Consider the following 1,153,433-nt stretch of genomic DNA (forward strand, 5'->3'; position numbering starts at 1 on the left):
GTTGACAAGTGCATAGTCACGGTCTACATCAGTGTTATCTGCTCTTGAAGCCATTTTTTTAGAAAAAGACCTTTGCCGTGAGCGGTCGCTCACGGGCGTGCACTGCCGAGGCAGCGGGCTGGCAGGACACGCCGGGAGAGTCTGTGAGCCCGGGCGTTCTGTCGGTTGCTGCTGGAGGGTGAATCTTAAATAAAATTACCTGATTAATCTTGATACTTCTGTCCTTCTTCCCGCCACCGGCACCTCTGCGCGCGGACCAGAAGCCGTGTGACTCTCTCGGTTGTGTCTCAGAGAAACGGTCAGACGTCCTTGTTGGTCGGTCCTGCCTTGTTGTCGTTATGTCCTGGTGGGTTCCCTCCCTCCACCTACAAAGCTCACTTGCGTGGTAAGAACAGAGGCTGAAACAGGAGTCGTGTGGGGTTCGTATCAGTTGGCAAGGTGACATTTACCAGCAGGGCTGGCCGTGAATGGGTCGAACCAGAACCGATTGAACCAGCCAAACCACCCAAGTCTGCTGCGGATGAACCGCCCCAGGTAAGAACGGTATTTGGGAAACCCCGCGTGACACACTGACTGCGGTGTCTGCTCCGAAAGCCTGGCTCCCGCCGTGGTGCGATGCCCTTCTGCGGGGCCGGGTCTGTGACGTTTACGTAACCCAGTGCTGCGCAGGCCACACTGTCCAAGGCTTCTGTCCCATGAGATACCAAAACCCGCCCAAAGGCTGTGGTCGGTGGCCTCCTGGTCGCTTCCCCACGTGCACGAAGCAATCTCGGAGCATCTCTGGATCACTGTCCTTACAACTGAGCTCACCGGCGTCTGGATCTGCCAGCGTAACTCCGGTCTGGGGCGCTCTGCCGGCTCTCCGAGCAGTCCTCCCCTCGGCTGGCTCCTGACGGCTCGGCAACAAGCCAACGGAGAGAATGACAGGTCACACCAGTCTGCCTTCCCGTGAGCGTCATGCGTTCGGGGGCGGCTTGTGCCGAGGTGGGTTCTTCGTTGCTGATGGAGGTAGCACCTCGCCCCCGCTGCATGAGGGAACCGTGGAGCGGGCTGGAAAGACGGACAGGCTGCCAATTCCCTAGCGTGACCATCACTTTTCGTCTTCATCGGCATCCGCCTCCGGCGTGGTTTTCCTCCGATGTTGAGTGCCGGGCACACAGTGTCACAGTGCTCTGTCGACGAAGGAGCTGAGTTCGCTGCTGCAGGGGGAGCACCACACACACAGCGTGGCAGCATCTCCGGAGGTGGGGGGCGGTGGCACGACGGCAAGACCAGGTTTCATCGAAATTCGAAGGTTTTGTTTCAGGTGGGTCTTGGAGTGGACAGACCTGGCAATGGGGTCAAGATCATGATGTGGTGGTTTAGGGTGTGTAGGAAGAGCAAGGCAGGGATTTCGAGTTGAGGGGTTCCAAGAACCTTAGAACTTAGACTGTTAATTGATGCTTTTATTGGCATTTTGATGGGTCTGGGGAGAAGTTCCTGTTAAGAGCAGCAAAGGGGTTCGCCTGGCCGGGAGACTCCCGGGAGAGTCTAATTCGCACGCACTTGACCTGTGCCTTTTACACTGTCATCACCGCAGGGCACCCGGCGCGCTACCCTGGCTCTTTGCTTGCTGCTACAGCAGCTATTTGCTCTCATAGTATTACATGGGTGCAAACAGCAAAGGTGTGTTCCGCATTTTGGCCATTCCCCTATTAATGGACATTATGTTGTTTCCATTTTTTCGCCAGTACAAATGATACCACGGTGGCTGTTCTCAGATACAGCGTTTCCCATGCTTCAGTTTCTTTCCTTAAAATGGATTCCTAGACTAAAATTGCAAAGGCGGAGGGATGATGATTTTTGTGGTTCTCTCGCGTATTTACAAATTATTTCCCAAAAGTGTTGTACCCACTTGAGGGCCACCACCACCATTTTTTTCCAAGATTGGATGTGATATTGATGCAGTGTTTTTCACTATGTGGGAAGAAAATATCGCTGCCTTGCCCCAAGTTTGAGAAAATGTTAATCGCCAATGAAGTACTTTTGCAAAATCTTGTGCTAAGGAAATTGATAGCTTCTGACGGAAATGGAAAGGAGGTAAGTAGACAGCAAAGTAACAGACACCAGAGCTTGGCACACACCTGTCGGAAGCACCGGAGAAGCAAACCACTAGGAAGGCACCTGAGATGTTCCAACCGCACAGAATGCTGGAGAGGACCACAGGCACAAGCCCACCTACGCCCAGGTCACCCCTCTCGTGCACAGACAGTGAAGGAGCCGAACACCGAGAAGGCCCGTCTGCTGCGTGAACCGGCCCGGAGAAGCCGAGGCTAGGAAATGCCTGGCGTGGCCGAACTTCTGGAAAGGAAGTTGTACTTTTGTAGGAGAGCTGAGCGATGGATGAGGTAGGTACCTATGAAGCTACACAAGTGACAAAAGTTAACCCAAGAGAGAATAAGACATTTATATAAGACAGTGAATGTGGTTGCAATGGACTGCGTGGGGTCAGCGACATCCAATGTTTACACGGGCATGGGAGTAACCCTGGGTACAGTGTGGTTGCACTGAAAGGATGCGTGTAAGACGTGTGTGTGTGTGTGTGAATAGATTCTCGTCCTCCATGCAGAGATGGCAGTAGATATTGCCTAAAATCTAAAGTAGCAATTTAAGCCCCAACCAGTAAGGTTTAGATAGTTGAGCATCATGCCCCAAAGCGAAAGGTCACCAGTTCGATTCCCGGTCACGGCACATGCATGGGTTGCAGGTTCAGTCCCCAGTTGGGGGCGTGCAAGAGGCAACTGATAAATGTTTCTCTCTCTCTCTCTGTCTCCCCCCTCTCTCCTCCTCCCCCTCCCTCTCTGTATAAATAAGGGAATAAAAAACATTTTTTAAAAAGTAGCATTTCAAGATGCTTTTCATTGAGAGCAGTAAGGGTAAACACCAAGTAATAACTTTCACAACTGAGAGCGGTTGCCTCTGGGGTGGAGTGGTTTGGGGACAGGGACGGGGACGGTGCAGGGTCCCGGCTTTGCGCACGGCCGTGCTGCGCGGTAGGAGGCCGACGCACGAGTCCACGGCCGTGAGATCCTCTCACCCGGTGTCATGCTTCTTGCCTGCGTTTCCGTCCCTCGTAGGACCTGGAGCTGCTGGGGGAGCACAGGCCGCGTTGGCAGCTGAGTGTCCGCGTCACGGCGTGTGGCAGGTAACGGGGAAGGGCGGGGAGTCCGGGGCACCTGAAACGCCCCCCGCCCGGAGCAGAGTGTTGGTGGGGGGAGCCCGGCAAACGGCGGCCCATCGGCAGCAGGTCCGAGGGGCCGGCTGTTCTGCGTCTTTGGGTCGCAGCACGCAGCAGCCAGGCGCAACGTGCAGACAGGGCTCTGGACATTGGGACTCGATGATGTCGCCAGTGTGCGAGCCCCTGGTGGCAATAATGTGAACTTGCTCCCTGGAGGAGGGGCACACGCAGGCTTTGGTGTGGCTCACTAGGGGGGCCGTCTCCCTCCGGGAGGGGAAGACCAGGTGACCACACATCATGGAGCGCGAGGTGGGCTTCGGGCCCATGACCCAGAAATCTGGCCGAGTTTCTCCCAGTGAACCCACCGTTTCCTCCTCCCTCCGTCTCGGCCTCCCCCTGCACGGTGTCCCCTCAGCCTTGTTTCTAACCCGGAGGAGCAGGGACTCCCCTCCTTGGGAGGGACTCAGCTGTCCTCCCCCCACCCCGGGACCGATCCCACCTCGTCCTCCCCCCATGAGGAGGGCGGGTGGCGGGGTAGGGGGTGGGAATCTGACCGTGACTGTTGCCCTGGTTCATCCGCCAGAGAGGATGGCGGGGCCTGAAGCCAGGACGAATGTCACGGAGTATCTGCCCCCTTCCGATGACTTTCCTTCCCTGCCTTCCTCTGCTCTTGATTCCTTTTGGCAAGGCAACCTTCTAAGCTTAAGAATGTATTTAAGAAGTCAGCAGAATTCACTGTATTACATTTGAAAAACCTGTGTAAGTCAAAGAAAAATATAGCCAAGATAAAAGAGCAAACAGACAAAAAACTCATTTGCACCAAATATGACAATGTTAATATCATTTTACAGGATTCATCTGAATTGCTTGGAAACATAATAAGGCACTATTGAGAGGAATAAGTAGGGGAGCCCTGGCTGGTGTGGCTCAGTGGATTGAGCACCGGCCTGCAAACCAAAGGGTCGCCAGTTCGATTCCCAGTCAGGGCACATGCCAGGGTTGTGCACCAGTTCCCAGTAGGGGGCGTGTGAGAGGTAACCACGCGTTGATGTTTCCCTCTGGTTCTTCCTCCCTTGCCCTGTCTAAAAACATAAATGAAATCTTTCAATAAGCTATCCTTTTTATTTTTTTAAGAGGGATAAGCACTGGAAAGGAAGGGGGAGATATGTTCATAGGCAGGTAAACAGGTATTTTACAGAAGATGAACCACAAAAAAATGGTAAAATAAGCAAACTACTAATCGAAGAAAAATGAAAGCGGTGGAGGAGCACTTCTTGCTTGTGAGGTGAGCCGCATGGACCGAGTGACAGCCCCCGAGTCACCGCCGTGTGCTGTCGCGCGGGCGTCCGGGGAGCAGACTCCGGGCAGAGGCTCGGGGCCAGGGCTGTCGTTGGGGAACCCGGGACAGCGCTGCGTCCGCGGGGAAGCCGAGCTGAGTCACGCTGGCCAGGGCGTCAGGGGATCTGCAGGGAGCTCCGGAGCAGCGGTCAGGGAACTGAGAGCGTGCCGCTGGCCTGGGCCAAGGGCAACCCCTGCGGGGGGCGGGGCGGGGGCAGGAGGACACACCTGCGAGGCCTCGATGCCACCCTCCCGGCAGGGCAGCAGCTCGACTGCTCTGCCTGTGTCACCGAGTCACTGCCATTACCGCAGCACGCCGTTGCAGCTGTCCGAGCAGAGCGGCACTGGAAGCCTCGGGATTCCCTGCCTGGAAGCTAGTTACTGGCGGACGGGGCCAAAGGAAAGGGGCTGAGTTTTCTCCCCTCGGTGTGGAGTGAGGGTGGAATTGTCTAGATCGTTTCAGAGAACCGTTTTCTGGTCCGGGGGCTGTAAGCAGGTTGACAGGTCCCAGCCGCCGGCTGCTGTCCTGATGGGTGACCGGTAAGTTCGGTGCAGGGCCGATGGAACACGATTTCCAATTTCACACGCAACGAATGAGATGCGCTTCCCAGGAAGAGCGGTGTGAGCAGGTGGGAGGTCAGCGTGTTCGCCCTGTTAACCTAATTAAGGGCTTCACACACGCTGTCGGGTAGAGTTCCGCTGTCAGGAAGCCCACCTGGTCCTAATGGATCATCATTAATAAGTCTGTTCTAGCCTCTCTGGCCCAAAACTTCGTTATGATCACATGACCTGAGTTACTAATTAACAACTCAAATAGCTGAGCTTTGCTTTTCTTTCCCAAACTGGAATGACCTGGTGGCTGAGGGCAGGCCGGGGGACAGCAAGCGTGGGAGGCGGGTCTCCGGCAACCCCGCAGCCAGGCCCCATGCCATCCAGGAGTGGGGCCAGGCTGCTCTGCTCGGACGGAATCCGGCCACGGCGCACGTGTCGTGGGCGCCACAAAATAGTGATGAAAACACATGAGTCCGGGGTTCCTGCTTGCCCTTTGACACCAGTCAGTCTGGGGCCTTCTCAGGACCTTTCTTGAGACATCTTTGTCTAAAGCATCAATTGCATACGTCTGTGGAGTAAAACTTAGCCTGGACTTGCCGAGAAGAAAGCGTGGCCCCTGCTCTCCTCAGGGAGGTGAGGAAGAACGTGTGGTTTTCCTTGGAAGGGAAGCGGAAGGGCCGGTGGGGTGTGTCTCATCAAGTCCTTAAAGCCGAGACTGAACACTTCGCTGTGGCCTCTCTGCCCTCCTGCACGACCCCGCGTGCAGTGACCGAGCCATCCTGGCGCAGTGGAGGGGGCCCGGAACGCCTGTGTCTGTTCATCCCCCCGCGCCGTGGACTTACAGGACAAAGGCGCTAGTATTTTAAATACATGTTGATATGTTTTAAGTTATTGTCTCTACTACAGCGTGCGATTGCTCAGGAGCGTGCCCACCGGATTTTTCTTTAAAACTCCCTCAGCAGTTGAGGCACAGGAGAGAGGCGTCCGTGGAACCTCCCACGGGTGGTGCCTCTCCAGGAATGAGTGTGGTCCGTCCGCACTTTCAGCCCTCAGGGAGCCGGGGTGGGCAGAGGAAGGTCAGGTTGGGTGATGGGCCTGGAAACACGACCTGGTGGCCAAGGTGGGCAAAATCCCTTTGAAGCCGAAAAGAGTTTTGCTTGCCCAAGAAGCGAAGGGTTTAGGAATCTCAAGGAATCTCACATCAAATGACGTTAGCTCTCGGTCAGCAGAGAGTGGCTATGGCAATCATCGGGTTGGTCACGTAAAAATCACATCAGCTCAGACCTGAGGGCGCCGTGGACGATGTTTTCTCATGAGTCACGCGCCCCCGCCTGTGAACCTGCCGTAGCCCCAACCCGCCGGGAGGGCCTCGCCATTTCCAGTGACGGCTTCTCTGAGAAGTGGTGGGTGGTCGATTCCAAGTCAGATACCCAAGTTTAGCTAATGCTTTCTAAAAAAACACTTCCAAGATAAAACACAGTCAACAGTTTTCTTCCTGTTGCTTTTCAATTTTTTTTTTTTTTTGGTCATTTTGTGGGAACAAATTTGAAATGTTCAAGGAAGTGGCTTGGCCGACTTTATTTGACCACAGATCAGTGTTTTATCATAGGAACCATGTATCGAACTCTCAGCCTTTTCCTTTTAATTCCTTACAGGTGGAATGTTTAGGACAGAAATATCATAATAGATCTCCGACATTATTACCGAATTTAAAAATCATAATCTTGACTTATTAGTAGTGACCTTGGAAGTTTGTGACACTATCAGTGGGAACTTTGCTAAGTCACAAATTTAAATTCTGTGAGCCTCAAGCCACCCAGCTACTAGCCACCAACACGAGCCACCAACTCACGTCCATGTAGAACTCGGGTCCCAGGCCCACTCTCTTGCCCTCTGTAGTTGTGAGACGTCTCCGTCTAGGTCTTTGCTCCGCTCATCAACTGCTGTCCTTCTCCGAGACCTGCCTCCGGCCTCTGGACACAAACCCCGCGACCACGTTTCTCCTACCTACCCCGACCATCCACGCGGGCACCTGGCCCACGCTCGGCCCCTCCAGACTCCCCGTCAGGAACTCAGAGGTTTGGAAATGGCTCTGAGCTTGCACGCACGCCTGCGAGACGGTGCTGCGCACGAGCAGCCAAGAAAGCTCCTCCGCAGAGAGAAGAACGGAGCTGGGGTGCTGACTCGCCGTCTGAAACGGCCACGTGGCCACGGAGGTGGAGCGATGCAGAGAGACAGTGGCGTGGCGGGAAGCAGTGGCGGGGGGTGGCCTGCCCAGCCTGGATTCCGCCAGGTGTGGCCACACTGTCTGCCTTGAATTTTTTGAAGTGGATTTCTGTGCTTCACAGACTCAGGAGCCCCGCTGTCCAGGCGGGAGGTTAGCTGGCCCCAGCTGTGCAGGGCAGAAGGCCAGGGGCGTGTCCTCGCTCACACAGGGTCGCCAAAGAAGGTTTGGGCGGCCGTTCCCAGTTCTCAGTCCCAGCCGACATTCGTCGTAGAGCAGAGAATGAGTCAAGGGAGTCCTCGCTGACACTTCGGTGCTTAACGTGGAATAATTTGTTAATTTAACTGATAAGCGTTGTCACTGAGTCAGCGAGTCAATGAGCTTCAGAGCCGGAAGGGATTTCCTGTGACTTCCCTGGCAGACGGCCACCCAGTGCCCCCTGACTCACCCGCCCCTCCGGAGACGGCGGTCGCTCCTGCCTGGGAGCTCCGGGCGCTGGGATGGAGCCGGCCCTGGTGCTCCGCCCGCCCTCCGAGGTCTGCGCCCCTCTGCTCGAGGACAACTGTCCCTGTGCAGACGCACACGGCTGAGCCCGCGCCGGCGGACTCTGCCTGCCTGCAGACATGCCGTCTGCCGTGGCTTCCGAGCCCTCACCCTCCGGGACATGCTCCAGCGGTCATTCTCGTCCACAGCGTGACCGGGACTGCAGTGGGGTCCCAGCGTGCTCGCACAGGGTGTGGGCGGTCACAGACAGTGAGCGCAGGAACTCCTATCAATGGCGATCTGAACCCCAGGTATACACAGGCATGCCTGAGTGCCTTAACGGTCCTTTCTGTTTTAATACTGATGTTATTTAGTTGTCAGTTTGTCTTTATTGTGATAAAATTACACGATGTGAGATCTGTCCCCGTAACAGATTTCCAGTCTGCAGCACGGCGTTGTTAACGACAAGCACGACGCTGGCCGGGGGGCCTCTAGAACTCTTCCCTGTCAAATGACTGACCCTCGACACCCACTGGTCAGAGACCCCCCCCCCATCCTCCTCCGCCAGGGCCCCGGCGACCGCCACCCTACTTCGTGTTTCTGAGTTTGACCTTCTAGAGAATCCGTGTGAGTGCAGTCGTGCGCTGTTTCTGCACAGTGGTGTGTGCTGGTCCCCGTGAAAAAGAAGGAGGTCCTGTCAAATGCTGCGATGTGGATGACCCTCGAGGACACGATGCTCCGTGAAATAGGCCAGTCACAGAAGGACACCCCAAACCAGATTGTTTTCATGGTGAACTCAACCAAATATTTATAGAAGAGGTAGACCCGAGGAAACACCCCCCAGACATCTCACCAGGCCAGCGTTACCCTGACGCCGCAGCCAGATAAGAACACCACCGGGACATAAAACTGCAGACCACTGTCTCCGACGAGTACCGGCGGGAAGACACTCAGCAGAGCACCGGCAAGCCAAATCCAACTGCCCGTGAAGGGGACCGTACCCCACGATCAAGGGAGTCATCCTTGGGTACAAGGATGGTTCAACCTGCATGAATGAAAACGTGTGATGCATCACATTAACAGAATGAAAGATTTTTTAAAAATCACACAATTAGTAGATGGGGAAAAAGAATTTGACAAAATTCAACATCCATCTGTGATAAAAACTCCTGGGTCATGGAACGTATCTCAGTACAACAAAGGCCGTCCTTGACATGCCCACAGCTAGCTAACATCATCCCCAAGGGCGGAAGGCCGAAAGCTTTTCCTCTAAGGTCAGGCACAAGACGAGGGCAGCCGCGCAGTCCTGCGCCCCCACTCAGCGGAGGGCTGGACGTCCTCTGGAGCCGTCAAGCCGTCAGACGGAGCAACAAAAGGCACCCAAATCAGAAAAGAAAATTATCTCCGCGTACGACCTTATATAGCGAAAATCCGTAAGACCCCACCGAAAGGAACTGAGAGAACAGATGAACAGACTCAGTGAAGCTGCAGGACACAAAATCGATATGCAAAAATTCGGTGTGTTTCTATACATTAACGACAACTTACCCAAAAAGTAAAAAGAAAGAAAACGATCTCATTTACAACAGCATCAAAAACAATAAAATACTTAGGAATAAATTGGACCAGTAAAAAAAAAAATCTGTGTACTGAAAGCTGTAAGATCCTAGTGAAAGAAATGGAAGAAAACACAAATAGAAGAGAGCTGCGTTCATGGATTAGAGTCTGTGGCGCCTCATCTCTTGAGAGAATGTGTCAAAGAATTTGTGGCCGTATTTTAACACGGCCACCATTGGCCCACGGGCCGCAAGGATCGACATCCTTCCCACCCACCAAATGCAGCTGCCCTCCGGCAAGAATTCCTGGAAGTCTCGCCCCTCCGCAGCACCAAGTTCAGGTCTGAAGGGCAGGCTCTCGCTGCCGCCTGAGTCGGGGCCAGGTGTGGATGAGACTCCTGGGGTTGCAGCTCCTTGGGTAGGATTTCTCTGGACTTGAAGACTTGTCCCCTAAACAGACAAGTTCTCTCTCCCTATTCGAGCAACCCACAGGGCGGGTCAGGCCCGGATCTGCTGCAGTAGAGGCGCACCATGAGAGAGAAGGAGGAGGGCGCACCGCAGGCGCCGGTCCCAGCAACCCTGAACCCGGCCGCGCCGTGTGCCGTGTCCTGCCTCAGGGCCTTCTGGGAAATGGTTTAGCGTGACTCCAGGTGCCGCGCTCTGGGTCCTGGGGTTCACCCTCTTGTCGCCCTTCCCTTCCTAAGATCACTGGCTCATCTTTGCAATCCGGGACGCATTCTCAGTCTGCTTCCTGCCCGTAGACGTTCAGGGCTCCAAAGACCTACTTCTGTTTTATACTCTTTCTCTCTCTCATTCGAAGCTGATGCAATTTGGTGCCAAAGAATGTAGGGGCACGTTTCTGAAACTTTCAGAACCACCACTGTGGTTTTATTTTTGTTATCAGGTTTGCTGTAGTTCAGAAATGGGAATCTCTGGGGGTTTCTTTACTTAAATAGCACATTCTCCTCTTATGACCCATAATTAATTAAAAGCGTATCCAACTATTTGTGAGTGGAATGAGGCCTCGTGAACTGGAATTTCAGATGAACAGTAAGTGTCGTCGCGTAGCTGAGGGACCAGGTCAGATGCCTTCAAGAAGCTGTTCAAATTAGATCTTGACTCAACATTAACCTTCACAAAAATGATATGTAACTTGGGGAACCATTGTGTTTAACCTCATGAAATAGGATCAATGCAATTAAAATGACTTTTCTCTGGAGGAGGCCTCTCTTACTTGCCTGTGGTTGGGGTGCTTGAGAAAAGCAAAACTCTCAAAGAAAATACTGTAAATTGGAGATCATTTTTGTTTCCAGAACCAGTATTTTTTTTACAAAGAATTCATATACAAATACTAAACATAAACCTTTCAAATCATGAATGGCTCACAAAGGTGAAATAGTTCTGAGAACTCTATCCTCTTAAATTACATGTAAGACAGTTTTTGTGGGAAAGAATTGTGTCCTTCCCACCCTAGAGCATGTGTTACCAATTTAATTGTAATCACATATGTATGTTTTCAGTTCCTTCCTGCCAAACGTACTCTATACTTACATCTAAAAAATTTCAGGAGAAAAGATTTTATTTTCTTTGATTGGATAGTAGAAAATGTGGTCTTTTCAGATATTAACTAGATGCTCCTTTGCAAACTGGTATCTGGGGCCTACTTAAATGCAAGAAGAAAGAAAAATGATTATTTCGGTGCTTGGAAAAACATGGCTAAATTTTTAAAATCACTATTCTTGAATTCTGGCCAACGAATCAAACAGTGCAATTCTGAAGACAAACCACCGAAGTTGGTTTTGAACCCTTAAGCTGGTCTTCAAACTTTGAAAAATTTCACGTAGGAAATCACACATGGATTTATGTAATTGTTTACTATTGGACTTAGTCAGGGGCAGACCATTCTGGATTCAGGAATCACCAGCACAAAAATTGGCAAGGCCTCATTGAGTGTCGTGTGAAGGTGCTTTGGAACACATTTTAAAAGTCTCACGTAGGCTACAGTCTCACTGGCTGTCTTTCCAGGATGTACCCGTATTCATTTATTTGAACAGGTGGGTAGATAATACTGGAATAGGTCAAGAAGAGACATGTAGTGTCCAGAACCCTCCCAAAACTGGATTTAAGTTTTAAAACTCAAGACATGAGAGACCCCCCGAAGACCACTGCTGTACTGTCGAGGGGTGTCCAACCTTCTGGCATCTCTGGGCCACGCTGGAAGAAGAAGAGTTGTCTTGGCCACATGTTAAATAGATTGTGACGTGTAAGCACAAAAGAAAATCTTACGTTTTAAGTAAATTGATCATTTGTGTTGGGCCGCATTCACAGCCATCCCTGTAGGTGGCCCCACGTTGGACACCCCTGGGGCAAACCAGGCACCCAGAGCGCGTGGACGCTGCCTGGGACATGAGTGTGCTCACACGTGCTTCCGGAAAAGGGCACCTGGCACGGCCAGTGCACGGGCTCCAGCAGCCCGACCTGCTCCCGACCCCAGGGGAGGCCTGTCTCACCGGCCCCCCTTCCCCGCCCAGCCCTGGAGCAGCGTCCCGACACAGAGCGTCCGGCAGGGTCTGCCCGCCGTGTGGCCCGGATGCTGAGAAGAAACCTACGGACCGTCTCTGGTTGGATGTGATGGTCACGGTGACCCCAGAGTGAAAATGAGTCATGGGCACAGCAGGTGGGATTTGGTGACTAGGAATAGGTCTCGGGTGGGACTCACGAGGCGATGCTGTCGTGGCACGAAGCCGTGTGTGACGTGACGACTGGCGACACACCGGCACGTTCGTGGGGACAGCACGGGGTGGGAGGGGTCTCTAGCTCTGTCACGTTCAGCACAGGCGTCACATCCGCAAAACAGAGACCCTGAGACCCGCTTCCCAAGGCTGCCGTGAAGAGTAACGGAGAGAGGCCGTGTAAATCACCTTGAAGCAGGTGCTTGCTAAGGGTCAGCTCCAAATCGTAGCTGCGGGATTTCGAGGAGGATGAAAAGAGGGTCCCAGAGCAAGGCTGCAGAAGGGGCTAGGGGGGCTGGGGAGTAAAATGGGGAAGGTGTTTGGGTGACCCCAATGGTGTGTGGCACGTAAGGAAAATATCAGGAACTCCCATGGGTCACACAGTGATCGGGACAGTGGCGGTGTTTGCCCCTCTTTGGGGCCCCAAACTCCAGCAATGTCACCGGGGACGGGGACGGGGTCAGCAGTGGCCCATGGAGCTCCCCACCAGTGACTGATGAGCTGCCTGGCTTTCCGCGGGCCCTGAGCTGCAATCTCAAACGCAGGTTTTCAGCTCACACAAAAGACGTAGCATATCGGGGCAGCCCTTAGACTAGCCTAGACAGCGGCTCTTTCTGAATTTCTCGGTTCTGTCAGTGTGGAACGATTTCCCGGCAGGCTAAGCACCGAGAATGTCTTGTCGTGACCTCTTTAGGTGACCTTGGGTCCTGAGGAGTGCTCCTGGGTGTTGCTGAATGCACAGTCATATCAAGTGGCCTTGAGGGTCATCAATGAACTAAAGCATGAGCCCCATGGAGATGCCAAGGGGCCACCGATGTGGCGGGAATGATAGAAAGTCTCCGGTGTGACAATGCCTGAATGCTGGGAAAGAGGACATGCAAGTACGAGAGAGGAAAAGGGACAGAGAGATGTCACAAGGGACAGGAACGCAGGGGTGCTCTCGCTGAGGCAGCCCTGGGTCGCTTCCCCAGGCCCGGCTCTGACACGGCCACACCTGCCCCTCGCTGTGCCCCGCAGCCTAGGCCAGGAAGAAACCCCGAGGGCGGTCCTGAGGGCTCAGCACGGCCCATCAGACAGTTCTCCGATCATGCGGTGCAGCAGCGCTCTCCCTTTAATTAACAGGTAAGTCATGCTTTGCAACTTAGTCTTGGCTTGTTTTCTTGGAGAACCTTATCTCTTGGATCTCACTGCCCCGGCCACAGCCCCTGAGCCATCCTGGGAATGTCTTCGACCAACAGCCCTTCCTGGGGAAAGACGGTGGTTGGCCAGCCCTGCATCTCGGCCGCCACCCGGCTGTAGTCCCTGCAGTCCGGGTGTCGTTCCACATCCCGCCCAGGGCTGGCCCTCGTGAGCTAGACGTCAGCTCCTGCAGCGTGGACCTGCAGGCGGAAGCTGCTTTGGACCCGTGAACAAGCTCAGCCCTGAGTCGGGCTGCTTGACTCCTAGCCTTCGCGCCCTGGGCCACACGGTAACCAGGGTTTGCAAAGCTTGGCCCCTGCGGGTTAGACAGAATGAGAATTCCACTTAACCCGTTAGCCCTGAAATGAGAGTTGATGGGTAAGAGTAACATCGTACCACAGATGGGCTGGGGGGTGGGGGGGAAGGCATGGCTGCAAGTCACATGTTAATGAACTTGTGCTATCAGATAAACCACTTCAGCTCAGACGTTCTGCTTCAGAAAGCGCACATGCACGCGCGCGCACACAGACACACACACACACACTCTAATAAAATGCAAGGCGTGACTGATGTTGCTCAAGTTTTGTGAGAAGTAATCTCACAAACACCACAGGCAGCGCCCACGGGCGTTCCGATCTACGTGGTGATAAGAAGACCTCTCACCCAGTCACCGTCTCGGTGGTTGCGGTGTGTCTGCTGGTTGAGTTTTACAGAAAACGAAGGGTCCTTCTGCACTGGGGCCTCTTGAGGACACAGATATCACATGAACAGATGTTAATCTCTGTAACAAATGGTTTTCATGTAGGTGGCTAGGTTTGTACTATGATTACGCATTTAAACAAAATTAAATTGAACCGTGAAGCTTTAACAATACCTTAGATTTACAGGCCATTATTAAGATAAGTCCCCTTTATTCTCAGGCACTTAAAAAAGTCAATCGACTTCTGTCTGATACGATTTTCAAAGGAAAGCATGGGATTTACCCATCAAACCCTCCTGCTCTCCCGATAAATTTTACTGGCGTCTCCCTCGCAGTGATCTTCCGCACGTGCCCAGTAATTTCCACATAAGGTTCTCCAAGTGTTTTTGCAAACATTAATTAAACTTTGCAACACCCCAGCAAGGGGCAAGACCGGTGTTACAGGCAGGCGTCCCGTGCATGCTGAGATGGTGGCTGGAATGACATTTGTTCCTGTCACTCAGATGCAGCACCCGGAGCCGGAGCCTGGGGGGGGAGGGGATGTGCCAGTTCCGCCAGCACCACCAGCGCCGCCGCGGCCTGCCCCGGCTCTCCCTGGCAAAGGCGGCTGGCTGGTTTTCCCGACAAGTCCTCGCACTCTCTACAGTGCGCACAGATACCTAGTTGTATTTATTTATGGTGAATTACTAATCTGGTTTTTTACTCCTGTTTTAACATCAGCTTAATTAAAGCCGGTGTCCCTTCCTGCTCTTGCCATCACCGTTGCCTGAGCAGCCCCGGAGCTAATTATCGGGAAATTATCCCACGGAACGTGGCCGGAAAAGGGCCCACGTCCACACACCCACGGACCTCAGCTGCCTTGGGAGTGTCCAGTTGTGCCCTTGGCTCTGGGACTGCTATCGAAGCGGCGTGGTGGACACCGTCTGCTGCAGACAGCGCCTCCTGGCTCTCGGCCTTGGCGGTGCCCCGGAGCACTGGGGGCACGTGAACGCCCCCCCGCAGCCACCGCACACTGGAGGAGAAGGCGCACCGTGCCAGGCGGGGCTGGCAGTAGACACTGGGAAGGGGCCCCGTGACTGCCGCAGGCAGCCCCGGTTCACAGCGCTGGGCCGCGGCCCAGCCTCGCAGGACCCAGGGGCGGCAGCTGAGCCCACCCTGCAGGACAGTGGTCGTGGGACCTCCGCTTTCAAGGACGGCCTCCACAAAAACCTTTGCCCTTGTCCCGTGGCCCTGTACGGTTTTCGCTTCTCTGCCGTCATAAGCAAGCGCCTGGCTGTGGATGGGAGTTCCGGCCAGCGACAGAGAAGACCCACGAGGGCAGGACCCTGTCCTCACCTTCCCGGTGCGCAGGTGTTCCCGCGGGGGTTTCACCCCCCTGCACGTGGCCCCGTGCCCAGCGCAGGCCTCCCTGGCCACTCCCACGCCCCTGCCCCAGGCTGGGGGCTCGGAGCCCCCACCGAACCAGGGCAGCGTGGCGGCGGAGGGCGGCGAACTCAGCCCCGAAGAACAGAAGGACGATGCTCTTCTGACAAACAGTCCCGGGCACATCGAGACACACACACGTCAGTCCGCAGGGACCCTGCACATGGGTCAGCGGGGATAACCCGGCCGGGGTCGCCTAGGTCAGCGTGCGGCATCCTAGGTCAGCGTTCGGTGAAGTAGGACTGTTCCTTTGTTCTCTCCCATCCCCTCGGGAAATCTGATAAGACGGAGTTTCTCCTGGACCGTAGTGGAGGAAGACACGCCACTTCAAATGCGTGGGAAAGAGAGGAAGCTGGGTGTCCCAGCTGTGTCTGCTGCCCCTGGTGGCGGCAGGTGGTACCACAGGAGCTGGGTGACAGTTTAAGAAAATGTGAGTTGATTGAAAGAGATAACGCAGGTAGTGCACCCATACAGCAAAAACTGTGAAGGGGAACATATTATTTTAGCTGAAAGTTATCCCACCACTCCCTGTGTTAGTAGTGGACGTGTTTTTTAAACAGATCTCTTATTGCCAACTTGATGTCAGGGCCAATGTAAGCAGCATCATTTCTAGACTTTAAAAATTAGGGAATTAATAATTTAAGTTTAAATGTACCTCAGATTTATCACACCCACCCACCCCTAGCTTTCTTTTTAAGTGGAAGCCTTTAATAGTGTCCTATTTAACCATTTGGGTTGTTATCTGTAATCGTTTCTACCTGCTTTCAGTACTCACCCTGCAACTGGTCTTGAAATGTCTCAAAATAGGTTTCCTAAAGGTAAACAGCTGTTTGGTTTAATGAGCACAGATGCATAAATCCCCAACAAAATATTGGCGAAACAAATTTAACGGCACATTAAAGGAATCATGCACCATGATCCAGGGGGATTAGGTCTGGGCACGCAAGGATGGCTCCTCACCTGTAAACCAGTACACGAGACAGTCCACATCGCAAAATGAAGAATAAAAGGCAATACGATCCTCTCAACAGGTGCAGGAAAAGCAATTGTCAAAATTCAACATCCATTCATGATAAAAAAAAAACAACTCAATGAACTGGGTACCGAGAGAACATGTTGCAACATAGGAAAGGCCATATGTACATGACAACCCACAGTGGACATCACACTCAGTGGTGAAAAGCTTAAAACTTTTCCTCTAAGATCAGGAGCAAGACAAGGACATCCACTCTCATCACTTTTATTCAACGTAGCTTTGGGAGTCCTCACCAGGGCAATTAATAACAGGCACACAAATAAGGAAGAAGAACATTGTCTCTATTTGCAAATGGAATTTATATATATATTATATATATTATATATATATATACACATTGTTTAGGAATATATATATATATATGTATATATATATATATTCCTAAAGACAACACCAAAAAAAAAAGAAAACTGTTGGAATTAACAAATTGAGTATATGTGCAGGTTACAAATCATACTTAAAAATCATCTGTATTTCTACACACCAACAAAAAAAACCGAAAGGGAACTTAAGACAATCTCATTCACAATATCCTGAAAAACAATAAAATGCCTAAGGAATAAATTTAACCAGGGAGGGGAAAGCTCTGTGCAGGAAAAACTGCCAAGTGCTGATGAAAGAAATATAAGAAGACACAAATACGTGGAAAGATACTCTGTGTTGTTGGACTGAGAGAATATTGTAAAAATGTCCATGCTACACAAGGCCACATTCCTATCAAAACTCCAATGGAATTTTCATAGCAAAAAAAATCCTAAAATATGTATGAAACCAGAAGAGACCCTGAATACCCAAAGCAATCCTGAGAGAACAAAATTGGAGGCATCAACTGCCTGGTTTCAAAGCACATGACAAAGCTACTGTTTTCAAAACAGTATGGTATTAGCATGAACACACACACAGACCGATGGAACAGAACAGAAAGTCCAGAAATAAACCCATGCATATAGGTTAACTAATTCATAACAAATAAGCCAAAAACATACAACGGGGAAAGGACAATCTCGTTAAATATACGATGCTGGGAAAACTGAAGCGCAACATGCAAAAGAGTAAAACTGAACCCCTATTTTACACCGTACTCAAAACAGAAGAGAGACTTGAATGTGAGACCTACACCCATAACACTCCTGAAAGAAGACAGTAAGCTCCTTGACATTAGCCTTGACCATTGCTTTTTTATTTGACATCAAAAGCAAAGGCAATAAAAGCCAAATAACCAAGTGGGACTACAGTAAACTAAAAACCTCTGCAGAGCAAAGGAACCCATCGGCAAAATGAAGAGACAACCACGGAATGGGAGAAACAATCCAATTAAAATTGGGCAGAGGACCAAAACAGGTATTTCTCGCCAGTGGACATACAGACGGCCAACAGACACATGGAAAGACCCCCAATGTCACTGACCATCAGAGAGATGCAAGTAAAACCACAAGAGGATATCACCTTGCACTGGCCAGAATGGCCATCATCAGCAAGTCAACGAGCACATGCTGGCGAGGTTGTGGGGAAAAGGGGAGCCCCAGTGCACTGCTGGTGGGAATGCAGACCGGTGCAGCCACTGTGGAAAACAGTACGGAGGTTCCTCAAAAACATAAAAATAGAGCTGCTATACCTACAATCCAGCAACTTGATCTCTGGTATTTGCCTGAAGACAAAAACACTAACTGGAAAAGCTGTGTGCGCCCCTATGTTCATTGCAGTGTTACCGGGAATAGCCGAGATACGGGAGCCGCCTAGATGTGCACTGGGGGACGGACAGATACAGAAAAAGGGGTGCATAGGTATCCAGTGGAATGCTACTCAGGCATAAAAACCAGTGAAAACTGACCGTATGTGACAGCATGGATGGACGTGCAGAGCATTATGTTAAGGGAAATAAGCCAGCCAGAGAAATGCAAATACCACACGATCTCACTCAGACGTGGAATCCAAAAACAGACAAACACACAAAACATGCCGAAATCTCCCAGGATGCTCCAGGCTTTGAGCCCTGCGCCAGGAACCGGGGGCAAAGACCAAGCATTAGAACAAAGACACTCCAAGCAGCTCCTGCAGTCAGGAGGTAACAAGGGTTTTAGGAGCCTGGGGTCAGGAACTGGGGACAGAGACCGACATGCTTCTTTATTTTGTATTTCACAGACTGACACAGAGTAAGGTCTCTAGTGTAGTTCACGGTATTCCACCAAAGTCAGATTCCCGGTTCCGGTATTATACTACAGCTCTGTCAGAGGTCACCGTGGGGGGCAGATAGACAGCACTTTTTGTACCCTTTTTACAACTTCCCGCGAGTCTCCTGTAACTATTTCACAGTAAGTAGCATGTTTTAAAGGCCACTTGGTCTGCCCGGAAATGCAACCAGAGACGGGCCATCGGCGGCTTCTGCTCCGTCTGCTCGGATGTGCGAGGCACGACCCGTTCCCCACGGCCACGCTGCAGCGAGAGAAAATGGTCAACAGGTGTGGGCCGTGTCTCGCTTTCTTCCCACGGCTCTGGCCTCGTCAGCCCCTCGGCACGTGGGCGCCCTGTGAGTCCGGAGACACATGGGCCTCGTCGCATCGTGAGCCCCCCCAGCAGATGCTCAAACGCCCCCATCTCAAATCCCGGGACTTCACTCTCAGAAACCTCGTCTGAAGCAGACATGGCAAAGGAAGTGTCATATACCAGCAGGTTCCCGTTCCCCTCGCCGGGGCCGCTTGCACGGCGGGGGCAGAGGGAAAGACCCGGAAACGAGCTCTGTCCCGCAGCTGCCGGAGCCCCGGCAGGTCCTTCTCTGGCGGCTGCCCGTCCGCGCACCCAGGGCCTGAGGGCTACGTTCGCGCACACACACAGCAGAGGAGAGCCGATGCCGGTGGTCAGTGCCTGGACAAATGGGCCCTCCCTGCAGCCCTCTGGCCCTGTCACTGCCACCCTCGGGTGCAGCGGCGGGGGCGTCTACAACTCGGGTCACACTGCGTGCGAGGCTGCACAGAGCCACTGGAGGCCCCTGGGATTTGAGGTGCATGGTGCTTTATCAGCTCCCGGTGAGAGCAGGTGGGTCGGGACCCCCCCACCCCACCCCCACCGCCACCAGTGGTGTGTGTCACCGAAGTGAGGCCTTCCGTGCAGACAGGCAGACACTGAGAGCCTCGTGGTTGACGTGGTGTTTTTGTTTGTTTGCTTGTTCATTTTGGTTCCTCTAGTTACCCACGGCCAGGATTGGGGTCCTCGTGCTGGGACCATTTCTGAAAGGCCATTCTCCCTATTTCACTGCCCTCCCCCCAAAAATAACCTTCTCTAGTGATGAGGCGGAGGAGCTAGTCCAAGAACGAAGATGTGAAGCATCCGTTTACTCTCGAGTGACACCGTGCGCACTTGAGAGCGGGGTTCTGGCACGCAGCCTCTGCCCAGAACCCGACGGAGCCAGTGCTGCCAGGCCGGACTTCGGGGCCTGTGGCGCCCTGTAATGCCAGTCATCACACACCCAGAAATGTACACACCGGGGGCTTCCTTTCTGAAGAAAATGGAAACGAGCCCTCCCTGCACCAAAACCAAAGAGAAATGGTTTCCTACGTCTGCCCAGCAAACGTCGCCAGCGGCTCAAAGAACACAGGACCCACTAGCGTGCGCCCCTGCAGGTCAGGAGGGCCACAGCGCTGTCTCCAGGCTGCACTCCGGCTGCTGGCGGGTGCCTTTCTGCAGGCTTCAAGGTCAAATCTGTTCCCTTACCTCTCCCGGCGTGGACAGGCTGCACGGGTCCCTCAGCCCCTGGCATCCTGCCTCCACCTGCAAACCAGCCAGAGCGGCCCTGCGTCCAGTTCCCGGCAGCTGAGCGTGGCTCTCTGCGTTTAAGGACGCGTGGGAAGAGACTGGCTGCAGCTGGAAAACACAGGCTAACCTCCCCCGCCCCAAGGCTCGTGACTGCCTCCTATCTGCAGAGTCCCCGTGGCCGTGTGAGGCCCAGTCACAGGCTCTGGGGACTAGGATACGGGCACCTTCAGGGCCACGATTCTGCCTACCACGGGCCTCCGGGCAAGAAGGAGGGGAGGCTCGAGGTATAAGACTGCGTCTTAGTCCACCTGGGCAGTCACAACAAGACCCCACAGGCAGCGTGGCCGTAAACGACAAAACCCCGTTGTTCGCGGCTCTGGGGGCTGGAAGTCGGAGGTGATGGTGCTAGCCCGGTCGGTCAGCTCCCAGGGAGGCCGACCTCCGACCGCAGCACTGCCGATTTTGTGCGTCCTCCCGTGGTGGAGAGCAGAGAGAGAGGAGACAAGTTCTCCATGTCTTATGGGGACAACAAGACCGTTCTGGAAGGTTCCACCCTCAGCCCCTCATTGCCTCCCATCACCAAGGGTTAGGGTTTCAACTATAAATGCTGGGGGAGGGCACTACAACTCAGTCCACGCCACTACGCTCCAATCTCCCAGTGCTCCTGTTTCCCCAAACACCGATAACTGGAAGCGTACAGGACGCCCGGAGTCTGTGCTCATCAGCCAGTGCTGTTCAGACATGGGTGTCCCAAACCCGCATAGCCTGACGGAAGCCTGAGCTTGGAGGACAAGGCCACGGTCCTTCCCGAAACATGGCAGCTTGGGGCTGCCGGGCAGTTCACGCTGCGCAGTGTGAGAGGAATGTGTTTACAGCCCTCAGGCCTCTGCTCTTCAAGGAGGCTCACCTGGGCGCCCTGGGCTCACAGGTGCCTCTCCCTCCTGCCTCCAGGCTGAGTTTGGTCGGTGAAATGCACGAGGAAGTCAGAGTGTGATGAGAAATGCATTCCCTTGGACTCGGTCTGCTCTCCCCTGCCTAAGACGACGTAACTCCAAGGCAGCGCTGGCGCAGCTGGAGCGTGGGGAGGAGTGGGGGATGACGCCGTGCTTTTTGGCTGGAGCGAGGAGAAGAACGGGTGACTTTCTTGAGACGGAAGAGTATGGGAAAGGAGCGGCTGGGGGCGGGACGGATTAAGGGTCCGGTTGTGGACGTGTTGCCTTAGAGAGGTCAGGGAGAATAAGCTGTCTACAAATGAGCACAGCAGAAATGTCAGGCGGGCAGAGACGTGAGTGTGGGATTCAGGGGCGGGGCCTGAGCCAGAGGTGTCTGTGTAGGGGTTGCCCATGTTTGGGGGTTACGTGGGTCCTGGGACCGGTGACAGGCCCCAGAGGGTAAGCACAGAAACTGAAGAGACGCCTGAGGATGAAAGACCTGGGGACAGGCCCACGTTTAAAGGTCAGAAGAGCCGTTGCAAGGAGCCGAGGAGAAAAACCCAGAGCAAGTGGGGGCTTGGAGGTCAAGTGAAGGACGAGCTTCCAATAAGGGGATCAAGCACATGAGTAAAAGGAGGGCTGGGAGTTAACCTCTGGATTTATCAGCACGGAGGTTTAGTAGATTCTTGGGGATAGGAGTCCGAGTGAGGCAGAGTCAACAAAAGTCCGAGTGGAGTCTCTTCAAGGAGACTTGGAGGAGAGGAAGCACCAACAGAAATCCTAGCAACTCCTTTCGGAGTGCGGAGGGAAAAGGGACCAGCCAATGGAGTTCTGGCAATGCTGGCTAGAGAGGGATCGAGGGAGGTTTTTTTAAAAATGTTTGTTCAGTTCTCAATTTTTCTTTTAGATTTAACGACATGTATGTAACGTCAAGGGAATGATCCCAGGGGGAGGGAGGGCAGCGGGCAAGGCAGGGGTGAGAGGGAATGGACTCAACGCACACAGCTGGATGAGGTGGGAGAAAAGACAGGTTTGGGGTACGGGTGCACATGTTTGGGGTACAGGTGTGCACAGGTTTGGGGTACAGGTGCGCACAGGTTTGGGGTATAGGTGCGCACAGGTTTGGGGTACAGGTGTGCACAGGTTTGGGGTACAAATGTACAGGTTTGGTGTACAGGTGCACACAGGTTTGGTGTACAGATGCCCACAGGTTTGGGGTACAGATGCCCCCAGGTTTGGGGTACAGATGCACACGGCTTTGGGGTACAGGTGCACACAGGTTGGCAGATTGGGCAGTGGGAATGTGGGCAAGCTCTCTTTCAACTGGCCAATTTATTTTAGTAAGTAAAAGTGATCAGCCAAGAGTGAAGATGGGGAAAGAAATGTTAAATGCCAGAAACTCTCTCTTCTGACAGTGGTTCTCCGTTTTCCTCAGCTGGATTTAAGGACCTGGGAGCGGGGGCCTTTCTGTCTTGTCCTCCACCGCGGGGGCATTTACAGTCGAGGCCACCTGTGAGCGAGTTTCGGCGTGAGACTGGCCGGGAAGGCCCGCCGGCTTTCTCGTTGCTCACCCTGCCACCCTCTCCTTCAGGCACCCGGGTCTGCCCAGCCACATTATTGAGGGGAGTCAGCAAATACTCGTGGGAATACAACTTAGGACTTACGGGGACTTTTTCTACCTGGGTTTAGGTAAGAACTTGCGAGTGTGCTGCATTCTAGATGTTGCTTTGGCTCCTTACTCCTTCCTTGCTCTGAAAGGGGTATCTGATCTGCAGAGGGGGTTAAGAACACCTGCTTCTGAGTTATTAGGAAACACTGTCTTTTTTTTTTTGTAAATAGATCATTCCTCCTGACAACTTCCAAGGTGAATAAAACAAGCATCTATTGGCTACCCACCACTACCATGGAACTAATCTATGAAATCCACAAAGAAAAAGAAGCAATAATCCCGACTCCCATGATGGCAGAAGGTAAATTTCTTAAAATTCTTATACCCACTAAGATGACTTTGGAACATCCTTGCAAAATTATTGCACTCGGTGGTTCAAATATTCTCAGGGAGTAATATTTTGACGGGCCAGAGGGCCCCTTGAGGTGCAATGCCACCGCCTCTGTCTCCCAAAGGCACCGATTTCCTTTAGAATGCCTGTGCTGAGCTCAGGACCTCTCCCCTCGAGCGCCAGTCTCATTGTAACGAGAGTGGGGAAAACGGGGAGCAATGGGGAAAACAACACGTGGTACTTTCCAGGCGTTGTCTGAATTGTGTAAGAACCTTGTGAGACACGTCTGCGAGTCTTCATTTTGCGAATCAGGACACGGGCATGACCACAGCGGCCGTGAAGCTCTTGGCGTCATGGAGAGTCGTTAATTAATTGCAGCGCCTCCGAAAAGTTTGGAAACGAAACACTGCTGAGTGTTCCTACGGCACGCCCTGCCCTCTTGCACAGAAGATGCGCCCACCGTGTCCTGGCCCGGCATCCGGATGCTGGCAGCACACCACTCCCCCAGCCTGACTAAGTCAAGGTCACTGAAAGCCATTCCCATCTTGCCAAGTACAAGAAGCTGCTCCAGCAAATTTATTGAACTCAGACTCACTTCCATCGCCCTGTGGATAGCTCTGGCCCACAACCAGCCCTGACGGATGGACACCACTTGATAAGTGACCTCAGGACGACAAGAAGTCCCCGATAGCTCCGCTTTGATTGTCGCTCTTCAGCCGCTTGACAGCGCCGTGAGCCCAGCTGTGTACTACCAGCCTACTGAAAGGAAGCGTCGTGAAACGGTATCAAACGCCTTACTGAAGTCTAGACATAGTACATCTCTTCCTGCTCCTTTGTCGGGGTGTCAAAGGAAGAAATTAAGCTTCCGTGGCTGGTTTCTTCCCACAGATATGTTGGTGCCTACCCAGCATGTCTTGTTTTGTTAATTTGCCCGTCAGTGGTTTGTTTACAACTTGGCCCTCATTGAGGTTTTTGCATTACAACTGACAAACCTCCTTAACACCACATTCTAAAAATCTTCAGGCACTTTTAAATTGTCTTTCCTTAGACTCTCTTCTGAATCCAGGCAGTAGAGAAATAAGCCCTCAGTATCTAGGGAGCGGTAAAAGTATTCCCTTTGTTCATTCACAAGAGCTGTATTGAAGCTTACTCCAAACGAGTAACTTCTGGCCACTAGATGAGCGTTGGCTTCGTATTCCAGCTCTGACTGCAGTGTGTCCGTGCAAAGAAGGGTCATTGTTCACGGGCCCGCTGCTGGCTTTGATGGGGGGGGTGACTGCGAGAGCGAGTGTGTGCGCGCCTGTGAAGGACGGTACAGGAGAGAGAAGGAGTTCCTGCCTACGCCTGTGACTTGTTTCTTTCCTTTAAATAAACTCAGAATTTCCCTCCAAACTTTCTGTGTTGCCAACAAGGAATTCCATTCACAGAACAGAAAACTAAACTTAAGACGCTTGTATTTTGAATGATAGATTTGGTTGTCTAAGTTTCCTCTTGTCCCCAGTGAGACGTCATCTCTCTTCTCTGACATCACTTTCTACATCCTTGCTGCCAACTCCTGCTACGCACGAGTCAACAACTTCCTGATCCCGGTGGAGGTCACCAGGCTTTGGGTTGGATGCCGCAGCTACCCTGTTAGACCTCACACTTCCCGTGATGCTGCTCTTGCTTCTGGGGAAGGGGTGGACTAGACTGATGTAAGTATGTCACTGCTCCCCCACGAGCACAGCAGGCGTGGAGAGGACCACCCACAGCAATCTCCCCTTCTGAGACCCAGTGAGGCCTCAGCGGTCTCCCCACCATAGTACTCTGGACCAGGAATCAGCAAACACTCTTTGCGAAAGACAGACAGTGCATAGTTAGGCTTCGCTGACCAAACACTCTTTGCTGCGACTGCTCAGCGGTGCTGCTGGAGGGTGCAAACAGCCACCAGCTGTATGGGCTGAAGGAGCACCGCCATGGTTCCATGACACTCGGGCACAGGACAGGTGGTGGGCTGCATTTGACCACGAGCTGCAGGCTGTAGTTTGCCAGCTATAGGGCGTGGGTCCCTGCTCTGAACACCTACCACCGACCAGATTTACCGTCTGGAGACAGAACCTGCCTGCTGTTGCTGGGCTGAAGTCCGAGATGCTGCAATGCCCTGCTAGCTTAAATAACAGTGTTCGCTCTGGTCACCTGTCGACTTCCACCTGAGGAACTGGTTCCACGTACTTTGGGGCCTTCTGTTTGGGGTGTCTTGAAGTTGAAGTCACTTCGAGGCCAAGGAAAGCAAGTTCCAAGCCCTACTCATTTTCATTCTAACTTTGTCAGTCAGTGCTGGGGCTCACGTGAACACTCTATACATCCTTTTTTTTTCCCTAACATGTCAAAAGAAACGACATGGAATATTACAATGTCCTTGCCTTAGAATAGGCACTATTAACTATAGCAGTGCAAGCAGCAAAAGCTTTCCCCTGCGTGATTAAAAGGAAGCAAACAACAACCACCAAACAGACCTAAATTCCATTACGAGGGGATGGATGGGCTGGCGCCTGAGAACGGCCATCAGCCCTCGGCCAACCTCAGCTGTTCGTGGGCTATAGAACGCGGGCCCGCGGCTCCAGCTGTCTCGTTCCTGGTTCCAGTCGGCGGACCCCTGATCCAAACAGGCGATTGAAGAGAAGTCCTTAGGCTTCGGAAACCTAAGGGGACATGCCAGGCAATAAATAAGTAAATGAATAGATTTTAAAAAGAGGGAGACTAATTTTTTCTCAGAAGACTATTACTTCAGTGACGTGCATCTCATTGTCTTTCATCACGGATAATTAACACACTTTTCAGGACTGTTAAGTATGTAATACATCTTTACATTTTAAAAGGAGAACCTCTGAGATTCAAATGCTAGGAAGTTCACACAGGCCCTCTCTTGGGAAGCTGTCATAGAATTCATCCTGTCCCCCAAGGCTGGCGCCTGCCATCCGAGTGCCACCCACTCTCCCCCGGACCCTGCTGCCAGCGGGGATCGAAATGTCCTCTTCTCAGACCGTCATCCATCCGGGAGAAAAAAGCACGGAATACTTCATTTGATCCTCTCAAGCCCGATGTTACACGAAAAGACAAGACATCTATTTTTTATATCCCCTCGTGACCTTCCACCTCTCTTTAATGCAGCTTTATCAACTTGGACAATAAGCTTTCATTAACCTGCGTATCCTCACTTTGGAATAAGACATCATTTGGGCAGGTCTCGCCCTAAGATGATCTGATCAATATTTATGGAAAAATAAAATTATGCATGCTGCTGATGAATGCAAATAGCTGACCGGAGCGATCTAGAAGCTCACCTGAGTTTCCTGCATGGAGCCTGCACTCCCGCGAGAGGTTCGAGAACCGTGCTGAAGGCGCCAGCACTGCCGCCCCAGCTTTGTGCACCAGCCGGTTGGCTCACGCAGCTTCCGCCCTAACCGAAGCTAAAAGCGTTTTGCATGGGCATTTTTAGCTTAGTATATATTTTATATTAGAAAACAAAATAAGTGAACAATCATTGTTTGTTTAGAAACAAATGGAAAGAAACGGTCTTTCTGCGTGGACATTCTCGATGGAGTCGGAAATGGTCACGCAGAGAATCATCGATAATTTTTTCTGGCATTGCCGAGGTGCACAGGCGGGCAGAATTTACAGCTGCTCTCTGATCGCGGGAATATTCTGAACGTGTTTTGAACTGCGTTGTTCCCGCTACGGCGGAAGCCGCACAGCTGGAAGTCCAGGGGGCAGGGTGCTCACACACACCTGCCCGGGAAAACGAACCTGGCATGCAGTCACGAGGGACGGGGGGACAGATAGGCGCCTCCTCCTCATCAGTGAGCAGGTGATCGTGTCCCTCTCGAAACCCTTTGCGCAGGAAGGGGTGTGATCGGGCACTGCTGGGAACATGGATATCTGTGCATTTTCTCCCCTGGCTGACACAGGAAATCATAAGAAGCCACCGGGACATTACAAACGAGGGCATCTCAAACAGCTTCCGGGGGTCCGGGCCGACCCGCTTGCCTGGGCACAGAACCATTTTGCTGCAGTTTACAGACGCTCCTTCTTGGGAGAAGATGGATAGAGGCGAGTGTGGAGCAGCCCGTGATGGATGGCTGCTGGGCTGGCCTCGCGGTGCTTTAATGCCTTCGTCTGGACGTTCCCTCCTTTTCTGTGGCATTTGGGGAAAAAGCAGGTGGGCGTGTCGGTAAAGTATTTTGCAGATTTTTTTTTAGAATGAAACTTACTTTTTCTTTAAGATTTTATTAATTTTTTTAGAGAGGGAAGGGAGGGAGAAAGAGAGAGAGAGAAACATCAATGTGCGGTTGCTGGGGGTCATGGCCTGCAACCCATGCATGTACCCTGACTGGGAATCGAACCTGCAACACTTTGCTTCACAGCCTGAGCTCAATCCACTGAGCTACACCAGCCAGGGCTTGTATTTTGCAGATTTTACATAAATGCACCACAAACACGCTCAACAAGTTCGCTGGAGCGTCTCACCCCGGGCTCTTGCCCTTCGCTGCACCTTAGTCTGTGGGCGTTCCTCTCCAGTCTGTCAAAGCCCCTGCAAACCAGGACAGATCTTGTGAGGAGTGCTTCTAAGGACAGCATCAGCGATGGGGATATAAAGTTTTTGCAAAAGCGTAAATTGGAGAGAAAAAGCGTAAAAGAGAAGGGTCGATAAGAAAAATAATGGCATCGGAAGAACAGAATAATGAGGACATGGCTAAGGCACAGATGCTTAAACTATTTTTAGAGCCGCTGACGACCTTGGGAAGTGTGGTGAAGCCTGCAGACCCCCTTTTTGGTAAAACATTCACGTGCCGTCAGAAGATACCGATTCCTTTCTCATCCAAGGCCCCCACACTGGGCCCCTCCCGAGAGTGGCTGCCGCTGGTTCTGGCCAAGAGCGTGGAGAGGGTTCCGTGTGTTTCAGGGTGTTGCGCGGGGGTCCTCTTTCTGCATGCACCCCCCTCTCTGCCTGCCTCCCCTGGTCCAGGTGCTGGCACCCACCGATTCACCTGGTGTTGACACCCCGCCCTGCCTTAGTGTCTCTGGGTGGCACGCATCTGTACGCCTTTTCTCCCTATTGTCACCCACCTGCCCCCATCCCCAATTCGATATGCCCCCTCTCCGGTGGAGTCTCATAGGTGAGAAACTGGGGTTCATTTTCTAGCAAAGCATATCAGACTGTGGGGGACAGCAGACTGTAAATCGTATCTCACACACATGCACACACGTGCACAGCTGTGTCCCCGTGGGAGTGGCCGGGGACAGAGCTCCTTGGCTCCATGCTGGGGAGGGGAGGGGACTTTCGGTGACGGCCTTGTGTGTGGGAATGGGGTGGAGGCAGAAACAAAGTCTTGTGCCCTCCAGGAAGTAACTGGGGCTTGTTAATTAACCAATGCATTCACACCGAAGTGTGTCCCACGGGTAATCCATTTTATTTAAAACAAGGTTACCTTTTAAAGCAGAATTGATTTTCAATGCTGGGAACCGGGCATCCGGACATCAGCCACTGGTCACCCTGGCCCGCGGGTCCTTGGCTCCCACACTCAGGGAGGAGGGAGCCTGCCGTGCGTGGCGTCCCCCACGGCCCGTGGCGGGAGCCCCTGGGCAGCTGGGCACAGGACTCCGAGGTGGGAGAGTGCCTGGGCAGGCCCAGATCTCAGTCGGGCATCCAGGGGATGGGCCCGCAGAAGGGAGGCCAGGGGCCTGGGGACAACTCAAGGTGGGGAGGTGGGGGGGGAGGAGGGCCAGGGGCGTGCCAGCCACTGGAGACAAGGACGCAGACACAGCCTGAGTTTACTGAGCGCCCACCCTGTGCCGGGTGCCATTCAAAGTAGCCTTGACCTTGACAGAGGAAAGCCAGGGGGCGACTAGGATACTCTGAGGCTGCCAGGTGAGGACTGCAGGGAGACTCAGTGGGGAGCGCGGTGGAGGGTGGGTGGCGGGGCTGCTTTCCACGGCTGTGGGGGGCCATCGCTGAGGGGTCCCCGCTGGTCCCACGTGGCTGGCGAGCCTCTGACACGTGGCGGGTCCACACCGCGATGTGGCGTCACACACACACACGCCGATGTCTCAGCACAAGGCACACACAGGATGTCAAAGACTTAGCGTGGGGGGAAGATGTCAAACATCTCATGCATAATTCCTACATTCATATTAAACTCGCTGTGTTTTTGGGTATATTTGCTTAAGGAACACGAGGCACTGCAAGTCCAGAAAAACAGCGCCTGCTCACTAAGCCTGGACCTGTGATGCAACACAGACGTGGCCCCCGTGGCTGCTTCTGGAATTGATGCCTCAAGACCTGCCTGCATTTAAGAATAGCGCTCTGGAGCCCTGGCTGGTGTAGCTCAGTGGATTGCGCGTGGGCTGCGAGCCAAAGTGTTGCAGGTTCGATTCCCAGTCAGGGCACATGCCTGGGTTGCAGGTCATAACCCCCAGCAACCGCACATTGATGTTTCTCTCTCTCTCTCTTTTTCCCTCCCTTCCCTCTCTAAGAAATAAATAAGTAAAATCTTAAAAACCAGTGACTTAAAAAAAAAAAGAAAAGAATAGTGCTCTGGGGGCCTGCCCGCTCTGGACGCAGGTGCTCACCTGGGCTTTGCCAAGCGGGGAGGAAGGCCCCCGCCGCTGGGCTGACCTCTGAGCTCTGCTGCTCGGGGTTAACTGCCCATCCACGGTGTATGGGGAGATGTGCACGATTCTACATTTTCTAGTTCTTCACTTTGGGTGGACGCGCATTTTTCAGAAATGCAAGGACAACGTTTTCACCCGTGTTGGTCTTCGCCGACTCATCCAGCGACTCAGCCTTCCCCCTGGTTCCAAGTGACCACGGTGAGTCCACACGTACCCACTTCTGTCCTGGCTGCGTTCTCGGCGTTCCGGCCTTGCGTCCCCACCGTTCTCGTTCCACTGTGTTTCTATTTTACTTTCTTCTCCAGCTGTTTTTTTTAATGTGTTATTAAATAGGAAGCAAGGCAATTTGACGGGGAAAGCAAACCCTTTTCGTGATGACACAGGAACAGAATGTCTGTAACAAGTAGTGCCTGTGGGCTACACGGTAAATTCCGACGCCGTGAGGCATGTGAGCGGCACACCTTCGGGACAGCCCGTGCCAGCCGCACAGAGGTCATTTCGGAAGCCGTAGGTCAGTGTCATGGCCGTGTGCAGGGGGCTGCGGGCGGCCCCTTCACGTCGGAGCTGAGTTAGGGCCCCGCTGGACGCGCTGTTGTGTGTGATCACATTTTAGCGCCTGTTATGTCTTGATTAAAGCTCCCTGGGTAGTCCTTTATAATGGAATTTGAGGAATTAAAAATGGCTTCACAAATCACTTTTTAATCTGGCGAAGGAAGCAGGGAATGGAAAACACCAGGCCGCCCTCTTCAAGTGCAAGAAAAGTTGTAAATAAAGAAAACAAATTAGTGGCTGGTTCACACCTCATCAGCTACCTAATAACCTGTTACCAGTTAATTACACACCTTTAAAGTGCGTGTGTGGGAGAAATTACTCAGAAATCCGTTCTAAAGGAGGGGGGGCAGGTAAGTACTGTATCCATAAGAGGCTCTCTGTACCTCTTTAGACAGCCGACCATGAAGGATTGGAGGGGGGTGTATTTTCTCAAGAACTATAGTCTCAAGAGTGCCACCTGTTCATGGGACAGCCTCAACAGCCTCCACACCAATAGTTCAATCCATCAGACAAATACAGGTGGGGCAAACATAGGTTTATAGTTGCAAGTATGCAAAATTCTTGTATTATTGTGTGTTTAAAATTGCATTATTTTCCATACAAACAACTGTAAACCTCCTCACGTCACCCCCCCCCAATATTTGCAGGGGAGCTCCTGGGAAATAGGGTCTCCAAGATCCCCTTGCAGCTTCTTCCAACCTGGCAGGTCTCTCAGGAGTGCCCACCAGCCACGCACTGTGTTCAGACCCCATCCACTCGGAGCTCGGTGACAAGGCTGCCCACCGCCAGCGCCGGAAAGGGGGGCAGCCTCTCTCCGAATGTCCTCTGTTCCCGAGACCCCTGCTTCTTGTGGTTCCAGCTTCCATGTAAATAGCAAGCAGTTGGAAACTATGCACCGTATTTTGCCATGTAAACGCGCTCCTGTGCATAGTAAGCACCCACATTTTTGGCTCAAACTTTCAGGAAAAAAAATCTTTCATTTTAATTTTTTGATTCAGTTTTTTATTATTTACAATTAGAAACAAAACTGACTATCATATTCCTGGGTATTATTTTGCATACGGATATCATTATTGCTTTCTAGAGTTACCTTTTTAATGCATAAGCCTAAATAAAAGAGTTAAAAACATTTAATAGGTACAGAATTAGCGCTACTCATGTATAGTGTGCATCCTTATTTCCCCTCAAAAGTGAGTGCAATGAAGTCTGCATTATACATGGCAAAGTATCATATATTGAACAGCAAGTCAATCTGGGACAGAACAGTTGAAGAGTATTATCTTCCCTGTGTATACACAGGGCCTTGTGGAGGGAATTGTGCGGGTCTGTATGTGATTGGTTTCTTCAAAGTCCTTTTGAATACAGGAAGGACTCCAAAGTGTGGCTTTCTAAAATCTAAAAATGTTAATGAGATGCCTTGCTTCTTTTTTTCTAAATTTTTTTCTTTCTGTTTTTTTTTTTTGTTTGCTTTCAGTTTTGCTCTTTTTTCTTTCTTTTCTTTCTTTTTTTTTTTGTGGAGCTGTTATGTCTTGGTCAGGACTCCAGGACATCGGTCTGCGCACCGGCTTTGACACCTGGGACGCCTGCAGTCAGTCATGTGCTGGCGTGGAGCCCAAGGCGCTCGCTCCCTGAGCCGCGAAAACCGTAGCCCGCCTCCCTGGGGGGCCCGAAGGTGCAGCTGGCAGAAGTAATTTAGGTGCCCTGAGCCTGTGGGAAATGTTTGTTATTATTATTTGCCGTGGTTTCTGTGAATAGTGGGCCCCGGCATCGGGTTGGGTGGCCTGATAACATCTATTTCCTACAGCATTTTAGTGTAACTGGTGACCTAAAGTCTTAGAAGGATAATATGCTACGTGCCAACTAAAGGCTCCACTTCCAGTGAGCGATTTTGAAATCAGAAGCACAGCAGTTTGACAGCAATGCACTCCACACACACAGTGTATGAGTTCCATTTGAATTATAGTCATGTGATTACCAATGTGATGTGTCCTCGGGTCATTTAGTGTCAATTTATCCTCCAGCAACTGCATTCTTTAAAGGGCACCACAGTCAAAAGACGTTCAGCCATTCCCCATTTAAAAAATATATTTGTATACACACACGCACGCACATACACATATACCATATATATTCCATAGTCCCCAAGTTGCCCAAAATCATGCATATAAAATTCTTGTGGTTATTTGCCCAAAAGACCCGTGTCTGTCGGTCAGGTAAAGGGTCTGATTGGTCGGTGCAGGGTGCACAGGTCCCCATCGAATCCTCACCTGGATATTGAGTGCGTCTGCAGAGACGCCCCTCAGCAGTGAGGTCTCCCCACCCCACGGAGGATGACCCCGGACTGCTGCTCTACAACCGCCCCCACCCCCGCTGCCAAGCCTCCGCCATGGCATTAAAAAGGTGAGTTAATCCATACTGTGTAGTCCATCATGGAACAGCAGAAACAGCCGTGCCAAGTTGAAAAGACTGGATTCTTTTAGTTATATCTTCGCTGTATCATGTCTGCACATTGGGAAAGCAATACAAACATAAGACCAAACACATGGGTAGTGGAGGACTTCCACAGGCCCTCCCCCCTGAGACAACCGCTTTATATGTGTGGTTTTTAAACAGGAAAATGACCATCCCACAGCCTCTGTTCCGAAGCAACCCCTCACTGGCGGAAATTCCGGGTGTTCCCAAACTTTCTGTGATGAAAGGACCGGGAAGAAGCATCCTCAAGCATCTGTCTTCCCATAGCTGCACGAGTGTCTCACCGACCAAATAACTAAACATGGAGTTGCTGGGTCGAAGAGCCCAGGCATGTAAGCCTTAATAAATACTCCCGACGACACCCCACAGAGATTAGATTACACCCCCTCCCCGAGGTGGCGCTGCTTCTGACCCCGCGCTGGGTAGGACCGCCCTTCGGGTCTTCGCTGCTCTGCTCTTTCCGGTAAGAAAAGATGGTTCTCCTTTGATTTTACTTGGGGAATCGAGGCCATCGTGGGACTCAGCTTTCATTCCCTTGCTTCCAGTCGTTTTAATTGCCTTTTCCATTAGCTGCCGTTCCCCTTCGCCTCTGTCTCGCCCCGTGACCTGGTGCTGTCACGGCGGGCAGGTGGGTCTCTCCGGGGCCTGTCTGTGCGCTGTCCGAACAAGGCCGCCCAAACCCCGTAACCCCATGCACTTTGCTTGCCTCCTTCCCTCTTTACCTGACTTCACCCCTCCCCCATTTTGAAATGTGTGGTTGAAAAATAATTTTCAAACTAAGAGGTGAAATCATAGTGTCGTGGAGATTTGCAAACGAGCACGTGCTAAAGGTGTTACTCTGCGGACGAGGCAAGGTCCACCCAGCCATCCGTCAGGAGTCGTGAGAGAGCTCGGCGACAGCGAAAGGCCGGCCGCTAGTGGCCCAGGACGGACCGTGTGAGGGTAATGCGTGGTTTTCCACCGACACGCGGTTCTTTTCCTACAGTCCCTCCCCTTGGATCAGAAAACCACCCCAGGAGATTATCTTGATTGCAAAATAAGACTGGGGCCGGTGGGTGTGGCCTGGCGCGTGGTCCAGGTGCAGCGAGAATACCTCTCCACTGCAGAGAGATGATGTCATTCCACTTACGGGTGCCACGGGGAAGTGAGGCAGTGATTACACGCTCATGGGGTGAGAAGCAAAGGCCTTCCTGAGTCACAGCCACACGCACACAGACGTGAGGGGGAGGGACAGGGCCGAGAGCTCCCCTCCTAAAGTTTAGTTAGCCTCGGGTCAAGAGTAAACACAGAATTGGAAAACTCATCCGTCTAGATATCACTTTCCCGGTGGGCATGACATTCTTAATGTATCTGATCTCCAAAAAGTCAACAGGAAAGACTCCCACGCCGGATTCTCTGCCCCCCACCCCCAGGAGAGAGCTCTGTAAACTACTGATCCACTTCCAAGGACCCCCGGGTAATCAGACGATGAGCCCAGATCCCCTACAATCCCTGGGAAGTGACGACTGGCCACAAACCCTCCAAAACCAAAACACACCGCCTAGAACTGGCGGAGGGGGGGGAACTTCGAGTTAGGTGAGCGGCGGGGGAGCCAGGTGCCACAGCTGTTTCAGACTCGCCTTTGGGAGCCCAGGAAAGACCCGCGTGGGTGTGTAAACCGCCCAGGGGCGCCCTTCTCGGCCCAGGAAGCGTTCCCGGCTCCGGCGGCTGAGTCTGCTGGCTATCTCGGGGGAGCTGTCGAAAGTGTTGAAAGGTAAATTTCTGGGAAAGAAGAAAATCATGAGTCCCTCCCAGATGTAAAAATGAGCCTATGGTAAAGATTTTACTTTACCGATTCCATGAGGAAACCAGGCAGTTGTCCTCACTGGTTTAAAGGAAAAGTCAGAAGGCTCCCAGTTCTGGGGGTGAAGGAATTACAAACGCAGGCAAGACTGGGTTTTCCCACAGGCCGAGGGGAAGTCGAGGGAAGCTCTGTCCAGCAGCTCACAAAGATTCTTCAAGTAGTTCGGAGACTGTGGGAGACTGGAAGCTAATAACCCAGAAGGGGATGCTGCATGCTGATGACACATAGTTTTCCACTGAAACTGAAAACGTAATTTTTTCCAGTCTGTTCTTTTGGATGTCTTTATACACATCTGCTCATGTCTCCTGTAGGCCCCATAAATGTTTTATTCCTCCTTCAAATAAAACCTGGCTCTCATATGACTAGCAGCTGAGAACACATCTCAACTTAGGTGGTAAATGCCAAGTTGCTTTACTAATACTTTTCTCCTGTCCGTGAATGATACTGAGTTACCGGATTGAGTGATTTTTTTCGTTTCTATGAGTTGTTGGGGCGTCATTCATAGCTAATATGCAAACGAAAACAAATTGCTCACAGTTGGGAAAAACTTAAGTTACAGATGGAAATGGAGGGGCCCGGAGTTCATTTAATGGATTGATTGATTGAGTCAGTAATCAGTTCTGGGTTGTTCTCCATGATGCCAGACACCATACTTTAAGGAAATGCAGTGTCAGCTTTCAACAATTTTAAATTGATCTAGCGCAGTGGACAGGAAGCGATCATCTATGGAGAGAGGCCAGAGTGTCCTGGAGCAGGGAGGTCGCTGCGGAGGGGCGGGGAGGGCGGGCTGGGAGTCGGGTCACCGGGACGGGACTCCGCAGCCCAGTCCTCCGGGACCAAAGCCGGGAAGTGTGCAGAGGGGCGTTTCAGCAGAAGGAGGACAAGGGCGTCGGCTGGAAGGTAAGGGAGCAGGTGTCATTCGGTCATTCCAGACTTTCCAATTCCTTCTGTGTAGCCGGAGCAGAGACGGGGAGAGGGAAGGGAGGGGCGGGGAAGAGATAAGAGAGGAAAGTGGGGTTGGCCGTGGGGAGTCCTGGGCTGTCCGCTGTGGGCGGAGCATTTTTAGCTAGGGAGTTCCCCAATCCAATTTGCATTTTAGAAAGACCCCTCAAGTGGCGGGGTGGGGAATGAATGAACTCTAGTATTCTCATTAATGATTCAGCAAAGATCTTTAACTGATTCTCAGGTTCCCCTCCCCCACCCCACCGCCATCTTTGTTGCACGGTGTGGTCTGTAGCCGCAGCTTTGCAGCATTCTGAGTGCAAGGCTGGGACTTTGCTGTATGGGAGGAATGAAAAGAATGAAGGGGGAGAATGATGACATGAAGCAACAGTCAGCAAAGCATGGCCAGCTGGCCCGATGCAGCTGCCTGTCACTGTGACTGACACTCAGTGGGAACGCAGCCCCACCCACTGGTTTCTGTATAGCCTGTGGGTCCTTCGGTGTCAGCACAGCAGGCAGAGCCCGTGAGAGAGGGCGCAATGCAAACCCAAGCGTATGGACTACCTGGCCCTTAAGGGGAAAAGTGGGCTGGCCCCTGAGATGCAGGGGGAAAATTTCCTATCACTTATTTTGCATATTTGATCATGCGTTATTTATTCCCTATATTCAAAATGAATTATGCAAATATTTGCGGCCAGCCTAGTGTGAATTTTCAAAGCTTGAAAGTTGTGCCGGCGACGATACTTACATTAACACCATGCAGAAGACTGTCTCCATGACATTGATTCTCAAAATCTTCCAAAAAGGAGCAGACGGATCTGGTTTATGTGCTATTGAGCTGGATTTATTTTTGCTCAAGGAAATATCAGGCAAGATTTTAAATATTCTGCATACCTTGCAGGACCTTGAATTTGAAAACCTCCAAGACAGCAAGTGGCAGTTGGGGGATGGAATATAACAGTCAGGATTCCCCCCGAATTCTGGGTTGGATGCCTCTGAGCTTAGCCCAGAGCCTTACTGGGTCGTGGACTAAAGTTAGCGACTTCTTGGGGTCCCTTTTCCAAATAAGATGCCTTGGATGGCAGCAAGTTGTCACATGCAGAGAGGAAGGGGTCACACACAGGCACTTCACCACTGGTGTCCCCTGCATGCCAGCTGCTCAGCCACGCTGAGCCCGGACACACCAGAACATTCGGTGAGCTTCAGAACATTTATAGATGGATGAAATGCAAAAACCAGTTTCGTGGCTCAGCCTTCTGTGCTGTCTCCAGCACTCACCTCGGGAGACGGATGGAGACGTTTGCATCGGCAAGAACCCCCTTGGACCAATGTGAGGCCAAAGAACAGTGATGTTTGAAAAACAACAACAACCACCCCTCCTCTCCCCAAAAACCCATGTATTTCCGCCCCTGATGAAACGCCCCCACGTTTTGGGAGACGTCATCTGCATAACAGTAGGTGTTCCCCCTCCCAGTGTTCCACCATCTTCCTGTCTGCTGTCTTTTTGGATCTGCTCATCAGGTTTGTTGCTTTCTCTAGACAGCAGCCTAATTGCTTCTGTCCTGCAGAAACCCCTCTCTGAGAAAGAGGTTTAATTTGTTCCTTAATCCAGTATTTTATGCAGTATGGGAGAACGCTATTAACTTGTCCCAGTAGTTTGTCAGCTTCATCATTAGCCTCCCAATCGGATCCTCTCCTTTGATGTTACTCTGACTGCTGTCTTTTGTTTTCTTTTTCGCTAACCTCTGTCACAACTCCTGGTTTTATTTTTTGACCCGGAGTATCCTTTCCTGCCGGGGAAAAATCACTCTCGTCACCAGGAGAAATATGGATTGCTCCCCCACGGGGGGCATCTCATTGTACCCAGTGCTGCGGGGTTTTCCTGGGACAGGTTACCTTTCTTCCCTGATGCAACAGGAAAGCAGAAATACAGCAAACCAACAAACAAAACCCCACTTTGTGCCATTCCTCATATTTGGGGAAGGTGAAAGACAGTACTCCAGAGTGAGAAAATGTGGATCCCAGAACGAGGTGACCAGGTTGGAAAGGTGTAACAGGCTGTACGTACCTGGGGCCTGACCTTCCCCGGTGGGCTTCCTGTCTCACGTGGGCGTGACTTTCTCTGCCACCCCCGGCTCCTTTTGCCCCCACCCGGCCTCCTGGCGGTGGTGGGATGTGCTGTCGTCGCGCCGCCACTGTCACGTGACATCCTTCTTTCCATGAAATTGAATTTCTTCTGATGAATGTCAGCAGGGTACACGTTCTTCGGTACCATGAGCCGAGCCGCGGACCCATCTGTCACTGCCGCCTCCCCAGTCGCCTCTTCCGCTTCTGACAAATGTCGTGTGTCCTGAGCTTGTCTGTCCTCGCTGACCTTAAAGAAACAGAAGAGGACTCCCATCCTTCCTGATCTCGGCACCGTGGCCTGTCACAGTGGGCGAGTTAGAGATGACGAAGGCGTCCCCTCTGGGGACACGCGCAGGGGACGCAGCAGGAGGCCACGGGAAGGGCTGTTCGCGAAACCAGGCTGCTGTGCTCGGTGGCTGGGAAACTTTGACTGCTCTAAAGGGTCTATCAGTTTTATGTCACAAATCCCTTCCGTTTCCCAACAGAGGCACTGATTTTAAAAACAGCTGCTTCTTCACCATGGTCCCTCCCTCTCTATATATACATATATGGGTCATATTAAAAAGAAAACATTGAAAGGGAAAAAAGGAGAAGAACAACAACAAAACAAAGAATGACAAGGGAGAAAAAGAGAACATTGACATGAAAGAACATAACAACATTGAACTTTATTCCTGCATAGGGGAGAAACAGAATCTTTCCCTCACCTTCCTAAGTTCTCCACCGGGGCCCTGTCGCAAAAGACAGATGAACGAGATACAAGCACAGAAATTTACTCAGTGTTAAGTTTTACACGGTACGGAAACCTTCGTAAGGAAATGGAGATGTGAAAGAAATGGCCGAGCCTGAGGGTCTCCGTCCTGGGCTTGGGGAAGGAGGGAGAGACGGGACAGGGCGAAGGGTGTGACGTGAGCCGTGTGCGGTGGGATGTGCGTGTGGGGAGGTGGGCACGGGGGCGGGGGAGGCTCAGCAAGACCCGTGCCCTGGGGTTCCTCTGTGTGTCCCAGACTTCGTCCTCAGACGTAAGCCTCCTCCTTTCCCTCGGGTGTAGGGGGGGGCACCTCGTCTGGGAGGGTTTCGTGGCCCATCCCAGGGGAAGGCCAGACAGTCCTTCCTCCACGTGCCTTTTCTCGAAGTCCCTCGGTTTAAACTTGTAACACACCAAGGTGCCGCACAGTGGGGCAGCCTGTCCCAACTCCTGTCACCACCTGGTAGTTCAGCCTTTTTCTAAGAATACGATATCACTGATAGTTATTCCGATGTCAAAACTGCCCCGACAAGCATGAACGGGATAGGAAGGAGTCCGTTAATGTCAGGATCCTGCTGCATTATCCTACCTCCAGTAGTCAATCCTAGAGACAGCAGGGAGTCCTTCTTTCCCAGGTCTGCCTGCAAGTCTGCGTTGAAACCCACAGCAGATCGTAAGAGACCAGATATAGTAGGAATTAGCTTTTAATTGCGATGATTCAATCAGCCCTTTTTAAGAGTCCTGACTGCTGGAATGTAGTCCCGTCCTGGGGTTGGTTAAGATGCAGACGGTTTATTCTAAACGTGTAGTTCTGTCCTTTGCTTTCTGCTCCTAAGGTGATGTCACTGAGTCACAGCCCCAGGAGGTCTTACAGACCTTCCTTTCTGTTGGACGCCACCTGGCCACAGTCACATAGCCCCAAGCAGGATGGTGCCAGGTGCTGAAGAAATCAGATGAAGCTTGTGTAAGCACTGAGCAATCAGCACAGCCACGACGACTCCGATGGTTCACGTATTTTCTCTGTGAAATTCCTTGTCTGTGAACCACTGAGGAGTTTGGGCTTTTGAGTAATAACTTCCCTGTCCTCCCTGACTCCCGCTCTGCAAAGAAAGCCATTCTCTTATCTCCACAGCAATCCTCTGCTTCGGGAAGTGGTTGGCTCTGAGGTTCAGTAATCTGCCCGAGGTCACAAAGGTACTGAGCGGTAGAACCCGGATTTACCCCGGAGGGTCCAGCCACAGAGCCTGTGCCCTTAACTGTTACTGCTCTTGCAATTCATCCAACAATAAGCACGTACATTACTTAAATGCTGAATATCGTACCCGGTGATTGCAATACAAATATGAACAAAAATGGTGCATTGCCCTTAGGAAATTTACAATGTAGAGCGGGAGATGGAAAGGTAACGAACACGCAGTGGGACAAACGTCAGTGCCAGAAATGTGACCGAGTTACATGAGGATCACTGAGGCTTAGTGTTCATTGTTTTCTTAAAAAAAAATAAATAAATGGGCGGCGAGTAACCCACGGTGAGGCTTAGAAAGTGCTGCTAAATCTGCTGCTTAAGCAAATGGGAAGTGAAAGCACCACCACCGACTCTTTCCGAATGCAGTTTGAAGAGATTCGTTGGTCCTTACGAGCCAAATTCATTCCCCGCCAGCGACGATCCCTCTCTTCTGTCCTTGCCACCCAGAAACAGCGTCGGAAATGGGCAGGGAAGGCGTGTGTGGGCGGGGAATGCATCCCGGGCTGCAGGGCCCAACCCGAGGCTCAGTGACACACTGGGGCCGGAGGGTGGGTGCTTGTCCTTCCTCGACAGTCTCTGCACTTCTTCCCGTTCTCCAAGCCTCAGTCCACCCTCCCAGCCCCTGCCCCGCTTCCCCGCCGGACTGTGTTGAACTTGTGCGACCACAGACTGATGCACCCCCCCCCCCCCCGCTCCTACCCCTGGATGCCTCCCCCTCCTTCACTCGGTGTGTCAGTTTCCTAGGGCTGTGGGAGCAAATCGCCACCAACTGGGCGACTTAAAGCTGCAGAAATCAATTGTCTCACAGCTCAGAAGCCAGATACTCTAGGTCCAAGTGTCAGGAGAGCCATGGCTCTAACACCGGTTCTTGGGTGTGTATTTGGGTGGGCGTGGGGGGTAGAGCCTACCTCGCCTCTTGCAGCCACTAGGGGCTCTGGGTGTCCCTTGCCTTGGAGTTACGGAACTCCAGTCTCTGCCTTTGCCTTGGCACAGCCATCTTCACTGTGCGTCTGTCTCTCACGACAAAGATTCTCTCCTCCACCGAACTCTCTAAGCCGCCTTCTTGACGAGCCTCAGCCTTGGCCCAGAAAAACTGCAGACTCTCAGCACACAAGATTTTGTCCCAGCACACCCCCTCCGCACCACACATGCATTAAAAGACTTGAACAAACACTAGTCAAGTTTCTAAACGCTCAAGGCTGCATCCTTGGATTCCGCCTTCTTAAGTTTCTGCCTGGGAAAGCTCAAGGCTGCCCGAAGAACTGACTGTTTGTTCCAGCCCACGCTGAAGACGGGCCTTGTCTCCCAGTCCCCGTGGGAGGGTAGGAGTCTAACTCTGATCCGGGCAGGTCAGCAAACCCATGGGCGCTGCACGTACACCAGCCTTCCTCCCCTCCCCACCCTCGGGACATTTCCACTCCTCCGACTGTGCTCCAACCCTCACTGTCCTCCCTCCCCACTCCTTCCTTCTTCCTTGAGAATGCCCCGCCTCCTGTGCACAAATTTAAGTGGAATTCAGCTCACAATCATGGACCCTCTTCCCTACGGCCGTAGTTTGCCGCTGACTAAAACCGGGCCTCACCACTAACACGTGTCTCTCTCTGACTCGTACAAAGACACTGTCGTGGGAGGCAGCCCCCCCACCCCCAATCCAGTATGACCTTGTCAAAGTCCTTACCTCACTGGCACCTGCAAAATCCCTGCTTCTAGGTGAAGTCACAGCCTGAGGTTCCGGCTGGGCAGAACTTCTAGGGGGGCATTATCCAATCCGCTACTCGCCCTATGTCCAACTAGTCACTGTGACAAACGGCTCGCCACCTAACACCAGTGCTCGTACAGACCATCAGCGGTCTCGGGCAATCAAAGGCACTGCTGTGCCACACTTCTCCAGCCTCCGGGGTGGCTGGAGGCTTCCACGTGACCTCCCACTGGCCAATGACACCTCACGTCCGCTGCGGAGGAAAGAGCCGTTCTCCAGCACGAGGCGAAAACCAAGAGAACTCAGAAACAGCCCCGATAGTGCCAAACTTCTGCACCCACAGCAGCCGCGACCTACCTGGACGTACTTCAAGGAAATGAGACTCTGTGGTGAGCTCTGCTTAGCCCAAATTCTGTTTCTTGCTTCCAAATGCACTTCTAATTGATTTACTCACCAAGCTCAGTTAATTTTCTTTTCGAAATGTCCCTATTTCTTTCTCTCTTTCCATTCAATCAAGTCTTTATCATGTCTCACTAGACAATTTAAATATTCTAATTAGCTCCCCAGCCTCCCCGCCTCATTCTAGAATCATCCGTTCTCTCGGGGCCCACTAGAGTAATTGTTCACAAACGCAGACCATGCTCTCTGCTCCAAAACTTTCTCCGGCTTCCAGTTACTTAGAAAAAGATGTCTAAACTGGTTAGCACTAGTGATCTGGCCTCAGTCTCTTGTTTCCTAGTTTCTTTACTTCCATATTCCTTGTGCCCTCTCTACTTTTCAGTATGAAAGTATTTTCCTGGGCACACCATGGATTTTCACATCTCGGCCTCCATCCTCAGTCTGGAAGAAACTGGTGGGAATCCAGTTTATCCCTCAGAGCCCAGCCCCAATGCATCCTCCTCCACGAAGTCCTCCGGGGTTGTCCAGTGGGAATTAATCCTTGAATGTGCAGAGCATGGGGTTTGTTCCTCGGTCTCAGGCAGTCCTGGGATTTAGGATGCTTGACTTCCAGGTAACTGGCAGCCCCGCCCAGGGCCCATGTGCACATCCCAGCCCTGTTCCCCGTGCTGGACGCGTGTGTTCGTCCTTCACTGAGAATCACCGCACACCAGCACACGGCGATTCTGCCCGGCAGTTGTGAGGGAGAAGGGAACACTGGCCTTTCCCCCTCTTTGTTCTCTGGCCGGTCAAACAGTTAAAGTGACCTAAGACAGATGCACAGGAGAAAACCCCCAAACATGGTTATGCACGTATGTGCGTGTGGAGTTCCATAAGAACATGGGGCCGGAGGACAAATTGGGCTTCGATGCCACCTTGAGTGAAGGACAAGGGTGGGGGTGGGGTGGGGTGGGGGTGGGGTGGGAGGAGCGGGGGTTGGCTGTGGTTTAGGACTTCAGAGTGAGCAGGAAGGCCATTCACATGAAGATGAAAAGCAAATGTCCGGTGAAGAAATGCTGGCTGGGCCATCTTAAACGAGGGGACACAGTGAGGACTCTGAACAAACGGCCCTGTGGGTTCCCTGCTGCCCGCCACACCCAGTGCATCTTTCACACTGTGACTGGTGCGGGTGGTCCAGTCTTCTAGGCCAATTAGGGGGAAGGTCAAAGGCTCCCCCCGCCCAAATCTTTCGTTTCTTAAAAGTAACCTGCTTAAAATAACCAATTTCCCAAGGAGGCGTATTTTGGGGCGGCGAACTCAGCCCTCTTTCACGGTGAAATTCCGATCTTGCAGCTTCGTCGTCTCTTTTCCTCTGAGACGCTTGCGCTGTTGTTTGAACATCCTGATGCAGGACATGAACATGCAAGCGGTCCTGTTAGTGACAGTATAATTGAGAGCAACATGAATGTCACAAAGGGGGCTCCAGTTTGCTGTATCTTTAGCCTTCGTCAGACTCTCAGTGCACTTGAACTGGTCCACCGTGTGTGGCGGTAAAGAAATGGTACAAAATGAGAGAATCTGGGAGTATATCGTTGAAGGTGAAGACCTGAAGCCCAGGCCTAGTAATATGAGCAATGGAAACATTTTGTAAAATTAAGGATTAAGAACAGCTGCAAAACACACCGTGATGATCCAAAGGCAGAGGAAATCACAAGGCCCTAAGGCTGTTGATGGGAATCCTTCGTAAGAGGAATTCTTTTTTTTTTAAGATTTTATTTATTTATTTATAGAGAGGGAAGGGAGGGAGAAAGAGAGAGAAACATCAATGTGCGGTTGCTGGGGGTCATGGCCGGCAACCCAGGCATGTACCCTGACTGGGAATCGAACCTGCGACACTTTGGGAGGAATTCTCTTATCAAGAAAAGAATGAGGGTGGGTGCTCTGTTCTTCTAAACTAAAAGTGTTTAGGTTGCAAGGTAGTCATGTGATGTAAACGTCAGCATCGGGGATTCAGTCATTAATATGGTAATAACTACGGATGATGTCAGATGGGCACCTGAATTATCGGGGGCTCACTCTGGAAAGGATACAACTGCCTAACCACTGTGCTGTGATGCAGACTCTGGCCCGCGGGGTCTGCGTGTTGTGGCTATAGAGACATTCACACAGACTACAGAGTCCTGTGGAGAAAAGGGGACGGCATGGCCACTCTCTAAGTGAGAGAGAGGCCCCGGCCCCCACCTGCACAGGCCTTTATTGCTTTTCTGGGTACATTACATGGAGGATGGTCCTCATTTACTATGCACAGTTTTGCAGTAGGTGGTTACCTTTTACAGATAACAGAGGAAAGAATGTTGCCAGTTACCTCAAAGAGAAGGATGCTGCAGATCAAGGGGAAAGGTGGTTGAAATGGTCACATTCCATACTTGGGAGGTTTAGCTCAGATTTTAGGAAGCTGCAGTAAGTCCTTGCTGCCTCAACTCAGGGTGAGGGAGTTTTAGCAACAAGCAAGCCTCAAAGCAGCCTAGGTACAATGCAGGCCTGATTCCCCACGGGAGAACTGATCCGTGGGCTTGGGTCCTGTGTGCCGACTCCCTCCCCACTGGTTTTCTGAGTCAGGGGCTGGCTGCATTTGCCATGCCATGAGGACAGGTTCCCTATAATACTGTACGCCTGAGACTAATATAAAATAACATTAAATATCAGCAGTAATTGAAAGTAAAATTTAACTAATGTTTAGAACTTACAACAAGGTCATCATCATCACAATTTTCTGCAAAATCTCCATTACCAACTCTTTCTCCCCAAAATGGAAATGATTTTTTCAGGAATATTAAATCCATCTGAAGGTACCAGAGAACTGTAAATTGAGGTAAGAAATTACTTCAGAAAATTACTTTATAGTCTCTATTTAATATATATTTTTGCTTCTCAAACTTTATTGTCTATTAAAACATTGTTTTGTTGACACTATTACAGACACTCCCATTTCCCCCACCTTGGCCCATCTCCACCCAGGCCCCATCCCCCTCCCCCCCTGCCATCATCACCCTATGGGCCGTGACTACGGGTGACGCACACCTGTCCTTGGGCCGATCCCTTCCCCTTCCTTCGTCCAGCCCTCTGACAGCTGTCAGTCGGTTCCAGGTGTTTGTGCCTGCTTCTGCTTTGTTCATCAGACTCCACAGGTGAATGAGATCACATGGTATTTTTCTCTCACTGATGGGCTCATTTCAGTTAGTGCGTTTGTGTGGAGAGTATTAGCACAATACTCTCCAAGTCCATCCATGCTGTCGCAAAAAGGTACTTAGTGTTTACTCTACATTTTTAACGTAAAAAGTGTTAAGATAATCACGTACGCATCCTGGAACACTCGGGGACAAGACAAGCTGGGCACAGACACCACGATTACAGACAGCAGAGTGCGCGCGGCCGCACCTGCATGAAGAGAATCCTGCACACGGCCAGCCTGCACCTTCCGCAGCCACCGCACACGGCGAGACAGTGACTAACTGGGCAGCCAGAGAACAGAGAATCCCTGATCAAATACATCGAGGAACCTCGGTTTACTGAATCCTGTCTTGGAAACTCCGAGTACACGTTAGCATGTTAAAGAAGTCCCACGCTTTTGAAAAATCCATTTAACTCTGTTTAGTGATTTACTTGTAAAGTGAAATAATCCCCACCCCCAGCACACCCATGGCCTTTTCCAAGAAGATAAAAGTATATAAAAAATTAAAGAGTTTTCTTTTAATCTCAGTTTGGGAAGAACTAACCAATAGGTGCTCTCTCTCTCTCCTCTTGAGCTCGACCACGCCTTTCCTCCCTCTTTCAACTCTCAGGGCCCCTGTCTGTCCCCTCCTACACTCCCAGGGCCCTTCTTCTGCCTCCGTAACTCATTCCTGAGCCCACGCCCAGCTGGCTCACGTCGCCCTCTGTGACTTTCTTAATAAACTTTTTCTCTTACAGTCTGAGTCTTGGCTCTGAATTCTTTCTTAGCCAGAACTCAAGTGCTGGCCTAGCTGGACGCTAATGTCTGGTACTGTTTCTATGCCACTAACAGTTTTCTTTTTTAAGTTTCATCAATGAATTTATTTATTTAAAAGAATATATTATAATTAATTACACTATGTGACATGAACAAATAATTTTAGAGTGGTTAGCTCTGGAGCAAAGAAGGAAAGAAACACCATTAGTCATTATGCATCTGTGTATTTTCTCTTTCACATTTCTTGAATCACAAATAAAATAAATACAAGAAACTACAGTGAAAGTACAATTAGAGTTTCTCTCAAGGAAATTGAAAGTGTGTGTGGTCTGGGGAACACTGGAGCCCAGCTCCCTGGCTTAAAAGCGGGGCATGATATCAAACCGGTGCCCAGCTTCAGCGGCTGGCCACGTGCCTTCACCCCACATTACTCCCTTCTTGGACCCCCACTCTCTCCCCCCACCCCGAGCTTCCCAGCCCAAACTAACTGAAAACCAAACAGTGGATTTCAAGGAAAGAAGGATGCCTTCCTTTGAATTTTCTGCTGTGCCTAGCCTACTGTTTAATATAAGAGCTCTCAATAAATGCTTAATTAATTAATGAGGGAAGAAGGAAGATGATTTGGCGTGCTCAGAACTTTAAAAGAGTTTCAAAGCCTATTGGACTTCCAACCAATTTCTTTTGTTGTGGTGGTAAAAATATACGTAACATAAAATTTACCCTTTTAACCTTTTTTAAGGGTACACTTCCATGGCATTACCCACACTGTTCAGCTCCGTAACTTTGTCATCTTCCCGGAGAGAAATAAACCCTGTGTCCTGAACCGCTGGCCACTGTGTGTTTTCCCTTTTGCTACTTCTGTCCATGAGCGTTTCTCTCCAGCATTATATACTCGATGTACCAGGGGTGTTTAAGTTTGTAATTTGGTCGATACATTGTAAGAAGGTGAGGACTACATTAAAACGGAATCTGAGGAGGAAAGGACCGTTGTCTGGAAATCGTGTACGAGAGAACCACTGGCTCCAAGACATCCCTGTTGGGCGCAGTGAGTTACCTGTCCACCCCTTCGGGTTAGTTTTCCACTTCAGAGGATGTGCAAATGGGCGTGCGTGTGTGTGTTTGTGTTTGGACATGATGTAGTTGTACCTTAACGTCGAGAATATCTTTGTAATGTAGAGAGAGAAGTGTATGTTTCGAATGTACTTTTGGGGACGTGTGCTCAGCCACCCCTTCCCAGGATCGCCCATTCCGCCCATAATGGGGACCCACGGGCAGCCAGCGATGTCGTCCCCTCGAGGGGCTCTGTCCGAGCCGTAGCTGATTGGATCCAGGTGAATGCCTGTTTCAAAGGGGCTTGTTGATTGCCCCGTCTCCTGGAACAGGAGTTGGTAATGGTGGGAAGGCTTTTCTCTTTCCATCTTCACACTCCTGCCTTAACCCATCATTCAGAATTCTCAATCTCTTGGAGATACTGTGGAAAAAGTTTCTCATCCCCGTGGAAGTCGGTGGAGTGGCTTACTTAATCGGGGAGCTGGGGGAAGGGGTCGTTGCACAGCGTCCGACTGCACTCTTTTTCCTTCCTTGTACGTGTGCAAATGGACTGCCCTGTCTCCGGCATTCCTGTCCTCCGGCCTCCACCATACCGCGGGCTCACCTGGCCAGGCCTGCTCCTGAGATGGAAGAAATGCCGCTGCTTGATAAGCTGCTTGTGACCAAGTGAGTGCGATTCAAGGGGAAGTTGTAGGAGACATCATTTCAGTCCCAGTTGGAGTCACATTCCCTAGCCACTTTGCTGTGGCTATTTATCAGCTGGCTTAGGAGTCAGAAGGGAGAATGGTATTATGATAAGTTGGCACCACAAAGTCCAGAATGATTGACGTAGCCAGTCATTCTGGGCCGGTCTCTTGAATGGCAGAGACGTAAACTAGGGAACTTTGGAGTAAACATCTTCCATCTGTCCTGTGGCTGGGAAGCACAGAAACTGCATCTGGTAGGAACAAAAGCAGCTGTGCAGAGAGAAGCGGAGCCAAGCCAGAGAGAGTCCCGATGGCTCCCGTCCCAGTGGGAGCCCAGCTGCGCCGCACGGGCCGTGGGCGCCCTGGAACACCACTCGGCCTCTCACGGTCTTTCGTGTTGGGCTGGGCCAGCTCAAGCTGCTTTTATACTTTTCCAGGAACACTGACCAACACCCTCCCTGAATTCCATCATTCTCATCTGTAAGTAAATGGTGGTTTGAATATTGTCCTATGTATCTTACCAAGAGAATAAAATGAGGTAATAGAGACAGAAAGAATCATAAACGTTGTGGAGTCCCTTTGATAATATCCCTGATAAGTGGTTGTCTATAGGGAACCTGTCCGCGTGGCATGGAGAATGTAGCCCAGCCCCTGACTCAGAAAACCGGTGGGGAGAGAGTCGGCACACAGGACCCGAGCCCACGGATCAGTTCTCCCGTGGGGAATCGGGCCTGCATTGTACCTAGGCTGCTTTGAGGCTTGCTTGTTGCTAAAACTCCCTCACCCTGGATTGAGGCAGAAAATGTTTACTGCATATCTTTAAAGTAACTTCCTAAAATCTATGCTAAACCTGCCAAGTATGGAGTGCAACCAGTTCAACCACCTTTCCCCTTGTTCTACAACATCCTTTTCTTTGAGGTAATCGGCAACATTCTTTCCTTTGTTATCTGTAAAAGGTAACCACCTACAGCAAAACTGTGCATAGTGAATGAGGACCATCCTCCATGTAATGTGCCCAGAGAAGCAATAAAGGCCTGTGCAGGCAGGGGCCGGGGGCCTGTCTCTCACTTGGAGAGTGGCCATGCCATCCCTTTTTCTCCACAGAACTCTGTAGTCCGTGTGAATTTGTTCGTCACAGCCACAACACACAGACCCCGCGGGCCGGAGTCTGCATCAATTGTCCAGCCTTTTTCCTTGACAGGAAATCACTATTTCTTAAGGCAATCTATTCTGTTTTCAGAGTTTTCTGGTTGCTGGAAAATGGATATACAGAGAGAGTCAAAATTGCTTCCCCTGTAACTCCACCTCATTTATCCTAATTCTATCCCCACGGGTCACACAGAGTCAAGGCACTCTCTCTGGCCCAGGACAGCCCCTGAGGTTGATGAAAGTAGCTCTCACGTAAGCATTTTCTCCTCTAGGCCGAGTGTTCTGAGGTGGTGTAAGGACATGTCATGATTTCTTGGCCTCAGAGTGCATAGACTGATCACAGAAGTAAGTTTGGACGTATGAGTTAGAGAGAAAAATTTTGATTGTCATTCAAAAAGAAAAACAAATGAAAGAAACTCGGTTAATAAGGCAGTCAGCACTTTTGCATTTTTATGGTTTTCCAAATTTCCAACAGATACTTTCAGGATTCAGGAAAAATATTAGGAATTCCCAAATCAAAATTTATTTTGTATTTTTACAATACTCGTGTGTTTTTAAATAATGATGAGTGACCATAGTAAGTATTATTTTTTGATGATAGAGTTATGTTAAATGTCTTGGAGGTTTTCTATAAAAATAAAGACATAAATAAATACATGTTACACAAGCATATATTTCAATAACATGTAAAACTGATCTTTATCTGACAACAGAAAAAATTAAAGTCAGAGAAACTTAACAGTAAACACCAAATATAAGTGATCAAGAAATTGAAAGGCATTAAAACATTTAAAAATGATCATTCTTGAAGTAAAAAATTAAAATTTTCAAAGCATGAATTGCCCTAGCTGATAGTCTTGACCTTTGTTTATAACAAATATTGTAGATATATAAACATTTCTTTCATTTCCCCTTGATATTTGTTGAATTCAGAGTGCGTCCCAAAGCATCTTGAAATTGAGCAGTCAGTACAGTGCACACAGCTTCTTATAACTGCTTTATTTAATTTTCTTTGGTGCACTTGCCTTGATTTTGAAAATTGAGATTGCTTTTGATATTTCAGATTTTAGGTTAGTTTCTGATTTCATGTTGGAATATTCTACAACAATTGATATCTTCTTTGCCTTTTTTTGTATTCAAGCATGTACAAAGGGAGTTCTGGGGCTGGCCAATTTGAAGTAGCCTCAGTCCTCCCAGGTCCTCCTGCTTGTAACTACAACCCCGGGCGTAACTCAGCAAACACACAGGAGACTCCAGAGGTTGAGGTGTGGCAGGGGGACTGTTTAGGCCCCTGGGAACATGTGCTCCATGGGTTTCCGGTTGCCCAGTTTTCTAAGTTTTTTTTAGGTGGTCATTATTCAAAAAAATGATCTTTGTAGTAACATGTGATAGGTTTGCAATTTTTAAAGTGAATTAAACACAAATTTAAAATCTGTTTCTAATTCTTAGTATAGTAAATATGGACATATATATCCCACTCATTGTTAAGGCTGTTAAGAGAGCTGGAGACCAAAACAGTTGAAAACCTCCACGATATATTGCACTATTTGCTTACTGATTATAAGCATGTATGGATAAGACTAGATTTGAATATAACTATATTCATAGAATTTGTAAGGCAAGATGTCTAACCATAATTTAATGTTGTACCTTAAGAATATATGGTTCACTTTTCCCCTGATGACATTAATGCCACGTGGAGGGTAATTCTAATATAAGGAGCCAACTCATATTTCAACTTCACACATAAAGCAAAATATTCAGTTTCAAATTAATTGCTGGATTTGAAGAAAGTGGGATGTTCTGAGGCTTTACCACAGCTACTTCTTTTTTTTTTTAATAGACTACTTTTAGGGCAGTTTTAAGTTTAAAGCAAAACTGAGCAAAAAGTAGGGTTCCCGCACGTCTCCTGGCCCCACACGTGCACAGCCTCCCCAGCTATCAGTGCCCCAGCACCAAAGCAGTCCATTCGTTAACATTGATGAGCCTCACTGACAGATCAGTGCCACTCGGAGTCTGTTCATCCTCCTCCCCCTGACCCTTGGCAAACAGATCTCCGTACTGTCTCCACTGTCTCACTGTTTCCAACATGTCACAGCGTTGGAATCGTACAGTGTGCAACCTTTTCAGACGGTCTCAGCTTCTTTTCAGGTATAATTGATGAATCTTAGTGAAAAAGTCAGGTTCCACTTAATAACTCTTTTACATGTTTATTTACTTTCCACTATAAGAAAGTCACACGTGTCTTTGTTGCTTATCCTGACACACTGCAGACACTTAGCTACCAGTGGGCAGGAACTCCATGGAACCACAGTGCTAGTGCACACACAGGTCCTCTCAGCTAAGTGCTCTTGGAATTAAATCCTTAAGGGTGGCAAAAAACAAACAAACAACCGCCCCAAACACCCCAAACAAAAAACCAAGAGAAACAATAACAACAAAAAAAACCCAAAACAAAAATAACCAACCAACCAACCAAACAGCACCTCCCCCAACCCCCCAACAAACCTTACGGGACAGTAATTCAGAAACAAAGATAAACGCTACGAAAGCGGCACACGTCCCCTTCACAGAGCAACTCGGTCCTCCAGAGACTGTAGGAGTTGTATTCATCGGGTTCGTTTAAGTCTCTGTGATGGTTCTTAAACCTTTAGAATGACTGTGATTTTAAACCAAAATTATTGTGATTTTGATAAAATGTAATAATAATTTTTGCATCAAATGATCTGGAAACGCACGAGTAGTTTGGCAGTATCCAGAAGGACCATGAAGACAAAATAAGGGATACTCTAGGGGAGGAAGGGATTAAAAAAAAACAAAAACAAAGAGAAAGAAGCATTTTCAGTGTCTTTGGTAGTTCTAGGCTCCACTTTCTTGGTGGGTGGTCCTAACCCAGTGAAAAGTCTGTACTGTTGGAAGGCAAAGGGGTCAGGAAGGCGGTGTCAGCTCCTGCCAAGTTAAGCACCTGTCTCGGATTAGTGCTGTTGGCTGGCTCGTGACAGCGGGGTTGAGGGTGGCCTCCGTGCACTTTAGCGGAACACCAGCGAGGAGGAAGGATGGGCTGGCAGCTGTGCACTCGGGGTTTCCCCAACTGTAACACAAGGTAGGGGGCTAACGACAGAGAGCCTCCGAGACTCGCAGCTCAGCTCTCTGTCGCTCCCTCTGCCACCAATGCGGTGCTCAACTCAGGTTACGCGCTGGCAACTGCTTGTCGACCGATCCGTCGTAATCCGTCGTAAAGCCCTGCCGGGGTTTGGGTACAACCACACAGGGGCGGGGCCTCGCAAGGCGCTAGCACGCAGGGGGCGGGGGCGGGGCTTGCTGCCGGAGGAGGCGTGGCCACGCAGGCTTGCCTCAGGGCTGAGCAGCGCAGCGGGTGCGGAGGGCGGGCCCCGGCGGCGGGTGGGGGGCTCTGGGAGCTGGTGCAGGGTGGGGGATTGGCGCGCCGACGCCACGTTGGGGGTCCCTGGGGCCCGGGACCCTACCCGGGAGGCGGCACCAGGAGAGGTGGGCGTTGATGTGAACAGAGGGCGGTTTGGCTGGGGCTCTGGAGCAAGTGGCGTGTGTGCGCGTGGCGATTGGAGGCCGCCCTGCTGCCTTCTCCCCTGGCGAACGCCGAGCGGGCGCCAGCGCCTCCTGCAGACGGCGGTCCGAGCCCAGAGTCTACCCGCTGCTCCCCTCCCCGAAGGGAACCTCTTCGGCCCCAAGCCCAGGCCGGGAGGGCGCGCTGTGGCCACGCGCTACTCCCTTCCTGCAAGTGTTGGGCGAGTGGTGGGAGTTCCAAAAGCTCGAAACTCAGAATTTTAAAACACGTGTCTGTCTCTGTCCTTTTTACTTTTAGGGTTTTGGTCAAATTGGGAGAGGGCACACAATATCCACTTACCCCTTCTCACCGAGGAAGAGTGGGAGAAAGGGTAAGTAGGGAATGAGCAGGGATGGAGGGAGCTAGGACTGTGCAGAGAGAGCAGGGGACACAGGGTCCGGACCCCGGGGGCTGCCCCCAGGGGGTCGTGGGCCCAGTACCCGTTTTCACCAGGAACCTGAAGCCCACGTTCAGGGGTCACATTCTCCAAGCTCAAGAGCTTCATCAGGCTTACAGACAATGCAGAGTTGGCTGCGAGTTTGCCCTTGCCCTTGACTTCTTTGGAACATTGGTTTTATATCTCTCGACTCTGACTAACCCCAGGGACTGTACTGTTAAAGAATCCTGGTCCTCCTTGACAATTAATGGAAAACACTCCCAGGAATCTTGACAAAAGGGGACTCCTGTGAAAATTCTTGAGGACTCCAAAGCATAAAGTTAATAGCAGTATCACCCATGTTGAGTTTCTTTTGGGATCCTCTCTCAAGCTTATAGAGGAAGGTATTTTGGGGAGGAAGGCCTTTTTCTCTTGACCTGTTTTTGAAACTCCTGCACCATCATCCTGTTCATTTCTGAAAAGTTGCTGCACAGCCCCCTGAAGTCCCTGGAGGTTGGCTGTGATTTCCAGTATGGTCTCTGTCATTGGTCCTTTTCTGGGATTCTCCATCCCCCTCCTCCACGTACCCGCCCCCTCCTCTCCCAGCAGCGAAATGAAACCCTACCCCTTCCCAGAAGGTTGGGAACATGTAAACCAATGTTTTGAATTAGTTCAAGTTCAGGTTAGTCCCAAAGAGGAACAGGGAAGACTGCCCTCTGGGATACTTAGGCAGGGAAATGGGAATCGCCCTCTGACCCTGATATTGGCTGTCTGTGGCCTGAGCCTGCCATTTTATTCGTTTGAAGTGCCAGGTGACCACCTAATTTGCTTTCTGAAAACCCAGGACATAGTTGTTTATTGATGAGGGGTACATTCACTGATTCAGTAGATTTTTATTTATTGATGTCAGTGGGGCGGTAGAATGATGTTGGAGACGGCTGTTTGGGGTCAGGCCTGCACCAGTTTTCTGTGGATTTTCTGACTAGCTCAGTGTCCATGCCCAAGACCTTCCCTGTGCTGACCATGTGGCGTGTGGGTCTGTCTCCCGTGTTATGGGAGAACAGGGTTATGTGTCTGACTTTCTGGTACTTTCAGTAATAAACTTCCAACGCTGACTGACTATGGTGATTCGTGTCCTGGAATGAATAGTATCGTCATTTTCCCAGGGTAGTAAGTATATTGTACCAGTATCACAATTCGGTGAGGACAATTTTTTGAATCGTTCCATACAGATGACCTAAGATCAGGAAGCTCGCAGAGTGTTGGTGCTGCATGTAGGGAAATAAACACTGAAGTTCACGCGCATGGGTTTCTGTATCTCGAACCTCATTTTTTATTGAAGTGAAAAAGGTGTCTTTTTCTGGTTACAAAGAGTAAAAAAAGTTTTCTAACGTGGAATCTTGCAAGGATATAAAAGGTAGAAAGTGAGTCTCCTGTGAACTCAGTCGCACATGCTCACTGTCAACCGTGTTGATTTCTTCAGCTTTTTGTTTCATAGTCATCTATTATTACTTGGCGAAATTCTAAATTTCTGCCTTTTTTCTCCATGTTTTTTCGGCTGTTTACCACCATACCTGTTTCACCCCAAATCCCCCAAAGTAGAAGCCACATGCCTTTTACGCGTAGTCTGTCCGGTGTGGGTGTGATTCCTGGGCCGATCTGGTCAGCTCTGCCACTGGGGGCCAGCTAAAACTTCTCTGCTCCTTCACTTGTCCTCTGTCAGGACAGAACAGCGAGCACATTGAAACAAGTGTGTACAAAAAGCAGTGGCCGGCCCTGTTTGATTTCCTACTTTGCTTCTCCATCTGGTCGCCCATCACTTCCTTACGACTTTTCCTGTGATGGTAAAAAGCGGCCTCATATTTAACTTCCCTGAGGGTGCCAGGCCTCCTGGAGTTTTGCATTTCACAGCGATCACCTCTTGTATCTAACCCTGGAGTTTCTGGGACAAGGACTGATACCTGGCGTGGCTCACCCTGCCCCTGTCTGATCGTTCCACAGCCCTGCCTCCGTACGGAGTGCCAGCTTGCAAACGGAAGGGACAGGGTTTCCATAATGCATTGAAACAGCTCTGACACGGTGCCCAGAGTGAGAAAGACATACTCCTGTATTTAGCTGAGAGCTTAAAGCTAGGATTTCTATTTCAGAAATGTCTGTGGCTGATAAGAATGATAATGAAAATGCTGATGCTTCATGTCCGAACTGTCATGATTTTGCCAAGGTGTGGGTTTCATCGTACGGCTGAGCGGAGTAGTTGGTGTAACTAATGCTGCTCGAGAAGCCGAGGAGACAGGTCTGCAGACATCTGATTTTGCACGAGACGTCTGGTCTCGCTTTGCTAAGGAGTGCATTTTGTCAGTAGATTACAGGCATGTCAGCCGTGCCCCCACGGTCTGTGGCACTTCTATCATGAGCTCTTGTCTGCAGGAGTTAGTGTGATGTTTTATTCAAATGACAGCACACTGGAAATAAGCACCTGGTCAGAAAAGCACATTTCCTACAGGTGTCTTCCAGTGTCATTGTTCCTGCAAGTTAAGGTGGAATTGTGTCTATTCTTGGTGATTTTTTTGTATGTGTGGGAGAAAAATAATTTTAAAGAACAGCGTTATTTAAGGACCCTATGTATGCCCAAAACTTATTTCCAAGTCCATTTTTTTTGTTTGTGATGTTGATCAGGGTAATTATAGGAGTAAAATAACAAGTAGCATTTAGTTTTCTAGGGTAGGGCCCCTAAGCTTTTTTAACTCATTGCACCCCCATGAGGTAGGAGCGGTTGTGTAGCAGTGCTTTGGTGAATAACGCATTCTGAGTTCCAACCTGGAATGCCTCGACCGCACCCCCCTGCACTTTGAGGTCATCAGGGCCGTAGGAACTCTCTGGAGGCTGCCACTCCTGGGCCGGCTGTGTCACTGCTTCGCTGTGTGATCCCGGACACAAATCCCTGCTCTTGTGTCGTGGGGGCCCTCGACTCCTCATCACTGTCAGACTGAGCCTCTGTGAAGTAGCACAACACCGGAGACGAGATGAGTCCTCAGCAAACAGTACTTTAGCTTCTTCCCTCTAGGCCCTCGCCGCAAGAGCCAAGACTCCCTGTCTCCTCCAGCCCAGGCCAACCCACCGGCCAACGCAGGGGATTCGCCGTGGACTCGGGGATTCGGTGGTGGGGACTGGGAAGGGGTATGGAGAGAAGGGGCAGAGGAGACGAGGTTTTCTCAGTGCGTGGATGTGGGTCGATGGATTACTCGAGTCAGAGAAAGAACCACCTTTATCTCTGGACTTTGGGTCGCTCCCGTCAACGGCTCTGCTGGAGACTCTGCCCTGCCTGCCTGCGTAGTCCAACGATCAGCTTTTCTCTTAGTCACTTTGATGCTGCCTGATTGACCCTGTATTTCATTTTTTTTTTTAAATGGGTGGGACTTAGTCATAGAGGTCTGTAGCTCATTAGGATCTGGGTTTTTTCCCTATACTCAAAGTCCAGTGGATATCTTCTTGTCCTTTCATTGGCCTATAGATCATTCATTCCTCTTTTAAAATTTTTCGTTCTGTGATATGCTGTGTGCATTGAACTAGATATAAAGGTGAAAAGTCACTGTCCGTGCTCAAGGAGTTTACAGTCTAGCAGGACAACAGGCACCTCTACCAAACCGTGTGTGATTGGCCATTTGGAGATACACGTGGAGGGAGGGGAAGGCTCACAGGAGCTCTTGATCCCTGACGGAGATGCCAGGGAAGGGTTCCGGCAGTGGTGGCGTTGGAGCCGAGCCCCGGACGCGGAGTAGGCGTGGGCAGGTGCGCGAGGGGCGGGGAACGTCTCCAGGTGGGGCCGCCCGCCTGCGGGGTCGTCTGGAATTCTGGGAGCAGCGCGTGTTCCGGGAACTGCATGGAGGTCAGTAAAACGAGAGTGTGTGGAGGGCAAAGTCAGGAGGGGAAGGGGGTGGGTCGCCGATTCAGGGCCCACTTTCTATCCCGCGTGCGGTGGTGACCCACTGGAGCCTTGTGTGTGGCGCGCGAGGTCCCGCGCGCCGTGCGCTGGGCAGGCTGCGGGTGGAGCGGGTGGGGGTGGGGCGCCGCAGCATCGCACGCCAGGGCGGCCAGTGCGTTAGTCTGCAGGCCCGGAGTTGCAGAGCTCGGACACGGACACGGGGCGAGTCGTGGGCCCTCAGAAGTGAGAAGGGTCGGGGGGAGTATGTAGGAGGAGGGAAAACTGGCCGGTCTTTGTGACCGAACGTGAAAGGAATGGGAGCGTGGGGACGTGAGAGTGACGCTCAGGTTCCCGGCTCAGGCTCCTGGGTCGGGAGAGGGGACCGGGAAGCAGGTCCGAGGGAAGCTGATGAGTTCAGGTTTGCGCGTGTCATGGTTGACGGCTTGCCGGCGTCACCGGTGGCAGGAGGGGTCTGGGGGCAGCTGGCTGCTGGATCCTGGTGCATTGCACGGGGCGGGGAGGCAGGAGGAGCAGGTCTCCGAGGCCGTGCATCCATCCGGATAGGCGGGAAGGCGTGGGGGGCGAAGCGTGCAAGTGCTTGGAGGGGCTGCCCAGAAAGAGAAGAGAAAGGGGCTAAAAGTAAGTCTGAGGGAACACCCACATTACGACAGGGACAGGAAACGAGAGATGGAGGGGGACTGAGGGGCAGGGGCCAGGGAGTTGGGGCCAACAGACAAAGTCAGACTTTTCAGGCCAACGGTAGAATTTCTAGTGGAAACCAATGAAAAGACGTAATACTCCAACCCTGGCTGGTGCGGCAGAATGAAGGGAAACTACAGCATTTAAAGCAGAACTTAAGATCCATCATGCCACCTTGGCTGTGTGGCCCAGTAGGTTGGAGTGTTGCCAGTACACCAAAAGGCTGTGGGTCCGATTCCCCGTCAGGGCACATACCTGGGTTGCAGGTTCAGTCCTGCTTGGGCCTCGTATGGGAGGCAAGCCGTTGATGCTTCCCTGTAGCATTGATGTTTCTCTCTCCCTTCCTCTCTCTCTAAAACCAATGGAAAAAACTTAAAAAAAAAAAAAAGCATGCAATGCCCTGAATCCAGTATGACGAAGATTGTGAAGTGCTTGTTAGAAGTCACTGGTTTCGTTGGAATGGCGGGGGCAGAAGCCGCACTGCCGTGGGTGGCCTGGTAATCGGGAGGCGAGGAGGCCAGACAAGGAGGCATGCTCGGGCCCCCCCCTTGGAGACTGGGACCTCATGGTGTGCAGGCCAGAGTTATAAAAGCTCTGCGAGGGATTCTCCAGGTGCCGGAGAGGGAGAGCCCGCCTGCAGACTGGACTTCTGTGTTTGAGGGGAGGGGCCGCACGGAGAGAGAGGTAGAAAGTGTCCTTGCTGGTCCTCACTGTTCTTTGACTGTCACGGTTTCTTGTGGAGGCAAATCAGGTTGTCCCTTCGTCGGTTTAATCCTCCCTTTAAAAAAAGTCCAGCCCCGACCCACCCTTGAACGGCCTGTTTCCACGATCCCTGTGAGGCCGGAGGTCCATGGCCGCCCTGCGCTGTCCCCGCCTGGCCCTTCTGCACTCGGTATTCTGGAGCCTCATCCAGCCGGGGTTCAAGGGGGGTCCCCTTCTTTTCTTAAAAGTTGCAAATTTTCGAAGGGGTATGTACCAGGACACTAAGGGAGGAATAGCCGTACCAAACATGAGAAATCGTTCAACGTAGCGAACACCCATCTGCTACCTTCAAGGCTGTGTGCGCCACAAGGACCTAGAAGAGGGGAAGGATGAGTAAGGTGGGGCCCCCGCCCGCACGGAGGCCGTGCGGGGAATGGGTGTGGCACTGGCGCCCTGTGCCTCGTGGGCTGCCATGGACGTGGAGCCCAGGCTCAGGGGGCTGCAGGCACTGGACTTCTTTCTGTGCGTGATCCCGAAGGCTTCCCCAAGGAGGTGGCTGACGCGTGAGCCGGGGCTCGCCGGGAAGTTAAGGGGTGGGGTGTGGAGGCTTCAGGATGTGGGATCAGGAGAATAAGACAGTCCTTGGTGGCCCCACGATGGCAGCAGAGAGGGTTCGAGCTTCCTACCTCCTCTTCCTCCTTGTCCTGCTTGGTGTCTTGCAAGGCATCTTTGTCTTAGAGGGAGCTCTTAGGGCATCTGGATGTTTCTGCTTACGTATGTGGTACCAGCAATCCCCCCTGCCCCCCGTGGTGTGAACTTCCTGTGAATTTACCGCCACCGGTTTACTGTCTATTGATGGCAAAGACCGATCAGAGCAATGACATCGGCATCTCTGGGCGTGATGGCTGGTCCTGAGATTGAAATTTTCAGAGTGCCCCAGGTGCTCACGTGGCAGCTAGGTGCTTAGTGCATTCTCAGGGACGACCAGAGTGAGCAGGCACCCCCCACCCCTGTCCCACGGTCCTTCAAAGTCTCATTGAACTCTGGCCAGGTTTGGTAACTCACGGCACGTTCTGGGCTAAGAGTACCCGGAAGGTGGAAGTACACGTTTTTCTTTTATGTCATAAATCACAAAAAATTTAATCTCTGCAATTTTATCCAAAAGTTTATTCTGCGAGCTTGGTCTTTGTAATGGCACTTTGACACACACACTTTTTTTTTATATCTTTCTGTTGACAAATGTGCGTAGCATTTATGGTCCGCTTTTGAAAAATGGTCTTGTGTATGGCTGGGGGACAGGCCAGGAACACATTATCCAGCCCTGGCTTGGAAATCGCGTGCAGCAGACATTTGTTACGGGAGGGGAGTGTTTGTGGTGCTGCGTTCTGTATTTTAGGGTGGCTGAACTGCATGTGGTTTTTGCATCGCGTAGACCGAGGACTTCACAGCATCTCAGGAGTGGTTTCTCCTTTCTGCTCTCTCTTGCCTGTTTTCCTGTGCTGACGTCTCTCTTCAGGAGTCCGTCGCCTCCTTCCCCACACTCCGCCTTCTCCGTCTGCTGGCCGCCCCTCATTTTCTCCGTGTCGTTGGGCTCAGTCCGTCGGTGTCCGCTTGGGGGCCGCGTGGGCCACATGGGGTGGGCAGGGATCGCAGGGAGCAGTGTGTGTTCGGAAGCGTTCCCCGGAAGCCGAGGGTGGTTGGCAGTAGCGGAGCTAGAAGGCTGTAATCGGTAGGACGAGATCAGAGTCGCCTTAATCTACCTTGATTTTTTTAACAGACTATTTAAAAGATTACAGTCTTAATAGGCGCTTGAAGAGATTACAACTTTAATAGACTATTAAAAAGATTACAGTTTAATAAACTATTTAAAAGATTACAGTTGCCTTAATTTACCTTCATTTTTTTTAATAGACAAAAGTTTTTAGAGCAGTTTTAGGTTCCCAGCAAAGCTGAGTGGAAGGCAGAGCTTTCCCGTGTTCTCCCCGCCCACCCGCACCCCACGGCCCTCCCCCACTGGCCGCATCACTCACCCAGGCGGTGCCCTTGCTGTCACTGATGACCTCTGCTGATGCATCGTCGCCACCCAAGGTTATGGCTCACCTTCGGGCTCACTCCTGCTGGTGCACTGTTGGGGGTTCGACGTGTGTGTTGGCGTCATGACACGCACCCACCACGATAGTATTGTACGGGGTCGTTCCTCTGCCCTAAGCATCCCGGCGCGCTGCCTGTTCGCCCCCCTCCGCTCCGCAAGCCCTGGCCGCCGGGCTCTCTTCCCCGTGTCCACAGTTTGGTCTTCTCCGGAATGCCCTGGAGCTGAAATCGTGTCGTATGTAGCCGTTTCTCCTGGACTTTTAGTTTGCCCAATAGAGCAGATTATTTACAAAGCACGTTTGATATTTTTTCCAAGAGCTTAGTTGCTTAACAAGAATTTTATTAATATAGATTCACATACTCAGTAATTGTTTAGTTTTGTCGGAAAGGGGCTCTTTAGTACTGTTTCTAGGTAAGGGCGGTGCGCAGCGCCATAGTCACCATTAGTGTGTGTGTGTGTGTGTGTGTGTGTGTTACGCGTCTCTGTTTCTCGGGTGTGAGAGGCGCCCCGGAGCCTGGACATGGGGGGGGCAGGGTTAGAAGAGTCACAGTTTGAGACCTTCTGGGGTATCTGAGTCCATAGTGTTAATGCCCCAAACATTTCATCACACCTTTATTTTAAAACGTCCAGTAGCCATCCACCATGCGTTTCTAGACATGAAAGTGGTTGCGCGGAGTGAAAAGCACGTGGACGGGGCTACGGAGACTATGTACGCGCTGGCTCTGCTGGCGGCGATGTGAACGTGAACTTGTCTCCGAGCTTCGTTTTCTTTGGGAACGTGGAGGTGTGTACTTCCTAGGTTATTTCTGGGGACTGCGTGAGCTGTGTGTAAGAATCCTATGTAAGTTTAACCCATTATAAGAAATATAAGGAATGTTTGGTTCACCAGTCATATCGGGTTGCTATTTTCGCCTCTGTCATTTTTTTTGCCTTGTTTTGTAGACAAGTGATACAGGGAAACAATGCTTTGAGGTTAGGAAGGCAGTACAGTAAGTCCTCACCATCGCCAATAGGTTTTGGGAAGGGTGTCAAAACAACGTATAATGAAACCAATTTCGCCAAAGGCTAAATGATGAAGACAAAAGTTACGTCCCTGCGGCATCTCACCAACATCATCACGGAACGATGCTGAACGAAATATTATTCGAGGACCTGTTGTGCTGCTGGAAAGATTATTTAGCTGTGTTGGAGAAAAAAAATGACTATTTTTTTTAATCTGAATATGTCTCATTGATTTAGGCTGCTTGTGTCTTCTCGGGAAAGCCGTTCTCTCTGCCTGTGTGCCTGGCTCCAAATCACATTTATTACCTAGCTGTCAGCTGGAGTGTTAGTCTCCCTTCCGGAAGCATGAATTATATCGCCACACTCTGTGCAGAGTCAGAGGCACATTATTTCCTGTTTATGGTGAGAAAAGGCGAGTTTCTAAAGCTCTTATGACCCGTCTCTGGGTGGTGGAAGTCACTAGGGCCAGATGGAGTTCGGTAAGAGAGAAAAAAATGGTCTCGTTGGAGTCCTGAGGCAGGTGATATATTTAATCTATTTCTAGGTTCAGTGAGAATGTCCCTCTGGTTTAAAGTGCTAGAGGGACGGCCAGGAGGGACACACGAATGAGTTGAAATTATAGAAAACTTCACGTTTCCGAGTCTGAGATGTCTCGACAGCGCCCGGTTCACACTAAAAGTGTCGTATATAGTCCTTTTCAGCCAGTCCGGTCGACATCTTCATTATGTCGCAATCGCAGCTTCTCGTGGCCCCTTTCTTCTGTTACCTTCAAACACGTCATTCTGCCGGAGACAGAAGTGTGACGTGTCCTGGGGCGAAAGGTGGAAGAATGTCCAACGGACGACCAGCCCCTCGGGGGGACGGGGTGGGGGGACCAGGGGAGACTGGAGGGACGCATGGTGCACAGGGGCCCTGGGAGGGGCTGCTGGCTCCCAGGAGCCCTGGGGACGGAGAGGAGAACACGGGACAGGCGTTCCAGAGAAGCGGGCAGGAGGACTTTTCTGACTGTGTGTGTGTCTGGAACATCTCGTCTTCACAGCAACCGCATAGAATGTCGCTTTGGAGAAGGGAACTGGGTAACGACGAGGGCCCTGTCCCCTGCTGGCCTCGGGCTCCCACGCCCTACCCAGGCTGAACGTGGGAACCACGGTGATGTGCACCTGTCGTGATGAGCTCTCCCTGGACGCGCAGTCCCAGGCCCTGAAAGCAGGGTAAAGAGGAGGTGTGGCTGTTCGCTTTACAGGCGATGGAGAGTGGGGTGGCTGAGCGAAGGGCTCAGATTCTCGAGATCTGGACCCTGCTTATCTGCCTTGGGTTTTATAGTAAGGAAAGCAGAGTGGGAGGGTCGGCTCTATCTTTGATCCTCAGCAGTTTCAGCTTGAACTCCTGTCAATGTCTGGGTGCTTCACGTCCACCGGGGCGTCCCTGTTGGAAACCCTCAGGCAGGGAGGCGGAGCGGCACATCCCCCCACTCCGGCTCTCCGCAGCCTTCTGCCCCACAGCCGCTTCAAGCCCGTGCACTGGGTAAGTAGGAGTACGTCTGCGTTCTGATCGGCTTCAAGCCTGGACACGCAGCGCTGATGAAGCTCTGGAGTGTCGTCCGCGGTCTTTGTAACATTCCTGTGTGACCAGCTCACTCCCCTGCTTGAAGCGGCCGTGGCTTACAGGGGCCTTTGGGTCAGGTGAGGCCCCGGGTGGACTGGCCTCTGTCCCCCGGCCCTATTCACCCTCCAGCCTGTCTCTCCCTTTTCACTCCGGCTTCTGCGCGCTGTACTCCAGTCAGGCTAGCGTAGAGACGACGCGTTCTGATTTACCTTGACCTTTGGCAATGCAGAATTTTCACGGTCAAGTTTCACCGTTCTCCTTTAACGGTTTCTGAACATCTCTTACTTTCTATCCCCACAATTATCACAGTAAAAGCCCTCACTACCTCGCAGGCAAGGAGGCCTTTATTTTATTTTTTCAAATCTGGGTCCTACCTTCTCATTTTCTGGGTGCAGCTTAAAGGTGTAGAAGCCGCTGCCCACTCTGGGTTGAGTCTCCATGCCCTGATTTCCCGCAGCACAAAATTTGTACGCTTTTTGCATCGTGCAGTGTACTAGACTCTTATTGCAAAGCTGTTGAATCAGCGTGACCTTGACAAGTTGGGAGGGAGTAGAGAGATCCACCTGGACTGACCTCTGAAGGAAAGGAAGAACCTTCAGAATGTCAGGTATGGGCTGAACAAAGACATGGTGGGGGCACCTTTGCTCCTGCACTGTGGGCCAGTGAGCAACTGTCTGGCTACAGCAGGGGGCTGTGGGATACACGAATTGAGGTTAGCTTGCGAGTGACCTAAATATTAGACTTGGGAGTCTATAAATAGTAGGGAGGGGATAATTGAAGGACTTTTGACTGGGGACTCGTAGGGGCAGAGTGTGTTTTAAGAAGATTAATCTGACAAGGGTATAGAGTAAGTGGGAAGGGAGAGGGAATAATGAGAAGGAGACCAGTCGGGAAACTGTAATTTGCCTGCGAGGTAGTGAGGGCTTTTACTGTGATAATTGTGGGGACAGAAAGTAAGAGATGTTCAGAAACCGTTAAAGGAGAACGGTGAAACTTGACCGTGAAAATTCTGCATTGCTGAAAAAACAGCATAAAACTTAAAAAAAACTATTTCAAAAAGCCAAGACAAACTAGGAAAAAAGATTTGCAATTCGTATCGTAGGCAGAGAGCTATCTTCATAAATGTATAAAGGACTCCAGAAACAAAAGGGGAAGAGACAGGCAAGGAAATAGGAAAGCAGACAGAGCTGTGCAGGCTGTGAACGGACAGAATAAGAGAGACGCAGAACGAACCTTCAACGAGGTTCCCTGCGTTAGCCGATCAGGGTGGCAGAGAAACACATTTTGAAAACACGATGTGTCTTCCAGGGTGTAGAGACGGGCAGTGTCATCTTTGCTGATGGGAGTCTGAATTCTCCTTGAAACCAATTTGAACATAGTTATCACACTTTGAAGGACAGGCCCTTTGATGGCCGTATGCTACAGGTCTCGTATGTGTGTGAAATGATACACGTTTAAAGATATTCTTGGCCGCTGTTGGGGACAACTGAAATGTGCACCCTCAGTGGACCAGGTGAATAAATTGTGGCACATATCATAGAACATTTAGCAGTTGTTTAAAGTAATGAGGCAGCTCATACATGCTGAAATTGAGTAATTATTGTTGAAGAGGTAAGGTGTAGACCTGTGGGTGTTAGCAGATTATTGTTTTGGAGGTGAGTAAATTAAGATACCGTTTTCTTGTCCAGGCACAGGACGCCTCTGGAGGGAATCATTTGAAAAAATGGAGAATGCCTCTGGGGATTGGATCTTGGTGGCTGGAGGACAGGGCAGGGGAGGGGTCTTATTTTCCACTGCACACCCCTTCTTAGATACTTTGAATTTTGTGTTTTACAAAAAGTTTAAAAAGGAAGAAATCTATTCAACTCAAAATATATTTCTCTATTACATGTTGAATGGTAAATACAATAGAAAAATGCATTTAAAAGACTCCATGGTTCGTATATCTGATAAGGGGTTAGTGTATAACCCCTATATATACCCCAGAGTATATAGAAGCTCCTACCACTCAACAACACACACAATCCAATTAAGAAATGAGCAGGGGCTTGAATAGCCCGGTCTCCAAAGAAGACCTACAAATGGCCGATAAGCATTTGAAAAGATGCTCGAGATCACTTATTTCTAGGGAAATGGCAAACAGAACCACAGTGAGACATCACTACCTCACACTCATTAGGGTGGCTGTTATTAAAAAAAAATCAGTGATAAGAGTTGACAAGGACATGGAGAAATTGGAACCCCATACATTTTCTGTAGGTGGAACGTGGGCCTCCTGTCGCCCCACCTGTCTGTTGCAGGAAACCCAGTCTCACTGGCTTTCGGCCAGAGACCATCTTCGTAAAAGATTTCTTCCAGTCAGCGGAGCAGAATATATTCAGTGCACAACAAGCTAGAGACGCCGTGTTCCAGAGTTTCTCTCCATAAATCAGAGCACAGTGTGAGCTCGCTGGGCCTGACCGATGTTTGCTGTGACGGGCGGGGTGTCTGATTTGGTGGCTGTGATGACATTTCCACTGTGTTGTCTCCGCACGCGGCACGCATGCTGTTTCCCTGTTTGCGTTAAAGAAGCGCAGACTGAATTCGGAGAGCTGACGGAACCGTGCCCAGTTTCACAGGCGGAATCGGCTCCCCAGTGGGTTCCCTCCATCTCTTCTTCACCCGAAGTCCCGGGCGTGAGAGGCCAGAGGATATACCCGTCACACCCCTCGGTCAAGGAGGGCGGGGCGCATTTTGAAGCCATTGGTCTTGCTAATTTTCCCCTCCTGCTGGGAGAGGCACAGGTAAAAAACAAAACAAAACAAAACAAAAGGCTGAGAAAAGTATTTTCTGATCTGCTATTGAAAATATTTAGTCAAAGAAGTCAAAAGGGAAAGATATAGTCCCAAGGATTGCTCCCTGATTATGGAATTAAAAAATTGTAAGAGTGAGTTATCTGAAGTGTGATTCCCTCAGGGTACTGTTGGCCATCTCATTAGCATTGATTTGCATCTCTCTTCCTTTTCACTAATGCATGATTGGAGCTGAAGATACAGGTCCACATTTGCTCCCACACACCATGTAACTGTATGATAATGCCGACTGCCTAAATACTGTCTTTGCTTCCAGTGTCTCGGACGGAGGGGGGCTGGTAGGTGAGTCAGCGCGCTTTCGAGACCCGACAGTCTTGGGCCGAATTGTCGGCCCATGGCTCATCTTGACTCTCTGCCAGGCACACAGCTTTGTTTTCGTGCACACGGATGTGGGTGGATTGGGGGGAATTGATCGTAACCAGAAGGGCCTGTCAGTGGCAGGGGGTGGCTGGGGTGGGGTGACGCTCACACCAGCTTTGCACGTGAGAAGCAGAGTGTACGAGTGTGGTTGTGAAAGGTTACTGACTAGATAATGGGACTACTGCAGAAAGACTGGTAGTTTAAAATTAATTGCCATTTTCATATTAAAAGTGGGACTGACTTTTTTTTAAGATTTTATTTTATTTATTTTTAGAGGGGGAAGGGATGGAGAAAGAGAGAGAGAGAGAAACATCAATGTGCGGTTGCTGGGGGCCGTGGCCTGTAACCCAGGCATGTGCCCTGACTGGGAATCGAACCTGCAATGCTTTGGTTTGCAGCCCATGCTCAATCCACTGAGCTACACCAGCCAGGAGTTTATAGCTTTTAAAATGGGATGGAGTTAACTCGGGGGTTAGCTAAGGTCATTAGCATAACAGAATTTTATCATAATATTGATATAGTGATACAATATTTTAGACAACATAAAATAATGTATAGTCCTTACTGGACTGAAATTCTAATTTCATTGGTTTCCCAATGAAATTGTTTTTTTTTTCCCAATTCCTGTGTCTTTCTGAATTTATAGATTTGATAATTTGTGGAAGGGTACTTTTTGACTGATTTTGTGAGGGGCCCATCGGTCTGTCTTCATTAAAAACTAGACACAAAACCTTGCCGTCCTGGTAGTCAGAAATTTTACGTGACTGTTAAACATTGGTACTGAAGGTAACACCCGAAAGGTAGCAAAATTTAGGCATAACTGGGCCAAGGAGAAGTAGCATTTCCAATGTTTTCTGCAGGATTCTGTTATGGTCACCTCACTTCCAAGACTGATTTTTTGTAGTTGCACGGTGGATCTTTGGCTAGCCCTGTGTGAAGAGGTCACATGGACACCTTTCTTTCTGATTAATTGGATGGCAAAGGACTTGGCCATTTTGCAGGACAAAGCTACATTAGGTTCTGAAAAACTTCCTCATTGTTTAGAACTGATAGGTATTAATTTAAGCTGCTTTGAATTTCTGTATGGCTCATACATTTTTATCTGGTTCATATATTCCCTGAAATCTATCAGAATTGTTACTGGATTTTCTTTCTAAGCCATTTACTGTAACTACCATGGCTATGTTTCCTAATACCATTTGATGTCGAGGAGACAATAAAAAATAAGTTTCTTACAAAATTAAAAAGATCAGGGAGTTATTCTCCGGGCTACTGAGCTGTTGATTAAGTTGAGAGAGACCTATTTCCCGACCAGTATGGAAGGCATTTAGTTTTATTTATTGTTACTGGTGCTTCTTTGCAACTGGGGCACTTACCTTTGATGCTGAAAGCAGGAATTTATTAGGAGTTCTGCAAAGTGCATGCGTGATCCTGTGCTGCCCAGCCGGCCACCTGCCGTGTGTGTGTGTGTGTGTGTGGTAAACGCACTCAGGTCTGAAGTAAAGGTCAGATGGACGGGAGGGTTAACCGTGTCATCGCCAGAAGGGAGCCTGATTTCCCGAGTGTGGTTACCTTGCTGCCGGAGTCAGGGCTGTCCTGGGAGCCCAGGGCAGTGATGATGGTGATGCTGGCACAGGTTGAGGGGCCACCCCTTGGCTTTCTGACCCCACAGGGAAAGGCCTGAAGTTGGAGTCCTAGGTCGTTGGAGCAGAGAGCCTTAGGGGTGTCCACTCGCGTAGAAATGAGTCGTCTTGCTGTTGGCAAAGCAAGGACTCGAGCCCAGGTTTTCTGATGTCTCATTGCGCCCTGAGCCCGGGAAGAATCCCTGGAACAGGGCGGGCAGATGGCTCTTTGGGAGTGACACTGCTGGCTCTCCAGTGGCCTGCTCCGGTCACCCAGTGTGTCCCTTGCACTCCTGACTGGCATGTAACGGAATGGAGTGTCTGACACAACCGTGCCAGACTCTCTTTCCATCAACCGTGTAAGCCGGTGTTAATGGAAACCGGGTGTAAAATTAAACAACCTATCAACAAACATTTATTTGGCACCTGCAAATGCTTAGCAACATCCTGAGACCTTTGGGGCACATGGAGAGGAGTGGGACCTGGCCCCTCCCGGTCGGGGCTGCGGTCTAGCTTGGGGGAAGGGGACGGGCAACCCTGGGTGCCAGCCGAGGGTGTGGCTGGCACCTGCCTGGTAGGTTGGAGCTGCCAGCTGGCCCCGTGAGGTTTCCTGGAAGAGATGAAGATGAGGTTGGTTGATGCGCACCTCCATAAAGCTCTTGAATACACAGACACGTTCAGCTCCAGAGGTTTCTGAGTCACCTAACTTAGGAACTTCCAGAGCTGGGGCTAGTTCGCAGCCGTTGGCCTGCCCCTCGGTGGCGAGCCCTGCGGGCACTGTGGTGTCACGGCAGGGGTGTGGCGCCCCGGTGGCTGTGGGCTTCCGCGGGAGAGTCCCGTTTCTGCTCCTGCCTCCTCGGGGTGCTCAGCAGTACAGCCCTTCTCCCCACCGGGCTTCCGGACGTGGGGTGCTGGGGCACCCCCAGTTTCAGTCACCTCATTCCCTTTCTGTTCCATCACTGGCAAGTAGCTAAAGTTCTCGTTAAATGTGAGTTTGGTAGATGTTTCCATTCAAGGTGATTTTTACTGAGAGATTATTAAAATGTTACAAGATATTTGTGTACAGGACGTGAAGCGGCAGCAGCTGGCCTTGACAGTGGGCTTTTCTGTGGTTCCGTGGGCTTACTTCGGGACTCTGTGGTATGTATGCATCGTTGCCTGGACGACTGGCACTTAAGTAACGTTGTTGAACATTGTAAGATGCATACCCTTAGAAATAGCTGCTTCAGAAGCAACGATACTTCTCACAACCCACGTGGTCTCCTCCCCACCTGGACGTCTCCGCATCACGTGGCATTTCCCAGTTTAGCACAAACAAGGGCCTACACACCTGGCAGAGGTGCATTCAGTCCCGGCAGGGAACATGGAAGACATGAGTGCTTGGACTGTGCAGTGTGAGCCTCCGCCCACCACCGATCCTTTAAGGCAGTGTTTTCTGACCTTCCCCTGATCCTTCCCAGGGTAATGTAGCAAACGCCTCTTCCAGGAAAATGTTTTTTTTTCCTTTTTTTTTTTTTTTTAAACAGCTGTTTCAGCTGTTAACAACTGAACGGACATTTCCTAGTGCCTTGCAGTGGAGTGGGTTATCAAGGATGACCCGATTCTCGTTACCCGTCGCTGCTGCTCTTAGCCGTGAGCTGTGCGCTACGATTTACCGAAGAAAAAAAGCACCCCCCCCCCCTGCAAATCAACCTCTTGAAGTTTTATGCATTTAAAAAAGCACTTTCTCGAATACTGTCCACTGCCCAGTAAGCGTGTCCAGGAAGCGGCGGGGACGCCAGGCAGACATAGGAACCTGCACTCACGTGTGCTCACGCCACACACACTTGGGTCCACCCCTCCGCCACATCCATCACACTCGGAGGGTAGCACAGAGTTTATGTGGACAGAAAAGTTCGAGGTTAGCTCACCGAAATAAATAATTAGTTAAAATTGGTTTTAGCAATAAGTTACTGAAAGCGATTTATTAACTTCTCCCATGAGTCTGTCGCACAGCGAATGCTTTGGGGCGAGGCACGGAGGGAGGGCGGTGGACCAGCGTCCCTGCCCTCCCGGAGCGCATGCCCACGCGGGGAGAAAGAGGAAGGCAGGCGTGCTGGCTGCTCTGTTGGGGGTGGGGGCTTGGGTGTTAGGGGACCACCTGGGAGGGCACCCCAGCCCCCCTGGGCGAGGCAGGCTGGGCGTCCCAGCGGAGCTGCCTCTCAGCAGGTTCGGAGGGTGGATCGGAGCTGGCCGAGACAGAGAAGGGAGGGAAGAGAGCGGAAGTCGGAGGGGAGGGGAGCGGAAGTCGGAAGGGAGGACAGGAAGCAGGGCCCGGAGACGGGCGAGGGCGGGACGCGCTCCGGAAGTCACACGTGGCTGGGCGGAGTCACCGTCACCGCGGTGGAACTCAGACGTCCTCCTAGGCATTGGCTGTGTGTGCTGACTCGGGGTGGGGGTGGGGGTGGGGGTGGGGGTGGGGGTGGCACGATCGTTCCCGTGGGAAGTGGAGAGTTACCAGGAAGCTGCGGTTCGTATTTTTTCAGGACAGGGCAGCTGGGCCGCCTGCCCCCTGGACCTCGGGGCAGCTGTTGGGACGACAGGCTCACTCCGTGAACGGGAAGGCCAGCGTGGGGTGCTGTGCAGTTTATGTCTTTCCACGATGTCCCAACGGCCTCTGTCTTTGATAAAATCACTCTCTCTCTCTCTCCGTGTTATTTTTATGGCCCTCTTCACCTTACCGCAAGGCTAGAGCGAGTCAGAAGAGCAATGCTGAGTGCTCAGTGTCTGCACAGATAAGTCCTCCTTCCTCCAGGATAGACACCGGTAGGCGCCCGGCACCCGGCCGGCAGGTCTCGGGAAGTGCTGGTCGGCCTGGGAGGAGTTCGGTGCCCAAGGAAGCGACGCCAGCCCAAATCCCAAATTGCTTCTCTGGATATCACTTCTCTGCTTCTCCCGCCGTCCTGCAGGCCTAGCTAGTGTCAACGTGAGCTGTTCCTGACAAGCCCACAGGCGTCCCGCCGCTGACTACTAGGACTGAGGGTGATTTACAGAACGTTGTGCATTTTGAACAGTTCAAGTGCATAGAGTTTGCATTTTACCACTGGATCCCAGACTCACTCAGTAATTGGAGAGGCAGGTGTAACCGTAGTGGACATCTCAGCTCAACAATGAACACTTTCGGAATTAGTTTGAAGGATAATTGATGAACTGGAAAAAAAAATTCTTTACTTGCGTGGGAACTTCATTTCTAACATCCGTCTGAGAAGGATCCCAAAGGAGACTTACATTAAAATAGTATTTTGCCTTTTATTAAACATCAATTCATAAAGTATTTTTATGGTATCACACTAAATTGAAATGAACACTGCCCAATTTACCTTTGGAAGCTAACTACCCCAGTTCTTTCACGTTTTTTAATTTCAGAAACTAAGCATATCCGAAGGTGTTTTCCAGGGGTTGATGATCATCACTGACTTTAATTGTTCGTGTGGTCAGACCTCCCCTTGTTTGGCCAGTGGGAACCCCTTCCGGCAGGCCCCTCCAATGCGTGCTCATCGCTTTCTGAGCCCGTCTTCTGCTTGTGTAACAGGATGTCCCGGGCTCCTCTTACACGTGCCTCCTGGGGCCCGGCCCTGGCCCGAGCCTTCTCTGAAGGGCCCCATGCTGGGTACAGAAACGGTCACCGCTGAGGCGGGGTCTTTGCCCTTGGGCCCCCAGATCCTCCTGGAGGTCCCCCAGCATGTTTGCAGCTCCCCGGCCCCCGGACAGCACCTGGCTCCCCACCGACAGCTTTATTCCTCCGCTCAGCCCTCTCGCGTCTCCGAAACTGCTTTCCTCCCCCGCCCCACCCCAGCCGAGCACCTGTAATGAAATATTCCGCTCAAAGGTAATGGGATTGAAAGAGGGGGAATTTGCCAGGTTCTCTGTTCCTATGTCCTCTGGTGTTCATAGTTGGATGTATAGTTTGAGTGAATAAATAAAATCTTGATTTAATTATCCAATCGTGCAAGCTTATGTGATTGGAAGGCTTTGTGTGTTATAGAAGATATTGCCTTGTCATTTATTATTTTCCTCTTCAAACTTCCCACACAATTTTTTAATCGTTTTTATAATAATGAAGATGACTTGAGGAGTGCTTATCGGCCCGGCTGCTCTGGATGAGTGATTGTGCTCTGGTACGGGATAAAACGTAAGCGAGTTTATGAGTGGTTTTGGTTGAGCTCGCGCATGATCGAACCCCAACCGGTCAGGACAGGAAACAGGCATTTCCTTTGCAGGGTGGGTCAGCGTGTGGCAGAGGTCGGGGGCTCCGAGAAGCCTTCATGTGGGGGTGCTCTATGTGCCAAGGGGCAAGCAGGATTCCAGCCAAATCTGAAAGCTAATTTCAGAGTATTCTCAGTGTAGGAACTTCAACAATGAACCGGGTGCGCCTCCTGCTTAAGCAGCAATTTTCTCAGGAGCAGTGTTTTGAACCTCAAGTAACTTGCGTGGTCTCTAGAAGAACGAGGTTGCCAATAGAAATGATTCCCTTTCACCGGGGACGATGTTAGTACTGCAGGATAATTGCTGAATGGAAATTTTCCCAGAGGAGGCAGATGCTAGGTGCTTATTAGCACGGCAGCGTTCAACATTTCAGGTGTGAAGAAAAGACCCGGCCCCCCCAATAATTCTTGGGCACTTCAGACAGAAAAGGAAACACATTACCATGATCACAATGGGCATGCGTATTTATACCTTGACCTGTATGGTGTTCATGTCTTCATTTATGCAGGTTTTCTTGAGTGTTTTGGGGGTCGTTAGAACCTTTTCAAAGTGTTTCATTATCATGGGGGACAGGGGTTCTTTGCAGCTCAGGTGGGACAGGGCTGGACTGAGGCCTCCGGGTGACCGCCTGTTTGCCGGGCAGCTTCACTCTGGCCCCTGGTCGGGGGCGGCACCTGCGCGCCTCCACGCCGGCGCACCTGCCCTGCGTCTTCGAGGCCGCCGTCTGGGTGGGGAAGTGTTTCTCCTCCCGGCTCTGGGGTGGGGGGTGGCGGCCTCGGACACGGAGGTGCGAGCTGGAGGGGCGGCGGCTCCCAGCTCTTTCCTGATACTTCAGGTGTTCTTGTGTGTGAGCTGGGCTGGGTCCAGCAGCTTTGTTTCCCTTTTAAGTTATTGTTTGATAAAGGCAAAGTCTTTTCCTGACACCTAAAGTCTCAACCCTAAAGGGCAGCTCTGTCTCTCGTCTTAGTCTGAGTGCTTTTCTTCATTTTGGTGTCCGTGTAAGTCCTGGAGGAACCGTTGAAAAACGTGTAGACATACAGAATGCTGGGCACAGGAAGGGCCTTAGACATTGAAGGACCTTTTTCTTTTTGCAGCCGAGGAAAGTGAGGCCCGGAAGTGAGCCCATCAGCCATGCAGCTGGGTCTAGGCCACCTCAGGGCCTCGACTGTCATTGCTGTGCTCTGTCCTGGGTGTTACAGCCACTGGATGGGGTAGCAGCATGGGGGACAGTGTATATTGGGAAGAAGGGGAGGCTCAAAATTCTTGGAATCTGAATTTATGCGACTTATGTCAATGTCTCTTTTTTCCCTCCATTGATACTGCAGTCACGCATGCTACCGCTGACGGGTAGCTGTGGCCTTGTCCTGTTTGAAGGCTTTCTTAGTGTTTGTCCTGCAGGTGTCCCTGGTTCCTTAGCGGAGGTCCACGCATGCAGGGCACACGGGACAGCAAAGAGCACACCCGATCTTTTCATCCTGTCACCCATTGGCGCCTCTATTCTAAGAACCACAGGTGTATGGAAGCATTTTTTCCAGTTTGCATTTGTCCCATCCATTTAATTTTTTGAGTCTAATTCCTCCAGGTGCTTAAGCCTATTTGACCTGATTGTTAAAGTATGGTGTGTTTACAGCCAGTTTGTTAACTACCTAACTACCTAAAATAGGCAAGTAGTTAGGTGGGTTGTCACATGAATTGTCAGCATTCCACCCCCCCTTCATCCCCCGTTTGAACTGCAGTGCTTACTGTGGGTGGTAGAAAAGCAAGGATGTCTAAGTTCAAACGCTCAGGATGTGGTCAGCAGCGCGCCGGGGCACCGTTCGCCACAGCCTGCGTCGGCCACACACGGCAGGTGCACTCACTCAGGGCTGCATGTCGGTTGCTGCAGGGACGGGAAGACCTCACGCAGGCGTGTGCTGTGCAGCGCACAGCAGGGAGCCCGGCCCGAGGACCTGTGGCTTGTTTGTTGTGATGGGAGAGGGACCCGGACTGGGGCTGCCCCACAGTCAGCTCCGTCTACTAACGGGACTTCTTAGGGCAGTCCTTCTTTTTTAAAGGTCAGAAGCCAACAGAAGTTCAAAGAAGAAAAGGGTCATCCTCTGCATTCCCAACATCTGCCATTGCTCATTCTTAGCATTTTGATAAGACTGTTTTTTTCAGTCTTTCTTTATACTTTAACTATACAACTGATATATAGGTGTTTGTTAAATGATTAAAACAATAATAAAATGATATTATGTGTTAGGTACTTTTATATGTGTATGTAAATTTATATAGAAAATGGGAAGTAGTGTTTAGATTTTTAAATGACGGAGAGTGATTTGTATCTCATTTAACTGCCTCCGATGTGGTGGAGACCTGGGACCCTTCTGTCCATCTGCCATCGTTAGCTTTAAAGGGCTACCCCTACTCCTGTCACCACCTCATCGTCACAGGTATCAGAAAATGAGCCACAGAAAAGGGAGGACATACTCCTTTTAAGGGCACAGTGGGGGAGTATGTCATTGCTGCTCATCCCTCATTCGTCACACCTAGTCACGTGGCCACGCTTAGCTGCAAGGGAGGCTGGGCAGCCATTGAAGTATCTTGTTGAAAATTCTGTTACTGTGGAAGGAAACAGGTCTGAGGGTATGAGGAGCACATCCATTATAATTCTTACTATTTTTCTGCCTTATTGCTTCATAAAGGAAGATTTTCCCCTGAAGTTATTCAGTGGACTAGAGCTACCAAAAAGAGTTACACAGAGTGAATGCATTTGCCTTTGGGATTTTAAATCTGATTTATTCCAAAGGTTACAGGGACGAGGGTGAAATATATTGAGATGAAGTCGCTCTTCCTTAACTCAGTTTTTCTTGTGCTGCTTTTTGCATCTTTATTTCCCCCCATGTTTGATGTTTGTTTTAAGACTCCATCCCACACTTGTCTTCTTTGTGTTTGCAGGTATGGCGCAGTCTCAAGGCTGGGTGAAAAGATACGTCAAGGCCTTTTGTAAAGGCTTCTTCGTGGCGGTGCCTGTGGCAGTGACCTTCCTCGACCGGGTGGCCTGCGTGGCAAGAGTGGAGGGAGCGTCGATGCAGGTGACAGTTCCCACGACTTCATTCTTGCTGCACACGCTCCATCGTGTCCCAAGCGCTAGAGACGGGCTTTGTCGACATCAGCTCTGGGCTGGGAGCGGAAAGGTTTTAAAAAGATCTTGAACTGAAATTGAACTTTAAGAACTTTCTTTATAAAGCCTTCCAGTATAGTCTAAGCAGAGGGGAGGCAGATAAAAATAATGACCAGATTATTCTCTGTCTCTTTAGTGTTTTCAAGGGAATTATAAATGGAGATTTGAAGACATTTTACTAAATGATATCACAGGCCGTGGACATGGCGTGGGATTTTAAGATATTTTAATTAATACCATTTGATTCCATACATAAATGTATATTTTTTAAAAAGATTTTATTTATTTATTTTTAGAGAGGGAAGGGAGGGAGAAAGAGAGGGAGAAAGAAACATCAATGTGCGGTTGCTGGGGGCCATGGCCTGCAACCCAGGCATGTGCCCTCACTGGGAATCGAACCTGTGGTGCCTGGTTTGCAGCCTGAGCTCAATCCACTGAGCTACGCCAGCCAGGGCACATAAATATATTTTAAAGACTAAATCATTAGGGCAGATATAGGGTGGGTTTGGGCCAAATATGTATCCAGTGGGTAGAAAAGTCCAGAGACTGGTCCCAGATGGTCTAGTGTGCTCTGTAAGCATGTTGCTGACTGAAAAGTTTAAATGAAGGGCTCTGGAGAGGAGATTTCCAAAAGTTCTATGCAAATGGTCTTCTGGAATAACTTAGAGAAAACATTATTTTTCTAAAGTCGATGTCTAAAGCCTAGCTGTTTAAGTAAGTTTATGCAATTAGGAAGAATTTGCATTTTGTGATATGGTTTGTTTTCTTCCATTATTGGTGTGTTTTAAGTTCATGTATGATGCTAAATAGGTGTGTAAAGGAAATAAGTAAAATGACTATACCAGCTTCTAAGAGCTTGTGGTCATACAGAGAATAACCAGCTTTGTGTGTGTGTGTGTGAGAGTGTGTGTGTGTGTGTGTGTGTGTGTGTGAGTTACAACTCGTTAGGGGCCCAGACAGCAGCCTTGAGCAGTTCAAGTGCATTTGCTTTTCGCCATATTCACTGTACCGAGGATCAGCTCCGTTCCTGCGCGTGGGCACTCCATGCGGCCCAGAGAGGGGTGCTTGGGGGGTGCAGCTGAGGATCTCCAGGGGGGCTGTCTGAGCGCTGACCCTGCATCTGTCACCGGCTGGCGCGAGGGGCCCTCTCCTGGGCAGGGGACTCCGAGCCCAACCCTCGTCTCTCCGGCTCCCTCCGTGGTGGTCAGCAGCGCCAGGCAGACCGGTCACTTGCTTTGAGAGCAAAGCCCTTTCACTGCGGGGTCACAGAGGGAGAGGGACTCATGGGCCTGCGGCTTCATTCCCAGACGCAGGTGAATGCATTCAGCCCAGATTGGATTTTACATTTCCTGTCTCTTTGGATTTGGATGCCTGGCAACCTCATCTCAGACACAATCCTTAAGGAGGGCTAGACTTCCTTGGTCGAGATTTTGAAACAAAACCTTTGTATGAGACTAAAACTGCCTTGTCCACCCCCCCTCCCCCCAGCCCAAGTCCAGTTTTGGTCCCTTGGGTCCCTGTGAGTCCACCCGTCGGTATGTGACCCTTGCTAACAAATGATTGCATTAATAATGTTTCCTCCAGTTTCATTAGTGTTGCTTTGCTGCACAACCATCACTCTCCCGAGATGGATTTTTCCAGAACACGACACCTCCTGACCTTGGGTCTGATATTCCAGAGAGCCCTATGGCAATCAGAGAATCCCAGCCCTCTACCCCCTGAACACCTATATTCATAACTGCTGTTAAGAGGAACCTTACTATACTCACTAAACAAGATAAGAAATCAATCGTCTTATAGAGAAAGTGTTAAGTAGTGTCGTCCCCAAACATCAGTTAGTGGATTAATGCTAAGTCTGTGGCAGAGACATTGGAGTTTCCCACCGTACTCCCAGACCTTGCTCCCAGGAGTTCAGATTTGTTACCTTGCCGTGTGTGTGCTGTTATGGGGAGTCTTCCTGGCTGCGGGGTACGGAGGAGCAGCTTGCGCTGACGCAGGTGCACAGGGGAGTTCGCGGGCAGGCTGTGCACACCCACGAGGAAGGCAGGGGGCGCGCCACCGAGGACGGGAGGACCGGGCCGTGGGTGCTGCCAGGGGGCCCAGCTTCTCCGTTTGCACCGTCTGCATCTTGGCTTTGTTGTCGCAGACCAGCTTTCCTCGCCCCGGAGGGCGCACGGCTGCTGGCAGCTCGCCAGCCTCAGCGCGGCCGATGTCGTCACCGCCCGAGGGACAGCTCCCCTCTCCTCCTCGCCTCGCTGGGAAGAGTCTCGGGGAAGGACTGGGACGGAGTCAGCCCGGGACCCACGCCCCAGCCCGTGCACACAGAGCTCGGTTCGGCCAGCTGTGGGCAGGCGCGCGCTCCCGCCTGTGGCCGGGCTGGGCGAGAGAGTGACAGCTCACACTTGCACCCCACTGTTCCACGGGTGTTCGGGGTGACCTAGGGGTGACAGTTCTCGGCAGAAGGGGGTGGGGCCACTTTCAGAATAAAAGGGGAAAGGATACGCTGGGAAGAAAGGACAGATGTGACTGCACTTTAGGAATTTTAGACTGCTTCTAGGTATAACAGAACATTTATTTACAGTTGCATTAGCTGCCACTAAGTCTTTCTCAAAACAGGAGCAGAGATTGCGGGCATGAGATACGGTTACTATGGGAGTCAGCATGTTTGAGGACAGCTTGCCTACCGCACGGCTCCGGTGAAGGGATGAGTTTAGCCCGTGGGGTCCGGCAGAATTTCGGGCAAGTGTTGGAGCACAGCCCTGTCTTCACATTTACCTAATGATGCAAAGACTGGAGTCGCCAGCAGGGCGTGCGGAGGTCTCTGGAGGTCCCCGAGCATCCCACGGGGAGCACACCTGCTTCTGTTCGACCCGGAGGCCTGGCGTTCCTCTCTGGCGTGTGGCAGGTGGTAGGTCTGGCGTGCGGGGAGGGCGTGCTCCGCGTGTCTGCTGATGTCCCCTTCACCACGGCTTGAAAGTGCGAACGGAAGGCAGAGAAGCCAGAGGCAAGAAGAACAGCTGATGTGGAGAGGAGGAGGAAAAGAAAAGAGCGGAGTTGGGTGATGGGGGGCGACGGAGAAAATGAGGCAGCTGGGGCAGCAAGCGGGAGAGACCGACCCCGGGGGCCAGTGCGGAAGAGGCTCAGGACAGGAAAGTGCTCTGGTGAGGGGTGGACAGGCCCCTGGCGGGCCCTCCCTGGGGCTTGCACCCGGGCTGGTGACACGCGTGTGCGGCACGTGTGTGTGGGCAGCCGGAGATGGGCCAGCCCCGTCGGTTCTCCATTTCTGTAGGCGCTGTGGGAGTGGCGGGCCCCGAGGAAGGGTTCACTCTGGTGTAGGCGAGCGATCCTGAGTATCATTCGTTGCAAAGCACTTGAGCTCACCTGCGTATTCAGGTAGAAAGGTCACATCGCGTCACTGCTGTCAGTTCAGCTGTATGAACAGGCCTGTGACTCAGGCCATTTTGGGGGGCACAGACCATAAAGAAAAGCGCTCGTACCTGTGAACCGGAATAGGGAGTCATCGTCGAGTGGCTGATAGGTGCAATGTGCTATTTTAGGTGCCCCCGGGTGGGCCAGATACAGGTCTGTCTTCGGGGTGCTTTGCCGTTAGTGGAGGAGGTTCAGGAACTAGTACGCCAGGATGATGGGTGTGTGTCCAGGCTCAGGAGACACCAAGCTGTCAGACAGCTGTGGGCCGGTGCTGGGCAGGGACATCCAGAAGCGAGGACCGGCGTGGTTCCGCACCCTGTTTTGGAGAACGGACCTGGCCATTTTGATCCGGAACCGAGTGGTGCCAGAAGATGCCAGTAATCCCGCAGCCCTTTCGGGTGTGGTCGTTGATCTTTACTCCGACAACGGCCCACGTGCACATCTTTATTTCTCACCCACGAGGCCGTGGGGTGACCGGAGTCACTCGGGAGGAGCCACGGCTGCCTGGGCGGTGCTCTTCTGGAGGGTGATGGCGGGAGACCGGGGTGGCGGAGACACTCAGGACCCCTGCAAGCCTCAGCGCCTCTCTCCTGCCCACGTTCCGTGGGTCAGAGCAAGTCACACGGCCGGCCGAGCCCACGTCAGTGGGCTCAGGCAGCGGGTCTCCCCTAGGATGACACCAGGCTTCCTCGTCCAGGGCTGACACAGCCGGGATAGGCTGAAACTTGAGCCACCAGTGCTGGAAGGGATCGATCCCTTTTGGACGTGTTTGGGTTGGAAATTGCCCCCAGCCACTGGGATCGTCTCTTTAGAGTGGCTTTTCTGAGAGGTCACTCTGCAACTTAGAGACGTGCTGTTTAAGGAAATCCAAGCAATAAAAGATGGGATCTCATCAAAGGGGCAGGTAATCCCAGTCCTTGGGAGCATACTGAGTAAATACTGTCACTGCTGCACTGGAAACTCACTTTGGCGAACACGTTTTTTGTTTTTTGTACGAGCTGTGTTTGTGTCTTTTCCCAATTCTGTTGACTGAGGATTTCATAGCAGCTCACCTTCAGGATGCTTTCTTATAAGAAATAATTCTTTATCTTTTAAACACTTCCTCAGTGGTTCTTTCTGCAGGTTTGCAACACTAATTTACAATTCAGTAGGTACCTGGCCAGAAGGCTACAGGTGGTCAAACGTGGGGAGTCACAGCTGGTTGAAGATAAGTCATACATGAAAATAAAGATTTTTAGTAATATAATTTAATTGTAAATTAAATTATATTAGTAAATATTTTTTAAAAGCATTTAATTTTTGCTTTTTGCAAAGCATTTGCAAAATGCTTTGTAAAAGCATTTAATTTTTAAAAACAGAGCATTTAATTTTTAAAAACAGAGATGTGTGGGTGTATCCATTGGACTGGGCGAGAGGACCCCTTTCCTGTGCTATGCACACTGGGTGCCAGCCGAGAGGGTTGGCCCCTCATTGTCTGTCCACACTGGCCACGCACCCCGAGTGCATGGGACACGCCTACAGGTTGCTGAACAGTCACCATGAACGGGGCACGTTTTTCTTTCTTAAGAAGCACCTCGTCCCTCAATCTTCACTTCACGCAGGAGCTGAAGACCAATCCTGGGCGCAGCTGAAACTCCAGGGAGAACTGATGTTGGTGGAATGCAGTGATTCCGATTAGAAGTTCAAGGGCGTACAGAGGCTTTTAGAGCAAGAACGTGCCCTAGGGGTCATTGACCGACCTGGCACCCGGGGTTGAGGTTTGATTCCAGTGACGGTAGCTGCCGAGGCATCCCCAGTTCTCGTCAGAGGGGCACCCGTGCCTTCAATGTTCGAAATGACGACCTAAGACTTCACAGAGCAACAGAAAGAAGCCACTGTAAGCACGTCGTCCAGCGTTGGCAGCAGCGGCTACCTCATTTTCGTCTAGTGTCCCATTCTCCTCTCGCCATTCTGCAGAGCCAGAGGGGGCAGCGCTGGGGCACGCCGCTATGCCATGCCCTCTCTCCAGCTCCGACTCCAGAGAGAGACGCGGGCAGAATACATTAGAGAATCAGAGCGCGCCAGGGAAAGAGAGTTTAATCAGCGCACGGGTCTTATTCCTCAGTCACACACCTCCCTGGGCTCAGAATTGTCTTGACTCTCCTGACCTGCAAATGATGCTGAAGAAAGTGGTTTGCGAGAAACCGCTCAGCCTCCCACCTGGCCCTGCCTAGTCATTACCGTGTCTCCCGCCGAGTTTGAAATTAAAAGTTCTGCCAAAAAAGCAAACAAAGAGTCTCGCGCTCTCTGTGTCTCAGTCACATTTATTTGTTTTATTTTATTAAAAGAAATTGAAACCTGCAGTGGGCTTCACATTCAGCCGTCACTATCGATCCTAACTATTACTACTCTGAATTCCAAAAAGCTGGATGCAAAGAGACTCTCAGGAAAAGAGATACATTGTGTTTTATGCGGCAGAATTTGAGGCGCGGTTAGGAAGGGTTCCGTTGCCTGCTGAGCCCCAGCTTCCCAGATGCAGCCAGGCCCCGGGCACACATTTCTTGGGGTGCTGGCTGCCCCTGTTCTGACCCCCTCCCTGGGCTGGGCTGGCTTCCAATGCAGCCCTCTGGCCGCGCCCGAGTGCTTATTGGCTTGCCCTTGCGGTTTGCTTCCAAATTACCTTCGGCTTGAAAATCTCACTGGAGGTCTTTACCCCTTAGGATGTTACCTGTTTTTTTTTTTTAATATTTTATTTATTTATTTTTAGAGAGGGAAGGGGGGAGGAGAGAGAGCGAGAGAGAGCGAGAGAGAGATATCACTGTGCGGTTGCTGGGGGTCATGGCCTGCAACCCAGGCATGTACCCTGACGGGAATCGAACCTGCGACACTTTAGTTCGCAGCCCGCGCTCAATCCACTGAGCTGCGCCAGCCAGGTGGATGGTACCTGTTTTGATGTAAGTCTGCAGCCTGTTGTTAATGGAGAATTCAAATAGATGAGTTTGTACCTACAGCAGCCAACGTTCGTGACGCAGCAGCAGGTGGTGGGTGGGAACTTCCCCATGTTCCTTCGTGGGCCCCCCTCACCCCCCAAGGGGACGTGACAGGACGCTCTGGTTTGACGGACGAAGCGAGGGTTTTCTCCGTTGCTGAGACGCGGACTTCACCATGCTGTCTTCTTGCACGTGGGAGCAACTCGAGGCTTCAGAGAGGTTGTGAGGGTTCTGCAGAGAACGCCCACGGGCCCTGGGCTCGGATTCACCGCTTTTCAGTGTCTCGCCGCATTTCTTCCACTCCCTCCCTCCTTGTCTTTCTCTCCCTCTCCTTGCTTCTCCGCCTCTCTCTCAGTCTGCGTGTACTATGTGGACCTGTGTTTCTGTGGACACGCACACACACACACACAGGTGTGCTTACGGCACCGCTTGAGAGAAGGGTGCGCGCATCACGCCCCTTTAACGGAGTCGTACCTCGAAGACTTCAGACATCAGGTCTCTCAGCGGTTACGTGCACTCAGTGTAAAGACGTAAAGAGGGGACTGAAAACACGATCACTTAAAATTGTCAAGCAAAGTGCTGTTTTTACCACTTGTGCTTTCATCTGTTTTTCTAAGGTATAAAGATGATGTTGTGGTGAGGTTAAAAATTTTTTACACGGTGTGGATTCCGTAACATCGACAGTGAAATCCACGGGAGCTGAGATTTACTCCCAAGGACCGCGCTGCAGGGCGGGGTGCAGTGGGCGCATGCGCAGGGAGGCACACCGCACCCCCTCGCTCCTTCCGCGGGCGCTTAGTCCGGCTGCGGGACTAGACGCGAGGACCCTTTTCCTCTCCTCTCCGCCGCCTCCTGCGCTCCCGCGGGGCTGAGCTCGAGCCCTGTGTTCCTCGCACAGCCCTCCCTGACCGCCCCCCCCCCCCCATCCACTTATTGGAAATCCCACCGCACGGTGTATTGCACGCCCGATGGCACGTCTCCTGCTTCGTCCCCTCGTGGTCTCACGGGTTCGTGCGGACCCCGTTGGTGAGCTTCTGCAAGAAAGGGCGCACTCACCTCTCCCCTAGCGGTGCACAGGGGTGCCGCATAAATGCATACGAAATCCGTTCTCTGAAGCATCCAAGTGCCTGCATAATTAAACCCCGCAGAAATAGGATAAAATGAAATTACCATCATTAAAATTTTTCTCTCTGACTCCGAGGGTGTTTCTGTACTCTTCACCCCGAAACCCTTCCAGCTCCTTGATGAATCCGTCCCCGTCTTCAGAGCAGAGATTTCTCAGCTTCCCTGCCCACGCACAGCCGAAACAAAGGGTTCCTGTAGCAATGCCTCCACCCTAGTCACCCGCATTACGAGCAGCGCCCTCTGCGACTTTCTATTCTGGTCTTAGCCCGTTCCAGTGATTCTGGGACTCCGCAGAGGTTGTCACCTGTAATTTGAAAAATGCTGCTTCGTTGCGGGAGGGAGGCTGGGAAGGCCGAGGCTGCTGAAAGTGCCCTGTAATGGAGGGGCTGGGGCAGGTGGGCTTTCGACCTGGAATCCTCAGTGCCGGCTTGGTGTCGAGGCCGCCAGCACTCAGGACGGCACAGAGGACGAGGGCCGTGGTCTGAGAAAGCCCTCTGGGGCCAGCGTGGTCCCCCGGCCTCGTTCCTGCAGGTTCCTGAGCCCTAGCCCAGGTCTGTGGAGCCAGAATCGTGGCCAGGACCTGGGAATCTGCATTATGCAAGCTCTGCAGGCGCTCACCTTTGAGAGCTGGTTCCTGGACAGAGAGCCCCAACCCTGGGGGAAGGGCGGTTCTTTGGGGATTTACCAGACATGGGAAGTGCTTTGCATGAGAAATCCTGATTGCCTTGGTGTTTTTATTATTTTTTTTAGATTTTATTCATTTTATTTTTTCCTAGAGGAGAAGGGAGAAAGAAAGGGAGAGAAACATAAACGTGTGGTTGCCTCTTGCACGCCCCCTACTGGGGACCTGGCCCGCAACCCAGGCATGTGCCCTGCCTGGGAATCGAACCAGCGACCCTTTGATTCTCAGGCTGGTGCTCAACCACTGAGCCACACAGCCTTGGTGTTTTAATTAACCTTTTGAATTCTAACTCTTAATACCTTTAAAAAATATAGTTTTTATTCCCCATCCTTTGTCTAGTAAGTCATTCGTCATATGTGCTAACTTTAGCTTATTTTATTGTTTCTAATCTCTTATGCCAGTGGTATAATTTCTAATACTTTTGATTCTTCTTTTGGTTTATAAACTTTGTTTTTATTTCTTCAATTTTTAAACGCATGTTCTGTACTTTGTAGCTTATGAGTGTTATCTTTTAATATATTTTTTGTTGGTTTAGTTCATTTTTTGGTCAGCTAATTATCTCTCTCCCTTTTTTTGCAGTATAAACCATCTTTTATTTCTGTAGTTTTAAAATTAAACATTAAAAAATTTACGTATTGATTTTTAGGGGGGAGAGAGGGAGAGAGAGAATAAAAAATCGATTTGTTTTTCCACTTATTTATGCATTCATCGATTTGATTCTTGTGTGTGCCATGACCGGGGATCAAACCTGCAACCTTGGTGTGTCTGGACAATGCTCTAATCAACTGACCTGCGTAGCCAGGTATTTCTGTAGTTTTTAAAATGACCAACGGGAAGCACAGAGAGTGCCAGCGGAGAAGCGGGCCCGGGCCCTGAGCTGGGGGTGTGGAGGAGTTCTCAGCCCTGGCTCCCTCACCGATGGGTGTGGTTTCCTCCCACGCCCACTCTGGCCACCTGACTTGCTCCAGCCGGTGTGGCACTGGCACGTGTGACTCCGGTAGAAACTTGGTAACCCCTTGTGCGATAGGAACGTGCAAGACAACCCTGGCTCTCCTGCTACAGGGGCCACTGAGTGGGGGGGGAGGGGCAGTGAGCATCCCGGCCCACAAGCCCCAGGTGGGGCCTCACGTATGAGCAGGGTCCTCTCGGACTTCCCAGAGGGGCCCCACGTGACCCCCAGAGGATTGCAGCCATGTGAGCGACCTCAGGAGAGGCCAGCAGGGGACCTGCCCCTCGGGGCAGAGCTCAGATCGCAAGCTTATGAGCAAATAAACGGTTGCTCTCTTAAGGCACAGTTTGGGGGCGGTTTGTCATGAAGCAATCGGTGACCGAAACAGAAACTGCCGTTGTTACTGAGTCGCTGTCCTGACAGAGTCCTTCAGGATGTGCCACTGGTCTTGGAACCGGGTGGCGGTCAGGGCTGGAAAACCGGTAAAGGGACCGTTGGCCAAGACTGGACGAATGACCGGCGACTGTTCCTGGAAGCTGGAAGGGGGCGAGGAAGCTGCTGTTTGGAGACTGGAGTAACGGTGGCCCACGCTCGACGGTGCTGCGGCAGTCTGAAAAACCGTCGCCTGCAGGGCCTTGGAATGAATATGCAGGATGAACCTAGCGAACCCAGGGCTCTGGCTTAGGAGCTTTCGGGGCAGACTATGGAAATCGTCAGTGGAATCCTTCCAGCGTCCTACAGGGTCTCACAGCCCCGCACCCTCAGCCAAGGCTTGCTTCCCCTCCGACGCCCTTCGGGTCGGGTGTGTGGAGAATCGGTGTCTGTCCCAGCCCACGTGGGACCTGACCAGAGGCTCGCGTGTGGGCAGGCCGGGGCTGCCGGCACTGGCCGGCCGGGCGGGGGGGGCAGGGCGACCCGTCTAGGACAGAGCGCTAAGGTGACTCTGGGAAGACGGGGTGCTAATGGGAACTCGAGCAAATGGCCAGGTGCTCCTGGGGGGAGTCCGCGGGAGCTGGAGCAGGTGCGAGGAGCCCATTATTCTGCACTTATTAATGACGTGCCAGATGGAACTGGGACTTAATACGTATACACTTCCTGAGAGGCTTTGTGACTTGAATTTCCTCCTTTCAGCACTCAAGTGTAACGTGTGTGTGACTGTGGGTTTTAATCACCCGGCCAGGGGAGGGGCCCTCCAGTCAAAAGTTTGAGTGATTTCTGTATTAGCTGGATGCCCGTTGTAAGGGGTCAAGCATTAAGGGCTCAGGGTAATAAGCGCCCTTTACCCTGGAGGGGTGCTCCAGGGCTGCCACAGCCTGTGCGGCCTTGGGTGCAGCTGGAGTCCTTGGACTGTGCGTACCCAGTGAGCCCAGTTCAAGGGCTCCAGGCACCAGGCAAACAGTGGGGCCCCGAACAGCAAGGGGAGGAGCGATGGTATTCTAGACCACTTTATCCACAGTCTTTCCAAAGTGTGGCATCTAATCATGATGATTCTATCAATAGAATATACATTTATGTTAACTGTGGTTCATGCTTCCTGGCCAGCGCTGCAGTGGTCAGAACTGGGAAACAAATGGTACTATTTCAGTTTTTTTTTTTCTCTGATTTTTAAACTAAGAGTCACCTGACATCCCCAATCATCTTTCTAATATCGTGACTTTTCAAAGGACGTTTGAGGGCGACTCTTGGTTCCTCATGGCAGCTCGGAAGCATCTCATTAAAAAGCACAGCATTTGTTCAACAATTTAGATGATTTCTGGCCCGGTGGGTGGTGCTGGGTATGCATGAGGTGGCTGGAGGCATCGCTGCCGGCGAAGTGGGGCGAAAACCAGGCTTTGTGGGTATGTAGACTGCAAGTAGCAAACTGCAGGCTGTGAACTTTTTTTAAAAATTAAAACATATGAGAAAAAAATAAGAAATTTATAGAAAAAATCAAAATTAGCATAATATCATTTACTGATGGGTGGCTGGGCTAACTCTTACCAGGTAAACCATTTATTATGTCTCTGTTTAATTCTCTAGCAGAGTGTTATTTTCCCAAGCCAAGACACAGATTCCCCGAAACTGTTGTATGATTTCAGCTCAGACACAAGCTGAGAATTCAGGGTGCCTGACAGTAATGTTTGTTTGTAAAAACACTGGAATTCCTTCAGCAGGGTCTTTGATCAGAGATGCACAAAAGCCAACTTCTGTCTTGCCCTGTTTCAGGAGCCGGTGTGATGCCTGCTATTTCTAGCTTTCCCATGATTTATTAATATCTGCTGAAATCTTCTGACTTGCATTGTTTTTCTTTTAGAGTGAACAACCCAGTACTTAGGTCAGAGCCAAGCATATAATAACCTCCTTTTTATGGATAAACTTGGTTAAAAAAAAACAAGTAAAGGAAAATTATTGTGTTAATTACAGCTAAGAAGTTAGACTTTCATGTATATCATTTTATATTTACGTGTGCATGTTTTAAAATGAAAATTCAAAATAGACCGGCCACAATGTTTTAATAGAAGATACAGCTACATAGTCGTGCGCATTCCAGTGTTTGTGGCGGTTACATCCCTCGGGGCAGAGCAATGGAAACCCAGAATGAAGCGTGCTCCCTGTACCTGCCTACGAGCCATGAAGAAACCCCCAGGAGTTTGGAAATGGTGGGTAGAAGTTGCAGCCCGTAGACTTGCAGCTCAGTGTGTAAAATGACAGCCGTGCAGGGCAGAAGGCAAGAGCTAGATCTCTCTGGAAGAGCACGAAGGGAGCTGGTCCCCCTGTCCCTGTACCCACATCGCGTCTTGTTCTGACTGTTGACCCCGAGTCGTGTCGGGGACTGTGTCCCGAGCCTCTGCGGGTCTCCTATAATTCTTGTGGCCGCCCTGGGGGCTCGGTGGTCAGGCGACCCATGTCACAGACACGGAAATGAGGCTCGGAAGGTTAAAAAGTGTGAGGTCCTCTGGCTAGTCAGTAAGGAAATGGAGCCAAGATGAGAACAGCGTGTTTTTTGTTTGTTTGTTTTATCTCTAGAGCAAGGCTGCCCTGAAGACCCCCGAGGTTGATGTTGAACCTGAGGTCTCCCTGCAGAGCCCGCAGGATAGACGGGGAGGGTGCAGGTCACGCAGAAAAGACTGGCAGGGAAGCCGTGGGCCGGCTTTCGTTGATCGTAGCTCATTCCAGTGATTTTTCCAGTGTTTTTCCACCTAACCGCCGGGACTGTCCTCGGCTGCCAGCAGCGACAGTCAACACAGTCACACATTTTGAAATGTGGCTGGAAACTCCCAGATTAAATATTCTCTGAGGCTTATAACTTCCCCAAACTTTATTATTTCAAGCTGGTTATAGTTTTGATGGAGTCCCTGGGAATCTAGGACTGAAAAGTATTGACAACACAGCCAGAAAATGGGGACTCCGTGGCTACATCAGGTTCCCGGAGTTGATGAGATCTGATGTAGATTTCGTGTTTATCGCCTCTTTGGCTTGAGAAGATTGCTCGTTCTGTTTGGAGCGTGGGCTGCCGTCTCCGCAGGGGACGCGGTCCGTGTGCCGTTTCCAAGCGATAACACCATTTACTCGTTTTCCTAGAACAGCGGCATCCATATTACGTTTTCTTAAATTTTCCTATAAATTTTTCGTGTTGAAGTTAGTGCGTTTTTTTTCTTCTCAAAAGTTGTTTTGGAAAACTCAGGAAATAGTGTTTTTTGTTTTTTTTTTTTTAATTTTAAATTGCTTAATTGGAGTACAAGGAACTACAGTGTTTAGAGTGCTCTAAAGTAGTTTTCCAGCTCAGGAAAGTTCCTTTATGATCAGTGTGAGTCGCATTCCTCTCTTCGTATTCACGAATGAACAGTAAGGAAAAAATGTGTTCTGTTGTGGTTAGCTTGATGCCATTATGGAAAATAAATAATAAAGCACTGCTCCACTTTACTGCTAATCCTTAAATTGCCTCACTTGATGCAAAACAAAAGCTTTCTTACTAGACTTATCTTGAATATGTTTCCAGTTGAAGAGATGTAGCCATTGTTTAGGTAATGTGCGTTGCTTACGAACCCTCTTATTTAAATATGCTTCCGAAAACCGTGCATCTTTTGACCTTTAAACTATAGAAATACTCCCACCCAGCCCCTCTCCTGGGTGCACAAGTAATGGATAAGACGTCGTTTCTGCATCCGAGAAGCTCCCAGTGGGGTGAAGGGGTTGCGTGTAGGAAGCTGCCCGTCACAAGATTTCGGGAACCATCCCTGAAGTTTACATGACCTGGGAAGAGAGCACAGGTGGGGGAAGGATTCACTTAACCTTGCGGAGGGGAGGAAAGGTCAAAGAAAACTCCCACCGTTTCCTGTGTAAAAGCAAATGTGGCCTTCCAGGTGCGGACTGGTGACTCTGACCTCCGCTGTTTGAGGTCCGACAGGCTCCCTTCTGGGGTTCTTTTCCGAACACATCCTTTGCTCACAATGCGTTGCCTTTTGGCTCCAGCAGTTAGTATTAGAGGCACAGAGAGGTGGGTCATTCTGTGAAGGACAGACAGACCCGAGGGTCAGCATTCCAGCCTATGGGGGTTTCTTCCGTCCCTGCCCTGGAGCACCAAGATGCCATGTCCTAATTTTTTGCAAGGGAATTGCACGTGGTGATGGTTGTTTTTTTAAGGATTCTCAGAGAAGTTGCCATCGGAGGCCTCCTGAGCAGAGGGAGAGTCTGATGGCGAGAGACCCAGAGAAAGGTAGGAATGGAGGATGACGCAGGAGTCTTCCAGTAGGGGGACCGGGCGAGTGGTCTCCTGTTAGCTAGCGAGGGTGACACCGAAGTTTATCTGGGTGCCGGCGTGGAAAATGAGCTCCGTTGTTGGCACATTGAGGTGGGGGAGTCTTGAAGAATTTCACGGATTATTTTTTGATTCTTCCCAGTTCGCATTATTAAGCATCTTAAGTGATCAGGTGTCCAGAACACACGTGAGAAACAGTTTATTCTCAGTATCCTCGTAGCCTTTTGGAGAGAGAGAGAGACAAGGCAGTGATTACGAGGCGCGTTTGGATGCGCTGTGGCAGGAACAGCCACAGGTTCTGAGGGGAGCCTGGGAGGGTTGGCTGCCCGGTGGGGTCTGAGGGTGGGAATGGGGAGGAGAGAAGGGGCGTACGAGCAAAGAGTTTGTCCGAGCGTCCCCCGTGGGGTTCCAGGGGCTTGAAGGTAGGAAGGGGAAAGAGTGGGAAACATTTCAGGCAGAAATATTTGCGTCTGTGTTGAGGCCTCATCACTCACGAAGGACTCAGGGATCCGTGGGAGCGGCTGGCGTCTCCAAGGACACCTGGGGGGTTTCGGGCGCAGAAAGCCTGGGGCATCAAATACAAGGTCGCCATAACAGAACCCCAGCAGGAAACGCCTGCAGCACTGTCCGTCTTCTTTGTAGAAAAATCTACAGATAATTCCAGGAATCTTTCAAGAAAGAGATGGTCACTTGGGCTCCAGGGTCCGGCCCAGCACTGGCCAAGGTCATGTCCTCTCCTGCCGCCACCCCCAGTGCCGGGGAGAGCCAGGCATGCCCTGTGGCCCGGCCCCTTTCCTCCACAGACACAGAGGTTCCCCTCCTGACACTCTAAGGGACCCTGCAGTATCCACGGTGAAAAGGCTGCCTAGTCTTCCTGTGTCCTCCATCCCACCTGCCCTGCTCAGGGTTGTCGTGTGTCCGTTCACTGTCGATGCACCCCGTGCGGTGCTAGATTGTGGGTGTCACGCCTCCTCACTTGGTGCATTATTCCCGATGGCCTGTGACCGTCAGGGGAGTCTGTGCACAGAACGTTGCTCCATTCCTGCCCGGCCTGCCCTCGGGCATGTCCAGGCTTGTCTGATCCCGGGGTGACGGCCACTTTCACAAGGCCACCTTACCCCGGGACCAGGACCCTTGCTGCCCGCTCTCTCGGGAGAAGAGGACAACGTGGGACATTCCCACGTTTCCCACGCTTGTCCCATCGTGTGTTTTTCCTGCTCATTTCACTTCTTCCCTTGTGTTTCCTGGCTGGGTTGGGACGGCTCTTCCCCCCATGGAACAATGCCGTATGCTATTGTGGAATTGGCTCCTGTTTGGGTCTTCTGTGGGGGGTGGGGGGGTTGATTCGATTCCTCCTCGTGTCCCTTGAATCCTTCTTAAGGCTCTCCATACCTCGTTACTCCAGCTCGGGGGAGAGTTGAATACCTCATCTCCTTCCCAGTCAGTACTGGGCACGTATTTTCCCCCTGGTTCCCTGTGCAGAATCCCGATGAGCCCTTTTGAAAACTCGTCATTGGCTGTGACTTTAGAGCAGCAATTTATGGAAAGTGACTGTGTTAGAGATATTTTATTGCTGTGCACAGAGCTGTGACACGCAAGGCACCATGAAGACTGACAAATACAAATGAGAGACATGTCCCTTTCTCCCTGTGTTTTAGCCCTCTCTGAATCCCGGAGGGAGCCAGTCGTCCGACGTGGTGCTTTTGAACCACTGGAAAGTGAGGAATTTCGAAGTCCAGCGTGGCGACATCGTGTCATTGGTGTGAGTAGATCAGAAACATACTGTGCTTGTACATGAATTGTAATGATGTGGTTTAACTGGTAATCTGCTGCTAATGCCACATTGTCAATTCCTACATTGCCGGTACATTTAGAATTGAATGTGTTTTTAAAAATCAATTTTGAAATGCAATGATGCTATAAAAAAGTTTTTCTTTTGTATTTAAAATGTACCAGTTGATCGACCTACTTGGATTTGGCAAAAAGCGTTTAATGAGATGTTGATTGGAAGTTGTTATACTGACGATTAAAATACATGTATTTGGTATTAGTTTTGATGATTTCAAAACTTTGCATCTTGGAAGCAATCTTTTATTCTCATGTTTCATTCCTCTGTGTACATACGAAATATTTCTAGAGTACGATAAGTGTGATGTGAAATTCGGTGACATATCAGTTCGGTGGCGTATCTGGGAGTACTTCAGTGGACAAAAGGAGGTTTGGAAGACAGGTCCACTGGAGGCTTCTGTTTGAGACCACAGGTGGCGCTGTTGCTCTGTAAAAGTAGGACGGCTGGTTGGGAACCTGAATTTCATTCCAGTCTTGGTGTAGAAAAGGAATGGCAAAGTGTGTATAATTGACACAATGATATAATACATAGTCCCCGCATGTGCTTGCATGGTTAGATTTGAGATTTTCCTGTTTGTTTGTTTTCAGAGTAAATTCTCACTGAGAGGACGGCAACAGAACTTGCCTGATTTCTTCTGGTTTTCAGCCACTTCAAAAAATGTTTTCATGTGATTCCATATTATTCCAGTTGGTGCACTGGGATAGCAATTAACCGAGTCGTTCTTGCCATGTACTTTGACAACAGTAAAAGTCCCATCGTTTGGGGAAAGCTTCCATTTTATATTTGTGATTCTCCAATGGGAATGCCTGTTTCTTGTTGGATGGTATTTGTCATTGTTTGCTGGAAGCGAACCATCATCTGCCCGTTTACACTTACCTTTCACACGCGCTGTGTGGAAACAGGTATCTTATAAGTGTGTCTCTGTCCGGCCTGCTCAACCAGCCTGCCTTTGAAAATCTGTGAGCTAATCTGCTTGGTAACTGATGGAATACGTACATCTGAGCGGAGCTGCGTGTGGCAGACGTCCGGAAATGGGATTAAATGCTCCTTGTGCTCTGGAGGCTCTCTGTGCTGCCGGCCTGCTCTGCAGAGGATGCTTCTAGCCTGTCATTCCCAGGGCCGCTCGTGCAGCCTGGGCAGCGCCCCCTTCCACGCCGGGTCAGCCCGCCGGGCGCTCATGGTTCTTCCGCCTTTGCTCTGACAAGGGTGATGGAGGGGGTGCCCACCCAAGTGAAAGAGGTCACACTGTACGCAGACAACTGTGCATTGTTTTTTTCCATTAGAAGCATGCTGACTGTCTCTCAGCTAGTGAATATGAGCAGGTAATTGGGGGGAAAAAAGCTCCTTGCAATTCAGGGTTGCATGGTCCCTGAAAGTATATGACATTAGCCTGTCATATACTACTTAGAAAACAAGGAGAGCAATGCTCTTTTATGTAAATGTTAACTATAGTCATTTATTATATTTACAATACAATAAATATAATAACATTTTTACTTATTATATACATTAATTTCAAAAAGGGTATATTCAAATGGATGTTGAGAGAATACATTATGGCTCCTTTGGCTGAGCTGTATTTCTATTGAGTTAGTTATGTGCTTTATCTGTCTTGTTAGAAGTAACGAGTTTCCTTTGACAATGCTTGTTGATGGCAGGAGCTACTGTGTAAAAGAATGCTTACTGATTGGCATTGTATTATTTAACAACAAATAGTTAAGTATTAATTGTTTCTTCCTTTGAGAAATAAAAAGTCATCCTAAATTCTTCTTCAGTATGAGGTCATGCTATAAAAGATACTGTTTAAAGTGCATTTTTACTTTTATGAGCAAAAATGCTTTCTAGACACATCTTTATATTTTTATATATTTTATAGACTGCTTCGTTTGAAAAAAATTGATGTTGGCATGATGAATGCTCATAATACATGTTTAATTCACAGAAAAACACTAAATATTTGCTTTTCTTAGAAAATGCATCCATCTGGTCTTAACTTAGACAGTAATTGTCAGCATTACATTGGGATATCCTGTTTAAGAAATGTATGACTCATCCAGAAATGCATGACTAAAATTTGAATTTATGGCTAAATATAAAATGTATAAAATACAAATCAATATTAAGCACACATTTCGCTGATATATAATTCATCTTTGGAAACGAGAAATTATGATAGTCTATATTTTAAATAGTCCCGGAATAGCGTTTTGCACATTCTGTTCAGAGTATGTGGAGGTACAGCGTTTCTACTGTATTACACATGCCTTTCTCGCACACTTCTCAGTGTGCATATTCATGCTTAAATTAGCAGGGCTTCTGCAGCTTCGTAACCGGAATACTAATGAAAAGAATAGCACTTCCATTAAAAATGCTAGCACTTTAAAAAAGACATGAACTTTCTGATAAGAAAACACTGCAGTAAATGTAGGATTCTACTTGAAACAACAGTGGTGGAGGTGGCTTGATGGAAGGCAGCAGAAGCAAGGGTCAAAGGGGTCGAGGCTGCCTGTGTGTGCAGAGCAATAGGGGCGTTGTCTGGAGAAAACACAAGGAGAGAAAAGTAGCAAGCTTTGTGCAAAGTGCACTAATACCAGAGATGTTTGCTTTGCTCATTGCCATGTGTTACTTTGTGTATATATGTGTGTGTATGTATATAAATGTATACAGACACATATATAGTATGTACTTTATTAAGATCAGTGTTCACCTTGCAATAAGCACTTCTAGGGGGAGGGTCGAATGCATAATGCAGGTTCTTTCCTGGCGTACTGGGCCAGCAAAGTTAGACTTCAGGTGCTGTTATGAATGAAACAGAACATGGATGCCGTGGGGGAAAGAAATCACATGTGAACCAGTGCAGCCTCTGCCTCATACGGAAACCCTTTCTGCACTTACCAATTGCCTGTGAGCCTGATTCATGGTGAGCTACAGAGACAAAAGCTGGGGCAGAAGCACCCGTCCCGATTTCATCTCGGTGGGCGGCGGGGGTTCTTCAGAACCCACTGACCATTGCTGTTTCTTAGAGCTGGCTGTCTGGGTGGGGGTAGTGGGGGGGTGCACGGGCTGCAACGTGCTTCTTTGCTCCTCTTCCTTATCTTTTCCTGCCACTTTCTTTCTGTAAAAAGCTGACCTCAGGGGACCTGCTGTTTCAGCCTGTTACTCAGTGATGCTAAGTGAAAAGGTACGTTTACTTAGTGGAGTAGCAGGGCTGGTTGGGAGAACATCAGTCTCAAGTGCTCAGTGTTACTACGTAGGTAGGTGACGTCATACTGTCTTGGTGGGTTTGCAAACCAATAGTGGTAAGTAAGGTGGGTCCTCTGCACCTTGGAATTGACTTTCTGTTAGCCTGTGTCATGGCCATACTGCCGTCCGCTCAGCGTATGTGGTGCTGTGTTCCAGCAGCGTATCAATGAACGGTCTGTCGGGACAGTATCAAATAATCACATTTAAAAGTACATTGACTTTCTCTTGTGAAATATTAGACTTGAAGAGAAGTTATAAAAACAGTATAGGGAGTTTCCCTATGTCCCCCCTAATGTCTTTTCAAGCTCCGTTGGGGGCATCATTGGCAAATGACGTGGTCAGGCACTGGGAGTGTGCGCTGGGATGATGTGATGTGCGGGGACACTGGGAAAGGATCCCCGCTGAGTTGAGTAGCACAGTCATTATCTCACATATGTGCCTTTTGGGGGGCGGGGTGAGCGGACTGGAGTTCTACTCTCAGTGGATTTCACCGATCGATACCATACGGCGTTGTCACCTACAGTCTTCACGGTGTCCATTGGGTGCTCAGACTTCGGTCATCGTACACCACTGCTGTGCGCAACCGCGGGACCGTCACCGGAGCCAGGAAACTGACGTTGGTGCCGTCCTGGTCACTAATCCGTGGAGCTTATTGGAGTTTCACCACTGTTCCCAGCAATGTCCCTCTTCTAGACCAGATCCTTGGTTGGTCTTTGTCCTTTTGACAGGGACAGGTTTGAAAGGTCCTGGCCAGTGACTCTGTAGAATGACCCTCACCTGTTTAATTTCCCAGTCCACCTTCCGATGGAGAAGCATTGCTGTCACCGGCGGTTGCTGAGGCAGCTGCGGTGGGAGGTGACAGTGGGCGGGTGGGGGGGACAGGGCCAGAGGAGAGGGAGCTTCTCAGGTGCATGCCTTTTTAGTTTCTTGGGACCACATACCTGGCTCACATCTGAGAGGGTCCATGGCTTCTGTAAGTCTGCACAGTCAAGTTCACAGCTCTTGGGAATCAAGGAGGAGCCATGCAAGTCAGGTGGCGGGGGGTGGGGGGGAGCTGTGGTGTATGGCAGAGCGGGTGGGGAGCTGAGGGTCAGGGTCACAGCTTGTACAGCATGAAGACAGTGTTCTCCAAGTTCACGGGAGGGGGGGGTGGGGGAATTCTCATTCATAAGGCACCACTGCAGAGCAGGCCTCGTGCTAAGAGCTCCGTGATTTGTATCGAATTCACGTAGCAATATCTGGAGATTGTTATCTTTAACCCAGTGGAACTGGGAGTTAGCAGTGGATGGCAAGGAAACAGAGCGAGAGTCTGAACCTGGGTCCGTTTGACCGTGAACCTGTTCCGTCCGGCACCGTGGGTGCATGCGTGGCTGCTGAGCACTTGCGGTGAGGCTTCTGACAGTTGTGTTTTCTCTTCTCTTTTTAAATTTTATTGAGTTTATGGGGGTGACACTATTTAATAAAATTATATAGGTTTCAAGCCCGTTTTTAAAGATGATTATATTTTGGACATATTCAGTCCAGTATCTCATTGTAGTTAATTTCACCTGTTCTTTTTCCTTTTGTGACATGGCCAGTAGAAAATTCGAAATTACACGCGACACCCTTGGCATGTGGGTCGGAGGGCGCTGTGTCTGGACTTTCTCCCGCCATCCTTGGCTGCACTCCGGGAGTACATCTAATGTGGTGGTCTGAGGTGTGACCCTCCGGTCCGGGCGGGACCACACCGTGGTGGCTGTTACGGTGCAAGGCAGACCCCCCAAATAGGTCAGCACTCCGTGCCAGTGAGAGTGTTGGGGTGACCACGTCCCAGATAAAGGGAACAGGACACGCAGGATACAGAGAGAGCAGCTTTTATGTATCAACCCCTCACTGTTTTCTAATCCCTGGGCTAATTAATGCTTCTGCACTCACTTTTATGTCTTGTTTAAGAAATCCAACCACGTGGATACTGCCGTTGCTCCTTTTTGCACACGAGAGCTCTGGGCCGCGGGGAGGTGCGGGGACTGCTGTAAGGACTCGAAGCCGGTGAAAGCTGGCGCAGAGGGCCGGGCGCCCCCCACCCAGTCCCGTGATCCTCACCGTCACCTGGCAACGCCTCTGTGGACCGTGGCGACGGGTTGCCCGCCCGGGGACACTTACTCATTCTCCACTCAGACGTCAGCCCAGCCCCAGCGTTGCTGCACCTTCCCATTTCCGTACGGAAGTTTCTGAAGCCGTGGGTCCTGAAACGAAGCCTTCATCAGTAGCAGTCACGCTTTGTCATGAGCATGTCATGTGCCTGCAATGTTGACAGCTGGTTCGGGGCTGCTGCATTCTTGCCCCTGACAGACAGCGGGTCCCTGTGACGGCTGCACCTCTCGCCGTGACCGCGAGCAGCAGAGAGTTATGAAGCTCTGAGCCAGGAAATGGATGAAACAGAAAAACGGCAGGGGCCAGTTCCTCAGTGCCCTGAGTGCTTGTAGATCTTTGCAGGGCCTTTGGCCCCCCCACCCCCAGGGAAATTAACTGGAGCCTGCTAGAAACTGAAAGCATGTTTTGAAACAAATGCCCAGAGCAAGAATAACTGAATAATGGACCCATAATTGCATTAAAAGCTGGTTAGTTTTCTGTTGAGCTGGGAGAATATCATTGTGTATACTTATCTGTTCTATCTGCATTGATTCCTAATTTTCTTTTGTTGATAGCCAAATGTTTTTCTGAGGTTGTAGTTAGTATTGTATATTTCAGGAACAGAACTTTCCAAAGACAATGACTTTGAAAAAAAAAAAAAGCTCTATGGGCATGGTGAAGTACCTGATTTTATTTTGGGGTATTAAAAAATTAATTGTAAAAGTGTTGGAGTGTGGTGTCTGGGTTGCAGTCGATTTTGAAGAGAGATTTAGATTGAGGAACTTTAAATTACGAAGAGTAATCTGCACTCCTTCCTAAGCAGACTTACAAAGGATACTTTAAAAGAAAGTGAGATAGAGTAAGTGTGATTGCTATGATTTGACATAGCTTCACTGGCTTTGTAACTGCTGTTCGTGGGCATACACAAAGTTGCTGCCCTGGAGGTTGTCTTTAATTAATTAGCTTGCTTTCCTTTTTTTTTCCCCCGGAAGTTTGCTTTCTTTACTAGAATAAACCGTCCTTCAAAACTTTGCACATTTAATTATGCAAGAAAACATTTTTTTTTTAGTTCAGAGAAAAGCTGCATTTAGAAATGTTTCAGTGACCATAAATTTCAATTGCAAAGTGGTGACATTTTACGGTAACTTAACTACAGGAGATGTTCACAGCCCAACCCCTTTCACAACTCTTACATTCTTTGAGAGCTGACTCGAGGTTCTCGAAGAACAAAGTTATAGAGGCAACATTCTGTGAAATAGGGCGCACTTATGTTTCTCCCTGTTTTTATTTTTCTGTGAAAAAGCTCGGCCTCTGAGAACACTGTTGATTTTAAGTGCAAGAAAGCATACACGAAGAAGGAGGTCCCAGAAACCCATTATGTATTATAGGTAAAGAGTCTGCTGAGGAAACGCTTTCTGAATATAAATTCACACAATAATTCTAACAGATAAATAGTTGACTTTTAGAGAAGACACAGCTTAGGTTTCGAGCAGGACATGCAACCCAGACATGTAACCTTCCACGTCTGTATGCTGTCCTCCCTTAAACATACTTTTGGAACCAGTGAGACACAGATTCCCGCATAAGGCGGGCCCCCAGGGTCAGTTCATCTGACTTCCACTCTCAGCTGTGCTGGACTGGGGGCTGTTTCAGACGGAGGCCACGCCCACCACATGCCTGCAAGCACCGCAGCACTACCGGGGCGGGGCCGGGGGCGGGGCGGGGGGCGGGGCCGGGGCAAAAGTCCCAGACTGAAAAGAAGCCAGTGGCGTGAGCCCACAGTCCAGCTCCTAGCCCTGGCTTACTTGTCGCCCTGTACGCAGCCCAGGACGGGAGGCAGAGAGGCCAGGCAGCGGCGGCTAAGGTGTGCAGCGCCAAGCGGAACTTCTGGTAGTTTCTCAGTGCCAGGGAGTCCGCCGCCTGCCAGAATTCAGGGAGGCGGTGATGTTTAACTGGGACCCCCCCGCAGGGCTGCAGCCTAGGAGTTAGGGGAAGCTAGAAATAGACCGCAACGTGCAAACATCGAATTGCAGCTCCTTATGCAGTCAGTCCTGGTTCTAAGGCAGTCTGCCTTTGCTGTGACTGGCACTGCCAGAAGCCAGGGGCGCCACGCAGCGTCTCTGGATTCTGTGCTCAGCACCTGGCCATCAGTGGGAGAACACCGCGCATGTCAGAAGGCAGGACCCAGGGAAAAACCAAACAAAACAAGCAATAACAGAGAGAATCTCGTAGTGATCTAGCTACTAGGATGACTGGACATGGGCTATAAAACAATGATAATTAACCGTTAAAATAACTGATGAAAAGATGGGTCATTTCATCAGAGAATCAGATTCTAGGAAGAGACCTGAAGAAAGGCTTGAAACGGAAACCAGTGTAGCGGAAGCGAGGAACTCGGCAGGTGAGTTTACCGGCAGGCTAGACCCAGCGGTGGAGAGAGAGGCTGTGGGCCCTGGTGTGAGGTCGTTCAGGGTGTCGGACTGGGGTGTGGAGGGACAGAGGGATGGGGGACGTACAGTGAAGAGTGCAGAGACACCCAGGACATAGGAAAAGGTCTGGCCCCACGCCCCTGGAGTCACAGAGGCAGGGGAGAGAGTGCATGGGGGCGGGGAGCCGTATCTGCATAGAGGCCTAGAGCTTTTTCTGAGCTCACGAAACACGGCCACAGCCTACAGGTGTGAGAAGGGCTACAACCCCCCTTGGGACAAACACGAGGAGGAACCTCATGTAGGGCACCTGCTAGTCGACCCTCAGAACACCAAGGGAGAAAAACTTTAGAAGGAAGAAAAGATGTATTATCTTTTTTTAAAGATTTTATTTATTTTTATTTTTAGAGAGGGAAGGAAGGGAGAAATAGAGAGAGAAACATCAATGTGCGGTTGCTGGGGGTCATGGCCTGCCACCCAGGCATGTGCCCTGACTGGGAATCGAACCTGCGACACTTTGGTTCACAGCCCGCGCTCAGTCCACTGAGCTACACCAGCCAGGGCTTGTATTATCTTCAAAGAAGCAAAACCAGAGCTGACTTTTCAAGGAAGGGGAGACTGGAAAGAAGAGCTAGAGGGAAAGAGAACCCTCACCTGCAGTGTCGTGCCCGTTGGAACCGCTTCCTCGGAGCAGGGGAGACAAGACTTCTTCCCAGCAAGGCAGCCCCGGCACGTGCCGCCTTGTCCTGCTGACGTCCTTCACGAGAAAGTGGTGCGAATTTCACGGAGGCAGCTGCAGAGCATTCAGCCCCACGTGGAGGGAGGGGCACCTGAGCGCAGGTCCGTGTGTGGCACCACCTGTCACAGCCCTGGGAAGCTGGCCTGGGGCCGGGGCGGGCACTGGACTTACGCAGCACTCACCTGAGCCGTTCCTAGAGATAGATGTACTGTGTGAGGGGCGACAAGTTATATCATTGTAAGTCCTTACATTTGCACAACGTGATCTGTTAAAAAAAAGCAGTCACGTTTCCTTAAATAAAATCAGCGCTAAGCGTAGTAGGCAGAGCTGTGGTCCCCAAGAAGACTCCAGGCCCTGCTCGCCAGGACAATGGACACCATGTGTCATTGTGCCGGGAATGAGCCGGGTGGCTGAAAGGACGTTGCAGATGTAATGAAGGTTGTGAGGCTGACCTTCCGTTGACCTTAAAATGGGGTGGGTAGCCTGGCTTGTCCAGGTGGGCCCAGTGTAATCACGGCAGCCTTTAAAAGCAGAGGCAGGCGTGCAGGGAGGGGGGTGCTGCGGGAGTCGGAGGTGGGGGCTGGTTCGGAGGGTCAGGGGTCAGGGGTGGAGTGAAGCAGGCTGCCTCTAGACCAGGGGTCAAACCCATTTTCACTGGGGGGGCCACATCGGCCTCGCGGTTGCCTTCAAAGGGCCGGATGTAACTTTAGGACTGTGTAAATGTAACTCCTCCTTAACTAGGGGCAAGGAGCTCGGCGCTGCCTCCAGGTAGAAACAAGGTTCGGCCCTCGGGCCTTGTGTCTGCCCCCTGTGCTCTAGAAACTCAGAATGACGCTGACCGAAGGCCAGCAGAGAGATGAGGACCTCAGTCCTCTAACCACACGGAACTGAATTTTGCCAGCAACCTCATCAGCCAGGACACGGATTCTCCTCACGTCCAGAGGAGGGCCCAGACCAGCCAACACCTGGATCTTGGCCTTCTGCGACCCTCAGCAGAGTGCCCGGCTGGTCTGCCTGACTTCTGTCCCAGAGAGCGGTGGAGAGCGACGAGTTGCTGCGTACATGTTATTTTAAACCCTCCCATTTGTGTTAATTTGTTGGAGTGGTGACCGAAAATGGTGGTGTTAAATGCAAACAGTTCTATCACTGTCTGAAAATGTATAAGGAAATAAACTTTTACAAAACAGTCTTATCAAACATTTGAAAAACACTGACTATATTGAACTGCTGGGCTAATTAATTAAAAATTATTATTTTCTTTTACATAACACACATCCTCTGCCCGATGAGTGCTTGGTGCTTGAGTCCAGGACAAGGCTCTGGGAGATCCCACTTTCAGCTGCGTTGCCTGCTAATTGGCTGCGCGACCTTGCCCAGGTGGTCTTAATTACTCCCCGGGTCGGTTTGGGTATTTGCAAAATAAAAACAGACTAGTTGATCTGAGGCCTCTTCCATTAAAAAATTGCATACAAATATCTTTAGCGATGGAGAAGGAATCTTTAGGAAGGTGGATGTCAGAATCAGTCCCTCAGAATATCAGAAAAAAGTGTTGCATGTTTTTAAAGCTAGAGTTCAAGCTGGTTTGAGAGTTTTGAAAGAAGGCTAATCATGGTGGACACTGAATGCCGGGGCTTATTTTGCTCCAAGGCATTGAATGATTTTATGTGCTCATTAAGACGGTCTTTTGTGACTTCCGGCCAAGATGGAGGCATAGGTGGACTCACTGTGCCTCCTCGCACAACCAAGATAGGGACAACAATTTAGAACAGAATAACAACCAGAACTGACAGAAAATTGATCTGAAAATGGAAGTTGGACAACCAAGAAGTTAAAATAGACCCATTCATTCAAACTGGTAGGAGGGGCAGAGCCAGGCAGCCGGGCTCAGGGCTCAGGTCGCAGCGCAGAGAGCATTGGGACCAGGCGCGTAGGGCATCCGGATCGCGCAAGACCGCAGCAGGTGGACCCTGAGCACGCAAGCAGCAGCTGGCAGACCCAGCGAGGCGGTGATTGGAAAGCAAGGCACTGCGCGCAACCCAGGGTCCCAGCGCTGGGAAACAGAGCCTCAGGACACTGATTGAAAACACCTGTGGGGGTTGAGGCGCAGGGAGAGACTCCCAGCCTCACAGGAGAGGTCGTTGGAGGGTCCCACAGGGTGCACAAGCCCACCCACATGGGAATTGGCAGCAGAGGGGCCCAGTTTGCTTGGGGGAAGCGGCGGAAGGGACTGAGGTCCGACGGAGAGCGGAGGAAGCTCCATTGTTCCCTCTCGGACCCCGCCCCCATGTACAACGTCACCACCCAGCAACTGGGTTACCCCGCCCTGCTGAACACCTAAGGCTCCGCCCCTCATACGTAACAGGTGCGACCAGAGCAAAGAAAAAAAAAAAAGATGGCTCAAACAGAATCGAAAGCCCCACAACCAGTACTTTTAAGTGACTAAGAGATAGCCAGCCTATTAGATGCACAGTTCAAAGCACTTGTGATCAGGATGCTCACAGAGTTGGTTGCAAATTATATGAAAAAATGAAGGCTACAATAAGTGAAATGAAGAAAAATACATAGGGAACCAATAGTGATGGAATGAAAGCTGGGTCTCACATCAATGGAGTGGGCCAGAAGGAAGAAAGAAACATCCAACCAGAAAAGAAAGAAGAAATAAGAATACAAAAAACTGAGAGGCTTAGGAACCTCCAGTACATCTTTAAACAATCCAGCATTCGAATTATAGGGGTACCAGAAGGAGAAGAGGAAGAGCAACAAGTGGAAAACTTACTTGAACAAATAATAAAGGAGAACTTCCCCATTCTGGCAAAGGAAATGGACTTCTAGGAAGTCCAAGAAGCTCAGAGAGCTCCAAAGAAGTTGGACCCAAGGAGGAATACACCAAGGCACATCATAATTACATTAGCCAAGGTAAAAATGAAGGAGAGAATCCTAGAAGCAGCAAGAAATAAGGGAACAGTAACCTACAAAGGAGTTCCCATCAGACTGTCAGCTGATTTCTCAAAAGAGATCTTGCAGGCAAGAAGGGGCTGGAAAGAAGTATTCCAAGTCATGAAAGGCAAAGACCTACATCCAAGATTGCTCTATCCAGCCAAGCTTTCATTTAGAATGGGAGGGCAGACAAAGTGCTTCTCAGATAAGGTCAAGTTAAAGGAGTTCATCGTCACCAAGCCCTTATTATATGAAATGTTAAAGGGACTTATATAAGAAAAAGAAGATAAAAAACATGTAAAATGACAGCAAACTCACAATTATTAACAACCACCCCTAAAACAAAAACAAAAATAAACTAAGCAGACAACTAGAACAGGAACAGAAATGCAGAGATGGAGATCACATGGAGGGTTAGCAGCAGGGGAGTGGGAGGAGGAGAGAGGGGGAAAAGGTATGGAGAATAAGTAGCATAGACGGTGGGTAGAAAATAGACAGGGGGAGGGCAAGAATAGTATGGGAAATGTAGAAGTGAAAGAACTTATGACACATGGACATGAACTAAAGGGGGGGAATGTGGGTGGGAGAGGGTGTGCAGGGTGGAGGGGAATGAAGGGGGGGAAATGGGACAACTGTAATAGCATAATCAGTAAAATATATTTTGAAAAAGATGGCCTTTTGCTGAAATTACTGAAAATTGAGAAGTTAAAAGTTAGTAGTTGGTGTTTTACAGGGGGACAAGAACAAAATCTTCCTTTGTCTAAAGTGATTCAAAATAAGTAAGCTATAGCAATCTTATGTTTCCTTAGTCCTTATGATTCATTCTTGGAGTTGAGCTTTTGAGACTGGTGGGTAATCTTATTCTGGTTGTCTCCTCTCTTTGGCCAGTGTAAAATCTCTTTCCCACGGGTGAACGCTCTGCCCACTTGTTCTCCGGACGACGATGTGAGATTCCACAGAGCTCCATGGTTCAGGCCCCAGAAATGGCGGGGCGGGGGGCAATCTCCAAACTGAACTTCCATGTAACCTTATTGGACCCGAGGTCAGTCCTCACCCTCCCAGTTTTCTGTGTCTTGCACACATGCATGGCAGTGTTGGTGAGTGGAGGGGTGTTGCTGGGAACGGTGTCTCTAGCGGATAGGGATGGGAATAGGGTCGAAGCGACAGCTGCCAAACTTTGTCAGTGCTTTGGAGTCCAGGAAAACATTTCTTTCTAGGAAGGGGACAGGAATACCAACCCCCACCCCCTGCCCCTGGATAACTGTTTTTAATTTCATGTGGTAACTCTTTTTTTTTAAGGTTTTTATTTATTTAGAGAGAGGGGAAGGGAGGGAGAAAGAGAGGGAGAGGAACATCAATGTGTGGTTGCCTCTCAGGTGGCCCCCACTGGGACCTGGCCTGCAACCCAGGCATGTGCCCTGACTGGGAATCGAACCAGTGACCCTTTGGTTCACAGCCCACACTCAATCCACTGAGCTTCACCAGCCAGGGCTGGATAACTGTTTTTGTCCGTATTATCCCATGTTATAAAAGACTACTCCTTGCATAGCGCAGTGATAGGTCGACTCCTGTTCAGAGGTCACCTTCATAGGTACTGAGGCACCAGGAGCGTAGGTGCCACTTCATTAAAAACCGCATGGATGGCGACACGGCTGACACGTAGACGCTGGCGCCCTTGGGTTTGGCCGCCGGCGTGACCGTCGTCACAGGGCGCGCTCGGTGTGCAGAGGTCGTGAGCTGCAGTGCGAAGATCTGCGTGTGGGTCTCTGTTAGGCCCCTCCGGAGCGTGGTGACGCTCCTGGAGGAAGCGGTTCGGCGTGAGTAGTAGGTCTCACCCAACTTCACTGCAGGATTAAGTAAGATTTATTGAAATATCTCAGGTTTATTAAAAACCCATCGTTCTCCTTGGGTGGGGGGGTCTTCAAAGAACCAGAAGAGCTTGCAGAAACACGAGGGAAGCTCGGGTGACAGTGACAGTGTGTTAATTGAGTTGAAAGAAGGTAAAGAATTTATTAGCAGAATGGACCTCAAGTTGGCAAAAAAAGAACCTGTAATAAATCAAGGAGGGGAGTTATTTAATAAAGACAGAGACCCATGATCGGTGGAGGAGGGGGTATATTTAATGGTTCTAAGTGAAAGGTGCAGTGGCTTTGGTGAATTTCAGTTTAACCAAGAGGAAGGAAAACAATATGGATAATTAGGCAGTAATAAGATCACACTGAAAAAAAAAATCAGAGAACTGCCCTAGGTGTTAGGGGAGTACCGGGTAATGAACTTAACCTACTGCAATTATCTTTGAATATACACTTTTGCGCTACAAGTGGAGGGAGCGATGTTTTTAGTTATCTTTGAGGAGGTGTAATTCTTTTGCACATTTATTGTATGTGGATTTTAAAATGATAATAATGAAAAAAGATTTTTCTTCTCTCCAATTAACCCAATAATTTATATATATACACACACGTATATATATATGTGTATGATATTATGAAAGTCTTATAAAGACGTTGACAGATTCTTGGCCATTTTTACAGTTTGTGATCTTATGTGTCTGAATTGTGGGAAGATGGTGATAACCACTTCTGGAGTCAACAACATAAGGTCTAATTTTACACGACCTCTGTGCCAAGGATCGGATGAAGGGGATAGGAGCAGAGAAAATGAAGTTCATAGACGATTCCAGATTTAAGGACGGTATGAACGCAGAGTTTGGGTGAATCTCAGCTCCTGTGATGCCACGTGGAGAAAAAGTTCACCTGACGTGTCCCTCATAATCACGGTCTTTCTTTTGTCACTGATATTCTTGACATCAGCTTGACTTTTCTTGCATTAGGTATCACAGCAAATGTAGTTGGGCATTAGATGTCAATGTGGAAAGCCAATGAGAAAACCTGCCTTTCACAACGCTAGCAGCTTCTCACCGGGTCGTGGGCTCACGTGGGGTGGGCGGTGACCTGGGGGCAGCGGGTCATCCGCTCCGTGGAGTCGGGGACCGGGAGCCGGGGGGCCTGGGTCCTGGGCTCCCTCGGCCACCTAGACGCTGTGTGACAATTCACTTGTCAATGAACTTCTGTGGATCTTTCTTCTTCTTCTAAATAAGATGCTGTGATTGCATCTGATGATATCGGAGGGGCCTTGTAACTTGACAGTCCTTTTTCTCTGTGCGTAGGTGACATTTACTTTACAATGGGAGGCATGCCACAGCTTCTACTGGATTCTTCTAGGTTACTTTGTTATATTTAAAAATACTGACAATGTATTCATTTGGCAACCATTTTTTTAAAGATTTTATTTATTCATTTTTAGAGAGGGAAAGGAGAGAAAAGGAGAGAGAGAGAAACATCAATGTGTGGTTGCCGGGGGCCGTGGCCTGCAACCCAGGCATGTGCCCTGACTGGGAATCGAACCTGCGACGCTTTGGTTCACAGCCCACGCTCAATCCACTGAGCTATGCCAGCCAGGCAGCAACCATTTTCTGAATGCCGACTTGGGGCGCAGACCCAGCGGCCCAGAATTCAGGCAGGCAGGGCACCTTTCCTCGTGGAAGTTGCTCTACTGCCGGATGTGTGTTGAATGGGACAAAATCAAAAACAGGCGTTTTCAAAGCTCGCAGAAAAGGTCTCCGACGGGCTTCCACAGTGGGGCGCCTGCGATTCAGTAAGTCAGCAGATGCACTGCCTGCTGGCCCCGGGGCTTGAACGGGTGGGCTCCCAGGGCTCAGGGTGGCCGTGTCTTCCCGACCCCGCCTTCAGCGACTCCGAGTTGGCAGCTCGGTGTCAGCCGTGCTGCGAGTACTTACAGCGAGAAGGTTGGACAGCACTCCACACCAAGGCCTTAAAACATACAACGGCCAGTCGCCTGGTTTAACAGCACGTTGCTGGCGGTCAGTGGCCTGCACGACCGAAAGGTGGGCGGAGTTTCTGCCCGAGCGTGTTTGGCGGTCGCCGTGGAGACGAGGCGCAGGCCCGGGCTGCAGCGTGGTGAGCTGAGCGCACTGAGCCCCGTGGACGATTGATTGGTAGGACGTGGAGACTGCGCTAGGAAGGAGGAGGGGCTGGATTGGAACCGGGGAGTTTAAGACAGGGCCGTAGATACTCGGCCACAGGCCACAGAAAAGCAAGAGAGCGTGCGAGGGCAGGGCAGGGCCGGCGTAAACGTTAGAGGCGGGAGCCAACGTTGCCTGGAAGGAGAGGCAGGCAGTCCGGGTGCTCTTGACCGAGGCGTCCGAACAGAGCGAGCAGAGCGATGTCTAAATCACGGATTAGCCTCCACCAGCGACGTCCCCAGTATGGCCAGGGTTTCAGCAGCCGTGAGAAACTGAAGGCTGTCGTTGAGCTTTTGTGACCTTATCCCTCAGTGGCCCTTTTAAAAAATGCCCTGTACCAGATCACACATTGGAAGGCCGTTCAAATGTTGCTGGTGGTAAACATTTTGCAGCGTGCTGGCACGGAATCGACCCTGGGTGCCCGTGCGGTCTCCTGCCCATCACCGCCGAGTCACCCTTCCTCGGGGGGAGTCGCCGTGAACACCCACCCTGATCCAGCCGCGCCGGCACGGCGGCTCTCTGACCCCAGGCCGGGTCACGCTTCGATGATGGCCTACTATGGGCAGTGGCCTGAAAGGTGCAAAGACAAGCCAGGGAAACCAGAAAACGCCCTTGCGGACGCTCTGAAGCTCAGCGGGCAGTGACACGGGCCTCTGTACTTGGGGGGATCCCAGCAGCCAGCGGACGGACTGCCAGAGAAGAGTCCAGAAGGCACTGCCTTTGACAGCGACCAGCTTTGGGGCAGCGGGGCACAGAAGCGGAAGTGTGTGGGCCGACAAGGAAGACTCCTCTTTGCACATCAGTCACCCAGTGCGTGCCTGACTCATTACCTAGATCTGCATCAGCTTCTTCTCTTCCATCTGCATGATGCATTCAGATGGCAGCAGATACTCATGAAGTGGAAGCCGGTATTCTTTATTCCTGTCGCTCTTGGTAATGTCATTTGGGAATCCCGGTAACAGTGTTTATTTGTTAAAATAAACACTGGATGGGTATACAGAATGAAATAAACACGCTGTCTAATCAAATAATCTCTCTTCCATTTCCAGCACTGTGTCTTGGAGCAATAACTATACCAAGAAAATAACTATCATGATTTTGGCAGTTATCAGCTCATTAAACTGTCTCAAAGAATTAAGTAATATGTGCAGTTTGAGGTGATAAATTTATTTTTCAATTTCACGTGGAAAATTAGCATGAAAAGAAAATCTCATTTCTGTTTTTTCAAGTGTGCCCTTTCTCACGGGGGAAATACACATAGATTTATAGTCACCTGGAGTCTTGAAGAAATCACAGCCAGCGGTGTTGGTGGTAATGACCAGTGAGCCAGAGGCGGCGGCCGGCCCGGATCGTAGCGGTCGTGTGAGATTTGAAGGTCTCATCGGCAAAGTGGGACTTTAACCTCCTGCCAGAATTTGAAATATGCTCTGTCATCATAGACTGTGGCTGTCCTTGGAACTGTCTAATTTTTGACTTTTTACGAGTATTGTACTTCAGAGCACCGTGATGCTCCTTCTCTCCCATGACAGCGAACACCACAAGGGTTGAGAAGTGAATTCTTTGAATTCTTCCTAGTAGGTTTTTTTTTACAACATTTTTTTGTAAGCTTTTTTTTAAGATTTTCTTTTTTTTTAGATTTTTTTATTTATTTATTTTTAGAGAGGGAAGGGAGGGAGAGAGAGAGAGAGAGAGAAACATCAATGTGCGGTGGCTGGGGGTCATGGCCTGCAACACAGGCATGTACCCTGACTGGGAATCGAACCTGTGACACTTTGGTTCGCAGCCCGCGCTCAATCCACTGAGCTACACCAGCCAGGGCCACAACCTTTTTTTTTAAAAAGCGATATATACTTGAATGGATGATATTCACTTTAAAATTAGCGTGGTATTGGGTTAAAGTAAATTCAGAGTACCTACAACGAATACAACAGAAGCAAAATACTTACGGGTTGACATACTGAGTACGTTAAAACATCAGTTACAGGTTGACTGGTGAACAGAGGAGGCTGTGATGCCTGAGGATACGATTTTAATGTGTTTGGAGGTCGTGGTTTTTACTGTAAGCAAGTTACTTTACTGGGTGTGGCACAGGATGAGATGCGTATACCAGTCATGCCACTCTGGTCTCTTTTTATCCCAACTTTTCAATTTCCACTGACGTTTTCAGAAGTGGAATAACAGAAGCAAGCCCTTGGGTAAGTTCTTGGGTTTTTTTTTTTTTTTTTTTTTTGCTGCTGAGAAGGCAGATGACCTGAATAAGCCACCGAATCAGCGAGGACCTTAGTCTCTGAAACTCTGCCATCCTGAAGCTGTCCTGGGTGAGCTTATGACACACTTCACTGTAGCGGCACGTAAGGCCCGGCGCCCGGGAACCTCCGTGAACTGCGCTCATCTTCCAGCCCAGCGTGTGTTCATTCTGGGGCCCAGGGCTGCCCGGCGGGGATGTGTTGTGAGCTCTGTGTGCTGTGTGTGTGTGCCATTTTCAGGTGTCTCCTCGGCACGTGTGCAAGGTACAGAGAAATGGGGAAGTTAATGTCAATAATTTTATTTAACTCAACATATTTAGAATATTATTTCCACATGTAATGAGTAATAAAAACATTAATGAGGTGTTTTACATTTTTTGAAATACTAGATTTTGATGTATTAAAGTCCTGAAAGCGTGGGGGGGCAGTTCCCGGAGCCCACGTCTGCTTGCAGCCCCCCACGGCTCCGGGCTCGGGGCCCTCGCTGTGTGTGTGCGGCTCACGGCTCCTGCACCAGGCCGCGGAGCTGAGGCATCCGCCTCCCTGTCACTCACGACCCACGAGTCCACTTTAGGGGCTTCACAGACACCTTAAGTCCCTCCTGCTCCCCTCCTTTACCCCGTAGGGACAGAGACTTGCCCCCCGTAGAATCTGTCAGCATTTCGAGCCAAACGGGCATACTCTCTCTTTCTCTCTTTTGGAACTTCTGGAAGGAACACGTGGTGTGGGAATGCCCTCCAGGTCTTTGATTCACTTGCCCCCTCAGCCCACTGAAAGCAGGCGTCTCCCTTCAGAGCTCACGGAACCTCCCCGGAGGGACTCTCCCTCCTTCCCGTGGCCGGGGTCAGCGGCCCCCGCACGGGCCGTCCCGCCGTCCCAGCCGAGCCGGACGCTGGGACACCTTCCCGCTGGGGCATCCCGTGTCCGTGCTAGCCAACCCCTGACCCCTGCTCATTCCCTCTCTCGCCCGTTCCGTCCTTGGTCCTCTTTTCCTTCCCCTCCGCCCGCTGCCCTTGACCTCCTGCCTGAGTATCGGGCCTGGGCTCGCAGCGGCCTGCCGCGTGGGTCTGCATGGGGATCCTGCGAGGTGTTCCCGGAGCGGCCCATGCCGGGCGTGGTGTCTTCTCTGGGGGGGGGGCAGGTAATTGGGTTTCGGCGGTTCTGTCACAAGGCATGACCAGCGACTCGCCCTCGGTTTTAGCTCCTGCCACTTAGTCCCCGCCCACGTGCACTTGGACACGGAGTCTTTCTGGCTCAGCTGGTGGGTTATCTAGTGAACAGTCCTCCCTCCTCCCTTTGCAGAGCTCCGGTCAGGTTCCCCTGCGCCCCCGTACGTGCTCAGGTCCCACGCGGTCTCTCTCTCTTTGACGCCACTTCCTCTCAGACATGGTCCACGTTGCCGTCCGACTTCCTCCCGACACGGCGTGGGCAATGGCGTTTTCCCGTGTGGGACGTCTGCCGATTCCGGACTGCTCCCAGGTGGGACGGGTTTGGTGAGCTTGGCCCCTCCAGGTCCTCCTGGCAGCACCCAGCACCCAGCACTCCGCTGAGACCCCAGGCAGAGCCGGCGGGGCCGACCCGCGGGGCCTCGGAGTTCAGGCTCTGAGCACTCGGCGCGGAGCAGCGGCGGCACTCGTCCCAAACCGGCCACCCCCTGCAGTCGGGGACTCGCCCCTTCGAGGGGGAGGAAGGTCAGTCTGCAAGCCCCGCAGACCTGGCTGGGAGGCCCCTCTCCCCAGCCCACCTCTTCGGGCCCATATTCTGCGGTGGATCAGAATCTAAGCTGCGTTGCAGGAGATGGGACAGCGGTGGCCACAAAGGGAGTGACCAGGAGCAGCTCGGGTGCCCGCTGACCTCCCACATCCAGTGCCCGTGCTTCAGGGGAGAACAACGAAAATGACAAACGTCCTCAGAAGGCAAACGCTAGAAATGACAGTCCTCAGAAGGCAAACGCTAGAATTGCAAAGTCCACGCATCCAGGGGCAGTGGAGGCAGGAAGGGAGGCAGGGGTGGGAGGGATGGCTCGGGGAGAAAAGGTGTTCAAGTCAGTCCGGGCACAGGGGCTGGCCAGTGCTGGCCAGTGCTAGAAAAGATGGGCAGGAAACCCCAGGTGTGAAAACCCCACACGGCGGTGTCGGGAAGACCGGGCCCCACCTGCCCCAGAGACGTGCAAGTCCTTGACTGCCCTTCTGCTGTCCACTCTGGACGGTCTCATCAATGTTTCCCTCCCCCCTAAAAGCCTGGAAGACCCAACATCGTTCCACTGATGACTTTCTAGGCTTCCTGATGGTTGGTGGAAGAGAGTGGGTGTCGAGGCTGGACGGCACGCCCGAGGGCACTCCCGTCCTCACAGTGAATGGGCTGCTCCGCGGGGCGCTGCGGGAGCTCGGGGGCGGGTGCCAGGCGGACTCCCGGATGCTCTGCAGAGGAGCCCTGTGCTGGTGCCTCGGGTCCCGGCCCGGGAAGGGTGGCTGCCGTGCGCTGTATTTACGGCTGTGCCTTCCCTACTTGGAAACAGACGCAGAGAAGAGGATATATATCTATTTTTAATATTTCCATCTTTTAAAAAATATGTTTATTTATTTATTTTTAGAGAGGGAAGGGAGAGAGAAAGAGAGAGAGAAACATCAATGTGTGGTTGCTGGAGGCCGTGGCCTGCAGCCCAGGCATGTGCCCTGACTGGGAATCAAACCTGAGATGCTTTGGTTTGCAGCCCGAGCTCAATCCACTGAGCTACGCCAGCCAGGGCTTGAGGAGAGGATTTTAACAATATCCTGGTTAAGCTGTGCAGTGCGCTGCCTTTTATAGGAAAACAATAGATCCCCCGAGGTGGTAAGTAGGAAGGACCTGGCAGTTAGTTCATCTAGTTGCGGTGGGAAGGAATGGCTTTAGTTGTTACCTATTTCTTAATAGTTTTATTGGGGAGGCCAAAAAGTTCCTTTAGGTTTTTTCTGTACAATGGGTCTAGTAGTGCTTAGTTGTCTTTAACTTCACTCGAAGCAATTTTGTTAGATTGTATTGTGACAGTTGTATCAGCATGCATTAAAAAAAACTTATCAAAATTGGTGAATTTTTGTGCATTTTAATATTGAAGATGGAAGACAATATGCAACATTTTTGGTGTATTATGCTTTATCATTTCAAGAAATGCCACTGAAACACAAAAAAAGGTCTGTGCAGCATACGGAGAAGGTGCTGTGACTGATCCAACGTGTCAAAAGTGGTTTGCGAAGTTTTTTGATCCTGTTGACATTTTTTGCCAAAGAATTCTTTGCTGTGGGGCTGTCTGATGCACTGGAAGATGTTCAGCAGCACCCCTGGCCTCTACCCACGAGAAGCCAATAGCGGGAGACAGCTGACACACTCACAATATCCAAATCAGTTATTGATGAAAATGAAAAATGTCCTTTATTTTACAGGAAAAAATGTAGTGGACTTTTTTGGGCAACCCAGTACAATGGGCTGTCTCCTGGCCTCTTGACTTTTCTGGCACATTTCAGTTGGATGAGATATCGTTCGTTCTTTATCATGCAGTGCGTTTCTTCACCCAGCCGAATCCTGTTAGGAACCTCGCGAGCTGGCAGCGGGCTTCCCCGAGGCGGCACAGCCACGGATGCCGGGAGGAAGGATGAATATTGATTGGGGAGCGTTGCTGCTGGGAGACCTTTAAGAAATACTAAATATGCCAAGGCAGTGATTTTTGGGGGCTTTCATTTCACGAGTGTTTGTTTAAAATCTAATTGCTTGATCTGCAGGAAAACTAGAGGTCATAAACAGCAATGAATAAATTGTCCACAGGAATATATTTGCATATAGTAAGAAATGTTTTGCCCTTTTCTCGAAAAGAGAAAAAAAGGGTAATAGCCAATTATCCTATTTAAAATGGTAATTAACCTCCTCATCGCTGTGATTCCAAGCAAGTCCAGACGTGAACCCGGGGTCCGGCACATTGTTTTCGGCGTGAACCCCAGTCTGCGTTGAAAGTTCATTCTCTAGAATCAGCGGTGTTGTGCTGCCGTGTGTATGATCAGCGTGACTCATACAAGTAGGAGGAAACAAAAGTCAAAATATTTAATTGCAACACAATATTCTCTTTAAAATGGATATCATCTTCTATAGAACTGTACGTTGTTCTGGGCGGTAGCTACAATGGGGAAGTTCAGAACTAAAAGGTTTCGAAAGCTTACTCGGACCTGGGGATTGTCCCAAATGCTTTGTATATAGTATTTCTTCTAATCTTCCCAACAGCCCTGTGAGGCAAGAGCCGTATTATATTGCGAGGAAACGGAGGCCCACAGAGGTTAGGTAAAGGGCCCGAGGTCACCAGTAAGTGCAGGAGGGAGGACTCAGCCAGGGACTTCTGACCTTGGAGCCGTGCGCCTGCCCCTGGGCTGCTCTGCCAGTTTGTCTGTCGGCCAGCCAGCCAGTCTGTCTGTTTTTCTGATCATGACCTCCGCTGCCACCACTCTGAACTCTTACCTGGTATGCTTATTTCCCAGCTGAACCTTTCTTGGAATGTACATATTTCTAATGTATTGCTAAACAAGCATACAAATAAATACATAAATATAGCACATCGAAATGTGCCTCAGAGCCATTTTTTTTTACAGTAACAGCAATCACTCTTTGTTTATTTTGTTTTTTTTTTTTGGTAGCTGATGTATATACTGCTCAGCCAAGTAAGCACATTTTTATGAAGCTGCTTGTTTATTTTTTAACTTGAAAGGAAGCCTTATAGCTCGCAAAGATCGAGGAGGGTTTCCCTTCCCAGGTCTTCTCCCCGAGTCCTTACCTGCTCCTAAGAAGGTGCTACATTCGATGATTGCTCATGTCCTGTTTAAGCAGTCTGGCCCCGACCCCCTCCTCTTACCCCTGCAGTTAAACGAAATGACACATACATATTCTGGGATGAATATGTATGTGTCAGCAAGGGACAGCACCACGGAGGGCTGTCCCTTGACTGCGGAGAGGTTTGGTGACTGTCTTCTGCCAGCTCGAATGGACCTCGGGGCAGCGGCCTGGTGCGGGCGCGGGCGCCTCCCGGGGAGCCAGGCGAGGCCGAGGAGGGCGATTGATGAAAACCGGAATCTTGTCTGACAGCACAGCCGTCCAAAATGAGCTGTAAGGAAATAAAGCTGGGGACTTAACACGTCCCACCAAATGGGGGTCAGAGACCCAGGTACCGCAGGAGATAGGGGTCTCTCTGACCTTGAAGGCCGTTGGGAGTTCGGAGAGGAAAACTTACACAGCTGGCTGTTTTTACGTTCCTAGCATCTGTGTGACGGGGCAGGTCGGGTGCACAGAAAACGATTCAGGCTGGATTGATGTGCAGCGCAGGTCAAGGGAAAAACATCAGAGGAAAATTAATAATACCATAATAGCAGCTAATGCTCACAGAACGCTCTCTGTGTCCGGCATGGTTCTGGGCACGTTTTTATATATTAGCTAATACAGTTATAAAATGCACATCAGCACGTGTGCACAGCAGCCCCGTGACTTGCACGCCACCGTGTTTGTGCCCAGTTGTTAGTGCCGGGAGGGGCTCAGTGCGCAGCGAGGGGCGTGGAGGAGGCGGGGGTCGGCGTGAAGCCCCTGCCCTCACGTCCTGTGCTCTGAGCCCCCTCTCCACGCCTCCAGACGAAGGCGAGAGGGAGGATAGCAAAGGGGAACCGATTATCTGTGATCCAGAGCAGGGTCACACTTGCCCGCGTGTGTCTGAGGCACCCACGCCTGAGTCACACTGCTGGTGAGGGCTTTGGGGACCAGATCAGTCCGGTCCCCTGAGGCAACACACCGGCCCAGTCCGATGCACCAGACAGGGTCTCGGAGAGAAAGAGGAGGGGCATGCCCCGGGGTGGGGTGTAGGGAGAATTTAATGCAGGGACCGTTTCCTAGGGATGGGCAGTAGAGCGGGATTTGACCGGGAAGGCGTCCTGACGCACCCAGGGACTGGCAGCAGTGGGAGGTCACAATGGCCTCACACAAGCAGGGACCAGGGGATGGGGTCACCTGTGTACATGTGAGAACTGGAAGCGTGGGGGAGGGGCTAGGGACAGGAACTAGGACAGCAGCCTGGTGGGCGCAGGGCAGGTGACGGATGCCCCGCCTTCTCTCTCCTTGTAGCACCTGGTCCACTAGGGGTGACTCCCGTTTGCGGATCCCAACCGGAAGCTAGGAGCCAGGGAAGCTTGCATGGTGTCCTTCACAGAAGGCAGCCGCTGGGCGGAGAGCAGAAAGGACCAGTGGATCTGGAGGCCGACGGAGAGTTTGCCGCATAGGGTGGGTTGGTCTTAAAACAGCCCTCAGCCCTGGCTGGCGTAGCTCAGTGGATTGAGCGCGGGCTGCAAACCAAAGCATCGCAGGTTCGATTCCCAGTCAGGGCACATGCCTGGGTTGCAGGCCACTACTCCCAGCAACCACACATTGATGTTTCTCTCTCTCTCTATCTCCCTCTCTTCCCTCTCTAAAAAATAAATAAATAAAATCTTAAAAAAAAAAACAGCCCTCAGCCTCGGAAATGGGGTCTTGACGGAAGCGATCAAATTAAAATGAGGTCTCTAGGGTGGGTCCTAGTCCAATGTAACTAAGGTCCGTATAAAAAGGGAACATGCGGACACAGGCCCATAGGAAGGGAAGATGATGCAGAAGCTGGCCATCGGCAAGTCCAGGAGCACCTGCGGCTCTGAGAAACTAGGCAGGAGGCCTGGGACAGCGCCCCCCACCCCAGCCTCTGCAGGGGGACTGTGGCTCCGCGGACCCCTGCTTTACCCTCTGCCCTGCAGAAGTGTGAGACAGAGCATTCCTGTTCCGAGCTCCCCAGTTCTCGGTGCTTTGTTGCGGCAGCTCCAGGAAACTAGTACCTTTTAGAGCATGATGAAACTTCTTTTTTAGAAAAAGTTTATTGAATGTATTGGGGTGACATTGGTTAGTAAACTTGTAGGTTTCAGGCGTACGATTCTGTCATACATCACTGGTGGACTGTATTGGGTGTTGACCACCCCAAATCAACGTGATGAAGCTTGCTAATGGCCAACGTCCCTTTCCATTTCTTTTTAAGTTTACATACAGCCATAGGTTCCTGAAGACCTTAGAAATTAGCAAGTGCAAACTCCGAGTTTGGCTGTGAGTGACGTGGCCCAGGCCACAAAACTCGAATGGCAGGTGGGGCTGGGGCCCGGGAGGCAGGCTGTGTAAGAATCGTTAGAGGTGGGCATACAGGTGGGACAGTCAGGCCCATAAATACACGGAAACTTTGAATTGTCAGTCAAGGAAAGCCTTATTATAATGTATAGGTTTTCATATTGTAATTGTTAATTTCTGGGTGTTAATGAATTATACCTTATTAGTGTAATTAATTAACAAGTTAACTTTCTTGTTAGTATGAGGAGCTTTGGAAAGTCTTTGGGTATAAAACTCCATTTTGAAAATTTAGAAGCAAAATAGCATTAAGTGATGGCCATGGTACCTATCACATTGTTTAGTGATTGTAGATTCAGTGTATCGAGTTGGGGGAATGTTGATATAATTGAGCTGGAAATTGACATGCATACAGAATCAGTGCGCTCAAATGATGATTTTGAAAGTTCCTTTAGTTGATAGTTTTAGAAAAGTATACATTTACAATGTTTAAATGTTAAAATTTAAAGCTTATAAATAAGGATAAAGATGCTTATGCAAATCACTTGTAACATCAACCCTCTGAGAAGGCACTGTTTTCATCGGGACCTTTCCTGTGTTCAGGTACATATGTGTGCATATGATACATGCAAAGTGGAATTTCATCTTACAAAGATTTGTTGCCTTGTTTTAAAATTCAACAACATAATGGGAACTCCCCATGTTTCCATATCAGTAAATATAGGAATATTGTACAGTCCCTGGAAGCGATATAGTAATGATTGCTTCCAATTTTTGCTAAACAACATTATGCTAAACATCATTTTGCTTTGCAGACAACGAGATGATATACATCCCTGCAGGTAGATCATTGTATTATCCAATTCTCGTTCTGAGCGGCTCCGTATTTGCATGAGGTAAACAGGGCCTCATAAAAGCCGTTGCAAATGTCCAGAATAAAGTGAAAACTCAGAAGCATATCTCACTAGAAAAAATTTGCAGTGGGTTAGAGAGATGTGCTGAAGTCAGTGTATAAAGAAAGGCTTCAAAGAAAAGTGGGTTGAAAGATAAAGCCTTCACAATAGACCTTAAAGCTATACGTTGGGAGTAAGAAGGATTACAGCTCTTTAGGGAAGCAATTTGGCAATGTGCTTCCGGAGCCTTAGAAAACTTTCATCTTTGCTAGAATGAATACCCATATAAATTTTTTTTTCTAGGATGCAGTCTGCTTTTTATTTCTGTTGGAACATATTCTGGAAAATTTGAAACATATACAGCCAACATACACAGCCTCGTTTCATTTGTAACTCCCATCTAATTCCACACCCTGTATCATTTTGTTATAGATTCTGGGCTTTTTATTGCTCTTTAATTTTCATTATTGTTTCTGATATACAGTAGTTTAATTTTGAGGAGTGTATTTTAAGAAAAAAATGTGAAATGCTGGGAAAACTTGGTGCCTGATATGCTCCTTACGGAACCATTTGTGATGGGGAAATATTGAGAGGAGCCACCAGCGTTCGGGCAGACGTGCATTGTGAATTGTGGTGCTGCCCCGACGGGCTAATCTCCGACGGTACAGCCTGGGGAGGGTCCAGGGCAGCATGAGTCAGAGCTTATGTTGTCGTGTTAAAGAATAAAAAGTAAATAAAAAAGTATATAGGATCAAATGCACGGGCAAAAATTTGGCTTGGAAAAATGTGAGAGGGCCACATGGCCAAACAGGGAATCATAACTTTTTGGATCAGTGTTGGGGGTAATATTTTTTCCCCTTTTGTCGGCTGTTCAATATAATCCATGTCTTCTGTATTGACCATCGATTAGTTTTATGATGGGAAACATTCAATGAACTTGAACTGTGATAAAAACATAGAACACCGTATCTGGCTTTAGACAACCCCACTACCTGACTAATCATTTATCGTAACTGTGGGGATTAATTATAACAGCAAATAATACGAAAAAAAAAAAAGGATATTGATAGAAATCTTTTGGATTGCATATTTTGCAAATGACTTCTTTTTAATTAAGAAGAATTTCAATTACAGTTGATATTCAATACTATATTAGTTCCAGGCGCACACTCCGGTGATCAGACATTTAGGTAAGCTGCACAGTGGTCTCCCCGGGTACGTCTAGTTCCCATCTGACGCAGACGTGGCTGTCACAGTGTCATTCCCTGTGCTTCGCTGCACCTCCTCGGGCCTGTCCTGAAACTGTGCATCTGTGCGTCTGAACCCTTCATCCTTGGTACCCAGCCCTTGCCGCCCTCCCTCCGGCATCTCTGGGTCTGGGGGTCTGTTTCCGTTGTGTCTGTTTAGCAAACGGCTCTTTTCAGTCCCTGGTTTTCCTAGTTAACTTTTTTCTCTGCGCCACTGTGAACGGAAAGAGAGAAGTCAAAGATTTCTCTTTAGAACCATCTCCCACAGACACTTTTACTGGTGAAATACAAGCAGAACAGGGACAGAATACCCCACTGTTCTTCCCGACTTTCTGAAATGTTCGCCGGCGTTAAGTTTGCTTCTCATTTCTAGCTGCGCTTCCTCGAGTGCCTTTCATGTCTTGGAACTTGTGCGAAAACTGTTAAATGCCGATGGGCTCCACTGTATTTGAAGAAGAAATATTCCTTATCTAATAATATTTGGATAATGACAGTTAAAATTTCTTTAGAAACTCAATTTCTGTGCCTAGATCTTTATGTTTTATTTGGTGGATTTGTTGAAACGCAGATATCTTGAGGTTGAGTTAACATTTTATATCCCAGGCTCTGGCTGCCTTCTCAAAGAAAGTGATGAAAAGATGAGATGGGTAGGAGAATGAGGAAAATTTGCTTTTGGGGAAATTTTTGAAGAATTAAGAATAAAATTAAATTTACTGGGATGATACTGGTTAGGAAAATTATACAGGTTTCCAGTGTGCATTTCTGTGACACGGTGATCTGTGTTTGGCCTTGTGTGCCCCCCCTGCCCAGAGTCAGATCGTCTCCCGTCACCGTGGGTTTGACCCCCTTTCCCAGTGCCCCTCCCCTCCAGCACCGCCACGCCAATTCCCGGAGGAAAGGACTTTTTGAGATGAAGTAGAGTAGAGAGGCAAAGGAGAAGAGATTGGAGAAATAATTTTATTGGTAACTTAAGGTCAATTTTCTTTTTTTTGCCACTTAGGGTGGTAGGTCAAAAATTGAAAGTATATCATTGATATTATTGTTGGTAATTATAATAACTTTCTATGAAAACTGATCAATTTTTTTTACTATTTTGAAACTACTATCAGTAAAAGGCCCAACTGGCAGATTATAAGGAAATAATTTACATTTTAAATAATTTAATAACTTAATAATTTACATTATAGAAATTTACTCATACAGAGAAACTATATGAGGGAAATTTGCTCATACAAAGCTTTGTGTCAACCAAGTGGTCAAAAATACATATTTTATTTATTACTTACTGAAGAAATAACTTATATCTGGGAGACTGAAGCAGATTAAGTGTCCTAAAAACTGCAAAAGTGAAAAGATATATATATGGGAAATTTAAGTTTTAAATCTCTTAGACCAAAATATCTGGGTGGTATGGTTCTATTCATCGACTCAGTGATTTTGTGCTGTATCTCGAAGGGACTAAAGGAGTGGCGACCACTTTTCACACGTCACAGAACTCTATACGTCTGCTTCAAGGGACACATCCATGACCTTTGGAGACTGTACAGTAACCCCATGGGCAGACTCGGGGCATTGGCAGTGTGGAAAGGGCCGTCCGGCCATCTGCAACAGAAAGCGTGTTGTGAGCTGGTCCCGCGTGATAGCACCCTGAGCAGCCGGCCTGGCTGCAGGGCCTGTGACGTCTGCGTCGTCCTCGCTTGCCCTCAGGACCTTCAGTCGGGTTGGCGAGCGCGGCCAGGTGGTGTGTGGAGGAGAGGTGGGTTTCTGTTCGTGCCTCTGTGTCCTGGTCCCGGTGTCGTCCGTCCGTGACAGCCGGGCTGCTGGAGTTCCCTCTTTTTCTTTCAGCACACACGGGGGCAGAAGTGAAATGCTAAGGAGTAAAATTCAGCAAGAGATCTGATTGCTGTCATGGCTGACGTTTTGGAATGTTAGGTTTTTAAATAGGAAAGTACCTCTGTTCATCTCCATTTCAACTCACTTTTGCAAATGCAGAATTTGAGGCCCAGGAAACTTAAAGGAGCTGTTCTCCTGAGAAGCCGGCCACCCGCCTGTCAACCCCGTGCATCTAACAGTAGTCTCCGCGGTACCTGGTTTTCCAAGGTTAGTGCTGCAGTGTAAGTGTGACCAGGTAGGGAATGCCCGCATTAGTAACGCCACACTTGCTGCGGCTGTGGTTTAGGAGCCGAGGCGGCCAGCTCCTGGGACAAGTGCCATTTGTTAGGGGTGGGGAGGAAAGCTGCTAGACATGGGACACCGAGCCTGTGACCGTGAGACATGGGTCGGACCCAGAGTCTCAGGGCCGGGCGCTCGGTTTTGACAGTGTCGCTTAGTAACTGTTCGACTTTGGGCAGAGTGCTAAACTCTCTATGCGTTTAGAGTTTTGTCTTGTATGAAATGGGAACAATGATTGTCATACTCCACTTTACAGGTTAATTTTGAGAATCCAGGCTATCGTGAGAAAGTTCAAGGTCCAGCCCACCAACATTTGTGACCGCTATCCTGGGCAATCCAGCAGACCCCAGAATCAAAACTTGTGTACCACCACATTATGAAAGGCCAAATACTGAGAAGTAATGTTTAGCGGGAAATCTGATTGATAACTCACGGTAGTGTTAGCATATTAGGATTTTAATTCGGAAAAAGGCACCTGGGTCTTCAGGAGAGAACTCTGCGTCCTTTATCCTCAAGGAGATGATAATGAGATGGAGAAATGATCCTTTAAAAAAGAGTGTTATGATCTGTGGGCCGAGACTGCTGTTAGTAGAACAGCAGGTGTACAGGCTACTAGTTAGTAGTGGGTGGAAGAAGGAAAAGGAACGTGGACCCAGAGTCCCTGCACCTGCAGGGGCCGTCTGTCTCTTCAGGAAGAGAGTGGGCGATTGTTCTTTCCTGTTTACCGCGGTGCGTCCAGCCAGCCTCTGCTGCAGCGTCTCCCTGGGCCTCTGCTTGGGATCAGGCCACCACGGTTCCACCAAGAGCCCACCTTTTATTTTCATCCCCACAGTCGGGCGTCTCAGCTGCGGCTCACGGGCTGCGTGCCGCCCAGGATGGCTGTGCACCTGAGTGCGCTACAGGTGCGACACGACATCATGCATTCACTTAAAACACGACGAGATGTGTTTGTGATCACGCGTCACGATGTATTTCACATGCGGCCCCAGATAACTCCTTGTCTTGCAGTGTGGCCCAGAGACGCCGAAAGCTTGGACACTCCTGCTAAAGGATTATTCAGCTTCACCTAGATTTTGGCTCTTAGCTTTAGGATCCAGACGTTGCTAGCAGTGTAGATGGGTGACGTCAGCTCCAATACCAAAACGAATGGTGGCCATCCAGCGTTAGGGTTTCCGATTTTAATCTGTTTGCCACTGATGGCCATGTTATACCTTTCTGCATTTTTAACTGTGGTGTTTTTTGGTTCGTGAGATGCACATTCCCTCCCCCCCCCGCCACACACGCACACATTTCCACCTCTCTGAAATTCAGGAGCATCTTTACATGGATAGCTTCTCACACTGTCGGCCAGGTGGCGGTTTCGACGTCCTTGTCATTGTGCACGTGTGAACGTGGTCACAGTGCCCGGGCTGTGAGCCCCCCGGCACTCCCGTCATCACTAAGTCCTGTCGTTTGGCCTCGGAAAGGTAAGCTGTGTCTGCACAGAGGCGTGGAAGCAGAGCAGCAGAACACGTGGCAAAGGGGGTTAAAAAAGGGTCCAAGACGTCTTAAATAATGGAAGAAATCATCGCCTCATGGCTCAGTTGGCTGCTTTAGTTTTTTCCCTTCTTAGTCATGCGTAAAGAATGAAAGTCCATCATGTAACGATGGTGTTTAGGATTCAACAAAGCATATTATGTTATTTTTAGCTGGCATCATTTAAATATGATCTAGTGGAAGTTTTAAGATGTGTTCATGGAAAGAAAATGCCATTTCAAAAGACGTTACCGACTTTACTAAAGGTTACTTTTTGAAAAAGTCAAGACTCTTATTCAAGCAGACGGAACAGGTGTCCGATTTTCACTTTGCTCGTTAACTAATGAGGGAACCGGCAGGGTGTCGCGGTCTGTTCACGAGCGCCCTGTGCGGTCGGTCAGCGGTGAGTGCGCTACAGGTGCCCTCGCGCGTCACGGCCCCGGTGGATTCTTTTCCACCGGGCAGAGTTGACCTGCACCGGTGCGGCAAAGAACCCTTTATATTGTCAGGTGATTGACTACTCAGAGAGCGGCGAAGTGGCTGCTTGCTACGGAGAAACTTGAGCTCTTGCGGAATCAAGACAACCCGGCATTGTGCACCACACAGGATACTCACTAACATGTTCTTTTTTTTTGCACGTTTCAAAGTCTTTCACATTATTTCCTGACAGATCTTAGAGTTTAGAAGGCCCTCTACTGAACTTGAACTTTATGGGAAGGATAGGAATAAATATTTGGACTTTTGTTTGTTTGTTTGTTTGTTTGTTTGCCTTAAACAGCAGGTATCCCTGTTCCCACGGTTTCGGGGCCTCTGCCTACCTCCCAGGTGGCCGGCGTGTCCTTTCTCCGTGTGTCTTTACACGGTCATCCCTCTCTATGTGCGCACGGCACTGTCTGAACCTCCTCTTCGTCCAAGGACACCAGGCATTCCGAACTAGGGCCCGTTCTAATGACCTCATTTAATGTTAATTTCCCCCTTTTTTTTCCCCTAGTGGGCTTTGTGGAGGCTGTTGAGGGACGGTGTTGATCGGGGAGACAGGAGTAACTGCGCAGTAAAGGCAGGGGGCGGGGGCGGGGGAAGGCTCCAAGGACCTGGTGCATGAAAGTGGGTGGGGTGGTGAGTTTGAGAGAGGTTCCGGGCAGGAGGTTCCGGGCAGGAGACTCTGGGAAGACACCGCCCCAGCGCAGGGAGGAAAGGAGCTCCACGATGGGGATGAGTCGCTTTGGTTCTTGAGACGGGAAAGGAGGTCAGCCCAGAACAGAAGGACGGCGAAGGTTCTACAAAAGGCTGAACGGTGCCTGTTTCGTTTCCACTGCCGGCAATGCGCTCTTACCCGTGATGCCACCAGGCTGAGGAAGTTCACGTGCAAATTAAGTAATGAGACTTGGAGCTGCTCGTGGACTAGTTAGTGCTACATCGGGCGGGCAGTGCGGTCCAGGCAGAGGCCCAGGCAGAGTGGGGGTTCACTCGCTCAGTCTGTTTGTGAGCCCGTGCCCTGTGCCACGTGCTGTTGTAGGTTTGTGGGGTGGGTCTCTGCCCTCGGGAAGCTCACTTTCCTTCTGACAGCAAAGTGCCACCCACGCACAGAAGACATGGCGTGTCGGAAAGCGAGCATTCCGGAACCACCGGAGGAAGAGGAGAGCCCCACGGGACTCTGAGTGGGAGAGCCGCAGCGGCCTGCTGTACCGGCCTCTCCTTGCCCATAGTGTCTGGAGAACGGGCCGGCCGGCCCCGGGGGGGCCTGGCAGAGCAGCGGGGAGTCGGCCTGGAGTGTTTGTCAAGACTGCAATAGAATTGTGCAATTAATGATAATAGAGCACCGGCGATGCCATGTGTCCCTTTCTCTTCAGCAATGGAAGATAATGAGGTGCACTGTAGGAAAATGGGCAGCCAGTTACCTGAGTTGCACACCAGGGACAATTTTTGTGGAAATAAATCTTTCTTATGAAGGATTTGAGTCACATGCTGCACGGGAGTTTTATGACAATTTTGTGTACATCTGGTTTGTTTAGGATTTCTAAGATTTATTTTTTTTCCAAAAAACTGGTGTAAACAATGTTATATTGGCAAAACTGTGCATATCTCGACAGCTTGTGAAAATATAATAGTTAGCTTCTGGCTTTTAGTTCCAAATATGTATCATAAATTGCCTGACTACTAAATCTGAGATATATATATATATGTGTGTGTGTGTGTGTGTGTGTGTATAGATGTAGATATATATACACGTATTGTATATGTATATCTATCTATAGATATTCATGGTAGATTATACAAAATGGTTGCTGATAAGAACCTTAGAGTAAGGCTCAAAAGTAGATTATAACCCTGCATCTTGATTAATATATAAATGTTTTTAAAGAAAGCCCAGTCCAAACAGCCCCATGCTCATTTGCAATGACAGTTGTTGCAAGCCTGCGTGGAAAGATACTCTTGGTTTTATATTTTCTGGCACCTGCATATTTTCTCTTATCTTCTGCTTAAGCTTTCCTTTTGAAAAAGCGTTCATTGATTTCTTGCCTAGGCTATATAGTGATACGTCTGGAGAACACACGGGGTTTCTTATAGACTAAGCGGCGTTCCGGCATTTTCTTTTGATGGTCAGGTGCTCTGATCACTGACTACGCTTCATCGATTTGTGGCCTGGGTGCCCCGGTCTGGGGGTAGGAGCTCCTCCTTTAATGCTGAGTCCGTTGGCCTTGCCTCCTCTCCTCTCCCTTTCCCACTTTGTTCTCTTGTTCTTTCCTTTTCTCTAATGAATCCTGTTTTGCATCCTCTGCCCTTTCGGCTCTCCACAGAACGGATGATCGACGTTCAGCTCTGAACCCCGGGAATGCTCGCAGTGTCTAGAGAACACACGTGGACACGTGTTCTCTCCTCGCACCTCACAGTTTTCGTCATTCTCCAGCTTCACGAAGTCTGTGCCGCTGTATTCTTCTGCGTGCCCTGGCGTGGTTTTGCTTCTTTGAAGGCTAAGGCCGTTTAAACTAACATGTGTATATAAGTGTGTGTGTGTGCACGCGCATGCACCATTTTTCCGTCCTCCAGGAAAGTGGGGGGATAAACTGGTAGGAAGGAGGGGAGAAGGTAGGTAGGACGTTTTCTCACTTTGCAGGGCAGTCCTCACCTGAGCTGAGCGTGCCTACTGGGGCAGAGGATATGAGGAATCGTGTGTGTGTGTGTGTGTGTGCATGCGTGCGCACGTGTGTGTGGCCCCAGTATTTTCCTGTCTCAGAACCATACACTCGAGGTGCTTAGGGGTCTGTGAGCAGAGCTTTTCCCTGTGAAGTGGAAGAGGAGCCGCGGTGAGAAGGGAAATGGACGCAGAAGTTCTACCTGGGAGGCCCTTCCTGCATGTAACAGTTCAGGGAGGAGCTCACTTACAGGTCGAGGAGCTGGAAACAGATTCCCTTAAACTTCTGTGTGCCCACCTGCCCCTTGGAAAAATCGCCCTGTGCCTTGGTTTGAAGACCACGGAGCCGGCGCTGTGCTTCTGTCCCCGGTGTCTAACGTGCAACCCTGGTTTATGTTAGCGTGGTGTACATTACCGTTAGTCAGCGGTGGCCTGTCGTGTATTTTCTGAGCACATAAAGTCATCTAGACTGCTGATCGGGTTGTGATGCACTTGGTAGATGTTGCCGTGGGGACAGTGATGGTGGAGAAGAGGAAAACGAAGAGGAAGAAGAGAAGGAGAAGGAAGAGGAAGTTAAAGCAGTTTCCAAAAATCCAGCATGATCTACAGCTATTTCATAATGCCAGTCACGATTCTAATCCTTCTACGAACTTTAAGTTATCTAGCCATATTTAAACCCTAAGAAGCAGGTACCGGCACTGTTTCCGTTTTACAGAGAAGGAAGGGGTCGAATGGAGGCCGAGTGATGGGTCCGGGCTCTGGTGGTGGAGCCGGGCCTGAGCCAGGTCGAACCGAGTAGCCTGCTCCAGAGCCTCAGCCGTGTAGCACTTTCCTGTGGCTCAGACGTGTGTGTGCGCGCCCTGTACACGGTCGCCTGCAAATGATGACGTGCTCAGCTGTGTATCTCTGAAGCTACTTCCAGTGATCGAAACCCATATGGAAATGGCAAAAAGCCCGAAATAGTTCGTAACTATAACTTCCTGCGGAACAAATACTCGAAGGCTTTCTTGGGACCTATTGGTGGCACGTGGTAGGCGGCTCCCCAAGGGGCATCTGTCCCTTGCGGTTTGCACGTTGCTGTGACGAAAAGCTCAGAGAGCACCGCGTGCAGAGCCTGGCTGTGTTTCCACGCTGTTGGCTTCTCGTCCTCTGACACGCGGACAGGCACAGGGTACCCTGTCCAGGTCGTCAGGTGTACCTCGGGGGGCGGGACAGTGCCTGAGATGGGACCCTGGAGTGGTGGAGCGGGGGAGGGAAGGGGCGATTGGGAAGAGCCACTTCTGGAAAGCAGAGGGGGGTGCGGGAGGAGTAGCTGGAAAGTGGGTCAGCTGCAAGGGGTCCTGTTCCAGAGGAGGTGTGGATCCGGGGTGCAGGACAGCACGGGGGTGGGTTAGTCCGCCTGGGCCTAGGCCTCGAAGGGCCCGTTCTAACTGTGGGTCCCCACGTGGACTGGACACGTGGACTGGACCCCACGCCCACGTGCCTCAATCGCCAAATACTGTTCTCTTGTGAGTGTGCGTGAGCTCGCCTGGGGGCGGGTAGTGTTTTCCAGTCCTATTTCACCCTACTGGAGCCCAGCGCAGAGCACGCAGACGACAGTTTGTTGGATTTAGTGTGTGCCGGTGGGGAGCAGGAGGTGCAGCATGATCTGTGTTTCATGGGGGTGCGTGTGGGAGGGGCGGAGTGGGCCCGAGGAGGTTACTGGTCGGCGGTCGTACTGGTCAGCGTCCGTGGTCTTCCAGGAAGAAGCGAGTCCCGTCCTGGGCGTCCCCGTCACGTGGCCTTGAGGCGCCTTCCACGGCCACCGGTTTCTGCGGCCGGTGAGCAGTACCGCCTGCGAGAGACAGGCTCTGTGCTCCTGTGCCCTTTCCTCTGGCCCCGCCGCGTGCGGACGGGGCGGTCTCAAGCCAAGGGGAGGTGCTCCTTTCGAGTCAGATTTCCCAGGAAATTGTGCTAGCCTTTAATTTGGACTAAAACTGGAATTTTCTATTTCCAGAGGATTGTCAGACATTATTATAAAAAGAACTATGTTTGGAAATAGAGTGTATGGGGCTCCTGAATATAATAATAATAATTTAAACTCAGAACCTCTTATTCTTACAAAACAGATAGGACAGTCTATAAAAAAGTGATTTCTATAATTTTTAGTGTTTAAGCTCTCTTTCCATGCTTAAAATTCTAATGGGTTAGGTTATGGTAATCCATCAGAATATACACTAGTATATATATAAAACAGTATTCTTTGAACTAATTAGAATGTTATCTTTAAAAAGTGATGTACTCAGTAGTAAACAATATGGTATTTTTTGATTGAAAAATAATTCAAATGTAGCCAATAGTAAACAATGTGGTATTTTTTTGGTTGAAAAACAATTCAAAAAATCTTAATGCAATCATAACTTCTGATTGGCTTCTGATGAGCAATTCTTTTGATTTGGTTTCTGCCTCAGGAATATATTTTTTTAAATGTTACAGAATAACAGGGAACATGTTGGTATATGCTCATGTGAAATAATGTTAAAGAAAATTTAGGAATCGTGGGCTTTGAGGAACAGCGTTTTCTGGCACATGTTCTGAGAGGGGGGTCGCGAGACCACCAGCGTTGAGGTCGCTAGCGTTTCACGACACGGGTGGTAACTGACCCCGGGGAGGCCACCGTGTCCAGTGGTGCCGCTGGCGCTTGCGTACCTGTAGTGATGTCCTCCCTCCTCATGTATGTGAAGGCGACACGCCTGCGTGGGGCGGCTCCGTGGGTGGGTGGATGAGTGGGACACACTCCCGCCCCCGAGGAGTCTGCTTTCTGGAGGGCGGCCTGGACAGGGAACGTTAAATAAAGTAGAAACATAGCAGATAGAAATAGGTGCTGGATAAGCCGTCAGAACAGTGCGAGGCGATGAGGGCCCGATGGCTAGTGTAGATCAGGGGGAAATAGTAAAATAAAAAGAAATGCTCATTAAAAAATAAAATCGGCAAGTGGCACAATTAAGATGAATTTATATACATCTTTTGAGACTCTTAGTTTTCTACTTTTGTTGCTAAGGTGCTGAGTCGGACACAGTTCTTTGTTTTCACTCGGGATTCTTCAAAAGATCTATTTTGGCTGATCTTCATGAAAAGAGTAAGTGTAGCTTTGTGCAGGGACTTAATGTTAAATTCTTTGTTGAAATCAGTGACAAGATCCCAAGGATAATAAAACAGTTAGGGTTTTAAAGAATTAGAGTGACTTTATTTGGATTTTTATACAATGAGAAAAAAACTTTTTTTTCAGTATTTAGTGATATGCGTCTCTGAGCAAAAGAAGAAAGAATTGGAAGATAGCTCAGATCTGTCTTAGTTAAAAATGTGTCTTTATTTAGTTTAACTTTTCTGGCTTCTTTATGAAATATCATAATGAGCAATTTTGCTTTTGTGTTATGTTGGTTTGGTTAAAACTGTGTTTTTTTTTTAATGGAATAATGTATTCCCTTCCAGCTATTGCCTTTTTTTTTTGTAAAGCATTTCCATGTTGCCACTTGGGTTTCATGTACATCATTTTGACTGGCTTCAAAACAGAAGCTCAGGTGGGTATTTGTAATCATTCTTATTCTAATGATTTTGAGGCACCTCTGGAGTTTTGCTGTTATAAATAATTTGGGGATAGGTGTGTGGCTTGCAGCTTTTTCTCTGTATTTTGGGGACTTACCAGAGATTGTCCACACAGGGACTTCTAAGTCCTCCTTCCCTTGTTGCCCAACGAGCATAACTATTTTATTTTTTAAAGATTTAATTAATTAATTAATTTATTTATTTTTAGAGAGGGAAGGGAAGGAGAGAGAGAGAGAGAGAGAGAGAGAGAGAAACATCAATGTGTGGTTGCTGGGGGCCATGGCCTGCAACCCAGGCATGTGCCCTGACTGGGAATCGAACCTGCGACATTTTTTGGTTCGCAGCCTACGCTCAATCCACTGAGCTACGCCAGCCAGGGCTAACAGCATAACTATTTTAAAATGAAAACTAGGAAAGTATTGATTTCAGTTATTTCAAATTATAATTTAGACATCTGTGAAGGTTTTTAACTGGAAAAAAAAATCCTGAAAGAGAAGCCATGCATCTATGATTTCCCGTGGAAGTTAGAACAAGGGCTTTTGCAGAGTTTTGGTGGCCTGATGGGCAACTCTTTAAGAAAGTGGGTAATCAGAAATTGGAACAACATATTCACCAAAAATATTTTTAAGACTTACCTGATGTGATGTATCTTCTCACATTATACTCTCGGCTTTGTGACGCTCTGGCACTGCGTGTGTGTGTGCTCACACAGACCAGGTGGTTCTGCAGCTCTCCTGCGCCGTGCCCGTGACCGCTGCCTCTGTCGGGCCCCCGCTGGTCTCAACCCCACGGTTGTGTGGGCCTCTCACCCTTTCACTGGTTTCACCACTTTTAATGGACTTGCCCACCTGAAGATCAGACCAAACGATTATAGAACGAAAGGTTGAACCGACTGGAAAGAAATGTGGCAGTCTTGCATTCTTCTCATTGTTTTTGGCCGCCCAGTGTGAGTGGATGCTAGCGTATCGTGGCCTTTGCTTACAAAGAGTTTACAGAGGAACAGAACCGGTGAGGAAAATACCTGCTTGAGTTTCAGAAGACCAAGACCCAGAGAGCAAAATGACCTGCTTGTGAGGACAGTCTCCTTTTCCAGTGACTTGTGAAATCTTGAGGAAGTCCAAAGTGCGATAGTTGAGGGATGCATGGCATCCTGCCAAGAAGTGCATTTCTTCTGTTTTTCTGGGCTTTGTCACCTGACCGAAGCGCTACAAATCCATGGAGGTCTTCTGTCCTCAAGTTCAAAAAGGGCACGGGATATTTAAATTTAATGGTGTCTGTGGTTCGCCAACTTGCTGGAGTAAGAGAGAAAACAATGAAAGTATTCATGAGCTGCTGAGGAGTTATTTCTTTGCACCCTACTGAGATCTCTTAAAATAGAGCTTATTATTAAAAAAATAGTTTAAAATAGTTATCCCACTACTTTTCTAAGTGATTAATTTTACTTGGCTTGCTTGAGTAAGGATTTTGGCTTGAGTTTGGAATATCTGGTAAATTAAGGAGTTTTGGTATAAAGTATAAAAATATATCAATGATTTTCTCTCCCATAGTTATGAAACAACAGATACTCTCAAAATCATTCTACTATAAACTCAGATTTTTAAAAATTTATTTGCAAGAGAGAGAGGAAGGGAGAGAGAGAGAGCAGCAATTTGTTGTTCTGCTTTTTTATTCATTTAGAGGTTGATTGTTGCGTGTGTCCTAGCTGGGGATCTAACCCGCAACCTTGGCCTATTGAGATGATGCTCTAATCGTCTGAGCTACCCAGCCAGGGCCTACACCTAGGTTAAAAAAAAATACTGGACCAGGTTAAAAGGCGTACTTGATGATATCTTTAGTTTTCCTTAAAATTTTATAAGCTCAAGTGTTTTATAAATCACCTTTTTTCCTACCAGGAAAGAAAAGAAGGCTAACAAGTGTATATCATTTTTAGATAAAACAGCAGCAGGTTTTGGACATCTGTTATTTAGCTTATTTGGGAGGCATATTGCAGAACTTGTGAAAATGTCAAGTACACATTCCCCACCTTGTTATTAATTTCTTTTTTTTAAAGATTGTATTTATTTATTATCAGAGAAGGAAGGGAGGGAGAAAGAGAGAGAGAGAGAAACATCAATGTGCAGTTGCTGGGGGCCGTGGCCTGCAACCCAGACATGTGCCCTGACTGGGAATCGAACCTGCGACACTTTGGTTCTCAGCCCGCGCTCAATCCACTGAGCTACGCCAGCCAGGGCTTGTTATTAATTCCTAAAACCTTTACCTATGCATTCTCGTTTCACTTATTTTCCCAGTTGCAATGTTCCATTGAGGCTCTCATACACGGCTTTGCTGTTTATGAGGCAAAGCCACACAGACAAGTAGAGTTGGCTCAAGAGTAGAATTATGTTCCTTCCTTTGTGTCCGCTTGCCGTGGGCATGGCCGTAGCTTCTGAAAGGTGCTGCATCCGATCATTCTCGATCCTTCCCACCCAGGGCCTCACGCGCATCCAAGTGGTTTCAGAGCTGCGACCGGCGCCTGGAGATTTGATTCCGGGCCAGCGTCCTCGCCGCAGCACCGGGCTGCCCTCCCCTGCTGAGATTTTGATTCTTGGATTCTGTATTTCTCTGGGTGCGAGCTATGTCCAGTAGGGAAACTTACAAAATTACTTGCCACCGTGATAAATGTTTTTAAAAGCTCCGGGGCATGCTGGGGAAGATGCCATTTCTCTGACGTTCTGCTGCTTCGCAAGGCCGGAGGCAGCCGTCGGAGTCTGTTTCTAAGAAGCATGGACTGTGCCGTCTGGGTGGGAGTTTAGTCAGAGGTGGGTCTTTAACTCCTCGACTTAATTCTCTTGGGCTGTCGTGAGAGGGAGATGTTTTTTTTTTTTTTTAAGATTTTATTTATTTATTCATTTTTAGAGAGGGAAGGGAGGGAGAAAGAGAGAAAGAAACATCAATGTGCAGTTGCTGGGGGCCGTGGCCTGCAACCCAGGCATGTGCCCTGACTGGGAATCGCACCTGCGATGCTTTGGTTCGCAGCCCGCGCTCAATCCACTGATCTACGGCAGCCAGAGCTGAGAGGGAGATGCTTGATCAACATGAAATCGGGCCTGCTGGGTTGGTTTCATTGTCTTGTCTGAGCTGACTTTCGGGGCCTCGTCACGTACCTATGTCCCATCCCCGGTGGAGGTGATCCTACTGCTCTCAGTTCGGGCACGTGCCCGGCGCCATCCCGAGTGCAGATGCCGCTCTGGTCCCGGGATGACAAGTGTCGGCCCGTTCAGACCGCCTGCCCGGCTCCTCCGCACACGGGCCTTCTGGGGACGACAGGTGAGACTCCGTGGCCAGGTGGCTTTTCAGAGGGAGCAAGCCGACTGTCCCCAGAGCGGAGGGGGAGCCGGGGCCCTTGGTGTGAGTGCTCGGACGGAGAGAGACAGTTCTGCGCACCTGCGTGGGGTCGCAGGGCACGGGGGCCTGGCCGTGCTATGAGGAGCTGTCCCCACACACAGGCCTGGGTGCCGACAACTGAGCGTTCGTGTTTGACTTCAGCCTGAAGTCTCCGAAGTCCTGAGAACTGTCGGTGCCCGTCTAGGCCTTCAATTTCATTTTTTAAAAACGAGCCTGACATTAAGCAGTCTGATTTCCAGTCCATTCAGGGCGGCCACGAGCTCCGTGGTGAGTGAGGGCCTGCGTCTGAGTCTGTCTGTGTGTTTTTCTGAAACTCTCGGCTTGGAGAAGACCACCTAGCATCGCCCTTCTGTTTGCTAAAACGGGCAGAACTTCACAGCCGCCTTCTAGGTCGTGATGCCTTTAAGAAGCTCTTGATCTCTACTTGCGAAACAGGTGCCCGACTGCATGTCCACACGCCCAGCCCCCCTCTGTCTCACGCACGGTCGGGGGGCGCCATGTCAACCCGCATCCCCGCTCCGTTACAGTCCCTGGACATTCGGGCCCCCGGCCCCCTTCCCCGGAGCGCAGTGATCCCCCAGCTTCAGGACTGCTGTAGGTCGTACCCCAGTGAAAGGAGAAAGGGGGGAGTCCTGTTTTATCAGAGACTTCCTACTTGTCAAAACCTCTTGTGTTTGGCTTTCTCGCTTTTCATTTCCTCTGAAATCGGGAGCTACGCTGCCGAGTGCGTGTGGAAAATGAACGAATGAATCGTGGCAACCGTGAAGCTGTTCAGCCAGGGAGTATTCCGTCGTTCGTTTGTGGGCGTCCAACGTGCTTCTGTGCATTTACAGGTGCGGGAAGGCGGTGCTGTCATTCAGCTGCGGCTGGGTCTGTTGTAGACTTTTCTGTGCTTCGGAAGTCTGCCTTGAGCCTCCCGTACTGCTCTGGTGTTAAAATAAGGCACACAGTCGGTAACCAGAATAGGATTTCCTTGGGTCAAAATGAAATAGTTATGCATCGGGTCATTTCTTGAGAAAGATGCTCTCTCAAAGTATTTTTTTTAAAGTTTTTAGTGTAGATTTTACTCCTCTTACCAAAAAAGTGTCTTTTTGAAATAATAGATTTGCTTATTCCCATAAAAACCATTTTATGAAGGTCTTTTTAGGGCTATGAGGGCTCGCTTGAGTATTTTACACATTTAAATTGTTTTTCTCCTAGTCCTTATTACTTTAAAAATACTATTGAAACATCTGTTTCCTTGGACATTTTCAGTATTTCTTTTCCCACTGTCCTATGTCTTTCTCATTTAGTTAAGAAACCAAGCATCTATTATTTCTGTGGACGAGGGAGGCCGAGTCACTTATTTGCTAAATGAGGCCCCTAATTGCCCTATCATCCTCTTGAAGATTGAAATACAAGGTCAGGGAACAGCAGAGGCGGCTGCTCTCCTAGAGCACGGCCCACAGAGACCTAGAGCCACACGAAGCTGTCCGTGTGCCCCGTCGCCACCAGGTGTGCGTGTGAGTGCACTGCCCCACGGCACACAGGCGTCAAGGGCAGGTCGTGAGAGACGGGGGGCGGGGGTGAGCAGCCCGCTGCTGGCCTCCACGAGTCCCCACCGGCGTCGCCAACGTCCCAGCAGAAGGAGATTCACGCCTGCATCTTCAGTGCGACGTGTTTCACGAGACGCAAGTGGCGGCGTGAGGGACTGGCCTCGCAGACCTGGGCCTCGGGCTCTGTGTTATCTCTTATGGCGTTCCAGAAGCAAGCTGTTTTTCAGTCTTCGTGACCTGTTGGGCAAGGTTTACGGTGCACGAGGCAATGTGAAGAATACTTCAGTTTCTGTGTAGTGGAAACGTAAGATGGAGATTCCTAGGCTGATCCGTAACCAAGATTATTTTGCAAGGTTGCTCTGGAATTTGCAGGTGGTTCTGGAACTCTGTACAGAAATGTCCCTTGCTGTTTAAGATTCATTGACTTGAATCACTTAATTGCATCTCACAGTTGTAGCTTTAAATTCTCACTTCTATGTCAAAGCGATAATGTAGTGTTTCATTAAATAACAGGCATTATTATGTGTACTAACAGATGAAATTGGATTTTATATTTATTTTTGTCTTACAAACCCGTTTCCCCTGGAATCTCTGAATACTCTGCATTTTCTGTTGTAATGCAGTCTTCAGTCTTCAGAACTGCCCGGGAAGACCTTTTCCTGCCCATGTCAAAGATCCTCAGAACAAGACACCCTGTTCAGCCGAGGGGTCATCTGAAGATCCCCAAAGAGAATGGCTTGGAACCAATTACAAAGCACCTGGAACCTGAACCTCTGGCCCAGCCCGGTCACTGGGAGTTTTTTCGGTGATTATTTGAGGTGAAGGTCCGGTGATGTGTCTGTTCTCCACCAGTAACGGATCAACGATCACAGAACTCGAAGGTCTTTGCCGCGAGCTCCGTGAAGAGTGCGGGTCTTGGGCGAGCAGCGAGGTGGGGAGCTTGCGTCTGAAAGGGAGCGAGTGAAAAACTCTCCGTGACGTTGCAGCGGTCAGGAATAGCATGAATCCTGGCCCGCCGTAGCCCCTCCTGGCCCAGATGAAACATGTGCACAGCCCTGGCCGGTGTGGCTCAGTTGGGCATCATCCCGCACACCGAAAGGTTGCTGGTTTGATTCCCGGTTGGGGCACATTCAAGAGGCAGCTGATGGATGTTTCTCTCTAGTATCGATGTTTCTCTCTCCCTCACTTCCCCTCTCTAAAATGAAAAATAAAAGATTAAACAAGATTTGTAATACATGAATATGTATATGGGTAATTACTTTCATTATTAGTATTTATTGAACGGTAGCACCTACTGCTTTTCATTTTTAAAGTATCTCATGCTTACACTCAGCAGATGAGCAAATAGTGATACTGGCATTTTGCAGGTAAGATACATGGAAGGAAGGCCACATATACTAGAATTCTGCTTTAGTTTTTTAGACGGGCAGAGTACTCGTTAAAGAAAATGTGACCATCCATATGCCTTAGCAAACAAGAGGGAAAAAACTTCAAATATCTAAGATTGTGCGCCGTTTAGGCTGTGCTCTGGCATGTGGGCTGAGGGCGCTTTCTGCCGAGTCGAGTTGCCGTGAGAGAGGTTGTGTTTTCAGATGCCGCCTGGGCGAGGAGCCCCCTGTACTCCCAGCCCCTTGAGAGCAGTGCTTGACAACGGGAGTTCCCGGTAAAACTTCTTATGGGAAAAGAAATTCCTATGAAGCAACGAATCCCATGTGGACCTGCCTTTAACGATGTAAAGTGGAGTGTGTGTCACTCGGGCTCGGTGGTGAGGGAGAGGCGCCAGAGGACGCTGCTGACGGGTCCTCTGTGTGCGGCCGTTCCCTCAGCACCGCGTGGGTCAGTAAAGAGGATCTGATGGATGTGCACTGGTTTCAGAGGTTCTGATACACGCGAAAAGCAGCCACCCTAGGGACAGGATTTATTTTTGGCTGTGAAGCTTCTGTGTCATATCCTTAATTATGCAATTTCCCGCAGTCCAGAATCAGTCTTTTCCTCCCTGTGCTCCATCTGGACGAACTGAACTCATTCTTCACGGCCCGGAAAGTGCCCTTCCGTCCGTATTCCCGAAACACTTCGTGCACAGCACGTTGTCTTTTCGGACTTAGGGACATCTGGTGCGTAGAAATCTGTGGGGTGTGAAGTGATGGCTTTAAGTTAACAAGATTTTTTTTCTTTTTAGTTTTCACGATTTGGGTGATTGTTCTAAAGACTTGAAATGATCAAGCAAGAGGACAATGAGGATGATCGTCCAAAAATCTTTGGGAATACTGGCTTATTGCTCTTTTTTACTGGGTTCTTTAGAGACTGTGAACCGAAACTCCCTCTCCCCTCTGCCCTCCCGCACTTACCCCGGGCAGGCAGAGGGGGCGGAGTAAGCCGCGTGTGCACTCGGGAGCCTCCAGGGGTCGCTCTGTTGAAGTGGGGTGTCCAGGTCCATGTGCTCCCCTTTATATTATCAGAAGTGTACGTAGATTCTGGAACAAGTTTTACTCAAGATTTGTTGACATATAGATGAACCTACACCACGTTTATGACTCTCATATTCAGATAGAGCATTTTGCTGAATAAAGAAGAAGTATAACAAATTCTCTCGAATTGAGACTGGCATATAAATTAGCAATATTTATGGACAATTATGGGGTTCCCCTGTCTGGGGTCAAACCCCACTCAGCCAGTAGCCGGGTGTGTGACCCCAAGGAAGTTCCTTACTCTTTCTGCATCTTTAAAGTGGGGGTCCTACTGGGTCTGTCCCTAAGACAGCGGTTGGGAGGTGTAAGTTTGGATGCACGAGGAAAGGCCTGGCACGTGGTGAGAGTTCAATAAAAGTCAGCGAACACATTGTTAAAAAGTTCTATTGTAAAATGTGCATAACACGAAATGTATCATTTTCACCATTTTTGAGGGTGAGGTTCAGTGGCATTAAGTACATTCTTGCTGTTGTGCCACCGTGACCACTGTCCATCTCCTGAACTGCTCATCTTCCCCACCTGAAGCCTGTCCCCATCAGAGGGCGCCACCTGGTGGCCACGCCCTCCTCCCTCCCTCCCTCCCTCCTTCCCCACTCGAACATGGTCCGTTCATGATCTCTACAAGTAGAACAGTTCTGGGTTGGGGGGGACCGGGGGTTATGGGTGGTAAGTTATCTTGTTATTTCCCACCTCTCTGTGAGAATTCTTTCTTTTTGTTTCATAACCGAGATAAGTGTATCAATCGGGTTAACTACTATAACCTGTATCTTCCAAGTCTAGATTCAGCTCTTCAGTTTTTGGAACATGACCTCTAATTTTTCATTCAACTGAAATCTTCCTGTCTTGACTGCCGGCGTATTGCTTATCTGTTAGAATAACCTTCCTCTACGGCTCGAGGAGGCGGCGGCGGCGACGGAGCGCCTGTGCCCGGGCCGTTCCATAAAGGCCATCTATCTACAGCTGCAGTCGCTGGTGTGGAATTAGGCTTTTCCTTCGATTTCCACCTTTGGCTATGGCTTTCGGAGATTTGATTTGCAGTTTCTCTGGTGTAATTTCAGGCTGAGAATATCTTTGCAGCACAATAATGACAGACTAGGTTATTGGAAGCGGGCCTTAACGAAGTGTAAGGGAGGTGAAATAAAGCGTAAATAAAACGTACCTCGAGGAACGCGCACACAAGTGGCGTGCAGCCTTAGGCAGTTTTACATTTACACCGTAAGTGCATTTTCATAATACAAAAAGGTGCTTTTAAAAACGTTGGTGCCATTGAGAACATTTTCTCAATGGAATTAGATGACCGAGCTTTCTTTTGTCTGTTTTTTTTTTTTTTTCCCTCCTTAAATGGATGGGTATGGTCAGGGCGGCGTTTGGTTCGGTGTGTTTTGTACGCAGAGGACAGTGCCGGGTGTGTGGAGACCCATGACTGCGGTTGTACTGAGCAGTCTCGCAGTACAACTGGGGCGTCTCCCAGGCGGCAGCGCGGGGCCAGCGGGCACTCGGCACGCGGCATCTGTGTCAGTGCCAGGGAGACGTGAGCTCCTTTGTGCGGAAGGTTGTCGGGACTCAGGCGGGGTCCACTGCGAGCCGAAGGGGTGCATTTCAGTTAACCCTTTAGGTCCCCGGGTTCGTGGCCGTGGCAGGGCTGGGTCACTGGATGTGGAAGCACGTGCGGAACGAACGAACAGGAGTGTGGAGACGGTTGATTGGGAAGCACACGTGCTAATCAGGACGTACTTCCCTAGCTTCAGGGGAAGGTCAAGGTTTTGCTGGGAACCTGAAACCTAGACCTGTTGCGGGAGGGGGGGGAAGTTCTCTTTAAGGAATAAATACAGATACCAATTTATTTGCAAAAGTCACCATTTATTTAGAATGAAGAAAGAAATGACAACAGATGACACATATCCAACAAATAGCCAATGACGTAATCACCACAACACTCAGAATAATAACATTTTTAAACTTCTGATCAAACCCTCGAACTACTTCTTTCTGCATCTATAAATGTGTAGCCTTTGATTTTGTCTTTCCACGACGATGCTTTCATAATACGGCGCCCCACAGAGAGAGTGGAGAGATGGACTGGGCCTCCTGCCGCCTGGTAACGACAGCATGTTCTCACGACGGGCAGTGGAAGGGCAGAAAACGTGCTGTGTGCAGAGCTGCGTGGGTTTGCACTCCGCAAACACGGGTCTCCGAGAAGCTCTGTTTCCCGTGAATCCCCTCCAAAAGGAGCAAAGAACCATGCGACGCATTCACAGTTCTGAGAGCGTCGTGTTCCTAGTAAGTGACAGCCTCTGCTTTGACTAGGCATCTGTTCAAAACTGAGTTGTGTCCGAATGTCCGCGGCGGCTTGTCGATAAAGTTTAGTCGTTTTTTAAGAAAATAGTGAAACTCTCTGCCTGCCCTGCTTCGTACACTGCCGTGATTGGAAGAGCTTTCTGCAGACTGTGACCGTGCAGACCGGGTTATCCACTACTTACCTCCTTGCCCAGTTCGGGTTCCCACGGGAACCACGCCCGGCCCCGCCCCCAGGGCCTCCGCCTCCAGGACCCCCACCCCCAGGACCCCCGCCCTCAGGACCTCCGACGCCGCAGCTTCACGTCCTGTGCCCAGGGCAGTTGGTTGCGGGGTGGGGGGAGGCCGGTGAAATCCTAGGAGCCGTTCCCGCAGCAGTAATCAGTCACACGAGGACATGACTAAGAAGCAGGGACATTTGTGCACTAAACCCGAACCGCGTGTCATCACCAATTGGCCCTCCTCTCGGCCTGACCCCGTCTTACCCGCGATCACCCACACCATCTGACGCAAGGGGAAGGGTGGCCAAGGGGACAGCTGGGTGGAAAGGGAAAGATTTTTGAGGTTAAAACATCTTATTTCTGCAAATCTTATGAAAACATATAAAGACCCTCCCAGCTCCCTGTGGGGGGCTTTTCAAGCGAGGCACCCGAGGTGCCAGCACCATGCGGCCAGTCTGTGGGAAGGCCACCTGTGCAGACAGGTGCTGTCTCTGCGGCGAGGCCAGTCTGCGGCGCCCCATGCGCCAGCGGCCAGGCAGCAGGTGGCTCCTGAGTACCTGAAATGTCATCAGTGCCTCTGAGAAAATGAGCTTCAATTGTGTGCAGTTTTCATTACTTTAAATTTAACTGTGGTTAATGGTTGCTCTGCTGGACCATACAGGTCTAGCACCTACTTTATGAATATTTAATGTAAACTTAGTGCTTATTTAATTCTATTAAGGATACTATGTATCATATCACATTATGCTTAACCTATGATGTCATTTAGCTATTAATCTCTCAATTGTGACCTCAATTTTACATTAGGTACAATATACATTTATTGCTTACTCAGCGAAGTAGGCGGTTCTCATAATTATGGACAAGAGTTACGCTGCCTGTCTGTCTATATTAAACTGAGAAAAAATACCCTTAAAGTATTCTGGTTTCAATTTTTGAGTATCTTGCCACAAAATAGACTTGAGCTAAATTGTATTGAAAAATCTTACATCGTGGGTTCAAAAGGTGTGTTTTCAAAGTAGGGGTTAAAAACTGACGTGTTTTTTCCTTTGGACATGTGTGTGTTTCCAAAGACCACAGGGAAGCGGGTTATGTGGCTGACATGCGTACTGTCTGACTTGACTAGTACTCCGCTCACCGATCCCCGTGGTCTGACCCGGAGTCCGGAATCTGGGCCTGTCTTGTCTTGCAGGGCACGGCCTGGGCACTGACTGGGGACTCGAGTGGCGGACAGAAGAGGAAACACACACCTTGTTCAGTACGGTGACGTGAACCGCTGAGGTGGCATGTACTTTCATAGAATTTCCTGAAAAACTTTGCAGATTATATGCATCATCTGCTCTGCACAGGATGGGAAATGTCTGTTAGTCAGTAATGCAGCGAACAGGTGCCCTTTCAAGCGCCGCGTGTCAAGTTTCAACGTGGACCTTCATGGGGTGGCGGATGATTTTCTCTTGGCGGGCTGGTGGTCTCTGTGGGCAGCGCTAGGCGTGGATGGGAATCGGGAGCACGGGTTCTCCGTGCGTCGGTGTGTAGTAACTGTAAGTAACACGGAGACCGAGTAGGGTAAGCTTTAAGAAACCGAAGTGAAACACGTCATGCGAGAAGGACCACGTTCAAGTGTGCGAGTCATTGGCATTCACAGAGTGGTGTCTGCTCTGCTTCGTTCCCAGACCTGCGCGTTATCCCCAGAGGAGCCCCCCGCCCGGAACGGTGTCCATTCTGAAAGTTTTACGTAAAGGAAGGGATGGGGCACGTGGCCTTTGTTCCTGGCCGCTTTCCCTCAGCAGGGTGCTTCTCAGGTTCGTCCACATTGTGGCCGTTTTGGGGCTCCATTCCTTCCTGCGGCCGCCTGATGTCCCGCTGTGTGGGGAGGCCGCATGTCGTTTATCCGCTCATCTGTTCGGAGAACCCGAAGTACGAGGGACACCGTGTCCCTCGGCAGTTTTTAAAATCAGTTCTAAGCCTGGATTGAGGATCAACATTTGTGTGTGTAGTTATTCAATACTCCTCAGGTTTAGGTTACTGAAATATTGCCAGATATTTCATTTTCCCCTCTCATTTCCATTCATTAATTTTTTATCCTTTGTTTTGGGTTGTTAAATACCATATATGAAATTCCCTTTAAAGTATTTTTAATGTTAATGAAATAGTCTCATACACATGCTCTAAATCTAGTCTGACGAGTCATAGAGTGGTAAAGCGGGAAGAAAAGGAAAATTTGGTATCTGTGAGACTGATGTCGTTATTTTTTTTTAAAAATTGTTTGATAGGAAAAGAAGACCACTAGAAAAATCAAATGCCCTTTTTATTCACCTGTTATCAAAACCTTCAGCTCTTAGATCTTTGATATTCTCTTCCTTATCAGAGAACGTACATAAAAGTTAGCCTTACCAGAATTTTAAACTCCAGGGTGGACCTCATGGTATTCAGCTTTTTGTTTTTTTCTCTGTCTTGCTTGGTTGGTCCTCATGTTTTTATATTCTAGAGAGTTTCATATAGAAAAGCATAAACGTTGATTCCACCTTTGAAAATTATATAAATTCTATTCAGAAATCCAGAACTAAGGACATATTTTATTTGTAGATATTTAAAATTTTGTCTTTCCTTTGTACTTCTTTGGGATCAACACCTGTATAGTTTGTTTGTTTGTTTGTTTTCAAATGGTCACTGGGTAACAATTTGAGAAATCCTAAGTAGCGTTTTGTAACGGTTCCTTCCGATGGATTTGTCCTTGCATTTTATTCTTGTTTGTGCATTTTTAAATAGGCCATGGTTGTGTCATATATGCCATTTGCCACTTGGCTTTCAAAATGTCAAACACCAGTTTTATGCAAAATAAAGTAATTTACATTTTTATGACTGTGAAATTCAGTTCATTTTTCAGAATAAAGAAAAACCCCAAATGACTTCTTTTAGCATAATTTGTTGACTCTGGTGGTTTGTCAGCTTGAAGGTAACAGACTGTATTAGTTTTCTATTGCTCTGTAGCAAATGGCCATAAACTGGTGGCTTCGAACAACATAAATTAATTATCTCACCGTTGTCCTGGGTCCAGCATTATGCTAATGGGCTTGGCAGGGCTGGCTTCCACGCTCGGCCCCTCAAAGGCTGAAATGGAGATCACGGCGGGGAGGGGGCTCCCCGAGCTCTCCGCCACGGCCCCCGCTGCGGCTGGCAAAATGCAGTTTCTTCGCTTGGGTGATGGAGGGCCCCGCCCTTTCGCTAGCTGTGGCCTGGAGACCACTCTCATTGTCCGGAGGCCCCTTTAGGGTCTCGCTAGGATGGCCCCCAGCACACGGCCCTCCTCTTCCACTAGAGAATCTTTCTCGGGCTTTGAGGTTCTTTCTTCAGGAAGGACCCCGTCCCTTGTGAAGGCTCACCTGATTAGCCCAGAGTGGTCCCCTGCTGGCGAACTCACGGTCAGCAGCTTTGGGACCTCATTTACATCTGCCCAGCCCCTCCCCTACAGGGAAGAACAGAGGCCAGGTTCATGGTCTCACCTGCACTCATGGGGAAGGGGCCAGGGATCTCAAAGACCTTTCCAGAATCCCGCCCTCCGCAGAGACCCTATGGGAGACTGTGAATGTGAGTTTGTGTGTGTCCTAAAAATGAGCTGACTGCATTTTTTTTTTTTTTGAGCAGTTTTAGGTTGACAAAAATCAAGCAGAAAGCACGGAGAGCGCCCATGCATCCCCTCCCCCTCTCCACACAGTTTAGCTGCTGCTGCTTCTGCATCCGTCAAACTCGGTGAACCGATATGGTTACGATATGATGAACCGATATGGTTACGATATGATGAACTCAACTCCATAGGGTAGGTTAGGGCTCACTCCTTGTTCAGTGCCATGGGTTTTGAGAAGTGTGTAAGATCATGCATCCCCCCTTACGGTGTCAGACAGAATAGTGTCGCCTCCCCCAGAACCCCCATGCTGCCCTACTCGTCCCGTCCCCGCCCAGAACCTCTGGCATCTGCTGGTCTTTTTATGTCACTAAGGGGCTTGCTTGGCCACAGTGCCGTACAGTGGGGATCCTGCAGTCTGTATGGGTAGCCTTCCCAGACTGGCTTCTGTCTCTTACTAGTATGCGTTTAGGGTTCCGCCCTGTCTTTCCGTGGCCCCACAGCGCACCGCTTCCTCTCACTGGGTAATCGTCCGTGTACAGGGGCCGCGCGTGTCAAGGACGCTGCCCCCAGGTCCTGCCGAGACTTGCCGGGAGGCTGAAGCTCGCTCGGGAGCCTCGTGTGTGGGTCGGAGGCAGCGGCTCGTCTGTCTGGCTCCCGTGCTCTCTTCCCTTCGTGTCCCGCGGGGTGTGGTGGAGGTGAGCCGACCCCTCGGGAGCTGGCAGAAGTCACGCGGAAGGTGCTCACGTGGGTGCTGCTGAAGCTGCCTGGGCGTGTGTGCGCCACTGGGCGCCCCCTGCTGCGGGCTGCCGAGGGGCAGGGGGAGAAGCAAGCAGCCTGGGGCCGGAGAGAGAAGTCCTTCCCTCTAGTGCCTGCGCGCGGAAAGGGAAGGTCAGGACAGCTGGCGAAGAAGATCAGCCAGAGGGCCCAGCTCCCGGATCCTGGGGCAGGGCCATGAGGGGCCCCCTTTCCGCTGACGGGCGAGTTGTTGGTAACTGGCTGCTGCTTTCCTGAGTTTTCTGCAACTGTCAACTGGGTCACACGGCTTTGCTTTTTTTTAATCTGTTAATGCAGTGACTTTACACTGATGGGATTTTAAGAAGTTAACACAGTCCTGCACTCCTAGGTAAGCCACACCTCTTTACCTGCGTGTTATCCATGGCTAGAGATGTTTTGGTAACCGTTTGTTCAAGATGTTTCTGTCTGGATTCAGGGGGGACGGTGTGTGTGGTTTCCCTTTTCCGTGGTGTCCGTCTGGTGGCCGTGGTGTCAGAAAGTTCCTCGGGAAGCGTCGCTTACTGTTCTCAGAGCAAGTTCGTGCAGGAAGCGTCTCCGTCCCTCCTGCAGTATTTGGTAGGGTGCACCCGCGGAGCCATCTGGGCGTAGAATCTTCGTTCAGGGAAGACTCGTAGTTGGAAATGCAGTTTTGGAGATTGATGATGGGTTTTGTTGTTTTTTGAGTTTTACAATTTGTTTTTCAAGCAATTTATGCATTTACTCTAAGTTATCAAGGGTATTGGCGTAGAATTGTTCATAATATTCCCTTGTTACTGTTTTAATGCTTAGCCATCGATAGAGTATTTTCTATTTCTGGTATTTGTAATTTGTGTCTCCTCTACTTTATTCCCTTTATCATTTTCAGCAGATATTTGTCATTTAAAAATATTTTCAGTAAAGACAGTTTTTGCTTTGTCTGTTTTCTAATTCTTTGACTGTTGCCTCTCATATTTATTATCTCCTGTCTTGCATGCACTTTGATTTTAGCTTGCTTTTCTTTTTCTTTTTTTCTTTTTTTCTTTTTTTACTTTCTTAAGGGAGAAATTTATGTTTTTTACAGATACTTTTCTTCTAAACCAGCAGCTCCCAAATTTGGTTTCAAATTGAAATTATCTGAGCGTCTTTAAAGAAGACTGATGCCCATCCCCCAACCCTACCTGTTTGGATTTGATTGTCTAAATTTAGGGGACAGTGAGCTATTAAAAACTCCCTCAGGGATTCCAGGACGTGGCATGCTTGTGAGGCGTTGCTCTAAGCGCTACAGTAGCTTTTCTCCACACATTTCGATAATGTTGTTTCAATTTTCATTCAAGACCTTCTTCTGTTTCTCAGAAGAGCTTCACAAACTGGGACTCGCTTTAGCTTTTGTTCTTTGCTGCTGTCGGGAAAGTCGGGCAGCCAATCGTCAGTCTTTATGTGACTAGGAGGCGGAGCTTCCGCATGGGAGCGGTGACCGCCTTCCTCTCTGGCCCAAGGTTGTTTCCTAGGTCTGTGGTTGTACTTGATACGTGGGCTGATTTTTCTACATGTTTTGGGTAAAGAAGACAATATAAAGACAATTCTTGTCAGATTTCACCCAAGAGTAATTTCATAAGAAATGGATGGCTTGCTGGGGAATCCAACCTTTTGGCATCTCTGGGCCACACTGGAAGAATAAGTTGTCTTGGGCCACACTTGAAATACACAAACACTAATGAAAAAAAAAGCCTCATAATATTTTAAGCACATTTACGACTTCGTGTTGGGCCGCTCTCACAGCCATCCTGGGCCGCATGGGGCTGGTGGGCCACGGGTTGGACAGCCCCGTTAAAAGCATCATCCCAGCAAAATTTCTCGTTTGCAGCAAGCTGTAGTAGGGTGTGTGTTTGGAATAGGATACGAGGTATATTTCTTTGCCAGTGCAATTGAATGTCTTATATTAAAGATCATGAAAACTTAGTTTCATTGGAGAAAAATATCCCTCTTAAATTTCGCCTTCTGTCAGCAGAGTGATAAGTGCAGGAGTTGTAAATCTCCTTGACATAATAATAAACTGGGCCAACTCTTCAAAGTGAAAAAGAAAAGAGATGTTTTAAAAATCTCCTTTGTGATGTCTTCCTTTTCTCCATTGCTTATTTAGAAGTGTATGGTTAGATTTCCAAATATTTCAGGGCGTCTCCCCCTCTCTTATTTAAAAATTAATTTCTAGTTTCATTCCATTGTGGTTCAAGAAAGTCTTCTGAGTGAGTTTAATATTGGATACTTGGAAATTTATTGAGCTCTTCCTTTTCCAAGGCCTGGCACATGATATGATGTCTCTTGGTTAATTTTTATATATTTCTTTCCTGGTTTCATACCGGGGAGGGTAACCCTGAAGCAGCCCAGCATAATCCTTTTTACTGCTTTAATTCATCACAGTGAGCTGCTTGCTCTAAACATGAATATTGAATCTGGTTCCTCTTAAAAGTAAGCATGATGCTCACATGTATTTTTATTTTCAGGGCTTTCAAAGAACTGCTTTATATAGAAACCAAAAGATGACTTAATCAATGTTAAATCATAACAGCATCTTTAAAGAAGCCGGACAGATTTTTCACAGAGGTTAAGATATGCTTTAGGTCATGTCTTTTCTCTTTTCTTTTTGGTGCAGGTCGGTGATTTATTCATTATACTGACAGCTCCTACACGTTGTCTGAAAAATGGATTCAGACTCAAAATGAACACGGCTCTCACCACAGTGTGTGGTGCCTTGCGAGAGTCACTCCTAGTTATATGTCACCCAGGAGGGCGGTTTAATGTGTTTGGCTAGAGAGATCTGCAAATGTTTAGCTCCGGATTGATACCCATATTGAAGAACAGATTTATCGTCGGTGCATGGCTTCCTCGGCAGACATTACTCTCCAAGAGAATTAAGGATGGGAATTAATTTTCTGTTCGGGAATGGTTGCTTCAACTTTAAATAAATGCCTTAACTACGCACATTACAAACTTGGGTAACCAGCACAGAGAAAAGTTGTTTAATTATTAGTGTGGAACATTCATTAATTGCAAAATTTCCTAATGAAACTACAGGTGGGGACATGCAGGCAAAAATATCTCTGCATAGAAGCAATTTAAGTGACAGAAGCTTGTCAGCACTTAGAAGCATTTATTCTGAGTTACACGTGGCCCATATTTTAGCACCATTGTTATTCTAGCTGTGCGTCGATTTATCATTAAGGCAGGAAGTGCTGATGTGGGTTTTTCCGTCTTAGCCTGCAAAGGTATCGAAGGTGAATGTGGCTTTTGTTGCACAGCCTGTTTCCTTCACAGCCTGGGTGTCGTGTTTTATGAGACTGTATAAAACATGCTGTTGTCAGATGCGATAGTCCTGCTGCTTATTTATATGAGGTGCCTTGGTTGTTGCTGTTTTATACCGACTATATACAAGGTTGCTCATTTATCAGCTTTCTTGCCCGGAGCTGTCTCTAAATTTGAGAGAGTTTCACCGGAAGATGTAGGAGAAGTTGGCTATTCCGAAGTTTCCCATTTGTATTGGTTTACTGCCATGTGGCATGGATAATGCAACGTGATGATGAAAAAGATAAAACACACTGTCATTTCGTCTTGTCCCGTTGTGCTTCTTGGTTTCAGGAGCAATGATGTGCCTTCAGGTTTGTGACATTGTTGCCCTAGAAAAACCAGTGTGTGTTTGTGTGTGTTATCCGTGACTTGTGGGGAGTACCGCTGTGTTTACGTGCATCACAGTGATACTTTGTGGCTCTACGAACACATCGTTTCAATAGGTCAGGTTGTGGGTACGCTTTGTGTTTGCTTATGATAGTTGAGTCTCACAGTTACTGACCAGACCGTCTTGGTGATGAACATGTATTTGTGGCTGATTTCAGTGGTTGACAGAGATAATGGTAAGTGTTGCAGATTGATCTCTTTTAGACCATCTTCAATATGCCATTCATGGTCCGTTTGCTGTTGTTTATACACATGTTACATTTATTTTTTCCAGGTATATAGTGAAATACTATTATTTAGCATTTCAAGGTAGAATGATTTATTTCTACGAGTTAGTTATTACATTCTTAGTTTATTTCCTTCTGTGATCTTGACTTAATGTCACTTAATTTCCCTGTGTCTCAGTTACCTCACCCTCCAAAAGGAGGATGAAATAGGTCTGGTTTTATGGGATTATGCTTGAAATTAAATGGATTCATACATGGAAAGCTCTTAGAACAATTCTTGACCCCTAGCAAACAGTAAATATTAGGTGTCAACATCATTATTATCACATTAGATTGAAGAATCACTTAGCCAATTATCTTCTTTGTTCTTTTTCCTCTTTCTACCTTTATGAATGGATGACTTGCATCCCACACAATTCGCCCAGTGTAAGTGTAGGCATCACCAGCGTGCAGTGGATTTGCAGGGCCGGCTGGCTGGCCACCCCCACACCCGCCGTTAGAACTTTTCCGTCTTTCCAGAAACTCTCCACGAGCCTATTTGTGCACCCCCTCCCTTTCTTGCCCCCAGCCCACCGGCCGTCTGCTCTCTAGTTCCACCGAGTTGACCCTTGTGGACCCTTTGTGCGCGAATTCCACAGGGAGTGTGTGGGCTTCTCTGACTCCGCGTGGTTCTGGGGTCCACCCACGTCGGGGCAGACAGGCATCTGCACTTCCTCCCTCTGTGGCGCTGACCAGCAGTCCAGTCCGCGCGTCCTCCCGTTTGGAAGTCTACTGGCCATTGGGGCGACCCTGGGTCGTTTGCCGGGCGTAGGCCCGGTGAGTAATGCAGCTCCAAGCACTCCTGCGCAAGCCGTTCTGGAGACACGTGTTCCCGTTTCTCCCGAGTGGCTTCCTAGATGCGCAACTGCCGGTCGCGGGGTGAATTTACCTTAGCCGTTCGAGGAGCCGCCCGCCTTTCCCGGAGCCGCCGCGTGCGCCATCCCCCGCCCCCACCGGCAGCGTGCGAAGGCTCTCCTTTCTGTGCGTCCTCGCCCTCGCCCTCGCCAGCTCTGCTTGTGTTCTGACGTTTGGGCTCCAGCGGATCCTTGCGCGTGTACGGCAGTGTCTCGGGTGGTGTCAGCGTGCCTTTCCCCAGTTTCCCTGGAGCACGCGCGCTCCCACGCACCTGACTCCTGGGTACGCCCCCTCACCGGGCGCGCGTCCATCTGCGGGCTCCAGGCTCCAGCCCCCGGCCACCATGGGGAGCGTCCCGGAGTGCTGTTCCCCCCGCGGGGCCCGTGGCACTGGCCGAAGCTTGTCCCTTCGCCCGCCCTGCTGCCCCCGCTTCACCCCAGATGCTGTCCCGGAGAGCACACCCCCAAACCTCCGCCCATCTCCGCATCCCGGAGTGCGCGTCTGCAGCCGGGCTGCTTGCCGTGTGGACGGGAGTGACTAACTCAGAGGCAGTGGAGGAAGGGGGCCTCCAGTTTGAATGGATAACCCTTTGAGCAGAGACCTGAACGGAATGAGGAAGGGATGCGACTAGGCGTACCGGAAAGACTTTCCAGACAGAGCAGCCCAGTGAGGAGACCCTGGGCAAGGCCAGGCTCGCCAGTGAGAGGGCTCACGTGGGGGAAGTACGGGGTGGGTGGCGCGAGGGGTGCAGCCGGGGCCCGAGCGTGTGCACAGGGCTTCGGCGGCCCGCCCCGTGTGGTCTGATGGGTGGGTGTTCCAGCAGTGGGTGGCCGTGCTGGGTGCTCTGTGCAGGCTGTGTCGGGGGCAGAGAGCAGGGACAGGGGCCCTGAGGAGGCCGCTGCGTTAGTCCAGGGGAGCAAGGGGGTTGCGTTAGATCAGTAGTACTGGGGTGCGTGAGAAGTGGCCGGGTTCTGGGTATAGTTCGACGATTTAATTTTTTGACTGTTGGGGTTTGGAATAGGAGAGAGGAAGCAATTGAGGATGATTCTAAAGGTTTTGGCCTAGGCAATTGGAGGAGCAGAAACGTCTTTCGGAGACACGGAATGTGTAGCAGCCGGCGGGGGTGGGTGGAGATGGAAACGTCAGCTTTAGGCGTGACACATTTGTGTGCCTGCTAGTCAGCTGGGCGTGGGTGTGGCCCGAGACGCTGGAATCCCAGTCTGGGTCAGCGGTGAGGCCTTCAAATTTAATTTTTTTCCAGTGGGTCCGAAGTGGAGTTTGGAGACTTTCTTTCTACCTTCTTGTTTTAAAGATAGTGCTTGAGTTTCCCACGGACTGTTACGTGGAGCTGGTTATCCCTAAATGGAAAAAAATAATTCCAAAAAGCATCAAAAACACCTCAGAGTTCTGCTCAAAAGTTTGCATTTTTCATTTTGGGGGAGTTGTTCATAGTTGGTATTCCTAGGTGCCTGTTACATTGGAATGTATTTATTCTGTCAGAGACAGCGTGCGCCGGAGGAGAGCAGGAAGAAGCCAGACTTTTCACAGTCATTCCAATAGCAGTTGGGCGAATCCTTTTTTTGCTAAAAGGCTGTCAGTGACTCCTGACACTCCCTGTATTTCAGGGTTTGTGGAGCCCACATTGGATTGCATCAAGCTGAACCTGAGTCCTTGGTATACTGTTGGTTCCCTTCTCAGATGGATTTAAGTCCTTTGTCCTCTCAAATATTCTAGATAGTGCATCGACTACTGTGGACGGACTGCTGTGGATGGACTGCTGTGGATTGACTACTGTGGACGGACCGCTGTGGACGGACCGCTGTGGACTGACTATTGTGGACTGAGTGCCGTGGATGGACTACTGTGGACTGACCACTGTGGACTGACTGCTGTGGACTGATTACTGTGGACTGACTACTGTGGACTGACTGCCGTGGATGGACTACTGTGGACTGAGTGCTGTGGACTGACTACCGTGGATGGACTGCTGTGGACTGAGTGCTGTGGACTGAGTGCTGTGGACTGACTACCGTGGACTGACTACCGTGGATGGACTACTATGGATGGACTACTGTTGGGTTTTGACTCGGCTCTCTAACTGTGTGTGATTTTCAACTAGTTATTTAAAAATTTCATTCTCTGCTTCACGTAGATAAAAAAAGTTGTTAGGCTAGATGATTTTATTGACCTTTTAAAACAGCACATATACTTTGAATACCTACTAATTTACCATGCAATGTACTGACCACCCTAGGAAGTCTGAAATAAATAAAAGGCACACTCTCTGACTTGAAGAATTTAACCCAGTGATGTGAGGCAGCATGGGAGGAATTGCCAGCAAGATCCCCCTCTGCAGTAAGGAAGAAAGTGGTGTGGGCAGGGCTGGCCTGGGACGCCCCCCTCACCCCGGGAGAGGGCAGTGCGTGAGCTGGTTTGCGGGGGCGGGGGGCGGGGGCGAGGATTTGCTCTGTGAGGGTGGCCACAGGTACCTCCGCCTGGAGAGACGTCGGTAAACACTGTGTGTGGGGTGGCGGGCGGCCGGAACAGAAAACTCTGGCTTTGGGAAGGCGCCAGGAAGCAGGCTGGATGTTTTAGAGAGCGGGAGGGCCTTGAGGAGCTTCAGCTGGCTTCGGTAGTAAGTGGAAGCTTTTAGGTTGTTGAGCAAATAAAGTGATAAAAACAGCATCTTAAGGCGAAGGGTGATTCCATTTCATTTTGCGGATCATCTGTGGAAGCGAGGAAGAGAATCTGAGGTCAGGGCCGGGACTGCCGGCTGCGGAGTTTTATGGACAGCCGGTCGCAGAGTGGAAGGCGTCTGCTTTGTTTTGTTTTGGACACGTATGATGTTTAAGGGTAAATGCATGAAGGATTGGCCTCTGAATTTGTTATTACTTTTGGAAACAAGAATGTATAGCATGGGAGACAGTCTCCCGGGTAACATTTTTCCTGGATTTTACTCGCTCACCCAGCATTTCACACTGAGACCCTCAATAAATACTGGTTTGATAACCTGTAGCCTCCCGATTCTGTTCTTAATAGCATCATCTGCCTGGCTGGCGTAGCTCAGTGGATTGAGCATGGGTTGCGAACCAGAGTGTCGCAGGTTCGATTCCCAGTCAGGGCACATGCCTGGGTTGCAGGCCATGAACCCCAGCAACCGCACATTGATGTTTCTCTCTCTCTCTCTTTCTCCTTCCCTTCCCTCTCTAAAAGTAAATAAATAAAACCTTAAAAAAAAATAGCATCACCTGGTATGCATGTAACCAGTCTCTAGCTTAACAATCGAACTGCTGTTTTGCCCGTGCCCTGCCTGCCATTTTCCTCATTCGGTCTGCACGGACCACAGGGGGGTCTCCTGCTCAGCAAGCACGGGCCCACCGCCTGACCAAGCCCCCTGGTCCACGCGTGCGCGGGAGGCTTAATGTGCAGGGTGCCTCTGGAAAGGGCGCGGTCAGGCGGCTTCCCCTTATTTATTGCTAAAGGAGGATTAGAATTCAAAAGGGTATTAGAGCTACAGTTTCAATCCTGTCTACTCATCTCTGTATTTAACAAAAAATTTGAAAAAGATTTTACTTGTTTATTATAGACAGAGGGGAAGGGAGGGAGAAAGAGAGGGAGAGAAACATCAATGTGTGGTTGCCTCTCACGCACCCCACACTGGGGACCTGACCTGGCCCGCAACCCAGGCATGTGCCCTGACTGGGAATCGAACTGGTGACCCTTTGGTTCACGGGCTGGCACTCAATCCACTGAGCCACACCAGCCAGGGCTCACCTCTATGTTCTTTTAAAGCTAAAACTCTTGTGCCACTGCAGAACACGTTTATTTTTCTTGGAGGAACCACCGTATTCTACCTATTGTTAGTGGGTGCTACTGTTAGTGGGTGGAGAGCCCCCTGCCTCAGCAGAGTGTGACCCCTCGGAGGTGGAAAATTGATCTTCATTGGTTTCGCTCGCCCCTAACACTTAGCACAGGTTGGCAGTCAGAAAATATTTGTTGAGTGAAAATACTGCCCTTAATACCTATACCTAAATACTCCTTAGAAAATCGGAATTGCATTTTATTTTAGAGACGTGTTGTAATGCGTGGTAAATTTGGTGGTTCACATGCAGAACAGCGGGCTCAATCGTTAAGACGTCTCAACAAGACCGTAATGTTACCGCGCCATCAAATCCTTTAAAAGTAAAAGCAAATCCTTTCGGTCCAAAGTGCACTTATTCTGAAAATTTAGAGAAATGTTAAAAAAGTCCAGACAAGAGCAAGAAAAGCAGGAAACGCAGAACAAATGAAACAAAACGGACCTTTCCTTGTTCGTTATGTGTCCTTGAGTCGGCGCCGGTTCCCGGAGACCCCGTGACCGAGTGGTGTCCCCAGGGTCCTCTCCTCCGCAGCTCAGCTCAGCCCCTGAGACTCTGGGGCAGGGCTGCTCTCGTGGGGCCGGTCCAGCCCGTATCAGGCCCCTGCAGCGCCCTGCCCGGGGGCGTCAGCCGGCGGGATTCACGGGACAGGGGACTGCGGGCTCTCTGGGTGTTTGTGATGCTCACGGGCCTCTGTTTTCTACGGATTCTGCAGTCCTTCCAGCATCTTCCATTCACATGTTAACCACAAGCCATCTTTTTAATCCTCAGTAAAAGTGAGCACGATGGGTTATACTAGTGTTTGAAACTGGTGCGGTAGTAGGCAATAGACTTTCACATAAAAGTGGAAAGAAAACTTGAATTTGCGAGTACCTTTTTATTCTCTGGTGGTTGAATGTATTTTGGTCATGACGGTGAGGACTGAGTTTATAAACTGACGACCATGATCCGTTGTTCAAGCTTATCCCATGATCAGAGTGTAACCGCTCATGGTTCTGTGAGCATGCTCTTGGCTGTGTTTTCTTTGTTGTAAAATGTGGTACCAAAGACACACACACACACACACACAGAAACCGGAGTTTAGTTCCACTGCATCCCGTGAGCTCCTCTGGTGTTGTTCTGTTGCCAAACCAGAAATCCACATTTGCTAGATTTTTATCTATTGCCATGGAAATCGTTTCGTTATATTTCTATTTCACTGCAGGGACAAGCAGCAGGAGCTAATGGACCATAAGAGGGAAATGTGTTGTTTAAACAATGATTATCTTTCATATTTGGCTACCAGGACAAGGGGAAGGTACAGTTCTCTGTCACACAGCAGGGCCAGGCGAACGGACCAGAGCGGGAGGCAGAATTCTCCTGACAAAAATTTACAGCCGTCTCGTGAGTCAGAAATAAACGCTACCAGCTCACCAGACAGAATGACAAAATGTGCCCAGAGGGAGCTATGTTTTATGAAAGGAGGGCCTTGTGGTAGGTTGGGTGCCCGTGTAGACAAAGCTGCAGCCAGCTCAGTGGGGGCTCCGGAGACACTGCGTGGCCCCCAGCATGGCTCCTGTCGCCCCTGCTCTGCCCCCAGATAAGGAATGCCCAGCGTGGGGGGGCTGCTCCCTGCAGCGGAAGCGGATGAGGACGTCAGCAGGGCTGGAGGCGGTCTGCGGACCACCCTGCCACCTAGGGACAGCGAGCAGGTCTGTCCTCGAGGCAGGGTGTGGGTGACACCCCTGTGTCCACCCCGGTCTTCTTAGCTCATGAATACCAGAGATTTTCTGCAGTTGTATCCTCACGGTAGGTGGAATTCCCAGTGTACAGCATCTGGCACAACTAACGCCCTTTTTTAATCACATGAAAATCTTTTATTGCAAAATCATAAGCATGTAATTCTGTAATGTTACAATATCACATTCAGCCACACCGTAGGACATTTTAGGTGAAACGGCACAATTTCTGTCCTTTCTGTGCGAGACACTCACGCGCCCTGCCTGCCAGTGGCGTCACTTCTGCCGGACCCTGCGTGTCCCTTCTGATCCTGCCAAGTGTTTCACAAGGACGAACGGGTCATACTGTTTAAACCCGTTAATGACAAAAGCCCTTCTAACGTCTTATTTGAGTGCTTTTAGAATTCTGTAGACTACGTATTTATTGTCTCTAGCCAAAGTAGACTTTTAAAAAAATTATATCAGAGTGTGTCCTTCATAGAAAGTTAAGCTTTTTCTTTACAGTATACGGACATTTATGACCAAATGTTTCTCTTTAAAAAAACTTTTTATTTCACAGTGATTTCCGATTTAAACGATTCCCATTCCAGGAATAGGACAAAGAACTCACGTATGTTCATCACTCAGATTCCCGTTACTAACACTTTGTTCAATTGCATTGTTGTTTTCTCTCTCTCTCCCCTCTCTGCCCCTTTGCTCTTACGTGTGGTTATTCTGAAGATTTTCTTTGTTTGGTTTGACAGTAAAAGATGTGGACATGGTGCCTTAATATTTCCTTACTACATTAGTATTTCCTGAAAATACGGACGTTTTCCCACGCAACTACAATGGCACCTTCCACGTAGGAAATTCACAAGGATGACAGACGACCGCCTAATGCCCAGACCCCACTCCTCGCTCCCCCGTGGCCCAGCGATGTCCTTGGTGGGCCCCACCCAGGCCCAGGCATGAGTTCTCCTGGCTGTTGGGTCTTCCGTCTGGAACTGGCCCTCCGTCTTGCTTTATCTTCTGCCAGCCGGATGTTTGGGAAGGGTGCGGCCAAACCACGCATCTCTGTGTGGGCTCACCTGGTGTTTCCTTGTGAGCAGGTGCGGGCGGTGCCTTCCGAGCTGGATGACCGCACAGGCGGGCTGCAGAGCGGAGAGCTCCGCTCATCGTGATAAAGGGTGGTCCGGCCCGGTCTTACACTTGTCCCGTCCCAGCCCTGGGGTCGGTCGCTAAGGACCTCCGGTTCCTTTTTGTGGAGAGTGACACTTAGGAACCCAGATCCCAAGTCTAGTCCCGTTGCTGCTGGGGCAGCGCTGCTGCCAGGTCGCCTGAGAGATGACATCCAGGAAGCGCAGGTTAGTGCGTGCACACGGGGGCGGCAAAAGCCGGTTTACAGCTGAGCGTGATCTCCTTTTCACCGATAAAGCTGCTACTGTGGTAATCACAGTCTGCGTGTCCTTTTCCGGACGGACACCTGCAAACCTGCTTTCGCCCTGCCCTGCCCTATATGTTCCCACTGTGTCCGCACCCGCGTGTGTCTGTGCGTATCAGCTGGTCTGTCTCAAGGGGCGTGTCCACGCTGGCGTCTCCAGTGCCAGCCCCAAGGGCAGGATACAGTCCCCTGCCCCCTCTCTCGTACTTGCAGTTTCCTTCTCCGACACTGAAGGACCTGCCCCGTTATCCTCTGCGTGTGTGTGTGTGTGTGTGTGTGTGTGTGTGTGTTTACTCAGTCCCCTGTGTGTGTCCCGGTCTCTTAGCTGCGTGGACCCCCCCCTGGCTAGGCCCTGGCGTCTCCGGCCGGCTTCTGGCGTGTTCGGTCTTGGCCTCGCAGGCCCTGCCAGCCAACCGCTCACCCCGCACGTGGGGTGGGGGCCCCGGAGCCCTCGGGTTCGGGGCTCTGGTACCTCTCCCTGTGGGCACCCAAGCGGGATTCGGCCGAGCAGGAGGCATTTGGTTTGGATGACATCATCAAAGAAAGTACTCAGTGAGAATGGGATTTTCCAGTCTTTCAGTTTTTAAAAAATTACTATTCTAAGGTGTGAATAATGGGGTTTTAGTGCTTGGCTTGAGATTCTGTTGTGGATGACAAGGATAACTCTGGGACACGTGCGGCCACTTGTGACGCCGCGGAGAGCCCCCGAGTGGGAAGCCACGTGTGTGGTCGGGACGGTCCGTCTGCCCTCGGTTTCCTTTGGACTGACTTCTTGGCGGCTCGGTGAGCGACCGTTCTCCACGAAAACAACTTCTGCTGTTTATTGGTCTGCAATAATGAAAACCGTTCTTGAGCCCGATAATCTTGTGCTTTTATTTTCCGGCAACAAAACATTTCTTCTGACATTTCTTCTTTTGTGATGACACCATGGAAAGGAGTTGGAAAGCTGGCTTGAAAGGCTGCGCAGGTCGGAGAGGTTGTAGTTCAGGACGGTGGCGTGGTGGTCAGAGGAAATGAGCCGGAGTTGAAAGGCTCTCTGGGCCGTTGCCTCCGTGACCGTCCTCCGAGTGCCGGGCGCTATCTGTCCTGAAAAGGCCCCCCGCCCCGCGGGGAAATGCTGCCAGCAGCAGGAGCCCCATCATGTCTCAAAACAGAGCCTTTATTCTGCAGCGTTTGCACAGGAAATACAAATAACAGTATTTTTCCTCTTTGCAGGACAACATGGGTTGTAGGGATCGTTTGACTATTTTTGAATACGTGCTTTGTGACATACAAAGCCAAATCAAGCCTGGAATTAATGGACGGTGAGACGGAAACCCAAGGTGCTGTCTTGCTTAAATGTCTTTCTTTTGCCCCTTTTGTGAGTTGGGAATTGGTTCTTCTCTTCTATTTTTTTTTTTATGGAGTTGTTTTAAGTCTAATTTTTTTTGGAGGATAAAATATACTTGCTTGTAGCTGCAAGTGGATGGCACGGGTATTTTCGCAAACCACTTTGTAGGCAGCCCTTGCTTCTCCGTGTCCTGGGGGGAGCGCTGGGAGCACGCTGGAGCGGGCAGAGCACCGGGCGAGCCGTGAACGGGGTTCTGGGGAAGAGAAGTGAGTCCGCCCTTCATTCCTTTTCTCTCACCGTGTCTTCTTTTTCTCACGAGTCTTCATGCTTTCTCCTGGCCTCGTCTCCTGTCGCTCTCATTGCTTCTTGTCCCACCCCTCCTCTTTCTCTCCCAGGCACTGACTCACACGTGTGCACGCTCACTCACACTTCCGTTTAAACAGTTGACATGCTTAGAAATATCCCCGAGCGGAGGTTGCACAGGGCCAGTGTGTACAGCGTGTGAGTGTTTTTGTGTACATATACGTGTGTGTACACACACACACACCATTCTCAGAGCGGTAACCGCTGGGAGCCCCTGGCCTGTTGCAGGGTTGGTATCACGTTGGCTGAGTGGAGGGGCATGCGAGTCAGGAAGGAGCAGCGGTATCAAGACCGGGACACACTGGGCCAAGGAGAGGGCAGAGTCTCATGGAGACGCAGCGAAGCTTTTGTTGTTGTAGAGAGGATCACACCAGGTCATTTAGGGAACACTTGGAACTATCGTTAGCTTGAGTCTGCTGCTCTATGCCCCCTTTCTGCACCAGCTTCTCCTTGTGACTGGCAGGGGCTGAGTGAACTCTACGAACCCTTCTCTGGAAAGGTTTACGGTCTCAGCTGCAGACACTGACCCGAGGGTGTGGCCGGGTAATCGTCCTTTCCCTTCCTTTCTCCTTGTGGCTCATGTTCTGTCTCGTGACAGCCAAGGAGCTCAGCGTGGAGTGCAGTGACTTCAGTGGGATGGCCACCAGGACCCACCGCCCAGGACATTTGCTTTTAAACCAACGGTAGGAAGACCAAACATTCTGCAGTCACAGCTCTGACATTTCACCGTTCGGAACAGCGCCCGGCCCAGGGCTGCCCCACAGCGCGCGGTGGCACTCAGCGGATGGAGTGGGGTCCAGCCCTGACAGTGCGCACGAGCCCGGGGGCACCAGTGGGATTGCGCCACCTCTTTCCGGTTTACCAGGGGCCGTACGAGGAGCTCCGACGGGGAGCGTGGTGGACATAGGAAGAAGGCCCATGGGAGTTGGGATGAGGAAGCGATGTTTACGTCTAACCGGGCTGTCAGGCGGACTTCCTCGAGTGGGGGGCAGATGAAACAGACACTCAGGGACTCGAACATATGAAAGTAGGAGAGACGGTTTCAGTTGGACGAGACTAAGGGAAAGAATGGAAAACGAAGAGGCAGAAAAACTTGGTGCACGTTTCTGTTGTCTGTTGCTAAGGGCTTCCGGAGAAGGGGGTTTCGAGGTGGGATTCTCCTCAACTTGTCCTTCTGGCCTTCCGGGGTTCTGGGCTGAAGGCGTGGGTGTCAGCAGGGCACTCAGGTGCTGCTTCATGGCTGGATGAATACGGGGTCCAGTCCAGGGCTGTTGAACCCCAAGGCTTGGGTGTGGAGGCATAGCTGCGTTTCTTACCCCAGCGACACTCCGTCCCACTCACCTTCCCAGGTGGGGGCGGACACACGGGAGCGGAGAGGAGATGGAGATGGCCAGGTCTCTGATTTTTTTTTTATAGTCAAATAGTGTCACCCTTTTTTGGACCCCGGCCCTCATCACTGCACAGCCTCCCCTGGAGCAAGCACACCCCTCTGAGGGGCCAGCTTCCAGTTCTGTGCCAGCCACTCCGACCTCCCTGGCTTCCACTGAGACCTTTCTCCTGCACCCGGAGCTCCAGTTCCTTCCTGTATGCTTCCACGTACACGTCTTTGGGGCCTCTCCTTCGTGACATGTTTGCTTGTAGCAACACTGTCTCTCCCCTGCTTGCCGTCGGGGTGGGTGGCAACAGCTTCCGCGTTGGTCCCCAGCCCGGAGTGTTGGTAAGCTCAGTTACCACTCCCTGTCTACCTCCCCTTCTTCCCTGCAGTGTTTTTTCTCTCGATCCCTTCTCGGGTCCCCCCCTTCCGGGTCACCTCCTCCTCTCACCCTGGCCGCGTTGACAGCCTAATAATGCAGCCGCATCGCTGCTGGCGGCTTTGCAGCCTCCGTTTCATCCCCCGCCCCGCTCCTGTCCGTCTGAAATTCACCGTGCGCGACGGGTCTATTTTTACATACTCCAGTAACCGCATTAACAACAAAAGAAGGTGATATTGATTTTAAATTGTTTTATTTGATCCAGCATATCCAAAATACTATCCCAGCCTGTGGCCCTAACCACGTCTCTGTGCGCTCAGCCGCCCGCACTCTGCTCGTCTTTGCCTGGAAGCCTCCTGCCCCCCGAACACGCCTTCTCGGGCGGCGGCGGCCTGAGCGCGCTCCCGCCGGAAGCCGCCTCCACCCGCTGCAGCAAGTTTCTCCCACCGGTGGCTTTCTGAGTGCTTTGACCGCACCTCGTAAGAAGCACACTTTGCACTGTGGCCCAGAGAGTAAGTCCATACCCACGTGAAACTGGAACAGAAGCTAAAAATGGCTTTATGTCATGACGCACACGTTAATGGTTTTTATTCTAATGCACTTAATGAAAACGGCTGACTGTGGCTGACTCTGCCGATCCCGCGGCTCACAGGCAAGTCAGATGCCACGGTTTGGGAGACATGCGTCTCCACGCGCAGCCACCCTATCCACGAGGCCACTGCCACATTTACCAGGTTGTGCTAAACATTTTGTCCTGCATGTATCGTCTCACAAGACTCTACACTTAAAAGTAAGAAACCCAATGCCAGCAGCAACGTGCACGCTCCGTATTGTATATCTGTGGAATGTGACGCAAGGGCAGAAGAGCCGTTCACACGGGTTCGAGGGCAGCGTTTCTCCCGTCCCGGTGGGCCCGCGGCACTAGTTGGGGAGGGCGGTCTGGAGGGTTGGGAGGTGTGGTCTGTGTGGTCTGGTCTGGATGGGGACCCAGGTTGTTCTCTCCTCCTGGCACCCTGGAAACCAGGGGACAGTGAAGACAACTCGATGGGTTTGGGTGACAATCACCTCGAACACCTGAGGAAAACAGGCCTGTCCCCTTCCCGTGAAGGGGCCGGTTACCTGCACACCCCGAGGATGCTGTGTGCTCCTGGCACATCCAGGCGTGTCTGATGACCTGACCCGCAGTCAGCGTCCGTGTCCGTCAGAGGGAAGCCAGGTGGCTCGTTGCTGGACTGGTTTGACTGCTAATGAAAGGGCTAATTTCTTTCCCGTACACTCAAGAGTGTGACCATATCCACTGCCAAAACATGCAGTAGCTGGACAGGCTAAAGTGGCCCAGGAAAGCCTAATTGGGTATTTTCTGTGTCGTATAATTCCACGCTTATCTTTAAGAGAGCCTGGGGAATAGCTGTACATGATGGTATTGATTATACGTCTGCTGCTGTTTAATAGCTATGTATTGACTCAAGACGTTAAGTGATCAGAAACTAAATTTTAAATAAAAATAAAAACACGAACAGGGCCAGTCCCCTCACTTTTGCTTGGTGACCGGTCTTGCCTTCATTACACCCCACGTGTGTGGCTTGTGGCTCCGTGACTAGACGGCCCCTCATCTGGACAAGATCATTATCTGGCTGGACCAGGTCCCAGCAGTCAACAAGCCTCTAATATGCTGGTTCAGATGCTCTGAGGAGATTAAGTACAATCTCATTTTGAATGTAGATTATTTCTTTAGAAATATTTAAAAATTCCCTTGGCAAGCCTTCAGTATGACAACTCATAAATAGACCATTGGGTAAGTGTTAATAAAAAGTATTCCTGGGAAGGGCTTTCAAATTATGCAGGTGCAATAATAAAGGATCGTTTTTCCTTGACAAAAAAGTTAGCGATGACTTAGTTCTCTCTTGTTCATTTATGTTGAGGAGTATTCACAGGAAAGTTTTTTATGAGCTGTGTTTCCCGTCTTCTAGAATACATTTTTCACTTTTGTTAAGATAATTTGTAATACTGAATTATATGGAAAGAACATTTGCAGTGCACGCATGAATTTTGTTTTTTACCTAAACGTACATGGACACATGGATCCTGTTTTTGAATGTTAGAAAAACATTTAACCAAGATCGTTGTCCAGAGAGTAGTTCACGAATGTTATTCCACCTAAACATTCAAGACTTGAACCGACTTGTTACTTGTCTTAATCTTAAAACGGAGTTCCCGTTTGAGCAATAGTTTGTGATTACATGTTAAACAAATTCGTAACTTAGAATTTGGCACTGCGTGCCATTTTGACAGTTCTGGGATTTTTTTTTGTTTTGAAGGTGAAAGCCATCAGACTCTATTGTTGCTGTTGCTAATGTTTTCATTATTTGAGCGGAGGACTGGCGTTTGCACGGGCCCCTCAGTGTGGCTCCTTCCACTCCGTTCACGTGTGACGGAGCTATTATTTGGCTCAGCGACAGAGCCAAGGGGGGAGGTTGGGATTGAGGGTGGGAGGTGGGTAGGAGGGGGGAAGCGGTGGGGGAAAATGGAGATAACTGTATTTGAACATCAATAAAAAAAAGTAAAAAAGAAAACCCAATGGCTCAGTGAAATAGTGACAATGTTTTCCGAGGTGCAGCAATCTAACCCGAGGTTGTTTTAAGGTGCAGAATTAGGAAATGTCACTTCACCCTGTAAGCATCAGGCCACGCTAGCAATTTAAAGATGATTTGTATTTAAATACCTACAACAACTGTAATCCTGAAAAGTGGATATATCATTTGTATTCTCTCATTAGGTAAGTTCTTGGACTGGAATATACATTTTCTTTGCCTATCAGTTTAAGTGGGAAGCTGACATTGTGTATGGTCTTTCTTGTCTCTAACAGGAATTTTTTACTGCAAGGTTTGTGATACACATACAGCGATATTTTATTTTAATTTTGGTCTTCCCTTCCTGTGTACAGATGTCACATGTCTGGTTTAATAAATAGCTCGTGTTCTGTCTTATTAGCTTTTCAGTAAATGGGATTCAAAATAGTCTCATTGGCCTTTAGATAAAGATCATTTTAATTAAATACGCATAAATATGGAAGCATCTACCGGGTAACAATCTCTACAGTAGTTACAACGTATTTTATGTTATTTTTTATTCTCACGGCATGGCGCACCTACTTCTGATGGAGGGTGACCACACCATCCGGGGTCTGTGCCTGCCTGCTTTTTGTGTTTGCAAAGGTCCCAAGTCTGTCAACTAGGTGTGTTGGATTAATTTGATTTCACCTTCATCAGGGCTTGGCGCTAATGGCATTGGTATCGCAGCTCTCCACGTGCCAAGAAGAACTCAGGTTTGAGAACCCTCTGTGCTGATGCAGAACGTTGATCTGCTACGGGGTTTGTGTGACTGGAGACGTTTTCATGCGGCTCCGCACGGGACAGGGTGCGGGGCACCCAGAGCATCAGGGATCTGCCAGAGAGGGGTGTTTCCCTTCTTATTTCACACACACACACACACACACACACACACATATTTAAAAGTCACTTTATTGAGATTTCATCCACACTCCCTATGATTCACCCTGCAGCTCCTAGCCACCACTAATTCTGAATATTTCCTGTAAATGCGTTGATACGATATGTGGTCCTATGTGACTGGTGACTTTTGCCTAGCACATAATTTTCCAGGTCCCTCATGTCGTGGCAGGTGTCCGTATTCTAGTCCTTTCTATGGCTGAGGAACATTCCATTGCTTTATCTGTTGCATTTTCTTCATCCACTCGTCAGTGGATTCGGTTGTTTCCCCCTGTTGGCCGTGTTGAACAATGTTGCAATGAACATGCATGTACAAATTTTTGTTTAAATAGCTGTTTTTAGTTATCTTGCGTGTGTGGCTAGGAGTGAAATTGCTGGATCCCATTGAAGCATGTGACAAAATGCCAAACTGTCATTCGGAAGTGGCTGCACTACTTTATGTTCTCACCAGCAGTGCGGGGAGGCTCCCGTGTCTCCACGTGCTCCTGAACATGTAACGTGTCTTTCTGGTTGTTGAGGCTGAAGTGGCATCTCATTGTGACGTTGATCTGCATTTACCTGACGGCTCATGATGTTGAATACTTTTTATGTGCTTACTGGCCATATATATATTTTAAAGAAGTAAGAGTATGATTTCTTCGTGTGTTCATAATTTGTGTTTTTAACTAAACATATATCAGATCTGTCCATTTTTTTCTTACCATCACTCTTCATTCTTTGTAATTGTAGGTAAGGGTTGAACACAAAATTAGTCATTCTTCATCATTTCTCGGTGAGCTGAGTATCACACCCGCAAAAACTGGGGCTTGGAGAACGTACGCCGTTTTCTCGAGGTCTAGTCAATGGTGCAGGATTTGAACCCAGGCCACGGTAAATCCGGAGCCTGACCTCTCATGCATGTCACTAGCATGCACCTCAGTGCATACGGGCTCTGCAGTGCGTTGCATTGCTATTGATGCCGCTGCGATGGCTGTCATTTAGTCTTCCCTGCCTTCATAATCCCATGGAAAGTACGGTTCGAGGGGACTTGAACCTCATAGTTCATGAGGTGCTGCTTTCACCAGATGCAGGAGATGCGCGCACGGGCTGGCAAAGGCCTGGCAGGGGGGCCGGGGCTGTGTCCATCGGCCTCAGGATCAGCCGGGCTGTTTGTTAACACTGTCTTCCCAGGCTTCGCACTTCATCTTCTGGAGGAGCCAGGTGAGAGCCAGGTGAGAGCCGCCAGGTGAGAGCCAGGCCCCGGAAACAGCCCCGAAGCCAGTGGGACGAGAACTGCTTCTTGGGGTGGGGTGGCGGGGAGCAGACACCTCACCGTCCCACAAGACGGTGATTTTGTTTGATGCGTTTCTTCCGCGCTCCCGTCCTCTGATCTGCCCGGATTCTCCGCGGCAGCCCGCCCTCGGCAGCCCGTTCCCTTTGATGCTCCGCAGCGAGGGCGTCTCTCGAGCGCAGGCCGAGAGGACTCCAGCCTGCTGTTTCCAGTTTCCACGCCGGGAGTCTGCCGAGCTCCCCGTTCAGGAAGAATCCTTGCTCGGCACCTCCCGACACTCCGCGTGACCTCTGCCCAGGGAGAGGCACAACCCCCGGGAGGAAATCGAAGCGTGAACCAAAAACAGCCAAGTCTCCTGGGTGCAGATGCTGATATAATCATCTTCGGATCTCTGCTGTGAAGGCTTCACCCTGTGTTTGCTCTGCAGACCGGAGTCCAGTCTTAGTGGGAGCTTTGGCTCACGGTGCTGCCGCCGCGGGCCGTGTCTGGCCGGCGAGGGCCCCTCCAGCCCGCTTTGTCACGTGGGTGGTCAGGCTTGGGGAGCAGGATCCTGAGAAAGGGCCAGACTCGAGTTCCGCCCCCACTCACTCTTGACTTATGACCGGAGCCACTGACTTACCTCTTTCCTCGCGTGACTCTCGGGACCTGGCTGTCCCCCACTTCTCAGTGGATGGTCGCTGTGTGGATGGATGGTCGCTGTGCGGACGGCTCCCTGGCCTTACCTGATACCGTGAAAGCTGCAAGGCGCCCGATGCCATGGGCCGCGTCGGAGGGGCGGTGACAGTCCCGTGGGTGGGGGCGATGACAGCATGGGATGGCGCCGGTGAGGAGAAGCTCCTCCGGGAGACTTGAGTCTCGTTCTGTTTCTCCTCCCGAGAACCAGCTTCTCTCCCCGAGCCCTGTAGCTTTGTGCTAGACCTCCTCCCGGGACGCCATGTTTTCCTCCCCCTGATTTTCTGTCACCTGCCTCGTCCAGGAACGTATCAACTTCAGAATAATCGATGCTGCAAAGGTTAAAAAGGTGGGATGTGAGTTTCTTACCTGAATCAAGCAAATCAAGCGAATTCCCTTGGTTTTTGTAAGTGCATTTTCAACAGGTTGCCAATTTGCATTATTCAACATTCATTCACAGGCACTGAGGACTCTGTCAGGCTCTGGCGTGCGAGCGGTTTTTAGAGCCCGGGTTCCTGCCCGGACGGCGCTCGTCTCGGAATCGGTAGAGGCTGCGATGGGCCTTTGGCCCTTTTCAGGAGCCGGCTCCTCACTGCAGACCGCAGCAGGCAGGGGCAGAGTGCGCCTGGCACCGGAAAGAGGTGTTTGGCGTGTTGTCCTTCATGACTGAGAAAGCAGGGGGGCCTGGCTGGAGTGGCTCAGTGGCCTGAGTGCCAGCCTTCGAACCAGAGGGTCAGCGGTACCACTCCCAGTCAGGGCACGCGCCTGGGTTGTGGGCCAGGCCCCCCGTCGGGGGGTGCTCCATAGGCAACCACACACTGATGTTTCTCTCCCTCTTTCTCCCTCCCTTTCCCTCTCTCAGTCTCTCCCTTTTAAAAACAAAACAAAACAAGCCCCCACAAAATAACCACCAAAAACCAGGAGGGAAAAAGCATTTTTTTTTTTAAAAACTAGGATTTGATTCAAAATTCTATTTTTTTAAAAGCATAAGCCATGCTTGTCTTATGTGAGTTCCTGAACTTGACATTGGGATTGTTTCGGTTCCTGATGGATCCACAGGTTTTCTGGTCATGCTCCGGGGGACAGGTGATCTCTGAGCCACTTTACTCATCAGAGAAGCTGATTTGGCACAGAGTACGTGCGACCCAACCCTAGTTTGTTTTTTCCTTCCTTTGGTCTTAGAATTCATTCTGTCATCACCTCCTACCCTTGAAGACATTCTCCTCTAGTTCCTAATCCTCACTAACCGATTTGTCTTGTGCGGGAGCCGTAAGCATTCACGGAGCCCGTAAGGAAAATGGTCCAGAGTGGACCAAGTACCGTCTCTCGCCCCGGGCAGCATTCAGGGGCTCCTCCCCGTGTCACCGCCTCCGCTGCCCCATACTTGGAAGTCAAGAAAGGCAGTTTCCTCTCCTGTCCTCGGTGTTTTCCTCAGTATTAAGATCTGTACCACCCTGGCTGGCATAGCTCAGTGGATTGAGCACGGGCTGGGAACCAAAGTGTCCCAGGTTCGATTCCCAGACAGGGTACATGCCTGGGTTGCAGGCCATAACCCCCAGCAACCGCACATTGATGTTTCTCTCTCTCTCTATCTCCCTCCCTTCCCTCTCTAAAAATAAATAAATAAAATATTTTAAAAAAGATCTGTACCACTCGCCGTTTGCCAAGTGTAGGCACAGACATCACGTCACATAGTTCTCACAGCAACGCCGCTGGGCGGTGGCACCGGCCTGTCCCTCCCAGTGCCACGCACCCGCCTGTCCTCCCATGGTGTGACTGTTCCGGCCGTCTCCAGGACTGTTTCCCTTTCACAGGAAATATGTCTTCCTTCCCCTGATTTGCTCGTTCCTCCAGCTGCCCCTCTGCGGGAAGCAGGCGGTGTCTCACTCCCGCTCTGCCTTCCCGGGCGGTCCCAGAGCTGGAGCCAGGCCGTGGGCAGCCTCCTCGGACGGCCCCTTCCACCCGGTGTCCACACTGAGTGAGGGTCCTCCGTGCCCTCTCGTGGGCTCACAGCTCATTCATTCCCTCCTAGCGCCAGAGAACGTTCCACTGTCTGGGTGGGCCACGGTTTGTGTATCCGTCACCCACCGAGGGGCGGGCGTCTCGGTTGCTTCCGAGTTTTGACGATTAGGAACAACATCGGTACAAACATTTGCACGCAAACTTTCATCGGGACATACATTTTCAAATCATTTAGGAAAACGCAGTGAGTGTTTACACCTTCTTAACGCTTCAGAAAGAAGGACGATGAATTTTTCAGAGCTTTCAAGGAAGCCGTAAAAGGTAGAGAACATACTAATTAAAATGATTGCATGTGTTGGGCTCTGAAAGCTATTTTGTGAACAATAGAAATCGTTTTGGTAATAATTTGGAAAGCAATTACTTTTTGAAAACTACTATTGACTTGAAAACAAATGTATGTTTCTGTGTGAAAAGTCGTTATAGAAATTAAAAGAGGCCAAACAGCTGTTGAAGAGATGTTCCAGGGTCGCCAGACACGGTTTTGTTAATGTCGTGTGCGTCGAGTATATTATTTTCAAACATTATGCGTCCAAGCCTTCCCTGACTCCCAAAAGGCTGAAACCTTCAAATCTAGAAAAAACAGCCTTTCACTTGCCTCTGCCTTTTTTGGATGTTGTTGTTGTTTTTAAACAGCTCTTTTGGTGATTTCTTCCCTGAACAAACACCTACTGAGTGCTCTGGAGGTGCTGGGGATACATGGGTTAACAAAAGAGACAGACCAGGGAGCCTACATTTTAACGGAAGGAACAAACACAAATGGAGTTGGAATGGAATTCCCAGTGCACCAGAGATTTACAAGCAGGCGCAGGAAAGAATCCAGCAGATGAGGCCCAGGGTGCCTGGCGGCCTTGGGGCGGCCTCCCTGCCCCCAGAGCTGTGTGGGAGCTGGAGGCGAGAGGGGCGTCTGGGGCTCGTCTGAGAGCCCATGCAGAGGGGAAATGCTGGGCTGCGAAGATTCCTTCTTATGGTCCCCGGACCACACACTCAGTAAGGCTGCCAGTGGTGCTGCGGGAAGGGCATCTGGTTCTCATGCCTGGCCAGCCGCCATTGCAGACTTGGGGGTGGTGGGGGGAGGATGGGTCCTGCCTGGCACCCCCAGGCTCTCCCTAGCCCTGTGCTGATGGAGGTCCAGGAGGTGGGGAGGTGGTGTCCGGTGCAAGGAGCTCTTGGGCCGATAGAAGGGAAGAACCAGAGCTGGGCCGGGCATCAGTGAGGCTTTGGTCATGGCCTTGACCATGTCAGTCAGGTCCCACTTCCACGCCCCTTCTCTGTTCCTGCTGGGCCTCCGCTTCACTCTGGGGCAACGTGCGTGACCTCTCGGCCATGCTTCCTCCCGCGCGCCACCCGACAGAGAGAGAACACGCGGCGGCATCCTCTTTGTGCGTGAGGCTCCAGCATTTCATGGCAGTGCGCACCATGCAGCTGGCTGCAGGCCGGGGTCCTCTTTGCTGTGCTGTGTTTTGCAGTTGCTGGCTGTTTTCACCGCGGGTCCGGGACAGAACACTCGGGCCGGGGTGGTGCAGTGCAGCTGCTCCTCTCGGGAAAATCGGGGGGCTGAGGCTTTGGGGGACGCTTGCGGGATGGGCGTGGCTCGCTCAGCCAGAATCGTGGCCAACTGTTGATCATCCTGAGTGTCACGGCTGGGGGAATCTCGCTTATGTGGACTAGCAGGAATTTAAGACCACTGACACTCTGTGATGTGTGTTTGATGTTGAGTGCTCAACCGTAAAAACAGTGATTTTAGGTTGAGCACTGAACATCAAACAAATAGGGAAAGAAAACAAGTAGTTTTCCAAGCTGAGCTTATTGAAGCTAAAACACACACACATATACCTGCCTCTTCACACCATTTCAATTTTTAAATTTCTAGTATTTGTTATGTATACGTACCCTCTGTGTATTTAAAGAAATGGCCTGCCCTGGCTGATGTGGCTCAGTGGACTGAGTGCCGGCCTGCAAACCAAAGGGTCCCTGGTTCCATTCCCAGTCAGGGCACACGCCTGGGTTGCGGGCCAGGTTTCCAGTAAGGGGTGCACAAGAGGCAACCACACATTGATGTTTCTCTCCCTCTCTTTCTCCCTCCCTGTCCCTCTGTCTAAAAAAAAAAAAAAAAAAAAAGAAAAAGAAATGGCCTGACATGGTGGCTGTGCCCCGTGAGGTCGGCCTCTGTACACACGGTCTCCCCATGAGACAGCGTCCTTCTGCACCACAGAGAGCCCGTGCTCAGCCATCTCTCCTGGCCACCTCGGAGCACCTGCCAGGGCGTGAGAACTCTGTTCCATGGGGCTGCGCTGGGTGGGGCGGGGACCGCGCCCCAGGACGCCCCCTCCTCTGAGCTGAGGGTGCAGCTGGTGGGATGGTGCCGGAGGGTGCAGACTTTCAGAGGGAGGCAGGGACCAGGGTCCAGGAGGCGGCGGCAGCAGGACAGAGACATCCCATGAGGCAGTGGGAAAGGGCGGGCAGGCACTTACTCTGTGGGCAAAGGGGAGGAGCCTGAGCCCGGAAGGCGGAGCTGCCCTGGAGTCCTTGGGTGACGTGTGCAATCTCAGACGGCAGGGAAACTGAACCCCTCCCACTGCATGGGGGGTATTCCTTACCAACCGCACCAATCCACTTCCTGCGCATTTAGCAACACAGGTCTATCACACTCATCAATGAATTTTAAAAGGAATTATTTGTTCTCTTGAAACACTTCTCTGAGGCTGGTAGTTATACAACATTTGGAACCATGTAGGAAAGCGTATTTCAGAAGAATGGGATATTAGAAAATGTAAAAATCTATAGGAGATGCATTGCTTTTCCTGCGGATCTCGTAATGTATTTACAGAGGAAGAATATTTCAGGCCTTTTTACTCCTTGGGGATAAATCTTCTGAGACAGGGGTGTCATCTCCCATGGAAGCAGTCTGAAGGTATCTGATTTGTGTTTATTTGTCGTGTGAAACTACCGTGCCATCTGATTTGTGTGAAAAGCAATATTAAAAAAGAATAGGAAATACTCAGTTCAACAATCCCACGTGTTTTCTTTTTGAAAGAAGGTATGGATTGCTGTCACAGAGTCATAAGAACCTCCTTTCCACCAAACATAATGTTTCAGGAGTACAAGAAAACCTGCCGTCAAAACCACCTCCTTTGCAGACGCGGAGACGGAAACAGCGAAAAGCCGGAGCGGTTTCGCTCTCCCGCCGGCGGGGAGCCCGGGCGGGGTTCGGGTCTGTGCGCTCTCGGGCCAGCGCGGTTTCCAACAAACCAAAGCCACGGGAAACAATAAACGTCAACCGGAGGAATGCTAAATACGATTATGTAATTTTACCCCCGCCCGTCTTTAGGTTTTATTCCACACATTTTGTCTTTATATTTTATTCCGTACATTTACTAGCTGTGCTGTTGTTGCTGGCCAAGAAAGTAGGCTCTGGCTGCAAGGCAGTAAAGGAATGTATTAGCAGTGTCTGGCGCGGGGGGCGCTCCCAGCACTGAAGGGAGCGAGACTGCAGGGTTGTGCTGGGCACCGAGAACCACCGGGCTGGTCCAGTGGTGGCGGGAACATTGGACAAAACTTCCTGGGCTCCGTGGCAGTCCCGCGTCAAGTCTGACCGCATCTTTGGCTCACGCACGGACTCCCTGACTCCCTCGTGATTGTGTCCGATTGACTATGCTTGGCTCAGGTGCTCCCCAGCCTGGACGAGGGGTGGGGGTGGGAGCGAGCAGGAGGTTGCTAGAAGCAGCCTCCGGGGGGTTGTCTTTGGTTCCGGGGTCAGAGTGCGTGCATTTGGGTTTGTGCTTGTACCAGGGCCGCACAGAAAAGGGGAAGATACCCCAAAAGGGAGCTGGAGTGATGGGGAACGGAGCTGGGTGCGAGGCAGCAGCCTCGGGGTGACACGGGGTTCACTTTGTCCATCCTTTGGGGGTGTGGGTACCCCGGCACACTTTTTCTGCTCACATAAAGCTGGCCTTTTCTGCATGGCATATTTTTATCATGTGGGTCATCCGGTGTTAGAGACTGGGGCCCTTTGGAAGGTCTTTCTGGCTCTCGCTTGCTCCTCTGGAAGCACTAGGCCCCCCCGGTCAAGGAGGTGTCCCCTTCCTGCGGTTGTGACAGGTGAGCAGTCGTGGGGGGACGCTGTGAGGCCGCCGCAGGTTCTGCTCCTGAGGGGACGCGCTCCTCTCCTCTGGCCGCCGTAGGGATCCCTGCCTGAGCTGGCTCTGCTGTGGCGGTGGCCAGACGATGCTCCCCCGTCAGCAGCAGCAGCAGCGCGGCTTGTCCCACTGGCTCTCAGCTTTCTGCTCTGTGCACCTTCGCTGGCCCCCACTGCTGTCCAGTGTGCTCTCCCGGCCCTCCCCACCCCTGCCAGGGGCTGTTCCGAGTTCTTGGGACACGCCCCGTCCCTGAGCCTTGCCCTGCCTTCTGGGACAACGAGATCCCCAGGGTCGTGGGCGCCCTCTCTGCTCCGCCCCGGAACCGGCCACCTCGCCAAGGCGCCCGGATTCTTCCCAGTGAGGAGAGGCGGGGACACCCCCCATGTGGGCGCCAGGGGCACTGGCTCCGCACGTGGATAAATTGTGGGTTCGGGCCGGCGGCTGCTTGTTCCCTCTTTTCCTCCTTCAGCACACTGGTCGTTTACTGAGTCTCTCTGACTTCGTTTCAGATGCGTCCTTCAGAACCAAGTGAGGCTATGAAGAGAATCACCTTTTCACTCTCTTCGCCTTGTTGGTAGCCCTCTCTGTTGCCGCGGTGGCATTTCTCCCGAGTGTCAGTGCCGGCTGCCGCCCCGCAGGACAGCCCACGGGGTGGGCGCCGGTGCCCAGTGAAACGAGCCGCGGTGCGGGGTCGGTAATGACGCCCAGCACAGGCGGGTGAGGTAGAGCGTTGTGATGTGGGGTCCTTGAAAAGGAGAAGCAGGAAAATATTTTCAATAAATAAAATATTCATGACACCAGACTGTGTTTTAGAAGCTGAACAGTTTCCTTCTAAGATTTTCTTTATTTTTAGAGAGAAGGGAAGGGAGGACAAGAGAGAGGGAGAGAAACATCAATGTGTGGTTGCCTCTCACGCACCCCCTGCTGGGGACCTGGCCGGCAACGCAGGCTTGTACCCTGACTGGGAATCGAACTGACAACCCTTTGGTTTGCAGGCCAGCACTCAATCCACTGAACCACACCAGCTAGGGCTGAACAATTTCAAATAATCACTTTCTTCTCTACATCCTTCTTAAAGTACAGGAAACTACGAAAATGAAGAATTGTGCAAAGGTCACTCCAGGATACTAATGTTATTCTGAATTAAATAGTAACAGTTCAGCATAGAAGGTTAGGACCTTCTCATTTAAAGTTTGCCTTTGTTCTGAAGGCATTTCCCGTTGGTTTAAAGTTCTAACCATTGGGATTTTTCTAGATTGGATATGAGTTTAATAAAAGCAAGTAATCACTCTATATAAAATGTTTATGGTTTATATAAAATATTTCACATGCATCTCTAATTTGATACTATTTACCTAACATGATCTTGTAATTATGATTTCATTAATATAAAGAAACTGCGACTCAGACGCATGATGTAATTTCACCAAAGTTACACAGCCATGGTCTATTTATGCACCTATACCCTGTCTATTTGCAAAAGAGGAATTGAGGTAGGTTATTAAAAAAATAAAAATACAGTCAAAACATGACAACTATGACATGACATAAAAGCACCAGAAGTGTAAGAGCAGGGAAGAAACAAATAAGCTAATTGTAAGAGTTGTTACAGTTGTTACGATTAGGAATTAAATTTTATTTTACTCAGCTCGACTCCATAGTCATCACCTGCTTTACACTGTTACTGTTATTGTCTGTTTAGGGAGATGGGTCATTTGAGTATAAAATGATAGGTTCTGCGGGAGTACAAAGAAAAGGAACCTTGTGGGCCCTGGCTGGCGTAGCTCAGTGGATTGAGCTCGGGCTGCAAACCAAAGCGTCGCAGGTTCGATTCCCAGTCAGGGCACATGCCTGGGTTGCAGGCCACGGCTCCCAGCAACCGTACATTGATGTTTCTCTCGCTCTCTCTTTCTCTCTCCCTTACCTCTCTAAAAAATAAATAAAATAAAAAATCTTTAAAAAAAAGAAGTTGGGCATCTTCCTGTGCTTTGTGTGGCAAACACAATAGCATTGTTTTTTTAAAAAAAAGAAAGAAAAGGAACCTCGCCCACTGCGTGCATGCGGGGAAAGCTTCTTGCAGAAGCGCCTGAGCTGGCCCTGGAAGGGCGGGACGAGCCAGCAGACCAAGGAATCTCGGGAAGGGGCGGCTGGCCGCACAGTGACCTCACGGGGTGGGGGAGCTCAAGGAGTGGTTGCAGCAGGAAGTGGCCCGCGGCTGGGAGATGAGACCAGGGAGGTAAACGGGCCAGGTCGCCAGGCCCTCACATACCTGTAAATATTTTCATTCGAAGCTGGAGGCCCCGTGAAGGGTTTTTACGTGGGGGAGTGCTGTGGTCAGACTTGTCACATGCAAGTGAGGAGAGGCTACATGGAGGGGAGGAAGGACCTTGCGGGAGTCCGGGGCGAGGGGGAAGAACTGTGTTTCCAGGGTGTTTCTGAGTTCCAGCTGAGGAGCTGGCCAGTGCTGGCGAGACGGACAAGCAGGGAACCCACGGCCGCCCGAGCCTCAGGGTCAGAGAGGAGGCAGCGTCAGTTCTTCACGAGAGATGCTCTCATCCTGTTCAGTTTCCAGATGTGTCTCTCACCTTCGCAGACCTGCCCTCACACGCGTATCTGCTTGTGAGTCTCCCGGGGGTTGTGTTGGGTCGGATCCTGATTCAGTAGTCTTGGAATGGGCCCCCAATTTTGCACGTCTATCAAGGTGACAGCTGACACTTGTGTTGCTGTTCTGAGCACTCTCCCGTGGGAAGGGACTTGGAGCCTGTTTACTGTTGCCATGATTGTGCCGTCATCGATCGTTTTGTAACGAGCACAGCGGCGATCCTTTCCTCTGGTCCCTCTCCCTGCGTGGGCCCTGGTTGCTGTGTGTGTGTGCAGAGAGAGCTGAGGCCAGAGGTGAACAGAGAGTTGACGACACTCAGAGCTGCTGTGCAAGGACAGACGGGCCCTTCAGCCTGAGGTCTTCAAACTGGTACGCGACCACTTTGCAAAGTACCCGTGGTTGACTTTGAAGACTCCAACTTCTAAGACCTCGATTTCCAGTCTTCCCTGAAATTGGCCCGCCCAGGAAGGCACCTCTCCCTCCAGCAGGTTTTCCCTTCCTGTCCCCGCCTTCACAGTTGCCCTTCTCTCGTGTCACGAGAGGCAATGCTGATGGGGCCCACACTCGCTCCCAGTCTCCCGGCGCCTCCCCGGGCTGGAGAGCCCCTGTTGCGTTGAGCGGAGGGTCAGTTAGAAATACCGGTGTCACCTGTAAAAACAGCAGTGACCTCAATACTAGGCAATGAATCCTTTCGTAACTTGGATGGTTTCCAATTCTTTGTTTTCAAGACGTGTGTAGGAAGGTGAAATTTGAGTTATCAGCTGGTAGATTATTCAAAATATTTGATGTATGATTACCTATGTGGTTTTGAAGAAGGGAATAGCATTGCTATAATAAAACTCTCTCCATTCTCACCCACTTACTCAGTTGATCAAAGTTTTGCAATCCTTTCCTAAAAAGAGAAAACAATAGAAAAATGGATGTGGCACCTGGTCTTGTGCTAGCAATAAATAATATTCAGAGGCCTATGAAAATGTTTTAAAAGAAAAAAAATACTAGCCTTATCCATTTCATTAAGAATTGCATTTCTGTTGTAATACATATTTTTCGTTTGAATTTCACAGCCTTGGGAAATAAAACAAAATTTCAAACTTCAGTTATAAGGTTTGAACACAAATATTTGTATTGTAGAGAATTATGGGGTAATCAATAAAAAAACTTTCAGAAATAAAAATGTGTTATAGTAAGGTAAAATTCTTTGTAGAAGTGAATATAAATAAACTCACACAAAAAATGAGAACCATGTAAAATTTCTTACTCTTAAATAATGTGTTTAAAAATAGACAATGTTTTCTATCAAATTGCTGTGAATTTAGAGTTCTTCGGTACCCTGTAAAGAGTGATCTAACAGTTTTAGAATGAGAACATTTACAATATATGGAAAATTACATCCTTTGCAACCATTTAAGCTTGTGGTGGAAATTTTAGATGTCAACCGAAAAAGTGTAAGTGCAGAATTTTAGAAAATTCTTTTGGGACTAAGGGAGGAGAGAAAAATGGAGGCTGTGGCTTTGGAGCACCTTTCTCAGGCCCCCACTCTGCTCAGCAAGACTTTCTGTAACAGTCAGGTGATGGAAGGGCTTGAGAGCAAGCGCATCGAGCGCTCCTTCTGGTGTTGGTAACAGAGAGCGCCGTCTCGGTGCGGGGTGCCTGACATGCAGGTTGTGGTAGAACTGGTTTTCTGCTCCCACACACGAGTGTCCCAGAGCCCTCGGGGGAGCCCGACTTCACGGACAGGTGTGGGCAACCCTGGGCAACACCGGGATGTGCCTCGGCGTCTGAAACAAGTGAGCACCTTGTTGAGACGCTATAAAGCAAGATGGATATTTCAGGACATTTTTGTGATGGTTTCAGCCATTTACAGTTATGCTTCAACGACTACTATAGAATGTATTATATGTGACTCTGAATGGTGAGTTGCCTGTGAAATACGAGGTCCACCCAGAAAGTATCCAGACATGCACTATGAAAAATAGAGGCCTTTATTGAAGAAGATAACAAGATACAAAAAACAAACAAACACTGTACACAGGACAATGATGCCTCAGTCCCCTTCAAAGTAGGCACCTTGGGACCTCACACAGTTCTCCTAATCACAGTTAGCTACCTTGTCCTATTTTGTTGAATTCATCAATGGTCTGAAATCTCTTCCCTTTCAAAGGTGATTTTAGTTTTGGGAAAAGCCAGAAGTTGCAGGGTGCCAAATCTAGGCTGTAGTGGGGCTGAGTCACCTGGGAGATTTGATGTTTCACCCAAAAACTCTTCATGAGGCATGATGCATGAGTGGGTGCATTGTGGTGATGAAGCTGCCAATCACCAGTTGCCCATAGCTGCGGCCTTCTGGATCATCTGAGTAGTTTCTGCAGGGGAATGTTCAACCTTAACGCAAAATTGGATGCAGATTCGTTGCTCCACTCACTCAGTCATTTGAATGTGATGGCCACACAGTGCACATGCTCACTCAACAGCATCTACCCGCCCGCCCCCCCACACCCGCCACTGACTAGTACAGTGAAGTCGTCATTGTTCACGCATGTGCATTCCGGTCCACGCTCCTTGGCTGCCAGGTGACATCGTTGTTGTGCAAACCGTTCTCGTTATATTAACAATGGCTGGACTTTTTCTGGACAGACTTCGTATAGTCCCAGATAGCTGAATTAGTTCATATATGTAATTATATAAAAGACGCTCTGTACCGTCTCGGGTAGTGAAATGTTCAAGAGCATGGGCAGCGTGCAGTGATTCTCGTTTTGCTGGGATAACCGTGAGTGTGTCGTGTCGGTGTGAGGATGACAGGGACCGGACGCCCGCCTGGCTGGGGAGCGAGGACACCGGTGCCGAGTCCCAGGTGTTCAGTGCCTCGTGCTTTCTCCTGCAGTGGTCTGACAGCCCGCCTGGTAGCGCATCCGTGTAGAGAGCCAGTTGTATTTAAATTTCATCTATTGTTTACTGGAAGGAATTCTGGCAGTAATACAGGATGTTGCTAATTTGCTTATGGTTTATTAAAATTTAAAAATGAAGACCTCCAAAGAGCTTCTGTTCACATGGTTTAGTTTTTCCAATACTTAGCATATTAGAAAATAAAACTGGGAAAATTAAAAATATATATTTATTAATTCATTTAAAATAAGAATAAATTCATTATTTGTTAATCTAAGTATTTTCGTGAAAAATAACTGTACTCCCAAATATAGTTTCCTAATATATTTCCAAATATATTTCTTACCTTTCTGTAAGTCTCCTTAACATCTGGCTTAATAGAAACAGCGGGGCCCCCGTATCTGCTCTTGCCTTCACTCCGTTGCGATGTGCGGCTTTGGCGGAGGTACAGGAAGAAAATCTGCCCTCACATGGGGGTGCACTGGGAAAGGGGAGACCTTGCGGAACCTCCGAAAGGTTCTCCCCCCTCGGAGGTCTTTGGACCAGACCGCGAGCGCTGCTGCTTTAAACGACCGTCGCAAACGCTCTGTTACACTGTCGTCATGTGCGTGCACGTGATGAAAGGGGGTGCAGTTTCTGCACAGGCGTTACTTCCATGCCGTCTGCATTTGATTGGAGCTTCATGTATTATGGAAGGCTTTCTCCTGAACTTTCGGATGTGCAATTAAATTTATGACAAAATTATAATCCTAACCTGAAAGCATTTAAATAAAATTATGGGGTGCACTAGAAAGTGAGTTTCAAGGGGATACAAATTGTGAACAAGTGTTTCTTCTCATTCAGGGAATTCAGTAGAAAAGAAATCCAAATGTATTATTATTTGCTAAACTGGTTGTAATGATACCAGAGAATTCTAACTCTTGGAAAATATCTGTCCCAGAAATCTTTTCAAATCATCTAGATTTCCATCTTTTTTTCCCCCCACTCTTTCCAGCCTCCCCCCGCCCCCTTCCTCCTTCCTCCTGTTCATTCATTGAATAAATACCTGTCAGGCTGTTCATCAGTCAGGGCCAGCAGCAGCTTATGACCGGAGACAGAAACGCCCCACAGTTCAAGTGCAGTGGAACTGGGAGCCCGGTTCTGCTGGCGGGGGAGGGGCTGCCCACCACGGGAGGCGCCCTGTCGAGAGAGGACAGTGTCTGCCCTGCTGAGGGGCTGGAGAAGGCAGAGGCCCCTCACAGCTGCTGGCTGCAGGGCTGCGTCGTCTCTGCCACGGTTTGCACGCCTGCACAGTGGGAGGCTGGTCCTTGCTCTTGGCATTCTCGACTCTGGGGGTGGACACTAGGATCTATGTAGTAGAAATATCCGATTTCTTCTGTCTGGATGATTTTTCAAGTAAAAATGTCCGAGGCGGCCGCAGCCGGCCAGGCCTCCACCTCACCGAGTTAACTCGGACCCGTCTGCTTGGCACGGGCGTGTGCCCAGGGCTGGCTGTCGGCGTGTGCAGGAAGCGACCTTGACTTTCCAGGTCAGCTCTGAGGCTCCTTGCGAGGCCTGCACTGAAGAATGCCACTGGAGCGGAGTTGGGGGGCCAGTCTGAACCCACAGAACAAGGCTGGAACCACTGCGTTCGAAGCTGCCAGACGTGGTCGCCGGGTGATGGGATCAGCGCCCGGACTTCTGTCCTCACCCATCTGGATCTGCGTCCTTTCCGCGGAGCTTCCCCGCTTCTGCCAGGCCCCGGTTCCGGCCGGTCACTTCCAGTGGCCGCAGAAGACGTGACTTGCTTGCAGTGTGAACATCGTAGAACTTTCAGCTGTCCCTCAATTTGCTTAATGTAGCGAATCGGCTCAGTGAGCTTTCAGGGCAACTCTGTGTGTGTGTGTGTGTGTGTGTGTGTGTGTGTGTGTGCTGGAATCTGTGGTCATTGCCACTTGGCCGCCTGGCGTACGCGCGTCTTGGTTTCCAACTCTTGACGGAGCTTGGGTGTCAGAGCAACCGAAGGGCATCGTTAGGGAGGAACCCGCGCGGGTTTTGTGCTGTGTGTGTTTCCCGGGGGTGGGTCGGGATCGCCCCCTTTTCTCGTGCCCTGCTGCCCGTGGAAGGTTGTTCTGTAGAGTTTATAATGCGAAGAGAATTTCATTAGTGCTTGAGAGTTGCCTAAGTAACTGGCGGAGTAAATAAGTTATCTTTAACTTCGGGTGGCGTCCCGGTCTTTGAGGGACGGCGGGCAGAGGGTGGCTGGTGATGCGTCTGAAGCCCTGGTGCAGGTGAGGGAAGGTCAAGTGTAGTCCCGGACAGGAAGCCGCATCTGAAACATACCGGGGTCTCCAGTCACATTGTTCATTCCAGCGAGGGAGGCGCCCCCAGGGTGAGGCACAAACAAGCCAAGTGGCTTTGCACTTGAACGTGCAAGGTGAGTGGGTGACGGCCCAGTGGAGAGGGGCTGCTGGTGTGTCCCGAGGACCAGAGTAGCCTGAAGGGTCCCGGGGCTGGTGGGGGTTGGGGAGCGTGGTGGTGGGTGGGGTGATGAAGAGCCACACAGCAGTTACTGCAGCGCTGGCTAGCACCCACTCTCACCTCCAGTTCCCCAGTTCATGGGGAGAGGGGTGCGTTCCAGGTGGTCAGAGGGTACCAGAGAGGAATGCACTTTTCTGTACATTCTTCACAATGACTCTCGCGGCCCAAGGCTGAGAGAGTGATTTTTAACGCTTTGCTCGCCTCGTAAAAATCAGCCTGACGGAGTTAATTACATAAATTTGTCTAATGAAAGTATGTAGGCATCATGGCTGGAGCTGGTGAATGTTCCCAGTAATATAAATTAAAAGACCGAGTGCACCATTCCGATAAAACAAGTGAGTTTCGCTGACACTGTTGTGAGTTGCGAGAGCACAGACCGGCGTCTGAGGGAACGCACTCAGGGTGTTTAATGTGGCAATCAAACATGGTTAGGGGGCTGTGTAAATTAGCGCGTCCGTAACTGCATCACGGTCATCTTCGTCTGATCCGGCTGACTTGATTTCATCGGCATTTGAGGGTACTTAATCCTACTTTATAGTTGCTTACCAGGAAAGCATGCCTCATGCTGTGTGGTGAGGTTTTGTAAATGAATTTAAAGAAAATTGTTATTGTTGGGAGAAAAAATCCCTTGTTTAAGCACCATCTCTAAAGCTGCTGCCTCAAGGGATTGTCGCTGCATGGTATTTAAAAGAAGATTTTAAATGGGTTTTACAGCTTGCCAGTTTTTCAGCAGAAACACACAGATGTGCGTATTTAGCCAAAAAAAATATTTTTTTTTGAAACACCACGTCGGGCCAGTCTCTGTGCACATCCCTTTGAGGGGCCAGTGATTCATCACAGGGCGGAAATGAGTCTGCGGTTTAGGAAGCCGGGGACCGGCCAGTGACAGCCTTCTGCTTTGCACACACGGACTGTAAGCATCTTCCAGAGCACAGGGGCACACACAGGCCCGCGGGCCGAATCCGGCCCTGCACCTTGCTTCATCCGGCCCGGCACCTGGTTTCTACCTGGAGGCAGCGCTGAGCTCCTTGCCCCTGGTTAAGGAGTAGTTACGTTTACACAGTCCTGACGTTACAGTCAGCCCTTTGAAGGCAACCTCAAGGCCGATGTGGTCCCCGGTGAACATGGGTTTGACACCCCTGTTAAATAAAATATTTGTAAACATGCCAGCTCCTTCTCTCCCTTTTTTTTGAAGCCAGGGTTTTAGACCTCAGCCGGTTCAGAAAGTGAACTAATTTAATCATAGCTGGTATGTTTGTATGAGAACTCTCCTGCAGAATTTTAATTTCGTATTGCAAAGCAAGCACTCTGGACTGGGCATCAAGTAAGGCACGGCGAAGTCTCACAGTTCTCCCCGCGTGAACTCCACACGGTTCTTGTTAAGGCTACTCCTGCTCGGTCCGTGCACTTTCACTGCTGTCTCTCGGAAGATTTCTTTCCCCAGCAAGAGCTGCCATCAGTTGTCTCTGTGTGCGGGGAAGTCACTGTGTGCTTTTTGATCCTGGCCACACTTCTGAAGGTTCTTCTTCATTCTCATTCCCTTTCAGTTGGTTGTGCCCGTCTCTTACGTGGGCCGAGCAAAGCCCTGCACGTCTCACTGTTCTCTCTCTCTGGACACAACCTCCGTCCGCTTCCTCTCGCCTTTCTTGGGAAGCTTCCTGCTCTTGACCAGTAAATGGAATATTTGCTTTAGGCTCCTCATGTGCAGTTAGAAGTAGGGTTCTGTCCTCGATTCTCTGTTGGCTTTCTTGGGGGGGGTTCTTTCTTTCTTTTTTGTTATTGGATGTTTATCTTAAAGTGAACGTTATTAGATTTTAAGTACTTTCAGACTTCGATACTAAGTATTGATCAAGATAGCAGTGGGTATGCTTTGCATTTCTCTGTAAATAGGGTGACTATATTACATAAATAGCCTGTGTTTAATTCTGCCTGTCTTGCATTCCTGTGATAAATCCCATTTGGTCACGAGGAGATATTTTTTCACTATGCAGTTGGGCTTGTCAAGATTTTATTTGGAATTTTTGCATTCATATTTATAAATGAGAATTTATAGTTTTATCTGATATACTTATTTGTATTAGGGATAGTGTAGCCTCATCTCTCCGTTAATCATAACTATAAAGCTCTGTGTTCTATCCTTAACTTTACACCCTCCCAGAGAGTACCTGTGATCACCTCTCCAGGTGCATGTCCGCTGAACCACCTTGCTGCCTGCGGTCCTGCCGCAGGGCCGTGTGTCCAGCTGCGTTTGATACGTCAGAGTTTGCAGAAGAACAAGGGGGAGGGATATGAATAAAAATGTGTGGATAAAACCATGTTTTCTTTTCAAAACTAATGAACATGTAACTGACTATATTTGTGTACGTGGAATTTACTATTATACACATGTGAAAAGATTTATTTTTTTTTAACTTTTTAAAATGTTTGAAATACAGTTGGTGTGCAACATCGTACTCATTTCCGGTGTAGCACCCAGTGACCATTCTTGTAGCTTCATCGAGTCTTACGTGTTTGTGCCCGTAGTTCCAACACCCAGCTGAGTGCCTGCACGCCCACCTTTTACTCTTCAGTTACATGTCTGTTGTTTTAATGAGAAACAGAATGATATAAAATGCTACTAAAAATGAGGCAGAAAAAGGAACTATTCTGTCAAGTACCATGTTGAAGTAGGTGGACCTTACTTCTTTGAGAAATTTCAGCCTAATCAGATTCGTTTATGTTCACACATCACCTGAAATAGAACATAATGAGGTACAGTGTAGCAGGGGTCGTGAGACACACAGGAAACAGTCTGCAGTGAAGTTCACTGGACACCTGGTACAACGTGAATGATGTCATGATGGACGACGTGTCTGCATTTGCTCGTTTCAAAACCGTGGCTTGAACTTGAACATAATAATGAAATAATGAGATAATGATAATGAACTGCAGTGGGTGCCTCTCTTTTGGCAGTCTCATGTTACCGTAGCTGTTCATGGAGCATTTTTCATCTGTAACACGCATTTGAAATTTATATAGGTCAAAAAGAATAGTTTTTTTTTTTTTTTGCATCAGCGTGGAAGCAGAATGGTGACAGACGACCTCGGTGATGGATGGCTCCCGTTGCTGGTTATCTTTGTGCACTGGCAGTTATCCGCACTGAGTGCAAGAAAGACAGATGCTGTCCTCATCATTTTGATTCACGGTCGGTGCAGAATACCACCCCCTCCCAGAATACAATACAAAAATAGTGAATTGACCAGAAGTGGTATTAAGTAAGCTTCTTGGTTGTACATCAAAATCAATACCTGACTCTTGTTAGAAATTTTAGGGTTATGATCTCCTCATCAATTTGTGTTGTACTTGCATCTCTTACAATGTAACATTGCCCATCTAGCCGAATGACATTAAACGTAATGATGGAAAATGCACAGTCAACTTTCCCCCTAACTCTTCACCCCCAGCAATTAGTGTGTGCCGTTCGGTTTGATGTAGATGGAAACTCTGAGGACACTCACCAGGGTAGCGTGGACTCAAATACAATTCCGAATGGATCAGAGTGGGAGAGGCGAACATCCTCATGGTGGCTGGGAAGAGAGATGTACATGTTTTGGGTTATTTTGGGGAAAATGTTAAATTCTGCATTTTCTGTAAAATAACTCTGTCAAAAGGAAATGAAAGTGTTCCATGGTGAGGTGAAGTTCAAATCCCCTGCTAATCAGCCACCTCAGGTAGAATCCACTGTTGTAAGTATGGTCACATGTAGAGAATAACTGTAGAAGATTCAGCTAATTAGTGAACATCCAAAGCTTTTTACTTCTGGAAGGAGTATTGTCCTATCTTACGGCACCGAACACCTACTGAGTACCGCTCTCGGCTGGGGGCACGTGAAGGTGACCCCTGCCCTCCAGGAATGAATCCTAATAATTTATAATAATATAAGGCATTAATAATTGCACAGCAGTGGTGAGCCCGTCCAGCACTATCGCTATATATGCAAAGGTAATGATGTGGAACCTATTTTATTATTTTACTAGTTGGCGTCAGTGTTGCTCTTTGAAGAGATAACACAGTGAGTTTACGTGGAGAAGGGGAAGCCATGGTTTTGGAGGGGGGCGGGGGCGGAGACTTTGGCCTTGGAGGAGAAGGGGCGTTCCTGTTGACGTGGACAGGGAGGGGCTGGCTGAGGCCGGACAGGAGAAGATGCAGAGTGACCCTGCCCGGGAAAGACCCTTCATGTCCCTGGCCCCCTGCCTGCTGCCATCACCCTAGGTGGCCTTTCTGGCTCTTCTCTCTGCGTCAGTTGGGGGCCCCCTCTGCTCTCCTCACTCGCACCCCACAGGCCACCCTTCCCCTCCTACGTACACCCTTAGACGAAGCCTGTGGTGGAGGATTATCTGCTCACGTCGCAGCCTCCGCGTGGACCAGGCTCGGAGGGCTGTCCAGAAGCCAGGGCACACCCCCTGCATTCAGTGCGGTGTGGAGGGAGAGCTGGTTTCTAACACTGGACATTTGAGGACAAGGACACCTGTGGCAAATGAACCGTCTGCATTGGTTGAACTCTTGTTTAGCCTCGTTAACCCATCTGCTATTTCTTGGGCATCGGTCTCCCTTGCCTGTACGATTCCTGGAGGGCGGGAAGACTGTTTTCTGCAGTTCGGTTACCCGTCCTGGACCCAACACGGCAGCTGCCCAACATCGGTGCTTGTTCAGATTCGTCAACTAACCCATCCTCTTTCCTCTCTGTAATTCGTCTTGCTCGCTTATTTCCAACATTTTAGAGAAAAATAGAACTGAGACAATTTCGTGTTCCGATTTTGGTAATTCGGGCTCCGGGAGGCTCCTCAGTTTTGACCACGTGGTTGTACATCAGAAATCACTCTCTTCCTCGTGGCCGGCCCTGCAATAGCGGGAACCCTGCGTCTGGAGATGAACCAGCCTCTGGTGCGTTCAGCACCAAGCCCGAGCTCATAAAGCATTAACGAGTACACACAGAACTCTGTCTACTTGGAGGGAAATAGATACTTGAAAGGATTGTTGATGAAGGAAAGATTTCTTTGCTAGTTTAAAGTTATTCTAGGAAGGGCCTAAGGAGTTCTGTGGTGAGTACCCATGAGCAGGACACAGGAAAAACAGATTCCCTGCTTTCAGAGGCCAGAACTCCTGGACAGCAGAGTCGGCTGGAGGACAGAGCAGGTGGAGGGCAGAGGTTCCGTTTCGACAGGTGGAACATCGCGGGCCCGGGACCCAGTGTTGAATGAGACCCTGATGGTTTCTAAAGACTGTCTCGCAAGTCTCCTTCCACTCAGGATGCTCATCCTGCCATCCAGGCACCTGGGACTGCACCTGTAGACACACTCACCTTACCTGTGGGACAGACTCACATGAACCGTTTGCTATCAGAAAATGTTTTTTGCATATTTACCTTTTTACTTATTAAAAATGGTGTTGCTTGGTTCCTGACACTAGAATGCAGAGTTGCAAGGGGTGAGGTGTGGTTAGTGGTTTGAAATCGGCTTGTTTTTCTCAGGGAACAGTGAGGGATCCCTGGAGAGCCACTGGGAGTTCACCCCGGACCGGACATGGTCCAGTGGAAAGAGAAAGCAGAGTTCACCCCAGTGACTTGTGTAGCAGAATTTTTTTAGCCAAGTGTTGTACAGGAGAGGAAATGGCCACAGAGTTGGGCCCCGGAAGCTAATAGTTAGCTCCTGCTTTTCCTTTGTTGTTCTTGCTCCCATTTTCTTTTTTTTTTATAAGGAAATTAATTTTTTTATTATTTTAAAGATTTTTTAAAGATTTTATTTATTTATTTTTAGAGAGGGAAGGGAGGGAGAAAGAGAGAGAGAGAGAAACATCAATGTGAGGTTGCTGGGAGCCGTGGCCTGCAACCTAGGCATGTGCCCTGACTGGGAATCGAACCTGCGATGCTTTGGTTCGCAGCCCGAGCTCAATCCACTGAGCTACGCCAGCCAGGGATCCATTTTCTTCAAATAATGCCATGAATCTTCACTGTCGTCAAGTCCATCTCCCTAGCCCCCAGCCCCACCCCCACTCCTCCTGGAGTTTATTCAGGTTATCAGGAAATGAGAGCCTTGGAGAGAAGCTCCCTCCGTTTCCTGCCATAAACGCAGCACCATGACCACACCCATCCTCCTCCCCACCCTTTTCCTGCTTCTCTAGGCAAACGGCGGCGCCCTGGTCCTGTTCCAGCCTGTGCTGTGCTGACTGGTTCTCTTCCACTGCTCCGGAACCGGTTGCACCCGGCCCCCTTTTTAACTGTCGACACCTGCAGTCTCTCCCTGGCTCCCACTTTTCTCTCTCACACTCGAAATGCTTGTGTTGTCCACCAAAAACAGGCCACTTCCCTGCCTGGGATCTTGCATCCTTCTCATTCATAGCCAGGTTCCTTCCCGATGGACCGCAGCCAGATGTCTAGTTCCACGCCCCTCGATTGTCACTCCCTGGTGACCCCGGACTCCTCAGGCTCACCACCTTATGCCCCCCACCCCCTGTGGGCTGGCCCTGCTGCCTGCGTTCCCTCTCTGAGTCCATCCTGCCATCTGTGTGCAGAGCCGGGTCACCGGGACCAGCTCCTGTCCCTCTTCTCACGCCTCCTCCTTCCGCAGCGTCACCGCTGACGGAGCGTGTGCTGGGTGACAGGGACTCCTCTGCGCTCTCTCCACCTGTCACCTCGCTGCATTGGGTCCCCAGGTGCCTGTTTCACAAGTGCAGACGCCGAGCCCAGCTTCAGCCACACGAGGCGAAGGGTGGGCTGTGATTCAAACCCGGCCTCAGCCCGCAGCCCACGCTGAGTGCCCCGCGCACCGCAGCGTGAGTCCAGATTGTCGCCACTGCCGTCCACCCTGCCCCTGACACCTGCCTCTCTGGAACCCGTAAACGTGCTTGGTGCCTCCCCCACGGCACTCACCTAGCGCAGCCTCTTGCCCAGGGCTCGCTCTCATGGACCGCGGTGAGAGCCTTCTTGCTGCTTGCGGCCTCTGGGCGGCTTCCTTTTCATCCAGCCATGTCTGCTCTCAGAATCAGCTTCCCAAATTCCTCTAGTCCGGGTATGAGTTCATCACCTAAAACCCCCATGGCCTCCTAATGCCATGTTCGGTCTTCTTCCTATAGCGTTCGGAAAGGCCTGTCTTCAACCTCGTCTCGCTTGGCCTTTTGTTTCTCAGTTCCTTGAAGACAGATGCAGGTGGCCCGGGCACCCGGGTCAGTGTATGCATTAAATCACAGCGTCAGGGTGAAGCAGGGGTGCAGAGGCCCCTCTCCCCCTCCCACCGCCTGCTCCGGTCAGGTCCCCGCTGCGGGAGTCTAGGACAGGGGTTCAGTTCAGACTTTGCCTCTGACAAGTGCTTCTATTTCTGCAGTCCTCAGTGTCTTCATTATAGGATGCTGGCCGTAATGGCTTCCTTATTAGAATTTAGTGAAACACGACGAGCAAAGCACTTAGGACGTATGTTGATTCTTATTGTTAGGATTACTGCAGTACAGCATTTGCAACATGTTTAGGAAGGAATAGCTAGGTAATTGGAGTGACTCAACACTATGTCCTACAACAAATGTTACAGCTGAATAAGCTACAGTGGTTTAATTTGAAGACGAGGCAACTGATGCAAAGGGAAATGTAAAGCTGCCCCCAAATATTTGCGGGGATGTGGGACATGAAGTTGATTTATTCTGTTGGTTTCAGGCAGTATAACCCAATAGGCATAAATTGAAGAGTTAAAGTAGATTTTTACTTGCTATGAACAATTCTGTGACGGAACTGAGGCAGGTGTTTCAGTGGTGACCGGGGCTGTCAAATGGGACATTTGTGCTCTGAACAGGGAGTCAGACCTGTTCCCCACTAGCCAGAACCTCCACCACTTAATCTCCACGGTGCCATCTGCCTCTGATGTTCTATGAGTCAACTCAATTTTTGCACAGCATGTTATTTTCCAGAATATTCCACCTGGGCCATTTACAGATCATGGTTTTTGTGGTAACCAACTCCTGTGATGAGTTGCCGTCCTCCAGTAATCAAATACCACACACGATTTCTTCTTCCGTCTTTGCCTGCCGCCCTTTCTATTCCCCAGAGTGTTCACTCGGGCCTTTGGGAATCATTGTCCTATAAAGCCTGGGAGACAGTCAAGTGTTGTCTGCAGCGTGGGGCACTTCCTGCAAACAGCTGCTCATTGCAGAGTGGTGGTTAACAAATTCTGCCTTCAGAGGCCACCATGAGAAGGCCCCGAGGGCACTGGGCTGTCACAAAGCACCGCTGCATCAGTTTGCTGTGAGAGCACAGCTCGTGGATACTTTTCCCTGACCCCAGCGTAGACACACTGCACATTTGGCAACGTCAGACCCACCTGGGAGTTGTAAGGGATTGTCTGACACTTCAAATCTGAGAGCATTCCGTGTGACCCCCTGTGACATTCCCAGTGTTCATGCTTAATGTTTCGGTGCAGGGAAAACTCTAGGAGAAATCAGGTGTGAGAAGGGAAATACCAGGGTTGATCGTTGCTGCTGCTCCTGGCCCCATCTGTTTCTCCCCAGCTTACGGCCCTGGGTTTCTGGGACTCACGTGTGGTTTTGCTTCCTTTTCTTTGAAATCTTATGCTGTGGTTTCTTTCCGACGCCACTACCCTCCTGTGGCACTTTGTCTCCAGAACATCCTGGACTTCCTCTCGCTTGTCGAGACTCTCAAGTACATTAGCTTCTGTTTCTCCTTGATCCTGTTCATCCTCCCTAAAGTGACAACTGCCTACTTTATTGGCTCAACTATATCAAACCGTGTCTCAGTGGTAATGACTTTTTTTGCCCTATGTATACCCCCCAAATACTCTGGGATTGGAATTTGGAAAAAAAAATTCAGATTTTTGTCCGTTTGATGTGAAAGGTTTTCTTTTTCTTCTTTCCATTTACCTAGAGTTCATGGTTCTGTTTAACGTTACAATGAATTATGTCTACATATTCTGTGTACTGAAATGTCAGTGGTCAACATTGGTTTGCTATCTCTCTGGCAATTTTAATGGCTCTCTAATGCCAACTTAGCACTTTGGGGAGTATGGCAATCTCACCATGTGTTTTAAAACATAAGCGTCCTTGTTTAACAGGGATTTTAAATGCTGTTCTAACCTCAATTTTCTTAAGTATGGTGTTTGGAAAGTATTTGGATGTATTGGAGACTAATTACTCAGTTTTTACTGAATTCCTTTATTATGCAAGTGTAGGCCCAGAGTGTTACAGACACAAGCCCCCTCCCCTGCTGTCTTTTTTTTTTTTCTTTTCCCCCCGCTGTGGTTCATCTTTGCTATCATATTAGGAATTTTGGCTCCTAAGGCCAGAGTTTGGCAAAAAGGAAAGGAATTATTTATTCAAACGTTATACAGGTTTAGAGTAATGGCAGAATGTGACCACTGAATCCCAAAGTCCCTTTAAAACACACACACACACACACACACCACCCTGCTTCCCCTTGCCACAGCAGGCCAGCCAGGGGTACTGTATCTCGGGAAAGGAGATAGAAGTCCATAGCTCAGCTAGCCTCCCGGTTCCTCCCAGTCATGCATGCTCAGCAGGCAGGCCTCCTGCAGTCCCCAGCACCATCAGCCGTGTGCCCACGATCTCCAGTTCTTAATCCAAAGCCACATCCTCATGGCAAGCCAGGGAATCCTTCTGCATCCTTTCAAACCGCTAAGAGAGAGCCCTACCTTGCTGCTACATCTTGCTTTCCCGCTTCCTAAGCCACACAGTCAAGCGAGCTCCCTCTCCGCTCCCAAAACAGCATGGTTAGACCCCACGGGGCTGCTGCACCTGGGTTTAAATCCCCTGCGGGTCTTCCTCTGTAACCCCATTCCCAGCTCCTCCCACAGTCAGCTACACCTGCTGGTACTCCTGTATTCTCTGCCTTTCTTGGCTGCCATGGTTGGTCCAGGCAGGCGCAGCCCCGTGGCATTGAGCAAACCATCTCCAAGCTCTCAGGCAGGCGCTGTAACCAGGGGAGCTGCCTCCCACTTACATCACGGGTCAAAGCCATGCATACCGTCCTGGCCCCCTGCGGGCTAGGAGACCAGTCTGCTGTTGTTGATACTGATACCCAAAACAACTCTGCTGCTTTTCCCAGCCCCCCACCTAGGCTTGTGGGGGTCCCTGGGACCTCTCAGCCTACAACGCACTACAAGATGACAAAGCGGACTTGAAGTCTGTGCATGAGGTGGGGCATGAATGTGTCGCTCACTAGCTCTCATACCTTGGTTTCCTGTTTGCCTGTGTGGGTTGTGGTGTAGTTTACCCCAGTTCGCTCTGGGTTCTTTTGGTCACTCTCTCTGTGACTTTGGGTCAGCCCTTCACTTCACTGGGTCTTTGTTCCCTTCTCTGTCAAATGAGTGTGCGGAACCCAGCCGGTCCCTTCTAGACCTAGTTTCTGGGTGTACTCTACGTTACAACATTAACGGAGGGGGTTAGATGTATATTAATGAAACATTGCTTAGGTGGGCATCTCTGCTTTTCTCTCTTCTCCCCTGCAATTAGAAAGAACTATTTCAGGGAGAGAATAAGTATCTCCCCACCTTCCAGAACTTCATGCTGGTGCTAAATGAACCAGGGAACAGAGCTCCTGCTGAATCATGGGTTGAACCTGGTGTTCCGAGCATTATAATTGCTGATGAACCGTGTCCCTCCGGAGCCTTCTGTAAAATGATCCATTCTGACATCCAGTGACCTTAAGCCAATATTTCTATTATGTAATTCAGTTGCCTCTGTTTCCTGGAGGTAATAACATTAGTTTGTACTGAGGTAGATAATGATTTTGTTAGCAATTTCCTTTGTGGTAAGTGTTTTCACAGTAATTTAGTTTGAAGAAAGGATCGTTTGTACAAATAAAATCCAGAGGAACTCACCTGCAGTGCAGCACGGTCGAGAAGGAAAAGGCATGATCATTGACTCCTGGAACAGTGTTTTGGAGACCCAGGGTGGACACCGCCATGACTCAGTTTGCTCCGGGGAAAGCTTGCTGTCCGCTGCCCGTCTTCCCCCCCGCCCCCCCGCCCCCACGCGCAGCCCACTGTGGGAAAGGGGCGAGAGTGTGCAATCAGACCCATTGCCCATCCTCTCACGAGCGGGCGAGATTCCTGGGTTTCGTCGTCCACGAACAAGAGGGATCACACTTCACGGGAGCACATCGAGAGCTCCTGGAGCAGAGCACGCGCTCTCCTGCGGGCCTGCCGCGTGCCCGGCCAGCGCCGGCAGCGTTCCCGCTCCCGCACGGGCGCCCCCAGGCGCGGGGGGCTGCCACGTTAGCTCTCCGAGGCAACTGAGGTGGCGGTCGGTCGCCTTTTCCTGGTACGTGTACGCATTACAGTCCGGTCGTGGCGGTCACGGCCGATGCATTAACTCTTTTTTTTTTACCAAAATAGTTGATTACTCAGAGTGCTGCGTCCCCGTTTCCTGCCTGATGACAGTTCACTGTAGTTAGAATGACAGAGATGGGGGCGGACAGTTGAAGTTTAGTCTTACGTTTCATTGCTTTTATTATTTTTTAACTAGCTTTTTTTATTGTTCAAGCACAGTTGTCTCCGTTTCCCCCCCGACCACTCCTGCCCACCCCCGCCACCCCATAGACCTTCCACCCTCGATAGGGTTTTCAGGAACATCCGTCAAGGACACATGGACAGAACCGAGGTGGGGCGGCCTTACATTTGCATCTAAAATGTTTACATTCCTGGTGAAACGAGAATGTGCCACGACGACAGAAGTAGCACCTGGTTCCTCCCTCCCGCAGTTTGTGTTCACTCTTCCACCAGGCCCAGCGCCCCCACACAGCTCCCGCGGACGCTGCTGCGCCAGACCGCTGTCACTGCGTCCGCGGGCCGTGGGCCCTGCCGCCGTGCTCCTGGTGGCCGGGACCCGCTCTGCAGCGGAGCTGAGAGCCGGCCCCTCACGACGGCTTTCCCTGTCCCCTGCTCTCCGCTCTGTCCTCCGGCTCCCTCCACTCTCCGTCCCAGCTGCCTGCGTGCAGCCCAGCGGCCCTGCTCCGTTGTCATACAGCTCCCTGTGTGCTCTGCCTCCCCCACGGCACAGGGTGCAGAGGCCGTGTCTTTGTTTCTTTGTGTCCCCGGGGAGCCTCGGAGAGGCCCCCTCGGCAGACTGTTACTGAGTGTGTGGATGCCCTTGCTGCTTCCGCTCCTGCCCATGTGGTTAAACAAGAAGGAAAATCCTCCCCTGTATGCGTGGTGCTTGGTTTTGCCATTTCTCCGATCACCTTGGGTAACCAGGACCCTCCGGGTTTGACAAAGTGGAGGTCAGACTGGATTCTTTCTGCTGAACAGTTGATTTAAATTCTCATCTATCTGTTTATCCGTCCATCCACACATCTCCCCATGCAAACAACGTATCGAAGGGCTTCATTTCGTCAGTGCCAGGGCGTGTGGTAGAAACCATGGGAAACAGAAAAATAAATCAGTCAATAAGGGATGACTACACTAATTACATTATTGGCTATTCCTAAATAATTGTTTCCTATCTTCAAATAATTTCAGAAGCCTGGTCAATCAATGCTGATGTCACTAAGGTAAATGAACTATTTAATATAATGTATTAGATTTTACAATTCCTTGCTTTAAAAAAAGAATGCCACCACCACATTTTTCAGTTAATTGACAAATGCTGATCCTTTTGGCATTAGTTACAATTTTAGTGTTCCTGTAAAAATCTTACTGAACCAAGAGAATACTGCAGGGTTTCTGAAGGCTGAATATTAAAGATGAAATGATGACAGTGTAGGCTTGCTTCTAAATAACGACTACAATTCCTTTCCAAAGATTTTATTTATTTATTTTTAGAGAGGGGAAGGAGGGAGAAAGAGAGAGAGAGAGAAACATCAATGTGCAGTTGCTGGGGGCTGTGGCCTACAACCCAGGCATGTGCCCTGACTGGGAATCGAACCTGCGACACTACGACTACAATTTAAAGATGGAGTTTAAACAAGATGGGAGTGCCCAAGGCGAGATACAGGTGATGCCGAGACTGGTTGGTTTCCGGCGCCGCTGTCCGGTATTTGGCTCAGCTCACCAAAGCCAGTCTCCTCGGGACCACCAGGCCATATTGGCGATAAACGACAGAAAACACGGAGAAAGGCACTTCTGAGAACGACAGTGTTCCGTCAGTCATGCAGATGAGAGTTTGCTTTCTCTAGACTCAGTTTGACGTAGATTTTCCACGCCGCCAGCCCAGGAGAGAACCGCTCTGTGACCCTGCGAGGTGTCGGCGAGGACGAGCCCCACGGGGGTCACTTCCCCGGGGTGTGCAGCGCTGCACCACGTGCTGGTGCGCCCGGGGGCCCGCAGAACGTCCGGTGTCAGCCCCGCCTCCGCGTAAACCCTTAGCTTAACGAAAGGCTTCCATGAGGGTTTTAAAGCGAGCGTGGTTGATTTGCATGGAGGTGCGTGAAGAAGTGGTTGTCGTTGACCTACAGCAGGGCCTCGAGGAAGAAAGCAGAGGCCTCGAAGGGAAGCGTGGGGCTGAGCAGATCCAGTTAGACACCGCCGACCTGGACATCGTCGTCGTCGCTGCCGTGAAGCACCTCTGGAGAGGGGAAACGCTGGAGAGAGCTCGCCCCCGGTCGGAGTTCTTGGGCTGGAAGATATCATCAGAGAATCAGTCCCCAAATCAGAGGGAGGTTAACAAAATAGAAAAGTATAAAAATATCGTTGCGACTGAAAGCTAGGTTGGGAAGGGCTGTCGTAACCGAAAGCGCCTAAAACATTTTGAACACATGCTCTCTCAGGACCTCCTGGTCACTTTTAAAATAGCTTCTTAAGATGCAAGTATACAAGTGTGCACGAAAACATCCTTAACTAAGAAAACTCGGACATCGGCAGGTATGTATGGATTTGAACAACAGAAGTGCCGCTTTAGCCTCTTTAGCCCATCCCAGCTGCTCTCACCTCGTGGGCGAACATCCTCCGTTCCGCGTGCACCTTCCTTCCCCAGCATTTACACAAGAAGTGTGCGCCCAAGTAGAAATGCGTCGTTTGTGTTTCTAAGAGAAATCAAATGGTTCCTATCATGACGCACCCTAAAACGTCACAGGGGAGGCGTGTCTGTCCGTGACCGTCCGTGAGCAGATGGATGGGCCGAGGCGGTGAGCACGTTGGCGGCCTGCCCACGGCTCGCGTGGTCGGGCACTGGCAAGGCCGCCCCTCGGTCCGGTGGTGCCGCGTTCCCTTCCGATGAGTGTCGTCGTGTGAGCATCCAGCCCCCCCACACTCTCACTGACACTGGATGCCGTGAGGCTACTCAGTCCCGTAATGTCACGGGAAGGACATTTCGACATTTTTTGTACTTAATTTATTAGTGATACTGGACACCTCCTGTTGTTATGGTTTTTTTTTTTTTTTCAATTTCTTCCCTTGACTAAACGCTGATAACGTCTGCCTACATGTATGTCGTTCTGGATAATGACACATACTGGCCTCCCACCTGTGGCGCGTGCTGTAGGAGTCTTCTCCCTGTCCGCTGGCCCTCGAGCTTTGTTGTGTTCCCCGTCTGTTGACAGTTGACCTTTCCGTGCGGTCCGGCGGAGTTCCGAGAACTCCCGGATTTGCCCTAACACAGGCTCCTGGCAGTCTTCCTAGTGCTCGTGTTTGCTCTCACATACAGACGCGCATCCCCCCATCAACTGTGGGTTTAAAGCCGTTAAAGGGAGATGGTGCGGGAGGTGGTGCACAGCTCTGGGCTGTGTGCTTCTGTCCCTCCGGCTCCTTGGGCCCGTGCCGACGCCGAGGCTCCTGGAGAGCCTTGGTTAGGGAGCAGGGGTCTCTGCTGAGCTCACGGGGTGGGCCCTCGACCCGTCCCTGCCTCCGGGCCGGAGGCCCCGGGAAGCTGCTGGCCTCGGTGAACCGTACCACAGCCGTGTGACCCAGGGAAGAACTGGCGCGTCTCTGGGCCTCTGCTGTTACCTGGTCGGTCTCACCTGGAACTGACCCAGCTTGCTCTTTCTGTTTCTTCTGTGTACGGAGACCCGATAGAAAAGTGGAGGGAGATGGAATAAATAAATAAAGCGAAGGGCAGAAAACAGATGCATTTAACCGTCTGGTGCGTCCAGCACACTGGGGCAGTCCGTGCCAGGTTGCTCGGGGAGTCCAGGCCCCAGGATCTCCTGCGCTGTGAGGACCAGGCAGAAAGCACAGCGCGGACTTCCACTGCCACACCTGGGCACTCCGGCTGCATGCTTGTGCGCACGTGAGAGGCACCTGCTACGGGACCACTTCTGTTATTCCGCACGCCTGTATGAGCCGGGGTTTTGGTTCCTGTATTATTGCTCTTTCAATTTCACTGATAGGAATGCTTAAGGGTATGAATTTTCCTTTGTTCAGTGCTTTGAAAATATGTGATATGTAGCAGACATGTAGCTTAATGCAACATATCTGATATGTTGCATTATTATTTTTAAAAGATATGTTTTAGTTTTAGTTTGTATTTACCCTTTCACCCAGGAGTTATTTGAAAAAGATTTTTGAAATGTCCAGGTAAAAAAACCTTAGCCAAAATTGCTTACATAATTTCCAGTTTTATTTCATTGTGATCGGTGCTGCTTTTAACATTTCTAATTATTAGAATTTAGTGTTATTTTCCCTGCGACCTAGCATTGGGTCAGCTCTGTGAGGCTCCGCATGCATTTGAGAGGAAGGGGTAGAGTTTAAAACACAGTAAAAACATCTCTATTATTGTATGTTTTGGGTTTATGTTTAGGGTTTTAGTTTTTAATTTCTGTTTCGTCTACCAAATGATGGTCTTTGGATATTTAATTCGGCTGTGAGTGTTATGTTCTCATTTTCTTCTGTTTTGCCAATTTTGTGGAGAGGGAATGGACTTTTCATCAGCTAAACTGTTTAGGTTCTCATTTTCCAGTTTCTTCTTATAGCCATTACTTGGTTTGTGTGGTGGGGATTTCGGTGACTTGGGACGGTCATGATGTTCCTGGTTCACCATGACCCTCTTCTCTCCCGGGCGCAAAGTCTTGTATTGCTTCTTTACTGGAGACAGCGTGCCTTTTGATCAGTCTTGTGTCTGATTTTTACATCTTCTTTCGTCGCACGGGACTCTGCAGGTCCCACCTTGCCGCTGCGCCTCTCTGCCTGCAGTTTCTTCTGTCTCAACTCCCTTCTCCCTCCAAGGGGAGCCTCTTCAAGCCCCTGCCCTGTTCTCGGTGCTCTGATCTGGTTGTTGACAGTTCAGTATCAGCTCACCCAGGGCCGACTTTCTCTTTCCAGCGGAGGCTGTAAATCACGCTTCCGCCTGCCGTTCGCTCCCCTCCTCTTCGTCTTGGTGTCATTTCTCCTGAACGGCTCTCGGTCTCCGTGAAGCTTCGTGCAGGAGGACGGGGCAGCTCTTGCCGGGACTTAATACTTATCTTTACCCTTACAAGTGATTTGAAGTTGAGATGTTTCCGTCCTATAGGCTGAGGTCATGAGCTTGAGTAGTTTTGTTGGTTCTCTCTGTTACTTTTCTTTTTCCCGGGATGTGTTGGGACTTTCATATTCCCGCCACGGCCACTGCTTTGGCTACACAATATCTTCCCTGTCCATGGAGAGTGCCCAGCACCCTGTAGCAACTGAAGTGTTCCCTGATGTTGCTTATGGTGCAATCCCAATCATGAAGCTATGTGAGAGCTTTCCAAACGATGAGAAGATATCTTGAATTATTACATTTATATACCATGGGCCTTATCAGACACATAGTCTGAGCAGATTAGAAAAAAAAAGTGGATTCTGAGGTCTCACTAAGGTCTTACTAATGTGAAAATCAGTGGCTTTTTGTCTCTCTGTTATTAATGTGTAAAGTCCCATTAATGTGTTTCCTGAGGCTAAATGATAAAAGAATGATCTCCTCTTTCAGTGTGACTGCTGTCTCTTTGCTAAGATCGTCTGATGCAGCTTTGTGGGGTTTATATGAAGACCAAGGGCACGCGGCGGTTTCACGTGGAACAGTTACATGGGGATTCGCTGAAGCAGTTCCTCTGCTGTGTAAGGACAAGCACTCACCCACGTTTCCCAAGCCGTGCATCCCTCTCGCCCGTCGGCGCTGTGAACGTCCTGCCCATCGGCACGTCCGTGTGTTCTGCTACCGTGTCCACGCCTCTAACCCGTACGACTGAATCTAGGCCTGGCTGCATTTGCGCTTGTGAAATCTAATGTCGTCTTTTGTTTTTCTAATGGCCACTTTTTTTTTCTGTATTCTTCAAACTTTGTAATGCTTTTAGAGCCTGTGGCTTCTGAAATTATTTCTGTGCCAATTAGGAGCAAGAAGGGACTCTTTCTTTCTTCCTGGGGGACATGGACTAATCCCAGAAAAGCATTTCTAATGAACATTCCGTGGGCTCCTGTTCTTGCCGCCGTGGATTTCACGGTGACATGCCGTAATTGCAGGCATAGTGTTTAAGTGATTTTTCCTGAACGACACCAATTTTTGAAGCATTTTAATACTCCTTTGTAATCTGCAGCTGAGTTGAAAAGAGCCCCAGTTGTACTGACAATTTTCAAAATGACTTCTAAGAGCTTCGCTTCTAAGAGAACAGTTCGAGGGGAGCGCCCCAATGACACCCCTTTAGGAAGCCGTGCGTGTCCGCGGAGCGAGGCCGGATCTTTGTGCTTCCTCCGGCTCCGCTAAGGCCGAGGGGTCACCAGGGGCTGACTGCACTTACCTGCTCACTCTCCAGGGTAACCATAGGAAGACAGAGAAATAGGGGCAGTTCCTGGCCACACAATGCTTTGTCCTCATGCCTATGTCCACACATTATGTAGCTGCTGTGTTCACCTGCCCCCACGGGTGGTCATGTGTTGGTTAAAACCCCACTTCCGCGCTGAAATCGGGGTCTTCTCTGTACACACCTATGGGGACATCATTTCCCATACCCTGTGGCCCATGCTTTTCTGCTTCCATGGCTGACCTCCAGCAGTTTGTGGCTCTCTCCTCCTATCTCCGCACTTATCCGGGTGAAACAGGGGATTTGAGGATAGACTGTAAATGATCAAGATGCCGGAAGATGGCTTTCTGTCTTCTGACTCCCCTGTGCAAACACTTAACAATTGTTTTTCTCTCATTTAGAAACTGCGTGGGCGGGTTAATATTCCCGTATTGGTTGAGCTTTTGTTTGCTGTGTGTTGCATGTTCGTTGTGTGGCAGAGGGCGGAAGGCGCGGTTTAGTCTTCCCGAGGTGGCGAGACAGGTGGGCACGGGGAGCGTCGAGGACGCCACCTCGAGGGAATGGCGGTCACGGGCATGTGCAGCGAGGAGAGAGCAGCGGAGAGCACGCTCGCAGAGCCACGGACAGTGTTTCACAGCAGCAACACGGAAGCTACATTACGATTCATATCTGAGCTGAGGCGCAACTCAGATAAAGCAGGTGAAATGAGTCATGCTATTTAGGTGTTTGCTTTTACGTAAGTTTGAAGAATTAGCATCTTCGGTCACACTTTTCTCTATCCTAGCTACGTTCTCTGATCTGAGTGTAGGGGCTGTCTACATTATTCAAAACAAGATATCCAAAGTGTTAAAATCTATGGGTCCGAAAGTATACATTATTTTGTATCTCAATGTGCAGATGCCCAGTTGCCCTGCGAACAGCTGTAAGAGGCTGTTACTTACACAACAGCTGTTGAAATTAAAGTGCTGGGGGTGGCATCTCTGATTCGAGCTGAGTAATGACACTCTGGGTTTGCACGTGACTTTGGGCTATTGAAGAAGCAAAGGTTTGCAGGCAGATCTCTGAAAGCACGTGCAGGGATTTCCTTATGCCTGAAACTCCACAGCCTAAGATTTTTGCGAGCTGCTTCTGTGTTTCTGTAAAAGTCCTATGTTACACATTCATAGAGATTTTCTGAACACTTACATTGTTTCTTTTTGCTTTCTGAAATTTATTTAAATTGACTCTGGTAGCTTAATGAAATAATATGCTGTTCCGTGTTCCTCCTGAAAGTAGGTTTCAGTCTTCGTTGGTTCATACACATATAACGCCTACCATGACTCATACTTTCAAATCTGAGATAGTATACTGAAATTATAAATTATATAAAGTAAAAATGCATTTAAAAACTGCAAGTGATTAAGATTGGTACACGAACAGCTTAAAGCTACAATCGTTATTTTTATTGTTTTTCAAACAGCAGTGAGATTGACAGAGAGAGATCTCTTCCAGTGGAGAAAACTCTCAAGCACAAAATAAATTAGTACAATAGAAAGAAAATGATGTCCCTGTCCATCACAGTCTGTATGAGTTTTTGTAATCGCACCTGGGGCCACCCGAGAGTTTGAAGCAGGGATGAATCTCCTACGGTTGTGCTTACTCACCAAGGAGAAGCTGCACTTGTTAACAGACTCCCAAAGGGTGTTGGACCGGGAGCAGGTTGTTTTCAACCATGTCTGTGACAAGTACCAGGGTGTCCTTTTAAACAGGACAGGAAATGCACCTCAGAAAGGCAATGCTTAGACTCTGATGTTAGCATACCCCATAAAACTTGCTATTAGGTAATTTAAAAGGGCTAAAGAATTCCAAACAGTTCAGATATGAAGAAGCACCTTTCTAAACTTTTCTAAGTCAGTTCACTTAACAAGGCAATCATCTGTAGTTGTGTCTAATTTAGTATTGTTTAGACTACTGAGTTTAGGGTTAATTTTAACTAATTTAAATATTTATGCTAGTCCTCTCCCCACATGCACAAGATGATAGTAACCCTCATTTTCAACATTCCAAGAATACTGTTACTGTATGTAATTAATTTCAGTTTAAAGAAAAGCAAGTTGGGATCAGACATTTGAGAACAGACATAGTATACTGAAGAGGTTCGTTCTCACAGAGAAGAAAACATGCTAGCGTGTCACACAGTAATTCCGTGATGTCATCCAATATCCAGTGCACAGGGGTCTCCAAAACACCTTCTGAGGGGTTTTCTCTTTCGGTGCCACCACCCAAGTTCCCAAGGTCGTCATGTCTCACATGTGTTTTCCCAAAGTCTATATCGCCTTGATACACCAGGAGGGACCCACGACCACAACGGCTCTTTCCTACGTGGATTCAGATACGCAGCAGACCAGCCGTGTTCCCTGACCTTCAACGGTCACGTGCGGAGCCTGGCGCAAAGGAGGGGCGGCTCCGGGAGGAAAGGCTGCCGTCCGCAGTGGTGTTATTCCTCTGTCTTCGGTGAACCTGCAGTTTCTTCCTTCCTCATAGCCGGCGCTGTCCAGTGGGGGAGGGGGGGCACATCCTGCCGAGGGTACAAAGTTTGTAGATACAATGTAGCACTGTGAAGTGGAAGCCGTTACAGAGAGTTTAATAACAACTAGGAGGTAACTACATCTGGAGGGTCGATGGACTCCCGGAAAGAGATGTAGAAACTACTCGAACATTAAACGTTTTACTTGGGCAAGGGTGAAAGAGGAATTCGTATGTGCCGATGAAGGCTTTTCTTAGTTGCTCCAAGGTTACCCTCTTTCTGCTGTTATCGCTAAACTCGGCAAAGCGTCGTGGGCGGCCTCACTCTGTGCGTGGCCACAGGAGGTCCCAGGGCCGCGACAGACCGCCGTGGGGCTGGTGGCCAGCTCGGCGAGGCGCCGATCCTGCCCCCGGACTCTCAGTTCTTCTGCACCCAAGTGTGTTACATTGAAACCTTGTTGCTCGGCGATTTCACGGAACAGTGACAAACAATCCATATTTGGAGTGCCCAGGAGGCTGCTTCTTTTATTTTTAGATTTTATTTATTTATTTTCAGAGAGGAAAGGGGGGAGAAAGAGAGAGAGAGAGACATCAATGTGCGGTTGCTGGGGGCCGTGGCCTGCAACCCAGGCATGTGCCCTGACTGGGAATCGAACCTGCGATGCTTTGGTTCACAGCCTGCACTCAATCCACTGAGCTACGCCAGCCAGGGCTTAGGAGGCTTCTTTTCAGTGGGGTGGTCTTCTCCCCGGGGAGACTTCCTCATGGCTTTGCCGAGTACGTACACCCCAGAGAATGCCCTACCACCTCTGCGGAAGAAACGGGGCTCCCTGGAGAGACGTTGCCGACTCGGTGAGGCCTTTCCCAGCACCGCTTCCCTCGGCGTGTTGGAGGCCCCCCCGCAGTGTCCCCTCACCGGCCGTCACCTGCCCATCGTGGGAGACTCTCCTCTCCCGGGCGCGGGTCCTCACTCCCGGGAAAGGGCGCAGTCGGGAAGTCTCCGGCCACCAAGAAGAGCCAGTTCCTGCCGGGGACGAATGGGATCGAGCTGGTTCTTCAGCCGCTTGGCAGGGCCAGGCGTCGGGGCAGGAAGCTGCAAAGCAGGTCCCTGCACTGGCTTCCAAGTGTCAGTGGCCGCCTCCTCGGCCCTTATGGCTCCGCCAGCTTCTCGCGGGCCCCTTCACCTGTGCAGGTTCCGTTGCCCGCGCCGCTCTGAAGGGGGAGGTGGGCACACGTATTTGCACACCCAGTCTTCCCCTTCCTGAACCTTCCAGGAGGGCCTTGGTCCTCGTGCCTCGATCACGTGACACCTCGATCACGTGACACCTCGATCACGTGACACCCCCATCCGCGCTTTCCCGGCTGAGCCTGCAGTCACCTTCTGCACACTGAGGTCCCCTGTCCTTGTGCTACAGTGGCAGTGGGGCCAGCGCCGTGACTCTGAGACACGACTCTGAGATGCGGCGAGGAGGGAGGCTGCGGTGGGTGGAAGAGGGTGCAGATCGCCCCTCACTCCCTGGGTGGCCGGTCCTGGAGGTGTCCTCCAGCGTCTTCCCTCTCCGACCCCCTCCCTGCATCCCATACATACTTTTTAATAAAGCCCAGGGCTTCCTGTGTTGGTGCCTGTGACTAAGAGAGCTGACTCCTCCCGGGGAGTATGTTTTGTTGCTAAAAAGTCGGAGTGTTTCCCACCACATCATAGCAGCATGCAGTGCCGAAGCCCCTGCTTTGCCCCCGCTGTTCATCCAAGTGGAGTCGGCCGCAGAGGAGGGCGCGGGGACCGGCTGCTCCCTCTCCTCCCCAGCAGGCCCCTCTCCTCCCCTGGCACCCCGCCCTGGACACCTGCCCTCCCCGCATTCAGGAGGTGGGGGTCCCCTCGGGGACTGCGTGCGGGTGAGTGAGAGACACAGCTGGGGACAGCCTTCTCGGAACTTCACTCCCGTAGCGGGATGCGTGTTCACAGTTTGGGAATTAGAACTTTGGTGTCTCAGATGAAGAAATATTTTAATTCTAGCCCTGGCTGGCGGAGCTCAGTGGATTGAGTGCAGGCTGTGAACCAAAGTGTCGCAGGTTCGATTCCCAGTCAGACCACATGCCTGGGTTGCAGGCCACGGCCCCCAGCAACCACGCATTGATGTTTCTCTCTCTCTCTCTTTCTCCCTCCCTTCCCTCTCTAAAAATAAATAAATAAAAATCTTAAAAAAAGAAATATTTTAATTCTGATCTTTGGTCTTCATTAACATTTTTTCTATGGTTTCGAGAAAAATTTTTTTGAAGATTTAAATTTGTCAGTCATTAAGCATTCTTAGTGGCTTTGCACTGTCACCTTATGTATGGACTATTTATATTCTAAACTGAAGTGTGATGGTGGACACATTGCTTTAAAAATGCCTAACACATAAAAAAAAACACTACGCAGTATACTTTTCTGCACATGTTTACAAACCTGTAAGTGATAGGGAGTGAGGAGAGAAGACATTCACTCTGGTTCGGTTTGGGTGATTCTGGGAAACGGAGCTTCAGCAGCAGCACTGTGCATAGTTTAAGCACAGCACGTCTTACCAAATGTGAGAGTAAAGCAGTATTAAATTACCCATCGCACTGCCGCGTGCTGTTCCGGTGTAGGCAAAACTGTAGTTTAACATTTCCACAGATTATTGCTGTAGTAAAGTGTCACAAGGTTCAAGTTCTCTTACCAAAGAAATGCCAAGGAATCAAGGGTGCAGTGACCCCTTGACCTACCTACCCCGTTAACCACGCTGAGCAACTGTGTCAGTGTGGGCAGGGTTCAGGGACTGGGAGCGGTCCTCTCCTCCTGGTGGCATGTGTCTGTTTGCAGGGTAGTGAGTGGATGTGCATCAGAGAAAAGGCGACAGATGAACAGACTCCTAGACGCCACCAGCAGTGTGACAGTTACCAGGGGAAAGGGGGAGGCGCACAGGGTGACCGAGGTCAAGTACATGGTGTGGGAAGGAGACCAGACTCTGGGCGGTGAGCACACAGTGTAACCAATGGATGTTGCGTATGAAGTTGTAGCCCTGAAATGTATATAACATTATTAACCAGTGTAACCCCAATAAATTTAATTTAAAAGCGACATAGCTTTTGATTCAGTATTGGCACTTCAAGGAATTTCTATTAAGGAAATAATCAGAGAGCTACACAAATAATTACATGAAGTGTTTTATTCCAGAAGGATTTATATGACTAAAACATTTCATAAAGCCCAAATGCAAAAGTAATGGAATGATTAAAAATATTTTGATAGGTCTATGTAGTTATCACAATGTGCATTCATTTAGAATTATATTTTGGAATTTACTGATATGGTTAAAAATCTGCAATAATCACATTAAATGAAAAGAGTGGAATAGGAACTCATATTTATTTTGCTAGCCATCACATCTGTGTTTTTTAGAAAAAGTCTACATACAAGAATATTGAAACAAAATGTGACAAAATATTACCAATTTTTACTTGTAATTTAAAGATTACAGATTTTTAAAATGGTCCTTTTTTATATACTTCTTGAACCTATCAAAATTTCTAGCATTGACAGGTGTTATTTTAAAAGTGAAAATTTATATATTCATTTAAAAAAACTTGTCACAATTCGCTCACAGTTTATATATTCAAATGTATACAAATTTTTTTGTGGCTAAAACCTCAGATTATCTTTTTCTTCTGTGGACTAAACTATTGCTGGATATCACACCACTAAAATAATATTCACTAAATATTCCATTCTCTGTGGAATGGCATTTGCAAAACGCACCAATTTAGAGAACACAATAATGTCAGCGAATTGAAATTAATGAAATGGCATCCCGCACAGGTGCCATCATTTGCATACTAATTCCGGTTCGTGTTTTCGTGGGTGTGACAGGCTTACCCTAGGCACATTCCGTAAAGACGCAAAACAAAAACAGGTTGTGCAGCACCCGAGTGTGGAGCCGCTGCTCCTGCAGAACCCGGGGTCCCAGGGGCCGTCCTCGGCCCGGTCTTGTCTGTCACATTGAGTCTGGGTTCCTTTGCCTTTTTTTGTTTTCCTTTAGAATGAAAGTTTTATTCTGAAAATTTTTATGAATTAATAAGTAGGGAGATAGTTGTTGATACTGAATATTTATTTTTAACAATTGAACATTATTTTCTTTTAAATTGATATTTCTCACTTAGAAAAATTACGTTTAAATCCGACGTGAAGGACACATTGACCTTGAGTGGATTCTGTCATGGGGACCCTGCACATGTTGTTAAAAACACCCAGTGGCTTTGGTTTAAGTTGACGTGCCCCAGCTTCACCGAAGGGACCTCTTACAAATTGTGGCCTGTAGGTGACAGTTTGGTTTTACCCCTCTTTGTAGGCATTTCCTCCGCAGCATTCTCCTTGCTGTGGTCCGTTTCTGCCACGCCAAACCGTACTTCCTCCAGGGTTTCAAGTGTGCTCGCCCGCACAGCGGACGCTCAGTCCTCAGTTCCCCTGTCTCTCGTCCGCTCTCACTCGATGGTTGTTTCTCACGTGTCATTTCTAACTGTGGTTTCGGACTGTCCATTCATGCACCCTCCTCCCCACTCCCTTTTTAAAATTAGGTCGTCTATTTTGTTGACTATTTGAAAGAACCAGCTTTTTGGTTTATTGGTTTTTCATTACATTTATTGGGGTGACATTGGTTAATCAAGTTACGTAGATTTCAAGTGCATGATTCTGTGAGATATGTGTGTGTGTGTGTGTGTGTGTGATCTCTGTGTTGCAGTGTGGGTTTAACACTCAAAGTCAGATCTCCTTCCTCATCATCTGTGTCACCCCTTTACCCCCCACCCCCACCCCCACCCCATTTCCCTGTGGGACCTATCGTTCTGGTGTCTGTGTCCAGGAGTTTTTCTTTGTCTCTCTTGTTTGTTCGTTTGTTGCTTTCAAACAAGCAACAAATGGCTTACTGATTCTGTAGATTTTGTTTTATTTTTGTTAATATCTTGGTTTTAATTTTTATCAATTTCTTCTTTATGCTTTTGTTTTACTTCCTTGATCTTTTGTTAGCTTTTTGACTTGAACATTTAAATCACTTCTTTTTAAAAAAAATTATGTAAATCCATGGAGTCTCCTCTGACAAGTGCTTTTGTTGTTACTATAACTACTAGTTAATAGCTCACTTTTTAATCTTCGGGTGAAAAGGTCTTTTCTCCTTTTACATTATTATTATTATTAGGATGTTCCTTGTTTTTTTCCATTGTGATCAGAGAATGCTATTAGTGTATTTGCATATTAGTATTACTATATTATAATATAGGATTGTATGCACTTAATGACATTAGCATTAGTATATTTCCAGTGTTTTGGATTCAGTTTCCACTTCTATCTAGACTTCCGAGTACCTTGGCACCTGGAGAGTTAGTTCCCTTAGTTTCAAATTTGGCTCTATAACCCCAAATTCTTCTGTCATTTACCTTCTGCCTCAGCGTGTCGTTGGTTTGGAGCCAAAAGGGACTGACGACTCTCCCTGCACAACCTGTTACAAGGCCGGGCTGAAGTCATGCCTCCAGTGTCCAGGAGGCTCTGGGATGTGAGGCACCGTTCTGAATCCCACCAGTCGTGGGGGCAGCGGGACCTCCATAGATACTTACTGAGAATTTATTACACGACATGCACCGTTCCGGCGGGGTCAGGCATAAAGGGCCTTCTGGGACAGCTGCTTGTGCATGAGTCACTGCTCAGGAGCTACCAGTCCTGAGGTCACACGCCCGCCCGTGCGGGACTGGCGACGCAGGCAGAGGTGCAGACGGGCAGGCATCCTCTCACGTCCCTGCGGGGCCGTCTCCTGGCTCTGGCATCTTTCGCAGGCAATGTCAGGGGTCAGCAGCGAGGGGGAGCACTGGAAGTCCCCCGAACAGGGACCCTGCTTCCCACGCTTTGGGTTTGAGCCGAGGCGTTTTAGGGTTAAGGATTCGAGTCATCACAACTTGACGTTATTTTATGGGCTGTTAGGTAAGTTACCAAGGCAAAGATGAAAGTAAAATTGCAGAAGCATTCGCAGGACCTGTGAAAAGGCATGCTGCAAATTTTCTATACCAATCATCTAGTTTTACACCTTCTTAATTAAATAAACCACTGCTCACACCGTGTCTCCTCATTCTCGGGCTTTGAAGGGTGAGTCTGTTGGGAGGACACCAAAATTGAAACCGCATTCAGGGAGCTGTGGATTCAGAGATTGGGGGCATATTTCCATGATAGTAAGTCCAAGCTTTGGGTTCAGGACTCGATTTTGGTCCACAGTGTTCGTTCTCTCCTTCTTCCTCACTCTCGAGATGTGTTACAAACACCTGAGAAGCTCAGTCCCCAAGATAAATACTTGAAGCAGAAAAAGATTTTTTTTGTGTGGTTTGTTTTCCCAGTTGCGAATACTTGCATTTAATTTAGGACGCTGAGTGTACTCTCCCAAATCAGAGAGTGGAGCAGGGGCGAGCTCCTCAGGAGCACTTGGGGCGGATGGGAGACGCTCTTCGTAATTACTGCCATTTCTCTAATCAGTGTGAAATGATTAAATCACGGAAGGGAGCAGGGTTTTGATTAAACTCCTTTTCTTTCAGCCGAGTCTGTAATCTCACACCGAGTCCGCTGGGCGCTGGCCGACAACCCTCCCGGTGTGGACGGGGGCCTCTGGTGCAGTGCGGAGGCCACCCTGGGAACGCTGGGCCTGCAGTCCACGTGACACCCTGAGTTCTCCCTCCGGAGACTGCCCTGGACCCACGGGGAGGGTCCTGCAGGTCCTGACAGTCTCTTAGCTGTTATTTATTTATTTTGGGGGGAGGAGGAGGCATATATCATATACATTTTGGGGCCCACATTTTCTTGAAGGACAGGTGTGTGTGCCATTCCTTCCCCGTTTTCATTCATGTATTCTCTTATCCAGCAAACATGTATCGAAAGTCTCGTCCTGTGTCCCAAATACACGAGCTGGGCACCGTGAAAGACAAATGGGGACAGTGGCTCCCCGCTTTGAGGGTTTCAGAGTCAGGGAGGAAGGGCGGGAGAGAAAACACTGAACGAACAGGATGACACCGTGTAATAACTGGAACCGCAGGGTAGTTGGAGCCCACTCATGGGTCACGTGGCTACACAGGACGGGCCTAAGTGGCGCCCTGGAGCGTCAGAGTTGAACTTGGCTCTGAGAAGCTGGGCACGGCGGGACTCGACGCTGACTGATGGCGGGCTGGGCGACTCCGAGCAGTCGGCGTGGCTGGCTGCGAAGAGAGGAAGTGGGAACGTGGGGCTTGGGCGGGAGTGAACCTGTCGGATCCTAAAGGACCTTGTAAGCTATGTGAATGAGTTTGAACTTGATCTGAGCACGCCGGAGCCACGTACAGGTTTTAGGACGATTGCTCTGGCTGTGTCCTGGAGCGTGAATTTGTGGGTCACAGAGGCAGCCGGGAGCCAGACTGAGTAACCTGGTTTGGAAATGCGTGGGGCAAGGCTGGGGCCGTTCATGAGAGAGAGATGAACAGATTCGGGGAGTGAGAGGAATTCGGACACGTGCAGGGGTGGCCTGTACGCAGGTAATACGCAGATAATCTAATGACATCTCGCCCCCCCCACCCCACAGAAAATATACCCATGCACATTTCTTTAAGAACCGCAGAGCTTCAGAAATAGTTGTAGAAAAAGGTAAATCATTTCTTCTTAGAAATGCAATATTTCAGACTCCCACTGAAAAAAATTCAAAATTGAGCTTTGATACTTGAAATGAAAAGCAGTATTTATCTAGGAGTGCTGATCCCTGGAAGCACTGGTCTATTGAAAATGGAGGTGTTCACACTGGCCCCCCGGGCAGAGCGGAGGAGCAGGCAGACCCCCGGGGCTGTGGCTCCAGCAGGCCCGGGCCAGTGGCAGAAGCACCCCACCTCTGCTGCTTCTGGGCCCGTCGGGCGTCTCCGGGCCACACGGGAAGAAGACTTGTCTTGGGCCACACCTTAGACACACAGACGCTAGGGAAAACTGAAGAGCAAAACAAAGATTCATGGATGATTTTCATGATATCTGCCACAACAGATAAACAAAAAAGTCCCCACATAATAACCCTAATGATGCAGTGGCCCTTTCGACAATCTTTTAAAATGGTTGGGCAGATCCCAAGCTTGTGATCACTAATGTACAAAATGTACATGTCTGAGCAATAAAGTTTAGTAATAAAACTGAGTAATGGTTTAGGTAAATTTACGATTTTATGTTGGGGCCACCTCCGTAGCCACCCTGGGCTGCAGTGCAGACACCCACTGGCCAGGACGACTGTTTTACCAGAATTAAAAGGTAAAGCAAAAATTTAACCAAAACAAAGTGTTGACACAGAAATATAATATTAAGCCCCAGAATTTCTTGTGTCCTTCCCTTTCCCCTCACCTCGCTTGCCTGACCAAACACTGGAGGAACCCGATCGGTCTTCTGGTGAGGTCTGTGGGTCCAGTTCCAGAGTGCTTTTCAGTGCATGAAACCGATTGCATAGGGTTGGTTACAAAGGAAATCCGGTACATTGAATCAAAGGCATAAAAATATTTTACAGTCGTCACTATAGTAACATGTACACTGCTACTAATAACTGCAGTGATTTTGGAGTTAGTGGCGAGTATCACAATATTTCAAAGCCTGTTTTCTATCTGTCGCAGAGCTGTTAACACTACTGTCATGGATTGTCTACATGCTTAATGAAGGGAAATTTGAACAGTTAGTTAGGTGCTAGTGAAAATACACAGGTGATCTCTTTTCCATTTAAATATGTGGGTCACCCCCAACGAACTCTCTGTTGAGCTCTTTGGTAGATGAGGGGTTCATGAACCCCACTTAAAGAGCCCCTGATCTAAATAGATTTATATAACAAATGCCCCCCATGAATATTTATTGTCTTTGAAATATAGTTGCTTAGCTGTATATTCTAGTACAATGTTTTATTTAATTTATGGGGAAATAAAATCTTCTAAAATAATGGAAAGGGGAGACTGAGAGAGTCTGTGTGAATAAGTACTCTTTGGTCGGTGAGATACCACATAGTAAATTAACTTTTCTAATATACCAAATGGTGCCTCCTGGACCTTTTAGTGTAAAATTATTTTGAACATTCACTTTTAAAAAATTTTTTTTAACTGGTTCAAGCTCATTTACTTGTAATGTTGAACTAGACTGGTTGCATAGCATTTAAAATTTTTATCTCTAAAAGATGGAGTATCTGCAATCATCCTCACTAATTGCCTGATATAAAATTCTTACTAGAGTATTTACAAATGTATTATTTGCTGTGCATCTCTCAGCTCACTCAAATGAAACCGAAAATAATGAGAGCACTTGTATTTTGCCCACCCGCTGTAGCTACGGTATAATTTCTGCGGTCTTCCTCTCTGGTCCAGCGTTTCAACCCCACGTTACGACAGTTTCACTGGCATCTGAAGCATGATTGCGTTTATTGGGTTATTTGCAGGTGGGGCTGTGTGCTTTGGTCTGAAGATGAGCGGTTAATTGAACGAGGCACTGGTTCGTATTTGGCGACACGAGGCTAACAGGCTCAGCTGAAACGACGATCCTTGTTTTAGCCGGCGCCCTCACACGGCTGTTCACACGCCCATTGTGCTTGCTGCCCCCTCGTTCCCTCCTGAAGGTGGCACGTGGAGGTCGTGTAATCTTGGCGTATTTTAAGCTGGCAAAAAAGAGTGGTTCTCAGCAAAGCGGAGGCAGTTTGTAAAACTAAAGGATATTCTTATGCATTTGGGCCAAGTGAAATGATTGTCAGAGAATCTCCTCTTTTTCTCCCCCAAATTTCTCCTGGGACTTTTTTTTTCATTGTAAGCTGTATTTCAAAAGTGTATCACAGAGGTGCCTTTTTTCATCCGTTCCGGGTAAATTCCTTTCTCTTCCATGTTGATACCTTTGAAAGTCAGATTGGCCCAGAACCGTCAGACGTTCTCAGGCTGTAGCGGTTCACTCTTCGTGCTGCCGGCTTTGCAGTAACTTCTCTGCCTGGACACGGCCGTGGCCCTTCCTGCGCAGGTGGCAGTGCTGACTCAGAGCGCGGCCCTGCGAGGGGACGTCGGCGTGATTTCCCGTGACCGCGTCATCCCTGCAGGCTGTGGCCCCCGCGTCCCCGCGCTTACAGCCCCTGCAACATTCGCCGCCCCTGCTTTTGCGCTTTCAAGAAACAGAACTTTCTCTTAAGAGTCCGTCACTTCATCGTACTGTCACATTTCCCTCTGGTCATTTTGTCACTATGCCTGTGCGGGCGGGACCCGGTGTGGGGCTCTTTCCTCGACGGTGGCCGACGCAGGCACGTGGCCTTGTGCACACGGAGCCCGCTTGCTCGCGGCAGGGCCAGGGAAGGGGTGCAGGGGCGGGTCACTTACCAGACGGAGTGGAGCTCACCCATGCAGTTGTTCTAGAACAACCCAGTCTACCTCTCTGTGCCCTAAAATGTAGTGTTGCTGAACATGTTCAATCGCAGTCCTCATATTCACTCTGGATTCTCCGGATGCCAGGCCTGGATTTGGTTGATTGTACTGTTTTCTCTGCTCTGCAGAGCGAGTCTGCTTCTGTCTCGTTGCTGGCCTCAGATGTCACAGCTAGAAGCACTGAGCCAGGGCCCAGGACACCACACACGTTGCACTCGGGGTTCCCACGGAAGTCAGAAAGGCGACGAGGACGTAAAGACGTGGTTGTGAGTGGCAGCAAAAGTTGCCACTTTTTCCGGCTGAGCTTTTTAACTCGGTCTGCCAGAGATTCATGGGTTCGATTTGTGATTTTTTTTTTTCTGGGAGGAAGGACATGTTCGCACTTCAGGAGCTGCTAATATTTACTGGTTTACCTATGGGTGGGATGTTTTGTAGGTAGTTAATGTCCAATCCGTCCGACCCATGAAGCCCCTTAGAGGGAAGATACGCTGCAGTATGCTGAGGGCACTCAGCAGAGCGGGACCGGACAGTCCGAGGTGGACATTCTACACCTAGAAACGCATTCCGGTGTTGAGGAGTTGCCTTAGAGACCTGCGCCGTTTCCATTTCCCAAACGATGTTTACACACCAGGCCGTCTTTTGCTTTCTGAAACTTCGAGGGGGGCAAAGCAGGCAGTGTTACGAGCTATCTCAAGGCGGGTAGAATACAGTGAGGTTCGAGAAGAAAATTTCAGGGGTGCCCTCTGTGGGGCTTAGGTCGCTGGAGTCGAGGGGCCCGCTGGGAGTGTGGCGGCCCCGCCTTCGTCCCTCCCAGGAGCCGCACTGGGAAAACCCTCCTTCGTATCGGGTCCGTGCCCCGCCCTCTCCCGGTAGAGCAGCGTTTTCCTGGGGGACGCACACTAGACGTCACGAGACCCAGGTGTTCAGTGATAGGGATGCTGGCAGTGACCGCGTTCTCCGTCCGAGCGGCCAAGGAGGGGCGAAGGGAACCTTCTTTATGTCACTGGTTCTCTTTAGCACGATGGCTAGGCGTGAGGGACAGCCTGGGCCTGAATTGCTGCTCAGCCGTCAGGACGCGTCACCGTGGCTGGGTACGTCACCTGTGTGTGCCTCGGTTTCCCCGTCTGCAAAGTGAGGATGGAAACATCCCCTCTCACGGTTATTGTCAGGACTGAGTGTGAGTGTGAGTGAGTGTGTGTGTGTGTGTGTGTAGGGCTCTCTGAGAACAGTGCTACCTGTAGGTATCAGTTGTTCGTGTTGTCGCTGTAGTTAGGAGTATGCCTCCTGGACTCGTAAGTAGGCTTCCTACACCTGTTTAGCAAATACTAGCTGGAGCTCTGCCGTGTGCCGCGCACTGGCCCCAGGGCTGGGCTCACACCAGCGAACAAGGCCCGCAGAGACCCGTCCCCAGGGAGCTTGCACTCGGGTTTGGGAAATCACGGGAGAAGATTCCGTGCGTGAGTGACAGAGACACCGGTCACACTCACTGCTCTGCAGAGCGCCGAGGGGGCGGTGGGCGGCTTGGGTAGGACCGGGAGGCTTTGTCGGGACGGTGACGTCTCCGGGGAGAGACGATGACAAAGAACTGGTCTTGTGAAGATCAGGGGGGACAGGGGTTTCTAAGACGTGGGCAGGGGGCAAAGAGGAGGCCGTGGAGGCCGGTCAGGGGTCAGGCAGGCCCGAGGAGCTGAGGGCCTGGCGGGGGGTTAGCATGTCGGTCGTGGTAGGGGTGGCGGAATGCTTCCGGAAGGTTTTCAAGCAGAACACTGGCATGGCCTAGTGCGGTTTGAAAGCTATGGTGATTAAGGCCTTTCCTGACCGAGACCACGCGGCACCGGCGGAGGGAGAGACACAGGGGAAAGGCTCAGCACCGGGAGCCCAGAGGCAGACCCGCGAGGCCCTGCCCGGCTGGACGGCGGCACAGGGACGGAAGTCCTGCGGCGAGGAAAGGACCAGGGTTTCAGCAAACAGCGCTGGAAGGACGGGGGAGCCGCGGGGAAGGCGGTGACCCTGGACCTGAACCCCACACCTTACACAACAATTGGTTGGAAAGGAATCATCGCCTTAGATGTGAAACATAGAAGCTGAACACTTTTAGGACAAAAGCAAACAAACAAAAGGGTAAGACCTTCCGTGTCCAGGCCAGCCCAAGAATTCTTCGACTTGACCCCGGATGCGCAATCCACAGGAGCAGATCGGTAACTTTGACCTTATTTGTTTGTGCTTTGTTCCAGACCCTTGTTAAGGTGGAAACTCTGAGGAAATACTCGCAAACCATGTATATGACCAAAAATACATATTTACACATGTACGCATATGTGAATATACGCTTTTAGTATCTAAAATATGTAAATAACTCAAAATTTAACTCCGGAAAGCAAATCGTCCAGGTGGAAGATGGGCCGAAGATGTGAAGAGACACTTCGCCGGAGAGGGCGCGCAGGCGGCACATAGGCCCGTGGGGAGAGGTCCCGCGTCATTAGCCGCCAGAGAAGAGTGTATCAAAGCCACCCTAAGTCATTGCCGCACACCTGTCAGGACGCCCGGAATAGAAAAGGGACGCCAGCAAACGCCGGCGAGCACGTGAAGACCTCAGATCACGCACCCACCGCGGCGGGGGCCGGGGTGCGCAATGGCGCCGCGGCCCCCGGAACGCCCGGGGCGGGCTCCTGGAACTGCGAACGTGCACGTACCGCGCGGCCCAGCAGGGCCCCCAAACCCTTCGGCTTCCATCCCAGGGGAGGAGCTCACCTGCACGTGAACACCCGTGCGGAGGTGTCCCGCGGCCGCAGTGGTAATCAGCCCGAACTGGGCATGCCCAGGTGTTCTGCGGGGGCGGACTGTTCCGTACCGGTGACGCGTGGGTGCCCCGGGCTCCTCCGCAGGCAGGAGAAGGAGTGCTACTTGGAACGGCGCGGCTGAGTCTCCAGGCAGTTGTTTGGGGCTGAGTGAACCCGACCCCCAAAGGTCACATACTGAGTGATTCCGGGTATAGAACATTCCAGAGAGGACAACGCCAGGACGCAGAGAGGTCAGGACGGGTGGGGGCTAGGGTGTGGGGAGGTTCTGGTCGTGTCTACGAGGGGGCCGGCGGGGGCCTTGTGCTGTGGACTCGCTCTGCGTCTCAGCCGCGTCACTGCCACGTTCCTGGTTGTCCTGCGCTGCCGTCTTGCAAGACCCGACCACGGCGGGGGGGGGCGGGGAGCAGGGGGAGCGGGGGACCGCGGAGGGCGCAGGTGGCCTCGGCCTGTGTTGTTGCTTACAGGTGCATGGGTATCACCGAACATCTCAAAACGAGAAGTTTGATTATTTTGGAAGATCAGCAGAGAATCCCCGGCCTCCAGCCCAGTCACCCTGGTCGAACTGGGCAGGAGCGGGCTCTGCCTTGTGCTTTCAGAAAGACACCCGGGGGCGTCCTGCGCAGACAGGACTGGGGAGCTGTGCGCCTGCAGGCCGGTCCCTCCGGGCCTCCTGCGCAGGGTGTGGCCGTGCCTTCTTCAGCCCTGGACGCTTGTTTCAGGTGGTCGCCTCCGCAGGTCTGTGACCTGGCCCCAGGGGGACCAGTGTCCCATCCTCAACCGAGAGCATTTGAGGTATCCATATGTCTATAAATTTCTTAGTGTTTTCCCCTTTAAAGTGAGTTTCACTCCACTGTTTTTTCCAGGGCCCACTCAGCTTTCATTTCAGGCACCTGTTGGAATAATCCCTCTCATCCCTTGTAGTTACTGTGGTTTGTTGGCCAGGGTGCAGCCCCTGCTTGTTCATGCTTGCCGGGTGCTGACTCTCTCTCGTCCCCCCGTGTCTTTATCGTGGGCCCAGGCTGGGCAGTACACTCCGGTGTAAACAGAACACCCCAAGTCTCCCTGCGCGGTTGTGGTTGCTGCAGGAGTCCACCCAAAAACCCCAACACTCAGCTCACAATATGCGACGCCTCTTTTGCGGGCACTCTGCCTGTAATCAGAAACCAGCCTAGGCCGTCACCTTATGGACAAGTTTAACATGCTGTTCTCCACGAGACCTGCCTTCTTTGTCTTTTCAGAGTGCAGAAGCACCCATTTCTTTTCCTCTGCTCCAGCTGCCCTTGGAGAGACTGTTGTGGCAAACCTCCATTGATAACGGGCTTGTACCTGCTCCTGAAAACGCCAGGGTGTCGTTTGATTGTTCCGACGCCGGTTAATTCTGTGCTGCGTTTTCAGTGTTTGTCCTTTGATGTCGGGCTCAGCAGCGCATGCAGCGCCCGGAGGCATTCGGCGGTTTTTACTGAAGAGGATGATGAGCAGCTATTGAGGGGTCACTGCTGTGTCCCAGCAGGGGGGACGGGGACAGTCCCATCCTCCTGTGCCTGTTGATTCCGTGGTGAGCTATGTAACTGATGCAACTCGTCAGGGTCTGTCGTCATCCTGTCCCATCCGTGCGACAGGGTGGAAACTTAAAATTTAGTTGGCACGTGTGCATATGTGTGCGTGTGTGTGTGTGTGCGTGTACTTTCGACCGGGCGCTGGCCTGTTGCCTGTGCCTCTGTCCTTGTCTCTCTTCCTCTCCCTCATGGCTCCCTGGCATCCCTTGGTAACTGTCCTTGATGATTCCGGCAGTTTAGGACAAAGAGGAAGGTCTCTGGGTTGTTGCTTGAGTCAAGACTGGAGTAGATACTGGTGCCTTTTGACTGTACTCCCCCCTTGAGGATGGTGCATGCACGAGGTTTGTTTTCTTGGGGCAGACTCTCATCCTTGATGCTGTACAGCGCCCCCTGCTGTTGTAGTTTCGTTACCGCTCTTTGACGTGCAGGGTTTAATAGATGTCCCTATGTGGCCCTTTTCACTTCCTAGACACCGTTTTAAGCTGTTACCAACATTCATGTATTTACTCCTCACGACAACTTGGTGAGGTAGGTGCTCTCAGCCCTGCTGTCCCATGAAGATGGGGTCACGTGCCTAAGGGTACGTGACTCCGGTGTGGAGGCAGGACTTGAACGTGGGCAGTCCGGCTCTGGAATCCACACCCTCCCCCTCTCCGTGAAGCCACCGCTCTAAATACCCAGACACTGGGCCGTAAATCTGGGTCGGCGCTTTCCCTTCCTTTCCTGCTCTGTGTCTGTCAAGTTCGTGCCCTCTAATTGCTACTTAGTGTTCCCTTGTGAGCATGTACCACGTGGTACGAACATCAACTGTATTGAGGTATTCCATACAGTAAAATAAATCATTGTGCACGTATAGTTCCCTGAGTTTTGGCAGATGTACACAGTCCCGTGGCCAACATCACACTCAGTGTGCGGGACGTTTCCTTCACCCCGAGATGTGCCCTGGCGCCCCTCCCCACTCCGTCCTCCCCCCCGCGGACCCACCATTGATCTGTCACGATGCATTCGTGTTTTTTCCTGTACCAGGCTTTTAGTGAGTGGGATCATACATACGCACTCTTTGATTTGATTGGCACCTTTTGGGGGATTCATTCATACTCTTGCTCATACTCCAGGTTACTGTTTTCATTGTGATGCAGTTTTCCATTGGCCGCATGTACCTTAATTTGCTGGTCCATTCATCCACTGATAGACATTTGGGTTGTTTCCAGTGCTGGGCTGGAATGAATAAAGCTGGTGTGAATATCCATGCACAGATCTTTGTGGGTTTTTTTCCACCTTTTTATTTTTTATTTCTTTGTCTATGCGCAGATCTTTGTATTGACATGTTATTATTTCTTGTGGGCAAACACCTAGGAACGAACTTCTGGGTCTTAGGATAAGTACGTATTCAGTGTTACAAACTGGCAAAATGTTTTCCTGAGTGGTTGTGTCATTTCACACCGGAACCAGTAATACACAACCGAGTTTCTCTACATTCTTGATGACTCTTGGTGTATCTGCAGTCTTTTCTCTTGTTGTAGCTTTTTACTTTGAAGTAATTGTAGGGCCTTAGAGGCAGAAATAGCACAGGGGCTGCCTTTGTGGTCTTCACCCCATTCCCCCAGTGGTAAGGTGCTGTGTGATCTGGGGACGGGGTCAGAGCCAGGCCGTGCACGGGGGTCCAGGGCCCCCCATTGGCTCAGAGCCCACTAGCTCTGCATGCACGCACCGCTGTGCATGACTGCGCCGCGGGATTTCCTACACCTGGAAGTCCAGGATCCCGGGTCCAGTTCCCGACCTGCTGAGTCAGAAGTCTCCTCTCCACCAGATGCCCTGGTGATTTCTATGGACGCCGAGTCTGAAAAGCATCCATCCTAGGTTACATTATCTTCCTGAGCTAGCGGAAGATGAGTTCTAGTTTTAGAATAATGGGGTATTACTCCTTTCTCGAAACACCTCCTCAGTAGCTGTAGCCAGAAATGGCCAGGTCAGTAATGTGGCTCGCGTCTCCGATGGCATAAACAAAGCAGGGGCCCCGCGCCTCCTTAATTGCTCTGTGCTCCTCCTGACATTTGCCCCTGGCACTTCTCGAGAACGTCCTCTGTGGGTCACTCTCCTACACCCACTTATTCTCCTGAAAACAGAGGAGGAGTAGGTCACATTTTTTCCTACGCCTTATGATTTCCGGAACGTTGTTCTGCAAAATTACTTACCGCCTTCCCTTTGGTTGGGGCTTCTCAGCCTGTGTTTGCTCGGCTGCCCGCTGTCCCAGCTCCGCCCCCCCCCCCCGACCCCGCGTCTGCCCGCCTGGGCTTCACGCCTGTTCCCCGAAGAGCCGCACCCCCCTCACTGCTCCCCTGCCTCCCAGGGCCGCTCCCTGTCCCGTCTGTGGCATTCGCATTGCCCAGGTTCACCGTCATTCCCAGCTTGATGGACCTTTCCGCCGCCCTCTGGGCTCGTGTACCCTTGAGTAGAGTCACCTTCGTCCCTCCAGCTTCCCCACTGCGCCTCCCTAAACTGTTTCACCTGCAAGGACCTTGACTCGCCCTTCCGGGTCCCCCGGCCCTGTGAACCCCGACCTCCTCTGCCCACCTCTCAGTGTGTTCTCTTCATCCATCTGTGTCTTGGCCTCGTTTGCCTGACCCGACGGGGAGCAGTCGTCACTAGCATCTTTGACAGTTTTTTGTTGACTTTTCCCAGACGTGTGCTTGAACCCGGGGCTGCCTCTGCCCTGTGCTGTAGCTGCTCTTGTTTGCAGGCCGGCAAGCTTTGCTTGAGAGAGTGACGGCGCCGAGGTGGTCGGGTCAAAGGGGGCTCGGGGCTGCGTGACCTCAGAGGCTCCGGCCCCACGTGCATCATCGCTACAGGTTCTCAGGGAGGCAGGCGCTGGTCTCTTGGAGGGGGTGGTGCCCAGGCTTTCTGCTTGCGGACGAGCTTTGCTGGGAGGCTTCTAAACCAGCGTGCTTCTGTTTCATTCCAGTTTTTCCCCCGCGTAGTTGCAATACACTCAATGTGCTTGGCACATGGCCGTGCTACAGATCTGCTTGTGGCCTTTAGACGCAGGTAGCGCCGTGTGGGTGTGAACTACAGCAGCAGCAGCCGCTCCGGCGCCTTCCTGGCCTCGCTCCCGGGAGGCTCTGCCGCTTCTTGCACTGCTCCCTGCAAGGAGAAGGGGATGGGAGGACTTCTTTCCTAGCGGCACTAACGGGTAAGGAAACGCCATGCATTTGAAATTTGTGCAACTATACTGGGTAGCCGGCAAAGCTAACCGAATTAAAAAATAAAAAAATATGGGCAAAATATTTCTAGGACTTTTTGCAGTTCGGGCAGTAAAAAAAGCACCTTTGATGAAGTCACTGCCATGTCCTTAGCCATAATTACGCCAGCACTTAGGGCGGAGACAGAAACATGCAGGGAATCTTACCTAGCTTAAAGGCTCATCTCGTGCACTGGAGAGAAAACGGTCACATATATGAATGCTGTGGGCTAGAATGCGATACAAACCACACATCGGGCCATGCCGCTTCCCCTTTTACAAGGGTTAATGGCGTCCCATGACCCGAAGTCAAGTCCATGCCCACAGAGCGGCGACCGCCCGGCCTGACCTCCCTTTCCAGCACCTTCCTGCTCCCGGCGCCCACCCTGCACTCCCGTCCCCCCGACCCCCCGGTCGTCTCAGAATTCACTCCGACGTCTCCGCAGCTCCGAGGTTTCCGTCCTCCTTGTCTGGGCCGTGAACTGCCACTCGCCTTTCAGGAGCCCCTGCAGCGCCCCTTCCTCTGCTCTGGGGGGCTGTTCTCCGAGTCTGCTCTCGCGTCTTCCTGGAGAGAACCCGCCTCCCCTCTCTCCAAGCTCCAGTAGCTCCTGGCCACCCGCCCTCCCTCGGTTACTACCTTGTTTTATTTCGGGGTTCCCTTTGAGTTCTTCTTTGGCCCGTTGGTCATCGAGGGGTGTCTCAATCAGTTTGGGTGGCTCTGATAAACCCACACACGGGTTTATCAACACAGAAACTGACTTCGCATGGTCCCGGGGTCTGCACGTCCGAGACCGGAGTGCCAGTGTGGCCAGGTGCGGGCTGGGCCTGCCGCCCCGGCTGGGTTTTCACGCGGCAGAGAGCGGACAGAGGGGAACACGCCCGCTGCTAAGGGCCCTGACCCCACTGGGAGAGCTCCATCCTCGGGGCCTGATTGCCGCCAGAAGGCCCCGCCTCCCCATTTCAGCACCTCGGAGATCGGGGTTTCACCAGGTGCATTTGTCGGGGGTGGGGTCATGGGGTCACAAACATTCAGTTCACGGGGAGGAGTGTGGTGTTTAGCTTCCGTGTGTTTGTGAGTTCCCCAACGTTTCTCAGCTACTGGTTTCTAATTTTATACCATTGTGGTTTCAGAAGCTATGTTGTGTGATTTCTGTTGCTTTAAAGTTTTTGAGGTTTCCTTGACGGCCTGCCGTGTGGTCTGTCCTGGAGAGTGCCCACGGGTGCCGAGGACAGCGTGTGCTCCGTCGCTGGGGGAGCGTTCCACGCACGTCCGTGAGGTGGGCTGGTTTCCGCTGCTGCTGCAGCCTTCTCTGTCCTGTGGGTCCTCCGTCCTGTCACCCCACCCACACTGAGAGCGGTGCCCTGACGTCTCCAACTGCTGGTGGTGCATTGTCTGTTCTCCCCTTCGTTTCCGTTAGTGATTCTGGTCGAAAGCCGTTAGGAATTCAGTCCAGAGTATGAACTTCCTTTTCAACAAGCTGATTCCCCTCAGAAATGTTTGACTTTGTTCTTAGATTAGAACGGTTTCTGTAAGAGTGTTTTACTGTTATTTGCAAAGAGAGAGTTGTGTGGGCCATGCCCACGTTTCGTTAGAGGGCACCCCCACCCCCGGGTCTAGTGGGCCCTGCGAGCTTTGTGACCCACAGGCGCCGACCTGTGGTCCCCATGTTCCTCGGAGCAGATCCCCTGGGAGCCTCCACGGGATTGCATTTTTCCAAAAACGGAGGGATTCAGACAGGCTGGGAAGTTGCCAAGTTTAATTCTGACGGATCTCAAGACGAGAAGGTGGGCACCCGCAGGGAAGCAAAGTTATGCCCGGGAGACCACCGGGGGACGTGGGACCGGAGGGGCCTCCCGCAGACGGAACTGCGATGCTGGTGGTGGGTGCTCCCCACCCGGACGGGGAGGCTGGATCTTTCCCGTCTGCCCCCCCTTAGCTCTCTAGCCCACCACCAGGTGACTCTTCCAGCCGGGAACGGCGGGAGTAGCTCTTCCCTCTGTCGTCCCTGATCCCGGGACTCGCCCGTTTGCCTGAAGACGGGTCTTTGAACCGAAGGTCGCCCAACGGTTTTTAGACAACGGCCGCATGCGCTTCAGAGCACCCTCCCCTCCTCCGAGCTGCAACTGGATTGGTGATTTGTGCCTCTCTGTTAATTGCTCTAGGCTGCTTTTGTAATTTAGAATGCTTGTTAGAAACCGTCCAGCCATCCTCTGAGGGACCATGGATAACCTGCGATGTGTCCTGCCGGGGGGAGCTGGCGATTATCTTACTGTAAATGAATCTAACAGTAGCTTATCGCAGAGCCACGAGAGGGACAGGCTGGGAGGGAGGAGCATTAAAATCAAGGCTCTTTGCTATTGGCCCCATCCATCAGCCCAAATTCCTGGCGAGGAGGCTTTCAGAGAGGTTCAAGTAAAGTAAAATAATTAAGACTCTTTTCGGGTACCGTGAGAACATTTTTCGTATGAGTGCATCTTATTTAAGACTCATTTACACCTTCCTTTTGATGGAAGTTTTACTGTTTCACGTTATGTAATGACGGCTTTTTGCTTTTTAAAAGGCTGTGCTACCAGATCAAAGGCTTCTAAATATTTCCTGTAGGAATTGTTCGGCTAGTTTCACGAATTTCACGTCTTAGAGCTACCTGCTCTGCCGCGATTTTGCCTTATGCTGATTTCTTTCCGGGGAGAGCAGGTACAGGTAAAGGCTAGGAGCAAGCAGTAATTTGGGGCGATATTGGCAGAATAAATCAAGGAAAAGTCAGAGAAGCACATTTTCTTCCCGGGAAAAGATTTTCAAAATTACGTGTTGGCTGAGGAAACGTGAGTCACGTTATTAATTTTCAAAGATTTTGAGAAATGTAGATACAGCACTCAACGTAAAACGGAGTTTGTTACAAACCCGACAGGCGGCCAGGGTGTGTGCACCGTCCCGGCACCGGGTTCGAACCTGCTCTCCGATCCCCCTTCCCTCTCCGCCCCCGTGTGCCCCTGGCCGCCGGCCAGCTGTAATTGTTGGCGCAGCAGTTGGTGCATCTTCCAGGTGCTGGGTGTGATTTCATGCTGCCTTGAATGTTTCTAACCCCAACCTCGTGTCTCCTTCAGATCCAGCTGCCTGGGGAGGTGCTCCCTAATTGATTAAGTGAATGTCTTGCAATGATGTATGTGCACCTCTCTGCCGCCTCAACACAGAAGCTCATGCGCCCTCTTCACTGGGACCCCACACCCATGCCAAGATAGCCGTTCTTCTGACCCCCAGCTCTGCCCTTAACTCACAGCTCACCACTCGGCATAACATTTACAGGGTTGGCCAAAAAGTTCATGTGGCTTTTTTCTATAAAATAAAGGCATATTTTGTTATTTTCACCAATAATTTCATTGATTTGGAGATTTTGAGTATGTCAGCTGTCTCCCACATGGTATAGAAGGTTGATAGTTCTCAATTAATGTCTTGATTTCATCACCACCAACTTGCACTGGCCTCCCCGATGCTGGCGCACTGCCCAGTGAGGAATCTCCAGCAGGAAACTTCACAAGCTACTGTGACACACTCGATCCGTCACAGCACCTTCTCCAGGTGCTGCGCAGATCTTTTTTGTGCGTTTCAGTCGTGTTCTTTCCTTTCTTGCAGTAATAGAGCATAGTACGCCAAACATGCGGCCTATCTTCTTCCATCTTCCCTATTAACACGGCTGCACAAAAACTCACCCATTCTGATAAGTTTTTACGATGCACCCTAATGGGACAGCTGTCACAGTACAATCCAACAAAATAGTTTCAAACGACGGACGTTCAAGATAACTGCGTGCTACAGGAGCCATGGTGCGGGAAGAACGAGCGGACTTTTGAGCCAACCCAAACCCGGTGGTTTTCCAGATCTTCCCCATCAGGCTCTGAGTTCTCACCTCTCTCGGGCCCTCCCCTTCTCCCTCCTCCCTCTTCCTGCCACCACAGCGAGGCTCTCTCTGCCTGTCTTAAGTGGCTGCGGTGACTTGCTCGGTGCCCGCGCCCAGTCTTGTGCCCTGGGTCTGTTCTCCACACTGCCCCCTAGAGGTGACTCCCCAAGTGCAGATTTGACCTTGGCGGTCTCCCCCAGAAGCGTTTGCACTGGTGGCACCGGCCACGGGGACAAAGTCCAGGCCCCTTCCTATGCCAAGTCAGGTAAGGCTGCCTGTGACCCGACCCCTGTTTTTATGTTCTTATCTTGCAGCCCAAGCTCCCTCCTCCCGGGGCTTCCTGCCTGAGGTTTCAGCGGCGCTGGCCTCTTTTCATTTGCACGGGAGGCATCTGGCGTCCTGTGATTGTGGGCTTTGCTCTGGGTGTTCCTTCTGCTTGCAATGTTCTTCTCCAGAGTACAGGTGGTTTCGGTCATCCTTTGAGACTGGGTCCTTGTGTCCTCCAGGGGGGCATCTGGGTCAGGGAGCGGATCTCTGGGTGCAGAGCACCTCGGTGTGCACCCCACACTGTCATTTCAGCGGTCTGTGTACAGGGCAAAGGCCGTGTCCCACTATTACATCCTCAACAGCATTGTACTGGCGCGTGGGCGGTTCCCAGTCTGTGTCCGAACGGACGGAAGAGGAAATGAGGAATACCTCAGAGGCCTTATGAAGGCCAGGAGGCTGGGTCTTGGAGCAAAATCAGGACAGGGGCAAAGATTCTGTCGATAGCTTTCAACCTAAGAGATGAATCTGTGGGGCGAGGGACAGCAGTGTGACTCCCGAGGAAGGCTCCTGTCCGTCCTGTGGAGGGGTCCCCTCGAGTGTGGCAGCGGGGAGAAGGCGGCCTTCCGAGGTCCTGACAGGTGGCTGTCGTCGGGATTGTCCTTAAGGAGGAGGGTCTGGGTCCCATCGTCGTCGTCTAACTGGAGTTTAGAGGCACCGGATTTGAGGCAGGAAAGTGCGTACTGGCGATCACTCTGAAACCCAGGCGGGGAGGCTCCCTGGAGGAGGGCCGGCGAAGAAGCCAGGTGGTCATGGACGCTCGCACAGAAGCCCGGCCACTGCAAGCCGGACCGGCGTGCTCAGGCCGTGCGAGGGGGCTGATGGGCTGATGAGCAGCAGGCATGGAGGGCTCCTCTCCTTTCTGCCGGGGACCAGGATTGCTCCTGGATCCCGGTGTTCGGGCCCCCAGAGGGGCTCCGGGAGCCTCGCCGACCAGGCTGGGGTTGCACGGTGGGGGAAGGAAGTGCGGTGGGCATTACCATGAGCTCGGCCAACCCCTTTCTACTTTGCTCCCTCCCCACCTCTGTTAACATATCAAAATGTGTGCAGTTGCCTACGCATCAGCCAATCAGGGGCTAGTTTGGGAGTCCTCCGGAAACCATGTTACGAATTTTAGACGCTGTTCTAAGTGGTTGTGTAGAAGCCGTCGGAGAGTTTTAACCGCACCCCATTTACGTCTTGCAATGACTGCTCTGTCCGCCCTATGGGAGATAGATGCTAAGGGGGCTAAAGTAGAGATGGGGGGCCCGGCTGGGAGGCGGCTGCTGCGGTGCAAGCATGCGTGCTGCGGTCTGGGCCAGGGCGGTGCTGGAGATGAAGTGAGGGGGGGGCCTGGGGAGACGTGAAGGGACGGCATGGGAGGGACACTAGTGGCTGACTGACCAGACGCGGTCGGGGAGAGAGAGCAGTGACAGTGGCCTCCTAAGCCTTGTACTTCAGCAGCTTGCTGGGCGGCGGTGGCGTCTTTTCTGAGACAGGTTTTGGGTAGAGGTCCAGTGGGGTGTTCTGCACTCAGGACCCTCCAAGTGGACAGCTGGGCAGATGGGTCAAAGATGGAGACGCAGGTTCCGACTAAGGGAAGGCATCTGCGTGGGCACAGTTAGTTGGGACAGTGGTTTTCACAGCATGGTCCCCAGAGGAGCAACCTCAGTGACACCTGGGGACTTGGACGGGTGACTTCCCAGGCCCAGCACAGACACGCTGTGGGCCTGGCAATCTGTATTAGTCGGCTGTCCACGTGATTCTGCGTGTAAGGAGGCTTGAGGACCACTGGAGAGGGTAGTGGTCCAGGCAGAGCCAGGAAGGAAAGAAGGCCGAGGGCTTCAGGGTATTTGTGTCACTTTGCTCCAAAAGCCGCCTTCCTTCAGGATGGACCTCGTTGTTCTGTGGTCGGCTCTTCCAAGCTGGGCGTGTCGGCGGAGAATGGGAGGTTCACGACAGGAGTTATGAGGTCCCGAAACTGCATTAATAATTTAAAAATTGTTCACGTAAGTTAAGGGGTAAGTACTATTTTTAGAGGTGCCTTTTTTGTGTATATAACAGAAATGAAATCTGACTGTCTCTTTCTAGACGACTGAGGGAAAATGCTATGAGTAAGATAATAAGCAAAGAAATACTTGTGTTTTCATTAGATGGAGATCTTTTCAGGTCAAACTTACAGTCTAAATTATTGAAATACAGGTATCATGTAGAAGTTACTTCGATTAAACTTTTTACCTTGGAAACTACCTTCCAAAGGGTAGGATGCTATTTGGTAAGCCTTTTAAAGTTGTCTTTGACAGCTAATTTTCTCACATAATAGCATAAGGTTTCTTCTCTTGTGATTCATATTTTTTAAAAGAGAATTTTTTCCCCTTATAATGAACTCTGATGAATATACGAGATAATTGATGGCCGACATCTGCATAAAAAGAATCCAACTCGCTAAATACAATGCCATGACAAATGGAATGCATTTAGATGCTCCGGTCTGGGATTGCATTCTGTCACTGTGCCCAAGAATAATACCGAACATTATGTAAAAAATGAAAAGCAGATCGGCGGAAGAGGTTTCTTTAAGGCGGCACCGAAGTTTATTTATCATAATGGGAGGCAGGCAATGATAACTTTCCAGTAATGGAATCTATGCCATAGTACATTCGCTTGACACATTTTCTCTGAATGAAGTAGGCTCTTGTTTTTGGAAAGGCGAGCTAGCTTCCTCTTGTCCCCTTTAATGGGAAGCTACTTGGTAGGCACTACAAAAAAGCAAATTGGTGGTTTGCATGTCGGCGGGGGAGATACGTCCACAGGGGAGGGAGAGGGGGCGGAAGCAGGAGACAGGATGGAAGGTGCCCGAGGGAAGCGGAGCGGACGGGTCCCGTCCCACGCCGGTGCGTGGGCACTAGCGCAGGATGCACGTGCCTGCGCTGAGAGGCGGCACAGGTCGCCCGGGGCGGTGGGCCTACAGGCACATTTATTTCTGAGTGGTCACACACGTTGGTGGCGCACTTTTGGGGGCAGCGTTTCCCTGTGGTGTGCGCGTGTGTCCTCTGGGTCTTGCTCCCTCTGAAGCGCTGGGGCTCAGCCGGACTCAGACTCACAATTCCACACTTTGATCATGTTACTCCGTAGTTTGTTGCCTCTTCTCCTGCGGTGAGCGCTGGTTGTTGTTTATTAAACTGGGATACATGTGCTGGAAGTTAAAATTTGTCTTTACCCTGATTTGCTTAGAAAGAAAACACTGTGTGCATTGCAGACTTATAATAAGTCACAGAAACCATTTTATTTATTTATATTTTTATTTTTTTAATTGTTCTTCAAATACCATTGTCTCCATTTTCCCGCTACCACTTTCCCCTGTCCCCCCCACCCCCACCCGCAATCCCACCCCCTTTGACTTTGTCCGCGGGTCCTTTGTACATGTTCCTTGACGACCCTTCCCCTTCTTTCCCCTGTTATCCCCCTCCCCCTCCCCTCTGGTTGCTGTCAGTTTGTTCTTTATTCCATGTCTCGGTTCTATTTTGCTTGCTTGTTTACTTTGTTGATTAGGTTCCACTTACAGGTGAGATCATGTGGTATTTGTCTTTCACTGCCTGGCTTATTTCACTTAGCACAGTGCTTTCCAGCTCCATCCATGCTGTTGCAAAGGGTAGGAGCTCCTCTTTCTTTCTGCTGCATAGAATTCCATTGTGTAAATGTACCACAGTTTTTTGATCCACTCATTTACTGATGGGCACCTAGATTGCTTCCAGCACTTGGCTATTGTAAATTGTGCTGCTGTGAACACTGGGGTGCATAGGTTCTTTTGGATTGGTGTTTCAGGGTTCTAAGGGTGTGATCCCATTACAACAGTCATTTTAAATAAATACGTCTTTTTATTCTTAAAGTATAAAATGAAATAAGTGACACTCTCTCTGCAGAAAGATGCCTTAGTATTTATTAAGGCCCAATTGCTTTTGTATTTGCTACTTGGATTTTAAAATTATTTGCACACTTGCATGTTTTTCAAGACGATATGTACATGGTTTGGCTTTAAAATCTTGTCATCTGTTCAGTCTTCCCCTAGAAATAATTTTTTCCTATACACATGGCATTTCTTAATGCTTACTTATGCATTTTTGAGCATGATGAGACGACACAATAATACCACAGCTCGAGAAAGAGTGATGTTTGTTGCGAGTTTGAGGGAGTTGCGTCAGATAAAGGCATTTCTTAAATGGGCAGATGCAGCTTAGATGCAAGTTCTACACGGGAGCCCCGCTCGTCACCAGATCCCAGCTGGGCGCCTGGTCTCCGACCCCGGCCGCTCTGCAGACCGAGGAGCCCTGTCCTGACGCCGGGGCCTGGGGCCTGGGGCCCTCGCCCCCGTGGTGTGATCCGTCCTGGCTTTGCAGCCTCACGTGGCGCTGGGCCTCGTCACGTGCTTCACAAGCGACAGAGAACAGGCAGGACTCGCCAGCGCCCCCAGGCGCCAGGGGCCAGCGAGGACATTCTGAACAGGAAGGGGGCTTTTGGGTCAGATCTCTGCCCTAGGGGTGCAGTTTCCATCTCCTTTTCCTTTTTGGTCCAGCCTGAGTTTTTGAAACCGGCAAGTTTACTTTCTTGCCAGTGTGTTTCTCCTTTGTTACCACCACAAAGCGCAAACCCATTACTGGAAGCCTGCTTCTGGGCAAAACCGTGAAATAGGTGAATTTGTCATCGGCAGCCACGACCTCCCTTTTCTAGCTCTGCTGGCTCCCAAACACCTAATGCTCTCGCGTCCCCCCCCTGCCTGGGGGGCGGGGGGGCCATACACAGTGTTAGTGATGGATTGCACCCTAATACCCTGTATCTCCCAGGGCCATCAGCTCTTTAAGAGACTGTCAGGGAGATAATACATGGCACATCGAGATAAATCTCTCATGGAGAATTTCAAACATCATTGGGGGGTTGATGAGTGAGAACTGGGGGGCAGACACCTTCTAATTCCAAAGCAGATGTGTAAGTGACTGCTCCCTCTGCGTTTGTGGGTAAAACTGGGGTTATGAATAATTAGTGCCAGTTAAAATCCCTTGGATTACTGTGCTTAAGCATGATAAGATACAAAGTATCTTTGAAGATGACACTCTGCAATGATATTAAGAATGAACTGAGACTTTTCTTTAAAGATTTATTTTTAGAGAGGGGGTGCACGGAGACTGTTTTATACGGTGGCTTGTGAACTCACAGGCACGAGGGAGTGATCCTGGTTTAGCATTTCAGTCGGAGGTCTCTCTTGGAGTCCTATTTTAATTAACCCAGTCAACACCTTTGTGGGTGATAAGTAATATTATCTTGGGACAACAGTCTAAAGGAAAAAAATGTAATCTAATCTAAAAGCTTGAGAGGGGAAAAAATGTTTCCCTTATCAAGTCTGCTAAAGACTGGGTTAAAGAGCTAGCTCAAGGTCAAGAGCCTCTTGCTAAGAAGCTGCCCAGTACGTCAGCGTGAGAGTTGCAAGAGGAACACCCGTGTTTCTGGCCTCTGAGGGTGCCGAGTGACTGTCCCTTTTGCGGCTGTGTTATAATCACCGTCAGCGGCCTCCGGGGACCAGTGCTGCTGGCCGGGAGGCAGCTGGCCTGCCGGCCTGTCCCCCCGCAGCTCTGCGCCGAGATGCTAACCAAGGGGAATGTGAATGTCAGAGAATTTAACAAAGTAGGCGTGTCGAAATCATGGCGGCGTTGACTATATCTCAGTAACTCTGTTTTCAAAGGACTTCACAGGTACTTTTTGTAATCCATTCAAACTGCTTAAAATTCCTCTAATACATAATCGCTATGCTTCTTTTCAATGTCAAGAAAACAGCTGTCTGGTAGTGCCATACACGTTCTGATGCTGAACTTGTATTTAGAGAGAAGAAAAGTTCACCCACAACTGTGAAGTCCTGTAAAAGTTTATGGACACAGCCCTGGCTGGTGTGGCTCAGTGGATTGAGCGCGGGCCTGTGAATCAAAGGGTCGCTGGTTCGATTCCCCGTCAGGGCACATGCCTGGGTTGTGGGTCAGGTCCCCAGCAGGGGACGCTTGAGAGGCAGACACACACTGATGTTTCTCTCCCTGCCTTTCTCCCTCCCTTCCCTCTCTCTACCTTAAAAGAGGGGTGTGTGCGTGCGGGGGGGTCTGATTCGATTTTGCACGGGAGGGTCTAGGGCGGCCTCGCAGGCCGGCTGATGGGCCTCTCCCCCGGACTCGGGGAGCCCGCATTTCCCTCCCGGTGTCTCTGCCGGGAGCAGGAACCTGCCCCCGCATCTCCCCTTGACCGCGGGGCTCTCTGTTCCCTGTGCGTCTCTCCCGCTCCGTTGTCTTGCCTCCCACCTGATGTTCAAGGAGTCAGGCCAGAGACGCATCACTTGCCCACGCGGAAATCTTCGGTGCTTCCTCATTGGCCACGGCGTCTCCACCAGGACATTCTGTCCTTGGCACATTCTGTCCCTGGCGTTGTGACCTGCCCCCTCCTCTCCCCTTCCTTCCCTCCTTCTCCATCTCTGCTCGTGGTTTCTTTAGGAGTGCTCTTCTGCCCGTCCATCTCAAGGGAGTCCCTTTCCTTAAAGGTTTTCCCGATGCTTTTCTCCCCGGCCCCGCCCCCATTCCGGGCACCTCCCTGAGGGTAATGAAAGGCCTCTATCCTCTCAGCCTCCTTGCATTCACAGCACGCTTCTCGGCACGTGGTACGCTCTGCTCTGCAGGGTTTGTTGAACCAGACTGGGTGGTGTTCACCAGCTTTCATGGGCCAACAAGATTTCAATCTGCGTCCAACATACTGCTCATGAAAATGTAGCCAAGGCACACGAGAAATGCGTTTAATAAGACCTGCTCCGAAAAGGAAGAAACTCTCAGAACTGGAGCGTGTTGCGTGTTCGGGGAGAGTGGGAGGGGGAACGCACTCCCGTGGATTTGAGTGGGAAGCCGCGGCCCGCTGACTCACGTGGAAACTCATCTGCCTTCAGCGGCTTTCTGCTAAAATAAGCAATATCTTAGAAACGCTGTCTCCCTCTTTAGGCGGTGCTAAATTATCCCACAGCCCCTTGGAGCTCATCAAGTTAATAATTGTTTCCAGTGATCTGTAAATAAACGTGCTGGGAACCACAAACCCTCCTGCTAATTGTGGAACAGACTCGGGTGACCGGGGACGGGAGGTTGAAGGGGGGTCCGTTTGGGACACGTGTCCACGCCTGTTGGTTCTCGTTCTACGGGGCACGGCCGTGGGGGCCAGGGCTCGCCTCTGGGGGGCTCCGCCTTCTCTCCCCGGGCCCGCATTCACGGAGACCCGGGAGCTGTGGCTTCCGTGGCGAACCGTCCGGGAGGGGAGAGCTGCTTCTAGACCCAGTGTCCTTGGCCTTGCGGGGAGGGGCGGGCCTCTGAGCTGGCCGTGTGAATTTCCCCCCGGATGCCAACATTGTGGTCTCATCTTCCCTGGATCCGCGTAGTGAATTTCCGGTCTGTTTCAGCTTTTGGTTTATTAACAATTCATGGTCGGTATCCAGCCCCCAATTTTTTATCCATAGGTTAGATTCCTATTAGGCAGAAACCTAAAAAAGAAAAGAAAATAGAAAAATATTGTTCAGAGGGTTAGTTTCTTCTGGGCAAGTTTTCTTGAAGGGTATTTGCCAAGCGGGGGCCAATGAAACCAAACCAAAGAAATAAAGAGTCCGTCTGTCGGCCGTTGCCAGCAGAAACGATGTGGGAGCCTCTTTCGTCCACAGAGGAGTGGCGTCTGCGGGGTGAGCTCCCGGACCCACCTCTCTTCTCCGGAGGGAGGGGAGGCAAGCGGGGCCTGTGTTCACGGGACGGCCACGGCCTCATTTTAAGCAGAGACAGGTGAACAGCAGGTTGCTTTTATTGTTTGAGACTTTTACTTGCAGGCTCTCTGCAAACACGTCTGTTGATAGCTCACTCAGAGTGTTGGCACCTTATTGGTTAGAAATATCATGGGGACTTCCCTTCCACGCCTCGGGTGAGTGTGGAGAGTGACTGTCCTCGGTACATCTGTCCGTGGGTATTACCGTCACCCGCCCAGTCACCCTGGCCGGAGCCTTAGGCATCACCTCGGATGAAACCTGTGCCTTCTGCCTTTAAAGCACCTCCCATTAAGGATCCCGGTGGCCGCCATGATGCTAAACCCAGTGAACAGGTTTTAATCTTCGTTTTTCCTGACTGCCAGCGAGGATGACACTGATGAGCTTCCTGTGAGATCTCTTCTTCTCCTGGCTCCCTGGGGGGGCGGCACGTTTCCCCCTGGGGTCCCTCCCGTTTCCCGAGTTTCTCCTCAGTCTTGGCTTGTTCCCCTTCCTGTTTCTGATCCCTGATCTCTGGGTTCCCTGGCGCCTAGGGCGTGAACCTCTTCTCCGCTAACACTGAGCGTGTTGGTGACTCAACCTACAGTCATGGTTTCCAACACCATTTCTTTGCTGAGGGCCCCCAACGTTAGATCTCCCTCCTGGACTTGTCTCCTGAACTTCAGACTCGCATCCCCAGGGGTCCACGGCCCACTTAACTTAAGAAGTTAACTTTGCGAAGTTAATAGGAATTTGTTGACCCTTGAGCTCGCTGTATCGCACTGGGACTCGAGCGTCAGCTAGAGAAGGACATGCTCTCCACTGAGATTCACAACTGTTGGCTTTCGGAGCTTTATCCCTGATTCTGAATGTCTCAATCTATCAGGTCCGACACCACAGGTTTTTTTTGGTTTTATTCCCATGGGTGTCTGCACCGAAATCAAGACTTATAAAAATAATGATTTCAGAATTAGCATTTATCTACTGATTTTTTAATTTAGCCTGGTGTGTTTTTATTAAGCTGATGCACATGGGAAACCTGATAGGTTTTCTGGATTGTCGTGTATTTTTAAATATAACTTAGATTGCTGCAATGTGTAATATCTGGTTCAATTGCATGGTCCTTTGGGAGCACAGTGCCTTCCCCTTCTGTTTCACGTAGAGACAACTGATTCCTACACACTTTCAAAGGAGTGCAATCTACTGTGATTAAGATGTTTTGGGAAGTCCCCGTCTAAGGCACAGAGGCGCACTGTCAGGCAGAGCCCCTTACAGGGAGGGACTGTCACTTGTCTTGTCGGCACCGCCCCCAAATACCGCCGTCTTCGCTACTTCGGAGACACTGTTCCGACCGAGCGCAAGAATGACCCACCTCGTACGACACTCTGCTCCGCAGAGAAGTGGCCGCAGGGCCAGTAGGGCTGGATCTCAGCGCTGTGGATTTCACACGGCCGTTAGTTAATGGTGCCGTCTCCTCGGTTGTCTGAGAATGGCCACAAACACAGGTACTGGACGATGGACTTTTGACACTAACTCTTCTGCACAAAGTCAGCACCTGCAGGGGGCTGCCCCCCGCCCCCCACCCCGGGCCCTCGTGTGGGAGAGGACGAACGGGGGTGAAGAGGAGAAACGAAGGCACTGAGTGAGCGATGGGAGCTCTTCCTCCTGTTCTGTGGACACACGTCATGTTTCACCTCTGGCCTCCTCGTTTTCAATCAGGTTCACTTGTTTCTTCTCCCCTGTGTGCATATTCTACTTCTTTGTGGTCAGCCCGCATTGGAGGGGTGAGGTTACTTGATTTTTGAATTCACTTCTCCAAATATCTGCCTCGTTCACATTTGTGACAGAAGGAGGCATACGAGGACAGCTCCGAGCTGTCATTATTTTACTGAGGTTCCAAGGATTTCTTCCTTGGCCTTCACACAAAGTTGTGGGGTTCAGTAGTTATGCATCGGTGTGTCAGGGAAGCATGCTTTGTTCAATTGCTGACTCAAATGCTCTTTGGGAGAGAGGTGTTTCAGAGACGGACACAGGCCGGGCGTCTGGTACCGAGGCAATCACTCACCGTGCTGTTTAAGCAAATACGCTGGTTCCAATAAGCTCGTAATGAGCTTTGCATTTACGGAGGAGTGAATCAGTAGGGGCGAGGAGAGGGGCAGCGTCTCGGAAGAGTTCGCCTCGCATAATAATTGAAGAATCACGTGAGCGAAGTCCCCGCTGAACCAGCTTTTGCTGGACGGAAGCAGGCCACTCACTACATGAAAAATGAGTACTCGAGTGTAACGCAAAACTGATGCCGCCTGCATTTCTCTGGGCCAAATTAGGTTGCCGTGAGCAAGGACAGATTGGGTGACCGTGCAGAAGGAAGCGCTGACGTAGTTAAACCCCGGGCTGCATGTTTATGAGGTGCAGGAATAGCAGAAAAAGGTGTAATTTAGTAGCAAGTGGCCTGAACAGGAACGGTCGGCTTTCAGATGAATTCTCAGTGGAAACAAAGTGACTGAATAACCACCCCTGTCAATGGATAATGTGGACTCTTCCGCATTGTTCTTAGCAAGAGAAGTGACAGCTCTCAGTGGGGATGGAGAGTCCCACGCGAGACGCTGCCGCCGACCGAGGGAGGGAGTTCTGCGCCTCCTTCCTCCCTCCGAGAACCCGAGGATGCTGTGTTTGTGGTTCGGTGGCGTGAAGAGCATAAGCTAATAAACACCCTGAAGGGGAAACAGGTTCTGGTGTTTATATTTCTTTACACAAATATAATTTTGTAAATCCAGTTCCACTTTTATAAGCTGCATGCAAGTCATTTAAGTTGATTAAAAAACTGTGATGGACTCATCTCATATTTGAAATGATCTCCGGAGTTGGCGTTTACCCAGATCTTTTTTTAGTGAAGTACCTGAAACTGCTTCTCGCCACTGTTTTCTGTCTGTGAGACAGTTCGGGCGTCTTGAAAGCTTCTTTCTCAGAAGGTGGGGCTTCGGAGTGTGTGATGGTGTAACGTGGCAATTCCGGGCGGAGCGGTGAATTATGGAAGAGCCAACCTGCATCGCTTTAGGGGGCCCGGGTCTTGCGATTATCCTGTGATGTGGAGACCATTTTACACCTTGACTCGTTGAAGAAACCCTCCCCCCACCCCCCGCAGTAGCCTGGCGCCCTGGAATAGCGGACCGGATGCACCGACATCGTCTGGGGTGGGAGCAAGGAGCTGCCAGCGCCTCCCAACCAGGAAACCGCTTCTTCGTGAACGTGCCGTTTGCTGCCCGGCGCCCCCTCCCGCGGGCTGTGTCCTTGATCTATCTGACTCATTTGGAGCTGGTCTCCGGCCCGAGTGGAAAGAAGAGAGTAATGTATGCCATCTCATCCAGGGAACCGAAATGGGTCCCTAGAGTCACACTTCGTAAGCACTTTGCTGGTGGGAATGTGAACCGCATTTCTTTTCCACGTCTGAAGTCTGCAGTTATGTGAAAGTGGTATTTTTAGAAAATACGGAATATTAGATTCAAACATGATTTCTGCCATTTAAAAAGCAGCATTATAGTTCACATGTGCATTAGTTTCAGATGGGGTGCCTTAAATCTGTTTGGTTTAAAGGGGAACAAAGTTTTATATTTACATATGCTACTTTGTAGATCTGTAGCTTTGGTAAATAAATAATAAATGTGTCTGTCTTAAAAAAAACTTTGTGTAGTACTTTAACACAAGGAAAAAGAGCAGATTTGTTTGTGAGCTCCCTAGGATATTTTCTAAATCAAGTAACTAATTCTTTTGTTTTATATAAAAACAATTCCACTTTCCCAAAGAAGCAGCATGCAGTGTATTGTATAAATCTGAATGCTTTAGTTTCACTTTGGAGAGAGAATTTTTCATGGTTTATTCTTTCAAATGACAAGGCTTTAGAATGTTGCAGCTATTGAATAGCTGAATAATAGAAGGAAATCAAAGGCATTCATTGTTTCTAGAAACATTCCTTGGTAATCGCTGCTTTGAATAATAGTATACAATTGAAGCTAGTCTGTGGGAGTTGCTTTCTGGTTAGAAACAGCGTATAGATAGAGAACCTTCTCTCAGAAAAGCTTTAATGTCCAGTCAAAGATTGGGCAATAGTAAATACAGGGCATCTCTGCGCTCTGAGTCTTCTAGAAATGCCGCTGCTAGCCGGAGCGCGAGATCTGGTACTTGTCGACCTCGGTTCAAATCTCAGCTCATGTCCTGGGCTCCTCTGTCATGTCGGCCTTGGACAGACTGACCACCTCTCCCGGGCCTCCTTGTTTCCCCTCCTAAGCCGTGTTCACAATCCATGCGCCTCAGGGTGTTGTTACGCCGTGGTGGCACATACGTGAACGTTGGTGTTACGCATACACTGTAACGTTTTTATATATCATCGTTGTATTTGTGGAAGGCTCTCTGTAAAGAAACCCTACAGTGAGTCATTTTTTTTCCCAAAGGGTATGCACATTTTATTATTTTTTTCTAATTTTATTTTAATCATCGTTCAAGTACAGTTTTCTGCCCTTGACCCCCGTCCCAGCCCTGGGTGCGGCGCACGGGCACCACGTCCCCTCCCGGACCTCCCCCACGGTCCCCGCGTCTCCCTGCTACCCGTGCCCTCCCGGATCCTCCCGCACAGGCGCGTACTGCGGACTTGGGATGCGTTGGAGGATGCGTTCTTGCCTGATGGAAAAAGCCAGAATTTGATTTGTGGCTGAGGTTTATCTGCTCTCTTCAATGTGGCTAGTGGCAGGACTTTTTGGGGGAGGAATTAAAACGGGTCTCCCAGGAGGGGCTCCTGTCCCCGGCGCCGTGGGGAAGAAACGCGTGGGAAGCAGACCCGCCGTGCGCGCTCGCGTCCTCCCCGTCCTTCCGTGGCGTCACGGCGCGTTTCTTCTTAGTGTGAGTAACCTTCCGCCGTTGGGTGGACCAAAGTCTCTTTGCTTATTCACCGACCGAGGGGCGTTTTGGGCGAACATGAGTGAAGCTGCCATAAACCCCCAACGTGCAGAGTTTTGTGTGGACGTGAAGTTCAGCTCTTTGGGGTCAAGACTGAGGAATGCAATTGCGAATAGTTGCAGTCCATTGTGGTGATAGATAAAACACCCTTTGCATCCCAATGAAGCAAAATATTATCCCTCAGTAGAGTCCCAGCGTTCTCATTCATAGGCCTCTATTACGAGAAACGTCTATCCCGTCATTATCGTATTTTGGTTTTTGTCAGTGGAAGTGTGGAAACGGAAAACAGTGCATTGGGGGGTGGTGGTCCTAACCACAGGGGTCGTTGGCGTGGAGGGGACCGCTGTGGCCCCGGCAGCGCCGTCGGTCCCAACGTACGCGCTGTGCCGGTTTGGGATGTAGATGGAAAATGTAGGTGGTGTGTATCTGATTCCGGGACGATGGTAATTACATCGGAAAGTTGCATGTAGGTCAGCTGTGCAAGAATTAGCATTGATTAAGAAGCTGATAGGTGTGTTTTTTTTTGTAGAAACAATATTTATAGACCAGTTAAGCATTGGTATGTGTCTTGATTTTTTTTTCTTTTTACTTGCAAAACGTTAATATTCAATACACGGGCTCCTGAGCTGCCCAATAGCATGGCACTCAATGTGCTGACCGGCCGCTCGGAGGATGGACGTAGGCCCTTGGAAGCAGCGTGAGCCCATGAGACGTCTTGTCTCTGAGGAGCTCGTCACGCAGGAGGCAGCGCTCCTGTGCTCGCTTCTGTCGCCCAGACCAGGTAAAAGCAAAACTGTTCTGTTTTTGTAGCGGGCCGTATTTGTAAGCTTTCCCCTTGGAAGATTTTCGTCTGTTAAAGAGTCTTGGGATCATTCCAGAAGGTTCGGGACCATCTACTCTCCTCTGAGTTGAGCCAAACCCAACCACACAAAGGCAAACGGAGTTCTGCTCAAATGGGAGCTAGTGCACTGGCTTTTCCCACTGCTTGCAGCCACCAAAGCGGAGGTTTTTACGGCCGTATCACTCAGAAATCTCTCCCACGAGCGTCTGTGTGTGTGTGTTTGGGGGTGTGTGTGGTGGGAAGGGGGGGATAGGTAGTCCAAATCAGAGGTGACTTCGTCCCGTGTCTTACTGTGTTCTGAATGCCTTTGCACTCCATGGAGTTAAGTCATTTCCACAGGTATTTTGTCTGGTTCGTCACTGTTTTGCAAAACATTGATGCCGTTGCTGTGATTTAAGTCAACATATGTCACCGAGGAATCTTGCTTTGGGTTTTCCTTTCACTGGAGGAGGGGCTGTGGTGTGGTTTCCAGGGGGCGGGGGGTGGGGAGTGGGGAGTGGTGGCGGTCTCCCTGGTCCGGGAGGGGCTCTTGCTCACGTCCCCTGCCTGGCTTTGTGAACTTGGCCTATGTACCCCTCTGACTTTAGAGAAAGCTGTTCGCAGCAGGGGTCGGGAGCCTTCACACACACCGGTACACATTTTGTGATTCTTTGGTAACAAACGTTGACCCCAATTAGTTTGCGTGACCTTTCTGAACCGTGGACTTGAGACGTGCCGATTAAAGCCCTTCCGGGGACGCCCTCCGCAGACCTTGGCTGCTGTGTTCCCTGACCTTGGTCTTGTCCTTCTCTCGGGCGCTTCCTTTCCTTGCCATCCCCACCGCCGACCGGACCGGATCCCACCTGGCTCCCTCTCACCGCTGAGCCTCGCGCAGCCTGTCGCCTGGAGCGCACTCTCGCCCTTGGGCATGGGGCTCCCGCGTGGCTGCCCCGCCCCCCGTGGCCCAACTGCGGGGCTGTGAATCCTAGAAACCTGTGGCTCCCCGCCCTTTCCCTGCGGCCTCCACCTCCGGGCTGCACCTGGGGGCTTCTGCGGTAAATGGTGCTCCAGAGGCTTTTGTGTGCGTGTGTGCGTGTGTGCGTGTGTGCGTGTGTGCGTGTGTGCGTGTGCGTGTGTGTGTGAGATAATTCTCTCACAGCATTGGACTTCAGAGAGTTTACATCTTGGGAAATGTTGATTTTCGTCCAGGATTAACAGACACTCCCCGACCCCCTGTCCATAAATATTCCCAGTGAGATCTCTATCACCTCAATTTTGGTTGGATCACAGTGAGTCTTTTATCTTCCACGTCTCCTTTTTTTTTTTTTACCATATTTTCTACTAAATGATAAAAGTGGAAACATTTGTAGAAATGAGAAGAAGCCTCGGCAATACTAGGAAAATCCATGAAAGTTTTGTGGCTCTCATCCCTTTTCCTGCTAAAGGAAGCATTTCATAGACACGTGAGCTAAGTCCGAGTTCTTTTAAACACTCTCATCGTCCATCTCGGACCCTGACAACCTTTTCCGTGTGGCTTCTGGCCAGGCCCTCAGGTTTTCGAATAGTGCTCCACCGGGAGCTCCACTGTCCAGCGTTCAAGACCTCAAAAAAACAAGCTCAGGCATCTGAAGCAGTATCAAAAAGTGTGTGTGAATGATCCTCTGCATTATCATGCCACTGTTACTACTTCGTGGGTTCCTGAAAATAGAATCTGAGTTTAAAACGCTCAGAGCGCCCCGTGTGCGGCCGGCATCCAGTCTAACGCCACAGCGGGGCCACTGTTGCTCGTGCGGGGCTGGTGCTCTGTTTCCTCGCCTGCCCTCCCCCCAGGTACCCCTGTCCCTTCCCCCTCTCCAAGGCTACGTCCCTTGGTCTTCTCAAGTCACGGGGCAGCTATTCTAAATGGTCTTGCGGCAGTACCTGGGGAGCTGGTTCACCTGTCCAGCTGATCTGCGTCTCTGGGGTCTGTTGGCCAGGCCTGAGTTTGTGCGGCCCGGCTCAGGACTCTGTTCCTCGGCCTGTCGCTCTCCGGTGGCCCCACACACCAGCATCGACAGCCGTGCACGTGAGCACACAGGCGCACACACGCGGACCTGGACTTGACTTCCCCTGTGTTCGGTGCCGCGGGCCTTCCCTCTCTGGACCACCAGCTGAGTCAGCGGGGGCCCCCTCGGAATTCCTCCCGGGGCAGAGCCTGGAGCGTGGGCCTTAGAATGGGGGGTGGGGGCTGGGGGCTGGGGGCACGCCTCTCCTGCCCTGGACGACCTGCCCGGACAGGGGACGGTTGCTGAGGTTCTCAGAGGCGCTGTCTTTGCCCTCGGCGAACGCAGACTCTCCTCCTTGTGCACGTCCCGGTTCCCCCGGACTTGAGCCTGCTTTGCCAGGGCAGCGAGGCTCAGCCGGTGGTTGGGCGTCCTTGTCTGGGGACGAAAGCTCCGGAAGAGGGGACGCGGTGGCGCCACATCTCAAGTGCGATGGAAGGTCAGCGTGAGCAGGACTTTCCCCCACAGACAGGGCCACAGGGCCGAGTCCCAGGACGCAGCCTGCAAGTGCTCGGTGTCAGGGGGCAGGAGGTCTGGCGTGGAGCCTTGCGCTTCTCTGCAGGAGGAACTGGGACTCTTCTGAAGCTCAGAGCTTTCCTGTCACGGTGGATCGCAGCCCAGGGCCCGGGGGACCTCCAGCTCCGTCGACGAGGAAGTGGGTGATTCGGGAAGGAGTGTCCACTCGGACCGCTCAGGGTTTCCCGGGTCCCCGTGCGTCCCCGTGGGTCCCCGTGGGGCCCGTCCGTTCTGCCGCAGCTTGTAGTTCGTAAGAGGTGGGGGTGCGCGGTTGCTCGAGGTGGCGGACCCTTCAAGCATAATACGTACGCTTCACGATTCAGCAGGCCGAGAGACAAGTATAGCACGTTCAGAATGATAAATAGTCCTGGCCGGGTCGAACGTCCAGTGAACGAGGCGACTTCATGTTGTGACTTAAAAATTGCCCTTGTTTCTTCCGAAAGCAGCCTCAGTTCACCCGGGGTAAAAAGAAAAAGGCCGTTCTTTCAGCAACAACATTTTTTTGCCTTCAGACACGTGAGTCCCAAGGACAGTGCACAAAAAGATTCGCGATAGGAGAGAAAAAAAATATCTTAGGGTCTCCTTTTTCTTCCCCAGTCCAACACGGCTTAGTCAGGAAAGCACATGCAGAAACAGTGATGAGAGGCCAGGCAGGTCGTGTGCTTCCTGCACAAGGGAATCCTTCCAGAGGAGCCCAGGCTCCGGTGGTGGAGGGGGGCGCATGCACGTTTCTCCTGGGCGTTGTCCCCACACGGGCCTGCCCTCCACCTCCCGCGCTTTGCTCCCGCGTCAGCAGAGGGGACGTGCTGGGGCTGAGGGCTGCCGTGGGTTGGGCTGCAAGAGCACTCCTCGTGGTGCCCCCCCCCCCCCGAGTCCCTGGGCTGGGTGATGCTCAAAGCCTGCAGGACGAGGGGGGAGGCGCTGGTAAGAAAGCCCCAGCCAGCTCCCATGGCAAGAGGACCCGCCCCGCTGGTGAAACCCAGCTGATGCACCCAGCACGCAGGCGGCTCCGGTTCATAAGGTGTTTTTGTACCTGTGACGTTCCCTGGCCCTCCAGGTACTGCCGGCCCCAGCCCCTGGCCCCACGGTGCAGCGCTGCTGGCTGCAGGGCCCCGCCCCTGCCTTCTGCTCCGGACTGGGAGCCCCGAGCACCAGGTCCCCTTCTGCCTCAGCTGCATGGCCGTGACTGCGGTGCCACCAACAGACGGGACTCCGGGGGAGCACTTTGTCCTGAATAATCTTGGAAGCGATTGCGCTCGCTCCTAGCGGGTGTCTGTCAGCTGTCTGGGAAAATCTGTGTCTCGGACGGGCACCTGCCCCAGTGCCCTGCTCGCTCCTGGCCCTCTCTGCTGACCTGGAGCAGAGTCGGCGACAGCGCGGCGGGGGAGAGGGAGCACATGGGCTCTTTTCCGAATGACCCTTCTCCTTTCAGCCGCTGCTCAGGAAGTCACTTCTGTGATGCGCGGCGCCGTCGGTGAGTGATTCTTCATGATCTCGAAGGAAAACCTCTTTCATGGGTTGGCTACGGGCACTTTCCTCGGCGGGTCAGCCCTCTCATCTTTTTCACACACACTGTTAGGGTGTTTTAAAATTTAACAATGTGTTTTTGCTAGAGGCTTCAACTACCTCGGCAATACCTGCAAATGCCTCTTTTTATTGCCTTTACACATCTTGTTTTTTTTTTTCCCATTAAAACATATTTATTTTGTTTCAAGTTATTTGGTTGCATAAATCATCCGGAGACAGAAAAGCCGGTACTTTCCTCCCTGGTGGAAAATACACATAGAAGGCACTGTTTACACTTGTCCTTAGAGGTGGAGGCAAAGCACAGCACACGAGTGGCTGGGTCCTCGCTCTTCTCCGCCACATGCGGCGCTGTGCGTCCCGGGTTCGGAAACGCCACTGCGGTTACGGTGTATCCGCGAGACTCATTTCGCACGTGCGGGCCAGGCTGCCATGGATTTGTTAGACGTTATTTTCTTGTGCTAGACACTCTACACATGTTACTCACCTTGGGGTAAATACTCTGTCCATTGGGACACACTGGAGATCTAAGGCTTAGAGCTCCTGAACGACTTACCTGGGCAAAGCACACAGCGAGGAAGCGGGAGAGCCGGACATTGCATCAGCCTCCCGAGCTCCCTCCTCTGCTCCTTTACTTTCCGTCTTGTGTGGGAATGCAGTTTAGACAGAGCAGATCGTATTTTCAGTTTGATGTGATAGACAGCCGCGGTGAATGTGTTTTTACAGTGACTGCTTTTTTTTTTTCTTTGCAAAGATCTGTTTGTCATTTAGGATTACTGTATATTTTCCTGAAATGAGGCACACCGTCAGAGATGTGGTGTGAATGAACGGAAGTCTGAGATAGATACGCTGTTACCGGCGACAGTCAACAGCATATTCAATGAAAAGTTTTTAGAAAAGAAGACGCAAATGTGAGTTGCACATTGGCTAACTCAGACGTAGAAACCGCGAGCTGTTGTTACCTGCAGGTGTTTCCAGGGAGCCTGTGCTCAGACACAGTAGCATGTAGTGTCTGCAGCACCTCGGTGGGTGGGGCTAAGGCCCAGGCTCTGGGTGGGCCTGGTGTCCAGTGTGGGGCTGATGGACAGCTGGTCCTGGCAGACGCTGACGAGGGGCGGTGGCATGAGGCTGACAATGTTTACTTTTTCTGACGCCCAACTGGTGTGCTCCAGAGAGAAATTTAGCGAAGGTGCTTGGACTGGCTGCCCACCTACGTTAGGCCCACAGCCCAGACCCGTGAGGACCCGCCCTTGGGACGGACGTGACAGCAGCAGCCCACACACATCTGTTTCAAGACAGCGGGGCCGTCCCTGACCTGACACAGTGGGTGTGTCCCGGATGCAACCCGCCGTACCGTGTTTCCTCTTAATTACCGCGTGAGAACAAAATCGTTGTTTGCAGCTGGTGCCTTCTTCGTTTTCGTGCGCCTTGACTAGATCTCACACCTAGGGGCTTGGAGCCTGCCCAGCCGCAGGTGTGGATCAGCACCTCCTAATTGGCCGGAGCGCCTGCCCTGCCCGGAACCTCGCTGCGCTGTGACACTGTGACACTGTGACACTGAGACACTGAGACACTGCAACGCTGCGAGCATCTGTAACTCGGACAGACACCGCCGTCTGCCCTCATGGGTGAAAGGCTCTCCAGAGCGCGGTTAGATTGTACGTTTGAATGAAATCACGCACGTAAATAAATCAAGTTATTAAGTGCTTCTTGCTGGAAGAATAGATTTGAAAGGAATGGTGAATCCCAGGCAGCTCCAGTGCGGCTGGCAGGCAGCCACTCATTACGGCCTAGCGTGACATTGATTTCTGGACTCGGAGAAATGGAAACATAGTGGTAACTGTTGTATCCTGAAGGAGACTTTCTGCGCCATGCCATCGACGTGCTTTGTTTTTTCAAAAGCCACTACCAGAACTTTGTCCAAATGGAACTCTGAGTGTACTAATGAGGCAATCCATTCATTGTCAAAGTCAAAACATTCATTATTGGGAAAATAGGATGCTGAACCCAAACTGTTACTTGAGCAATTATTTTTACCATCTTTCTTAAGGACACAAGGTGTATAATTATAGGCAAGACCTCTTTCTTTTTCTTTCCAGCAAAAATTGCAAAATACCACTTAATTACACTTCGTGAGAACACTGAGGCTTTGTCACTGTGCAGACTACATAGACGATCGAAACAGAATCAGTTGATTTGGCTCCTTTTTTTTCCTCCCACATTTTCTCTGGTGATCACTGCTCTCATCTGCCTGCCAGACGGATGGGACTTGGCAGGAAGAAAATAAGCGGTTGCATATGCGGGCGATGAAGTTTTCTGGATTTCGCAGAGGCTCATCAGCGGTAGAGGTTACAGAAATAGCCATTCTTCTTTTTTATACTTTTTTATTGCTGTTCAGTTACACTCGTCCCGGTTCCTCCCCCCCCCCCCAGCTGCTCTCCCCTGCCCCGCGCCCCACACAGTCAGTCCCCACCCTGTTGTGCGTGTCCACGGGTCCTTTGTACGTGCTCCTTGACTGCACCTTCCCCTCCTTGCCCAGTGACCCCCCCACCCCCCCCGCCCCCGGTCACTGTCCGTCTGTTCCTCGCAGGTCGCTGTGCTGAATTGGGTCTGCCTGTTCGCCATCATCATCAGCCACACCGCGTTTAAGAGCCTTGGCCTTAAGAGAGAGCGTTATTTTTGTTTTCCAGACTTTGATAGAGGGAGTGGATTCAGCCAAGGAGGTATTTGTAATAATTCTCGCACCGCGTGTCTCTGTCTTGTCATTAAGTGTGCGCACATTAGATTCAAACTGTTCTAAAAGTGCGCGAACATTAACAGCGGCGAATGGCACGGTGTCTAATTAGCGTAACGTAGGCCTTGGTGAAATCGGTGCGGGGGAGAGGAGGTGCTGGCCTCGAGGTCTGGTGGGGCGGGCGCCCTGCGTGGGGACAAGGAGCCTGGCGCATCTTCCTCGGCTGGTCGCGGGCTGGGGGCGGGGCCCCGTCTCAGGCGCCTCCACTTCAATCACGAAAGCTGCAATTACTGCAATTACGGAAAGTTCATCACACGCGTTCCCATTTAGTTTGTAGAATAATCCTGAAAGGTAGTTGTTATGATGCATGTTTTTACAGATGTGAAGATTAAGGTTCAGAGACTTCCAGGAACTTAATTAAGGTTAGTCAGCTAATAAGTGCCAAGAATTTGGACTCACGCAGGTCTGATTGCAAAACCTTGACTTCTCCACATACAAATTAAAAAAAAACCAACAGATCTTTTTGTGTAACAGGTCCATGCTGGCTCTGCTTTCCATTCAGCTTATGTCATCCAAGCTATTTTTGCACGTGGATGTTTTACCTTCTGAGAGGTCTTGATTGCTCAAAAACGCTTCTTGTAGGTTATTTGGGGAGGGGAGCTTAAATGAGAGGCAGGTGCTGGGATGTTCCCAGGCTGACGTGGTCCCAGACTGACCTTGGGACCCAGCCCCGCTTTGTGAACCTCCAAGTTCATGCTTGACGCTTTCCTCCTTTCTGATCATCCTAGCTTTTATGAACCGTTACTGAGTGCTTGCTCTGTGTGACGCTCTGAGGTGTAGAATTAAAGCAGTAAGTCACAGAAGGAAGAAAAAAAAGGAGGAAGAAGGGAGAAAGATATTCACTGGCGCGGGAGATGGGGTTTGAGGAACAGAAGTGGCCGGCTGCAGGACCCGCCTGTCCAGCCCCTCGCCGGGCGGGCCCCTCAAGATGGCTCCCGAGTCCCCAGGCAATGGAGTGGTTTCAGCAGTGGTTTTTTTTTTTATTTTTAAAGACCTCCCCGCAAAATGAGTCTACATGGAGACATCTGAGAAAAAAAAAATTTGCATACCAGTGGGATTTGCTAGCTATTTTTATTGGTGTTTGTGAATTCTTTAGATTGGAGATATAAATGCAGTGGCAGCAAGTCTGTGTCCTCACTTCTCTCTCAAGTTCATCAGAAGGATGGTTGTGCTGGAGTGTGAAGTGTGACCCGTGCTACTTGTGTACACTCACAGTCCCGAAGCACACGCGGCGGAGACGCCAGCCGCGGGTCCATTCCCTTCACGCGTGTACCCAGCGTTCCTTCGATGCCCTGTGTGGTCCCGAGTCTTTGCCTGTGCGAAAGGGGTTTTGTTCAGTAACAGCCTTTATTTTGGGGAAGTTTTTTTCCGCCCATTTTCCATTTTAAATTGTCTTAAGATTCAAACTGACATCGTAGATAGCAGTTTGGCAAGGCTCCTTACAGGAAACGTGATTGTGCTTGACTTGTACCATGTGAGATTCCTTGAGAAACTCTCCAAGGAGCGGTTCAATTATTTTCAAAGTGTCTCTGCGTATAGAACTTTAAACTTTTATGAGCATCCTAATTTGTACTTGCTCACGGCCCTCTGACTGTATTTTGTGCATCTATTTGGTCGTCACTCATTTCTTCAGTCATTTTACTTAGTGGGGTTTTTTTTTAAGATTTTATTTATTTATTTTTAGAGAGGGGAGCGAGGGAGGGAGAGAGAGAGAGAGAAACATCAATGTGCAGTTGCTGAGGGTCATGGCCTGCAACCCAGGCATGTGCCCTGGCTGGGAATCGAACCTGTGATGCTTTGGTTCGCAGCCCATGTTCAATCCACTGAGCTACGCCAGCCAGGGCTAGTGGGTTTTTTTTTTTATTAAGGCCCGAGCATATGTGTGGCTCTCGGGGGACCAGATGCACATGGATACTTCCCCCCACGGGGCTCATACTGGGTCGGGGAGACATTGAACTGACAAGCACGCTCAGCGGACACCTGGTGTGAAGACAACGACGGCGGGTCAGGGGAGAGGCCGCGGTGGGCAAGCAGGGAGGGCCTCCAGGAGAAGTGACGTGTTCAGCGGAGGTCCCTGGCGGACGCTCAGGCGTCGCTTAGCTGGGTGGGGACCTGGAAGGGTGCCCGAGGAGGGAAGGGCTGGGCTTCTCGGAAGACTCCGGGAAGAGCCGCCCGGAACGTGCAAGTGAGGGCCGCTGCTACTTCCGTTTCCACGCGTGTGCAGTGAGGGCCGCTCCGCATGGCCGAGCCGCCCGCAGGAGCAGGACGCGGGTGGTGGTGGAGCGGACGACGGTGTAATTGTCGGAGGGTCTGCTTCCTCTGGAAGGGGGCGCAGATCCGGGTTTGCTGCAATGTATTGTCAGCTTTTAAATGTTTGCAGAAAGTAGGCGGGCCGCAGAGTCTGCTTGCTGACCGGGACACCCGGACAGCTCTCTGTTTCAGGAATGTAAGTGTTCTTCCCATTGTGTGTGTATGGGCACACGTTGTTTACATATTGACCTGCTTTTCTTTTAAAGAAGTCTTGTGGGTTTTTTTTTATGAATGTGTTTTGAGAATATCTTTTGAAAGTTTTCATTTACTTACCGTATTATCTTTCAGAAAGCAGGGTGGAGCCCAGGTGGGGAGGCCCAGTTGGTTGGAATGTCGTCCCGCACCAGAAAGTCGCGGGTTCCATTCCCAGTCGGGGTGTGCACCTGGGTTGCGGGTTCTGTCCGCACTCAGGGTGTGCCCTGGAGTGAACCCATAGGTGTTTCTCTTTCACAGCTCTCTCTCAAATCAATAAACGTATCCTCGGTGAGGATTTAAGAAAAGAAAAGAAAAGAAAAGAAAGCAGGGTGGAGTCAGTTTCCACATTGTTTCTTTATTCAGTTACTTCTTGCAAAGCGGAAACCCTTTGTTCAGTGTGACTCTTCGGAACTGCCCAAGTGAAACAAAAGTCACGTTTGCCTGGGGGCCTCTCTGTGTGTGTGCGCGAGGCTGACGGTTCAGGGGACAGGGGGAACGTGGGACCCTCGAACTGGCAACGTGGCCCAGACATTCGCATGGAAACCAGTTGCAGGAAGCCCGCGTATTTTTCCTGTGTGACGCGTGTAACTCCTTAGCTATTCCACTGCCTGAAACCGTTACCTACTGTATGGTCACAGTTATTATTACCGTGTCGGCAGACTCCATCATACTTCCTGGTTGAACGAACTCCTCTTCAGGTCTGCCTCGTGGTCCCCGTGACATCTTGAGGATGCTTCTGTCCCTCGAGGCAATTTCAAAGCCTTCGTCGTGTGAGTGTGCTCTATTCTTTTCACTGGCTTTCTCCACTGGTTCCGTGAGTAGTAGCGACGGCAGTGAAGAAGTCACATTTTATCGACAGCACCCGAGATCAGTCGCATCGATGCCCCGGTCTGAGCTGACTGTGCAGAGCGCACTGCTGGGACACTGGTGGTGGGCAGACCCGCCTGCCGCGCCCCGGGTGGTGCCCCGCCTCCCGGCCACAGGAGCTTCCGGGGCTGCTGTCGCCCCCGCCCGGCCCTCTGCAGCCGACCGGGGTCCTTGTCATCTGACACACCCCAGGGTCTCCGTGCCCAGTTTTAAGATCCGCTTTATCCTTTTCCTGACACAACATTTCAGTGTCTTATTGTTTATCCTTTCCAAATTTCATTGTTTTTTTTTTACAGCATCTCCAGTCCTTTCCTCCCCACCTAGGCATGCCCTGACCTGTGAGCCTGCTCGTGGGTTTTGCTCTGGCTCTGCCCCTTCTGCCTGCTCACAGTTTTGTGATATTTTTATTTCCTTAAGGCAGTTCTCGAGAAGAAAGTCGTGGACTCGGTGGTATACCTGATCATGCCTTTTCTGAACAAGAAACCAAAGATTGTAGCCAGCACATGTTTCTTTGTCGGCAGAGCTAGAATTTTCTCCTGGTGTCGCCCCGCGTCCGGCTGGAGTGATGCTGATGGGAAGTGACGCCGACCGCTAGCCTTCTCGCTGCCGACGGTCCAATTAACCGTCACCCGCCGGGAGTTCCGAGAGCAGCGCCGGTCTGGCAGTGGACCGGCTCCGTGCTCGCCGTCTCAGGCTGGAGTCCCCGGGGGCAGACACCCCGATGAGGACGTGCTGGCACAGGACGTACTAAGAAAGTGTGCAACCAGGCGGGGAGTGATGGGATGGAAAGGACAGGATGGTGGCGGGGGGGGCGGGTGTGGTGGTTTTAGGCAAAATCTGTCCAAGGGCGGCTTCCGTTTGAACTTCACGGGAGCTCTGCGGCAGGGGTCGTGCCTCCGCTGCAGCCCCAGGTACGTGGGCAGGGCCCTCCGGCTTCCACACCCCGGTCAGCCGGGGCTGAGGACCCCGGGACGAGAGGGCGGGGCAGGGGTGTCCGCGCCTCAGTGGGCCAAAGCGGCCGGAGGAGCCTGCGGCCAGAGCTCTTCCAGGCGCTGTTTCTGGGAGGCCACGTCACACGGACGCGGGAGAGACACCGTGTGCATGGTGGTCACGTGCACAGTTCCTGCTGCAGAACCGTGTGATGGGGCTGCACAGGTTTCCTTTCCTTCCACCGCTCGACGCTCCGCCCCTTGTTTTGGGCGGGTGCACAGGGTTCCAGCCCGCCCTCATTGGTTGGGATCGGGAGGAGCATTCTATCAGCCAACCGGACAACTGTAGACGTTCCTCTTTGGCACCACACCTGAGTTCGGCGAGTGGTACTTCCTGACCAATCAGTCACAATGCGGGATTTAAAACCGTGTTCATGGTCTGTTTTGCATTTTCTGGCTTTAAAGTCCATTGATCTCTCGTGCACTTTGAACGAATGTTCTGCGCACACGTGGTGTGGCGACAGCAGGTAACATCGTTCGGAAAATACTGCCTCCCAGAGTCTGTAGGTCCTCCCCGTGCCCATGCACCTCGCTGACGGCAGAAATGTTCCCATTGCTAACACAGCCACGGTCTCGTCAGTAGAGAATCGTGCTGCGGGGCCGGCACCCACACTGAGGCCCTTCTGAGGGTTTCACGCTTCTGGTTTCCCCTGGAAGCTTTTGCATCACCGTTGGCCTTGGGCACTGTCAGTTTTCCTACAGGCGTCCGATTTGCTTCATTCATTTTTGCGAAGATGTCTGCCAGAAACCCAGGCCCGAATCATTGCAACCTGTTTGTCAGCTGTTCCTCTAAGTACAAATGGTGGCCTGTGAAAAAGAAGGCAGTTCAGCCCCCAGTGGCACCCGGCACCCAGGTGCTGCACCCTGAGGCCACCCCTGGTGTGACCCACGGAGCACGTGCCTTCTGGGTGTTTGCCATTTCACCGTGGGGGATAGAAAACTCAGACCCAGCTCAGTGTCGAGCTATAATAGAATTAAGATTCTTGTACTGCTTCATGGAGGAGGACATCCTTGAATGACAGGCTTTGTTTGTTTGCTTGTTCGAACGCAAGCGCGTGGCCGTGAACTGCACAGCAGCCACCGGCAGTCCGGTGCGTGGACTTGATTCGTGCCCATGCACCACCTGGGCGGGTATCTGCCCGGCAGCGAGGGCAGATAGCACCCAAGTGTTATTACGGAAGTGATTGTGCCTCCGTGGATTCCTGGACGGTTCCAGGGACCCGGGAGTCCAGGGAGCATACTTCATGAACCCCTGCTTTAAGGAAAGCCCCGACTCCTGGCGCACCCCACCTTCCACTCCCGTTCGGGAGTGTCCCCTTTAAATGTCGCGCCCAAACTGCGATCCCTCCTCAGCTGTGTCCTTGGGTCAGCGGGGGATGAAAACCACCCCAGACATCTCCCCGCCCCGCCCCCTTGCACGCTCCTCCTTGGGGCAGAGTTCCTGCCGAAGATAGTGTTAGCAGTTGTTTCTCTTCCCGTGAAGTCCTCCCGGAACAGAGATTCTCACTCGCATCCAAACCGCCGCTCCTACAGGCCACCGCCTTCATTCTTCTCATCGGTGTGCGTCTGGGCCTTTTACCGTCTTCACAAGTAGGCATTCTTCAGCTCTGAAAGGACCTAAGCCACGCTGTGGTTTCGGAATGCGTTACAGTCCCCAGAGCACCCTCCCGTGCGCCCCGTCTCAGGCCCGACCCGACCCCCATCCCGTGAGGGTGGCAGGACAGCGCCATGGCGCCCACCTGAGTGACCCCGGGTGCGAGAGGGAGTGCGGGAGGCCCGAGGCCACAGGGGGCGAGGGACGGACTGAGCCGAGAGGCAGGGCGCTGTCCCTTTCCTTGCAACAGTTTCCCCGGCATGTCACCTGTTGCCCCCGAGTCTCTGCACCGTGTCTCTGTTACCATTCCCTATCGCGTGGCACCTGCTCGGGGGTGGACTCAGGTAAGGACACGGTGAACCGCAACTCTCCGTCCCAGCCGGGCTCTGCACGGAGGAAGGCCGATGCCGCTCAGAATTCTGCTGTGACCACAGAGATGAAAACCTTTGTAACCTCGGTAAACACCAGCCAACCCAGGAGTGAGGTTTCCCGCTGCAAAGACAGCAGCGGGGGGATAACGGCCGTAACTCTGCAGCTGATGGGAGGCAGCCCAGTGCGGAGCACGGACCTCGGCTGCGGCGCCCGTCACACACATGGTCGGCCGGCTGATCTGTAGTCATGTGCCGGGAACAGTCGCACAAAGGCCGAAGCGCCCGGTACGAATTAATGGGAAAGGGCCTTTGAGGAGTTTATAATAGCCAAGACCGTTGGCGTGCTGTAGAAGTTAATTAAACATTATTATATTTTTTTTGCGGTGCTCCTTTTTCATCAAGAAGGTTGAAATGAGTCCTAGCGTTCGCTTCAACGAAAAATTTTTAATTCCCTTTTTAAGCTTTGTTAGCAAGTGTGTCGAAACACTGTGAATAATAGATATTATTAAATGTCCATGCAGCCACTATCCGGTTTTTATTGTCTTTCAACATTTCGCTGTATTTGCTTCTTTTCTTAAAAAAACAGCAGAGACAACGGAAGCTCCCTGTGTACCTCTCTCCGACTGTGCTGGCCACTCCCCAGAGTTAATTATTGTTCTTAATTTCCTGTTCATTTGCATCGTGCTTGTTCTTATATCTCCATACATATATCTGTCTTGATAAATATATAGTGCTTTTCCACTTTATAAAATTTGTTATGATTCTGTACCATTTTGCAACAGGCGTCTTTTTTCTCTGTAACCTCGCTTCTGAGATGACCCCTGTACGTGGCCCTCTGTATAGTATCCAGTGTATAGAGTTTGTGGAGGAGCACGGCGTACCTCCTGGGGACATTCTGCTACTTGTATCGCATCTGTAAGAAACGACGTCCCAGTGAATGTTCTCATGCACACCTCTCGGGCCCGCGGACAGCAGTCCTTCAGAGTGCCCAGAGTGGATGGAGCGGCCAGGCGGGGTTTATGCCTCTTCCACTGCCCTAATCAGTGCCAAAGTCTTTCCAAAGGTGTGTTTCGCTATTTTATGCCCCCTTACATATTCTATGAATATTTCGATCTCATCTCATCTCACAAACACGCGATGGTGTTGGACTGCCAGTTTGAATCAGTCTGAATACGGCGTTCTTGGAGGAGTGCTGCTGAGGCCAGCTTTTGGTTTCCTTTGTGAAATGCTTCTTCGTATCCTGTTACTGGTTTTCTCCTCGGTTGTGAAGCTTTTCCAAAAGCCACTGTAATCTTGTGGGCCTGCCCTTTTATCTTCTGACAGTGGTCACCTGTTGGTTATGAGTGTGGATGGCGTCTTCCTCCAGCCTGTGCCTTCTCTTAATCTTGCTGCTGTGTTTATTCTCTCGCACAGAAATTTTCCTTTTAATGCGGCAGTGTTGTTTTTGTGTGTTTGTGTTTTGTTGGACAGAACATAGTTTTCTCCATGAAGAGAGATCCTTCTTTACCTTCGTGATCTAAAGACGTACTTTTCTATATTTTGCTTTTCACATGCAGGTGTAATCCGCCAGCGGTGGCGTTTTGTGGCTGGTGTCCATTAGGAATTCCCGCTCCTCCCACCTTCCTGCACTCACCCAACAGGGCGCCTGCACCTCTTGTCCCTGTCCCCCTGTGCTCCTGTCCTCCTGTCCACCTGTCCATCTCAGCCCCAGCGCCGCTCTGTGTGCATAGCGAGAGTCTCCATGTCTTCCCACCTGGCACAATGTTTTCAAAATTATCCTTGTGAGTTAGTCAAAAAGACAGCCATATCAAATTAGATACGATCTCACTGTTTCATAAGAGGAAGCATCCTCAGAGAGTTTAACAAAAATATGATACATAAGCGAGAATTGATCCTTAATCTGAATAATTTCCTGTCATCACTAGGGCTAACTTTTGTGTTGAGCGAGCTATTTTATTTTTTGAAAAAATGATGCAGTGGGAAACACAACAGCTCAAACAAGTGAAAAATAACTGAGAAATCTGGGGTCCCGAGCCCCAGGTCCCAAGACGCTGGCTCACGAGGCGTCGGGAAGGGCCTGGTACCAGCGTATGGAACACTGTGGACGGTCCCAGGGTCGCGCTTTCAGCACGCGCCTGAAACGACAGGCAGCAGTGATTTTATGGCCGTCGGGTCAGCAAACAAAAACGCGCTATCGGTGGTCGGATACTGGAGCACAGTGGCTTGAAGGTTTCCACGGAAATGGGATTTGGGGTAGTGAACAGCGAATGTCCGAACTGAAGCACAGAAATACGGCGGCAGGCGCTGCGGTCCGTCAGAGGTGTGGTGTTCCCGCTCCTGCCCTCTCTCTCTCTCTCCTGAAGTGCTTCCCAGCTTCCTTAGCCCCTTCGTTAGTGCCAGTGGCTGCGCAGGGACCGCTCTTTACTTTGCACAGATTTCCTCGGTTGTGGGAGTGGCCGTGACTTCAGCTCTGCAGCACAGCCCAGGTTGGTTTGCTTTTTAAGTACTCCCTGGCTCGTGTGAGGAGAGGCAGGCCACTGGTTCCCAGGATTTATTACTTTTTTGCAATAACTGGTTTCAGCCAGGGGCCCAGGTTTCAGAGCTGCTCGCGGGAAAGGAAGTGGCCGTGCCGAGGGAGCGGCTTCGGCGTGCGCAGGTCTGGCTACCCCTGGCCAGCCTGACAGCGTCGGAAACAGTGGCCACCTCGGTGACTGATTAAACTCAAGCCTTGCGGCTCCTGAGCCAGGCCGGCGAGCTGCGTTCTCACAGCAGGGGCTCTCACAGCTCCTGTCGGGTTCGTGAAAATATTCTAGCTCCAGCCGCACGTGTGAGCCTTGGACCTTGCGGTGATCTCTTTCAAGACTATGCGGGGAACGCTTTACGTGCATTGCCTGAGATTTATGGGTGCAGTTCTGTCTAACTCTGTAATGGAATCAGCTGATCGAACTTCTGAAAACAGGCTGAACGTTCACCCCTCTGCTTTCCTCACTGTAGCAAATAGAGCACATGATCGCACTTGTACACGCACACGTAATTTACAGACCGCTCAGGAGGAAGGCATTTGTTTTCATGAGGAATGTGACGTTTAGAAGGACTGACCAGCTCACAGGCTGTGCGCAGAAGCTGGTGGCCCTGCAGCACGCGGGGTTGCCAGGCCTGGGCCCTGCCTGTGCAGGGAACTTCAGAGCGGGAGCAGGGACTTAGTTCCCCCCTGGGAACCTTGGTTTCTATTTTGGCATTTATTTACAAGCCCATACATGCGAGGCTAAGACAGTTTCACACAGCCAAAGGATAAAGAAAGAGATGAATTCTTATTACCGTGTTTATGATTCGAGTTTTCTGTCCATCACAGACTCTTTTGAATTTTATTGCTTATTAAAGTATAAAGAGGCGATCACATTTCCTGTAGCTCATTCTTTTGGGGGGAAGAAAACAGTGGAGAAAATGAAAAACATCGTTGCTCTCCTGCGCGCCCACGCCCTCTTCCTCCACCCCAGAGGACAGTCTAAGGCCCTCAGTTCATAGCAGAGATCTGAACGTTCCAAAGATGCTGAACTTAATTTTTACATTAAAAATAGGGCTCCTAGAATACATAGGGGAGGTTGACAGTCACTTCATCTCTAATAGCTTTTCTGCCTTGTAATTGGCGTTTCATTTGCAGGCATTGTTCTGGAGCGTCGAGATCGGAGGTTAATGGATTCCCCAAACTGCTGCGACTGCTTCTAATCAGGAGGCGGCAGGTTTTGTTGTGTGAGAGCTAAAGGGAGTGGGAGGAGTTGGTTGCCGCTCTCATTCTGATCAGTGGACGGACGTTGTAGAGCCCGGGATCAACAACGTCCCCTTTGCCTCTGTCCTAACAAGGCCCTGACTTCCTTCCTGCGCTCTCTGGGCTCTCCTGGAGGCCCAGTGCTTCCGGAGAGGCGGAGCACCGTCCTGCCTGCCCGAGGGGGTTTGATCTCACTCTCGGGGGCGGGGCACTGTCTGTCTTTCCTGGGGCTGTTTCCTAGGGGAAGAGCTGGGTGACCACTTCAGCAGGCTGACCTGAGTGAGGGTTAGCGCTCCTGGCGCCTTTCTGGAAAGGTCTTTGGTGTTCTGTCTGCGAGAGCTTTCAGAACTGACTCGCCTCTCTCCCCTTCGGCTGCCGGCTGCATCCTGATAGGAGAAGACAAGTAGCTTTAAGATAAACATTCACTCTGGATCTCAGAGCAGAGAAAACCGTTCAGACCAGGAGCATCGTAACTTCACTGTGGGAGGGTTCGGGGGAGGGGGAGAGGAATCTGTAGACGGGGCACATCCTACAGAGGAATGTGCCTCTGCATATATATATATGTGCATATATATATATAAAATATATATATATATTAAATATATATATATATTTTAGAAATTTACAAAGGCAAAGTTAAAATGTTTGGTTTGGGGTTTTAATTCACATATGTGTATGAACCAAGTCAGCTGCCAGGATTTGATAAACGGTCCTTTCTTCTGCGCCCCTCCCCTTCAAAGATGCTTGTTTCTCTCATTGAATTTACTTTCCAATGCGTATGTGGCTGACTGGATATAAAATCATAATGCTAAGCCCTCTGAAGTTGAAAGACCCATTGCTTAAAATGGCATTCTTTTGATGATACAGTTAGTTTTCTAATTATTTTGCACTTTTTAGTGCCTCCTATAGTAGAATTTGACTTCTTATCTTTTGCCCCAAAGAGTCTAAGAAACCGTTTACTTGCAAATTCCAATTTGTTAGCAATGATATCCCCAAAATTAATTTTCAAAGCAAATCTAAAATGTGGGGTATGCTTTGAAGCACTTTTTCTTCCCCAGGGAAGAAAGAAAACGTGAGTAGAGTTAGTCCTTCCCTGTTTTCCTGCTTTTCCACGTTACAAAATAATTCTCCTGAAATGGGAGTACCTCAAGGAGTACCTGCTTCCGACCTCGGGGAAGGCAAATGAGCTGGCGACATTGGTCCCGTGCGGCTCCATACCCCAAACATGCGGCAGAGAACAGGGTGCCAGAAAGGTGCCTGGACTGATTTAGAGGTACACTGGAATTTTCTGAGAGACAGGGTAGATGCACTAGAGAAAAAGAGAGACAGGCATGGGGGAAAGTTATTTTAGCCACATGTTCTGACCATACATGACTTAGAGAGGATGAATTTCAAGAGGACAATAAAAAAGAAATTGCAGTCATCAAGAGAGGAAATGATTACAGGGTGGGAGATCTCAGCTGAGCGGGTTAAGCACCCAGTCTGGCTGACAAGTTGACGGGCACGTGCGCAGACGAAACACGTGGAGGGAGCCGGAGGACGTCAGCGGCCGTGTGTGAGAGCCAGCGCCGGGTTCGGGGTTCGTGCTGGGGAGAGGGAACGCAGACTCGGAGCTGAGAAGTTCCGAAAGGAGGAGAAAAGTCGTGTTTGTTGAAGTTTTCTTCCGAGGCTTCTCCCAAGATTGACATCTTTTTCTTTTAAAGATTTTATTTATTTACCTTTAGAGAGGGAAGGGAGGGAGAAAGAGAGAGAGAGAAACATCAGTGTGCGGTTGCTGGGGGTCATGGCCTGCAACCCAGGCATGTGCCCTGACTGGGAATCGAACCTGCGATGCTTTGGTTCGCAACCCGCGCTCAATCCACTGAGCTACGCCAGCCAGGGCTAGACATCTTTTTTTTTTTTTTTAACAGGTGCCTTTTAATGGGTGGTCTTGCACTTTCTGTGTCTACCTTTCGTTCCCTGTTGGGGGCAGTACGGTGGGAATTTAGAGGGAAGGATGTGTATCGTTTTGAAGTCGGACCAGCGGAGGCCTGTTGAATGTGGTGACTCGGACTTTAGGATGTGAAGACTCGCGTGTTCGCTGACGCCGGGACCCCTCCCCGCTCGCGCTGGGAGAGGTGACCGGTGCGCAGTGGCCGCTGTACGGCCTGCGCCGATTCCCAGGCAGGGCGCATGCCTGGGTTTCGGGCCAGGTCCCCGGTAGGGGGCGTGCGAGAGGCAACCATGCATCCAGTGTTTCTCTCTATCCCTTCTTCTCTTCTCTAAAAATAAATAAATAAAATCTTTTAAAAAAAGAACCTTCTAATTTTGAAGACAAATATTCCAGTTCCATGTGCAGTCATCTCCACGCCAGGGGTCTCCCCCTATGGAAATGTGGAGGCTGAGGTCAGTTTAACAACGATGAACCTGGGAGTCTGGATGGTGTAAAACAAAGTCCCCGCGAAAAGCAAAGCGACCTCTTGGCAGGGAGGAGGGCGAGGGTGGGCGGGTCCCTCTCGGTAAGGGGTCGCCTGGCTCACAATCTCAAGGGCGGGGACAACACAAGGGTCCCGCTCAGGTTGGAACCGGGCTGATAGGTACCTGGCACGGGTCTCATGGCAGATGGGAGAGAACTAGAGACAAGCACACACACCTAGGTCGCTTTTCTCTCTCTGACTCAAACCCTCAGGTCCGAGAATAGGCGTCCAATGATCTGTTTCTCTCAGGGGTGGGGGGTGAGATTCTTGACGTTATACCTGTGCATACCATAAAGGTAAACGAAGACCAGTTGTTTTATAGTTTAAACACCGTTCCGAATCGTTGCTGACCAGGTGGGGGTGCTCTTTAGAGACTCATTGCACGGAGTTGTGTCTTCTAAAACATGATGTGCTCTTAAAGGCTGGCTCACCTGGTGCTGCATCCTTGTAGGACTGCACCAGATCCTGAGAAAGGGGGCGATCATTCGTCTAAGCTAAGCAATCTTGCCGGTCGAATACAGCTGAACGTTTGGCCTTTATGCCCAGAAATACCTTTAGGCTGATTGGTATGTGGATAAATTGGAAATGAATATTACTCTTGCCACTTTTATTATCTGAAACTACATATTAATTTTTGAAGTTAAACGTAACTAGTGATTGCTTACTTTCTGAACATTATTTTAGAACTTCTGGAAGAATAAATAAGTGGTGCTTGCTAAATTCTCATTCCTCCGTGTTCATAAAGGCTGTTGTTTCCAAACTGTAAATGTGGAACCGGCACCCCTGGTATTAAGGTAGTGAGTGGGTAAAGCATTTCTGCGTCAATTGCCTCAGAGGATAATTAGATGATTATAATGGCACTTGGTGTGAGATAGCTAATTTGAAAAAAATCCATGGCTCCCAAGTCTAATTATTTGAGTAATGATAACATATTAGCAACCGTGAAACTTCAGTTGCAGCCAACCCTTTGGATAAAAAAAAAAAGTAACTCTGTTCACATTTCCTAGCAAGACCCAACCTCTGATTTTCCGCTCTGCTCTCTCGGCCCAGCCCCCAGTCCCCGTGCACGCTGCGTCCCTGCATGCGTTTCTGTGGTCTGATTTCACAGGAGGGGCTTGCAGTTGCCTTGTAACTTGTCTTTTGGCCTCCGGGAGATCATTTTCTCCCTCCCCTCCACCCTTTGTGAGCCCCTTGAAAGGGGGCTTTTGTAACTAGACTTCACAGCTTTAACAAACATTTCATAACCTGCCAGGAAAAACGTCACTTCTCTGGGCCAGGACATGACTAAATGAGTAAGTATCAGTGTGGAAGTTCAGTCACAAAAATGAGATGATGTAAAGGGCTTATTAATTAAGGGCTTGCTTTGGTTTCGGAATTCTAATCAATAATGAGCTATGCTACAGAGAAAATCTGTCTTGCCTTCACCATTCTCATTACTTGGACTATTAAAAATATCGAGTAAAACCATGCCAATGAAAACTTTGCTTTCCTTGAGTGATTTAATCACCCGAAAGGGTTCTGACAGCACCCTGACACGTCGGCTGTGGTCCACATGAATGTTTTGCTGTGAGGTTTTCAGACCCGAGCTGAGTGAGAGCAGCAACGCACAGGACACCGCGAGGGGCTGTGTTCGAGGCCTTTGCTTCCTCGCTGGAGACCAGAAAAAGAGCAGGAACTGACTCTGGGAGGCGGGTCACAGCCTTTTTGGGAGGGGGTGGTGGGGGGGGGTCCTTTGCCCCGGTGCACAGGAGGAAGGCAGGGTGTTAGGCGGTGGGTGCTGTGCCCACGAGGTGTGGTGGGGGTGGACTCACGAGTGGTCACTCTCCGAACACCAAAGGATGAAAAGCTCATGTCGAGACCAAACCCACCCGAAGGCTGATGGAATAAAATTAACCCTTTAACACGGAAAGGCTCTGTCTTTTGCTAGGAATTGATTGGTTGGTTTTGTATGGTTTTAAGGATCTAGTTGAAGTTTGGGAATGACGAGGGTCAGCAATGATTGCTTTGATCTCAGCACCCTAATGACCAGCATCAGTCCAGCTCTTTGTTCTAGGACTTGAAATACGTGTTCTGTGTCTGTGGACCGAACTCAGTTCTTCTTAGGACCCAGGGAAAAGGGCCAGCCTCCCATGAAGAAACCCAGGCGTGCAGGTTACTGTATCAGTGCCTGAGCCCAGGTGTTTAACCCGCGGCCCACTTCCCAAGTCACAGGGCTCGGCTGCCGCTCTGCACCCCTCAAAAATAAGCTTTATCAAGAGTCATGCTGAGTACATTTCATCCCAGTGATGGTTTCCAAACTAGTGATGGTTTTCAGATGACTATTATGAAATGGGAGGGGGGTGGTGGGTGGGGGCCCTGTAGAAAGTTTTACTTTACACACCCCAGAGCAGAGAGAGACCCCCAAGGTTAAACCGTGGCTTTCCTTAGAAATCTTAATATTTTTTATAAAAAGTATTTTTATTCCCACAGAATTGGAGAGTGAGTGGTAAATGGCGATTATTGGTCTTCTTGCATGTACTCCCTTGAAACATTCACTTCGTGTGGCCACCTGGACCCCAAGAGCCACATCCCGGGGAAATAAGTCTCCCCCGACGAGGCCTGCTGTGTGTGTACTTGTCCTGCTCTGTTCTGTATGGCTGTTCTCCTGCTTGGACAATGAGAGCAAGCTTCTCAGGCTGCATTCTCACGTCATAGACCTGAAGATCCGTCAGGGGCTGGGTTCCTGCACTCCAGACAGAGCATCAACACAGACCCTCCCTTTACTGCCCTCTGAGCTGCTGACTAGGGGGATCAGTAGACAGCCTGGGAAACTGCCCAGCGAGCCCGGGCTTACCTAGCTTCACTCTGGAAATCCACGGAGACTTCGTTGCATGGAGGGATATTAAAAGAAACCTGCTTTTATTTGTTTCCTCTGGGTGGATGGAAGGGAAATAGGCCTAAGGGAGAGCAAGCAGGATCTCGCGCGATGAGACAGGGGTGATGGAACACCTCCGGACCGTGCTGGCAGTGAGACCTGCGGGACTGGATAGCCTTCTCCTCAATCGCAGTTGTATCAGAATAAGGGCCGTGTTTGCGGTAGCTCTACAGCGTTCCGGTGCGTCATTAGGAGAGCAGATCGGGTGTCATCGGGCTGCCTTTGGGGTGTGAACGTGGTGCGTCATTGCGCATTTTAATTGACGTCCGCGCTTGGGTTTGGAGCCGTCCGCGCAGAGGCCGCAGGAGGCCTCCAGCCAGTCTCGCCCGTGTCATTCTGGAACGCCACCGACTGCAAGCAGTGAGCGGACGAACTCGCCCCAGCTCACCCGATTCCTGGTGCGACTCGAATAAGCCCCGACGTCAGCGGCCTCCGCGTGTCCCCACGGGATCCGCTGTGGGACTCTGCAGAGCATGCACAGCTCGGAGCAGCGCGGGGCAAATCAGCCCACGGTTCCTGATTGGACCTTCTGTTGAGTGTCCAAAACTCTGTCTTTGTCTTGTTTTGTTTTGTTTTTTTTTATTGATTGTCTTTCTACTGAAGTGGTTAGTTTGTAATTTCACTTGTGGAATCAAATCCAAGAGGGAAAGATGCAAAGAGGCAGAAAAACACGTGTTCGACTAGCAGGCGAGAGCTCCTGACCTCTGATGTGCAGTGACATTCAGGGGGACCGATTTCCCCGGGGACCTGGTACATTGGCTCTGTGACAGTCCCCTAGAGATGTTCTAAAAGTGGCAGTGACAGTGACCTTGAAGTGCAGAGATAGCCTGTTTAGTAGCAATACTCTGAAGGGCTGCTCTCATTTGGTATGAGGCCTTGATGTGTTGTTGTATGTGTGTATTGTGTTTGACGGATTTTGAGAAAAAAACCATCTCGGCAGTGTAGAGTCGTGTTTTGCACCCAGTCCACCCTCCCGATGAAAAGAGAAGTGGGCCTTCCAGCGATAATGGCTACGCCAGCAAGTGATCTCTTTGCCAGGCTAGCAGGACCTGGTTGTGTCAATTTTGCCCCTTTGATATTTGTGCCATTATTCAAGTCAAAGCTTTAAAGGTTTTTGTTTTTTCTTTTGACACTGTGAGGAAATCTTAAAGCGGGAGAGATCAAAGCAAGGATAATCTGGGGCCCTCCGGGGCTGGCTCCCACCTGAGGCCCCCTCCGCATGTCCACACGGGCCAGGCGCAGCGGGCGCGGCTGCCCAGGCCGCCCTCCAACCCCAGGGAAATCACTCGGAGAAAGTGACTGTGGTGCGTGTGACACACTTCTCTTTTGTTAAGGTTGTTGTCTCTCCCACCCGGAATCTTCTCTAAAGCCTCTGTCCTTACGGACTGACTCATTGCAGATAGCACTTCCTGTTTTGTGCTCGGATTTTCTCTGCTTTTTAAAAAATTTACATTATTTTATTGTTCATTTACAGTTGTCTGTAGTTTCTCCCCACCCCCTCCCTCCACCCCCTCGAAACTTACGTCCCTCCCTTGCTTCCACCCTCCCCCTTGGTTTTGTCCCTGTGTCCTTTATAGTAATTCCTGAAAACCCTTCTCCCCCACTGTCCCCTCCCCCCCTCCCCCTCTGGCTATTGTCAGATTGTTCTTAATTTCACTGACTCTGATTATATTTTGTTTGCTTTTTTCTTTTGTTGATTATGTTCCAGTTAAAGGTGAGATCATATGGTATTTGTTCCTCACTGCCTGGTTTCCTCCCTTCCCTCCCTCCCTCCCTGCCTCCCTTCCTTCCTTCCTTCTTTCCCTCCCTCCCTTTCTCCCTCCCTTCCTTCCTTCCTTTTTTTTCTTTTCTTGTCTTTTCTTCTCCTTCCTCCCTTCCTTCCTTCCTTCCTTCCTCCCTTCCTTCCTTCCTTCCTTCCCCTCCCTCCCTCCCTCCCTCCCTCCCTTTTTCTTCTTTCTTTTCCTTCCTTCCATCTGTCCGTCCATCAGGTAAGACCTCTTCAAAGATGAGAACGTTGCTTTCTTCTCTTTGGCTTTTCCTGCCTTACGTTCTGCCTGGTACAGAGAGGTGCCCAGAATACTTCCTCTTTAGTAAATATCTGACTCACAAAGTCTCCCTGCAGTACCCTTCTAAATTCTGTGTCCTTGAGGGCTTTTATTTATTTTTTTGGTCTGTTTGATGCTTTTCCTTATTGACTCTATAAAAGTGAGTGAGATACACTTTTAGTGGGTAGAAATAGCTGGGGAGGACCTCTGAAAGGAATCCTAAATAGAATTGGATCTAGATTACTGTTTTTCTTTTCTTCATGTTTTGAAATTAAATTTTCTATTGTGGTAAAATGCATAACATAGAGATTATTGTAATTTTTAGGTCAACTTATAGATGTCTTAGGACTGCACGATTTGTAGTCTATAAAATTGTTAATTAAAAAAAGGTGTATCATTTTCCCAGATTTCTTTAGCTCTAGGCTTTTGGTAAGGATTATAATCTCATATGTTACTTCTATTTCTATGAGAAAAGAGCATCAGCTTATATCATTCTGTCCTAAAGGGCTTGTTTTTGTGCTTGTTTGTGTTCCTCTTTGACCAGAGGGATTGTAGCAGTTGGCTCTGGAAGTCTGGGCTGTGAGTCCCAGGCCCTTACATACTCGGTGGTCTTGGGTAGGCGGTCACCTTCCCTGAGCCAGGCTCTTGCCTCCAGGTGGGGGCAGGCAGAGTGACTCATGTGACTGCATTCTGCACGACACCTGTGTGTAGGTGGTGGCCCAGAAGGGGGGTGTGCATGTGAATCATGTTACTGGATATTTATAATGTAAATAGAACAATACAGTATCATAGTTTTCATGGGAAGAGAGAGCTTAGACATTGTTGTAATATTATCAGGAATAGCTACTTCATGTGCCAACATACATTTTATACATCAGTCAGCATTACTGAATGCTTAGTATGCGTGGAGAACTGTACAGAATATTATTTAATCAGAGATTTTTATTTCCCACGTGTTGTGATGCAAAGGCGACTGTGTGCTCTGGGATTTGCTACAGACTAAAAGCAGATTTTTGATTTGTGCCACCCAGCTCGTATCATAATTCAGGTAAACAGCAGGGGCTTGTAAGCTGCATCTTAAAGGCGGACCCCTCTCCTGCGACGTCCGCGTGTGAGCGCTGTGGCCTCGTGGTCTCCAAACGTCTTACGGCGGGGCTTGTCGCTGCCCCTGAGCAGTTCCTGGGCGGGGCTTGTCGCTGCCCCTGAGCAGTTCCTGGGCGGGGCTTGCCGCGGCCCCTGAGCAGTTCCTGGGCGGGGCTTGTCGCTGCCCCTGAGCAGTTCCTGGGCGGGGCTTGTCGCTGCCCCTGAGCAGTTCCTGGGCGGGGCTTGCCGCGGCCCCTGAGCAGTTCGTGGGCGGGGCTTGTTGCGGCCCCTGTGTAGTTCCTGGGCGGGGCTTGTCGCGGCCCCTGTGCAGTTCCTGGGCGGGGCTTGTCGCGGCCCCTGTGCAGTTCCTGGGCGGGGCTTGTCGCGGCCCCTGTGCAGCTCCTGGGCGGGGCATGACGGTACCTCGTCCACTCGAGGTACGATACCTGGTTGGGATAACGTTTTAAGGTGCAGACGCTGTATGAAGTGGCAGGCGGCCGTCCTAAAGAGAGAGGCCCCCTCTGAGCGCAGGTTGTGGGGGTTAGACCTTCAGGGGGACGGACCAGCGAGCCCGACCTGGTCTGCAGCTCGCCGGTGCGCAGACCATTTGTATCATTCAAGCCACCAGTTTAAACCTCTTCCCAGTGATGTTCCTACAAGGGCCACTCATACCATATGGTTCCAAAGACGTGGGAATCATTTCCAAGGGATTTAAAATTGCGTTGCTTTTCTTTCCCCCCCAAACTGGGAGCTATCATCTTAGCTCTGCTGCTGATTGTACTGCACATTCTTCTGAGGTTTCTCTCAGTCTTTATGTCTTATCAGATAATGTCCCTCCTTTCCGGAAAATGAACAAGAGGACATCAGAGATCAGCTATGTCATGTGACGTCGACAGCCCCAGAGGCAGAGCAGGTGGCCCTAGAAATCTCATTTCTTGGGCTTCTTTTATTCTCCCGTTTTAATTAAAAAAAAAACCCAACTACTGATTTTTAATATTATAATATAATCCTAGCCTGTTCTTCCCCAAGCATCATCACTGTTTTCCTTCCCTTTAAAGCCCATGTGTCGCTTTCCCTGACCCTTTTATTTATAGGTGCCGTCCACAGTATTCCTAGCACTCTGGCCTTCTCTGGGGCACACTGCACTGCAAGTGTTTGTCTGGTGTATTTGTCATTTGTCTTCCTCGTTAGAATAAAACCTCTGCTGTATCTGGCGCCCGAACAGTGGCTGACACACAGGTGCCTGCAGTGCATTGTTAGGGCCTCAATACGGTCAAACCAACCAACCAACCAACCCCAAACCAAGCTGACACCTTGCTTAGTAAGACGATCGAGTAGCTCTTTCCATGGAAGCGTTCGTTTCAAGACTCAGCTCATCTCAGTGAACTGTCCCTTTAAACGTTAACCACTGCCTTTTCCTGGCATCTGTCTGACGAGTCCTCGCCTGGGAGGTTTTTAATTCTTACTAGTGATTTCCCAGAGGGCGACGGCCTTTCTGCAGAGGGCCGGCTGCTCCCCCACGGCCGTCAGCGGCGGTGGTTCGGACGGGGAGCCTGCCCTCGGGCCGTCGGTGCCTTGCGTGGTCTCCCAGCGTGGCGGCGCCTGCGGGTTGTTACACGTGCACTCCCTTGCTTGCGGCTTCTGTCATCTCTCTTCCAGAATGGGTTTTCAGAGGCCCCCATCCAGGGGTCCCCAGCGTCCCCTGCACCCTCCGACCTGTTTCTACTCGGCTGCTCAGTCCGGATCGGGTCAACTAGTCGTCCGTAGAGTAAAATCACTTACCACTTGCTTCTTCATCCCTTTCCTAGAGAGAAGTACCAGTTCGTTCGCCCAAACTCCCTCCTTGCTCAGACAGTCTTGTCCTCTGACGCTGTGTTCTGGCTGTGTCCAGCTCGTCTCGGTGGAGAGTCAGTTCTGCACGCCCTCCTAGCCGACCGTCCGTGGAGGGAGGGGCGCCCAGCAGAGGCCCTGCCGCGCCGGCTGGGGGCGTGCGTCTCTGTCCCGTGGGTATATTCGGGGTAGATCGCTCTAAATGACAGGTCTCCATGGGAGAGGAGATGGCACTTCTGTACCAAAGAATTCTGCGTGGCAGGAGGCCCGGACCGCGTGCTGAGTGCAGTCGTGTTTAGATTCTTGACGCTTGTCATCAGAATGTTAGCCAGGTGGACTCAGGGGCCAGCGTTTTCATGAATTGTTCCCTATTTGAGAAAAACTGAGGTTCCACGAAGGGATTTCTGCCGCCAACAAGGAGCAAGGAAGTTAATAGCATGATATTAAAGGAAAGGGAAACCTTCATTTAGCTTCTGATTGTGTCTCAGCAACAATTCCACCTGATCCTGGGAGTGATATTGTTATCACAACAGTGGAAACGTTTCAGTAAAGAAGCTATCACTTGATAGATGTGCCTTGAGATTAGTATCTAGTTTTCTCATGGATTGGACAGAGTGTAATTCTCAAAAAATTGCATAAAGATTGAATTCCTGCCACTGGGGCACTTGCCTGTGGATTTGACACGATAAATGCCGGTCGGGGACAGCACACTGATTTTCACCATCTACCTTTAGGACGGGGACACGCTCTGCATATCTGTTTAATGGATTGTTTGTGTTCAAAAGATGTCTTTGGACCCCTCCAGGCGTTTGCGTGCGATGCCGTCACGTTCGTACGCATTTCTTAGAAGAAGAGATAAGACGTGTTCCCAAATAGCTGAGTGAGCCACGCTGAGACCTGGGACTGTGTGAAGGGGGTCAGACAAATGATGGGGGTCGGGTTGTGCTTCGTGGAAGACTTAATCTAACAAACATATAAGGAAAAGTTCCTTTCTGTGTGTGGCAATGCTATCTCTTTGTTGAGACCATTGTGGGATAAAGAGGGTGAGGGCCGAAATGTGAACTGGCGCAGACGAAGTCAGCTGGTGTAGCAGTCGCGTCTGTGGGTCTTCGTATCGTTTGCGCTGCTTTTGTGTCTGCTGTCTGCTTGGCGAACTCCTAGTGGTCTTTCAATTTCCCAGTGAAACCTCACTTCCAGGCCGAGCTGGTCGCCCTTCCTGGTGGTTCTGTTCCTGCTCTGAATTACCTGTTGTAGATAAATATAGAGGTATCTGTTATATCCATCCTGTAGCCATGCCACCCAGTATCTGATTGTTTCTCTCTCTGGGTCTCTGTCTTTCAGTGGGTAGTGAGTTTTCATGAGTAGAGAGGATGCCTCAGTCACTATTTTATTTTATTTTATTATTTTTTAATCCTCACTCAAGGATATGTTTATTGATTTTAGAAAGAGAGGAGGCATTACGGAGGGCTAGAGAGGCAGACAGGCAGACATCAATGGGTTGCCTATCATATGTGCCCTGACTGGGAATCGAACCCACAACCTTTTGGTGTAGGGGATGATGTTCTAACCAACTGAGCCACCAGGCCGGGGCCAGTCACTGTTTTAATATCAGCTCCTTAATGTGGACCCAGTATATGGTCGGTTAGTTCGTTGGAAACTGAAGCAAAATTTGTTCTGCCTTTAGTTCATCTGTTATAATGCCTGCTGTTAGGCTGTGATGGTGTAAATAAAGCCGGCCTGTCTGAAGATTTTATGTGGATGTGCCAGATATAAAAAAGAGACTGATGAAATATCCAAGAAGAAACATTAAACAAGGTTACCCTCTTCATTGCACCAATAAGTCAATTTAAAAGGATTTTATTATACTTTACTCTGAAAAGGCAATATCGAGAATTCTTCTTTATTAATACCTAAATGTGTTATATACCTTGATATAACCACTGATTGGTTTTCAGAGGTTTTTCTATGATGGAGAGGATACAGAAGGAATCAGACTAGAAAGGGATTTAATCTTCTGTACCTTTTCCCTATAATTTTGTAGACTCGCATCCCATACAGATCCGTAAAAAATAACTCTGTCCCTTTATTAAAACTTCCATATCTTCATTTATATTTAGAGTGGTAGCAACATAAAATTGAGACCTGAGAGTTGTGAAGGATATAAAGCCATGTTTTAATAGAGAAACTAAATTGCTCCTTCCAAGAGCCTATAAAACTGAAAAGCATTCATTATAAAAGTAATAAAAACTTATGAGTCCCATTTTATTAAAACTACACCCCGTTTCCTGAAGGGGCCGGATCATTTGGAGGTAAACCAGTGACTCTTTATGTTCAGCAACGCATTTTATGTGAGATAAGATATCTGTGCAAATGAGGCCGGCGGTCTGCGCATGATCCCTAATGGACAGCTATTCACGAGAGAAGATTAGAATTTCTATTTTAGCCGAGTTTGCATCTTCTGATAATAATGCAGCCAGATCAGGTTAATGACGATAGTAAATTACTGCTCGAAGGTCCTTCAAGAAGCAAGAACAACAGTGGAAGACAAGGCTTATGCTCCCACTAATTGGTGTGTGACGTCATCCTGTCGTCCTGTGAAATTCTTGCTTGCGTACAATTTACGTAGACCCACATCGCTAGCATTTACCATTGGCCTTTTCTTTCTTTCAGCTACAGTAATACTTTTAATGTCTGGGGAAAAACCAGTCCCTTTTCGTCTTTGCTGCTTTTTGGTGATTTCAACTTTTACACGTTCTGTATTTGATTCTGTTTTCCATATTCCACACACACGTTTCCATGTCATTTTCATTGAACATGGTTGTATCTGCAACCGTGTTTTTAAAGCGCACAGGGAGAAACGGTGGTGGGACAGATGGACCGGTTCATCTTAGTGTTGGAATCAAATTTAAACAGAGACGCTTGCGTGCTTGAAGGAGGACGTGGAGGGATGCGAGTTGACATCCACAGGTCGTGGTGACTGGGTCCAGACCCGAGGCCGGGGTCCTGGGACATGGCGGCAGAGTAGAAGTGCATTTACATCTATTCCTCCCTGGGAGCACCCCCCTCATAGAGATAAATGATACGGTTAATGTTCCTCCTCCTCCAGAGGATGCCTCCTCTAAGGTTTCTTGGAACGGGTGATCATACAGCAGAAGTGTCTTCTTCATTTTTAACTGACCACGTAGTCCACTTTGGTTTGTTGAAGCCCAGTTTTATAGTTTTACCTTTTACAAGACGTATGGCGATTTCTTAATTGGAGAACTAACTCTCCATTGCTCTGAGGATTCTTTTCTTGTAAATTCGTGGATTGTTTACAGTTGATGGGTGAGGGCTCTCGCGACCACCGCCGTATTTCCTCCACGGTCTCAGCGTCCCTCGGGTCATGTGAGAGGTTTCTCAGTATCTCAAGAAGGCTTATGAATTCTAGAGAATTTGTGGAAGTTTAGGGCAGCTTTGTTTGTAATAGTAAAAAACCGGAAGTAGGTCAGGTCACCCTCCATAGCGGTGAAATCAATGTGAAACACCCATTCAATGAAATACCACGCAGCTGTGACCACCAGTGAGGGAGGCTCATCTGTGCTGTGAGAGAGATGTCTAGGGTATATTTTTAAGTGGGAAAAAGTAAAATGTAGAATGCAAATGGTATGGGTTCATTCATGTGGAGATAAAGCTGTGCCGATACATAAATAAGAAACTGATATACAGAGAAAAATTGTGGAAGATTTTCCGAGGAACCATTAACAATGGTACCTTTTGGGAAAGGAAACTAGGAAAAATGAGAAAGATTTGCATTTTCATGTTCATTTTCTACTCTATATGGCTTTGATTTCTTTCCCTTTCTTTTCTCTCTTTCTTTTTACAATAACCGTGTATTCCTTTGAAAACTGAAACGCTTTTGAGAAAAGTACCCATTTACTCGGAAAACGAACAACAGGAGGCTGTTCTGTGGTCTCCGCCATACCTTTTCCGAGTGGAAATTCGTGATCTTCTGATTTACAGTAACTGTAAGGAAGCTTGAGGAAAAATACCCCGTGGTTTTAGTGTAAAACTTTCCATTTGATGTCGTGGTTTGAGTCTGCCAATGCAGAGCAGAGCTGCGCCCCCCGGTTGGTTGCCTGGTGCCCTGTGGAAGGCCCTGCCGTGAAGCTTTGTGTTTGTTTTTGAGTGAACGAGGTAATTGTTTAGTTCATTCTAAAAGAATAATTATCTTGATTATTTAGATCTCGTAATGCCAGAATTAAACTTGGGTTAAAAAAATTAAGTTTGATTGCACATTGCAGCATTCTGTTCATATTGCCAAAGCAAATTTATAGATTTTGAAAGACCTCAGGTAAGCTTTTATGAATGTGTTGGTTTTAATTTATTTTGTATTTTTCTGATGACTTCTAAACATTAAATCCATAATATTCTTGGAGGTACATTAGGTTTGAAATCCTGTACACTTGTGAAATCATCTGATAGGTAGTTAAAATGAAAACAAATGAGATTAAATGTGTAAAACATCCTTAAGTAGGATTTGGCCTGATATTAGACCTTCAGTAAAAATATTTGTCTATTTTTACAAATAAAACTTTATTTTTGATAAAAATCTTATATAATATGAAAGGTTATATGACAGTCGTTAAAGGATGCAATTGAAAATTCACACTGAATTGACCTTTTTTTTAAAAAAAAGATTTTATTTATTCATTTGTTTTCAGAGAGGGGGAGGGAGGAAGACAGAGAGGGAGAGAAACATCAGTGTGTGGCTGCCTCTTGTGCAACCCCTAGTGAGGGCCTGGCCTGCAACCCAGGCATGCGCCCTGACTGCGAATCGAACTGGCAACCCTTTGGTTTGCAGGCCAGCACTCAATCCACTGAGCCACACCGGCTGGGGCTGGATTCTGACCCTTACTTGAGTATGCGTGGACCAGTCCCGCCGGGGAGCCTCTTGCGTTCTGCCGGCCAGAGTCGGTCTGATCCCACACAACTCCGCGCGTCTAGGAAACCGGGCTTCGGAGGCCGCCGACGGAGCCCGCGCGGTCTGTCACGTGACGGTGGAAACTGGCACCGCTTCAGACAGAGCTAGGCTGTTAAGGAATTATTTCCAGCTTCTTACGCCACCTTCCAAGGACGTTAATGAGTTTTAGGTTTCTACTGTTTTTATTACTTTAAATTAAATTGGGCTAACCCAACAGATTTAATACATCTTTGTAATTGCACGTAAGTATAAATGGGAGCCAAAAGTCTATTCCTTGGTACATCGGTCATGCACTCGACAGCGTCAGCTTTATGCAGCGCTGTTACATCTTTAAAAACTAACACATTAAATGGCCCGCCGACCTCTGGCAGCGGCACGGTATTTTAAAGTAATTTGTTCTTTTTCGACATTTCCCTAAAAGGCATTATTCAAAGCTTGCTATGCCTACAAAAACCTAAACAATGTATTTCTGTAGGTGGAAATCACCTATAAAAATAGTAACTTAAAATGACTTTATTGTAATTTTTTTGATGCTTTAAGTGCACAGCAAAATAAATTGGCAAGTTAGTGTCTGCCTGGGAGACAGAATTCTAGAAGTCGGCCCCGACCAGAGCTGGGCAGGCTGTGGTCTATGTAGGTGATTCTGTGATTTCGTAACATCACGTGAGAATACTTCATAAAGGAAATCTCATAGTGGAAACGCTTTGTGTTTTAGCTGTCCATTTTTTATGTAGGAACAAATAACGGTTCACTTCTTTTTGGCTGCCCACGTGTTGCTGGGTGTGAAGAGACAAGCGCCGTTCCTGGGCAAACGGTTACTGAGAGTGCTTGCTGGTGGCAGGCCTCGCGCTGGGAAGTCGGGGAGAAAGAAGGTGCGGTTCTTGCATCCACGGCGCTCAGAATTGTGACAAGGGAGGGAGCATTCAAAGCAAGTAGCTGTGACGCACGGTGCTGGTGTTGTAAGCATGGGCGGTGGCGCTGAGGGGGGCCCGATTCTGTGGGGTGGGGGATCGTAGGGGCCTTCCGGGGGTCGTGCCCGACTGGGGGTGCATAGACCGAGCAGCGTGGGGAGGTAGACTGAAACGAGGTAAGTGTTCATCCCAGAATTAGAAACACACGCAGTGTAGACGGGCACCACTCAGTTCGTTAAGCGTTTATCGCGCAGCTGCAAGGGACACGTGGCGGCCGTGGAGGGCAAGGGAGCCAGCAGGCCGGGTGCCCGCCCTGAAGAGGCTCCCAGGGGAGTGCCGGGGGTCCGTCCCCAAGGCAGAGACCCCGCGCAGGGCTGTGGCCTTTGGGCCACCTGAGCGCTGGGGTGTCACTGCTCAGTCTCAAAGAGGAACAGAGGCAGCTGTGACTTTGTAAGTAATTAGGCCTCTCGAGTCCTGAGTTAAAAATGGACTGGCAGGAGAGAGGAGAGAAATTTTAAGAAATCAGTATTTTAAAAACATGTATCTGCATGACATGGCCTCGAGGACTTACAGTCAGCCGACGGGTAGGGGATAGCTTGAATAATGAGAAGCAGATCGATCATGTGTCCAAAGAGAGTATTATGCAACAATAGGTACAATTAAGTGATATCAAAAAGAATCGAAATTATGCTGGCTACAAACACTGTTTGAATCTGGGCTAGCCCACCTAGGTTCTCCTGATTAGTTCGCCCATTCCCTCAGTGTCCTGGGAGGTTTCCTGTTGGTGGTCCCATCGTTGCCCACCCCACAAGGGAGGCGACCTCCAGTGCGGCCAAAGCTCTGGGGGGACCTCGGGATGCTGAGCAGCCGCACATGGAACGCCCTTCTCCTCCTCCATCTCAGGTGCTGACGCTTCAGAGTTGGGAAACCTGGGTGACAGAAGGACTGTCTTCTCTTCTCATGAGGCTGGAGGTGGCTGCGCAGAGTTTTATTGCTTTTAAGACCCTCTCTAGGTTTTCCGTGGTGCGTCTTGGCCGCAGTTTTCCACCGCCGAACGTCACGTCCCTGAGTGGTGTTCTCACTGCTCCTTCACGTGGGCTCGCCCACTGGCCCCGCCCCAGCTCGTCTCGGGAGTGCGCGGGAGGCTCTGAACCTCCTGCTGGGGGGAGTCAGGCTCTCCCTGTGCTGGCTCTCTCTGTACTCCCCTTTCTCCCTCCCAGCCCCAGCACAGGCTCAGTTCTTCAAAGAAAAGCAAAAGGTTGAAAAAGAGGAACTCCTTACACCAGTTTTCCCTAAGGCTTTTCCTTTTTCTTTCTCTATCTTTAAATGGTTGTTTTTAGTCAATATTCCATTTATAGAGCATTTTCTGTGAATGCTCCGTCCACGGCCCCGAACAACCTGTTCTGCCCTCTCTCCCTCTTCTTACCTCTGCGGCTGGTTTTGGTTGTTGCTCCTGCCCTCTCTCTGCTCTGAAAGCTGCCCTTCCTCCTTTCTACGCTTTGCACCCCCTCGGGCCATCCGCCATTTGCTTTCCTTCATTAAGCTGCCCACAGGACCCCCGGATCCAGGGCTGTGGTCCAGACCCCCTGTGAAGTCTGCACTCAGACTCCGTCTGGCTGGACCAGGCACCCCAAGCTGGGTCCGTTTCCAGTTGTTTAGTGATTTATAGCTGCTGTCGATTAGAATCAAGATTTCTGCCTTTAAAAAGCACATGATTCATGCAATTTTATTGATCACATATTTTAGATATCAAATTCTGCTGGAAGAAGGAAGAAGAAAAAGAATTATCCTTGATGACAGTATTAATTCAGTTTGCAGACTTGAATGCCAAGTTAGGGCACTGGTATGGCAGGAAAGAGATTTCAATATGTTGGAAAAAAATTTATGTAGGCTATTTTAAAAAGTCATTCTAGGAAACAGAATTCTGTTGTAGTTTCTTCTATCATAGTGTAACCATTTTTATTTTAAACTATTTGCCTTTGACTTCAGTCATATATGTGGGGGTATGCAACCTCATGGTGCCTTCAGGGCGCAGGTCACCTGGCCGTGGTTGGTGAGGGTTCCGTAATCCATTGTGTGTTCTGAGTTGGTGGCCTTGTGGGTCCGTCTGGTGGAAAAGAACTTCTCCCACTTGGATACGTAGCCCCTCAGCCAAACTCGAGCTGGTCCCAGAAGTGAGGTGGCTGTGTCAGTGTGCCCTCTGTTTGTCCTGGTTACTTTCTGTCCCATCTTTTTTTTTTTTTTTAAGATTTTATTCATTTACTTTTAGAGAGGGAAAGGAGGGAGAAAGAGAGAGAGAGAGAAAGAGAACCATCAAAGTGCGGTTGCTGGGGGCCGTGGCCTGCGACCCAGGCATGTACCCTGACTGGGAATCGAACCTGTGATGCTTTGGTTCGAAGCCCGTGCTCAATCCACTGAGCTACGCCAGCTAGGGCCTTTCTGCCCCATCTTAACAAACCCTCACTTCCTGTGGCCAGCTCCCTCCGGGGCCTTGGCCAGCAACGCCCCTCATGTGCTTCTGCCCCGTAACTCCGGGCTGCACAATTAGAACCAAATACTTTGTTTTGCAGAACGCATTTCTTCCTAAACAGCAACGGCTGGGAAATGGAGCGAGTGCTGGACTCGTCTGCCCTTGGAAACTGCACCATGCAGCCAACCTGAAGTGCTTCCAAGCCGGGAAGAGGGAATGTACAGTTATTCGCCTCCAGTCAAGGCCGTGGATTTCCAAGTAAAAGCACACAGGTGGTGTGTGTGCATGTGTGTGCACACACGTGTGTGTGCTGAAGCAGCAGCTTGACCTACTTGCAGCTTTTAACTGTATTTCTGGAGCCGTTCTGTGAGCTAATGTGCCATGACGGAGTGAATGCATTTTGGGTGCTGGGACGGAACTTCAGCCGCTCTCTGAGGCTGAGTAAAATTGGTCACTTACTTCTGCCTTAGTTTTCTTACCCACAGTTTGGGGGAGGAATATTGCAAAGAATATTTAAAAATGTTCAGAATGAAAAGTAGCGTCCTGTGCATTGTATTAAGTCATTTAACTGCATTCAACTGAAACTCAGGAGCCACGGCAGGGTGCCTGTGCGGTCTCCTCCTCCCCGCCTCGTCACGTGGCAGCTGTTGCTGCTGTGGCCGCTCATCTCTGTCCTTCACAGCCCGCTCCGGAAGGGAGGGAGCGTGGCGGGGGTTTACTCCGTGTCAGACTTTGGGTGAGATGTTTCGCATGCTTCCCATTTGGTGACAAGATCACTGTCAGCTGGAGACACCAGCTGTCCCCCTGCAACTTCAGACTCCAGTGAGTCGGGCTCCCTGGTCAGCACGGGAATGAAGTCCACTCGCATCCCCTCGCGATGCACACGGATACCCACGTGCCTGCCCACGCCGGTTCATGGCCCCCTCTCATGCCCACAGTGGTATGCGGTTCTCAGTCTTCTGCATCTCACGGCGCACATAAACCAATTCCCAGCATTCTGCAGCACACCAAAAAAATATTTTTGTTGATTTGGCAAAAAATAGGTTTAATTTTGATACTTATTTTACAACAAAAATTAATGATAATGGTAATTACCTACCCTTTTTGCTCCAAAGTCACATTTTAAAAGATCAGGTGTGACGTGACCCAGGAAATGCAGCTCCATCGCGTGACCTGTGTATTCGTGGGTCAAGACGGGGCGTTCGTGTCACAGGCTGCGTCGGGCGGGCTGTTGTCGCTGTTGAACCTGGCCAGCCCAGGGGGAGGAGGCCAGAGCCCCAGACCAAACAGTCAGGTGTGGCGTGTTCTAACCTTGCTTGTGGCACCGGTTCAAAATCACTGCCATAGCGGTCAAGGGCAAGGCCTTTGAAGCCAGACTACTTGAGCAAACCTGGGCTGCAGAGAGGGTCCCCCCGCCCCAGGTCCCACATCGTTTGTGACGAGAGTACCAGAAAGACTGGGACCCGAGTGGGAGGGGCTCCAGAGCCCAGTCCTTCAACCAGCGCCCTCCTCCCTGCTTCTGGGCTGGCTCTGTTGGCGCGCCAACAACTGGAATAGTTCCCGCAGTCCCACGCCTTGTTATTGATTTCACGCATTTTGTGGAAAACAAAAATAATTTTCGCTTGTGGTGAGTCTCAGCACACCTCTGATGATAAATGAAGAAGCCGTGTCACCCGAATTCGGTGATGCAGTGACGCTCGATTTAATTTTGAACGGAAGCCTGAAGGACTAGTAGAATCAGAGGGGGCCTTGTTCCTTCGCAGGTGTCATTGTTTCCCTTGAACGTGAAAAAGAGAGCGGGTAGTTAGGAAGCTTAGAGGAATAAAACACAATAACCATCCCGCTGCCCTGGAAATAAAAGGACATGATAAAGAGCACCCCTTGCGAGCTCCATGCGCGGAGATGTTAGCTGTTGGCCAGGCATTTCATTTAGTGGGAAAAATGGTGCCGGACACGGCTCTGCAATGTGGACCCGCAGACGGTTTTTCATCGTTGTTGTGATACGCCGGCAGCTGATCACTTTAGCTGGTGCTGGACGTACGAGTCAAATGACCTCGTGGACATATCCATCAGTCCCCCCTCCAAGGTTCGTCCTATGTCCACAAAACCTTTTATACTCGAACTGATGTGGGGAGGCTAAGCCATGATCGCAGCTGGCTCGGGCAAGCCTTTAGCTGAGGAGCGGCATCCTGTCTCTTAAAAGGTGGAGCGAGTCTTCTCTCCGGTCCCAGCCCTTCCTGCCCCACCCCCGGGAGGGGGACGGTGCTGGAGGTGAAGGAAGCACCTCCAGCCCCGGCCACGTGAGGTCGCAGCCCTGTGCGTAAGGACTCTGCTCTGAAACACGTGACTGCAGGAGAAGCCCCCCCCCCACCCTCGTGCACGCGCACCGCAGTCCCGGTCTGTGGCGGAGGGACACCGGCGCACGCTCCGGGCTGGGAGGTTCGGGCGTGGGGGAGATGCGCCTGTCTTGTTTTGGTTCCGTTCTGCACCTGGGTCATCGGCGAGAGGGGAGTGAAAGGAGCACCTCGGAGCGAAGTGGAAAAGCAGGAAAGAAGAGCTCTGGAGAGACTTCCACGTTTATTTAGCATTAGCGCAGTTTTTCTGGTCGTTCATGGGGAGCTGATTTCCTCTCTGGCCTGTAGCATTTCCTGTTTTTCCTGGAAAAAAAAGGGGGTTTCGGGAGAGCATTGTTTCCATTCCGTGGTTACCGAGGCGGGCCTGTCCAGCCTCCGGGGCCACGGAGGCCACCTGTCTGCTTTGGGGACAGGTGGCTCTCTGCTGCTTCACCCTCCAGTTGCTTCTGGTACTTTGACTGGAACCTGTGACTTCAAGGAACGGAATCCTGCAGAGCCCGTCCCTCGAGAAGGGCTCCGGGCAGGCGTGCGTTTTCTCTGGGTCTTCCGAGCAGCCCCTTGAGCTCGGGGAACTGGGGGACCCCGGTCGGAGTCCTCCCCTGTCCCCTGTCGTCGAGCATAGCTTCTCTCCCCAGTGACCCAGACTCCACACCAGCGGTGTCGTGGGGTAACTTCGGGGTGGGGGGACATAGGCAGAGTGGTTTTCTATGAGCTCACAGAATATGCCTGAGTTCAGACCCTTACACGCGCATGCACGTGCACACACACACACACACACACTCGCATCCGTGGATAGTTGTCCATGGTGGCCCGGCCAGGAAGTGGCCACGCCAAGGGGAACATAGGCATTCACGCTGCTGCTGCTGCTGCTGTGGGCGTCCCGATTGCTCAGCAACCTTCCCCACGGGGTGCTGTCACGCCAGCCTCGCGGCAGGTGGAGAGAGCCTCCTGGTACTTCTGCTCCTTGTGGTCTCTGTAGCGGCAGTGCAGCCCGAGGCCCTGGAGCAGCAGAAGCCATGGGCCGCGACACCTGTCCCTCCCTCGACGGCCAGGATTAGCTGGGCCGATCTGGCTGTCGAGGCAGGTGCCTCTCCCTCCCCCACTGCTCCAGGCGTGTCCCTCCCAGACGGCCTTGCCCGCCAGAGGAGAGGCTGGTCCTTGGGTCAAGGGCATCCGAGCAGCTGTGCTCCCCGCCAGGACCCCCAGACCAGCTCTCCAGAGGCGTGTGTGGGCAGTGCTTCAGAGAACGAGGGGGGTGTGTCCTCGTCTGGCAGGCCGCGGCAACATCGGCCGTTGTCCTTACGTGGCTGCCCCACATTATCAAGACGTATATATATTTTGGAATACTCAATGTAATTTATTCCACACAATGTAATTTTATAAATAACTACCCTTGGGGCTGGAAATGGGGCCTGCAAATAATTTGAAGTAGCGATTAAAGAACACAGGAGGACATTTCTTATCGACTCCGTTTGCACCGTTTCCCTCGATCGCGCTCCCATTCGTCAGGCAGGAGCCCGGTTTCCCCCAAGAAGACCCCAGAGAACACTCCCGTTGCCTGTGGCTCCTCGCACACCTGGGATAAGCAGTGAGCCATAACGCGAAAAAAAATGGAACTCATCGCATATAAAATATAATAAGTGCCCTTTATGGGCGCTTTCTATTTTCATAAATGAGCCACACACCTTATATTTTCCCCGTTATCGGGACAACAGTGTCAACTCGATGGCGTTGTTTCCATTTTATAAACCCAGAGAACGAGACGGAGAGGAAGTCAGGTTCTCCCGGACGGGCCTGCCTGCTGGGCTTTAAAAAACCGTTACCCATCGACCTGCAGAGTCCTTGTTCTTCCCTCTGCACCCGAAACTCTGTCTTGTCGCGGGGCAGATGATTCAATGGGATTTATTGTTTCTTGATTCAGGCGTTCTGCCCTTCTGAGGCACAAGGGCCAACGTGAGCTACAGACACGCCTGCTGGAAGGGGCAGCCGTTCCAGCCGCAGCATCCGAAACCCAGCCTGCGAGGGGTCGCGCTGGTGGGGGGAGAGGTCAGCACCGCTGCCCAGGAGCGGCCGGCTTGGCTTCTGGCCGGGTCTGAGCCTGCGGCCCTGGCTCCGTCCTGCTCGGTCCTCTCCCCGCACCCGGTGTCTGCGGGCGGTGTGCCGCGTCAGCTGGGACACAGTGGGGTGGCTCCCTGGACCGTGAGGCCGACCGAGGAGGCTAGGGCCTCAAATAGAAACTCCTTCAAAACCGGTTTCCTGCCCCAGCTGGCGTAGCTCAGTGGATTGAGCTCGGGCTGCGAACCAAAGCATCGCAGGTTTGATTCCCAGTCAGGGCACATGCCTGGGTTGCAGGCTACGGCCCCCAGCAACTGCACATTGATGTTTCTCTCTCTCTCTCTCCCTCTCTCTCTCTCCCCCCCTCCTTCCCTTCCCTCTCTAAAAATAAATAAAATCTTAAAAAAAAAGAAAAGAAAATTCCCTTGTTAAAAAAACAAAACCGGTTTCCTTACCGAGCTTGCCATGTTCCATCATTAGTCAGAGGCAATGGAGGACTTGGATGAGTTTGATCTTGGAGGAACTTCCAGCATACTTCTGTTTTGTAGCCAGAGCTAAGTTCCAGTGTAGGACTAACACCCCTCTCGAAGGCGTACGTTAGCATCCGTCAGCGTGGCTTGCTCCCCCTCCGGGACCGGGATGTTTTATCGGCACGGTTTTCACAAGCGTCTCCTACACACCCGGTGTTACACATCACTACTTACTCGAAATGTCACATTCTCTGCCCGGAGGCAGCACGGGGTTAAGTAGGACATTGTGGCTTCTCTTCATTGTTTGGTTTAGGCGCAGCCACGGGATAAACATGGGAGGTGCACTTTTAAATAGTTAACATGTCTCTGCATTTAATGTAAGAGGTATTTCAAGTTTTTAGTATAAAATAATTGTTCACATAAGTGTTTATGTAATCCCGCGAGGCACCCGTTTTAAGGAGAAACTGCCAATCTGTGGCTGGCAGTTTCATCATAGTACATCATTTCATCGTTTGCATCATAGTACAAATTAAGGGTTGATTTGATTAGTGAATTGTTGACTTCCACGTTTCGATTTACGTAACCACGTGAGAAAAATCCAGACTGTGGAGAAACACGCCTGAGTTCCGGCATTTTCTTTCTCACACCTCTGCTTGTAAGGCCAGCGGGTACACCTGTAGGGTCAGGTCTTTTCTGTCTCACGTGCGGCAAAGCAGATCCCAAAGTCCCGGCGGCCCTAGATCCATGCCGCCTCCGCCCCAGAACCATTTTCTTAGGTGAACGTGGTTGATTTTTTCCTGCTTCCTTAACTTTATGCTGTATTTTCTTGTTCTCCTTTCTCACACTTACTATATTCCTTGTTCTTTCTCGGTTGGTAAATACACTGACAAACTCTGCCTGCATCCATGGTCCCTTTGAATGTGCTCTGTCACAGAATGCAAGAGACCAGACCCCCTGAGACGGATTCCTGTGGAGACCCTAGGACAGCCTTCACCCCCTTGGGTCTCATGGGACCAGAGTGCTGATTCGCGGGGACGGCAGAAACCGGGAAGCAAGCAGTGGGTTCAGCTCCGTGAGTGCCATGTGCCGGGGGGACGGGCCCAGTCCCACTGAGCGTGCCGCGCTATGGAGCCCCAAGTCTAACGTGACGGGGACTTACGCAGAATGGACTCTACCGAGCATGGGGCTCGGAAGGGGAAAAAGAAGGTCCTGCATTTTATGCGTCAATTCCACCCTCATTCCCTTCCCTGTCCCTTATGGGCGAGGAGCTTAAACATCTCTTTTTGTTTATTTTTTATCCTTTATTTCTTTTACTGAAGTACAGAATGGCTGTGCATATCGCAATGTGTGTTCTCAAAGCTTTGGAATCCGAAGATTTTCATTCAGTACCTGTTCTGCATGTAAGCGAGATGCGAGCACATCTAAAGTGACAGGACAGTGAGCTAGAGAATTTATAGCTGTTGGTTTGAGCTGTAAGAAGTAATCAGAAACGTGTGCGGCGCGGAGAGACCTCTCCGGTGCTCTTGATTCTGGCGTTAGCTCTCCTCCCGCTCCTGGAAGAGTTCAGAGCCACGCTTTGTTATTGTTTGTGGCATACAACCAGACTGAATAGAGCCGGTCATTTGTTTAGAGTTATATAAAACCTTTGCATTTATCCTAGGATCCTTGTGCGGAATTGCGAAGTTCGGCGGGTGTCTTTAGGGGAGCAGAGCCTTCTTTTCCACCCTGAGTGGGCCGGCTGGGTTGGGACTCACTGCCGGGCTCCCCAAGTGGGAGCCATGCCCGTGGGGCCGTAGCGCGTGGGCCGAGCTGGGGGCACCCCCGGAATGCATGCCTCAGCCTCCCCACCTCTCCCGTTCACACCACCACTGCGCCAGCGTTTCAGGGAGCCTGAACCCAGGGCCCACTCACTCATCGCATCTCGTCACTGAGCAATGAGGCCGGCTCGGGCAGTGTTGTGAACACGCGTGCACAGAGGTTGAACAGAGGAGGTCCCGGTTCGTGGGGTTCGTGTTCTTTCAGCACATGGGAGTGAGAAAGTCTCTGAATAGTGAAAAGGGCGACCAACATAGAGACATGTTCCTTAGAAGCATGTTTTAGAGGACACGTGTGTAGGGGAGATAGTATCCATTCCTGCTTTGGAAACCCCCGTGAAAAAGTTGCTTTATTTATCCTCCAGCCATCCACGGCTGAGAAACAGGGCTCCGTGAGCTTAAGACAGCCTTATTATGTGGATCTTAAACATATGTGCAAATTGCCTACTAGCAGTAAAAGTAATATGGTAATAAGGACATGGGGTAATGTATACTCCTAATTATATTTAAATAGGTCTATGTATAGTGATAATAATGCTAAGATAGTGTAGTCACAGTGGTATAATAGATAGCATGGAAATAATGGTATAATATTTGGTGGTTGTAAAAGCTAAGTATTCTCTTCCCTTTTCCATAGCATCAGCCAAGCACCATAATATATGTTATTTTAATGTGCTGGATTTAACTTTAAAAAATAACATCTTTCTATCCTGCAAATACAGCAACTTATATGCAGTATGTTAAACTTTTCCTTAATCTACACCATGAGGCACAGGTCCCGCATAAAGTAGCCGACATGAAGAAGGAATTAGATGCATTGTCAACAGGTGCGCATGATCGCACTGAGAGTAACCGGTGTGTTTCGTTTCAGCACAGTGCCTTGACTTGGTCCTCGGATCCGAGGGTGTGCGGCCCCCCCAGGGACGCAGGTACCCCCTGTCTGGCTGGGAACGGCCGGGTGGAAAGGAAGAAGCTCACTCAAGCCCCTGTTTCCCTGTCAGCGTCAGGTGGTTTCTTCTCTCCGGGGGTTGTCAGCGTGACCCCCATCCTCACAGAGACGGGAAGGCGGGAAGGCCCAGGCCAGTGCCCACGGCGGCTGTGGGGGCCGGCCCCAGCTCCCTGCCCTCCGACCCTGCGAACTCTCGGGCCCTCCCGCTCGCGGTGACACGGAGCCTCCAAACCCATCTCCCTGCCGCATTCGACTGGCCTGCGCGTGGGTAGAGAAACCACCCGGGTCCCTGACTTTTAGGGAATGTTTCAGGGCAAAGGCTCATGTTGGGGAATGACGCGTCTGGGTCATCTCCAGAGGTCACTGGAGTGACTTTTCCGTTCGGCGAATCCACGGACTGAAGGCACGAGGACTCATCCGCAGCAGCTCTGCCTGGCCTTGAGCTGCGGGTCCTCGCTGTCGCTGTTGGACACGTGCTGCCTTTGTCCCGGGAGGCGGGAGAACACCAAACACAGCGCCGGACAGGGCAGGGCGCAGGACAGAGGACTCCTCTTCAACAGGGAGGGGGTTTGAGACTCAGTGATTCAGGTGGAGGGTTTGCTGTGGTGATGAGCTCTCCCTGACCAGCACGCTCAGGATTCAGCGTTTTTCTGACTTTATTCATCCGCACTCACCAGTGCACTTGAATATGGCTAATCCGCCCTGGCTGGCGTAGCTCAGTGGATTGAGTGCGGGCTGCAAACCAAAGTGTCCCAGGTTCAATTCCCAGTCAGGGTACATGCCTGGGTTGCAGGCCATGACTCCCAGCAACCGCACATTGATGTTTCTCTCTCTCTCCCTCCCTTCCTTCCCTCTCTAAAAATAAATAAATAAAATCTTAAAAAAAAGAATATGGCTAATCATTTTAAAAAAAAGCCTGTTCAGGAAAAAAGGATTGTATAAGCAAAGGGGAAACACTGAGGGGGACACAGGCTGTCCCTTCTCTCTCCCTGGTGGTGCGTTCGGAAAAGAAGCTGGATTAGGCGGACTGTGGCCCGTACTGAAGGGGGGCACCGTTGAAGAGTCCTAGGGAGCAGGAGAATTCGGGGGCCACGCCTCTCTCCTTGTGGCATAAATGGGTTTAAACGTTCATGAGCGTCTTTTAATTTTCACCTGTTGACCAAAGGTGGAAGACTGGGGCCTTTGCTCAGCCTGCATTTGTGCGCGGGTGTACGACACGCTTCAGACTGGAACAGCGGCACTCGTGTGCGAAAACTGACCTCGCTGGCCATCCACTCGTTCCCTGCCCAGCACCGAGACGGTGCTCACAGAATAAAGGCTGCTTCGAGGTTACAAGGAGGCAAACGCAGCTCCTTCTGGCTTGTTGAGGGACATGGTTCCCAATATAAAGGCAAATGTTCTGCTTTCCATAAGAGAAGAAATACAGTGCTTAAACTTAAAAAAAGTCCCCTATTTAAATTATTCTGCATACTTTTGTTACTAAAGCTCCATGTCACGGGGTCGTCCTGCGTCTCTCCAGCTCAGTCCCGACCCTGGGAGCCCGGGGATGTCTGGCGGCTGACATGCGCGTGCGTGAACCATGGTGCCCCCCCCCCGCCCGACAGCAGACTGCGGGCGGCCTGCACTGTGTTTCTCTCGCACCCCAAGCCTGCGTCACACTGTTGTTTAAACACACACAGCCTTACCATTGAGGAATAAAAAGAAAGCACAGATACTCTCGTTAAACTGTAGTGAGTTTATAATCCCCGCGGCAGGCGGGGAAACCCCCGTGGAAGGGTTTGGACGTGTTAGGGAGTGCAGTGCAGATCACTCAAAGGTCAGACTCAGGTGCGTAGGTTCTGGGAACACTGCAGTGGTGTCGTCACGCGAGGGGAGGGCTGCACGAAGTACTTTATTTTCCCATTTCTTTCCCCCCTTTGTATCAGTCCACCTTTCTTTTTTTTTGGCTTGTTTCATACATAAATTTTGCTTTCATAAAATACAAAGACTCTTTACAGCAATAAGAAACTATTAAGTGCCTACTGTATGCCTAGTATTTCACTGAGGATGTTATTGATCTTTGATTTGTGGGCTTTTCATATTTTTATTGGAAAATCCAGCCCACTTAGAAGAATTATTTTAATACTAAGTTTTATCTATGTATGCCTTCCCTGCCTTCACATTTCTCTGTACGCATTTGCTGCGCATGTATCGATTTCAGAATCTCTCCCAGATTCTTTCTCAGCAATTTGAACTTGTGCATCTGTGCCAAGAACACGTTGTATTTGTTGCTCTGCACCTGCTTTATGGGGCTGTGTGTTTTTTCCCAATAATTGTTTTACCAGAATCAATAGGAGGCTGGTTAATAGATTTTCATACAGTAATAGAATTTTCTGAAGCAGAGAGAGTCCCATAGTGAAATTTGAAAATAAGCAAACAGGAGCCAGTGGATTTAGGCTATCTCTTGTAAGCACCGTGCGCTCGGAAGCCAGCTCTGTGTCTGCACTGGGTGGGGTGGGAGCTTCAGAAATAAAACACACGGGCCCTGGCTGAGTGGCTGAGTGGGTGAGCGCGTTGTCCTGATATGCCAGCGTTGCAGGTTAGATTCGCCGTCAGGGCACTTGCGACGATCAACCAATGAACGAGTAAATGCGTGGATCGACAGACCGCCGTCCCTCTGTCTCCCCCCTCCCTCTCTCTGAAATCAGTAAATCAAGAAAAACGTACAATAAAAATATAGACGATGGCTCTAGGTCACGCATGTGTGATTCCCGCCGTGTGCATGCACGCTGACATGCCTGCAGTCAGGGGTCAGAGGGCAAGCCTTTGCCACCGCCCACCGGGAGGAAGTCGTCAGACCCTCGTCTGCCTCCGTCCCGCAGTCTGTGAGCCCGGCCTGCCCAGCCTGGAACAGGGCCCGCGGCGGGGTGGAGATGGGAGCCCTGCCGTCCTTCCGTGGTGAAATAGCCTGAGGAGTAAGACCCTGTGGATGGATTGGGCACTGGTTCCCCGAGGTGCCAGGCATCATTGTTAACCCAGGACCCATCGTGGACATCAATACAATGCCATTGTCACCAAGCAGCCCAGAGCCTAAGTGTGAGCAGCAAGGCCTTTGGCAAGGTCATGGAAGTGGGTGTAAGACTCCTGGTCCAGTAAATGAAGGGAATAGTTTGCTCACAGTGTATTTTGTAACGTACAATACTTATTAGTTGTGAATTAACATGGTTGAACAGAGTGTGAATATGAAATGTAAAAATAGAATACAAAAATTACCTTATGTAATTCTCATGCTTCTCAGTTCAATATCGAATCATTTTCTTCCCTGATTTCCTTTTTTGCGTCGGCTTTTAATTTTATGTGTTGTCCATACTTACAATTTTATTCATCTGGGAAGCTGTTGTGGAAACATCTTTCAAAAATCATTTTGTAACAAATTCATTTATCAGGAAAAGGCACTATTTGGCACGTCACCTTGTGTTTTTTTCCTAAAGAGAGATTAGGGTGTTGGACACCCTCATCGAATTAAGTTAAATTCTGAAGGAGAAAATTTCAAGCTGTCAAAAACCTTTCTCCGACTGTGGCGTCTTGGTTGATGCTTGGAGAGACGCTCTACTGCTGGGTGATTAGCATCCCGTGGGGCCTTGAAGACCTAAACTCCGGGTTATTCTTTGCTGGAATTCTCGCGGACCGCGTGTGCTGCTCGTTTGTCTACAGCACACGGCGCGAGGACAGCCCCCCAGCAGCTGCCGTCGCCCCTCCGCATGTAGAAAACAGGGGTTCTCTTGTTCACAAGAGACATCTCCGGTGCAGCGGTTTCCCCGGTGTTCTACGGCGCGTGCTCTGTCTGCCTCCTTGTCATCGTCAGGTTGAGTTTAATGGACACAGTGGCATGTTGCCTTTACAGAATACTTCCTGCCATCAGATGCACTGCTCCACGTTGAAGAAATACTGATGGAGATAAGAAATTGCATCACGGAGTGTTTCCACTTGTGGACTAAACTCAAGGTGGAGTTCAGTATCGGCAGGAAACAGCACGGCTAGGACGCCTTTCTTCCTCCTGCAGAGAACCCGGGGGAGAGCGGACCCGGCTGGGGGGAAGCACACGGCGCGTGCTTGTGTCGGGCAATCCCTGACACGTCCTGCCGCTCAGCAGACAGATTCAGCCAACGACCTCTGCGATGCGTTTATCTTCGAGACGTAGCGTCTAGAACAATGGTGTCCACAGTACCTAAGAAGTTCTCCTGGGCATATGTTACTTTCTAGATTGGCGTTAAGGCTGGTTTCTGTGAAACCGGAGAAGGAATTGCCAAATACCTGTGCCCTTCTTTCGCCAGCCGCACAATTTTCTGCTAATTCTTTCCTTCAAATCATTGATTTTTTTGTTATTTCATTTCCCATGCCTAACCTTACTTTGTTACCTGGCTCTTACCTTTTGAATTCTTGATTTACTATTTTTAGTTGTATTTCTACCTGCTTTCAGTGTGAGTTACCTGATTTTTTTTTTTAAGCAGCAGGACTTTAATTGAAAAGAAAAATTGTTTATGTTACATCCTGTGCAAGAATCTTAACACATACCCTCAGCAAGTTGTGGCCTGGTCAGGATGTTTGTATGTTTCCTTCAGGATTTTAGGCTTTTTTCCCCAGAATTTTAAAATTATAAACATGATGACTATAGTCTTTAAACATCTAATGTTAGTGCAATAGTGAGGTCTGTCCAGAAAGTATCCAGCCATGCAATAGGGAAAAATAGAGACATTTATGGAAGAGGATACAACGTACAAGAAACATTGTACAGAGGACAGTGACACCTCAGTCCCCTTCAAAGCAGGCATCTTGGGACCTCACACAGTTCTCCGAATCACCATCAGCTGCCCCGTCCTATTTTCCTGATTCTCATCAATGGTCTGAAATCGCTCTCCTTTCACAGGTGATTTTAGTTTTGGGAAAAGCCCTAAGTCACAGGGTGACAAATCTGGGCTGTAGGGGGTGCTGAGTCACCTGGGTGATCTGATGTTTTGCCGAAAAACTGCATGAAAAGCGATGCACGAGCGGGCACGTGGTTGTGATGAAGCTGCCAATCACCAGGTGCCCATAGCTGCAGCCTTCTGAATCATCTGAATAGTTCCTGCAGAGGAATGTTCAAACTTAATGCAAAATTGGATGCAGATTCGTTGCTCTACTCAGTCATTTTGAATGTGACGGCCACACAGTGTACATGCTCACTCGACATTGTCCCCCACCCCCACTGACCAGGACAGTGAAGTCATCACTGTTCACGCATGTACATTCTAGTCCAGTCTCCATGGCTGCCAGGTTACATCAATGTCACATGAACCGTTCTTGTTATGTTAACCATAGCTGGGCTTTCTTCAGAAAGACCGTGGTGGTGTTCATAACTGTTAGATTGGCCATGTTCTCTTCTGAGGCAGAACAATCTTGACCCTTGGAAGTAGAGGCAAGAAAACTTTAAATGATTTATGTTCTACAGCTGGTCCCTTAGTGGTTCTTCTGCCTCTCTAGGCAGAGAGAAATTTTAGAGAGAAATTTTTGTGCTATTTATAAGATTAGGAGACTCAAATACCATGTCCCTTGAGATCCCTGATTCCCAGCTGTGGTTTTGTGCCACCCTAGTGAGTCTCTAGTAAGTTTAAGATGGCACAATATTGAAATGCCTCATGGGAAAATATACACGGTGATTTAAAATACACAAGTATGCCATATGCTTTTCTTTCTCTGTTTCTCTGCGTGTTTTAAAGGCATCATTTTTTTTTTCAGTTAAGGGTTGTCAAAGTGCTCATGAAAAAGTTGATTGCATTCAAGTGCATAAATTTACACTTAGAAAATTTTAGGATTTTTATACCGATTCCAGAGGCTTTCTTAGCAACCCAAACTGATCAGAATAGCCTTAATTATAGACAGAACCACTGTCTTTTAACACACTAGGGACATGTATCTCACACTTCATGTTTCAGTTTTATTTTAGAGATTTATTTATTTTTTTAGAAAGGGAAGGGAGGGAGAAAGAGAGAGAAACATCAATGTGCAATTGCTGGGGGCCATGGCCTGCAACCCAGGCATGTGCCCTGACTGGCAATCAAACCTGCGATGCTTTGGTTTGCAGCCCGCGCTCAATCCACTGAGCTACGCCAGCCAGGTCTCATGTTTCAGTTTTAAGCATCTTTCCAAGCACAAGACAGTCAATGCGGGCAACAGGACACTGTGGGTGAACCGGAGCCTCAACGGTGGTGACGGGACCGCAGCCCGAGTCCCAGAGCCGTGCCAGTGTGCGGGCAGGTCTGCAGAACCGCCGCCGCTCGGCGGCCCCGTCTGCATTCTCTGCCTCTCCACCTGTCTCCGGGCGGTCAGTTTCTTCTGGAAATGACTGCCCCGGGTGTTACTTTTGCAGCGTGGGCGCCTGAATTCTTCATCCCGGCCTCCTTTGCTGGCCTTGGCCCGCTGGCCTCTGTGTTCCTGCCCGCTGTCCTAGGTGTGGGCTCTCGCTGTGGTCACCTTGGGCAGCTGCAGAGGCAGGCAGCTCCGTGCTTCAGCCGGCCCCTCCCTTCCTCTCGCCGACCCGTCTGTTCGTGGCGCATCCGGGCTCCCTGGTTTGGGAGTTACCTGGATTTCTCAGCCGAGTAGTTGGGCCTCCTGGGGGTCAGAACTAACACGGGTTAACCAAAACAGAGGCCTGATTGTCTGTTTCAGGAAGTGAGTCGCAGAATTAGTTGTTTGTGCTTCCCAATGCTAACCCACACATGTTCCAGTGTGTGGTGGGTCCAGGTGAGCCACCCCCCATGGAACCCTGGGTCGCTATTTGCACTCAGTTCGTAAAATCTGCACGATCAAGAACAAGACTGCTTATGATGTATGTCCCCAGGAGTGCAAAATCCATGCACCTCTCTTTCCGAACCCAAACTAACTCCGGTGCTTTGAGAACCCTGAAGTTAGTAACAAGAAGCAGGTGACAGAAGAGTCCAGCCACTGGGTGGGACGGAAACTTGGAGGTGCTCACGTGTGGGGGAGTTTGTGATCCTTCTTCATGAATTCCTTTCATTTAGGATTGAATTGTGTCACAAAAAACACGTGGGACTCCTCATCCTCAGTTACCTGTGCATATGACTTTATTTGGAAAAAAAAAAGATTTTTGCAGGTGATCAAGTTAAAACGAGGCCATGTGCTTGGGTCCTGAGCAGAAGGGGAAATCCGGACACGGAGACAGGGACACAGGCAGCGTGGAACCTGCTTCCACGGCCACGGGAAGCCAAAGTGGTTCTGATGTAAATGCCGTCTCAGCGCACTCATGCAGAGCCCAGACCACCCTGCAGACCAACGTGCATTTCTAACGGCTGTTAAACACACACTCAAATCTTGCGGACATGCGGCCTCAGAGCACCATTGAAGGCAATTTTCTCACATGACACTTAAAAGTTTGGTCTTGTACTTGAGGTAGAAACATTTTTTCCATCAAATTGTCTTAAACACAGAGATGCCAATGAAAGTATTTACAACTCAAATGCATGAATTGCTTCTTTGCTAGCAAGAGACAAACATTTTGATAGAATTTTTTTTAAAAACCCAGCCCTTTGTAGCTAATGAGTATCCTGGAGTCTGCCTCCCACTGCGTTAAGCAGCTCGGTATTCCTCGTGCTCCTCCACGGTATCCACTTGTTTACAGTACCGACCGCTCAGATCCTTCAGTTCTGGAGAACTAATGTCCGGCGAGTTTGTAGAACCTGTATAATACCCTGGGGCAGGCGGTCTAACGATGCATCACCGATCATTACCCTGGAGGTCTGGGGTGGGCACTTTTCCCCTTTTCTGTGCGCCGAGTTTTTGCCGAGACCGGCACTGGGTTTTATCAAATGCCTTTGCGGCATCTGTCTCGATGGCCATAACTTCCTCTTTTCACCCGTTACTGTGATGAACGGCACCGGTGGCTGTTTTCATAGCAGTCCCCTCTGCGCTCCTGAAAGTCACGTTCAGTCAGCCAGCAGGGATGTTTTGCCGTGTCACTGGGTTTGGCTTTTTAATATTTTGTTGTTTATATCTGTATGCCCAAGTGAGGTGGCCGTGCGAGTGTCTGTCCCCTGGTCACTTTCTGCTTTTGTTGTCAAGATTGTACAGGCTTCGCAGAGCTGGGAAATAAATCACTCTTCCCTCCGCGCCTGTTTCTCTCTTTCCTTTTTCTTACTCTCTGGGAAGTTGTCTGATTGAAATATTTTATTTATGGAAAGCCTGAGAAAACTTGTATCTGAAAAATCTGATTCTGATGCACTTACTTGGATTCTTTTAAGCAAGTAATTTCATTTCTTTAATAGTTGTAGATATATAGGATTATATTTTTATAAAGATATTTTAATTTCCTGAAAGTTTCCAATATGCTGGCAAAAAGTTATTCTTGGAATTCTCTTCGTATCTTTAAATCCTGTTATTTTACCTATTGCATTTTATTTTCACTTCTAATAATTATTTGATCTTTCTCCACTCTCTTTTTAATTTTTCAAACTTACTGGTTTATCTGAGTTATTAGTTTTTCCAAAGAATTAACTTTGGGCTAATGATTTCCTGTTGAATTTTTACTTTCTATTTAATTTTTTTTCTTTATTATTACCTTTCATCAACTAACGTTATTTTGTTTTTCATTGTCTAACTTCCTAGGTAAAATACTTAGCTCATGAATGTATAGCCTTTCTTCTGTCTTAATAAGAAAAATTATGTCTTTAAACTTTTAACCGAGGGTTCTCTTGTTATATGTGATGATGAGTAAAGGGTCAGTTGGTTAATAGATATTTATTAGTTTTCCTTGGTTTAAAAATAAACAAAATGGCTTACCATGTGAGTCTTAAAATATGTATGATTAAATTTGAGTCTTAGAAAAACCTTCTCATAAATCTCAGTGTAAAATATTGAAAGTGAGGTGGGCTACAGTGATAGGTAGAAGTTCAAACAAAAACACTCTCAGAGGCTTGTTGGTGGAATTTACTAATTTACCTGATATATGGTAATTCTATTGAACATTTCATTCCTAACTTTGAAAAATTTTCAAGTAAGCATAATTATAACGTAATCTCATGAATGTGAGAGAAATTTGCCTGTAGTCAGTTTGCCATGTTATTTGCCTGAAGGCATTTAACAACGACGTATTCTGTTCAAGCGTGTTCATGCGACGAAAATGAACTTGGCATCATGTCGTTGTTGGTCAGTGTTAGCTGGAAGTAGAGTTTGATAAGCTGAATTTTATAAACATGTCAACGTGCCCTGTACAAACGCTATCGTTCCGTCAGGGAAGAACCAAGGTCTTCTGCCCCGTGGTCCTGCCAGGGCACCGTACCGCTGGTGCTGCTGTGAGCTGTGGTACTAGTACTGGTGGTATGCTGTGCATAGGACCACGAGAGCTGCTGAGAACTGAGTAGTACTACTTCTGTGCGCTGCGCAGTGCGGTGCTACCAGTGCACAGTACTAGTACCGCTGTGCACGGTAGTACTAGCACTACCATGCAGTAAACAGCATGGTACTATACTACCTGTGGAGCACTGAGATACCACTGGTCTGAGCTGAGATGTGTCCTAAAGGTAAGACACACCTTGGGCTTTGAAATACTCGCAGGAACAAAAAAATATCAAAGCATCTCATCAGTCAATTTTATGGTGATTACATGTTGAAGTGATAATAGTTTGGTTATATTGGATTAAATAGATTATAAGAATTTATTTTAGTTGTATCTTCCTACTTTTTTATGGTGGTTATTAGAATCCTGACGTAGCACATGTGGCTCGCCGGTGAATTCTCCCGGGCGGGGCCGACGCAGGTGTTCAGTTCTTCAGGTGAGGCTCTCTCTGTGCACGGCAGGTCAGCGAGGGACGGAGAAACCCAGCTCCGGCCTGCCGACCCCCTGGGCTAAGGCGCTTTGCCTGTATCCTTCTCTTGCCTTTTGTGTAGCAATTTGATTCTGGCTGGCTGAGTGTCCTCTGAATTGGAGATGACATGAAACATCACAGGGAAAGCTGTTGTTTGCTCACAGAAAACACGGGAACCCAGGAAGCGTTTTCAGTTATAAACTCCACGAGCAACAGTCTGCACAGAAACTACTGTTTCTGAGTAGAATGCTTCCGGAATATTTTAAAATTTAAAACAGGTATGATTCTAAGTGACCACGTTTAGATTTTCCAAAGGTACATCGCGAGACTCAGAGGTGTACGTATGCAGATACTAAGCATATGGGCTTATTCAAGAAGATTAAAGTGTCAGTTCCACTTTGCTCATGCTCGTTTTGTTGGAAAGTGTACATATTTAGGTGGGTTGATAGAACATCTGGTGGAGAAATACTAGACCAGTCTCTGATTTCGGATTAGGTTTTGTGTGGCCCGTGGGCTGACGGGTTTGGAATGGAAGCTTACATTCTACTCTAGAGAACAAGCTCTGTGCTCTTCCGTTGGAAAATTCTAGAGAACTAGAACCACCAGTTCTGTCCACGACCCCGTCCTCCGGCAGAATGAGTACGTGCGCACCCCTGAGAGAGCACGCACGCAGCGGAGCCTCCTCCCTGTTTGGGACCCACCACACAGCGTGCTGCGTGGTGTCCACGGATACGGCTGCGTCCTGAAATAACTGAAAGCTGTGTCATTTGAAAACTTAGTGTTTTGGATAGAAGTTAAACTTGCGTTTCATAACAGTGTTTCATTCTAAAGTGACGCTTAGCCATTGGGAAAGCACGTAATTGCCTCTGAGCGGAGTGGCCCCCACTCCCGGTGTGACGTGAGCGGTCTGTAGTCGTCACGGGCTGAGTGGGCTACATTACACAGCCAGACATCCCTCCTCCCGCATGGTGTGTGGCCGTCACTGGTGTTGGTTTCTTCAGTACACAGCGTGGTGCGGCGTTTCTCTGTGAGTGTGGATCTGTCCATCCGTCTGCTTGTCTATCATCAGACCACTTGGAAGAGCTGAAAATACTGGAGTAAGTTTTCTTCCATGTGAGAAAACCCCACAGCAACCTTATTTAATAATTCTCTGGTTCTGTGCCAAAGTGCATATTTGCTTCTTCAGTAGTAAAGAGCGAAAACGAAGCATTCACCCTGTAAACAGAACGCGGGGCCGGAGAGCACCCCCGTGCTGCAAAGCTGCAACGCAAACTCGGCCACGCCGTGCCGAGAACAACGGCTTCTGTGCCATCATCGCCGGGGCTGGACTGTTCCCTGGCTGTGCAGCCGGGCAGCAGAGAGGGTCATCTGACTGTTTAGTGACCGACAGTCTCCGGAAGATGTGCTCACTATGGAACGATGCTCTTCTCCTTTTACTGGACCTCACAACTTCGTAATAGAATGCTGTTTTGAAAGTAGAAAGCAGGTTTCTGTCACTGTATAAACTTTCACTTTTCCCCCCTTCAAGAGGTGTGCTCTGCCTTGTACGAAGAATCCATTTTCATTAATAGGTGCTTAGGAGAGAAATTAAGAGAAGCATTTAAAGCAATTTTCTCCTGGAGATAATTCTAGAAAATGATAGATTCACTGGGCAACATTCAGTAACACAGGTGTTTCTGAATAATTGTTCTGATTCACAGCCAAAGGCCACTCCTCTGGCCAGAGCAGGGATTTTGCAAATGCAACCGCCTGCCTTCTGACCATTTGTAATTATTCCTGAGGAGAGCGATTTTATAATTTCTATCTGTGCTGAGGTCTGGCATTTCAGTCCCGTAGGCATTACGGTGACAGCGGGGTCATTCTGAATATAAGAGGGCAAATGTGTTAGAGAACAAAAGTCTTATCATCCACGTGCTATTAAGAGGCAGAAATATCTCTTTATATTTGTAACGAAACATAACTGGTTTTATGTCCTTTTCTAATATGTTGTAATATAAATATAAATATTAAATCGAGTATTCATGTGAGTCTTTCTACACTTCTGTGGGACTGAGTTAATATAGTGCCGTGAGTTTGATATTTTGTTCCATAATCTATTTGGGGCCCATGAGATCAAACCCTTCCAAAGATTACAAAGCAACTTTTTTATTAGAATAACCTACATGTGCAAAATATTTGATACCATGATTTTGTCTTCTAAGCTTTGACTGCAAATGTACTTCTTTTTAAGACGAAGAGTTCTCCAGGGGGGAGAATAAACTGGTCCAATTTTTCCAGATAGACATTGAGCATTATCATGAAGGTTAATATTGACTTCTATAAATTTATTTTACAGAAATCATCAAAAAATGTACACAAAGATCACTGTAAATAAAGTTTATATTGCATTTATTTCTAAATGGCAAGAAGTTGGAAACAACATAACTTCCAGGAAAAACATGGTGATTCATTAAAAAATAATTACGGGACATCTAATGTAAGCCATTGCCGTGTGGCTATTTACACGGTCATTTTGAAGATTGCCTGACCCTTTTTTAAGGGGCAAAATATAATGCTGAGTAAAATAAAATCACCATAAATATATCTTGTATGGTGTCAATTTTATATGAGAAAAAATTGCACCAACCACATCATAATTATTTCATCTTAACATTGGGCATGTTCTCTATAGGCAGTAGCAGCATGCTGTCTGTCTGTCTGTCTGGTTTGGGATTGTGAGTGGTTCCCAACTGCATTCAGAGTGAACCTGAGTGGCTCCTGTACTCAGAGTACATCACTGTATCTTTCTGGAAGCCAGAAGCCCCGGGAGGCTGCGCTGTCCCTGCATGTCCGCCCTCCCACCGGCCACCTGGGGCCTCCGCCCTGGCCGGCGAGGGCAAGGCTCCAGTCCCTACGTCTGTGAAGTTCTGCGAGGTGAGGATGGCCCGAGGATGGTGCGTGGAGAGCCCCTGCTGCTGCTGTGCTGCCTGCACAGCACGCTCCCTCCCGCCCTGCCGGCTCCACCCAGGAGTTCCTATTTCCTGTCTGCGTGTCAGGTCCCCGGAGGACACAGAGATCAGTATCTTTTCTCTCCCTATAAAAACAAAGATTAGCGGCGAAGAGCCAGCCTCCGTGTGCCTGTTTTCCAGATAAGTTAATTACGGCTATACCCCAGGAAATTGCTGCTGTCCTTTGTGGCTCTCCGTGGAGGTGATACAAGGGAGAGTAGGGACACGCAGAGATAGTGTTTGATGTGAAAACCATACGCGGTTACGTGCACAGAGACAGAGGCCGGACCCGAGTGCACGGCTCTCCGAGGACACAGGTCCTGCGCCCGCCTTGGCGCCTCCGCGGGACCGGGTCCTGGTGGAAAGAGACCGTGGTTTACTCAAGATGACACATCCATTTATTGAGTGAATTAGAGGACCTCACAGAGGACACTGTCTACCAAGGACAGGTCTAAGGACTGTTTCTGGGAGAGGGGGTGTCCCTCAGCCCCTGGGTTTCCTGGTGGACAAGCAGGCTCCAGGGATGCCCCCCACCCAGAGCCAGCTGCGGCCTCCCTGCCGTCCTCAGGGCTGGCATCGCTGTCCTCAGGGCTGGCACCTCCATCCCCGGAGAGACAGCAAGCTGAGACTGGAGCTGCTGCGTGCGGAGCTGCTCCACAAACTCGTGCACAAACCCAGAAACGGAAAGGCCGTGCTCTCTTGCAGCAGAAGGCGGAGTCACTGCCCCTACATCTTGGAAGAGCTCCCTTCCCCCGGCAGAGCTGTCGGAACGACTTACAGTGACTTTCCTGGCCAGAGCCTCCGTGTGTGACGTGGGAGCCGCAGTTGCCACCAGGGGGTTGCTGGTCATCCCGAGCCCCAGGCGCCGGGACTCAGGGCCCCGAGCTCTGTATTCCAGCCGACGCCCCTGGTGCAGATCTTGTCGCCCGCCTTGGCCAGCCGTCGCCCGTTGTCCCCTTTCTGAAATTAACCTGAAAGTCAGGTCTAACAACTTTACTGCCCAAAGAGGGTTTTTCTTATTATGCCTCAAAAATAAAATTCTATTTGCTGATTCGATGCTCGTAGTTTTCACCGGGCAAATCCTAAACAACATACACGCCGTGGGCAGTAAAGCTACTACCTACACAGCATGGCTCGTGTTCGTAACAGAACTTCACGAACCCAAGTGAGGAATAAGCCGCTAGCCCGTCAGTACGGGGCCGATCAGAAAAGGGGAGGCTGTCAGGCTTTGGAAACACCCACGAAACCTAGTTTAGAGTAGTTTCCATTTCATTTCTAATACTTTTCTAAAAGCGAACCATTGACTATAATAATAGTGGGGGAAAACAAGGCATACCCATCTTTAATTTTAATCGACTAAGAAACAACATGAAGTAACCAGTGAATCGTTATACTGGGAAATGAGTGGGGAACCTTTTCTTTTACATCAAGAGCAAAAAGCACCGATACCTGCGCCCTCGTTAGTGCGCGTGAGTGTGAGGCGTCTGCCTGTGTTTCTGCCTCATCAACCGGCTTCGACCCAGTGAGTGGGGAAAGGTGTGGAAAAGGCAGTGACTCATGCCGGATGGGGTAAGCAGTCAGTCCGTGAAAAACTGGTTTTCACACTGTCCCAGACTTGGTAACTTTTGGAAACTTGTGTGCTTATTGTGCAAGGACCATGGAGAAAAATACATAGTTCTCCTTAAAAGGCGAATACATTTTTTTTTTCTGTCCGCGACATGTATTTGTTAAACGTTTAAGCATTTATGGTTTGCCATTTCAGATGCTCTTACTATGTCCCCAACAAGAGTGCAGGGATGAGAAATCACGTGGCTCCAGGTGCGCCGATTTCTCTTAGTCCAGCTGAGTTTACATAGACAGACTGGCTGGTTTCCATCCTGAGCGGGACCAGCCTGGCATAGGGTGGTGTCCATCGCAAAGCGAGACACCCTTTGGCAGTTCAGAAAGTGACAGAGTCGGGCCTGCCCACCAGAAAGTTAGACTGTTTGCTGAGCGTGTCGTGAATCAAACGACAGCCCCAGTGCCACGGAGCGGCAGAGCGTTTATTGCCGGAGCCCGTCACAGTCTGTGACGCTAAGAATTCACCTTCCGTAGCTATAATGCCCTGTCCTGACATTTTAATGACAGAGAAGTCTGCGTTCCTGTAAATTAATCTGCTTTCAAGTCCCCAAAGTCATGACGACTTTTAGAGATTGCTTTGATAAGAGCCTTCTTCTAAAAGCTGTTGGCCGCGAGCCAGTACTTGCAAACGTATAAAATCCTCTTTTAAAGAGGTGCCGTTCTTTTCCTCTTTGGCAAACATAAAGGCTTTTAGAGTTCTTTGCAGTAAAACTGCACATTTCTGCGTTGATATTCAACTCAGAAACAGAAACTATTACTTTAGCGCTTGACATGCCTCCAATCTGAATTATTTAAACATGTTTCTCGTGTGTTTGCTTGTTTGATTTTGTTGTCGTTATCCACCCTTTCACATGTCAGTGTCTCAGCCTGGGGTACGCTGGGAAGACAATTGACTGGCTCCTAACCCGTTAGCTCACAGTCCAGTAGAGACAGATAATAATTTAAAGAGAGAAATGGAAGAGATGGGGTGATAGGGAAGTAAAATGGGGATGGATGATCTTTGTAGTGCAACTCAGAGGCGCTGAAACAATAACCTTTCTGTCTGTCTGTTAGTGGGGAGGAGCCCAGCAGTGGACAGAAGAACTCCCTGCTGCCGTAGGTTGGCCAGCCTCTCTCCCGCCCCTCTCTTGTTCATTAAAACTTGTTAAGTTAGTTGTCTTATAGAAGGTTTCTCGCACGTTGGATGTTGCTGATTAAATCTCTGTAAGGCCATCGAACCTGTCTCTGCGTGCTCTATGTTTCAGCCAAGCTGGTAGCTAGACCTTTCTAGACATTTTGAGGATCTGGGGAAAAAGAGGGAAAACATCAGCGGGATCTTCGCAGACCCGCAGAACTGAGGACTTCTCTCGCCCCGTCACTAGGGGAGTCGAACCGAGGCCGACGGGGGCCGCCCTCTGCGGACGTCCTCCGGCAGGTGCCTCGACACGTTACCCATCAGGAAAATGCAGGTTCCGCTCACGAGCACTTGCAAGTGCCCTGCTATACTGGCCAACTCCGCCGGCTTGCTCAAGGCTCCCTGGGGTGGTGTTCAGTCACATCTCGACCCTAGCTCAGCAGAGAGAGCAGCTCGCGGGCAAGGACCAGTTTTCTAAGGAGGAGGTGCCATCAGCGTGCACAGCCTGTCCGGGCCTCAGGCGTGCAGTGCGGCTAATGAAACGCACAGCTGGTCGTGCAGAAGTCACGCGGGAGGGCAGGGGGCCTCGGGCAATCCGCCAGGAGGCCCCGGAGAGAACTGAGCGCAAGAAAGATTAGCAGAGTTGTCAAAACAAATATGGTTATTTCCCTGAGATGGGAGGAGAGTAAGGCTGGCATTTCTGCCATAAAACGAAAGCACACCTACATGTGTGTGTGTGGCCGCCGATGCGTATTTATAGAGCAGCCGTTTTCGAGAGTGCAGACTCAGCCGGCAGAGCCTATTTTGAGGGCGCGGTGGGCAAACGGAGCGCAGGAGGCACCCGCCCGGGCCTCGCGCCTCCTCAGTTGGACGGGTTTCCTGTCTGCGGTGCAGAGTCAGCTCGGCGGCAAAGCCTCGGTGACCGCGGGGGCCTGTCACAGCCGGCGCCACGGGCTCAGGTGGAGGGATGGCCCAGGTGTGGGCCGTCGAGATGCGTGGTTTGTTCCGCGGTCCTCACGGCGGCGGCGGCAGCAGGTAACGTCCTCGGTCACGCCAGGAAGTTGGTCGGCGGTGGTGGGGAGGGTGCGGGTGTGGAGGCTGGTGGGTCGCCGTGCTGTCAGAGGGGGCCCTGGACGACCACCGGGGGTGGGGGGCACCCCGGTGCCCTGGGTGGCTGGGAAGCTAAGGGGCCATTTGACGAGATGAGGGGAGGCCTTATTTGAAAGTTGAAGACAGACAGCGTGCGCCCGTGGCGGTTCACGTCGGTGCCTCTCTCGAACTTGGATGCCGCAGCCTGCCCTGGAAGGATAGGGGCGTTGCGTTCCGTGTGGCTTTCATGGCCTGGGGGGGGGGGATCTGAGGCTGTCTTGGCGGCCACCACCCATTCAGGGCCGGCGTGACCAAGTTCACTGACCAGTGGACATTTGCCATCCGTGACTTGCAATTATAAGGTTCCGACCCCCGGCGCCCACCCCGTGCCGATTCGACTCTGGGGGCCGTTTGGTGTTGCTCAGCTCCGTCCCTTCTTCCCTTGGCTTTTGATGAGACTTCACCGGGATCAGTGCATATTAGTAAAGGTTAGTTATTTGAAAGAAGGGCTGGCCATTCTCAATTGAATGCTAATCCATGAAAAACAAGTTGCAATAGGGGATGACTCTGGACGGCATCATTTGTACCCAGGACTTAGTTACCATTGGTTTGCTAACGGCTCTCTGAGGTTTGAGGGAGGCCCAGCTCTCTCCTTTTTGCTCCACTTTCCATACTCCTCGTCTCCACTCGGGTGCATTAAAGGCACCTCAAATGCAAGCAGGCGAAACGCTGGTTGTCAGCCCAAATCTAATCACCATGGAAGTGTTTCCTGCCAGGAACGGCACTGCCAGCCATACAGGTACAGGTACAAGTCGGCGATCTGGCACTCAGTTCTGGCAGGTTCTCTCCCTGGCCCGCATCACGGGGTCCGTGGAGAGGGATCGTGGACGGTACCTTCTGACGCTGACAACGCACCGACCTGCTTCCTCTCCGCACTGCCGCCTGGGCTCCCCGAGCCCGCGGCCGCGTCTTCTGTGGGTTCTCTTCGTGTGCACCCCGCCCCCGTCAGCTCCTGCTCTCAGTGCCAGTGCTGTGAGTGTAGGTAGCACGTGCCCTTTTAGACAGGTGACGGAAGTACAGCGACAAAATTCCATTCTGGACAAAGGTGTCCCATTCGAAAAGTAAAGTCACAAGGATGCCCTCCAGTGTCCCCAGAAGATTGGGCTCGGGGACTGTGACAGTTGCTCATCTGATTGAGGGCACCGCCTTCTCCGGTCCGCAGGTACAGGAGACCGTTCCGTTTTAAGCCACTGAGGGAGAAGGGCTTTATATTCTGAATCGCCAGCTAATAAATGCTCTCTGCTCATTAACACACTTGACCTCTCTGGTTTTGTGCTCTCGCTGCCTGGCCCAGTTTCTCAGAATCTGTTAATGACATCGAGACCCTCTGTTTCAGGTGAATCACTTTCTCACCGGATCCCTGCAAATTCAGGACAGATACTCATTTCTCGTGATCTGCCGCTCCGGTTCAGGAAGGAAAACTGTCCGAAGGAACCCTGCTCGCTGTCTATGTCCCGATTTCTTCAACATGAGTATATAATGATTACATTTGCGGGAATTATGCAGACAGCTTTGTCATGCTTCCGATACCAGACATTATGCTTGGGTTTCTTATTTCAAATACTAAGCCGTTGGCTGTTCAAATAACAATTAGTGGAGCTGGAATGAGAAAGACAGATGAAAGATAAATGGTAATTAAGTTTTGAGGGCTCTTTCCTGTTTTATGTTCCTAATTTATGGCAGATTAAATATTCTCATATTGTTTTGCCTTCCTGGACACAGATGGGCATGGAATTTGGATTTCACTCCAAATCTGTAATGTCTGCAGTAAAACCTGAGAAAATGATAATAAGTTTGTTTCTAACTCTGCATAATTAGTGAGTAGATTGAGTTAATTTTTAGTGTTAGGGAATGGAGTTTAACGGAATTTGCTTGCTCAGGACAAGTTCATTATCAGAGCTCCCCCTCCCCCTGTTTTATCGTTCGACGTGACTATTGGATTGTAATTTCACTGCCAACACCACGGGGATGTTTGTGGTGGTCCTCATGTTGACCGATCTAGGAGGCGATAATTTTGGCCACTGACAAAATCACTCCATGACCGGGAAATGAATAAAGTGGAATTTACACACCTAAGTATTATAGAATATTAAAGTCAGGGATCACGCCATTGAATCCCTTTATGACAGGGGTGCCAAACTCATTTTCACCGGGGACCACATCAGCCTCGCGGTTGCCTTGAAAGGGCTGAGATAATTTTAGGACTGTATAAATGTAACTCCTCCTTAACCAGGGGCAAGGAGCTCGCTGCTGCCACCAGATAGAAACAAGGTGGAGGGCTGGATTCGGCCCACGGGCCTTGTGTTTGCCACGTGTGACTTAAGATGCATGCCAAGGATATTTTCCATACTTGAGTAGGTCTCCCCCAGTTCCTGTACTGCTGATAACAAGGTTCAACGAAAATTTCCAAGTGTAGTTCCTACACCAAAATCACTGTTACCAAGCGGGAGCTTGTTAGCAATGAAGACTTCGTCACGATCTGTAGTTTAACCAGCTTCCCAGGTGAGTCACGTGCACGCTGAAGTTTGAGAGGCTTGAATCTGAAGTCTGGAGGTGGTGAGGGAGATTCATATTAAAAACTAAAATCCAAGCCATTTACTAGGGAAAAAAAGGAAGATGAAAATTCTGGCTTATTTTTTGAGGTTCTTTTTCTCGACAATCAGAAGCCATTTGTAGTGATAATTTCTTCCACACCTCCTCATTGTGCTGATACTCTGTGCTTTACGACTTTGGCATTTGTTAGCATCTGGCAATGTTTCAATATTGCACGCAGGTATTAAAAATCAATCTCCAGCTCCTTTTTAAATATGGTTGATTGAACAAATGCGTTTATCTTCTCTCCTTGAAATGTCACGAAAATACCACTACGGAGTGAAAGGAAAACATCGGCCCACAGTGATACAGAGAATGAGACACATTCCGTATTAAACTGGGGGTGTTAGCTCATTTGTACTTGTGCGGAGAACCTGGCAGTGAGCTGTTTTGGGAACACAGAAAATTACAGAAGTGAAAAAAGGAATAAGACAGTGATTATCTGTAGGGAATGCACAATGGCCCAAGAAACAAAATAGGATCATAGCCATCGAGTCCTGTGTGGTCAGATGTAGCGGGTCACAGTCACGTGTGTGTATGGATGTCAGTTACACAAAAAGGTGCGGTGACATCATAGTTGAGGAGTGACTGGGAGGAAGAATGTGGAGGACTATTAGGGAGCTGACTTCTCATTCTTCCTCGTATCATTTCTGGTAAATAAATTGTATCTGAGGCTTGGACAGGGTGTAGTAGGTATGGCGTGCGGCGTCATCACCGGGAGGAGCTGAGTTAGAGTCACGTGACTCTCTCTTGCCATCTCCCTGCTCCAGCCAGGCCGGAGTTCATGGATCCCGAGTGGAGAGATCACTGGGTTTGCAGCCCAGAGACTCGAGTGCTGGGCCCATCCTGCCACCACCCCGCCATGCATGTTCCAGTGAAGGGCCCATTATTCCCAGGTCCTCACACCACTGCACAATCCAGGAGATCTTCCTCCGCGGTAATCACAGTGGGCAGGAAGCGGCTACTGCTAGCGGCTCTCTCAGCCGCATTAATTTCTGCTTCGCTTCGTCACTCAGTCACTGACCCGCGTGGCTTGAGAGCGACCCTTTCCGGAGCAGAGCAGGCAGTTTTGCTTCTCAAGAAGCCCAGCGGCCTTAATAACCTGGAGAGCAGCATGGAATCATCCGTATGAGCGAGGAGCAGGAGTCCCTCTAGGCAGACGGAAATGTTTTCAATCCTCCCACCCCCTGACGCTTGTGAGAAGTTTTCAGACGTTTCCCAAATGGCCAGAAGCCATCTGGTCGAAGTGCCATTGCCCCCTTAACGTCACCTCCGCCCAGTGATGCTGCCTACCTCCCTCATCACTGGCGCTCCAAATGCTTATTAAGTTCCTCGAAGAGTATTTAATGTCGAGTGAAGCAGAGTGTCTCGGAAGGGCCGTACAGCCTTTGCTCTGAATCCCATGCAGGTGAGAACCCTGCAGGTTAGAGGCGCCAGCGGACAACACCCGGGCTAGACTCACCCGGGCTCGGAGGTACGAGATCCTGTCCACACGGCGCCCGTCAGCCAGGTCATTGCCACTTCGTGTCACGCCTGCCTTTGCCAGCCAGCCCCTTCAAGGGCAGTGGAGAGCAGGTAGTAGCAGACACGAGCCGGCGTCTCATGAGGGCAGACCAGCAAGTGCGTCAAGGGGACAGAGGGTACTGTCCTCTCAAGTCCCGCGACTCCGGCTGTCTGCCTCCGTCTCTGTCTCCCGCTCGAGCCGGTCCCACCTCCGTGGCTGCCTGTTCCCTGTTCTCGCCTTGCCTTTATTGTCTCCGTGTCCCACTTTTCGGGAGACTGGTTTGCTCTGTTTGTGTGTCTCCTTATTTTCTGCTCTTCCCCCCACTCTTGTTCACTGTGCTCCGGAAAATAAGCTAAGTAGGAAGCGGAACTGTAATTGTAACTGGAGTTCAGCAGACAAGGTCACAGAAAGCGTGGCAGTAACTGTGGACATAAAACAAGTGAGAGTTTTTATTTGCGAAGAAGTTGTGACACCAGCAGCACAAGGTAGTCTTGTCAGGGAGAATCCTTCTAGTTTTTCCTTTTGCTGGGAAATTGGGAGGTGGACCAGATTTTCAGCTGGCGGAATATATCTTAATGGGTGTTCTGTTTTCCTAGCTCAAAACAGGACTTTTAGTTCAGAGGAAAAAATGTACGTTTTTTTTTTTCATTTTAGAAAATGGAGACTTATTGCCATTTGTATAAATAAAGAGGATGGGCACTCTCTTCTGTCTTCTGTTACAAAAAGAACAACTTTCTGGATAAGGAGAGGTGATTAACTTGCAAGCCAGGGTCAGGCTGGTTCCTATTATCTGGAGTTTTCACAGAATGCACCTGGGAGCTGCTTGATTGCTCTCGCGTTCCTTATCTCCGTTTCCTTCCACAGAGTTTTTCCCACCACAGATAATTCTCTGAACTCCAGCAGGCAAGGTGCTTATCTGGTCCATCTTCGCACACCCCGAGGCTCCTAATGTTTTAATTCCTTGGTAAACACTACTGGACAAAAAAAATAGCAAACCAGTCCAGTCCCTGGCCTTTGTGCTAGTTTATTAGAATCATTTAGGATTTTGGACTCCGGTTAATGGTGCCACAGAGATCCCCAGAGCGGTAAAATTGTGTCTTAATTTAGTCTTTTCATTAGCTCAGTTCCCCAAATTTTCTTCATTATACAGTGTAAATAGGGCAGAGATAAAAATTCAAGGTTTGTCCCTTCTGTTGGCAAAACACGAGCATCCGGTGGACACCAGATGCCTGCCTTGCTCGCTTATTCGCACAAGAACCAAACAGAAATTTAAATAAAGAGATCAGCGGAGAGAAGCTTCAAAGCACATTACCTAGAAAATGCAAAATGGCATTTTTCTGCTGTCTTTATGGTATTTGAAGCATCAGGACTTTTAGAGCTTAATATTTTCATGTTGTTTCATCCTAGATACAGGTGGTTCTGTTTTTGCCTTAAAGGATTTTACAAGTAAGTTTCATTATTTGACAGCACACAAGTGATAAGCTGTTTCAGGCCACCACCCACGTAATTTCTGGCATTCTCCACGGACAAAGCGACTCATGATGACACTTCTAGGCTTGTAGGGTCTGCGTATGATTTCACGTGAATCAAGAACCAGGGGGACTATGTATCAGTAGCCTTATCTCTAATTTTTTTAAGCCGTGTCCACTTTTTTTTACTGGACCACTTTAATTTATTCTAATTAATTTTGTCTTTGGGGGTTTGTCTGTACCTCACAGCTGACTTGGAATACACGGTGTCATTGGTTTGTGGGTGGCCACCGAAATTAAGGTGGCCTGCTCTGGTCTTTCTTCTGACAGTGTGACTCTTTTGCCTTTTAAAATTTGAGATGAACGAAGCAGTTATCTGCATAAGAAGCAGTGAGTGACTCGGGCGGGAAACAGCAGGCTAATACAGCCTAATACAGACAAACAGGACAGTCACTCATAAATAGTAACGCAAGGATAGGCTCTGTTTCACGCACTCACGACTGTAAGCCTGCTTTGGCCACCGCTGTCTGGCCTGTGTGGTGACACGGAGCGGCCACCGCTGCCCGATAGGGCAGCCTTTCCTCCCCGCGTGGGCCCTGCGGCCCCGGGAGCTCACGCAGGGCTGGGGCGTCAGCGCAGCAAGGAGGCCAAGGCCTTGGGCAGAGCTGCGCCTCTGCGGTTGTGCCTTCGTGAGACGGCCCCCTCCGTGCTGGTGCCCAGCAGACAGGCGCAGAGGCCACTGTGAGCTGCAGAGTCCTGTTTCTTCCGCTGGAACAGAGGCAGCAGCGGACTGCAGGCTGCTGGACGCCGTCCACGTTCAGCAGGAATTTTGGAAAAGACAAATAAACGGGGCGCCCCTGGGCAGTTGAAAATTCGGTTACGCAGAGGTGCGGCGAGTCCCTCTTATTCCCACTGTATTTTGCAATGAGATTTTTAAAGTGTGATTTGCTAACTCATTCATATTAAAGTTCTCACCAACATTCAACGCCGGTTTCTGTTTCTCTTTGGGAAACCTAAGAAACTGAACTGCTTTTGTCTCTGCTTTTCTCATTCAGAGCACTGAGGTGGTAATTTAATATCTTTACCCCTCAAATCAAATTATTTTTTTCCCCTATCATTTGCTTGGCTTCTTGGCTTATCAAGCTTGATTACATTTGCCTTTTGCTACTTTGAGAAATGTGGTCTGAAAGTGTGAAATAGAAAAATTGATCTTCCCAGGCACACAAAGCAATATGCCAGTGTTTTGTGTAAGTTTTGTTTTGCATGATAGAAACTTGTGATTCTGGCTTAATATCTTTTTATTTTTACTTTTTGCTTTGATTAGGAAAAGGTGAAATGAATCATCAGCAATGAAACAGACACTGATTTTTAAAATTCTTTACTTCAAACAGGAAAAAAAAAGAAGACATGTTCACAAGGCATCTAAATGTCTCTTCCAGCATGATGATTAGTATACATTGACCATAGAATGAATCCTTCGAGAAAATTGATTTCACTTTTTTGTTTGTTCATTTGCATTTTTATTACACCATCATAAATGCTCTCGAAGAGCTGGGGTGGAAGAAGGTTTACACCCCCTCCTGTGGTCTGTCCCCATGAGGAGCTGGCCTGAGCCGCCGTGACCTTGCGACAGTCCACCTTGACATGGACTGTAGTTGGCGTTCTAGATTTACTCATTTCCCTCTGCTGCTAGTGGGTTGAGTTGGTCTCCAGGAAGGACAAGGTCACGTTCTGACCCCAGGCCCGTGAAGGTGACCTCACTTGGAAATGGGGCCTTAACGGATGTGATCAAGTGCAGGTGAGGCCGTATTGTATCAGTCCAATGACTGGTGCCTGTAACGAGAGAGGGGGAGGGAGATTTGGGCGTAGAGACACAGCCACATGGGGCGGGGTGTGGTGCTTTGTTCTGGCGGCCCTGGGCCACTAACCCAGCCTGCGTTCCGGCTGAGAGCCATGCAATCCGCCACTGGACATTCTTGCTTGGAAACCTACAGGGAGTGTATCTGAAAATCTCCTGATTCTGTCATTTTCAGCTCTTTCTCTACCCTTGGAGAGGTCTTTAGTTGTGGCATCTTTAGACAGATGCATCTTAGGGATATTAATTAGATTCCTGTAGGCCACCCTTTAACCAACGGGAAAAGTGTGCATGCCGGAGTCGTACAGAGTTGGGTTCTAATCCCAGCCCTTCCTTGGGGGCACGTCGTTCAGCTCCTCTGGGCCTCAGTGTGTATGGGCCGTGCTCGCCTTCCCCTGCCCCTTCACGCCGCTCTCTCCTGGCACTGCCGCGGCTGTCTCTTCGTGTCTGCTGCTTCCCCTTGGCATCCTCGAGCGAGCAGAAACCATAGTCGGCCTCGCGCTGAACACTGCAGCAAGGACAGCTACGTGGTAGCTCCACACTTACTGCCCCACTTGTGGTTCGTTCCTGACAGGGGGTGGGCCAGTCGGTGCTCAGTGGTTTTCAGATTGCAGGTCATGACTCATTAGTGCTTAATGAAACCAATTAATAGATAATCCAGCATGTTCAAAAATAGAACTAGAATTAACTAGAAAACATCAGTTTGCACAGACTAAGAATAATGTGCATGTGTAAAATTTAATTTTTGTGTGTGTGTGTGTCACAATGCGTTATATTTATTTATTTTTTAAATAGTAAGGTAACTTGACGTTTTTAAAAACTTTTTTATTTTTGTTTTATTTATTTTTAGAGAGGGAAGGGAGGGAGAAAGAGAGAGAGAGAGAAACATCAATGTGCGGATGCTGGGGGTCATGGCCTGCAGCCCAGGCATGTGCCCTGACTGGGAATCGAACCTGCGACACTTTGGTTCGAAGCCTGCGCTCAATCCACTGACCTAAGCCAGCCAGGGCACATTATATTTACTTTAATGTGAAACATAATTAAAAACAAGCTTAGAAGCCACACAGCTGCATGTAATAAATCCTATGTGAACTGCACCGTGCATTCACCAGCCCAAGTTGAGTCCCCCTCCGTCGCCGTGGGGTGGGAGGAGGCGGTAAAGGGCAAGTGGGATCTCCTTCGTGAGCCGGCTTTCCGAGCGGCCGGCCTGACTGTCTGGTGGGGGGACCGAGGTCTCGGAGCTCTGTCAATGTCTCTCACGCTGTAGCATCCACAGGACGTCATCACTCTGCTTCTCTTCGCCGGCTCGTGGTCTGCGTCTGGCTTTGCTCCAGAAGTACGCCGTCAGGGAAATCTGATTTCCAGTGACGGCCGCTCCCACTGCCGTGCCCTCGTGACCCGCACTGGGCTGAGCTGTGGTCAGAGCCCCCCCTCCCCCACCGCCCGCTGGATCACGTGCACCTGCGAGGCCGCGTTGGTTCCTGCGAGAAACCCTACGGTCTACAGTAGGGGCTGGCAACCTGTCGGTTTGCGTTTCTACATGGAGACTGCGTCCCCTGTCCCCACGGCCCACAGAAACTTACCAGGGAGGCCCCGGTTGGTTACTTTCACTTTCTGACCCTCCGTGTGCTCACCCGTCATTTCAGAGATGGCTCCTGATAGGCTCTTCCCCGTGGGGGTTCAAAGCTAGGTGCGGGCGTGGACGAACTGCTGGTGATGGGGGCGTGGGTGGTGCTGGTGACCACGAGGCTCGCCGTCAGGGTGATGAGCCTCGCCCGCCTGCACGTGGCCCTGCTTGCAGAACTGAGTTCGCCTGGCTCCCCAGGCCGATAGAGAGACTCCAGCTGAGCACACCCAGAAAGAAGATCGGTTCTGTTGGCGGCGCTGTGCTTTTAGAGAGGATTTAATGACTTGGATCCCTTCCGGAGAAGAGGGGCCTGACTTGCGTTAAGGACCTGGGGTCCTCCCGTGTGGGGCCCCCCCGAGAACACCCCGGGGTGCCATCGCTGAGCGGAGCTGCGGAGCTGCCCGAGGAGCCTCCCTTACCTTTAACCCCTTGCTCCCTGAGTAAAACCGGCGTTGGTTAGAAAGAAGCACGTTCTCAGTGTACCATGAGGCGGAATCGTTTGTGCTACGAGAACTTTCCAAAACACGCCAGGCTGTATGGAAGGGACGGATCTAGTGGGGGATGGTAACTTCCGCCCGTCACCCGCCCGACACGTCACCGGGAGCTTCTGGGGCTTGGAGGGAAGAGGCGGTCGTCTCTGTTGTGAGCTGGGCGGCCGTTGGTGCCGCTGCTGAAGTCTGCGGAGCTCTGGGCTGGGTTGAGATTTAAGGTAGCAGGATCAGAAATAATATGAAGTGTGTGAAAAGCAAAGGGACAGGTTTTTTATGAGTCTATATGAGGGGCATGGAGAACGCGAGACTGTATTTTCTTGGATTCTGTCTAATAATCACATGTCTTTTTTATAATAAAAGATGTTAAGTTAAAAGACAGTCACATCATATTTTATAATCATATGTTTTAACGGGATAATGGGACATCCCGAGGATAAGTTTGAGGTGAGGAGCCAAGGAAAGCTGTAGGAGAGGAGTAGCAGAAATCCTCCTCTGCACAGGCGGATTGTTGCAAGATCGCGGGCTGGCCCTTCCCGATGCAGCAAACATCTTCCTTGACGAGCCCATTGCCACTCAGACCTCCGGCCACGCCCACTTTGCAGCTGTGGGCAGACTCTGGGGGTTTGCGGCTGTGCCCGGTGACAGTTTCACTTTGTCTCTCCCTCCCCGTGACCAACGGTTCATCAGGGCAGGTGACCCAGTCCCTCTGACGTCAGAGCAGAGGCGGAAAGTACACTCACGTGCCAGATGTGATGCACCTGGAGATAGCTTGGATCTTCAAACACAGGTGTGTAATCAGGAGAATTTTATAACATCTCTGCAAGTTTAAGATTTTAACTTCGGTTCCAAAATTGAGGGCTGCTGACCTTGCGGTGTCTCCAGTGTCTCCGATTCCTGGCTTCCGTGAGGCTGGAACTCGACCCGTTGTCAGGACAGCCTGTGCTGAGCTGTGCTCGCACCTTCCCGGGCGTTCTGAGGACGCGCACCGAGACCCTTTGGCCCGAGCACGAGAGCCTGTGGCTGGGCCGAGTTACTCCTCTCAACACGATTAAACCAAAGAAATCGCTCCGTCGTTGCTCCTAGTCACCGCTGTGTCTGAAGGCCACCTGGCTGTTCCCTGTGATCTGCGCCCGAGGGAGGTGGGGCAGGCGCATCTGCCGCGGTGCTGGGGGGCACCCACCTCCAGATTGGGGGCCCACCCAGACGCCAGCCTCCGAGATGTCCCGGGAGGTGGGCGCAGTTGCACCCGGTTTATTTTCTGTTTGGAGTTTCCCCCTGGGTTTTAAGTGACAATCTCCAACAAAAGTTTTCAAAAAATACTGAAGAATTGAAAAATAGTTCATTTAATAGTCTAGGAAACACAATTCCCCAAAAACACTTTTGAGAAAATGCAATAGCAAAAATATCTCCAAATGTTTATGCTAATGCTTCCCTCTTAGATTATATTTAATATTATGTGTTATGTTTATTATGTCTATTAATGCTTATCTCCTCCATTACTATTTAAGTGCATCTTGAAAATTGAACTTTAAATTATTGTGACATAATGCACTTCTTTGCCCTAAAATGTTATTAGACTGGTATTAGACTATCTGAATAAAACTTTGTTTTCTTAGGAGAGCACCATGGTGAGGAAATTCTAGAAACTGTAGAATGAGTGTCTGATTCATGTGTCAGTGCTTCTACAAATATTCTTTTTTTACTTTGAATTATTTTGAGTTCAAGGTCTCAACTGTAAAAATAGAGTGTGATTTTTTCTCTATTATCGGAGGAAAGTGACACCTATGAGATCCTGTTAGAACCGTATTTGGTACAGTAGAAACATAACCCAAAAAAATGAGACACATTTTTTTCTGCTTTTCCTACATCTCTTTTTATATTTAGCTTACTTATTAAGCTCTATGTAACACATATGTGGTTTCTGAAACAGAAATACAATGGATAGTGGGAATAGAACTAGACCCATATTAAATTCTAAGATATAGACCCTAATTTTACGTTACATTGCCCAGAATGCTGAGGGTTTGTCCCCCCTTTGAGGAGACCGTGGAGAACTGGAGTCACGTTGTCCCCCTCCCTCTGTCAATTTCATGGGAGGTGGGTTTTAAACATCCGACAGACCGGCAGCTATGAAACAGAGAAGTGTAACAGCCGGCACAAGGAATATAGTCAATAATAATGCGGTGGCTGAGTGGCACTTGCAGGCAGGTAGGTAGGTATGGGCGATATTGGGGGACGCTTGGTAAAGCACAGGACTGTCTGACCGCCATGCTGTGTACCCTACGCTAACATAAAATAACATTGAATGGAAACTGCAATTGAAAAATTAAAAAATAAAGTGCAGTGGAAAACTGGAAAAAAATCTGAACCTAAGCTCACTGTCATATAAGAGACTCTACTAACCTTGCACGTGAAGGGCATGTGTCCGAGTATATGCTTGTGAGCATCTTGAGTGTGAGTGTGAGAGTGTGTGTGTGTGTGTGTGTGTAGTTTCAGATTAGGGAAGGCCCGAGGAGGTAGGATGCAGCTGTGCCTACGTCTCTTTCCTTTTTTATTTCTGACTTCTCGTGTTCCCAGCCCTGGAGAAGTAGGGACTGGATGGCAGACCAGACTCGGCCACAGAGGGGACAGAGTTGAAACACGGCCGTGTAACGTTTGTGGCCTTGGAAATTAGTCCCAGCGCTTTAAACTCGGCCTCGTCCTTCTCCACTGGGATGTGCGTTTCCACCATGGTTAGCAACACAGGCTGATTTTTTTTTTTTTACCCATCTCTCCATTTTTTCTTTCTGAAGCCAGCTCTGCCTTCTTTTGTCTCCAGAACTTTCTCGCTGTTACTTAGCACTCCCTTGCTCTTCAAATTCTGCAGCCTCTTGCCGTCCTCACACTGCCCCTGACCTGTGCCCAACATCGCTCTGCTCCCCAGTTGGGAGAGTGTGTAAAAATTTTCTCCGTTTTCAGAACTTCCTTTGGGCCTCTTTATAGTAAACCGTAGCCCCCAAATAAATATACGTATGCTCTTACCATATTTCTACCAACCTATACTGTCGATACCGGAGCCGTGCGCTGCTGTCTGCCTGTGGGCTGTTCTGTGACGCCAGGAACTTGTCTGTCGCAGTGCTTGGGAATCTCTAGTAGCTAACATCACGTCTGGCACACAGTAGGTCCTCAGTGAATGAAGGGCACATGACTGATCTTCACGTACGAATGAAAACATTGTTACAGCACAAAAGGGGGTTCCTCCCCACCGGTCTGGGTTTGTTTTGCCTGCCGCCTGAGGAAAGATGTCTCTTAATACCAGAGATCAGTGAAAAGGAAAGGAATTTATTATTCATTTGAAATAACACAAACTACAGTTCCCCACAAATACACACAGTCCTCCCGGCACCCTCCACGTGGCAAAAGGGAGCACTTCCAAAGCCTCGTGGTCCTGACTCTCACCCAAGCTGCATGGTCCTAAACAGATGCATGGTCCCAAAAAGAGATGCCCAGTGGCTGCTTCACTGGGTTTAAATCCCAGCGCCAATCTTCCTCTGCAGCCCCATTTCCGGCTCCTCTCACAATTGGCCACAGCTGCCCGCATTCTGGGCAGGTGTGCCCTTTGGTGTGGAGCCAATTATCTCCAAGCTCTTCTGGACCCTATTACAAATCCCTGTCTGGGGCTCCCCTCTTGGCACCCCATGTTGCACCCTGTTACAACATGGACCACTCCTTCTCTGTTTGTGAACCTGGCTACTGTAGTTTTCCAATCTCATTCTTTGGATGGAGTTCTACCATAAAGACAATTCATTAAAACATCAAGGTGGGGACATTATCATTTGGAATAGGACTGTGGTTCAGCCTAGTGACTTCCAAATATTTGTAAGGAAAATTAGTACTTATTGAACACTGAGGCACTTCTTTGCACATGAAATTAATGTCTGCATGCCAATTTGCCCTCATAGAAGCTCAATAACCTACGAAAGTGTTTGCTCGTTTTAACGGACTGCCTTGTTTTTCCTGGGAGGCAGAGACAACCAGCTTCCTACATGGGCATCATATGGATAGGTTGGAGGGTGTCAAGTTCTTAGTTAACATTTTTTGTTACCCCATTAATCAACAAACAGTCCATGCTGACTAACCTATATTAAATAACTTGGTTCTCCTAGAACAAATTCATTCATAGAATTCCTCAGAGCCAATTCTTGAATTCCAATTCATAAAATAGAACTACTCAGACCCCAAGGTTTGTACGACTTGAGAAGTTATCCAACAAAGCTAAACTCTATCAGAGAGAGGGAGAGAGAGACACCAGTATGCCAGACTCATAGTAAGATGCATTTATTAAGACAAATTAGCAAATGGTTAGCCTGGCACATTTGTAGCATTCAGTAGATGTTCCCTCCCTCCCTCCCTCCCTTCCTCTCTTCCTGGTTTTAATGTTGCCATTCAAGTAGATATGAATGTGCCCTGGCTGGTGTGGCTCAGTGGGTCGAGTGCCCGCCTGCAAACCAAAGGGTCACTGAATCGATTCCCAGTCAGGGCACAGGCCTGGGTTGCAGGCCAGGTCTCCACTGGGGGCACGTGAGAGGCAACCACACATTGGTGTTTCTCTCCCTGCCTTTCTCCCTCCCTTCCCCTCTCTCTAAAAATAAATAAATAAAATCTTTTAAAAAGCAGATATGGGTGTATATTTACTCAACTATACTCTTACGTTAAGAATATTAACTCCATGCCTTTTACAGGCCAGGAAAATACCTCCAGCATCATACTGTCATCTCAGCACGGAGCCTACCCTGAAACACACACAACTCATTTTTAACAGGGAAGCGGACGCCCCTTGTCCTCACACAGTTGTTTCTGATGCAGCTCCTTCATTAAATGCCATCTATTAATTCCTATATAATTATGTAGGTAAAGATTTTGCTAGTAAAAAGAAATGAGTGTTCTCATCTGTTTTTATACCTTTTCTTTCTCATATTCATGGTTTTAAGTATTTTTGTTTTTACACTCAAGGATTTGAATTGTGTAGCAAGAATCACATAATCATTTACCTCCAAAATGTGTAAATGTATATGTGGTTTTTAAATTGGATGAAATAAATGATGTAGTATGAAAATGTATGTGTTACAATGTTGGCTTATTGATAAACTGGTGAGGAAACGGAGATGGGAATGCCAGGAGCCTTGAAGTTATTCTGGAGATGAGGTTTCTTTTTTTTTTAAGATTTTATTTATTTATTTTTAGAGAGGGAAGGGAGGGAGAAAGAGAGAAAGAGAGAGAGAGAGAGAGAGAAACGTCAATGTGTGATTGCTGGGGGTTATGGCCTGCAACCCAGGCATGTGCCCTGACTGGGAATCGAACCTGTGACACTGAGACAAGGTTTCTTGTTCTGTATTAAATGCTCAGCTCTGAAGCTTCTGTATTAAATACTCTTCTCTGAGCTTCTGTTGAAGGGATGTCTACCAGAGGCCTCTGACTTTAATTCCAGTTCTGGAAGTTAGTTATTTTTTTTTTTGACTCATCTTTTAAAGAACTCCTATGGTGTGTTTGACCGTATTGCTCAAATCCTGTCCCCTCGCGTGGTTTAAGAATGACCCTGTCTTGATCAGCCTTGAGCCTGGCGTCACAGGTAACAGGGAGGGTGTTATGCGGCGGGTCGCTGCACGCCAGGGCCGGGAGGGTCAGCCCGAGTTCCTGCCTCACCCCATTGTCTGCCGGGAAACATTACAAGTGGGTATCGCACTTGGGTTAGGGTCAGTAACTTCAGACATGGATGTGTTTGAAGACTTCAGATACGTTTTAGCGAGAAGCTGGATTCTCCTCACCATGGCTTCACAATGCCATTGGCTTCTTGAAAATGTAGTTGGCTTAGAAAATAGAAATAGAAACACACATTACTGCGAGGTCTTCAGAGGTCATTCTAGTTCCTTCTTCTGAAAGGCTGGCCGAGGTCAGCCTCAATTCTCTTTGTTAGGCTTTGTTACTCGGGGCCACTCTTCTGTAATAGTTTTGAAGTTATTGAATATATGTATGACATTTGCTGTCACTTTATGGCTTATTTGAATGCCACAGTTTGATTTTAAGAGAAAGTTCTATTGACATGCCTGGGACGTATCGAACCCCTTAGTCGGTATTGACCGTATGGCTTATTTAAAAGATAAGCTAAGAGCCCTCCGAGGTGCATTGCTGTAAAATGAACCAAGTGAACTGGAACAGGTCGATTCCAGTCTGCGGGCTCGTCTGTCCTCAGCGGGGGTGAAAAGGAATTGTGGGGTGTTCCGTATGCTTTCTCTTCTCCCCTGAGAGTGCTGAATGCTCGCTTGTGGATTCAGGAGCACCTTTGTTATGTCATTAATGAAATGTTTAGTCCAGGCCAGATTTAGAAAATGACCTATCTTTTACTAGAAGAGTCTTTTTTAACATCTTTTATTATCTTATTCTAAGCATTGATTACATGGATTGCGAGTACTAGAATGAACTCTGATTTTGCCATTGCATTCCTGTCTACAGATAGTGTTTTTATGTTCCCCTTGCTTCAGAAGTATAAATAAAATAAACTAAGTGGGTGGTCAGCTGTTACCATAGAGTCCTCGCTTTTCAAACAAACACACAAAAGCAGCCACGGGTGTACTGAAACGAGTCCATTTCTTTCTTTCCCCAGAACGCGGTGATCCTGGGTGTAGCATTTAGATTGCAGCTGTGGCTTTTCTGCTCCAGGACAGTATGACCACGCCCCCCCGGGGGGCAACCCGATGAGCCGTGCATTAGCCGGGGTGACAGGATGTGACGGCAGTGGGGGCCGTGGGACTGAGTGTGAAGGTGGCTGCAGGCTTTCTCTTTAGCTTTGTCCCCAAATGACCGTGTGGGATGTTTGATATAGGAAACATAACTACCACAACCATTTTCTTCAGAAACAAACAAACAAACAAACAAAACCACGTCTTACTTATCTGTTATAATTTGTTTTGGGAAGTTACAGAAAAAGAGAATGAGGGAGGTTGCATCCAAGAAAAGGGGTCCCTATAGAGTCACTATTCATCGTCCCTCATTCCCAGGTGCAATGAAGCCCAAGTCACCATTTAATGGGAGCATATCTGAGGGGGGACCAGAAAAACCCTCCCGGAATTTATTTATAAAACTGTGTATTTATTCTCACGTTTAAACTTCAGTCACCTTCAAAGTACTCTTCATTGGATGCAATACACCTATTGAGGTGCTTTTTTCCACTGCTCCCAACAGTTTTTTAAAAGATTTTATTTATTTACTTTTAGAGAGGGAAGGGAGGGAGAAAGAGAGAGAGAGAGAAACATCAATGTGCGGTTGCTGGGGGCCGTGGCCTGCAACCCAGGCATGTGCCCTGACTGGGAATCGAACCTGCGATGCTTTGGTTCGCAGCCCGAGCTCAATCCACTGGGCTACGCCAGCCAGGGCTCAGAACAGTTTTGGAACTCATCAATTGTGATGCCTCTTAGTGCTTCTGCCCTTTTTTGGTTTGCTTGTTTCACCTCTTCCACATCAGCAAAACGTTTCCCTTTGAGGACTTTTTTCATCCGAGGAAACAAAAAAGTCTCTCAGGGAGAGAGATCAGGTGAATAGAGAGGGCAGGGCACAGGGGTCGTGCCATTTTTGGTCAAAAACTGCTGAACACTCAGCGTGGTGGAGTGGACAGGTGCGCTTGTAATCAATCACCTATCATGCAATGGGCAAACGCATTGAAAGAGGCTTGAAAAAAAATGCACTGAAGCCAAACACAACCTCTCACAACAACGCCAGCTGGTGCACTGATACAGACGGGTTCCTAGAGCACTGGCCTAGTGGGGGAGGTCTGTACTGCAAGGGGCCCGCCCTCCAGAGGATAATTTTGGTTTTTTTTGTGGGACCCTCCTCATACAGTGAGAAAGTTTTCTTCTGTTTTTGGTAGTTGTGGGAATATTTTATCAGAAATTTTCCTTTTTAGCAAATATGTACTTTTAAACTTTTAGTTGATTTTATTGTTTGCTTTATTGATTACTGACATATCACTTCTGATTTTTCATGTCAAAAGCTAATCTGTGGAATTTGAAGGTTTTCCTTCATAGTTGTTGAAAGATCTTATAAGAATTGATTGCTCCCTTTGTAAAATAAACATTTTGTCAATGCTAGATTGCCTTCTTGAATTGTTATGTTTCTTGTGTGGTCAATCTCTCTGTTTTTAAAGTGGAGGAGACATATTTATCCATATTTCTCTGCCTAGAAATAGTTTATGGTTAGTAGACAAGCTTCTTGATTTAAGCAGTCTAGGGGTGGTATTAGGCTAATTCCTATCTATAATGAGTAATAAATAATAAATTTCCGTAACAAATTTGGATTAAGTTTCTATATTGGCACGTTGTGATAAATAAAACATTTTAGACCAAGTAAAAAACTATGATTTTCTGAGTATGAAAGTATGCTTTCTTCGAAAGTATGGTTTGCAGCTGGGGCTCCAGTAAGTAACGTAGTTAAGACATGTTTGTGAAAACAGCAGTATACAACCAGAGCGCAATCCAGTAGAATATGAGCCCCAGAATGATGATGAATTTGTCCTGTTCACTTCTGTGTCTCCAGTGACTGATAGTCATGCATGGGTATTTTGGGAATGTAAATAAAATATAGTTCAATGAATAGATGAAGAAATTATAATTTTAAGCTTAGGCTTGCTGATACGTAGTTTCACTTAACACTTTATTTAATTAAAGTAAAAAATGAAGAACTGAAATCAGTATCAAAAGGCCAATGTATGCACCATAAATATATTTCATGTTTTTTTCTGTAAAAATGATCTGCATGTGATTGGCAGCTTGGCTTTGCTGGCAATAACACATTTCTCTCCACAGTGCTTTTATGCATTCTTGTATTCAACTGGATATGCTCATTTTAAAAAATTGAATTTTGTTTTGTAGCCTAAATTACACAACATATATATTTTTTAAAATTTGTTTTTATGGAAAAAAATGTTTTCTCGCATACCAGATGAGGGGATCATTTGGAATTCCTAAAGGTATGAACCTCACAGTCCTCTCATAGCTGAAGTTCGCCGTTGCACCCGTGTGGTGTCGCTGAGTTGTGAGTTACATGCCTTGAGCCCTGTGGCCGGAACTCAGATGATTTTATGTGAGAATTAGAGGGAAACATAGGAAGCATGAAATGTCATTCTTGTTTTGTTGAAGCAAATGTGTTTTTCTCTCTTACTGTCAATTTAGATTAAAATTTAATCAAGCAAATGTGTTTTGCTTTGAGCTTCTGTATTTATTTGGCTGTAACAAAAATACTTCCTTTCAATGCTCAGTATTGGATGTCTATTTCAGAGTGCTTATTTGCTACAATTTCCCTAAGAAAATGTAGCTTGAAATGGATTCTCAGCTTTAGGATATGTTTGTTATGGTTCTTTATGCAGATAGGCTTGAAAGAAACATACCAGATACCTGAGAAAGTTCTTGCTGATCTCTACAATACCTGCACCCTAATAGGTCACACTTCAGCTCCTCTATTTTGACAAATAGCCTGGCCCTTTACAAAAGCTCTGTCCGTGGTGCTGAAACCTCTCATGATGTACGAGCATGTCTTGCTGATAAATTCTAATGTCAGCCACTGTGTGATAGTGATTCATCAGGTTGTAAAACCTGTGTTTGGGAAACACACTGGATGATCAAGTCTCAAGTTTGGTTTTTGTTAAATTAACACAGTTTGTTCTTTCATTTCAAAGAGTTCATAACAATTACCTTCCACACTGTGAAAAACAGCTAGGATTTAATTAGAAACCGTCAAGGCTATCACAAAAGCAAATGTCTAGTATTAACAGATAAGTTGATATGACTACAGTACTGGAAATGTTTACAGGACAATGGCATGTTGACACTATACAGCAAGCTACTGTAAGAAAAGTTGAACACTTGATTAGGAACAGGCACCGAGCAATTAACATGGAAACCTTGTAGCTTTGCAGAGATAAGTGATTTGCCTATAAAAAGTGTGGCTTATTGTCTCAGATGGTTTTTCATTGTTTCAGGGTATCTCCTTTGTACACAAGTACATTTATTTTGCATGGCTCTGGATTTTTGTTTGTAAATACAACTAAAACCCTAAAAGATATTGGCTGGGTTTTTTTCTCAAGTAAAAGTTACATATTTACTATACAAGACTCTTAAATAATCAGTTACGCTCTTGGCAGTTAAATTCAATGACTCTTAATTTTTTAAAGCTGTGTTTTTAGGTGCCTTGAATGGAGTCATAGACAACTGCACTTAATTTTTTTTTTACTTTGAAATTTTCTGGGATTTTCCTTTCATTAAGAAGGTTGCCCTCTTAAATTTCTGTTGAACTCTGGAATTATCTGGCTCAGGCCATTTTTATATTGGGGTGAAGTAAATAAAAGGGAGAATTTCATAAGATGGAACCTATAAACTTCTACTATGAATTCTCAATAGGTTTTAAAGGAAAACTCTCAGATTTTAGTCTTGAAAAATCCCAGTCTTCTAAAATTTAAAAAATCATTTTATTCTGGGGTAAAAGGATCGTCTTCTTTGACCAGACATCAAGTCAGCACTTCTAAGGTTAGTTGCAATATAAGTATATAAATGTCCTTCTTTTGGGGTTTTGTAGAACATGCCTCATTGCTATGTTTGCAACACAGAACATGATCGGGTTATTTGCTTATTATTGAAGTAAAGTGCATTGAGTGTTTAGAATCATGGAAAGATTTGAAGGTTACACCCAGATCTTAAGTCCTGCCAAAATTTGGCAGTATTTTCTGCAAAGCAAGCATCTTAAATTTGAGTTACTACTAATTATCAAAATAAGGCTTTCAGTTCCTCAGATATTGATCTACATTATGTGAACTTAATGATTAAATCCACCACAAAAGCTTCTTGTTAAGAAAAGAAAACCTTTAAATGAATACATAATTTGCTGGGGGGGTTTCTTTTCATCATTAGTGAAAGGGTTAAATAAATGTGATGATTGCCTTTCAATATTGATAAAGTGCCTCTCAGTCCATTTTTTGTGCATTATAAAAAGGTAGTTACAGAACCCAGTAAAAGAGTGTTACTCCTAGCATTTCAAATGTCATTATAGAAAAACACTTTTTTAAAAAACGTCATTTAAATGATACCTGGTCAGATGACATTTCCCAGAAATTATTCTTTATTTAAAAACAAACAAAAAAAAACAAGACAAAAGCAATTGATTTTAATCCAAAATGTATTTTTTCTTATAAAAGAGGTCCACATACTCACTGTGTCTAGTCTACAGAATCTGTCCATTTTATTACACCACGTGTCAATTCAAGTTTATCTGGTCACTGCGAAAACTCGTGGCTAATATGTGTAATACAACACAGCAGGAGGTATTGCTCAGTTCCACTACTCTTACATACTTAAAAAAAATACGGAAATGTTGTTGTCCACTGTAACTGCAGTCCAGACATAAAAGTTACATGAGAGTTCAAGAAAGTGGAATTATCTTATTTGGTTGCCACAGTACCCTTTGAAGCCGGTGAATTAAAATGCTGAACTTGTACAGTTTCCATCGGTCAGGAGCAGCATCGGTGAAGCTTAAACTTTCTTCTAGAAAGTAGTATTTCTATGCTTTTTTTCCCCCCCAAGCACAACTACACTCTTGAGCTTCTCTTTGAAGTAGATTTAGTCAGGTGTTTTTAAGATACATCTGCTGGCACACCTATAACAGTTGCTTTCACTTCCAATGCTGTACTTCTTTCTTTGCCTGCTTCCCAGAGGTCAATGAGAGGAGGGTAAAGCTCACTGAACGTGATGGTTGGTTTCTGTAAGTAACTCCTCGCGTAGTTTTGTCCAACATCACAGTTCATTTTATGAGAGAGCCAGCTGCAAAGGCCTGTCATGCCGATAATCCCCAGAAAGCCCGCGAGGCAGACAATCAATGTTACGATGTCATTTTTTTCATACTCTTTTTGATCAGGGTCCAACCCCTTTGTGGTGACATTAACGCATTGTTTTCTGTGTTTCTGATAGACGGTGGGGACATCGATACAAATGTTATACTCAGTCGATGGGTTCAGATGGGTGAGATTATAAACCTTGACATCAGAAGGTATCCGAGCACTTTGGGCGGCATGAGAATTGTCGGTCTGGACAAAGGCTGTCCACTTCACGCTGGATTTGAGAATCTTAGAGCTTGCCTTCCAAGACACCAGAACTGAATTGGCCTGAACATCTTGGATGTTAATGTTCAAGGATCCATTGTTATCCTGGGGAAAAGAGCCATCCACTTTGATCATGACAGACTTTAAGTCAGCACCAACCAGATTAGTTGCTATGCAAGTGTACAACCCCCCTTCTGCCAGGGTTATACCGCTGATATCTAGGGTGCCTTCAGAATGGACGTAGAACTTGTCCATCAGCGTGTTAGGCAAGAGTTTCTGGCCAGCCGGTGTCACCCAGTAGATTTCAGGCTGCGGCTCCGCGGTAGCTCTGCAGTGTAAGGAGATGTAGCTCCCGGCTTCCAAGTCCAGGTTGGAAGGGAAGCTCTCGGGCCCTATAAGAGGGAGGCAGATTTCCATCATTTCCCGGAAGTGCACCTGCCGGACGTTTTGGCCTTGGAACTCGGGAGGGTCCACGCAGAACAGCGACTCCGGCTCCATGAACCGGATGTTGGTTTTGTTCATGTTGATCCAGCGGATGACACAGTCGCACCTGATGGGATTGCTGTGTATGCTGATCTCCTTGAGGCTGGGCAGGGCCTCCACCGTGCCGTGGTACAGGGCGCTGAGGGCGTTGCTGTTCAGCATGAGGGACTCCAGCTTGGGCAGCCTGAAGAAGGCGTTGGGGTGGATGTAAGACAACCTGGGGTTGTTGGTCGCTTCAATTTTCCTTAAATCCGGCAAGTTGTCCACGGCCAGGCTGTCGATGGAAACCAGCTCGGGCATGTTGTTGATGCCCACCTCCTTCAGGTGCAGCATGTTGCTCAAGTCGCCTCTCCGGATCCGATGAATGGGGTTCTTATTGAGATCCAAAAACTTGAGGTTTGCGACTTTCTGAAGAGCGACGCGGGGCACTTTCCTAAGCCTGTTGTCGTAAAAAGAGATGCTCTCTAAGTTGTCAAGCCCCACCAAGGCATCGTCCGGCATTTCCGTGAGGTTTATACCAGCTATCACCAGGCTGCGGAGATTGACAAGTGGCTTAAAGTTCATGTCCTTGATTCTGATGATCGGGTTCTCCCCGATCATCAGGATCTCCAGATTGGGAAGAGCGTCAAACCACTGGCTGTCGATCATCTGCAGTCGATTTGAGTTGAGATGAAGCCGCAGAAGATTACGCAGGCCGATGAAGGCCCCTGGCGAGATGGCGGAGAGCAGGTTGTGATTCATGTAGAGTTCCTGTAAGTGGCTCAGCCCGGACAGGCATCTGTCGGGCAGCTCCGTGAGTTGGTTTTCCTCCAGGTACACAGAGAGCAGCCGCGGCATCTTTCTGACGTTAAGATTGGCGACCGAAGATAAATTGTTTTGCGATAAGTCCAGGCCGGTAAGGTTCACGGGAAAGTCTACGGTGTGTTCGATTTTGGCAATGTTGTTAGTCTGCAGGAGCAGGATCTGTGTGTCGGCAGGCAGCCTGGCTGGGACACTGAAAAGACCTAAATCGTTACAGTCCACCGTGGAGGCGTCCATGTAGATGGACCGGGGCGTAAACCAGGGCCTGACCTCACACGTACATAGCTGCGGGCAATCCGCTTTCCTGTCTACGGCTTGCACCAGTGTCGTGATCGCTAGGCCGAGTAGCACGTGCATTCGGAGTGGCGTGTCCTTCATCTTAGCTTCCCTCTTCGGCGACGTCACGGGCCCAGAAGGATTCCGCAGTCACTGCTGGGAAGTTCAGCGAGCGCCGACCGGCAGGGAGTGTGGCGGCGCTGGTCACACGGTGACCGCCGCCGTAGACCTGCAGCGTCTTCTGTCGTGGGACCGAGTGCCGGCACCCCAGTTGCCCCGTCCGGAAACGTCACACATCTTGGACAACCGCCGGTCACTGCTGCCTCTACGGGAGGAGACTGAGACGCGCTTTGACGACGCGGTGTGGACAGATGGTCACAGGAAATGGAGCAACTCATGTATTTAGGAGTGTCGTGTTCAAACCCCGTGCCAGTGCCGTCCTTGCAGGAAGAGCAGCGTGACGCTAACCGTAATGAAAGAAAGTATAAAACAGAGAAGAAAAAGAATTAGTCTAAAGGAAACATGTACCATCATTAACATCCATTAACTAATAATCATGGTGAGCTCACAGATCCTTAGAGTTGACGGATAATTCACTGTGCGACTTTAGCCTCGACAGTGACTGGCCCAGGCATTGGAAGGCTGACCAGTGGGATCTTCAGAAGGCTGAAGTTACAGTAGACACCACGAACACGCTTCCACGATATTTCTGTTATTTCCACATTTTACTTGTTTGTACCTCGCACTTGTATTTGTTATAGTTCTCATTCTCTTTGACAATCAGTGAGTGAATGGGAAGAAAAGAAAGCCTTTCAGCAGCGACAGCCTTTGCCCCCCTTCCACAGACAGAGTTAAAGGGCGCGAAGACACAGGACTGTTCAGCAACAAGCAAACGCATTAGCCCGCGGTCTGGCCGGCCCCGGGGAGCAACTGTGACACGAATCGGAAGTCCTGGCATTCGGCTGGACTTCCTGTTTCCATTCATACTCCTCTCCACCCTGTCCTCTGCGTCCAGCGGCCTCACCTTTGCGGTATTTGGAAGAGACAAAGTCTCACTTGCCATGGATGCACCTGTATGTTGTCATTCTTAAGGGGAATTCCGATGCATGTTTTACTGCTCTATTTTTTTTCCCTGAAAATAACTTCGATTCTATTAGTCACTAACAGGGAAAGAAGTAACTTTATTACAGCACTAAAACAGGCACTTAGCCATTCCTTCTTTTAAATGGATACTGATGTCTCTCACATAAAAACAAGCAACGCAAAACCAAGGTGCAGCTTTGATAATGCGCTGGGTGTTAGTGCCTCACCGCCTGTGCCCACCAGCTCCTTCAGGACCCTGCAGGAGAGCCCCACCTGCCTGCGCTCGGGCCCCAGGGCTGGGTGGGCGGGTCCTCCTGGGGCTCTGTGCTCGGGGCACAGACAGGAGCACTCTCTCCGCTCTCTGCCCAGCAGTTGCTCTCCTGGAGGCATCCTCAGTGACTCTAAGATAAGACAGGGCTTCAGCGACAGAGATAAATACAACTGGAGATGCCGTCTCTATGGAGAGAGAGAAACTTCTTTTTTATTTAAAAGAAGAAGTCCCTTGTCTTTCAGAATTCTAGAACATGTACAACTCATAAAGTCACGCCTGCTTTTCCTCTTATCCTCTGTTTTAAGAGCTGTGATTTTATCTAAAGCCAGATCTCGAAGTTCAGATACATACTATGCTATCTCGAATTAAGTCTCTGCTTTCCTTTTTTTTCCCCCGTCCTGTTTGCTTATCTACATTTTCTTAACTGACCCTTCAGCTATTACTTGCAATCTGTTTGTTTTAATTCTATTTTCCCATGACAGTCTGCATTCATCACTATTCTGTACTTGCTTCCAGCGTACAGCGTAGGGGTCAGGCAGCCGTGTACGCTCCGGAGTCCCCCCCGTTTCCAGCGCCCACCTGGCACCAGGCGCAGTTATCACCATGTCACTGCTCCTATTCCCTGTGCTGTGCTTCACTTCCCTGCAACTGCTCTGTAACTACCAATTAGTACTTCTTAATACCTTTTTACAGTAGGCTCTGGGTCCCTCGGGGAAAGACTCGAATGCAGCTCCTCCCTCACTGAAGGTCCCTGAGAGGTGCCAAGCCCACGGAGCCGCCTGCCACCCGAGGTCCCTGTCCTTCCTCTGTCTGTCTGTCCTCCGCTTCCGCCTGCCTTGTGCGCACAGCCTTATCTCTGCTGGGGGGGCCAAGGGGGCCTCAGGCCTCCTCTCTGCCTGCAACACCTGTTTCTCTGTTTTAAGGTGACCTGTGCCTCAGTTCAGGCATCACCTCTCTGGGGAGCCCTCTGGATGCCCCCTCACCCCAGCTGTCATCAGCTGCCCCCCACAGCGGTCCCAGCCCTGAGACTCACGCCCACCACAGCACCTGCTGGGTGCTGTCCCTCACCAGCGCCCACCTGCCCGAGAGCGTGAGCCTGCCTGACTTCGCCTCCCGCCTCCCGGGCCTGGAAATTACGCCGTAGTAGATGCCCAAGAAATGTTTCAAATGAACCCATAGGTGAAGCACGTTAATCCATGGGCACATATACCGTAGTCACCTTTCTCACATAACCTCAGTGGTTCAGTCTGTTTCATTTCTTAATTTCAGTGTTTAGCTGCTTTAACTTGCATGAAGGTACTGTTTACACAGAATGTGTTAGCTCTGTTACTGAACCCAAAGGTTAAATGTGAGTGTAATATAAAGGAACATTGCACTTGAACAAAAAGTGAATCTCATAAGTGCGGTTCTTTCCTTCACTTACTCAGTCCCCTTTAACGAGCACCTTCTGTGTCCCACGTAGAGCTCTGACAGCTCGAGGACAGAAAGCCAGCCTGGTCTCTCCCCTTCGTCAGTGGGGGACACGGGGGACCAGGTGGGTACAAGTCTGTGTCAGAGCGGGTATGCCAGCACAGAGGGCGCACCTGAGAAAACGACCATAGAAGTCTGTCGCCTCTTTATTCCCAACGTGGACAGAAAGCCTAGACACAAAGGGCCAAGCCCATCTCGGTGTGTTCCCACGAAGGGCTCGGGTGAGCCCAGTGTGAGACATCGTGATGGCCAGTGCATGGGCGCCGCCCCCTTGGTCCAGGGCCCAAAGCCACGCCCCCATCCTCCTCCGTGGCAGCAGCAGCAGCAGCACTAGGGATGTTCACGATGAAATGATGAAACGTAGGATGTGGGGCGGGGCGGGGGGCGGGGGCAGTTCACAATGCCACTTTTTACTTTGAAATGATTCCTGGGAGCGTTTTCTGAAATGTCTATCTCCATCTAATTAGAAACTCTTTTCCGACCTCATTTCATCACTGTATGGCCATATGCCAGAAACAACCACACTTGAACTGGATTTATCCCACAGGCTTTTGGAAGTAAGGCGAGTTCTCAGAGTGGCGAACAGATTCAACCTGTGTTTCCCCAGGCCCGTAGGAAGACACCGGCAGCCCGGGAAGCACAGCAGAGGGTCTGGATGTTGTGCCTTCCTTCCCGGTGACACTGCCTTCTTCCTCACGTCTTTGAGCTGACGGTGCTGATTCACTAATAGACACTCTGGCAGGCGCTGTTTGCAGGAGAGTAAGGCCGTGCTGACCTTTTACAGTGCAGCACTTTATGGGTTTCAAAGCCCTGTCTTGCTCATTGTTTATTTTATCTTAATCATGACCTTCCAAGGGCGTGGGGAAGTACTATAGCTCCTGATTTTTAGGTCAGCGTGTGGAAACCCATGCAACTGAAGTCACAGAGCTAAAAACGCTGCTGTGGCATTAGAACCGAGGTTTTGTCTTGTGGACCGCAGCTCTTTCTGGTGGCCCACACTGCACATGCGTGTGGAAAAGAGATGAATGACTTTTTCCAAGTCACTTGTTGTTTTCCGTCTCAGCAGGGCTGGCATTTCCTTGGTTTTCAGCTCTTCCTGAAAACTAGTTTTATCCATCTGCTAGTAGTGACCAGTGTGAGATTCGCACTAACCCAGCTCCCAGGGGCCAAAACCGGAACGCCGGCACCACCCTGCAGTGGGAAACACGGCGGTCAGAGACTGCGGACACCTGGCTCTGGTGGTCGGTGCTTTTGCTCCACTTTTAAAAAATGGACCTGGGAATACAAATCAGGAGTTCGCAGCTGGCTCTCGAGTCTAGAACCTGAGGCGGGAAGTCAGGTCAGAGTCTTCACTGTCATGGTCAGCAGAGCCCGGCATGCCCGCTGACGTAAAGAGAGCATCGTCACAGGAATGGGGGCTCTTGAGCCCAGGGCCCTTGGTGTGACCTTGGACCCCAGGTCCCTGTGCTGGGGCACTGCTCCTGGGTTCACTCTCGGCCACCCACATCTGTGTCCTCATCACGTGTTTACCTTTCTTGTTTCCTTTCTGGACATGATATTATTAGACATGAGATTATTAGATTATTACATCAGTAGACATGCAGTTATTCGATTATGAGTCCCTTAACAGATGATGAGATTTTTATTATTGGAGACTGTGCGAAACTCACCCTGGATCTGATTATATTAGCACATTGGCTTGGCTGATCAGCACCTAGCCCAGCACCTCCCAGCAGCGGTCGGTCACTCCGCAGGTGCGTGCTCGGTGTTCACGCACAAACGGGTGCGTCCGTACTTGCCGTTGGAGGACAGCGTGTGGAATAGTGATGACGATGACTTTTCCTTCTGAAGTAACCGACAATAAAAAAAACGCAGGGAAAAACAAAAGAGAAAAAGGCGTGGCCCCAGATCGTGACAAAATCTTTTTCTCATTGCCTGGTGGTGACAAAGCAGAAATATCCCAGTTGTCCCTCGAAGTGTCGCCTGCTGACTTTCCGGGTACCGATGGGAAAACGCAGCTGCTCCGCAGGGAGCGGCCCTTAGTGTCACCACGGAGCCCGCGTGGGCTCTGCCCTGGGCCCTTCAGGGGTTTGGCCCAACCCACGGTCGTAGTGGCGGCGCTTATGTCAGAAGGACGGATTTCAGTTTGTTTCCATATGCGTCTGTATGGTTTTTTAAACATAAAAATAATGACATCATTACAAAGATGAATTGACCCACTTAATCCCGTCTTTACGTGTTGGGCATTTTTAACTCTCTCAGCCCTGTCGCTTTTCCTCTCTCTGTCCAACTTCACCCCTCCCGCGTTCCCTTGTGGAATACATCAAGAAAAAGAATACATCTTTGAAAAACGCTTTCGAGCTTAGGAAACTTAAATTACGTTATCATTATTCTATTTGTATAATTCTCCATATTCCAGCAATTGCTGGGATTTTCTTCCCCTTCTAAAATAAGATTAGGGAAATTGTACTTCAAAACATCAATATTTCAACTTGGGTTTCCGAGGTTTGAGGACTCTTGCTTTGGAAGAGGCCAAGGTGCTCAGCCTCCAATGAACATATTGGGAGGGATGGCCGAACGGGTGGGTGTAAAGTAGACCACTTGTGGGTAAAATTTACTGCTTTTCTTCTTTAAAATGTGGTCAATAAACCCGACACAAGTAGATGTCACTAGCAGCAGATACTTTTTCATTCCATGATTCCCTGTCTTGGGGGTGAACATTCATATGCATGCTCGTACTCTCAGGAGCTAGGAGCCAACTCATAAGTAACTACTGCCTTTTCAGTTGTTTTTTTTTTAACATAAAACTATTTCAGAAGGTATTTTTGTACCTTCTTTTAGTTTTAAAGGCAACGGAATCTTTCATATATTAAAGCAAAGTAAATTATCATGGAATGTTATTACATACATTTCAGAAGATGATGTTAATGAAATATCACCAGGAATGGAAATTGACATCTTAATGCATTAGACCAAGACTCTCTTAAATGGTTTGAACAAATGACTCACCCAGGTTCAAAGTCAGCCCTTATTAGGTTTTTCATTTATTTTTCATTTATTCTTCCATTCAGCCCTTCAATAAGCGTTTGCTGAGGACCCGCTGTACCCATCACTGTGCTTTTATGTCCCATCTCTTTACTTTGTACGATTTTTAAAACTTGAAAGATTGAAAGTTATTCTTCATTGGCCATTAACTTTAGGCTTTTTGGAGGATTGATTCAGAAGAATTTTAAAAAAAAATTAAAAAGCATTTTCAGATGTGGAATGTTCTAATCCATACGTCCTTTCGTGCTTTCTGAATTTTTTTCATGGTACCTTTGATTTTCTTACGGGCTCCTGCATGTAGCTTTGCCTGAGGGGGCGTCCAAGACCCGGATGTTTTCTGTGTTTTCAATGATCGTGGAATATATGTAGAATTATACTCTGGCCTGAAACTTGCTGTCTAGGCCATTAAAACAAAGCAATTTTAAGAATTCTCATATCTGACAATATCCTTCATACCTATGAACACTCATTGTAACCGGAGATTTCTGTAATCTAAGTACAGAAATGGTTTCTGGATATGTGGAAACATAGGGCGAAAGCTTTTCATTTGATAAAAGGATCTTTGTTCTGTAGCGTCATTTGTTTTCCATCACCGACGCGTCAGCAGGCACTGCTGCACACCAGGAGGGTCGGCGGTAGATGAGACGAACTAGCTACGTGCCAGGGTCTTGGCTGTTGGAGGGGCAGACCTCGGGCGGGAGGCACAGCAGGGCTGCCCGCCAGTAGAAGAACGGCGTGTGCCCTGCCCCGTGGCCGTCCACAGGCGGGAGTGCGGAGCTCTGGGCACCCATGAGCAGCGGCCGGAGTGTTCTGCGTTCTCCTGCAGTGCTCATTCAAGTCCGCTGTGTACCCGGGGGCGGCGCGTGGGTGGGGAGATGTGGAGCCCGCTGTCCCGCAGGTGACATTTTAGAATGCTGAAGCGCAAGAACAGAGTGGGGCTTCCTCCCTGCGCCTCGTCGTGCGTGTGTGACAAAGACCACAGAGTCTGAAGGAGAGAAAGACGCGATCGTCGACTTAGGTTCAAAAAGTGGCGAGGACTGGAAGTTGCCATGGCTACCGTGAAAACCTGTTTTTTTCCCCTTTCTATAGCAAATTGCTAAGTTTATTTGTAGAAAGAATTCTGTTCTCTCATTATCTGACTTCTTATTCCTTCATTGTAAGACTCAGTCTTTCTTCATTTCTAATTGAAGATTCCAGATCCCAAAGGTATTGAGTTATACTAAATGCCTTCCCATGAAAAGCTATTTTTTCCCTTGGGAAATACTTATTTTCCAGTTTTTCAAAACTAATTGTTTGAGTCTTTCTGTCAACTTTCAGGCCGTGGATAATGGTGACTGCACACAACAGTTTAATGAATGCTCTCTTGAAGTGTTCATCTGTTTATAAAAACTTGATAAAGGGGAAGAAAATCTGCTTAGTGTTATGAAACATGCATGGGCCACGTTTACCAGACGGTTGTGTAATTGCAGAGAGGACAGCTCCCATTCCTTTGCATCAGGTTAATAGTTAACATTTAACTACAATGTGGCTGCATGGTTATTAAGGTTTCTTCCCATTCTGAGCATGTATGATATTACTCCGTAAACATGAAAGGCCTTTAAAACGGTGTCTAAAAAATGGCTGTCGGTAAACTGTCTTCTCCAATCTTACCCTTTCTATTTAGTTCATCACAAGTTTATATTTACTACTCCAGTTCTGTGTCATCAGCACATTAGGATCAGCGAATTTTTGCCATGATGGGGCCTTTAAACACCGTCAGATTAATCACCTGCCATTTTCCTCACTTCATTGCATGTTTATTTGTACACAGTAGGAATAAGGACGAGTGTCACTTTCATCATCGCATTAAGGCAGACTAACCACTGGTAAGTGGATTGCCACGATGGAATAAATGAAGCAAAAATGAGCTGTCAGTAACAATTAATACTGATAGATGAAAAATAGATCCATTATGATACTTTGCTAAACGAAGAAAATGTAGATTTTTTTGGATAATATTCAAGTTTGAATCTCCTGCATAAATTCGGTATCGTATAAAATCAGCATGTTTTTCACGTCACGGGAGTTTTTAGCAGGAACGGACTTGCAGATCCGTGGATTCTCAGCCTCGTTTCACATGCGAAGCTGTTCGTCCAAATGCAGGTGTCTCGCCTGGATTCACACTAAGGCAGCAGAGGAGGGCAGATCTTTCCCGGGGCAGGGGGTGGGGGTGGGGGGGCGCAGGCGGCGGGGGGGGGGGGCGGGGAGCACGGGGAGACAGGTGTCTGGAGGGATTCAGGTGGTACCCAGCCCGGCGTTCCCGCCCACGGCATCTGACCCTGAGGGGGCTCCAAGGAGCTCATTTCTGAGCCTTCCATCTGCTCCCCTCATGGCCTCGCAGGAACGAGGTGCCGGGGGCCCCCAGAGGTCAGACGGCTCGTGCCAGGCGGTTCACTGTGGAGGGGTGTGGGCAATCTGGAGGGACCTTAGGCATTCGCTCTCACGCGCCTCCCCCCCCCGCCCCCCCCAGCCGCTGGGCCTGCCAGGGCGAGGTCTGTTCCCCTTGGCCTTGACTGAGTGTGCACACTGGCCTCCCGCCCTTCCCGGCGTGGACGGGAAGCCGGCGGCCTGCGTAGGGAGGGCAGGGGAGGAGGAAGTGCCGTGGCAGGGAGGGGGCCGGGGGGGCGGTGGCCAGGGCAGCCGATCACCCACCAGCCGCACGCACGTCCTGGGTGCCCCTGGCCTCGCGCCCGCAGGGATTCTCGCGGGTGGTCCTCACGGCGGCTGCTTTGGTAGACACTGGTACCGTCCGCACTGTTGTTACGAAACCCGGGAGGGAGACTTGCCAGTTCATCCTTCCTCAGACGTGCACCCGCACCCTTCCCCGTGCCTCTGGAAAGCCCGACTTCCCCGCCACCGACTACACGGGGAGGCCGTCACGCCGAGGGGCTCCTCTGTCACAGGCACCCCGGACCCCAGCCCGTGGACGACTGGAGTGCCCACGCGGAAACCGGTGCAGGACACCGCGCCCCCAGCGGCCCGCTCGCTGACCCACGGTCCCCTCTTTGCTCCTACGTCTTCCCCATGAAAGTCTCTCCCGAGCTCTCCCTGTCACGCACGGCGGGGCCTCCTCACCACTCCGGGTGTGGCACTGCCCTGCTCAAGTCAACTTTTGCTCAAATAAATGCTTGGCATTTTACTATCTCTCAGTTCATGGGCTAACACACGCCTCTACTTCCTCCCCAGTGTTTATTAACGCAGCAGCCCTCATCCGGTGTTTTTTCAGAAGGGGTTGCCCCAGCTGAAGGGGTCCGAGAGCCTTCATCATCCTGGGACCCGTTTCCCAGGTTCCCCTTCTTTGATAGGAGAGCTTCACTCAGACGACATCTAGGTGGCGGCCGAGTGAGGAAGAGAAGGGGGACCCGGGAAAGAAAACCCGCTTTCCAGGCCAACCTTGGCTGTGTGTTTCCGTTAAATCACCTTGTTCTCAGGCTTCCAGTCCCACAACCTCTGCGGTTTGGACAAAATTTTCACTGTTTCCAAATTGATAGTTAATGTTCTAGGAAATCCCATAGCGATTTGTTACAGCATCATCATTATAGAGAAGCTTATTTATTAGAGCAGAGTTATTTGTGTTGCCATACCGTGTTTCTGCACTAAAATGCATGTGATGTATACCCATGCATTGAATGGACACGGGCCTTGAGAGTGATTTCCTTAGGTTCTGATATTTTCAGATTCTCAAGTCAGACACCTTGAGATCCTCAAACCGGCCAGGGATAGGAGTCCCTCCTATCATCATGACGGAATACTGTCGGTGAAAAGAAACAGAGGGAAGACTTGATACTATTGTGTGTCCCTGTCATGTCCCAGCCCTTACACTTGAACACAGAGAATGTCAGTGAAAATCAGAAGCGACCCAGGGACTCTTTTCACCCCTCAGGAAACTAAGCTCAGCGGACGCCCTCCGCTGAAAATGCAATCCCCGCAGTAAGTTTCTTTTAGAGAAACCGGGAGTAACTCACATAGCAGAATTCCTTTATTCCCCCGACTCTTAAACTATGATTTGGACAGATTCTGAGGGAGTCTTGGGCTTTCTATCATTTTCGGATTCCAGCCTGGCGCTGTGCAGGGAGAGCCTCGGGGTAACATAAGACAGGATCTGGATGGTTTCCCTAAACATGACCTTCCAGGGGCGCCCCCGTACACCGGATTTGCGGGAGGGAGCTGGCCGTCGCAAGCACAGCTCCGGCCAGGAAGGGCGATTCACGGCGCGGCAGTCCCTCCGCCTGTTTCCTTTCGGAGAGCGGGGCGTGAGCTCTGAGTCGGGAGTGTTTCGTGTTGGTGTCAGGAGCTTTGTGCCCTCACGCGTCACCAGCTTGTGGTGACAGTCCTTTCCGAGTGTGAAAAAGCATTCCTATTTGTATTCATTTTTAATGATCACTTTCACTCGACCGAACACTTCCTTAATAGCATTATCTGTGAAGATGATTCCTGTACATGAGCAGCAAAACAAACGGTATGTCTAGGCCAGAACCTGTCTCTCCACGCTTGTACTTGCTCTAGGAGGACCCCTCCGTGCACACTGGGGAACACCGATTTCTGCTACAGCGTCTCGGAGCTTCCTCCACTGCGTGTGGGAGCCCGCGGGTGCCGACGGCCGTCTCTGCTTCTTTCACTTTGCGTTTGTCATCTCCTCGTTACTTGGCATTTACGCAGTGGCGTGCATAGGCATCTGTGGGGGAAGCACTCATTTCTGCGTTATTCTTAATGTTCACTCCTCTTCGATCGAAGTGTAATCATCTTGTTTTCCAAATTAGGGAGCGGAACGTGGAAGACTTGCCTCGTGTGGTGAGGAGCCACAGGTCTCTCTGTGCGTGACGGACGCACGCTGGCCGCAGGGCGTTGGCAGAGGTTGGAGCCCCGAGAGGCGGGGAGGACCTGTGGCGGCTTAGCTTCTAGAATGGGAGGTGCCTTCAGGTCCTAAAATTACCTGGTTTTTATAATAACCTCCAATAGGGAAGCTCAGAACTGCTTCACTAAACCTCCTTGTACAAATGTCGTCCACTATTACTGACAGAATTTACCCGGAGATGTCATGATATTTTCAGGGTTTATCAGGCTTATTCACATGTTTGGCATGTATGACAAACTGTGGCATAAGGGTGCTGATTTCACTAGGATTAGAAGAAGTCTCTAGAAGGAGTCTTAGGACCTGTACAAATGTATGGAGAACTGGGAGATTTTTTTTTATTTGTACATCAAGGACAATTTATGTCTGTTCTATAAGAAAAATAAGTATTCTCTTGGCAAAATATGTGCGTGTGTGTGTGTACACTTAGATCCTTTACTTCTGCTCAGAAAACTCTCCCTGTGATGGACTAAACTTACGAGCTAACATTTCCCATTTTGTTCCCGTTTTTATTTCTATTCGTATATATGTTCTGGCTACCTGATTCAGTCACCCATCAGTTTGCATTCTGTAGCAATCACGTGGGCTAAGAAAAGTTGTCTTCCTAAATATGCTTTCCCTTTCCTCGAAACTGTTGATTTCTAAGAGCTCATTCTTCTTGTCCAGTTCTGGTTTCCTTGGGAGCGAGTGAGGTGGGCTGATTTGTAAGTGACACCACTGTTTTAGCCTCAAAAGCATTTCCGCCAGACCCCCCGTTTGAGTGGCAGGAGGAGTACGTGGCGGGGGTGCATCGCCGCACAGCGGACGGAAACGTGTGTCTCCCGTGGACCCTCTTTCAACTGCCTGCATTTCACATGAAAGCGTGTGGGCCAATTACCCAGATAATCCAGGCAATTTTCACATCGTTTTCTTCTTCGTTGGAAGACAGCCAAGCACCCTCCCCTAAGTCTTTGAAGTCCCCATTCTTTGAGCCACCTGGAGACGGCCCCCCTCCCCGGCGTAGTTCAAAGAAAAGAAGGAGCAGCGATTCCAGCTAGAGTTGGTTCCGGGCCCCCGTCTGCTCCTTCGTGCTGTGTGTGACCTGCACGCACGGCCCTCCCTCCGGTCTTGCACCCGGGAGGGCGCGACGGGCGTGGCTACCAAGAAACCACCCCTAAGAGTCTGTTCTGTGTTGGCTGTCACAGCTAAGTGCTTTCATACCAGTCTCGGGGGATGGTCTCCACACAAGAGATTTGCTGTCAAAACATGGCAGCCAGAGTGTTTCACCGCGTTGACTCCTGATGAACCGAGTGCGGCGGAACGGAAGGTCACCGGTCCACGAAGGAGATGAGCAGGCCTGTGGACAGGAGTCCAATGGCGTGCTCCAGCCAGAAGACGGGGAATATCCGTGTTACAGAATTAGTACAGGAAACTCGAATCTCCGCGTCAGAGCGCATTCCTGACAGGAACCCAGAGTCCATGGTCTCTGGGTAGGTCGGTTTCTGTTCTGCCTATGTTAATGGAGCTGCACGAATATCAATGTTTTATATTTTTACTGAGAGTTTTGAGAATAAAACATGTTTTGAAAGGAACTGAAGTGCGGTCCGAGAATGAATGAATAAACTGTAGCAACGTGTCCCCTGTGCCCAGGGTCAGCGCCTGCCCACCACGAGGGCAGTGGGGGATGGGACTTTCCTGTTGCGCTTACCGCGGCCTGCACGCTCAGTTCCTTGCGAGTGTGGGGTTGTGCCCATTTCTTTTTGGAAAGTGTGCCGAGTTCCCTCATGCTCTTGACTTCCCCTTGTACCCCTGACTGCCTGCCTGAAACGGCAGCGCCGTGTCTGCTTCCAGGGTCTGTTAGAGAGATTTTTAAACGGAACAACAAAAACTCCATTGAAAACACCTTCCCGAATTATGGTGTTGAGTTTCAAAAGTAATCCTCTCAACGAGGCCTGGAGGCAGTTCTCACGTCTGTGCTCACGGCTGTGTGTCGTTCCGTAAGAAAAAACTCACTGCTGGACAGGTCCTGGCTCTTCCCCTAGCGTGTGGTGACCAGTGACAGATGCGACCTGACATGGTGGCACTTTGAAGAAGTCTGAGCGGGCAGACGAGTTAGTTCCTGACACACCGAAGGCCATTGGTGCTTTATTAGCCGTCTCTTGTGGGGAAACAGAAGGTGCTCGATGCAGGTTAAAGCTGTGCGTTTCCCTCTTCCTGTCACGTAACTTACCGCCGCTTAACATGATGGGAGCTCGCGACAGCTCCGCACTTGGGGTTCGTATGGGGTTGTTTACTGCCTTATGTAAACAACCGTGCATGATGCGGCTGCCTAAGAGCCCCTTGAAATCATTGAAAATTACTAACCCAAGGACATAATTTGTTCACATTATACTGGCTCAGAATGGGCTTTATGATGCCTTCTGCTTTAGTAACTTTGCAGTGGTAATTGACGGCTATCCCTTGTGAGCATTAGGCTGTATCTGCGTAATGAACAAATTGGGGGATGTGGGATTCCCCAAAACAGTGGCATGAGAAAGAACTAAGTCTTGCCTTTAAGTGGTGAGTAGAAGGGACCAAAGTTAAAAGAGGAAGTTAAAAAAGAAGACTAAATGGCCATTTTCTTGAAATGTAGAACAGTATCATTTGTGACGCTTATCAAATTGTAATTCTGCTTCAGTGGGCAACGTCAGCCCCTGCTGAAACTGCTGGTGCTGCTGCTGCTTTTTTTTTTTTTTTGTGGCAATGCCATTTTATTCCAGTGGCAAGATGTAACCTGGGACTTTAATGATATATTGCATTTGAAATCAACAAAAAAATTCAGGTGATAACTGTATACTGGACACTCCTAGGTGCCATTCATAGGGGCTGCACAGCACAAATATTGTAAAGATGCTAGTGTATCACATGTACTCACAAAGATCACTCTCAGGATGTCCCCCCATGATCCTTGCCCACGCTCTCTCACACTGCTTCCTGTCTGCAGAGGGAGGGAGTTCACAGGCTGGCGAGGCTGGAGCCAGGCCTTTCTTGACGCCCCACTCCCGTGATCCAGCAGAAGGCAGTCATTACGTCAACTACCTGTGGGGTTCCCACGAAAGAATCTCTGCTTCTAGGAGACAGTGTGTGTCTCTAATTAATTCAGGGCATAAAAACACCCTCCTTAAACAGAAATTCGTATACGCTCTGGTACTGAAAAAGTTGGTGCTAAGCAAAACAATACCTGCTGGGAGTCAAGATTGCGCAGATATTGTTGGTGCCAAGTTCCAGCAGAAGGTCCCAGAATCCACGCAGAGCAGATGAAATGAGCAACATTTCCTTAGAAACTTAAGCTCTATATAACAGTTTCCCACTTACATGCACTGTGTGCTAGATTCTGTAATAGTACCGGCAGAATTAGAAGTATTTAGTGCAACGCAGAGCTTTGAAATGGATGTGTTGCACATAAACCTTCGGGAGTTCCATATTACCCAACGGAACGAGTGTTCACTACTTCTGATATAACAAATCCGTGGGACTGACATTCAATCAGAGCATGAAACACAGATACAGAGCCTCGTATGTGAGATTATTATTTCCGTGTGGCCCCAGAGAAAGCATGAGGGCTTTAAGAACTTCTTTCAGACAAAGTCACACACCAAGTGTTTGCTGTGCTTGCACGGAATTGTTTTACTCATTACTTCATGTTTGGTTGCCTTTCCTGGAACACGCTTATTTTGCATTTTTAATGAACAGGAATGGCTTTAAAGCCAGTATGCAAAAAAACAAACCAGGCATTTTTTTACGTGTGTGACAGAGGGCCTGGAGTGTGGAGACTGCAGTGTCCTCCTGGGACCGATCAGCGGAATGCCCACTGTTTGTAACAGAAGGTGGAGAGGAAGCTTCTGCATGTTGTAGGGCTGGTGTTGCGACAGAGGCAGTTTTACATGCCCACACCCTGGGAATGTCTACAAAGACACTCTCCTTATTTGGAGCCCAAGAAGGAAAATTGCAGGGGAAGAGGTTAGGAGGGAGAGAAAAAGAAGGAAGGGAGCGAGGGGAGGAATCGCCGAATCTCCATTCCCTTTCTTTTTCACTTTCGAGGGAGGGCAACTCCAAGTATTGTCTATTCATGAGCATCTGCAAGTCACACTGAAGCTCGTCCGTGTCTTCTCTGGCTTAATAGAAACTTTGATTGTTTTCTAGGATTTACACCCAGCGTAATTGTTTTTGCATTTTAATATAGTAAGAAGTGGATTGAATAAATGCATAACATATTAGAACTGCCATTAAGCAAATGATTCTATGTGGGACTGTTGAACGAATGTTTTCCTCTTTCCTTCTGAGCAAAACACAAATTTCTCCAATTATTTTTAAATTGATTGTTCTCTATTGTTGCCCAAGGACACGTGGAAAAAATCTATTTGTGCATTCATTCTGTTTACCAGTATAACTGAGTGCAGCCGCAGAAGACTAATACAGCAGATGGTCAGATACTTTCCCTCCCAGATCTGCAAGGGACACTTCTGCTTGCATCCTGGAGACTTGGTGTTTTCATACGCTGAGACTTTAGATGTGTTACCTTAGAGTATTTCCGCTGCACGTCCGTAGTATCTTTCAGCGCCCCACTGCAGGGGTCCTCCCCGTCGGAGTTGCTGCCACAAAGTACTGAGTCCTTGACTCACGCACAGCGCACACGAGCTCCGGAAAGGGTCTGCGTGAGGCGGTGGTGAAGACATTATCTCTTTGTTTGTTTGTTTGTTTTTTAAGCGGACCGTTTTTCTCAGCGAGCTTCCTACAAGTCAGCGAGCTTCCAGAGAGCGGAGACTTCTGTTGCACCACGGGCTGGTAACTGGGCTCCTTCAGACCCACACCCGGAGAGCTGAACGAGGTATCAAACTCTCCATCGCATCAGGAGAACAATGACTCGAGCTTCCGTCATTCCATCCTCAGGCCCTCAGAAGTCCTACATGTTCGCCTCCATCCTTCAAAGTCCCGGCTGGGAAGTGAACGGGGAGGAGACGAGTGCTCTTCCCATGTTGCTCAGCGTGGAGGCGTAAGCTTGCTCCCTCCGCTGTGCTCAGGGACTGGCTACACGATGTGTCCTACGGTCCTGTGCAGCATCCTCGTGAGCAGACCGTGGTGGGTGTCACCGAGAGATTAGGAGCGTGCTTCCAAGACAATCAGCCATCTCCCCTGTTTGCACCTCACCCCCGTTTCCAGTCCAGGAGGATGGGCTCGCCCTTGCTGATGCTGTGGGACTTGGGCTCTCCGTGCGTTCCCGGGGTATCGCCACCCAGGGGCGCGACGCCTATATCAGAGGAGTTAAACCGGCCGAAAGCGCCGTCGATGGTGGGAGCGGGGAAGCTGTAAAAGACAGCAGCCCTATCACATCCGTGCGACTGAGGCAATCGGTGCCCACCTCTCTTATATTTCTATGGGTTTTTCTTTCCATTTGCACAAACTGGTGGTGTACATAATAAAAATGCAAATGACAGAAAGCAGGCCCATGTTTGAAGCCATGAAAAAGCACCACCGTCAGGAGGTTTGCTCTCTCGGGGTGGGAGGAACAGAGAAAACACACGCCATGTTTGTGTCGGAGAAGGTGCTGGGAGGGTTTTGTCCCTGGTCTCTCCCAGCGAGCTGACTAGCACGTGGCAGTTGCCACGGCAACCCATTTTTGTGATTGCAGAATCAGGGTGCAAATCAGATGTAAACTGTCAGTCAATAAACTTCTGTTGTCACAGAAGATGGTGACATAGGCAATCTCATTTGGCCGATTTATATACTTCCGTGCTGTTTTCTTCTCATCTGCTCTCTTCCGCGTGCTGTCTCAGTGAGGTGTCTTTCTTGGGCCGCATCGTTTGTGGGTCGTGCATGCTGTTCGCTGGGATGACTAGAGGTCAGAGTCTGAGAAGGTTGCTGTTGCAGAATGCAGGGTATCTGACATCTGTTTTGTCATGCGGACACGTGGACTCTTGGGTTTAGCTCATGGAGAAGAACCAAATGGATTTTTAAAGGGCACTTTGTAAGTTTTTGCAGTTACTATTTTTTTTTTTGAACATACCTATTTTCAGCCCATAGAGATGAATCCACGTTTGTCTCCGTGACCCCTTCGCTGTGAAAATAGGCAGCGCCCTGCCCTGGGAGCGTCTGGGGGTCCAGGGCCCTGCTTTTGCTCTCCATGTGCTGCCAAGTGCGCCCCCCATGGGGACCCAACTCGCCTCTGACAGGGTTGTGCCCACATGCAAGTCCTCCTTCCTTCCCGGGCTTTCCTCCTGTGAGTGAGACTGCCCCGCCCCCTCTGCTCGCCTTTCCTCTCCTCCCGTGTCCCGAAGCCACGGCCCTCCCACTCCGGGAGACTTGCCCCCGCTTCCAGCGGCGTGGGGACCGGGGTGTTTGCGTGCGGGCCCGTAACGCGGCCAGTTCAGGAGAAGGCATCGCTGACCCTCCCCTGCCCGCGGCATGCCCTCCACACTTTCCATCCCAACTCACCACCCTCCTTTGCCCTGCACTTAAAAATATTTCTGTAGCATTTGCTTCAAAAACCCCAGCCCCCAAAAAGACTAGGCCGGGATGAGTGACGAGACTTCTCTGTCACTTAGCACTGTGGAAAACTCATGCGTGACGCGTGCTACGCCTCCTGCCTTTCTAAAGGGTGGCCAGCGCCCACCAGGGGGCGACGGTGTCGGGGACGAAGTGCACAGCACACAGACACTTGCGGTCCACAAACTCAGAGCACTAGCAGCAGATGGGAGAACCTTCTAGAACACAGGGCGGCGTGTGGTCAGTCTAGAGCAGGTGACCACACGAGTCGTGTCGGCCTCTGGTGAAATTCTGGAAGTGGCTCACAGAACGACACACGTACGGGACTGCGGGGCACAGGGAGGGAGCACAGGAGCTGTGTGACTTCTGCTCCTCCTGGCCCCGGGTTCTCCTCACGTCCAAGTACGCAAACCCAGCGCAGGCCGTGCACCACGGAGACATGTACATGTGTGCATGGAGGGAGCTACTTGAATGGCATTTGACTCTGGTTTCCGCAGCCAGTTGTATGTAGAGTTTTGCTTGACCTGTACATTTGTTTCTGGCTATTTCCCTGAAAAGAACTCTTCAAGGGCACCACGGTACTTGTCTCCTCAGTCTGGGGCACGTCTTAGGAGAAGAGGCACTGGACGCAGGCTACAAGCACGTGTGGCTAGACGTCAGCGAGACGTTTATAACCTGTTCAGAACTATCCAGAGCTGGCAGACGCTTCGACGAGCCCAGTGTTGGCGCGGGAAGTGGACGCACCCTTGTGTCCAGTGGGCCCTGGGCTGGATGGAGCCACAGCAACCTCTCTGTCAATTGTAGGTCCACAGACATGCGACCGCAACTCTTTTGAGATGGCGGAACAGGACAGTTGTCATTTCCTGAGATGTGGTTACATGTGGGAGGGAAACAAAGGCCTACAGAGATTGCTGAAAGGTGGTGGAAACCTTATTCATTAGCGCTCCCAGGGGGCACCTTCCACGCGAGAGAAAAATGAGCGCCCTCTCTGAACGCCATCGTGATAAATGGACACGCCGCGGGCGTGAAGCATCTCACGTTATAGTCGGCGGTTTAAAAATTGCGTTCGAGCCACCGAGGCCTTGAGTGCTCGCTATTCGCTGTTATTCTGTCCTCGGAGACACCGCATTCTTGGGAGGGGGGACTTCCGACAAGGTTTTCATAAAAGTTGAAAAGCAAGTAGGTCATGAGAGGTATAGTCTCACAACTGTAGTTCCTTGCTGTTGGTTAGAAAGCCCCTCAGGTCCCAGGAAAGAGGACTAGGGCAAGGGGGGCCAGAGAGCCTCTTAGACGGGGCGGGCCGCAAAGAACCGGGGCCTCCCATCTCCAGTTTGGATAAACACAAAACTTGCTTTTCATACAGGGGTCATTGTTTAATTTGTGGTTTTCCGCTTAGTTTAACATTCCCCCCTCTCTCTCCTTCTCTCTCTCTCTCCCTCTCTCTCCCCCTCTCTCTCATTGGTCTGATTTAGAAATGGCACAAACACAACTCTTCAGTTAAAGTTACTGCAGGGCGCACATTCAGGCCCCCAGGTGCAGGAAACCCGCACTCGGATGCCCGGGGGGAGGCAGCGCATTGCTGTCGGGAAAACGCCGTCCTACAGAGGCCCCGGGGCCCGTGACCGGAGGCCAGGAATCCGGCCTCTGCTGGGCTCCGCAGCCGAGAACGTGCACAGAGCCGGGCCCTTTGCAGAGGAGGCTCTGCCGAGTTTCTCTCGGAGGCCAGGTTTGGGAGCATCCGTTCGTGATGGTGCTTCAGGAAAGGGATGATGGGACGGGGGCGCACAGTCCCGTTTCGTTGAAGCTCCGCCATCGCAGTCAAAACGTTGGGCGAATCGACCACTGGGCAGGCGGCGAGTCCCCTGCTTTCTGGTTGCGGTTGACCCGGAAGAGGTTGAAGTAGTGAGGTCATTATGAGCAAGTGATTACTGCCTTTAAAAATCTCTCCATTTCACTATTCTGTTCTCCCAGCATTGATTCCTTAAACTATTTCAGAGCCCTTGAAGCAAAGCAGCAATCCGTGTAGAACCCATCCCTCATGCCTGTGGCAGTTGCTGGGTGACCCTCAGCTGAGTCCCACGTGGGCGGTGGTAGAATGTTTGAACGTAGGCGTTTGTGAGCATGTGGGAGAAAGGGGGGGTTGGTTTGTATCTGGTAGGCCCCCCACCTAAGGATGCGTAACCTGCCGCCCTGCAGACGCGGTCTGAGAGCCACAGGATGACTGTGGCGGTGGACCCAGTTAGACGGGGGTGCCGGTGATGGGGGCTGTCCTTGACCACAGCCCTCCCCCCCCCCATTCACAGCAGCTACCAGCATCCACTCCACTGCCCTGGAGCAGACCCCCCACAATCAAACCCCTAACTCACACAGCCCTACCCTGGTCCCAGTCTTCTTCCGGGGGAAAACAGAACTCAGTCTACCTGCCGAGTGCTCACTCTGTATATGTTCAAGCAGCTGTTGATCGCAAATACACGATTTCTACTGAAAACAAGACCAAAACGGCAGACGATGGACAAGGGAAAAGGACTTGAATTCTAAACCACTAACTCTGAAACTCTGTGCAGAAAATTACCAGGGGTTCCTAGGTATCACTCTCAAAGATCCTGAGATTCCGTGTTAAAAATAAACACCCAAGTGCATTTGATGTAGGTCATCCCAGAGACAGCTTAATAAATTTCTTTTAATATTAAAACGAGTATATATATAGTCTAGGCAATGCATGTGTTCAGCAAAACTTTCCCAATATGGCGCCTTCAAAAATCAGAATGCCTCACGTTAAGATGAGAAAATTAAGATAGATAGATAAAGATCTTTCTAAAATTAAGAGAGAGAGATAAAGATTGGTTGTGTTACACATACATCATTCCTGGCAGCAGTTCAAGTTTGTGTTCATTGACTACAACGCAGCCATGATTATTGGTTAAATGGCCATGATGTGGTGCGTCTAAATGAGTGGTACGCTATTTTACAGTATCTTTCCTTTCAAAGTTTCGTAGAGGTCTCTATCAGGTAAAGTGCAGGCTAGTACACTGATGTAAAATTAAACGTCATTATGTCAGAAGGGACACCCCACGGGTAAGTGAGGCTCAGAACTTGACACATCATTGCCTTCCACGTGGCGTGGTTGGAGTGGAGGCGGGATGTCATGGTCACGGAGGAGTTAGAAGTCTAAGGCAGGAAAAATACAGGGCAGATTTGAACTTATAATCTGTTCATACTTTTTCCTAAGTGTCTCAGCTTCAGGAAAACAGAAGGAAGTTTCAGATATTCCCCAAATAGGGTGAGCAACCCATTCAGGAGTGAGGGAGACGGCTGAAACACTTTCGTACATGTGCAACTTGCAAGATATTTATGGTATATTTATGATATTAATGTCCCTGGCTTCCTTCCCGATGTCTGTTTCCTAAGAAACAATACAGGGCTGAGACATTCACAAGTCCTTCTGGGGTTTTACCTGGTCACTTTTTCTCCACACTGGGCCTCTGGAATTTCACAGATTAATGAGAATGTTCAAGTAGGATATCCGCAAGCCATAATTTTATTTTAGATTAGTTGAATTATATTAAGCAGTCATTATATTATGCATAACATGTTAACCAGGTTGCACCATGTGGTAACGCTGTGAAGTCTGATTAATTATTACGTAAGCTTTCTGAACTTTGCTGAGGAGCTTACACTATAGAAAGGGCCCACTGTTGGGTGTTTCTGCATGAAAAAAAAGTCAAATGCTTCCCAAAGGAGAAATGTATTGTGCTAATTCCACCAGACATGTGCTCTGGGGGGCATGATAGCACATTTTTAAAAAAGATTTTATTTATTTATTTTTAGAGAGGGAAGGGAGAGAGAAAGAGAGAGAAAGAGAGAAACATCAATGTGCGGTTGCTGGGGGTCATGGCCTGCAACCCAGGGATGTACCCTGACTGGGAATCGAACCTGCGATGCTTTGGTTCACAGCCTGAGCTCAATCCACTGAGCTACGCCAGCCAGGGCTCAGTAGTGTGGTTTTAATAGAATGGGCTTCGGAGTCCAATGTTCCGGGTTCAAGTCGGGGGGCGGCCGCAATGGGAAGGTGGGCACATGCTCCCCAGCCTGCCTCTGCTCCCTCCAGGAGCAGTGATGCTCGGGGGCACGGTGTGCCCCTGCACACAGCTCAGCCAGGGTCCCGGCTGTGGTCCCGGATGAACAGCTGTTGGCCAGCAACCCTCCCCCTCTGCTGCCCCCTCACTGTTGTATGTGCATATAAGAAGTAGCAGGAAAGCCCTGGCTGGCGTAGCTCAGTGGATTGAGCGCGGGCTGCGAACCAAAGTGTCGCAGGTTCGATTCCCAGTCAGGGCACATGCCTGGGTTGCAGGCCACGGCCCCCAGCAACTGCACATTGATGTTTCTCTCTCTCTCTGTATCTCCTTCCCTTCCCTCTCTAAAAATAAATAAATAAAATCTTAAAAAAAAGAAGAGGCAGGAAAAACAATCCAAAAGTTTAAAATTATATGTATTCTTCTTTAATTCTTATGTGTTGAGTTCAGTTTTTCCTGATGCACAGACATGTTATTTCCAGCTGCCCAGTGACTTAAATTAAAAACAAAAAACAAAAAACCCACTTTAGTATGAGAAGAAAATGGGTGTGGACCCGAACTCTCTCAACCCGCCCCTGAACGTCGGGAGAACCCTCGGGAACATTCTGGTCTCGATTTCCCGCTCAGCGTCCTGTACGTAGGACAGCGCCCCTGAGCGGGCTCCCCCGGGAGCGGCTGGAGGGAGCCGCCCAGTGAGAAGTTTTGCCAGCGGCTCGTACGGACGCTTCTGCGGGAGCTGCAGGCCTGGCTCAGCCTGATCAGTTTGGGAAAGGGGAGACGGCTTCCATCAGTGAGCGTGAGGAGCCAGAGGCTCATTACTGCTGAGAGGGGTTGACGGAGTTGCTGAAAATGGACCATCCCGCCAGAGGGGAGCTATTCAGACTTGCTGGGGCTCCGTGTTTAAAAGGGAATGCACGGGGGGAGAAAGAACCCACCGGCGGGAAGCGGACTCTCAGGGGGCCGTGGGCAAGGAGGACGCGAGACCGTGAGCCGCACCCGAGTTCTCCCTTGTGCCAGGTTCTGCGCAGCCTGACTCCAGGCAGAGCCGCAGGACAGCGTGGGAAAAGGGGCCGGGACCGGGCCAGGCCCCAGGTCCAGCTGGGAACCCCCTGCAAGAATCCTTTTAATTAAGCACACGGATGCTGGTGTTTAAACAGAAATAAGTAGGTCCTCTCCCTTCTCTCCAAAGCAACAAAAAAGGAAGAGACTGAATGGATCCTACCAAGGGATGACGTCCTGGTCTGAGCAGCGTGCACGGGAGAAATGACAAGTGGCAGCGTGACTGTAGTCTGCGGGAGAACCTGGCCCTGGAGGCAGGTGGACGGTCACAGCCGGGCAGCACCCCCCCGCCCCCTGCACGGAGGCCTCTGCGTGAGAGCCATCTGGCCTGGGTTCCTCCTCCTCTCCGGCCTTGACTTAGTTGAGGCAAATAGCTTTTCTCCTCTAAGCCCGGTTTGCTTCCTTGGTTAAACGAATATTACTCAATTTGCCCTGGCCAAGTGACTCAGTGGGTTGGAGCATCGTCCCATACGCCAAAAGGCTGCGTGTTCGATCCCTGGTCCGGGGACATGTGGGGGGCCACTGACCCATGTTGCCCTCTCCCATGGAAGTTTCTCTACCTCTCTCTCCCTTCCTCTCTCTGTAAAACCAATAAACACATTGTTGGGTGAGGATTTAAAAAAAGAATATCACTTGCTTTATGTGCTTCTTATGAGGATTCAGTGAGGAAATGCATGCAAAGTGCTTAGCATAACGGTGGTCCAAAAATGCTCGCATGTGGTCCGAGCGGCCTGCTGGTGCTCCGTGCATCCCCCGGGCCAGCAGAGGGCTGTCCGCAACAGGCCCTGCGCTCTGGACCGCTCGGGCCTCTGCTGCACGCGGTATGCTCCTGAATTACACGTTTCAGGCTTCCTTCCTTTCTGACCGCCTGGCCCGACAGCCGCGCACTGTGACACATTCCGTCATGTACACGGAAAACCGGACGGTGGTATTTACACGGAAAGTGCTTGCTCATGACAGGCAGTGGTAGTCTGGCACACGCCTCCCCAGTTTTAAAAAGTTGGCTGAGCGTCACCTGTGACCCTCTGAGCGGCTGTGGTGTTTGTGTAAAAAACGCATGGGTGACAAACTACAGCTAGAGGAACAAACATAAATGGTGTGTTTCGAAAGTGAGTCGGTTCAAGCTATTCGCACGAGCAAGCGACTCATTGGATGAAAGCCGTCTCGTAAACCCACGTCTCAGGGTGACATGTTCTCTGGTTCTCATTCGAGACGCCCCGGGAACAGAGCTTCCCGGTTTTGGAAGGGCTCAGCACGCGTCTCTTTTTCACGGGGCGGTAGCGTGGGTCCTCTCCTCCCATCGTGTGCGCCACCCCTTGCACCACACAGCCTTGTGCCTGAGACTCGGCCCTGCGTCTTCTCCTCCCCGCGGTCTTGTCCCCAACGCCGGGGACAGGGGCCGTGTGAGGCATCATCAACCTGTGGGCCTCGGTGGCCATCAGAATCCGCTCTGTCTAGAGGCATATTCAAATCACCCCCGACGATGATGGAAATTTCCGTAAAGACCACTGTGGTCCCCTGTACCCTTTGCAGGGCACGTTCAGTATCTGGTGTCTCTGAGTGACAGATTCCTGATGGAAGCAGACCGAAACGCAGAGCCTGGAGACACCGCTGGCAAACAGGGAGAAGACCAGGGAGTCTGGGGCGTCGGGATACAGCGACGAGGAAAATGTTCCATGGACAGGAAGGCTAGTGTGAATTGTATCGCCGAGAACACACGTCTGTGTTTTAACGTGTTTTGAGTTTTTATTATTTTTCTAACAACAGTAAACTGTAAACTAGTCGACAACGTGATTTCAATGCCTCGATCTGTCAGCGCTATGAGGCTGTGTGATATTGCGGAGCCAGTTTTCCACCAGTGGACGAGTCTACCGACATGCTTGCCTGTTGCGTCCTTATAGTCATTTTATTAACTTAGCAATTTTAGAGAAGACTTCTCATAAGCACAGATCAGTCCTCCCTGCACAATGAAATGGGGCCTCTAAGTGTTTTCCGCAAACTGCCTCCTACCGTTGATGCCATTGGGAAGTGCGGTGCGTCCGGAGGCTTTTCGAAGGCCATCGCGTGGCCGTGGCACGTGGGCGGGCTCCGTGCCCGGGGGAGCACGTTCTCGCACCTGGAGCTCCTGCCCGTGCAAGTCAGGGGCCCCCGCCTCCCCTTTCCTCCCTCGGGGCGGGGGTTTGAAGGCCAGGGCTCCAGGCCCCCGGAAACGGAGACGGTTGCCTGTCGGTGCTAAGCCTTGAATGGATTCGGGGGGTCTCTGGGGAGTCTGGGTCTTCGCAGTGCCCACCCCAGGGAGTGGGGAGGTCCGCACTCCTTCCCCAGCAGAGTAGCTGCTCATGTGTGGAATGCGCCCCCTTCTGGAAGTAGCTCGACACAACAGCCTGAAGAACATGGAGTTGGGGGGGGCATTCATTTATTCCAAGGACAGTGTTACTGTGGAAAGACAAAATCTGCCCTAGGCCGGGCCCTCAGAACGATGTGCATGAGTTTACCAGCATTTCGAGTGTCATTTTCTCCCCAAGACAGACAGACTGGGAAGGAGATGACAAGGCAATGGCGTTTATGTGGACACTTTGCTTGGTGGTGATGCTTAGGCTGCCAGTGACTCTGAGGACCACGTTCAGAACTTTCCAGCACCCTGGGACGCGCCTGAATCACTCCCTCATCCCGTTTTATCCGTTTTTGGGAAACCTCTGCCAAGTATCTGTTTATCAAAGTGCTGATGCTGTCAGACAAACATATGGGCGAGGAGGTAGAACAAGGCGCAGTCTTCTTCTCCAAGAATAGATGTCGGTTGTGTCTGTCTTGTTTAACTCAGGCATATCATTAGCTGTGGTTGAAGTACAGATTTTTCTTTGTGAACATCTATCCACGCAGAGTGTGATACGGTGCGGCGGAGGCGTGAGCGTAGAGTGGGAGTTCAGGACCGCGGGGACGCATCTTTGCCAACAGACTCCCAAAGGGCCTCTGTCGATCTGTGCTGCGCCTGCCTGCGGCGTCAGAAGACCCCCGCGCTCCCCACGTGAGCCCCCTGACTGCTGTATCTCTCTGGCCCCTTGGAACCTCCTCCTCCAGTCTCCCAGCAAAGCTGATTATCACTGCACCTCCCTCACCGGGCTGGTGCGATGTGCTCTCTGAACGGTAGAGCTCCAAACAGATATTCGCAGTTATGCTGGTATTGTGTGTGTGTGTGTGTGTGTGTGTGTGTGTGTCCCTCCTTACTTCCCCAGAGTTTTGAGGCAGTTCATGACTACCATCTTAAATGAAATTGGGAGAGCTTATTTAGAAATGGAGAGCCATTTGCCAAAAAGAAAAAAAAACAGGGCTGTGAGATGAAGGAGGTGACCACGAGACTGTCAGTCCAGCTTCCGAAAGGAAGAGTAAGGTGGGGTGGGGGCGACGGAGCAGGAGAGAGGGGTGCTGTCCCCCCCCGCCCCCGGTTCCCCAGTGCGAGTGTGGTGTGGGAGGGGAGCAGGGGTCCAGGGAAGGGACGCGGTATGGAAAGAGGGTGCAGGGGGAGTGCCTGACAGTGGAACCCCGTCAGAGAGGATGTGGGGAGTCGCCAGAATTCCTGGAAAGCTCCCAGGGGATGACCCACAGCTGATCTCTGTAGCAGAGCGATGGCACCATTGTTATTCGGGCGTTTTAAAAACAGGGCAAAGCTCTAATTTTTACGACAGAAGATAGTGGACCGTACCCAAAAGATGAATGATGTGTTTCTGGTGTCCGGGTGTCGTATACCCAACCCATCGTTACTGCCTCTGCCGTTGAATGTCTGCTTTTGCTTTTAGGTAGTTGCGTATCTAAAGACATTTCCTACAAATTTTATTGTATTTTGGCCTACATCTATGAACTTGATCCCCCTTTTTGAAGAAAAATCCCGTCTTTGGAAGGCCGAGGGGGCGGCATGTCAGCGGGGGGATGCGGGAGCCCAGGAAAGGGTTCTGCCCCGGGCCGCCAGGACCAGGCTGTGCGGTTGGGGCGGCGACGGTACAGCCTCTGGGCTCAGTTTCCTCGCCTACGAGGCGAGTACATTGGGCCAACCACAGAAGGTCCTTCTCCACCCTAGACTTCGACCATTACATGAAAACCGGTTCCCCGTCTCCATTCCCCTATGCTGAAGCAATGCAACGCACATTCACGGACTGCACCTTTAAAAGTATCACCCCCCGCCCCCACCGCAGCCTAAGAGAAGTGAACACCACAGCAAGCAGGTATGCACACACCTGACAGGTACGCAGACATGGTGGGTGGCATGGTGGTGGGCGCCACAGCTCTTCACTGGGGTGGGAGACGGGCCCCTGGACTCAGTGGCCTCCGAGTCACATCTCCTGGGGTCTTTTTCTGCCCCTTCCATCAAGTCACAGAAAACACTGGGATTTCTCCCTGTGACGTTTTCTGTCCTTGGGCACCACCTACTTTCTTTGCTTTAGAATTTGATTTCCTTTGACACTGCGGCCTCAGGGACCACTGCGATCCTGTCCCACCGCCCAGGTGTCCCAGCAGACACCACGTTATCCGAAGAGGCGGGGAGGGGCGCGGTGGCCCGCCCAGGGACGCTGCCCCGAGCGCTGCTCCCCACACAGCCGGGTCAGAGCCCCCTCCGCGACAGCGGGGACGGCCTCCGGAGGCACTGCCTCACATTAGTCTGCTCGTCTTCACTGCCCGGGACCGAGGAGGGATGCACAGGTGGTCAAACCCTCAGAACCAGGTCTGCACGGAACAGCCGAGAGTGGGCTGCAGCTGTGTCCGTGTTTCTCCAGGCTGGCTGGAGCAGTGCTGGTTCCTGGGATACTTGGGGGGGGGGGCGCCCTTCCCGAGGCTGCAGGGAGGGGCCTGTCGTTAGCGTGCCATTAGCCTCCTTTCAGTGGCCTTCCGACTCATCAACACACACTTCCTCTGTGACCCCCTTCGGGGGCTACTAACTGAGTCATGGCATCTAACTTACAGAGGTGTTGCTTTCTCAACTCAGGTTTCCAACCTTTCCGATCCACTTAGTTCGCCGTACACATCACAGTGCCAGATCACACAGCAGTTTGCCCCCAGAGCAAACTCAGAGAGGGGGCGCGGGAAAGCAGAACATAAACCCCATAATGTGGCCAAGGGGAAAAAAAGCAGTAGGCGTGAAAAAAGAACAAAGAAAGAATAAAATACAGTGAGTGAATCACAAGTTAATCACCTTTTTCATCGGTCCCTAAACTGCCGGCCCAGAAGGCGGATAATACCATGTATGAAGCCGTTAACAGCAACAACCACGACCAGAGAAAAAATTCCACGTACTCATCAGTATTCTAACTCAGCAGGCTGCCTGTGACAAGGGACACCCCGAAAAGCTGGCCCTTCAAAGCCTGTGTTGCCTGAAAGCGATTATTTCTGTTGTAGCTCTGTGACGGGGGGGCGGGGGGGGGGCACGGGGCCAGGCCCTAGCTGCGTCTCCCAGGTGAGCTCATGTGTTCCTCACCTGCCGTGGGCAGGTGCCGATCAGATCGCCAGACTCACTGGCACACGCACCAGGTGACAGCCCCCCCAGGGGCCTGGACTGATGGCACTTCTCAGACTCCCGTGGACACACCATTGATCCCTGTGATCCACGATACACGCCTGTGAGCTTCGCCAAGGTTACGGCGTGCACCTGCTGTTCCTGGGTGTCACTGGCTGCAGTTTCACCACAGGCCGGGCGGGATTTGAGAATGCGTGTGTTTGGCATGGAAAGTTTCCCCGGAAGAGGTCTGAGAAAGGCTGAAGTCAATACTGCAGTGCTGCACGCTACGGGAGTTTGAAGCCGGGGGGCTGGCTGGCTGCTGCAAGCATGTCCCCCAGGCTAGGAACTTAGGAGGCGCCCCCAAATACCAGGGCCGCTCTGCGGCCACCGCGGCACCTCCACCGAGGAGCAGACACGCAGACGGAACGGCGTTTCCTCTCTGCAATAAATCACCGAGTGTTTTCTGTAGACGGGCTGCATGTGCGTGCGGGGCAGGCGGGGCCAGCCTGCCAGGACCACGAGCTGAAGCCTCAGCCTCAGCCTCAGCCTCAGCCTCATCCCCATCCGTTCCCGTGGGCGCCGGAGACCTCTCCCTAAACTTGCTCACTCCGCACGGGGAAAATCAAAGCTGCTGGCTCGCTGTCAGAGCTGCTTTATTGTCACCATTTACAAAGGTCACTGGAATTAATTGGCTCCTTACATTCCATATTGTAAATCGGCTCATTTTTTGGACACATTTACGGGAAAGTGGCAGGATCTAAGTGGCTGGTTGTTATCTTTTGGTGGGTGTTTTTTTTTTTTTTGGCTCCTATCATAAACCAGGGAACCAATGATAACTCAGAAATCACAGTCGTAGGGAGAAAAAAAATCGCCTGCAGTTTGAAAGAAGCCGACTCCATTAACTATTGGGTTAGTGGGACTACAGGAAGGCCAGGGCCTCAGAGACGGAATGCACGTTCTCCCCGGGTGCCCGCGTCTTTACGGGGCCCATTAAAGGGGGCAGCGAGCACCCCCAACTGGCCTGGTCTGTCTGGACGCGCCCTCCTGCTAGCGGCGCCCTGCTACGAGACGGGAGGCATGAATTAACCCCACCGCGTTGCGTGAATCATCCATGAATCATGGATGCCCCTCGTTTACTGAGAGTAACTCCGTCTCCCAGGAATCGCTTCGGAAACTAACAAGGAGCGGCATCAGTTGCAGGACCGGGGGCACCCTGCCCCCTCCGTGGATATTTCCCACCCTTACTTCCTCCCTTCTTATTGTTCATAGTGCCCCCTTTTCACCAGACTAGGGAGGTCCTACTCACACGCGCAAGCCTGCGTCCCCCCGAAATGCGAGGCTCGGGAACAAGGACATAGTGTTAAAAATCGAATAAATTAGGGGCAGGTGAAGCCATCCAGCTCCGTGCCAGCAGAGGGAACGGGGCGGTGGGCTGGAGCAAACAAGCCTCTGGAATGGGAGCCCAGCCTCAAAGCCGCCCTGCGGGGAGGCTGTTCATTACCGGGGACGACAGGAACTCTGCCGGCTGCTGGGATGGCTTCGCCCGCTGCGTGTCCCTTCCAGCTGCATTAGCAATCAGACGGGTGCGCCGTCCCTCCCGACCAGCCGCCACCAGCGAGGGGGGGGGGTGTTATTCCAGGGGAGTCGTCTACCCCGAGCCGCAAGCCGTAGGCTGGCAGAAATTCAGCAACTGTCGGCGACACTCTCATTCCCCACTCGGCGCTGGGGTTCCAGCTCTGGACACACAGCAGCCGCGGCGGCGCCTCCCCTGCCTCCGCTGGGCGCCGGGGAGAAAACTGCCCCGTTTGGGGGGATGGGCGCTCCGCCGGCCCTCCCCCATACCGCGAAGAAAAGGGGGCGAGGGGGAGCCCGGCCGGCCCCCTGCCCTCCCCCTCTCTCCTTGTCGCTCCCCCTGCCCCTCTCCTCCCGCCGGCGCTTGCTTTCCACCCCCGCGCCCGTCCTCCGCGGGCCGCCGGCTCGCGAACGCCCGCCTGTAGGGGAAGCGAGCGCTCACGCCCGGCCGGGCAGGCGCGGAGCCCGGGGGCTCCTGCGTGTCCGTTTCTTCTCCGAAGTGAGAGAGGGGAGCGAGGAGGGCCCCCGGAACCCCGGCCGGAAGAGAGCGGCGCCGCAGAACCGAGCCGCGGAAACACACGCCGGATCCGGCAGCGAGGAGAGGCGCAGCCCCTCTCCTCCGGAGGCAGGCACGTCTCCAACTTACCTTGCGAAGCCGGCGCGGCGAGCGCAGCAGCCCCCCGGCGCCCCTGCGTGCGGATCGGCCGGCTCCCGAGCCGCGGGGATCACATGGCCGTGCTCCTGCCGGGCGTGAAGAGGTGCGCGCGTGTGTGCGTGTGTGTGTGATCGAGTACACACAGGCATGTGCTGTAGGTGTGTGCACGCGCGCCCACACACGCCCGCCTCCAGCTCTGCGCTCCCCGATGGGAAGGGGGGCGGGCCGCGGCCGCTGCCCGGACGGCCTCGCCCGTCCCGCAGTCGCGCTCAGTCGGCCGGCTGGGGCTCCCCGCGCCGGCAGGACCGGTCCCCGGGGCCCGCGGGCCCGCTCGCCGTCTGCATGGCGGTCGGCTAGTGGCGCATCGCTCAGCCCGTCAGCGGTCGCGCTGACATGGTGCTGCCAGCTCGGCGGTCATTAATAACGGAGCACCTCCACCGCCCGGGAGGAGCCAATGGCTCCGGGCCGCCGGGAGGGGGCGCTCGCGGCTGCTCCCGCCTGGTTGGCTGGGACGGCCTGTCTGTCCCGTGTCGCTGCTGCTGAGGATGAAATAAATGAAACAGGTTCGCACATTTTCTGGGGATCCGCGCCCCTCCCTCCCTGCCTGCCTGCCTCCCTCCCTCCTGCCTCCCCCCTCCCCCACCTCCCTGCCTTCTTCCCACCCTTCCTCCCCCCGCCTTTTGAGGGGGGAGGAATTTTTTGGACAAGTTTTTCCTTTTTAGGTTATCAGTCTTTCAGAGAAACTGTTTCCTCTCTGAAAATAGCTGGGCACACTACTTAGAAGAATTTCCCAAATGGTACCCCCCCCCCACCCCCCCAGCCCCCATGGTACCCCCCCACCCCCCCCCCACCCCCCCCCCAGCCCCCGGGAGGGTCCAAGAGGCTCCAGCTCCTTCTCCGGGAAGTTCCGGGAGAGGAGGCAGAGCCGCGTCGCTGGAGCAGAGCCGCCCGGGGCTGCTGGAGTGGCCCTTGCCTCGCCATAGGTTCTCCCGGTTCCAGCAGAGGCGCTTGCTGCCCAGTAACGTTGTTTTTAAAGCAGTGGCATTTTCTCTCTGGGTTGACCAGCTTTTTAAAAATAAAGCGTGTTCACAACATTGGCATATGAGGGGGTGTTTTGAAAAATAGGTATTTCCAATTACATCCACTCACTTCTCCTTATGTGATGCGATGAACCTGCCAGCCACATAGGAGCCGGAGCATGTGGGGGTGTTGGGTGTGTGTGTGTGTGTGTGTGTGTGCGTGTGCGTGTGTTTAGGGTGTATGTTTTACCATTCTGGGGCACTATTTCAACCGCAATATATTAAATACTCAAGAAAACGATTTTTCTTTGTTCTTAGACCTATTAACTCTGAATGTATATTCTCCAGGAAAATGCGCTGTGTACACTGAATTAGGTAAAAGACTTACTGAATTATCAGAAATTGGGGGAAACACCGAAAAGCATAACATTGTGTATTTCTGAAGGAACATCTGTGAGTAAATAGTGAACAATTTTTAAACATGCTCGTTGTACAACCTTAGTTAGCATAATAGTAAACCACGTTATGGAGAAGAATGAAACATGGGATTAATTTATCAACAGGTCAAAAATAGGCTAAATTCATGATGGAGCCCTAGTTTTGAGAGGCTGCCCTCTAGTGGAGTAGAAAGAAATGACACTTTTGTGTTTTCCTATGTTTACTTGGGGCATGGAAAAACCTCTCATCTAATTCCTCCCTAAGTGTCTACTGAAATGACCCAGACCAGCAGTCTGCAGCTATGATGACCACAATGCCAGAAAATTAAACAGTGTGTTATTTCTAACAACGGAATGTTTTTACTCTGCAGTTTTCTTTAAAAAGTTTCCAAACGCTTTATGTTTTCCTTCTTTGAAAATGTATTCATAGAGTTTTCAAACTTCGGAATATGAATAGATTCAAGACCAACGTAGTTTCTTGGTTAATCTAATAATCATTATTCCAGACTGTTATTGCAGGCTTTTATTCTTTACCCGGGGACGCTGGCGATTACTCTGTGAATGTTAGGGACCTGTGGTTGAGCGTGGGGGGGGGAGGGGTTGTGACCGAGTGTCCACACAGAATTAAATGCCCTCGGATAATGGAGGTAACCATCCTCATCACCCCTCCCCCAGGTTTACTCTTTCCAGCTTCAATTTCTTGCATATTTCAAATCACTTCAACACTTGCAGGATTTTATCTCCACATATGAGCCAGTTATATTAAAATTGTGATAATTATTTGAGAAAAAGAATTTCCGTTTCCTGCCATTGGTTCCTTAAGCATTTCATTTTGCTTGATTGGTATTGATTGTGTAGTTGACAAATCCAACGATCAAACCAATTATAATGTACTCTCGTAATGAAGGTAAGTGGTGATAATCACACAGGTGATTAAACTACGTTCTTGGTTTCTAAATGAAACCAGCTATCATACCTAATCTTTAAAATTTTAGTCTCTTTCAGGAATCAAAAAATATCCAAGCTTTAACTCGTGAGAGTAGGACATTCTAAATGCTACCTGCTGCCATATCACAGGGCACTGTTTTAACTAAATGGTTACCTTTTTTGGCATCTAGGGAGTGAGATTACTTTTGTTGCAAGTGTCTTTTTGATGTAGGCATATCTATGATAAATCCAAAAGACTTCATACTTGTTTTTGTAAATTTAAGGCCATGGAACATTAGGAGTGAGCTTCCAGTGTGTGGGAGCAAGCAACTCTGGCTTTGGGTAAAAAGGGTGAGAAGTGGGTTCTTTGCTCGTGGCTTCCTTTTGCTGCAAGAGCTTCAGCAGCTTAGTAGAAACCGCTGTTTCCGGTGATTGTCACCTGTCTGTCAGGGCTCTCGTTTACTGCAAATATGAAGAGTGACTCTCCAAAAATATATGTTAGAAACTTACCAAGTCATCACATCTTAATGAAGTATCAAATGAAGACATTAAATGGTGACTGAATGTGGATTGCAGGGCTTTTGAATTTGTATGATTGTCAAGGGTCATCAAATCAGAGCCAGAGAATCTTAAAACTGTAGCGCCCCGCCTTGGCCAGGTGGCTCAGCTGGTTGGAGCCTCATCCCATGCACCGAAAGGTTGCGGGTTTGGTCCCTGGTCTGGACACACACCTAGGCTGCAGGTTCTGCCCTGGTCTCGGTGTGTACAGGAGGCACTCAGTGGGTGTTCCTCTCTCATATCGATGTTTCTCTTCCTCCCACCCTTCCTCTCTCTCTAAGATCAATGAACATATCCTTGGGTGAAGGTTAAAAAAAACAAAAACAAAACTCCAGTGCCCCGAGTCTGAAAGGTCGAGAGACCTGCTGAAGGGCCCGCAGCTGACTCGGGGGGGAGTGGGAATGAGGGCCCCAGGTCTTCCGAGACTTCTCCCACCACGTCGCCCTCTCCCATCTGCCGGCTCACTGACAGATCTCTGCCTTCTCTTTTCCTCCCTCCCTTTTTCTCTTCCTTTTCAAGTCTTTTCTTTAAGATCTTCTGAAACTTGAGAGAAGATTACCCTTGGAAACGCACTGTGATACCTGGACGTACCTGTCGGCTACCTTGCAGCGAATGTCGGCAGGGTTTCCCGAATGAGGAGTCCGTTCCGATTACAATGTACTGAAATGATTGTACAACATAAATGAGTAACTACAGTCCTCTAATGATGTTGAACGGGTTCTGCCTTCATTATCAGACATGAAAATACAGGGGTAAAGTGCATATTTATTCATTGATTTAAGGTTGAAGTTAGGAATTCGTGAAGATGATTGTTAGTTCGTGGACTCCTGGGCAATGCGTTCCGTCGCTGCTGCCGCTGTCAGAGAGTAGTCTGGGTAGCGGCTCCGAGGGCGAGTTCAAGGGCAGACTGCTTGGCCTTGAGTGCTACCTGGCTACTCCCTAGCTTTGTGACCCTGAGCAAGAACTAACATCTCTGCGCCTCGGTTTCCTCCAGGATCATGATGAGGGTGAAGGCAGTGCATGTGAGTAAAATCATAGCGTGGTGCCCGGGACACACTCAGCTGGACTGAGTGTTCGGCACCAGCGCTGTGGTCACTACTGTCCTGGTCACCGTCATCGCTGTCATCGCCATGGCATCCCTTGCTCCACCTGTCCTCTGCGTTTGGAGAGCCCCTTCTACCTCTTACAGCAGGTGCCTGCCTCTCGCCTGCCTTCCGAGTCCTGGCTCGGTCAGCTCAGTCCAACGGCTGCTTCCCCCGCGGAGTCTTCTGGGACCCTCTCCCCACCCAGACACGCTGTCTTGTTTGACCCCAGATAGCCTCCTTTATCTCTTCAATCACTAACCACTTTTTAAACGTATTCTAATTATCTCTTTAAGTTGAATCATTCCCCTTTTTAGCTTATAAGGTGCTCCTGGAGGGCATCTATTTCTTATTCATCGTTAAGCTCCGTAGCACATAAAAACAAGGAGAGAACATTTGTTGAACCAAAACTATATGTTTCAAAAGTTGTTTACACTTCACAACGTCTTTTAAGGTACGTCTTCTTATTCCCATTTGACTGTGTAGAAACGTCTGCTCAGAGAAATCAGGTCGCTTGCCCCATATCCCCAAACTATTAAATAATGGAGCTAAAATTTGAACTCAGTTCTGGCTGCCTAGAGAGTCTTGGCTCTTGTTACTGCACGAGGTGCTCAATATTTATTTGTAAATAAATGCTTGACTGATGACCGAGCCAACCGATTCGATGCGGTCAGCAACGAGCGTTGCTAAAAATAAAACACTATTTTAAAGGAATGAATTCTATGCATCGGACAGTGGGTACTTTGATTCTCATTTGTGAGGCCGTGGGCTTTGCGTATTCGGGGTTGATGACAGAATTTCCATTGCGGGCACGAGCCGAGAAACGGAGCTCCGGAGACACGCAGTGCCCAGCAGGGGAGGATGCGCTGCGGTCACCGGAAAGCAAAATAAGTGTGCGTGGCCGCCGACGAGGAGGGGCTGAGCCCGGGCCGGGGGGCTCTCCAGTGACAGGGTCCTTTGGGGTGTAATTCTGACAGCAGACGGGCTCCTCAGTGGGGAACAGGGTGGGAGGGGGGCGGCGCTGGCTGTTTGTGGGAAGGTCACACTAGACAAGGCTGGGTCAGAGCCTCATCTGCCTTTTCACGGAGTCTTTAAAAGTAGAGTCGGAGGGAAGAGACGGGTTTCTCATTGCACTGTAGGCCTTATTCTTAACGAGGGATGCGGCCGCAGTTGTGGAGCGGGAGTAATTTCGCCACTCGAGGAGATTCTCAGCCGAGACGCAGAGAGACGGCGGAAATCGAGGAGGCAAATCCCGGTCGCGTGTCTGCTGGTTAGACGCCTTCCCCCTTCCCCCTCGCCCCCGGGTCTGTCCCTGCAGACGCAGCCCTCGTCCGTCCGGGTCGTCTCTGCGTCCCTCCGTCCTTTTCTCTCGGAGGGTTGGCCACCTTCACTTCCTCCCTAGCCATGGGAATAGAGAAGCAGTAAAGTGATTTTAAAACATATGTATATGTAGTTGGTAGATAGATAGGTAAGTAGCTAGAGAGATGGGTAGTTTGTCAGTTGCACAGAAATAGTGGAAAGGAACTGTATCAAAAAAGGGTCTATACCCAACCATTGGGGTAGTTACCTTTTATGGGCTGTAGCGGGGTTTTATTTTCTTTTATATTTCTCAGACTTTCTACAGTCAATGTGTATTAGTATATTTATAATAAAAATAATGGCTATTATTTTAAAGGTAAGATATGAAATTCGTTTCCATAGAACTTTACTTCTGTAAGTGGCGCTGTCTTGTTTAGTAAAATACCTAACCTAATTTAGTAAATACCTAATTTAGTAAGATACCTAACTTAGGATCCGATTCCCTCCATGATTTAATAATTAAGCCAGCAACAACAACAGTAGGCAGCATTTTTGTGGAGCACTTCTTTGCCTGCGAGTCTGGTACAAGTTCTCCCTGAATTGTCTCAGGCCACCCTCCCTACTGAAATACTAGGCAACTACTCGTCTCATTGTACGGATCAGAAGACTGAGGGCTGAGTGTGCAAAAACTCACCTCGTTGCTCACGGGAGCTGGCACTCAGTCCAAAGCGTGTCTGCCTCCAAGGCTGACCGGTGTGACCCCTGTCACACTAGGACTCTGGTACGTGGCCCATGTGGCTGTCCTGTCATTCTCTCCATTGCCGACCCCAGCGCCTGCCACCCCGCAGCCGCACCCGGGGCCGCAGCCTGTCCTGAGCGGGTGCTGCGTGGTCCACGCTCCCCGTTCGCTCCTTCTGCGGGCACGCCGGCCCCACAGGCTTCTGCGTGAAACTCCCGGCCGGGAAGAAGCTCCCCCTCTCAATGAAAAGTAGCCTGTCGCTTATTTCGTCACGTTTTCGATTTACTTATTATCCTATTCCTCTTCTCGTTACAACACGTCTTCTCATGTATGGGTTACCTGTGCTGAGAAGGTAAGCAACCTGAAGGCAGAAACGGGTCCCCGTTGCTCCGCGGTACGCTCAGTTCAGAGCAGCTTGCATGTGAGAGGCCGGTGTTTGGTTCATTAAACCTCAGTAGGTGACCTGAGGAGTAATTAACGACCCTCTTCAGTGTGCTGGTTTTGTTGCAAACGTTTGAGTCAAGTCAGAGGATCCCTGTGTTGCGAAAAGACCTCCCGCCACAGGGGTAAGTTCGGTCAGATCAGGGACCTCGGCGGCCCTGAAGGTCACTCGTAAGGAAGCTGTTGCTGGAGCAAGCACAGCGTGGTCTTTGACGTGTGTGGCCTTTCTCTTGCTGGCCGCTTCCTCTCTTCATCTTCTTTCCCGAGTACATTTTAAATGCGGTTGGGTTTGTGTAAGTTCTGGGCAAACATTGAATACCGAGCACCAAGATGGTATGTAGGTTCTGAACAAAAAAAAATGAGGACCAAGGTGGCACGAGAGGACATTTTGCCTCGTGTCCAAAGTTCTTGCACAGAATCTGTCGCATGGGTTTTTTTTGTTGTTGTTGTTGTTTGCTTGTTTGTTTTTTTGGTTTTGCTTGTATGTGGGTTCTTTTGTAAAGGTGGCTGCTGAAAATTATCAGTTTATATTTAAGCAAAGATCGAGGCAGTGATTTCTGAGCAAGAGAAAGCAAACGTCTTTTGTCAGTAAAATACTTATGCGTCTACTCATACTGCATCATCCAGCGGTGGAAGGGTCATTTTAATCTTCACGAATGTTTTCTGTCGCGTTTGCTCCGCTTCCCCCAGATGGGAGAGCAGAGGTGACGGATGCCCTTCTGGGCTGATGGTCGCCTGTCGTTGGAGGAGAGCATGGGAGGTCCGGGCTGGAGTTCTCTGCTCCTTCAGTGATTGTTCGTGGAGTCATTCCTTTAGCGTGGGGCTGGTGTCTTCCAGAACAGAGGCCTCTCACCGCACCAGCAAGGTGCCAGAGGAGGTGGGGACTTCTGTGGTTGTCACCCACACCGATGCCACAGCTGGAATTCCAGCTTTAAACCTCAGAATTACCTTCACCCCACCCTGTCATCCTACTGTATCCTGGTAGGGCCACGTGTGGGGGGCGAGGAAGCTCAAATCCTGGGTCATTGGACCACCTTGGGAAATGACCTGACGGGGTGATGAGGTGGAGCTGGTTCTGGGCGCATAGCCAGCACTCCACACAGATTTACTTGGAGGGGTGCTGCCTTGTGTATGATCGATCACTCTGCGCTTTATTCAGGCCCAGCTCTCCCGGGGCTCAGCCTCTGCACCGGCGGGTTTCTGACTCCGGGAGCTGGAAAGGGTGGAAGTTCTGGGAAGTACGAGGAATGCTGAAATCACACCCAATGCATATGAACAGCTGGACAGCGTTCAGGGGGGGCCTGTCAGTGGCATTCAGTGACCTCTGCTGTGGCTACAGCAGACCCAAGCGGGCAGGACAAGGGAAATTGGACTGGCCCCCGCCCTTCTCCTCTGTTCGGAGTTTGTGAGTAGCTGTCCATACTGAGTCTGTGTGGTAATCAGAATGCTTTTGGCTGTGAGGGAAACAGCCCCTCCCTATTTAAACTAGTTTAGGTTAAAACGAACTTAGGTTAAACGTAGGTCAACCCTACCGTGCCTAGGTATCTCGGGGTCGTGCAGCCTCGCGGGCTCTTGTCTGGGCCGAGGGAAGCTGGGCCTCGGAGACGACCTGGCCGTGGACGCAAACACTGGAGACCCCTTCTCTCCTCCCCCTTGTCTTCATCCCTTGGAGTGTTGGGTTTCTTCCCTCTTTACGTGCCCGGCAGCCTGGCCACTGAGACCTCCCAATCTTTCGCCTCAGTTGTGCCACCGGAGACAGACTGTCCCTTTCTCTTAGTTCCAATTTGAAAACCGTGGGGGGGAAAGATCTCTGGCCGGCACTGCTCAGGCCATCCGCTTCTCCGTGGATAAAGTCTTCTCCGTCCTTCTTATCCCTCCCCCAAAACTGGAGGGCGGGGGGCCAGGAGAAGTTGCCGGGGAATGGGAAGGCGAGCAGTCCAGTAGCAGTGAGGACGCAATAACGTGGGACGTCACGCACCGGTGCTGAGCCCCAGGCCTGGGCTCAGTACGCACCTGACTTCAGCGGCTCTCGTTTCTTACCTTCTTCCTGGAAGCAGGTCTTGCCTGCTGCGCTCACAGAGGAGACCTCCCACAGCACAGCTTGCACGTGGCGGGGCCTGGGTCAGAGGCCGCTGGTCCCAAGCCTGAGCTTTGAACCGGGCACTGCGCTGAGGGCTGTGCTGTTTGACATCCGATGAGATTACCCACGAGCGCTCGCGTGGGTTTGTCCACAGCGCGGTGGTGCGGTCTGGCCGGCAGGCCTCTGGTCCTTGGCCCAGCCACACAGCCAGCGGGCAGGGTGGCCGGAGCCTGGTCCTTTCTGCTGTCCCCTGCTGTCCTCGGCCTTTTTAGCTGAGATCAAAGCCCTGGGACCTTCGCCATCCGTCCGATCCCTGGTCCAGCTGCTCTCTGCAACGTGGCCCTCTGTTGTGCTTGTGGGTGACCGGACGTTTGGGGCAGGGCTCTCCCCAGCCTGCCCCTCATGCCACGCGCTGTCCTCCATGCACGGGAGGAGGCCCCTGGCGTCCACTCGCATCCCATCACCTGGCTGCGTCCGCACGAGACCTCCCCAGTCTCCTCACGCTCCCACTCCTCTTCGCTGAGCAGGTCCGCCGTCCTTTCCACGGTCTCCCAGGCCTGCTCCCTCCCCTCCTCCGGCCAAACTCGAATTTCCTCCTGGGGCCTGATTGTTGCTCTGACCCTCGGGCTTGGAGAGCACTCCCTTCCCCACGCCCGAGGGCAGAGGATGCGGGGAGGGGGGGGCTGCCCGTGCGTGCGTGCGCACGAGTGTCCACGGGAGCTCGTGGCCCCGTGCCCTCTGGCTCCTCGGGGCCGACGGCAAGCCATCCGTTTCCCACCCCTTCGCAGGGCGCCTCCCACTCCGCGCACTGTCTGATCGCGGTCTCGCTGCACACGCGTGAGCCCCTGGCGCCGCACACTGTCTGTGTGAGCAGCCGACCTTTGAGCTCCCCCTGAACTGGTCTTTACTTGTTTGTTATTTACTTCAGCTGCTGCAGTCCTGCCAGTTTACCCAGGGAAGTTCAGGGTCTTTCGGTTTCCTCCTCGGCCTTACATCCCAGATCCACCATCCCCGTCAGGAACTCCTGCTGATTTTATCTGCACCTTTTCTTTTTTTTTAAATTTTATTTATTTATTTTTAGAGAGGGAAGGAACGGGGGGAGAGAGAGCGAGAGAGAGAGAAACATTAATGTGCATTTGTTGGGCGCCGTGGCCTGCAACCCAGGCATGTGCCCTGACTGGGAATCGAACCTGCGATGCTTTGGTTCGCAGCCCGCGCTCAATCCACTGAGCTATGCCAGCCAGGGCTAGCTGCACCTTTTCTTGAATCATCTTCTCCCTCTGCCAGGTCTCCATCCTCTCGTGTCTCGGTTGCTGCACTTGCTTCCAACTTCCTTCCAACTTCATCCCCTCCAGGCCAGCTTCTAGATCATCCCGCGTTAAAACACAAAGCAAACCAACAAAACAAAATAAAACAAACAAAAAACACCACTGATGTGTTTCTTATGATAAGCAGAAAAGTATTTCATGCCCCATTACCTGGCTCTCGGGCCCAAGGGCCCCCCCCCCAATTGGTCCCATGTCGCCCCAGACACATCACGAGTTGCTGTCCCTCGAGCACCATGCTGGTTTCTCTCTCTTCTGGGTCTTCACTGATGCCATTGAGGACGCTTGGAGTGCCGCCCCCGCCCCTCACAGCCAGGACCCCGCTCTGCTGTAGCCAGGCAGCCTCCCGCTATTCACCCTTCAATCCTCAGTCCACCCTTCCCTCCTGCGGGACGTCCGTCCCCTGCCGGGAGCAGCTGGGACTGGCGCTCTCCCTCTGTGCCCGCGGTACGAAGGAGCTGACCTGAACGTATGACCGAGTCTGTGGGCAAATGGGTCTGGAGTAGAGGTCTGATGGGTGAAGTCACAGCGTGTTTAAACACAGCAGCGCTCCGTCTGTAAATCTGCGATCGTGGCTGCGTAGACTTGTGCAGATGGAGATCAAGGTTCTGCCCCGGTTCATGTGCGAGCCACTGGCCGTAATCTGTGGCTCACCGGTCAGAGACACCCGCTCTGGTTCACTCGGACACCCAGGGTGTGGACGTGGGCCCCGAGGGGGAGCCCGTCACAAACTCTGGAAAGAAGACCTCACAACATCCTGTCGCAACAACTTATCAGTGGTGGGGAACGGTGTTCTGTTTGGTAGCAAGCTTAATATTTTAATTCTTGTTGTTACATTTATGATTGCAGCCGTCCAGGAAAATACAGATGATTTTCCTTGAACTATCCACAAAGCACAGTGGAATAGATCCGAATGTGAAGTATATATCACTCTTCAAATGCAGCAATTATGCATGCTGCCATTATGAAAGTATCTCGAATAATAATAAATAGCATTTGTTGAGTGTTAACTAAGTGCGGAACCCAGGAATGGGGCGAGTGTTGCGTGCACCCAGTTTTATCTTGGCAGTACTGTGAGGCCGTGAGGCATTGCCTCTTCTCCACAGAGGAGGAAACTGGGGTTCAGAGAGGTCGGCCAGCTCTGCAGTCCCGCAGGTCGTGAGGAGCTCGGGCCGGAATTACAGGTTTCTTCCCCTCAAATGCCGTGTGAGACCCCCTCATTCTTCTCCTCTTTGCATGTTATGCGGGAAGACTTTAGCTTCCTGTGTTTGCTTGTCTGCGACTGAACTCACACAGCGCTTTCACAGGGAACACCCGCGACGGTCTAGCTGAGGCTCCCTCCTCTCACTTTGAAGTCCTTGCCTGCGCTCCTACTTTCTAACCGGACGACTTCAGCACAGCGCGGACGCATCTCTAAACTCGTGTCCTCAAAGGCCAGCGTGGCATCGACTCAGATAATTTTTTAAGATTTTCATGTCGGTTTTTATTCTAGGATAGGGGACTGCCTGACTTTAAGAGTCAATATTTAAGCTGAATAACAATTGCGTTCCTCTATTAAACAAGTCAGCTCTTCCTCTAAGTGTTGTGTTGTCCTAAAAATAAGAAAATAAATGGCTTACTAGATAACATACATAAAACTTGCACATAGCTGTACATAAAACTGCTTTACTGTTTCATTTTTTAAATATATTTGTGACTATAAAAAGGCACCATGTACAGACTTTCCTAACGACAGAACTTCAGAGCTTCAGCAGAGGTGGTCGCTCCAAAGGAAATGGAAGATGGGAAGCCGAGGTCTCCAGAAAAGGGATGAGACAGGCTTAGGTGCTGAAGGCAAGGAAATCCTTTACAATACATTCCCTTGAAAGCACCACGTGTCCCTTTTGTACAGCCCGGTATCTTTCATTCTCTTCCACAGACACGATGCAGAAAATGAGTAAATTAACCCTCAGCGGTAAGAGTACTCTTACATCCTTAGCCTTTTGTAAAGGGTACTTGTTAGCACAACAGTCAATGAATATTCAGATTTGGGGGTTCTCCCAGCGGGGGGGCGGGGGACTGCTCCCTGCCAGCCGAGCCTGAGCCTGCATGCGGGCTGCAGGGTAGGGAGAACCCTGGCTGGCCGGCCTGAGGGGCAGCGGGGGCTCCCCCACAGTCCCCATTGCTAAGGAAACGGCTCATTTTGTCTGCACACGCTCTGAATAGATTCTCATTTGAAGTCTAGTGCTCAAACCGTGAGGATCGCATTACGGAGCGGAGAAAGGAAGGAGGGGAGAAAAAAAATGTTTGAAAGTGCCACCGAGCATTCACAAAGCATCCCACTGTAATAACATTCCAGGAGACAGAAGGTGCGTGTGTTTTTGCCGCATTCCGAGCTATTTTGGTATTACAGAGGCAAATTCCTCTGCCTTTCCGTGTAATGAAAATAAGCAAAGCAGATGTTCTTCTGACCTGTTCTTAATTCCTGCTCTCGCGAGGGTCTCCCTCAGAAGTGTGCCGTAGAGCACAGGGAGGGTCAGATGTGGCTTTTCATGGAGATCTAGGTTTGCTTCCTTGGGCTTTGTTAACCAGATGGTATAGTGCCATCTCCATGCCAATAAAAAATTTTTTTTCAATGTTCAGAATCAGACTTCAAAATGCGCAGCCTCCAGATTGTCTCTGTTCCATTCAGAATGGCCACACTGCAAGCTGGTGCTCAGAGCTTTTTGAGCAGCATCGAGTTCAGCTTTGAAGGAAGAAAACACTGCTTCTAGAAGGTTCCTGCTCTGCTTTCTTGCTTCTGGTGAAAAGTCAGATGATCTTCCTTTCTCCCTCTCCCTGGAAAGTATGCTGCAGGGACCTCATTTACAACATACTCTCTACCACCGTAACTCCCATTCTTTGATAGGGGCAGTTGGCATTTTCTGTGATGTACGGACCGGTGCTGTGAGGACAGCCGGAGCAGAAGTCGCCATTGCAGGCCGTGCAGGTGTTATTAGCTCCATTTCGAGCTCCTGGAATCTTCCATGCATCCATATAGCAATTAGTTTCCAAAGCAGGAATGGACATGCAGTCATGGATTCCTTGGTGTTTTACTATTTAGTTGACACTCCTAGCAGTGAGGTGACTTGTCCTCACGGAAACAAGAGACCAAACGTCACCCTTGGACTCCGGGCCGACTCGAGCTGTGCTCCGTGGGCGGCCCGTGGGCGGAAGTAAGTGCTCGGGTCCCCCCTGGGAACACCTGTGTGGCTAACGCTGCTGACCAGTCGGAAACCCAAACACAAGCATGATACGTTTATTTCCTTCGTGGGTTCTTCAAGGTCAATAAGTGGAAAATTAATAGACATCAATGCCAGTAGCATTGTCAGAAAGTCTTGGGCTTTTTTTTTTTTAATGTTTCCTTTTTCTTCGACTCAAATGTATTGGCAGTTGTGCATTTTTAATACACATGTATTTCAAGTAGCTGTCTCCTTCAGATTTCCTGCCTGACCAAGTTTGAGAAATGCCAATAGTCTGAGTTGCTTTCTAGAATTTAATTGCGTCCCAATGCTATTTAAAGGGCCCTCAAGCCCTGGCTGGCGTAGCTCAGTGGATTGAGCGCGGGCTGCGAACCAAAGTGTCGCAGGTTCGATTCCCAGCCAGGGCACATGCCTGGGTTGCAGGCCATGATCCCCAGCAACTGCACATTGATGTCTCTCTCTCTCTCTCTCTTCCCTCTCTAAAAATAAATAAATAAAATATATTTTTTTAAAAAGGCCCTCAATTGCAAAGAAAGGCAGTGCAAGTCCATGGTCACTGATCCTGGCGGCTCCACCCTCATGGGCTCTGAGGACAGGCCTTCACTCCATCTGGGAACGAACAGCCTGAGGTGCCAGCCGTTTCTGATTGGGGGGGGAGGGCAGGGGCCATGAACTGCCTCCTCCGTGTGTCTGTCAGCACTTCTGCCGTCGAGCCGGCGACGAGAGAGTCCCGACGCTAGGACTCATTGTGGAGTTCCTGACTTCAGTTGCATGTACACATGGCCGTATTGGCTATGCTGTCAAGGTCGGGCAAAGGTCAGGCGGTGTGTGCCTTGGTGTTGTCGGTACTCAGCGTGCGCTGTGCACAGTGAGCCTTCGGATTTCGGAGAGGAGACCAGACCGGATTGTCAGAGAGGAGAAAAACAGCCAACTCGGCATTTATCAATGACCTTTCACCTGATCTGATCGAGCGCCACACGATGGAAACAGCAAATGGTTAACTCGACTCAACATCCAGCTCCTGCATTGTCCACATCTCTTCAGTCACCCATCGCTCTCTGTGAAATAGTCTGTGTGTGTGTGCGTGTGTGCACGCGAGGGATGACATCACACCGAGAGGACGGAGTCCCCATCTGTCTGTCAAACAGCCTTGTGCTGCGTCAGGCCTGTGTGGTTATATTTGGATTTCATTCTCTTAGTGGGGGAGTTCTCCAAAGGTCTCCAGGTGCCATGAGTCATCACGGCACTTCTGTCTGCCTGCAGCTGTCATACCTGCCGTCCGCGGGAACCGTTGTACATTTCAATTACCACCGAGCATCCTCCGGTTCGGAGAAGTCAGTGTGGCCTGGCCGGCCTCAGCTTGTTGGTGGGCCACGTGGAGTGTATGCACGGAGTCATCCGGAAGGCCGTGGGACCCCTCCCACCGACGGCGTGGGGCGGGGGGCTCCAGGAAGAACCAAGTGTGTTTCTTTCCTAGGGAGAAATTACATGTCATCTGAGGGATTTCTCAAATGATCAGACGAGACCACGTTTAAACTAGATGGGACACATTTAGTTCGTTTGACCTTCGTATAGCTCACAAGCGAATGCCCAGGTCAAATAATGACACTGCCTGTAGGTAACAGTAAAACAGCACTTTTCTCCCCTCTGTGCATTCCAGACCAGTGAGTCTGGCTTTGTTCGCTTGTTAGTTGGATAGTGGCCGCCTCACTTTGGGGTGTTGGGCCTTGGAGCCTGGAGGAGAGGTCAGTGTTGCAATAAGAGTTTGGAAGTCCTCAGCGTGTCTTCAGAGGGGAGCCTCAAGGCAGGTGTGCCCAGGAGGTGGGGGGGCCTGGAGACCTGACCTGAGGGTCACTTCCTGTGGAGCCAAAGGGGAGAAGCCCCCCCCCCCAGTTGGGGCAGAAGGAGTGACCAGGAGAAAGGAAGCCTCTCCAACACTCTGGGCTGGGTGTTGGGGAGCCCCAGGAAGGAGGGATGGCTGTGGAGAGGCCCCTGTGGTTTGGGGTGCTACAGAATATTGGCCGTCAGACTTGGCGGCCACTGATATAGATTTATGATGTATGTTAATAAGACCTTTAGGAGTTTGAAAACAAGGTTTTTAGAATATACATCTCGAGTTTCCTGCTCCCAATACAAGGAAACTTCTGAGAAGGGTACCTCGCAGCCCTAATCCCCACGTCCTGGCCCCCAGGGCCTCGTGCCCCCGACCGGCCCTCGGTCTCTGTCTCCCCATAGAACGGTTCTTACCCTTCGCCTTCATGGAGTCGGAGTCCCCGTTTCCGGGGTTTTGTTTGGTTGGTTTTATAGCACAGAGTACTACACAATGATCATTACTGCTGAGATTTCATATGTGATTGCCACCTTGGCCAGAACTGGAAGTGGAAGGGAAAAACAGGCATTCAGATGTTTGGGGAAGGAAAAAACCTTGTCTTTTAAGGAAAACTGGGACTTTGCAAGCCTCTCCTTTTGTAATCAAGCCCCTTTTGCAGGAATGTTAGAACATCAGGACGTCAATTCCCAGCAGTGCCTGTGTGTGTGACATCTCTGCGAGCCGACTCCCTTTACAGTTAGCTGGCAGGGGGCATGCATTTAGGCAGAACTGTGTCCAAAACCGGGAGCAACAAGGGTGTGCTTGATGTGCCCAGGTGTTTAACACAGGACCAAGACTGGCTGGTCTTGCTCCAAACCTTAAGAAATGAAGGTCTTTCAGCTTTGTTAGAATTGTTAAGATCATTGCAAGTGTACTGTTTGCAAAAAGCAAATTAGTCTTCTATAACTTCTCTCAAACACTTAAAGAGGTGGTCAGCCAAAAGAAAGATCCTAAACTACTTCATGAGGCATGATGGCGGCTGGGTAGACCAGGTTTCTCATTGTAGCTCCAGCTTCAATTTAATGTGTTTGTTTGGGTTGATGCATCTGGACCTAGTTTCTCTATCCATAAAATGAGATCGTTAAAGCTGGTTGTCTCGGAGGTCCGTTCTAGCTTCTAGAGACTATGGTTCCAACACAGACTAGTCAAGCTCACTAGGTAGAATCCAGGGAGTGTCTCCTGCACACACATGATCAGAGCTTTGACCTTGTCCTAGATCCAAATGCGAGGCCAGGGCCAAGCCAGTAAAAACACGTATGTCTTTCCACATAACATTTTTTCCCTCCAGCTTCCCTACAAAGAAGCCAGTGCTTAACAATGAAAGTAAGACGGGGTACAGACCATCACAAGCGAGTACTTATCGTCCCGAGTGACAAGACCTGCTGCGACACTGGCCGCACAACCGAGGCAATGCCGAAGGGAGATCTCCGTCTGAGCAAGAGACCGTTACCAGGAGATGCCCCCCAAGGAAGGGGTGGAGTCCCACCCATCACACATCGGGGGGTCCTAACAGCGGACCCAAAATAGCAGTAAAAGCAAAGCCACAGGGAATAATCTCACACCGGCAAGCAATTAGACTTGATAAATAAATGGGCTTTCTCATTTCAGTTCGCCACGTTTTTAACAGGAAAACGGCAATTAAGAGAGAACATAGCTGAGAACATGGTCTCAGATCTGTGCAGGTGTGCAGGCCTGAGTGAAGATAAACGGGCCTCAGAAACACAATTCTTTACAGTTTAGGTTTTCATTTTGAAAAAGAATCTAAACTTATAGAGAAGTTGCAAGTAGTATGATGAATTCCTAAATATTCTCAACAATGAATAACATTTTGGCTTGAGCGTTCTCTCTCTCTCTCATTAGCCTTCTGCCCTTCAGAGTTCTTCCAGCTGGACTAATAATCAAATTAACATGAGAGATTAACAGGAGAAAGTGACCAAACTTAGGACTTATGTACACGTCGGGGTTCTGGAAGAATATGAACCCTAAAGGCTGCAGACATAGCTCGCTGGGAAGGCTTACGTGCCATCTTCACTAGGGAGAAGGGGGGAGGGGTGTGGTTTGGGGCTTCAAAGGGCGGGGGGCACTTCACATGGGGATGGGAGACCACGTGTTCTGTGAGTCATTGTGCGCTGGGGCATCTTCCGCAGTGGGAGACAGAGAGGGCTTGGATCGGAGGGACCTTGCCGGGTTCCTCCCTGTCTGTCACGCCTGGTTCGTGCGCCACTGGAGTGACCTACAGGGACAGCTCCCTTTGGGAGCATGTCTTCTGTCTGAAATCTTTTAGGCAGTGACGCCAAGGGCAAAGGTTTTGTCTTGTTTTCTTCTGAGTCTTTCGTTTCTTCAAAGTAACCGGTGTCCCTAAGAGGCATCTTTTGGGGTGGTAATCTCGGCTCTCCTCCTCACATACATGTGTCCGGTATGTAGGTGACTGCATGTATGTGCGTGTGCACACGTGCTCATCATTTTTATTGCCACCATTATTGTGGACCTACTTGAAAGTGAGTTGCAGATTGAAGACCCTTTAGCCCTAAGTCCTTTTCAAGTGGTTTTTCTCTTACATAATCACAATACACTCATCAAATTCAGGACTTGAACATCAGTATGGTGCTGTTATCTAATATGTAGTCCATGTTTGAACTTTACTCGTCGTTCCAATACCGTTCTTTAGAGCCAGCACTGTGTCCTATCCAGTGGTCCAACCCAGTACCACATGTCACCTGGAGTCGTCGAGTCTTTTCTGACGTCCTTTGTTTTTCACGACACTGACTTTTCCTTTTAACTTTGTAGAGTGTCCCGTATCTTGGGTTTTGCTACAGTTTCCTGATGATCGCATTGGGGGTTTTAGATCTGGAAAATAATACAAGGTCAGTACACCATTATCAGGAGACCGTCAGTTTGCTGCTGTTTTGGTGACATCGACCTTGACCCCTGAGGCAAGGTGGCGAGGGCCAGGTCTCTTCACCGTCAGTCACACTCACTTTGATGGATTCGATCGTGTATGTAGCGGAAATGTTCTGTCTTTGTCAACTCTTGTGCGGCACTTTCAGCGTCCAGTGACGATTCTCACCCGAATCGAGTGCTGTTGTGATGTTGCAGAAGGGTCATTTGTAACTCGGCTGCTCCTCTTATAGTTATTAGTTGGTGTCCTGTTGTCAGGAATGATTTCTCTCCCCCCTCCTTGTTTAGTACCAGTAAGGCCTAATGGACTCCTTTCCCCACAGTGAGCTGTGAGCCGTCACCGTCATTATTCATGGTGATCTCACATTGTCCGAGACTTGGCAGTCAGTTCTCCTTTTAAAGTGTCCGTCCGCCCATTGTGGTGACCCCGTCCAGTCTTGCATGGGCACTTACCGTCAGCGTGGTCCTGAGAAGTCTGCTGCAACCCTGACCAAGTGAACGGAAATCCACGTGGCACCAAAGCAATCCCCCGAAGGTGTACCGGGCGCAGTGCGGTGGCGTCCCGCGCACTCACGAGGTGGTGCGGCCACCGCCCGACCCGCCGCCCAGCAGGCATGTCCCACAGCCCCGAGGGGAGCTGCGCCCACCGGCCAGCCGCTCCCTCATCTGCTCCCTGCCCCCAGCTCCTGGCAGCCGCCGGCCTGCTCTTGCCTCGGGGTTCGCCTACTGGGGATATTCCGTTTAAGTGGAATCATATCATAGGCGACCGCTTGTGTCTGGGTTCTACCGCTGGGCAGATGTTCTCTAGGCCTGTCCCCACTGTAGTCTACATCCGTGCTCATTCTTTGTGTGACTGGACAATATGCTGTCGTGTGTCTGTAACACATTCTGCTTCTTGTCCATTCGTCCACGTGGGGACCTTGGAGTTGTTGTCACCTTTTGGCTGTCGTGAATGATGGTGCGATGAACGTTCATGAGCAAGTATTTGTTCAAAAATCGTTTTCGATGTTGGGGGTTGTACACCTGGAAGTGGAGTTGCTGGGCCACATGGTGATTCTGTGTTCAGCTTCTCCAGGAGCGACCCAGCCGTCTTCTCCCGGGGCTGAGCGAGTTCCGTCCCCGCCAGCTCTCTCCGTCCTCGCCGGCGCTTACCAGTTTCCGTGTTTTTATTCTCGCTGTCCCAGGGGGCAGGGACTGGCACCTTGCAGCCTGCATTTCCTGGATGCCTGCGTTTCACATCATTCCATGTGCTTGCTCACCATTTGTTCATCTTTTTTTTCGGAGAAAAAGCTGTCTATTCAAGCCCTTGGCCTGGTTTCTGAAGTGGGTTGTTTGGGTTTTTGTTGTTGAGTTGTAAGCGTTCTTTATCGGTTATAAACTTATAATAATACACAACATGTTATTTTAAAACTAAAAAGTAGAAATAGTTTTATAAAGTCATGATTTTTTTTCTGATTTGAAATTTAAATCAACACACTTGAATTAACAGTAGTGTCAAGAAAACTATCTAATAAGAAATACTTTTTAATTACTTTACTAAAATTCGGAGACATGTCTATTGTCTTTAAGATTTTATTTATTTTTTAGAGAGGGAAGGGAGGGAGGGGGGGAGAGAGAGAGAGAGGGAGAGAAACATCAATGTGCAGTTGCTGGGGGTCATGGCCTGCAACCCAGGCATGTGTCCTGACTGGGAATCGAACCTGCGACGCTTTGGTTCCCAGCCCGCGCTCAATCCACTGAGCTACACCAGCCAGGTCACATGTCTATCTTTACACATAATTAAGGCATGGAGGCTGGTCCCATCTTTAAGTACACGGGCTCCGTGAGAGTGCCACCTGCCGTCTCTGCCGTCCGAGGTGGCCTCAGCGTGGCCGGCTCGGTGGAACCGAGACTGGGGATTACCCAGCGAATCCGAGGTCCGCATGCAACCGGGAAATCATTTTACACCCAATTAGTACTTCCCACTGAGGCTCAGTTTGGCCGAGTTGTAAAGTCTAATTTGCAAAACCACTTGACCTGGCTAAATTTTTTTTTTTTTGCCGGCCTTCCTTATTTGCTTAATCAAAAAGTCTCTGATCGCCAGTTGCTTTCTAGACAAGTAACATTTCTCTTTCACCAATACATGAATAAATGATACCTCTCTCTAGCCATTATTTCTTGTATAATTATTTCCCTGTTCTGCATCGGCCGAACACAAATCGCTGCTTGCCGTGGCGTTCTCAGCGGGCGGCCCTGGGCGGCGCCCTTTGCACTCTGGTGGGACGGTTCTCGGGACACTGAGAGACTGATGCCCCCTTCGAGGGGGAACCCTCTGCCCGTTACAGTCCCACAGCACTTGGTGTGTTCTCCCAGTGGAACTTAGAGCTTTCTTTTCAGTATTCACCGTTCTTTGACTTGGGGTGGCGAACACACAATACACTATACAGATGATGTATTGTAGAATTGTAAACGTGAAACCTATATAACTCTTTTAACAAGAACAACAAAAGAGAGGCTTCTTGGTTAGGCATTCTTCTCACTATGCTTTTACACCTAGTCCTATATTTTTGACAAAATGCAAACTACTTTTCTTAAAACTATTTTCCTTTCAACCTATAAATCTGTGCTGTGAGGTGCTAGATTGTACGGGGTGGGGGAAAGTAGTCGCACGGTTGTGAGTGCACGAACCACGGAGTGTATTCCGGGGTTACTATTTACTCGGTGTTGCATTATTTTCCACAGGAGCCCTGGGGACCTCCCCCTGCCCCACCCTGTCTTTTTGCTCCCTGCTCGGCTGTGTTAGGACAAACGGTGTGCACCCTCCCTGGAGGACGGCGGGGACGGCCCGCACCCTGGATGGGACACTCCCACGAGGCTGCACCGGAGACTGAAACGTGACCTGCTCCCTCGGGGATTTGCAGCGTGTAGGCAGCTTGGGGCCTAGAACCTGGCTCAGTAGCACGTTCTGGGTAGACAGAGCCCGGGGGCAGGTTCTCTGAAACCGGTGCAGCTGTTTCTCCGCCTTAGCTGTCCCTCCAGGGAGGAGTCCAGCTCCAGCTAGTCCCGCCTCCTTCGGGCCTCCGGGCCCTCAGCGGTGACCGGATGGGGGCGGGTGCGAGGCACAGCCGAGGGCCCCGAGGGAGCCGCTGCTCTGTGCATCTATCTGTCTGCCTGGAGCTACGCCGCTCGGCGCGGTCCCCGGTGCTCATCACATGCATGCGTTCCCAGCCGCCAATCAGACACGTTTAAACATTTCCACCTGGAAACACAGAATGTTCGGAGAGAGCCTAGATGTATTGTCCATGAAAACTTTCTAATTTTACAGATGAAAAAACTCAGGCTCTGTGCTCTCTGTGGCCTGTCATTACAGATTAGTTCGTTATGATTATTCCTCATTGCACTGAACGTTGGAGTTGAAAGGACAGGTAACGAGCACCTGCCAAATAAACATCAAGTCCAGTGCTGTCCCCCCCCATTCAGACATTGCTAATCGATCCAAGTGCCCCTTCCTACGAAGCACAAAGCCCCCTTTGCCTGCCCCCCACCCCAGCTTATTCACTGTGAAAAAGGAGTTAGTACAGGGGAAGGAGTCTTCTAGTTCAGTCTCTTCCACTCAAAGAAGAGAAAATCAAAGAAAAATGATAGTGCCGTCATTTGCTTAGATTGCAGAAGGAATCACCTGCTGAGCTGACCCCTTGACTCGCTGCTGGAGTGCGTCCCCCCGCCCAGCCCAGCCTTTCCTCCTAGCTGAGGTCCGCACCGAGTGCTGAGTGAAAAGCAGTGATCTCGAGGAACCCGTCTCTTCTTGTTACTGGCACAGAGAGAGTTGGCTCTAGCCCCGATTAGCCCATTAACTCATTGAACCAAGGACAGAAGGGAGCTGAGTTAGACTTCAGAGATGTCGTTTCTGAAACTGGGGTGACCTCATGGTTTCTTCTGGGAAGTCTGAGATTCGGAGAACAGACAGGGCGCCTTTCAGCATTGCTCGTCTCTAGATTAAATTGTAGTTGGAAATGAAAGGGAACTTTTTAATTGTTTTTTGTCAGCACAAAGAGGCTTTTCTTCCTGTTGCCTAAAGTTGATGGGCTGTTATAAACATAAAGAGAAAAATAACTGGGAAAGATAATAATTTATTGTTTCTCCTCAACAATATTCTTAACTCAAGAAACTTTGCTCAATTTTGCAGCCTACAGCTCGTGTCTTTTGTCATCTTACCCCCCCACAGAATTAGAAGGAAAGACTGTTTTACAAAATATTCATAAAATGAAAAATTTAAGCTGCATATTGATTTCATGAAACAAAGAAAATCAATCACTTTTTTTCCCTTAGTGCTGTTTGCATATTAATGTATATCAGCTTAGAAATGTGAGAAATTATTTCATACGGAATACATTCTTCACCGCCCAAGCGTGTTGTGAAATGTTCCTTTTCCACAGTGAAAAATGCCACCTGTCAGTCACAGACATGTTTGCAAAACTATTAGTGATCCACGGGCTGCACCGGGCCGTCCGTCCTCGCTCGCACTGCTCGTGTTCCGTGTTCTCCCCGGTCTCTGTGCAGGCAGGAGCCTGTGTGGGCGTGCGAGGCGGCGTGCACACTCACACTGGCCTCGGGATGTGTGCGTGACGCGACGTGTGTGTGTGTGTGTGTGTGTACTTGTTGCTCTGCACTGCAGGTGCTGCCACGTTGGTTTGTCTCGGGGGCTGCTGCGCGCTCAGGGGGCTGCCGTCTTCTCTGGAGGGTGTTGCGCCGTCCACACCGCCGCCCGCCGCAGCCCCGATCCCTGGCTGCGATCCTTCTGCTAGAGGCCGGGACCTCGCTCGTTCCTGCCTCTGCGCCGACTGCTCTGGCCTTCCTCCTCGCCTCTGGGCAGTCCCCCCTGCCTGTCGTGACGGCAGCGCATATGGTCGCCCCACAGACACACCTGGGGCCACGTCTCACTTTGACCCTCACTGTGGGACCTGAGTGGGTCGCGTGACCTTTCTGAGCCTCTGTTTTCTCATCCGCACAGTGAGATGGTGCCCTCCAGTGTGGGAGGCTCCGGACAGCTCCTCAGACAGCTCCTCAGAACCACCTCCGGGGCTGATAATTTGCTAGAAGCCCTCACCCGACTTACTGAGATCCGTGATGTCTGCAGTTACAGTTTGCTGCGGGGAGAGGATGCAGATAAAACCCACCAGTGAAAGCAGCACATAGGGCAGGGCCCGAGAGACAACCACGTGCAAAGGTTGCCTCATCCCTCCCCGGTGGGGTCAGGACGCGCTCTTTTCCTGGGGTCCCTGTGCGACGGCAGTCACGTGCTGTCGCCAGCCAGGGAGACTCACCTGAGCCACGGCGTTCAGAGTTCCCGCTGGGACTCGATGACATGGGCGGGGTTAACTGGTTGGTCGATTGGTTGCCCGAGTCATTGATCTTAGTCTTGAGGTTGAACGAGGCGATGTGACCCAACGTCCCCACCCTAAGCCACGTGGTTGGTTTCTCTGGCACGGCCAGCCCCGCCCCACGTCACGTGGTTAGACCACCCCTCCTGACCCGAGGCTCACAGGCAGCCAGAGACCCCCCTCACATCTTACCCCTGGGGACCCCTGCCCAGGGGCCGAGGGCAGGGGCCAGGCCTCACTCTGGGCGAGGGAGACTCTCTGGCGCACAGTGGGAACGAGTGGAGTGTGCATGTGGCTGGGGAACGGTTGGCTGTTGGCCCACGGTCTGTGAGAACGACCTCGGTCCTGGCCGGCGGCTCAGGTGGCTGGAGTGTGGTCCTGCACGCCGAAAGGTGTGGGTGTGACCGCTGGCCCGCGCACAGACCCCGACTGAATGTTCGCCGCTTGGTTGGGATGCGTATGGGAGGCAGCCGGTCAGTGCTTCTCTCTCACTTGGATGTTTCTCTCTCTCTGCTTCTCTAAACTCAACAAACATGTCCTTGGGCGAGGAGTAAACAAATACTTCGAAAAGAACCAATGTGGAGCACCTCCTGTGGCACCTGGAGCCCTGTCTATATAAAATGGTGTCTGTCTAAGCAGGTCTTTTGAGCCCCTTTTACTTAAAAAAAAAAAAAAGCATATGTTCCTGTGACTTCTCCTTTGGTGTTTTAGTTGATTTTCTTATTTTTAAAAGCCCATTCATTTACTCATGAATTTATTCATTAAGTCCGTATTTTCGAGAGCTCACTTTATCCCAGCACAGATACGGCTCCTACCCACATAGGATTTACAGCCTCCTGCGGGACACAAACAAGAGCAAGACCAACCACACACGCACACACACACACACACATGCAAGTCAACAAAGAGAGGACTAGCTGTAAGTTACAGAAAATGCCTTAAGGGAAGGGGGGAGGGTGCAGAGTTAAAGGATAGCAGGGGGACCCCACCGGGTGGGGGTGGAGAGGACGGAAAAGCTGGGGTGCTGCGGGTGGAAAGGGGGCAGCTCTGCGGTGACTTGGTGGTGTGGGGCGGGGGGGCGTTCCGTAAAGGGAACGTGTCTCCTGGGGTGGCAGAGACCTGGTGTGATGCGTGAGTGACACAGTACACACACACGTGGCCGGGAGCTGGGTGAGTGAAGGGCTCTGAAGGGGGCATGGATTCAATGCAAGCGTCACAGGGAAGTCCTAAAAGGGCCTTTATGCAAATAAATGACACTATTCAGCCTATACTTTTAAATATTACATTGTCCGCTCTGTGGAGAGTCGGTGTGGTTTGTGGACGGGGCAGGAAACGGGTACAAGTCAGAGCCCGAAAGACCCCTTGGAAGTCTGTTGCAGCAGTCAAAGAGGAGGGTGGGCTGGGCGATGGAGGTGGGCATGGTGAAGAGCCTGTGGACCTGAGATGCGTTTGGAGGCGGTTTGGACAGGTCTTGCCATGAGGAATGGGAGGGGGAGGTGGGGATGGAGCAGGACTCCAGCCACCCCTCCGTCTCCTGCCCCTGCTGTGAGCACGTGCGTGGAGCCGGTCTCTGAGCTGGAGGAGATTCTCCGTAGACTCGCCGCTTCCTCCCCTCCGGCGCCTGCAGGCAGTCATCCCTGGAATTCCAGCCGTCCCTGGCCACCGTCCTCCTGGCCCCAGTAACGCACTGCAGGCTCAGCCAGCCAGCGAGGGCCCTCTGTGGCTTGGCCCTGGCCTTGCCTGCCTCACGGGTCACCTCTTCACCAGTGTGCCTGGATCCCCACGCAGTCTGACGCGTTGGTGTGCCCTGAACGGGCCAGTTCTCTCCAGGCTGCGGACCTGACTTTGCCCAGACCGTCTGCGGCATTCACCACTGAAATCTCATTTGTTTTAGAAAATTAACCCATGCTACTTCTTCATCCTCTGCTTTGGATCCTAACGTGGTCTGAGTCCCAGAAAATATGCCATATTTTTTCTTTTCTAAAAAAGAGTTTATTTATTTATTTTTAGAGAGGGAAAGGGAGGGAGAAAGAGAGGAAGAGAAGCACTGATGCGTGGCTGCCTCTAAAGCACCCCTGCTGGGGACCTGGCTCATGACCCAGGCATGTGCCCTGACTGGGAATCGAACCAGCCACCCTTTGGTTCACAGACTTGTGCTCAGTCCACGGAGCCACCCTGGCCAGGGCCCCACATTTTTTCTAATAGTTTGTGAGAGTAAAATTCAGCTAAGTAAAATACCTAAATTTCTAAGACGTTATCTGAATCAAAAAAGACAAAGCAAGCAAGCTCTGAAACTATATACAAGAGTCTATTTTTCCAAACAGCTCATTTTTAAATCAGTGGTCCTCATCATCATACTAATACATCATCATACTAATTAACTTTTATTGAGTCCATAACATGTCACAGGCATTGTTCTAATGCTTTCCATGCATTAATTCCTTCAGTCCTTTGAAGAAAATAGCAAGATGGGTACAGAACGATTTGCATTTCGTAGGTAAGACGGAGATCGAGGGAACTGTGATAACTCGCCCCCAAGTCTTACAACACTGAGTGCTGGAGCCAGGACTCAAACAGCTCGGCTCCGGAGCACACCCTGCTCGGGACCCCACGATGGGCCTGTTCCCGGAACCCCATGATTCTATGATACCGTGCGTGCAGAACTCAAGGTTAAGTGCAGGCACGCTGAGGGAGAACAGCGGAAGGCTTTGTGTATTATTTTCATTTTTAGATTTTTGTTACCAGACTTTCCTGAAAGGTCAGAAAATAACAAGGTACGTGGGAAAAAGCAATGCAGTTTCTCCTATAAACGCTGCGGGAATGCAAGACGGAAGGCGTGCCTGGACTTGGCCGTGGCCGTTGCCTGCCAGGGCGGTCCAGATGAATGGGCAGTTCACACGGTCTTCCTGGGCTGTCAGTAATGGGCTTGGGGATAGAGGTCGTATTCATCTTGATAGCAAATGAATATTTATTTTTTTAAAATGCGCTATTTTGGCATCCTCGGGTTGATTAGCCTGCTGTTTACAGAGATAAATCAGGGAGGACTTGGCACGCGGAGGCCTCTGTTTTCTAGACACGGGAAGAAACGCAGGCGACGTTGCCATTAGCTCGCTAACTAATGAGACAGGGTTGGCCCCTTTCACAGGACTGGGTTCTGGCAGGCACAGCTCCTTTTTTTCCCACAGTTGGGTATTTAATCTTGAGATTATTACCGTATGCTGTAGAGTGGAAACTATACGTACACGTGCATACTCTGAAGGAAAGACTCAGCTCTCTCACGGCGTGTGGACGGCTGTCATTGCCGACCCTGGACGTCCCCGCCGTGGAGAAGCGACAGCATTGGGTTTAGCCTTGGGGAGGGTTTGCTCTGGGGTGTCCTGCTGACATCGTGAGCAGCAGCAGCAGCTCAGCATCTGTCCTGCTTGCTCAGCACCCCCCGTACGTGACAAATGTCTATGCCCAATGTATGGAATCGATGCGTTGAACTTGAGTGGGGTGTCCTATTTGTTCCGGCTGCTGCTTCAGATCCCGGGGGAGCAGAGGCGATGAGAAGACGGAGCCTTCCCCTCGTGGGGCCTCCAGGCCAGCGGGGAAGGCGGGTCTGTGGAGAGTGAAGTGCCTGCGTAGGGGCTGCGCGCGGAGTGCCGCGACTACGGCAGTGGCTGCCGGGAGAGCGACGCCTAAAGACCCCGGCACAGTCCGAGGAGGCTGCAGCCCTCCCGAACCTTGTATTTGAACATATCCGTTCAAACAACCTTCCACAGCCCGCCCGATTTCACTGCAGTTTGTGGTTCCCACTTTACGTGGCTGTGGCCTCGCCTCCTCCGCTGCCCCCGATAAGCGGTGAGAAGGGAGCTCCAGGGCAGGAACCTGGTGAGAAAGCGTCGAGGTGAGAAAATATAGCGACTTTTTAAAGGAAAATCAAGATAATGATCCCAGTTGGGTGGTTCAGTTTTCGAGGATTTATTATTATTTCTGAAGCAGAAATATGGTGGTAGGGCTCCGTCAGCTCATGCCGGGCCATTTGCTGGGGGCGAGGGTCCCCAAGACCTTCCCGGGTCTCTCTGAGGGCAGGGAAGATGGCAGTGATTTGGATAACTGTTCTTGGCTTTCGATAAGCCGATGTGTTTTGAGACTTCTTAACGCTTCATACTTAAGAAAGATGGGTTGGGAGGTAGTGTGGCAAACGGAGTCTCCTATGGAGACTTCTTCTTCTGTTCTTGGTGCTCTCATTTCCCCAGATCCTGGGGGGCTTAAAGATATATAATGCGTGTGACAAGAAGCATCACGTTCTCTGTCGTCGTGATGTCACTTGTGATTGCATCCTGAGTGCACATTTAATGGAAGCACGCTGTGTTTTCTAAACACCAAGAACACGTCTTAGCGTAAGCTTATTTTCTTACGAGAACTCGATGTTTTTTATATCTGAAGTCTGAGTCTTGCAAACGGGCTCGCCAGTGTATTTCAAAAATCAATCTCAAGTGCGCACTACGATTTTGTAGACTCACGGCGTCAGTCCTCATAGATGCATTTTTACTCATTGTCTTTATTTAAACTTGTGGCTGGAACTTGTCTTTCCCTGGGGTGACAGTGTCTGCTAGAGAGGCTGTGGCTTTGCCCCCCCACCCCCACCGCCGTCCACATCTCTGTGGCCAGGTAGAGGGCGAAAGGAGGCCATGGGGGGGGGTAGGGACACCCAAGGCATTGCAATTTTCAGGTGACCGAATTCTGCCTCCTGCAGAAATGGAAATGTCACTCACCGTGGGCCCGTGTGTTGTGAGGGAGCAGGTCCGCTGAGAGCCTGCGTGATGGCTCCTGTAGCACGAGGATGATGCACACACATGCAGTCCACATGTGCTATGTGTGTATATTATGTACAATTGAAGAGATGTCTTATGGGTAAGAGTGTTTTACAGTGGCCGCATATATTAAGAAAGGAAGTTTTCCAGTGGTGATTTGATTATTTTCTTTCCATTGTTGAAGAATTAAAGGCGGCATTTCCTCGGGTTAGAAAGCACTAATAATTAATACTCAACGAGCATCTAGTTGAGGGGAGTTCTGACTGAGGGGTTAAACCTAACATCCGTGATCCCAAAAGTCACATTTGTTTGATTCAAGGGTCCTCGTGGGACAGGCAGATGCGATCGCACTGACAGCCTTGACTTACAACTTGCCTTTTGTTCAGTTCCGCGCGTGTGGATTCCTGTGAAGGGTAAATATTGCTGAACCCTCTTTAAAGCGAATACCCACAGGCTGTTAACCAAGGGATCCCTTTTGTCCTATCATTTCATGAGTTGTTACGTTTCTCTTCAGTGAGACTTGTTTCATCAGTGTTGGGCTGTGGTGAGTGAGAATGGCAATTAAACAGATGGTTATTTGCAAACTAACTGGAACCATCTTCGGGAGGTGGCTGCTTCTCCTCCACGGGCCCGTCACCGGCACCAGGTGGAAGCACTCGGTCACAGGTGGGGAACACGAGGCCCTCCACCTTGTTTCTACCCGGCCCGGCACCTTGTTTCTACACCGGCAGCAGCACCGAGCTCTTGCTTGACTGTTAAGGAGTAGCTACATTTACACAGTCCCGAAGTTACACTTGGCCCTTCAAAGGCAACCATGAGGCTGATGCAGCCCCCGGTGAAGATGAGTTTGACGCCCCTGCACAAGGCCCGTGAACGGGATACAGGCGCTGAGAAGTGCAGAGTGGGGAGGGGGGACTATGATTCATGGGAGAAGGTTCTTCCATGAGTTACTATCATGGCAAGCCAAATGGAGAAAACACTGTTATTCACAATTTGCAAAAATTGCATCCGTGGGCAAGAAAGAATTCCAGGTAATTACAGCTAGAAGTGAAATCCAGTTGAAGAAGATTAACTCGACTAAGCGGATTGAGGGTTCTGGTATAGTTACTCTGAAAGGGGCCCACCTCAAACAGCTTCAATATCTGCAATGTATAGCTTACTTGTGACAATGCTGGTATATGAGAATGTGTAGAAGTATGTGACTTCCTCCCTGTGAGCCATTCCCTGGGAGGAGCTTCCAAGGGAGTCCGGCAAACACAAGGGCTTCCTTTTCTGCCACTCTGGCACCGCAGACTCCGTCCTGGCCCCAGGCCCAGAGGCAGGACGCAGAGATGACTGAGCAGAGTTATCAGTGCCGTCCCCCAGGCCGGCGTGGCTGATCGAGGGCCATTAGCGGAGGGTTTTACGTAATTGGATGTGCTGCAGATGATGAAGCCCGCATTAGTGTTACTCACTGTGCTCTTACTAGAAGACTTTCATTAATAATGCTAATTCCGGTCAGTGCCCTGCCGTGCCAAGCAGGTATGAGCATACTCGGAGACACATTGTTTCTTTAAATAAATAAACAGCTTACTCAGAGATGCACCTTGGAATAGAAGATTGGAGCTGAATTTAAAATAACGTGGCTGACGGATAAGTTAGGTTTTAATAAATGCAGTTAAAGTCACACACAATACTTAAGAACTGTTAAATGCCATGAGCTTTTATGAAATATGCCAGTCCTCAGAGCAGTAGCTTGTGTGTGTTATCGCCACACGTACATCCCTCTGACGGGTTTCTGGTACGAGCCTGCACCGGCCACAAGGATGTGCATGTCATGTTTCAAGATTAGCAGGAGGCACGTTTGCATATTATGTGCACCTGCTGGCGGGGCTGGTGTTGATGGGTTTGCAGGTCACGGCCGTGTCCCCTTCATTCCTTCATTTTTCAGGCCACTGTGTCCTGTGAAGCCTCTGGATCCGTTTCAGTCAGACACTGTCATGCCTTCTTTTTCCAGATGTTTAATTTTATTGACTTTTAGAGAAAGAGGGAGAGAGAGAAAGAGAGAGAGAGAAATAGCGATTTGTTGTTCCACTCATTTATATATTCATTTGGTTGATTTTTGTGTGTGCCCCGACTGAGGATGGAACCCCTGTTTGGTGCCCTGGGATGACCCTCTAACCAACTGAGCTCCTCCGCCAGGGGCCAGGGCCTGTCCTGCCTTCTTAGCCAGGAGCAACTCACCGTCGCAGAGGGGGAAGAGCCGTGTTTCCAGGGTCCAGTGCGAGAAAGCGGTTGAGGGGTTGGTTCGCCGAGGCAGGCAGTGAGGGGAGCAGAACTGGACCCGGCCCCCAGCCCCCACAGGAAGGCGGAAGGTAGCAGAGTGCGGGGCCCAGGCCAGGGCTGTGCGCGTTCGGGAGGGATTCCCCAGGTATCTTAGCAACGGACAGAAGCTCCCGAAGAGGAAGTCAAGAGGGTGCAGGTATTAGAGCCCCTGCCTCTGAGCCCCCGGGGGGTGGGGGGCGCGGGGCTTGCAGGCGAGGCACCACGCCCGAGGCCCACCAGCTCAGGGGCTGCAGAAAGGAGTGTCGTGGGGTCCGGGTTTTGCGTGGTGGCCCCTGCTGAGCCAGCGCACTATTCTATTTCCTGTTAATGTATTGCTATTCTTAATTTTTCACGTGGAGGACCTGGATGTTGAGCCTGAAATTTTACCAATGATGCTTATAGCCTTTACTATCTATCTTCTCCTTCAAATTGGTCACTCCGAGCAGACTTTCGGGACTGTTGGGGAGGTGGGCAGTAGAGAAAGTGGGGGACTTCGTGGCCGGACCGGGGAATGCCCCCTCCCACGGAGGGGGGGCGTGGGTGGCGGGGGCGGCTAGTTCCTCTGACCGCGTGCCCCGCCCCGAAGAAGGCATTTCTCCAGATCGTGTTCAGCTTGAAAACCCGCTTCCCTTCTGGGTGGGGAATTCCCGCAGGGATCCGCGGGCTGCACTCCCAGGGCGTAGCTCGCCGCTGAAGCCGATTCCGCACGCGGAGCACGTGACGTCCCCTGGGTGTCTGTCCGTCCGTTGCGAACCCCAAAGCCTGCGCAGGGTTTCAGGGGGCCCGTCGGTGCATCTGGACGCCAGCTAAGCGCCCATGCCAGCGGGCGCGCCTTGAATCGTGTCTTCCAAACGAAGTGTTTTTAAATGTCTTCAAGACAGGGGAGCTCCATTTATCATGGTTAAAAAATTTCTGAGAGGGAAGGACATTTAAAAAAGTCAAAACAACAGAATGATTTAAAATATCTGTTTCGAGACACAGGTTTTTTGGAAAACTGAGATATCTATATATATAGATGAATCTTCAAATGCCTACATATTAAAAAATGTCAAATAGAATTCTTTTAAAGCACAGTCTTAAAAATAGGTTTTCACAAAGAAGATAGCGGTTTGGAAATTTTTGTGCACTCATTTGCTTTTCTTTTTTTTTTTTACTTTTCCTTTTATTGCAAATTACCTCTTCGCTGATTCTCCTCTCAGTAAATCTAATTTCTCTTTGAGGATGATTTGTTTCTTCCTGGACTGCCTTCCTTCACTACCATAAAGACCTCTATTAATTTAAATTAAAGTACTAACCACAGAATGATTAATTTGTTTAGCAGTTAGAGTTTTAATATTCCGTAATCTGATATAGTTCCCTCTTGCTTAGTCTTGTGGAATTGGTTCAACAGAGATACTTATTTATCAGATCATTGGATACATGTGGCAGCGAATCGAGTTTCTTCTACGAGGTATGCTTCTTGGACTTATTTCTCCACCATATTTTATTGTCCGTCTTCTGACGCACAGCTCAGCTTGCATGGAGCTGAATTTTGGTGGAGAAGACAGAAGCACATTAGGAGGGAAGAGCAGGGGACCAAACCCAGAAGCTGCTTTTTTTTTAAGATTTTTTAAATTTATTTTATTTTTAGAGAGGGAAGTGAGGGGGGAGAGGGAGAGAGAGAAAGAGAGAAACATCAATGTGCAGTTGCTGGGGGTCATGGCCTGCAACCCAGGCATGTACTCTGACTGGGAATCGAACCTGCGACACTTTGGTTTGCAGCCCGAGCTCAATCCACTGAGCTACGCCAGCCAGGGCAGAAGCTGCTTCTTAACTTAGGCCCTTCAGCTGGAGAAGCCCCTGTTTGGAGGGGCAGCGGACGTCTCCCCCATTCCCAAAAGACAACTGAGTTCCCAGATGTTCTCTGTCAACTGCTCCCCAAGAGAGGCCACTTAATCATCTCATCTGCCATGATGCTTTTAAATGGCACCGTCTAAGGTTTTCCACAAAAATGCTTCAACATACAACTGCTTAGAAGATTTTTTCTTTCCCCATGGTGCCTTCTGCGATTAGTCCCAACCAGAGTGACTCCATTTTTGTTGCGACAGCCGACTTACATTTCACAATGTAGACAGACACTGCTCAAATATTGTCCCCCAGGAGATTTTCAGGTATGAAAGTAAATCTCTGTGTGTTTTTATCCTGACGTAAGCAGCCCTGTATTTACAGAGAACATTTTGTTCGAGGGGTTCAGAACATTCTAGGAGTGTTTTATGATGAAAACAAGACTAGATGTGAGTCTTCAGGAGGCACAGGACCAAGGCTGACGCCGGGTTTCTCCATCCCGTGTCTTGGCTGGCTGTGTGCGCTCAGAGAGCTCTCCGGAGGCTTCCTGGGGCTCCCGGGGGGCCGCCTTCCGTGTGCTCAGGACAAAATAACTGAGTGGCTTAGTAAAAACGCTGACAACATAGGAATAAACAGTCACATGCTAGCCTCTTCGCCTTTGTTTTCAAGTGGGAAAGATGCTTAAAAATACTCAGATCGTTTTAAAAAAACAAAACAAAACGATTCCACGGCCTCCCTTTGTAGAGGGCTGCGTGTTTTTCTCCTATCCATTGTTTTCCAATAGCTCTTGAGTCAGCTTTCTCATTTGTTAATTTATTTTCCCGGAATCGGCTCACTCAGCTTTCACTGAGGTTTCCAGACGAGAGGCTGGATGACTGGGCGATGCCAGTGCGTCCTGTGCTTTTCAATGAACCCAGCGCTGACACCTCTCAGAGACCCCGTGGCTGCCGCAGACGGGCGTCCTCAGGGGTAAAAAAATACACCGACACACCTTCGAAAGGATAGGGTGCATCTCCGGCGCAAATGTGGTTGAGCTACACACACGGGCATCTTTCCTAGGCTCGCCTCGGTAGTTAGGCAGTAATTAGGTTCAACAGTGAGTCATCTATAAAACTGAGACTTAACTCACGGAAACCCACACACAGCAGCAGATTCACGGATCTGGCAAAGTCTGGGTAAGAAGCCTGGCCATGTGCCAGGGGAAGAGTGGGAAAAAGAGGTTTTCGCTTTCAGCCAGAATACAGAACGTTAGCATTCCCCAAAGGAGAGTCCGTCGAGAGGAAGGAGGTGACGGAGGTGATGGAGGGCGGGCTAATGTTTTCAGTGCCGTTGGGAACTGCGTGGACGCCTCCCGCTGCTGGTTTTCTCTCTGAGCCACTACCCTCGACTGAGGTTTCGTGATCTCTGTTTTAGAGATAAGAGAGCTGAGCTTGAAAAGGTTAATTTTCCTTTTCCCGAAGTTTTAGAAGGTGGGCGTGTTGGAGTACCAATGTGACATTTGGTGAATTTGGCTTCCAGATGTATCAGATTATTTGTGGCTTCAGAGCAGCTGAGGGGTTAGAAAGGGTTTCAGTGGAGGAACGGGCAATCCGGGAGTATCCAGCAAGTGCTTACTGATTGCAGGGCACAGGCTGCATTCCTAGAAATAAACCTGTGGGGGCACAGTCATCTGTACTTTACCAGCATGGTTAGAACAAAACAAGCCTCAGAATTTGAGGGTGTACCCCGCCCCCCTCCTCTTGCCGGGGTTCAGACCAGACCTTGCCAAGGGGTCTCACGTTAGCATGTGAGTTGCTCAGGGCCGAAGGCAATGGAGACCCTGTGGGCTCGAGAGAAACGTTTGCCTCCCCCTGAAGGAACTGGATGGGGGCTCTTGCCCGTGGTGAGTGCTGTCACCAGAGAGAACATTCTGTGGCCCGAAGCAAGGCAAACATCTAAGTACTGACCATCTGCTCTTGTCGTTCTGAGCATCATGCTCTTTCCCTGTGGAGTCTCGTGGGCCCTCCGTCTTTTCCGGACTCTAAGATGCACCTTTACCCCCCAAATCTGGGAGGAGAATGGGGGTGCCTCTTATAGTCCGAATGTAGCTTTACATTTATATTGGTGAAATGTTATTTATGTTATTAAATATTTTCCCACATTTTTTGCTTCAAAATGTTTTCCTATTTTCCTCCTCTAAAACCTGGGTGCGTCTTATGGTCCCCAAAACATGGTACCTTCTTCCTTGACACAGGATGCCCTGTGTATCTCATTTCACCTTTTTGTCTCTGAACCCCCCATGGTTGTGGGGCCCCCATATGGACCGCTGTAATTACATTTGGTTATTTTCTCTTGCTGGCCCACCTCGTGTGGGTTCCATCATGAGGCCGGCTGAAAGAACCCAGAAGGGTAACGTTTTCCTTCGCCAGCACCTGCGCTCTTCCTCACGTCTGGTCCAGAGGGCACTACAAGCTCGAACCTGGGACCGGGGAGAAAGAAGTTCTGTTTCTCAGGTGTCTCAGCGGGGCTTCAGAGTGCTGTGTCCTTGTGTCCCCGAACGGCGTATTCTAGTGACTCCTTCAGTGTCCCCCCTCCCTCGTGGAAAGGGGTGGGAGTCACAGCACACGGACTGATTTTCCAGAAGGATCTCATCTTTCTAATTTCTGCTTTTATCCCCTTCCATTCGTGAGCTGGGCGTCGAGCTGAAAAACTGTTTTTGTTTGTTTGTTTGTTTGTTTGTTTGTTTACTACTTTCTGTACAGTCCTGCAAAAGAGGGCTAGCATTTTCTTGTACTTCAACATTTGTTTTGGGAGGACTTTATTTTGGACACACTTTGACAACTTTTGTTCTCAACCTTTTGGGGCTTCAGATAAACTAGGACGAAGACCCAATTTAATATCCTGTTGTTAGATACTATTTTACAAAGAAAGAACCTAAGTAATGTAGAATTTAGGTGGACCAGAGGGAGCCGGAATTCCAAGGTGATGACTGGGTTTTTACTAAGAGTGATTGGTTACCAAGAATTTTACAACTAAAAAGTCATTTTAATGTGGACTAAAGTCGTAATATTTCATGATACTTTAGAAGTATCATTAAATCATTGCCCTAGGTTTAGAATAAAGCAGTTTATTTAATATTGTGATTTTTAAAAGACGTCCTGGATGTATTTCACTATCAGATATAATGGTGGATATTGTATTTTGCTGTGCATAATGCACACTTTTTTGCCCAAATTTTTGAGAGAAAAATAAGGATGCACATCATACTTGGGCAGTACTAATTCTGTATCTATATAAATGTTTTTGATTCTTTTATACTTATGCATTAAAAGTGTAATGCTAGAAAGCAATAATGCTATCCATATGCAAAAGCATACCCTGGAATATGATAATTGGTTTTGATTCTAAATATAAATAAATCAAAAATTGGATTAAAAAATTAAAACGAAAGATTTTTTTGCCCTAAATGTTTGGGTCGGCCCTGGCTGGTGTGGCTCAGTGGATTGAGCCCGGGCCTGCGAACCAAAGGGTCACTGGTTCAAGTCCCAGTCAGGGCACATGCTGGAGTTGTGGGCCAGGTCCCCAGTAGGGGGCGCATGAGAGGCAACCACACATTGATGTCTCTCTCCCTCTCTTTCTCCCTTCCTTCCTCTGTGCCTAACAAATCAATAAATAAAAAATCTTAAAAAAAATAAAATGAAAGTTTGGGCCTGGCCCCAAAACATGGGTGTGCACTATACATGGGAATGCATCATACACTGCAACATATGGTATTTAAGTTGGTCTCTGCTGGAGGTGCTGAACATGCCAGTGTAAGAACTCTGGGTCCATGGAATAGGCCATGTTTCTTAGATTTCAAACGGATGCGAATAGTATTTGGATATTTCTAAATCTCTTGTGCTGTGCGGACAGGGACCATTTTCGCGTCCCTTGTAGGACTTCCGAGTGGCTTTGCCGAAGAGAGGGTGCTCTGGAAACAGTGCCTGTTTGATCATTTCACCGTGCAGACAGTTTTGGTGACCTCTGCAGCAGAAGCACCTGGGGAGCTTCGAAAATCCTTCTGCTCAAACCTCCGCTCACACCAGTCACCCCAGAACACTGTGGGCAGGCTGGGGGGCAGCTGCAGCCGCCGCCGCCAGCCATTGCTTCCGAGACACTCAGAAGTTGATACTCGTCTTAAAAATGGAGGCTTTGAAGGAAAGGCCTTAACTTAAATATTTATCAGTCCTCCATTCGTTATCGAGTAGTTTCTAAGTAGCTGGCTCAATGACTTACTTTACTAAGCATTCTAACTAAACACGAGTGGATTGTGGATGTGTATTCCCATCCTATTCCTAAGCAAACTGCGGATAGGAGTGTGGGTTGGCCCAACCCATCTTCCTGGTAAAGGTGATAACGAGGGGTTAGATCCAGGCTCCTTGCTGCCAGCTCTTGCTGCATCACTTTCTCTAGCTGGACTCCCTGCCATCTCTCCAAGTGCCTTGACTTGTGGCCATTTATAGATCCCCCCACGCTCTCATAGTAGCTCAAGAATCATTGGTAACTACAGGTATCGTAGTCAGCAACTACCCTTCGTTACAAAGGATGTTTTAGCCCTAGATGGGGCCAGCTTCTTGGTTCATTAATGCTACACATGTTATTAGCACAGTCTATCTACCATGTACTGTGGTATACTGGGAATATAATTTACGACTAAGTCATGGGTCCTGGTCTGGAGGAACTCACAGGCCGTTCCAGTTCATTGTGATCAATGCTAAGATAGTGGTGAATACAAGAAGCCCATGTTTTGTTTTGTTTTTTCAGTCTGGCACTAGGAAAAGTGGCTCACCAGGTAGCGAGCACTCCCTGCCTGACTCCGTGTGTTTTGAAATTGGATACAGCAGGATTCTTGACTGTCCTCAGGCAGATAAGCAAGAGCGTGCTCTATTCCTTTTCCTCCTTAAACAGACCAGCAGTCCGCTGCGGAGAGAGACTTACACAGCACACGCAGTCTCAACACGGGTAGCCCGTTGTTGCCTGCTAAGACGCTGGCTCACACATTTTCTGTGTATGCCTCGTAGGGCAAACACAGTCTGTTCCCGGAGCCCTGGAGACTCAGGGCCCTTCCTCCGCAGGTGTCTGTAGGTCGTGCTCCGGAAGGGCCTCACGGGTCCCTTTTCCCTCTCGGTCCGGAACACTGGAACCTCCAGCTGCTCCCAGCAGGGCAGAAACAAGGGCCGGGAGCTGAAGTGTCACTTACTTGACACTAAACCCGCCTCTGGCTGCCACTCACCTTCGTTTGGCTCACTCTTGATTACTAGTCCAGCTGGTGGAGAGCTCGGTTTCCTCCAACGCTTTGAAGATAACTTGTGATAGTCCTCCGCCAGCTGGTGAGGACGCTGCTGCCAGTCACCACGGCTTCTAGACCCGGCCTTCTCTCTCTGGAAGCCACCAGGCGTTTCTCTCGACCGTGGCGTATTGCAGTTTCCCGGTGCTGGTGCTGCAGGTAGATTTATTGTTTTGTTTTCTTCCTTGGTCCTCCGAGGATAATTTCCCACATAATTTTCCTCGGTTCTGGAAACTTCTCATTCACGAGCTCTCCTAATGCTGGTCTGCCTTTTCCTCTCTGTCCTCTGGCGTAACTGTTACTGGAGCTTCTCAGCGTCTCCTGCGTGGCAGTCGGCCGAGCCCCTGTCCTGCATTGCATTGTCCTGCCAGGGTGCACTGGGGTCTCTGCTCCCCACGGCGTGAAAATGACCAACTCTCCCTTCAGCAGTGGCAGGTTTACAGGCTATTCAATCTGTTTTCCTAAAATAATTTAGTGACTTCAAATTCTTATTTCCCAGTTTCTAATGGGTTCCTTTTTTTCATAGGTACTTGTTGTTGTTTAATTTCTGACTGTTCTAAATGTCTTATGTTTACATATGGTTTGTTCCTTCTTGTTCCTACTTGTTTTTTTTAAACTATACTTTTGAACTGTTTTAGATTACATTACTTATTTTTCTAGTAACTACTCCCAGTTTTTAAAATGTGATTTCCTTCTTACTGTTAGTCTTTTTAAATGCATTTTGGAATTTTTGATTATGTTCTTATCTTATATAGGAAGTTTTAATTACAATCTTTGTTCGTTTCTTGTATCTATTATAACAAATTAACACAACCGTAGTGGCTTCAAACAACTCCAACCTACTATCACAGTCCTATAGGTCAGAAGTCTGACATATGTTTCATTGGCCTGAATTCAAGGTCAGGGCTGCACTCCTCCTGGAGACTTGAGGACAGAATTAGTTTCCTTACCTTTCAAGCCTGTAGTGGCTGCCGGCATCCCTGGCTCGTGGCCCCTCCCATGTTCAAAGTCAGCAATGCCCCTGTGAGTCCTTATTCTACTGCATCATTCTGAGACTGACTTTTCTGCCTCCTGCTTCTATGTTTGTGACCCTAGTCACTGGGCCCACTGGGTAATCTTCCTACTTGAAGACCAGTTCAAGAGCAACTTGACTTCCATATGAAACCTGGTTCCTCTTCACCGTGTAATCTGATGTGCTCGCAGGTCCCAGGGATCGGACACGGGTATCTCTGGGGCCGTTATTTTGCCTACCACCCCGTCACGTTTGCTGACCATCTTGGGAGTTTCATTGGCCCCCAGCCAGTCTCCTGGGTGCTGCTATTAACTGCTAACTGCCTTTCCTCGCTCCTTCGTCTGGGGGCCAGCAGACCAAAGCCCCCACGCCTGGGCTGCTTGGTGGTTCTGTTCCTGACAGCTGTTTCGGGCAACTCAAAAGGATACCGCTTACACTGAAGCTGGGAAGCTAATTCCTTTCGGCAGTAGAGATGTTTACGTAGGTGGAAGGGTGAGGAGGGTTATGCTGAAATGTTGATTTATTTTTAACACAGCAAATTTAAAAAAAATTTTCTTTTCTGTCATTTTTTTTTGTTGCTTTTTTTCACAGAGGCATGGCCTCCAAGCATGAAATCAGTGTCATCTGGGTTGGAAATGTTCCCAAAATTACTTTCTAGGATGTTTACTTGTCAGTCCCTTAGTTCAGCTAGGACTGTGAGCGAACTTAGGTTGTTTTCTGAGTTTTGGCGAGGGCGGACTATTTATGACTGCACCCTCTCGTCCAGCGTAGCTACGTTTTGTGTCTTGTAATCCAACAGATTCTTGAACTCATTGCTGCTCCTTTTGAAATTTTGTCTCAGAAGAGCAGAGTTCATGGGTGGTATAAAGTTCAGAGGTCACTCTAGATGCTCTTAAGATCTGCTCACCGACGATGCCCCGCCACAGAGAGCCGAAGGCCAGGGGCACATGCATGCGCGGCGTCTCCCTCTCCTGGGCAGTCGGTCTCACCGAATCACATGCTTTCATGCCAATGTCGGCTTACGTTTTAGGGGGAAAAAATCTGTTACTCACTCTGAAGTGTCTCTTAACCCCAGCATCTCCACTATTTTTATTGCATTGAGCTTTGGCTCCAGGTCACGGGGCTGCCGTGTTCTCTCCTCAGGGGAAACATACATGCATACGTTTCCGTTGGGGATGGGGAAGTAGACCACAAACAGCCCAGGAAGTTAATAAGGTCACTTCGTGTAGAAATGTTGTGACGAAAATAAAATTGGGCTATATGGCAGAGAGAGAGAGAGAGAGAGAGAGCGCGCGCACATTTATTTGGGGGTTTTAGGAAAGGTCCTACTGAGGAGGTGACAGCGGAAGTGAGCCCCGACCGAAGCCGTTAGTCAGGCCGCGGTTTGGAGACTGGGTGTCTGGGCAGGGACAGCAGCAAGCGCAGAGCCCGAAGCAGAGCTGAGCCTGGTGCGTGTGTGTCTTATGCTGAGAACAGAAAGGATGAGCTGGAGCACGTGGGCCAGGGGCAGAGCCATAGGGGCCGAGTTCCAGGTCCCGATCCCCAAGGTCATGGGGAGGGCTTGAAATCCAGTGAAGGTCCAATAGGCAGCCACAGAGAGCTGTGCAGAGGGGAGTGACATGCTTCCATCTGTGTTTTTAGGGGACCCTACTTTCCCCAGTGGGGACAGTACATCGTAGAGAGACCAGCTAGAGGGCCCTTGGGACAGTCTAGATGAGAGAGGGTGGGGCATTTGCAATGGGGAAGAGTGGGCATATTTTGAGGTTAAAACCTACAGGATGTACTAACAGAAAAATCTGGGAGGTAAAGGACAAGGAAAAAGCAAGGATGGCTCTTGCTGCTTTGGCTGTGTCACGAAGGAGGGAGCCAGACGCCTTTCCTCCCAGTGCTGTCATCCTGGCGTCTGGAAGCGGAGGGCGAGATTTGTGAGTTGTTTTCACTAATTCCTTCCAGCATCGCCGTCCTTTGTGTGTTAATCTCCTTATTAGCCCCTTTACTACTTTCCTCTCTTTCTATTCTCTCTACACTATCCTCCTCGCTTGAAAGAATTTTTCCCAATATATTATCTGCAGCTCCATAAGCTGCCTTAAATAAAGGTAGAGCATGACGAAATTATAAGTAACCATGAATAAATTATAACCAGATGACACCCTGTATTGTCAATTGTTCACTGTCCACATATGTGACCTTCACAGTGCTCATCATCCATAATGTCGCTTAACATGCACATGCATCGCTTGTTGTTGGTATAAAAAAAGTATCAGATGTGATCAGTCATTAGGTGTTGTTCATCAGTCATTCTGTTTTTGTATCTGTGTTATCAGAATTTGTTTATTTCTCTGTCACTCATCAGGCAACTTTAAATAGTTAAGAAATAAGACACTCATAAATTGATGAACAGTTGATCGGGTTGGTTTATAAAAATATCCCAAATTACGGAGCCTGTGCGATACCAGTTCTGAGTCTCTAGCGGTCAAGGCTGTGTTGACTTCATTTTCTCCGTTCTCTGCTTTCCATGGTAAGTAAAGAAGAGATGACAATGCTGTTTTTACAGATCACGAGGAGGAAATCTGCAAACAGATCAGAAAGCATCCGGGAAACAGCACATTCACTCTGCTGAAGAGGGTTCAGAGACACGGCTGCTGGGCATAGTATCTTCTGATCAGTACTGAAATGCAAGCATTAGCTTGGCGAGTGCCTCGGTGTTTTATCATCTTTATTACAGGTTCAGTCCTTCTTGGATTATGAACGTCCTCACCCATCTCTCTCAAACGCCCTCGCTGACAAAAGGGCTGACCAATAATTAGCCATTCTCTTCCCATGGAAGGTACGGCGGTGATCTCTGTTGAATATCCCCATCCACAACGGTTCTCCTCTCTCATGGCTCCTAATTAAGAGCCTCGCGTCCTACGCTGCTTTCCTGCCTGGAACATACGTGTGCATGCAACCCCACTGACCTCCGCAGAGGACGCATGCAGACCACAGACGTAACTACGTCCCTTTCGGATTAAAAAGGCCATTCTGTCTGATCACACAACCAGACTGTCCTTTTCCAGTATCGGAACACAACTTTTTCCTGTTCTCTTTGTTCTCTTCTCTAATATCTAATTTTAACCCATAGAACTGACAAGGGAATGAGTTCCTACCTAAAGAAAAGTTGCAAATTTAGCCCAGATAGAGAATACAAAAAATTCTGCAAGACTGAAATGACAGATGTCAAATTTGCATCTCCTTTAATGTTTATGTATTTTCCTACAGGCACTTTTAGGTGCTTTATAAATAAACTGTTAAAATGTTAATGTTGGGAGGGGAGAGGCAAGAAGAAGGGTAGTTAAGTAACCATGAAATCCCAGGCGTCTTGGTGAGTTGATTATAATGCCACATCACTGTATTGTATTTGTGCTTTTTGGTCAACTTCTCACTGCATTTTAAAACGACCCACTTGTTGAGTGTGTTGAATTTATGAGAGACCTTTAGGAAAGGACCTTATAGAGGTATTTGTTTCTTATTTCACATTTTGAACGTTAATGGTGGAACTCCAAGGAGGCCTGTGGCGCACAGCCCACGTGGGGAGTCAGCAGCTGCCGTGGAGACTTACGGGGTGATGTGTGGGTGGTGGGCAGGGAGGGGCACAGCCCGGGACATGGCATTTCTGAGTCCAGGGGCGTCGGCGACAGCAGCTATAAAAACAGGCATTTGACCTCTTTAGCCTTGTTCACTTCTGACATTTGTTTTCCATTCAAGAAGTATTTATTGCTTTTCAGTTGTATGCCAGGGGCCCTGCAAGGTGCTGGGGTGTGTGAACCGGACACGGAGCCTGCCCACGCTAAACACAGGGCTCTCCATCACTTCTGTGTTGCCTCTCCTCTGCCTGGGGTGCCGCTGCCTGAGAAGGGGCAAGATGATCATTGGCTGGAGACAGTGGGGCGCAGCGGAGCCTTGTAAGTCTCTTAAGATCCTGAGATCCCCATCTGGATGTTAGCCATCTGCCCCAGCAGGGGAGGCACCCCATTCCAGGGCCTGCGGTCCTCACTGTGATCCCAACCAGAGAATGAAATAGACTGAGCTGTTCCTTGGAGGGCCTGGCCTTCCCTGCAGCTTCTGGCTTCCAGCTTCCTGCCTGAGCTCATTGTCCCCCAAGCGCCTTGAACTTAGCTGTCAGCGCAGGCTTAGCCCTCGTGGGAGATCAGCTACTTACATATTCTGTATGGCAGCCAGCTTCGTAACCAAGACACTCGGCTGTCCAAATATAAGTGCACGTCGGGATGTTACAAGGCATATTTCAATGATGCAGACACCAGCCCGCAGTGTCCGCGTCATTATGGATGAAATGAGACGTTCACACAAATTACTGAGTCCAGTGGAGGAAAAGGGACAGCATGGCTTTTCTCTCAAGGGGAGTAAAATCCAAGGCCTCCGCCATGACAGGCGCTTATTGGGTTTCTCTGCCCATTACAAGATGGTCCTCATTTACTGTGCACAGGTTCGCTTTAGGGGGTTACCTTTTGCAGGAAACAAAGGAGCCAGTGCCGCCTATCACATCACAGAAGAGGGATATTTGCAAATGAAAGGGCAAAAGTGGTTGGACCAGTTACACTCATCCTTGGAAGGTTTAGCCTGGATTTTAGGAAGTTACTTTGCAGTAAAAGACCTCAATTCAGGTGAGGGAGTTTTTTAGCAAGAGCAAGACTCAAAGCGGCCTAGACACATTGCAGGCCTGATTCCCCACGGGAGAACCTACCCGTGGGCGTGGGTCCTGTGCATCTCCCAGTGGGAGCTGGGCCCATGCCACGCAGAATGGTCTCCTACATTACAAGCATCTTAAACTGTAGTGTCTCTTATTTTCTGAACTAATACTGTTCTTACTTAGGACTTATTATGTGCCAGGTCCCATTCGAAGCTCACGTCACCCGAGTAGCAGCCCTCTAGGTAGTTGATGGTGATGATGATGATGGTCATCATCATCATCTCTTTCACAGATAAGGAAACTGAGGCACAGAGGGTTACAGGACTTGCTCAAGTACGTGCTACCAGCGGGTCAGGCGCCCCGCCTCCAGGATCTGTGCTTTCGCGGGAACCGAGGCAGCGCCGCGTTCTCCCGGAGCCGGAGCCGGAGCCGGGCGGAGTTCTCGCGAGAAGCAGGCGGAATCAGCGGCCGCAGGGGCGCGTCCTAAGGAGCGCGAGCACGTGCCTGGATTTTCTATGCAAACACACTTGTTACTCACGTGGGAAACAAATTCAGCGGATTTCAAGCCATTTTTTTTTCCGTATAAACGTATGCGTTTGACCACAACCCAGCTTAAGATACTTTTACCTTGTAGACGCTTACATATTTCTGTAACAAAGGGATATCCAAAACGGAGGAGCCCGAGGAAGACAATTATTTAAGTTTCCTTGGGTGGCGCGCGGCTGTCAGAGTTAGCCAGTAATCCCTACGCAGGCTGATCCTCTGGAGGACTGACTGTGCCGAAACACAGGCTGTGAATCATGCGTCAGAACCGCCCGAGTCCTGCGATGACACTGTACGTTTGTAATCGGATTGCTTGCTCGAGTGAGTGATTTCAGTGTTTCCCTTCAGTGCAGTATTTGAACGGAGCAACGGCATCAATATTAATTTATGGTATTTTTTTTGATGTAACTAAAACTTGATTGATCATACAGCGCTTTATCGCCGTGGTTAAAGTCTCATAAATCTTTGCTTACATGTGTGCCATTCTTAAGGAGTGTGTCCTAACATGTGGGGGCGCTCGCAGATTCTTTCCGTAAGGAGAGAGCATGTGCGATGTTTCAGCGTGTTGAGTGATACATTAGGTGACTTTGCCTGAATACTCTCAGAGCTGTAACGGTTTGGGGTAACGCATTTCATTCAACTCGGGGGAGAGAGAGTCCCCAGCCTGGTGTTTTGCCGCAGTACCAATGAAAACTCCAGCCGTGGGGGTCGAAGCCTGCAGTGCCCCTCTTGTTGCCCCTCTTTGCGCCCTGCTGTTCCCCAACTCGTGGATTACGTGAATTAGGGTCTTTCATGGGAGCTCCTTTCGGCAACTCCCACGACTACGTGAGGAATTTAGTCATTTAGTGACATATCCAATTCTTGTCAACTGAGTTGTTTTAGGAAATTCGGTTTCAGTCCTTGTCCATGGAAGGGACCACCTAATGTGGGGGCCGTGCCCTCGGACGGACGGGCCTGGGGCGACAGAGCCGGGCTCGGGAGCTGTGAGCTGGGGTGGCAACACCCACGGGGTGGGGGAGGCGGAAGGTCGCTCCGCAGGGAAAACGCGCGTGGGACCAAGGAAGGAACAGAGATGCTGGAACCGCTTCCCAACTCCCGCATTTTTGTGAGTGCGGTCAATGTCGCTAGTTGGTGCTGCCATGTTTAAGTTGTTGCCATGTATGTTCACACTTTACCGTGCAGGCCAATGAACAGATGGAGGATACTGAGGGGAGGGCTCCCTGACCTGAATTCATGAGACGTTCTTTCGCTGGGGCTATCGGTGCTACAAATAAAGTTTCACTTCTCAGGTGACACCTGCCTGCCAGTGAGTGTCACCGAACACAGCTGCCGCACGCGTCTTTTTAAAAGGCATATGTGTGTTCGTCGTAAGGGTTAATAGATTTCATTGTGCCATGTCCAGGGAAGTGTATTCTGTTTTTATTAAAAACAAGCCAGCTGTTTTGGAAAATTTTATGATTCCCTCAGCGGAGCCCTCTACTCTGTGTTTTTTCACCACAGTTGTCATTTGGATAACTGAGACGTGATGTTTTCTGAAGTTAAAATGGAGCACGTGTTTTGAGTTAATGATCAGACTAGTAGATGTGGTAACCTCTTCGTTAAAAAATAAACGTGGACGTTCTGAGGTCAAGGTCATCTTCGTGTCACTCCAGCAGACCATCCTGTTCTGTGCATTGTGGCCGTTCACGTTGAGGAGAGAACTCACAGTAGTCCAACAGCAATGACACCTGTTTCCCAAGTGTCTTCCATCAGAGATGAAAAAGAAAAAAAAGGAGCAACCTCAATTTCAAGGCTTAGAAATGTATTTGTTTCCTTCTTCTCTATACGGGGTCACGAATGGAAACCTTAATTTTGGCTAATGAGTTATCCTTCCGAGGACTGACCTTAGCTATTACTTATGCTTTGGAAGGTTGCCAATATCCTGTTTTGCAGATTTCTTAATTTGTTCTCTATTAATAGCATGATTTATGAGGATGATCTCCTTTGATTTTAAACTGTGCTTCATTTTAAGTCAGATAAAAAATTAGTTCCAGCAAAGTGGTGGAAAAGGGCGCCCCCTCCGTGCACACTCAGCTCCAGCGCAGGTGCGCCCTGCGACGGCAGGTTACCGCCCTGCGACGGCGAGTTACCTCTCCACTGCGCCCTAGCAGCCGCATCGTGTGCCCCGGGCTGTTCTCCTGACGGAGCCAGCACCTCCCTTCTCCGCTTTCCACTTTGGGTCATTGTTCAAGGTCACCACGGCTGCCCAGGGCACACCGTTCATGGTGGAACTCAGTGAGCTTGCTCACCGAGAGGAGGGTCTCGGAACCCACCCTGTTGCCTCCCACCAGCAGACGGCTCTAGCAGGTGCAAAAGGAGGGTGGTTTTCACTCCTCTCTGACCCCCCCCCCCCCTTCACGGCCTGTCACGGATGAGGAGAGAATCTCAACCGTAAACCAGGCGGTGCTGGGCATTAACTGTTTTTATGTTGCTCTTCCAAACTACTGTCCACTAATCTATTGCTTCTTTTTTCACTTTTTCGCTACCCAGGAAACCTGAGTCATTACACTTAGCTTTTGTAAAAGGAAGCATCTTTGAACCCTCACTGCCTTTCTTTGCCTTTTGAATTCTGTAAATTTGTTTGTTTGTTTGTTTTTAGATGGACATAAACTCTTCTCTTAATTTAGGATACAATGTCATACCTACCACTGAGAAAAATATTTGAATTTCAAATTAGGGTTCTTCGTTGCAACATTTGCTAGCTTTGGTGTGGTTGATGTTTCACCAGCATTTCAGCAGTCTCTTACCCACCTATGGAGTTTTTGTGTGATGGAAAGATGTTTTCTAGGCAGATATTAGGGTGGGGTGGTCACATCATAACAGTTTTTTTTTTTTACTTCTAAATAAAATACAGTGCATTTTAAACTGTCATCTGGAAATACACATGTAAACTTTAGCACCTATCCATCTCATTTTTGGTATTTTCTGCCAAAGATTAGTCTATTTTCTTTTTTTTAAAGATTTTATTTATTTTTATTTTTAGATAGGGAAGGGAGGGAGAAAGAGAGAGAGGGAAACATCAATGTGCAGTTGCTGGGGGCCGTAGCCTGCAACTCAGGCATGTGCCCTGGCTGGGAATTGAACCTTCGACACTTCGGTTTGCAGCCTGCGCTCAATCCACTGAGCTACACCAGCCAGGCTAGATTAGTCTATTTTCATTGCTCTTCTTTGCAAGGTTATTTCAAGTTGTACATAACTAATTACCTTAACTTGTTTCAGAAAAGCTTACTTTTTGTCTGATATTGAAAAGGTCAAAATTCTACTATGTAAATCACAGTACATGAGATCACCCAGAGAGTAAATACTTGAATCCTAAGTCCCTGCTTGAAGACAATGGAGTTTTACTTACATTGTAAATGTTGTTTCACAGTTCGCTCAGTTACCTGGCTGGGACAATCAAGACTGGGAAATTAGAACGGCCCCTTTCACAAGGGGGAGCTCTATAGGGTTCCTTCACTGTGAAGCACCTCGGTTTGGTATCACGGCTCCTGGAACCAAAGACCATGTCCCGTCAGCGCATCTGCAGGGGGCTCTAACGCCGCCCACGGCCCTGGTGGAAAGCAGGGACTCCTGCTCGCGGCCTCGGACTTGTCTTGTGATTCTCCCGCGCTGTGCCGGCCTTTCCTCGGGTTCCGGTCTGGCGCGGCCGCGCACCATGGGTTGCCGCCCAGATCTTTCAGGAACCCCCACTTTGGGGAGAGCGCCTGGCTATTTCTAGCGGCCTTGGAAACCGTCACCCCTCCGCCAGTGTGAACTCGCAGTTCCTAAGACTCGTGTTCCGTTCTAGATCCAGGGTCTGAAGGTCATCGTGGCCTTTTCCATATGCGAGCGTCTAAGACCTTGATCGAGAACATCAGCCTGCAGCAGAACGGTGTGATGGCGACAAAAATGCTGACGAAAATTTCCCTCGTGAAGTCTTTCTTTGGCCGTCGGGGCGAGCTCGGACCTCGGACCGCGGCGTTGCACGGAGACTTGCTCAGCCGACTGCTCCTTATCGGCCGTTGACATTCAGTTCCCGTGCATATTTATTGTGCCGCCAAACATTGTCACTCGAAAACACGAATAAACAAAAATGTTTCCCTTTCTCTGCAAAACTCCCACACGGTAGTTTCTTACCATATGAAGGAGAGGTTTCTAATCTTCACGGATGCATTAGGAGAGTCGGCGGTAGCGATTTCGAACGTGTTAAGCCCCTATTCACGTATCCAAAGCTACGGAAACTCTGCAATTACCTGGTTTGCAAGCTACCTTGCATATTACCCTTTTCCCTGGGTGCGTTGCCCTTAAAAATACCCTTTTGCGTGATGGACTTGAGCAGCTTTTTTAATCCAAAGTAGCATTAATAAAAGGTAAGTGTAATATCCATAAAATTCCAGACCGCTGCTGGAAGTGCTGACGACTTTGCTAATCCTTTATTTTCCACTCACTGGACAGCTTCTGGCTAATCATGTAGTTTGCAAAGGGGCAAAGGGCGGGGCGGGGGGGCGAAGAATAAAAACCTGCCCCGGAGGATCCTGATGCTTAGGATCTAATAAGTGTCTAGAGACAAATTCTGAAGCGTCAGGAAGCCAAATGTATAATGTCACATAAACACATTAAAGAGCACTACGGGATTTACTGGATCGGCATATTAAACCTAGAAGGGGCCCGGCCAGCCCCAGGTGCCAGCGCTAGTCTGGGAACGCGTCAGCCAGACCCCCGAAGCAGCGGTGGCCGGCCTACCTGGGCTCACCTGCTGGGCTTCGCGCGGCTGAGACCAGAATTTAATTCGCGGAGTTTTCTGGCTGTCATTAGGGGTCTGGCTTGTGCAGGGGGAGGATTCTGGGAAATTTGTTCATCTTGAGCTTGTAGGAAATAGCATTAGAAACAGCCGTGAACCAGAGCTAGAGACTTTAGTTTTGTGTGTTGGCTTTTGGGTGTTTCTAGTTCTGAAACCCCGTGTTTCTCGATATAAACTGATACACGGAGGGACGGATGGGAGCATAGAACAAGGAGAGGTGGCAGTAACCATAACGACTAGAAGTTCTAGAACCTCCTGTGTGCTAGCCCCCACTTGCAGCCCTTTCCTCCCAGCGGCTCCTGTCATCCCCACAGGAGCGTGTGATGGACGCAATGTCGTCATTCCCATTTAGCAGGTGAGGAGACCGAGCTCCAGAGAGGTGACCCGCCCAGCGGCACACCTGGAAGGCGGTAGGGGCAGGTGGGTGCCGAGTGACCGGCCCGGGCAGTGGCCGGTGCCTTCTTCATCTGGTGGAGGAAGTACAGTGCTGAGGCATTTTCCCAGGGGGAAAACTTTTTTTTAAAAAAGACGACCTGGCAGTTCCTTCTGTGACACGATGGTATCTAGGATTTCCGTAAGCTTTCCCCTCACTGGTAAGAGGCGTGATCGTTAATTCGAGTAATCAGCGATCTAGCCACAGCTTGAGACCTTCATGGTTGGATGTTATGGCTAGAATTTCCGTAGGTCGGCGTGTGTGTGTGTGACTGAGACAAGAAACATGGTTACTTGGTCCCGTGCGTGTGACGTGTCGCTCGCGGCGTGTCACACCTGTGGAAGCAGCCACTGTTTGTCGCCAGGTCTGCGGTTGGAAGGCCCGTTCTCACGGCGGCCCCGTGTCCAGGGGCCAACCACGAACTCGTGTCGCCCCGTGTGGCTTGGCTTGGGGTTGTGCGTCGTCTTTTCCTTCTTGCTCGCTTCAGGGAATTGTGCTCGGCGCGTCCACTCGAGCTCCCCGAGCACCGTTGTCTGCGTGGGGAGGCACCGCGGACAGGGCTGAGTGATGATGGTGCCCCGTGTCCCCCGGGCCTTTCCGTTCTGGGCGTCGGCCAGCGTTGCTGCTCTCAGAAGAGGGGGCTCTGGGGCCTGGGGGTCCCTCCGGCGACCCCGCCGTTTCCGTAGGCGGCGAGGGGCAGCGGGGCTTTATTTACCCTCTGGGGGGCGGCGCACGGGGCTCCTCCTTAATGTTTCCTGGGTTCTTTGAACACCCTGTGGTTCGCGTGACTCATGCAACCGTAAAACTAAAAATGCAGCACCCGCGGATCTGCGGTGGAAGGATAGGTTGGTTCCACACGGAACTCTCCCCCGCGTGGCTGGGGAGCCGGAATCAGCGATCCGTGTGCTTGGCCGGTGGTTACGGCAGCTCCCACGGCGCAGGCGGCCGGCTCCCCGGAGGGTCCGGGTCGGGTGTTGGCAGCGAGGCTGAAGCGCACGTGCGGCCTCAGGTTCGTTCCGCCGGCTCTGCAGACACTGTCAGAACGCGGCACGGGAGGATGGCTTCGCCGGGTGCCGCCTGCGGATGGAGTATTGCTGCTCTGCAACACGGAATGTCGTCCAGAGCTCCTTCCTTCCCTTCCTTTCCTCCCTCCCTCCCTCTCCCTCTCCCTCCTTCCTCCTTTTCTTCCCTTTTCTTTTGTTATGAAATAATTAGCAAACATTTAAAATTATGTCTGTATAAATTAAGCACATTTCTAGCAGCTCTAGCTAGTGAAAAACAAACTACTTTTTGGGTCATTTGGTAATAGCCGGAGAACACAGTGAGGAAACTCAAAAAATCGAAGTATATTTAACGTTTAGAATAATGATTTATAAGGTACTATCGAAACAAACGGAAGTTTAATAACCAGTTATAGAGAGGTAGCTGTACTCATAAAGCTTGCTCTATCATTAGAACTTCTTCTCTGATAAATCTAGAATCACCAATCTTTCTTCGTTTGCCTGGAATTTCCAGGCCTTAGCACTGAAAGTCTTATATCCCAGTAACCCTTAAGTCCTGAGCAACCAGGATAGTTATTAGCAACCCTAATTATATGTAAATCTGAAGACTTAATTTTATCAATTTCATGGATAAAGTAGTTAATGAACAAATGCCATGCACAAACCTTTGGCTACAGGGTACATATTAACAAATTAATGTTCCTCTAAGTACAGTGGTAGCTAATTGGAAGATGAGGGAATGGGTGGGTGGATGGATGGATGAACATATATAGGAAGTAACTGTAATATACTTTCTGGTTAGTTAGGGAGTATCACCTGTTAAATCCTAGTGACCTCTTACAGCCCAGCATAGTTGTTGCCTTTTTGTCAAGGTGTCTCTGAACGTTGGAGACGTAACCACTCTCCTCTGTGCCTGCAAAGTTTTGTTTGGACCTCTATATTGGACTTAGTGGAGTTACGTTGTTCTTAGCTGTATATGTAGCTTCTTCACTAGACTGAGAAGTCTTCGCAGAGCTAGAAGGGTGCTCAACACATCTTCGAACTTTGGCACAATGCCTTGTGCTGAGCAAGAACTGAACATGTTATTGCTGAATCGAGCACTTATTTACCCCCCCAACTTTGTAGCTTTTTTATTTTTGATTTTATTTACTGACATAGGTACATGCAATGAAATTCGCTGATTTTGAATGTACAGTTCTACATGCGGTAAGAAAATCAAGATGGAGAGCATTCTAATCACCTCCGAAACTCCATTGTACTCACTCTCCCTGGCCCCCTGGCCCCCCGGCCCCTGACGAGTACTGACGTGCTTCTCCTCGCGGTAGGCTGGCCTTTCCCAGCGTTGCCCACACACTCCCACATGTCTGGCCTCCTTGGCTTGTCGTATTGTTTCTTTTTGAGACCCATCCATATAGTTGCTGGTGTCAGGGATCGGTTTCACTGTATTTCCAGGTAGTATTCCGTTTTACAGACACGCCACTACTTGCTTATCCATTAAACTGGTGGTGGACAATTAGTCACTTCCAGTTTTTGGCTGTTGTAAATAACATTGCTGTAAATAGTGACATATACATTTTTATATTGACATTTGTTTTCATTATTAATGGGTAAACATCTAGCCATGCCAGTTTGGAATCTTATGGTTAAGTGCGTGTTTAAGTTTATAAGGAATGTTCCATGCTGTGCAAAGTGGCTCAGTCTTTAGCATTTCTACCCACAACGCATGAGAATTCGGCTTGTTCTGCATCCTTGCCAACACTTGGTATTGGCCAGTGTGTACAATTTTAGGCATTCTAATGTGTGTGGTGGTGTCCTACTGTGGTTTCATTTGCCTGTCTCTAATGACTAATGATTTTGATGCATTTATTTGTGATTTGTATGGCTTATTGACTGACACATCTGTTCAAATATTTTACCCATTGTTACAATTCAGTTTTTGGTTTTTGAGGGGTTTTTTTTTTGGTAATTGTATTGTATGAGATCTTATTTTTCTGGATATAAGTTTTACAATTATTTTTTACAAGTCTTAATTTTTCATTTTATTTTTTTTGCAGACACTTTCGAAGGGTGGAAATCTCAATTTAATTAGGTATAATAAATCAATTGTTTCTTTTTGGTTTATACATTTGTTTTTCTATCTAGTAAATATTGCCTAATTTAATGTGGCAAAGAGTTTTCTCTTATGTTTTATTCTAGAAGTGTAACAGCTTTAGGCCTTACAGTTAGTTAGGTCTCTATCTATTTTGAAGTAATTTTTACATACAGTTGAGATAAGGGACATAGTTCTATTTTTTCGGTCATGTGTATTGTTCTAGTACAATTTGTTGACAATTATCCTTTTCCCATTTAATTACCTTGGCTCCTTTGTAAAAAAATAAATAAATTGACCATATAAATGGGGGCCTTTTATTGGACCGTTTTGTTGCATTAATCATGATGTTCATCCTTATGCCACAGGCTCGCTGCCTGGATTGAAATAACTTTACAGGAAGTCTTAAAGTTAGGGAGTGTGAGTCAGTCCACTCGTCCTTTTCAAAAGTGTTTTCGCTATCCTAAGTCCTTTGTACATCTGTATAAATGGTATAATCAAGTTGTCAGTTTCTGCTAGGATTTTTATTTCTGGCATTTTTCATTCTTTATATTGATCTGCATTTCCATCTGGTGTTATTTTTCCTTCTGCCTGAAGAATTTCTTTAACGATTTTTTTTAGTGCAGGTCTGGAGATGAAAAAGAAGTTATAAGAAAAAAAATAAGACCAATGTCCTTCATTACACGGGTGTAAAAATCTTTAGTAACATTGTAGCTAATCAGATCAGTTAATGTATAAAAAAGATACTGTATTATGAACTGAGAGAGGTTTATTCCAGGAATGCAAGGGTGGTGTAACATTAGAACAATGCAGTGCAACCTGCCAAATAAATAGAGTAAAGCAGAAGAAAAGTAGAAGCATCTCGCTGGCTGCAGATAAAGCACTGATGAAATTCCACAACCCTTCATCATGAAGACCATCAGCAGGCTGTGGACAGAAGGAAACCCTGCAGACTGGGTTTCAAAGAGACCCCATGAAAAAAATACAGTGTACAAAAACCCTCATCCTTAGGGACAAACTATGGAACACTTCCCACTGAAGACCAGCAAAAGGGCGTCCCATTTAATTTCCCCCTTCTGTTCACCATTGAACTATACGATCAACCCTGCCCCGGAGGTCCCAGCCAAGGCCAAGTTTAGAAATTCCAGGCTAAAGAAATCACAATTTATTCTTTATTGAGAAATCTGAGAAGCTTTGTAGAAGGTTGTGCTGCCTTGGTGAACACCCCGTCCGTGTTCCCCCAGCTTCCACAGGGTTAGGTCAACGTCCACATTCCTCACTGTTACCTGAAGTTGCTCAAGGGTTCACTGAAAATCTGATGAAATGATTGTGGCATCGGAATTAGTACAGAAAATAATGAACTCGTTAAATACAGAGACCGTATGGCTGTTATTTGCAACAGAGGACATTTGTAACTAATTCTAAGACTAGACACATCCCTTAGTATGGCCTCATGAAAAAATGTCACTTTCTTAATCACTTCTGTAGTTTAACACAAATTGCTGTATCAAGATTCAACAGCTTTCCACTTATGAAAAATAGTCATGTGGCAACATGAAATGATTCACATCTATCAGAATAACATTTTACAAATGACTTCAAAGCATATTGCAGCCATATTGAGAGAAATGTAATTTAATTTTGTTTCAGACAGATTGCATGTTAATAATTAATAATTAGTGGCTCTTTTCCCACCCGAGCACCACCTATGTACCAGGGACCAGCTCAAATTTCAGCTCTTTGAAGTTCTTCTGAATCGGCCTCATTGCAAATGTTTCCTACCTCCTCTAAATTTTAAGTTATAATCTCTACCACTCACCATATTAGCATTTACGTTGTATTGTCACCTTGCTTTTATTATCATATGTGCAATCATTTTAATTCAGTACACTTTAGTTTTTAGAGTTGTTTCAGACCTACAGAAAAAAAATTAATGGGAAATACAGAGTTTGCACACACTTCCTACCCTTCGCCCACACATGCATGCAGCTACCCCTGCTGTTGTTATCATCCTGGGCTTGTGTTAGTTAGGGTTTTCCGGAGAAATAATAGGAACCAAGACCTGAGCACTAGGGATGTTTGCTGCCACCGGGGGCCCGGTGCCTTGAGCGTCTCTCACCTGATTGAGTCGGGATGTAGATCTATGTATTACTAACCTCTGGCTGTACACACAACTAGAAACATTTTATTTATACACACACGTATGTATGTATATGTGCATGTGTATCTATGTATGCATACATAGATAGGCATGTATATCTCTGCATATACTAAACTAAACACGGGCGCCTACCGATGTCTCCTAGTCTAACCTGTCGCCACGCCTGTCATTCCAGTTGCACCCCCATCCCAGCCTCGCTCACCTCTGACCTCCCGCTTAAACGGTGAGAAGCCTGGGCCCCACTCCCCGACACTGACCCACTTCATTATGCGGCCCATGTCTGTGCGTGTGCGCGCACACGCATGTGTTCCGTTTTGCTTTTACCTCCCTTTGGATGCACTTTTCTCTCAAAATTCTTAGCGTTCTGAAAGTTTATGTACTTTGTTTATCAGCCTCCTTGGAGGGTCAGCCATGCAAACTATACCAGTGAAGGAGTATCAGGTTACGTAGGAATGAGAAAATGTACACGAAGATGCTTTTTTCTGTCGGGAAGTACTATAGAAATGTACGGTAGTTATCCGGGGTATCACCAATACTGTCAATATTTGTTTTTTTACCAAGCCAGCATTTCGGCAGAAGGGCCATGGCACAGAAGCGAAATAGCCTCACGGAAGGGTTTCTTTGGCTTTCGTCCTCTACTGTCCCCTTGGGCAGTTCAGCTGGTCAGCCCGGCCAAGCCGGCGGTTGGCTCTGTCGCCAGCCGCTTTTCGCTGACGGGAAAGATGTCAGTGTGGTTCCTACCCGTGACCCCCAGTTGGTAAGCTGAGCAGGCCACCCCCGCTGCCGGGGGTTTCCTGGGCCGGAGTCTCAGGGGTAAATCAGCGGGATTTCTCTGGGAGCCGCAGACCTACATCTTTGATCTGAGTCAGCACTGGCGAATCCTCCGACCTCCCACGTTTGTTCTGTGGATCCTTCCAACTGCACCAAGTCCGTACGAGGAAAAGGAAGAGGAAAAAATTGTCATGATTATGAGAGGAACTGCTTCACCTATTGACGTTTATTATTTGGTCCTACGTTTTCCCATTAAACGGGGAAGTAAGGGTTTGCTAATAAAAGTAGGAAAAGCGTGTCGAAGGGGCACCAGTTGTCCGCACATGGACGGGTTTTGTTCAGTTACTTTCTTCACTTCAGATGACGGGAGATTGTGGAAGGGGGCCGATTTTTCTTTTTAAGTAATTGCCTGCACTCGCTGACTTCCTTCCCGTGATGAGACGGGGTAGTTCCCTCCCACTCTGGGCACCTCCTGTCGCTGCCTTGTGGCTCCTGGGGTGGAGTGTCAGCTGGCAGGACTCAGCCCCCTCCGGCAGGAGCGAACTGGCAGGCACTGGGTCTGGCTTCCCTGGAGGACCCCCTCGGCCCCCCCCCTCGGCGCCCCCCCCCCCCACCCACTGGGGACAAGGCCGCTGGCAGGCTGGGTCTCTGCGCCAGCAAGGGGCTGCTGTTTCTCCTCTTTGCGTGTTACCTGCAAACTGTGACCTGGAGCCTTGCCAGAAATCACTCTGAGGCTGTCAATATTTTTTTTTAAAAGCTGTTCTCTCTGACTAACAACAATTTTCTTAAAGATTCAAAATACCAGGTTCACTCCGTTGTTCCAGAAATGTGTTTCTGGATTGGAGTGGCTGAAATGACAGCTAGTGTGGAAAGGGGGTGAGCAATCCACTGAAACATCCAAACACCTTATTTTCTGAATATGACAGTCATTTTATTTCCTTCTAACCTGGTAGGCTTACATTTATACATGTCTTTAGGCTTGTGAGAGTCAAAAGGAGTTTGACCATTATTCGTGGACTCTGGGTATTGATAGGGGTGATTTGGGATATTTTATTCTCTGCTGAGGTGAGGTGATTTTATTCACATCCTTTGCTTCTTGAGACAAAACAAGTGTTTGAGAGGAGACTATTTCTGCCTGGCCCGAGGAGAAGCTGGTAGCTCCCTCTCTCTAGCCACTAACCAGTAGTCTGACCTCAACATGTCACTCGACCTCCTTGTATTTCGGCTTTCCCACCTCTGAAATGGAGAGAGCATCTCTCCGGGGGCCCCCACGACTCGGGAGGGCATTGGAAAGGGAGGTGACGAGGCCTCCTCTCGGCTCAGCTGGGCCCACACGTCTTCCCCCGAGATGACCCTCAGGGGGCCTTTCTCGGACCACGAACCACGTGCTGTGGGAGCGGTCAAGCGCTGTTCCCGTGTCCGGGTTCTGCCACGGGTCCGTGGGAACTGGACCCATGCCCACGAGTTTCCAGTCTGTTGTGAGCTCAGGCAGTGAGCGGCATCCGATCACCTGTAACTATGGGAGAGAGTCATGTTTGCTTTCTTCAAAATAACTCCATCTGAACAGTTGCTGCAGTAGCTTTTAAATAGTGAGCTTTCGGAAGACCGTTTAAGAAAAGCTGCTTACTGCAATTTACTTTATGAAATACTTCTAAAATGTATTTAAACATTGCCTTTGCACCCTAAAGAGTAGTCGTTACTTTCTGTAAAGATCCTAGAATTTTAATTGATGCGCTGTGTTTCCTGCTTCATCAGGTATATTTCAGATTTTCTTAAGAGGAAGCTTTTAGGTTCCAGGGACATTTGACGACTGTATTCGCCAACTGAGTTTCAACAGTACCGTCCACAGCATTTCGTTTCCTATTTCAAACCCGTTTTAGGTTGTAAGTATGTGTCGATGGTTCTTTTGAATACGTAGCCTTTTTTCTCAGCAAAAATTGTGATGATATGAGAAAAAAGGAGAGAGCAAGGAAAACCGTGGAATACTAATTAAAAGCTTAGCATGCCAGCAGCATCTAGTACCTAATATAGAAACGAGTTCTCAAATAATGAGGCCCATATCGAAACACAGCGTTGTTGTTTTTTTCAGAGCCTCTTTTCGGTAGTATATTTAGTAAGCAGTTTCAGACCTTTGTACCATATTCATTACAAACAAATTATGTAGTTTTTCCATTGCATGAAAATTCCATCATAGCCTTTTGCTATTATCTTTGTTTAGAAAGGAGATGAATATTAAGTATATTCAGCAGGAACGGCACACAGAGACTTCCCTGTGCAAAATCTAATTTGTATCATTTGTGGAGGGAAGGGGAAGGGGGAGACTGGGGCAGAGAACCAGGAAGCAGGCACAGGCCGGGCTGGGTATCCGCCGTTTACCACTGACCGCCTGGGCAGCGCGAGAGTGGGTCTGGTGTGGAAGCTCATGGCGGGGCCGCTGAGTTTGTGCTGACTGGACTTGACAGTGGAAATCCACATGAGCGAACTTGGGCTAAGGTTACAAGAGAGCCTCATGCTCAAAGCTGAATTTCGTGACTTGTTTGGAAACATGAATGAAGTCTAGTTTCACCCTGTAAGATTGTACAAATACCTGTAATGGGAATGAAATAGCAGAGATCGGTTAATAATTGTACTAGAACTCTTTTTTAAACTTATGTCTGCAGTTTATTTTAGATATTTTTTAAAAATTTAAGCACATGGGCCTTTAAACTATAAACTTTAAGAAATTCTCTGCAATGTACAAGATTTATTTTTGCTTTCTGTATACAAGCCTGTTAGACAAATATTTGTTTCATTTTGCTTTTGTCTTAAAAACAAAACAAAAACGTTTCTCCTAGTCTCTCTAAGTTGTCAGGCTTTGTAATTAAAAATAATAATAATAATGATGATGATGATGATCCTTTAGACTGTGGATTTAGATTTTTCTCTCTTTTGGATTTCTGCCCCTTGAAATATAAATTAGGATTTTTATTTTATTTTATTTTATTATTTTATTTTATTTATTTTTTTTTGTGAGTCCTGTGTAACTCAGGAGAATTGGTATTAGGCTTCCTCCCACACGATGGATACTGACAACCATGTGGTTTATCATTGAAGATGGAGTTCCCATGGTCGTCCTTTTAGCAAACACGTCAGCTGTGTCTGTAGGTCCACAGCGTGTCAGTATTTCTGCCGCGTGCACTGTCCAGAGTTCCGTGTGGGGCCGGGGCCTCGGCGTCCTGGTCACCGAGTGGGCTGTAGTTTCTCTTTCTCTGTCTCCCCGCCTCCCCCGCCCTCTTCCCCCCCTCCCCCAGTGCCACACACACATTGTTACCTGGAGGAGACATTTCAACCATTTCCGCCTGTGGCATGTTATCTGTGAACTAAATATTTTTAGATATTGACGCAGGATGGGACAATTCTGGCATGTTTTGTAAAGTATAAACACCATCAATGTTGTTTCAATGTGTCAGTAGCTAGCACCAGTAGCCTCCTTTTTTCCCTGTGTGTCTGTCTGGACCCACAGCTCAACTCAGAAAAATGAGGACCCAGCCCTGGCTGGTCCCCTAGGGCGCTGCTTCCTGCCCTGGGCTTTGTTCCCGCTGCCTGTGGAACCCACTGGGGAGCCCGCGGCGAGAGTCCGGGGGCCCCCTTATCCAGCAGACCCGCGGTTTTCCAGCCTTCCTCATCACATGGCACACGTAAACTTTTCCCTAAAATTCTGCGGCACACCAAAAAAAAATACATGTTTTGCCGATCTGACAAAAAAAAAAGGGGAAGGGGCATAATTTTGATTCATTCGCACTGGGTGGCTGTCAGTTGTGCTGGCTGTTACCATGTTTCTGTTTGACAGTCTCAGGGAAAAGAGGTCCGTGTCCCAGGCTAAGCAGGCAGGTATTGCGCGTTTTAGAAATTCTGGCAGCACGGCGGTGGACGGCCACTGCCGTAGACCAATGCGTGGAGTGGTTCGCCGGAGGCGAGTTGGTGGTTAGAGGCCGCCGCTGAAGTTTCTCTCGTCACCCAGCGTCTTCCGGTGGGGGAGAACACGGCAAGGCCAGAAAACGTAAACCAGGTTATACATACAGAAGAGAGCAGGTTACATTAGAAAAATGCAGCTGGTTTCATTACATCTTTTTAAAATTAAAAATAATTTTTTCCCTTTATTTTGTATTGTTAACACTAGCAGTTGTTTTGCCCATGGCTTTCCCCTCCCCCGATCCCCGCTGCCCCCGCCCCAGCCCCAGGCCAGGGCCACCCCATGGTGCTTCTTCCTCGAACCCCTTCCCTTCCTTCATCCGGCCTCCCCCTTCCCCCCAGACGGAGGCCGGTCTGTTCCCTGTGTCTGCGCCTCTGTTTCTACTTTGTGCACGAGTTCCTTTTGTGTATTGGATTTCACGTGTAAGTGAGGTCGTATTCCATAAGCCAGCTCACGAGCCATCCCTGACATTAGACAGACAAAACCTAAGAGAGAATAAACGCACCACATTATGTATCCAGAGCATCACAACAGAAGTCTAAATAGCTACTTAATCCTTTCTTTTTCTTTCCCCCAAAAGATTAGGGTCGTGCCAAAGACACTCGGACTGAAGGGTTTCAGAGCGGTGTGGGAATCATTTCAATAATTTAAAAAGATGTTGCTTTCTGTAAGAAAAATTGATTCTATTTATTTTATTTACTCGAATGTGCGCTCGTTGTAAACACCTTGAAATGAAACTGAAGTGCACCTAATCCATGTTTTTCTGACCTACTTGGTTTGGTGTCTTGGAGCACATTTGTGCTGGAATTTCGAGCTATTTATATGTAAATGAAGAGCCTTCTGTAATTGGCCCGGAGAGGGCCCCGAGAACCAGTAAGCTAATCTGAGTTGCACATTTTCCTCTCTGTTATATATTCGTAATGGCATGGAGGGCAAACTGCTTGATCCTACGTCAACATCACTCTTCTCCGCAGGAAGGGGATGGAGGGGAAACTTTGTTTTCAGGAGTAAATGGCGAAATTCGTCTGTGGCACACCGGCTGAGACGGAGTTGCCAGGCGTTATTGGGGGCAGGATATTAACTTCTGACTACTTGGGACGGGAATTTAAATGATTTGCTTCGGGTAGTAGAAGGAAAGTGAGATTGTACAGTTGTTCTGCCTGTAGTAGACTTTGTGTTACTGAATTTCGTCTTTTAAAATATGTGTTCCCTGAGACTTTGGTAATAATGGCACCAAAACAATTTGCCTGTTTTTGCCTTTTTTTCTTTCTAATTTGCATTCTTTTGGAGAAAACATTAGCCAAAAGACCTGTCGGGTTGGTAAGGGCATTTAACTGCATTATATACTCGGGAAGCTTATATACCTATCACACATCATGGAGTGCTTAGGCTCTAAGAAGTCTGAGTAAAAGATACTGGAATCTCAGATTTTATTCTGGAGAAAACAGTATTTAAAAAAAAAAAGATATAATACTAGACTAGTTAGAATGAGATTGTTATCCATCTAGCCATCCACACAGGTTTGTCTGTCCCAGGTTTGTCTGTCCCTCCACTCCTGGGTCCCAGGAGTGCCTGTGCCCAGCCGGCTGAACCTTTGGGGTGAGTGCTGGGGGTGCGTCAGTAAGGTGAGCAGGGGGGGCCTCACGTCGCCCTCGGGGGGAGTGCCGTCCTGTAATCAGATCTGCGAGCCAGACTGCACAGTCGAATGGAAGCTGCGCTAAAGCGTTAGCTACCCCCTGCCCTGGCTGGTGCGGCCCCATTGTCTGGAGTGACGTCCGGTCATCTCTGTTGCTGCCCCTCCCTTCCCCTCCCTCTGAAACCAGTCAGCATGGCCTCTGGTCAGGACTTTAGGAGAAATTCTCTATTTCCCACTTTCAAGAATTGCATGGTTCCGAATATTTTCCTTTCCAAGGTTGTTACAAGCTCATTTCAAAGCTCTGGGTGGCGCAGGGCTGAGGCAGGGATGGGGAGGGCGGGGGCTAGGGGGTGGGGGCTGAGCTGGGTCTCCTGGGGTGAGAACAGGAGCACAGCTGCAAAGGTCAAAGCCAGAGAGACCCTGGCCTGTCCCCGTGACCGGGAAAGAAGGGATTGTGTCCCACATGAAAGCAAGCTTGACGCCAACCGAATGGGGAGCAACAAGAAAGGCCGCTAGAAAGAGGAAGGTCTAAGGCTGTTTCTGGAAGCAGGCCTGGGGCGTTGAAGCTTCCTGTTGTTTGTTTGTTTGTTTGTTTCTCGCTGATCTGTGCTCTTCGCTGTTCCCAGGCACAGGACTGGGGTGCACAGAACCCTCCCACCACAGACCCACGTAGTAATTCCTGTTCAGAGTAAGAGGGATGACATTGCCTGGACTTTGGAGATTATTGGAAAATACGTAAGACCAAGAGGGTTAAAATACGCAGATATATTTAGAAAATACAATTTGCAGGTCTATTGATTATAATTATAATGGAACGTCTGTTGAGACCAAGCGATTGCTCTCATCTCAGCGAAATTTCAACTCTTTTTTTCTGCTCAGAACGTTATTCAAGTGTAGACATAGTAGTACATCTTAAAATCGGTTATATTGTCGCAAGATGCTTACCAATTACTGAGCTTTATTTTCAAATTTGAGGAGAAAAAGAAGACAAATAAGCATTCTTATAACTAATCTTCTCCGCACTAAATTCTTATCTGAGTTTAGCCCAGATGAAACACCAGGCTTTTAGTGCAAATTGAAGATGTAGTTTTAATTTTAGATGTTGAGATAAGATGTCAAAGCCTCTTATCCAAGCTGCCTGATCAATACCGTTGTTTCTGCAATGTATACCGAATCTCGGGCAAGGGAATTTCGCATCTTTATTCTTGAAATTCTCTGGCATAATCCATTGTTTTCAGTTATTAATGCTGCCTTCTACTTGTTGCCGGAGAACTCCTGGGGAGTTGAATGCAGTGACTCAAAGAAAATAATTTAGTGTTCAGGTATCTGAGAGAACTGCTCCATCATCTTTCTCAGTGCGTGAAGGGGGTGCCGAGTGGCTTGGAACAGCCCGGCCGTGTTCGGCGGGGAGAGGGGCTGTACGAGAGAGAGCGCAGGCGTGTCAATCACAGGCATCAGGAAGCCCTTCTTACACAGTTCGGACAGTTGATCGTTTAAAATACATTGATATAGTTTGACAGCCGCCACCGGTATTTTACTCCAGGTCACTTTGAGTGCCCCCCCCCCCCCGACAAGGAACCCTGTCCCTGACCGCTGTCATTTTCGCTGACCTCCAACGCCCCCAGCCCTGAGCAGCTCATCCATCTACTTTCCGTCTGTATGGATTTGCCCGTTTTCGACATTCCGCGTAGAGAGAACCACACAAATGTCGTCGTCTTTGTGGTTAAAAACGCAAAACGTAAACTGACTGTTTACAGTGACCGTAACCACTCTAGGTGGAGGTCAGCCGTGTTGAGTGTTCTCACACGCCGTGAAGCCCACCCCAGAACCGTTCATCTCGGGAAACCGAACCCCCACGTCCGTCCAGCAGCTTCCCTCTGCCCCCAGGCCCCCAGGCCCCCAGGAACCGCTGTTCTATGTTCCGTTTCTACGACCACCACGACTTCAGACACCTCTTCGAGGTGGGATCACAGGCAGCTTTTCGTGCCGTGACTGGCTCCTCTCACTCACCGCGATGTCCTCGAGGTCCGTCCGGGCTGTGACCTGTGGCAGGGTTTCCGTCCCTTTCAAGGCCAATGTTTCACGGGTGTGGACGCCACGTTCCGTCTGTCCACCCGCCAGTCCGTGGGCACTCGGGCCGCTGCTGCCTCTTGGCGTCGGTGACCGGTGCCGCTCCGAGCACCCGTGTGCAAACATCTGCTCCACGCCCTGCTTGCAAGGACTTTGGACCTGTACCCGGAGCTGGGATTGCCTGGTCATATTTTAATTTTTGGAGGAAACTCTGTGTTGTTTCTTATCGCAGTCACACCCGTTACAATCCCACGAAGCGTCCAACTTCTCCGCACTCGCAACAACACGGGCCGTGTTCTGTTTGTTTTTGGTGTAGCCACGGTAACAGGTGCGCGGTGATCTCTCGTGAGGCTTTGATCTGCCCCTCCCCGCTGCTCAGCGACGCTGAGCATTTTTTATGCACGTGTCGGTCACCTGTATACAGGGTTGTCGGCGAAACGTCTATTCCGTTTCTTGGCCTGTTTTTAAATTTGATTAGTTGGTTTCGTTGTTGTCGTCGTGTTGTAGGAATTCTTTTAAAACTCTAGGTGTTAGCCGCTTTCCAGACACGTGCTCTGCCAGCGTTTCCTCTAAGTCCATAAGCTGTCCTTTCCTCTCCGCGGGCCGTGCCCTGCGACGCGCCGGTTTTGAGCTGGACGCCGTCCCGTTGGTCCGCTCCTGCCCCCGGGGCCTGTGCCGTCCGTGCCGTGTGCCAGCCTCTCGCTGAGGCGCGTGCAGAGTCGCCCTTCCGTGAGAAGAGGTCAGGGTTCCAAACGAAAGGTAATCCGGGAGTCATTCGTGTTTACTTTTAAAATGCAATTTATATTTATACCTGATTATGAGTGGGCCTAGGGTTCTGAAAGGTAATTGCCAGCCATGTAGGGACGCCTTGCTGTGAGGCTGTGATTCCAGGGAGGCTGGAAATGGGTGTGCTTTTCCCTCCTGGATCCCCCCGCCCCCATCTTCTCCCACCGCCCCAACTCCAGACATTCCCGAGGGAACTTGGCACGTGTCTGTCTTTCGAAACTTTTTATTGGCAGCATGCAGACACTACAAAGAGGAAAACGTGATTTGCTTATGTAAAAAGAAAGAAAAGAAGCAGACTACTTTAGGTTTAATCTGTTGAGATATGCCACAGATAAGCTAAACTCAAATAAAAGATTTGCCTAATCAAGATTTAAGTCTGTAGTAATGCCCACGTTACAGAGACTTAGGCTACTTTGCTATGAAATGAGTATCCACCCCCCCCAACTCCCCCCTACCCCCACTGTCAGCAGAGGCTGCGAATTTGGATGTGGGAGGGGGTTCGGAGTGATGCCTGTCGTTCTCCCCTCTCCTGTGCTGCTTTTTATGCATGCGTGGTCTCCTGGTCGCGCATCCTCCAAACCAGGAACGGGAATGTGGACCCCGGTCCTCCAGGTCGTCCCCCTCACGCCGGACATTTAGTCCGTCCCCACATCCTCTCCGTGTTACCTGCTCATCGGAGGCCGCTGTCCGTAGCCTGGCTGCCCTGTTCTCCCGGCGAGGCCCGAGTTCCGCCTTGGGGCACGGCCGGCGTCTCAGGGACTTGCCTGGCCTTCTGCATGCACAAGGCATCCTTCTGAAACACTAGACGCTCCCGTCTGTCCCTTACCCTCGGTCCCCAGTTGCCCTGGGACTGTCGCTGAACTCCTTAGCGCGGCTCACCAGGCCCTCCGGCGTCTGGCACTCGCGCACCCCCACGGCCTCATTGTCACTGTGCACTCACCCCTCTTACAAGCCCTTTATCTCGGAGCCTTCTAAGTGCCTCCCCGAGTGTCTGTGTCCCTCAGTGACCGCGAGGGTCAGGAGGCCAGGAACCCGGTGCACCTCGCCCACTGGTCCCACCCTGGCGCCTGCCTAGCCCAGTGCCCAGCCCACGGGGCACTCAGTGTGAACCGAGTGGCATGAACTGAAGCCACAACGTGTGTCCACGGTGCTCTTCCTCACTGCGCCGGCCCGGACGGGAGCTCACTGCACACTCAATGTTTTCTGCCTGGGGGGGGCGGGGCTTGAAGACGTTCTGAAGGAGTGAGGTGCAGTGAATGCCCTCGGCTTCCACTTCCTCATCAGTAAGATAAGGCTAGAGCCTTTCCAGGTTAATCTGCCGTCGACAGGGGTCGGGCCAGGTCACCCTGGAAATTCAGTTCTGTGATCCTATGAACATAGAGCCACCGAACTTGACCTCAAACTCTAGAGAGGCTAATTTTTGCATCCATCCATCTATATATAGATACAAAATATTATATATACATATATAATTATATGTATATATAATATATACACATCTGTAAAGTATATAACACTTCTTGTTTTATCTATAAATATTTCCATTCTAAGTCTGTATTTCTGTATATTTGTATATACAATGTAAAATACTCCGGCAGAAGCAAGGCCTGCCTGAGTGTGGCTGGGGGGGGTGCGTGAGTGTCTCACACAAAACGCACAGCAGATGGAACATTTCACCTGAAATGTCACAGAGCGTGTTGGAGCCTGTGGTAGTGTTATGTCGCAGAAGTCCAGGCTTCTGAATTTGTAATAAAGAGGGGCGTTATTTGTGCCGAACCCTGTGTGTGTGTGTGTGTGTGTGTGTGTGTGTGTGTTCTAAATCTGTATTCATTTTCCTTCCAAAGCTTCATCTCCGCCAAGATTTGTTTCCTGGTTTGTAATGTCGCGTGTGCCTTCTGAACTTGTGTTTGATCTGTCGCCCTGTTGATGCCCCGTGTAAACACCCCTGCGAGTGAACGCCCTCGCCGGGCGCCGGGAAACCAGGCACGGGGAGGACACGGCTGCGTTCGGACTCCTCTGCCTCTGGGAGACACACGTCTGTTCCTCTGTCGCCCGCCGCGTGGGTGCGAGGCGCTCACTGCCGGCGCTGGGGGGGGTGCTCCCGAGGGCAGCTGTCGCATTGCAGGAGGTGCCGGAGCTCCCCGGGGGAAGAACGCGACACAAACCCCCAACAACGGCGGAAGTAACTGCACCGTTCGCCCCGGACACTCGTGCTCCTGCAGCTCATCAGAGGTGCGGCGCCGCAGAATGTGCTAGACCGAACGTTAACCGAGCTAGCCACGGAACACTTTTTCTCTAGCTCTTCCCCTAGCGGAATTCTCTTTGGCCTGGCCTGTGAGGCTCTGCGGGTTGGAGCATCACCCGTAAACCGAAATGTTGCGGGTTCGATCCCCAGTGCAGGTGCGTGTGGGGGGGGGCGACCAATCAGACGTTTCTCTGCGGAATCAATGTTCCCCTCTCTCCCTCTCCCCACCCCCTCTGCCCTCCCCTCCCCTCCCTCCCTCCCTCCCTTCCTCTCCCTCTCTAAAAGCAATGAAACAGTGTCCTCAGGTGAGGAGAAAAATGAAAAAAAGAAGAGTTCTACTTTCCTGTAAATGGTGTCCCACTCCGACTCACCGAGTACCTACGCCGCCTGACCCAGGCGGGGGCCGAGAACCGACCCCCCTGCTCACTTGCCGTCCCACGCGGGGGTGGCAGTGACCCAGGAGAAGCCCGCCCCAGTGTGACAGCCGGGCTCTGGAGCCCCAGAGGGGCAGTGGCGTGCAGGGAGCTGAGGTCCCGCGAGGTTCGCTCCCCCTCGACTGCCAGACAGGTGGCGGTCAGGGCCACATTGACACACATCACGTGGTCCCCATGTCAGGATGGTCTCTTCCCCGCGAGCAGTGCTGCCTCAGGTGCCGAGGTCACGCAAGCAGGCGGGCAGTGTCTCCTACCACTCTCTGGGTGTCCACTCAGTGACCCTTCGCGGCGAAGGGAGCTGTCGGATGCCCTTCGTCTGCCTCTGTGCCTCCAGCACCTCGTGGTGCCAGAGCGCGTGCCTTGCCTGGTCTCGGGAGAGGGGACATTGTGTGCAGAAGGGTCGTTCCCCAGGTACAGGAGGCGATCTTGGTCCACGAAAGTAGCATTTGTGTCCCGGAGTCCCCCTGTTCTTGCCTCCGTCACCTGGGCCCCCTGTCAGCGGGATGTCTGGGTCTGAAAGGTACCTGCCGTGGTCAGCGCCACACCGCTGGTCCTCAGCTTCCCAGATGTCCCGCGGGAACGACGGCCTTCAGCTTCAGCGTGTGTTTTCACGTCTGCTCTTTAGTGAGAGCCCACGTGCTTGCCCATGTCCCTGCCGCGCGCACGTGGCTGCGGGAACGGGCCGGAGCAGGACTCCTCCAGGGGAGCAGCCTGGCCAGCACAGCACGCGGGCTGTGCACCTGAGTTAGGTGTTGGCGACGGCCCCTCTCAGCACGCGGGGGCGGGGGGCGGGGGGGCAGCCGTTTCATGCCCAGGCTCAGGAGCACAACGGGGTTAGGGCAGTGTGCCAGCCTCTCTCTTCCCAGGGACAGTGGACCCGCGGATTCAAGGGTCCCCTTGCACGGATGCTCTGCTTTCTCTCCATGGGCACTGTCTGTCTACACGTCTGCACCCCCACATCTGAGCCCCCACATTGGCAGTGCCCCTCGGGCCTGCAGCCTTTCCCTAATCGTCGCCCTCACTTGGTGGTCTCAGCGGCACTGGCCTGCCTTCCATGGGGGGGCGAGGCACACCCCGCACATCTCACCGGGGGCACCCACGGTACCAGGGCCTGCATCTAGCCATAGTTTGTCAGCTCTGCTAGCTTCATTAAGTGGCCGACGTTGAAGCCATTGCTCAAACTTGCCTTTGGTTGGAATTGTGCTAGCTCCGTACTGCGGAGGCCCGAGGGTTCCTTCTCCAGGTGGACTAGGGCCTGGGAGTGCCGTTCTGTCCCCCGTCCATGCTGCCGAGTCTCCCCTGGACACCAGCTGATTTCTGCCCGTGCACCTGGGTTGGAGACCCTGCCAGCTCTGGGCCTTAAAACTCTGCTACATGTCCACAGCCCCAGTTTCCTTCTGTGTAAAAGAGTCGCTGGCCTGGGTCTATACTCTGCTTCCAGCTCCGAAACTTTCCACAGTGTGATCGCAGCAAGAGTCGTTCTGCGGTCAGCATGCTGGTGGGTCGAACTGTGTATTCTCTACAACCGTGATATTGAGGGTCCACCTTTGCTCCCCAGTGCCTGTGAGGCTGTGCTCCTGCACTGGGCCGTCCCCTCATCTGCAGGCATCTGTGTGCGTATACAGCCCCGTGAATGGAGGAGCTCATGGCAACATGATTAACTGCGACTCGTGACTCCAGAAGGAAAAAGAACCAGGGAGGAAGTTAAGCTCTGTCTCCATATAAATAATTGTTCAACTAAAGTACCTGCTAAGTTACTAGAGGCAAAAGACCATGGGATTTCTCTGAAACCTTTCATTCGGCGTTAATGGAAACATTTATATTTTAAATAGCAGGTCTTTGCAAATATGTGTCAGAAGCAAGACGTAACTAAGAAAGATAAGCAGAGGACGGTGCAAAGTATTCCTCAGAATCTCGTCTTCCCTGAGACTCTCTCTCTTCTCTTCCCTCGGCCTGTGACATCGATGGGGAACGCTTGGGGCATTTATCAAAGGAACCGGCAGATCCGCGGATGTAGTTCAAGCCACCGCTGCTCCGGTAGGACCCGGCTGTAGGTCAGCCGGGGGCTGGGCTGTTCAGCAGTGGGGACGAGGGCCCCTGGAGCTCGTTCTGTAATTTTTCCCCGAGTAAATGAGGGCGTGCGATGACCAGTCAGAGCGTTGCCCTGAAGCACCGTTGCTGAAGGAGAATGAGGTCCAGAGCCTCCGTTTAACTCCTCTCTTGCAGTCTCCGAACCCGAGCACTGACTCTCCAGCCTCAGCTCAGGGTGCACCAGGAACCCCGAGTCCCCTTCCCCGGCTGCAGTGCAGACAGCACTGGAACCGGCTTCGTGGCTCTTTGCTTACGGTGCTGCCAAAGCTCGACTTTCTCTTTTTAGTCGCTTTTCAAGACAGACTGAAAACAAACCCCAAAATCAATACGACGAGAGCCACATACAGCAGGCACATTTTCAGCGTGTCAAAGCTTTTCACTGTCACATGTTAACGATTTACGCTGGGAGGGGTTCCTCTGGAAGACGCCCCCTGGGCCTGTGGCTCACACTGCAGCTCATCAGTACCGGTGCTTTTTAGGGTCTGTGGGGGGCACTCGGTTGGGTGCGCCGGTAACACAGTCTCTGCCCTCTTGAAATTTCCCGTCTTCGGGAAATTGTTAGGATGAAAACATGGGCGGAGAAAATGATGTGTTCTGCATTAAATCTGCGATTAGTTTGACTTGCTCCTATGGTGTTAGTGAAAACACTGCGATCCCCAGCTCCTGACCAAATGTCAGGGCGCCCAGTCTGGCTGAGCTGAGGACGGGTTTGCAACAACAGGACAGTGGCCTGCGGTCAGAAGCTGCTTGGGTAGGATGATCTGATCAAGGCCGGATAAGCAAGCCTTTTCTTGTGTCTCAGGGACACGAGACCCTGGCGGATGGTGGTGCGGGGCACACGGATAAACAGCAAATACTTGTCGATTGTATTAGAAGAACGGCCAGGGGAAAATGGCGCAAGGCAATATGGAAGGGAGCGCTGGGTTGCGTGTGGACTGCACGCGTGAAAGCCACTGGGCCGCGAGAACAGTGGATGGAAGCCGAGGCCGGCTGGTGCGAGGGTCTTCGTGGACCATGACCCCGAGGCGACCCGAGGTGGCCCAGGAGCAGCCCAGATCCCTGCTTTGGTTGAGAATATTCCCTTTCACCTCTAGGGATGGCTGACTCGTTCTTTACCACTCTCAAGGCAGGCCAGTGTGGAGTCCTCCCCTGGCCATTTCTCCGGGCCTGACCATGTGGTGGGCCCCCAGCTCGCTGCTCGCACGACAAATACTTTTGTGCTCTGACGGTTGTGGGCTGAGGAGGCAGCAGCACCACCACCCCCGCCCCGAGGTCCCTGTCGGCGTGCAAACACACTCATGCGTAGGTAGGGCTGGCGGGGAGACACAGCAATACGCGGTCACAGCAGCATTTTGTGTTACTGTGTGTGTGTGTGTGTGTGTGTGTGTGTGTAGAGCCATATCCAGGTGACACGGAGAACGTCAGGTTCACGAGGGGGAGGGAGTGCCTCGGAGCCTGAGAGCGGTGTGTGTTGCCTGACTTTCAGGGAAGGGTTTCTTCCTATACGGTGACTTCTGACCAGAGACTCGGAGGAAAGGAGGGCAGGAGCCATGCGGGCGTCTGGGGACGAGGGAGCAGGGCGGAGGGACTGTGGATGCGCAGTCCCTGAGACAGCAGCGCTCGGAGCCCAGGGAGACAGCCAGGGTGCTGGCCCGTGGAGCAGCGGGGTTGGGGGGTGCACAGGTGGGAGGGGGTGATTCGGAGAAGTGCTGGGAGCCACCCTGCCATGGAGCAGAGGGACATTCCGGTCTGGCACAGTCAGGATTCCCACCGGCGTGCTGGGGACAGAGAACAGGGAGCGACAAGAGGGAACATGGGGCAAGGGTCGGAGGCGGCTGCCGTGATTCGGCAGAGAGCCGCTGGGGGAGGGGGCCGATGGCAGCGAGAGGGGTGGGCTGGTGTTGGATCACAGCCCTGTTTTGACAGGAGAGCAGTAGAGATTTGCTGATAAATCGGATATAGGGGAGAAATAACAAAAGAAGTAAACAAAGCCCTCGGGTGTCCAGGCTGCAAGGATGCAGCTGCTGTTTAGGCGCAGTTTGGAAGCCGGGGAAGGCTCGCACATGGAACAGGGTGGAAAGCGGGCGTCGGACTTCTGGTGAGGCACCTACCTGTGCAGTTTGAGACGCATGTGCCACACCTAAGCGGCGGTGACAGGGGGGCTCTCGGGTGCATGAACTGGAACCTCAGAGGAGTTTGGAGTGAATATATATGTATGTATGCTTGCATTGTGTGTATGTATGCATTTGCTTATATAGCTACGTACATATATACTTCCGTACATATGTCTCTGTGTACACACACACACACACACACACACACACACACGTGAGCTGTGTGTAAACAAGCAGACTGGACTGAGTGAACTGAGGCGTGAGTGCAGAGGACGGAAGGCACAAGGTCTGAGCCTGGGGAGGAGATTCCAGCATCTACGGGTCAGGGAGAGGAGGGGCCGTCGGCCGGGGTGCCGGGCGGTGCAGCCGGTGAGGCAGAAGCACAGTTAAGGATGGTATTTCAGAAGCCCAGCGGAGTGTGTGTGCGTTCCCAGGAGACAGGGGCCAGCTCTGTGGCAGGGTGCTGACCTGAGCAAGTGCTATTCTGATGGAGTGGGAGAGACCCAAGTCCAGGCGACAGAAGCACACGGGGAGACATCGGGGACCTGAGACATAGGACAGAGACGTGGTCGCTGAGAATAATCTGGCAGAAACCGAGGAAGCAAGTGCGAGAGGGGAGAGCACCGGGGGGCGACTCTCTGCCCTGGCTGAACCCTGACAGCAGCGGGGCCTCGGGAAAAAGGGAGTGGGCCCCCCAGGCGGGAGTCCGGTGACAGCGGGTCAAACAACAGGGGACAGCTGAAAGGATCCGAGGCCCAGAGCCCGGAGGGGCCCCGTGGCAGTCACCTGATGACGGCAAGGACTCTGGAATCTGGGACACCGGAGCCAACTGTTGCTCTCAAAGGAGCTGGAAAAGCAGAGGAGCAGGCTTTCCCCAGTGCAGCCGCTGTCAAAGATTTGTGCTTCAAACATGTCTCACGAATGACTGAGTATTAGAATAAACAGCTGTTGTGGGAAAACATGCATTTGCTTGAGGGGATTAAAGCGGTTGCCTTTAAAAATCTCTTTCCGAGTTAAAGGTCTAGGAGCCGAGCTCCAGCCAGGTGGCACAGCTGGTTGGAGTGTCGCCCCGTGGTTGTGGGTTTGATCCCCGCTCGGGGTGCATGCGGGAGGCAACCGATCGATGTTTCTCTTCTCTCCCCCTGCCTCCCCCTTCCTCTCTCTGTGAAGTCAGTAGGCATATCCTTGATGAGGATAAAGAAAGAAAGATAGGTGGGGTTCTAAATGTTGCCGTCCACTTGGAAAGGAACAAGGTGAAGCACTGGAGAGACATTCACACAAACAGGACCACTGGCCCAAGTCCTCTGGCTCTGTGAGTGTTGAATCGCAAATTCCCGCCCTTCCGAGGGCACCTGGACTGCCGTGGGGTGGGCTCCCGAGTCGTCCGTGGCTTAGTAACCGTGCCACCTGCTGGATCTCATCGCCCCCTGGAACGCTGGGGATTAGATGTAGCTGCACTGATTGAATAGCTTTGACGTGATAAGTGGGAATATTTTTCTTGTTCTTTGCACATCTACCCGAAGATTTTCAAAACCCAGCTCTTATGTGTATTCCCCAATGCCCGGTTGTGGTAGGAATGGATTTGTTGCTGGAAGGGAAGGAAGTAAACTGCCCATCTAGCATAAACTGAAGGAGTGATGTGCCCAGAGACAGGAACCAATGAGCGTGGCCCCCACAGCCCGTGTCTCAGGGAGAACCAGCAGGGCGTGGCTTTGCGCCCTTGGAGGGCGTGGTGGCCAGGATGCTCCGTGTCGTACTCAGCTCTGAGCATGTCTTAGGGGCCATAGTATTGCTTTCATTCTGGGGGTAATGTCTCGTTCCCCAGAAGACCTTAGAGCGCCTCAGCAAGGAGGTAGGAGTGGACACTGGAGACCGTGACAGCAGTCCTGTCAGCTGACATTGCTCAGGGCCGACTTGGGGACAAGCCCTGACCGAAGGGCCGTGTGTGAGTCCTGTTAGCCCTGTGGCCACCCTACGAAATGGGGATGGCATTTCCTCTTCTACAGAAGCTGAGACACCTTGCACAATCACTAAGACAGAATGTGGTAAAACCATGGAAACCTAGGTGGTCTGGTCCCAGACTCAGTCTGCACGGAGCTGTCTTGGGGGGCGGGGGGGCCCCAGTCTCCCTGCCTGTGGCTCTTTCACTCATTGAATCCGTGATGCTCGGTGATGAGCCATGACTTTCTTTCTAAAAATTACCCGTACATACTCGTTAAGAATTTACAAAGAGGTACCTCTCGATTTCTTAAATAAACCTCTTTCTGAAAATCTGTTTTAAGTGGGATTTCCAATTATGAAACGAGAGGTGGTATGGCCGGTGGAGTGGGCAAGGCACTTGATTGCAGAGAATGACCTCAACTCGCACAAATATCTTTTTCTTATGTTACCAAATTTGGTGTTTGTTTTGTTCGTTTGTACTCAACTCCCCATCTGCAATTGACAAGTTCAGAACACGAACATTTCAATGGTAATAGCGGATTCTGATTTCCGTAGTACTTTGTGGTCTGTAAAAGCAAAGGATTTCGCTCTGACCTCTGGCTTTATCAAAGCAATATTTTGATGGTGTTGGGATCAAGGGAGTGCGTGAATACGTGAGGAATAAGTAAGGATAAGCTTTACAGCTTCTATGCTGTTTCATAAAGGATGCATTATTTGGCGTTTACGCCGCACAAGTCCCTCAGACAGAGAGGAGGGGATGTGTGTTTGTGTCATCTCCACTTACAGTTCAAGGTAGATCGGCCAAATGACCGGACCTAATAGTTTCGGAGGCAGGGCAAGCCCCAGCTGTCCCGATTCGGTGTGTGACAGAAGGCTGACCCTGACGAAGAATGATAAGATTACTAACAGGAACGACTCGGAGTGGTCGTGGAGAGATCCTCCCAAAAGGCATCTAGGATTTGAAGTTTCCGGCATCTGTGTCACTGAGAGCCCAGCTCGGGAGCCACCAGCCGCATGGCACTGTCACCGCGGCCCCCCTCCCCCCCGAGGCGCACCTCTGGAGACCGGCTTGTGCCCACGTTCCCCAGGGCATCCTGTCTCCTGGGCACAGGCTCGCCCTCACCGAACCCACACGAGACGGTGACAGCAAAACCCAACCCTGGGTGTCATTTCTGAAAGGAGCCTTCTTCCCGGTGACCTACATTGCCTGCGACTGCTGTCCTGGGTGATTTCCAGAGTCAGGCTGCATGGAAGCTGAAGGAGCATCTGGAACACCGAGAGGTGAACCTGCAATCAGAATGGCTCAAGCAATTCAGCTAAATCACAGTTTTTCCATTTTCTTAGACATGGATCCCTCGGTCAAGTGCATGCCAGGAGAACGCAGAACTGGTCTGGTCACTTCGTTCCCTGCACCCCCACCCCCTCCCCACCTCAGCCTCTGGAGGGGCCACACAAACTCGGGGTTCAGGTGTGAAACCACCCACCCGACCCCCAGAGTCCTGAGGAAGTATGCCTAGAAACAGACACGCGTCTGTAGGGAGGAGGGGCAGGGGGCCCCGTGCCCACGAATCCATCCGCTCTTTCCCCGAGGACTCGGCTGGATAAAACCTCGGTCGGTGCGCCTGTACTCCTTGTACTTGACTCTTAGAGTAGCAGGAAGTTCAATTCGTTTTGCCAAATGAAGGAGAAAAGGCTATAGCTATTAACGATATTATTATTATTTTAAAAAATATTTTATTTATTTATTTTTAGAGAGGGAAGGGAGGGAGATAGAGAGAGAGAGAGAGAGAAACATCAATGTGCGGTTGTTGGGGGTTATGGCCTGCAACCCAGGCATGTACCCTGGCTGGGAATCGAACCTGGGACACTTTGTTTCCCAGCCCACGCTCAATCCACTGAGCTACGCCAGCCAGGGTGATATTATTGATATTTTATGTACCAGCAGGCGCTGCAGTTCAGCTGCAGTCTGTCGAGTTCCACCATAACTCCCCTAGTGCCTGTGTGTGTTGCGGGAATCTGGGTGTGGTCACTTCTGTAGCTGTTCGCTGTGGGCCTCTGCCTCCAACTGTTGACCTCTGTCCCACGCACATGAAAATGGACGGCATGTCTGCTTTTCTCGGCTACATTGTGAGAACAGAGTCCGGGCCCATTATAAATCGGAGATTACAGTTTGACCTTAGTCTGGCACCAACACCCACTGTGAACTGTTCGTATTTGAACTTGGCTTGACACTTAATTAGCATACTTACCACATTTTAGCAGTGGAAGATTTTGACAGATTAATTGCAAGATTCTAGTAAATTTTTCTTTAATTGAGTCATGTGAGGTATAATTAACTACCTTCCAAATTTCACAATAGTAGTTATTCAAAAGGTGATCGCGGGCGCTCAGGTGGGGGCGGGCGGAGGGGGAAGAGGGCATAAGGGGGGTAAATGGCAAAGGAAAAAATACAATGAAAATCAATTTAAAAATAATTCTGATATTCCAAAAAAAAAAAGAAAGAGAGAAATACAGTGGAGTGTACTGGGAAGAGAGTGGATCTTGAATTAGGTGTGGGCTGAAGACCCCCGCAGCTGACACGTCTTCTCTGGCAAGTTCAAACTTCTGACTCTGAGTTTCCGAATTAGTGGGTAAACAGCCAAAGTGTTTTTTGCAGAGTGACTGGACCATTAGTAGTGTATTAAAGTTCCATTTCCTTGCGTAGTTCCAAAATTCAATATTGTCAGTTTTAAAAGCATTTCATTAAGTATGTAGTATAATTTAGAGGTGGTTTTACTTGGTGTTTCCCTAATGAAGAAATAATGCTAACCATCTTTTCATGTGTTTTTTGTCAATCACATATCTCCTATGGTAAAGTATTGATTAAAATAAAAAACCACATAGTTATAATGAAGCAAGATCTTTTTTGATATAAAAGCAGCTCATTTTAACCTGCCCTCTCAAGTTTTCTTTAATATCTTTAAACCTTACCTGTCAAAACATTATTTAAGGACGTACTATATTTATGTAATAGTTTTATACTTTTATCACACTTTTATACTTCATTGAGTATAATAATAAAGGGTATGAGAAATATGTCAGCTGAAGTTTTGCTTCAGTGGATTTTAATTGTATTGAGACCCTCACAGAAGTTTGGCTTTAAAAGATGTTTGAAATAATTAAACATTGTATTATTTCATTTTCTAGGAACAAAATAATGTTTTGCCCAATAGTAACTGACAGGTGTGTCCGCACCTGTGTTAGAGACTTAATGATGTCTGTGCAGACCCTGTGTGTCACCGGAGTCCCTCCCCACTGGTGCCACTGGCAGAGGCTTCCTCGTGTTTTACTGACCCACGCATTTCCACCACCTGTGACAGGCAGATGCACTGACCAATGACGATCGCTGTCCACACAGCATGTCTATCAGCGGTTCTTGTTCAGTGCTCTTCCCGCTGACTTTGGCCTTTAGAGCTCTTTCGTCATATTTTTTTGTGAATTTTCAAAACAAGCAGAAGGGTGTCAAGATATTGGTGAGAAGTTCCATATTTTTAGTTTGCACAGGGGGATCACCCATCTGTTTGTTTTTGAAGTGAGAATTTAATAACAGATACATTGTAAGTGCTATGTCATAAAAGGTATTTACAAAAGGAAGCCCCCCTTCACCCCGGCATATTGTCACCTCGTTGCCTCTGGGTTCCATCCCCTTCTGAGTCTGTAAAGGCGGGAACGGTGATCACGGTGAAGTGGAGACTGAATGTGGAAGATGGCCAGGGGCAGTAGGCTGGGAATGCTGTGCTCACCTTCTCTCCCTCATGAAACATTTAACAGGGGTGGCCCTTTAGCAGCAGAGATGAGTTCGGGCTGACAGTCAGCAAGAACAGGGGGCTGTCGGAAAGAAGGAGCTACGAACGGGGGTGCGTTGAGAACACCACATGCCCCATCCTTCGCGCTGGTTCCTGTTCGCGGAGCAGAGCCACACAGAAGGAGATCGGGGAGAGTCACGGCCCAGGACCACAGCGGACGGGTCTTTGGTAAGGACGCTGAGGCAAGGGCCTTGGGGAGGCTGAGGCTCCCGGCGGGTGCTGGTGCTGCAGGGCAGAGGCCGCAAAGCCCCTCTTGTGAATCATCTGAGCCGGCTGATTGGATCTGTCCGGAGCCGGCTCCCAGCCCTGCTCCCTTAACCTGCAGGTTCCCGGGTCCACCCTTTGCCCTTGGCCTTCTCCCTCGGGACACCCTGTGCCCTGCAAGCCTCCCGGTCAGAGCGGCCGCTCGAGGAAGAGCCCTTCTGTCACCACAGCCAGGGAGACCTCCGTCAACAGCTGCTTCTTCCAGCCCAACAATGGGAAAGTCAGAGGTCAAACAAGCACAGAAGAACACGGACCCCGGATGAAAATTCAGGGGATGTGAATAGCTTAGTTATGTATTTTTTTATTCATCTGATACAATCAGAAAGATTGGAGAGCATAAAGCAAGACTTAGGGACACTCTGATAAGGGAGCCATGGAGAACAGAGGAACACACTCAGAAAATAAAAATGTGGTTGTCAAAATTAAACCGATAAAGTTAGAAAACACTGATAAAATCATACAAAAAATAGAGTGAGGAGACAGAGAGAAAGTGTAAAAAGTAAAGCTATAAGGCAAGATAGGAATCACATAACAATATGGAGTAAAAAAAATAAAGATTTACAGAGAAAATAGTAGTAGACAATAACCCAGGCCTGAAGAAGGAAATTTGTCACGTGAGTGCGCTTGTACAAGAATCCACACCAAGAGACTGACTCTTCGGAACACCAAGGATAAGCGTGAAATCGTAAAACCTTCAAGAGAAGAAAAAACACACCTTAAAAAAGAACACGGACCCAGTTCCCCTGGAGCTCGGGGATGCAGCACTGGACGCCACAAGACAGAGCCTGGTTCTCGGTTTTGAGGGAAAATATTTTTTACCTTGAAGGGGTATCTGCCTCCTCTCCCGGTATTTTCAGATATTGAAGAACGCAGAACATGTCCCTTTGAATGCACCCCCAAATCCTGGGGCAGATTAGAGACTGCTGTGAGCTCTTGAACAGTCTTCCCGTGGAGACAGGCCACCCGTGCTCTCTCCCCGGAACCTGAGTGGGCTTCACGCTGCTGTGACCAGCTGGGGCCTGTGACGTGACGCTGTGCCAGCTGCCGTAAGAAATGGTCAGCGTTCACTCCCTGCCACCTGCAAAGCTCCTCGTGGGACCCCTGGGCCGCCACGTGGAGAGTCCAGCCACCCCACGGCTGCCTTCTGGAAGGGACCCCACTTGAGCTGTCCAGCTGACCGTCCCCTCCGAGCCAGGCCTGCCAGTCCCTGCCCAGGGGCCGTGAGTGACACCATCTCTGAATTAACGCCTCTTTCACGAGGAACAATTTACACACGTGAAGTGTGGGAGCGCGGAGTCGATATTACCAAGTGAGCGGACTTCAAAAGTGCAGCAGAGCCTCCCTGTCGCATCTCTAGAGCGCGCCAGAAGTGTCCTTCTGTCTGCGGGGTCCCACACGTGAAGAATTTTGCGAGTTCTCAGCGTTTCACACACATATTCCTTTCTCACTCCCGGCTTACGCATACTGATTATTATTTATCATCACTATGGAGACGAGCTACAGACTCGGAGGAAATATTGGCCAACCATGAGTCCGACAAAGGCTTTGTATCTCGAAAAGCACTCCTTAGCCGTCAAGAGGAGTGAACCATGGAGACACAGAACAGCTTGGATGGACCTTCCAGGGACTGCGCTCAGTGAGGAAAAATAATCAAAAGGTGTGCTTGACAGGATTCCACTTCCATCACATTCTTGAAATTCCTAAATTACAGAGATGGAGAACGGGTTAGTGGTTGTGGGGGTTCACGGAGGCGTGGAGGGGGCGGGGCAATCAAAGGGGAGTCGAGGGCTCCCCGTGGTACAACCATTCTGTGTGTTGTGTGGGGTGACAGTCACAGGGATCTACATGTAGGGTCGAAGTACATAGAACTCAACACACACACACACACACACAAGTAAGGGCCCGCAAACTCAGTGAAGTCTACACAAGGTCAGGGGACCCTGTCGGTGGCGGTGGTGTGGCCGTGACATTGTACTGTAGCTTTGCAAGAGGTACCATTGGAATGAAGGGTCCACAGCATCTCTCTGTGTTATTTTCCACAACTGCATGTGACTCTACGGGTCTTCAAAAAATTTAAAAATTGGGAAAAATAAGAAAAAAAGACCTGTGTGGTTTTGTAGCCCACTCCAGAAAAGGCCTTTAAGGATGCTGTTCTAGAAGGAGGGATGGGTCCCTGGCTTGCTGTCTCTGTCTCTGGGTCCCAGAAGCAGGATCACCAGGCCAAGACACTGCCCAGCGGTGAGCACTTCCTGCGTGTGTGTGGCCCTGAGACTTCACACCCGTCACTGGATGGCAGCTCCTGCTGGCCTGCGTCGGCCGACACCCGCCCCTGCCCCGCCTTATCCCCCCTGAGCTGCCCTCCTACTCTGTGCTCCAGCTGCTGGTGCCTTCTCCCTCCAAATACCATGTCCCATGGCCTTCTCTTTGCTGTAATATCCCCTCCACAGGGAAGCCTTCCCTGATTTCCCAAAGTAGGTCAAGTGGCTTGCACCACCCTCCTGCAGTGTTATCGTAGCACTTATCACACATGCAGTTGTATGCTTGTGTGTGTCGTTATTCGATCTTAATTTTGAGCTGTAACGTACCGACGTGCAGAGATGTTTTCTAGGGGGCCCAAAGCTACCCACCTGCTACAGTGGTAGAGCTGAGACTGAGCCTGCGGGCTTTTACCGCCGTGACATCTAAGGCATCCTGTATGCATCCCATCTGGAGGGAATTTCTGCTTCAGGATCTTCTCCACGCTGCACAAGGATTTGTGGAAAATGACACCCTGACCCCCCACTATAGAATTGCATTTCTTTTTTTTTAAGATTTTGTTTATTTATTTTTTAGAGAGGGAAGGGAGGGAGAAAGAGAGAGAGAGAAACATCAATGTGCGGTTGCTGGGGGTCGTGGCCTGCAACCCAGGCATGTGCCCTGACTGGGAATCGAACCTGCGACACTTTGGTTTGCAGCCCGCGCTCAATCCACTGAGCCACGCCAGCCTGGGCTTCCCTGTGATTTTAAAAATAAAGATTCACTTCTGGTTTTGCCTAACAGCAGGTTGATAACTCAGCAAGTCCAGGTAGGTTATCATTTTCCATGTTCTGTGTCCCCTTTGACGCCGTGAATTCTCACTAAGGAAATTGTCTTTTTCCCTCCAAAGGGATTCGCCGTTGGAGTCCGGCCAAGTTGTTCTAACTGCAGGCACTGAAGACAAGTGGCCCACAAGGACCACATGAATTTATTTGCCAAGAAGTAGGCAATTTGAATAAGCATTAATTACAGCATCATATCTGAATATATTGTTAATTATACTTCCATAGATATTGGCTGAGTTTGGGTCCATTGGGATGAACTCTTCCTATGAACAAATGCCTGTGTGATCTCACGGAGCTTCCTACCTGACAAATCTGCTGTGTGTTAGAACCCTCTTGCCAAGACATTTAGGAGCTCAGTTAATTTAAAAATAATAATAAAACATCTTTATTTGAATTTCAAAAGTGGCTTAGATTCTGTTTGGAAAATGAAACTAGATTGTGATTGTGATTTATCTTACTTTTGAGGGCTGATCCCATTATTGATGCATTATCATTATACTTCTTTGTGTAATATTTATGAACTCCACACTTTATTGGCATGCTTGATATGGGTCACAAATGTGTAATTATTTGGTATGTTATTTACTAACTCAGCTATTCTGTGTATAGTTTGATATTTAAGTTTGAAACTACTAGAAGTATTCACTTCAGTAGGCACGCTGTCAAAAATCTGTGGCTGTTGTAATTTCTAGTTAATGTACAGGGCCCAGCACAACTAACATCCCTTTTTTATTACAAAATCTTTTATTAGAAAATGATAAGCCTGCCATTCTGTAACATAACAATATCACTTTCAAGCACACCATAAGACAGTTTAGGTGAAATGTTCAAATTAAAACTATACATTATCACACCCATGTTATTACCCTGCCAACCACACTCAAGCAGGCCTGACCCCTGCCGGACCCTGTATATTTACTTAGCATTTACCATGCATAATACATGATTCTAGGGGGCACAGGTAATGTGGGGGTGAATACAAGATTCCCCTTGCCCTCGGTAGGCTTACAGTCTCTTGGGGATGTACAAGACATCCACATATAACTGTAACGTATATTATAGTTTATGTAATGCAAAGTACATGAAGCCGGATGAGGTTTACGAAAAGCAGACACGTGGTCAGCAGTGACAGCCTCATAGAAGAGAGGATGTTTGAGAAAAGGCTTGGCCCGCGGATAGGGTGCCGGTGGCGGCCAGCGAGGGGGAGGAAGCATTTCCTGGGCCGAGGGCACAGCCTCAGCAGGAGCAAAGGGGAGGCTCGTGTGACCTGAAGTTGGCCCTGGCCGGGCTGGCGGAGAGTTATGACAGAAGGCGTGTCAGCTAGAAGGAGGTGCGTGCCGGCGTTCCTGCCCGTAGATAACGGGAAGGCGTCGTGAGGGTCTTTGGGTGGGAGCCGTGGATTTCCTGTGCAATCAGCGGACTCTCATAGTTGTGCGTCTTTCAGTTTGCAAAGACTGGTCGTCGGGGCTGTGTCTGCGGAAAAGACGCAGCCGCACCACGGGGAGGATCAGGATGAGCCTGCAGACCTGGGTCTCCATTCTGAAAGGCCCAACACGGGAGATTTCTACGTTTTCATATAGGGACAAGGGCACACTGACAAGACTGAAAAAATCAGTCGTCAGAAAACGTTAAGCTTTGCTCCTGTTACTGGGCCATACTGCCTTTAGTACATTATAAAATATTCCAAATGATGATAGCAAACCTAAAGTAGTTTGTGTGAGGCAGAATTATGTTATACTGCATTTTTAAATGTTGAAAATGTTCATCTGCTACACAGAGACATTTCAACAAGCCAGACTCTGTGCTTTCTGGTTTTGGCTCTTCTCCAGCGTTTAATGTGCTGAGAGGCTCATGAAATAAATGGAAAGGCCTGGGCCCTTCCCGACCCCTGAGAGGCGTTGTCAGGGCCGCCGCGTCCCCACAGTGGTACGTGCAGAGCATCACCCTCCGCGCATCTTCTGCAGGCTTCGCATCCGTCATCCTGAGTGACGCAGTTTGAAAGGCCGGGACCATGTGCACTGGTTCTGGGGTCTGCACTAATCCAGTGGGGCTCACGGAATTTGCTCTCGATTATAAAACACGCATTTGCATCTTTGTGCATGGAAAATACAAAATTGTCTCCTCCAAGGGAGAAGTATTAAAATGCACTATTATTAAAAAGTTGACACATGCACGGGTGTTAATTCTCATCCAGCAACATTTCAGAATTTGCCGTTATTGAGAGTGACAGTAAGGCCTGGTCTTATGGGTCTGACTTCCTGTGTATCACATCCCTGCAGATCCGGCATAGTTTTTAAAGCGGAAAAGGCTTCTCTAGGCTGCTGTGTCTGTAAACGCCAGTCTCAGTCCTGGGCCAGCCGGGAGCAGGCAGCTTGGGGAGGTTGGTTAGGGTCCCACGGAAATCCAGCTTCAAGGTGACAAAGGCTTGTATTTGGGAAATAATACCGGGAAGGAGACTTTCCAAGGCAAAAATCAAAACCAGTCAGTCTGGCCCCAAGCTTTACTTGGGTCTTTCCACTATTCTGGGTTGTTCCTGAGAAAAAAGGAGGCATCCTGTCCCCTGGGTACTTACCCATTGTTAGAATAAAGCTAAACCCATTGAGATGAGATATTTAGAGGAACAGCACTAACTATGAATATAGCACGGGTCATAAATGTAGGAATAAAAATATATTCATCTGTGGTCTTAAATGTGGTCCCTTCAGATTTCGTATGAATTGGCTGAATCAGAATATTCACATCTGAATTTTTGGGTGGGATCATTGGTGGAGGCAATGGCTGTGAATTTTAAGATCTTCTTAAACAAGTTCACAAAGAGTCACTTAAATGTTATTTAATGTTCTCATGATTACGGGAGATAATTATAAGTTAGAGTTATAAAGCCTTAGGGACATTGTCACAATACGTGTTCTTAAAATGTCGTACTCATGCGGCTGTGTAGTTTGTTATGCATGCTTGAATCATGGCATTGTAAATCTTTATTTGCTACTTGTCCCTGTATGCTTCTTATTAAGGTCAGTAAACAGAAGATCATGTAAGTGTTTTTACTGAGCGAGGCCGTTGACGAAAGGGGTTGCTGGTGTGTCGGTCAGCACACACACTTGGTCGTGCAAATAGTGTTGGTTTTTGTCCACATAGTTCATAGCGATTGCTCAGAAATATGTTGTGGTTTGTTGGAATTATAAAATATAAAAATAGATTCCAACAGATGTTGAAGTTATTAACTTTTTCACTACCATCAATTTACAGTTGTTTGCTGATGTCTTAAAAACATTTTCTCATCAGATATTTGTAGGTCAAGAAATAAAATATATGTTTGTTATTTTATTTTTGCTTTTACTATAATACAGCTTCAGAATTTTGTCATTGTTTTACATTTAGCTGCTTATAAATATTTTTATTTAGAAATATTTATTTTAAATATACTATATATTTCTTTTCAAAAATGAGAAATAGCAGACAAAAAATAAAAAACTAACTTTCTCTAATCCCAATACCCAAATAAAAGTGCTCAGAAATAATATCTTAATATCTCTTCTTCCAGACACTTTCCATGTGCTCATAACCACATAATTTTTTAGGGAAATTAGATCAAACATTTATACATCTTAATATAGTATGAAAATCCTTCCAAATTTTCAGACATTATTCCACAACTTCATATTTATTGTGTACGTGCTACTCTATTTTAGGAACCCTGTAATTCATTTCATCGCTCCCTTATTTTCGATGCTCGGATTAATTGTAATCTTTTCAAAAATAGGTGTTTTTATTTTTTGATGGTACAGATAAGTCTAAGAGGACCCTCGCTGATAGAAGCAACTGCAATTTTTAATTAATATCTTTAAATGAATGTAATGCTTTTTAACTAGATTACAGAACAGCCTCGTTCATACCGTCTGTGAGACACTAACGCGTTTTTGGCAAAAAGAGATTCTGTTCTTACCGAGGCCCGGAGAAACCCAGCAGTCAGGAAGCTCCCCTCCCGTCTCTAGCCCCGCGCTGCCAAAGCCCACGGGCCCGGGAGTGCTGGCCCCCAGGATCTGCCATTACCACCTTAGAAACCCAGCGGTTCTGAAGCGTGTGTCCCTGAGACACAGCTGGGGGAATGCTGTGCCAGGATATCACAGCCTGAGAAGCCTTGGAAATGATGAACAAAAAAGCTAATGGGAAGAACCATTAAATGTTACACGTAGCTTTGGGAGGAGGACTGGCGCGGTTCAAGGAGAGATGTCACTGTGTTTTCGGAGACGGGCTCACTGAGTGGAACCCAGTTCCTTGTCGATATCTGTCAACCCTGATTACCCTTCTCCCTGTCGAGAGTTTAAAAATAACCGGGACACTATTGCTGTGGGAATTCATTATATTATTTTCTTCCTTGACATCTTTATAAACATTATAGGTTATTTAAATCAGTGAAGGATGTTGTTCAGCCTTTGTGTTTTGTGCATTTTAGGTGTTTACCTCTCACGTGCTACAGGCAGATATAATGGTGATGGAGCCTTGGCTGGTGTGGCTCAGTGGAATGAGCGTTGGCCTGCAAGCCTAAAGGTCACAAGTTCAATTCCCAGTCAGAGCACATGCCTGGGTTGTGGGCCAGGTCTCCTGTGGGGGATGCACGAGAGGCAACCACACATTGATGTTTCTCTCCCTTTCTTCCTCCTTCCCTTCCTCTAAAAATAAATAAATAAAATAAAAAAAAAACAGTGATGGAGTAATCTTGAGAAGGGACATCTTTGTGGCATTTAAACTCTCGCCCTCCCTCTCCATTAGTGCGATGTGTATTTTTTTTCTTACTCTGCTGTTGTCATTTGGGTTAAGAGTTTTTTGCTATTCCAGAGGAATTTTATACCAGAGGAACTTCCCTTTAGGAAAGAAAACAGGCAATCCAAGAGGAAACATATTTAAAAATGAAAATCTGTGGAATGTTACAGAAAGCCCTAGGGAGTTTTCTTGAAGGGGATAATGTATTGTTTTATTTTTATTTTTGCTTTATGGATTGATTGATGGATGCATGGATGGGTTTTTGCCAGCTGCGAAGAAGTACGTCAGCCCACCATATTCACACAGCTCTGGGATGGGGGTGGGGGGGCGGTGGAGTTTTACAAAGCAACCAGCCGAGGCCCGGAGACGCTATGAGCTTTGACCAGGGCCCAAAACTAAGTTTTCTGCCTCTGGGGTCTGCGCCTTCTCCTCTCTAGACCATGTAGTTTCTCATTCATCTTTGAACAGCGCTGCCAGCGGGGCAGGCTCCCCTCGGGGCAGCAGCAGACAGCTTCCACAGCGGGGGTTTCAGGAGACCCGGGAGCCCGGGGTGCGGGGGATGGTGGCCGTCTTTGTTTTTCAACAAAAATTCTCTTGTTATGAAAGTCAAGCAAAGGCACTAACTCAGCCGAGCGCTCATTTTACACAAGGTGAACTATCACTCAAAGAAGATTTAAAGAAAAATGAATACTTGAGTAAAGTGACTATTAATTTTTTTCCAATTGGTCGCCATTACAAATGGTTTCCACTCTCGTGCAGCCAAAATCGTGAGCTCTTCCGGAGGATACTTAAAATTCTCGTGTTTTCAGGTGGAACCTAAGACACTGCATTGAAAACACCCATTGCTTCGGTGTGATCATCCTAAATCTTTTCTTGACTTTGACTGAAAGGCAGAGAGGAGTCTGCTTTTACTGATTTTCCTCCTTCTTTAAGAATCCAGGCCATTTTGGGGATAAGAGCTCTAAACCTCTCAGGCAGCTTAAGCAAAAAGTGAGTGTGTAAAATGAATCTGATGTCCCATATACCCATTTGTCTCTTTCCCGCCAAACCAGGTGGCATGGTGTCAGAGCAGACGCCGCCATCCACGACCACGCCGCTGAGCCGCGCCTCCTGGTCCTGTGTTGTCTGTTACCAGCCTCGGAGATGGCACGGTGTCTGAGCCCCTGGGGTGGGGGGGATTCCTCCAGGTTGTACCGGGTGACCTTTGCTTAGGCCTGCCGTGGCTGGCGGTTCAAGGATTAGCCTATAAATGTGGCATCTGGTATTTCACTTGTTGGGGTAGGTGAGTGATCATGTACTGGGAAGCTGAAAACCTGCAAAGTTGAAACACGTAACTCTGAGTAACTGAATAAACAGTGAGGGGGGAGGAGCCCTCTTCCCTACTTGCTTCGCCTGGTGCTGCCTGAACGTGCCTCGCCCTATTCAGGACGCCCAGGCGAGGACCGATGCTCACCCACTATGTGCTGGTCAGTCACATAGCCTGCCTGCCTTCTGACGGGCCAGTGCTTTATCCTGACACTCGGTGAAAACTGGGGATTTCACCTCTAGTCCTTTGGACAACCTGAGCGAAGCAGGTAGAACCCAACGAATTTTAATTGTACCTGTAGGACTACGAGAGATTGCAGTGGTACGTATTGAATACATTTCATAGGTGACCCTGGGCAACAGTGTCGCACCTCCGGATTCTCGCAATTAAATTTCTAAGTGGTGATGGGAAAAGTACAATGTGTGAAGGCAGTAATTCCTGATCCAACTTGGAGGAGATTGTTTTTTTAAAATCTCCTGCAGGAAGCCATGCATATTGTCAGCCCACCAAACTGGGAGCCTTCAGACTAGACCATCCACTCTTTTTTAGAAAGGGGGACAAAGCTCTCGTCTGTGTGTGCTGACCTTGACAGTGAGGCTGCTAGGCTTCCTTGAAGTCTGGGGTCAAATAATTTTCTTCCTCTAGTGCTTGTCAGCATGTAGGGGCTTTTTGTTTGTTTGCTTGTTTCATATAGAACAACTATCAAAAACTTCTATTTAATGTCAGAAGTGACCAATTTATGTATATTTTTAAATACAACAAAATATATGTGGAATTCATGAGATATTTTCACTTCATGGAGGATTTATTGACTGATAATTGCACAGGTATAAAGACAATCAGAATTAGGCACGTGCGATGTTTAATGAGGACAAGAGTAACGTTAAAGATGCAGTCCTAAATGGAGGGGTGAGGGCCTTAGGAGGGTTCAACTAACAATCCTTAACCTATGGCCTTTTGTTCTGTGGGGTTACAGGGTCCTAAGTAATAGGTGCACTGTATGACTTTACAAATCGGATGAGAAAAAGTATGTGACTTATGAAAATTCACACACTACCATTTCCACAAAAGACTTCCGTTGCAAAAGTTCTACTTTAAAAATACCTTTATCTACTTGATGAAGTTGAAAGTGGATTCTTCACAGCAATAAAAAAAAAACCTTCACTTGTAAGAGAAAATTAGCGTGGTCGGCACATTTTCAGACACACGGCAGCTCTCTCCAGGCAGACACGGGAAGTCACAGCGGAGAGAGCCCTTGCAGGAAGCTCGCAGACCCCCGTGGGAGGGCTCCTGCACGGTGCCCACGGATCCGCGTCGGGCTTGACCCAGCGGGGCCACCTCCCGGGATCAGAGGCTGGCTCAGTCTTCATGTCTGTTCAGCCCCGGGATTCTCCGCCGAGACCGCCCACAGAGGAGCGCATTTTGATGTTCTGTGTACCTTCCCCGCTCCTATGAGCGCTCATGCAGTCAGAACTCAACTCAGACCACTTGGCTTTGAGGAACTAGTGATCTGGCGAGGGCCAAGTGCCCTGAATAGGGAGTTCCAAATCAGTGGCTTCTTCACGGAGACGTGTGCTCGACACGTGACCTGATTCAGTTCTGTGCCTTCGCCTCGGTGACACAGCAGGGTCTCCCTTGTGGAGGATAGTAGCTCACATGTATCTGTAATATTTTAAAAAACATGGCAATTACACAGGGAAAATCACTGTGTTGTTTGGGGTTTTTTACTGGAACCTGAAATCAGATGCAGGTATTAATTAGTGTGCATGGTTGCTACACAAACAGTCCTCACTGGAACATTAAAAAAAGGCTTTGAGCCCTGACTAGTAAGGTGGGCATTGTCCCGTACAGTGAAAGGTCACGGGTTCAATTCCCGGTCAGGGCACTTGCCTGGGTTGCAGACCTGGTCCCTGGTTGGAGCACTTGTGAGTGGCAACTGATCCATGTTTGTCTCCCTCTCTTCCTCCCTCCCTTCTCCTCTCTATCAGAATAAATCAATTAAATCCTAAAACAAAAATTTAAAAAATGACGTTGAAAAAGATCCTTCCATGAATATTTGACTTTAAATACCCACTATCAGTTTTTTTAATTAATTCTTATGTATTTAGTTCCTCATTTCTTGTTCCAGGAAATGAGAACAAAAGTTAGGAGATAGTACTTTTATTCCAGACACTGAGTACAGTTGTTTCAATAACCCACAGAGTGGCGGGCATTGCTTGTGGGCGGCGCCTGTCTCCACGGAGCAAAAACGAGGGAGCTGGTGGAAGCAGACAGGGCCAGATGTGGGGGTAAAAGTTTGGGAAAAGGCAGTAAGACAGCCCTCAAGTTTTCTTCAAACATTTCGTCATGCTCCAGGAGAGTGCTTATAATTGTTTGTCAGGCCCCGTCTCAGTGGTAAGTTGAACAAGGTTTTCCTAAATGATGTATGAAGCACAGCCCGCTGGCTGGGTCGGCCAGATACAGACCTGACTGTAGGCAAGCATTGTTAATTACCCACATAATTTCAACCGTGTGACCGCTGCCAGACGCGATAGTTCAATTCTCCCCGAGCCCTAATTTGGGTTAGTCTCTCATTGACCACCAGTATTGATAGAATTAATGAGACAGTCACAAATCTTTCATCTATAATTTGTGTGAGTCTACTTGAAACTTCTCGCTTTGGGGGGAGTTGAGAACTGGAAAAACATGTTTTAAGAAACTACAAAATTTTGGAAAAAGCAGGTTAGATGACATTGTATACTACTTCATTTTTTTTGAAAATAGGTATATAGAGTGTGTTTAAAAATGAGAAAAGGTACATTCCACAATGTGTCCGGCAGTTACTGCTGAGTGATGGGAACTGGGGCGATTTCGGGGGCAGGGGGCAGAACGGAAGTAGTGAGAAGCCGGAAGCACCAGGGAAGTCTTCGGAGCGATTCGTAGAGATGGCCAGGCAGTGTGGCGCTGCACACCGTGGGGAACACCAGCACATGCTGCGTGGGTTTGCATGGATATTCACGCGCATGAATGCTTGGGAGAAGTTGCATGTACATCCCGTGAAGCTCACGAAGAAAACCTTATTGGGCCAAACAGCTCATCCAATAGTTGATTATCTCTAAGTATAATACCAACTACTGGCCTTTAAAATCTGAATAATAGCAAACTGCCTTAAATTTCTCTGTAGATCCTCCCATTAAGTAACTTAGATTGCTATTAAGAATTATACCTTTAAAATTATACTTACATATTTTGAAATTATTTTTCCAAGTTACACAAAGGTTAAAACAAAGTGTTTTAAGTTTAGCAAAATTATTTTTTTCTTTTTTTTTTAACAGAGGGTTTTGTATTTTGATGTACCTTAGAACAATCTGTCAAAGAATTTAGACATCAAAGGGTCAGGTGTCTTCTACATGGACTTTGTATCAATCATTAATCTATTCAAACTAAGATTAAATAAATTTTTTGCATATGAAATTATGGAATTCTCAGTGTAGAAAATAATCTTATTTAAAATAGGATGTGTTTCTGTTGACAATAGTGTGATCTGTTTCTCTGAAATCAAAGTTTACTGTGGGAATATAACTTTTAGAAAGAATAAAAATAATTTTAGGCTGCCATCAGCAATTTCTCTTTGGTGTTAGTGACACATTTTCTATATTGGTCTTCTACGCCGAACCCCCGTTGCAAACGTGAATGGCCAGCATGAGAAATTGTGACACAGCTTTCTGAGTAATAGATGGGAAGCCTGGTGCCCACAGTGCTGGTCTTGGTTGTGACAATCTGCTGTGTGCTTGGGAGTCAATGCCCACTCGTCCGTGGTGTGCCTTTCTTATTGTAAAATGTGGACACCCAGTATTTCACTCTTTGAAACCAGTTAAAATACCCAAATTAAGTTAATTAGAGCATGGGAAAATACTCAGAATAAAACCCTAAAAAATGCACTAATAAATGCACAGCCATTATACTGGGAAGGCTAAAGTGCCGTGAGGCTAAAAGGGACAAATGGCTCACTTCCCAGCCCCCCAGCGCCGTGCTCTGAATATCTCCAAGGCTTTCGACTTGTCAACTTGTGCGCCAAGGCTGTTCTAGGAACCATGTGCGCTGTATTTATTGGACACTGTTAATACAATATCCTTGCTCTTGTTACCTAGCTTTTTACCTGAGGAACAATTAAGTACACAACAGACAGAACAATGAGATTCCCTTCACTTTTCACACCAAATTGGTTGATTGAACTTTTGCATTTCACTGGAGCAATTAAACTGTAAGAACACATTTAGCTTCAAGCTTAACAGCTCACAGACTAATGGAAAAAGGAAATCAAGAAGTGGCAGGGTCTAAAAGTGGCTCAGTCGATCTGTGTACCGTCTTTAATTAATAAACAGTGTCTTATGTGGAAGGTTCTAAAAAGGAAGAGAGGAAGAAAGAAAAAGGGGAGGAGGAGAAGAAAGAGGGGAAGGAAGAGAGACAGTAAAAGAGAGAGAACTATTGAGTATTTGACATCAATTTGGAAATAGAGTCAAGCTTTCTGCGTGGTGGCCGGATGGCTGTCTGGCTGTGACAGAGCGCCACACAGCCATCGTGGGATGCCACCGCGATCTTTGCAGTGAGAGGTTCATTTTGTGGTTTTCCTTTCAGAGATCATAGCTTCTTTCCCGCTTGGATTGGGAGTTGGGCCCCTGGAGCTCGCTGACATAACTGATTATCTCCCTCTGAGACTCAGTCTATAGCAGCAGCTGCTCAGACGCTGGTGTTCGGTAGTTCTTTCGATTCCTCGCTGCAACACTGGAGGGCCACCTGGACCACTTGTCATCACCTGTTTTCCCCACATGAAAAGAGAGATGCTAAGGGAGGCAAATGACGTGCTCAAGGCCATGCGGCTACTAGCATGTGGGCCTGAATCAAAAACACCGCCATGGCCATCACTGTAATGAGGTCGGTCTTGCAGAGATCACCACCTTGCGGAGTGCTGGTGCCTGGGTGTCACTCTGCAAATATTGGTTAAATGAATGAATGAATGAATGTAAGAAATAAATTCTTCTGTGCCGTCGCCTTTGTTACATCCTAGTTTCTTCATCAGTGTGCCTGTTCGGAGTGAGGATCTGTATTCTAAGCAACCCTGGAAACGGGGTGTTTTTAACTTGTTTCTGAGCTATGTGCTTCCACACCGCTTGCAGATCCAATTCCAGGTTACATACGGAATTTTCAGGATGTTGGGCTTTTCCCTAGGAGGACATTGTGTTTTCCTGCTAGTTTAGAATTCTAGTTGTGGCTTGACATCAGTGTCGTGTGTCACGTTCACTTTGGAACTTGACTGTGGCGTTCTTATGGCTTATGTCTTGATTGGACCCATGGGGAGCCGACATGCCGCACCCCCCTGGGAGGGTTCCCGGTGTGTCTGTCTGTCGGAGGGGAGTAGGACCACTGGCGTCAGAAGCACCTCGATGCTTTAAAAAAATGTGGATTCCCGATTCCCAGGGCTCAGCCCTAGACTCTAAAGTTTCAGAACCGCTAACCCACATGCGAAGATCTGCACACTCACCATTACTTATTGTCATGTCAGTATAAATTCTCTTGGAAAGAACTGAGGAGTTATGTTTTAAGTTAGATCCTAAGAAATACACCAGGTGATTGACACTAGGCTGACAAGTCATGTTGGATATTCACGAAACAATGGCTAATGTGGGTCATGAAAACAGTGAGGAATGGCAGGCAGAGGCGTGCCACAGCATGCGGTGGCATCGAAGGCGCTGTGCTAAGTGAAATAAGCTGGACACAAAGGCACAGACACTCTGCGACTCCACTTCTGCGTGATGCCTAGCAGCGACATGTTGGTATGTGTCTTAGGATCCCACGATCATCAACTACTTATTACTCGTTTCTGAGTGCCAGTAACTGGTGTGGGACTGGATGCAGCGAGAAGGTTAAGATGCTCACCACTGTCTCGTGTCAGAGTCTCTTTGTGGAGATGGAAGTAACGCATAAATGAGCGAATATCAGGCACTGGGAGCTTCTGAAGTGTTCCGTGGTCTTGGTACTGTAAGGATTCCAGAGAAGTGGGAAGATTCGTGATGGCTTTCAGGCGCTGACCTTGGGCTCCGTGGCCAGCTTTCCACCGCCAGCCCCTCACTGGCTCCACCGCAATTCTGCATCCAAGACCGGTTTTCACATTTACCTCCGGGTGGTTTTCTTGTTCTGGTTTGCTGTTTTAGGATTTAAATAGGAGGTTACACAACCAGGCTCAGTGAAACTAAAAGCCTAGAGGAAAACACTAAAACTACAATGGGAAAAACAATGGACTATTAATATACATACCTTCAATGTATGCCACAAGCATTCCTTTTTTTTTTTTTTGCTCTTGGTAAGATGTCCGACAAAGCCCGTGTGTCACTGTAACGGTGACAATAGAGGCCGTGGCTAGTGTGTCCCCGTGCCCTCGAGGGATCGCTCAGCGTGGGCACGCGCTGCCGCCGAGTGGAGTGGGGAGGCTCTCCTGGGAATGGGCACGGCGGCAGGTCCGTGGGTTCCTTCGGCCGACTCAGCGAAAGGCACGTGGGAGGCGGCGGTCCCGAAAATGAGTTTTTCTGGATGGGGACGGTTTTTCCGTGGGCACTTAGGAAATGCTGCATGCATTCTCCGAAGCTGAGGTTAAGGTGATAAAGTAATTGAGCCTTTTAACACTTAAGGAAAGGTGGAGGTGAAATGGAACAGCCACTCACAACAGCAAATAATTAATGGAGTCCCTTTGTTAACAGGCAGGGGTCAGGTGCACAGTCACAACACAGCGCAGTCTGCATTCTAAAGAGCCCGGGCTTGGGCTTAAAAGCGATTAGAATGGATTGCTGAGAACTAATGAAAATGTGCTTTTAATTTAGAAGGGTGGTGATACAGTTTGGGAGGTACCATAAGAGACTCAACTATGGTCGCTTAACCTTGCTTTTTGTTCTGTGGAGTTACGACCTTTGTGCTCCGTGTCCTTGCCTTCTCTTTTAATTCCATTAAATTATTTGTAATAATTCCGCAGTCGGGTATTGATTATCTGATTAGATTAGCATGGCTCTGAGTACATAGACTCTGCAGCACTGAAGTTAATGAAAAAGGAAATACGGCTCCTTCAGAAACATTTGAATTAACCGTTTCTTCCTCGTAGGGCTTCTCTGAATATCGTCTTTAAGTCTTTACAGGCTGGAGTTCTCAGGATTCAGGGCACAGTAACTGTAAAAGAGGAGGTGTTCGGGAGGTTCTGTGGGACACAAAACAACAGGAAACACTCGTGCTGGAAACGGAAAGCCGGAAGAAACTTGCATTTACTCGAACTGAAAATGATACCTGAGAAGGGTGGGTGTTCAGAACAGACAGGGGTGCTGTTGGTGTTGAAGGAAATCTGTGCGGAGAAGGGCTGGGAAAGACCCCGGGGCACGCCTTGGATTGTGCTGTATAGAGCCAAAGGGAGACAGGCGGGTGCCAGTGACCAGCCTGGAGGCATGGGCACCACACTGGGAGCGGCCAGGGGAGCAGGTGGCCGAGGTGAGGAGGAAGCAGTGGCAGGTGGGGGAGAGGCAGGGTCGGCCTCCGCAAGGCTCTGGGGCTGCAGGCTTTACATGAGGCTGAATCCAAAAAAAAAAAAAAACAGCCCTGGCTGGCGTAGCTCAGTGGATTGAGTGCAGGCTGCGAACTAAAGTGTCTCAGGTTCGATTCCCAGTCAGACCACATGCCTGGGTTGCAGGCCATGACCCCCAGCAACCACACATTGATGTTTTTCTCTCTCTCTCTTTCTCCCTCCCTTCCCTCTCTAAAAAATAAATAAATAAAATCTTAAAAAAAAATGAGGCTGAATCCAAGGATGTTCATGAGGTGTATTTCGGTGATTTTATTCTATCTTTTCAAGAAAGGCATTTTATTTTAGGGAGTAGGCTGTGGTTATTTAAAAGTCCAAAACAGAGTCGAGTGACATTGCTGGAAACAGCTCTCCGCCCGGTCAACCCAAAATGCATGTCATTGCCTCTCCACCCACCCCCGCCCCGGTGAGAGCCCCGGGCACAGACGTCTGGGCTCCTGTCTCTTGGCAAAGCCCCCACCACGGTGGCTCGAAACTGACGCTCCTACCATCCGGGTGAAGAATGAATGGGGGTGGGGAGCGTGTGTTTCTGAAACCTGCTTCATTCAAATCCAGGCCTCCTCCGTGCACGTGAACGGCAGGCGTGGACGGCCGGTCGGAGACCGTCTCCCTGGTTCCGTTCGGTCGTTGCCCTCCCCGGTGGAGGTGTTTGAGGATGCAGGATGGCTGTGCCTGTGTCTGGGAGGCGCTCACGGAGCTTCAGCGGTGGAAACCCGCGGGAACCGGTCCCTTGTGAATTTTCTGTGGACACAGCCGTGGGGCGGGGCGGGGGGGGGCAGGGGGCAGCTGTTGATCACGCCCGAGCTGCAGAGCGGCTCCCCAGAGGTCAAAGGTACAGCTCTCTAGGAGATCGAGGTGCTGGCGGTGGGGATTGGGGCGCGTCCTGTGCGCGCAGTTAGCTGAGCCGGTGCTCGCAGAGGCGGGCGAGCCTTCTCATTGGTCAGCGTCTCCCCGCGGAACCAGCGGGGCTCCCTGCGGGGACCGCGCGCGCGGGCGGACGTGGTGTGTTTCACTGTCAGCGGGCACTCGGCTGTCTGGAATAACACTGCGTCTGCCACGTGCATACGCCCAAGAATGGTGATGGGAAGGGGTAAATCGCCTGGCAAATTGTATCTTTAACATACTAAGCTTTTATGATGAAGACATTACCTGACCACTCTCTACAGTTGTAACTGTCTGGTCAGCTGAAAAAGGGCAAGAGAATCTTTAGCGTCACAGGTCAAGATCCAGTTAAGATTTGGGGAAGGGATTCCTTGGATATATATCTATATATCTATATATCTATATCTGTATCATCTATATCTATCTGTATCACTTGTAGCTAGGAACTTTTGACCTCTGGATGGTCTTACCAAGAAGGAGACTTTCCCAGGACAAGGTAACAAGGGAAAGGACTGCTGCAGGTGTGAGTCGCAACAAAGCAGCCGACTTCCTGTGACCCTGGGGCCCCGTGAAATGGTCGGACCCCAAGTCAAGAACCGCACGGGGCGTGGGTCCTCCTGTGTGGAAGCCACCGACACCGCGCTCTCTCTGACTAACGCGGCTCTGCCTCCCCCTAGTCACTGCTGTGTTGCCTCTGTGACTTGGTTTACCCTCGGATGGTAACTCCTGTCAGTCCCTGGAAACTGCCTCCCCCATGGGCCTTCTCTTGTCCCCCAAGTTCCCTTCCAGGCTCTCTCAGTTCTTTTTGACTCCTCACCCATGTTCTTTTCGCTGTTCTCCGTTTGCCTCCTTTTGGGAAAAGGCATTTATCCTCAACCACGCAACCCCCGTTTATAATTTGCGCCTGCTTACTCACCAGCCCACCACGCTGCAAGTCCGCAGCTCTCTGCTGCACAGGCGCCCGGGCGGTCCCACGAGGAGACCCAGAGACAAATGCGTCCCGTTAAGAATAGGAGTCAGGCATTTAACTTAATCTTCGTATCCCTTTAGTTTAAAAGCGTTGATAGACTGTCATAGCGGCACCTTTTCGCAGTCCAAAGTGCAGACAATGAAGTATGTAGAAGAAGGTTCTGGTGACTTGCAGCAGTGAGAGCTGTGCAAGTGGCTCTCCAGCGGGGCAGGTAATGCTGCTGTTACCTGCGGGGAGCCCCCGCGGTTGGACAGGCAGTCCCCAGCCTCGCGTCCTTGTCCCCGAGGACAGTGTGCGAGGACTGTTCAGTCTGCTGTGACCGGAGGTGTACAGTTGGCCATCAGCTGACATTTCCAAGGGGGCACATTGTGAGTGGTTACTGGAGCCTGAGAACTCGCCCACAAAACACTAGTGCTGAGTTTTAGAAATTAGTAAATCCAACAGGATTAGAACAGAAATGAGCCCTGCTGTGCTTTTAGTCTAACCTCTGTGTTGCCACCAAGGAGGTTGCCTCCAGGAGGTCAACCGTTTTAAAGATTGGGGTAGCTTCCCTAGTCATGTGGGATTCCACCTGTCCCCACACACGCCCCTAATTTCACTAGGAAACTTCGAATCCAGTGGCAAAGTCGCAGTGTTAATAACGCACATCGCGACAGCCGCTAGAGAGCGCATGGACCCGCAGGCGTGTACGATGGAATAAAGAAAAGAAAGGGCTACAAATTTTCAGGCCCCAAAAACCAGGTATACAAAAATATATAGCTATTTTGCCATTCCTGAATTTCAGTTTCTTATTGCTAGAAAAGCCTGTTCTTTTCAAGTTGGGGTAAACTTCAGAGTGTTGTGGGGCGTTTCGAGGCACATTAATGTGTATGGGCGTCATGCCCCAGGAGCATGTAAGCTCGGGGGGTCCATAGTGTGGTAGCAGCGGGCGGGCACATGAGCCCACACTGGCGTCCCCTGAGGCACGTGGCCTGTCTGGCTCTCACCCCCACCCCCTCCTGGCAGCCACTGAAGGCCCCCATTCCCAGCTGACTCTTTATAAGCTATCCCCTGACCCTGGAAAGTGTCACGTGGTCACCGTGGCCACGTGACAAAGAGATCGCAAACGTTACCTTGGAGACACTGGGGCCACGGGGTTCGGAGTGAGACCTCTGAGGGGCGGCCACTGGGCCCAGCTGCACAGCTTTCTGAAGCTTCATTCACAACCCCCCGATGTGATCCTCAGTTTGACCTTTGTGAGGGTGAGGATTCTGCCTCGTTTTCCCCCAGGTGTTTGCCCGGGGAGTGAGGACTGAATGGAGAAAAACTGGGCGTGGGTTAAGCGCCAGCCCCTGTAGAAGGGTCAGGGCACCTTTGTTCTCGCTCTCCTCACTCTTTCCAAGACACCCCGGCTCTAGGCGTGGCCCCTGTCACCCCACAGTGCGACCAGCGCCCTGGCAGAGCGGCGGGTGAGCTCTGAGGACAGCCCGACACCGTTCCTTCTTCCTGAGCGTTCTGCGGGGGTCCGTGGGCGTGGGTGACGACGTCCCCGCTTCTGCTCCTCCGCACGAGGGTTCATGTTTGTACCCTTTCTGAGCTGCTCTGCCCTCTCTGCGCCATATCAACAGATACGCTGCGGTTTGATCTAGAAAACACCCACACCTTGTGCTTTCCGGCTGTGGTGCATCCCTCAGGCCGGCCACAAATGTGGGGCACTGCTGCCCCCCCCGGTGGGAGCCAGGAATACGGAGCCGGTTAGCTCCATTGCAGTATTATGGTTCTAGGGCCAGACTGATGTTTCAGTTCTTCTGAAGATCAGTTAATATTGGTTTATTCCATGGCCTTGAATGGAACTCTGTCCCAAAGGCACCCCCAGAGCCACAGCGGGGGGCGGGGGGGGGTAGAGGGCAAACCCTCCCTTGAACCAGAGAAGAACGAGTCCGACACGCCCGAGGGCACGCCCTGCTCCTCAGACCGGGCGCAGAGGAGTGGCCTGGCAGAGGGCAGCTCTGCGCTCTGGGCGCCTGCGCTAGAACGGTGTTCACTCTTCGTTTGCGTGAGCCTTCCGCTCCTCCGGGTCCACAGCTGCGCTCAACTCGAAGCATATCAGTATGTGAAAACCTGGATTTATAGAATAAATAAATCAGGGAATATGTTTTCCAGCCCAGAAGTTTCTTTATAGTCAGAGAAATTTCATTAAGTGGCAGGATTCCATACTGCACGGTAGAATCCACAAAGACGTGTGTGTGTGTGTGTGTGTGTACTGTACATTCCATATGTGTGCTATACATATTTACATATATGCAGCCTGTTCTGGGCACGGAAATAGAATTGCAATGATGTTTGCTACTAGAAGATTGCGATCCACTGTGTTTTGAAGTTCTTGAATTAATAAATATTAGTAGAAATTATCTTCTGGGTTAAGATTACACTAAATCCCTTAGATTTTTTCATAGTTAAGTGAAGACCTTTATTTTTCAGAATTGAAACACTCAAGTGCAAAACTATTGCGTCTCTTTTCTATTGCAGCAGTTAATCATAATGCACACTTAATTGATGTTACATATTCAAGGGTGATTTATTAACAAGACTAGTTGTCACTATTTGCTCATTAAATCTCTTCTAATCATAGTGACAGTGAAACACTGTGAATTTTAACCAGGAAAATGTTTAACCATAAAATACAGTTTACTTTTTTATTTTTTATATATATATATTTTTATTTAAAAATTTTAAATTGAATGTATTGTGGTGACATTACTTAATAAAATTACATAGGTCTGAGGTGCACAACTCATACATCATCTGTACACTGTGCTGTGTGGTCACCCCCCAAGGTCAAGTCTCCTTCCATCACCATTCATCCTCCTTTACCCTCTTCCACCCCCCCCCCCCCCCCCCCGCTGCCCTCTGGGGACCACCCTGCCGTTGTCCGCGTCCACATGTGAGTGGTTACAGAAGACAAGTCTGAGACCTGCCCCTGTTCTTCCTGCTGCTGCCTCCTCAGACCACCGAGCCCGGCCTGGGACCCCTCTGGTCCCCCGCAGCCCTCTCTTCCTGCTGCGCAGTGGCCGGGTTCAGGAAGGGGGGTTTCGAGAGAAGAGACAAAACGGACAAACCCTCCCTTCCCCGGCCCATTGGCCCCGGGGCTCTGCATCTGGGCTCGCTTCCGTACCCATCACCGGAGTCTGTCCCTGCCCGGTGGGGACCCTTCCCCAGGCGCTCCCCCCCCCCCCTGCACCTGGCCCTGTCCCCTGTCTGAGAAGAGTCGCTGGCGTAGAAGACCTTCACCTGGGGGTCTCGTCTCCGCTTCTAGAGTTCACTTTGCTGACACTGGGGCCCTCGGATGGGAGCATTTTCTGAGATATCAGGACCAAAGCTACTCTTAGGGATCACAGCTATGTAATTTTCTGAAGGAAGAGGGGCGAGGGTCTGTATAGTTTCTTTTCTGTGAGTTTAAGGGTGTCACGTGGTGGAGGGCCAAGTCTACAAGGGGCAACAGTGTAGCTGCAGCACCTGGGCAACCAGGTTGGGCGTGCTCAGTAATAAAACTACGCTGAATTTAGAAAACGAATCGTTAAAAAATGGGGCCATGTGCGAACAGGCAGAACCCAACGCTGAAAATGACTCATTTTCATCTTGATTTCGCAGATAACACCCATTTAATTTAAAATTAACCTGTGACTTTCCATTATGAATACAATTATAGTTCGTTTTAATGTTGCTTCAGCTAATTGTGTAATAAAACTTGACCAAAACTTGAAGATGCCTTTGCTGCCCTCTAATTCGACTCTGGAAATCCTTTCACTGAAGGGTCTTTGAAATTAGTATCCTGTCTTGGCAAGCCTAAACAAAGGATTGTGACGGTGTGCTCGGGGCCCTTTAATTGACCTTCTGTGTGGATTTATGTTAAGAAAGGATGGCTCTGAAGTTTACCGAGCGCTTACTGCGTGGTGGGCCCTCCGCCAGAACTTCCCTTCCTGTCTGCTCGGTGCTTATACGGTGCTGGGGGTGGGGGAGGTCGCCAAGGCCTCGAGGCTCCCGAGCTTGCCTGCCCCCGGGCAGGAGACCACCAGACGTCTGTAAACACGCCGTGGGGACTGCGGCAGATGCCCGGTCCCTGCTTCTCAGCTCCGGGGACTGTTTTGTACGTGAACCTGGGGCCACCAGGTCTTCCTCTTGTTTTTCTTTCAACAAGAATGAGAAATTAGAATTTCTACGTGAAGTCTGCTGTTTGCTTGGCCGGCTTGAGTTTGAAAAGTCAATACAGAAATAATGCGAGGACCAAACAAAACGTTTCTATCCGCTCGAGGTGGTGATAATCCGGCCCCGGGTTTGGGACCTCTGACCCAGCCCTACCTGCTTACGGAGCTGCCGGCACTCAGTGGCTCCCCTGGCGGCCACATGGGGGTAGTGCCAGCCATTTCCTCTGCCCAAGTCCGTGGGACTCGCGGGGCCCACGGGGTCCACGCAGATGCACTGAGGCCGTGGGGGATGGGCGAGGTGCGGTGAAAACCGCGGCAAACCTGGGCAGTATTGTAAAAAAAGAAACCCAGAAATAAAACAAGCCCGCAAATAAACAAGGGAAGCCGTCATGTGATGACGTTTTTATATGCATCTTTATAACTGTCGGGTGGGCTTTCTGCTCCACATCTTGTTTCGATGATTAAAACAGCAATCCTTGCGTTTTTAAATGATGATGGTGTCAAGTTAGGTGATGCGATGCGTGACCACCCTAAGGACAGTACAGAATCGGCTATCTGATGTACGATAACCCCGGAATATTCTTACTCTTACCTCATTCATGAAGAGTTAACGTTTAGAGCTTGCTGTAATATATGCAGTGCAATTAGTGTCCTATGGATTGTGGTGTTTTTGAGGGATCAATGTTTATATTAATTAGGCCATGGCCAAAGTGACCTCCAGGCCTGAGATTTTCTACGACAACCTGGGCCAACCCTGAACCGTGGTTATAAATATAAAAATCGACACAATCCACAGAGGGAGGGTTGACCATTCCGCTCTCAATGGGAGAGGCATCGGAGGGCTTCGACACAGGGGTGAGGTGCCCGTGTGACCTCAGGACCGGCGTGGGGCCAGGCACAGAGCTGGTGGGGCCCTTGCTAGTCCCCTCACCCCTCAAAACACGAGAGATGTCTCTTTGGGGTTTTCCAAAGCACCTGCCCAGATTTCCAGACAGGGGTTGGAAGTACCACCTTCGGGAACACACGAGAACGTGCAATCAGTTAGAAAGATCCCGGGACCTAAGGCATGACTCTGTTTGGCCCGTCCCAGGGTAAAAAAAAATGGCAGCCTTTCTATCAAGATAGGAAATGAAATTCAAGAAGCATATTAAGTATCATACGTCTTACAACGATCCCCTCTCCACAGCCAGGCTCGTTAGAGACAAATCCTGCCAAACCAAACCGACCTACGTGGTGCGGGGAAAACCCTAGGCCTCTCGCCCAAGCCCCTGGAGAACCCTTGCGTAACTGAATCCCGGCCTGAAACAGAATGACTAAAACCCGGGCTCCAGAAATAAATATCGTCAGACAACGCTTATTAGGAAAACACTCAGACGACCAATGTAAACGCAAATGTTAGTATTTATGGGGCAGGGAGACGTTGTATCCCGAAAGTAAGGCGTAATCCTTCACTTGTTATGCTTCGCGTCCTCGCATAGCTGCAGGCGGCCAAGGAGATTTAGGCGGAGGGAAGTTCAGTGACTCTCGCCATGTAAATCTGTAATAATTTCCATATCACTTCTACGTACTTCAGCAGTCTAACGATTACAATATAGATTTTGAGCAGTAATGGGATTAATGATAGTAATAGCTTGTTTCAATTTCATTTGGTTAGATCCAAGTTTAATATTTCATTAAAATGTATAGATATATTTTTGTAGATATATTTAAGTAGTAATCCATAAGACTTTAATTCTATAGATAGCCCACTTTGCATATTCTGTTTTGCTTTGTGAACTTAAGACATAGATTATTTTAAAATATAAAATAGCTTTCTGCCTTGGCTGGTGTGGCTCAGTGGATTGAGTGCTGGCCTGTGAACTGAAAGGTCACTGGTTCGATTCCCAGTCACAGCCCGTGCCTGGGTTGTGGGCCAGATCCTTGGTTGGGGGCATGTGTGAGAGGCAGCCGATGGATATTTCGCTCCCTCTCTTTCTCCCCCTTCCCTTCTTCTCTCGACAAATAAATAAAATATTTAAAAATATATAAAATAGTTTTCAAGTATCTCCAAAGCTTCAAGATTGTTGGCCTAGAAGACGTTTTAGGCTGAGGAGGGTTGCTTCTCCTGTTATTTCGTTCACATGAACGTTGCACCGATATTGGGGGGGGGCAGTTCTTAGCTCAGGTCTCACGCCCACCTGGAGTGTTTCTTCTCGGATAATGTCACCCGACACGACTGTCCTCTGCCAAGGGGCTTCCCCGTAACCGGAACAGAAAATGCGGGCTGTGCGTCACCACACGCAGGCCGGCCCCCAGCCCACCCCGCCTTTTGGTCTGCGGCCTTGGTGATCTCCCCCCACAGCGGCCCGTGCCTCCTGTCCGCAGCCGCAGGTGCGAGGTCGGGGTAGAGTCCAACTTGCGTCTCCCATCCGTACATTCTGTCGATAATTTGTCGTCATTAAAAACCCTTTCGTCACATCGTTTTTAATGATGGAGAAGTGTCTGACAATGTGGAAGAGCTGTAATTGATTTAACCAATCTATTCTTGTTGATTTTTTTCTCCTTTTAAGAAATAGACAACATCTACTTAGGTGAAATGTTTGCTTATGTTCATAATCATTTCATTAGCATAAATTCCAAAACGTGTCAATGTTAATGTTAAAAAGAACATAACATCTTGACCTATTTCCAGAAAGGCATGTTACATGACCACACACTTAATATTCAGGTTATTCTTCTCCCCAAGCCCTCAACAACAAACTGTTATTGATACTATTTCTTTGTCAATATCATAGGAAAATGGCACTCCATTGCTTTAATGCGTAACTCTTGGGTGATCACTGAGGTAGAATTCTTTTTTTGTTTTTATGTTTCTGGTTGTCCGTAGAGGGAGACGCAGGAGGGGACTTCTCCGAAAGCAGCCCCGTGCGGAGGACGTGCGTTCTGTCCTCTGGGGGGCACCCTCCCTGCAGCTGTACACGGGGGACCCTGAATTCATGGAAACACGATGTTCAGTCAGTTCAGCGAGGGGAACAGTTCGAACACCATCCCATTTCCTTTCAGAATAAAACATAATCGATGTGGTAAGAAATCCCGAGACGAACTGTCACAAGTGCACGCAGACGGTTCGGACAACTTCATTTTCTCTGCAAGCTGTCCTGTGAAACACTCACCCTTTGGACGCTTCCTGCTTCCCTGAATGAAGTATTGCATTTTGAATATGTTTAATCTTTACAGTTTGGGGGCATTTACCTTTAAAAAAAAAGTAATTCAAATGCGACTTGAATTGAAAATATCTTGACTTATTCCTGATTTTTAGATATGTATTAAATGATCGTTTATGTGAAATAGGTCTGTTAGATCACGACGCTTAAAAGGCTGTTGGTGCCCTGGCTGGCGTAGCTCAGTGGATTGAGCGCGGGCTGCGAACCAAAGCATCGCAGGTTTGATTCCCAGTCAGGGCATGTGCCTGGGTTACAGGCCACGGTCCCCAGCAACCGCACATTGATGCTTCTCTCTCACTCTTTCTCTCTCCCTTCCCTCTCTAAAAATATAAATAAAATCTTTAACAATAAAATTTAAAGAAAAAAGGCTATTGGCAGGAAATGGGACAAATTAAGACCGAGGCACCCCTCGCTGGGTAACGAACGTTACCCCGCCTGCCTGTAGCTGTTTGAAACAAGCATCTCACACGTCTTCTGAGGTCACAAGGCCACAGGCAGCTCAGGCGGGCTGGGGGTTTGTCTGGCACGGGGTCTGTCCTGAGATTGCGGTGCAGCTGTTGGCCCGAGCTGCACCCTGAGGACTTGACTGGGGCCAAGGGAGGTGCTCCCAGGTCCCTTCATGGGCTGTGTGGCTGCCCGTGGCTCCTCACCGCATGTGGGTCCCCAGGGCTGCCGGACACAGACGGGGCTTCCCCAGAACGAGAGATCAAAGAGACAGATGGGGAGGGGGGAGAGGAAGGGAGGGGGCAGGCGGGGAGGGGGTATTCATTTAGCGTGGATGGTGTTACTTTACGTAATTATTCACCGTCTGCTATTGGTCGCGGCTTAGAATAACCCACGCCTGCGCCAGGTCCGTCCGAAGCCACCCACGTGGTCGGACTGGCCGCAGCCTCGTTTTGGCGCGCTGAGTTGAATAATCTTGAAATGGCTAACCCTGAACGGAGTTTAAAGGGATTTCCTAATTCTTTATTTTCTCAAGAAATGCCTCCATCCTCAGGGTTTTTTGAGGATTCAAATCCATCTCTTCTGTTCATTTTAAATGGAATGAAGAAATTTCAGTATGTTACCCTTTTAAAGAAATGCTCGCTTTTTTAAACATATGAATCTTCTTTGCGTTACGTACTTAGCTTTAATAATACAATTCTTTATCGCTCTTTATTTTTGCTTTTTATGAAGTTTCAGCATGATTTCTTCCCCTCCAGAGAATTCCTTCGATAGTAGCTCCATCTCACGTGGGGCCTAAGTAGTGCTAATGTCAAGGATCCGAGATTCGTGAATCTGTTATACCTTTAATAAGGCCATTTTGGCTGTGGAATTTCTTTCTGTTTTCTTCAATCAACAGAGACCTAACTGATGGCATAATCTTCTCATTCCAGGTCCCCCAAAAACCCAGGACAGAAGATCATTAAGAGAGTGATCGCTCTGGAAGGAGACATTGTAAAGTAAGTACTTGAATCTGGTGTTTGTGAGTTCAAGTTGCACATGGCTACATTTTTGTTGCATTTCAAACCACATTACATGGGAAGTACATTTCACAGAGGACCAAAGCTTTGGCGACCTTCCAAATGAGAGGACACAGTCAGCCGTTTCGGGATGGAAGACATGCATGGACCTGCTGGTCCTATCATTGCCCTTTAATTGGGAGGCACAGCAGAAATAAACCGTAATTAAACTGAAATTAACCGTGTTCTCTAAAACAACCATTGAATCACTGTTTTTCAGATATGAGAATTAGCATGATTGTTTTAGATTATGATGTAAAGGTTTGTGTTAGAAACATTTAAGAACGTTTGGTTATTTTAGAAGCAAATACAGAAACTAAGGGGGAGCTTTTATTATTATAGGGATGGGGGAAATGGGAAAAAATGTGAAACAAACTTCTGAATCAGCCACACAATAGTAGCTTTAGCAAATAGCATTGTAGCAATTGGGTGTTTTGACAGTGTGTACTAATGTCTTATTTATTCAACTTGCTGATAAATGTAGAACAGTGTTTGAGATTCAGCAAGCAAGTTGATGTGTCGTCTTGTTTTGCATCTTTAAATAAATTGCAGCCGGGGGTATCCAGCGTGGGAGTGCAAATGCTCGTACAGCTAGATTCAGAAAGTGTTCTGATCCTGCTTTTCCAAAAAGCTGAGTCCTAAGGTATCCATAGTAATGACAGCACAGATGAGGTGACCTCACTGAAGTGAACCTCGGTGCGCTTGAGGGCAGAGTGTGGGCCGGGCGTTCTCCCAGGATGGCCGGGGATCTCCGGGAGGTACAGGACCCGTCGTGGGGGTTTGTGGGCTCAGACTCCTTCCTAATAACACTCAGAGGGTGTGTGTCTTTTTCACTCTCATTTCCCTGCACGCCCGGGGGAGCTTTCCCGAGGCCGCTGGGGTGTGAGGTCGCCCCTGCAAATGGCGGCAGAGAGGGGACCGTGGCCCTGTGCACTCAGCCGGGCGCCAAAAAGACTGGCGACGACGTTCAAAATGCCACTCTGCTCACTGTGTCTTCTTTTGTTTCAGAAAATAAATACACTTCTCACAAAGCGTGTTCTTCTTGCTCACATACAGGTTTATTGTTAGTTTAGGTGGAATCACTAAAGGTTTTTTTTTTTTTTAATTCTCCATTTTAATTTCTAATAACGGTCGACATTGACAGGCAGTATCCGGAGAAACATAACGGCTTTGAGACCTCAATTATTTTTAAAAGTGCCAAGGAGCCCTCGGAGGCCGCTCGACTCTCCGAGAGGCAATTGGAGAGGCCGCTGGCGCGGAACGAGTGGCCCCAATTTTCATGTCAAGATGACCTGCTCGTCAGAAGCCCCTGCGGGGTCAGTGGGGCCGCCGAGGTGTGGGTCGAGTTTGTGAGTGTTTGCTTGGTCTCCTTTTTTTTTTTTTTAAAGCTTCATTAATAAGGCGAAAACATGGGCTTGAAGCAGTGGTTCAGAGCATGCAGCCGCATAGCCCTCGGATTGTTAAGGAGGAGGCTCTGGGAGGGCTGAACTTTCTGTCTCCGCGTCAACCTTGATTAACGTCATCGGCGATCGCTTGGCTCTCTGGGTAGCTTCGCCAGGGATGCAGTCAGTTCACGATGCTGACCCCAGCGCACGTGCTTCTCGGTGACATGGGCAGTAAGAAGCCTGCAGCGGCGGTATTTAGACCGACCCATTAATGGCACCGAAATAGGTTGCATAGTTCTCTGCTTTTTCTTATGCGTTTGCTATGGCTCACACGGAAACGCGGTTTCAGAAGAGGATGCAAAGAGCCCAGAGTCCCAGAGTGCGGGCAGGCACTGTGCGTGACCCAAAGTTGGACGTTCCGAGGCATCCGTGTTTCCCACTGGCAGCCTTGCATTCCGGCTTCGCGGCTTTGCCAGAAACCAGGCCTTGTGTCTCGTCTCCTCTTGCTTGGTGAAACACGGTCTGGAGGCGCTTGGAATCTGGGGTTCCGTGTAGGTAGTGACCTTGATGGAGAAAGAGAAGGGTCTTTTTAGTTCCCAGTGAACAGGGCAGCCACAGAATATGTCGTCTACAGTAGGCCGTGCTGGAGCGGAGAAAGGGATGATTTTAATAATCGACATGAACTGGACTTCCGAGGCAAGCCGCTACAGATGGCCGCCCTACCAGTGAAATGGAATCTACTTTGTAAATCACTTCACGTGATTCGATTTTGTTTGCACTGTGATTCCCCCCTGCCCCCGCCTTGTTTGGGAGCATGCCCAGAAGTGGTCTTAGAACCGCTCCCCCGCCCCGGAGGACTCTGGTCCGCAGGATCAGCGTGGAGGGGGATTGTGTGTGCGTTCTGCTCTCCACGCAGACTTTGTCCCGCAGGTGTGGGTGCTGCGGGGTCGTCAAGAGCGGAGAAGCACGAGCGTTCTCTCACGGTGAAATGTGTGAATGATAGTTCTTCGAGTCTAGAAACTGTACTGCACAATGTCAGAACACTCTAAGTCATTAAGAATAGCTTTCTGCTATTAGCAAAAACAAAATCCATTGAACCAATGGACATTAAACACTTCAAACCTTGTTGATTTCAAAGATGCAGTTGGAGATACGGAAATCAATACCAGCCTATCACTGATGTTTGGATCACATTATGTTTCAGCAGAAGATGAAGCTTTATGGGAAGACAAACAGAACCAAACTGAGTTTTTCCCGATGTCCAGTATTTGCCATGTAGAATGTACACCCACATTTTTGTACTCATCATACACGGATTATCACGCCCACGATTATGCCCGTGGTATGTGATCGTTATACTCATGTATAACGCTCGTCTTTATTTTTTCCCTCAAAAATTTGGGTAGAAACGTGTGCATTACACATGGCAAAGTACAGAGTAACTAACTTTCTTTTGATGGCTGGTACAGTAGCTCTGCGTAAGAGAAGCCTCGGTTGCCTACACGGCTGTCTTTGAGGACGGCGCCTTCACTGAGTGCATTTTGGTAGACCAGGAATTAGGGGTGCACGCTGTCCGGAATGGAGGGGCAGCATACAAGGGAAACTCAGAAAAAAACAACCCACAGCTTGTGTCCGGGACCTCATGGAGGATTGCAGCGCAGACTGTCTCAGACCCCAGAAGCTGGCGCGAGCCAGGTGGGGGCTGCGTTCCGGGGCCTCGGACAATGGACACTTGACCCGAAGGTTTTCAGAAATCGCTGAGGCCCTTTGCCCAGTTTAGTTTGAACCTGCCTTTTTCCAGATCAAATCGTGGCTCGTCCTTGTTTAGTGCCTGAGGTCCACCCAGTGCGATCCTTGAGTAAATAAGGGCCTGCGCAGGGAAGTTAAGCATCCCAGGGGCTGTCTGGTGGTTTGGTTACCACTGAAAAGAGGCATTTGTGAAAAAGCATCCCTCTAACGCCAACCAGAAAAATTATTCGTATCGTCTGGACATCCTTACCTCCTTCTTGCTAAAGAATAGTCATTATTATTTTTACTAAATTATTATAGATTGGTTGGTAGGGAACCCATGCCTTTTTGGAAAGATTTCTTCCTCTGATGTAGTTGGAGGTGATTACTTATCACACTGGGGCTGTACCCGTGAAGAAAAATGGAATTGTTAGTGAAAACCGTCTGCCTTAGCAGTAGGTATTTCTTACTAAACATCGGCGCAATGGTCACCTTAAATTTATATGTAGGCATGATAATCTTGATTTTGTTAAAGTCCGAATTATTTCTGTCATACACTGAATGGCGTAGGGAGGTTTCAGAGGTGCCACGAAGAGGGCCGTGCGCACCCCTCAATTTAGGAGACGCGCCAGCTGCTGGGAGTCACTGGGCCTTTTAGATTGAATTGCTTTTTCCAATAATGGCCACACCTGTTATTGGGGTCTCTCCCCTCCCCCTCAGTGGTTTCATTTTCTGCCTTAGTCTCCCTGTCTAGTGAAAAGGACTCTGGTTTAGATATGTAAACCTCCCTTATTCATTCATCACGCACAGGCGTTTACCCATCTGGTCTGGCGCAGAGGTCGCGAGCGTCACCTGTAACTTCGGGCGGTGTTGGCTTGGACCCCAGCTCTGCCGTGTCGTGTGTAGTTATTAGCAGTAGACACCATGGTTTAATCACTGTGTATTGAGTGCCTCGGGTGTTTGCTACATGCTAGACACCGTGCTGGACCCCGGGATTATAAACATCAAAAGCGGCAGGCAGTCCTTGTCTTCCGGAGTTGATTGTGTAAGGGAGAAACAGCCACGGTAACAAAGAAATGCAGTGCCACGAGAAAACTGCCACTAGGGGGCGTGCCCACGGCCCCTGGAGCTCAGGAAGGGGGGCTTCTGGTCAACCTGAGGAGACAGCCCGTGTTGGAGACATCTTCTGGGTTCAGGTTAGGGGTGAGGAGGAGATCTGCAGCCTCCCCCTTCACTGTGAGAGGGTGGCTCAGGGTGGCAAATGCAAACCCTACCAGAGCCTCTGAAGTAAAGGGGAAAGGTTCCCCGAGGTCCATCTGGTGAGTATCCTTCTAATTTATGTGTCGTGGTAGGAGACTGAAAGGGTTAGAAGCCTATTTATCTAATGGCAGTTTTTCCTTTGAATATTCCAAAAAGAAAAATTATATATACCTGAGATGTGTCTATAAGGATTGCCGTTGCCTAGGGTGTAAGGCACAGGGGGCAGACACAAGGCCCACGGGCTGAATCCGGCCCTCCACCTTGTTTTATCCGGCCTGGCACCTTGTTTCTACACCGGTGCCAGGGCCGAGCTCTCCCTTAACTGTGAAGGAGGAGCTACGTTTACACAGCCCTGAAGTTACATCCGGCCCTTTGAAGGCAACCTCGAGGCTGATGTGGCCCCTGGTGAAGTGAGTCTGACACCCCTGGTGGATGGTATACAGCCTTCCTAGCTGGCGTGCAAGGCGCGTGTTTGAAAGCGCAGCACTTCCAGAATGTTTCTCCAGTGCCTAGATAATAAGTGACACTCTCAGGAGTAGCATACACAGAGATTCCACAGACAGATCGGTGGGCAGCCTTGATACCTAGACAAAACCTTCTACAGGAAGTTAAAGGCAAGAACACAAAAATGAATATGAAGACAATGTCTTTGTTATTTACTATTTTCTTATTAAACTCAATGTATCTGCTCGCTTGGCTCTAAAAAGTGGTGTTCGGTTCATAACTTGGATGCCTTCGGCTAAGAGCCTTGTCTCTCTTCTCCGCTGGCCTTGGGACTTGACTTGGGGAGTCTGTTTCCTAGCAGGCGCAGTCTCATGGGGGGCTGGCTGCGGTGTTGGCCTCTTTTGTTGCTGCCTTAATTACATTTCTTAGGAGTGTAACTTTCTGAAGTTGTGAACTCGAACTAAAAATACGGAGAGAGGCTAACTTCTGACAGTCCTTTGAACTAAATATTGATTTTCTTATTTTTCTCGGCTCACAGTAATGTAACTCTGTCAAATATTTTGAAAAAATGTAAAAGTATAATTATTGCAGTAGGAAGCTAAAAAGATTGTCTTGAAATACCTTTTTAACTAAGCTTAAGAAGCATGGCAGAAAGATTCAAGACTATTTCAGCCTGAATAATTAATAATTAAGGAACACATAGCTCTTTCATTTTTGTGCAATTCCAGTCAACCTTTTTTAAACTTAAAATTGACCATGCTCTCTCTCTTAAAATGTTTGGAGGAAGAATTTCTTGCAGGGGACGTTTAAAGTATTGATTTAATTAGTTGTGGATGCTCTTAAATTCTTATAAAAATGTTTGGTATAAAGGTTTTTAGATGCCTAAGGGAAAAAAGGGTAGCATCCTGTAATAGGAAGAGTGTCGCTCTTGCAGGAAGGTGGTAAGAGATTTAGTCTCAGCTCTCATCTTTGCAAGCTGTGCGACCTGGGAAAGTTCCTGATCACTCTGAGTGTTCAGAGTTATTTTGAAGACAAACCTAGAAAAAATAATATATGCAGCGATCCTTTGTAACCGTGAGCACACCATCAAAGTATACTGCGTCATTAACTAATGCTGTGTGTGAGGTGAGGGCTGTAACGTGGTTAGGGCAGAGCTCAGCAAGAGCTTAGCAGAATGCCCTGCCCACTGTCGATTATCCAGGTTTTTGGCTGTCGTTGAAATGACTTGCTTATACTGCTAGGTTAAGGTCCAAGTCCATGTTTTATGAACCCTGAACTTGGAAGAAAGACACTTTTCAAACTTCCCCTGCACCCACTGAAGTGCTGGCCCCGTGCCTTTGGGAGCTGGGCCTGCGTCCCCCTGCACACGGTCCCCTGTTGCAAGATACTGCGCTCCTGATTCTTGCTGGAGTGTGTTCCTCGTGACGTCTGTGGCAGCGATCAGGAAACGTTATCTGTGAACGGCTGGTAATAAACAGTTCTGGCTTTGCAGGTCGTACTGTCTCTGCCAAAAGAAAGTACTCACGTCTGACACAGTAGTGTGAACGTACCTGGTAAATGAATGTTCCAATACAACTTTATTTTAAAGACAGGTCTTTGGCCCTGGCTGGCGTAGCTCAGTGGATTGAGCGCGGGCTGCAAACCAAAGCATCGCAGGTTCGATTCCCAGTCAGGGCACATGCCTGGGTTGTAGGCCATGACCCCCAGCAACCCCACATTGATGTTTCTCTCTCTCTCTCTCTTTCTTTCTCCCTCCCTTCCCTCTCTAAAAATAAATAAGTAAAATCTTTTAGAAAAAATAAAATAAAGACAGGCGTTTGCACCAGATTTGGCACATGGCCCATAGTTTGCCACCTTTGGTCTGTATGCTCTACTGCGATTCCCTTAACTTGGACATCCGTAGAAAACACAAAACGTATTTCTCATCCTGGCTGCTTATTTAAATGCAATAGAAGAATGGGCCTACAGACTGGGGGTTCTCTAGTTGTTTATGGGCTGGGACAGGGCCGGAGCAGAGGGGCTGCTGAGGGGATCCTCTGAGCGAGGCCCCTGCTGCGTTGTTAGAGGCCACATGGGTGCCCCCGGCCAGTGGAGACATCTGTGTCAGGCTGGGTGAGGACGAGCGATCACACTCCGCAGACCCTCCCCTCCGGACAGCACCCGCAGTGCCCATAAGGAGCACAGTATATCTCTCCCCCTAAATAGTCTCTTCCTAACACAGACGGAATTGCACTTGGGAGAAGTGAGAGTGCTACCCCATGCTATTGGTCCCCCCTTTTATAAAGCAGACATCAGAACTCCAGCTATCACGTGCCTGTTACTTCTTAGCTCCTTCAGCCTGGACAGGGGGTGGGGATCAAACTGATACGCAGAGAAGAAGCTAATATCCTAGGGGAACCCTTTTTTAAAAAAGTAACTTAGTTCCTCAGTTCATTCATTTTGTTATGATAAATATTCGGATGTCATTTAACTTATTCTTGACACCAGAAAAGCCCGCATCCTTGCTGCCTGTCACCACCAGACCCAGCAAATGGAGACAGGGATTGAATCTTTATGGGCGCTGTGTTCAGGTGGCTGGCCATCCGAGAGGACAGCGGCTTTGTGCCCTAACACACCTGACTCACGTGTCCTCTCCGGCCAGCCTTTTCATTAGGAGGAAACATGTAGGTAAGGGATTTGGAATTCAGGGGGGGAAGTATAGTAGGTAAGGGATTTGGAATTCAGGAAAGAGGTTAATCAGATAAACGCTGCAGTCTGAATTGTTTATCTGTGCCCTGGGCATCAGTGTCCCGGGTGATTCTTTATCTGTGTCCTGTGTCCTGTGTCCTGGGTGGCCAGGGTGTCCCACACTGGAGCACAGTGGCTCAGCTGCCATCTTGATCTTCCCACGTGCATTAACGACTAAGCGTATTAAGTTTTGCTTAAAACTGAGATTTTCCATCACCGAGCTCCCCCATCATTATGACAGATACCCATGTACATTGTATCATAGCATCTTAGGTACAAGCACTAATTATTCCCATGTTTAAAATGTTGATTCGGAAACTCAAGTCTGTGCTCGCAGTGTTGCGGAATTGGAAAATGTTTGTTGACAACAATATTAATTGTAAATTGTTCCTTAAAGAGACGTGTCATCTTGTGTTCCCCTGCAAAGCGATCCTGCACGCGATGCTAAATGGTTTACGCCAGCAGAACTAACACGATTTTGAAATTGATCTTTCTTGTAGTTGCAGTTCCAGTGAGAATTTGAGTGCGTGAAAAATACCATAATTAATGTTTTTCATTATTAGGGGTTGACAGCGGTTGATATTTTCTTTCGGGAGAGTAAATGGGGCGACGGAGGTGGTATGTTTGGGGTATGATGAGTAGCTGGTCATTAACTTCAGGCTTCTGCACCTGGATCCCCGGGGCACCAAGATCCCTTAGGTTCCTTATTACACAAATAGATTCCACTCCCTGACCGGGAGGAGACAGCAACTTCAACACGCGTCCCCGAGCAGGCGGTGACAAACGCGGGGTCCCCGCTGCCGCACCTCTCGGTGTATTGATATTTCCAAGGAGCATTTCTAGAGCCTGGATTTCAATTTTACATGCATCAGAAAGTAAGTGACTGTTTAATCTTTTACTGCAACATGAAGAGGAGCGAGTAACACACGCTGGAATGGAGTTTAGGAGGAGAGAAAGGCGAACCGAAAGATTGTCTATTTGAGATGAACATGTCATAAGCAGCAGGCTTTATACAAGCCTGGGATACAATAATCGAAGAGGAAGAATGAATGGCTCCCAGTGTAGGAACATGTGTGGGGAAGTAAGTGACCTGAAATGGATTTCTGGGCTGTCTTTGGCGGGCGGGGGGGGGGTGTGTAAATCAAGCCTGATTGTAAATCTAATACAGCTATCATTAAAATCAAGAAAACGCTTGCTGCCTGATGGAAATGGAAATAACTTCTAACTTGATAATGTCCTGAGCTCAAGTTGCCTCACAGGACTTTCAAAAAATAATGCTTTTTGAAAATTAAAACTTGCAGCATCCTTAGCAATAAAGTGGAGGAAATCAAGAAAGAGGTGATGATAAAACTTGTAGGAAAGTTTCCGTTTCCCCATTCCCAGGAGTGCGTGAAAACATCAGCGGAGTGAGCCAGTGATGTGTTTACATCATTTCAGTCTGTGCCGGTGTGAGAGGTGAAAAAAAGTATCTCTTACAGTTGTTTCACGTGTATTACTTTCATCGCTAATACGAATCATATTTTAGACATCTATCAACCTTTTATTTCCTTTTCTAAGGACTGTCTATTCCAGAATTAATCATTTTAAAATGGTGTTAAATCTTTTCTTCTTGGTTTGAATGTATTATGTATGTTAACTCTTTGTCCTACTTAGATCAAATATATTTCCAGTTTGTGATCTGCCCTTTAGTTTCGTTCCCATAGATTATATAAGGAAATAAATTCCCTTTTGTCATTTAATCTAATTTTGATGGCTTAAGGTCCATGAAAGAGAACTTTGGAAATTGAGTTATTGGACATAGTTTTTATACATTTATCCATTGTGAGTTAATGTCATTAGTCGTCGATGCAAATCTATGCAGTTTACAAATACAGAGAAAAGGTACCACACTATAAAGCTTGTAACATGGTTCTTACAGTCTTTTAAAGCTCTAAAAATATAGAAATATTATAGAAAACCATGTGTATGCCTGTGTACCTTCCCTAGACAACCCATGGGAGGTAGATTGTTCTAGCAGTATGTTTCTCAAAATGTGAACTCTGGGCCTTAGCATCTGTCATCCCAGAACCTTCTAGAATCGCAGATTCTCATTCCTGCCGTACTGAACCAGAAACTCCTGGGCTGAGGCCAGCGAGCCACCTCTGTTTGAGTAAGCCTCGGGGCCATCCTGAAGCGTGCTGAAGTTTGAGGACAGGCTCTAGTATTAGGTCTAAGGCCAAGTAACTTTGGCCTTGAAGTGAGTAGTACAAAGTTACCCTCTGGTCTAACAGGGCACATGGCGTGGGGCTGCCTCCCCACGGACAGATGTAGTAACAGTTTGCATCCTGGGTCTCTGCCCTTCACCGTGTTGGCTGCGGCTGCCCCACCGCCTAAGCTCAGACTCCCCATGCTGGGGTCTGCGTTAAGAATTTGGGTGGGAGAACCTATGGGGTGGTGTCACGCCCCCGTGTTCTTCGGAGTCCTTTAATGACAGTGCCCGATCCTGCCCACCACTTCCCACCCAACTATTTTTTAGAGGTTCCCCGCCCACTTCCTTCGTAAACTCAGCCCTCCCTGAGTGCCCACGCCCACAGGGAAATGGAAAGCAGCTCGTGATAAATTGGAGGACCCTTCACCGAATGATTTCCAGCAGGGCTTGAGCTGAGATCCCATTACAGTTATTTATGATGTAGGAAAGAGGGAAGCCCTCAGTACATAAATTTTTTGTAGGAGGATTAGCACCAGGAAGGCCGATGCTCTGTTCCAGGGCGGAGGGGTGGTCCCACCCCTGGTCATTCCCCATGCCTGCCCCTTACACGCGGGTTCTCGGACTGCATGTGGGCCTCGGAGGTCCCCCGCGAGGAAGAGGCTCCTGAGACGGGCAGTGAGGACTTTCTGTCACAGTGCCAGGAAGACGGGTCACCAGACCTTCATTGTTTCTCTCCTGTATCTGCGTCTGTACCCTAACTCAGTCCCTCTCTTGCACTGACCGATCCACCCTTCACACGCACACAGGAGGGATTTATACAAAATGTTCATCTCATCGTGCCTCCCACCCTCAGGAATGCAGCCCGGACGGCCCCCCTGTGGTCTGGCCCCTGGGTGTCTCTCCAGCCACACAGAGAAGTGACGGTTTCTTGGCAGCTTGGTGTCCGTTCACATACGGTTGCCTCTTGTTTGGGCTGGGCTGAGTCTCCTCCTTCCGGTGCTAGGAATTTACCTGGTAGAGGGACCTGCACATGAACGCAAGGGAGTAGTACGGGGGTCACTCGCAGCACTGTTTACCGTAGCAAAAGCCCGGAACCTTCTAAGTGAACGTTAGCGTCATCAGGGACGTCCGGGGCACTCATGCAACACAGCAACCTGGGACAGTGAGGAAGAAAAGGCAGGCGCACAGGTGCGCACACCCACTCGGGCTCGTCTGGGAGTGGGCTGCCGGCTGTCAGGTCCTGACTCCCATCGCCTCTTCCTCCCCAGCCACCTTCTCAGGCCCCGCGCCCTCTCTCTGCCATCTGAACTGGTGCGGGCGCTAGTAAACGTGCGACTTCTGCTCGTAGGGAAGGGGAGGAGAGGGCCGGGGGTCAGGAGTGTGGGGCAGGTGGTCCACTCCACACTCTTTAATATCGTAGGATTTTACTGTCGGGAAAGCCTATTGCCCCATCCCCTACCCCTCCTTCCTTCCCCTTCTGCCTTCATCATCTCCACCTCTTCCTCCCCCTTCTCTTCCTCTTCTCTCTCTCTCACTTGTGCAATATGCACATATGTGTATTATATGTATAGGCATATAAATGCATATGCACACCAATATGTAAGAGAGTGTGTGTGTGTGTGTGTGTGTGTGTGTGAACCAAAGATTCGGTTCAGGCATCTGTTTTCCAAACCGTCTCGGTCTGGGCCGGGATTGGATCTCGCTGGGGCCCCCTTGCCCTGTGCTTGCTCCGTCCGTCCTGGCATTCTCAGCCTTTCCCGTGCATTCCCTCCCCATACCGTCTCCTGGCCATGCCCACGCACAGGCACGACCCTCCCTGTGGGCTGGGGACATACCGTTCCAGGTTAGAGAACACTTCCCTGCTCGTGGTTTAACCCGAGCATAGCAGACCCTTCCCCATCGCCACCCACTTAACACCACTCCTGTCTGGAGCCCCGCGTCCAGCACAGCCCTGCCCGGGCAGTCTAGCCCAGCAAGGGTGTGCTCAGTGCGTCTTCGGGCTTTGATTTGGAAGGGGCACATGCAGTTTCCACTCAGGCGTTGTTGGCTGAGACAAGGCATGGGGCCGAGGCTGATCCCGGCAAGGTGGATACGTACAAGGCTCCCTCTGGGGCGGGAAGCACATATTTTCAACACAAGTGCATGTTATCAATCCCTCTTAGAGTTCTTCTCTTGAACACGAATTGCTTTTGGCTCTTGCATCCATGTGCATATGCCACACACTGGAATCGAGCATGCACCACAAAGAACACACTGGGAGGGGAGCGTGGTAAACCCGTAACTCTCTTTCCAGGAAGCGACTATGGGGGCGGGCCTGAAAATACACGTTTGTCCCTGCACAGTGGGCAGGTCGGCGTGCCGGAGAGAAAGCGGGAGTTGGGATTGCATGAGATTACACGTGTTAGCTGACTAGCTGGCACCTGAATGGATGTTCTATTTTATTATTATTATTATTGTTATTATTATTCTTCTTCTTACATATAAAAGGATACTGTTGGAGGGTTCATACATCTATTTGCCCTTTTATTTTTGTCATGATTTCATGTTATTTTATGGTCCCTATCTATCTGTGTAACATATGTGCATGTACGTAATTATTTAATAGATACATATTCCCGTGTATGATGCCTAAGTGCCAACACTAGTCAGAATAGCTGGTGTCCCCCAATCACTCCTACTCCTTGGGTGGGTGCTGGGTATGGTGGTGGTCTCTAGAAGGCGTACAGAGCCCACAAAGTATTGTACCTGCATAGTATTTTTTCCTATTTGCCTATTTATCCGATTTTCCATTTACTGCCCGTTCTTTTATGTAGCCGTCTTTTCATTTTCAGAGAACAAACGTCTGCTCCGGCCCCGCGTGGGTCTTAGGGCTCCCGGCTGGGGGACCGCTTGCTTGTCTGCCCGCCGAGACACGGCACTGCTGCTCGGGGGGTCGGGGTTTCCGCTGCGGATTATTTCTCGTCCATTGCCTTCTACACATACATTCGGGAGGATCATATTTTACGAAAGGATTAAGTATTTCAAGGGAGGAAAATCATTCTGGTGTTCCTAAAGCGCACACAGCTGTTGAACTTTAATTAAACACGTTTGTCGGAAAGGGGACTAGAGACCAAGTTCATAAAACCAGACAGATATATGCTTTGCAAATGAAGGAGAAAGCTAATTAACCCAAGCACAGCAGCTTAATATTAATTTTTAAAACACTCCTAGCATATTTGTTGTAAATCTTGACTCTGCTACTGCCTATTTTTTTTTCCACGGGTTATTCTGCTAGCTGAGATCAGCATTTGGATGTCAAGGATTCCTAGTCAGTTGGAAAATTATAACGTCTCTCCACATTATGTTAATATTTATTGAGAAACTTAATTCTTGAATAAAGTGGAATTTGACGATGAAAATAAATGGTGAATTTATTCTTTGGAAATAGAATTTGTTACATAAGCCACGAAAACAATCCAGAGCAACCCACTGTTTCTTAATAAACTATTTGATTACCAGGAGATTCTGTACGCCCAAGCAAGGCTGATCAACAGATTTAATATTCAATTGTGTTGTTTTGGAGCTTATTCTGAAGTCTTTTAACCAAGTTACGATTTTTCAAACATTACTAAAGGGTAGCTATGCTGTTTTAACAAAAGTGCACTCAGAATTATGTCCCCACGATTCTGTGGAGGAGGAGGAACGAAAACCCTAATAAATTAGAATCTGTTGCTACACTGTCGGACCCTAAGAAACTTGCAGATGCATCCAATTACCGAATGAGTTTGTGGGTTTCCTTTGTGTTCTATTGTGCATGGACTCTGTGAAGGAACCCTTGAAAGATTGAGATTTTACCTTCTCAACAGCGAAGACCTGCAGGGGGAACTTTAAAAGCAGAGAGATGCTTCCATTAAGCCTGCTGAGAATGAGTGCAGCAAATAGAAGCAAATTGTGATTTATTTAAATGATTCACAAGGCTAAACCTCTTGTTTCTCATTCGGGAGTTAAGTGCCCTGCTTTATCCTCCAGAAGGACCTGGGGACGTAGATGCAGCGCTGACTACCAGCTTAAATGCACTGACGTCATTCTGAAAATTTCACACTCTTGCTCAACCGTAAGGGAAAAGACAGCTTTTTGCCTTTGCTACCCAAACGGAGACAAGCACAGTTCGCTGGAAACACCACCAAGGAACGACGAGATATTTGAGACCATCTATGCCTTCCCAGTCACAGGAGCTGCAAGGAAACGGAGAGTTAGGAATAAGTGACGCCGAACGGCGAAGACTGCGTCCTGGCACGTCGTCTTCTGTTGCGTCGGTGGGCGTGTCGGGCAGCCGTAGCACTCTCCTCCACAGAGCGCCCCCCCGAAAACGGGGCGTGGCTCCCGGCAGGACACCGGCTGCAGTGCTGCAGGCAAGAAGTGTAGAGAAGCATTTTGCTGGGAGATGCATCCAGCCTGCAAGGGCACCTCCACCCTGGCCTCTGATTTCCGTTTCCAAGGCAGTGGCATTACTGATTATGCAGAACGGAACTCCCCAGGGTGGCGATGGGTGGAGGGCGGCAGTGAGGCCAGGACCCCCGAGCACTTTATTAGGCCCCCCAAACTGGTCCTTCGTGTGCGGCAAGCGCACTGTCGGCGTGTGGTGGGGCTGTGATGGAGACACCATGTCTAAGCATGTTACCCATAAAGGCTTTCTGAATTTCTTCATTTTTTTATTCCTGAGACATCCAGTCATCTAAATACAGTGTTGTGGTTTTTCCTCCTCCTGACACCTGGGGCATTTCCTGGTCTTCAGGTGCTGCGCCCGGATGTTCGGCTTCCCCAGGAAGCCTGCTGAGTGCACCCACACATCTAAAGATGCTTCTTGTCTTTGTGTCCTTAACGAATTTACTAAAACAGAGTGACAGATGTTTGTGTAACCTCAGAGATCAGGTTCAGCTCACTGAGGTCATAGGTGAAGAAACGGAGACCCGGCTAGTTACGTGGCCTGCCTTGGTGTATGTGGCTAGTTAAGGAGCTGAAGCTCAGCTCAACCGCAGTCACGCCGGATCAGAGGACACGCGTCGGAAATCGATGAAGGTTCCTGTCGTCCTGGGTTCATGGGGTGGCTGAGGGGCTGAACGAGGTCTCTCAAGATCGTCACACTTCTGAGACTCTAGAACTTTGTGATTTCTGTTAAATAACCTCCAGTGGAGCATATATGACATTTTATTTCTATTTTTCTATGTCATTACATAAATCTTTGTTATTTTTTAACATTGCAAATGGTCCCCCACGATGCTACTTCTGAAATGAGAGCTCCCCTAAAGAGGGACTTCAGACCCGTGGTGGACTCATAATTGGTGCTTCTGACTCGAACCCGGGAGCTTATAAGGTCAGATTCTCTTTCCCCTCTCCCCAGAATCCTCCTCCTCTGTCGTGTGTCTGCGGGGAGTCTCGACGGTCTTTTCTGTGTGAGGTCTCTGTCACCGCCCCTGGGCTTTGTGGTGTCACCTGGCAGCCCCTCTGACAGCCTACTGGCGCTCTCTGCGGTGGTGCCGATGGGCACAGTCAGACGGATGGGCACGTGTCCCTTCACGTTAACCACTGGGTTTACCGCAGTGCTTGCTTGTGTGGCTGCGCATCGTGGGCCTACTTTTCTAGGGGAGGATGCATTTGTCTCCCCTTAAATGGGGGCAGAGGAGACTCGGTCAGGTACCTTGTACCTTATTCGGGCCGAGGGTCTAAGAAGGGAGGTTGGTCCACTGCTTTGCAGTGCCGTCAGCATTACTTTCCAGGTTTCCCAGGACGTTGGGAGGTCCTTGGGGCCGAGGACAGCCTTTGTCCTGTAGCGCCAGGAGTGTCGGCACACATTGTTTTTTGACCCTCATGCTAGCTTTTATGATTGTGGAACCAAATGACTCCTGTTTCTGCCATTGTGCATCAGGTCCGTGGTGGTAAAGCCTGGCCAAGCATGGAAGCTCCGAGGATACCGTTCAAAACACAGCTCCCTGGGAGTCACCTCAAACCAACCGAACTGGCAACCCTGAGGGATGGGGCCCAGGAATGTGTCATTCTTAAAAGCTTACCTGGGACACTTTAAAAACACGGCCGTGTCCCATGTCGGGCTGATCAAATATTCCCCGATGCAGGTGATGGTCCCCCGCCCCCACCCAGCGTCTCAGAGCTCCGCGGGGGACGTCCATTTGCAGCCGAGGTTGGAACTCACTGCTGTACGCTTTCTCCTGTCTCTAGGATTCAGCATTCATTTTCTGCTTCAGGGATCTAGCCGTGGAAGCTTGTCTCCTGAGGAGCAAATAGAAGAACCCCTGCCTGTCACTTGTGTTTGGTTGGCCAAAAAGTTCGTTCATTTTTTTTTTCCATACAATTGCTCTAGTAGCACTGAGTTGTCTTTTCCTTCATATGAAACAATTTTGTTGGATTGTATTGTGACAGCCATCGAATCAGAGTGCATTTAAAAATACCTGTCAGCATCAGTGAATTCTTCTGTGGCCATTTTAATATTGGAGATGGAAGAAAATATGCGACATTTTTGGCACATTATGCTTTATTATTTCAAGAAAGGTAAAAATGCAACTGAAATGCAAAAAATAAAAAGTTTTGTGTCATATACGGAGAAGGTGCTGTGATTGATCAAACGTGTCAAAAGTGGTTTGCGAAGTTTCGCTGGGGCTGTCTCAGGTAGACCAGTTGAAGTGGATAGCCATCATATCAAGACATTAATTGGGAACTGTCAACATCCTACCATGCAGGAGGTAACCCACATACTCAAAATACCCAAATCAATGAAGTTACTGGTGAAGATGAAAAATGTGTCTTTTGTTTTATGGAAGAAAAACACAGACTTTCCGGCCAACCCCGTGTGCTCGTGAGTGGAGTGGGCTGGTGGTCTCCACGTCCGTGCAGAATCTGCCCCGTTGGAAGCCTGGGTTTCCAGGTGCAGGGAGACTTCCCGATGCATTCTGGGAAACTGATCTGCATGTAGAAGGATCTAAAGCGCAGGTCTCCACTCCATCTCTCTCAGGGCTATCTCCTTTTCTGGGAGAACTGCATATTGTATTTAGGGGTATTTTTCTTCTTTGGTGATCGTTAGAAAAAAATCAATTTTCTTTTTCATCAAAACTCTGTCGATACCTACCTTACTGAAATGTGGAAGCTGTAATTGGCATGCATATATGAATTAGTTTTGGAGGGACTGTTTGGACGTGTTGTTTCATTTAAAGGGAGGTGTGTCTTGGGAGGCTGTTTTTAGAAAGGATGTGCATTATCACTTCCAAGTCCGTCCGTCTCAGACAATGCCGCCCCAGAGCACTTCTCCACTGGGCTGGACCTGTGCTGCTTTGCTCGTGCGGCGTCCGCCTACCCAACTAAACGGGATTCCTTGGCAGAACTATTGTGGGGCCATTGTTTCAGGCCCTTCCGCTCAGCGCTCAGCACGCACGGCGCTGCGCACCGGCTGGTGGGTGGGTGGGTCCAAGCGGGACTGCGTTTTAAGGAGAGTAAACCCTGGTAGATTGTTTTGCCTCTGCCTGACGGAAGAGAGCATGGAAGCTGGGAGACCGGAAGGCGGGAAGAGCTGGACTGATCAGCACGGAGGAGGAGGAGGAGGAGGCAACAGGGAGTGAGTTCTGGGGGGGCGGAGAGCTGGAGGGGCAGGAAAGGGAAAGGGGAAGGGTCCAGGGTACCGAGGAGCTGAGGGGGCCACCCACATTTTTCAGTAAGCTCTTTGACATTCAGACGTTTGGTGGACGTGTCGATGTAAGAAACCTCCAAACAGACAAACGGACCTCCTTGCCGGGAAGCTGGATGTGCGTGCCCCGGGGAACGAACGGCAGTTTTGCAGCCCCACTTCTGCGTTTGGAATGAAGGAGGGGACTGAGGAAGAGGACTTGGAGGCGGAGGAAGGCAAGGTGGGGATCCGAGGACAGGGCCGTCAACAGATAATGTGCTCTCTGGAGCATGGTAGCAGCTCATTTCAAAGGGCCACTAACCTAGATGCACAAAAGTGATGGACAGGGCTGGCTTCAGACAAAGATAAGCCTTTCAGTAAAGAAGTAACATGCCTGGGGCGTGACCACCCACCATGCCCCGCGAGGTTAGTATTTTGTGATCCAATCCCCCCTGTGCGTCCCTGTTCTGTATTTAGGCCAGCGCCCCCTTACCGTCTGCACTGCAGGGCCCACAGTGCACAGCCTGTCGGCACAGTTGACACTCGGACGAGATTCACTGAAGGAGGACCCGGGGGCGCAGCTACCGTGAAACTGCCTCTTCTGCCAGGGCGGTGGGGCATAAAGCCCAGAACGGGTTTTGTGCTTTCGCGCATGAGCAACTCATGGTGTGGCCTGAGCTGAACGGGCTCTTCCCTGGAGGGTGAGTCTGCGGGCGAGCCTCCTCCCGCCTCCGCTGTGAGCCCCGGTTGCGTGAGGTGGAGCCCCACGATGGTGCCATCTTGGAAGTCCAGGAGGGTCGGACGGGAACCGCTGCCTGACACCCGTGTTAGGTCCACTGGGGTCCTCTCCGTGGCGGCCCCCTCCGCCGGCACACTGCAGGGGGCCGAACAAGAGCCCCACGGCCGCTCCCCTTAATAACACACATAGCCCCAGGAGGGACCGTTACATCTGCCATTTTTTTTAATAGAGAAGCTGAATCAACAGCTTTCTTTTTAGAGAAATTTGTTTAAAGATTTTATTTATGTATTTTTAGAGAGGGAAGGGAGGGAGAAACATCAATGTGCGGTTGCTGGGGGCCGTGGCCTGCAACCCGGACATGTGCCCTGACTGGGAATTGAACCTGCGATGCTTTGGTTCGCAGCCCATGCTCAATCCACTGAGCCACACCAGCCAGGGCTCATCTGCCATGTTTTACTGTCTTTGCTTTTTGTGTTTGTTTTCATGGTGAATTAGGAAGAGTCATCTGAGGAGGGAGAACCGGGCCCTGCCCTTCAGGGAGAAAGAGCCCCGGGGCCCGGGCAGGCCTTGGAAATGGGCGAGCCCCAGGGTGTCTGTGGACCGAGGTTTGGGGTGGGGCTGGGGACGTTTCCCGACCCGGCGGTCACAGAGCCTGGTGTGTCGGCATCCGGGACGAGACATGCAGAGCGAGACGGGAGACGCTCACAAACCGTCTGAGTGCTGTGCTGACAGAGCGCCTGTTGTTATAGTAGCGTCAGGTACTGTCTCCCTTCGCAAGAAGGCCACTGCAGCGCTCCCCGCAGCCCCTGCTGTGTGTTTACCGTGGGCAAGCAGACAGGCCGGGGTGCAGAGAGGAAGAGGCGGGGCTGGCTTTAAAGGGGGCGGGATGATTCAGACCCTCCTGGCCTGGCCCACATCTTCCCGTGGTGGCCTGCCTGGGCTGGCGCTTCCAGGGACTGCACCTCCGTTCCGCCCAGGTGAGCCGGAGAGCCCGCTGTTCGGTCAGTGTCTCATCACCCTCCTGCGGTCTGGCCGAGTCCTTCGGGCTCCCAGCAGCCCTGTATCCACCGGGACCTTCCTCCAGGTCCATTTCCCTGCGTCGCGCACGACGAAAACGAAGGAGCAGTTCTTCCAAGGGCTTTGCATCCGTGACCGTCCGTGGTAGAGTGAATACAGCTGTCGCTTCCTCACCTTACTTGTGATTGTGCTCCAGGTAAGCTCAGGAACAGCAGTCTTGAAAACCCTGCGGCAAAACGGGAGAGAAAGCTCTTCCCGGGGTGACACGCCGAGATGGTGGTGTCACGGGTTATTACTGAAGGCGTGTGCAGCCATAGATCACGCCTGAACATTCTGTTGCATTCTGCAGAAAGGCAACATGAGATTTTTTTTTTTTACACTGTTCTTTCCATTACCCCTTTCATCCCCTCGTTGTAGCCCCGAGGGGAGATTTCCATACGGCGGACCGCAGTGTTGAAAGTGCGGGGACAAGGAAAATAGAGCGGCGTGCCTCCCTTTCTGGCAAAGGCCAACGTAGCAAGTATTTTTTCAAATAGCGTCTGAGAATGTAAAAACTACTCAACGCACTCAGAAAGTAAATTCTTCAGCGGGACTTCCAGAAAGGGCTTAATGTAAGCGTAAGGCTTTTACCGTGATGTTGACACTTACTCGTTCTGGAAACCGCTACTGAGCCTTGCTACGTTACGGACCTGGTGTCGCGCTAGGCAGTGTGGGTACGTGGGGATGAGTTCCTCCGCCCGCGAGTCTGCGTGTCGCTGCGGCGGGAGGAAGGAGGGTTGGGTACGTGGATAAGTGACATTGATAGACGAGGGTGTGGGGACAGTTACTGGCTGGGCTCGTGGGTGGAGGGGTGTCCGAGGGTCTGAGCAGTCAGGGAACGCGGCCCTGACCCGATGAACAGAAAGGGGCAGACCCTCGAGGACACGGAGTCTCTGAATTCAATGGGGTGGGGGGGAAGGCCAAGACCTTGGGGCGCCAGTGAACTTTGCACGTACAAGGAAGGGATTGAAGGGCGAAGGGTCCTCCGCGGCGTGGGACGTGGCGGTGGGGCGAGCACACAGAGAGCCCGAGGGCCTGGGCAGGGCTCGGACTGCGTCTCCGGGGAGGTGAGAAGCCACTGGAGTGTTTGAAGCAAGGGAGGGGTGTGACCTCATCGACGTGCTTAAACGGTCATGAGTCCGGCACGTATCCAGCTCCAACAGGAGGAGACAAGGAGCCACACGGGACACCGGATGGGGGGGGTGGGGGAGGTGGGGGTACAGTAATGCAGACGGGGAATGGTGGCCACGCCCCCCGGGTGACGGAATAACAATGGAAAGGGCCTGCTGGGGGGTGCTGAGACCGTCCAGTCCCCGGACTTGCTGAGCATTGGAGGCAAAGGCTGAGGACAGGAGGGACTCACAGGGCCCGTGGGCTCTGGTCTGGGCGACTCTGTCCAGGGAAGGAGGTTCACTGAGGAGGAGGGGCGAGCACCTTAGGTGGGAGGAAGGTCGACGGGAATGAGGAGTGAGTTACTCGAACACTGTACTCAATTCAGAAGGGTGACTTCTGCTGCTGTCTTTTTAGGGGTGAGTGACACCGTCCTGTGGTTGGTTGGTCGGTTGGTTGGTCTTTAATGGTTCAGTCAGGGAAACCCCTGATGCTCTTTTGTCCCCACGGGAACATTTGGAACATTTCTATAGAGCACAGACCGAAGGAAAGGGCGTCTCGTCTGCACCTGTCACCCAGGGCTCCCGTCCTGGCCCTGACGCCCCCTTGGCATCTGTCCACCGCTCCCTGTCGGAGCTCCCGCTGGGCCCAGCGCCCCACCGCCCAGCCCCCGACCCACTCCTTCCCGGGCCCCGTGACAACTCTCCCTCCAGTCTCTCCCTCCCCGGAGAAATTTCACTTTACGTGCGTTGGATTTTAGGTACCATTTAAGTCCCTCAGAGTGTGTTTTGAGATCACGCCATTTATAATCGATCCAACCACTGCACAGCGACCCTTTTTATGAATTGTGTTTGTGCTTGGCACTAACGAGAACTTGAAACTTGTCTAAGCGTAGCTGTTGCTCCTCGTGAACTTAGGGTATAATTAAAGATAGGAAACACAATCATATGAAACAACTGAATAAGGATACTCGATGATGGAGCTTTGTGGGAACCACGGGGCTAAATGTATCCCGCAGTGCGGTGTTATCACTTACTTCCGTGTGGTGACGGCGATGGGGTGGGAATTCTGATCTTTCCTCGTGAGTCCGGACTTCACTAGTGATTCAGGTCATCAGTGTATGACAAAGTGCATTGGGTTTTGCGTCCTAGTTCACCCCCTTACTGCACCCCTTGCTGGGACCCTGGGCCGGTGTCTCATCTTCCAAACCTCTCAGCCCTCCTCCGTAAACTGGGAATAAATATAACCTGCTTATGTGGCTTTTATGACAAATACATGGAAAGAATTGTCCAACACATGGTAAGAATTCCTTCACTGTTTGCTCCCCGCCCCCTACTCCCTCCCTATGACCGGTATCACTTGCTTCCAGGGCGGGAGGGAGAGGAGAGAGTTTCTGGGTACGGGTCCCTCCCTGGAGCAGCTGGAGTGGGGGTGGGGGGGACGGTGGTAACAAAAGGTCTATTGCTGCCCACAACCTTGGGCAGGGGGCTGACCTCGGTGGGAAAAGGTGACAGAACCAGGAGGCAGTAAAGGCATCTGATCTGATGGAGGAGCTGGTCCCATCTCTGCAAGGAATGGTGCCCGAGGGGGAAAGGAGGGGTTCAGCCCGACCGTGAAGCCAAGGGAAGCACCTCACAACAAGGTGTGGACTTCCTGGGGCCTCTGACCCACAGCCTTGAGACCCAGATACGATGGCGTGGTCCGGGCCAGCGTGCTCGTGAGCTGTGGAGTGCAGCTGCTCTGAGCCAAGGCCGAGACACAGACGGGTTCTCTCCTGGAAGACGGGTATTTCAGGGCCGTCCTTCTCCCCATCTGCCCCCGCCTTTTCTGGTCCTCGTCTTATTATTGGCAACTCCAAGAAATTCACAATTCAATCATTTTTTATGACATTTCCCTTTGTGAATGGCACCTCCTCTGTCACTTCTTGATCGGTGAAAAATCAGAAAGTGACTCATCCCTGATTTGTTAACGCAAAGCCTTTCTGTCCTGTAATCGGTGTGAGGCGGGTGTGGGCAGTTGTTTAGCTTTGCCAGTCCTTACAGGTCACGAGCCTGCCCAGGCAGAGGGTGCCGAGTAGCTGGCTGAATCGTACAAAATGAAACTCGAAAAGTCAATCTTGATTTACAGGTGTTGCGTGAGCCATTCAGTGCGGGCTCAGGGAAGCAAATTATCTGCAAGCAACGCTCTGCAGTTGGAGAGAAACAGCCTGGACAGAAGGAGACTTCATTCTGTGGGATTCATGCACAGGCGCTTTGTAAACTGGGGAGTGATCTAATAGAAAACGGGGCACATATGTAACATTTGTGTGACCACAGTGGAGGGGGGGTGCCCAAGGATAAGGAGGAGTTCCTGTGGAGGCCCACGATTAAAGGGGACTTCATTTTTGCAGATGGAGCCAGTAAGTGTTACCCTTAAATATCCAAGAGTCACCCTGTGAATGTCTCAGTGTTAACCCTGCACACTGCCTCAGGTTTCCACGTGTTGCTCATTCGGACGAGGAGAGCTACTGCAGCAGCCTTTAAGTCCCGTGAACACTGAATGCCGGCCACTGCAGAGACCCAGGGCAGTACAGGGCACAGGATGTGAGAATCCCCCCAATTTTGTCTTCCTTCCATGTTGATCCCCAATAGATGAGTCACTGTATTAGCCCAAGCTCTCTGCAGATGGGACCATATATACATTTATGAATTATTCTTATTGCTCTTTTTTCTGGCTTGCGGTTGACAGACGAGCAGACTCACGTTGCTTTTGCCCCCTTGCGAGGGGAACCCTCTGCCATTTCTTTCGCAAACAGCTCTGCAGAGCCAGAGCCGGGCTAGTGATCCGGATAAGGCGTCCGCGTGCGCTGTTGAAAGGGAGTGGGAGGGTAGCAGGGGGCCATGACCAGGTCACTACCCGTGTGGCTTTACCTGGGGCACCGGTGCTGGTGCAGGGCCAGTCAGCACTGTTACGTGGGCCGTTCCCGGGTCTTCCAGACACCGTGCGCTGGGAGGAAGCACACGCAAAGGGCCCCCAGGCAGAAACCCGGGGACGTGGGTGTGATCCCCACAGAGACGGCTGTGGCCAGGTGGCAGGGAGGGGGGCTGACGAGTACAGAAGAGTCACCTACAGCAGCAGGAAGGATCCCGGGAGCCTGTACCGTTCACTCCCCGCCCTGGGTGCAGAGGCGCCTCTGGCTGGGAAGCTGGGCCGGACCCAGCCGCCTGCAGGGAACGTGGCTTCCGAAGCGGAGGAGGCCTGAGGGCGGCAGGTTCACCAACGACCGGGCCGCTGCCGAGAGCGGGGCAACATCCCTACCGCTGTCTCGGAATGTGCAGGTCCGGGGCGATGTCGGAATGCTCGGTACGATCTCCACGGGCGGGGTGGGGGTGAGTTGCACCCTGAGACGCGAGGGTGCCCCCCTCTTCGAGCCCAGTGTCCCTGCTTCTGTATGTGTTTCGTACGCAGTCTGCCGGAGTTCCTGTTTCCCATGTGCCATGTAAGTATCTGCCTTTCTCTCTCTCGCCCAGACTCTTGTTTTATCGTCTCCCTTTCCCTCCGGTTTCTGTTCTTTCTCTGTTAACTCTTGGTCTTCACTTGCCCCTTCCTTTGTGCTCGCTGCCTGGATGGGCGCGATGCACGGCGGAGCGACCCTGTGTGCCTGCTGGTGCGGGTACACGCGTGTGTGTTGTGTGTACATGCACATGCACTCCCACATTTTCATTACGTTTTAGATAAGAAGTTCTTACTTCCTCTTCTTAAATTGAAAAGCTTAAGAAAGAAACACTCTATTTCCCTGGTTTTGGAAAACCCTAACCTAAATTACATTTGCTTCTGTTCTCAGTGGGTGTGTCCCGTGGCGATCGCCTTGCTCTAGAAGTTTGGTTTGGGTTTTAACAGGGACCAGGATAAGATACTTTCTATTCTGTCTACCTCATTATTTCTGGTAGGTCATAATATGTATATCATTTCAGTGATCTTATTTATTTCTGGCCCCATTCTAAAAGGATTTAAGACAGCACTAAAACAAAGTAAGCATAACACAAGCAAGAAGATAAATCAAGGAAAAGGAAAACTTTGGGTGCAGGTATGAGGTTCTGCAGGTTGTCAAAGGTGGCTCGTTGATTTATTTTGGATCTTCTATAGACCGAGATTGAGAATTAAGGTCACCGTTCTAATTACAGAACGTTAGATAACAAAACCCTCCTAAATTTAGAGGCCTGAAATACGAGTACATAGTTTCCTATTGCTGCTGAAATAAATGAGCGCACACTTAGTGAATTAACAGCACAAATATATGACCTTGATGCCGGGAGGTCAGAGGTGCCTCTCAGGTCTCATCAGGCTGCAGTCGAGCGGGACCGCGTTTCTTTCTGCAGGTTCCGGGAGAGGGTCTGTTTCCTTGCCTTTTCCAGCATCTCGAGGCCCGTGGTCGCCCCTGGGCCATCCTGAAGCTGCCGGCCTTGGCTGTAGCCCTTCCTTCCACCCTCACAGCCGGTGATGCTGCCCGCGTCCGGCCGGGCTCCCCCAAGGGCATCTCACTCCCACTCTCTTCGTCTGCCCCCCCCTCCCCTTTTGAGGACCCTTATGATCCACTGGGCCGCCCGGAGGGTCCAGGATACACTCCCTGTCTTGAGGTCGGCTAATGAGCAGCTTCCATTGCGTCTGCAACCTCAATTTCTCTTTGCCACGTAACATAACATACTCACAGACTCTGGGGACTGGGACACGAACATCTTTAGGGGACTGTGATTCTGCCCACCACACAAGAGTAACAGCATCCATTCTGCTGATGAATCCGTGATTTGGGCAGAACTTAATGGAGACAGCTCATTTCAGCACCTTCTGGCATCAGCCAGCTTGGGCGGAAGGCTGGGGCTGGAATCGTCTGGAGGGTTTTGCACTCAGACATTTGTCTGTTGCTGCTGGGGACACTCAGAGAGCGGGGGCTGGGCCCGTGGGCATTCCTCGAGCGTCTGTCTGTCTGCATGGCCTGTCCATGGGGTCCACCCCAGCATAGTGGCTCAGATAGCAGAGCTTCTCACGTAGTTGGCTAAGGTCTCCAGGGAGGGGCGGGGACGATACCAGTGTGTGTAGGTAGGCAGGTAGGTAGGTAGGTAGGTAGACAGAGAGAGAGAGAGAGAGATGGATGGCAGCTGTGTTCTCTTTACCTTCGCCTCCCAAATCACACAGCACCTCGTCTCTGTCGCTGGATTCATGAGCCCTGAGTCACTAAAGCAAGGCGCAGCAGTCAAGGACAGGGGCTTAAGGTGGAGGAGTGTCCAAGAATTTGCAGCCATGTTTTAAAACTACCCCGGCCACTTCGCAGATTTATGGTGTCCCCCGAACAGCTTTTCTTGGAGGTAACAAGTAAATAAAATCTTGTTCATGGGTCTCATAAAAGGACACTGCGTGTGGCATAAAAGATGACAGTCTCGCCGATATATGTACAGAAAGTGCAACGGTGAAACTCACAGAAATGTTTATTACAGCACTCCTAAGTGCTAGCACCAAGGTGTATTTCAGGAAAACACAAAAACAATTCTACAAATTGCTAAAGGCTTTATTTCAAGTAGATCAGCCTCTAATGCATTAAAGAGAACCCGGGCAAAAACTTGAAGACTGTAGAAAAATTAATGGACTACACATCTGTCAGCCGATCTCCCATGAATATGATAGTTTATGGTAAAACATTTTAAGGAGATTTAGGCATTAACGAGATCAGATTCGATTCCTTGGAAGAACCAGGAGTAAGAAGAATCTTTGCTAGTTTGGGGAAGGTCTTGAGGTTTTCAGACTCTTCACAGGTCGGTGTTTAATTCTTAGGTGGAGTGAGTCTGCTGGCCCCCCTCACGGAGTCAGACAGAAGCAAACACAGGCACCTTTGACTCAGAGAGAACGGACACGCATGGACTTAGAACTGGCTGTTTGCGGGTTTCAGGGCCAGCGCCCACCACGTGTCCAGCGGCTACTCTGGAGCCCTTGTCCTCGCACGTGAACTAGTGACAGTAGTTGATCTTCATCGTTAATATTTCTCTGAAGATGCTTAAGTCTTATGTGACTTAAAAAAATTAGAGTGTGAATAAAACGAGAAGGTCAAGTGTGGGATTCCACACCCCTCGTTCTCATACTCCCTGTTCTTAAATCATGTTTTGCTAGGAGAGGGGCAGACACTGGGGTCGATTCCATCATCCTATTTTTACCCTCTTCCTGTTGTGTTCAATAGTATTTTCTCTCTCATGGACGGAGGACAGGATCATTCAATCATTCACACCCTTAGCCGCGTGCGTGCCCACGAGCTCTCTGATCTCCTCTGCAAGGGGGTAACGCCAGGCAGACTTTGTCTGAGATGAACGAGAAGATAACTGCATGGCGTGTTGAGTAGAAAGCCAAGTTCGCCAGCTTTTTAATGTGCTTTCACTTAAGTAGCCTTGTTGATTATTGTTGTATTTTTTTCCTACTGCAACCTGGTAAAACGGGCAACTACCAAGGACTTCTGAATACCCACCAAGGACTATTTTCCCTCAGACGTGATGTCAGCAGGTTTACATGGAATTTGGGTGCCGAGCCTACTCCACAGTGTACGGCCGAGTAGAGCCAGGAGAGTGTCCGGGGGAAGGGACCCTTTGAGGGGTCGGTTTTCATTTTCAGAGCCAGAGCCCCAGGCACCCTGTGCCCGGAAAGAGGGAGGTCATCGTGAGAGGTCACGCCCTTGAAGTTCGAGTTAGCTCACGAAGACCAAATACCCAAACGCATGCACAACTGCTTCTTTTCAACTCTCTCGGCTTCCTAAAAATAATATGGCTCTTACATTCGAATATCCCTGCAGAGAAAAATAAAAGCCGGTCTCCCTTTGCCTCCCCTTTTTAGCCCTAATATGTTTCTTATCATCTTTTTTGCCCACATCCTGGACCTTGGTGTCATGGTTCACCCAGCAATGCGAGTTTTCACAGACCACCTTCCCGGCCACTCCTTGTCCCCTCTCCCTTCACTGTCCGTTTGCAGGCATCCTCCCTGTCCTTCAGCCGTCCCTGTGCTGTCTTTTTCTTGCAGATACCATCCGTCCCCGTTCCTGGAACGGTGTGTGTGAAAGGGCAGGGTAGGGACGGAGGCAGCCAGTCCAGTCTCCCACGGTGACGGAAACACGTGCTGAGTGATGGGGACCCTGACGGGTCCTCGGGCGTCCTCTACGGGACTCCGCAGGCAGGGTGCGAAGGGCTGCGGCCTCAGAGGGGCCAGAGGCCGCGCACCCTCCTGGGTGGGACCTTCTCCCTGGGCGTGGGTAGTGAGTGTAAGACGCCAGGGGGGGCATGCAAATCAGTGAGTCCTCATCCCCATTCATGCTCTTTCATCTGCCTGCAGACCTGCGGGCATTGTCCCCAGAAACCTGGCCCCCCTTCTGCTTTGGTAAGGAGCGCTGAAGAAACCCTGGGGAGGAACGGGAACAGTCCGGCCCCTCCTTGGCCAAAGTCTGGCTCCCTGCTGAGAAAGGCTGGCCATTCAGGTAGTTTCACCGAGCGGTAAGGAGGGCTGTAGCGAGAAGACGGGGTTTTAAACAGTCCTGTGGGCTGTTACTTTGTCACCCGTTAGAGTCCATCAGGCGCACCGGGCTCCGGCGGCAGGGTGAGACGAGTGCTCCCGTCGAGTCAGGGAGGGGGGCCGGCTTCTGGTCCCCTGTCCGTCCGGGGAGGACCGCCCGGGCAGGTCTGCGTCGGGGCTTGTGCCGTCAGTCGGCAGAAACGGGGCCGTGGGGGGCCGGGGGGGACATCGCAGCGAGTTCACCGGGCTGCCGCGCGGTCGTGAACCACGGCTCCCGGGAATCGGTCCCCGTCCGGCTCACAGGGATGCGTCAGCGAAGACTCAAGTGGTGACACGGGGAATGTTCTAGTTAAAACGTGAGACGTTGGAGTCGTCGTAATTTAGATCAAATTACTGTGTTGACAACACATTTCCGTTATTAACCAATAAATTGGCTGTGACCTAACGTCTATGTGAAAAGTTTGTTTGATGGTGTTTACTAGTGAAAAGGAAGTGCTTCACTACGGTGGGCCTGGAGAAGGAATTCTAAACGTCCTCCTGGCAGAAGGGTGGACTCCCCCTGCCAGGGAAAGTGAGGGGGAAGCCGCCTTTTAGGTGAAAACCATGGGATCTGAGGTCCACTGTTCACGGGTGCACGTTCCAGCTTCCCTCTCCTTTAAGGGTTCACTCCAGTTTGCTTCTTTTCCGTGATGTTAATGCCACCGGATGCATGCACCTTGTTTTTGTCTAGAAAGGTAATTTATTGGGTAAGTAACCCTATCCAATGCTTGATTTTAATTAATTCTCAAAACAGTGCTTTTCAACAGGAAATTGTCTTTTTCCTGTATTTCTGGCCAATGGAGACATTTTCTCTAATAGTACAAAAATTACTTACTCTGGAAAAAAAATCAAGAATTATGTGGTCATTGTTTATCGCTAAAGGTTGCTTGGTGATCCATCCGTGACTCAGCTCTTACGAGTCCTTTTTCCGCAACAGAGTCGATGAACTAATGTTCCTTGGAGGTGGTTGCTGGCGGGGTCATGTGATGGTGCCTGGGGGCCCAGCCGGGGGCGCGGTCACCTAGCAACTGCTCTGGGCTGGCTTCACACCCCCCAGGAGCGGGTGTGGCTTGGGGAAACCCCGAAGCAACTCATCTAGTCGAATTGCTGACTGTGCTGTGCAGGGGGGCAAATCAGAACATCGATCTCAGTCCACTGGTTTGCGTCCTCCGTCCTGTCACCCGTGAAGGTGGGCGCAGCCCGTCTGGTGAGGGAACCACGGCGCCCAGAACGCAGCCGGAGCCCGTGCTGCGTGCTCACTCACGCTGCACGTGAGAAGCAACAGGGCGCCTGGGCTCTCAGAGCGGCCACGTTCCCCGTAATTCCGAGTCCCGCGTCCCGCGCGCAAAACCAGACGCAGTGTTCGACCAGGGTCTTCCTGATTCCCCTGGACCCCTCGGCCGATCCCAACCAACAGAGTACCCGAAAAGGAGAAAAATTAGCATTTTCAAGCTTCAAACCTTTATTGTGGGGTTCGAGTCATTTCACTTGTCACAGCTTCTTCTAGGGATGCGTATATATCAAATGGATTTAGATGGTTTAAGTAAATTTTCAATCAGAAAGACCTCAAATACATTCCATTACAACAAGCTTGACATTGATTGGAGTTTTTATGTCTTGTGTATATGTCTCCACTGTGTTTATTTAAATATAACCATCGACTTCGGCATCTCTTCACACCCCCAAGGCCCTCTGGGCCGTAGACAGTAAATAATTGACAAGCGTTTTAGGATTTTTATGTGCAAGCATCTGTGGAAGACATAAAAGAGCGGAATCTCACCGAAGCCTGAAGTTTGCATATTTCTCTACACAAACATCAGCTCCTCCATCCTCTCCTGAGCACCAGGCCTCCTTAATAAGTAACCATGATTTCCACAGTTTCAGACAAGCTCCTGCTTTCGAAGCGGAGTGGGATCACCGTTGCCACAGCACCTGGGCCCTGCGGGTGTCACGGAGAAGTGGAGGAAAGCACGGACCGCAGCTGATTCTTACTGAATCCAGGGGAAATCTGTGGCTGTTGACGTTCTGTTTTTCTTTTCTTGAGCTGATGAACCAAAGCTGTAATTTGCCCGCGAGTTCTGCAACAGACAAGGGCTCTCCAGTAAACTCGAAATGACACCGTGGAAAAAGATCATGTGTCTGACTGATGCCGGTGACCTTGGAGGACTGTTCCAAAGCCAGGTTCTGACTTGCACGGAAGTGGTCCGCAGTTCGCTGCTGGGAGAGACGGAGCGTGTCCTGGTGCCAGAGCCGTTTACGCGTCCAGTTTCACTTACAGGGCAAAGTGGTCCCTGGGGCGTGCCTCGGGCAGTTCAGCACACCTGTGATTCTAAGGTCCCAGCTTGCAGGTTACGGAGTGAGCGAAAACAGAATGTGACCCAGCCAGAGCCCAAGTCCGGGGAGGCTCGCAAGGAGGAAGAGCTAGGTGGGGCTCCCAGCGAGGCCACACCACTCTCCCCAGCCTGGCTCCTACATGTCTTATGTGCACTTTGCAATAAAACCCTGGACAGGAGAGTAATTCAAAGTAAAGCACCTTATTCTGTTGGATAATTAGGTAAGAAGTAATTCGGAGGTAAAAACGAGCAGTGTGCAGAGGTGCTGGTGACAAATGGCCTCTGCTTTGATGTGAGGCAGTGGGCGGGGGAGGGGATGCCTTTTGGTAGCAGGCAACCCGCCCTCTATCTTGGGGGCGGCTCCGTTCCCACCTCCCGCTGCAGCGGGGGTTTGGAAACCTCGAGAGGGCACCACGCCTCTCCTCCCCAGGGAGGGGCCGCCTCCAGCGCTGGAGAAAAGGAGAGAGTGCTGAGAACGGTGAAAACTGGATTTTTCTGTATTCTATTATGTGTCGGAGTTCAGCCAAGGTTACACACAAAAAAATTACATTGAACAAGGTTCATCCCACCGAACAAAGCTAACGTTTCAAGCCTAACACAAAAAAATATCCTTCCTCGAGAAGGTCTCATTCAAAAGACTGGCTATTCTAATTCCCAGTCCCTTCTGTCTCTCAAATAGCTGGTTATTCACTGAATTATTATTTCTTAAGTCAAGATGTCAGAGGAGAAAAAAGACACTGTTGACATTTGAATGAAGCTTTTAGTTGAGTTAATGGTGTGGAACCACGCTATTTCTCAGTGTTGACCACTTCCTGTGGTTCCGTGAGACGTCGGTATAGGGGAATCTGGGTGAGGGAAGCCCGGGCCACTCTCTCTGCTGTTGTTATAACTCTCTCCGGGTCTGTAGTTGTCTCAAACTACTTAAAAAAAAAACAACAACAACAAAGGCTCCCATCAGTTACTGGGGGAGGGGTGGCATGAGTAAGATCTATGATAATTAGTGCGCCATACCCCATAATGATAATTCTTTTTAAACCTCCAAGTATAATGAGAGCTAGAAGCTTAGGAAAGCATATTAAATATTAAAATACTCTTTCAGAGCTGTAAGAACGCGTGCTCCATGCCCAGCGTTCAGACTTCCACATTTACCCGGCACCCGGCCGTCTCCTCGGTACCACGGGGTCAAGGACAGGAGCCGCCTCCTTCTGAAAGTAGCGAAAAGCCAAATGACTGGCGACATCTTCAGAGGACTAGCTCTTCAATGGCCTTTCTATCCAGAAGACGTCTGTGAGATGACTCTGAACTCTCCCGAGTAAACCTGCCTCCCTCTCTTCTCCAGGCGCCTGGTGCTCCCACACCCCACGGTGTCCCTAACTGGGGTGCCCACCCCTCACGTCAGGAAGCTGAATTTTTGTGATCTTCCCTAATGCCTTAGTTTACAATAGGCATCCAAAGAATTTTTTTTTAAGGAATCACTGAAGTTGATCATTAGAAAAAAAAATGTGTGTATGTAAAACCTTTTTTGGAAGGGCACTTGTGGTTCACTGTCTCCCCCAGAGTTCACGGGAGGGACAAGCCGTGAGACAGACACTGCCCGAGCCCTCGTCACCGTGAGGGTGCACCTTGACAATGCCCCCTCCCCCTCCGCTGCTCCGTAGGGTCCAACGTGCGTCACCCCCCGAACATGGGGCCTCTCTCTGAGAACGGCTGGCGTGGCCCAGGCAATCCGTGCTCGCTGATTCTGCTCTTTCTGCGCTCCACGCATGATTTCAGAGGTTGAAACCTGGTACCTTGGTGGGGTAGGTGAGTCCAGCGCGCCTTCGCCACAGTTTTCTACCCCGGACAGTGTCTGTGTCTTGGGGCTCATTTCGGTGAGTCGTCCGTCATAGGGCAAATCGGTGAAAACTGAATGACCAGGAATCTGTCTGTGGCATTCAGCAGTCTCCTGAAAGTCGGGAAGTAAAAGTTAGATTGGAAAGTCGATGCAGTGAGGCGAGAGAGCCTTACGCAACTCAGCGGGTGGCCCCGGGCCATCTCGGGGAGGGCCTGCACGAGTTTTGGCTTCGTCAGCACCCCTGGTTCATGGCGGGCCACTCAGGAGACGCCGTGGCTGCCGCGGTTGGAAGGTCGTTACCTCTGACCTAGATTTTATAGGGGTTCACTCCAATCTGCTCAGTTATTTTGGGGGGTTCGCAGGTGTCTCTGGGAATAATGAAGCACTGCCTCCCTTTGGCCTATTGAGTTGTTGTAAAGATTTGATAAAATGCTCATTGGGAATAATGCATTGATGAAAATTTATTTCATTTTTTGAAACTTACTATATTCTCTTTTAATGAAACGAGGAATGGTTTATTTGGGAAGAATTTTAGGAAGAGGATTATGGAGAAAGGCATGAACATTTTAGAATTTTATGCTCAAGAATAGCTATCAGAGGCCATAACCATTACCTTCTCCTAATTTTAAGTCTAAATGCAAATCCCTCAGGACAGAAAACCTGTATTTTTCTCAAAGATCATCCAGAAAATGTGGATTTATAACTCCATGAGTAGTAATTTCAGAATCTGTGTTTCGAGACACCTTATATATTAATTTATTTTAATTTTTCACTTAATTGGTTTTAGGGAGAGGAGAAGGGATGCAGGATAGGGGAGAGCGAGAGGAAGAGAGAGACACACACACACACACACACACACCCCGGTTTGTTGTTCCACTTATGTGCACAGTCATTGGTTGATTATTGCATGTGGCCTGATCAAGGATCAAACCAGCAACCCTGGTGTATCCAGACGATGCTCTGACCACCCGAGCTGCCTGGCCAGTGCAGAGACCCCTGATTTATACACCGTCTCAGGCTTTGTTTTCAGCTCCACCGAGCTAAATAAAACAAACAGGAGACGGGGGTACTGCCTGAGGGAGAGACCTGTACTCTGAGCCCTGGAGCGGCCGCTCGGCCCGTCATCGGTGGTGGGAGGATGCCCCTGAGAGGCGGAGGGTGTCAGGGTCAGGACGTACTGTTGGGGAAAGTTGACTTTTATTTGCATAACAGCAGAAAGGTCACCATCACTCCAGCAGTCACCTAATATTTTCCGGACACGTTTCCTTGTTTGCTAAGTCTGATACTATTTTAGTTATAGTCCCCAAACTGTTCCTTTTGCTCACAGATTTTTATTTCCATTTATTGCTTTTTCTGCATGTGTGGTTTTACATTTTCTTTCATTAGGCGAGTCTTCTGTTACTTATTTTTCCAGTGTGTAATACACCAACGTGGTTCAGAAAGGCTGGACAGTGTAATCGAATGAGTGATAACTCCCATGTTGCCTTCCACCTTCCTCTTCTTTCCCTCTTCCCAGAGACTTTTTAAAGTGCAGGTGCACACCTGGCTGGCGTAGCTCAGTGGATTGAGCGTGGGCTGCGAACCCAAGTGTCGCAGGTTCGATTCCCAGTCAGGGCACATGCCTGGGTTGCAGGCCACGGCCCCCAGCAACTGCACATTGATGTTTCTCTCTCTCTCTCTCTTTCTCCCTCCCTTCCCTCTCTAAAAATAAATGAAATCTTTAAAAAAATAAATAAGTTAAGTGCAGGTGCAAGCGAAGAAGTATTCATGTACTTTATACTCTCCCCCTTTCTCCCCCATTGTTACATGGGGGGCTCGGGCTGGCATCAGACTGGCTCGGGTCTGAGTTCGGGCTCTCAGTTTCTGCCTCCCCAGGCTGAGTGCATCGTCACCTTACTGTCCCAGGGTTGTTCGGAAGTCTGAATGAGCCAAAACGCTGTGAAGACGTTATCACTGCTTCTGGCATGCAGAGAGCGCTCAGCGAGTGTGATTACGTCATGCCCTTTGAACAAAAGGATGGAGGGGCAAGGAAAGAAAAAATGTTGTGTTAGTTTTCCAGGCCTACTGGGACACATGATCTCAAACTTGGTGGCTTAAAACAACCAATGTGTCTTCCCTCACAAATCCGGAGGCCAGAAGTCCAAAATCGAGGCGTTCACAGCGCTGCCTCCCCTCCAGAGGTTCCGGGAGAGGCCCTGACCTTCCCGTCCCCGCTCCGGAGGGGTCCGCGGGCGCTCAGGGCCGGCGGCTGAGTCAGTCTGATTCTTCCTCCTCTCCCACCCTACGGAGTTCCTCTGTGTGTCTCTCGTAAGGACTCTCCTTGGATTTGGGGCCTGCCCAGCTGATGAAGATGATCTCATCTTGAGATCATAAGGTTAATTATATCTGCAAAGACTCTTTTTCCAAGTAAGGCCCCCATCACAGCTTCTGGGGGTTAGGGTGTGCACATACTTTTGGGGGTATACAAGTTAACCCATCACTACTGTCTCTTTGTAATTTATTTTATAAGAATGAATTAATATAAAACATGTTCTCAAGGACCCTTAATATATTGAAAACTGTGATATTGCCAATACAGAAGCAATATAAAGTTTTCAAACTGACGGTAATAAAACAAGCACAAAGAAGGGAAAAATACATTTCTTTGCAAGTATAGTTACTTGATCGTCCTGCCGCACTTTGGTTCGGTGTCTGCATGCCTGTGGGGAAGGAGGAAGGAAATGGAGCCGAGGCTTAAAGAAAAAACACATTGACGAGATCTAATCCCACTTGAGAACAGAAACTTGAATTGGCTTGACGAGTCTTCAGAGGTTTACCTTGACCCTCCGTGGTTAATTTCCTGTCCCAGTGGCGACCCAGCTCCATTGTGCTAATGGCACAATAGCTCCTTCATTCTGTGGCAGCACAAAGAAGATGGAAGACAGAGTGGCACCAGGTGTATTTTCTCTGTATGTTTTGAACAAAAATAGAGAAAGTGTTCAGTGTTTTGTTTGAAATCCCGATGACTGCTTCAAAGTGTCGCCGTTTCTGAGAAGGAACACGAGCGGGCAGACAGAGGCTCCCAGCGCCGGGAGCACCGCGCTTCGCCCACAGGGCCCTCCGGGGCCTGCCGTGTCCTGCCGTGTCCTGCCGTCCGTGCGGGACCAGGCCTGCGCGTGGACTGATTTCTAGTTCCGGTTTTCTTTTTTTTTTTTTTTCAGTCGATTGACTTGTATTCTACCAACATATTCGTGAAGGTAGCAGGGTCCTCGAGACATTGTACGTGACGTCAGCCTCTTAACAGACACGTTTCTTTAAGTTGGCAGAACTTCAAAAGTCTTGGCAGGGTTAAACAATTAACCTCACACTAAGGAATGGCTTCCTAGTTTTTTTAATTCCCCGCTCAGCCTGTGTGTTAGGAGTGCTTGAGGAGATGGTAGGATTTTCACTAGGAAATAGCCTCCAGTGTGCGATTAAACTTCTCACCCTTATCTAACTAAGTCCTATGCACATGTAACAAAATACTTTCAACGATGCAAATTTGTTTTCTGGCCTTTTGAGGAAGGTGAAAGCTAGCTTCAAATTTCGTGTTTGCCAACCAACAGGATGCACAGTTCGCTCCTGGCCTTTCAGTGCTCCCTGAATCTCACGGGCTTGTCTTCAGCCAGAGGGAGGGCCCAGGCACAGCCCCTCGCCTGCTGGCCAGTGCCCAGTGGTTGTCAATCCGCCAGGCCCTTCCTGGGTGAGCCTTCTCCTCGTCCTTCTTGTCCGACTGTGAGGGAGGCGAGACACACCCTCACTATCTTAAGTCAGACTCCAGAGTTTCTTTGACAGTAGAACATGAAAAAGGACAGCTCCCCGACTTCCCTGCTCCCGGAGTTCGTCCTGACTCTGCCTCACGTGTCTGCCTTTACCAGGAAATGACCTTGACCTTCCACTCTGTCATTCCCCACGACCCAGTCCCTCTGCAGCCGCGTCTGTCCCGCCTGCCACCGAGTGGTCGCAGCTACCAGCTTCTCGTGGTGTGGCTTGTGGGGGGCTCCAGCCTTCGGGCAGTCGGGGAGGCCCCACTTCCACCTCGGGCGGTGGTAGCCCTTGTTTGTCCAGCTAGGAGCAAATAGCAGCCTCTTCCCAGAAAGTCTCTGGCTTTTACTCAACCTTTTTGTTTGTTTTCTCCTTCTTACATGACATTTTAAAAACCCAAATACTGAGTTGTATAAACTAAAAGTAAGAGTTTCACTTCCTAAAAAAAAAAAAGTGTCTCATTATCCTATTCCATGAGCTGAGCAATCTTCACATTTGAATGTGTCTCCTTCTGTAATTTCTAATGCTCGGAGGAGCGTATCTGCAGGTACCTGTATGCATTTTATTGTTGTTTTTTAAAAATCCAGGTCCATTATGAACATTACATCACCCGAAATCTAGCTCATTATTTGTAATCTATGCCCTGCACTGCACAGTTTAATTGCGTTATCATTTCTAAGCCAGCTCTTTATTGTGGAACACTTCCGTTGCTTATCATTTTTTGCTGTTACAGATAATGTCGCTGTGATCCTGCTTTTGCTTTGTCCCTGTGCAGTTTTCAGTCGCCACATTTCCTGGGCCAAAACATTCACACATTTTAAAATCTAATAGGTGCAGCCAAATTGCCTGTTTAAGGGAAAGGAGGGGAGGGAGGAGTGACTCAGCCTTCTTTCCTTGACTGCGTGCTGGGGAGTTCTTGCCTTTGGTCTGAGTGTTTGCTCGTTCGTTTCTTCCTTTGCATTTTAACTGGATACTGGATACCAGAAAGGAGTGTGTCAGTCAAGGCTGCACCGAAGTTTGGGAAGTGCATGCCTAACTAATATTTTTAATATCACCCATACCACCAAAAACCTTCTTCTAGGAACTTCTACCTCCTCGGAGGAGACAATTTTCAATGCATTCACTGCGATTTCCATAGAGGAAATTATTTTGATACATGTTTACTGTTCCATCACACGCCTGAAAGAAATACCTGAATTTCCCAGGAAATCTTGAATAGAAATGGAAGGATTAGACAAGTTTAAGCAGACAGCAGTAATATGTGTCTCTTTCTTCCTTGATAAGTGTGGGCAAAGCTAGAGGAAGTATTTGGTTCATGTCACGAGCGGAGAGCAGGGGTATTATTGTTGTGGAGAAGGGGAAGTGAGCCTCTGGGCCCCCCCCCAGGAATGATTTAACACCCCACCCCCAGAGGAGCCTCCCAAACTGCCTCCCCAGCCTCTTTCAGCCAACTTGGTTTATTAGAGGGTTTAGCATTTACACGTGTGAATCCCTTTGTTTGTACAGTTCCTGTTTGAACAGGGACAAGCCATTTATTCTTTACTCTTCTGTTTTCACGTCCGTGAAAGAATAATTTCCACGTAATTGAAATCAGAGCCAGACTGCTAAAGTCAAGTTTGCTGAGTGCTTAAAACACCCTCGGAGGGAAAGGCGGTGTTAGCAGGCGTTAATGCCTCCTGATTTACATTTCGGAATGTATTTCTAATTTTACTTTTAAACCTGCATTTGAATTTATGCATTTTTATAACTTCTGTCTTTTCGATTTAAACTGCTTACCATACAAGATAGCTTAGGTAAACAGTGGTGAGAAAGGATGAAATGCCTAGCTGAGTAATCTCCTTTTCTGTGGCTGTGTGTATATTCTAATTTTAATTTCTAATCGCTCATATTTATGAGTGGTCTTAAACAGCAAAAGGTATTCAAACCTTTTAAATGTGCACTTAGAATTATAGATGGTTTACTTGAAGTGTGTCTCGAATAAATGTTTGGGTCACTTCTGCTTGATTCTGAAAAGTTCCACCATAACATCTCTGTGGGAAGAAACATGCACACACGTGAATGCACATATGATTGTGAATGTTATGTGTGTCATCCATGTAACATGAAGAAGAGAGACATTTGTTGAAGAAGATACAAGATACAAGACACTGTACACAGGACAATGATGCCTCAGTCCCCTTCAAAGTAGGCACCTTGGGACCTCACACAGTTCTCCTAATCACCATCAGCTGCCCTGTCGTATTTTCCTGAATCTCATCAGTGGTCTGAAATCTCTTCCCTTCAAAGGTGATTTTAGTTTTGGGAAAAGCCAGAAGTAGCAGGGTGCCGAATCTGGGCTGTATTGGGGTTGAGTCACCTGGGTGATTTGATGCTTCACCCAAAATTTCTGCATGAGACATGATGCATGAGCAGGCATGTTGTCGTGATGAAGCTGCCAATCACCAGTTGCCCATAGCTGCAGCCTTCTGAATTATCTGAATAGTTTTTGTGCCAAGGAATATTTAAGCTTATCGCAAAATTTGATGCAGATTCATTTCTCTACTTGCTCAGTCATTTTGAATGTGGCGGCCACACAGTACATCTACTCACTCAACAGCGTCTACCGCCCCCACTGACCAGTACAGTGAAGTCGTCATTGTTCACACAGGTGCATTTGAGTCTGCTCTCCTTGGCTGCCAGGTTACATCGATGTCACAGAAACCATCCTTAGTATATTAACAACAGCTGAACTTTTTCCAGACAGACCTCTCATATGTGTGCATGTGTATGTATGTAGAGAGAGACTTATTTATATTTGAAGATATATGCATGTATATATAATTAAATATAAATATATACACATATATGAATATTCATATAGAGGGTCTGGCACAAATAATGCCCCCATTTTATTATAATATCTTTTATTGCAAAATCGTAAGCATGTAACATAACGGTATCACCCTCAGGCACACCATATGACATTTTAGGTGAAATGTTCAAATTAAAACTATAAATTGTTACACCCATATTATTACCCTACCAAGTACACTCAAGCAGGTATTACTTCTGCTGGGCCCTGTGTATTTAAGAGGAGAATATAATGTTCTCTCCTAAATATCTTTATTTTCACCCATCCTGCAGTCTTCCTATTAGCTACTTCCTACTATATTAAATCTCATCAGCAGAAGAATATTAAAGTAAAGACATTTCCTGAATCACAAATGTCTTCCCCGTTGAATGAGTAGGAATCACGTTATTTGTCCCGCCTCCCAGAAGTGTGTATTGTTGGCCAAGGTTAGTAACTGTCTTCCTCCTGGTCTGTCACCTGCCCTCCTAGGACCCAGCCCTGCGCTTGGGGGCATCGGAGGAGCTGAACAGCTCTGTATTGAATGGCGGGTAAACCCAGGCATTACTGCGCTAGTTTATTAGAGGGCGGGCGTCATCAAGCAGCTTCCCTGTGGGTGGCACGCAGCCCAGCGGAAGGCCCGACTCCCCCCCCACCGCTGTGCCCCCACCGCTCCCTCTGCTCGAACGACTGCTCTCTCTGAATGCCGTGTCGCAGGCGTGTGGTTTTCTATCCGCCCTAACCTTTCACACTGCGCCCCAAGCCCAGCATGCATCACTCCTTTGTTCTGGGGTTCCCTGCCCACGTGTCCCCTCCCCGGTGACCTGCCCTGTCCCGTCTCCTCCCAGCCCAACGGTTAATTCAAGTCCTGGAACTTAAAGCGCTCTCCCTCAGCTTTGGTGCACCCCAGTGTCTCCATTCTTGGCACCCCGATTGATTTCGTGGCATCACTCTTTTTTTTTTTTTAACACTGCTAGTGTTCGTGAATGTAAGGCTTCTCCCAACTCACAATGTATGAATCCACCTTTTTCTTTCCGTGAAGAATGCAGGCATAGTTTATGGACCGGTGGGACCAGCAGGTGGGTGTGATCAGCCCTGGGTGTCAGCGGGGGGGTTGGAGCGGGAGGCCAGGGCTGGGTGATGGGGGGGGGGCAGTGGCTGGAGGGTGACAGCGGAGCAGGGAGGGGCTCTAGACCGCCTGCAGGGGTAGTCGTGCCCGACCCAACAGCAGCCTCGTCAAGGGCAGAAAGCCCAGGGGAAGGCTCCGGTCATGACCGCTTCCTTCCGCAGAACCTCGCCTTCACTCAGCCGGCCAGCGTGTCCTGGCCCCCGAAGCAGGGTCACCTCGTGGTGTTGACCTCTGGCTGTCCGCACGTGAGAGCTTTGGTCAGGTGTCTCTAGGTGACGGTCACGCAACCTCGTTGCGCCCCGTTAGGGTGCATTGTCCTGTCTCGTCGGGGACTTCATTCGGGGCCATCGGTACCTGCATGTCTATATGGAAGGAACTCAGTTTCCTTGTGACGGAGGATTCGGTCGTTTCATCCGCTCGACTGCCCTCCATTCAGGCCTCCGACCAGCGGACCAAACCAAACCGCCGGGCTGGCCTCCTGTGATCTCCCCGCAGAGGGACTGCGGCTGCGTCCCCGCTCGCCACGGGGTCCTCCTTCCCTGTCACTCTCCCGCTCTGCCCGCGGGGCTTTGTGGAGTGTCCCAAGTGTCCTGAATTTCCTGGGGACCCGGGACTTGGGCACGTGCCCTCAACCTGCCTGACGCGTCCCTCTCCTCCTCTGCCCAGCACCCCCAGCTCTCTCAGCCCGGGGCCAGACCTCCCCGGTGCGTGGGGCTTCCCGGCCCGCCTCTCACAGTGTGCTTCCTCCATGAGTGCTCGTCTTCCCCACGAGGTGTGACGTTCCTCAAAAAGACGCATGGTATCTGCTTTATCTCGTGTTTGTATCCCAGGGCACGGTGCTCTATCAATGTTTATCGGAGTAAGGGAACTGAGAAGTATTAAATATCACCTGCGAGTCATTTCACTTGTGCACAGGCAGGAGCCTTACCTGCAGCCCTGCCGTGCCCTGTTGCCTGCGCCCTCTCAAACACGGACGGACCCAAAGGCACGTGAAAAGGCTGCTGCGTACATTATTGAAAGCAGGGCATCTGTGGTTACACAGTCTTCTCTCTGCTTAGCCAAATATTAATCTTTTGTCTGTCACAGACGGCATGTTGACAGTTCTTTAAGGGTAGAGTATCTTTCTCCCTCCTTGTGGCTTTTGGAAACCGTAGGGCATCTTAAGTGCCCATAGTCGTCCGATTCCAGGGAAGACAAGACGGTCTGGAATCCCTTCACGCTGCCCTGGAGGAGCACAGGGGTTTTCCCCCTGCTCAGACGTGTGCAGGGCCTTCTCAGCAGAGCGGACACGGCATCAGCTCTCCGGCAAGGTCGCATTACCGGGAAGGTGTTCACAGAATGATTCCACAGGACCTCCATGCCTGGATCTTCTTAAAAAACCAAACCAAACCAAACCGCCTGCATGGTTTAGGGACCCCAAACGGGACCTCATGTGGGAGGAGGGGAGAGGGGTTTGATCAGCTTAAAAGGGGTCCCGTTATTCTGGACACTGAGGGGGCTGGGTGCAGAATAATATATTGTTTATAAAGGTATTTTTTTCTCTTTTTGTAGCTGATTTTGTGAATTTCTTAGAAATATCTGCTTTGACTTTCTTAGCACTTTCCCAAGTTTACTAATAAACCCAAGGCGTGGAGTGTGGGAGCGCAGCTGCAGAGAAGACCCTGTGTGTGGGAAAGGTCTCCTGTTGCTCCTGCTGCACTCCCGAGCCTGGCCCAGGCACGCAGCCGGCCCTGCCACGTGCCGCCACGCGCCTGAGTCTGGACCCTCCCTGTCCTCTCCCTGTCCCTCCTGGGGGTGTCCTGGCCCAGCACCTCCTAAGCTTCTCCTACTGTCGGGTATATTCCCTTAGCCTCCCCATTCCTAGTCCTTCTCACTGTTGTCCCAGTTTCTTCCGGAATGCAGATCTGGTCACCCTTTCATTTGAAATCTTGAAGCGTCTCATCGCAACAACATGGACAAGTTAGTACCAGAGTTTTGTTCCAGGCCAGGCACCGTTCAGAGGGCCCTGTATAGCTCAGTTACGATGATGGTGTGATGAGAAAGTTGACATCAGTTGAGTGTTTTGACCAGGCACCGTTCTAAACACATATTTTACAGTGTTAACTCATCCTAAAAACAAAACAAAGCAAAAACAAAAACAAAAACACACAAAAAAACCCACCCTGTGAATGAGGAATCTTTGTTTTAAAATCGTGGGAGCTGAATCCCTAAGGGTTAATAACTTGCCCGTGGCCGAGGCTGGTGGGCGTGTCGGCAGCCTGCACTCCCAGGCAGAGGCGCTGCCGGCTCCGTGGCTGAGGCTCTGCTCAGGCTGCCTCCCCGACGGGCTCCCCGACGGGCTCCCTGACGGCAGGGCCTGGCTCCGCGCTGCTCTGGCTCTTCTCGGTCTGACCTCAATGTCCACCGGCGTGGCCTCCTCCTGTCCTACCATGCCGCCACACCTAATGGAACAGGTGCGCGCCCTTAAGCGAATCCCCCTCCTGGGTGAGCTCGATCCCCTCAAGCTCGGTTCCTTCCACACAGCAGCTGGCCGGGGCCGGGGCTGGGGATGCTCACGCCAGCAGGAAGGCCACTCACTCGGCTGGTGCCTGCGCCTCCGTCCCCGGCCGCTAAAATGCGCGCCTGAGAAAAGACCAGCTGTGGTTATTACCAAACAAACACACTCACGCCCGTGGCGCCTCTTCTTGTACACATGTAATTTCCCTAAATATTGTGCAGATCCGTGAGATGTGAGTAAGAGACACAGTCAACTGTTTCTGGAAAAACCAACGTGTGATGAGTTTGTCCTTCTAAAAGGCTGTCAGATGCGCGGAGACAGCTGCGGACACGCGGGGAAGGTTTGCAGCGTCGGCGTCCAGGCCTCGTGGCGGCTCTCCGTGCGCGCTGTCCCGGGGCAGAGGGACCGACCGGAGTGGGGGCTGTAAACAGTGCCGCCCGGGTGCGAGTGCCGTGCGGACAGGGCTCTCGGAGCTTCCACGCCTGGGCCGGTTTACACCCGAAGAACGCGGCTTCTCACCTCAAAAGGCCGGTGAATTCCTTGTGCATTACTCGTTTTATAATACAGGGATACGACTGAAAAAATTGAAGGTTTTCAGAAATAATTCCATGCCTTGCCAACTTATAGAATTAATGGCAATGACTCTGGATGCATTGGGCTAGGGGGTTTCTAGTCCCTTTGGACCGTGGAACCACAGAGCTGTGTGTGCCAGCAACCAGCACCCCAGGACCCAGGACTCCTCTGACCTTGACCTGGGAGGCCCCTCATGGGCTCTCGCTTTCTGCCTTTGAACCTGCTTTCCTTTTGCCTGAAATGCTTTTTCCTAATCTTTCATTTTTTTTTTACTATCTTTGATTCATCTTTCCTGTTCGATATCATCTGTTCTGTAATTTTTTCCAGAACACCCAAGACGGTCTACCTGCTCCTCTAAATGACTATCAGAAACACCTACTCAGGGGAAAAAAACAAACAAACCAGTAATTAAAAAGTTAGAGGGGAGGATGAAATATCCTTTTCACGTTTCATTTGCTTTCACGAGGAAGATGTTACAGGACAGACTTGAAGAGTATAATCGTAAGGACAGGCAACAGACTTTTCTAATCCTACTATCCTATCCAAAATAAACCTGCAGGGCAGCCACAAACTTGACCGTGACCTGAAGACTGTTGTGGCGCCGAGGAGAGAACCCGCATGACACGGGGTCCGGCAGAATTTCGGTTCGGGAACGGCCAGCTCCCAGGACGTGTTGTCTGGTTCGTTGAGTGTAGGAGCTGTGGTCGAGCTGACCATCTGTGGGCGGGAAAGCGGTCAGTGACAGACAGGACAGGGCATGCCACTAAACACGAGACCCCACGGAGGCAGTGCACAGCAGGGCGGGCTTGTGTGGCTTCAGGGGTTTCCACGGTGAGCCTGTTTCGTCTCCTCCCCGCGGTGTTTTGTAATCCCGAAGAGACTATAATGATAAGTGTTCATTTTCTAAGTGGGCTGATTTTTGATAAAAGCAGGAGTGCTTTTATTAGACTGAGCTAGATATCCCCTCGTAAGATATGGAGATTATGTTAATTAAGCGGCCCCGGTGCACAGGAGGGAACAGGTTGTCCCCCAGGGTGCATGTTCACTGGCAGACAGCCGTGCAGCCTGAGGGGGCTGCAGCTGTCGGCTTGCTTCCCTGGGGGCGCCGCCCGGCGAGCCCCGAAACTGTGGGGGGCAGCGGAACAGCTTTAGGCCCCAGGAAGAACCATCATCCCAAGGTGAAGTGGCCGCACACCACGCACACCTGATACTGTCCCCGTGGTTCACGGGAGCGTGGCGTGTGTAGGAAGCAGGGGGCTCCCTCCGGAAGGGACGGGTTGCATTGATGTGTCTGGGGGAATGGTTTCCACGGGCCGCTGCCCCATCTGTTCAGTCCGCATAGTGGTCCAGGCTGCTAGTCCTTCGAGGATAATGATGCCACTTTTTAGATCAACAGCCTGCAAGTGTTCTCCGTTACCTGTAAAATACAGTACATACCTCCTGCACTGATGTTGCATTTTCTGCACTGTCCGTCCATCGCTCGCTGCAGCCTGCCCTGCTGGCTTCCGTGAAACTGCAGTCCAGCCCCGCCAAAGAATGCCCAGGTTTCCTAACAGGAGCTGTGCATGGGGTTCGTCATCTCCCTACCTCTTGTCACCGTCTGTGCCACTCAGGACAACGTTTATTTTTTTCTCATTTTCCAGCTGGAGATTAGCCAGTCAGAATGAGTCATCTTCCTAAGGGCGGCGGGTAGGACAGTGGTTAGGTGTCCGGGCTTCTGTGCATCTGGATGCAAACCCTTCCTTCACTGTTTCTCTCGTTGGACAACAACCCTAAGTCACCGTCACTGTGGACACTACACGGCCCGCAGTCAGTACTCAGGCAATAGGAGGTTGTTGCCGTCACTGCGTCTCCAGTCTGCAACGTGTTGCATCCTGCTGTGTGTTACAGTTCCTATGGACAAACTGTATCACCAGGGTCTGGAGGTCGGAGGCTTTGCCATTCTTAACTTTATAATCCTCCTGATCCCTCTAAAATGTCCATTTGAGATGCTCATTTTATTTTTTTTAATATTTTATTGATTTATTTTTAGACCGAGGGGCAGGGAGGGAAACATGGATCGGTTGCTCTCACGTGTCCCCACCTGGGGCCCTGGCCTGCGACCTCCTAGGCATGCGCCCTGACTGGGGATCCAGCCAGTGACCTCACAGGCTGGCACTCAACCCACCGAGCCACACCAGCCAGGGCAAGATGCTCGTTTTAACACCTGGGAATTGAGTTCAGTGGCTAGGAATGCGCTTTACTGATCACGGTACGAATCACCGTCGGCTGCTGTGCGTCTGAGCGCCGTGGGTTTCGACAGCACCACCACCCCGTGCGGTCTCCGGGCCGCGGTGCAGCCACTCGGTGAGTCCGCGAAGTGTGAGCCCAGGACGCAGTGCCGGGGCCGAGTCTCTCCCTCTGCGCTTTCCGGAATTCGAGTGATTTCAGTCTGTCGTCAGAAATCACCGTCCTTTCTATAAACCACAGTCCATTACTTTCCTTTCGTTGGCTCCTTTCATTGTCTAGGTTGCTAAGAGAATTCCCTGTCTCAAACTCGGAGACAAAGTTGGTCTTCCCCTGCCCACACAGTGGGTGACTAGTAGCCCTCTTGGCCGATGACCGTGCACTCAGTACGTGCTCACACGCCCCGTTCAGAGTTTCCCAAAAATCTGATGTGTAACCGCAGCTCTCATCAATGCACATAAAATGCTCAGACTACAGGGAAGACTACAAAGAGAGGCCCCCAAAATTTGTTTTTTTATCATTTTCATGTTCAGGAGTCAATGAACGCAAACTAAACCCTTCACTGCTGACAAACTACCGTCTCCAGCCCTCAGACTGACTGCTCATCTGGAAGGTGGCCGTGTCGCCTGGCGATTACAGGGGCCCGGCCGGGGTACGGTTTGCATGAGGCCGTTATCAAAACGAGAGGACCCGCTGTTCACAGGACTCTGAGAAGGACGACCCCCAGAATTCACACTCGTTCGCCCATTGAGTCAGTATGTACTTATTGAGCACTTACTGAACACACAGCCAGGCCCTGCGCTGGGCATTCGGATGACAGTGTGGAACCAAACAGGCCAAGTCCCCACTCGGGGAACCTTCATTCCCGCGGGGATGATAGACAGAAACCAAGTCCGCGGTGAGCTGGGTTCTAAAGCCGGGGGGGGGGGGCAGGTAAGAGCGTGAAGGAAAGTGTGCCGAGGGGCAGCGGGTGACAGGAGGAGCTAGTGTAGGTGAGAGCGGGGCCGCTTAAACAGGAGCACGGAACACAAATCAGGTTGGCAAAGGAGCCCGGAGGGAGAGCGGTCCCTGCAGGGAAGAGTGACCCACCAAAGGTCTGCGTCCAGAGGTCACCACGTCCACGGGGCTGGTGTGGGGGCGTGGGGTCAGTGTGACCGGACGAGGCAGAGCCCGGGGCCGGGGCACATGGGGCAGCGGTCCCCAGACGACCTGGTTCTGCCCCCCAGGAGTCCGTGCCTGGCGACACCTGTGGTTGTCACCGCTCAGGGGAGGGTGCTGCTGGTGTGTGCTGGGGGCGGGGGGGGCTGGGGTTGCTGCCGAACACCCTGAAGTGCACAGTGACTGCGAAGTGTCTGACTCAAGATGTCCCTGGTGCCAAAGCTGCGCCCCCCGCCCCCCGATGTGAGGGCTTGCAGGTCACGGAGAGGAAGGGGGGTTGTCGTCTGTGTGACGTGACAGGAAGCCCTGGGAGGTTTTCCACAGCAGAGCCGTGGGACAGGATTGGGCGAGTGGGGTGGAGAATGGCTGGGGACGGAGGAGAGCAGAGACGGGGAGCAGCGCAGTGGCCGCGGGGGTCCGGGGAGCAGATGCCAGAGGCCTGCACCGGCGTGGGCGGGAGGAGGAGCTGCTGGACTCCGGGCAGAAGTAAGAGTGAATCCTGGGGTTTTTTCCCCCACTTTTAGCTACGGTTTTTCAACCTGGTTTCAAAGCTTCACAGGGTGATTGACATAACTTAAAACTTTACTTTGGGGGGACGGCAGTTGGCCCGCCCGGCAGAAGAGCAGGAAGGTGTGTCCGCGGAGGACACACTCTGCCTTCGCCGCAGTGTGAGAAGTGACAGTTTCTTTAAGATGCATCCCATCTGGTCGCATGCAGGTTCTTACAGGGCAGACGGTCACCATCCAAACTCGTTGGGTATCCAAGTCAGTTTCATGCTGTTTTGTATTATTGGGGGTTACAGCCAAAGTTTAGTACAACCTCATTAAAAGTCAGTTTCTGTTCTTCTTATCTGAATTGAACCTTACCTGAAATTTCTCTTCCATGACGGAAAGCCAGGCTTACAGCAGAGGGAACTGCTCTCTACTTACTTGAGGCTAAGTCGTTGGTAGCAAATATTCGAAGACACTCAGGAAACAGGATCTCCTAGGAAGCTTCCACACGCTTTATGTTTGCAGCAGAGTGGCGTGGCGGTGAGGCAGTCTGATCGGTAACCTCCTTCGTGCTTTGCAGCCCAGACGGGTCTTGGGCAGGGACCCGTCGCCAGGGAACCGTCCGGAGAGAGGAAAGGGGACACAGATTTTTCCGACTTTGTAGCCACGCACTTTCCTCTTTACGTATGAATGCTGTTACTCTGGACGTTGCAATATGGGTTTATAATGCAGGTTCCAAACAGCTGAAGCAATAGGGCTTGAATTAGCAAGGTCCTTTGTTTGGTACTTTATAATACCTATTTTACTCACATTTCTGTTTTGTGAGCTGTAATCAGGAGTTGTCAAATGTGTCATCTAGTATGGTAACTCAAGAAGTCATTCTGTCCTCTCCCCATAATGCTATTTGAAGGAAACCATTAAAGACATATTAAGGAATATCTGGTTGGAAAAATGATGAATGAGTAAGGTAATTCTTGCTGACTTTAACTAGGTGATCTTATTATTTCGCAATATTGATCATATAAAATGAAGAATTTTAATGCAAATTCAACAGATTCTAATTGTTTCTTGTGATGAAGCTTTTAAAAAATTTTTATTGATTGATGTTTCAGAGAAAGGATAGGAGAAAGTGAAACATCTATTTGTTGTTCCATTTATTCATTCATTCATTGGCTAATTCTTTTTTAAAATTGATTTGAGAGAGAGAGAGAGAGAAAGATTTATTGTTCTACTTATGTGTGTGTTTATTGGTTGATTCTTGTATGTGCCCTTACTGGGGATCGAACCCACAACTGTGGCATATGGGAACTGACACTCTAACCAGCTGAACCACCTGGCCAGGCCTGGTGATGTAGTTTTATACAGAAACGTAGAAATGTTATCGGTAGGTAAGTAAAACTTTAAAATAACTAGCGAAAATGCAGAATAAGAAGTGGTGTTCCAAAGCCACTGCATCCTGCTGCACTCGGAAGACCAGAGAGTTCTGCGACCACCGCCGGCGATGCTGAGTGAACAGAGAAACGAATTCCCAGGAACTAAAGTTGCCGGTGTCCGTGCGGAACAGAAGGACAGAAGGCGCACGGCTCATGCGCCTGCCTGAAGAGTGGCGTTTGTTTCCCAGAAGGCCTAGAAAGTGGCTTAAAAACACACATCATTGAATCTGAAACAGGAGTGCCCAGGCAGGTTTCCAGAACTTTCCACCCAAAAGGAGATAAGGGGTCTCATTCTAATGACCATGCAGGGTGGTGCCTAAGTTCTGTGGTTGCCATGAAGCCAGGAAAGACCGATTCTGCAGTCGGAGAGCGTCTCCCGATTCCTAAGGAATTATGGGGGGAAGGGCCAGAGCAGTCTCAGCCCATCAGTGGGTACCCGACTCACGTAACCCCCTCTCTTCCTTCCAGTCCCAGAGGGGGAGCAACTCCTGGCCCAGTTGAGACCATGGTTGTTGTTGTTATTACTCGGTTTTGTGTTTGTGTTGTTGCTGTTGTTGTGGTTTTTTTAAAGGTTTTATTTATTTATTTTTTAGAGAGGGAAGGGAGGGAGAAAGAGAGAGGGAGAGAGAGAGAGAGAGAGAGAAAGAAACATCAATGTGTGGTTGCTGGGAGTCATGGCCTGCAACCCAGGCATGTGCCCTGACTGGGAATCGAACCTGCGACACTTTGGTTCGCAGCCCGCGCTCAATCCACTGAGCTATGCCAGCCAGGGCCGTTGTGGTTTTTAGCATTCTCCTTTGAAGGGTGGCCAATAGGCTACCCCCAAATATTCCACATTGGCACAAGAATGATTTTGACATAAAGGGACCAGAGAAATGGCCAATGCCACTTTCTTCTTTTTCTTAAAAGCAGGAGATGAAGTTCTCATGGGAAAGTCATCCTCTTTGTACTGGAAACAAAGTAACATTCACATCATCAAGGACAAGAAGTTGAGACGGAGAATATTCTCTACAAGCAGGCCTTCTAAAGTAATTCTTATCTTCCTTTAGCCTCCCCACATAACTCAATTATTTTCCCATAATCGCTTCTCTTTGTTTTGCCTATTATAAAAACATGTAGTTCTGCCTTGCCTTTGGTTTTCATTTCATTTCTTTTTTTTTAATGGGGGGAGGGTCTTCGTTTCTTAGGAGGGCTCTCATGTCACATAAAATTTGCATACATTTGTATACACTAAGTCCTCATTTATTAGTGTGCACAGATTCTAAAACTTTAAACAAAATAATGTATGACAAAATGGATTTTGCCGTGGGCTAATTGATATAAACCAGAGCTAAGTTTCTATGGCATCTCATTAACGTTCTAACAAAACAATGTGAATTAAACATTATTCGGGGACCTGCTGTACTTTCCTCTGGTTAATCTGTTTTATGTCCATTTATCTCTCGGGCCCAGCTGAGAACCTTTAAGGGGTCACGGTACAAGTCTGCCTCCCCCCGTACCTTCCTGCCCTGTGGAGCGAATGCCAAGTTTTCTGGAGCTCTGTATATGAAGGCATTTCTGTGGCATGGCTTAAACAGAAATGACTGTTACTGGGCATCCTGCTGGGGTGAACAAGCCCTTTGATGAGTATGGTTCCCCGAACCCCCAAATTTAAGCCAAGAAAAAGGTACTTAGTTCTGCAACTCATTAAAAAAAGTCAGCTTTTAGCCCTGGCTGGCGTAGCTCAGTGGATTGAGCGCGGGCTGGGAACCAAAGTGTCCCAGGTTCGATTCCCAGCCAGGGTACATGCCTGGGTTGCAGGCCATGACCCCCAGCAACCGCACATTGATGTTTCTCTCTATCTCCCTCCCTTCCCTCCCTAAAAAAAATAAATAAATAAAATCTTAAAAAAAAGAGAAAAAAGTCAGCTTTTTAGAAAATAACAAAAGAATACAGAAGGTACATGTACAAACCAAGATTGAGAAGAAAGCCTTTTTAAGCAATATGAAGGAAAAAAAGAAAACAATAGAAAAAATTAATAATCATGTCTTCAGAGTAAAATTTAATATATTTTTTCTGTGCAATTGTAATGACTTAATATCTTCATTATAAGGTGACTTATAAAATATTTCCCTTAATTTAGGACTGCATGTCTCAGGGAAATAATGTACTAAAGAAAGAGAAAGGTATATGTGTGTGTGTGTGTGTGTGTGTGTGTATATATGTATAAATATATACACACACACACATTCTGTAAGTGAAATGGGACTTGAATTCCGTACTACCTTCCTTACCTGGTACCTTTCATCTGCCCTTTACAACTTGATTCTCCTGTTTGTCATGCCTTTCCTGACTAGTCCAGCCTGAACCCATACCATCCTTTGAACACCGATGCTGTTCGCGAAATTTGTCCCCTATTCATTTATTGATTCCTCCACTCCTCCACTGTTTCCTTACAGATGCTTCCAACTTGTTAGATTCAGGCTGCGGAAGTCTAGAACGCCATCCATATTGTATAGTTCACTTCGTTGCTCACGTGTTGAATCATGGATGACACATTACGATCTTGGTAGAAGGAACAGGACCTGACCCCGTGCCGTTTGTCCTGTCTCACGTAGGAGTCGTTCAGTGATTGTTTGTAATCATACCAGTGGAGGAAGAGCAGGGTTTCTTCTGCACAGAGTTCATAAGCTCATCCCCACAAACTAACCGTCATGCACAGGGTAAGCCCTGCCGCCTGTCGCCGGGGTGAACGGCAGAGCCCAAGTGTGTGCCGTCTACGGGGCCTGCCACGGCATGGATGGAATCTTTGTTTGGTAAATGTCATCTTACCAAATTCTCCCTACAGCTGCAGTGATTTCCACGGGCAGCCATAGGTATTTTTAAGAGGTACGTTTAACAGGAGAAAACATTCTATATATTAAGGAAATTGTCATGTTTGAGCTCCTGTAATCCTAACTTAGAGGAAAAAAATAAACCCCAGGAATATGCATCGCTGAAAAAAGAAAGCTGTACTAAGAGCATTCATATTAAATTTACAAAGTTAATTCTGCAACTTGATTGTGAATATGTATAAATCTAACATTTAATTTAAATGAACTAAATAGAGTTGCCCCGATCACCTAGCAACAGCCTACAGTCTATTTTAAAAATGACATTTCATTTTTCTCTCCTGAGAAGATGCTAAGACCTGTTCTTGGGAGCCTCCAGCTCTGAGCCGTGGTGCCGTGGGAAGGAGGTTGTGGAGTCTGGCGTCCACAGTCTCGGCCCCTCCTCTGGCTCGGTCGGGGGCCTCACCTGAACGCTCCGTCTCTACATTAGCTGTGCGAGGAGGAGCTATATTACATTATTGCTGGAGTATTTCCAGCTGCGATCCTGAGAAGTGTAATCACAGGTAGCTCTGGGTGATATCACTTGCTGGGAATACTGTTACCAAATTTGCTTAAACTCACCATCTATTAACTGCATACATTTTTTCCCCAGTCCAGTTCAGGCTACTTCCACGTTGGGTTACTGAGCAAACGTACCCTTAGCAGCAGCATTCAGAGCCAGGGGAGAGAATGGGCACACTGAGCACTGTTGGGACAGCAGTGAGACCTTTGGGGTGCTCACGGTGCTGACTCTGACCGTGGGTCTTAAGGAATAACTCCCCTCCCTTCCCTGCGTAAACTCCTTCAAGAGGATGACAAGACACCCGTGGCATTTCCTGATCGGGCCCCGCAGAAACTCCAGTCCATCCCACAGACCCGCTCTCATTTCGTCTGGCGTTCACCGAGCTGTTGTTTTCCTGATTTGGTGTCTTGTTGTTACCATCACGTTCTCTCTGTCCTTTTGTTTGCGCATCTTTCTCAATTGGCAGTGACCACACCTCCGATAAACCTCAGTGGCTACGAGGCTGCCATTGCGCGAAGCTGTTTATGCCTCTTTCTTCTAAGCAGCACATAACTAGACTTTTTACCTAATTGGAGAATCTTTGTTTTCAATTAGCTAGATCTGTCCATTTTACTTTTATTATAATTACTGATGTATTTCGGTGTCATCTTATTTTGTACTTTCTATTAGTCCCGCTCTTCCTCTTTTCTTGCTTTCTGTGTTTTCTGAATTCTATTGCATTAACTAAGATTTTTAAATTCTATTTTTTTCTACCGGTTAGGAAGTTATAGATTATGTTTCTACCCTTCTTTTTTTAAAAACAAACTTTAATGATATTAAATATCTCTACTCTTTACTAGAAAAGTTTAAAAACCTTAGGAAAAAATATTCTCAATCACTTTCCTTTTTTCTGCATGTTGTTGGTACAAGTCCTCACATGGGAGACTGACAGACGGACAGAGTGACAGCACAAGACTTCTCTGCCCTCTCTCCATGAGGGCACCAACCCCACCCACCACGAGGGCCCCTCCCCCGTGACCTCCTCTGACCCCGATTACCTCCCGAAGGCCTCATCCTGGCTGGGTGGGGGAAGGGGATTCAGCACAGAAACTTAGAGGAGACACAACTCAGATCATAGCAGAAAGCAATTCAATTAAGAAAGAATAGTTTTTTTCAAAAAATAGTGCTGGAATATTGGATATCCATATATGGAAGGAAGAGAGGGAGGGAGGGAGGGAGGAAGGAAGGAAGGAAGGAACTTGAACTTACCAAAATAACAAAAATTACAGAACTATAAAAGTAGAAGAAAAAGCTAAGGAAAAATATTTGTGGCTTTTGTTTAGGGAACAATTTGTTATGGTATAAAAATCCCATCCCAGAAAAGAAAATTGTTCTAGACTTCATCAAAATTAAAATGTTCATTAGAGGACGGTATTTGCAAAACCATGGATCTGATCAAAGTTCTTCCAGACTGTATAAAAAAATTATACAACTCATTAAGAAGACAAGCCACCAAATGTAAGTTTTAAAAACTTTAATGGTTCACCGAAGAAGAAAGCAAATCACAAGAAGGACATAAAATGACTAGTCCATAGGGAAGTGTACGTTAAGACCACTCCATGCCCCTACACGGCTCATGTTGTTAAAAGGGATGATAATTCTCGAGTGTTAGTGAATCATGGGGCCCTGGGACTCACGCATTTGCTGGCACTGTTGCTTTGGGAAAGAGTGTGATGGTTTGTTGGAAGGTTAAACATTCAGTTACTCGGTGACCCAGCCTTTCCACCCACAGACAGTCGCCCAAGAGAAAGGAAAATGTATCCACATAAATACTTTCACCGACCTGTTCGTAGCTACTGTACTGACAATAGCCAAAGACCGAAAAGTACCCCAGTGTCCACGACCCATTGATTGAAAAACTAATTGTAGTGTGTCAGTATAATAGTAGATTATTAAGAAAAAATGGTAGCAAATTGCTAATACCTGCAACAACATGGATTGATCTCAGGCATTAGACTAAGTTAAGGCAGAAATAGAAGAATACCCATGGAATGATTCCATCCAGAGGAAAGGCCAGCAAAGGCGAAACTGCAGTGACCGAGGGCAGCTCAGCCCTGGTTACCTGGAGCCAGGGATGGTGGTGAGGGCAGGTTTACCTGCTGGGAGGTGCAAGGAAACTTTTTTTTGATCATTCAGGTGTTTTATATCTTGGTCTAGCGACTATGTGATTGTGTAGATCTTTAAAAATCATTGAATTATATGCTTTAAATGGCTGAATTATACTTCATGTAAGTTATACCTTAACAAACGAACTCGTGTTTGAATTTAATTCTTATTTCTTTGATGATAATCTACTTTTTCCCCCTTGGGCAACTTCACAAAAATTTTGCGGGGAGAGGGCCTCTTTAGTGTTCTGTAATTTCGTTATAATGTATCCAGCGGCAGTTTCTTTCGATGTGTTTACTTGTGGCTCACTTTGATTGCAGAATCTGTGAATTCACGCTCTCATCCATTCTGAAAAATTCTCTGCCCCTTTCTTCCTTGTTTCAAATATCTTTTCTTCCTTGTTTCTTTTATTCCCTTCCTTTGGGACTCTGATGACACTTTTTAACATTTTCTAACGCGTTAACATGTTCTCTATGTCTCTCTAATAGCCCCTACATGGTTTCCGTCTCTCTGCCTCTCCGTGCTAACTTCTAAGTAACTTTTTAGATACGTATTCCAGTTCGTCTCTTCTTCCTTTAGTTTACACAAATCTACTTTTTGTCTACCTATTTCATTGTATATGTTACATTTTAGAAGTTCTATCTGATTCTTTTTCAATTGTCCTTTAAAAATAGGATGGTATTCCTTGCACATCTCTTTAATTCCCTTTTTTAATTTTAAAAATATTTATAAATATTGTATGTATACTTTATATTCTGTGTTTGATAAATTCACCACTTGAAGTCCTGGGATCAAATTCTCCTCATTGTTCATCCTGACTCATTAATACTGGTTGTTTTCTCGTGAGTTCTGTTTTTTTTTTTGAATTCTGAGTGCCTATTCGCTGGGACTTACCTGTAGGAAACGCGAAAACCCTGATCTGACGTGTTATCGCTGATGCATTACATTTTCTTCTGCCGGGTTCCTGGGACCAATCAAAGCTCACCCTTAACTTCCCAGGTCACACACACACACAGTGTGAGCTGGAGCCCCAATCTGAGCCGAGAGCCAGCCGTGGATTTTCAAGGGAGATTTTCTTCTTGGTGCAGGTGCCAACCCTAGGTGGACAAATGCCCTTGCCATTTTTCTCTCCTGGTGGTAAATTCCCTTTTTCTGGTAAAGTCCAGTCTACCAGCGATGATAAAAGATCTCGTTCAAACTTTTTTCCTGATCTCCCCGAATCCTTAACCCTACACTGCTGGTCCCCCCATGATCATCAAAACCCAGAAGTCCAGGATCCAGGTCAGGGCACCCATTGCTGTGGACAAGGAGAAAAACCAAAGGACTGGTTTGAATCATAAAGAAATAAAATATTCCAATCAACCATGGCTTCTAAATACGAATTACCCAAGTTGGGAGTGTGTAAGTACGCACACGTACATATATATTTGGGAAATACTTTGAATATGAACCTGTTCCTTCCTGTTGTCTCAAGGGTTACATGGATAATTTTGTATTCAGCGGATGGCACTCAGCAGATTCAGGGACTTAACGAAAGCAACCGTTGTTCTCAAGGTCAGCTCACACTGGAGACAATCACTCCCCCTCTCATTTGTAATCCCCAGGTAACTTGTCTTGGTAAACCCCGCACTAAAAGTGCCTTTCTGTAGACAGGTAGTTAGAATAGTATACAGAACTCATTTTTTACTGTCGAAACCCAAATTATTTGCAGGCCATAGATATATACAACCTCGTAGGTGGACACCCCGCTTAACTGTTAAATCACCTAAAAGATTATCTTGTCTTTCTTTTATGTGAATTCAGGAGCACAAAGCTGTTTAAAATTCCATCCCTAGAGGAATTCGATTAGGGGAGTTATATTTCTTCGGCAGTCCCAGAAGGGACCAGCTCAATATTTTATCATTGTATATTTTTAAAGCTACTTTGGGCTGGTTTTGGAAAAGTGAGATTGAAACTTGGGACATAGAATATACACTGTGTATGTGGTGTGAATTTCACCAGGGCTGTACAGCCCAAATAAGCTCTTTTCCTACCCGTCCCGTATCTAGGGAAGCCATGGTCTGCTAACATCGCAACATGGGGTCATGTAAATAGTTAGTAGGCGAAACGCACACACTGCGTTGCTTATTTAAACAGTCACAAAGAGATAGTGCTTTCACACGTGAGTTTCACAGTATCTCAGAATGACATAAGAATAAAAGAGAAAGAAAGATACATTGTAGCATTAAAACTAGTCCAGAGGCACAGTGCAGCTGTGGGGAAAAGAAGTTACTGAAGCATTTAGCTCAGGTAGTTGGATGAGACAGACCAGTGCTGAGAGAATGGAGGCTGAACACATTCTGAATTAGGAAATGAAAGAAAACAGTGGACAGAGGAAGACAATAGTAATAATTACTAACACTAATTGGGTTCTTACTATACATCAGAACTGTCCTGAGTATTTACTTGAAAAAAAAAAAACAGCCCCAATTTTAAGAGAATCCATTTACCAAGTGTGTAGCCAGTGCCACTTTATCCAGAGAGGAACTTTTAGAGTTATGTCCTGGTGGTCGCCCTGTTCTTCAGACGGGACGCTGACATCGAGTTTCCTCCCCTTGCCAAGATCACCTGAACTTGAAAGCCAGACGCACAAGTCCCAGGTCGGCAGGCCGCAGAGACCCCGCTGCCCAGCCGCCTCTCCACTGTGCCCTGCTCTGGCCGCGAACCTTCCCCTCAGCCCACTCAGTGAGTGAGTGTCTCATGCACCCCGCCTTAACGATGGGCAAGGTCAAGTCACAGCTCAGTCACTTGCACAAGGTTCCTTGGGGCCAACAGTTTCAAGATTCAAACGGGCTCATCTATTTCTAGACTTTCTGAAATGTCCACTCTGTCATTCTGCCTCTGTGACAGTTTCACTTATTCGTTCATTCATTCCCTTATTTAATGAGCGTGTGTCGAGCCCCTTGCGCGGTGCCTTTTTCCAGGCTCTGGAGATACAACAGCGAACAGGAAAGTCAACATTCCAAAGGTCACGTTCTAGTGGGGAGGGATGGGCACCAAGCAAATAAACCAAATAAACGAAGTGTTAGCAGGTGCAAGGGAGAAAAATAAAGCATTGTCACGGGCTAGAAAATGATGGGAAGGTGGGTGTGTTTAAAGCTTTTAGGCAAGACGGGCAATGCAAGGACGTCTGTGACTGCCGGGGGTCATTCTACGATACTGTCATTGTCTATCACACGTGTCTTGACATCTCGGTTCGCATGACCTTGACACTGAATCTGAGTTTTATATTGTTTTCCTGGTTCGTGTTGGACTGAAATCTTACCCTTTCGGTGCAGAACTGATTTTATGCTGGTTTTATTTCATAATTCGGCTTGAATGATTGTTCCGAGAGACAAAATTGTTTTCTTTTTCCAAGTACTTATCCAGAATGGCTGTCTTTAAAAAAGGAAAAATGTCTGGGCTTCGTAGCAGAGTGTGCCTTGCTGACAATCACGTGAGAGCAAGGGCCTTCCCCGTCAGTCAGACTTGGGGCAGGACGTCGGTTCTTGGAGGCCACTGCGTGGAAAAGGCAGCAGCGATGTCAAGAGCTCATTGGCCAATTTTTTAAAAGATTTTATTTGTTTATTTTTAGAGAGGGAAAGGAGGGAAAAAGAGACAGAGAGAGAAACATCAATGTGCAGTTGCTGGGGGTCACTGCCTGCAACCCAGGCATGTGCCCTGACTGGGAATCGAACCTGCGACACTTTGGTTCGCAGCCCGCGCTCAATCCACTGAGCTACGCCAGCCAGGGCCTCTCATTGGCCAATTTTAACTGAACCCTTACGTTGCAGAGTACATGGCAGGGAGATGCGTTCAACTTGTTTTTGCTTTTCTTTAAAACGCCGAGACTACTCTTCTTCCCAGGAGTAGTTAAAAATAGACAGCTCCCGGTCGGTAACCTCCTGTCTGCTGCCCATGGCCACAGCATCGCCTCCTCGCACAGATGCGTTACTGATGGAAAACAAAGTCACTCAACATGGAAACTGTCTTGGAAATCAGAGCCCATTCTAGGTACTAGGCAGTCTCCGTCTCTGTGGCACCTTCTTACGCATTCTCCTGCGCCTGTGACACTCGGTGACAGAATGGCCTGGCGGGGACTGCACCTCGAAGAACGGGGTGCAGAGCTCAGTGTCTGGGCTTAACTCTCTAGGCCGGGGCGACCAGCCAGCCACTGGTCCGTGCATTTCGTTATCCAGCCTCCAGTTATCGAGCAGCCTCTCTAGACAGGCATTTCCCTGAAGGCTTTGGGGAATAAAAAAAAAGAAACAGTCTCTGCCTCCTACAGAATTTGTTATAGAATTGGGTAATATTTTATTCTAATTCTCTCCTTGTAATTTAATTTGACCGGTTGTGTCATAGGTAAGCAGTCTTGCGTTGTTGGATATTTAGGAATATATATAAAATATATGTGTGAAATATTGCTGTGCGTATAACTATTATATAATACATGAAAAGCCTATGTTGAATATCCCCATAAAAATATTTGTTCATACTTCTGATTATTTCTCTGGACCTCTGCCAGTAGAATGACTAGGTCAGAAGCGATGAACATTTTAGCCTAATAGATAAATCTGAAAAAGCTAGGCCCACCTGGCCAAGTCGGAGAAAGGGGTTGCGCCCTTCTCCACTGCCAGCACCCCTGGGCCCGGGGCCTGTCCTCGCGCCCTGCCCTTGACCGCCGCGAGGACGCCGCGCGATGCTGTAAGTGCGTATCCCTGACCACTGCCCTTTAAATAGTTTTCAGGATGGTTAAACCCCTTCTCGTTTCCAGGAGTGACATGTGAAGTGTAACAGGGCTGATCCAACTTTTTCAACACCATCAACAGTTTGTGTCTAACAGGAAATCGTTGAGGTTTTTTTTGTTGTTGTTTTGCTTCTACATCCTGAATTTTAGAGAGTTAAGCGGTCATGAAAAGTGCTGTCCGTTGGTTTGAGAAGTTCCTCTGACTAAAAAAAATGAAGATTACCACTGACCAAGTGTTGAACATCGACTTAACAGCAAAAGTCAGGGGAACTAAATAGATTAGTGTTTTGTTAGGGTTTATTGAATTTCATAAAAGACATATTTAGGTTATTGTGAATTCAAATTAAGTAGCAACACATGGTATTTGGTGCTGGTGCATTCCCCGTCAGCGCAGAATCCCTGCCTGCAGACATGTGAGTAAAATAGCACGGCGGGGGTGCAGAGCCCCAACCACACCTCACTGCCCGTGGAGGCGTTGGCGACGCCCGCAGCCAGCCTGCACGGTCGCTGGCACCTCCGCAGCGGCATCGTTGCCGTCCTCACCCTGCGTGCCCGCTGCTCCATCTCTCGGCTGTGCTCACCTCCTTGCCTGTGCTGTTTCTCCCCAGAACCATCGGACACAAAAACCGCTACGTCAAGGTGCCTCGCGGCCACATCTGGGTGGAAGGCGACCACCACGGCCATAGCTTCGACAGCAACGCTTTCGGGCCCGTAAGTCACGCCGTCGCCGGCATCGCGGGAATTCACGGGGCGGGGCAAAAGTGCGTCCAAGTGTTTGCCCAAGTCACCCGGCCAGGGGTGATCACGAACTTGGCAGGGAAATGATTGACCTTTGAAAATCTCCTTGCAAGTGTCCTAGATGGGTCATCGAAGCCATCCAGGGGTGTGTGTGTGTGTGTGTGTGTGTGTGTGTGCGCGCCAGTGTGTGTGTGTGCGCGCGTGCCGGCATGTGTACGTGTCTGTCTGTTTCATAGAAAGGAACACGGGTGCTCCCATAAAGCATGGGAAGTGCCTTCCGGCTGGCTGCTGGCCCCAACGGGAGGGTCGTTCCCCCCCATAGAACAGCGTGGTTCCTTATCTTCTCAGCTGTTTCACCGATGTAATGTGTAAAGACCTGTAGGCGTTAGCTTTCCACGTCATCCGTTAAAAATGCAAGCATCGTGGAAACCCCATGGGTAAGTGACATTTCGTCAGCGTTTAACGTACAGCAGAAATGCACATGTCCCTTATACCGAGTTCATGGTACATAACATATGAGACTTAACTGCTACTTTGCAGATGGTTTTGCATTTCGACTATGTACAGAAATTCTCTACTTATGAGCCCTTAACATAAATCATTATATAAATCATTGTATAAAGCAAAGAACCTTTTAGTTCATGGAAATTGCACCTGCTCCCTAGTTCCCTATGTCTGTTTTAAAATGTGGGTCTGCACCCATTAGATCTTCCTCAAGTGAGTCCTGTCTGTACTTAGTATTCATGTGTAAGTTAATATTGAACACCTTCAGATAGGTTTGCAAAAAAAAAAAAAAAGGTGCCCACATGGTTCCGCCTGAAACTGAATGTTGGCAGCACCTGTATGACAGTCTCCTTTGCGTTATGAGGGACCAGTCATCGTCACTCACGGACAGTGTCTTTGTCTCACTTTTGGCTAAAAGCACAATTACCCAGAGATGCAATTGGGTCAGAACCAGGGGTAAGTGGAAAAAATTTTAGAAGGCTACTCCTACTTCTTCTACTTCTTTTTTTCTAGTTGCAGTGGTGACAAAAAACATCTAAGGCCTTTCTGGCTCTGGAGTAGTAATTATTACGGAAGTACAGTTTGGTATTCGTAGGGTATAGACCAGAGACGGGCGAGCAGATCAGACGTGCTGGGCGTCACCCGTGGTATAAAAGTGATTTCTGTGAGCAAGTTCAGTAACAACTTGAAAGTGAAAATAAATCGCCTAAAAGCACTTTTATTTCTCTCTCATCCGTAAGATTCAATCTATTTAATGTATCACGTTTTGGACCTCGTCAGCAGTAAAAACGTTAGCTCACGTTAGTTTGGGTTTTCATTTGTAGTGACTCTGAGGTGGAGCGTTAAAAAACGTTTTGTGATCCGTTGCGGGGTGCATGACAGACGTGTGTGGTTGGTTTGCTTTTTCTTTATTAATGAGCCAGTGAAATATTATTTCTGTAATTTGTATTACCCTCAGTGCGCCGTACTCCACCTGCATTCTTGTTTGGCAGAGGGAAGGGGAGTGGGGTCCCGGTGCCCATGACCCGCCCTGTGCCCCGTCCTCGGAGCCCCTCTGCCGGGTTCTGGGCACGTCACCTGGAACCACTGAACCGTGAGTTCACGCAGGTGAACTCAGGTGTGGGACTCTGCTGTCGCTTCCTCTTTAAGAGAGAGAGAGAAGGCGAGAACCGTGTGGGAAGGACAGTTTCATTGTGTTCATTACGCTAAAAAGCTATAGTATGCTACCCATGGACAAATATATTGTGTGTAGCACTCGACTTCCATTTGGTTTACATCAAGTTTTTATAAAGGAAATGTACTTTTTTATTCTACCTTGAACCAATAGTATGAGTCTGGGGCACAAAACGACCTAGTTTCCTGTTTATTTCCTAATGTTTGAATTTGCGTTTCTGGTTTGGCCTATTGCCGCTTTCTGTAGGCCCTCGGTGGGATCGCCCAGTTTTGTGAGTGAGAGATTAATGGTGGAATGTGAATTTAAAATAGCGATATCAAGTTAGAGTAATAGACTCCATCGCAACAGAACAAGTTCCCACGCTTGTCCTTCTACCTGGTTGTGAGGCCGTTGTGGAAAGAAAGTAGCAGACACTCGGGATCACGGATGATACATTGTAACAACACAGACACTCGCGGTCACGGATGATACATTGTAACAGCACACAAAATCGGATAACCTTCGTTACAGACCTCGTCAGTCACTCAGTTTGTATGGGTTTGCATTTCCTTGTGTCTAGATGGAGACATTTCCTCTTCTCTGAATCCATCTTAGATAATTGATAAAATTAGCGTGTGTGTTTGTGTGTGTGTGTTGTGTGTGTGTGTGTGTGTGTGTGTGTGTGAGAGAGAGAGAGAGAGGGAGAGGCTGGATAGGAAATGTTCCGATTAGGAATGTATCTCCATGGGATGTCTCGGTCCTAACCTTTGTGAGCGTATCTTCATCACACAATGATAGGACATATCCTATCTTTTCGTAATAGCAATTCACTACTGTATGACTTTACTTAGATTCTTAATATTGGAAATACCTCCTGTAAGTGTTCTTTAAAATGATGATAATTTCCTGGAAGTGTTTTCCAGTGCATTTACTGGATTATAGGTTGAAGGTACCTGGTGATTCTGAAACGCAGGTTTATGATTGCTCAGGATATCGGACAGGCTCCCCTCGGTGATTCCCGGCTCTGTGAAACACGCTAGGGTCTCCGCCTCCACCAGCCCTCCTCCCGTGTCAAGGGCATTGAAACGTCGTTTATCGCAGCTCGGTGGTTGTTTTCCAGCACCCAGGAGGGACTGGACTGATGAGAACCAATATTGATGGGTTTTTCTGCGTGTTTGGTATACACGCGTAGCTGTGAATAGTGATTTTTCACAGAGTGATTTTTAATTATTTCAAATTCTCAGACTCTGCTTTAATTAAAAAGGTATGCCGTAGTTCCTGTCTTCCATTTATTACAAATACTCATTCCAGAACTTATATTAGAAACATTCTATTCAATTCATTCCCGTTGGTAGAAACACAAATGTGACTCCTTCTATGGCCCCTAGTTAGGTTGTATATTTTCCGTCTTTGGTGGTCTATCATTTTAATCTAGTTTTAAGTCACGAGCCACTAAGATACTATACTTTCACTGTTTGCGGTATACCGACTTGTTGCAAGGAATATATGTTCTCGTAGACACTGTAGTTATTTCGTATCCAAAATAAATAGTGTGTTTTAACTTCACTGAACACAGGACAATTGAAGGGGTGGGGGGACCTCGTCCTTAAATATCTCAAGGCAGAGATAGCCTTCCCGAGATGTATGAAAGTATTTGGGTCCCCCTGCAGCACCGCCCCCTGAGACCAGAGCTGCGCATTGCGCTCAGTGGGGATTCTTCTGAGTCAATCGGAAAAGATCTGATCATTTGTTTTAGGGACACCTACTTAGATAAAATACTAGCCCCCTAGAATATTTTCCTGAAGCAAAAATGCCTAGTGGATGATGATAATTTTTGAGTCCATGTGTCTTAGAAATGTTACTTCTAATGAACTGAGCTGAGGGTCTGAAAGTGATGATATATCAGAAAATGTTGAAGTGAAGATTAAAATTCTATAGTATTTCTTTTGAATGTAATGAAATTCAAAGAGTTTTTTACTTTTTAAAAAAAAAACTAGTGAATAAATAAAGGACAGGAAAAGTAAAGTTTATGTTTTCATACCACGCCAGCCTTTCATTTAGGTCTTCGAGACATTTTTCAGCATGTCCTGGATTCCCACAATGCTTCTGGGCTGGGTTCCGATGGGGGGAAGGGATCGGGGGGACAGGTGCATTAACTGGAGAGGTGGCTAGATTAGGGGAGACATGCGGGAAATGAACGTTTTAGGAGGTTTACCATTGAGCCATGCCTGTTTGTAAATTTTCCCGACTTTATGCATTTTTGGTGAAAGACGAAATCACGGTACGTGAGTAACCAGGGCTGCACAACAGAATTCTCAGAGGTACAAGTCATGAAAGAAAGTGGAAGAACTGAAAGTCTTGATATTCTTGCGACCACATGGCAAAGCGCGGTGGAGTTTTGGGAGATGTTTAAGGTTCAGAGATGACTCGGGCAGAGACTCGAGTTGCGGGCGAGGAGCAGCACGCTGAACCAGTGAGTCTTCCCGGTCCTTCTGTCACGGATGCCCAGGAGCCGCCCCGATGCCCAGGAGGAGCAGGGAGGGGGCCGGTAGACACAAGGACTGAGACACAGGCCCTGCCTGCGAGGGGGGAGACCCCGGAGCGGGGGCAGACAAGTCCCCGGGCAGCTGCCACACAGCATGTGTTCTCTCTGCGAGGCGAGCTCGGGGCCACCTGCAGGAGTGGGCTGCACACCCACCGGAGAAAACTGTGCAGTCTCCGGGAAGGGTTTGGTGAGACAGCATTCTGAAATGGGGGGAATAAAAACAACTGGATACATTCTCCTTCTGCATGAAACGCCCTCGATGCCGCACGTTTTGTGAATGGAGCCGGCCACGCCCCCAGTGGGCCACTGCTGCCTGGACAGCACCTTGCCGGGACCACACAGGACAGTCCCGTGCACGCATGCGAATGAACTGACATTTCCCGTGATTTATTTTTGAAGTGTAGCCTTTCCCTTGTGCAAATTCTCTCGGGCAGGCAGAGTAACTTTTATTTAAAATCAGCCATTTTCAAATAAAGATAAAGGTCATTAGACTGTGTTGAGAGGATGCAAATGAAGTGCTCCATCTGTATTTTCTTTGAAAAAATGATGCTTAGACTTTAATTGGTCCTATTTTCTTATTTTCTTGTCGGACCTGCTTTTGCTCATTAAAGCCTTTTGTTGGGAGCTAAAACAATCCATATTTTATATGCAGTTAATGGTAACGACAGTCCTGTGGATCTCCGCTTCATAGAACCTCTCACCTGGGGGTGTCTCTGGATGTTTCTCAGGGTTCCCTTAAACCATGCCGGGAACCGGCAGCCTCCCGTATTTCACTTAGGTATAGTTTTCATCGGGCTGGTATGGACATGACAGAGGCATGCATTTCATAAAAAAGACCAAAGCCATTGAAAAGAAAGCCATTGTGATGACAATATCTGTATAACCAAGACAGGTCATTCTCAGAAGAAAACAAAAGCCCATTTTCCAGAGCAATATTCTAAATGCAGAGATGCCTGAACTGCCAAAAGAACCTCAGAGTCACTGAGGGTCAGCATCGCTTTCAGTTGGAGGTGTCCCTCTGCAGACAGGGCGTTGGCAACGATAACGAGAAAGCGTATCACTTTAAAAAGAGAGCATGGGCACACAATGGCAGCCAGAAATAGTGGTGACGTAATTAATTATCACCCCCCCCCGACCCCGCCCGGAGAGCAGAGACAAGCCCAGCTTCCATTTTCACCAAATCAAATCCTGTCTGGCGTCTTTATCTTTCTGCTCGTGCAGAAATCATTTCCCACATGATTTCATTTTCAGAGAGGAGACATGTCAGCAGAATTGTCATCAGACTTCGTTACTGTGGCAGCCGCTACTCCTGCGGGCTGTTCAGTTACAGAAGGAGGCACGTCCGCTTTTCGGAAATGCGCGTTCCCTGGCGGGGGGTCAGGGGCCAAGATTTAGTGCAATACTGGCGACGTGGCTCATGTAGCCGTTTTATAAGATAGCAGGACTTTTTAAAAAAGGAGATCGAAAAGCCCTTGTTATTTGTAAGACACAACTGGTAAGTGCGTAGGGAAAATAAAATGGACCATCCGAGAGGTTCAAAAGTGGGAGAAAAAAATCGGCTCTTGCTTTGCGTGGACGCCGCCCGCAGAGAGGGCCCGCCACTGAGGGCACTGGGGTTCCAGGTCTGAGACTGAACCGCCTCCTTTGCATGGACATCTACCTGTAAGATATTTGCTGGGTAACTGCCGTCCACTTTTCTTCCTGTGTAAACACCAAACTATGCACATGACTCTTGTCGTTTGGCTCAGCTCCCGGGAGATAACTTTGCTTGGAAATTTTTAATTTTCCTGACGCTCATTGAGTGATCTTAAAGATGACTTTGCTTTGCGTCAACGTCCTGTTGGGTGCATTTACCAAAACGACTCTCAGGAGAACTGAAAGTGTGATGGTGTGATGGCCAGCGGCCCTGGTGGCCGTGTCCTGCGTCCCGGAGCCGTAGGCGGGGCCCATAACGGACCACAGTCACTGCAGTGTTAAGTACCGTCTTTCGTAAGGCCCCTGCGACTCTGGGGTGCGTTACAATGCGTCTGCCCTGGCGAATCCAATGCAGTTCTTTCTTGCTGTGCTGAGAAGCTGAGCCGTGGTGTGTTCTCCGGGTGGACATCACAGACCTTGTAGCTGCAGCATAAATAACAGTGATTCCTCACACACGACTCCCGGGTGACTCTGCCCCGCCCCCTCCTCCTGCCCCTCGGAGTTTTGCCGAAAAGAACTTGGATCGCATCATGCCACTTCTTAAAACAATATCATCCGCCTGCAGCGCCTATCATGCTTAACGTAGAAATGGTAGGAGCCTTCCGTTTTAAATCAGAAACAAGATGAAAAGGTCCATTCTCACCACCTCCATTCAGCGTTGCGCTAAAACGGTCATTGCCAGTGCAGGTGAAGGCGAGGAAGGGAAATAAAAGATGTGGAGATGGAAAAGAAAGATTCCGAACTGTTATTCTCTCTCTCAAGTATGTGATTGCCTACTTAGGAAACCCAGAACGAACCTGCGGGAACAGTAACACAACTCCTCCACTGCACTAGCGGCATAAAGAGCTGCCACCTGCAGTGACAAACTGTGTCTGGACAGCACCAACAAAGAGCACACCCACCTTCACGGAACCTGCCATCAGAAGAGCAGTGAAAACTTCGGGACAGCGGTTGCTTCTGCAAGGGAAGGGGATGGAGGTGACGGGGTGGGGGGTGGGGGGTGAGCCGGAACGCTCCGGCCGCCTAAGCAGGGCGGTGGGCACACAGGTGTCCGTTGGAGCAGGCTTTACGCCTTCCACGTCTGGAACACAACAGAACATTGCCGATACCCACATGAGCAAAAGAGTTAGAAGTGGGCATCAGCAGCTGCGCATCACTCACGGCAGGTCTCTCCCCCGGTGTCTGTGGGGCCCGGGGTGTGGGGGTCTGCACCACACTTCCCTGAAAGTGTTATCAACTATGTCGGGTTAACAGGCTGCCAAATGAAATATGTCCTTTTCTCTTAAAATCATAACTATACCTTTATATGGCTAAGACTGGCAAACATATAAAAGGACTGAATTTAATTATCCTTACCAAGTGTGTATATTCTGCTGAAAGGCCTGTGATGTTGGAAAGAGTAATCTCATATAAGCAGTTATAACTCAAATGATTATATGCTTACTCATAAAAATTTTCTGACCTCCATTTCTGCAAAATTGCTGTTACAGTAAAGATTTCCACATCATTTGCATTTATTTACAATAATTATATAAAGGATTAAAATAATATTTAATTGCATTAAGAACATAGAAAATCAGAATATATGTTTATCAAAATGTGAACGAAAAGTAAATGCAAAAAATTACAAAGTACATGTTTTCAAAATTTTCTAAATTTTCTGGTACAACATCAAGAGTACCTTTCAAAATCTAAAGGCGAAATACAAATGACTACTCATGAACAAAAAGTTAAATAAAATCATTTAAATAAAACGGAGTCATTTAGTATTTAAAGAATTAATTAAGTCTTACGACATATTTTTACAGAAATAAATCTAGATACAGGTTGCAAGTTCGGTTTCCAGGTAGGCATTCCTGTAGAGAATTAGGAGCAGTCTCCATTTATTTTGTGTCCTGAGCTACATGCATGCAGACTTAAGGGGCACTGGGAAGCCCCTTCCATCTCGGGACAGGAGGGTAACGAGGAGAGGCCGGTCAGCCAGCCTGATCCGGGGAGATTGGGACTGAGAGTTTAGGCTGCCGGTAGGCTGCAGGGAGAGAACGCAGTTACTGGGTGATAGCATGGGTTCAGGCGGGAGGTGATTAGGCCATCGACGAAGGTGACAGTAGTAGGAATATGAAGAAGTGGATCGATGTGAGGGTCCTTAGGAACCAAAACTCGACTGAGTATGCGTTAGATCCTGCTGCCTGAACGAACTCGCCGCGTCTGTCAGAGAAGTTCGCCGGCCGAAACGCTCAGCTCCGAAGGAGCAAACTTTAAAACTCAGCACGAGGAGCTCAAGTCAGAACAGTGCTTGGCTTGGGTGGTCATTGTTATGTGGGAGACCAGAGGATGGATGGAGGGGGCAAAGTGATGTCTCCAGGCTCCTTTAGTTTGCCAAGTGCTTGGGCTGACATTGGGCCACCAGTGTTGACCGGCCGACGAGCATTGGGCTGCCTCCTAGTGGTTGGACCGCGGAACTGACCGCGGGAGGGACAGGAGAGGCTCGCTCCCCACTCCCGGGAACTTGCAGGCTGGGGCTGATCCGTCAGAACCCTGTTCTCCCACTCTCGGCGTCCCCGGCAGCTGGTGTCCGGCCCACCCCTCTCACAGCCCCTCTGCTCCCGGTCTGAAGTCCGCCCGCGTCTCAGAAGGTAAAGGCGATTCCTGGGCGGTAGAGGCGAGTGAGAAGGAACTGTGCCAGGGAAAAGGAGACATTTCCATGATTAACCTGGCTGATAGGAAAGCACGTTTAAACTTTTTCTTTTTCATTTTTGTTATTTATAGTTATTATTGAAAGTGTAAATCTATATATTTTTTAAACTTCTTTTTTTTTTAAAGATCTTATTTATTTTTAGAGAGAGGGGAAGAGAAGGAGAAAGAGGGAGAGAAATATTAATGTGTGACTGCCTCTCATGAGCCCCCTACTGGGGTCCTGGCCCACAACCCAGGCTTGTGCCCTGGCTGGGAATCGAACCAGCAACCCTTTGGTTAGCAGCCTGGCACTCGGTCCACTGAGCCACATTAGCCAGGGCTATATGATATATTTTTACATTAAATGTTTTTTAAAAAGAAACTATTAGTTTCTACTTAGATTAACTGATTGCTTCTCTCAATGAAATTACTGTATTGAGTATTTGTGATAGTGGAATGAAATTAGGATGCCATCAGTGGAGGGGGAGGGGAATTCTGAGGCTTCATCGAGTTGTGGAATATTAGTCCTACTGTTTTGATCAAGACACCTGATTTAACAAAGGTCACTCTGAACTAGGATCTACTTCTGCTAAAAGCCACGTGAGGCTGCAGTTTCACTTGGACCTCCATGGATCGTGTTGGTGGTTGAAGGGCAGCAACCAGACCAGCCGGCAGCCACCGAAAGGTCCCTCCCTGCCTGCGGCGTGGGCGTGCCCGCATCCCACAAAGTCTTCCCAGCCCGCCTGCCTCCTGTTTACTAGGAAGCAGCCGGCGGCGAGACACGCCTCTCCAATGAGCCATAATTACATTTGGTTTGTTCGCAGAAACTCGGTTTCACTTCAAAAAACATAATAGGATGATAAATGATGTCATTTCTACAAGTCACCATGGAATTATGTTGACTCTGGCCAAGGGAAAAAAAAAAATCTCATCTTAAAACATTTGGTCCAGAGGCTTTTACAACAAACTTAACTGTGTGTTTCTTCTGACATTAAAAAGCAAAGTCATGCTCCCAAAACAGAGAGCATAGGTATTGGTTCGGTCGTTCAAACGAAGAAAACTCACGTACTGAAGAGGGGGTGGCAGTGGCATTAGATGAGTGGGTTCTGGAAGCCGAAAGGCACAGTCCCTGCCCTAGGCTTGTGTTCGCAGAGCTAACGCGTGGCCCCGAGCCGGCTGAGACCCAGCAGTACCCAATGGGAAGGCCATTCCGAAGGTCCTTCATTGGAGTGCATGGGATTTAAATCACCTTTTTTTGCCCGGATGGACATTGCTGGTTAAATCACTGTATCTTTTCAAATAGTATTAGACTATGGAGTCACAAAAGTATACTTTATATAAGATCTTAAATAAATTTTCCAGAGTGAGTTCTTAATTTGGTTTTATTATAGGCACATAATACTTCCCTATACTTTAACTGGGCAGGTTGGGCGGGGTAGGGGGGGCGCTCCCATGCTTCGGCTGAAGTGTTTTTCCCTTTAGGGGAGACTCGTGTTTGTCTGCAGGGAAGTCTCTCTCTAGAGCCCTGAGGTCAGGCTGCCTGTGACAGTATTGGATTAGTGTGAAATTATATTAAGCGCTTGCCACCCTATCAGTACCTCTAACTGTCTCACTCCTAATCCATTTGGAGTTCATTATCCACAATATCTTTCCTTTGTCTCAGCAAAGTAAATTGAGTATTCAGTTTTTTAAAGAAAACCATGAAGAGGATTTAAATAGGATAGGCCTGAGTATAAGGCCATTACCCTAATTGATATATCACGATCCTTTGTGTTCCAGAAGGTTGCCCTTTTCATAACATGATTTTTTTAATATCCTCTGTTTTTAATTCCCGAAAGGCTCTGAAAGGACTATTGCCATGATCCTTTGATGAGCATGTCTGTTCAAATGTGCTTTTCTATAACTTCAGTCCAGTTTAAAAATAAACCAGCCCAAACCGTCCAGAATCACGCGAGGCAGAGGCATTTACAGATGCACGCAAAATCACTCCGTATATTCTTCATGCTCGACGCAGCGTCAACGGGGCCTGGAATAAATTACAGTGTCTTCCCCCGGCTCCTCGTGCGTGCTGTGTCTCAGCCCCCGGTTTCTCTCACCAGTGGCGGCAGCCCCTCCTTCTGCCTTAGGGGTCGACACCTCCCCGCTCTCCGGCTCTTTTCCTCTCCCTGTCCTCCAAGGGAGGAAGTCCGATAACCTTTCAGAGAGTCAGAGAGAGAGAGGGAGGGCGAGAGGGAGGGAGGGAGACAAAGATGGAGGGAGACCATCTCTTGCAAACGTTGCTTTGAACTCTTTACAAATGTGGCATGGGTCTTTCTCCTCCAGTCGGCATCGCCGGAGAAAGAAGGAATAACAGAGTAGTAGAGGTCAGCTGGCTGGCAGAGCACTCACGTGTGCGGCGGTGGCGCCCCCAAAGGATCACGCGGTCCCCTCACTTGGGCCTGAAGGCAGTGAAGGCGGGTGGTGCTGGGCGAGAGTTTTGAACCACTGGAACTGAAGGACTGGCTCCGGTGTTCTGCGACAGGCGGCGTCCAGCGTCTGTGTCCGCCTCTCAGAGATTCTGGGGCATCCGTGGGAAGGGGGGCTTCGGGATTTGCTTCTCCTGTTTTGTTTTTTGGACAGCACCAGTGACCAGGTGGACCTGGAGACAGGACCACACTTGGAGGAAGTCCCTCTTGGGAAGTAATTGGGAGAATCTGGTTAAGAATTGTTGGAGCACGAAAGAGCCCTTCGCACCCTGGCCACTCGCGGAGCCAGCAGGCGCACTCGCCTCCACGGCTGCCGTGGGCTTCACTTCGTGTGGTGCCATCCCTCCATGGAGCGGTCAGCCGGGCACCGTGCAGCGTGACTCACCCGAGAAGCAGCGTGGAGTTCTGTGGTTGCCGTGGGGGGCGGTGCCAGAAAAGAGTAATCTATTCTAAGAGGAAGGGTTATGACCTTACGTGGCTTTGAGATTCTGCTCTCGGCTGGCAACCTCCGCAAGGCCAAGTGCGGAGCACGGTAAACAACAGGGCGACGTGGCTGGGTGACACGGGGGAGGCTGGGGTCCGCCCTCAGCTTTCTGGCCGTTTGCTCTGGACGGGGTGGGGAGAAGCGGGCACTCCTAGGAGGACCTTGCACAGCGGCTGTGTTCGTGGCCTTTGCTCGGCTGCTCTTGTTAAATAATTAATTCTGAGTCTTTAAAAAACTCTCCTTATGTCTTCCGAGCGGGGAGTAATAATAACATGGTTACCCCATGTGCATCCGTTCTGAGATCCGAATATGGATGGATTTAATGTGCGTCAGATAGTATGTTTGGTGGTTTTTTAAAAAATTGTCCTGGTAGTCGTTCCTGTATGATATCTATGTCTTGCTGTCACTTGTCTACGGTTGAAAGCTACTGAAGTTCTGAAGCTGGAGGAAGAGGTTCTTCGCATCCTCCTCTTTTCCCCTTTACCATGGTGACCTTTGCCCCACAGCTTCCTCTGGCCGCCCAGCCGGGTACCTGCCTTAGGCTTTGAAGGGTCAGTGTGTTCACCTGGCTCAGGTTTGTCGGGGTTCCTTTCATGTTGCCAACACCAGCGCGCTTTTCCCCGTGTCCCTCTTGTTCAGCCTTTCAGCAGTGTTCCGTACAGGGGACCACTCCTCTTTCCGACCCTGCGAGAATCTCTGCCCGGAGCCTCTTTGAACCCACCCAGGCCCCCGGCCGTTTTCCCCGGGCCTCTTGCATTCCATCCCTCTCTGCCGGTCCTCTGGTTTGGCGTGGCCCGAGCTCCCGCCTGAACTTCCACCCCTACACACAGCTCTCCCTGAGAGAACCGACCCCGTGCCTCCAGGTGATGTTTCTATGCACCGGCGCTCAGGTTTCTGCCTCCGGGTCTTAACACACTTGGGTGTCCGGCAGCATGTCTAACGCGATACTCTGCCCCCTTCCTGCCCACCCCACTTCATTTTCTCAGACTTGCCCCGTCACCGTAGTCGGCATCGCCGTCTCTCCTGTGACGCAGGCCCAGGAGTCAGACGCCCCCCTGGTGTCTCACTGCCCCGCTCCCTCCTCTGCCCCCACTGCGGCCTGCGAGCTCGGCCACAGCCCTGTGCCCCGGGCTCATCGGCTCCCTTCCCGCCCCACCGCTGCCCCCCCGTTCAAGCCGGCTCGTGGCCAGAGCATCCAAACCACAGCCCCTCCTCCTTACTCTTCTCAATTCCGGTATTTGGCTAGCGGCTGGCTCATCTCGCCCTCCATCCAGGGCCCCTGCCCCCATGAAGCACGTCGGCAGCTGTCTGTTGGCCGTTGGAATTGCAAACCTCCTCCAGAAAGTTTTCTCGGACTCACCTGACCACGGCTGTCGGGGACCTCACACCGCGGGTCCCCTGCATTTTGTGCTCTCCCTGCTTGCACCGTGCTGGTCTTCCCCCATCCCTTGGGCAGCCAGAGGCCCTTGGTACTAGCTTCTCTTCCCTGAGTTCTCTTCCTTAGGTTTTCGTGTCGCTGGCTCCTCCTTTTCCCTGTTTCAGAGAAGACTTTTCTGTGGATCTGCTCGGAAACGGAGCACGCACACACACCTCCAGCATCACTGGCATTGCTATGTTGGCTTCTCCATACCTCTCGGCACTATCTTATATCATTTCGTTTCTTTATTTACTTTCTTTTTTCAGTTGCATCTCCTCCCGTAGAGATTGAGCTCCCCGAGACCAGCGACACGGCCGGGAAGCAGGGCCTGCTCAAGCGAGGTCCCTCCTCCCCTGGGTGAAGTGGACGTGAGTTTCTGTGAGGTGAATGAGCCCAGTTCCAGTTTGAGGGAGCCCCCCGGCTCAGACATCAAGAGTTAGTGGGAGCCCACGAACGGACACCCTTGGTGGACACAGACTAGCGTGTGCTCCCGGGGGCCAGCGGAAACCAGAGGGAGGCTCATGGCACGACGCCCGCCCTCCGCAGGGGGCATTTGATGAGACTGGAGAGTGAGATGATTTCCACCTTAGAAACACGTGGGGATGGTCCAGCCTTCCTGCTCCCGGGTGTGTGTCCAAAGGACATGAGGACAGGACATCAAAGAGATATGCCCTCGGCATTGCCGGCAGCAGCCGCGACAGAGAGGCAGGCGAGTGTCCGGCCTCGGAGGCGTGGAGGACGGCGGAGACGCGGCGTGTGTGTGCGGTGGGACACTGCTCTGCCGTGAGTGGGGAGGACACCCTGCCATTTCTGCCCACGTCGGTGCGACGGACTGCTTCCCAGCTTGTCGGTTACACCTCCATAAAGCTCAAGTTTTTAAAGTACAAAAGATAATCAGGAAAAGTAAAATAAAGCTCAACTAAGTAGGTCTTTGCCCTGAAAAAGTTCATGGTCTAAACTAACCATAAAAGCTAACCAAAGGAAAAAAAAACTGATGATGGCTCAATCAAAGCAAACAGGCCAAGGATGGATGGCTAAGGCCCGGGTTTCTTTTTGGTGTTGCCAGGGCTTTTGTGATGGTCAGTGACCCAGACTGGCTGGACCCTGGAAGAGGGGCCGAGTAGAGATGGGGTGACAGGAACCCTAGGGGACACAGAAGAACCCCTTCCTTGTTGGGAGAGCCAGTAACGGAACGACAAGATATTGGTGTTTTTAAGATACCAGTGGGATGTTAGGAAGGCCAAGTCCGGTTCGGTACAGGACAGCTGAAGTCCGGGGGTCGACGGAGCTCCCTGGGCGGGTAGAACAAGGGTGGGGCTGTAGCTCTGATCCGATTCTCACTGTAAACAGAACCCTTATTACCCAGGACTGGAGTCTGAGAGCAGTGCCTGCCACACCTTAGTGGGCCCCGAAGTCCCCCGGGGGCTTGTTGAAAACAGAGGTTTCCTGGCCGCTGTCAGACCCTGATTAGTACAACACGTACGGGCAAGCGGACGCTGCGTTTCAGCCAGTATCCGCCGAGTCCCGCTGATGCATCTGACTCACTAATGCGCGGGCTCGTCGTTTTAGCTGCTCTCAACACAGCATCTAAGCAGAGTTCAAGGGTGTGGGGAATGCTTGGAGTTCTTGTTTAAACTGTTGGTTATGTGGATATAGTGAAACCTCAGACCCAGCTCATTCTACGGAGTCAACAGTCTCGTTTTTGTTACACTAGTGCATACTCCTGCCTTCTCTTTTCTTGTATCGTTTTGAAAAATGCAATTAGTTTCGGATAATTTACAAATTATTTGAATTTAGAGAATTAGACTTTCAATGGCGACATTAAGTGGAAGAAACGGGAGAGAGGGTTATTTAAATGTGTAGTTTCTCTTAGCAGAAGTTTGGGCGGCCCCACCCGCAGGCGCTCCGACCCCCAATGTCCCTGAACCCCAGGAGCAGGAAGCCTGCCCGCCCGCCCTCCGTGACTTACCTAAGCAGTTCCCGTGAGACCAGGTGAAAACTGAGGAAACTGTGTGAATTCTGAGGATGGTAAAGGTGACTGCGGTCCCTACAACCAGTATTCTTGTCTTAGGAAAACTCAGAGCTTCCTTTTTCAAGAGATTATTAAAATAATTGGAGTCTCCTTTACTCCCCCCCTCCTTTTCTGGGGATTTTGTTTCTGTGTCAGAAGTTTGTGTTAGCATTTAAGTCCGGAACTGTTCAAATGTGGCCATTTCCAAAGCAAGACATGGATTCAGTGGCAGCAAGAGTGACGGACATAGGCTCGTTGCTTCGAGGACAGCGGCGCCTATGAAGAGAACCAAGCTCAGTGCCTCGTGGGGTCTTCCGCTCATGGAAATGGTTTACCGGGAGGCGGAGGCTGCCTGACTGCTTGTGCGCACGGAGCGGCACCTGCCCCGTGTGCTTCCTCTATGCTGCTGTCAGAGACTTCCTGGGGACAGAAAGTGTCTCAGCACCTTTGTGTCTGTCCTCTGTGCCTGGCGCAAAGCCCTCTGTGCCTACTCAAAGGCTTAGTGAATGTCTTGATTGGACTGGTTTGGAATACAAAATGCAGTAACAGTATGACGCGTTGAACCCCTGACGCCCTGGGCTCAGATTTGATTATTTTTTTAAAGATTTTATTTATTTATTTTTAGAGAGGGAAGGGAGGGATAAAGAGAGATAGAGAGAGAGAAACATCAGTGTGCAGTTGCTGGGGGCTGTGGCCTGCAACCCAGGCATGTGCCCTGACTGGGAATCGAACCTGCGACGCTTTGGTTCACAGCCTGAGCCCAATCCACTGAGCTATGCCAGCCAGGGCTAGATTTGATTATTAAAATTGTAATCGCATAACACACTGGGCTGCTGTTAGACTGGGGGTGATGGGCTGTGGTTCTGGTGGCTACACTAGCTCAGAGGGTCGTCTCGATCCAACATACCCACTATTGCCGTGGTTACTGAATCTACACATTTCCTGCTGCTTTTGTTTCAGACAAAACAGATCAGCCGGGGGGAACAAGACAGACAAGTCCTCAGCCAAAATAATATATTCCAGGTGTCCTTCTCAGCTTGATTTAGCCTTGCTCATCCGGTGCCTCGTACTTGTCTTTATCACTGAACTTGAAAGACAGTAGACATTTTCTTTTCCACTCGCAAGCATCCTTATATTGACAATAAAAAGAACGGCAGATAGAAATGTTCCAGTTTGAGCCTGTCTCTTTGGAAGGTCAGCTGCCTTCAGTTAATTGCTCTGTGCCGTTGCGCACTCAGTGAGCTGATGATTTTCATCTGGGACCCTGAAGCCCCAGGGGGCCTCCCGGGGGGACAGCCCTGGACCGCGCAGTGCGCTGGAGCGGCTGGCAGATGTCAACTTCAGAGCGCTCAGCGTGAGGGTGATGAGGCCAGGTGTTTCAGAAGCCGGCCAGCTTCAGAGAGTGGCCCTTGTGTGCAGTCACGCTTAGTGTGGAAATGGGGGAGCTTGAGGCTCACCTGCTGGAAGGAAGAGCTTCCCACCAGAAGCCCGGAGGGACCTGCAAGGGGGGCAGGTTGCTTCCCCTGGGAGGGAAGGGCCCTGCCGTTCAGCCTGATCCAGACTGAAATCTGGGGATCGGGGTCGGGGGGGAGCCACTTGGAAGCTTGTTACAATAAATACTCATGCGGAGACGTGGGTGGGGAGGGCGTCACTGCGTTCTTGTTTCTCATGTGTCCTCTGCCCACGTTCACCGATGACGTTATTTTGTCGCTCAGGAGTGTTTCTGTAGGGTGGTTTCCCAGTGTTCTCTCTCTCACAGCTGCAAACTGGGCCTTGGCTTCCCCAAATCCCCGAGTCAAAGCCCTAGCCCCCCGACCTGTGATTCTGTTCGTGGGTGGGACCTTTAGTAGGTGGTTAGGGTGCTTGAGGTCGTGAGGGCGGGGCCCTCGTGAGGTCTTTAGTGTCCTCATCAGAGAGACACCGGAGCTCCCACCAGAACCCGGCCAGGCAGGCATCCCGGCCTCCGGAACAGTGAGAAATAAACTTCTGTTCCTGCAGCCGCCCACCCTGTGGGTCTTTGTTCTGGCGGCCGAGCTGACTAATATACTCGCATAGCAGTGATCAGTCCCCCCGTGAACGAGTGGAGGTAACTGGTTGAGGAGGGTGTGTATAAAAATAGCTCATGTTAATAAAATGTCCTTTAACCAATAGCATAGGTAGAAGTATACGTTCTTTGCAAATATATGCAAATTCAAAATCTTTTCATTCACTTGAGTTTCTTTGAACTTCTTGTTAAAAAAAAAAAAGGAATACAAAAACACCCTACTGTGGCTGGTGGTGTGATTTCGAGAACCCTGGGACCTCTCAAGGACAGATCTGTTCATGTGAGATGCTCTGGATTTGAGATTCATTCCTTTAGGGTGAAAGCTTTGGGTCTCTGAGAAACCCATGGTAAAACGTAGATGCCCCTCGAAGGATAATGCGTGGAAACCTCCCTGTTATTTTCTCTCGGCACGGAATGATCCCGAAGGCTGGCATCTGGTTGTTTCAGGAGGGACTGTGAAGGCTCTGGGAAGAGGAGGGTGGAATAGGGCGGTTTCACAGCGTGGAGGACGAGCAGCCTGGACACAGGTGCTCCCACGTGGTCACCGGAAGGGAGTGTCAGGGGCACCCTCGGAGGAGGATCGGGGCCACAGTGACAAGGTTTACAGGGGCGCCCTTGGACAGGCGGTCACCCTGGGTGAGGCACTTCCCCCGGGGCGGGCAGCAGCTGGTCTCGTTGCCCCTCGGCCGCCAGCTCCCCAGGCTTGAGAAGTCCAGGCGCCGAGTGGTCAGTGGGGGCCCACAGCTGGACGCTGGCCTCAAGGCCCGGAGGCTGACCCTGTGCTACTTACTTAACTTCCCAGGTGGGCCACCAGGGCTGATGGCGCTCCGCCCGGCGTGGTGGCCAAACAGGAGGCCGGGCCACCTGTTTCTCTCTTGTGTTTCCTTGGGCTTGGGAGGGAGCAGGCTTTCTCCCACTGTCCAGCCTCCTCCCTGGATTTTCCTGCTTGCTCCTCATCCTACCCGATCTTTCCCCCAGGTTTTCTCCTCCCCTTGATGGTGGCCTTTTCGGCTTCTACTGCACCTGCCTGAGTCAAGGAATCCACGCCCCCCACTCCCCCGCCAGAGTTTCTCCCTCGCCCCGGCACCGGAGAGCTGGCGGGCTCTCCCCGGGTTCCCCGGGGTGTCTGTGGAACTGCAGTTTCCAGGCTGTTCCGCGGGGTGTCTGCAGAACTGCAGTTTCCGGACGCATCAGCTCAGCCCTCTTCCCCCTTCTCTTTGGTCTCCGGCCTAACTGGCGGCCGCCCACCAGAGATGAGCCCTCAAGGGAGGGTCAGCGAGGAGCTGGCCCCGCAGAGCTCAGGCGGCAGAGGGGCGGGGACCTGCCCGGAGGAGGAGGAGGCACCCTGTGCCCCGCACCGGGCCCTGTCCCCCATGCTCAGTGCAGACAGCCAGCCTTCTGTCTGCCCTGCACATCCTCAGACCACTGCTTCACGCTGCGGTCCTCACACCCGTCTCAGCCGCTAGTCACCGACGTTCACGTGCCCCTCACACGGGGCTTGTCCCCGTGTCCCTTTGTCCCTCAGGCTTCCTGCTGACATTGCATTTCCTCTTTCCTTCCCTTTACCCCGAAGATACATTACTCCCGGCCCCATAAAAGCAAAAAGCCTGCAATCTGAACCAAACCCATACATACAGCAGATATTCGTGGATAAGGATTTGTGATCAGGCTTTGCTATTACAATTTTTTAAACATGTCCATTATGTCCTTAAAAATATCATCCAAGGGCTATAGAAACCTCTGCTGCCTGGAGTCCTGTCATTGAATTTCTCAAGAGACACATTTGCTGTCTCCCCATCCTTTATCCCCGTAGCTCCCAGTACCCAGATGCACCTTGATGTGCCGAGATGGATTTTGAAGTAATTCTACTTCGTATTAGTATTTAATTGATACTTAAGTGCACTGATGCCCACATACTCCTTGGAAAAAAACATAATTGGAGGAATGAATGCAGGATTCTTCCTTTATTTCTCCCACTGGAAACAGAAATGAGGTCACACTAAATGCTATAAATGGAAAGCTGCCTTCACTGTGAACTTGCTTAATTAACAAAAAGAGAAAAATTCAGAAGAGTCTGTATCTAAGACGACTTTCTCGTTGGGTTCGTCAGCGCTGCCTGCATGATTATCTCCTGAGAGAGAGAGTCTTTTGTGATCAAGTCCCTCGTCAGATCCGCACTGATGTGCGGAGCCTCCTTTTCTCTCTCAAGAAGCCCCGCCATCTGTCACGGACACGCCCCACCCCGCCCCCCGCAGGAAGTCCGAGAGGAGAGCACTTGCGAGGTGCAAACACACCAGCCGCGGCCAGGACCGCGCACAACCGTTTCTGCTTAAGGAATGGAACTCGGAGTAATTGATTGAATGTGGCGGGTAAGAATGAAGTGACGGACGAAACCAGGAGTTGGGACAAGATGGGAAGATGCTGAAGAACAGGAAGTGTATTTACATTTGGTTTTGAAAAAAACTGCAGGGATGTCTCAGTCTTCATGTTTAGCTCACGAGGATGGTTAGAAGGTAGCGTTTGTCAGAACTTGTCTTTTCCCTCATTCAGTGAATACTTCTGGGCCCGACAATGAGTGAAGAAATGTGTATTTGCCCTTCTTGACCCTTAAGGTAATGAGTAATGCAGGAAATAGCTAAAATTTATCTTCAGATATGTACATTTCAGGCACTGAAATATAACCCCTTATGTTAAATGTGGATGAGAGCAATTAAATCATTGCATATCCTGATAATGTTAGGTAAATAGCATGATAATAGATACATATATTTAGATATTAAATATGTGGATATTTAAGCACTGAGATAATTTAGAAAATATCCCTTGGGCTGGAGGAATATAGCCACATTACGAAGGATGAATGTGATTGGTGAGTCGAGTCCCGTGGGATTGGCAAATAGAAGAGAAAATAGTTAAGGGTAAAAAGACGCAGTGGCATGGAATCCATGGACATTGTTCTTAGAATTCCGAAATTACGGCTTCTGATTTGTAGGTCGGCGCACAGAGTCAGTGGGTAGTTTGTGGCTGGTTCGCTGGCCTCAAAGCGAAGCACGTTGGTGTCCTGCCGGAGTAGAACCCGACACGTGGTGGGTGCACAGGTCACGAGCGCAAGGAGGCTGTTGGATGAAGAGATGGCGAAAGGAAAGTCACGTCTAAAACAACCCAGGGTAGGAGTTACAAATAGCCCTCGGACAGCCCTCTAACTCTTGTAGGTGATTTTGAGAAAAACAAACAGAAACATTCAAAAGGGAGCACGCGAGATGCTAAGCACACTTGTTCAAGAATTCGGGGAGCTTTTGTGTGATCGCTTCCTGACGGCTTGGAGAGAACCTTGCGTCATGCTTCCGTTTATTCTCCTAACGGTAGCAACCGTTTTGTCTCCCTGCTCCTCTGAAAGATGCTTTCCATGTGCGCGTCCCCACGTGTATTTATGGCGTTCACGCCAAGTTACATACCGTCACATTGAGCACATTCCTGCCATCGAGTTTTTAAAACAATCGTTATTGAACTCGGCACCCTCTTTACTATCATCAGTGCCGTGCAGAACAATCAGACACAATTTTAAAACACGGAGGTCTTTTGAATTTTCGTTTGAATTTTCAGTTGTGGGAAAAGCCCAGCGAGTTACAGTGCACCCTGCCCTAAGTGGGCATCCTTCCCTGAGCGTGTGTTACCTGTGGGCGAATGTGCTGTTGTCTCCCTGCTCCCCCCTCCCTCCTTTAAGAGACTGCGCCTCCTGCCCTTGTCTTTGTGGGCTGAGAATGCTCCTCCCATGAAGAGGGTATTTGCCCACCCCACCGATCCCAGGCTTGTCGGTAGGACTTGCTTCGGCCGGTCAAGTGACGTGCGCGCAGACCGAGCTGACATTCTGAAGGCCGTTGGGCAGCTCCTACATCGCCCTTCGCCCTGTGCCGTGACATCAAGTGCATTCCAGGTGGGGGCCGTCCACTCAGCCTCGCAAGGAGATACGTGGGGCCGAGCTAGGCTGGCCCGCAGGGGCCCGTGGCTGATGTGGGAAGTAAGCAAGATGTTGGGAAAGTGGGAAATACACCCGTGTGACCACAGCCCCCGAGAGGGGGAGGATGTTCCTGTTGTCAGGAACGGTGGAGGGTCTGAAACCTCACCCTGCCTACGAGCTCGTGAATTCGCCTGGGATGGGGCCGTGGAGGCCGGCGGAGGAGGCGAGCCCCCTGGCCCAGAGACTAGGGCCGGTCGTTATTCCAGCAGCAGCAGCAGTGGCTGCAGAGTCAGACTCTGTGCCGCCTCCTCAGATGCACTTCCCACGGGGTGATGCAAAGAGCTCTGAGCAATGGCCACACTCACGGCATATTGTGTTCCAGGAGAGGAGCCCGGAGCGATGGAGTCTGAGTCTTTAAAGGGGGCGGTGAGCACGCCAGCCCAAGGCTTCTGAGGGAGACAGCTCTGGCTCCTAGGGCTACTTTGCTAAGGGGGGAGGTGTTCCCTGCATCCCCCAAGGCTGGTTACTATGCAGACACCCTCGAAAGACATTCTGGAGCAAAGACGGTCTGTGCCTCTGCTCACGGAGTGCACAGTAATGCAGAGACGCACGGGGACTGTCTCCCAACAGTTCTTAGGTCAGAGGAACCTAGCCGACGCCACCAAATACGACAGGTGTTGGGTGCCACACCGGAAGTTTGCCTTTAAGTGTTCCACATCTGTCGGTGCCTCTATTTTTTTGAGTTATCATAAAAATAACAATTCATGGGGTGCTTATTATGTATGTGCACCATGCGGTACTAGTAACTCACATACAAGGTCTGTCCAGAAGGTGTCCAGCCACGTAATGTGAACAATAGAGACATTAGTTGGAGAAGACACAAGATGCAAGGGACATTGCACAGAGGACAATGGTGCCTCGGTTCCCTTCACAGGAGGCAGCTTGGGACCTCACACAGTTCTCCCCATTGCCATCAGCGGCCCCACTGTATTTTCCTGAATCTCATTTATGGTCTGAAGTCTCTTCCCTTTCAAAGGTGATTTCAGTTTTGGGAAAAGCCAGAAGTCACAGGGCACCAAATCTGGGCTCTAGAGGGGCGCTGAGTCATCTGGGTGATTTGATGTTTGACAAAAAAAAAAAAACTGCACAAGACGTGATGCATGAGCGGTCATGTTGTTGTGATGAAGCTGCCAATCACCAGTTGCCAAAGCTGTGGCCTTCTGAGTCTTCTGAATAGTTTCCATGGAGGAATGTTCAAGCTTAATGCAAAACCTGATGCAGATTCATTTCTTGACTCGCTCAGTCATTTTGAATGTGACGGCCACACAATACATGTGCTCACTCAACAGCATCTACCACCCCCACTGACCAGTACAGTGAAGTTGTCATGATTCACACATGCGCATTCCAGTCCACTCTCCTTGGCTGCCAGGTTACATTGATGTTGCACAAATCATTCTCATTATACAAACACTGGTGGATTTTTTTCTGGACAGACCTCGTATAACTTCTATCTGCAAGGTAATCCTTATTATTTATGTTTTACATATAAGAAAACTCAACTCCCAAGTGTTTACATGGTTTTCCCAAGGTGATACTGTTATTCATCGGAAGAGCTGGGATTCAAACTCAGGTGTCTTGGACTCCAAAGCATGTGTCCCTCAAGCCCGCTCCTACCCACCAGCACCTCTTACTTTAAGTTGGATAAATGCGCTTCCACAGCATCAGGATGAAAACACCCACAAAGAATGAGCCGAGAATACTTCCGATGGCAGCTGCTCTCTACCCGGTCATCCATAAATGCCCTTTGGCTATGAGATTCTAACCACCTGTGAGACTGCCAGCTAGACTGCCAGCCATCTCCTACGTGTGCCCTTGGCCTTTAGGAAACGGTGAGGGCGTCTGGACAAGCCACTGAGCCTAGCCGTCCAGCAAGCCTGTCACAAAAAGGATACTAGGCTGGTAGGCCCTTTCAGGTCTTCTAATTAAACATGTTTGCCTCTGGCTGGCATAGCTCAGTGGATTGAGCGCAGGCTGTGAACCAAAGCATCGCAGGTTCGATTCCCAGTCAGGGCACATGCCTGGGTTGCAGGCCACAGCCCCAGAAACCACACATTGATGTTTCTCTCTCTTTCTCCCTCCCTTCCCTCTTTAAAAATAAATAAATTAATTAATTAAAAAGAAGGATGAACCATCTTAAAAAAAAGCACATTTGCATCTTTAAATCATCCCTGGCTTTCTAAGTGGTGGCCTATGCACCCACAGTTTTGGAACCTAATTTCTTTTTATATCTATTATGCACTTTGTTAACTTTGGGCTCTTGAAAGTGGCTTATAGTTTGCAGTCCACTTGGGAGAGACTGTTGTTGCTGACTGAGGCAGTGAAACAAGAGAAGCTACAGCAGGGGTGTTTAGCATAACCCTACAGCATGTCAGGTTCTGTTTTAAGAACAAAATCACACCTTCCAGTGAGTGGGTGTGTCTATTCTTTTGAGAGTTTGTGTGTGGAACATGAAGGGCCGGAACCGTACACGTTAATTTGGCCTGGGCAGCTTCAGGGGAGACTGAGTGAGGTTTTATGTACCTCCACCAAATGCAGAGCTGGGAGGGAAACAAACCAGGAGGCCCATCTGCCCTCCTGGGGCTCCCGGGGGCAAGGGACATACGTACATAATCACGCAGATAATATAAGTAATAACTATGATAAATAGCACAAAATTCAACCCACATCCTGCCAAGAGAACTTATAAAAGAAGACTGTGAACCAGTCTTCCTAGGGAATGCAATCACGTTTTATTTTTTAAAAGTATTGTCCACAGACAAAGAGGATTGGACCTAGCAAATATGCTATCGATCAATAATTTTTTTTCCCAGAGAAATAGATATTCCAGGAAAGCATCAATTTGGGTGAACATCATCGCAGTTTCTATGCAATGAGTCGCAGGGGTATTTTATCCAGGACCTTGACGTTGCCCAAGTAAGTTGATCCTAGAAGCCAGAAGGTAGGGAGACACATTCTGTTGACTAGTGTTGGGTCAACACATTTGTATTGCATGCTGAGGACCCTTCCAGCTCCTAAGGAGCTGCCATCCCACCCAGAAGACAGGGGAGGTGACACAGATAAGCAGAAAGGACGAAAGGTGACATGCACCAGAGTGGGTGGCTAACGAGACTTTCTCCTGTCCTTTCAAGGGGGGACATAAGGACTGTGGGCTCTCCCCTTGCAGCTCCAAAGGCTGGGACCAAATAATAGTTTTTTTTTCCTTCTACCCTCTGTGTTTCCTCCAGGCTGAATATTGTCTCGCTGCTTTCACGCGCGTTTCTCGCTTAATGCCAGAGAACAGCGAGGCGGAACAAACTAGGACATTAGTCAATTTAGGGAGAACATGTTCAAGACTGTCACATTCTCATGACAGAAAGTAGGTCTTTGCCTTAGTTTGCATTATTATTCAGTGCATTTATAAAATGCAATTGTTGCTCTCTGCTGAAAAGGAGACTAAGATAAATTGACGTGTTCAGAAAACAGAGGCACGGCAATAGGGGGTAAGGTTTAGTTATATTAAGAATCCAATGTAAAGTTTTCCTTTTCTATTGAATTCCACCTTAAAAGTCGACTTTTCGACACAAGTTTCTGTTACCTCCTGGGGAGTGGGGTGTGCGAAGCTCCATGCACACGTAGGTCTGAGTGTGTGACGTACGTTGTTTAGGTACTTGCACACATTTTATTTGAGAAGATACATGGTATACTGGAGATATAAAGAATTTCTAAAATATACATGAATGCACATATTTATCACATAAAATACACATTTTTATGTGATAAATATTTCAGAAACAAGTTATGTTGGTCCTGTGGACATAATTTATAATTTTTATAGTATAATATTGTTAACTTGAATTTAATAACTTTTTTCTCATCTTCTGAATATGCTATAGATATTTGGGTATTACCAGGAATACTTATGTTTTGATATTATACTACTTTACTCTGGTCATTTTATTATTTTTTAAATTAGACACATGCTTACAATTTGTCAAACTCTTAGAATGAGTTGAGACATTTTTAAGTATATTTTTTATTTTTCTCTTTTCTGCCTGTGGTTGATCATCACAGGCTTCAGAAGGATTTTGAACTGTATCTTCAGGCTGTCAAACCCAATCTCTTAATAATTAGAGTGAGAGGATCACCTTCCTAACATTTGTCAAAATTTTGGAATATAAAGCTTTTTCTAATTAAAAACTTTTATTAGATATGATATTTATCCTTAATAAAAACCACCGACAAGCGCTGTACTGGTAGAACTAAATTTGCTTTCCTCCTCTTAATGGGAACTAAAGGGGCCACAGTGATTTTGCTCCTTTATCTTTTTTTTGGGGGGGGGTTGGTTTTTTAGTAGATCCTGCTCACACCACAGCAATCCATCCATGGCTCGGCCTAAAACAACTTGTGATATTACTCATCCTATTTCCCTCGGCTTTGAGATGGAAAAACTCTCCAAATGCCTTATCAACTCACTGTAACCAGGAAACATGGATCTTTGCATCGTTGCTTGAATCCATGAGACACACTTTTATCCCTTAATATTATTCGACTGATTCCATGTAAGTGTGACTCTCTGAGCTTTCAAAACCGAAAGCGCTGTTTTGATTTCTTTTTTTTAACAAACAGGGAAACCTAGTCAACCTCTGTTTTAACGTGCTTAGGTTTTCTTTCCTCCAAAATGACTTAGAGCAACCCAGAGGAAGCAGGTGGGCGCGCTCCCAGAGCGTGCTGGGAAGAGAACTCACTGCGGCTGCGGCTGCGGCTGTGGCTGCGGCTGCGGAGCTGCGCACGGGTGTGAAGGCGGCCGCTCGGTCTCAGCTCTGTGTCAGGGAACCGCCCGGGCCGTCGCAGCACCGATTGAAAGGGACGTTGCGTCTCTCCGCTGGCACGGAGGAGTGGGACTGGCCCGGCCCAGCTCCGAGAGTCTCAAAGCCACAGTTCTGACAGTGCTGTCACGGCGCTGACTGTGTCGGGGACAGACACGCTTTCAGGGAATGGGGAACGTGTTGTCTGGCTTGTAGGAAGCACGTATTTCTGTTCTATGAGCATGCCTGTCAACGCTGAGTTGGCCACTAAAAAATACTACCTTCAACTTGGAATTGCTTTTTTTTTAAAGATTTTATTTTATTTTTTTTCAAGATTTTATTTATTTATTTTTAGAGAGGGAAGGGAGGGAGATAGAGAGAGAGAAACATCAATGTGCGGTTGCTGGGGGTCATGGCCTGCAACCCACGCATGTAACCCTGACTGGGAATCGAACCTGCGACATTTTGGTTCACAGCCCATGCTCAATCCACTGAGCTACTCCAGCCAGGGCTTTGGCATTGCTTTTTAACTATTTCTTAGGGAATCCCAGAACACACTGTCTATGCAAATGCCTCTCCACAGGAGACCGCATTTACTGTCAACTTAACAGCCCACAGACAGCACAGTCAAATAGATGACTGGGATGTCTCAGGGACGTGAAGGAGAGTGGACGATGCGCTGTTGCTGAGTCAGGTGGTCTAATCCCCTTCTCTTCTCCCTCTGCCTCGACGCAGTCCCCCTGCCCGTTCTGCAAAGTGGAGCACAGTGCCATCCCTCAGTGGGCTTGCTGGCCGTCCTAACCTGGGGGTCTCTGCCGTATCAACCCGGAATGGACTCGGTGGTGATTATACCGATGGCAGAAATAAACAGTGGTGCATGTTTTATGTTAGTTCATGAATTCCTAATACTGTAAGCTAAAAATATAGCAGCCGGTCACGTTCAAAGGAGATAAGATCAAGTAAGACATTTATAATTTGGGATTCTGTGTGAGTGTGAGTGTGAAGGGTTGTCTCTAATAACTTGGGTACTTTGCTGATTTCAAGTTTAGAATTGCAACCCTGCACCACTGGCAAAGGAGCAAGTTTTCACATTTTATTTGCATGACATTTACTCCTTAAAGACATTTTTAATAGACTTCCTTTTTAGAGCCGTTTGAGGTTGACAGCGAAGTTGAGCAGAAGGTGCAGACATATTCTGGGCAGCCCCTGCGCCCACACGCCCACCCAGCCTCCCCCACGGCCAGGGTCCCCGGCCAGAAAGGTGCGTTTGCTACAGTCCGGGCTCCCACACTGACACGTGACTGTCGCCCCAAGTCCACGGTTCACCGTGGGGTTCACTTTTGGAGGTGCGCCTCTGTCCCGTGGGCTCTGACCAGCGTGCGGGAGCCTGTGTGCACCGTCGTCGCGCATGACGGTTTCGCCGCCCTGAAAACCCTCCGCCGTCTGCCCGCTCATCCCTTCCTCTGCACCGACCCCCGGCCGCCGCAGACCCTCGCGTGGTCTCCACAGTGTTGCCTTTTCCAGAAGGCCAGACACTGGAAGTCTCACAGTGTGCAGCCGCCCACGGTGGGCCTCTTTCCCTGAGTCATGGCCGTGTCCTCCCGTGGTTTCATAGGTCGCGGCTTTTTAGCCTTAACTAACATTCCATCATCTCGATGCACAATGGTGTATAGTGTATCCATCTCACCCAGGGAAGGACATCTTGGTTCCTTCTGAGCTTTGGCACTTGTGACCAAAGCTGCTATACACATCCGTGCGCAGGTGTTCGCGTGGACACAAGTTTTCAGCTCGTCTGAGTGAATACCAACCAAGGGATGTGACTGTCGGCTTGTGTGGCGCGGGCGTGATGGTTTCATACGAAACCACCTGCTGTGGCCGTGAGCTTTCCCCCCCACCAGCCACGAATGAGAGTCCCTGCGGCTCCGTGTCCTCTCCAGCCTTCGGTGGCGTCCGCGCTCTGGATCTGGGGCACTTTAAGAGGCATGTGCTCATCGTTGTTTGGGTTTGTAACTTCCCAAGGACGGACGCCGCGGGGCGACCTCTCCTGCGCTTGTCCACCGCCAGCGCGTCTTCCTTCCCTGGGAAGTGTCTGACGACGAGATCTTCTGCCCATTTATAAATTGGCTCCTTTTCCTACTATTGAGTTTTACGGTTCTTTGTCTATTTAAGATAACAGTCCTTTGTAAGATGTGTGTTCTGAAAGTATTTCCTCCCAGTCTGTGGCTTGTCTTCTCATTCTCTTGGGAGTATCTTGAGGAGCAGAGCGTGAGTTTTAATTCTAATGAAATCCAGCGTATCGGTTGTTTCTCTCATGGATCATGGCTTTCGTGGAGTATTTAAAAATCTTCGCCGTGCTGGAGGCCATGTAGATTTTTTTCCGTGTTATCCTCCAGGGGTTTTATAGTTCTGTGTCTTACATGGAGATCTCCGATCCACGTTTCATTAATTTTTGTAAAGGGTGGAAGGTCTTTGTCTAGCTTCACCTTTTGGCCTGTGGATGGCCAGTCCCCACACCATCTTCAGACGTATCCATTTTTTATGGGCGAAAATCAATATGCGGGAAAAACATTTTAATCTCACACTTTGCCTTGAAATCCTTTCTAAGCGCTCTCTTTGAATTTCTATAATTTTTGCATTTAGGTTTTTGTGGGTGGCGAAGATATCAGACTGTCATAGTTAAAGATTGGGGGGAAAAAAGACTTCTGAAAGCTCTAAGTCCTCTTCTAATCCAGTTCTTTCCGTCAAAAGACTTTAAAGAGACTTTGAAATCCTCGGAATTTTTATGGGCGCACTGTTTCATCATGTTTTGTCATTTCAGCCTATGGAATTCTAAAACTTGCCTTTTACGTTAATCAAAGGAGCCAGTCAACTAGTCGTCCCCGGGGAAGGGGAAAAGACACAATAAAGGAAGAGAGTGTCAGCCTGTCATTCATCCGGTGTGGGCCAGCTCTGCCCTGGCCGGTGGATCTGGCGATGTTAGGGAGACGGGGTCACGGAGCAGGGAGAAGTGACTTGGAAGTTCCCTCAGGATGGCCCCAGCCTCCGGCGGGCCCGCCGCAGCCAGGCCTGAGGGTTCCCGGTGCGGTTCCTGCGCAGTGCTGAGTTCTAGGTCACGAACTTGGGTCGCCGGTGGGTTCCCCCTGGTGCATGGTCGGTTTTCATTCTCCCCTCTCTGCCGTTTCAAGGAACTTCATGTATGTTAGAATCTTCCGAAAACTTTAGTCTGGACGCAGGAATCATCCCTCTTGGGGAGTGCTTGGGGACTAAAGCTGCCGTGTGAGTAACCCAGACCCCCTGTGTGTCCAGGGCAGTGCCTGGGGAGAAACAGAAGAAGCCATTCCCAAACGGCTACCAGTGCGCATTGTAAAAATCATGAAGCCACTGTAATTTTCATTTTAGATTTTTTTTTCACTCCCTGATGCATTCCAAGAGAACTTGGAGAGTGTGTTGTTGTCATTACTTAGAAAAACAAACTTATTTATACAAATGTCATCAAAAGGGGAAGGAGACTGAAGGGAAGGGAGGAAACATGCGTGCTCAGCGTGAGGGTTACTGGCGTCGGTTTGGGTCTGAGCTCCCTGGCACCCCAGGAGAAAATGGAGACGCTGCGGATAGCCTAGTTTTTATAATGAGGAAGAAGAGTTCATACCACTGATTAGAAAGAGAGGTAACTCTGAATGATGGGCTCCAGCACCTTTCTTCCCACTTTCATGGCAACGTCGTAGCAGAAATGACCTGGCTGTGATCATGGTCAATGTAAAAGATGATGTTTTAACATGGAAACGCTTATAAATTGAGCTGCTGTTCCACCCAGGCACCTACCTGCAGGCCGTCCCTGCAGAGGTCTCATGCAGCCCAGGACCAGAGGCGCCTCCAGCAGCCTGAGGACGGGCTGGACGCTGAGTCCCTCGCTCGGACTGGTGGTTCGCACGCGCAGCCCGTGAAGCCCTTGCCGGAATGCAGCTTCCAGGGCCCGGCTCCCGGAGGGGTCCCTTTTTGCCAGTTTGCGATGAGCCCCCCCCCAAGCATCTGTGTTTTTAACAGGTTTCTGATGTGCTGAATTGACCAGTCTCCCTAGCATTCGAGGACCGTTGTCTTGGGTTCCCTTTTCAGCATTTCTTCTATGCCTATCAGAATTGGTTGTAGGAGAGGAGTTACAAAGAGCTCAACGTTGTGCCGTCAGAACGCCGTCCGTGTGGCAGGGCTTCTGGCCTGCTCATCCGGGGCAGAGCTGCCGGACTCCCGCCGACGGCGGACTTGCATCCTGTGGCCAACACCACGGAGCCAGGCCCGCGCCCCGGGCCGCACGACCCGCCAGCCGCCCATAGCTTTCTCCCGGTCAAGGCCAGCTTGTGCTCGGGAAAGAGTTGTCGAGGTCGCCGCAGCACTTGACCCCAGATGTCAGGTTAAAACAAGGCAGAGGCCGTTATTGTAGGGAAAGCTTCGGAGAACGTGGCACCCGCATCACACATAGCTGTCCGGCACGCCCGAGGGGTGACCCTGTGCTGGTCTCCAGGTGCGTCTGCCGAGATGAGGAGCTGCTCAGCGTTCCCCAGGCGACGGAGCACGCTGGCCTGCCGCGTGCTGCCGTGTGCTCGGGGGCAGGTGCATGCCGGGGAACGCCTGCTGGAGGCTGTAGCTCCACTGCACCAAGGTCAACGATGAGCCACTCTTCCACGCAGCTGCCGGGTCCCAGAACTCAGGTCTCTCAACGCCACCCCTGCGTGCTGAGTGGCAAGCCTCTTCGAGAGCACGCGGGAGCCCTCAGATCCTGAGTGTTTGTCTCTCGTTAAGGAAAGGCCCCTGGCCCCAGCCTCTGCTAGTTAAATGGTCACATTCCAAAGTATGTCTCTATATAAACGATCATGAAACACGACTTGTTTTTTTTGGACCAGGAAGGAAGATAAAGTGAGCGTTCTCTCTTCTCCAAATCAACGTCTCTTTTAAGTGGAAGATTGATTTGACATGCCAGGTCTTGCTAGCTAGCTGCTCTGGACACTTCCATAATTTTTTGTCTTTTATAAGAAAGTAGCCTGAGTTTCCCTTCTCTTGAATTTCGATCAGATCAACTAATGCTACTTCCGGTGTCCATCCCGAGGCTCACAGACAGCTGTCTTTCTTTCTGTCTTGCCCCCGTTTCTAGGCGGCGTGTTGTAGGAGATTGGCTTCCCTTCCAGAAATTAACATCGTTTTTCTACCGTCTCTGCAGTAGCATCACGCTGCTCTTGAGTGTCCTTACAGCCTTTCAAAATCTGTAGCTGCATTATAGCTGAGGATGCTTTTAAAACGTTTGACACGAGAAGGACCCCTGGCCTGAAGAAGAGAGATTAAGTCCCTGATACTGTCTTTTCCTTCTAATCTCACTTGAACAGACTGGATGATGAGTTTTTTTAAGTGGTAGTTTGGATACCCTTTTCTCACTGTTTTTACCGAACGTTCCAGAAGTCTGGTCATCGGGGAAGAGGGCGCATCAGTTCGGAAGGAATGCCGCTGTCAGGAGAAGCAGCCCACACCCCGGGAGAGGCGGGAGGGAAGGAGCAGACCGAGGCTTTCCGTTTTTTCAACACGTTTTCTCAGCCTCACATCACGATGAGCTTATGGTTTCTGCTTGTTGGGTCTATCGCGTTGTTTTATGAGCACCAAGTTGATTGATTAGTTCACGCTCCCATAGTGAGTATAATTTATAGAGAGATTACTCAGATCATCACCCAACACAAGGTCTGTCCTGAAAAAGTCCAGCCATTGTTAATATAATGAGACAGTTTGTGTGACTTCTATGTAACCCGGCAGCCAAGGAGAGTGGACTGGAATGCGCATGCGTGAGCAATGATGACTTCAATGTACTAGTCAGTGGGGGCGGGAGACACTGTTGAGTGAGGACATGTAGTGTGTGGCCGTCACATTCAAAACGATTGAGTGAGTAGAGAAATGAATCTGTATCAAATTTTGCCTTAAGGCTGAGGATTCCTCTGCAGAAACTATTCAGATGATTCAGAAGGCTGCACCTATGTGCAACCGGTGATTGGCAGCTTCATCACGACAGTATGCCCACTCATGCATCACATGTTGTGCAGAGTTTTTTTGTCAAACATCCAATCACCCAGGTGACTCTGTCCCCTTACAGCCCAGATTTGGCACCCTGTGACTTCTGGCTTTTCCCAAAGCTGAAATCACCTTTGAAAGGGAAGAGATTTCAGACCACTGATGAGATTCAGGAAACTACGATGCGGTGGCTCATTGGGAGAACCGTGTGAGGCATATACTTAGACGGGGACTGAGGCCTCATTGTCCTGCGTACAGTGTTTCTTGTATCTTGTGCCTACTTCAACAAATGCCTCTATTTTTCATAGTACTTGGCTAGATAATGTTTGGATAGATCTCGTGTAAACTGAGACACAGACTGACACGTGCGTGTCTGCTGTACTCTAGGAGCGGCGTATCTATTTGAACTATTGGAGGACTGATTGTAGTCCTCAAATAAAGGGGAGACGTTTGGCAAGGAATCTTGGAGAAGCTGCGTTTTGGCAGGGCTGTGAAAGCTGGAGGAGGGACCCAGTTGGGCTGGGAAAATAGAAATGTCATTCAAGCTGAACACATGACAGACAGCCAGGGGGTACCAGGGTTACCCAGTGCTCTGGTTCAGATCGGGGGGAATTGCCCCCCTTTCTTTGCAGGGTCGGCCTCCGCTCAGAGTGGTTCTTGGCGTGGGACCCGGGCCAGCGTGGAATTGGGAAGGTTGTCCCGCTGACCCAGCCCATCGCATGGGGTGAGACTCAGCCCTGAGAAACAGAAAGCCCCGCTTCCCTGAGACGTTGATCGCCCTGCCTGGCTCTGCTGCTGCGCCGCTGCCCCCTTCGCATTCCGTCTCGCCCTCCCGGACGCGTTGGACCACAGAGGAGGTGGAAGTGGCCGGTGTGCAGGGCTTTAGCTGTGTAACTTCAGCGACCCATTAGTATTGTTACTATTATTTCACTACAAGTTCTGTCTTCCTCAGCAGAAACTTTAGTAACCCTTTAACATAAGCGTTCTTTCTGAATGATGACTGCCCTCGACCCTGGGCCCCGGGGGTGTATTTTGCCTGTTATTCGTGCGGACTCTCCTAGTCCGAGGTCTAGGAGGTCTCGGACCTCCTAGTGCAAATGAGTAGTGCGAGGTCTCCAAGAAGACCTCAGTGAGTCTCCTTAACACTGGGAAAGAGCCAGCCGCAACAGCTGTGCGTAGCTGACCCTTCAGGGGATTCTTTATGGACACGGGCTTGGGAACGGAGCACGTGCGTTCTGTAGGGGGAAACACAGCCCTGTACTCACGGGCAAATCATTGTTTCACACTCGCGCGGGGACGGTCCCTGACTTCCAGAGCCTGGGCGTCTAGCGGGGGGCAGACGTGACCAAGCAGACAATTCCTAGGCGCTCAGGCAACCCATTTCATCTCAAGACCGTGGCGTTTGCAACCTGAGCTCTGACCGGTTGATAAAAACCCTGCTTAGCCCTGCTTAGCGCACCTTTATGGATGTGTCTTCGGAGTCCGTGTGGGCGAGTTACGTGTTTGAAAGGGGTAAGACCGGTTCATCTGTTATTGGTGCTCCACTTGGCTAAATGAACTATGTGGCACGGGGTTCCAGCTGTCCTGAAACGGCGTTCCCGTCGGTGATCTTGGGGGCGTACTCTTCCAGTTGCAATGTTATTAAGGTGGAAGAACCACAAGCACACTGGTATCGTTTTGACAGAATGAACCTCACTGTAGAACACGTATAAAGACCAACATTTTATATTAATAATAAAAAAACTGCCTAGCTCTCTCCTGTGGATTTTGCAAAATTACCCAGTGTAAGTATGCATTCACTCTTACTATTCCACGGGGTGCCCAGCCACGGGGTTTAGTAAAGCACAGTGTACTTAATACTTAATATTTAATATTAAATTGATTCTTTATGTTTCCCACTGATACATTACAATCATCGATTTAAAAAAAAACAAGGGAAATATAAATGTGCTAAGTGGAAAAGTAGGCAGTGTTATTTCTTCACGAATTTATGGTAGTAGTATATGCTTATAGAATGTTAGAATGCGTGTATTTATAATACATATGTACCTGCCAGAGTAATACCAATTAGTTTTAAGTATTTTGGACTTGGTTTTATTGATGACCGTGAGAAGTGGACTCCTTTGTTTCCAGCTTGATGTAATATTCATAGTAAATACCGGCTCCACGCTTTTAAACAAGAAAACCGTTTTGCCTGATGTGTGAGCGGCATTCGTAGTGTGTGTTACAGCCCAGAGATCTCTGTGGTCATTGTCGACTGGGCAGAAGCCGTGCCTTCCTGGCCAATTCATGTTAAAGCACACGGTCCGCGGCACTGCAGGTTTGCCGGGGGATCTGCGTAAATAGTCCTGATTGACTGCTTGCTTTGAAACTCTCTTTCATTGAATTTTTATCTCATGAAAAAAGTTACATGCAATTATTATACCCGCCCTCTTATCTGTAACAATCGCAATTTCAAGTGATGAATCTTGAGAACTCTCTGCGGTCTGTTTTCACCCTGTGTTTCTAAAGAGAACCATGGGAACACGAGAGTCAAGGTGAAGTTTCAAAATACTCACAGACCAGGCGCTGTCTCCCTGCCTGGGCAAGGGGCGCGCTTTTCTCTGCAGGAGTCCCCCTCCTCCAGTGGCCCCCTCACGTCCCATGCTAACCAGGCTGTGGGAAAACGGCCTGACATCCCTACTTGGACGGAAGCCAGCCCCTACTGTCCAACGGTGTCCCCGCTGCTGTCCCGGTCACCTCGCATCTCTCTGCGTGTGCCCAGCGCCCGCTCCCGACAGACACTTGGGGAGAGAGACAGCGCCAGGACGAATGAACACTCCCGAGTGCATAATCCAGAGAGCAAGGCGCACGCACAGTATTTCATAAAAGCAAAACTCATTTTTGTTTTGAATAAAACTAAGACATCTTTAAAAAAAAATCAGTTAATGCTGATTTGTGGAAATGCCAGGTCCCACCAAAACGAGCCATTTGTTCTGTCATCGTGTTTCTGTTTCTCAGCGTCCTGTTTTCGTGTCTGGGTGTGTGTACGTCCTCAGACGCATAGGTTTCAATGAAAGCAAGTCACACATTTCCTTCTGCAGCCTCTCCTATAGTGGCATTCGTCACGTTTTTCTGTGCTGTGTGACCACCTGATACGCCCCGTCCCACTGTGGTGGCTGAACACCAGCAGCGTCCACCCCAGTCTCGGGCAGGGCTCGCCAGGGGTGGCCGTGCAGCCCTGCGTGGCGCCCCCTGGGACGGGCCTGGAAACACGTGGTCACTCCTGCATCTGACGTTGGCCCTCGGCCGAGCTGCCCATTGAAGAGTGTCCACCTGGGCTCTCCACGCGGCCCACGCTTCTGTTGGGAGACACTGCTCCATGACTATCCCTTATTTCTAAATGGTCCCGGTCCTCGGACAGGCAGTGATGGCCAACATGAGGACATTTGCATAACAAGACACCCCAGGACAGGAAAGCTTAGGGGCGTTTCCGCTCTGCCCCCTGGCGGGGGCCTTGGGAAGTCTGGGGGAAACCTGCCGTCCCCCCGCCCAGGTTTGCTTCCACCCCAGAACTCACATAAGGTATCCCCGTCTTCCTCTCTCCTCAGGGGAGGGTTGGCGGGCCACCAGCAGCCCCCTGTGAGATCGGTTGCCTAATTTAGGGGGGCAGGGTGGGCCACCCCCTGTATTGCACCCCACTGAACGTGCAGGCGCCATCGTGTGGGCACGCAGGGGCTGGGGCTGCTGCTGCTGCTGCTGCTGCAAGGAATGCGCTGCCTTTGCCTCTGACGCAGAGGCCTCATGGCTCTGTGTGTGTGTGCATTCATGTGTGCGTGTGTGTATGCATCAGGTAATATTCATGATATCCTGTGTCTCTGCACGTGTGTCTGCGTGCGTACATAGGTGCAGCGACCCTGATGCCCCGTGTTCATCTAGTAATTACAGTTTCCTACCGGCTTTGGCCGGCCCTCCGTGCCCACACTGGCGCCGCCTCTGGGTCTCAGCGCTGTCGTGGGGATTTCTTGCTCTTCGATGAGGAATAAGTGGTAACATTTGGATTTATTTATTTGTTTGTTTGTTTCTGTCCAGTGAAGTCGAAAGTAAGTTTTCATTCGTTCATCTGTTTTGGATTTCTGCTAGATAGGTTGTCAGGGGGACGATTATTAAAACATCTTCCTCAAACCTCCGCTCCGGGGGTCGGGACAAACGTAGTGCCCTGGAAAGGTCGCGTTCACCATCCTCCTGGCCTTTTCGTCGTCGTTACTCCTCACGAAGGCCGACTTAGAATCACCAGGCAAGGCGACCCAGACTGTCTCGGGTAACCCGAGAGTAACCATGCCTTTTACTGCAGAGTTTTTATTTTTCTTACCTGGTTTGAGTTGTTCTGAGCTCCGGTTTTTCCATCCAATCAAGACATCTTACGTTCCTCAGTGTCCACCTGGGCAGCCCGCTTTGCCCATGATTTTTAGGTTCCAAGTCTTCTCTGATGAGTTTCTTCCCTGGCTTCTCTGCGGTCAAGCTTCGGTCCCTTAAGCTCTGTCACACGGAGTGCTAAGGCCGACTGCTGACCGGCCGGTGCCACCACTTAAGAGCCGAGGAAGGGTTCCCCCAGAGCCCCTCCATGTGCAAGGGAATCCAGAAGAACGGCCAGTCTAGGTGCAGACGCCCGCTCATCCTTTCCTCCGCGTAGCAGGTTATGGGTACTTTGGAAACAGATGCTCCTCCCCCTCTTCCTCACCTCTTCCTCGCCTCTGATCTCTCGCTCTTGCCCCTCCCCCCCTGCACCCCACCCTCGGAGATTAAAGACACAGGAGCGGGAGCCAAGAGGAAGCTGGCACTGGATCTGCCCTCGGATAGGCCTTCCGAGTTGAATTCGTCACCTCCCCTTGCAGTCTGCCTCTGTTGTCCTGTGGCCCGTGGCCCCGAACCCAAGCCCCCACTTCAAAGGCACCAGATACGGCACGCCACCTGGTTAGCAGGCCCCGCACTCACAGAGACTGGGAGTCACCCTGCCAAGAAGCTAATGATGTTCAGAAGTGTTGCGTAGTTTGCTACTCTAGCCAAAGAAACAAAAAAAAAAATAGATTATTGAAATATTTTCTCTCTGTTCATGAGATTCAAAAGCATACGGAAGAGCACGTAACTTCCCCAAACTGTGAGAAAGTTATTGGGGAAGTCTATCTGGCATAACTGAGCCTGCATCTGTTCTCAAGTGTAATCCTCTTGGAGCTGAGATCGATAAGAGTATTTAATGCGCTTCTGCCCCATTTTACAGAGGCTGGTTTTTCAAGCCAAGAGCTTTAATGCACGCCCGCACTGCCAGCGCGCCCCTGCAGGCTCTCAGTGCACTTCATGAACTTGGGATCTGCTGACCCGGTCTTTATTCTAACTCAGACATATTTGCGTGTGCACCCTTTCTAAAACCAGGCTATTGGGACAAAAGCAAATGTTTAAATTTTGCATCCGTTCCTAGACAATTAGATCGTGTGCTTATTGTTTTCTTGCAGTCACTTCTGCAAAAGCCTAAGAACCTTTTGTTTGCGGAGCCAGGTGTAGTTCACCCTGTTCTCCGCGGCTCCTCCCTCAACGCTAGTTGTTCCCGGAAAGCTGATTCTGAACAGAAGACCGCAAGCATCCATATTTCAGTATTTGTTAATTCCGTAATAGAGCTATTAACGTCATGTAGAATTTGCTCTAAAATGTGGTATGCCTGACAAATCTATTATGATGAAAGACAGCCAGGAAGCCATACAGCAAGTGTGAAAATATTCATGTGGGAATATTTGTCTAAATTCTAATTAGACTGAATGATTCTAGATTAGCCGTACTAGTCGTCTGAACATGCACTCCTGTGGAGAGATGATCTGAGTTCATGATCTGCCCCTCACTTTCAGGCACAGGTTTCCCAGGGTCAGTTTTAAGGGTAAGAACTATCTCCTTTTAAAAAAGTTATTTCCTCCATTGCTTATGTGTTGACAGAATATAATTGTCAGTTAACATTTTTGAAGCACGTGTTGTACGGAGAAGTGTGCATGGTACGCTTGTGGATGCGTCTGGAATGCCATGAGGGCTAGGGAACCCAAAGCTAACCCTAAGCATGAAAGTACCACTTTTTCCAGTTCATCCAATGGACCCTTGAATTAAATTACACTGTTAAATAGTGGCCTTGAAAGCTCAGTGCCTTCTTACTACAAGTGCACGGCCAAAATTATTACAATTAATCGTTAAGTTCTAATTTAAGAATTAAATCATTGCCCAAATTGAGTTGATCCCCACCAAATTGCTAGAATGCATGAATCTGTTAATATGAGATACTTTTAAATATTTTATGAAAGAAAGTTTTGGAATGTGAGCTAGTATGCAGAAGCTTAAAAAAATCAAATATTATGTAGGAAATAAACAAGTTTTTCATAAAACAAGTGCACCTGTAAAATAACCACTTGGGGCACAGGTATGAATTGCCCTTCCCAATATCGAGTTGCACACACACACATTAGAGGGAGACGGACATGTTTAGTTTTCTTACTGTGTTTCTAAACACAATTTCATTATGTTGGATGCAGATTTAAAGTGTCTCAAGCCAACACAGCGGTAACAAGCCATCCCGCAGGACTGCCCACCTCTGCTCCCCCTACATTTATGAGACAGCACCGCCCCCTCCCCTTGGTGCCTCGGCAGACCTTAACCGGTGACACCCAGCACCACAGTCACCCCCTCTGCCAGACTGTAGACTAGCGCAAATCGATTTCTAACCGATTTTTGTGTGCCGTGAGCCCTAATGGATTTTTGGCACATCTGCACATGCGTCAGAATGCCCTGAGGAAGTAGGTGGCGGACTTACTGGTGTGATTTTGGGGTGTTTAGTGAGGGGACTGTTCACAGAGGCGTGAGCGAGACTCCCTTCCACCCCAGCAGCCGCTTGACATGCGCGGGCTGTAGACGGAAGGCTGGGGGCACAGGAGTGTTTGGGGCGATTCTTTTGTTTCTGGTTTTCAAATTTTTGTTGACTTTATTGGGGTGACCTTGGTTAATAAGATTATGTAGGTTCCAGGTGTAGGATTCTGTAACACATGATCTGCATGATGTGTCGTGTGTTCACCACCCCAGGTCAAGTCTCCTTCCGTCACCGCTTATCCCCGTTTACCCTCTTCCCCCTCCCCCTCCCCCTCCCCCTCCAGCCATCGCCTCGCTGCTGTCTGTGTCTGTGGTTGTGTGGGAGGTTTTCGCAGAGTTCCTTCACCTTTTTCACCCGGCCTGCCATGCCCCTGCCCTCTGACTGCTGTCCGTCCGTTCTATGTATCTGTGAGTGTGTTGATTATTCAGTGATTGATGGTGCATGAGTACTTCTGTGTATATACCTTCTCCCCAAATCACACTACGGCTTGTAAGTTCAGATCTTGGCCTCCGAGAGAGCCCGGGAAACAGCCAGCTGGAACCCATGGCTTGTGCGGGTTGACAGAACAATGAGAAGACGGGGACCATATGAACGCGACCTTATCATCTGTGAACTGGAGTTTCTCTTCCCACCAGGTCATATGTTTACAAAAAGCCTCTCCTCACCCCAGTCTTGGCAACACTGATGGAGATTTGTCACCCTGCAAACTCACCACCGCATCTGTAGTTCATGAATATGCATCAGTGGGTGCTTCTGGCTCTAAGTGAGAGAGAACACTTGGGTGCTGCCCCGCGTGCAGATGTAATCAGTGTTCAGTCCGGCACCCGCCATGATCCACAGGGTCAGTGACCCACCGGGGTAGGTGGTAGCCCCCCCATGTGATGCATTTCAGGAAAGATTTGTTGAATGAGAACAAGAGGAAACAGACAATGAGAATAATAAATGGCATTATTAAAAGATTTCTAATCTACGGTTTAGCATTTATTGAATAGTTTGATATACGCAAAAATAATACATCTCATTTCTATTCACTTAAATTCACAAAGAAAGAAAAAAGATGTAGGAAAAAAGTGTCTTGAGTGTAGCACAAAACTATCTTTAAGGAACAAAGGCAAGTATGTCAGTTAGGAGAAATGGTTGGAAATTTATAACCGAACGGCATAATGGTCCCGGCTTTGCTACCCCTGGTAATGAATGTCTCCAGTCCCTGGTGCCAGGGCTCTCTGGGTGATTGGACGAGCAGGTTGACGAGCCGGGGACACTGACTCCATGGCAGTTTTCTTAGGGTCCCCGACGACTGGAGATTTCTGAGGACAACAGCTTCGGAGTCTGTGAAAATCTCTGCCGTACCCCACGTCAGGCAGGCGGGCCGCCCCTTTGTCTCAGGCATGAACACCTGGATTCCTGAGCGCACAGTGACAGACAGAGTCACGCTACCTCCTGCCCAGTCTTGCTCTTTCACGTCTGCCCCAGAAAGGGCCCCTGGGCTGTACCTTTCTGAACCTTTGCAGCAAGAATGTTTGGTTTGGTTTGGTTTGTTTTTTTTGGTGAAGTAAACACATTTCCTACTCTGAGCGGCAGCAGTGTTGTAGACACCTGTTGACACACTAAACTCCTTCTGGAGGTGCCCTTATGGTGACAGTATGAGCCCAGATGGCACAGGCGACAGGTCCATATTCGGGGAGAAACTTCCATTTCCTGGTGAGCCTTTTCCCCGACGCCCACCCCTGCAGGTGGCTCCCCGTGTCTCTCTCTAATCTGTTCTTCTGCGGCTGACTTGTCACGGGGCACGTGTGTGGCCTTCGGGCAGGTCGAGAAGGCACCTGTCATGAGACCAGGTTGTGCTTTGCTGCCTAGAGTTAGGACCCCCGAGAAGATCCCAGCGCCGACGCAGCCACTGTCCCGGTGTCTTCTGTCACGTTGTCCCTGCCAGTCCTCTGTGCAGCGGGAGGCACCCCACCCCACCCCACTCAACCCTCCTGCCCTGTGCTGCCACGTGCAGTCGCTTTCCCTTCTTCGCCCTGGCCGGAGCTCGGGTGTAAGTGTTGGAGTATACGATAAATGCTAAACCACAAAAGCTGTGAGCCCCAAATTTAGCTCCCTGTTCTAAGACGGAACCTGGCGAGCCCATTGGAAGGAAACTGGAGATTCCTCCCTCCTGGTGGTCGGTTGCGTCCTAGTCCCGCGTCCGTCTCCCTTCTGACCGGCTGCTGGGACGACGATCAGGTACACCCTTGCGGGGGGCACTTGGGCCAACCTGTGTGTCTGTTGTAGGAGAAGAAAACAGTCTACCCTCTGACCTGACCTCTCAGGGTCTGCGGCTGGGCCTGAGAGTCAAACCGACCTAAGACACGTTAACAAGAGAAAAGCGTCACATTTTATATGATGCTTTCTATGGGCACAGGAGGGTCCTCACAAGAAAAATGAAGGCCCAGAGAAGCAGGTAGCACCGAGAGCTTCTGTCCTCTTTTAACAAAGAACGATACATTTGCGGAGAAACGAGAAGACCAAGGAGTCTGGGTTAGGGGCCATGCACTGCGGGACAGCGACGCGGGACTCCACGGGGAAGCTAATGGGCGGTGAGGGCTGTTTCCGTCGGTGTGTTTGCAGACACACGTCACCGTGGGTTCCCCGTCTCCGGGGCTAAGGGTGTTGTTCTTCTCTTCTGGGTACAAGGGGGGCAGCTCTCTCCTGGGGGACTTCATGGCCTGCTGTTAGGCGGAACGGGGAGGCCAGAAAGTCCTCCCATCGGTTGCCTTCTAAGTGCCTTCAGCTCAAAGTCATCAGATGCCCAAGCGGCCTGTTTTGCACGTGCACGTGTGCGGGCGGAAGCTCCTCTTCACCCTCTTTGTGTTGCTGTGGCGGAGGGGCCGCACGCAGTGGCCCTCCCTTGCAGACCGACGCTGTGCCCGGCCTGGAGGGGGCTCCCCACCCTGAGCTGTGCTGCAGACGGGCCCACGTCTGTCCCCTCCCTTAAGGATACAGCTAAGATGACTTTGTTATTTATAAAGCAGAGTTGAGGAATCTTTAAGAAAACAAACTGCAGTAAGTAACAATACACTTGGAAATAGACTCAGAACAATGACATTACAAAGAGAAAGAAACTGGAAGTGACACCGAGTGGATTTATGGATGTCGGTGAGCGCCGGATGTAGTGCTGGAGCTATTGGCACCCACAACAGAACCAGCAAATAGGGAGTTTGTCTGGTTCTCACTGTTCAGCTGAAGAGACTGCCCCCCCCGCCCGCCCCATGCCAGGCGCCCCGAGGGCCCGGCCGGGGCGGGAATGAGCGAAGAGGCTGCGTTGCGTGTGAGCCACAGACGAGGGCCCAACTTCTGCTTGTCTCGTCCTGAGGAATTGGACGTAAAAGCAAATGGAAATACAGTCTCTGCTGGCCAATCAAAGGCAGAGCTGGGGGCGGCAGTAGACCCCCCATAGCAGCTCCCGGGCTGGAGCTGAAATCCAGGAGAGACTGATTACCTGCGTAACCTCTGCTTGGCATTCTGTAACGTAAACGGCGATGGGTAACGTGTGAGTTATTCTATTGAAAAGGCACAGAAATGGCCTTTGCTCCAGCAGGTCTTTCTAATGCAGAGGTTCTGAAAGAGCCGAAGGTTTAATGCTATTGTTTTGCCTTCGTGAATCTCCTATGAAGAAGTCTCTAGAAGTCGGACATGGTCCCAGGACGCCCCTGGACGTCAGGACACAATTCAGGGCACTTTGGTGCAGTGATGGGAGGACCTGTGAGGGGTCCATTTTATTTGGGGGGATTTTCTGGTGGGGAGAGGGTGAACACCTGCCATGACTGGGAGTTAGCAGTGCAGAACCTCTCCGGCCCCCATGTCATATGAGCCGTGCCTACCGACGTGTGTGGATTGCGTCTTGTGCTCGTGTAGGGTGTGGGGTGGGGAGCCCTGCCATGTCCACTGTGGGCGGAGTGCTCAGAGGAAAACAGGTCAGGAGGTGGAAGGAGCAAAGGCTTCTAGTCCTTTCTCCTGCTGGGCTGGTTTCCTAAGGTCAGCTTCTCAGGAAAGGAAGGAAGGAAGGAAGGGAAAAAAAAAGGAAAGAAGGAAGGAAGGGAGGGAGGGAAGGAGGGAAGGAAGGAAGGGAGAAAGGGAGGGAGGGAGGGAAGGAAGGAAGGAAGGAAGGAAGAGAGAAAGGAAGGGAGGGAGGGGAAGGAAGGAAGGAAGGGAGAAAGGAAGGGAGGGAGGGGAAGGAAGGAAGGAAGGGAGGGAGAAGAGGGAGGGAAGGAAGGAAGGAAGGGAGGGAGGGAGGGAGGGAAGGAAGGAAGGAAGGAAGGAAGGCAGGGAGGGAGAAAGGGAGAAAGGGAGGGAGGGAGGGAGGGAAGGAAGGAAGGAAGGAGGAGAAGATTCCTGGCCCCACGTGCCCCACTCAGACACTCCCCTAGGAGCCCCTGGGAGGAGCCTTTGCAGGTGGAATGCGGGTGAGCCCTCAGCAGGCCGCAGACAGGCCAGGAGCCGGGCTCTCGCAGGTGGGTCCAATGTAATCACGCGTCTTTAAAACCGGAGGGGAAGCCAGAGGTCAGAGAGATGCAGTGAAGGGAGGTACGGGGTTTGCAAGCGGGAGGAGGACTTGACCCTGTTGCAGGCTCTGAAAGATGGGGAAGGGGGTTCAGGAGCCCCCCAGATGGCTGCCTTGGAAGCTGAGCAGGATTCCTGGGTCACAGCCGCAAGGGGCTGGGCCTGGAGTCCCGCGCCTGCATGGACCTGCTTTCGGCCGCCTACCCGAGCGAGGCCACACGGGGGCTGTGCCCCGGAGCCCTGGCCCCCGGCCCCTGGGTTTGGGCCTTGGGAAGCCCAGAGCAGAGGACCACGAGCAGTCAGACCCTCCCGGGACCTCCAGAACCGTGAGGTAATGATCTGTGAATTGTTCCACGGGTGTGTTTGATCTAAGTAGTTTTACGTTTGTGGTTTGTGGTAACTTCCTGTGGCCGCGATAAACACCGATCTATGTGAGGCTCCGATGGCTTTGGAGGACTTCAGAGACAGAGTGGCTTCACCTTGACCAACTGGCCAGAAGGGGAGGTGGGTGAGGGGAGTAAGAGAGTGGGGACAGAGGAGGGGAGAGGGGCCCGGCGTTAGGAACGGTGGAGGCCGTGTGGCCGGCGTTCCTCCCAAGGAAGTTCGGACTCCGAGCAGCTCCTGCAGGCCCCGTGGCACTAGTTGCCCGCCAGACTGGGTGTGATTCCAATTCTTAAATATTTTAATGGCTCTTTGAGGGTACAAGGTGGGTCTCTGTTACAAGCTGTGCACTATCAGGTACGTGATGTTTATGTGTGGTTACAGGATTTGCGTGTATGCAAAGCCATCCTTGCTGGTCTCTAGGAAAATAGAAGGAGTTTTCAAGGGTCTTTTGATTCCAGGTCATGTTTGCTCTATAGGCTGATTTTAGAAACAAATTCCCATGTAAGATTTGGGTTGGCCACGAAGTCCGCTGGGTTTTTCCGTGGCACGGCTCTCGTAGCTCTTGGTCGTCTTTGACTTCATTGGAAACAGTTGTGTTAGATAGCAGTGTGACAGCTGTCCTGTCACGTGCATTTTTAAGGAACCTAACAAAATTTTTAAATTTTTGTGTGGCCATTTTAATATTGAAGATGGAAGGAAATACGCAACATTTTCGGCGTGTTATGCGTTATGATTTCAGGAAAGATAAAAATGCAGCTGAAGCACAAAAAAGATTTGTGCAGTGTACAGGGATGGTGCTGGGACTGATTGCACGTGGTGTCAACAGTGGTTTGCGAAGCTTCGTGCTGCGGGCGGGTGCCTCTGTGGACAGTGCCCCGGGGTCGGGCGGACGGGTGGAAGTTGATAGCGATCAAATCGAGACATTAACTGAGGGATGAGTCCCTCATCCCTGACTCCTGTCTCCTTCGGGTCGTCCAGCTCTCTCTGCACCTCTGCTTTCTCAGACCTCGCCATAGCTTTCTGTGGAGCCCCCCCCCCCACCGACCCCGACCCCCGCCACTGAGTCATTGGAATAAAAACATGTTGCTTCTGCCCCATACACCTTCAGGATCCTTCAAAGGTGAATTTAATTATACATATATATTTTTTTAAAAACCTCAAAATGTTAAGGATTTCAGTTCTAAAACCAAATTTATTATGTTCAAAGTTGCATCTGGATAAAAGGCAAGTATAACATGAAACTATGAATCCATTCATGTCTTTTAGTGATTTAAATTATTCACAGCTGTTTGTATTTTAATTTTATAAGGACACGGCCCTTATCTGTGAGGCTGATCAAATTGAAGGGGATACCCTTTGCTTATAGAGCCCTTTTCAGTGGTGGTTATTTTAATAAAGCACAACCCCCTTCCCTGGTACGCTTTATGAGCTATATTTGCACAGCATTGACATTTGGTTGAAGCACTTAACAGAAAAACTAGGTAAATTGAATACTAACTGCTAACACAAAATGCTAGGCAACTGTTTCCGAATTTAAAGTGCTTTGAAGCTGTTTGGTCATTCTCCCCCAGCTCCCCCTTCCCTTGGAAAGTAAAGGAAATGAGGTTCTACCAACCGTTTGGTGGTGTGTGTTTTTAGCGTCTGGTCTACATTGGCTAAGCTAATTTGTGAGCTTAGCTTTAGCCCCTCCCCTTTTTATGATATTAACTCAAGAATCTTCGAGGCAGACAATAATCCTTTTGAACTTCTGCCTCCTTATTTGTAAACTGGCTAGAGTGTTTATCTTTGTCAATGTCATAGGGCCGCAGGAAGCTCAAACAATATAATATCCAGAGATAAAATCTCTATATAGCTATACAAATACAAGTGAGTAGTGGTATTTTTTCAATGTTACTAACAATAACTTTATAGACCTAAGATACTACCAAGAGTCAGAAGGCAGAGAATTTATGCTTGGTCACAACTCAAGACTCAGGAATGTCATTGTGACCTGAAACATTTTGTTTAGCATCTAATCTTTGTTTGATTCCAAGCATTTAAAAAGTAACATTATGCCCACTCCATTTTTGCTTTTTTACTCTTTGCCCAATTCTTTGAAGGATACCTGACTGGCTAAGACTTGTAGAACCTTTAAGGAATCTGGTTGCTTTTCTCAGTCTTGTCGGTGTTACACTCAGAATTGAACTTCATCCTTGCACGCCTGCGTCAGGGGTAGCTGTTCCTGTTGGTGTCACCTGAGGCCACACTTACTTTTCCTCAGTGTCTCTGTGTATTCTGTGCTGGAGTGAGTCAGGAATACTGGTGTGTGTGTTGGGGGAAGGGGGCCAAGGGACTTTGCGGTAGGTCTTCGGATTGTACAATAAGAAGGGCCGTTACTGACTGTGAGGCACGAATACTTGATTTGATACAAGGAACAGGTGCCAGAGCGGCAAAGCAATGCGCCTGAAATCACACAGCTGCTTGTGAGCAAGGCAGAATTTAAAGCCCAGTTCTCCTCATCCCGAGTCCAAGGTGCTTTCCACTCCACGGTGAAGCAGAGCACACGTAGGGAAGAGGGCAGGAGTGGCCCAGCTATAGAGCCCACGGGCACGCGTGGCCCCCCACGGCCTGTCTGGCCCGCAAAGCGTTGTGGGAGCACTGCTGTCTGGGGCTGTTCGCACAGCGCAAGGGCGGAGCCCAGCACTGCGCTCGGAGCCCGCCGGCCTGCAAGGTGGGCAATACTCACTCTCTGGTCCTGCACAGGAGAGGAAAACGGCCGACCTCTGGCCTGGCAGGATGATGACTACGAAGTCCGCTGGGGACACTTGGTGACAGTCTCTTTCACTCGCATCATTGCCCCTGACTGGAGTCTAGAAGAAGCCGTTTGGCTGTGGCAACGTCGTCCGCCTGTCTCCCCCTTAAGTCCCAGCTGGTGTGAATGAACGCGAATGTCTACCTGCAACAGAAGGACCCACACACGGGTTCGGGAGGCATTTCCTTCTGATGTGGGGATTTGAGTGTAATAGTCACCCTCCTCGTGGGTTCTTGAGGGCAGTGCAGACACTTAATTCAAAGTGGGGGGACTTAGCGCAGGCACACAGCAGCTGTGCCCCGATGTGACGAGGGCTGGCCTGTGACTGAAGGGATCGGCGCTTTTGCCCGGGGCTAACTCCCTGACCCCTCCTCCTCCCTTCTTTGGGCGGAATTCATCACTCTTCCGTGCTCCCAGAATGCTTTGCACAGGGTTCTGTTATAGCATTCCTCAGGCAGGGCCGCAGGTATTTACATGTTTATCACCCCCCGCCCCGAGTGAAACCCTCGAAAGAGAGGACAATGCCTTATCACCTGAGCCTCCCCAGATGCTGGGCACAGACACCGGCTCATCTCAGAAGAAATCTAAATGCTTGATGGATGCCTTGCATCATCTCCAGAACAATGCAAGGACCAGTGCAAAATCTCAGGACAAGGAGCGTGGGGACAGTCTGACTCCCGTAGAAAGATGTCCTAAGGCAGGGTGGAAAGTCCTCGGAGACCCGGGCCCGGGGTTAGGGTGCCTGGGTGTGGACCTCAGCTGTGCTGTTCACTGTTGGGCTTCGGGTAGGTCGCATAATCTTGGAACCTCAGTTTCCTCATCTTGGGAATGGAGAAAATATAGACAACAGGTTTCTAACTATGCCACGTGGGGGATCCCCAAGAGCCTTGTAAGAAGTCTGTGAGGTCAAAACTATTTTCATAAGGAAGCTGAGACATCGATGACCTTGTTTACAGAGCAGACGGTGGGGAAACTCCCTGTGCCTTAGCTCACATCAAAGCACCAAGTTGACCCAGAAGTGACTGGTTTATTTCCCGTGGTTCACAGGCAGGAAAAAACAACAACACATCGTTTGCATTGAAGGGTATCCTTGATGATTGAGTAAAATCACTAATTTTATTAACTTCAACCTTTGGGTACAGTGTCTTTCTAATACTTTGTGTGATGAAATGGGAAGTATGTATAAACCTGTTTTGCTACATCTTGAAGTACAGTTGCAACCTTGAAAAAAATACTTGTTATTGAGTTGTCAACTGAACTAGCCACGATTTTATACCTGAAACAATTTTTACTTAAAGAACCATGACAAACTATAGTATTTTGGGCTTTTATGTTTGGCAGATGTTGTCTCAAAAATTATTGAAGTGAGCCTACCACCTCGAGGACAGCAAGTAGTACTTGCTGCTAATGACAGAATTAAGCTTTTAAACAATATTGTGAATTTTTGAAAACTTGTATCTTCCACCATGAGTCTGACAGCTTCTCAATACTTAGAAATTTCTCAAGCGATTGGTGATGAGGTAAAGGGGATTTTAAAATATTTTACAGCGAAAGAAGACAACATTTAGAGTGTCTGCATAGCTAAGTGAATTGGTACATTCCAAATACAAGGACATGATGTTACAAAACCCTGCAGAGGTAAAGATCCATTCAAAGTACCGTATGGCTCTGGCCGGGTGGCTCAGTTGGTCAGAGCACCCTCCACACCCCCAAAATAAAGGCTGCAGATTTGATTCCCAGTCAGGGCGCGTACCTAGGGTGCAGGTTCGATCCCTGCTTGGGGCATGTATGGGAGGGAACTGACAGATGTTCCTCTCTCTCCCTCCTTTCTTCCCTCTCTATAATAAATAAACATATCCTCAGGTGAGGATTTTTTTTAATGAACAGTATAGATGGTCCTCAAAACTAATTGATTTTGATATAAAGGAGTCTTTGCGTTGGATGCAATGGGCGCCTGTCACCGTGGATAGTACTGAACCCTGTGCGTACTATGTTTTCTTTCTGCACTCTCCTACCTGCGATAAAGTTCAGCGTATAAGTCATGCACATAAGAGATTAACAACAAAACTAATAATGAAGTAGAACAGTCATGACAATATACGGCGGTGAAAGTTCTATGTATGCGGTTTCCCCTTCTCAAAATATGTCGTCGTACCGTACTCACCTTCTCACCTGAAGGAAGCATTTCACGGCTTCTCCCTGGCATGTTGGGGTTGCCAGCATCCCTCCTCTTGTGCCTGGGGGCTCTGTGAAGTAGAATAAACGGGACTTGAACCCAAGCACTGTGACCCTGCAATAGTCCATCTGATCCCCCAGGTGGCTGCTGAGTGACAAATGGGCGGGAAGAGTACACATGATTCAAATCCCAGGCTGGATGGCGGCAGGGGGAGGGGGTGGTGGCGTGCATGAGATTTCATCATGCTTGTCAGAACAGCACATGACTTAAAACTTAGGAATCATGTGTTTCTGGAATTTTCCATTTACTATTTCCAGACCACAAGAAATAGGATTTCAAGGTACAAAATAATAGAGGTGGGTAAGTAAGTATATCCACACAGGGAAGTAGTATATATTTTGCAGACATTAAAAGTACAGGTGAGCCTTGAACAATGTGGGCTTTAAAACATGCAATACCTGACCAAAATTTAGTGGCCTCTTTTCCCGTAGATTGTCACATTAAAACAACAACAACACAACAATAGCCATCTGGGGTGGATGCCCTGTCTTGAACCATAAATATATTGGTCACATGATAGAGTTGCATCTTATTGGTCATGCCGCATAGTAAAGTTTCATCTCATTGGCTAATTCATGGTACCAGAAATCCTAATATACAAGTATAGGAACCTGATTTTTAACAAGTCACTTTGGACAAAAAATGGTAATTGAGTAATATTTTTTTTGTAAATCAATCAAAATTACACCTGTTTTTTTGTCAGATTGGCAAAAAATATATATTTTTTGGTGTGCTGCAGAATTTTAGTAATTAGTGTCTGTGTGCCTTCAGATGAAAGAGGCTGAAAATTGTTGGTGTAGGCTAAAAAACAAATGACACAATGTTCCTTCTTAAAATGAAGAGCATTCCATATTTTATTATATTCTTTAAAGATCACTTGGTGATTGCCAGTACCACTTCTTAAAAAGTCAAAATATGATTGCAATATGTTTATACACATATTGTACATACAAATACATATTTATAAAATAGGACATAGGTCATTGTATGAAAACTGGATGGATCTTTCTGCAAGAACAGAAAGTAATAACTTATCCCAACCCTCTTATTGAAAGAAAAATGCCAATTTGAATAATATGGTGAGATAAAGCATACCAGCATTATTCTTTATGTCTTTAATTAATGAATTATGACACAAAAACTCAATAAAAATTACATTAAAAACTCATAAACGTTGTTTAAATCTTCTTTCCACATCAGTCACATTTATGAAACTGACATTTCTATTTAAACGGTAGTTAATAACAATAGGATTTTGTTTAGTGAGTTAAACAATGCATGGGCTCGTGCGTTTACTCACCAGACATTTGTTGAGTGTGGACAGTATACTCAGTACTGATCCCTCAGTTCTGAATAAGATGTATTTCTCACATCTTAAGAGTTCAGTGGCCATGCATGTAAACACATAATTAAATAAGGACTGAGGTACAGTGGGTGGAGTGTGGGGTTTTGCAGAACAACACATTTTAAACCTGGGTTTCATCACTTCTCAATTGTATGGCTGCACAGCCTTCCTGTGCTTCAGGACTTCCATCTCTAAAATGGGACTAATATTTTTATTTCATGGCTTTTTCATGCATCAAAGACCCCACGTTCAAAGCACAAAGCCTAGAACTGAGTCCCATCAGGCAGGACATGTTTATTACCTGTAAACTACTCTAGGAAAGGAACTATAATATGGGCATGGACAAGAAAGAGGGGTTCATTTGGAGATCGGGAAAGCTAAGAAAACAAGTCTTGGAAGAGGAAGTGCTTAGGATAAAGAGGTGTTCATGGCAGAGAGATCCTCACGCACAGAGTCATGGGACTTGTGCTTAAGTGTGTGGAACACACTTAGTTGTTTGGCGAGGTTGTAGCCTCGGGTGCAGGAGAGCTGGCGTGGGCAAGGTCCTCAGTCACGGAGGACCTGTGATAGCCTGCAAATGATCGTAGACTTGTAGCAACAGCAGTGGGAACAAAATAAATAGATTAGAGCCGCATTTTGAAGCTCGAATTTCTAGAATCGAGTGGTGATGTGAGATTGATGGAAAGAAAGGAAGAGATTTCCAGACTTCTGAGTTAGGCTAGTAATTGTGAGTATCATCAATCAGGAAAAAGAATCTGGAAGAAAAAGTTGATCTGGGAGAAAATGATGAACTTCATTTCATCCTCTTCAATCTGATTTATCAAGACCTTAGACCAGGACAGAGACCCAGACTGAAGAAAAGGTTTGAGAATGCTGAACACACAAAGTGGAAGTCAGGAATCTCGAGTTCGACTCTGGCTGTGTTGACTGTCGGCTTTGCGACAGCGTGCGTGGCCTCTTCTCGTTCTGCAGGGTATCTCGGGCCCTTCGCTTTGTAATCAGGAAGTCTCACAAATGTCTGGGCCTTGGCTCTAAATTTTCTCGTCAATGAAATTCAAATGAGAAGCAACTACTCAATAGCCTTCATGGTGTTGTGTGAAGCGTCTCATTTTTAAAAATTTATTTTTTCCATCACAGTGGACAGTCAGTGTTACTCTGTACTCGTTTCGGATGCACTGCAAAGTGGTGAGAAAACCATCTACTTTTCGGAGCAGGCCGCCCACTGCTTCACGTCCCCACCTGGCCGCGGGCACGGTGATCACGATGTCATCGACTGTGTTCCTCATTCCGTAACTGACATCCCTGCGACTCTTCCGCAGCTGCCGATTTGTACTGCGTCATCCCCTCGCCTTTCTCACTCACTCCCCAACCCCCCTGGAATCCCTGGAAAATGTTGCATATACAAGCAGAAAATGCCAGATACAGCGATTAAAGACGAATTAGATTCATGTCAGCAGAAATGGAGCGATTAGTAACTTCACCGGCAAGGACAGTGTTTACAGCTGCGTGGTGCGGCAGGGCCATTTATAGTGAGGCTGCATAACAGGAGCACGGCTCTGAGTCCCAGACGGCCTGGATTTGAATATCAGCCATTTATCTCTTGGACTGTGGGCAAGGTATTGAGCCTCTCCTCTGAAATGGAAATCATCAATGTGTTCGCCACATAGGTGGTTGGGAAGGCTAAATGAGTGTATATAAGGCATATAGGACAGTGGCTGGCTGGTCATTAGAGCCCCGGTGGGTAATGGGTATTTTTATGGGTGTCATCAGAGGCAGGAGCAACACATCACTCTCAAATGGCAGGCGTTTGGTGTGGCAGGACGGTGTCGCAGATAATCGCACCGGTTTTACAGGGGAGGGAAAGGAACCCCGGGACTGGTGAGGTAGTCAAGCACGTGCACCCAGAGAAATCAAGACCGAGAGTCCAGTACCGATCAGCTCGGGGCGCTTGTTACCCGTCTTTGTTGAAGTCAGACCTCGTGCCTTTGTGCGTAGGTTAAGCAAAAATACACTTTTCATTGATAATCACTGGTAGTGTTTCTTATACACAGTAGACCTAGAAGTGGTGTGCTTTATTAATAAACCTGCCAGTGGACAGAAGTTTCTCTTTGTGTGTATTACTTCAAGTCGAGCAGGAACTATTAGGGGTGTGTGTGTGTATCCGGCCACCTAGGAATAATATAATATTCGTGGTCTCATGCACATATGTTCAGGTGACATTTAATAGTCACTCGGTCGTCATTTGCAGACGGCCCAGTGTTTAGTGGGAAACCAAACGCCAAGACGCCATAAGGCACTTCCTTGACGTAACTTCGGTTTGATCATATTTTCTGATTTATTAGGTGACTTCAACTCCTGCTTTAAGAAGAGATTTTCTTGTTTTGTGAGTTCACAACCACAAAATATTAGACCTCGGGCTAAAGGTTATCGAACACTCGCACATTTGCCGCCGACGCTGAGAGCGCCACAGAATGGTGTTTAATAACACTTGAGTTTCATATAAAATACGTTCACCTGCCGAGCCCAGGGCCTCTCATAAATATAGATGGTGTTAATCGAAGTCTTGAATAAATAGATGGATTTTGTATTATACCCCGAAGATAAGTAGATTCGGATTCTTATTAGAGTTGTGCGGGCTACTTCAGACGAGAGGTAGAAGTGATGGAAATGGGCACAGATTGTTATCATCCGCCCAGGAGAAGCAGCGCCAAAGGAAACATCTGTAAGCATCGCCAGAAGCAAACAATAGCTGGGTTGTCGGGCCCTAAATACGAAAAACTAAGGTAAATAATGGCAAATTAAACAAAACAAACCAACATGAACAGTAAGTTAAACATTAGTTAAATGGTATAGAGAAATTAAAAGAGAAAATGGAAAGGATCCAAATAACACATTCATACAGTCTTAACTTAAGCACATAATGAAAACGAATAGTTGTAATTTGGCTTGGAAGATGCAGTTTATAATTATTTAATTGGGACTTTCATTGTCTTCTTCCTTTTAGTTTGTGTTATCAGTCGTTTTTGCCATTCTACGTTCCTTTAGCTTTAAAATGCGGTTTTTTTTTCTGCAGTGGAACATTTTTTAGACCCCTGAAAACTGTTTAGTTTTAGGCCTTATCTGTCACATGCAAATATAAACAACAGGAGTGTTTCCTCAGTGAAAACGACGTGCACACGTTTCTCAAACAGCGAAGCTGAGAATGTGGGGACATAGACATCCTGGCATTCTGCGGTGCCGTGGGGCATTGCATTAGTAAAATCTTGGGGACCTAACTTACTAAAAGGAAAAAACCCCTCGTACTGTGTAGTTGAAGAAGTTCCTAGTGAACGCCTACCAGCCTCACGCTGAGGTTGTGAATTGGTGATCTCCAGGACGTGGGCTTGCCCGAGTGCACGAACAACTCAGAAAAAAATGGAGGAAAGCCCCTTTCCATCAAGACCTTTCTGGAGTCCCTTTGCGTGCCGCTGCCGTGTTTTCCCCAGACCCCCCCCAGCACGCTGCGCCCGCTCCCCAGGGGACACACTTCTTTCTACGCACCCGCCCCCAGCGCCCGTCTTCGCGCAGAGCGGCGTGCAGAGTTCACCGTGCCCGCTTCCACTGTGGGCCCTTCAGGGTCCCATGGGACCTCGTCCCCACCCAGTCCCCGCGTACAAAAATATTATGTGCCACTTCCGTGACATAGGAATGACTCCCCACGAAGGAAAACCGGGAGTGGAATGTAGAATTTGCTCGCCTTTTCATTTCAAGCTGGTCCCGAAGAGAATAAAGCGAAATTGAAATGGCGCACCATTTCCTAGCTAATTTCAAGCCGAAGGAGCCCAATCCTGCCAATCAAATCACGATTGCTATTTGTTTTTATTTCAGATTGATGTTTTTAGTTAATCCACACTCAAAAGCATAAAAATAGTTCATGTTCTGAATTAAGTATAGAAAATATTTTTCTGTCTAGGAAGTTGGTTTAGATGAAATTAATTTATCTGAGGAAGCAGCCCGCTTAAATGACTTCCCTATGGGTGTAATTTTAAAGTGTTCTTTTTTTAAAATCTTAAACTCAGATAAGAAGGTACTAAAAATGTACTTTAGTAGAGACTTGATGAATATTACATTAGCCTAGGGCAGAATCTATATGGAAATGAAGAAATACTTGAGTATTTATTTGAGACTTTTGATGTGTCCTTACAGAATTAAAATCTTTAGCTTCTTTATCTCCAGTAATACATTTCTCTCCCATTGCCCCCTGGTGTAGTGCCTCTTTGATTTAAAAATGTTTTAATTTGATGCCTTTAAATAATTCAAAGTCTACAGACAATTAAGAATTATTATGCTCAGTACAGACTGAAAGTAATTCTGAAAAATATTTTTCCTGCTAAAATGACCCAATCAAAAAGGAAAAAAATAGTTTGACCTCAATTTTTGCTCAAACAGGAAAAGAAGTATCTGTTTAAACTGAGGATTAGTTATTGAATAAAGAGCAAAAATAATGTGGGCTAGAAAGATAGGAAAATTCCTCAGGCGCCTGTTTTTTACTCTGTATCTTTTGATTTGTATGACTTCTCCACAATGGACTTAATCCTGAAAAGACAGGATAGAGTTAAAAATAAAAGGAGAAGCACTTTATTGCAGGGGATTTCTCATAACTCTTGCTCAGTTTCATGCTGCTTTAGCTCTTCTGGGGGATTTATTAAGCAAACCAGCCTGCATAAGAAAAAGGCAATACCATTGGAAAATGCCAGTTATGTGAATATACATATATTTTGATATAATAAAAATAAGCTTGACATTTGCTTGACTTGCCTTTTTAAGAAAGAAGAAATGTGGAAGGAAATAGCATCTATGCATAAAATTTGGGGTGCGAATGGAAGTAAAACCAAAATGGAGTTATTATCAGCTCATTTTTTTTTTCTAGATGTTTCTTATTCTTAGTTACTTTGCAGAAAAAAGATCTCATCTTTATTCTCTTACGGGTTGCTCTTACAGATTACGTGATTTTGAAAGGAGATTTTTCTTTTTCCTTTTTAGACTCCTCCTTTCTCCTCCATCCTTCCTTCCTTTCTTTCCCCCATTTCTTCTCCTCTCTCCAACGCATCACGGGTGGATCCACTGAGCAAAGGTTACCGGCTGAGCCGAGCACGTGGTGTACATACATGTCAGGCATATACGACAGTGTAACACCGGTGTGGTCCTGTCCCGAAGGAACGTAGATGCTAGTGAACAAAAGACTTTAAACAAATCACTACGGTTAATTAAATTTTCTTTTTTTTGAAGATTTTATTTATTTATTTATTTTTTAGAGAGGGAAGGGAGGGAGATAGAGAGAAACATCAATGTGCGGTTGCTGGGGGTTATGGCCCGCAACCCAGGCATGTACCCTAGCTGGGAATCAAACCTGTGACACTTTGGTTCGCAGTTCGTGCTCAATCCACTGAGCTATGCCAGCCAGGGCTAATTAAATTTTCAATAAGCTTGAAGAAGTAAAGGGCGAAGGGTATTGATTTTCAGTAATTACCCTGCAAACAGTACAGTGTGTATACGGGAAAGTATAATTTCAAGTGTATACTATTGAGCAAATATGGTTCCTGGTCTGAGGAATTGATATGGAACACATACTAGCTGCTATGGCTCGCATGTGGACATTTCCTCTGCATTGAACGGTTAGATGGATGTGGGCAGTTTGGGGTTTTGGAAGGGCGACCTCGCGTGCGTGTTTTGTGTAGGAGCCACATACACTTGTGGACCCTAGGGGCCCCTATAGTCCCTAGGGGACCATAGTCACTGGTCCCCTAGGGCTCCATCCTCACTTACTTGGGATGTCCTTGGACGCTGCCTTCACGCACCTGCAGCCTCCGTCTCCTGTGAGTCTGTCGAGACGTCGACCCCAAGTTCCCAACCCTGATGCAGTGGTGGGGCAGCTCCAAGGCCAGCCTGACCTGGTTTCCCCAGAACCAGCCGGTGACTTTTGTCCTCCTGCTCGGTAACGCCTCCCAGGGCTACACCCGCTGTCCCAGGTGAGACCCTGAGGAAGACTTTTCCTTCTCCATTTTTCTCAGGCCCACCTTCTTCCACCAGACTCCCAGCCGGGGCTCCTTCTAAGTCACGGCCTCCCCCCCCGGGGGGGCCACATAATGCTGCGGGGCCTTCCAGAGCGAGTTCCGGCCAGTGGTGTCCCCTCCTGTAGTTCCTTATGGGACAGCAAGTCCTACTGGTGATGTGGTGAATCCTGTCCCCTCGGGGGGACAGCCTACCATGCCGTGATAAGCGAGTTACGGTCCCTCTGAGGCCCTGAAATAGAGATGTGGCTAATCCGAGTGTGGGTGAAAGGGGTAAATCAGGTTCATGCCCTATTCCACTCTGTGTAGAAACTTTAATTTATATGAGCCCATACACACATATCAGTCCATAAATACGTATGTATACATATGTGTGTATATGTATAGAGAGGCTTATTTTATTGACAAATACACATGATAGAAAAAGTCCAGAAGGAACCATAGCAAACTAACACCAGTGGTTATCCCTGGAGAATAGAAATACAAGCAGAAGTAGCAGCAAACTTCTGCACTTGAACCTCAGTAAACGGCTTAGGTCATTGGCTTATTTCTGAGGCAAGCCCTGTGGTCGAAGAGTTAGAATACTCTTATTAGGTGGGCTCACTCTCAAGCCAGGCGGTGGCAGTGGGTCCCCCCCACAACCGCCTGTGTGAACAGCTTGAGAGGAGAATCGGGTGCCGTTTCCAGAGGGGTCCTGGGTGCGGGCAGGACATACAGCTGCTGTCCATGGTGTCATTTTCCCTTTTTCTAACTGCATCTTTATGGTTGGCACTACCACAGGTGACCCCGTTCCCCCCTCCTCTGCCCACCTCTACCCAGCCCTCGCCCCCTCCCTCAGGCTGTCACCGCGCTGCTGTCCGCCTGTGTCCGTGGGTCATGTCTGAGTGTCGCTTGGCCGACTCTTCCGCCTTCTCCATTTCTTTACAACGTCCATGCATGACTTCGCTCTCCGGAAAGCTACATACGGCACATCTTAAAAAATAAAACCCAGAAATGCATGTGCTTTCAGTTTTAATCCAGTTGGTATGTGCGTTGAACTAATACTCATGCCAGAAATCACAAACACAAAAAGTAGCAGCGAAGAACATGGAAAGTCGTGTGTATACCCACCCTTCACCGGTGCAGGCCCGCTGGCGTGTACGCCCAGGATGCCGTTTGGAACAGGTTGCTCCCCTGTGTTTGTTTGTGGGTGTTTGTTTATAAATGTGTGGCCCCTTTTCACATTGCTCCCGAGACTAATGCTTGGCACTGAGGCCTCGAGCTGGTGAGTTTTTGGATTTTCTATGACTTTGTCTTTGTTAGTGGTTAAGGTTATTCTAGACTTGGCAAAGTGGAAATGTTTGTTTATTAAACCTTATGGTGCTTCTTAATTCCATGCAACAATTATAAGTGTTTCCCCATGTTGTAGGAATAGAGGAAATTGCTAAAAAGTAATACTATTTCTTAAAGGTCTAGCGATTCAACCGGGAACTATTACATTTTATTGGTTGCGTCTCCTGCCAAGCAAGTCAGGAACCTCCCAGCCCGTGCGGCCGGGCGTCATCAGACCCCGGTGCGGGGAGGGTTTCATTCACCCCAGCCCCTGTCCCCTGTGTCCCCAGCCTCTCCTGTCTCCCGGGAAGGGACGTGGCCCTGGGCCGCAGGCCTGATGGAGGTGGAGGTGGTCTCGGCACGTTTGCGGCAAACGTCCACGTTTCATGAGGAGTCACGGTGCCCGTAGCGAAGCCCCTGGGAGATCGGTGGCACCGTCACTTTGAAGACAACCGCCTGTCTGAGGCGCACATAATTTCCCAGTGCTGTGTAGCGAATCTGGGTGTCCCTCGGCGAGGCCGCCCCACTCTCAGGCCCAGTCTGGCTGTCCGCTCTGTCCCTCCAGCCTCCAGCTGTGCACCGCCGAGGAGCCACCGTCTCCTCAGGAGGTTCGAGGCCCACCCCGGCCTTCCTCGCGGTGCAGCGCAGACAGCAGCCTGCGTTAGACTTACACCCCCCTCCCACGCCCACGGGTCAGCAGTCCTTTCTGCGCTGTCCATGCACTAATGTATCCAAAGGGGCACGTGGTCCTCCCAGCACAGAAGGATTTTGTGGAGGGCCAAATATTAGCTCCTGTGGAAACACACTCTACACATTTTAAGCAATGATTTCCTGGGTGTATTAAGCCCCACTTTTCTGGCTGAAGGATCCGAATGGAAACTGCCTTTTCCCCCGCTGGGCAGCCGTACATGGGTTCTCTGTAGTCCTTTCCAGCCGAGCACCGGTCAGGGAGTTAGGTGCAGCTGTGGGCATGGCTCTCCGAGGGGAGTGAACGCAGGCCAGTGAGAGGGAAGAAACCAAGAGGGATAAACAAGGGCTAAGCCGAACATTGTGGGCTGAGAGCCGGGACTGAGCCGGGTGCTGGCCAGGTAGGGCGGTGTGGACGCCTTGCCCAGGGGGCAGGCAGGTGTGGGAGAAAGACGTTCCCCACCCCCCGCCACCCCCGGCCACAACCGGGGCAGGACTCCTCTCTGCCCTTTCGGTAATGCAAGGCATTGCTACTCCCCAAAAGGTGCAGAAGCTTCTGGAACCTAAAGCCCGGAAGGAGGGAGCCACAGGGGGAGGAGAAGTGCCGCTCCTCACTTGGGTTGTTTCGGCAGTGATGCCATTGGGCGGCGGGGCCTCGGGGTGGGTTTGACGGACTTGTCTCGCTGTTGGCAAGTCAAGGGCTGTCCAGCTGACAAAGCACTTGGTTGCCCTGGTAGAGAAATGCAGCGACTGTCTGCCCCAGCTTCCGAAGATCTGTATTTCGACACCTGACTTTCTCTCGGAGGTTTGCAAACACAGAAACAAATTATTCCATTTACCTAATAGATAACTTAGTTTATATAAAGTTATATCCTCTTTTGGTGGAGACCTGCTTGTTATTAATGAAGGACACAACATGGTTCTTTTAAATAACGTTTCAAATTATAAAAACATTTTAGAAAATTCAGCGAGCATCTGACTCAAAACAAGTCAGTTTAAGGAAAATCCTTCCTGAGTACTAGCCATAATCCTATTCTTAATTCTACCCATAATCAGGCACTGAAAGTGGTATTTTGGTTCTCTGTCTAAGTGCATTGAAAACAGCATGGGTGCGGGTTTACATGCATGACAGAATTTTGTTGCGGCCGCAACCTCAGTGCCTAGAAGAGTGTCACACACACACACTCGGGTAAGCTGATCTCTTCTTAACGCTATAACCCTAGTGTTTTCAGGGGACTTCACATCCTGTTACCACCCGCGAGAATGTGGCCGGGCCCGCCCCGTCCCTGGGTGGGAACTGGCTCTTTTCCCACCTACGAACCAGTCTCCTATTAAACACGATCTCCCCGCCGGGGTGGCATGAAGGAGCGGAAGCTAACATGGTGACTGAGCTTCACTGGGCGTTTTTATTTCCCAAGGAGACGGTGTGTCGGGGTCCCACCAAGGAGGGGGAAGAGGGCGGGCTAACTGACGTCTCCATGGTTTCGAAGCCCCGCCCTGAGGGGAAGCGTGATTGCAGCTTCACCCATCTCTGCATGTTTCCTGGGAAGCTACACCCTGGATGACATTGAGGATCATGAATCATGACACCCCTAATTGAAGTTGCAGAGAGATGTAATTAGTACACTGTTACTTGGAAGAAAACCACACACAACCACATTTAGGTGCAATTTCAAAATCGCTTCATTCGGTTTTCACGTCTCTGTTTCCCCACTGTCTCGTGAACAGCCCGGGATTCTGAAGGCTGGTCCCTGATAGAGGCAGAGAGCATTTGAGCCGACACTCAGCCGCTTGTTTGTGATGTTGTCAAACTTTCCGCAGTTTCTGTTTAGTATGCAGTGGCATGGCATAAAGCAAACCATCTGCCCCACAGCTGCGAAGGGACCACCTTAGTTTCTTCTTTGCCAAAGAGCTCCAAGTGCCCCGTGCGCGGCTCCGGGCGGTTGCTCGGGTCTCGCACCATATGCTTTCCACAGGGGCCCTGGAGCTGAGCCAGTCAAGAGCCAGAAGATGCAACCAGCCTTTTAGTGACCGAGTTCACACACAAACCTGCCTCAGATGCAGAGCTCCGAGTCCCTGCCCCTGTGGCAGCTGCAGGCGAAGGATCTGAAATGCCGGCTGTGCCAAGATGATTAGCCCCCCGTGCACGTACCGGTTTATCAGCCTGTGGCCACCGTGCCGAAATCCTCAGTGTGTGCTTGGATGTGGGCACAATAAAAACGAAACTATTTTCAGTGGCAAGTGTTCCGGTAGAATTTCTCAGTCCTGACCACGTCTTCCTCTAGCTTCGGTCCCTCTCCAGATATGCATGTTAAGCAGTTGTTGAGTGAGGAACAGATAGTCAGACGTAGTTATTAGAGTGCACATCCATTATTTTGCAACTCACTGTCCCAGCCTTGGCAATCTTTTATTGTCTTAAAGTCAAATTAAAATCTTTCCGTAGGCTGACTTCTACTTTCTCCTAAGCAATAGCCTCTGGGTGTGTGTAGCTGCAGAAACTGTGGTCACCGTAACTCACGGAGGCCGCGATCGTCTCTGGGGGGCACAGCCACCCCGGTTCTGTCGGGCCTGGAGGCGGGTCCCCAAGAGGCGGGTCCCCAGGAAGCGGCAGTGTCGCAGGGGGGTCGGTCTGGTGAGGACGGTGACATGACTTGCGTGTGGAACTGAAAACTTGCTTTCTCCTAGGTGGGGTGACTGACACCTTAAATAACTACATAAAGGTAATGAGGTGGCACTAATAGAATAAACTGAAGGTTTTCTATACAGAGTTTTAGTCATTTTTGAACATATGGTCCTATGTTCCTATATGCGCACATGTATTCAAATGATTTTCCCAACCTACCATTTTGGGAATAGCAGTCTCTTTCAGGTGAATCCTAAGGAATTTATGTCAAATCATCAAACACTTATCTGGCAGAGATTCAGCTTTGTGTCTGGACACCCAGAAGGACAGACGGACCGCTAACCAAGCGAGGTCACTAGGAAGGGGTGGGCGTGCCTGTGCCCTGTCTGTTCCGCTCAGGATGGAGCTGGGTAAACCACACACAGTGTTTTCTCACGCGCATCAGAAAGTCCAGGCACGCACCTCCGGGCTGGTTTTCCCGTGGCCGAATGGAAACCCGTCCTCCTGGGCTGTGAACAGGCGAGAGGATGCCGCATCGGACAGAACGGAGGGAACCCTGCCGGCTGGACCATGGGCCAAACGCCAGGAGGACGTGAGAATCCCCTCCGAGGAAACAGCCGCTCAGGGCGGGGAGCCCAGGAGGCGTGCCTGCAAGCAGCGTAGGTGTAAAATTAGAGCACGTTTTTGGCTTTGATGCACGCGCTGGCAAGAACGTACAGCCAAGAGCCAGAGCCAGCGCCAGCCTCCTGAGAGCGACCGAGGAGTGACGTGGGGACGGAGGCTGAACATCTCACCGGGGCAGCGGTGCGCCCCAGGAAAGTGTTGCTCCTTCTTCAGACGCTTTTCAGCTTCTGAGAGTCCCTGTACTTTCTGGCAGGATTAAAACGTTCTCATCCTTCACCTCGCCATTCTCTGCCAGGAAATCGGAGGGGGGCGGGAGAAAAAAAAGAGGCCTTGAATTGGATCCTACTTCTAAATTGCAGATGTAACCATACATTTGGCAGCCATAGATCTGACCACAGAAATATGTTATTACTTGCTATTTTAGCATGTGGTATCCTTTTCATTGAAAATGGTTTTTGCAGCCAACCATATTTTTTATTGCAAGATTTGTTAGAAATTCGTTACTCTTCACGTAGAATGAGTGGGATTATCTTGTAAAGCGCACAGATAGCAAGGGTTCAGACATGGAACACTGGCAGAATAAACAGGTGTCATAAATGGCAATAAATGGGTATAATGCTGTTTTGGATCCATACCACACTTTCCTTCCAAGTTTCTGTTCTATTTTAATGCATTTTGCCATGCTAATCTGCTCATGTTTCTATGAGTTAAATGGGTGGAAAACAATACTACACATTTTGAAAAATTGTGGCATAGTAAAGTCTAAAGTGGCGAGCTCCAGAACACGGGCATGAATCAACTCTCTTGAATCTACGCTGACCTCAGGGCTTATCGCTTAGACACACGCAATATGTTTGCCCTGTTTTCCTAGTGCTTTTACGGGTTTACCTATTCATCTTCCTATCCTCCCAGGATCCCTCTGTGACCAATAGCAAGGATTACCGCTAATTGATTTATGGAATCAAAGGTTTTGCCCACTTTAGCAAGGGTTGACCCAGTTAGAGTAGTTGGCTGAGACCCTGAAATTTAGACTAGATAATGCCAAATATAAAGGATTTTTTTACTTTATCATACCACGAAGTTAACCTCAAGTCTCCCTGAATTTCCATTAAAATCCAGAAGATAATTTTTAGTGATGTAAGCTCCTTTTAATTTGAATTCTAAATCATCACACTTTTCTATCTGTGCTGGACTAGACCAAGAAGACTCACTTAGATTCAAAGATAGGCAAAATCTTTGGGACTTAGTTCAAATTTGATCCAACATGGCAAAGGAACTATTGTATCTTGTAAGGCTGCAGGTACATGCCCAGGGCTTCATGGACTTGATGGAAACATGCCGAAGTTCTGTGGTTCTTGGCTACCGTATAGAATGAGACATTTCTGCTAAGTAAGGGGGTCCTAGAACTATGGCCTTCCTGCCTTTTCTCCCAGCCAGCCTGTGGGCACCAGTGAACAAGGCTAATCCAACTGGTCGACCGGCATGTCCCATGTCTGTTACCTGGCGTTTCAGGTCTTACCAATGCCCCGTGCTAGCATGGGGAAATTATTCTTGACCGACGCCTGGATATAGGGCCTACGCATTGTCTGTTTATAACCAGAATGGGACTCTTGAGGGTGTGACTAGCCATGTCCTACCTTTTTTATAGTTTCAGAGGATTCACAGGGAAATGACTGAAGAGTGAAGTTGTTTTCACGTTCTACGATCCTGTTCAATTTTTAATGGTAGCTAGAATTGTAAATAGCGTAAAGAGACAAGAATGCCCATTGTTTTCTCACCCATTCTGTAGGGTTCTGTAAGAGGACATCCGTTGTTCCTTTTTGTTGTTTTGTTTTTGGCAATCCTTATTCAGAGTCTCAGTCAACCAGTTTAGTTGTTGCCAGAACAACCACAACAACATGTAAGTCGCCTGTAGCTGGAAAATCCAGCTTTGTGATCAAGGTCCCCAGAACATACTGTGTAATTAGGGTGGTTTGGATAAAGTCCATACGTGTGGCCAGGCCCGTGCTGAGCAGAACAGTAGCTGTAAACAGCAGTGGGCCCCTCAAGGGTCAGTGGCCTCAGCTACCTCAGTAGTAGGTGACATGTGCCGGCGCTGGGTCAGAGGACAGGCACGCTTCTGACTTTCCAGCCAGACCTAGGAAACTGGGCGAACCTCGGGCAGGCACTGTTCCCAGCTCTGCATGGCGGAGTCACTGAGCTCGAGGGAAGGGCCGATGGCTCGCTGCCCTCCGTGCATGGAAACGCATCTACTAAATTACGGGTTGTGAGCCATGTGCTCTGACTCTATTTGATTGAGTTTTTTAAGAAAATATTTGACCTCCTGTTCCTGTTGAGGCACCTTTTGACTGGTGGCCTGTTTATGAGGGAGCCGGCCAGGTGGTGATGGAACGGGCCGGGCTCACCTCAGAGCCACTTCTTCCCCCTGCACCCTCGGCGTTCTACCTTCAGCAACTGCACCAGGTGAACAGGCCTCCCTTTTACAGGATGGTTTCAGGCTCCGGCTGGGTGGCTCAGTGTGTGTTAGAGCACCATCCCCATACTCCGAGGCTGTGGATTGGACCGCCAGGCAGTGCCCATTCTACAAGCAGCCAGTGAACGCATAAATAGGTGGAACAACAAATCGATGCTTCTCTCTCCCTCTGTCTGTCCCTCCCTCCTTTCTTCTTTCTCTCTGAAATTGATAAAAATTTAAAAACAAGTTGGTTTTAACATCCTCACTGTAGACCTTCATTTCCAAATTCTAAGCTTTAGGCAAACATGCGGTGAGCATCCGATTCACGAATGCTAGCGTCTAGATTGTGAGCAGTTCTTTGCACAGACCTCGACCTTGAACTGACTGCTGTCCAGTTCCTCAGCTCCTGCCGACGGCATCAGAGGGAGGCAGTGGCATGTGAGATTGGTGGTGTTCACCACCCATTCCAGTACAGCTTTTCCAAGGTTTATTTATGGTTTTAAAAAAAAGTCACCGGAAGGAAATGACTGTGCCTAGATCACTCCTTTCGGCACCTCCCTGGGAGACAGGCATTCTCTGCCCCTCCACGCAGTGAGCCTTCAGGCCGGGCTCCCCCTGGGAGGTGGCCGGCAGGTGGCCGGCAGGTGGCTGGCATGTGGCCGGCATGTCTGTCAACCATCCAATGGAGGGGTATTAGGAGGTATTAACGGGCTCACTCTGGTTACACAGATAAGCCCTATTCTTTGATCCGCTTTTTCAATAATAGAGTTGACATTTTGATCTTCTTCTTTGTCTATCTCTCAGTTGGTTCCAAACACTCGGAGACAAAAGTAATTTTGAATTCTCAGCCACTGAAAACCTCAACAATAGGCAGGACCAAGTACAGAAGATGGAGATATAGGATATATATCAGAATAATTATCACTAAAGGTAGTACAGTAAGAGTTTTCATTTGTACTTGGGGAAGAGAGAGAAAGGCAAGTCGCTGCCGAAAGCTTAAGGAAACAGGACACACAGACACATTCAGAGAGTTCCCAGCGGCCGGAAGGGAAGGGCTGGTCGGGGAAGCTCGCTTTTCCTGCCTGCGGCCAGCAAGCTGGCGTCGCCCAGTCGAGTGGCCTCTCCCTCCCGAGCTGTGCTTCTTACTGTTTCAATGTGTGACTTTTCTTTTTAGCCCTGGTCAGCAGCTGCCCTGCACATTTGTTTTCTTTTACGTGTGTTTCCGGAGAGAGGCTGGGAAGTACCCAGTTCTCTGTATGAGTGGTTTCGCGCTGGGGCCTTGGTGTGGCTTTTCTTCCCTGAGGACCCGTAAGTGATCTGCAGCGCCGCGTCCCACGGCCAGGAGTCTGTGTGTGTGTGTGTGTGTGTGTGTGTGTGTGTGGCGCTTTCCCATGGCCTGCGTCCCACATGTCAAGTCTGCCCTGTCAGGGGTGCCCAGTGAGGCCATCTGTGCACGCAGGTGTCAGGGCTATGCCGCCAGGACGGTGGCATGCACGGGTCTCCAGTATGTGAGGAGTCACTATTCATCTCTTGATGTATTTTTATCCAGGTTTGGGTATCGTATCCAGGGCTCTCTGAGGATCAACGAATTTATCCATTGGGTCTTGGAACTTCCATTCATCTAAGCCATTGTACAACTGAACGTTGCTTTGGGACTCGCTTGCCAGCCCTGAATTCATGCCATGGAAACAGGGCGCTTGTTTAAAATAAAACTGTGGTTAAAACAGTACCACTGTCTAGCCATTCACTAAGGCCAAGCATCTAGAAGTCATCCTTAATTGCTCTCATTATCTTGTGCCCAAACTGTAATGTTTATTCAGCTCTGCTTTCAAAATACACGCTGCCCTTACCACTGAGGTTCTAGCCACCACCGTCTCCTGCTGGACTGAATCCTTGCAGATGCCTCTGAACTAGTCTGCTGAACCGACCCTCTCTCCCTGCTTGTCATGCAGGCTCTGTGCCAGACATCCAGAGTGACATTTTAAAGGCCAGTCTGATGGCATCACCGGCCAGCAGTGTCTTCCACGTGTCTTTGCCGGAGCCTGGAAGGCCCCGCCCGACCTGGCTCTGCCTGCCTCCGCCCCCTGGTCTGCCCCACCCGGCCCCATGCTCACTCTGTCCTGGTCACAGTGTCCCTCAAAGAAGTCAAGCCACTTCAGATCTCAGGGCCTTTGAACTTGACCTTTCCTGTGCTTGGAATGCTCTTGACCAGCAAGCAATGTTTAGTGAATTCCTGCCGTCACTGGGTACTACTCCAGTCCCAGGGGCCAGAGCTCTCAACAAGAAAAAGGTTCTGTCCTCAGAAAGCTTTCACCTCATAGAAGAGAGACAGATAAGCAAAAACGCCACATGCCTCCTAGTGCAGGTAAAGGTAAGTCAGGACAGTGACAGAGATGGCTGTGAGGGCTGCTATTGTGTATAGGCTGTGTGGAGAAGACCTTTCTGACAAGGTGACTCTTGAGCTGAAGGCAAGGAGTGAGAGGCCACACACGTATTTGGGGAGAGCGTGTTCCAGGCGGAGGGAACAGCATGTGCAAAGGCCCTGGGGCAAGCGTGCAGATCTGTCTAAGGAAGAGCAAAGAGGCCTTGTCGCTACATTGCAGCAAGGAAGGCAGGGAGAGGGGAGTAAAGGAGAGTAAAGATTAGGAAGGGGGTGGGGACCAGATCTTGAAAGGCCTCACAGGCCTTTAAGGACTTCAGCATTTAAGCTCTGTCACACAGAACGCCATTAGGGTGCTGAGCATCGAAGTTACTCAGTCTTACACTTCCAAAGAGTATGGTTCCATGAGAGGCGAGCTGGAAGCAAGGAGACGAGTTAGGAGGCAGCTGGAACAGCCCAGACAGCAGGGATAGTGGTGCTACGTGGCAGGGCCTGGCTGTAGCTCAGCGGAAGAGCCAGGTTTCATGGGGTTTGCTGATGGGCTGAAGGTGGGTTCAGGAGAGAAGCCGAAGGCAACTCCGGCTCCGGGGGGTTTGGTCTGAGCAGCTGGTAAATCCATTTCAGTTACAATTATTGTATTAAACCGAGTGGCATAAAACATCTGCGTCATTTAGCTCAAAGGCTCAGGGGTCAGGAATTCCAGCAGGGCCCGCCATGGGGTCCGTGTCCCTGCCCCACAGTGTCTGGAGCCCCAGGGGCGAAGACTCGAAGCCTCAGGTTGACTCGGGGCGGGAACTGGAACTCTCTGGAGATGTTTCCATCCACACATCTAGCCGTGGACACCAGCTTCGGGTCGGCACCCCAGCTTTGCTGTTGGCTGGCACGCCTGCGCATGCGTCTCTGGGCGGCCCCTCTAGAGGGCCAGCTGGGGCTTGCACACGGCAGGGCAGCTCAGTTCCCCGAGAGTGGGGGACCCGAGAGAACCGGAGAGACTGCATGGCATTTTCATGACCTAGTGTTAGAAATCATACAGTGCCTCTCCCTTCATTCTCTGGACAAGACGGCCATAGAGGCCCACCCAGAGCACAGGGAGAGAGGGGACAGGCACCTGCCTGCCCAGCGGCAGGCGAGTCGGCCCCATTGCCGGAAGGGCACTTGGGGTGGAGGCTGTGGCGGCAGCCGTCTTGGGAACCCAGAGTCTGCCTCAGGGACCCAGTGGCTGGGGGGCAGCAGGCGTGTGTGGGAGTGCAAAAATACAAGTTAGACGTGGGATACACCTGCAAGGCCGTTAAGTGGAGACGGCAGGCCAGCGGCGGCAGCTGGGCGTCTGACTCGGGAGCGGATCTGTGCTGCAGACACGTTTGGAGGTCGTCCCTCTGCCTGGAAGCCGGCTGGGGGAGCGCAGGCGGGGAAGGGGGGGCGTCACAGGACTGAGGCCTGAGCTGAGTCCGTGCTCCAAATCAGGGAGAGGAGAGGAGGCAGCCAAGGAGACAGCCGTGTCCCCTTCCCGCTGCCAAGGGGCAGCGTGCTCGAAACCCGGAGGACGCGGTATTTCAGGAAGGATCTACCGTGTCAGGTGGCGTTGGAAGGCACAGCCTGAGAACTGGCTTTGGCAATAGGACGGTGACTGACGACTCGGGGGGGCTCTTTCCCGGGGTGCTGGGGCTCCGGGCCGGCTTGGTGCGGGCTCGAGGACAAGTGGTGGGAAAAGAAGACTTGAAGTATAGACAACAGTTTTTGAAGACTTTGACTATAGAGAGTAGATTGAGCCCTGGCTGGCATAGCTCAGTGGATTGAGCGCGGGCTGCGAACCAAAGCATCACAGGTTCGATTCCCAGTAAGGGTACTTGCCTGGGTTGCAGGCCACGGCCCCCAGCAACCGCACATTGATGTTTCTCTCTCTCTCTTTCTCCCTCCCTTCCCTCTCTAAAAATAAATAAATAAAATCTTTTAGAGAGTAGATCAGTAGGATAGCATGGTTTTCACAGGGAGATGCCAGGTCAACCACAGAATACATTTTATTCATTCCTTCGCTTCTTTGCTGGAAGAGGTTCGAGCCTGTGTGTGCGTGCTGGTGAGGGGAGAGGTGGAGAGTGGAGGGGGTGGTGATTGGGGGGGGGGACGCCTGCAAGGCCGGAGTGGGGGTCCTTTCCTCACCTCATTCGTGTTCTCTGTGCAAACGTGCCCTCTTCAGAGAAACCTGCTCCAACCACTCTGAACGCTCCCACCCCTCCCCGAACCTGCCGCCTCATTCCTCCTGGCTTCCTAGCTGTAGACAGTTATTCATCTCCTCTCTTCCCAGCAGGACGTAAGCTCCGCAGAGGCGAAGATTTTGCCCATCTTCTTCAGTGACGCCTTGCTGGTATCCAGAAACTGGCACGTGGGGGTATTTAGAAAAAAGTTTTGAGCGGAGAACTTAAGGGAAGAACGCCTGTTCCCAGCCCCCTGTTTGGGTGGCTCAGTTAGTTGGAACGTTGTCCCATACACCAAAAGGTTGAGGGTTCGATTCCCTGCTGGGATGCATACAGGAAGCAACCAATTGGTGTTTTTCTTTCATATCAATGTTTCTCTCTTTCTTTCTCTCTAAAAATCAATACACATATCGTTGGGTGAGGATTTTAAAAAAGAGTACATATTCCTAGATGAATCTTTTCCTTTTGGCTTAGCACCTTTCAAAATTATTTTACAAATGTGATGAATTCAGACGTGATTTGTACATCTCCTTTTACCGTGTTTTTCGGACTATAAGACATTCACCACCCCCCCCCCCCCGCCTCCACCATTTGGGAGGAATAATGGTTGTTAATGCTGCTGTTGAGTTCTGTTTACATTTACATTGGTGAAATATTGTGTTATATATGTTATTAAATATTTTACCACATTTTCTGCTTCCAAATTTTTTTTTCCTGTTTTCCTCTAAAACCTGGGTGTGTCCTATGGTCCAAAAAATACGGTAATGAAGGCGTCATTTTGAGACTTCTGGGGATGGCAGCGGGACTTCAAGGGAAAGTCATTCTGTGGGTCTCAGCTGCCTGGTGCCGAGTTCATCCTCAGCACCTTGAAGACTTCTGAAAACGGGTCTCCCTCCGGCAGACCCGCCGGACGAGAAAGTGGTGTGAAACGGGTGTATTCATCCTCCCCCCCAACCCCAGTGCTCTCACTGAACAGCCGTTCCATGGCTCAGGACAGAGGACTCGAAATCAAGAGGTAACAGCTGTAAGGAATTAATGCAAGAGTCTTGGAAAAGTATTTGCGCAGGTGGGTATTATACACGGGATTGTTATGCCCGTGGTGCATAACCGTTATACCCATGTGTAATGTGCATCCTTATTTTTCCCTCAAAAATTTAGGCCAAAAGTGCACATTATACATGGCAAATTACAGTACCTTGTCATGCTCCAGCTGGCCTTACCTGTTAGGAAAATGCACGAGACAGCATGCTGACACTTCACGGGGTGTGTGTCAGCACATGCGGAGCTGGCGCCAGGGACACACTCCCCAACCCGCAGCTGAAGGCACTCTGCGCGCCTGCAGCGTCGTCGTCGTCCTGCCGGCTGTGACAGGCACAAACGTCCTCTCCTCTCCCCTCCCCTCTCCTGTGAGTTCTTCTTGCTGGTTTGTCGTGGCAAACGATACCGTATTTTCCTGCAGGTCTTTTTTCTCCTCTGCCTTAGAGTGGGAACGCTGATTCCCAGCGAGGGGAGAGGGCGGTCGCGGCGGGGTGTCGTGCTCTGTATCCCCAGTCCCTTTTCTTCGGCGGGCACCCCACATCCAACCAACAGCTTAGCGCGCTGTGTTGTTACTTTTCACCATGGGACGTTTCGGGCCCCTGGGCAAGGGGGCAGCGCCCGGTGAAGAGTCAGTCTGCGCGTTCACTCCCAACATGCCCACGGGCAGCTTGCCCACGCCGCATCGAGGTGGGAGCCGGTGGCATCGCTGAGAGTGAAACACGTCGTGTGTCAGTGGCAGGAAAACAGCCTTCAGTGATTTCGCATCCCTGCCATGGGCCTCTTTCGTTGCTCCCCAGTTTGGGGAGCCTTCATTTACGTTTGCACGCCGGGCGCAGTACAGGTGCACGGAGACGCTGCATTTGGGGGCTGATCCCGGCGTGAAGTTTACCTTTGAGCCATAGAAGGCCCTTGGCAGAACAGCATCATGGAGGGGCCGGTGCGTGGGTGCCCATCCACCTCTATGGCAGGCCCCCCAAGCAGACTGCACCCCGTTTTCCATTTTCCAGTGAAGCGAGAGCAGTGTCAGAAAACCGTGGCCCAGCGTACGCCCACCCTGTTCACAGTGTCTTCCTGGTAAAAAGGTAGAACAGGTCCTGTTTACCCTCCTGTGTGTCTCCAAAGGCCTCACTCTGCAAAATATCATGTTTCGCTACCACTTAAATGTCTGTAAATGTCAAAGGGCAACTGGAAATCCATCTGATTTTTTTCATTAAAAGATGTATATTAAGATTCAAGGAACCAGGTATTGTATTTGACATAGTCTCTTAGAAAAATAACTCTAGCAACAGTAGACTGAAATATGTATTTTTTAAAATGTGGCAGTTTTTATCATGGATATTTGAGCAAACATAAAAACTTAGGTTAGTTAAAAAAGGTAATATACCAAAATATGGCAACATTTCTAATCAATATTCAGTATCTTTCTAAATAGCGTAGTTCCTATTGCCAAGCTAAAAGCAAGTTTTTATTTTTAGAGTTTAGCAATACAATATCAAAATATGAAAAATAGCGTTAATACAAGTGTATATATATGTGTACATATAAGTCTGTATGTAACCATAAACAGTGTGTATGTAACTAGCCCAGACACCCCAGGGCATCGCTGTGGGGCAGGCAGAGCATGTGCGTGGCCCGGTCCGGAAAGCGACCTAACGTTTATTTTACGTATCAGCAGTGGACTGTGTTTGGAACATGGATCTCTGTTTCCTGCATTTACTATTTCTGATATGACCAGCTTGTTTCCTGCATGGGGCCATTTACTCAGCTGGCACTCAAGTCCTTCGAGTCATCAGAGCAGAAGCAGTGTTCACGCCTGTCTTTATACAGCGCCCACTAATAGAGGAGAGGACGTCGTACAGTTTCAGAAATATGTGTGTGTGTGTGTGCGTGTGTGTGAGTGAAAGTGAGCGGTCCCCTCTTCAGCCATGTCCGCCCGTGGAAAAGCACCTTCGTCCCTTATTTCTTCTTCTTCCGGGACTTGCAGACCCACCGTCTGAAGTTCTGTCATTGAATTCCATTCCCAGTGTGGTCCTTTCTGAAGCTTTGTTTTCAGAGTTTTCCCTATATCCCTGGCCTTTGAACCTCATTATTCTCGTAGTCCGAGGCGGCAGTAACCCCCATAAATACGACCTGGCCACTTCATTCTGTGCAAGGCCAGCGGCAGTCCTCTGCGCGCAGCTGAAGAGCCAGTGCAGCCCTGAACGAGGGTGGTGGAGGGCGCGGGCAGTGCTCCAGGGACGCGGCCCGGGACGGCTGTGAGTGCGGCCCGGCGCAGAATCATAGGTTCACCTACACCGCCGCGAGATGTTTTCGCGATGACGTGTCGCGATGTATTCAATGTGTGGCCCAAGACAACTCGTCTTCCCCCAGTGCGGCCCAGAGACGCCGAAAGGTTGGGAACCCCTAAACCAGATTCCTGTGGAGGTAGCTTCCTGGGGCACAGCGAGCACCTAAGGTCAGCTTCAGTTCGGGGCTCACACGCATGCAAACGGAACTCTCTTCCACACACCTCGTGTTCACCTGAAGGCACCGGATGTACACAAGAAAGCGTCTTCAAGGGAAGGCAGTGTCGCCTTGCCTTCCAGACCTCCGAAACGGCATGAGAGAGAATCGAGTTTTCGGAGGACTCGCATAGTTCACACGGGTGCCTTTCCATCTGTTCCCCTCCCCCACGAGGTTGCATGAACGCATTTGAGCAATTTAGTCTCAGAAAGGGAAGCTTGCGAAGTTAGAATGCCAAGGTTAAGCCTCCTGGGACTGTCAGACTCACGCGGCAGCTTGGACTCTCATACCCTGTTTGGTTTCCCCCCTACTATTAATTCTCAGTTAAAATCGTCGTGTGTATGGTCTGTCTTTGAAAATAGGGTCTTGTTGAGGATTGGAATCGTGTACCGTGTCTACTTTGGGCTTAAGGTATGTTTTCAGCCACAAACTGCGCATCCAGCGGACGTCTAGGAATCTCCGTTCTGTTGCACGCAGGGACTGGAGGGCGGGGCGGCTGAGGAGTTAGACTGGCCCTCGGCTGCAGGGGCCTGAGCCCGGCCCACCCTCCATGGGCTCACACCCCGACCTGGGCTGAGTCCGTCTTCAGCTCTCTTCTCTTCCACCTACAACAAGATTCGAGAGGAACTGGGGTAACAACCCAGTCTTTCCCTACTTCATACTCATAGAGGGTAAGGCTGCAAATTAATGGAATAAAGTGATTATTCTTCTTGATTAAAAAAAGAATTTGATTTCTATTGCCTATTAATTTCTCAAAAAAGTTGAAGGTCTACGTAGCATATCACCTGAGGTATATAATTATAACGAAACTTTATATGTGCTTTTTGTTATTAAAAGAAACATAATTAGGCAGGCTGACTTCCCTTGTAATTATCTCTTTAAAGTTTTATTTCGGGCACAGGCTGTTGTTAATATTTTGTATGGGTCTGTTTTATTTTGGATGAAGATTTTTGACAATTCATAACATGTTGTCAGATAAGTTCCACTTATATCGTGCCTAAATTATATTTGAATTTAGAAAATGAATATTTTAGTTCATTTTAGAAGTAAATTCTGTGCATAGTTTTCTTAGAATAACTGATAAAATATCGCTATCTTAGAAGTCATATAGTGAATCAATATTTCATATTATTGATAACTAATAATACCATAATGGCAAGTTTTAAAATTCAGTGATTTATTTTTTTGCCAGTTTGAGTTTGAAATTAAGGGAAAACAATACATTTAAATCATTGAAAAGTTATCTGAAAAACCTGATGATGTGCTGAGTTTAAATTTGCATGTGGAATAAGTCACATTGTGCTATGCTGAGAATTTTTACTTCACGTGGTAAATATAGATGTTCCACATTATCGGAGATCAAAAAGTCCATTTCTTCAACTGCTAATTTAATAAAAGGATGATTCTTACAGCAGAAGGTCAGATACATTGCCGAGGAAAATGTACACAGTTTGCGTTGCCCTGTATCAATGTCAAACATAGTCTGTGTCACTAAAAGCCTCTTCCGTGGTCCATGAGCTCTTGCAAAAGCATGGTCAATAATTATCCTTGGTTTTGCAAGGTTAACGAGGGGCACATGCATATGAAGTCCTAACTTGTAACATCTTTGTCTTCTAATGAAAAGCCTTCACGAATGGGTAATAAGCCCACACCAGCGGAGCCACCGTCTCACGTGGCTTCTAAACTCAGGCAACAGAGACTGCAAATAAGGAGAGATGCAGAGACCCAAAGGGAGGGGCTGGTGCCGTGGCCCCAAGCTCTGAGGCACCAGAGGAGGTGGCTGAGGACACCCTCCTCTCTGCATGAGATTTATGCGCCTGAGTTAAGGCACTGAAGAGTCTCATTTAAATGCAGAGGCACCCTGGCTGGTGTGGCTCAGTGGATTGAGCACTGGCCTGCGAACCAAAGGGTCGCCAGTTTGATTCCCAGTCAGGGCACATGCCTGCGTTGCTGGCCAGGTCCCCAGTAGGGCACATGCGCGAGGCAACCACACATTGATGTTTCTCTACCTCTCTTTGTCCTTCCCTTCCCCGCTGTCTAAAAATAAACAAACAACAAAGTCTTAAACGAGTAAAATAAATGCAGAGGAGATTTCAGGTAAGACTCCCAGATTGTTTAATCAGTGGGCGCTGTCCCAGGAATTGGCCCCGCATTCATTACAAGCCACATGGGAAGGGAAGGTGGAGTTGGCCGCCTGGGGAAGGGGCAGCGGCAATGGCGAGAGCCTGGGTGGACAGGCTTGTGAGCTGGGACAGTTGTGAACGGGAGGCGGGAGGGACGCAGGGCAGTGGGATCCACAGGAGTCTGCACGTTGACTTCTGACTGTCCCCTTGATGCCTCCATGGGAGTCAGTTCTACCCCATTTGCAGAGAGACAGAGAGACCCTGGGAAAACGTTTTTCTTGGGTGATACTTTTCTTTTTCTTGGGTAATACTTTCCTTTTGCCAATGGTGAGCTCTCGATTCTCTTCTCAGCGCCAGGGTAAACCATAACACTGGCCTTTTTAAAACACGATCCCTCCGTCTTCCATCTACTGCACAGAGAAAGAACCCAGAGGGTTCGCTGCTAATTCAGTGACAGGGACTGAAGCACTCACCGCGCCGCCTGGATGCCACGTGGGGCAGCCTCGCTCTGGGCTGTGCTGGGGGGCGCCCAAGCTGTACTGCAGCAGGAGAAGGGACAAGGCGACCTCAGGCCTCTGCAGTAGATTGCTCCCGAGGCAAGGCAGCCGGGTCAACAAGTCCGTGTCACAGACGGCTTCAAAGGCAGGACAAAAAGGAGGAAGACATGACCTACTGATTTTAATTAGCACTAGAGCATGTGCTCTTGATAGTGCTCGTGCTCAAAGCTTATAGAAAAATGATAATTTTGTGTATTTTCTTTATACGCAACCTGTGGTTGGGAAAAAAAAAAATTAGTCCTAAATGGTGTGGCTCAGTTGGTTGGAGTGTCGAACCATAGACCAAAAGGTCATGAGTTTGATTCTTGGTCAGGGCACATACCCAGGTTGTGGGTTCAAATCCCGCTTGGGGAGCATATGAGAAGGCAACCAGTCAGTGTTTCTCTCTCACACTGATGTCCTGATCTCTGTCCCTCTCTCTCTCACTCCCCACCCCCCTCCCTTCCTCCCTCCCTATCTAAAAGCAATAAAACACACACACACACATTCTCAAAATCCAGATCTGCCACGAACTTCCTTGGTAGAAAGTTCCTTAAGGATGACGGCCAACCAGCTGAGCCACACCAGTCTGGGCCAAGGAAATTATTTTACGTAGTAAAATTTGAGAGCCACGGTCGCAGAGCTCTCTAACTTGTAGAGAAAGAATTTTGCTTTGTTCTGTGTTAGGTTATTTTTTCCGCTGGAAGAGGTTGCCGCTGACAGCAGCGAAGCCCGAACAGCAAGAACAGATGCATTCACCAACTCACAGCAGAACTAAGTGCTGGTCAGTGTGCGTGTTTCCAGAGCTCACCATCGTCTTCAACCCCCAGTGCTCCTTCCGACGACAGCGCAGACGCGACGTGGGTGTTCCCTGAAGACCACGTTCTGAACTGTCCCACGTCTTCCACTTGCTATGCATTTCTTAAAAACAGTGTTTTCTGTAAGATCCCTGTTGACTGACACATGTGAAAACAGGCACTCAATACCAACTCCATTTTTTCGTTTTCTCCCACAGAAGCTCCCAGAGTCTGTTTGTCTCTTAGATGTCTCCGCTGGAAAGCTTCTATAGGAAAAGGTAGTTTTCCCATCCTACATTTTTGCTGTCATTGGGCGGCGGGAAAGCCAGATGCTTGTCTTAGTCAAGTTGACATACTTACTCCCCTCTCCTTCCTGACCCAGCGCTGCCGTGGAAACTGCCAGGAAGTTCTCAGCGTGGGTGTTTTGAGTGAAAAGGAATTCACTGCTGTCCATCAGTTACAGAATGTTAGGTTTCCTTTTTTAGACGAGCAGAACAATAATAAATGACAAACAAGTTGGCCTTAGAACAGGAAATGCTGCATCATCTTAAAATTAAAGTAACAGCTTTTAAAATAAGAGGCTGCATCTGTAACCCCCAAACTGCATCCTCTTTGACAGTGTATTTGGTATCAAGGTGATTTTTTCTCTTGTTAAGTGTCAACATGGACGTCTTTGTATAGCCAGTCTGCAAGTCTGCGCCACCGAAACAAATCCTCAGAATGACGCAGATTGGAGCGAAAATAACGCAGAGCGACACATGTGCCACACGTATGTATGGAACGAAGCCGATGTCACCTCAGACATCCTGTGCGAGAAGCAGGTTCCCTCTCCGGCGCTGCGGCCTTCTCGGCATTGTTCCTCGGCGTTATTTTGGGGATGGGATGTTCGTATTAAGTTAATGGGCTAAAAAAAAATACTATTCCATGGATGGGATCGCATTGCAGCAGCAAATTTAAAGTGATTTTTTTTCTCCCAGGCAAAATGTAGGGTAGGGAGTGTGTACATGTGCCAAGGTTGCTCCCAGATTGTCTCAGATGAGTGCATCTTCCGTGTTCACGTGGTCACAAACCCATCTTTCCGTCCACGGGACACGGTTGCTTGTGGGGCTGCTGTAGCTCGGAGGGGCCGCGTCCATGTAGGTATTTATTGCCTGCGTCTTCCAGGTGTGGTCTGAGCGGGGGGTGGGCACACCTGCTGAGATGGTGCGTGGCAGTCACGCAGGCGTGGACGGTCCCACCGTCCTACCAAGCCTTCAGTACTTTTTTTTTTTATCCAAGTTTAACATAGAGCCACAGTGAAATATATAGCTACACATAGTAACAAGCACCAGCCCAGAAGTTACAGGGATGAGGTTAACACAGTCCTACTCCAAACTCTGAAATGCATAGAAACACGGAGTCAGTGGGGAGGACGTGCAAAGCATTGACTTTTTTTTTTTTGGAGTGTAATGGGACGGGATAAATACAGGCCCGGACTCACGGGGACGCATAAAGGAAGGAGCAGTCTCTCATGCCTGGGTGGGGCGGTGGGGCGGGGAGCGTGGTCGGGAAGATGACCCTTGGTCTGAGTTACGCAGCTTGCAGGCTTTTGCATCAAACACGGGGGACTTCCAGAAGAGGAGGGTAAGTGGGAGCTGGAGGTCCCCCCCGCCCCCCCCCCCCGATATGAAAATGAGAGCAGGCCTTAGTCAGAACCCTGCCAGAGCCGAATCCGCACGCTGACGCAAGTCTGGTCAGTGCTCTGCCCTTCTGGAGCTCCTGGCTGTGAGCTGGAATGAAAACCCGCCTCCAGAGGAGGCGCGCCGCAGGCTTAGGGTGGCGGGGTCAGGAAGCCCCGTGTTCTCCGGAGAGGTGTCCCCCAGCACAGGGGCACGCAGCTCACGGAGATCCTCCACGGGCAATGCCGTTCGGCTACTGGGCCTGCCGGGCTCTCAGATTCCGAGCGTGGGAGGGCAGAGATGCCCGTACAGGCTTTCTAGGAAGCCACCGGTTTTACTGAAGAAGGGTTGTTTCTGACATCACCCCAGCCCGCTAACTCGCACTGCGGCGCGGACACGCTGGGGCTATTTGAAGTGTGACGCAGCCACCCGCCGCATGCGGGGCCCTGGCAGCAGCCCTCTGACGCGAACTGCCCCGGGGAGGGGGTTACTGGTGCGTGTGCTCAGGTGCCGGCCGGAGACACAGTCACTGCTTGTCGCACATTTGCTTGTAAACTCCAGACACCTCAGTGGCCAGAGTATGGCTGCTTTAACCCTGCTGCGAGGTTTGGAGGTTCGTTCCTCTAGAAGTGACTTCCCACAGGTTGCGCGCGCGCGCGTGTGTGTGTGTGTGTGTGTGTGTGTGTGTGTGTGTGTTTGCTTGTTTCTGGTTCCTTAGCAGCCAGCTGACTCTGTCTGTCTCCCGGGCTGAGGCAGAGCCTGGGAGGTGAGGGGGCCACAGCGCATCAACGAGGGGAAACGGGCCCCCGTTCTGTGGGGGAGGGCTGAGACCCCTCCGGATCTGGTGGCTGCTATACTTGCCCCTCCACCTTCAGTTTACAGGAGACGGGTCGTTCTTATTCAGAACTGGCCATTACGAAAGAATAGCACTTGGACAAGTTGAGAAGTACTTGAGGGTTCCTTGAAGATTGGCTTTCCACTAAAGACAAAGGTGTTTGTCTGAAACTTAAAATCATTGGCCATCGCTTTTATAGTGTGGGAGACCCATGGACAACGTGCCTGGCCTTCTGTCCAGTCGCGGTGCTCTCGGCCAGGCGAGGTGGCCGAGGACTTCACACAATGTCCCTCCCCGCCCCAAGGTCTCCAGTCGCTTTCAGGTGTCTCTTTGGAAAAGAAGTCGAGTATTTCTCCGTCAGGTGGCACTGCTCTTGGCGATGAATCTACTCCACGGTCAGTTCTGTTCCTGAAACTGTTCAGACTTTAAGCTACAAATACAAACCAGTGTTGCATCAGCACTGCGCACACACACACACGCACGTGCACACGCATGGTTGCTGTAAGCATGATGTGTTCATTACAGAAATTTGGAACACTGGATGCAAGTGTAAGAAAAAAGGCATATTTTCCCTATCAAAAGATAGTTCGTGCTTGAGGCATTAATATTTCCTGTTGGTATTTCCATAGGCATACATTAGTTCAAAATTGCCATTTTTCATATGAAATTTGATAGCTTCCATTTTCCCGGCTATGTGCATTTTAATTAAATAATCACAAGAAGGCGTGACCTTTGTTGGCTGCATAATATTCTGTCCCATGGACATACCATGATTTATTTACCTGCCTTTACTATTGTTTTTGATGCTCAGGATTTTTTCTTTGTTGACAGTTGAAAAATCTATTTTCTAAAGATGTGTCTGCATATATGCATATGTATTTAAATGGAATGAAATAAGGTTTGGAAACAGGTTTGAATTATTTTAAAATGCAATGAAGTTTTTTGTTTACATCTAGGTAAAAGTAATGACACTATCTTTAGAGATAAAATAATATGTCTTAATAGATGACCGTTTGCTCTGGGGGCTGGGGCGGCAGCTGGGGACCCCACGTAGCACACACGCTGTTTCCGTGTGAGGTTTGCCCGGCCCCACCCGTGCCGGGGTTGGCAGCGCTGGAGGGCGGTTTCAACTACCAGCCAATCAAACAGCCTCCTCAAACTCAGGGTAACCGAGGGTGCAAAAATCACTGATTCTATTTTCTTTTCCCTGAAAAATCTGTCTCATGTGCTATGCAGTCCGTTGTTTTAAACTTTGGTCAAACTGCAGAACTCCGGACAATATTTTCATGCGGAATACCCGCAATTTTTCAGTCCCCCTGCTTCCCAGCATGTTGCCAGATGTAAACAGTCACAAACAGCCACAGTCATCGGAGACAAAAAGCGAGTAATTTCATTTCTTTTTTTTAAAGATTTATTTATTTATTTATTTAGAGAGGGGAAGGGAGAGAGAAAGAGAGAGAGAAACACTAATGTGTGGTTGCCTCTCACATGGCCCACAGTCCAGGCATGTGCCCTGACTGGGAATCGAACCTGCGATGCTTTAGTTCACAGCCCGAGCTCAATCCACTGAGCCACACCAGCCAGGGCACAAGTAATTTCATTTCTAAAGACACAAAAAGTAAGTGTCCATGTCCAATACCTACCTTTTGGGAATGGTGACCTCTCTACCTTTTTAGATTTTTATCCCGAATGTCATGAATTGGAACTCTAGTGGAAAACGGTCTAAAGAGCGTACTCGTGCAGAAACTCAAAGTGTTTTTCAAAGAGCGAGCTGTCCTGGTGCCACGGAGCCCCTGCCGCCCGCCCTCCAGCGTGGTCTGACCCCTGAGTGACCAGGGTGGTTTCAGTACGTTGTCCCCTGCACCTGGAGCGCCCATTTTGGGTGGACACCTCGCTCGATCTGTTTGAGAACAGCTAGGTTAGGTAGGTGCTGCAATAATGTCAGCACAGCTGTTTTTGTTGTAGCGGTTTTCTCTGCGGGCATGGCCCTCTGGGAATACAGCCCGCGGAAAATCGTTCCCGCAGCTCTCTGCTGCAAGAGAGTGTTTGGTCTGAGCTCCAAATCGACGGTAGCCCTTCCTTAAGGATGGTTTCATTTCTGCTGTTTTAGTTACCCCGGTCAGCCGAGGTTCAAAATATCAGCAGGGAAATTCCAGACGTCTGCAATTCGCCCATTTGGAGGTGTGGGCCGTCCGTGTGGGGGGAGGTCTCACACTGAACCGCTCCACCCAACCCAGACTCGGACCAGCGCTGTGTCCAGTGCACCCACACGACATGTGGGGCACAGTGAGGTATTTGAGAGAGGAACCACATTCACACAACTTCTGTTGTAGCCCCTTATTGTATTTGTTTTATTTGGTGATTAGTCATTGCCGTTCATCTCTTGCCCGTCTAGTTTATAAACTGAGCTCTGTCATAGGTACGTATGTCTAGGAAAGGAAAGTATTCATGGGGTTTGGTGCTACCGGTGGTTCCAGGCATCTCCTGGGGGGTCTTGGAACGCATGCCCCATGGATGGGGCATGGCGACTGTGATCTGTCTCTGCACCTGCCACCTAATGATTGACTTTTTAACCTCATACGTAGGACCCTCCATGGAAAGTGTTCCGTAATATACGGTGGAGACGTTGGTTCAGAATGTCTTCAGATAAGGGTTGTCTAGTGAATCATTCCTGCTGTTTTCCGAGACACCTGCATTTTCCGTGTGTCTCAGCCAATTAGGAGATGGATTTAGTGCTCTTTGCCTAAAGCCGTGGCAATGGTGTAGCCCCAGGCAGGCTGTGAGCATTTTGTCTGTACAGAGGCCTTGAAATATTGACAGGTTCAACATTTCATTTGTTTATACAGCTGGAAATTCTTGGTGTTCTAGCATACACTGACTGAGCTGAAAAATACCACCTTTTCCCCATTTGATAGTCTCTTATGGAACCTTGCTCCACGGTGACAAGGAAGAGTCTTTGAGTCTTATTGTTGGGAACTTACATATTGTGTGCACACACATGTATCTATGTACATATGTCTATTAGTGTACGCATGTGTGTGTATATGTGCATGTGTCTGCGCATACATTGATTTGCTTCCTAAAGTTCCACATTTGCAATTCCTTTAACAGCAGTGCACACTTGAAAGGGCAAAGGAAAGCTGAGAGTGGCAGAGAGAGCTTCTAGGTGTCATCGGTGGGGCTTCCCTCTGCACAGTTCAGGGGCCAGTGAGTCGCTAGAATGCAGAGCCTGAGGCTCCTCCCAGCGCCAGTGTGAGCTGGGAAGCCTGAGGTCCCCTCCCCCGGGCTCTGGCCCCAGGGGTGCTGGTGCTTGCTGGTGACCCCAGCAGGAAGCCGAGGCTCAGCCGGTCCCATCTCACCGCCGTCAAGAGGTCCTGACTATATTGAGTAGATGCTGGGTCTGGTGAGCTTTGTCCAAAGCCAGGAGTGCTGAACCCACGAGCGTGAGAGCGGCATCCTTTCTCTTCTCTTCAAGGGGATTTGCTGACCCCTCGCCTGGCGCTCAGGGAAGGGGCTCTCGGCGAGGTTGGCCGTGGCTGCTGTGGGGGGAGGCTGTGGAAGCACGGGCGTGGAGGCTCGCTGGGCGCAGAGGAGGGCTGGCGGCCCGTCGCAGGGCAGCTGTCCGCAGGAGTCCAGCAGGCAGGAGCAGAGGCGTCAGGAGGAGGAAGGGAGGGCCGGGCCGTGCGCCCCGGGAGCGGCACCCGTGCTCCTGTGCACACGAAGGAGCCACGTTCTTCATGGACAGACCCCGCCCAGACTCGAGGCAGCGGAGCAGCTCAGGAGCACCGGCCAGGGTCCGAGGCGGGTGGTGCAGGCCACACGGGGCAAGGGCCACGCAGAGCCCACCGGGCACAAAGCAGCCTGGTGGGAGGCACGTTAATTACAGGCTGGAGTGGGTATGCCAGAAGTGGGGGGGAGCTAGGTAGTCTGTCCATGGGACAGCCAGTCCCAGCATCATCGGGAGTTAGCTAGCTGAACACTCAAGTGGTCAGAGCAACACAGAAGGCCCAGGTCTTCCTGGAACGTCTCCTGCGGGGTCAGACAGCCTGACCCAGAAGCCCCGCATCCGCCGCCTAGCACTACGCCTTTGGGTAAACCTCCTTCACCCCGAGACTGCCGTTCTCTCTGCTTCCCTCTTGTAACAGTGACCCCCAAAGGGCATAAATACAACCTTCAGCACCTCCTCCGCAGACACAGAGCAGCTCAAAAGGGACGCTGCCACGCTGTATATATAAAAACAGCTCTCAAAACATCCACTGCCACCAAACACACCGCGAGACAATGTGTGACAACACGCGGCCTTGAACTTCTCTGAAGAGGTTTGGGAGGCGGCCGGGGAGGCTACTTCCTCGTTGATGTGAATGTATTCACAGAAGTCCATGAAGTAACATGCATTTCACTGATATTTTCTAATTATAAACGAAGGCTGATTTCTCTTAACCCTTTCAATGTATGCACAGAACTGTTTTCACATGCGCCCCCGTATCGAGAGGCGCCCTGCTTGCAGAGTGCGGCGTGTCGGCAGCGCCGAGCGCCCCCACGCTCAGAGGCCCCCCCAGCTGCACGGCAGTTAAGCAGGAGACTCTCCATCTCCGAAATTCCCCCCAGACACCAGTTGGGCCCAAGTGCCCAACCGTCACTCCGCTCAAGTGCCGGAGATTTCACAGCATCGGTAGTTTTGTTGTTTTTTTTCCTTGTAGATGTTCCTAAGAAAGACTTGGCCTCTCTGGGTCCTTTCGGGATTGGGAAAGCACGACTCTGTGCCTTCCAAGTCGTGATGAGCACGTGGGCGTGGGGCTGAGCCCGGGGCACAGTGGGCCGGGGGCCTCCGCAGGGGCTGGCGTCTGCCGGGACAAAGATGGGCGTGGTGAAGCGGATCAGCTCGGGCAGCCCACACACTCGTGTCTGAGTCTGTGCTGTGACAAATCATCATCATGATGGGCGTTTACTGTGTCCGTGCAGGAGACAGAGGCCCCTGCTCCAAACCCAGGGTGGCCCCCGGCCAGCCCGGGCCTGAGAGAACACAGTGCAATCCTCTCTGGCTTCCAGCTCCCTCTCCTCTTCCTTTTCGTCTCTCCCCAGTTTTTGTTTCCACCTACCTCCTGCCCATTCGCGTTCCAGTCATCCACGTTACGTGATGACCAGAAACGGCACGAATAAGGATGACACCCACGGACAGTTTATAAATCTCAACTGAGCCGACCATTTCGACCTTGTCTTCTGTTGGACCTTCACGGGGACGCTGCTGGAAATGATAGGAACGGATCCGTTTGCATTTCAGTTCCACGCTTCACCTCGGGACGTTATCCAGTGACAATGCAGAGCTCAGGGGGGGCCACAGGTGGACAGTGGGGAGGACGGGGAGGAGGAGACCTCGGGGATCTGTCGACTGGACAGTCGGTCCCGGAACAATCGGGGGGACCTAGCTGGATACTAAGTTCCAAGCCTGCGTGCCAGTGCAGGGGGCTCGGAGCCCCCACGTGAGTGTCCTCGCCGCACGAGGCCAGCCCCCGGTGCCCAGCGAGCACGGGATGGCCCGGACCTGAATGTGGACGCGTAGGAGAGGGAGGGGCTGGGCCCAAAGCGCCAGATGCAGCCAGGGAAGAGCAGAGACTGGTCTAAAGATAGACTAGGTTAAAAAAAGAAAATGATAATGACAAGGAAGGCGCACCAGCCGTCAGGAAAATAATTTGGGAAAACAGCAGAGAAGAGTGGGGGCATGCGGAGCAGCACCTCACAAACACGTGCTGAGCAAGTGAAAACACTGTCGAACGACGGGTGCCCGGGGACCGCCGTGCTTGCTCCGGGTAAACACGGAATCAGCCACACGGCTTGGTTCCCAGGAGCTGATGACGCGGTGACGGGGAGAGACAACTGCACAACCAGACCCCTCCCGGGGCGGTACGTGCTCCGTGCTCCGAGGCTGCGATGCTCCAGCAGTTACCACCGCCTCCCTCGGGCTGGGAGGCAGGAGAGGCCTCTTCCGGGCAGCGATGTCCGACTGAGAGTCCAGAGGGCACGTGGGAGCTGGCGGGGGGTGGGGAGGGAGGGAGGGAGGCAGGGAGGGAGGTGTTGATGCAGACACTCCAGGCAGAAGGAGCAAGGTGTGGGGAGGCCGGGCCAGAGAGCGTGTGCCCTGGGGAAGCCAGACGTACTTCAGCATGGCCGCCGCACAGCCCGAGGGAGGAGGAGGAGGAGGAGGAAGGGAGGGAAGAAGGGGTCTTATAGTTCCTAGATTCCCCGCCCCTGCTTTCTGGCGTGTATTTGACAGAGGACGCGGTGCACATTTCAAGTACGCAGTGCGACCTCGGGCATTGCAGAATGTTTGCCGTGATGAGGGCGGTCCGCACACCCATCGCCTCGCAGGGTCACGTGTCATTTGTCGTTGCTGTTACGGCGAGAACACGAAGGCTCTTGTCTCTCAGCCGTGTTCAAGTGCGCAGTGCACACCGTCGGCTGCGGTCCCCAGGCTGCAGACCAGATCCCCGGAATGTGTTTATTTTATACCTAAAAGCTCATTCCCTTTGGCCACCGTCTCACCGTCCCCCCATCTCTCCGCCCCTGGCAACCACCGTCCGACTCTGCTCCTACGAGTTCCTGGTTTTAGGGTCCAGGTAGAGTATTTGCCTTTCTCTTTCTGACTCAGTGCACTTAGCAGGATGCCTCTGGGTCCCTCCGGGCTGTCACAGAGGGCAGGGCTTCTTCCTTTTGTGTTTTTGTGTGGCCAAGGAATATTCCCTTGGCCATATCTACCATAGGTGCTTTATCCATTCATTGGTGGGTGGACACTTCCATTGCATCCATGGCTCCACTAGTGTGGACGTTGAATGCCACAGTGAACACGGAAGGGGGGACATATCTTTGACATGCTGACTCTGTCCCCTTCATCTGTGTGCCCAGAGTGGGACCACTGCATCACAGGGGAGTTCTGTTTGTAATCTGAAGGGATCTCTGTGTGTTTTCCGTGCTGGCCGCACCGACTTATGGTTTCACCCACAGCAAGCCAGCCCTGATCTTCTGTGTGTGTGTGTGTGTGTGTTTGCACAGTAACCATGCTGCCAGGCACGAGGTGCTCTCGCTGTGGTTTGACGTGCATTTCCCTCACGATGGACGATGCTGAGCACCTTTTCCTGTACCTGGTGGCCAACTGTAGGTCTTTGGGAAAATGTCTGTTCAGGTCCTTTGCCCGTTTTTCTAATCAGGTTATTTGTTTTCTTGCTATTGAGTTGTATGAATTCCTTATATGTTTTGTACATTAAACCCTTACCAAATATGTGATTTGTAAATATTTGTTCCTATTCCATAGGCTTCCTTTCATTATTTTTTCTGCTGTGCTGACACTTTTTAGTCTAATGTGGTTGCACTTATTTCTGCTTTTATTGCTAGTTCTTCAGGTATCATTTCCAAAAAGTCATTGCCAAGGCTACCATCAAGGAGATTTTACTTATGTTTTTCTCTAGGAATTGAATGGTTTCAGGTCTTACATTTATGCCTTTAATTCATTTTGAGTTCATCTTTATGAGTAGTTTTAAGATAGGGGCCTCGTTTCATTCTTCGCATGGGAATATCCAATAATCCCAGCACTGCTCATTGAAGATACTCTATTTTCTCCATTAAGTATTCTTGGCTCCCTTGTCTCATGTTAGTTGACCATGTATGCATGGGCTTTTGACTCGTTTCACTGATCTGTGTGTGTGTTTTTATGCCAGTACCATACTGTTTTGATTGCTGTAGTTCTATAACATACTTGGAAACCAGGACGTGTGAGCCTCCAGCTTTGTTCTTCTTTATCAAGATTTCACGGGCTAGTCGATCTCTTCTGTGGCTTCATATGAACTCCAGGATTGTTTGTCCCTTCCCTGTGAAAATGCCACTGGAATTCTGATAGAGACTGCACTGAATCTGCAGGTGGCCTTGGGTAATGTGGACGTGATAACAGTGTTTAGTCTTCTGATCCATGCACACGGAGTGTCTTCCCACTTATCTGTATCTTCAGTCTATTTCACCAATGTCTTCGAGTCTTTGGCGGGGGGAAGGTTTCAATGTTATACATCAGGTCGCCCCTCTCTCTACTTAAAACCCTCCGGGGGTTCCCAGGCAAGCAGAATGGACTCCACACTTGACCACTCCTCGCAGAGCGTTGTGCACTTTGCTCCTTCTTAACACCCCGGCTTCGTGTTCTCTGCTCTGCCTTCCGTACTAGTTTTCCTAAATTTCTGTCCCTTTGATGAATCAAGATCCGTTCAGTCCCCGAGTCTTCAAATTCAGGGTCCCTCTGGTTTTCAAGCTTCTGCTCATTATTTGAGACCCCAGTCGCCCGTCACCCCTTCCCGAAGGCCTCCCCCTGTCACCCCACAGTCAAAGCGGTATTCCAGGCACTCTCCGCTGTGTCCTGTTTCATGTGAAGCGTAACGCCTGTGTGTCCTGACATGGGTAAATGTGTTCATGTCTCCTACCTCCCGCCACTCACGGTGAGACCTGGTGGGCAGGGACTCTGGGCACGGATTCACTGTCCGTGCCGGGAACAGTGCTTGGCACAGCATAGGTGTTCCATCCAGTTCTCTCTCAGCACTTGCAGGGGAAGGAGCAGAGACCAGCTTCACAGATCACTGCCGCTCTCAGGACTGCACAGTGAAAGCGGGTGTTCTCAGCAGAGTAGGGCATCCTCAGAAGTGTGGACTTCAGGGGAATCCCCGGCCGTGGCGTGACTCATGAACTTGGGGCAGAAAGACTAGGTAGGACACTGGTGAGATTGCCGCAGCCCCTCCCCCACCCCGGGTGCTGACCAGCCCCTTGGGAACGGCCCCAGGAGGACTGAGGCTGAGACAGAACACAACGTACTTAGTGATCAATTCTCGAAGCCGAGGCGGGAGGAGGAGGCAGCAGCAGCAGGAAGAAGTGCAGGCATCTTTCTCGTGCACCTGAGCAGGCAGCAGCGTGCCCCGGAGCCTGCACCTGAGTGCCATCGGCAACTAGAAGGCGTGCAGGAGGCAGAGGAAGTGGAGGGAACAGGGAGACCAGGAGAGGGTGGGAAGGGAATCCTGAGGTTCGTGCATACATTCAGTATCAAATTAACATAAAAACATAAAAACAATATAAATGCACCTCTAAGGCACTGGTGAAATAAACTGAAGATTGAAAGTATATATATTTTTTAAAAAACCTAGACCTGAGAAGATTTCTCCCTTGCACGTGGGGTCTCTTTCTGGCCCTGCTTGTGCGTCTGGCCCGCCTTGCAGCTTCGCTGGCACAGGTGACCCGCGTCCGTCTGTCCTGTCCGGGTCGGGGTCTGTTCAGGCAGGGCTCCCTGACGTGTACACCGCCACAGTGTGGCTGAACAGGGCAAGTAAATTACACGACAGACTGAAAGGTCAGTTTTGCACCTCGCAAAATAAATACTAGCAGGAGAAAAGCGGGAAATGCTGACGGCCCTGTAATGGCTGTGAAATGAACGGTTCCAGGGGGTCGTTCATCAGGTCGTTTAAAGTGCCACGCGAGACCCCCTCTGCCTCCCCCACGCAGGCAGGACCCGTGGCCCAGCTGGGCGTGACAGCTGCCGGAAGTTTCTGTGGGGTCGCCCACACCAGCTCCCACCCCCCGCGTACTTCCTGCTGAAGTTTCTGATGACAGCTTCTCCCCGCTCACCAGAGTCTAATTCCCTACGGTTCTGTCAGTCTTACAGGAGACCAGAAAGCCAGATGTAAGCAAGTTCCCCTGAAAAAATAAGAGTTAGAACAAATGCGAGTGCTCGGTTTCCAAGGGAATATAGTTCCAAAGGGATTAAAAAATAAAAGTGCGATTCCATCCCCACCGAGAAATTTTATCCCCCAATAGGAAATGATGAGCTTTCTCATTTTTATTGTTTGAGATCATATATGTTTATGTCATGCTACTAATATTTGACAATACCCGTCAGAGTTGGAGTAAAATATAAGTTTATTAAGAGCCAGAAAACAGTTGGAAATAACCTATCTTTAGCTAATGTTTCACCAGTTAATTCATTTAAATCTTCTCTGTTATTTGGAAATGTTTGATTTATCCTGTTTCTAGATAACACCAGTACAGCCACAACAAATTCTAGCACTCAGTAAAATCATTGAAACTGTTTCCAGACTTGGAAATTAACCATGGAAAGAGCCAAAATCTTTTTTTTTAAGGCTTCAAAATAGTTGTTAAAGATATTTTGATTATTGCGTAAGAATGATTAGGGATTGGATTAAGTCAATAATAATGAAAGTGAATCTCAGTATTTGGATTTTTAAAAAATTGTTCTCTAGGACTATGTGATTTGTTTTATTAATAAACGACATTTGTCATGACAGTAAGCTTTATAGAATATAAAAAGTGTGTTTAGTGTGTATTTTAAAAACGTATTTAATGGTTTTATCCCCAGTGATCTTACCTAACCATTTCTGCCATCTAGTGGCAGCATACCCTAATTACGGGCAAAGTACTGGATGTAATGAAATACCTGGGAAAGTGAGTTCAAAAATATTTGGCATTCTCTTCTCTCCACATAGCTCTCCCCCGGTTATTTTAAGTGGGCATATGTTGAGCATTATGATAACGGCTTCAACCTTCCCACAACTTCTGCAAGTTGGAGATTTCATTAGTAATCCTGTCTTCTCTTTTGTGGTATAAATACTGTCACTTTTCTCAATAACCATTCAATTTCCTGTGATAATGTTGATGGTTAGAAACTTCTCTTCATCATTAACCTTAGCAATTTGATTTATTATAAGCGTACAACATTTTATGAAGGGAAAAGGAAACTGTGCCTCTTATTCTACCCAGTTCTGCATAGCAATTATCCAGCCCTCAAATCTACATAATATTTCAGACCTTTATTTTTCACTGTATTATAGATGTTAGCTTTTTCCTTGCAGACTGCTGTCTAAGAACGGACCAGTGCCGTGTCCAGGTCTGCAGTGTGCCTGCCTTCCGTTTGCAGATGGAAAAGTTGAGGTTTGGGGCTCGGGGTGAAGCCCGTTAACCAGAGGGGTGCAGTTCTCAGAAGCTCTTCCCCTTGTCACCTCGAACCATCACAAGAAACTACACTGACATAAGCAGTTTTTAATGTGTAATAACATCTAGGTTGGCTAGAAGATCCAAAGTGGAATCGTAGCATTTATTTTGAGTTTGATGGATGTATGAGGATTGCATTCAAGGGTGGTGCCGCGGTATTTAAAGACTAACATTTTGTCCCCGAGTAATTTAGTAACAGAAAAGAAGCCAGCTATTATCTCCCCCGTGGGGTCATAACTCTCTTTCATTGCCACACTAATTTCTCCGACATCTGAATTTTTCATTATTGTAATTAAGTGCTACTTTATGAGCAATCATTTTTAAATAGATGCTGATTTGCTCCGTTCACAAGTTTTTTTTTGCACAAGTGTTGTTGAAGAGAAATTAATCATGCTTCATCCAGAGAAGCCCCCGCAGCCACGAGGTGTGTGGAAGTTGTAGGGAATGCTTTGTGGAACTCTCTTGTCTCACCACCTCGTTTTGGTTTTTGGTGAAATAAATATGGCAGGGGAGACTCTTACCTGTTTTACGATTTAAGCCAAATAACCCCCTGAAAGTTAGAAATCCTCTTAGTGATTGTTAATGTGCCGTGTGGTTGTGCGTACTTACGTGAAACTGTGAGCCTTACTGCCAGTAAGGGGGTGTCTGGCCTCCCGTTCCTCCGGAAACGGTTGGCGGTGGCGGTCAGAGCCCTCTGGTTTTGCCAGGAGGTGGCACTTCAGAGGTGCCAGGTGGTCGGTCGCCCCCGGCGTTGCGGTCAGGTGTACATGTCCTGGTTACTATTTGCACCGAGCAGGAACAAGGCTGTGTCACTTCATTTGAGGCTCCCGTGAATGCAAAGCAGAGTGAAGCCTCATGAATCTGCGCCCCGTTTGTTTAGAAGACGCCGCCACTTAGGAAAGGGCTGGGCTGCCATTGACCTCCCGCCATCCGTGAAGGGAGGCTCACTAACCCGTTCCCCGAACGAGCCGTGCAAACAAGACGGGAAGAACAAAAGGCATCCAGCACCCTCGGGCACTTGAGGAGTACCACAGAGCTACGGATGACGGACACTTGAAATACAAACAAGTTTTTGGAGTTCTTAAGGACCACCTCTGTCCAGCAGACACTGATGAGAATCTAAAATGGCCCTTATCTGAAATACTAGGTTGGCCAAGAAGTCGGTTACGTTTCTTCAGCAAGATGGCTCCAGTGGCGCTGAGATGTCTTCAACTTCATTTGAAACAATATTGTTACATTGTATTGTGACAGCTGCCCTATCAGCATGCATTAAAAAAACGTATCAAAATTGGTGAATTTTTGTGGAGCCATTTTAATCTTGAAGATGGAAGAAACTATGCAATGTTTTTGATATATTATGCTTTATTATTCCATGAAAAGTGAAAAGGCAACTGAAATGCAAAAAAGAAAAAAATTTTGTGCAGTGTGAGGAGAAGAAGCTGTGACTGATTGACCGCGTCCAAAGTGGTTTGCGAAGTTCCGTGCTGGAGAGTCCTTGCTGGACGGTGCTCCACGGCCAGGTGGACCAGTTGATGGCGATCAAATTTGACACATTACTGAGAACAATCAACATTATACCGCGTGGGAGATAGCCAACATACTCAAAACATCCAAATCAATAAAGTTTTTGGTGAAAATGAGAAATGAGACATAGTGGGCCGTTTGGCCACCCCAGTACACCCCTCATTCATCGTTATCCTGCTTTCAACCCTGTTACTCCAGGTTATTGAGGTTTGACCCCACGTGGCAGGCCCAGCGACTGCACCAGCCTGCATTCCCCCCAACAGTGCACGGGGTCCCCTTTCTCCGCATGTTCGCTGACACGTGTGTGTTGATTCATTAAGGACAGCCGTTCCGGCGGGTGTGAGGTGGTATCTCACCATGATTTCAGTTTGCGTCTCTCTGATGGTCAGTGAGGTCGAGCACCTTTCACGTGTCTGTTGGCCGCCTGTATGTCCTCTTCGGAGAAGCGTCTGTTTGGGCCCTTTAGCCGTTTTCTCATCGGATTGTTTGTTTTTTTGGGTGTTGAGTTACAGAAGTGTTTCACAAATTTTGGATATTAACTCCTTACCTAATGTAGCATTGGGAAATGTGCTCTTCCATTCAGTAGACCGTCTTTGCATTTTGTTGATGCTTTCCTTCGCTCTGTCCCAAAGCTTTTTAGTTTGATGTAGTCCCATTTGTTTATTTTTATTTTGTTACTCTTCCTCAATTTCTTTCTTTCATATCCCATAATTTTCTGAGTACAGGTCTTTTACCACTTTAGTTAAATTGATCCCTAAATACTCTATTTTTAATCATGTTTTCTTAGTTTCTCTTTCTCCTGGTTCATTATTAATGTATAAAATTATTTTTTCTTTATTTTTAAAGACTATTTTTTAGAGCAGCTTTAGGATCAAAACAAAATTGATAGGGAGGCACTGAGACTTCCCACATATCCCCTGCACGCACCGGTGAGGAGCTTCCCTCATCGTCAGTATTGCCAACTAGAGTGGTGTCTGTGAGTGTGTGTGTGTGTGTGTATGTGTGCGCGTGTTTTAACAACAATGATGAACCTACACTGATGTACCGTGATCACCCAAAGTCCATATTTTAAATTAGGGTTCTCTCTCTCTCTTTTTTTAAAGATTTTATTTATTATTTTTAGAGAGGGAAGGGAGGAAGAAAAAGAGAGAGAGAGAAACATCAAAACATCAATGTGCAGTTGCTGGGGGCTGTGGCCTGCAACCTAGGCATGTGCCCTGACTGGGAATCGAACTCATGACACTTTGGTTCGCAGCCCGCACTCAATCCACTGAGCTACGCCAGCCAGGCAGGGTTCACTCTTGATAGTGTGCATTTATGGGTTCGGACAAATGCGTAATGTCGTGTATTCATCATTATAACGTCATAGAGTATTGTCTCTGCCCTGAACAGCCCCCATGCTCTGCCTGTTCCTCTCTGCCCCCTGCCCCAGAAACCCTCGGTCTTTTTATCGTCTCCGTAGTTTTACCTTTTCTTGAAGGTCGTTAGATGGAATCATTCCATATGTAGCCTTTTCACACTGGCTTCTTTCCCTCTGTGGCATGCATTTAAGATTCCTCCATGTCTTCATGACTTGATAACTTGTTTCCTTTTTTTTTTTTTTTTTTTTTTGCATTGAGTGATACTCCATTGTCTGGGTATGCTGTACGATAGTTTTCACAGAGGTTTGTTATTGTTGCATCAGTCCCACAGCCGGGCACACTGCCCATCGCAGGGCTTGGCTCACAATTAGCAGGCGCCCGGTGACTTTGGAGTGAGTGAGTGAGTGACTCTGTTTCTGCCTGTGCTAGAAAATGTGGCATAGAGGTAGAGGGTTCTCTTCTGTGCTGTTGAATAAGCAGTGCATTTTTCATCTCTTCAGGGAGCTGAGGTAAAGGGTTGATTTCAAGCCTCGAAACCCCACATCCAGCTCCTTAGCATTTCAAGCTCGGTCTGTCACTTGACTCTATTTCCCCTTTCCCCTCCCAGTTACCCCACGAGGTCGTGGATTTCTCTCCCGGTGGTCACCCTGCAGAAGGGAAGAGGCCCTGGGGGGAGTTGCCAGCGGTTCCTCCCCTCCCTCCGGAGTGGAGACCACACGGAAAGCTCCGTCCTGTGCTGATGCTTGGGAGTCTGTCTCCGCAGAGCGCGGCCCCCCCGGCTCGGAAGTGCGTTTCACCGCACACACTGTTGCAAGGGAAAGAGAAGGATTAAAATTAAACTTAAAAGTCCCAGATTAATCATAGAAATGGGAACAATGTTTTCAAAATTAAGTACAGGGTGGAATACGATGCCTATTTAGGGCTGCCCTTGCTCTGCAAACATGGCCTTTTGTTTTCTTATCTTATTTTGTGTTATTTTATGTTGCTTTCTGTTTGGGGGAGTTGTATTGCCTCTAGAAGACCCTGCTGCCCACTTGCTTCTGGGCATATGTCCAGAATACAAGTGGCCATTAACGAAGTTCTGCAGACAAGATTTCCTTCGAGACTTCCAGAAGACTTCGCCGGCCCGTCTGGGCCCATGTGGTCTGACCCGTGCCCTCCCAGACAAAGCTGCTCAAAGAAAAAATAATAGGATTTGGTGCTTGCGTGGGGGAGCTCCAGAAGGATACAGAAGAGTGAAGGGTGAATACGAGATCTGGAAGCAAAGGAGACGTGGAGAGCAAAGGTCCTGCTGGCCCCGCGGTGGGTCTGGCGGGGGTTGATGAGCAGGGGCAGAGGGTGGTGAGCGCCCCCGACCAGGGTCCATGTCAGGCCCAGGCCCTGCACTCCGCGCTCGTTATGATTCTACCAAAGAAACTGTAGCCTATTTTTCCTACCACACGGACTGAATGAGCAGGATTTACAGCTTCTGCGGACCCACCATTGTATACCAATTAGAATTTACTTGTGCTATAGCTCAAGTAGTTTGTACATTTCATAGCACTTCGGAGCTCATTAATGCTGAAAAAAGTAGTATGTTTACAAAAAGTCTCTTTTCCCGGTAAAAACTCCGTGAAGTTATTTTTTTATGACTTGTAGGAGCAATAAAATTTAGAAATACGTTAGAAGGCAAACAAAATGAGTCACTATTACATATTTTTAGATGCCTTGAATAGCCCCATGATTCCATGGAAGGTAAAGGAGGAAGACTTGGAAGAATTCTCTGCGTACAGGACTTCGGTCTGAGGCTCAGAGTCCGCCAGGCGCTGGGGGCTGGGGTGGGGACCCGGCGGTGGCCAGGAGGGCTCCGCTGTGGGTGTTCAGCTCCGACACAAGCAGAGCCCCGGGATGTGCCCGGTGAACCTGACAGCTGTCACTGCGACAGCAGGTGTGAAGTTAGAGAAGAGAACGGGCCGCCACAGATCACGGCAGGTGGACACCCGGGCTCCTGGGCCACAGCCGGGGTTTGCTCCTGCTCTTTAGGGCCCAGGCTCCTCCTCTGTAACCTCGGACTCATAGCTGCGCTCGCCTCGTGGGATCGTTGCAAGGACTACGTTAGATTTGCCATCTGTGCGTGCTACGTTCCCAGCCTAGAGGAAGCATCTGACGAACAGGAATGGTTACTTTCGTAAGGACTTAAGATCTACCTGATAGATCGACTTCAATGTCATGGCATTGTGCATCTTCCCAAAGAGTATGTTGGATTCTGAGGGTCATTAGGAAGGGCTTAGTATATTTTTCCTGATTTCACGTAACCAGTAGAGATGGGTGTAAGTCTACCCTAATATTAGATCTCAGCCTAGGTGAAGAATTCGAGAGATTTCTGTCATGGAGATGATGTCATTCATCTTTTGAAAGCTTTACACTCTCTTCGATAAGCAGGGCTCATGGGGGCCCAGTCGAGAGGAATGGCTGTCCTGGTTGTTTGTGTCTTCGTTTGGTTGTCCTGCCTTCATTCTCGGGATGTCACGGTGTCTAGCAGCCAGCCCCTTGTCCCTCTGGCGGAGTGCTGGTTGGCATTCCGGGCGGAGAAACCTCTCGGCACGGCCGTCTGGAATGCCACGCTGTCAGAGAGACTTGCGGAGGGCAGAAGTTTGCCGTTTGGGCGGCTGAAAGCTGGACCGCCTTGGGCTCAGCTGTCCAAGCGGGGAGCTCCCTGATACCACCAGCCCCCAACCCTGCCCGCCAGCAGGTGCCGAGTCTGACAGCCGGCACCCTCAGTTCCCCCAGCGTCCTCGCCACGGTGGCTCTGCAGTGCTGCGCCCCCCCCCCCCGTCCCCCACCCGGGAGGCCCACTGACCTGTCTTAGAAGCCAGTCTGCACTGTGGGATGCAGCCCCCGTTTGCTCTGGGGTGTCCCTGAACCTCGTGAATGCCGGTCGTGCTTGTCCTCGGTGGTGGTCCACCCTGGTGGTGAGTAAGGAGTGAGAGTTTGGTCAGGGTTGGTGCAACAGGCAGTGAACCTTCGGAGAGTTTCCCGGGCCTCGAGGTGCTCCGAGAGATTTCCAAACAAGCGCGCCACAGGAACAGAGGAGGCACGCGCAGAAATCCAGTCCTGTGGCGTGTTGGGGTGGACACAGACCCAGCGTGTCCCTCCCCCGCTCTCTCTGTGGTCTGGTGTCTTCTGGCACTCCCTCCCTCCCAGCGGTTGCCCTCTGGGAGTCGGGAACAACACCGTCTCTCCTTGACAAGCTGAAAGCAGGGACTCCCAGGTGAGAGCCCGCTGCCCGTGGTCGGTGCGGGCGTTTCACTTCCAACCTTTAATGTGTTTACCCACAGAAGCAGCTGAAAGGGGAGAAATCGTGAGCTTCAAAGCCCTTCGAGGCTCGCAAACATTCTCATCTGTTGCTGAATTGGTATAGTTTCCTAAAGACAAACGGGCTCCAGATGATCTTTATCAGAAAAGAAGTGTTTCCAATTTAAAGTGGACGCGGAGGGTGGGCCCACGCCGGACGCGCACGGCTCTCGGAGGCCGGGACAGGGAGGCGGGGGCAGGGGGCAGGCGGCTCTGCTCTGTGCGGGCCTCCTGCGCGCGGGGGTTGAGGCTGACTCTTCAAGGTGGCGCGGAGGCGAGCGAATTCTCAGCCCAAGGCTGCTAAGCAGATAATAAGGGGATAATAATTAGGAAAATAAAACTGTTTTCTTTTTCGATGACAAAGCACAGATGTCTTCCCTTGATTTCATATTAAGTGCGAGGCGTAACTGCCATTGTGGGAGGGGAAGAAGGGAAGGGAAGCTATTTTTTTTTCCCCCTCAGAAAGTGCTGAAGCAGATTGTCTATTAAAAATGCTGAATAGGAAATTCAAAGACAGAGACCTCACAGCAGGGGGAAGAGAGGCACCAGGCTGGGAAAGAGTGAGTCTAATAGTGATCAGCAACTTAACGCCGGGAAGTTCAATGCCGAAAAGTCACATAATGTAAACTCGGTTCATGGATACACCTTCCGACTTGGGAGTATTAGCGCTACAGCTTCAGGAGTTCTTGCTGTCAACATTCCGCTAGCATACAAGGCGGACAAGGGCGTTTGTGTACTTCCTTAAGGAAACAAGCAAACCCCTGTGTCCAAACAACGTGTTGCCAAGGCAGGAACAGCTCAGAAACCCATGTCTCACGTTAAAAAGCCTGGTCAAGAGCTTGTTCCCTGACTCTGTTTCTCTATGCAGTCCTTGAAAACAAGGTTCTTTGTATAAGGTACTCGGAACTGGTAAGTATGTGTGCTGTAGCCTCCTTTTCTTAAAAGATTTTATTTTATTTTTAGAGGGAGAAAGAGACGGAGAAAAACATCACTGTGTGGTTGCCTCTCGCCACGCCTCCCACTGGGGACCTGGCCCCCGACCCAGGCCTGTGCCCTGACTGGGAATTGAACCGGCGACCCTTTGGTTGGCAGGCCGGCACTCGATCCACTGGGCCACCCCAGCCGGGGCTGCAGCCTCCTTTCCTCACGAACGCTCACACAGGCTTTCTGTGGATGCACTCGTGTACTCCGTGTCTTCTCTGTCAGGACAGTTTATCTGAGGAGCCTCCGTTCTGAAATGTACACACTTCAGTTCAGTCGTTCAGCGAATATTTCTCTGGTACCTCCTCTGTGCAAGTTCCCGAGGGCCCGGGGGAGTAAGACAAGGTGCTCAGCGTCTGGTGGGGGCGACAGAAATGTCAACAGATCACCCCAAGGCAGGCTGCTCAGTGCCGTAGCCTGGGGAGGGACAGGGGGTGACGGGGACACTGTCCCCGGGGGACCTGGGGATGCCTCCCGGCAGTAGTGCTGCCTGAGCTGTGCCCCCCAGGTTGAAGGGGCATATTCAGAGCCCGTGGTTGAGCTTAACATGCAATTTTCGTATAGAAATAATGGCAGCTGGGAGATCCAACGTATGCTGTTTGTATAAAAGATCAGCCTTCTCGGAAATGAAACTTAATTACAGAGAGTGTTGAGACATAATGAGGAAACATCTTTCGTTGGGAGGCACATGAAGAGGATCTGTGCGTTGGGAATGAGGCACCACGGAGGGAGGGCCCCCCCCCACCGCACGGCCGATGCGAGGGTCTGTGGGTGCCGCCCCTTCGTTTCCTCCGGGCAGGTCGGCGGCAGCCGGCCAGAGCGGGACTCGGCAGCTGTGAAGGTTTAGTCACACAACGTGTGGGTTTTCCGAGCATCGGGATCACCAGTAGATACTGTGTTTCTTGATCACAGACAAACTAAGCCGTACAAAGGTTGGATGTCTTGTTTGGGGGTGGGAGCTCATCCATGACAAAAGAGTGGATTAAACTTCCAGATCTTCGTTATCGCTAACGCCCCGACTGCTCACAAAGTGCTAGGGGGCTCTCCGGTGGCGGGACCACGTGCCGACATCGAACGGTTTATTGTTTGTTGTGTAGCTCAGTGTCACTGAGTGCCCTGAGGGCTGTCCTGTTGGCAGCGGAGGCTGGTCCGTGGTCCCCACTGCAGCAGACCATCCGGCCCCTTTGACCTCCAAGGACCTCGCTCTGACGACTCCCAGCCTCTCTCCCGGGTCATCAGTGTGCTCCTGTCTCTATGGTCCTCCCTAATAGCTCCTGTACAGAGTCCTTCTGAACTCAGGGCTCGGGAATGGGTTGGGGGTGCCGAGGGAGGCTGGGCAGCCGCACACCATGGAGCCAGCCCTGATTTCCACCGTCGCCCCAGCCCTGAATTCCTCCCCTTCCTCCCCGCTTTCTTCCCTCCACTCCACCTGTCCCCATCACACACGTGCGCTGTATAATCACACGAATTTAGTGTCTTATCCCTCTGCCTCGCTTGAGCTTCAACTCCCGGGGCAGAGACTTCAGTATCCTTTGGTGCGTACTGCGTGTAACGCCTGAGCCCTCCCTGGCACGTAGGAAATGGGGTAAACACGCGTAAACACGGACAGTGCGGTGGATGAACACAGCGGTCCCCTGCAGAGGGGAAGAAGGGAGGCGGGGCGGCGGGGGTCATCAAGCTCACTGACTCAGCGGGGTTCCCTTTCCGGGGTCTGAGCCCCTCCGGTCAGCTGTGACTCAGCACCGGCAACCGTAGGCCACTGTCTCCCACCGGGAAGGGTGGTTTTGAAACTCAGTTCTTAAGATCATCTGTCCTAATAATTTCTCATACAGACACAGCAATGACAGCAAGCCCTCTCATAGTTGGCATTTAGAATGGACATGCGCGCATGAACACGATTTTGGGGCCCCCTGAGGACAGGGACCCCGGTGGAGCTGAGCTCCGCCGTCCCGAACGGTGGCATCCCCGGCTGCACCCGCTGCTCAGTGCGCATGCTCCCCAGCGAACTCCTCCAGCCCCGGCCTGAGCCCGGGCCTTCAGCTGGACGAGGCACAAGCACTGCCTCCAGCCTGGACTGGCCACCTGGGCTTCAGCGTCTGTGTGCTGCGGCCCGACTGCTGACCGCACAGCGTGACCCAGAAATCCGCAGGGGTGTCGAGCCCGCGGAACGGGGCTGTGCCGGCGTCCCCTCCCCCACCCTGCCACCAGCCTCCTCCCCCCCCCCCCCCCACTGTGTCTCCGGGATGGCAGCCTCATCCCCTGGGACCCGGGCCGGAACCCTAGGAGGGCCGGTGACTTCTCCGCCCTCCCCACCACCGTCCAGTTAGCCCCTCAGCCTCCCGCGTCTCACCTCCTACCCATCTCCCACGTCTGGGTTTGCCCTCTCACCTCCACGCCGGTCCCCCTAGTTCATTGTGACAGCGGTCCCAGGTAGTCCTCTCACCTTCCACGGCGCTGTTACATCCGTCACTCACGATGCTGCCGATGCGGTCTTCTCACATGCGCATCTCACCGGGTCCCTCGTGGGAAGTTGGCTTGGGCGGGGGGCGCGCGCCTCTTCACCTGCAGCCGGAAACCTCCGCCCCCGCAGAGTGCAGATGGAACCCTCCCGGTCCTCGCTCCCTCTGCGCCTTCCCAATCCGCGCCGCTTTACCAGGAGTCCTGTACTCAGTCAGCCGGATCTTTTCCCTGGTCTCCCCTGCCTCTGCCGGCCAGAGCACCTAACGTCCCTCCTGCAGAGAGGGCTTTCCCCGTCTTACAGTCCCGGACAATGTGTGACCCTCCTCAGACCCACCTCCCTCCTTTCCTCTCCACTGGAACTGTGGCAGCTCCGTTGCGGCCCTGCATAGCACGTGTAATAACTCTGTTACAGCCTTGCATAGTGCATAGCACATGTAAAATGTCTGTTACAGCCTTGCATAGTGCATAGCACATGTAATATGTCTGTTATAGCCTTGCATAGTGCATAGCACATGTAATAACTGTTACAGCCTTGCATAGCACATTGCAAACATCTGTGTAGGTTCCCTGCTCTCCACTGGACTCTAAGCTCCTTTGGAGAAGACACATCTCTTTATTTTTGTATCCTCATACCTGGCACCATGACCAGCACAGAGTAGGCGTTCAGTAAATTGGATGAACAGGTGCTACATTTAGATTCTAGCTACTACCCAATTTTTATAACTGTAGGATACCACAATCATAATTTGAAATAGTTAAGTTATAAGGTCTTTTAACCAATAATGTAAACAAACCTACTTTTGTCCAGAAGGGACTAAAGGGAGCTAGTTTTATTTTCCCTAATGATTGTGAAAAGATTGCTTTTAAAATAAAAAAATGGTAGTTTGATTGTTGAATCGATTTAAAAGCTTTAGGAAGAAAACTAAATGTATCCCTCTAAATGAAAACACGCAAGTATACAATACTTAGTCACATGGATGAACAAACATTTTAAGAAGTTCTTAAAAATTATGGTTGTATAGTCCACACTATCAACCATATTTATGCAAAATTAGTATTTTAGACACATTGTTTATGTTGAGACCATATTTTTGTAATTCTGCATCAAGTAATAATTCATTTAGATTTAAGTACATATTAATTTCAGGATGCATTGTCAGAGCCTGGTGGTTAGATGAAATTTGGCTCTACTGTTGAAAAGAGTAGCATGAGCAATAACTGTGGTTTTCCCTGGTTTTCGGAGGGACACATTAAAGAGATAATGTTCTTGTTGGAGGGATATATAGGGCAATAAACAGTTCTGTGGGTGATTAAACAGCGAAGTGAAGCCAAATCTTCCAATTACCAGCAAAAGGCTCTTACTGCAAATATGTTATGGTACCATGAAAATTTCCTTTTGCATATTAGTTTTTATAACATTATTTTATGAGCTTGAATATTATTAGCTTTAGACTAAGCAGTAAGCATATGTTTACACTTAAAGAATCCTAAATAGAATTTCTAAAATTCAAAATCCAAGTTAATGTCACCAGGCCCCAAATAACTCATTTTTTCCACAAACTATTTCTCTGCCTCTACCGCAGCAGAGAGAAGAGAGGACTGACACTTCGTCCAGGAGAGATATGTCTTTGGGTAGAGATAGCTGCTGAGCGAAGCTGAGAATTTTCTACGCAAATGTGGTCCGTAGGTGGAAAACCTCTACTTTTAATCTACAGGCTATTAAATCTGGACTTTCAGAACCAAAGCAGTGCAGCTAACCCTCGCCATCTCTGAAATGAGGCAACATTTATCTTAGAGTACCATCCGTATCTACTCGTTACATTAGCTGGAACATGATTATTTAAGGAGTAGAACATAGGACAAACTGGAAAGGCTTTACATGACTTTTCTTCTTAGATGCTGTGAACTGAATGTTGGTGTCTTTCACTCTTTGACCCCACTTAAGGACAGGCTCCAGAAAGAGATACATCATTTGACAGGAATCTGCGAGCTTGGAGAGAAGCCTGGGAAAACGCCAGCGACAAGAATCTCCCTGACACAGAAATGCGTGTGATGGTGGTTTCAATCCCTGTGCCAGGTTTGGCAAGAGGAAACTCAGGGCCAGTCTCCGGGGAGGCTTGGGTGGCACCCCGAAACCTTTGTGACAGGGAGTCAGGACGGTTGGACCCCCGTTGCTCCATCCCCACGCACTGCACAGTGACTCCAGGTCGGAACCCGCATCCGGGCAGTTCGTGACAGTGATGTTCAGGCGCGACTTCCTCCCGTGGCCAGCGGGCTCTTCCCAGTCCCACCTCTGCTTTTCCAGTACCTGCAGTTTCAGATGGGAGCCGTCCACCTCCGCGGCTGCTTACCTCCGGCTGTTTGCCTTTGCAAACCCAGACACGATGTGCTACCCCACATCCTTGGTACGCACCAGTAAGAACACACTTCTAAGGGCTATCAGTCATGAATAAGTTGTGGTTCCTGAGCGTGACTGTTAGAAAATGGAAGGGTCTTGATGCAGGCACCAGCCCGCAGTGTCCATGTTATTATGGATGAAATGAGACATTCACACGGACTACCAAGTCCGGTGGACGAAAAGGGACAGCATCGCTTTGCTCTCAAGGGGAGCGAAAGCCTTGGCCCTTGCTGTGACTGGCCTTTATTCGGTTTCTCAGCACATTACTTGATGGTCCTCATTTGCTATGCACAGGTTCACTTTAGGGGGTTACTTTTTACTGAAAACAAAGGAGCCAATGCCGGTAATCACATCGCAGAAGAGGGATATTTGCAAATGAAAAGGCAAAAGTGGTTGAACCAGTTACACTCATCCTTGGAAGGTTTAGCCTGGATTTTAGGAAGATACTTTGCAGTAAATGTCCTCAGTTCAGGGTGATGGAGTTTCTTAGCAAGAGCAAGTCTCACAGCCATAGTGCAGGCCTGATTCCCCACGGGAGAACCGATCTGTGGGCGTGGGTCCTGTGCCTCTCCGAGTGGGAGCTGGGCCCACGCCACACAGAATGGTCTCCTACAGGGTCTTAATGTTGTCCTGATGGTGTAGGACTCAGCATTTCACTGAAAAGTGGGCTTCTTTGTACGTATATAATTCCATTATGACATCACGTGGGGTTTTGTCACGAGAGGCGAGTGTCAGAAGGCCCGGGCCCGTCTGCAGGGCTCCGTACTGAAAACATCCCGGATCTCAGTTGTTCTTGGCCGTGAACCACTAAACGGAAAGTGCTCGATCCGCACGGGTCCTCCCTACTTCCCTCTACTCCCTTCTCTTGCGTCTGAGACCTTGGGGTCGGGTCTTGTACTCGAGTAGCACTTGGAAAGCTAACTGGACTCCTTAACTGGATTTGAGGCGGAAAGATGTGGGGAGATCCACAAAGTAACTGCTGATTTATGAGGAAGGAATGGATTTCAGGGATCTTCGCAGTGTTTTCTTCCGTCTCCTTTACCCTCAAGTTCAGCTGAGTGTGTCCCATAGAGTTTAATTACTAGGGAGGGAAAGCTTAATAAGCAGCGTTGTGTTACTGGGGTGCGGCATCAGGGCTTTTACTTTAAGGAACCTTGCGCCTTCCTTCATCTCTCCCTGCTTTTACTCTGTGTTTGGCAGAACAGGGGGCCTTCTTTGTTTGTTCCCTGCAACCCGTTCTGGCTTTGATGCTTTGTAACCGACGGCCTAGGATCTGCTGCAGATTCAGCCCCCCTTTGGTGGATCGGATTCCCGCAGATGCGTCGTTGCGGTGTATCCTCCACCCGACCTCTCCTTCAGACACGCTGCTGCTTGCTGCTTCCCCTCTCACCCGCGTCCCAGCCGGAGGTTTCCTCTTTGGTTGGCCCCAGGTGGGTCTGGGGTGGCAGTGGGCGGGGAGGGGGCTGCACGTCGTGGTGTTCACGATGCAAGAATAACCACGTTGCCGTGGCCGCGAAGAGCCGAGACTCCAGAGCCCCTGGAGTGCTGGTGGTGAGGGCAGTTGTAACGCAGGGTGCAGGGATTGTAGTCTATGGTATTGTGACACCTCTGCCTGGCACCAGGAGGGGGCTGCTTTCATCACCGTGGCCACTTCGTAAGCTGTGTAAATGTCCGATGCCAAGCTCCTACACCCAAGACTAATATCATACATCAGCTGTAGTTTAAAGTAAAGATGTTTTAAAAAATAATGAAATGTAAAACAACAACAAACCACCGGCAGTGTGAACAATAATGAGCATCCCCATCACTTTCTGTTGTTGAGCAGAATTGAAACCGGGATTTAAAAATACACGTTGGATCATTAGATATAGAAACATGTGCATAAATGGGGAAGAAGCTAGTAATGTGCTTTTGTCACGGAAGACACCGCCACATTGGAAAGACCCCACAGAACACTGGGATGTCACCGAGGCCATCCAGGACCGGGTCGGGAGGCCTCCTGGAACCCCTCTGAGGCTCTGTTCCTGCAGGAGGGCGGAGCGCGAGCCCCGAGCACGCTGTCCTGATGGCCGTGAGCCCCCTCGGTTCAGCTGAGTGAGAGGGGACCCTCAGATGCCGGGCACCACACTTCTGCAGCACCAAACCTCAGAATCGGCCCCATGGGCGCTCTCCATCCAGTCTAAACTTTAATTTATTTATTCTTTCGTTATTAGTTTAAACATTTTTAACCCCCACCCAAGGGTATGTTTGTTCATCTTAGAGCGGAAGAGAGAGACACACCGATGAGAGAGAGATCCGTCGGTTGCCTCCTGGAGCACCCTGGCCCGCCTTGAAAAGTCCAAGTTCAAACTCCGCACTTGGCAGGGGCTCTCAGACTTGCACGTGCAAGCATTGCCTCTTGAACACGCAGTTTCTTGCGTTCTAACCTCGGGGCCCTGGAAGTACTGACTGAGGACGTGGAGTGTGGGACTGACTCGGGGATCTGTAATCGCAATAATCTCCCACCAAGGGATGACAAGTTACCGGACGGCAATAGAGTGGAATGGAGCTGCTCAGAAGTTAATAAAAAAAAATTGGGGGATACATATAACCTTCTAAAGTCATATCCATCTATCCATTTATTTAAAATAGTATCAATGCACTTCTAAAACTCTTCAAACATTTCCTATAAATGAATATAGAATGTCTTAATGTTACATGTAACCACGGGACGATTTGGAAGTAGCTAGAGCATGGCACAGGTTTAAACAGCCCGAACTTCAGTTCATTCAGCACCAGCGTCCCCTGGTTATTAATCCGGTGTGTCACAGCTGCGACCTCCTTCACCATGTTGCCGTCGATCACGTTGCAGCTACGTCTCGCTCAGCCCCCAGAGACGCTCCCTGGAGCATCCTTCAGCGGCTCCCTGGGGCTGGGCCTTTTCTCTTCCCGCTGCTGCTTCTGTTTCTCATGAATGTTTCATCTGGAGTCTGCAAGGCCTCTTCGAGTTGCCTGAATGCTGGCTTTGGAAAAGACAGTCGGTAAAAGGCTTGAGGAAACCAGTTGAAATGTGTAGACAATGAAAAAGAAAAGGGATGCTAGCCAAATATAAAATACGTGCTTTTAAAGGAGAATCATAATGATTTCATTTTTTCCCCTGTTTTGACTACTTATCATATATAATCAGATTTGCTCTGCAAATAGCAATGTATTCTTTTTCCATAATGGCTTTTATTTTTTTCTCTGAAGAACCATGATTTCCTTTCAGTCTCCTAGTAAGGGACAAAGTGGAAATACTCTGGATGGTGTTCTGTGTTAATGTCCTCAAGTGAGGATTTTGAAAAGGTTGTTAATAATTAAAAACAAAGACATTCTATACAAAAAGAGGCTTGCCTTCTTTCATTCTGAAAGCATTTTTCCTGTGATGTCAAGACAGGAGTTTTCCGCGGCTCTCCCTTCGGAGCCTGCCCGTTCCTTTCCCCACCTCAGGCGTGTGCGTGCTCCTTGCGCCCCCCGCCCCTCCTCCCACCCACGCCCCAAGGCCCTGCTTTGCCTCTGTAGCTTGCTTCCCGAGCCCACCCCCAGCTGGCTCACTTTTCCTACCTCTGTGACCTTCTAAGTAAACGTTCGCTTGTACAAAAAAGTTTTTTAACTTAAATAAAATTTATTTTATTAAATATATCAAGCCCTGGCTGGCATAGCTCAGTGGATTGAGCGCGGGCTGCGAACCAAAGCATCGCAGGTTCGACTCCCAGTCAGGGCACATGCCTGGGTTGCAGGCCATAGCCCCCAGCAACTGCACATTGATGTTTCTCTCTTTCTCTCTCTCTTTCTCCCTCCCTTCCCTCTCTAAAAATAAATAAATAAAATATTTTTAAAAATAAGAATGAATTCCTTTTAAAAAATAAATATATCAAACATACAGAAAACAATATTGCAGACAATCATTTACACACTTTCTAAATTTAAATGATATTTATGTGTGCAGTATTTGCCTCAAAATATTTTTTTTCTACATTAACTAAATCATTATGGCTATACCTAAAGCCAAACTTCCATCTATTTTCTTTCCCTCTTCTGGGTTATCCATTTCCTGTCTCTAACATGTCATTGTCATATGTGAGTTTATGCATACATACACACACATATATATATATACATATATACAGATACATAACACAGGCCATCTTTTTTTAAACTGAGGCTTAATTGGTGTTTAACATTGTATCAGTTTTGGATGTACAACCCGACGATTCGATATTTGTATACGCTGCAAAATGATCACCCCAGTGTGCAGCTAACATCCGTCATCACACCTATGTACCCCGGTTTTTCTTCCTGTGGTGAGAACTTTTGAGACCTATTTTATTACCAACTTTCAAAGAGGCAATACAGTCTTTCTCACTCCAGTCATCCTGCTGTGTATTACAGCCCCAGGACTTGACTTATTTCAGAACTGGAAGTTCATACCTAAAAACAGTTTTTAGCCTGAAAAATGTATGACTTCCACTCAAACCAGGTAGTCATCGTTACGTGTTTGCTGACAGATCTTAACTATGTAAGGTTATATTTTCATCAAGTGTTTTTACATTAGCTTTATTTTTTGAAATACTTCATTATATATCTGGATTAATGAGGGGACCTGTGTGTGCGCGCCCCTGAAACGTGGCACCTGAGGCAGACTCCCGGGGGGCCTCGCCCCAGACTGGCTCCTTTCCCTGCGATGTGGACGCTGCCCGGAGAAGCCTGGGGTGTCGGGGGCGGCTGCGGCCTCAGCAACCAGCAGAGAGGGGGTGTCTGGCGGGGAGCACACCCTCGTCAAGTGAGGTTGAAAATTCTTTTTAATGCTAGGATTTGAGATTTTTTAAAAGATTTTATTCATTCTTAGAGAGGGAAGGGCGGGAGAAAGAGAGAGAAACATCAATGTGCAGTTGCTGGGGGCCGTGGCCTGCAACCCAGGCATGTGCCCTGACTGGGAATCGAACCTGTGGTGCTTTGGTTCACAGCCCGCGCTCAATCCACTGAGCTACGCCAGCCAGGGCTGAGTTAGGTTAAAATTTTGACCGGCATTGAATTGTTTCAAGTTTTTGTTATTTGTTATTTTAAATTTCCCAGAGTGATGCTCCTTAATTGCCATCAATTTATTATTTTCTTGTCATTCATGTTCCTTTCTCTTGTTGCAAACTAAGAACATTTAGTTAAAATATATATTCATGTAGCCCTGTCTGGTGTGGCTCAGTTGGTTGGAGTATAGTCCTGTAAGCAGAAAGGTTGCAGGTTTGATGCCCCACAAGGGCATGTATGAAGGTTTTGGGGTTCAAGTTGGGGTGCATAAGGCAGGCAGCCACTTGATATTTCTCATGTTGATGTTTCTCTCGTCCTCCCACCCTCTCTCCCTCCCTGTCACTAAAAGAATGGAAAAAAATGTCCTTGGGTCAGGATAAATTTTTTAATATATATAAAGATAAATGGAAAATATGTACAATCTAAAATATACCTTTGCTTCTATTTGCAACATAATCCCAGAATACCCCAATAGATACTCAGGGTTTCCCCCAGGTTGTCTGTCTTTCTCCCCAGGGGTTTCAGTGTCCCAGAGAATCATTCTGTTAGAACTTGCCCTTGAACAATCCCTTCACTGGTGCAGAATAAACAACGCCGAGTCTCTCTCTAATGCAGTGCCCTTGCTTTGTATTGACCCGACATCCTGCAGCCGGGCCTTCTGCGCTGTGTGTGTTGATGTGTTTCTGAAGGCCCTGATCGGTGAGGAGACGCCGTAACTACACTCTCTTTGTAGGTGTGTGTGTTTTTTTAATCCTTTACACCACAGAGATTTGGGGCAATATCACTGCAGAAAGAACTTGCACTTGGAAACGTAAACCAGGTAATCCTTGTAGTGTTTATCCACTGGGGAGTTTACGTTAGGGGCATACTGATGCTGTTCCAGCCAGCCCTGGCAGCTTTTCTAAGTCAGCGCGTTATTTTCTGGGGGCTGCGTCGGCAGCTGGGGAGGGTTTGCCTGGTCTCCAGTGGCACCTGTTGACAGGTGTTTGATGGAACTGTTTAAGCACGTAGCTCATTTGTTGATAACTTTCACTTGGCGCCGGAAGTTGTGTCTCAGTCATATGGACGTGACTTCTGCATACCAGGTTCAAATGCACTGTTTGGTCTGCGTTGTTACGAGACTGTGCATAATTACCAACTCAGTGAGCATTTGCACGCTCCCCATCACAGCCGAATGTCCCTTCTCGGACCCAGGGACCCGTTGTCTCTCCCTGGCCTGGCACCACACACCTACAGATCTCTCCGCATTCAGTCACTGAGAACCTACCCACGTCTGTTTTTCTGGCAAGATAACGTTCAATAAGTTTGATTTTCAATAACATTGAGTTCTGATTATACAAATGTAATGTATTTGTGCTGGAGAACCTGGAAAATACAGAAAACTATAAAGAATGCTAAAAATCATCACCGACAGGACTCCCTGGATCAGGGGCGTCCAACTCATTGTCACCGGGGGCCACATCAGCCTCGAGGTTGCCTTCAGGGGGATGAAATAACGTTAGGGCTGTGTCAGTGTAACTCCTCCTTAACAGTTAAAGGGCTGAAATTACATGCGGCCCTTTGAAGGCGACTGCGAGGGTGCCGTGGCCCCCGGTGAAAGTGAGGTGGGTGCCCCCGTCCTAGATAACACTAAATCTGGGGTCTGCTTCCCTTTAGGCTCTCACCCGAGTAGCCTAGCTAGGAGTGTGTGTGTGTGTGTGTGTGTGTGTGTGTGTGTGAATTCCAAAGTTGCTTTATCCATTTCCTATTGTGTCGTGGGCATTTTTTCATGTCATGAAATAGGTTTTGACCGTGTCGTTTTCATTGTGCACAGGCAGCTCTTCCCAAAGGGTCCCTTGTGTATGTGCCTGTAGCTACCCTTCCCTTCGCCTCCCTCCCTCTCTCAGAGGGCCGTGGTGGGCGGGGCGAGGCAGCCCCACGCACTCCACAGATCTCCGCAGTTGGTGGGGGCGGGGAGAGTGCCCGAAGCCACACTGGACTGAAGGCAGCCCTGTCATTTGTCTTGTAGCTCATGACACGTCACCATTCCCTGTGCGGGCTGGCCCGTGGACCCTCGTCCTCCGTGCGTTTCTGCACGAGGGGAGGGGCGGTTGGATACAGTAACCGTGAGCTGCAGGCTCCGGGTGGGGGTGGTCGGGAGCCGTCCCAGGGCCACCGCTCACCAGCCGTGTGCCCTTGGGCAGGCCGCGTAGCCTCCGTGAACCGCAGTGCCCTCACCTGCAGAGTGGGGCTGCTCCTGCTCCCCTGCAGAGCTGCTGTGAGGGTTCAGGGAGCTGGTGTGTGTGGGGGGGGCGCTCAGAACAATGCCTGGCCTCTCGCCAGCACAGTGCAAGTTGTGGCAACATTAGCCGTCATTGTCACCAGTATGGCTGCTGTCCCAAGAGGTTCGGTTTAAATGTCACCTACTGTGGGGGTCATCCCCATCGGGACACGAGAGCTTATGATCTGTGGGCACTGTTTCCTTTACCGCCCCCTTGTCACAGGTGTGCCAAGGTCGGGGTTAGCGCAGCGCCTTCGTTTCACAGCCACCATGTTTGCCGCTGGGGACGGTGCTCATGCACAGGACACACGGTCAGCAAATGTTGGTCCCTTCCCCTCTTGCTGCGGAGTGCGCGACTGACTCTGAAGATCTAAAATACGAATTTATAAGAAAGGATATTCTGTAACGTTTTAATGATTTGTAGGTAGAAGGTCAATACCATAGAAATCAAAAGAAAATGATTTTTTACAATTAATAAAGCCTGCTATATACTTTCAACTGATTTAGACCAACAAAACACACTCGGCTCAGACAGTAGAATAACGAAAGGCTCAGACAGTAGAATAACGAAAGGCAACAGTCACCAAGATACCGACTTTACAATGCAGAGAAGCAAACTATTGAGGCAAGAAGTTGTTTGGTGGTAAGGAACACTGTGAGCCTGACTGCAGCGCCCACAGACACGGCCGTCTCTGGTGTCCTGTGTGTGGGACGGCGCTTCTGTGGCAGGAGCGAGGCGGCGAGGTCGGCGTCATCAGTGCGGCCCCCAGAGCAGAGGCGCCGAGACCCCCACAGCTGGTGAGAACAAACGTGACCTTGGGAGTGGCGCTGCTCCTCGTGTCCGTGGCCCCCAGGGACCGTGGGCGTCCCCGCTCTCCTGCCCGTCAGCCACAGACCTGTCCCCCGCAGGGTGGTGCGATGAGGGGAGTGCACTCGGATGCACTTGTCCTTGAGTCAAGGTCGTGCAGGTTTAACCCCTCACAGCCACTCACTCCCAGGTGCACGGCGCCCTTGGTGTCAGCGGTTCTCGCGCGAAGAGGAGGGTCAGGCGATCGCTGAGGGGAGGGGCTCAGGGGCTGTGAATTGTGAGGGTCATATTAAAAAGCCCCAGGGCTGAGAACCGTGCTCATGAAAACACACAGAGCTATTCGAATTGTCGGAATGCCTCCTGTCTTCTCTGGATCTGATTTATAAAATGTCTCTTTTCTGCCACATGCGTACAAAAAGGGCTGAGGACATTTTCCTCCATCCTTGGCAACCTTGAAGAACCCTCCCCTAAGGCTCCTCAGGGAACCCGCAATGGTACTGTGAAAGAAATCCCGGCAGCATGTCCGTGCGGTGCAGCACACGGGACCCAGAATGCTTCTGAGTGCGACAGAGGAAACCCCCTTCACAGCTGTGTGTTCCTTACAAGGCTGACTTGGCCCGGCTTGGAAGTGAAGGCGTTAACTCCGACTCTGGTTCTTCCCAGTTTAAACCAAGTTTGGGAGACCGGATGTGGCAAGGGGTGTAGACAGTAGTTCTCCCCCACGTCCGTAATTCTAGTGAAGCATAATTCCATTTCAGGTGAAAAACTGCACCAACTAAAATCGCAAACCAAAGAAATGGTTTCCGTTTAAAGTCTGTTTTAGAGTTGTAAATCTCAAAATATTACTTACACCTAAAATATGAAATGATATTTTGACAGTCACAGATCAGTTCAGATAATCATAGTGTTGTACAATACTTCAAGGGGTTGCTCGTAAGAAGAATTAGATAAAGAATAGAAAATAACTAGGAAAGATATTCATCAAAGTAAGATCTCAAAATTTAGCATAAACCCTTTAGTGAGTATTTATAATTCATATAAACTACACACAAGCTCTTTCTACCAAGCATTTGCAAATGTTTCCGCTAAATATTTCATAAGTAGTATTTTTCTCTTAAAGTCCTTGTTTTCACTGTTCCATAATAGCTGTTCTTAGGTGTGAGGATCATTGGAGATTCTAGCTGAGAGTTACATAGCATCTCTCTGTAACCACCTGTATTTTATCTCCCATTCATCTCCATGGTCATAACCAGAGGCTGTAAAAGAAAGGTTCCAGTTAGTATCTCTCAATATACTAATTGGATATTATAATTTTTTTTACAAAAAGTTTTATTAAAATATATTGCCAGACATATGGACTGTGTCTTTTTCTTCATTAGTCACTTTTGAGAACTGCTCCAATTTCTAATCGGAAAAAAAATTCATTAAGAGGATTAAAAAAAATAAACCCCAAAGAATGAGTCATCACCTGCTACCTTTTATTCGCTTTGATCAGTGAGAACATCCATCTCAAAGTTCAACCCGGACACCTCCACACACATGGATTTCATTTGCTGGTGAGCAGGGGCACCTGGGGCAGGCTCACCCCAGCCAGAGGAGCGAGACCTGGTCAAGGTTTGCATTGGACAGCTGGGAGTTTACTCCGGGAGGTGGAGTGACGGTCACACCCACTGTCTTCCTGGCTTGGGGGAGCTGGTCCGGAGGTGTCCAAACTTTTGGCGTCTCTGCGTCACACTGGAAGAAGGGGAGTTGTCTCGGGCCGCACATTAAATATGTCAGGATGCAGAATCACAAAAACGTCTCATAAGGTTTTAAGTAAATTTACGATTTTGTGTTGGGCCACAGGTGGGACACCCCTGGCTGACACGTGCATAATCTGTGCCTGTCGCTGAACAACTCAAAACCCTCACCTGTGGAGCAGTGCCCAAAGTTACAGTCAGCAACGCACTGGCCATTTTATTATTCTTTATCGCTTATAAAGAAGTATTTTTTTTTGTTTAGAGTTGTATACATTTTAGCAAATGCATGCCATATGCCAGGAACAAAGACCTCTTTGAGGAGGACTTGGAAGAGTGGAGCTTTGATAAGTTTGCTGGAGTCACCAGCATCCCAGTGTGAAATTGTGTCCTGGCCAGGTCTTTCTTTGGATAAACTGTCCACAAGGGGAACTTGAAAGAAGCAGTAATAATCCCGGTAACAGCTGCAGTAAAACTGGGGGGCTGCCCTTCACCCAGCGCTCATCCCCCACCCCCCCCGACTACTTTCCGAGCACTTTGCAAGGCGCTACTATTTTACGCGGTCCTTGTAACCGCCGTGAGCAGTCTCAGGCTCTGGGGGGCGAACAGTGTTCCGAGGGTTACACTCACGGGGAGAGATGGTGCCTCTCCCGTTCAGCCTGTCAGTGGTGTGCCCGAGGGCTGGGGGCCGTGATCCCGTTGGAGCGAAGTGAGAGAATCTTTGTGAGGCTGGTCTGGTGTCACAAACACTATTTTCACATAGCGTGTCTCAGTGGACACCCGGGGCGCGGGCAGCTGAGAGCAGGAGGCGGGGAGGCGCCCCCAGGGCACCATGTGCTTCTGCAGGTGCCACCCACCCAGGGCCACAGAGGAGAAACCTAGGTTTGTAAGAACCTGTGTGTGAAAACGCAGTTTGAATTTCACCTCTTCTGGAAAAACAGGGTGGCAAGAATCCACATATATTTCTTTGCTCTTTGGAAGTAGCAGTCATAACCATTAAGAATGCACGTAAAGGGTTTTGTAAATATTCAGTGCAGACACTGAGTTTCCAAGAGCCATGCCACGACACAGACAGGACGGCTCAAGGAGGGACGGGGGCTGCAGCCCGCTCCTCCCTCCGATCGCAGCCAGCCAGTAGCGGGACAGCAGAGCGCAAACCAGAGGACATCTTATTTTCCAAAATTTAAATTGTTGTAGTGCATGAGGATGAGTCATCCTGTGGCATTAAACTATTTTAAGATAATACGACATAGCCAATTTTCTTTATAAAATTGCAAGCAATTATGACAATATTCCCCTGTGGCGGCCAACTGTTCGGTTGTTTATATTTTGGCTTGAGCTCATCCCTTTGGTCCTCTTTTATTTCTTTTACTAATACTTACAACTGCCTTGAAGAAGCACAGCTACTTTCTACAGAAAGGTTTTGTTACAATAATAATTACCGAACTCACCTGGGGCTCTGACTTTTATCCTTGGCTGACTTTCTAGAATAACACAGAACGTCTCTCTCTCTTATTGTTTTGAACAGCCACGCCTTAATTCCACTTTTGGGTAGCTCTTAAAATTGTCCTCGTATGTCTTGCTTTGAGCTTCTTAGTTAACGGCCCCTCACTGGACTCTCCGGTGAGCTTCGTCCAGCACCAGGGACCTGACCCAGCCTCTCTCAGTCCGTTGCCAGGACATCGCGGGAGTTCCGGAATCTTAGTTGACGTACATCAGTCATTCGAAATTGTCATTTTTAGACTTCAAGCACTGAGATGTAAAATAACTCTTGAGTTCTACAGCTGCCAGGAGCAAGAACATATGGAATGGGTTTAAGCCAAAAATATTTCATCTCCAATTTGATTTAGTGTGATATTTTGGTTAGAAGTGCGGAGACGCCATGAAAGAGTGGGTCGTGATGTGCAGTGGAACCACATTAAAACGCGCTGTATTTCAGAACCACCAGAACAGAGTGTGTGCAGGATGTATTGTATCGTTACTGTAATACGGCCGGATTGACAGATTCTCCTCATTGAAAGCTGTTTGTTTTCTGTGACGATCACAGACCAAGGTCATTTGGCGATGCAAATGACACTCGGCTTCTTTGATCCTGCCTTCAGAGATGTCCCAGCAGAACAAAGCATCTCATATTTTACCGACACACAAAAAGGTTGTCCTTATAAACATCCCAGACTTAAAAGAACTCCCTGTTAGTTTGTGCAATTGCAGACCAGAAAAAGGTTAGGATACATTTTGAGAAGCTGGATTTTTTCCCAGAGCGCTATTAATTCATTTGTAAAACCTCTACAGCTTTTATATGACCTGTTTTTCAAAAATTCCTGATTAGTTGCCTGTGATACTTGGTTGTGTAATACATGAGTCATGAAAATTAGTGGAAAAAAATTTACATTTTAATCACTTTAAAATACCTGTTACTGAAATTGGGGACTCTGAATGTCACCTCACGCTTGTGCGTTTCTGTGTAGACTCGTCCACGGAAGCTCAGGTCTGGGCCCGGTGGCCCTCGGGCCAGCTGGGAGCGGGTCACAGACTCTGACCCAGCCTGGTGGGGGCGGGGGCCCCGGCCCCCCACCTTTGTTCTGAACCCCCCCGCCCTTCACTCGCCGAGCTTCGTCCTGGTCACTTGATTTCCCAGGTTCTGACTTCGGTGTTTTCTCAGGCAGAGGTTCCCCACAACGGCGTGTAGGAAACTGCGTGTCTCCCCATGCTGTTGTCCGTTCACGATTCCCGCTCCTCTCCGCCAGTGCTTTTGAAAGAGAAACCAGCCTTCAATGTCTTATTCCTGGGCTCCTCGGCGCACTCCCCCTTGGGTTCTGCCACCGAACCCCCAAGAACTTGATCTGGATAAGGTTTCTTTTGATGGCTTTTGAGTTGCCAGACCCAGTAGTCACATCTCAGTCCCCCTGTAAATGTCTCCCCCTCGGGGCACCCCCTGCGTCTGGTTTTCAGAGCGTTACTCTCTGGGCCGGGTTGTTCAGTTACTAACTGCCGTTCGCCTGCTGTGTCCCGGTCGTGCAGTAGGTGCCGTGGGCATGCGGGGCCCGCCCTGCGCGAGCTCGCGCCCTGCGGGTTCCGTATTTCGGGCAGGGCCTTGCTTCCCATTTCGAATGTTGTTTCTGTGTGTCGCTGACCGGCAGGATGCCATCCTGTGCCTTCTAAATGAAAATTCCCAGCGGTCTCTTGGACACTCACCCAGACCTTCAACAGCCAGTATTCCTCACGTTCTTAAGATGCTCAAACATCCCTTCACTCCAGGCATCTGTCTTGACCTGTCACCCCACATTTCTACAGCCTACCTTCTGATTCTGGGTCACCATTCCCAGTAACTAGCACTGTCGCTTTTTTCCTAGTCTAAGATACCACCAGCCATTTCCTTCCTGTTCCCCTGAAACGTTACTGGAAGCCGTGTAACGGCCTCATGCCTTCGACCCAACCAACCGTCGAAGATGATGGTTAGCGAGGTGTGGGGGTGTTCTAGCCAGCTCCTGACGACCCTTCGCAAGGGATCAGCGTGGATGAGAGACATTTGCAGATCCTTCTAGGCTCTGTTCACCCGGTAGCTGTAAAGCCCTCCGCCACTAAGTCCCCGTGGTGCCTGCCATAAAGAGCAGAAAGTCTGTCGGCATCAATCCCTTCATACTTCTCTGTGGTTAGTTCTGATGGGAATGGCCATAATGAGCTGACGGTATACACAATGACCTACTGACTTCCTGTCATTAGATTATAGAATAGCTTGACCTTTTATTTTTTATTTTTTTGCAAAAAGAAGACATTTGATCTGGTGTAAGCAAATGCCTTCCTGGAAAGTTCCCTCAGATCTGGCACACGCCCCAGAATCAGGGCGGCCAGGCGTCAGACGCGGGACGGGGGGCAGCGCTGGACAAACAGGACGCAGAGAGGAGTTCAGCCGCCTCCCCACCCGCTTCACGAGCTGAAAGGCGGCCTCGCCGGTGCTCAGTGCTTCCCCGGGAGACCTCAGAGTCTGCCTTTCCCAGTAGTCTCCCTTCCTCATCTTTTCCCTGGAAAAGGCAATTGACTCTTGGTCTAGCAAAAGCAAGTGAAAATAAATTAAGTGAATAGGAATTGACATTTACACCACAGAAACCGGACCAACTGGGTCAGACAAAGTTAACAGTCTGATGAGGAGCTAGCACAGTGTCTAATGTTCCATGTTGTCATCGGCATCCCCGTGGGGACTGTCTGGGCGAGCCTCCTCTCAGCAGTGGCTGTCCGTGGTGCTGAACCCACCAACTGTCGAAAGTTAGGGGAGCGTCTCTAAGCAGCGAAGACAAGGGGACTATACATTTTACTGAGAATAGTTTACAGTTGCACATTGCATTGAAAAATTACACTGTTTAATAGGTGTCATAATAGTGTAAGAGAAACTTGTAAATGTAAGGGTGGAGTGATATTCCCAGGGGTAATTACTCAACCTGAAGTAACTTAAATTTGATTTTTCTTATTCAGCAATCTTAAGGCTGTTATTAACACATTAAATTGGTGATTTTCCCACTATACACATTTAACAAATATAGTTTCTTTGACTCTTTTCTTTGGAAATTATAAAACTTATTAAGAATTTGAGGAAATTACTCTTAAAACCGTCCTATTGCCTATGATACATTTTTAGGGTTTGGAAGCAATTATAAAACTATCCTTTTCTATATAATTAGAATCCAATAAGCTTTTCACTATACTCCATGTTTATGTTGAAACCTAGTCATTATGTGAACAGTGGTCTTCATCACACAAAGGCTTATTTGAAAACATCAAAGTTTTTACTTTCTGAACATAATGTAGCTTTTTAATGATTTTTTGGCTCCCTATTGCTTCTCATAGCTCATGCTTCCACTAAATTATTTCTGCAAGGTAAACCAATTTTGTATATTGACCTTTTTAAAACTATGAATGAGCTAAACACTGAGGTTTTAGAACACATAAGTAAAAGGAATTATCTTTGGAGGATAAAAGTATGGGAAGTAAAGCAGAAATTATGTTGGTAAATTCTACCAAACTCTGGGCTTGTTTTATTTTATTTTAATTTTTATCAATCCCTCCCAGTTCTTTATTTTTTTATCGTTGTTCAATTACAGTTGTCCCCATTTCCCCCCATTGCTCCCCCGCCCCACCCACCCCCACCCCCCACATTCCATCCCCCCCATTGTCTGTGTCCGTGGGTCCTTTATAGGTGCTCCTTGACTTGACCCTTCCCCTTCTTTTCCCCTGTTATTCCCCGCCTCCTCCCCCTCTGACCACTGTCAATTTATTCTTTATTCTATGTCTCTGATTCTGTTTTGTTTGCTTGTCTGTTTTGCTGATTAGGTTCCACTGTAATGCAGGTGAGATCATATGGTATTTGTCATTCACCGCCTCGCTTACTTCGCTTAGCATGATGCTCTCCAGCTCCACGCACGCTGTTGCGAAGGGCAGGAGCTCCTTCTTTCTTTCTGCTGCGTAGTATTCCATTGTGTGACTGTGCCACACTTTTGTGATTCACTCACTGACGGGCACTTAGGCTGCTTCCAGCACTTGGCTATTGTACATTGCACTGCTATGAGTATTGGGGTGCATGGGATCTTTTGAGTTGGTGTTTCAGGGTTCTTGCGGTACTTTATTTTTAAATACAACACTCTGTAAAAAGGAGGAGGAGGAAGAAGAATACTTCTTAACCCATTTGAGAAGGCAAGAATTCGTTGGTTTCAAAATTAGACAAAAACTCGCCCTTACTGCTGTGGCTCAGTGGGTGGGGTGTTGTCCTGTAAACTGAAAGGCCGCCAGTTAGAGTCCCAGTCAGGGAACGTGCCTGGGCTGCAGTTCAGTCCTGGGTCGCATCACGTACGACAGGCAGCAGATGGATATTTCTCTCTGACATCGATGTTTCTCTCCCTCCCTCTCTCCTTGCCTTTCCTTTTCTCTACAAATAAATAAATAAGTTCTTTTTAAAAATTAGACAAAGACTTACAAGGAAAGAGAACTACAGGTCAGGATTCCTACAAACATAATTTTAAAAAATGCCTTATGGAAATATTAGCAGATTGAATCCAATGATATATAAAAAGGATAATGTTATCATGAGCAAGTGGGGGTTATCCCAGGAATGAAATGTTGTTTAACTTTCAAAAGTCAATCAATGTCAGTTTTCATTTTAACGTAATGAAGGAGCAAAACCACATGACTGTCTTAATTTACACAGAATAGTGAATGGTGCTCCTATAAACCTTCATGAACAAGTAGTTCTTTTCAGTTCTTTCGGATATGTACCCACGAGTAGAATTGCTGGGTTGGGTTTCTTTTGTTTGTTTGTGTTTTAAAGAACCACCCAGCAATCTCTCTCATGTGCTCCACCCGGAGTGACCGCGCACAGAACCCTCACGGTACCCGGGAGGCCACGCTCGATCCTGGGCAGCAGGAAGGACTGCGGCTTGGTTTACAGGCAGCTGAGGCCCTAAATGCTGGACTCACTTCTCTTCCCCTTGACTTCCCCCCGAGACTTCCTGGCTGCTCCTCCTCTGTGGCTCTTTATTTTCTGCATCACATCTGTTCTCCTTTGTATCTGATTTTACCTGGGTTTACAACATCTTCATTGCTGCCAAATGCTATCTTCCTTATTTTCTTGAGAGTGTGCTCTGTCCCTGCTAGGAGCCAATACTTCCAAAATTATGTCACCACCTCGGTTTCCATGTGGCACTGCATTCTCCAGGGCCTCCCAGTGTGGCCCGGACTTCTCACGGCCCGTGATCTCACAGGGCCACCGTGCCGATAGGACGGCTAGTGTCCAAGAGGCGGGAAGCCAACTGCTGGGCCGGTTACATGCGACGCCCAGACCTGATCGCAGCGGTCTCCGCTGCCCACCCCCCCGCAGTCAGGCTGATGGAGAAATAGACTCCGTTTTTGAGGGGGGGCGCTTTTGAAGGCACTCACCTGAGGGGATGATGGTGAGCTGGTGGGTCATGTCTGTGCCGTGAGGAGGAGCCCCACCGGGGACGTGCCACGGGCCACGGAGAATCAGGTGTGGCGGCCAGAAGGCAGGCTGGGGCTGGCGTGCAGGTCTGAGGGCTGCTGGCAGCGCAGACGGGAAGGTTACCTCGCAGAGAAGAGCAATAAGTTGGGACGTATTTGGGGGCCACATAGGTATAATACACTCTTCCATAGGTGGTTCATTTACGTAAAGAAATCAGAATTGTTTATGTATACGTGCTTTAACTGTCATTTAAAAGGGTAACATTTTTTAAAAATTATTTTTTAAAGCTATATTTCTAGGATCAATGGAAAGATCTGAATTTTAACGTGATCCATGTTACAAAATGTCTCGTGCTAAAATTAATAAGCCTGTGTTGTGAGCCATGCATGTTTACTGGTTCCTTCCTAAACTGGTCTTGCCAAAGGGAAGGCCACTATTTTTTGTACTTTTTTATATCTTTATGAAGAAAATACATGTTTCGTGCCCACTATGGATAGCATGTTATGTTGAGTCCTTTAGGGACTAAAGAGATGAATTAGACAGGGCTCCTGCCGTAGAGGACTGTAGATAGAGTCAGGTGGGGAAGGCAGACTATGACGTATAACTGCGGTTAAGGCGGCAAGAGAGACATTGAGTAGCAGGTGGGACAGAGTCATGTTGTGCACGGGACGTGTTGCCGGAACTCCAGGGACGGCGGAAGCAGGATGCGGAGGCGGTGATGAGGAACACCCGGAGGAACGGCAGGGGCGAAGGAGTGGGTGTAGGGCGACCAGGCGGAGAGCACAACTGCCTGTGTGGTGGGAGTTTGGGGGAGCAGTTCCCTCACTGCGCTGGGCACTGACGCCCCTGGGAAAGCTCGTGTGGAGCCTGGGTAGGGTATCGGGTGGAGGGGGAGTCCGAGAGAAGAGCAGAAAGGGAGGCAGTGGGCTTAGTGCTGTGTTGGATGCCGGGCCAGGCTTCTTGTGTTTGTGTGCGCAGGCAGTGAAGAACGGCGCGGGGGTGGCAATCGCGGGAGCGGCCTGCTTGAGTCCAGGCCGGAGACAGTCAGTCTGGGGCCTGCGGGCGTGCACGGCGGCTGGCCGCCGCCGGGAGGATGGGGAGGAGCAGAGGGAAGGCGGTCCGGCGCCCAGAGAGCACAGTGGTGAAGCGCAGACAGAAGTCTGATGAGACTCCAGGGTTGCAGCCGAAGCCGGGAGAAAGGGAAGACCCCCAAATCGAGAAGCCAGGGCGGTGCATGCATTTTCGGGAACAGGTGAAGAGCAGGTGGGTCGTGTTTGCGCCATGAGGAGGCGCCCCGTCGGGGACCTCCCGCAGGCCACGGAGAATCAGGTGCGGAGGACAGAAGACAGGCTGAGGCGGGGGTGTGGGCTGCGGGGTGTCGGCAGGGCGGTACGCGGCGGAGACATGGCGGCAGATGCGATCGCCGAGGAAGAGCACGTAGAGAGAGGAGGAAAATGGAGACGACCTAACCTCAGGGAACACCTGTCCCCGTTTGGGAGACGGGTGGGTGATGACAAGGCAGCGAAGCTTCCTGTGGTGCTCAGAACCCTCGGGAGAGAAGTAAGGTCCTGGCTGCGGGCGACCTGCTGGCGGGGGCGGGCAGCAGGGCTGACCGCGGGGCAGGCCGGTGGAGACGGAAGACAGGCCGCTGCAGACGTCGGTGATCTCTCAGGACGCCACTCTGCTAAGTCGTGAAGAGAGAAGCCGGCGGGCGGTCAGGCGTGAGTCAGGGGTCAGAACTGGCACCGTTTATCGTACAGTGTTACTTTGCTAAGGAAATGTATTCTTCCAACGGACCTTTTCACGGCCTTGAAGAGCTGGGGGGCGGATCAAGGAAACACTGCCCGTGTGCCGGAGAGCCGCGTCTTTGTGGTCTGTCGTACGAGTCATGCAGAGCAACAGGGTGACCCCCACCCCACCTTTGCTCACGGCTGCAGGGGGCTCCTCCAGAGGCAGACGCCTGTCAGGGCGAGACCTTCACCCCAAGGCCTTCACGGTCGCTGGGCGCGTCGGGCACGCGGGGAAGCTCCTTCAGGCTTCAGCTCCAGGGGAAAGCATGGAGCCTACCGGCCACCGTGCTCTGTTGCTTTTGCACAGACAGTTCCCAAGGAAATGTACTGGGACAAGATTTCTTGCCATTATCTTTGTACTAAAGACCCAGGAGCGCAAGCTAACGGCATGCAGGTTCTCTCAAAGGCACCCCTCCTAACCGGGCGTGAACAGTTCGCCTCGAACACCGGAATGCAGCCGTTGTCAGCGCCTCGTTTTCCTAGCCCTGGTGTTGCTGCCAGCACCTCAGGCTTCCCCTGGCCCCGGCTTCCCGTGCGGCCGGCCGGCAGTGGGCACGGGGCAGGCCCTCTGCTGGGCCTCTGCACCCACCCCTCTCCCCCGCCCGCCATCCGTTCTAAGAACTTGGAAGAGTTGAGATTGCGGGTCCCGTTTTCACCCAGAGAAAAGGCAGACGGAAAGAAGTGACGTAGCTCTCCAAGGGTGACGCAGCTGTTCTTTCTGAGTCTGCACCCCGACTCGGTTGTCTGGTTCCGACACTTCCGCTGCTGGCGCGCTGGCACCGACCTGCCCTCCCCTGCCCTCCCCCGCGCATCCGCCCGGCCTGTGCTCCAGGGGTGGGGGCAGGTGGTGCGCGCCTGAGGCCAGGCCCTCGGGGCTGGTGACAACGACAGGACAGGTTCTCTCTGTGTCATTACTACAGATTGAGATATTTTCTCCACCCTCCTGAGTTAAAAATACCTTTAAAGTAACAAAACGGTTGTCTTTTCAGGTTAAAGGGAACGTGGCAAAGCCAACTGGGGTGGAAAACACTTAGAGGAAAGGGACAGCTAATTGGAACCATGGTTTCTAATGCCAGGTGGCGCTGGAGGCCGTGAGCAAAACGTGGCTGGAATTTTCCTGAAAGGACTTCATCGGAAGGCAGGGCAGCTTTGCTGCAGGGGCTATGCGGATGTTCTGCTCCGCCCTGGCGGGTCCTGGCAGTGTCTGAACCCTCAGGGGGCAGGGGCGGCGGCCAGGGCGGCGTGAAGACAAGCGTGCTAAGCAGGCTGGCACCTTCTCCCCCTCTCGGTGAGCGCCTCGTAGTTAGTGATTCGGGGGATGCGGGCGGAGTGCTCAGAAACAAAACAGACGTGTGTCCGTGAGGGGCCGTGGGGACCAGGCTAGGAGACTGGGATTCCATCCTCACGGTGTCCCTTCTCTCCTCTCCTCCTGCCCACACTGCGTGTCCTGCCAGCGCCAGTGCCGCACCCTCCTACCTGTCCCATTGCCTTTCCCTTTGTCTCCAGACGGTGGTCCAGTCCCAGGTGCACCTCCTGAGAGGGTGCATCCTGTCTCGTCCTCACCTTGCAGCGGCCTGCGTCACTCACCAGGTTACTCTCATGTCCTGCCACCTCCCCTTCTGCCAAGCACATTCCATGGGTCAAGCTCATGACAGCTGTCTTCCCCTGAGTCACGAGGTCTTGAAGGCCAGAGCGCAAGACTCACGAGTCTCGGTGGGTTTGCGACACCTCACCCTGGGCCTGGCACCCCCCAGTGGGCTTTCACGTCCCTGTGCATGGCACCAAGTGCAAGCACTTGAGGGTTTTCCTGAATGTCGTCAGTCCCCGGGGTCTGTTACGCACATGCACACACTCACTCTGCTGTGCTGAGCCCTGGCTTCCCGGTCACCGCCGGCGAGTGTTCCCCACCGCCCTGCGGCTGGCCGCGTGCCAGCAGCACGTCCCAAACGGACGGACGAGGGTGTGCACAGCCCTGGATGCGCAGTGTTTGCTTTGCCTGCAGAAAAGGAAGGGCCTGGCTTTTCCCCGCGGTAGCAGAAGTTCAGAAGCATCGGTGCAGGGCCCCATGCCACATGTTACAGTTCCCGGGCTCTCCACCTGTTCCAGGGACAGGTAGGGTGACAGGGCCGGGACTCGCAGCCAGGGTGAGGACGGGCCCCAGCCCTGGCTCGCACGGTGACTGCAGGCAGCATCCTGAGCCTGTCTCCTTGGCTGTGGGGATTTCTAAAATCCTCGTGAACAACATTCTTGCTCCGGTACGTTACGTTCATGGCCATGCACCAGTCAGGTACCTCCCATCCTGACTTTGTGTTTTTGTCCTGATTTATGCAGAAACACGACATTGCCAGAACTCCCCAAATGGATGGGATGAGAACCAGGCCTGGGAACCGGACGGCGGGCAGCCCAGGGCACCCTTCTGTCGTCACACACAGGAGCAGGGCGATGAGCTGGGCGGGGGATGAGCTGGGCAGCGGATGCCACTGGACACTTCCCTGGCACTCACAGCTCTGCGGGGAATGGTTTCTGTGCTTTTGCATCACCCACGTCCAGGGGCCTGGCCCAGCGCCGGTGCCACCCCCAGCTCAGGCGCCTCGCCCTCAACTGCGGGCAGTGGAGAGCACTGTGGGGAGTGTCCGGCTCGGGGAGCAGGTGGTGGCCGGGACACTGCCATCACAAGGCTCACAGACAGGCAGAGCTGGTCATGGGCAAAGAGGCTGACAGGCAGCTGCTCTCATTCTGTTACACTGAGTGGCCAGGAGTGGCAACCCCGTTTGCAGGTGACGGTGTGCTTCTAGGGGCCGTGGACGAGGGGGGGTCCAAGGAGCTGGAGCCACAGAGTTCATGCTAAAGGAGTTTCTGGGCGGAGCACAGAGGTGGCCCACTCTCTCTGGGTCTCCACAGTGGGGCGTCCCATCACCCCAAGAAGTTTTCCTGTGGGAACGGAGTCAGCAGAGCTGTGAAGAGAGGGTTTCTCCTGAAGGAAGAACGTTTTGTGGAGGTTTCACCTAAACACGGTCATTAGGTAACCTGATCTCCTCTTAAGGGCTCCGTTAACTCCCGGGCAAAAACTTGGAGGCAACTTCGACTGAGGGCCTCCAAAGGCCCCCAAAGGGTGGCGTGAGCCTCCACGCAGGGAAAGGCTTTCGTGGAAGGCTGGGAGTCTGCTCTCACCCTGGCTGAGAAAGGCAGAAGCAGGGCCGGTCTGCAGGGCGAGGGCGGGAGAGGTGGAAATGGAGCGGTCAGAAGGGCTTGGAGATGCCTGGGCCAGGGGCAGAGGCTGTGCGGTGGGCTGCTCGGGTCTCTGTATCCGATTTCTAAAATCCGTCCCTTTAGACTTGGAAAGGTCAGGGTCAGTGCGGCGTGCCCTTCCGAGAGATTCTCCAAGGTTCTGGATGCTTTAAAGGAAACGAATGCATTTCGGAAACCTTTTTAAAGTCGGTTTCCTTACTTCACACATGGTCTATTGTTTCTTTTCCACTCATGTGACTCTTTTTAAGCAGCTGATTACAAAAGGAATAGGAAGAGAGCTGTTGATTTTCAGGTCAGCAGAAGAAAGAAAAAGTGATTTTCCCATATATAAAGAGCACACGCACTAAACATTTGCAATGTGCCACCGGTATTTTATATTTTATTTAACCATTATAACATCGGCTTAAGAATGTCCAAACCTGGAGAAACATTTGTGAGTTTATTCGAGCCAAACAGAGCATCCACCTGGAAGCAAGATCCCAATGGAGTGAAAGCAATGCTTCCCAGAATGCACTTTGCAGCTTCTTTTCTGCGTTTGGAATTAAGGAGGGAGATTAAGAAAGGTTCGATGGAGGTGGGAGGAGGCAAGGTGGGGATTGGATTACAGGATGGTTAACAGAATTCCGTGCTCTCTTGAGGGTGGTTCTAGCTCATTTCAAAGGGGCGCTAACCTAGATGCACAGAAATGACGGACAGGGCCGCGGCTCCAGGCAAAGGTAAGCCTTCTAGTAAAGGAGTTACAGGCCTGGGTGTGATGGCCCCCCACGCCCTGCGCTGTTAGGTATCTGTGATCAGATCCCCCCTGAGGTCACTTCGGGTTAGATTTATGACAGCGCTCCTTTCTGCCCACAACGCTGGGCCTTTCAGGCACTGTCATGATTTACCTTTCAGAGACTTGGAAATGGAGGCACAAAGGTGTTAAACTACTTACCCGCTGCCACCAGCCTGGGCCGAGAGGCCTCCAAGTCTGTCTGACTCCCAAGTCTACGTCATTAGGAATTTACTGATATACATCAAGGTCGTGTTTGTATTTGATCGCAACTTACATGAACGTCATAAAAGGAAGTTTTATTAAGACACGTTCTCATCTTGAATCTTCAAGCATCTTTAATCTCGACTTTTAAAGTCTGTCCCCTGTGTGCCACACACACGGTTCGCCCTGTTGGCGAGCACCCGCGAGCGACCACGGAAGCCGCTTCTGAGCAGGGACACGCCGCGGGCTGCCTGCCTGCCTGCCTGCTCACGCGCTGGTCCTCGTGCTTTCCAACCAATGTGCCCGTAGCGCCCACTCCCTCGCCTTTCTGACTGGGTTGTAAACTTGTTAAAACCAGTGACTTTAGAATACTTAAACCCCAAAAGGCCGGGGGTCCCACGCGGGCCCGAGGAGCCCCGCATCGCCGCGCACACTCAGACTCGCCAGGCGCCCGGGAGACGCCCCTTCCGGAGAAGCCCGCGCTGCTGGGGTTCGGGCCGCTCTTCCCAGGACCTGTACCGCCCACTTTGTGGTGTCCTCACCGACGCAGGTCCTGGGGTTTGGTCAGCTGCTCACAGACGCCCAGGAGCAGCAGTCGCGGCCCTGCTCACCGAGCTGGCTCCCCGGTGAGGCCGGGCCCCCGAGACCCACCGCCCGAGCCCCTGCAGGGACGCAGCCATGGCGAGGGGCCAGGGCGTCCCCCCAGCCACAGACAACGGACGACATGGAGCGGCTCCCGCGTGTCCAAGCCGCTGACTGCGGAAAGAAACGGTATTTAACACAGGTCATTTGCGGCGCCCGTGCCTGCGGGCGGCCCGAGTGCCCGTCCTGGGGATACGCGCCGTCTCTGCCCCACATGCAGGCCTCCACCGCCCGAGCCTCCCGCAGAACCATGTTTGTTTGCGTCATTGCCAGCGAGCCAAACTGTGCTTCTGACTTCTGGGGGCACCCTCCTGCAGCGGACATTGTCCATGTGGACGCTTTGAGCCCCCTGTGGTAGACCTCATGGGAAAAACAGCTCGTAGAAAGCTGATCGGTTAACGGCCTAGCTCCCGCTAGCATCCAGGACGTCCCGCCTCCCCGGGAGAGCGGCGCTCGCTGTCCGAGAGCCACAGCGAAGGAGGAAGCATGGTCCCCAGCGCGGCTCTCTCCCCAGCAACTGGCTTGACCCTTGTCCGTGTGACTCTTACTTTTGTTCTAGGGCGGTAGTTTTGTAAACCTCCTCATTTCTTATTGGAAGAAGGACTGAAAAAGGGCTGGGGCCTGGAACAGATGGTCAGACAGGGACGGGATGCCAGGGAACTACCGCTGTGACCCCCGGCGGGGGGGGGGGGTGGCCAGGGCAAGGAGGGGCGGTGCTCACCCCGCCTTCGCCCACCTCCTCTCGTCCGCACCCGTCTGCTCCGTCTCTGCGGCTCTCCGCCCAGGCGGCCTGCACGTGGTTTAGAGCAACGTCCAGCAACGATCGAGACTTCCACACCTCCGTCCTCCTGTGTTTCTGTGAGCATCTCCTCTCCTCCATAGAAAGAGCAGGTGGGACGGGAGCTGTAGGGAGAACCCAGGAAATGACGAGGGTCTCCCAGAATGCCATCCGTCCGCCTGGCCCCCCCCCGTGGGGTTGCAAGTTGCTAACTATCCACATTATGCTCAAGCATTTCATCCCCTACTTGATCAAGCCGCACCATAAAGCGTGTAGGCCACTTCAGCACCAGTGATTTGACCGTGAGGTACCAAGGCTGGTGCATAAGCATTCATCCTGGGAAATTAATTCACGAGGAGGAGCTGCAGATAGCCCTAGAGGCCTGTTTTGTATTTATTTTCCCATAAACGGTGACCTGCCTGCTTCCCGGAGGTGTCCTGGGGAACTGGGATGACGATGCGTGATTCCGTCGTCATCCAGAGGAAACCACGCAGGGGCTGCAAAGGGACCCGGACGTGCGTGTCGATGAAAGCCAGGTCTCGAACAGGAAAATGGCACTGGAATGATTCCAGCCAAAATTGTCGGCAATGATAGCAAACACTTGTCCGAGAACCAGGCCTTTAGAACAGTCTCACTGTGAATCTGTCGCAAAGCATATGGTTTTTTCCATGCAAAATACCGAATTGCATCATCTTATCACATTGTCTCAACTTTGAAGTTTCGTGGAGGGCAAGGAGGAGCAGGAGACTGTTCCAGATAAAAGACTGGCAGGGGCTGTCACAGGAGAGAGCTGTTTCCGGGGCCGCGGCAGCCAGCTCAGACGCATCTGCTCCAGGGCGCCTGCCCAGGCTCCGTCGCGCAGCCTCTCTCTCTCCTGAGGTGCTTGGCAGCTCCCTGCGTCTAGCAAGTCCGGTTGTGTGCTGACATTTTCTCTAAGCTCTGTCTTTCCCACCGATCACAAAGTCGCAGAGGACGCGGGTTGTCTTGAGGGTGTGCATCTGTTTCCAGCATAGCGGGCTGCCCATCCCGCCAGGGGCCGAGCCCGTAACTGATTGCACTGTGCTTCAGTGAAGATTCATCCTCGCAGACATTTAAAGAGATTGATGCCGTGTCTGAGGCTCCAGGGGGCAGGTACGCTTCAGAAAACGCAGGCTTTCCGACTACGGGGAAGGTGAGCTCAGTGTCTAGAAACCGCACCTGCGAACAATGGCTGTGCCATACGGAACATCTCCCCGCCCGCAGAGCCTGGGGCGCCTTCTCTGACGAGGCGCGTTAGGATTCCCACAGCAACAATGTGACTGGGCGTGGGGCGTGGGATAAAGAATGACTATGATTTCTTAGCAGCCTGGGTCAGGCCAGGATCGGCTGCCAGAGAGGAACAAACACCTTGACTGGTTTTCGGTGCGCTCCGGGTTTGCACTTGCGGGTGAGGTTCTGGGGACCTGTATTATACTGGCAGGCAGGAGGGGGCGCACCTATGGGCCCGTTCACAGATGCAGGACCTTCCCTCTTGTCGGTTCCGCGAGGAGGAAGCACACGGTGCCGGGTGTCTGTAGAGGGGGCGTGTTTCATAACGGACACCGTTAGCGTGGTCCCCGCAGGAGGGCGAGGGGCCTGCTTCCTTCCCACCCAAAACTCCCAGGGGCCACCACTGCCCTGGGGGCCTTGACCTCATCTGCTGCTCCCCCTCCGTTCTAGCCAACTTCTGCATTCTTCTAGAGCCTCCCTTCTCCATATATATATAAGCTATATATATGTTGCTTATAGCTCAGCTCCTAGGAGCTTCTATTCGGTCCCTCTCTGCCTCCCGCACAGGTCTGTGGCACACGGCCCTGAGGCCTCTTGTTCAGCAAAAGCTCGGCCCGTATTAGTTTGTCTTTGCGCGGACGCCAGACAGTGCTCGCTTCGAGGGGAAGCAGTCTCCACGTGTGTTTGTTCGGGGAGAGATGTTTACACGGATGGGCGTCTGGGAGCGTGTGCGGGTGATCAGTGGGCACCGCCGCCCCCTGTCTCCTTCGTCACCTTTGTCTGCGGAATCAAAGCATGAGATTGATTGGTAGGTTCAGACCTGTGGCGCTAACCCGTGCTTTAAAGTAGGTCGGGTCACCGCCATTCTTCTGTCTTTTCACAAGCCTGTGTTTTGTGTCGTTACACAGGGCCCCTGCTTCCTTTCCCACGTGTGTGTTCGCGCCCACCTTTAGCTCTAGTCTTGTTTGATTAACTAAGACCACACACCTCTTTCAGCAACTGTTTACAGGGGCACGCGCTTTTATGCCATTGGTGAAAGGAACTGTTTTGCTCTCCCCTCTCTGTCTCTCTCTCTCTCTGTGTCTTTTAGGTTGTTTCTGAAGGTGTGTCTTTGGGAGCTCTGTCACTACTGACCTCAGAGAGGCCAGCAACCACCGAGGTGGGGGCGGGAAGGTGGGGCCTCCCTCTCTGTGGAGCTCAGTGCCGGCGACGCCCCTGTTAAAGCCGCAGTTCCCTGTCTCTCTGTGAGGAAAGCTTGCCCCTCCCAGTGCCTGGCTGTGCTGGTTTTCCTGGTGACCCAATACTGTTCCTGGTGGGTGGCACTGTGATGCTCTCTGCTGTCCTCCTCCAGCTGGAGCCCCGTGTGGTCCCCTGCCCGGGGTTGGTGACCAGCACACAGGTCGATGGCCAGTGTGGCTCCACCGCCACCGCAGAGCGGTGCAGGCTGGCCCAGAGCACAGCCCGGAGTCAGGTCCGGGGCAGGGCCTGTCGCCCTGCACCGCGCCCATCCCTGCGCTCTGCTGGGGTCACTGACACGTGCCCCTTGTGTCCCCCGGTCCAGAGAGTGCCAGAGCACTTTGTCAATGCAGCGCTGAGACGTGTTCCCTGGCTAATCTGTGAGCAGGTCAATGTTGTATTCTGGGAAACGTTAGTGCAGGAAGAGGACACATGGCCAGAAGGATCAGCCGCCCAAATGCACACTGGGACGCATCCCAGGAGGCCAGGGATCTGTTGTAATAAGTTTCTCTCCTCCTTACTGTTGTTCGTTTGTGTTGGAGGTAAACCACAGTCACCACAATTGACTTTGCGTGTGTAATATATTTCTAAATTTTGTAAGATGCAGGAAATATAAAGGATTGCAACCTGTGCATTTAAATTACATGTATAAGCTTTTTTTAAAAAAGATTTTATTTATTTTAGAGAGGGAAGGGAGGGAGAAAGAGAGAGAGAAACATCAATGGGAGGTTGCTGGGGGCCGTGGCCTGCAACCCAGGCATGTGCCCTGACTGGGAATTGAACCTGCGACACTTTGGTTCGCAGCCCGCACTCAATCCACTGAGCTATGCCAGCCAGGGTAGGATCTACTTTATTATAGTAGACACTAAAAATACAAAAATCCGCTAAGGGTTCATCATGGTTATGCAATGTTTTTGTTGAGGTGCTTTAAAACCCACTGCACAAGTGGATTCCTTTTGCCTGAAAGTACCCCGACTCCTCTGAAGGAGACCCGGTCATGCGTGGGACCCGAAAGAGCAAGGAGAGAAGGGTAGAACCCCAGTGAAATACGAGGATGGCTGGTCAAAGTCTTCAGCCTATTGGAAAAAGTATCAATGCTGAAGATATCTCTCTCTCCTTTTAATAACAGAAATGTTTCCCTGCACATGGTCCTTTGCTCCCCCATTCTGAGTGAGTGTTGGGACAGCTCGTGGCGCCAGCTTCGTGTGCCGCGTCCTTGGCATTCCCCTCCGCACTAGTCTGCCAGGGCGGCCACAGAACATCCCCGCCTGCCCGCCTTAATCCACAGACAGTTACTCACAGTCCTGGAGGCCAGAAGTCCAAGATCAAAGGGGTCAGCAAAGGTGTTCTCCCCCACCCTGAGGCCTGAGTGTCGTGCAGGTGGCCTCCTTTGGCTGTGTCCCCCCCAACATGGCTCCTCCATGCGCATACACCCCTGCTGTCTCTGTGTGTGCCTTAACCTTCTCTCCTTGCACAGACACCGGCCAGACTGGGTCAGGGTCCGCCTGAGCGGCCCGGCCCTAACCCAGACGTGTCTCTGTGGTGTGTGGGTTATGTTGCGTGGGGGCAGCTTGAGCTGTAGCTCGGGAGAAACTGCTGCCCCTCCCTTGGCCGCCCGGAAGAGCTGGAATTAGAGGCCTTGCCCATGTGGGAGACTAACGTAGCTTTCTGACCTGTCTGCAGGGCAAGCCGACTCCCGTTTACTGAGCATCTGCTTTCTTGAGATCCAGCAGTGGCCCTTTAGACGCCCAAGGCGCCTTCCCTCCTCCCGTCTACATGCCCGAGTCCCCTTCTGTCTCTTAACCTATGGTGCGCGTGGCCTCTGCCTCTCACGTGTGTGGGTTCTCGTACACGTACAGGCTTTGGATTTGGAGTCACGTCCCTGGCTGACGGGGGTCATGTCTGTCTGAGTGGTAGACCAGCCAGGAGACTCTCAGGAGCAGGAGGAGGGTTCTTCCTGCCCTCCCTTACCTGGTGGTGCGGTGCACAGGGCCGCTGACAGATCCCAATTCATCCGATTCAGGAGCCGAAGTGGCCATGTCCCCAGGACACCAGGATGACCAAGACCAACAAGGAGGGGTCATTTCTGCAAAAAAAAAAAAACAGAGTGGACTTCCTTCACCTGTGCCACATCTGACGGAGCCGGCCTTTTCCGTGTGCGCCTCAGCTTCGACGGCAGACTCCCAGGGAAGGCGCGGTTTCTAGGGCATTTGCAACGTAGACGCACACAGTACAAAGGAGGCCCGGTGTTATTTCTTCTTCGACAGTGCTCTCCATGTCATTTCAGCACACCAAAATCGGCCTGATTAGTGTGACATTTGTCTTTTATAATAAGAGAAAACAAATCTTTGGAGGTGTTCCCGGAGTCGTTGGGGTATACCTCAAAGTTATTCCCAGGTCAAGACTCCATAATTTAAATTTTGGGAAATTTGTCAAAATATATCAAAAGTTTTGGACATTTGACTAAATAGGATCATAAATAATTATGAAGCAATACTTAATTAGCAAAACTTAGTTCTTCCTATGGAGATTTAGTTTGCTCTTAAGTAATCAAGGAATTTAAGACAATATAAAACAGAAAGCTATTTTGATAAAACACAGAATCTTTACTTTCTAGCCAGAAATCTTCCTTACATTATCAGTAATAGACCAATAGTTCTTTTTAGTAGGGGAAAACCAAACTCTAATTCTGCTCAGCTTACTATTTAAATTCACTTGCTTGTTAAATTAATTTTAGTCTTATTCAGCTTGACCACACATAAAATTTCCTTTCTCAAGATTCCTTTTTCACAAACCTTCTACAAATTTCCTTTTTACATTCACTTTTTTTTTCCTTTCCTATTCTGAAACAACCAGCCTCACTCTAGCACAAAATTAATTTCCTTTCCCTCAAAAATACATCTCCACATCTCACACCTTTTAACTTGGGGCCAAAACATATTCCTATTTTTTTGTATTTTTCATTACATGGATTAGAATTATTAACCTTTAAAAAAACCTAATTTCTAGTGAAAACTAAGAAGTAAGCAATTTGCACTGTCTGCTAAACCAGAGACCTGCTAAACCAGGTCTGGGAACACATAGCATACTTTTCAGAGTTCTGTTTTGTTTTTTTAATGTGACACATGGCATGTTTACTGATATCTTTAATTTCTCTATGATAAACATGTTTAGCAATTAATGTTTCATTATTTTATATTTGGCCATTCCAGAGTTTATTCAAGGGATTCTCTAAAACCAGTCAGGCTGCCCTCCTCAGGGGGTGGAGCCAAGTGGCAAGTCCAGACGGGACTCCCAGCGGAGCTGAGCCTAATCACTCGGGGTGGAGGGGGCATTGTAACAATCGCCGGCTCCATTTCTGTGAAGTGGTTTCAGGATATGCTGTTGAAAATAAAAGCAAGATGCAGAGGGAATATATAGTAAACTTAGTAAACTACGTTTGGTAGAAGAAGAGCAAGGAAAAGAAGAATGTATGTGTATGGTGTTTGGTTTTAGTCTTCCAAAAGGAAACAAGTGTAAACGTAGAAAGAAACAAATGAACCCAACTCTCTATCAAATAACTACAATGGGGAGGGAAAAAAGAAGGAATTCGAGTATATTTTGAAGAAGGGACTCTGCCAGTGCATTTAAAATGAGATCTATTTTAAGGACCAAAATAATTGCAAAGAAATCTTGGCTTTGTCACTAGGTTTGTTGTTGGTAATTCACGGACCTTAAAGCTATTTTGTGCGTATGTTATGACAGTGCAGATGTGTTACCATTGTGCGGAGCCGGGATGCTTGTTCTGGAGGAAGGGAGGTAGAGATAGGTAATGGAGAAAGCTGAGGAACAGGTGGTTTTCTTTCTTTTATGTTATCCCTTGAAATGGCATAGCAGATTACCACCGCCGGGAATAAGGAGCATATCTAGCACCAGACCTTGGTTCCTACACAGCATTCCTTGGTAAAGGAAACCGAGGCTCCTTGAAGAGATGTGTGGTTTCGGGGACAGTCAGTTATAACACGAGGTAAGCCCACAACATCTGGTGGTACCAAAAAGTGGTACCAAACAGTAAAGACATGCTCAGAGGCTGTTGGAGACAGGTCCGTCGTAAGCAGAGGACTCCCACCGCCCCACTCAGGACACGTGAGCACCAAACAAACCAACGCCCAAATAGTACCAGATTTTGAATTAACGAAAAATCTTTGGTATTAAAATTGAGAATTTGGGGTTGGGAGGGAAAGTACCTTTTTAGAGAAGAATGGAAGATAACTATGAAAGAATAAATTTGGAACCTCACTATTTTGTAAATGTTGATGTAATAATCAGTTAAGGCAGGTTCACGAATGCCTGTTAAAACTATTGGATGATTTAATGGGCAGCTTCCTTTGGAGAACAGCGGGATGATTAGATGAAATGTTGTTGACATACGAAATATGTACATATTCCAAAATAGGACCCCACAGACCTATCCCTGGGATGCAAGTTTGGCTCAACACACAAACCTCAGTTAGCGTGCCACACCACATAAACAAAACGAAGGGCTAAACATCACACGATCATGTATTAATAGGTGCAGAAAAGTCATTTGACAGTATCCAACATCCATTTATGATAAAAATTCTCAGCAAAGCCTGGACAGAGGGGACATACTTCAGCGTAATAAAGCCATGTATGGCAAACGCACATCTAACATCACACTCAACTGTGTAAACCTGAACACGTTTTCTCTAACGTGAGGAATAGGACAAGGATGTCCACTTTTACATAACGTAGTAGTGGAAGTCCTAGCCAGAGCGGTCAGACCAGGAAAATAAATAAAAGGCATCCAAATTGGAAAGGAAGAAATAAAACTCTCAATATTTGCAGTGGGCATGATACTGTATAGAGATAACCATTAAGAAGCCACCAAAAAAACTGTTAGAATAAATGAATTCAGTAAGGTCATATAACACAAAATTGATATTCAGAAATAAGTTGCATTTTTATATGCCAATAACAAACTGTCAGAAAGAGAAAATTTTAAAACATCCCATTTATAATTGCATCAGAAAGAATAAAATACCTAGGAATAAATTTAACCAAATTTAAAACTGTACTCAGAATACTATAAAATATTGCAAAAGATAGAAATAAATGGAAGGCTATATACTGTGCTTATGGATAGGAAGAATGGACATCGTTAAAACATCCATATTCCCCAAAGCAATTTGCAAATTCTATGCAATCCCTATCAAAATACCAAATGGCATTTTTCAGAGAACTAGAACAATAATTCCCAAATTTATATGGAACACAAAAGACCCTGAATAACCAAAGCTATACTGAGAAAAAGTTGCAGTTATGATACCTGATATCAAGCTATACTACAAGGCAATACTAATCAAAACAGCATGGTACTGGCATAAAAACAGATAACTCAGTGGATCAGAATCGAGAACCCATATATAAAGCCACATCTACACGGTCAGTTAATCTATGACAAAGGAGGCAAGAATATATACTGTGGGTAGAGACACTCTCTTAAATGGTATTGGAGATATTGGACAGATATATGTAACAATATGAAACTGGACCACTTTCTTATACCATATACAAAAATAAGCTCAAAATGGATTGACAACTAAATGTGAGAACAGAAACTATAAAACTCTTAGGAAAAAAAAAACAGGCAGTAAACTGTTTGGCTTTGCTCTTAGTGATATGGTTTTGCATGTCCCCTCGGGCGATGGAAATACATGAGAAAAGAAGAGAGACTACATCAAACTAAAAAGTTTTTGCACAGCAAAGGAACTACCAACAAAGTGAAAAGACAGCCTCCTGAGTGGGAGAACGTATTCACCAATGCTACATCCAGTAAGGGGTTAATATCCAAAATACATATGATGAACTCATAACTTAACACCAAAAAAGAACACTCCAATGGAAAACTGAGTAGAGGACCTGAACATTTTTCCAAGGAGGATGTACAAACGGCCAACAGGCATATGAAAAGATGCTCAACATCACTAACCATCAGGGAGCTGCAAATTAAAACCATAATGAGAGGTCACCTCACACCTGTTAGACTAGTTATCCTCTAGAATCAACAAACAACAAGTGCTGGCGAGGACGTGGAGAAAAGGCGAACCCCCGTCACTGCTGGGGGCTTTACTAATTGTTACAGCCACTGTGGAAAGCATTATGTAGTTACGTCAAAACATTAAATGCACCCCTAAAATTAAATGCACCCCTCTGTTCATTGCAGCATTGTTCACAAGAGCCAAGCTAAGGAAGCAACGTAAGTGCCCACTGACAGATGAGTGGATGGGTAAAGAAGTGGTACTTGTATATCCATTGGAACATTATTCAGCCATAGGAAAGAATGAAACCTGGCCATTTGCACCAACATGGATGGACCTAGAAGCTATAATCCTGAGTGACATAAGTCAGACAGAGAAAGGCAAATGCCCGATGACTTCACTTATATGAGGAAACCAAAACAAACAATCAAAAAGACCCACAGAGGCAGAGAACAAACTGATGGTTACCAGGTGGGAGGGAGGTTTGGGGGATGGGTAAAAAGGTGAAGGGGGTTGAGAGCTGCAAATTGCCAATTATACCAACAGTGCTGGGGATGTGAAGTGCAGCCCAGGGAACATTAGTCAATAATATTGTAACTATTTACCAGACTTAGCAGGGTGAGCTCTGTGTAAGTTACATAAATATCGAATCGCTAAGTTGTACACCTGAAACTAACAGAATATTGCATGCCAACCGTAATTGAAAAAAGTGTCCTACAGATTAGTTACTAATTACCAAAGGAAAGTGATTCATTGACAATGGAGAAATGTGGCCAGCATCATTTTAATCGAGTAATTAAACTTTATGTCACAACCACGGGACAAACTGCTATTTCGGGCCTCCCCCTGTGCCGGAACCGGCAGGACATGCTACCGGCTGAACGTGCTGGCGGGGGGGGGGTCGGTGAGCCGGCGCTCACAGATGCGGGCACTTGACGAGGAAGCTGGCCTGCCCTCTGCATTCAAGTGAACTAGATGTACACGAAACCGGAGCAAAACAATGACAAGGATGATACAATTTGCGATCCATGATTAAGAATTTAAAAAACAGCTAACAAAGACATTGGGACAATAGGGAAGACTTAAGTAGGGGCTTCTATTAAGAAATAGATCAGTAGGAACTATCTTGAGTATAATACACTGTATTCATGCAGGGAAAGTCTTCGGAGATACACGCAGGATTATTTCTTTGGGGGTAAATTCAGCCTGTTGTCAGCAACGCTTAGCCGGCTCAGAAGAATGTGTGTGTGCACAAAGAACAACCCCGCACGTGAGGGAGGAACAATGCGGCCAAATGCGAACAACGGGTGAATTTCAGGGAGGAGCCCTGCTCTGTACCGCGTTCTCCAGTTCTCTGCAGGGTCGATTTTCAAAGTAACAAGTCGAAGAAAAATTTCTTTATTGGGCCCATGAGCTACTTGGTACCCTTTGGGTTTCTTTTGTTTGTATATCAAGATGTTGTGAAGGTTTCCTTTTTTCTTTAAAAAATGTGTTTTGGGTTATCTTGGTGGAGTCTCTCCCTTGACACTTAGTTCTTTCCTTTGAGTTTCCGGGCGATGTGATTTTCCGAACGCGCATGCTAGTAAATAGAGGGACTTCAGTAAAAGAAGTATTGTGTGTCAACCTCCTCCAAGGAGCTACACTCTATAAGGAAAACATTGAAAATAAAATGGATGCATCGTATCTCCTTTATAGCTGCCACTCAGTAAATATGTGCTTAAGCAGGAGTGCGAGATTCGTAAGCCTCTGAATATCATTAGCATGTCTAATAGCAACAACAAGAGCAAAGACACAGATGCTGAAGGGTCACATCCCGGGAGAGGGCTTTGGTGTGCACCTAAGTCAGGTGTGCTGCTCCCTTCTGTAGCTCCAGCCCATGCCCCTAGGGAGCCCAGGAGGACGTCTTGAGGGGCTCCTTCCTTCCTGGGGTTCAGCCCTCAGTTCTGTGGGGAAATTCTCCTCCCTTTCCCTTCTGGTGCGTCTGCGGAGGGGGCTTCTTTGCGGTGATCTTTACACCGGAGTCCTTCCCGGACTCCCCCTCCCGCTGTGAGGGGGAGTCCCACCCCTCTCCCTGGAGCACCGCTGCAGGGTCGCTCACTCCCTGTGCTTGTATGGAGGTTCCCACCCTTTCTCACATCTAATTCTTGCTGCCCATCCGGTAGGTGGGACAATGTTCTTTGCCAAAAAAAAAAAAAAATTGTTTCATGTCTCTCTGACTTACAGTAGAAAATTCTGAGAATAAAACCAGCCGTAGGGGTCTGTGCAAGCCGATGACTGAGGATGGCGTGAAGGCTGCAGCCCCACCGCGCTGGGTCGCTGCTGCGGGGGGCTCTTGGCCCTCCCTGAACTGAGGGTTCTCCTGTGCCAAGCGGAGGGCAAATCAGTCCCCACTTCCGGTGGCTGGGAGGGTTAACGGGGCTGGCAGACAGAAAGCACCCCGAAAGGCAGCGCCCTGTGTTTCCTACGTTTAATCTTGAGCAGCACCTTCCCAGGGAAACGCAGACCTGGATCGAGTTCTGCTTTCACGATACTAACGGTGACCCTTACACTGCTCCTTATTTTGGCCTCTTGGGCAATCCTGTCCGTTTGTAAGACTATCAATCTATTAATATTTTTACCAAAAAGAGATCTGTATTATTAATTTTAAATTTAGTTTTGAGGTCCTCTAGCACAGTACTTTTTTACTTTCTTTTATTAATTCCATATTACATTTCACCTAATAAACACCAATAAAAGGTCCTACAACAAAATGGTAACAACAAAGAAAGATATTAACGGTGACCCTTACAAAATAATTTCCTCTTGCCTTTCTCTGTGTCTCCCGTGGATTCAGGTTTCCCTGGGACTTCTGCATGCCCACGCTACCCACATCCTGTGGCCCCCCGAGCGCTGGCAGAAGCTGGAGTCCGTGCTTCCTCCCGAGCGCCTGCTGGTCCAGAGCGCGGAGGAGTGAGTGTGCCGCCCCCCACCTGCACCGACCGCGGGAAGAGGACCCCGCCACGGTGGTGATGCCGCGCAGGAAACACGGCATCTGTCGCATGAAGATGATGAGAGAGTTCTAAAAGATTAAACAGTATTAAATGGCACCTGATTTTGTGGTTAATTGTAATACCCTATTGTTTCATGGCGCCCCCCCCCCCCAAAAAATGCTGACCTTTGGGAATACGAACATTTTGTTCCCGTGTGTCTGATGGGGGGTACAGTTGAGATGTTGCTGTGCGTACTTAAGTCTGTTGATGAGTTTTGATTCTGGTGCGTGCTTGCTGCTGACAGAATAGGAAAATGAATATTTGATGAAAGTTATTGCTTGAGTCATGTCATTTCCTCTTAAGACAAAGCAGGAAAGAGTGTACTATGCGCACGATGATAGAAATTACGTTGTAAGTGACAGCATCTACAGGGCAGCTCCTGCCGCTGGGGTGAATGGGAGGCTGCTGCAAAAATAAACACTGATTTGCTCAGGTACCGCTGTGGGCATTTGTCATTGAACCTGTGTACCCATTAATGAACCTGTATACCCCTTAATGAGGAACATCGTATCTCTTCGGGGGGCCAATTCTATCAATATTTGCAAACAAGCCTTTCTTATTGGCCCTTTTAAATTAAAAAACGTCTGAGTGATCTCATGACTGTTCGCACTGATGAGTAAACACATTTATCAATATTTGGTCACTCTTTGGTAAAATGTCCTAAGTGAAATTCAAAAACAAAAAATCAGTTCCGATCAACCAAGTTTGATTTCTACCCCAAGGATAGGTCAGTGTTCCTGACTCTAATACTGAAATCACCAATTGTCCAGAGCTGCAATATTAGTGTAATAGCTTCTGTAATTGTATAGATAAGGAGGTGAACTGCCAGCCCGCAAGTCTATGTTTATAAAGTGTTTCTTCCCCCACCCCCCCACCACTGATCAGAGGCTTGGGCGGATGGAAACCGAGTCTCTGAACCAGTGCCCTCCGTATGCCTGGTCTCGTTTCCTTCTGCGTCACCCGCAGACGTGATCCCAAACAAGGGCCCGCTGTCTCTCAAACTCACGAGCTCACAGGAACAGAGGAACAACAAAAAAAAGCAAAAACAAAAACTCACGAGCTCGCAGGAACAGAGGAACAACAGCAAAAAAACCAAGAACTCACGAGCTCGCAGGAACAGAGGAACAACAGCAAAAAAACCAAGAACTCACGAGCTCACTGGAATAAAGGAACAACAGCCAAAAAAAAAAAAAAATCCCGCATATGTTACTAATAACTCATCATCACAATAGTTTGTTCCCCAACCATCGGGGAGTACTACGCCAGTGCTAAGACTGGTCAAAATTAAGGTTTTAAAAGAAGACAAGCTGAGAATCTTTCCCTGGATCTTCATCACTTTCATCAGTTCAAGTCCCCTTTGCCCTCTTCCCCGGCTTGAGCGTCACGCTCTGGCCTTTCACTGCAGTTTGCCACATACTTCCTGCTACTCAAAGGCCTACCAGTATTTTTACTCTGGGCAACGTGCATCCCCTGGGAGTGTGCGTTAAACAGTGAGTGCATGAGGGTATCTCCTCTTCAGTTGCTGGAACATAGGGAAGCCTGGGGCCACGGATGAGGGCGTTGGGGGCAGTAGTGACGGGGGACAAGGCAGACGGCAAACGGAGGGGTGCCTGGAGTAGCTGTATTGCACCACTGCTATGGAAGAATCTGGCATTGCAACAAAGGCATACGGGTTTTCAGCCTTGCTGCCTTATTGACGACCTCTGTCACTCCTACTCAGACTTGAATGCAAGATTATAAATCTTCAGAGAAAAGGTGAGTGCTCTTTCTACTTCATTTAGTATTCTTCAGCCACCCAGCACAGCACCAGCAGGACTAATGCTTCGTGCTGGTTAAGCCGCTCAGCTCGTAGGTTTCCTCCTCAGAAATGCACCTCCAGGCCGAGGTGACCACTGGCTCCCTGGCACCCACGCTTCCGTGACAGCGTCAGCCACTTCCAACATTAACCGATGGAGGGGGAGTTCTTCACACCACCCCCCTTCCCCCAGGACACAGCGCGAAGCGACCAACCCAAGAGCCAGAAACAAAATCTCCACTAATGTCCTACTCTCGCCACAGCCCGCCTCTCCTTTATCATCACAGAAGAGACCGCAACAAAATCATTCTTCTCTTTTTCCTAGAAATACCTCTAAGTCGTATTTTTCAGGTTCCTTTGCGGTTCTGACCATGTGTCTGAGTTCTGGCAACTCAGATTATGACTGACGGTGATGAATGTGGCTGCCCCATGAAATCACCCCGGGGCCCCTCCAGGTTCTTTCTGTGCCTGCCCGTGGGGCGGTGGTGGTTATAAGGCCCTCAGGGCAGCACCCCACAGGCTCCGGAATGACCCCCTGAAAAACAGCCAACCCGACTTGCACGCCCTCCCGGGACTGTTCAGTGAGCAAGAAACAAATGTCTATTGTGTAACATCCCAGTAGAAATGTTGGAGTTTGTTGCTAGGACCCAGTCTACCCTGACTCTGTGGGTCAGTTCATCTAGAGAAGGGCTCCAGTACAGCTCCCAGGAGGTCTTTGGGTCGGCTCTGCTTTGGGCCCAAGACGGTCACGTCTGTCTTTAAGAGGTTAAGGTCTCTGTTTGCCAAAATTGGAAAACAAACCATACATGCTTTTCAGCCTCAAAATCAGCTCATTACTCCATCCTTCAACTTCCAATATGCAAGATACCACAGAAGGGGAGCTGTCACTCGGCAGGTCGAAAAGGGGAGGTGCCCGAGTCACCTGGGAAAATACAGGCGCAGGCAGAGGTAGGCTTACAGTTGTCCATTTGGAAAAGCACATGCAGGCAGCGATTATTACAATAGCTTAGTGAACCGCGTGTTTCGTGGATTCACAACTATCCACTGACACGCTCCAACACAGGTCTCTCGTCTCACTGCTCAGTCCTCCCAGAATGCATGTCCTCTGTTGTGGTGACACACTACCTCCCTGAGGTCAAAGAGGAGAAGGGCGCCCCAAACGTACATAGTCTCCCCTCAGGTCATCCCAACCCCACTCCTTCCGTGAGAACAAAATTCAGCGCACCAACTTTCTCCGATTGTTTCAGTCTCTGCATTCTTTACACAGACTTGACTCTCTGGAGAGAGGTCACCGATAAAACTGCTGTCTCGACTCAAAACCACAGCGCATCTTTATTCTCCCACTGTGTCTGTCTGATCATCTGTCCGCCCTCGCAGAAGATCGATCCCTGCCTTCTCCTCGCACAGAGATGTGGTGCCTTCTCCTAACGCTCACCTTCCGCTAAGGGTGCTGCTTCCAGGTTAACGAGCCTGTGGGGAGCAGGAGGGGACCTCACCAGCCTGCCACATCACGTAGAGCCACCTCCCTGTGTCTGTTCCCACGCCTCTGCTTCCTGTCTGTCCTTAGGCACGAATTAATTAAAACACACCGTTTCATTTCACACAATAGAACTAATGACTGAGAAGATAAAGCTGACTGTCCAGACTCCAGTACAAATTTCCTTAAAAAAATGTATATGTAGGAGTTCTCTATGTCCACTGCGCACTAGATCCAAACCCTCTCACCGGGTCAAGAAAATTCCTCTGGTAATGAACCTCTTCCCTTCCAATAGCGCCAATTTTTTAAAAGATTTTATTTATTTTTAGAAAGGGAAGGGAGGGAGAGGGGGAGGGGGGAGAGAGAGAGGGAGAGAGAGAGGGGGAGAGAGAGAGAGAGAGAGAGAGAAATGTGTGGTTGCTGGGGACCGTGGCCTCCAACCCAGGTATGTGGCCTGACGGGGAATTGAACCTGCGACACTGCACCGATTTTCCCTTCTTCGTAGTCGCTTCTATCGCATAAACGTGTGCTGTAGTTTTCCGCATCTGACCGCCCTGCTCTGACACACGCCCCCTGGTGCTCGGGTTCGGGTCCTGCAGCTCTTCTCCGTATGAGCGTCTCCCGGGAAGAGCTGCCCACAGGCTCTGCCTCCAGTTCCTCGGCCAGTGTTCCCTTTGCAACCGAATCCGCGAGCTGCGGCCCCTCCTACGCCACGGGAACTGCTTGTGTGAAGGCCACCAAAGACCTGCAATAAAGCTTTTCTTCATAAAAAGCTTCCAAGAGTGCTTAGCGTTTGTGCTGAGAATAGTTCCCTCTTCCCTCCCGCCTGGTTTCACTCCCTGGTTCTGTGGGGCAGGTGGGAATCGTTCGGCGGCATTCACGTCTAAAGGACACAGCTGCGAGTGGGAGTCGCGAAGGAGACGAGAGAACGGCGTGGGAGACAGTGAACGAATGAACGGATACAGCCAGGGGGAAAGGGGGTGGGTGGCTCTGGCAGTTTGTATGGTTTAAGACGTCTCCCTGTCGGAGACAAGAGATAGTCCTTTTGGTCACAAAGGGTCCTTCTTTCCTGAGTCGAAGAATGTTCCTGTGGGTAAGGAGATGCTGAAGATTGTGAAGAGAACCAAGAGTTAGGAAGACCTTGAGAGTGAGAATACGACCAGAGGTAGTTAGGGCTCAACAATACCGGGGCCCAGTGAAAATAACCGAGCGGCACTAACTATCCTGGAAGTAGACACGGACCCTGCCAGACAGCTCACTCGTCTGGGACTCCCTGCTTTGTCCGCCAACCCAAGCCCCTCCCAGCCGGCTCCCCACAATGGGCGAGCTGCTGTGCAAGGCGTTAATCAGTCACTTATCTCGGTATCATGGAGTTCCTGCTCAGGGCCGTCAGACTCATTTTCACGGGGGGCCACAGCAGCCTCGCGGTTGCCTCCTCACGGCCGAATGTAGTTTCGGGGCTGTGTCAATGTAGCTCCTCCTGAACTGGGGGCGAGGAGCTTGGCGCTGCCGCCAGGTAGAAAGCAGGTGCCGGGCTGGATAAAACAAGGTGCAGGGCCGGATTCAGCCCACGGGCCCTGTGTTTGCCACCTGTGCTCTGAGCCACGGGTTTCAGTAACTGAGCAGCGGGTTAGGCTCATTTATTGACACATTCAACAAGCATTTATCTGAGTACCCACTACGTTCCAGCGCCTGCCCCTGAGCACGCATCATCTCATGAGAAGACAGACATTTATCAATGTCTGCACAGGTAGCCACAGTGACAGGCCTGCACTCTCCCAGAGAGAGAGACGCAGGATGCTTCAAGCGCACGAAGCAAGCAGCAGCTGCTCTGCTGCAGGTACTCCAGATGCAGGCGGCGACCAGGGAGCAGTGCACCTTCCCGGCCTTTTCTGCCTGCCGCGGGAGAGAGGGATGAAAAGGAGGCTTAAATAACTCTCACCTAGCTGCTCGCCCCGAGGTGGAAAGGATTTAAGTGTTAATGAGCAGTTCAGCAAAGATCAAACGTACAGTTAGAGAGTAGTAATAGTGTGGTGCACCGGCGCAGAAGCATCCAAAGTAGGCAGGACAAAGTATCCGAGGGCGAGAGGCTGCCTGTCCGCACGGACAGCGGACCACACCGGATCAGCGCCCACACCGTTGTCTCCCAGGTGGAGCTCGCGCTCGCTCCTTGAGAGGGCAGCGCGGTCTCTCCACGCCTTTCTCAGGACTTTTGTTTTTAACCCTTCCATCACAGGTGGCCAGCCCAAGGCCCACGGGCCGAATCCAGCCCTCCACCTTGTATTATCCAGCCCGGCACCTGGTTTCTACCTGGTGGCAGCGCCGAGCTCCTTGCCCCTAGTTAAGGAGGAGCTACATTGACACAGTCCTGAAACTACATTCGGCCCTGTGAAGGCAACCGCAGAGCTGATGTGGCCCCCGTCGACAATGAGCTTGACATTCCTGCCTTAAATAAAACACCCTTAGCTAATCTTTCTGAAGTTTTATGTCTTGTTTGTTCAATTTTCTAAAACAACCTCCCAGAATCTTGCATATAGACGTGCTCCATAAATATCGACAGAGCAAATCACTGATATAGAAGATCAGATGGGGATTTGGAAATAATGGCATTTGCGTAGATTTTGTGTCTGTCTTTGTAGAGTAGAGAGGCTGAGTGAAGAAGTCAGGACCAACTGGAAGACGAGACAATCAGGAGGCGGAGTGAGGAACAGGGGGTCACAGGGCGCCGAGGCGGCCGTGTGGGAAATGCCGACGGTGCTCAGGGGAAAGGCCCCGTTTCACTTGCGCGCCTGCCCTGGAGGCCGTGCCCAATGTCACGGCGATTTCCGCGTTGAGTCTCCCTCACAATTTATTGTGCACGCGTGTGCACAAGCATCGCAAGGAACCTTAGAGAGCGAGGCTCTTGTCTCGAGCCCGCAGGCACCATGACATACAGAATATTAAAAGACTCAACCCGGCCGAAATCCAGGGGAGCAGAGAGAGACTGAAGAGGTGAGACAGGTAGTTAATCTTCGGGAAGGGACCGCAAGGGAAGACAGGTTTGTTCAGCCAGCTAGCTGTCGCCGGTCTACTTGGGTATGATTTGTTATCTCAGCCAGTAGGAAATCAGTCCTGACACTGCGTCTCAGAGCGAGGAAGGCCCGGATCGCTGAGGAAGGTGAGCCAACGGAAGGGGAAGAGAAAAAGCCTTGCGTCAACCTTCGTGCCAGAACGACAATCCGGGCAAAATTTGGCCCCACGTACAGGTGCTTCTAAGCACGTTTGTTATGGCTTGAGGAAAAGAGGAACAAACGAATTGGCAATGAGCCTTATTATTACAAAGCAATCTTTTCTTATCATCATTCAATAACGATTCTAGATGGATATCTCAGCCAGAAAATTGCACTTGCTGCAGAAAATTATATTGTATATATTACCATAAAGATAGCATCTCAGTTGTCAAAACCATTAAGGGCTCCCTAGGTGAATGGCATAGATACACTGCAGAATCCTCAATGGGTGACTGTTTCCCATTAATTGTGTAATGTCTCTTTTCTTGGCTTGACATAAGCAAACATAGTATTTTAATAGAACTAATACTATGTCAGCTTGAAGGACACGCTTAAACATTTTTGTCATCTTCTAAAATGTAGATACACAAATCGGTATAATGGCTTACCTTTCTCCAAAAGATACGGTGTCCCTGTTGCACAGCTGACACTCTGGTTTTCTTCTCTGCATCTGTTGCCACTTGGCCCGCCATCGGGGTGCACGCCGGGGTGGGGGCGGGAGAGGGGCCCACTCGCAGCTCCGGGAGTCAACTCCGGGTAACTGACCGCAGTCCAGGTCACCTCCTGGGCCCGGACGGCACCTTTCGCTGAAGGACGCACAGACCTGGAGCTTCCCCATACACAGGCAGTGTGGCTGAGAGATGGAAATGGGACTCTTTCCAGAACACTGAGAACAAGAAGAGGTTTCCTGATTTCTTCTAAAAGGGATGTTTTCTCGCTTGTCCGAGAGTTTAGTGAATCAATTCTTTCTCTCCCTCTCAGCGTCCTGGCGAGGGGTCGTCCAGCCGCAGGAAAAGAGCTAATGCAGAACTTCCGGCCAAGCTGGAGGCGTAGGTAGACGCACGGTGCCCCTTGGCACAACCAGAAGAAGGACAACAGCGAATTTAAAACCAAAAACCCACCAGCACTGACGGAAAATTGAATTGCATGGAAGTCCGACAAGCGAGGAGATGAAGAAGACACGTCCATCCGGACCAGGAGCAGAGGCGGAGACGGGCAGCCGGGTGGAGAGGACTCGCCGTGAGACAGCGGCTGGCGGAGCGGGCGGCCCCGCATTCACGCGCAGATAAACCGGGAGGAGCAACTGCGGAGCGAGACAGACCGCACAGCCCGGAGCCCCAGCGGGGAAATAGTCTCAAACCTCTGACTGAAAACACCTGTGGGGGGGTGGCGGCAGCGGGAGAGACTCCCAGCCTCACAGGAGAGTGCGCTGGAGAGACCCGCAGGGTCCCAGGGCATACACAGCCCACCCACCTGGGAACCAGCACCAGAAGGGCCCAGTTTGCTTGTGGGCAGTGGGGGGAAGCGACCGAAATCCGGCAGAGAGCAGAGCAAGCGCCATTGTTCCCTCTCAGATCCCTCCCCCACGTACAACGTCACCACGCACCCACGTGGGTTGCCCCGCCCTGGTGAACACCTAAGCCCCGCCCATGACTACATAACAGGCACACCAAGACCAAAAATAAAAAAGGCCCACATGGAAGAATGGATCAAAGCTCCAGGAAAAATACAGCTAAGCCACAAAGAGACAGACAACCTAACAGATGCACAGTTGAAAACACTGGTAATCAGGGTGCTCACAGAATTGGTTGAGTATGGTGGCAAAACAGGGGACAAAGTGAAGGCTGTGAAAAGTGAAATAAAGAAAAATGTACAGAGAACCAACAGTGATGGGAAGAAATTGGGACTCAAATCAACAGTTTGGACCAGAAGGAAGAAATAAACATTCAACCAGAACAGAATGAAGAAACAAGAATTCAGGAAAATGACGAGAGGCTTAGGAACCTCCTGGACAAGTTTAACATTCCAACCTCAGAATCCCAGGGTTGCCAGAAGGAGAAGAGAAAGAGAAGAAATTGAAAACCTATTTGAAAACATAATGAAGGAGACCTTCCCCAATCTGGCAAAGGAAATAGACTTCCAGGAAGTCCAGGAAGCTCAGAGAGTCCCAAAGAAGTTGGACGCAAGGAAGCACACACCAAGGCACATCATCATTACATTAGCCAAGATTAAAGAGAAGGAGAGAATCTTAAAAGCAAGAGAAAAGGAGACAGTTACCTACAAAGGAGCTCACATAAGACTCTCAGCTGATTTCTCAAAAGAAACCTTACAGGCAAGAAGGGGCTGGAAAGAAGTGTTCCAAGTCATGAAAGGCAAGGACCTATACCCCAGATTACTCTGTCTAGCAAAGCTTTCATTTAGAATGGAAGAACAGATAAAGTGCTTCCCAGACAAGGACAAGTTAAAGTTCATCATCACCAGGCCCTTATTGTATGAATGTTAAAGGGACTCATTTAAGAAATAGAAGAAGATCGAAAATGTGAACAGTAAAATGATAACAAACTCACAATTATCAACAACTGGACCTAAAAAAAAGAATGAAAAGAAAAACTAAGCAAACAGCTAGAACAGGAACAGAATCACAGAAATGGAGATCCCATGGAGGGTTATCAGTGGGGAAAGGGAGAGGAGAATGGAGGAAAAGGCACAGGGAATAAATAGCATAGATGGAAGGGAGAATAGAGACAGCGGCAGGTTAAAATAGCATAGAAAATGTAGAAGCCAAAGAACTTATATGTATGACCCATGGACATGAACTAAGGGCGGAGGATGATAGTGGGGGGTGCAGGGTGGAGGGGAATAACAGGGGGATAATGGGACAACTGTAATAACATAATCAATAAAATATATTTAAAAAGAAAAAGAGAAAGACCTAATGCACTAAGAAACGGAGCTGAAGGCATTGAATTTTTGTGGGCCCTAAACCTTGTCATTTAGACATGTTTCTATGAGTAAATAATTCTGTCGCTTGAAGCCACCATCCTTCTGATACATGCTAAATAGATGCCCATTTAAAAATAAACAAGTGTGTGTTAGAGCTCCCTAATAACTATCTGGCCAAGACACAGTAACCAAACCTAATGGTTGAACCCTGATCACGAAGGAAAGGAGCAGAGAGGAAAGGAAGGAAGGAAGGAAGAGCGGGGGAAGAAATGAGGGAGGCAGAGGTGGCGAGGAGGAAGGCATGGGAGGAGGGGGGGTGAAGGAAAGTGCTGTGTCCTGTGGTGAGGGCGGGTTTAACTTTTTAAAAAACCCTACCCTTCCAGAGTGGCTGTACATTTTCCCAGCAGTGCATGAGAGACACAGATTTTCTGCGTCCTTATCAGCATTTGGTACTATGAGTGTTTTTTTTTTTTTTAATTTTAGCCATTCTGATAGGTGTGGACTGATAGCTTACAGTGATTTTAATTCTCATCTCCCTAAAGGCAAGCAATGTTGAACATCTTTACATGTGTTTATTCACCATCCACAGAGCTTCTCGGGTGAAGTGTCTGTTCAATTATTTTTTGTCTATGATCTAACTGGGTTGTTTGTTTTCGCAATATTGAGTTTCTGGAGCTTGTTATATATTCTGTATGCAAACTATTTGCCTGGTACGTGTTTTGCAAATAATATTTTCTCCTAGTTGCTGTGGAACTTTACATTCTCTTTGCTTTCTCACCTTTTTAATAAGATCTTTTGCAGAGCAATCATTTTTTAAAAAATTTATAAAGTCTAATTTATTTTTTAAAATTGTATAGATCATGCATCTAGTGTCACACCCAAGAAATCTTTGCCAAATGCTAGGTCGTAAATACTTAGTTAGCATTTCCACGGCTGGTTGCCTCCTTTTCCTTTTTTGCCATTCTGCTCTTCCATGTTTTAGCCCTTGTATCAGATTACAGAAGAAGTAGATCAACCCCAGGCAAAGTACTCATCATTGGAAGGATCCAATTCAGAGAGGGCCCAGTCTAGGCCCACCATAGCTCCTAACATGTGCCTTGGCTCTTTCATTGGGGTGACTTATCCAGACCCCCTTCTTGGTCAGGGTTCCCCCCATGAGCTGGGAGACCAGGTAGAAGGCCCACCTGAGTTCCTGGGGAAGTGGCTGAAAGGCCAGGCACCTCTCACACATATTTGTACGAGTAGGTAAGCGACTATGAAAAGTCAAAGGGAAGCAAAATCTCCACGCCTGAAAAGCCAGAGTGAAAAGGAGAGGCAAGGACAGAAGCTAAATTAGAGGAACTGGGAAGGCAAAGAATATGCGAGAATGGACCCAGGCAGGGGTGCTGAAAATGTGAACAGATAGAAGCCGACACATTCCTATTCGCTTTAGAAATAAAGTCAATACTGAGATCTCATTCATATAATTAAATTCACCCCGTGATGGGTGCTGTTTTAAATACTCCCTATCAGCAGTTCTCACAGGGCCACCCAGGGAACCCTCCGGACCCCGAAGACCCCTGAGGGACCTGAAAGTCCCAGTCTATTTCCTTAATAATGGTAATCCATTATTAGACGTTTTCACTCTTCAGTCCCTGAGTCTAAGTGGAGTTTTCCAGAGGCAACATGACATATGATACTGGAATAGGTTGAAAGCAGAAGTATCTATGAGACTCCAGCTGTCTTCTATGAAGCCAGACCAAAGCATTTTGCATTTAAAAATGCAAAATGATTTTTTTCTGGTTTTGGCAGAAGGCACTAGATAGGGAGGGAGCTAGGTCGAATTAGAGAGAAACACCAAGGTTCCAATGAGGGAAACCTTTGATCGATTAAATTTACTCCCTGTAGACGATGAAAAGTTATATTTAGTATCTAGTGGGTGCAGCATTCTTTTTACTACACTGTGCTCCCCCTCCCCCAGCACGTCCACGCTTCCACCGTCATTTGTTCCACTCCCCGTGCTCCTGCAGCAGTTGCATTGCGGGGATTCTGCAGGGAAGGAGAAGGCGGCCTGGGTAGCATCCGGAAGGGCGCCGGGAGGCTGGCAGAAGATAGACAGCTGGCCTGGAGTTCCAGGGGCCGATTAGCAGCAAAGCAGTGAAGTTGAGAGTTACCCATAGCAACTGGACACGAACAAGAACGTTTTTGCCGCACACTCTCTGAGGCTCACAAGAGGGAAAAGAAGCCAGGCGATGTCGTCCGTATGGAAGGAGCAAAGAAATAGACTCTTTTTTTAAAAAAAAGTATTTAGCCAACAAATATCAAGCATTAATTGTATGTGAAACAGCCATCTTAAAGAACACACTACATAAAATAACATACCCTTCCGGGGTGTCAGTTTTAGCTGATGGCAATTTAAAATGAGTATTTATATGAAAAGAACCAGGCTTATATTAGAAAGCAGAATACAAAACTCGTGTATGAGCCCTGGCTGGCATAGCTCAGTGGATTGAGCACAGGCTGTGAACCAAAGCATCTCAGGTTCGATTCCCAGTCAGGGCACATGCCTGGGTTGCAGGCCATGGCCCCCAGCAACCACACATTGATGTTTCTCTCTCTCTCTCTTTCTCCCTCTCTTCCCTCCCTAAAAATAAATAAATAGATAAATAAACTTGTGTATGTTTTTGAGGACGAACGACAGTGTTGTGGGTCTTGGTGGCAGTCACTCTCGCAGGAATCGAGAGAGCTCCCAACCCACGCCAGCTGCGCCTCTAGCTCCTGCCTCTAGAACTGGGCCTCGCACACCATTCCTGCCCTTCCGCCCAGCCTCCCACCTTGAAATGCTCCTGTGTCCATTGAAACTTTAATGATATGGAAACTATATCAGGGATACATATTTTTTTAAAAAATAAGAAAAATATCAACAAGATCCAATATTCTATATGTTTAAAAATTGTTGATTTCATGCATCTTTTATAAAGTTTAGTACATAATCTACTGCCGGTCCTTCATCTTGGGGAAAATAATTTTATAATTGGCAAGTAAGGAGAAATAAGAAAAATGACTTTGTAACTATATGAGTGCAATAAATATCGCCTATAAAATATGCTGCACTTCGACTGCGTATCACAAATTCCATTATTCCGTGAGGACAAAAAACTCCCCCTCTGGGGTGTGTCCTTTCCAAGGAGCTGCTACTGCATTTTGCTATTTGCAATGTGCACCCACATCTTTGCGTGCATTACACACGGGACTATTATGCCCATTATTATACCCAGGTGTGTGATCCTTATAGTCATGCATAATGCGGACCCTTACTTTTCCCCAAAAAATCTGGGCAAAAAAAGTGCACATTACACACGGCAAGATACGGTACTCTCTCTTGCAGCACCGAGTTCAGTCTATAGCAGTGTTTAAACAGTAACTGTTTCTTAATCAGGACAGGTCACGAATCAGAGTCACACACTGCTGGAGCTAAAAGGAAATTCGGAGATCATCAAGACTGCACCAGCAGCGCTGCTGGAGAGTGGAGGCCCACCGAGGTGCTAGACGGCGCGTTCTTGAAGTAACTGGTTGAGCTCAGAGTAGCTGAAAGCATCCTGTTCGGAGGCAGAGAGAATTTGGCCTCTAACCCACTCTCCCTCTCATCTACTATGTAACACTGAAAAGTTATTTACGGTTCTCCGTCTCAGCTCCCACATCCCTACAGTGGGAGAATAACTCTACCTGCTTTTGTATTTGAAATGTGTCGCAATGTGTTTCATGGGGATAACAATATTGTAAAGGTAACATTTCTTCACTTTTTTTAAAAAAAGGTCTATTAATTTGATTTTAAGTTCTAAAATTAAACTACAGAATATACAGGGTCCAGCACAAAAAAACACCCCTTTTTATTACAAAATCATAAGCATGTGATTCTGCAACAGAACAATATCACACTCAAGCACATCCTATGACATTGTAGGTGAAATGTTCAAATTAAAACTATAAATTATTACACCCATATTATCACCCTAACAACCACACTCAAGCAGGTGTTACTTCTGCCAGACCCTGTATTTAGTTAGGTCACAGATCTAATTATGGTCATAGAGAAGACTCGTAAAGTCATCCAGCCGCACAAGGTTAAAATGTTGTCCCGCTAAGAAAGCCGTGAGGTGTAGGAGAGAGTGGAAGGCTGATGCGCCTGCGGGTTACAGATCTCCTGATTTTACATCTAGAGAACTCAGACATGTTACCAAAGGTTAGACTCTAAATTGGGCAGTTTACAGCCCATATGCAACTTAAAGTTAAAAAAGATAACATGCATGAATTTGTATATTTTCATAGACAGGGTGGGGCAAAAGTAGGTTTGCTGTCATTCCTATGGAAAGTAATACGATAATTAATAAATAATAACACAAGAATAAACTCTGTGTTTTGCATACTCACAACTATAAACCTGCTTTTGCCTTGCCCTGAATAAATGAGCCCTCAACCCTCAGGGTTAGGTTGAACCCTATGAAATCCCTGATTTTCGATCAGGTGAAAACTAATAATGCAAATGACAAAATTAGGAGGAAGGGCAGGCGAGGTCATGTAAATGTAATAAATTCTTCATTTCTAATTGTGATCATCCATTTAGACATAAACATATTATCGTTAGGTATGGAACCTTCGAAACTTGGAGGGTGAAATTGGGAAGAAGGGTTAGAGGGAATGGAGAACGGGCTTGTGCTTTTTACACTTGATCTTGGCCCAAAGGGGGAGAAGTGACGGAGACTTTTCCTTTCTCACGTGTACTTTCCTACATCCTTGTAATTTTTTCACAATGGCTTCTATTACTTTATACTAATAATTTTCAAAAATTAGTTTCTCTCATATATTGTGATACATTCGATTCATACTTGCTACAGCAAGTATGAAGCAGCTAATGTTTAGAATATATACTTTTAGAAATCTGAAAGTATTTCTGAATTATTCCTAAAGTTATGTTTTCTGCATAACTTTTATACAACAAATTAATCTCTCTTTCAACTTAAACTAATAGTGTCTCTTTTATTTGTGCTTAATTTTTGTAATTTTTTTGAGGAAAAATATTCTATAAAAGGATAGTGGTACAGATCTCTTCTTGTTTCAGACATTAAGAGGACATTGGCTTACAGTATATAATGTCTGATCTACAGCAAAACTTGAGTTTTACTCTTTAAATTGTCTGAATTTATTGCCTGACTAAGAAAATCACAATCTTACAACGTGTCTCTTTATCTTCACTTCACTTATCAAATTAGCATTTGATTCTTGTGTATTTACTTATGTATTCAGTACCGAAGGAAAAAGATAAAAAGGGGATTTAATTAATTTTCTAAAAGATAAATAGATTATGTTAGAGCAAGTTTAGGTTTACAGAAAAATGGAGTGGGAAGTATCGAGATTTGCCACATAACCCCACCTCTGCTGCACACATAATTTCTCCTATGATAAACAATTTGCATCATGGAGTAGGAAGATACACTGTGCTTCCTCACACAACGAAAAGAAGGACAACAGCAAATTTTAAAATAGAAACCAGAACTGACAGAAAATTCAACTGGACATAAAATCATTTCAGAATAGAAGGGCAGATAAAGTGCTTTCCAGATAAGGTCAAGTTAAAGGAGCTCATCATCACCAAGCTCCTATTATATGAATGTTAAAAGGACTTATCTACAAAAAAGAAGATGATCAAAAATGTGAACAGTAAAATGACAACAAACTCACAATTATCAACAACCGAACCTATAAACAAAAACTAAAACTAAAACTAAGCAAACAGCTAGAACAGGAACAGAATCACAGAACTGGAGATCACATGGAGGGTTATCAGCAGGGAGGGGATAATGGGGAAAAAGGTACAGGGAATAAGTAGCATAGATGGTAGACAGAAAATAGACAGGGGGAGGTTAGGCATAGTATACAAAATGTAGACGCCAAAGAACTTACATGTACGACCCACAGACATGAACTGAGGTGGGGGAATGCGGGTGGGAGGGGGTGTGCAGGGCAGAGGGGAATAAAGGGGGGATAATGGGACAACTGTAATAGCATAATCAATAAAATATATTTAAAAAACATCTTGCATCATTGGGGTACTTTTGCAACTGATGAACCCATAAGTAGACTCATTTTTAAAATTTAGGTATCTATTATTGGCTTCTATATTACTCAAAAAGGCCAGTTTCTGAAGAAAGAGACTGCCCTGATAGCCTCCTTTGCCCAGTACATTTATGTCACCCTTGCACTACAAGTTCAATGTGAGGCTCTGCTCCACAGGTCATTTGGGGGCCAAGACTGGGAAAGGTCCTGTCACACTGAAGCCACTTCGCTTCGAGTCCTGCTGCTTAAATCCCTGTTTCTAGATGAGCATCACTGACACCATCAGGGATTGGCTAGAAACGAGACGTCTCAGGCCCCACCTCAGACCCGCGTCAGAATCTGCATCTAACAAGTGGAAGAAGAGGGGGGCTGGAAGACAGGCTGAGGCCCCTGTGTGGGGGGAGAGGGCAGGAGATGCAAAACCTAACGGGGCATCTTCCTGCCTCAGCCCGGAAGCACAGTATCACTTCCCTTCCACGCCCACCGACTGGAACCAAATGCACATGGTCCATCTCCCAGGAGGCAGCGGGAGAACCCGGGAGAACCCAGAGGTGTTTGGTGAGCATCACTACCCCACACAGCTTCAGTATCCTAAATGGATAATAGATTTTTTTCGAATGATTACGAGTGAAAACGTTCAGAATCCTGAGTATGAAGGCTATCCACTTTAACATATCAATGACAAATTCATCTTTTCCACTTTTGTCAATATGAGTAAGTAATGTAACTCCTTTATACCAAATGGTGCAGTAAATTTGATTAATCCGTGTGCTAGGTTCAGATGTTCCAGGAAAAATTCCAATTCCATTTAGCTCCTTTTCCATCACAAATATTGATGTTCAGGATCAAAACTGATGTAAATATGACACAATATTTACATACCCCAAGAAGTTCCTGGATTGTTTCTATACTTCACATTCTTTAAACACACGAGTAAAATCAATGACGGTGCTCGGGCAATCAAGTCAGCATCGATTATCATTTTTATTCAAAGCTATTGTTATAGCTCAGGTTTTCGGAGGTCAGCAGAGTCCTCACATGTCACACGCTGGCCACAATGCAGTGCCAGAGGCGAGCAGGGAAACTAACTAGCACACAGGGCGGGTGAGAGCAGAGTCTGAGAACGGCGGCAGTTCAATCGTTACTGATGAGAATGAGGGAATCTAAGAACTCTTGTAACAGGGAGTGAAGGTCTGAACACAATCACAGGCCAGTACAACTTCAGTGGGAATAGGAAATCATAAGAATGGTTTGGAGGTATTTTTTTAAAGAGCAACCACAAAATACCCCCAATTCCTTCATTCACTCCACAGTGTTTATTCTCATTTTTGCTGTGAGGAATTTGAAAGCCACTGCTTGTTTCTCTTACACTGTCTTCACATGTTTCCTTCTCCTTTGTACCTTTTAAAATAAGACAAGCCGATATCAACCACACTACATATGTCAAATGTTTTGATTTTTATAGAATGAAATATTTTTATTCTCATCTGTATACTGAGGATAAAATTATTTATCCAGTATGTAGAAAATGAGTATGAAAATTTAGTGCAGGGTCTGACACCTGGTTAACATTCAAGAAGTGATGATGATTACTTTAGAAAATAACTTTTTGTTTATCTCATCCCACACCCTAAACATTGGAGGTACCATCTCCACTAGAACGAGTTCAGTGACAGTCAGTGCTCACTACTTGACGGGCTAGCAAATCCATTCATGGACAGTTCTAATGTTTTTTTTTTGACCATTCTAGTTTTTAAAATATTTTTCTTATGCAGATTCCTTATGTGGATCTGCCTTTTTACTACTTACCTATATTTGGTCTTGTTGATGCCTTCTGGAGTAATCTAATAAAAACGCATATTTTATTTAATATGTCAAAAGTGATGGCGTCTAGCCCTGGCCAATGTGGCTCAGCTGGTTGGTGGTTCCTCCCACACACAGAAAGGTTGTGGGTTTGATTTCCCATCAGGGCGTGTATCTAGGTTAAGGGTTCGATCCTCTGTTGGGGAGTCTATGAGAGGCAACCTACCGATGTTTCCCCTCTTCCTCCCTCCCCATCCCTACCCCCTTTCTCCATCTCCAAAAGCAATGAGAAAATGTCCTCGGGCGAGGATAAAAAAAAAGGTGATGCCATCTCACCACTCTGTGGTACACCTACGCTAATGCAAAATACTACTGAATCTGAACGGTAATTCAGAAACATGATTTAGAAAAAAGGAATGATGTCGGGAATTGTCGGGAATGTTCTCCATGAAAGGTTAGCAGTTTTAAATTCCACACGCCCCATGTGACAAAGCCACCTTAAACGTACTCGTAGGCTCGCTTAGCCAGCATTGTTCAAGCAAAGGCGTAAGCTGTTGACTGCGCGCAAAGCAGCCGTGGGACGGGAACAATCGTCTGGGGCACCTGCTAAAGACAGGACCAATGGACTTCTGAGAAACGCTTGTTCTCTGCTTCCACGTGACTTCCGTCCAGGCTGGTCGGGAACAACGGCATGTCCCGCAGACCTGAGAACGGAGAGGGACAGGATCCACAGGGAAAGGCAGCGGGGGCTTTTGGAACTCCGTGACCGGAGCCCCAACAAAACCCACAGCTCTGATGAAGGATCCGAATGAAGCTAAATCTCTGCCAGCATCAGAAACACCCTTGCAATGTTACACCCGCGCATGCTGCCTCAGTACCGATTCTGGGGGGCATTTCCTTCTGGCAGAGACTTTTGCTCAGACACGTTTACTAAGATATCGTAATTGGGGGTGAGACGTCTCCACGCTGCCCCGGCCGCGCATCCGCCAGCAGCTGAACACGGTCGGAAACCAAGCCGTTCTGAAGCAAGTGAACAGTGACTTTTTTCTCTGAAGGAGGGGACCTCCGAGATTTTCTGCCTGGTTTTAATTTTTTTTTTCAGCTCTTCGTGTACTGCAAAGACGGTCTTTTTAATTTTGAGAAGCTCATCTCAGATTGCTTCCGAACATTACCAGGCTGGGCATAATTGTGTATGAACCAATATAAGCCACGCATGACACTCATACTATTGCCCAGTTCACCCAAAGCCCACGAGGTGGTTCCCATCAAAGACGCCTGATGCTGCCAGGTATCTCAAACCCTGGGAGTCACATTTCTCCAGATACGTTTCAACTGTCCCAGGACGAAGACCCTCCAGAACGTGCCGGACATCCGTCACGGACTAACGGCACACACTCCTGTAACAACACAGGATGGGTTTAGGAAGACTTGGAGGGGAGCAGAGGCATTTGAAAATTTTATTCATTTGAAATGTACACACCTCTTACTTCCAGAGGCGACCGGAGGTACTGCCAAACAGGAAGGGCTGCGTGCCAGAGAGACTTGCACGCACTTTCCATCGTCATGACGTGTACATAGACATCATCCCTCCCTGAACCACAATGGCTCCGAACGGGCTGAGAGCTTCGTGACTGGAAAGGCAGGTGTTGGACTCAGGCAAATCTCGGTTTGCGTCTTGGCACGTCACTCCGTAGCCGCGTGATGCTTGACGGGCCCCCCTCCTCCACGCCGTGGTCCCTTCCTCTCGGGACGAGGTCACTGTAATAGCTCCCTAAGTTAACGCGAGTGCTGCACCAGCTCGCCTACGTCAAGCATCACAGCAAATGGTAACTGAGTACCCTCCCTCCATCACTAGTGTTTTGTCTTTTGTCCAGAGTGGACCTCACGCAGTGCAATCGCACATCCATGTTGTGCCGATCGATACGCTGAATGCTTTCAAAACTGTTGATTGACAGAAGAGATTTATGTTTAGGCTTCTGCAGGTCCTACTTTGATTTTGAAATGCTCGGCCCAACTGCCACTATCCCGGCACCCTTTAGCCCTGCCGAAGGGCCTCGGAGACGCACCGCAGTTGAAGTGAGATTGGGCAAGTGAGGGTGAGATGTCAAATGCTCCGGAAGGCAAGAAGCGCACTTCGTTTAGTCGATAAAAGTGATTGGACTTGGTTATCTTCCCGCCTCTGACATCAGCCAGGAGACATTAGAAGGTTGCACATAGCCTGTTCCTAACATGAGATAAAAGAAAGAACCTCTTTCTGAATATTAATATTTTAACAACCAGGTGATAAACCAGCTCTCTGCGTGTATGTGTTAGAAAAACACCGGGACCATCGACCTTGGGCAAACATTTCCTTTTTACTTACGAGTTTCAAACGGAAGCTTTTAGTAAAGATCCTGGTTTGTTTTTGAGTCTGGGAAACACATCGCGACCTGAAGTGAACCTGCGCCACCCACTGGCCTGGGCCCAGGGGGTGCCTCCTCAGACTGCCACCCGCCCTTTGGGCTTCTAACGCGTTGCCCGTGGGCCAGCGGGGAGCATTGCGGGAGCTCGTGGTACAGGCAAGTCCGGAGCCCGTGCAGACCTGCTGCATCGGCAGCTGCGGCGTAACAAGATCCGGCCCGAGTCCGACGCAGCTAACACCTGCTTTGTGTGCGTCTCGGAGCGCAGTGCCTGTCCTCTGCTCCTGCTCTCTCCGCACCCCGTCCAGACGCCCCCGCTACAGCGCGGCCAGGGTTAACAGGCAGGCGCCTCCCATCACCCAACACAGGGATTCCCCGACCACGCACGTTCTTCAGAGTCAGGCCCGAGCGGCAGGGTTGCTGGGAACGCCAGGGCTGGGCAGGCCGCTCCAATTCTAGGCTACTTGGCAACCAGACCGCGCTAACTAGACACGTAACGGGCCCCTCCAGCGGTCACTGGGGCGGCGAGGCGGGCCCTGCGCATGAAACACCCACAGAAACCGGAGAGCGGGAACGCTGGCGGGCCGGTGCGGGGGCCACGCGGAGGGAAGCGGAGCGCTGGGCACAGCCCCGGAGCTCCTGGCCAGGGAGGGAGGGAGGGATGCTGGGCAACGGAGGAGGGCTCAGAGCTCTGGAGAGGAGTCTAGTTTAAGAAATTTCACATCCATGAAAACAAAAAACAGTTTGGGCCTTCTGTTACTCATTTTAGGTATGTGAAAACCGACCCGTATAGGATATTTCTACTTTAGTTTTGAATTCATCATAGGTCTATCTCAAATTTGGAACACTGTACCCATGAGGGGACAGTTTTGCCTCCTGTGGGTGAGCGGCAGGCTTTGCCTCGAGAAAGGGACTTGGTTCCCCGGCTGAAACAGTGGGTGCTCTTGTCGCTGTCCTTGAGTGACAGGACACAGGGCGTGCCCGCACCTGCCGGGCCCACACTCCGAGAGGGGCTCCTCCCCACACTCGTTTCCATTGGACACCGGGCCGCAGCCCCTCCCCTGGAGGGCCAGGTCATGTTCTGGGCCCTGAGGTGCGGCACTTCTAGCGCCTGGCCTCCTGACACCCCTTCTCCACTTCCCATTCATGGTGCGTTTTCCAGACTCTTGCTGCAGTCTCGTCTGCCACAGTGGGGGAGCGTAGACAGTCCAGCTAACTAACCAGCACACACACAAACACGCACACCCGTGTTCTTCATTTGTGTGTGTGTGTGTGCGCTCACCCAAAGTATGTGTGTTTGTCTATTTGCATTTGTGGTGTGTGTTTCATATGCATGCAAATGAGATCATGAGAGAGAGACTAAGAAGAAATGAGAATAAGAGAAAGCAACTTCTAAAGTCTGTACCCAATACATTATTTAACTCTCCACCACGTGATGTCCCATAGCTTTGCGTTACAATTACCCATGACTTGAATGTTTCAGTTAGACCAAGATGGCTGCGGTTCTCCTTCCCCATCAGCCCCTTTCTTTCCCTGCAGCGCCGGCACCACGATCACCCTCGGCCCCAGGACCTTCCCGGCATCCTACTCACTTTCCCGTGCCCGGCTCCTCCCATCCGACACATCACAGACCTGTGCTTCTCTCGGGCCTGGCCATCTCCCGGCCAGTGTCCCTTCACTCTGATCAACAAAAGGGCTTGCAGAAGGGTTCCTCTTGCCTTTCCGTAGAGTCTTTAGGTAAAAAAACGAACGACCTCCTTCTACCTCTCTGGTTTGTGTTTAAACTCCCCCAGCGAGAGAACAGGGCTGATTCAAACAGTGGGCAACCAGGACAGCGTGTCCCGAGGAGGGGACCCCATGTCACCCCGGCACGTGGCTGCCTGGAGACTGTGCTCAGCTCAAGGCTCCATCCTGGGCCCCAGCACCTGTCGCCAGTGTGGCCATGTCCAGGTGGCCCTGCATGGCGTGACCGACAAAGGCAGTGGCCCCCTCAGAATGCAGGGCAGGGCGATGCCGCTGACTTTGGTGGTTTATGTGGCTCAGTGAGTTATAAACGCAAATACAAGACAAGGGACTGTCAGGCAATTCACACGTGAATTGTTACAGGTCACAGGAATTCAGAGCAAGAGGGAGGTGAGTCATCACTCAGCCACAGGACACTTCTTAGGTGGGAGACGTGGTGACACAGAAAAGCAGGAGGGCACAGGCACAGGCAGGGCGGCGAGAACGAGCAGGACGGTGTGGGTGGCCGGGGGTGGGGGGGCGGGATCGGGTATTTGCGGGACCACTGGGCCCCGTCATGGGCCTGGGCCCGAGCGGCGCATCCTTGCTCAGAGAGGTCCTCTCTGAGCACCTGTCTGACGAAGAACCACCCCTGTATCCTCTCTCACGTGACTGTGGTTTTCATTTTCCTTTACAGCGTTTATCAGATGTCGCAATTACTGATTTACTCTATTTACCTGTTTGGCACAGCAGCTAAGTATGTTGCTCTGGAGAAAAACTGCCTAGATTTCAATACCGGTTCTGCCACTTACAAGCTTTGTGGCCTAGGACCAAGGTCCGTGGCCAGCAGTCCCCTGGCTGGGCTCGTGGGCCGGCTGAGGCTCTTCTCTGTAAGTAAAAACTTGTTTACGTGGGCTGGCCTCCCACGGCCTCCCGAAAAGCGGCGGGCTCGGTTGACTTGCGGCAGCAAGCTGGAACCGCCATACGGTGCTGGAGCTCAGTGAGGGCCGCAAGGGAGACGGAGAGGGGGGTCCCTCCCCAGTGGACAGCCTGGAGGAAAGGGCAGCACCATGGGTCACGGACCACCATTTTACGCCCTAGTCCCACATGTGTCCGTGGGAACAGCAATCCGCAGGATGACGAGTCCAAACTACTTCCTGCAGGACCCAAGACTCAAGCCCTTACCAGCTAAGAAATAACCCATCTCCACACAAGACCAGAATCTTCTAAGGCAAGTACAGTACCGTATTTTTCGGACTATAAGACCCACCCCCCAAATTTGTACAGGTGGACCTGGAGAGCACTATGCTAAGTGAAATAAGCCAGTCAGAGAAAGACGATTACTATATGATTTCACTCATATGTGGAATCTAACGGACAAAATAAATAAAATAGAATATATCAAACTTGGATACAATGCAAATTTGTAATTATGTTCAAATTTTTAAAAATGCTTGTTTTCTCTTTATGCTTAATCTACCTTGGGGTCAAAAAAGGTACAGAAGTAGAAACATTTTCCTTGATTTTTTAAAATTTTTAATGAAGTTTTTATTGTTTTAGAGGGTAGAGAAGGCAGGGAGAAAGAGAGGAAGAGAAACATTGACATATGAGAGAAACATCGATGTAAGAGAGAAACATAAGTTGGTTGCCTCCCTCTTTCACACTCCCAACTGGGGACCTGGCCTGCAACCCAGGCGTGTGCCCTGACCAGGAATTGAACCAGCGGCCCTTTGGTCTGTGGGGTGACACCCAACACACTGAGCCACACCAGTCAGGGCTGAATTTTTCTTGAGTTTTAAAGGCCTGAAGATAAAAGAGGTACCAAATAAAATAGAAGTTTGGTCTTGGGATAATAATCACAGGTGGGGAGACCCTGACATATGTGACGCTAGCCAAAGATAAGGTAACCGTGGAGTTCTAGAAAGAGATCAGTGCTTCCGGTTGGAAAGGACAATGGGTATCCACCCACATTATGCCCCCAATCTGGCCATTTCTTAAAATTATACTCCCTTCTTTGTGATTGGGAAAATTATGTTGTTTTGGAAAATTTCAACGAAAGAGAAGGTAGAAAAGATAAATATACTATCAAAAACATTTATCAGTTAACCTGGTGTACAATGTTACTAAAGCAAAGATTGGTAAATGCATACATAAAAATTAGCTAAGCAGTTGTTAACTGCTTACCAAAAAATACCATAGGGGAAAGGCTTTTACACAGCAATTCATCACTACAGATTTGGCTGCTGGTGAATACAATCACCTCTTTCAGCAGAACAAAGCACTTGTTAAAAAGTATAATTTACTGTCCCATCATACCTTCTCTCCGCCTCGGATTCGAAATGCTAATCATTCATGTGTTTCTGCTGTTGTTTGTAACGCCTCTAAAATTCACTGTAAACTGTAGCAAGATCGTAAACACCTGCATACATATGTATCGAAAATCAATATGGCTATGCTAAAGTGTTTGAAAAAAATACGACAACTATCTCAGCAGGTCTACCAATCCATTACTACTGTGATTTCCCTTTATGGCATTTTTTAATGTTTTTGCAATATGAGAAAATGTATGGTCCCAGTTTATTTATCCTTCCTCTGGGGAGAAAGATAGTTCACCACGCCAACTCAAGTTTCTCTTGGATATGCATCTTCCACAGTGCAAAAAATATCTTTATCCAGATGCTAAAATGAGCAAGTGAATATTTAACACAATTTAACACGTCCCTTCACAGGATCACTCCTGCACAATAATTCTCAGGTTACAGAAAAAAAGGAGGGGAGGAGAAAGAGAGAGTTTCCTTAGAGACGGTGCTGAGTACACCAGCCAACAGTCCTCAGCCTCTGCTTGGACATTTGTCAGATGTTTTAGGAAGTTACCACGGGAGTCTACCCAGCCTTCCTTATGGGAGTAAAGCAGTGGCTGGCTTTCCGAGAATGGTGACGGGGAGAGAGCTGGCTTTGGGTGGTGGACGCACAGATATGCACACGATGGGTTATAGGGTTGCACCCCTGAAACCTCTGCAGTTTTATTGACCAGTGTCACCCCAGTACATTCAATAAAAGAGAAAAGAAATACATATTTAAATGTACAATAGCCAGAATGAGGGGCATGCATTCATTCGTTCATTCACTCATTTTAAGGACTTACAATCAGTGTCACTGTAAGGACTCTTGATTTAAAAGAAACGTTAAGAGGACAGCATGAAAATCAGGAGAAGAGAGGCCCGTTTCTGTGGCTACGAGCAGGCACCAAGCCATTCTCAAGGTCAGCTCCACTTTGCAGGGAACACTGACCAGACATGTTGGAATACCCATCTTCTAATGAGATGAAGTGCCAGTCACACTGGAAATTGTTCTACTTCACTTGAGAGAGAGAGAATACAACATTGTACCAAACGACTTCCTTTCTCATCCGGGTAATACTCGTTGCCAACGTGACTTGGGGAAATCACCCTCTCTCCCTGTTAGTGTCCTCATCTGTAACGTGAGGACAACTTCGCCTACATTGAGTAAGCCCCGGCGAATGGTGGACCCTCATAAATATGGTTTTACTCTGAATTTAGGGGGAAAACGATACATAAGTGTGTGGCACACTGTCCGACACCTCCCAGTCCACTGAGAGTTCGGCAGCCCACGTGCTTCCCTTCAGGTTATCAGGGAGGAACCCAGGTGTCGGAAACGTAACGTGCACAGTGTCAGACAGGACGCACGGTGACTGGCCTCGAACCCCTTTTCCTGAGGTAAACCCAGAACCCGGCCACGCCTGTGTTTCCCAGTGGAAGGCACAGGGCTGCTAAGCAGGTCCTGCAAGCCATCCCGAGTCTGACTTATTTGCCTAGGTCTCCACTTCTGTCCACGTACAGTACGTGGCACGCTCCCAGGTTCGGGGCTGCGCTGCTTTCTCTAGGCCACGCTGCCCTGGAGACCCTCTGTCTCTTACTCGTTGGGTACCTACTTGAGTGTGTTCTCGGGAAAGCCCAGACACTTCCAGTCATCCTGGTCCCAGAGCAAGTCCTAAAGGATTCCTTTAGTAAGCGTCCAGGCCTCCAACAGAGAAGGACACGTGGAGGACATTTCGGTGCAGAAAGTAAAGGGCAAGATGGCCAGGTGCTTGCCTTCCCAGAGAAGCCTGCCCGGCGCTGCGGGTGGCTGGGGAGGGGACTCTGTGGGCAGCGCAGGGGCGCAGCCCGGAGGGCAGTGCGCAAGGAGGCCGTGACCCTGGCTCCCGAAGGGCCGTGTCTGCGGCTGAGCTCCCTCAGGGCGCCCTGTTCCCCTCTTTCAGCACTCACGTCACCTGCGCGCATCTCTTTTCTGGCCGCCACCTGTAACCTTGGAAGAGGCCCCCCAGCACCCGCGGTAATGCCAGCTAAAGGACAGGTCGCAGGATTGCGTGCTCATTGAACAGATGGACGACGGTGCTCAGCGCCCTGTCGGGAGCTCCCCGCCCCAGACAGGACCCGAGGGGTGACTCGGGGCTGGGAGTGACAGTTCGTGGTCCTGGGTTCTGTTCACATCCAATGCCAGCCGGTTGGGAAACATGGAAAATGAAATATTTTTGTATCGACTGACACGGTGCCATGGTCACTAATTAGCTTCCAAGTTCCCTCAAAATGATTACATAGATGGGACAGCAATATCTAGCCTGTTTCATGGGTTGTTTTCTCATGGATAATTCGGCTCATGCAAAGATTCCCCCGACTCCATCAGAGAGAGCAAGGTCACCGTTCCTCTTTCCCTGCGCCGTTCTGCGTCTGGGAGACAGTGGCCGAGGGAGCCACTTTGCGCCCCCCTTCCAGGCTCTCCCTGCCGGTCTAACAAGCACGCTGACACGAGACAGACGAACCACAGAAAGTAACCAAACTTCACTGCGTGCGTGTGTATGGGGACCCTGCGTCCAGGAGTCGGAGACCCCGCACGTGAGTCTGAGGGAGAGAGAGGTGACGCGGGGCCCATAGGACACTCTCAGTGCAGGGCGAGGTGCGGTGCCGTGAGGCCGCAGAGGGGAGGAAGGTCACCCACGGGACGATGGAGGAGCAGATGTTCCGTAAAGAGGTGTCTGCCCTGCCCTACAGATGGGCCGTAAAGCGTTATTTCTGGCGATAGCTCCTGTTACAGGCAGGCGGGCACGCCGTTTAGATTTGCAGGCGGTTGCGGGAGGGGCAGGAGTTCCTCCTGGGCCCTCAGGGGCCTGGCTGCCTTCGGCCCTCACCAATCCACGCGCCAAAGTCACGCGTCTCGGGGAGGCCGTTTCTGAGCCCCTTCGGAAGGCATACACAAGCTTAATGGATTCGGATTTTTAAAGCCAGTTACACTCAGTTCACCAGGTATCATCTGAACAGCAAACATAACCACCAAATTTTCATTCGTGTTATAATTGTCTGCACCTCCTGTGACAACACTGTTAATATTTTTAAAAGGGGGTCAATGGGGGAAGGGTCACCGAGGACCATGTATAAAGGACCCAAAGGGTACAAAGGCAATGGGGGGAGATAGGATTGAGTGTGGGAGGTGGGGGAAAGTGGTGGGGGGAAATGGGGACAACTATAGTTGAACAAGAGTAAAATTTTTTTAAAAAAGGACAAGTAGGTAGTTACAGAATAGCCATGGGAATATAAAGGACGGTACAGGAAATGGAGCAGCCACAGAACTTCCGTGCATGACGCATGGGCATGAACAAGGGTGGGGGGATGGCCTGAGGGAGTAGGGGGCGCTGGGTGGAGGGAGGCAAAGGGGGAAAAATCGGGACCATCGTAATGGTATAATCAATCAAATATAATTAAACAAATAAAAACCCCACAACCATTGCCAGAATCAAATGTAAAATACTATGAATGGAAAATTCTTATATCCGTGCGCTGCATTCTGAAAGGTCTACACTCTGAATCTCCCATTCGGGAACTTCTTCCAACCACCCGAGCCCATGGGCTGCCTCCTCCGGTCATCGCTGACCAAAGCGGACAAGCACAGGGCCTGCAGCTGCGGGAGGACCTGCCTCGTCACGTCGGTCGAGCTACGCCCTTGGAAAACGTTTGGTAGTAGGGCGGGCGCCTCGCCCCCCAACGGAGCCTGGCAGCAGCAAACCCTCTTTGCAGTGAAGTGCATGGGCGCTCACCAGCAAAGAAAGAATTAGGGAATTTGCTGGTGCTTCGTGGGTCAGATATTCATGAAAGCTACGTACGAGAGTCGATTAGATTGCTACTTCATTTGAATAACAGGGCAATTAGGTTTCTCCTTCTGGGGCTATTTTCACATATGCGTTTAGAAATAGTTATGTTAATAAAAAGTCTGAATCTCCATCTGAAGCCTCCCTATAGACCCAGAGGCCTATTTACCATTACTGCATTCGTTCGCGGACCGCGTGCCTACTGTGTGTCAAACGTGAACTTGGGGCCAGTGTTTTACGGGCAAAACAAGAGAAAAACAGCATGTATGTGCACAGAGCTGTCACTAGATGGTGAAGAATTAGACAAACGAATGAGTGTCCTTGGATCTGGAATTCTTGATCTATCATCTATGAAATATTGGCCAGAGTTTTTACATCATGAATTCAAGTTTTGGACAATGGGGTCTAATAGTCCAAAACGCCAGCTGTCAGGCGCATTGCTGACTTCATACGCTGTTGGAGCCGATAACCCCACACCGCGAACACGCGCTCAGCGTCCCCTCATCTGTGCGCTGTGCTTCATTCTCTTCCCAGCGATTTCCTGTCGGTCCTATTATAGCTGAGTTCTAGCTGCGTTCCACTGCCTCTCAGCTGAGGCTTTAGCTCTCCGGCCATCATCCGGCCTGCCGCCAGCACCTCTGAGGCCACTCCTGAGACCAGGCAGGAGGGGTTCCGAGTGCCACCATTCTTTAAGGAAAGACAGAGTTAGTGGGCCCTGGAAATAGGGAAGGCGTCCACCCAGGAATGAAAAACTAAGCGCACCTAAAGCCACGAGAGCGGAGGGAGGAAGACTTTGGCTCGATGTATCTAGAGCAATGGGAGTTTTCTGGTCCCGTTTTCTCCCAGGTGACAAGGGAGAAAGGGACAGAGGGTCCTCAGGGGGTCTGGGAGTCAGAGATCAGTGGCGGGCAGCAGCCTCGGCAGAGTGAGTGGGGGCGGTGGCTTTGCAGGGGGGAGGGCAGTCACAGCTGCCTGATTTTGAGAGATGGTTTCTTCGGTTTGGTTTTCACTTGGCTTTTAACGGGCGGTCACCGAGTGTAATGAAAAGCCCAGAACACATTTTTAAGAACCAGTGCCTCGTGTGCTCCAGCCTGGGCACAGCCACCCCAGCTATGTGGCATTTACACTCGGGGCTGATGGGAATAACAGAAGCGCCCAGTCTTTCCGCTTTAAGGAGCCGACCAGCCTTGGGATACGGGGTGCTGTGAGCCCCCACCCGAGTCGGAGACTTGCTGATGGTCCAGCGGTCGTCTATAGAGCCCACCGGTGTCACGCTGGGGTGTCTCAGGGTGTGGGGGGCACTGCTGGATTGTTACAAATGAAATGCAAAATTGATTTTATTTTGCTGGTGATTTCAGTATATTAAGAAAGTCTTAAGTTTGTAACAAAATTCATTAAACGTGAGATAGTTTTAAGGAGACATGGCAGGATTCACAGCTCATTATGGGGGAAAAAGAGAGAGAGGAAGACAGAGCAGCGTCTCAGAGGGACCATTTAGGACAGTTAAAGGATGATAAGGGTGATAAAAATTCATCTATTTTAGATTTCAGCATCTAATGAAGAATTCATACATTCACTTTGGTTTTTCAGAGGAGTCTGAATTCCAATATTAGGCACATTAGCTTCCTATTCCTGGAGAGTTACAGAAGAAAATGGAATAAAATCATTTGAGAAATAATTTTAAAGTTCCATGGGTAATTATTTTTCATGCATAGTTCCGTTGTGTCGCTATCAACATGTTGTATAGTTCATCCTATTTAAAAAAATGAGTGGATTGATAAGGAAAAGGTTTGAAATCCCATGTGAAGCTATTCCTAAGAAATGTCATCATAATCATATATAAGACATTCCATGATGGAATATTGGATGGATTTACTCTGAAAATGAGTGGCAGGTACCACACACACACACACACACACACACACACACAGGAAGTAAGCCTTATCCATTTGAATCAAATGTGACATATAGTAGATAGTTCATAGGAGATAAAGATAAATATATTAAATTAACACATTAAAGGCAGATGGGATTTTAATACGTTTAGGGATCTGAGACACTAAGTTCGTCACTCTCATTTCACCACGGAAGAAGCCAAGCTCCTTGTGGTTCCCCTCCTTTTTCATATCCTATTTTTAATCTGCTCACATTTTGGGTTTCTAGTAGGACACCTTAAATTGTTTTTGAAAAAGGGATGTGTGTGTGTGTGTGTGTGTGTGTGTGTTTTACAGAGAACGAGGCAGGGAGGAGGGGAGGCAAGGGGCAGAGGAGAGAGAGACTCGGCCTCGTGTTCCAGCCAGCGGCACCTTCTCCCCCCGAGCACCGCATCCCAGGAGAAGCTGCCACCCAAGCCTGAACTCTGGTGTTTCTCCCTCTCCCCGCCTCCCGTAACACCTACGTATCCATCTCTCCTTGATAATCGGTTTGCAGTGATTAACACACATCTTTCTCATCTCAAAAAGCAGCAGACAGCCCTGGCTGGTGTGACTCAGTAGACTGAGATCCGGACTGCAAAGTAAAGGGTCGCTGGTTCGATTCCCAGTCAGGGCACGTGCCTGGGTTGCAGGCCAGGTCCCCAGTGAGGGATGCGGGAGAGGCAAGCACACACTGATGTTTCTCTCCCTCTCTATCTCCCTCCCTTCCTCTCTCTCTAATAATAAAGAAATAACATCTTTTTTAAAAAACGTAGCAAACAAAACCCTACTGACATCAGTTCTTCCCATCAAGGTCTGTCTCACCGGCTCCTCTTTACAACAAAATTCTTTCAGGGAGTTATCGATAGTCACTGACGCCAACACATCGTCTCCTCCAGCTCCGTCCTAAACTGTGGCCTCCACCCCACCGTCCCCGCGGAATGGCTTGGTCAAGACCGCCGATGGCTTCCGTCTTGCCCAGTGCCCCATTCCCGTCTCACTGGGCCTCGACTGTTGGATACAGTTGATCTCTCCTCCAAATGCTTCCTTCACTTGGTTTCCAGAACACCGCTCGGCCGAATTTCTTCCTCATACCATTACTGTTTCTGGCTGGTTCTTCCTCATCCTTCTAATCTCTAAACACGGCTGGAGCACTCCTGGCTTGTCCTAGGATGACCTGTCTACTTACACTCATTCATTTAAGCACCAGGCAGGGGTGGGCGAATTCTAAAGAGATGATCCCTAGACCTCCCCTGAACTCCAGACGGAGGCATCTACCTGCCTTCTCGGCCCCTCCACCGGCGCTTCTCGTGGGCACAGCAAGCTGAACTGTCCTAGAGCGAATTCCTGATCTTCATCCTCCAACCTGTCCCTCCTACTGTCCCAGTCAATGGGAACCCCATTCTTCTAAGCCAGCAAACTTTGGGGTCATCTTGGCCCCCTTTTCTCACAGCTCATGCATGTTTTTTTTCCAGCAAATCCCACCAGCCGTGCTTCTGAGACAGCCCCGGGGAAGCCTCGCCGGCGCGGCCGCGGACCTCACTGTTCACCACGGCTCCGCTGCGGGGTGGCAGCAGCCTCCCGGAGCCCTCCTGGCTGGCGCTCTTGCCCCAGACACTAACACCTTCTCCCAGTGACGGCCGGAGCGAGCCTTTCAAATTGTGGTCCGCTCACATCACCCTGCCCACGGGTTTGCGTCAATGTAGTGCCAAACCGCCGCAAAGGTTTTTTGTTTTAGGAAAAGTAATGTTTTGGTTGAAAACATGTTTAACAAATCGTGGTAGCTCCGTCAGCCGTTCCTGGTACACATTTACCAAATTCAATGTCAGGGCCCCTCAGTGCGAGGATGGGTTTTCACAAGAGGAACCGCCGCTCTAAGAACTGCACCAGACGCCCACACCAGAAGACACAGAAACCAGACACGTAGCCAGGTAAGGTCTTACAAACGCAGTGTGGGAACCAGTGAGTGTTTCCGTACTTTTGGTCAATGTCTTCTCTCATGTGTCGTAGATACTAGAGGGGAAAGCAGCCGCCAGCTTCGGGATCAGAAATGGGAACTGGACCAAAAACGTAAACACATGCACTTTCCGGAGCTTTCCCAGTGGCCCCGCAGGGAGACGCGCCGTGACCGGGTAGACTCCAGCGGCCGTAAATGTTTGCTGGGTGACTGAGAAAAGCGTGTGGGTGTCGCGCGGCTGTTTACGAGTCACCAGTGCAGGCTGTGCTTCCCCTGGTTTTCCCGCGGCGTTGTCCTCGGTAAGGACACTGCTTACACCCACGAGGTGCCCGTGGCACCATAAGGCCCGAGGGCCACAGCGGTTTGAAGGCTCTGCCCCACCTGGCCTCCGCCGCTTCTCTGACCTCACCTCCTCCTGCTCCGCCCCCCTCACCTGGCTCTAGGGCCGCACCTCTCCAGCTGGACCTCTTCCCCAACATCCGTGTGTCAGCCTCGAAACCCCCGTCCCCTCCACCTGCAAGCTCTTTGCAGGACGGTCTGCCTGACTTGCTGACTAACCTCCTTCAAGACCCCTGCTCAAATAGCCCTTAGGTGCAACCTCCCCGACGGCTCGACCGTTCTATTTACCGGGGCAACCCCCTCGCCACCCAGCATTCCCTGTTTCCCCGCCCCAAGGTACGCTGACTCTTTGCATCCATCACCAGTTTGCATGCAAAGCCGACTGGCTCCTTTTACTTATGGTCTCTTGGCTTCAGCAAGAGCAAGTACCTGCGCCCCTGTTACACACGCTGATGTCCCCACCCCCGCCCTGCACCGCCCTCAGAACCAGGCAGGCACGGAGAGGGCCCTGGGTGTCCCGCGCCCACCTCGTGTCGGACGACCTCTCAGCAGCTGTGTGGAAGAAAAACACAGACACAAAACGACGGTCCCACAGGGCAGCACCACAGGGCGCTCCCCGGGAGGGTGTCTTCTTGGCGCTCGTCTGGGTCTGCCTGATTTTCACAATCCCCTGAGCTTCATCCACCACTGGTGAAAGTTCACGAAGAACTGAAAGCGCCACCGTTAATGGGGACTGTCATCATTCATTTATGCGCAGCCACTCGTGCTTTGTTTAACTCGAGGGAGAGATTCAAAAATAAACGTTCAAAAATGAACCGGATGAGCTGACACTTGTCTCTTGAAGAGGCGGGTGCCCAGTTCAGAGCCCCGTCAAGGCCGCATTTAGCCTGAAGGTCACGGTGTCTTCCACCTCGTCTACAGGCACGTTCTGAAAAACACCCAATAAAATTCTGTTTTCCCCAACTTTTTGTGTTTTATATACCTTTTTGAAATGAGCGAATTCATTTTTTCAAACACGTTCAGCACACCTGCTGTTGCGCACTGAAGGTCTACACGCTCGTCCTGTACGCCCCGCCCTCCCACCCCCCTGCCCTATCCGGCTGCCCCCCGCCTGGCCCCAGTCTCCAGCGCCACCCCGGCAGCCACCTCCTACCGCATCCCTCTGCACCAGCCTCCACCCCTGACACCCTTGCCCAGCAGCCTGAGACATTCTCCCCCACGCGGGTCGTGAAGCTCGCTCCTGTCATGTCTCCGATGGCTCCCCGGGCCCCTCCCAGGGAACTCCAGACTCCTCCCTGGGAGTCCTCCAGGGCTGGGCCTCTCCCGCTCTCCAGCCGCACCTCCGGCCGCACCTCCGGCTCCCAGCTGGAGGCCCCCGGTGGCCTCCACACCCACCCGTGAGCCGGCCTGCGGCGCTCACGCTGGGAGTCTGGCAGCGCCCCGTCTTACTTCCCAAACGTCTCCCCGCAGGGCCACTGTGGCCAAGACGGCCTTCAACTTCCCCTCGGCTTGACCCAATGCCAGGCGGGGTTCCTCCTGACTGCAGGTGCCTGACCTCTCTTTCCTGGGAGCACTCGCTTTAGAAAACCTGTCACTGTAAATTCTTGCTGGGTCCCCTTTGAGACGGGAACCTTCCTCCAGCCTCCCGCCAGCCTTCCAGTGCAGGCAAGGCTGTGTGGGGCGCCTGGAGACCACCACCCCTCGGGCACGTTCTCAGCAGGGCCGCCAGCTCCACCATCTCCCAGTCCCTCGGCACTCAGTGGACGCCGCCTTCACGTTGCAGGTGGACGAGGAGAGGAAAACCCACTTCTCAGCTGTCCACGTTCAGGGAAGGGTATGAGGTCATGAACGCATGGCCTTAAACACAGCTGGGGTTCCTTCCCTGCTGCCAGAGCCCTTGTGAGACCGCCATGGTCATGGTGCAGAGACGGCGACAGCGGTCACACCCCTGTGCAATGAGGGTCGGAGGAGGAGAGCGAAGGGTGGAGAAGCGGAGGGGCCTCCCCGGGTCTACGGACCGAGGAAGACTGAGACCTGAAGGACAAGTGGTGGAAGCCGGGGAGGCGGGACTATGTTACAGAAAAGGGGAACCGTGTGCCGAAATGCAGGGGCAGAGGTGGGGGAGCCTGGGTGTTCGGTTCCATCCAGAGAGGTGGGGCTGGTGACAGGTAAGGCAGGGATACAGGGAGGGACCCGGCAGTGCAGGGTGGGGCAGAGCCACGTGCAGGTGGCCGGGCTTTTGAAGACATTAGCAACACTGAGGATTATGGGCATTCCTTCTTGCCCTTCAGAAAGACCGTTCTGGCTGCAGCATCGAGTACGTGTTAGGACGATGACTTTGAGGACAGTTTTGGGAAGCCAGGCAAGAGGCAGTGGCGCACGGGTTAGAGAGGGGGTGGAGGTAGGTGCATGGATGAGCTCCTCGTGATTTAGGGTTTGGAGTGTGAGTGTGGGGAGCATGGGAGAGAGAGGCGCTATGGCTTCCAGGGTACTACTGGGTCTCCCGTCACTGAGGTGGGAGGCACTGAAGGAAGAGTGATGTTTGGAGAAGCGTAGGGAGCTCCCTTCCCTTGTCCAGGGTGGTCAGTTAGGACACATTCCCTCTGGTTCCCTAACCCAGGTGGGCACGCGCTCGTTTCAGGGTTACACTGGTTCGCAGACCATCGTGTTCACACTCTGCCCACGCTGCCAAGTGTATTTCCTCAGCTGCCTCCAGGCACCCGTTATTGAGATTAGTGCTTCGTTTTCCAAGTTACGTGTGCTGGGCCAGGCAAGCTAGGGTGGCGGGACCTAAATTCTGTCATCTCTAGAGGCGACTGGTGATTTGGCCTCACGTTCAGCCTGTGTTCAGGATACAGAAATTTATCTAGTTTTCTAGGTGAGGACTCTCAAGGCAACAAAGTTACAGGGACGTCCAAGTTCTCATCCTTGTGACCACAACTAAGTCACCTGAGCTCATTCTGTTTATACATCTGTCTGATTCTCAGGGACACCTCGCTATTCTGATTGGCCAGTCCAGGTGGGTCTGAAATTGTTCTTCTTGGCAACCGACAACTCACCCGCTCTCCTCTGTGCTTCGCTGACGCGCGTACACTGTGCATCTGTGCGTAGTTATCTACAGTCTTCATCATGCTCCCTCTCTCTGGGTGCCCAAGGTCAAAGCACTCAACGTTCTCTCCAGCTCTTACTGCCGAAAGAGGAGTAGTCACCCTACAATAGCTTCTGAATTCAGGGTTACCCTTCTCGATCCCAGAGTGTGTTCTGCGCAGCCCCCCCTTGGAGCATGCCTCTCCATCCACAACCACAAGGTCTGCTTCTGTGAGGTCTGGGAAAGTTTCCCCAGCTTCGCTGAAGTGTAACGGACAACGAAAGCCTGCATGTACTTAGCACGGACAGCGTGATGAATGGGTGTGCCTCTGCACTGTGGAACGGCGGCCACAGTGAAGCGAATGAACACATCCCTCACCTGCCCCGGTGGTGTGTGTGCGCTGAGAACCCGTAAGATCTCCTCTTAGCAAACTCCAACTTTGCAGTGCAGGCCCACCGCCCGCAGCCACCCTGCCGTGCATTAGGTCTGCAAAACACGCTCGTATTCTCTCTGCTGTGTGCACCCTCTCGCCGGGGTCCTGCTGGTTAATCACCAGCCATGGTAAAAGTAACCTTTAGAAAATCCATACTTACATAGGCCAACATAGCAGTTGCTTCTCTGTTAATAAAAAGTGAGAGAACTGAAATAGACATGCCTCTGAGAATGGGCAATTCAGCAAAGGGACTATTTTATAAAATTAGGCAAATCAATCATTTCCCAGGAAGGAAATTCTCAGCAAATGAACCTTATCCATGTTTAGCCTCATTTAGCCACCATGGGCTAAATTATGCAGCCTGTAATTTTGAGTGAATTATACTGCTCTCTCTAGTTTACTGAACACAGAAAAGATAGCCCTTCCAACGTTTTAAGAACGTTGGAAGTCAGAATTCATTTTTGAGGAAAATGCCTGGGTACAAAAAGCCCTGTGTTAGGACGAACTGAATACAGAATAGCTAGGAGAACGGAAGGGACAGAGGAAGAGAGAGAAAGAGGTGGAAAGGAAAGAAGGAAGGGAAGGAGATGAAAGAAAAAGAAGAGGAAGGAAGGGAGGGAGGGAGGGAGGGAGAGAGGGAGGGAGGGAGGAAAGGACAAGATTAAAAAGAAAAAAGAGAAAGAAAGAGAGAGGAAAATAAGTGAGAAAGAGGGAGAGGGAGAAAGGAGGAAAGGAAAAATGTTTACTCTTACAAAAGAGCAGGAGGGTTAAGTTGAAAAACTGTGTTAGAAAATGTGAGAAAGTAAGGAAATTCTTTGTTAAGCGATGCAGTTTTGTCAAACAGAGTAATATGGTTGGTGGCCAAAGATACAGTCAGAGGAATCAGGACCCATGAAGTCTGAGTATAAGCAGTTTTGCAGGAAAAAGAAAAAAAGGCTAGTAAGATGGTTCTCAAATTTTGTGAAAATGAATCATCTGGCCGAACTGGACGTGAAACAGAAACACAGTAAGAATTGCACCAATGCATTAAGTACCATCGATCTGTTTTAAATAATGAGCCTGTGTCTTAGTAAATAAACTATTCTCTGTATTGTTTGGACACTTCGTCGCGACACATGGTGCTTTACAGTTGGGTACTTTGGCCTCGTGTTGACATGAGTTCTGGGGGCTCAGGCCATTCTTCCCCAGCACCGCCGCCACACAGATTCTGTTCTCAGCCTGGTCACTGCCCAGTTAAAGGACAATGCGAGGTGACACACAGCTATCTCAGGTCAGTGCAGTGGGGAGCCAGGGTATTAGGGCACCTACGTGAAGAAGAATGGATAACATCTATTCTGAAGGATATAGAGACAAGGTTTTAAAACTATAGCTACACTTGGAATACTAAAAGCAAGTAAGCTTTGTGAGTATACAGTGTGAGAAGATAAACTAGGTAAATGATCACAAAAGAAAATGCAAGTTAAAAGTTTTAAGGTCCCTTAAAATGTATTAAGCTTTATAGCTATGCTGTCTGCCATTCAATGTTTTAATACACAACACTATTTCTATGAGTATTTCATTCATCTGTAAGTAGACAAGAAAAATTGTCTGCAGAATATATCCCCATCATATATATAAACTCGTTTAAACATAACTGATGTGCTTCTTTGTGCATCTTTTTGAAATAGCTTCTTTTCACAGAAAAAATTATACTCTTGACTAATTTGCCAATGTGGTTTTAAAAATATTATTATAAGAGTCAAATGCTTTGATGTGAAAGTATCAAAATATTTAGCTATAATCGTATCTTGAAATTTTCCCGTTATAATACAAGCTGAAAATTAGATAGTGTTATACTAATAGGCTACTAACTTTTCACCTTTTTTCATGACTTTGGAAAATTGAAGATTTCTGCAGAGAGAGGATATGTTGGCCCTTTTAGCCAAGTTCGGTCTAGCTGTCCTGGAAATTTCTTGTGTCTTGCACAGACTTTGAATCCAGTTGCTCGTGAAATTCCGTGATTGATGGGAGCTAACCGGTGTCAACCCCTAGAACGAATCCATCACACACAGTTGTCATCGTACAAAGAATGTCGGTTATCTCTCACAAACTCACTGAGATGGCAAAATCGATCCAAGAAGGTGCAGCAAATTATCTTCTATATATAGCAGGAAAAGCTAGAGTCTGTGGCAGTCTCCGAAGTTGCTTCCCTAAGCATAGACTGCATATATGAATAGGGAGAATGAGCGTCATTAAAATGTCTATACTATCCAAAGCAATCTATAGATTCGAAGCGATTCCTAGCAAGAGACCAATGGCATATTTCACAGAGCTAGCACAAATAGTCCAAAAATTGCATGGAACCACCAAAGACCTCAAATAGCTACAGCAATCTTGAGAAGGAAGAACAAACTTGGAGGAATCATGCTATCTGATAATCAATCTATAGTACAAGGTCATAGTAATAAAAATACCATGGTACTGGCATAAAAACCAACTATAAGTCAATGAACTAGAATAGAGAGCCCAGAAATAAACCCACACCCTTATAGTTAATTAACATTTTACAAAGGAGACAAGAACATATAATGAGTTAAAGATAGCTTATTCAATAAATGGTGTTGGGAAAATTTGACAGTTTTTCAAAAAAAAATGGAAACTACACCACATTCCTACACCACACACAAGAATAAATTCAAAATGGGTTAAAGACTGAAATGCTAGACTTGAAACCATAAAAAATCCTGGAAGAAAATAGGCCATAAAATCTCAGACATTGCTTGTAACAATATTTTTTCTGATATGTCTCCTTGGGCAAGGAAAACTAAAGGAAAAATAAACAAATGGTACTACAACAAACTTAAAAGTTTTTGCACAGCAGAGGAAACTGTCAACAGAATGAAAAGATGACCCATGAATGGGAGAACATACTCCCCAATGATACATCTGATAAGGGGTTCATATGCAAAATTTTAAAAGAGCTTATACAACTCTACACCCCACAAAAAATTGATTAAAAAATAGGCAAAGGATCTGAATAGATATTTCTCCAAAGAGGACATCCAGATGGCCAAGAGACATATGGAAAGATGGCCGGCATCACTAGTCATAAGGGCAATGCAAATTAAAACCACGACGAGATGTCACTTCACACCTGTCAGAAAGGCTACCATCAATCAATCAACAAACAAGTGCTGTCAAGGATACAGAGAAAGGAGAACCCGTGTGCACTGTTGGTGGGAATGCAGACTGGTGCAGCCACTACGGAAAACAGTATGGAGTTTCCTAAAAAACAATTAAGAATGGAACTGCCTTATGACCCAGTGATTCCGCTTCTGGAAATATATCTGAAGAAATCTGAAACACTGATTTGAAATGATATATGCACCCCTGTGGTCATTGTCATGTTATTTACAACAGCCGAGATTTGGAACCGGCCCGAGTGCCATCAGTAGAGGAGTGGATAGGAAAGCTGTGGTGCATTGGCACAGTGGGACAGCACTCGGCCACACAAGAGAAGGTGGATGGACAGCGTGGATGGACCTGGAGAGTATTATGCTCAGCAAAAGAAGCCAGGGAAAGACAAATACCACATGATCTCACTTATATATGAGTCTAATGAACAAAGTAATCAAACAAACAAAATAGAAACAGACTCACAGATAAAGAGAGCAGACTGACAGTTGTTCCAGGGGAGGGAGAAGAGATTAAGCCACACACACACACACACAAAACACCCAGAATAAAACAAAACGAATGAAAACAAAAAACAACTCATAGACACAGAAAACAGTATGGCGGTTACCAGAGGGGAGGGGACTGAGGGGAGGTGGAACGGGGTCACAGAGGGAAAGTGGTGATAAAAGGAGAATTCACTTTGGCTGGTGAACACACAATACAACCTACAGATGATGTATTATAAAATTGTACCCTTTATATCTATATAATTTTATTAACTAATGTCACCCCAATTAATTTACTAAAAATTAAAAATATCGAAGTTGCTTCCTTAAAGAAAAATCAACTGACAATGTGTTAACACCCCAGACACAGATATTTGAGGACCTGAACAAATGCCTGGAGGAAGTGGGAAAATTGCAATGTATCTCAAACGGCAGAGTCCAAGGATAACATAGAGGCGAACAAAAGCAATAGCTCTCAGTTATGAGCTCGACTCTTTTGCCCACTGACCCACCAAAATAGGATGTAATTTAGTTTTCCTACCGAAGACAGAAAGAGGAATGACACCCACCCAGCAAGGTGTCCTGATTCGTGTCAAAAATGCAGTCTCTCACTCGGGAGTTTAGGTGGGTGAATGACAACAGAACCTGAAACACGGTTTTAAGTGATGCTTCAGGCAGAAGGGGAAGGTCAGGTGGTCTGGGTCAGCATAGAAAAAAACACAGATAATAGTTAAATGCATAAACCACTCAGGACCGGATATTTACATTTATTTTGGAACTTGGATCATGGAGGCTGAGTAAAACAAGGTCAGAAACATCCCTTCTTTGGTCATGTTTACTGAGCATCTATTTATAAAGCCCTGGACCAGACCAGGGTGAACAGTCACAAACACGCTGGAAATGGCTGCTACGCCCACGGAGCTCACACTCAGGAGGGGCTGGTTCCTAGACACGCGAGACACCCCTGCTGTGGGATTTCTCCCTCTGTGCGGGGTGGGCACAGGCCTGCTTCCTTGCTGAGGGGCCTCCCTAACTCCCTAACTACTACATATTTGTGACCAAAGGGTCTTGTCCTCACGGGAGATAGTCACACCTAACCAGACTGCAGTTATTTTGCAAGGCCAAATTAACACACACACACACACACACACACACACACAGAGTAAGGGAACTGAATGAAAGCCTCCTTGATGAACTGTTTAGATGGAAAGCAAACTTCTGTTTAATTTTACTTAGGGTTTAATAATCCCCACAGGGACCTTGACAATTAGACGTGAGATCCTAAGAGACCCATTGTGGGTCATCAAAATGTACAAATCAGAAATTCAACGAATATGTACAGTACAAAATGTAGAAATTGCATTCCAAAGTATATTCTGTTTGACAGGTGCAATTTGGCTTCAGTTAGTTAATTTTGGTAGTGTAGTTACTGATCTTGTAGAACATTTCAGTAAATTGGTTCATTCTTTCCTAAGAAATGGATGAGACTGATGAACAACCTCATGGGAATGACTGCCTTCTCAGATAAACAAAATAAGAATGATTAAATCTTTATGCAATATCTATTTTATTTCCTAATCTACCAGTAAAGAACTAGAAGACACTGAACAGACTGAATTTTCCAGGAGCTGTGGTTTTCTGTGAAGGCAAGAAACTAGATCACTGGTCATGGTCAGCTGGTGCAAACGAGCCACAGGTCAGCCAGAAACCGTGCTGTTGCTGAATTACGACTGAATAAGTGGATGGGGTGGACGGAGGAGCCAGTCCTTGAACCCCATTGGCTAAGCCACTTTTATGCAACAGAGTAACTAAATGGCACCTCAAGGGATCGACAGACTCAGATGTCTGAATCTTTCAGGCCGAGACTGATCTTCTTAATAACTGTGTTTAATGAATAAACAGGATATTAGTTTCCCAGTGACCATTTAAGAAATGAGCACGCAACCTCTTGACTCTTTGCTGCCAGGCCCTTGGTGTGGGACCGAAAGGACGCCCCCACGCTCGCCCCCACGCTGTCCCCCACGGCACTGCCCTGTTGAGAGGCAAAGAGATACGGAACACACATGTTTGACCTTGGTATTTTGAACACTGCCAAGAGCAATATTCCCTTAAATTTTCTCCTCCTAATTAGTACAAGCTGTCTCTTGCTTTTTATCTCTCTGCATTTAAGTGGAAATATGAGTCCAAAAAAAGACAAATTGTTCTTTGCTCCTTTCCTGGCTGCCACCAAGACAAATGATGCTCCTACAGGTTATGGGAACACTTGGAGTAGCTAAGAGCCCTTTATTACTTTTCACTAGCACCGCGTGTAATAAAGGGATGAAGAATTAGCAGTGCGGCACATCGCTTCGATAATGAGCACCTACCGAACTTGAAGCATTGCATGTTCCTTCGTCAAGCGTTCTATTGTTCACCCCCTTATATATTTGGGACAGGAGGAGCGAACAGAGGGAAAAATGCACGTGTGGACACGTATGGGAAGAGTTGTGAGGGCGTGTGTGTGGGTATGTGTATATTCTGCCAGGCAATTTGCAGGTGGAGGCACCTAAAGATCATGTCAAAGTGACAAAAGGCAGTGACAATCTCAGGTGTATTTATACTTAAATGTTATATATATTTTAAGGTAACACACACGCACGCACACTCACCGTCATGCGCCCTATCACAATGTTTCAGTTGGTGCCGGGTTGCATAGACGGTGGTAGTCACATGAGGTTAGACTAGAGCTAAAAAAATTCCCGTTGCCCAGCCCTGGCTGGCGTAGCTCAGTGGATTGAGCGCGGGCTGGGAACCAAAGTGTCCCAGGTTCAATTCCCAGCCAGGGTACATTCCTGGGTTGCAGGTCATAACCCCCAGCAACCGCACATTGATGTCTCTCTCTCTCTCTCTCTCCCCCCCCTCCTTTCCCTCCCTAAAAGTAAATAAATAAAATCTTAAAAAAAAAAAATTCCCGTTGCCTAGTGACATTGTAGTCCTCACACCATCGCAGCGCAGAGCATTCCTCACGTGTTTGTTATGATGCTGGTGGATACAAAGCCACTGAGTCGCCGGTCATATAAAAGTACAGCCCGTACAGTGACAGCAGCAGGCGGCACCACCTGGTTCTGTGTGAGTCACCCTGGGGTGCTCGCACGGGGTTGCAGCCACCGAACGGTGCGTTGCTCAGAACACGCCCACCTCGTTAAGCAGTGCATGGCTGCATATGTGTAGAGCTTGCGTGGCACCGGGCATAGAAACGGCTTCCAAATGCACTGCTACGGGAGTTGCACATGCCGGGAAGCATGGGGGAGAGGTGGGGCAGCACTAGGTCTGCGCCCCGAAGGCTGGAGGGAGGGTCCTTTGTCCATACGGCAGGGCGGCTCAAGCAGAAATGAGCCCCCGTGGCTCCCCTCCCTTTGATTCTGCCCCAGAGAAGTGAACGGGTGAGGAACAGCCGATCACATAACTTTTACAGGTGGGCAACAAGGAAGACGAGAGAACACAGACACACGTAGGCGGCGGTGTGGCCTACGGCGGCGGTGGGGGCGCGCTCTGGAAGACAGCGACTCGGGGTGGTGGTCAAGGACTCTTTACCGCCCGCTACAGTGCTTTCCCTTTCTTCTGACAAATAAAGTCTGTAGTAAGGGATGACAAACTGGCTTTCACTCGCAATGGCAATGCTGAGAATATGGACACTGATTATACATGTTACTATTAATCATTGTTATAGTTTACTTTGAAAAAGGATCCGTTTATAGTTGTACAGGAAGGGGATTGAGGAAGTCCACAGGACATGAGGAGGAAATGGTCAGTAATTCAGCAAAGCCATCCAGATCTAGAACTCAGAAAGTATCACTGTGGACTTCCATTACCAGAGCAGGAAATCCTGATTTTCTTCAACGAGCAGCAAGTAGCCTTATGAAGTCTTTGAAAAAAATATGTTATACGTTGTGGTTGAGCATACTTATCAACCTAAGAAAGACGTCACAGAAGCTTCCGTCACCGAAGCCTGCACACGTTCCTGTGTCAGTGTGACACAGTGCCCTTGCCCGGGCTAGAGAACCAGGACGGGCGGGGTCATGGGCGTCTATTCAAATTGCTCAGTGAGACGGTCTTCAGTAAGGGACTGGACTAAGTGGCAGCAAGAAACAATGCATGAAACAGGCATGACTGATTGACTGGCTGCAGCAACGGGGGGCGGGGCAAGGGTAACCCCTGGGGAAGCAGTAATGTTGAGAGAAATAAGGAAGTCGGGTCTTCTTTTGTAAGATGAGAGTACAGCCTCTTTATCTACCGACGGCAATGACCGAGGGGCGGGGAAAGTGGGTAACGCAGGAGAGGGGGGGCTCTTACAGGAGCGGTGCCCTATGGCGAGCAGAAAGGACGGACCCCAGCGCCCCTCCCGAGGGCCCACTGAGTTCCTCCGCCGTCATTAACCACGGACTTGGGTGCATTTGGCGGTGGAGTGTGGGACTACTCTCTTCGGATTATTTGTGTTCTCAGTAAACAGAAAGCAAGCTTGTTAGCTCAGAGAGAAAAGGGTGACCAGGGTGGATGTTTGACAGTGGAGAGGAAGGTATACAGTAGTCACCTGGGTGATGAAGAGAAAATTCACGCAGGAAATGACAAGAGTTGCTGGGCAAGGATCCAACTTCAGGATAACGCTCACTTACTTAAGACAAGATCAGGGGTAACTGGTGGTGGACGGCTTTCTCTGGACCCCGTCGCTGCGGAGCAGGCTGAGAGTCAACCGTGGCCAGCGTCCAGTGCGGCAAGCACGGGGAGGGTGCCCTGAAGAGGGCCAAGGAGGCCAAGGCAGAAACGAGAGGGGAGATGGAAAACGGACCCCGGAATCTAGGTGTGGAGGAAGGAAAAGGAGGAGTGGGGGGGGGGCTGAGAAAATACATGGGGTGAATTTTCAGTGGACTGAAAATTCCAGATGGGCCCACGCATTGTCTGGGGGCGGGGAATAGACGGAACCCTTAGAGAGGTGGATGGGAGAGAGGTGCAGGGAGCTGGGATGCTGGAGGGGGAGCTGTGGCCAGCAATGACAAAGTGGAGGGTAACTCCGTGAGTCAGTGGGTCGCTGATATAAAGCGGAGGACAAGATTCTAGTTAAAAGAGAGGACAAAAAAACAAAACAAAACAAAACAAAAGCCCTGGCTGGCGTAGCTCAGTGGATTGAGCACGGGCTGCGAGCCAAAGTGTCGCAGGTTCGATTCCCAGTCAGGGCACATGCCTGGGTTGCAGGCCACGGCCCCCAGCAACCGCACACTGATGTTTCTCTCTCTCTCTCTCTCTCTTTCTCCCTCCTTTCCCTCTCTAAAAATAAATAAATAAATAAATAAAATCTTTAAAAAAAAAACCCCAAACTCTACCAAGTCAGGGTATTGGCATGATTGTTGATACCACCAAAAACTGCAACAAATGTAGCAATGGAGTGAATCATGTGATAAAATCTTCAATAAATGAAGACAAGTGGTCGGGGTGTCGCCTTGCTACATAACTGCGGTAAGTCGGGGCAGTGGGTCGCCTGTCGGTACCAACGTCAAAAGGAATCAGGGGGCCGGAGGAGGGGGAGAGGCCCGGAGGTCTGTCAGTGACAGGAAGAGGCAGGCAAGATGAGGGTCCAACTCCGAGCCCGGAGTCCGAGGGGGGTGGGAGAGAAGGCCCCCACCGCGTGGGAAGACTCCCGGAGGGAGAGGCAGAGTTCAGCTCCAGAACGGAGGTGGAGGGCGTGGTCTGAGGAGGCCTCAAGCACAAAGGGTCCCTTCCCGTGCCTGACTGTGTGTCCCAGAGGGTGAAGAAGGAGAGTGTGGGGGCTGTGGAGGGTGGAGGGCGAGGGTGGAGGCCAATGACAGGACATTCCGAGCTGCTTGAGAACGAGCATCCACGGAACAAGGAGGTGACTTGGGTGCTGGGCTTCCTGTGTGGCCGACAGAAACCCAGACATAGGGCACGAGGAGCTGACGCCGGCACTTTCTAAGGGGTGGTGGTGTCTGGGGCGGTGTGCGGAGGGGAGGCCCTGCTGACGGGAGTCCCTGTAGCTCCGTGCCTCACCTGTCCAGCTGCACACACGCACCCTGAGGTCAAGGAGGAGCAGCAGAAGAGTGTGGGGGTCATTTGCATCTTCCCCGTCAGACCCTCAGGAGGGTGGGCTGGGAGGGGCTCGGTCTGCCGAGGAGCTCCCGGGCCCCCTGTGAGCGAGCACCTTCTGGTGTTCCCTCCCCATCAAGACCTTGAACGGCCAGGACCGCCATCCCGATGCCTTGTAACAGTGACCTGTCCTGAGCACACTGCCACCAATGCCCCACCCTCGGCCACCACGTGAAGCTGCCTGGGGAGTTAGCTGTGTGTCCGGAGTGAATTCATCAAGTCGGGCACAGGGGAACAGGAAAGTCCTGCCCTGGAGAGAAGGTTTGGTGGTAGACACAGAAAGAAAAGGAAGACAGCAGGTTCTAAGCGATGTCCGAGTGCCCAAAGTAAGACCAGTGGGCCAGGGAGCAGACACGCGTAAGAAAGAAGGAGGGGAAACGACAGCAGGACTCACCCGACAGCCTGGAGGGCGGACACGTTAGAGAGAGGAGCTCCTCAATCTCTTTAGGAATCCTCAGGGTCGGAGAGTTTAAACAGGGCTCTTATCTCATCTGCTGGCACACAGCAGACCCCTTTGCCCTTACCCTTACCCTCAGGGCATACGGACCAAGACTCCCCCCCCACCCCCCCGTCCCATGCATGAAACCGTGGGCAGCACCAAGCCGGATGTACACCTGCACGGTTCTCACACAGACCTGCCTTTTCCCTTACCAGAAGCGCTTTACCGCTTCTCTCGGGCACAGCCCACTCCCGTGCCTTGAAGCCATTAGTAAGTCGGTGAGCTCTGCAGTTACTCTGCTGAGCTGAATGGCTCCTAAGGGACCAAAGGGTGGGAGTGTCCACAGCGCGGGCCCACTGGGCAGAGGGACGGGCTGGACACAAGATCTCATCGCATGACTCAGGACACTGTGCAACTTAACACCTACGAACTGTTTCCTTCTGGGATTTCCCATTTGATATTTTCAGCCTGTGGTTCACTGTGAGGCCATGAAGCCGCGGATGAGGGGAGACAGCTGTGTTCAGTTAGAAACTACGAGAAAATAGTGGTCATACATGACTTTGATTCTGAAACTTCGCATCCTTTTGCAAAGCAAAACCACGCAATGCCTGTCAAGCCAAAGCTGGGCTGGCCAAAGGTGGTCCCTAAAAACCCATGAACACAAACGGCCCGTTTCTCTTTCTCCTACGATCATGGCTGTGATTGGGTAAAGAGAGGGAGAGGGACATCCATGTGACTGAGACACATTGATTGGTTGCCTATCACACACACTCCCCGCTGGGACTGAACCCACAACCCAGGCATGTGCCGTCACCAAGAACCAAACCAGCAACTGTTCGCTTTGGCAGGATGATGCCCGACCCCCTGAGCCACGCCGGTAAGGGCTCACTACTTGAGTTCAACTTCTCGGAGAACACTGAGTCCACCAGGAACTGCTGCATGGCCCCTCACCGTGGGTAGGACAGGAAGGCCACATTAGGATTCAGAAAAAGGAAGACGGTCCCTTCATGCCCTGGAGACCTCCAGGCATCCCTCTGGTGCCTCCTGCACGTCTGCACCCCGGGGGGGTCACAGTCCTTGTCCCTGAGGGTGGCACGAGGTGCCCCACCCCCCACCCCAGGTGCCTGCATTTAGTGAGCCGTCTCGGGAAAGCTCCTTATGCAACATCATGGATGTCAAATCTGAGACAACATCAACATTTGTGTTTCTCGATTCTCAAATTCATATTTTCAATGCAAACATCCCAGTGCTGTACGTGTTTCATTCGGTTTTTGCCTAATTCACCTAGGCAGATAAAAATGTGTCATATCCTGCGACTGATCAGTTCCTTCGGGCTCATGAGTATACACTTCCTACAGACATATGTTTCCAACTCACCAATGTTGCAGATATTCCGACAATCTGTGATTCTGGAAATATGTTATTCTAGCATCATCAAAAGTGGCAAGGAGGAAATAGATATGACTTGAGTATGCTTAATTTATTACATTTTTAGCAATTTTCTGGGAAGTATTCTTCATTAAAGCAAATTTCTATCGGATGGAGATTATTTTCCAGGTATCAATTTAGCTAAATGATTAGTTCCTTAATGTTTTTTTAAAACTGCATAATTAATTTTAAAGGACTTTTTAAAAAATGTTCCCTCAAAATGTGTCCATATTCATTCAATTCAAAGAAAAAAGAAACCTTAATGGTTACGTTTGTAAACCTGCCAATTACTGGCATAAAACACATTGGTTTTTCATTGCACTGGATCATGAATCATTCTCCTTACTTAAGGATTTAGGGGAACTCGGTGTATACATATTTTTAAATTATTTCCTAGAAGTTTCCTCGGCCTTCCAGCAATAATGCATTGCCCTTTGGGTCAACCTCATTTCCCCCGTAGCTCCCAGATAACATAAAAAATACAATCAATCTACTTCATCCTCTCTTGCCATAAAAAAAAATCACCACCCTACATCCAGTATGACATGAGCATTTTCTTCTTAAATCACATATATTGGTGGCAGCATGTCATGTTCTCACAAGGAAACAAACACATCTAAATGTATCTTATCTCCACTATTTGTTTCATTTCTTGATCAAGTCATATGTTCAGAGAAATAAGCCATTAAAAAAAAAAGGTTGTGGCCCTGGCTGGCGTAGCTCAGTGGATTGAGCTCAGGCTGTGAACCAAAGTGTCACAGGTTCGATTCCCAGTCAGGGCACATGCCTGGGTTGCAGACCACAGCCCCCACGGCAACTGCACACTGATGTTTCCCTCTCTCTCTCTCTTTCTCCCTCCCTTCCCTCTCTAAAAAAATAAATAAATAAAATCTAAAAAAATATATATATATATTTAAAAAATAAAGTATAAAAAAAAGAGGTTGAACACTTTTCCTTATGTATAAAGTTCCAAATCATTATAGAGGAATAGATAAAAACATGCACATCTATAATTTGTTTAGATCCATGTCATTTGGTCATTTTTCTCACAGTCAGCAGAAGCTCACTGGTTGGAGGAATCGGGAGGCCTGGGTTCTGGTCAAGGTTCCTATACCCACTCTTGAACTTGCAAAGCCTGAGCCTCAGTTTCCTTGTTGGTGGGATGGGATAGCACCCACCTCCTCCGTGTGCCACCCACCGTTGTAAAAACGCATTTTTGTAGGCGCTTTAAGTCCATAATCCATTAACAAATCTTTGTAAACTGTGAAGTTAAACATGAGTGGAAGTCATTATCGCTGCCACAGCTATTATGTGCGTAAGACATATGATGCGAGCCAGAGAATGAACTGTTATTAGGTTCTTTGTTCTCCACAACATTCACTCTCATAGTCGAAGGCGTACTCATGCATGAGTTTAGAATGTAGTATTTAAAAGGAGAGAGAATGTAACCCCACCCGTACAATCTAGTGCTGAGATTCGCTACCCTTCTCCGACCCCCCAGCCCTTTCTCTCGTCCCACTCTCCCTCCCCGACCAAAGCCGGAGGGCGTTTGAAATCGGGAGCAGGGGAGTCTCGCATCGACTCGTTCTCAGTTGCAAAGAAGGCCTGACAATGAGAGCCCGACGGGGTGTGTACCAGTCTTCTGAAACACTTAAAACAACGTCGAAGTCCGATGAAATGACTCCCGTTGCCAAGATGGATACCTAAGTGGCTTTGTTGGGGTGCACAACGCAGTGCACTTTGTTCGCCGGCACAGTTGGCAGGAGGGAGGGGGGCTGAGGTGGTCCCCTTGGCAGAGTCGAGGCCGGCATAGGTGTAGGTGGGACGGGGTCAGAGGCACCCCGAGTCTGAGCGTAAGGGAGAGAGAGCCGATAGTCACGTTGGCAGAATCAGAGAGTACAGTGGGTCCTGTACTCGTTTCTTTCAACGCTGCTTCGTTGTAATGTCGATGAGATGCCGTAGCAACTTAATTCTGGTTTCTCTCGACTAGCCTTATGGGAAAATCGGTTTTGTTGTATGCTGCTTTGCTTCAGGTTGCAGAACCTATATGTGACATTAAGTGAGAACACACTGTAATAGATACACTAGTTTCCTAGAACCGCCATGACAAACGACCACAAACCAGGTGGCCCGAAACAACGAATTCTCTGGTGGTTCGGGAGGCCGGAAGTCAGAAGCCAAGGTGTCCTCGGGGCCGTGCTCTTGCCGAAGGCTCTAAGGGACACCTTCCTGGCTTTTTCTGGCTTCAGGTGGCTCCTGGCATTCCTGGGCTTGCGATACAGTAACCATAATCTCTGCCTCCACTGTCGCATAACCTTCTCCTCCGGATCCCTGTCTCTGCCCCCCGGTCCAGGCTGACGATGTGTCTGCTGATATCATGTGCTCAGAAACCTTGGAGTCTACCCTCTATGTTGAGGGGACCCTCACCATTCAACAAGAGGCCCCCCCACAGATCCTTCCTGGGTGACCCCGTCTTTCTCACTGGCGTCTGCTGAAATGACCAACGGGACTCATGAGTCGCATAACTGATCCCCCCAGCAGAAGGGTTCCCAGCCACACCCTTAGCCCTGTCTCCAGAGCATGCTTCCCCGACGACCACTCTCCCCAGTTCGGCCTCCTCTCCCATCCAGGAGGTTCCTGGTGCCCGGAGTCCAGGCGGCACTCACCAGGCGGTCCGTTGCGGGAAGCCTCTATTCCCAAATTCGGCCGCGTTGACAGGTGCTGGGAGTCAGACAGGCCTTTTGGGAGAGCGCTGTGAGGCTCACTATACAGGTGGGGGCTGATGGCTGTCAGCCTCCTGCCCACCCGTGTCCTGGAGTCCTGCCTGATCCCTTGAGAAATATGTGAGAGACTGTCCCGCCGCATCTCACTGGGATGTAGGAGGTCCTTGTCCAGAAGTTCTGGAGAGCCACACTTCCAAACTGGGCAAGAGAAAGTCACTACACCCGAGGCGCAGCTACCGTTAGAAAAGCGTTTAACCTTCGCGTGTGTGAAAAGCACATTGTAGATGGGTGGGGTGACATGGGAGGTGGGGGTGGGGGAGGAGCTGGCCCCTGTGTTTTCAAGTCAAGTGAAGAAGTCATGCAAATAGAAACAGTGGCCAGCACAGCCTTGCTATCCCCAGCTCACAAAAGAATAAAGTTCTTTTTTTTAAAGATTTTATTTATTTATTTTTAGCGTGGGAAGAGGGGAGAGAGAGAGAGAGAGAGAGAGAGGGAGGGAGGGAGAGAGACATCAATGTATCAACGTGGGGTTGCTGGGGGTCATGGCCTGCAACCCAGGCATGTGTCCTGACTGGGAATCGAACCTGTGATGCCTGGTTCGCAGCCCAAGCTCCATCCACTGAGCCACGCCAGCCAGGGCGGAATAAAGTTCTTATTGCATTGCGATTTTCATCCATTATTACCGATGTTGGGTGAATCCAGTTTTTTCCTTGGTGCTAATCTAGTGAACCCCTCGAAAGAAATCAGTCAGTGTATTGAAGGGGAGAAGTGAAAACGAGATGTTACAGAATGTCACTGACAATGAAGCACTGCTCGGAATCTCATCATTCGCTCCACATAATTTTCAATAAAGCTGGCATGACTAGCATGGACGGACATGAGATTCCAAAGCGGGTCAGGTGTGCTTTGAAGGCATGTCACAGTGCCCTGCCTTAGAAAAAGAGGAGGGGCGGGACTTGCATCTGGTCAATTAAAAATAATGATGTTTGGTTAGAAATGTCACCAGTAGTTCCACAGCTAGTCCTGTTATCTAAAACACACACAGATTTCACAGGCTTTAGAAATGGGTTGGAACAGCCGCCCCCCCCCTCATTGCCCGTGGGCAAACTGGTGAGGTGCACCCCCGGGCCAGCCCTCAGCGCCCCACAGAGACGTGCGAACACGGCGAGATTAAAGACACAAAGCAGTTTATGGCATTTTTACTGCAGGGAGAGAGCAGCTCTCTTTCTAATCCGATATGTGGTTGCAGATTACTTCTCTCTAAAATGGGAAAGAAGATCAGCAGTTTGATGGGATAGGGGTCATCTCTGCTTCCTGAAGAGCAAGATGCTAATGAGTGACAAAGTGATAGCCCAGCCCAGGTCCTGTTCCTAGATATTACTGTCGACAGTGATCACTGTCTTTTCCCCAGTCTCTGTATGCTTATTTCAACCTTGATTTGCCAGTGGGGGGACAGGGAAGGGTTGTTCGTTTGTTTGATACCTTAAATGATACCCTCCTGTAACCCCCTCCCAAAGAGGGACTTGGTGGGAAGCACGTGTAAGACGTGGCGGAAGTACAGACACTAAGAGTCGGAAAGTAAGAATTAGGGGTTCGCCTACTGCAAGGGGCTGTTCCTGATCCTCATTCTGCCTCCTCACCCCTGCGCCTGTGGAGGAGGCGCCTTCCTCAGCTCCACCGCAGCGCCCACACTTCTGTGTCTCTGCCACGGTGCCCACCACGCTGGTGAACAAGTATCCTTCCCATGTGCTGTCTCCCACCGAACTCTGGGCGTCCACACAGGACACGGCGTCCTGAACGGGCCTCCCCCACTCATCAGCGGAGCCGTCACAGCACCAGGGAAGGCCAAGTAGCCTCAGGACCAGCCACACACGTAGCTTACACTTGGGATGACATCAATTCCTGAATCAACGATACTCTTTGATCATGAGTTTTCATGATCAACTGCAATTTCCTTTTTTAAAAACTATTTTATTGTTATTCAATTACAGTTGTCTGCATTTGCACCCCACCATCCCCTCACCCAGCCGATCCCACCTCCCTCCCTCGCTTCCACCCTCCCCCTTGGTTTTGTCCCTGTGTCCTTTACAGTAGTTCCTGAAAACCCTTCTCCCCACTGTCCCCTCCCCCTCCGCTCTGGCTCTTGTTAGATTGCTCTTAATTTCAATGTCTCTGGTTATTTTTTTTTTTTTGCTTTTTTCTTTTGTTGAGTATGTTCCAGTGAAAGGTGAGATCATGTGGTATTTGTTCCTCACTGCTGGCTCATTTCACTGAGCATAATGCTCTCCAGCTCCATCCATGCTGTCGTAATTCCTTACACTCACACTCACACCTCACCCTCGCTTTTTTCCTCTCGTTCACAAGGATGTCGTGAGAAACACATTAGCACATGTCCCTGATCCTCTAAGCCAGTGAATCCACCCCTTAAGAAACACGAGTGCGGATTGGCACAATTGCCTGCAGTAGAACCGCAGCTGAGCTTTCCACACGAGGACAGACTCGCCGGGGCCTCGGGGAGGGAGGGAGGGAGAGGAGACAGAAGGCTGGCTGGGGAGGCGCAAGCACCTCGGAGAAGCCACCGCTTTTCCACCCAGAGGCAGCGCAGGCTGAAAGAGTTCATCCCTCTCATGAGCCCGACGACAGAGGCAGAGAGACGAGGCACGCCCGGCGACAGGCATTTTCAAGGGCATCAGAGCACTGTGCCGTAGTTACAAGTGCAGGCGTTGCCCGGGAAGTGTAGACACACACACAGCTGAAGAAGACTGTAAGCAATGTGTCTTCTACGTGCACAGTCACTGCGGTCAGCGTAGCACAGCAGACGCGGGGGTGAAATCGCAACACTCACAAAAGATGTAGAAAGATGAAGCAAAACCAGATGAAAAAACTAAGAGACATGACAAGCACATCTTTTTAGTCAGATCTATGCAAATATAGAACCAGTTCCCTTATAGGTAGGAATTAGACATGAATGCCCTAACATACATTAGACTATTTGCAGTTACATGTAGAGGGTTGTGATGGTTAATTAACCGGGAGGGTGTTTTTAGCTGAGACTATTGAAATCAGCGGACTTTGAGTAAAGCAGATTGCCCTCCTTAGTGGGCCTCACTAAGCTGATTGGTGGGCTTCATCCGATCAGCCGAAGGCCCAGGAGAACGAAAAGGCGGTCCTTCCGGAGAAAGCAGGACTTCTCCAGCAGACTGTCCCCACACTCCCTGGGAACCGCCGACTCTCCTGTCTCCACCCCGCCGGCCCACTCTGCAGGCTTTGGACATGCTGCCCCTCATAATTCTGCAAGTGGACTCCTTAAAATAAGCCTCCTCCTCTCCTTACACACACATGCTGCGGGCTCTGTTTCTCTGGAGGACCCTCACTAATCCAGGGGCCTCCGTACCTGCATCACACTTGTCTGCTTCCAATGAACAGCTTAGTCCACTGCTCACTGTGTAGGCACGCGCACATACATGCTAATAATCTTTTTATGATCCCAAGTGATCACTTCTATTATTGAGACTGTGTACACTGTACTGTCGAGCATAAATGCTTTAACCAGTTGGGTCTCACCCGCAATTTCAACCACCATTATCCTTCCCAGAGTTTGGAAGCAAACAAGTATGTTTCCCTAATCATCACACACCCCTTTTCCTCCCCCAAATGACCCTGACTTCAAACTGCAGATCGCTTTTGAGTGTCCGGGAGTTCATAGAAGTGGAATTAGAGTATTCACTATTCTTTCACGCTGTACTGTGTCTGTGAACTCACTCTCCCTGTGGCGCAGAGCTGTGGTGTGTACGTTTCCATTGCTGTAGAGTAGTTTACCGTGTAACTGGACCACCATGCACGCGTCTGTTCTGCTGGTCACGGACATCTGGGTTGTCTCCAGTTCTTTACTAGTCACCGTGGCCCTCAGACTACCCTTCCGTGGGTCTTTCAGAGCCTGTGTGTGTGTGTGTGTGTGTGTGTGTGTGTGTGTGTGTGTGTTGATGTTGGGCGCAAACCTAAGAATGGAGTGGCTGGGTCATAGGGCCAATTTACAGTTACCTGGAGCTGAGAGCCCCAGCAAGTTTTCCCAAAGTTCTCGAACAGAGTTTACTCTCGCCAGCCCTTTCGGAGCGTTTTGAAACCCGGCCTTCCTGCTGGCTCGTCTCTTCCCTTCTAACCAGCCCTTCCTCCTTTCCAGGAGCTTCCTTATCATGTCCAGGGCTTGGCGCTGAGATGGGCTCCAACCATGATGCCAGATGGAGACACTCCTGAAGCATCTGTGGCACATTTTATCTCCGGGAAGTTTTCTTTAAAAAGCCCTGATGGGGTAAACAGTCGATCATTCAGAAGCTTAGGAACCAACCACTCAGCTGTACTTGTTATGATGCGAATTAGTAAGATTTTGTGTTCACTAACAATCCGCAACATGCTCTTCGATTGTTAATATGCAATCCTGCCCCTTCCTACATATTCTTGGGAATTGTTTGATCTCTCTTTTATTAAAGATTCCCATCCTTCAATTTTCTAGTACATTCCCAAAGGGCTGCTGCATTTCTCACTTAAATATGTGTGGCTGAATGTATTATTTTTGCTTGCCATTTTTAACTTCTTTGTTATTATATGTCAATAGCACTTTTGCACTGCTGTCTGTTTAGTAGGAAACATTAACTATGGAACAAGGGCTGTGCCCTCCCTGAAATACAGGGCGGCGACGTCGCAGGCGTGGCAGTTACTGTGATTGGAAACACAGGTCAGGCACCAACTGCACTAGACACTTTCTTCACGCTCTTTGGATTAAGAATGTTGGGATAACAGCCATTAAAGGAGCTGTGCATTTTAACGTGATTAATTTAACAGTAGAATTGCTCATGGTACAACTAGAAATGGGGGCAAGTTTTGCAGACCTAATTTCTGAGTTCTGCACATGCCTGTTCTAGAAGATCATCATGCATGGTGCGCACACACACACACGCACTTTAAAGTAGTGATGCCACCTCAAGTCTTTGTCACATAAAATAAAATGGCTCTGTGCCAGAATGTTACTCCTTTCCTTTCCAAACGCCTCTGTCATTTTGTCTGGTTGCACATCCAGGTCCAAAATGACTCCCTACAGAAACTTTCCTCTGCTACAATCTGTTAAAAAAATAAGCTCCGAGTGCTATCTGTGTACGGGGTGGAAAAACGGAAGCAGTCCTGGTGGCAAAGAGAGTTCCACTTGCGACTTCACCCGGCTGGCCCTGTGTTAGAGAACAGCACCCCCCTGAGAAGGGGGCGAGCCTGCCACAGGTCGGACTTGAAATTGAGATTCCTGGAAATACGAACAAGTGCTCCCTGAAACGGGCTGGACGTGGCCCAGGCGGTGAGCAAGGCCATCAACTGGAGGACGGAAGCAGAAAATATCAGAACGCACATTTTAGACTGTGCCAACATCAGAGCAATGTTTTGCTAATATTTACTATTCAGACGGGCCCGGGGCCTCACTAACCTGCAGGACACACAGTCACCATCACTGATGTCCTGGGAGTGTCCTGGAGGCCCTTGGGGCAGGGGAAGAGCCACAACCCAGACCTCACTCACTCACTGGCTGGGAGCACGCCCAGGTGCTTCGGAGTTTGCTGTGTCAGGTTAAGCAGGTGCAGTTACATCACCTAATCCCAACTGCGCCGACTCTGTGGAAACGCCCCGGAAGCCGTCAAGGATGCCCACTGTGGAGCGATGTGTAGGACACTTCTGCTGTTGGGGGGGCGGGGCTTTCCAAACTCCATAGAAAGTCATGTGGTGATAGCACCGGGATCGACAAGAAGCCCAGATTCCGTAGCAAATAATCAAGATTACTTAGACTAACACACTTTAGAAGACACTGGCACACACATTTGATTCTATCCACCCAGTTAGTTATAGGCCTTCCATACATATTTCCGTAGCTCCAACAAGCAGCTACACGGTGACTTAGAAGGAATGCCAACCGACGTAGCTCTTTGAGCGACTTCTGGATGAAACAACACATCCTCCAGGCAGGCAGCCATTCCGTGCCTATGATTATTCTCCTAACAGCCCCAGCCTACTGCCCTCGCCCATGCCTCTCCCTAACCCCCCCAACATTCATTCCTGGCAACTTTCCTTCCTCTCCCACGTTCACCCGCACACTGTCCTGTTCCTTCACAGCCAGACTGTGATCGGAGCACTTATTATCTGATAGAGGAACTCGTTAGAATCATTTCTAGCCCTGGCTGGCGTAGCTCAGTGGATTGAGCACGGGCTGCGAACCAAAGTGTCGCAGGTTCGATTCCCAGTCAGGGCACATGCCTGGGTTGTAGGCCATGACCCCCAGCAACCACACATTGATGTTTCTCTCTCTCTCTCTTTATCCCTCCCTTCTGTATCTAAAAAATAAATAAAATCTTTTAAAAAAAGAATTATTTCTAGATGTGAAAGGCCTCTTTATAGTTGTTCGTATACAAGCCCCCAGATCTGCAAGGAAGGCCTGAACTGACATCTGCAAATTTAAAAAAAAAAAGCGTGAAAGCAGAGCAGGTCACTTTAAAGAAGAGTTCAGAACAGAGCCTTTGGCCAGCCCGAGGATGGCGGGAACACTTTTGGGGGGCTGGCTGTATGGTGTCGAGAAGGACCTAGGCACCTAAAAACGGTTCTCCCAAAGAAACGTGCCTTTTCCTGGAGCCTCCAGTAATGGAACTCATGGGCGCCACATCACGGAGGCCTGTGTGAGTTTGTATCAATAACGGGAGATGCCTGCAGAGTGGGTTCCGTAAGGACGTCTCAAGTCCTAGTGAAAGGCAGCAGCATCTCAGTGGGTCCATGGCGTGGCCGTCTCTGGACTGCGGCTCTTGCTCACTGCTGCCTGGCTCTCGCGGCCCATTGTTTTAAAACAAATTCTCTGTCCGTGATGGCTTTCAGCCGGGTGGGTCTGTCAGCGGGGCTCACTGGGGCGGCAGCCCCGTGTTCTGCTGCTGGGAAACAGCAGTTCTCGGGCGAGAGGCGTGGATGGGAGCTCCCAGACCGCAGTTCTAGAAAACCTCACGTGCACCCAGAAAGGCTCTGCCGCCTGACGGTCTAGCAAAGCGACAGGATTCACATCACCAGGACTAGTGAGCTGTCTCCTACGTAGTCCACGGGCGACCGTTACTCATGACACAGAAGACGACTTCGCTAAAAGTGAGCCTGCGGGCTGGCGTCGGCCGGCAAACAGTTCCAGTGTTGTTAGGAACGCAGTGACACCCGTGCGGGTGAAATTTCAAAACATCACACGGGGATGTGGTGGCCTAATTCTCATAAACACCTTGAAATCGTACTCCTTGCTGAGTAATTGTGTAACGAGGAATAAATAATAACCTCCTGTTTGCAGGCCGCGCCACATTTTGTTGTCAGGCTCACCCCTCCCGCCTTCTCGGCGGACGGAAACCACCGTGTGGCAGAGCGCAGGGAGCCCACCCCGCCCCGAGCCAGCAGTGTGCTCCGAGGCCCGGGGCTCTGAATCTCACGGCCTCGGGGGCCCACTCGGCTGCAGCCTGGAGATTTCTTTGAAAGAAGCTTTCACTGGATGCATTTACAGTAAGATGTAGATGAAAATGTTAAAAATGTAAAACCTGGCAATGTCTCCTGCTGTTTGGAAAAGAAAACCGATGACAAGCATAACATTTCCTTGCATCTGTCTTCAATTATAAAATAATCCTGATTTCAGAGAGACTAAAACTTTAAAATGGCATCTTAGCACAGATAAGCCTTTAAATACGACGGGCTCCAGCTCCAAGCGTCCTACGAGCTATCTTTGTGTTAATACACTATTTAAAGCTGACGTGTATTTTAGTGGGGTCGCCAATCCACACCCCTTTATACAGCCAGTATAACTGCGGTTCTCCCGCGGGCGCGTACTGATACCCCCTCTGAAACACACCTCAGTCCTGTCCACCTGTCTCCTCCCCCGCTGCCCCCACCCACGCCCAAGCACTCCCCCAGATGGACGACTAGGAAGGCTTCCTAACCGGTCTTCCGGCTCTCATTCTTGCTCCATGTCCCACGAAGCAGATGGCTGACACCGGATCCTTTCAACCACCTCCCACTGCCCTTGTAACTAAACCCAAAGCCCTCACCGCAGCCTACAGACGCCCTGAACAGGCGCGCACCCGCCTGCACGCCCGCCCCCAGGCACTCGGGCCACTGGCTCCCGCTCCCCTGCTGCCCATCACCTCAGCCTCCTCTCAGCTGACAGCCCGTCAGGCCAAGGTCCCTTAGGGCTTCACGCCAGAGGACTCCTTCTGCTGGGACGGCTTCCACACGCCACTCCATCGTCATCCCTGCATTGTCTTCCCCTTAAGGTTGCAGCTTAGATGCTGTCACTCCCTCAACAACGTGGGGCCTGACAGCCAATGTGAAATAGGGCCTCGCCCTGGCAGAGCAGCTCATTTGGTTAGAGCATCATCCCAATGCTCCAGGTGATGGGTTCGATCCCCTGTCAGGGCACATACAAGAGGAGACCAATGAATGCATCCATGGGTGGAACGAACTCATGTTTCTCTCCCCCGCCCCTCAACCAATCAATAAAAAAGACGCTGCTTCTACAGTCATTGTTAAAATCAATCAATCAATACCAGAGGTCCTCTTCCATTTTTCTCTCAGCTGTCTCACTTCCCTCCTTTTCACAACTGAATAATATAGTTATTTTTCTAAAACTCCTTTATGGTCTGTCTCCTCCCCTGGACAAGTAAGTAGAGCTCAGGTGGATTTTGTTTGGAGTTCTGTCCCTGGTGCCCACCAAAGCAGACTCAGCAAGTACTGACGAAGTAAAGGAAGGGTCTCCTCCCATTACCGCCCACCCCTGCCACCACCTCCTTCTCTCTCATGGCGTCACCGTCACAGGCAGGTCCTGCGCTAGGAAATGGATGTGCATTTACCTGCATTGCCTTATTTAAAAGAGCTAATGCAACATGCCTGCTGTCCACTGCATGCTAACAGGCACAGAGCAGCGGGGTAACCTGCGCGAGTTCTCACATCTAAGCGGTGCTCAAGCAGCCAGCTTCGTTTCCGTCCATGTTCTTAATCACCAGCCTCTGGAGCTTCCCCTGCAAGAGTCACCTTACTCTTGTTTGTACCGGGCCAAGGGCGCTCCCTGACAGGCTCAGGCTGGTAAGCCGCCTCCGGGCCGATGACCGGAGAACTCAGAAGCGTCAAGTACACATGCGTGTTTACCTCGCTCCATCTCCCCAAAGCCTGAACAAAGGGGGCCGACGCTGGCTACATGGCCTCCGTGCGGTCGCGGCAGCAGCGGTTGGTTCGTGGATACACCGGATCACAGCTGCCTGGCAGACCTGCCCCGGAGGTCCGGTCACCCCAGCTACTCCTCTGATGTCTTTATTGATTTCTGCCTGGCTTCCAGCGGCTTGTTCTCAGCACATCCCTTGAGCGTCTCTTCCTTGACAGCCCTCTGACCCATCCGCCACTGAACTGTTGTCCAGGATGTACACCCCTGCCCTGCCTGCACGACAGAGCTGGGTCCCTCCACGGCTCCCATCCCTGGGCTTGACCCCTGAGAGGGGGGTCATACCGGCGTGGTGGAGGTTTCCATGGCCGCGAGTGAGTGACACCTGTAAAAAAGGACCTCAGGACGGTGGCTGCGGTGTGTTCCCATTTTATCATCGTATTGCATCTCTGTTACCGGGCCTGTTCAGTACAAGTACTAGGGATGACTGAGTGTGTACTGCCTGGTCTTCACACTGCTGGAAATACGGAGGCAGATTACAAATATACAGTGCTCTCAGAGAACGGGCAACCTTATGGGGAAAAAAATTAAGAAATGCTTCAGACAATTTTCTAGCGTAGTATAAGGTCAAGCACCGGATTGAATGTCACCAACGTTGCGTGCCGTTGGGACGGAAAGACAGCCTGTGACTACGGACGAAAACCGAGCTCGGAGGCTTCCTGGAACGTGGGAGGGTGCTCGGTCTCCTGCAGGAAACGTGTCGCCCTGTGGCTCAGAGCAAGGTCAGGTGCAGTCAGAGGGCTTACAGGCAAATCTGGGCTCTCCATTCACCAACTGCCTGGCCGTGGACATGATACTGGGTCTCCATGGTACCAATTGAATGATCGTATGTTGAAATCAATACTGTTTACCTTAAGGAGCTGTGATGGGGATTAAGGTGCATGAAATACCTACAGAACCAACCCCCTGCTGGGACACAGAAAGTGGCGTGTGATGCCGAGTGCAGGGAGGACAGGCTGGGAAACAGTGTCAGGAAAGCAAACGGCGCTGACAAAGGCCCGGAGCCGGGGGAGAGCCCGGCGCGTGCTCGGGAAGGCGAGGGCGCCTGCCTCTGGGGAGCCTGCGGCGGCCGAGACCAGCGGTGGTTTTCGTCCTTTTTCATCTCCCAGCACACATAAACAAATCGCAAAAAAATGCTGCGGCGCACACACAAAAAATATTACATTTTTTGCGGATCTGACAAAAATAGGTATCATTTTGATTCATTCACACTGGACGGCCATTGCTGCATTGGCTGGCGTCATTATTTCCGACAGTCTAAGGGGAAAGAGGTCAGGGCCCCGACCAAACAGCCAGGTGGTGCGTGTTTTACAGATGCTTGCAGCACACTGGTCGAAAATCCCTGGCCCCACAGCGTCCCCCAGATACTCCGTTCCACCGTGTGACTTGAGAGAAATAGCAAACTCGTGCGACGGTAATTTAGCAAGCACTCCCCCGTCCCCAGAGAGAATCCAATCCACCGCTGTCACGGGCAGTGCTGGCTTTCGTCTGCACGGCGCGCCGCCCCCTTCCCTTCCCGCTAGTCTTCCCGGAGGGGCCGTCACTGTCCTAATGCAGGTCCTTATCGCCGTGTCCAGTTACTGCTGGAACGCAGACACGGCTTCTGGCTTCGGCCCCTGGGTGGCCGCGCAGTCCCTGGGTGGGACAACGTGCAATGCATGCCTCCGCCCTCGACCCGGTCCGTGCTCCTCAGAATGATTCATTTTTTATCTTCACGAGATTGCCGCGTGTCCTTCACAGAGGGGTTTTCTCGGCAGCGACGCTGAGCTGCTCACACAGCAGCCGGGCTGTCTGTGAGCCCCTCCCTGCAGGCACGGTGACAAACGTCAGGCTTGCTGCGGGTCAGGAGGGCACAGTGAGGTGCAGTGAAGAGTCTCTGTCGTCTTTCTAGAGAAACGACCCCTCGCTGCCTTCTGCGAACAACAGGCACGTTCTCTCCCCAACGCCATGGGGTCTGTGACGTGGACACACTGTCCACATATCCCGGGAGGAGGGAGACACTGGGTCTTCTCAGACGCTTTTCCCTGAGACGCTCAGGAGGCCTGCAGAGGGTCCCGTGGCTCCCGGGCCCTCCCGGCCGGGCTCCGCGCCCACCCTTTCCGGTCCCACAGCCCCCCTGCTCTGCCGACACCACGCCTCCCCTCGGCTCCGAAGCGCACGGAGAGCGGGGAAGCCGTGTGCGGGGACCCTGCGTCGCCGCCTGTGCCGCTCACAGCAGGGCTCTCCCGCCCGGGCGGTTCGGCGACCTGGGGAAGGAGGGTGCTGTGGGCGTGCCAGCTGGCTGTGCACGGGCTTAACCAGGGAAGGAGGGGCCAGCTCAGTGGCTCCCCTGGGCTTCCTGGGGAAGACACGAGATCTGGTAAGGGACATGGGGCATTCCAACACTCCCACCTTAGCCTCTGAGGGCCTCAGCCGGGCACATCTGGCCACATCAGACTTCGCTGTCCAACAAGAGGCAGCGGAGTGCAAACACAGCACTGCCCACGCTGGGGACTCGGGGGTAGGCGGACCAAGGGCAGCAAGAATGAGCGAAATGTTGGCTTTTCCTTGGGACGTGCTAGCGTCCCACACAGAGGCGGGGACTCCTCTGGGGGCTGAGCAGGGTGAAGACAGAGCACCCACCCTCTTTGGCTTCAGACTGGCAGGTGTTGGCCCGTGGTGCTTTTAGGCTTTGGTGGCCTCAAGGGGCCCGAGCCTGGGCATGGGGACCCCCCACCTGCAGGCCCTCCTGGGCTGTCCAGATGCTGCCACAGCACCCACAGACCAGGATGCACACACAGACTGCCGGGGAGACAGTGGATGCCCCCCTCCAGTGCCACCCTGGGGCCCTAAAATCCCATTTTTAATAAAGCCATACAGCCTTTGGGTGGTTTATCTTTTCGGCTTTAGAATAAAACCACTTGCTTCCTGGCCTTCTCACGCCACTAAACATCGGAGGCAGGCGCCCTGAGTCGGCGTCTGTGCTTATCCCCATCCAGCCTCTGCTGAGCCCCAGACTTCCAAAGCCCGCAGTCGGAGAAGACAAGGACATGTGCAAATCACGATTTCGCTCCCAGGCGCTTAGCCACCATGACGAGGTGCTTAGCATCCTATCCCTCCCGCATCCCGATGGGCCGTCCTCCGCTCCGGTCATCCTGGGGCGAGCCGCAAGCTCCGAGTTCGGTATTCAGCCTGAGAAGGAGGACTGTGCCGGAAGCAGCTCTCCCGCTTGGCTGTAGGCACGGACTCATGATGCTGTCTTGGGTAGCTGCAGAACAGCATCCAAAGCAGCGTTGCAGGAAGAGGCCGTGGGCCGGTGGATGCCCGTGGCACTCCTGATGGAGCCACAGAGTTCCTTACTGTTAGGGTCCTGTGGGGGCCGTGACTCTGGTGGTCACGGATACTATGTGCGGCAGGGAGAGCTCGCAGGGCCATACACAGTCAATGGCCACGCACACCACGGCCCACTGTGCCTCCAGGTGGCCCGCTGCTAGGGCAACGTGGTTTCTCTGGTGTGGTGTTGGTCCCAGGAGCGGGATGGGGGCAGGGCTGACCTCTGGCGGCGCAGACCCTGCAGGCTTACAAAGCGGACAGACGTCACGTGTAAGCAGCGTGCTCTGCACGGGACACGGGACAGTGCCGCAAGAAAGCAACTTCTGATGTGAACTGAAAACCAAGGGTCCACATCAAGTTGACGTTCTCAAGCCGCTCTCTTACACCGTCCATAGGAAGTTTTGCTGCACTCATGCTTCAGACGACACTGAAACTCTGGTTAGACACTGAATTTGGAGACTAGTTCACACGGAGCCGGCTGTGGGCTCAACCTACCGCTGAACTCTTCCAAGCTGAGGTCTGAGCTCCTTGTCCTGTTCTAAACAGGAACCAGGGAGTGGTTGCTTTGTAAAGAACAAAATAAGATACAGTTTCTGAATAGCCAATATGACATTTCTATTGTTCTCACCAGCCCCGAGTTTCTTCTTCTTGTCACCCGGGACCACGGGGGTGAGCGGTGGTGTCTCGCAGATTCACAGGGGAGCACAGAGGAGCCTGCACGAGTCCAACCGGCCGTCTGTCCTTCCAGGTTGCCCGTCTGCTCACGTGGGAGGGCCCAGAGCCTTGTCCACACTAATTAAAGGAGGCCTCTCACTGTCCTGAAACATGAATATCTGGGGGAAAGCAGAGATGCAGGCCCCACAGAAATTCTTTTCTTCTTCCTTCCAGTGTTAGCTCCATTTTGCGGCAACTTGACACTGGGGCCCACTGGTGTAAAAGCACTGTCCACGCACATTTGTCATCTGAACCAGCTTTCCTTCAGCAAAAACGTGCTGAGTGTCTGTCGCGCGCCCAGCATTAGCTCCTGCACTGCAGCCAGGAGCGCGTGAAGAAAACAAACTTCTCGGCCCTCCTGGCCTTTCTGTACCAGCAGGAGAGGTAGACAATAAGCAAGAAAAACGAGGAACATAGGTTCCTTGCTAAACAATGATACGTGTTGAGAAGAAGAAGAAGAGAGCCAGGCCCGTTGGGGTAGGAAGAGACTAGAAATGTTAGGCAGAATATCCAGAAAGAGTCCTTGAGAAACTAATTTTTGAGCACGTAGCTGGAGGGAGGGAGGGAGCGAGTCACGCAGTCACCCGGAGAAGGAACCCTCCAGACGCGGACAAGAGCAGGTGCCAAGCCCCGCCCCCGAGGTGCACGGCCTGCTCGGGTAGCAGGAAAAGGGGAGGCAGCGGGCACCGCACGTGATTGGCAGGAGAGGAGGCGGGGCCTGTGGCCGATCCCCTGGGGCCCTGGAGGCCTCCGTCAGGACTCGTTTTACTCCCAGTGAGACGGGAAGCCGGGAGAGGCTTTCAAGCAAAGAGGTCCCCTGGTCCTGTGTACATTTTAATGGTGTGACACAGGCTGATGGGCCGAAATGACACTATTTGAGAGCAAGGTTAGGGGCCCCGGGTAAGAGGCGTCTGCAATCACCCAGCCGAGGTGGCGGGTTTGGTCCCCCGGTGTGAACGCAGCGGCTGGGGAGGGGGACAGGGTCGGGGGCTGGGGAGATGCCTACACGTGTGCTGCTGCAGTCAGACCAGCACGAGGTCAGACCAACCACCGGCAAGCGCTCCGTGACGCTCAGGGAGCACGGGACACGCGGTGTCTTCGGCAGGCACGTGGAGGGAAAGGATGCCCATCAGCTCACCTTCATTCCCACCCATGTCGGTGTTCCCTGCTCAGGCTGCGTATTTGCGCTTAGTTATCCCAGAGCAGGAGCCATCTCCAATCGAACAAATTCCATGTCTTAACTGCTGAGTTCCTTAGCAAAAGTATATTCTGCACATACACAATTTCAGAATACATTTCAACCCTTACGTGCAATTACTAAGTGGAGATTCACCACTGGCGTCTGCAGGGAACCACTTCCCGTGGGGTGGAATTGTAGCTCAGCCCTCACGTGGAAAACCAGTGGGGTGCATGTGGCATGCAGGACCCCACCCACGGAGAGGGTTTCCCCTGGGGAATCAGGCCTGCCTTGTACCTAGGCTGCTATGAGACTTGCTTTTTGCTAAAACTCCCTCACCCTGAATTGAGACAGCAAGAACTTACTGCAGCTTCCTAAAGTCTGAGCTGAACCTCCCAAGGATGGAGTGTAACCAGTTCAACCACTTTTCCCCTTGGTCTGCAACATCCTTCTCTTTGAAGTAATTAGCAACATTCTTTCCTTTGTCATCTGTAAAAGGGAGTCCCCTGCAGTGAGCCTGTGCATAGTGAATGAGGACCACCCTCCATGTAATGTGCCCAGAAAAGCAACAAAAGCCTGTGCAGGCAGGGGCCGGGGCCTCTCTCTCACTTAGAGAGCGGCCATGCCGTCCCCTTTTCTCCCATAGGACTCTGTAGTCCGTGTGAATTTGACCCTATAGCCACAACACGCAGATCCTGCCAGCCAGGATCCACATCAGGTGAGGATTAAAATTCAACATAATAGTAGTTAATAATTACCCCCTTCGATGATTTTCTCTGGTTATTATTTGGATGGTTGAAACTTTGGCTGTATCTCTGGCTTCAATACTCAATTGCATCAAACATCATTTGTGTAAACAGGGTCATGACTGGGAATATTTTGTTCAGGAGTAAACCCTAATACTCTGACACAGGTACGGTGTAGGAAAACCAGCATGTTACTAAGTTCTGCACAAAGTACGGCAGTCACGGGAGAAATGTTACAGAGAGCGTGAGTCGTTGACGCCTGTGGCGGATCCTGGCCGGCAGAATCTGTGTGTGTTGTGGCTGCTCGTGAACAAATACACACGGATGACAGAAATCCTGGGGGGAAAAAGGGACAGCATGGCCACTCCCTGAGAGACAGAGAGAGGGCGAGAGGGCCAGAGAGCCCAGTCCCCGCCTGGCCAGGCTTTTATTGCTTCTCTGGGCACATTACATGGAGGGTCGTCCTCATTTACTATGCACAGGTTTGCTGCAGGGGACTGCCTTTTACAGATGACAAGGGAGAGGATGTTGCCAATTACCTCAAAGAGAAGGATGTTGCAGACCAAGGGGAAAAGTGGTTGAATCACACTCCATCCTTGGGAAGTTTAGCACAGATTTTAGGAAGTTGCAGTAAGCCCTTGCTGCCTCAATCCAGGGTGATGGAGTTTTAGCAAAAGCAAATCTCAAAGCAGCCTAGGTACAATGCAGGCCCGATTCCCCACGGGAGAACCTACCCGTGGGCGAAACCCCTGTGTGCCGACTCCCTCCCCACTGGCCTTTCCCGGGGTGGGGGGCTGGGCTACATTCCCACACCACGCGGAACGGCTCCCTGCACTCATCTAATCCCCAGACTGCTTGCTATGTCAGTCTGTCCTCGAAGAAAAGGCTTTTAAAATGAGCAACTAACTTTCTAGAGAAAACTATATTGCCGTTGTACAAAATGTATCCCCGGCCCTTCCAATGACAGAAAACACATCTGCAGAATTTTTAAAAAAAATAAGCTGTCAGCAGTGGGTGGAGGTGGAAGAAAGTAGGAGCGGGATAAATGCTAATGGAAAAAAAATACAACAAAAGATAAATTATTAAAAATTAAAAAATAAAAAATTGCTGTCATTAGAAGTCAGTGTACCTGATGTAATTACCTCAGCATGCATATGTCCCAGGAGGAGAATAAGACAGTTGTCCTTGAAACTGTGCTCTCAGTTCCTCAGCTACTCAGCCATTAATGAGATTACAAATCTACTGTCTGATAAGGTTATATGATATATTATGTATAAACATATGCATGTTTAAGTTCACATGCACAGGGTATATCTGTTCGCAGGCGAATATGCTGAGAAGTGCTCTCTTGACTGGGGAATCTTTTGTAAAGTGTTTTAAACACCAAGCAGCACCGCCTGCCATTGGAGGCTTCAGTGTGTCACTGCGAGCTCGTCTCCCTGGAAACAGGAGAGAGCCTCACAATGCAGTGCATTCTGGTAGGAGCAGTGACCCCGGCATACATGATACAGTGTTGTAACTATACACCACAAAGCACCTGATACATGCATCAACGAATTCCAGTAAAAATGAAATACAGGGTGTGGGAATTATTTCTTTTCTCATTTGTTTGACTAATAGCCTCTCAAGATCAGAGATTCTCTCTCTCGCACCCCTGTTTTGGTTTGGAAATGATTTCTGTTCTCTCTGATGTTTTTAGAAAAAGCAGGTAAACCCATTGTTCTTTGGGGAGCTGAGAAATTCTTCTGCGATCACCATAAGTCACAGTAATGAGACATGAAGCATGTGAGGATAATGAGGTGGGCACAGTTGTTGCCACGAGATTTCACGTGTCGTCCTTGGAGCTGTATCATTCCACTTTATTATGTTAGAGTTAGAAACAACTTTAACAATCACCAGTTTCAAATGACCTATTTTTCAGAAGAAAAAAAAAAGTCGGGCCCAGGAAGATACAGGTACTTATCTGAAGGCCATTCAGCTACCTGGGGCGGAGGAGGGCGTCTCCGTGTCCCTGTGCTCCTGTTGGGCACACTTGTCTCTCTCCTGGCCCCAGGGAGTGAACCCGCCCAGGAGGACCCCCTGCTTAGCACCAAGCGCTAACTTGGAGGGGCCGTGGGGGCGGGACCCCGCGCTCACGGCCAGATCACTCCTGGTGCTTGGTGACCCTGCAGCCTGAAACCGAGGGACACGAAGGGCTTGAAAGAGGGACCTGACCTGGGAGAGATTCCACCTACTGACTCTGGGGACACACCACGGAGTTTACTGTTTGCACGAGGCCATGGACTGAAAGAGGGATCAGGCACCAGGGAGTGGACTTCCCCCACGGACGCAATCCACCAGGACCCGCCGCCGGGAGTGAGCACCCCAGCAGGTCAGAGATGGGGGCACCCGTGAGGCCGAGGGGGGAGGATGGGAAACCGCTTTGTAGGACTCCCTTCGTGTCCAGACAACTTGCAGAGGAAAACCACACAAACTCCCTGAAGATACGCACACAGTGCATAATAATGAAGTAAGTTACACAGGCGGCACAGGAGGTTTGCAGCTGTCTGTATGGGAAATAATACAGTTAATCAGGAATAGAAGAATAAACTGTGTTTCATGCACCACGATGGTAAACTTACTCTTTGGTCCACCTTGTTCACAAAGAAGATACAGGAATCCCGATTTCTCCGCAGCTAACATCATTCTGCCAAACACGTGAGGCAGAAAACTGACAGAATTGCAGGGAGTAACTCAGGAGCCCACCATCCAAGCAGAACATTTTAAATTACCTTTCAGAAGCCCACAGACAGAACGCTTGTAAGGCTAGTTTGGCGGTAGAACACTCGGACAGCACACGGTGTCACACGGTATCTGTTAGGAATGTTTCAAACATCACCGTCAACTAGTTTTCAAGCCGCATAAAACTTTTCAAAAGCTGACCACTCACGAGTCCATGGAGGAAGTCTCCAAAAGTCCCCCTCAAATGGCTGGTGCACAGGCCCCATCCTGTTACCACAGAACAATCACATTACCCACAACCGTGTCGGAGCTACTTAAAAACATGTGTGCAACTAAAATTCACACTACTAAATAGCGCATAGGTTGAAGAATAAATCATAATCAAAGCTATGAAATTACATACATCAAAATAAACCATCAAATATATAGATACTCAGTATATATATAATAGAAATCGAAACAAATATTATGGGGAAATGTTAGATATCTAATAAATGGCATTGTTAATTGGCTTTTCATCTAGAAAAAAATAGACCCCTATTAAAACTATACTTTGACATGAGATCCAGAATTTTGATGATGAATGTGAAAATAAACAGACAAAAGAAAAACAAAATAAAAAGTTCTTGAAACCATCAGGAGAAATCACAGAAGGCTCTCTCTATGACCTTGACATAGGAAAGAATGTCTTTGTCAGGAAGCAGTGTAAGCAACCAAGGAAAGGGGCCGATACAGTTGACACTACTGAAACTTAAACATTCCACCTGACTCCGTAGCCAAAGGTAAAAGCCACTTTAAAGACCGCAAGAACAGTTGGCAATATATACAATAGTCAAAAGATTTTCTCTCAGAGTGTCAGTGACCTACACACCAATAAGAAAAGGTCAAATCAGTGGGAAAGTATATGAAGCCACAATTCACAGAAGAGAAAATCCAGGGACCGACAAGCTCATAAGGAGCTACATGTCATCAGCAACGAGGGAACGGCAAGCGAAACAATAAACACGCAGCACTGACTGCCAAAAGAAAAAGTCGGAATCACCAACTGCTAAGGAAGCTGGCAGGCGGGAGGGTGAGGCCAGACCACTGCTCCGCATAGCAGTCCGACCAGAACTGAGGTTGAGGGCAGGTGACTGTCGGAGGGGAGGGTTCCGGCCACCCGTGTATCTCCAAAACCCAGGCTTTCCCCTTAAACAAGCGCATGCATGTCTTCCTGTGTGCCCCATAAGTCTGACCTAACACCGTGCTCACCAGGGCCCAGCCAATACTGCAGGTGCAGGCGCGAGGCCCACCTGAGAGCGCCGGCTGGGCTCTCCTTTTGGGGCTGTGGGCTCCCTTGCCAGCATTTTGACATTAAGTCAGGGTCTCAGGGTCTCATCTGTTTCTAGACATTTCAATCCCTGGCTCCAACACTGTACGTAAGACAAGGTGGTCTTGTGCAGGGTAACGGAACAGCACAAGTGGCAGTGTATTACGTAGTACAACTGCAGAGGGAATGCTCACACCTGCCCACACGGCCGCCAGAGTCCACGCCGCTTCCAGGGTCCTGCCGCCTCTGGGTTTCCAGCCCAGAGCTGGTCTGGTTGGCTACAGAGTTTTCCTTAAAAAATTTAACTAAGCCCTGGCTGCCATAGCTCAGTGGATTGAGCGCGGGCTGTGAACCAAAGTGTTGCAGGTTCGATTCCCAGTCAGGGTACATACCTGGGTTGCAGGCCATGACCCCCAGCAACCGCACATTAATGTTTCTCTTTCTCTCTCTTTCTTTCTCCCTCCCTTCCCTCTCTAAAAATAAATATGTAAAATTAAAAAAAATTTTAAAAAAATTTAACCCAGTCCACTAACCAATCAGTGAGAATTGGATTCTCAACTATGTGAATAAGCAATTTTTCGTTACTACTTTACGGCTGCAGAGGAGAAAAGAACCTGTGGTTTAACCAGCGGTGGAAAGTGACCAACCACTTTCCAAGTGTTTTGCGGACTCGCACTGGGGCGAGGAAAAGCAGCCCGAGGAGAGAGCGCAGTCTGGGGAAGCCCGATCGTTAGTATTAGCCTCAGGGCCTCAGCGAATGTAAACACGCCGCTGCCGTGCGTGTACCATGTGTAAACTCACAGGCGTGGGCCCAGGTGCTGCTGGTCGGAATGTTCCCAAGAGGCGAGGAACCAAAGGACCTGGATTTCTTCTCTTTATAAAAAATGGATATGAAATCAATATTTGTATACCTCTCACACGGGGCTGGGCGATGCCAATGCCGTTTTGTTGAAGATGAATGCTATGTAATAACAAAGAAATAAAAAGTACAGCAGATGAAGTGGAATTCCCGCTTGTAGAGACCACCAGACCTTCCCTTTGCACCACTGAGGTGCCGCCTCACTGTCGTCACAGTGAGGAAGGATTTCTCCATTAGAGACCTCAAGGTACAGCCCGGGCGCTGGGCTGCAAGCATTTTCAAGTTCATGGGCCAGCGCCAGAGAACACTGAGCAGGGAGGAGGCCTGCTCCCCGGATACCGGGAGCCGTGAAAATGGGTGCAGTCTTCACAACGAGTAATTTGGCGAAACAAACCAAAATTGAAAATGCATATAATGCTTGCATCCCCTAGAATGCAAGGGTTATACGCAAGAGGAATTCTAGGTCTAAAAACACAGATCTCAACAAGATACTTGTTGAGGTGTACACAAATATATTTGCAGAGCACTATTAAACACAGCGTTTTATTAATGGACAATTAGAATAAAATTTCATGCTCTTTTAACATTTTGTGAGAAACAGAATAATTTTAGCGTCTACAATCCCAACCTGTCTACTCCGGCACGCAACCACCACCATGGGCAGAGGCGCCTTCCGCCTGGGGGAGGGCACGCACGAAAAAGACGAGAGAGACACGAGTACTAACGCGTGCAGCACTTGACACTCATTTCCTACGTATGCTCGTCGCAGGGATTCAAGCAGGAGTTTTTCTGGACTCCCAGAATTGCTGGCCAGGACCAAAACCTGGCAGCGAGGTGGCTCCAATCCCTTCACTTCCCGAAGAGAGACACCTCCTTGCAGCGTCTGGAGCCTCCCTCGGAGCTGAGCCAGAGATGACCCAGGAAACTCCGAGGCTCCACCCACCTCCCTAGCCCCCCCCCCCCACCCCCCGCACCTCGGCTCTGCAAGGGGAAGAATGAAAACGGAACGAAACATCGAAACATCGCGGGAGCTGAAAGAGTCCTCAGGATGCAGGCTCACGGGTGGAGGGAGCATTCATCCCTAAGTGACATCAGGCCATTTCCTCTCCCTCCTTCTGGCCCCTCTGGCCCGGAGCGTCCCCATACACCTTCCCAGGGGCAAGGATGGGAAGGAGGGGACCTGAGCAACCCTGACACCTCTCACTGCGCGGTGAGGGAGTGGGAAGAACGAGCAGACGTGGAGAACACCTCTCCCCAAGGCCTCGATCTGAAAACTTGCCTGGAGACCGAGGCCACACGGCGCTTTCAATGAGGGATGGGACGGCGGGTTTCACCACCTCGGGAAGACAGGGGTCTATGTTTGTTACAGCCCCTTGCTGTTTATGGGCTTTAATAATGGGACGTGACCAGCAAGTTTGGAATCTGCACAAGTTTATGTTAGGAGATCAAGCAACCTAGTCCAAGAGTCAGGTCATAACAGAAGAAAACCCAAAGGTCTCACGTTCACACCCTGTGAGTGTGGGCTGCTTCAAACATGCCTGCGTGTGCATAAACCCTAAAGCACTACAAGTACATGTACACCAAATTAGTAACAGCCATTATTCCTCACTGGTAACATCATGGGTGGTTACTTTTATTTATGCGTTCATGAATCAATCGTTCACAATGTGTAGAATAAACTTTAAGAAGTCAGAAGAAAGCTCCACTCTTTCAAAATGAGCTCATGGGCAAGTGTTAAGGCGTGCACGAGGAACTATCTGTAAGGTACTTACTTGTGAGTTAGTCTTCTACGTATTTCTCAAGATAAGGAGAAAGGGGAGTCACAGATGTCTCTGCACGTCCAGAAACGAATATTTTCTGAACACCAAAGTGCAACAAAAAACCGTAAGACTGATTAGAACCCTGAGCTGCAGAGGCAGAGACATGGACGGGGTCGAAACCCCTTTCCCTTGTCATCCCCGGCACCTGCCGGATTTCCTTCCGCCATGAGATCGTGCACCTGGAGGGGCCGGAGGCTCAGCGGAGCTGAGAAGAGTTTCCTCACTTTGTCAGCCAGGTGCCTGTGGACAAATGACGATAGCTCCTCATAGGAAGAAGGTCATTAACACAGGGCTTCCGTGGAGGTTGATCTTGGCCTTAGAGCCAAGCGCATTTCTGTTTCCATAACAAAGGGACGCACCTTGATTTTCTACTGTTGAAGGCCAGAAAGTAGTCAGGAGGCCAGGCAACATTTGGAGCATCTTAATTCCAAGGAGATTATTTCCTTGATTATTATTTTTTTGGAAATATAATTTTTGATATTATGTTTACAGATGGGATATTCTTTATTAAATATTTAAATGTTTAATTTAGCAACTTAATCACTTTGAGTAGATCCTATTCTTTCAGGCAGGGGCAACGGTGGAAAGGGAAACCAGATTAAAAAATTACTGTTTTGTCTTAAACTCAAAAATCCTTTAGGCAAAACTACTGAAAGCACAGGGTCCAATTAACATGTAATTTACTCTTTTCTACCTCATGTGGTATATGTCTTTCTTTTAGTCACTCTTATTTAATAATAGCAAATTCTGGGTCACTAACCAAAACAGCAGATTTCTTGTTCCCAATCCTACAAAACATAATTAGATGTTGGAAAAAATTATCATATTATTTTTAAAAGGTATAAAGAAAGAAAAAGCAATTTCACCAGCACTTGCAGTTTTACGTATTTGGAAGAAACTGGTTGAATTAACCTCTTCTTTTATTGGCCACAGTCATTTTCAGTTGGGTTATTAAAAGAGCTTTGCTTTGGATTAAATGGTCCCTTTGTGAATGGAGATGAATCAGAGAGGAAATTTTTTGGTGCACCCAATGCTGACCCCAGGATGGGGAAGAGCGAGTGAGCCGACACCCACCACCTGCTCCCTCTCCCACTCCCTCCATACACTTGAGGGCCGCAGGGTGGACAGAATCGTGCTGACCTCTGACCTGTATGTGTGGGGCAGAATCGTGCTGACCTCTGACCTGTGTGTTGGGACTGCTGGCCCCCACACAGAGCCAACCGTCCAGCAAGACCACAGAGACAGGGTTCACTTCTTCACACTGAAGGAAAGATACCCTCGTGGCAGTCCATCAACAGTGGGCTCAACAAGGTCGCAAACTCAAACCTCAGCTCTGGACACCCTCAGAGGGGGGACCCCGGAGACAGCTGCGTCTCCCTGCCTCTTGTCACTCAGTGTGCTCATCCCAAGTTCTCTTGTCTCTGCTTTTAAAGGAGCATAAGGAAACCACAGTCTTGTCTAGGGAGGATGTCCCTGGCCCCCATGAAACATCCCTCGCCCCTCGAGCCAGGCTTACTTGCAACCCTGACCGGGGTTTTACACGACAGGAGCTCCTGCATTTTTCTGATAAGGTGCACTTTCCCGTTCCCCCTGGTTTCATGATCCCGAGGGAGCGCAGAACGCTGACAGAGCAAATCAGCGGCCAGGGGCGCTGGCTCTCCTCGGGCTGATTTTCTCAAAGGGGAGGAAGACGGAGGAGGAGGCGGAGGAATTAACACAGCGATGAGGAAGAGAGTGTGTCCATGGCAACTGATTTGGATCCCGGAGGAGGAGAAAAGGCTATGCAGGATGAACCCGTTTATCTCTCTCTAACTCAGTGCAGATTAAGGAGACAGGTGCGGATGTCTTGTCTCCCGGCCTGCCTGTCTCAATCTCGGTATCACCAAACATCACGTCATCCTTGGTCCTTCAGGCTTCTAAAAGGCAGAAGAGAAAGCCAGCCAACTAGCAAAGCTCGTTGAAACCTGCCACTGTTGGAGGAGCACCGATGCCTTGCAGGTCTGTTGTGGCCAAACCCTGCCCCCAAAGGGCGCCCTGCTTGTGACGGTGCGCAGGACCGCTGCAGAGGAGCAGCCCGTGGCCATCGGCAGATTCCGTGAAAACAAAACCCTCCTGTCTTGCTCCGCCTTTTTCAGGAGGACTCCCAGGCTTCCCCGTGGGTTCCAGCACCTCACCTGTCCCTCCCTCTACAGGCTGCAGAGGCTGACTGCAAAAGTGTCCCCCTTCAGGGTTTGCACGGGGACCCTGAAGTTACCACCCCAGGCACGGTCCACTCCGAGACCTAAAAATGGCTTCTTGCCCCATTTGCTCTCTTCAGAAAAAGTGATAAACAACAGCAAAGGCAGACTTCTCTCAACCCCTGAGAGAGTGAGCCAATCCAGTTCTGTACTTTTTTTGGAGAGCAGGGTATGGTTTATGGGAAGCATTTCACAAAGTTCAAAGTCCCAGGTTATGTCTATTTTTTAAGGAGCATATATTTTGAGCATGTATTATGTACCAGACCCTGTGCTGGTTTGGAGAGATATAATGCATAACACGTGTCTCCCTTTTAATATTGGTCATTTAGTTTGAACTCCCACAATTCAATGTCCAATACGAACCACTCCGTAAAAAGTGAGCAAAATATTTGAGCAGGTATTTTTCAAAAGATTATATGAATAGCCACAAGCACATGGAAAGGTACTCAGTGTTATAAAGCATCGCAGAATTGCAGAAAAATACCACAAAGAGGTAGTGACTACACAGCCACTGTAACAACGAGTCTGCCAAGACCACCTGAAGGCAGAGAGCAACCGGAGCGCTGACACCTTGCCAGTGGGATGCAACGTGGAGTGACTGCTTTGGAAAGAGGTGGTCTGCAGTCGCTTTGCAAGAGTAAATGTGCGTGTGTGCTATGATCCAGCCATCCCACCTCTAGGTGCTTCCTCAAGAGAAATCACAGTATACACCCACCCAGGAAATTCCACAGGGATGTTCCTGGTGGCTTCTCGTAATAGCCTGGGACCAGACACAGCCAGAAGCCCCTCCAAAGGAGAACGGATAAACGAGCTGGAATAGTCACATTGTGAGATACTATTCGGCAATGATGAAGAACAAAATGCCCCTGGCTGGCATAGCTCAGTGGATTGAGTGCAGGCTGCGAACCAAAGCATCGCAGGTTCGATTCCCAGTCAGGGCACATGTCTGGGTTGCAGGCCATGCCCCCAGTGGGGGCCACGTGAGAGGCAACCACACATTGATGTTTCTCTCTCTTCCTCCCTCCCTTCCCCTCTCTAAAAATAAATAAGTAAAATCTTTAAAAACTGCTGATTATGTAACATGAATAAATCTCAAAGCATGCTGAGGGGAAGGACCCTGATGCAAATGAATAGTTACGTTCCCATTTATAATAAGGTCTAGCACAGCTAAAATTAACTTGTAGTGGAAAAAAATGAGAAGTTCCCCTGAGAGAGCGGCAGAGGGGACTGACTGGAAAGGAATGTGAGAGAACTTTCCGAGGCGACAGCAGCGTTCTGTATTTTGACAGGAGTTTGGGGCACACAGCTGTATGCACTTGCCAAAAATCAGTAAGTAGTCACTTACGTGTTTTTCATGCATGTAGATGTTTAGTTTAGTAAGACTGCTAAAATGACAAATTCTAGTTAAAAGATATTTATGCTGAAGTGTTTAATAGGGATTGAACGGATACCTTCAATGAAAACCAAGAACTGAGATGGACTGAGGACTGATAAGATGGATGGAGGTGATAAGGGCAATATACTAAAACAAGGCTACAATAGTAGGAACCCACTTAATGGTGGATACACGTGTGGTCACTGTACAATGCTCTTGACTTCATTGTATGCTTGAAAATGTACAAGATAAAATGTTGGAAAAGCCATGTTTCACTCCTTCCACCTTTATCTCCATGGGATGGTCAAAGAGAAAGGAATCAGTTCCTCAAGAGAACCTAAGAAACTGAAAGAAACACCACTAACAGAAGTGCCTCAAAATGCATGACGCTTAAACCAACAGAACTACAATGGGAAATAAACAAGTGCACAATTATAGACAGGCATTTCAATATCCTTCTGTCAGTTGATAGTTTAAGTGGATTAAAAAGTCCATAAAGGTAAAATAAGACTTGACCAACACTCTCAACCCACTTGATCGACTTGATGTTACAGAATTCTTCACCACGTACAAAAGAAATGCACATTTTTTTTTTCATTTACACAAAGAACATTTTCATAAGATGGACCATTCCAGGGCATTGAAACAAATCTTAAGAAATGTAAAGTTGTTCAAAGCAAACAAATTATATTTTCAGAACAAATACAATTAAATTAGAAAGCAACAGTAGAAAAATATCTGAAAAAACCCTCAGATATTTGAATAACATATTCAACATATTCAGAATAACTCAGGAATCAAAGGAGAAATTTTTTAAAAATTTAAAGTTTTTTCAATTGAATTAAAATGGAAATGCAACATAAAATTTGTGAGATGACACTAAAATAATAGAGAGGAATTTACAATGAAATACCTACGTTAGAAAAAGAAGATCCTAGCCCTGGCTGGTGTAGCTCAGTGGATTGAGCGCAGGCTGCGAACCAAAGTGTCGCAGGTTCCATTCCCAGTCAGGGCACATGCCTGGGTTGCAGGCCATGACCCCCAGCAACTGCACATTGATGTTTCTCTCTCTCTCTTTCTCCCTCCCTTCCCTCTCTAAAAATAAATAAATAAAATCTTTTAAAAAAAGAAAAAGAAAAAGAAGATCCTGAATCAGTAACCTCAGCCTTGACCTTAAGAAATCAGAGTAAAATCCCTGGCTGGTGTGGATCATGGATTGAGTGCTGGCCTGTGAACCAAAAGGTCACCATTTCGATCCCCAGCCAGGGCACATGCCTGGGTTGCAGGTCAGGTCCCCAGTAGGGGCACACAAGAAGCAACTACACATTGAGGCTTCTCTCCCTTTCTTTCTCCCTCCCTTCCCCCCTCTCTAAAAATAAATAAATAAAATCTTGAAAAAAAAAGAAATGAGAGAAAAAAGACCAATTAACTAGACAGTATATAACAGAAAGGTAATAATAAATATAAGAAAAAGGAATCAATACATAAACAACAAATAAGCAATAAAAATAAATCAATAAAACTAACAGCTAGTTATCTGAAAAGATCAGCAATATTTGTAAACTTTTAACCAGAAGGAAAAAAAAGACAGTAAATATAACATTGCCACCAATTAGAGAGGGAACCTCATTACGGGTTCCAGAGATATCAAAAAGATAATGAGGAAACAGAATAAATTAACATGCACCAAAAAATCGGTAACCTGGATGAAATGGACCAAATCCTTGAAAGTCACAAACTGCCAGAGTTTACTCAGGAAGAATGAAGTACACAATACAATATATGGATGATAATGTATCACAGAACTGTACCCTTGAAACCTATGTAATCTTATCAACCAGCGTGCCCCCAATAAGTCTGATTTAAAAAGTAAACAACTCTAAAAATATTAAGGAAATTGAACTTCCCATTTACACTCTTCCCACAAAAAACTCCAGGTACAGATGGATTCAAACGTGACAGCTAACCAACTTGAAGAAAGAAATAATATCAAACCTATGCAAATGAAAAATTAAAGAAGAGGGGATATTTTCAAATTTATCTTAAGAGAACAACATGGCCCTGATATCAAAAGTAGACAAAGATGGTACAATGGAAGCATTAACCAAAATCTCTCATGAATATAGATGTAGAAATTTAATAGTTTAGCCAAATTCAACAATATATAAAATGTCTAATACAACATGATCAATTGGGTTCATCTTAGAAGAATAAGACTGCTTTAACATTGAAAATCAGTGTATTTGACCATATCAACAAAGGAGAATAAATGGCTACCTCAACAGATGCAGAAGAAAACATTTGACCAAATCTAATGTGTATTCCTCATAAAAACGCTCAGACAACTAAGAAAAAGAAAACTTTTTCAACCTGTAAAGGGCACCTCACATAAAAATTAACTCAAAATCAATCATAATTGAAATATCCCTAATATGCCTATAATAAACTTCCTAAAGAACAATAGCAGAAAAATTTTGTAACCTGGATTTATGCAAAAACTTGTAAGATATGGTACCAAAAGCATAATAGATAAAATATTGATAAAATGAATTCAAAATTAAGAAATACTGCTCTTTAAAAGATGCCATTAAGAAAATGAAAAGATAAACCATGAACTGAAGGAAAAGATTTCCAAATCACATCTCTGGATACAAGGAAATGTATCCAGAATATACAAAGAACTCTCTAAAATCAATATTAAGAAAAAGAAAAGCCATTGAAAAAAAGACCTAAACAGAAACTTTGCCCCAGATGATATGTCAGTAACAAATAAGAATATATGTGTTACATCATTAGCTCTTAGAGGAATGCAAATTAAAACCAAAATGATATACTATTACACATTTGTTAAATAGTTAAAATTAAAAACTGACTATATCAAGTGTTGACAGGGGTAGGCAGTAACTAGAACTCTCACACATGCAGGAGAAAATGTAAAATAAAACACTTTGGACAACAGATGGACATTTTTTAAAAAACTAAACATCTATCATAATGTTCACCCATTTCATTGCTAGGTAATTACCCAAGTGAAGTGAAATCATATCTGCACACAAATATTTGTGAAGAAATGTTCAAGGAAGCTTTACTTATAATAGCAACAGCCCACATGTCCATCGATACATAAGTGGATAAACAAAGTATGATGTATTCACACAATAAAATATTATATAATACAACATGGATAAATACAAAATAAGTACATTGAGTGAAAAGCTAGATCCCCAAAAATGTACATATCGTTGTTAAAAAATATGAATTTCTAGACGATACAAACTAATCTCCAGTGAAGAAACAGGTTATGAAGGGGCACGAGGAGACTTTTGGATGGTGGACATATTTATCATCTTGATTGTGTTGACAGTTTCATGGGTATGTATATCTGTAAAAAAGTTATCAAATGGCACTTTTTAAAAAGATTTTATTTATTTATTTTTAGAGAGGGAAGGGAGGGAGAAAGAGAAACATCAACGTGCGGTTGCTGGGGGCCATGGCCTGCAACCCAGGCATGTGCCCTGACTGGGAATCAAACCTGCGATGCTTTGGTTCGCTGCCCACGCTCAGTTCACTGAGCTACACCGGCCAGGGCCAAATGGCACTTTTTAAAGATGTGCAGATGTGTGGTTTTTATTATATCTAATAAAGAAGACAGATAGACGATAGATGATAGATAGATGAACGGGTGGATGGATGGGTGGATGAATGGATGGATGGATGGGTGGATGAATGGATGGATGGATGGGTGGATGAATGGATGGATGGATGGGTGGACAGATGGATGTAACAGAAGGGAGGGAGGGAGGGAGGCAGAGAGGAAGGGAACCGACTCTGGGGCCTCCCCAGAGCTCCTAGGATAACACACGAAGTCTTTAAACCCCACTGTTACCCTTCCACGACCTGCCTCCTGTCTCCCTCTGCACTCTCACTTCTGACAACTCTGAGTCCCATTTATGTCCAATTCCTCTCACCGCGTCCTCTCCATTCTACAGAGTTTGCATTATCTCAAAGCTTGTTACCCCCACGAGCCCCACGCACCGGTCTGTCTCTCGGTGATGAGTGTCATCTCTCCCCCCAAGTCCCCGCTCCCAGGCTGAGTCAGCCGCCCTGCTCCGTCGGCTCGTTTGGTCTCTGTCCTACTGAGAGATCCCCGAGGAGGAGGCTGTGGGGCCCAGCCTCACCCTCCCGGGACTCCATGCGGTGACGAGTACATACACAGTCTGCACTGAACATAATGTGTTGATGGAGGAATGAATATAATCATGTTAATGGACACTCCTTCCCTGGTGTCCTTTCGCTGCATATTAGCAGAAAGTCCCAAAGGCTACTAACCCAACATCGGTGTCTACTGTGGGGAAAGAGAGAAAACATTACAACAAATCTCAAGGGCATGAGACCATCAAAAATGCTCACCGATTCATAGAAAAACATCTCACCGCCAGGGCCCATATCAAGCCTCACTGTAGAGCGATTTGCCCAACAAGCAGAAGTCTAGGAGGCTCCTAAGGAGAGATGCCTGATTGGCTTGCGCCTGTGTTTCCAACAAGCACAGCACCACCACCCCCAACTCGGTGGAGCAACCACATGAGAAAAGGCTACAAACTGCTTCTTTTTTTTTAAAGATTTTATTTATTTATTTTTAGAGAGGGAAGGGAGGGAGAAAGAGAGAGAGAGAGAGAAACATCAATGTGTACTTGCTGGGGGCCGTGGCCTGCAACCCAGGCATGTGCCCTGACTAGGAATCGAACCTGCGACACCTTGGTTTGCAGCCCGCGCTCATTCCACTGAGCTACACCAGCCAGGACAAACCGCTTCTTCACTTGGAGTGCAGAGTGCTTACTTATGGAATCTGGAAATCTGGAATTCAGTCCTGCTCACGATTTTGCTGCGAGAAATAAATTAAACTAGCTCACAGAACAACCCCCAGTGGGAATTATAGAGAAGTGAGAGGCATTCTCTTGAATGAACATGTTTGTTCTCCACCCCCCACCCCAGGATGTTCTTCTGTCTCTCTGCTGGGACGGTGCTCATCAGCTACCCACAAATCATGCATTTGCTACAAACAGGTACTTGGTTGCTCACTTGATGCTTTGGAACCGCCTTTCCCGGGACAGGCTGGGACGAGTCCAGTTGCACTGCTCCTGCACGCTCCAACACTGAAGACCAACACGAAAGGAGACCTGAGATGGCTCTGGACTGGAAGTCGAGCGTGGCCCACTGTGAGAGGAACTTGAGAGTACAGCCCCTTAAGATCTTGTTCTGTGTCACTTAGGTCGGACCACAGAAGCAGGAAAGCAAATGCAAGCAAGCGAGTTTGTCTTTCTTGTTTTTCTTTTTCTTTTAGCCAAGCCTTTCAAACATAGCCGAGAAAACTTGGGCGAGGATGTGTGAATTCCAGGGCATTCTGGGAATGGGTGAAAATTAAAATCTCGCTGGTAATTCCCTGCAGAACAAGGTTGTTCTTCCTCCTTGAAAAGCACAAAGAGGAAATCACGCCGCCTGGCAAGCCGAATCCCTTTAAAGCTTCCCGGAGTGGTAGGTTCATTTATCTCTCCCCTGGGCAAGAAGCATCATCAGATTTAAACGAAAGGCTGGAGGCATGCTTTGTAGATGATAATAAATGATGAAGAATCTCTCTGCGAAAGTCACAGTGGAGAATCAGAAGGGTAAGGTTATTTTTACAAACATTTATTTAATAAGGACTTGCACAGACACCCGAAGGCGAGAAAAGGTTGACGGAAAACAATCATGATATACCCAGGGGCGTCTTTCCACATCTATTTCAGACGGATGATGGGAATGGGAGAAAAACGTAAGGGCAAATGGAATCCTCATCAGTCAATCCTGGGAAACATGGGAAGGAGTAACGTGAATGTCTCACTCATCTCCATACCCGGAGATCAGGGGGAGTCTCCTCTGTAGAATTTTCTTTTGGGTCATGGTGATAAATTTAGAACACCTGAGGGGGAAATGGCACCTGTTTCAGACTGAAACCCAGGCCTTTTTGTCCACCTGTTACCTCTTTCTGCATAGTTTCTTTAAACAAGAAGTCGGATAGCAATTAGGCAGTTTCATCGATGTCACACATGACGACGACATGTAAGAAATGAAACGTGTCCTGTGGTGGAAGGTGAGCACGTGTTCACGGCTGCATCACAGGAGGCAGTAACGGGGTGTGTGTGAGCGTGTGTACCGGTCCCCACTTCCTTTCATCACGATCACCTTTGTTCCCGGACTTAGGTCCTGGCAACTGACAGGAGAAAAGCCTGCAGAAATGACGCACGCCATCAGGCTTAATTCCCCAACAACCAGGTGTAGAGGGAAGGTTAAAGAAAAAAAATCCCCAATGCTAAAAATGTTCAGCAGCAATTTCAGAAGCCTTCCCTTTTGGAGGCTGAAGTGACCTGAAGGGCGTGAAGTGGCAAATTTTGAAACAGCAGCAGCACAAGGGTATTTTCTCAAAAGCACGGTCCCCTCTGTCGTGGGGCTAAGCCTAGAGATGAGGCTTTCTTTCGCCCGACATCGTGGGCTTGAGTCAGGAGGGGAATAAATAGCACAAGAACCTTGAAACTGTTGCAGTATATCTTTTGATACTGGGAGCACCCCGAGTCAAGTGCCATCTTCCCCGGGGAACCTTGAGGGGATGTCTCTGCCGCCCACGCTGGCGCCCTTGGCAAAGGGCACGCTGGGAGGCAGGCCCAGTGAGCCGCTCTCCAAAGCCCAGGTTCTTAAACTCCGAGCCAGCCTGTGCGATTCCGTGTCCTGTTTGCCTCTCCAAGGTCGTTTCACTAGAGCAAGTCGACCTCAGATCGGCACCCCCCAGAAGCGCCTTTTCCATTTCCGAGTGCACCCCTCCAGGGCCCCATGTGCCCCAGGCAAACTTCGAGAGCACGGCGCTGAACGCATTCAAGTGTGGATCGAAGCCGCTCTAGGCTGCACGGCCCTGGCAGGCTGCAACCACAGCCACCTGCCTCCTGCTTCAGTACCGAGTGGCGTGTCAGCAACATGGTAGGGGCTCGGCCAGTGTCTGGTGGATGGAGAGAACTAGTTAAATTGAGCCCTTCCAAACTGTGCCCCATGGAACTCCAGGAGCTCTTTAGGGCTGGCACGGTGTGGGGCGAAGGGCTGGGACGGTACAGAGAGGGTGCTGACCCTCATCGCAGGGGAACCTTGAGGTGATGTCTCTCCGGCCCATGGAGAGACATTCCACGCCTCACATTGGATAGAGCGCTATCCAGTTAGGCGTGGGCCGCCCAGAACATGGTGGGAGTCTGACCGGGCATTCCAACCTGAGTCACATTCCCCGTAGGCCAATCTCAGTGACACTGTCACAGGGCGGGGTGTGGAGGGGACCTTCCTCCCCCGTGCTCCTCCCAGATCCTAGGGCGGTGGTTTTGGGAGGCTAGCAGCAGGCGAATGAAGTCAACATGCGTTAGAGGCAGAGTCAGCCGTGGCTGCAGCCCCACTGCAGGCTCGGAGGCGCAGTTAGGAAAGGGGGTCTGGCCCAGAAAAAGAAGGAGGGCGCGCAGGAGAGTGTCTGAGGCAGGGTCCTTGGGAGCCCTCCCGAGAACTGACACCAGGGTACGGCCCGCCCAGCGGGTCCGGGTTGGCGGCAGTTGGTAAGTAGCGCTGCTTCACAACCCAGGTGCTGCGGGTCCTCAGGGCTGCCGGGAGGGAGCCGAGGACTAGCCCGAGGGGACACCCAGTGCTCAGCAGCCTTGTGGACGCACGTTCATCCAGAGCCGGGACAACCTCCCTGCTTGGGCTGAGGTGGCCCTGGGCTCTTTCTTGCTGCCCATAGGGAAGTTGGGGTGGAGGGTGGCGCTGAGTGAAGAGTCATCGATGACGTGTTCTGATACTGACTTTGGCCTAGGCCAGAAGCATCCCTGTCGTCCCCATTTCCCAGAAGCGCAATCAGACCCAGGTTCGCTGACCTGCCTGGTTCCTACAGAAAGACTGTGGATTTTGTTTGTCTGACCCCAAGACCGAGACGGCTGGGGACTCAGCAGCGATGACTTCAGAAGGCACAGTGCTGCCATCTGGTTCAAGTCTTGAATTTGGTGATGGTTCTACCTGGCGTGGGAAGCCACAGAGCCAAGAGGTACATCGGCCCACCTCTCAAGAGCACGGAGCGCTGCGGAAACGACTTGTGCTGGCAAGGTCACAAAGGCGACCTCATGGCAGCTGAGGACGGCCCTGCGACAGCGAACAGTGTGGGAGGGCCCAGCCTGTGCAATCGGGCCCACCTGGGCTCAGGGCCTGCTTCTGCTGGGACTTGCTGACCTTGGGGGAGTTCATTTCTTCATCGAGACAAGCGTCACGGCACGGCTATAACAATGAACTGAATAAATGGTGCAAAGCCTCGGCATAGTGCCTAGTACATGATCAGAGCTTTATAAGTGCCAGCTACTGCTATTTTGGTGTCGCTATGATTGTGTTTGCAACCATATTTCAACATCACACTTTTCTCTTCTCTAGCAAAAACAAGTTTTGCCCGTTCAATCCTTTCTCATTATCCCATAGGCTACAGCTGAGATCTTAAATATATTTACAGTGATTGCTTCTTGCTGGAGAACTCTGTATAGAACATGATGAACGAGTAAATTGGTCACCATCATATATACTCGCATGTGCCAAAAATACTAATATTCTATACAAGAGGAAAGTTGATGTGGACCCCGGCTCATGGGGTCTGCGTGACATTGTGGATGGGGGAGAGACATTCACACGGACCACCGAGTCCGGTGGAGGAAAAGGGACAGCATGCTTTTTCTCTCAAGGGGAGCCAAAAGCCACGGCCTCTCTCATGACTGGCCTTTATTTCTATCTCTGGGCACATTATGTGATGGTCCTCATTTACTATGCACAGGTTTGCTTTAGGTGGTCACCTTTTACAGAAAACAAAGGGGAGGATGCTGCTAATCACATCGCAGAAGAGGGATATTTGCAAATGAAAAGGCAAGAGTGGTTGGACCGGTTACACTCATCCTTGGAAGGTATCACATGGATTTTAGGAAGCTACTTTGCAGTAAATGTCCTCAATTCAGGGCAAGGGAGTTTATTAGCAAGAGCAAGACTCAAAGCGGCCTATGCACATTGCAGGCCTGATTCCCCACGGGAGAACCTATCCATGGGCGTGGGTCCTGTGCATCTCCGAGTGGGAGTTGGGCCCACACCATGCAGAATGGTCTCTTACAGCAGGTGATCAAAAATGGAAGAAAAAGAGAAAGACGAAGGCTAATTTCCTTAGGAGCTGCAGTGGCAATGTGGCCACGCAGGAGAGCGTGCTCAGTGTCAGGAGACGCACATCCGAGTACAGAGGGACGAAGCCGGCTCTTCCTGCCACATGCTGTCACCAAGTCTCGGCAGGCCTTGCATTTCCCCACGTCCTGGGAGCAGGGGCACCAGCGGGCTTTTTTCCGCACAGTGTCTCCCTCTGGGGCAAACGTTCAACAGATATGCCTCTGAAAGTTCGAGGCTCCTGAGGTGTGACTGTGAGCCCACGGCCCCCCGATCTGCCCTCCTCGGCCCCACTCCCGTGGGACCTGGGACAAGGGGACCGATGTGAACGCACAGCTCGGGAGCCTGCTGCGCCACGAGTGACAACATTCCGCTTCCCAACCCAGGAGCTGCACGCGGTGCGCCAACACCCACTCGACTTGAGCAGCCCGCCGTGCTGGTTTTCAAAGAGGATGAAAATCGGGACCCTCTATAGCTCCTGCCCCCGGCGTTCCCAAGCTAGGGCATGCAGGGTAAACAGGTGTGTATACGAGTGCATACTGAGACGGTCACCGGCAAGGGGTCAATTAACTGCCTTAAGAACATCAATTAATCAATCTGAGCTACAGATCTCGGAACTGGACGCCTGAACGCAGGATCCCAAGAGGAAAGGGCGGGGACCCAGGGGTGCCCCGCAGCCCCAGGGGCGCGCGGGAGAGCAGGGACTCCTTCTGGGCTCTCCGGCTGCTGCTTCAACTACGAAATGGAGAGAAAACCCCCAAAGGGGCCTCGGGGGTCTGCAGCTGCACGCCGGTCTGACTCGACACTCCAGAACCACTCAGGCGGACGTCTAGACACACATTATTTGCACACCGCTTTACCTGTCTATCCTGACACGCGTGTTCACGGATGTTTCTCAGACATGGGCTGAGGACCTGCTCGGTGCCACGTATCACAGTCAGGCAGAACATAACCCTGGGATCGGGGAGTAGAAATGATGATGAAACTTTTTTTTTTGGCAGAAAAGGAAAGTAAAGCAGGACAAAGTTGAAGGACCTGGCCGACATGCCGAATGAGAGGACTAGAATGTGAATTATAATCGAATCTTGACGTATGCCCATCGTCCATACATTTCACATTCTAACCATAGAGCAGCAAGGTTATTAGGGCCAACGTTATACTTGCCTTTTGAATTAGAATAATTTCACATGGAAAGAATCTTTTATTATTGATATCTTCTTACTGATATAGAATCTACAATTTGCAACAGCTTGGAAGGAGCTGGAAAGCATTATGCTAAGCGAAACAAGCCAGGCAGTGAAAGACAAATACCGTATGATCTCACCTTTAACAGGAACCTCAACAACAAAACAAAGAAACAAGCAAAATATAACCAAAGACACTGAAATAGAGGACAGGCTGACAGAGTTCAGAGGGGAGAGAAGAGGGAACTTCAGGGGAGAATGGGAAGGGTTTACAGGAACAAATATAAAGGACACATGGACAAAAACTAGGGGGAGGGTGGTAATGGGAGGGAAGTGGGGAGGGTGGGGTGGGTGGGCTGGATTGGGAGTAAAAGGGAGAAAACTGTACTTGAACAATGATTAAAATGAAAAAAACACATTAAAAAAAGGAATCTACAATTCACTGTTTAAACATATATTATCTTATTTTATATACCTGTATTTAAAGGCTAGTTTAATACTGATTTCCCACCTGGTTTGAACAATCTAAATATGATTACATTGCTTAATTATTTGGAAGACCTATTTAAAAGTATGAATAGCCTTCATTTACCAGCGTATGGAGCTTGGAGAGGTGAGCTGACGATTCTGAACCCATACGATCTGGACCCACGTTTGTCTTTCGTCTGTGAATTTCAGAAAAGCTTTCAGTCATGAGATGACTAGCTACAGTTACAACCTCTCACCCAATTCATTTGGGGAACTCCAAAGAAAGATTTTTTAAAAATTTATTGATTTGAGAGAGAGGGAGGAAGGAAGAGAGAAAATATGGATTTGTTGTTCCACTTACTTATGCATTCATTGGTTGCTCCTTGTATGTACCCTGACCAGGGATCGAATCCACAACCTTGGTGTATCAGTGGTGTTCTAACCAAATTAACTACCTGGACCAGGCCCAAAGATACATTAACAATGCAGCCAAATCATTTTGTTTTGATGGCAATATGCCATCTTACCAGGAGACACACACACACACACACACACACACACACACCTTTAGTCAAAATAATCTTTTGAGCATATCCAAGTAATACCTCTCACCAAGCACTCTTTCATAATCAGATATTTATCTGTATGTAAATTATAGCCATTGGGTTGTGAGGTGTGTTCAAGCTGATGCAAACCTAGATTTATCCACAGGCCACCTTCGATCCGAAACGGCACATTTAGCTCTCGAGCCATCTGAGCGAATCCTTTGTGTCTATCACGCAGGGTGAACCGACTTGAAAAGATGGGCTTTCTTGCGTGATTTCTGATATTTTTCCATAGAAAGGCGAGAGAACAATCTCCATAGTTTTTTATTCCGATACCGTATCTGAAGCAGGGGAGACCGATGAAGAAGAACGTGGGGGAAGAAGAAAGCCAGCCAGTGAGGAGAGGTGACTGAGAGACAATGCCGTGGACTGATGGGGCTCTGCCATCTGGACGGCGTGTCAGGTGTCAAAACCAGAATGCACAGGTCGAGTGCCTGTCCCCTGCTTACAAAACTGTGGACTGAAGAGATTTGGGCACTTTGCATCTCAGATTTTCTTTTTCTTTTTGATGTATGCTCGGGAAGTATTCCCTGAGCGTCTGCCAGGATTCTCAACCATTTTGTATACTTGCTTGGAATCAGCAGGCATAAAAATTTCATTAACTCTGATACCCACTTTAGGAGGTCATGCCTTCGGTTGAAATCAACCTCTTCTGTGTATCCCTCACCGAGTCAAAAAGATTTTTGCCCAGTTTTACTGTCAGTGAATTCCCTTATGAAACCAATAGATGGGCATTCCTTTTTAATACTAAAGTGGTGTAAGGTCAATGATACTTTTTCAAACTGCACCTTAACTCTTCCCTGATATGAGAACAAATGATTCATTCAAGAAAGCATCGCGTTCAGACAGAGCTGAAACAAACATGCGCACATACATACATGTACCAATCAGAGGAGAAATGGCATCATTCCTACTCCAGAATTAAAGTTACAAAAGAAAACCAGAGCTTTTGTGTAGCGTGACATTTCATTATATAAAACTAACCATTTTAGAAAACCTATAGTCATAAGATGTATTCAACACGCAAGAATTACAGCATATTGGACATCGTATTTAATTTTCCATTCGCTTATGCTGATGATTAAATTAATTTGATAAGAGGGTTATTGTGCCCCGAGCCAATGCTGAACAGTCCACTTCCAGCTTTTTCATGGAAACTCCTGAGGAATGATCACCCTGCTGCACTGTCGTAGCAGACACAGATTCAGCTCACGGCCCGTCCACGGAACAAATGTTGAAATAAGAAACATACGGCATTCGTCATCTTTTATCATCCTGAGGCTGGGCTCCGTCATGAAAGCTTGGGATGGCTTACTGAGGTTTAAATTGCGAACAGTGTTAAGGATCGGCCCTCAAATTAGCAGGAACGGAGCCACGGAATGAGGCGAAATAGTCTCTTCACAGTAACCGGCACCGAATCAATCAATGTCACTTGAACGGCCGCTCTTGGCTCTTGGACTCCGTAGCACGCGAGTTTCACGGAGCCGTGCTGAGCCCAGTAAACCGCCAGCAGCGCCGCGCTGAGGCCTCAGAGAGCGCACACGTGTGAGCCTTCCGTCTCGAAGACGAGATGCGACCGGAGCAGGGCTTCCTGCCTCCTGCTCAGAACCGAGAAATCCCTCTAACCGGGAGAAGGCCTGCGTTTTCACCACGAGCTACGATGCTCGTGTGTTGGATACTGAAGGACACGCTGGCTGTGTTTCTGCTAGAAACGGCCTGTTAGAAAATGAGACCTTTTTAAATGATCTACAAGGAGAGCAAGGAAGACATCTGAAAAATTTTTTAATCTTTAGAAATTTCTGTCCTCGAGGATAAAAAATGATAACCTCCCGAGGTTCACAAGCCGCTTTCTAGAGTGGAGGTGGTAGTCCGGCCTGTAAGGGACACAACTTCAGCTGATGCATGCTGCAGTGTTCCCGTTGCCATGGTCCCCAGCTGTCACCTGAACCCACTCCATTCACTGCCTAGTTGTTCTCCGAGCCAGGTGTTCCCTCCGAGGCCCCCACCCCCAACAACACGGCTTTGCACGTGCCGCTCCCGGGACGGAAAATCCGCGTGCCCCCTCCCTGCGGTGACATCGGTGACGTCGTCATCACGTCATTCCAGCTCATGGGACCTGCGACCCGGCCGGTCCCTCCAGGTCTGACTCCCACCTCTGCCCCTCCACACTGCGCCCCGCATGCCCCGCACGCCCCGCACGCCCCACAGTCTTCTTCACGGGCTCATCCGGCGTGCACCTTCGGGCCGCGCTGCCTCTGCGCAAGGTTCTCTGCTTGGGCGGCCTTTCCCACCCGGTCTTTTGGGGCCCGCTCCCCGGCCCCCCCTCCCAAAGCCTCTGGGTGTGCCTCCTTCCTCGCAATCCGCCCCCGCTACGGGATGTGTCTGCTACACTGTTTAGCTCATTCTGCTTTGTCTTTAGTGGAATCACTTCTTTCTCTCTTTTACTGATCCTATTTGTACCCACCAGAGGAGGGGCCGTGGTTCCATCATGTACGCATGGTCCCCAGCCATGACCGTAACCACCTGCGTGGCTGAAGCCAAACGAGTTTTTCCCGTGGATTTTTCTGAAAATCCCACGTGCGATGACCCTTTCAGGGAAAAACCTAATTTAGGACTCCTTCCCAGAGCACCAGATGAGGGTGGCAGAACTCAAAGAGGGGGAATTTGAAATTGCTACAAACGCACCGGCTCTCAGAAGGCAGACGAAGGGAAATTACATGTGGTGACTTCTTCACCCAGCGCTGCCGGGACTTTCCTCAAAATAAAACCTACGACGCATTCTGTCTGCGCGGAGTCATCACGGCCCATGTTTCTCTCTTCTCTAGGTTCTGGGTGTTCTTCGGCAGGTGTTGCTATAATCCTGAAACATGGACTGAAGGGGAGATTGGGAGAGTTTTAGAATTTTTCATTTTATTGGGTGGGTGTTGTCCCACACTGACTTTCCCGGGTGCCGGGTGGGGAGAAGCCTACCTTAGACAGTGTCCCTAAGACGGTGACATGAAAATACATGAGAAGAACCGGCTCTGCTCCCAGCGCTCATTGGTGAGGCCGAGAGAAGACTCCAGAGCTAAGCCAGGATCACTGAGATGCCCCTGAAGGGTGCTGGGGGGCTCAAAGTCGTTCCCTGTAGAGGAGAAGTGCATTTCCTTTCATCGGCTCTTTGCCCAAACACTTCTTGTTCGTTGCGCTCTTTTCATCAAATCCCCGTGATGGGAGAAGGCCCAGCCTCACCTCCTTCTGCTGGGGCGTGTGCTCTGCACTGCAATCTGGGCTGGGTGACCCCTGTGAGGAACTCCCTCACAGTGTGTCTCGTTGAGCATCTTAGTGGGCATTGAGATAACCCTTTCATTTCATGTCTACTTCCCTCCTCTTCTTTATGAAGCCTGGGCGATGTCAATCAGCTCTTCTGACCAGCGCATGTTAGTTTCAGCGGTCGTTAAGGAAAGGTATGAATGAAAGCCTGCCTGCCACTGACCCGGAGGTTAGGAGTGGCGTATGGGCACTTCACAGGGGGGTTAACTAAATTTAAGGGAGTAGTGAGCTGTTCGGGAGTTAGTAGGCTCTGGAGGATAATTAAACTCAACTAATCATTTTTTTTTAAGAAAAAGAACCTCACTTTCTAATAGAAAACACAGTATGAAAAAGTTTGAATCAAAGAAAAAGAACTCTATTTCTCAGATCTCAAACTATTAGATAATATTTTAACGTCTGCCAGCGGCTCTCACTCAAACGGTTGTTCATAAAAGCACACTACTTGCTCTCCCATAGCACCCTGTGCCACTTGCTTGTTCTGAGCATTCAGCGCTGTCTTCGTGCTCTGTGCCGGTGTGTGAGCACATCGGCTTCTCCATCAGGCACCGACGCCTGCCTGTCTCCATCCCTGGGTGCTTCGTCGTAGTGCACAGAATTGGGAAGTGTCACATTCCCTGTCCCCTGGATCCCCCCCGACCCCAGGACCAAACTATGCAAGAACCTCTATGCCCTGTGTTCATCAATATCTTGAATAGGAACATTCAGAGTCTTCGGTGAGGTTTTCACGTGTAATAAGCTTACGAGGCACAAGGATCCATACGGTATCAGAACTCAGACCCCCAAAACCATAAGGGGACTCTAACAGCGTAAAGCCTAATTGGGTTAATCATCCTTCGCAGGTCTTTAAAAACAGCACCGTCGAGTGCAGAGGATGAGCTCCACACGGGAAGTGTCGCACAGAGACACCAAATGAATGAAAACCACCACCTAGAGCCACTCCGAGAGCTTCGAGTGTAAATGGGGGAACAGGTGCCGAGAGTGAAGAAGACTTGACTCATGTAGATTATTCCATTTGCTGCTAGTACCCAGGCCACCTGGGCGAGGTCTCCAGCCTCATGCCACCCCTGGGACAAAGACTGGGGAGTTTTAACAGACTCTAAGCCCGAAAACAGGAAGCAACCCCAGAACACAGCGTTGCTCTGAGTCAGAAGAGAGGAAGAATGCCCGGCACTAAAGAGACCGAGTTCCGCTGGCTCATCCCCGAGATGGGCTGCTGCCCAGTCCCCGGACTGGACCGGTGTTCGGCTCGCAGCGCAGCAGTGCACCCTGGGCCGCAGGTCCTCTGCCCCCTCCCCCGTCCTTCAGGCCCCTGTCTCAGGCTCACTTCTCAGAAGGAACCACCAGCCCCTGCATCCTGTCCCGGGCCTCCTTTTGAGAAGAACCTGCTTACACTCGTGGTGAATCTGCCACAGGGGAGTACAGCATGCTGGATTTCACCGTCTATTTTATCGTGTTTTCTAGAAGAACATTTCTCATCTCAGATGTTCCTAATAATACCCTCAGGGAAGCGCAGAGCTGGATGCGTTCTCCACCTGCACGGCGGCACGGCGCCCGAGTTCCCCGTCCGGACACCCCCCCAGGGAAACTGGGAGGCAGGGACGGGGCCTGCAGAGTCCGGTCCCAGCTCTCCTCTCAGACTCCTGTCTTATCCCTGCCCTGGCCACTCCGCCTGCTCTGGTTCCACGGGTCTCGCTCTGCTTTCAACGCCCGACCCTGTTCCTGCCCGTGAGCTTGGGCTCGCGGTTCCCTCTGCTGGGGACCCGCGTGGATGCAGGCGGAGGCGCGGCTCATTGTCTCGCTGTAGCGGTACCCGTCTGCCTGGCGCCTGGGCGGATGTGCCTCCCACGGCGCCTAAAACGCCGTCTCCAGTCACTTTCTTTCACCCGGCTTTCCTTTCCTCCAAAGCGCTTCTCTCTATCGGAAAGCACTTCCCACCTCGGCGTTTACAGCTTGTCTGCCCATTAGAATGGGAGCCCCGCGGGCGGGACGGTGCGCTGCTGTATTCCTGGTGCCTGCCTGGGACAGCGGCGAGCCTTTGAGCAGAACACGCGTGCATGCCCTTGGCCATCCTCACCTTTCTCATCTGTGGGGGCCCCGTGCAAGTGCAAGCCCAGACACACTGAGGAACCACCCGGCTCTGCGGTGCGGAGCGGCCTGCGTAGCGCAACACAAGGCCTCGGCCATGCCCTTCCTTCGGCTTCCTCGGTTCCTCCTGCTCACGTTTCCCTCGAGAATTTCCAGTCTCTCTTCGGCACTCGGAGTCAGCACCCTACCCTCCCTGACACCTTGTCCAGGCCCCGCCCAGGGGGATGCTCTGTCCCGTGCACGCCGTGGCCTGGGTCCTCTGTGCTCACCTACCCTGAGCATGTCACACGGTGCAGGAGGGACTGGCCCAGGTGTCTGCGCCACCAGATCGGAGTTCCCTGAGAGCCGTGACCCGGTCTTGTCTGTCACTGCAGTAGCTGTGGCTCCCTGAACTGTGCCTCCCCCAAACCCCGCCCCCACCGCCACCCGGGTCTGACATGGTGGCTGTTGAGTGGGACGTTTTGAAGCTGCTATGTCTGTCCTTCTGCACCAGCCCTTAGAAGTTACTTCCCTATGATTGCACTGTGTCCCCAGGGCCTTGAGCGTTGCAGTCTTAACTTCCTTTTCTTTGCACTTCTATTTTCATTCTCTGAATAAAATCCCCTATAAATAATTCGGTGTGCTACTGGGCAGCTTTAACAACATTTTTAATCTGCGTCATCTCCGAGGTTCATTTACATTAGGGACGTCACCGCCAACCCAGACAAGCTCTGAGCTTTAGGGTCTCGCGGCCCTTCCGTTGGGCTCACTGTCACCAGTGTGACCTTCGGTAAGTGCTTCTGTGCACGGCCTTTGCCAGTGCGGTCCCCTCTCCCGAAAGGCTCTTCCTCCCCCTGCCCCTTCCCGTCCCTCGGACGCCCCGGCCGGGTGGCTGCTGTCAGCATTTCCACATTTCCAGCATCAACCACCTCTCCTGACAGCCTCGCTCACGTTTGGTATTTCACTTTGATTCCATGATTATTTAATGTCTGTTTCTCCCACAGAAAATGAGCTCCAGGAGGGAAGAGGCTATAGGTTTTGTTCGTCTAGTAGGATGGGCACGTAGTAGGTGGTCAATGAATATTCTGAGGGTAAGCGAGTGAATGCAGGCACACAAGTATTTAAAATCTAACCAAGTCTCCAATATGCAAGGCAAGGATTGCTCTGAAAAAAGAGAACACTTCCCAGTCGTCTCCAGAGGGTTTTAGTTTCCAAAGGAGCCTTAAATTCTTACAGTTAAAAAAGGAATAGCTTTGCAAACCTGGTCATTTTTAGAACACTAGCCTCAGCTCCGCGTCAAAGGCAGAAAGCTTTGTGCCCACAAACCCCAAGGGGCTAAGGGCAGGACCCAGGGAACCTGGAAGAAAAGTCCGCCACAGAAGCATGAAAAACCTGGTATAAAAGGACGCTCCGTTCAGGTGCACTTGCTAGGAATTCTAAGTTTTGCAGACTTTGATCGTTCTGTATCGGATTACTTTGTAATTCAATTGTTTCCTCAACTCAAAAGAACACGATTTTACTTTTTGGATTCAGGTGTTGAGTGACCCGGATAAAGAGATTAATTAAACTAAGATAGAAATGGTCAAGTTTGCTGAGTGTGCCACCTTCATCTTAAATCTTCTTAAACCACACGCCATTAATTTGAAAGCCTGAGGGCACTTTCATGGAAAGGATAATGGGGTGAGACTTTAAATGATAGAAGTTCTTAATCTGAAATCTCTCTGCTTTATTGGTGTATGTTAACACCTTCCTGATTAATCTTGTAATGATGAAAGCTGTTCCTGTTCACAGATATCTGACTGGCTGATTCTGTTCCGGTTTGGGTCATTTAAAATTCTCAGTCACCACACAGTTGATTAAAGTCACTGCATTACCACCTAAATCTTAAAACTGCAGAAAATAGCAGATTTGTCATTGCTTAACCCAATGGATATCATATATCTATGATATATCTATGATATATCTATATCATATATCACAGATATATCATATTTCATATATATCATAGATATGTAAAGAGGGAAGGAGAGAAGAGAGAGAAAGAAAATAAATGAAGGGCAAGAAGGTAGGAGAGAAAGAGGGGATGGAAAGGATGAAGAGAGAAAAACAAAATTAAAATTCACCAAAATGTGCCCTGGCTGGTGTAGCTCAGTGGATTGAGCGCGGGCTGCAAACCAGGCATCGCAGGTTCGATTCCCAGTCAGGGCACATGCCTGGGTTGCAGGCCACAGCCCCCAGCAGCTGCACATTGATGTTTCTCTCTCTCTCTCTTTCTCCCTCCCTTCCCTAAGAATAAATAAATAAAATATTTTTTAAAAAATTCACCAAAATGTTAACTTGCATGATAACATTACAGGTTTCTTTCATCTTCCTATTTTCTCCTGTATTTTCCAAAGTGGTCTGTATTATTTTATCATCAGAAGAAATCAACAGTTTAAAAGCTCGAGTGTGTCCTCTATGGCCCCCAAACACAGAAAATAATCCTCAGAAATTCCTGGTGGTGTGGGGAGGCTGGTTGTAAAGAACTGGAGAGGGAGAGACATGTGTTAGCACCCCATCTCCAGACACATGGTTTCTCCCTCCCCGTGGCCCCCACTCAGTGATGCCGCTGTAAGCCTTGATGTCACGAGCCGCGCTGTACCATTCGTCACCGAAATGCCAACCCTGCGTTCTTAGCTGCTGCTAACCTAGAACCGATGCATTGTTCGAAACAAGCAAAACATTCTCTCCATGTTTGACTCTAAGGAGTTCTTGGCGACTAAGGGGCTGTGGGGCCGCCTCTGGCTGTGAATGAAGAAAAGGATCCCGGCCGGAAGGCAGCCGGACTCGCGCCGCAAGCCTCCCCCTGCGGAGTCCCCGTCTCTGGAGGATGAGACGTGCAAGGCGGGCCCTCCCCCGGGTCCGGAGGAGCCAGCCTGTGCGCTGTGTGCCCGGACGCGGCGGGTCAGGAGAAGCCTGTCGCTCAGCCTCGTCCTGCAGCCACAGACACTTCTGGGGACCCACGGCAAAGAGGGGCAAACACAGAGGCGATCCTGGGAACATCCCACGGGCCCGAGGAGAAGGAAAACGGGGGGCACGGGGTCCTGTGCGTCCGCAGGAACAAGGTGCCGCGGCAGGTGCTGGCACAAACTGTCCTTTCTTCCCGCCTTTCTCCTGACTTGTCGCGACATTTCAAAACTTGCTACCGAACGTTGTTCTAAGTCAAGAAAAATTTCAAGTTTTGACTGTTAGCGTGGATTGTACCATTCCTGTTTATATCGTACAATGCCTGTTCTAAATGCATCCAGGAGGGCGTTTCCCCCAGAGGCAGAATCAACAAAAATCACACAAGTCACGTCTTGTAGCTTGTGCACGCCTACGTACAATGTGGCGCTCCAGGCAGAGCAGGACAAACGCAGCACAAAGCAAACCGACTCTTTGTCTCGCCACTTGACACGCACCCACTCTATCCACGCTGCCCGCGTGACGCTCACTGGTCAGTGAAGGAGAAGGGGAGGGGAAGAAACTAGGGTTTCTCTACTGTCCCTTCCTTCCAGGCAGCCTTTTCGGCGTTGGGGTTGGCAAATTGGGGAAGTGGCGTGAGTGAGAGAGGACCTGGTGCGATTCCTCGGTCGTGGGGCAGCGAGGAGCACTCCCACACAGGACACTTCTGGCTCTTCTGGGCAGTGCACTCGAGCCTGTGTGTGAGTGCATGTGTGTGTGTGTGTGTGTTGGGATGGGGGTCCCAACCCCAGTAATTCTCCCACACCAGCCGGATGTCCTGTAACTTAACTCAAACGCTACCAGGAGAACGCTCAGGTTAAGAGTTCGGTCTCACAGAACTGCCCTCCTCTCCACTTCGGATGCCACTCGCCGTCTCAGATGGTCGCCTGTGCTTCTCACTGATTGGCACTAAATTGGGATCTCTGCGACCCCTTCTTGGCCTTGATCCTTTGCTCCCATGGCTCACAGAGCTCAGGGAAGCACTTAATGTTTACTGGTCTATTATTAAAAAATATGATGGTGGACACAGATGAATATCCAGGTGAAAGAGACCCTTGGGACAAGGCCTAAAAGGGCCCCAAGCCAAGGACCTCCTGTCCCATGGAGTCGGGATGGGCCACCCTCCCACCCATCCCCCGCCGGAATGTGTTCAGCAGCTTGGGAGCTCTCCCAGCCCCGCACTTGGGCGTTTTATGGAACCTTCATCACGTGGGTGGGATCAACCCCACGTCAGCCTCCAGCCGCTCTCTTCCTGGGCCATGAGGGATGCAGCCGCACACTCCAAGCTTCTAATCATGGAGGGTCTTTCTGGGCCCCGGCCAGTAGCCAGAGATACCACTTAGAGCAAAAGAGATGCCCGTCACCCAGGGCATTGCAAGGGATTTGGGAACTCTTATGTCGGGAATTGGGGTCTAAGACCAAATAGAGAAAAAAAGGAGCTCCCACTTAGGGAGTTCCAATGGTTTTAGGAGCTCTGTGCCAGGAACAGTGGGGCAGAGACCAGTGTCTATATTTTCTATTATTTCACTGTTACCTAGATTTCTTTTTTTAAAAAACACTTTTATTTATTTTCACAGAGAGGGGAAGGGAGGAAAAAGGAAGGGAGAGAAACATCAATGTGTGGCTGCCTCTTAGATGTCCTCTGCTGGGGACCTGGCCTGCACCCCAGGCATGTGCCCTGACTGGGGAATCAAACCAGCAACCCTTCGGTTTGCAGGCTGGCACTCAAATCACTAGCCACACCAGCCAGGGCATTTATCTATATTTTGTGGAACACTACTGTCCTCTTTTCAATGTGAAGCAAATCTGGTTCAAATGGAAGAAGCACAACACCCAGAATGTCAGTTCACCCCCCTACTGAGCTGTGGATGCGACTTGCCTGTTCTGCACTCACTGAGTGTCTTGCGGAACACCCACACCCTGGGAGTCCACCCCGGTTCTGTGCTCACGGGGCATCGCCAACACTGTGTGCAAGAGAGGTAGTCAGAAGGGTGGGCATACTCCATTGTCCCACCAAATTTCACTGACAAAACACACGTTCAAAGACAAAGTATTAAGAGTTTCAAAACGACACCACCAGGGCACGATGTCAGGGGCAGGCCCTTCTGACCACGGGCTCTCCAGGGTGCGCACCCGCGACGCCAGCCAGGGTACCTCCCGGCGCACTCAGTAGCCCGGGGAACCTACTGACCCAGTTAATGAAACTGAGCACTGCCAGGCCCAGGGGCCAAGGCCAGCACCTGGACACCCTGAGTTCCACGCAGAAGGACAGACTCACTGAACTGGAGAGCGAAGCACAGAACACCGTGATCTGAAGTTCGCATGAGCCTGTATGACTGGCTCTTCCACCAAACCCTGCTTGACAGTTCACACATGAAGCAGGCCGGTCGTGGAAGAGAGATTAGGGAGCCGAAGAGAAGGGAGTTTGCTCACTGGTCACTTCAGACGTGGTTCCCGAGACTGACCGGGACACTAACGGGAGAATCATTAAACGAGAAGGCACAGCCTTACCTACATCAAGGGTCTGTCTTCTCTCTGGTCGACAAAGCCAACAATTCCGGGAATCATGCTGAACACTGTAATCTGATAATTAAGGAAGGGCTCAGTGGAGCAAAAAAGGAAACGGGAAAATTAAATTTAGAAAGGAGCTGATTAAGAGCCAGGCACCAGCTGACGACGAAATTGTCCGCTGAAGATGTTCTTCAGGAGAAAGTAAAAATGCTCTTCGCAACTAATTTTTTTTTGGGGGGAGAGGAGTTTTTCTGTAAAGCAAGCCCCTCAGGGCAAGGCCTTTCTTAACCAAACACGTTAACACTGCTTCTATCCCCTGCTTGCTTCAGAATGGGTGAGGTCAGCCTCATGACAATAAAGCCAGGTGCGGTTTAAGTGAGCTGTTCATGTACGTTCGGCAGCTGTCCACACTCATGGGGCTACTGCTCCCACGCCGTCGTACCACATCGAGGAGGCAAGATTAGCCAGAAGTCTTTTGCCGGGCACTGATTTGGTGTAATTTCTACCTCGATTTGCCTAGTTTCCTAGTGCTCCACCCACTTCTAAACCTGGGGTCCTGGCATGAGCCATAACTGAGGCCGTCTCTCCTAATGAACTATGTCCACCTGAGCTAGATTGTGGTCCCCACGCCTCACCGTGGGGACCACTGTGAGGGTTCCTCTGACCCCTGCCTGAGTTGGGAACCGGAGACCACCATATACATCCCACGCTGTTTGCATTGCCACCATTGCCGGATCCGAGCTCTGGATTCAGGGGATCCAACTCCCAAACCGTTCCTAACACTGTGCCTAGAACACCCAGCTCGGTCTTGAGATCAGCTCTTCCATCGCCATCAAACACTGCCTTATTCAACGGCTGTTGGCACCAAGGTGTCAAGAAATCAACGTCTCTTTAGTCTGACTTAACCCGAGTTTCTAAACAGGTCTGAAGGTCACTCACATGTGGCATCCCAGCTCATGTGGTCTATAACTCCGTCATTAACACCAACCCTGACCCAGAGCAGCGTGGGGTGGGGGGCACGGCTCTCTCCCCGTCAATGTGCTTGTGTGGTCAGCTTCGGTGCGAACGTAAGAATTGAGAAGCATCGAAAGGCTTCTTTATTGCAAAACCTGTCCCCATCCAGCTGCCAAAATATTTACAATACCATCATTATAATTCAGCCCAATTCAACATATTTTTTAAAAGATTTTATTTATTTATTTTTAGAGAGAGGGGAAGGAAAGGAGAAAGAGAGGCAGAGAAACATCCATGTGTGGTTGCCTCTGATGTGCCCCCTGCTGGGGACCTGGCCCGCAACCACTGTAATCTGATAACTAAGGAAGGGCTCAGTGGAGCAAGGCGCAGGAATGTGCCCTGACTGGGAATCGAACCAGGGACCATTTAGTTCCAAGGCCGGCACTGAATCCACTGAGCCACACCAGCCAGGGCTCAACATAATTTTCTTAAAGAAGACATAGTAGGTGACTCTGTACAAAATAAAGCTAAAGAAGACGGAGTGCCAGCCCTTGAGAAGCTCACAGCCCAATTAGAAAGAAATAATGTATGTTACACTCCATTGTGATTATTTTTTTTATATGCACACATAATAGAAATATTTATGAAGCGCTTGGAGGACATAGATGGAAGATCGTTTGCTTTGGGTTAATCATTGTTCTCTTCCATGCATTATTCAAATCATTCCAAGAGGCAATATATCAGTTATTAGAACTATCAGGGCCTCGCTCTCCCCCAAGCTGTGCGGGAAAGGTGATAAGTGAGCTGGGGGGGGGGGACAGAGCATGATAAGAGGTATCAGGAAAATATTCATTAATGCACGCATTCATGCATTCAACACAAATAAATCACCAACTCCATGACAATTACTGTGCAGGATGAGAAGCTCTATCAGGCGAATCACAGTCTTCAAAGGTACACATATTACCGCCTGGTCCTTGATGTTGAGAAATCAGGTTGGAACTTTTGTGACTTAGAGTGTGATAGCTGAACTCCTAGTATTTCAGGACTCGACCCATATCGCATTGCACAGTAAATCCCTGCAGGTGTGGAAACGCCTTACCCCTTTTAATCCATGGGGTTGTCTGTACGTCTACGTGTTCCTCTTGGACTCCCTCAGCTTCCCTGTCACCACAACGTTGTTAAAAGAAAAACTTAACTGCTTAGGCCTCTGTTTCCCAGGAGGAAGTCACAGCTACCTACCTGTGAAAGAATCGTTTGGGTAGCCATACAAACACAGGGGGCGTGACTCAACCTCTGCACGTGAGGGCCAGAAATGGGCGTTTTTGATAAGGACACAGATTATTCTGATCCACACCGAAGTTTGAAAACTACTACCCTCTCGCATCCTCTCCTTTGCCGTATACTCCTGAGGGTGGAGGTCGTCCCCCTTGTGCGCACTGCTCTGCCCCCTGGCTCATCCCCATTCAGAATACAGTGATTACGCAACTTCTACAGACGTGAGAATACAGTGAACCCCGCGGGGTGGCTGCAGGGCCCCTCCGCCTTCCTTCCCACGCCCCCCCCCCCCCACTGACGTCAGGGGGCTGAGCCAGGTCTGTCTTCCCCGCTCCTTACCACATCGGGCTCCAGCCCAGCCCACGTTTTATACCTGGCTGTGTCGCACCCCTAAAACGTCCTTCCCCATGCTCTTTGCCGAGCTAGCTACTTTTTATTCTTTATACCCCTTTCATGGAGAGACTTTCCTAACCACTCACTGCTCGTTAGGCCCCACCTGACATTCTTCTATAGAGGGCTTCCTGCTGTAAAAGAACTTGCCACAGTTTATTATTATATTGGGTTGGCAAAAAAAGTCCATATGGTTTTTTATGTAAAATAAAAGACATATTTTTCATTTTCACCAATAACGTTATCGATCTGGATATTTTGAGTGCGTTGGCTATCTCCCATGTGGTAGAACATTGATTGTTCTCAGTCAGTGTCTCAATTTGATCACTATTAACTTCACTTGGTCTACCCGACCACGGAACAGTGCCTGGCGAGAAATCTCTAGCTAGCATGAAACTCCACAAAACACTTTTGACACATTTGATCAGTCATAGCACCTTCTCCATATGCTGCACAGATCTTTCAATGCCTCTCACTTGCATTTTTACCTTTCTTGAAATAATAAAACATAATATGTTGAAACTGTTGTTTATTTTCTTTCATCTTCAATATCAAAATGGCTACACAAAAAATTCACCAATTTTGATATATTTTTAAAAACGCATAGTGATATCACAGCTGTCACAATGCAATCTAATAAAATTGTTTCAAATGAAGTTAAAGACATCTGAGCACTCCTAGAGCCATCGTACAGGAATGAAACCAAGTGAACTTTTTGGCCAGGCATACGTTTGCATATATTTTGCTGGATGCGTAGTTCTGCTACTCCACCCTGCATGAGCGGGACCACAGCTGTTTACTGCACCAGTGTGCGCTGTGCCCTAGCTCAGTGCCCGCACCGACCACGGGTCTCCTTGAGTGCTTGAATGAACGAGCAAACAGGTGAAAAGCAATTACCTTCATCCACATGAAGGTAGAAATAAGACACTGCATACATTAAATAATTTGTAAAGTATGTAATGAAGGAATGGGATCAATTATGTGTAAGTCATAAGACGGCTTAAGGACTCGGAAGAGGTCAGGACAAGCGTAGCAGGTGAGCTAGCACCCTGGCTGCGCCCCAGAGAGTAATTAAATAAACAAAGGGGGGGAGGAAGGCAGGTCGCTTAGACACAAGTTCAGAGGCCAGAATCACAGGCTGTCCAAGTTAAATTATCCCAAGATTTATTCCAATTCAGCGCTTTCCGTCTATAGATAAAGGCAGTGAGGATTTAAAAAAAAAATTTTGATTGACTACTGCCCCTAGAGGCATGGTCCACGGAAGAGCACGATTCTGAATTTCTCAGAGATTGTATTGATCCTCCCACCCCGATCCCCAGAAATACTAACTCCGCGGGATTCAAAGTATAAAGAGAGGTTAAAGGAGCATCGCAATGCGAGCGGAAATCCCCGCAGGCGTTGTGAGACTGCGCAGAAGTGAAGTGAATGTCGAAAGCAACCACATCCGATCCGACTCATCGGGGAGTCAAACCCGAACATTAGAAGTCGGCTCCTCTCATATTCAGTCCAGGACTCTGGGGATCAGTCTCCCCTGGATTTGCCAAACCCCAGAGTGGCCACCTGACCTTTACTTCTGCTCATACGGTTTCCTCTTATAAATGCAAACAGAAAAGAATTTCTGAAGGGCATTCTCACCTACATTCCTCTTCTACCCAATAGTCTCTGCACTTGGAGAGACACAAATATAAAATGACTGTTTTTCTCTCCTGTTTGTTGCTAAACATATTTTGCAGGTGCCCTCTACAGATCTGGCACTGAGGCCCCTTTCAGACATTAAAAGAAGCTTCTAGACTTGTCACTGGATACCCTTTTCTAAGCCCTTACCATATTAAAATGAGCAATATGGTTGGGGGAGTAAGTTGGGTAATTTTGCCCAACCCCTATACACAACTAGAACTCTGAGTGGGGGGGAGGTATGTGGAAGAACTGCTTTCAAATGGAACAAACGAGGTGGCCTTCCGTCTCTCTGGCTTCCGGTCCGGAGGAACAGGGCGCACCGCAGCCCACGGCGGGGCCCCAAGCTCTGAGGAGGAAGCTGGAGATGGTTGAGGACAAGCCGCAGACCTCGTCCTGAGCACAGGGATCAGGCACCCAATGCCTTTCAGATGACCTTGTGGACCACCATACAACCGCGGCCGTCCTCATCAGGTAGTGTCTCAGGGAACCCAGGGGCTGGGTGATATTAGTATTAGCGAGTGCAGAGAAAATCAGAAACGAGTCTAAGAAAAATAATTCCAGCCCACAATCGTATACTTACTATAAACCCAGGGGAAAAAAAGAAACTATTTAGGAAAAGTATGTAGGTCTGATTAATCAGATTCAGAGGGCAGTGATAAGCAGGTAAAGATGGCAAACTCTGGAAGGATTAAGAACGCAAAGATTTTAAGAAAAATGTAGAGGCAATAAAGTAAAAGGAAAATTCCTGTGCAGAGAAAGTTACTAGAAATACAGAATACCTGATATATTTTAAGTAAATGTGGCTTTATTGATCTCAGATAAATAACATGTTATAGATTATATTTCTCAAATTACTAAGGGGGTGAAAGCAGACAGGATGGAATCAGACAGAGGATGAAAACAGGGAGTTCCAGTCTTGGATGATGGGAATCTAAATAATATAAAAGCTGGGTAAGGGACACATTTCGTTTTATTCAACTGGGGCAAGGAAATGATGATTTGTCTAACACTTAAGGCTCACCTACGCCCTAGAGTCAGTTTCGAATCGACCCAGGTCTGGCATTGGTCTCCCTGCATTTCTCCCCCCTAAGACCTGGTGGGGTTTACGATACTCTTGAGGTACTCCAAGGCACTCACTTATAAAAATAAAGAATTCAATTATATTTATTCTATTTTGCTAAATTTCAGCGAATATTACATGTAGGAAGCCTTTTGGAGAGATTTCCAATAACCAGAATTGAACCAAAAGAAGATTCCGTTCCGCCCACACCTGACTAGACCGGGAGGCCACAGAAAGTGGTCCAGAGAGAAGTTTCTGCGGTCAGACTGGCTGGAAGCCTCGGTGTTCACATCTCTAAAATGGAGCTAGCGATAGTACCAACCCCACACACTTGCTGTGCGATTTAAATTAATCATTCCTATACTATAGGCACATGATTGGGTCAAGACACATCAGCTGCTTTGTTATTCCTAGTAGCTGTCACGACCTTGTGGTTGTGGTTCACGCGTACGCGTTTTCTTGCTGCTGTAACAAGTCACCACAGACTTGGTGACTTGAGAACAGCGCCAACTCATTATCTTACGGTTCACCTTACCGAGTAGAAAACCCGTTGTGAACGGGTGGGAAGTCTGATGGGTCCTCTGGGCTAAAGTCCAGGTGCGGGTGGGGCTGCCTTTTTTTTTTGGAGCTTCTGGGGGTGAAGCTCTTTTCCTGCACCCAGGAACCAGTCACATTCTTTCGCTCCTAGGCGTCTTCCCAGGAAACCACAGGTATCTCTTGACTGTTCTTCCCTACTCGCATCTCCCTCGGACTCTCTTCTTCTGCCTCCCTCTTGCGTTCCCAAAGACCCTCGCGACTGGGCCCCCTATGGAAATGCAGGATGAGCTCTGCATCTCAGACCGCCTGGCCTTCATCGCGTCTGGGAAGCCGCTTGGGCCCGGGCAGCAGCGTCCTCGCAGGTTTACGGGGTTGGGCTACGTTGGTCTCTGGGCAGCCCTTCTGCCCGCCACAGGGAGTTACCCAGCACGCACTGCTCCTCCAGCTGGTTCGGGTTTTATCGGAACAAACAGAGAAGCGGTGCGGGTATCTAGGACACTTTTGTTTCACATAGAGCAACAGTGGGTCACTCTAAGCCCTCCTTTCAAAATCTACTTTAGGACATCAGTTACTTTCACTGAACATCTACACAGCCCAAACTTAATTACAGTCCCATTTATAGCTACTTATATTGTGTAACATGTGGATTTTTTTTTAAAGCAACATATTCTGTCAATAATGAAAATTAAATCGTAAATACCAAGAAAGATGTAGCAAGCAACTACTAGATATTTTTCCCATGCTTCTAAACCTCAATGAAGATTCTGATTTTAGAAATATTAATTCATTAATTCCACCTAGCCGGATCTATAGAAAGAACAAACAAGAGAATTTCAGGGGCTTGCATTGTGATGGCAGTGTCCCTTTGATATATAGAGGGAGAAATGGATTCTTATGCTTCTTGTTTTTCCTATGACTATGTTATTTTTCTAATCATAGAAATTTATCTGTGAGATATAACAAAACCACCAAGTAGAAAAACTTCCATGAGTTCATTGAAGTCATATATGTATATTTATGAGTTCATCAAATATATACATAAAAGAACTATTCACTTGCTGTATATGTAAATATATATATTTATGTATCTTCATCAAATACATGTGTGTGCATGTGTGTGTGTATATATGTAAAAGAACTATTCAAACTTGGTCAGGTACTAGTACATTAAAATGTATAATTTATTCTGTAACCTGATTATACAAATACATTCTTCTAATTAGGGTAGACTGATGAAATCCAAGTGTTTAGAATGACTACTCAGGAAAAAAAATGCTATTCAATTAATGCAACTCACAACAGCTTCTATAGCTCTTTGTCCTATTGATTGTTTCTTGATGTGAAAAATTACTCATGAATAACTCATATAAAAAAGCAGCATTCATAAATATCATAGCAGGACATATATAGTAAAAAAACCTCAGCAATTTACTCAAAGGAAAGCTATTTTATTACTGCTCACGTCATAATAATTCTTGGTACTGGACTAAAACAAAGCAGAAAAGCACACTCTTTTTGCTCCTGACAAATGTTTATTTTTATGCTAAGATTCACCAAAGAAAAAAAGGATGAGAATTTGAAATTGTCCATAATTAAATGATAATCTATAATCACTCACCATTAAGTAAAACATATGTTAATTAGACAGCCTAAACTAATTGCAGGCTGTCAAATGCATATGTGTAATAAAAATTTCTGATTTTCATAATCGTCTATAATTATATATTTCACAATAGACTAATGGACTTTCAGGAGCCATCATGTTCAGCAGCACTCACGCTCATTAAACAACGAGATAAATAATTTAGGAAGAGCTGTTTTCTTTCCTTATGCTAACAAAAATTAAAGCCAGATAAAATCCAGGTCCAGAAAACCATAATCAATTTCTATTAAGTATCTGAATCAAAAAGAAAACTCAGAGGGTCTCTTTGTCAAACTGATTTTTAACTTTTCAAGAAGGGTGTGGTTTAAAGGATTCAATTTTGGCACAAAGCACGTCCTTATTGAAATCCCTCCAGTGGGTTTGTGGGTGGAAGTAATAAATAAACGCGGTAATCGCTTTTAGCAATTTTCCAAAAGACTATGAGAACTAATTCTTGTTTCCTCTTCATCACACATTTTGCTCCTAAACAGAATTAATGCAAGTGAGACGGGAATACGGTGGAATAATAAAACCAAACCGTGGGTGCCCTTGTATTGTAAACCTCTTGGGCGTGGGTTTCTCCGGCCTCGGGTCACGCTCCCGACCCTCCCTGGCCGTATCTGTGCTAACCCCGCCCAGCGGGCCCCATGCGCGTCTGACTGTGAGCGCTCCATGGCCGCAGGGAGCGGCACCTCGGCACAGTGGGCGCGCAGGCCCGCCGCTGGTTCGGCGGCCCCCGGGATTGATAAAACCGCAACAGCCCTGCAGATATTGTCAGTCTCCTTGGCATCTTTGCCTTTTCACACCATATGAATAATAATCAAGGACAAACCAGGCAGTGCACACATCGTACATTTGTAGGATTTCCTCTCTAGCCAGACCAGCAGGAGGCAGAGGCCAGAATTCCTGCCTCAACAGTTAGTCAGCACTTAAGGAGTTCCCGACCCAGGCAGGCCGCCCCCAGGTAGAACACCTTGTCACGGGTTACCCCTGCAGGCTTCAGGGCAGACAAATCTGGGTTATTTTGCAAGTTAAACATACCAACATTTCCGTGTTACTAGGAAAAAGTTCAAATATTACCTCATTTTTTGATCCTCTAATTATTCTAATAATCCCTCAGTATCCTGACCTTTATCTTACATCAGTAAACAGAGTCTGTGGCTTACCTTAAATTCTCTTACAATTATGTTTTGGTTAATTTTTTTAATTGTTTTGAACTGCTGATTAGTAAAATTGACTTTTCTTCAAGATAAAAAACAGACAAGAATAAAACGATGAGCTCTATGGCTTTCACACATTGCTTCTGTGAAAATGCATCAGCACTTTTTTAACATAATGACAAATAGAAAAGGCTCGGTATTTTCCGGCACAGACGGGGAGAAGCGAGTTAAGACAACAGGGAAGAGAGTGATGAGTGTGTCTCGGCCCGTCTCAGAGCCCGTGGACTTCCTCCTCACAAGAGGAGGCGGGGGGGGGCTGGGGGGGTACGACAGCTGTCTCCTGAGACTCGGGCCAGTCACTGGGCTTCACGGGCGCTGGCGAAGCCTGAGGTCATTGCAGATACATTCTTACAGTTAAGTAAGTGGTTTGTATTGTATTACTGTCCCCCTGAGCCGTTTCTTACATTTTTCAAGATCTGTAGTGAAAAGCATCACTTTTTCTCAGCTTCTAAGATGAACCAGCCCTTCGTCCAAGTCATCCGGGGGCAACTGAACTGTCCTTGGTGCCCCGCCCCCACAGAACGGAGTCCCTTCCCAGTAAGAGTCAGGTCCCGAAAACACACGCGTGGAAATAGCTCACAGTACCTTACAGGACCGAGAAATCCGGCCGGATCCTCGCTGGCGGGTCTGAGGATCACAGCGGGGCCACAGCAAGGACTTCCCACGGCAGGCGTGGGCCAGCGGTCCCCACGGCGCCCCCTGCAGGGCAGGGGCGTTCGTTAGAACAGGGTGCTTGCAAGCCCGCCGGGACCCCGCAGGCTGGCTGTCACCGCAGGCCAACCAGACTCCCCTGCAGGTCACTCCCAGCGGCAGGGGCATCTGCCGGTTTTCTCTCCAGAGCAGACCTGCAAAGGGACAGGAGAGCCGGCCCGTCAAAAAGGCGACGCACTTGGCCCCCTCTCACCCTGATGTCTCTGGGAGGACGGCTCATCCCAGATTTACAAAAGAAGGAACGCGCTACCAGCATTCCTTCATCAATAAATGACAGCGGCAGGCCTGGCTTGTAACTAATTGCCTGTTTCCAGAGCAACATTTAAAATGTAAATGCAAATCACCCCCCTGCTGTCAACTGGTGGGCAGCCACCTTTGCTTTTGAATAAATAAAGGCACATGATGTAGAGGGGACAAAATGCCACTGCTATTATGAAAGTATAAAAACGTGCATCATTTGAGTGATGACTATAAAAGAGACGGCAGAACTAAGGAGTTTCAACACAAATAAGGCCTGGGGACCCGTGACCTTGTAACGGCAGCGCGACTACCTTCTTCTGGCAAGGGAAACAGGAAATCAGCCGGAAAGGGACCACTGGGGAAGCAAGATCCTGACAGCCTGGTTCCTCCACAGGAACAGAAGGAGATGCTGCCCGAGGCCGCGAAGACGCAACCCGTAGCCCGATCAGAAAGCAAACAGACGCTTAAGCACCAGTTCTCCGTCCAGCCCTCTCAATGGTCATCAGCACGTCACTGTGCCCGACGTGCACCCATTCAGTTGGCAATACGTTACTTAATTCCGTTGTTCATACGCACAGGGTCGCCCACCCCCATCCCCAGAGAACACTGGCCAAAGGCTTCACGGGCCCCCGAGGGGCCTCCTCCCAGTGATGCCCCGTGAGGGGTCTCTCCCTGCTGGTACTATCGTTGCTCTGCAGCTTCGAGGAGATTCTGGGGGCCCACCTGCCTTCTCTTCTTCCCCTCAGAGCATCTGCCACCCTGGATGGGATGTGAGCGAATCCCAGGCCAGCTGTTGGAACCGCTGTCACAACCCCTTCCGTTCTGAGAAGCAGAACACCACCAAGAAACACTCCGAGAGCATCCATGTTTGAATTCGAACCTCACTCCCTCCCAGCTGCATAACCTGTCATTGAACTACTTGCTACTCCAGTTTAGTTATGATAAGCGAAGCGTTAATTTGTTCTACAGCATTTATTGAACACCTGCTGTGTACTGCATGGGCTTCCTCTTCAACGAGGATGACGTACATGGGTGGCAAGAATGACGACTCCTGTCCTCAGGTGGTTCTGAGGAATGGCCTCTCACCATCGCAGCTTTCTTTTCAATAGGCTTTGCAAGACTTTTCATCTTAAAAAAAAACATCCTGCCTGGAAATGCCAATATCCTCGATGGAAAGCGCAGTTGAACATGTGTCAGCCCGAAGCCTAATTACTGGCAGAGAGTCAGGCCAGGCTCAGTCAGCCCCCAAAAACACAATAATGAGACCCTGGGTCAGGTATTTTTTGGGTTGGAGCAGTGGGCTGGTAAGTGAGCTCAAAAAACGTTTTGATGTGTAGGGTTTGCTGATGTCTGTGGTGTAAATACTCTCTTTGCAGCTATTTTTAAGCTCCTAACACCAGCTTCTAAAACTCCTGAGTTTTGGACAATCAGCTGAACAGCAGGGACAGGCGGACCCAGCAGGCCCCCGGGCCGAGGATGGCGGGCGGAGGATGAGAGGTGGACAGACAAAAGGCGAGCTCACGGCGGGCAGGGGGAGGCCAGGGCACCGTCCGCGTGCAAATACGCTCGGGACAGGTTCTAGCCTTCTCCATATGTTTGCGCCTCACAGGCTGAGGAGCCTTTACACTTACTAACGATGGCACCCAGTGCTACAACAAATGGATGGGAGCGATCCGCTAAACTGAGCCTTCCCAAGAGCAATCATCAACCCCATTAATGAAGCCTTCCTCTTATGTGGCTTTAAAAAAACATCCATCCGATTTCCAGAAGGTAATTATCCTGATATATTCAGTACTAGTGAGAGTGTGTGTGATATATCTGGACTCCTGTGGTCATCATACTCATACGCTAATACATAGAAATATATAAACATATAAATAATATCCATTAGCATTTACTATGTTCCAGAAACTGTCATAAGAATGAATACAGCCCTGGCTGGCGTAGCTCAGTGGATTGAGCGCAGGCTGTGAACCAAAGCATCACAGGTTCGATTCCCAGTCAGGGCACATGCCTGGGTTGCAGGCCACGGGCCCCAGCAACTGCACATTGATGTTTCTCTCTCTCTCTTTCTCCCTCCCTTCCCTCTCTAAAAATAAACAAACAAACAAACAAACAAATATGATACTTAAAATAATACTCATTTTTTAAAAAAAGAATGAATACAATTTCTGCGACAACAACAAACTTTGGGTTTTTTTCACTGATGTTTCACAACCACCTAGGGCATTGTGTGCTACAAGGGAGGTCCTTTATAAATATCGGTAAAATAAATTAAGGCTTTACATGCAGTAAGTAAATGGAGGAACGAAGGTTAAATACCTGTCTGAGGTCGTGCAGCTAGTAAGGAGTGGCGCTAGAATTCAAACATGGGCAGTCTTTTAGGGGGTCCTTAGCCAAACTAAGAAATGACAGGAGGAAGAGAAAACAAGAGTGGATTTCGGGAAATTAGATGGTACACAGAATGGTCAGCAGCCCTGGGGCTAATCACCCTGGAAGACACAAAACTCAAGTTAGAACTGTTTTGACCTAGAAAAATACTAGCTTTGCTTTGTTTGTTTGTTCTAGAATATTGCCAAGTACCTTGGGTTAGAAGAATAAGAGACATAAGAATGAATCTGAAGCGATAGGTCCCCAGGAAGGCAGAGATTCAGTGCAAAATCAGGGTGAGCTTCCGGGGATCGCAGCTACCCAACGACGCAGAGCAGACAGGAAACACAGGGCCCTGTCTGCCCGCTCCGCTCACGGACCGTGGTCAAGCCGAGGACGAAGGAGAGCTCTCGGAGGACCTGGGAAGTCAGGCAGCAGGGCCACTGGGATTTTCCCGGGACAAACAGTCCTGCTTTTGACCAGGAGCAGGAACTGCACAAATATGTTCTCGTGCACCTTTACCATCTCACCCACCACCAAATCACAAGCTGGCTTAAATATTTGGGAACGTTCAGATATTTTTGCCTGGTTCAAAACTGTCCTGTTTTTTTTTTTTTAATCAAAATGGAAAACAGAGAAGACTAGATCCAGGTGAGAAACCCAAGAGAACCATGTTTACGCATCAGCCCCATCTCCAAAGTCTCTAAAACATACGTATTCTGGAGCACCCAGACCTCTAACCTGGGTAGTGTCTCAGGAAGCGTGTCCGTTCAATAAGGAATATTCTCACCAGTCCTTTATTCATCATGTCTCTCAGGCATGGGAATTAGGAAAACTGCTCTTACAAAGATCAAGGAGGAACAGCTCGTGGCAGCGGGTCACTGCATACATATGAATTTCTTATTTCTCTGTGGATCCTTCAAGAATGTCTTCAGTGCCAAGTTCTAAAGGAGGGGCTGCGCACGAAGTTACTGGAAGCGATTCATTATCCTCTCCAGCTTTGGTCTGAGGGGCCTGCCAGGTGGCAAACAATAGAAACATTTAGAGACACCTGGGATGCTTTCCGCAGTCAGAACTTACCCCGGTGACCGGCTGTGCTTTTGGGACCATGGGGACAGGGACATACACAGCCCAATGCAAATGAGAAACAGGTCCCCGTTGTGCAGATCAACCAAAAACCACAGCTTTTCCTGTGACTGCCTTCCCCTCTCCTTTTTGCAGGCTCCTGACCCAGCAGACCGAGCCTGAGGGAGAATCTGCAGCCTCAGCCAGACCCCGTGATGACGGCATGATCTGGACGAGTATTGGTGGAAGCCGGGGTGGACTGTTACCCACAGACTGGCTCTGACTTTGAAGAGCACACTCTTTGAAATAAACATTTAAAGGAAAACAGCCTAGTCCAACTCATTAACTACCCAACACTCCCTACCACTACCACTGCCACTGCCTCCTCCGGCACCAAACGAATGAAAACAACCTAGACGCAGTGGATCTCCAACTAATGATCTCGCGCACTGTGTTCTCAAACCGAGCACTTCCCACAGTTGGCTCAAAAGCCAACATGGGCCGCGTGCAAAGCACTCTTGCTCAGGATCAAGCCTGGTGTTAGCTTTGGGCCCCAAGAGCTGGCTGGCTCTCTTGGAGCTGGGAGGTCCACACTTCCGCCTGCCTTTACTACTGATTTGTTGTTGTTCTTCCAAACCTCAGTTTTGGTCTAAATATTGTGTGGAACCCATGTTCCATGCCTTAATCTCCCTTCACATTCCCAATAATTAAGCAGTCATTTAATCTCCCAACTATTATTCATTCCGCATCTACCATATGCCTGGTGCTGGATTAATCATCAGGACGACGGAAATGATTAGGAGACTTTGCTTGCCCGTACCCTGTATACGGGCACATTAAAACAGAGTCCTAGACCTGCAGAGGCGGAAGCAATCCGTCATTCGGATGGGGGAACCGGAGCTGAAAGGGTGACCTAGGTCACGCGTCCTGGTGACAGAACTGAGTCCGGCACCCAGACCTCCCGACCTAATCTCTGCTGTCGTTATGATTTTAGGGCAACTATTTTAAGATAATACGGTTATTTTCATTTGATTCCTCTGTTAACTATATGATTATTTTATTTATTCGGACAGTATACTTATAAAGAGAAATGTTTGAGTTATTGGGGTAAGAAAAATGTAAGATGAAGATCTGGACCGTTAACTCAAAATGTACATATTAAATGAAGAGAGGGAGAGAGCGAAGCCTACACTGTGCCTTGACTTGCATGGCTCAGATTAAATCCCATAGACTTCCTGTGTTGCTGCCTACATTTCCTGGCATCCACAGCACACCATCCACCAGGGTGTCTAACGGACAGATACGAAAGGTCATGCTGAACATCTAAATTTGCACATATATTACATTTCTTATTTTGACATTGTTAAAGTATGGGTTTTTTTTTTTACGTATCACGGAGACACAGGAACATTTTGTACATTTTACGTTTTTTAAAAACAGTTCCATTTCAAAGTAATAAAATGGATCAAGATATTTCTCCATAGTTTAGTTCTCATAAAGAACACACTAGTTCGAACTGCTGTTTCAGCTGATAATAGCCTTTACCTAATTATCTGGTCAACCAAACCAGAACGGGGAAGCTTAGGAGAGAGCCTGTCTCCCCACACATCTCCAGACCTCATCAATCCATCACCAAATTAAGTGGAACCTCCTTTTGAAACCGCTTCCTCCTTTTCAATTACCACAACATTTATATAATTTGTACCTAGACTATGGCAATTGACTCCTGATATACCTTTCTACCTCTGGGCTTGACCCATTCCAGTTCCTCCAGTATATTGCTATAAGAGTGATTTTTATACGAACCAAGTCTCTGGGGCTTAAGACTTTTTATTGGTTTCAATTTCCTACAGAAAACAGTTAGCCCCCGTGTATACGGTGCCCCTGACTCTACCTCTGCCTGCTTTTCCAAACAAATCTCTCCCTGTGTCTCTTTGAAATCTTGATTTCCAGCCATACAAATCCACTTGAATTTCTTCTAAATGCTTCTTCTCTTGGAACACAGGCCTTCTCACATCCCATTCTTTTTTCTCAGAATGACCTCCCCTTGGCTAACGCAACAAAAATCTGTTACTCCTCACTCTTCCTGGAATTTATACCACCATTAAAGTATCTTTCAAATAAACACTGCTTTTTTGCTGTCATGTATTTTTTCCCCTGCCAGCCTATCAGATCTTGAAAAACTGTGACTTGTTCATCTTTGCATCCCTACATTTTAGTATAATGCCTGACACAGAGCTCTCAGAAAATGGTGGTTGAATTCCACACCGTACTGCAGAGTGCCTCTAAGAATGGCTGGACTATGGCAGAGACAGGACAGAATGACAGAACTAGGTCGCCCTGGATTGTCTGTTGACAGCCTGACACAGACGTCACTACTTCCAGCTGAGTCTGGGAAACGTTTCTCAGAATCCTCTTCCCTGCATGGGTTGAAGTGGGAGCTGGCCAACAGGAGGCCTCCCACAGGCACGGGGAAGCCTTTCTTCTCCGGGGGCCGGGGGACTTGAACGAGAGCCAAACTTCTGTCACTGTGGCGCTTCCCCAGGGCTCCTCGTGGGCTCCCCCGGGAGGGTTCATGGCATGACGTCACGAGCATTGGAAGGTTTTGCACGCAGGCCAGGGCTTCAGGGAGAGGTCTCTCGGGTCCTCTAGCCTCCCGGCCAGCCTCCACCCAGCTGCATGGCGAGTGTGTACAAACCCCCGTCACCGTGTCAGACCACTGACCCCCGTCATGCTGGTGGCGGCTCGGTTTTCCTGAGCCAACCCAGACGGGTGGAGCCTTTGGTACTAAAAGTGGATGCAGGCAAACAGAAAAGTGAAGATAGGAGCCTGGACTTGGTTCCATAATGGGATTAGGTTTAAAAGCATTAATAACCTCATTGGCAGCGGGAAGCAGCCTATGGGGCATGATACACAGTTGTAATGTTGGTTCTTGAATTATCACCTGGAGTCGGCTACCTGTAGCTTTCGGCGACCCACTTAAATAAGCCATTGCCATGATGATATGGGATGTACGGCCTGCAGTACAAGGAGGTGGTCTGGCTATTTTAATAGCACTGAAAAAAAAAAAAAGAAAACAAACCAGAAACATCTATGACTATTTGGAAAAATTACCTATTGCTTTTAGTTGCAGGTTGGAACATTTTGAGAACCACAAAAAATAGTGGATACTGTGATGGACAGAGTTAAGATGTACAGCAAATTCATAACTTCTCAGGGTCTCTTACAGCGCATCTATGGTATTGGTTGGGACGAGATAAAAGCCTAAAAATGGCTTTAGAGGTATTTGGACAGATCACAATGAAGCCGGGGACCTTGAACCCCCAGATTCCACTCAGTAGGACGCTCCCCTGACTAGTTTCACCTCCTCTTACTAAACCACCTGCGGCTCGCGGGGGAAAAGCTGACTCTCGTACAGACCGGCTCCATCACCTGTCATGGAGTCTGAACCTGTAACTGGACTCAGACCTTACAAAAACCCCAAGTCTGACTCTGGAGGCAATATGACACACACAGAAAGAGCTGGAATATTTTTGACAGTCTGAATTTTATTCTGACAATTGAATTTCAGTGGCCACGGGGAGAACGGCTTCCCAGGATGTTGGCACAGGGAAGAAGGAACACACGGCGAGGTCTGTATGACTCGCTCGCGCGTGGGCGGGGGGGTGTGCGACCTTGAACGGGTGGGTGCAGCTGCAACAGCTTGCGTGGCTGGTTGACTACGACGGGGTCTCTGCGGTGGCCAAAGGGAGCTGCAGAAAGCAGCACCCAGAGGCGTATGGAAACCAGGCTGGCTTTGGGGTGTCCCACGGCTCACACTCACACCCCTCTGCAGGTTCTTCACGACCGCCTTGATGAGGGGAAACCAAGCAGCCCCGCCAGGCTCCTCAGTGCTAGTGTTGGCACGTCGGGCAGGACGGGGGGAGCTCTCAGTGGCACAGGCTCCCGGAAAACAACACGGATGTCGGGACACTGAAGTGGCAGGAGCCCCGCACCGCCTTTCATTGCAACTGGCCCTTCCCTAGCCAGGGTCAAGGTGGGCATGGCTACCATGACAGGCTGATCACAGTACACCAATGCTGAGCACCCCGCCTGCCAGCAGTAGAGACAGACCGTGAGCCCCAAGTGCGACAGTACCCCACGGGGCGTCCAGAGAGCGGCACCATGGCAGGTTCATCACACTTCTTCCACGAAAGGAGCAGTAATTCCTACTGGAATAGACACCTAAGCTGGCTGAATTTCCTCTCATGACACCAGAACACCAGAAACATTTCTGCTGTTTGGAGATCTTCATTTCCAAGGAAATAATGATTTTATGAAGAGATAAAACACGGGTTCCATTAAACCAAAAGCTGAGAATGGCAGCTGGCCACTTTGAGTTTCTTGCGCCGTGGAATTAACACACACAAAAAGCCGTGACTCGCCTGTGTGGTGCAATGGATTGCTAATCCCGACGGTGGCAGAAATCAGAGTTATGCCCGATGGGGTAGGCAGACATTTACGATCGCCCCCAATGATTCCTACCTTTTGATAGTTATGCCCTTCTTTGGTCTGCTCCGTTTGACCGTGGGCCACCCTTAGTGAGGCGCTAGTTACCAGCAGAACACAGCAACGGATTTAGTTCCTCATCCGACGTGATGCTACTTCACGATGAGGTTATAGCATATTGTGACTTTTGTGTGGTTGGGCTCTATCTTTGTATCAGCTCACACAGTCTGAGGAAGCAAGCCGCTATGTTTGCTTCTCAAGAAACTTAGGAGAAAGCCCTGGCTGGCGTAGCTCAGTGGACTCAGCGCAGGCTGCGAACCACAGTGTCGCAGGTTCGATTCCCAGTCAGAGTACATGCCTGGGTTGCAGGCTATGACCCCCAGCAACCGCACATGGATGTTTCTCTCCCTCTCTATCTCCCTCCCTTCCCTCTCTAAAAATAAATAAATCAAATCTTAAAAAAAAAGAAACTTAAGAGAGCCCCGGACAAATGGCAATAAGGAGTTGAGGCCCACAGTCCAACAGTGCAAGGAGAGCTGAATCTTGACAATGACCACAGTGAGCTTAGCAATGGACCCTTCCTCATCTGAGCCTGGAGATAACTTCATTCCAGTCGCCACTTTTATTACGGCCCGGAGAGGCCCTGAAGCAATGCATCCAGCTAAGCCGGTCTCAGATTCCTAAACCTACGGGAACTGCGGGATAATAAACACGTGCTCTTTCAAACTGCTAGGTTGTGCAGTAATGCGTTACACAGCAATAGCTCAGCATTCAGGAGATTCCTTGGGACACCTCTTCACACTCTGGTGACAACGCTGGGTATGAAACTGTAAGATAAGCTGGACTGCTGATGGCATACACCTCCTCTGGAATAAAACTCTGGGTCACCAACTATTCGGAGAATCACAAGCAAGGGAGGGACGTGCTGAGGACAAAGTGTATGCGGCAAGGGGAGCGACGAAGGAAGATGGAACACCAGTTTCTGGCCCTGGGCCCACATGCAGAGATAAGGACGGAGGGCCAGGACAGTGGTATTAATTTCCCTGCACAGGCACACGTGTGTGTGGGTATTTGCATTATGTTGGTAACCATGTACATGAGGTTGACATCTAGGTGCGTTATGTTAGTTAGATGCACAATGTGCTCATCATCTTGATTTGAAAGTTTGAAAGAATGCCTAGTTGACAAAAACATGGACTGTTGGTTTGTATCTTGTCCACTTGGTTAAGCTTGAAACTACGTCCAACCAGGTCTGTGACAACAAGGACTTAGGGTGAAGATAAGGTAGAAGTGAAATTTAAAATTAAAAAAACCACCAAAACATTTTGCTGGGGAGGTCACAGGGCATTGGACCCCATGGCTTTGCAAGAGCGGCCAGTAAGTTTCTGTGATTTTCCAGAAACAGCTTCACAGAGCAATATCCCCTCAGCTAAATATTCCCTGCCAGGACCACATAACACTGAACTCCTGTGTTAAATAGGAGTACTTACTCCTATAGTACTTACAACTGTTACCCTCGCCAAATCCAGCCTGATACACTCAGTAAAACCTGTATGGTAGTCATCGATGTGCTTTTTTCTTTAGAGTTTGCACATTTGATATTTTCAAATTACTACTTTACTATAAGCTTGAAAGTAGTGAAAAAATACAAAGATGTGTAAAGAAAGGATGTATCACCCGCCCATGCCCCCTCCCCACCGCATCCTCGGAGCCGGCCCTGTGGAAGTCTTGCGCGTGCATCTTTCCACGTATCTCAGTTTGCTCGTTCAAACGTACACAAGCCTCTCCACACACAGAGAGGGGAGTTGCAAACGTTTCCTTTTCTCAGTTGTTTATTTTGCTATAATAAAGTCATACTATATACAGAACCTGCAATTTTGGCAAGATACTAAAGTAGATATAAGTATCTATGTTTTTTCACATTTTTCCAAAATTTGAGCAATATTACACACATATTTTTCCACATTCTGCTTTTCATAAATACTTTATGGCAGTCCCTCCAAGTCAACTGGCACAGCTCTAATTCACCTGTTCATGCAAATGAGTGCGAAATATTCTAGTTCTTGGCTATTTCATAATTGATTTCAGCGTTTTCCTAGCACTGGGCATTCACTTTGTAGTTGCATGCCGTCATCATCTGCAGGCACACATTGGTCTGCTTTATCTGTGTGTGAGAGACACGTAACACCAAGTTGTCAGGGGCTATGGGCTTGCAGACTTTATTTCAATAACAACTGCCAGGCTGTTTTCCCCAAAGGTTGCAACAATTCATATTTCTACCAGCATATTTATGAGTTCCCATTGTTAATATTGATTTTTAAGTTTTGTTCCTTTTGTTTGCATTTCTTTAACTATCAGTTAACTTAATACTTCTTTATGGATTTGTTATTTTGTTGGCTTTTTGTGAACTGACCACATGCCTATTGGTATTTTTTTATCTTGTGTATCCATAAGGCTTCTTTGTATTACATAGAAAAAAAGCACCATTTAGCTGTCATCTAGATTGCAAATAGGTGTTTCCAAAAGTCTTGGTATTTTAAGAACTCTAATGGAATACGGAGAAACTATGCAAGAACAGACGGGTAATGTCAGAGGAGAGATGGAAACTCTAAGATGAAGTGAACAGAAATGGGGGGTGGTCTGGACCACTGGAACCCTCCCTGGGATCACCAATGGACTAAACGTCAGTTCTGAGAAAAGAATTCATGCGCATGAAGACAGGTCAATGGAAACTTCCCAAAATGAAATTCAAAAAGGATGAAACAGAACACTCAGGACCACATCAAAGACAGGATGTACACGTGTTTGGAACACCAGAAAGAGAAAACAGACCAGAAGAAATATTTGAAGCAAGAATGGCTGAGAGCTTCCCCAAATCAATACAAACACCAAACTGAAGATTCAGAAAGCTCGGAGAACACAAGGCAAGAACAATACCAAACAAAAACAAACAGAAACAAAACTAAAAACCACATAGGCAGGCGTATGATATTCCAACTTTAGAAAGCAAAGACAGAGAAAATATTGAAAAGCCTGAGGACATGGAGGGGAAATGGACTTATCTACCCAGGAACAAAGGTGGGAATTACAGACACATTCTCATCAGAAACCACACAAGCAAGAAGAGAGCTGCGTGAAACACTCAGAATTGAAGGAAATGTTTATCAGAAATGTGGATGTGCACCAAAACAATAATAATAATAAGAGGAAGAATACTAAAACAGCATCAGAAATAGAGGTAAATATCTCTTGTATTTATTTTTAATTAATCTAAAAGATACCTGTCAGTTTATAGCAATATTAGTAATGGTGATTATAGCATATGGACAAGCAAAACTCTTCATCATACTTAAGTAGTCTAACTCTATTTTTGTCTGAATTGAAGTTATTATTAGGCATCACTGTGGACTTTTATCACAGGATTTTTCAGAAACTACAACCTGGGGCAAAAGCAGGTTCACAGTTGTTCATGTGGAAAATAATAAAATGATTAATAGGTAATTATACAAGAATAAACTCTGTTTTGTGTACTCATAACTGTAAACCTACTTTTGCCCACCCTGTACTGGTATAATCCCATCATTTCTCTCCAACAATAAGGGTGATATTTTGACTTATATTGACGGATTTTCAGTTATTGAATCACCCTTGCAAAGAAGCTTTTCAACTATATTTACCATATAGTTTTGTCTATCCATTTTTGAGGTATTTGCATGTATTATTTTTATACTGAAGCTATAGAGCTTTCATGTAGTAGTTGAAAATTATTCATATAATCTGGCATAGTTTAAGTAATACCAAAAGTATCTTTCAAATTTAGGTACAAATTAGGCATGAATCCACTATGCTAGTCTTTCATTTTAATGGTAATCTTTAATCATCTTTATAATCTCTTTTATGGTCATTCATTTCTTTTCAGGGTGACGTTTGATCATTTCCTTTAATTTTTAAAATTTCTTGCCGTAAATTTCAACCCATTATCTTTAATATTCGTTTTCTCATTACTTAACAAAGTGTATTTTTTACTCTCTTGCTTTTTTACTCTTCCTGAATGAACCTGATATGGTATTTATTAAGTTGCGCTGTTACTTAAGATTACCCATCACGTATTTATCTACCTGCAGGTGGGGAGATGGGGTCACTGCCATCCATGCTTCTTCTTCTCCTTACCATTCCCTTTGTTGGTGTCTCCATGGGGATTTGTCACTTGGTTAGAAGATTTTCCCAAGTATTTTTCTCGTATAGGGTTATGTAGTTGATATACCAGTAAGTTTTTAATATTGTACATTAATAAGTATCTTTCTTTTCCTTCACAGGTGAATGCTATCTTAACTAGAATAATGAATTCTTGTGTTTCAGAACTTCTCACGTGAGAATCTAGTAGTTGTTATTATGTGGTCTTCCACCTTCCAATGTACAAATGAGAAGTCTAATTCCAGTCTGATTTTCTTTTTAAGTAACCTATTACTCACATCTGGGGCCATTTTAATTTTTATTCTTGGAATTCCTCAATATCTTATTTGCAACTAAAATTTACATATGGGGTTCTTTAGCAGAGAAGCCTTTTCTTTAATTATTTGTAGTTCCTGCCTTCCCTCTCTCCTTTCTTCTTCTTCCTGAACCTGCCATTGGTCAGACGGAAATGTCTTTCTTGTGTTTTCAGTTTCAGCTCACATTTTTTTTAACCTAGTCTGCTAGTAAGATGCATCCCTCACCGTGTCTTTGGGTGGTCCCCCTTCCCTCCTCTGCACTCCCCGGTGGCCCGGGGCGGGAATGGGGGGAAAGGAAAGAGGGGAAGGTAGGGTTTTCGGGTATCGTGAGGAACACCTATGCATTCCTGCCCGGAGGTCCTTTCCTCTGCCCTGTCCCTGGACTGGGAGATTCTCTCCAGTGTGACCACTTCTCTCCCGGCTCTCACTGGCTTCCCTCCCCTGTCTTTCTCAGGCGATAGCCCCATCCAGTCCAGCAGTCCGCTCTTTTAACTGACATCCTTCCAAAAACGAATCGGGCTCAGCTTCCTTCCGCGGTGTCCACGGGACTCACGGGAGTTCTGTATCCCCACCATACCGAGCGGCAGAAGGGAGCAGCCAGCTCCGCAGCTGACCCCGGCCTGGTGGTCCTGCCGTCTCTCGCCAGTTTCCTTCCCACATCCCTCCCGGCACCCACAACGACACGCACAGAGAAGCAGAAGGTCCACAGCAGAAGCAGGCCTCCAGGCAAGAAACGAGACGCTGGTCTCCTCCTCTTGGAGGCACTTCTGACCCTCAGAGCCCCCGTCACTCAGGGTGGGGGGAAGGGAAGCCCCCCAAGCCAACCACCTAGCACAGTGCTGATTCGTGCCTCCCAGCTCGTTTCTCCCCACAGAAGCTATCGCAGGGTAACACAGAGATTTGGCTTCATAAGCTCTGACAGCATACATACACCCCACTGTTTGGAACTTAGTTGGGGGTTTACCAGTGTCCAGGAGGAGTCCTGTACAACATCCAAATCTACGGCCCGGCTTCTGTTGTTTTAAGGTTGAGACTTTAAATATCTTCTGTCAAATGTGTGTAAGCCCTTTAGCTGTCTACAAGTAAGTGCTGCTACCACCTGCTTACATTTGCTTACAAAAACCGTCTGTCTTTTCCATGGGGCCTCGGGGCACAGCAGGCAGTGGCTCATTTTGGTGCTGTGAAGTGCGGTGGTGTGAAGGGATCGGACGCACCTGAGCCTGGGCTCCCGGCCCGGGCAGCTACCGCGTGTGGTGCTAATGCACCTTCGGTTGCTCAGTTCCGGCCAATATTAGAGGGTCATCGAGTGTTCAGAGGAGTTTGGGAAGTGCTTCCATGACTCCAGAGGATGAAGTTCTTTTCCTACATTTGTTCTGAAATACCTAAAGATGTAGCCCTGGCTGGCGTAGCTCAGTGGATTGAGCGCGGGCTGTGAACCAAAGTGTCGCAGGTTCGATTCCCAGTCAGGGCACATGCCTGGGTTGCAGGCCACGGCCCCCAGCAACCACACATTGATGTCTCTCTCTCTCCCTCTCTTTCTCCCTCCCTTCCCTCTGTAAAAATATATAAATAAAATCTTTAAAAAAATAAAATAAAATACCTAAAGATGTGACTGTCCTATTTTGGTAATTTATCTACTTGAAATTACTACGTGTGTATGTCTGTGTGTGCTGTTTATGTCTGTGTGTGCTGTGTATGTCTGTGTGTGCTGTGACATAGGAATGCAGTATCAGACACTTTTCACAACCTCATTTCTTGAATAATCCATTTCTCCCCAGCGATTGGGAGTGATGCCACATTCTACAATCAGTTTCCATACATGTATAGGTTTATTGCTGGGCTCTTCGTTCTGTTCTACTCGGTCAATTTGTCTTGATTACCACTGCTTCATAACAAGTCTCCATTTCGAGGAAAGAACTCTTTATTTCTTAGAGCTGTCATTACCGCTCATACTCTTCCATATATATTTTATTAGATTCTATATGTTTCAAGAAAACTGCTAACAGGACTTTTATTGTGAAGTCAATACATTAAAATGCATAGTCAAGACACTGAATATATAAATTGTTAAAGGATTAACAATTATTTTCTGTTTTGTTATTGAGGCTACACAATCAAGTTGATTCCTAACAATTACACTGAGGTGAGTAACTGTAGTCAAATGAGACAGTCATTAAATTTTATTGAAAACTGTAAGCCCTGGCTGGTGTAGCTCAGTGGATTGAGCACGGGCTGCGAACCAAAGTGTCACAGGTTTGATTCCCAGTCAGGGCACATGCCTGGGTCGCAGGCCATGGCCCCCAGCAACTACACATTGATGTTTCTCTCTCTCTCTTTTTCCCTCCCTTCCCTCTCTAAAATAGATAAATAAAATCTTTAAAAAATTGCTTTTAAGGACAGGTCTTATCATTTCATAGAACAAAAATCTATAATTGCTCATTAGATACACCTTGTTCCTGTGTTAATCAGATTTTCTATATCTTCACTAACATTTTCCTGATTGTTCTAACAATTCCCAAGTGAGGAGTATTAAAAGTTCCCATTATCATGGTGCATCTGTCCATTTTTCCATAACAATCCTGTCATTTTTGCTCAATCTATATTTATTAATAGTGTTGTGTTTTAATGATGAATTCATAATTTGTTATCCCCAACTTTCTTCTTTATAACTAATAATGACTTTTCTTTACTTCTCTTATATTTCCTCTAAAATTTATACAACTATCATAATTTTCGATTGATTAGTATTTTATTGGTGTATCTCTGTCTATGCATTTACTTCCAACCCTCTGTGGCTTAAGAGTTTAGTTTTGGTTTTTGCAAATAAGTAATTAGATTTTGTTTTGTGCCTTTTAGGTAATCTCCCTCAATTAAGTACTTTAATTCATTTATATTTATTGTTATTACTATATAGTTGCATTTGGGTTACTTATATCATTATGGAGTCATTTGATTTTCCAATCTTGCTGCTTTTTAATTTTCTTTCCCACATTTAGATTGATAAAATTTACTAAATCTATTACTGTTAAATTTTGTTTTTTCTTTTTCTTTTTTTTTAAAGATTTTATTTATTTTTAGAGAGGGAAGGGAAGGAGAAAGAGAGAGAGAGAAACATCAATGTGCGGTTGCTGGGGGCCGTGGCCTGCAACCCAGGCATGTGCCCTGACTGGGAATCGAACCTGCGATGCTTTGGTTCGCAGCTCGCGCTCAATCCACTGAGCTATGCCAGCCAGGGAAATTTTGTTTTCTCTTTCCGTTTGTGTGATAATCATGCCCTCAACTCTGGGGCTAAGCAAACCACATACCAGTTCAACCCGGCCCGCTGCCTGTTTCTGTGGACGAAGTTCTATTGGGTCTCAGCCACCACACTCATTCACTGCCACAGCGTCTGTGGCTGCTGTGCTGTCCTGTCCTGACGAAGGCCATACATCCTCCAGAGCTGGACATATCTGCTGCTTTTACAGATAAAAAAGCGTACAGTCCTCAGTTCTAACCTATTATAACTTTTGTGTGGGGACCCTGACAACTTTTACTTGCACACTTAATGTGAAATCCAAACGTATCCTACACACCCCCCTTCCCCCAAACAAAACCGGGACACGGGAGGGAGAGAACCAAACCCTCCAGGCCCGGTTAGCCTCCTCCCGTCTCCCACGGTATTTTTTGTTTAAATTTTATGGTATTTTTTTAAATTTTATTTATTTATTTTTAGACAGGGAAGGGAGGGAGAAAGAGAGAGAGAGACATCAATGTGCGGTTGCTGGGGGTTATGGCCTGCAACCCAGGCATGTACCCTAGCTGGGAATTGAACCTGCAACACTTTGCATGGTATTTTTTAACAATGTTGTAGTTCTTTCTAGTTCTTATTAAAATCTCTAAATTCTTCAAAATTTTGATGTCTCTTTAAAATTTTTTTCATGTTTTTAATAATACTGGTATCATTTTTAATGGTGATTTTACTGATTTGCTTATTTCATTCCACATCTTTATGAACTTCATTCCTCCTCGCATCTAGTATCATCTTTTGGGGATCATGTCTCCTTTTTTTGAAGTACACTTTACGGATCCAATTGCTGGCATTCTTTCATTTTTATTTTACCAAAACTGGCTTAATCTTGCTCCCTTTCAAAATAACTGTTTATGGGTACATGACATTATGTTCATCCTTATTTTTCCTCAATATTTTGAAGGAAATTTTTTGTTCTTTTCCTGCTTCCTTTATTACTGTTGAGGAGCTTCCTATCAGATTATTGTTATTACTTTGAAGGAACTGTTCTTCCTTCTTTTCAACTTTCATTTCTTTGTCCTTGTTGGCTATATTTTTACTACAAGCCAGGAAATAGCTTTCTTTTCACTTACCCTGTGCTTTCCAGAAATGAAATCCACACCTGTCATCTGCTCTGAAAAGGCTGCTGTGAATGCTGACTGGCTCCCACTCCACATTGTACCTAGAAATGCATCGGGAAACATGCAAGAACTTCCTGTTCTGTCCCCCTGACTCGTAAGCTCTCTTTTATTAACTTGAACTCTTCTTCTCTCTACATGGAAATCTGCCCAATTTCCTCAGGCCTATCTTCCAACTCATGAATTTTCCCTTCAGCTCTCTTTAAACTACTGTTTAACAGTTTTTTTAGTATTAAATGTCAATATTTATGTTTTTATATTTAATGAGTGTTTCTTTTTCAAATTTGCCTGGTTACTTGTGAGAGCCTCTTCTCTCTTGTTCGTCTTATCAGTTTTGCCTTTTTACTTCTTACATATTTTATTAATATATTTTTTTAAAATTTTATAATCAGCCCTGGCTGGTGTAGCTCAGTGGATTGAGCGTGGATTGGGAACCAAAGTGTCCCAGGTTTGATTCCCAGCCAGGGTACATTCCTGGGTTGCAGGCCATAACCCCCAGCAACTGCACACTGATGTTTCTCTCTCTCTCTCTCCCTCCCTTCCCTCTCTAAAAATAAGTAAATAAAATCTTAAAAAAACACACAAAAGGGAAAAAAATCTTATAATCATTTCAGTATCTAATGTTCTTTGAGATCAAATTCCACCATTAAATTTTTCCTCTGAGTTTCTCTCATAGTGGCTTTTTCATGTTTTTTTAAAATTAAAACCATACATTAAATAATTAAATCTATAGTAATCTTGAATGTCATGGTTTGAGTTATATTCTATGAGAATTTGCTTTTGCATATGATTGGCACTCTGGAGTATTCTAATCCATGAGACTTTCAAGTAGTAGACTGATTTTCCTGAAACATAATGTTTTATACAGGAAATCATCCTTGGAACATCTATTTTGCCATAAGACTAAAAGAAAAAAATCATTTTTTTCTTTATGCAATGTTAACAAAAGAACTATTATAGTGTTCCAACAAGTTTCTTATCGTTGTTTAATTATACATAAACAGATGTCTATATTCTCTTCCAGAGCTAGCACAGCGTCACCCCTCCTTTAGTTTGCACTCGTAAGTACTTGGGAAATTACAGGGCGAGAGACTGACTATCGCATTTATTGATTACATGCTCCCTTCTTTCTTGGCGGGGTAGGCTTGTGGATATGGCATATAATTTTCGTCTGGCGAATTCACTTTGTCTAAGATTTTCTCTAATTGTTTCCAAATCTTTCAGCTTTCCCCTTTAACTTCTTTCCCCTCTTCTCATCTCACCCCAAAGCTCCCACGTTTGAACAAATGAGATTCCCTTTCTTCTCTCTTCTCCGTCAGGTCACGAACCTACCTAAGCGTCCCTCTTTCCTTCAGCTGTTCTTGACAATGAGCCAACCAGCCTGGGAGACAGGCCAAAACTTCTGTGAACTTTTTTTTTTTTTTGCTATTGTACTGACTCTGTATAATATCACTTAAAACTACTAGTTAAGAGTAGATGTTTACTGTTTAAAGAATCTTATTAACCAAATGATATTTTATAGAAACATCCAGGTATTATATTTATGACATTTGAATTACTTTAATTATAAAGAGAGTTGTTGACAAAAAATAGAATTATTTTTATTCAGTATTTACATTTTTAAAAAATAGAAGCAAAAATAAAGTAAATTTACTGTGTATAATTTAGACTAGTTTCAGTAAGAACTTAATAATTATGGTATTAACTTAAACGTATCAATTTTAAATCACTATTACACTAATATATTATTAGTGTTTCTGAGAAAGGCCTAAGAAATTCATAAGCCAACTACTAATTTTTTTTAAAAAGCCTTTCAGATCAAATCCTTCAGCCTTGGGATAAACAAACCTAAAAGATGTTTATTAGCAACGTGAATTAAGTAGGCAACTTGCTAGTAAAATTGGTTCAAAGGGAGGTCAAATTTTAGTCAACTATTCTGAATTAAAGGAGATTTTCACTTGAGATGAGTTATGGAAAGCCATCAGGTTTTTTTTTTGTCTTACTGGAAGATTGAACGAAGCCACGTTTTGCCTAGATGAAACGGCTAAAATGGAGAAAGCTGGGTGCGCTGCTTTATTTGGGTCCTGGTGTTGCAAAGAGGCAGCCGAGTAGGGGCCGGATGGCAGTGCTGGATGCATGTGGACAGACCAGTGAGATGGAACTTCACCAACAGCAGCCAGAGGAGACTTTGACCTTGTGGACAAGGGCATTCTGGACCCAGAGCAAATCAAGGGACCCCACCGGGAGAAACAGGTAAATGGTCATTTCTTCTCTTGGCATCCGTCGCGGTCCCTTCTTGCCGCCCTCGAACGCCTGCTCCCCGTGCTCCATGCCTTTCCCACTTCACGGAGTCTCTGCTTCACGGCTGGCCGCTCTCTCATGCCTTCAGCGTGTCATAAATCCTCATGTCCCTGTTCTGCCACGTGTCCCTGGCAATATCGACCTTACCTCCTTCTCAGAGACCTTACACGCAACAAAGATCCCCTGGGGCAGCTTTCTAAGAGGTACAATCTAATGGACCCAATGCATCTGTCTGTGCGAGGCCACCTCGTGGGCCCCTGAGCAGCCTGTTAGCTGGCTGCTCCGCACTGGTGCAAGAGGGGAAAAGAGCCGTACTGTAGGAGACCTAACCCCACCATGCCACCTGTCCCCACCTGCTGTGGCTGAATCCCTCCTCAGAGGCAGGTGTGCTTTTTTGGACACTTGCAACTCATTGCTCCATGGCTGAAAGAAAACACGTCTCTTCCAGTCTGCCAGTCAATATTTACTTACTGTCCGTTCTATGTTATAGGGGTCTACGAAAGAAATAATACCGAGGTCCTGCCCATAAAGAACTTTCAATATTGACTCATTCAGCTTTAAATATAGGGAATTTTATTGTGCATTTCTCTCGATGGCTACACTTCACTTCTTATTTCTCTGAAAGTAAAAATCAGATTGACGCATCTTCCCTGAACTTCTTTCTGTTCAACTAAGGGCTGGCCAGGCTTCCCTTCCCATCTTTTCTAAATCGTACATTTCTATCAAAAGAATTCAGAGATGATCATCGATTTCTTATTCCACATGTAAAAGGTTTAGAAGTTGCCCTAATAACCAGTAAAAATCTGAATACACTGAAAACTGACAACTCTTCATGGGTCGGTAAGAGAGGGGAGGGCAAACGCTTGTCTACAGGCTGGAGCGGCTGGCAGGACAGTACAAAAGTCTGTGGCTTCTGGGAACAGAGACCTGCCAGCAGAAACAGCCTCAGAACCAGTGTCTGGCTCGGAAATGCTGGGCTACAATCAATGAATTGTCGGAGGCTCAGAACAAGCCAATCTGAGAGAGGAACACTCCAGGGGTCCCGGTCTTTAGGATGCCCTCACAGTATAGGCACACCTTGTTTCACTCTAGTTCACTTTATTGCACTTTGTACTACTGTGGGCTTTTTCTAACTTAACAAGCTAAGATTTTGAGGCAACCCTGTATCAAGCAAGGCTACTGGCACCATTTTTCCAACAGCATTCCTTTTCCAACAGCTCACTTCATGTCTCTGTGCCACATTTTGGCAATTTATGCACTGTTTCAAACTCTTCCATTGTTATATTTGTTACAGTAATCTGTGATCAGTAATCTCTGATCTAAGTATTGTAACTGTTTGGGGGTGCCACAGAATGCACCCACCCATCTACAACAGCAAACGTAACTGATAAATATTGTATGTCTGACTGCCCCACATGCGGGCTGCTCCCCTGTCTTTCTCCCCTTCTTCAGGCTTCCCCATCCCCCAAGACACAACAATATTGAAATTAGCTCAATTATTAACTCTACAGTGGCTTCTGAATGTTCAAGGAAAAGGAAGAATCGCAGGTCTGCCACTTTGAGTCAAAAGGTAGAAATCATGAAACTCAGCGAGGAAGGCATGACGAGAAGTTGAGAGAGGCCTCTTGCACCAGTCAGCCAAGCTGTGGATGTAAAGGAAAAGCTCCTGAAGGAAAGGAAAAGTGCTGCTCTAGTGAACACACAAACGATAAGAAAGCAAAATAGCCTTATTGTATGATACGGAGGAAGTTTAGTAGTCTGGTGGGGAGATCAAACCAGTCACAGCATTCCATGAAGGCAAAGCCCCCTCCAGAGCAACACCCTGACTCTCTTTGGTTCTCTGAAGGTGAAGACAGGTGAGGAAGCTGCAATGTGAAGCTAGCCGAGTTTGGTTCATGAAGCTTAAGGAAAGAAGCCGTCTCCATGACATCCAAGTTCAAGTACTGTTGTAGAAGCTTCAGCAAGTTATCCAGAACATCTAGCTAAGATGACCCACGAAGGTGGTTACACTAAACAACAGAATTCCAGTGTAGACAAAAGAGCCTTCTATTGGAAGAAGATACCATCCAGGACTTTCGCGGAAAAGAGAAATCATTATTCTGACATCAAAGGACAGGCTGACTCTCCTGTGAGGGGCTAATGCAGTTGATGACTTTAAGTTGAAATCAGTGTGCATTTACCATCCTGAAAATCCCTTCAGAATTAGGTTAATTCTACTCTGCCTGTACTCTATAAATGGAACAACTAAGTCTGCATGATAGCACATCTGTTACAACATAGATTACTAAATATTCTAAGCCCACTGTTAAAACCACTGCTCAACTGCTCAGAAAAAACAAAATCCTTTCAAACTATTCTGCTCACTGGCAATGAACTTGGTCCCCAGGAGCTCTGATGGAGATGTAAAGATTAATACTGTTTTCACGCCTGCTCACACAACACCCATCCTGAAAACCATGGGTTAAAGAGTAATTTTGACTTTCAAATATTATTTAAGAAATATATTTCACAAGGCCGTGAAGAGATTTTCCTCTGATGGATCTGAGCAAAGTAAATTAAAAACCTACTGGAAAGGATTCATCATTCTAGATGCCATTAAGAACATTCATGATTCATAGGAAGAAGTCAAAACACCAACATTGGCAGGAATTTGGAATAAGCTGATTGCAACCCCCACAGATGATCTTGAGGGGTCAAGACTCCAGCGGAGGAGGTAACTGCCCACGTGGTAGGAACAGCAAGAGAACTAGAATTAGAAGTGCAGCCTGAAGCTGTGACTGAGTTTCTGCACTCTCATCCTAAATCTTTCATGGATGAGAAGCTGATTCTCATGGATGAGCAAAGAAGGTGGTTTCTAGAGGTCGACTCTACGCCTGGTAAGAACACTGAAAGTTGATTAACTTTCAATTCTATCACCTAACTTGTCTGTTTAAAAGTTAAGTCCAAAGCCTAGTTCTCTGACCTCTGAACTCACTCACTGGATAAAAATGATAATTTGAATAATAACAGATACTTTGGGACCTATTATCATTGCTTCCCCTGCATCTATAAAAGTGCATACGGCTAGATAAATTCATACATGTCACATGAGGTTAAAAAAGTTGAGAAGCACTAACAAGACCACTTCTCCCACTTATACTTTATTATTAATAGATAGAGCTGCTGAAAGACGTACAGCTATTTTTTATATTCTCATTCAACTGGCGGGCATTTGCAGTGCCTACATAAGGACCCAGATCACAGTAGTCAAGACGCGTTAGCATATGATGCAATGATTACAAGTGGAGAGAGCAGAGCATGCGTGGAGCCCGAGATGGAGCAGAGCCAGGTGCCTCGCGGATTAGTTGGCACTGTTTTTCACTGTGATCAGCCGATCGTTTTGCACCCTGGATTTGCTGACTCCAGCTGTATGGTCACTATGGGATGCGAGTAAGGAAATGAGACCTATCTCCACTGCGAGACAGCACGAGGTTGCACACAGGAACGAAGCCACGGTGCATGCAGCCCGTGTTGAGGAGCAGTCATGGGGTCCTGCCGAAGTCAGGCAGCCGGTCAGCAGCTCCCTGGTGTTTATGGCGGTGGGCCTGCAGCCGCCGGTGGCGTGTGGGGTGGTGGCGTGTGGGGTCAGGCAAGTGCGTCCTCGGACAGGGAAGAGCAACCGCCCCCTTTGCCCTTATCCCTCCTCCCTTCCCTGAGGTTTTCCTTCCCTTTATTCAGGGTTCATCTCCAAATCCCCAGGATCTGCCTTCACGGATGGATAAACTCAGCCCTCAGACATCTAGCGGCAGTTAAAATTCTTCGAGGGCAACAGGAACGGGCCCCCACTTTGTCTGTCCCTGGAACAAGAGCAGTGCACCTGCAACTCTTGCCTCGACGCCCTGGGAGGCAGAGCCCACCCCTGTGTACTCTGCATCCTTCAAGAGGGTTCCCGACGTGGGGAAAAAGATGCAGCTGGAGAAAGGAGCCCTGGGGGACTTGTGGTGGGGCAGCCTTGTGTCAGCCGCACTGTGTGACAGATTGCCAAGGTTACACCCGACCCGCAGGGAATGGGTCAGAGCCACGTCGCTGGATTTCCAAAGTCTCCTGTGGATGAGAATTCTCGTCGATAATGTCACCCATTTCTGGGAATTCGAGAACTCTTTGCTATCATGAAAACCAGAAGGAGATCCTGCTGGAAAGGCTTCCTGTTTCACGCACAGGGGAGCCAGGAAAGTAGAAAGATGAAGCCGAAATGTGTGTTACATATAAAGGGATTTTTCTGAAACGCATGCAAGCCTACAACACTGTAAGAGTCCCAGAATGGCTGATTTATTTTGAATAGTTAAGACTCCCATTTACCTTGATAGCAGTCTTGGGCAATAATTACAGGCACCTGTATTGTAGGTTACCACTCAACAACAATAGCATAATTATGCAATTCAATACCCTAATGCAAATGCACTGGCTTAAAGTATAGCTCGCTGTGGCTTTTGCACTTGATACATTTTGAGGTTAGCTAACTATTTATGTTCTTTTGGTTTCACACTACACAGGCAAGGTGCAATGTGCATATAAATAAACGGCCACTTAAAGTACAAAATGTAAACGTGGCTGACACTTTTTCCCAGTGTAAATTGTACTTAAAAAAATTGCTATTCAAAAAATAAATGTGTTGCTCCAAAGAGGCCAACGATGAAATGATTACATAAAGGGAACAAAACCTTAACTTAAATAGGACGTAGATTTATAGATTCAGCTCTAATACATAAATGATGGCGGATGTTAAGAAGAAGCCAGGTGGAAAGGGAAAAATGGCTACAAAACTATTTAACAGGAAAGGATCCCTACAATGTCAACAGTCATCTAAACGGTAAGTAACAAATGAGTGCGATACGGTCCGTCGTAAACACTCCATCCCGCCCCACAGAATGAAGTCGTCACCGGTGGCGTGCAAGTCCACCGAGCATTCTCCCTCTTACACCCCCACTACGTGTGCAACACACACTCCGCTTGAAACTTAGGGATGATTTATTTCTTACATCAACAACATTAAGAATATTCTCTGAGTTTATCTGAATGTGCCTATTTAATGAATTAATGATAAACGTGTACAGAAGCAAGCAGATGACCATGTTCTGTCCCAAATACAATTTGGTTCCTTTAGAACAGATTAAAATAACGCAGTCAGCCTTTGCTTTCTCAGGAAGGGAATGAGCTTCCCTGAACGCACACACACAGCTGAACGCACACACGGATGTACACGCACAGATATGCACAGACACACACACACTGCTTTCCATTCCTTCAAGGCGAACCTCCAGTCTGGCCAGTAAACTCTAAGTTCGGACTTCCAAGTACATCCCCAGTCCAGCCGCCTCTCACAGCAGCCACAGCTTCTCGTCCGGTCCCACCCAGAGTGTTTCTCGTCAGATGCCCGCGGAGGCCTCCAGGCAGTTCTCCTGATGCCAGTCTGCAGCTCTCACCCCACTGTGCCACTGGGTGATTATTATAATACCTGTCAGCGCATGCCACGGCCAGGTCCAGAACCCTCTGCCGGCTTCCTACAACGCACATGGAAAATCTAAATTCCCTTCCATGGATTGCACAGCCCTGTGTGGCCTGGGCCCCTGCCTACCTTTCCAGCCGCGCCTGCACTACTTTCTCTGCTGTGGTCACTGCACCCAGGCCACTGAGCTTCGTGTTGCCCCTTAGTCACACCAAGCGTGTTCCTGCCACAGGGCCTTTGTACTCATCACCCCCTCTGCATGAGGCCCTTTATTTAAAGGAACAGCTTAACTGAGATATGCCTCACATATCATATAATTCATCCATATAAATAATATGTGCTGGATACACTGCATTTTATTGTGGATAATGTGCACTTTTTTTGCCGAAACTTCTGAGGGAAAAATAAGGATGCACATTATACATCGGAATCAGCACTAAAATGTGAGTGAGCATTATACACAGTAAAATACGGTAATTTGCCTATATAACGTTTACAATTCAATGGTTTTTAATAGGTTCACAGAGTTGTGCAAGTATCACCTGTATCAATTTTTGGACGCGTTGTCCATCCAAAAGAAATCCCATAGCTATTAACAGTCACTACTCACTTCTCCTTACCCACCCCACCCCCCGAGGCCCTAGACAACCATAAATCTACTGTCCAACTCTATGTTTTCCTACTTGTGGGTATTTTATAGAAATAGAATCACACGATGTGTAGTCTTTGTGGCTGGCTTCTTTCACTTAGCATAATTTTCCAAGGCTCATCTGTGCTGTAATATGTACTTCATTCCTTTTTATTGCTGATTAATGTTCCATTGAATGACTATACCACATTGATATTTTATCAATTTACTGGATGAATTGCTTTGGGCTGTTCGCACTTTTTGGTCGTTCTGCACAAGGGTGCTACGAACATACATGTGCCAGTTCCTGTGAGGGCGTGCTTTCCTCTTTCTCGGGAGCACACCCAGGGACAGATAGCACAGGTCATATGAGCTCTATCTTTAACATTTTCGTGAACCACCAACTGTTTTACAGAGTGACTGAGCCACTGTACATGTTCCCAAGAGGATAAAATTAAAAACACCGAGTGTCAGCAAGAACTCGGAGGAACTGAAACTCTCACGCGCAGCTCGTGAGAGTACAAAAACGATCCAGCTATTCTGAAAATCAATCTGGCCTTTTCTCATGTGTTTAAACAGATGCCCACCTCTCTGACCCGGCGATGCTACTTCTAGGTATTTGTCTAGGAGAAATAAAGACAGACACACACATATATATATATATACACGAGTGACTTGTACAGGAATGTTCACAGCAGCTCAATTTATGAGAACAAAAACGTGGCAAACAGTGCTAATTGTTTCAAACTAATACTGCTTCTCCAACGACTGGAGGGTGGGTTGAAGACTCTGGTATGTTCAATGCCCCTTTATACGAGGAAACAAACTAGTAATGGAAGAGCGACATGGATAAACCTCAACAACGGGTAAAACTAGCCAGACACAATCTGCAGCTACCATCTGAAGTGCTGTGACAGGGAAAGTCGTATCTGCCAACCGAATATTAGAAGGGCGGCTGCTGCTGGCAGTGGGGTCTGGCCTGGGGGGAGGCGTGAGAAAGCTCATTTCGATAGGATGTGTATTACAATGTGTGTTCATTTGTCAAAACTCATCAAACTCTACACTTAAGATCTATGCATTTCACTGGAAATATCTTACGCATCAACGAAGATAATTAAAAAATAAGCCCGGGCGGATGTGAACAACACATGGGTTGGGAGAAAGAGAAAGAAGGAGACAGAGAGCGCCGATCCGCCCACACACCGCCGGCTCCGTGGGGCCTCGGTACACAGTGCTCTTCACGCCCGTGGAACTCACAGTCTGCTGGGGGTTGCAGGAAATAATTAGGTATCTGCTAGTCAAACCTCTGTGAGGAATACAAATGGATGGCATTGTTTTGTCCTCGAGGGCTGACAACCTGCTTTTATCTATTGCTTTTTCACATCAGTGGAAATGAGCTCAGATGCGACTGAGAGCAATCTAAAGAAAGAATGTAAAGAAAATGCGTGGTTCTTTGGACTATTTACTTGTCAATTTATAAATCATCAAGAATTTCTAGAGTGAGGATTTCTGTAAATGATCTCCTCTGAATATGAGCAACGGGAGTGAAAAAAGAATTAAAACAATAGTAAAAGGAAATGTATGGATTTAGAAAACCATAAATGAATGAGGAATGAGCAGGCTGAGTTTACTCTCAGCAATTCCTGCTTGTTCATTTTTGTATCAGTGCATTGGGATGCACGACTTTTAAAAATGTGTCAGCGTCTTAAGGCATTGATAAATGAATCCTCCTCCTCAAGGGATGTGTTAGGACCAGGTCATGCAAGGGGAGTCTGTGTCCGATAATTTGAGATGCTTATTAAGGAAACAGAATGGGGGTAAACAACACGTTAATTAAATTGACTGTTAATGCTAAAGTAAAAAGTGTCAACATCGACAGAGACAGGCCATTACAATTGGTTGAGGGGGAGTGAGGAAATTAGAGAAGGATAACAAAGACGCCATTATCTTGGTATTCGTGTGTGCCCTTTCAAAACAGAATGATGCATGCTGAAAACTTAGGGGCGACATCAATAAATGGAGAAAGGAACCCCGGAATAATAGTACTACAAGTGTGTACACAATCATCACCCTTCCTCCAGGAGGTTTCTACAGTCGTCCTTCCCGGGCTAGTGTCCCCTGAATGTAGAACGGAGGAAGGCACCTGGGTTCGTCCTCTGAAACTCTCCCTGAATGGGATCGTTGTCCTGAGCCAGGCGCTAGGTATGTGATCACATCTCTTAGGGAGGCCGAGAATAAGCAAGGAATAAAAAGTGACTGGTACTACAATCTTTTTAAAAAATATTTTCATGTATTTATTTGTGAAGAGAAGGGAAGGGGCAGAGAGAAAGAGGGGGAGAAACATCCATGTGCGAGAGAGACACGGGTCGGTGGCCTCCCACACGCCCCCAGCGGGGACCTGGCCCACAACCCAGGCGTGTGCCCTGACTGGGAATGGAACCGGCGACCTTTTGGTTCACAGGCCGGTGCTCAATCCACGAAGCCACACCAGCCAGGGCTGATACCACATTCTGAAAGAAACTGGTGAGGACTTCTACGGATGATTCTGGCCCACCCGTTCAAGATTCTGCCTCTCCTCCAGGGGACTAGCCTTCCCCAAGCACCGCGAGGTGCTAGTAAGGCAGGATTTTTAAACATCATGCCAGATCCATCTGCATTGAGGAATGCTTGGCAGAAGCTACACACAGAGTAGAAGGAGATACACTGAAAGTGTCCATGAGGATTTATGGATATTAAAGAGTTACATGGAGCCTCGAAAGCCATAGAATCCCATGATTTTCCAGGCAGAAGGGAACTTACTGCCAATCCAACCCCAACTTCCAGTTTCATACGGGAATCCTGCCCCTGCAACGTAAAGGGACACGTGTAGGGGCGAGACCAGAACCGGGACCCAGGTCACCGCGAACCCAGAGCTTCTCCCAACACCCTCCCTCCACACACGCACCGTCCCCGAAGCAGAGCCCCTCCCGGGAGCCGGAACGGAGCGGCCAGGCCATCCGAGCTGCAGGATCCGCTGTCTCTGCTTAATTCACAGCTGGTCCTGGCATTCAGCTACAGACATGACAAATGTGTTGATCTTTAAAAAGGTTAGGTGAAAATAAAACCAACAGCACAAAAAGATTACATCTATCTTAAGGAAAAATAAGGGGAAACTCAGTTTAATGATTGATTAAGTATAAACACAGAAATGAACACGCAGCTTGAAAGAAGAATTCCAAAGGTGACTTGCCCTGGCGCCACACGTAAGAGAATACCATGAAGTTAGGAATGTATATAGTGTTAATCTACTATTACGTTGTCCAATAAAGAAATGATAGGACAAACCTCAATTAACCTATTCAAAATAATTGAGTAAATAGGGTGATTAATGCTCTGATTATACTAAAATGTGCTTATGTTCTTGGAAGGAAAGATGCAATAAAACGTATTGTTAATATTCAATCAAGTTGTTCTTGAGCCAAGAGTCCTCTTGGTAAAGTATGTTCAATATTCGAGTCTTGCAAATTCCCTTGAAAATTTGCAATATAGGGCATGGGTTGCATTGGGAGAATGTGTTTCTACAGAGTTAATATCCAGGAATAACAGAAGTGACTTTAATTAATAGCTTCATAAGCAAAACTACAGAATGTTCTTTTTCTTCATTAGTAACCTTAATCTGTCTTTGTAATAGATTGTAATGTCTTAGGTTCAACTGTTTCAGCCAGATATTTCTAAGGCAGCTCTTTCAGTCTGGGGACGGGTCATGTCATTTAATGGTGGGAAAAATAAGCTTTCTCCTACTTGTGTATATAGCTGGCCAACCCCCACCACTCTTTCTTTTTATACTGAAACACGAAGAAGGCAACACGGACATCTGCTGTTGAAGTAGATTATTTTATACCCACTTTACAGATGCGGAATTGAACTGCAAAAGGTAAATACCTTCTCCAAAGCTACACCAAGAGTTCAGTAGGTCTGGTTTGATTTCCAAGCGCATTCTCTTCCGCTACATCCTTATGGCACGTCCCAACGCATGTGGGGGGCAGGGCGAGAGCTGCACATGCAGGGCTTGGCCTCAGCTGAGCTCTCTGCAAACAGCACAGATGAAAGGGGCACAGGACTCGGTGAGAAAGATCAGGGGCTTGCAAATCGAGCAAGAATGGTGAGCGCCTTGTTCTGTCTCTTATCGATCACATTAAATCGGGCAAGTTACGGAACACTTCCCCAAAACTCTGCATTCTCGTATTTTCAACCTGGTGATGCCCCTTCCCCAATAACACTGTTGAGAGGAATACATCTCAAGTGCTTATCACACTGCTGGCCTTACTAATCGTGCACTGGCTGTGAACTATTTCTACCTTTACTTTTGGTTAAGTGAATTTAAATCAGTGTTGCTATGGTTTTTAATAAATTCTTTACACAAAGCTTGCTTCTTCTAAGCAGCATGAAAAATCAGGTGAAATAATATGTTGATATGTTAATATAGAAAAAATACCTTTTTTAGATTTTTCATAAAATACGTATAAATTCTCTTAAAATAAATTTGAGGTTCAGCCACATGATTTTCTAACTACAAGCCAAGCCTTCACTGTGTTTGAATTTTTTAAAAACAACAGCCAAGCAGACTAGAGACCCCTCATTAGGTGAAGGATGAAAGCAGGTGGTCTTCAAGTTCTTTGCTAACTTTGAGTCTATTAGACTTCAGATATATATTGGTATACACTGGTATGTTTCTTCTCCAAAAAAGCATCTGTAACTGTTACTGAAGTGCATTTCAGAGCGTGGCACCCAGTCATCACACTGTGCATCAATTGTGCGAAATCCCACAAAGTACAAATGACACTAAATAGGTTTTGTGGAAAAAAAAATCTGGTTTACTGACACACAGACAGAGGCTACATCTCAGAGATTCCAGACCTTTGCTCCAAGTAGAAAAACCCCTAGTCCGGACTCTTATATTGTCTTTGAACTTAAAGTTCTTCTTAAATGTTACAAGAATACCATAAACATGTCACTGTAGCATTAAAAACAAGCAAGCAGAAAAAGCGTTGTCTTCCTGAGGCTGGCACCCATAGGGCTGGTGAGGAGCCCACCAACCTGAAGGACGCCATGCAGCCCTTCTGCCCAAGGGGCTGATTTATCACTGTCTCAGGTCAGGCAGAGGGTGATGGGTGCAGTGCCAGGGGCTGGGTAAGCTGAGCAGGTCCATTTGGACTGAAGTCAATCTGATGAACAGACACAGTAGAAGATTTATGAAAACATCAATAGAACATCTTCTATGATGTCTCAAGAATGGATTATGCAAAGATTTGTGGAAAGATTATCTCATGGCCTTAAAATTCTTTATTTTGTCTTTTTAAAATAGAATTAAATTTACAGACTTTTTTTATTACCTAATTAGCATAGATTTCCCTTAAGGACATCCAACCTAGCTGAACATTTGTGAATAATAATACTCTTTGATCAGCTAACGCTTCCTGCTTTCTACCAGTACAGGAAACATCTACCTTGCCTATGTGCACATAATTATATGCATTTAATCTTTTTGGAGGCTTAGTTCGAATAAGTATACATTGGAGCAGACTAAACTGTTGGGTCATTTCAGCTTAATGCAACATATTGGGTTGGCCAAGAAGTCAATTACATTTTTTTTTCCATACGATGACTACAGTAGTGTTTCATTGTCTTTAATTTCGTTTGAAATAATTTTGTTAGATTGTACTGTGACAGCTGTCATATCGGTGTGCATTTTAAAAACTTATCAAAATTGGTGAATTTTTGCACAGCCATTTTCATATTGAACATGGAAGAAAATAGGCACCATTTTTGGCATATTATCCTTTATTATTTCAAGAAAGGTAAAAACACAACTGAAACACACAAAAAAGATCTGTGCAGTGTGTGGAGAAGGTGCTGTGACTGACCGAATGTGTCAAAAGTGGTTTGTGAAGTTTCCTGGTCCTGTTGACATTTTGGCCAAAGAATGCTCTGCTGTGGGCTGCCTTCTGCACTGGAGGATGTTTAGCAGCACCCCTGGCCTCTGCCCACTGGGAGCCAATAGCAGGAGAGAGCCAACACACTCAAAATATCCACATCAATGAAGTTATTGGTGAAAATGAAAAATGTGACTTTATTTTATGGAAAAAACCCATATGGACTTTTTGGCCAACCCAGGATTTAACTCGGTATTTCTACAGAACTGAGACCCTGTCGATACATTAGGTTCTCTGAAAACTGAACGTCTTGCTTTTCTGTTACAACCCCCCAGGTGACTGGAGATCGACGTGTCTCACAATGCGGTCTAGGGGCCGCCTGCAATGAAGTCACCTGGGGAGCAGTTGTTAAAAATGCAGGTTCTGGGGTCCGTCGCCAGATACAGTGACTCAGTATGGGCGGTGAAGGGCATCCCCAAATCTGGGTTTTAAACAAGCCTGCCAGAGAACCCTCGTGCACAGTAAGATAGACCCATTGCACCGATACTGTGCACAGGCATTAGACAGTAGCTGCTGCCTGGAACTGTGAAGACAGCCAAGTACAAACGCAGTAGCTGTCTTTCCTGTTGACCTCGCAGGTGAGAATGGCAGTAACAGTGTATGCACCCCGGCACAATCCCACCACTCCCTTGTACAACCTTTCAGAAGCTACTTCATCTCCTGAGATTCTCATTGCCTCATATGTTACAATATATCTATGTTACAGGGCATTCTCTCTCTGCCTTCGCCTTACATCTCTCTTTAATCCCATGCATTCTAACTTTTATATCTTAGGAACCAGAAAGTTGAAGGCTAATACATGTGAGTTATTTGTTTAGGGCCCTTCAACCAAAAAATTATGCATTCTTCCTGACTGCAGGACATGATTCAGACTCTATGCCATGGTTACTTCTGACCAAATTTGGCATCATTCTTCTTTAAAAACTATAGTCATCACTTCTGCTAGAATTCCTTTTAAACAGCAAAATTCACGAAATGAACTATAATTTGTTCCCTAGTGGACTTTAATCACGTTGCCGAAGGGGGCTCGTGACATAGAACAAGAAAAAAATAGTGTTCTTAAGTTTTATATCATCCGCTTCTCGCAGCAGCACCCGGTCTTCCTCACTAGACTGGGGACTCAGAGAGGGACGCCCTCTCTGCTCCACAGACGTGAACGGCGTCGCTTTGCGGGTAGATTTCAACAAATAGTTTAAAATAGAAAATGGATTTCTGTTTTGCATCTTCTTGCATTTTCCTGCCTGTTTCACTTTGGGTAGATGAAGAATATGGCATCCCTCCTGTAGTTATGCTGACCACTTGCTTATTTGTTCAAACAGCTCACACGTGTATGCATGGCAAAAGTTACAGGAAACGTAGTGGAAATAATTACTCAACAGTCTATTTCCTGCACAGATAATAAGCACTCCCAGTGGTTCCTGGGGTTTTGAGAACCACTAAAGCCAAGGCTACCACTCATTAGGCACTGGTTATACAAGGAGACCCTCTGAGACATATTATGGACTCCACTTTACCAAGTTCCACTTTGCCTCTGAGTGTCAGTGACAGAAAATGGCTTGTTTGAAGTTGCCGAGTTAAATCTACTGAACACCTTTACCTACATGTGGAAATTCTTAGGCGGGCATCATGGGCACTTGGGCTGACCTAGGGCATTCAATTAGAAAGAAACATTAGAGATGATCTAGCCTATTTTCTGCTTGCTCTTTATAAATTACTTTTTCTTAATCCCGTGATAGAATCTTGGACTCTTCTCACCTTCCAATGGTTCTGATAATTTAACCATCTTTCCCTGGAAGTCACGCCCAGGACTTGCAGCCAGTGGCCATGTAAATGGACTCCGATGCGGTGGCCTTCGGCTGTAGAGTCCTTCCAGAGCTAAAGGACTGTCAACTCCTCTCGGCCACGTCCTTTGCGTGTGCAGCACGGTTAACCTTCCGGCCCTGGGGCTCCTGTTGTGCTGACAAGGATCATTAAATACAACCCTGTCTACCTTTTTTCCTCCGGAAGCTTTGCTTTTATAATGCCCTATTGATGTCTTAAGTGACCTAGTGTCCTAGACACTCAGGTCCCAAGACAAACATTAATCTTCACTATATATGTGAGTGATGGAGGCATCATTTCCTAGGAAACTGGACTCCGAGCATGGGGCTCAGTGAAGGCCTGTCCTGCTACTTCCTGGTCATTTTTCAGTGGGATTCATTCTTCCGGGGATGGAGACAGATGGGTTCTGTTGCCATGGCGAAACAGAGCTAACCCATGCAGGCAGCCCTTCGTAAGAACACTGACAGAATCCTGGACACGGAGGTACTTCATCTGCCGACTCTGTATACATCATTGGAAAGAAATGCCAGACGTGGGTCCCCTGGTGAAGTCTCTGGCCATTCCACACTGCGTACATTATTTTACTCCATGCCGTAAACTAGATATTAATGATACTAATTCAGGGTCACGAAAATGTATGAAATGAAAAACAAATCTCTTAAGTCATGTCTGATTGAGTCACATGAGCTAAAGCCACGGAGGTTTCATGCATACCCAAGGAAGGTCAAGAAATCTAGAACTTTCTAAAAGCGCTGCCTACATGTACCTAGAGGTACGCCTCGGAGCTTTTGTGACTTCCAAGAGACTCGTTTTTAGGATTTATTGATTGTTTTTATGTTTATTGTTTTATGAACTCTTAACTCCTGTGGTATAAAATACCTGGGTTGCTTCTGGGGATCATATGAGGTTTGGATGATTATAAATCTGCAGGAAATACAAAGAAAAGGACTCGTTGGCCTCGGCTGCAGTGGGAAACGGTCCCAGTGCCACCGCCACGCATGGTGGCAATGGGTCTCCTGAAAAATCACGTTGTCATCTTTGACGAGTCAGATGATATTTAAAAATTGTGAGGATCTTAAGGCTCTAGAAAGTTCCTGTACTATAGGCAGAGACATCTGGCTGACAAAAAAGTGTATTTCAAAGAAAAAATATAAACTAATATTTAATAGCTTATTTAATTTGTTATTAACGACAAACTGCATAATAATTTAAAATATTTATCAAGAAAAATATTTATTGGCCCTGGCTGGTGTAGCTCAGTGGATTGAGCGTGGGCTGTGAACCAAAGCATCGCAGGTTTGATTCCCAGTCAGGGCACATGCCTGGGTTGCAGGCCATGGCCCCCAGCAACCGCATGTTGATGTTTCTCTCTCTCTCTTTCTCCCTCCCTTCCCTCTCTAAAAAGAAATAAATAAAATCTTAAAAAAAGAAAAATGTTTATTGAGCACATATTGAAACCTGAATACTGAGACTAGAAAGTAAATAATGACTAACTTGTCAATATACCATAATCACATGATCTTTTGTCAATACACTATACATAGACATCAGTCCAAAATAATGTAGAAATAGGGGGAAAGTCACTAGTACAGGTAGTGTCAGTCACTTATTCAATAATCTTTTTTATGCATTTTGATTTTTTTTAAAGATTTTATTTATTTATTTTTAGAGAGGGAAGAGAGGGAGATACAGAGAGAGAGAAACATCCATGTGCGGTTGCTGGGGGCCGTGGCCTGCAACCCAGGCATGTACCCTGACTGGGAATTGAACCTGCGACACTTTGGTTCACAGCCCCCGCTCAATCCACTGAGCTACGCCAGCCAGGGCAATAATCTTTTAAAAATGCCCTAGAAGATGCCCATTGTCATCAGACAATGTCCTAGGTGCTAGGAACGCAGTGTAAGAGACGAGCAGACATACATTCATTCACCTCCCCAGTCCCCGCCTTAGGCTGTTTTCAGTGTAATTCAGGTATAGGGAATATACACCTATGCACCCACGTGCTGAGGGCTGCAAAGGAAGCACAAGGCGGAGAAGAATCTAGCCAGTGCAGACTTAGGCACAGCAGGTGACGATGCGTGAGCTGCGTCTGAAGAGACAGTGAAGGTCATCTCAGCAGACCTGGGCGATGGCGCCCCAAGAACCGAGCTTCTGCAGAGACCTGGGAGGGGACGCAGTTGGCGCGTGAGGGTACCGAGCTGGTTGGGAGATGTACAATGAAGCAGCAGAGAGAAGAAGAAACCAAGGGTGTCTTAAGGACAGTGTGAATTCATTAAAAGGAGAAGGGTGGACTTGCTCATAGTTACACTTTAGAAAGATCACTTTTGAGGCTGGATAGAAAAATGACTGGAGACGGTCAAGGGTAACCAGGGAAAGTAGGCAGATTGCAGTCAGTAAGAGGAGAGACAACGAGATGAGGAACTAAGAGTGTGCCGATGCCGACAGAGGAAGAGGGGACTGAATAACAATATAGTAAGGGAATTAACTAATTTCCTTTGGCCATAAATTGAATAAGATATGTAAAAAAAAAAAAACCCACAAGAAAAGTCAAGGAAGGTGTTCAGGCTTCTGACTGAAACATTCACCAGGATAAGGAACACAGGAACAGGAGCGAGTCCTGGTCCGCAGAGCTGGGTTTTGGCAAGTTGTGGCCCAGGCGTCTGTGGGGCACCCACGTCAAAGTGTCTAGCGGGCACCTGAATGTACATGCGTGGATCGCAGGCAAGGATTCTGGGACGGACAGAACTGTGAGGCTGACGCACAGACAACTGTTTCTGAGCACTTCATATGTGCCAAGAACAGGTCTAGGCATTTCGTATGCGTTTAAATCTTGAACATAATTGCATCATTTCCCATGTAATTAATTACCACAATGAACTGAATCGCGAGCAGGGTAAGCCTGTAAGGCCACACTGTCACTCCGTGGCTCAAGTCTGGTCAGCTGAGATGTCACGGGAGTCCTTGGGGAGCAGTTGAGGCGGAGCGGGGGAAAGATAATAGGGAAAATCCCAGTGTGCTCAGACAAGGGAGAGGGAAAGACGTGGAAGCCCAGGGCACAGCTAACTGTTCCTAACACAATCATCCAGGCTTTACCAGCCACTGAGGATAAAATACGGTGACATTGAACTTTCTTGTTTTATTTGTTGATTCCTCCATGACTGCAAAGCCACCATCAAAATCAGGAAACTGGCATTGATAAAAGACTCCCATCTGGTGATCAAACCTCATTCAGGCTGGAACAAATGTCCCAATAATGTCATCTGTAGCAAAAGATGTCTAGTCCGTGATCACACACATTTAGTAGTGTCATTCCTCTTCAGTAGCCTTCTATCTGAAGCAATTTGTCTTTCCTTGGTGTTCCAGCACTTGCTAGTTTTTGAAGGTTGTGGGCCAATTTTTTCTGTAGAATGTTCCTCAGCTTGAGTTTATCTGCTGTCTCCTCATGATTTGATTCAGGTTATGCACCTGGGGCAGAGGTCAGTTGAAAAGATGAGGGCCACACAGGAGTGCCTTCCTCACTAACTGAACATTCCAATGGAACTGATATGAAGACTGGGAGGGAAGCAGTCAGTTACAGGTAATCTCAGAGAAAAAAAAAAACATAGGAAGTGGAGGTGAGATTCTAAAAAAAATGCCAGGTGAGCAAAGGGAACTACATTTTGGATGGTGGTTAGATGATGGGGTGGCCCATCACCAGCCCCCCAGGGAAGAGATGACCCTCGGACAACATCCTGTGAGGCAGCGGTCACCCGGGGCCTGCCTACAGGCCAAGTCCAGTCAGCGAGCTGGTTCTGCTCAGCCCAAACCACGCAGGGCTCACACGTTATTCCTAAACATTGACTTTTTTTCTTTGTAATTTGCTTGATTTTCCTCATGCACTGTCAACATGTCTAGGTGGTGATATTTTAAATAAAAATCCAGTTTCCCACCTTCTCTGGAGGGAAACTTCCCTGTAACCCTGGATATGAAACAAAGAAGGACTCCCTATCTCAAGGGTATCAAAATACACAGCTTGGGCATGGATGTTTTCTCAGGGGCGATGTGAGCTGAGGCTCCAGGTGAAACCTGAGCCTCACCCGATGGGTCTGCATGGGTCTCAGTCCGGATCTGCAGGCCATCCCTACAGTGTCATGAAACAGGAAAAGCTCCGGAGCCTCTGAACTTGACAGCACCTGGGGATTTGGTGGGCGTATGACCAGCGAGTCACTGGTGACTCATAATCATACAACCCACCTGAACTGCAATAACAGGCCACCATAAATCTCTTGGGGAACTATCTATGAGTCGTCGGGGGAGTTTGGAGTCCCCGAGACATGACTGGGTAATTAGACAGGAGTAGTAAGGTGCTTGGTCACGTTCTTCTCCTTGAAGCTTCTTCCCTTCATTTGCAAATTAATGTTCCTGTGTTACCTCGCACCTTACCCAGACATGGAGGCATGACATTTCTTTGGAAGCTCAGTGTTTGGTTTGGCCCTAGGACAACTCAGCAGGTCAACAAAGGGATTAACTCTTCACCTTACCTGTATGGAAGGGGCTTATTACAGAATTTCAAGTGATTTACAGAATTACTAAAAGGGTTGAAGACCCCCGTTTGAGCTTCTAGGAATAACTGCAAAACCCCATTGCAGAATAGGGCCACGGAGGGAGCTTCTGCCCCTGCTTCAGTGAGAAGCTCCCTGTGGAATTAGGGTGTCACCATGACAACCAACTGACTGTATGTTTCTCTGCTACATTCATCCCAGCTCCCAATTTGAACCTCAAGAAAGCACATCAACCTGGAGGACTCCACATTATGTCTCAGTTCCTAGTATGGAAGGGATTCTTACTTTCCAGACTCTGAAGTGCAGAAGTGTATTTGAAATAGGCTAAGTTGGGCACCGAGAGGGCCGATATCTACCACAGTGGCCCACCTGTATTCTCGTAACAAAGCCCCTGATTCCTTCCACCAGGGGTAGTGATTCCTTGACCAGCGGTTTTCAGAGACTGGTTGCCCCTCCCCATTCTTAAGGAGTCATTTCCCGAATTCTAATGTGCTTCAAACGGAAGTGGGGAAGGAGGAACTTGAAAGTTCAGATTTCTTACTCTAGCTCCACAGTTAGCATTTTATGCGAGAAAGAGGCCGTGAGAAGGAAATCCATCATTACCTAGGACTCCAGTCCCCAGGTGACAGCGCACGGGTCCCGAGAGCTGAGCTGCGAGCGCCAAGAACCAACTACATGCCTAATGTCTAAAAACCGACAGTCGTATGTCTTCGTTCCAAGACAACGATGTCGCCTTTGCTAGGAACATCGGAGACATAAAAACCAAGTCACAGGCTCAGAAGTGCCGATGCATTCCCAAACTATTTCTTCTTCACAGAATTCTGGTTTGAGTTGGAGTGTGTTGGCGTCAAGCACAAAGGCAAAAGGGTCCAAATGACGGAAACACAAGCCTGGAATGCTGAGCAGCATCGAGGAGAGAAACAACTGTCAAACATGCAAGCAAAGAGGCTCTACATTATGCTTCTGGGTCTTGAAGTACAAATTATAGATTTAGTGTAGGTGCCGGCATTTTAGGTTATGTTTTAGGCTGTTGTTCTGGTGAGATCATAGAAAGAGGCCAAGACTGGTTCGCAGTTGGGGTCTTTCCTGAAAGGTGCGAACATGCCCATCACCAGCCCCCCAGGGAAGAGATGACCCTCGGACAACATCCTGTGAGGCAGCGGTCACCCGGGGCCGGCCTACAGGCCAAGTCCAGTCAGCTGGTTCTGCTTGGCCCGACCCACGCAGGGCTCACACGTTATTTCTAAACATTGCCTTTTTTCGTTGCAATTTGCTTGATTTTCCTCATGCACTGTCAACATGTCTAGGTGGCGATATTTTAAATAAAAATCCAGTTTCCCACCGTCCCTGGACGGAAACTTCCCTGTAACCCTGGCCCCACACTCCGTCAGGGTGACAGAAGGGCCTGGATGGTGCAATCCCACCACCCCCCGCTGGCTCACTGCCTAGATTGACTTCCTTAGGTTTTCTAACAGGGCTTTCTGGGCATCTGGGCTGGTGAACTCTGCCTAAAGAAGTCAGCCCAAGAAAGTGCCCCTTTGGTTAGGGTCCCTCTTGTGGACGTGTGCGTGAAGGACCCCAGAGCAGGGGGAACACTGGTCTGGTGAAGAGCCCCGCAGAGAGGGCACTGCAGGGCCCCGGCCGACGCGCAGGGTCTGCGGCGCTGGGGTGCCCGCGGCACTCGGTGGCGAAAGGCAGACCTCGCGAAGCAAAGAGATAATCACAAGGGAGGAAATTTGACATTGGGTTTGGTGATCACTTGAGCCATTTAAAAGGTGATTATTGTTTCTTTCAGAACCTGGATTCTGTTCTTATTTGTGGCACGTTTTCTTACATGAACCGAACAAACCCTTATTATCTAGAATATATTAAGCACTGTGATAAGTGTTATGAAAATACACATTTAAAAGTAGATATCATTGCCCCCGAGAGTTTAATCAAAAAGTCTATAAAATGGCAAAAATTATCCCTTGGTACTTCGCAGTAAATAGTAATTAAAAATAATTTACTAGGGTAATAATACTTTGTTTTAATTATATAATCATATTATTAAGACACATAATTTTATATAATAAGCTAATATAAATTTTATTGTATATATTATAAAATTATAATTTTACATTAAGTAAAAAGTAGCATGCTGATGTAAGTGAAAATGCTTCTGAACATTAAGAATATGTTCAAACATCGCAGTGCTTTTATGGTAGAAGAGCTACCTGAATGGGCTCTTACTGGAATTGACGTGTAAAATGCACCTGAAGGGAAAATCAGAGTGAAGCATGGCTTTTCCATGAAGTCATTCCGATCGTGAGGCTTATACGCCCTTATATACACTGATACCAATTTAATGCGAGTAATGTAGTCGTGGTGAAGAGCAGCAGGTTAGAGAGTCGAGCTGCCGACCCTGCATGGGTCAAACCAATCTTGGGCAGGTCACTCAATGTCCCGAGGTCTTAGTGGTCACAGCTGTCAAAGCAGATCATTCCAGCCTGTGTCCCCGTGGGGATCAAATGAGATGAGAAGGGAAGGTTTTAGTGCTAGGTGGCTACGTGACCAGTCTGGCATAGAAGTTACAAAATATTAATGAAAGCATTAATACATATTTCTAGGTCATTGGACAAATCACAAAAGGCCAGATGACGTGGCCCCAAAACACCTGACTAGAATTCTCTGAGGTCGAGTGGTTTTTGTTTTTCCCTCCATCATGTAAAACATATGAACTTTAAGTACAATTTAAATGGTCTGCCCATTATTTTCATTTTTATTTGAATGTTTAAGATTGGTTTCTAAATTTAATTTTATTTCAGAATTATATAAAATACTGTGACATTTCAGAAGTCAAATCTACAAAAGAAGATACATCCCCAAACTCAAACTACTACCTCCCAGTCCCCTCCTCCTAAAGGGAGCCGCCTCCCTCTTTCTTAGGTAAGTGGTAACAAACTGTACACGCTACTTTCCACTGGCACCCCTTTTGCTTAGGAGTAGACCCCGGGATGGATATTCCAGTCTGCACAGAGATACCGTATGCATTTAGCACAGTTTATTCAACCAAGGCCCTGTGGATGGATATCGGGGGATTTCTGCTTTGGCAAATATTGCTGCAGCGACTGGCCTTATGTATGAGCTAGAGGATCTTAGCTTGGAACTCTGTGATCACTTTGAACAAAGCAGAAACTTACAGACACCCCGTAAGTCTAGGGTTTGAGATGCCATAGGAAGAACTGGGGTGACACCCACGTGACTGCCCCCCTCTGGGCAAGGTAGGTTGTTATGACAGCGTAGGAAGCCTCTTTGCATCTGCAGAGAATTGGATGACTTGCTCAAGTTTTTTTTTTTTTTTTTATGGTTTTTCCCTTACTTTTTATTGAAGGTAGATTGCATCTTTCTGCCTCAGTGAGATGCCAGGAAAATTGCTTAGTAGGAAGCTGACATTAAAAACAATTTTCATGCTCCCTTAGTGTATTGTCACACTCTCATGCACATTTTAAGGGGAAAAAATTATAAAAGCATTTCTTTCTTTTTCCTCTCTTGCTTTTCTTTCTTCAAATTTTTGGTAAAAAAAGCCTTTTTTAAAAAAATTACATATTTATTGATATATAATTAACACAGCATAAAACTCATCACCCATTGAAAGTCTACAAATAAATGAAAACACATTTTGTGCTCAGGAATAGGAAGGATCAATATTGTTAAAATGTTCATTTTACCCAAAGCAATCTACAATCCAATGACATCCTTATCAAAATTCCATAGCAACTTTTACAGAAATAGGACAAGCGATTCTAAAATGTGTATGAAACTACAAAAGACCCTAAATAGACAAAGCAATCTTGAAAAGGAAGGAAAAGGCATTATGTGCCCTGATTTCAAACTACGTTACAAAGCTATAAAATCAAAACAGACATATCCATCAGCGGAACAGAATAGAGAGCCCAAAAATAAACGTACATATGTATGGTCAGTTCACTTACAATAAAGGAGCTAAGAATATACAATGGGGGAAAGATGCTCTCTTTAAAAAATGCTCTTGGGAAAGTAGGACAGCCACATGCATAAGGATGAAACTGGATGCAGAACTACCATACGATCCAGCAATTTCACTTTTGGATATTTATCCAAAGAAAAGAAAAATACCAACTCAAAAGGATATCTGCACCCCACATTCACTGCAGCATTATTTACAATAGCCATACATGGAAACAGACTATATGTGCATCAACATACGGGCTGATGGATAAAGAAATGTGGCCACACCCAAGTGCATACACACACACACACAAACACACACACACGGGACTATTATTTAGCCATAAACGGAAATCTTGCCACTTGAAACAACATGGATGGCCCTTGAGGGCATTACACTAAGTAACATGTCAGATACAGAAAGACAAATACCATATAGTCTCACTTACATAGAAAATCTTTTTAAAAATGACCTCGTAGATACAGAGAAGAGGTCAGGGGTTGCCGAGGCAGGGGGCGGGTGGTGGGTGAAATGGGTGTGAAGAAGGTCAAAGGTACAGACTTCCAGGCCTAAAATACATGTTGTGGGGTATAACGTACAGCGTGGTGACTGTGGTCAACAACACGGTGTGGTATATCTGAGGTTGCTAAGAGAGTAAGTCTTAAAAGTTACCTGATGAGAAAAATTGTAGCTATGTAAGGTGACAGGGGTTAACTAGACGTACTGTGGGGACTGTTCTATCGTACACATACCAACGTGAAATCGCTGATCTGTACCCTGAAACAGATACAATGCTCCACGTCAATTACACCGCAATGGAAGAGGAAGGTGAAGTAACAGAGAACGGGCCCTTCAAGGCGCTTCCCCTCGCAACTGCAGAGGGAGGGGCGGGCTAGGCAACGACTCGGGGTCACTTGCGCCAGGGCCCGGAGGCCCTGCCAGCCTGGAGAATGGGAATTCCCCCGCCCCGCCCCAATATTTCATTTCACCGTGACATCTCATATTTCACAACAAATTACAGAATGCTCCAGAAATGCTGCCAAAGAGAGCCTTCGAAATGCCCAGGAAATGAGGTGATCAATACCCCTGCTTGGACAGTCAAAGATTCGGGGATTAACCGTTTCAGTCCAAAGCGCTGTCTAAGGGCGTGCTGCTGGCGTCTGCTGCCTTCGCCATCCGCCACTGCGCTTGTGAGGAAGACTGGAATGTAACTGTCATTCCTAGAAATTTTTTCAAGCCCCTCCACCCTCCCAAGACCCAATGTCTGCCTGAGGATGTGGGAGTTTACTTAGGGAGAAAACAGAAAGACTTGTGGAGACAGAACGGTAATCCACTCTAACATGTACGATAGAGGAATGTGCAGTGTTCAGGAATTTCATAAAACGGTACCGGGGCCGCCAAGGAGTTTGACAAAACCGCAGACACTTTGAACTGAATCCTGACACACGAAACGACTTACAAAGGAATGAGATACATGGCCCAGCAGCCCGTTCCAAGGCACAATGAAAGGCCTGGCAGGAAAGTCGCAGCACAGAACGTGCATTGTGTTCGCACTCCCATTAGAAAAAAGCCATACGCTGTGTGTGCACTTATTTATTTCAGCAAACACCTTAGAAGGTCTAAAATGTTTACTATCACGCCACAGCGCACAGGGTCACTCCTGGAAAGGGGGTGGGGTGGGGAACACATGGACAATGCAGGGAGATGAACCGTGCTCTGTTTGCAGACGGTTTGGACAGTGTGGCATTGTGACTTGGCGTATTCATGGCCACCCGGTGCCTGAACCGCAGGCCTGTCAGTCATACTGAACTCTGAGCGAAGAGCTTGCCCGCACCAGCTGTGCGCTGAATCTTTCACACAAGCTGTGAATGGAGACCGTGGAGTTCTGAAACTTGGCCACGATGCACGGTGTCATTTTTCCGTAAGTCTCCGTGGCCTTGAAGAAAAGGCAGGCCCATTGGATGGCGAGGATGCAGATGACAAAGGCAATGGGACTAGCAGGCCCAAGGCGCAGGGCACTTGAGGTGCTTTTGAACGTGAGGACTGTGTGCCGGCAGCCAGCCACTGGGGATGCATCCAGAAGTCCAGCCCACGGCCAGATTGCGAAGACGTGTGAACTTTATTTCGTCCGAGGATACTGAATCAGGAGAGTGGCACAGTCAGGTTGGACTTCGGGGGAGACGAGCGCCAATAATCTGGAGGACGAGTTGGGAGACGCAGAGCCGCTGGAGCGAAAGGACTAGCTAGAAGGCTGCTGCAATAGTGGAAAGAAGAGGAGACACGCACTAAAACACATGGCAGGTGGGGTGACTGGGAGAAGACAAATTTAATGAATGTTTAATAGATCATGAACGTGGGAAGGGGGAGGGATGGCAAGAAGGACTCCGCGGTCCCGGATCAGGATTTTAGGCAGGATGTCTGGGAAAGCAAGGGATCAGGCTGACAGGCATGCTAAACCACAGAATCCCTGCCCTTAATCTTGACCGGGGTCAGACACGGTCTCCGAGCCTCAGGTGGGGCTGAGCCTGCCGGTGGGCACTCATTAATTGGCCCCACGTTAGATACGCTGAGTCCGACAGGTCACCGCCTCGTGTCACGAGCCAGCTCGTGTCCCCCCACCTTATTCCTAAGAATATAATAACGTCGTCAGCTTCCTTGCAGAAGTCTGTCTACAGCTTCCCTTTAGTCTGCCAGTCACACAACCCTCCTCTAAAAAGGAACAGCACATTGAACTTGACTACACTTGTTCTCGGCAAACTAAAGCTGCCTCTTGCTAATAACATTCTTTCCTTCGAATCTCCAAAACCCATGTGATACATTCATTAGTTTTTCTAGATAGTTACATTAGGACTGTAGTTTTCTAAATCTAATTTTTCCCTATTTAAAAAAAAATTGGTAGGGTATTTGCCAGCCTTCCTCCTCCTGCAACATCTCATATTCTTTGTGATTTATCAAACACCAACAATCGTATCTCCAGGCGTTCTGAGGGCCGTTGGGTGTAAGGCACCCGCATCTGGAACTTATTTAGGATGCGGAAGTCAGATCCCCAGGAGTCCAACGTAGTATCCCGAGTTTACTCCCAGAGGCAGATACAAAGTTGGCGCACGTGAGGCAGAGCATTCGAAGGCTGGTGTTTCTGGAGTCAGGGGGGCCTGCCGCCCTCTGCAATGTGCGGGCACCCTGACAGACAGCAATCCTCAAGCCAGGAAAGGGGTCCTCACCAGACACCAGGTTTGCTGGCACCTTGACCGTGGACTTCCAGTTTTCAGAACTGGGAGAAAGTTTTGTTGTTTAAGTGCCTCCTCATCTACGGTAGTCTGTTACAGCAACCCACACTGACTTAAGACAATGAGCAAAAAGTCGACTGCCGATTTTTCTCCCCCCAAACCTCGGTCTAAGGCTGCCCCAGAACAAATTAAACGCCTCCCCTCCCTCTTTGTCCGCAGAAGCGGCCGAAGCTGCAAAGCTCATCATCTGTTTCACTTCAGCCTTTCAAGAAAATGCATCTGACGGGGTGATGTCTATCACACCCAGAGCGCTCACCCCAGCGAGACTGGAGATGCAGCTTTATCATTGGTTTTATTGGCACGTCGTTTCCAGAGCAGTTTTCCAATATTAGCGTAGAGTTCAATGAACTTTGAGAAGTCTCACAGCTATGGAACTGCCACCCCAATCAAGACAGAGAACACTGTCACCACCTCCCCAGTGTCCACTGCTGTCCCCTCCCAGTCAGTCATGGCCGGCCACTTGAAGCCCCTGGCAACCACGGATCACTTCCTACCCTTCTGGTTTTGCCTGTTCGAGAATTTCGTGTAAATGGAATCCTATATCACGCTGTCGTTCGTGTTTGCCTTTTCACTTAGTGGGAGGCCTCAGCGTTTACAGGGTGTTGCCTACATCAGCGGTGGGGTGTGTCTCTTGTTGACGCTCAGCAATATCCCCTTGCCTGGCTCCCCCGCTTTGCTTCCCTGTGAACCAATGTGGCCGTGGAGGTTGTTTCCAGTTCGCGGCTCCACCCTCTCCGTTTGGTACCACAGTCCTTCTCCTGTTCCGTCTAGTGTGTGCGCCGTGTTATGCTGCAGTTCAGGCTGCACGGTCCTAATGACTAGTAATGATGAATAGTGTTTATGTATCACTCACATAACTTTGTGTGTGAAGAATCTGCTCCAATGTTACCTCCATGTCGAAAATCACGTAATTTGTCTTCTTAGTTTCCAGCTGCAGCAACTGATTACATACTCTAGATAAAAGTCTTCTGTTATAGAAATGATTGATTTATATTTTCTTCTAGTTAGTGACTTGTCTTTTCCATTTCTTTCCGTAAGCAAAAGTTTTGATGAGGTCTGATGTGTCTTTTTTTTCCTTTGATGGTTTATGCTCTTATCCAAGTCCTATCCAAAAGATCTTAGCCTAACCAAAAGTCACAAAGAATTGTCCCTAGAAGGTTTCTGGTGTTAGCCCCGTGTTTGCCATCATGATCCATCCCGAGTTCCTTTTGCTCGGTGGCACGAGGGAAGGGCAGGGGACCATTTTCCAGGTGTGCTTGCCCAGTGGCTCCACGTAATTTGTTGGGATTATCTCTTTTCCCATTAAGCTGCCTTTGTACTCCCCTCAAAATCAATTGAACATATTAGTGGCTCTATTTCTGGACTTTATCCAGTCCCATTGATCTGTAGAAGGGGTTTTCAAAGTGTGGTCTGGCCCCAGAGATCCTTTTAGGGATCACTGAAGTCAAAATCGTTTCCAAAGTAACACTAAACCATATATCTTTTCACTTTCATTTTCATAAATTTTCCATGACATTTTCTACAGGCTACATTATTGGGTATTGCAACAAATCAAAAGCTGAAACAGAAACGAGAATTTACCTGACTTTTAATAAATCAAACATTAAAAAGCGCTTCAAAAATGAACAACCTAAGTGCCCATCAGGAAATGAGTGGACCAAAAAACGGTGGTACATCCACACAAAGAAAGTTCGCAGCAGAAAGAAAGAAGCAGCTCCTACCCTTCAGAACAGCATGGATGGAGCTGGAGAGCATTATGCTGAGTGAAATAAGCCAGGAGGTGACAGACACATACCGTGTGATGTCACCTACAAGCGGAAACCAATCAACCAAATGAGCAAGCAGAACAGAAGCAGAGGCAGGGAAACCCGGAACAGACTGGTGGAGCACAGGAGTGGGGGAGGGGGGTCAGGGGAGAGGGCAGGGGAAGGGCCTAGTCAGGGCACTTACCCGAAGGGACCGCGGACATGGGGGCATGGACAACATCGTGGGGATTGGCTGTGGGAGTGGGGCTGGGGGGTTGTGGGGTGGGGGGGGTGGGCAGGGGCAGGGGAGAGCCATGGGCAAAAATCGGGACAACTGTCATGGGACAACAATGAAATAAATAAATAAATAAATAAAAGGCTACTCTTTTCATTGTTGAGGGTCTTGGGAACTTATAGTTAATTTTCATCAAAAATATGTTGTTCGGTAATGAGATTATTATAGTTAAAGGGAGTACAAAGCACTTTAGGGTCTTTTCCACGAGCTGCTAACACGTACAGATTTTATCTGGTACCGCTTCTCAGCTGCCTGGAGAAATCCCTTCCACATGCATCGTAGTACATAGGTCTACTGGCAAACCGTTCTCTTAACTCCCGATTGTTTACACAGTATCTTGTTTTGCCATCATTTTAAAACAATATCTGGTGTCTTTTCTTTGGCAGATCTGAAGATGTTCTCATGATCACGTTTTTTATGACACTTTGATTTTGTTGTGCCTTGGTATAGCTTTCCACATTTCAGTTGGCTTGGGGTTCCTCGGGCCCCCTTGAGATGGGTTTAAGTTTTCAGACTTTGGACAAATTTTGGCCAGCATCACCTTCAAATACTGCCTTCTGGCCTCTCCCCACCCCGCCTTTTCCCTTCTCTTCCAGGACTCACAGTGAACATGTCAGACCCATTGGCATTGCCCCCCAGGTTGCTGATGGTCAGACTTTCCTTCCTCCACGCCGCATTTTTAATGAGCCCGCAAGGTGTGTTTTCAGGTTCACCGATCACTTATTCTGTGCTGTTTAGTTTGTGATTGATCCTCTCCAGTTCATTGCAGATGTTTTATTTTCATTGCTTTAAGTTCTACTTGGGTCTTTTTCCTATTTGTCATTTCTCTCAATTTTTTTATACACTGGAACAAATTTATAAGATTCATAATAACTGTTGGAGGGTTCCTTTCTGTCAATTCCATCATCTCCACCACTCATGCATCTTTTTCTATTAGTTTTCCTCTTGGTCATGGGTAATATTTCCATACCTCCTCACCTGCCCGGTTCTTTTTTCACTGACACGGGATACTGTGCATTTAAAGATAATCAGTGCTGGATTTCATTGTATTCTTTTTTTAAATGTCCAGTTTTGTTCTGGCCTAAAATCAAATGACTTTTCAGTTCGGTTTGATGCTTTTGTGGCTTTGAGGTGTTTTTTTTTTTTTTCATTCCCTGGCATATACATAGCAGTCTTCCCTTTGGGAGAATCCATCTCCTCTACGGAAGCCTCGCCTTTCTGGGGACTCCGCCCAGTGGCGTGTGCATTACGGAGCGGAGCAGAGCCGCCCTGGCTGGAGGAATGAGAGGCACTGCTGGTACTACCGGGCCTTCTGCCTGCCACTGCTCCCCCGCTGCCCGCCCCAGCCTCGTAAAATCTCACCCCAGGGTCACCTGCATCGGCAAAGACTACACGGAACCCCTCTGCCAATCTTCGGAGTTCCCTCTGTCTACGGGTTTCTCCTTTCCGGCACTGGACCTTGCACATTACAGCCATGTTGGCTTCCCAGGGCTCGAATCTCCATCTCCTCAAACGAGCGAGGCCACTGGGCTTTCCTTGGTCTCCCTCCCCACGCGGTGACCCGGGTCGTGTTCTTGGCAGTCGGCTGCGAGCCTCTGGGCACTACACCGATCTCCCTTCTCTCAGGGGTCAGCCTGCGGTACCTGCTGTCCGGTTTGTGCAAACACTTGTCTTTATGAATGTTGTCTACCTTTCTAGTTGCTTATGGTGGAAGAGCAATGCCTATAAAAGTTAATCCTCCATGGGGAGAGGCGAAGAAGCTCAGAAAGGCAGGGTCGAGTTTTCTGTGCTACAGAGAGGAAGGCAGACAAGAGAGAGGGTAGAAAGATTTTTGAGGACTGGTCCACCATACCCACCCAGGTTATCCCCCAACCGCAGGGAACCTGGTTGTAGTGACTCACGGAGCCAGTCAGTGGCTGGAACAGGACCGGCAGTACCATCCGATCTCCGAGCCAATGGCAGGAGGAGGACCGAAGTGCCATCTGATTTCAGAGTCGATGCCTTCACTCACTCCTCTCCCTTTCCTCCTTAATTCTAAACAGTCGCACCCTCCGTGTGTGACTCAGACTCTTTTCCATTTGGGATCTACTCTTTGTATGTCCAAACCCAGTCTGATGGGTGGAGGGAGGGTGCTGGGACCCTAGGTAACTCGTAAAAGGAGGAGTAACCACTCTTGCAGGTGAACAAGAGAGACAGTTTTTAAATCCATTGCCCTCTATCGCCACGTCAACCCGACACCCAGGAGGGCTGAATTCCTCATCAATGCTCAAGAGCCGTCCCTCTCAATGGAGCTCTCAGCATCTCCCCCTCCCTTCACTTAATACTTTCTCCCCAGTCTGCTTGTATTTCCAAGTGTCCTTTACTTAAAATAACCAGATAGAAGGGCCTAAACTTTTTGTTTGAGAATTGATGGGAAATTAGGAGCAAAAATGCATGTAATTTAACGTCTGGTCAAAGGACCCTCCCCTAGGAAGGCTCCTGTAGAGCCGGTGTATGGAAGTAGCACACCATTATTTGTCGGTCTGGTTTACTCCCTCTCGGCCAACAAAGACGGCTCAATCTCTGGAATCGTGGCTTTATAAGTCAAGCAAGGTTCTATTTAGAATCAGCTCTCAAAGGCCATATTGTGCCCCCGACTCCCACGCCAAACTCCCACTGAGACCTAGTCTTGTGCAGATGGAGGTCACACCACGGATAACACGCTCGCTTTCACCTCCACGTGAGAAACTAGGGCGAAGGCATACGGATTTCCATCAGTCAAGTTCAAGCTCCGAGGTAATTAAATGGGGTCCGAGGTCAAACACAAAGGCTGATTTTCACAGAACTGTTGCCATGGCTCGATCACCTCACGGGCGTGCATGCACAGCAGAGCGACAGGCACAGCCTGAGACCACTCGGATCAGAACTCACTGAAGGATGGTCGCTCAGAATCCAGCAGAAGCGCTGCCTGGGAGCTGGCAACAACAGGCTATCAGTCACCCAGAATGAATGGCCGTCCTCCTCCCTCCCTCCCACCCACTCCGTTCCACGCTGAGATGATACAGGCAAAATAATAGACTTTAAGAAAAATGCGGGCCCATGAAATTGCTACTCTCAAACTCGCTTCCTGCAAAGGTAGCTCCCCACAGAGGGCCTCGAGTAATTCCATGACTTAGAAACTTCATCCTAATTTCTCCTTGTTTGTATCAAGCCATGCATGATTTTCTTTTCAAACTACGGGGATCGCAATTTCCATGCCGCTGCTGTTTTGAAGACAAGATCTATTCCTTGTTATTTCCAGCAGCCCTTGGTGTATTGTGTGCAGCGAGTGTCCGAACAAGTCAAGTGAAGCCGACCCTGCCACAGTGAGGACATTTTTGTGTGCTACTCGCTGTGGGGTGGGGGCGGGGTGGTCAAGTCAAGGGTCCCCCGGCTGGGGATTTATGAAGATGGTCAGCCTCCGCCACTTGGGACAGTATCACATGGTCATAGTGCCCCATCTTTCAGAGCCAATTTGAAAGGCGATGGCCCGTTTCGGGCCACGACAACCACAAAGCGGTCACACTGGTCTTAACCAGGTTTGCCAGAGATCAGAAGTCAGTGCTGCCTTGTCCTCATTTTTTCTGTTCAGTGCGATAGGTTTCCCCGGCTTCTGCTGCTTAATGCAGGCTGCAGGCCAAAGCCATCTCGGAAAGTCTGTTGCGCCAGATGCCACCCTCTTGCCCTTTTGCTCCAGCCACAGATTTCCCTATAACCATGAGCAAAGCCCGAGCTGGGGAGCAGCATTTTCTACAGTAAAAGGAATTATGAATAACACCTCTGTGTCTTGGGCAACACCCGCGGAGAGCACAGCCTTGCTCCATGCACTACAGCTTTAAGGAAGGACTGCTCGTGGGTCCTTCAGGTTAAAGGGAGAACAAACGGGAAGGTCTTTGCCGTTTCAGATCCCTGCCCTCGCTAGCAGCAGAAGCTGAGGCGTCAGGTGGAGTGTGCTGATCGGTTTCTCTTTGCCTTTCAGCTGACCGGTTCCGGGAGGAAAAAAGAACACACTGTTCTCAGCGAGTGCCTTCTGTCTACTCCAGGCTGCCGAAGCAGACGGCGAGCCCAGCCCGAGCCAGCTACCCGGTGGAGCGCCCCCTCCCCGGCCAGGCCTGCACCCAAACAGCACCCCGAGTGTGCGAGCTGCCACTGCCGCGAGAGGTCTGGTCGCTGGCCCAGTACAGCAGGAGGGATCCCTGATGAACTGCTGGTCCCCCTTTGGCTTTCCATCTCGTTGTGCACTTCGCTGACTCCCAGCCTTGGAAGTTTCTGTCTGGAAGTCGGTCAACAATCTAAGAGCCGACTCCAAGAGAAAATGTGCCAACCCCATCAGAGGGTAGGGCAGGCAGTATTCTTGATTTGAGAAAACGGAAAAGGCCTGAGAGAAAGGGAGGTTCGGGGCCAAGGAACCGCACTCCTTGTCTCGGGGAGAAGCTGTGCTCCCCGACAAGGCATTTCGGAGCGTCATGCACGCTCACTGGCACCCGTCTCCGAACGTACTTGCCGCTGCGGAAGCCTAAGCCGTCCTGTCGCCACTCGGTAGGTAAGGTCAAGGCGGTGCCCTTTTCCAGCCGGAACAGACCTTGGAGAAGCATGCGTGGAATTGGCTGGCTGACCTTTCTGAAGGTACTGAACAGCAGACACTAACGAATGCCCCTAACTCTGGGACAGTCGAGCCACGCACTAACAGGAGCCCACTGAGGAGGGACCAGTCGTCCCACTTCACGTGGGGGGGAGCACGAAACCCCGAGAGGGGACCTGGGCTCTTTTCCTTTCTCTCCCCCATATTTCCCTCTACACTACAGAGCATGTGGGAGGCGCTTCCCGCCACCCCCAGCGCCACCTTGATCGGCTCTGCAGAGGGACTCCAGGGCCATGTCAGGCGCAGCGTGAAAGGATGCTGGATTCAAAGACCGCGTCTGCCATGGGCTCCCGGGTGGGTGGCGGTGGCATGGACTCCCGGTGAAGACCACCCCCAGGCCAGCTGGCAAAACGGGGTCCGTCCAATCGCTGCATGCCATCATCACCCGGTCGAGCCATGAGGTGAGGAGCGAAAGTAAGTGGCTGTTTATCAGCCACGGGGGCACCTTCTGGGGAACTCGCGGGAGCTGAGCTCAGGGCCCTGCGCCCACTGCGGGTCTGCCGGGAGGCCTGCACACAGAAGACTCCAAGAACGTGTGCAGCTGGTTTCTCATCCGAGCAGAAACGCTTCCTTTTCGGTGTAACTCTGCATACACCCTCTGAAGAATTGAATCCCAAACAGACCATCCGGAGACTTCCAGAAAGCAGACAGACACACAACTGAGGGTCAGAAGGAAGCTAATTGAACTCAACGGAAGCAATTACTATTACTTGGGCATTGAAAATGCTTTTTCCAACCCTTAGCCAGTCTTCAGTTGCCAAAATCTCAGACCCCCATTAAAGCTCAATGCTTCACGGTTCGGCGTGAGAAGCACATTCGGACCCGGGCCCCTGGGGGCAGCCGCGCGTCTCTGGCCAGCTGTCCCGAGACAGCGCTGCACCCCGCTGAGCTCCTCGCTGCCGTGGCACCAGCCCCTGCTCCAGACAGCCACTCTGTGGGGGCAGACCCCCCAACACCAGAATTTACTTATAAAAGCTTGTGTATTCCTTCTTCCATGTTTAAACTTCAGTCACCTTCAAAGCACTCTCCATTTGATGCAATACACCTACCGAGACTTTTTCCCACTGCTCAAAGCAAATTTGAACTCATCAATTTTGGTGCCTCAGAAGGCTTCTGACATTTGTTTGTTTTGTTTGTTTGTTTGTTTTACCTCTTCCACATTGGCAAGATGTTTCTCGTTGAGGGCTTCATCTGGGGATTAAAAAAAAGTTACTATGGGAGAGATTGGGTAAATAGAGAGGGCAGGGCACAGGGGCCATGCCATTTTGGGTCAAAAAACTGCTGAACACTCAGCACAGAGTGGGCAGGTGCACTCATAAATCTTCTATCATGAAATGGGAGAACATGTTGACTCTTCAAAAAAAGTTCCCTGAAGCTGAACACCGCCTCTCACAACAATGCCAGCTGGCCCACGGATGCAGATGGGTTCCTAGAACACTCACCCAGTGGGAGAAGGCTGTAATCCAAGGGGCCTGTACTCCAGGGGCCTGTACTCCAGAAGATAATTCCAGTTTTGGGGGGCTCCCCATCATGTACACTGGATGCGGGGAGGTAGCTACCAGGAAGTCTGCTCCTTCCTGATCCTTCCGCACCCCTGGCCCCCAACCCTGCCCCCCAACCCTGCCTGCATTTAGCATCACCTGGGGGAGGCCTGAAAAGTGCACAAACTCCCTGCCTCCCAGCCCAGCACAAACCAGACTATCCTAGTGGGACAAGCCCCAGCTAGGACTCTCACCCATGAGTGACGGGAGACCTGAGCAGGCTTACCCAACAGGAACAGAATGGGAGAGAAATGAATTTCAGTTTTAGGGCCGAAGAGAAACAAGAGGGACGCGGAGGCTGCACGGACCTCGGGGCCACGCCTGGCCCACCGGACACGGGCTTGGGGCCCAGGCTTCGAACATCTCGCTGCATCGCGAGCTGCGGTAACAACCGAGTCTTCTGCGGGAGCCGCCGGAGGACTCAGTGTGACGATGCGGGCGGGTGGAGGGAAGGACAAAGGATACTGCCGCTGGTGGGTGAGAATTGTGCCTGGTTTATTAAAGTAGCGTACTGAGTCGTATGACAGTCTATTCGATCCACAAACTATTGTGTCATGGAACCAACCACTCTGACACCAAAGTGGAAAGCTATGTACAAGGTTTTGATTTGACCTTTGTGGGCCGTGTGGCTTTAAACATCGATGAGTTCTTTTTGAATTGCCTGATCACAAATTCCTTGTTTTAGACCCCAAACCCACTGACACTTAGGTCCTCCAGAGAAGGGCTAGGACAATCGTGACAGCATACTCCTGTCACTGTGTCCTTCCCTTTGGAGACCCAGCTACCACACCACTCAATGGATTCAGGGTCTGAAGAATGGTTTATGTCTGGAATCCAGAGAGAGATCGTGGTTTTTTATGGGGGACATTGCTCTCAGCCTCCTGGCCCTCCCTTCCCCCTTCCGGCCGCCCATTCCCTGTTCGCCCAGGAGGGACATCCAGCAGGGACCTCGTGGGCTGCCCCTCTGTTTCCCGCCCTGTGTCCACCATGTCTACTCAGCATCTTTACAACGCTCTGCAGGGCAAACCCATTTGGCTGCCCCTTCACGACATCTAGAGGTTCAGTGCCACCCCCCGGCTTCTACTCCTTCAGGTCCCCATCCTCCCGGTTGCTATGCACGGGCCAAGCTCTGGAACACTGTCTCCTACCAGCGCAGCCCTGCTCTCCAGGGGCAGCCACCAGTGAATGCCTGGATGAAGCTGGTCCTCTTCTCCCGCCCCCGTGCCCGAGGGCCTTGGTGCAGGGTGTGTCCTCTGAGAACCCCCGGTCAGTCTGTGGCCGCTCCAGCGCACCCCCACTCTCATGAGCATTTTAACCGCCCCCCCGCTTCTGTTGCAGCAAGGCTGGCGTTCCCATTTCTCTCAGCTCGGGCAGTAGCTCTCTCCACGTTTCTAGGAGACGCCCAAGAAATGAGCTTGCACCATCTCCGAGGTCCTTGCCAGGGTACTGCATGCCACATCCCAGGAGAATGTCCTCGGGTCAATGCATTCTCCCTCACTCAGTCTTCATCGCGGTCCCCTTGGTCCAGTGCCCTTCAGATCCATCTCCGAGCACTCCTTGCACTGCGTGCTGGCTGAGTCCGGCAGCTCCTTGGCGGCACTGCCCCTCTCCCCTGACCAGGCCCAGTGTGGCCCTGGCTGAGGGAAGCTGCAGCTTAATCTCAGTTACTGCTCTGGGGGCCAGAAGTGCAAGGAGGCGGCGGTCCCGAGGGGGCTTCTCCCAGCCGTGAGGGATGGAGTGTCTTTCCCTAAGGGGATGGGTTTGCTTTCAGCTTTCCTTTGGCAGGAGATGCAAACAGGCCTGTGAGTTCCACCGAAGAAACCTTCCGGATCACACACGCGGTTCTGTGTGCTCGCTGTCCCGCACCTCCCATTCATCTTCTGTGAGTGCCCAGGAAACACACCAACCAGCCAGTCCCGCTGTCTTTGGGCACATTGTTCCCCACACACGTTCAAAGCCCGAATCACTGCAGCTTCCGGCCTCCTCCACCGAGAAGTCCTTGCACATCACACCAGGGAACGCCTGGGCAGTGGTGCCTCCCCCTGGCCTTGCGCCAGGGACAATCCCGCCTCCCACCCCATCCCCCTGCCTCCTTTCCCCCTTCTGTGCCAGGAGAGCACCCCAGAAGGAGATGCCGAGAGTCACAAACGCAAAAGGATGACGTTCTGAAAGGGAGGGAGAGGAAGCAAGACGGGGCGGGAACAGCACCGAACCGCCGTGCAGACCTCCGGTCGCCATTCTGTGTCACAGGTGCTTCTTTCGGGTGCAAATGGCTAGACTGTGCGTCACAGTCCCGCTGCGTCATTGGCTGGGCCCCCCGCCCCACAAAAGACGTGAGTTCAAAAGTGAGGCAGATTGGAAGGAAGTTAACAGTTAACAGCCTGTCTCCAGCAGGGCAACTTAAAGGGGCGCATCTGTGGTTGGCTACATGGCTTCCCTTCACTTCCCTTGGCACAGGTAATGCCAACTGCGCACAGGCCTTGTGGCTCTCAGCGGCTGATCCCCACCTGCTTGTACCTGAGGGCTCTCGGCATTGCGGTGACACCTGGGGTCGCTGTAAACACTGGGATGGCCTTCAGCGTTTGCTTCCTAGTCCCTGTTTTTATGTGGGGGTTCAGGAAGACCCCCCCAAATTGGGCTGCCACCAATGCCCCCTTCCCAGAATCAGCTACGGGGGTTGACTTTTTAAATGTACATTTTTAAAGGGAAGTGTGGGAGACTCCGTGGGGAGTTCAACATCAGCTTTATCGTTTCCACGGAATCAAGCCGCTGAAGGACTGTCACCGGGAAAGGAGGCATTTAAAATGGAAGATCAAATTGCCAACGTGTCATATAGATCCTTTTTTCTTAAAACCAAGAAACTGATATGTCCGAAACAGATTCAGAAATAATGAAGTGACCTGGTACCTTCTTTCCAGCTGTCCCCTTCCTCCGCTAATAACATCAAGTCCGGAAGACACGAATTGCACAGACGTGGGAGATTAGCGTGAAGGATCAATACAGCGGGGGGGCGGGGGAACCCAACCAAAAGGACCATCCAAGTTTGCACACACATGTTCCCTTTTGAAGCTGGAAGGGAGTTGTGCTGGTGACTGCACACAGAGTGACTCACCTGACCGTAATTAAGGGCCGAGGCCCATCGGGGTCGGGCTGAGGCCGGGGACAGCTCGCGGCGGGGACAGCAGACGGAGCCGCTTGATTCTCTCGCGTGCGGACACCGCAGGCTCCGTCCAGCTCCACCCAGCTCCGCGTTAGATCTGAGACTTGGCGAAAATAATGGATTTCAGGGCTTCTGTGGTATGACCTTCTTCCATTTTAGAGTATTTTCATCCTTTAAGAGTTTTCTTCCTCCTGAGTCTGACACAGGCAACGGGACATTTGGCCCGCGTGGGTTCCCACGTGAGACAGCCTCGAGGGACCTGCTCGGCCTTTCCTCGGCCAGGCGTGTGCTCTCACTAACCGGCCTTCCCATCCCGCTGGGAGCCGGGGTGGTGCAGGGGGAGCTCCAGGGGACTGGGCAAGACCGGGCAGACCCGGGCTCCAACGCCAGCTCTGCTTCAACGAAGAGAGGCGCTGGGCAAGCGGCTTCCATGCTGAGCCTCGGTGTCCTCGTCTGCAGAGTGAGGGTTACACACATCGTCATCTTTCAGAGGGATTAAAGGAGTGAGAGATGAGTATTTAATTGTCTGACGTGCAAACGTTGTTCAATAGCTGCTTGTTATTTTGAATCATTTTATCTCCTGTTAGTTTGGGATGCTATGCACAGGGCTGGAAATGATGTCCCGCAAACCAGCAGCCCTAGCAGGGTCCCGCAGACACAGGCCCCGGTGGGGAAGCGGCCAAGGGGCGGCAGAAGCGGGGGGGCCCTGAATGCCGGAAACGTACACTGGGTGTGAACAGATCCCCCAAACAACAAAAGAACAAAAACACGAAGGTCGTGCACCCATATGTTCTCTAAAATATTTGAAGAGCGGGCCTAGGAGCCTATACAATGGAGGGAAAAAGCAACGGCAGCAAAAATATATGTGTCTTTTGCTTTCTGTTTTAATGAAGTCCTCACAATTTTATCTGAACGAAACCGATCACCCAGAAGAGAGATGTTTGTCCTTAATGTTAGTTCCCACAAAAATATTCAGGCCTATCATCATTGACGTTTTGGTTTTCAGAGGTTTTTTTTTTTTTAAGTAGTCATTAAACCTCATGATTAAAGAAGAAATTCATATTTACAATCATAAGGGTACACCAATTCAAACATATTTTATAGAAATTCAGCTCATTTCTTGGCTGCTGCTACTTTTATACGTATGGGATACTGTAAAAAAAAAAAAGAAAGCAAGCCACAGAATAGTGTTTGTCCTGATAAGTATAAATGTCAAAGTCATATCTGCAAAAAGAGCGTTGAACTTTGTATTGAAGGCCAGCTGCCAAATGAAAATCACATCTACAGAGAAATATCTGACTCTAAATATGAACATAAAGGCTGACAGACATTTGTATAAGACATCACTGTATACCTGTGCATATATGATATGATAGTAAAAACAAATCTCTTTTTAAGCGTTTGAGATAAATGGTAAATTTCTATTTTCTAACTTTATTCAATGAGCGAGGGAGACATAGACGGCCCGCCGAAACCGTGGAAGAATTAGGGGGTCTGACACTGCAGCAGATGGCTCTGGAGGGCAATAAGCTCGTTGACAGTGAAAGGCTTATCACGGAGCTCAGTGTTCATCTGTTAGGGGACTGCGAGGAAACCGAGACATTTGAACAGAGACGTCAAGTTGGCGTCCGGCCCTAATTGATCGGGAGGAGCTGCCCAGACCTCCCTGCGGAGAACAGTCCGGAAGCTGCACCTCAGCTCACTAAGGAGGAACGCCAAGGTCTCTCAGCCACGCCTGCCCGAGACACAGGAGGGGCCCACGCTGGTCACTCACCAGAATTGCTCTTGCCACCGTGTCACACGCACAAGGGCTGTGAGTTACCCCCGCCTAGCAGCTGATCTCGGTGACAGCAGTCAATGTCAATAATGGCATCGATAAATGATCTTAATAAACTAATGCGTAGCATCGACTAGGTGTTCTAAGCACTTTACACACTGTATTAGCTACTTTACTCTTCTCAATGGCTCTCGGGGACCTGTGCTGTTCCCATCCCCCCGTCGTGCACAGACCAGACGGAGGGAAAGGGATGTGGAGTAAACCCCCGAGTGAACAGTACTCCCGCTAAAGGTAACACATGAATGTCATTCTGCCTGGAACCGAGGCCCAGAAACTGCTTTCCCTGCTTCGCTATCAGAGACAACGGCCAAGAACTCGGGGAACCAACCCAGCGCTGGGCACAGAGCCGCACTTGCTCCGTCTTCCTGGCCTTGGCCGGCCATACTTTGAACCAGACCCTTGACTTTCAAAGACTTCGTCTGTGATCTAGAATAGCTACCCAAGTCCCTGTCCTGTTCCACATCCCTGAGTCCCTTAGTAAGCTGTCGGATGTCCTAGGATCCTCACCCTGGGCTCACCTTCCTCTTGCTGGGTGCTGCCTGGACCAAACCCCTGATCCCCACCCTGGGCCTGTGGACACCGCTGCTAGAGCCGTGTCCTTGCTGCTGGCACCTCCCCAACGGGCAGAGGAGACTGGAGCCGCACACCCGCCCCATCCCCAGACCAACTGGCCCACAGAGGCTAGCTCAGCGCCCTGGGCTACGGTCGGAGGTGTGGTCAGACCACCTCCGCGGGCACTTGCAAGTCTAAGATTCTACCTGGGAGCCTCAATATTCATAAGGCGTGATTTTAAAAATGTTTTTACAGAAACAGAAAGTTTTTTTTTCTCTCGCAGCTCTGGGTGGTCCTGAGTGCAGGCAGGGGCACCAAAGGAACAGATGTCTGAAGTTCAAAGAGCACAAGCAGCCCCTCGCCCCTCTCCCCTGGGGCGGGGACAGGCAGGTGGAGTGACAGGGGAGGGGGCAGCTCCAGCCCAGGCCTGCCAGGCTGGATGGAGCGCGGAGGCAGCCTCTCGGCACCTGCCTGGTGCGTGCTGGGCCGGGAGGTCATTAGAATCCTCGTTCCGACACTTCTGCACCTTCTCCGACCGTCTCCTGGCACCTCCCCTCACTGAGTGGTTTCCCAGAGACTGTGCCATCTGGACTATCCTGCTGCATCGCCCTTCCACCTTGATGGAGCCCCCCCGACCCCGCTCTCGGCCCGCACGAAGGGGATCCTCAGCCTCCGGTCCTTAACCTTCTTCTGTGTCTCCATGGCAGCCGTTGCTCATCTCACTGCCTCCTGGGTGCCGGGCCAGGGGGCACCCCTCAGCAGGGGCACCCCTCAGCAGGTGGCTCCCCGGCCCAGCCCACTACCTCGAGCCTCTCCCTGCAGCCTCCCACCTGCCCCTCTGACCGCCTCTTGTAAACATCAAAATGACCCGCCCGCAGCACAGACTCAGCACGTCCTAAATCTCGCTCACCCACTCATTAGAAAAACCTACACGGCATTCTAATGTTGCCCTCTAAACGGGGATGAAATCTTGAAGGTACCTTTGACTGCCCCTTTTCATGATATGTAAAAACCTGTTTCTAAATCCCACCACTTCCGTCTCCTCGCTGCTTGGCTCTGCCAAGCCCCCTCACCCGTCCCCCCACTGTCGCCAAGCGCGGCCGCAACCTTCGCCTCCCTCGGTCACGGCACCGGCAGCAATGCCGATCGTAAACAGGGGACGAGCATCGCTGTGCAATGAGGGGCTCCCTTATCTCTCTCGGCTCTCAGAACTTCTGGGGGCAGGCACTGAAAGGCATCATTTTTACGGTCAAAAGGGAGACAGATGTGCCAGGAGACTTAATCTTGCTCGAGGAAGCACAGCACGTGAAGAACAGAGTGTGGGTGTACACCGAGCTCTATCAGATGCCCGTACCTGTGAGTGGGATCTTCCGCCAGTCCGGAGCCACCCAACCCCGACCCCCGACCCCCGACCTGTCAGCAAAGCCCCACAGGCATTCCCAGTCCAGCCCCTCCCTATTCTCCTCCCAGAGCCTGCAATTCAACCCACCTTCATCCTTCACCTTCCCACCCCTCCCCATTCCCTGCAGCCGGGAAGCTCTGTGCCCGCTCTGCTCTCCCCAAATGCCATGCTCCCACTCAGAGCCTGGACCTGACCTTCAGCACCAGTCTCAAAAGCTCCCTCCTCCAGACAACCCTTCCTGGCCCTCCAGGCTAAGGAAAACCTCTCCCTCCCGTGACCCTGTGCAACACACTACTATAATTCTTGAGAAATGTCTTACTTGGTGCTTTCTATGATTTTACTTCTGCCCTTCTCTTATCCTTCAACTGGAACGTACGTCCCTGAGGGTCACGGACCGCTCCTGACCTCTCTGGGTGGCACCGCCGGACTCTCGCCTGCCCCTGGAATTGTGTGGGAGATGATGGACGCAAGTCCCGCCCCACCGAGCTGGGTCCTGGGGACTGCGGGGTGCCCAAGCAGGTGGGCAGTGTGGCTGGTTCCCCATTCTGTTTTAGCCTTTTCTGCAGAGCCATTCTCTGTTCTCTTTTAAATCTCCATTGTAATGCTCCTATTTTCCAGTGCTCCTCCCCGCCCCCAGGAAACCCTTTCTCAATGAATGAAGCCACTCTAGTCACAGAGTAGGGGACGGCACTTTTATTTCAAAGCACTAATGTCTCCTAACATAAAGCCCCAGATCACCTCACACTTCCTTTCTGACATTTCGCGTCACGCTCCTTTCCAATGCAAATAATAAATCAAAGGAAAACCATGTTTGAGGTGTTCGTCTTCTAGAATGTTCTCACTTTGCTGAAAAGAGACATTATGATTTTTTTACCAGTCATTTTCTTCTAGTAAGCCAGAGTTCCCACTGAATTCTACTAAATATAGTTCAGGCACATCTTTTTGCAACTTCATATCATTTATAATCTCTATAAATAATTCTGAATTAAGTATGCAAAGCATATCAAAGTATCTTTCATCTGTTTCTCACATAATGTAAAATGTTTTTCTCAACAGTGCAGTGCATGTTTGATGTGAGTGATGCTTTGACGCCACACAAACATGGAATTTGAAGATGGTCCTATGTGAAACTCTTCAGGTGACCTGGTCCTTGGATAAGCAGGAACATGCAGATCACGCCACGGGTGGCATTCTTATGTACACCTATCGTGGTAAATACAGACTGCGTGTCCAACACGTTAACCCCTCTCTCAGTCTGTAGCTACTTATATGGACTGATGGGCCATTAGGCTAGGCTCTGTTATTACCACCATCCAACAGGAAATGGGTTTTTAGGTTGATATTGACTTGTCAGTAAATACACAAGATGGTCAAATGAATGTTATACAATTTTTTTCTCTTTAGAAATTCCCTTGGTGTATTACTCTCCTTTCATAAAAGTGACTTTTCCTGAAGTATTGAATTATATATTTTCATTTCCTAATGCTATTGAATTTATGAATATGATTCATCATTCCTAATCAATGAAATTGTGTTGTAGTTTGGCTAAACAGCAACTAAAGTTTAATTAAGTTTTCAGTCTCTGTGAAGGAAAAATCATCATTCTATGAGGAAAAGAAAATTGATCACTTGGGAGATTTTAGAAGATTAAAACTTAGGCAACAATTTGGGTATTATTTCTTTGATAAGCTGTTCCAACCCATCAGTATAAGAGCATTATATCTTCCAGTGCCAGGGCTGTGCTAATGCGAGAAGGCGGGGGTGGGGAGGGGCGGGGAGCAATTACCTGACATGCCTCAGTCTCTTAAACTCTGAATTGGCAAGAAAACTGGTTTCACTGGCCTGTTCTGAGAATCCTGAATGATGCATTAGAACGCTTTGTAACATACAGAGTTCTATAAAATTATTAACGACACCGTCTTTGTCAACCTTCCTGCAGAAATGGAAGTTCACTATATGTAGATTTATATACATCAGTTTGCTTTTTAATTGCTGCTTCCAAAGAGATCTTTACCTGTTCAGACAGTGAAGAAATACATAGTTTTTCATGGAACTTTGCCTAGTATTTACTAGTAACTTAAATGTTAAAAATTTTGAAGAACAAATCTCATCAAATGCAGATGTCAGGCTACATAGCAGAAAAATAATTCGCACTGTCTGGAGAGGTAAACCAACAGTCACAGGATCAGGGTCTGTAGTGCAGGCTTTAGTCCGACCCAGGTTCAAATCCTTGCTTCAGCACTTCCAAGTAGTCTGAGCAACTATATAATTTCATACTTACACTATTTATTAACAAGACTATGGTATTTTAGCTTAGTACCACAGTGTTAAGAATAAATCCTCTACTAAGGTTTTGGCTTCTCCACAGCTTAATGGAAAGTAGTTCATTTAGCAAATATTACTTCTGTTTTCCTGGTAGGTTTGTAACATATAGCAAAACCTGCAAGGCGTGAAATGACTACGGTTTCTTTGGCAAGGAAAAAAAACTTCCTTTCTGATCCAGAATAACACTTTGGGAGCAGAGCCTTCCAACCAGGTCAGCTAGGCCAATGCTTTCCTGGATATGGTCAATGTCACAACGACGTCACAATCATACCCAACGGGAACAGGAAATAAAGTGCTGCTCATCAGAGGAACTGTAGCCCTGGGGTGTGTACATACAGAGTTTATGGAGGTAAAAAAAAAAGGCCACTTCCAGACACTCTTTGGTTCTAACTGATTCACTGTGGGACATCGTGAAACTTCACGACTTGGTAGATGCTCTAACTTGGTGGGTGGTCTAATGCAGGGTCCAGCTTCCCGTCCACGTGTGTGCTTCCTGTACATCCCTCTGCGTGCGAAGAGCACGATTATGTTGGGGTTCATTCTAAACACCACTGAAGTCCCACCTCGTGGACATGAAGCTGGAAACAAAGGGAACGTGTGTGATAAAGTGTCTGCATATTGATTTTAAACACTAAACCCAACTTTTATTGGATGGTGTGGTGGGGTCCATGAACTTGGGTCCCAGCGCCCGAAGGGTGAAGGGTATCTGATGGACGGACGGAAGCCTTGGCGTGTAATGGAAGTCTGCCCGGCTGACGGGATGGGGGATGGAGACTACCGCACTGCGTTTTACGTGGAGACTAAGATGCAAACTCCAGATAATATCTGACAAATAGCATCAACTAAAATCTCCATGAGCAGGTTAACCATGTTGCACACAACCAAATAAATAATCGACACCGGCATATAACTGAGGACACTGCCCAGAACACAGCACAGAGAAATACACAGATTATAATTTGACATAAAGATGAAAAGACACAAAAGTCAAAATAAAGCCTAATACCAAGCTAAATAGGAGACACCAAAGGAGAAAATAGAGAAAAGGGAGGATATTACTGGAAGTAGTGATGATGAGAATTTCTGAGTTGACGGACAATATGTGTGTTCTCCAATTCGGGAGGCTCACCAGATCCCAAGGAGAATAAATAAAAGTAAATTCACGACATGATTGCAGTAAAACTGCAGGAGGCCTAAACGCAGCCAAAGAGAAAGGATGAATCACTTAAAAGGAATGACAATTAACTGACAGCAGACTTAACAATGACAAGGGGAGAGAACAGAGGAAAAATCACCTTTAATGTCCCAAAAGACAACTCACAACATGAGCTCTGTATACAGGAGACTGAAGGTGGTATTTCTGAAAAAAAAAATAATAATTGAACACAGAGCCAAAGAGTAGAATGAAAGAAGTGAAGGAATGGAGGGTATTGTAAGTAAATCTAAATTCTAGTATAATAAAGACCAGGTTGAACCCTATGAGCAAATATACATGATTCAACCTAACAATAGCGACTAACTTGGAGGGTATTAAAAATCAAATGGATGGATATGTCTGTTTGCTTAAACTCATCCAATTGTGTACTTAAGGTGTGTGCATTTTATGATATATAAACTGTAGCCCACAAGTTGATGTTTAACACCCACATGTAGGGACTTGCTTCACGGGGCGTGGAAATGTAGCCCAGCACCCACGAGGAAAACCAGTGGGGAGCAACGAGTCGGCACGCAGGACCACGCCCGTGAAGACGTTCTCCCGTGGGAAATCAGGCCTGCATGGCACCCAGGCTGCTTTGTGACTTGCTCTTGCCAAAACCGCACCCTGAGCTCAGGTGGTGAGCGCTTGCCGCTTGTCTTTCAAGGAACTCCCTGAAGTCTGTGCAAGCTCTCCCAAGGACTGAGGTGTAACCAGACCTGTCACTCTTATCGTTCCCTTGCATTTGCAACATTTTTTCCTTGTTAATCTGTAAGAAGTAATCAGCAACATCCCTTCTGTTGCTATCTGTAAAAAGTAATTACCTAAAGCAAGCCTAAGTATAATGAATGAGAACCTTCTTTGATGTACGCCATTAGAAAGCCAATAAAAGCCTGTCAAGGCAAGGGTCAGGGCACTCTTGAGAGACTGTATCAAGACGAGGACGCCCACTGAACATTAAAGGAAATACTAAAAGAATGAAAACAAAATGTAAGCCCTAGGGTAGGGGGACAGGGCGTTCCTCATCCTTCCTTTACGTGACTTTAGAAATACAACATAGGCATAGAAACCAGGCAACAGCACGGGTTATGGGGGGTCTTCTAGATAATCCGGAAGGCTTTCATTAGAAGGCGATTCAAATGAAGACAAAAGTAAACAACAGAAAACAAGAGGCCAGGTAGACCCTTGAGAATTTGCTTTCAGGTCAGAACTTGAGGGGTCTTTTTCAAGATAATGAAACAGTCTCTCCAAGAGGTTGGCCATTTCGTGGAACACAGGAAATAATGGGATGCAAGAGGACGGGGATGGGGCGGGGTGCAGGTGCGGCTGCTGCCTGCTTCTGCAGTCAGACGTGGGGGAATGTGCAGGCTCCTGCAGACAACGTGAGCCGCAGATGGCAGCTCCCAGATGAACGATTGCAAGACTTTGGACAAGTGGGAAGCCCTGGTGTGTTTCTAGGTCAGGCACTTTCACAGGTGAAGACACCGGGGCCTAGAGAAGCTGCTGTTCGTGCGACGTTCGTATTCCTGGACAATCAGCTGTTACCACGTAATTACATTTTTCACACCAGAGACAAAGATTTATGAAGTACCTTGGAAAATGCCTTTTAAAAATATGCAATTCAGGACAATTATTTCAGTTAAGGTAGCTAATTGGGTACTTAAAGTAGTTAGTGTGTTTGCATGCTTAATTAACTATAATTTATTTAAAAGTACTCATATCAAATTACTGTGGGATGCATTGGAGGCTAAATTATTCTTTTAAAAAAGTTTTATTTCTGTCCATATCTTTTGCAGTACAAAGTAAAGCTAAAATTTCATTCCATTAAAGGAACATTGTCAAGTGGAACTAAAAATACAAATTGAAAGAAAATGAGTAGGAATGAAATGTTGACACTAAATACAAGCACATCATTAATGACCCTTTCAAGAATGACAAGGAAAACAGTTTAATTCAAATAAAGATAATGCACAAGTGAAATAAGAGCAGTGGAGTATGGTAGCAAGTGTCACAAACTAAGTTGGACTGCTTGGAATTGAATAGCACTTTATCACTGACAACCCCTCAATGTCTCCCGACCTCAGTATCCTCATCTGGGCAATGGGTGTGTGTGGTTCCCTTCAACTGCTAATAGACCGGATTTAATTTAAGTGGAAGCACCTTTGGCTTGGGCCAGCTGAGTCGTCTGACAGGTCTGGATCTTCACCACAGCCTGTGCACCCCTCCTTGGTTCCCGCAGCAAGTGCTTCCCGCTGAATGCCTGAACTCTCCCCCATGGAGCTACCGAAAACCACCGGAAGAACCGAGTAGCGGCAACTGACGTGTGTGTATTTGAACGCACTCACTTTGCCAGGTTAGGAGGCAGGGAGAGCAAGTCCCTAAAGGGGTTCCTTGTGCGTGGTGGGTATGGCTCCAAGCCCAGGTCCTTCTGGTACCTCTGGAATCCTTTCCCTTCTCCCCACTCTTATTGGCTGTGTCTCAAGTCTGGCCCCATTCATTCTCACCTGGAGGCAAGAGCCTCCTACTTGCCTTTGACCTCTCACCTGCCCATTGCCCGCAAAGCTATTATTAGGGGGATCAAGAGCATATGAGACTGAGTTGAAAATCTTCCTTGGCTGCCCAATGCTTTTAAAAAAAGTCTCCTATCCTTACAGCGGCATCCAAGGTCCTCGAAGACCTGAACCTCGCCCACTCCTCCAGACTCACCGAATCACCCCCACTGCGATAACTCGTCGCTCCATCCGTCTCAAGCTGTTTTATTGTCGGAACCCTGACCCCTGCACCCGACGCTCCCTCTGATCGCCTGACAGGCCCCGTGATGCCCGCCCTGCACACTGCTTTTCTGCTGGGCTCGCTTCTAGCTTCCCAAATTTCCTGTTGTTTGGTTAAGATGCCCACAACGCCGTGTTGACAATCATTGGAGCCCATCACGCTGTACTGCAATCATTTACTTTCTGAAAGGTTTTCTCCATCGGACTGTAAACTCTCTGAAGACATGAACAATGTTTTAATCATCTGCGCGCCCCACGACTCCTGCAAGATTTTCTGAGAGTGGAGAGCCTATAATATGTTGTGACTGAATAAATATCTGCTTCTGCGTTTTGTCATGAGATGAAACAATCTCTTCTCAAATACAGAATCCCTCGTGAAGGATTTTAGAATATTCAGGTTTAAATCTTTATACCTTCCCTGCAACTTTGGAGCTTCCAAATCATATACTTATGGATAACGGGTCCACCTGAGCTAGAGAAATGTTTAAAAATCTAACACTTGAGTGATGAGTACATTTTCTGCAAATAAAGCTTTTCGTGAGAATCAAATGATATTTTCTGAAAATTGTTTGACAGTGAAATTGTTGGAATTGGTCAATAACCATTATTATTCAATTAATATAGAGCCTTTACTAACAGAGCTATATTTTTTGTTTTATTATAAAACATAACAATACCTAGAAAGAGGTCTTCAAAATATTGTTTAGTGAGAAAAAAAAAAGCTAGTTGTGAATACTGGGAGGAGAACAGTGCCTGAGATTCTAAGGAAAGAGTCAGAGCAGATATGATCTAAGACACCAATTGTTCTGTTCATTGTTATTGTGGGCCCTGAGTCACACGTTTTCAGGACCCGCTTTACTTTCCGGGAAGGTTAGCTGTCAATGTGGGAGTAAGACTCAGTGACCACTTACTATGCCTCTAACACTATTTTAAACATCTTACACATAAACTCATCTATTCCTGGTGACACTGTATAGGGCAAGTAAAAATACTGTCTCCATTTCAACGTGAGGAACCTGAGGTACAAGAGGGTCAAGTGATAACGGTCACACAGCCAGTAAGCAGCAGGCCGGTGACAGACTCGGCACAGTCTGCCTTCCGGTGGTGTCCCTCACAGCAGCCCTAACCTTTAACAGGTAAGAAGAATATCCACCTCGTGGAACTGTTGCCAGAATGAATGGCTGTAGCAGAATGTATTACTGGCCCTAATTCTTCAGCTCTCCCTACGACATTCCAACTCCTTCGTCTAACAGAGGAACTTATTTCTTCTCCCAATGATTTGCTTGGGTTCAGCCATATGGCCCGCATAGGCCCACAGAGAGGAGGTGACATGCTCGGACGCCGCTGTTGCCATGAGAGCCCATGCCTACCTCGCCCCTGGGCCCAGGAGAAAGAGGGGGCACGCGTGACATGGAGCTGTCCAGGTGGGCCAGTCTAGATCAGCCAAGCCCAGCCTCCCCACAGGTGTATGAGCTAAATGAGCGCTAATTTTTAAAACCCATTTGAGACCATCGTTGCATGAGGCACAACAACATAAACTACAACACCTATATAAGTATTTGGTCCCAGTGTTTGGACTGCGGACGCTTTCTGTAGAGGTTGGGTATTATTACACTCTGCTGTCTCTTATCTCTGTAGTTCTGCTCTGAACAAATAGTCCCGTGCGAAGATGCCATGAAAAGGCCAGTGGTTGGAGAGGTCAGCACAGGAGAAATAACATTGCCTCCCTGAGCTCAAGCAGCATGTCTTCAGAGGGCACTGTGATGGGTGGACTGCACTGTGCATTAGGTCATTAGCTGTAAGTGTAAAGGGAAGGTGGCATTTTAACATGGAACGGATTGTATGTAAATAGGGTAACAGGATATGGAGCCCCGTGAGGCTCACTCTCACACTCGGATCAGAAAAAGCAGAATGAGTAAGAGCAACCTAGAGCGAAAAGGGCTCTTTATCAATCTCAGTTTTCCCTGCAGTGTCTGCGGCTCCCCCGCCTCGGAACTGCCTGTGGCGCTTGATTTCACATGGAGGTTCCCAGACCCGATCCCAGGGCTGGCGAATCGGGATCTCTGGAGCCCTGTGAATGTTTCCTTTGGAATCCCAAGCACCATGTGGGATCTGCTGAGATGCTGAGCTTGAGAATCACTCATCTACCAGTTTCCTAAAGTAAGGACTCTGGTGGGTGTGTGGTAAGTTTGCAGAAAGATGGCAGCGACCAGTGCTAGAACCTTCCAAAGAGCCCAAACCAGAAATCATTGCATACTTTTTCTGGTAGGTCTTCTTTCCATGGGAATTTGAGGTTTGGAAAGAAATAACTATGAACACCCAGACTTTTTACCTTTGATAGGTCATGGTCTCTGGGAAACATGTGCCCTTTTCTCTTTACAGACTAACAGTAGTATCAACCCTCTGCTATTTTGGAGGGGAAAGACCCATATCCTCAATGCAAAAACCTTTCTCTTTCCCTGACCAGATGGTTTCTCATTCCAGTGCGGGGGTGGGGGGGGGGGAGAGGAGAAAGGCTGCGGAGCATTGTCTTGTAACAATATATGGAACTACAAAACTGGACTCGGGTTCTGTTACTAGAAGTGGTTTAGCTTTCCCTTTACACTGATCGCAGACTTCTAATTCGACATGTCCCCAGCTCTTCTCCTGAAGTCCAGTGCTAGATCTCCAACTAATACACCCCAAAGTAGAGGCACTAGATAATGCGGGAGGAGAAAGGGGGGAGCAATCAGTACGAACAATCCTTCTTCCCCCACCCGTCAGAGTGGGCGCATTAGTCATCAGAGAGATGCAAATTAAAACTGTCAGAATGTAAAAAAAAACCCTCACTGGAATGGCTAATTATGCTATTGTGAGGCATCCGTGGAGCAAAAGAAACCCACGGCTGCTTATAGCAACGGAAAGCGGTGCGTTCGTGTTGGGCAGCTGTTTGACAGTTTCTTCCAGAGCCGAGCGCGCACTTACTCTGACCCAGCAGTGGCACTCTGGGTGTTCACGGGGCAGAATGGAAACACACAGACACTCAGAGACTCCAGAAGGGTGTTCCAGCGGCTCAACCTGGGACTGACCCACATGTCCATCAACAGAATAATTTTTAAAAATAAACCCATTGTATTCACACAAGCTACTACTCAGCAGTAATAATGAACAGAATTTAGATACACACAACAGCACGGATAAATCCCAAAAATGTCATGCTGAGCCAAGAAAGTCAGATATAATTCACTGTATAGCAATGGTTCCACTTACATGCAGTTTAAGAATAGACGAAACACATCCACAGTAATAGAAATAAGAAAAGTATGTGCCTCTTCAAGGCGGGAGATCTATCAGAAAAGGATGCACTTCTGGGTGGGTGAAAACATTCTATATCTGGATAGGGTGTGGGTTACATGGATATAGACTTTTATTAAAACTCACTGAAGTCTTCATCGAAGATATATGCATTTCACTGCACGTGGAGTTTACCTCCAAAGTACCACGTCAAAAATGAATGGCGGAAATTGTTGTCTTTGTTTTTGCAAAATACACAAGAGCAGGAAGACACTCTTCTCCAAATTTCATCGAGAAGGCAATTTCCGCGTCGATGAGACCGTCATCTCGAATGGGCTCGGGACTCATACATTTCACTTCCACGTGTGTGCCAAGCCGTCCTTCTCGCTTACTTACGGCAGATAATGTTTACCCACCTGGTGCCATTTCTCTCCTTTGTCCTTGAAAGCTTCTATATTTAACCGCCGGTTTCTAAGTTCGCCAGGGTCCATTAGAGACAGATTGGAGAAGCTGAGAAAGGAGGAAGCAAGCACCAGGTATGGGAAAGAAAATAAAATGCCCTGACAGCTGTTCTTTTTTTTTTTTTTTTCTTGAAACCCACACTGCTGGCAGTGGTGCCGGATGTCAAATAATCTACCAGCCATCCGCAAGCCGCCCTCGGCCCTTCGGAATGAGAAATAGCAAACACGGGGTGGACTCATGGCAGGGCCGGCCCCCGAGGAAAGAAATAGCCCTCCTCGGAGCCTGAAAGCAGGCTGGCTCCGCGAGCACCCCCCTGACTGATGGGCACTCGGCCGCAGCGGAATGACGGTCAGAGCAAATGAAGGCTGCTCAGGGCTGGGAAGTGGGGAGTCTGCGCTTGCAGTGGACTGGCTGGGGCACCTGCGAGCCAGTCTGTCCGAGAGCCAAGTGCACACAAAATTCCCGGTGATCGGTGGCGGCCAGCTCGGCGGGGGTCGGCGTCCAAACTGCCACTGCTTGCCCTTCATCTGAAAAGCCATTAGGACCGCAGTCAGGTCTGCATTAGCCCTGCATCTGTTTGTTCGTTCCGCGTGCTGCCAGCCCCCTCTCGTAACATCCTCCAGAGCGCTGGGCACCGCTAGCTAAGAAGCAGCTCATTTTCCTGCTCTAAGTAAGTTGCAGTCAGAAGCTTGTATGTTTTAATTTCCTGGACAACAACATTTTCCCCACACCTCAACAGGTGCTTCTTCTAGAATAAGTGGTGAAAGGAAGTGAGACGCGCTTTGAGTCCAATAACACGATGCACTTCTGGAACAGCACAGAAGAGCGGCTCTCGAGTCCAGGGCAGAAGGCACTGACTATCGTGTAGGGAGTCCCTCGCAGCACCTTAGGGATCTGGATCCTCATGTACGTGAGCTGCAAAGCCTTCGTCATGTTGACTGAAAACATTAACATTTCTCCAGGGAAGAGTCACAGGAAGAAACCCGTTGGGCTCGCAGCAGCTTAGAAGACAGATGACAGTGTCCTCGGCGGGAGTGGGACGGCGGAGGGGGAGAGGCGCAGAGAAACGGCAGGGCTTGCTTGCGGACTAGGTGCGGGTGGGGAAGGAGAGAGAGGCGTCTGGGGCCTCGGGTTCCGGGACAAGCCACTCAAGGGCGCAGTGTGCTCTGCAGGCACAAATCTGCGGGCCGTGGGCACACGGAAAGGATGCAGCGCCACAGGACGCGATGAAACGGTCCAGGGAGCAGGGACAGAGAGGGACGTGCCCGGGACGAGGCCCACGCACCCTCCATAAAGTTTCAGCTGAGGCTGAGAGCCCAGTAAAGAGACTAGGAAAGGAGGCAGAGGAGAGATGGAAGAAGACATGGAAGAAGTATTATCACCACAGCCGAGAGAAACAGTATCCCAAGAAAGGAATAGGAAGTGAACTAAGAAATAGGCCAAAGAGAGTCCGTTAGATTTGGAAATATAACATTTTATTTTATTTCATGAACTGATTATAATCTACCATAGCCTAAACACCAACACCAGCCCCTATGAGAAATTACTACAGAAAAGTCAGGGATTACCACGATTTCTGAAAAACAAAACAAAACAATACAAACAAAAAAACCCCACATTTCTCTCTGCAAGTAAGTTAAGGGGGAGCATGGCATCCAGGTCTTCTCCACAGCTCTGGCAACGCAAATGCAAACAGTGGCAATTTCTCCCGGAACAGCGGGAGCAGGCGTGTGGGCGAACGGGCACCTGCCCTGACTTTCAGCACGCCGTGTCACATGTCCTGTTTGGGGAGCGACAGGGAGTGGCCCAGCCAGGCTCCGAGTGGAGGCTTAAACTGGCTTAAAGTGGATTAAGGTCAGGATCCAGAGCATGGGGAAAAGAAAACCTTCAAGCTGTACAGATGAGCAAAGTCAATATGAAATAAGCCCTGTGTGAGAACCAGCTGGGCGCAGAGAAAGAAAGGAGCGTGCCAAACGAGGACAGGAGAAGGTAGCGGTCAGCGTAACGCCTCAGTCAGGGAGACCAGAGAAGGCCGGGGTGGAGACGAGCAATTGCAGGCCAGCTACTACTCTGAGCTGCGGAATCTCTGCTCACTGGCCGGGCCGGGCATAGGCCCGTGGGCAAGAATACCACGGCTGAAGGGCTGCCCATCTGGTGCCCCCTCACTGGACCCAAGCTCACCGTAACTCTGGCCTGCACCCCCTCCTCTTCCTCCATCCCCGAGGAAGCTGAAATCAAGGATGTTGAAAAGCCAACCCAACGCGACATGGCTGTCCCCACCTGACCGCCAAGGTTGCTCCTGTGTAAGGTGACTGGTGACTGTTCTCAGATCACCGTCCACACAGGGGCACTTGAGCACGAAAACCTTAAGCGAAACCGTGGCCTCAGGATGGCGAACCATACTTCTGCAGAAACAGGTGGGAAGCCAAGCGGCAGATTGTTTTGAAGCCAGCTCTGAGAGGCAAAGCCAAGCGCAGCACCATTAGGCCGGCTGGATGAAAAGATGGCTTCTCGTTCCAAAGTTTTCCCATTCAGCAGCACACACTGGCCCCTCCAGAAGGGGTTGCTCTGGACTGAGAAAGATTCCTACACAGCAGGACCCCACTCTTCAGCTCAATCCAAGATTACTCGCTCGGCGGCCCAGCCACTGGGGCTAGCAGCAGACAGCCAGCAGTGGCGGGGGGGGGGGGGTCCATCCAGAATCACCCCCGGGGGCCAGGTGGAAGGGGGCAGAGGTGATCCTTGGAGGTTTCCTCCAGCCTGAGGAGCCAGCTTGATTCAGGTAAGAGCTGTATAAATATTACCACTCAAGTCCGTCAGCGCGAACTCTCTCTGCTGCACTAGGAGTCATTAAACATCCCAGGGCTCCAGCGCCAACCTGGCTGGAAGCTAGGCTCCCCCTGCTCCAGGTGAGGGCAAAACCTGGAGAGCAGACAGACAACCCGGGACGGGCTTCAACACGCTTGTTTCAGTTTGGCCGAACGCTGCAGGGCAGCAGGATGAGATCAGTTGTGATACAATGAAGATGGACGGAAGGCACGCGGTTACAAGACGCCAGATGGACTTGGCGTTAACCCTTCAGAGAGCAGAGCCCGCAGCTGGGCAAGGGGAGACTGCTGAAGAAGAAGGAGCTGCAGGAGTGTGTGAGCGCCGTGGTCCTGGGAGGAACAGGCAAAGTGAACCCGGACGTCTGAGTAAGAAAGAGAGAGCTAAACCAGGAGGGGAGAAGGGGCAGGCCTTACCGGTGCCATCTGTCGGGACACTAAAGAGCGCTCGACGACCTGGGGAATTTCCAGAGAAAACGAGACACCGTGTTTGGGAAAATCAGCCCCAAACAGCCTGTGTGTGTCTCTCCAGGAGGGCTTTTGAAAAACATTGCATACCATGACTCGAAACACGGTAGGCTGTATTTTTAGGAAGCTGCAATGCGATTGCAAACAAATTTTTAAATATCTGCTATAAACGAAGTTCATAAAGAATATGTATAAATATCCACATCATGGAAGAGCCAACAGATAACGCTGAGTTTGGACAGTCGTTTTACATTTTGTTTATTATACATAGTACTTGTACAAACTCAAAAGCTTCAGTAACCAATATATTTGACAGAGAAGCACCACTTTTTATTCCTGTAATTCAGAAGCACACAGAATACTGGTTACCATTTATCAAGGGCCCTGTTCCTAATGGCCTCATGTTAGGCAACATGCCAAACAATTTATGCATCATGTCATTTTACCTTAAAAGGTTCCTGAGATGTGGGCATTATTAGTTTCACTTTAAATATTCCAGAAATTAGAGAATTTCAGGGATATGCTGAAGTTCACACAGATCGTCTAAATCTCAACCTTGCATTTAACTAGCGCACGACACTACATCTCGACTGTCATATTTTAAGCACAATCAAGTATGTTTCTTAAAATCCCAAGTTCTTATGTTATTTTAATCTAAAGGCTTTTGGTCATCAGAGAAGCAGTGTGAAATTCTAATGTAAAGACGTATGTTTATGCATGCACAATATTTTTCACACTGAGTCAGACTTAGTTTGGGGGGCACACACCAGTGGAAGGGATTTTGCTAGGCCCTGAAGTGTTGATCAGGAAAACTAGCAGAAGTCTGTGCTCCAGAAATATTAACAGCAATGTGTATCAGGATGCTACGCTGAAACTCCATCTGTGCCAGTGTCGGCGAATGCACTTAAGGCTAAAACCCAGAAACAGGTGCCAAAGGGTCTGCATCCCAAAGGCTAGATTAGTGATGGAAGAAAAGGGATGAAACTCCTTTTCGACCACCATTGCTTCCATCGCTGTGGGCAAGCATGAGCAGTGGATGCCAGCATTTAGGTGAAAGGTGACCGGGCATCAGGCCACTCACACTGCTAAAGCCTGAACTACCAGATTACCCGCTCATTATGAAAAGAAAGATAACCACACAATAGAGAGACCAGGTAAGTACCCACTTAATAAATAATAGAGCATCCGTAATAAAGAGATGAAGGAATGTTGTTTTTCCAGTGTGATACTACAGAAATCATCTACGTGGTGCTTATTTCTAAAAGGTTTACTTTAAGTCTAACGTGAGAAAATAAGTCGAGACCACTGGCCTTCAAAATGGCAAATGTCTTTAAAACGGAGGAGGGCGAGGAGTTGGGAGGGAGGGCAGTGATCAAAAGTGCTCTGACGAAATTCAGTGAGTGATCGATTATCAGAGTCTGATTTTTGGAAGCAGAGCTAGAACATGACCGGGCATTAACAGGTATGCGTTCAGGCTGCATGGTATGTAATGGTATCAGATCGCTGCTAAATTCCTTGAGTGTGAAATTGCTTCGTGGCTGCACAGGAGAGCATCCTTATGGAGAGGAGATACACTAGGTATTTAGGATAAAGTGTCATGAGGCCTGTAAATTACTCTCAAGCAGTTCACCGAGATAAAAATATAGAGCTAATAGAGAAATTATTTAATAAAGATGACATAATCTATACAAAGATAATATAATCTATATAAAATATGCCATATCTATATAGAAAGATTATATCAGATATAGTATATTCATCTATTAAATACATTAGCATATGTGTTCAATTTGTAATATATACTATATAATATATATACTAAATATATGATACCCTAAATAAAATATAAAAAGGATGTAGCATATACTACGCAGTATACTATATAGATTTTATAGATACTATATAGATTATCTAAATATATAACTAATACATACTAAAGGATACAGACAAGTTAAAATATATCTAAATACACATCTACAAGATTTTACACAAATCTAAATATATTCTATATTATACAATGAGATATTTTACATATAGTCATAGAGATTACGCAGAGACATAATAGAGGTGATCTATTAAGGGATTTATAGAATGCACATAAAATACGTTTAGAGATCGAGCTTTGTAAGGATAAACGCAGACTTGCACCTGTTTTCAGGAGCTCTGGCCCTGTAAGGTCAGGCGGGTCCTCCACGGAAGGGGCGGCCCCGCCCACTCACCTGTAACCCAGTGAAGGAGCAGCAGGAGCGAGGCTGACGGACCGGACCACGGGAGTCACCTCCCACCCCCGCTCCTCCTCTCGAGGGGACGCCGAAGGGAGGGGTGGCCGGGGCGGAACTGCGCATGTGCCGACAGCGCCAGCAGCGCCCCACCCCCTCCCTCTGCCTGGATGCCCAGGGTTCTCAGGGACCCACTCCAGCCCTCACGAAGGGGCCTGGGAGGACGGACAACCGGAATCTCGGAGGCTGGGATGGACGATGGTTCTAACGTGAAGGCGGGAGGAACTGAAAACGAAAAGGGACAAGGTCCTTGTCCTCACGAGGCTCGGTCCTCTGTCTGGGGCGGGCAGATGGGCATTTGCCGTGCAATTACAGAACTAAAGGTACCATCGCAGTGGCGCATTTGGGTAAGAAAGACAGAATTTATTTATTTTAGTATCCATTTCCCTCTCCTAATACCCATCAAAAAGCAACACAGAATGAAAAACAGACAGGAAACCCTTTCTCGGATGTAACACAAACGTTACAATAACCCTAACCTGCCGTGCGTGGAGCCCACTGGTCCCAGACAGAGAAACCCGGGGGGCGAGAAACCGGCCTGCCAGTTCCCGGCGCACCCCCCCCCCCCACTCCCCCAGGAGACACAGATAGCCGGGCCTCGGGAAGCGGCACGCCCTTGTGCAGAGCAGACTGACGTTGCTGAACAGCAAGAGAGGAGACGACGAAGGCAAGAACACAGGACGATTTATACCGACCACCCCGCCTCCCAGTGGAGGGAGACCACAGGCGAGCAAGGCAGGGGTGGCGGGGGAGCGCGCGGGTTCCAAGCCACCGCCACCAAATGCTCTTCCGAGACCCTGCGATCTGCAAAGCTCTGCTGGGAGCCGCAAGAGGAAATTAAAAAGAAATGCATCCCCGCGTCAAAGCAGCAGCAGATTTAGTGACAAGGCCTGAGACACAATAAACCCCAGGAACGACTGCGAACACCCTTCGGCTAAATCTTCCTCCCTGCCTCTGTCCGCTGCTATTTTTCAAAGAATCGGTGCCTTCTTTTTAAAGATAAGGCAATAGCCACTTAGGAGTAATTGCACATAAATTATTCCTAAAAAGACCTACACATACAATCTTGGGGAAGTTAAGTTACAAAAGTTAGAGCTATAAATACCCAGGTATCCAGGCAGAAAAAGCGAGTCACGTGGGAGAGACACACACACACAAAATCAGGCTGGTTTCAGACTTCCTGCAGGTAGCACAAGGCCAGCAGAGCAGAGCCCCCGCAATTCCTAGGGAAGTATCAGGATAGCCCGAGGCCTTCCACCAAGTAAAAAGCCATTGAGAAACACATTTAAACACCCCAGAACCTGTGAGGACCGCGCTTTGGTACCATACAGAATTGATCAGACAGTCGGGGTTCAGCTAGGAGTCGATGTCCTTGACGTTTGCGTCAACATGGGCAGTGTTTTCAATCTACATTCTCAGATTGTATTTGGCTCCGTAAAGGTGCTTTTCAACTGTATTCCTAAACATCGCTTTTATCCTCATGTCTAATTCAGGGGCACTTGTTACTGCCTAGACCAGTCTTGGGGTCTCTTATTGTCTCTGTCATGAGGTCGAACTCTTTGTGCTTTTCCTTCACGTGCTTGGAGGCCGTTGCATTTGTTAAAACGGACTTCAGTTCCCATGTCCTCCCCCTGTGTGCCATCTCCCCGGCAGGTCTTAATTCTGCTATTGCCTTTTCTGTTCCTTCACCATCACCTCTCCATCTCCTTTTTTCATGTCACTTAGCTGGTCACCAAAATCTCTCCTCTTCTCCCAACACGCTCCTGAAGAGACAGAGCCTTTTGAGGTGGTATTTCCAGTTCCTCTGTGAATCCTGACACCAGCTCACTTTCCACGACGTGTTCTCTACAAGGATGGGATTATTTCCCCATAGGCACAAGTTGTTTTTTGTTTGTCTTTTTCCCACTTACTTATTTGCATATTAAAATCCCATGAATGAATCATTAGATTCACTTGAGCACTAGGAGCTTGCTTGCCAAGTTATTATGAGAATAACAAGGCGCCTACGTAATCATTCTCCTAACCTTCGTCATTGATGATGAACGCCTGCTAAGGACTAATGAGCATGTTTATATGTGAGGGCACACGTGTGTGTGTGTGTGAGGGCACACGTGTTCGTGCATAAGTGCAGGTGTCCGTGTCTGAGGGGCTCACAGACACGGAGAACAAACTGATGGCTGCCAGATGGGAGAGGGTGTGGGGGGATGGGTGGACACAGTGAGGGGACTGAGAAGTATAAGTGGGAGTTACAAATCATCGTGGGATGTAAACTACAGCGTAGGGAACATAGCGATATTGTCATAACTACCCAGGGTGTCGGGGCGTACTAGACTTATCAGAAGACCGCTGCATAAGTTATATAAATGTCTAATCTCTGTGCACCTCAGACTAACAAAATATTGCATATTAACTGTAACTAAAAAGTAAAAAATGAATTAAACTCTAGGATGGACAATTTATTATGACTGCACTGAACTCCCTCTTAGGTGTTGCGGCTCCTTTCAAGTCGAAAGCGCATTCATGGGCCCAGATTGCTTTTCATCCCCAGTGTTTCTGAAGCATTCACCTTTAGATTTCCGCTACGCTGAGCAGAATCTTTTGTGCCTATTTTTGGATCTCCAAAGCCTCAAAACTGTGGAGTACATAAAACTCAAGATTGACACTTCAGCGCTGGCCTACAGCGGCATGTCTGAGGTGTTTACGGCTGCCACAATGCTTAAGCATCGTTAGTCTTCCCTACTCCCCACCCTGTTCGCTTGCGGAAATTAGTCTGCAGATGGATTTAAGAAGGTCAGAGGTGAAGCTGAGGACAGCGACCTGCTGCCTGCCGCCTGCCACCTGAACGAGCAGCAGGTCCACCACCAACAGCAGTCTGCCCAGCTTCCTGCTCCATCCGAACCTGGTCTGTGAATCTGGAACCTACCACTGAGAAGGAGAAAGAACAATCCTGGTTTCTGCCAAGGAAGTGGATTGCTCTCTTCATTAGGCAAAGCTGGGCACCTCTCACCTCTTTCTCTCCGTCCAGTTTTATTGCCCTCGTGCCTGGGGAGACCGAAGCAATCAGCTGCCTGACAGCCTTCGCCTTTTGGACTATTGTCCTGGTTGATCTTTTCTAAAAATTGGTCTTTTTTTTTCTTCTGGTGGTTCCTAATCGCTGTCTTATCATTGTTCCAGCTAAGCCTGCACCAAGAGCCTCGGATAAGAGCCTTTGCTATCTCTAGGACTCTCTGACATTGTCTGAGCTTTTTCTCAGGTCAAATGATAATCTCCTAACCAGGACTCCCCCTCCCATCACAGAAACCTCAGAGGTTTCAAAAATGAGAAGGTCATTAATGCTTAGCTATAACCCTTTTTCAAACCTAGGATTCACTTAAATATTCACGTAGAAAGCAATGATGAACGTAGGTTGTTAGTACTGGGGGTGGCGGTAGCATGCACATGAGCAATGCCCTCATGCATGAAAACATGTGCCTTCACACATGGACACAGTGTGCACTCATACATGAGCGAGGCCCTCATGTGTGCACACACATGTGTTCGCACATGCACTCATTTGTCATTAGGAGGACTAAGGAGGAGGATGTCATTGAGGAGGAGGATTACATATGTTCTTCGTTGCTCTCCTAACAGTCTGACAAGGAAGCTGCCAGAACTCAAATGAATTCAACTATTCATTCATGAAACGTGTTAGGTCCCTACTAACAGCAGGTGTTAGGTCAGCACGGAATGGAGGCTGAGGAAGGTGATTGGTGGTGAACTTTGCAGTGATAGCAAATCCAAGTCTGACCACGTGGTACATGGGTTTTCCACTCGTCCTCGCTAAAATGCAGGGCCGATTTGTAACCATACGTTATTTTATTTTTGTAGAACACTATTTTCACAGAAGTTGTTTTTCCAGCAAATTCAAATAGGACTATCACCTCACCTACCTCTGACTTCGACAGCTTTCGATGGAAAGTTCCCACGTAGTTTCTGCATCTCGGAGGCGGTGAACGGAACTTAGGCGTGGGGGAAGGGCGGACAACGGTCAGGACAGCTGGGAGCATCTGTGCCAATACCGCCCCATCCATAACAACCTGGAGAACAAGTACGAAAGTGAAATCAAAATCTTGCAAAGTCCGTGTGCAACAAAGCAGACACATGGTGTTCCCCCAACCTGAACATACAAACAGGGGGTCACCAAGCCTCGGTGGCAGCAAAAGCCACGTGGACTCTGCAGCTGTGAGAGAGAAAATGGGAAAAGCAAGAGCGTGCAGACGGCCCGAGACCCAGAGACAAGCAGCACTCATCAGGATCCTCCACGGGCCACGCGGAAGACAGCAGCTGGAGCCAGCAGAGAAGCTTCTGGGCCCGGCGTGCAGGGGGGTGGGAGAGAGAACCACCATCAGTCAGACTGTGGAGAGGGCTCTGAGCCCCTTCCACGCTGGACGCCGGCCCAGCGGAAGCTTCCTTCTAGGAGCAGGTCCACACTGAGCAGAAGCTAGTGGGGCTGGAATCCGAATTGGACAAGAGAGGGACAACAGAGACAAAAGGAGGGTCCAACAGAGACAAAAGTGGAGGTGAGAAGGGAGGTCTCTATATTACAGCAAGTACAAGGTCATGGTTTTAGCCCTTTGTGGAAATAACAAAAGAAGTGTTTCTGCAGTTCTGCGGTGGGAAAGCTATCCTGGCCCGTCTCCTCGCAGGAACTGCAGATACATGACCACACTTCGGACTCAGATAGGAGGAGGATGACGGAGCCTCACTCATAATGTATGTTTAAAAAAGACACAGTAAGCTGTGGGTAATGATCCTACAAGCAAATGAGTACACATCATAAACGTATGCCTGACAAGGTGGAAATGGTAGTCTAACACATCATAATAAGCTACAAGAAATTAAGATAATGATGAAAGAATGACATAAATCTGACATAGAGAAGCTCAGAATTTAGGTCGAGAAAAGAGAGGCTTGAAAAATAGTTTAAACATACAGGAAAAATTTATAAATAAAAAGAAAACTACTTCAGAAATAAAGAATTAGAAGAAACACAGGAGTAAACACTAGTGATAATATATGAGGAGAAATAGCATAGGAAAGAAAATTCTAAAAATTAAAAGAAATGAAGATATATAAAAATGTAAGAGCCATAAAAATGCAAGAAGTAAAATGAAAAAGCATCATATACATGTGCTCTCTCAGGGCATATAAAATGCACAGTGAGATCTGACACTAAAATTTTTAATTTGATAAACTATGAAACAAACAAAAACTTGAAATGATACCCGTCAACGGAGAATAATCCACTAATGCGATGGATCTTAAGGATAAAGAAGGCAAAACCCACGAGGTAGCCACGAAGAAAAACAGGTCACTCATAAAAAGGAGACAATGAGATTGTCACTGATTTGTCTACAGTGACCATCTCATGACAGACGACCATGTGGTGACTAAAAAACACGGGAGGAATGTGAACCAAGGGGCTCAGATTCAGCACCGGGGACGTGGAGGGGAAAAGCCGTGTCATGCTTATAAACTCTTCTCCAGGCATTTACTGAAAATGGGATTCAAGAACCAAAACAACTAGAGTGTCAATGCCTAGTGATGAAGACTAAATGGATATTTACCTGAAAAAGCTAAATGGGGTTTATAATAGAGAAATCATAGTATATAATGGCTATACGTTCCTATGGGTAGCTATCAAGGAACTGAAGAATGGGAGAGTATGTGAAAAGTAGCCAGAAATTAGCCATCACCTTGTGACTACGAACTGAAAGAGATGATGCTGGAAAGCAAATGCCGGGGAGGGAGGAACGGGCCGTTAGCCGCTTCCGGTGGGGAAGGGAACCCGAGGACACCACCACCCAGAAGGGGAGAAACTGTGGTTACAGGGGCACCAGCACAAAATGGTCATTAGAGCAAGAACAAGCAATCCTTCCTACGTGGTTCCACTTTATTAAAAAAAAATTGATGGGAGGGTAGAATCAATTTTTTTCAAAGTGTTTACCTGTGGGGAGGTAAGGGGGATCAAGAAGACAGAGACAGAAGCTCAACTTCCCTGAACACACGTTGTTTATAGATGTGACATTGGAACAAAGAAAATATTGTACGTCATTCTCATATTTTAAAAAGTTAAAGCAAAGTAAAGCAAATGAACCCAACTATATGCTGAGTTCATAGCCCAACAGGACAACTATTTTAAGTGACTTTGAAACACAGCAGCTTTTCCTATGCCCAGTGGGATATACCGGAGTACCAAAGAACTGCAAAAATATCTGTAGTAAACTGTATCAGTCATGTGGCCCGTGGCCGGGTGTATATTTTACTCTGGGTCCATCGCCTGTGTGCCATGGGGCAAAGCAAATGAACACTTCTACCAATGTATTCATGTCTCTGAGAACTGAGAGATTCAGCACGAGACAAACAAGATATGTATGTGAGATCGATGCAGTTAAATAAAAACCCCATCGTCTTAAAGGGGAGTAGACTGCATCAGTGAGGACTCATGATGTCACTTATTAAGACAAAACACCAAAGCTCTGTCTGCTGAAGAGACCTGGCTACAATGGCCAACCTGAGAGCAATAAATAGACTCGATCAGTGAGTGACGAACCCCTACCCCCAAAGCGTTACTTCTAATACCACTTGCTACAGTTCTGGGGACAGGGCTGATTCCGGCCTGGGACACCAAGTAGGTGAAATTAACCTGGCACTTCCTGTCATGCCAGGAAATCAGGAAGCCATTGACGAGCATCACAAAGGGGTCCTCCAAAGGATGTACAAACCCACTTACGGAGGCCACCCTGGCCGAAGGTGGAAAAATTGAACAAATACCTGCCATGGAGTAACGTCAACAATATGCAAAAGTGTGGTAGAGATAATAAAAATGTCACTGGTTATATCTAGAGAATGCTGGGGACAGACTTTTTATTCTGAAAACCAGTAAATAAAGGGAAAGAGTCAACAGCACTGAATCTGTATACAAACTGTACCTCAGGGTGGCTAAGTAGCTGATAAGAGGTATTTCTTTATAGAAGTATCCCAGCCCATGAAGTGGGAGTGATAAAATGTTTATGTTTTAAAGTGATAAATAATGCATCTAGGTAATAATCATTAATGACTGTTGTTAACACTAAAAACAAACAAACAAACAAAAAACGTTAACTGGATATTACCTGCTTCCTGATGGATGGAAGTATAAAATAGTTTCAGAAGCATTCTGTCAGATACTTAGTTAAATCTGAACAGTTCTCAAGATCTTACTGCCAATTTACGGGAAATAGCAGGGGAAGTGGAACTTGTTAATTGGTTGTCACATTGCATTGCAATTGACGAAATCCAGACTGTGGGAAACTATACAGAGTAAATGGCTTGATTTCTTGACAAAGCAACTGTAAGAAAAAATTCGAGATGGAGAGGAAACCTGTATCGCAAAAGGGACTTCAGAGCCACACAACCAGTAGTAACGTCTGAGTCTATTTATATATAGTGATTTGAATAAAAATAATTGGACATATTTAGAGAACCTGGACACTTACTGGGTATCTAATGCTATTAGGCAATGATTTTTAAGTATAATAATAGGTCTGTGGTTCTGAGTTTTAAAGATCCATATACAGGTACGTATAAAATATTTACGGGTGAAATTACATAACATTGAAGTAATCTGGGTAGGATAGAGATAAGTAGGTAAGGCTGGACAAGAATTGGCAGTTACTGAAATTTAGTGATGGATACGTAGAGGTTTTATCATCTTATCCTTTATACTTTTGTATGTATTTGAATTTTTCATATTAAGTTTATTTTAAGTACAGAGAAGAAGGGATAAAAATAACACTCTAGTGATGGGGGTAGGGATCCTTGCTTATTAAAATAAAATTAGTATTCTGTTTTTCAACTTATAGTATTTAGTAAAAATATTCTGAGTCTTTAAAAAGTTGAAAAACAACAGCCTTAGGTTTAACTACAGAAAATAAGAAATGGAGAGTCCTAGGTCTATACCGGGCTGTTAATCTATTTTGTTTTGTTTGGGAATTTTTTTTCCTGGTAATTTCAAGCAAAACACTTTCTTTAATGCATAAATGGAAAAATGTAAACTAGAAAACTCATGGTTTATATTTTTAACAAACACCACTTATCCAAGGAAATAAATTTCTGGAGCATGTCTATTTTCTCTCTAAAAGCATGTAGCGTCTCCTAGAACACACTTCATTAGTATGGAAATGGATTTTTTATGTGTCATTTACTACCCCCCCACCGTATTACCTCATAGTTCTTTTTCTTTTAAAAAGCATAGTCACATTAAAGAACAAGTTTTTAAACAATGTAAGATTTCAACCTCTGTATCGGAATTAAAATACATCAGTTATAGGGTAACAGATTAAATTAATTTCAAAGCAAGAAAATAATTGTAGACCCAGAAGGCCCCACAGTTTATGCATTCCTGGGAGATTGAACCCACAATTACAGAAAATGGAATAGGCCCTCGTTTGTGAGTTTATTTCACTGTTGCGAGAGTCATTAGCTGAGCTCAGCACAGCAATGTATTACGATGTGACCGCACCGGCGCTCACAGAGCTTGATGGCAATCCAAGCATCATTATCATCTCTGGGAACTATTTATTACTAACACAAACAAGATTAAGAAGAATACACATGTGCTAGCAAAGGCAGTGCATGACAGGCAAATACCTAATTCGACTACAACATTTTCATGAGAGAATGCTGGCTTGAAACCTGAGAGCGAGCTTAGAAAAGGGGGTTCAGCCGTAGCACGCATATAATCCAATGCAGGGGGACGACTGGTCATAAAGATGCACCACTTTTCTGGATGACGCCCGGCCTCCTCTCCCACCCCAGCAGCTCTGCATCTCAGGAAATCCAAGCCACGTTACCCTGTCCAGTGTCTGTTGTGTGGACGCCTTTGGAGAACTGAGATACTGACCTGAACACTGACTCTGGAACTGTTTCACGCAGACATGGGCAGTCTCATGGGGGAATGTAACAACTAGGAACCACTTTGGTCTCGGCCTGAGATTCACCATTTAGAGAGCATATATATGTGCAGCACCTGCTGTGAGGCACCACACTGACCACTCTCCAGGAGTGGGGACTCTCCTGCCAGCCCTCTTACGGATTGACCTTGGCTGAAGACAGCCACCTCAGGCGAAGCTGTGCCCTACTACTCCTGGGACGACGGTCTTCCCAGGACTGACCAACATGGGGACAGAAGAGCCTGCTGACACTGCCCCAGCTGGGGACGACCCTGAAGAGATCTCTCAGGCCCAAGCTCCCCGTGGGCCGGCTGAGGACTTCAGACAGAACTCCTGCGGTCAGTGGGGTCGAGTTCTTCCTAATGCATGAGCTTAACCATCTATTAACAACCAGTTTTTATCGCAACACTATGTTGGGAAGCTTTCAAAGAGGTTTCAAGACTCGATACAGAATAGCAAACTTGCAAAATACTGTTGGCTGGTGCAATTGTGTCAGAAGAAAGATTGAAGGTATTTCTTCTGTTTTGCATTCCCCCACGTGGGTCACCGTGATCGACCAGAGCAGCCAGTGTGCACCTACGGGCCGCAGAGACTTGCTGGGAGTCGGGCACTGCAGAGTGTGTTACGTATCGCAGCTCAGCGTCTGCTGGGCTCTAAGCTTCTTGAAAGCACAGATGTGTCCGACATGTTTACCTCTGCGTCCCGCAGCCTAGCACCGGACCTGGAATTCAGTGCTCGGAACCACACTCGGCGTGAATGACGAGTACCACAAGGAACCTTTTGAGCGGTAAGTGCTACCATCATCCTCCTGTTACAGGGGACAGCCCTGAGACTGGGGGAAAGGTCACAGAGCCAGGTAAATACAAAATACAAACAACAGTGCAAACCCCACTCGCCACTCCGCCTCACGGACGGGTTTGCCTGCCCCGTCTCGGGGGTTACATGCCACGCTGCGTTTCCTGTGTGCAGAGTGGTGCAAAGCTGGGCACACACGTCCGGTTCTCCTGACGCGGCTGACTGTCAGTCAGATCAGGCAGAGCAGCTGGTCCCTGGTGTAAACCCCACCGATGGGGGACCGGGGACACCCTTCCTCCTCTCCCTCGGGAAATGCGTTCCACTGTCAAGTGCAGACTCACTCACCTCTGTGCAGGGCCTGATCTAAACCAGGAACAAACCGGGAAGGCAGCCTGGCCAAAGAAAACTGAAGGAAGAAGGCGGTGAAGTTCCCTACCTTCCGATGTACACTTTGCTTACTTCAAAAAGCATCTGGCTTTTATTTCATGAGAGACCCAGGACGGACTCCCTGTTGGAAACAATGCAGAGATTAGGGCCCACAGAATGTCTGTGGAAGAGAAGATGAAGAAGCTTCAGAGACATTTAATGCAGCTAAAACAAGAATGCGCCAGATTTTTTAGCAGTTCCTGGAAGAATTAGGAGGAGCTATGGTTAAAATTATCTATTTTGCTGCAAGAATAGGAGAAGGCTGTCTCAGTGCCAGAGCAATTATCTAGTTAATTGCTCTAGGACAAGTATAACCCAGTTTCCAGATGCACAACGCACATTTTGCCAAATGTGACTTGACTTAAGCCAGCAGTCGGCATCAGTTTCAGCTGCAGAAGTTACCAGCGGGGCTCGGGACGCCCGTGGGAGCCTTGGGCAGACCCAAGACTGCAGGGAAGGCAGGCGGGAGAAGAAAAGCTATGAACATCGGCCGCCAGGCCCAAGGAGCCCAGGAAAGGACAATGAAGAAAGCGAACTTGGACACAGGGAGAGAGAGATAAAGGGGAATGAATAGAAGGAAGGGAAAAAATTAATGCGCTGGAGAACAATGGCCTTCCCATTGGCATTCAAGGACTACAATACGTCTGGGCACCACAGATGTTACTGCTCTTTTTTTAGAATTAAGCGAAATAAAGCACATAATGAACGGGCAAAGTGCCACACACACGGGGAGGGGGAGGGGTGTTTCCCTTCCCCAAGTGGGGTGTTTGTGTGTGCTTCCTAAATGCACAATGTGCCTAATTAGGGTAACAACAATGATAATAGCTCTTCAATGGTGGGGAGAGCCTTGGCTAGTCAAAGCTCCCAAGAAAAGCCCTGTCCTGGTAGATATTTGAAATCTCCCACCTGCTACCCTAACCCATAAGCCATGCTGGCACTTCGGGGATGGTAATTAGCTTTCAGTCCTTACCAAATCAGTCTGGAGGCCCAGGTGGTGCACACAATGTCTCTCAGTGTCGGGAGGAACTGTACAGCCCTTTACTCCAAACTCTTCTTTGCATTATAGCCATTCATCTGCTTATCAGTGGCAACAGAACACACAAGTGGAAGAATGTCTTCTCAACCCCCATCAGCATCCGAAACACGTCCCGGATCTCACTGTAATCCAAGGCTTCAGCCTTTTCCCCTGCAGCCCTCTCCTCCGAGTTCCGAGGAAGGCGTTAGATGGCTCCTTTCAGCTCCCGTGTTCACTACGCCCCTAGCCAGGAAACGTCGGCGAGGGCGGAAGTGGCCCGAGAGGGAGCAGCGGGGGAAGGATCATAACCAGAAAACCCTGCAAACCTCATCTGCCAGCTAACCAGCATTTTAAATAAAATAAGTGCGAATAAAACCACAGCATCACTGATAAACCCATTTGGGTCTTAGCTTGCACCTCCCAGGGCTCCAGGGCCCCCCAAACGTGTGGCCTGTGGGAGAGGATTGACCAACCCAGCCCTGCCATTGCACAAACAAAGGGACAGTGAAGGGACACTCTGCCACACCCCACGGGGCCCTGGTGGCTGTCCCGGCACTGGTGATGGTTTTCCGCGGCAGAGGAAAGGGTTTCCCGGGCGTCACACCACAGCGGTCGCACAGGTCTGAAGGCATCACTTGCGATGGCTCGTTTTGATATGAACATCTGAACTAGTTCATGGAGCATGGATGCCAGTCAGTACGTGCCAGGTCCCCGGCTGCCCTTCTCCTTTTCCATCCCGGCTGATGACATTTGCCGTGTGGAAGAGCAGCAGCTGCCCCCGGAGGCAGGGTGGAGGCTGGTTGGAGGCTGGCCTCTGCACTAGTAGGCCCAGGTGCAACTGTTGGCTGGGGCAGAGGGGTGTTCGCTTTCCACGCAGGGAAACAGAGACAAATAAGAAGAGCCATTTGCATTGGGGACACCAATGATCTGCCTCTTACTCTGCAAAAGTCCGAGTCTTTTTCCAGGTGCAAGTTTCATATCCAGTGCAGGCAAATTTCAAAAAAAACAACAAAGCCAGGAAGAGAAATGTTGGCTGTTGGCTCATGACATTGCTTAGCAAAAAAAAGAGAGTCATTTTATGGGCGGCTGCCCTTCACACTTCGACTTAATTCACTTTCCACCAGCAACAAGAGTGAGAAGAATTGGCTTCGATGTGGGAGATCGGAGATGAGAAGTCACACTGTGCTTTGGGACGGAAAGTGACCCGCAGAGGGGGCAAGGGTGGCAGGTGCGGCTCGTCACACGAGGGACAAGGGCCAGGAGGTGGAATGGAAGCTGGACAGGGTTTTCGTGAGCCTGGCTCCGACCACGGCGACTCGGCTGGCGGTGGGAACGCACCCCGAAACCAGCCCTCGGCATGGCGCCAGTGACAGCCCGTGGTCCCTGGACCCTGGGAAATAAGCCCCTCATAGGCAGAATCTGGGGACATGTCGGCCGAGGGTGGGGACACTTGGACCAGCAGATGAAAACCCAAAGCCCAAATTCCGAGGGTTTGAGCTGGCACATTCTGCTGACTCGGGGTGGGGGGTGGGGCAGTCTGTGAGGGCGCCTAAAGTACTGTGTGACTGGGAAAAGTATCTCCATGCAATGACAATTCACTCACCACTCACTGTTTTCCAAAATTCTGCTGCGATCAAGCACCAGGCCACTGCCTGAGTGACATGATACAGCTCTCTCTCCAAAACAACTATTTGAAGTAGGAACTATTATTTTCCCCATTTTTAAATGGGGAAACTGAGGCCTAGAAATAAAAAGGGCTTCCTTGCCAAGTAACCATTTTGTTTAAAAAGAGAAAAGAAGGTTATTTCAGAAGAAAGCATTTCCTCTCTCCCAATGTGAGTGAAATAGACGTGTAGCATGACAGGTGAGTGGATGCAAAATAAAGCAGGTTTTACAAGCAGTGCAACAGGGTTTGTTCCGAAGTTTTCAGCAAAGTTGAGCTCTGCAGCAACTCCTGTACTGGAAAGGAAATAAATTCCTTTTATTTATTGTTTCTAAAATTATTATTTATTGACTTGAGAGAGAGAAGAAGGGGGGGAGGGGGAGAGAGAGAAAGAGAGAGACATGGATGTTGTTCCACTTATTTACACACTCACTGGTTGCTTCTTGCACGTGCCCTGACCTAGGGTTGAACCCACAGCCTTGGCATATCGGGACAGTGCTCTAACCAACTGAGCTTATCTAGCCAGGGCCTCTTTTTATTTTTTATTTTCTTTAAATCAAAACTGCTGAGCTTAAACTGAAATGCTCACCCCTTAAAATCTAATCTGAGTTTGAAAAACATTCAGAAAAAACCCCGATCCCTCCACCTCTCCACGTGTGCCATCTGCCGCATCAGGATCATCCCTGGAAACTTCGGGACAAAAGTGTGCCCCCCGCCCCCGGCTCGGGCCCCGTTTGCGGGAGTCACACCGCTATTGCTTGCTGAAGCTGCCGGGCTTGGCTCTGCCAGGCGCGAGGCAGTGCTACTGCCGGCAAAGATGACTGTGACGACAGACAGAAGATGGTGTCTCGGGCGTGGCAGTGTCCTCGGGACAGCTGGCCGTCTCCTGCGAGTGCCACACTGAAGCCCAACACTGGTTCTCCCTCTCGGTTTACTCAGAAACCCGGGGGGCAGCCATCACATTCGGGCGCGCAGCTCTGGTAAAACCCTATCTTCCACCAAACGCTAGGGTGATTTTTTTTCCCAACTGGCCTCTTCCTGCTATAAATAACTCCTTAAACCAAAAAAAAAAAAAAAAAACAATTGTAAAATGCACCACCAGTTAACGATACCTTTCTCAGAGAAACACTTTGTTAAATAGGAAAATCCGCGCAAGAAGCGTGCTGGCATCAGACACGTTTCGATGTGTGGACATACGCGCACAGGAACTGAGGTCTATGGGTGCATCTATCCACATTATGTCAGAGATACCCGTAAATCTGCACCCATAATACACGTAAATACACTGAAGGCACATCGGTGTAGACGGAAACGAGCAGCGGGAAAACCAAAAGGTCGCGGGGACATTTTATATTTCCGTCTCCGCGAACACACACGTTCCATCTGAGTTTCACTCGTGCAGGCTGAGGTCTCGTGGAGACCGTGGCATCCAGGGAACCGAAAGGCAACCCGTATTCTTCTCTAAGAGGGAAAAAGACGCCAAGCCATCTGCTCACAACACTAATTAGTGGTACCAATTATTAAGAGATTATTTTTGGCTTTTACGACAACCGTGACAACCTGGGGAACAGACGCTTTTCCCACCTGGCGTACGAATCGTGCGGGAAGACTCGAGAGCGAGCCGCGCTGGGAAGACCGGGAACGTTCCAGACAAGGCCAGGCACGTGCAGGAGCTCCCCTCGGGGCCTCGGACGGAAATACCGCACTCGGGACGCAAACCGCAGTGAAACGCGTGCGCCAGGCCCAGCCCCGAAGGGCGGGCAGGCAGCCGTCTCCCGGCGGCCCAAGGACCGGAGCCCTGAGCACGCCTGGCACCGAGAGGGCCTCCTCACTCCGGGTCCCCGGCGTCCTCCGCCAGCTCCTCCGAAGCGGGCGTCTTACATCAGCCATTGTCTAAGCACGACAACACCGTGCAAAGTGAGTGAGACGCCTGGAGCTGCCCTGGGACGTTTACGGGGTGCGTGAATGGACAAAACAGATGCGCCATCGAGATGACTCTTGGAAAGGAAAACTGAAGCCTGCGGGTCCCCGGAGGAAGAGACTGCCCCCTGTCGGAGAGAGCGGGCATGTCTTCAGGGCGGGGGACTGACACCTCCTGCCGCCCCTGGATGGCGAGCACCGGGCGGAAAGAGCTGCCTACGCGCTCCAGAGGTGAGACGCGCCCAGCCGCGGTCCCAGGAGCGGCGCATGCAAACGTGTGCGCACACAGTGGGGCGCCAGGTGGGACTGCAGAGGCGGGTAAAGGGCTCTGGGTGACGCCGGACACTCCTTGGGGGTCCAGGACACAGGCCGTTTTGAGCCTGTGTGAGTTAAGGCTCCCATACCATCAAGTTCTCGATAGTGATAAACTGTCCCAACGAGTTCAAGCAATGAAGCAAATGAAAATAAGACAGTATTTACCGGGGACCCGCTTGTCTAACAATGGAATTAGTAAAACACGAAGCAAACCAGAGGCTTATGTCAGAGCTTCTGTACTTAAGTGAGCCTGTTTATTTTTATTTTTATTTTTATTTTATTTTATTTTATGTTTAACTAATTCCCTTTTAAAAACAGAATGGAGCATGTAAGCAGACTGGTATCATTGACCAGTTTCACAACTTGCTACATGGTAATCACTACTCTGTTGCCATTGCTACGTAGTCACCTTCTGCGTGAAGGCCTGTAAGTTAGATTCTGCTCTGCATCATCGTCAGTGAAACCCACGGGGGAGGCAAAACCGGCAGGTGTGGGCGTGGGCCTCGGAGTCCGAGACCCGAGTGGAACCCAGCCCGTCAATGGCAGTCGCTGTTTACATCTACACTGGACACTTCATTTCTCTCCATCTCGGGCATAAAACAGCAGTGATAACATGCTTTCCAACGGACCATGTGGGGGAATTCATGAGGGTGTTTACCAGCACGTTCTAATGCACCTAGAAGGAGGCCCCGCACGTAATAAACAGGAGACACTTGCAGAAAAGCTCCTCGGAGCACGAGGCAGTGCGCCACAGGTGCTGGGCGCTTGTGCCGTCTTCAGTGCGCAGGCGCCGATTGTCCTTGGTCTGGGCTGCCTTCCAAGGAGGTTTAATGGGAAGACAGGGGCAGCGTCTCCCCCCAGAGCAGAGGGCAGGTTTGCCTACTGTCTAGTATCGTAAAGAGAAAGCCTCCCTTTGGGACAGAGTTCCAGCAGGTTTTCTGGAGTCTAGTATAAAAGATTTGGGTTCCCCGAGCTCGCGGTTCCCATGTCACGTGACCCATCGAGGTGGGCGGGCACCATCTGGCCCAGGAGTGGCAGGAGGAAACCAAGGGGCTGGCGACTGCCGGTGCTGTGAGCTCGTTACAGCACGAGACCTCCCCCTCTGTGTCCGCCCGGGAATCTCCTGTCCTGCCAGCTCCCACGACACTGATGGGCTGACTTGTCGGCTGGCGAGTAGGATCCAGTCTCAAAACGTCACAGTGCTTCACACCGAGCTCTCAAAAACCCCAGTCTCCCTGAAACCCTTTCCCCCCAAGGGTTTGCCACGTGCGCACTAATTGCCGCCATGACAGCCAATATTTTGATTAAAGAAAGCTCCTGTCAATTTGAAAATATATTGTCTGTGAGAGCGACCACAGTGAGTCGTTAATGCCTAATTGCTAATTGGCTTATTGTTTAGTTTGTGAAACACTCGGCAAACGCCAGCAGTAATGGACGATGGGAGGTTCAGCTGGGATGGGAATTCCCGTGCTAATAGACCCCTTTTGCTGGAGAGACTTCACCCTTGAAAGCCGCGCTTCTTGGTGGTGGAGAGCAGAAAGATCTCCCTTAGAAGTAAAACATGAACTCCCTTTCAACTTTTAAGTACGGAATCACACAAAAATGCTAGTGTTGTCAGTACCCTCGTTCACTGGTAGTTACTTTGCATCGGTCAAATTAATCCGCGTCTCGATACCTCCCCGCCAGCGTGTGCGAGCTCTCCTGGCTGGAAGCACAGCGCACGGATCTCCGCGTCCTCCCCACCCAGGCCCTGACCCTCGCGCGGCTCCTGCCAGTCGGAGGCCCGTCACGCACCCGCACATCTGGGCAGCAAACCCTCTGTGCGCAGTTTCCTGTTCTGTTACAGGAGGAAACACAACACCATGGGTTCACACCATTCTGTCAAACAGCTCCAGGAAACCAGAACCTCCTAAGAAGTATGAAAAACGAGCCAATCATTCCAGGATCCGGGCACCATTTAAAGACCCCACGTGTCGTATTCGGGATGCTGAATTCCTTCCTAGGACAAGGAGACAAGGATGTTGTGAGTGGCTGTTCTGCTCCTGGAAACAACCCGGTGTTAATACCTTTCTAAATGAGTGCCTGTGAAGAAAAAGAGGGCTTCACGTCTTTCTGTGCTTCATTTGGATAGTAGTTATTTGTTTTGGGTTTTTTTTCACCTTTTGGCCTAACCATGTGGTAAATTGTGAAGAATTAAAAAAAAAACAACAAAAAACAACTGTAGCCCTGGCTGGCGTAGCTCAGTGGACTGAGCTCAGGCTGCGAACCAAAGTGTCGCAGGTTCGATTCCCAGTCAGGGTACATGCCTGGGTTGCAGGCTATGACCCCCAGAAACCACCATTGATGTTTCTCTCTCTCTTTCTCCCTCCCTTCCCTCTCTAAAAATAAATAAAATCTTAAAAAAAAAACTGTGCTGATTCTCTTATTACAGAAGAATGGAAGAGTCAACAGACAGAAGTCCACACTGGGATTGAAATTGGAAAACTGCTTCGGAGCCGGCTAAGAGGAGGGAGGGACGAGACAGCAGGGAGAAGAACAGGGGTCAGGGTCTGGAGGGAGAGGTCAGCGCGCAGGGAGCGGAGGGAGAAGGGACTAGACCTATGGGCAGAGGTCACCCTGTGATGAACCAGGCACACCAAGGTGCTGGCATCGCTGCAGGTGACTGGAACCCAGTGAGTACTTCTGAGAAGTCCCCTGGTGTGCCTGAACAATCTCCATGGCAGCGTGCGGATGGGATGGGAGGGAATAAACCCGAGAGAGCGAGTCCACCTAGGAGGCCAAGGGTGATTACGTGATAATATTAATTTAGTCTGCAGTAATTATGGGAACCCCTGGAGACTCCCTCAGAGCAGGAGGGAGGACCTTGGGGTAAGAATGGGGTCTTCTCATCGGCTCTGATTTCAGGCAAAACTGAAGGCACAGCTCCCAGCGAGGCTTTGCGTAAGCGTTATGTAACTCGATGCCTCTATTTCTGTTCGTCAGCAGAGAGCTGCACAAATGTGGAAGGAGAGCGGGAGAGAGGGAGGAGAGAGAGGGAAGAGGGGTGATGGGAGGGAAGACAGGGACCCAGAGGTGCTGTGGGCAAACACAGGATGCACAGAGAGGGGAAGAATGGAAACGGAGGAAGATGAGGGAAGGCATTCCTTTTTAAGTGGCTAAAAAGTAACCTATCTCTTTCCTTCAAGGTAGAGGTGAAAATAGAGACTTAATAATACCTTTCACGAGTCTGACCGGCTTGCGTTCACGAGCCTGTGTCTCACCAATACTGACACTAGGGATGCGCTTTCCTTTCACCGGGCAGAAAACAAACGCAGGGGCCTGGCTGTGACGGTGGTTTCTCCAGGGAGTTCGCTCCAGCCCTCTGATCAGGACGCAGCTGCTTGCTGAACCTCTGGGGAAAAGGCTTTCAGAGGAAAGTGTTCATTGTGGGTGGAAAAATTGTTCCTAGCTCCTCAGAAAGTATCCAAGTTACAAGGGAGATGGAAGCTTTACAGGAGAAGCGTCAAGTGCATGTTGCATTAGGTAGTAACGGGGCGATGTGGGCACGGGAGATTTGGTGCGAATAGCATCGCTTAACCTAAAAGATGCATTCTTTCCCCACTTTAACCTTGGTACCAATGGTCTTCCCGTATCAGCTTTTGTTTGCGGTTGCCTATTATGTCCCGAACCGGGTTTATTGAAGACCCGGAAAACTACTATGACCCCTCAAAGACATAAGGCAATTTTCCTCTCGCTGGGATATTTTGAACAAATTGCTCTCAGTTTTAACATGATAAGACGATGAATTTTTGTTTCTCAGACCTAAAATGATGGAATTCGGTGATAGTTTCAATGACAATGATCACATCACATCAATAAATTGCGATTTAAAAAAAAATCCTACAGAAGGGGAAAGCTTTCTGTCTTTGTACGGTGTTACTCTGTTCCTTTTGGGCCGAAGCCCAGGGAACACTTGGAAGTGTAATTATTTTGCAGGGTACTTGAACTAGTTCTGCTGTTTGAAAAGACAGTGTTGTAGCAGCTCATTGTTGTTAGCATTACAAAGCGTCGCTGCAGCTTGCAATATAATTAAAGGCTGTTACAGCTAAGAATTTTATGATTAGTCCTGTTATGGCTCATTGAGCTTACGTTTTGAAATTTTGTACTGAGTCCAAGACTAAAATGTTTCTTAGTCACAGGATGCATTTGAAAGATTGATTTGGACAATGTTTACAGCCCTCTTGTTTGCCCCATCCTTGGGGCACCCCCGAGTCCCTCCAGGCCACGGTTGCTGGCGAGGTTAAAGGCTCAAGCCCAGTGAGAGGAAATCAGCCTCTGTTCTATGACGATGCCGATACATCTCTAAGTGGCCCCAGGTGAGCCTCCAGCACCTTAATGCAGTCGTCTTTGGACTCTGCTCTGCTGCCAAGGCCACTGCCACAAGTAGAGTCACACACTGCAGGTCCAGTTCTAGAAGGTTAAGAGAAGGCTTCTGATGGAAAGAGAGGTACTCAAGCTTTCCTCCTCCCTGTATTGCATGCACAGAGAACGCATAGCTACTTAAACTTTGACAATAATTTTTATGCGATACAACCCTGTTTAATGTCTGCAGATATAAAATTAGGCCTCTAACAGTAATAAGGAGAGTTTTGCCACCAAACAACTTCTTTAATTAGCAGAAGAGGTAGCATCCCCCCTGTTCTTCTTCCACCTCTGCCCTTCCGCCCATCCCCCCACCGCGTCTCTCATCAGGCCCCCTGAGGGAGCGCTGGGACCGGGAGAAGAGAGCGAAGCAAACGTGACCAGGTAGGTGCACAGCACCGTGATAAATGCGGGGAGGAAATGAGGTGGAAAGGAAAGCGGAGCACGTGAAATGGTTAGGGGCTCTAAGAACGTCCCAGAAAATCAGAATTCTGGGATGGGGCTGCTGGTGGTGGGGTGGGGAAAACAATGAAACTGTCATAGACTTAAAATATTAAGGGAAACATGATCAAAACATAAACCAAAGAGAGAACAGCATTCTACACACGCTTCCCCCCCCCACTCCAGCCCCTTGGTACTGAACAGTCAGGTGTCCACCCCCCTAAACCCCCACCCAAGAAATCAAGGAGACCGAAAAATACGCTACAACATAGGCCACAACATGGATGACATTTATGCTGAATGAAAGAAGCCGATGACAAAGAGACGAATACAGTATGATTCCACTCACATGAGGGACTCGGAGGAGTCAAAATCAGAGACAGAAAGCGGGCAGACGGCGGGCGGGGCAGGGGCTGGGGAAGGGGCTGCGGATGCCACTGCTCCCTGGGTGCGGCGTTTCAGTTTCGCGGGGGGAAGAGTCGTGGGTGGGGGCGGCCGGTGGGGACGGCGGCACGACCACACAAAAGTGCTTCATACCACTGAGCTGGACGCCCAAGATGGTTTACGGTGTAATTTCACGTTATGTGTATGTTACTGTAACTTTTATAAAGGTAATATAGAAATATTAAGGCCAGCAGAAGAAACAACAAAAATTCAGCAGTGAAACAAAACAGTATAAGCCAGTAATGACAAAGGAGGGTGGCATTAGCCAGATGGGCAATAACTGCGAGTATCTAAGAGGCCGGAATGGGACACAAAGGCGGTAACTGGTCATAGCCCGAAGCATTACCCAAACTGTTAGATCAGACCTGGGCCCCCAGTGTGCTGGAGAACTAGAACATTGCAGAGATACAATAACGCAAAGATTGGTGGGGGGGGAGCGAAATGGGTACAATGCTCATTAAGAAGGGACATTTCTCCACTCTTTGAGAAGGTACCCCTAATGGGAGTTTTGAATGGTAATTCCGTGACCATAGTGCCATGCCGACCGTAACAAATCTCAGTGTCTAGTGAGCTCTCAGAAGAAAGCATTGGCCTTGAATTCAGACCTTGCTAGATGAGAAGACGGATTGCGTCCTCAGGGTTCAGCTCCAGGAGCCCCCGTAGCTGCCGCTGGGCCTTCCCCATCCTGCGTGGCTGCCCCAGTGGGCCTCTGAGCAAGGGAGCGGGCGGAGTCTAACAGGAGCACAGGGTTTGCTCGGTAGGTGGTAGGCGGGTAAGCCAGACTGTTTACGGGCCAGTCTGGGAGGCGGGGCCTCCCGCCCTGAGGCACTCCCCGCCCCCCAGCCCAGGTGCAGGTGTTTCTCCTCACTGCAGCCCCACTGCCCCCTTGAGCCCCCGAGACCCCTGCTCGGGTTTCCTTGGGGGCCAGTGCCTCCGGCCTGGTTCCACTATTTCCACTACTCTGTTTGCAAAGTTGTGCTCACACCGGCAGGCCCGGGAGACGTTTGCTCGTACCCAGCAAAGAAGAGCATCCCCGATGTCACACTTTTATATTTTTACAAGGTTGATGAAATTTACAGCTGCTGCTGCAAGCCAGTATTAGCCTGAGTTTGTATACGCTTTCTGTGAGGGGGGAGGGAGAGAGGGGGGAGGCAGAGAGATGGAGGGAGAAAAGCATCAAGAAGCGGGGGCGGAGGGGTGGTGAGGGACCGCCCAGAGCACTCACGGAGTGCAAGCACAGTCTGGGGTGCCGTTGTTCACCAGGAGAAGAGGGAGCAGCCGGCTCCGCTCCACGGCTCCCGCGCGGGAACGAGACTCGCGCGGCGAGAGATCCGAGCATCTCGAGGAGATTGGACTCCCGTTCCTCCGTCCTGCCTACAACTCGCACTAATCGGATTCCTAACCGAGACCCGAGGATCCGAACGGCGGAGAGCGAGAAAGGCATGATAGGCACGCCTCGTTCCCGGGCGTGCTGCTCGCTTTATTGCGCCTCACAGGTGCCCTTGTTACCGACGGAAGGCACGGCCCTCCACCGGCAAAGCTTACGGCTTCCTTTACGGGGAGACGCGCTCTGCGGCGACGGTCTGGAACCAGACCTGCGGTCTCTCCCGGGTGTGTCTGCGCTAGAGAAAGTCTTTCTATTGGCTTAGGACAGAAGGCCAAATAGTGTTCCGTGTGTTATCGCTCCATTTCCAACGTGACTTTTTGATGAAGAGAAGAACAGTCCCTTTTAGTGGCTAATGCACCACGCCAGGCTTTTTTTTTTCCAGGACGTTCTCTGTAAACCGTGAAAAGAAAACAAGGGGCAAGGAGTCTGTTGAAAATGTCTCAATAATAGACTAGAAGGAGTTCTATTGCCTTCTCTGGCACTTATGGGCAGGACCACCCCGCCGGTCAGAAGGTCCGCCGCGATGTAAAAGGTCCGGGGCTCTGCCCTGCGCACAACGACATGCTGAACCGAGGCCCCTGTGGCCGGTTCCGTTGTCACGAACCAGGCGGGGAGCTAGAACGGGCTTCACCCAAGGAGTCTACTGGAACATTCTCGTGTTGACTAGACCCGAGATTTTTAAATTTCACATAATGTCAGGATGATGGTGTTATCTTTGTCAAGACCCATTACCTTAGAAATCTTACATATGTGTTCAAACATTTAATGAAAAAAAAAAAACAAGAAATAGGCTCCTTAAAACATTCTAGAAGCCCTGGTCTGCAGCATCAGATGCTGAGCTCTTGAATAGCATAGGATCATGGAGGGTAGAACGTAAGAAAAAGAAGAAGGTGCTATAAACATTCAGACCCCAAAGTCAGGGCAATTTTCCTCTTTATAGGTACGGAAACACATAAAGAGGTTTACTCACATTTTCAATAGAGCCATATACACAGTAGATTCACTCAATATAAATAAACGGTCAAGAAAGAATAATTTTGTGCATGTTATCTATATTTAGAAAATGGGATAACTCTATCTCAGGATTAAAAGTCAAACAAAAAACACCTAAACAAAGAAACCGGAGGCATTCAGTAGCAGCCAAAGGGCAGCTTGGTCAAATTCAAGGGGGAGGGACTTGGTGCTTCTATCTGGGGGTGCAGGGGGCTAAGGACCACACGGTAGTTTTCCAGCTGGAATCACGCGGCGTAGTCTGAAGGCTGGCCCTCTCACTGAGTTTACTCTCACGTTCTTGTGGAAACGCTGGGCCTGTAGAATACACCCAGCGTGGCTCGACGGCTCTGCCAGCACCACGTGGGCGGAGAGCTCTGCCCAAAGTCTCAGCCTGGTGGCACCGCTCAGCCTTGCCTGAAATCCCGCTGAGTGGCAGGCAGCGGCGCTCATGGCCCCCTGTCACTGGAGGGCTAACAGTCACTTCCAAAAGCCACTTGTCTTTTGAATATTTAAAAATCTTCATCCGTTTTTTTAAACTCAACTTCCATATGCTTTTCTCCGTACATAAATTGACTTCAGACTTTAACATGTCTGAAAATCAAAGGATTTAAGGTCTCAGGCTCCTTTAAAATTCTGGTGAGACAACAGAACCCGTGAAAATTTAGTGGCAGCTATATTTATCATCAGCCTCACTCTCCTTGTTCCCGAATCAGCCCTCGCTCAAGTGCAGACACACTGTTCTCTGCAGGTGTTTGTCAGCGGTGGCTCAGCCCAGCGGGAATCCATCTTCCCTCCGGCGCCGTTAGAAACTGCTCGCCCGGGTTTTACTGCACAGGCAGGACCCGCCTCTGGCCTGTTGGCTGCTCAGACCTGGGCTCCATCCTGCCCGGTAGGAGCACTGCATCTCCCTCCCTTTCTTGTCAACTCGCAACCCCAGGTCGTTTCAGGCAGAGGCAGACCGTGGACGGCTGGAACGTGGGGGGCAGGAGAGGCCAGGGTATTGCTCCCCGCTGTCACCCTCGGGCTATGGTGCTGATCCCAGGGCTATGGTGCTGGTCCCACAGCGGCACTGCAGCTGCATCTTCTCCCTGCCACCACCCATCACAAAACCTCCCCTTGGTCCCGGATTTAGGGCCTGTCCCTGGGGGCAGCTCTAACCAAGTCGCCCAGGGCTGGGCTTTGTCCTCACTTCCCTCCTCGCCCTTCAGAGCGGTGGGGGGTGCACCCTGTCCCCCAACTCCGCTGCCTCACAGCTTCGAGTTTGGCTTCCCAGCTCCTCCAACTCCTATGCAAACAGCGTCCGTCATTGAATTCCCTCTGTCGGAACGCCCAGCCCGGCGTGTGTTGGCACGACAGTGTCCTGGCTCCATCAAGGACCGTGAACTCCCGGAGACACTGGATAATGTCTTCCATTGGACACTCTGCCTCCGGTCTGAACTCTCTCTGGTCTGTCTTGACAACGCTACCTGGAATATCTTTCTAAACCACAAATACGGCCAATTCATCATTTTTTTAAGGAGTCTTTAAGGGTTTCTCATTGCCCATGCCCTTTTAAAAAAATTCCTTTTCCTTTGTTTCTCAGCCTGTATTTCAATGAATTAGGGGCTGACAAAATAACTTCACAAAAGGAAAAATACAAATATAAATGTGTTCCACCACAGAAAAACTAAATAAATGGACGGCCCCAGGAGATTGGGGAAGCAGACACACAGAAAATTCGGCTCCAACGCCGTGGTGATCATAAAAGGGCAACCCTCAATCACATGACCAACTCTCTGTCCGAGGGTTCTCGAAGTGTTCTTGGCATTTCCCTCTGCTGGAAATTGCTCACCTCATCAGGAGTAACAGAGAGTCGGGCAAACAGGACTTAAACTTTCATGTAAAGAAAAGGTTCGGCGGCTAACAGGCATTTGAAAGTCACAGTTCAGGAGAGATGGGCGAGGTGCCTGTCATTCAAACCCTCTCTCATAATTACCAGTTGTCTCTAAGGTTTTATGTCATAAGTGGGAACAGGCGAGAACCAGCTTGGTGCACAGGCACGTTCTAACGCTATTAGGAGAGCTCCACATCCTTTAAAACCCAAACAAACAGCAGGCGAGGCTGACGTTACTGGGCTCGACTCTGAAGCAGCTGACAAGCCTTTCTCCTGCATATGTGGGCTCTCGATCTTTCCACCGACGTGGTGGAACGCAGGAGCTCCAGACTGGGTCTCTGCACTTCGGTCCGTGATAGTACGAATAAACCAGCCAAGGCCCAGCAGGTGTGGGCGTTCCATGTTCTACTCTGGTTACGGGAGAGGGCGCCAATGGCTGCTGATCCTTGCGGGAGGGACAGACAGAGGCCACACCCCCGCCTCCAGCCATGGTGCTACTTATGGGGTTAGGGAGGGAACTGTGCGTGAAGACCCTACACTTTTGTGATGCACTCAGGGGCCTTGAGAGGCCCAGGACATCCAGCTACAGACTGTTCTTCTCCTTCCTTGTGGCTGCTGGCCCGGCAGCCCCAGGTTCCCTGAGGTCGTGCAGGGGCCCTGTCCTGAGCTACCCACACGTGGTCAAAAGAATTCCTTCAGGCAAGGTCGAGATATTGTGCCCCAAATTAACAAAAAAGAGAAAAAAAGAGTCCCAGCTGTGAACAAAGGATTGATCTCCCCCTAATTTTTCTTACAGTGAGTAGTGCAGAAAATTATCTAAATAGCGTTTATAAAATTTCTACCAATTCCATAGGAAGAATGTCTTGTTTTTCCTCAGTGAATGTGTAACTGAGCAAGAGAGTGTCCTGTTGAAATTGCCAGAAAGAATTAGTAGGAATACCTACTTCTAAACAACTGAACCAAATGATCTAATATGGAGGGTTTCATTGTTTAAATATAAATGAATTTAAATTTAGAGACTTCCACCAAATACAATATAACATGTTCAGTTTTAGGATAATGGATTTTAAGCCATTCTTCCTAATAATCAATTACAGCAAGACCAATTGTGTTGAGTCCAATTCTGGTTTTAAAAAAATTAAAAATGATAGTATAAGGGATTTTTTTTAAAGATAATATCCAATGTTGAGAAGTGTGTGAGGGGAAATAATACTCTCAGAAACAACTCATAGACATGAAATCAATAAAACCTCTCTTTAGGGCTATCAATATATATCAAAATTCTTAATATATGTATAGACCTTATGAGTGAATAATATCAATTCTAGGAATTTTCTAGGAAAACACTTATGGGAAAGTACTAAATTTTCCACACAGATGTTCATCGCAGCATTGCTTCTAAAACTGAAAAGCTAAAAATGACACAAAAGAAAGTTGTTAAAGTAAATGATGGTACTTTCCCACAATAGAGCATGATGCAGCTATTAAAAGCTGCGTAGACAAATTTAGTCATGTTGGAAGTTCTCAATATATTATGCGAAGGAACTCTTGCTAAGGAGACTTCCAGTAAAACAAGGCAAGGGCAGATGGGACACACACAGGTAGGCCTACTTCCTTCCTGAAATTCTAAAAATGACAGTAAAGAGGTTTTTTAAAAGAAATAAACCCACCGAGACAAAGACAATAGAGGCAACAGTGGCAACAATAAGCGGATAAAAATATGGTCACAGGCTCAGCAGATGCAAGAAAACAGAGCCCAAAGTCAACAATGGGGAGAACCAATAAGCAACTGGATTTCCATTTTGTTGCAGAATGGGAAAGGCATGAAACTGACTGGCGTCCAGTTCTACCAAAGGTGTTGAAAAGGAGGCACTAAACATATAAAGAGTGACTGGAATTTGGATGAAGAGGCAGTTAAGAAAAACATTCTTTAATGACAACGCAAACAAGGAAAGCATTTGGAGGCAAAACCTCAAAGTCTTTGGGCTCAAGAATTTTTTCTTGGGATCTATTTTCTTTAGATTCCATGCAGGTGGCCACACCCTGGAACAGGACCGGAGACTCCCCTCTCCTGGACTGTAGCCAGACGGTCTCCGGCACACAAGAGGGTGTGGGAACCGTATTGAAAACAAGGATGAAGTCAACGTTTATATAGCAAATAAAAAAAGTGATCTAAAATTTGTAAATAATTGCAAGGGGCTCCAAATGGTCAGAACAACCTTAGAAAAGAACACAGTTCAAGGACTCATGCTTCCCAATATTCAAACTTGCTACAGAGCTAGAGGGATCAGAAAGAGAGTGCTGGTGGCACAAGGTAGACATACATATTTCTGGACCCTCAGGTCTGTTTTCTTTTTTTCTTTTTTTTTTAAGATTTATTGATTTATTTTTAGAGAGGGAAGGGAGGGAGACAGAGAGAGAGAGAGAGAAACATCAATGTGTGGTTGCTGGGGGTCATGGCCTGCAACCCAGGCATGTGCCCTGACTGGGAATCGAACCTGTGATACTTTGGTTCACAGCCCGCGCTCAATCCACTGAGCTACACCAGCCAGGCCAACTCTGTTTTCTTTATCCATGTGTAGAAAATACATAAACCCATACATCTTTGGCCCTTGATCTTCAATGCAGTTGCCAAGACCATTCGCTGGAGAAAGAAGTGTGTTTTGAACTAATGGTAATGATGCAAGGGACCATCAACATGCAAAAGACTGTATTTGGATTCCCACCTCACACTGTACACAAAAAGTCAATTCAAAATCAATCAACTAGATGTAAGATCTAAAATTATAAAACTATCAAAAGAAAAACTTAACTGCAATTTTTTTGACCTTGGGTTAGGCCAAGGTGTCTTTAATTTGACACCAAAAACATAAGCAACCAAAAGAAAATAGACAGATTGAACTTTATCAGAATAAAAAACTTTTATGCTTCTGAGGAAACCATCCAGAAAGTGAAAAGAAAGTAAAATTTCAACACACTGAAAATATTTGAAAAGCATGTATCTTGTCAGGGACTTGTACCTAGACTGTAGAACTCAGTGATGAAAAACAACCCAGTTAAAATGGGTAAAGGATCTAAATACACATCCTCCAAAGATATATAATATATATGTTCAGTATCTTTACTGTGGTGGCAGATACACAAACATACACACCTGAACAAGTTTTATAGGACTAAATACAGAAACACAAGCATAACATACAACTAAGACGGGGAAATCCGAACACCAGTGGATCGTATCAATGTCAGTATTCTACTTGTGAAGTGAAACTGTTGCTTTTCTAAATGTTAACATTTGAAACTGGATGAAGAGTGTGCATAAAGTGTATGCAGAGTCTCTCCATATTGTTTCTTACAACTACCTCTGAACCTATAATTATCTAAATAAAATCACTGCTAAAATAAATATAAATAAATAACCCTTCCCCCATGTACATCCATGTGAAATTTCTAAATTCTAGAGACCAATAAAAAATGCCTACAAGTTTCTTGGGAGGAGGACATGAAATACACATATTCATACAAAAGATCAAGAATAAGAATGACACAACTTTTCAAGAGCAACAATAAAAACCAAAACCCAACAAAGCAATTTCTTAAAAAGTCTGAAGAAAAATTCTTTACTTAACTAAATCCTCAATTAACTGTGAAGGTAGAAAGTAGTTTTTCTTCAAATGTTCAGAAGCTCTCAATATTCTACTTACTGACCTGCGTGGCCTTAGCTCAGGAATCTCCTGACGGCTACGATCCCTCAAAGCAAGGAGCATCCAAGGAAGAGGAAGGCAGGAGATCCTCAGACCATGCTGAACTCAGAAGCCATGTGATGCCCCTCCAGGGCGGCGGCGGAGACAGAGCACAAGACAGGATCTCTGCGCAGAATCAGAAGGCAGCCGGGATGGCCGGAGGACCCCGATGGGTTGGAACTCTCTTGGTGAAATGAAGTTTGTGAAAAGCCTCAGCAAATAAAGTGCTACACGGGAAAGAAAATGATGCAGAGCGCACTGCACGGCTCGGCCGTACATGGTTTTTATACAGTCGTAACAATAGAAACACTACGCTGATACAACCAAGGTTAAAACACACCCGAACTGAAAGGACAGAGAGACAGACGTGTGTGCCTGTATTTGGTGGAGGTTAGGATATGGTGAAAGACAATTAAACCCTCAGAGGGGGACGGCGGGTGGAATGACCCTGAACGTCTTTTGCATCAGTTTGCTGACCACTTCCTGGCAAAGCACCTAAAAGAGTCTTAGAACTCAAAGATGAGCTAGCCTACGTCCCCAAACTGGCTGGCCTCTCCCGGCTTAGCAAACAGCGCCCGGCGCTCTGTGACGGAGGTAGAGACACGCTGATAATCTAAAAGCCATATCATGCCACCCGTTTCTCACTGGTCTTGTTCAGGATCAGGGAGGGGACAGTGAGCAGGGCCCCACAGCGCCTGCATCAACAGGAGGAGGGGGCGGAGCATGAAGCCAGGTCTGGCCCCGCAGGTAGGACAGAAGTCGAGAAAGCCCGTGAGAGCAGAGAGACTTGGGGGTTGCAGGTGGGTCTCTTCTTGGACAAACAAGAGGCAAATGAGGAAGCGGCTCTACCTCTTGCCACCCCTGGCACCTGCTCTAGACACCCGTCGGTGAGGTTGTGACAGTTCCAGCAGTGTGAAAAGGCCAGTCCCAGAGGGGTCCCTCCAGAGTGCCGGTGTTTCCGAGCCGGACCGCAGCCAGCAGCACCCGCACGGCCAGAGAGGGCCCGTTGCTGCAGGCTGGCTCCGGCCAAGCTCCCCGCAACGTTCAGTTGAGCAGACGCACTGCGAGGCCCGCAGCAGGACAGGGGCCACAGGGGGATCCGGACTCATTAATAAGACGATGGTTCTTGCTTTTACGTAAACCAGCTACGCATGAAGTATAGCGCTGGCTGCTAAAACAGCCTCAGCCAGTACACCTGCAAGGAGGACTCTCCCAAATAATTTTACGTAATTGCCACTTCTAAAAGTCAAAGTAGGCATACACGATTTAAATCCAGTGACGTTCCCCATCATCTCATAGGAAGACCAAGCTAGTCCCGGTCCGTCGGTTAAAAATATCTGTGATATTTGCCCACAATTTTTCATAAAGGTAGAGCGAGCCCTTGTCCTCTATCAGTAGGCTCTGGGGACATCCAGACAAATTAGACTTGGCTTCTGCCCATAAGGGACACGTAGCCACTGTCCAAATAGAACATATTTAGGTGTCTTCAATCAAGTCTGGAGTCAGCCCTGGGCCATGGTTACACAACTGTCCCTCCCTGTAGGAAGAGCAGCCGCAAACGCTCCAAGGGATGAAGTAGAAGGAAGACACATCTGGTGTGACATCTCTGTGCCTCTCCGACGCCCCTGCGGACTGCAGAGTGAGGAGAATGTCAGGCTCCCCAGGCAGGACCCAGCGCTGGCTTAAAAAGAGGACACATTTCTCCTCTTAGAGACACAGAAACAGCAGCGTCACCAAACACTGAGGACATGCCCCTTCTTGTCCACCACAGATGTGCTCAAACAAAGCCATCGTATTTGTGCAGGGTGGACTGAAAGGAATCGATCTTCAGTTCCAAACGAGAAATAGTAAATGACCCATCACGAGGTCTTGTCCAGTGATCCCTTCTCGAATCAGAAAGTTGACATATGGCCCTGACTGGCGTAGCTCAGTGGACTGAGCGCGGGCTGCGAACCAAAGTGTCGCAGGTTCGATTCCCAGTCAGGGCACATGCTTGGGTTGCAGGCCATGACCCCCAGCAAACACACATTGATGTTTCTCTCTCTCTCTCTTTCTCCCTCCCTTCCCTCTCTAAAAATAAAGAAATAAAATCTCAAAAAAACAGAAAGTTGACGTATGATGAATCTTAGACTCCGTAGCTTAATGATGATTATATTGCCGACGATGTAATTAACCTTCTTATGATAATAATAATGAACCACGATAAGGAAATCGATCATGAGTTATTTTAAAAATGCATTCTGCTCAGGACTTTCTTCTTTAAATTGGGATTGGAGCCAAATCCTCATGAATGAAACCCTGCACCCCTGGCATTTCAGCAATTTTGCCTTAAACCAGGAAATCACATTCATCGCCTTGGATCGGATCGGGCGTCGCCCGCTCCCGTGGGTGTCTTCTCCTTGGACTTCTCTGACAGCGGGGATGGCAGTGGGCTCTTCCGGGGATGATGGCAGGGCTTCCTCAGCTGAGGCCGCACTGTCGCCTGGATCCCTCTGACTGACAGACGGACGTTTGGCATCAGAGGAAATGAATACTTTAATTAGCAAGTGACTCAAAAGCAGCTTGGACACCGGGTCCCGGAGTTGATGACTATAATAAATGCTGACGGGAGAACCCTGGTCTTTGGCCAAGGAGGTTTCTCTGAAAGAGGCAAGTCATTGAAAAGCTCTCCATCCTTCCACCCAGAGTCTGCACATCACAGATTTTTCAGCTTTCACTTCTTCCTCCGGGGCCCGAGAACCATCAGCCTGACAGCGCTGCGGAGGTGAGTTAGTGGAGGAAGGATGGTCTTTTTGAGAAACGGTGCTGACATCCAGAAGACAAAAAAAAACAGCAACAAAACTTTAATCCATCCTTCACACTACATAAAAATTATTAACTCAAAAAATAGACAGTAGACAAAAATGCAATACATAAAACTTTTGGGAGAAAACATTGTACCTTTGGGAAAAGTTTCTTAGATGCAGTATGGACAGCATGATCCATAAAGGGAATGACAAATTGGACTTCATCAAAATTAAAAACTTCTGGGTTTTAAAATCACTGTTATGAATATAAAACAGCAAGCCAGAGGCTTGGAAAAAAAAAACAATGACAAAACATATATCCCTCAAAGGACTTGTGTATAGAATATATAAAGAACTTGTGCAACTCAACAACGCGATTGAAAAATCTTATTTAAATATGGGCAAAAGATTTCAGCAGACACTTCAACAAAGGAGATACGTGTGGCAGATGAGCACACGGGAGAGTGCGCAGCCTCCCTCGTCATTAGGGAAGTGGCAATCCGAGCCATAACGAGACACAACTCTCCATGCCCGGGAGCGGCTGACATGGAAAAGATGGACCGAGTATGAGAAGTTCAGACAGCAATGTGGAGCAGTGCACAGTGTCATGCACTGCTGATGGGTATGATAATTTCTTAAAATTTAAACACACCCCTGCCACAGAATGCAGCCATTGCAATCCTAGGTATTTATCTAGGATAAAGGAAAACATATGTTCATATACAGACTTGCACATATGTGTCCACAGCAGATTTATTTTGAATAGCCCCAAACTAGAAACAACCCAAATGTCCTTCTCCAGGTGAGTGGACAGACAAAGTTGCCTATATCCATACGATGGAATGCAACTCAGAAATTTTTAAGAAATGAACTTTCAACATTCACTATAAGTTGAGTGAATTTCAAAATAATGACATCGAATGAAGACAGACAAAAAGAACATAGACTACATGATTCCATTTATGTGAATTCTGGGAACTGCAAACTCACATAATAATGACAGGAATCAGATCAGCGGTTGCCCGGACATGGCACTGGGGTGCTGCAGGGGGGTCCGGGGGGAGAGACTAGGAGGTAGAACAAAGAAGCCCCTGGGGGCGATGGATATATTCTTACAGAAACACGGAGTACTGAACGTTTCCTCTGCTCAGTTCTGTGCTAAGTCCTTCTCAACGTTGTCACATGTGTTCTTAGAACAACCCTATGAGGGTGCTACTGGCATCGCTCAATTTAAAAATTAGGAAATGGAAGAGTTAAGAAACTGCCTAGCACTACACAGCTGGTACAGGCAGAGCCGAGATTCAAACCCAAGCCTGCAGATTCCCGATCCCAAAGCCTGCCTGCACAACCTGAGGACGCTGTTCGGAGCCTCTCGTGGAAAATGCAAGCTCTTGGATTGAGCGGGGGCTGCGAACCAAAGTGTCGCAGGTTCGATTCCCAGTCAGGCCACATACCTGGGTTGCAGGCCACGACCCCCAGCAACTGCACATTGATGTTTCTCTCTCTCTCTTTCTCCCTCCTTTCCCTCTCTAAAAATAAATAAATAAAATCTTGTTAAAAAATAAAAATAAAAAAACTAAATTAAAAAAGAAAATGCAAGCTCTTCCCTGACACCTTATCAATCACGTTTTCCAAAATGACTGACTTGGATAAACTGAACTATCGCCATTACAAATAACTTTCAAGCAAAGACTCAATGTCCAATAATTTTTGAATCCAGAAAAAATAACAATGTTAGCATTTCGTCTCCACAGTGGAGTCTCTTCTCCTTGCCAGCATGTGATTGTGAGAGCACAGTCACAGAACCGGTGAGGAGGCTGAAGGAAGGGCTTTTAAGAATCCTCTATCAAGAGAGTAATACTCACAAAAGAGTTTACGGACAGAAACTATGTCTCCTTTTCTTTCTTCTTTTTCTTTTCGGACGGCTCAAACAGCAGACATTTATTTTCTCAGTGACAGACGCGAGAAGTCCAAGGTGTCAGAAAATTGAGTTTCTGGTCAGAGCACTCCGCCCAGCTCGTAGGCAGCTGCCTTCCTGCTGTGTGCTGGGGGTGTGCTGGGGGTGTGCTGGGGGTTTGCTGGGTGGGCGTGGGTGCAGCTCTCACCGCGTCTCTTCTTAAAGGGACAATAACCCTATCAGGTGAGGGCCACACCCTTATGGCTGCATTTCACTTTTTAGAAACATTGGTTAGGGTGACACGGCTTGATAAAATGATATGGGTTTCAGGTGTACCATTCTATAATCCACCACCTGTATATCGTGTGTCTGACTGGTAGCAGGTCTGCCCAACCACCAGGGTGTGTCCCCACTACGGTCCAAGATGGTGGTGGGGGAGGTTCTTACACTGAGCTGGAGAAAACTAGAAGTGTCAGTGCATGGAGCCCAAGGGTAAAAAGCTGGCAAGATAGTTGGGTAGGAAAAAGCCCTCCCCCCCCCTTTCTCGTACCAGCTTGAGAGTGGAACTGGGGGAAGGCAGGCACGTGGGCCACAGAAGGTAAAATGGGGGAGGGGAGGTGCTAACCCAGGAGGCCTGGCAATCCAGCCTGGGGAAAGAAGGGATTGGTTGGGAGGAAAGCCTAGGAAGCTGATTGGTCATCTTGAGAAAGGACTCCGCCCCTGCCACGCCCAAACTGGTATCCACCCAGGGGAACAAAGAGGCTCTTGCTCGCGACCTGCACTCCCGGGGTGGGTGCCCTGGGCTGTGCTTTCCATGGGCCCTTCGGCCTCCGGGGCGGGGGCGGGGGGAACCTCTCTCTCCCTCCCCCTCCTACTTGCCCACCTGGCGATGCACGGGCCAGTGCGTTCAGGAACTCTCTCACCGGGGAGTACGTGACCTTGCGGCCCTAGAAGCCACGTGGCCTGTGGTGGCGCTGGCTCCGCACACAGGCTGCAGGAGGGAGTCTGGAATGAACAGCACTAAGCCACCTGGATGGGGACGACGACTGCTTAGCAGCCACCTGTGGGCTCCCAAGGACTGTCCTTTAAACGGGAGCGGGAACTCTGGACGCTGGCTTCCGTCTCGGTTGTGCTGCGGATGGCTGGGCTTCCTCCACGGCAGGAAGACGAGGTGGGCCTGGGACGGAGTCTGCTGTTCTCCCAGCTCACGCAGCACCTGAGTAACACCTCTTTTCCTTTTGCACCCGCATCTGCCTCACGAGTCTGGCTGTGGTGGCGATAGGCAGCCAAACCCTTATTTTTTTTGTTGAGTTACAAATTTGCCACCCCAAGTCCTGTCTCCTTCCGTCACCATTTATCCCCCCTTTACCCTCTGCTACCTCCCTCACCCTTTTCCCTCCTGTAATCACCATACCTGGGTCTGTGCCTGTGGGTTTTGTTTGCTTTTGCTTAATCCCCTCACCTTTCCTCCCCATCCCCAGAACTCCCCTCCCCTGACAGCTGGAATTATCACGCTTGATATTGGTAACTCTCTTTTAGGATTCTGTTGCTGCATTGGTCACGTTCTCAAAATTTCAAATGGAGGGAAAGATTATTGAATTTTCACATGATACGGATTTGAAATAAAAATGCCGCAGGTTTAGGCGATAGCCCTATGCCACCAAAGAACAAAAATCTTTCTACATAAGAACCTTGGGATATGAGATCCGTGAGCTCCGTTCTCTCGGGCTCCTGCTGACTGTCAATTACGTTTGCTCTTAACACTGCTGCGTGGAAGTCTCTGCAAGCAAAGGCAGAGGACGCTGCTTCCTGAGGGCGGTCGGATTTGAAAAACATCAGGACCAATGCTGCTGGCAACTCGCAGCAGAACATTCAGATGCAAATCCCACTCGGCATCAACGGTGTAATATTGATCTTTGACGGTCCTGACTGCTTCCGAGGGAGGATCTTTTGAGAGTGCAGGTTGAATAAAACTTTTAAAATGCCGTGTTGTTTCTTTTTAATAAAAATACTCCTCAGGAATAGGAGTTCATTAAAGTCTCGTGGAAGGTGTTGTCTCTGTGTTTTTTGCTTTTGTGTTGGAGGAGAGCAGCAGATCCACGGGACGGACAGGGTACACGGTGTTGGACTTGACCATGCTTGTTGCCTTGTGAGTGGGATGTGCCAGTCATGGCCCTTCCTGTGTGGCTGGAATCCCAGGTGGCCCAGCCGCCGAGGGCAATGTGGAATTTGCTGGCTCGTATGACCCGTCTGCTGAAAAGGCAGACGTGGGCCTGACCCCGAGGCCTCAGACCGAGGTCCCAGACAGGTCTGGTTGATGTTTTACCTCTTGAATCTTCCTGTCGGCTTCATTCCCTCAGATAATTTTCTCCATAGGGGTTTGTCTGGCTCATGCTGCTAGAGCTCATGACTGGAGAAGAGAAAAAGCTCTCTTTTCACATCTTGAACTTGAGTCTGCACACGGGAACAGGATTGCCCCAACCTGGATCGTCTGCCCAGGTTTGGAGACGCATGGGAAGGAGCCCACACACCTGACCGATGCCCACCCTGAGGTCCATGCCGCCCACCCACCGCAGTGGACAGGGGGTTCCTTTCTGTTGTCGGAAGAGGGAGCCCTCTGGATACATAAACATGAGAGATATCCACGGAACAAAGATGACTGGGGTAGCATCAAAGAGAAGGAAAATTGCCATCTTCCCAAATTGTCACTATGATAATAGAGAGTAATCATTAGTGTGTATCTGCGTGTGGATACACACACACACACACACATATTTGGGGCACCGTGTTGAATCAGGTGGAGTGATCCACAAATTCACTCTTGCCCACCTTGGAGGGGCACTACTTCTAGGTGACCTAAAAGGAATATCAGATCTCCAGCTTTCCCATTCTTACACATAATCCGTACTGCACAGTCCCATTGGCCTAATTAGAATTGTTTCCCTACTAACAGGGGAAACCTACCATCTCAGCCACATGGTAACAGTTACTTTTCTGTCCCTGGGACGCCGCATTAAAGTTTGAAAGGTATTCTTTGTACAGAATGCAGCCAGGTTACACGTGTTAAAGTATTGCTCGGGCAAGTACGCGTGCTCAGGATAATTATGCAGTGTTCCCTGCTTATTTATGAAGTGTCACATTAAAGTTTAAACCGAGATTCATCGTGGAGCCTGGATGTCCCAGCACAGCAAACAGCAGTCGGCTCTCAGCCTGGTTGTGGAGTATTAAATCAGTCCAGCTTCTAAAACCAGCTCTTCAGTATTCAAAGACAAAGGTCCCGAATTAAACCTCACAGGGCTTGAAACAAGGATTGCTCGTGTGGCTACGAGTCAGCTCGAGGAGTGAAAGTTTATTGAATAAGTTTAATAGAAGAATCACCGAAGTTATCCATGATAAAGTACGGGGCCTCCTTTCACTGTATTCTAGCATTTCTGATGCGGAGTCCTGTCATGTGGCTGGGTTCCGCAACAACTCTGGAAGACACTGACATCAGTTTGTGAAATTCTGTGAAAACGAAAAGTAAGAAAAAAACAATTCAAAATGGAGATCTTTCCAATTTTCCATTTCATCCTTTAGTCTGCCCAATCACCTGTTTTTCTTACTCAAAACATGTACTACGTGCGAAAGTCAGCTTGGCCCCTTAGGAGACCGTGCTGGAAGGAACGAGGAGGTTCCGGGGTGGGGCTGCAGGAAGGGGCGGTGAGTCCGGTTCCGCGGACCCCGCCGGAGAGAGGTTGGGAAGCACAGGTAATCGCGTGCGCTCGTGGTGCACCCTGCGCCCAGGATCCGGGCCTGGTGCAGGGACACCCTGGGAGTGCGAATCCGAGCGCGCATCGCCTCCCAGGCTCTGGACTCATGCGTTCCATTGCTCTCCGCTTCACCAAGTATCTGCTGGGTATCCACAATGTGCCTCCAGGACACGGCGGCCGGGAAAACAGCCACATGGGACATTGAGGGTGCGGCCGGAACACCGTCGATAAACCAAGCAGCCACAGAAACGGAAACGCTCTGCAGGAGAACAAAGCCCAGCCAAACGCGATGGGGAGAAACCCTGCGCAGAAGCAGGGGGTGCAGGGCGGCCAGACTGGGTCCCTGTCCCTGAAGGACCAGGAGGGCCGCCCGGGCTGGCGTGGGAAGGGCAGGAAAGACTGCATTTACTGTCAATGTTCTGGGAACCACATAATGTTACTCTGTCGTCAGCATTCAATGCCACCGATGAGGTCGTTCACGTTCCGTGTGGGTGCGAGGTTGTCGAAGTGTGTCCTCCACTCCCGGCGCGTCTCAGTCCAGACCAGGCGCAGGCCAAGCGCTCGGGAGTCTCGTGCGGGGACCGCATCGGGCAGCCCAGCTCTGGAAAAACAAACACATGATTGTAAGCTGTGCTGGTGCTCAGGAGAGCAAGGCCAGGCAGCAGCAGGGCGAGGGAAGCCAACAGCAGTCGGACCGGCAGGGGGAGCCCCTCTGCACAAGTGCCGTGGACGCTGAGTCCCAAAGCGCGGCTGGGCACCAAGTCCCACCAAAATTGGTCCCCCCCCGCCCCCCCGCGCAGGGAGACAGACGCTTCAGAGACCCACAGTCAGGGCTGGGCCAAGGGATGCCCCCTGTGAGGGCAGATCCTCCGGTGGTGGGAATGGGGGGGGGGGTTGGGGGCTGCTCAGGGGTCACCTGAGAGATCTAGATAACAACAGCCCATCCAGTTGGAAAGCCAGAGAAGGGACTTGAGAAGTTACCCTCCAGCCACCCATCTCCCTCCAGCTCCGATGCTGCAGCCACCTGCCATAGGCAAATGGGGTCTCTCTCCCTGCCTCCCACTGCACAGGGGAGTCGGGGGTCTGGACGCCTGGCTGGGGGAGGGCATCTGCCTGCCTTCCTCACTCACCTCTAACTTGGAGGACTCGGCTTTGGGGATTTCATTTTCTCCCCGTGTGAGGCAGCCTTGATGAACACCATAAAATATGGCGGACCCAGTTCATAAGACCTGAGGTTGGCCTAGTATTTTGAAACATGGTCTTCTTCCACCAGCAAAATTAATTTTTTCAGAGTATAATCTACAATAAAGCATCGTAGTGTACATGAATAAATGGTGCCACTACTAAATTTATTACCCAGGGCATAGCAGGAGCTATAATTAGAGCTTCGTTTTGATAATGAAGTTCAGAGGCTATAGAAACTCCGAGTATTACATCATTAGAGTTTGACTTTTAAACAACGAGTTTCTAGAAACTATGATGATATTGTCTCTATACGGTCCCTTCGGATCGTAACTTCCCAGATCATGCTGTTTCAGCAGCATTCTCCTGACCATGCAAAGTAACTGTTTACTTCTTTCGTGTGTCTAATTCTTCATTACCACGCCAGTCTCGCCTTTGAAATTTAATACATAATTTCAAAGCAGAAAATGGACTCTAGTTTCTAAATTAATTATGGGAATTATCCAACTCATTTTTCTTAACGCGTCAGCAGGGCCTGCAGTAGACTAAACCTTGGGACGAGCCCCCGAGAGCTTTGATTGTAAGGAGCGGCTGCGGTTTCCCCTGGTAGCCAATTAGTTATATTCACATCACCAGCTTTTGTCTGTGAAACTGAAAAACAAAAGAAACATATTTGCACCCACATAAGGACAGGGGGGACCTTCCTGTAAGTGCATTACTTCCTGGGTTTTGTTAACGGAATATTAGATAAAGGGTTCGAAGTAGGTCCCTCTGAAATTTTGTTTCCTCCATCCCTTTGAGATATTTTGAATCTCGATTCTGGCAGGAACTAGACTAGTTGAAGTGGGCTCCCTTCTCATTCGTCGGTTTCCGTTTTCATTTTTTGAGAACATCCTTTCTAAATATAACTAACAGGTGCCATCTGAAAACCAAGAGAAATTTCCAAGGGGGTCAGCCATGTGCTCTGCACGGAGCATCTTCAAGTTTTCCACAGACAACCCTCCTCACCCAGCACCTATTGTCTGTTGTACAAAGGAGACACATACACACACACACACACACACGCACACGAGCTTCTGCTGACACAGCAGTCTCATGGCTGAGAAAGACAAATAAACACGTGTGGAGAAAACACGCTCTCGCCAGTGTGTTCGAATGCAAGCAGCCCACCTCCTCTGGTCACCGTTTTGCCGGCACTCACCACTCACGTGCCGGCGCTGCTATCCACGGAGGGAAGCCTGAAAACATGTGCGTTTCCTCCAGAAGCCTTAGAATGGCTAAGAATTATTTTCAAGGACTAGCAGGAAGCATGGAACATAATCTGACCTGGCCTTCTTGAATCAGACGGGAACAACAGAGATCCCATTCTCGGAGGGAAATTGGTAAAGAAATAGGATACGGCCTCCATGAGCAACTAAACTGATCTGTGAAAGCACAGATGCTCCAGAAGTCATTCTCTGTAACATTTTCCAAACCCTTACACCTTAATGTAAACTCCGGCTTCACTCAGGACCTAAGTGTGGCGCACAAGCAACCAGACCTCATTGTTCTCTGCCAGGCAGCACTTTCAGCATCTGAAGCCAACACTCCCGTTCTCCCCAGCCCTCTCGTCTGAGCCTGCAATGCTCATAGATCTCACAGGTTTTATTGGCCGTTAATTCTCCCCTATACATAATACATGCCCCTCTTTAATTTTAAAGTGGAGATACCGTCTCGTTATCTTCTGGCAGTAGTCAAGATGCTGGAAGGGTGATTGTAAGGCCTTTGTCTGTCAACCATTTGGATCTTTCTCCCCAGTTCTTGGGCTCCCCTAGAAGGTAGGCTTGCGGTGGCTTCTTTTCCATCTCAGACGAGTCTGGGCCCCTGGGTGTCTCCCTCCCGTGGGTGTCTGAGAATGAGGACAGGGACAGGATTAGCTCCTTAGCCTGACTTCCCCGGCTTCCCTTTCCTGGGGCAGGAGCTGAATGACGCGGAACAGAGACACGGGGCACATTTTCAGGCCAGCACTCCACACCGTTCTGGTTTTCCCAGCCATACGGGGACATACCTATCTCGTTTCCTGAAGGAGAGAAAGCCCCTCAGCTCTCCAAAGCTATTCCGGTCTCCAGCTTCTAGGCGCCCGACCTGGTACCTCGATGCAAATCGATCGCATTTCTCTCCCTGCTGCGGTTGGCTCCCTCCCTCTCTAGTGTCTAAGCAGTCCTCTGCAAACCTTCCCGGTGCTTTGTGAAAACGCTGATGTCTTTTCCCACTTGCTACTTTATTTTGAATAATACTGACATGCAGAGAAAGGCAACAGTTGAAAATGGGTTGCCTATTGAACTGCCTTGACTGACTACTCAAAGCAATTGTTTCCTTTCTTGGCTCACACCACAAGACTTACAACACTGTTTAGATACCTGGAGGTCTAAGGTGTCTGGAGGCCTGCCCCACCCTCCCCCTGGTTTACTGAGAGACAGACAGACGGACAGGGGCAGAGAGAGACCTCTGGAGGGGGTGCACACTAAATGCAACACGCTGGTGATGGGAGTAGGAACATGGAAAGAAAGCAAGTCTTCGATGATATCACCCTGCCTAGTGAACCGGCCCCGCCAGCCTCCGGATTTCTTGTTAGGTAAGATAATAAATTATCTGTTATTTAAAACACTTTTAGTTAGGTTTTCCATTAGTGCAGCCTAAAGCTCTCCAACTTATAAAAAGCTTTTACTTGGGGGGGGAAGAAGGCAAATTAAATTCACACGGAACAGAAACAGTAATAAACATAATGGAATTTGCGCTGCGCCGCCAGCCTGTGACTTAACGGGCGGCTTTGAGAGCACTTGCGGTGTTCCTGGACCCCAGCAACCCTCTCACACTCCGCCATCCTCACACGAGCTGTCTTGGGTGGGCATTTAACACATACCGGCACGGCGTGGCACACGGCTGAGCATCTCGACCTCAACAGCCCAGCTTGGAAGTGAAGGCGCTGGGAACCCAAGGCGGAGCCTGGCCGTCTCTTACATGATGTTTTGCTTCAAAGTGCAATGAAGGTTTTTTTTTTTTTTAGTGGATAGAAAAAGGCCAAAATGTTATTGCAAACAAGTATGTCCACAGGCTAGAATTTCAAAAAAGACCAAACAAGCATCTGCTAGCACCAGGTCGTGCATCTGAGCGCTATTCAGTGGTCTCCTAAGAGTTAGCACGCTGCGTGTTCTTGCTTGCCTTCTAGACATCCGCGGTCAAAGCAGAAAAGCCCCCCCCCCCCCCCCGCGCCATGTGTGATCCTCACGACATCCTGCCTGTGGGCCCGCAGGCTGCCGGCCGCTCACAGACTCTCTCCCCCTTCTGGAAGCTCCCGTTGGCCTGCAGCTCCCACTGCGGGACCGCAGTGACCATCAGTGGGAACCTTCAGACCCACTGTGAACCCACCGAGCCAGGCCAGGCGTGTCTGAGGGTGTTTGCTTGGCTCTCGGCAGTCACGAGAAGCCTTGTTCGGTGTTGTACGCAACGCCCAAGGCTTCCCAAGCGAGGGACGCATTTCTTGAACCAAGAAAAGTAAACCGCAGATGAAAGACAATGTTTGAGGACGATGAGAAGCCTATCGGACGATGTTTGAATGACAGGCATCACTGGAATGCCTCTCAGCTGCCATCCACTAAATAGGATTGTGCCCTTCAAAGACACCTACATGGTCCTCTTGGAATATCGAAATAATTCTTTGATCTGCTTGTAAAAATCAAGTGGAAAGATAATGCCAGAATAAGAGTTAAATATTACCCATCTACCCAGTGCAAATTAATAGAGAACACTTGTTTCTAGCTTCCACACGTAGTCTTGGAAATCCTCTACGCACACTGGTTATCAACTCCAGGACGGAAGGCCCTGTGGGGCCCCGAGCACTGGGCTTTGGATCCACCGTCTCATGCGGACCCGCCATGGCCCTCGGAAGTAGCGTTGACATTGCTGGTTTTCACTCCACGGGTGAAGGATTTGATCTGCAGTCATCGGTACGTTTGTAACTTGCCTGTTATGGGCTAAATGTGTGCATGCCCCCCACATGCTTATGCTGAAGCCCTAACTCTCGGTGTGATCGCGTCTGGAGGCAGGGCATTGGAGAGGTGGTTACACTGAGAGGAAGGCACCCCATGGACCCACCCACGCGTGGGAGCTTGTGCTGTGGTGGTTTCTCTGAGTGGAAGGCTGCCTCCCTGTCCCGTCCCAATCCGTCCCCCTCATTGAACAAACCCAGTTGCGCCTTCAGCAAGGACAAAACCAAGGCCAGTGTCCAGAGTTTCTGTCATAGTAACACTGAGTCCCCAGGTGGCAGCCACGGGGTCTTGGTCCCCAGGCAGGTAGCTTAGCACTGTTCCCAGCTGTGCTGCAGTGCCCACGCTCCGGCCTGGAGCCCCGGTTGGCGGTCTATGTGGCTGCTGGCTACGTGGCTGCTGGGGCCACATGGCCACGGAGAGAGAATGGGTAAGTGCGTGAGGTGAGTGGAGGAGAGAGAAAGCTTCTTGGTTCCCTGGTATTATATTATCTTGGGAAGGGCCTTGGCCATTTTCAAAATAACCAATCAACTTCCCACGTGTTTCCAGGCTTCGGATGGGTCCGCTGCCCCCAGTTAGACCGACAGGCCTCCGTGGTCAGGTGCCTCCCCCTGCACTGTTTGGACTTCTGTTGCACGTGTGCTTACCTCCCCCTGCCCCCCACAACAATCCAGCACTGCGGGGGGGTAGGGGGAGAGGGAGGTTCTGGCTAGTCCTTGTTAGGGGACGACGCTGTGGACCCCTGGCGTGTGTGAAGCTGCAGCTCCCTAGGGAAGCCCCAGGCTGTGCTCCCTGCTTGCTTAGGGCCAACAATGTCCCATTCCCTTTGCTCCCTTCCTTGTTAACAATTTGCTAACTACCTACGGTCGCAATGAGGCGGAAATTGCATTTTGAGGGGGGGCCACACGATGAAGCCAGCCCTTGTAAGAAGGGGAAGACGGAGAAATCTCTCTGCACTTGTGTGCCCGGGGAAAGGTCGTGTGAGGACACTGCCAGAAGGCAGCTGTTCGCAAGCCAGGAAGCGGGCCCTTCCCGGCGACCTTCTCTGCCCACACCTTGATCTTGGATTTTCTAGCCTCCAGAAGTGTGAGAAGTAAGTGTGTGTTGTTTATGCCACCTCGTCTGTGGTGTTTTGTTACACAGCCCAAGCCAAGACATTGCCCAACTTTTTACAGAAACTTAATTACTAGGTAGGCTCTATGTCAGCAAATATACACCTTTTCAAAAGGACCACGATGCTTTCTGTCCTGCGTCAGGTATTGGTGATCATAACGTACCCAGCAAAGGCACCTGAAGGTCACTGGCCCACCTTAACACACCTTTATGGACCAGGTGGAGAAATAAAAAATGGCGGTTGAAAAGCAGAGCTATTGGGAGAAGCTTAGCTGACCTAATGATCTAAACCAAAGTTTCCAATCAGCTTATCATTGTCCATTGGAATTTCTTTCTCTCTACTAAACTATAAAGAATTTGAGGGCATGCTTCATCTTCAGTAGTTGCCACATGCTGTCGTGTTTTACGTGTATCGGTATGAAGATATTTAATCCTCACAACCCTGCCCTGGCCCGTGTGGCTCAGTGGATTGAGTGCTGGCCTGCGAACTGAAAAGTCACCAGTTCGATTCCCAGCCAGGGCATATACCTGGGTTGCAGGCCAGGCCCCCCGATGTGGGGGCTTGCGAAAGGCAACCGATCAATGTATCTCTCATATATTGGTGTTTCTCTTCCTTTCTCCCTCCCTTCCCCTCTCTCTAAAAATAAACAAAGTCTTCTAAAAAATCCTCACAACCCTGTTAGATTTTAATGAACAATTAAATTTTACCTAGTAATTCCTATTCTTACCACCATCAGGTGGATGAGGAAAGCGAGGCACAGAAATGGGACAGGAGAGCTGGAGGAGCTGGGAAGTGGTGGGCCGGGGGTAAAGGTGGGCGGCCCGCAGACTTAACCTTGGCCCCGTGCTGACCCTCTGTCTCAGTCACTGCGGAACCCCAGCAGTCAGCCACTGGTCTTTGTTGAATGAGCACCTACCCCCTGTCTTTATTAGGTGGATGCCAACGTCGGTGACACAAACTCACTGTCCGGTGCTCAAGCGCAGTAGCTGGGACACGGACCTGAGCGCTGCCACTGAGGAAGAGGAAGAAGCCGAGGGACAGACTGAGGGGGGAAGCCTGCCGGCAGGAAGGCCCATGGAGGAGGAGTGAGCAACTCAGCCAGAGAGGATGGCGCCCTCCCCAAGCAGCAGGCTGCTGTCCTTTCCCACCAGACTGCTCTGCCAGGATCGCCACCGAGACTTCATTATTTTTAAGTGTCAGAATCTGTTTTTGTAAAAATCAGAGATTCCGAGTTCAGACAGCATTTCAGATGCAAAGTGTACAAACACTGTCCAACATGCCCCTGGTCTCCCCGGGCCCCTCGGGCTCCGGCTCCGGGCTCCGGGGCCTCCGAGCTGCAGGCTCAGAGTTCCCCGGGGTTCCAGTCCCATCTGGCAGGTTCGGCTCCCTGTGGGGCCTCTGAGAGGCACAGCCTCGGGGAAGCTCCTCTGCTTGGGCTGGTGGCCGTGAGCCACGTCAGTTTTAATGATTCTCCGGGACCTGGAAGCCGGCCTCTCCCAGGCCTGGCTTTTGTTTGCTTGTTTGCGGGAAAGGTGTAGTCAGCGGGGAGCGGAGGAGGCTCTGAGAGTGGGAAGAAGGGCTGGAGAATGAATGGGAAGGACCGGAGTGGGGAAAGGGCAAGGAGGAAGGATCGGGGGGCGAGATCAAGCGAGATGGAATGAAACTGCTGGACTAGGTCAGAGGTAACGGAGTTACAGGGACGGAAGTACAGGAGCTTGCCACTAAGGAAGGGACTGGGCTACACCCATAAAAGCTGTCACCTGTTAGGAAAGGACGTAGAGTTCTTTCTTTCGCCGCTTCAGAGGGCAGAAGAAATTGCCCAGAAGACACTTTTAGACCACTACAAAGACAACTCTGAAACAAATACCCCAGTCTGAGAAAATGGGCTCTGTGGGTGACAGCCACTGTCCCCTGATTCGAGGCACTGCCACGATGCTTAGGTAACTGCTCCTCGGGAACCCTGTGCTGGTAAAGGACTTCGGACGTCCTTAGAGCGGATGTCCAGCGTCCCTGCCTCCAACCCGCAGCGCGGCTGGAGAGACTCCTTTCCCGAAACCCCCCATTCCGAGAGAGTTTCAGGTTGAAGAGCAGAAAAGCTTCCTGAGATAAATAATGACAGAATGACTAAGATCATAAAAGAACACCTTAAAATTTTTTTTACACATTTGCTAATGTAAGACAGTAAAAACATCCGTACACAGCAAATATAGTAACACCGCTATCAGTAACTTTTACTTGAATAGTAATAACTGGTCCTGAGGTGCAATTTTTATGTAGTCCCTTGTTCAGGGTCTTCCTTTTATTGATTCCCAAAGAAGCAGTTGACAAGAGTTGCACTTTATTGTAGGAACTATGCATCGTGAGAGGGACTTTCTTCCACACTACATCTCTGCTAGTCTTTTCCTCCTTCCCAGAGATCAATCTCTTTCTAATTTCATGAATTAAGTTATCAATGTCCGTCTCCCAAGTCCAACTCTACCGCATGGATGCGGGATCGCTTCATGCTGCAGACGTCATGCTGGTGTTATCATATCTAACACACTGGGCTGAACAGTAAACGGGGTGCACTTTAAACCCCTGAACACAAGCTACTCACCCGAGCACCCAGAGTGCAGCCGCGCTGCCAGATTTGACGCCGCCGGCTCCTCCTGCAGGACTGGGGGTCCGGTCCTCCAACACACAGGAAGTGGTGCTGAGAACCAGGGTACCTCCCGCCCCTCCACGGCAACCAGCTGCTACTCCCGCTCAACCACATGCTCAAGCTCCGTTCTGTCTCCTGAATCCCATGCCCTGTCCCAGCTCCCACCTGTTTCTAATTACCTTCCACGGTGGGCAGTCGCTGTTGGTTCCTGCTCTATGACATTCCTGAGATTACTCAACAAGCATAGGAGAGTAAATCTGAGCATGCCAGAATTTTGCTTTAGGGAAATTTTCAGTCCAAAAGAATCCATGAATATGCTTGCCTAAGGAGACACATTTAAATCATTTTCTTTATTACATTAAAAAAGACCATTAAATGTGGATTTTAACAACTTTATAACGAGACAGTTGCTTCTCTTTAAAAATAAACTTAGTATACTGAGCTAAGTATTAACTCATACTTGCATCTTTAAATTGAGTGAGAATAAGTGACTGATAGAAAAATTGCAAGTTAAAATATTTCTATGACTTCAGAACGGTAATATGGAGCTCATAGTACAGACCGCAGAACCCCCTTCCCACCGCCGGGCGACCAGCAGCAATCCAGAGGCCGGCATTTCCCGGGGCTGCCAGGGAATGCACGAACGTCCACACCAGGCTGGGGAAATGATCTCTAAAAACCTCTGATGAACTCAGGCCAGGCTGTGCTCCCAGTGAGTGCAGATCCGGCGAGTTTTGCTGTCAAATAGGTCGAATCCAGCCAAGTGACCGACCGACCAAGCAACCGAGATCTCAGTTACGAGGACAATTCAGACACGGAATTGTGGGTAAGATGTGGCGGACCAGCACCATAAACAGGGGAATATGCAGAGAGGCACGAGAAGGCTTAGACACACAAGGGAGCAAGTGAGCAGGAACAAAAGCGGCAAAGGCTTCCGTTGCATGAAGACTGATGGACGAGTGACCCCCGTTTTTGTGCGGGGGCAAGTGCAACAGTGCAGAGAGGAGGCAAGGCCTGAGGACAGGAGGGACACGGGCAGGAAACAGGTGCAAGTGCCCCTGAGACTGAAGGGCAGCCTGCAGGGCCCAAAGCACTGGAGGAGAAGGTGGGGGAGAAGGGTGTCCAGGGGGCTGAAGCCCTGGGTCACGGGCAGCCAGCTGGAGCCAAGACAAAGCTGGTTCAGGAACTGCCCTGTCGCTTCAACAGCCAGGAGCAAGGACAGTGCAAGCTCGGGATCGATGGGTGCTACGGGGGCATGTTCGTGTGCCCCCAAATGCATCCGTTGAACCCTAACCCCCCAGAGATGGTGTTAGGCGGTGGGACACGGGGAGGGGATTAGGTCATAAGGGTGGAGCCTGCCTGAAGGGGGTTAGTGAACTTCTAAAAGCTGCTGGAGAAGGCTCCCTTCCCCCTCCCCCCCTTCCCCCCTTGCAAGGCTACAGTGAGAAGACAGCCATCAATGAGGAAGTGGATTCTCACTGATCATTGAATCTGCTGGGGCCTTGACCTTGGACTCCCCAGCCTGCAGACTGTGAGAAATAAGTTTCTGTTGTCTTACACCCAGGCCTGGGTGTTTTGTTGCAGCAGCCCAAGGGGATGAAGACAGGAGGGATTTCCATGTCCACACTTGGCCTGTTAATTTAAACTTTCTTGTACACTAGTAAACACCCATCTTCTCATCTGTATGAAGAATTTGTCCCATTGTTTGATTTTTATATTCATATTCATTTTATCCCGAATGTACACTGAGTCAGACAGATTTCTTATAACTTTGCAGTAAGTAGTAAGTAATTTCACCCCCCTTTCCCTAGTCCCCACCCTACGGCCATTGGATGAGGCCATGCCCACTGTCCTGTGTGAGCAGCTGGGCACTGCATGGGGGAGGGGCGAGGAGAAGGATTTTTCTCTCCTGATGGACAGAAAGGTGTCTCAGGAAGTGAGGGCTTTTCACAAGAGCCCTGCAAAATCTGGGGAGTGTTATTTCTCCACAGTCACATGGTTTTAATGAGGATTAAATGAGAATTATGGAAGATGTTAACACAAAGTCTGGCATTTTATTCTATATCATATCCTAATTAATTCTGTACTTAGGGTAAGCTGAACAAATATTTCCGATCCTGACTAACAGTTATTCGCATACACGCCAGGACGATGCTGTGATATTCCTCGAGGCCACCTTGACAACGTAGAAGAAGGTGCACGGCTATGGGTGTTACGTGAGATTTCTTGGAGAGCTTAGGTTCAAGTTCAGTAAAGCGAAGTGGGCGGCAGACGCTCACCCCCTGCCTGAACGTGAAGCTACCCTCCAGCATGCGCTGCATGAGGAAAGTCACAGGGGCGGCCCGGAGTCTTGAGCTCGTTGGTTAATACAATTGCAGCATAGAGATTAAGTAATTACTACTAAGGTCAACCTCAACTTTACGTCCAAATACAGTTGGTTTTCTTTTTAGGAATGAGATCTAAGGAAAATATGCAACTCTAAGATAAATACCACTTGGGAAAAAAGTTAAAGAATTGTAGAACAACAGACCATTTTTGCATAAATGTTCCTACTAATTAGTGTATACTTATCACATAGCCGAGTATTTAACTGAATTTTATAAAAATGTTAGGTCAGTTACTTTGCCATTATATTGTTTTATATATTTCCAGTGGTTTTGGATAAAGAAACATAGTACCATCTAGAAAGCATATTTATTATTAATTTTATGTTGGGGTTGTTAAAAACCAAGTTCTTTGGGAGATGGAGGAAGTGCTACTCTGCATAGAATGTAAGTGATGAAAGGGGCTAGCTAATACAAATAGTTCGATGTTGGTCTGCTGTTTCCCTCGATCACACAGACCTGTGCCAGGCGCAGTGGCGGTTGAGGGCGCAGTAGACCGAATCAGTCGGTGAGGTCTAGCGCTGTCTCTGCTCCCGCCGCTTTGCGACCTTGGCCCCGTTTCTCTGACACTAAGCCAAGTCAGATATGTGTACCCAGCACGCTGGAAGTTCATTCAAAGAAAAATCAGGAAGTATCATGTCTTATTTATCTTTGAAGTTCCGGTTGCTGATGTAGAGTTGGTTCTTAGTATATATTTGCTTAATGAATGAGGAAGGAATAAAATAAGGACGGGAGGGAGAAAGGAAGGAGGAAGGGAGGGATGGAGGACAAAAGGAAGGAGGAGGTTATATGTGCGTGAGCAGGAGCTAATGGCAATATAGGGAACCTTAATGTGATCTGACTTCTACGTCTCTCACGCTAGACTCTATTCTAGATTAAAGGGCTCCCCACCTGTTCTTGTAAATAAAGTTTTATTGGAACAGGGGCTACACCCATTCATTCACATAATGCCTGTGGCTGTTTTCATATTACAACTAGAATCAAGTAGCTGCAAAAAAGGCCATATGCCACCAAATGTAATATATTAACTATCTGTCCCTCTTCAGAGGAGAGTTTGTTGATACCTGATCTAAAAATCCTACCCGGCTCCTGCCCACCATGAACTTGGACACAGAGCTTTATGGTTATGAAGGTCATTCCTCAAAAGGCAGCTGCATCCGGGACTTCCGGAACTGTCACTGACTTTCAAAGCCGAGCTCCTGGTAATTCTGAAAACAGAAGTGTTTGAAAGGAACCAGAACATTCTGTAGGAGCAGCGTTGTTATAACCACTAATAACTGCTGTCAAACAATAAATATTGACCTGGAACACATTTTCCCAAAAAGTTAGGGGGACCAGACATCTGTGTTCACTCCAGTGTCCCCCTACATTTGCGGTGGAATCACCAAGAGTGCCCCTTCTCACAATCGACAAGTCCAGCTGTGGAGAATCTCTCACGGCGCGTGGTCACTCTGTGCACAGCCGATCCTGAATCCACTGTGTCTGCTCATGTCAACCCCAAGTCTCTTCATATTATAAGTTTCTTGTGGGCTCAGGGCATTCGGTCCATCCTGTCTGTTGTTTTCAATCATGGCTTTGGGTTTATACGCTGAAGGGGCCTTATCTAAAAAGACCACGGCTTTGAAAGTTGGCTGTTTTTTGAAAGAAAGAATGTAGTCGCAAAGACATACATCTGAATGCTCGCCATGTGTGACTGCCTCCCGGCGAAGATAAAACAGGAATTCACTGGAAAATACCGTTTGACTCTCAGGCTCAAATATTTCTTCCTCGGTGCCTGTAACAGCGCTGACCCTGCAGCATGGCTGGAAAATCATTTAAGTTCCCTTCACTTGTGGTGATGTCTAGGAATTCAAAGTATTTTCCGAAGTCATTTCTGAGAATTGGGGATCACTGAAATGCTCATAATGTTGCCCCTGAAAGTGGAAGCTTTAGCGACAGGAAGACATCTCACGTCTGCAATGTCGTCTTTGCCAACTACCCTGGGGAACGTACTTGAAGCCAATAAGTAAGTGTCTAGTCTGCTCTGTGTAGACTATTTAAAAAGGAAATTGATGCCTATAGAAATCAGAGTTTAAGGTGGAGCCACCTTCACAACTTATATAAGCAGGGAGGTTCCCTTATAAAATTTTTTTTTAATTTATTTTTTTTAGAAAGAGAGGAAGGGAGAGCAAGCACACTCAAGAAACATATATTTGTTGTTCCACTCACTTACGTGTTCACATTGGTTGCTTCTTCTATGTGCCCCACCTGGGGATCGAACCTGCAACCTTCACATGTAGAGACGAAGTTCTAAGCAAGGAGGTACCTGGCCGGGGATTTCCCCTGCTCCTAGAAATATTTTTGTGACTTCAGTATAGATTTGCACTGTCTAGTACATGAACCATTCATTGTGTGGCTACTTAAATTTTAATTACTTAAATAAAATTAAAAATGGAGTTCCTCAGTTGCAGCAGCCATGACTCAGGTGGTCTGTGACCCCGGGAAGCTGGTGATGATGGTAGCAGCCGGCACAAACCCAGACCATTTCCACCACTGCGGAAAGTTCTACTGGTCATCCGTGGGTAGATAGATGGAAAGTTGATTAGGATAGTTCAGCTACTAGATTTGTAGCAAAACATCATCTTTCTTACAATCAGCAAATGAATGCTATACCATCAAGGTAAATTGTCGAATCACTGATGCATTGGATTCAACCTATTTATAAAGCAACTATTACTGATGGACAATGGGCTAACTGCTGTGACGAATTAAAGAAAGGAAGATGCTGTGGCTCAGGGTAGCTGACTTGAGGAACTGGCTGTGGGCAAGGAGGCCGGGGGTGGCGGCACGAGAATAAACCGCTAAGATAAAGAGAGCGGTTCAAGCCAAGGAAGGACACCAGGGAGACGGGCCTGTGTCCCGGTCCGCCGGGCAGCTGGGAGAAAGCTCCAAGGAGGAAAATATGCATTTATTCATGCGTACATTCTCGACAACTCCAGAGGGGCCAGAGCAAATCTGACAGTGTCACGGGGTGCCCTCGGAGTCTTGCCCGGGACTGCCCGAGGACAGGCAGGCAGGCAGGCAGGCAGTGGCTGTCCCGGCCCTGGGGCAGGGCTCCCGGGTAGGCGCCTTTCCTACTTGACTGACCGCAATCTCACAGCCTGGAAGTCTCAGACTTCAACAATTCGGGAAAGAGCTGTAAATGGTGATAGCAAAACATTAGCTTTATAGAGCACTTTTTCATTAAGGGGAGAGAGAGCTTTCGTAAGGACACGACTCCAAGTTTCAATTTTCTTCTATTCTAAAATTCCCATTAGGTCTAAATGTTTGAGGGAAAGTATCATTTCCCAAAATGTTTATGACGCCTCTATAGGCAATGCAGTTATGACAATGAGGTGTGTTGACGGACGAGCGGATGTTTTCAGGCGGGGACTCCGAGGCTCCCGGGGCGTGGAGCGCAGCCCCCGCCTGGAAAGGGGGTGTGTGGGGAGACCCCCTGTGCAGCCAAGCCCACTGAGCACGTGGCAGCATGCCCTCGGGTCGGAAAGTGGGGGGCCCAAGGTCTCGCATCACCGTGCACATTTGTAGAAGGCTCCTTCCTCCTCCTGGAGTCGCCTTTTAAAGCCTTCGCTTTATCTGATAGAAAATGCGAGGAGGGGAAAACACTTTGTAAATGCATATCGGCGGTAATATAATTTCTTCGGAAGGACACCAGGCCGTTTCCGTCGCAAAGGTCACAGTCATTTTATAAACCGTAAGCGTTGGAGCGCCGCAGAGCCATAGTTCATTACCCACACGCGCGGCGGCGCGGCGCACACCTAGAGCGCGGCTTTGCGGCGCGAGCTCCGCAGTAACGACGGCTCTGCGGCCCTGGTTTATGGCTTCGGGGTGTCTGGTCCCCGTGCTTTATCTCCCCCTCGGGCGGGAGTGTTTCCACCTGGGGCGCATAAAGCAGACAGATAACCATGGCCTTGCTCGCAGAGTCCGTAGATCTCTGCCAAGAGGGGGAGAGGAAACGAAGGACCGGCTCAGGAGAGGAGAACGTGATTGAGAAGACAAGGGAAGGGGGGAAGGAGAAGAGAAGGCGCCCTGCCGTGGACCCCGCCTCTCCGTCGGCTCCCCTCCACCCCTGTCCCCCGCTCTGCCTGCCGCCTCCCTCCGCGGCAGCCGCCCTGACCTTGTCGCTGCCTCTCGAACTCGACAAGCCCCTCCCACGTCAGGACTGTCACGCGTGTTCATGCCCAGCCCTGAAGCACTTTTTTCCCCTTTGGTCTTTCAAGTCAGATGCACCCCTCAGAGACACCCCAACCCTAACGCCCCCCATTACATCCTGCTCTGCCTCTTTTCCCTGCACTGTTTTCCTCCAGAGCACGCACCTAGCACACGGGAGTCCAGTTCTGTTCTCTCGCCCACTGGACGGTGAGTCCCAGCTGCGCCTCACGCCCCAATAAGATCAGTATTCAGGGTCCATAGTGAGCACAGACCGAAAATCTGTGGCAGGAGTTGGCCCAATGAATAGCATCTATCGTCTTCACTTTCCCCATGTTACAGGTTAACATTTATCTTTCCTGTCTTGCCTTATAAAATGACAATTCAAGCGCTGGCTGGTGTAGCTCAGTGGATTGAGCGTGGGCTGCAAACCAAAGCATCGCAGGTTCGATTCCCAGTCAGGGCACATGCCTGGGTTGTAGGCCACGGCCCCCAGCAACCGCACATTGATGTTTCTCTCTCTCTCTCTTTCTCCCTCCCTTCCCTCTCTAAAAGTAAATAAATAAAATCTTAGAAAAAAAGAAAAGAAAGCATATCCTGTGACATGTGCTCACCAATTACAGACCTTCACCGGGCACCAGCACCGTGTGCGCGATGCACGCCGGCAGCACCGACTCCAGGCTGTGAGTCACGTTCTGCGGGTGAATCATGTCTAGTCCCCACTGCCACCGCGGCTCTGCTGCGGCTCTGCGTGGGCATTTCTATAGCAAATTTTAAAGTTGCTAAGTAAGTTTTAAAAAATGTATACACACACACACACACACACACACAAGTTAATGCTACTGTATTTGAGATATTTCTTTTTTTTTAAGATTTTTTAAATTTATTTTATTTTTAGAGAGGGGAAGGAGGGAGAAAGAGAGAGAGAGAAACATCAATGTGCGGTTGCTGGGGGTCATGGCCTGCAACCCAGGCATGTGCCCTGACTGGGAATCGAACCTGTGACACTTGGGTTCGCAGCCCGCGCTCAATCCACTGAGCTACGCAAGCCAGGGCTGAGATATTTCTTAAGAACTATCACAAAATGCCACCATGTGCCTTAGCAAAGGAGTTGGATAAGAGAGCAAGGAGAATGCTAAGCAAACTCCTTTCCTGGGCAGCATTATTTGATCTCTTACCCTAACAGTGGAATGATCTTGTAAAAGTCACAAAGACGTGTGAACATTTCAGTCCTTGTTGACCAGAGCGATTCGCCTTCAGGGTGATAAAGAATCGGGTGAGGGGAGAGGGCTCAGATATTTTTATTTGTCTAGTTCTACATGGTCCCATTATAAACACGAGGATTCACGCATGTATGTATAGTTTTCCTTATTTTTAAATGTAACCCTCCCTGTAACCATGCAAAGTATGCAGCATAGCAAAAACAGAATAGCAAAGTGGAGACGAGCACAGGCTGTCAGGGTTCGAGAGTCTGACAGGCCCAGGTTAAACCCCCGGCTCTCCTACTCCCCGCCTATGTGACCCTGAAGCCACTTAACTTTTCTGTGTCCTCGTCTGTGAAATGGGGACAAAGACAGAACCTCCTGAGTCATTGCAATTTAATGGGAACACTAATACGAGCATCTGACACATGATAATCATTCAATATTACCCATCATTTCTATGATCACAGTTTTACAGATGACATGATAGATTTAGAGAGGTAATGGAATGGAATTCACCCAAGATTCCATTGCTAGAAGGTGGCTGAAGAGGGATTTGAACCCAAGTATCTCTGAGTGCAGAGGTCATGTGTTAAGCCTGCATTATAGCACGAGAGAAGACGAGAAGAGTAGGAGCCTAGTTACTCATGCAGGATGGTTGTGAGGGTCACCTGCAATACGGAATGGGGACCCATACAGTCGAGTAGACATAACTGTATACGAAGGTGAGCTATTTTGATTGTGTAGCTTCTAAAACTTCGGGAATCTATGCTTATCCTAGAGTTAGCCCGAGCACTGCCATGACGGAAACTCACCAGATCCATTTTTCCTCCCCCCTAAGCACCCGGGTAGACTAGCATTGCCGCCCTTTCCTGTGCTAGGCAGGCGTGCTGTGTGAGTGAGGCCGGGCCGGTGGCATTCCTGTAGGCAGGGATGCTCAGCATCATCTTCAGGCGCGGCCCACGGTACCTCCTCTGTGCAGTACTCTCCGTGCTCCTGTCACCCCTGCTGGCAGGGAAGGGGACAGTCTCCAGGGCTGCCCGTGGGCTATAAACAGATGATAGGAATCCACGTGACCAGAGCAAGCTGGGTCCTTGAATCTCTGCCACGGGAAGGGCCAGCCCCGTTCAGAACTGCTCCCCGCCCTGGGAGTCACCTGAAGGAGAAAGGCACTTCTGTCGTGTCTGGTAATAATATTTTGGGGTTTATCTCGTATAGCAGCTAGCGTGGCCTTCTTTGGTGTGATTGCCCAGCACCAACAACACCCTGGCACCCTGGGCTGGATAAGGAGGCTGCTCTACCGCCCAGGAAACACGTCAGTGGAACTTTTTTCCTCAGTAGCACAGGCACATCCCCTCATGGCCTCAACAGGGTGCCTATTTCGCTTTGGCCATCCTGTATTTGATAAATACTTGAAGCATATCTTTAAAAATGGATTCACAGAGACAGAGTCAAGAAAGGTTTTAAGTCACCTACTTTATCATGAGTTTGTATCCTAGCTACGGCATCCCTGGGTGGTTCAAAGTAACCTCACTTTTAGATGGTTCTGCTGTGAAGTAGCATCCATCATTCATTCTAGGGAACACACGGTAGAGAACACAAGTTCAAGGTGCATGGTCCCTGTCCTGATGTGTTTTGGCTCCTCCTTGTTTCTGTTTTAAGTTAAATTTTAATGGGCACAGCTGTTCTCTGGCCTTCTACCCAGACCCTCCCCACTGTCACCTCCTGCTCCTCCACACATTTGTGTGATTTCTCTCGTCCCTGAAGTGTTAAGTTTTGTGTCCCCTGGTTGGCCTTGAGGGCAAGGGACTGGGTGCAGTCCTCAGCTCTCCGCCTTGCCTAGTTTTGTGACCACAGCCACGCTCTGTAATACCTTCGGGTTTTCTCATCCATCAAGTGGGTTTCGGAATTGTAGTCTCTCTTATAGACGGTGGCTAAGAGAAATAAATGATAAGTTACTACGGAGACTTCAGGGGTCAGGATTGTTACTGGAGCCGCACAAAATCGGTTTATTACATTTTTCCACGTGACAATATTTGAAGAAAGGGATCACGTCATCCCCAAGGCTTCTCTTCTCGAGTGTAAAACATGCCACCTCTTTCGGTGATTCTCTGAACGACATTCTCTCAGAGTTGCCTCGTGGTTCTAAGCCAGGCTGGTGGCGTGAGTGTGTGTAATCGGCTGGGCGTGGACGACGACGGAGAGAAAACGCCACGTGTAGTACGGAGACAGAAGCCCGTGTTCAGTGGATTGTTACGAAGGAGGCAATCAACATTTATATGGAAGATCTCCCCATTTTTAAATTTTAAAAATTAACTCCTATTTTAACATTGACCTGGAGGCCTCTGGTTTATAAAACTCCGTCTAAAATTTTTAGGCCCTGACACACACGTATTTTAGAGTCAGTGTGCAGAAATTAATCCACGTATAGACGGTCCAAACTTGAAAAACAATTTATCAACTATCAACATGATCAAAACGTCTGCTAGATAAATTCTAGTGATTAAAATGAATGATCTCTATTTAATTTACGCGGGACAGCTTCTCTCTATAAATGAAAATGTTTCTGCATACATTACACATATGACATGTATTAATTACGTGGTAATTACCTTAAGCGCTCCGTTGCTGAAAGGACTCGCGAGACCGGGCTCAGAGTCCCTGAGCAGCTTTGTCACGAGGAAAAGTCACGGAGTAGCAGGAGGACGTGCACTGAGGCAGGTTCCGGAGGTCTCGGGTCCAGGCTGGGGTTACCGTCCCTGAGCTGCCCGGCCGTGCCTTCCCATCGGGTCCGAACCCACCATCTGCCTGAGAGCGTGCGAAGCTCCTCTGTGCCCGGAAGCCCACGAGTGGTGCCTGGTGGGATCGCCCACAGTGAGCTGGTCACGTTGGCCCTTTCCAGCTGCGGGCCCAGGTTTACCTGGGCAAACTCCCCGGCTCCACTAGGCAGACCGCCCGGCTCGCCCCGTGCCAGGACAGCTCCCAGACCCACGGCTCCAGAACTGTCGTTCTCCCATTAGATGATTCCGTAGCATTGGCTCGGGCGACCTGCCAGGTTCAGAGCCTGACCAGGTCCTCCGGGGTAGACGAGCGTTCAGCCCCGCTGGGAGTGACCCGTGCTGTCCTCGCAATATAATGTCCGCTTTCTTTCAATTCCCTAAGGACGAACAGCCATATTTCTGTTGGACTTTTTCAAGGGTCCAAATCACGCTTGTTATGACCGACAGAGACAGTCTCGATGTTCCCCGCAGCTCGATTAAACCAAGGTGGGCGGGTTTCTGCCTAACTCTGGGCCCTGACCTGGCTTCTCAGTGCATTTACTTTAGAAAACTGGCCACCGTAAATTCCTTTCCATCCCTCTGATGCCGCTCTTTCCCCAAACTCTGGCCAGTTGTACAATCCAGGCATGTCTTTCTCCAGGAGTAGGAGCCCTCCCTTTGGAATGCAGTCATCGAGAGAGACTGTGCCCCGTTTCGCACCTGGGTGGGAGAGTAAAAGCCCAGCGCCCATCATTCCCAACCGTCAAACACAGCCCACCTGATCACCCCGACCAGCCTCCCCTCTCGCATTTTCCAGAACTTTCCCAGAGCTCACCCAGCACTGGGAAACCGTCCCATCTTGCCTTCTCTTTCAACTCTTTCAACTCAACTCAGGAGTTCAGTTCAGTCTCCCTCCTCTGTTACGACTGCACTTGCTCCCGTTACCATGGTCTTGAATGCAGTCTTCTTTGTCTGTTCAACTCCACCCATCACAATTTTTGTCTCATGCGATATTATCGTTAAATAAAAAAGAGGAGCATCTGTATACATAGCCCTTCATAAACAATGCTATTTTAAAAAATAAGTTTTGGAAACTGGAATGAAATTCCTAGGTTTTCTATATTTTGTTCTCCAAGGAACAACTTGATTTTTGCTAACGGTGTATTTTCAATGACTCAGACATAATCTTTAGAAATTCAGAGAAAAATGCTTTTAAAGAATGGCTATCTCTGGTACAGTGTAGCTAATTTCGGCAAAGCTAACTTTGTCCTCAAGTCCTTTCCTTTTAGTTTTAACAAGATATTATTAAGACAGTCCTTTTGGTGGAGGTTTTTGTTTTCTTGCTAGCCCAGTATCTGTGGCGGTCTTTTGAGGTGATTATAACAGGAACAAAGGCTTTCGGGAAAATGGTTTGGTATGATGTGAAAATGTCAATATGTACTTTTTCACACTAGTATCCCTGCCAACCACCAGAGTAATTTGGGAGACTTCAGGCTGAGAAATGTTCATCTCTTGAGGACACGCGGACAGATAAGGGTACCTGCTGTTCACACTGTTGAGTGGCTTTGAGCTTTTTTGGTAATGTGTACAAGCAGCTAATAGTGAGGCTGGGCGACCTGGTGCCTGTGATTGTGACCACAGCAGCTACAGAGCTAAAATGCTACAAGAGATCAGTGTCAAAATGGCGACTGAATTCTATACAATCTCTTCATTAAGTTTCTGGAATGCCCTTGAATTAACTTTAAAATTAAATGCCTTTCCTACTAAACAAATATAAGCAGCTGAACTATAGACCTTGAAGAGTCCATGAAATATTCCTGTTTTAGAGCTATCACTAAACTTCAGTAAATATAGATTAACATGACATATAGATATGCGTATGTGTATATTTTCTATTTTTTGTAACCATAGACTATGGATATTAACACATTTTTCTGAACTGGGTATTTAGTATATATTTACTACTAGTACACGATTAAATCAACAATATTTTACAAGTTTTCATAGTTGTTAAATGTCAAAAGTAAAATTTTTTGAAATGTTATCTTTTAATGATCTTGTATATAAGGTTTTATTTTCATGTAGCTATGGGCTAAAACTGTTGGCAGAATAAGACAAGTTTCACCACAAATTCAATTTCTGTTTTTCATTTCATATATGTAAAGATTCAGAAACTTTCTCAGATCAATAAATAAATGTGAATGCACATTTTTTTTTACATGAAGGAGTTCAAGTCTTTGAACGTCCAAGTCGTAAGGAAAAAAAATAACTGACAGGTCAGTTAGGGCTTTCTTTTGTTGAAAGTATTAGAAACGACTTCCTTCAATTCTATTGAAAGAATCACAAAATTATGTCCACCTCGTCATCAGACTCACTCACTTCCCAACACCTGAAATTCTCCATTTTTAAAAATTCTTTGGCCGCTAGGTTTTACAGTGTGTAGGAGTGTACCACACTATGAGACTGGTACAGCAGGCCTTTCTTCTGTGAGTGGGAATAAGGCAAGCAGAGCAATTTTGGAAGCGCTAGAGTGAAAAATGATTCCCGGAAAACTGCGTAGGCCCCAGGCCCCCTGGGGAATCTCCGTGTGCTCCTGGGGGCGGCCCAAGGAGGAAGCGAGCAGCTCCTGAAAGCTCTGGGAGCCAGAACTCCCTGCTGGGGCTCTCTAGGTGAATGAGACGCCATGACGGAATTGGGACTCATGGTGGAATTAGAATCCACCACTATTTGTACTTAAAAGGAAAGATCCCTAGCGGACTGTGACAATGGTTCCCGCTGGGAAACCACTGAAATTAAGGAAAGACAGTGAGGGTTAGGGCCAGATGGACACTGGGTGTCCCTCTTGGTCCCACGATGTCCAAGCCAAGTGACCCAGGACACATCTTCGCTTCTTGGAGGCTCCTCCTTTCCAACTTCAGAGTGGGGGTGGCAACAGACCTTTTCAGGAGGTCTTGTTGGGAAGTTTGGATGACATATGGAGATCACTGTCACATGAGAGGCCTTCAACAGAGAATGGCCGCTGTCACTGTTGTCATTGTCACCATTGCTTCACCGGCTGGACTTACTCCATGGAAGCTGCCACCACGTCGCATCACGCTGTCATGGGGAACAAGTGGGTACTAGAGGCCCCGCCCACCTGCACGGTGCTCTTCCACAGCCGTAACTGTGGGGAGAACTGGACTGGTTGTGTGAGTATGAGAGAATTACACACGAGAGAAGGCAACGCTTTAAAAACCACAATACTTTCTCTCAAAGGGAAGATCAGAAGTAATGAGAAACCAAAAATTCAGATTTAAAAGGCCCAAATATTTAAATTATCTCATCCACTAGGCATATGTCAGACCATCGTATAATTTCAGCAACTTGATCCCATTTAGGAGATTTAATATCCTTACTTTAGAAATCATATAAAAATTAAATTCAATAAAAATTAATGTGTGCTCATATCCACCTAACTTAATGAGAAAAATAAGGTTTAGCTATAAAGGTCTCCAAATTTGATTTAAAGTATGTGTGGCTGCAACAGGAAAATGGAGGGGATATAAAAAAAATCTCAGTCTTAGGAAGAGGTAGGCACTTAAATTTAGAGACTAAATGAGCGCTAAGGGAAATCCATTTCTTTAATTAGAGCCTCATCAAAAGTATGTTAATCAAATGATAGCAGCACATGAAGGATTTAGATCTTTAAAGGCCAAAATACAGGATTAATAAAACCACAGGATTATTCAGTAACAATTTATGTGAAGATGATATCCACGCCTGATCGAACAATACCCAGGAAGAAATTTTTGAAAGAAAAGAAGCCCTACTGTCATTTGTTTCATTTATTAGTAATGACAGGATATTGACTATTCAGATGACAATGCAAAGTAATCCCCTAAAATGTAAACCTCAACTACATTATAATTGCTTAGTTGTTGTGCAACTAGACACTAGATGACCAGAGATTTAGAAGAGAAGCTGCACAGGGAAATGGCGGTGAGGACTTTGGCGGAAAACGCATTCCTGACACAGTCTATCAGTGGTTAGAGCCTGAAAATGAAAACAGAAATCCCAGACGCATCCACACTGGGCCACTCGGAAGTGAGTGTGCGAAGACAAGTGCGTGAACACAGCTTATCATCTTAGGGTGGAACAGTCTAAAGTACAAATAATAAGTGACTTTCAAATTGGTTCTAGTGTGACGTAACCCAGAGTCAGTGTGCATGCCTTATTAGCTCCTACTTCTGCCGATCCCTTTAGGATATTTTTCACTGCCCTGGCTGGCATAGCTCAGTGGATTGAGCGTGGGCTGCGAACCAAAGTGTCACAGGTTCGATTCCCAGTCAGGGCACATGCCTGGGTTGCAGGCCATGACCTTCAGCGACCACGCATTGATATCTCTCTCTCTCTCTATCTCCCTCCCTTCCCTCTCTAAAAATAAATAAATAAAATCTTTAAAAAAAGATATTTTTCACCATATACCTGAAGTCTAACCTGTTAAGCGAGAACTCTTACTAAGTCTCTAAAAAACTGCTGTCTATTTTTTATGATAGAAGAACTATAATAAAACGTCTTCATTTGGTGAATTTAGTAGAAATAATATTTCTAGCCAAATAAAGAATTCCAATGGTGATTATATATATATTTTTTTATATATACATATATATATAAAAGCCTATAATCCAGGCATTAGAGTAGGCTCTGACATAAACTTAATGGAAGTATTTTGTTGCTATTGAACCTAACAATAAACAAAGGCTCCTATCTTCTTTGGGCTTCAACCTATGGAAATTTAGAGTTGTAACAAAGAGTAGTAATCAATTGGCATGAAGGCTGCTTACCATGGTGAGAATGGAGCTGATTACTGGCAGTCTTGGGAAAGAAATGGCCTCTGACTGTGGGCATAGTAATGAGAAATGGACAAAGGGAGTGGATAAGGTGAGGTGATGCAGATATAATCACTCATTGTGCACGACAAGCAGCGAGGGAAAATCAGCTCATTGTTATAAAAGTCCTTGCGAACCTATAGGCATTGAGGTAAGTTACATTTGCAAGGACTTCTGGGAAGATGCTGAGGGGGAGGCGCCAGGGATGCCGTCCGACTATGGTCAGCACTGTTTTCTAAAAAGCAATGCATCCAAGAGTGCGTTTCCTGTTTGTGAACAGATTTCCTATGACTTCTCTCCGTTTATGCTAGATTAACTTACTTAACTTTAATGTAAAAAGTTTAATGTTCAGTTTACAAAGTCAAATATTTCTCATCATTATAAAATAAGATTAAAAACTTAAAAATACCTTTGCTATCTGTTAAGCAGAATTCAAAATGCTAAAATATTATTTAATATGATACTTATATTTTTCCAATGAAAACTATGTAACACCATTGCTTTCACATCCTTCCTTCCCCCTCCACTCAGAAAACTCCGCATTTTAAAAGTTTCTTATATAAGTGGTATCCTGGATTCTCTTTTTAAACCATTTATTATTATTATTATCATCATCATCAGACATACCTGAGTTTATTTTTCCCAGTTTTTTAAATTTACTTATTTAAAATTATAGTTGCCACACAGTACAATATGTTTCCAGTATACAACACGGTGCTTCAACATTTGCATACTTTACGAAGTTATCAGCACAGTAAGTCTAGTCACTCTCTGTCACCATACATAGTTATTGCGACCTTAATTCCCTCTTCACTATTAGGAGAGAACTGGTGAGTGGGATAAGCAGCGTAAAAAACCATAATGGCCCATAAATAAATGATTGTGATTACTCTGTGCTGTGTATTACTCCACTATATTACTCCACTGTAGATGTGTTGCTCCAGTACATCTATCTGCTCTGAAGTTATTAGGGCGTATGGTAAGGAGAAACGGCAAGTAAGAATTAGTTAGCTACATAAATTAAAAATATTAAATTTTGGCATCTGCCTTTCTTTATCCCTTCTGACATTTTCCCCACTGGTTTTAGCTGACCATTATTTAGTAGTTCCTGGCACATAATAAGCATTCATGTGAATGACTATTTGATCTGAGTTCACATAAAACGAAAGAAATGTGAAATAGAATAGAAGCACTTGAAATAAATATCTGCTAAATATGATTCCTTTGAATATCTAGGAAGATATAAAATGTACGTAAACATCAATTAATATTTTGGACACCGCATTACATAAAATGTATGTTGTTCTCATAATCAATGTGCATTAGACAAGACATAAACAAGTAATGTATATTAGGGACAAAATTCCAACATGTTGTTCTGGGTCACAGAACTCGAGGAGGAGGTTCGAGTGTGTCCTACCAGCACACTTAGCCCTCTCCAGGGCCCACATGACACCCATCACAGCCATCTGAGAGTCCAGGTCATGCAACGCGGAAGCACCTTCTTTGCACCAACCTTTCTACCAACTATCACTGGAAACCCAAGCACTTTGTCTTAGTGAGCACTACCACGGACTTGCTGGGCCCGTGTCCTGAACGTAAGAGAAGCCAAGAGATGGCGACGGCATTTGGCTCCCGCTTTTCCTTGAAGCACTTGCCGGTGTGAATGCAGTGGCAGAGAGACTGAACAGCTGACCGAAGGCTTTGATGGTCTCAGAAAGGATGGGGGGCCCAGTGAACATTGCAGGGCTATATAGACCCAAAGGGCTACAACCTGGGAGGCTGATCAAACACTAGACATCTCCTCTGGTTCATGCTAGTATTCATTGAATCATCTCTATTATTATTTCTAACTCGCCTTCTATTATTCAAAATATTTTTCAAACATGTGTTTTTCAGACTGAATTAAAAACAAGTTAAGTATCCAACATTGCAAGAATTGCCCAAAATCCAAGAGGAAAAATAGACAACAGAAACAGACACACGAGAGATCCACATATTGGAGTGATTATGGAAATAGCTTAAAATAACGATTATTAATATGTTTAATAGACATATGCTAAAATGAGGAACTTTACAGGAAATTGGGAACTATAAAGGGTACCAGAGGGAAATATAATGCTGGATATTGGGAACTCCACGAATGATTTAATAGCGATTCAGACACAACGAAGAGAGAATCGGCGAAGCAGAAGATAGGTCAGAAGAAAGTGTCCAGATGGATGCTGAAAGAGAATTAAAAACAGAAACAAGCAAAGGATGCACATGTGACACAGTCAAAGGTCTGTGCAACTAGAGTTAAAAAAAGGAGGAAAGACTAACAGAGACACAACATTCGAAGAGATAATTTAAGCTGAAAAGTTCCTGCAGCTGACAAAAGACACGGCACAGACTGAAGCAACTAAAAGCTGCAAGCAGAACCACTTAAAGGAAACCATGCTTGGGGCTCAGTTCTGTTTTCAGAACTATCATAGAAACTGCTACTGGACTAATTCTCCTGCAGATAACAATGGTGCCACTGGACAAAATATCTAAAAACTGCTTGAAATCATTAGAGAAGGACCAAAACCAAGGAGGAACTCAAGTGTGTTCATCTTTTTCTTTTTTTGAATTTAGGAATAATTGACATATTGTATTAGTATCAGGTATACAGCATGATCATTCAATATTTGTATATGTTGTAAAACGATTACCTCAAGTCTAGTTAGTATCTGTCAGCATACATAGGTCACAGTATGTTTTCCTGGGATGGGAACTTTAAACATTGCCTCTCTTAGCAACTTTCAAATATGCAGTGCAATATTATTAGCTGTAGTCATCATGCTGTACATTGTATCCCTATCAGCCATTTATTTTACAATGAAAAGTTCGTGCCCTTGGGCCCGCCTACCCCACTTTGCTTGTCCCCACCCCAATCCTCACCTCCGGGAACCACCAATCTCAACTTATTTTTTGCTTTGTTTCCCTTTTAGATTATCACATGCAAGTGAGATCACATGGTATTTGTCCATCTTCGTCTGACTTATTCCACCCAGCATAATGCTTGCAAATTCCATCCGTATTGTCACAAATGACGAGGTGTCCCTCTTTTGTATGGCTGAATATTAACCCATTACATACGTGCCATATTTTCTTTTTTAAAATACATTTTATTGATTATGCTATTACAGTTGTCCCATTTCCCCCTTCACTCCCCTCTACCCTGAACACCCCCTCCCACCACATTCCCCCCCTTTAGTTCATGTCCATGTGTCATAGTGATAAGTTCTTTAGCTTCTACATTTCCCATACTATTCTTGCCCTCCCCTTTATCTATTTTCAACCTACACTCTATGCTACTCATGCTCTGTACCTTTTCCCCCTCTTTCCTCCTCCCACTCCCCTGTTGCTAACCCTCCATGTGATCTACCTCTCTGTGGTTCTGCTCCTGTTCTAGTTGTTTGCTTAGTTTCTTTTGGTTTTGCTTTAGGTGTGGTTGTTAATAATTGTGAGTTTGCTGTCCTTTTACTATACATGTTTTTTATCTTTTTTTCTTAGATAAGTCCCTTTAACATTTCATAAAATAAGGGCTTGGTGATGATGAACTCCTTTAACTTGACCTTATCTGAGAAGCACTTTATCTGCCCTTCCATTCTAAATGAAAGCTTTGCTGGATAGAGCAATCTTGGATGTAGGTCCTTGCCTTTCATGACTTGGAATACTTCTTTCAGTCCCTTCTTGCCTGTAAGGTCTCTTTTGAGAAATCAGCTGACAGTCTGATGGGAACTCTTTTGTAGGCTACTGTCTCCTTATCTCTTGCTGCTTCTAGGATTCTCTCCTTCATTTTTACCTTGGCTAATGTAATGATGATGTGCCTGCTGTGTTCAAAAATATGGAACGCTTCACGAATTTGCGTGTCGTCCTTGCGCAGGGGCCATGCTAATCTTCTCTGTATTATTCCAGTTTTAGTACATGTGCTGCCAAAGCGAGCACACATATGTGCCTTATTTTCTTTATCCAATCGATGGGTGATCAGCTTGTTTCTACACCTTAGATTTTGTAAATAATGGTGCAGTGAACATGGGCATACAGACACCTTTCTGAATTAGTGTTTTGTTTTGTTTAGATAAAGACCCAGAAGTGGAATTGATGTATCGTATGGTAGTTCTATTTTTTAAATTTTTGAGGAACCTCCGTACTGTTTTCCATAGTGGCTACAGCAGTTGACATTCCCACCGACAGTACTCATCCCTTCCAACACTTGCTATTTCTTGTCTGTTTGGTAATAGCCACTTTGAAGACGTGAAGTGATATCTCATTTGTGGTTTTAATTGGCATTTCCCTGTTGATTAGTCATGTTGAGGACCTTTAGATGAATATTTCATCCCTCCAAATGGTTGATGGGAATACAGGATGGGTGAGCATAAATACCCATGGGAATGGTTGGGATTTCCTCATTTTAAATGTGATTTTTTTAACGTTTGCACACGTGAGAAAAATGACTGTTTTTTTAGTGGTACTTCCCATTGCTGTGAAACCTTAGGAAAAGAAATTGCCAAGTAGACAACCAGGGGCCAGCAACACAGATTTCATCCTGTGACCATTTGAAAGGCATTCAAGGAAGCAGCTGGGATTTTGCGGCCTGATTACGAAACAGCAATTTCATGAGGAAGAAGGAATGTAAAAAGTCTTTTATCTGGAAGGAAGGCTAGTCTTCGAGAATATTTGACCCTCGAAAATAGCCACATTTTATGGCTACATTAGATACTGAGGAGAGTAGAATATGTACTGAAAAAACATCAACATTCCTGTGGGTTTCCCTGAAATGTTTTCTGAAAAACCAATTTAAATTATACCTACTGAGACAGAATCACAGATGTTTAGCTACGGGACTGGAGGCATCTCGAGAGCATCAGTAATCTCCACTTAACGTGTTCTGGGGCTCTCAGGTCTTGGGACGTGACTGCGCCTCAGAGCCAGCCCCTCCAAGGAGGCAGCGTGGACGAGGGCTCCACGCACACTGTGCCTCCTCCGTGTTACAGGTTATCCCGTGGACTCCGCACGCAGCTGAAAGGCGGGGATCATCAGGCGCGGCGAATTTCACGCAGCCTCACCCAAGGCTTTTCAGGATGCTTTCTGCCTTCATGAATACATTCAGATACTCTGAGAGGGGGTCAGGGATGCTCAGCAGTCACATGATCAGGGGGCTGCTGGTTGAAAGCAGGAGCCTCGAACCCTTTTGTGATGGGATGGGAAAATAAATGACTTAACACATCTCCCCAGGTCATCCATCTCCCTGGGAGAGGCTTTCACCGAGTGCATTGCAGGAAGAGATTATTTGAGGAAAACAAAGATTAGTAGGAGTCTAGTATTCCCCAGGCCTTCCCACACCACACAAATAACCCAGGTCTTCGTGATACCCAAGGAGGCAGGGCAGGCGCATGGTGTATGATATATGGAAATGAGCTTGGTGAATTCTGTGCAAATGTCCTTCATCGTCTTCTCTTTCTGCCTCGATTCAAATAATCGGAGACCGTACTGGGCAGTTTCAGTGGCACGTGGCCTGTTGTCCCCCCTCCCTACCAGTTGCTGTGATGGAGTGGGTGCCGGTTCACTCCTCCCGACTTCCCGGCTGCCCCGTGGGGGAGGTTTCCACATCTCTTGTATGAGCAGGGGGTTGTCCACAGGCAGCGATCACACGTGCCTGGCACCAGCCTGTCCCGGGCATTCAGAGGCGCCATCATATGGCCTGATCTCTCAACTCCCGATGAGCTGGGCAGATGACAGTGACGGTGTGGCTCCTTCCAAGGCCTCTGGCGCCGCACCTCTGCAGGTGGGATGGCAAAGGCAGCCTCCACTTCCCAGAGGTCCCATGTCACCTACACAAAGAGCCTGTGGTCCAGGTCCCAGGCCTTGGGGACTTTTTCCTGGCCTCACTTCCCACGTCCATCAGAACCTGCCTCCTGTTTTCTAGGTTTTGAACTAAAATGCCCATCTCGACTCCATCTCCCCGCCTGCCTTCTGGCTGGGACCGTTTGTCCTGCCCATTTCATTGTGCCGTCAGAGGCTTTATCGAACTTAATATTGTGATTTATTTGCTTCAGAATTTCTGCACAGACATGAAGCATAACAGATACTTTGGAGACCCCCTCATGCACACCCCACCCCCTTGAAACCAATGCCTCCTCCCAAGCCGCGGCTGCTTCCTTGGATTTGATATTTGTCATTCCAGCCATGCTTTATGTCAACACGAAATTCAAATGTACCCGCAGGCAGTTACATTACTGTCTCGCAGGCTCACTGCATCCACTGCTCAGCAACATGCTCCTCGTAGTCGGCCTTATGTTTTGGGGTTTAGCCACGTTGATTTGTGTGACTTTATTTTAATTGCTGTCTTCGGTACTACTATACCCTAATCCATCCATTCTTCTGTTCATAGGTATTTTAAAGCATTGTTTTGTTATTATGAAATAATATGATGAAAGTTCTTGTAATCCGTTTCCTTGCACAGATGTGCAAGAGTTATCTGCATTATGTCCCCAGATGTGCAAACGTTATCTGCGTCATACACCCAGAAGGGTAAATGCGTTAACACACATTTGCTTTGTTGCTATCGATACATTCTATACCTGTGCCAATTTGCAAACACCTAAGCACCATACAGGGTTTCCTTTTCTCCATAGCTTCTCCAAAACTTTGTTCTGTCTGACTTCTTTTGATTAATCTGTGGCCTGAAAAATTGTGTGTGTGTGTATTTACTTGTACATCTCAGATTTCTGATGAGTGCATGCAATAAATACTGCCTGAATAAAGTTTTTCTGAATTCTCTCTTGTGTGGATGTCCTGTTCTCATAATTTTCAAATTTTTCTAATGGATCTTGTTCCTTTGTTTGCTTACTGAACTTAGGAGTCCTTTATAAATTCTGAGTACTGATCCTTTGACAGTTATGTATTAGCAAATATCTTCTCCCAAATCAAAGCTTTGCCTTTGAATTTCTTACGATGGTGTTTTTTAAAACATGAGTTTTGAGGGAGTACAATCTACTAGTCATTTTTCCCTTTGTAGAACGTATAGTGTTTACATCTTGCTTGTGAAACCGACAATAAAGGGAGATAGAGCCTGAAGTAAAGACAGCCCCAGTTTGCAGGAGAAAAGCAAGGGCCGTTTTGATGAGATGCCTGGAAGCTGTGTCTCGGGAGGAGTGCGCTCCTTCCATAGACTGGCCTGGAGTGGGGGAGGGGAGGGGCACACGCACGCAGTTTGGGGGACAGAAAGAAGTCTTCGGCATCAGAGGGACATACACTATTCATTATTCCTGCTTCTCATTTGGTACCAGTTCTGAAATGCACTCACATTATCGGGAATGGTTACGGTGTACTGTACACGTTGGATGCTAGGTTCGAAGTCCCTTTTTCAGGCTTGAGGGTTTATTGAAGGATTACACGTTTTCCAATAGTTCATGAACGTAACCTGAATGCAGCGATAGCTCCATGTCCTTTTATACATGGGAAGACTGCTCTGGGCAGGGCTGTGGAAAGCATACGGCACTGATGACCCCCAAAGGTGTGGACTGTGAGGGGGACGAGAACTCTCTTCTCTCAGCTCCTCGCCCACCCTGGCGCCGGCCCCTGAAACTCCGTCTTCAACACCGCACTGCTTTGGGCTACCGCTCATGAATAGACAAATAGTTTGATGCATTGACAAGACAATTTCCATCAGTACAGAGGAAGAGAAATTGGGGAGCACGACACATTGATCTCCTAGCTGGGGTCTGAAGTTACAGAAAAGAGCTGTTTTGTTTACCTTTGCATTCAGAGTGCTTGAGAGAGTGCACGCAATAAATACTGCCGGAATGAACGAACCAACAGATGAATGAAAGGGGTAAGGAAGAATATTTGCAGAATGTAACATCATATGGCTGTAGATAAGTGAGTGAAACATGCAGAAACAGGAATGAGTCTTAGAAATATAGTAGGAAAGAGAAATTGTAAGGATCCTCAATTGCGTATAGCGTAACTTTTTATAAAATTATGACAACGAATACACACCCGGACAGCCCCCAGGCCCCCTATGCCCCACCAGATATATCTGTAGCATGGTAAACAAAGGGAAGCAAGGGGATGTTAGATGCAGGATTCAGGTTACAGGGGGGGCGGGGGGAGGAGTCAGAAGAGGTCCCTCCATGAACTCTACAGTAAAACGACTATTATTCTTAAGGTTCCAGACTCGGTTTGGAAAGAGTGCCCGTGACAATATTACAAATAACTAAGTACCCGCACATATGGAATGCATGGGTTAATGATGTATATATTGGTCTTCTGGTAAAGATTACTGGCATACTAAAAATCCAAACTAATTCAATGCAGACCTGCACAGAAAACAAGGAAAAAAAATCCTCAAGAGTTTAGACTGAAGCGAGCAGCTCCCAACACAGCGTGAGTCTCTGGTGCCGAGGCTGTGACTCAGAGACACCCATGAGGAGCACAGCCCTCGGGGACTTCATATGGAGGGAAAGGAGAGTCCTGCCCACGGCAGGGCGGGGTGGGGCGGGGTTCCAGGCCTTGCTGGAGAACACCGGAGTGGAGTCGGCTGCACACGCAGCAAATCATCTCCAGTAACGGCGACTAATTAGAACCACGATATAACTCAGTTTCTCTCTTTTGCCCTGGTCCTCAGGAAATGCAGATCTTAATGCGATGATCCGTCACTGGAGATGTCTAAGTTCTTAAATCTCCCACAGTCTTTTTATGGACATAATTTCATATTTTATTAAATGACTTCACTGTTTTTGTATATCATTAATATTTTAAATTATGTTTTGATGAGGCGGACTATATGTAACGTAATAAAATATACATGGCCACAGATGGCTGAAGCTCTCGGTTTGGAAACAAGAAAATAATGAGCCACACATCTAGCAGAAGCCACTTGGAATGGGGGAGGGAGAAATGCTTCTCTTTGTCAACAATGTATTAGCTGCTTAACTTCAGTAAATAAACAAGTCTAGAAAATAACGTTTACAACACATAGAACAAGTAGTGGTTTCGGCTGAAATACTAAAAAGGTAATTGACCTCACCTTTTGCCTACAGGTTTCAAAACCATCAGTGTCAGCCTTCTAACCAGCTTGAGAAAGTCTCTTAACTTTTCCATTTCCAGATCCTACAGTGAAAACATTATGCGGGCATCTCATGTCACGGTAGCAGCAATCAGCAGCAATTCCTGTTCTCCTCTGCCCTGTAAAGTGACCCCCAAAATATCAAAGAAGGCCAAAATAGACACAAAGTTGATCTTCAGTGAAACTCGGAAACATCAGTGTCCCTAACCAGAGGGTGTGAGAGCCAACGGAGTCGCCATGTGACACAATGAGCAGAAAACCGGACCCAGGGTCCGAGGAGGGGGTCACCCGCGCCGCGTCAGAAAGACTTGGACGTGGGGGGACGGTCTTCAGCGCTCGGGGAAAGTGAGCGGTGAGAACCCTGCTCTCCCTCCTCCCTTCTCCTCTCCCTCCTCCAGAGCGAGGTGGGCAACTCCCCATCGGCGGTCCCTCTGGGAGTCAGGAGACGGACTGCAGACACTGAGACCGAGCCAGGGACATCTACACAACGCGTGGAGCCCGTGTGCGAAATGACACATCAGGCCCTTGTTCAAAACTGAAGAATCTCAAGGTGGCTGGTAGAGAACTCAAGCAAGGACGGGGCGCTTGTGAGTGCCCCGTGCAGCTACCCTGCTGCTGCGGCCACAGCGCTGGCTCTGCAGAGCGCCTCCAGGCTCAGGACACGAAGCCGAGAGGAGGCAGGGGGAGGCATGACACCAAAGATGAAATTGCGTTAATATCTACACACGCAACGGGGAGGCACCGATCCCACTGTCCCTAATGACAGGCTGACTGTCCTTTCGGCCGTCATCCACACCCTTGAGAGAGCTGGGGGGTCTACCTGCGGAGAAGCCACCCTCACTTACAAGAGGGTACTGGCGTCTGGTATTTCCCAGCATAAAACCTGCCTGCTCTCCAAAGGCACACACTGGCAGACCATCTGGAAATAGTGTCCATCACCCTGGAAATTAGCCCATCCACACACAGGGCTTCTGGAGGCTCCCCGTGTCTCACCGAGGACAGAGTTCCCAGGCATGTCAGAGAGTAAGCAAACAACGACGGCAGCACGAAAAAGAGCTGTAAACAGAGGAAGGAGAGCAGAGGAAAAGCAGAGACAATAGAAAGAGCAGCATCACATTTCAAAAGGGAAATACTGATGCTAACCATCGCCGTGACCGCAACAACTGCGGACTGCCCTTCGGCCTCGCCTTCCCGGCACGCCCCCTCCTGTCACGCAGGGCTGGAGGCGGGGCGGCCTCGTTTCTCAGACCCTTTGCCAGCGGGTGTCATGCCCAGGAGAGGCCCTTTCGTGATTCAGAGCCAGAAAGCAGGAGGACAACCAAAGCTGTCACGACGCCTTGAGGACTGGAAGGCAAGCCTCTGGCTTTCACAGGCAGCAGGTGTATGTTTTGCCAGTGGCTTTCGAGCATCCTCTCGTGAAAACGGCTTCGGTGCTGAAGACATCCATCCCGGTTTCCTGAGATCATCCCGTACCTGCCTTATTTCCTGAGAGCTAGGGGTGGCTTTACCCAATCTACTATATGCTTCCCAGTCCTTCATTTGAGGAACCCGTTCCCTTGACAACGTTCCTACTCGAAAGATCTAGTGAGGTTTCGGTGTGTCTGACAGGTCTCTGACAGATAAAATAATAGGTAGCCTTTGTATGTTTTTTTTTTATGTAGCAAGAACCTCTCTTTGTTTTAGTTTATGTTTGAAATACATTTTAGTTACTTTTAACCAGAATTTTTGTATTATTCAACTGTCAACCCATTAGGAGTATACACACATGACAATACCATGATACATGTTTTTCTTCCCAGCATCTCCATTCCCATTCTGACAATATGTCACAACTGACATTATATTTTTGTACTTCAAGTTTTCAATACCTTTCATAAAAAACAAAAGAGACAAAAATAGAAGAGAAATAAAATGATACGGTGTATGCTTAGAGGATCAAAAATCCATGTAATAGTGGGTCTATAAAGATAAAACTAAGAAAATGGATGGGGCATCATATAAAGATAACACCCCAAAAAGTTTCCAAGAACTAAATTCTATAGTTATACATTCTGAAAGGTTCAGAACAAAGATCTCCCTGAAGACATGGGAGAATATCAGAGATAAACACGGAAATAAAAAAACTAATCACACGCAAAGATTAGGAATCAAAATGGCATCAGACTTCCCAAAAGTAGTATTAGAAACAAGAAGAAAATAGAATAACACTTTCCATATTCCAAGTGAAATGGTTTTAGCCCAAATTTTTATACCTAGCCTAAGTATCAACCAAATATGAAGGTAATAATGGAACATTTTATGAATATCAAATTTTCAAAAATACCACGTTTCTCTGTACCCCTTCTTAGGAAGCCACTAGAGGATTTGCTCCACAAAATTGAGGAATAAAAAATAGAATAGAATATGGGGTCCAGGAAACAAGGGATCCAACACAGGAAAGAGAAGTAGGCATTCCACGGTCACAGCCTCAGAAGCAGACTTGGTAGACAATTAGGCCAGACAGGAACCTGAGGACAGAAGAAAAGAAATAAAACTGATAGATAGATAGATTGTCTGAAATCTGAGGTCAGAAGTATGCAAGAGATTTGAAGAAAAACAAGCCGACGGAAAATGCAAGAGGAGTTATTCTCTCCGAGAAGGATACCATTTGCAAATGAAGGAAAGACCTCAGTGCACAAACGAGGGCCAACGAGGGACCACACATGTACAGCCGCTTCGATGAAAACCACAGATCGCGGTGTAACAACAACAAAAAGGACACATTGACAAGAACCGGGGAAAGGAGATGAGGGGGAGGGGAAGGACTGCTGGTTTCCATATCGCTATTTTGACAAAGGTGCATAACCATTGATTGGGAAAGACATCAGTTACAAACATGCTCATAAATTATGCATCGGATTCACTTCTCTAAATAATTCAGAAGACTATGAATATCGATTTGTCATCAGCTGCAGAGTCCGGGCTTCCAAACCTGCCGAGGGACACTGTCTCAAGACAACAATGCCTGAGACGTGAGGGCTACGTCAGACTCCCTGGAAATGTGACTCCCACCCAGGACCACCACCTTTCCGGAACATTCTGCACTCTGACCCTCCGGTTATGTATTGGAACATTCCTTGGGCCTAGCACTTCTCTTCAACGTCACAATTTCATAAGCAAGGCAATGCTTGTAGGCATGACTATATTTCTCATACATTACCTTCCGGTTCTCCAGACCACTTTTCCAATTACGAGCACATTCCTGAATGAAGGGCTGCTCAGCTAGAGGAAAGGTCAAACACTTGACATTCTGCAAGCATCTTGAAGATTAAGATTTTAGGTGACAGCAATTCTATAAAGCCTTGTACCATTACCTTCTTTCTTAAACTATATACATGGATTGCTTTGGCCAGTAAAGACACAACAAATTCTAACGCACTTGGTTTTTTTTTTAAAGTAAAGGAATCCTTGTATTTCTACAGTAAGTGTAAAGATAAGGCTCTGAGTGTCTTTCATGCTTGGGGTGCGCTGGAACACAGTTCCAGGTGCAGGATCAATACGGCATCACTCTTTTGTCGAGGCTTCTCGCTAATAACTTGCAATAACCTTCATCAGTTCCTTGACAAATGATCTGTACATGCCCCTGATTACTCTGCTAAGCCCTCTCTTTCAGTCACAGGGAAAAAAAAAGACACAGAGAAAGAGACTGGAAGGATGCACTCATATGAATCTGATGCATGGAAAGGAAAAGTTGACCCTTTCCATCTTTCTTCTTGTGTCTAAATTTTGGGTGGGACCCCGATGTACCAAAGAATAGAGCCTGCTTGAAAACATCCCTGCATTTGTTTCTGGCCTCCTAAAGAATACCGCATATACATATCCCCAAGATCACATTCTTAGTTTTATGCCCCTGCCATAGGAGAACAGCGGTTTGGAAATGAAATGTCTCACTGCTCTCCCAAACAGCAATTTGACTGGTCAGAATGTAACTATCTCCTCGGGAGCAGTTCCATCGCCCCACAAGGCCATAAATGGATCATCTGAGCTGTTTGCTTAGCTCTCTGCCCTCTCTCCCAGCTTACGGATAATGAAGCTTGATAGTCATGTGCTAAAATCAGTTCTCTTGATGAAAGCTTTGAAATCTTATCCTGAAAACTATCTTTAATGACCTTTAAAGGGTTCTTCAAAAATTTTGCATTGAACCAGCTATATCTTTAATTTTTCCTGTGGTTCCTCTCAGACAGTTAAAACAATACCCCACCCCACCCCACTTTGTAGATTTAACTAAATATTTAAGTAAATATTTAAGAAGCTGTGAACAGTTTGATGTGATTCAAGAATAAGGGCCATGATTGTTCAAGCTGGTTTTAAGACTGGTGTTGCCTTAGGATTAAATATTAGCTTGTAAATGATCTGTTTATCACAAAATAGGAAGCTTTTGAATCCTTCCCTATTTTTTTTTCATGTTCCTTATGCAATCACCACTGTTTGAAATCACTCGCATTTACCCCCAGAATAGCACAACTTGATACTCCTCTTGAGTGACGCTTTCGAAAACCACAATTTCCCGTCCTTGTTTTGAAATTCAAACAAGCCAGCCCACCATTTGTCAAAGCTCCCTTGCCAGACAGGGGAGCAGAGCAAGTCGCCTGCTTCCTTCTGCAATTTTCAGGTGGGAACACACTGCTGATTATGTTATCACGTGCAGCCAGCTGTAGTCTGAGATGGCCTATTAGTGAGAGGAGTTGATACAGCCAATCAACACGTACACAGGTAAAAATCTTCCCTCTCCATTTCATGTGATTCTGACGGATGAGAGGAACGTGACCCCATTAGCATTAGGAACCAAAAAAGGAGAAAAGCACTCACAGAAAAAATCAGCGAGGCAAAATTAGATCTCGGTCGAACTGCCTTCCCTCCTTTGCAATAGACCTTTGACTCTGAAAGCACCTGTTTCCGGAGTGCCAAAACTCTGCATCAGGCTGACGTAATGACTGCTGAAGCATTTTGACTTTCTCAGGTCTGTTTTCAAATGCCCAGCGCCCACCCTGCAGACCCCAGGGGTCTGGAGCAGTGATGAGTATCAGAGACAGAGGCTCGTCCAGCCGTCGCCTGTACACGTGAGCGCAATGGCTGGCGTTCCCTTGTATTTAGGGTCCTGATGCAGGTTCTCCTACCTGAAGGCTGCAGGGGAAGGGTCCGGGGTACGGCTCCTCACAGGGTTATAAGCAAACCTGTACTGTTTTTTTTAAATTATTTTCTGGACAACTTTACAAACAATTGCAAAATTGTAACACCGCAGAAACTGGCATTGAATTTTGGAGTTGTTACGAGGATATCTTGCTTTCAAATTGTAATTAGAGAAGCGACACACCTTACATGAAAGAAATTTGGAGGAGATGAGGGCAGGTACGGTCCTGTCTGGATGGATACGACCCTCTTTAGGGAGCTGCATGAAGCTCGGAGGCTTAGAACAGACCCCAGTGGCGGTGAGCGGGAGCAGACGGAGCTTCCGTGGCGGAAGGGGCGCAGCCCCTCCTCCAGAGTCACGCCTCCTGGCTCTGAGGTGCTGGGTGTCCTGAGAGCTCTAGACATGCCAGCAGATTTCGATCGTTGGTCAAGGGGTCCACAGTGGAAGATCGCGAGCACCTAGACTATAAAAAGCAGCATGTTCGGCGCCACATGTGATGTAAGCACGAGTGGGGGTTTGTGGGACAGGAAAGAGTGCCCGTCCCTTCAGCACAGCGGCGTGCGCAGGAGGAAGCACGGTGGTCCAGAGCCGCAGCGGTCTGTGGTTGCAGCATTGCCCCTTGCGGACCGTCATCCTTTTCTGGCCGTTGCTTCTGCTCCACCCTCAGGATGCGACAAGGTCCGTCAGGGCTGAGCTGCCCTTCTGACCCAGCTTCTCCTCCTTCCCTCCGAGGTCTCTGCTGGCCGTGGTTACCGTAGGCTGGGCTGACACAGCAGCATGGCCTAAACTCACCAGATCATAACCATCCCCGGCACCGGGGAGGCACCGGTTAAATCCAGATCCCCAGGGTCGACCTCTGTCGACACGGAATCAACAGCACAGAATCTGCGTATGTAACAGAAGCAGCTCCCCTCGCCGATGCCTGTGCTCAGGTCAACGCAGGAGACCTGATGGATGGAAAGGGTGGGCTTATCCCAGCCCAGGTAAGACAGGTTCATTTCAAGGCATGAGCACTTTAAGTACTCTGTTAGTCCCCACCCAGATAAAGACTGTACGGAAGACTCAGTGTTCTCTAAGTTGTCCAATTGTGTGAACCAGTCTAAGGTCCTCGGTCACTGCAGACTTTTTCTCTGAAAAAAGCCACAACGTAGCTCTTGGCCTCAAGGGACGTGTGAGGTACGGTAACGGTCACATGTGGCTTTATTATGATTTGTCACCCAAGTAGGAAAATGGACAGGCTAACACGAGCTTCCTTCGGAAATGCTCTATGCAGTGCTCCTACCGGCAACGTTATGATGTCCGTTGGACTAGATAACACAGGCAAACGGAGGGCGCTCACGGGGTGCGGCCAGGACAAGGGTGCTCGCACGCAGGGTCCGGTGGCCAGGCTGAGGGCGTCACCCCTGCGCGTGGCCGCAGCGCGGCCGGGGGCTCAGACAAGCCGGAGGTCGTCGTCGTAAGGGAAAGTGGAAGTCACGATGGATGGGTAACATGTTTCATCATTCGCAGATTTGCCTTCCTTGTACATGTCTGAGTCAAAGTATCTATTGCAATCTCTATAAAATTATTTATTAAGCTTCTGTAACCAATACCCATGCATTAAATAATTCTTTCTATTCATCGGACGAAGGATGTGCGTGGCAACTGTAAATTTTACGTGTCGACAGAGCCAGGCCTTGCTCCCTTCTCTACCCCGGCGGGGCAACACTTAAACAGTGGCCGGCTTCTGCCTGCTTTGGCAGGGGGCGGGGAGAAGAGCCGAGTGTCTGGAAAGGCCCAGGGGTTTTGTGCAGATACATGCAAGCTAGGAAGGGATGGGCCCTCCTCTCCTTCCTTTACTATCCTTTCTCTGTTTGGTGAAGATTAAAGTTTTCCTTCCCCACGGTAAGTCAGGTGCCGGGAAGAAAGAACGATGCTGGTAGGTAGAAGGAAAATGAAGACGCATTTACTGAGGGCCGAGGATGAGAACTCGCAAGCAGGGGGCGAGCTGAGGTTCCCGAGCGGCACTCGGGATGCGGTGAGGGCTGGGAAGGGCTCTGCGGTGATTTTCTTCTTTCCTTGGGAAGCTGACAGCACTGGGGAGAGGGAGAGCTGGGCGCTGGGGGCTCCGCTCTGCTGGGTCCCTGGAGGGTGCCTCAGCCTCGCGCACCCACGGGGAGGAAGACACCTGTGCGTTTCCGCGTTGCCTTTAAGGAGAGCGAGTTATTTATTTTCTCTGGGTTATGCTGTATACTAAATCTGGAGAATGTCTTTAGAGTTTGTACTTATATTTTTAATAGTTTCCCATTGCTTTGCATTAATTCTTTCAAGGTTTTAGGTTAGTTTAGATCAGAGATTTTCAACCGGCATCCTGAAGGAATTTGTAAAACATGTAATACATGACTATTTAGTCAGGGGTGCTGACCTCTTTTCCCTCAGATTGTCCAAAAAAAATGACCACAGTCAACACAACAATAGCTGTCTGGTGTGACTGAATTGAAATAATACACATTTTTTCTCAGATGGGCCCCAGAATTCCAGTAACTAGTTCATGTGTGCCCTGAGATGGAAAACATGGAAACCCACTGGTCCACACGACCTGTGCCAAAATCCCAGTTCAATTTCTCTTTCAATTTTCTACCACCCGGAGCCCAGGGGGCTCCGGTATGGAAACAGGTGAAAAGACAGCAGCCGTCAGCGGGGGGCTGGGGGTACCTGGCCTGCTCCCCAAAGCTGATCTGCATTTCCTCCCCCCACCCAGGGACTCAGTTAAATCACACTAGTAGTCTGACACCTGCTGAGCTGGGAATATTTATGTCACAGGGGGAAAATGCAACCAATCAGGGATTTAAGACTTTGTTTCCTGCTGTTGCCTGTTCACCAGCAAACCCGTCAGAACAGTGTCCTCATCCACACACAGCGGGGGCCGCCCGCTCATCCCACGGTTTAGCCGGGCGGCTCTGCACAGCTGTGGCCACGTGGCCGGCATTAGCCAGCAGGCTTTGTTCGCTGGCTTTTGAAGTCGGGAGAAAGCAGCAGCAGTGGCGGTGGACAGCGTGGAACGTGGAACAGCGTGGAGCTCCAGGATGTGACCTGGCCCTCGCCACCAGTGGGGTACAGCCCACATTTCTGTCCAACAGTATTTTGGGGGCCCCTGCCTGATGGTCCCCAAGCCACGTTCCCAGGACACAACAGAGACCAAGAAGAAGGCACCAGCCATCCCTGGGAGGAAAGGGATCCTGAAGCCACGGGCACCCCGAAGCAAGCCCACAAGTCACAGCTCAGCGGTCTAATTCTCACGGATGTTCTCTCCTGCCAACCTGAACTCGGGAAGAATGGGACAGCAGGAGGTTTCACCTGCCCCTCTCAGCCAGGTACCACAGACAGAGTTTCTAAGCTTTGAGCACATTATAAAATTCACTTTAAAATGATATGATCATTCCTGCTGGTTTCTCATGGATAGAATCATGCTGTATAGTGTCGATCCTTTTGTGTTTCTGTCCATTTCTGTAAAAGAGACTATTTCTCAACCCCCATTGGCTCTGACATCACGGTTTTCATCCTAATGCACGGCTCCATCTCCTGTGAGTGTATTTTCAGAGGTAGCTGCACGGACTTGCTTTTTGCGAGTTGTAAATAATGAGATGTTCTTCAGGCCCTGTGTCATGCTTCTTAGGTAGATTTAAATAATACTTTAGGAGGCAATGTCACCGTAACGGTGTCCTCCAGGGTAGCATAAAATATCACGGGAGAGTGTTTCAAAAAGACTGTTAATGCTAATTACACATTTTACCCTCCTATCAAAGTCAAAAGACCGCTGATATTTGCAACATTGTCAGAAAACTTATCCCAAATGTTGGCTAATACTGCAGGGAAATGTAGGTAATGGGTCTGTAGAGTGTCTGCATCTTCTAAAAATTTTCCTTTTGTCCTGTGCGTTTGAATATGAGTCTCTGGTGTTCACAAAATTCATGTGCCACTGAGGGCTCACCTGGTTTCTACGCCACCTCGGTGGAGGACAGAGCGTGAAATCTCATCACAACCCCTTCCTAGAGCTGCGGCTCTGTAGTTTTCAGGAGAAAATTTAAATTTGCACCAAATTGGTTGTTCTCCTATTGTATATCTAGTCTAATGCTAAATTACTTTTTTTAAAAAAAGACTTTAATTATTTTTAGAGAGAGGGGAAAGGAGGGAGAAAGAGACAGAGAGAAACATCCATGCGTGGTTGCCTCTCATGCATTCCCTACCGGAGACCTCCGCCACAACCCAGGCACGTGCCCTGACTAGGAATCAAACCAGCAACCCTTTGGTTTGAAGGCTAACAGTCAACCACTGAGCCACACCAGCCAGGGCCTAAATTACTTTTCATTTATTGTTATTTTCTGACGTTATCCACTACCTTCTCCTGAAGACACAAACATAAAATGAGTGCATTGTGTTGTTCCAAGGTATGCTTTTTATCTCCTTCAGACATCTGTCCTGTGGACTGCTAATAAGAAATGAAAAGGGGGAACAAATATTTCATGAAAACCTTGTCCTAACTTTCTCCGCAAATGTAAGTGGTCAAAATCCAAATATATGCCAGACTTGGGGAAATAAGTGTATGCTACTTTCCTGTATATGGACGTGCTATTTAGTAACTCTGGTCTTGATTGGTCTTTTCTCATTTTTCATTAGTTGGCCATTATTTATTTTTGTTTCCCTCAGACTGGAATGCCACCAATACTGTCCTCAATGTTGAGCCCCATGGACATGAAAACATGGAGTCCCTTCTTCGCCTTCTCCTTTTGCTCTTCCCTTTGGACGTTCCTGTTTTCTGGTTTGCTGCTTCCTTTTCTCCCACCTCCGGAGCGTACACCTGGCCCAGGTTCCGTACCTGGCCCTCCTGTGAGGACGGCTCTGCCTTTTCTCTCCCAGGAATTTCTTCCATTTCTACACCTTCTACCTGTGACTTCCATGCATCTAGTTGCCGTGACCATGAGACCGATGGGTGGGTCCCGACATTTTTAAATTTCGAGTTGCAAGCTCGACCTTTCCAACAGTTTGCTTTGAATGGCCCTCAACAGCAACATGACAAAACCTGGATGTGTTGTTTCCCTTGGGCTATTTCCTCTTCCTCTTGCCACCCGCGTGCTTGAGGGAGCCAGGCTCAGCGCCCCGGCATCAGCTCTGTCTCCACGCTGTCCTCTGCTTCCTGCACCCCGGCCAGCCCCACAAGTCCTGGACACGGGACCCCTGCACCCTGTGCTCCCCTTCCCTAATTACACCCCCGTCCTGGCTGACCTGCTCCGCCTCCACAGGACCCTTCGTCTCCTCTCTCTGCGGCGTGTGTGATCCGTGATACGCGGTGCCATCCGTGGGTGTCGTCAGGGACATCTTCCGTCGTCTCGTCCTCCATGACTTCCTGAGCACTGTCCTAGAGACGAGCTTCTCCTTTTGTCCCTCAGGCCCTGGTTATCATTCCCGTTTTGGTTTAAAGTCTTCCCGCACACATTGCTCTCAGCGTCTTTCCGTCATGCCTGTTTGTGCAAAACCACCCTGCACGCCCTCTCCTCCACCCCTCACTCACCTGTTGCCTCCGAGCCCAAACTTCCAACCTCAGTGCCGGCCGGTCCTGTCAACGCCAATCCCGTACACAGCTTCTCTTAGACCTCCCCTCCTCTCACACCCTTTCTGATGCTTTCAAGATGGGCCTCACCTGACCTCATGGCATAGATAAATATATATATATATATAATTTTTATATCATACTTGTTTAATGCACTGCCAGTTCGAGAACTCTCAGAGGGTACCTTTGTTTTCTTTCAAGTACCAAGCACTTTGTATATAGGTAGAACCAGGTATTCCTGAATTTTCCAGAACTCTCATGGCACGAGGTCCTGTATTTCTAGCAGCAGAGGACTACAGGGAAGCCTATAAACTCACTGCAAGTCTATTATCCTTTCATCCCTCTCCCTCCCTCCTGCCCTCTCCTTAAACTCTCAGCCATGCAGCACGGCAGACCTGACTGCTGACGGAAGGGAAGGACAAAGAGACAGGATCAAGCTCGGCTTCCCCGGGTTGGGGGCGGGCAGCCCTCTCCAGCCCTCGCCCCTGGAGACGAGGCGGTTGACAAACCACAGGAGTCCCCCGAGGACAGTGGCTCTGTAATTCGGTTTCTTTCTCTCCTTTTTGTTCCCTGGCTCTGTAATTTTGTTTCTTTCTCTCTTTTTCTCTCTGAAATGAATGTAGGTAATTTTCTCGCTCAGAAAACGTGCCCACTGGGAGGAATATTCCCTTAAGCAGCCTGATAAAAACAAGCAAAAGCCACTGGGCAATGTCACTGCGGCCCTTACTCTCCGGTTATTGTGTGACACAGAGCAAGGCTCTGAGAGCCCTGGGGGCAGCGGCTGACGGAGGGGGCGAGGCGGCACCACACGGGCGGGGACAACACGGTATTGTGGCCACGTCTGTCATTTCTATGAATACGCACGTCATAATTAAAGACCAAAGACTCGGAGTGCATGGGAAGGAGACCTGCAGGGGACCCTTGCTAACTGAACTTGAATAAAGCCAGGTTCAGTGTGTCCTCACAAGTGCCAGTTCTACGCACATGAACCTCAAATGGTCTCCAGAATGTAGACAGGGGTCTCCTTGCCCTTCGTAAAGCCCCGGCTTTGCCTTCAAGAATTCAGAGGTTCTCCAGCTTTGCATTCCATCTGTGTGACCTGCAAGCTACCTCCCACCAGCAACCGTTCTTACAGCCTAGACCTTAATTAGGACATTTGTCTTCTTGGTGGTGCTAATTAGGAAAGCAAGTACAGTAGTGTTTTAGTATGTAGCAACAAATGCCCTTTTCTTGCTTAAATCACTGTGCTTGTTTCCTTCAGGTTAACAGGTACTACCTTGTGAGCATCGCTGGAGACACAGAGCTCAGGCATGGGGGAAAGTCCCCAGTGCTAACAGGCTCATTTTGTGGCCATTAAGGTCGTGGTGACTTCAACGAGTCTATAAAAAGGACAAGCAATGCAACCATTGTGGTTCCATGGGTTTTCCATCTGTTTCCACAGTAAGTGCTGATGTGCGTCTCCTTGCACTCATCCCGGCTTCCCAGAGTAGAAAGCTGTCCGGAAAATTTCCAGCACAGGTTATTATATCAAAACGTTGGCTTCTTCTGCAAGCTATGACTTATGGTGCCCTGTTGACCAGTGACTAGTCATTAGCAGCTACATTCATCCGCTGGGATAGTTTTTTTTCCACTGAGTTTCAGTCTATTTTAATAACTTGTGCCATTAAGTGAAAATGAGGGAATTTCTTCCAAGTAGCTCTCTGGCTGGACCACGTACTAGCGAAAACCCCGACCACCTCAAGTGTCTCATCCGCCCAGACTCAAGGAGGGAGCAGCTCCCGCATCTGGAACTGATACACTGCTCCTGAGCCATCGTCACGGTGCTTGACTGGGGTCACCATAGTTGGTCTGGTTCACCATTAACACATGACAAATTGCTTGATTTAGAACATTTCCTATCCTTCATTTCCATCTGTGGCTGAGACTGGTAAGCGATTAGATGGTTTGGCAAAATGCATCTTTCCAATTTTGAGCCTTCTTTCAGGATTTACAGTGTATTTGACTTCCCCTCATCTAATTCTACTTTCTGGCATATATTACAATTTTGTATTTTACTACAGGAAAACATAGGGGAAAAAAGCAAACAGCTTTCAGCCGCATTATCTAACTGCATTGCTGTTATAACGTTTCCTGATCTGAATTCCAAGAAAGCGGGGCTCAGAGGTCTGATGCGGGAAGCGTTAGGAAGAGAAGGACCGAGGAGACACGGTCTGGACCAGGGGGGCTTTGACCTCACACTGGGACCCCGGCCCTGTATGTTACAGAGCCCTTTATCAGTTATAACACACACTACTTACACTAGAAATCATGCATGTTGCACAGCATTAGTGTTATTATAAGGACATAAAATATATAATGTATTAGTTCCCAAGTTCATTATGCAAATAACCTACATACTGCAATATCTCACTACCGTGGAAGACTTTTACTGCTCTAACTTTGGAATTAAAAAAAAAACTTGTTAGCAACGGTGTGATGTAGAAATTTCAGCCCTACTTTATGCAGGCCCGTGACTTTTGTGCCAAGCGAGACGCTGGGCGTATTTAGGTTCTTGTTTCTTGAATGTAAATTTTGTAGGAAAGGAATATTTTTAGTTTGTTCTACTAATACATACTTAAAACAACAAAGTAACTAATGCTCTCTCTAAGTGAGCATGAAGACGGAAAGCAAAAGTGGAAAATAACCCAAGTTCTGTCATTTGGTCTTAATGGTACGGCAGCCAATAGCTCTAGGTTTTTGAGATGGAATTTGCTCATTCACCGACTATTTTTTTTTCTTCATGCATTTCAAAATAGCACACATTTGCATTATTTCCTCGCTTTCTCCTTCTTTGTATTAGATCTTCTAGATTTTTTAACTAATGGAATAGCGCATGGATCCATTCAGATTTGCTACCTTCATAAATACATTGAGTACGGAGGCAAGCGTTACTTTGAAAAGGTGATGTGGGTAACTCTTTCACGGCCTTTCCATTTACTAAGGTTTTTAGGCATTTTTATTGAATTTATCAGGGTAAAACTGGTTACTAAATTATACAGGCATCAGGGGTATCATTCTACAACACGTCACCTGTATGTTGTACTGTGTGCTCCCCACCCAAATCACGCCTCCTTCCGTCACCGTTTTCCCGCCTTTACCCTCTCCTACCTCCCCCGCCCCCTTTCCTTCGGGCAATCGCCACCCTGTTGTGTCTGTTAGTTGTTTTGTTTTGGTTTTTGCTTAGTCCCATCGCTTTTTCACCTGGCCCCCAACGCTCCCTCCCCTCTAACAGCTGTGAGCTTGTTCTCTGTATCTATGCGTCCGTTTCTGTTCTGTCTGTTGGCTTATTTTGTTCATTAGATTCCACATGTAAGTAAAATGACATGGTGTTTGTCTTTCTCTGACTGGTTTATTTCACTTAGCGTAATACTCTCCACGTCCGTCCCTGCTGTCATGAAAGGTAAGATTTCCTTGGTTTTTAAGATTCTTAAATTTATTTCATCAGGTCTAGACACAGGTCTGCCCACCCCTGTAGTTCAAATAACCCCTCGTTAGGAAATAGGACGTTAGGATTCGGAACTGCGTCCTCTCAGCCGGGCAGCACGGAGCCCTAGACAGTTGTGTGTCCGCCGCTCATTTCCTGCATCCATTGCGGTCCTCGGTCTCCTCGGCCACGGTGTGGAGGTCGTGTCTTTGGTCGGGTCCGACAGGAAACAGACACTGAGGTGGCAGAGGTTTGCTGGGTAGGAGGCGGTGCCCTCGGAAACAGTGTATGTGAAGAAGTGATGTAGGCAGAGAAGCTGGCTTCTGCACAGTGACAGCAAGGGCCTGAGCCAGACTCTTGGGGGCAGGGCTCTTGAAGAAGGGGTCTCGGGTAAGTGATTCAGGCCTCCGGACCTTCTCATCAACAGTGCCCTGGGTGCAGGCATTGCACCCTTCTTTCTAGGAAGGAGCTTCAGAGCTAACCCTTCGGCCACCGGGGAGCGAATGCCTGGGTCCTGGGAGGCAGCCTGGCGGCACAGCGCAGGGGCCTTAGGAGACGGGCCTGTGTGTTTGCTTAGTGTGTGCTTGGCACGGCGCAGCTTCTGAACAAAACGCTATTGTGGTTATTATTATTCACACGGATTCGTCGAGTTTTTCCGAGGAGCCCATGGGATTACATACACATTCTTTAACACTTGTTAATTGCCGTAAAATACAATTAAAATATAAGGTGGTTGCTTCCTTTTGAGGCCATTTTTCCAACAAGCTGCTTCGACGCACCTGGACCGAGAAGAGCGGCGGGGTCCTTTCAATCGTTGGAATAACCCCTCCCACCACACAGGGTCTCTCCCTTTCTGCTGGCGTGCCGTGCCTAACGGGGCATGCACTCCACGGAGGGTTAATTCAAAAGCCAAATCCACGCATGGTGGCCCAAAGTACTAAGTGTTTCAAAGGGACTTCCCTGAGCATTAAATTTTTCATTGGCCAGTTAACGGGCTTTGAATTATTTTTAATGGATAAAACATTTTCGCGGCATTCTCTAGAGACTGCTCTGATTTCAAATGGGGCATTTCCAATTAATCTAAGGAAGACATTATATAAACACAAGCGAACAATCTCATGGCAATAGATAATCACAATATTGCTGCAAATTATTATAGCTTTACTCACTAAGCCATTCCAAGAGTTATTCTAGACATAATCAAACCCATTCTTGCATCTCCACGGGCTCCCTGGATGCAGGTATTACTGTCCCATAATTAGCCCCCAGGGAAGGTGTTCAGGCCGAATCACCATTTCGTCTTCTCCAGGCCTCATTACAGAAACCCGCTGGCCACTTGGTAGCGTCTCTCACCAGTTCTGTGGCCGCGTGCGTGCATGTGTGTGTGAAGGATGACAGGGCTGCGGAAATGAATTTTGGAGAAAGATATTACAAAGCCCAAAGAAGAGTAAATATTTTTCTTGCACCATTTGACATAGGGTATTTCTTACTCTTTTTTATATGTATATAAGTACCCTTATATACGTAATACCCTTCTATACAATATACATAAAATACCCTTATTTTTGTATATGTATAATTTCATATATAAAATCTGATATATGCATAATATATGATTATATCAAATTATACATACATCAGATTGTATATTACATATGATTATATATGATTATATATATGATTATATATATATATATATATATATCAGATTCATGAGTGTAAAAGCCTAATACTCCTGATTTAATAAGCTCTCCTAAATAACATTTGAGTGGATTTCTGTTATAAAAGAAGCTTATCTTAAAGAAGGGCTTTGTTTTACTGAAGTGATCTAAATACACACTATCTCAGTACTCTTACTCTGTCTCAATATGCGGCACAGTGCCTGACAGTGGTATGTGCCCCACTAAATGCTTCCTGGAGTGGGTACCTCATACGTACAAGGGAAAAGCAGAGTGAAATGGAGGTGTCGGGGCACAGGACGGCTCGAGTTGAGGTTTCCCACAGCTGCCGCGCCGAGTTCCTTTTGCTATTGCATGGAAGGCCCCTTGCAAACGAGGTCGCTAGCACGAGCCCCAGGTACAAGTATCTGCGTTGTGTTTCCTTTGTGAGTGCCTGTGGGGCTGTTATCTTGCAAGTGACACTCAAACTTACTTCGCACAAAGTAAGAGGTGCGCACCACGTGCAGAGAGAGCTGCAAAAACATTAGGAGGAGGTGGACCCACAGCTAGGCATGAGAGCAGGATCAGGTAGCAACTGGATGCTGAATATATTTGCATATGCTAATGACCATAGGTCATCAAAACCCAATTTGAACACATTTTATATTTTCTCACTATCTGAGATATGTGAGCTGTTCACAGCACAATTCCTCTTGGGTAATTTTTTTTCTTTTTTCAGAAAATGGCTCTGAAGATAAGTAGTGCTCTGGCTTCTGAGGACGACAGAACGTTTGCTTTCTTACGAGGGTTACTCACGCTTAGCTGAGACCACGAGGCACTGACACCAGTGAGGAAGCGTCGGCGTGTGTCCCGAAGCAGCTGTGGGCTCTGCTCCTCTGCACGACGGGGAACTAAGACGATGATGGTTCAGGAGCGCTGTGAAGACAGACAGAAAGTGTGTCAGATGTATCTTGTTCTAAAAGAAAAAGCTGCTGTCCTTAAGAACAACTGCGTTACATTCCTTTTACCTGCTGCAAAGCAAATGAAATAAATCTAAGCTTCAAAATTCCCCTTCTCACAGGGCAAATACATATCAGAGATGACGCCAAAGGGGTAAGCCCCAGGATGGGCTAGTGTCAACTAGACAGTGAGCCTTCCGTGGGAATCTCCTGGACACTAGCCTGTCCTGTGCATGATCTCAAACGGTGGTCACTCTGAGTGAACCTTGGGTAACCACGTAGTATTCAAACAACACGATGAAAATCCAAAGACTGAGGTCATTTCTATTTTTTTCTGCCGGTCAGGGCAAGCACCAACCAGAACTTCTGTCTCATCACTGAGCATTCGGAGCACCCCCCTTGGGATTCCGGTCCTGCTGAGCCCAAGCCTCCCCGTGGCTCCCCTTCCCCGCGTGAACATTAATATCAACACAAACACAAGCACGGAACCTCTCCTGCGTGTGGCCGTGGTCCCGGGGGACATGAAGTGAGGAAAATGCGAGATGCTTTATTTCTGGGAACGCCTGACCTACGACTTGATCGAATTGGATGTGACTGAAGAAGTTCAGTTTCCATTTGCTCTATTTCTAGTTTATTATCGTGGTCCTGCAAATAACGGAAGGAATAAGAAGTGCTGAACTTAAAAAAAAAATCTTAAACCACGGCAAATCGGATAGATTAAATGTGGAGTGCTAACCAATTTGCCTCTCACAGTACCCAGCAGGAGACTGTGACGGGGGCAGCTGCATGCGGTGGGACGCTGACCCATCTCTCGGGGACCACGAGGGCTCTGAGGACCCGTAAGACACGGCGAGTCTCTCTCCAGTAACTGACTTCTTAACAGCAAAATGTGGCAAGAATATGTATATATTCTTTACCACGCATCATAGTAATGTCAATGAAAGACGAGGGGCATTTAGGAGATAAATGCCACCAGGAACAGAGTGGCCCGAGTTTGAAACAGTGAAGGGAGCAGGAGACTAGGGGGAGGAGCACGGGGAAGTGGGGGCTGGAGGAGGCGGAGTACTGGGAGGAGAGGGCTGGTGAAAAGCGCCTCGGGGGTCCAGGAGTCGCCCAGGACCCACCTGACCTGCGTCTCCCGGCAGGAAGACGGTGGACTCGGGTTTAGAAGCTGTGGTTTGGGAACCCGATCTGTCGCTGCCTGTGTGACCTTAGGAACGTTACCTGGGATTAACTGGTTAATGAGCCTCACTGGGGAAAGAGAAACCACCGGGCTTGCTCAGGAGCCCCTAAGGTCCTCTTCAGCTCCGAAACAACACTTGGACTCCCTGGGCGCTGGCTCACACAGCGGCCACAAATGCCACATTCGCGCTCAGACAACGGGCAACATGGGCTTGTCCAGCCAGCGAAGAGGAGGGGTCTGCGTCTCTACTTCATGTCACTGAACAGAGAGATCCTCAGGGCACCTTAGAAGCATGCAAGCTGGTGTGGACACGGAGTCAGGAATTGCTGCTGGAGTGGGGGGCGGCACACTCACGAGGCTGTTTCTCTCGTGGGGCCAGAACAATGACTGCGGGGGGGCGGGGCCACGGGAAATCTGGTTCAGACCTGGTGCGATGACAAAGGGGACAAAGGGGAATCACTGTTGGCCAAGGTGTTCTGGGAAAGGGTGTGCTTAGGGGAGAGCTAGAGGGCGAAGACTTTGCTGCTGAAGCCTGGGACACAAATGGGAAGGGGGCTTGGGGAGAGGGAGGGGGTTTGTACGGTGCGGTGGCTGCAGTGGAGAGGAAACGGGTACGGGGGAGCTGAGCACCGACGAGATGACGCATCGCTTCTGAGTAGGAGCAGCCGCGGAACGAGAGGAAGAGGAGACTGGGGAGGCACAGTAGCCCGCGGTGCTGCTCGGTGATTAGAAGTTTCATCTGACCAAACAGTATACACAGAATTATATCCTTTTAAATCTTGCATTTCATTTCCATTTTCATCTCCTACTTTCATTAACTTATTTTATGGCATGTTTATTATTTCCAGTTTTATTTCAGTTTTTTTTCCTTACTTTTTCTTTTTGATATGGAACTTGGGAACGGCATAATGTAAAACACACTCGCTTTGGTTAAGGAAGCGTTCCTCTTGGTGAGATTAAGAGTGGCTAAATATTGCACATTTTTAAAGAATGTCTCCATTATTAATCGGGCAGAAGCCTCAAGAAGTGAGATATCTAAATAAACGTAAAGTTAGCGAGCGGCGCAGAACTTCACAGCTTTGGTTTATATATAAAATAAGAGAAGCTATTCATACTTGTGAATGAATTGGGGGGAAATCAGAATTTATCATTTAGATGTTTTCAGCAAATGATAGGAAGCTTTATACAGGAAAATCCATTCATTATTGTCACTACTTGCCTCATGTTTCCTGCCCCTGCCCCAGTTAGGTTTGAGTTATATCCCATTGCATAGAAACAAAACTAAATGACATTGGACAACTTTTAGCCCTAAGCGGGCTGACCTGCTAGTTACACTGTCAGTTCCTAAAAATCATAGCCTACAGTTTATAAATATATACGAGCCAAGTGCTCATCCACAGGTGTTCAATATAAATTTGTAGAAACTGAACCTAATACATATGTGTGTAGCATATATGTAGCCCCACACATATTTTTTCATATCAGCGTGAAAAATACATGTTTAATCTTTTCTGTGAAACCCCTTTAAATCCACAGCAAATGATAACCAGCCTACACGCAGACTTCCGGAACTCCCTGGACTTCAGGTGTGTGCGACAGACGTCCAGGCTACGTAGGAGCCACGGTCCAGCTGTCTGGGTAGAACCAGCCCAAAGCCCCGCCGCTGCTGCTGGAGAGCAGGGCTATCCGGCCTGGCCCGGGTGTGTCTCTCTGATGTGAGAGATGGCCGTGGAGGCGCAGAAACACCAACTGACCTTGACCGGATGAAAACGGGCTGGCACGCTGCTTGGAAGAGCCAGCAGACAATGGGGAAATACCCCACTTGGGGCAGGGGTGTGCCAAAAAAACCCCTTCAGTTTTACTTTGAAAGGATTATTTTCTGCAAAGGCCTCATCTCAAACAAAGGATCATGGGGCCTGCGTTCTCTCCCCCACATCACAGGAGAGGTGTCCACCTTTGAGTCACAGAATACTTTATCTTTCCTTTTCTACAATTAAAAAAGGGTTTGTTATGTAAAAGAATAAAAAATGTAAATTTAGTTACATCAGAAAGCTCTCTCCCCTTCAAATGCCCTCTTTCCCTCCTTCGGTCTGACCTCCTCCCTTTCTTCCCGAAACGAGGTGTCCCGTCCAGGGGAGGCACCTGAAGCTGCCAGATTGTTTTTGGATGACAGCAATGCTCTGCATTCGCTCTATACGATATCTGGGACCCGCTTAGTGTGATGCAAGAACTGACCTTAAATTTCATCTGATTTTAATCCCTTCCACCTTACACCGAGGACACGTGACTAGTGGCTCTGTATTCCTCAGTACAGGTTTCTCACCCGCTCCCAGGGTGACTGCAGTGTCATCGCCATCCCGTGCCTGGGCCCCCTTCCTTGTCACCGTAGATAAGTGAGCCACGTATAAATACGACCCCGTCTCCCTGCCGTGAGCCCCTCGGTGAGTCCCCTTCCCCCGTGACCGCATTCCGAACTCACGGCATGGCACACACTGCGATGCGTCGTGACCTGGCCTTTGTGCACCCTCCTGTCCGGCCATTCTCTCCGATCCCAGAACAGAGCACGTCAGGCTGCCTCGTGCCTCGGCACCTCCTCAGGCGCCGCACCTGCCGTCTAGGTCCCTCTTCCCTCACGTGCTGGTCTGAGGAGTTCCGTCACGTCTCCCGCAGCCCCTGCCCCGTTTCTGCCCCATCTACTTCTCCAAGTAGCTGCAGGTGCTTCTTATCTCTGCATCTCCCGAGACGCAGCACAGAGAACCAGCGAGTGCTGCGTGCAGGAAGGCAAATTCCTCCCCCCCACCCCCCACCCCCGCCCGGTGTGTGAGCCTCGAGGACGTCTGTCACACTTTCTCGTCCTAGTCTGCAGAGTGTCACGGGGGGGGGGGTGGGCAGGAGACCCAGGGGGAGGGACTCTACTGCAGGGTCAGGTCCACCGGGGCGAAGATGACTCCCTTCCGTTCCCGGATACGGGGAACTCTTAGAGCGACACCTGCACAGGTTAGGAGCGCCGTGAACGTGTGTAGAACGAATCAATGAATGAATATCGTTTCCATGTTTTCCACGGTGATCCATTTTGACCATTCTCACATGCCCAAAGTCTGTCCAATAACTTCCAGTTGCAGATCACGTCTGTGAACTCGTAAAATACAGAATTAAAAACAGCCACGAATCTCCGAACCTGCCAACTCCTTGGCGGTTGCTGCTCTCTCCTCGGGCAAAGACAGTGGCTGCCTGAGGAGAGGAAGACGTGACTAGTCCCCAGACCCACGGGGCAGCTCCCTGCGACGGAACCCCAGGCGACACTTGGCTAAACCTCCGGCCCCCACGCCCGGAACGCCGTTCCTGCCACAGCCCACAGAACACCCCCTTACCATTTTCACTGCTCTTCCATTTAAACACACTTTTTACCTGTTAGCCAGCACTCCGTCACACATTTTGTTTACCATGAAACCCAGTGCCTTCCAGAGCACAATTTCCCTGCTATGCGAGCTAACGGGAGACTTAGCCCATGGGCTCATTAATATTAATTTGTGGTTAACTTCAGCTTCCTCTAAAAGTCAGTTTCCTGTCTACAGGATTATGTTTATATACAAACCAATTTGTGTTCATTTTGGAAGTTAAATATCAGGGGACATCATGTCAAAGTCATTAATGAAAGCCTAACATAAAACATCTATTGTACCCTGTTCATAGTTACATCCTTTAATTGGGTAATGCCATTAAGTAAAAGAAAATCTATTAAGGAGAGCTTGGTCACATTACTGGCTTATTGCTCTTGATTTCATTACCGGCTCTCCAGATACGTGGAGATACAATCTCAATATTTTTGTTCTATTTTGATTGAACAGTCATTTATATGAAGAGGCATTTTATTTCTTTATGGGAGGTTTGTTTTTTATTTTAATAAATGATTCAGTAGTTCGGCTATGTTCTTTAAGATACAAACTAAATACTTGTGCTGCTGTGAATATTATTTATTCAACGTTCTGTGTCAATTTTGTCATTTATACCCACTTTTAAAGTCTGAAGTACTTTCTAGCTGTTCATTTGTATTTTCTTCTCCTATTAAACATAGTTTAAAAAATGGCCCTGGTTGGCGTGGCTCAGTGGATTGAGCGCGGGCTGCGAACCAGTGTCGCAGGTTCGAGTCCCAGTCAGGGCACATGCCTGGGTTGCAGGCCATGGACCCCAGCAACCGCACATTGATGTTTCTCTCTCTCTCTCTTTCTCTCTCCCTTCCCTCTCTAAAAATAAATAGATAAAATCTTTAAAAAAACATAGTTTAAAAAATGAACTCACTGATTGAGATAAAGAACACTAAAGTTTTTCATTTTTATCAACTTTAGTTACAATGTTATTTGTAAATTTATTTTTATTGTTGACATTGCTACAGATGTCCCCATCGCCCCCACCCTTGCCCACCTCCACCCAGCCCTCGGCCCCCCTCCCTCTGACCGTCACCTCCCTGCTGCCTGCGTCTGTGGGTTATGCATAGATGTTCTTTGGCTAATTCCTTCCCCTTCTTCCATTACAACTCTTCGTAACCTGATAACATAGAATGCCTTTGCTTCAATATCTATTTTGACTCCCTGAAAATTTCTCATTGTAGTACATAAAGGAAGCACATTCTGTTTTATTCACTCAACCCGAATTCACTGTAGGTCTGTCTTCAGAGACAGGCACAGACTAGACTTTCACAAACCCATCTCAAAGCTTCCCTGTGTTGTTTGTGCTCATCATCTCAAAAGGAAAATACAGGCATTTTAATTACAACATCAGAATACAGTCTCCTTCACTAGCGGAGATTAGCAGCCTTGCTCAGGACTTAATGCCCATTGTTTTTTTAACTATCTCAAATGTGGCTTGCACTCAGAGTTTCTCATTAGGATGCATTCACGTTTTCTTTATTATTGTTTGGCGGTCCATGCGGAGACCATTCGTGATGGACAGAGGACCGTCCTTAGCTTCTAAGGGCTGTTCTGATCAATGAGGTTGGGCAGGAATCGTTATTTCACAACCACATGTTATCTGTGGGACTTTCTTTTAACTTTATCCTGGTGCTTTGCGTTGAAACCCTTTGAGGTATTAGAGGAAATTCCTTCTACTTTGATATTTCGGCAGATGGACTTATTAACAACAGCAACAAAAAATCCTTATCAAATACAAAACTAGAGGAATCGGAGCTGTTCCCTTTGATGCCGAGAGCGTGACAGGGGCCAGACTGGAGACTTGTGACAAAGCTCCCCATTCCTGCCTCTAACAGAGATGCCGCCTCCACAAGTCAGCCCTCCTGTACGTGACCTTTACGCTTGCACTTTTCCTGTAAAAACTAAAAAAGCTGAATTCTAAAGGTAACATAGGTAGGACATGAGGCGGCATATAAACCTGTAAGTAAGAAAGTGAAAAGCCCTTGAAACTGACAACCCAAGGATGACCGACGTTAAAACATTTGACGTAGTTCCGGCTGTCCCTCAAGACATGTACATGCATTCACTCAACAAACAAGTACTGGGTAGTTACTGTGATCTAGTCGTGACTGTCGGCCTACTAGATGTGGGGAAAAGAGTAAACCCCTGCTTGTGGTGTTCATTTTGGTGAGGGAGATGACAGACCAAAAACCACGCAGCCAAATTCCGGGCGAGCCTGAGCTCCGTGTGGGGACACGAAGCCGGGTGAAGGGACCGAGAGTGACTGGGGGTAGGAACGCGTTCCCGGGGGGCGATCGGGGAAGCCGTCCCAAGTCTGGAGGGTCAGCAGGCGATGGCCAGGGCAGGGGTGTGCCCGGCAGGTTAGAAGGGCGGTACCAGGGCCTGTGGGGATAGACCGGGGGGGACAGCAGTGATGTGGGGCAGGAAGGAGGGAAGGTTATGCCGAGGTACAGAGTTTTGTTGAGTGGGCTCCAGCCGCACGACCGAAGCCCCTGAAGGTCTGGGCAGGGAAGCGATGTGATTTGCTTTATGCTGTTCAGAGAGATCCTCTGGCTACTACGAGAAGCAGAGACTCCAGGTACATGTGGATGCGGGAAGACTCACACAGTCACACAGTCTTAAAACGCCGTGCAGAGGTGGTCAGCATCCATCTGCCATTTCTCACTTAACAAAACCGCATGGACCACTCACATACTGCGCAGGCCGGGTTAGGCTTGGCGGGGGTTTCTCCATGGAGGCACTGTTGACACTTTGGGCCACAACATTCGTGGGGTGTGTGTGGTGGGGGTTGTCCTGTGCACCGTAGGATGTTTAGCGCCACCCCTGATCTCCACCCACAAATGCCAGCGGCACCCCTTCCCCCGGTGACGACCAGACATGCCTCCAGACCCGGCAGATGTGCCCAGTGGGAGAAGAGCATCCCTCATCGGACCTGGGGCAGGCAATGCCGTGAACAAACCCTCCCCATTTCGGGGGTGAACTCACGTACGTACTTCTCACTCTAAATCTGCAGTGAGTCCAGCGGTTCTCAAGGGAGCTTCCTTCTAAGTTGTGGGATCCAGGTGGCCCGTCTCAGGGGGAAACACCATCTGGCCTGCAGGTGGCCGTGCAAAGAAACAGAGGGTATGATCTTAATGCTTCTGCCCACAGCGACTCACATCACTCTCCTCTTCGTCTGTCGGCCGAGACTCCTAACACGACTTCTCTTTACGGCACAGGGGCCTGGGGAATGTTTGCGGGGACACGCAGGTGTTTGCTGACCAAGAATGTCTGCTTCATTTCTCGGCACCAAACACCCCCAGTCTAAAGCAGTTCTGTAATTCCTCCGGGCGGGAGTGTGGGAGTCCTGGGGCTAGGCTCCTGGAGCCCCTCTGGAATCTGAGGCTCCTGGGGCTCACTCATGACAAAGTTCATTTATTTTGTCCCATTTGGGGGCATAGTTGATATGGGTGTTAGCATTATACTCTCTTTGCTAGCCGCGTAGCTTTGTCAGTCTAGTTCCTCCCCTTGGAGAATTGTGGAGCCAAGGACTTTAAATGTGGAACAATCACAGGCATTGTAAGGCAAAATTTACGATTATTTTTAGCAGTATACCTCTCATAATCTTAAAAGGCTTCCTATCTTTCAGATAACCCTCGTTTCCACGTGCCAGCAGCCTCATCTATAATTCTTTTCTTGGCATTGGCCTTCCCCCTCCTTCCTTCCTTCCCTTCTGGCCTCCACAGGTCTTCCCCTGTCAACTAAAAGGTATGGGACGTGAACCTATCTGGAACAGGAAGTAGAGAGGTATTACCTGTTGGATGCTCATACCTGTATTTATCTGTGTTGTCCCAAAAACTGCACAAGGCTTCTGAGGCAGGAAGAGATTATGACTTACACAGCAATAACTGCGTTGGTCCCCCCTGCCTCAGACTCCCCGCTCCTTGCGTGATGCGGTGAAAGGCAGGTAGGTGTCACCTTCCAGGTACCCGCCCTGCATTCCTGTAAGCGAGGACCACGAACACCGTGGAGCTGGGAGTTCAGACCGGAGGACTGCCTCTCTCTCCTCCGGACAGCGGGAGAGCAGTCTTGACTCCCTGGTGTAGACGAATTCTCCTCGGACAGAGAGGGAAGGTGTCTGGGTTCCTGTCTGGAGGACACTGACTTGCAGGCCGCGTGCCGCGGCACACTGCTGGTGTGCACACCTGCAACACCTGACTACTCGGTCAGGGGCACCGACCTCTTCTCCCCGAGACTGTCAAATAAAAAAGTGCCAGCGGCCCACACGACCATAGCCGTCTGGTGAGGATGAATCAAAATTATACCTGTTTTCTTTTGTCAGCTTGGGGAAAAATATGTTTCTTGGCGGGCCGCAGAATTTTAGCAATTAGTGTGTGTGTGCTGTGAGATGGAAAGGCTGGAAATCGAGGTTGTAGAACGTGAGCCACCACCTGGAGGCACCGCGGGGGCGGGGCAAGGCTCTGCCTGTTCCAACCCCTGGAGGAGCTCCAGGGTCCCCCTCGTCCACCGCCCGCCCCCCCCCCACTGACCTCCTTCACAGAGCTGAGTCTCCAGCCCCTCCCTGGGGCCCTTGTTTATTCGTCTACCTCGGAATTTCCAAGACTTCTCTTTAACCCAGGTCTCAGGGAAACGTGTTTCAAAAACTTTACCATGAAAATACCTGCTTCCCAGCAACGCCCTGAACCTAATATTGGCCCTGAAACTTTTCAGTTTGCTGATATGTTCTACTGAGTACTTTTCACGCAAAGTCCATTTTTTTTTGCAATTTACTCCAAATAAGTTTTTTTTAATTGAAAGGGAAATTGAGTTACAAATGTGAGAGCTACATTTATATTTTCTAAGAAATAATAGACAAAGTTTGTGGAATGACAGCTTAAACTTCTAAAGTATTATTTTATATCCAATGTGTATTATACTATACTGGTGGTATGAATGTACAAAATCTTGATAAATTTGATAAATGTGTGCTACTTATTATTTACTATGTTAATTTTTTAGTCGCGGTTATGTCAGATTAACAAAAGGCCCAATACCTCTGTATTTTTAGTTATATAAACTCTTTCTATCCCAGGGAAAGTATGTATTCTAATGTGCATTATCTGATTATTACAGTTATTCAATTGCTTTGGAATACCTTCCTATTTCACAGGGACTAAACTTATTACTTAAAAAGTGTAATTTTTTTCTATAAAGTAATTGGCATCACATCTGAAACATGGTTTACAACAGATTATATCCAAGAGAAAAGCTCTATTCCCCTATAACATCATATTTAATAAGACTTTCCCTGAGCATGAACTCCCTGACATGTGTTTTCATTTACTGCGGAAGGCACTCAAACTTCCACATGGTCAGTGTTTCATCCTATTTCCGTTCTCTCCCACTCACGAGCGCTTGCACTGACGCCCTTGCGTTCATGGGCATCGTCACTGGGACGGCTGAATTCCCCTGCGCCTGCCGCTCCCTGTCCCCTCTCTCCCCACGCCCAGCACCAAGCTGCCCTGAGAGGGGCAGGTCACGACAGTGTGTGGCACTCCACAACCAAGCTCTGCCCTCCAGTCGCCAAAGCGGGTACACACTGCCTGTGCGGATCGCCAGAGGCCGAGCCCGCGGCCCCAGGGCCGGCCCCACGCTCTGTGCGCGGGGAGTCAGGAGGTCGGAGGCACAGGCCGCGTGTTTCAGAAGGGAGGCCATCGGCGCTGGGTGGACCCTACGTTTGGTTCTCAGAACTCAGTGCCCCGTGGGGAGCCATGGCCTCAAGGGGGTCTTCCAACTGGGTCACTGGAGCCAGTACCAGCCTCGCAGGCCCGGAGATGGTGCGGGTGGGACTGTTCTGGGAGACAGTGACACGGAGCTTCTTGCTGAAGGACTCCCCACACTCAGTTTTTCTACCACATTTCTTCCCTGCTCTGTGCTCTCTGCTCTAACGTGTCTTGTGCGGGAGCTTTTATTACAACGATTATTTGTGCATTTGTAATAAAAGTTGAGGACTGATGGTTGGCAGGGTTTCCCGTAGATGTTACGTTCACAGGGGTCCTCCCGGGTGTGTACTTGCTAGTTTTTAGTGAGATGGGATTTCAGATGGAAGGCAGTCACCACTTTTGTTACATTTGCAGGGTTTCTTCCCTCTGTTTTCTTGCATTAACTGACAACCAGCGGGGGTGGGCTTTTGGTAACAGGGTTCCCACATTCATACACTCACAGAGTTTCCCCATGAATTCCCTTAGGTAAAATAAAGACTATGTTATTTTCAAAGCCCTTTTCACGTTTATAGTCAAGGGGATACTTCAGATTTTGAACCTTATGATGCTGCATCAGGTTGTCATTACATACTTTCTCATTGTATTGTCAAGTCCTAGCCAGAAAAAAATGGAAATCATGGTAGCTGTTACTACAGAAAGAATTTTACTACAGGGTATTGGCTACAAAGGTACTTAGGGGACTGAAAAAACCAAAGCGAACCCTGACACCAATGAGTGACTGAAGAGGCTACCGCCTGGAAGACCGGGGGACAACGGGAAGAAGCCGAAAATATCCTGAGTTTCAGACGTGGAGGCGGAGGCTATGCAGAGTGGGGTGCACACTCGGCAGGGATGGTTGTTGCCTGGCTGCTGTTGACAAGACGCCGAAGGGGAAGCCCTGCAAAGGTGGGGCTCAGACTGTGAGAAGGGGACCCTTTGGCTGCTGCTGGTCCGTCTGATGGTATGGGATCAGGGGGTGGGGTGCTTAAGATCACCAAAGAAATCAGGCACTGGGAACCAACTGCAGCTTCTAGAATGGAAGATGGTTAGAATGGACCATGGCTAGGATGCTGCTGACCAGCAGGAGGCAACCTGGATGGACCAGGTGCCCTTTCCGCCCTCTTACCTTGCAGTCTCCTGCTGGTTCCTCCTGCTGGCAGGAATCTCAGCTTCAGCGTTATATAGTGGAGCCCAAGTGAACTGCTGGTCAAAAGGAAGCTGGCCGAGTCTTCCAGACACCCCCAAGGAATGAGGGTCCGTTCTGGCCTCTGATGTCGGCGGATTAAGTTCCCAACAGGAGCAGTGAAAGGGTCAGAGGAGGAGAAGCTCATGTGTTGACCATGAGGAGCAGGCCCACAGGTCCTTTTCCTGTGGATGGACTGGGCGAGCACTGGGTGGCTGAGGAAGGAGACCCACGGGACTAGAAGGTGTTATATCCTCTCCACCAGAAAGCTGAAACTCGCATCTACAGTGGGTGTCCTTGCAGGGGCATGGACGTGGGGTTCCAAGATCCTTATACTCTGTGCACATTGCTGAAGTTCATCCACCTGCCTCTCCTTGGGAATATTCGAACCTGGTCCCATGTCTCTGACAATGCAGCCACACCATCCGTCACTGCCCACGCGTCAGAACAGAGGCATTCTCAGACTCTCTCTTGCTCTGGACGAACTGGGAAATCAAAGGGATGGTTCTAATTCTCCTCCTGGGAGGAGTTCCCTTCCACACTCTGTTCAAGGACATTCCTGGACGGAACACTGATGCCACGAAAGTCCTCCTGTCGGTTCTAGGAATACGGTGCAGACCCACGCATAAAAGTCGGAGTTTTTCTCCCCCTCCCTGAGCGTGTCGTTGGAACTTCCCGTGAAGACACAGCTGGAGCGTGAGGGAGAAGAGACAACGCAGACGGAGCAGTTGTCAAGGGAATAATGTTCTGTGGAAGAGAACCGTGGTTTTATTCCCCAGATGAGGTGAGATGAGTTGGGCTGCGTTCGGGGTGTTTCGGTGGCAGATGCTGGTTTTCTCCCCAGCCCCTGCGCGTGTGCACTGCACTGGGCGTGCTGGACATCGCCAGGGGCCCTGCTTTTGTCAGACACCGTCAGCGTGGTCAGATCCGCCGTGTCAGCGGGCTCAGGAAGCAGCGTGGCTGGCATTGAACCCGGGGCCAGCCTCAGGCCCCTCTCTGGCTCCGGGTCCCACTCAAAAGTGCTGACCTCATGGCGGAACAGCTCCCTCCAAAGCGGCGTCCACCGACTGTCTCAGGAACCCGGAGAGACCGCCCACCCTCTGGCAGTTTTGAAGAGTAACAGGTGGAAAGGCAGTGAGTTATCTTCGCCTGGAGGGCACCTCCCAACCAACCAGATCCCAGAACCGTCACGAAGTGATTCGCCCCTGTGTTTCCCCAGGGTTCGGCCCCCCCTACCTTCTGGCGCACGTGTCTCATTAAATCGTCTAGGGTGATTCCCGTTTCCTCCTCTTCAGGTCTATTTTCGTGATGTATCAACGCAGCGAAGAAAGGTGGGGTTCCACAGGATTTCACTGGGACCCAGACTCGCCCAGACTGGAGTTCGGCGGGGAACTGCAGCATCAACTTGGTTCCAAGCACTTTTCAACCCAGTCAGGCAACACCCGCCTCCTCCGCGAGTCCTTCTCGGGGCTGAAGAGGACGCGGGCACCTGCCCAGCCACAGGCGGCCTCCCAGGCACCTGGGCCCAAAGCCAAGCCAGCAGGGCGCCTCCGGGTCCGGCCAGACCAGGACTGCCGCGCGGGGGGACGTCCCTCTGCTCAGCATCTGCGCGCGCGCGGGCACAGTGGTCCCCTTCCAGTCCTGCCGCCCACGCACTCACGTCCGGTGGGTGGGGCCACGGCGCCCCCCCCTCGCCCCGTGCTGTCGCGTGAGGCCACGTGCCACCGCCCCGCTCCTTCCCGGCAGCCCGTCTCCACGCAGGCACCTGCCTCTGCACCTGCGCGGGCTACTGGGCTCTGACCTGCAGCGCGCAGACGGGCGCTTCGCATTATAGTAGGAACAGGATGGACGAAGAAATGGAGGCCTCTGAAGAAACCTTCTAGCTGAATGGCAGAGTTGAGGATCTGTCAATTTTGCACACCAATCATTTAAATAAATGGATTGGGTTTTTCTTTTTAAAGAGGAAGTGGACGCATGGGGCGGGGGTAGGAGGACCGCGGTGGCTCTGAAACAAGCAGCGCCCCGGAACGCTGCACGAACCCCGCCAGCCCTCCCTCGCTCCCAGGTGGAAGGCCACCGCCTGGCCTCCCGCCCTCCTGCCCTCCGAACTCTGGTCTGTCCGCCTCTTTCTAGCGGAATTCATGTCAGCATGAATTCTGTTACTCGCCTTAAAAAAGGAAAAGCAGAAAGAAGGCGATGCGCCTGCTGTATTCTGCACGGAGGGGGTAAAGCCTGGCGTGGTTTAGAGACCGCAGTCTGGCTCGCTCTGCGCCTGTCCCAGGAAGCCTCTGGCCAGGACGCCCAGCCTAAGGACCAGGAGCCAGGGCACCCAAGGGAAACGCTCCCCTGGTCCCAGCTCACCACGCTTGCAACTCCTCCCTCCTGCCGCTCTTCCTACTGCCCTCAATGGCCTCCTGCCTCCCCACCTTCCCAATTCTGAAAGAAGAATGCAGAGAAGTATACCCATACCAGCTGCACCCACGTACCAGAGGCTCTGCTAATTTGCTCCAATAAAGATGTGCTCTTTCCAGAGCGGCAGTTGTAATTAGGATAATCACCTGATTAAGGTTATGATAGTGCATACTTACTTGCTGAGACCCATCTGCTTTCTGCTGGTGGCTCTTACCTCTCCAGTTTCCCTGGGCACGTGGGACAGCCATGGCTCACTGTTCCGACAGGGACAGGAAGTCAGTCCTACGGCTTCCACTGGTCCTTTCCCTCACGACGTTCGCTGCATGACCTGGGAGGTCGATGTGGCGATTCTCCCAGTTGCTCGTAGGTTTACTTACATTGCCTACCGAAAAACGGGACGACGTCACAGGACGACGTGAAAGGAAGCCTTACCCAGGCCGTTCTGGCCTCTGCTTCTGAGAGAGCTCATCGTGTCTAAAAGAAGGCTTTTCACTGCGATACGGGCCCTGCAGGAAGGTGGCTTGGTCCAACACTGGGGAGACTTGAGTGTTAGAAAATTACAGTTTTGGTACCTGACAGCATCTGAACGATCATCTACACATGCACGTTCTAGCTCCTCTAGACTAAAGAAATCACGTGGTTTTTCTCAAGGTGACTTACCCAAAGTTGCCACAGCCCACCAATATGTTCTACAGTGCACAACGTGAAAGTATACATATAAATATAAAGTCCCATTTGGCTGCCTGTTATACTTGGTAAATAATATGTGACGAAATAGCACCATATGTGCTTAACCACACAAAGGAATCCATCAGAATTAGGTCTGGCAAAAACAAGTACGATACCTAAGGGAGGTGAATCTGTGGTATAAGAAGAAATATCTTGTCGAAGTATTGTGGGCATTTTTATAAACGTGCAGAAGAGAAGCAGATGGATGATACTATCTACTCATGATATTCGAAGTTGAAGTATGTAAACAAGCAATCAAAATCTGTCTTCTCACTGAGATTACGAAAATGCAGTATCTTGGGGGATTTAGAGTAGAATTTGATTGGTGTTTACACCAATCAGAATATAATGCAAATGGGGGAGCTACACTGACCCCCGTGATATTTCTTCTTCGGCTTTGCCAAAGAAGCCCATATCGTTTTTACAGAACGGAAGTAGACACATGTCATACCATAATGAAATCTTAAAGAGGAAACATTTTCTCCTCAGAAAGACACGTGTGTTAAGGAAGCTGGAATGCACGAGAGAACTGTCCCCTGAGTTAGGAGGACACGACGGCTATTTTGGAGTCAGGATGACGGCTGCGGACACCTGTGTGTGGGACTGGCGTGTCCCATCGGCCGCTGTTCCGCCAGGTCTAGCTCATCGGCGAGCAGGAAGCCTCACAATGTTGGGTGAAGCCGACCAGGGTTTCCCTCAGGGCTCTGTATCAGGGCCCTGACAGCAGAGACTTGCTAAATCAGAAGCCACCTCTTCGAACCCTGTGTCACAGTACCGCGTGGCGCCCCTTCCAGGCACTTGCAGTGAACCGAACTACTGCGTTTCAAGCTGAATTCTGAAAATCTGAAAACTATCTGAAGCTGGGCATTACACTTATTTCCTTCCGTGGCACCTGGGAGAAAGGTGCCGTTTCCAGCACCAGATGGCGAGAGCTTCCAAACAACTCGTGTCGGTGACCCTTAATGATAGCGGTAGAGAAGCGCCGAAGCCGGGCTCTCTGGCAGTCTCAGGCAGTGACGAAAGATGTTTCCAGAGCTTCTCTCGCTGAGACTGGGGGAAGCAGATGAGGGACTGATACAGAAGATGCAGTTGTTGTTGTTGTTGTTTTTACTGTATTTAGAAGAAATCCAACATCACACAGGGTGTTTACTGCACTATCTCCAGAAAAGCAAGTTCTGAGACTGGGGTGGAGCAACAGCTACCGGCATTTTATTTTATTATTTTATTTTATTTTATTTTATTTTACTTGTTGACAAAGCCTGACCATCGGCAAGGCCACATGCCCCCCAAACCGTCAGAAGCCTGCAGCGGGCACCTCACGTGCTTTGAGAACTCCTTGTCTCGTTCACCTTGCTGTCATTTGCTTCTCTTCTGCCCGCACTGGCCGTGGCTGTATCTCTGGGTATCCTTGAAGCTCAGAGCAAAGCTCCTCTCCAGATGCCCACTGAACTGCCGGGGGTGCTGGTGGCTCAAGACGCTGAGGTCTCTCCCCATGCCCTCGGTTGGATGTGCTGCTACCGCAGCAAAGTACTAACCTCTAACAATCAGGTACTATGTTCCAGGTATGACCGAAGCATTCCACCTGAGTCTTCTGATTTAATCCTCTCACTGCAATGCATCCTGTTGTTCGGGACCTTGTCTGTATATTAGGGGATGGAAGGATTGAGCAAAAAAGGAAAAAGAACTCGTGAACATGGATAACAGTGTGGGGGTTGCAGGAGAGGGTGGTATAAAGGGGTTAAGTGGTAAAGGAAAAATACAATAAAATTGTTTAAAAATAGAAGAAGTAGATATTTGCTACACAGCAAGCGCCCGACAGGCAGTATCTGCATCTAGGTCATATCTATCTTTCCCAACAGGCTTTGCACGAGGGTGGTGCTTAATAAATATTTGTTGAATAAAAAGGTAGATCACCTCACAAGAAGAAAGACAGGTTGGCTTGGTTGGTGTGGAATTGTTTTTAGGGTACAATACTTGGCTTTTCAATATCAAGGCAGAAAATAACTTAGGGCAGTGATTGCTCAAGGTCCAGCTCCTCCTACTGTTATTAAAACACAAAGAGAAAGCTTTCTTTTAACTGGGAGATTTTAAAACAAAAAGCCAAGCTATGAAGAAGACATTATGATGATAATGAATCCTGCAGTACTGAAAAGTGTGGAATGGCAGAGAACTATTACTTAGAAAAAAAATTAAAATATACCTGTGCTTATAAGAAAATAAGTTTTGTGAATGAGGTTATTAAAATATGTTTACAAGACAGCAAAAATAATAAATTAATAGCTACTATGTATTAAGCACTGAGTGTCCGACATTCTTCTTTTTACACGTGCTTTTCCACTCAGTCTTCACAACACCCCTGCTAGGTGGGTGTTTGTACGGGGCGCAGGACAGCCGAGGTGTCGTGTGCGCTGCCTCTGGTGTGACCAGCGGGTGAGGGGAGCTGAGGTTTGGGGGTGGAGAGGACCGCCTCAGCCCACACGAGGGAGAGAGGAGACAGGGTGGCATTTAGCACCTGACTGTGCTACTTCAAAAGGCTTTTAATGGCTATTAAAGCCAATCATTCACGCTCGGGGAGGAAATGTGTAAATTACAGTTATGGGAAAATGTCTTTGATTTTGTGAAAAGGAAAGGGTGAGGAAGGAAGAACTGATGCTTTCAAGCTTCCAGCTCTTTCCACCAGTAAAAAATATATAAACCATATGAATATGCAATGAGCTCTACAGCACAATCTGAAAAGGTAAAAACACATTATATAATAACGGAGGATGAAATAGATTGTAGCAAAACAACAGAAACAGGTCTGTGTTGAGTTAATGAGAAATTACTGCGCAATGTTAGAAGGATTTGTACTGGTCTTTGTAAGAGAGTCATTAGTAGGTATTACGTGTGTATAAATTTAATAATAGCTTGTGAGGATCAAACAGATGATGGACAGGGAGAATGTGAAAGGCTGTGAAAACACTAAACAGATATAACTTATTATTTTTTTAGATTTTCTTTACTTATTTGTAGAGAGAGGCTAAGAGAGGGAGAAAGGGAGAGAGAGAAACACCAATTGGTTGCCTCTTGCACGTCCCCAGCCAGGGACCTGGCCCGCAACCCAGGCACGTGCCCTGCCTGGGAATTGACCTGGTGACCTCTAAGTTTGCAGGATGATGTCCAACCAACTGAGCCACACCAGTCGGGGCATAAGGTAATTTTAAACCCTCTTTAGTGAAATCAGTTTGTTGATCAGATATTGTAACAGTTTTTTTTAATTAGTTCTAATTCACCTTAAAAGAGACCAAGAGGCTTCCAGTAGGTTGTGTGTGTGTGTGTGTGCATGCGTGTGAAGCGGGGCGGGGGAGGGGAGAGAGCACACAATGTATAGTGAAAGAAAGCAGCTTACTGGTCACCTGGGGGCAGGGGTACAGGGGTAGAGGTGGGTGGGGTGAAGGGATGAGTAATAAAGGGGTAAGAGGTATTATTTGAAGGGGGGTTGGTAGATATGTTCATTATCCTGACTGTATACATATATTAAAACATCAAATGATACATATTAAATATATGCAATTTATCTTTTGTCAATTATACCTCAATGAAGCTATTTAAAAACCGCTATCCCCTGGTTAAATTAGCATAACACTCTCCGGAAAATGATGCATAAACAGGTACCATTTAGTACATGGACATTTATAAGATTAAATAAAATTCATATAGGTTCTATACTGAAAAATGATAACCCACTTATTGCCCAAATTCTAGCAGAAAAATCCACATTAAACAAGCTTAACACCCAATAAACATATTTTCAAAGCTGTTAACTCTTTTTTATTTGTTTTGGGAAATATTAAAATCACTTAGTACTTGATCATAGTTCGGGATAGTACTTGGACGTGTTATGCAGGCAAGAATATTGATTTGAACTCTATCGAGATGGAAAAACCATTCAAAAGCCACAGAAGAATGGCCCGTGGCACTTACCATTTTCATACCATGTGCATATTGTATATTGCAAACACAGTACATATATGAGTATGATTGAAAGACAAATACATATGAGTTTTATATTTGTAGCCTCAGATTTTTACTTTGAAATGAATGATAACTTCAGTCCTGTGTGAAGTAAGGGATTTCATATTAAGTTAGGGAAGGTACCCGCCTGTATTCCAAAAGAAGTTCTGATTTGGTCACTGTGCCACCGCTGGGGTTTCGTTTCTCGCTCCCGGAGACACAATGCTGCCAATGGCAAGGGAAGTCTGAGCGCAGAGAGAAGGGGCACGTCACACGCGCTAGGGGGCGCTGTTCGCTTCGGCGGGTTTCCTGGCTGGTGGGACAGAAAGGCCAAGACTGAACACAAGGGCTATCCCGGAGTCCACTGGCGTTATCTGGCTCTGGGGGCCGTGTAAAGACACTTTGGGGGGGCAGACCCTAGGCCTTTTTAATCAATCACAACTATTTTGTATATTCATTACTAATACAATATCTAACTGGCATCTTTGGACAACAAAATCTCTTTTCCCATCATATGTCTATTCTTCCCATTTAAAGGAGCAAAAACTACTTGGGGAGTTATCAATTTTCTATATTGATTTCTTATTAGGTATCAGGAGAGCCCTCCATTTCTCTAAGTCCTGCTCATACAGCCAAAATTGGAAGAACGATTAAAGATTACTCTGTTTAGGTCTGTACGCCTTTTCAATGACATCAGGAGGGCAAAGGCGGTGGGAAAGTTCTCGGGTATAAGTACTGCAGGCACTTAACTGCATGGTCGATTGATAAACTGCGGTGCAATAATGACACGTGGGAAGTCCACAATGAACAAAATATTCTCTCATTTCTCACTACAATTGTGAGTTTATAAAGAAGGTATTTTTAGCATTTCATAATTTCTAAAATATTTCTTAAGTTTAGGGACATTTTTGGTATTACAAACAAAAGTAAAAGCATCCGCTGTAGTAAATACAACAAACACAGTGACAGATGTGTTCATAAGTTACATGGTCTCCTTAAAATTATCATTAACTTTAGTCATATGCTGAAATAAATCTAGAAGAAAAAAGTTGCCATACTTTATGTCTTGTGCTCTGGGTACCTTCAGGATGAGTCACTGCTTATTAATTAGGAGCTAGAGAGTTGTGAAGTTACGGCTGTGTACTAAGGAAACAAAATCATTTTTCTGCAACTGATTTTTATTGCAGAAAAGCCTGAGTCCTATCTTCTATCTGTTTAAAGTGACAGGTTAATTTAAATTCATCCTGCAGTCCAGCCGAGGTGACTGTGGTAAGATGGCAGTCATAATTTATCTCTACTCTGAAAATGTTCTGACATTATTTGGTTTCCAAGCTATGAATGAATGATTGCTAAATGGCTCAGCATTCAGGACCAGTGCTGGCAAGTAAAACCCCGTGACACGAGAGGAATAGTGTGACGGCAGAAGTTTAAAGCCCAAGTTCCCGGCAGGGACACTAAACGAGAAATTGCCTGTTTTCTCGCACTCATACTTAAATCTCTTTCTCTTCCTTCCTCTCTTCATTCTTCGCTCCTACTTTTCCTCTCTCCCCCCTCCCTTCCTTTCTTCCTAGAACCATCCTAGTCTTTATCTTACAATTGATTTATATTTGTAAACAATATGGGAAAATAATTTTTATTTTAAAGGAACTCACATTTCCAGAGTAAGTAGAATAAGAGAGTTCTAGACAACATATGAAAGAGAACGTGCATCTTAGTTTTTATTTACTTAGTCTTCTATTTTCTTGTACATTAAATAGCATGACCATCTGGAAACAAAACTATAAAACATTAATTTGTTCTTTCCTTTAACTGATTTTTAGCACCTTTCTCTCAATTTCTGCACTTCCCACCCCGACACCGGGTACCCAGAAGCCCCTTTTTGTCCCATTTCAATGAATTTTGCACACGGAATAAGAATCTATCCCCTTTCTACCTCCCAAAATCTAAGAGCTTGCAGGTGGATGGGAAAAGTAGCTTTAAGAACACACAAGCTTGCATTATTACATGGAATTTTCTACAGCAACACTGCAGTGTAGCTAGAAAGGCATTGTCACCTCTTCTGCATAAAGCAACTTGGCTCAGAAAGGTCAAGTGCCATAGCCAATGCCAATCAGTAAGTGGCGAAGGTGGAACTGAAATGCGGGTCTTGTGACCCATCCATCAGCACCCACTCCCCTGCTCTACCGTGGAAAGGCGTTGGCTAGTTATGTCTCCTGTACATGCTAAAATTTGCTTCCTTTGGGTTTTACCCCAGAACACATCGCACTGGGGACGGTTCTTAAACCCAGCCGGAAGACTGTCACGTGGTAGAATCTGAGCATTAGCAGAGGAGTATTTGCCCTGGAAATATTTTAGGAAAGGTCACCTTCGTATGAACGTGGCCAGCAGACAGGCCCCCTGACTTCACTTGTACCTACACAGCAGATCCTTGCAAAATGGACTATTTTCTACCCCACTTTTTGATAGAAAATCGTGTCATTCTTTTTTTTATCATACAAACATTGGTGATGGTTATAAACAAGGGACTTCTTCATACATACCGCAGTTCTTGAGGGCACAGGCTTTGGCGTGGGACAGAACTGGGGTGGAACTCTGACTCTGAGCCTTACTGCCTTTAGGAGCAAAGTCTCTGGTTGGTCAGCCTCTCCCAGTCTCCTTTGCCCCCGTGGAGAACGAGAGTGATCCGTGCTCATACTCAGCTCTACAGCCCGCATGGTACTGACCGTTAACTCTTCAATTACTCGAGAGCCATAACGACTTAAAAAGTTATATATGCCACTGCTCAGATGACCCCTTCACTTCAGTATATGCATCCTACAACCTAGTAAATAACTACTCTGTGTTGAACAGCATGCTATATGTTAGTTTCAGGCAAAGACAGGGTGTTTTTTTCAGAACACTGGCCTCTGGTTAAAGGATATTATACGCAACCTCCAATCACGGTGTTAGCACGTCTGCTTTGTACTTGAAACAAGAGAGAGGGGCACAGAGAGAGATGGGTCTTTAATGCTTCCCTCTGCCGTGAGCCTGTACCAGTTTCATTTACTTTGAAGTGCTCTCAGGCTTTGTCTTGATTTTGTGCTTTAAATGTTTTTCTCCTGTGTTATAACTATTTTTAAGTGCAATTTGAGTGCAAAATAACCACGTCCCCCCAAAAACGCTTACCAGTCTGAAAGTCAGTCACCTTGGCTCTTTGGTTTTCTATCTCCTTCCCTGGGATGATGTCTTTGTTCCCTTCTCCACCTACCTCCATCTGCTATTGAGCCAAGGAGTCATCTTTTCATCCTTCGATTCGTACAATAAGCTTTTGTGCTATTGCATGTTCAGAGTTGTCTGTTGGAAAATCGAGTGTCTTGGGTTGGGATGAAATGCATCATAATTTTACCTTACTAAATGTATGGAAATATTTACATATTATTATTTAACAGCCTTGCAACTAATGACAACGTTTTTATTTTTTTTTTATCTGTGCCGCACGTTTGTATGAAAGAGGATAAAAATAATGTATACCTTATAATGTCACAATGCAGACTTATTCAGTTGATACATTTGAAACTTTTAGGCTAGCACCTGGCAAAGAGCAAATGTTCTGTTAAAGTCAGCTCTTGTAAAAATAACCACTGCCATTTGATAGCCCACAGAGAAGAACAGATCTCGTGTTAAAGAGTGTGCCTGGCTACACATGATATTTTTATTTTCATAAAAATGGATAATCAGCTGCAATCAAGTGGGCTCAGCATATTTTAAATTGTTGAGTGTTGACTAGTGTTATTTTATCACTGAATTTAAAATTTTAAAAAAATCAACTTCCAACTTCTTAATTAGGTTTATTATATTCTGAACAATAAAATGAAAATAATAGAGATGGGGTAGGGAGATACTGAAGATAGGCTATTTAGCATAAGGTCCAGATTCATCTTCTCAAATCCATGAACTGCCTTTCCATCAGAAATGGAGAAAACGCACAAGTGTGGGAAATATGTGGAAGATTCCTGTGCAAAGCCCTCTTTTGATGGCAATTACAGTACAATTAGGTGTGGCCCCTTAAAGAAGAAGGGGAGACTGAGTCAGAATCACACTTGAACTGGAAGTTTGAGTCTGAGAAGCAATAGGCTCAGCTGAATCAGAATGGATTGCGGGATACAGGAAGAGAGCGGCAAGTTACCATGAAGGTTGTGGTACAGGAGGAGGAAGAAAAAGACATGGCAAATGATGTGGAGGGAGCCAGAAAAATAAGAAGCATCCTGGGAAGTAAAAATAAAGAAGAAAGTTAGAAGGACTAGACCAGGAAGAAACGAGAAAGAGGGAAAGGATGGAAGGCAGACTGTGGAAACTATAGCAACAGGAATTCTACCAAAATACATTGACAAAGCGTGGGGGTGAGCCTAAGGTACGAATGAGTATTTTTGGGAAGAAATGGAACAGGAATCAAGGAGGAACACAAAGGGAAAACATAAGGAGACAAAGGGTGATAAAGCAGTGCTATCTGGAAAGCTAACTGCTGAACGTCAGTTTATACCAAAAGCTTATTTTCCTTTGATGTTTTAATAAGTACATTACTTGTTCTTTAAAAAGATAACATAGTGTAGATTAGCATTGTCCACCAGTTGTCCAGTTTGAGAAGCATTCTTCCTGGGTTAATCTATTGCTTATTTGTTCAAACACTACACTAATCAACAATCAATTATTGTTATTCTAAGCATACATGTTGATAGCCTCCTAAGGTCACCTTTTCAAAACATTACTAGGAGTGATTACAAGATTAAAGAATGAAAAGAAATTAACCCAAGAATATGCAAATGAAATGTACAGTAGTGACCTTGCAGTGACAAGGATAAGTTGTCTTAATCAGAAAATCATTCCTGAACTAGCAATCCACAGTTGATAATTGACACTTGTTGTCATGGTATTTCTGAAATGATATTTGACAAGACTACTGTTATAATATATGCATAGGCCTTAAATACAGATACAATATCAGCTCAACCTTCCAAAATATTCACACATATCAAGTATGATAAGAAAAATATCAAAATATTCAAACATATTCACACATATATATAGTGAGAGAGAGAGAATTAATTTTGTTGTTCAGGCCTTAGTTGAGGATTTAGGAATACAAAGAAAATGAGACTAAGTCACTAATCTCAATAAGTATCTGGTTTAATGAGACAATTATCTAAAATAACTTTAATAAAATATATGTATGTGCTATCAGTTTGGTGAAGGTGAGACAATGAAAGGTGAAAATAAAGAATAAAGAAAGCCTTCTTGAAGCAGATGATCTTTAAACAGGGTCTGGAAGTATAAGAATAGGATGGCTAAATTATTCCTCACAAAGAAAAAGCAAGCAGAGGGCACTGACAACAGAAAAATATCCTACCCCAAGAGAAACACGGTGCTATACATATAACAAGTAGGTTAACCAATGGCAATGGAATTTTTATTTTTGAGGTGAATTTTTCAGGACTCCAAGGTTCTGCTTGGTATTCATATAAGTTTATAGGATGACCCAGCCTAAAAAAATTAAAGGACTGGTAACACCATGTTACTAGCAATGGTGTAACACACTTAATTCTGAAGCATCACATAATTTTTTTTGCATCTCTTAAAGATTCACTGGTACCTTTACATATTAAGAGTGGAAAAAGTGCTACATCTGGTCAAGACCTATGCAGGCTATGCCTAGGGGAAACAATCAATTTCACTATTCTTCTAAAGGAAAAGTTTAAACATCGTTATGTTCTATTACATCTAAGTAAAGTTGAATCAACTTATAATTACATCTCAGTGTACCTACCATCCAGTGATCAGATTGACGACATGCACACAGACCACCTCATATACAAATGTTTCCCGCCCAAAGGCAGACAAGAACCTCTCCAAAGTAAATGTATTCACTATACAGCCATTGAGAATCTGGTACATGTGCCTGACAGCGGCAAATGCTAAAAGACAGGCATGAGCTGGGATGAAATCCTTCCCTCTTCAAAGGAAGGAGTGCGTGGAAAGCTGTGTAAGAAAGGATGCACGTGTGTGAGGGGCGAGGATAACAGTCTGGTCAGAAAGGGAGCATCACAAGAAACTGTTTCTAGAAGCTGCCACTTATCCTTATACTGTATGCTTATTTTGGAAGAGGGAACTTTGGAGAGGATCCCTTAGGTTTATGGGGTTAAAGTCATACCTTGGTGATAGTATTGACTATAATCAAGAAACTTACTTAAGGAAAAAATCAAACAAGAATGATATTGGTATATTATTTGACAAATCTAGGACCAATGCAAAAGACTCCCACGGAGAAATGTTGTCTAGAAACAATACAAACATTGAAAATAATTCTGCTAAAGACTCTAGTCTAGACAGGGAAGCACCAAAGTGCAGCAAGCTTTGCAAGAAGAGACAATATCATTTTGTTAGAAATTCCCAGGAGCACAGGGGCTATGGTAAACACATGAAGGTCCCCTGAAAGACTACATACTTCTCTTTATCTAAGAATTATGCAGAAGGGGTCTCGCAGTCAAAACCCTTGAATACAGACCACAAATACATGTCACTGTGTACAGTTCAAAAGTATTATTTAAAATGTGTGAGAAAGATAAACTTCTCCAGGAAGCCAGAGACGAACCTGGATAAGGAGGTAAAATATTGAGTAAAAATAGCACAGTGAACAGAATGCACTTTGCAGAGATCAAGTCATGCTAAACTATTAATCCTAAAAGCGAACAGAACGCCCCACTGAACTCTGGCCCACTTGTCAACGGTGTGCCGGAGAGGGCCTGAACACCTGTCTTGAAGTGGGCAGGTGTGCGCTGCCCCCGCTCCCATGTACAATGACACCTGCCACTTTAGTAATTTAATGAGTCGTAGCACTTTGGCACAGAGATGCTTAAGAAGCCCTTGCTGAATAATGGACTACACAGTCTCTGTCTAGACCGTCCCCTTAGATAACTGCACAGTCAGTGTATACAAGTTCAAGTTTAAAAAACTAGCAGACAACTAAAGAATCGTTCCATGTTCGCATTGCCTCTTTCTGCAGGCGATGGTGTGCTGATGAACAACCCAACAGAGTTCGACAACTGTTCTGTTCAGAAGGTAATAGAATGCTTAACTAATAGTCACATTCTTTCCTTATTGAATTTATTGTTAATGAAATCGCACAGGTTTCATGGGTACAACTCAGTAAAGCATTGTCTGCAGACCGCATCGTCGTGTGCCCACCACCCAAAGTTAAGGTGTTGCTGGTGGAAGGGGGGCTCTTGCACAGGATCCCGAGAAAAGCATCTCATGGGCCCACCCACGAGAGACTGTGGTGAGGCAACCTTTATTTGGGTGGAAATGGAGGGCTGGCCCTGGGTCCCATCTCAGTCTATCCCGTCATGGAAAACGTCCATCCGAGTCTTCAGCAAGGCCAGAACAAAGACCAATGTTGAGAGTTTTTGTTTCATCCTAAAGCTGAGTCCTGTAGGGCCCACGAGCAGCTGCTAGGCCGTCTCAGTCCCCATCTGGGCAGCTCAGCACTATTTCCGGCTGCGCGGTTTTGCCCGCGCTCCCACCTGGAGCCCGTGTTTGGGGACAGTGGCGTGTGGCTGCGGGCTGCACAGCCGCTGGCCCACGTGGTGACGGTGAAGAGAACATGCAAAGGAACAGGGCGAGCACAGGTCACTGAGAAGAGAGGGGTGTGTTGGGGGGGGAGAGAGAGAGAGAGAGGGAGAGGGAGAGAGAGTATTTCTTTGTTAAGCCAGGTTATATTATCTCAGGCTTGGGCTACCGGGAGCTTTTTCAAAATAACCGATCCACTTCCCAAACTTTCGCAGGCTTCTTATGGGTCCACCCCCTGGTGGGACTCACAGGCCTCTAGGGTCAGGCACCTCCTCCTGTGCCATTTTCGACTTCTTTGCACATGTGCTTACCTCCTCTGGCACTGACCCCCCCCCCCCGAAAATCTGGTACCAAAGAGGGGAAGGAAGGGGTGTTATCCTTGGTGGGACGATGCTGTGGTCCCCTGGAGTGCGTGAAGCTGCAGCTTCCTGATGAAGCCAACTGGCTGTGCTCCCCATAGTTGCTTACGCTCAACTATGTCTGATTCCCTCTGCTTTCTTCCTTTATTAATAACTAGCTAACTCCCTATGGCAACAAAGCCTCTTTCAGTCCCCATTTATTCCCCTCGGCCCAATCCCACCCCCCCAACTCCCTTTCTTGATGAGAAAGGAGGAATACGTCCCTACAAGTAGGGCTGTAACACAGGACTGGAGCCCTCTAAGCCTCGAGTGAATTCTTACTGAATGACTGAATGGTTTTCTATTTATTTATTCTCATTTTTTTCCTTCTTAAAAGTAAATCTATCATTTTGGACATAAAAGCAGTCTTTTTAAAAAAAAACTGAGAATGAATTCGAATGAATTCAAATGCCCATAATTTTTTTCTTTCTTTTAAGAACATTTGTGACAAGACATGACACACTTTCTGAAGGAGTTCAGTGTAAAGCCCAGAAGTACTCCACACCTTTGATTATCCTTTAGAACCCTACCTGCCACTGAGCAAACACGCACCAAGTGGTTATTGTGTTCCTAGCACTGACCTAAGCACCACAGGGGAATGAACACTACAGTTTCTGCTTTCAGCTGAATTTGGGAGATAAGAGGACACCACGGGGTGTCCAAAGAAGACCCGTGGGAGTTCACAGGATGCAGAGATTCGGTTTAGTTGAGACGTCAGGAAGAACTTCAAGGAGCATGTAGCATGTGCACAAGGTCTTGAAGGATGAGTAATCCTGCGTAGTTAGAAAAATGGAGGGGTCCTGGGGGAAGTACATACAACCACAAGTAAAAGGTCTAATAAAAAAAATAGTTGAGAGATGGAAAACAGTGTATGTTCTTGGCTTTATATTGGTGATTGCCTGCCTCGTTTAAGACTCCCTCTCAGGACATGGCGCCTGCCTGGGGTTCTCCTGTGGGCTGGCCAGCTGCCACTAAGACTGCATCCTTCAAAATGTATAAGGAACAAAGGCACTGGCGACAGTTCACAGAAGTATAGTAGGTTCCTGGCACTGGAAGCGATATCCGGTAGGCTTGCTACGGAGCAGTAGAGAAATTTGTAAGAGATTGCCTCCATCTTTAATATTTAGTTTCCCAGGTCTGACCTTCAGGTTTCACGAGATTTCACTCTGTTTGGGCCCTATTTAAAGACCCTTTACCAATTCAGTAGACCCCGCCCCTTGTTTTAACCAGCTTGAGTGGGTTTCCATCCCTTGAAGTCCGAGTCTTGACTAAGGTGTTACGATCACATGGTGAGTCTGGATTGGGTGGTAACCAGAGTGCCTGCCGTGAACCGCTACAGACTGTGAGGTCTCACGGGGCTCAGATGACAGAAGTCCCTGGTGCCAATCAGTTTTTCTACTCCGGGAACAGCCAAAGAAAGTTCCTGAGCAGGATGGGGGTGACAGGAGCAGAGTGATGCTCCTGAAATGTTAACTCAGCTTCAGCATGCAGACCAGACTGAGGGAAGGAAGCCAGGCAGACAAGTCAGGAGGCTAATTAGGGGATGCGATTGTAATGTAAAGTGACGTGGGCGGGAAGGGAGAATACTTTGTGGGAGGACCCCCGTCCCAGTGGAGCAACTGCTGCCGGCAGGGTCAAAGGAGGGAGGAATAAAGAACGTCCGAGGCAGTTTCTGCTTAAAGCACTGCTAGAAAAGGAGGAACTTGGGACCTTGAACTTGGGGATGGACTTTATGGAGGTGCTATTTTGAACCACACGATGAGACCAGTAAGTGATGCAGTGTGGAGGGGCATGGGGAGTGGGCGCTTGGCAACACAGCCCGGACCCCTGAGCATGGCCTACACGTTAGATAAGGACATGAACGAGGAACACAGTTAGTAAGGAGACTTCCGAAAGGGAGAAGAGTTAATGACATGCAGTTTATGTAAGATAATTTGCAGAAAGTTTAAGGAGACGAGAAAAAAGGGCAACGAGCTTAAATGGAGTGAATCATTGGTGAATTTGCGTCGGCAAGATTTCAAATAAAGTGGGTAATAATGAAGGGACATCTTGCTTTCTGGAAATATTTGATAGCGGAGGAAGGGGAACGTATTGCTTGAAGGAGTGGTAACTTCAAAGGAGCCTGAGGAGCGTGAAGGCTGTACCGTGCAGTGAGACAGCATGGGGAGGCTGGCTATTCCAAAGCATGGTGAAAAAACCTTCAAAGCATCATGGTTAGGAAGATGACAGGAAGGGCGAAAGTCAGGCACAGTGTCAAAGTTCGTCTTGTGGACTGAAGGCAAAGAAAAGAGAATGTGTGAAAATACAGATAAATTGAGGCAGGGAAACAGGAAGAATGCACAGTTAATATGGGATGGCCTTCTCAGAGAAAAGTAAGATAAGATTATCCGCTGAAAGGAATCGGGGACTTAAGGAAAGTAGAAAAGGCAATCAATTGGATATGAATAAATCATTGGTGAGTTAGAGAGTGTTGGAATAAGCCCATTTATCTAGCTTCGTGACATCGTTCTATGAATTCAGAGGGAATGAGGGAAACACTCAGCTGCAGGAGTGGGCAGAGAATCTGGAACTTCTACCGGCATTGTGGGCTAGATATTCGGAAAAGCACTGTCATCATAAAACTTATGGGGCAGAAAAAATAAACCAAATAGGTTGTAACATTAATAGCTGGTATTTTTTTAAAATGAGAAACTTAACCAAAAGAGTATGCAGATCTAAAATCTGTGAATGCTTTGGCACACTTGCTTTTACTGGGAACTGCCGTTGAATTTTAAAGGCTCTGAAGTGAAATTAATACAATATCTGGAGTTCTTAGGCTGACAGCTTGGAACTGACACCCGCGTATAAAGCAAGGGCCTTCAAAGCGCTGCGATGTCAATAAGAGGGTGATAGAAATGTTGACCCTCCAGCAAAGGAAGAAGACACGACAACTTGTCTATTTTATGCAGATTCAAGATGGGAAAACAAAATCTCTAAGAATTGGTAACCACAGGGTCTTCCTCACATTAATTCTAATTTAAATTTATTCTCATTTCAAGGTTCAGAAAATTCCAAGCAGGAAACTGAAGAGAGTGTGAGTTTATAGAATTAGACATGTGACAGAGAAGCAAGTTCAAATAATCTCCCTTTATTTTTAAGAACTCTTGATAGTGGCATCACTTAATATAGAATATAAAATAATTGTTTTTAAAATGCTTGAAGAAATAAAAATATAGATTTAAAAGCCATAGATCATTACCATAAAAAGGAGTAAGAAGCTGACAAAAATGATCAGACCAATGAGAAGAGAAGAACAAGAATGAGGAAGGAAGCCACAAAAGATTGGAAAAGGAGAGAGACGGTCACCAAATTTCAGAGTGGAATTGCTGACTGAAATGAAAGATGGCATTAAAAAGAGAATGGGTGGAGTTTTGTTACCATTTGTCAGGGTAAATAAAGATCTAATATTCTGATCATCCCAAACCGAATATGAATGAACTCTGGACTGATGTGAAAAAGGAAAACCGACTACCCAAGGGCCCCAGAGAATACACACAGGGAGGCAGATTTGGGGGAGCAGCTGAAACTTGAGGAAAGGTGGGTGAGCTTCAGTTTTGGGGGGTGGCCCACGTGTGCAGCCCACTGACAGAGGCTGACGCTGCAATAACCACTTTACCAGAGAGAGGACTCTTCCGGCCAGGAGGGGGCGCAGGAGGAGATTCCAGTGCTGCGTGCGCGACCGCGGCCCCCGGCTCTGCTGGGTCTAGGAACAGCCCGTGCAGACATCTGGCTAACAGGTTAAAAAGTTTTTTTTTCATCTTGAGAATTGGGTTGTTATCTATTTTAAGTGAAACAGAGACTGCAGTTTGAGCCTAATCAAGGTAATTACTTGCTGAAAAAGAGATCATCACTTTTGAGAGGAAGAAAACATCAGTAAGTCTAAAATTGATTTTTAAATCCCCTATTAGTACATTTCTAAAGTCTTTTTCACTGATCTTGATATAGCTACACCAGCTTCCATGTGGTTAGTTTATACGTTTCTCCTTTTTCCCGTCTTTTTTTTTCTCAAATTTTAAGTCTATTTAGCATAGCTTGGGAAAACTGTTTTCTGTTCATCGTTAATTAATTCTTACTAACATGTCTGCATTTTAGTTAGATGAATGTATAGAATTTTACATATAATAGCATAATTGATATTTAAAATCTAAATCTGCCAAGGCCCAATTTAAAAAATATTTCTGCTGTGCTACATTTTTCACCTTTATTAGCTTATCTTGAATTCATATAGAGTGCAAAAACAGACAAAACATTTAGTTGATGTTCATAAAAGGAACTTTTCTACTTCATGTGGGACGAAATATAAACAGTTTTGCTGAGCACTCTCAAGCCAGGGGATGAAAGGCAACATTCCTTCCCGTGGTTTCTGTTTCCGGAGAGTCTGGGAAATAAAGTTTGTAGACTCTCGTCCTGAGTCACAGAAGAGAGTATATGGAAGCTGCCTTTCAGTCAATAATTAGTCCACCAGGAAGGTTTCTTTTTTAATTTATTTTTTTTTCAGATGATTCTATTTTCTAGTCGCATAGATATACAGACTATCTGTAAAAACTCTCCATCTCTGACCATTCATAATAAATGAACACCTCTTACTCCCTGAACAGATTTCCATTTTGAAATATTTAGAAGTACCTACTGTGGGGAAAAAAACTGTGCTATGTACTGGCAAGGAGGATTATAAAAATAAATAAGATATTGATTAAAGATGGCATTTTAAATTGTAATTCATTCCATGGTCTAATCCAAATAGCACAACTTAGTCCCAGTGCAAAATAGCAACATGGAACAAACATGTTATCTTAAACTTAAAAGTTTTCTCATTCTCCTAAATTTAAAAAATTTGCTTTATAAAATACTTCAGAATCTATCCTCCTGAATCTTAAATATGCATCTTAAAATAAGTGTTTTCTTAATAGTAATGTCATTTGCAGGAAAAATTGTAAATCCAAAGAAATTCTGTCACTCACCTTTTCTCACTGTCATCGTTCAAACGTGGGTGGTTGTTCCTCATTGACCTCTCTCTTCCTCTCACTGAGGCTGTTTGCTTTCAGGAATATAAAACAGGAGATACGATTGTGAATTTATTTTGCACGATGTCTCATAGAGCGTTGAATACAAATGAATTCAATTAATGCAGATACTTTGTGATCTTTTATGAATCAGAACCTAATTAGAAATACTAATAAGAGGTGAGGGTTACTAAACTAATTGTTCTTGTTAGAATACAAAAGGATAGGATATGTAATAAATAGGTAAAAAAATAAAAAATGATATGTAAATTATGTTAGAAAGGCATTAACCGATTGTCGTATTGGTCCAGTAAAGAGAGAGCGTCTAGGCCCTAGCTCAGTGGATTGAGCGCGGGCTGCGAACCAAAGTGTCGCAGGTTTGATTCCCAGTCAGGGTACATGCCTGGGTTGCAACCATGACCACCAGCAACCACACATTGATGTTTCTCTCTCTCTCTCTCCCCCTCCCTTCCCTTTCTAAAAATAAATAAATAAAATCTTTGAAAAAAAAAGAAAGCGTCTGCCCACGTGTGAGCCAAGGGCAGGCTGCAGTGCTGTCGCCGGGACAAGTAGTAGCCATGGACACTAATCTTGACGATAGAAACTTAAAAATGAACTTTTAAGTATTTTTCAAATGGGTGAACCTGATCACAGCAGATAGAAATTTCTCTGTTGCTTTGGCCTGGTATATGTTTATCCTTCTCAAAATACCCTTCTTTTTTTAAGTTTTGTATTAGTGAGCTGCCTGAATTCTTGAATTCTTGCATCGAAATTTCACTGGAGTCTATGGGAGGTCTATGAAAAGAGATGAATTATTTTGCAATTAAAACGATGAGTTTGATGAATTAGTTGTTTTTGTCAGCTCACAGGGAATGGCTTTTCATCCGCTATGAATGCCAGTCGTTGACAAGGGCTGGGGACAGTGAGAGCAACCGTTCCCACCGAGGAGTTTTCAGAAGCTTCGCTGTTCCATGGGTTTATTTCAAAAGGCTCCCAAATATTTTGTTTCCCAGGCCTCTGGGGCTGGAGCCAGCAGTGGCATCTTCTATGATTTCAACATGATAAAATAGAGTAACAATTTCAGCGATAACTATTTTCTTTATAAATGCCACCCACATTTCTTTCTCTTCCTCAAATCTCTTCCTAGTTCTCTCTTTTGTATTAATTTTTATTTAGAATCTGAAAGTATCTAAACAGAAATTATTATTAGCTGGATTAATAGTACATGACTGAGTTGAACTGTTAATCAAAACAGTAAAGGTATTCTGATTAATAAGTGCTTAGTAATACTGGCTTGTGGGGAACACTAGTTCAAGTGAAGTCTTTCATACATTTTATACATGTTATTTATCTATATAAACAAGACAATTACAGTCATTAAGCTGTATACTACTTTATAGTGTTTCTAAATCAAGTATGCGGTCATTTAAGGAGGCTATATTGATTTGTTTCATTATTTTCTAACACAATTGTATTGAAACTTTCCTTTCTAATCTACTGTCTCGAGGCTGGATTCTGAGGGAGACGGAAGAAGAAGAGGCATGAAGTTAAGGAGAAGTGGAAAGCCAGGGAACTGAAACAGTAAAAATTCTGGAGTGACAGCAGCAAACAAGGATAGGAGTCAGAGGAGGAAAGAAATATTCCCTGCGGAAAATGTGGGAGCCTCGGTTGTCATCAGCTACAGCTACTGTGGTTGGTACTCGGAGAGACTTCGGGACACATGCACCATCTGCCACTCTGCTCCAGTGCCCTGACAGGTACCGCCGCTTCCCCCGGGGGGTTGCTTTCAACAACGCACGATGAAAGAGCGCAGCGGGATACTCCAAGGCAGAGAGTGACTACTGGGGCGAAAATTGTATCTGCAGACGGAACATGTGGTCTCCGGCATATCCCAGGTGTATATATTTCCCTCTCTGTAAGAAGCAGGGAGAATTTGGTTATGTCCCACGCACTGGCTGCTAGTTTGATTCCAGGCACATGATACCATTGAAGGAATATATAGATATAGATATAACATTTATGATTTTGAAATATTTTTTCAGAATATTACTACCAAGAATGACTTTGCTAAACCTGATTTCTAACTATCTGACTGAGCAAGTTCTATTTGTATTATGAATTATAACTGACAATAATTGGTAGATGACACGTCTTTTTTTAAAATTTTTTTTAGATTTTATTTACTTTTTTAGAGAGGGAAGAGAGGGAGATAGAGAGAGAGAGAGAAAAACATCAATGTGCGGTTGCTGGGGGTCATGGCCTGCAACCCAGGCATGTGCCCTGACTGGGAATCGAACCTGCGACACTTTGGTTCACAGCCCGCGCTCAATCCACTGAGCTACGCCAGCCAGGGCGTGACACGTGTTGTCTTAATAATGGCACATTTTCATACGTGACCTAGGCTCCGCTGTGTGGATTCATATGCCCTTGAGCAGGCCGCTACAGTTGAAAGAACTATTAATAAAAGACCAGCAGTTGACATAAAATGGTTATGATGGGCGTGAGAGAACGCTCTTTTATTTTTCACTTTCTCATCTCAGTATTTCTTGTTTCCATTCATCTGAAATTACTTTCTAATAGGAAGCTTATATTGCTTATCTCTTACTTTCTCAATGAAACACGTCCCAGTGATTTGTAAAAGGTGTCTTTCGGAGCAGGTCCTCTGCTGAAAAGCACGGGAAGGGCAGGGCTTTAACGACAATGTCTGACCTGTCAGCTTGCCAAAATCCCCTTAACCACTAAGTCCACACTGCGCCAAGGGGTTCTGAACACCGCCCTGTTCAGAAATTTGGGGCCCTCAATTTTTTTAACTGCTCCATGAGTGTTTCTTCGCTCTCCTCCTGGAAGGTTGAAGGCTGTGAGGGGCGAGACCATGAGAATCTCATTGTTCCGTATCCCGTTTCCCACCCCCCACCACTCAACCACGGAGATGTAGAGGGTGGGGCAAAAGTAGGTTTACAGTTGTGAGTCCAGGGAACACAGAGTTTGCCCTGGTGTTACTAATTATTGTATTATTTCCCACAGGAGCAACTGCGAACCTCCCTTTGCCCCTCCCCGTACGTACACGCATCCAAAGTCACCGTGCCGGATCAGGCTTGTAGGACACGGAATGTTCTCTGCCTGCCACTGCTGATTCGGTGTGTGTGCACATGCACTGGACTTTATGTTTGTGACACATGCATGTCCATCCATTCTGAACCTCTAAATCATTTTTGCAGTAGATGCTGATTTAAGACGATGCTGAGTTTCTTTGCTCCAGAATACCTGCACGCATTACTGCGCCTCTGGAAGTGATAGTTTTTCATAAGCTCCATTGTGAGTTTAAAGAGGATATAATTCAAGGCAAAGAATTCCAATTCCAAAATTGATAATAAAGATTCTCATAGTGATAGCTGAATACAAGTCTGAAATTCCAAGATCCAGATAACTCTGAAAATTGGTGTGTTTTTGTGGGGGGGGGGGGAAGGACAGCAAAACTTGACTTAATTGAACTACTTGGCTTCAAAATCTGACTAGAATGATGTTTATTGATGGTCTTTACCTATCCCGCTCCGTTGACCATCCATACAGTTTCTCACAGCATTAGAGTGTTACAGTATGTTAGATTTTGGTGTAGTGTCCCACATTTTGCTAAGGTGCTGCTTAATATGCAATACATTTATCTTAGTAGCATTTTAGTCAAACTAAAATTTAGAAAATTCCAACATTGAAAAACCCATCCGTCCCTAAGTTCAAATGAATAAAGGACTGTGGACTGAACAAATCCTGGTGAGAAAAATCAGCGACGTATTTGTGACCTCAGTATTTAATCGAAGTGACTTGAACACCTCAGCGGAGTCCAGTCAGAACTACTAGTTCAGAGCCGTTGTGCTTTCCCCGTCCTGCTCCGTAACAGGTAACGCCTCGGCTCAGAGTGGACAGCAGTCTCTTGCCCGGGAGAGTAACAGGAGATCAGGTAGGACATTCTCTAGAGGGACAGAGGATTTCCTCTTTGTTTTCCCTTCTCTTCCCTTTTTCCAAATTTCTATACTTCATTATGGAAAGAGTATCCATGGAAACAACACTAAATCAGATCTGATGGGGTCAAATGTATTGCAAAACATTAAAATACAATAAACCAAAAATATATTTAATATACGGTTTGATCGAATTAAATAAATATTTTCAAACACCTATGAACCTTTCCCGCAAAAAGTTGCATGCATCTGCACGCGTGCCGTATGCATTAAAAATTAGCCTCAGTGAATCCTTCCAAGTAATCTGTGAAGAGCCTCAGTCCTAAAATGTGTCTGAGATCTTGCAAAGGATTGAGGCATGTCCCACACTATGGTTCTGGTCATTGAAACAGTCCAAGTCTCATAGAGGATACAGACCATCAGACAAGTGACCACAGCACCAGGCAATCATTCCCATTATCAGCATAAGTGCAGAGTGGTACTGTAGCACAGAGGAGATAACAACGGATGCTTTACAAGGAAGTTTCCCGGACATGACATTTTAGCAACAGTCATGGAGATGTATTATCATCAGACAGGAGGAAAGAGGCCTGGGGGAGGCTGGAAAACAGCTGACCTAAATGCACGGTGTGCTCTCTCTGAGCACAATGTTCTACATGGTGTGACTGCATTTGCAGAAACAAAACAGAACACAGTTTTAGTTTGTCAGTCTGGTTCTCTGGGACCCATTCGTTTGTCTGGTAAATATTTGCCAAACATCTTTCCTGTTGTCTGTTAGGTCTTAGAATATAGAACAAGGTGACACTGTGTTTGTTGTTAAGCAGCTCACTGTCACGTCACAGAGACAGGAACATAAACAATCAATTGTAGCGTGAGTTGCAGGGACGGGGGACTCTGGTGACACTGTGGCTGATAAGCAGGGCCAAGTTATCTCCTAATGCTCCATGGAAATACCCCCGAAGGTAGACGCACCAATCCGGACCTCAGTTTGCAAGCTCAACAGGAGGCGATGGAGGAGCGGAGCGGCCAGCAGAGGACAGTGAGACCGCCCAGAGATTAGCAACGAGAGCCAACTCCAGTCTTCTTGGGGCTAGGGGACAAAGGGGCATCCCCAGAACCCAGAATAGAGGGAGATTACATTAAGGGACACCTAGAGAATGTTGGGACCACGAGGGACAAATTGGCCCAGGAGAGAGAGGCCTTGAGGAGATGCAACCAAGGTGCCCCCTGAACAGAGACACACGTACCTTGTGCAGCAACTCCATGGCTCCCATGTTCCCAACATCCTTTGCTGCCTGCACTGGCCCAACCTCCCCAGAAGCCTGTCCTCGTTTCCTGTAAAACAGAGGGTGGCAGAGAAAGCAGGAAAACGGATCTGAGAGAAAACGGGCAACTCCTCTGAACAGTTGGGAGAGCAAGAAGCTGGAACTGCCCACGTCATCCAGAGTTATGGGCTCTGCCTCTCCCAGGATTCAAAAGGCAGGGAATGTCCCATTTCAAAGAGGGGTTGTGGGTCTAGGCAATAAAAAGGAACCGTATGCATTCACTGCACAAGCCACCCCCAGGAGCAGAAACCAGCGTTAATGCAATGGAATGCCTCCCGAAAGGGAAAGGCGACTCGGAGAGCCCGGTGCACAGGCAGGAGGTCAGGAAGGGTGCTGGGAGCAGGGGGTTTCGGGACGTGTTGTGCTGGGTTCAGACAGAGACGAGTCACAGGCTGCGTGTCCCCCTGGCTTGGGTGAAAACGCTGCTTGCATTACCCGCCTGCTCAAGGATTCCACCTGAGAGCCAAGGCCCAAGTGGCCAGTGAGGAGGCCCGGGAGCCCTCACCTCTCTGCTGTCCTTCTCTGCACCTCCCTGCGGAATTAATGAAGCAAGAAGAACGATCCTGACCCTGCGGTTCTAGTGAAGAGAAGCATCTCTCCAGCGGATTTCAAGGGAAAACACACCTCTGACGATTACTGTCAACATCAACAACGAAAGCTCCAGTGATTGGCAGATGCTGGTATCACTTCCATTTCCGGAGCCTCTGTCGGCGCGTGAGGCTGGTGACCCCTCCCTTCTCCCGGCTCCACTCCCCAGGTCATGCCTTTGGTCCTTCTAATTTCCTGAACTCTTGCTGCTTTGATCCTTAACTCTTAGTGTTCTTCAGCTTTCTTTTTCCCGCTCATGACTCTTCTCCCGTGACAGGCAATTCCTGAACGATGAAATTTACTCCTGGTTTTAATTTTCGCAGATATTCAGGTGGCTTCCACACCTGCACAGCCCGTTCCTCGCCTGCTATCCTGAAGGCCCGTATTCCCAAGAACGAGTTTAACATCTCTACTTCTGGCCCCAGTGAAATGCCACCATTCTGGCTTTTCCTGAGTTCCTTCACTCATTTGGGGGTTTACTGTCTTCCATTCAATCTGTCAGCTTGAGCCCTGCATGACTCGCATCCCCAAGTCCAGTCACGTGTGAACTCCTTCCCACTGAATCTTACCCAAATGCATCTTTTCGTCTCTAGTCGCATGCTATTGCCCTAGTGCGGGCTGTTACCCTCTCTTACTGGGTAACTGGATGTACTGGAGCAGCAATTCGGATACACCCTATCCCATCCCTGTAGGCTTGACCTGGCAAACCCCTCTACAGTCCTCAAGATTCATTCAGGATGTCCGTTTTCAGTGGTCCGTCCTTTCAGACTGGGTCACAGTGAATTCAAAGCCCCTACCATTTGTCCCCACCCACAGAGCACTGAGCACATTTCCAACAGTGGACTGTGACCTCCAGGAGGGCGGGGCATAACTCATTCATCCTTAAGGCTCCGGGGCCTCGCAGAGGCTGGTGCATCCTGAGACCCTGAGTCTGAATATCTGCATTTGGGTTCTTTTTCTGGTACTTATCACCAAGTGACCTTAAGAAAAATAGCATTTACTTCTTAAAACCTTGGTTCTCTTTTCCATACAATGATATATGATAATATCTACTTACTCAGATTGTGTGGATGTTATGAGGACCAGTGAGATGTCTATCGCTTTTTGTTATGTAGCACATGAAATACTCATATATTGGCAGTTTTATTAATAGTGCTGTTTTTAACTAATAACAAGTTATTAGAAACTTGAGGTTAACAAGCCTTATAGGAAAATAGCATAGGCAGGCATTTAACTTAGTAAGAAAAAAGAAGGGAGTTTGTGGTTGTGGCTATAAAGAGAATGACCAACAAAAAAGTAATATATGTAACTGAAAAAATGGTCTTTTTCAGTTACTGAAAAAATGGATATGTATAAACACACTTTCAGATCTCTATAGAAGTCTGGAAAACCCATGACAAAATATAATTTGGAACTTGGTTCAGTTAGATTTTAGGGAATGATTTAATTTTTCTTCTCCTGAGATGACAGAGAACTGATGAGGAGGAAGCCGAGACGTGAGAAGAAATGGAGCAAACACAATTTTGTTTGCTTGGCCTGCAGCCTTTGAGTAAGCACATAATTTATCATGGTGATGGTCAGAAACTACTCCAGCTACCTATTTACATATCCTCGAAGTCACTTGGCATCTTTTCAATATCCTTTCTGTCACCCATTTTATTTCCATTTCCATATAAACATGCATGGACGATTTCAGAATGAGGAAATATCCAGGCAATCATTGTAAGGAATTAAATAAAGAATCAAAATTTACCAATTAAAAGGCAAAATAAATTCAACATGCCAGTTAAAATAAAATGCGCAGCTGTTCGATATGCAGCAGTCTTAGCACAGCAGAAGAGCATCATTTCAGAGGTGATGGCTGGGAGTCACTGGGGGGGGGTGTTTTCAGAGTCCCAGGGGACGTGTTCTAACCCTGATGCCCTTGGTGAACCATCTTACTGCGGCTGTTTGTACAAAAACAGATTAAAAAAGAAGAGGAATTTTATAATTGACCTGTTTTGTCTGGAGAAATTCAGGCTGAAAAGCCATTTCATTTATATCTTTACAAGAATAATATTGGACTCAGGGTAGCAAAAACTTTCTCAATAAGCTCTCCTGCTAATGAATTGGTTTCAGAAAAAAAATGTTCCAAAACAATTTTCTCAGAAAACAAGGACAAGGTACTCCTACTTTGTTTGTTTGTTTGTTTGTTTTTGTTTTTCTCCTGAGCCACTCTGAAGCCACAGTTCAGCCCGAGGAAGCAGAAGAAATTCTATTCTCACTCTCACCACCACTTTTCATTTTACAATCTTCTCTCCCAGTAATGAATTTACAATGAAATAGACAGGAAAATTGGAATAAGAGGAGAAAAGGAAGGCGGGGGGGAAGGAAGGAGAGCCAGAGCAACAGACCCCGCGGCACAAGGCATGATCTTCCACAAATCAAGGTCTGCAGATTTTGGTGCACGAGAGTCAATAAATACCATTTCTATTCCAGCTGCAGCTGCAGAATTATGATTCCCGTAGATTGCTATACCTGCCCCCATTGCCAATGGTCTCAAGCGCGCATTTTCCTTCACAGAAATAACTAAGTATGCAGGAACAAACTCATTCTCTGGCTTTGTTTGTTTCAGAACATCACATTTTCTTCCAAATAAACTCATTCTCCTCGTTGCGTTTATTGTGCATGCTCACCTGCTTGAGTAGCTGAAGGAAGGCGTCAGAAAAAAAACACACGAGCCTTAAAGGAACAGCAGTGGTCTCTGGAACCTAGGTCTGGTGCCACGGCAGTTAGCTCTGCCCCGCAGGTCAGCGTGGATGAACAGCAGACCGGTCAGGATAGATAACGTTGTCACTATGTAGTGAAACAGGAATTTCAACCAGCTGGGCACTTGCATTTTTCTGGGATGATTGCAACCCTACAATGACGCTGGTCAACAACTGGACTTGGCTGGGAAGGACATTTTATGTATCTACCTTTCTCCGAAGACTGCAGCGTCCTCTCTAAATAGCACCGGTACCTACTTGCTCTCCTGAAAAATTACATTGCTTGCAGCCTATTCTCACACCGCTCTTCCTGACTTGATGCAGGAAACGGCGTTCCTGCAGTGGTTCCGACAGGGCTCGGAAGGAGCCCCTGGTGCCTTTTCAATTATTTCTGTTAAAAATAAGGCCCTGCCTGTTGCAGGGAACAGTTTCAAAATTTATCTGAGGGGCGTGTGACAGCTGATAAATCATTGCACGTAGAAGCAACCAGACAGAAACTGTGGCTTAGAAATCAAACGGCCTTTTGAAAATGAGTTCGAGAAAGAACCACACACACAAGCATTTAATCCTTCAGAAGAGCTGACTTTGTCTGAGTACCATGTGTTCTTATTTAAAAAAGTGAAATGAACATGAAATAGATTCTTCCTACAAAGTCAAGGATAATCTTTCCAGTGTGATGACCGCTGATGATCTTTCTGTGGTGTCTCTGAGGGATGTCAGGTAACCTTTGGGGACTAAAGGAGCTGTGGCCTGCGACCCTCTCACAGTCTCACAATATTGTCATGCCGCAAAGTAAAGTCAAACCACTACAAATGAGTCTATTGCGCAAGAAGGCCTTTCACTGCCCAACTCCCTCAGCAGGGCCTGGACTGTGTGAGGACCCATCACCCCCGCTCCACTTCCGATGGCATTAGCAGGGCTAACTCCGAGGCTGGAGGGATGGGGAATTTGGCAAAATTGTGCTCATTGGCCCCAAACCTACACGTATGCCACTATTCAGAGGCTAGAATTGAGCTGATTTTGAATGCCTGTACTTATTCTTTATTTTTTAAAAACCCTCACTCAGCTCTGGCTGGTGTAGCTCAGTGGATTGAGTGCAGGCTGCGAACCAAAGTGTTGCAGGTTCGATTCCCAGTCAGGGCACATGCCTGGGTTGCAGGCCATGGCCCCCAGCAACCACACATTGATGTTTCTCTTTCTCTCTATTTTTCCCTCCCTTCCCTCTCTAAAAATAAAAATAAAAATAAAATCTTTAAAAAAATCCTCACTCGAGGATATGCTCATTGATTTGAGAGTGAGATAGAATGGCATTGATGTGAGAGAGAAACATCCATCGGTTGCCACCAGCTCACGGCCTGACTGGGGATGGGGGATGGAACTCGCAACTTAGTTATGTGCCCTGACCGGGAATCGAACCTGCAACCTTTTGGTGTACAGGACAATGCTCCAACCAACTGAGCTGCCCAGCCAGAGCCTCTCGACTTACTCTCATTTTCTCATGCTTCTGAGGGCCACTGGGTGCTACGACCCAAGTGGGAGAGGCCTGGGACAAGCTGGATTTCCCTGCGCTGATCCGAATACTCCCTGGGCCAGGTCTCCCCAAACCAGACACAGACGGTCCTGGGAATGCTAATTCTTACAGAATGAGAAATGTTAATGATTTTTAAATAACGATGCCGTGTGCAGATGATGTTTTGCTGAGTTATACACTTGAAACCCGTATGGATTTGTGCACCGTCCATAAATTCAATAAATCCAATCAATTCCACCCCAATAAACTCAATAAAAAAGAAAGAAGGAAATTCATTGTATCTTATGATTGCTTTGTTTAGACAATTTAGATGGATAATTCCCATATATATGCTCTCATTTTGTGCCTGTACCTTCACTTGAAGAACTTACCATTATTCAGATAGTAAGTTCTCTTACAGCAAATGAGATATGTGAAGTAGATTATTTTTAATAATTCCAAACTGCCCTTCTGTTTCTGTAATGTGATGGTATAAACAACAGATTATTCTATTATCTGTCTATTATTTTAATTTTCGTACAGAGTATTTGTAAGCAAAACAGAGGTGATTAGTAATTCAAATACTATAGTTATTTTCTAAAAGCAGATTTATAAGATGATAGAAAAAAATAGTTCTTTTTTACTCTCCAAAGAAGTGATTGAAGAGTTTTGATTTATAGAAGATTTATTTATAAATATTAGTCCTCTCTCGATTTAAGCCCTAATTCTACATTTATATATTGACACCAGAGGTTTTATTTATTTATTTATTTATTTATTTATTTAGATAGCTAAAAGAGCTAATTGGATCTTGGATTATTGAAGGGCCAGGCAAATTTAATTGGCTTAGTATGGAAATGAATCTTTCTAAATTTAAATCTCTGCAACATTTATACACACACAGCTAAGTAAAGGCATTTTAGAGTTATCCCTGATAAGCCATCATCTGCATTCATCCATGCAACCTTACTGTAATCACCCAGTGACGGCATGGATCAAAGCTGGGACATCACTTTTATCCATTCCTTTGCCCAAGTAATTGCACAAGTTAAAGCAAGGAAGTTGATCAGAAAGATAAGACATAAAATCGGGGTTCTTTGAATTGCCGTGGGAGAGGAGACAGCGGCCAGTCCTCGAGCAAAGAAAGGGGAGTACGTTAAAGTAACCCGGCCTCATCTGCCCGGTCCCTCCTTTCAGAGCCCGAGGGTCCCGGAAAAATGGTGCACTTCCCTGGGGCACCCCCTCGCTCTGTGTCCTTGAGCGCTAGCAAATGGCGCACTGCGTAGTGGCTCCCAGATATCCTTATATATGGTTCCTCACACAGCTAAGTTTTATAATGGTACCACTTCTTTCCACTTATTTCAAATACAAGGAATTCAAGACTTATGCTTTCTTAAATGTCATCTTACCTGCCCTGCATCCTTCAGTAGTAACACCTGTGGGCATCAGCATTCCCAGATGGCCTCCAGGGTTCCCACACAGTGTGGTGCACACCCTACCTGACTGCATCCTCCCACTTTAGAGTGAGCAGACCTGTAAATATGACAGGATGTCGCTCCGGTGACAATCACTTAGCTCCGGGTCAAACCAAATGAGACTAACTTGGGTGGGGCTGCCTAACCCTCACGGGGCCAGCCCTTTAAAGAGACACTCCTGCTGACCTAGCAGAAGGGGACAGACGCTTTGGCAATCTTCCTGCAGAAAAGTTCCGGCACCCAGCACAGGAGGATGGCACCGTGAGGAACTTGGAACAGAAAGAAGGCTTCAGAAGGAAATGGACACAGGCCGACTGCTTAACTTTAGCCTCGTGAGACTTCGAGCAGAGGATCCCATCCAGCCAGACTCCGACCAAAGAAGCTGTAAAACAGCAAATGGGGACCCTTTCAAGCCACTGAACTTGTGGATACGTTGTGACACAGCGGTGGAAAACTAATACAGTTGACCTTGACCGACTCGGGTTTGACCAGGTCCACTTATTTGCAGGTTTTTTCCAATAAATATTTTGGAACATTTTTTTTTTTTGAGATTTCCTTACTCCTCCACACTTACTCCGTATCAGTCACACGCGGCTACCATAGAGCCATCAGATGGCTGCTATGTCGTTATCAGTGCGTGCATCATCCTTCCTGTAAGTAAACATGAATTTCTTTCTCACATTGTTCGTTGTTGAGGTCTAGTGTTAGAAATATGTGCAACATCTACAGTGTTTTGTTTTGTAAAAGACGACACTGATGTGGGTACTGACAGAGAATTTATCTTGGAAACAGGCAGCCTAAACTTATGGTACCAATAAATGCAGTACCGACCTATAAATATATTTCTCTTGTGATTTTTTTAAAATAACATTTTCTTTTCTCTGGTTTATTTTGTTGTAAGAATACAGTACATAATACATATACCATACAAAATATGTGTTGATTCACTGTTGATGTTATGGGTAAAACTTCCAGTCCATAACAGGCAATTAGTAGTTAAGTCTGGGGAGAGTCAAACGTTATACTGGGATTCTCAACTGCATGCGGGGTTGGTGCCCCCAACCCTCGTGTCATTTAAGGGTCAACTGTGTGATGCTCCAAGTGTTGGAAACGTGCATGATCCTCCCTCTCAGCTTAGGATGGAATACAGACTTTCCCTCTTATTTTATCTCTTTAGTGAGTTCGGTGAGAATTTCAAGTTAAACGAGGACTTGAAGCAGATGACTTGATTCCTGGTGGTCTTTTCCTTTCATTTTAAACCTTTCATTTTAAGCCTTTTACACTTGAAATTGATGACAAGACCGGGTTTTTGTGATGAAAAATATTTCGAGTTTTAAATAGACACTGAGTTTGGTAGGCTATCACCAAATTGCTCTGCCTCGTTGAAGGAGCGAAACCATGGCAACTACTAAAACGTTGGTTCCATGAGTTGGCCTACGTGAAGTGAGCCACAGCATTCTCCGTCAGTGCGACTGACAACGTCCTTCGGAAATGGGGTGCGAGGGGTGCAGATGGCATGTGGCTTGTCATATGGTGAGCGTTAATATGTTGTACTGTTCTCTCCCCCCCCCATAGTTTTCAAACACTGTTTTTGATAAAACCACTGATCTCCCAGGAAGCCAGCTCTTCCCGCCCTTGAGAGTAAAGTAGTGTCTGTAATTTTAGGACACGCTGGTGTTCCTTGGCATCCTTTTCGTATCACAGAGATCCCTCATTTTGAACAAGCCTTTCATTTTAGAAGCATCTGCTGAAAGCTGACACATCTCTAATGCATTCTGCACAGCCCTGTAATTTATCTTCCTTAAATTCTCGAGGGAGTTAACCTAAGTCTTCTAAGTCTTCTTATATATTGTCTTTGGATTGACTGTTATATCTGCATCTGTGCCAATTTCTAGTTTGACTTAATAATTTTTCCCGGGCAAAAGTAGCAAAGGAGTCCACTTGTATGGCGCTTGGAAGATACTTCAATAAGAATGAATACTGCTGCTTTCTGATAGTGTGACAGTGGGATCATGCATGCACATACATGTAAAAACCATGCTAGTGTTCATAAAATCCAGGTAATTTGGCAATCCTAAATTGAATGTTTCTTGGGTTTTAATTGGACATAGAAAATGGAATAGGGAAATAGTGGAAGTTGATTGAATAGTTTCAATCGTGGTTTCTTTTCATATTTTTTTTACCATCACCTTGTGTGAAGACATTTTACAGATGGATACAGCCAAATATGCCATATTCTCCCTCCCTGGAAATTTTTACTATTAACAGGAAGTATCAAGGGAAAGCTTAAATGTCCTTGTATAATGTTGTAAGTACTGATAAGGAGGCTCAGAACGACAATAAACACCGATGTTTCCCTGTTTCCCACAGAAGCAACCCAACGGTCCGCATCAGGCTGCATCGCCCCTGCCACCTCCTTCAGGGGGCTCTTATGCTCCTTGCCCTGGGGTCTTTGTCTTTTTTTTTCAAGCCCAGTTCATTTAAAATTTCCCCCTGTATACTTTCTTTATGGTTCTAAAATTATTGTAGCTTTTCAGATTTGGGTCACATGTTCAATGTTATTATTCCTAAAAGCACTTACTTTTATTTAACTTTTGAAAGTAACACGGCTTTACTATATGTCCATACGTTAATTGTTTTAGAGGTGAAGTTCATGTAACTATGTTAAAGTGAACAATCCAGTGACCTGAAGCACTTTCACAATGTCACGCCGCCGCCCCGTCTGTCTGGCTCAGAACATCATCGTCACTCCTAAATTAAACCCCAGGCCCCTGAAGCACTCACTCCACACTCTACGCCATCCCAGGATCTGGCAGCCGCCCATTTACTGGCTCTGGCTGTTTCAAACAAATGGAATAGAATAATAACAATATGTGATGCTTATTGAAATTGCTACGATGTTTGATTGGTAAAAATTAGATCTCTTTTATTTTGACACCCCTCCCACAACTCAAAGGCATCCATTTAATTTAGATATTTGGGAAATCAGATAGTATAAAATAATAAAAATAATAAATCACTTTTACTTTTCTTAGATTTCTCATCAGGTATATATTATTATTCAATATTATTAAACAAATTTGAAGTGATTCATTGTATTATTGTTTAGGATAAATTTGACCATGAAAATACCATAATAAGAGCTCTGCTTCCAGACATGACAAAAGGGTTAGTATCAGATTAGGTCTTTCACAAAGATGGCCAGGACAGCAGGACACCAAATACAAAAACGCTATTTGAAAGCATGAAAATAGTGACTGTGGCAGCCAGTATTTGAAGGGTTTCTTCTCTGCCGCTGAAAAATTCATGAATGATTCTTATATTCACATATTATCTTTCATAATTTTAAAAAAATTTTTGATGAGAGCGAGAGACTTATTGTTGCACTCATCGATGCATTCATTGGTCAGTTCGTATACGTACCCTGATGGGGGACTGAATCGGCACACAGCCTTGGCACGTTGGGACGGTGCTCTAACACACTGAGCTGCGTGGCCAGGACTTACGTTCACTTTCTTATTCTTAGAAAAATGATCATTCTTGATGCAGGGACTAAAAGTCCATCCAAGTGCATGTTGCCTAGTGCTCTTCAGTAGGCAGAGCAGGGCCTCCAGGTAGGCGAGGCAACTAGGATTTCAGGGGTTGAAATATCAATGAGGACGAAACCACATAGAGATGAACTCAAAACACTGTTCACAGTTTTTTCTGGCTTATTTGTTGTTTTCTACAGATGTGAGAGGGTGCTGTAAAAAACAAGTAAAAGTAGCAAGTATGTGGATAAAATATAATTTTATATACATATGTAAAGTTTCACGACGTTAGTAATGTATAGGCTAAGTCTCAGGGATTCTTCAAAACATAGGAGTCTTGCTAAATACTGCAGGGATTTAACTCAGATTACAGAAATTTGCTCAAAGAGTAACTCTCATGTGTTAGGAGTAGAAGTAAACAGTTCTACATATAATTTTAAAACTCAGATTAAAGTGTTATTGTTTTAAACAGCCAATACTCATTTTGAATCAAGCTCATATTCATTTTTCTGTTTCTACTTATTTCTTACTACAGTTCTGTATTTCCTACAAGGCTCAGTTTCTTGACCTGAAAAAAGCCTTTACTATTTAATATAATCAAATTTTCTGGTTCGATATTCTCTTAGTTGTTCTTTGTGTGGAAATAGGAATAAAGGTTGGATGTTATTTAAGCGCCTTGAACATGAGATTCCATTGTCTTCTAGCTTTTATTATTTCTGTGTCACAGTCTGTCATTTGTACAGATAGATTTGAGAGTTGGCATTTGAAGACAGTTTTTTGATGGCTGATTTTTCTGCGGTGATTGCCAGCTTTTTCTATACAGGTCAGCAGACCTGTTGGTATCCTCCTGGGATCAGAATGTTGTTAAATGGCTTCCTTTTACAGTGCAGTGCACGGCCCCACAGGGTGTGGCAGGACCCTCCTCTTCCTCATTTCCTTATTCCGTGTGGAGGAGGAGTTACACTCCCAGAACCTCACAGCATTCTCCCCCAGGGGGGAAGGGGCGCATTATCTGTTTGATGGGATCAAAATTAGCTCAGTAGTCCTTCGACTTTCACTCTTCACTCATTTTATTTTAAAGGAGCAGCCCTCCTCTCTTCCCTTCCAGCCTAAAATTTGCAGAAGAGACTCTGGCCCTGTTTAAGGGGTCCCTGCAATGGATCGGCACTGCCGGTGCCCGGGTGGATGAATGCCCCTAAGTCTGGGGTTTAGTTCTAGAATGGAGTTCAGTACTAAAGGCACCCTTAAATGAAAATCTAATGTATGTCCTTTCACGTAGCTTCTGTCAGTAATAAAGCACATATTTTGAGCTCTATCTGATGCTTATGCCAACTTCTCCATTAGTTTTGAGCTTAAGAAGAATGTCCTTTATTGTACCTTCTTCGTTCCATCACTATCCTAAGTATTTGCTGTTGATGAGCCTGTAAACTCTTTGCCAAGGAGGGAGCGAAGGAAGAATGAAACTGACAGAAAGTTGAGCTCCTTATTGTTATTCTGCTATCTGTTAGTGTCAGATCCCAACCCAAATCCAGTTTTCTACCACCTGGAGTATAGGATAATGTTAATATGATTTTCAGTTGTTTCTCTTTTCCAAGTACGCTCAGTTTGCATCATCCATGGGAACTTTATGTTACAAAGTCATCGGGAACACCAAATTATCCAATACGGAGCCACTGCTGCGAGAGAAGATTCCGAGTTAGGTTCCTAGGAGCCTCCGGTGGCAACGTGTGAACTGATCAGCACACAATCTTATTCAACATCACAGCCTTTCTGTTCTTGGTAGCCTGAGGTGGCAGGTCAGTGATGGACCATTTACAACGGTGAAATCAACTAACAAAACGCACAAAAAGTGAACAATGTGGCACTAAGCAGATGGTGAGAAGGACAGAGTGTTCGCCTCAGCTGGGCACATACATATTGGGCAACTCAAATCTTCTAGTGGTCTCTATGTCCAAGAAAGCCTAGGAAGGTACACTGAGCATTGATTTTTGGGTTATAGATGTTTTAAAGATTTTATTTATTTATTTCTAGAGAGGGAAGGGAGGGAGAAAGAGAGAGAGAGAGAGAGAAACATCCATGTGCGGTTGCTGGGGGTCATGGCCCACAACCCAGGCATGTACCCTGGCTGGGAATCGAACCTGCGACACTTTGGTTTGCAGCCCAAGCTCAATCCACTGAGCTACACCAGCCAGGGCTGGGTTATAGATTTTTCAAGTGGATGAATTCACAAATATGGACTCTGTGAATAATGAGGTTCTACTGTACGCTATACCTTCTAATGATATATTACACATGTTCTGAGAGTTCTTTTCTCTGCCTCTAAAATATTCGAATAGAATTCATTACAAATGTATGCATTGAAAATGCTTCTTATTTGGGCTTAGAACAGGAGCCAGTCAAGTGAAGGTTTTTATATACTTTTCTATTTCTGACTTTATCCCTGGAAAAATATACAACTAGATAAAACAAAACTAGCTTTATATGTGGAAGTGAAATCCCCAACACAGTGCCAAAACTAAAAAAAGAATTCTGTGAGGCATTTAACCTGGCAGGTTTATATTTCAACACATTTTTGCCGAATGATGAAAATGAAAGCATTTTCGCAACAGAGGTTTTCTCTGGTGAGTGCCCCCTTTTATTTTCACAGTTGTGCCGCCGTTGAATTACTCATAACTATCATTTTCCACGAGGTGAAAGCTGCTCTATCCTCCCTCATGATTCCTTCCATTAAACATTTCAATCAAACCCCTATGTTGAGTGATAAAACAAATAGAATATCCTCACCAGTCACCCCTACAAATCAAAAGAAGAGTTAGCAAATCACTCTGTTTTCACTGCTGATTCAGAAACCATTTCCCCCTGGTCTGTTTGCTCTTATCACTGACTCGGCACACCCTGAAAGTGCAGCAACGCTGACTTCTCAGTCTTCCTTCTCATTCGCTACCTGCAGATTCGTCCTCATTATTACCGATGCGTGCCGTGTATTTGTCATTTGTTGGTCCTTGTGTCAGACTCAAACTGTAGGTCCTTTCTGGGATGGTTGGCATTCTCTGAGCTACTTCTTCTGTTTCACATCTTTAACCCAACTCCCATGGCCCAACTGTCCGCTGTCTGTGGCTGACCAGGCATTTCCCTAAGAGTGTTGCACTGTTCTCCTTAACTGTCCCCCTTGTAGCCACAGTGGTCGGCCACATGCCCTAGGGTTCTGTCCCCTTTTACTTCTTGTGGATTTGGATGGAACAAGACACTGTAGAGCATGGTGTCTGACATTTGTAATACAGCTGAAAGGGCCGGGGCTGCAACGTCGAAGTGTAAGGGAATTATTTCCAATGGCCCCAACTCCCACCTGTGGGGAACGAGAGACCAGGACAATCAGGAAGCTACGATGTGTCTCTCTTCTCCTCTCAGGGATGACAGTGAGGCTCGGTGGGTGTCCCTGCTGGGTGACCTGCTGTGCGTCATCGCTCACAACTAACTGCACATGGCTTTCCACCTACCCCTACCTCAAGTTCCCCCTTGCACGCTTTAGTTGTCCTGAGTTTATGCTTCCAAACAAAGTGTCAGCCCATCCGCCCTCCCTTCCAGCTCTGATTTCCTGGGAAGCCAAGCTACGACGAGTATTAAATTTAAAGCTTCATCTTTCTCTTACCAAGAGATTGAACTAATAAGGGTTTATGATTCTTCTAATTATTATTTCTCTTAAAAATAGAAAACCGAATTAGGTAGTCAGCTCAGAAGGCTTCTAATATTAATAAGGGAAAAAATCTCTATGGAATTGAATGTACGGCTTACACACCACATTAATAACATATTTCAATTTGTAGGATTGCTGCCTGAGAATTAAAAAAGAGGGGCAGTTAATTTAGCTTGAGCTAAATCGCATACGGAGTGAGGGCCTTGTATCAGAATGTCGGTCCGCATTACACTCCACGCATGCATCATTCAGCACAGCTGAAACAGAAAATCCAGCCCGGGTGACAATCACCAGCACTCACACACCGCCCCAGCCGTCTGCTGCCTCATCCTGTGAAATGCTTTTCTCAGAACTCTGCTCAAAGAAGCGGAACAGCAGGGCCCCCCACTCCACGCAACGTCCCAGGGAGGCAGCATGCCCCACGCTTCCCGTTTAGAAATAAGAAACTTGGACTGCATCCATGGAAGTGAAATCCATTAGATAATTGCTGCTAAATAGAGAGCATTTTAATGTGAGGGTTTTCCATGTCACATTGCTCTGGAAATGGCAGGAGGGCTCGCAGAGCTCCGTCTACACCGTGATGGATGCAAGCTTGCAGGAGGGCCGCGTTGCCGTGTTCCCTGCGTGCGAGTATCCATCAGCGCGGGCTGCCCGTGTGCGCGCCATTACCGCCCTTTGTCAAGGTGCCTAGAGGTTCATTATGAATTTTAAGAAGAATGTCTAGCAGCAATTTATTCTTGCTTTAGAACTAGTTTCCATGGGACTGAGAGAATTAGTAGTGGATTTACAGGTTCTGCCCAGACAGCAATCAATCTTTAGAGTTCAACATCCTCTTGGCCTACAAGCCTCTGTTCCCTGCTAAAATTTCAGATGCATTTGTGACTACATTCTATTGTCTCGGCAACTATGTGTGTGTTAGCGATTCTGCTGGTCTCCACTGTTCCTGGCGTTTTCTCGTTTGGCACTATTTTTCCATTTCTTACCACATAAATTATTGTAACCCTGGTCTCTCTATCCAAGAGGTAGCTGTTTTATGTTTCTAATTATCTAAAGAGACTTTCTCCTTTTTCCCACCTTCTTTAATAACTGTTCCCAATTTTATCCAAGTACCTCTAATGTTCCCTCCAGCACCCCCAGTGTCATTCAAAATTGCCACTCTCCTCATTTGCAACCAAGCCAAATAAATAAAATATTCTTTTTTAATGCACAAGAGTTAGCACCGTGGGGTGTGTGTGTGTGTGTGTGTGTGTGTGTGTGTAAAGGTCCTGTTTCATTAAGATTATTAGTCCTATTTCAAAAAGACCTAATAAATATTTTAGTATGTTTTTTTGCAAAACAAATGAAACAATCTTTTGTTTGACCATTTATTTACTCTGTCAATTTTAATCACTTTTTAAAAAGTGCTGCTTATAAATAGTACACTTATAATTGGACTGCAGTGAGCAGTGATTTATTTAAAATTACTAACTGAGAAGACTCATTTTTTTAAACTTTACTACTTTGTTGGCAAACTGGAAGGATGCCAGATGGTAATTTTTTTTGCTACTTATTTCCAAGAGTATAATAAATCATTTTTCACTTTTATAAAGGATAATTTTAGTAAGACTTATGATACCTACTGAGTCCAGGAAAATATTTTTGTCTATTTCTCCATAATCAACTAGGGAGCTAGAAAAATGTTAAAAATATTGGAATTCTATGCAGCAGAAAGAAAGAAGGAGCTCCTACCCTTTGCAACAGCATGGATGGAGCTGGAAAGCATTATGCTAAGCGAAACAAGCCAGGCCGTGAAAGACAAATACCATATGATCTCACCTTTAACAGGAACCTAAACACCAAACAAAGAAACAAGCAAAATATGACCAAAGACACTGAAATAGGGGACAGGCTGACAGTGACCACAGGGGAGAGAAGAGGGAACTTCAGGGGAGAATGGGAAGGGTTCACAGGAACAAATTTAAAGCACACATGGACAAAAACTAGGGGGAGGGTGGTAATGGGAGGGAAGTGGGGAGGGTTAGGTGGGTGGCCTGGATGGGGAATAAAAGGGAGAAAACTGTACTTGAACAATGATTAAAATTTTAAAAAAAGAAAAAAAAGAAAAACGTTAAACATGGGTTAGGAGGAGTTTCCTCAGGTGACTGAAGACAGCTGACTGTGTCCATGCCCTACTCCGGCTATGCCGCTCTGAAGGACTGCGGAGCGGGAAGTACCTTCTCCTTCTGCTCCTCTTCGATCAGCCCCCGCCCCCCGCCCCCCCCCTCCCCGCCCACCTCTGGTTACAGGACCACAGCATGCTCTGAAATTACTGTTCACCATTCCTTTGCTATACTCATGAACATCATAATTGAATAATTGTGTGACTATCTGTTTAATGATAAAATCTAAAAGCCCACAGGCACAGGAATTTCACTATTTTATTTAAAACTCTATTACCAATGCCTAAAAAAAAGCCACATTTGTCATAGACGCAAAGAAGGTAATTAATTACTTAGGTGGAGGAGTACCATTGGGTCTTTTGAAGTCATCTGAATGTATATTGCCACGTTATCTTTAAGAGAAAAATGCTGTGATTGGACGTTTTGGGAGTGACTTATACTTTCTGGGACAGTCTGTATCTGAATATTTTAAACTGGTGAGACAGTACTTTTAAGATATTTGGAGGTACATGTCAAAAGGCGTTACACGTCTTTCATTTTCCATCTGTTACCCAAGCAGAACTGAGACTGTGTGCTTTCCCTGTGGGTCCTCGGCATGACGGCGCCTCCTCTGCGCCAGGGCGTGGCACTGGGGGCTGCTGCCGAGGGGGTGGCTGCGCTTCAGCGGGGCTTCCCGGAGCTGCTTCAGACAGAGAAGGGGGGGGGGTTCTCCCTGCCTCCTAGAATTAATTTCCACTCCTGCTCCACATGAAACCAAAGCATCTTGGTGAAAATTATCATTACCTTTTGTCTCATCAGGCATCCAAAGGGGCGCACCTACTTAGTGATACATACGAGGTGTCTCCAGAGGGTATCCAGCCAGGTACCATGGAAAATAGAGCCATTTATTGAAGAAGATACAAGAAACATTGTACATAGGACAATGACGCCTCAGTCCCCTTTGAAGTAGGCACCTTGGGACCTCACACAGTTCTCCTCATTGCTATCAGCTTCCCCGTTGTATTTTCTTGTATCTCATCAATGGTTTGAAATCTCTTTCTTCCCTTTCACAGGTGATTCTAGTTTTTGGCACAGCCAGAAGCCATGGGGCACCAAATCAGGGCTGGAGAGGGGTTGAGTTCAACATTGTCAGGTGTTCTGCTTGTTGTAGTCTTTCCAGAACATGGATCACTTTCAATAGATTCTTGGACATCTTTGAAGCATTGGTGCCCCACTTTTATTTGGGCTGCACTCATTGCATTGTCTCTGAAAGCCTTCTGAATCATCTGAATATTTTCCAGGAAGAATCTTCAAGCTTAATGTGAAATTTGATGCAGATTTATTGCTCTACTCCCTCAGTCATTTAGAATCCAAAGGCCACACAGTACACATGCTCACTCAACAGCATCTACCGCCCCCACTGACTAGTACAGTGAAGTCGTCATTGTTCACACAGGTGCGTTCCAGTCCACTCTCCTTGGCTGCCAGGTTACATTGATATCGCACAAACTGTTTTCATTATATTAACAATGGCTGGACTTTTTGCAGACAGACCTCATATTTTACATATGTATACAGTTCTGTATTTCTGGAATACACGTGGCTTCATGTTAAATGACAAATTTCTATTCATTTTGCAAAATTTAGTTTAAACGTCTTATCCCTGTGCAATCTCCCCTGACTTGAAATTACTTACTCTTTCCCCTGGGGTCAGCTAGGGTTTAGTGAATGTCTATTAAAGTTAGTTAGTTTTTTTTTAAGATTCTATTTATTTATTTAGGGAGGGAGAGGGAGAGAGAGAGAGAGAGAGAGAGACAGAGAGAGAGAGAGAAACATCAATGTGCGGTTGCTGGGGGTTATGGCCTGCAACCCAGGCATGTATCTTGGCTGGGAATCGAACCTAGGACACTTTGGTTCCCAGCCCGCGCTCAATCCACTGAGCTACGCCAGCCAGGGCTAAAGTTAGTTAGTTTTAAAAGACATTATTTTCCTGTCTTCCCATTGAGAAGCTCTCAGAAAGTATCCACTGTATGTATAATCATTACGTATTCAGTTCAGAGTACATGCCTAAGTTTAGAGGAGAGAAAAATGTTGAAATGGATTTTCTACAAGATCCCCAATATGCATTGTAATATGTCAATTTTAAGTGTGAAAATCTATTGGTTCTGCATACAATTTTTATACATTTAGTAGGGCTGGCTTTAACATAGATGACAATTTACTCAGCATGTAATAACTCAGAACTTGAAAAAGTTCAGAGGGCCATATGGATGTAAAGTATTTCATTCCTCTGGCATACATAACAATTTGACAGAGAAAATGTTTGACAAAATTACACTTAAATGGTTCTGAGTCCCCTGTGGAAATCATGGGCCTCTACTGCACCTCTTTGTAAAACTCCCATGCCTGGCTTTGATAAAATATTTATTACTAAATAAACATCTTATGTAGAACATTGCTAAGAGTCTCTGAATATATTATCCAAATTCAGGCTGAATATAGTTAATCTTTTCAGATGACAATGCTAATAAAATTCTTCAGATTTTTAAATTTATTCCAGGTAAAAATGCCTAAAACATTCATTGTTACTCATATATACTCTACACGCACAAAGACTTTGATGTCCTTCAAATTAGCCTCTGAGAAGTGAATATTTGGCTTCATAGGTTCAACCTAGACATTATTTGAATGAATAAAAAGTTACTGGTTGTGGCATCAGTGGAAAGAGAAAAATAAAGAACTCAGAAAAATTAACTCCTTTGTGCAACGACAACAGCAAAACCTGGCAAAAATGGTCAGAATGCACTTTTAGAGAACTCTAGGAATTAACAAGACTTACAGCCACTTAGGGTACATTTAATCAAGAAAACTGTCTGAATTTTGCTAAAATCAGAGAACTTGGGGTCTTTTAACTGGTCCTAGTCCAATGCCCTGTTCCTGAGCTCCTTGAAAAATAACAGCCCGTGCTCCCCAGTCCTGGAAGAGCGCAGCCGGAACTTTCTCAACGCCTTTTCGGAGAAAGGAGTCGTTACTTGACCTTGACTTTTCCACAAAGCTTCTCCAGTAGGGCCTTTGTTGAATGTCTTGTCATTGAACCTTTTTGAGCTAGCGGGGCCAACAATAGACTAACCCTCCAAAAAAATTAAGAGGAAAAGCTGAGGACAAGTTATTCATAGGAGATTTGGGAAGCTCCATCATGATTGGGAATCTAGAAGACCATGTCTATGTGTCGGTCCCTACGCATGCTCAGGAAAGGTCTGAACAGATTCTAAGCCCTTCCTTCTGACTGATGTTGGTGTTCTCTATGAGCAGGAAGTAGAGGCTAAGAGGGGATTGTCAATTACCTGGTTGAGTGTGGAAACCATAGCTCAACACCCACCTGAGACCCCGGCAAAGGCTCAGCGACTCATCGAATTCTGCATATTTAAGGGAATCTCTGCCTACTTATTAACTGACCACTAAGTAGGGTGAGTACACACCTTAGTGGCCACACTTGACAAACAGCCAGTCTCTTTAGGGTTGGTTCAGAAATATCACCTAACAAACAACAGTGATGTAGCAAGTGGCAACATAAACCAAGTTTGGATGGGGGAGCACCTGATTTCCTGGGCTGCCACAGTACATTAGCCAAAATCTCCAGTTTTCCACAAGATTGTGAGACATGCAAAGAAATAAGAAAGTCTGACCCATAAACAGGACAGCAGAGACAATCTCAAAAATGAAGAATGAACTTGCAAAACTCACACTTGCCAATTTTAAAACCCACTGCAAAGCTATTATAACCAATAGAGTGTGATGATGGATGGACATAGAGGCCAATGGGATATAACTGAGAGTCCAGAAGTAAACCCATCTGTGATCAGTTGACTTGGGTGCTAACATTGTTCAGTAGGGAGAGAACAGCATTTTCAGCCAGTGGCTCTGGGATGTCCACATGCATATGAATACATTTGAACTGTTACTTCACATCATATGCAAAAATGTATTTAAAACGGATTCAAGACCTAACTGTAAGAGCTAAAATTATAAATATGGTAAAGAAAGACATAGAGGTAAATCTTCATGACCCTGGAATAGCCATAGCTTTCTTAGTTTTGACACTCTAGTCATGGGCAACCAAAAAAAAATAGGTGAATTAGAATTCAACAAAATTTAAAACTTTTGCTTTTTAAAGGTCATTATCAATAAAGTGAAAAGACAATCCACAGAATGGGAGGAAATATTTGCAAATCAAATATCTTCTAAGGGTCTAATAGCTAGGTTATATAAAGACCAGTCACAACTTTATAAAAAGACAAATAACCCAAGTCTATACTGGGCAAAGGGTTTGAGTAGACATTTCTCCAAAAACATACAAATGACCAATATGCACGAGAAACGACACCCAACAGTGAGAGTCCCTCGACAAATGGAAATCAAATCAATGACACTGTACTTCAAACTCACCCGCATGGCTGTAATACTGATTGAAAAATAAAATGGCGAGTGTTGGGGAGGAGGTGGGGCCATTGGAACCCTCACTATTGCTGGTGGGAGGGACAGTGGCACCCACCGTGGAAAACCACCTGGAAGTTCCTTGTAGAGGTGCACGTGACACAGGACCCACTAAACTGACACTGTGACTATGAGCTGAGTCCGAAGAGAGCGAATGTCTGTGGCAAGGACGCAGGTGTACGGACCCAGAGGGACTGGGTGGGTCGCTCTTGTATCGAGTGCTCACCACACCTGGTGGAACTGTCGCCCTTGCCTTTCCTTGTGGTTTTAGCAAATGTCTGTCTTAGGGACCTTTATAAACCTTAACACCGAGACAAAAGCACTTAAAGCCAAGAACATCCCATAACACACGGAAGGGCGTATCTCTAGTTCTAGGACACAGGGACAGATAATAAAAGAGGTGTGGACTGCCACTTTTTCAATTAACAGTTCAGGCACGTGGGCTTATTAATGTGAACACGGCAGCGGGAGATCATTAACTGCCTCCTTCAACACAGCAGTTATCCCTTTGTTTCTAAACATCTGCGTCCCGCCTGGTTCTCCCAGCGTGGGCGACGCACACGCTGTGTTACGTTGTGGGACGAAGTGTGGCGGCGTGGGGTGTGTAAGCTCCAAGGGTGCACATCTCGGGTGGGGGCGCAGCTGCTGGGACCATGAAAGTGTTCGCGGAGCGTTTTTGTCCAGGAGCCAGGGGCTGGAGGAATTATGTCTTTGCGGAAGGGTGGCACTATAATGCAGAGCGATGCGCCGTGGTGTGAAGTAAGGGACGATTCACTGCCGTCTTGGCTTAAGTGCATCAACAGCATTAGGCGGAATGTGCCACTTTGTACTTTCACAGTATGCAGAGCTCCTGAAAGCCTGAAGGTGCTTAAAAAATCTCATGTTTTATGCCGAGTAGATCTAGAAGGAAGCAAGCTGCTGCGAAATATCCTTAACAGGATTTCAGGTAAAATAATAGTGGTGCGATTATTTCAATAGACGGGTTTATTAAATGAGTAGAAATAAAACACACACAAGGGAACGACATTTAAAAAATGTTATTTACCCATAATATCTGGACAAGATACAAAATATAGGGCCTTGAAAAGGCTCTCATATATGCCCAATTTTGTAACCACAAGATTCTTTGACATTCTTATAACTAAAAAAATAACTCTCTTAAACTAAGTGTTGCAAGCTGTTTTGAAGAACGGGTCTCAGTAGTCCTTACTCTAGGGTGTGGTCCCGCTGGCCCGGGGCATGGCCTCGCTCGTCTTGCTGGAATGCGTGGTTTGTGAGCAGGGCAGCTCAGGTCTGGTGGGCTCATTCCACAACATGGATGACCGGAGGGTCGGATCAAACTCATAAGAAAAGAGATCTCACAGAATACCAGCATTTGCTAATATTCTCAAGACGCAGGTGGTGTGGGACAGAGAGAACGCACGGAGGTGCTGGGATCATAACCCACTTCCCCGGGCCCAGGTCTGTACGTTGGAATCACTCTGGTCTGGCTTTCACGCGCAGGGTCTTTACATAATGCATGCTGGACATCAGTTCCAGGAAAGGGCACTCTTTCCATCCTTAAACACCTTCCTTTCATAATTGCACGGCTCATGTGACACTTCCCGAAAGCTAGGGCTCAGACACAGTGTGCTTTCAGCACTCCACGGAGAAGGGCTGTCCTGCTAGTGTGTGCCGGGGGCACGGATGTCAGGAAGACACCCTCTTGGGGTCAGGCGGCCAACCCCCCCCGCCCAGTTTCACCCATTTGGGCACGTTAGCTGTCACACCGTCAGAGGCTGTGCTCACCAACACTGGTTACCACTTACGGACCTCTAAAATTGGTGATGGTCTCTTCCGTCATTAATTCTAAGAACCTGTGCCAATAATGATTAATCAGCTTTCTGCTGATATCTTTTACAAAGTACCTTCCCATTCATTGTTGTACTCTTGGAATTCCATGGGTATTTGCTTTGGCTGGGGCTCCCACAACCTGTATAGTTTTGTTTGTTTAATCATTAATTAATCAGTGGCCTTGAGTGACCTGTGAGTGAAAGCCACATCTAGCCAGCTAGCCACCGAAGCCTGAAGATTTTCCAGAGATGGGAAAAACTGTATTTACACTATTTTCTCCACTACTTCAGCTTCCTGCTCGTGGGATCTCGGTTTTATCAAGCCTGCTAGCGAAAGGCGGGTGACGGAAATCTTCACTAACTCTCCTGTCCTTCACGCTCTGCATACTCAGTGAGCGCGTGCCGGTTTCCAGGTCGATTTTCTCAAAATCTCATCGGAAAGACTCGCTGATCCCCATGTCCTGCCTCTTTAAGATTTTACTCATTTAAACAAAGGATCTGGCTACTTTTGTATAAAGATTAGATAAACAGCCATCCTGGCATCAAATGCTGGCGGTCTCTTTCATCCTTTACTTTTCTTTGTCAAAAATGCTTAGTGGTGGTGAGTCGCAAGACTGAAAGAAAAGTCTGCCCACGGTGATGATCGGAGTTAACACGAAGGCTGGGCGGTTGAATCCAATTCACGTGGGGGGTCAGCGATTTCGCCCAGCGTCAGACAGGGCGGGGTCACTTCAAGGGTGCAAGTCCTTGAACAGAGAGGGCTCTGCAAGGCACGCTGGACCACCCGGATTTGATGTATGAGTGACTTAGTTATTCATGAAGGATGCCACTTACATAAAAGGGAACTAATTTGGCCATCGAACATCCCCATTTTATTACCTAAAAATTACAAGCCACAAGTAACATTATCCAAGAAGTCACCCCCCAGCAAATCCGTAGATTTCAGGCTTGTTTTCCATGAGCCATCTTAGCACATCCGGGTACATTTTGCCAGATGTATTTATTCCACAGGTAAGAACTGGCCCATTCTCTGAGTTCCCCAAGATAATATTAACAACAAGTTCGGAAGGGAGTTCACCCAGGTCATCTTGCTTTCTTTTCTGCAATGTCTTGTGATCAAGAAAAGAAGAGAAACAAAACTTTTTGATTACCAAACTGAAACTTCAACATCTCCTAAAACTACCACACATCCTCTACTATTTCTGTTCTTTTCCCAATCTGGTAACAGCCTCGCTCTCTGACGGATTTCCCCGACAAATGTAACATTCTTTGCAAGCTGTAGATTTATGTTTTCTTTCATTTCTGGGACATTTCCTTTCATTATAACTGTAAATATTTATCACAAATATGAGTATTTCATAATAATATGTGGAATTGCCTTTACTTGATATCTTTGATCTATCATGAATATTCTTCAAATAATTCAAATTTTATTTATGTGACTTTTCATTTTTCTTCCTTTTTGTTTCCTTTCTATCAATTATTTAGTTTACTTCAGCTTTCAGCACGGTTTGTTTTCAGTGCTACTCCTTTCTGTTTGACTCTCATTTCTATAATGGCTTTGCTTTTTCTCCCACCTCTTTCCTGAGCTGTCAGATTACATAGTAATTATCTATTCAGCAAACATAGTAATGTCTACATTAGTGTATGCATTCCCCAGAATTAAATTTTATATCAAATTTAAAACAACTTGCAAAATTGGTGATACTGGGTGTTTGGCTTCTGTGAAGGCAATGGGAGATTGCAGCAAGCACTTACATAAATAAATCTTCAGTGTGAAAATGTTACTTGTTGAGGAACTGAAGGTAAAAGCCATAATAGATTTTTTTTCTCCTTAGAGGAGATTTTTTTTGAGCTGACACAGGCCATGATTAAATTATATTGAATTTAATTATAAACTCTGTATAGGATTAATTTGTACATTTTATTCAGCAATCTTAAAATGCATTAACCCACATTTATTTAACCTATTGAAGAGACTTTCTTACGGAAGTAAGATAAAATGCCCAGAGAGGTTAAGTGATTTAATAGAAATGGCTCAGGAAGTCCACAAAAGAGCACACACAGATGTTTCGCACTGGGTCTGGTGTTCTCAAGCTAATAATCGGTCCCGAACATCCGCAGGCGCCACAACGAGGGAAAGTGAGGGAGAGGCTGTCGTGTTTAACAGCCTGGACGGGCAGTTCATTCCGAAACCAGCTGCTGCCTGCACTGTGTTCAAAACCCGGAGTGCGTGTTGGGTTCGAATAGCGGGTCTGGTGGTTTGGAGACATTCCACTAAACACCCCACTCTAAATTATTTCAGAATGCCAACTATGAACTCTAAGCTTCGAATTTGCTGTAACAGTATAAAAGGTCATTAACTTAATGCAAAATGTACACAAAGGAACTATTTTTTTTAAAAAAATCCCTAAGATAGAGTTGGGGAACTAATATTCTGAAGAAACTAGAACATAGTAGGAGACATGCTTTTAATGTGAAGGGGTGTTTAAAGGCAGTCAACTTCCCGAGGAGAAATTTAACTTTAGAAAAATGAGATTGATGAAAGTAACAATAAAATCATTTAGTAAAACAATAAAGTATTATGAAGTTGGAATATAGTATATTTTCTAATACCTAAAATATCTTAAGATGTATTTGTGGAACTCATTTCACATGCCATTTATATCAATATTTGAAAACTAGTTTGACATTCATAAAATGGGGGCACAGAAGGTTTTACTGAAAAACAACTGGGAAGAAATCAGGTAGAGTTCTATAATTTTGCATGCAGGTTTATTTAAAATAGCACTGTTAAATGATAACAAAAATTTCCTAAGATTCCAGGTATATACTCAATGGTAAAGTAAATTGCAAAGCTCAAAGCTCATAAAAACAAATTTTTACTAAAAACATTTTAAATAAATTGATTTTTGAACTCAACCTTGTGATACTGAGACATCTGTGTGTGTGTGTGTGAGAGAGAGAGAGACAGAGAGAGAGAGAGAGGGAGGGAGGTAATGCCACACTCAAGGCTACTTCATTAAATAATCTTCCTATAGAAGTTTTGGAATGATGTATCGCTTGTCTTCCTGGGTGCACTCGACACATAAGCAACTTATATGTTACATCTGAGGCTCTTAAATGCTTCAAAACATTTTATAAACCTTAGTAGGAATAGTAACCTGGGAAAATAAAATCTAGTTTGATGTTAGGAGGGCTGTCAAAAACTGATTCAAATGTTTACTGTCCCCTCTTACAGGGAAAAGGACCAGCCGCCCCAGAAATGAGAAATGGCAATCGCTTCGCTACCAGATCATAAAGATCAAGCCATTCTGTGTCATTCTCTCCGGAGCCTTCCGGCTCCCTCCAGCCACGTGCGAGGTCGCGCTGTGAAGGGCGAAGGCGCATGGCACGCAGCTGTGCTTGCGGAGGTCACCCTAACATTTCTGGAGTGTTTACTTGTTTTAATTTTAGAACCATGTGCTTTCAAACCTCGTCTCTCAAATAAGTGGCATATTTAAAAAGCCCCAGAGCCTACTGATTTACTAATGCACCTATTAGCCTCCTAATCTACTATGCATTTACTAATGGATCTACTCAATCATCTAGGTCTCTCGCGGGTAGTTGGGGACGGAGCTCTGTGATATGGGTCAGGGAATAATTGCGCTGCCGTTTAAAGGAGTTTAGGTCCTGTGGTCGTGTTTGCTAGGGCTGTCGTAAAAAAGGACAGCAGAGTGGGGGCTTTCACAACTGGAATTTATCGCAAGTCTGCAGGCCAGACGTCTGAGATCAGGGTGTCCGCAGGGTTGATGGCTTCTGAGCCCTTTCTCTTTGGCTTGGACATGGCTAACTCTCCTGATGTCTTCACACGTTGCAGATGTCACAACTCTTAACACAACATCACAACACTAGCACATTACTGCTCAGAATGCCCGGGTTCCTTCCCTCTTCTTTAGCCCCTGCACGCTCCAGGGAGATGCAAACTCAAAGAGCTCCCTTGACCGCGGCCGAATGTCCCCACAATGTACCCTTGTCTCAACTCTCTCCTTCATTTCACGCAGAGTTATGCATAATATGCTTCCTACGATTTTTTAAATTCTTCATTGTGAAGCTGTCCTAGCCAGTGTATGGCATAATATTTCTTCTGTTCTGATTGTCTTTCAAGTAAAATACTCTTCAAAGGTTCTGATCTTTTATTCCTCATAGAGCAGGAGAGGTGATAATCACAAAGGAGATAAAGGAGTCTGAGAATCTTCAAATATTAATATTGTATCTTTCAATATTCATGTAAAATATAATACTTCAAATAAAGTTTGAGTTGGTTTTTGGTTCTCCACTCGGAGGCCCCTCTGCATTCACTCTCTTTAGTCTTTGCAGGACCAGAAGGGAAAAGTTGGGCACCTCGGATCATTTATTTTTCATGAGTATCAGTAGAAGATAGGAGAACACAGGAGAACACAGAAGAACACAGACTCTGACTTATTTTAAAACTTATCCAACTGTATGTCATTGATGATACAACCAGAAGATGAACTCAAAACGACGTGACTTTTCAGAGTATGCTTTTGTTTTATGAACGCACACTCCACATGGGGAAAGTCAACAGGACATCAGGAGGAGAAAATAAACCGAAGTCTCATCTAAATTTTATTATTTCAAACAGAAATGATTTGTATCTGTTTTTGAGTATGTGCTAGTGCTTTTTTGTGCTGGTGTGTGTGTGTGTAGCAAAAGTGGAAAGAAAGAATAAAATAAATAAAAAACTTCACTATAAAAACATCTCAGTTTTACTGAAATAAAGGTACGTATTGAGGATGTCAAGGGGAAGAATCAAACTACTTTTTAAATTGAAAGCCAATAAAATTATAATTGGAGTGCAGACTTTAGGGAACAACCCTCAGTACTTCATTTTTTATGAACAAATAGGGATGATTTGAAAATACACTTTATTGCACACTAGAATCATCATTCATTTTGTGTTGCCTTGAGTGGGATTTTATCAATTCATACCATACGGTCAAGTCAGTCACCTTGTGGTATTTGTTAATGAATTGAAAGTGTTTAATGTTTCATGTTCTGTCACTGGAATCACGAAGCTGAATATTTTAAATTACGAAAGACAAGGTGTGAGTGAGGTTCGGAAGACTAAAGGTATCTAATATAGGGGAGTGAGGAGATTCATCTAGTCTTGTAACTTATTTATTCAGCCTTTGGTTCCCTTGGCCAGAAACAATTTTTGTTAGCACATACATATTTAAAAAGATTGGGAAATCAATAATGATTTTAAGGCCCCATCTGCTGCAGAAATCCTGTATGAGACTAAACGCAAATAAAGGCTGAAAGTTTTGAGCAAAACGATTCTGGCAGGACCTTGGCACAATTATTATAAATATTTCAAAGTTGTTGGTTTAACTGAATAGTGAATTATATGGCGTCCCGTGTTGGCCAAGATCGAGTGAGAGCTTTTAGCTTCCAATTAAAAAATATTTTTTATGATGTAAGAGTACTTGCCAAACAACCTATCCATAATTCAATGAATTGGCAGAGCAAGAAATGTGATTCGGGATATTTACATGTTTCTCTCTCCTTTCATAAATTCATGGAGTTCCTTAAGTAACAGCACATGGTAAAATTGAACATGCTAGGTGAACATAGAAAGGTGAGCCTGTATATGTATCATAGATGGGACCTGCTATCAGGAAGTATTCATGAAGAAGTCATTCTGGATTGACATATTTTGCGAATAGCACAAACATATAGTGTTCTAGAACAATGGTTACCAAGGATGTGGCGTGTGTTAGTCCCAGATGCCAATGACATTAGAATTCTCAGCCTCCCTGAAATTTCCGAATCTCCTAGCGCTTCCCAGTCACCACCACGAGACCGATCCCCAACAACCCCTGTGGCTTCGATGCCCCCACCGTGGGAGGTACTGGGCAGCCCCATTCTCATTCCCAAGCTGACGCGGTCCTGGGAGCAGCCCCCGGAGAGAGTTTGCCATGCCTAGCTCTGCTTAATCTACTTCGACCTACGGGAATAAACAGTGATCGGCCTTCCCCACTGAGAACATCTGGATTGTCATTGATTCTAACTTCCTCCAAGAGTTTCCTGAGAAGCGCACCATTCTTCCCCTCCAGGTGCCCTTCAGCTATGACCGTAAGTCTCTCTTTTGTCATCCATCCTCACAGGAACGAGTTGCACGCAACACCGAGTTGTACAGCAGCCTCTAGTGCAGACTCGTCTTCCGCCACCTCTCTTCCGTCACCCCTGCAGTCTTTCCTAGGGCTCTTTGGAGCCCTGAAAGGCCTCTACTCAGCAGGAAAACCCCATTTACTAATGAATGTTAAGATGTCAAGGGTCTAATACCATAGTTACCTTCAAGATGTTCCTTTGCTTTTTAATTCCATAGCACAAAACTCAACCTCTTAGCGTGCCCTTCCAGCTCACCGGCAGCTCACCTCTCGCATGGAGTGCAGTCACTGCAGCCCAGCCCCTTCCCTGAGATGCGGTGCATGTCTGCCAGCCTCTGGGCCTGGGTGCGTCCCTCTGCCTCGGATCCCTGTTTCCACCCCATTTTCCCAAGTGCCAGCTTCTTACACAGACTCCCCGAGGAAAGCAGTTTGCTTTGTTGTGCTCAGAACTTCTACATTGATGTCTGTTTTGGTGTTTTTCACACTATTTTGTAACTGTCTACTGTATCTAATTGTCTAGGTGGAGCGTGAACGTCTTGAGCTCGCAACACGGTCACCTGCATGTTTTTACAGCAGAGCTCGTCACCCAAGTCTCTCTGATGGAGAGCTGTTTTGTCATCTCACAAGGAGAAACTAAAGAATTAAAGTGAAAGCCTTTATTGATTCAAGGCCTAATACCTATATGAGATAGAACCTTGAATGGAGCTAATTTATACTGAAAAGGCTCACTTAGTCACCAGCATGCCCAACCTATCCTCCTTACAGAGCAGGAGGCTTCTGGGAGTGGAAAGGACGCGGGGACCAGCAAGAGCGGGAGCGGGCACAGAGAGTGAGTGACAGACAGCTGTGCTGCCTCGGGATGATTTCCAGAAGTGTGGCCATTCCTGCCTAAAGGCTTATCATTCCCAAAACATTCTGTAATCAAGGAATTTCCTTAGATGTAGCTTTCTTACCCTTAAAATAAAATTTGACAAATGGTCACTATCTCGGCATTTTGGTTTCTTTACTTCCAACAATGTATAAGAATTATTGTTGATGTAACATTGTGAATTAACATTTTAATTTAATTTTTATCAGTTTGTTAAGCAGAATGGTGTTGCATAACTATTTTAATTGATAGTTATAGAACTTCAATTTCTTATATATGCTTGTGTTTAATTAAATCATTCTATATACATTGTTCCGAATTATCCCAGTTTTTCAAAACTGTGAATAAATTGCTATAAAATACTCTAGTACCAAAACTTTAATTATAAATTATCTTTGAGTACTATACAAAAAAGAGACAATTGCTTAGATTCTCAGAATTAATCTAAAGTTGAGCTTCACAACACCTAAAAGTGAGTTCTAAGAAATAATATTATAGTGTTTGCAAAGCAAAATAAATTTGAAAGTTCACAAAGCAATTATGCATTTCAATAGAGGAAACATCTTCTGAAAATTCCTGAGCAATTTCTATGAACTTGTTTAGAAAGGAAGCATTGTCCTCTAACTTTGAATATAATGAGTCTTAATTCACTGCAGACCCTCAGAGAAATAAAAACAAGGATCATAGTTCAAAAATGAATTCCGAATTGTTTCTGTGCAAGGAGGTAACTTGAGAAGAGTCCTATTTCCAAAACCAGGCTGGCATTGCTGCAGTCGCGTATGAGTAAATCTTTGCAGAGCATAAAGTCTAAATTGTTCCATGCATTGGATATTAGGGCCAGGACTGAAGCTGAGATAAATCTCAGTTAAGTCTCCTGATTTCTCTAGTTAATGTGGGCTGCTTGAAGAGCAATATTTAATTTCTCACATAATACTAAATATATAAATAATTGGTAACATTGGTGGTACAGCAATAATTCCTATAATATTCTTCATGGTAATATTTTTATGTACAATAATTTTTCTCTTCTCAGGGCAAAAGTATTCATGACTAGAAGTTACATGTCCATGCATTAAAGGTCAAATGGGAAAGCCCCTATTAAATTTCTTACAAATTAAAATCAATCCACAGTGTGACCAATTGGCACATATAACTCATTTAATCAGTTCTTGAAAGTCTGGGTCCTCTGAATTCAAAGTATTGTTTCTGATGCTAATGTCATGCTGAAATCATCTTGCAATATGCAGTTTTCCTGGTAGTGATTGTATTCCATGGAAATTGTGGACAAAAGCACTCAAGGATCTGTCACTCACTTAAGGGAAAGGGATGTATGTATGGAGACATGTGTCCAGAAAAAGCCCAGCCATTGTTACTATAATGAGAACAGTTTGCACAACATCAATGCAACCTGGCAGCCAGGGAGAGTGGACTGGAATGCACATGCGTGAACAGCGACGACCTCACTGTACTAGTCACTGGGGGAAGCAGATGCCAGTGAATGAGCATATGCCCTGTGCGGCTGTCACATTCAAAATGACTGAGTGAGTAGAGCAGTGAATCCACATCAGATTTTGTGTCAAGCTTGAACATTCTTCTGAGGAAACTGTATAGATGATTCAGAAGGCCGTGGCTATGGGCCACTGGTGATTGGCAGCTTCATCACAACAGTGGTCCTGGTCCTGTATCACACCTCCTGCTGGGTTTTCTGACAAAATATCAAATCACCCAGATGACTCAGCCCCTCTGCAGCCCAGATTTAGCACCCTGAGACTTCTGTCTTTTCCCAAAACTAAAATCACCTTTGAAAGGGAAGAGATTTCAGACTGTTGGTGATATTCAAGAAAGTATGACGGGGCAGCTGATGGCGACTGGGAGAACTGTGTGAGGTCCCAAGGTGCCTACTTTAAAGGGGACTGAGGCATCATTGTCCTGGGTACAGTGTTCCTTGTACGTTGTATCTTCTTCAATAAATGTCTCTACTTTTCATATTATATTTCTGGATACTCCTGGACAGACCTCATAAGTTTTTTGAGTGGAGAGCAACCTAGGGATTGATGCGTTTTTGAGGAAATTCCAGGGCAACACACCATAAAATCTTCCTAGATAAAACAGCGTTGGAAAGGAGGATGGGCTGAGCATGGCCCCCTGTGTCACGCTGAGTACCGGACAAGGAACAGGGCCGAGACCGAAAAGCCCCGGGCCCAGCAATGCACGTGCTCTGCCCAGTAAACCCAGGCAGCCCTGCAAGGCGGGCTAAGGAGGGGCCGTCAGCAGCGGCGACCCTGGCAGGACCCCACTCTCCCTCACAGCGCTTGCCCGTTGCACTCAGTATCATGGGGGGGGGGGTCGCTTTTTTGTTAATGTTACTGAAGTACTGTTTTGTAGCCCTGGCTTTAATTTTATTGATTTTTTTCTTGATTGATTGATTGATAGTTAGAGAGACAGAGGAAGGGAGAGAAGCACCGATTTGTCGTTCCGCTTATTCATGCCTTCGGAGATCCAACCAGAAATCGTGGTGCGGCAGGGTGACGCTCTAACCAGCTGAGCCACCCGGCCAGGGCTCCTTGATTTAATTTGAGAAGGCAGAAGTTGTAAAGCGTAATTTATGTCCTTCATTCATCTGCTGGAATTTCTGTCTTTAGATTAAGGTGGTGGTGCTTTCCTTCTGAACAACCTAGGTATCTTTACAAATACTTTATTTATTTTTTCTGATACAATCCCCTTGACACATAATGCATGTATGCAATATTTTCTTTTCAGGCTCCTTCCTGGGGATACGTTCCGGTTGAAATAGTATATTTTTTCTTTAATGTTCACAGGCAGGACAATAACAAATCATGTGGCTTTCCTGCAAGGAAGCCATGAATCTCACTGGGATATAAGGAAGGAAACAAAGCAGACATTCAAATAAAATCATATCAAACTAAACATCACAGTGGAATAAACTTTACAGGACTATTTATTTATGTTTCCTCAAAATTGCTGTGCCGTAGGAGATTCATCAACCTGCAAAGGATGCCTTATTTTGCTTCAGTTTTGGCAAGACGGCTCCCACAATTACAGCCATAAGCTTTTAAAAGGTATAATTTGTGGTACAGAGAAGATCTTCCAGAGTTGCTTCATTTGAAAAGTGTGGAGATTCTCGCTGATCAGGAGGAGAGTCTACTATTTGATTGGTTTTCTTCCTTTCCTCTCTGGTCCAGTCTTGTCTGTAAATAATTACATCATGTACCTTGTCATACATTTGTTTGTGTTTCAACGCGTCACAGATTGAAATTAATTTCTTTTTTAAATTACTTTACTGTTGTTCAATTACAGTTGTCTGCATTTCCTCCCCACCACTCCCCCCTACCCCAGCCAATCCCACCTCCCTCCCTTGCTTCCACCCTCCTCCTTGGTTTTTGTCCATGCGTCCTTTATAGTAGTTCCTGAGAGCCCTTCTCCCCTCTGTCCCCTTCCCCCATACCTCTGGCTATTGTTAGATTGTTCTTCATTTCAATGTCTCTGGTTATGTTTTGTTTGCATTTTTCATTTGTTGATTATGTTCCAGTTAAAGGTAAGATCATATGATATTTGTCCCTCACCACCTGGCTTATTTCACTTAACATAATGCTCTCCAGTTCCATCCACACTGTCACAAATGGTAGGAGCACCTTCTTTCTCTCTGCTGCGTAGAATTCCATTGTGTAAATGTACAATCGTTTTTTGATCCACTTATTTTCTGATGGGCATTTAGGTTGCTTCCAGCACTTGGCTATTATAAATTGTGCTGCTATGAACATTGGGGTGCATAGGTTCTTTTGGATTGATGTTTCAGGACTCAGGGTATAATCCCAGCAGTGGAATTGCTGGGTCAAAAGGCAATTCCATTTTTAGTTTTCTGAGGAAATTCCATACTGTTTTCCATAGTGGCTGCACCAGTCTGCATTCCCACCAACAGTGCACTAGGGTTCCCTTTTCTCCACATCCTCTTCAAGACTTGTTCATTGATTTGTCTCTGATGGCCATTCTCACCAGTGTGAAGTGGTATCTCACTGTAGTTTTAATCTGCATCTCTCTGATGGCTAGTGATGCTCAGCATCCTCTCATATGTCTCTGGGCCCTTCATATGTCCTCCATGGAGAAGTGTCTATTCAGGTCCTTCGACCATTTTTTAATTGGGTTTTTTGTCTTCCTGGAGTGGAGTTGTGTGAGTTCTTTATATATTTTGAAGATCAAACCCTTGTCCAAGGTATCATTGGCAATTATGTTTTTCCATATAGTTGGTTCTCCTTTCATTTTAATGCTGTTTTCTTTAGCCATGCAGAGGTTTTGAATTTGATGAGGTCACATTTGTTTATTCTTTCCTTTATGTCCCTTGCTTTAGGGGACATATCAGTGAAGATGTTGCTGCATGGAATGTTTGAGATTTTCCTGCCAATGAAATTCATCATTTTTTATTTCATAGGCAAGGAGTATAAAACAATGAAAACTTGATTTTTGAAAATATGCAAATACAATGATTCAAATCAATGTAATCTTTATGAATATATATCAGATATGTACATATGTGTATATATGTATTACACATACTTATATATACACTTGTTTATATATTTTAATTTTTATATATTTATTTGGTTTATATATTCCTATTTTCTGTTTTAATTTGTATATTTCATTTTATTTATTTATATATATATATATTTTAAGGTTTTATTTATTTATTTTTAGAGAGGGAAGGGATGGAGAAAGAGAGAGAGAGGGAAACATCAATGTGCAGTTGCTGGGGGCAGTGGCCTGCAACCCAGGCATGTGCCCTGACTGGGAATCGAACCTGCGATGCTTTGGTTCGCAGCCCGCACTCAATCCACTGAGCTACGCCAGCCAGGGCAATTTCTATATATTTTATTATAAACATAGTTATTCTCTCTGTCCAAACATTTTGGAGCTGTTGTGTAAAAAGAATAATGAGAAGGAAATAGCTTTTTTAAATTTTATAATTAGAGCACTTTTTTTACAAAAATCAACCATGTTTCCTAAAGTGAAGTTAAAGTGGCTTTTCATTGTTAAAATGAGTAAAATTTACTTTTTAGTTATAAAACAATATATGCAGTAGCCTAGGAAATATGCTACAGTTGAGATAATAAAAAGCACATTTTAGACCAAGGACTAGGAATCCAGGGTTTGGTCTTGGTTTGTACTGTCCTACTTTGCAATTTTGAGCCAGGCATTTCACCCAACTACCCCCAGATTCTTCATCTCTAAAACAAAAGAACATTGAATTAAATTGATGCATCTACTGATCTTTATATTCTAAGTTTGTAGAATTCTAGGCGTTTCCTGAAAAGAATAATAGGCCCCATAATATCATAACCCCATCTTGTATGCATCCTAAAATCGTGTCTTTGATTTTCATCCCACCCTCAGAGGTTGAGATTCATTCTCACATGCATTCGTGTTCATGCAACACATCGTTTTATGTGGGTGCCCAAAGAGCTGCATGAAAGAAACGTGCCGTGGTCACCACGGGATATTTGTCAACTCAGTTCCACATGGTCACACGACACAAAATGCTCCTCCTCCTTTTCCTGCCTAGCTTTGCATTGGAGGTGTCGAAATGCAGTTTTAAAGCCATATTTCTCTTTGGCTAAAATACTTTGCCTGGTTAAACTGAATTTTTCAGTAATCATGTAGACCTTGTAATAGTCTATCCTGGCCTCTGTAAAAAGACATATGATCTGTACTGAATCATTGATCTACTTTTATCATGAAAAAGCAACACTATTAACGTGACACAGGACACTGAGTTTAAAATGAGGGAGTATTCTAAATGGCACACACTTTCATCACTCTGCCACTTCTTAGGCATACAAAGTGAAGGGAGATTTTAGTGCAAATGCACTAGCCACTAAAGCTCCTTATTTGAGTAATTCAGATTTTGAGGACTTGGGTTTTTAAATGTATTTCTGGGCAGATGTACTTCTATAATAATTCAAGTGTACAACCTTACTCTCTGTCCTCATTACTGAGGGGAAATAGATATAGCCCACTGCTGCCGTCCATACTTTTGCATATAGAACAAACTGTGAGAACTGAAACCAATGGTAGAATCACATAAAGCTCAAAATTTAGACCCTCGTTCCCCACATGTAAATGTTAAATATACCAGAACCAGGATGCACAGCTTGATAATATAGCCTGAGCTCATTTTGCAGAATGGATAAATGAATCATTGTATTTGAACAATGGTATCATAAAAAATAAGCTAAACTGTATAGAATATCCCATAATTACCTTGGACCTTTGATCAGCTTTCTCTCTCTGCATTACCAGCTACGGGTGAGCCATTTGCTTTTACATCTGTTCAATGGATGCGGTATTATGTGGAAATGATGTTAGAGACTCATAATGTTCATTAAACATGAAGACCACTTAGTGAAAACCCTCAGATTCTATGGGAAACTCTCGGAAAAGCACTTGCAGTTTTCTACATTCTGTAGATACTTACTCTATTAGTTATTTGCTGTGTGTCATAAAGACACGCAGACGTTCTAAAATGACAGCCTTCACGAGGATGCATGCGGACCTCGGGGAGTGAACCATGTGCTCCACAAAGTATGGAAGGAAAAGATTGGAGCATCTGCTAGTGTTGACGGCATCCATTTAAAATTTCTACTTCTGGAAATTTTTGTGCATTTTATAATCTGCATAGAGAAGCATGCTTTAGTGCTTATAAATAACACTGTAGAGTAGCCAAAACAAAAACTTTTTACTAATGGGGTGCACAGTCAACCCATTTGGAAACCACTGTTGTAGCAAATGGGAGATTAATGACATCCCATTTATAAAGGCTAGCAAGTGAGAAAAAGGCTGTCAATAAGAAGTTCATTTATCTGTTTCCCCATGTCTGCAATGAAGCGCATTCACCTGAAATGTCACACTCTGGAAGGAGAGCCAATGTTAAATATGCATGAATGCCCACCTCGTGCTAAGCAGCTGTATTGATTTCACAGGCTACATCGAAGCCATCGCCTATGTGTAATTATTGTCTTCTCCCAAAATGTCTAACCTAGCACAACACCAAGTTGAAATACTTGGTGTGTGTGCTTTTTATTAAATATGTTCAATATTGTTGAGCTTTTCTTTCTGTGTTTGATCTATAAACAAATGAATAGAAAATGAGCTTAATAAATCATTGGTGGCAGGTTCAAGAGAGCCCTGATGTTTCTTTTGGCTGAATGCTAAATGAATATGGTTTAAAACATAAAAGAAGTAGAAAAAAGAAGGTGAAGAAAGAGGGTAATGAAGGCACATTAAAGCCATGAACTGTTTGTAACCTTGTGGTTCTTTTATAAATTTTCATGAAAAGCCATTGCCGTGTTTGTCATCGTGAGATTGCTGCAATCAATTAAATTGCACCCGGTTTCCATTTCTCCTTCAGGTGTTCACTTGCGTGGTGCAAGGTCTGTTTTCCAAACACACATCTGTGAGAGGGCTTTACTTTGTATCCCTTTGAAGGGTGATTTATTAGTTTCTACTTCTCTGTGTTAACGTCTCTAGGGTAATTCCATCAGATGTGCTAATTCATGTTTTTCTATTACTAAAATGTAACTTTTCCACTTTCAAAGTAGTATATGTCTCAGAGCCAGAGTTGAAAAGAATTGCATCCAAGTCTCATTTCTTTTTGTTATTCCAAAAATGCACTGTGTTCAAAAAAAGAATGCTCATCAAGTGCATACCCTGAGACTTTTAGTTACACAGCTGTTACTTCAAGTCACTCCCCATCAATCTCCTTTTTGCGCCATTAAACAATTTTCCTTCTTTGAACTACAGATTCTGTTTATGCTATATGTAATATTTTGAATTCTGAACTCTCCTATCTGAAGAAACATATTTTCCATGTTATTTTAACATACAGCAAGTATGATCAAGATTTCTCTAATCAGATCTTATAATCATGGATTTAACACTATAATAAGGATAAATAATTTTTATTACTGTTCAAAATATATAAGTAAAATAAATGATTATTGTCAGTGTGATGTGACTGTGGGAGCAGACAGTGAGGAGGTTCTTCTCGAATTCTGTTCACTTGGGCTTTGAGGTTATCATAGATTTTTACCGCATAGGGCTGGGTAGAGGGGGGTGAGGACAGTATCCCAGACCAATGGAAGAGGATGAAGTAGAAGAGAAGTACAGGCTGACATTTAGGAAAGTCACTTAATTTTCCAATCTAGGATATATACAAAGAAAGGAGCTTAGAGTCATTTCTGACTTGATCCATTTTTTTTTCATTTCTGACTTTAAAATGTTGACCCATTAACCTTAGTACAAATCACGAATAAGAAAGTCAAATACGAAGTTAAGTAGAATGCAAATAAAGTCAAACATAATCATTGTGAGACAAATGGACATTCTTGAAAATATTGAACCCTTTCATAGGTAACAATGTAGCTGAATGAACTGTATATACTAATAAAGATCAGCTTTAAGTTCATGTGTGGTTGGATCATTGCTAAATTTTGTGAGGAACAAGTGAAAGGAAGCTACACCCATCACCTATACAACCCAAAACGCGAGGAACATACCATGCAGATATATCTAATATAATGTCTGCCTAATTTGACACTGAATTTCATTGAAGGTTCTAAAAAGAAAAGTGCGTCCTGAAAAGTTTTAACTGCTAACCTACACTCATGCTCCTTTGAGGACAGAATCCCGTGAGCTGTGTTATCCGAAAACCTTGAACAAAAATACCAAGGAGACCCCACATCAATACTTCTCCTGCGTACCAGATAGAGGTAAATTAATATGTTAAACCTAGTCCTAAAGAAAAAATATCCCACAGATATAATTCAAGAAATGTGTAATCAAAATCAAAAAGCACTTACTATGGGAGGGACGAGCCATGACTGGGAGGGACAATTCAAAGGCCGTCAGAATCATTCTCACTAAAACTAGGGACACGGAATAAATTGGATACTACTGGTAAATATAAAATAAGTATGTTTAGTATGATTAAAATGATAAAGTAGGATATAAGAACCAGAGAATACCAATGTGTCCAATTAGATTTGACAAGAACTAAACAGTACATCTAAAAATTAAAAATGCATAATTAAATTCAGGTTTAATTGGTAGATTAAACAATGATTAAACTTAGGCAAAAAGTTACTGAATTTTAGTAAGTCTATTTATGAAAAATTATCTAAAATAGAGATATTAAGTAGGAGATACAGACATAAAGACCTGGAAAATAGTAATAGAATAATGATATAAGGATTTAGTCAGAATTGTATGAAAGTCATATGTTATACATAATTATATATATTCATAATTTTTAAGTGACTTTATCATGCTATCTAGATATAAGACCCATGCACAAGTTGTGTTTCAATAAGGCATGTACAATTAGAAGATGCAGTTAACAATGCCACTTACTGTAAATATAATCCAAAGCTAACCTGGGGAAAATTCATAAGAGTTAGAGTCCAGGAAGTGCAGAGAGTCCCAAACAAGATAAACCCAAAAAGGCCCACACCAAGACACATCATAATTAAAATGGCAAAGGCTAAAGAGAACTGGAGAATTTTAAAAGCAGCAAGAGAAAAGCAGCTAGTTACCTAGAATGGAGCTCCTATAAGACTGTCAGATGATATCCCAACAGAAGCTTGGCAGGCCAGAAGGGATTAGCAAAAAATATTCAAAGTGATGAAAAGCAAGGACCAAGATTATTCTACCCAGCACATCTGTCATTTAAAATTGAAAGAGAAACAAAGAGCTCTCCAGACAAGAAAAAGCTGAAAGAGTTCATCACCACCAAACCAGTACCACATGAAATGTTAAAGGATCTTTAAAATGAAAAAGAAAAAAAATAAAAACTACGAATGATAAAATGGCAATAGGTATATACCTATCAACAATTGAATCTAAAAATAAATAAGTGGACAAGCAGAATAGAAACAGACTCACAAACACAGAGAACATTTTGACTGTTGCCAGATAGGAGTGGGGTAGGGGGAGTGGGTGAAAAAGGTGAAGGGTTTAAGAAGTACAAATTAGTAGTTACAAAATAGCCACGAGGATGTCATGCATCACTCCCAGTGAAAGTTTTAAGAAACTTCATTATTCTGCCAGTTCCCCAACAGTTAAATTTCTAAATGTGTCCCTTTTCTCCTCACGTATTAAATTGAGTTACATAACTTTAAGTGGAATTTTTACCGTCTTTCTCGCTACGCAGAAGAGCCTGTGCCTCTCGGAGCCCTCACAGCAGCTGCAGCAGGAGCAGGGGTACCGAGACTGCTGCACCTTCCAGCAGGAGCAGCGACCTCACAGCAGCACCAGAACCATCCTCGGGGCAACCCGAGAACTAACATGACTATGGCCACGGTGTTGTTTACGGTTGTTATGTCAATCGTCTCAGGAAGTCAAGGGCTCCCAGGTTGCTTTCCTTTGCTAGGATCCCGAGTCCGGGTGGCTGTGTGTACAAGCAGGCTCTCCCCACCTCCTCCCACCCCTGCTCCAACCCTTCTCCCCTGTGCGAATTGTCTCTGCAACTTGTTTTACCCTCTGACAGTCTGTGTTTATCTTCCCACCCCACGGTCGACTGGGGTGTGCACCCCAAGAGTGCAGACATCTCTGCCTGTTTTGTTCCCTGCTCGATCACCAAAGCCTACAATATTGTTCCAGACACAGAAGGGCTAAATAAATGTTTGCTAGATGAAGACAGACGTGAATGAATGTATGAAATACGGAGCCCATCAGAAGTAAGGCCTGCTTGAGTGTGGTTGGTAGGGTAAAAATATGGGTGTGATAATTTATAGTTTTAATTTGAACATTTCACGTAACATGTCATAGGGCGTGCTTGAGTGTGATAGTGTTATGTTAGAGAATTACATGCTCGTGATTTTGTAATAAAAGATTCTGTAATAACAAGGGGCGTTATCGGCGCCAGACCCTGTATATTGAAGGTAGACTTGATTCTTTAGTAAGACCTGAAGTTAGCATACTTTTTCTTTCAGCCTATTATTTTACACTGAGAAGATGATTTACGTCTTGTTCCCCTTGTTGGGGTCTTTAATGCTGTTGTTTGCCCCCTGATTGTGAGACTTATTTTACTGGGTCAGAAGGCTATCTTTGATGAATCAACTGAGGAACTCAGGATAGGAATTTAATGTAGCAGAGACAATGTAGACCATTTAATGCCTGTGTGACATGTGCCATTTTGGCAAAAATAAAGGTCTCTTCCTCCCAAATACTGATGCACATAAACCATGTTCTACGGTATTCATTTCTATCTATTCAGTACATAAAGTGACGGTTGCATGTTGCATGCTATGAGGAGCTGTTAGAGTAATCCCTTTGCTAAGCATTTATTATTAGCAACCTCAGAGGAGTTCTGTGGCTTACTTATTAAAGTAAAAACTAAGATAGGTTTTGAATGTAAGATTTATTCAGTGTGAAAATTCTAAGCCATGTAACCTATCTGGACTGACAGTGTTGAAGGAAAAGAACATTGCTGTTTGAGTAATCAATGGAAATTCGCTTAAATTCAACTCGAATTTTGTCATACCTTGTAGCCACTGGGTAATAGATGAGATAGTTATGGGGCTTCATTAATTTTGCTTAAGGTTCAGGCATCATTTTACTGTTTGTTGATGTTAACTGGGTGCTTAATTCTTATTTCGGATGAGAAAGCCCTCGCTTGTGTACAGCCAAAGGAGCTGAGAAGTAATTAAGATAAATATCCTTTTGTATTCCCATGGCATTTTCATCTGTTTATTTTTCCCATTAGAAGAACTACAAGGATATGACATTTTACATAACTCTCGGAAAATAAGCACACGGTACACGCAGCCAGTGAAATTTTCTCCAAGCTGCTGGTTCTGGAGAAATGAGAAGTGAGCGACACAGGTGGTTTGGTCTAAGAGCAAGTGCTTAATTTAGAGAATGGGGTAGACCTAGACTCAGGTCTTGACCCTCTCATTGGGTCGTCAGGTAGTATTTGGGTCATTTATTTATTTTGTCCTACCCTTGTTTCCCCCCGCCAAGAAATGGAGCTAAACACACCCAATATTTAGGATCTTTTTAAGGATATTAAATGTATTTTATTTATAATCCTTAAAAATCAACAGGTTATCAGAAGTATTATTAAATTCGATTTTACTTGCTTATCCAACTTTTGTATTGCTAATATAGTTTGAACTGGTTTATTAATTGTTCTAGATTGCATCCCATTCCATACATTTCAGTGACCATAAATAGAAGTGTTAGTGGCTGAATGACAAAGCTAGTTTTATTTGAAAATTAACAGAGAAGCACCTAACTCAACAAGTCATCTTAAAAGGATTGGACTGAAAGAAGTGGGCATCACTGAGTGGCTGTATTGAGATGTGCCTGAAATGGGCTATTGTATTCATTTTTAACTTCTGTATAAGGGGCACTTCCTGACAGACTTGACTGCTAACTAATAGCTCCCTAAATGAAGCTCAATAAATCAATCCCTTCCTTTGGGCTTAGCAGACATTAGGATAAATGCCTCTCATACTTTATCTCATTTAATTCTCAAGAAAAACTGTGTGAAATAGAAGTAGCAAGATAAGATCCTGACATATTTATCTTCATGCTTTTCTTGTTTCCAGAATGTCTAGCCCCTTCCAGCACTGTCTTGAGAAGAATGCAATTAAAAAGCAACTATTGTTGTTTTAAAAAGAGATCTAATTAGGCAGTTGAGAATCAAAAGGGTGGGCCACCATGGAAGTTGGTAGGGAAGATGGAAAATAAAACCCTAGAAAGAAGATACTGGTGACTCCTTCTCCCATGCTCTTTCCTAACCTGTGTTGGTGAACTAGAACAGTGAGGAGAAACACCACAGACACGGCTGGAGACTCATTTCCTTTCCCTTTCAGAATGTGAGTAAAAGTCTGTCCCCCAAAGTTCGAGTGAGCTCAGAGAAGTGATGCAGGTGTTCTGGGGATCAGGGAACTGAGAACCACCCCAACTGTGGGCGCTTAGCTTCACGCAGGAACGAATTCAAATGCAAGGCAGCACGGAGTTTAACGTGCACGTGCGCTCATCAGCGAAGCGGTGAGCCAGAGATGGGCTACTCCACAGTCAGTGCGGCTCCTCCCGTGGGATTTGCTTCCTGTGTTAACCTCTATTTAATTGGGGGTTAGGACCTTTGATGAGGGGGGTGGGTAACATTCAGAACCCTCCCAGGAAAGGGGTGGAGATTTCTCAGAAGAGTCTCGTTGACCATTCTGTGTCCATCTACGGGCTTTCTCTTTACGATCATGTCGGCGGTATATGATGCGAGGTTTAGTATGCTAATGTATTACAATGAGTGTATAATGAGGCCAGGGGTTACCTGAGGTGAAATCAGTGGCTCTGTTGGATTGAGCTGGTCTCTGTCTGGTTTAAGCTCTAAGGTCAGTGGCGGGTATTTGTGCTTTCTTCCTGACACTTCCCAGACCTCCATTGATTGTAGCTGTCTCACCAGGGGCCGTATCTCAGAACGGCCTGCAGACTCCCTTGGGGGACCTCAGAGGCTCCACCTTCCAGACAAAGCTAGTTCCTCAGCAGGAACGGTGTTCCCTGACGCCTCTTCCTACAAGTGTGTGTAGCATTCCAGCCATCTCGCCCTGGGAAGCCCTTTCCCGGTCTGTCCATCACAAGCAAACCTCACGGAGGCAGGCCACTCTGTCTGAAAATGAGAACCAGCATGAGGCTGCTTTTCTGCTTGCATATATTTTTCTAATTAATTCTATTTTACACTTCCTGAGCATGACTACAAAGGTTTCTTTGGTGCTTCCTTTGTTCAGCACAGGGGGAAAGAGGAAGAGGTTAGCTTTGGAGAAACTGACATGCTGGGAAGGGGCTGTGAAAAGCTGGTGGCGTTGCTAAGCGGGGAAGAAAGGAATTACCAGCCAGAAGTTTCCAGAAAGTGCTCGAAAGCCAGATATCTACCTGGAAACCAGCCTTTGCTCTCGGTTCAGTCAGCTGTCCTGCTCAGGCGGGGACCTTCAGAGACCTTCAGGGGACCTTCAGTGTGTCATGTCTGTCTGTTTCAGGACAGTGTTGGCTCCAGCCTGAGCTGACCCATGCCCACCTGCACTCACGTCTCTTCCCAAGCCGGCATGAAGCTCCCTGGTGCCCAGAGGGGTGGTGGGAATGCGGGCTCAGAGAAGTTTCCCATGTACTTGCTGGGGTGGTGATGCACAGCATGAAAACCTACCCTCTCTGCTTACCCCTCAGCTATTATCATTATTCCTCTTTTAACCAATGAAGAAACTGAAGGTTAGGAACATGAAAATGACTTGCGTGCGGGCTCGTGTATAGGATTTCTCAGAACTAAGATTTCGATTTACATTTCTGGTATTTGAAAAAAAAAAACACTTAAAAGAAATATACATTCTATACCCACGGCAATTTGTATAGACTGTTTTATAAATGAATGACAATGGTGAAGAAATGGTAAAACCAAAGCTTTAGAATGTGAGAGAGGTAACCCACAATCTGCCTGTAAGTTTTCACTGCATGATCGGGATTAGCACGGATGGTGGTGGAAATTAGTCTTTCCAATACAGGTATTAGTCATACCATACAGGCAAGGTATGTCTGTGAGACACACCTCATCAAAGAGCTTCCTAGGCAGTCTGATGGACCACTGAACTAATGCAACATGACATTGAAATTAATTAGCCAAATTAACAGTAAACCCAGAACATTCCAAGGTAACATATTTTCACCAAAAGTTTCCTGATGTCAATGAAACAGGGAAAAGGCCACAAAAGCAACTTGGATATATAGATATAGATAGACATAGATATAGATATAGATATAGATAGGTTATGATTATCAATATAAAATTAAAGAACAATTTCTTCATTACTGAGCCTTTTCAAAAAGACCCAGAAAGTCTGTATCATGGATTACTACTGCCCAGCTTTATGAAGAGCTATGGCTGAGAGGGTAAAGGGAAAACTTTTTAAAGGACTGAAGGAAGGGAGAGAGCGGCAGCAGCAGTGGGGAAGGAAAGCAAGCTGACAAGTTACGGGGGCGTCCAGTGTGGGTGGGAGTCCTGCCTCAGGTCGCTGGTCCCTCTCCAGACTCCAAGCCCACATGTCTGGCCTTGAACCCTCACTCGACCAGGGCTGGGGGGAGAAGTTAGTGCAGATTCTTCTCCGTGTTGCAGCACACACAGGAACAGACGTGAGGTCGTATAACTGTGCATAGTGAGCATCGTTGAAGCCGAGGCAACCATTTCACTTAAGGGCTTCGTGCTCATGTCTTGAGTTCATTTGGGCAATACATTAAATCCACGGGAGGGCACGGTGATAATTAAACAAATCTTCTTATGTGTCACTCTGTCACTATTATTCCCTATAAAACCCTGGCCACTCTCCTTAAGGGTGCTGCATGGGGTTCACTAACAGACGCTTTTCCTGTCTTGAGAATGCACGGGTGGGAGAATCAAGAACTAGACCCTAGAAAATCACCTGTAGAATTGTCAGTCCCTCTTCTTGTAGTTTTGGGCTAGGTTAGTTTGAAGGTCACCTTAAAAACTGGAATGAGCCCTAGCTGGCGTAGCACAGTGGATTGAGCTCGGGCCGCGAACCAAAGCATCGCAGGTTCGATTCCCAGCCAGGGAACATGCCTGGGTTGAAGGCCATGGCCCCCAGCAACTTCACATTGATGTTTCTCTCTCTCTTTCTCCCTCCTTTCCCTCTCTAAAAATAAATAAATAAAAATTTAAAAAAACTGGAATGAGATAGTCATCCAATCCTTCATTCAAGAGAGGAAAATGAAAAAATATGTCGGTAGTCAGTCACTAGACAGTGAGCCCTGATGAGAACTGAAGAGGTGAGCTTTCAGTGTTGATTTCTGAGCACACAGAATGCTGCCTCGCACGTAGTAGTCACTCAATAAATATTTACTGAGCAACTGAACTCTGCTGTAAACACAACCTCGCTCCTTCCATAACTTAAATCATCCTCAGATCATCTGGAAATAACAGTTAGCTTGCGGCTCTGAACTTTCTCTCTTGTCTTGCATCTGTTAGGCAGTTTCACAGAATAGCTAATGTGTCACCACATAGTGTGACAGTGTCATCGCTAGACTGCGCCCCCAGCAACTCTGTTTGTGTTCATACCTGGGAGCTGGTCTGGAAGCGGAATCTGCCAAGAACGCTGACATGCAGATGGTCGGTGCCTTATTTTATCATTAACCTCTAAAATCATATGCTGAGAAGATTCTTCCTGACTAAATGTGAACATCGAGTAGTCTCATTTGAAATAAATTAAAGTGAAAAATAGGACAACAGAAATGTACATAGAGCAAGAAGCTGGAAAACATTTTTGTGGGAAGTGCGGAACACTTTCGACCTTTCGAGTTCACCTCCTTCAAGCTGCTGTCTTCGTAGAGGGAGCAGGAGAGAGCACCGAGTCCCCATCCGTGTCCGGGTTTATACTGTCCCCTTGAGAGTAATCTACTTTCTTTAGGAAGTTCCCATAATTCTTTCAATTCCTCATTTTGTGCAATGAAACAATAATCTATTAAGTGGTAGATTATTTAATGGATCCAAATTATGTGATATTTTACTACTGCTAATGTTTTTAGAAGCAAATCTAAAAATTCTTAGCAGAAACCTCATTGTTATTCCAAATGACGTTAACACCTTAATTATTTTTAAATGCATGTTTTAATTTATAGGCTTTAAATTTTTTTTTGAATTAAATATTTAAGCTTGCTTGAGGTAGTATTTAAAATTGGGATGTTATCTGGTTTTAAAATAGGGCTTATGCATGCAATACTTTTAAAATTTCCCCAAAGCTGTGGAAATTTAGAGTTGTTTAAACAGACATCATTACTATTTTTATACATTTTAGTAAAGGTTTTCATTGTATTTGTGACCTAAAAAAGTATCAGAGAGGATACCATTGTAAAAACTGAACAAGAAACAAAATTATAGAAATATTTCTAGTAACATTTTTATATTTTAAAAATGGCTATAAGATGTTTACATGAAACGTATTTAAACCGAAGTGCGACGGACTGAAGGTGAAGGAGCTGACAGAGGCACAAACAGAAAGAAGGGAGAAGTCGAAGTATTAATGCCAGACAAGGCAGTTTCCAAGGTTAATGGAGCTAACCAGGATAAGAGGAAGCATTAGATTATGATAAAAGATATAAAGACCTAACCATTTGAAAGCCACAAACAATTTAGCAGGAAAATATCAGGCCAGAACCTAGTAGAAATGCAAGAGCTTAAAAAATATGCAATTATAAGGAGAGTCTTCAATATATTTCTTTTAAATGTAGACACGACTAATACAGATTTTTTTAAAAAGGTAAGTGAAAGGCTAGAGGAATTAAATCACATAATAAAGTTGATTTGTTAGATACGTTTAGAACCTCCTGTTACTGACAGAAAGTAGGTATTATTTATGTTATATCCAAGAGACTTTAAAAATTGATAAAATATATGGCAACCTTAATAATAATATATATATATATATATTTAGTTTTCTGACTGTTTTATAACTGCTTTCAAAGAGTGCACCTCTGTAGAGTCTGTTTGACTCTCTTGTAATTGGAGAAAATGCCAATCAGCCGATCACCACAGGTAAGCAAATTTTTAAAAAATTTTATTTTAATCATTGTTCAAGTACAGTTTTCTGTCCTTTACTTCCATCCCTCCCCACCTCCCTCCCATTTCCAACCCCCCCCCCTAGTTTTTGTCCATGTGTCCTTTATACTTGTTCCTGTAAACCCTTCCCATTCTCCCCTGAAATTCCCTTCCCTCTCCCCTCTGGTCACTGTCAGCCTGCTCTCTATTTCAGTGTCTTTGGTTATATTTTGCTTGTTTGTTTGTTTTATTGTTTAGGTTCCTATTAAAGTTGAGATCATATGGTATTTGTCTTTCACTGCCTGGCTTATTTCACTTAGTATAATGCTCTCCAGCTCCATCCATGTTGTTGCAAAGGGTAGGAGCTCCTTCTTTCCTTCTGACCTAAATAATATTTTAAAAGTAGAGGTTTTCCAAGGTATATAGGTTTATTGTAATAAAAGAAAATGGATATATGTAATAAAAACATGGTTCACATATTTGGTTACTTGGAAATAAAGAAATACATGTGGATAAGTTTTGGATCAAAAAGAAAATGGAAATGTAAATCAGTAGATTGAGCACCAGCCTGCGAACCAAAGGGTCACCAGTTCGATTCCCAGTCAGGGCACATGCCTGGGTTTTGGGCAGGGTCCCCAGTAAGGGATGCGCAAGAGGCAACCACACATTAATGTTTCTCTCTGTCTCTTTCTCTCTCCCTTCCTCTGAAAATAAATAAATAAAATCTTTAAAAAAACCTTTCTGGAAAGTAATGAAAGGACACTACTTCAAAACCTGTGAGGTACAGTGACAGCTTCTCTAAACAGAAAGTTTATAGCCATGAATGTCTTTATCATTAGAGAGAAAAGAGGAAAACTCAATGAAGTTTATATTCAAAGGACATCAAAACAAACACAATATATAAAGGGAGACACAGTTAAGATCAAAGCTAAAACAAATGGAATATATGTAAACAACAAAAATTAGTAGAAAGCTGTTACCTTGAAAAATGCAATAAAACATATAAATTTCTTTCATAAACAAGTAAAGAAAAAAGACACAGAACAAAAGTAGACAGTATTTGGAAAAGAAAAGAGGAATGACTACAGAAATGTATGAGAAAATGAAATAATTATAAGTGCATACTGAAATTACTCTATGGTAACACATTTGAAAACCTCAAGAAAGCATAGTTTTATTGCATTCAGACCCAAGGAGTGAAAAAAAAATAGGCCAATTACCAAGGAAAAGCAATGCTGCCAGGATAAAATGAACTCCTAGCGGAACTTCCTTGAAGTTTTCAAATCAAATAATTCCAATATTATTTTAATTATTCCAGGCAGCTGAGAAATGTGGGAAAGTATACAGTTCATTTTATGAATCCAGTATATTTTAATGACAAAACATGATACAGGAGGAAACAAAAACTATAAGCCAGCCTCACTTACACTGCAAAATTTTAACTGAAATATAAACCAATGTATGCTAGTAATATATCAAAAAAAAACCTTGCACTATGACCAAGTGGGGTTTATTCCAGGAATGAAAGGGTATTTCAGTATCAGAAAACCTATATAATCTATTACATCAAAAAATTAAAGAATAAAAATCATATGATCATATCAATAAATGATGAAACTGAATTCAATGAAATTCAGTAGACATTTCAAATGAATATACATATATTATCTCATTTCAATTGGAATTCAAATTAGATTTTGTGAGAAAACTTGTCAAATTATTTACAATTTATATGAAATTACAGACTTTCAAAAATAACTAGGAAAAGTGCAAATAAAAATAGGTAAAAGGAGGCATAATTTAACAGAATAAATATCACAAAACAACTATAAAGCCACTATAATAAAATCAAGATGGTATTGGCTCAGGAGCAGAGGTACAGAAAACAGAATCTGACGGTAGATATCATAATATACGAATTTATTAAATGACAAGAATGGCATTTCATCTCAGCAAGAAAACAAGATTATGTCACAGCCAGCACTAGTGTACCTGTCTAGGTATCTGGAAATAAAGCTCTGTGAAATAGAAAATAGAAAAATTCTCGACAGAACATATAGAAAATTTGATGTACAGCACCAACACAAGAGGTTTTGCTCTCGTTGTTTTACTGACTGAAGATTTAGGATTTTTGTGGCAAAAGAGATGCCCAGATGGCCGATCGCAGCTACTTTAGGGAGACACACTAGCTCTTACGATGTGGGGACACTGGTCTAAGCACTCTCAGAATGTACCTTAATTTCCTCAACAATGCCACGCGGTGGTTGTCACTGTCATCTCTGCTGTACAGAGGAGGACCCTGGGGCGGAGGTCACACAGTGAGGAACTTCGGTAGTAAAGGAAATCATCAACGAAGACAATGGGCTGAGGATCGATTTGGGGAAAACCACGCAGCACTCAGCACACAGCGAGGGCAGCTTTCTGTGTGACACCCAGAGCTCGGGTACGTCCTTAAACAAAAAAGATGAAGGGGAGCAAGAAGCCCCGTAGGTTGTAAGGGACATAGGTAGGCACTACCTAAAATATCACATCCAACCAAATGTCAGCAAATGTCACTCAGACACACTGGGGACTGCGGATCAGCACCAGTTAAAGCGACAATGAGAGTCAGCCATAACCACGGACTGGCAGTCAGGAGTTATAACAGTTGGCGCAGCACCAACCGTTAGTCCGACTCAGAACACCAGGGGCCTCTCCTGGCTATTGGTCTGGATACTTTCTCCAGAGGCGAGTTGTCCAGAAGCCACATCTCGTATGTATTTACCATTAATAAATGTGTACATAGAGACATAGATGGACACTCGATTTCTATGGAAAATCAAGGGATGAGCTCCCGCAGTGTTTGTTTACACAGATTTGAGTGCACAGCTGGACACACCAGCACACACGGTCACTCCACAACTCTTCCATGTACAGCCTCTCCTCTCAGTGAGCATGCAGGTCTGCGGGGCACGACCCAGGCCTCCCGCAGGCTTTCTCACCACATCTCGCCCGTGCTTGTTAAGCAGGGACTGTTACCCCGCCCATGTTCCCTATGAAATGTGTGAAGTTCAAAGCTATTGGAGAACTTGTCCTGTGTGCACACAGCGCAGTGGCGGTCTCAGCACTCGAACCCTGCTCCCCCGATTTCCAAACCCCAAGTTATACTTCCTGTATGAAACGAAACACTGAAAGATGCTCATCTTTTGAAAGCACTGTATATCCATACAGATGAAATGTTCCCCGTTACCAGTCAAGTTTAAGTCATACGTTTGCTGTCCACAAGTGTTTGTCTCCTGGAATAAAGAGTGGCCATTGCCTTCAACAGACGCCTTTCTCCAGTGCTGATGAGTCTCAGCACCACAGAGAGCTTAGCTTGCCCAAGGGTGTCTGCTATTTTACCATATGAAAAGAAATTCTTTCCAAATGTAAACCAGATAGTTAATAATAAAACTATCCTTCACATTCTTAGAAAGAATTCAAGATTATATACAGAAAATAAACAGGCTAAAGTGACAGTGGCAACTTCTATATCTAAAACAATTAGAGTGCATTCTGTAAAGGTCAGTAGTGTTGACAACATTTGGAGATTAACTAGACAAAAGTCAGAAAAAAAAATGTTTCTTTTATGCAGTGCGTATGGACGGTTTGTCAGGATAAAGTGCCTGGGGAGTTCACTGCAATTTTTGGAAAGCCTGAATTTCCAAACAACTGAAAAGGTAATCTTTTTAAATTCGGGCTGGGTCATGTGCTGGACTAAAAGTCCGCTTGGGTTAATGGGAAAAAATACCAGCAAAGGGAGAGAAGGGCGAAGAGGGTGGATGGGCTCTTCTGGACGCAGCCTGGGGAGATAAGCAAGGCTCGAGTGGAGAAATCACCACGGAGCCAGCATTTACGAGGGGCGTGTTTGTTAGCTGTTTTGAAAAGGCAGATCGAGTGATAATTTCCAGCTGTCTCCAGTACAAGTTAAACTCAATAGAAATACATTTCAATTTTCAAAATGCTCCGCTTTAAATAAATGCAAAAGTCACGATGAAGAGCCCCGGGCTAAGCGTGTAAGTTCCAGCTGGAGGAACTCATTTACATGAAAGGCCCATCACGTCTCCTCCTGAAATGGCTTGCTACTCGGAAACGCTGTGCGGGGCCCAAATATTCATAAAGGGAGCTGAGGATGCAGGCGGTCGGCGCTGACAGCTGCGATCATTTATTTTTCAAACTCCTGGTCATGTTACGGCAGGCCTGCTAGACAGGAGGCAGGAGAGTAAAGGGGGAAAAAAGCTGATGAAAGAAACAGCCAGAAGGCCTTTAGCACCTTTTGCACAAACCTACTGTTCAGATGTCCTTGAATTTTAAAGCAGAATCAGATCGATGGAAATTAATTTTATGTCATTAAATTCCCCAAATAAATATTCCCTTTGGTGTTAGCCACATCACCTAAAAAAAATGCACAAAGAGAATTTTAAATCTTTAATCAATTATAGAAAAGAAAGGACTCTAATTTCATGGTACTTTTGCAAAAACACTGTAACGCTCAAGTATGGTTAGCTAAAAGGGCCGGGCTCTTTAATTCTTCTAAAAGTGATTCACTGAGATCCTACTATGCTTTAAGTCCACGGTGGACATCCAAGTCGAGTAAACTGTAGTCCAAACTCTCAAATTGCCTGTTTTTGCTTTCGTTCTTTCCCTTTGACATAACAGGACGTTTTATGAAAGGCCCCGCCCCTGCGCTAGGGACTCAGCAGCCACGCTCCTCCGTGGACGGGCAATGGGTTGGCAGGTTGACTTGGGTGCCCTGCACCGCCTCGGCACGTGGTCTGTTGAGGCCCAAAGACTCGGAGCCCACGTCAGGAGCGTCTTTGAAACACTCTGATACCACACTGATTTCACGCTCCGTAGACTCATCTGATGCTAGATGTAGGTTGGTTTTTCAGTAATTGCTCGTGACTCTCTTAAAAGCTCTGGGAGTATCGATACAACCTATACGTGAATATATGGAGATTCACATACACACGTACAATTTCTGATGTGCCCATATGTTGAAAGAGTTCCCATGTTGATACGTTCTTTTTCCTGGCATTTCACTATTCGTGAATTCTGGATTACAGGTGATCGTCACCCATTGTGAAATTTCAAGTGATAGACATTCATCAGAGTATCTGTAGTGTAAGTAAGTGTATTATAAGGACTTGCATGCAGGAGAATGAACTTTTTTGTCTTCACTCATGAGTAACATCTTGGCTAAATGTAGTGCATTCAAAAATACCTCTCATTACTCATATTTTCCACTATTTCTTCTTTTCATTGTTAAGTTGTTTAAACACAGTTGACCCACACTGCTTCTCCCTCTTCCTGTTGTCCCCAAATCTGCTTTGTCTGTCGCCCACCATGGAACCTGCGATACTGACATCGTCAATATCCCTCCCGCTAGTAAATCCCCGCCTTTTTATTCAGGCATCGTTATCCACATACCCCTTTGGTTCTGATCTCCGGTTCTGTAACTTCGCCTTTGTTCATACTCGTGTGCTTTTGGGTAATCCACTGTGACCCCAGATTCAACTTTCATCACGCAGATACTCTGACCTCTCAAAACAAACACTGTTCCTTTGTTAATGATAGAAGCACGTTTCTGTCACCCAGGATTACAATCTGAATCATTCTATGTTTCCCTCCTACCATTCTCAATCCTCCTTTACCAAGACTTGTCTTATGTCACTCTTGTGCAGAATCGGCTGTTTCCAACTGTGGGTGCAAGGCGGGTGTTCGGGCTGTGAACAAAGCTTTCTCAGGGGCTCTGCCTGCAACTGTCCGGAGACTGTTGGAAACATGTGCTGGATGGGCGACTCCGGTAGAAGGGGGTTCCTACTGTATGAGCTGAACGAAATGCGTCAACGTGGTTCACATTGGGAGCCAGCTGAGGGTGTGGTCTTGGTAAGTCTTTTTGCAGGAGACCGTTCTGCGTGGCATGGGCCCAGCTCCCACTCGGAGATGCACAGGACCCACGCCCATGGACAGGTTCTCCCGTGGGGAATCAGGTCAGCAATGTACCTAGGCTGCTTTGAGTCTTGCTCTTGTGAAAAAACTCGCTCACCCTGAATTGAGGACATTTACTGCAAAGTAACTTCCCAAAATCCAGGCTAAACCTTCCAAGGATGAGTGTGACCGGTTCAACCACTTTTGCCTTTTCATTTTCAAATATCCCTCTTCTGCGATGTGATTAGAGGCATTGGCTCCTTTGTTTTCTATAAAAGGTAGCTGCCTAAAGCAAACCTGTACATAGTAAATAAGGACCATCATGTAACGTGCCAAGAAACCCAGTAAGAATTTGGTGATCATTTGAAGAGACTGTATCATCGCTACAAAAATGAAAAGGGGCATTATTTGAATCTTCCTTATAATCTGTATGGAGAAGACCACCAAGACAAAGAAAGTTACCAGCACTGCTATTGGATACATGAGAGGTTAATCGGCAATACACGAAGAGAGTCTGTGACAAATTTAGGAATATTACAATCTCTGGTGGGAGGCTCTAGGCTTTTTAATTGGCAAACTCCACTCAAAACATCTATTAACATTTAGAGAAATAACTGGGGGGGAACCAACAAGGACCCAGTTCCCACGTTAAAGAGTTATGCGAGCACTCCAGCCGCACCGTCTGGGTGAGTTCTCTCTGCCCAAGCACGTCCCGATTTAGGGCGAGGGACAGGGTGGCAGACAGCTCTGGGATGTCCCAGTTTTCCTGGCGATGACAGTCAATTAAGATAGACAAATGGTAAAGCTACATTCAAATATCAACAAATAACACAAAACAAAAAAAGCACACATAGGGCTCTTTAGGCTGTGATAGGACAGACTGGTTTTATTCTGCGTGTGATGAGAAGTGACTGGGAGGTTACTGAAAAGAAGAGTGTGATAATAAGTAAAATATGCAAGGAAGTATTACCTAAGTAAAAAAGAATTCCAAATATTGGCTATGTATCCCCCAAATAATGGTTCTGATTTGCTAGAGCAGTCGCAGTATTGATGGGTAGAGAGGAAAAAGCAAGGGAACCAGCCCACAGCCCTGAGAGAGATGCTACTGGTTGTCGGACTCAGCTCAGAGCCCGGGGTCTAATCGTTTGCACATTCCAAGCAGATTGCAAGCTGCAAGTCTGACTTAGGTCAATAACGCTAACCTGTGATCGATTATAATTAGAATTCCAGCTTCATAATTCACCGTAATAAATGTGTTTCACTTGGGAACCAAAGACTATTAAAGGCCACTTCCACGTAGGGGGAAAGCTCAAACTAAGATGAAAACCATGCAAACTAATATAATGAACAAATAATAGGTATAGAATTCAACGTATTCAAGGGGCAGTTGGATATTTTTGAAATGCCTGAAGGTGCTGTGCTATACGTTCCTCCATGTATACGGTCACAGCGGCACGTTCGGGGTCTCGATAACAGTCAGCACCAGAGCGCCGAGCCACGCGGTGAGAAGGTCCCTACTCCGAGGCTGCCGCGAGGGGGCGGAGCCACAGGCAGGTCTTCGGGGCATGCGTCCTGGAGTTTCCATCCGCAGCCTGTGCAAGGCCTGGGCGTCCACGACCTGCGAGCGCATCCCCAGCCACCCAGCTGTTCACGCTCTTAGTCCTTCGGGTTGAATATCTGCTACACGAAGCACACATACGTATATGCTCCCTCCGGGCCCCATCCGAGTTCCTGACCCCCAGGATCTGCGAATATGGCATAAAGGCTTCTTTCGAGCTGCTGAGTTTTAGGGGAATTTGGAATACAATAAAAGTCAGGGAATATGTGTAATAAAGAATGTTTCGATTTTTTTTAATGAGTCACTATGACTATATTATGGCATTATAGGATGCATTTTATACTAACTTGCATTTATAGAGATATCTGCCAAATAAAGAAAAGAAAAGAAAGTGAATGTATAATAATTCATTAGAAATTTCTTTATCAGCCCTGGCTAGGAAGCTAAACTGGTGGGAGCATCGTCCAGTACGCCAAAAGAGGTTGTGGGTCCGATCCTCGGTCAGGGCCCATGCCTAGGTTGTGGGTTGGATTCCCGGTCGGGGAGCATATGAGAGGCAACTGATCAATGTTTCTCTCCCACATCAATGTCTCTCTCTCCCTCTAAAATCAATAAAAACATATACTTGGATGAGGATTTCTCCAAAACGGTTTATTATACCTGCTTTTGCCTGTCATAGCCCACATAATCATCTCATGTTTCTCCTTTATTCTAAAAAACGTCTAGTACACTGCATGACACGTGGCAGAAGCTCAGTACGTATTTGAATCTTCTTTTCTGAAATCAGCTTTTCTATTTACACGGTGAATGCCACAAAGTAGAGCTGAAAAGTGAAAGGCAAGCCTAACAGAAAAATGGTTTTTACCTTTGGAAATTATTGGGAAACCTTTTTAATGGCATGGATAATTAATTTTTTTCAGGTATTAACTAAAGCATGATCTACATCTCTCCACAGTACAAAAGCGTCACTGAACTGTAATGACACTGATCTCCCACCTTCAAAAATGAGGAGAAAAAAGCCCGGCCGTATCTGAAAGGAAATCGCCTATGAGCACATCATCTAATTTGCAATCAGAAAAAAAGAGAAACTGTTCCTGAGTACTTTATATGAGGACAAAAGTAAATTATACTTTTAACTTCAATTGAATTCCGGGGTGAGGTCATCACGCGGCAAGGACAAAGATGGCGCTGCCCCTGTAAGGGCTGCACGTGGTTTCCCTGCGGCCCTGTTCTGGAACCCAGGTCACGTTCACTCCCAGACACACCCGCTGAACTCCCCGCCTTGTACACAGGCTTATTTTAAGGCAACAGCAACCTCAATGAAGGAACTCGATCAGACTCCTAGTTAACACTGGAGTCACGCTGGAACTATTTTAGGTAGTTCCCTTTTTCTTCTTCATAAATAACTGCGACTATGTTATCGAACTGAGTGGGTATGTTAAAATGAAGATGTTGCTTTGACGCTATTTATGGATAAGGGAAAATTGCAACATTCAGTTAAGTTCTCCGACGCGGCATTCCTGGCCCGTGAACTTCCACGCTGACAGTCCGCCATCACGGACACCCCGCCTGCGCCTGCCAGGGCTGGTCAAGGGGGTCCACAGAGAGAAGGTGAGGTTGGGCAGAGAGCCTGCCTGTCTCCTGTTGTCCACTCGAAGAGAACGAGTGGAGGGGAGCCAACCAGCTGTCCCACCGTCGTTGTCACCCCCCCAAGAGAATGGGCCTTTGCTGTTGAGGTGACAACATGGTGAATCTCAGGGTGACATGTCAGTCACAGCACTGTATCCCAGTCTTCTGCGCAGCTTCCGGGGAGCAGTCCTTGCCCCGGATGCGCCTGCTGGCTGGACAGCCTGCAATCGTGCCGGCCGTGCAGGGCACGCCTCCCTCCGCGCCGCCCAGAAACAGTGACCGTGCCCTGCAGCACGCGGTGAATTACCTTCCGGGAATGCTGGCACCACCTCATTTCAACAAGTGTCTTTAGCAGATTCCAATATCTCTCAAAAAATTCTGGAACCTTTACCTCTCTCGGTCTCCCTTTCTCTTCTCTCTCTCTCTCTCTGTCTCTCTCTCTTTCTCTTATACACATGCACACATAAGCGCACACAGGCACACGGACGTTCATTCACATTCACTTGAAGAACACCGTGGTAGAAAAGCAAACTGTTTTTCTTGGTTGAAAGTTTTGATAAGACATGCTTAAATTAATTCTGCAGCACTGCTGACAAAGAAAACCACAGAACCGAGAGCTTGGACTTAGCCTATACTTTTAGTGCTAAAGACTAATTTGCAATTAAGCATCTTAAAAGAAACTGCTTACTTCTTCTACTAAGCACTGTGATCCACAACGAGACTCATTAATTGCCAAAAGCAATCCAGATTTAAACCTCTTCTTCTAGAACGAACAAAAGTCTGTGAATTATTTTGAAAAAAAAAATATGCATGCAATCTGTTACCGAAATACCTCTCATTTGTTTACGTGGATTTTAAAAGGTAAGGGGTTGGGGAGAGAGTCTGATAAAAAGGCTACTGGGTTGCCTCACCCTGCCGGCAGTAGCTATGTTTACTGCAATAGTAATATAAGCGGCACTTGCTTAACACGTGGGGTCCTCACTTGTGGATCTTGTGGGAGCTTCCTGCACCAGGCTTGGGCTCCCGGGCTTGGGCTCCCGGGCTTGGAACATATAGCATGTCATGAAACTCGTCCCCTTGCTCAAAACCCTATTTTATTTTCACAACCCACATCCAGTTTCCCTCTGTACTTTATTAATCTGTAAATCAATAATGAGAACACAGAAATGGTTTTACTTAAAATACCTGCTTTTTGGCATACTGAAAAAATAAACAAAGTCCCTGATTGAGGATACAGAGTTCTGTCCGGCTACATTCTTCTCTAGGAAATGGCAGGAAAAAAAATAAAGGAAAAAAGGAGAGAGAGACAGCAGTCGTTAAGATTAGATTGAAAATTGCTCTTGGCAGAGATGATGATAAGAATTTGTTGTGTTAAATTCAAATATCAGGATTTTATTATTTTTCAGTTTTTCGGGAATGATCAAAGCATTACTAGATGGCCACACATTAAATAATAAGTATCCTTTGGGGAGAAAAGGAACTTTTTCTTTTTTTATTTGCGTGTACATCAGTAGGATGGGGGCCCAGATTTTGAGAAATCTAAGAGAGATAATTGCCCTGTACAATTCTGACGTCATGAACCTTGCTGCGTAAATCAGTTTGGCTACCAGAAAGACGTCTCCGTTATGTGGAGCTCCTCAATCAGCTTGAAGGTCGCAGTGACATGCTTCACGATGTTTCCTCTATGTGCAGGAACGCGTGGGTGCATAGTAAGCACCCCAACAGAAATGCTATCAGAGGCTCGGGGTGTTCCCCGAAACAGCTCCTGATTTGGGGCTTGATTAAACGGCATTAGAATTCTCATTTGGCTCTTCGAGAAGCTCTCCATGCATTTTTGTCTTTGTAAGTTTTAATTGTACCAAGGCATGTTGTAAACAACACCTCCAGTGCCCAGGCCCTTCTCTGACATTCTGCTGTGTCTTCAGTCCAGTGCGAGAGCTCTGAGTGCCTGCGGGGGAGACAGAGCTGGGGGTGCTCCTCCGCCTGGCCCAGCGCCCGCAGGCTCTGCTCCAGACGGGCGCAGGGTGGACGCACAGGCAGGTAAGGGCCGGTCTGAGGGAAGTAAGGAAGGTCAGGAAAACCCTCTGACCTGCTGTTCCTCCGTCCACGGCGAATGCACTCAGGCTGCTTCACCTCCTGTCCCGCGTAAACAGTTTTCCTACTGACACTCATTTTGGCAAGGATGGGCCCAGTGAAGAAATGGGCACCTGCCTTTATAAGGCAACGACAAGTTACATATGTTTACTTAAATGACGGGAGCTGAGCCTCCTTCACTCACAATGATGTATTCCCTTACTAAGGAGAGATACCAGGTAAACCTCAGTGAATATACGACCATGTCACACTCGCAGCCACTTGGCGTGGGCAGTGTTCTAAAACACACCAGCTCTGTCAGTTGCGAGGTTTGTAAACCGTCCTCGGAGAGCTCAGGGCCCTGTGAGGTGAGCACACACTCATTACGAGTCCGTGAATCTTGAGATTGATTTACTGGGGAAATTAATAAAACCTAATGAGAGTTTTGTCCTAAACCTGGGAATATAAAATACCCTTTATGCTCCAATAAAATGAATCAGGCTAATAAAATGTGTGCATAAATATTCCGATGCTAAAAAGAAGCGAAAGCGCTCAGAATTCCCACCCTGCGCTCTCGGTTTTACCCGGCGCGGGGGCCGCTGCTCCGCGACACAAAGCCAGAGCCCGCTCTTGCCCCCTGGTGTGTGGGGCTCTCTATCTGGCCCATTCAAACGGCCTCGTAGCTGACTCAATCCGCTGGGCATAAAATGGCCATTGATAGGCTCATGTACCACCATCGGGCTGCAACTAATTCAGTTATTTCTTAAAAATAGGCCAAAGTTAACTATCAGTCGTTCGCCATGACGCCCTGCCTGCTCACTCCGTGTGCACCGTGGCGGCGGTTCTCAGCTGGGGGAGGTCCACCCTGCGCACCCCCAGGGGATATTGAAGAACATCCGGAGGAAGGTTAGATTGTCATTTGGGTTTGGGGTGGTGAACAGCGCCCCTGGCATCGAGGCAGTCGAGTCCTGTGATGCCCAGGACAGTCTGTGACAAAGATTTATTTAGCCCCAAATATCAGCCGTGCCCCTGCTGAAAAACAGTGGCCACAGCAGGCACCGTGACCTTGGGGAAGGACACTGAACTGTAGCTTGCCGGGGTCCTTTTCTGGATGGGCATGCCATTGTTTGCAAGTTGGAATGAGGAATTATCTCATAGCGTGTTTGGAAAAAAAAATTAATAGTAATTATAATAATCATTTGTTTCTTGCTGTTTCTCAAGCATTCCAGGCTGAGTCTCACATCAAAAATGTTGCATATTCTTTGTCTTCTGCCTGGAATGTTCTCTCCACAGATTTAGCTGTGGCTTTCCATCCCAGTGGCTTCTGTTTTTTGTGCAAACATTACCAAGTGTCTGAAAGTGACCTTGGTGGCATGTACGTCGACAACGCTGTACTCCTGCCCTCCTCGTCCTCTTTCTCCCCCCACATGTGCTCCGTAGGACGCATTATCCCCTGGTCTGCTGTATAAATACTCTGTTTTCTTCTGTTTAAGTCCCAGCTCTCAGCGCCTGCGCACAGGGCCTGGAGTACAGCTGTGCTTATGATTTACCAAATCAAATGAAAACGCTGTGGAGTGCCTGCTCTGTCCAGTGCCCAGCAGGCGCCCGAGACAGCCCCAGGAAGAGAAGAAATAAGCCGGGTCCTGACGCAGCTTCAGTTCCAGTGGGAAGTCATAACATAAGCAGTATGGCTGGCACCTCCTCTGCCCCGCTCCCCGAGACAGCTCTTGAAATTTCCATCGGTCTGCATGCTGCAGAACCTTCTGGAATCGTTACAGTACTGTTTAACAGTCGGATAATACTTCCTCCTAAAACACTTCTCTGAGCTTCTGTAACACCAAACTTCTTTGTGGGTACTCCTTCTCTTCCTTCTCTGGTCATTCCTTAGATTTACAAATTTCTGAAATCTGGCCCTCATAATTGCATCATCTAATGCCATCCAAGGTCAAGTTGGCCCTGAAACTCCATTATGTAAGTTTTTATGCCTTTCCCAGCACATGCTGATATAAGAACTATTACCTACTTGCTGTACTTCGTTTTTTAAGGTAAAAATACCTTGCAAGTAAAGTCCAAAGGAAACACACATAAGAATAGGACTACTTCACGTATTCATGCTATATATATATATATATTTACATTAAATTTTTTTTAGAGCTCAGAAAAATATTAGCAGTTGAACAGCATGTGGAAGCTTGTTTATAGCATTCTCTGCTAGGTTGTAAAGGACCCACAAAAATAGTAATTTTGAGTGTAGAATATATAATTTATTTCTACTAAAATGCTCATAATCTAGTTGAGAAAATTATATCCTGCACATACCCACACACAGCACCAGCAAACACAAAAGCTGTAGATGGCAGCGTGCTTTGCAACGCCGCATTTTTGTGTATGTAATATGCATACACATGTGTCAGCTAATTAAGCATGTTTACTGGAAAAAGCATAGACTTTAGAAGATAGCATTGAACCCCAGTTTACTTCTTGCTAACTGTGTGAATTAAGTCACTTAGCTTCTTGGAGTGTCCATTTTCTTATGTGTATAATAACAATAATTCTTACTTTCAAGGTTCAAAGATCAGAGAGAAAACATGTTTGGCATACTTTCAGAAGACTGAAAAATTGCAGCTGCTATTTTTAGTATATCACATAAAAATGTGGTAGCTTACCACCCTGGCCAGCATAGAAAGTATTGGTTTACAATTGCTTTATTTTCACAATTTGATCGCTTTTTAATTAGCTATCACTCACCCCTAGCTGAGCTGTAAAGGAAATCTGTAAAAGTTCCTTTTAATATGGCCAAATATGCCATTGCCTTTATTATTTATATTTCTGTTATCTACAGCCCTACTTCCGTCTAGACTTCCGCTTCTTAACAGGTGTTCTCCTGTGTGTTTCTTTTGCTGTCACCCTGGAAGTCCCACTCACCCCTCTCCTGGGTCTGAGACTCATGCTTCCATGGCCCCACGTTGTCCTGCTTGTTTACTTTACCCCCCTGTTTCAGTGGAACATAATCACCAGTGGATTTGTCAAATGAGTGGAATCGAAATATACTTTGGGATCATTTGCTGGTCTGAAAACGCTTTAAAAATTACACTGACGAAGGCAAAAAGAGAACATGGGCACGTTGAATTCAAGGTTAGAAAATATCTTCATCCAGAAATTTCAAGCAAGGAACAATGTCTTTCAGCTCCCGCGGTGGGTGTTAGGACGTGTGGTGAGCTCCGGTTCCTATTGCTCTCCGTGTAATGCTTTTTCCCTGTGGAAGTTTCTAGGGTGGTCTTCGTAGGCTTGGACCCCTAACCATTGCACCATAATGCATGTTGGTGCACAGCTTTGTACTACTGACATTTTTTCTTTTATAAGTTTTTTCCTCCTCGAAGTCTATTTTCTTGGAAGTTCCATTAGGAAGACAGACATCCCAGATTTATCCTCTGACCTTCCTAACTCTTTTCTCCTATTTTCCAGCTTTTGTCTTTTTAATCCTATTTCAAAATCATATCGTAAAGTGCATATTCCAGACATCTATAGATTTTTTTAAAAATTAATTTTTATTTCCGAGACCTTCTTACATGTTTATAATCCCATTTTTAAACCTCTCCTCATCTCACGTCCATAGTATCTTCTTTCATCTCTTTGATGATATCAGTTATAATTTTTTGTTGTTTTTGCTCAATTTTCTTTGAGCTTGTTTTTTCCTCTGTCTGGCTCTTTCCCTTGAGTTCATTATTTTTAGTTTCTTTTGGTCTCTGTCTTTCACGCCAGAGGCTCCATCAGAGGTCTGGTAACCCTCAGCTCTCTTTATATTTAAAAGTGAAGTATGAAGGGGCGTCCTTAATGCTAGGTGACTGTCAACTGGCTGACTGTCACTGGTCATTGGTTGAGCCTTTCGCCATCCAAGCACGGCTGGCAGTTGTCTTCTGGGAGACAGCAAATGTCAGCCTCTGAAGCTGCTCTTTCTTGGGTCAGTGTCCTCCGGAAGGACCCTCTGGTCCCCCATTGGGGGCCGTAAGCCTGGCATCTAGCACCCCTCTAACTGCTGTTAGTGGACCGGAGAGGTACCTTTGCCTGCACACATCAAAGCCCAAGGAGACATGAACAGGAGTCTGCAGCAAAGAAAGTAGGGGTTTGTTTTAGGAAGCGGCCCATGCCCACGGACACAGGGGAGCTAATGCTCACAAACCCGGCTCCCCAGCGGCTTCCAGGGGGTGGGCTGCCTAGGGGAGAAAAATCATTCAGCGGGGTGCCTAAGGGAGCCAGGGGCGCGGTCAGGGCTGTGGTCTCTCCTGACTGGTCAGCACTAGCAGGTAGCTGATCAGTGCGTCTGGGCCTGACTTCAGCCAGGGTGTAGCTTCATCTGGTTGCCCATTTTTGGGGGGCCTGGAGCTGAAACACTGCTGAGGCCTGGATGTCATCTCCAGTTTGACCGAAACTCTGTCTCTGTGGTCGACAGACCTGCGGCTTTGTTCCTGAGGTTATTTGATGCAGACCAGAACCTCATTGTCCTGAAAGCTTCATGATTAAACTCATGGACATGCAAAGGGCGGGTGAGGCAGGGTGCTGGATGAGGCTTCTCTGAACCAAAAGGCAAGAAAGGAGAGTCCAATTCAAGAGATGAAGTTTCTATGCAGTGATGCTGCCAGAGTGAGATGGTCTCCCCATTCAACCTGAAGATTGTCACTTCATTCTGACATTTAGAGGAGAACCTCATCAGCTAAGACTGGGGTCACTCACAGCAGAGACTAGAGTCTGTAGGACAGTGTCCTCAAAGAGCAAGCCTGTTTGCTGGTGCAGGGTAGAAGTACCAGCGTGCTGCGTGAATGAGGACGGATACTATGGATGCTCAAATGGTGACTGGGTGGATTTTGTTGCTTTCCTGGGCCATTGTATTTAAAAAAACACTACTTGAAAGCATACTGTTTAAAGGAGCATTAAGTAAAAGAAAGAGGAGAAAAAAAGGTGTTTAAGCAATACTTCTAAGGTAATGGGGCATGAAGCAATCTGGCTGGAGGCCTACGCCCGGAGGCTGAACTGACAACTTCTCTGCCTGCTAATGCTCCCTGGCTACAGCACCGGGAGGCGATGATCTATGAACCATTGGTTACAATTTTCCCCTTGGTTGGATTAAGCTGAAAATGCATGATACGATAGCAACTCAATGGTGTTATTAAATAAATAAATGGCCCTACACGGATGAGGAAAACAAACACAGCCTCTGAGTGGTAAGCAAAGGGCAAACACAAACTCCCAGCACTTCAATATCTATTTTAAGAAAGCATGTCTGTCCCTCAGTATAATCAATCACTGAGCTAAACCTTTTTTTAGAAGACTGAGATTGGGATTGTAACATAAGCCTTAATTTCCTTTGTATTGCGAGCGCAGGGGAGACGATGGCCTCGGGAGACCTGCCCCGCCCCTTGCTGCTGCCACTCAGAGGGCGGCAGGGATCTGGGGTCCCAAAGAGGGAAGATGCGTTCACTATGATGGCCGTGCACCTGAATATTTACGGCCCGCTTCTATTGCACTTAAAATTGTCAGCGTAGTTGGGGTCGGGTCTTTTTTTTTTTTTTTTTTGCTTGTTTGCTTTGTTTTTACTTGAGAACATGAATTTAGTACTTAAACTTTTTTCATTCTCATTAATATACGCCAGTAAGTCTTTCAGGTGGACCTACGTTCCTACTGTGGTATTTTTATTACAGATGAGACTACGCTTATGTAACTTACTCAAGGGAGAGCTAGAAAAAAAAACACCTGGATGTGAGCAACATAGTCGTAAAGTATTTTATGTAGCTTGATTTCAGAGTGACTTAGAATAACATAGTGATGGAATTTGTGATGAAAAGACAAAATAGGTCCCCCTCCTGAATTCTTCTAATGTTAAGACCTTCCTAGGGCAGTGAACTTCCCCTGCATGCCCCGAAGATGGCAAAATCTTACCAACATGGTATTAGATTTGTATTTCAAAGAAAGGCTTTCCTAGTTGGAGGTAAAAACACTGGATCATAAATGACCCTGAGCTAACATGCTTATGAGGTCCCAGCAAAAGTAACTGTTCAGGTGATTAAAATCAGGATTAGGCTATATTAATACTAGACACAATTCATGCCTGAGTAACAAAATAGCTAGAATGGCGCCTGGGAAGAAGCCACACTAAGGAGAAGATTCAGCTGTAACAAAGCTGAAGATTCTTAGCGGTGAGGAACTCCCGTGTCTACCGGTCACGTGAGCAACCTCAGACATCGAGGGAAAGCATATCTAGGAAAGTGATCTTTAGCTCCTTCAATGTGATCGCAGCTACTGCCCCATTTGCCCAAAATATTTTCTCTGCATTTGATTTCCAATGCAAATGCAATTAATGTTCATTTATCCCCACTTCTTTTTGATTAGCTTGTTAAATAAAGCCTAGTTCTGATCATCTCTACAATGTTTATGTGACCAGCAATCAAAAAATAATGTGGGATATTTTTTTACTCTTTCTCCTGCTTCAGTTCATTTACGATCCCATCAGCCTTTTAATTTGACGTCTCATAAAGACACAAATGAAATCCTTTATTCGGTCTCATCTGCATGGCATGGCATATAAACAGAGCTCTGCCCAGCCCTCTGATTATTTACACTATTAAATCAATGACGAGGAAAGGAATTTATTTGTCTGCTAATTTAGTTTAGCTGCACCATTGTCTGGGATTTTTATGTGTGATGCGTCATACTTCGCATCCAAGCCGCAGCGTGCTCTGGTTGGAGGAAGCGGGGCAGCCTGCCGTTCTGCGGAATGGCTCCCCTGTGGTCTGCTCCGTGTTTCTAGACTTGCCATGGGGGGGGGGTTGAATATTAGGGGGTGGGAAATGCACTCTGAGGTAGAGATTTGCAGGAAGTTTTTTGTTCGGAATGGAGGCTTACGAAAGCATGATTGATTGCACAGGGTTGAGGGTGCACCACGCTGCTCAGCTGACAGCTAGGAAGTTTCTTTGCTGGGCCGTCCCTCCCGAGTTATCCGAAATCACGGCTGGCCCAGGACGTGACGGAAGCAGCGAATTCCGTGGTCCGGGGCCATCACCTGAGTGCTCTTTATGCAATAATTTATGGGAACCTCAGTCAGTGGATCAAACGCTTTTCCATCTTTTTTAGAGTGACACTGGCTGAGGACCCCTGAGCCTAACAGGCAAAACTTTCCTTTGAATAATGAGTCCATTCTGGTTAAGATGACCCACTGCCCCCTACAGGTGGAAGGGGCCCGGTGCAATCAAACTGCCACCACACTGTCGGTGGGTCTCCTCAAAAAAATGTATCCATCTGCGGAGCTGAGCTTAAGTCTCCGTTGTTTGAAAGCTGAATATTTGGTGGGTTCAGGAGCTTGACTAAACAGCAGTGGCCCTTAGACTATTAGTTCTACATATACAAGCAGGGAACCCCCCCCCCAAACGGCATTATTTTGTGAAGGGTGGACCCCTTGCACTGCTGGCCTCCCCCACCAAGTCAGTGTTCTAGAAACCCATTTGGACCAATTAGTTTTTATCTGATCTCGACCATAATTATACATCTGTAGAAAGCTGAATAAAAAAATAACTAAAATTAATGATCAATATGGTTTTATAATTATTTAGAAGTTATGTCCTGTAATATCATTCCTAAAAAAAGAATATGCAATTAAATTAGTTTGCAAATGTCACCATTACTGGGGATGTGTCACAGCTAAAGGTGAACGCATGATAAGTGAGCTGAGATGAAGCATTTAATTTCCTGCCAAACCTCTCTGCGAAGCTCTCCCCGTGCCCTCCCCCCTGCCGTTCGCCTTCAGCACGCGAGGCTTTATGCTCTATTCGGAGTGAAACAGCTCCTCTCCCCTTTCGATGGGAAACCTCTAATCCAGAAATAGATAGACCTTACCCTTTGAGAAGGAGCTTTTTAAATCCCGGTTCAGGAGAGTTTAGAAAGAAAAGCGTCATTCATGTCGGAGAGAGATGAGCCTACCTGCCCTTTTATCTTGCTGCAAATATCAGCACCTAGCTCACCTCCCTGGGCAACACGAGAGCTGTCCACTTCGGAATTTTCACTGCAGTCCCTGATGCAGCAAACACCATCAACAGCACGCAGAAGAAACTCTCTCACAGTAGATGAACTAGGATAATCTCGGAGAAACTAAGGTGTTTAAACAAACTAAAAGCCCTACCTGGGTTTAGCCACAGGTACCTGCTCAAGCGCTAGGGTGGCTGACTTTGTGTCAGTCTCTCCACAATCTCTTGTCGACACCCCAAAGCACCCACAGCACCCCTGCCTCCTGTTCATGGCCCAGGAAGGTTCACTGCGTGTCCCCACCGGCAGGGGTACCCCAAGTGAGTCAATTGCTAACACTGCGGTATTGCATCAAAGCAACACACTTTAAATCATTCTTCGGTGTTTATTGTGTGAAGGGACTCGTGGAGGAGAGGAGGAGAAGGAACATTTCTGTTGGTTGAATTTGGCTCTTTTCTGTTGTAGGTCCAAGGACCGTAGAGCTGATCCTGCTTGTTTTCCTGTTTTTCTGTATCCCCAGCAGAGCACACGAAAGCACTTCCATCTACAGGGAGTGACCTGTGACCCGAGAATGTCAAGGGTGATCCAGGAAGAGCCAGGAGTAGGAGTTGGCAACACACACGCTATAGGGGTGGTATTTGGACAGGATTACAAGGCAGTGGAAGTCCCTCCTAGCACGACACCTTTTAGAAGCAGAAATGCAAGGCCCCCGCCCAGAGCGGGAGCTCAGAGAGGGTCTAGTGTGTTCAGGTGACGTCCCTCAGCAGCAAGGTGGGGAGTCTCCGGGCAGGGTGCTCCTGAGGGCAACCGCCATGGGGAGTCTTGTCTCTTCGAGCTACTGCGTTTGTCTAATGGCTTGCTAGCGACTTGGGGTGAAGTTTCAGGGGGATGTCAAGGAGGCGGGCTCTAGGCAGCGAAACCTCATGTGATTGAAGTGATTGGAGCATGAGAGTTTGAGTCTGGCCCCAGCGCACTCTGGGCGGAGGTTTCCAGCCTGCTGTGCGCAGCCCAGGGGCTGTTTTAGGCCGTTGCTGTGGGAGCATCTCTGGCCTATTTCCGTAGCCGCCTCCTCCTAAGGATGCAGCCAAGGGCACACTCCTGGAAGGAGTGTCCTTCCCTGTCCCCACCTCCACTCTAAGGTCCAGACGGCCTCTAACGTATTCCTTCCCTACGGGAGGGGGCTGGGGAGAAAGGTGAAGGAACAAAACAAAACAAAACACAACCCTCACAGACACAGACAACAGTATGGAGATTACCAGATGGAAGTGGGGTCAGGGAGATGGAAGAAGAAAAAGGGGGGATAAATGGTGATGGGAAGGGACTTGACTTGGGGTGCTGCACACACAGTATTATATACAGATGATGTGTTGTATATTTGTATGTCTGGAATCTATATACTTTTATTAACCAATGTCATCTAATACATTTAATAAATTTTTTTAAAATAATAAAATAGAAGTAGTCCTTCCCAGCACATGCAGTATGGTTTTGCAAAGAGTTCTGGTAGATACATTTTCCCCAGAGCACTATTTTGGGGTCCCTTAGTTATTATGTGCTGGGCAGCCTCTTCTCTGTCTCGCAGCTCACCCCACACCCGGCCTGACTCCCTCAGCCTCACTGTCATGGTCCCTCTGGCTGACCGCGGGGGGGAGTATCATGAGTCACCGCTGGGAGCAGGGCAACCAGGTTTGCCCGGAGTCTGACATTCCGGCGCAGGGCAGCGTTAGACAGGAGTTCATAAACAAACAAACACAGCAGAGAGTTCCTAGGTGAGCCTATTCTATTCAGTGAAGGAAGACCAGAGCTTTGCAGACATAGCTGAGGCTGGGTGCGCACATGAACAAAGAAGGTGTTAACCTAAAAACAAAAGGCCAAAGTGAGATGCAGTGGCATGCATTTGAGATTTAAAAACAAAGAATTTCAATCGGGGTGTAGATTCAGGCAGAATCCCAAATTATGTCCCAATAATGGGGTGAATGGGGTAAAGGCATGGATAGGGTTTTACGAGAAAAGAAAAGGAAATAATTACATGAAGAGGAGAGAGGAATTTCTATTGGTGCTAATAAGCTAAGTTAGTCCTTAGCTACAAGTGGCTGTTTACCGATTCCACAGAAAGTTCATAACCGTCAACCCTTGCGGCCCGGACGGCTGCTCCCCGGTCAGCCCCACAGACGGATGTGTGTGAGCCAGTGCGGGTCTGGCTCAGTCCGCAGGCTCCTGAGTTGCCAAGGTGCGCGGAACAGCTGTTCAAGGTCTTTCCTCAGGGTGGCGGCTCTGCCTCCATTTGAAAGGGCTCCGTTTATTACCAATTGTCTCAATGATACGTCTCCTGTTTTACTTGGAAAGGAGGCGTGGCAGTGGGAAGGAAAATTCGATCTTACATATTTCATGTGCAAATATTACATAATAATAGTATTTTGAAGGGCAATGTTATATATGACATAATTCAGAGTCTTAGGAAATATATATATTTTAGTATAAAGATTAAGGTGTATACTGTCAGAGATAAATATGTTAAAGCAGTGATTGAGGGTTTGTTCAATGTAGTGAAAATTGTTAATATTGACTTTTAAGAAGTTAGTGCGACCTGTTTTCACAGCCTGCTTCCACTCTTAGGGGACTAAAAGGCCTGCACCACCGTTGATGCATTTGAACAGGTGACCGTTGCGCACAAGCATACCGTCTTTCGAAGGGGAGCAGTGGCGGCAGAAAAGTTACTGACTTGAGCCCCGTCCTTTTCGTGGGCCCTGGTAACAGCCGCCAGATGTCTAGGGGATACTACGTGTCCTCCAGTTCCCTGACTGCTCAGAAATTACACATGTGCGACTGTGGACAAGTCCCTTCCCCTCTCCGAGGCCCAGCTAAACAGAAGACGGTGTGGATTCGACCACCACTGACTTCGAAGAGTCATCAGGATTCAGTGAGATAAGGCATGAGAAGACGGGCACAGCTCCGGGCACCGGGTACGCGCTGCACTGGGCACCCTCCCTGGCGCCCCTGGGTGGGCTGGAGCGCACTGGGCAAACACAGATGTGCCTCTCCCGTGAAGCCACGCGGAGACCCGCCACGGTGACAGAAGCAGGACCCAATTTCCCCACGGCCTCGCGCCACCCACGCAGGGGGGATATTGCATTTCTTTTCTCCGATGATGGGCATTCACAATCAAAGACCCAGAAGGAGTCACTGAAGTTAGTCCTGCCAAACTCTGAGGACCCAAAAACATCTAACCACATACTTACTAAAACATGGCCCGGGGAAATAAGTCTGCTGTCACTGAGATGGCCATGTTATCTGGTTATTAGCCGACCATAAGCTCTGAATCTATCCCTGGGGAAAATAGATTGTTTCTGGGGATTCTGAAGACCAAGGCTTGTTTTTTTTTCTCTCCCTAATTTATAGTCAAAATTTTAAGCAAAACAGGCAGTAATTTCATTTAGCAAAGAAATTGCTTTGTATTTTCCAGAGTAGGCGAGTAAATTGATGGACTAAATTTTCTGCTAGAAAAGAAAAAAACACATTTTGTTGTTTGCCACTACAAATATAAACATAATTACTCTATTAAACATTTTTTTGTTCTTTGAGGCTCACCAGAAGCCTGAAACATAATACATTTTTTGTTTTAAATAAACAGAAATACATGTGTGTGTGTGTATATGTACATATATATGTGTGAGTGCGTGTTTGTGAGTATACAAGTTTGCCACTATTTAATGTGGTTCAGTGTGATGTGTAGCTGTGTCAGAACTAAAGAGAATGAAATTGCCAGTGCTCTATCTTAATTCTTTATGAACTGCAACCGTGTGGTTCGCTGAACAACCATTCATTAAGATAATCGCTCAATTGGCATGTTTCAGCTAGCAGTAAGATATGCAAATAAGCATAATGTGCTATTTCATTAATTAATATTGTGAGCAAGACACTTTTTTCCCTCAATTAATTCATTTCATAATGGATAGTATAATACCACAGTATTTAAAATAGATTGTGGAAGGATTCTACTTATCCATGCATGCATTTGTGTATTTTTAGAGTATATGATGCTTTGCATAATACTATAAAGAGTTGAATTCACAATTACGTAGACAAAGAACATTTGCTGAGAACAAGAACAAGGAGCTGATGGGGCCTGGGACAAGCAGGCCAGCAAAAAGCATCATCCCAGAAAAAGGAGAATTCCAGCTAGTGGAGAGGTAGCACTCACACTAGAGCAGATATTGTGTGATTCCACTCACATGGGTATGTATATAGAAGGGGCACATTCACAGAGACACAGGATTAAAGACCCCCAGAGACTGGGGAAAGGGACACATGGGCGGCTTTTGTGTGATGGTTACAGAGATTTTGTTTGGGGTTATGAAAAATTCATGGACATAAATAATGACAGTGGCTGCACAAAGCTGTGAAGACTCTTAATGCTACTGAAGTATACGTTTTAAAAAATGGTTAAAGTGGCCCATTTTTATTACATACACACATAGAAACTCAAAAAAAGATCCCCCATTCACATGACCCCTGAGATTAGGCGCCTCGTCTGCGACTCTGTGTAATCACCACGACGATGTTCAGAGCGTGGCTAATGGGACGCTTACGGGAGGCTAATAGTGGGAGCGGTAGGAAGCCCTGCTGGCTGTCTCTTCTTGAAATAGGGGAGGTACGGGGCAGGGGGCACTTTGAATCTGAGCGCTTTCCCACTTTCCACGTTTTGACAAAGTCACGAGACCAGGCCCCCCTGTGCCACAACCTGAGTATCTGGGGGGTGTTGGGTGGGGGGAGGAAAAGGAACCTCTGGCAATAAGTGACCTCTTTAACATGCTTCCTGGCGTATGGGAATAACAGATGTTGCAGCAGGAATGGTATTTTTTTGCACATATTAAACTTAATTATTTCAACGCCGCCCTCTCGATCGGCGGCACACAGCCGTGGCCTCACGCAGCCATGGTGGCACGCACAGAGCCCCTTGGCAGCCCGGGAGAGCTCCCGCTGCCCAGGCCGCACCGCGAGGGGGCACCTGTTCGCACCCGTGCACCCGTGCAGCGGGGCCCCGGGGTTGGGGCCTCTGGAAGCTCCCCAGGTGACTCTGCTGTGCAGGAAAGGCTGAAAAGCACTTTTGAAATCACATTTTACAGCAGGCCCTTAATCGTAAGAGCTATTTAAGTAAATACAAATGAGGATGAATACATTCACTAGATTTTCTAGCAAAAAGAAAAAAAAAAACAACCTTGAAAGCAAACCTTTTAGAGAGAGAGGATTTGCTAAATCATTTTATCTCTTTAGCATATCAAGTGCCAGGCCTGAAGGACTCAGCTCATAGAGTTTACTCTATGGTGTAGATTCTGATAAAATCCTTGCTCACCAGCACAGTCTAGCCAGAATTAGGAAGAAGGAGGGTATACAAAAAAAGCAAGACACAGAAAGATTGATGGATTGACAGATAGATAGATAGGTATAGATATAGATCTACTGATCTATCATCTATCTATCTATCTATCCAGGGTCAGGCAAAAATAACATCTTTTTTTATTACAAAACCATAAGCATGTGATTCTGTAACACAGCAATACACACTCAAGCACACCCTATGACATTTTAGGTGACATGTTCAAATTAAAACCATAAACTATGACACCTATATTATTACCCTACCGAGCAGGCATTACTTCTGCCAGACCCTCTATATTCCCTGGGAGTTACAGAACATAATTTGATAAATGCTATAATGCAATATATGGCATACTATATTTAAATGTAATACTTATTGAAAAATAAATTTACCATACTCTACCACTATTAACATACAGATTTTAAAGGTTATCTTAATTCTGTCTCTTATGTTAGAGGCTCAGATGTCACCCACGTGTTAGGAGCTACTCAGCAGGCCTCAGTGGGGCTGTCACAAAGGATGTCGTCTTCACCAGCTGGCTGACCTTCAGCATGGTGTGACCTACTGCAGTAATGAGTGCCTGGGAAGTGGACGCACAAATTATTACCTCTCATTTCAAACAGGTACACTCCCTACAAAATGCACAGGTTGCTTAAACCATTCATGGAATAAGGCCACGCCTTGAAGGTAACACCTACAATGCAAGGATATGGCACCCACAAACCAGACAAGAAATTGACGACACGGATTGACAACATAGATATTTCTATTTCTTACAGGAATACACAGTTGGCCATGTTGTGAAGTAAGGGGATGATATCTATTGACATCTACAAGAAGATGGGGAAAAAATAGACTTTCTTAAAAACGAGGATGAGAATTTGCTTTCTTCCTTATCCCTCCCTTACCCCAACAAGCGGTTTTCCCAAGCTCCTTGAATTTCCTGTGTCAGTAAAACAACTCAAACTGTTTGTCTGTGAAGTACAATCCAGATTCGAATCTCTTTTATGTCTTTTCACGTTTCCCCACTGGGGGAGGTAGCAGAGACTGGTGGTGCCACAGACATCCCCCTGGATTCCACGCACTGTGTTCGGCCTCCCCAGCTTCCGAGTTTTCCTGCAGCCGTGCACACCTGAGGCTACCTGTGGACAGCTGCTGCTAGAGCATCTTCGCCTGCTGGAACTCAGGGCTCCAAGTCCTGGAGGTCCATCTGCCCGCCGCCCTCCGCTGCCTGGGACCAGACAGGGTTATGCGAGATCAGCTTCCCTGCCTCGAGTCAGGACCAACTCCTGAGGCATAATGTTACATTCCGGGGCTGCTCTGCAGGGTCAGACGAAAGCTGGGTTCTCGGGACTGTCTGAAATCGCACTTCTGCTTGGCCTCTTCCTCCTTGTTGTTCTGCTTCTTCCATTCTCTAATGATCTCTCCCCTTGAGTACGGTTTTCTTAAACCACGTGACTTCTCAACATGCTTTCTTGTTTAGTAGAGTATTAGATAACAAAGTGCAGAGACTGTTGGGGCGAGGAAGGAAATCCATGAACTCTGCAGACTTAAACGGGACAGGAAGAGGAGCGGAACAAGATAGTGCGAACCCACCAACACCAATGCCCCAGCGCCGACTCTCCTCGGTCCCCAGCACCACGTGACCATGACTGCAGGCGTGTATTTATAGCCCCCGGAGACAGGAAAAGAAGAGAGGTAGACAGAAGTGTGAGGAGAGCAGATTGTGTCCCAGTTTTCCCTCTGCGGCTTTTAAACAAGAGAATATATCCTGCTCGTCTGTAGCTGCAGGGTGTACCACCCCACAGCAGGTTGGCTTGGAGCAGTGGGTACTGAAGATCGCCCTGTTGGACAACCTCGAACAGGACACCTCTCCCTTGAGGCTGCAATCAAGTGAGGGCCGAGGGGTCGGAAGGCTCCCTCGCCCACGGGTCTGGCTGGCCCAGGGTGTCTGCAGACGCTGACCCTGGTGGAGCATTCATTTCCTCGTGATCCCCAGACACGGGTAGCGTGGGGTCTGTCACAGGGCACCTGCAGGGCACTCAGACATCTCCCAGAGCCGCCTGCTTTCCCCAGGAAAAGAATCCCCAAAGACTGGGGCGGCAGTGGCCACGCCTCTTCTGGCCTCGACTCCGAAGTCCTGCACTGAGACCCGTGGCCAGCCGGGGGCTCTGGACTGAGTGCCCTGAGGCACGGTGTGTCGGGGCCTCCTTTGCATGGGTGTTTGATGAAATGATGGGAGTAAGGAACACACGGAGCCCTTGCCTGCGTCCGGGACACCAGGAGAGACTCCAAGTAGAGGCCACACCTACAAAGTGACGTAAGAGGGCAATGGTCGGCCCTGGTGAGCACACCTGAATCCCCCACAGTTCCTTAGAGTCTCTGAATCGGGAGCCTGTGAGTCTGTCGGGAGCCTGGTAAGGTGGCGTTGAAAGATTTTGGCGGCAGACAATGTCAGCTGCGTTAGATGGAGCACGTGCCCACCCTTAAACGTCTGCAAGTGAGTAGGAGTCCAGGGCAACCGAACTCAGCGAAGGCGGGTGACCTGCGCTTCCCGAGAGCCCAGCTCAGCGTAGGAGAGCGGACCGGCAGGAGGGACGAGTGCGGGGTGCCGGGGACCGGCGGCCCAGAGACACCACCCTGGAACCGGGAACAGCCAGCTGGTACCCACAAAGGCAACTTAGAGGCCCCGGGGACCTCCTTTTTCTATGTCATGAGATCTGGCGAGCCGCACACCCCGCCCTCTACGCCCGCTTCACCAACGCCAAGTGTTTGGGACTGCGGCGTCCTACTTTCCATGCGCGGCAAACTATGCTGCTTCTCACTGAATTGGAAATAGGGTTTCTGATTGCCCTGGATAGCCTGGGCTTGAGAAAAGAATTCTATTCTATAGCTAGAACATTGGAGGTTCAGGGCGATTAACTATCCCATCAAGTTCACATAACCAGTAATGGGAAGGGTCTGGTGTTCAAGCTCAAGTCTCCTGCATCCCCCTGGGAGCTGTGCACTTGACCATACTGTCTCCAGCACTCACGTCACCGAAAGGGGTAATTGGAATACAATCCTAAGAAACGCATCATTTTTCAACCTTCACTTTTCACCCACAAATATGTTTTCTGGTTGTGACACCAGTAATCTGAAAACTGCTACATGTTAATGAGAGCTGACAGTGATTTGTTCTCAGGTGTCGGTTCACGCGGTGTGGGCGAAGTCAGCGGTGCCAAGCGACAGGAGGGCGATTTCTTACGGCTCATTAGTAGAACATACAAGAGCAATCAATGGCTGCATTTAGCAGTCAGCACACACACACACGATAAAGATTTATTGCAGCAAGGGGATGAAATCTGAAGAAAAGCAGGCAAGAAACAAAAGAGGGGAGGCGTCCCAGAAGACACTGCAGAGGAACCAGGCTTCCGCCCCCTCTCGGGCGCCCTTCCAGTTTCAACACCGTACGTATGTCCAGTGGAAGCAGAGATGTTGCCACAACCTTTGTTTCCTCCACCTCAGGAATCATTCTGTTTTAATATAGTCTTTATCAGATTTATTGGGGTGACGTTGGTTAATAAAATTATATAGGCTTCAGGTGTACGGTTCTACAACACATCAGCTGTATACAGTACTGTGTGTTCACCACCCAAAGTCAGGTCTCCTTCCGTCACCATTTTCCCCCTTTTCGCTCTTGTACCTCCCCCATCCCCTTTCTCTCCTCTGGTAATCACCACACTGCTGTCTGTGTCTACAAGGTTTGTTTGTTTGTTTGTTTTGCTTAATCCCTTTACCTATTTCAGCGAGCTCTCCAAACCCCACTGCCCCCTCTGACAGCTATCAAGCTGTTGAAGATTTTAATCACAACACTGATTTTAGGGATATTCTGACAATATGACAACCAAGTAATAATTTAATAGCTCATACCTGATAAGTATTTTTGGACCACATATCATTCAGAGCTCTTTACCAATTAATTCATTTAATTTTAATTGTTTATATTTTTACTTATTGATGAGAAAGGGAGACTTTTTTCCCCACTTACTTATGCATTCACTGGTTGATTCTTATATACGCCCTGACCGGGGAGCAAACCTGCAACCTTAGGGTATCAAGATGACACTCTAACCAAATGAAATTCATATAATTTTAACAACATTTTTATGAAGAGTGTTACTATAGTTTCTAGTATTTCCATCATGAGAAAGTGAGGCACAGAGAGTTTAAATAAATTGTGTAAAATGGCATGTATCTACTGAGTGTGGAGTTGGGATATGAGCTTAAGGAGTTGCCTTCAGAGTCCATTCTGTGAACTCACTGGCGTGCACGGCCTTTCCGTGAAGACCGCTGTATCTGAGCAATATGTGTTTTCTCCTTAAATCTAATCAACATAGTCACATGCGCAAATATGCAGAGATTTTAAGAAAATTTGTTTTCTGTGCTAAACAGAACAACTGGTCTGAAGGCCAGACGTGATGAGCACCCAGGTATGTCAGTGAAGAACCCGCATCTTTTATAAGACCTGGGAAGCCCCAAACACACTGTTGTTAAGGTCTTTGGACAGGAAGTCCGTGAACTTGGCACGTGGTGATAATTTTGACAGGCTTTCAAGCCAGGCATTCTTTTCTGACCACTAGGTATGCTCTTACAGAAACGGTTGCACCTCCTCTTGAAAGATGCTTTAAAGAAAGCAATTACGGTGTCCAAAGCAGAAAGGCACGGGGCTGCATTTTCAGGAAGATGACCCCTGCGCGCAGTCTCTCAAGAACTACTCGTGGTGCAGGGGACCGACGGACCTCCAGAGTGACGACGCGCTCTGCCTGCGGTTGAAACTGCCATTGGGTTGCGTACTCACAGGTCATCACTGATAGAACGTCTCCAGGCTGCCAAAGAGGGACTGTCCCTCATTTCCCCTGTGTTAGGGGCTCCTGCTACTTCACAAATTACTAGAGAGCATTTACAACAAACATCCTCAATCTTCAAAGCACTAACTCACTGATGCAACACACACTCATTGAACAGCATCTATACGCCAAGCCGTGCCCTCTGTGCTAGGAAACCGTCAGTGAACCAAGAAGGCAGCACGTGTCCGCCCCCATCGAGTTTACATCCCAGTAGGCAGAGAAGAGCCCCCCTCAGTGACGTTGTGCTTCAGAAGATGACAGCTGCATGAAAACAATAAGAGTGTTCTGAAGGTGGGGGTAGGAGGAATCAAAAACCAGTGGTCCCAGCTGGTCACTCCAGGAACCGACGCGCAAGCGGGCAGGTGAGGCCGGCCCAGAGTGAACAGTGGAATAGTTGGCGGAGACGCAGGAGGCAGAACGGGGAGGCGGGTCACAACCTGCTGTGGGAGCCCTGCGGGGCCCTCAGCCTTCGCTCTGAGTGGGGAGCGGGGTCACCGGAGTGTGTGCACAGAGAGGGACTTCAGGGCGTCAAACTTTTCGAGGAAAACAGGGGAAAAGTCCTTGATGTCGGCCTGGGCAATGGTTTTTGGATATGCCACCAAAAGCACAGACAACAGTGTATGTGTATGTAATAAATACGTACTACATTTACTTGATATTCAATCAGAACTGTCCAGAAATGGTTGAGGACTGCAACAGTTTAAACATTAAAGAATTTTAATATCTAAATCATATCTAGATATGTGATTTCGGTCGAATTGGCTGTAATAAACAACTTTATGAGACTAATGCTTATAGTCAACATGAATAATGAGTATTTATTACATATCTACAATGTGACAGGCACTGTAATAAACAATCTAAAATTATCCCAATTAATTATCATCCTCCGGTTGCACACGAGGAGACAGAGCCTTATAAGGGGGTCTGCGCAGAGTTCCAAAGCCATTGGTGGTGCGTTTGGTGGTGTGTCTCCCTGTCCCCGGCTGACGCGGTATCTCGTCCCTAATGAGGCCATTAGTCATCAGAAGCTCCATCCCTCATAGCCCCAGGCCATTAGAAACGTATTTTTTTTATATAACCTTAAACACTTTATGAGTCCCTTTTTCCAACTGATACTTATACGTTTCTACAGTAAATAGTCTAAGAAAAGGGAAAGGAAGGTGACTCTTATTTCCAACAGGGAGAAGTACATCTCTTATTTTCACTGTGTATTTGCCCTTAAGTAGCAGGATGGAGTGAACCCACAGTGACTTGGCAGAGAAGCCGAGAAATAGCTCTCCTGACCTCGTCCCCCTTATAACTTCCCAATCTCCCGGAAGCGCCTCCCTACCCGGGTCTTAGCCCGGGTTCTCCTGGAGGCAGAGGCCGAAGCAAAGACCGCACTCACAGGCAGACGGATCACTCAGTAGGCGACCCAGGAGTGTAAGGCTGGAAGGGGGAAAAATGAAACGGACGAGCAGGCAGTGCCAGGGTGTATTTCTGGCTTGGATCGCCTCCAGAGGCAGCTGGAGCTTGATCCTTCTTGGAACTCCTCGTAGCACACTGAATGACCTTCAGAGGCGTCAACCAAACAGCGACAGGGAAAGGCATTTACCCATCTGGGCCCATCCCCAGTTGTGGGCGGGGTAGCCCAGGGCACTGAAGATCAGTGAGGAAAGCCTGTGGGTGACTATTAACTGCCGCTGAAGAAAAGGATGTCAGGCTGACTCGACAGGTGTGTGATGCAGCTCCACTGGCCGGGTCCCACTGGAAGCTGGAAGGTTGTCAGCTGATGCCACTCAGAGGGGGCGACCTCCTGGGGCACCGAGTAGGATGGAGAATTCACATGGAGGTGCGCATGGAAGGTATCAGCACATCTCCTTGAAAGGCGAATCTCAGAACAGCAGCCAGAACCATCATGTTAAAAGCTGAGCTAGACCAGACCATTTGTCTGGTCAAAACCCTTCCTATTCTCCTCATTCCACTTAATGGTGTTCCCAGCTGCCCCGCTTGCTAAGGAAGCTGATAGGTTAGCAGTGGACAATTTACAAAGGATCATGGTTCTGTGCTAAACTAAAATGCCGTATAGCTGTAGAAGCACGAATATTGCCCCGGAAAGCATATCTGGTCGTAGAATTAAGTGGCTAACTGATCCTGTGCAGTTTTATGTCTTTGGAAGCATGAAAATGTTAATCAGCTCGGGAATGCCAGATTGAGCAGAAGTTAAAGGGTAAACAGAGAGAGTGCAAGAAAATGAACAGAATCTGTGGTACATCCTTGTTAATAACATCGACTCTGACTGTGAATGAACTTTTGTTGCTGTTGTTCTTGACTTGGTAAAGAAAATGTCTAACTCTTTAACTTTGAATCTTTATTTAATGCAGCACTCTCACTGCAGACGGTTAAATTATTTTCAAATCCTTGCGGAAAATGTCTACTGTATGAAAAGCAGTTCCTTTATTCATTCCACAGATACTTGTTTGTCACTGTGATAGATAAGAGCATTTCAAAGACACAAACACAGAACATGATTCCATCTCTAATGAGCTCTCGGTACAGTATGAAGTTATATGTTCTGATAAATGTAAAAATGCAGGCGCAAACTGCTGTAATCTAAATACATGGGGAGGAAACCTAATATTCTTCTAGAATCATACGTTGCTTCCAAAAAGAGACAGTTATTAACACAGCTCTTGAGAGTTCAGTAGGATACGGCAGAGTTATAGGTTAACGCACAAACACAGAGTTTTTAGAGATAGTGGTTTATTTCGGAAGCAGAATATTGTAATTTAAGAAAAAGTTCATGGTGGAGATGATGCTAATCAGACAGTAGGCATCAGACCAGGTGTTGTCCCCTCAGTTGACTCTGTATCCTGAAGGTGAAGACTAGCTACTGAAGGTCGTTCACCAGGAAGCTAATAATGCCAAATACATTCTTGAAAGGAAATTACAGTGTTCCCAACCTAAAGTATCAACCCGACGGCAAGAGCGACCGGCGCTGGGAAGTCCCATTAGAGGCTGTTGCCATCTTCAGGTGAGAGATATAAACTCCTGGCCATGAAAGCTGAAGCCAGCAAAGGGCTTCATGGGCTACCGAATAGGTACAATCTATCGAACCTGGTAGGTCCAGGAAATGGGATGAGGGGCACAGAGGAATCTTAGGAGACTCTAGCCTCCCGGCGTAGGCGACTGGAGACAGCAGTCACAACGGGGATCCTGTGAGATGCCTGAGGCTTGGAGAGGAGCTGGGCACAGCAGGCCAGGGTTCCGTAGCTACCACCGCAGAGTGGTCCTCTCACACGGAACAGAGAAGCAGCCCCGCCCCTTCTCGGTCATGGCTGCTGCAGGGCTGGGACCAGAAAGGCCCCCAGGAGCGGCCTGTGTCTGCTCCTGTCGGGCTGTGACCTCGACCATGAGAACTGAAGGGCTGGTCAGGCAGGACCCCTGGTGTCTGGAATCATCTGGAGCCACTTTCTTTTCCACCTCGGGTCACCTTCACGCGTGTAATAAATGACCGAGGACCTCCAAAGGTCTTTGTTTACGTGCATTACAACCATCGATAGTCACTGTATTGAAAATTAAAGCAGAAATGTTTCAAGGATTTATTGTTAATTTATTAAAAAGAGCTATGCTAAGCTCTTTTACTGATATCATATGTAACATTTTTTAAAAAGCCATATTTTTCCAAAGCAAAAACAAAATCTGAAAAGGGCGACATTGTTTTGTATTTCTGCAAAATCCCTTCATTTTGGACTTAATAGAAAATAGTCAGTTTCTCACATCTGCTTCTGAGTCCAGTGCTACAATATCTTGTTTTGATTGAAATGTGTGAAGTACAATCTAATTGTACACAGAGGTAAAATGGAAAAGGAGGGGTATTTTAATCACCTCTACAGATATGTGGATACTACCCTTCAGTACTACACCGGAACTTGACAAGAGGTACTTCCTGAAAGTTCTGTTGCAGAGGAATCTAACTAAACTGTGTTAGTGAACAGTTCGCACTGTTACATTAAAATCCATTGATATAGCCTCCACTTTGAATGGATTTTTTATCCATCAATGATTTTTATAATGTGCACAGCTCATTAGGAAAGCCCTACTTCATCGAGCTATGCAGATCTTGCAAACGTTGATATATTTCATTATAAAAATCAAAGAATGACATTTATGAAAATCCTCGCCCATCTCATCAGAAAAGTCTTGGGAAGCTATGAGGCTGATAGTGGCAGATACAAACTAAAACTGTATCACCGACAGCCCATAGTCACGTTTTTCTTTGAAATATTTCTTTCTTTTCAGGGAGTTCTCAAACATCTAGTGATGAATCACCATAGTTTCCCAGTCATTCTCTCATGCACAAATGTCGTTCATTGAAAGAAGCGTTCTGCTCAGCCCACAGCTCCATTACACGATTGCTTTTCCTCGAGACACACACCACACTTGGAATGCGGCAATAAACCTCATGCATATTCATGGCTATCGTGTCCACAGAATCCTAAAAAGATGAGTACTAAAAGACTGTGAGTTGAGGGAATTAATATATTTTTTCTGCATCGCCAAGGATCGTCTTAAGTGAAAATGACATTTTGTTTTTCTGCACGTGCCTGGTGGCGAAGAATGCAAAGAATGCCAGTATAGCGTGAGTCAAGTCTCTGCCTTGACTCGTATAAGATATCAGCAGCTCTTCCACCACTTCCAATCCCAACCCAGCGCAGAAGGCAAACAGGGTGTTAGCATTATTCAGAAAGTAGTTTCGACCTCACGGACTCCTTGAAAGAATCTCAATGGCTCTTAGAGGTTTATGGACTAAACTTATGAATCGCTCATCTTCATTTATTGTTGAGCTGGGATGATTTCAAGTCTGGCTCAGCTGAAATGATTGACCGGCAGGTCTCAACCTGGCTTCTCCACGTAACTGGGGTTCCTGATAGTATGACGGCATCAGACTGGCTGGACGTCTTAAACAACGTCCTTGTAAATGTCACCGCAAGCGAGGCAGATGCTCAATGGCCTTTTATGATTTAGCCTCCGCCGTGACATAGCACAATTTTTATCCTAGTCTATTGTTTAAGCAGCCACAAGCTCAAGAGGATAAGGCCTAAGCCTCCATCTCTCGGTGGGAAGAATACTAAAGAATTTGCGGCCATAAATTATTTTCTTCCGCTATGCAAATCAAAATACAAAGACCTCTGTAAGAAATCTCATCTCCTTAGAAAGTCAGGTTCAAGAATCAGAACCTTGTTACCTACGCCAGGTCCAGGTGTGCTTGGGGACCTTGGGCTTGGTTCCCTGGTATGATGCCTTTTGATCTGAAGACTTGTGGTCTAAAGAGATCAGTTACCTGTCCCAGAATCACCCAGCACGCAACACTCATCAGGCCCAGGGTAGCAGAAGTGACATTTCTATTTAAAGAGTGGGGTGGTGGGAGGCACACAGCTGTCACTCATCATCAATAATTCCAACATGGGCCAGAGTTCTGCTCACCAGTTCCTTGCCCGGGGTCCAGTGCGCCCCCCTGCTCCCCCGCTGGACTTGGAAGTGTGCCAAGGCATCTCTTCTTTCCTGAACTTGCAGCTGGAGGTGTCTCAGCCTCGCCCAGCCATGCCCAGGTGGGGCTTAAAGGCTTCCTTTGAGCCATCCGTAGCTGTGCTTCCCGCTGTTCAGTCACTGACGACTCACCGGACTTGCCAGGCTCTTCGCCATGAACGCGGCCCTGCACCCTCCGCCTGCAGAGCGTGGAACGCGTGAGGGTGAGGCCGCCACGGGGCAGGGGGTGGGGGTGGACTGGAACAGGTCGGGCGCGGTTTCTGTGCTCACGGAGAGCAGAGGCTAACTGGACAGCCCTCATTCCTGAGATTCTCTCATATGATGAGAGAAAACCCAGGTCTCTGCAGAACACTTTGTTTTCGAAGCACAGATCAGAGTAGACTTATGGGGGGTGAGGGTCAAAGAAGGCTTTCTTAGGGAAGTGACATTGACGCTCAGCTCTGAAAGACGAGTAAGAAGTAACTTTGATGTGTGCACACCTCTGGGTTGGTGCTATATGTACCTGAGCATTAAATTGATGCCTTCTGAGAGCTCGAAATAGCATTTTTATTTTTTTAATAGAAAGCTAACACAACCCCAAACAGATACGCTTTTATCCTAATGTCACACAGGTAGCAAGTGTGGAGGGGGGGATCGCCCCGTCTTCCTGTGGCAGAAGTAGTCATTATTATAATTTCATTCTCGCTCATGCAATCTGTATGCAGCAGTATCTCCGTGATGGGTATTGGTAAGCTCACATTAGAGATTATTCCTCATCATTTGATCTCTTCCATCAAACGAGTAAAAGTTACTGTTGAAATAAATAAGAATAAGGAGCATGGCTTATGGTTATGGGCCTAGTGCCTATGATTAAATATTTAACAAGGTTCCATTGGAAGCCTGCATTTTTAGAGATTTATTGTTCCGATATAAAACTTGCTGGGATTAAACTAGGTAGATAGCAACTTTTTATTTTCTAAATCTAGTTTAAATTGGTTTGCCTGTTTTATGTTATGGGATTTTCAAGAAAAAAAAACCCACAGCATTTCCAGTCTTCAATTATATCTGAGCTCCTTTTACTCAATGCCTGCCTGGATTTAAAAAGTAATAATAATAATAAAATAAAAAGATAGGTTTATAGACATGTCTTTCATGATAGAATCCAAGCATACAAGATAGGTTTCTGGTAATTGGGTGGATTTTCAACTAATCATGTTTTCTTCTCTCTCACAGGGCCTTCTGCGTCGTGGCGGAATCAGGGCTCGCTGGGTGGCACGCGGCACTCAGCACCATCACTGCTCTACCTCAGTTGATTTTGTCTCCACAAGTAAGTGGACTGGGCTTTCTTTCTTTTTTTTTTTTTTGCATATTTGCAACTCCTGGCTTTTAATTTGGCTTAGCATTAGAACAGACGTTTGTCATAGTATAGATTTTATTTTGTTTGGCCTGGAAATGTAATAGTTTTCACGCAGCCTCCTTTGTATAGAAGCGATTCCAGTAGTTCTGAACTTAAAGCAGATTTTCTCCCTTGGTTTTTAATAAAGGTATACATCAGGCAGGACACTTAAAGAGCATTGTGACATTGTTATTGTCTATAAGACGAGAAAATCAAAACCCATATGATCAGGGCATGTGGAGGCATGTCAAGGATTCTTGCTTCCCAGAGCTACGATGGCCACTATGACATTTGAAAATGTAAGTTTGGTAGAGAATGCTCATTCCTCACAGAGTAGCAATTGTACAGAGCTCAACAGGACTACAACCTTTATTAGAAAGAGAAATCAGAAATTAGAAAGCAGGAATAGTTGAAGAAAAGGTGGATCATTTGGGGGTTAAGGATGACAGGAGATGAGTGAGGAGCTCAATCTCCTTTGGAAGTCTTAACTCCAACACCCGTTAGGGTAATAGTGAAAGGCCAGCTCTATAGAACAGGGAAGGGGGCAGACGTCTGGATGGGTGGGGAGGTGCTGGATGGAACTGCACTGCCGGAGAGACCACCCTGCCCTGCTGAGCCAAACTAGAGGTGGAGCACTGGACCAAACTCCAAGACGGAGATCTGGAAGTCATATCTGCAGAGTGACATTAGAAAAACTGTCCCAGCCTCTGGGAGACTGAAGGCAGAGCAGAGCAGTCCTGAGAACTCGTCCATCATGGAATACACACACACATGTTTTTTTTTCTATTTTTTAAATGTCATTTTAGTGAGAGGAGAAGAGAGGAGGAAAGAGAGGGAAAGAAACACTGACTGGTCGCTAGCACCCCAACCAGAGACAGAGCATGGAACCGGGAATCAAGGTACATGCCCTGACTGGGAATCGAACCAGTGACCTTTACGTTTGTGGGAGGAAGTTCAACCCACTGAGCCACGCTGGCCAGGACTGGCACATATAAAGTAAAGGGGAGGAAGGAGGAAGAGGAGCTGGAAAAGTTAGAACCTAAGTTAATTGAAGAGAGAGGGAGCTGAGAACATAACTTGTTCACGGGTAGGCCCACTGTAATTGTCTAAGGGAGGGTGCCGTAGGTGCGTGGGACACCTTCTGTGGACAACAGACTCTGTTAGGCCAGAACTACTACAGACCAATAAAAACAAAACAAGACCTCAGTTCCTTGTTTAAAGGAGCTTGCAATGCCAAATAGACTTACATAACCTAGAGATTTTTCTAGGGATAATCTCTTTATAGAAATTGTTTGAGGAAGACAAGGCAGAAGAGATAGCAGGGTCAGTATCAGATTTGAGAACGAGTAAGGGTTTTTCTCTTTTTAAATGGACACAGTTTGTCAACCTATTGTTCTTATAGCAGATGTGAATTTCCTGTACAATTTCCTGAGTCAAAGTCTTTTTCCATTTGGCTTTCCTGGAGATAATTGAATGCAAAGATCAGCTGAACTCTGGAGGCAATTAGCATCTGATTTAAATTTAGTCTTCCACGGGGCTTGGGTGATTAGACTACCACTTAGAGTGAGTCTTATCCGTCGGACAGCCGGGGGGTGCGCACACCTGGTATCACTACAGCTGGTTTGCAAATTTCACTGCTGCTTCATATAAATAAAGCCATAAAGTGAATAAACAGCATTTCAGAAGCATATTATGATGTCATTGTCGGGTGTTTTGATGATTTGTACATTTCTTCATAAATTAATACAGTGTATTTGTTAAAATGATATAGTAACATTTAAAGAAAACATATGCTCAGCCAGTAATTGACTCATTATGGAATATAACATTCATCTACAAATTAAAATATTTCCTTTACTATGGATATAAAACCTCTGTATTGCAGAAAATGGGTGAACAGGCTGGGAAATGAGCCGTGCAAATGAATATTTAGATGTTATCTATAAAAATAATGCCGAAAGTATAGAAAATTGATTCCTTTCGAAAATAGATAACAGTAAATTTAAAAGGCAAGGTGTCAGGCCATATATTTTCATCTTTTTATGTTTTGGCTGAATTATGATGGGGTATAGTCTGTATCATAAGTATTTCCTATGAGACTCAAGGGAAATATTTTTTACAGCCATAATTTCTATGGAATTTAGAGGAAACCTATTGATAAACAACATGACTGGATAAGATTACCATTAAATAGATATATAAGAATATGCATCCAGTGGTGGCTGTTAGGAACTATTTTGTGTGTATTGTATTATCTAATAAAAGTCTGTTTTAAGACATTAAATTGTGGCTGTATGATAAAGCAGGAATAAAGAACACAGCAAGTAAGACTTTTTTCTTGGAAATGGCCATAGCAATGATTCAGATACAAACGGTGTACTGCACGTGGTCTTTCGCCTGTGGTTCCTCTTAACACATGACCAACAGGAAATGACCCGTCAGGGTTTACATGGCAAGGCAGAGTCACAAGTTCAGTGTCAAAGCAGAAACCGCACTGGACTATGTTCCACGGGTGAGGCAGGCTTGGTTTAAGGCGGCCGCTGCCGCAGCAGCGTGAGGACAGAACTCGGTCCGATCACAGCCCCAGCGAAACGGAAGTCCACGGGGCTTTCTAAGACCTGGGTGAGGGGGAAGATCAGGGCCCGTCTGCATCTGCGAATTGAATGCACCCGAAAAGAAGGGTAAACTGTATTCTGTCTTTCTGGCAGGAGGTAATTTAACAACTGGAAGCAAGAAGCCCCCGCTGAAACCAGGCTCCTGCCCCCCCAACAAACTGACAGTAGGGGTGTTACGATGATTACGTTTCAAAGAGATGGCTCGCAAGTCCTCGAGGAAGACATTCCTGGGCTGTGACACGAGCTAGAGATGTTAACAAGATGTCTATTTTTAATGGGTGGGGAGAGGACTTACAACTATAGGTTTTCTAAAGTAAGTGCATTAAGGAAGAGGAGATCAGGAAGAAACCCGTCGATATTAGTGAGGCTGAGGGGAATGCTTCAAGGCCTTCTCTGTTATCAGAAACCCTCATGTCAAGCCCTGGCTGGCGTAGCTCAGTGGATTGAGCGCGGGCTGGGAACCAAAGTGTCGCACGTTCGATTCCCAGCCAGGGCACATGCCTGGGTTGCAGGCCATAACCCCCAGCAACCGCACATTGATGTTTCTCTTAAAAAAAAAAAAAACCCTCATGTCAAATGTTTCTAAAGGAAACGTCTCTTGAACGAATAAAAAATCAGGAGACAGATTCCACGTGGCTGCTACACTATAAAGCAATGCTTCTCACTCTTTTCCCCCATTACGGCCCACATAGAAAATGATGATATTTAAATGACTCTACGAGTTAAGTCAGCCCAGAGTCAGATCAGACTTGCTCAGCCTCCATAAACCCCACCCAACTCTCCTGAGGGGTAACATCTTAGCACCCCTACAATGTCTTCTAGAAAATTCTGATAGAAAACGAATTTTAGAGGAGTGGCACTAGTGACTGGGGCGTTAACTGAAACCACATTCTTCTCCTTCTCGCTTTCTTTCCTTTGCAAGTAAAATGATGCCTCAACTTTCCATCACATTGTCAACAAGCCCCGGCCTCCCCGAGTCTGGCTGCCTTCTCTCTACCCAAACAGCTCTCGTGGTGCACACCGCCTGCTCCGCTAGACACGGGCCCTGAGCGTGTGCCTTCCCGGGGATGAAGGCCCCCACCCCGAGCTCTGTCTTCCCCCGGACATCCTGCCCTTGCCTGCAGCCTATCCCGACGCCAGCCATAACTCAGCACCCAGTCTCACCCCCTTCGTCAGGCTCTCTTTCATTGCCCCATCCTCTGTTGATCTCTCCCATGCAGATGTGTGTTGGCTGTTAGGTTCTGCAGAATTTGTTTTCGCACTTCATTAAGTATTGACACCAGGCAGTGTACAATGATTATTCCATGGGTTTAGCTCATGTCTGCAGAATGAGAGTGTTTCTTTCTAGAAGGCTGTCGTGTTTCTCTGCCTGTCTCCTCATCGCAATAGGATTTTTGATGCATGCCCGTTGAATCAAAAATAAAGATGAAACATGCATGACAGCATGACAGGCTTACTTCAAAAACATTTAGCAACAACAGTAACGTAACAGCCTTAACTTCAATCAGGTGACCTTTCTATCCAGCATAGGGCTAGATTAACACACCAGCTATTGTCCTTTAATTAGGGACCCTGATGAATAAAACAATCTAGATGTCCACATCAAGCGTAACTACAAAATATTAATGTGGAGAGCCTTGTAACATTCTGAGGAGACCTAGCCAGAACCTCTTCTTCACCAGGTATTTGTTATATAAGACTCTCAGTTTCTTCCTATTAATGCAAAGTATGCATTACTTTGTATAACCTTTACAAAGTATGTATAACCTTTCCTTGGCTGGCTCATATACGACAGATTCTAAATATAATAATGGCACCTCTGACTCCTGTTTATTTGGACATGCTCAAAAGAATAAGATACAAAGAAAGAGCCCAGTCTGCCTACTTCTCCACTTCTTGCAACGAACCGTTAGCTCAGGCTTCCTCCCTCCGGCCCGCGGCCGGTCCTGTGCCCCTGGGGTTTCCAGCGAATGCCCATCCGGCGTCTCACTATCAACTTCCTGTCCATTGCAAACCCACTCCGATTCGGTGTGTCTGTTACTCTCTTTTAAAAATTAATTTCAAATTATGTCATCTAGCCACACTGTAGCTTTTAAAGAAAATCATTTTTTAATTATCCTAGATTAATGATTGCAATATTTCCTGGTTGAGAATTTCATTTACTCAGAATGGAAATTAAATTATATGTTGAAATGAGCAGCTTGTGTTTTATAGAGAAAAGGAGTCTGAGTTTGCTAACATCACTTTCTGGGGTACAGTGAGAGATCTTATAAGAAAAGAAAACTTCTTAAAATATCCTTTTTTATTGTTTTAATATCACTGTTATTACTGTTTTTACCATCGATATGACATTTAAGAACCTTGCTAATAAATTTGCTAATGTTCTGGTTTATCAAAACTGTAAGTTTCTGTGATAATATTAAATGGGCTCTTAAAGATTTTTTAATTTTACTATTTTTAATTGAAATAGAAATTCTATGAAATAAATAAATATTCCCCCAATTCTTTTGCTCAAACTGAGCCTACATCTTAATATGCTAAGCTGAAATCTATAAAAATGGTCACTTACAGACAGGGTGACAATTTCCGGTGGTGTAAAGCAGAGACATGTCCTAACCGGCTCTCATAAACGTGTATTCCATGACTTACCACAGCTCCTGCAAGATTCAGACCCATGTCCTCTTGCTGTGAGGAATGAATGTTATGTATTTTTTCATACTGATGACACAGCTTTATTGTCACCTAAAAGAGCTTCAAAGCGTCTTGCTACAAAATGTTGTCAGAACAATGCTAAAGAAAGCTCTCCTAAAATTAAATCCTTCTGTGCATACAACAATAATACCTAACCAGCTTGTTTCCAGCTCTTCTTTGCAAAAATCGTTTGTAACGAATCTTCATGAAAGTATGACCCAAGAGTCCATATTAAGAACAGTTAATATTGATGGGGGGCTTGGCTGAGAGTTTGAAATGTTAGTTATGCATTCTAGACAAAAATAATAAAGATGGGTCCACGGGCAGACCCTTTGGCCGTTTTTCCCCTGTGTTGGCATCGGCTCGACCATCAGAAGAAAACTGCCGCGTTGCTTTGAGACTTGGTGCGGAGATGCTGCGGCGTCGCCGTGAGATGACGGGTCACACCGTGTGTGCGAGGATGTCACCCACAGTGTGGTTGGGCCGCCAGCTGGCAGCAGCGGTCAGCTGCACTTCAGGCTTCAGCACAAAATGGAACCTCTGGCTCTGAGCGTTGGACGCGACAATGGGCGAGGGTGTCCCCTCACGTCACTACATCATCTTATTACTGTTGAGTCACGTAATTTGTTATTTCGGTTTTCCGAAACCATCGGGGAGGCTTGTAGAGAACTTGACTGACCTGTGTGACTGTGTCTTCACCTTGCATTGAAGAGAGTGCACTCAGGTTGAACACAGAAGTGTCTTTTTCCTGATATATGGAGGTTTTTGTAGGTCTCAGAACTAGAAAATAGTATTACTTGATGAGACCAACTTTAAAAATACAGGAAATAGTAAGAGCTTGCCACTGAACTCATTCACATTTTTACTTTCACTTCTGGGAAACCAAAAGAAGATTATTTACCTGTTACTAGATACGTGTGGGATTAATGGCTATACATTCTCCTAATAGCTCCTGATGTCATTTGTCTCCACACCGTCACTTTTGCCTTGACCCAGTTTCCACATCTATTTGCTTTCTCCAAATTCCTTGAAAACGAGACCTCACCCAATAGAATACATTATTTAAAATACTTTGGAAACTCCAAAGTGGACCAAAACTTATTTCAGAAAAGAAGGGAGAATCGATGCCAATTCCAAGGAAGAAAGAAGGGGGCCGAGGTCCCTGTGGAGTTCCAGCGACATCTGGCATTCCTCTGAACATTTCCTGAATAGTCTCATTTCACCATCAGAACCACCAGGAAAACTATTATAACAACACCTGCTTCGTGAGGGACGACTTTGCTTTTCCAAGTATGCACTGAAGTCCTTCGCGTGTATTTCAGAACTTAACCCCATGGTCCTCTGAGGCAGGTACTAGGATTACCCGTGGGGCTTGGACAGGGGAAAGATCCCGGGGTGTCCAACCGTTTGGGGTCTCTGGGCCACACTGGGAGAAGAAGCGTCGTCTTGGGCCACACCTTAAATACACCGCGATACGTAATCACAAAGAAAATCTCAGGTTTTAAGTAAATGCATGATTTTGTGTTGGGCCCCATTCACAGCCACCTGGGCTGCATGTGGTTTGTGGGCCATTGGTTTGGACAGCCCTGACGTCCAAGATCACACAACTAGGGTGCTGGGGGAAAGAATGCAGCCGCAGCCGTTCTATCCCCAGAGCCAGTCACCCTAACTGGCCCCGCCTTCCCTCCGCCCCCCTCACCAGTGAGAGACTATGGGCCTCGGAGTGCGTCAACCCAACCCTCTGGGCCTGCGGGGGAGCCGGGTTCAGGGCCAATCTGCTGACAGTACAATCGGTGTTTTTGTTCTCCTCGTCACTCTGTCTGCCTCCCAAAAGCCATTTTATGTTCCAGGAATTACTCTCTGCCAACGATTCAAAACTACCTTCCCATGAAACTTTACTTAATGCCATTATTTGGATAAAAGCTTCTCAAGGTAAAAGAAGTTTGGGAAATATTGAGTCAAACAGTTATTTATTCCTGGGGACAAATAAGGACGTCTAGTGGATGAATGCGTTTTCTAAATGTACTTGACAATGAGCCACTTTCAATCTTTTAACTAAGTATTTCTCAAGACGAGTAAGCCACGGACTGCAATTTTGAAAACACGAATCCGTGCTGTATTTCAGATTATTTTGTTTCTTTACGGCTTAGTGAATCTCCAGTAGCTTCACGAGCCTGTAAATGGAGACTGATGCAATCACATGTATGTATACATCACAAAATGTGATGATTTGGTATGTGTGGGGATGCATACGCTGTCATGATTAAGCCAATTGAATTATCCTCTCTGTTGATATACGATGATTCTGTGATATTGATTTATTTGTTAAAATGGCATAATTTAAATACATTTTAGAGATTATTTAGATCAATGTGTTTGTGTATTTAAAGGGAAAACCCCACTGATGAAGCAGTTCTCCAATGGCATCATAGGGCTCCCTAGAGAAATTCACTCATTGTATTACACGGGAAACGGAGACAACTACCTTGATTATGTAAACCAAAGGAGGTTTCACCTGCAACACAGGGCTGTGTGGCCTCTGAAGCATCCCAAATTACCTTTCACTTTCCCCTTAATTTTAAATCAATATCTTTTGCCCAGCCTTCTTATGATGCTAAACTGATCTCAATTCTTTAAAAACCTTACTTACTAAGAATTCATTGACTTAGAAATATTAAATGCACATAAAAGATCTCATTTAAATTTCACATTATACTTGATTCTAAATTAGGAGCAAAAAACCCCACACGCTTACATTTTCTTGCATTTTTACACGTGTCGTAATTTTTGATTGCATATTAGATGTGATCTTCAGAAGAATAACAGCCAGAAAGTAAAATGCTATTTACCACGAGCTATTTACCCATTCTGCTGCTAGACTGTTAGTATGTGAGGGTGAGTGAAGCTACTCTGAGGTTGGTCTGGGTCCAGATTTTGCTGCGGCTTTGCCTGCTCTCACTCCACCACCTCCTGCAAAAGCCCTGCGGGCGTGGTCCGACCTTTCCTGGGCAGGGCTCAGGGCCTGCGCAGCAGCCGCAGTCTGTACATCTCTGTGGGCGGAGCTGCCAGCTCTCTGCACCTTGGAAGAGTTCTACCTGCCTTTCTGGCTGACTACCCACTTGGGGGCATTCTCTTCGTTCCCCAGTTCTACTATCCAGCTTCCTGCCCTTCGGGTGATTTCTATCCTGCTAGCCAGACAGATGTCGCCTTTGGAAACATCTGCTGTGACTAAGACGTGGCCCGGAGACTAGGGGAGGGATTACACGTAGTCGTCCCCAGCCTTTCCCTCGCCCTTGGAAGGCCCCGGGTGTGGGGCAGTGAATGCCAGGAGACCAGGGAAAGATTTCTCGGTGTTCCTAACCTGCCCAGCTCTGGTCTTGCCCTGAAGGATGGTGCAGAGTTCTGTTGAGAACTGTTCCCAGTTCTTCTGTTTTGACCCCTTCTTGAGCAGATGGCTGCCTTGTCCTTGGGGAGAGCCCCGTCCAGCAGGGGGAGCCCTCTCGGCTTGGTTCTCATGCTCTCGGTCTTTAAGGCACCACCCCCGTGCACAGCTGGTGGTGGGGTGCAGATCCATTCTGAGTTTAAGGTTCATCGGGGTTCAAACCCATCAAAAGGGCCATACTGCATTTCTCCAAAATCATAATGGCCGCACACTTGAACTTTTAGGTGGGTTTGTTACTAGCTCGTGTGAGTGCCTACTTAACTGACAGTCTGCATATCACTAGGGACTCAAAGCAAGAAAAAAATAGAACTTGTGGAAGACCAGTTCCAAAAAACAAAAAACAAGAGTTAGGGGAAAGTAGCAGCCTGAACCAGTCAATATGGGAGCCTTTCGTCTGGTCCCTGCAGGGCCGTCACTGCATCGTCTGTGGAGGGCGCGTGTCCAGGTCTGACCTGCAGCACGCAGGCCTTGCTTCCTCCCTGGCCGTTTTTAAATTCCCATTCGGTGTAGCGCATCTGCACGTCCACACAGAGAAAAGCATTTTCAAGTTCAAGACAACGCCTGTTGAAGGAAAGTTAGCTGAGAAGCTCGTCATGTTCCAACACTGATACGTTCTCTCATTGTTCTTACGAAGCTGTGGTGACGTCTGGCAGGGCTGAGGGGCTGGGGCAGCTCCCCACTCCCTTTGCGGTGGGTACCGAGCTGGCAACAACCTTGTGAAGTTTCCAAAAAGCACGAGTTTCCCAGCCTCCAGCCCAGTCTACCAAATCCTAGTGCTGTGAAGCAGAGTATAGGAATCATCATTTTAAAAAAAATCTCAATTCATTCTGACTGAGCAGGTGTTTGAGAATCATTGTACCTAAGGCTGTTGTTATTATTATTAATGATTATTATTTAATGTCAAGATGAAGGATTCAGAAAAAGAAATTAGTTACACGGAAGATAAGCTTATCCATCTTTAGCTGTTTGGCCCAAAAATTACCTACATCCACTTTGACCCTGATGGTGTTGAAGTCACGGGATTTTATTTTAAATGGTTTCAATTATATTTTTAATTTCCCATTTTATCTTTTTTAACATTTAAGACACCATGTAGAATATGTTAAGGCATTATCTCCTTTCCTGCACGGTGTTCCTATAAAGGGAACAGCCAGTTATTTTTGCATCTGTTCCAACAGGGCTGTCCCGCTCACGATTGCAGTGTCTCAGCATTGAGGATTTTCATCTCCTTTTAACAGGGCAGAAAGTTCAGGGACTAAACATCTATTCCCAAATATCAAAAATAAATGTTTGGTCCTGAAAACCTTGGGGAAAGTAGCACTTAAGAATGCATTGAAACCATCATGTTTTTTTCTTAGTAATAGCAGCCTGAACTCAGAATCAATTTGAGTGCAAGGTGAACTTTCAAAACGATGTCATATCGTCCTCTCTTTAATAGGAGCTAGAGACAGAGATAACCATGCCCAGGACAAAGCCCTGGAAACCTGATTTAATGCAAGTCACACTCAATATCGGATATATTTGGGAACATTGTTTATATTGGGTTATAATGGTTGGTAACCTAGTGCACGGGGAGTAATTCTGAGGACAGCATCCTGAGTTTGATCAATTTTACCTTCTAAATATCTCTGTGCCCCAGGTGCCAGGCATATCGCATCCGAAAGAAGGTTCTGAGCGAGAGGTGGTGGGTATGGACCAACATCAGGATTGCCTAATACAGGCGCATAACTCACGAGGTTATCGTGGACTTTATGAAAAATGGTATAAATTAAGATTCAATTAGCCCTGAAAACATAACGTGTAATTTAAACTTCTGTCATTTTTCAGCCACCTAGTTTTTGTATTTTGTAACAATAAGCCAAAATAAACAGTCACAGCCCTTGTGCAGACACATCCTTGAACTTGTCTGGAGCAAAGGAAGCTGGCCCGTCTGGTTGCTGGGCATACGAAACTGGAAGCAACCCAAGGAGAACTGTCTTCCAACAGCAGCCTTCCTCATTTGTACACTCCCTTGGCTTCTGGGGAATTTTCCCGTACACATGACACTCTGTCTGCCACCGGATTATATGGCTAATAGAGGCTAGGACCAACCCCCCCAATTTGCCTCATATGGTACTTAACAAGGGATGCCATCAACCACCCCAAGCGGCAGAATGAAGCCTGTTTATGGCACTGATCTCAACCCCGACACCCCAGGCCCTCGGCCAATCAGCTGGACAAAAATCCATCCATTATGGAAAGCCAGGTGGCTCTCCACTTATGTTTCTGCATTGGCATTTGAATGCAAATAAGTGCCCACTAAATAAGGAGGCAGTTACCCCCTACCACAAATCTCCCTTAGGTAACCAAGGACAGCCTTATTTTTAAGAGATTTTCTGTCTTCTGAGGCCTCATAGTGCACTGCTGGTGTTTCCTTACAGACTTGGAGGTGTCTTATTACCAGTTCTAAGATGCAAAACACAATGTTTATATATATAATAAATGTAACTATTAAAATGTATATTAAATATATGATATATAATCATTTTTGTATATGGTGTGAGGTAGGAGACCAATTTTATCTTCTTGCCAGTGGATTTCTAGCTGTCCCAACATTCTGTGTAATTTTCACATATGCACAGTTTCATATAACTACCCTCATGAAAAAATTAGCTTTTCGTTTATCTTAATTTGAATATAAAAGGCTCCATGTGACCATTGGTGGCTGTATTGCACAGCACAGATCTATGCAAATGTCGCCTTATTGAATTATAGGCAAACTAAAAAAAAAGGAAAAACAAAAGTAGGTTTTATAAAGAATATTCTTGAAGAGCAGGAGCAGTAAATCCCTGTACTAAAGATATTTTAAAATTTTGGGTTTCTAATAATTACTTACTATTTGTACCTGAAGAAAAAATGTTATCCACAAGATGACAAGAATGACACAGAGAACCGAATTCACATTAAGAATTAAAGATGTGTCTGATTATGAAAGAGCAGAACCTGCTAAACGGTCAATAATCAATGATAAAATAGTTTAAAGACTCTCTCCCGAGGTTTAAAACAATCATGAATATGAAGGCTAAAAGAGCTCATTAAACTTCAATTAATGGGAAGAGGCACAAAGAAAAATCCTCTTCAACTTTCTACAAAAGATGAATGAAAATGATGCCCCACTTACTCACATCGCTTACAAAAGAACAAAATCTAGCTGTTCTTGGTTTTCCGTTTTCTGAAAAATGTGAATGAGCTAATAGTTTTTATAGAAACAAGAGTCTGATGACCTCAAAATTTTATAAGCGCATAATTGGTTTCTGTATTTCAAGGAAACGCTAAAACAACCTCGAAAGCCTCAAGGACTCACACGTTACAGACGATGCATAATTCTTGAAAATGATGATTGGAAAATAGCTCAGTCAACTAAGAGTTGAACTGAAACAGGAACTCAAGGGTAGAAAATTAGTAGTGTATCTAAATAGGCGGTGACCATTTAACACAGTTAAATAAAACTACATCTAAAATATTGATACTGTGTTACTCATCTGAAAGGCATTAACTTTATTTCTGTGGAAATACGTTTACGTGTTTCATTCAAATCAAATGAAAATAAGTATCATTAATTCTATGCAAAATAAAACACATATTAAACACTACATAAGAAAGAAAGTGATTATATATTCATTAAAAGTGCAATGTATGAAGAAAATGTAATATTGATGAAGCATTATGGCTTAAATAACAAGAATATTAAAAAGTAAAGCAAATATTATTAAAATGTAAGAAGACAAGGATACAAACATAATTGTGTATTAATTTAACATGCTTTTTGGTTTTTTTGACAAGTAGACCAAGTAAATGACAGATGACTTCACAATATAATTAATAAGGTTCCAAAAATTAATTTTTATCATATCGAAAGATAATATTCCTGCAATAAGCAAGAAAAATAGATGAGAAGTTTAACCATCACAAAACAAGAATCAATATAAGCAAATTCAATCACTAGCAAGCAAAAGTCAAATAATCAGAATAATCATGGCTCCTATGGAGAACATAAATCTATGCATACGATATCAAAAATCAGTAGAATGATTCTGAAGTTTACACATTTACAAACATGGCAGGACAAAGGCCAAATACACAAACTGGCTTATCAAAAACCATGGAATCCTGGGGACAATAGTGTGAACAAAGTTCCTCGGAATAACCATAACAAGGAGTGTGTGGAAACTACATACAAAAAAGAGAGAGAAAATCACACCCACGTACTCAGTCTTAAAAGGACCATTTTAGGAAAGGAACACCATAAGGAGGAAAGATTGTCTACATTAACTTCTAGGATTAATGAAGCTTCCACTGAAGTTCTAATCTAATAGATTTCTTTAGAAGAAAATGATTCTGGAATTAAAAGTAAAGAAAAGTAGCATTGTAAATTTTGAAACACACATCATGGGGAAACACTTCAACTGTTTACTGCTGACATTACTACAGTATTTCACAAGTAATGATATTGTTGCAAAAAGAAATAAACAGATCAATGGAACCAGATAGATAGTTCTAAAAGATGACATTAAAATATATGTGGAAATACTTATGTTAAATAAGGGATCAGTTAGTCTACAAAGAATTTTTGGAAAATTTGCTATTTGAAATCATTATCCTTGACACTTACCTCACAACAAACATGAAAATAAAACCAAAACACATAAATGCTAATTCTAACACATGATTATAAAAACAAAAAAGATTCAATATCCTTACTATAAAGTTTATATAGCATATAAATCATTTTACTGATTTATATGCTATATAAACTTATATGCTATATCAATTTTATTCAAAATATATTCTATATAAATGTAGCAATAAAATAAAATCCCTCAATGAAAATTAGAAAGTAACAAAACTTCTACTCACAAAAAATAGAAATTATATAGTCAACCAATAAAACTGCAAGAAATATATTTCTCTTCTGTCCGTATCATTGAAAGCTATCATACGAAACTGTCATTACCCAATGTAACCACACTGGCCTTTAAAAGCAGCAGAAGCAGCACAGGGTGAGAGGGATGGGATGGACGCAGTAACGAGATGACTGACACACACGGAGGGTTCAGAGATGAGAGGCCTGAGAAGGACTCAGCCTGCCTTTGCCCGCTTTGAAGATGAAGAAAAAAGGACCCACGCCAAAAACCCGAGTGGCCTCTAACAGCGGAGAGCTGGCAGTCAGCGAGTGACCCAGAACTTCAGCCCTACGACCACATGCAACTGAACTCTCCCACCAACCTAGTGAACTTGGAAAGGCATGAATTTCCAGAGGCTCCAGAGAGCAGCCAAGCCCCACTGAGGCCTTGGTCTCAGCCTCACGAGAGCAGGAGCAGGGGACCGGCGGGGCCACGGTGTGCCTAGACCTTTGGTTTGGCCCACAGAACTCTGAGACAACCAAAAGGTATTTGTATGCCCCCAAACTTACAAAATTTGTTATGGAAGCCATGACAAACTAAAAGATAAGAACACTTTTTCTCCTGACAATGTGTCAGATATTAAACAAACACATGCACACAAACCATTGCTGGAAGATAAGCAGCTACACTTAATGCTGACAAACCAGAAATTATTGCAGATTTTCCAAAAACCTACATGCTGCTATGTGTACAGAACATTAAAGATGTCCCTACTGTGTAGGGCGCTAATTCTACCTTCCAGAATCTGCCGTAGGGTCCTAACCAGAACATGGGCCAAGAGCTGAAAATAAGGGTATTACTCATAAGAGCCAATATTTGGAAATCACCTTTTCTCGTAAGTAAATTACCATAACTTATCATTGGGATATCATGAAGGAAAGGATGTCACACTTTAAAAATGACTGAAATGTATTTGATATACCCAAATATACCCAAAACATAGCGCTAAGCGAAAAAGTGCTTCGAAAACAAAACCCGTCTACTTTGCTTTCACGTGCATTCTCTCTGTCTCTCTTTTCTATCCACACACGCATGTGCACACGCGCGTGCACACACACACGCACTTTAGAGCAAGGAACTCATATTGAATATACAAATTCTTATGCTTTTTTAAAAAATTGGAAAAAAATTAGTATTGTGGATTTAAGATCAAACCTGTCTGTCACATTCATGATGGTGAATGGGTTAATGTAGTTATGGGAAAAATATCTTTCAATTATATCACCATGTATAAGAGCACTGTTCCTGGCTGGCGTAGTTCAGTGGATTGAGCGTGGGCTGCGAACCAAAGTGTGGCAGGTTTGATTCCCAGTCAGGGCACATGCCTGGGTTGCAGGCCACGGCCCCCAGCAACCGCACATTGATGTTTCTCTTTCTCTCTCTCTCCCTCTCCCTCCCTCTCTCTCTCTCTCTCTCTCTCTCTCTCTCCCTTCCCTCTCTAAAAATAGATGGAATCTTTTAAAAAAAGAGCACTGTTTTTAGAAAAGTCATATCTAAATTAAAGTGATTCATAAAACTTAAAAATAAAAGGTTTTGGAAATTCCATACTGCTTTCCACAGTGGCTGCACCAACCTGCAGTCCCACCAACAGTGCATGAGGGCTCCCTTTTCTCCGCATCCTCGCCAGCACTTGCTGCTTGTTGATTTGCCTCTGATGGCCATTCTGACTGGTGTGAAGTGGTATCTCACTGTGGTTTTCATTTGCATCTCTCTGATGGCTAGTGATGCTGAGCATTTTTCATATGTCTCTCGGCCCTCTGTATGTCCTTCTTGGAGAAGTGTTTATTCAAGTCCTTTGATCATTTTTTAATTGGGTTGTTTGTCTTCCTGGTGTGGAGTTGTACAAGTTCTTTACGTATTTTGGAGAGGCACTGGAATCATGAAACAGCTGTAAGAGGGGAGGGAAGGGGTAGGGGCTTGTCAAGGAACATACACGAAGCCCACGGACGTGGACACGGGCAACGGTGTGGGGACTGACTATGGCAGTGGGGCCAGGCTGGGGGTGGGGGCTGAAGGTGAAAAAATTGGGACAACTGTAAAAGCATAAACAATAAAGTATTAAAAATAAAAGGTTATGGCCCAAACTTACAGTATATGCATCACTAAGAGGGGACCCTAAGGTAAACTGTGGACTTCAGGAGATTATAATGTGCTGATGCAAGTTCAGACTTCGTAAAAATACACCATTCTGGGGAGCAATGCCGGTAGTGCGTGCGGCTGCACATGAACGGGGGTGGGAACTACAGGGCAGGTCTCTGTACTTCCCTTCCACCTTTGCTGTAAGCCTAAAACTGCTCTAAAAAAAAGCAAAGCTTAAAAAAATAGCAAACAGAAACATAACGATCAATTTTAAACCAAAACAGAGTCATATTCACTGTGAATATTGATAGTCAGGCCAGAAAGTACTGAATAAGAAAGAGCTTTCTAAAATATTTCTGTTCCGCTGACATTTATAATAGCCTTGAATGGCTGTGTATGTAGTGTGCAACGGCAACATTCAGAAAGCAGAAATTATAAGGACAAAAGGGGAAATCGATAGAGAAAACACAGTAGGAAACTCGAATGCATCTTTAGCAGCACATTAAACATGAAGTGGACGGAAGGAGCTAAGGCTGCGGAGGGCGCGGAGCAGAGCCAGACGGCCAAACATGGGCACTTCGTTCCCAGAGAGTGCAGAATATCGCATCTCCTGAGGGGCTCAGGAAACAGTCAGAGAACATAAGGATACATCCGAGGCCCAGAATTCAATAAAGGCTTTGCAAAAGAGTGCAATGCAATAAAGCTGGAAATTAAAAACAAAATCAAAACAGAAAGTTCTTCTGCTGAGAAATTTTTTTCAAAACTTGCCCATGTGATGTGTGAGTGAAAGAAAAGTAAAAACACAGTATCCTGCACCGCAGAGCAGTAAGGTAATGAAGCTGCTGAAGTTGGGACACGTATGTGGTCCAGCCTAAGGTAGGCGTGCCACGTGGTGCTCTGAGTCATAACAACAACAATAATCAACGTCTCTCAAGCATAAACTCTCACTCTAAACTTTCTCTCATTTGTGTTAAATGTCACCCTCCTGGACACCTGTTTTTTCAAAGCACACACATTGGGGAGTGTAGCTTTCAGAGCTTTTAAGAACTTTCAGAGCTTTCTTCGATAGGCAACTTTAAAGAAGTTATTTACGTCTAAGAAATAGCCAATGGAAGTTACATGAAAAATTTGTATAAGGATCAAATAAAATATACTCATGTAAGTAAAATTATTTTCATAAGAAGAGACACTATTTGTTAGAGGGGGCTAGTTCATTACTTTTAGGATGTCTGAAATAGCACAGGAGGGGACATTCAGGAAAAGGGCACAAGGAAGGAAACAGGGCAAAATCAGGAAGAAGGATGGAAAAAATCTGTCTTGGTGGGAAGCAGGTAAGCAAGTTAAAAATGTTACCTCATTCACAATTTTGACCTGAGTTAGCTTGGTGTAGAGTTACATCGAATAATAAGGTCCACAGATTAGTCAGCACCTGAATGTGTGTCGATTAAACTCGTGAAATTAGCCATCTCAACTCTTCCCGCTCCCAGCTGTGATGGTGGTCAAGCGAGGGCGTTTATAAGGCACGATCGGTTCTAAGAAATAGCTGCGTCAGACCCCACAATAGTGAGGATGGGGAGAAGACGTTTGCAGGAGCCTGATGCACAGTCTCCTGGATGTGGCACATTGTGGCTCACTAAGGCCCATGTCACCTGCTGGGAATCCTAAGAAGCTGGGAGGAAGGGATGCCTTGAAATTCGGACTCAGGTCATCAGCATGGCGGGATTTTAAAGCTGCCGTGTGAAGTATCTGTTTCCCTAAGGCCGGCCAACGTCGGAAACCCAACAAGTCCGTGCTAACGTGCCGATCTGGGGAAATATGTTCCTGGCTCCCAGCGCACACCGCCAGCTGGTGGCGCTACTGTCGTTCCTTCATTCCCTCCCAGGGGCCTCTGGGCGTGGACTTGACTTTGTTATTTCAAAGGTCCCTCCTTTTTTCAAGCCCTTAGTAACTACTGGAAAAGAGGCAGCATCATACCCCAGCTCCCTCCGTGTTGAGCGGAGAACGTTAGCCGTGGTCCCGCAGACCAACGATCTTTTAGAGTTAAGTCCATGTCAGAAAGGAAAGGGCGGATGAGAAAGATCAAGGCTGGAAGTGGCTGTCGCTGAAGGGCACAGCTTTGAAAGGGTAAGGACCCAAAAATGGTGGGCATAGAGTGATTGTTACATAACTATTATTATGATTATTATAAAGAATGTACCTTGACCGAGGAAAGGGCTTGTATCGCATTGAAATAAATGAGAAAATAACATTAGCCTCTTCTCTCTAACTCAGGGCACTGTGTGTAAGAATTGACACTATTTTAGGAGGTTTGCTACTTTAAGATATTTCTGTTAATAATTCTGCAGACATACTTTCTTTAATGAAAAATTATATGTATTTTATTTAATAAAGGCTATATTATTTTAAATGGAGAAGTTAAGAAATGCTCTATTGAAATTTCAATTTTTCCTTGAATACAAACATTTGTTTTGAAAAGTACAAATTCATAATTTGAATTCCCTAAAAGAAGCACCGTTTAAAGAGGCATATTATTTACCCAAAAGTTTTAAATAGCAGTTGTGGGTGATGACAAATACGTATTTTCCGTGAGTGCAGTATAACATATTAAAAGAGAAACTGCTACCTCTATTCAGGGAAAACGACTCCCCTACCGTGTCCTCACGCGTCAGATGTTGAGGCCCGCACCCACGTTCCGTGAACATTTCAGTGCCGCCCAGAAACCTCCTCTTCCTGGTTAGGGACCTGGGATTGCAGCGGTCAGCATCACAGTAAGGTTGTACCTGTATCATCCCGAAGAGCCCCTACTTTTTTTTAGTTTATCTTAACTTCACATCCACACGCGGAGTGTAATCTCTGGCAGGTTCTTTCTGCTCCCTCGCCCCTTCCCTCCCCCAGAAGCAGTTCAGACCGGGGCGGGGGGGGACAGGGGGCAGTGGTGGGCGGAGGTGAGCCTTTGTAGGGAGCACGGCCCATCTGCTGCGCCAGGGGGTCCAACCTTTGGCATCTCTGGGCCACACTGGAAGAAGAAGAGTTCTCTCGGGCCACACATTAAATATATTGTGCCATGTAGTCACAAAAAAAATTTCGTGATGTTTTAAGTAAATTTGATTTTGTGTTGGGTCACATTCATAACCATCCTGGGTTGCATGCGGCCAGTGGGCCATGGGTTGTACTCCCCTGCACCGTTTCTGGGTCTGTTGACTCTAGAACCTTTAAGTGGTCATTATATTTTATCCAGAGTTTGTCGTTTTTAATCTGGAGGTAGACCTGTCTGGGAGGAACTTGTTTGGCCACCCTGGAAGAACTTCCCCAGCGTCTTTGAACTACTGTTTATTAAATTTTAAGGTTAGAATGACCGCTTATTCATTTTATATGTTTTATTCTGTGCTTTTGCTTTCAAAAGAATGTTCTGGCCTCCTTTGCATAAATAACACAGCTCTATCTTACCACCACAAATTATATGCTTAGTAATTTAGACCAACACTGAGTAATTAACTTGGCAAGGTTGAAGTCGGGGAGATGGTTAAGGGGGAGTCCAAAAATCCTGAAATAGTCTGGAGTAATCTGCTGGAGGGTCAGACAAGGACTGAGAATGCCGAAAATGGTTAGAATTCAGGGAGTCGTCAAGTCGTGCTATTGGGCGGGACCCTGGCATCATCTGCCTCATCGAGCTCACGTCGAAAGCAGGATTCTTCCCACGGCATCCCCCTACCCGATAGTCACTGTCAACCAGGAGAGCGTGCTGGGAAGGATGTTCAACACAGCAGTGAAATAAATGGGGACATTGGCTGGAAATGGTGCAACAGCACACAAGTTTTCTCACATAAGGCACTCTGCAATATTTACTACTTTATTTCTGAATATCAAGTGTCTAGGTTAGCTTTGTCATTGTACACTTTTGACTGCATAATATTCATACTTACAGAACAAAAAAGGAGGGCATTTCTGAGTGAATCATGTTTGTTATGTCAGATGTTGGCATTCTCCCTCATTTTTGGAAGGGTAAGGTACAAGGCAGTCAATTACATCAGTTTCCCAATGACAACATGAGAAGGAGACTTTGGCACGCTCTGGTTTGTTCTGTAATGTGTGCAAAGTCAAATCCAAAAAAATTCCAAACCATAAACAGAATCTTTAAAAATGTATTAGGATACTATGAAAAGCAAATCTAATGAGAAAGAATTATACAATTTTAGACCATCTATCAAAATTATAGTGCTAAGAAAGTATGAGAATCATTATTTTAGGATAGTAAATACCAAACCATAAAAGAACATTTAAAAGTGAACTTTGAAATTTTCAAGCCCTTGCCCAAAACTCATTAATTCTTATCTAAAAGAATTATAAACATCAGATCAGCAGAAATATCATCAAAACTCTAAATGCAAATAAACAAGCACAAAGTACATTTTTCGCAAATATCCTTACTATGTATGCAGTGCATTGCTCCCAATAACAAATACACAGAGTGAATAACTCCTCCAGGGAAGAGCATAATATATTGAGGACAAGAACTGAACCTAATCAGAGATTCATAATATGATAATTTTCTAAAGAGAAATTTAATGTTTCATCCACACATTCCCTTAGGATCAGTGAGGCGCTGATATTTTATATCAGCAAGAACTTCAGAAATAATCTGCCTACTTAGTACACAATCCTAAAGGAAACATCACTGTACCTTATCACTACCGCTGCCACCAAACACTATAAAGAAAGAAATGTAGCGTACATGCAGTTAATCTCAAAATAAACCTACTTTCTTCCTGTACTATTATAGGATAAATGTGGAATAGCTACTATTTTTTTCAGTGCCAACGTGGGCAATCATGGCTTCGCATCCTCTCTGTTTTAATGCAGATGGCATTCTTACACGTTCAGATCTACTTCAGGTCTAAGCCCCAGAGTAAACTCAATGGAGGAGAGTTTAGTGAATGGATTCACAATAGCTAAGTCTCAATGAGCGCTGTCTTTCATGAGCGTTAACATATAATCCCTCCCTTTATTATTTTCCACAGGCAGTGTGTTCAAGTGAGCAAGTGTTCTAGTCCCTTCTAACGTGTGAGAGGTCGGCCACTCATTGCCCTCTCTGACCTTCCCCTTGAACCTCTCCCTCTGCCCTTTCCTTTGAGCTTATAAAAATGCTGTAGCACTGTCCATCTATTAACAACAACAAAACTGAAGTATTTCCCAAGCCTTTTCTCCCCTATGCTGACATAATACTTCTGTCTTTTCTTTCAAATAGAAGCAAGCCACTCAGAAGTACAATGCACCATGCGGATTTCCCCTCACCTGCCTTTGTTCCTCGGCCCGGGACGGTCTGGGTTCTGCCCACATCACACCCCATCTAAGTGGGCCGGGCCCAGGGGGCCCGTCGGTGCCCGCAACATCCGGTCTCCTTCCCACTGGGAACCAAGCTTCCGGGACTTTTATTCTCGTTTTCTTTCTCCTCCTACCTCTCCTGTTGCTTCTCCTCAGTGTTTTCTGTAGACTCTTCTTTCAATGCCTCTTGTTGACAAGCTACTGCTTTCTGAGATTCTGTCCCTGAGTCTTCCTAATCACTCTGTCACTCCATGAAGACAGGACAAGCTCAGGTACAGAGAGCAACCCCTACAATCTCAGTGGCTCAAAACAGTCAGCATTTATTCCTTGCTCATAGGACATGTTCTTTTTAGTTTGGTCGAGGGTCTCCATTGCATCATCTTCAGTCGGGTACACAGGCTAACATACCCTCCCCCACCTGGGGTGTTCTTGGTCACTGGAAATGAGTGCACCAACTGAAAAGTTTCTGCCCCCAAAAGGTATACATTTCTTCCTCTTACCTTTGTTGGCCAAAGTGAGTATCATGGTCAAGTCTAACATCAAAAGGGAAGGTCAATATCACCCTATTCTGTGCACAAAAAGAGCAAGCCAGAGTATCGGAGAATAGCTCCAATGATTACTAGAGCTTCCCAATGATTTCTTCCAACAGAAGTGGTTTCCATGACCACGTAATGGCCAATCACTTGCAAATCTACAGACTGGTCTTCTATCTCCTAATCTGCATACCCCAGCATACAACTCCCTACTTCACTTGGCTGTCCAAACCTTGACGTCAACCCTCCCCAGCTGAACTCATCACTGAAACTTCTCATCTCAGTCACCTGCCAAGAACATAGTTTCAGAGACTTGGGGGTGATTTCTGATTTAGTCCTCTTTTTTAAAAAAACATATGTCATTGGTAACCTACTCTAGTTAAACCGATGGTCTCAACACTGTTAGAATCTGCCTCCTCTTCTCCACTCACACTATGCTTCCTCCATGGACTCTCTCCATACTTACTGCCCGGATTATGCAACAGCCTCTTCTTGCTCCAGGGCTTAGCCTTTCCTACTGCTGTTGCTATTGTCCACCCACATCACAAACGGATCACTTATTGTTTTAAAGACCACTTAGCATTGGCTCCCTGTTGACTGGAAGACAGTACCCACACTGTTTATATCACACCAGCCTTCCGGGGATGTGCTCTCTCGCCATGTGGCCAGCTGCATCCCCCCGCTTCCCCCACTCATCACAGTCTGTGACCTAACACTGACGATCCAGCCCACCCAGGGAGAAAACAGACAGAAAAGTAGAAGATATCTTCAGAAGGAAAATAAGAGAAAGATGGAAAGAAGGAAAACTGTAAGTTGGACACAGAAGCTGGGGTAGCCCACGGTGCCCAGCACCAAGTCCTAAGTCTTCCTGTTTGGTCAGACATGCCACTCACCTGGAAAGACTGCTGAGCCCTGAGGAGCAGACCAGCAGAGGCGCTTTTGCTCTTGGAGGAAGACAAGTAGCTTGTGCAGGCCGTAGGTATGTCCCATCCTGATATTTAGGACACCGGCCCTTTGCTGAAAGGCTGCGTCTGCAGGTAATGCCGGCATCATTAAGTGAGCAGCGAGCACTTCCCAGCCACACAGCAGAACAGACAGGCGGTGTGCTGGGGCTGCCCCCGCCCCCAGGCTGCGGAGCGCTCCTTCTTGACGGAGCTGGCGCAGGATTTGGGTGGAAGTGTTGGGTAGATATAGTGGCTGGCATTCTTTGGTATTATTTGTATATTTAAATGCTACAGATTGAAGATGGGGGAAAAGAATTGAAATCAGCAAAATTGCCTGCTTTGGGTTAATAAAAGGAAGAAAAAAGACAGGATACCTTTTTACTTGACAATAATCCCTGCTACTGGCTCTTAAACCAGGCTAGACCTACAGAAGATGGCCAAGGAGGCGGGGTTTTGCAGAAGTCATTGTTATTTTTATTGGTTTTCTTTTTTCTGTGTCCTTTTACCCTGGCCCATTTCTTTGTCTTATGTATTGATAATTTAGGGAGAGAAAAACAATTCCTGTGGCCAACTGCGGTCTTTTACAATGTATCTTTTGTTTCCTACTAAGGGGAAATCAAATAAAAAGAGGAAAGTTTCCCAAGTTACTAGTTCAAGATAAGTGACTAAAAAAAAATAGATGTTCTTCCTTCAGGTGCCTAACGTTTATAAGCAGAAGGATGAATGAACAGAAAGACAGGTGTTGGGAAATGACAATAGAAAACAGATTACTGATGGGAATCAAAGCACTTAGTCCTCAGTTCCATTCCAAGCACAACGAAAGTCAAACAATTAATCTTTTAGTTCTGCCACCTGTGAATCTGCCAAGCCATGCCTACGCGATAGCATTAACGAATTGCAATGGAAAGGCAGGACCTCATTTTCCTCTACCCTGCAACATCAAGGCCACCCTCACTTGGCAGCTGGAGTCATCTTCCGGTGTGTCTGTGTGCCAGTCCATAAGGGACCGTGGCTTACATCCAGAAAAATCTCCACACAATTTCGTTGAAAGAGGACAGAACCGAAGGAAGAGGGGGAGTACACGCTCTCGGCCCTAAGGTTTAAGCGCTAAGACGTGGTTAACTTCTGGATTTGAAGGCAAGAGAAGAAGAGGAGACTAGAGAAGGATGAGTCACAGTTTTTTTTTCCCTTTGCCGTTTCTGTTTGTTAAGAGGCTATTAAGAGGGGTGATTTTCCATTACCGTTTTGACATTTGGAAAAAATAAGTGAAATGCAGGAAATAAGCACAACTATTATCTGTGGCATATGCTACTAAATTTTCACATTTCTCTGGATCTCTTAACCGTAATTTGCAATTACGCCGTTAGACCTTCTGTCTGCACATTGACAGACTGCGAGATCTGAGGAGGCGCAAGAACAGGAAAGAAACCCTGAGACTGTTACGCTTGCGTCATAACAAATCAGCCCGGAGAGTTTGATGGCAGACGTACGGCTCAGCTCCTACCCAGATCTATAACGTGTCTGAAGACGCTCAGCCTGTTTCTCAGGAGACCTTTGACATTTTTCTTTTTCCTAACACCTGGCCCAAATTCTCCGCTGCGGAGTTCTCCCTGCTGCCCATCCGGCCCCACTGTGTAAACGGGGCGGAGGTCAGACCCCAGTGAGCTTCCCCACCCCGAGATGATGCAGAAACGCACCCCTAGAAGACCTCGTGAAAATTCTGGCAAGTAGAAGGCTTCTTATTTTATCAGAAAAATCATTTCTTTCTGCCACAAGCATTTTTTTTTTTGCAACGTCTCTAACAAGACTCTGCTCGTTCACTGACTTGGTGTTTTCCTCCCTTAGATTAGCAGCCAGCACGCTTCTTTCTCTCTGGGCCAGCCCTCTTCCGAGGGGCTTAGCAGTGACTCATAAGTCTTGTCGTGATTGCTGCAAGCAGTCGGATGGCGTTTGATTTTTAATGAAACCTTGCATTGTGGTGTTCCAGTTCCATCTTTGGCCCGTGGTGATAACTTCTTTGCCATGCACAGTGCGGGGAAAGGAGGGGAAGCGGGAGAGATGCACCTTCCGGCCTCATTCTGGCCGAGTCCAGTTCTTCAACGTGCTCCCAGCAGCGCAACTCCACGCCTGCATAAACCAACTGCGAGCCAAACGCTGCCCAGACACAAGGAGAGAGGAACTGCTTCTCGCCTCTCAGAAATCCCGTGCCCTGTGGAGTGCCCGGTAGCATTTTCGTCTCCTTAAAAATGTATCCACTTTGATTCCTTGTTTTCTTTAGAATCCAGCTTTGTAGTTAATTGCTGATCACATCCTTTTTCACTTCGTTTTATGGTGAGCAGTCGAGTCTGCTTTCTTCTCCACCTAGCGTTCAAAAGTCCCGGCTATTTTAAGGATCTTTCTCCCCGAGGTTAGCTAGCTTCCTAGAGCTAACAACAAATGCATTAAATATCCATCCCTCAAAAAATTGCCATCTGATTTTTTTAAAAAACTTTCAAAAATATATTCTCAAACCGAGTTTCATAATTATGACTCTGGAGAATCAGTTAGCTTTTTCAAATCAGCGGCACATTTCCCTGAAGCATTTTTACGTTTTAAGATGCTGAATAAGAGTTCAGCACAGAAGCGATGGACAGAGGCAGTGGATAGCTGGGGCTTGACCCCGGGTAGCCTTGCTCAAATGCATGCTTCTACAATGTTCCTCTCCCTCCAGTTAGTCTTTCTGTTTGTTTGGTCTGTTTTGATTTGAATCAAAGCAAATACTGAGCATTGATTCTAGAGGTTGTTTGAGGCATGGGCATCTCCTGGTATGGCCCAACCATCCACGGGCCATAGTAGTCACTATGACAACTAGAGACTACTAGTTGTCACTGGAGGTTCTGAGGTTCACAATGAATAGGTCTGTGCTGGAAGGAAAACGCAGGGTCTGGCTACGGGGCAGAGGCCCAGGCGCCGAGGAGCAAAGCGGCCCAAGTGCTGGCAGATCTAGGAGGCAGAGTTTGGACAAAAGTGGCCGGACCCTCAAGGACATGGCAGCACGAGCTGGCCAGGAGTCCGCGCCGCCTTCCCTTCGTGCTTCCCTTTCCAGCTCTAGACCCTCGTGTGCGAGCTCCAGCCCTCCACTTCCAGCCTTCCTCTCTGTGGCTCCCCAAAGTGGCTAAATTTTTAAAATAAAATAAAAAGCAAAACCTCACAGACAAAGGGAGCATTTTATTCGACCTGAGAGCTGAACAGAAAAAAAATCCCCAATTTCTCCCCAAGAACTATGAAAACACCCATTCCGAGAGCTTCTGGCTCTTCCAGGTAAAAGCGCTTCGGAGAGATCTGAGCGTTACGACGGGCGATGGATAAAACAGGCATAAGCATGCCTGTTGCGCCTTTTCGCTGGGTTAAGCAATCTTAGAAAAAAGAGGAATATCTATATTTTTCGATGTGCTCAGTTCTCTAAATTTTTAAACACATTTCAGGAACGATATCCACACTCCTTGGCATTATTATTTTCACAGGTGCCACCAGGTGTGGAAGGGAGCCCATGCATGGACACACCCGCCAAGTGGCTGTTGGCCCTGCGGGCCCTGCTTCCCCTCATTGTCAGACTAAGGCCCACCGGGCGGCGGTGGGGGGGTGTGCGTGCTCCTTCTCTGTTGCTGCCGGCGGGCTTGCCCTTCCTCCTTGTTGGTCCTATCGGGAAAATATTTAAATCACATTTAGCGGGAAAATGGAAAGAAAAGATGACTTTCTTAGTGTTTCTGTTCCCAAGATGTGTACATTTTTAAAAAGGACTAAATCCGTAAGCCAAATGAATAATGTTTACACAGTAGACTTTTAAGGGCCCCTGAAAAGGTGGCCCGAGGATTTCTCCGGAAACCAGCCATCGTAGGTGTGCAGTATGGTTGACTGTTGGGCAGACAGTTCTTGAGGTCCGCAAGGTGACATGGGGTTGCTTGAAGTTTGGTGATTTTAACCACAGCGTATTTTCTTATTTTTAGGTGGCGAGGTATTGAATATCCTTGCTTATTCCCCGTGATCAAAGGATACTAATTTCTAGATTTGTTCTCTTGAAAAGGAGCCCTAGACTATTTTTTGTTTATTGTTGTTCAAGTACACGTGTCTCCATTTCTCCCCCACCCATCCCCCCCGCCCAGCCATCCCCACTTCCCCACCCCCGATCTCACCCCCTTTGGTTTCGTCCACGTGTCCCAGACTGTTCTTGAAGAAAAACCTGGTGATGTCAAAAGGAACATATATCGCTACTTTGCCTTAGAAATAATGCATTTGACAATCAAAAACAACATTCCACTTTTACTCTGTTGTGTGGAAATCCTTAAGAAGAAGGGCAATGGTTACGCATATTTCTCTTGGTTCTAAAAACAGTGCTCCTGAAAGCTTTAGCACAGAAAAACCAACTTCACTGGGTTAAAACTAAAGCCACGGAGACAAACACATCCCCTAATTTTTTTTTTTGGAAAAGGACCTAACAAGTTAGGTATTTTTAAATTACAGGCTTAACATTTTGAATCTATCTCATTGCTGAAGTTAGTCATGTTTCAAGACATTTAATTGTCACTGTTCACTGAGATTTGCTCAATGCAGAATACCATCACTCTCACTAGCAAATCTCACAAAATCATATTATGACCATTTAATGTAAAAGGAAAATGTAGGTGAAAGACTCACATCACATGACAACAATCTTAACATGGTACCAGCATATTGTATGTATTTTCAAGTTCGCCGAAAGTTTGGAGTATTTCAGCAAACTTGTGATACTGGAGCCAAACCACGTGGTCATTTCCCCTCTGCCAGCCGGCGCAATGCTAGACTTTGCCAGCCGGGGCTGCTGGAGAGGGGGTTCAAGGCACTAGCCCCAGAAAGGCCCTCCATTTCCGGGGTGCAGCCTTCCCGTATGACTCAGCATGGGGGCCCAGAGCCTGCACAAGCCAGCTCTAGCCACCCTCAAGGTGTCACCCTCAAGTCGGGAGACCCTTTCTGTCGCATGGTTCCAGCACGTTCTCAGGCAGCTGTCTCTGCAGCCGGCTGGTCAGTTCTGGGTAGCAACTCCCTCCCGCGCCCTCTGATGACTTTCTCTGCTGGGGGCACCCTGGGTGTTTTGGGTGCCATCCCCTCTTTGAAGAGATCAGAACTCCTCCTTAGGAGGGAACAAATTCAAGTCCTCAGGTCCTTCATGCCCACTCTTCCCCAGCCTCGTGCTAATAGCTGCCTGACGATTCTTGACCCTTTCACGCTTTCAGAGCGTTAACTAGCAAACCAAAGGAGGAAAACAGTGATCCGCTTGTGTGTACCTAAACAAACACAGCACTCAGAGGTCACCGACCTGTACCATCCACACATGAAAATAGAAACCCTAGACTCAGAAGAGATTCCTGCCATGTCCGCCATAAACACAGACTAAGTATCCAGAATATATAAAGAACCACTGAAAAAGCAATAGGAAAAGGCAAACATTTCAATGAAAAATATATAGTACATTAGCAAACGTACCACAGATGTGAAACACAACAGCTAATAAACATATCAACAGATGTTCATTTCCATAGCTATCCATAAAATGCAAATGAAAACAATGAGACATTATTTTACATCTGTTGATTGGTGAAAAAAAAAAAGGTGACAACAGCAAGTGCTTTGAGAGTGTCTCACAAAACAGGTTTTCGTCACCTGCTCGCTAGTGACTAAATTATTGCCATTATTTTGAAGAACAATCTGACAAGATCTGATGAGTAGAAACAGAAATCGCTTCGTGAACGTGCTCACTCTCTGGGTATGTACCTTTAAGAAAATCTCATGCAAGTACACATGAGACGTGAACCAAAAATAGTAAAACAGTTAAATTTTTACAAAGTTTATATTGAATTTATTATGATTATATTAATTTGGGTGACAATGGTTAATAAAATCATGCAGGTTTCAAGTGTGCAATTCTGTAACACATCATCTGTGTATGGCACTGTGTGCTCCCCACTCAAAGTCAAGTCTCCTTCCGTCACCGTTTATTTCCCCTTCACCCTCTTCCTCCCCTCCCCTCTGGTCATCACCAGGCTGCTGTCTGTGTCTATGAGACTTTTTGCCTCTGCTTAATTCCTTAATAATTTTTATTAAAACATTTTAATAGGCCCTGGCTGGCGTAGCTCAGTGGATGGAGCACGGGCTGCGAACCAAAGCATCGCAGGTTAGATTCCCAGTCAGGGCACATGCCTGGGTTGCAGGGCATGGGCCCCAGCAACCGCACATTGATGTTACTCTCTTTCTCCCTCCATTCCCTCTCTAAAAATATATAAATAAAATCTTTTTAAAAAAGCATTTTAATAGAAATAAATTATAAGTAACCTTAAGCATCAGTGAGTAGAAAAAAATAAATGAATTGTGATATTTTTATGTAATAAATGCTATATATGTAGTAGGTAGTAAACTGAAGTTTTATCTATTGACATTGATGAATTGCAAAACAATATTTATAGGGACAACAGTGATGCAATGTTTCAATTTTTAAACATGCATATACTACATACTTCATTAATATATAGACATATTAATATAAATGCATTAGAAATCCAATATGGCAAAATAAATTTTGATAAATTTAAATGTGTCTCAGACCTTTACTAGTATTTGTTTTGCTTGCAATACTTTAAAACTTTAGTGATGTCCTGGTTTCTAACAAAGAGTAAAGAAGAACATCATGGACGAGGGTGGATTTTGATTCTTAGAGACTCAGGCTATGAGTTAGACATCAGCCCCGCTGGTCCAATCACGCACCGTTTCAGAAGAGATCGGCAAATACATTTTAGAGGGAAAATAGGCCAGCCTCCTTAGATCTTTTCCCGGAGCGATGATAAACAACTTTAAGTATGTGGATGGTTTCTAGGTGTTATCTGCGATTAAAGCAGGACAGCTTCTGTCGAAGAAGCCGGAGCCTTTCTCACAATGCCAGCAGAGGCCGGAGAGAAGAGGACAATGACTGAAAGTCACCCACGTGCCACCCAGGGCAGTAAACACCACTTGGGCTGTGGCTTCTTATCTCCAAACCCAGGCACTTCTCTTCCCTGTTAAATGCCTGATGGCAGACACTAGAAGGGTCTCAAAGGCTGGGGTCCAGGATGGAGAGTAGGAAACACCTCTGATGTGCGGTTCCCTATAGATGCTGATGCCCAGTAATGCTGCTGGGAATAATAAGAAAGGAAGAATGAAGCAAACGAGGGATATATAGGAAGTAATGAAGCAACAGAGCTTTCCTCACTGATCCGGGGAGCAGGCTACCCGGCACCTGGTCTCAGGCAAATAACTTGCGCTTGGGCGGACTGAGTTTCTTCAGCTCCAATATGAGAGGGTTGGGTGTTCCCTCCCTTTCTTTTAAGGTCCATCTGCTCTAAAATTCTGAATGCCTGTTTGGAGTGTATCGTCTTTCTGACATGAAGTTGGAGAGGAATGGATAATTATCATTTCTAACTGGTGTTTCCAAAATAAAAAAAAATTGCCCTTATTAGCCAGGCTTAGTGCTTCCTTAATCAACACGGCAGTACCACTCGGCCCTGGACATTGGGTATGCTGGAGGTAGTCCACCAACGCTGAGCAGTGAATTAGTTCCCTGATCTTCAGATGAGGCGGATTCCCACAGTAACCTGTTTCCCAGCACTGGCCATCAGCCAGTAGTAGTTAAAGATCTGCTGCTAGCTATGATAGGGGCCTTAAGACTTGGAAAATTTTAGCTTAAGGTAAATAGCCATAAATCTAGCAAGTAACGTATATGTTAAGTTTTTGTTTCAGAAACTACAGATAAGGCCCATCTGGCACCTGAGAAAAAGCGGCTGACCTTCTGGGGTGCTGGCTAGAGATTAGCACCTAGAGACATCCTATGGGGAAGAAGCAGGCAACTACCCCTCCCACTTGGAGACAGCTGTTAAATTTCAAGGCTTTCTCCAACTGGTTTGCCCTCCCCCAACCCCCTTATAAAAGGTCTGGCCAGGAAAGAAGGCGAGAGATGGTTTGTTAGGGTATGAACCCGCCATCTTCTCGGATCGCCGGCCATCTGAATAAAGTGCCTATAAAAGATTCATTCACTGTCATTGCTTATTGGATTTGGTAGTGACAGGCAGCCCGAACGCCGGTGTCTTTTCCGGTTACGGTGACTTCACTAACTATACTTACAAGAACTTGGCATTTGAATAAATGATCCTCATCGATGTTAAGGGTAACTAGGACTTTCTGATGTGCCGGTGGTGCCCGTCTGACAATTGCTGGAGTGCGATACACACAGGAAGGCTCTGCTTGGTACATCTCTTACAAGAACCAGTTCTCATTATGTAAATCACTGCCTCAGTCTCAGGCTGGCTCTTGTTAAGGGAAGTGCTCTCAGGTCCAACTCCACTCCCCTCTGCTCCTTGCCACACTGAATTGAACGGGTGCACGGTGTTGAGTTGTTTCATAATATTGCAACATCGGAGTCTAATGGCTCTCTGCTCCCATTACAAATTTCAGAGTTCCCCCAAATGAGCCCCGTCAGACCTCTACCTGCGGAGCCTCTGCCAGGGTTACACTTCAAATGTCATTGCTCGAGTGATCCGTCAACCCGTGCCCCAGATCACTAATAGAAACGTGTAGGGATGTGCCCAGACGCAGCTGGCACCGTAGTTTTGCGTGTAAGCGGTATCTGTGATTTACTGAAGCTAAACACTCCCTTCCACACTCAGCTGCACAATAATGATTGCGAACCCGGGAGCGGCGGCTCCGGTAAATGAAAAGTAATGCCGGCGGAGTCCGAAAGTGCTGCGCTAACAGTTCACCGATCTTTTCATGGGAATCACATCTATTAAATGTCTTCACACTGTGACAAGGAATCTGTTCTCACCGAAAATCAGGCTGAACTCATGAGTCGGGGCCTGGGGGAAGCAAGCTTGCAAAGACGGAAAAACAAAGGCTCGGGGCCCAGTTTATGTGCAGTCTGGTGGTCCACTCGGATAATAGTCAAAATCCACTCTTAGTATTTTCCAAGCTCTTTCTTTCCTCAGTGCTTAAAATATGCATTCTCATCGAACACTCACAGCAACTGCCTAGTAAGAAACGATCGTCATTCCCATTATATTGATGAAGCAACCCAGGATGCTCAGGGCATTTGGCCAGGGCAAACGACGGTGACCTATAACACGGGCATGTGACCCCAGATGGTTTGGGTGGCAAGCCAGCACTGTTAATATGGTTCCTAGCCAATGATACAAAAGAATATTGAATGCAAACTATAACTGAAAAATCAAGAGTTTACATGTTAGGAAAAAACTAATGTTTGTTTCCCATGGACAACAACATATTGTGAGAGGCCGCTCTGCATGGCGTGGGCCCAGCTCCCACTGGGAGATGCACAGGACCCACGCCCACGAATAGGTTTTCCCATTGGGATCAGGCCTGCAATGTACCTAGGCCACTATGAGTCTTGCTTTTTGCTGAAACTCCCTCACCCTGAATTGAGGACATTTACTGCAAAGCAACTTTCTAAAAACCTTGCTAAACCTTCCAAGGATGAGTGTAACCGGTCCAACCACTTTTGCCTTTTCATTTGCAAATATCCCTCTTCTGCGATGTGATCACCAGCATCCTCTCCTTTGTCTTCTGTAAAAGGTGACCACCTAAAGCAAACCTGTGCATAGTTAATGAGGACCTTCTTGTAATGTGCTCAGGAAGGCAATAACAGCTCATTGGAGCGAGGACCACGGCATTTGCTCCCCTTGAGAGAAAAGCCATGCCGTCCCTTTTCCTCCACCGGACTCGGCAGTCCGTGTGAGTGTGTCTCGTATTTCCTCCATAGTGACGCGGACCCCACAGGCCGGGGTTCGCATCCATGAATACTGCTAGTCACATGAGCCGAAGCCAAGAATTCCTTGAAAATAAAATTAGTGTGTGTGTTTGTCTGTTGATGTTTAACGAATTCTATTGGGGAAAACGCCGGCACTGGGACAAGCGTTCCTCTTGGGCGTGTTGCTCAGAGTCACATCCAGCTTCAGACGACCCAGCCCATCCGTCAGGTTTCACTTCCTGCCCTACTTATCCTGACTCTGCAAGTTAACAGATTGATCATCTGAAAAACAATGGGCAGAAGAGTGCACTATGATTTAAGATGTCTTATTAAACTAGAAGTGATAGGGGGCTTAAGACCTGAAAAATTTTAGCTTAAGGTAAATAGCCATAAATCTAGCAAGTAATGCGTATGTTAAGCTCTTTGTTTCAGAAACTACAGATAAGGCCCATCTGGCGCCTGAGAAAAAGCCTGAGAAAAAGCGGCTGACCTCCTGGGGTGCTGGCTAGAGATTAGCACCTAGAGACATCCTATGGGGAAGAGCAGGCGACTGCCCCTCCCACTTGGAGACAGCTAACTGCCCAGGATAGAAGTGCTGCAGCTGCGAACTGCAAGGACCCTCCCTGACTTCTTTTTTGCCATCCCCCAACCCCCTTATAAAAGGTCTGGCCAGGAAAGAAAGGGGAAAGATGGTTTGTTAGGGTATGAACCCGCCATCTTCTCGGATCGCCGGCCATCTGAATAAAGCGCCCATAAAAGATTCAATCACTGTCATTGCTTATTGGATTTGGTAGTGATAGGCGGCCCGAACGCCGGTATCTTTTCCGGTTACAGAAGTTTCCCAGCTGCTGGGAGGCTTTTCCACGCTGCTCCCCCTCAGAGCCCTCCCCCCACACAGCATTGGGTCTGCTTCTGGTCTTCTCCGGTAGATCGCACGGGCGCTCAAATACCCCAAGAGTCCATTTCAATGTGAAGGTTGGAGCGCGGATGTGGCAAGCTGTTGTCATCATGCATAGGTTGTTATGCAAAAGTCATTACTGTTTACAGTAGGACTAGCTTTCCTCCTAGAAATAATTTTATAAATGGTGATAATGTTCTCAAGCCAGGCCATACAAGACTAGCTAGTGCCTTTTGAGGTTTCTGGCTAATGGTAAAATCGATTCCCCAAAATCATCTTTTGTAGCATTTCATGGAAAATGCTCCTTTATATGCAGAGAGAGACTGACGTGACGTGAACTTCACTGTTATCAGTCATAGGCTAAGGGTCTCCTTCCACTGAGCAAAATCATCTATTTAGATATAGAACAAAATAAACAATGATAAGAGCAAACAGTAAGTGATATATATGTCCGCCTGTGTTTCCACCTAGATATATCAGGTACCATTCAAAGCCCTTTGAACAGTTGAACTCTTTGGGACATGCCACCAACCCCATGAGCTAGTCTAAGACCCGAGTTTTGCAGGTGAGGTAGCGATTTGCTCGGGCAGCCCTGCTGGTGTCAGAAGCTGGGCCACGCTGTCTGCACTCAGCACCTGTGCTCCAAGTCCTGCTTCTGCCCCTGACGCCCTTCAGACAGCGCCCCCACCCAAGCCCTCCGCCGAGGTGCGACCGAGAGCTTCCACGCGGGCACTCCGCTGTTTGATCCCATGCACGGTGGGTGGGTGGGGGGGTGTCATGGGTTGAGTGTTCAAAGGCAGGGCTCTCGTTATCCGTTAGTGTAAACCACGAGTCCCTTCTCACTTCCCCTCACTTGTTCTTTTCACGTTTCTTCTGGCCACAGGGCAAGAGTCCCATGTCTGACTCCTGGTTTTAAATGTGAATGGTTCTCAGAATCGTGCAGGTTTTAATTTTATAATGCAGAGATTTCGCCCCCCCACCCAAAGACTTTGGGTGAATGTGGCCCCTTTCCCTCTTTGTACTTGGAGAAGGTTTAAGGGGCCTGAAATTCAAGCCCAGAAGTTATGTACATGTTTCTGAGAAAATGGCCAATGGCTTGAAACTGGTTAGCAGAGTGACTTCTGGACCTAATCGCCTGCAGTCTGCATGACCAACGGCATTGGAGAAACAATCAAAATGCTTGTGGGCATCATGACTGCAGACGGGGGGCCGGGCCGGTAGACTATTTGATTGAAGTAACTGCGTTTTGTAAGGAGTCTACCTACAGGGCATGGTTGGTTACCAGTAGGTGTCCCTCCACACGAGACTCCGGACTATTTTCCCAAGTCACGTTCTACGGAACACTTGTGTTTCCCAAGATAGTTTACACATTCTCCACACATCCCGTGCCTTCCACACACACGTACAATTCTGTCCTAAAAACAGCAGAAGGGGATTTCCCACTACACTCTCTTCTCAGAGATTCACAGCTCCAGGCTCTAAAATCTCTTACATAGTAGAAACCGATTTAACTATTTAATTTGGCATTCTCCGAGCATGTGTGTGATCTATAGAATACTTTTTCGGTGAAACAATTTGAATATTTCTTTTTTTAGGTGGAAGAATTACATATGAAGAATAGTAACCTATATTTTAAGACACATATTTGTAAGTTAGGATATGTCAAAGATACATTTACTGTCGTCATAACAATTAAATTGGAACCAGGTAGCAGGAACACACATCTGTGCAATTATTCAAGTTAAAATGGTACCAGTGCCTCCATGGTCGGCAGCGAGAAAGTCGCATTTCCCTTTACCTGTATTTGATGGCTGATCAGGCAGAAGTGGGCACTTTTCAAAATTCTGGTCTAGGCAACAGCTGTGCAGTCATTCGTTTTAATGAAACCATTTCTTAAAAGGGTCCCTAGGAAAATCACGTGACACCCACTGGAGTGTTTTCTACAGATCAGGTCCATGGTGATGGATGGTGGGCTTGTATATTCACTCCCTCCTTATCTCATTAACAGGATAAAAACATTCGTCCGTCAGCTCAAAACTTAGGTAGGAGAGCAAACCAAGAATGAAAGAAATGAAGTTTTTATCATCTTTACATTATTTCTAGATGTTGGAAGGATTTTTTTTCAGTGTATTTTTATTGCTACTGTTTTTTTGGCATCTGTCTACATGGAAGGATTTAGAAAGCTAAACCATGTTGCTTAATTCTGCCTTTTCGGCGCCTGTGCCTCAGGAATGTGCCCTGCGTGTCTGTGCGGGAAGCCTTCCTGTACACCGTCCCTGGAGTCTGCTCCCCTGGAATGCCGGAGTATTCTACTGCTTCAGTCTCCAGTGCTTCTTATTCAGGAACTGCTTAATATTCAGAACTTTTCTACAGCCCAGATACTTCAACATTGATATGAAAGAAAATGCAGGTGAAATTTAGAATTCTTGAATCGTACTGTCTTATGGCATAGTTTCCCTAATCGTGAGTACTCTCCAGGCTAAGTCATTTCTGAAGCAAAAAAAAAAAAAAAAAAAACTACATTGCAGCTCATTTTGAAAATAATACATTATTTCTTCAGAATTTCAAGATGGCTCGAGATGGCTCGATGTGTCCCTGATCAAGAGAGCATCACCTGAGAATCATTGCCGCCATCTGCTCTGCGTTACCGGAGACGTGAGACCACGGTTAGCGCAGACACACAGAGCGGCCCGGGCTCGGCCGAGGAAATACATCCACGTAATTTGAAGAAGACTCAATGCAGTGGCCTAACAACCATTCTTTTTTCTCTACCATGTACCCCCATCCTTTCTGTACCGCCTGACTTGGACTAAGTGGGGCTGGAGCAACACACACACCCCTCATCTCAGTGATGTACAGTAACAGCGGTTATTTTTCCTTCTAGCAGCACCTCTCACATGGCTCTCTGTTCAGGCAGCTCTTCTCTTGGGACCTGGAGACAGGTGGGCGGGGCCCCTGCTGAGCCTCGTGGGTCACGTGTAAAGGGAAAAGAATGAGCTAGATACCCAAGAGCTGGATCTTGTAGTTTCTGCTCAAAAATTGACATTGTATATTTCTACCCGCCTTTCATTGACCAAATCTAGTCACGTGACCAGTCTGAATTCACCAGTGGCAGCCGTAAAGGGTGAGTGGGGGGGGCCACTCTTCCCCCAGGAGAGCGTACTACGTGGTCAGGCCAGGCTCTGATGCAGCGGGGCATTATCCCGCCCACAGAGAAGCAGCCAGTATGTTGAATGATATGGCAATCGGCCAGCCCTCCGCAGAATCTAAACATGTTTTAATATTGTTCATTGAAGATGTGAACAATATTTACACAATGGCATACACAATGGCATACACAATGGAGGAGGTAAAGATTTGAAAAAGACGGAGACACCTGTCCTCACAGAGCTCACAGAGAGCTGACAGACATGTCAGAATGTAGCATATATTCGGTCGGGTTGTCGTCGGAGGCGTGGGTAGAGCACCGGTTGGCACGTTTTTCTCCAAGGGCCCAGCTGTAAGTATTTTAGGCTTTATGGACCACGGGGTCTCTGCACCGACTCCTCTATTCTGATAGGGCAGTGCAGAAGCAGGCACATGCACACAGAGAGCATAGGTGTGTTTACATGGACTCACACTCATCACAACGGTCCGGCTGACATGCAGGGCAGTCAGGGAGCCTTGTTTGTGGTGCCCTAGCTTCTGGGAGCTGCCTGGCCTCCGTGTTATGGCCTTGAGACACCTCAGAAGAATGCCTACGGTTCCTTAAGCACAGTCTGAAAACCACTAACTGGAGAGAGAAGAGCTCTGACCCGGGGGAGGTAAAGGATTCAAATTCCTCACCAGACTTGACCACTGATCTGCTGTGTGACTCTTCACATCTTCTGACTACTATTAGCCTCAGGGACTGAACTGAATTATTCTCCAATTTATGTGGTATCTATGCCTCATAAGTTTTCAATTAAAAAAATTTATGCCTATCTGTTGCATGCAAGTCAACTGAGAGTTAGAACTAATCACTGGGTTTCAGGAGGAATTTGTGTTTTCTTTTTTTTTAATTTTTAAAAAAGATTTTATTTATTTATTTATTTTTAGAGAGGGAAGGGAGGGAGATAGAGAGAGAGAGAAACATCAGTGTGCAGTTGCTGGGGGCCGTGGCCTGCAACCCAGGCATGTGCCCTGACTGGGAATCGAACCTGCGATGCTTTGGTTCGAAGCCCACGCTCAATCCACTGAGCTACGCCAGCCAGGGCTTGAATTTGTGTTTTCAAATCCAGTCAATTCTATACAGTCATTTAACCCTATTGCTGGTCAGATGAACACCTGTACCATTCTAATAATAACAATAGCAACAATAATCACTATTATTGTTATAATTATTATAATAAATGCAAAACTAAATGCAAACACTTAAGATGTTTTTTCTTTAAACTTTGCCATAAGCCTGGAGAAAGGCACAGTTCTTATTTTCTTTATTTAAATGACAAAATTAAAGGGCAGAGATGTTAAATGATTTGTCCAAAATTAGTTACAGACATGGCTGAGATTTGAGTCCAGGCTTATTTGTTTCTATATTTATTACACTTATTCAATTACTTTGATCTCAGGAATGATCCAGAATAGTAACTTTTCCTAAGAAAAAAATTGAGAAAAAAAAACATGCCTTAAATTTCATAATAAGCTTTAGAAATCCATTAGGAATTGCACATATAAAATACAAAATGTGAATGAAATGAAACACTTCAGGTATTTCTACTAAAAAATGTTGGACAATTTTATGGAAGGTGCTGGACTTGGGAGATTAGAATTCTAACCCTAAATTCCCCACTGATTATTTGTATCATTTTAGATGAGGCACTTACCTAATGGGTCTCAACTCCTGAATTTATGAAATATGCATGCTTTTCTGGAATATCTCTAGGGGACCTTCTCAAATTCTTTCAAATTATAAGATCTCTAGAAATGTTTATTGGTCGATTTATACCACGAGTCAGAAAAAAATCCATGTAATGTCACTGCTTAAGATCTAATTTAACATTTGTTTTAAAATAATTTATATAAAATTATTCTTAAGAACATGACTTCCCAGTTACTGAAATCATTAAATGACTCTATCTGAAAGTTTACCAGTTTATAAAAAGTAACTGAAACGTTGAAGATCTCATATCTTAAAATTATCATTCATAGTATTGTTCACCCCTTAGCTATATGTAGATTTCCATCTTAGTATGTATCGCATAGGTTGAATTAATTTTAATGTATTTTCGTTATACTAGCCTTAATTTGAAGAACTTCGGAAGGAACATCCTGGAAGACAATAAATCAAAATGCCTTTGCATGCAACCGTGGTCCTCTTTTGAAAATGCAGAACCATCCACGCATGTCTTCCCCAGAGGAAGGCTCCTTCCCCAGCAAGGAGCTTCGGTGACCGAGACGCAGGGTTGAGTCTCGTCCCGAACACGTGTGGAATCCGGTACAACCCAAAAGCTCCTCAAGGCGGGGCAACAAACCTCATCATGGGAACTGAGTTGAGAAACTACAACTGAAGATCCTAGTTTTGGGCCTTGACCATTTTAGCTTAACGTTAACATATTCCACAAAATGTTCCACAGTACACTTCATAAACTTGAACAAGTAAAAATTGTTGCCAAGGAACCCGACATGGTCTTGCCCGCATCGTGCCCAAAGCCGCTGGAGGCGGACTGGCTACGGGAGAAAGGTTTCCCTGTCAGATCTGAGTATCCTTCAAACGGGCTCTCTAAGACCCCCACCCCCTGCAACTCTGAGGTCATACATTGGTCCTGCCTTTTCTTTTTGTTCCTAGAGGTCTTTGTGTGGTCCACGTTTAAAGGGCTGTACCCAGTTCTTCCAGAAAAAGGTGTGTCCTGTGCTTCCCATATGGTACCTGCATAGTTCCTCCATAGGTAAAGACAGTCTCCTTCTAACTCCAAATGCAGGAAAAGATTACATTACACGGCTCTGGGGGCATTCCCCAGCAACCTCCCGGTCCATCAGGAGCATCTGGGGATGATTGAACACTCCACTCAGACAGAGAGAAAACACAGACGTTACACATTTTAGGTTTTGTCTTATACCCACGAGCTGACACGGGATCAGATGACATTACCCAGGTCTCCGAATCCCTATCTGCAAAAAAGAAGGGGCCAGGCATCCCTTAAACACACAATAAACCCTGGGTATCTGAAACCAAATGTTGAAATTGGTTTCTTTGTCGCAGTTAAACTGCTGAATGCACACTGTGCAAACACAAAGGGTTTGATAGAGTGGCATCGTGCTATAGACTGGAAACCTGTCTCCGATGGCATAACGGCAGCTGGAGAAGTTTAGATAAGGAAAAATGAAGTGTCAGAGTGCTCATCGTGGAGGTTGACAGTCGGCAGGCGCGAGGTTCTGTCGAAGCCGTGGGAAACCCTGCCGTAATCCAGTTGTAGAAAAGTGCTGGATGGGGAAAAAAAAAATCCCGTAACTCACGTCCAACTACAATGTAGAAAATGTTCACATGTAAAATTATAAGACAACAAAGAACTGTGCATTTATATATATATTCAGACTTCCTAGTTTAGAAAATTAGAGAAGGGAACTATCTACATTGTACTCCCAGCAAAAGGCAATTGATGAAATGTATGCACGTCTATTTTAACACTGGGAGAGAGTAACACTAGACATGTTTAAAACCCACACTTCTGTCTGCACCACGAGAAAAGAAAAGAATCCCTGCAGTGCACTTTTTCCGAGGCTTCTCGAACGCAGACAGGGATGAGTGCTGTTACACTGCCACCTGGTGATTAGGCAGGTGGGAGAGATTCGAATAAAAACGCCGGACAAAGGAAATGTCTGGGTCGGTTAATGAGTATGTAACAGACAGCTTCCTCATGCAGCCAAATTTGCTAATAGCATGAAGATGCTTTGTGTCGCACTGTGTGATGTTATTTAAGAGCGTGTCCCTGGTAACTTTTCCATTGATTTCTGTTACATCGGGGTGTTCTGCATCTTCTATCTACTCGCAGCTAAACCCTTCACGGTTCTCTTTTTGGGACAGTGAACGTGGAAACGCGGCCGAGATTCCGGAGTCAGTGGCCTGTTCCTGGAAACGGGAGAGGAAGAGAATGAATGGCGTGACCTGAATGTCTTCCATTTCAAATGGTGCATTTTATGTTTGCCACCTCGACCGGCCCTGCCCGACGACTCCTTCCACGCAGGGTCACTGGCTGCTGTCACGGCACTGCCTTCTCCTTTGAAAAATGATCTGGCCTAGGAAAGAACGGCTTCAGCAGTTCGGCGTCTCCGACACAGCAAGAGCAAAAACACGGCGGGGACAAGATAGGACAAGTCCATGAAGTGGTAAGCTTTTTTAAAAAAACTGTTGAGAATAAAGCCGTAAACAACTTTATTAAGCAAGCAGAGGTGTTGAGACAACAGAGTTGTTAAACGAGTCATTGTTCTGGACAGACTTGTTTTATTTACCTAGTCACAGGTTTGGAGGGGACATTTAATGCGCCTTTATTTCCCAGTGTCTGCGCTCAGACCGGCTGAGAAGGGAAAGAGAAGCTGGAAAGAGCGAGGGACGGACCGCACTGTGGGAGGACCCCAGTGCCACAGCCCCGCACGGCGAGTCAACCCCTCCTCAGCAGAGCTAAGGCACCTTCAGAAATTCAAACACGGCGGCGAGGTGGGAAGAGATCCGGTCAGTGGTCTTACGTACCTAGCGTATTCTTACTGATGGTGATAACTGATGAGAACCTAAGAAACACAAATGTGGATTTCCAGGTGATTTAGACCATCTTGTATTCCGATCACTATTCAAAGGGTCCTCTCATCCAAGTTTGGTAAGAGATACATGAATCTCTTACTTATAACCTCCTTCAAGCACACGATCGTGAAAGTGCACTCTGCTGGTGAGGTCTACAGGGCAAAGGCAGGCACGGCAAATGGGTTGGCTGCCCCGTACACGCTTTGTAGCTTCGCTGTATTCGTAAGAGACTAAACACCCACCTTTGGTCACGACAGGGGTAAGATCTTGCCCTTGTGTCTATGGAGGAAGAAGCACTACTGCATGCTGGGAGGCAAACAGCGAACACAGTCCCAGGGCAGCCCAGGGAGGGGGGTGGTGGACACTGTGATGTTTAAAGTGCCGTGCTCACACCCTAAAAGTATATACATTTCCTCTTCGCCCAATTTTTATCCACGCATGGTATTTTCATTCTCCGTGTTTTCACACGAGTGTATTAACTGACTTGACTAAGCTAAGGGTCAAGACTGGAAAGCTAATTTATGGGCGCAGAGATTTATTCATTATACTTCAGGAAGGGGAAAAAAGTCACCATCATAGAAAAAAAACTCAAAGGAGAAGAATTGGGTAAGGTATTTAGAAATAGAATCTCTTTCTCCTAATGCACAGTCCCACTGAAATTACTGAGGGTGGCTGCATTCATTGCTGTTTTGAGGGACGCAGAGAGGAGGATTTTATTTCCCTCTCACGACAGGGCATGCGTTCTCCCGCTGCTTCGCTGCCCCACCCCAGACGCACCCCACGCACCCAAGAGGGAACTAGCGGCTGTTGGAAGCACTGAGTAAGCGACAGTGAGGTTGGAAAGGGGGTGCAGAAGGGGGCTCCGCTCTGCTCTTCTGTGAACTAGAACCAGCCTAGTTATAAAGACTAGTTTGGCTGAAGTTTCTGAAAGGGCAACCTAAAAAAGCTGAGGTTTTAGCCCTGGCTGGCACAGCTCAGTGGATTGAGTGTGGGCTGTGAACCAAAGTGTTGCAGGTTTGATTCCCAGTCAGGTTATATGCCTGGGTTGCAGGCCATGGCCCCCAGCAACTGCACATTGATGATTCTCTCTCTCTCTCTCTCCCTCTCTTCCCTCTCTAAATAAATAAATAAATAAATAAAATCTTTAAAAAAATTTTTTTTTAAAAAGCTGAGGTTTTGATCTTGGAAACGTGAAGGCCGGAAGACGGTGAGTTAGATCTACAAAACCACAGAGAACTGGATGTGCTCGCCAAACTTCAGAAGCCCCTGTGCACATGATGCTTGTATTTCTAAACATAAAGCATACAAAGCATTTTAGCATTCTTTATCTTACAGTCCTTCCCCATGAATCCCAAGAGAGTCACAGTAATCAGCTATTTTCAAACCAGTTGCAACTGTCTGAGTCGATGTATTTTAAGACAACTGTAAGAAGTTCTGCTTTATACCATAATTTGAACTTATTACTCTGAGAAATGATGGAGACATGAAAAAGAAGTAATTTAACAAGGGTTTATAGATAATAGAGCTCTATGATATGTAGAGTTATTAGAGTTATTTAGTTATATTCCTATATTTTAGGATTTAAACAATGGAAGGCAGACTCCCACATTAAAATGTATGTAGTTGATAACACTGACAGTATATATAGCTTTGCTTTCACTTTCTAAGTCAGGAAATTTTGTAATACGTTATCAGCTTTTCAAAAAAGAAACAATATGATTCTGATAAGAGCCATAACCATTATAAATATACTTTATAAGAACACCATTACTCAATAAACATTTAAAATATTTTGGGGAAGCTGAAGTATAATATTGGCTCCTATGATAAAAACACTGTGCATAATTAAATGAAGAGATACCAAGTGTCCTTTTATTTCAGCATAAAAGGCTCTCTGTAGCATAACCTTATAGAAATAAAAAGGATTAAAAGAGATTTTGATGACAAATTTTTGGCCAGAAAATTAATAATCTAGATGAAATGGAAGAATTTCTATAAATACAATATTACCCAACTCAAGAAAAAAAAAGAGCATTTCAACAAACTTAAAACATATAGAGACACTGAATCACTAATCAAAAACTCCACCCCTGTTGGGAACCGCCCTGCCTGGTTCCAGAAGCTGTAACCCCCCACGGCTAAGGCTGAGTGAGAGACCTTGGGACCTTAAGCCACTAAGGAGACAAAGCTTGTCTCCCTGGCAGGGGCGCTGCTTCTGCTCCTTTTACCTCACCCTGCCTGGCCCCCAGTGCATGACTGGTTAGCCAATGACGGGTAAGATTCCTCAAGGGAGGGATGACCTAAGACAGGCACGGTCATGAGGGGCCCTCATAGAAGGACTTGGGGGGCCATAGCAAAAGGCAAAAGGGGGTGATGGACCCTTGCCCTTTGGCTTTGACATAGCCTGAGTCCTCATTCTGTCTATAAGAAGTCTCCTAATCTCTTGACGTACTTACTTCCCCTGCCTGACTTAAGCCTGAAACAATGGCAGAGGGCAGTGCAGCCCTGTGCTGGAAAGGGCAGGTTCCCCGGCTGATCAGGCCTGAGAAAGAATTCATAAACTCCTGTGAAAACTGCTTGGCTAAGAATGCTCTCAATTTTCTGATAAGAGTCTGAGCAGGAAATGAGTTTATTTCCAAAATGTTATAGCCCTTTAGCTATCTGACCCTGACTTAGAATAAACCCCTGTAGTTCTTTGTATGTCATCTATTGTTTGATCCTTACTGCCTGACAATGAGTGTTACCTGTATTCCTGTGCAAACTGACCCCAATAAAAGCCCATTGAGGAAAATGGGTTTTGAGAGATTGGCTACCTTTCCTCCCCAAGCAGATCATGTCTTGGTAGACTTATTCTCCTCCGTGGTGGCCAGGGGGGCCTGTGGGTGGAGCCCCCCCCCCCACACACACACAAAGAGTCCACGACCGGATGGCTTCACTAGTGAAATATACCAATCTTGAAAGAATTGCCCCCAGCCCTCAAACTCTCCATTAGTGAAAGGAGGAAGCCCCTCCTGACTCATTCTTTGCGCCAGCTTACTCGGTGACACAGGGCCATTCAATGGACAAGGAACAGTGTTTGCAGATACGGTGCTGAGACTAGATGTCCACGTGAGGAAAAAATGAAAGGAATGAAAGTTTGGTGTCTACCTCTCACCATCAAAATGGGTCAGTGACTTAGAGGAGCTGAGATCCTACAAAGCTTAGAAGAAAGCATGGGGGTGGGGGGTGGTAAACCTTTGTGACCTGGAGTTTCATAATGAATTCTTAAGATATTCTTAGAAACCCAAAGCACAAACCTTTTAGAAACAGATAAGTTGGATTTCATGAAAATAAAAAAACAATGTACCTTAAAGGATATCATCAAAGAAGTAGAAAGACAACTACAAAGTGGGAGAAAATACATGAAAATCATATATAACTGAAAATATCTATTATTCAGAATACATAAAGAATTCTTACTAGTCAACAATTAAATTCAGAAAGACGACCCAATTTAAGAAATAGAGGCAAAGGTCTTGAATAGACATCTCTCCATAATGACCAACAAGTACATTAAACATGTGTTCAGCGTGGTCATTAGTCATTGGAGAGCCGTAAAGCAAAACCACAGCAGGCAGGCGATATTTCGCATCCTCCAGAATGAGTACAATACCAAACCGACAGGAAGGAAGCATCGGCAAGGATGTAGGGAAATGGCAACAGTTGGGCATGGCTCAGGGGAATGTGAACTAGTTCACTCGCATGGAAAACCATTTGTTGGTTCTTCCAAGAGTTAAACATAGAATTACAACATGATCCCACAATTTCACTTTTAGATATAGATCCAAGTGGACTGCAAAGGGATATTGGAATAAGCGCTTGTACAAATTGCACATATTTGTAGCAGCACTATGCCCAAAAGCCAAAAGGGAAAGTGGCCCTAAGGTCGAGCAACAGATGGATGGATAAATACATTGTGATTAGGTATATATGAATACCATTTGGCCATAAAAACAAAGTAGTGATACAGGCTGCAATGAATGAAGCTCATAAACGTTTTGCTAAATGAAAGAAACCAGACACAAAACAACTCACATATTCTATATTCTGTTTAGAAGACACATCCAAAATAGATGAACCCACAGAGACAGGGTGCAGATCGGTTGGTGCCCGGGGACGGCGATGGGGAGAGAGAAAGAACTGGAGACACACTGCTTCATGGGCGGAGGGTTCTACTTTGAAGGAATGGGGGTGTTTAACATTTTTTTTAAATAAAAAAAAACATGCTTTACATTTATGCAGAAGCATGATAGCTCTGAGAAGCGTCACAAGGCCACAGCCCCGCTCTCCTCTCCGACAGAATGAATCCCAAAGGCGTGGGCTGACCTCTGGCGTCAGCTAGCTCCAGAGCAGGGAGAACTGGATGCGGGGTGTGTGCCATGATTGGCTGTGAGGAGCAACCAGTCTTTTTGGAAGGGCAGCGCAGCTTAGCGACCGAAGGACCCGCTCCCTACTGTCCAGTCCGCGACCCCTCCGCAAGGCGTCACGGCACTGACCACCTTCACACATTTCAATTCTTTGCTAGGGTCACAGATAGTGTCTAAAATGTGGCCTAGTTATCTAAAGGCGTTTACAGATGGAAGGATCCTAGTGCCTATGAAACACAAAGTCAAAAAAGAAGTTACAAGAATCCTTAAGTGCAGGCAGAAATAGAAAAGAATATAATGAGGGAGTGCGACAGAATACAGTTACATTCATTTCCCACCCTTCCTCACTCTCGGAATTCTCATCCCTCTGCCTCCAACGGCGTGGCGCTCAGCGCCGCGCCACAGCCGGCGGTCTCTACTGTTTAAGTGGCTCTTCTCATCGCGAAACCGCAGGCGTCCTCCGCCCTCCTCCCATTAAGTGGCAATCATGTAGCAGGTAGCTTGGCGAGCATGGCAATAAGACATGTATCACAGAGTAAACTGTCACATTCTAAAGATCATTAAACTAATGGCAATTCCTGCCGAGTCACATGCATAAGTTAAAGCTGCACCTGAACTGGAAGAAGTGTCCAAAATGAGCATTTGCAGGGCAGAATCCAGCATTTAACTTTCACCGTGTCCTTTAATTCACAAATCAACCATGACATTTAGAAGCTGTACTCAATCAGCAGATGGATTAATGAGGGGGGGAAGAAGAGGGTGCAAAAAGCACCGATTTTTCCCTTTACCACTAACTAGATCGAACTGCTTATAAGCTAATGGAAAGTGTCACAGATTTTGGGCACATTTCATATATTTTTTACAACCTATCTTCCTTTGCTTCATAAGTTTATATATAATTATATGCTGTAAAATGTAGATATTTGTATTTAAATTGTCTATTTGAAGACTTTGACACTGCATATAAATGAAAGCTCTAAGCTTTTCTCTCAAAGCGTTTGACATTAATTTTGCAATTAAAAAATGAAGCATATGAAAAGATGTTCCATATAATAATGTCATGGGGAAAAGCAAATTAAAACAAAAATGAGCTACCACTGCCTACCTCTTAGAGTGGACAAAATCCAGGGCACTGAGAACCCTAAATGGGGGGAGGATGTGGGGCAACGGGAGCTCACAGGCAAAACGTTCACAAAATGAAAAAAGAGACTCAGTGCCTAAAAGAAGAAAACCTGCATTGGGGCAAAATTGGAGTTACAAGGTTTTTTATGTAAAAGAAGCTGGAAATTAAACCGAAATCCACCATTTTACTGGCTTGAGAAGTTGGAGGTTTGGGATGAAGGCTTCCAGAGTGTTTGGAACGTGAAGGGGTGAGTTGTAGCGAGAAGGAAGTCAGATTTCTTCCAAACCTTTGGATGATCCCAAAACCGTGTGGATGCCAGGAAGAACCCACGGTGCCCCGTGGGAAGCAAGAGAGGGGTGTCTGAATGAACAGAAGGGTCTCAGCTGCTAACAAAGACAGCGGAGCTAGGACTTAAGCCAATAAAATGGCCGGTGAAAACAAAAATTGACATTCTTCGGAAGAAAGCGTTCGCTCTCAGAATCTGTATCATCAACGCTGCCTTAGAGTTCAAGGGCAACTTGTGAAGCAGTTTGGGCCCAAGGCCATAATTTGAGTGATGTCGCAGCTACATCTGGCCGACAAAATCTAACCTGCACGGAGGGATGGAGGGGTGCCGTCCCACAACTTTGAGAGATGACCCTGTCCACAGAAATTCTACCATTGCTCACTTTCCGGCCTCCATCTTGGACACCACGCTAATCTTCTCCACGGGGGTCCAGGGATTTTCCTGGGGAAAGGTTCTTTCCATGGGAGGAAAGAACTAAGAGCCTTCATATTGACTTATAAATCTGTTGAAGATTTAGAGCCAGAAAGCAATCCTTTTTGACCTAACAAGACTGAACATCGATGCCTTTGCGTTGCTCTTCTATGGAAATTATGTCATGGCCCCCAAATTGGTTAAAAAGTACACTGATATTATTAAAACGACTCCCTATTAAGACTGTAAACCTTCAGATTGGGATGGTGAGTAAAATAAACCATGAAAGCAACAGTACAATGTATTATGTCCCCTGGGTCATAAATTTCAGCACGTGAAGGACCAGTTTTCCGGACAGGGTGTTAACGATCATATCATGTCCCCGGTGAGACACAGTAAGACGGTCCTAAATCAGAGGACAGATGTGAGCCTTTAAACTCAGTCATTTTTCCAAGGTGAGAGTTTGTTAAAAAATAAAAGACAGCATAAATAAAAAGTATTTTTTTAAAAACAACAACAAAGCATTCTGAAAGTATATTTAAAATAATAGAAGAGTTGTCCAGGTAGTGGGGCACTAAATAAAATATTCTCCCTCTCTCTGTTTCGTTGGTGAATTAGTGAGAGTCTTGACAATGGACCTACTTCAACGATGATGGTCCCAATGCCCAGTCTTTAGTTTTCTTCTGTAAGTTTTAAGTATTTGCAGATGCATATGGTCATCCTACATTTGATTTCTTAAGGAAGAACAGTGGAAACTAAAATAATGACTTTATTAAAAGAGCCCAGATATCATGGGGGAAAGGACCAAATCGAATAGGAGAAGGGATGGAGAACAGTGACTTGATCAGCCAGTCAGTATTTTTAGGTGCCTAAGGGGGTCCGTTAAAGCACAGGAGTATTATTGAGAAAATTCAATAACCATGAAGAATGGCCCCAATCCATACGCCCATCAGTAATATGCTACACTAGTATCTGCAAACACCGTGTGGGTCCAAGGAAACTTACTTATTTCAAGGTGATTTTCTCCTTATTGATCTAAATATTATCTCTAGTAGGTAATAATAATAACAATAAAATAATAATAATAAAAGAAAGAGCCACTCTACTACCTTGAAGAAAATACAGGAGTAACATTCTGTACATGTAGGCATGGTTGATACTCTCTACATATTTACTGACCAGCTCTTTCCCCGATTGCTGAATAGTGTATAAATGTAAATACTTTGTCAGATGATTACAACTGACCTGGAACAATGTGGGGGCTAGGGGCACTGACCCTTATGGAGCTGAAACGCCATGTGGAACTTTTGACTCCCTGAAAACTAAACTACTGAGAGCCGACTGTTGAATGGAAGCCTAACCAATAAATAACATAAACAGCCTGCTAACACATATTTTGTATGTTCTTTTACGTATATTATATACTGGGTTGTTAAGTAAGCTGGATAAAAAAAGTATTATTAAGAAAATCACAAGGAAATACATTTATAGTACTATTTGTATTAATTGAAAAAATCTGCATATAAGGAGACCTTCCGAGTTTAAAGCTACGATGTTGAAGGGTCAACTGTAGTAGATTTTCAGTCATTTACTTTTTGACGCAAGAGGTCAAACCAGTGCTTAAAAGGTTTTATGAAAAATTCTAGATGCTTATATTATAGATAAATTATAGTATTTTAATATAAATTTTAATTGTCCCTTTGGCCAAGTTGATCATATACAACATAATATCAATTAAACACAGATACTTATCAGTCCTCTGTCACAGTCACATTTTACTAGGCGTGCTAGCAATGATTATGGTTCCTATTCCACACAGGCTAATTCATAATATGAATTCTGGACCGCTGACAGTCTACAATGCTCTGGAATTAAGGGTTGCCTTGTGTGGTTGGTTTCTAGACAAAAAATGAAGAAGAATGAACAACAGGAAGTGAGATGATTTTTGCAGAATCACTGCATGTGTAGATAAACACAGCTGTTTAGTTCATTAATTATGGAGGGGGGTCTTAAATTCCATCAGGCGGGGCATGTGCATCCTGGCCTTCGACAAGCTGAGGATTAGATCAGTATGTCCTCCTGGAGGGCTGTGTGCAGCCAATTCCACTGTCAATCTGTGACGGAAAAATTACATATGTAATGAGTTCTCCTTATTCTGCTAAATATTTTAGCCAGTGAGGTGCATATAATAAATACTCTGTCCAGCAGTTTGAGAGGAGCTTAAATGACCTACGAAGTTTCCTGTGCTCTTCGACCAACAGTTTCCCAAACTGCACTCAGGGTTCAGCTCCATGATGCAAAAAGTTGTCTAAAAAGTGCAGCCAAGTACGTCACGCAGAGTTTTGTAGAACCTAAGTCCTTTGGATGTCATTGGGGTGTAACCTGCAGAATTTAAACGTGTGGCTTTAAAGGACTCCGTGTGCACTATCAATATTTCCTTGGTAAAATCATTTTTCACTTTATAGATGATCCATCAAGTTATTAAGTGGCTTTAAAAATTAGACAATAGGTGTGAAAAAGTAATAGCACTGGCAAACATGTATAGTTTTGATGTATCATAGACAAGTCATACAAGGTGCCATTGTATGCTAAATGCCTGATACAGGCTCAGATTACCGAAGTTTAAAAAAGAAGTAACATCCAATATTAAATAGGGAAATGTATACTGGGACATTTTGTGGTGAAATGAGATCTCACGTATTCTTTAACAAATGTAAGGTAAACATATACATAATCTGATGAATAAATCCTATTTCTATGTGTGTGGGGGGGATCTCTAACCTAGAGAAAAACAAACAAATAGAAATACAAAAGTGTACAAGGTGGGGCAAAAGTAGGTTTACAGTTGTTCATGTGGAAAATAATACACTAATTAGTAAATAGTGATATGAGTGAGCTCCGTGTTTTATGTACTCACAACCGGAAGCCCACTTCTGCACCAGCCTGTGTATCTACAGGAACACTTTCCTCTTAAATAGTAAAAGATTTTGAAAGAAGATGCATATATGCCCATAGGGTAACATTTGAATTAACTATAAAATATTAATATTGTGAAAATGTAGCTACTAAAAATGAGTTATATCTCTTACCATTGACGTGGAAGGTTATAAATGATACACTAAAAGCAAGAAATGGAACGCTGTATTTGTAAAACTATATTTTTCTAAAGAGTGATTGAAGGCCCTGCCGATGCCTATGTATGTTGTTATACTTGGGTTTCATCACAGAGGAAGATAGGGGGTATTTATGCTAATAAGATCAATTCAAGGCAGCTATGTTTGAGGGCAGGATGAGACTACTACCATTTTATTTTCCTACCTCAACATTGTTTGGCTTATTAGAAAATGCACAGATGATTTTAATAACTTAAAATAGACAGAAAGTTTGAAATAATTGGCTAGATCAATTATATTGAATTGGATGATTGCTATGACGTAATATTTTGCAAATAAAACAAAGTGAGTAATATTAGGAATGAACAGGCCCATTTCAAAAACAAAAACAAAAGAAAGTGTGTGAGTACATTTGTATATGTTAATTTGAGTTTATTATTATTAGTTTATATTCCTCTATGTTTGGAGTGGTACAAAAAGCATGACAGGAAGATTCAGAAAAAAACTTCCATCTTTTATGACATTTGTGGAAATCTAATTGGTATAAGCATTCTGAGGATAATTATGCAAATACATATGAAAAGGATTAAAAATATTTATGCTTGTTTCCCAGAAATTTAACTTACAGACATTTATCCTGAGGAAATTACCCAAATATTTACTTGTCAAATGAATTTAGCAGAGATTTACTCACTAGTGTGTCACAACTTCATGACTGACACCAGATTAATTAATTCAGTGCGTGGTTGATACAATCAGGACTGAGGAGCAGCTTCATGGCCATTGGTGGATGGCAGGTGCCTGTAATGCGCCAGCTGCCAAGTCCCCTAGACATCAGCCATGCATTCAGCCTCTGAGAGCACAGACAGAATTCAACCACGGAGAGTGACAGAGCAGCATGGTGCATCCTGCTTTAGCCACCCGCCTTTGCATAGGGAAGATTTTCGCCATAGGCGTGGGCCATCTACATTAATATTTTCTAAATTTATTCCCCCAAGTCTCATCAAAAGTAGGAACCATTATTGCTTACTATAAATGAAGAGTAATGATAAAAAAAATAAACGCATTCAAAACAGTAGTATTACGTTTGAGCTCGATAAGCTTGTTAGGGCATTTTATTAAAAGAGTAGTGAAAATTAGATGATTGATTCTGTTAAACTAAGAGACCCTCTTCCTTACAATATCAGAATGAACAGAATCGTTGAAATAAAGGAGAAAGTGGAATAAAGTTGTTATATGATTAATTATTATTCAGTGCCCTGTTCTAAACAACATATAATCAGATTTTATCATCATAACATAAGTAGTATGTATCCTACATTTAGAAAAAAATCGAGGTTTATTAGAAATAAAAGACACATATTTGGCCTCCAGTAACAGAAAACCCAATCACAGCAGCGTTAGTAGTTTGTTTATTTTTCCCGTAATAAACCTGACATGAACGAAGGAGTCTGGAGTGGGCGGCAGGGATTAGGTTTAGGGCCGTTTGCTCTGTGACCTCGTCCCCTTTCTCTCGTGGTCCTCAGGTGGCTCCCAGCACGTCAGCCTCTGAGTCTCCTCGTGCTGCTCTGATGGAGGCCCGGCCAGGGAGGAGAAAGAACCACGCCAGGTGCATCTACCTCGTCCAATCAGAAAACGAAGGCTCCCGGAACCCATCCAACTCCCACCCCATTTTAACTTACGGGTCTGAACTGGACCAGTGTTCACCCGACAAGCTGGGGGAGCTGGAAAAGCGGGGAATAGGATCATTGGGAGTGGATTGTGCTGATCCCCACCCCCAGCCTCACATGCGCCCTTTTACAGGAAGAAAGGAATGGAAGGTTAGGTAACCAGGTCATAGGTAACCAACAGTTTCTACCACGATCTGCAAGGTATTCGTGGTGTCTTTTAGAGTTCAGAGAGCAGTTTACAAACAATAGGCACAGGGTGACCTTGTTTTTCAAAAGGGTGTGGGTGGGTGCCTCTGCGTGTGGATACACACACACGTGCATTTGTAAATGAAAATGTTTCTTTGTGTTAACCCTTGGACGTCTGACCTCGATGTCAAATGCTGGATTTATACTGTGTTTTTGAAAATAAGAAGATATTTTGTTCCATCCGAATTTGTTAGATTTTAGAAAATAGTCCAGGTCTTCCGTCAAGCTCGGGTCTGCGCCTGCAGGGTCTTAGCACCCCAAATGCCCAAATCCCCGCCCCCTGCACACGGCTGCGAGAGGTCCTCACCTCACTGGGCAGGAGGTGCCATCTGCTTCCTGCTCAGCAAGCACGCGGCCTCGCGGGGGACAGTTCCGGCAGCAGACAGACACCTGACTTGCACCTCATCCATTCCTTCAGAGTGGGACAAAGGGCCAGGAAGCCAGTGCGGGGCTTCCAGTCGAAACAGGAGCTCTCTCCTTTATCTAATTCTCCCAGAATCCGGGTTTGGGGCCCTTGGCACAATGCAAGCTGCCTCTGGGTGACTGGACAGCTGTGATGACGTTACTCCTGTTGTGACAGGAAGTGCCCTGCAAGAAAAAATCATGGGTTTCCAGCAGCACGTGGGCATGTGTTGGTGTGAGTGGCGTGGCTCCGTCGCTTTGTGCGGCTGCATGGCCGTCTCACGGGCAGTGCCCTGCAAGTTCCGTGTGTTTTCAACATTCCAGCACCATGCAAGTCTCTTTCTTAGCTGTTGCCATTTTTGGAAAATGCATATACATATTTTTTAGATTAATGACTAGCCATAACGGTGACTCCACTTAAAATCAATTATGCTGTGGATGAAAGTTTTGGAAACCAGAGAGATGACCTTCACATGCACTTGATATTGAAGCGATCTCCCCGCCCCTGTGAGCACTCACAGCTCACCCCAGACCCACTGAGCATAGGGGCCTCTTGAGGGGACACAGGGGAGCTGATGGTTCCTAATGCCACTTGGTCTTCTCCTTAGGCAGTGGGGGCAGGTGCCTCTCAACCTCCTCTGAAAGTTCAGACAGGTGTGAGGCCATGTTCAAAATGATGGTTATCCTGGCAGCTTTGCCGTGCAGGCCCTAGACCTTATTTATTACCTATATAACAGAGGGGCACATACAAATTATGTGTGTGTATATTATTTTGTAAGTTATATATAAATTATAACATACTGCCACGTGGGTGGAGACAAAGGGGCTGTTTGATTCCCTGCATGGAAGGCTTTAGCACAGTCTAACTGCACGCCATGGCTACGATGATTTCATATTAAAAATCCACGGTAAAATAAACTTTGTCTTTGCACACACCTGTATTTCCTGCCCGGCTTATCCCAGGGGAACATCTGGGCGCAGCATTTAGAAACCATTCTGTTAGCAAGTTGAGAGCCCAGCAGCCAGCATGGGGAGATAAGATTCAATGAATCATTCATAACCAGGAGGCAAGCAGCTTCCTTTTGGAGCCATTGAAGTGGACACAGGGGTTTTCACGGAAGACCAGCATAAAACACCTTCCTGTTGTCAAGCTAGATTAAGCACAGAAGCAAATTATTTGAGCATCATTTCAGAAAATGTCAAAAAAAATGCCAAGTGGCAGCAAAGATTCTTTAAGTTTCTAAACTGCACGATTTAGGTTTAACAACTGTTTTATTTTTTATAAGGAATCCCAGGGATAAAACCGCTACAAGTATTTCTTCCTTATGCTGACATTTAAGTGGTATTTATGTGTCAACGGCTGCTTTAATTCTTTATAGAGAATAATGAACTCGACAGGATTTACTCCTGAATATGATCATTGGGGTATAACGTTTTAATGGGAGGACACTGAGTGACAAGTGTCGGCAGGTCCTTTGTCAGGAGCTGGAACAGCCCAGAAGGGAGAGGGAGAGCCCCACCCCCCAGTTCCTCGTGTGCACGCCCGGCACAGTTTCCTTCCGGTGGGGGCTGCACCTGGCGATTTGCGTGTCACCAAGAGAATGATGGCAGAGTGATGAGACAGCCCTTCCATGGCCAGGGGACAAAGACCTTGACTCTGTCTTTCTAGTGCATGCTCTCTCTCTCCTCTTCTGGTCATTTGCCACTTTGCAGACACAGGCTGCCAGGTTGAAGATGCTTGTGTGGCAAAGCACGGAGGGGGCCTCTGCCCAGCAGCGAGCAGTGAACTCAACAGCCCACAGGGACCGAATCCTGCCCTCAACCACCAAGCGAGCCTGGACTGCGTGTGACCCTACATAATCTGTGAGTGAGGTGACCGCCACCCAGTTGGGCCTGGGTTACAGCTTACGAGATCCTGACGGAGAGACTCCCTGGCACCCAGAAACTGGAGGTTACGAATGTGTTGTCACTTAAAACGTAAGTTGTCCCAGGAGCAGGTGACTGATGCCTCCCCCTCACTCCAAGTGCTCGCACACCCACTCTCACGAGTGAAAACCACGGACACTGAGTGCGGGTGGCCTGGTGACCAAGAGCACTCTCGTCGGTCTAAGGCGCCTTTCACCTTCGACCCCCGTTTTTGGTCACGTTGTTTGGAACAGGATTCTAACCTGGGTGAAGGAACGTCTTGTGCAAGTGACCTCCTGAAGACCCCTGGGAAACACTGAAGGGGGGGGCAGTTAGGAAAAGGCGTCAAGCTGAGGAGGGATTCCAGGCAAAGTCTCCGGGGGGGAGAAGATTAGCCTGGTCCCTCGTGGGAACTCGGGCAACTCCTCCTCGGAGGTGCCCTACTCACGGGCAAGACGGGCGGGCTTTTGTCCCCCCAGCTGCGGTCATGGCCAAAGGGGGCCTGGCTGAGGGCGTGGGGTGGGGGTGGGGGAGCGTAACTTGCCACGTGTCCTTGACCTCGAGTTCATGGGAAAACAACTCTAGCAGCTGGGGAGGGCCGTGCGCTCAACAGGGCCCGCGCTCTGAGCGGTCGGTCGGAGGCCGCAGCACGCTGCCACTGTTGCTGGGCCGTGCTGACGCGTGCAGCCCTTTGGAGGAGCCCCGGGTGGGTCCCCGCGGGGCCCCTCGGACCCCCTGGAGAAAACGCATGCTCAGCCCCGCCCCGGGGGGCTGCACGGCTCCCGAGGACGCCGAGGCCAAACCTGTGCGCCCACCGCTCTTCCCCCTGCCCTTTCCAGCCGGCATAGGCAAGGCTGAGTTCTCTTGAGGCCTCAAAGCACGACGGGAACCAGCACGACGCCCTAAATTTATAATCACATCCTTTCTGGGCAGCAGCGTGCGCGCAGACGGGCTGAGCGCGGGGGGGGGGGCAGAGCCCACCCGCACACCCCGTCTCCACGGACCGGACGCCTAGGCTCGGTGGCACGAAATCAGAACCAACACCTTCTATGGGGTCTCTCCTTCCTCATTTCTACACCCATGATCATTAGAAAGTACACATCGTCCTTCCTACGTCAAGCACGGAACCCGCTCATCAGCCTGCGGGTCTCATGGTTTCTGAAGGGAGCCAGCTAAGGAAAAGACGCTCAGATAGACATAGACCCCGCGGGACCCGAGTGACAGGTGTCTCCCGAAGGCCCGCCTGGCTGGCTTTTCCCGGGCCCACGAAGCACAGTTCCAGGGAGAAGCCGGGGCCCTCCGAGATGGGCTCCTGCCTGCGCTCCAGTCACAGCGTGGACAGCTGAGAAAGCGCCGAGGCCACCGAGGGAAACGACACCATGAGCGAACCGAAGGGGCGGAGTGAGGGGCAGACACGCTGGTGGGGTGCGTCCCCCGCATGTGCCCCCATCTGGCGCCAACCTGTAGGTTGATTTCTGCCCGTGGCAGCATCAATCGTAGGTGCTTTCCAGCTCCCTGCAGCCTCTGCCCGCCCCTCTGTCAAAACCCACACGAGTGCAGAGAACGGTGGCACCATCTTGGCCAGACGACCCATGTCCCCGAGGGGAGGACGAGCAACATGTTTATTGGTCCCAACTGATGATGGCTCACCCGCCACCCATTTGCCGGCGGGAAGGAAGAACACTCTCAGACAGAGGATGAGCCCCAGGGGACACAACGTTAATGAGGTGACGAAGCGAGGCTGAAGACGGGCTCACCTGTCAGTGCGGCGTGAAGTCGGCAGAAGGGCCGGACAGAGAATTTTACCATCACCGTCCGATACCCGGGCAGAGCTGGCATCATTTTACACGCTTTTTCTGTGTGGCACTCTGTGACAGCCTGCAGCTCTGAGTCTCACTAGCTCCCAGACGACAGAGGCCGGGGGCGTCCCCAGCACCCCCGTGTCCCAGGTGGAGACCGAGGAATGGGCAGGGTGAGGACGAGGGCGCGGTGGGGGAGAGAAGGTCAGGACAGGCACAGGGCTGTGCTGACATCCTCAAGGTCGCCAACGTACACGTTCCTCGGGTGGCCCAAAGGAGTCCTGAAACTTCACATGCAGGCCCCTGGGAGAACTTTAACTAAAAAATCTTTTTTAAAAAATCATTCTTTCCCCCTTTCTTTCCTTTTTCTCTTTTGTCATCTCAAATTGAAAACCCTCAGATGTTTCTCAGGAGGCAGATTTGAAGGTAAAAAGGCCAATATGCATTGATTTTTAAAGGGACTTCTTGCAGAAATTTTTGCACCTGATAATGCATCAGATGTATGTTTGTTTATTTCTAATACAGGCATTTCACGTCCTCATTATCAGCACGACCTTGACCTCTGTTTCCCCCAGGCTTTCTGCAAAATGTTTGGCTCGCTGTGTTGAAGCCCCCGGTCAACTGCTATCTTATCACAATTCCCGGTCAGCCAGCAGACGGCCACCAATCTCCAGAGCACACAACTGGTGTTCTGAGTGCTAATGCGGCTCAGAAATGGATGGTTTGCTGTCTATGGCCACGCGTGAAATTTTCACTTCTACACGGGCGCTGCAGATCGCACGGTGGTTTTGTGGTTGATGTTATGTTATAGCCCAGTCCTCCGGGTGGTCTGGCCCTTGGACCGGTTCACCAGAGTGAAAGGAGAGTGTAGTCAACACAATGAAAAGGGTTATTTTATTGTCCCTGCGATGGGAAGCCCTGGGGAAAGGGGGATCGATTTCACCTGCAACTAATTATCCGAGGAGCCAGGAGGGGAGGGACGTTAAGGAAGCCCTGGGCTGTCAGCGGAGCCGGTGTGGGTCCCCGTGGGGAGGCTCCGGGGCCCCAGGACCGGACTGTGCTCTCAAAAACAACCAGCCGTCAGTGAGATCGGCCTCCTGTAATTATTTTTCCATTTTACGGCTTAGAAAATGCCCTCCAAATAGCATCTCAGAAACACATTCCATCAGTATCATATAATTGAAGCACTTTGGCTACCAAAGCCCGTGGATCAATCATTGGTCTTGAAGTCACACACTGCAGGGTCTCTGTGTTAGTGTCTTGCGTGTGGGGCATTTTCCGTCTGCGTGTTGCATCAAAGGGAAACGTTCAAATATCTTTCTATTCTTATTCCCCACCTACTAACGTAATTTACTGCTTATTACTGCAAAAGAATTGCGAAGAAAATATTTTTTCTTACATATGTCATTTAGACTTTTTCTGTTTTATTCACAAAACTTAAGTTCTAATGGTTTCCAACCTGCAAAGATCTATATGACTTTTCATCTTGGACCCTCAGTGTGTATAACATTATCATCACTACCACTGTAGCAATGGCTGCTCGGCCGACAGAGCATTAAGACTGGTTACAATTCCACTGCAGAGAAATAACATATTTTTATGTACCAGATATAAGGCACGGCCTTAGGCCGTAATAGTAATAGTAATAATAATAACAATTAGAGCGGGTTCTACTCTCACGGCACTGAGAGCCGCCATGCCAACCGAAATCACCACACGGTGTTGAGTGCCACGGTGAAGCCTGAAGCCCTGTCTGGTCCGGTGCAGTGGAGGACGGGTCGGCGCTGCGTGGCTGGGCTCATCTGAGGACGGCGTCGTGGACGAGGCAGGCACAGGGACTGGATGTGAGACGTGGGCAAACACCCCGCAGAGACTCAGGGTTTCCACGCATCCCGGACAGAGGGCCCGGCAGCTCAGACACACGGCCCAGGCTGTGTAACCCGGCAGGCAGGCTGTCGCCGGGAGGACCTGAGGACGGAATGGGGCTTAAGCCCCTTTGACCTATAAATCGCCCACCGCTGCCAGGGGCCTTGCCTCAGTGAATCTGATTTATCTCTAAATAAGCCAGGTTTTTTGGAGAGGCAGGTAATCAATAAAATTTAAATATATATATATATGATCTTGTTCACACAATTTGGAGATGATGGTGGTAGACAATATGATTATGGAGAGGACAGTAACCTTGATGCAGGGGGAATAATTTTCACTTGTTTCTGTGGCAAAAGTTATTGTGTCAAAAAACCACCTGAGGATTCTGCATACCCTATCAACTGTTGAATAAATTTTCGGGACACCATTAGCAAATACTGTGGTTGACTTTGGTCCTGTGATCCCTGGAATACACTTTAAGATACACCGATCTAAAGAAAATTAACCTCAAATCACCCACACTAAATTTATAAAACATCAAACACAACTAAAACTCCAGTGAGGTCTCTCCTCATACCCCCTCAAAAGTCCTTAAAAAGCAGAAAGTAGGAGATGTCGGTAAAGATGCAGAGAAATTGGGACCTTTGTGCACTGTTGATGGGCATATAAAATGGTACAGCTGCTGTGGAAGACAGTCTGGAGTTTCCTCAAAAAAATTAAGCATACGGTTACCATATGATCCATAATTCCGCTTCTGGATATACACCCAACCAAGCTGAAATCAGATCTCAAAGAGATATTTGTTCACAGCAGCATTTTTCACAACAGCTAAATTGTGGGAGCAACCCAACTGCCCAGGGGTGAATGAATGAATGAGCAAAGTGTGTAACACCCGTACAACAGAATAACCTTCAGCCTGAAAAAGGAAGGACACTCTGACACCTGGTGCACCATGCATGAACTCTGAGAACACCACGCTCAGTAAATTAGGCCAGTTCCACAACAGACAAATACCATGTGATTCCACTTAACCGAGGTACTCAGAGGAATCGAATTCACAGAGACAGATGGCAGCTTAGTGGGTGCAGGGGCGCGAGGGGGACAGAATGAGGGCCTCTTGTTTAATGGGGACAGAGTTTCCCTTTTACAAGATGCAGACACTCCTGGGGATGGATGGGGCTGGCGGGTGCACAATGAATGCACTCACACCATCGAACGGTACACTTAAAAATGGTTAAAATGGTAAATTTCATGCTATGTGTCTTTTACCACAATAAACACATTGAGGAACAACAACAAACAAACAGAAAAACAAAGAACAGGAGCAACAATCTGTTGTTCATACGCCCAGAGCCAGTCCAACACGCTCTTCCCCGTAGAGCTTTCTGAAGCAGCCCCAGCCAGAGCAACGGTTCGACCCCTCTTTTGTGATCCCTCAAGATGCTGTTCCCACTGTAATTAGTGCGCTGCAGTGTACTTGGCCTTTACTCGTGTGTCTGCCCATCAACAGAAGTCCTTATATCCAGATTTATCTTTGGAAATCCAGTCTCCGGATTCATGCATAATGCATAGTTAGTATAGAGTAAATATCCATTGAATTGATTGTCAATAATTGTACATTGCAATCTAAAGACTAACAAAGAAAAAAATTGATGAGTGAGGATTCCATAAACAAGCCTCAGAGAAATGCAAATGACTTTCTTCTCACTGTTCTGACAGCAGAAAATGACAAAACTAATTTTTAGAAGATCATTGCAAATGATTCAACTTCAATGTAGTCAAAAAGAATTCAGAAACAACTTTTGCCTGTCTTTAGCAAATTAAATGAACATGTTAGGGTACTCATCAACTTTGTATAATTACATCCTTAGAGCTCCAGCAACAGAGTTACATGGGAATGAATGAATGAATGAATGAATGAATATCTATGTTGAGGTCTGCCCTGCCTGGTCTCAGGAAGCTGTAACCACCTGTGACTATGGCTGAGTAAGAGGCCTCCGAACCAGGAGATGCTAAGGAGACAAAAAACTTATTTCCCTGGCATGAACGCTGCCTGTTCTAATGCCTGGCTCCCTTTGCATGATCGGCAGTCAATGACAGGTAACAATTTTCTAGGAAAGAGAATGAATCTAAGACAGACGCGATCATGTGCAAATTCCCTAAGGGAAGAGACTCGGGGCTGTGGAAATGACAGGGTGATTGACATCAACCCCTGCCCCCTCGACTTTGCCAAAGCCTGAGTCCTTGAGAAATCCAAGTCTCCCAGCTGTCTTTGTTTCCTCTGCCTGACTCAGGCCTGCAGAAATAACAGGGACAGTGCACTCCAGACCAGAGTCGGTGGACCCCCACCCGGGGTAATCAAGCCTGAGACATAGAATATGAAAGACTCTGTGAGATCTGCTTGCTGGAGGATGCTCTTTAATTAGAATATGAAGGCACAGGGAGGAAACGAAACTAAGTTTTTAAGTCCTGTAGTCTTTTTAAATGGTAAAACCCCCAAATTTCTGGCTTAGGATCCCAGCAGGAGACCTGCCAGTGCCTTTCAAAGCTAGCTACTTGTAATTTGCAAACGGTATTTGTGTTCAAGAATAAAAGCCTGCTTGGGTGAAAAGACAGAGTGCTCCCCACTAGAGAAAGTGGCCGTTTTCGTCCCTATTTCTCCACAGGACCCAGTTGTCTGTGTGTATGTTTTTCTCGTGTTTCAACAAGCATCTGCAGTGTTCCACAGTCACTGCCGGCCAGTGGCTGCGACACATCTACTTTCAGATAAACCACCTGCTGGATTTACTGTGGATTGTTCCCTGAGAAAGTTGAAAAAAATGTATTGCAATAAAATCATACCTTAAACTCAATAGCATGGCAAGATACACAGAGAAATTGTACAAATTGATTTCCAAAGTGCAAAATAATTCTGTAAAGAGGGCCAATAACCTTGTGATTACCTGAAAATGCTCACGTATCTATTTTGCTTCATGGCAGCTACACCTCTACAAACATGTGTCCGCTGATCCCAGCCCTGAACTGGTAGAGATTACCTTCACGTGGTTTCACCAGATCAGGGACAGTGTAGGGCGAAGGAAGGTTCAGAAACTAAGATATAAAACAATGAAGAGCGAAGACAGTCTCTTAAAATAAATAAATGAAGAGGGGACATTCAAAAAGTCAATGATAACATACAATGCTGCTAAAATGATGCCGACTTCCCCTTGACTCTAAAGCGATCATGCCCACCAATTATATCAACACATAACGCAAGACCTTCTGAAATCAAACCCCGTAAGAATGAATGAGGACCCTGGTTTCCTAAGCAGCTTTTTCTTCTATCTCTACGCACTTGTGGGGCCACTCATATGTCTATGGAGAAGGAAAGGAATGCATGTCCAGAACAGACTGAACTTGAAAAGGGAAAGGATATAACCCAGATTGTCATCTTTACCAGTGGCATGGTACTGGTGTAGAAAAGTTACCCTTGGAGTTGCTTTGGGCCCAAGCACCCAACCTGCTTAGGTCACCCACAGTGTAGCTTCCAATATGCTATACAGCAGGCAAGACATTGTCTCAGGATCCTGCTTAGGGCCCCTGCTCAGAGGACATAAAGATGATGGACAATGAAGAGTCCAGAGGAAAAGGTTTGAACTTGAGAAGGGGAGTCATGTTCACCCTTTCTTTCTGCCACAGTGACTGTGGAAAGTTTAAAGTTTTCATCCTAACAAGAAAGATAACAAAACTGAATTTAAATTCCACTACAAGTTTTATCTCCTTCCAGATTTTTACTGTCTTTCAACTGTATGAATGTGCTTACCTTTGTTTTCTTTATAGCTAATTGTGGTAATTAATTTGGATATTAATAAAGCCAACTTCAAGGGATCTTTGTTCAGATTCAATTAAACGAGAGTCAGTTTCTTTAATAACTAGCATAAGCCAACATTAAACACAGATATATGTGAGTGTGGGCATAGTCACACACACACACACAATTCGGGATGTGTAAGGAAAAGGAGGCACAATTATTTAGGCCATAAAATGTGGTTTGGCCCCAGCTGGGGTAGCTCAGCTGGTTGGACCATAGTGCCGTACATCAGCAGGTTGTGGGTTTGATCCCTGGTCAGGACACATAGCTAGGTTGTGGGTTTAACCCCCAGTGAGGGCACGTATGGGAGATGACGGATAGAAATTTCTCTCTCATATGGATGTCTCTCCCTGCCCCCCACCTTAAAAAAATGAAAAAATGCCCTCGGTTGAGGATTGGAAAAGAATAAAAATACAATGAAATGTGTATTTTCCAAAGACAGCAGATTCTTAAAACGTCTAGCTTTCTTGATGCATTTTAAATCCACTATTAGCCAACACTGTAATCGCCACTTTGCCTTTCCACATTTTCTTTTTTGTAAACTGGTCTCACCGAGATTGGGAACTGGGCCAGCCTTACCCTGGGCTGCCTGGGGACCGGCGGGTTCATCTGCCACTCCCTGCAACCAGAACTCGCTTGCCCTTTGGGGCCTCAGCAGGCGCCAGGGGAGAAATGCCTCGTACTTGCTACCGGGTGTTCTGAGGGAATGCAGCACACGACAGAGACCTGTAGTGGAGGGGCAGGAAAAACAGGTCATAGCTCTGGTGACTGCGCGGGCAGAAGGCTGCTGAGTTGGCCCATGAACTGCTAAGGCCCAGGCCACTGCAAGGCAGGGTGTGCGGGGAAGCCAACCACAGTAGTTGGTCAAAAACCTAACGGCCTTGGTCCCAAGTTCTGGTTGTGTCACTCACTACTGCGTGACCTTGGACAAGTAACTCAACCTCTCTGTGCCTAATCCATGAAACAGAGACAATAGTGGCCTCCACCCCCCAGAACTATTGGAAGAATGGCAGGGAATTTGGGGCAAAGAACACTGAACGAAGTGTTTCAGTAAATGAGGCTGATCATTATTACAGAGGCCCAGAAAGCGAACAACAGTATTTAAAACCAAAATGAAAACAGGTCGAAGACCATTTCACGATGTATGTTAAACTACAATGGGAGGCATCACACAGCGAGGGGCCGAGGGCAGAGGTCCGAGAGACGAACCGACAGCACCCGTGGAAGGGTGGGGCTCCCCCACGCCCCCGACCCGCGCCGGGCGGTCAGCGCGAAGAAACGGGCGCCCGAGCAGGAAGCACGCCTGCGCCTGGCCACGGGTCTGAAAACGAGGTAGCGAAGTGAAGAAATGGGAAATTAAAAAAAAAAAGAAAAGAAAATAATTAGTAAACCAAGAAAAAGGCAGATAATTTTTTAAAATTACATGTACTGTTTTGTGAACCATTAACAAGGCAAACTGCGTGTGTCTACCCGTAGAGCGGGGACGGGGTGGACTGAGACTGTCAGTGTAGGGGCGTGCTGGTTCCCTAGCAACAGGTCTCCCCCCACCCAGTCCCCCGCAGTGCGGTCCCTGGGGGTCCTCGCGCAGCGCTTCCCGTGAGGGCCTTTGTTATGTGCCCGTGTACAGGGATGCCACCTCCGTAACTCTCTGTTCTTCTGCCCAAGGCCTAAGACGGCCTCGAAGAAGGAGGTCAGCGCTTCCTATCACCTTGCCCGCAAAACTCCAGCGTGTTTCTGCCGCCGGCAAACCAACCACCGACGATCGTCTTCGTACTTGACTTTCAGTGGGAGCGGCGCTCCGCCTCTAACCGGCTTTAGGTCGGGAGGGCTGCGGCCGACAGCCTGGGGTTTGCCGGTCTGCACACGTGTTTGCAGGTGTTCGGACTCGGTGGTGCGGCATTTCACAATCTGGACGGAGGGCTCACCTCCAGCCTTCTTGGAGGCCGCCCGTCCCCACCGCCCTCCAGGCGGTTCCTCGTTAATTGCAATAAACTGATGACTTTGCTCCGCTGTCGCCAACACGAGCTGACACAAGCCAGATTATATTTGATGGGGCTCTGTGGCGTTCACAAAGCAGCTCTAATTAACAGGCAGCGCTCCTCAGGCAAGCCTACGAAATCTTTGAGGGGAGAGAGCGTGGCTAGCTGTCACTGCATCTTGCTTTTCATTATTTTTTTTTCTCCTTGGCTCTGTCACACGTCAAAATGATACATCCGGAATTTGAAAACCGTATCGAAGAAGGGCAAGCACAGGTGGCGGCAGTCACGGGCCAGCCCTCGTCAGGTCCCCGACCAGCAAGCAGACGCCCCGGCCCCGGTGCTGGGCGGCCCACCACCGTCGGGACTCGAGGCGCTGGCGCGTCACTGCTGTCCTTGCCAGTCACTCACGCGGGTTCAGCAGGGACCCATCGCATCGAACGGTCGAGTGGCAGCCTGAGCCTGCATCGTGAGTGGCTCCAGCACCGGCCTGTCACCGTCACCTTGTCACTTTGACAGGCCTTGTCACCCAAAGGGGAAGCCTGGATCAGTCGATATTTCAATAAATTATTTTCAAAAGGTTATTCCCTCTGCACTTCCACAGGAGCGTGTGGAGGATGAACGTAGGTGACCACTTACACTGATGGCTGAAGGGGAAAAAAAATTGAGTTGTCAACCAAAGCTTAGGTTTTCTTAAAAATATTTGTCAAAGTGACATCCCCCACCCGTCCCTCGAAAAGTCCTCGGCTGTGGAAGCGAGGGTATCGTGGGGGTGTTTTGTTGTCAGGGACCCTTGGGAGCGGAGGTGACACAGCCTTGTTTGCGTGTTTGTCCCGTGAGACATCGGTCCCTCAGTCCTGTGTCTGTGCCTTTCCCCTCCCTGCTACCCTCGGAGCTTCAGAGGGATCAAGGAAAACAAAGCTGATATCAAACGGGGTGTCAGCTCCTTGGCAAACAGTGTGAGAGGCGCAGACCCCTCGTTCAGGTGAGCGAACAGCTGAAGTCCCTGCTCGGGCGTGCAGAGCGCTGAGAACAGGTCGCCCCGCAAACTCCTGGGGGCGCGGTGCACGGCGAGGCGAGTGGCCCATCATGCCATCGTCTGCGGGGACAGGCCGCAGCTTCAGCGGGCTGTGCTCAGCCAGAACTTCCTGCTCGTGTGCTGTGGCTCTTGGGCCACGGGGGCCACGGTCAAGAAATAATCATCTGAGCCGAGAAGAGAAAACAGCAGCCATCAAAACTGGCTTGGGCTTCAGTGACACGCTTCCCTGAGACAACAAACACGAGCGGTTTAATTTATTACCTATTGCTACAGAAATAAAACTGTCTCCTTCATGGAAGAAACAGTATCGTAAACATAGAACAGTGTGACTGACTGCACCATGATAGAAAGATAAAAGTACTCCGTAAGGAGGTTGCGCTGCAGGAAATTGCTGCTATCGCATTATGTTTTAACCTAAAAAATGCCGGTTTCATAAGGTTTGATCTAATGTTAAAATGTTATCTATCTGAATAATGCCTGCACAGATCCTGCATGCATCATTTATGCTGTAAATGGGATCATTCATTTTTGTCTCTACACATCCAGGCTAGTCATTCTTTTCCAAAATTCTCCCAAAGTAGGAAACTTCATCAAATGATCTATAAGACTGCCTCGCTCTGTTCCATTTGTTCTTTTCTTCTTTCTCACTTGTGTGTTTACCGAAGGGCTGGGTGGCATTTAGAAAGTGCATCTAATTCCCATAATGTATCGCTGTGGAAAAGAAAGATCTATTTGGTATGGGAGAAATGCAGTACCTCCACTACACTGGGAATTGAAATATTGTTAGTGGGGGTTTCTTTGCCAGGGAGCAGGTACACCTTCCTCAGAAGTCAGAGCCTGAGCTGATTAGACTGGAGGACGTGGCTCTCTAACAGAGCAGTTACAACTGGGAGATAATTAGGACCCCGGTCTCTGACATCAGCTCAAAGGTTAGAAAAAGGGCTTGCAAAGGTGTGTTCCTGACACCAAACCCTTCATTACTTCACAAACAAATGTTAACCCCCGGGCAAGAGGGGCGCGTGGGTGTTATCTCCTATTGAATGTATCACCAAGGATGGACAGGAATAAAACGTTCCCCGGTTTTACACCACACAAACTCAGTTAGCAAGTTCCCACAACAAAATGTAAACCTGTAACAGGGTGTGTGTGAGACAGAGTTCGTGGGCAACAAGCAGTGTTAAGAATAAGCTACACGCACACATGTCTTTATATACCAACATCATGTTATCAGAAGTGTTTCGGTATTTGTAGGGATAGAAGTGAATTTAAGATTTACTCCCCCTCCTCTGCCCCATTTTGGGTATATTTTCAAATGCTCATAAAACTGCATCTGAACTTGGTAACATTTTACAACACAGACTTGTTCATTATCCATCCAGACACAGAAAGAGTGCACTCTTTGGAGTCTCTTCCCCTTTATAAAGTCACCAATCTTACCAGGTTAGGGCCCAATCTAACAAGATAAGGTTAAATCTGATTACAGTATCATTGAACCTTAACTACTCCCTTAAAGGCCCCACCTCCAAATACTACGACATTGGGGGTTAGGGCTTCAACAGGTGAATTTTGAGGGGACACAATTCACACATAACAAATAGCTTCCTTGATAGATTATTTCTTTAAGATCTGGACTTCTGTTTTGTATAGTTATATAGTCTTTGCATTAGCAAAAACAAATACAAAACAATACTTTAAAAAAAATGTTGCATTGATTACACAGATGTTTCTCTCTTTCAAACTTTTTAATAATAAAATGTGCCTTACATAAAAAGTGTGTGACGACTATATGGGGTGCTTAAAGGAGAATGTTGGTGCGAGCTCCGTTGTTGCCCGGCCTATCAGAGAGAGTGTTCACAGCACTTAGATTCCCCCGTCACCCAAACCCAAGCCGCTGTATTCTCCCTCCACCCCCTCACACCGCCTCTCTCCCCAAACAGATTTTGCTGTATAAATATAAAGACACAAACAATATGTCATTTAGTGATGCCTGTACCTAATTTCTATACATGGCATCATACTGAGTGTATTTTTCTGAGGCTTTCCTTTTAGCTTAGTATGTTTTTGAACTTCATTCTTTGTATCTCATGAGACCACAGTCATTCATTTCCAAAGCTGTGTTATATGCTCTTGCTTGTGTGGAACGTCATTTATTATTTATCCTGCTGATAGGGATTCAGGGTGTTTTTGCGATTGCTTCCGTAATGGACGTGGTCCTGGGGGTGTCCTGACGCACGCGCCGTGATTCCTCTGTGCACCTCCGAGTTGGACGGCTGGAAACCAGTGGTTCACACATATAAATTTATAATGAATCCCAAATTACTTCCAGTATGGTTACCAATTTGCCCATTCACTGGTGGTATGTGAAATCCAACCTACACAGGCCAGTCTTGCTGAAACTCGGGGCACAGCTGTGTTGACCAGTCTGTTTCTGCGTGCGCTCACGGTGGCCACGCGCTCCGTGGCTGCTGGCGCTGGGGTCGGTTAGCTGCCTCGGAGCACACTCGCACTCTCCGCACTTGTTTTCACCACGCGGAGTCAGCCTGCCCATCGCGTTTCTGTTTCCATTCCTACACCGAATACATGTATCTTACTGTATTGAGGTTCTACTGGGCTTGGTTCTACTTGAGATTGGCCTCCTCTTCTCACTTTCTACTGTCGTTATCCCCCAATCATTACCAAACGTCTGCTCCTCTTTTATATGTCTTTATTGGCTTTCCCCCTCTGAATACATCACTAATCCCCAAGAATGCCTCCTTTCCCTTGTATTTGTCATCTTTGTTTTTAGTATGATCCCATAAAACAATTTTGTACTATTATTTCTATGCTAATTAGTCTTGCTTCATTGACTCGAGGTAGTTTGTCAACTACCTTTGTTCCCATTTTTTTTTAAGATTTTATCCATCCATTTCTAGAGAGGGAAGGGAGGGAGAGGGGGAGGGGGGAGAGAGAGAGAGAGAGAGAGAGAGACATCAATGTGCGGTTGCTGGGGGTTATGGCCTGCAACCCAGGCATGTACCCTGGCTGGGAATCGAACCTGGGACACTTTGGTTCCCAGCCCGCGCTCAATCCACTGAGCTATGCCAGCCAGCCATATTTTCTCTTGAGAATTTCCTGTTATGATTTAGTTTACTATTTAAAACATTGGTCATTGCATTTGCTCTGAAATTGTAAAGAAAGTCTTCATCTCTTTTAAGCTATTGGTTTCTATTTGGTTGATATAAAAATAAAAATAATAAAGCTCCTTCGGATAGTATATTTTTAAAATTAGAATTTGTTCATTCTTTATGTAGAGCTAAAGTATTCATAGGCATGACCTCATTAAAAAAAATTCCTTCCAAAGTGTGTAATTTCCTTTCATATGGTTCATCTAGAAAGAATGCCATACCTCCCTAATAGCACTCAGGAATGGTAAGGCTTTGAATATTCATTAAATAAATATGATACTGTTAGGCAGGCATATGCTCTACGTATCACATTATCCTGGGTAACCAAATATGACATAATGTTACACTGAATAACCTCTGCCCCTTCTTTGAGATAAGAAATATATTGCCAATAAAGGTAATCGTAATGGAGTGTGTTGTAGCTGTCCCAGATTTTTATTAAGAGACTAAACATCAATAGATTTGGAGAGAAAAATTCAAAAATTGAACTGACAGACTTCTAAGATTAATAACACAGTCACTTGTTTTTATTCCTTGGAAACAGGACAATCTCATGGAAAATCTAATACATCACTTCACCTTTTATTGTGTTTTAATTAATATAATTTACAGTTTGAAACCCAAATAAACTGGTATTATGATAGCTTCATCAATAAAAGTTGCATTAAACATGAACCCCAACTGCATATCTCAGTAATTCATGTGTCAGCATGTTGTTAATTCACATGTCCACGGATCCGAGGCACGCACGGGGATTTGTTGTATAAAGTAACATCCTTCTGGGTGAAGGTGATTTGAATCTATGCTGGGGATCACTCGGTGTCCAAGGTGAAGGGCACCTGAAAGCTGTACTAGCAGCAGAAGTTCCAAGTGTTGTAGTTTCCTCAAATTGTAAACTTACTACTTGACAGTTTGTTTCTTTGCTCATCCATAGGATCCCTTCTATAGAAGTAGCATTCCCCCATTCAGGCAGGATAATGGAAGATATCCTGGAATACCTGTACATTTCAGTTTTCACAGGTTCTTAGGCTACTGAGTCTGTTCAATACTCATGTGGTATTCTTCCGTAATTTTACTACATGTTCTTTGATGAATGGAATCATTAGCCTGACAAGTAGTTCATAATATCAATTATGCTCAAATGCATAGCTTGGTATCTTCATGCTCATATGACTTTTTAATACAATGCAGTGGAAATGACATACTTCTCTCCTAAACTAAAAACTTTGTTAGAATTGCACGTACATTAATTTCTCTAGGTAATGGCAATAAGAAGCAGTCAGTCTTCTCTGTCATGATACGTCAAATCGCTACTAAAGTTGTTATACTACTTAATGAGACAAATTACTTATTAAATACTTAAAATTACTCTCCATGACTCCCAACTGAATACTCGTTGCAAACAGTAATATTTCCATGAGGAAAATGACAATGTTTTTCCCTTTGACCAAATTACTTCTGACAATAGGGGTGAATTCCTCATGAAACCTCGAAGTTTTTCAATAAGACAGGTCAAATTTAATGTAGATAACTTAGCTTTGATGATGGGAATTAAGATCATTATGAGAATTCCATTCACCTATTTGCATTTAAAATATCAGGCAATTTCCATGGAAAAAGCCATAAATGGATGTTTTTTCTGTGCGTGTAGGTTCACATTCTAGAACTCGGCCTCATGTTTGGACAAGCTCGCACAGGACTGAGCAGCCAGTCCCCACGGAGCTGTCAGGGGCTGGAAGAGGGGATGTTTCATATGTCACTCCTGGGCTACTGTATCATGCACGTGTTTGAATATCGCCAGCCCATGCCATCTCTGCTCGGCACCATCGGATACAATACACCTTCATGTTCAGACACGCTAAAATGCATTATATAGCTTCTCTTAAAAAAAAAATACCACCACGACTTCCTGTGAAACGGGCCTGCTCGTCAAACCTCAATGTCGCAGCGACAACAGACTTCCTGCCACAGAACGTGTGACCAAGAGCAAAGCAATCGACTGTCCTAGCAACGCGATGAGCTTCAGATGAATTATATTTGTAAAAAATGCATGAACCTCCTTCTTATAAGCACATCCTACCAAGTAAAGTTTGTTGAAGAAATGCTTTTATTTTGGTGACTTGAAAAGAGCTATTTTGAGATTCAAATAGAGTTATCCAATATTTAGAAAGTGAATTATACTCTAATCTGAACCTTTTTTTTTAAACATTTTACTTATTTATTTTTTTTTTAGAGAGGGAAGGGAGGGAGAAAGAGAGAGAGAGAGAGAAACATCAATGTGCGGTTGCTGGGGGTCATGGCCTGCAACCCAGGTATGTACCCTGACTGGGAATCGAACCTGCGACACTTTGGTTCGCAGCCCGCGCTCAATCCACTGAGCTACGCCAGCCAGGGTCTAATCTGAACTTTGAAAGATGCCTTCCTTCACTCCGACACCAGCTGACAGCAGGATTGTGTAGAGGTGGGATTGGCTCTAGTGTGAATCCCTCCTCTTCTAAGGCGCAGGAATGGCACAAACATTACTCTAACTAATAAGTAGAGAAAAACCCTGTGCCCACTCTGGAAAACACTTCCCCCCTCATCCAGTCTTATAATCCATGTATTTCACCAGGTTCACTCAAAGAAGGCAAGGGTTCCCACAGAGAAAAGAGAGAAGAGAGAAGGCAAGGTTCTCTCTCTAATTCGTCTCCATTTCTTTTTTTTTTTTTTTGCAAGCACACAGCATCCCTACAATTGTCCAAACTTGTCTTTTGGGGATAACATGTAACTGGCTGGCTTAGAAACAGATGCGTAGCTTTTTAAGACTACATACTGTTCAGCTCCTAAAAGCCAACATAACGTTCTGTGTAAAGGAGGAGGCAGGTAAAAAAATGCTTCCCTACTCGGCCATGCTATTCTCTGTAGATGACACATGGTTCACACTGAAGCCTCATCGTGACGCTGTCCTTCCGGGTGAGTCACGGCGGCTCACCACGGATAAAGTGATCCGGTCCTGGGGAATTAGTCACTGATGCCTTCAAAATTCTGTGCTCTGACCAGCAGGCACACACTACAATTTGAGCATGCCTCGCCGGTATGGAAAAATAGAATAAAGCTTCTTTTTAAAAAATATTTTAAGTATTAGTAATCTTTTCTCTTTTTTAAGATTTTATTTATTTATTTTTAGAGCGAAGGGAGGGAGAAAGAGAGAGAGAGAGAGAAACATCAATGTGCGGTTGCTGGGGGTCATGGCCTGCAACCCAGGCATGTGCCCTGACTGGGAATCGAACTGGTGACACTTGAATAAAGCTTCTTAAGACCTTAGAGAAGTTTACACCATGTGCCAAATATGTCAATATTGGAAATGGTTGGGAGTAAGTTGAAGAACTCTTTCCCCTCCTAAGAGCCAAACAATAACTATCTTGTTACCCAAAGAAATGCCCAGATACTCAGAGTGACACATATTGGAGCTTTGGAAACGAATGGGTTACATTGCATTAAATCAGGGGGTTTGTGTACTGGAATTCAGTCTGCATAGGTTATATTTATCTCCCCGCCAAATGCTAGATTTACAGCTGATAACACTTCCAATGCGAGCCTTTTCTTTTCAAAACAGAATGAGTGGCAGAGATTTGGGTTGTCAGTGCTGAGAATACCTGGTTATGAAAAGGAAGGCCGAGCCTAATACCTTTTAATAAAGGAAAATGTGAGAGCAGGAGTTGCTGAAAGACTTAAGATTATACTATAACAAACATTCTCGGCAGTTCAGACACTTACTCTGTTTTATTACAGCCAAGAGCAACATTTTACTCAAATAAAAAAAATATTTTCTCGCGTCTCTTGGTTGAGCTGGTTGAGACTTCTTTATTTTTAAATAAGTGTAAATTTGTGTGACGAATTCAGAGAGAGTTTGCTACTGAGAATCGTCGGGGACAGGTGATAATTTCATTCCATTAGGGTTAACCACACGGACTCCACTGGTCCTCCACCACTAATACTGCGGCAAAAGCTGCAAGAGCCACTGAAGCTAATTACAAGAGGAGAGTGGTTCCACGGAGAAGGGTGTTAGGGGTCTAGGAAGGGAACACACGACAGTACAATAGAGTAATTGTAAAGAATGACAAACGGGGACTATTTTTATAAGACCGAAGCACAAAGATCTTCTGCCAAGGCTTTCAGACCCTCTGATGAGGTGGAGATGAACAGGAGGAAATCAGTGTGTTGTTGCCTAGGCACAACCACCTTTCACGCCGACACAGAGGTCGGGGAGAAGGGCAGGCCCTGGAGTCACCGGCTCACACCTTGTCCCGGCTGCACCTGTCGCGTGAGTCTCCCTCCTCACAAAGGCACACACAGAAGACCAGTCGCCTGACACTGTTTCTCCCTCACGCTCCTTATTGACTCGGAACAGTCTGTCATCTTCCCAGTCTGTTTTCGTTAGCGACGGAAATGGCCTCAGCTGTAACAGAAATGGAACGAGAACATTCAAGTGCAACCCACGGAGGCCCCAGTCAGATCAACCGTGGAAAGATCATTTGCGTATCCCAGCCCTGGTCACCCTCTCCAATGCCCTCCAGCTCAGAGGCTCGTACGTCTTTGAAACACAGGGAAGAGCCACAATTACAACGAACAGCGAATAGTATTTGCTGAACAGCTATCGCAGAGGTGGCCTGGGGAGAAGCCACAGGGGCCCCCGAGTACTAAACCAACACAGGGCACTGAGGGACCGGTTTCTGTGGCACGGAACCCCAACGGCAGCCCAGGCCGAGAAAGCTCTAGCAACCCTGTTGTGAGGCCTTCGTGATACTTTCACAATATGATAAAGAGAAGGTTGAGTTTAGCATCACATTCCCCTTAGAGAATATGTTCTGTTGTCGGCTTGTTTATGTGCAGCTCCAACAGACACACTTGGGGCTCAAGTTCAGGCACCTTGGCAGAGGAAGGAGGGGGAAGGGCAGAGCCCAGTGTACTTCTGAAACGTCTTTTCAGAGCCCTGCTTCCTTGAAGACCCTTGATCAACCTAATGAAAGGGATGGTGTGTCCTTTTGTGGCTCTTGATTTACACTCACAGACTCTGGGGTGAAATGCAAGGAAATGAGTGACTACCTAGACCAACACTCTTATTTGAAGAAGGATAAAGCTGTAAACGCAGAAGAGTAGATGCCTGGCCCCAGGTCACACAGCTCACGGCAAAGTGAGATTAGAATGCGGCATTTCCGTTCACTGCCTCCTGCCTCAGCCTCGGTGCTCGCCTGGCCTTTCTCAAAGTGTGGTCTGCCGACCAGCAGTGTGGCGTCAACTGGGAACCTTTCAGAAACGCACATTTCTGGCACCACCCCCAGTCTTGCTGGATCCAAAGCACCAGGTCTGGGACCCCGCAACCTTGGTCTTAACCCGCCTTCCAAGTTGTTCTGATACCATGTCCGAGAACCACAGCTTAGAGAAGAGAGGTCAAGACTTTGGAATAATTTCTTACACGGCCTTGGTGTCGGGACACTGAGGCACTGTCTGTGTCTGGCCTCTGGAAGGCCACAGGCCGCCACGTTGTCACAGAATATGAGAGACACCATGTAGTGTTCAAATTTTGACCAGTAAGTTTTAGTTTCTAAGTTCACCTCTCATTCATTTAAATGTCGATATTGCTTTGATAACAACGATTACACACTTTGAATTTTAACGATGCTTTTTTTTATTCATTAAATGCCGACATAAAGAAGAAATGCTGAGAGCAAATACCAGAAGTCAAGGAAGACTGTGCCGAACCCTTTGCACGCAAATGGGACAGATCACCTTCCGGACGCGGCGGGACCAGAGGTCCGCTCCACCAGCGGTCCTTCCGGAAGGGACAGACTTCCTGGGCAATAGTTCCGAAGGTCATTTGAAGGAGAAATGCGATCTTGTGCATTTTGAAATAGATCAGAACTACATTTTTAAAAGTCAAGTGTTCCTTTGAAAAAGAGGACAGTTACAAGAATTGTTCGAAAGTGGACAGTAACAATGATATGCAAGTGCTAAAAAGGACCCTCATTTTAGAATTAAATTCTTCTTTTTTAGAACATGTTGAATAAAGTACATGTGGCTATGGAGGGGCTGACTCCCTCATCACTATCCACGGAATATTGTACGGCGCTGAGGGGAGGGAATGAACCACTTTGAGGCGTGGGCACCTGCTGCATACGGAGGTGCAGCTCCCTGCTGCCCGGAGGCGGTCACTGTCACCCTGTTTGTGATCAAACAGAACATTGAGACTCTTGTTTTCAGATGCTTCTTTAATTTTTCTGAATTATTCCTGTCGCTCAAAACATTTTATTGTGTCATCATTTCACAAAATAAGCATAAAAGCAGTATACCATCCAAACAGACTACTGGAGTATTTAAAAAATGATGTTCTTTAAAATGTTGACATGTGACATGTTAATGGTTTCTTTATAGCCAAAAAATGTTTAGTCACAAAACATATTGTGACTGAATGAGTAAATTACCAAAAAATGCTTTCAAGAATTATTTTTTTTTGTAAAGAATGGATGTATCCACACACCTTGCTCACTCCTGTGTTTTCACTACTCAATGAATTTAAGGGCACGTAAAGGAAATGTGAATGCTGGCTCTTGAGGCATCTCCCCCATATGCTGCCACTGTACAATTTGGGAGGCAAAAGGGTGGCTGGTATCTCAATTGCTGCACAGATTTTCTTGCAGTAAAAAGAAAAGTGTCTTTGCCGAAATGCTGTGGAATCTTCCTATTAAACATGGTGGAATAATCTCTTACCATCTGTAGCATTTGTTTAAAAAATGTGAACGGTGGTATATTTGCCATCTGTTTGAGAGACTTATAATACTTCTGAATTTGTCATTCAACAGCACCACCAACTTTATCATCTAAAGATGATGCTTAAAACTATGATCGATGACATTTTCGGCTGCCAGACAAAGCCTGCTGTGGAAATGGAGCAGGGGCGGCCTGAAAGACGGTCAATGACACCGTGACAGTTCAGGTGCCACCAGTAAAACTCTACAGAAGAGCCACTTGAAGGCATTTAACATCGTGCTGAAGGTGAGGAGGAGAATATTCCGGAATGAATGCTGCATATTTGCTTACGCCAGGGAGGAATTAAACAGCCCAATCACAACCCCAGCCCTTCCCACATCCTGGGAAACGATGAAAAACGGCACTGCCCATGGAAATGCTCACCAGGTTCCCCCCCCCCCCACTGCAAGAGTAATGTTCCAAGATAACGAGTGAGTTTCTCTGCATATTTGAGGAATCGAAATAAGGACTAATCAAAAGTTTACGGAGTAGACACAAAGTATGTAGACATAGACATTTATCTTCAGAAAACGCCAGGGAGCCTGTTAGGGACTCCTACACCGAAGCAGCGTAAACACTCACGTCCCCACAGGCTACGTTTCCAAGGATAACAATGAGTTTTCACGGAAGTCAGCGTCCTCCCAGGTCACGAGGCTTGGGGTATGTAGACAAGAGCAAAATAAAAATCACTCTCTTCTACTAGCACATTATTTAAAAATAAAAAATAAATAAATTACTTTAAGACACTTTTCTTTTCCCTAACTTGAGAATAAAGAGAGAAGTTGCAGGGGGTGGGGGAAGGGAGAGAGACGTGAGAGAGAAACATGGACCAGTTGCCTCCTGTAAGCACCCCGACCAGGGATCGAACCCACAGCCTTTTGGTGAACAAGATGATGCTCCAAACAACCGAGCCACCTGGCCAGGGCTATTTTAAGCCATTTCGCCATCAGATTACAGAAATCAATGTAATCCGTGGGTAATACCTCATCACCCACTGTTTGGGCCCAGCCCAGAGTAGAACCGAGAGCAGGGCAGGGAGGAGGGGAGGGCATATCCTTCCTCACTGAACAGTAAATAGAGCATCAGCTTAGACTGACCGATCTTCATGGTAAGGTCTCAGAATGTGTTTGTTTTTGTCTTAGTCTTTCATCCCGGGTTCAGACCTAGGCACCTTCCCGTTGAAGATGCACTTTAGAGAGTCCTTGCATTTTCCTGGAGGTCAGGACCGGGGTTCCTAAAGCCTTTACTAGTTCATGACGTGCGTGCGTCAGCATGTCACCGAGTCCCTCTGACAAGGAGTTCATGACCGTCAGAGGTCAGGTTCAGGAGGGGCCGTGTGCAAACTCACAGAAGGGGTCACAGATTTAGAAGACATACTACGGCTACATTTTTACTAAAATAAACTGTGTCATGTTACCACTGTGTATTATTTGTACTGATAAAAATATACACATAAATAGCCATTCATACCTCTCCACAGGGCCAGGGGCACTGCAGCAGTTCGAATCTCCCCGGGCCCAGACAGAAGCGTGTTCTGTGGTGAGGCAGATGAAGTCATTTTGCTAATGACGTCATTTCGCTCCCCAGAGGAGAACGAGGCTGGGGAAATCTCTCCCATAATTTACTGACAAATTTATGCAAATATAGTTTGTTTGGGAGAAGACACATAGGATATTTCTTGGCAATACCATTTTATTCCTAACACAGCAGGGAAAACACGATATAATGTTTATAGTACAAGGGATGAAATCACTTGACATGAGAGAAACGCACGAAAATCGATAATCTCCCTGCAGGACAGACAGCGGGAATTATAAGAAAAATGTGGTGTCTGAAGGTTGGGCGCGGGCAGCAGCCCTGTGTGCCCGAATCCTCAACTGGTGGGACCTGATGCCACCCCTGGGAAGATGGCGTCAGAACTGAATCGGAGTTTCATCCTCTATTCGCCTGTTGCCGTGGGACCGTCCCATCCCCACACTGGGACTGGGTCTGGGACCCTTTTACAGACGCATGACAGGAACTGACTTGGTCGACTGGCTGTCTAAACATGTCATAATCACAACACCGTGATACTGGTGTAAGACCTGAAGAGTGGACAGAATAAAATAATTTGCTCCCAAATGGTGTGGTACATATATACACATATATATTATATATAATAACTTATATAATATTTTAAAAATGAAAAATGCTCAACTGATAATGTTGGGGGAATTATGCTATATTTACAAAATCAATCATTAAAATCTTCACCAGAAGTCACACTAAGTAAGTCTAGGACGGAGGTATTAAAGACCAAAACACGGAAGGTGAAGCCACGACGCCCTGGCTGAGAGCTAAAAGGTGACAGTTGGTAGACCGGCCCACACGCGCCCGGGCAGGGCCAAGGGAATGTCCCCACGAGGGCGGCCTGGCGCAGGGCGAGGGGAGCAGCCGGGCACCGCGCCGGGAGGGCGCGTGCGAGGTGTCCCAGCCCAAGACGGGCAGGAGCGTGCTGTCCTCGAAGGCGGGGCGGCCTGGCTCGGGGCGCTGGAGGCTGACGGGGACAGCGAGGCGCCCCCTCCAGGGGGAGCCGATGGGCCACAACCGAGAGCGCGTCCGTGAGGGACAGTGGACACGAGAGGAAGGGACAGCCGATCCGGGAAGGCGGACGAGTGGGGTGGACTGTGCGGGGCTGGGTGAGAACTGGAGGCGTGGACGTGACCGTGTGGTCTCAGCGCACGGCCAGACACAGGCAGGTGTGGAACCAGCGTGTGGGGGTTCCGAGGGGAGCAGGAGAGAGACAGGGGTGGTTGTGTTGCATTAATGTGGGAGAACATTCTTATAAGGAAAAAGTACATAAAGAGATTAGGGAGCCATAAGGTGTAAGGTCAAACACTTATTTTTAAAAACTATATTAAAATGTTAAAAATTTTGCAATTTGTATAACCCTGAGATTGTTTCAAATTTTTAAAAACGTAGTTGTAAATAATCTTTACGAGCAGAGGTAATATGTTGTACCCACATAAACAGGCTCATACATGTACGTGTGGGAAGCTCGGGAGACAGATGATGGGAGTGGGTCTCCGTGGAAACAGCGAGAGCTCCTGCCCCGCATAAACTCAGAGCAAGGGTGAATGTTGGCCAGAAATGCCGTGTGACTATGAACAAAACTTAGTTTATGAGGACCCTCGCCTCCCCTTCAGCCGCGGTGTAGTGATGGACCACTACCCCACTGAGCAGACGTGGAGAGCCTTTCGGGTCCGGATTTTCACAGCTTGCGTCGAGGGATGTGCCCCGGAGTGAGGCGAGGGCGCCTGGGGGGAGCGGGGACCCCAGGAATTAAAGGAACAATAGGCACAACAGAGAACAGGTCAAGAGCGCAGACTGTGGGCCCAGCTAGAACTGGTTAATCAGGAAGCCCTCACTCCCCCGCTTAGCAGTGGCGTGACAAGCTGGAAGAGGCAAGTTAATCACTCGGAGAGGAAGAATTAAACATGTATTGTAAGCATGTGGGAGAATTAAATATAGTAAGCTATGGTATCTTTCCTATGATAAGTACCCAATTAAATGTGGTTATAAATTACCATGATCTCTCTATCAGTCAGCAAAGGCTAATTGCTGTGACGGGCAACTCGCACATTTCAGGGGTTTAACAAGAAAACAACATTTATCACTTATTTTATAGCCCGACGGACGTCAGAGGGAGGGTCTGCCGTCCAGCCGTTCAGGAGCCTAGACGTTACTACTCAGGGTGCACCCTTGTCATTTTCTAAGGTCTTGGGTCCGTTGCCTCCAGCTGTCACACAGAGGAAATAAAAGAACAAGCGGAAGGGAAGTCCCCTCTTAGAGACTTTGGCAGTGTGCAGACATCCTGTCAGCCAGCGGTCCATCGAGTCACACAGCCCCACATGGCTGCCGGGGCTCTGGGCAGCTGGGCCGGCAGGAAGGCCGGGAGGAACGGAAGCAATGGGTGGGGCCAGCCGTTTCAGGGCCTTGTCTCAGGCAGCCTTTCTGGTCTCCAAACACCTGTTTGCCCCCTTGGCCGCTGAGAGTACACACCTAGGCCTCCCTGAACAGACAGCTCGAGCCCACGAGGCCACAACTCCAGTCCAAGTCCAAGTTGAGGGTCGCTGAGACACAGTCCCTGTGTGTCTCTTGCGGCTGCACATTTGGTGTCTGCTTTCATCCCAGACCATCCAGGAGGCCGGCAGAGCAAACAGGCCAGGAAGGCAGAATCGTTTGCTGTCCAGAATACATTATTTTTCACAAAATCTTGGCTGGTATTTATTTCTGAGTAGCCTTTGGACTGTCAGGAGTTTTCTAGCTCTTGAGGCAGCTAATGCAAAGTAGGCATTCGTTTTACAAATAGTGCTTCGCACCATACCTACATGTATACTCACTTTTTAAAATATGAAACATGAAAAACACTGAGAAAAAATACATACACTTTTTGACAAAAGCTTATAGATACACTGCACTATAATCCATTAGTTAAATGGAGGAAATCCACACGTGCCTATCAGTAAATGCAGAAAAATCTGCTGATAATATTCCATTTTCATTTGTGATCAAATGAAGCCTGTTTGCCAACTAGGATGAAAAAGAATCATTCCTAGACCTTACTCTAAAAGTAAAGTTAATAAAGAAAAGATACATTTAAATGAGGTCTGTGAACCTTTTTATATTAGCAAAACAAAAGTGTAATTTTCCAAAGAAATTTATTCCACAGTAATAGATGAAAATGAAAATATGTGCCTAGGTTTATTTTTTTTCTATTCTTTTAAAAATTTTTATATACTTTTAAATTTTATTGTTGTTCAAGTACAGTTGTCTGTAATCTTCCCCGCCCCCCCCCCCGACCCCAGCCACCCCCAAGTCCCTCCCCTGATCCCATCCCGCCTTGGTTTTGTCCATGCGTCCTTATCCCCCCCACCTCCCCTCGGTGTCTAGGTTTAAATTGAGCCAATGATGCCTTCCTGGAGAAAATAACGCACACTTAATGAAAGACACTGAAGAGATGCAGATAAACCCGAGAGATGCCCGATCAGGCTGAAGTGTATTAACCTCTGTTTTGGCCAGTCAGAAGTGGTCCAATGTAGCCCTGGCTGGCGTAGCTCAGTGGATTGAGTGCGGGCTGCGAACCAAAGTGTCGCAGGTTCGATTCTCAGTCAGGGCACATGCCTGGGTTGCAGGCCATGGCCCCCAGCAACCGCACATTGATGTTTCTCTCTCTCTCTCTTTCTCCCTCCCTTCCCTCTCTAAAAATAAATAAATAAAATCTTTTTAAAAAAAGAATGTTACTTTAAAAAAAAAAGTGGTCCAATGTCAGCAGTTTCATGTGGTTCGGCCTGATCTATCCAATGAAGACACGAAGTTATGAATGGGACATTTCTCCCAATGTTAATTCACACACTCCTTCCTGTTCCAATCAACGTCCAGCAGAAGGTAATTCTAAAGTCTATACAGTTTCAACACAACGCTTTCTGAAAGAAGGAAGTAAAAAGGTATTACACTGACCCTTGCAGAAATTATTATAAAATTACAGTAACAGCTGAAGAGCAGCACCAGTATATAGATGGGCAAGTAGCCGTCGGGCCAGCGCCGAGAGTCCAGAAGCCGACCCCCCTGCATTGCCCATCCTGACATACATCCAATCAGCCTCTGAAGGTCGCTGGGGGAAAGCAGATTGGCTGTCCCATGCAGGACGGCTGCAGGACTAAGTAGCCATTGGGCAAAAGATCTGTATGCAAAAATCATGTCCAGATAACAGCAGTCTAACCATGTGAAAATCAGTACTTTAAAGCTTTCAGAAGTAAATACAGGAGATGTGGTTAACATTAAGGTAGGAAAGACTTTGTTTAAAAAGACACAAAAAAGTGCAATTCATAAGGGAAAGAGGCATACACTGAAAGCCTTCTGTTCATCCAAAGCACCATTTTAAACGTGTCATTAAAAGCCACAGGGTTTCAACACGTAAAACTGGCAAGCGGTTTGTATACAGAGTATATCAACTCCTCTTACAAATGTGGGGGGGAATCCAGCCAAACTGAAAACTGGGCAAGAATCAAGGCCATGCATTTTAGATGAGAGAGGCGCAGGCAACATAAAATTATGAAAACACACCGATCTTTATTTGACTGCGGGAAATACAAACCGATGCGATGTGAATTACGACTTCACACTAACCAGACTGTCAACAGCCGGAACATGCTGCCCGTTTCGGGGGTTGTTTGTGGATGTGGTGCAATGAGGACCTCACCGAGAGCTGGCAGGGTGGAAATCGGGAAATCACTTTGCAGATAAATTTAAGCTCAACCAGTGAAATCAGTGATGTGAGCCTTCTGGCCCAGCTAGTTTATCTCTATCCTTGTTCTCGTGCTCAAGGGGTTGTAACCAAGGACGTTCACAGCAGCACTACTGGCAATGTCCAGACAACAAGGGACGATCCGACAGTCCGTCATCAACAGCCATTTTCACAGAAAGGTCAGAACGTGCAAGACTAACTGATGTTTTAAGGATACACACACACAGGGAGGATTTGGAAAAGCTATTGCATGAGAAGTATGAAGGTGGAATTATAACAGAGAGGAGGAGAGAAGGCCAGGGTCAGGGTGGGGGACATGGTTTCCCTCGTGCTGGTAATTCAGTCCCTTGAATTAGATTGTTGTCTATGCCTCACAAAGGTATTAAAACATTCCTGTGTATGAATGAAATGCTTCACAACACAGTCTAAGAGAGAGAATGAGTTGCTGCTCAGAAGTCCTAAGTGTTAGGATACAACAGTCCCAGATCACCTAAAATCAGTTCAGCTTTCTTAGATCTGGAAACGCCCAGCTGTCTACTGTATCGAGAGATTAGTAAGCCACTTGGCACCTTATGTGGTGGCCTCACTTTTCACATTAGGCTTAACATATGGGCTGAAAGACAACAGTATGAGATAGTCAGTTGAATATTACTATGAAAAATGTTCATTTTTAACTATTTCAATATGAAGGAAGCCTCACATGCAATACTTTAATCATCTCTCTTCCTCAACATCATAATGATTTAGGTAAAACTATATCAGATGTGCAGAAAATGCATGAATACATTTTATTTTATATAATGTGTAACTTGCTTATACCTGTTACCAATTAAATTTCATTTTTACAATTTATTGTTTTGTCCTAGACTCTTCAAATTTATAACTTCAAAAAAAAACATTTTAATTTTAACAGCGACTCTTGACTGATTATTTTCCACACATTATTTGATTAGTGTGTATTAAGAGAGAGCCTGTATTTCTCAAACATTCAGGAAATCAAAGCTTTCGCTCCATTACCCGATAACAAGTCTGACTGCCTGCTTGTATAGCAGCACTGAAGGTTAATAAAATGAGACCCCGAAGACCAGCCTGGGTTTCTTAATGCAACATGTTCCTTCTGGAACCCGGGGCACGAGGCACGGCGGAACGCCACGTGACAGAGCTTCTGTGAAGGATAACCCGACGGTGATAGGTGACACGGCTCCCTTTTCGTCCGCAGGGTGCTTTCTTTCCAAAGGTAGTCTTCCTCCAGGAAGTCGAGGGCCTATGGCACAGACACTGCTGGGGTAAGTTAATTTATCTTTATTGCTCTGCTGTGAGCAAGACGAAGCGTTTCCTCCGACTCTTTTCCAAATACGAGTTCAGACAAATCTTAGGCATTTCTGAAAACGGAGATAACGGAACTCCATCTCGAGTATTTGTAGAGGGAGAGAAAAGGCCACCCTTACTTCCTCTTATCTTACCCACATTGTTCCGCAAGCCCAACTCTAGCTATGGATTTCACAGCATTTGAGAGGCTGGATGAGAACAGACAGGAAAGAAGCAAGAGGAAGAGTCATACAAAAATAATTTTAAAAGGCAGAAGTGACAAGAGAAAAAGCACAGAAAGAAAAACATGAAGAGGAAAGCGCTAATTTATTGATAAAAATCTTTCGCAGTGCCAAGGTGGAAAAAGCCGAGGCAGAAGTATGACGTTGCCGTTCTGTTCACACGGCTCCGACGCGCACAACCAGGCGTGAGCACACCCTACCCCGGGACTTAGCCGTCCCCGCTACGAGTGGCAATGGTGCTTTGGAAGCCAGCAGACGGTATATTCAGTCACGTTCAGATCTGAACTGCTGTGTCTAAAAACACCTCGCATCGCAGAGTTTTTGAAAATGGAAGCTTATTATAGAGTGAAATCACAGTCCAATTACCATTGGAAAGTGATGTCATTTTAATGAACAGATTCCATCTGTCTGTCAAAGGGATATGGCTGGGGGAGGAAGGGCACTGAAAACTGAGAAGCAGAACTCTTCATGAAATGAATAGTAATTAATGAAAACACACATACAAATTTGCATGGCTGGCATTTTATCGCCACATTGCTTACATAGCAAGAGAAAGGGCTAAAGTTACATGCATTTCAAAAGTACACTTAGCTCAAGAATGAAAAGGGACTAATCTAAATAATTTTCATTTATGTCAGAAAGTTGGAGCATCTCCGGAAGTCACAGGCATGTAACTATCACTCAGAGGCGTTACTCCGGGAACAGGAAGAATTAGATAATCAGACCGAAGCTAATACACTCTGCTGCACGGGCACATCAGGCAGTGCTGAAGTCAAGGTCAGGGCAGGGAGGAGGGTCAGCAGAAGGAGTCATGGGACAGCACGTGTTCTAACATATTTGCAGGCTGACCAAAACACAGTCTGTTTGTATTAAATTTTTCTCCACAATAAAGTATGTTGCGAAAATTATTACCACTACCCGGGTAAACTCAGTAACAGAAAGAACCTCTGTAGACTAGATGGAAGAGTTTCTGAATTCTGAATTTCTGCTTCTGTGAATCATGAAAATTCAAAAACGCTTCCCCAAGTGTTCAGAACAACAGACAAGAATGAAGTACCAAAGATTAGTATAATGACTGAGAGGTTCAAGTGTTTAAACCGCCAGATTGCTCTGAACTCTATGCTGGGGCTGCACTGCAGAATCTAGTCGTCAAGGTCAAAGTAACTGACTTCAACGACGTAGGCCACATGAACCAAATGGCGTGGCAGGCAGTAAGAGTGTTCACAAATTGACTTTAAGTTTCCCAGTCCTTACTGTAAGAAATGAGAGAGAAGGAAGACAGTAAGAGCCTGGGAAGACCATTAACACTCATTAACACAATTTGGTGATTGAACTTGGGGGAAAAATATGTGGATGTATGTTCTTCAAGTCAAGCTATAATTTAATGCAACCCGTTCAATAATTTTGGGGTTCTGGCTTTCAAACTTTTCAAACTTTTTTTTTTTACCACGAATGAAAACAATACATTTTGCAGAATTCAGCCCATGTACACTTGCACGCCTCATACCGAAAAAAGGCTTCATGAAGCAATGCTTACTGCGATAGAGAGAGTGATTTGGCTTTTGATGTTTAACTGCCGGCAGCCTTTTCTTCCCATCACGCTCCCCTCGCCTCTCACTCTGCATCTAGGCAAACTGCGAGAAAGCCCCTCCGGCAGTGCCGAGAGGTGTGGGATTTCCAACGAGCCAAGGCCCAGCCGTACACGAGAACCTTTGCCCCACATCCACTCCCTCACCTGCATGGACACCCCAAGCCACCCACCTACGGTGACTCAAGTCACTTCTGACCTGCGGGAGAGGTGCCTGGCTCTCCCCAGAGAAGCCTATTATGGAGCCTCCTAAGGGTGACCACAGCACTTGCCTAATCACATGTGATAAATTTTCATACTAAACATATGTGGTACATTTTCCTATTTTCTATTGCTCTTTCTCTCATCAATTACCATATTATCTATTCATTATGTAGTAACTGCTAGAGAAATTTCTAGCACAGAAAGAAGGTAAGGTACTATGATAACGATGAAATCAACGTCATATGGGAAAACGTAAATGCCTTCTGTGAAGTCATTTGGAAAATGCTCTTAAAAACAACAACAATGAGAAACAAACAAACATCCCCCGGATCTGTATGGAGGTGTTTTATGCCGTCAGCCGCCAGCTGAGCAAACCTGACACTTTGCGGAAGCAGCAGCTGGAGACTTGGGATCTACAAAACAGGGTCAGGATCAGGGGACTCGAGGGCCGTGGTCCTTTCAGGCAGGTGTGTCCTGCACACGGGGTGTAGTCATTCTTGTCGCCGGTGGGGGGAGGTCAGTACATGTGCCCAGAGCAATACATCGCTGCTTCCCACTCCACGAAGTGAGAATTGGTTTTACCAAATGTGTTCGATTACTTGTGAAATGCTCAGACCTTCATCTCACTGCCCCTGGAGTTTTAGCAAGAACAAGAATCACTTCTGCTCCTTGTTGGATGAGAAAGAATCATCCTTGGACTTAACTTAAAAGTAAGGAGCTCTCCTTAACAGACCCCCCCACTGAGCCACTACCAAGGGAAGTGTCATTTAGAAGTTACCCGAACGGGCCCTGTCTCCTCGTTGTTGTCAAGCGTGTTGTCACACGCTCTCTCGGTGTGCGCAGCATCCCCAGCCCTCCCCGCAGCAGCTCGCATAAAACAGGCACAGAGCTGCACCATCTGCTTCGCAGGCTTAGCTAGCATAGCGCGTTCGAAAATCCAGTTATGGGAGGCATTTCCGTCGGCAGCTGCATTGTTTTTCTTGTTAATGTCCTGCAGCTAATGTAACATTTCATCGCTAAAATGCAAAGCTCCGGGTATCTGATTAACTGTGGCACCAAGAAGAATAATGACCTCCATTACCTGGAGACAGACCAAAACCACTACCGGTTCCATACTTATTAAGGGGAGCAGGACTAGATAAGAAACTCAGATTTTTCTGTATATATAAAAACATTAAAGTTTAGGATTACCCATTACAGATAACGACCCCAGATCCCTACTAGACAAAAGCCTAGAAGGGAACATTCTGATGGGTGTTGGAGTGAACAAAGTGATGTATTTTTAGAAAAACCTTGTGAATCTATGTAATATTTCAGAGTTAAAACTCGAACACATCCACCTAGACTTGCTGAGAAACAGAGAGCCCACTGGTGTGACAGGTGAGCGGTCCTCACAGCTTGACGGCTGCTGAGGGCACCCCCGCGGGGCCGTGGTTTGCTGGTGGTGACGGTACGGACTCAGCAGCAAAGAGAAAACAATGCTTTCCTATGCCAGAAGGCAAAGGGGGTTTACGGTACATTTACAGTATACTCCCTTCAAAATATCCTAAATAACTTAGAAGGGAATTTGCTGCTCAAAAAATAGGCTTCCGAAAGTGGAAATGATTATTTTGTTCAAAACAGAATGATCAAGTACAGCGTCTCTAACACAAATATTAAAAGAATTACAGCAAAATAGCAAAAGAGGTTGTTTATGGTCCTGCCTGCTTTGTTTTTCACTCACTTTTTTTACTTTTCTGTACTTTTCAATTTCTGCAATACCCTGCCTGGAAGAAGCAGTCATACTTCTTACCTTTGACAACTTGGACAGCTGATTTCTTAGAAACGGGTTGCAACCCAGTGGACAAAACAATGTCCATTTACCTTAACGTCCAGAAGGTTCTTGGGTGAGAAATCTGGCGTACTCTTCTGCAGCACTGCAGCACGTCGCTTTGCTGAAATGATAAAATAGTGTAAAAATAACTGTGGGTAGGTATAACATCTTCAAACCCACATAGCATGTATGTGTTAAGCATTCGCAAAAAGCTTACCTGATCACATGTCATTGATTTTGGAAACTATATTAAAAACATATGTGAGCAAAATAAGTCCCATTTGCTGTGATGTCTGTATCGGGAATGGAGGTAAGGCTGAGGTCTACATAGTCCAGAATTTTTACATCCCCTTACACTAACAAGAACCAACATAAAAAAGAAATGCATTGGCCAAAAAAGCCTTCATTATTTGATCATCAATAAATAAGTAAACAAGGAAGAATATAAATAGGTAAATGCATAATTAGATAGTCCAGCTAGAGACAAAAAGACCTCTGGATAACCAGAGTTCAGGAGAGAGAAAAAGACGGGCAATTTCTCTGCTCTGTGTTCAAAATATTGATTTTCAAGTAAGAATGCAGCGCCTGACACCTGCCAGTCGGGAAAGCAAGGCGAGGCCATATTTGAAGAAACTCTTTGAATGAGCAGTAGATAAAGAAAAATGGATAAATATTTTATGCGTAGCAAAAATAAAAGATAAGGCGTATGCAAAAGATTCTTAAAATTTGATCAGAAAAACCCGAGACCTGCATGGTAAGCAGGCAGAGGCCCTGGCGCCGGGATGCACAAACGGGCTCCCAAATCGGGCAGCAGGTGCGCCCCTGCAGGTGTGCACCGCCACGCGGCGGTGTTCACGAGCGTCCACAGGAACAAATGCATTTTATTTTCCCGTATTTCTGTCTTCCTGACTTCAGCTGAGCTCAGTCTCAAAGAACATCCCCCTGGATTAAGTTAATTTTAAAAGCCGCTGCATCTATTAATTACAAAATAAATTAAAAGCATTAATTAATGTAAATGCATGAGTGACAACTCACAAATGTCTGTAAACCTGTAAAGACTCGGAGGTGCTGTGAGTGCGCCTGGGGGTGTTTGTTAAAGTGGCTGTCAATACATCCTAAGATTTTTCAAAAATTCACACCATTTCTGACAAAGTATCTCATGTCTAGAATTCTCTACCTGGTATTCTCACGTCAGATTCAACCCCGAAGCAGAGAAACATGAATTAGTAAATCAAGACAACGCCTATGACAAAAATACTTTGAAAATTACCCAGAATTGAATAACGGTTAATTATTATTAACCGTTATTCAATTAACCAGTTAATTATTAATTAACTGATTAATTATACTTTCCTGCTGTCACACGATTACGTGTAACGTCATGTTTAGGTCTATGGTCATCACAAGCTATTGCAATTCCGGACGAGTTGGGCTGTGTGTGTGTGTGTGTGTGTGTGTGTGCATGTGCGTGCCCCTGAGAGTCATGCTGCTAAACGGAAATTGCAGAGTAAAAAATGGTATTTTTTAAAAAGACAGTAGAAGAAAAATATATTAGAATGAAATATGACATATCAAAAGCTCTACTGTTGTTTTCTGATAAATGACTATTGTTAGGCGGGCGTCGCTCAGGACACCAGATGCACGCAGGGAGCCAAGGAGCAGGGTTTACTGGCGGGAGCGAGAGCGGAGGGGGAGCCAGCCGAGGGAGGCCAGGGCTCGCCCTAGGGCGGCAGGAATTTTAAGCGCAAACACCTGCGCAGGGTAACCGGTTGGGGTGTCTGAGCCTGATTGGCTAGAGCTGGCGGCTGGGCGCCCTTTCTGCTGACCATGGTTCTTGACACAACTTGCTGGGCTCCGGTCAAAGCTGCATCCTGCGATGCCGGGCAGGCCGACCCCAGGCCCCAGTCTCAGCCGGGCATCCATCTGTCCTGGGCAGGGTCGGCGGGCAGGCACTTTCCCAGGCTGCTGCAGTTTCCCACGGTGCAGTTTTCCCGCCTGGCGATTTTCCGTTCCTCCCAGGCCTACCGCTGTCTGGCAACTGTGGATTTTACTTTTCTGTTTTCCCTGTGTTTTGTAAGATTTGTACAATTGTCTAATGTTGTAAATAATACAAAATAAATTCTTTTTGTAAAAGAAGCAGAGCCACCACAGTACCTGTTGTCACAGAACAGAATCAGCAAAATATCCCAGAAACTTCCACAGTTACTACAATAACACAGTAACAAACAAAACAAAAAATAAAATGTAGTTTTTCCAGTGGATTCTTCCCCTGAAAGAGTTTACATATTTTGGGGCTTGTTTACCCTCAGATAATAATTTCATTGATTTTATAAAGGTGAATCAAACCCATTTTATACATATGGATATTAAGGGCAATAAAATAAAATAATGTGCATACTGTTTTATCGCAGGGTCCAAAAGCGAGACCTAGTTTTCTTGCCTTTGTTCCCTTTTCATCACACGAGATCCATCAGGATGTCTGGTGATGCTGGGAATGACAAGTTAGTTCACCTCCGTGTTTGAAACCAGGTGGAGCTTGGACTTCATGCTTTAGTCAGGAGCAGACATTCCTAAATAACTCTCAGTTCATGATGAGCTAAGTTTGTTGTCCGTGAGTATAAAGCCAACCTTGTTCACTTTTTCCTAGACTATATGTTTATATTTTGTACCATGAGTCTTTGCGAGTGGACCACCCAGGGCACATTTCTGACCCCAGGAACCTCCTTGCAGTCTGCAGTGTCTCATTGACCACTCTAGGCACCAGCACTAAAACCTGCAATAGGGTCAGTAGCCAATTCACTCCTGTTCATTCATTTGTTATTCATTCTCTGTCTCTGTCTCCCCGTGTGTGTGTGTGCGTGTGTGTGTGTGTGTGTGTGTGTGTGTTTCTCAGTAAGAATCAGGAAATGTCTGTTAGTTTTGGCCATCGCCACCTCATGACAACACAGAGAAGGATGTTTCCAACTCGAACAGCACTCCCAGAAAGCAGCAGCCCTCTGTAGCCATGATTATTGCTCAGAATCTTCCACAGGTGGCCCCACAGCCCAACTGGCCATCTATGTGGCTACTGCCAAGTGGCCATAGATTCAAAGGGCTCCTTTTGGTCTCATACTTCTGTCGTCCTCATCTCAAATGAGCTCATTCTTAACAACAACAACAACAAGTCCCCCTGCATTAAATTAATTTAAAAAAAGCTGTTGCATCTAATTCAGTCCAATCAAATGTGAGGTCACATGAAAACAGAAGCTCATCATTCAAAAAGTTACCGGATGCCCAGACTACCAACACCGAATACAGACAACTGCATTTAAAACAAAACAGAAACGGGTGGGGAGGGGGCACTACAACTCATTTGAGATGCAACTGAAGCGTCCCAGGAGCCACCGTAGTTGCGCGCGTGCCTCTAGGAACTGGGTTCTTACAAACTTACGGAGCTTCCGTCCCTGAGGCAGGCCAAAGCGCCAGCCATACGACGTCCTGCAGCCCACGGGACAGAGGGGAGAGCTGTTCGGCCACAATACCCAACCCTCTGGCAGAGGACGTTCTCTCTCTCTTAGGAAGTACAGACAAAATCCTACCAACACCCCCATGAAGCAGTTCATACAAATCTCATTGTACAAGTTAAGAAATAAGAGGGGTCAGGGGACTTGCCAACCCCCGTCTTCACATTTGCCTTCCAACCAGCCTTCAGTGCACCGCTGACCACAGACTTTACTCCTGACCTTCCACTCGGCCTCAAACCCTGCTCTCTATGCCAACCGCACCACGATCGCAGCGCTCCTCTAGGGAAAGGTGCCAGATGCGAATTACCACTCAGACAGTTTCTCAGAATAAAGGGGAGGTAGAAAGGGTAAGAAGCACATTCAACTTCTCCATTATTTCAATGAGGGCACTAACATTCACTCTGCATTAAGTGGCTTGCTTATTAGTAGATGTTTGAAAACTATTAATGTTAAAAGCACAGGCCATTTGGAGTCTTCAATAAAAAGTATTATTACATCTAATTTAAATAATTAAATGCTCGTGCATTAGCGATCTTTTGCACCTAAAATCAATCATCCCTTTAAAAAAAACAGGACTTCACAGTATTCATCTAAATGTCCAAATTGCTGTGCTTAATTCCATTTGTCCTTAAAGGACAAAATAAGCTTGGGGGGGTGGGTGAGACGCAGGAAACACTGGCTAGAAGTCAGGACCTGTGAATGCTTTTTTTTTAGGTTTATTTTTTTAGAGAGAGGGGAGGGGCGGGGAGGGAGAAACAGAGGGGGAGAAACATCAACACGTGGTTGCCTCTTGAGCGCCCCCTACCGGGGACCTGGCCAGCCACCCAGGCATGTGTCGTGACTGGGGATGAAACCAGCGACCCTCTGATTCACAGGCCAGCACTCAACCCACTGAGCTACACCAGCCAGGGCCTGTGAATTCTTATTTTAACCTCTACAGTGTAACAAAGGTCATGGCATCTGTCTTCGAGTCTGCCTTCTCACATGTAAACAATAGGCAAATGAGTGCTAGACTATTTCTAAGATCTCTCTCTCGGCTTAATATATTATATCAAAATTTTGAGGCTAAGTAAATGCACATCTTTCTTTGTAAACTAACATAGTATACTAGAACCTGTATTCAAAAAACAGAAGCCAATTTCCTTTTACACTGTGCAAACGAATACACTACCGAGTTTCTTTTTATGTTTCCCCCCAGCCGGGCCCTCCCTTTATTAATGCCCTTTGAGACCGAGATACAGCGTTGTGGTGCGATAGCCATCCATCAGTGCGCTCCTGCTCTAATTGTAATGAAAATCCTGCCTGTTTGCTTTTAACAAAGAGGGTACATAATATGATCCTGAACTGGCTTGGAGAAAACTAGGATAAGAATCTCCCATCTTCCTCCTATTATTCATGACCTGCTTCATGAATGAGAAGAAGTCACTGTGACATTTTGCCGAAGACCACACTTACCGCGCCATTCCTCCCGCGTGGGGAAGCACCGTTTCTCCACCACGAAGCCCAGGAACAGTCGCGAGAAGGCAAGGAGCGGCGGCCGAGGCCAACGAGTCCGCGCGCAACACGAGTGAGCGTGAGCCTGGGGAACTGTCCCCTTTCTGATGTCCACACCGGCATTTCTTCGCGGGTCTTGATAAAATTGATCTGGCTTTCAGGGGGAGGGGTGGAGTGGAAGGGGTTCAGGTTCAGAAGGGATGGCAAAGGACCAGTGTCGGCCTGGATGTTTTCATGAAAAGAGACTCATTTTGTGACCACCAGTTGCAGGTGATATTAGCTGGAAAACTGGTTAGAATCGCTGTGGAAACTGTGATACTGATGGCTGCCCATCCCTACACTGCCAAGCAAATGCAATAAATCAGAAGCACTGGGAGGGCTGCATTTGAAAATGTCTTCAAGAGATTCTAACATGCAAGTAGGGGTGGGAACGAATGCCCTACAGAGGGGGTTTCTAGACTGGGCTGTGGATCAGACACTCCCCGGGGAAATGGAAACAATGCGGCATCTACCTGGTGATTCCAGTTTATTGGGCGTGGCCGAGGAACCTGAAATTTTTGACAAGCGCGTCAGGTATTTCTGATGGGAGTGGTCCGTGCAGCTCAGTGAAAATGACTGGCCTGCACATCGGCTCCCTATGCACACACACAGTGAGGCGAACCCTGAGAGCAAAGCATGGAAAGTGGGTGTTTGCTGGCCAGGCTATTCAGTTGATACCTAGCTTGGCACAATTACAGGTGGAATAACCCTGGATGCTATGGACGTATCCATGAAAGAACAAAGAACAATCCATTGTCCAAATGCAGATTCCTGGCAAGTCAGCATTTGGGGCCAGGGGGCCTTGGGATCTGCATGTGGCATGCCTCTATGCCCTGAAAATGTGCCCCGCTCCAGCAGAGATGCACCACGCTCCCTGAGACTCTTAACCACCTTTTTCACTAGTTGTAAAACAGCAATTGCAAAGCTGGCCCGTCTTCCTGCATACGAACATTAAAAATGAAAACAAGTAACAGGCAACAGGGTCAGACGTACGTCTCATGAGATTTTCATAAGGACCCTAAGTCCTGCAAGTGACTCAGTCACCTGGATACCCCGCCCCTCAGCCAAGGGCCAGCAGATGGCTCCGTGCCCGGGGAGATCTGAGAAGGGGAGGACCCACGGAGAAGGGAGGGTCCAGTTCTGATACACCACCCGGCATTCCTCGGCTCCGTCGTGAGATCGAGGCCAGTACTTCCATCTAATACTTCTGAGTACGCCCAACGCTTCTGAAACTTTAATTCACGACTTTGACCTTGTTGACATGCAGATTCTGACTCAGTACGTCTGGGATGGAGCCTAAGACTTCTCACTCCTAAAAGCTGCCAAACCAACCAACCAACCAACAAACAAGTGCTGTCAATGATTGCTGATGCTGAGGATCCTTGGACTGGCCTTTGAGTCGCAAGAATCTAGGTGGTTTCTGTGGTTCTGGCGCCAGCCTGTACTCTCAGCTCCTCCCATTTTCTGACGCATCCGAGTATTGACCACGGATTGGACCCCCCTGAGAGCATACACACGCATCCTTGCCGCCTCATCACGCCCTCCTCTCTCGGGCTGGACCCCTTCGTATTCCTCACCGGTGGGAGGGCTCCGGTGTTGCAACATTTTAATAGCCGCTCAAAATACTGAATTTGCAAACACTGCCGCAGTTGTGACTTACAGAGACCGTGGAACATCAATGCTCCTCTGTCAGCTTTACAGAAGAAACGTCAAGGTCGCAGGCATGTTTCACTGGCCCAGGGAGGTTTCGTGGCTCAACTCATAAGATCGTGAGGACTCAGCTTCAGGACCCTGAACTTTAGACTCAACATAATTTTCTCTAAAACCACGGTTACCTTCGTGCAACAGCAACGCCCTGGCTCTCCTAGGACGGCACGTGGGCTGCACAAACAAGCAGGACTCCCAAGCACAACTGCATAGACTTGGGTATGAAACTCCACATACATTTTAATTAAGCCTCACAACAGCCATGTGAACCACCGTTGTTTTCACATTAGTACCGAGGGTGATGAGACAGAAATTAAAATCATCCAGTTTGCCTGCGGCCAACAGAATGTGGAATACAATTGATCATGGATTCAACTGAGTCACCACATTCTCTGTTTGCACATTTTATAGCGGAGAAGGTGTCATCGGTTCCCAAAGGGGAACCTGCAAAGCTCCTTCGACGGGTTGCCTGGAACTTGCACTCCGTGATGAGCTCGGTTGGAGACGGAGCTGTTCCCTTGCCGCGTGAGTGACAGAGTCTGTTGTACTTCCACACGAACATGAAAACAAAGCTGAACACGTCAGTGAAAAGTAACGCCTGTAACACAGTGTAGGGTGATTCCCAGGGGCTTTGAGATGAAGTGTGCTTTTAGAATATCAATGTGAATTTAAATCGTTCTCTTTTTTATTGAATGTATTGGGGTGACACTGATTAACAAAATAAGACGGGTTTCAGGTGCACAGTCCACAGCACGTCATGGATTCACTGCACTGGGAGTTCATCACCCCAAGTCTCTGTCCATCACCACTCGTCCCCCCAATATATCCTTCTCCAGCTCCCCAACCCCTCCCCACAGCAACTACCTGTTCTTTACATTTTACTTCTTTACATTTTTTAAATGATTTTATTTATTTATTTTTAGAGAGGGAAGGGAGAGAGAGAGAGAGAGAGAAACATCAATGTGCAGTTGCTGGGGGCCATGGCCTGCAACCCAGGCATGTGCCCTGACTGGGAATCGAACCTGCGATGCCTGGTTCGCAGCCCACACTCGATCCACTGAGCTACGCCAGCCAGGGCTACTTCTTTACATTTTGATTACACCACATTTCCAACGTCACTGGCAATTCCGTCATTAGACAAACATTTCCCTCTTAGTGCCTGTGACTGGTCTTGGGGTCTCCATTTCCCTATGAGAGAAGCCAAATATGGAAAAGAGGGGGAAAGGGAATCAAAGGCAGAAAACTACAAACTCAGACTCTACTAAATTATGGAGAGATGAGACTTCGATGAAACCTCCTTACCAGAGGATTCAGCAACTTCCAATAAATGACCAAGCCTATTGTTGAAGCGTAGTCAGTGTGATACTGTTTCACTGATGGTTATTTTGACCAATTCTTGCTCTGTCATCCCAATAGCTCTATATGGATGTGATTTCATACACTGATGGCAGAAAACCTTAATGACTGACCTTTCTAAAATGGCATTCCCACTGTTTGCAGCTATGGTCAAGGGCCTCGCCCTTTTCATACAGGTGGAGGGACATTCATTTCCGCGCCTTGGTACAGTAACCTCCAAGCACTCCCCCCCACACCCAGTGGTATTATCATCTTCAGCCGTTTTGCTTTCCCTGTCTCGTGGGCTTACTCACTTTGAAAACTAGAAAGCAGGGAAAATTCTCTGGGCCAAGAAAACAAGGAAGGATATATTATATAACATCAGCAGCACTTTTGGCTGTATAAAAAGATAGGACTACTGCATATGTTCGAAAGCTGAAGAAGGAAAATATGTATGTGCGACATTTGGAAAGCAAATTTTATCCTGTGCCTGGTGTTACCATCCTTCCTCCCCTGCCCCCTCACTTTTTTGCCCTTTTTTATTCCTGCCTTCATTTTACTCATTTTTATTTTTGCCTTCATTTTACTCATTGTTCTGCCATCAAAACGAACTTTCCGTTGAAATTTTTAAAAATACATATATCATCACAATATGTTGCATTGTGTAACTCGAGCAAATCGCCTAATCGAATTCGAACTGCTTGATCCCATGGGTCAGGCAGCCAGGTATCAGGAAGCCAAGCAGCAGCGCTGTGCCCCCCCCCCCCGGGCGTTTGAACACCACTGAGGCACGACGTCGACACCCAGCGCACGGAAAGGATCGTGCATTCCGCTCGGTTTGGATGCGCTTTGCTGCCAGCTCTGCAGGACGCTCGCTGCGCACCTTTGTTTACAGCGCGGAGCACTGGCGGCGACGCTGGGCCACTCTGCACGCGGTGTTACGTTGAGAGCTGTGAACGTGCCTTTCTACTCAGACGGAAGGAAGAGACGCGGAAAATAAACTGCAGAGCTTTCTATAAATAACATGGGACTGGATGAGCTGGTTTCCCGCGTTCCAAATTTCTACACGTTTCTGCTGTTTCATCTTGAAAGAACTTTCCATTTGTGAGAGTCATTTCCATTTTGAAAATGGGGCTCGGAACCCATAAAAAGCAAACGATCCTCATCACCTGAACTCGCCAAAACCAAAAATACTGCAAAATATCCTTCTATAAATGGACTAGGTAATATATTTCTAAAGTTTACTAGTTTAAGGTTAGATAAAATTCCCTAGAGACAGTTGCTTCTGTTTCATAGACTTTTCAATACTTTCCCAGTTTTCCATTTGAAAGATGTCTATTAGCTTGAATTGAATGCATATAAATAAATTTAATTTCCAGTGGCACGATTAGGTGACGGCCTACGTTTTTCGAAGAAACCAGAAAGGCCGTATTTTTCTATGCCGTGTAACACGCTATGAGTGTGCTCTGTGCACTCGCAACCGACCTGCCGGTTCTCTGACCAGTGAACAAAGCCTACATCGACTCAAATTGCCCAGGGGAAAGTTAATCACCAGAAAATTGCAGTCCAGCCTCCTCGTCTGCTGCGGCTCTGCCGGTGCCGCTCAAGCCTCAGCGCCAGGGTGGGGGAGCCAGGCTGCAGGGCAAAGTGAACGTGTCAGCCTGAGTGGGGTCCGAGGGCACCCAAACAGCTCGCCCGTCCAGGTAACAAGGGGTCGGTGACAGCGAAGGGTGTGTCTCTGTGTGTGTGTGTTCCTGCACCTGCTTGTGTACAAGCACAGAGCATGCTGGGGGAAATCGTGCAGAGGATTGAGTGACAAACGTGAAGAGGATCGAGTGCCAAGGTACTGCCACTTGTCAAGGCTTATCTTTAAACGTTCCATACACTCTATTACATACAGGACATTTTTCTTCACTCAATCTTCTGTTTCTTCTTCCCTTAAAAAATATTTACCAAGAACCTACTAAATGCTATTTCTAAGATGAAAATTACCCATGTGCATTCAGCAGAAACGAGTGAAGCCGGTCGGAGCGCCCAGGCCACGCCCCTGTCCCCACGGGTCCCCCGGGGTGCTCGGTGCCTCGGGGAGAGGAATGCCTGGTCCTGGAAGTACGGCAGGAAGAGCCCCGCATGCACCCGGCCATACCCGCACGCCGACACCCACGGTGGCATTGCGGTTATGCACACGCAAACACACTGTCTCCGGGTGGAGGAAAAGGAGGGGGCCGTCTTTGGAGATTCAGAATCTGTAGACAGGTCCCCAGGCCGAAGGAAAGGGCGCCGTGTCTCAAGGGCCGCCCCTGAACACGTCGTCATCCCGTCTTTGCCCTCCGTTTCCGGTGGAGACACCGTCTGATTCCTTCTGCAACTATTCACAGAGACGTATTCTGGGCAAAAGGATGACTGCAAAGAGAGCTGACTGGAAAATCATTAGCTGTGGTATAAATTTTAGGGAAATTGCTACTAAAGTGTTATTCCAGTGCAGATGAAGGAAAATGATGTTTATCTGGGCGATTAAGACTTCACTGGGAAGGTGGCCTTTGAGCTGAGCTTCAAAATTTGTGTCGGGGTTTAATGGGTGCAGGAGGTCAATGGGACATTCCAAGCCGAGATACGAATACAGAAATGGGGTGATAAATTAAAGGGCTACAACAGAAGAAAAACAATGCTTCAGCAGAAGATAGCAACAGAAGCACTGGAGTTCTTTCTCACAAGTAGGAAGCATGCTATAAGTCCTGTTAGTATAAACATAAATAATATAATGTAACAAAAACACCATTTACTCTATTTATTTTTAATAAATAACATCTTTAATTTTTTTAAAGATTTTACTTATTTTTTTAGAGAGAGAGGAAGGAAGGCAGAAAGAGAGGAAGAGAAACATCAGTGTATGGTTACCCCTCACATGGCCCCCACTGGGGACCTGGCCTGCAACCCAGGCATGTGCCCTAGACTGGGAATCGAACTGGCGAACCTTGGGTTCACAGCCCACGTTCAATCCACTGAGCTACACCAGCCAGGGCAAAACACCATTTACTTTAAGTGAGCACCTTCAAATAAACGCAAGCACACACAGTTTTCTGCGTGTGCATGTTCACGAGCACATGCTTGTATCAGAGCCGGAAGAGACCAGAACCAGCACACGGTGGGTGATGTGCCTTCTCCAAGCATGATGGCTGTGTGTGGAGCAATCCTGGGAAATTCGTGGGTCACCTGCGTTGCACAGAGACGGGGACACTGAGAGGGGTGCTGGAGGTACCGGTGGTGTCGCATTTCTAAAATTTGCTGCTTGCAAATGACTTTGAACATATGCTAAACATTTTCTCGTCAGCTCATGATGTCTGTTAACTGTCATCCTGAAGTGACAGAGTGGCCAGAATCTGCAAGAAAATGACACGTGTCTCCTTGACTCCCCCCGTGTGCTCTGCTTCTTAAAACTCTCACAGAGGAAGAGAACTGATGCGCCATTCGAAGAGGGTGATGGGAGGCGCCCCTGCGGGAAGAATGAGTCAAAACAGTGTCCCACGTTCCCAAAACACCTGTGTTCTGGCAGAACAAGCGATCACATCTACAAGGGCTCGGCGGCCGTTGCGAAGATTGTCTAACCCAAAGCACGAGCGAGTCCCAAGGTTTTCAAGTGTCCCTGGAAGACGCCCCAGAAAGTTCTGAGAGCAGCTGCTCGGTGGCCACTTGAATCCCTGGCTGTTTGAGTGAGGGGGCATCCGACAGAGACGGGAGGTGTGCTCGGGCTGCGCCCCGTGCCCGCGGTCACCTGGCGGAGAGGACAGGCTTTGGAAATGAGTCGCCGGTTTGGACAAGGGATGAGGCATAGAAAGGTTGTCTCACGAAATGCTGCGCAGGCTCCAGACCAGAGAAATGGCAACCGGCCGGCACTATGAAAGGGCGGAGCGCAGAGAGAAAAGAGGCAAAGAGGAACAGGCAGGCGATGAGGCCCCGAACCGGCAGGTCCCTGCAGGATGGCTTTAGAAGTAGGGGAAGCCAGGGAAAAGGAATGGCTGCTGTAAGTGCAGGCTGATCATGGAAAAAAAAAAAACACTCTCCCTAATGGCACCTTTGAAGAAAAACCAATTGAATTATCAAAAATAACTGAATGTTAGAATGTTTGCACTTATCTAGAGTCAGGTAAATCAAATATTTTGGAAAGATGTCTTGGAGAAAATTATTTAAATGAAGATATAGGAATGATTGCTTTTTTATATTTCCACTGTATTTTTTTTCTAGTTTTCTCCTTTTATTTTTTATTTTATTTATTTTGTTTATTTATTTTTAGAGAGGGAAAGGAGGGAGAAAGAAAGAGAGAGAGAGAAAAACATCAATGTGCGGTTGCTGGAGGCCATGGCCTACAACCCAGGCACGTGCCCTGAGTGGGAATCGAACCTGCGATGCTTTGGTTCCCAGCCTGTGCTCAATCCCCTGAGCTACGCCAGCCAGGAGGAATGATTTCCAATGAAATTGCCTTTGCCAGAAAGGGGGTGATTATTTACTAGCGACTGAAAAATTCTACCTCTGAGGTGTTCCAAGAAAGTTCCCTAGCAACCTTTATTTGCTACTCATTTGCTTACTGAATTTTTCTTCATGGCTACTCTAAAGGAAATACTGCATGACCTCTTTCAAAATGACAAAAACTAGAAATCATTCAAATCTAAATTAATGAGCTTTCAATGTATTGCATTTGTGACTCGGACTAGAAAGTTACTTAACTGCTAGAAAAAGCAGAGAATTTAATCGATATACAAAGGTTCCGGGCGTTCTGCTGGGCGAGCTGCACTGCACATTTCCATCATAATCTTCCGGGCCATCACTCTTGCCTCGGCGTCTGCCCATGAACTCCAGGGGCCGGCTTAGTGAGCTGAGGTGGCCGAAACATTTGAGTTTGTAGTGTGATCTGGATGTGTGAGCTCCTTGGGTTAATGAGACACTTTTCTGCGAGGACTTCACATTTTCTCGGACAAAGCTACTGCAAAATTCAGTGGTATTGTTGCTTACATAATTTCCCCCCTGACCTATTTTCTTTTTCTCTAAAACTGTGCAGAGGAAAAAAACTGTAAAGTTTTCAGCTGAATCCCTACAAAGACAGTTACCAAAGGAAAGCAAGTCCTTGCCAGCGTCTGCTTTGGGGACAGCTGCGTGTCGCGTCTCTCTTCCTCTCCCTCCTGCTTAATCACCTGCTTCCTACAGGGTCCTTTTCAGAGAGGCCTGAGCTACACATCAGAAACGGTCTCTTCTTTGTAGTTATTGAGCATGTTCAGGGCTCGGGGTCATTTCTGAGTTCCTCTTGGAGTTTACCGCTTTAATACAATACCCCAAGTAACAGATTTTTCTCCTCCTTCGCACATCTCCCTCTCTCTCTCCCCCCCCCTCACTGATTCCTACTACCTATCTTGAGCAAAGACTTGAAAAATGTCTCCTACTTTTAATGAGAGACTTTTTTTTCACAGTCAAGCAAAGATTGGGCTCTTCCCTCTTCATAGCAGGAAAATAGTAGGCAAAGAGATGGCTGGGAGAAAAGGGAATAAAAAGAGGGAAATTGTTGCTAAAGTGACAACTGCTTAAGGGCTTGGTGTCAGGAATCTAGGGAGAACGTGGCAGCGAAGTCTGGTTCACTTCGTCCTGAAACACTGCACTCGACCACGGCCCTAGCTGTCATTGAAGATGACCTCCGAGCCGCATCTCACAGGGAGATGTCACACGCGTGTGAAGGTACGTATGACTCGGTGAGGGGTGACTGATAATCTTAAAACTTGTACGTGTGTCACACTGACCAAACAGCTCTCTGAAGGGTAACACACGCAGGTTTGCCAGTAATGCACTTCCTTTGTCAAAAGAACATTGCATTATAGGGATCTTAATGCGCATGACATGACTTTAAATAACGTCTTAGAGTGTAAGTGTCTTGTCTAAAGGTGAGATATACGTCTCTCAAAAAATCTTAGCAGAATGGAGACGGTGATTTTCTAAGTACCTGTGCAATAAACACTTTAAAAAACTACAGTGACTTACAGTCAGCGGGCGAGAGAGGAGCGGAGCAGGAGTCCGAAGGTCCCAGAACGGCAGGGAGATCGGGAACGTGCTTTGCAAAGCCTGTCGGGAAACTGGGCTCCACCCCCGTTTCTGCCCGGGGAGTGGGAGGAACCCGCCGCGCGCGCTCACTGCGCAGACTCCGTACCCCGTACACAGCCCCTGCGCGTGGTCTGTGTGCAGCGCGGTGCACCCTGGGGCGCCGCCCGGCGTGCCAGGGTGTCTCTGCCAAGAGCTGGAGAAAGCGGCGTGGGGAAAGAAGGGTCCTGTATGACCACGCCTTTCAGAGACCATTGGGGGTTGTGCCAGCGATTCTGTCGAGAGGAAGGGGGGGAGCCTGGTTTGGGGAGTGGGGGTAGCAAGAGAAAAAGTGATCACGTGGCTTCGAATCATCGTTTAAAGCCAAACTGAAGTCATCCCCGCCCCCCCGGGAAGCCTCCCCAGATCTCCTGGGTTCGGTTTATCCGGTGCCAGGTAAGCGATGCCGGTCACGTGGGGTTGAAATGCCCCTGCAAACTGTTCCGTTCGTCCAAACGCGAGTCCGGATCTACACTTCCAGCCCTCGTGCATGCTTCCCCTCTGCGTTCTCTCCAGACTGTGTTGGTGCACATCTGTCTCTGCAGTCCTGGAGAGTCCGTGCAGGCAGGTGCTCCTGGGTGTCAGGGCCCTTTCGGTGACCAGTGTGCTCCGTTCCGAGGTCATTTTCGAAACCTCCGTGCACGCGCACGGGAAGTGCTGGGCCGTCCCTGGAGAGATGGACATCACTGACCTGGGCTTCTGCTGCGCGCCGGAGAGGGAAACATTCGTTACTGCTGTGGTGCGATTTTCCAGATTATAAACCCGAGGCAGCTTTCCTCGGAGGTTTATTTACTGTGGAGCTAATAAAGATTAAGCTTCCGGGCTCCTTGGTCATTCTGGTCTCTTCCGAGGCCCGGTGCCCATGCTTGCTTTTCGTAACTTGGAGATTTTTCTCAAAAGAAACACCCAAAATTACACAAGCTTCAGGCCCTACAAACCTTCATCCGCCCCAAATAGAAGATCATGGTACTTTTCTGGAGAAGGTTTTCAGAAGCTGTCATTGCTGAAAATGACAATTGTCCTTCATAGTAATTTTATTTGTTCTTATTTATTTACTGAGGCCCTTTCTTTTTTTGCTAATTCCTGTGGAGATGGTTCACAAACGTTCTGTCTACTCCTCAGAATAACTGTGCAGGGCAGGGAACCCAGGGGTGCACAGTGACACCCAGCGGGGCTGGCGGTGACTCGGCCCGGCCGGCCCCGCTCCACAATAGGTTCTCAGCCACTCACACCATATCATTCCTCGGTGTGGCGAAAGGGGCTGCTGTAAAACAAACAGATAAACAAACGAAAAAACCTTTTACATGTCACAAGGCACTAACTAAAAATCAATAGGATGCAGAGAGCGTGGGCATCTGGCTTTTAAGTTGTTTACTCAGTTGTAGGTCATGTCGCATCAAATCACACCCGACCTTAAAACACCCGATAATCCGCTCACAAGTGGGGTAACGGTCCATCATGTCTGCACCCTGGAGACATCCGTGGAAGGTGAATTAACCAATCAGCAAGGGAGCTGGATGCTGGTCGCTGTGAGGTCTGAAGGGGAGAGTGTGAACCCGAACAGTGTTGAATGGTGTTCACGGGGCCAGGGAACCATGGGGCAAGTTCATGGGGCAAGTGAACCACGCCTAACACTTTACAACTCAGGTACGGGATGGCTCAGAAAGCTTCTTCGAGGGTATTTATAGACTCTACAGTTTATTTCTCAGTTGAGGTGGCTTTCCGTTCAAGACATTACACGTAATGTGGATGTGAACATTTCGTGCATCTGGCCAATGGAAAAGGATTTTTCCATACGTTTCTGAGTGATAAAAACCCTGAGTGCATACGAATCGCCATCCTTCAGACTCAGAGAGCTCAGGAAGCTGTTAGTCCACCCAGAATGGTCCCATATGTCTGGAATGAATTCACATTTTCTAAGCTGAGGATGCCCATGTATAAAACTAGAATGCCACTTCATTACATTACGGCGGAAATCCAGCAATACGGCCCCTGCACACATATCTCCTTTGGCTAGACCATTTTTCCCAGAGGCGAGCTATATAAAATCCAAATTATGAATAAAAAATGGGTGAGTATGCATGGCATCAGAAAATGGGTAGCTTTACATGATTCTAAACTTTAGATTTAAATTTCCTGGCACTTCCTTGGTGCTCAGCAAACTTGTTTGTTGAATGAATAAAAGAATGGAAGACACTGTTAAAAAGGAAAATTCAGCTGAGTAAATCTGAGCATCTACTTGGCTTTGTTAAACAATTCATGAATCTGGTGGCACCCCTCCCAGCAACTAGAAGGGTGCCCAGCGAAGTTATGCAACATGGAAGGTTTTTATAGGAACTGGGCTGGAGAAAAGGAGCTATTAACCAAAGAAAAGAAAGGATTATTTTTAGACCAAGACCTCTTCTTTCGGGGAGAAGAGAATAGCAAGGTTTTTGTTTTCGTTTGTTTTGTTTTTATCATCATGCAGATTGTCTTTTTTCTCCATGGGGGATGGAGAGGCTCACGGGACAGATTATCTGACTCACACTTGACCAGAAAAATCCAAGGCTGGTTATTCAGGGTCCTACTTCAGGAAGCTTGAAACGGCAGCAGGGTCAGGTACTAAATCTGGTTTGGGGTCACGGGCTTTAGCACAAGGGACACCATTTGGGGCCTGTGGTTTTCTCTTTAAGGTCACCAAGATCATCTGATTTCGGTGGTTGTGTTTGACTGTTTTGTTTTGCCACGTGGAGTCCCCTGCCCATCAGGTTACGGGCAGAGAACAGGATTCCCTTCCCCTGGCAGCAACGTCATCATCCTTCACGACTCTGATTCTCCTCCTGTACATTCGGGCTCCACTGACTGCCCGGCTGACCGCTGCGCTCTTTCTTTCCCTGTTCTCCTCCCAGCCCGGCCCCGCCCACTGCCCACCGCCCCGTCCTCCTGCTGCTGCTGCGTCTCCTATTTCCCCGTGAACGACAGCTCTGTTCCTGCTCCAGTGCAAGCCAGAGAGTCATCTTTGCTCCTCCTCTCTCGTCTCCTCCATTTCATTGTCCCAAAGTTGTCTATTTTGGCTGATAGATATCTGAAGTGTGTTCCCTCTTCATCTCTTTTGAGATGAAGACTGGCTACGTCTTATTTCGATTACCACTCCGGCCTTCTAATTAAACCCTCATAGATCCTCTCTCCCTGTCTGTTCAGTTGCCAGAGGCCACCAGGTGTTGTATCTTCCCCGAAGGTAAACTGAACCAGTCACACCCCACCTAGCTCCTTGCCCAAACGCACCGACGGCATCATTGGGTTTTGAATACATACAAGCACGGAGTGGACGGGCATTTCTGGGCTACAGAACTGGCAAGAGGTTTTTACACAGATTTACATCTCCAAGGGGCAGGGAAAGACATTACATGCTTGCAAGGTAAATGTTCTAAGAAAGGGAGGTTGGAACCTAGAGGCAGGGAGAATCCTGTCTAGAATGTGGTCAAGTCGAGGGCAACGTGAAGGTCACTTTGCATTGAGGTCACTCATGACTGCCCTGATCAACTAGCCCCAGTGGCTTCTTCTGATACTTCAAGTTCAATTCAGAATACTCACTGTGTGCCTTAGCTTGCTCAGGCTGCTGGAACAAAACCCCCCAGACTGGGTGGCTTAACAACAAACACGTATTTCTCACGGTTCTGGAGGCTGGAGGCCTGAGGTCTCGGGGCCTGCATTGGGGGTTCGGTGAGAACCCCCCTCCTGTCTTGCAGGTGGCCCCCTTCACTCTGTGTCCTCACAAGATGAAGAGCAGGGAGACAAGCAAACCTCTCCTGCCTCTTCTTCTAAGGACCACCACGCAATGACGAGAGCTCCAGCCCCGTGAACTAAGGAGCTCCCCAAGGCCCCCTCTCCAAATGCTGGCACTCTGGGAGTTGGGGTTCTGACACATGAGTTAGGGGCTCACACAACAGGCAGCCCATGACCCTACACCCTCAGGGCTCAGGGCAAGCTGAACCCTCTCTGCCTCTGTCCTTGTCTCCTACCTCGTTCCATCTGCTCACAAGAATCCCATTGGGCCCCACGGCCCTCCCACTGCGCTCCCTAAACACGACAGACAGCTCATCCTGTTCTTAGGCTTTTTACACCAGCTGTCCTCTATCTCTGTGTGCGTTCCAAAAAGTTGAGGACTTCTGTATCATTGCCACTTTTGCACCCTGCGTCCTCTGAAAGGTGTTGGACACACAGAAGGTGCTTCATAAGGTGTGCTGATTGAATCAATGAGACGCAGTGGCTGGGTAAGTAAATGAATGGATTCTAATGCATGGTGATCAGAGTTTGCTGGTTTTGGAACCAGCCAATCATCAAATCTTTTTATCATAACTTTTCATTCTTCTGACCATTTTGATTATGAGTAGATTTTATAGCTTAACGCTCACGTGAAAATTGTGTCTTCTTACTCAAGTTGGTTGGTGAAATCTGACTGCAGTCCCTATGTACTAAACACAGTCCCATTAAGGACAGTGAAGTACTATTAAGGACTGTGTGGAGGCAGAATAGGAACACAAGCGCAAACAAGAAATTCTATCCCACATAAAAAAGCAATGCCAGGGGCCCAGGTGGGTCAAAGTCGGAGACTCATGCAGCCCCCCTGGTTGGAGGCAGAGGGATGCAGGGAAGGACCTGGGAAGGCACCGTAGCCCCAGAACCAGATTCTGTGGTACGATGATAGATCCCACTGAGCATGCTCAGTGGTACCACACGGTGAGGAAGTGGTACCCAGACCACTGGTACCCAGACCAGTGGTATCCTCTGAGAACCTCACCAGGTACATTGGGGAATGAAAGCAGAGCATCCCGACCCTTCGGCGGCACCTCTCCCCAGAAGAGGATCAGGGCGTGGGACGTGAACACAGGTTCTAGGGTTTAACATCTGATCCTCCTCTTCCTGGTGACATACGTGAGGCAGGTCACCTTCTCGTCCACAAAAGCGCTGCATCTATCAACACACCCTCTTACCAAGCGTTCTTGTTATAAATACATTGCACCCGTTAGGAACTTGGAGAATAAAAGCTCAGGTGAGAATAAACACCTACATCATTTGAATGCAATCATTCACCCAATAAATCAAAAGCCGGTTTAATGTAGAGAGAACTGGTTTTCCTGGCTCCTTTCCAAATGTTAAACCCATTGTTTTCCCGGTCACCTTGGGAGTGAGTTGATCTCGGCAGAAAATAGTGCCATGAAATAGAGGAAGACTGGCCCCTGACTACGCTGGATTTCTCCCTGACCTTGACCTGAGCCACCCAGAGAAGACGTTCCCATAGAGAATGATCACCTACAAATGGAAGGTCCGGGTCCACTCAACACCACACACAGTGAAACAGTGTTAGGTAATACTTAGTGCGTGTCTCCTTGACTTTTCCTGGACGGTTCAATGAGGGGGGAAAAGAGTGTGATCATCGTGTGAAATGGCACCATTACAGGCTTAGACACGCGGCAGACGTATCACCTCCTCACTTGTTAAGTCAAACACAAATGGAGAGCAGGTCTGAATGTCCCATGAGCAGATAACATCAGTTCACACACACACACACACACATGAAGCTTAATTTAGCTTTCGGAGGCTAACTCGACCTGGGTAACTTGGCCTCTGGAAATCATAAGCTAAACTTAAAACTGATGGGAGCTGACCACTAACCAATTCCCTTTTCTTTAAGGAAATGTTAGTGTAATCATAACCGGGGGCCGTGAAGGAACAAAAGGAGCCGCTGCCTCTGCGCCCTGTGAGCTGCTCTGCACCAGCAAGTCTCTGAGCCTCCCTCCGTGTTTGACCGGAGCGCTCCCGGTGTGCAAACTGTCTCGTCGATGTGTGCCCAGTAAGCTTCTACTGATTACTGCTTCAGTGATTTGCAGAGTTTACTTCTCTTTTCTTTTTCTGACCTTTTGGCAGACTTTGTCTCATTTTAGGCAATCCAACCAAACAGCACGCAAGCAAAACAAAACATAAACATATTTGCTTCTGAGAGAGCCCAAGCACTGACCGGGATTGATTGCGCATTTCATTTTATGCACGTTTCTCCTACGGAGAAGATGGGGGTTCTCCTTACGGCTGTGCACGGTGAGGAGCTTGCGGGGCAGCGTAGGGATGCCCGCAGCGCACCTCGGTGCACAAAAACGTGTGCTGGGTGGATAAGGAGATGAACGGATGGCTGCTGTGCGCCACAGCAAGTGTACCGAAGGGCCCATTGTGAAGTCCAGGTGTGGTGGTGTGCGTATCCCCCGCCAACTTTTTCAAAGTCTCCGTATGTTTGAAAGTTTCCACTACAAAATCTCAGAGAAATAAGAATGTCACTGGAGTTACTGTGAGAAAGACCAAAGACCCGAAGGGGCCCAGGGAGTGGGCGAGATGCGGGGAGTCCTCTGCTCGGGTATAAACCAAGGAATTATCACCAGTGCTGTTCTGAACCTTTGCTGGCAAGCGACAGAAACCCAATCGGAAATGCCTGAAAGGAAAAGTCGCTCACACGGGGGAGGAGCCCTAAGGCCGAGTATAGCCCAGCGGGGCCGTAAGGCGTGTTCTGGACTCTGGTTGGCCGGGTTTACGGCTCTCTGCTCGCTTGTGGGCCCAGGTACTTCTACACTGTCCGGGGCGTGCTCTCTCTCGGGCGCCCTCTCTGTCTCTCCTTCTCTTCCCATTTCTTAGACGACAGTCTCACTTGTCTCTGTAGGTCAGGTGACTGTCACTGATCCCCTGTTTATATCACACAAACTGAACGCTCGGGTTAGAGAGGCTGTTTCTTCTGACAGTTGACCGTGAAGTCACAGCAGAGACTCTGATTGAAGTAATCAGGGAGGAGGTGAGGCCCTTTCCTTCGCCTGTCAGGGATCACGTGGCTGCATGTGCAGCCAGGCGTGGCACGGTGACACCACGGTGGGCGCGCCACAGGCAAGCATCAAAGTCATATGAGCAAAAAGCCAAGAAGAACAAGAACACACACACATACACACACAGAGATACAACAATATTCATCAGTCATCATGCTATCGAGGTAAAGAACCTACAAGGGGTGGTAGGTGGGGGCAGAACGTTTAGAAAGGAAGAAGATACATTTTGGGGGCCTCATCGTCAGTCTATAAATGCTCAACATGGTGAAATAAAAACTAAAATGAAGCAAAACTGGACTAAACCTAAATCACGACTGTGATATATACACACACACATACATGCATGCACATCTATATCACTGTGTATATTCATGCAACAAAAAAGTTCGTTACTACGTATCAGAAACACTCTGCTCATGGCCGTGCAGATGGCCTCTGAACGTGCACTTTGAGAGATAAAGGTTCGTGCTGTCTTTCAGCTACGCGTTCTGAGGGCTGTGATGGGAACGAGAATAAAGACACTTGAAAGCAGGTTCAAATCTAGAAAGGCAGTTCAAACTACAAAAGGATCTATGAACCCCCAGATAAATAATGGGTTGGACTTGAAAATACTCTAATTACCTAGAGAAAAAAAATGCCAGGATGAAATGAATGTTTGTAGAAAGTAAATAATGGGACTCCCTCAAAAGGACAGCAGTACATCCTGGGATTTACAAATAAGACAGGGTTCAGCCAGCTGGGGTTGAGGAAAAAAGTTGCTGCTGCTTCCAAACCCATCTCAGGATGACTTTAATGATTCCCCTCTTTCATTATACAGGGAGAGCCAGATAATATTATCCTTCCCAGAGAAAACGGCTTCTACAGTCCAGAGGAGCCCCAGAGCTACAGAATCCGTGGTTTTCTTCTCCCGTTACTATATGGTTCTGATCTGTTGCGGAGATACAGGAAGATACAGAGAAGAACATAGCGTGTGCCCCAGTGAGTACCCATCGGTGCAGGTAAAGGAGTGGTGGAACCGCTATAGACAGCCCCTAGTGGCACCGGAGAGTTACTGCAAAAGATCCAATGTGGTTTTTTTTTTTTCACTTACCAGCTTGCGGTTTCCATAATAATATAAGTGGTGGAAATTCAGGCTCCCAGTTGAGCGTGAGGGCAGGTGCATTGCTATAATTTTTAACAGACATTATTTTTTTTACAGCCACATGTCCGTGAGAGACAGAGGAAAAAATACCTATCTTTTCCTTGGTTACGATTTTTTCTCTAATCTGGCCTCTCTCCCTGGAGGACAGGACCCTGAAGCAGTGGTTGCGGAGGCGACGCTGCGGCTCACGCCGCCCACAGGCGCTCCCGGTGTCCCTGGTCAGCAATTAGCAGTCAGTAACTCACGGTCAATATCGAAGCAGCACTGTGACCGAGCACAGTTAACAAGGCGTTCTGATTTCAAGCAACGTTTCTTTTCAAACCCTGGAGATTTCCCTGATTCAATACAAGATTAACAATGTACTTAAAAGGATCTTTGCTCGACTTTATCCAGAATTCCTCGGTTTTCTTTTCCTCAACGTCGGAGTTGCCGGGGCCAGAAGTGAAACTCAGGTTTTTATATTTTTCTTTCTCTAAGATGAATGCTTGTGACCTGAGAGGATTTCAAATTCTATTCTTTAAAATGGTGCATTTAGCCCTGGCTGGTGTGGCTCAGTGGACTGAGTGCTGGCCTGAGAATCAAATGGTCGCTGGTTCGATTCCCAGTCAGGGCACATGCCTTGGTTGTGAGACAGTTCCCCAGTAGGGGGCACAGGAGAGGCAACCACACATTGATGTTTCTCTCCCTCTTTTACTCCTTCCTTCTTTCTAAAAATGAGTAAATGAAATAATTTAAAGAATAAAATGATGTGCTTGAATTTTTTTTGAATTATGGATACATGATAATTTTCTTAAAATGAACTTTTATATTTATAAAATATGTAAAGCCCTGTGGAGTTATGAAACTAAGTATTAAATAACAATCAAAAACACAATTAAAAAGTCTAATTTTTGTGTCACTGGAATCCGAAAAGAGCAGGAAATTTTTTTTTAAATTAAACATAATGGACAAAATTTTTCAAACTTGTTATCATCTCATAGGTCCTTGAGTTTTATGTTGTTCATTTTTCTTCTCTCTTCTACTAATAAATAATTTCTATTTTCTGTCTTCAAGTTCTTGGAGATTTTCCTCTGTCATCTCCATTCTGCTACTGTGCCTATCTAGTGAATTTAAAAAAAATTCTGATATTTTCCTTTTTGCTTCTTTTATTTCCACTGAGTTCTTATAATAATTTCTTCATCTCGGTTGAGAAACACTAAGTTTTCACTAAGTGCAAGCGAGGTTAACGTCAGCTCATGCAGCACTGTTGCAAGGACTCCGTCCGCATCTTTGATGATTCTGGCATGTACATCGCCCTGCGGTTGTTGCTTGTTGATTGTCCCTTTCCCCTGGAGACAGGCTCACGTCTCCCTGGTCCGCCTGCGATGAGTGGTTTTAGGTGGTGCTGCGGCCGTTTTGCCCAGCATGTGGTTGAACCCTGTGCACCTCCTGGGGAGGGAGCGCCTTTTGCGCTAGGAGTCCGTCAGCCCGGTCAGGTCCGCTGTGCAGATTCCGTCTGCGCCCTGTCGAGCTGTGCTTCCCGCGTGGGTTCAAGGTTCCAGGTCTCTGCTCCGAGGCCCCGGGTCCGTCTCGGGATGCACGGGGCGGGGGGGCGGGGAGCCAGTCTGTGATGAGAACCGAAGTTCACAGCGGAGCTCGGTCCTCAGACTGGTGGGAAGCTCTGGGTCTGCTCCACGCATGCCTGTTTCACGGGTGACTGTGGAATTCGTGTCTGCCTTCCACAGAGACGGGGAAGCCTCTTCCCTCGCTGCCTTCTCTGGGGCATGTCTCACCCACTCGGCAGCCTCCAGGGACCCCGGACAGAAAGACGGAGCTTCTCCACGAGGGTTTGCCACCTACCGTGGTGCTCAGCTCTGCACGCTTGGGTCTTCCTGGGGCCAAACATTGACAGGAAAAAAAAAAAAACAAATGAGATCCCTGTCCTGTCCCTCTGTGGACATCATGGTCCTTTTTCTCCGTTGTTCTGGTCCGAGAGATGGGTTCTGTGGGTCTGCTCCCACGACCCCACTGGGGATCTGTGGCTGGGGCTCCCCGCAGCAGGGCCGGAAGAGGAAGACAAAGAATCCCGGCCATCCTACCCGCGGCCCCTGGGGACAGCATGCGCAGGCCCCTTATCCCCATCTCCGCCAGAAAGACAGGGGTCACCAGAGAACTTTTCAGCCCACACTTGTAGTGCTTGTCCCTGATGGGGACACCCTCCCATCCAGCTGGGACATAAAAGAGAGGAGAAAATCCAGGAAACCCCATCTGGCTCCAGCTTACTCTGTGAATTCTCGGGTCCACCCACCGTGGCTAGCTGGTTAAATTCCCGTTTCAAAACTGTAACTAGATTACAAAGTGCATTGATCTCCCGAACCGAACAATGCATGTAATGTTACCTTTCAGCGACCATGACTGATCTTAGAGAGGAAGAGACAGAAAAACTTTGATGTGAAAGAGAAACATCAGTCGGTTGCCTCCCGTTTGTGCCCTGACCAGGGATTGAACCCGCAACCTTTTGGAGCGCCGGAAAATGCTCCAAGCCACTGAGCCACCCGGCCAGGGCAAAACCATGTCATTTCTACGTGATACACACTTATGCTGGTGTAGATTTACAGACTAACTAGAGAACAGAATCTCCGTGATTCTAATGTTTCCAAGTAGTCACCAGAAAATTCTTTTTTTTCCCCCATAAAGATAAGTGCCTCCCGTTGATTGTTTGTGTTGTTGGAAAAGAGCCCTTGGCAATAACTTGTGAACACAAGGGAACTGGTTATCAAACACAGCATTCCTTTCCAACACGGATGATGGGGATCCTTTCCTAGCCGTGTTCTCTAAATGTTTTGAGGAGCAGAAGTAGGCATTTGCAGGTTTGCATTTCTCTCCTTGGATTCTATTGAAATTGTACTAAACATGTTCATTCCAAGGCACTAGCGGGCCCACGGTTCAATACCTTTCCTTGTAGCCAGATGAAGGGGCTATAAAGCTTTCGCCCAGTCCTTTTATTTTCAGTGACTTAATAAAAAGCTAGCGGTATCTGCTTTGTGGTGGTTCCCCTGACTTCCTTTTTAATGTCCACCGAGGAGTTTATCTGCAGCTCTCTGAGAGATTTATAAATGAACACAGAGGAGAAAGGATATAATTAGAGGTGCTAGAGTTCTAAAATCCATGCATGCACTCCGAGGCCAGAAGTCCCTATTCATCACCTGAGCCGCGTTCTCCAGGGGCCTCTCTCCAACGCTCCGCTGAGTTAGAAGTGACACAAGTAATCAGCTGGTCTGGTTTTACCTTTGTTTTTGCTTTTTTTTTTTCCAATGATAAGGAACCTAGTGAAGGAAGGAACCAAATCAATCATTTACCTTCCTGACTTGAAAACCGTTGTTATTCTACACTGGATGTTTCACATGTGAAATAGAGGGACAGATGCTCGTTCTGATTTCACGCTTTTTGTCTTGACGTAAGGCCGACACTGTGGTCTCTGCGCACACTGCCACACCACCCCAGCACTGCTGTGTGCTGATTCGGGTGTCAGAGAAACTAGCCGAGAGCATCACTGTCATTGTTCTAAATCTCACCTAAAAACCTCAGGGGTGTCCAACATTTTTGGCATCTCCGGGCCACGCTGGAAAAAGAAGAGTTGTCTTGGGCCACACGTTCAATACACACACACGAATGAAAACTCATGAGCAAAAATAAAGGTTTTGAGTAAATGTACCATTTTGTGTTGGGCCGCATTCATAGCCACCCTGGGCGGCACTCGGCCTGTGGCCTGCAGGTCGGACACCCCTGCAGCTCAGACACCCCTGCAGCTCGCGTCTTCTGAAGCAAAGATTTTTGCGTGGCAACTAGGTTCAATACACAGACTTCTGGAGTCATCTCAGTTGTAAAACGTATCTTAGAAATTTGTCGTTTCTTTGGGCAGCTATGCCTATTAAGCTAAAAGTGTAAGTAGCAGATAACAAAATAGGAAACTTCTGAAACGGCTATGCCTTTTTGCATTCCAGCTACCAGTGGACGAGTGTCCCAATGGCTCTGCATCCTTCCCAGGAATGCATTTCAGAATGTTAGCCATTTCTAAATACAAATTTATGTTTTCCATGCTAATAAGTATACAGTGGTATCTCATCAGGGTTCCGATGTGAACTTTCTTTGTGATTAATGGTGCTGCACATATGTTTATGTGCTTAGTTTTGATCCACATATTTTGGGGGGAAAATCTGTCACACATTTTGCACACTTTTAAACTGGCTGAGTGCTTTCTCACTGTTTCGAGGGGTTTCCAGCAGGCTGATGTGCACCCTGGGTACAAGCCCTTCTTGGGTTTTCCCCAGTCTGCAGCCTTTTACCCCTTCAGCAGGGCGTTTTGCAGAGCAAAAGTTTTCATTTAAGGAGGTCCAATTTATAATTTAAACATATTTACGAATCATGCTTTTCTTGTCGTATCTAAGAACTCTTCACCTACCCTCAGGTCATAAAAAAACTTGTCCTACATTTTCTTCTGAATTTTTTATCGTGTGTGGTGCACTTAGAACTGTGCTGTGTTTTGAGTTAATAGCACATAAGATATAAAGTTTAGAATAGGTTGCTTTTATGCCCTCTAGCTTTACTGAGCTGTAATTGACATACAATGTGTAAACTCACGGCGAGCGACCTGTTGATTTGATACACTCATAACAGTCGGCAATATGATTACCACCGTAGCCTCAGCTAACACCTTCACCACGTCACATTATTGCCATTCCTTGTTTGTGGTGCGGACATTTAAGATCCCCTGTGTTAGCAACTTCCTGGTAGCTAATGCAACACTGTTCATTGTAAGCACCACACTGTGCATTCGACCCCCAGAATATATTCATCTTGTAAGTGGAGATCTGTACTCCCAGTGGGTCAGATTCCCAGCCCCCACCCTCCATACCATCATCCAATTGTTCCATACAGTTTCTTTAAACAACGATACTTTTGTTACCAAACTCACCACTTGGGGTGCTCTATTCAAAAGCGAGGCATGGTTGTCCCAAGGTAGTTCTATTTATCCGGCACAAGCAAGCAAGGGAGACAGGGTATTCACACACAAAGCTCCGCCCTCTTTATGTACAAGTAAACATATCTGTATGTTTATGAAAATAGAAAAGTGGAAGCCCTCCTGTGCCTTTTAATTCAAACATGACTGCAAAGACAAAGTAAAACCCAGTGGCCACACATGCCAGTCAGCATTCCCATGCAGAATGTCGAACAAGCGGGACACTGTGGGTGTCGGTGGTAAGGCCTCTGACAGGCCTCTTACCAAATATAGGGGAACAAAAATAGCAGCCGCCAAGAGTGGAATTTGGGCATTTCAAAGATCCCGGCTACTGCAGTCTTTTGGTAGAACCAGCAGAGACGTCAACACCCAAGTGCCCGCACCACACCCCAGGTTGCCTCCTTCCCGTTCCCGTTGTCTGAGGTGAGGTTAGGCCCTACTGTCCCGGGCTGGAACTACAGCGTTACTTTCAAACTAACCTCCTTCCTCCGGGAATATCCTACCCTAATTTGTGCTCTGATTACTTTTCCTTAAATGCTACATAAATGATGTCTCATACCGAGACAACGTGTCGATAGAATGGGGTGTGTAGTAGAAAATTAAAGTAGCTTTTGATTACTGAACACATATGAAAGTACTTATTATTTCATTTGTTTACACTTCAACAGGCCATATCTGAACTAATTAAATACGACCAGAGGTATTTAAGTAACTATTAGAAATAGGGTTTATTTTGGCTGGACACATAGAATGATAAGAGAACAGTTTTATAAGAACCACCTTAGTTCACATTTCTAGAAAGGTGCTTAAAATTCTATTGCTTATTCCTTGTTCTGTGCTGTCACCCCCAAAATGCAGGTGGAAGTCGCAGCTGTCCCTATTTCATAATGGAGAAGTAGTTAGTTAGATGGTGACCTCCGAAAGTACAGTCACCCCCTAATCCAATGTGATCGATGTTCTTATGAGAAGATGGCCATGTAAAGATACCTAGACAGGCCCTGGCTGGCGTAGCTCAGTGGATTGAGCATGGGCTGCGAACCAGAGTTTCGCAGGTTCGATTCCCAGTCAGGGCACATGCCTGGGTTGCAGGCCATGACCCTCAGCAACCGCACATTGATGTTTCTCTCTCTCTCTCTCGCCCTCCCTCCCCTCTCTAAAAATAAATAAATAAAATCTTTTTTAAAAGCTTAATAAATGCATATTCTAAGATCTTTATAAAAAAAGATACACAGACAGACATATGTGGGAGGATCAAGGCAGAGACTGCGGTTACGCATGTACCAGCCAAATCACGTCAGAGAGGACATGGAAACCCCCAGAAACAAAGCAGCAGCAAGGACAGAAGGACAGATTCCCTGACAGGTTTTATAGAGAGGGTGGCCCTGAGAGCACCTGGGCTCTGGACGTTTCACCTTCAGAACTGGAAGACTAGACGTTTCTGTCGTTGTCAGCCACCTAGCTTGTGGTGCTTTGTTACAGCAGCCCTTTGAAACTAATACACTCTTCCGGTGGGGGGAAGGGTACCTTCCTGGGGTGTTTCTCAAATGACAGCAGAGAAAGGACTAGTCCATTTTATTGGTAGTGTAGTCACATATGATAAATACAGAAACAAGAGTATAGTACTTAAACGTTTTTTTTTGGAAATTGCCTGTATTGTTGGAGGCAGTTGTGACACTGACGTGCATAAATAAATCTCACAGAGCGGTTCTGTCCCTGCACGCAGGAGCACATATCACTGACATGCAATGCCATTTATTTGCCTGTGCTTATAGGGAGAGATGCGAAAGTTATTTATTTCTATGACATTTGTTCACAAGCATTGCCATCATGAATAGATTCTATTTTTTGGACCCGTGAGCAGGAATTACTAAATTCCAACCTTCTCTTTCTCGATGGGCATCGTTCTTCCATCAGGAGAAAGTGAAGAAAACTGGTTTTGCAGCCCTGTCTACAGACTGCACCAATCTAGTGTGGGCCGAGAGAGGTCAGTATTTAACCCAATGTCATGGACCTTGCTAACACTGCTGATACATTCTTCATCTCACCCTGTAAGCCTATTCCTCATTCTGTCTGTTGATTGAAGAGAAGATTATCCAATCATCCCAGAGCAGGCTTGGTACACAGTAGTGGAAATGTAAATAGTTAGCAAATTGAAAAAAGTGCCCCTCGTATTTGAGTATCACATATACCTGCTTCAGAGTGTTGACACAGTTTCAAATATTACATATCCTTTTAATCTAAAATGAAGTATAGCTGCTAATTATAGAACGAGATAGAGACATGCAGCTCTACCAGTGTTTTATACTTCTTCTCTCACTGTGGCAAAGGAGACACTTACCCCTTGTGCTGGTTACACTCTGTTTGGCACCAGGAACCTGCTCTCTGCCTTCCGCCACCCTGCTCCGAGTCTGGCATGGCTGACCCTTGTGACGGCATCCCTGACCCCCTTACCTTCTTTGTCACCCAGCGAGTTGGCCCCTGGGAAACACCACAAGACGTTGAAGGGCAGGAGGAGAGGGGAATTAAAAGTCTCCCTTGCTCTGGCACCTCCCTTTGGTAGCCATTGTACTCCTACTAGACTACAAATCTTGGAAGAAGCCCCCTCCTCCATGGCAAATGGGTCGTCAAGGTAACAAGTTTTGATGGCTACTATCGACTACTGCTGATTAGAGAGGCGGCCGGATTTAGACAGTCAGGTGCTCACTGGTCCCACAAGGCTTGTTTCATCCTGATACACTATTAGCCTGGTCTCTTTTGACATTTAAGGATGTAACCCTTGACTTAGGTGATGCGAGTGCTCTAACTCCAGCACACGGATCAATCTTGCCCATTGAACTTACTACGGAGTTGCAACGTAAGGCCTGCTTCTTCCGTTCATTTGTTTAGGCTGCGGAGGCATTGCAAAGGGTTCACACCAACCAACGAGTGTTTCAGAGAAATATCTGGGCAGCAGTTATTTTTGATGACTGGCTATTTTCTATGGCTTGGGGCCTGTAGGACATTCAAAATTGAGTGAGACACTATTTGCAGTTCTGGAGTTCAGAATCTGAACATATTTTATATTCCTACAGAGTCAACATGCGATTCAAAACAATGCGTCATTCTACCCAGGATGCACCTTTGTCTTTGTGGAAAGAAGCTGCTTGTTGGAAGTCTTAACGGGGTAAAGGTCTGTACACTCATTTTATAAGCCCATTATAATTCACATCAGTTTTGAAGAAAAAAAGTACTGTTTGATATTTAATTGGCAGGTATTTTAAATGGAATCAAATGGAAAATAAAATGTTTCTTTCCTCCTCCATTCAAGAGTGGATCGCTCTCAGCCCTGGCTGGCATAGTTCAGTGGATTGAGTGCCGGCTGCGAACCAAAGTGTTGCAGGTTCGATTCCCAGTCAGGGCACATGCCTGGGTTGCAGGCCATGACCCCCAGCAACCACACATTGATGCTTCTCTCTCTCTCTCTATCTCCCTCCCTTCCCTCTCTAAAAATAAATAAATAAAATCTTTTAAAAAAAAGAGTGGATCGCTCTCCTATATGAAATATTTTGTCTTATAATTTAGAGAGTCTTTGTTAGGACAGCATTTTATAAAATGTATTCGACATTG

The 1,153,433-nt window shown here is 48.1% G+C and overlaps 2 protein-coding genes and 1 non-coding gene across 8 annotated transcripts; 1 reads left to right on the top strand and 2 right to left on the bottom strand.

Moving 5' to 3' along the window:
- Nucleotides 1-51,972: 51,972 nt before the first annotated feature.
- On the top strand, nt 51,973-646,272 carry IMMP2L (inner mitochondrial membrane peptidase subunit 2). 5 transcript variants are annotated; one of them, XM_045828652.1, is made up of 7 exons: nt 51,973-52,028; nt 52,494-52,566; nt 74,650-74,786; nt 90,426-90,529; nt 450,238-450,303; nt 509,380-509,482; nt 646,020-646,272. In XM_045828652.1, exons 3-7 carry the CDS (start codon nt 74,652-74,654, stop codon nt 646,137-646,139), a joined length of 528 nt encoding a protein of 175 aa, XP_045684608.1. In that variant the 5' UTR covers nt 51,973-52,028; nt 52,494-52,566; nt 74,650-74,651; the 3' UTR covers nt 646,140-646,272. The 5 variants fall into 5 exon arrangements, with proteins under 5 accessions (XP_045684608.1, XP_045684611.1, XP_045684612.1 ...); XM_045828653.1 differs by lacking the exon at nt 51,973-52,028 and adding an exon at nt 52,037-52,159; XM_045828654.1 differs by lacking the exons at nt 51,973-52,028; nt 52,494-52,566 and adding an exon at nt 69,480-69,580.
- On the bottom strand, nt 313,896-346,899 carry LRRN3 (leucine rich repeat neuronal 3). Of its 2 annotated transcripts, none has more exons than XM_045828650.1 (2): nt 346,485-346,899; nt 313,896-316,851 (listed from the first exon to the last, which is right to left on the bottom strand). In XM_045828650.1, exon 2 carries the CDS (start codon nt 316,488-316,490, stop codon nt 314,364-314,366), a length of 2,127 nt encoding a protein of 708 aa, XP_045684606.1. In that variant the 5' UTR covers nt 316,491-316,851; nt 346,485-346,899; the 3' UTR covers nt 313,896-314,363. The 2 variants fall into 2 exon arrangements, with proteins under 2 accessions (XP_045684606.1, XP_045684607.1); XM_045828651.1 differs by lacking the exon at nt 346,485-346,899 and adding an exon at nt 320,883-320,972.
- A 247,760-nt stretch (nt 646,273-894,032) lies between the features above and the next one.
- Nucleotides 894,033-894,139, bottom strand: LOC123812215. Its single transcript, XR_006784504.1, has one exon. It is a non-coding gene; the product is annotated as a U6 spliceosomal RNA (small nuclear RNA).
- Nucleotides 894,140-1,153,433: the final 259,294 nt, after the last annotated feature.

The sequence above is a fragment of the Phyllostomus hastatus genome, unplaced genomic scaffold, assembly GCF_019186645.2.
Source record: "Phyllostomus hastatus isolate PE091 unplaced genomic scaffold, TTU_PhHast_1.1 phas_scaffold_78, whole genome shotgun sequence".
NCBI lineage: Eukaryota > Metazoa > Chordata > Mammalia > Chiroptera > Phyllostomidae > Phyllostomus > Phyllostomus hastatus.

Bases quoted from the DNA above. Each gene is read 5' to 3' on its own strand.
- IMMP2L (XM_045828652.1), top strand. From the start codon at position 74,652: ATGGCGCAGTCTCAAGGCTGGGTGAAAAGATACGTCAAGGCCTTTTGT. The intron at 90,530-450,237 runs GTGAGTAGATCA...TTCTCATTCCAG, and splicing joins GGCGACATCGTGTCATTGGT to GTCCCCCAAAAACCCAGGAC. The intron at 509,483-646,019 runs GTAAGTCACGCC...CCGTGGATTCAG, and splicing joins ACAGCAACGCTTTCGGGCCC to GTTTCCCTGGGACTTCTGCA.
- LRRN3 (XM_045828650.1), bottom strand. From the start codon at position 316,490: ATGAAGGACACGCCACTCCGAATGCACGTGCTACTCGGCCTAGCGATC.